This window comes from Hyperolius riggenbachi, chromosome 1, assembly GCF_040937935.1.
Source record: "Hyperolius riggenbachi isolate aHypRig1 chromosome 1, aHypRig1.pri, whole genome shotgun sequence".
Lineage (NCBI taxonomy): Eukaryota > Metazoa > Chordata > Amphibia > Anura > Hyperoliidae > Hyperolius > Hyperolius riggenbachi.
The window spans coordinates 546,431,001-547,374,168 of NC_090646.1; the positions used below are offsets into that span (position 1 = coordinate 546,431,001).

Sequence of the window (943,168 nt, forward strand, 5' to 3'; positions counted from 1 at the left end):
TATAGGGGCGGGTCGAACATGCCATATGTTTGCAGTTCGCAGAGAACGTGATCAGCGGAAATTCGACGGGAACTTTCCACCGGCGAACCGTTCGGGCCATCTCTATTGACCAATTTTACCACCTCCATGTAGTATGAGAGCCTTCCTACACAATCTGCTAACAGTATGCAAATTGCAAAATCTGTTGGCCCTCATACTACATGTAAGTAGTAAGATTGGCCTATTATTGGCCAATAAAAATTGAATGTGTGTACGAACCCTTAAATTATCACCAAATCTAATGAAATACAATCAGTTAAGCCTGGTAAACTTTAAATTATGATTGGCCTATCACTGACCAATTTTACAACCTCCATGTACTACGAGGGTTTTTGAAAGTGTGCACCAGGCTTAAAGGGGAACTGAAGAGAGAGGTATATGGAGGCTGCCATGTTTATTTCCTTTTAAGCAATACCAGTTGCCTGGCAGCCCTGCTGATCCTCTGCCTCTAATACTATTAGCCATAGCTCCTGAACAAGCATGCAGCAGATCAGGTGTTTCAGACTTTAAAGTCAGATCTGACAAGACTAGCTGCATGCTTGTTTCTGGTGTTATTCAGATACTACTGCAGAGAAATAGACCAGGAAACTGGTATTGATTAAAAGGAAATAAATATGGCAGCCTCCATATACTTCATACTTCAGTTCCCCTTTAAAGGTGACAATTATTTAATTTCTGTATGAGTTTTCTCCCTGGAGATAATTTTATGCCTTACCAATAAAATATATTTTAAACAACCAGCAGGCAGAAAAATGCTAAACATAACGTTGATATTTTTTTTTTTTTGGGTGCATGTGAGTATATGCGTACTTACCATACTCATTGAAGACGTGTCCATCTACATCCACATCATCAGCAGCTGATTGGCAAATTCCGGCTTGAGGCTTAGTGCACACATAGCAGAAACACTAGCGTTGCAGAAAATGCAGCGTTTTTGCCACTATTGGAAGTCTATGGGCTGCAGAAAACAACCCATATAAGAAACGCATATGCATTTTCAAACCTGCGTTTTTAAAAATGCTGGTTTTGTTATTTAATATTCATAGACGCATCAAAAATGTACATAATGAACGTCAATGAAAACACAATGGTATGCATTTTTCATGCGTTTTTTGAAAAAAAAAATTTGTTTTATTATGTATTTCTTCTTCCTGTTGTCTTCCTAGTGATTTGCATAAAACGCAAAAGAAAAACGCATGAAAAACGCATACAAAGCACATATGCGTTTTGTATATGCGAACGGCAAACGCATTAAAACGCATGCAAAACGCTTAAACCCATCAGCAGTAAAAAAAAAACGCTAACGCAAATGCACCAAAAATGCACAAACATTAACATAAAGCATGACATGAAACGCAGCCTTTCAGCTATGTTATGTGTGCACCTAGCCTCACATTCATTTTATGGTTTTCTCGCTGACTTACTAGACCATCAACAATGGACTCCTAAGTGCAGTGAGATTGTGTTGAATGGCTACAGATGGTCAGGAATGAATTTCTTATACAGCTGTGGGGAGATAGCAACAGTTACCTCTTCCTAACAGGCACACTTGTACTCACCTTGACCCATGATGATGTTTTTAAAAAGTGAACTTACAAGACCACTATCGCAAAAAAAAAAAAAATTGTTTTAGAAAATTAGAAATCTGACAGAACTGACAGGTTTTGGACTAGTCCATCTCTTCATGGGGTATTCTCAGCAAGGATTTTATTCTTTATAATGATATTCCCTGAAAAGGATTTATTCAATGATGCTGGCCAGCCTCCCTCCGCTCTGCACACTATTCTGGCAGTTGGATGGAGCAACTGCCATTCACTAAGTGCTTTTGAAAATAAACAAAACCCTGAGAATCCCCTATGATGAGATGGGCTAGTTGAAAACCTGTCAGTTCTGTCAGATTTCAACTATCTACTGTAAGTGACAGCAACATAGAAGAAAGGTAATTTGTGGCTCATTTTACTCTGGACGAAACGTACTTCTTTGTATGTGTTTACATGTATGTTAAATTTTACGATTTTCGCGATAGTGGTCCTTTAATCCTTTAAGAACTCTGTGACAGTTTGAAAAGTGCTGTGCTATGCTATGCTATGACTGAAAAGCTGAAATAGCTATGCTATGCTATGACTGAAAAGCTGGTCCGAGTCTACAGAAAGATGGTTAGTGCTAACTACAAGGATATTCTTGAGCAAAAAAACTTGTATCAGTCTAGCAGTAATTCTGAGACTTGGACGGAGGTTCACCTTCCAGCAGGACAATGACCCAAAGAATATACTGCTAAAGCTACACTCGAGTGGTTTAAGGGGAAACATTTAAGTGTTAGTTAGCGCGGTAAAATCACTGCTCACACTTCCACGATTCAGAGCGATCATGATCAGTGCTTTATTAACCCATTCGCTTTCCGTTGTTTTCACTTGAGAAATGTTCACCTCCCATTCATTAGCCTATAACTTTATCACTACTTATCACAATGAACTGATCTATATCTTGTTTTTTCCGCCACCAATTAGGCTTTCTTTGGGGGGTACATTTTGCTAAGAGCCACTTTACTGTAAATGCATTTTAACAGGAAGAATAAGAAAAAAACGGAAAAAATCATAATTTCTCATTTTTCAGCCATTATAGTTTTAAAATATTACATGCCTCCATAATTAACACTCACGTATTGTATTTGCCCATATGTCCCGGTTATTACACCGTTAAAATTATGTCCCTATCACAATGTATGGCGACAATATTTTACTTGGAAATAAAGGTGCATTTTTTCCGTTTTGCATCCATCACTATTTACAAGTTTAAAATAAAAAAAATATAGAAATATATCATCTTTACATTGATATTTAAAACGTTTAGACCCTTAGGTAAATATTTACATGTTTTATTTTTTTGTTTATCGTAATGTTTTTTTTTTATATTAAACATTTTATTTGGGTAGTTTTGGGAGGGTGGAGAGACTTTAGACAGGGTGAATACCGCTCATCCCACCACTTCTCTGACAGTGCTCGACCTGGCCAGCAACACCAAGAGTCAAATTGAAGAAAAAAAGGGTCCGCACTTGTCACGAGAGGTGAACTTTATTGAAGGACGTATCCATAAACAGCCAAGGCAACATCTATGTAGCTAACATGTTTCGGACAATCTGTCCTTAGTCATAGCTAACACGATTATGGCTAGATGGCAAGATAAGTAGGAATCCCAATGTCATTGGGATTCCTACTTATCTTGCCATCTAGCCATAATCGTGTTAGCTATGACTAAGGACAGATTGTCCGAAACATGTTAGCTACATAGATGTTGCCTTGGCTGTTTATGGATACGTCCTTCAATAAAGTTCACCTCTCGTGACAAGTGCGGACCCTTTTTTTCTTCAATTTGGGAGGGTGGGATGTAAACAATAGGTTTATAATGTAAATGTGTGTTGATTTTTATTTTTTTTTTACTTTTAGTTGTAGTATTACTTTTTGGCCACAAGATGGCGGGCATGAGTTTGTTTACATGACGTCACTCTAAACGTAACAAACGCTTAGAGCGACGCATGGGGGAGGTAACAGCCAGAAAAGGCGCAGCTTCCGAGAGAAGATGTCGCTTTTTCAGCGGGGGAGAGGAATCAGTGATCGGGCACCATAGCCCGATTCACTGATTGCCTGGCAAATGAACCGCGGGCCGGGAGCATGCGTGCATGCGCGCGATCAGCCGCGGGAGCGAGCACAGTTCCTGGACATAGTTTCTACATCCAGGAACCAAAATAGGTTAAGCACTGTATCGCAATCGCTCCAGAATCACGGTAAAATGCTGCATGTAATGCGTTTTGTGATTGGCACTTATCGCCCGGGATCGGCGCCAATTGCAGCAGTGAGATCACTGCCATATACTTTCTATTGCGCTAGCGCTTTAAAAAGTGCTAGCGCTTCGGCAATTAGCGGGAATCACCCGCTAATCGCTCAAGTGCGAAACGGGCCCTTAGCTGACATTTTGTTTATTTGCAATGCTGACTATAACTGATATCACCTCCCAGTGCCTAACCCTAATATCTCCCATTAATTATGGTAGCCCGTTCCTGATGCTTAACCCTATTCTTCCTCATTACCATTATACCCCTCCTGATACATAAGCCTTACCTCCTAATACTGACCTATAAACTAACCTTGCCTGTTATAATCTCTAACTCTAAACCTTCAATATACTACCTAACCCTAACCAATAACAATAATAGGTACATGCCCTCTCTCATATTTGCCACCAAATCCAACCACCAGGGGCTCCTATCTTGAGTCTTGACGTGGGATGAAATAGGAGAAATGGTCACCACTGCTTCTAAGTGCTTTAATCAAGTATTGATGAGTACAAAGACAAGCTGTACATGTTACAGACAAGTGTCACATACTGTGTAGATGCAGGGCAAGGTAGTGGTTGCAGGGGGAAGGAGTGAGCCTGACGGCCGTTTCGCTCTGATATGCTTCTGCGGAGGCTATGCCTCTCGCACCTCCTAAAAGCTGCAGTGCCAACATATGCTCTTTTGCTCCTGCTCCTATCTTCACAGTAGGTACTTTGGCTATATGAATTCTAAATGGCAGCACCCAAATTAATCTCCCACAAACTGAAAAAAAGTGAATCAGGCATATTGTCTGTTTAATAGTTATATTGATGGCCTCAAAAATCCTCCCCAGTAATTTTGTTTTACTGTTGTTAAGTTAAAGAATATTTTATGAGGGTGTTGTCCCCAATATATTGTCTTTACTGTTGTTAGATATATTTTTAGACTGCTAGAAAAAAATAGAGTTGCAGGAAAGAGGTTCAGCACCTCACTATGAATATCAGTGTCATTATTTTGTTGTGCTGGAGCTGGGAGGCCTTGGTGATCCCCAAGAGTGTCGTTCCCCTCCCTGCCAGGTCATGAAGGGCATAGCTGGCAATTGCATTCTGCTGTACGGTGAGAAAAGGGCTCTGGGGGTGGAAATTGCAATTGATTTTGTTTAAAGATATTTTCCTGTCTAAAGTCTTATAGCAGTGCATTGAAATAATGAATAAACACGCCATCCTGGTTAGTGTCTTCTTTAGTAAAGCAGTTCAAGGACAAACCTATATATTAATTGTTATTCTATATCAAGTGTCAGAATTAGTGTAAAATCAGTAGTCATAAACCATTTTAGTGTGCCAGATATATAATTAGATTTACAGGTTACTGCAGGGATAATTTAGTTGTCTTAGTACATCTTTAGTACGTACACACATCCAACTTTTTCAACCAACTTGTTGTTTGAACGACAAGTTGGACGTGTGTACGTGCTGTCGAGCGACTGATAACAGCCGGTTTGCCCAATCCGCTTAGCGGATCCGTTGGACCAACTGTCATTCAAATGACTTCTAGTTGTTTGTCCAACTTATAGACGTTCAGACATACGGTCGTTTGATCAGTCGTTTAATCTAGGCCATTGTTCTATCCAGTCCATTGTCCATTATCAAGTTGGTTAAACGACATGTAAATTAGGTAAATTAGCAAATCAGCCGCTTTGTTGTTCAGTGTGTACTTGATGTCTGATCGACTTGTTGTTTGCACTTCAAGTCATTCAAACGACCATTTTAAATGACGATCAGGCATAAAGTTTAAACTTTTTAAATATGGCAGAAGACTGAATACACTGCAGTCCATATAAACAGCTGTCAATTTCTATGTGAATAACAAAAGAGGGGATACATCTCTGTTTACATTAGTTCTAAGCTGATGGAATAAGTAAGGGGCTAATATACAAAACTGAAAAGCGATCAGGGGCATATCTGGGTAATATAGAGACTATGGCAAACACTGAAATTGCGCCCCCCCCCCCCTCCCCCATTTAAAAACAGCATCCTTTCTTGCGTACAAGTGTTATGGTTGAATGTGCTTTTTGGCTCCAGATATTGCTAAAGTTACTTTTTTGGAAATATCTCTTCTTATTTCCTCTCTGTCCTCTTTTCTAACAGTTAGCCAAATGCGCTCTAGATATATAAATTAAGTAGCCATGTTCCCCAGATAACAGGATTCATGTGATCTGAAATCTGAGTCACAGGGGCAGGCATGGGGGTGCAGCATAGGGGCTGGAATGGCGCCCATGGTGCTGTGGCACCCATGGCAGGAGCCATGCCTGCACCCCTCCAGATACGCCTCTGATAGCGATCCCTTTTCTGTGACTTCTGCTGGCTATAAACAGAGACATTTCAAAGCAATTGCTTTATTTGCTCAATCTGTTGTCAGATTATAAATAGAATCTTGGATTTTAATAGATGCACTAATTTTTATTCCATTTAATAAAATTGCTTTTTAACACATGGCCAATAATAGATTGAAAAGTGAGAATCACTTATAAACAATGGTAGTTCATAATGTTTTTGCAAGCTGTTGTGGAGAGTGCTGATAACACTGATGTACTGGTAGCTGCCATGTATCCAAAAAATTTCAGTGAGTATAGAAGATCATCAGTGGGAAAACAGAACTAGAACTATTTGTTTATCATAAATTAAGTGTCACAAAGATTTGTTATATAAATGCATTTTATTTAAACCTACTTAAAAAAAATGTTTAAGTTTAATGTAAAAAATTAAATGTTCAGACACATTACATAAATGTATTTTTATACATTTTTATAAATGCATTTTTTATACAATAAAAAAGGTATACCGTACATGCATTTTTTTATAAATGCATTTTTTTTATAAATGCATTCAAGTTTTTCTTTTAAAGTTTAGTGTCAAAAATCAAAATGTCTATTGCAGCAGTTTGCAGATGTCCATTTTATTGTTGACCACTGTCCCCACTTCTTTCTCCTATGTAGCTATTGGCTCTTAGACACCTTCCATAGCCAAGAGAAGAGTTGTTAATTGCATTATCCATGGAAGCTTCTTTACCTGAGTGCAGGTCCGGGCCATGGCAGAGGCGAGAGAGGCTTCAGCCTCAGGGCGCAGTGTAGGAGGGGGCGAAAAACTCACTCAACTATCATTCCCCTATTGTGTTTGAATCAAAAAGAAATAAGAAAAGGGGATACATGGCATGACTGCAAGCCAGATAACTAGAGATTAAGGTGTTGGGGACCCTGGGGCACCTCTTAGTCTAGTAGCAATCAGTGTGTGACAGCTGGGGTGGGCGGGATGATGGGCGCACTTTGGAGTCTCAGCTTTGGGTGCTGAAGGACCTTGTCCCGGCTCTGCCTGAGTGACTAACAGCCAGTGCATAGGCTGCCACTGAGTATGGATTCATGGTTTTAGCCAGCAATGCTGTCCTCCTCCCTATTATTGGATGCATCATCACGGTACCCATGTGACCAGGCAAATGTCACATCACACATGATTCTTGCTGATCTACTTACCAACGTATTTTGAATACTTACTGCTGTCTTATGTCCTCATCTCATTTTCATGATAGACCATAAAAACAAAATGCAGCATGATATCATGTCTATTTTTGCTCTCATTTGAGTTTGGAGGAAATGCCCTTGTGTTGCTGCCTCCTCTCCACCCTGACAACTTTCTTTTCTGTTTTCTCAAAGAGCTGGTTTCTGCTGGGTCTATTTGACATATGGACCCATGATATAAGTGTATTTTACCATTTGCCACCTCAAAGATGATGAACACTGTTTCCTACTGCTGATTGTTGATCTAGAGCATTATGATCTTGCCCACTCTAACCCTACTGTGTCCCTTCTCCTCCAAATCTGGCCCACATATTGGCATTGTGTCAGTCTTGATGGACTGAACCAAATTGCTGATATTTAGGTCAGATGTACCTGCAATACCCAAATCCACCACAAGAGGTCATTTGCAGACAGTTTTCTGCCAGTCTACCCGTATGCATGCTATGTCACATGTTTAAAATGATTAATGTGTCTATTTGCAATTGAGAAAGAAGAAATTACCTGAATCTGAAATTATCTGGACTTGTATCACTAAGTTCTATTTGTTAGAACTTAATTAGGGTACCATGCTTATATCCTGAGCTTTGCTGCAGCACAACCGGAAGCTGATTCTCAGAAGATAAAGAGCAATACTAATCACTTATCTAGAGAGATTAAATCCCTACATCAAAGCTTTTACTTTAATCTAGTAAATATTTTAAAACATTTCCATTTTACAGAGACACATCGTATTTCTGCTCTCATGTAGTAATTATTATTCTATCTCTATCAATTTAGCTAACGATTGCTGAGTAATTAGGTTATACAAAAGGGGAAAGTCATTGATTAGGTTTGCTTGTTCATTGGAGAATTTATTGTTTTTCAGGGAAGAGATTAATTCATTTTGTTTAGTTGCGCATTGCTGCATTCTACAAGTAAGGTATATGGTAAAATAAAGGTGAAAGTTCTCAAACAGACCTTAATAACAAAGAAGTATACGAAACATGACTTTTATTTAACAATCACTTCTTGCAAACACATTTCAGTATTAGGCTATGGGACTATTGCCTAATTAAAAGCACTACCAGTGAAATGCATCACATTTATAGTGAATGCAACCTTTGATCTAGATGTGTGCCCTATATTTAAGTCCATAATTTATGTAATGAAAATAGGACCTTAGAATTAATTTGGCAAAGCAATGTCATAGGTTCTTATTAAAGTTACCTTTTCTCCTAAGATTTTTCCTATGTGAACTTTTCACACCTTATAAAGCAAGAGCCCTTGCTCCACCCCCCTTGGTGTACTTATGACCTTCCTCCTGTGACTGTATTCCCTTAGGGATTTTCGGTTTTGTCTTTCTCTATTCTTTCCTCCTCTCTGGGTGCGTTTGGGATATGGTGGCCCGATGGCATTTCACTGGATGTATGCAGGTGTGCACCCAATGTGGGTTGGGTTGCCATTCACATGAATAACATACAAATACTAATAATAATAAAATAATGCAATAGGCATTACGAAAATTGGTCTCCAATAGGTGGACCTACAAGGATTTTGCATGATAAAGAGATTCCTTAAAAATAAAAAGAGGACCGTGGGGTTTGGGGGTTCTCTCCCAAAACTGCAATCAGGCCAAATTTTGGATCTTTACACCATGGCCCTATCAATGTAAGCACAGACAGTACCTCTACCTATGCATAACATGAAGCAAAATAATTGCTTCCCTGACCTGCATATCTGGTATGACTCGGTGCATGGCAGCCAACCATAAGGGTGCAACTATCCACCTTGGGTGAACCAGGGGACCTGGGGTTGATGATAACCCTAAGATTTGGGGACTACTTTAGCCCCTTCCTGCACACAGCAGGTGATATAGTGCTGGGGTATGGTTCTCCGAAGTACGAATGGGGGACCTCTTCCCAGACTATGAGGGACCTCTCCATACCCCTATCTTTTCTTCTTCTCTCTTCCACTCCTTTGATGCTCTGCCAGTACCTCATAAATAATTACGTTATGGGGACGGAGGATGTCCCTACAGCAATAAAGTGTGGGGCTTGCTCCTCCTTACTTTAAGCAAAAAACACCCTTTTAGTGTATTAATAATGTAGTCCCCCCTTTTTTGTTCATAAGGATATGTTAAGAAAAGGGTTAATATAACCCATAAGGTCTCTGGGATTTGCACAGCTTCTCCCGGTCTTTTTAATGGGGTTTTTTTTTAGGTGTGGGGGTTACCAAATAGGGTGCTCTTATTAAATAAATGTACAAATAAAATAATTATTTTATATATTCCAGAGATAGAACAAGTGAGCAAAATGTACTGTCCTCAGCAGTGGTGCTCACCGCCAGGTCGTGATCATGCTTACGCGTGGATTCACGACCATTTTGACGCATTCCGCCTCGGGCACGCTAAGCCGTGAATAGATTTTCAACCACGAAAATCTGCTTCGGCTTCGCGTGAATGCGGACAGAAATCCGCATTCACTCTCGTGAAACCCGGCGCTGAAGTCGTGGTTAGCGGAAATGCGTCAAACTATGCGGAAGTGACACATTGCAGGCCAATCAGAGGGCCCCAGCCCTGTGCTACTACTACTACCACCAGTATGTTGCCATGGTCCTTCTGTGCTGCTGAACTGACCGCCCGCATTGTCCTCCTCCTCCTGACTCAGTCGCTTCCACCAATGTACTCTGTCTGCGTTCACACTGCCCGGGTCACCGGGTGCATTTAATTTTTTGGCCAGCACTATGACGCTGTGCTGCTACTACTACCACCAGTATGTTGCCATGGTCCTTCTGTGCTGCTGCTGCTGAACTGAACGCCCGCTTTGTCCTCCTCCTCCTCCTGACTCAGTCGCTACCACGGTACCACCAATGCACTCTGTCTGCGTTATCACTGCCCGAGTCACCGGGTGCATTAAATTTTTTGGCCAGCACTATGACACTGTGCTACTACTACTACCACCAGTATGTTGGCATGGTCCTTCTGTGCTGCTGCTGCTGAACTGACTGCCCGCATTGTCCTCCTCCTCCTGACTCAGTCCCTTCCCGCTGCTGCACTCTACGTTCACACTGCCCGGGTCACTGGGTGCATTTAATTTTTTGGCCAGCACTATGACGCTGTGCTGCTACTACTACCACCAGTATGTTGCCATGGTCCTTCTGTGCTGCTGCTGCTGCTGAACTGAACGCCCGCTTTGTCCTCCTCCTCCTCCTGACTCAGTCGCTACCACGGTACCACCAATGCACTCTGTCTGCGTTATCACTGCCCGGGTCACCGGGTGCATTTAATTTTTTGGCCAGCACTATGACACTGTGCTACTACTACTACCACCAGTATGTTGCCATGGTCCTTCTGTGCTGCTGAACTGACCGCCCGCATTGTCCTCCTCCTCCTGACTCAATCGCTTCCACCAATGTACTCTGTCTGCGTTCACACTGCCCGGGTCACCGGGTGCATTTAATTTTTTGGCCAGCACTATGACGCTGTGCTGCTACTACTACCACCAGTATGTTGCCATGGTCTTCTGTGCTGCTGAATTGACCGCCCGCATTGTCCTCCTCCTCCTGACTCACTCGCTTCCACCAATGTACTCTGCGTTCACACTGCCCGTGTCCACTGACAACTCTGCTGCGATGTCATTGCTAATTGCTGCAAAAAAAAAAAAAAAAAAAAAAAAAAACATTTACAAAAACCTCTCTGGGGCCTTTTTGGCGTCAGCCACTCATCCTCCTCCAGCGGTACCTTCGCCACCAAGTGCCATTGGAACTCGCCTTCACCTCTTTGATTGCTTAACGCGTATATCCCTTTTTAAAACCACGTATTAACAATTAATAGCCCCATTTACAGTGGTGATTTGTCTTTAAAAGCCATTAAAAAAAAAAAACCACGCGGATTGCCGAATTCGTGGATGAGGCACATCTGAGCACCCCTGGTCCTAAGGTAAACGGTGTTGATATATGCTAGTTTGCACAGAGCACGGCGATTATGCCTTTGGTTTAGGTACACTTTTTTTTGCAACACATAGATAATGTTGATTGCACTAATGAGTTTTATCACAGAGTCACAGATAATGTACACGTTAATGTAATGGACGTCTATGCCTCTTCTAGATTTATCACACAGCGTCACCTGATTTCCCACATTGATGCAGGTCCTTCGCCGCTGGACGGCGAAGCTCCGTCCCTTCACCCCCGACCTTTCCCCATTGCCACTCTGCACCAATGAGACGGCGCCGGAGGTAGTGTTGGGCGAACAGTGTTCGCCACTGTTCGGGTTCTGCAGAACATCACCCTGTTCGGGTGATGTTCGAGTTCGACCGAACACCTGATGGTGTTCGGCCAAACCGTTCGGCCATATGGCCGAACTAAGAGCGCATGGCCGAACGTTCCCCAAACGTTCGGCTAGCGCTGTGATTGGCCGAACGGGTCACGTGGTTCGGGTAAATAAATACCCGATCCACGTCATTTCTCCGCCATTTGTCTGTGGGTTTAGCTTTGGGTAGGCAGGCAGGGTAGTTCTCTCTCCAGCCAGGCTAGCCAGGGTCCCCCCAGTCATTGTGTCTCTGCTGGGAACAGTAGTACACCGCTCACCCACACTATATAGCATTGTGTTTACTGCCACTCTGTGTACACCGCTCACCCACCACTGTATAGCATTGTGTTTACTGCCACTCTGTGTCTCTGCTGGGAACAGTAGTACACCGCTCACCCGCCACTGTATAGCATTGTGCTCTGTGTCGCTGCTGGGAATAGTAGTACACCGCTCACCCACCACTGTATAGCATTGTGCTCTGTATCGCTGCTGGGAATATTAGTACACCGCTCACCCACCACTGTATAGCATTGTGCTCTGTGTCACTGCTGGGAATAGTAGTACACCGCTCACCCACCACTGTATAGCATTGTGCTCTGTGTCGCTGCTGGGAACAGTAGTACACCGCTCACCCACCACTGTATAGCATTGTGCTCTGTGTCGCTGCTGGGAATAGTAGTACACCGCTCACCCACCACTGTATAGCATTGTGCTCTGTGTCGCTGCTGGGAATAGTAGTACACCGCTCACCCACCACTATATAGCATTTCTGTACTGCCACTGTACTGCTGCCAGTCAGCGTGTACTTTAAGGATAAGTGAAATGAAGAAGAAATCCTGTGAAAGAGGGAGGGGCAAGGAAAGAGGTGTTTCCCCTGACGGTTCACGTACAGGCCACAGTGGAGCACCGAAGAAAACCCACTCAATACCGCCCATGTTGTCCAGGAAATTAACCCTCACAAATCCAAAAGAACAGGACCAGATAATTAATTGGATGACCTCTCAAGCGTCCAGCAGTGGGTTAAGCAGCACCAGCACATCACGCATGAGGTCCGAGTCCTCAGCCAGTTACAAGGAGCCAGTGGGCACAAAGCTGACACAACCGGCAGCGACAACACGCACACAACTGCCAAATAACCAGTCCGAAGAATTTCCTCAGGACACAATGGGGTATTCACAGGAGCTATTCCCAGCCAAACAAACATCCACCTTTCAAAGGTCAATGGAACAGCCAGAAATGTTGTGCCCGGATTCACAACCATTTACTGTGGGAAATGCACCGCGCACTGAAATGCAAGGCAAGTCCGAGGACTTTGAAACCCAAATCCCAGAGCAAGTTGGGCAGGAGGGGTTTCAATTGCAGGAGGTCGGCCGAGAAGATCTGGAAGACGACGTTGAAGTGAGCTGCGCAGAGGTTGTTCTGGGGAGCTCTACTCCACGGCGGCGGCGGCCCACAATCACATATGACGAGTTTGAGGAGATGGAAGAGGAGGGTTTGGACAATGTGGACACAGACCCAGATTTTGTATGTGAAGGAGAACATCGCCGTCGTAGCAGCACAGATGAGTCTGTTGAAGAACCCACTGCTGCACGAATTTGCCTTGTGCCACAAGGTAGGCGGTGCGAAATTTCAGGCACCACAAGCGTGGAAGTTTAAGTGAGACGCAAAAGAGGCGCAAACAGAAATCGCCAGCAAGGCAGGTGCTCCAAAGTCTGGCCTTTCTTTGAAGACTGCAGTGAGGATGGTACCATGGTGATTTGCAAGGTGTGCAAGACCCGCCTGAGCAGGGGGAAAAATATTAACAACCTCTCCACCACCAGCATGACCCGCCACATGGTATCCAAACATCCCACTCTGTGGGCAAACGCGGCAGGACAGGGTACCAGCAACACTGCCTCCCTTGGGGTCACCAGACTCACCACCAGACCCTCCTCAGCAGCAGCAGTAGCCCAGCCATTGCGTGGTTCACAACAACATTCACAAACATCAGACGACGCTGACACTGTCACTTTCCGGAATAGTGCTCTTGAGGTCTCCCAGTCTTCATCAAACACAACAACCAACAGCCCTTCAGTGTGCAGCCCTACGGTTTAGTTGTCTGTCTCGGAGATGTTTGAGCGCAAGAGGAAATTGCCAGCAAATGACCCCCGGGCCGTGGCACTAACAGCCAGCATAGCCAAGCTTCTGGCCTGTGAAATGCTGCCATATCGAGTGGTGGAGACAAACAGCTTCAAGGGCATGATGTCAGTGGCCATCCCACGTTACGTGGTTCCCAGCCGCTACCACTTTGCGTGCTCTGCAGTGCCTGAGTTGCATGAGCACGTGGTCAGCAAAATAACCCGAAGCTTGAAGAATGCCGTTGCCTGCAAGGTTCACCTCACCACTGACACCTGGACGAGTGCGTTCGGCCAGGGTCGATACATCTCCCTTACCGCGCACTGGGTGAACCTTGTGGAGCCTGGCAGCGATTCCTCACCTGCTACGGCGCGGGTGTTGCCCACGCCGCAAACAGCTGCACCTCCGTCCCTCCCACTGGATAACAACAGCAGCACCTACCTCTCTGACTCCTTCTCCTCCAACGCATCTCAAAGCTGTACCTCATCCGGAAACGCTAACCCAGCAGCAGTAGGATCGTGGAAGCAGTGCAGCACAGCTGTTGGCATGCGTCAGCAAGCGTTGCTGAAGCTGATCTGCCTTGGGGATAAGCAGCACACAGGGGAGGAAATTTGGAGGGGAATAAAGGAACAGATGGATTTGTGGCTGGCACCGCTGGACCTGAAACCGGGCATGGTTGTGTGTGATAATGGGAGTAATCTCATTCGCGCTTTAAGGTTGGCTAAGCTGACACACATCCCTTGCCTGGCGCACGTGATGAACCTAGTAGTTCAGCGGTTCCTGAGGACATACCCAGGCGTGGCCGATCTTCTGTTGAAGGTGCGACGAGTGGCCAAACATTGTAGAAATTCCAGTACTGCTTCGGGGGCACTCGCCAAGATGCAGGAGCGCTTCAATCTCCCCCACCATCGCTTGCTGTGTGATGTCCCTACGCGCTGGAATTCTACGCTGCACATGCTAGCCCGCTTTTGCGAGCAGAAGAGTGCAGTGGTCCAGTACATGACGGCGCAGTACCGAGGCGCATCCGGACAGCTGCCAAGCTTCTGTGGATCCGATTGGGCCAACATGTTGGACCTCTGCCAAGTCCTCCAAAATTTTGAGCAATCCACGTTGCTTGTGAGCAGTGACAACTCTTCAGTCAGCATTACCATACCACTGCTGTGTTTACTGAAGAAGTCAATGTTGAAAATCTAGGAAACAGCTGTCATGATGCAACTGGGGGAATCTGAAGGAGAAAACGATCAGCGTGATGATACCAACATCAGGCCATCTGCTTTAGGAAACACTGGCCCCAGCAGCTATGATGAAGAAGAGGAGGAGAAACAGCTGGAGTTGGAGCAGGAATTTCATGCCACCACTGACGAGGGCCAGAGCGGTGCACGTTGGACTTCCACAATTCAGCGCGAATGGTCAGCAGAAGCAGACCAGGAAGGTGACGACTATGATGCATCACAACTATCACAACGCTCACAAGAGGATGATGAGGATTCTGGCAGGACTCTGGCACACATGGCTCAATTCATGCTAGACTGCATTGAACGCGACCCACGCATTGTGCGCATTCTGGACAACACCAATTACTGGGTTTATACCCTTCTGGATACACGGTACAAACACAATGTTCCAAAACTGCTTGAAGAAAGAGTCAGACAGGTCAAAATGGAAGAATACCAGCAGGCCCTTGTGGAGACTTTAGAGAGGAGATTGACATCCTCCCCCTCCTCTAGCCAGTTGTACACCGACAGACTGACTTCCGCAAACCCAGGACGACCAGGAGGGCAGCAAACAACACAAGCCGCAGCTAGTGCCCAAAAGGGAATGGTATCGGCAGTGTCCTTGGAGTGGGAAAATTTTCTGACACCCATGCAGCAGCCCACAGAACAGCAAGCGTGCAGATCCACCTCCAACACCGATCGCCTGGAGAAGATGGTCAAGGACTACATGTCAGATGGCGTAGCTGTGTTGAACAATCCATCTGCACCCTTCAACTATTGGGTATCGAAGCTAGACACCTGGCACGAACTGGCAATGTACGCAATAGAGGTGCTGGCTTGCCCGGCAGCCAGCGTTATGTCGGAACGCTGTTTCAGTGCTGTCGGAGGCATAGTCACAGATCGGCGTATCCGCCTCTCCACAGAAAATGCAGACCGTTTGACTCAAATTAAAATGAATCAATCCTGGATTGGAAACGACTACGCAACACTCCCGAACCCCAACCCCAGTAACATGAACAATGAACATCTGTGATGGGTTAGCGTTTCCGGTCCCTGTTTATTGAACCTCTCATCTGTATTACATTTATGACTGCATGGCGACAAAATGCATTGCTATCCGCACGCTTCTTGTCCTCATGCAAGGCCTGGGTTGCGCCTGAAAGCGTGGCCTTCTCCTCCTGTTCCATCACGTGTGCTGCTGCTGGGTTAGCGTTACCGGTCCCTTTTCCTGGAACCTCTTATCTGTATTACATTTATGACTGCATGGCGACAAAAAGCATGTTACCTGTGCAAAGAAAAATGACATTTTCCGCATTTAAAAGACATTTTTTCCTTTGAAACTTTACAATCAATTTTCTCAAAAACTATAAGCTCTTTTTCAAATATTTTTTTTCCTCTTGTACCCACTCCCAAGGTGCACATACCCTGCAAATTTGGGGTATGTAGCATGTAAGGAAGCTTTACAAAGCACGAAAGTTCGGGTCCCCATTGACTTCCATTATGTTCGGAGTTCGGCGCGAACACCCGAACATCGCGGCCATGTTCGGCGAACGTTCGCGAACCCGAACATCCAGGTGTTCGCCCAACACTAGCCGGAGGCATGGCTTGAAGGTCCTATACAGGAAGCTCTCCGGCGCCGGCTCTTCACGGACACGCATGTGAGCAAGCGCCCGAGTGGCGTGAAACGGCTGTAGTGCCGTCCAATCTTCCCCTGGTCACCCCTCCCTCCTTCACCGCAACAACTTCCAGCATACAGGTTTGACGATTCTTTCTGTACATGTCAATACTGTTTACTTTTGGCTGAGGAATGGAATACATTTTTGGAACTATTCAAGAGACAGGAGCACGGTATCCTCCTTTTACATGTGCTAAATTTGTTGTGGTGCTCTGCACTAATGTTACTTGTTGCACATCTCGAAGTTCTTCCTGCAAGCCTCACAGAAGTTGTTTACTTATTGTCAAGGTGAAGATTTACTGCATGTGATGCAAGCGCCCTCTGAGTAAGGCCATTAACCCTCAGGTTCAAGCATTTGAGTGCCAGACCATAAGTCCTTCTGCTATAGTATAGCTAGTATAGTTGCCCCAGCCAGTATAGTTGCCCCCAGTATAGCTAGTATAGTTTAGTTGCCCCCAGTATAGCTAATATAGTTGCCCCCAGTAAGTATAGTTGTCCCCAGTATAGCTAGTATAGTTGCCCCCAGTAAGCTAGTATAGTTGCCCCCAGTAAGCTAGTATAGTTGCCCCCAGTAAGCTAGTATAGTTGCCCCCAGTGTAGGTGCCCCAAGAGGGGGAAGCAGGGCTAGAAGGAGGGGCTGTGGAGGCAGCGGTGGGGAGGAGGGACATATCCCTCCCTCACCTGGGACCCCTTCTTCTGCCTCTCTCTCCCCCTCCAGAATACGGCGACAAGTGCGGGGTGGCCGGAGGCGTACAGAGAATTACTCACCTAATCTCCGCGATCCAAGCGTCATGACATTACAGGTCTCCGCCTCCGCTAATCAGGAAGCACAGTGGGCGGCATTGAAGACGGAGACCTGTGACGTCATGACGCTGCGCTCCACGCTTGGAACGCAGAAATCAGGTGAGTAATTGTCCATACGCCTCCGGCCGCCCCGCACTTGTCGCCACTATTCTGGAGGGGGAGAGAGAGGCAGAAGGAGGGGTCCCATGTGAGGGAGGGGGGGATATGTCCCTCCTCCCCACCGCTGCCTCCACAGCCCCTCCTTCCAGCCCCGCTTCCCCCTCCTGCTGTGCTGCTGTGGGGGGTCGTGGCGACACCCCCCTGGGTGTCTGACACCCAGTGCGCCACGCCCCCCTGCGCCCTACAGTAGGGACGCCACTGGTGCCTAGCACCCAAATAACCATGCTGTGTTTTTTTTTCTTTCTCTGTCTAAAAGAGTTAAATATCAGGTATGTAAGTGGCTGACTCAGTCCTGACTCAGACTGGAAGTGACTACAGTGTGACCCTCACTCATAAGAAATTACAACTATAAAACATTTTCTTAGCAGAAAATGACTTCTAAGAGCAGGAAAGAGATAAAAAGGGGAATTTCTTATCAGTGAGGGTCAAACTGTAGTCACTTCCTGTCTGAGTCAGGACTGAGTCAGCCACTTACATACCTGATATTTAACTCTTTCAGACAGAGAAAGAAAAAAAGGAACACAGTATAGTTATTTGTGTGCTGGGCACTGTACATACACATGTCTATCTCATCATGTCACATGTCACTTTGGGTAGCCTTTAAGGAATTACAGATTATGCTAGTGCCTACAAGGATTCAAATGCTTTGAATCTCACTAATGTTGCCCAGGCCTAACCTTTTAGATTTCTTCACTATTTTCTGATATGGCCCATGTGAGGCTTACAGCCCTATGTCAACTAATAGTGGGAACTGTTTCAAACATTCCAGTTTTCTTGGTCTCTTGTTTTCTGCTATTCTTCAGCCTAAAAAGTCGGTCCCATTGTATTGAGCCCTTTTATTTAGTGTAAGCCTGGATTGTGCCACATACCTAGATGTAGCAGGATAGGTTGTGAATATGACATAGCAATAAATAACAGGGCAACATAGTTGCCTCCAACTCTGCATATACTAATACCTCTTGTAGTGTGAACAAGCTCTAAATCATATTTACCAATGTGGAAGAAGGAAATAGAAATGTATATTATAGAGTGGAACAGAGTAACAGAAGAGCACATAACACTGAGCATCCACATCAACAAAATACACAGTGAGCTTTCATCCTTAGGCGGTGTTTATCCTAAAAGACCATAAAGTCACTTAGGATAAACACCGCCTAAGCATGAAAGCTGTTTCCTGCATAAATTCCAACACATTCCTGCAGAGATGTACAAATTCAGAGCCTACAGGAAGCCATACTAGACACCAAGACTCTAAAGGTGTGTACACACGCACAACAAAAGGAAACGACGGGTCCGCCGGACCCTCCCGCTGGGCGGTCTTTATCAGCGGATCGTTCAGAAACAGCCTTATCAGTCTGCCGACAGCGCGTACACACGTGCATACTGTCGGCTAAAGACCGCCCAGCGGGAGGGTCCGGCGGACCCATCATTTCCTTTTGTAGTGCATGTGTACGCACCTTTAGATATGCCATTAAAGGAAACCTGAAGCGAAAAGCATACAGAGGCTGCCATGTTTACTTTTTAAACAAAACCAGCCCCCTGGCAGTCCTGTTAATCTCTTTGGCTGCAGTAGTGTCTGATCCACACACCTGAAACAAGCACGCAGCTAATCTGGTCAGACTTGGGTCAGAGCACCTGATACACATCCATGTTCAGAGTCTGGGGCATAAAGAAGTAGAGGTGGCCATTTACAGACCTTTGTAACTTTGAAAGGGTCACTTGGAATTGAATCTTGGTGCAAATGAACTGGAAATGAATGGAAGAAAAAACTATTTGAAAAAAGAAACGTGTATCAGATTCATGTTTTCATCAATTTATTGTATCAGGCATGTATTTTTACAACAAACACTGAAAACTCCTTTTTATAACCAGCGCAGAGGGTAACACCCAGACAAGTGATTGAAATAAACAACACACTAACTTAGAAGCTCCAGGTTGCCCACAGCTGGTGGGAATAATCCCTGTGTCTAGATATAGACGTGTATAGATGGTTAGTGTTTGCCTGGTTTATTAAAATTCCTGGTCAGGGTGTCACCTTCAGGTAATAAGCATGAATGGGATTATGCGGTATTTATCTTGGTTCTCCAACCAGTTTGTAAGTATATCTATGGCTAAAACATATATTAGCAAACTCATGCACTAATTCCTGTATTTTGTAATGACCGGAAGTTTTTGTTTGTGAAGTGGAATTTTTGTTTGCGCTTGTCTGGTTTATTCTGTTTGTTTAGAAGACATAATTACAAACCTGAAAAAAAATGAAGAATGAGTCGCATTCGAGAAATGAAACTGTCTGCTACAGCGTGATTGGATGACTTCTAACATGGGAATCAAACTGGATGAACAACAAAAGTATGCGGATATCACAAACACCATTATGAAAACATTATGAAAAACAAATGACTTTTGCAACTCTAAGACAAGAATAATTTAATCATGAGAATGAGCTATGGTGTTACTCAGGGTTTCTCAATCAAGGTTCCCGTATGTATTATTCTGCCACACAGTCAGTTGGGCGCAGGGTGACCTCACTGACAGCTCATCCTTCTTCTGCTGGAATTTCAAGTGGCATTAGATACTATTTCTCCTCTCAGCCATAGCAACTCTTAGGGCTCAAACCCACTAGATCGATTTTCTGAGGGTTTAGGGAGCGATTCAAACCACTAGCGATCTCCCTAATCGCTCCGCTGATGTTAATGGATGGGCCAAATTCCACTGGAGCGATTGCGATTACCAAATCGCAAAACGCAGGACATGCAGCATTTTTCACGTTTAGCATTAGGGATTAGCGCTAGTGTTTCTGCAATGTAAAATATATAAACGCTGGTGTTTTGAGGTTACTGCACACTGTAACAAAATTAAAATTAATTGAAAGGACCAATCAGAATTAAAACGCTAATCGCTAATCGGTACACAACGGCTGGCATATTGATTGCACTTTTTAAAATTGCTCCTGAAAACGCTCATGAAATCGCTTGCAAACCGCTCATACAAAACTCTAGCGATTGCGATTAGCGATAGCGTTTTGTAGTGGGTTCCAGGCCTAAGGGATAAATAATTTAGGGTACAGCAACCCGCCGGGACCCAAATTACACTTTTAAAGCTGCTGCACTGCTATAGACGTAGTAACATTATGACGGCCCCCAGATCAAATGCAGCGCAGCAGCAAGCGCATACCAAAATTACCTGCTTTACTGGAACCCTAGGGTTTCCTTGAGGTCTTTGCCAGGTTTGCCTGGCATTTTCCGCTCCCATGACATTGGCTGGCTGAGAAAGTTTCAAAAGTCCCTGTTTGGCTCCTCAGTGTCCATAGTGTGAATGCTATAATAAGAAGTACCGTATAAGGAAGCAGTGTATAAGGAAGCACTCAATTGTTGGTCAGAATATTAAGGAACACATACATAAAAAGGAGGCAATATGGCCAGTGGCATCATAATAAGGGGTAGTTTAGTAAAGAGTACTGTTATCATGGGAGCACTGTAATTGTGGGGTCTTTAGCAAAATAAAACCTTGACATACACTGCTATAATTGGAAACACTAAGGAAGAAACATGGACGGGGCTATACAGCAATGCAGTTACAGTGAACAACCACACCAACTTTTAAAGAACATGCATCCTGCAAAATAACTCCCCGGTTCACTCACTAATGTGGGGGTTCCTTGAGACCCAAAAATGATTTGAAGGTTTCCCAGGGAAAAAAAAGTTGAGTAAGATGGTGTTACATAGTTACAATTTTGGGTTGAAAAAGGCATGTCCATCGAGTTTAACCAGAAAATAAGTACGACACTAGCCTGCTCCCTCACATATTATTATTCATTGTATTTATAAAGCGCCAACATATTACGCAGTGCTGGACAATAAATATATACAATGATATAAGGATGACATACATAGGGTTATACACATAGAACAAAGTTATACATGCAAATTGTACAAAATACATGATCATGCAATATGGGCTGGTTAGGTAGGCCCAGTAATACAAGTACAGGCTGTCATAGGACAGAAGCACATGATCCTCTAGATTACACTAGGGAGTGGAGGACCCTGCCAGATGCTTACAATCTAAAGGGAGGGGTGGAAACACTAGGTGGGGCTGTTAAATATTCCTTAGAGAGTTACTGTGTGGTAGGAGGTGGGTAGGCCATCATAAAGAGGTAGGTTTTGAGGGCTTGCTTGAATGTGTTGAAAGAGGGAGCAAGTCTGATGGGTGGTGGAAGGGCATTCCAGAGGGTGGGGGCAGCTCTTGAGAAATCCTGCAGGCGGGCATGGGAGTGTGAAATGCGTGGGGTGGTGAGGCGAAGGTCGTTGGAGGAACGGAGGGGGCGACCTGGTGTATACCTGTGAACAAGCTCCGAGATGTAGGTAGGGCAGGTTTTGTGCACAGATTTATACGCCAGGCATAGAATCTTGAACCTTATCCTGAAACGGATAGGGAGCCAGTGCAGGGATTCACAAAGGGGAGATGTGGATGCAGAGCGGTGCGAAGAATGGATGAGTCTTGCAGCCGCGTTCATCACTGATTGAAGGGGGGCAGTGCGTTTCAGGGGGAGGCCAGAAAGGAGGGAGTTACAGTAATCAAGGAGGGAGATGATGAGGGCATGGATGAGCAGTTTGGTCGTGTCCGGGGTTAAGAAGGAGCGGATCTTGGAGATGTTACGGAGGTGGAAATTGCAGGCTCTGGTGATGTTTTGAATGTGTGGGATGAAGGAGAGGTCAGAGTCCAAGGTGACACCTAGACAGCGGGCCTGGGAGGTAGGGAGAATGGTTGTGTTGTCGATTGTGAGGTGAAAATCTGGGAGGGGTGCAGCAGCATGGGGTGGAAAGATCAGGAGCTCAGTTTTGTCTAGGTTAAGCTTTAGGAACCTAGCTGACATCCAGGAGGAAATTGCTGAGATCCATAGAAAGGCAAAAAAAAAAACTTACAAGGCTTGGACTTATTGACTGTAAAATGAAACAAAAAAGAAAATATGGAGCCCTCCCGGATCCAGATGGCAATCAGATAAAATCCCTGGATCAACACAGCCAGGAATTATCTAGCAGGTATTATTGCCTTGGGTATTGGCATCTAAGCCCTCATTAAAGGGAACCCAAAGCGAGGCGTCCATATTTATTTCCTTTTAAACAATACCAGTTGCCTGGCTATCCTGCTGATCTCTTTGGCTGCAATAGTGTCTGAATCACACATTTGAAACAAGCATGCCGCTAATCCAGTCAGACTTCAGTCAGAGCACCTGATCCGCATGCTTGTTCAGGGTCTATGGCTGAAAGTATTATATGCAGAGGATCAGCAGGACAAGCAGGCAATATGCATTGTTTAAAAGTAAATCAATATGGCAGCCTCTATATCCTCTCGCTTTAGGTTCCCTTTAAATGCAGATGCAGAATTTGCCATAACTATTTACCGTAGTAATACATTCCACATTTGAATCACTCTTACTGTAAAGAAATCTTTGTGTATGAAGGCTGGAGACCATATAGTAGTGATGGTCAAATGTATGCAGCTTGAAATTGAACCAATCAAATTTTACCTCAGCAGGATTTGATTGGTTCATTTTCAAATAGTGTAATTTTGCATAAAAATTTGCATAAATTTGCATCAACTCAAAGTTATTTGCATATACTTGACCATCACTACCATATAGTATGTGTTCCAGTCCAGATAACCGGGATGGGTTTTTAAAATTAGTCTGTTTAGGTGGCAAATGAATGGAACCCTCTCCAGGATCATATTGGTAAATTGTGAGGAATACCAACAGAACAGATCTTTATTGACAGAATAAGTTATATTATATATTCTAAATACATTAGACACAATAATATACTGTATATGACACTGAATACATTTCAAGACGTTTATGCTGAGAATTGTTATTGTGTGGTTACTCGTATTATATAGTTTTCATTAGGTTTTAAAAGTTTTAAGCATTATTTAGAGGGTCAAAAGTGTAGCTTTGTACTGAAAGTGCCACCTTGCAGGAAAAAAATTTTTGTAGAGCTCAACTTCAAAGGATGAACCTTCAGGCTAGAGGTGTGCAAGTCCTCTGCTATGAGGATGTAACAGTACGGCTTCAAAGATGTCACATCAACTCTTGAAAGATGCAAGCAGCCAACTTCAAACATGGAGGGATGCAGCTGCGCAGCTGTATGGTGCAGTATGAGTGTGATTAGATGCAATCTTTCCTTTTTAAAGGAGTTATCGAGAATGCCCTACTCAGAATGAAACTTCTCATGATTACCTGACCCACTTTTTGCTTAATACTGATTCTTTCTGTGCGAACTGTTGTAGTGCACAAGGGCAAAAGTGAAATGTCATAAAAAGGTATTCTATCAGCTCCCCACAAGTAGGTAAGTCAAATGGAATGTTTCCCTGGGATCCAGGCCTTACCTAATATTATAAAATGAGTACTGATGACGGCTCAAACAGCTTACTTTGCAACTCCTTGTGATTTCAGCAAAGAGGGAGCGGTTGTGGTGACCTAGCGTGTTTCTCCTGGTGATATGTGCCATATCACCATATATATGATATATATATATATATATATATATATATATATATATATATATATATATATATATATATATATATATATATATATATACACACACACAGATATGTACCAGGTGTGTGACTATGGAGTCGATTCACAAAACCTATATTATAACTTATTACTCCTTATCTGTTTATGGTATTATTTATCTCACCTTATCTATCTCAACTCATACTTTATTTCTCCTTATCTGCCTTAAAGTTAACCTGAATTGAGAGGGATGTGGAGGCTGCCATATTTGTTTTCTTCCAAACAATACTAGTTGCCTACTGATCATTTGCCTCTAATACTTTTAGGCTACTTTCATACCAAGACGTTTCGTTTTAGGGGACGTTATGTTCGCATAACGTGCCCCTAATGCAACGCCTGGTGGTGTTGAAGCAGGACGCCAGAGTGAGCCGCGTTATGCAGCTCTTTGTGTGCTCCGTGTATCTCTGTGTGTCTCTGTGGCGCTGATTGGCTGGCGGGACCACGTGATGCAGAGTGTTCCACTCACGTGGTCCCGCCAGCCAATCAGCGCACAAAGCGGCCGCTCCAGGAAGAAAACACTGCACGTCAGCAGCGCAGTGAATATTAATTAGCCATGTGGGTAATTACTGCGCATGGGCAACCAGTCTAGAATGCACAGTATGCTGCACTTTCTCAGAACGTGCAGCGTTACAGTGTAACGCAACGTGGGCACTGGGAACAGCCCATTTAGTTTTCATTGCTGTGAGTTGTAACGTCTTACTGTAAAAGCAGCCTTAGCCCTAGACCCTGAACAAGCATGCAAATAAGAGATGTTTCTGCCAAAAATCTGACATGATTAGCTGCATGTTTGTTTCAGGTGTGTTATTCAGACAGTAATGATGACAGAATGATTAGCGGGACTGCCAGGCAACTGGTATTGTTTAAAAGGAAAGAAATATGGCAGCCTCCATATATCTATAGCTTAAGGTTCCTTTTAGCTCATGGTTTATCTCTCCTATCTGCCTATCTTCTGAATGATAACTTATCTGTTTAACTCGTGAGTCATCTCTCCTTACAGCAAAGATGAAAAACAAGTAAGGTGAGATAGCACATGAGGTAAGTGTAAAGTCACGAACCTTAGGGTTCCTGACTTTGCATACATAGTTCATATGTTACAGATGACATCATCTTTTCACAATGCTTTCGTGAGGTAAATTTTTTTCTAAGGAAATGTCTACTTATAAAAGTTTTATTTTCTACTTATGAAAGTCATGTACAGTATAGCCAAAATAATTAGTGAGCATAATACTGTGTGTAACATAAAGCATTTCTATACAAGCAGACTTGGAATGTAGGCAGTAGGTTCATGAAACTCATTGTACGCAATCATCATCTTTTCTTAAAATATCAAGAATACTTTGTAACAATCAAAAGCTATGGGGAAGAATTTTAATGAGCCTAATTTCTTCTAATAAGCAGATCATTCCCCCATCACATCAGAGATTCACAGCAGACATTTCCAGTCACAGTGCTCCTGTTTGTGTTCAGGTTGCTGTCAGCCTTTCTCAAACATTTAAGTTTGGAAATATAGTAGAAAATGCCTGAAATTTTACAGGAAGAATTCAGCAAACAAACTGATTATGTCCTGCAGGAATTATTAAGCAGCAAGTTGTGCCAAATAGGGCCATGAATTCCAATGTGGGGAGACACTTGTCTCTCAACATGGACACCAGCAGCCATGTGTGTTTGTACTTCTGTGATCACATGGCATATATTCCCAATCAGGTCCTTCAAATAATACCAGCCATGTGACAGGGACGGAATGTACTGCCTGGAGGTCTAACTAACTAGGTTATTAGTCGTATGTGGCATATACAGGAAAGACCCTTCTGGGGATGTGGGGCAGTGTTTCTCAACTCAGGGTGTGTGAGGCAGGCACTAGAGCTGCAGCTCCTGCACTGTATAGGCATATTGTAAATCACAGCTTCTGATCATCGCGTCGTGCTCAGGGGCTTATTATTTAGACCATATCATACTAGTTTGTGTGAGGCACAGAGGAGGACATACTGTTCCACCTAGGGATGGACATTAGCAGCATAATGGTAACTCCAGTGGTATGGACACCGTCAGACAACCACATGATACAGTTTCCTATTAATTGATTATTCTATCTAGCAGCATCCTAAGGAAACAAATCAGATACTGTTCTGTGAATAAATTAACTCCGGAGAGGATAATTGCCAAACACGGATTTTACAAATCTGCTCCATAGTCCAATGGACTCCAATATCCTAGTAACCAAATACAACAATTTGATATATGAAACATTTGACAATATCACCCCATGGCACATCAAATCAACAACCAAAAAACAGAAAACTAATTGTTTTGACAAAACCAACATGGATTTAAAAAATAAAGCACGCAGACTAGAAAGACAGTGGTGAAAATCAGGGTCTGAGGAGCACAAATCTAGCCTAGTCCGTCAGCTCAATCAATACCAAGAAGCAATAACCAAGAAAAAGACATCATCTCCCGCAAAATATCTACAGCCAAGAACAGAGCAGCTCAACTCTTTCACACTGTGGAAACACTACAATCCATCATGCCTTAAGCCCCCAACCCTATTCTCCAAGAAATGATGTGAAGAATTCTCTGCCTTCTTCACTAACAAAGTGTCTGTGTCTGCCATCCATGCTAGCATTATACCAACAACACCAATTGGCCCAAGAACTTTGCATGTGACTATTGCATACAATCATTGAAAGTCTTTGACACTGTGAGTGAGGAAAATATTGGTGTTCTCATTAAAAGTCTCCGCCCTACTACCTGTGACCTGGATCCCAGCCCAACTGGTCCCTTAATGCAGTGCCCAGAGCTTATCAGACCAGCACAAACTAACTCAGCGCTCCTTGCAAAGTGGGCTATACCCAGAGGAACTAAAGAAAGCAATCATAAAACCCCCTTTGAAGAAACTATCACTGGATCCTGATTATGTGACAAACTGCAGCCCTGTGGTGAACTTACCATTCCTGTAAAAAGTTAACAAGAAGGCTGTCGTGAACTAGCTAGAAGCCAGGCTTACATATAACAACATATTTGATACCGTTCAGTCACGATTCAGGAAACAGCACTGAAACGGCACTAGTCCGAGTAATGCATTATCTACTTACAGCAAGAGACAAGGGAGAATGCTCAATTCCGATTCTTGTTGACTTTTATGCAGCTTTTGATAACGTGGATCATGAAATATCAATCCAGCAATTGAAGAAATACTGTGGCCTAAGGGGTGCTGTTGTCAGCGAGTTTCAGTCCTTCCTATCTGGCAGGACACAGCAAGTGTGCCACAGCAAGTGAGACTGATGACGGAGCAGCAGCGCGCGCGATCTCCTGCAAAACACGCCCCCAGCACTTGATGCCAATCGTAAAGAGGTTATTATTATAATTATTTATTGTATTTATAAAGCGCCAAAATATTATGCAGCGCTACACAATAGATAAATGGGTAACATACAAGGTAGGAAAACTCACAACAAAACAAGATTGTGCAAATGATTTGATAACAGTACAGTGCCATGGGTCAAAGCAGAGACTGTTCTAGTCCACAAGAAGGGTGATTGACAGTAAGATTGCATAGTCAAGCTGGAAACAATAGGGAGGAGGGCCCTGCCAGAGGCTTACAATCTAAAGGGTGGGGGTGGAGACAATAGGTGCAACTGTTGAGAGGGTGTCTAATGCTGGGAATACACGGTTCGTTTTGTAGGCGTGCATCAAAAAAGGGCGTCGGAAAAAAAGGGCGCATGGTGTAAACGATAAGCAGTATTATCGTTTATAAAAAATATTGTGTAGAATTTCGTTTACAAATAGTGTTTTAAGAATTTATAAATCATTAAATAATGTGTATGAAATCGGCAATTCTTAAAACGTTAATCTTCCCTGTTTCTAAACTGAAACTTATAATTACGTTTGTTAAAAAAACAGTAATATTTCTTTAAACATTATAATTATATATTGTTATGAATAATCTTGATTTATCGTTTATTATTATAATAAAATGTGAAAATATTGTTTATAACAATGATATTAATATAAGTACATTCATAATAACTGTTGATTAGTATTATTAAAATTGTACTAAAACTATACCTAACCCTACTCTCACACAGAGCCCTCCCTGTACCTATCCCTAACCCTTAGACCCCCCTGGTGGTGCCAAAACCTAAGATCCCCCTGGTGGGGCCTAAACCTAAGACCCCCCTGGTGGTGCCTAAAACTAACGACCCCAAAGCCCTCCCTGTACCTATCCCTAACCCCTAGACCCCCTGGTGGTGCCTAAACTTAAGACCCCCCTGGTGGGGCCTAAACCTAAGACCCCCCCCTGGTGGTGCCTAAACCTAAGACCCCCCCTGGTGGTGCCTAAACCTAAGACCCCCCTGGTGGTGCCTAAACCTAAGACCCCCCTGGGGGTGCCTTAACCTAAGACCCCCCCTGGTGGTGCCTAAACCTAAGACCCCCCTGGTGGTGCCTAAACCTAAGACCCTCCCTGGTGGTGCCTAAACCTAAGACCCCCCCTGGTGGTGCCTAAACCTAAGACCCCCCTGGTGGTGCCTAAACCTAAGACCCCCCCTGGTGGTGCCTAAACCTAAGACCCCCCTGGGGGTGCCTAAACCTAAGACCCCCCTGGTGGTGCCTAAACCTAAGACCCCCCTGGTGGTGCCTAAACCTAAGACCCCCTATGGATAATAATGTTTTACAAACATGAATAAATAAAAAATTTAAATAAAAAAATTTAAATAATTTTTTTGGGTGGATAATAAAATGTTTTAGAAATGTTTTACAAATAGTGATTGTAAAAAATATATTGCAATTTATGTTACGAACTGATCGCTTTATTTTGTGAATAATAATGTTTTACAAACAGTGAGGGTTAAAATGTTAAATAATGTTTTAATTAAACAGGATAAATATGTTTAGTATTTTTATAAACGTTATTCGTCACGGGCTCATTTTGTAAAGTTAAATCATCACAAGCACAGTTATAAAACATTAAAAATCTCCGGGCGCCGTTTGTAAAACGTTAATAATCTCCGGCGCCTTTTTTTCCCTGTTCGGCGCCCATTAAACGATATTTATAATGGGAGTAAATGGGGCGCCCTTTTTGTCCACTTGTCTCATGCGCCCAAATCTCCTGCTTCCGTTTTGTAGCTGATTAGATTGTTCGATAGATAATTTCCGAAATGTCCGATCTCACTTTCGATTGTGTTGCCGCTCAATTTCTGATAGGAGTGAATGGAAAAAGATAAGAAAAACGAGAGGAATATAAGAATCGAGAGCTGAATCGAAAGCTGAAATAGAGCGGCAAAAACGATTGAGAGCAAAAACGCATGGCAGAAACTAACCGTGTATTCCCAGCACAACAAAATTTATTATGGTGCTGGTGTAGGGGGGTATGCGAGCATGAAAAGGTGAGTCTTGAGAGCTTGTTTGAAGGTACTAAAGGTGGGGGCGAGTATGATGGCTAGTGGGAGCGAGTTCCAGAAAGTGGGGGCAGCCCTAGTGAAGTCCTGCAATCGTGCATGGGACTGAGATATGCATGGTGCGACAAGGTGCAGGTCATTGGAGGATCGGAGGGGGCGGGCTGGTATGTGCCTGTGGACCAGATCAGAGATGTAGGTCAGGCAGGTCTTGTGCACTGATTTGTAGGCCAAGCACAGGATTTTGAAATTGATCCTAAAGCTGATGGGGAGCCAGTGTAGGGCTTTACAGAGCGGAGTTGTAGAGGTGCTGCGATGAGAAGAATGTATCAGTCTGGCTGCCACATTCATTACCAATTGAAGTGGGGTACTACGGTTAGAGGGGAGGCCAGACAAAAGAGAATTGCAGTAGTCTAGGCGGGAGATGACAAGGGCGTGGATGAGAAGTTTAGTGGTGCCAGGGGACAGGTAGTATTGGATCTTGGAGATGTTGCGGAGGTGGAATTTGCTGGATCTGGCAATACCTTGGATGTGGGCTGTAAAGGAAAGTGCAGAGTCCAGGGTAACACCTAGACAGTGGGCTTGGGAGGTAGGGCGGATGGTAGTATTTTCGATAGTTATGTGTAGATCTGGTAGCGGTGCAGCTGTGCGGGGTGGGAATATCAGAAGCTCAGTCTTGTCCAAATTAAGCTTCAGGAACCTGGCGGCCATCCAGGAGGAAATGGATGTGAGGCAGGCGGAGACTTTGTCCATGGTAGAGGAGGAGAGATCTGAGGTGTGGAGGTATATCTGGGTGTCATCGGCATACAGGTGGTAAGGTTAAAGGGGCTTATATGCTTTCCTTGCATTGAAGGACATCCATAGCTGTAACTACTAGGTAATTCTCAGCAGTTCTGGCTAAACTCGAAGGGTGTATGTCTTTATTCAACCCAACTAGCTATGTAACTATGTGACGTAAGTAATACTGACACACAAAGCAAATGGAAGCAGTAGGTGGTTTGTTGAGAGAAACGACCAGATCCATAGACAGCAGAAAAAAACATGCTGGTAAGGTTATTAACGTCCTTGGCAGTATGATTATTTTTAGTGTCTAAAGCGGTACAATATTTTCACAAGCTTTCAGACCCTAAAAGCAGGAAAAATAAATCAAAACACAGCAGAAGCCCCTGCACTTACTCACCTCGCTGGGATCTAGCACTGCAATTCTTGCTCCGTCCCCTGGGTGCATCTCTATAGTGAGATCTCCGTCTGTCTGACTACAAACGGTGATCTCATCCAAGAGATCCAAAGTCTCCGAAGACCAAAAGAAAAATGGATGCCAGCATTTGGATCCCGAGGGAAGTGAGTTGAAATGCCTGCTGCACTGCAGGCTCTGCACAGACCTCCTGACGGCAAATACCTCAGACTCGGGATTACCACTCCTGGCTTCATTTTTCCATTCCATTCCTGGCTCTGGGTTAGCACCAAGGAGATTAAGAGAATGACTTTGGACTGAAGGGGGGAGTTCTTTTTTAGTAGCGGAGAATGCTTATTATACCACTATTATAGTACTGATATCAGATTGTGGTGCTGGTGTCTTTCCTTATAATATACACTATGTATTTCAAGTAACACTATTGCCCAGCAGAAATTGAAGATTTTTTTTTTTGATCAGGTGTTATTGCTGCTGTGAACATTAACGGATAACTGGAAACAAATGTGATAGCACTGACTCACCAAATGAACGGCAGACACCCCTTGAAATAGTCTGTCTGAAAATATCAACTCCTGTCTATTTTTACGCAAGTGGTTCACAAATCCAGATAAGCAGCAGCAATAACAGCAAATGAATAGCTGTCAATGGGGCTGCAATGGGAGGAAGGTGTGATTAGTTAAAGTAATTCTAAACCGGTTATTTGCCCATCTGATGCGCGCATTGTGTGATGTGCACCAATTGTGCCCTGATGGAGCTGGGGTTTGAGATACGGCCTTGGCACAAAGACTTATCCCTGCAAATGTAATATCGCACCTTATTATTGCATCTCATTTTTAATCACATACAAAGTAGGCTCCTTACAGATATTGCTGTAGATGTGTATTAATATCTGTTCTTTATAATGCTGATCTGCTCTTTATTATTATCATTATGAAAAGTTTCACCAAAAAGGAGAATGCATATATAATCATGTCTACAGTATCAGGAAGAAGGCATTAAAATGGAAAAAAATGAATAAGATTATAATAAATCAGAAAAAGAAAACTTGGCTTTGGATTCTGTTTATAAAAGGAGGAATGTAAGATTTAATCCTTGAAAGGCTTTTAATATATAGTGCTTTCTGCTATGCTTCTTCCCATTAAGAGTCATAGTTTGCTAACATTTCCTGCACTGACAAAGCAGCTAATGTTCCCTTGGTTGAGGTTTAAAGGAAAAGACCCCCTTTTCCTCACTTGCAGATCGGTCCATTGGCCTTCACCAAATTTAAAAGCAAGTTTGGAGCTTTATCAAGGTAGACGCATTGATGGAGGTGACAAAAATTTGAAACAGTGCTTCTTGCTGCTATTTTTTTGTAAGTCTGTTAAATACTGAAGGTTAAAAAGTTTAAAGAATGACAGGATTGGTGGAGGTAGTGTTAAAGATAGTCTGAAGCAAGAATAAATCTCGCTTCAGACCTCATAGATAGCAGGGGCATGTGTGCCCCTGCTAAACCGCCGCTATCGCGACGCTAAACGGGGGTTCCTTCACCCCCAAATCCCCCTCCGTGCAGCGCATCCCCTCTTCCTGGTTGGGGCAGGGCTAACCGCCGCAGCCCTGCCCCACGCGCGTCTGTCAGCGCGTATCTCCGCCTCTCCCCCGCCCCTCTCAGTCTTCCTTCACTGAGAGGGGCGGGGGGGAGAGGCGGCAATGCGCCGCTGATAAACGCGACTGGAGGCAGGGCTGCAGCCGTTAGCCCTGCCTCCAGGAACGACCAATTCTACGACCAAGGTTTGCGGGGGTGGGTTTGGGGGTGAAGGGACCCCCATTTAGCGGCGCGATAGCGGCGGTTTAGCAGGGGCACACATGCCCCTGCTAACTATGAGCTCTGAAGCGAGATTTATTCTCGCTTCAGAGTCTCTTTAAAGCGGTATAAAACCCTGACATAATATTCAATAAAAACATGTTTTCCTACTTTTTATATGCCATACGGTTATCATATGTTCTTTTGTGCATAAATATTATTATTCATTTAGAAATTACAAGTTCCCAAAGTACACTTTTCTTTGCTCTGAGAGCTGACTTTGCATTTTATTCATAACTGGTTTATTCATCTTGTAATGTAAGCAGAAATGCTTTCTGAGTGTCTGACTGTGTTCAGGAGAGTCTGCAGTGTCAGAGAAGTGTTTACTTAATTGTATCAAGTAAGGAATGTAAACACAAGATAACATTATCTTCAGTTCGGATGCGTCCAGCTTTCCCGGCAGGGAGCTTGCTGTGTTTAACTAGTTGAATGCTGTTCTAGTAAAAAAATGGTAGTAGTATATAATGCTAAGAAATGCAGGGCTTCATTCCGCTTTAAGCCTGGTACACAAATAAAATTTTGATTGGTCAACCACTGGCAAATTTTACCATTTCCATGTCGTAAAAAAGCTTACCTGCACAATCTGTTCATAGTATTAAAAATTTGTTGGCCAGTGACTGGCCAATCCAGATTTGATGTGTGTACTAGGCATATGCTTGCGATAATCAGAAAAAACTTTATTCTTCCAGTTTTGACAAATGTCACAACTGGAGTTGCTTTTGGTACATGTATGAATTGGCAGTAGTGCAATTTAAAGAGGAACTCCAGTGAAAATAATATAATAAAAAAAAGTGCATCATTTTTACAATAATTATGTATAAATGATTTAGTCAGTGTTTGCTCATTGTAAAATCTTTCCTCTCCCAGATTCACATTGTGACATGTATTGCATGGTGACATTGTTACTGTGGGCAGGTTATGTAGCTGTTTCTAGCTGTTCTGGCTGTTACAGACAGCTGTAAACAGCCATTTCCTGTCTGTGAACATTGTTACATTGTGGCAGTTTGCCCAGAGTACCGCGGTACCCAGAGCTTCTTGTGGGAGGGGTTTCACCACAATATCAGTCATACAGCGCCCCCTGATGGTCTGTTTGTGAAATGCAATAGATTTGTCATGTAAAAGGGGATATCAGCTACTGATTGGGATAAAGTTAAATTCTTGGTCGGAGTTTCTCTTTAAGAGACAAAAAATAACATACATAGGATTCAATGGGGCATAGGACTGGTGATGCAAGGACGTGGAAGGCTAGGGAACTTGGTTGGGGGTTGATTGAGAGTTCAGGAGAAGGACAGAACGTGTCCCTGTACCTAGGAGTTCTGGTGGGGATGGATCTGTAGTGACGGTCTGATGGGAAAAGGTTGAAGTAGTTACCAAGATGGGAGCAGTCAGTCGATAACCTGTTGGCCATGCTTCTTAGGCCCCGTTTACACTTAATCAGTTGCTCTCAGTTCTAACTGAAAGGACAACTGATTTTCAAAATAATGCCCATGTTTTTCTATGGCACAGTTCACACTTAACGCGTTTAAACTGAAAGTTTTTTCACAATGCACTGCTATAAAGAAGAAAAAAAACGCGTACCAACTGATTAAGTGTAAACGGGGCCTAAGTCTAGAGATATAGAGGAGATCCGGTCTAGGCAGGGGGGTGTCCTGATGAGCCTTTGCAACACTAATGACTCTTTGAAGTTTGTACCTGTTGTTTATGGTGCCAGCGTACCAGATGATGCCAGGGGAGCAGAAGATTGGTTCAATGGTGGCAGAGTAGAAGCTGGTCAGTTCAGTAGCTCCTGCGGCATTCAAGCTTTTTTATGTTGTCACAGGAAGAACAGTCTTTGCTGAGCCTTCTTCTGGATTTTGATGGTGTTCTTACCCCTTCTTAGATCATCGGTAATGGTAGTGCTCAGAAACCAAACATGCAATATGGTACCTTGGTGACTTCAGTGCAAATCGCTAGGGTTAGACATAGTTATCAATTTAGGTTGGGGTTGAAAGTGTTACATTAGAGGCAGGAAATGTTACTTGGGGCAGAGAGAATCAGACGAATATTGCTTTACAATTTACCCCAATATCTTGTGCCCAGTTCAGTGCTACTGAGACACTGGGTGAACAAAAATCAACACAGATTTTATGCCCCACAGATTTATTCTACCTGCTTTCCTTATGCAAGGCAAAATAAAAGTTTGCCTTCATAAAATAAAAAGTATTTGCGATTATTCAGATTGGAGTGAGCATATTATGTCTCCCACCATGCATCACTGCTGAGTATGTAAATAATCCTTTGTTGTCCCTGTACGCTAAACACACCTCTAGAACCGCTGGAATGCAATGATGTGTCAGCTTGTTAATAATACAGAGCCACAATAATCCGATATACAGACTGTTTCGGATTGGATGATCCTCATCAGTGCATGGCATGGATTAAGGTAACATCCAGCTATGGGGCACAGAGGACTTTTACCTGACCTATATGAGATGTTTTTGATCCTCTGGCTAACATTGCTAACATTGTAGCACACTAATTTCAGCTTTAATCAGTTCATAGGATTTATGTCACAGCTGCTGAAAGCTGTATTGTGGATGACAGATAAAGCTATTTCCACTTGCTGGCCATACATAAAAAGATGTAGCTGACTGGAAGTGAATCAGATCCTCAGATGGTCCTTCCCTCAGCCCTATATGCATGCTGAGCATTCTGCCATAACTACATAAGAGACAGTAATGTAAAGTGTCAGGATAACTTTATTAACCTTTACTTTATGAGCACAGATGAACAGAGAACTGAAAAATACCTTCCAGCCTGCTGACTCTGAGCCAATACCGATGCTTTGAGATCTGCTTATACGGTCATCTAATTCACAAGCAACACTTATTCCTAACATGCGCCAGTAGTGTCATTTATAACTATTTTCAACTTATTACGAAGGACCACAGCTATATTATAGAACCCATAGGAATAGCATTTAATTTGCACAGGCAACACTTGTTAGCAAGATAAGTCAGCGGTAAAATATGATGTGTGTATGAGAGGAGGGGAGAACGTGAGGCGTAGAGAAAGCCCGCCGTGTTTACCACAGCAAGAGGATTGAAGCAGAAGACTGGTTCTTGGTAGATAAAGAAACTTCAATTAATTCAAAACGTATTTTATATTGTTTTCTGTATTCAGATCAGTAGCAATATTACGAATTAGCAGCAATGTCTGAGCTACCAGCAGCATGTTCTCAGTCCCTCAGCAGAGCAATGTTGCAGGCAAATTAACTGGGAGTGTGCCTTCAGCTGAAATCCATCACTGCTTATTCATCAGCACAGGGGCACTGGGCACAGGGGACGTATCATTCACACATATTCCTGGTTTTGTGCAATAAACTACCATCTAGCGCTCCGAAGTCCAATACCAAATAGAGGTAATATTTCATTTGTTTGACAACTCGAAAACATTGATATACAAGAGCGAATAGAAGATATATTCTCCACCAGAAGCGAAATGCAGAGGGAAGGTGATTGTTTTATGAAACAATTCTGTGTAATTGCTCTTAGAGTTAATGTTATTAAGGCGAGTTACTATGTCACTGGATTCATTACAGTATTTCTCAGCTGTTGTCCTTAGAGACCCCTAAGGGTCCTTTTTTTTTAATATGGCTGCTTAAACACAGCTGGGTTCATAAGTTGATTAGTTACTCAGTGTCTGGATGACTGTACCCGCCAATTAGCCACCTGTGTAGTTCCACAGACCATTCTCTATGCTGATTGCAGCACTTATATATAGTACACACAATTGCAAAGAAGCGGTAACAGTTATCACTTAGCATGGGGGCTAAAGGGTTAGGACTGTATCTGTACAGTACTAGGGTCCAGTATCTAGGATACAATCTGCACTAAGTCTGTAGGGCTTCCAGGGTTTATGTGGTATGTGCATTAGATTGTGAGCCCATCTATAAGTAATATGAATTGTTCATTGTACAGTGTAAAGGGTAGCATAACATCTCAGCACTATATAAATAAAGAAAACAAAAAATTCAGTTGCTAGGAAAACTCTTATTATCAAATGCCCTCCTAGTATTAGTACAGGAGTGCTATGTGACTATATTTACCTGATTGGGATACTCCGCCTCCCCGGTTTCTCCTGGCAGCCAGGTGTCACATGATCAGGAGCAGTGTTTGCAGAACAGAGTGATTGGCTTTTGGGAGGATGAGGAGATGCGAGGAAGTGGGGTCAGGCAAATATGGTAAATATAGTCACATAGCTCTGCTGCGCTAATGCTCTGCCAGGTGTGTGGAAGGAGGAGCCGGTCCCATAGCCCCTTCCCTCCCTATTGCTGGGGTCATGGCAACTATTGTTACACCCCTGCCCAGGTGGTAGATTTGTAAGGCTCTGATTCGCCATAAACAATTCCTGCTTTACCTTACACAGAAAACATAAGTGGCATGGGATCACATCCAGCAAATCAAAGTTTCCACCGATCAGACTGATCCTACTTCTAATTTTCAAAGCCTTTTTTTTATACATTTGTGGTATTCATTTAAAACAGTGCAATCCCTGTATATTCACATGAACTGTAAAATCATGCATGCACATGCACAAACATCTGTTTTTTTCAGCGGAGAAAGTCAGATATTAGACTTGAGCTAATTACCGTTAGTAAAATCAGATTTAATGATCTAAATATAAGTACCAGTATATGCAATGCAGAATGCAAATAAAAATAAGATGGAAATCCGATAAAGAGGTCACTGATGTAAATTATTCCTTTCCAGCAATAGTGTTAACTGCAGTTCTGATGTGTGCAGGTGAACATGCATGCTTAGCCATGTAAAGAGGGGGATCAGACGTGTCCTTTATGAACCTCAGTAAGTCAGGTCCAAAGTCGTGACATGTGACATGATGAGATAGACATGGGTATGTACAGTGACTAGCACACACATAACTATGCTGTGTTCATTTTTTCTTTCTCTGCCTGAAAGAGTTAAATATCAGGTATGTAAGTGGCTAACTACGTCCTGACTCAGGCAGGAAGTGACTACAGTGTGACCCTCACTGATAAGAAAGTCCAACTATAAAACTCTTCCCTAGCAGAAAATGGCGTTTGAGTGCAGGAAAGACATAAAAAGGGTCAAAAGTTCATAGATTTTAGCTCTGGCATACTTAAATGAATGTGTCATTGAGCAAAAATAATAAAACAGTTAAAACTTAAAAAGTAGATTTAAACATAACTGTGGAATATCTTTAAAAGTCATTTTAGGAGAAGGAAGATAGATACAATCGTTTATTTCATAAGTTTTTTTCGCCTTGGGTGTCCTTTAACTACCAAGTCTGGATTGATACTTTTTCCAACCCTAGGCCAACTTTTTAGCAGCTCCCCTTCCATGTGCACCCCCTTCCCTTTCATTCCTTGTGCAGCCACCTCTTCCATGTCTAACATTCATGAACAAGAAATTCCAGTACTCATATTCATATTCATGTACAGCTGCCTCTTTCAGTTATATACAGATCCCTTGGGCAGCATCTCCCTATTTCCACATGTGGCTCCTTATTTGTAACTTCTGTGTGACTATAGCAGCTTCTTCTTCCATATGCAGCAATCCCTTTTTCATGTCCAGCCTTAGCCAGCTACTACACAAGGCCCAGACTTTTGTGGCCTTTCCGGAAATCTGGCCCTGTTCACTACTACATTCCAGTTTTGGTATCATTTGTTTGCTGGCTGGAGTATGAGTGGAAAGTTACTGAGTTTCTAAAGTAGTCATGTCTTTCAAAACAGAAATGCTAATGACTTTTTTGCATGCATAACAGAAATCTGAAGTATATAGGAATATATCAAACAATGTTTATTCCCTCAGGTCTCACTGAGGAACCTTGATCCATCTCAGGAAGCAGTGGTGCTCTGTTAATGGAACATGTAAAAAGCTCCTCTGTCAGGGGCCATGTCTAATGCATTACAAACTATGCTGTCAGGCTGAATAACACTGAACTACAAAAGCTGTTCCAACATTAAGAATTCCCTTACATACTACATTTCACTGTGCTTTATTTATTCTGAAACAAAGATGCAAAGTAGTGTTTGCACAGGAAGCAATACCTGTGCAGAGGTAGCAAATGCTACAGATAACATTCCAGTCCTTGTTCATGTACTTGGCACACGACATCAAGGGAGACAAAAACATGTTGGGATAGGCATGATGTCTTTGTAACGGGGTGTCATCAGTGGCATAGCCATAGCAGATGCATGAGCTATGATGGCTGCTTGTGGGTTTCTGGTCACCAGAGGGCCCACCTGCTGTTCTCCTTCAGACACTGTATTTGTTTTTCTTTGGTAATGATCACCGCTATATGTGCACTGAATATAAGCAATGAGTGACAAACTACTGCACTTGCCTACAACCACTCCTTTTACCAAAGTTTTAGCAACTTGAAATATATAAACAAACACACAAAGCGAGAGAGAGTCTACCACTTGCACCAGGGCCCGAAGCTTTGTAGCTATACCACTCTGCCTGCTCCAGTCTAGGCTTTGAGACGAAGACAATGTGACATAGATTCTCTTGCAAGAAATATAATTTCTGATATCTATTAAGGTATTAACCAATCTACACCAGCGTCCATGCAATTCTATTGCAGCTAAGCATCATGTAGCTGGGAATCCAACATTTATTATTATTATTTAGTATTTATATAGCGCCAACATCTTATGCAGTGCTTTACAGGATACATAGTCTTGTCACCTAACTGATTCACAATCAAATCCCTACCATAGTCATATGTCCACTCCATCATAGTCTAGGGACAATTAAATTATCTGTATGTTTTTAGGATGCGGGAGTAAACAAGAGTGTTTAAGGGAATTCCACATAGATACAGAGAGAACATACAAACCACATGTAGATAGTGCCCAGCCTGGAATTTAAACCAGGAGCACAGTGCTGCAAGGTGAGTGTGCTAACCTTTATACCACCACGCTGCTCATACTGTCAATCAGTGACACAATGGAGTGATTTACAATAGTAATCTTACCTTACTTATTAACTCACAATTTAGCTCTCATTATATATCTTAACTGAAGATTCTGCTCTCCTTATTTAATTTAATTTGCAATTTATCTCACCTTATCTGCCTTAAAGGATAAGTCCAGGCTGGAAAAAAAAATAAAGATACACTTACCTGGGACTTCCTCCAGCCCCTGGCAGCTGTCCTGTGCCCTCGCCGCAGCTCCGGTGGCTCCCGGTCTCCTCCCGGGCTCGCCACGGTGGAGTGCACAAGAAGCCGACACGGAACCCAACCTGGCAAGGCCAGCTTCACCAGCAGAGGAGAACGGGAGCCACTGGAGCTGCAGAGAGGGCACAGGACGGCAGCCAGGGGCTGGAAGAAGCCCCAGGTAAGTGGATCTTTATTTTTTTTTCAAACTGGACGTATCCGTTAACTAATAACCCTGGATGGCGGAGGAGGAGGGGGTACCTGTGGGGCTGATGGACAAAGTCCGATGGTAAAAGAGTGCAGGGCGGGGCAGGATGGGGAGTGTGCAGAACAAAAGGACACATACTGTATACACATACAGCATGGAAATTATTATTAGAGATGACAGTCAGCTTACTGTCAATGTCTCTGTGCTCCTAGCCGGGCTGATCTGCTGATGCGTCAACTAGAAATAAAAATCATCACTAAATAATGAAATGGTTGACTAATAATGCTTTATATGAGATAACATTAGTATACAGTAATAAAACATGTTTGCCATCATCATAACCCTTATTTGAAAAAAAAAAGATTAAAAAAACTGAATATTTCAAATTTATATTTGTTGACCCAGTAAATTACTATCCACAAAGGGAGCACAAATGAAATTGCATGTCCTTGTGATAAATACTATTTCGTTCAGTTTAGAAAGCTAATAAAAATGGATCCAACTAAACATGAAACAACAGCTCTTGTAGTGGATCACTGCTTCCACATCTAGCAGTAAAGCTAGCCATACATCTACCGATGACAGGCCCGTTTCTAGGACCGTGCAGCTGCCATGAGCACTGAGGGGGGGGGGGGGGGGGAATGCCGTGATGGAGGGGGAGCTGCAGCTGTGGGGATGGTGGCCTGACCTCTCCCTCCCTTGCTCTCCTGGGCCGCCCTCCGTGTTCCCCCATCTGCTGCAGAGTGAGTGCAGCAGGAAGCGCTGTATACTGGAACTCACCTCCCTGCGTTCCAATCACCGATCACTTCCTGCTGGTCTCCTCCTCTGCATAGGCGCTTATACACACTCTACTTCCTGCTAAACAGGAAGTAGAGTGTGTATAAGCAAGTGATTGGTGATTGGAACACAGGGAGGTGTGTTCCTGAGCGTTTCCTGCTGTGCTCACTCTGCAGCGGAGGGGGGAGCACGGAGCAGCCCTAGGGAGAAGTTGGGCCACCCTCCCTGCGGCTGACTCCCCCTATCCATTATGGGGGGGGGGCCTACCTGCTTATCTATCTAACCTATGTTGCAGGTACTTACCTATCTAACCTATACTGGGGGCAGCTACCTATCTACAGGGTCTGACTGGGCCAGCGGGAACTCTGGGTTTTTCCTGGTAGGCCCTTTTGCCGGTTTGCCCTGCCCACTGTTGTGGTCCTGCACTGGTGAGAGCTGGAGCAGGAAAAGGAGCCAACAGACAGCTGAGGCTGCAACTTTGCTGTGCCCGTGAGCAGCATGTGTGCGATGTGTGCACATCTAACTGCTCACAGGGTTCCCAGTCCATCTTGTCTCCCCGCTGCTATCCCCATTTGGGACACTTGGGAGAAGGTTGCCGTACAGATAAGCCCCGCCCCCAATCGATGAAGGGCCACCTCCCCCACACAGACACGAAGGGTAGGAGGCTGGCTAGTGTGTGTGAGCACCGCCACTCACACACAGGAAAGATCGTCTCCAGCCCCGTGGATGCTCACTAAGGAGTATGGGTCTGGCAGGTGAGCCCTGCCTGGAAGTAGCAGCCCCAACTCCTGTCCAGAGGAAGACCTACCCTCCGAACAGAGGAAAGATCGCCCCCAGCCTGGTGGAGGCTAAGGAGGGTGTTTGTCTGGCACTGGCTGGCTGGAGGAATTAATTAAAGAGAGTCAGAAGCGAGAATAAATCTCGCTTCAGACCTCATAGATAGCAGGGGCATGTGTGCCCCTGCTAAACCGCCGCTATCGCGCCACTAAACGGGGGTCCCTTCACCCCCAAATCCCCTCGGTGCAGCGGGGGAGCGCTTCCTGGTTGGGGCAGGGCTAACCGCCGCAGCCCTGCCCCATGCACGTCTGTCAGCGCGTATCTCCGCCCCTCTCAGTCTTCCTTCACTGAGAGGGGCGGGGGAGAGGCGGCGATGCGCCGCTGATAGACGCGACTGGAGGCAGGGCTGCAGCCGTTAGCCCTGCCTCCTGGAATGACCAACTTTGCGACCAAGTCTTGCGGGGGTGGGTTTGGGGGTGAAAGGACCCCCGTTTAGCCGCGGGATAGTGGCGTTTTAGCAGGGGCACACATGCCCCTGCTAACTATGAGCTCTGAAGCGAGATTTATTCTCGCTTCAGAGTCTCTTTAAGTATGCATCTACCTCCTGCACTAGCTCCAGTAACCTTCTCTGTCCACCCACTAGCCCCACTGACCTTCTGCTTCACCCACTAGCTCAAGTGACTGCCTATCTCTCCCCACTAACCCCACTGACCTTCTGCTTACCTCACTAGCTCCAGTAACCTCCCCCCCCCCCCACTTGCCCCACTGACCTTTTTCTTCCCCTTCTAGCTCCTGTGACCTCCTCCCTCCCCCCACTAGCCATAGGGACCATCTGCCTTCCCCCACTAGCCCCATGACCTTTTCCCTCTCCCCACTAGCCCCAGTGACTTCCTCCTACCCCCACTAGCCCCAGTGACCTTCTGCCTCCCCTCCATTAGCCCCAATGACCTACTTCATCCCCCACTATCTCCAGTGAGCTTTTCCCTCCCCCACTAGCCCAAGTGACCTTCTGCCTCCCCCTATTGTCTTCAGTGACCTTTTCCCTCCCCCACTAGCCCAAGTGACCTTCTGCCTCCCCCACCAACTCCAGTAACCTTCTGCCTCCCCTCACTAGCCCAAGTGACCTTCTGCCTCCCCACACTAGCTCCAGTGACCTAGTCCCTCCCCCCACTAGCCCCAGTGATCTTCTGCCTCCTGCCACTAGCCCCAGTGACGACCTGCTCTCTTCCTCCAATAACTCCAGTGACCTCCTCCCTCCCCCCCCCCCCACTAGCTCCAGTGTCCTCCTCCCTCCCTCAATAGCCCAAGTCACAATATATCCCTACCATAATCATAGTCCAATGTTCTACCATATTATTATTTTTATTTATTTATTTATATAGCACTCACTTCTTCTGTAGCAATTTACAAGAGTACATAGTCATGTCACTGGCTGTCCTCAGAGGAGCCCACATTCTAATCCTACCATAGTCAGGGCTGGTGCACACCGAGCGGCTTTTTGGGCGTTTTCAGATCCGCTTGCGGCTGCGGATCTGCTTGGTCAATGTATCTCAATGGGGTGGTGCACACCAGAGCGGCAGGCATTTTGCAGAAACGAAAAATGCCTGGGTGAGGCATTTTTTGGATTGCGGATGCGTTTCTGCCTCAATGTTAAGTATAGGAAAAACGCAAACCGCTCTGAAAAACGGCACTTCAGAGCGGTTTTGCAGGCGTTTTTGTTACAGAAGCTGTCCAGTAACAGCTTTACTGTAACAATATATGAAATCTACTATACTGAAAACCGCAGCAGCAATCCGCAAAACGCTAGCAAAACGCCTCATAAAAATAAAAAAAAGCGTTTAAAAATCTGCTAGCGTTTTGCGGATCTGCTAGCGGGTTTTGGTGTGCACCAGCCCTCAAAGTCTAATGTCCTACCATAATAATATGTATTTATATTGCACTGACATATTCTGCAGCACTTTACAGAGTACATGTCACTTACTGTCCTGACAGGAGCTCACAATCTAATCCTACCACAGTCATATGTCCTACCATATTAGTATTAGTATATATTTATATAGCACTGACATCTTCTGCAGCACTAATCTAATCCCTGCCATATGTATGCTAACCAAGGCATTACTTCTTATTCAAAGACAATGGGCCTAACAGAAAAACTTTGGATCAAGCCCCCTCTCCTTTAATAACACCACTACTTATTATCTGTACATTTGGCCATGCCTATGACCCAACATGGTCATGACCATTTTCCAGTGCATTACTACACCCCTTTTGTTCACTAACCATCTTACCCACCTAGTGGATCCAGCACCTGCAAACTACCCACACATTAAAAAAAAATTCCTGGAACCACCCCTACATAGTTATGTTGCTAACTATCCTCAGAGGAGCTCACAATCTAATCCGTACAGTAGTCTGTCTATCATATTATTATTATTATTATTATTATTATTATTATTCTGTACCACTTACATCTTCAGTATTACTTTACAGAATACATAGGTATGTGATCTTCAAATTATGGTGCGAGAGGGCCCAAGGCTGAAAATTCCCTGGTGAGCCCTCAGTGTCCCAGTTCGACCCTGCCTATCTAACCTATATTGCGGGTACCTACCTACCTATCTAACCTATACTGGGGCAACTACCTATCTAACCTGTACTGGGGGCTCCTACCTATCTAGCCTATACTAAGGGCACCTACCTATCCAACTTATACTGGGGGCACCTACCTATCTAACCTATACTGGAGGCACCTACCTATTTATCCTATACTGGGGGAACCTACCTACCTAAGCTATACTGGGGACAGCTACCTATCTAACCTATAGTGGGAGCACCTACCTATCTAACCTGTACTGGGAGCTCCTACCTATCTAGCCTATACTGGGGGCACCTACCTATCCAACTTATACCAGGGGCACCTACCTATCCAACCTGTACTGGGGCACCTACTTATTTAGCCTATACTGGGGGCACCTACCTATCCAACTCATACTGGGGGCACCTACCTATCTAACCTATACTGGGGGCACCTACCTATCTAACCTATAGTGGGGGCACCTACTTATCGAACCTGTGCTGGGGCAGCTACCTATCTAGCCTATACTGGGGATACCTACCTATCCAACTTATACTGGGGGCACCTACCTATCTATTCTATGCTGGGGGCACCTACCTATCTATCCTATACTGCGGGCACCTACCTAGCTAACCTATACTGGGGGCGCCTACCTAGCTAACCTATACTGGTGGCAACTATACTGGCTACCTGTAACGATTGTGGAATTATCTCCGTGGTCAGCGCACAACCTGCGCGCCGACACCACGGAAATCCTCCACAAACGTTTGGATAAGAGAACCCAGCTAAGGTGCGGATGCACCTGTAGAGAGGAATTCCAACCGGCAGATGAAGCTGTGGAGTGCAGAGAAACAGATCCTCTGAACAGCCACAGATGCCAGATAAGGATTGTACGTACTGGGGCAATACGGAGCAGGATAGTTTCTCTTGAGGGAGAGAGCACAGAGACAGAATGTATGTATGTCTACCAATCTAGTCGCCGCCCGGCGATACAACAGCGAAAACCAAAGTGTGAACGCAATCGCAAGAGTGGCGATTGCCAACAGTGACACAAGACAGAGTAAAGGTTTAAACACAGGAGCAGAGTGAAAGGCACAGCATATCATACAATGAGAATGTCAACGAAAATAACAAACGCAATACCTAAACGCGGTCACCGCGCGTTAGGCGCAACAGCGACAAGCGTGTTTACGGCGCGGTCTCCGCACGATAAGCGCAACAGAGACAAGCACGCCACCCTGACTAACGAATGAACACAAATGAACAAATAACAGGAACGCTTGCTAAACGGCTGCCTTACCGCAGACAACCGCAAGCGTTTGCTCCAGACAGACAGACAAACGGAAAACAGGAATAGGTCAGATAAGATCCACCGCTCTTCCGCTAGAGCGAGTGCGATCCGGGTTCAGGGACAGGACAGGAAGGATCCACTGCTCTTTCCCACCAGAGCAAGTGTGAACCAAGTAGAGAAACGGAGCTAGCAGGATCCACTGCTTTTTTCCACCAGAGCAAGTGTGATCTGGACCCTGGACCACTGCTACACGGTCCACAAGGACGCATACAAGGCCACCCAGGGCGCCCCTTTGGGGAACTCCGATCACAACCTAATCCATCTGATCCCAACCTACAGGAGGCTCCTGGAGACTGCTAAGCCCACTGTCAAGTCGGTCAAAAAGTGGACAGAAGAGGCCAAGCTGAAGCTGCAGGCGTGCTTTGATCTCACTGACTGGTCAACCCTGGAGGCACCCACCCTGGACGAATGGTCAGAGAATGTCACCTCTTACATTAGCTTCTGTGAAGAAATGTGCATCCCCTCTAAGACCTTCAAGGCCTTCCCCAATAACAAGCCTTGGTTCAATGATAAGCTGCGCCAGCTTCGTAAGCGTAAGGGAACAAGTGCACAAGTCCGGCTCCACGGAAGAGTTCAGGGAGGCCAGGTACGCCCTGAAACGGGAACTGCGAGCTGCAAAGAGAGCCTACTCCGATAAGCTGGGACTCCGACTCCAGTCCAACAACTCGAGGGAGGTATGGCGAGGCCTCAGAGCGGTCACTAACTTCAAACCCCCTCCCCAACAGGTGACCCTGAGCACTCAACTGGCTGAGGAACTCAATGAGTTCTACTGCAGGTTCGAGCAACAGCCCCAGCAGCTCGGGCCCCTGGAGTGGATGATGAGACCAGCGGCACTCTCCGCACCTTGTACACAAATAACTGCACCTCCTCCTCGGACTCTGTCAAGGTCATTAAATTTGCTGACGACACAACAATCATTGGCCTCATCGGCAGCAACGGAGAACAAGACTACCGCAGCGAGATAAAGAGAATCTGCAATTGGTGCAAGGAAAACAACCTTGTCCTAAATGCTACAAAGACTGTCGAGCTGATCGCTGACTTCAGGAAAAACCCTCCCACTCACCCACCAGTCTACATAGGTGAGACCGAGATCTCCAGAGTTTCGTCGGTCCGGTTCCTTGGCACAACCTTGTCGTCTGACCTAAAATGGAAGCTGAACACCATCAAGATTCAAAAGAGGGCACAGCAGAGGCTATTTTTCCTGCGCCAACTCAAAAAATTTGGAATGCCTCGGGAGCTGCTTATCAGCTTCTACACCGCCACCACAGAATCCATACTTTGCTCCTCAGTCATCGTCTGGTATGCCAGTGCATCAGCTAGTGACAGACACAAACTGCAAAGAGTCATTGGTGAGGCGGAAAGGATCATCGGATCGCCTCTGCCACTGCTCGAACTCCTTCACAGGGCAAGGATGAAGAAGAGGGCCACCAGGATCTCCCGTGACTCCTTCCACCCTGGCAGCCGCTTCTTTGAGCCCCTCCCATCTGGCCGGCGCTTCCGCACCATCCCATCCAAGACTACCAGGCGCAGGAACTCCTTCTTCCCACAGGCTGTTCTGTTGCTGAACAACACAGACCCCTGACTTTCCACCTCCTAGTCTGCAACCAGCATGACTGCCTCTGGTGCGGCTATTCCACTTCTCCTCTGCATCCCTACTCACACTGCCCTTCTTCAGCATTACTCTCCGCCTTCTCTTATGCACTTTCCGCATCTCATTGCAACTCTGACACTAATACCACTCCGAATGTTATTCTACTGTTTATGCTGCTAGCCTGTTTATCTGTAGTTGTAAATGTACTGTATTGTTAAGTGTTGTCAGTACTGTATATGTACTGTAGCCATGTATGTAACATGTACAACTGTTGCTGTTGTACTTTGCCTAAGCCATGTGTACCACAAGCAATTCCGAGTACGGCTCCACCGCACTTGGCGAATAAATCCCTCTTGTATCTTGTATCTTGTATCCAAGTGCAGAAACAGAGCTAGCAGGATCCACTGCTCTTTTCCACCAGAGCAAGTGTGATCCAAGTACAGAAACCGAGCTAGCAGGATCCACTGCTCTTTTCCACCAGAGCAAGTGTGATCCAAGTACAGAAACAGAGCTAGCAGGATCCACCGCTCTTTTCCACCAGAGCAAGTGTGATCCAAGTACAGAAACAGAGCTAGCAGGATCCACTGCTCTTTTCCACCAGAGCAAGTGTTATCCGAGTACAGGAATAGGCCTAGCAGGATCCACTGCTCTTTCCGCCAGAGTGAGTGTGATTCACACGGCAAGACAGACAGAAGGAGTAACCAGTAGCAACCGTTGCTACGGTAAAACTCCAAGACATAGACTAGAGAGATCCACTGCCACTATCGCTAGGGCAAGTGCGACTCAGGTTCTGGACCAAACGATTCACTATCACCAACCGCTGGTGACAGTGCAATCGCAAGGACAAGACAAGACAGAACAGGCAATACAGAAAATACAACCTGACTGCACTAGAGGGATGCCTAGTGCAGTCCCCAGGAGTACTCTAAGATAACCTTTAGCAAACAATAGCAAGGCTGACACTCAAGGAGTGTTTTAGCAGTAACAAACCATCATGACCAGCAAAGGACTCTGGGAGAGCAAGGTATTTATACTGCAAGCCTTCAAGGGAGGCAGGTAGGCAATTTGCATGACAAGTGTATGCAAATTCCTCAGCAGAGCAACTCTGGAACTTGCAAAGCGAAGACAGGTCTCTTCTCCAGAGACCTGCAGCCCACAGACTTAAGGAATGGTCAAACAGCTGTCTGCCTGTGCAGACAGCTGAGTGGATCATTACACTACCTATATTGGTTGCACCCACCTAGCTAACCTGTATTGGGGGCACCTACCTATCTAACCTATGCCAGGGGCATCTTCCTATCTAACCTATACTGGGGCATCTATACTGGCTACCTATACTAGAGGTACCTACCTGGCTAACCTATACTGTGGGCAATTATACTAGGGCACCTATGCCTGGCTACCTATACTGGGGGACCCATAGCTGGCTACCTATACTGGGGCACCTATGCCTGGCTACCTATACTGGGGGGACCTATAGCTGGTTACCTATACTGCGTGCAACTAGACCTGGCTAACCTACACTGCGGGCACCTATACCTGGCTACACGGGAGGGGGTGGGCGGGCAAATTTTTTACACACTCTCCCTGGGTACATTTTAGCCTAGAAACTGCCCTGAGCGATGATGGGCAGATTCAACCAAGAGACAAAGCTCTCTCTAATCGAATCTGATTCGTTTTTTTTTCGTACCCATTTTTCCTCCTTCTTTCAACTCCCGTCTCTTTCTTCCTTCCCATCTCCTTCGCACCTCTACATTCCTGTCATTACTTTATTCCCACCTCTTATCCCACAGCCCAATCCCCTTTTCCCTTTTCTCTTCTTTTTTCTCCCTATTTCCAGCTCTTTCCTTCTCTCTTACCTTTCCCTTTTCTTTGTCTTCTTCCGCCATTACCCTGCCTTCCATTTCCCCCTTTTTCTTTCCCTCCATCTCATCTTCCCTTTCCCTCCCTTTACATGAGGAGGTGAACCTTGTTCACAAAACTTGTTGAGTTATAACTACAGGATCCAACTTTATATTTGGAGAACTACCCAGGTTCTTTCCTCTTTGATATACATCAGAGTTATTATCATCTGATGATTATGCTTGTATGACAGAACCTGGTACATCTTATCTTCGATTTGTTAAATTGACATTACAGTTGCTATCATTATGATGTGCAATTTTGAGCTGGAAGTTACCCACCCATACTGGTTGATTTTTAATAGATTTTTTGTTAACCTGACCTTAAAAATATGAAGTAAAGCTTATTGTTTTATTCATGCTCTAAGCTGAGATCCTTATTTGCCCTTTTTAAGTTCATTGCAATGTTAGGGATGTAATCAAGAATAAATCCTTCACCCTTTGAGCGTGCCTGTTAATTTATTAGGTAGCACCTGCTTAGGCCTATGCTCTAGTATTCATTCTCATCATGTGACTTTCTGCCATCTCCTCTATCACTCTGGCAGTCTGTAGTGATCCGTAATATGGTCCCTCCAATAAGGCTCCAAAATGATTGCATCATAAGCTTGGGGTGCAGGACTGTACCATGGCAGCAAGAAGAAGCAGATGGAATATAAAGAGTGGTCATGTGGTACTGAAGATGACCTTATTTATAAATGTAATGTCAGTAAGACATTTGTAAGCTACACAGTTATAGATTGGGAGGGTTTGCTCAGTTCCCTAAATTCAGTTTTAAGTCTTAGACTGCTGTAAAACAAAGCAAGACAGTAACATCTGCACTCACTGGTATGAAACCCAAGTCATCTTTTTAAGTTGATCCTTGTCCTTCTATTAGTTTCCTTAGTGACCTTCTCAAATTTAACAAGGCTCTCTCCACTTTTGTGTCTTGGAGTTCATTATACCATACATTTTATTCATCATGTTACTTTTGTCACTGTCATTACCCATTCTGTATTTCGATTCTGCATTTTGTATTGATTCTGTATTTTGTCACCATATTTTCTATATTGGTGTATAGCATTGTCTGTATTATTATGTACCCCATGTTCATTTCTTACTTTGTACAGCACCATGGACTATGTTGTCACTTTATAAATCAATAATATTAATAATTTAGCAGACATATCTTTTTTCAGAAGTTTTGTCACACTGTTACACACAGTGCAAGTTAAAAACTTAAGTTTATTGTTCTGCAAAATATTTACAGTAATTGACAATGACTTGTCCCTGTTATCCCTCCTCTATAATTGTGCTGTTATCTGCACTGATGAGGCCGGCTGTGTACTGGGATTCTGGCTTAGAATGGCATCTCACACATCCTCATAGAAGGCATTTCATCTTTAGCCCTGATCAGCAGTTTTGGAACGTAATCAGGCAACTGAAGCACCCATACAGAGAACATAAATATAAGCCTGATCCTTTCCTCCTCATCTTTCACCCCCTGTGCCATGACATTTTGCCAGCTCTGCGTTTGTTCTGCCTGTGCTTCTACATTTTATTATTGTGTTCACCTCCGCATCTGGAGAGGTCAAGCTCCGGAACATCTGTGCTTTTCTACCAGCATTGTCCAAAGCCCAGAGCATATTGTCAGGCTGACGGAATGCTCTTAGATATCTGGCCTGTACAAAGCACTCTATCAAATTAAATAAATTATATATTCCTCATTACAGAATGTGTGGTTCCAAGCACATTATGCCAGTGGCATAACCACCTGGGGGATTCATTTCTTTCATCCCATCTACCCACCAGTCATAACAAATTGAAGAATCAGATTTACAGCTTTAGGTCTGTAAATGTCTAGGGAAAAAAAAAGCTTCAAGAATTTATAATAAAATATAACAAATACTACAAACGTACATAGCTCAAAGGGAAAGGACCGTTTCTGTTATGTTTCTTGCATCTGTTTTGCATGTTCTACAAAAAAAAAAAAAAATTAAGTACTTTATATAAAAAAGTAAAGATCCATTTTTTTAAAGGGGCTCCGAGCAGTGCAGTAACTATGGAAAGATGCATACCATTTTGAAGCTCTCTTTCTCCTCTTTCCAATGATATATAAACCACCACCCTACACCTTTAATGCTGGATACACACGGTGAGTTTCCGCACTCGATGTACTGTTCAATTTCCGGCCGCTCGATTATTTCCGAGCATTTCCGAGCGCATTCCGATGATTGTTAGGTCGATTCACATGCAAAGTACGCCAAATCGACCTAACGATCCATCGAAACGCGAATCGGACATGTCGGAAATAATCGAGTCGACGCGAATCTATGGGAATCGAGCGGCGCATCGAGTGCGGGAACGCACCGTGTGTATCCAGCATTAGTTTTCGTTATTTTCCCGATTGAAATCGCGGCCGCCATCTTGGATTCCTTATTCAGCATTGTATTATGCAGGACGACACTTTCCCCAGTGTCGGCAGCTCCATTCAGTGCAATGCAATGAAATAAAAGGAACCCAGGGGGATATAATTACAAACATCATGCTGGTAGGTGTGAGGATATAATTAATTAGTTGTGGGTATGCTTAAAGGCATACCCACAGGTACTGCTCGGAGTCCCTTTAAATTATGCCTAATGGTTGTACTGTATGTTGTTGTTATTCATTCTTCTATATACTGCTCTCTGAGCAGTGCCATGTAAGATTGAGGGGCTGTGCAAAATAATAATAATTATTTATTACTAATTAAATAAGTGAGAATCAAATAATTACAAGTATGAAGTGTTCCACCAGCCTATGAGTCATTTAAAGCAGACCTGAACTCAGAAGTCTTCTCTGCTCTGAAAGATACACAACAGCTAATTTAAATAAATAATCACTGTTTCTATTTACTGATTCATGGAAGCAGACATATTGTATTTTTTTAATAAGGTCCCTCCAGGAAGCCTCTTCGGGACTTTTTAGGCTTATCAGTGTTTCTGTCCATATGTTGTACCCTATACTAAGTAAATGGATAAAATATATACAAAATAGCCAAGGCCTGAGACACTGTTTTTTAATTTGTTTTGCTTATTACCAACAAAGTTATTTCTGCTTTGCAGTGCCATGTTACACAAATGATTGAAGCTCTAGTTTAGTGCTACTGTGAGAGATGCCAACCATCCATTTGTACGTCTAGCTCACTAACCTTCTTATAGTTACTAAGAACAGAACCTGAAAGTGTTAAAATAGGGGAATTTCAGGGAGCAGACCTTATGAATGGCCAATTCCATTTGCTAAATTGTCATCGGTTCCCCATAAACGTTGAGCCCTACAAATCCAGATCATTTGACCTATTAAACCCAACTGTCCTCAAACTGAACAGAGGTGTATTCCTTTGTATAACAAATGGTACTTGTGGGATGCTATTATTACTCACTCTGCAAAACAAAATAATGGCCCATATGCAATAAATTTTTCTCCTTAGTTTCTTCCTAGGCGATATTTTCAAACTTGTCATTAAAATGCCCTTTAAACCACCAGCAAGCAAAACAAATGTTTAAAATAAATTTGAGAGTACTTATTCACCTACTTTTTGGTACTTTTCCCATTGCAAAATGCTGAAAAGTTATTATAAATTGAAGATGAAAAATGATCTCCTAGGAGAAAACTCAGGAGGAAATTATTGCATATGGCCCAATGTGTCAAAGTAGAACTAATTTTCACATGGCAAATTACCAAATTGTTCTCCAGGTTGTCAATCCCTTTCCTAAGAACGCTGTAAAAAATACTGAAATATCCTCAATGCAGGCTTCACACTGGACATAAAAACCTCCCACTTATCGGAACAGAACAGATTAGCACACATGGGAACAAATCTTATGCAAAGCAATAGGATCCGTTCACATTAGTCAATTTGTAACAAATCCATTCATTCTGTTCCCATGAGCAGAATCAAGGTTGTGCGGGAGGTGGAAATACCAGATATGAATCGCAGACGAAGCAGATGCTTCCAGAACCATTGGAAGCCTATGAGAATGGACAGTGTCCATCTTCTCTAGTCTGGTCTTACATAAATTTCACTAATTTACTCACCTGTCTTCTGTCCACCACCACTGCTGGCAACACTGCTCGTTACGCTGCTTTGGAGAAGCAACAGACAACCTCAGGCAGAAGCACGGGACTCCCCATTGGATTGCAACAGACCAATGAGAATCCTCTCTCTCCCTTGCATAGAATTTCATTTTTATTCCTACCTTGGTTAATGACTGATCCTGATTTCTTGCATTGATGAAGGATCTTGCATGATCTGGGTGAAAGAAAGGCACTGCTTGAAACTTAGCGGGGGTATGTTGACCCCATTTTTGAATTATTATTGCCTCCTAGTAGAGATATGTTTGGACTGATTTACAAAACTTATGTAACTTAATTTATCCATTTTACTTTGTGATTTTTCTCTCCTTTTCTGTTTAGCACATCAATTGGCTTTCCTTATGGTCAAGGTGAAATAAATAAGGTGTAAAAATTCACGGTGACTAGATGGTTTCTATTGTAATTCAAGGATGCTGGAAAATGTAGCCTGCCAGCTATAATTCTTCCTATTTTTTGTGTCACACATCTAATTAACCTGCCCACCAGCTAAATCTAGGAGGGAGAGGAAATGAGCTGTGTGCAGTTTGCCAAGTACATTAGGCTCATTAAACAAGTATCCTGTCTAGCACTTTATATCTATCCACCCTTTATATTCTCATCACACTTACTCACTGAGGGCTATTAGACTTTTCCTTGTCCAATTTCTGTTTAGCTGGGCTTTTATGTGACGTAAAAGGCAAGCAATTATTTGTAAAATAGTTATCACTAATACATGAAATATTGTTATACAATTTGTAAAGCGTATTTGTAACTTTCAACCTGCATCAATAATAGAAAAGGAAAGTGTATTTTTTTAAAATAACTTTGGTTCCAATCTCGTATAATAACCTTTGAGACCTTAAAAATTCCAGCTTTCCATTTAACATGTATAATGGACACAGGTATGAGTGTATCACATAGGAGGGAAAATTAACTTGCTTACCTTTACTATAAATGTTGTACATAATGTGAGGATTAATATACAATTAAAGAGAAATTATAACCAAGAATTGAACTTCATCCCAATTAGTAGCCGATACCCCCTTTCCCATGAGAAATCTTTTCCTTTTCACAAACTGGTCATCAGAGGGCTCTATATGACTGATATTGTGGTGAAACCCCTCCCACAGTGTGATGTCAGGACCATGGTTCTGACATCACACTGTGGGAGCCTTGTTGCATTGGGGGAAATAACAGCTGTTTACAGCTGTTTCCAACTGCCAAAAAAGCAAGCAGCATCTCTTCTACTTACATCACCTGCTAGCAGTAAAAATGTCACCATGTGATAAATGTCAGAATGTAAATCAGGGAGAGGAAAGATTTTACAATGGGCAAACACTGATTAAATCATTTATACGAACTGTAATTTTTGTAAAAATGAAGCTTTTTTTCTAATTACATTATTTTCACTGGAGTTTCTCTTTAAGGCAGGACCTGATGTGCAAATGGGGAAGTGGGAGAAAAATGAAACAAAGAATAACAGTGCAAGGAATTTTGGGAGTGCCTATTTTTTCAATGCAAGTTTGAAGGTTACAGATTATCATAGGTAAAACTAGGGCACAACTCTATAGTTTAAACGTAAGTTTAGCATTTACCGATTATTGCAGGCATAGCCTTTAAAATGAGGGTGTAACAATAATTTCAGCTATAGGGGCACCCAGGAGGTAATTTGGGTGGCAGATATAGGAGCACAGGGAGTGTTTAGCCTCAAAGGCACCACAGATATTGGCGGATATTGCAGTGAGGGGTGTTTGGTTAGGGTTAGGCATTGATAGAGGGAGAGTCCACGTGAGAATAGGGATAGATTTAGCAAAAGTAAAATATCTGTAAAAATTACTGAAATTCTACTATCGTATTACTCATTGTCCAATAGCAGAATTTCAGTAATTTTACTAACATTCTACTAGTGGATTTTCCTGGTGCCCAAATTACCACTAGATGCGGGGATATTAGTGTTAGGCAGAGGAGAGGTGAGGTCAGTGTTAGGCATAGATGGGGAGAGGTTAGTGTTAGGTGTAGGTAGGTGGTAGGTTAGTTAGGCATAGATGTGAAAATAGAAAAAGATTAGTAGAATATTAGTAAAATTACCATTTTATACTATCCAGAATAGCTGCTAATAGAATATCATTAATAATACCAATACTGCTGTCGGCAATATTCACACCAAAATTTCCTTGTGGCTTTATTAAATGTACACAGGAAAATGCATGAGTATCTGTTCATATCTACAGTATATACTGTATTTATCGGTTTCATTCTTTTTTATAGTAACAATTTTAATATAATATGTTCTACCTGGCATATTCGATTTCTCTAATAATAAACTATTAATTAAAAAATGAATTTACATGACTATCCATATAAGTTTGGCTTTAGGATTTTCTACAGAGAGCTATCCATCCATGCATATAAGATATAAATAATTAAAAAGTAGGAAAATGTAATTTAGCCAGTGATGAAGGCCAATGCTATCTGATGTCTGATGTCAGTTTATGGTAAGAGATAACTATCTTAAAAGACAACATCACAACAACAAGCAAATGTGGTGAGATGAGGTATAGAACTATTGTTGTCTTAAAGGGGTTCTGTGGGGGTTTGCCAAGGATAAAAACCGCCACTTACATGGGGCTTCTATCAGCCCCCTGTAGCAGTAATGTCCTGCGCCGTCCTCCTTCTATCTGCCGTTCTCCGCCGCTGGCACCGGGCATTATTCGTCTGGCATCGCTGAATAATGCGAGCCCCTGTTCGCGTCATCAGAAGCTTACTGCGCAGGAGCAGTACAAAGATTTCTTATACTGCGCCTGTGCAGTAAGCTTCTGATGACGTGGGCGGGAGCGAGCACGGGCGCGAAGCCGCAGTTAGGCAGCGTGCCGCGCTAGACCGGGACCGGCGATGGATAACGGTGGATCAGAGGAGGACGGCATGGAACATTACTGCTACAGGGGGCTGATAGAAGCCCCAGGTAAGTGGCAGTTGTTACCCTTACCAAACCCCCACAGAACCCCTTTAAGCCCTAGAAAATTTGACATTACAGTATTAAAAAAAAAAAAACATGAATTCCTCTCTGCATTAGAAAAAGCTAAATCTACAGTCATCTATCTAGTGGCTGAAGCTGAGATTATATCACTTGTAGTAAGATAAGGATCCAAAATATGAAAATGAATCTTAACTGTTAGTCCAGTATTGGCAAAATGCTGCATGACAGTGTGTGAACATATGGCCAAGGTGACAGGCACAGATATCACCACCAGCAGGGAGGAGGCGGAACCATGCAGAGCAGACCTCAGGACCCACATGTGAAACAGCACCAGCTTGTGTGTTCGGCTGCACACCACATGATCAGCCAGCAGGATCCCAGAATCGGCAGACATCAGACATGCCACATCCCTGAAAGTTTAAAGGACTACCGTAGGGGAGTAGGGAGAAAAAAAGAGTTGAACTTACCCAGGACTTCACGCCTCCAGTTCTGGAACTTCCGACTTTAAAGTCGGAAAACCACTGCGCCTCTGCGGCCTTGCTCCTGCTGACATCACCAGGAGTGTATTGCGTAGGCCCAGTACGGTCTGCGCCAGCGCAGTACGCTCCTGGTGATGACAGCGGGAGCGAGGGTGTGGCCGCACAGGCGCAGTGGTTTCCGACTTTACAGTCGGAAATTCCAGAAGTGAACCCGGAGGCGGGGACAGAAGCATCGGTGAGTGGCTGCGTGAGCACAGGATGCCTGTAGGGGACCATTAGAAGCCCTGGGTAAGTTCAACTCTTTCCCCCTATAGTAGTCCTTAAAGACTTGTTGTGCTGTGTATGTTGTTGCGCAGGAGCGGTGAGATCTGTGCTTGCCACCTTGGCCATATGTTCACACACTGTTGTGCAGTATTTTGCCGATATTGGGCTATCTGACCAGCAGGTGTGCATGTGTTTTGGGTGTGTGTGATCTGGTTAGGCTATTGTGGGTCATTAGGTCCCCTTGGTTCATGTTTTTAGGAGGTCTGGGTTCACCCTCCGCAGTATACCCTGGAACCTTGACTGATTTGCAATAAATACCATTTTAACACAGTTTTGACTGAGCACAGAACGCTTTATTTTCTCAATGGCTGATTTGGTTGCACAAATGGTGCAGTTCTGCAGTTCTGTGTAGGTATAGTGAGCGGTGCCCCATGCGTGTATTTTTTGCATCACTATAATATCCTTTTTTACTTTGCAGGACAAAAAGGACACTTTTAACACATAAAGAATGATAAGCAATTAATTTCCCACGAAGTACACCAATATATTTACAAGCATGTATTTCCATAGATGAGGATAGAGAGGGCCCGAGCGGATCGCCGGCGAACGGGAAACGGCGAACTTCGATGGTTCGCAATCGCGGAGAACCGCAAACTTTTTCGGAAGTTCGGTCCCCCCCTATACTACATCATTAGGGTCAACTTTGACCGTCTACATCACAGTAAGCAGGCACATTGTAGCCAATTAGGCTACACTCCCTCCTGGAGCCCCACCCCCTCCTTATAAAAGGCAGGCAGCGTCCAGCATTGGACTCACTCGTGTGCCTGCAGTAATTAGAGAAGGGAGAGCTGCTGCAGAGAGCGCTATAGGGAAAGCTTAGTTAGGCTCTTGTAGGCTTGTTAGCTTGCTCCTTGCTGATTCTTATTGCTAAAAAAAGCACCCCTCAACAGCTCTTTTGAGAGCTAATCTTGTTCTTGTGATCTATTTGTGTGTGTGTGTGTGTGTGTGTGTGTGTGTGTGTGTGTGTGTGTGTGTGTGTGTGTGTGTGTGTGTGTGTGTGTGTGTCCCACATGCATTATTTACAGCCCTGTCAGTCAGTCGCAGCTAGCCTTTGGCCCCTTGGTGGTAATTCCTACTGTGCCTCTGCCAGGCCCAGCACATTCAGTGACTATCTGTGTGTGTGACAGGCAGCTGCACATTTGTAATCCCAATCACTGCACCTGTTCACTGTTCAGTGCACCTACCTACCTATGTGAGCGCACACATTATTAATGCCACCAGTGATTGCACCTGTTCACTGTACCTGTGTGTGTGACAGGCAGCTGCACATTTGTAATCCTAATCACTGCACCTGTTCACTGTTCAGTGCACCTACCTACCTACCTACCTACCTACGTGACCGCACGCATTGTTAATACCACCAGTCACTGCACCTGTTCACGGTACCTGTGTGTGAGTGTGACAGGCAGCTGCACATTTGTAATCCCAATCACTGCACCTGTTCACTGTTCAGTGCACCTACCTACCTACGTGAGCACACACATTGTTAATACCACCAGTCATTGCATCTGTTCATGGTACGTGTGTGTGTGTGTGTGTGTGTGTGTGTGTGTGTGTGTGTGTGTGTGTGTGTGTGTGTGTGTGACAGGCAGCTACACATTTGTAATCCCAATCACTGCACCTGTTCACTGTTCAGTGCACCTACCTACCTACCTACGTGAGCGCACGCATTGTTAATACCACCAGTCATTGCATCTGTTAACGGTACGTGTGTGTGTGTGTGTGTGAGGCAGCTGCACATTTGTAATCCCAATCACTGCACCTACCTACCTACGTGAGCGCACACATTGTTAATACCACCAGTCATTGCACCTGTTCACGGTACGTGTGTGTGTGTGTGTGTGTGTGTGTGTCAGCTGCACATTTGTAATCCCAATCACTGCACCTGTTCATTGTTCAGTGCACCTACCTACCTACGTGAGCGCACGCATTGTTAATACCACCAGTCATTGCACCTGTTCACGGTACGTGCGTGCGTGTGTGTGTGTGTGTGTGTGTGTGAGACAGGCAGCTGCACATTTGTAATACCAATAACTGCAGTGCATATCTGTAACCTGTTCAGTGCTCCTACGTGAGCGCAAGCAGTGTAAAATACCGCCAGTCACTGCACCTGTTCACGGTACCTGTGTGTGACAGCTGCACATTTGTAATACCAATCCCTGCATACTTGTTCACTGCACCTGTGTGACCGCACGCTGTTTAGTATACCAGTCCGTGCATACCTGTTAACTGCACCTGTGTGACAGCTGCACATTGTATTGTAATACCAGTCACTGCATACCTTTCACTGCACCTGTGTGACTGCACATTGTATTAGTCAAGTCAGTGCATATCTTTCACTTCATTCCCCCCAATATGGACAAAACAAAAGGCAGAGGCAGACCCAGAGGCAGGCCACCTGGCAGGTCTGTTCGAGGTCATGCTGACGTGATTTCGTGTGGCCCTGGCCCAAAGTACAGTGCTCAGAAGAAGGCACGTCCCGTCAACTCCCACGATTGTCAGGACAAGGTTGACTATTTAACACAGAACACCTCATCTTCTGCAGCCACCAGCGCTACTACAAGTACCACATCCGCTACATTTGACACTTTGCAGGATTAATTTGGTGGGGAAATCACGGATTCACAGCCATTATTGTTACAATAAGATGAAGGCGCTAAGCAACTTACACCACCTCATATATCTGAGTTAGGTGACACTATGGACGTAACGTGTGAGGAGGAGGAAGATGAAGTACCTGCTGTTGGCACAGTTTTGGAGATGTTTGATACAATCGAAGCTGGGGAGGATGATTATGATGATTATAATGATACGGATGCCACGTGGGATCCTAAGAGACAAGATGACCAAGGGGTCAGTTTAGATGGGGAGTCAGAGAGGAGAAGGAGGAGATGAGTGGCTGAAAGAAGCAGGGGGAGCTCATCATCAGAAACAGCTGGTGTCAGTGTCCGGCACCATGTATCGCCACCTATGGACAGCCAGCCAACATGCCCTTCAACATCAGCTGATGACGCCACCATAGTGCCCACACCCCAGGGTGGCTCAGCGGTGTGGACATTTTTTAGTGTGTATGCCAAAGATCAGAACAATGCCATCTGTACTCTACGCCACCTAAAATTGAGCCATGGAAAGGCCAGCACCCATGTAGGGACAATTGCCTTACGAAGGCACATGCAGAAATGGCACAAACTGCAATGGGAAGACCACCTGAGCAAAAGCAGCACACAAAAGCAAAGCCACCATCCTTCTCCTCTTCCTCCTTCAGGTGCATCATCTTCTTCAGCTGCTTTCTCCCTTGCACCTTCACAATCACAGCCAACCTCCTCCACTCCACCTCTCACCTTGAGCGGCTCCTGCTCCTCTGCCCACAGCAGCAGCCAGGTGTCCGTGAGGGAAATCTTTGAGCGGAAGAAGCCAATGTCTGCCAGTCACCCCCTTGCCTGGCGTCTAACAGCTGGCTTGGTGGAACTGTTATCCCGCCAGCTGTTACCATACCAGCTGGTGGACTCTGAGGCCTAGCGAAAATGTGTGGCCATTGGGACACCGCAGTGGAAGATACCAGGCCGCAATTATTTCTCAAAAAAGGCGATACCCAAACTGTATCGAGAAGTAGAAAGGCAAGTTGTGTCATCTCTGGCACACAGCGTTGGGTCAAGGGTCCATCTGACCACGGATGCCTGGTCTGCCAAGCACGGTCAGGGCAGGTACATTACTTACACAGCCCATTGGGTCAACCTGGTGACTGATGGCAAGCAGGAAGTATGTGGCTGTGCAGCGGACCAACTTGTGACACCTCCGTGGCTTGCAGGCAGGCCTGCTGCCACCTCCTCTCCTTCTCCTCCTACTCCTCCTGCTACATCCTCTTCACTGTCGTACTCCTCCTCCTACTTGGCTGAGTGGCAGCACAACTCTACTTGTGCTGTGATTTCCTCTCCAGCTACACAGCCCCAGCTCTCCAGGGCCTATGCTGCATGCCAGGTACGACGTTGTCACGCCATCTTAGACATGTCTTGCCTCAAAGTGGAGAGTCACACTGGAGCAGCTCTCCTGGCTGCTCTTAACAAACAGGTGGATCAGTGGCTGACCCCGCACCAACTGGAAATATGGGCTTGAAAACCGCCATGGCCTGCACTCTGGCCATGGTGCGCACCAGTCCAGCACGGCCGTAACTACACAACCAGCTGTTTGTGGTGCGTTACACAGTGAGTTTGGTGTGTCAGTGTGAAGCAGTACACTAATTACACTCCCTGATTGATGTATACACATGTAAGATGTTGTAAAGCACTTTGGGCCTCCAATTTAGCATGCAATGTAATTTCTGCCCTTAAAACGCAGCTGTGCGTCAAATCCTGATTTTTTTCCCGGGGACTTTTGGCGTGTATCCCACTCCGCCATGCCCCCCTCCAGGTGTTAGACCCCTTGAAACATCTTTTCCATCACTTTTGTGGCCAGCATAAATGTTTCTAGCTTTCAAAGTTCGCCTCCCCATTGAAGTCTATTGCGGTTCACGAAAGTTTGCATGTTCACGAACGTTTGCGGAAGTTTGCGAACGCGGTTCGCAAATCGAAAATTGGAGGTTCGGGCCATCTCTACTTTCTGGCATAGTAAATGGGCCTTGTTAAAACAACTGGCTAGACAGAGACCTTTACCATTATTAATGCTTCTGCAGCCAATAACTTTTGGAGGATACAGAAAGATTGAAAACAATGAATTACAAATGTTATCTCTGTTCCTTGCCCAGTGCAATAAACGTCTTGCAGTTATCCTACAATGGGAATGATTCACAAAGATTTTGTTTTCCACCTTATCTATGTTACTTTTTTAAAGAACCACTATCGTGAAAAAAATATGCAGTTAAAATCTGACAGAAGCTACAAGTTTTGGGCCAGTCCATCTCCTCATGAGGGATTCTCAGTTTTTTCTTTGTTTTCAACAGCAATAGCACACTATTTTGTCAGTTAGACTTAGCGACTGCTGTTCAGGAAATGCTGTTGAAAACAAAGAAAATCCTGGAAATCCTCCATGAGGAGATGGACTGACCCAAAACCTGTCGGTTCTGTCAGATTTTAACTGCCTACTTTTTTCCGCGATAGTGGTTCTCTAAGCTCCCAAAGAGCAAAAATATAATGTAATTAAGGTAAGAAAAGTATTATTGAATTTAAGTTAATCAGGAACAACTTACTTTGAGTTATTATTTTGCTTGTAAATGTTCTGAAAGGTTATTTTTATCAAATAGTTTATAAATTAGTAATTTATGAGACATTTTGTGAATAGAGCTAAATGTGATTACTTCGATGTCCTTTGATAATACATTTTTATGCAAACCTGAAGTAAAAAAAAGCTGAAGAGATAAACAATTGTATCTGTAGTCCTACTCATAAACAGGACTTGGAATCTGACAATCTTATCTTAAATATTCAAAGGTTAATATTGCATTTAGCCTTTTGAATGTCTCAGGCACATGAAGTTCTTTTTTTATGTTATTCAGCTCCTGTACAAACCTTCAACTAATGAACTTGGTATCTGCTCCCTGCACTTATATGTTATTCTCTCAGCCACACACTAGTTTAGCAACCTCTAATTAGTTATCATTGAGTGTTCTGACTGCAAGTCCAACTGGTAGGGAAACTGTCATTTAGCGATCTGTATCCTTAACCATTACAGTGAGAAAAAAAGAAAAAGGAACACAGGCTTGTTTTACATCCTGTATAGCAAAAATAAATACCTGACACTGCTGCAATGTGCTGAAGGCCGTTTCATGACAGTGGGCGCTTCTTCCGAGACTTGTCTTAAAGCGGAACTGAAGATTAGAATAAAACAAACAGTTTCACTTAGGCTCCCTGCACACTGCAAATCCGTTTTCCGATTCCGATTCCGATTCCGTTTCCGATTCCGTTTCCGATTCCGTTTCCGATTTTCCCTGAATACATTCAACAGAAAAACGGATCAAAAAACGCAGCATGCAGTTAAGATTAAAAATCTGAATCGGAATCGGATGTAAAAACAGATTAAAAAGCGGAATCGGAATCTGAAATGCATGCAGTGTGCAAGAGGCCTTACCTGGGGCTTCCCCAAGCCCCCCAGCATCCGTCCTGTCCCGCGCCGGTCCTGCATGATCCTCCTTGCTCCCGCCACCAGCTAGTTTCATTACTGTCGACTTGTAAGTCGATGGCAACTGCGCTTGCGTGCACCGAGCCATGCGTATCCTTCTTCATGTTACCGTCCACTGCAGGAGGCACAGTGGTCGACTGAGGCACAGGCGCAGTAAGTCGACGGTAATGAAACTAGCTGGCGGTGGGAGAACGGAGGATCGTGAAGGTCAGGATGGCTGCCGGGGGGCTTGGGGAAGCCCCAGGTAAGTGAAACTGTTTGTTTTATTCTAATCTTCAGTTCCGCTTTAAGTAGCATTGGGGCTATACAAACTTTTTCTCATCAGGTTATGTATTCCTTTAAATATCCTTGAAAGTAAATAATTCAGTCAGAAAAACAAACAGAAGAAATCAGGAAAGAGCAGAGACTTTTCACACCACTGTGGTTTATGGAGTTGAGTAAATCAGTCCCGGTTTTTCTTATTCAACTGGCAATGTTTTTAATTAAAGTTAGCTGTGTCTTCTTCAGGCAAACCTAAAACTAAACTTTGCCAATACATCCTGCAAACATTGATGGGAACATCCCAGTCTGCTGAATTGTATGCACCTTGCTAGAGATGAGAGTCAAGGAAATGTATAAGACATAAGCCATAGTCTCCACAGGACCCCACTGTGTGCCTCTTCTAAGTGGCAACAATAAGAAGCTAACTTTAAACCAAACCCCCACAGAGAAGTTAATATAAAGTTTGCAACCCATCTTTAAAAGAGATTTACTTCTAGCTACAAGCACTAAGCTTTGTCTAGAATGTGGCACGAATCCGCTATATGAAAGCTAGTCTCAGTGGTAGGCTTTTATCCACAGTTTAGCAGATGCTATTCCCTCTCAGAGAACTCATTCTGAGATTATATGATATTGTGAAATTGTGTACAGCTATGGTAGTATATAAATACAAGGGCTATCAATATAGATGGTATACTTTGCATGTAATTACAAGTGTTGCAATCTCAGAAAATACAGTCTTCCGAGCTCTGGGAATTTCATTCTTCTAACAATTGTCCATTTAATCAGATTGGTATGCCGCGTCATCTTGCTTTTCTCATCTTCTGAACTCCAGAACAGCTCTAGGGTTACTAAAACATTATGCATGTCCAATTGTACTTCCCATCAGATTTTCCCAAAAGGCCACTTTGATTATGTATGCAGCTGTTACAAAAAAATGACTCATAGTATAAGAAACAATTAAAATGAAACATATCGGGGAAAGACTTCAACGGTAGACTACAGATTAACAGCATACGTTACTGTTAGTTGCTTGCTGTAACAACGTCTATCTCCACTCCTCTACCCAAAGTCGTATAGCATAGATTCGGGATACAAAGATCTAAATACAGATCTAAATAATACTGTAGTGACCCAAAACATATCCCAAAATTTAATAAATTGCTTGATCTAAGTTCAGGACGGAGTGTTCTCTTCCTGCTCTGAAACTCTCATTTCCCCCTCCCACTGACTACTGCTCCATGGACTTATCACAGGTACAACAAATACGTTCAGCATGGCGGGGGGGGGGGGGGGGGGTAGTGGATAGCGCTCTTGCCTTGCAGCATTGGGTCCTTGGTTCAAATCTCAGCCAGAGCACTATCTGCACTGAGTTTGTATGTTCTCCCACTGTCTGCGTCAGTTTCCTCTGGGCAATCCGGTTTCCTTCCATATCCCAAAAACATACAGATAGGTTAACTGGCTTTCTCCTAAATTGGCCCTAGACTATTATACATACACTACACGATAAACGCATAGACATATGACTATGGTAGGTTTCAGATTGTGAGCCCCTCTGAGGGACAGTTAAGACAATATACTCTGTACAGCGCTGCAGAAGTTGTCGGTGCTATATAAATACTAAATAATAATAAGGGAGCAAAAACATGCACAATAATTGTCACCTGCAGGGATCAGGACTTAATCCCTTGGGCACAGTGCTGTACAGGCAAACATGTTAATACAGTATAGTTTTACTGCTTTGGAGGAAGGCGGAGTGATGGCAGTGGGATGGCACATGGTGATCTGCTTCTGGTGAGTGGTGTCACCACAGAAATCAAGGATTTCAATCTCAAAATACACTGAAAACAATTTAGTATGAAAATAGGCTTTTTGATTTCCACCTTCCCATGTGAAATCAGCACTTTACTACTTCTGTGACTGGATGGTAACACAGTCAGATATGCTGGCACAAACTCCTCATCCTGACACTAATCTATTTTGACAATAAAAGTCCTGAAATCTTTCAATAATTGATCATCAGCGCTTTGGGTCCTATGGGAGAAAAGTCCTTTACAAATGTTTTGTTGTTGTTGTTAGCATAGGGACCACCAATACAAATCAGGCCAGAAGAACAATAAAGTCACACCCAGTTTATTTAACCCTCCTGGCGCTCTATTAAAAACCACCAGGGGGCAGCGCAGCGTTTTTTTTTTGTATTTTTTTTTTAAATCATGTAGCGAGGCTAGGGCTCGCTACATGATAGCCGCTTATGCTAGGTACACACATAATGGCAGATTTTTGGGGGCAGATTTATTGTCAGATCAATTATTTCCAACCTGTCTAATCTGATTTAGGAACAATTACCAATTTTTTTCCGATCAATTTTCCATTGCAATGAACAGAAAATCAATCGGAAAAAGATCCGAAATTGATTGGAAATCAGATCGGACATGTTGGAAATAATCGATCTGACAGAAAATCTCATCGTGTGTACCTAGCATTAGGAATACTGCTTCGTGCTCACTGTCAATGCTGAAAAGATAAGCTAATCCTGAGATGAAATCACCAGTGGTGAGTACAATGGTTTAATCACAAAGCTACTACTTCAAAGCAAAATCCATCACAAAGGTCAATAAATATATAGAAAATGACAGAGTACTTTATATCTGTACTTACATACATTTTGTAAAATGAACTGGTCAGCTATTCTTCCATTCAGTACATGAAACAAAACCTTCCTGGGTGGGTACAACTAGTGCACTTCCCACAGAGATCAGCTCAGTGATTAGCTTTGTACACTCAGAAGGCACAATACACTGGTACTGCACAAGCTGTATGCGCGCAATTATATGGAACAACATATTAGCAGCAGAGCAGTAACCATTTCTTTTAAGTCAAATACAATGTCCTTCTGTACACTGGAGTTAATGACTCAGCTGAACTGAGAAATCCATCAGTACCATATTTGTTAAGCTCTTAAATGACAGGTCCGAGAAAAAAAATATATATACTTACTTGGGGCTTCCTCCAGCCCCTGGCAACTGATATGTACCTTGCCGCAGCTCCGGTGTCCCAGGATTCCATCCATTGCAAATCATCTTCTGCACCTGCGCAAGCAGGCCTGGATTTACATCGCGGGAGCCTATAGGCACAGATGTCCTCACACCCTAGACCTCGTTCTCCATGAACCTACAAACACCCACCGCATTGCATTGCAAGTGTGCTGGCTGTCACTTCTGCCTTACTTCCCTCACCCGTCATAAGTAGTTACAGGTGTCTATTAGCATTAGATAGCCAGAGGCACCCTCAATATTAAGTAGCCCCCGACTGAAGGGAGATCTTCTCAGTGGAATGCTGAGAGCTGAGTGAGTAACCTCTCATTTACACTGTACTTAGGACTCTGCATAGGGAAAGAGCGAGGGAGGGACTAAGGGAGGGGAGTGAGCCGCCTTTCCATCATCAGGAGCCTGTACGCACTTGCCTACAGTGCCTTGTGGTAAATCCGGCCCTGTGCGCAAGCGCGCGGCCCTGCCGTTCGAGATTGCGCAAATGTAAACAAATAGGTTCTGTTCCAAATAATGAAACATTTGTTTATAATATTTTTTTTTTATTGTCTTTTAAACATGAAATTACTAAGCATTTTTACAGACCCAATGACTGTTTGTTGTTATTCTGTTATACAGATTTATTGGTGCATGTTTTCTCTTATTTTACCTTACAGATCTGTATATCTTTGCAGTGCACATTTTGGCAGATCTCTTGAAACTGGTGTGTTTTCTAGCATTTGTGTGTACTGTATCTGTGCTTGTTCTCGTACTATCTCTCAGCAGGCTCATGGAGTAATAATGATAATTACTGGTGACATGGGCCTATTAGAGCAAGCCTCAACCTTCAAGGTGCATCATTAGGAACTGGCATTGTTCTGCTTGCAGAAGTTATTTGCAGAACATCTTGACATAAAACAAATGATTTAAAGGTTCAAACTTTTGTTTGTGTAGTTCTTGTGATATTTAGATAACAAAGCTGTCTCGGTTCTTGAGAGTTTCTATACAGTATGGTATAATTAGTTTATAAACTGGATGCTTTTTCACTTCAGTGTAGACTTGTGAGGTTATGCTACAACTGAAAAAAAAAACACATCAACACAAATGATTTGCCACAAGCAGCTCTGTAACTTCTGAGCAGGGTTGTAATTACACATTTTGATGAGCCTCCTACACATGAACTCATTTACCCCCTTGTGGTGACATCCAGTGACAGGTGACAACAAGAAACAAGTGTGGCTACTGTAATACCCTTCCTCCCAATATACAGGATCTTCTAAAAAAAAATTAGCATATTGTGATAAAGTTCATTATTTTCTGTAATGTACTGATAAACATTAGACTTTCATATAGTTTAGATTCAAATACGCACAACTGAAGTAGTTCAAGCCTTTTTATTGCTTTAAGATTGATGATTTTGGCATACAGCTCATGAAAACCCACATTTCCTATCTCAAAAAATTAGCATATTTCATCCGACCAATAAAAGAAAAGTGTTTTTAAAACAAAAAAGTCAACCTTCAAATAATTATGTTCAGTTATGCACTCAATACTTAGTCGGGAATCCTTTTGCAGAAATGACTGCTTCAATGCGGCGCGGCGTGGCATGGAGGCAATCAGCCTGTGGCACTGCTCAGGTGTTATGGAGACCCAGGATGTTTTGATAGCGGCCTTAAGCTCATCCAGAGTGTTGAGTCTTGCGTCTCTCAACTTTCTCTTCACAATATCCCACAGATTCTCTATGGGGTTCAGGTCAGGAGAGTTGGCAGGCCAATTGAGCACAGTAATACCATGGTCAGTAAACCATTTACCAGTGGTTTTGGCACTGTGAACAGGTGCCAGGTCATGCAAATCTTCATCTCCATAAAGCTTTTCAGCAGATGGAAGCATGAACCCACTTTTGAACCAGAAACAGGGGCAGAAGCGCCTGACCTGGGCTACAGAGAAGCAGCACTGGACTGTTGCTCAGTGGTCCAAAGTACTTTTTTCGGATGAAAGCAACTTTTACATGTCATTCGGAAATCAAGGTGCCAGAGTCTGGAGGAAGACTGGGGAGAGGGAAATGCCAAAATGCCTGAAGTCCAGTGTCAAGTACCCACACTCAGTGATGGTCTGGAGTGCCATGTCAGCTGCTGGTGTTGGTCCACTGTGTTTTATCAAGGGCAGGGTCAATGCAGCTAGCTATCAGGAGATTTTGGAGCATTTCATGCTTCCATCTGCTGAAAAGCTTTATGGAGATGAAGATTTCATTTTTCAGCACGACCTGGCACCTGCTCACAGTGCCAAAACCACTGGTAAATGGTTTACTGACCATGGTATTACTGTGCTCAATTGGCCTGCCAACTCTCCTGACCTGAACCCCATAGAGAATCTGTGGGATATTGTGAAGAGAAAGTTGAGAGACGCAAGACCCAACACTCTGCATGAGCATAAGGCCGCTATCGAAGCATCCTGGGCCTCCATAACACCTGAGCAGCGCCACAGGCTGATTGCCTCCATGCCACGCCGCATTGAAGCAGTCATTTCTGCAAAAGGATTCCCAACCAAGTATTGAGTGCATAACTGAACATAATTATTTGAAGGTTGACTTTTTTTGGTTTAAAAACACTTTTCTTTTATTGTTCGGATGAAATATGCTAATTTTTTGAGCTAGGAAATGTGGGTTTTCATGAGCTGTATACCAAAATCATCAATATTAAAACAATAAAAGGCTTGAACTACTTCAGTTGTGTGTATTTGAATCTAAAATATATGAAAGTCTAATGTTTATCAGTACATTACAGAAAATAATGAACTTTATCACAATATGCAAATTTTTTGAGAAGATCCTGTACAGTAGTGTGATCATGGCACCAGAACATAGTAACATTCTCCAAATGACATCTCCACTGCTGTCCAGAGGCAATGCAGCATTTAAGTATCTCTACATACCCACACGGCACTGCTTACTAGTATAAATAGTCCAGCATTTCCATAGTCTGCCTGTTACGCTGGGGGGGGGGGGGGGGTCATACATTCTGACCAGCCAGCAAAACAAGACTGAGAGCTGAATTATGGAAGAGGCTACACAGGCTGCCCAAAGCAACTGAAGCTCTGGGCCTCTGATAAGACGCAATGGCAGCGCAGTGCGATGTTGCGCTGCTCTTGCGTTAGCAAACATACAGACAGATACAAGACAGACCGGAATGAGGCAGCCAATCGCAACCGCAGCGATGGCGTATCTCACAAGAGCAGGACTAGAGGATTCGCCACTCCTACGCAGGAGATAGCGTAATCCACAGGGCAGAACAGACAGAGCAAGATAAACAGGCAATAGGTCAAACACAGATAATCACAGGTAGTATTAAACAGTATAACAAAACTAACTATTGTACAAAATCCCTGGGGTCCTGCCAGTTCAAATGTACCATGGATCTGACTAAACATAAACAAGGACTTGAGACAAACAGAATGAACGCTTGCCAATCCAGTCACTGACCAAGCGACAGCAAGCGTCCACACACAGACCAACATACAAGGTAACAGGAACAGGACTAGGAAGGATTCGCTACTCCTACGCAGGAGTCAGCGCAATCCACGCAAGGTAACCGGAACAGGACTAGGAAGGATTCGCTACTCCTATGCAGGAATCGGCACAATCCACGCAAGGTAACAGGAACAGGACTAGGAAGGATTCGCTACTCCTATGCAGGAATCAGCGCAATCCACGCAAGGGAACAGGAACAAGGGCCCAGGAGTAACAGCTAGACAGGCTAGACTGAAACTATGACGGGCCGCAGTCTAACAGCAGAGGCAGGCTTTTATGCTTGCATCAGCCAATGGATCCAAGCATGCAAATCTCCACACAGCTGAATGGTAATCACTCAATCCTGCGCTGGCATGAATCCCATCTGCTAGCTGAAAGACCATCATAACAAATGCATGCAGTTCTATGCAAGAACATGCATGCAGGAAATCCAGGGCTATCTGGCTGCAGCTCAGCTGCAGCAAACCATTAGTGGAATAATGACAGTATTCTGAGCTGTTCATAACTGCAGAACAATTGCAAATGACAATATGACTCACTGCGAATGCACAACCGAACGCAGACTGACAAGCCAGAACTGTCCATTTGCGGCACCACCTGCAATGGACAGAACACTTCACAGGAGGAATCCTAACGCTGCCCTTATTCCCAGTGCCCCTGTAGTGAGTTCCAACTTCCTACTGCACTTATAGGCCATGGATTCTTGTGCCTTCCCACCAAGTATGAGAAAAGCCCTTTAATGAAACTCTGATTGTAACACAGTCAGCAGGCAGATGTAAATAATACACCTTCAGCTGGGTGCCGACAGTTAAATCAATGCTAGTGCTGATAGCTGGGTGCTGACAGTGTGCTTCTGTACGCTGTGGAGTGCTGATAAGTGGCTGGCTGGGACAGCATGCACACACACACACACGGACGCACGCATACACGGACGGACGCACACACGGACGCACGAACACACACACACTGTTCACACCCAGACGCAAAGACACACACACACACACACAGACGCACGCACGCACACACACACACTGTTCACACCCAGACACAAAGACAAAAACAGAACACAATGCACAGACACACTCACACACGATTATTTTATTGTCTATTGGATTTATATAGCGCAAAATATTATGCAGCACTGGACAATAAATAAGGTTACAGACAATGTTAATAGGAGTAACCGACAACACAACACAGCTAATAAGCAATAAGATACACAGTGGCTGGATAGTGTAATGGTTGAGGGCTCTGCCTCTGACACAGGAGACCTAGGTTCGAATCTTGGCTCTGCCTGTTCAGTAAGCCAGCACCTATTCAGTAGGAGATCTTGGCCAAGTCTCCCTAACACTGCTACTGCCTATAGAGCGCGTCCTTGTGGCTGCAGCTCTGGTGCCTTGAGTCCGCCAGGAGAAAAGCGCGATATAAATGTTCTGTGTCTGTCTGTGTCAATGCCAGATCATACACTGGAGTGGTAGTCCCAATAATAAAAGTTCACATTATTCTGTGGGTAGAGCGCACAATCAAGAATAATACATAAGGAGAGAGCAGAGCACCCTGCCTACAATCTAGAGGGAGGGGGTGGTGACACATAAGGAGGGGGGCTGCATCCTGGCTGAAAAAGTAAGGGAAGCCGTGAGGTGGGGTAGGCCTCCTTGAAGAGGTGAGTTTTAAAGGCTTATTTGAAGGAGGGAATGGGAGAGATTTCCACAGGCTTTAGTCGCACATGGAAGCATAGCAAATGCGGAGGGGGGGGTGTTACAGCGGCTTAAGACCCCCCCTTCCCTCAGACCAGGGCTGGTGCAGTGTCTGGGGAAAGGCACAAGTTGAGACACCAGTATATCTGCAGGTATCCTGCAGCTCACAGCACTGCCCGCTTTCTTTCCCTGCTACAGTTGACTTTAGATGTAGCAGCAGCATATGTACATTGCATGGAGCAGCTCTGGGGAACTTACCAGAGTCAGGTATGAGCCCTGCTGTGTGAATGCTTCACTTTCCCCTTCATTACCAAAGTCGGCTGTCCTCATTATTATCTGTATGCAAACTGCTCCTGATCGATCCTGTTGTTGTTCAGGGACAGATCGGACATAGGAAATAATTGTCAGATCCTGTCAGTCGGACGGGAAATTGCATTATGTGTACCCAGCATGATGTCCTACCATATTAATATACTGTATTGTGTGTGGCTGAGGGAGACCTTTCAGGAATCGGAATCCCCCTCTTGAAAATCCTGGGTTTGCTCCTGGGGAGGGTGAGATGCACACACAGAGTCACACACACAATGTACAAACAAAGGGTACACACACAGACAGACGCACACACACACACAAAATGGACAGAGAGAATAGATGCTGCAATACTTCTTTTGGGCCCATTTTCACTACTGCGAAATCGGGCCGAATCTGCAGTTTCCATGCAGGCAAATTGTGCAGGGAAATTCTGCCATAGGGCATAATACTGCCGCAGTCCGAAACGCTTGCCTTAGCGATTTGGCCAACATCGCAGCATTTTTCCGTGCGGGTGGCAGCGAATCCCATAGTCATGCATGGCACAGCTTCCGAGATTCGGCTGCGTACTCGCTGAACAAGGAAGTGCCGATGTGCGTCTTGCAGGATGCAAGGCGGCTAGTGGAAACAGGCCCTACGGCACTAAATAGGGCACTGTGGACAGACACTGTTTTGGGTGCTGAACTGATGAAGGCGTGGTTTAGTGCCGAAATGTGTTGTGACATCAGATAGCATCCATGCGCACAGGCTTTGTCCACAGCTGGTCCTTGGATGCAATTATCGCATTGCACCACGCCACCACCCATGGTACCAGCGCACCCCCAGCTCTGGCCAAGCTTAGAGGCTGAGTGAGGACCCGCTGGCAGAATTGATACACGATTTTTAAATTCTACTAACTGTAAGTGCAACTTACTGTGTTTTAAATCAAATAAAAAGGTTAAGGCACCATTGGAGCACTCCACTACTTCTTGTTTTTTACACATACACACACACACTGCCCAGATATGCACAGACACTACACACTGCACAGCCACGCTCGCTCTTACACACTCACATACACACTGCACAGCCACGCTCACTCTTACAGACTCACACTCACACTGCACCGATATGCACAGACACTACACACTGCACAGCCACGCTCACTCTTACACATTCACACACACACTGCACAGCCACGCTCACTCTTACACACTCACATACACACTGCACAGCCACGCTCACTCTTACACATTCACATACACACTGCACAGCCACGCTCACTCTTACACACTCACACACACACTGCCCAGATATGCACAGACACTACACAGTGCACAGCCACGCTCACTCTTACACACTCACATACACACTGCACAGCCACGCTCACTCTTACACACTCACATACACACTGCACAGCCACGCTCACTCTTACACACTCACATACACACTGCACAGCCACGCTCACTCTTACACACTCACATACACAATGCACAGCCACGCTCACTCTTACACACTCACATACACAATGCACAGCCACGCTCACTCTTACACACTCACATACACACTGCACAGCCACGCTCACTCTTACACACTCACATACACACTGCACAGCCACACTCACTCTTACACACTCACATACACACTGCACAGCCACACTCATTCTTACACACTCACATACATACTGCACAGCCACGCTCGCTCTTACACACACAAATACACACTGCACAGCCACGCTCGCTCTTACACACACACATACACACTGCACAGCCACACTCACTCTTACACACTCACATACACACTGCACAGCCACGCTCACTCTTACACACTCACATACACACTGCACAGCCATGCTCACTCTTACACACTCACATACACACTGCACAGCCACGCTCACTCTTACACACTCACATACACACTGCACAGCCACGCTCACTCTTACACACTCACATACACACTGCACAGCCACGCTCACTCTTACACACTCACATACACACTGCCATACCTCCCAACTTTTTGAGATGAGAAAAAGGGAAACTTAAGCTACGCCCCTGCCACACCCCTGACCACGCCTCACATCGCGCATACCATAAAGATGTTATAAGAAAAATATGTTGTTTTATAATGCAAACCACACTGGTCCTTTCTATCCTGGTTCATTTTCCTTCATATTAACATATGAAAATAAGATATGTATCAATTTAAATGATGGGAATGAAGTTTAGAGACATTTAACACATTTTTTAGTAGAGAAATATATATATTTAGATAGAAAGAGGGACAAAGTCCTGAAAGAGGGACAAATGAGGAGGAAAGAGGGACAGAGGGACAGGGCTCCCAAAAAGGGACTGTCCCTCCGAAAAAGGGACAGTTGGGAGCTATGCACACTGCACAGCCACGCTCACTCTTACACACTCACATCAGTGGCGTTTCTACCACAGGGCGCAGGGGGGCGTGGCGCACCGGGTGCCAGACAGCCAGGGGGGTGTCGCCACGACCCCCCATAGATGCCGGACTCAGGAGGGGAAGAGCAGCGCTAGGAGGAGGGGTGACAGCAGGGATAGCGGTGGGGAGGGGGACATATCCCCCCCTCCCTCACCTGGGTCCCCTCCTTCTGCCTCTCTTCTCCCCCCTCAAAATGCGGGCAGCGGGCCGGGGGCAGTGGTCAGCGAGCAGGCAAGCGCGGAGAATACTCACTTTACTTCTGCGTATCAGCCTGGAACGCTCCGTTGCCGTCACGTGCCTCTTCTGCGCCTCCAATCATTGGAGGCGCAGTAGAGGCACGTGACGGCGACGCATGTTCCAGGCTGATACGCGGAAGTAACGTGAGTATTCTCCGCGCCTGCCTGCTCGCCCTGTTTGCTGCCCGCTGCCCACATTTTGGGGGGGGGGGGAAGAGGCAGAAGCAGAAGGAGGGGACCCAGGTGAGGGAGGGGGGAGATATGTCCCCACCGCTATCCCTGCTGTCACCCCTCCTTCTAGCTACATGGGGGGGGGGGGGTACGATACTACCTAAACTGGGGGCCACTATACTGGGGGCAGCTAAACTGGGGGCCACTATACTACCTAAAATGGGGGCCCCTATACTGGAGGCAGCTAAACTGGGGGCCACTATACTACCTAAACTGGGGGCCACTATACTGGGGGCAGCTAAACTGGGGGCCACTATACTACCTAAACTGGGGGCAGCTAAACGGGGGGCCACTATACTACCTAAACTGGGGCCACTATACTGGGGGCAGCTAAACGGGGGGGGGCCACTATACTACCTAAACTGGGGGCCACTATACTGGGGGCCACTATACTACCTAAACTGGGGGCCACTATACTGGGGGCAGCTAAACGGGGGGCCACTATACTACCTAAACTGGAGGCCACTATACTACCTAAGCTGGGGGCCACTATACTACCTAAACTGGGGGCCACTATACTACCTAAACTTGGGGCCACTATACTAGCTATACTGGGGCCACTATACTGGGGCAGCTAAACGGGGGGCCACTATACTAGCTACACTGGGCCTGGGGGTCACTATACTAGCTATACTGGGGGCCACTATATTACCTATACTGGGGGGGCACCATACCAGCTACAATGGAGGCTACACTGGGGGCAACTATACTATCTAAACTGTGGGCCACTATACTACCTATACTGGAGGGCAGCTGTACGGGGGCCACTATACTAGCTACACTGGGGGCAGCAACACTACCTACATTGGGGGCAGCAGCTATGCTGCCTATCCTGGGGGGCAACTATACTAGCTATATTGGGGCAACTATACTACCTTCACTGGGGGCAACTAGCTACCTATACTGGGGGCAACTGCTAGCTACCTATACTGGGGGCAGTGGCGGCACCAGGGGGGGGGGGCATTGGGTGCTGAAGCACCCCCTAAAATTATCCAAGCACCCCCCAGCGTGAACTGACTTTCGGCATCTAATAGATGCCGTGTCAGTTCACCGCAGTGGCAGAGCAGGGCTATAGTAAAATGTCTGAAGCCCTGCTCTGGAGACTTTGGGAGTTTCAATTGCTGGCTGCAGAGGATCGTGGGAGCTGCGCACCGGACGGAGGCCGGAACAGGAGCTCTGCTGCAGGTGAGTAAATGTGTTTTTTTTTTTTTTTATTTATATTAGCAGCCAGGTGTAGCGTTTATGTTCTGGCCAGGTCTGCTACACGATTGAAGTGTTTTCTGGACTGGTCTGCCACACGTTTGCATGTATTTTCTGGTCAAATCTGCTACATGATTGCATGCATTTTCTGGGCAAATCTGCCGACATGATTGCATGTATTTTCTGGGCAAATCTGCCGACATGATTCCATGTATTTTCTGGGCAAATCTGCCGACATGATTGCATGTATTTTCTTGGCAAATCTGCCGACATGATTGCATGTATTTTCTGGGCAAATCTGCAGACATGATTGCATGTATTTTCTGGGCAAATCTGCCGACATGATTGAACTTATTCTCTGGGCAAATCTGCCGACATGATTGAACGTATTCTCTGGGCAAATCTGCACACATTACATTTATTTTCTTGAGAAAACCTGCACAAGTATGTGAATTTTCTGGGGAAAGGGTCACCAAAACTTGGGTCCACTGTCTTTGCGTTGCACTTTTAAAGGGAACCCAAGGTGAGAATAATATGGAGGCTGCCATATTTATCTCCTTTTAAGCAATATCAGTTGCCTGGCTGCCGTGCTGGTCCTCTGCCTCTAATTCTTTCAACCATAGACCCTGAACAAGCATGCTTGTTTCTGGTGTGATTCAGTTCGCTACTGCAGCCAAATAGATCAGCAGGGCAACTAGTATTGTTTAAAAGGAAATAAATATGGCAGCCTCCATATCACTCTCACCCGGGTTCACGTTAAATTACAGTTAGCTCCACCCTCATCCAGTCATGGCCACGCCCATTTTTTGCCGCGGCGCATGTTATAGCGACACCCATTTTTTGCCCCTTTACTTTTTTTTTGGGGGGGGGGGGGCGTATAATACCCAGCACCGGGTGTCAAATGCCCTAGGTACGCCACTGACACACACACACACACACACACACACACACACACACACACACACACACACACACACACACTGCACAGCCAGGCACACACAGAGACACAAATGGGCACACTCACCCAGAACAGTTTGTAGCTCTCAGGCTGAATGTGTAACAGACCTACACATGGCATATGCTCCTTGTGATGCAGAATCAAAATGCAGTCTGTCTAAAGGTGGCAATACATCTAGCGATTTTGCTGAACGATCGACCACTGGATTCGATCATTTTATCGAATCGGGAGAGAATCAAGTGTGTTCCAGTATGCCCAATAAATGAAAAGTAGCCGATATCATGTTGAATCGACCAGCTTAGTCGATAGAGCAGCATGCAAGATATCTGTCTGGAATCTGCTTCTGTTTACATATCATTCGATGGACTCAAAATCGATTTTTGCATTCAAAGCATGGAGGCACAACATTGATCAGATCGATAAATGAAGAAGAATCGCATAGGATATCGTTTGTAGGGTGTGGGTCACTAATTGATCGACTTTCGATGTCGAATGAACCAGAATCGCTAGATGTATGGCTACCTTAAGTGGTAGAGCAGTGCAATTCCTATACAGGTTATCCACACAGGAAGAAAAAAAACACAAACACTCTAGTGAGTCAATGCTTCAGTAAATATTCAAAGCTTACAAAACAAAGCAAGCTGCGTTTATGTGTACTTAACTATTCTACACATGTTTATGTGACATACAGTCACCATAGAGAGCAATTGTCTTACCCATCTAGATGATCACAGCTGGGTAACACCTGAATGTATACTGTATAATGCTGCATTAATGGTGTTTATGTCATTACTGCTACTGCTATAATAATAATCATCATCATAATCTACACGCTGTTTACAGATTCATACATACTGTATAGGAAGACGCAAAGCAGTGCAAATAAAACTTCAAAGCTGTTGGTTAAACACAGAGTAAATGGACTCCGGTACGAGCACACACCTGTGATTAGGTTTATATAGAAGCTGCCATTCACGGATTTGAGCATCACATAATTGTTCCAGAGGGGCAGCTACTCTGTGGATAGGTTTAGCTTCACTGCCTGGAAAAAGATATGCAATAAACACAAGCTGCGGAGTAGCTGCTTCTCTGAGGCCCTAATCATATAGCTGTTTGCTTTGTGGCAAATTCCATTTGCAAACTGAAAGTAAGAAAGCACACCAAAATATTGAAAAGGCCCCTAGTTTGGAGAGCATGCAGCTTTCCAATACATTATTGGAATATTGCCATCTTGTGGTAGTTGCAGTTTTTAAGTTTCAGTAAGTTTTTAAGGAAAGGTTAACATTTTGCTTGTTATGTTAGCTGAAAATATATAAATGATGATATGATTAAAAAAAAGTTACCACACATGGATGCCAAACTGCATGCTAAAACAAAAAGCAGACATTATGACAATGCTTGTTTAGCACTGCCTTTCACTTATGCCTAACATCCCTCTGCTACTGCATATCATAGTGTGGGGTATCTATGGCCTCCTCTCCTCCCAGATGTCTGTCGGACATGTCAAAGCCGTCGGAGCTACCAGGTAGCCTGTATGCTCTGTACCTCCTCATCCAGGTAGCCTGCATGCACTATACCTCCTCATCCAGGTAGCCTGCATGCACTATACCTCCTCATCCAGGTATTCTGTGTACACTGTAACCACCCCCCCCCCCCGGTAGCCTGGCTGTATGCACTGTTTCTACCCCCCAGGTAGCCTGCGTGCACTGTATCCTCCCCAGGTATAGCCTGTGTGCACTGTACCTCCCTCCCCAGGTAGCCTGTGTGCACTGTACCTCTCAGCCAGGTAGCCCGTGTGCACTGTACCCCCCCCCCCCCCAGGTAGCCTGTGTGCACTGTACCTCCCAGCCAGGTAGCCTGTGTGCACTGTACCTCCCCCCCAGGTAGCCTGTGTGCACTGTACCTCCCCCCCAGGTAGTCTGTGTGCACTGTACCTCCCCCCAGGTAGCCTGTGTGCACTGTACCTCCCAGCCAGGGAGCCTGTGTGCACTGTACCTCCCCCCCAGGTAGCCTGTGTGCACTGTACCTCCCCCCCCCCAGGTAGCCTGTGTGCACTGTACCTCCCCCCCTCCAGGTAGCCTGTGTGCACTGTACCTCCCAGCCAGGTAGCCTGTGTGCACTGTACCTCCTCCCCAGGTAGCCTGTGTGCACTGTACCCCCCCCCCAGGTTGTCTGGGTGCACTGTACCCCCCAGCCAGGCAGCCTGTGTGCACTGTACCTCCCCCCCCCCAGGTTGTCTGGGTGCACTGTACCCCCCAGCCAGGTAGCCTGTGTGAACTGTACCTCCCCCCCTCCAGGTAGCCTGTGTGCACTGTACCTCCCAGCCAGGTAGCCTGTGTGTACTGTACCTCGCCCCCCCAGGTAGCCTGTGTGCACTGTACCTCCCCCCCCCCAGGTTGTCTGGGTGCACTGTACCCCCCAGCCAGGTAGCCTGTGTGCACTGTACCTCCCTCCCCCAGGTTGCCTGGGTGCTCTGTACCTCCCCCTAGGTAGCCTAAAAGATCAGCAAAAACTCGGTATACAGAGGCGCCAGAGTAGAGTAAAAACATTTTAAAAACCGCTTAAAAGCAGAGGGGGATGTTAGGGTGGACTTACCTCCCTCTTACAAAAAATAAAACTCACTTGAGTCTCGATAAAACAGAATTGACAAATAATTTATTCAACTCCACAAATGCAACGCGTTTCGCGGGCGTGACCCTGCTTCCTCAGGCAAAAATGGGAGTACAACTCAGTGGGTCAAGCAATAGGTTTGAGGCACTCAAACCTATTGCTTGACCCACTGAGATGTGCTCCCATTCTTGCCTGAGGAAGCAGGGTCACACCCGCGAAACACGTTGCATTTGTGGAGTTGAATTAATTATTTGTCAATTCTGTTTTATCGAGACTCAAGTGAGTTTTCTTTTTTTTGTAAGGGGGAGGTAAGTCCACCCTAACATCCCCCTCTGCTTTTAAGCGTTTTTTAAAACATTTTTACTCTACTCTGGCGCCTCGTATACCGAGCTTTTGCTGATCTTCTAGTCCACCCTGGGTGGAGGGGTGCATCCCCATCTACTATCTACAGAGAGCGACTTCTTAACCTGAGTGGGGTCAGGTCCTAATGCTCCCCACCTACATTTAAAGTGGTTGCCTATGGGTAACCTGTGTTTGTGAGTATATACACATAAAATTGTATTGAACTCTTCATTTTACCTGACAATACTGCACCATATTGGGCTCTCGATTCTCTTCTTGTTTTTAAGCAACCTAGGTAGCCTGTGTGCAAAATACCACCCCTCAGGGAGGCTGTGTGCATGGTAACTCCTCCCCCCAAGGTAGCCTGTGTACTATGTACCCCCCCTCCCCCCCCAGGTAGCCTGTGTGCACTTTACATCCTCCCCAGGTTGGCTGTGTTAAGAACCTCCCATATAGCAGAGCAGCAGCAGTGGAGTGTGATACTCTGTCTTCTTTTTGTGATGGGACAGCTCCTCCTCACTCGTCACTTCAGTGCAGTTCCACACTGTGCAGCCTATCACCTTGCGGTGATAGGCATTAGGAGCCACAAGGAGACTGCATGGGGGCTGTACAGAGTGCAGGTACACAAAAGAGAAGAGTGAAGACCTGTTCTCCCACCGGAAGCAAGTATCATGCTCTACTGCCGCTGTTCTGCAAATAACCACAGGAGCCATGTGGTGGAGGGGGTTATGGTACGGTGACCATACGTCCCGCTTTACCTGGGACGCGTCCCGCCTTCGGGGGGCGCTGTCCCAGGCTGCATGAGGTCCTGGGAAATGTCCCGCTTTTAGCAGCGGGACGTCCCGGCCTCGGGACTCTGGCCACCATACAATGAACTAGCCGCAGCGTCTCATAGACGCTGCGCTAGTTCATTCCCCGCAGCCCCGCTCCAGCAGCCTGCATTGTGTTCTGGGCGGCAGGCACAGGCAGAGCAGGGCTACGGGAAGATGGCGTCCGGAGGCGGAGCCCTGTACTGTCTCCAGTACAGGGCTCCGCCTCCGGATGCCATCTTGCCGTAGCCCTGCTCTGCCTGTGAGAGCGGGAGATTGAAGGAGGACGATCGTCCAGGGGGAGCTGCACACACCAGAGGCCGGCTGCGTGAGGGGACGTCTTCTGCCAGGTGAGTAACTAAATGCTTTTTTTTCCCAGGTGACAGGTTTGCCCGCAGTGCGTTTAGTTTGTGCTGACATGTTTGCCCGCAGTGCGTTTAGTTTGTGCTGACATGTTTGCCCGCAGTGCGTTTAGTTTGTGCTGACATGTTTGCCCGCAGTGCGTTTAATTTGTGCTGACATGTTTGCCCGCAGTGCGTTTAGTTTGTGCTGACATGTTTGCCCGCAGTGTGTTTAGTTTGTGCTGACATGTTTGCCCGCAGTGCGTTTAGTTTGTGCTGACATGTTTGCCCGCAGTGCGTTTAGTTTGTGCTGACATGTTTTCCCGCAGTGCGTTTAGTTTGTGCTGACATGTTTGCCCGCAGTGCGTTTAGTTTGTGCTGACATGTTTGCCCGCAGTGCGTTTAGTTTGTGCTGACATGTTTGCCCGCAGTGCGTTTAGTTTGTGCTGACATGTTTGCCCGCAATGCGTTTAGTTTGTGCTGACATGTTTGCCCGCAGTGCGTTTAGTTTGTGCTGACATGTTTGCCCGCAGTGCGTTTATTTTGTGCTGACATGTTTGCCCGCAGTGCGTTTAGTTTGTACTGACATGTTTGCCCGCATTGTGTTTATTTTCTACTGACATGTTTGCCCCCATTGCGTTTATTTTGTGCCGACATGTTTGCCCCCATTGCGTTTATTTTGTACTGACATGTTTGCCCCCATTGCGTTTATTTTGTGCTGACATGTATCCCGCAATACGTTTATTTTGTGCTGACATGTTGCCCTCAATGTGTTTATTTTGTGCTGAAATGTTGACCTCAATGCGTTTATTTTGTGCTGACGTGTTGCCCATTGCGTTTATTTTGTGGTGTCTGGGGTAACTGTTGCTGCATTTATTATTTAATGGTCATAGTTGGCTGTGTTTGCTGCTTTGGGGTTATGGTATACTATTAAATAGCATCACACAGTTTCTGCACACCCATGATGCGAATCCTCGTTTGACCACATCACGGCGTAAACACTGCTTTCTTATGCCTCGCTGTTGCATCATTTGGTTAGCTCCGCCCATAGAATGTCATGGCCACACCCATTTTTTCACGCGCGCCACAGACACCACATTTTTCGCTGCGCGTGCGCCGCCTATTTTTCGTCGCAGCCCAACCCCCCCCCCTCCCCCCTGCCGCCCTGTCCCAGGTTGAGCCTACAAAAATCTGGTCACTCTAGTTATGGGCTATTGTTAAATCCCTGCACCAATTTTCCGTAATCCCCTGCACTTATCTCGCACTTAGTCTGTACTGTGTAGTTCCTCCAGGCACCTTGTCAGTCCCAGTATGTCCTACAAGCTGGATGTAGAGTGATTATTCGAGTCTGTCTGGCCCTTCTACTGTACCCTATGCACAAACGTAGGAGCTGGGAGTACAGTGACATGCAGGAAGTGGCAGATTAAAACATGCCCACATCGGGGGGGGGGGGGGGGAGGAGGGAGGAGGGCTGACACAAAAGCAGTGCTCAAAGTTTGACCATTGGTGGCGTTATTAGGTAAATATGCCATTCTCAAAAATGTCAGTGCCCTGCCCGCTATCTGAACAAAGGTGCATTTCTTATAGAAATCAGGGCTGTGGAGTCGGTACTAAAATCATCCAACTCCGACTCCTCAGTTTATAAAAAACCTCCGACTCCAACTCAGACTCCTCAACTCCAACTCCTTAGTCTAATACTTACATGGGCTGTGGATTTTGTACAAAAATCCTCCGACTCCCAACTCCTCAGTTTAAGAAACCAGTGACTCTGACTCCAACTCAGACTCCAGGTACCCATTATTGCACCGACTCCTCAACTCCAACTCCTTAGTCTAATACTTACAAGGGCTGTGGATTTTGTACAAAAATCATCCGACTCCCAACTCCTCAGTTTAAGAAACCCCCGACTCCAACTCAAACTCCAGGTACCCATAATTGCTCCGATTCAACTCCAACTCCACAGCCCTGATAGAAATACCATTAATCCAAATAAAATAATATACAGTCAGCAGCTGGAAGTAATGAGTCTTCGCTCTGATCTTCTGGTTATTTATTGTGAGTGTTTAAATGTGTAAAATATGAAATATGAATGTAGATTAAGGCCTTTATTCATAAAGTAAATATTTCACCAGAACAGCATGACACAGTTCCATCTTTAAAACATACAGGGGGATTTACTGATGAATTGAAATATTAAGGCAGATTTCAATAATTCAGTAAAACAGTATTGAGCAAACATTTCATACATTAGCATTCCATACAGTAGGAAGGTTTAATTAGTAATTAGGAGCTAAACCACTTTGTGTCGGGCAGCATGAAGGAAGCTGGTTTAGGGATGACAGACAATGGCACGGCTGATGGAGAGAGCCTTAGAGCGCCTTGGCACCGCCACCAACAAGGAACGCTTGATGTAAATTCCAGTTGCCTGCTTGGTGCTCCAGTGCAATGAAAGGTCATCTGAACGAAATAATTGAATGCGCACACACTACACGAAGATCGAGATTCACTGCTTACCACATTGTGTTTAAATGAATGTGGATTGCAGCCACTATGAGTGCTGTCAGTGATATGTATTGTCTCAGCTCAAAGTCCAGGGACCTGGTGCCCTTGTATTTACACAGCCTTAGGACAGCTGTCAGACCGTTTGCTCATTCCCATGCCAGGCTTCTTTATGCCTTACAGTATGTTTAGAGGCAGCCACTCCAGCAAAGCGCTGAGGATATTCTTCATCATCTGAATCTGACCCATAGGCTGTAGCCTTATCTACGTGCTTCAGAGATGATAATTATAATTACATGGTTTGCCACACACTGTAGCATTTTATGATTTGTGTGATACATATCAGTGTTTAGGTAAATGTTAGAGCTATTGTTGCCATTTTTCTTATTTATTATAAGCAGTAACTGAAGCCCATGTCCTTATTGAGGAACTATAACCAAGAACTGAACTTCATTCCAATCAGTAGCTGATAGCCCTTTTCCCATGAGAAGTCTTTTCTCAAATTGATCATCAGGTAGCAGGAAATAAGGGCGCTGGCTGAGGGTGGAAGGAAAGGGCGCCGCCATAGACTTTAATGCAATTTTCCTTAATACAGCAAAAAAAGCAGAAAAAAGGGCGCCGTGATAAACAGCATTAGAACATTATAGTTTTTGAAGTATGTTATTGTTTTAGAAGCTTGCAACGTTATAGTTTTTGTCATATTATTTTATTTACATGTACAGATTTTACATTATCAAAGATATTATCATTTTTTGTGTGTAAAAGGGTGTTTCTGCAGAGGCAGTGGTTAGGGTTAGGCACCGCCGGGGGAGTGGTTAGGATTAGGTTTTTTCACGGCTCCAGTTTTTCATGCGCGCGATCATCAGGGGGGGTCTGTATGGCTGATATTGTGGTGAAATCCCTCCCACAGTGTGATGTTATGACCATGGTCATGACAGTTTCCTGTCTGTAAACCTTGTTGCATTGTGGGAAATAACAGCTGTTTCCAGCTGCCAAGCAACCAGTATCTCCCTCTGTGCATATGTATATCTATAAAAAAAAAAAAACCTTTTAGCCTATCGTATTGTTATGAGGTGTGATTAAAGATAGTGGCAGTTGGAGCTGTCTGTTTCTTTCATGTCTGCCAGTAGTAAAGATGATTACATGCAGGCTGATTATGGATCAAACAATATGTATACATTACATGGTAAATACCAATAATTTCTTGATCTCTCTTCTATTTTTAACTTCACACTTTGCAATGTATTATTTATTATTTGTATTATTTTTCCCCTTTTCACTAAAGTTCCTCTTTAATATGTATGTGCCAGTATTGCCAGTATTGTTCCTCTGGGATACGAGGAGGACATATTTAATCCACAAAAACAAATTAAAGCCTGCATCAGGTCAGCACAATAGTTTTCTTTTAATCTTCTATGTCCAGAGTTGCAATAATCACGACAGCCTTGTGCCAGTCCTCTTAGCTAGAAAACATGGATAGCAACACTGATGCCCAAAACAGCTGTCACTACCCTTGTTTGTTAACCATGACTGGAACAATGCGGTCCTGATTATTATAACTCGAGATAGGAAAGATTAAAGGACTGATTTATGCTGGCCTAGTACACGATCATTTGTTTTTCTGGACATTGTTTTCTGATTGCAGAAAGATGAATTCTTCAGCTAAACCCCCATAATGTGCTTTCCTGACATAAAATATACCTGCATTCGGGTAACAGAAATAAAGTGCAGTGTGACGCACTGACTCTCAGACGTACCCTGTAAATAGAATTTCCAGATCTATGGTAAGTACCAGCAGGCTAGCCACCACTGAGCAGTTAACCCCTCACAGACACACACTGCAGCAACATCCACACGATATTTCAGATATTTTGTTAAATGATTTCTAAGCGTCATTTAATGAAAAGGATAGAAGAATGGTGAAAGAAATACACAAACAAAGGTAGCAATCGCAGCCCCCCAGTCCTGTTTGTTCCTGAGAAAGGGCATATCAAAACTAGGCATGGGACAAATCCACAATTTCTTTGAATCCGAATCTAAAAAGGTTCTCGAATATCTTGAACCTTTTCGAATCCCGAATCTAACGAATCCTGCACATAAGAATTGTGCGATCTGTGGTATAGTTACCCGCAGTATAGGTACCCAGGCATAGGTAGCGAGGTAAAGGTGCCTTCAGTATAGCTAGCTAGGTATGGGTGCCTTCAATATTGGTAGCTTTCAGTATAGGTAGCAAGGTATAGGGGCCTTCAGTATAGGTAGCAAGGTATATGGGCCTTCAGTATAGGTAGCAGGGTATATGGGCCTTCAGTATAGGTAGCAGGGTATATGGGCCTTCAGTATAGGTAGCAGGGTATATGGGCCTTCAGTATAGGTAGCAGGGTATATGGGCCTTCAGTATAGGTAGCAGGGTATAGGGGCCTTCAGTATCGGTGGCAAGGTACGTGTGCCTTCAGTATCGGTAGCAAGGTACGTGTGCCTTCAGTATCGGTAGCAAGGTAGAGGGGCCTTCAGTATAGGTAGCACGGTACAAGTTCTTTCAGTATTGGTAGGTAACTAGGTATAGGGGCCTTCAGTATAGGTAGCAGGGTATATGTGCCTTCAGTATAGGTAGGTAGCTAGGTATAGGGGCCTTCAGTATAGGTAGTAAGGTACATATGCCTTCAGTATAGGTAGGTAGGTAGGTAAAGGGACCTTCAGTATAGGTAGCAGGGTATAGGGCCTTAAGTATAGGTAGGTATGTAGGTAGGTAGGTATAGGGGCCTTTAGGTAGGTAGGTAGGTAGGTAGGTAAAGGGACCTTCAGTATAGGTAGCAGGGTATAGGGCCTTAAGTGTAGGTAGGTATGTAGGTAGGTATAGGGACCTTTAGGTAGGTAGGTATAGGGGCCTTTAGGTAGGTAGGTAGGTAAAGGGACATTCAGTATAGGTAGCAGGGTATAGGGCCTTAAGTATAGGTAGGTATGTAGGTAGGTAGGTATACAGGCCTTTAGGTAGGAAGGTAGGTATAGGGGCCTTTAGGTAGGTAGGTGTAATAGATAGCGGAGATGACGCCACAGCGGTCAGCAGCATGGCGGCTGTCTCCGCGTCTCAGCCGGCGGCTTCCGCCGCGGAATTACATTGTGGAGTTTTGCCTGGTCCTTCAGTTGCACATAGACTGAGGGCTGCGCGCACGTGCCAGGCAACAGGACCTTTATGCGAATAGAATCGGCCGGTCAGCTGACTCCAGCAGTGCTCCTGATTGGCTGAGTGGCAGGGGCGGCGCTGTGGGGCGCTCTCAGTATATATAGGACCTGCCTGTCAGTAGCTCCTCGTCTGCTGTTGCAAATGCTACGTGTTAGCACTCAGACCTTAGTCAGATCCCAAAGTGTGCTAGAACCAGCAGGAGCTGGGGATCCACACTTAGTCAGATTCTGTTGATAGCTAAAGTACTAATTGAATTGTATTATTTGTTATGACCTTCTGCTAGCCTTGACTACTCTTCTGCCTACTGATTCTGTGCTTCTGCCTGTCTGATCCTGTTGCCGACTCAGCCTGAACACTACGCTGATTTAGCCTTCTGTCTTTGTACCGTATCTGTCCGTTTGTTGCCGAATCTGCTTGTCTGACTCTCCTGCCCTCACCAGTGAGCCTAGTCCCTGGTGAGGGATTCTCTGTACAGCTTAATCACCTGCTCCTCAGGTGACCAGTAGCTGCAGTACAGTCTGAATCACCTGCTCCTCAGGTGCCCAGTAGCTGCAGTACAGTCTGAATCACCTGCTCCTCAGGTGACCAGTAGCTGCAGTACAGTCTTAATCACCTGCTCATCAGGTGACCAGTAGCTGCAGTACAGTCTGAATCACCCGCTCCACGGGTGATCTGTATACGTTGTCTTACTGTGCACCACCCGCTCCTCGGGTGAACTGATTACTAGTTCATCTGCATCTCCGGCTTGCTGGAATGCTGATCCCTGTGTTCTATAGAGATATCTCCCTCTACTAGCTCCTCTGGGAAGTCGGTATCTCTATCTGTATTACTGTTGCACCAAACACCTATCTTTACATCTGGTTCTCCTGTGTCTTGCTATACTTGCATTATTGGTGATTCTGCAGATCACTACATGGTCAGGTATGGCGTCTGTATTATTGGTGCTACTGCAGATCACCAATAATCAGAAAATCTGTTCTTGCTGACACCAATCGTTACAGTAGGTAGTTATAGAGGCCTTTAGATAGGTAGGTAGGTAGGTAAAGGGACATTCAGTATAGGTAGCAGGGTATAGGGCCTTAAGTATAGGTAGGTATGTAGGTAGGTATAGGGGCCTTTAGGTAGGTAGGTATAGGGGCCTTTAAGAAGGTAGGTAGGTAGGTATAGGGGCCTTTAGGTATGTAGGTAGGTATAGGGGCCTTTAGGTAGGTAGGTAGGTATAGGGGCCTTTAGGTAGGTAGTTAGGTATAGGGGCCTTTAGGTAGGTAGGTAGGTAAAGGAACATTCAGTATAGGTAGCAGGGTATAGGGCCTTAAGTATAGGTAGGTATGTAGGTAGGTATAGGGGCCTTTAGGTATGTAGGTAGGTAGGTAGGTAGGTATAGGGGCCTTTAGGTAGGTAGGTATAGGGGCCTTTAGGTAGGTAGGTAGGTAGGTATAGGGGCCTTTAGGTGCGTAGGTAGGTAGGTAGGTATAGGGGCCTTTAGGTATGTAGGTAGGTATAGGGGCATTTAGGTAGGTAGGTAGGTATATGGGGCCTTTAGGTAGGTAGGTAGGCAGGTATAGGGGCCTTTAGGTAGGTAGGTAGGTAGGTAAAGGAACCTTCAGTATAGGTAGCAGGGTATAGGGCCTTAAGTATAGGTAGGCATGTAGGTATAGGGGCCTTTAGGTAGGAAGGTAGGTAGGTATAGAGGCCTTTAGGTAGGTAGGTAGGTAGGTAGGTATAGGGGCCTTTAGGTATGTAGGTAGGTAGGTATAGGGGCTTTTAGGTAGGTAGGTAGGTATAGTGGCCTTCATGTAGGTATGGTTCAGGGGGTCCCCTCCCTACCCTCATTGGAGTATAGGAGGCATGACTGCTGAAATATTAGGCCTTACATATCAGCATTATGCAAATCAGGAGGTAACTGTCAGGAACCGGCCCCGCGGCAAGCCCGCAGATACGGTTCACGACTGCGAGTTTGACCAGATCGAGAGGGGAGCAGCCTTATTCAAGCTACAACAAGGCTATCGCCCCTCAAAGCACTTCTCACTGCCACCACTAGCTGCCGCTAGACACTTCAGCGATTCTCACTCTGCTGTCGAGTGATCTACACGCAGTCCGCGTTTTTATATTCGGGTCAGCTTTGCGCTTTAGGCCGAATACGGGAACGCCACGCACACACAGTACAATCGTACTCAACTCGCAAGGCACAATCAGGCACTGAATCTTGTAACACAAGTTACACTGCAGTCTCTCTAGGTTATGAGCGTTGGCTTAGTACAGCAGAAGTCAAACTTATTAAATAACGATTTAATATTCCAGAAAAAAAGTGGAACAATGAAGAAAACAATATATACACAAGATTTACAAAAACAAAGTAAAAATTACAAAATAAAAGTTACAAAGATACACACAAAGGTATTTGCTTACCAAAATAAACAGGAATCAAGATAGAAGAACCTTGGACTTGGTTTTGTGGACGGACACAGTTCTGATTGGATCAGGAGTCCACCTAGCTTCAGCTACCGTCAGGAGCGGACTGATTTTAGGTATCTGCCCCTGCCTTTTATGCTGGGAGATTTGCCTTGAGGCTGCAAGCCCATTTGGAAGGGGGGAACTAGTTTTAATTAAATTTCCAGACATATTTTAATTCCCCGATTGTTCAGTTTGTCATATCCTTTCTGTGATATGCGAACTTCACAGGTTTATCCTGTCCTACTTTTGATCTTTGCCGATTTCAAACACTCAAATGCTTCCAGCACAATATTCAGACCACAGGTAAAATTGTATCTTAACACACACATCAAAAGATTTTTTCCTGGCTGTCATATGTAAATTCCAAGGCTTTTCCTGTCCCACTTTGAACATTGCAGACTCAATTAGCCCGATTGTATTTTGGCCAACAGGTAGCTGTTTACATAAATACAAAGTTCAAAGCAATGCAACACCTTTGCAGGATGCCGGACAAGAGAGGGTCATTATCTAATTACATAAGGAACTCCCATTAGCAGCTTCCAACTTCCAGAGGACTGAATACAGGCTCAAAGTACTTCATAATGTCATACAGACAATCACAGCTTCCCTCAAAGCAGACATACACATAGGAGACATAAAAATGGGAAAATATGGCTTCTGTATTATCATAACTAGCTGTGATATCATGACAGTAACTGTATGTCACGTCACTACCCACAAGGCTGTGCATCCAAAGCTGAATTTTTATCAGTCCTAGGACTAACGTCACTGAGTGGGGGGGGGGGGGGAGATTTCACCTATTCAGCTGGATTTCCAATAGCTGCAGGACTTTTTCCCCTTTGAGGACCAGGTTTTCTCTGACAAACTTGCCATTGGCTTCATGCTGGTTGTTAGTTAATCTCTTGCAATAAATAGCTGGGGTTTTTACTCCGAGGAGAGAGGGGAGGCGGGGCCAGGCACCAGAAGTGGAGTGATGCAGGGTCTTTGGGACAGCATGACAGGACGAGACTCTGCAGGTAAATAACTTTTCTTTACAGCAGCACGTAAGTATTTTTCATTTTTAGATGGAGAATTTGGATATCCATAAGGGAAAAAAATATTGTTTACATGTAAATTGACCACATCCCTCAACACCTGTTTTTTTTATTTAAAGATCCCTCATTTTGGCATGTCTTTAGCTTTTATTACTGTCAGTGTTTCAGCTTGTTGTGAGCATGTGAATTCAGGGTTAACAATTGTTTGGTGCAAGAAGTATTCATAGAAACCAGATCTTATAAAGCATATATAAGTAACAGTGAAAATAAAATGGTAAAAAATGTAAACGTAATTCATTTAAGGTCCACCTGGTGTACCTTTACTACAGTTCAGAGTTTGGGTTGATTGAAGAATAAATCCAATCTGGTGTGGAGGTGTATCGTGTGGCCCTCATAAAGTAGTTTTCAGTCATCTTTAGCAGTTCTGTTGGTAAAAGCCAAGCTCACCTTTCCTCAGGCAGTGTCCTTTTCTTGTCCCATAAGTCCAATGGTTCTGAGTTCCCCAACCAGTTACCCTAGTAAATAGATATCCCAATGTGTATATGATGTACATATCACCTATGTGTGCTAACATATCTTATTAGCCTTCTTCAAATTAATGCTTAATTGAGCTGCATTTTCTTATACAATTTTGTAACAATGCTATAGAAAAGGAAGTCCTAATAATTATAGACCATGCATTCAATCCTGGGAGTTCAGCCTAGATCAAGGCTCACATTTGTGTAGCCCTAAACTGCACCCTGGACAAGTTTATGGAAAGCTACTTACCACAAAGTTAAGCCTCATCAAAGATCTGTTAAAGAACCTGAGCTCATCAAAGATCCCATAAAGAATCTGAGCTAATTAAGCCTTATGATGTGTCAGTAATACAGGTTTTAAGTAGAGATGGTCATATCTAGGAGACCTCATGCAGACGCACGTGATCAGTGCTAGTCATGATCGTGTGCCAAAACAGGATGTGACCACAGCAAATTAGAGCTCTGTAAATCTATCAGCTGCTCAAACAAATCACATGCTTCTCCATGAATTCTCCTGGACATGACATCACTAGTTTTAAGAGGATGAAACAGAGCATAATATATGATAACTGCTGTTAACAATACTCTCACAATGCAAAAAAATCATACTGTACTACAATTGATGGAACAGCACTCAAACACTCATGTATACAGTGTAATTAAAAATTCTCTTAATCCATCACAGCCTTTAAGAGACTCTGTAACAAAATGTTGAGCCTTATTTCTTCTATCCTATAAGTTCCTATGCCTGTTCTAATGTGGTCTGTCTTACTGCACCATTTTCCAGTTGCACTGTCTCTGTAGTAAATCTTATCTTCTTTCCTCTGTCGGCTCTGTCGGGCTGAGGCTGGAATGTGTAGAATGTGCAGCACTGCTTGTAAATGGCAGAAGCTTTAAACACCCTCTCCAAGCTCTGCATGAGTCACACAGTAAGCTGTTTGTAAACACTGCCTAATTACAAGCCAGGATTGCAGCAGGGAGTGGCAGAAACAGCACAGAGGGGCCCAGGAGAACATAATGAAGAGAATGGTATGCTTTTTATTGTAAGAATTTTAAAGTACAGATTCTCTTTAAAAAAAGGCAGGAGAAACTACATTTCTCAAACTGGCAAGTTGCAAGCCTCTGGTGCTCTACAAACCTGAGCTAATGAAGCTTTATGATGCCTCTGTATTACGAAAACCAAATGTCGGTTTTTAAGAGGTTAAAAAAGAACAAAATATATAACTGTGTTCAAAATACTATTGAAATGCAATAAATAGTACTATAACGCAATAAAGACATTAAACAATGCTCAACAATTTTACAGTGCACAAACACTGACTAAATAATTTATAATGTAATACTATTAAAAAAATTATTATTATTTTTTTTTATTGTGTTATTTTCAGTACAGTTCCTCTTTAAAATTAATATAGATGAGAAGCACTAGATGGAGGATCCTGCCCTTGCAAGCTAACCATCTAAATGGGATGTACTCTTTCATCACAATTAGCTTATTTTGCTCTGTAAAATGTTTAGATAAGTCTTCTAACCCCGACAGATTAAAAATCTTTCAGCGCTACAAGCCTCAGTTAATAATGTGTAGATGGAGGACCAAGAGATCCAAACTCAGGTAAACTTGTCAACAGAGCAGATTTACCTATTTGCTTATCCCTAATTAGGATAGCTTACCTCTCCTCTGCTGGATTTACAGCAATTTACTGCAGATGAAAGCCTGGTATGAACCATCACATTGTCCTGCCAAATACTACACACAGCCCAAAAGCTACAAGCAAACATTGTGCAACTCCAACTAAAACTTTTCATTCTAACTTTAGATGGTGGGGCAGGGTCAGTAATGCCATTTGTTGTTACAGACTGCATCGCCATTAGGAAAAGTGGCAGTGAGCTTCAGGCTGAGTGCACACAGAACATAACGTTATGTTTTATCTTAATATTGTGTGCATTTTTCGTGCATTTTTACTGCGTTTTTGGTGCGTTTATAATGCGTTTTTCAAGCGTTCTGCGTGTGTTTTAATGCATTTGCGGTTCGCATATGCAAAACGCACATGCATTTTGAAATTTCCAATTATGCAATTCACTAGAAAGACAACAGGAAGTGAAAATACAGCAAAGAAAAAAAATGTTTTTGGGGGAAAAACGCATATAAAAATGGTGGAAAAACGCATACCATTGCATTCCCATTTACTTTCATTATGTGCGTTTTTGATGGGTCTATGAATATTATGCAACAAAAACTGCGTTTTTAAAAACGCATATGCATTATTTGTATGCGTTTTTTCCTGCAGCCCGTAGACTTCCGTTAACGGTAAAAATGCTGCGTTTTATGCAACGCTAGCATTTCTGCTGTGCCTTTCGGGAGAAACTGATCCTCCAACCCCCACCCCCACCCCCTAGCTACGCAGTTTTGTTTTCAACGACTGAGCCAGTCGATGGCCACTACCCTGGCCCCACACGTCCTTGATCACACTCCCATTGTCGGGAGCATCCTGCGCATGCACAGTACTAGAAAATCTCATACTGTTCATGCGCTGGACACTCCTGGCAATGGGAGTGTGATCGAGGATGTGCAGGCGCAGTTAAACTAGTCTTTTATTTTAACCTTTTTTGATTTCCTTTAATCAGATAACATTAATACAAATAAAAACCCGTTCCAATCGTAACATTCCCTTCTCCACCAACAGCTATCCTCAGAGGGTGGGCCATTCTGGCACTGAGCCAAAACAATGTATGAAACACCTTTCTTGCATACACGGCACGGAAATATGGGGAGACAAACTGGCCTATAGACATCCGCAGCAGGTGAAAGTAGTTTTGTTCTAAAATGCGTTTAGACGTCTGTGGCATATAGATGCAAAAACAGAGAACACCTATAGATGTCAGCGGCAGTCTAAGGGTTGAAATTTTGGGTGAAGTTACACTGTAACTGTTGAATTTTATCTTGTGTTTGAGGACTTCATATAAATACGTCCAAATATCAGCTGTGCTTACTTTATACATTGAGTTACTTAACCATATTTTTTTACCAAATAGGCTCCAAATGTCGCTGGAAGGTCATTATGACTATGGCAAAGTGTAACAAACTCACTCCAGCCTTGTGTATATTCAGCAGGCGAGACATATTAGTGTGACATGACACAACTGGGTCACATATATTACAACTGCTAATACAGTGCCTTTGCTTCATTAATTAAGAAAAGCCATGTATACACTGTAATAAAATAGAAGGTGACATCTAATCTCGAGTATTGCAATATCTGTAATACTGTTTTGTTGATTGATTCTCTTTGACACATAATAAATTAAGCCAGGCCGGGCATATCCTGATGTTTACTATACAGCAGTCAATCTACTCTTCCTGCGGGCAAATCTGGCAATAGCTGATTTTAAAAAGCAGCAAAAAAAGTCTACAGTACAAGGAAGCAAAATAAGTATAAAGGATGCTAGCTCCTCACAATGCTGCAAAGAACTGGCTGCATAGGGCAGTTAACCAAAACAACTGTTTAAAAAGATTTTTTTTTCTCTGGACATGTCTATTTTGGTAACGAGGAACAATGATCTATTTCTACAGGATTCTAGTAATGCAATTTTAATAAAGTGGACATTGTCCCATTAGACCAAGCATAAACAGTAAACAAAAGTTTTACCTATAATGGTAAGTGGATTGTGGTGCAGTGAATTTGTTTGTGTTGTTTGTGTTGTGTTGCAGTAGGGCAGGAGTTTCAAAAGAGTCCATTTTATACCACAACAGAAGTGTTAAAGAGAGTCGCAGGTATTGTCATAATTAATTTACAAGTCACAATAATGTTTTGCACTCTACAAATAGGAATAAAAACACGGGTACATAATAGAGAATTTGTAAATAACATAAGGCTGGGTTTACACTACAACCTAAAAAGGTTAGTTGCAGTGTAGGTTATTCACACATGTCGTTGTGAGATGAGCTGTTGGGGTTCACTGAGGATGGCAGCTGTTTATGATTAACCCTCAATACCAATCTATGATATACTATTGACACACTATGACTGCTTTCTGAGAGTTTTTCTGACCATCAGAGCTTTCTGAGCATTTTTTTGAAAACGCTTCAATTGACTTGCATTAAAATTGTTGTAAAATCGAGACTCATAGCACCCACACTGTCCACCCCCCTACAGACTCATAGTACCCACACAGTACACCCCCCCTGGAGACTCATAGCACCCACGCTGTCCACCCCCCTAGAGACTCATAGCACCCACGCTGTCCACCCCCCTATAGACTCATAGCACCCACGCTGTCCACCCCCCTAGAGACTCATAGCACCCACGCTGTCCACCCCCCTAGAGACTCATAGCACCCACACTGTCCACCCCCCTACAGACTCATAGTACCCACACAGTACACCCCCCCCTGGAGACTCATAGCACCCACGCTGTCCACCCCCCTAGAGACTCATAGCACCCACGCTGTCCACCCCCCTAGAGACTCATAGTACCCACACAGTACACCCCCCTAGAGACTCATAGTACCCACACAGTACACCCCTCTAGAGACTTATAGCACCCACGCTGTCCACCCCCAATTTGTAATTCTTGTTACTATGTAGCTGCAAAATCTTTCGATTCCGCTCCGCTGAGCGAAACATTCAGAAAAATTGGGCCCTGCTGCATTTCTTGTACGGCCGTACAAATAAGTTCTCAGGATCCGCACCGTCTAAAATCTTCTTTTATTTCAGCTTTTTTAAAATTCCATTGCAGGCATAAATATGTGTATCACACAGCCATGACGCACAGCGTTTCAGAATAGCTCTTTCTTCAGATGGCGTCAGACACACACTCAATCAACAGACAAAAAAGCCTTGCTTAAATAGTTCCAAAGTGGACCTGATGGAAGACTTCTCATTAGCATAAATGCAAATATATGCAAATACATATCCCTTTCCAAGCCAATAGGAATACTGCCTACACATCTCCATAGAGGTTAATATGTTTTCAAGCCAGAGACAGAAACAGCCAAAGCTTCACAGGAATCTTTGATGGAAGACTTCTCATTAACATAAATGCAAATATATGTAAATACATATCCTTTTCCAAGCCAATAGGAATACTGCCTACACACCTCCATAGAGGCTAATATGTTTTCAAGCCAGAGACAAAACAGCCAAAGCTTCACAGGAATCTTTTAAAAGTTACTCTGACACAGCATACCACACACAAAGGTGCAGAGCCAGTGTCACTCATTGTAACAAATCCTCAGCAATGGGGTCAGCTAAACTTGTACTAGCTGATCACATCCATTTCAGCATAAAGATTGTCTCTAGCCAATCATCTGCAAGGCTATAGTATAAACTTCAAGACTGACATCACAGCCCACCAATCATGCTTCTCAAAACCGCACCGCGCATCAAAAACGCACTAACGCATCAGAACGCACTAAAACAGCAAAACGCACTAAAACAGCAAAACGCCGACAACCGCCTCAAAACCGCCTCAAAATCGCACGCTTCGCCGCATCTGTACGCCTCGGCGGCCAATCCGCTTCAAAAGCGACAACATCCGCCCAAAAACTTTATTGCGTAAAACCTATGCGAAAAATACATCGAATCGCAGCCAACCCGCCTTTGACGCGACCAGTACGCATAAGCGACCAATCAGCCTCAAAGGCGACAGCGTCCGCCCAAAGGCCTCAATGCGTACATCCAATGCGGCCGTTACGCATCAATGCCCAATACTGTATGTGGCGTTTCGTCCGCTTCAAAACTTCACTGCGTACATGCATACAAACTCATGCACATAATTCCACTAAGTGGACTGCAATGTCAGTCCCAGCCCCGCAGATGTTTCAATTCCCATTGTGTATCCACCATAAAAATCACCATTAAAATCAATTATTAAGGCCCATTAGAACATAATGTTAGCTACATCATAATCTCTATTCAATCCTTTGGGTTCTAAGGTATCAAGTTTCTTAATCCAATAATGTTCTCTCTTAGATAATAACAGGTGTCTATCGCCTCCCCTCCTCGGGATCGGGACCCCCTCTAGCACTTGCACCCTTAACTGCGATAATCTGTGACCATATTCAGTGAAATGCTGAGACACTGACAATTCCATATTTTTGTTTCTAATATTAGATTTGTGGGATGAGATTCTATCTCTGAGGGCTTGTGTTGTTTTTCCCACATACCCAATCCCACAGGGGCACTTCAACATATAAACAACAAATCTGGAGTCACAACTAAAGCGACCCCTGATCTTAAATTTAGTGCCCCTGCAGGGATGGGTAAATGTGTCACCCTTCACAATGTAGCTACATAAATGACACTGTAAACAAGGATATGTTCCGTTCCGTGTAATCAAATTCTTTTTTTCTGAACCTATATCGCCTTTAACAATTATGTCTCTTAGGGAGGGTGCCCTTTTATAAGACATCAAAGGAAATTCGTGAAATTCACGTACATATGGTAAACCCTCTCGCAGCATAGGCCAAAATCTATTGATAACCCCTGCAATTTTCTCAGATAGCACATTGTACGTGGTGACACACGGGATTCTGTGATTCAAACTACCCTTCTGTCCTTTCCTACTCACTCTCTCTACCCTCCCACCTGTACTTCTCACCACCTTACCTTCATAATCCAAATATTTCAAAGGATAATTCCTGGCTAAAAATTTATATTTCATCTCCTCTAGCCTATTCTTTCTCACCTCTGGATCACTCACTATCCGCTCTAATCTTTTGTACTGCCCTTTGGGTATGTTACTCTTAACGTGGGGAACATGAAAACTATCAAAATGCAAAATGGAATTCCTATCTGTGGGTTTTATGAATAAATCTGTAATCTTGTACGGCCGTACGGCCGGTTCCGTTGGCAAATGCTGATGTGAACCGAGCCTTAACGGGCTTAGGTCTACTAGACATCCTGAATTTATTTATTTTTTAATTTATCACAGTAGATGCCATATGAAACTGTAACCACACAACTGCTTTTTACTAGCTTTTCATGTATCTCTACTAGGATTCAGTATAAAGCAGCTGTGGGCTAAAGTCTTTTATCACCAGCAGTTGATAATTTAAAAAAAAAAATTCAATTCAGGTTTAGTGGATCGCTCAGAATATCCCCACTGGAGGTGCTTGCAGACTGCTGGAGAATAGATGTGTCAGTAATCGGGCTCAATGTGTTTCCAATTCTGGAGTGATGTTGTTTGCATTTTGTCCATTTTATTAAATGGATATTTTGCGCCAACTTTGTAATTGCCATTATCCAGTACGGCTTGCTGGGATTACCTCACCACAGTTTCCCCTTTGACCTGTAGGTTTGAACAGCTGCATCCATTCCCAGTCTGGGCTGTGGAATTAGCATGGAAGAGTACATTAAATTAGGGAACTAGCACATTCAATTAGAGCTAGCATTAGCACCTTGCTTCTACAGTATTAAGGAAAACAATTTCAGGCAGTGACTGCTTCTTTCCCAGGCTGTGTTCTCCCTTCAGCTTTAAATATGTAGCAGAAGAAAAACATTCATCCCCTCCCCCCCCCCTGAAAGAAAATGCTGTGTCCAGTGTGTGTGTTGATTGATCCACTGTACACACTTGAATATTACATCAGCAGTGCCAGTCCAAAACAATAAAAGAACAGCTAATCAATAAACATATAAAATCCATGGACTGTACACGACATGATTCTTCTTAGTGCCCTTCATAAATATATTACCTAGACTAGTGTAGGGAGATGCATACATTTCCATAAATTTAGTATAAAATTTTGCATCAACACATAATCATAATCATTTGACTGTTACTACTATTCAGTGTAGGTAAAATGTTTTGACACCCATATAGAGGCAGAGGAGATTTAGCAGAAACGACCCATTTAGGTTATCACCAGGAAACCCCCTGATTCCAAAAAGAATGATTCAGTAAGCTGCCACCCAAAGGTGCATCATTGCATAGTTAAGAAAGCATGAACCCAGCTGCATGCACACTCTACAACTGCCTCAGTAAGCTGCCACCCACAGGTGCATCATTGCATAGTTAAGTAAGCATGAACCCAGCTGCATGCACACCCTACAACTGCCTCAGTAAGCCGCTGCCCACAGGTGCATTATTGCATAGTTAAGTAAGCATGGACCCAGCTGCATGCACACCCTACAACTGCCTCAGTAAGCTGCCACACAACAGGTGCATCATTGCATAGTTAAGTAAGCATGAACCCAGCTGCATGCACACCCTACATCTGCCTCAGTAAGCCGCTGCCCACAGGTGCATCATTGCATAGTTAAGTAAGCATGAACCCAGCTGCATGCACACCCTACAACTGCCTCAGTAAGCTGCCACCCACAGGTGCATCATTGCATAGTTAAGTAAGCATGAACCCAGCTGCCTGCACACCCTACAACTGCCTCAGTAAGCTGCTGCCCACAAGTGCATCATTGCATAGTTAAGTAAGCATGGACCCAGCTGCATGCACACCCTACAACTGCCTCAGTAAGCTGCCACCCACAGGTGCATCATTGCATAGTTAAGTAAGCATGAACCCAGCTGCATGCACACCCTACAACTGCCTCAGTAAGCCGCTGCCCACAGGTGCATTATTGCATAGTTAAGTAAGCATGGACCCAGCTGCATGTACACTCTACAACTGCCTCACAAGGCTGCTACCCACACTAAGCTTCTACCAACAATTGCACTGCCCACATTTAGTCACCACCCACAACCGCGCCGCCCACACTAAACCTCCACCCACAGTTCCTGCGCATACTTACAACCTTCAGTTAGTATATAGGGTAGTTTCCAAAAGCAAGTAAGCATGAACCCAGCTGCATGTACACCCTACAACTGCCTCAGTAAGCCGCTGCCCACAGGTGTATCATTGCATAGTTAAGTAAGCATGGACCCAGCTGCATGCACACCCTACAACTGCCTCAGTAAGCCGCTGCCCACAGGTGCATTATTGCATAGTTAAGTAAGCATAAACCCAGCTGCATGTACACCCTACAACTGCCTCAGTAAGCCGCTGCCCACAGGTAGTGTTGGGCGAACACCTAGATGTTCGGGTGTTCGCGCCGAACTCCGAACATAATGGAAGTCAATGGGGACCTGAACTTTCGTGCTTTGTAAAGCTTCCTTACATGCTACATACCCCAAATTAGCAGGGTATGTGCACCTTGGGAGTGGGTACAAGAGGAAAAAAAAATATTTGAAAAAGAGCTTATAGTTTTTGAGAAAATTGATTGTAAAGTTTCAAAGGAAAAACTGTCTTTTAAATGTGGAAAATGTCATGTTTCTTTGCACAGGTAACATGCTTTTTTTCGCCATGCAGTCATAAATGTAATACAGAGAAGAGGTTCCAGGAAAAGGGACCGGTAACGCTAACCCAGCACCAGCAGCAGCACACGTGATGGAACAGGAGGAGGCGCAGGAGGAGAAGGCCACGCTTTGTGAGACACAACAACCCAGGCCTTGCATGAGGACAAGAAGCGTGCGGATAGCATGCTTTGTACCGCCATGCAGTCATAAATGTAATAAAGATAAGTGGTTCAATAAACAGGGACCAAGCGGCAACGCTAACCCAGCAGCAGCAGGCGTGATGGAACAGGAGGAGGCGCAGGAGGAGAAGGCCACGCTTTGTGAGACACAACAACCCAGGCCTTGCATGAGGACAAGAAGCGTGCGGATAGCATGCTTTGTACCGCCATGCAGTCATAAATGTAATAAAGATAAGTGGTTCAATAAACAGGGACCACGCGGCAATGCTAACCCAGCAGCAGCAGGCGTGATGGAACAGGAGGAGGAGCAGGAGGAGAAGGCCACGCTTTGAACAGCTGCATCCATTCCCAGTCTGGGCTGTGGAATTAGCATGGAAGAGTACATTAAATTAGGGAACTAGCACATTCAATTAGAGCTAGCATTAGCACCTTGCTTCTACAGTATTAAGGAAAACAATTTCAGGCAGTGACTGCTTCTTTCCCAGGCTGTGTTCTCCCTTCAGCTTTAAATATGTAGCAGAAGAAAAACATTCATCCCCTCCCCCCCCCCCTGAAAGAAAATGCTGTGTCCAGTGTGTGTGTTGATTGATCCACTGTACACACTTGAATATTACATCAGCAGTGCCAGTCCAAAACAATAAAAGAACAGCTAATCAATAAACATATAAAATCCATGGACTGTACACGACATGATTCTTCTTAGTGCCCTTCATAAATATATTACCTAGACTAGTGTAGGGAGATGCATACATTTCCATAAATTTAGTATAAAATTTTGCATCAACACATAATCATAATCATTTGACTGTTACTACTATTCAGTGTAGGTAAAATGTTTTGACACCCATATAGAGGCAGAGGAGATTTAGCAGAAACGACCCATTTAGGTTATCACCAGGAAACCCCCTGATTCCAAAAAGAATTCTGCGTTACACTAAGCCACCAGCCACACTAAGCTGCCACCCACAACTGAGCTTCCCACACTAAGCTGCTGCCCACAGGTGCATCATTGCATAGTTAAGTAAGCATGGACCCAGCTGCATGCACACCCTACAACTGCCTCAGTAAGCTGCCACCCACAGGTGCATCATTGCATAGTTAAGTAAGCATGAACCCAGCTGCATGCACACCCTACAACTGCCTTAGTAAGCTGCCACCCACAGGTGCATCATTGCATAGTTAAGTAAGCATGGACCCAGCTGCATGCACACCCTACAACTGCCTCAGTAAGCTGCCACCCACAGGTGCATCATTGCATAGTTAAGTAAGCATGGACCCAGCTGCATGCACACCCTACAACTGCCTCAGTAAGCTGCTGCCCACAGGTGCATCATTGCATAGTTAACCACCCTGGTGTTCTATTGAGATCACCAGGGCGGCTGCGGGAGGGTTTTTTTAAATAAAAAAAAAACTATTTCATGCAGCCAACTGAAAGTTGGCTGCATGAAAGCCCACTAGAGGGCGCTCCTGAAGCGTAATTCCGATCGCCTCCGGCGATCAAAATTAACAAGGAAGGCTGCAATGAGCAGCCTTCCTTGTTTGGCTTTCCTCGTCGCCATGGCGACGAGCGGAGTGACGTCATGGACGTCAGCCGACGTCCTGACGTCAGCCGCCTCCAATCCAGCCCTTAGCGCTGGCCGGAACTATTTGTTCCGGCTGCGCAGGGCTCGGGCGGCTGGGGGGACCTTCTTTCGCCGATGCACACGGCGGATCGCCGCACTGCGGCGGCGATCAGGTAGCACACGCGGCTGGCAAAGTGCCGGCTGCGTGTGCTGCTTTTTATTGTATAAAAATCGGCCCAGCAGGGCCTGAGCGGCACCCTCTGGCGGTAATGGATGAGCTGAGCTCGTCCATACCGCTAAGGTTTAAGTAAGCATGGACCCAGCTGCATGCACACCCTACAACTGTCTCAGTAAGCTGCCACCCACAGGTGCATCATTACATAGTCATGTAAGCATGAATCCAGCTGCATGCACACCCTACAACTGCCTCAGTACGCCGCTGCCCACAGGTTCATTATTGCATAGTTAAAGGGGCACTATGGCGAAAAATTGTAAAATGTAAAATATGTGCAAACATAGACAAATAAGTGCATTTTTTCCAGAGTAAAATGAGCCATAAATTACTTTTCTCCTATGTTGCTGTCACTTACAGTGGGTAGTAGAAGCTGACAGAAGTGACAGGTTTTGGACTAGTCCATCTCTTTATAGGGAATTCTCAGGAAATTATTTATTTTCAAAAGCACTTAGTGAGTGGCAGTTGCTCTGTCCAACTGCCAAAAAACTGTGTAGGGAGCAGGGAAGCTGGCCAGCATCATTGTTTAAATCCTTTTCAAGGAATATATTTATAAAGAATAAAAGCCTTGCTGAGAATCCCCTATGAAGAGATGGACTAGTCAAAAACCTGTCACTTCTGTCAGCTTTCTACTACCCACTGTAAGTGACAGCAACATAGGAGAAAAGTAATTTATGGCTCATTTTACTCTGGAAAAAATGTACTTCTTATTTGTCTATGTTTGCACATATTTTACATTTTACAATTTTTCGCCATAGTGCCCCTTTAAGTAAGCATGAACCCAGCTGCATGCACACCCTACAACTGCCTCAGTAAGCTGCCACCCAAAGGTGCATCATTGCATAGTTAAGAAAGCATGAACCCAGCTGCATGCACACTCTACAACTGCCTCAGTAAGCTGCCACCCACAGGTGCATCATTGCATAGTTAAGTAAGCATGAACCCAGCTGCATGCACACCCTACAACTGCCTCAGTAAGCCGCTGCCCACAGGTGCATTATTGCATAGTTAAGTAAGCATGGACCCAGCTGCATGCACACCCTACAACTGCCTCAGTAAGCTGCCACACAACAGGTGCATCATTGCATAGTTAAGTAAGCATGAACCCAGCTGCATGCACACCCTACATCTGCCTCAGTAAGCCGCTGCCCACAGGTGCATCATTGCATAGTTAAGTAAGCATGAACCCAGCTGCATGCACACCCTACAACTGCCTCAGTAAGCTGCCACCCACAGGTGCATCATTGCATAGTTAAGTAAGCATGAACCCAGGTGCCTGCACACCCTACAACTGCCTCAGTAAGCTGCTGCCCACAAGTGCATCATTGCATAGTTAAGTAAGCATGGACCCAGCTGCATGCACACCCTACAACTGCCTCAGTAAGCTGCCACCCACAGGTGCATCATTGCATAGTTAAGTAAGCATGAACCCAGCTGCATGCACACCCTACAACTGCCTCAGTAAGCCGCTGCCCACAGGTGCATTATTGCATAGTTAAGTAAGCATGGACCCAGCTGCATGTACACTCTACAACTGCCTCACAAGGCTGCTACCCACACTAAGCTTCTACCAACAATTGCACTGCCCACATTTAGTCACCACCCACAACCGCGCCGCCCACACTAAACCTCCACCCACAGTTCCTGCGCATACTTACAACCTTCAGTTAGTATATAGGGTAGTTTCCAAAAGCAAGTAAGCATGAACCCAGCTGCATGTACACCCTACAACTGCCTCAGTAAGCCGCTGCCCACAGGTGTATCATTGCATAGTTAAGTAAGCATGGACCCTGCTGCATGCACACCCTACAACTGCCTCAGTAAGCCGCTGCCCACAGGTGCGTTATTGCATAGTTAAGTAATCATGGACCCAGCTGCATGTACACCCTACAACTGCCTCAGTAAGCTGCCACCCACAGGTGCATCATTGCATAGTTAAGTAAGCATGGACCCAGCTGCATGCACACCCTACAACGGCCTCAGTAAGCCGCTGCCCACAGGTGCATTATTGCATAGTTAAGTAAGCATGGACCCAGCTGCATGTACACCCTACAACTGCCTCAGTAAGCTGCCACCCACAGGTGCATCATTGCATAGTTAAGTAAGCATGAACCCAGCTGCATGTACACCCTACAACTGCATAGTTAAAGGATACCACAACTGACATGTGGCATAATGAGATAGACATGGGTATGTACAGTGCCAGCACACAAATAACTATGCTGTGTTCCTTTTTTTCTTTCTCTGCCTGAAAGAGGTAAATATCAGGTATATAAGTGGCTGACTCAGCCGCTGCCCACAGGTGCATTATTGCATAGTTAAGTAAGCATGAACCCAGCTGCATGCACACCCTACAACTGCCTCAGTAAGCCGCTGCCCACAGGTGCATTATTGCATAGTTAAGTAAGCATGGACCCAGCTGCATGTACACCCTACAACTGACTCAGTAAGCTGCTGCCCACAGGTGCATTATTGCATAGTTAAGTAAGCATGGACCCAGCTGCATGCACACCCTACAACTGCCTCAGTAAGCCGCTGCCCACAGGTGCATTATTGCATAGTTAAGTAAGCATGAACCCAGCTGCATGCACACCCTACAACTGCCTCAGTAAGCCGCTGCCCACAGGTGCATTATTGCATAGTTAAGTAAGCATGAACCCAGCTGCATGCACACCCTACAACTGCCTCAGTAAGCTGCTGCCTACAGGTGCATCATTGCATTGTTAAGTAAGCATGAACCCAGCTGCATGTACACCCTACAACTGCCTCAGTAAGCTGCCACCCACAGGTGCATCATTGCATAGTTAAGTAAGCATGGACCCAGCTGCATGCACACCCTACAACTGCCTCAGTAAGCCGCTGCCCACAGGTGCATTATTGCATAGTTAAGTAAGCATGGACCCAGCTGCATGTACACCCTACAACTGCCTCAGTAAGCTGCCACCCACAGGTGCATCATTGCATAGTTAAGTAAGCATGGACCCAGCTGCATGCACACCCTACAACTGCCTCAGTAAGCCGCTGCCCACAGGTGCATTATTGCATAGTTAAGTAAGCATGGACCCAGCTGCATGCACACCCTACAACTGCCTCAGTAAGCTGCCACCCACAGGTGCATCATTGCATAGTTAAGTAAGCATGGACCCAGCTGCATGCACACCCTACAACTGCCTCAGTAAGCCGCTGCCCACAGGTGCATTATTGCATAGTTAAGTAAGCATGGACCCAGCTGCATGCACATCCTACAACTGCCTCAATAAGCTGCCACCCACAGGTGCATCATTGCATAGTTAAGTAAGCATGGACCCAGCTGCATGCACACCCTACAACGGCCTCAGTAAGCCGCTGCCCACAGGTGCATTATTGCATAGTTAAGTAAGCATGAACCCAGCTGCATGCACACCCTACAACTGCCTCAGTAAGCCGCTGCCCACAGGTGCATTATTGCATAGTTAAGTAAGCATGGACCCAGCTGCATGTACACCCTACAACTGACTCAGTAAGCTGCTGCCCACAGGTGCATTATTGCATAGTTAAGTAAGCATGGACCCAGCTGCATGCACACCCTACAACTGCCTCAGTAAGCTGCCACCCACAGGTGCATCATTGCATAGTTAAAGGATACCACAACTGACATGTGGCATAATGAGATAGACATGGGTATGTACAGTGCCAGCACACAAATAACTATGCTGTGTTCCTTTTTTTCTTTCTCTGCCTGAAAGAGGTAAATATCAGGTATATAAGTGGCTGACTCAGTCCTGACTCAGACAGGAAGTGACTACAGTGTGACCCTCACTGATAAGAAATTCCCCCTTTTTTATCTCTTTCTTGCTCTCAGAAGCCATTTTCTGCTAGGAAAGTGTTTTATAGTTGGAATTTCTTATCAGTGAAGGTCACACTGTAGTCACTTCCTGTCTGAGTCAGGACTGAGTCAGCCACTTACATACCTGATATTTACCTCTTTCAGGCAGAGAAAGAAAAAAAGGAACACAGCATAGTTATTTGTGTGCTAGGCACTATACATACCCATGTCTATCTCATTATGCCACATGTCAGTTGTGGTATCCTTTAAGTAAGCATGGACCCAGCTGCATGCACACCCTACAACTGCCTCAGTAAGCCGCTGCCCACAAGTGCATTATTGCATAGTTAAGTAAGCATGGACCCAGCTGCATGTACACCCTACAACTGCCTCAGTAAGCTGCTGCCCACAGGTGCATCATTGCATAGTTAAGTAACCATGGACCCAGCTGCATGCACATCCTACAACTGCCTCAGTAAGCCGCTGCCCACAGGTGCATTATTGCATAGTTAAGTAAGCATGGACCCAGCTGCATGTACACCCTAACTCTGCCTCAGTAAGCCGCTGCCCACAGGTGCATTATTGCATAGTTAAGTAAGCATGGACCCAGCTGCATGTACACCCTACAACTGCCTCAGTAAGCTGCCACCCACAGGTGCATCATTGCATAGTTAAGTAAGCATGGACCCAGCTGCATGCACACCCTACAACTGCCTCAGTAAGTTGCTGCCCACAGGTGCATCATTGCATAGTTAAGTAAGCATGAACCCAGCTGCATGCACACCCTACAACTGCCTCAGTAAGCCGCTGCCCACAGGTGCATTATTGCATAGTTAAGTAAGCATGGACCCAGCTGCATGCACACCCTACAACTGCCTCAGTAAGCTGCTGCCCACAGGTGCATCATTGCATAGTTAAGTAAGCATGAACCCAGCTGCATGTACACCCTACAACTGCCTCAGTAAGCCGCTGCCCACAGGTGCATCATTGCATAGTTAAGTAAGCATGGACCCAGCTGCATGCACACCCTACAACTGCCTCAGTAAGCCGCTGCCCACAGGTGCATCATTGCATAGTTAAGTAAGCATGGACCCAGCTGCATGTACACCCTACAACTGCCTCAGTAAGCTGCTGCCCACAGGTGCATCATTGCATAGTTAAGTAACCATGGACCCAGCTGCATGCACATCCTACAACTGCCTCAGTAAGCCGTTGCCCACAGGTGCATTATTGCATAGTTAAGTAAGCATGGACCCAGCTGCATGTACACCCTACAACTGCCTCAGTAAGCTGCCACCCACAGGTGCATCATTGCATAGTTAAGTAAGCATGGACCCAGCTGCATGCACACCCTACAACTGCCTCAGTAAGCTGCTGCCCACAGGTGCATCATTGCATAGTTAAGTAAGCATGAACCCAGCTGCATGCACACCCTACAACTGCCTCAGTAAGCCGCTGCCCACAGGTGCATTATTGCATAGTTAAGTAAGCATGGACCCAGCTGCATGCACACCCTACAACTGCCTCAGTAAGCTGCTGCCCACAGGTGCATCATTGCATAGTTAAGTAAGCATGAACCCAGCTGCATGTACACCCTACAACTGCCTCAGTAAGCCGCTGCCCACAGGTGCATCATTGCATAGTTAAGTAAGCATGGACCCAGCTGCATGCACACCCTACAACTGCCTCAGTAAGCCGCTGCCCACAGGTGCATCATTGCATAGTTAAGTAAGCATGGACCCAGCTGCATGTACACTCTACAACTGCCTCACAAGGCTGTTACCCACACTAAGCTTCCACCAACAACTGCACTGCCCACATTTAGTCACCACCCACAACTGCGCCGCCCACACTAAACCTCCACCCACAGTTCCTGCGCATACTTACAACCTTCAGTTAGTATATAGGGTAGTTTCCAAAAGTAACCAGGCTATTATATATAATGTTCTTAATGGCTCTAAAACTGATTCCTCTGCAATTGCTTCTTGGCTGCAGATATTTAAAGTGTACCAGAGATGAAATGTGACATGATGAAATAGTCATGTGCATACACAGTGGCAAGCATACAGAAACTTATGCTGTGCTCATTTTCTTTTCTCCCTGCCTGAAAGAGTTTATAATTAGCAGAGGCGTAGCTAAAGAGCTATGGGCCCCGGTGCAAGTTTTACATTGGGGCCCCCCTGAGAACTATATACATAACAATTGGTACAGTGCACCAAAACCTGCCAAGGACAACCACAGTGTCAGAGGTACAAGAAGGGAATTGGGAACAGTTTGTTAATGATCACTAATATTCAAAGCATCTATATATGTGATTATTACCAGGACAGTACCAATAAAGAGCTAATACTGCGGCTGAAAGTGGGCCCCGATGCGGTTGCAACCTCTGCAACCCCTATTGCTACGCCACTGATAATTAGCTATGGAACTGACAGTTTTTCTCCAGTCAGGACTCAAGCCGGCTCACTGATAACAAATTACAGCTAGGCTTTTTACTGTGAGAGGAAAAGATAAAAAGGTCAATAGTTCATGTATTATACTCTGGGACTCTTCAGACACTGCAATTGGGAAGAGACTATGAAACATTACATCTGCTTTGTAATTGTTTATACATAAAATAAAACCTTGAGATATCTAAAAGAGTCATTTTTAGGAGTAGAAGGTCAGATCCAATTGTTTATCTCATTACTTTATTTTATTCTCTGGTTCACTGTAAGTGTTTATGTGATAATAGGCCAGGAACAATGGATCTTGCATATATGGTAGCTGTTATTGAAATGTCGGAAGGGAATTTTTGTGTGTAATTGTATTGTACTGTATATACATGTTCTACCCTGGTGGTGAATGGGCTTTGAATATTTTAAAAACTAAAGTAGTGGAGAGTTTGATACTTATGTTTGCTCAACCTCTCCTGGTTCCATCAAGTTCGTTACAGATACTCTAGTCTCCAAGCAGATAATTTAGGTTCCTGGATTTTTAGGCGTGTCAATAAAATTTGTGTCTACAGGAACTCATTCGTAAGTGCATTACAAAGGGATATAAACTCAGGCTCACATGCCTCAGTTAACAATTGTTTATTCTTTGTGAATATTAGGCAATGGGTTTCCTGATAGAGATCTATAAGCATCTACTGTGTCCTAAAATCCTAGATCACTACTGTCCCATCTTTACTTACTTTGTTTATGAGAATTGACCACATTTTACACAGATCCTTAGGACCTACCTCTCTAACCTAGATATATACTGTATATTTTTTTGGTTGGAACCAATTTTATTTCAGTTATCTAACATTTCATGATCAATGCCATTTTGAATGGGTCAAAAACTGAGTTGTGGATTGGGGGTCATCATCCTTAATGACTCTTAAGTGTTTGGAGCAACTCACTGTACTTTTTGAACTGTAATGTGATGCTGTTGCGTTCCTCAATGCTGGCTCCGCACATTCTCTCGTACCGCTGTACAGAAGTCAACCTTCCAATCTGAAGCACCCCAATCATTCCAGCTTCTCAGCACTTGCCTTGCACAACTGCTAGTTCTGCAACTATTGACACATGGGGCTTGATTCACTATGACAAATAGCATGCCTTATCAGAGATAACACACCTTATCAACGTTAACATGCCTTATCAGAGTAGTGCTACAAGCTTATGTCTGCTAATTGGAAATGACAAGAGCTCCACTCGTCCTGCCCTGAGCCCCTGCGGGTTCGTAGCGCTCGCTATGCTACTCTGATAAGGCATGTTAACTTTGATAAGGCGTGTTAACTTCGATAAGGCGTGCTATTTGTCTTAGTGAGTCAAGCCCATAGACTAGTTGGCAAAGGTCCTGTCACTGCTATAATTTTTTAAAATTGCTTCCATATTCTGCACAACACAATCAAGAATACAGAATGCTGACTGTGGCAGAATGCACCAGAACATTGATACGCGGTTGAGTAAATTTAGGCATGATTGGTACATTTTTTTTTATGGGACATAATAAGGAGTATTGGCAGCTCATCCACAAGCTGCAAGGGCTGCACCTACTGAATTAGTGGTACCACCATGAGTTGTGAAAGCTTCACCCATTTTTAGCAAGGGTACCACCTACTGCTACTACTATTAGTTCCGCACTTATTTTTTGTTTTTTAAATTTATACTAATAACCATTCAATCAGTCTGGAGAGGGACAGATAGCCTGTCATGAACTCGCCTGCTGTGTAAGCCTGTGATGGTTCTAGCATTCCAGGAAGTCAGTGTGAGACACCGATTTTCTATAAGGTGTCAGATGGCATCCCCGGCACTCCTGCAGATGGGCAGAAGCTTGCACATTCTGGTAATTCCAGTGGGCAGGCTCTGCTTTTGGAATTTCCTCCATCCCTGTAGAAGTTCAGAAAGCTGCACATGGTGTCCTGGTGTCCGCTCCAAGAGGCAGATGCGCATGATCACTAATTCCTCCTATGCATTACGTTGCAGATGCTGACAGCTCATTGATTAACCAGTTCATTGCTATGGCCTATGAATGATGTGCAGGTTTCTGGTAAGCTCTGGGAGGTGTAGTCTGGTGTGATTGGTTGACTGTGGCATATAAGCTGTTTCTGACTCTCACTCATTGCTTGTGATAGTATTAGTTAGTTACACTAGCTGCTGGGTGTTCTGTGATTACTATTGATCTTCCGTTGTGACTATTGCTTGGACTCTGACTACTCTACCAGAATTCTGCCTTTACCAACCTCTTGCTTGTGCTTAGACTACTCTTCTGAAGCACCCCATGGTTTGTGAGACTGATCTCTCTATACATGACCCTGGACTGTTTGGTTACTCTTGCCGGTGTCTTAGTTTGATTTGGTGGTACTTCTGCCTTCTGCTTATCAGTCTGTATTCCTTGTGCACTTTAAGGCCAGGATGTAACCAAGAGCTGGGACAACACACTTGTCATGCCCCAGCTCACTAGGGACTCACCACACAGGATGAAGACTGGGGAGGAGATTGGGGCATAGGGACTAACATAGGCAAGAGATCCACCAGGCCTTACACAGCCTTTAAAGCTACAGTATAATATGTATCGTATGCAATTTACAGATAGAAAGCTTGTTCCCCCCCCCATCCCCCCCGGTACCTTAGGGTTACTATTAGGTGAAACATGGTAAGCTACCAGCCGTTAAGTGACTGATTACCAACTAGTAGGAAGAGGTAAAAGGATTTTATAATCTTACCTGCTCTCATCTATCTATGTACTTGGTATTTCCTATCTGAGGAAAGGAGATCAGACATTTACTTTATGTGCAAACAGACTCTGAAAACAATTGCAGAGAACATCACACTCTAATTAAACAATCAGGATTTCTTCCCTTAGCCATCTATAATATTCTGCTTGGTGAAGATAATGCTGCTACACAACACAATTTATCTTCATAATGAAAGGCATTCAGTAACAACAAATTGTATTTGTTTTGCAGGAGAAATTGTTTGATAAATGCAACATGACACATCACCTCTATAAAGGATGATGTGTGCTCTGTAGAAAGCTGGCACCAAACTATGATGACAGTACGGCTTTCTGCTTAGTGGCTGCTTGGCCAGTTGCTAAGTCTACGTGTCTCAGCCATGCCGAGTCCTTGACTTGGTACAAATCTTTCTCAACCAGCGCACAGGCTGACACTACATGGACGGCAGGTCTCTTTTATTCCATCTGTAGCTCACAGATGGCACACAGTTATGGAAAGGACATATCTGGTCTCATCCACGTCAAAACACTAAGCAGCATCTGAGCACGGGAAGAGGTTGGCTAAGCAACATAGAAGTCAGTACCTTGCCGATTTACCCATCAGTGGCTTAAGTACTTACAAAATAAACACTGGAGTGAAAATGAGACTTTCTATTCTATCAGAAAGCAATAGGTTGGCGTATTAAAGCTTATGTAACAATATGTTTTGGCACTACCTGGGGACAGGTTACAAGGTCAATATAGCTTCTAAAATAAGCTTAGGCAAAACAATGTCAGTAAATATGCTGAAAGGTTTTGTTTTTTTGTAAATCTATGCAGTGCAGCTGATAGTCTATTAATACAATCTTTTGCAATCAAATTGGGGAACAATCAGATCAGATTTCTGTAAGGACAACTCACAACATTCCTGACTTCATCATACTTAAAGAGAACTGAGCAACAGAGATTTATTTATTCATTTATTTTTTTGTTAAATGAACCTTCCTCATAAGGAAGCTTCGTAATGTAGTGTGTCTTTGGGGGCTGTGGGGACTGGGGTGAGCCTCACTACTTACCTACGGGTGCCACTCCTCTGGCCCCCGGACCCTACAGGAAGCACGACCTACACCAGGAAGGACCGCCACTCAACTGCATTTTGTAGCTCCTGCCAGGGTTACACCAACTGACAGCATAAACAGCATTAGTATTTACGTATAATAATAAGTTCCAATACACAGCTCTACCTTTAAGTGCAAGTTCGTGAATAAATCCATTATGAGGAGTGAGAAAACCTACTAAACCACAGCGCTATATATAATTATGAATATATGCTATATAAGAAATGCTCAATAGCTCATGTAAATATAACTATTAGGATGAGTAAAAAGTTGAAGAGCTAGTGTTTAGAGTCATAGGCAAAGGCATCCACTTGAATCCGAGGGTCTAGGTGTTAGGTAAATCACCCCTGGGCCTCAGAACTTATTGCAAAATGCTCAATCCCATTTTAACTCAGATGTAACCTTATTATTGGAAAAATAGATCACTTGTTGATTTCTATGATGGATTGTCTTTTACATTGTCGGATGCTATGGATGTTGTTTGACTGAGATGACAATTTTGTATTCTATCTTTATTTGATATGTATTGTAACCTTTTATCTTTTGCTGTGATCCTTTCAATATCAGCAAAATCAGTGAATAAGCCTGTAAAGCCATAGCAGCATGGGACAGTGCGGTAAAAAAAGCATGTTCCAAGAGTTATCAATCCAGGTCAAGTAACAAACAGCCAGTAGTGAAATGGACAGCAGGGAGGACAAGTGGGGTGTGGAGTGTGTCGTGATCATTTGACCACTTCTTTAGGAGTGTATGTATTTTCTTTGGATTTTGTTTGTGATATCTTGATCTATACCTTCGTAAAGAAGGCCTATGCTTAAAAACCGAAAGCAAAATAAATACAGTGTTTCCAATGCACAAAGCTATCCTGGAGAAAGTTTATTTCAGTCTCCATGAAGACTGAGTTAAGCCGCATCTACACGCGTAGATGCGGCCGCGATGTTCCTTATCAATCGAGCCGCTGACGTGGCTCGATTGATAAGATCCGACAGGACAGATCTTGCTTCCGCCGATTCCCTGCTCGCTCCCCGCGAGGGGACAATGGCAGGGAATCGAGCGGAAGATAAGCGGCGCCCGCGGGGACGAGCGGGGAATCGAATGCGGCGCACGCGCGGCGAGCGGGGACGCAGCGGGCACGCGTGGGGATGCGGAAGAGGTGATCCGGCGGCTAATCTACACGTGTAGATGAGGCTTTAGACTTCAAGTCTTTGATATTCAGAATGCAGAATCTCTCTCAAAATATATAAACAGATCAATTGCACAACTCAATTACCAGTATTATAATAAATGATTAAAAAATGGACTATAATGTCATTTCTGAGGCAACATATGCTCGGTTTTACATACAAGAAAGAAATAATTTAATTTAGAAATACATCTAGAAATAAATGTTTTTTGTATTTAAAGTTGTAATTCAGAGCAATGTTTTCCAGTGAGGGAACACTGTTTGTGTCTAAAAGCATTTAAGGGTCACCCTCCCCTAAAGCCATAGACCTTATCTTCATTTTACAAGACACAGATGGTCCCCATTAGGGACGTTATCACTCAGGATGCCTTTAACAACCCTAAAGGCTTTTTTAAAATGACCTCTTTGCTTACCTGATTATTAAAAATGAACAAGGTAGAAATTTATAATATAATCAAGAAGCCCCAGATAAGCAAGTGTGTCCTTATAAACAAATTATGTTGCATGAAGTTAATAGAACAATTGAATTAGCACAGCTTCAACAACTTGCCCTTTTAATGCACAAAGAGACCTTGTTTAATTATTTTGATTTTAAAAACAGAAAATCAATGCCATAGCAACTCTATATTGTAGTATTTAAAATAATAATAAAAAAAACCACAAAACACACTGCTACCTTTACTTTAGGCGGCACTCAGGCAGGTACATGGGGGGGGGGGGAGGATAATGCAGAATAATTACATACATAAATGCAAAAAGAAAAATAAATTATGGTTATATGTTGTTCTAACAACCATGATGGAAACCTTATAGTTATTTCATATGGTGGATTTGTCAACCTGACTATCAACTTACTTATGTATAGGTGAGTGTAAATGAATTAAATATATATTTATATATCAGCATGGTGGTGTAGTGGTGGGCACTATCTGCATGGAGTTTGTATGTTCTCCCCATGTTTGTGTGGGCTTCCGCCAGGCGTTTCCTCCCACATTCCAAAAGCATACAGATAACTTAATTGTCTCCCCCTAAAAAAAAGAAAAGAAAAGAAAAAAAAGGCCCCAGACTACGATACATACACTACATTTATTTATTATTTATTTATTGTATTTATAAAGCGCCAACATATTACGCAGCGCTGGACATTAGTGTAGGTTACAGAAAATATTTAGGGTGACATACAGCAATAAGACAATACAGGAATACATGCAAATCATATCATGCAGCACAGTATGAGTACAAGGTAATGCTTAGTCAGTCACTGGATGGAGCATGGAGATTAGGCAAGTTGAGTTCACTCAAATGCATAGCATGGGTGCACAGTAATGGAGGTGCATGATCAGGTAGGGCACAAGAGGAGGACCCTGCCCGAAGGCTTACAATCTAGAGGATGAGGTAGGGACCAGAGTTCAGCTGCGGGTTTAGAGCACTTGTGAGGGGTGGTAGGCCAGAGTAAAAAAGGTGAGTTTTGAGGGCCTTCTTGAAGATATTGAAGGAGGGGGCTGCCCTAATGGGTGGAGGTAGGAAGTTCCATAGTGTTGGTGCAGCTCTTAAGTCCTGGAGGCGTGCATGGGACTGGGTGATGCAGGGGGCATCACCCATGATACATACATACGGATCAGCGAATAATGGCGCACAGCGCCTATGCATAAAAATGGCGCCGCACTAAAAAGATACGATTATCGCTATTTATCGTTAGTACAGCATAATAATGGCGCACAGGGAAAAAAGAAGAAAAACGGCACACAGTAACGTTATTTAACAATAGCACCGTTCATATGCCAAAAAGCAGACGTTATTGCGCACAGTAACGTTATTTATCAATAGCTAACATACATAAGTCAAACTGCAGACGTTATTTAACTGCAAAACGGGGAATGGATTTAATGTAACACTGTCAAAGTTAGGGTTAGGCACCACCAAGGGAGATTTAGGGTTAGGCACCACCTGTGAGTTCTTAGGGTTAGGCACCACCAGGGGGGTGCTTAGGGTTAGGCACCTCCAGGGGGGTGGTTAGGGTTAGGCACCACCAGGGGGTCTTAGGGTTAGGCACCACCATGGGGGTGGTTACGGTTAGGCACTACCAGGGGGGTGGTTACGGTTAGGCACTACCAGGGGGGTGGTTAGAGTTAGCCACCACCAGGGAAGTGGTTAGGGTTAGGCACCACCAGGGGAGGTCTAGGGGTTATGGATAGGTACAGAGAGGGTTCTGTGTGTTAACGCTAATTTTCAATAAAATAAACAGAGCTAAATAACGATAAGGCTTTAACGTTAAATAGCGATAAAACACTGTGCGCCATTATTCGCAGGCACCATTTTCAGATGGATCCACATACATATACATATGACTATGGTAGGGATTAGATAGAGATGCCTCGAACCTCCGATCGCGAACCGCAATAGACTTCAATGGGGAGGCGAACTTTGAAAACTAGAAACATTTATGCTGGCCTACAAAAGTGATGGAAAAGATGTTTCAAGGGGTCTAACATCTGAGTTTTTGCATGGCGGAGTGGGATACACACCAAAAGTCCTGGGGGAAAATCAGGCTTTGACGCACAGCAGCGTTTTAAGGGCAGAAATCACATTGCATGCTAAATTGGAGGCCTAAAGTGCTTTCAAACATCTTGCATGTGTATACATCAATCAGGGAGTGTAATTAGTGTACTGCTTCACACTGACAGACTAAACTGACTGTGTAACGCACCGCAAACAGCTGTTTGTGTAGTGACGGCCGTGCTGGACTGGTGCGCACCATGGCGAGATTGCTCTTCCTCAGTGAAATCAGGTAATGTCTGACTGCCTTATCAACTTGTGATAGTTCTTTCTCTACCGTTGTTAAAGCTTACATCTATTTTTTTTTAATTACTTTTTCTGCTGGCTGTTCAGTACCTTTAATGAGAATCTGTTATGGAGGGCAAGTCTGCCATTCATTCAACTTTGTGAAGCTTTAAATGGTACTTTCATCAGTACCATGGTGACCACAGATAATGGACGGGGAATCAGGGTTCGGTTCTGGTCCGGAGTGGGAGCCTGAGAATTGGCTACCACCACACATCCAAGGAAGGCAGCAGGCACGCTGTGGGCAAAAGAGCAGGAACGGCTACCACCACACATCCAAGGAAGGCAGCAGGCATGGCACGCAAGTCCTGACTTATGGAGGGCAAGTCTGCCATCCATTCAAGTGAAAGGTATGCACTGACTGCCAGGTACGTGCGCTCACGCAGGTGGGTGCACTGAACAGGTAGGTATGCAATGATTGGTATTACAAATGTGCAGCTGTCACACACACACACACAGGCACCATGAACAGGTGCAGTGACTGGTGGTATATAACACTGCGTGCGCTCACGAAGGTAGGTGCACTGAACAGGTAGGTATGCAGTGGTTGGTATTACAAATGTGCAGCTGTCACACACACAGGTAGTCACTGAATGTGCTGGGCCTGGTAGTGGCACAGTAGGAATTACCAAGTGCCAGCTAAGACTGACTGACAGAGCTGTATATGCAACACAAGTGTCTGTGGGACACACACACATAAAAAAAAATAGATCACAAGAACAACATTAGCTCTCAAAAGAGCTGTTGAGGGTTGCTTTTTAGCAGTATCAGCAAGGAGCAAGCTAACAAGCCTAACACAAGAGCCTAATTAAGCTTTCCCTATGTCTACAGCAGGTTCCCTCCCTTCTCTAATTACTGCAGCCACATGAGTGAGTGAAAAGGCTGAAGCTTCCTGTCTTTTATAAGGGGGGGAGGCTCCAGGAGGGAGTGTAGCCTGATTGGCTACCATGTGTCTGCTGACTGTGATGTAGAGTGTCAAAGTTGACCTTATCGATGTAGTATAGGGGGCGGGTCGAACTCGCATATAGTTCGCAGTTTAACGCGAACCATCAAAGTTTGCGCAAATCGGTTCACGTGCAAACCGTTCGGGCCATCTCTAGGATTAGATTGTGAGCCTCTCTGAGGCACAGTTAAGTGACAAGACAATATACTCTGTACAGCACTGCGGAAGATGTCGGTGCTATACAAATTTTAAATAATAATACAGTATATATTATGGGACATAGAAAGTTGATGTAGGGCAGAGGTGCCCATACTTTTTCAGCTTGTGAGCTACTTCAAAAATTATGAATTGAAAATGATCTAGCAGATGCAAGCCGCAACTGAAGCAGAAGCACAGTAGTAGTCCATTAGTGATTACCACAAGCCGCCAGCCAATTAGATGGCTATCATGGAGTTCTCCTCTGCAAACAAAATAGTCACAATATCATGCTTACAATATCATGCTCGGTGTCTGGTGAAATTGTAATCTGCAGCAGCACATAATGCTTCTAAATGTATGGCTTCCCACCTCGCAAAATCATAATCCTCTACTGTGCAGCCTGGTACACACCATGCAATTTCCCGTAAGATAGATGGGTAAAATAGATAATTTCCGACAGGTCTTATCTGATTTCCGGTCATTTTTCTAATCGATTTAAATAGAAGTGATCAGAAAATGTCCGACATTATCTATCGACCCATCTATCTGATGGTAAATTGCATGGTGTGTACAAAGCTTAAGCTCATCCAAGAGACAGAGTATAATACATATGTCACTCAGGCAGGTGGTGTGAGATCTTCCCAGAAGTTCTTTGTGATCTACCAGTAGATAACGATCTACCTAATGGGCACCCCTGATGTAGGGTCTACTACTAACACCCTTACTTCTTATCTCCTGCTATATCCAACAGCAGGGAAGCACTGTGGCAGATTATTAATAGAGCTGTTGAGGGTTGCTTTTTAGCAGTATCAGCAAGGAGCAAGCTAACAAGCCTAACACAAGAGCCTAACTAAGCTTTCCCTATGTCTACAGCAGGTTCCCTCCCTTCTCTAATTACTGCAGCCACACGAGTGAGTGAAAAGGCTGAAGCTTCCTGCCTTTTATAAGGGGGGGGGGGGGGGCTCCAGGAGGGAGTGTAGCCTGATTGGCTATCATGTGTCTGCTGACTGTGATGTAGAGTGTCAAAGTTGACCCTATCGATGTAGTATAAGGGGCGGGTCGAACTCGCATATAGTTCGCAGTTTAACGCGAACCATCAAAGTTTGCGCGAATCGGTTCGCGTGCGAACCGTTCGGGCCATCTCTAGGATTAGATTGTGAGCCTCTCTGAGGCACAGTTAAGTGACAAGACAATATACTCTGTACAGCACTGCGGAAGATGTCGGTGCTATACAAATTTTAAATAATAATACAGTATATATTATGGGACATAGAAAGTTGATGTAGGGCAGAGGTGCCCATACTTTTTCAGCTTGTGAGCTACTTCAAAAATTATGAATTGAAAATGATCTAGCAGATGCAAGCCGCAACTGAAGCAGAAGCACAGTAGTAGTCCATTAGTGATTACCACAAGCCGCCAGCCAATTAGATGGCTATCATGGAGTTCTCCTCTGCAAACAAAATAGTCACAATATCATGCTTACAATATCATGCTCGGTGTCTGGTGAAATTGTAATCTGCAGCAGCACATAATGCTTCTAAATGTATGGCTTCCCACCTCGCAAAATCATAATCCTCTACTGTGCAGCCTGGTACACACCATGCAATTTCCCGTAAGATAGATGGGTAAAATAGATAATTTCCGACAGGTCTTATCTGATTTCCGGTCATTTTTCTAATCGATTTAAATAGAAGTGATCAGAAAATGTCCGACATTATCTATCGACCCATCTATCTGATGGTAAATTGCATGGTGTGTACAAAGCTTAAGCTCATCCAAGAGACAGAGTATAATACATATGTCACTCAGGCAGGTGGTGTGAGATCTTCCCAGAAGTTCTTTGTGATCTACCAGTAGATAACGATCTACCTAATGGGCACCCCTGATGTAGGGTCTACTACTAACACCCTTACTTCTTATCTCCTGCTATATCCAACAGCAGGGAAGCACTGTGGCAGATTTAGAAGACCTCATGATATGACTGGCACTATCATTCTGTGGTGGGCACTACAGTCTGCACCTTCTCTGTGAGGCACAGGTACGAGCACATTACCTCTTAAACCCTACATATACCTAGTGGCCTCTACACAAAGACAACTCCCAACCAGCTATGACACTATCTACCAGCAGGCCTAAAAAAGGGCAGAAGACTTCCAAAGCAGTTTTGTAAGATAGGTACATGACTAACTATTAAAACCAGGAATGTGTGGCACAGAAGGTCAGTGTTTAAACATTTATCCTCATACAACCTCTGCTGCCCATGCTGACAATTTAGATTTTATTTTTACACTTCAGCCTGCTTAAAGAGGAAACTACAATTCCTGTCACAGCTGGCATTATAATATTAAATATTACAAAATGCTGATTTATATAATTACAAACCATATGCTTTACATTCTGTACATAAATTCTAAGTGTAAAGCTGTATTTAAAAATATTTTAATAGGGTGCAACCATATTTTTCAGATTGAGACGTCATGCCTGAAGGTCTGTTGGTGCCAACTCTCCACAATATCAAGGCGATGGGATAAAGTCTCCAAAGTTAAAGTGAGCTGGGGGTAGTAGGTCTGCTTCCTCACTTCTTCAGCACCAGATGAATATGAACAACTCAGCCTTCTGTAATTAATTGGACTCGGTCAGTGCATTAGCTGTGTTTAATCAGCCACTAAAACTGCGCACTTCATCTGTGTCAGGCTTTAAAAGGATGAGGCGGCAACTCCAGGAAGTAGTATTGCAATCCACAGAGAGGAGTCACTCTGCAATAATCTAATGTCAGAGCAGCACACTCATAAAGCATAAGCTATACCGTATTAACATTTTCTAAGTTCCTTAGAGCTCCACCTCCTGGCTGCATGTTTTTCATTTGAGTGATATTTACCTATATATGTATATATAATTATATGCATACCTGTGTATACTATATATATATATATATATATATATATATATATATATATATATATATATATATATGTATATATATATATACAGTATATATATATATATATATATATGTATATATATGTATATATATATATATATATATATATATATATATATGCATACGTGTTTGTATATCTGGGTATATATTTTATCCTAAGGATCCACAACATTATATCATGATTATTTTATACAGGGTTTTATTAGTATACAATTATTTTATTTATTTACTATATCTTTGTTATGCCTTTACTATTGTATGATTATATTTGGTTTCATGGGGATATAATTATTTAGCATCTGACAAGAAACCTTATTTGATTACTTGAATAATAGGGAATGTTAAAACAAACTCTCATACATTTACTTTTTGAAAGATCTAGTATCTGACTATTAGATATAATTGCACTTTATTTTTGAATTGAACTCTTGTCTTATTGTTTTACAGAGAAACTGTAGTAAAAATGACATAATTACATTCTGAAATTTATCTCAGATGATGACATCTTTAGTTCTGCAGGTTATCTGTATGGAATGTTCATTACTGAGAGTTCTATGCACAAAGGGAGATACTGCTTGCTTGGCAGCTGGAAAAAGCCGTTGTTTCCCACAATGCAATGAGGTTCACAGACAGCAAACTGTCAGAGCCATGGTCATGACATCACACTGTGGGAGGGGTTTCACCACAATATCAGCCATACAGACCCCCCTGATGATCTATTCGAGAAAAGGTTTTGAGAGATTTCTCATGAAAAAAAGGTGTAGCAGCTACTGATTGGATCAAAGTTCAATACTTTAGTATATACTTCTAGTTAGTCCTGTTAATTGCCTGAAGAAGCGAGTGAAATACCTGCGAAATGCGTTGCACTGTTCTGTGGAGTATACAATCAAATTTGCCTGAATTAGACAATTTGAGTCTTCAGTGTGGAGGTAAGTCCAACACTACCTCACATTTTTAAACCGTTTTTAGTGTATTTATTCTTCCTAGTGCCTCGGTTTTGTCCTATTTCCTGGCTGCAAGTGTTAAAGGTAAAATATTCATGAATAAGACTTTATATTAACATCTCTTAAAAAATTACAATCATTTTAAAAATCTATATTTAGTAAAGAGTGTAAAGGTTAATTAATACAAAAAAATAAACCTGTGTTCCCTCTCATTAGCCATTTTGAGCAGTTTTTGACCATAGTAAAATCAGTACTTTTCTGTACTGAATTTACTACATAGGTTAGAGGGTTACCCAGGTGTGGTCTGGGACATAGCCTGTCGGGCCTGCAGAGCTATGTAAATATAAAGCAATCTTTATCAATGCAAAGTAAAATGCCTTTTTAGTTGAGAGAAATAGCAACCATAAACAATTGGTATCACACAAGCCTACACTGGCTTGCTTTTGATTACCATATTCACAGTAATAGGTCATGCATGGGCAGTCCTGGAGTCAGCTTCAATTGTTAATGTAGATCCAGGCTCTTTTTTCAAGTTCATTATTTGATGACTATTCTGTCTGTATGTAACGTGTCAGTAACTTATCAGTGGTGATCAACAATGTTACTGCATGCTGCGAAACAAAGATGTGCTTGAAAGGCAGAGGAAGGGTCACTTCTGGCCTTTATAAGTCATTATTTTTATTATTGTGCTTTACGTATGTAACAAGTCACATACATCAGCTATAGCAACATTATTACCACAAGTTGTGAAACAAGGACATAGGTGATAAGCTAAGATGGATACTGCTGACCTGCAGTGTTACACCACAGTCTTGTTTGTAGCCATAAACCTTTGTGTTTGTAACAGTACCAATATACTGAGTGACAATGCACTAACTATACCAGCACACGCCATCCGGTTTATTATATAAAGCATCAGTCCAGAAGCTGTCATAAAGTGCTGGCTGACTCTAAATCCAGAAGCTGTTATGATGATCCTTTATCTAAATTCCAACCTCAGATTTCTTCCTCAGAAGTACAGACACCTTTAAAGGGTACCTAAACTGACATGTGACATGATAAGATACACATGTGTACAGTGCCATTCTTGCATATAAATAGGCTGCATACATTTTTTTCTCCCTCATAGGGTTAAACATTCATGATAATTTCTCTCTGGTCAGGAGCTAGTTGGACCATAGTGATAGCTCACTGATAGCTAATTACTGCCATCAAACTCTCTCCTAGCAGAGAACAGCTTCTGAGTGCAGGGAATAGATAAAAAAAGGTGAATAGTTCATAGATTGTGGCTTTAAACTCTGTCAGACTGTGTCAAAGACTATCTATTTCAGGTGAGACAATAAAACATGAAACCTACTTTTTTAGCTTTTAAACAAGAAAATAAAACTGTGGGATTCTAAAAAAAAGTTATTTTTAGGAGTAGGAGGATAGATACAATTATTTATCTCATTAGTTTATTGCACATAAATTTACTGATTGATGTACATGGTGTTAAAAGACAAAAACTGAAAACTACATTTCAAATGAGGGCACTCTATTCTCCTTCCACATCACAATAATATACTTGTAAGTTAATTTGCTTGCCCTCAAATTGGTCCTAGATTATGCTTAGAACTTCAGAGTATGACTATGATGGAGACATAAGTTTGTGAGCTCCACTAAGGGACAGTTAGTGACAGATATTGTATGGTAAGCTCTGTTAGGTCCTTCGTAAAATCTGTCAGCACTTCGTAAATTGATAATGCAAATGTGTGAAAATCACAGAGATTGAAACTATTTTCAAAGATATTGGTATGCAATAGCACTAATTATATGAAACATAACATAACTATGTTTTTAGAATGCAGATTTTGTTGAATATATCATAATTTGCAGTGCACAAAGTTTAGTATATCCCATGTATTTTTCATTTTTTATTACCTGGCTGGCTGGGTTATCAGCAACAAATTCCTATGCGAAAGACAGATGCAGCTTGGCTGGCCCAAACAGCATTCTAGGAGTAGTCCAAACTCCTCCCTATCCCATTGTCACTCACATGAGAGAGTCATGAAGGAGCTGGGAGAAGCTCTAGACAGTCTTTTCCTGTGAACATGGAGCTGACCTTTACACCCTTGTGGAGGAAGGGAGGGAGGGAGTAGAGTGAAGAGGTAGGTGGGATTGGGTTCTTTAGAGGAAGAAACCCCCCACTCTGCTGGAGGATTTCTGGGCCATGTGACTGTTGTTTTCATTTTCTGTATTACTTAAAGAGAACCTGAACTGAAAATAAAAAGTCAAAATAAGCATACACAGGTCATACTTGCCTCCTGTGTAGTCTACTCCTCAATCTCTTTCTCCTCTCCTGCGTCCCATTTGTCCACTGTGATCAATGGAATTCTCTGTCCTCCATTGTAAAAATGGCAATTACCCCATAACAGCTTCCTGGTCAGCACACTGTTCAACTGTAATATCACCCACTTGAGCCATAGGGAGACATGGACATTGCCTTGCACATTCAGCTGTAACTGACAGCTGCTAATGTATAATGGACAGCAACTGGTATATTTCAGTTCTGACAAAATATTGTCAGAACTGGAAGGGATCACTGTAAGAAGAAAATGGTGAGCTTCTGAGAGGAACCGACAAGTATGTATTATTCATTTCCAGCTACGTCATGTGTTTATTTTAAATAATTTTACTCGCTTCAGGTTCCCTTTAAGAAAATACAGTACTTCTGTATTAGGGTGTTGACCAGCAGCCACTCCCTAAGTGACACTGTATTTTTACAGCAGAAACGTATAGTGTCAGATAGGATAGCAGCAGATTTGTCACAAAATGAACTGCTGATCTATTCCAAGGAAGGCAGCTCAGACCTCTAAATAAACTCTAAAATTGCACACCGGAGCCCTTGCTTGTGGCCTTTGGCCACTGCGCTTTGGGCAACTTTATTAAACCTATTCTGTTGGTGGCATGAATAGTGTTTCCCACTGGGTATTCACACCCCCAGGTCGCACTTTGCTGCTATCCGTGGAATAGACCAGCTGTTCATTTCGCGATGAATCAGCTGCTATCCTACATGACACTAGACTTTTCAGCAGGGGACATACAGAGCTGGCGCTGGTCGTAGCCTAATAGGTAAGAACAAAATATTGTAATGATGTAGTGCTCTAATCACCAGGGACGGTTTTAAACTTTTTGCTGCCTGAGGCAAACTTGTGAGGATGCGCCCCCCCCCCCCACCTCCCGATTTGGAATGATAACAAAGCACCCTACAATTTACTCTGCTTTATTTAATGTTCTCACATGACATGCTGCAGACCAACACAATAGCACACAGGATTTACTAAACGAACCTTTTACTGCACATGCTGCATGTGACTACAAGCCCCTGGATGATGTTTCACTTTGACTTTATCATTCCGCTCTGTTACCTGATATGACCCATGTAACAGTTTCAAACTTTTGGCACAAAACATTTTCTGTCCAGGTTTCCTGGATAACATATGCTCTTCATGTCTCTACAAACTTTTGTAAGTCAGGGCCATAGTCTCAAATTCAAATCTGCTGCAGTGTGGGGATCAGAACACAGGACAACACTAGTACCAAACAAAGCAACCAACTATCAGAACTATATACAATAAACTATAACAAAACATACAATTACTATATAACAAACCATCCCCCTGTCTATACAAACTCCTCCCTATGCTGCCCCTTCCTATCTAACATAGCTGTCTAGGTAGGCTTTTTGTAACTCCCCTTCTTTGTCACACACGCCTTTGCCTTACAACCCACCAGACCTCTTTATTATAAAGGTAGATTGATTTTGTGTCTTCCATGCATGACTGCTCAGAGTCACAGGGCTTCACTGGTATAGCATGGGCATGGCCATCCACACCCAATTCCCTTTTGAATATAGTATATTCCGATTTTGTGACTCAAAAAAAGACTATTTTCAACTTGAAAAGGCTATTCTGAAATTCCATTAACTTACCCACTATTTATGACCATTTCTTCTAGGTTTCTGGCTATTTTGCTGAACCGCCACCTGGTTTCTGGACTGGAAAAAGTATTGATTTGGCATGAGTCAGTGACTCCCACTGTGAGGCCAGAAGGTGAGTATGACAGCCAGAGACATGGTGGTTATAAAGAAACAATGACAGACTTCATATTTGTCTCATGGAAGGTTTCCTACGAGCGTCTGTCAATACATTTGTCAGTACAACCATAGCCAGTGGCGTAGCAATAGGGGGTGCAGAGGTAGCGACCGCATCTGGGCCCTTGGGCTACAGGGGCCCACCCTCAACCACAGTATTAGCTCTCTATTGGTCCTATGCTGCTAATAATCACTTCTATAGACGCTTTAAATAGTAGTAATCATTAAAAAACTGCTCCCCATCCCCTTCTTGCACCTCTGACACTGTAGTTGTCTTTGGCAGGTTTTGTTGCGCCTTATCAATTGTTATCCAGTAGAAAAAGGGTTCCGCTACACCAGAGGTTGGGTGAAAAAGGATCGGCTTTTATTATTCCATCAGTGCGTACAAAAGATAAAAAAGCTCACGCGTATCGGAGCTCACGGCTCCTTAATCATAGCTTGCATACTAATACAAAGTGCTGGTTTATATAGTCTAACACCTCCCCAAAGAAGGGTGGGGGGGGGGGGCGTGACTGATGGTCTTAAAGTGACATAAGCACAAATATCTGTACAGAGTAACACGAAATCTTATTTGTAACATGTTAAAACAGTTTGCAAGAATATAAAAAATTCTTTTACAAAAGCAACAACAATGTCAAGTCGGATGAATAACATCGGAGAAGAAAAAGTGTATGTTAAAAAAGGTTCAAAGATAGTTGTAAATACAATTATTATGATTCTTCTCCGATGTTATTCATCCGACTTGACATTGTTGTTGCTTTTGTAAAAGAGTTTTTTATATTCTTGCAAACTGTTTTAACATGTTACAAATAAGATTTCGTGTTACTCTGTACAGATATTTGTGCTTATGTCACTTTAAGACCATCAGTCACGCCCCCCCCCACCCTTCTTTGGGGAGGTGTTAGACTATATAAACCAGCACTTTGTATTAGTATGCAAGCTATGATTAAGGAGCCGTGAGCTCCGATACGCGTGAGCTTTTTTATCTTTTGTACGCACTGATGGAATAATAAAAGCCGATCCTTTTTCACCCAACTTCTGGTGTAGCGGAACCCTTTTTCTACTGGATGTTCTCACGAGTTCTATGGATTCCTGGCTCCCTTTGGTGTGAGTGTGTGTGGTTGTAGTGGGTCCAACCCTGTTTCATTGATGCACCACTCGCCTAGGACCTACTCCCACCACACTGGGTGATACTGCATGGCAATTACTTTAAGACTCCATCATCCACCAGTGCTTGCTATATGTCAAGTCGGACTGACACCCACCTTGTTTTCAGCCTGTCTGTTATCCTTGTTCCCTGCTCCTGCTGCCTTCTCTCCTCGGGCAGAGGAGCGTACTATTGGAGCAGCATCTGTACTCTAGTGGGGCTTGGTGGCCTATGGAGTCGCGGACCTTACGCAGCCGCACCGTGCCCGGCGCTGCAATGGGCGTGCAGCCGGATTCCATCCCCTCGCTGGATAACTCAGGCCAGACTACAACAAAATGGCCGCCGCCGGAGACTACTCTAGACGCTGACTCAACTTCCGCTCCGCCTCCTGTTCACAGCGGAAGTCAGGGAGCGTCACGCTGTTTGCCGGGGATGCAGCCGTCTGGTCGCATGACTGCGTCCATGCCACCTAAACAGCCCACGGAGGCCCTTCTGGGACACTCTCCAGGCCAGATGCAGGTGACGACACAGCAGTCGAGCACTTCACATGGGGAAGCAATTTCAGCCATAGTCGATGGCTTGCGGAGGAATCTTCATCCTCAGCCTCCTGCATCTACCACAAAAGTGAGTAACTCAATTCCCCAGTCTACACAGCAACAAATCAGTTTACAAGGGTGGGTCAAAACAGGAGCTATCCCCAGGACTGCATCCAAGTCCACTCATGTTCGGGATCTGATTAAGGGGTTCTCTGCCTTAAGAAACTATGATGATGGTGTCTCTAATATACAAGGAGACAAAGATATCCACAATGTGAACACTACTTTCCATAGTTCCGACTGTGCTTCTGTGCTTATTCCACATTCACAGACTGTTCCACCAGCAGCACAAGGGCGGGAAGATACTGTCTTGCAAGCGGACTCAGAGTCTGCTTCATCGCAGGCTTCAGCAACCCAGCAATTAGACACTGCAATTGATGTTTCCTATGATCATGACTTACCGGGTTCAGATTACACGCTGGAAATTATAGGGGAATTACTATTAAACCCGGACAGAATAAATAAGTATATTTGTAGTGGGTCCAACCCTGTTTCATTTATCAATTGTTATGTATAGATTGCTTGGGGGGCCCCATTTAAAACTTGCACCGGGGCCCATAGCTCCTTAGCTACGCCACTGACCATAGCCATGCATTGGCTTCATTTTTGGTGTGTACCGGTAATAGCGAATACCAGCAGCAAGATTAACTTGAGTTCCTTTGTATGTCTAGGATGTGTCAAAATAATACTTCATCTATATAAACAGTGTGACCATTTTTTGCATGGTAATTAGGTTTCAAGGTTTATTTTGGAGTAATAAGAAGGTGACTGCCCTGCTCTGTTAAAGTACGTAATTTCATGGCTGCAATCAGAGGGTACACAAAATACTCCAATATTGGGCTGAAGTGGGGAGGCTCTGATGTGTTTTTGATTTGGTTTGTTTTTTTTGCATAGGGATCCAAGGAGGGCTCTGATGGTTACCATGTATGGTCCACAGTAAAAAAGGTATTGATTCTAATGGCTACCATATTAAAGGGGAACTTCAGCCTAAACAAACATACTGTCATTAAGTTTCATTAGTTATGTTAATTAAAATAGATAGGTAATATAATCTCTTACCCACTCTGTTTTAAAAGAACAGGCAAATGTTTGTGATTTTGTGTGTGCAGCCATTTTTTCCATGGGGGCAGCCATCTTTTTGGGTGAAAGGAGGGGACAGAGAGCATGAGACAGTTCCAACGGTCCTGTGTCCTAATCACCCCTCCCAGCTGCGCACGCTAGGCTTCAAATCTCAAAATCAACATGTAAAAAAAATAATTTGCACCAAAACAACAGAAAGAGAACACAACATCAGAAATCCCATCATGCTTTGCACAGCAACAGGGAAAATGCCCGGGCAGATTTCTTCTGTGCAGCTAAAAATGAGGCTAGGGTAAGAAAAACAAAGTTCTGATGCTGTGAAAGTGTTAAAGAAACACCAAGCCTTTTCAATGCTGCTGAATAGAATTTTAGTCTGGAGGTTCACTTTGAACTCACTGACATGAGCACTTTTATTATTTATGTGTGTAGACAAAGAGTTGCTCAATAACCATAATCATTTGACTAGTAATGTTTTCCTTTGGTACAGTTACCTTTCATGGGAATTATACACAAATCCATAGGAGACATTAGGCATGCTCCACCATTATCAGTCTAGGGGTAGAGGCTTATGTAGAGGCAGAGGCCATACAAGCTCGAGTCAGGAGTGGCAGGAGATACGCTCAGTCATAGTACATCCAGAGTTCTGCATGTCACAAGGAAAGGTTGTTGAACCATCTGTCATGTTTTTACAGCAGTCTTTAGTCCAATGGAAAGATTTTCCTTCATTTCTTTCCCTGTTTGATGTCCTTGACATCGCAGTCTTCAGCTTTTTGTTTTCCCTCTGATCTAAAGTGCATTTTCTATATAACAGTATTAGGAAACAGGAGCTTTCTGCCCCTTCAAATATATTGTGCAGTGGTGCTCAGCAGAGCTTGAATATTCGAGTAGCTCGAAAATTCGATCAGCTCGAATATTCGAGCTCTTTTTTCAGCTATTCGAGCTCGGTATTCGAGCTCCGAATAGCTGGAGCTATTCGAATGGGCTATTCGAGTGAACTCGAATAGCCCATTCACTATTCGAGCTATTCGAGCTAACAGCGCTATTCGAGCTCGAATACCGAGCTCGAATAGCGTCATAGCCCAGATTGATGTCCTTAGAGCCAATCAGAGGGCTCCCAGGCCCTCTGACGGCAGCCAATCACAGAGGGGGACCCTGGCCAGCCCCTACCCTATAAATAGCGGCCGCCATGTTAGGTGTTTCCGTCCTTGCCTGACTTTGTACAGAGAGAGATCTGCTCCTTTGTGCGTTGGCTTAGCAAGAGCTTTATTGTGGTCAATCACCTAGCGTTTTTGCTCACATACACCTCCTATATACACCTATATTGTTGTTAGTTAGATAGACATTGTATTTTAGTTAGTAGCTTTTGTGTTACATAGAGACAGCTGCTGCAGGCTTACAGCTTTAGGCCTCAGGGCCTGCCTGTGTGGGCAGCTGTTCTCTCCTGTCCTCTGTTAGTTTATTTCTCATCTATACCAGTATTTCTGCTGTCCTTTAGTACTGAGTGATTGTATTTTGTATTGTAGTTATATACTGTAACTGTACTAGGACACTTACTGTCACTGTTTGTTCATAGCTCCTGCGTGTGCGTGCACTCACTGTCTGTAGTGTACACACACTCTATTTCCTTGTGATTACTACTGATTATTGTAACTGCTAGTTGTACTTCCTGACTGTTACTACTTACTTACTGTACTACACTCACTCAGTCACTGTTCATAGGCTAGCTCCTGCGCGTGTTTGCGCGTGCGTGCACTCACTGTCTGTAGTGTACACACACTCTATTTCCTTGTGATTACTACTGATTATTGTAACTGCTAGTTGTACTTCCTGACTGTTACTACTTACTTACTGTAGTAGGGACACTCACTCAGTCACTGTTCATAGGCTAGCTCCTGCGCGTGTGTGCGCGTGCGTGCACTCACTGTCTGTAGTGTACACACACTCTATTTCCTTGTGATTACTACTGATTATTGTAACTTCTAGTTGTACTTCCTGACTGTTACTACTCACTTACTGTAGTAGGGACACTCACTCAGTCACTGTTCATAGGCTAGCTCCTGCGCGTGTTTGCGCGTGCGTGCACTCACTGTCTGTAGTGTACACACACTCTATTTCCTTGTGATTACTACTGATTATTGTAACTGCTAGTTGTACTTCCTGACTGTTACTACTTACTTACTGTACTAGACACTCACTCAGTCACTGTTCATAGGCTAGCTCCTGCGCGTGTTTGCGCGTGCGTGCACTCACTGTCTGTAGTGTACACACACTCTATTTCCTTGTGATTACTACTGATTAGTGTATTTTCTAGTTAGTGTACTAGGGGACACACTCACTGTTCACTGTTCACACTTACTGATTACCGATTTTTGTATTTTGTATTTGTACTGTAATAATCACTTAGCGATCTAATCACTTAGTGATTAGTGTCACCTCACCCAACAACCCACTCCATTAAAGTACCCCACTTTTCACCCGCAGTTTTAAAAAACTTTTGTGTTTACGCCCAAAACATCTAAGATGTCTGGAAGTGGCAGCCAGCGCGGTTTGGGCAAGGGGAAGGGCAGCAAGGGAATCAGGAGGAGAGGGAGCAGCATTGTGGCAAGCCGCGGCTGCGCCACCATGCACAGTTCCGCAGCAGCAGCGTCAGTGGCTAACATTCCTCCTATAGCCACTGGCCGTGGACGCCTTGGGCGCCGCCCAGCAGGAGCATCTGCAACTCACGCTGCAGAGACACAGCAGCAGCAGCGTGTAGCACCTGCTCCTATTTTCCTCTAGCCGGGTCGGAAACGTCCCATTGAGGAAAAGGATGCAGACACTGTGGTGCAACTGATGACGGAGGATGAGCAGCCCGCCATCAGCTCTGCATCCGAGGCCTCCACCCTCACCACCACCACCACCACCCCTGTTCGCAGCAGCCGCCCAGCAGGGCCTGGGGAGGAGGCCAGTTCACCGTCAGTCGCCGACCTGTCACTCAGCACTCTTTTGACCCCAGGCATGATGCGTCAATTGTCTGCTGTTGTTGGCGATTTGGAGGAGGAGATGCTGATGGGCACTTTGGGGGATGAGGGATTGGACAGCAAGACTGTGGCGACAGTCAAGCAGCCCATCCATGCATCAGGAGAGGAGTTTGGGGGGTCATCATCCCAGCAGGACATGTTTCAGGAGGGGGAGGATGATGATGACACGGTGACAGACAGAGACTGGGTGCCACCAGCTCCAGGGGATGTCGTCATCAGCAGCTCTGAGGAGGAGGATGCGCTTGTGGGCCTTGCAAGGAGGCGCATCATTGCAAGCATTGGCAGCAGTAGGCAGGTCCCACAGCCTGCTGGTGTCTCAGGCTCAGCAGCAGCAGCAACTGCCAGTACCACCACCAGCCGCACCCAAGCCCCCCCCCCCCCCCCCCCCCAACCACCACAGGGAGACAGGCAGCAGCGGTTCCATGCCGTAGGGGGTTGTTTTTGTCACCAATCTGGCGCTTTTTCACCATGCCCACTGTGGACAGCAAGTACGCCACTTGCAACCACTGTCAGCGGAAGTTGAGCAGAGGTGCAGACCCCTTAAAGTTCAGCACCAGCTCGCTCATCAACCACCTTGCTGCGAAACATTTCCACCAGCATGAGGAGTTCCAGAGGCTGAAGGCATCTGGTGCTGGCAGTGGCACCACACCCATCACTGCACAGCCTTCAGCAGCAGCAGCAGCAGCAACAGCAGCCACCCGCCCTCCTGCTCCTCCAGCAGCACCAGCAGGAGTGCGGAAACGCACTGCTCCTCCCCCCTCTGCAACTCCTGCCGCCGACACTGAGGCCTGTTCTGGCAGCCAGTCCTCAGTGGCCTCCTCTGCTGTGTCTGCTGATTCCCGTGCCAGCAAAAGGCCACGCCAGAGCCTTTTGAGCGAGTCCTTCCAGGGGGTGGTTAGGGCTCTGCCTCCTAGCAGCCGTCGCGTGCGTCAGCTGAACGGCTTGCTGGCACGGGCCATGTGCTCCCAACTCCTGCTGTACACGCTCGTGCAGGAGGGGAGCGACATGCGTGCGCTGCTTGCTTGTGCAGCCCCAGACTGGCAGCTCCCCAGCAGACACTTCTTCGCCCGCAAGGCCATTCCTGCACTGCACCGCTTTGTGATGGCCAATGTGGAGCGAGGGCTGGAGCACGCGGTTGGTGAAAGGGTCCACGTCACCATGGACTCCTGGAGCAGCCGCTTCGGGACAGGCCGCTACCTGTCCTTCACTGTCCACTGGGTCAGCTTGTTGGAAGGGGGTGAGGATGGGAGAGCAGCAGCGGGCACAGCAGCAGCAGCAACACAGTGGGTGGTGCCACCCCGCAGGGTCAGGGGAACTGCAGCAGGTTCCTCCGATCCTCTGCCATCCTCCGGCACACCTGGCCAAACCCCCCGCCTCAGCAGCAGCGTGAAGGCCCGTCACTGCCAAGCACTGCTGCACTTGGTCAGCCTTGGGAAGACCAAGCTGACGGCAACCCATGTGTTGGCCAAACTCCAGGAGCAGGAGAGGATTTGGCTGACCCCCAGAGGCCTCAGAGTCGGAGAGGTGGTGGCCGACAATGGGGCCAATCTGGTTGCCGCAATAGACAGGGGAAACCTGACCCACATCCCCTGTCTTGCCCACGTGCTGAACCTGGTGGTGCATAAGTTCTTGCGCACCTACCAGGGGATAGGCGAACTGCTGTAAACGGCAAGGAACGTTGTGCGTCACTTCCGGCGCTCGGCTGCAGCCTGTGCGAGCCTGGAAGACGTGCAAAAGGAGCTGGAGCTGCCACGCCATCGGCTGATCCTTGACGTTCCGACTCGCTGGAACTCCACCCTGGCGATGTTGGAGCGTCTGGTTGAACAGAAGCATGCTGTCAACCAGTACCTTGCCTTGGCCACTGTTTCCGCCGCTCAGAGAAGGGACAAGACCAGCAACATCCCGTCCATCGTCCCCGATGATGACTGGAGGCACATGCAGCAGGTGTGCTTAGTGCTGGCTCCCTTTCTGCAGGCCACTAACATGGTGAGCAGGGACCATGCTATGGTCTGCGAGTGGGTGCCCCTGGTTTGTCTGCTGAACAGGGCCCTCGATGCTTTGCTGGAACAGGGAGCGGCAGCCTTGGACCAGCAGGAGCGGCAAGCAGCTGCACAGTCCACCTCTGAGGGGGAGGAGGAGGAGGACTTGGTGGAGGTCCCTGACCTTGCTGCTGATGAGGGGGATCAGCACAGTGCAGCTGAGTTGGTGCGGGGGTGGAGAGAGGATGAGGCTGAGGAGGGAGAGGAGGAGGATGAGGACAGCACTGCCGCCGATGTGCCAGCACACGTGGCCCGCCTCTTCCCAATGGCAGCGCACATGCTGACGTGCCTGCGCAAGGACCCCAGGGTGATCCAGATGAAGCAGAGGGAGGACATCTGGATCAGCATGATGTTGGACCCACGCCTCAAGGGGAAGTTGAGCCAGTTCCTGCCGCCTGCAGGAGGAGACCCAGCGCAAATAAGGAGCTTGCAGCAGGCCCTTGTTGAGCGCTTGGAGGAAGCCTTCCCCCAGCCTTCCACCCCCACTGTCCAGCCAGCACAGAGGCAGCAGCAGGTGCCTGCATCCAGCAGCAAGCGCCCCACAGACCTGCTGTCTCTCAGCAACGAGCTCTACAGGACTGTAGAGGCTCCGGCAGCAGTGACTAGAGAGGAGGTGCATGCAGCAGCATCCTCCTCCGGTCACAGCCAGCGCCTGACCCGCATGGTGGCTGACTACATGGGGTCCTACAGCAGGCTTGACAGCGATGCCCCTGTTGATCCCATGGAGTATTGGGTCAAGCGCCTGGAGATCTGGAGCGAGCTGGCGCAGTACGCCCTGGAAGTGCTGTCCTGTCCCCCTTCCAGCGTGCTGTCCGAGCGCTGCTTCAGTGCAGCTGGTGGCGTGGTCACCGAGAAACGCTCACGTCTGTCTCACAAGTCTGTGGACAGACTGACGTTTCTCAAGATGAACCAGGCGTGGGTGGAAGGCAAGTTCCTGGCCCCTGTTGTCGGCGAGAGGGGGACATGAACTGAAGAACCATCGTTAATGTGCCTTACCACCCTTTACCACCTCCTGGCTCCTGCTCACTAAGCCAGCCTGGTTCACTTTGACTATTACGTCGCCTGCAGCCACACATTTTACACCTACAGTGGGCTGCTGTGTACTGCCCTTCTGCAGTCTGTCTGTGTTTCCCACTGTCAGGGTACACAGATTTACCTTCTGCTGCCACTCTGCCACCAGCTATTACGTCAAAAAATACCTATATCTGTGTAGTTGGTTGTAAAACCAAAACTACAAAACCATTAAAAAAAAAAAGGTTTACTTTTTCTGAGGTGCCCGGGTTGAAAACTGTGTTGTCCCAGTTGTGTATTGGACACAATGTGGGCTGCACGACCGCTGTCTGGGAGCTCCTGTTGTGTTTATTTACGCCCTGGTATCACCGCTAGGTACCAGGGCTATTATGTCACGCTGCCTGCCTGCTGCCACACTCACACTACTCCTCCATTCCTCCTGCTGCTGCTGCTGTCTGTCTGTGTTTCCCACTGCCAGGGTACACAGAATTACCTTCTGCTGCCACTCTGCCACCAGCTATTACGTCAAACAATAGCTGCTCACATAATTACTCCTCCATTCCTCCTGCTGCTGCTGCTGTCTGTCTGTGTTTACCAACGCCAGGGTACACAGATTTACCTTCTGCTGCCACTCTGCCACCAGCTATTACGTCAAAAAATAGCTATATCTGTGTAATTGGTTGTAAAACCAAAACTACAAAACCATTAAAAAAAAAAAGGTTTACTTTTTCTGAGGTGCCCGGGTTGAAAACTGTGTTGTCCCAGTTGTGTATTGGACACAATTTGGGCTGCACGACCGCTGTCTGGGACCTCCTGTTGTGTTTATTTACGCCCTGGTATCACCGCTAGGTACCAGGGCTATTATGTCACGCTGCCTGCCTGCTGCCACACTCACACTACTCCTCCATTCCTCCTGCTGCTGCTGCTGTCTGTCTGTGTTTCCCACTGCCAGGGTACACAGAATTACCTTCTGCTGCCACTCTGCCACCAGCTATTACGTCAAACAATAGCTGCTCACATAATTACTCCTCCATTCCTCCTGCTGCTGCTGCTGTCTGTCTGTGTTTCCCAATGCCAGGGTACACAGATTTACCTTCTGCTGCCATTCTGCCACCAGCTATTACGTCAAACAATAGCTATATATCTGTGTAATTTGTTTTACAAACAAAACCAAAAAACCATTAAAAAAAAAGGTTTAATTTTTCTGAGGTGCCCGGGTTGAAAACTGTGTTGTCCCAGTTGTGTATTGGACACGATGTGGGCTGCACGACCGCTGTCTGGGACCTCCTGCCTGCTGTGTTTATTTACAGCCCTGGTATCACCGCTAGGTACCAGGGCTATTATGTCATGCTGCCTGCCTCATTGACTGCCTGCTGCCACACACTCATCCTCCTTCTCCTGCTGCTGAATTTACCTCCTGCTGTCTGTGTGTTTCCACTGCCAGGGAGCACATACAATGGCGCTTCCAACATGCGTGCGCCACCAGCTATTTGTTACGCTCAAAAAAAGCTGCATTTCTTTAAAAAAACTAAAAAATTATATATACTTTTTATTAATACTGTGTGATATTATTTTTAGAGGTGTCCGGGTTGAAAACTGTGTTGTCCCAGTTGTGTATTGGACATGATGTGGGCTTCACGACCGCTGTCTGGAACCTCATGCTGTGTATTTACGGCCTGGTACCACCGCTAGGTACCACACAGCCTATTATGTCTCGCTGCCTGCCTCATTGACTGCCTGCTGCCACACAATCATCCTCCTCCTCCTGCTGCTGCTGCTGAATTTACCTCCTGCTGTCTGTGTGTTTCCACTGCCAGGTAGCACATACAATGGCGCTTCCAACATGCGTGCGTCACCAGCTATTTATTACGCTCAAAAATAGCTGCATTTCTTTAAAAAAAAAATATAAAAGAGAAATAAGTGAAGAAGAAGAAGACGATATAGAAAAAGAAGGAGAAGAAGAAGAAGAAGAAGAAGAAGGAGAAGAAGAAGAAGAAGAAGAAGAAGAAGGAGAAGAAGAAGGAGAAGAAGAAGGAGGAGAAGAAGAAGAAGAAGAAGAAGAAGAAGAAGAAGAAGAAGAAGAAGAAGAAGAAGAAGAAGAAGAAGAAGAAGAAGAAGAAGAAGAAGAAGAAGAAGAAGAAGAAGAAGAAGAAGAAGAAGAAGAAGAAGAAGAAGAAGGAAGAAGAAGAAGAAGAAGAAGAAGAAGAAGAAGAAGAAGAAGAAGAAGAAGAAGAAGAAGATGAAGATGAAGAATGAAGATGAAGATGAGAAGAAGAAGTAGAGATGAAGATGAAGAAGAAGAAGAAGAAGAAGAAGAAGAAGAAGAAGAAGAAGAAGAAGAAGAAGAATCGAAGACTCCCTCGCTCCTCCAGATGAAGATAGAGATGATGATCAGAAGAAGAAGAAGAAGACAATATAGCTAGCAGATGAAGATAAGAGATGAAGAAGATGAAGAAGATAGAAGAAGATGAAGATGAAGAAGATGAAGACTGATTCAGACACTCAATCCTCGCTCCTCCTCATCCTCCGTCATCCTCGTCTCATCCTCCTCTCTGAAGAAGATGAAGAAGATACAGCCTCCTCCTCCTCATCATCCTCTCAGCTCTCATCTCCTCATGCCGACCTCATGCCTCATCATGATCGATCCGAAGCTCAAGAAGAAGAACAATATAGAAGAAGAAGATATAGAAGAATCAGAAAGCTCCTAGACAGATCCTCGAGGCCTGCTCTCGTAGACTAAGAATCCGTCCTCCTCTCTCCTCCTCCTCCTCTGACACACTTCTCCCAACTTCCCCCCTTTCACCTTTTTCTTTAAAGGAAACATCCCCACATAATCACTTGCTGTTGTTACTTGGAAAAAAAGATGTTTCTTGCATCATTCACCCTCAAAACAAGTGTTGGAAGCTATTTAAGGCCAATTCGAATAGTCAGCTCGAATAATGAGCTCGAATACCGACTCGAATAGTGAGCTCGAAGTCCGAGGTCGAATCGAATAGTAAAAAATATTCGACTCGAATATTCGACTGAATTCGAATAATTTACTATTCGAATTCGACCAAACTCGAATAATAAAAATGGTGCTGCTCAGAGTATGAACAAAACATGGGGCGCATAGTACTACAGAACATGGTATACACAAAATATAGACACTGGTGGTACATAATACAGAACTGATAGACATAGTAATTACAATGACAATTGTAACATGTTGAACAAAATATACAGCAAATTCCAAGACACAAAAGGAGAGCCCTGCCCTTGCAAGGTTACAATCTAAAGGAAAAGGGAGGAAACAAAAGGCGGGGCAGCTTACAACATTTATAGCTAGAGGCAGTGTGATTTCAGTTATATTAGTAAGGAGTACAACTTGGCCAGGGGTTGAAGGGGAAATAGCCTAAGGCCTCGTTCACATCAGGGCCGTTTCTGTGCGCTTTTCACAGCGCAATGTCCTGTGCGATCAGCAAGGTATTGATTTTCCCATGTAACTAAATGTAGCTGGTTTACATCTATGCGCTGCGCTGAGCAGCGTTACAAAAACGTACTGTTGCATGCATTTCTGTGCGTTGAGCTGTAAAGCGCACATCAATGCAAGTGAATGGGTGCACTTTTTTAGCGCATAGAAGCGCATGCGTTTTTTACCCCTAATTGAAGAAAAAAATACATTTACATATAAAAACAAAGTTTTATTGACAACTGCTACAATAAGCAAAACGTGCTTTAAAGAAGCGCAGTGCAACACACAGAAACGCGCACTAAAGCGCATGCGTTTTTTACCATGCGCTTTCACACGGTTTTCAGCGCAGCAGATGTGAACGAGGCCTAAGTTAGAGTATATGCTTGTCAGAAATAGTTCGCTTTGAGGAAGTGCTTAAAGATACATGAGGCAAACTAAACCACTGTAGCTTTACTTGCCTGGGGCTTCCTCCAGCCCCTAGGAGTCTCTGTGTCCTTCTGCAGCCCTGTCCGTAGTGGCCGCTGACCCGTAGGCCCGGGAACATTCTGTGCATGCACACTGGGGCCCCTAGAATACAGGGGCCAAATAGGGGCCCTCCTTCATTCATCTTATTAGCTCGTTATTGGTGCTACACTGGTAATGAAAACCTCTGTGTGCATTGAATAGTGGTAATCCTTATCAAACGGTTTCCTTACTCTAATAATGCCTCCTGGATACTGAAGCTGTCCTTGGTAGGTTTTGAGGCAGCATATCAATACAGTCCTTAGGGCCTCATGTACAACTCACACTGGGGGCCCCAAGCTACTTAGTTACGCCACTGAGGAAACAAATTGTTGACGTATTGCACATTCGGATTCTGTGGCTCTCTTAATGTTAAGCTGTTTCTTTTACAATTTACAGCACAGTTTCGAGCTCAGCTTTCGAGGCGTCAAACTGTCAACATCTCCTGCTGTATATGTACGGGCATTTACTCACAGTTGTTTCCCCCTCCCCTATCTCTGCCCCTTTTTAAATAATGAAGTGTAAGGTCCAGAGGGGCGGAGAATCGCCGCATGCCATGCTAGAGGTTATTTATGCCCAGCTAGCCCACAGCTTGCAGTACAGCCTCCGTAGAAGCGCATTCTAGCGTGAAACGATCGTAAGGCTATCTGTGCCCAGCACCCACTCTTGTTTCACCACCTCCACAGCTACAGTATGTAGTAGTCGCAGTAGTCGCGCCGGCGGAGCAGGTAATGTATGCGGCTCTATTGCGTCGGTCGTCGGGCACTCGAACGCCGCTAGCGATGCGTTCTTTACCCGCGGGCGATCGACGGTTATTTTCCACGCGGCGCGATCGACGGGATCGGACGGAATGGATCGAAATTCGGCGTGTAGCATGAACGATTGGCAGCAGATTCGATCCCAGTGATCGAATCTGCTGTCGAAACGGCGGCAAATCGGGCCAGTGTATGGCCAGCTTAAAGAGACTCCATAACAAAAATTGCATCCTGTTTTTTATCATCCTACAAGTTCCAAAAGCTATTCTAATGTGTTCTGGCTTACTGCAGCACTTTCTGCTATCACAGTCTCTGTAATAAATCAATGTATCATTCCCCTGTCAGACTTGTCGGCCTGTGTCTGGAAGGCTGCCAAGTTCTTCAGTGTTGTGGTTCTGCTATGAACTCCCCCTTCCAGGCCCCTCTATGCACACTGCCTGTGTATTATTTACATTAGGGCAGCTTCTCTCTTTTCTCTTATCTTTTACAAGCTGGATAAATCGTCCTCTGAGCTGGCTGGGCTTTCACATACTGAGGAAATTCAGACAAGGGCAAAGCTGTTTGCAGGAAGAAAAGAGCAGCCTGAAACTTCAGTCCATGAAAACTGCAGGGGGAAAGAAACACACAATGATCTCTTGAGATTCAAAAGGAAGGCTGTATACAGCCTGCTTGTGTATGGATGTATTTTCTATGTGTGGACATACTGTACATCAACCTACTTCCTGTTTTGGTGGCCATTTTGTTTGTTTATATACAAACTTTTTAAAACTGTTTTTAACCACTTTTAATGCGACGGGGAGTGGCGAAATTGTGACAGAGGGTAATAGGAGATGTCCCCTAACGCACTGGTATGTTTACTTTTGTGCGATTTTAACAATACAGATTCTCTTTAAGGCTGATTGGCCAGGGCTCTCTTTCCCTTTTGTCTCAAGCTGAGCTGGGAACACACAATGCAATTTCTCATCCGATCAATGGGTGATTGGACAGGAAGTTGAAGCGTGTGTACATGTCCATACTTCTCTTGATCGATAAAGGAATCAATTTTCTGATGATAACTTTGCAAAATTGATTCCTTTCTTCATCAGAAATGTATCTGACATGTCGGAAATAATTAGTCTATTCCCGTTGATCAGAAGGGAAATTGCATTGTGTGTTCCCAGCATAAATGCTGTGTAACGTCCGTGCATATAGTCACCATTATGCAAAAATCTGTAATTGATTTGTTCACTGCAGCAAGTGCAATCCACCATTGTCTTGTACAGTTAACTGTATTGTTTATATTGTATTGTTATATTTATTATCCCTTGTTTTCTGTTGTGCAGCACCACAGAACATATATAAATCAATAATAATTAATAATAATAATATGGACCAAAGCCTTCTAAAACTGTTTGCAACATCTTCTGAAGGATTAAGTTGAGTCATATGAGAGAGAAGTGCTTTAAAAATGTTATTATAGTGTATAAGTTCCGAAGGATATAGGAGATCCAGTGCATGAATATATATATATATGTATATATATATATATATATATATATATATATATATATAGTACAGACCAAAAGTTTGGACACACCTTCTCATTCAAAGAGTTTTCTTTATTTTCATGACTATGAACATTGTAGATTCACACTGAAGGCATCCAAACTATGAAGTAACACGTGGAAGTATAGTACATAACCAAACAGTGTGATACAACTGAAAATATGTCATATTCTAGGTTCTTCAAAGTAGCCACCTTTTGCTTTGATTACTGCTTTGCACACTCTTGGCTTTCTCTTGATGAGCTTCAAGAGGTAGCCACCTGAAATGGTTTTCACTTCACGGGTGTGCCCTGTCAGGTTTAATAAGTGGGATTTCTTGCCTTATACATGGGGTTGGGACCATCAGTTGCGTTGTGGAGAAGTCAGGTGGATACACAGCTGATAGTCCTACTGAATAGACTGTTAGCTGCTTTTTTCTTGCCATAATACAAATTCTAAGTAAAGAAAAATAAGTGGCCATCATTACTTTAAAGGGACACTGTAGGGGCGTCGGGGGAAAATGAGTTGAAGTTACCTGGGGCTTCTAATGGTCCCCCACCGACATCCTGTTCCTGCGCAGCCACTCCCCAATGCTCCAGCCCCGTCTCTGGTTCACTTCTGGAATTTCAGACTTTAAAGTCTGAAAACTACTGCGCCTGCGTTGCCATGTCCTCACTCCCGCTGATGTCACCAGGAGCATACTGCGCTGGCCCAGTATGGTCTGTGCTTGCGCAGTACGCTCCTGGTGACATCAGCGGGAGTGAGGACATGGCAAGGCAGGCGCAGTGGTTTTCAGACTTTAAAGTCTGAAATTCCAGAAGTGAATCGGAGGCGGGGCCGGAGCAGCGGTGAGTGGCTGCATGGGCACAGGATGCCTGCGGGGGACCATTAGAAGTCCCGGGTAACTTCAACTCATTTTTCCCCGACCCCCTACAGTGTCCCTTTAAGAAATGAAGGTCAGTCAGTCCAAAAAATTGGGAAAACTTTGAAAGTGTCGCCAAGTGAAGTCTCAAAAACCATTAAACGCTACAAAGAAACTGGCCCACATGCAGACCGCCCCAGGAAAGGAAGACCAAGAGTCACAGGCAACAAGCAGAAGAGACTTGTTTGGGCTAAAGAACACAAGGAATGGACATTAGACCAGTAGAAATCTGTGGTTAGGTCTGATGAGTCCAAATTTAAGATTTTTGGTTCCAACCACCATGTGTTTGTGCGACGCAGAAAAGGTGAACGGATGGTCTCTACATGCCTGGTTCCCACCATGAAGCATGGAGGAAGAGGTGTGATGGTGTGGGGGTGCTTTGCTGGTGACATTGTTGAGGATTTATTCAAAACTTAAGGCATACTGAACCAGCATGACTACCTGTACCACAGCATCTTGCAGCGGCATGCTGTTCCATACGGTCTGTGTTTAGTTGGACCATCATTTATTTTTCAACAATGTTCATAGCCATGAAAATAAAGAAAACTCTTTGAATGAGAAGGTGTGTCCAAACTTTTGGTCTGTACTGTATATATATATATATATATATATATATATATATACCATATTTTTCGGACTATAGGACGCTCTTGACCATATGACACAACTAGATTTAGAGGACAGAACCAGGGTGAGAAAATATATATACACTAAATTGGTGCATCCATGGTAAAGGGGCATCTTATGGATTATGCCCCCCCTTGTACCTCATGCACCTTGTACCATTTGAGACCTCTATGCCACTTTGTGTCCCCCTGTGTGCTTCTCTGAATGGGCACAGTACAGGGAGTCCCTGACATTGTGGTGGGTGGAAGGTTCGTATTGACAGGCATTCAAAATTAAGGAATTTGGACTATAAGACACAGTCACTTCCCCCCTCCACTTTTGGGGGACAAAAAGTGAGTCTTATAGTCCAAAAAATGTATACACCAATATATATATATATATATATATATATATATATATATATATATATATATTTCAATACTTTTCTATTTCTAATACATATGACAATAAAGAATATATGTGATTTTATTGCTTTGATTATTGCCTCTCTAGAATAAAAGCAGACTTCATGATCACACTGTTTGTTTTGTTAGTTTGTCATCGGCAGGCAATGCATTTAACAAGTGAAGTGTTTAGATAATCACTTTATAGAATAATTTAGTAACTGCAATTCCCCAGGAACGCTTCTAAATAGATACTTCTTTCAAGTGTAGCTATTTTCCAGTTTTTAACTTTTTACAGCTTTTATTGTTATATGATACATATTTTGGTGGTATATTCACTCTCGAGCACTTTTTGTGTCTTTACACAGTTGGAGAACAGTAAACTGGCAGCTAGTGCCATCAGTGGAGCTATTCACACCACCAAAAGCATTTGTAGTGCCATTGTAGTGTGTTTATAGCTTGCAGCATGCAGCACTTTGGCAGTGCTTTACAATATATACACATAAAACACAGGTACAATTTGCCTAAAGGCTCATCTGACATCACTGCACTAACCACCAGTACATTTCATTGGCATACTAGGTGCCTGTGAACTGGGTAACGGTCAATCTTTTTAAAGCTCAGAGCGCGCGCGCACACACACACACGCACGCATGCACGCGTGATAGGCAGTGTACCATAAACTCATTTAAATGCATTTGCAATAGACACAAGGTGCTGTAAGATCTATACAATACCAATCGGGATAATTTTTTTTGCCAAGTACAAAGTGTGTGTGTGTGTGTGTGTGTGTGTGTGTGTGGGGGGGGGGGGGGGGGGGTGCAGTTGTACCAAGAATTGGTTTTGGCTCATAAAGGTTCTGGAAGAGGGGGGATTGGATGGTGAGAGTAAGGGGAGAAAATTTCCGAAAGCCAAGGCTGCCATGCTATGATGCCACAGGTCGCACTTGGCAATCAGCTGTTATCCCTTAGGAGACATTGAAGGGTGAGGGGTGATAGAGGGAGGCAAAGGTTGAGCAGTGATGGCCCTGTTCTTCATGAAAGAAACCGATGGTGATGGCTAGAACTGCTGAGGATCCCAATTGCTGACATGTGTGTCAAAAGTGTTCATTTCTGTGGTGGGTCTCGACTCCTGGGCATCATTTGGCAGGGCTGGTCAAGATAATCTGGCTGTCACAGAAGTTTTCGGCCGCGGGGGCCCTTACTTTCAGATTAGCAGCTGACATAATTGAGGGCTGAACCAAAGGTGTCCCTGTCGTGGTGGAGCAGCAGCAGCCATTGGATGGATGGAGCTGGCATCCAGCAATGCAAACGTGTCCCCGATCAGCGTGGTGTCTTCCGACCTCACTGTACCAATCTGTAGTATCTGTACCTATTGCCTCAGCTCCCGTTCATACCCTTCCTAGGCCACCTGGTTACAACTGATTGACCTCCTGTTTATTAACCTTGACTAGTCTATTGTCTTTTCTGAATACTGTCTGTTCTAGATTCAGCAAACTCGTCCTTGTGACTAAAAGCAGCCGATAGTGATATTGGGCATACATGGTGTTCTTGCCCCTGGGCTTTTCCACGCAGGGTGAGCCGAATGATGGCTCACCCTGCTGCCGCACAAATTCGAGGGGGGTTAAATGCTATTCCTCGCAACTTGGAGGGAGATGTAATTCTGGGTCTGGCAATTGCCGGTTCCCTGAATTACCCCGTGCACAGGGTGCGGACTATGGTATAACTGCTACAGCTGCGCCAAGCTCCATCGCTGCGCGTTCTCGCAGCAGGCTCCGAAAAGCCCTGCTTCGTGATGTTGGCTAGTCTATTATAGTAACTGAATGCCGGTTATTTGACCTCAGCCTGTATTGCTATCAGCTTCTCTTTTTAAAGTCTACAAAACTGATCTTTCCTGATCCTGTCAGCCAGTAGTGAGATCATCATAGGAGCTGTGACCAAGGAGTCCTTCGCAACAAAGAATCTAATGTTCACTAAGACTATCATCCCTTGTATACCACATACTCCTTAGATGCTGCATCATGAATGTGTTAATTAATATAACTCACTGCGAATTGACCATGTCACATAAGGAATGTAGAGCTAGAAAATTAAGGCTAGCCATCGGTATGGGGATACTATTAAGGAGGGAAAGTTAGGGTTAGGAAGGGAATAAGGGGCAGTTAGGTGTCAGGAAGAGGTGGTGTTAAGGAGGAGGTAAGATACGAAGGCAGCTATATTTATTTCCTTTTAAACAATGGCAATAGCCTAGCCGTCCTGCCTTTGAAACTTTAATTCACTAACCCATAACAAGCATGCCCGGTAGTGTGTTCTGACAAAAGTTAGATCACACTGAGTGCATGCTTGTTCCAGGTGTGTGATTCAAAGGCCTTTGAAGCCCATACGACAACCTCTATATCCTTCTCACTACAGGATACCTTTGATGGGGAAGGTTAGGATTAGCCACCAGTAAATGGTAAAAGTCAAAGTGGCTGGTAGGGCCGTTTCCACGAGTAGTGTTTTGTGATCTGATTCCAATTGCTTGCGGATCGCAAAACACAATGGCCTCAATTCACTAAGATCATGCTGGAGATAATAAGGCAAGAGAAAACTTACCTCCACATAAGAGAGAGTTAACTTATCTCTTAATTCCTTAAGTTACCTCCTCCTGTAGTTATTTTACCTCCTTTGTAGTTATTTTCACATGCAGTTAATAAACAGCCTGTCTTTAACTCTGGAGTTATTTTAAGGATTGAAGAGTTAACTTAAAGACAGAAGAGTTAACTTTAGGTTTGCCTGAGGTAAAATGTTTCCTGAATACTACATGCCTTATCCCCATGGTAACAACTCTAGAAGAGTTATTAAAGACAGGAGATAAGCTTAGTGAATTGAGGCCAAAGTCCTATAAGCTAATGGAATTTGCGGAAAATGTTTCTATTAGTGCTATGCATTTGTGACAAGACTTTTCCTGATCACAGTTTTTGTCCTGCTGTATTTTTGTGTGTGCTTGTGTTCCTATACAAAGCATAAACGCATAGCAATTACACCACTATGCAATTTTATTGTGATCTGGCAATTCAAAAATATTTTCACGCCCATCGCTACTGCAATCGCATTTCTTAGAGAAAAAGGGCCCTTGGGGCAAGTCAGTGAAAAGCGTCATTGGTTGCTTTTTGTGGTCAGTCAAATGATGGGGAGAAGCAGAAAACAATGCCTGGAAAAAGAGTGCCGATTATTCCATACCCACTGTGAAATGAAATGCGACTAAGTTACACATAACCTGCATTTCCCAATGGTAATCCTATTGCACATAGCTAGCCTGCCATGAGCAGGAGTTGGTCTCATGGGGTGGACTAAAGGTGCATACACACATCAGACTATAGTCTTTTGAAAATGAAAGATCACAGACCAATCTTACCACCCTTCATGTAGTATAAGAGCCATACTCTACACAGTCTTTTCTATGAAGCTGAACTCCACATCAGAAAAAAATCTTTGCAAGATGCTGCACACACAGATGCTGTACAGACACAAAAGATCAGTATCTGCAAAATATCTGTTCCTGCCAAAAATCCATTCCTGCAAATTGCAATGATAGTCTATGAGATCTGCAGATCATCATACACACATGATTTAACTGACATTCATCTGCAGATAAAGCAATCATCCGCAGATCTGAAAATCCATCCTGGTGGATCTGATCTGCAGATGAATGTCAGTTAAATCATGTGTGTATGATGATCTGCAGATCTCAGACTATCATTGCAATTTGCAGGAATGGATTTTTGGCAGGAATAGATCTTTTGCAGATACTGATCTTTTGTGTCTGTACAGTATCTGTGTGTGCAGCATCTTGCAAAGGTTTTTTTCTGATGGGGAGTTCAGCTCCATAGAAAAGACTGTGTAGAGTATAGCTCTCATAATACATGAAGGGTGGTAAGATTGGTCTGTGATCTTTCATTTTCAAAAGACTATAGTCTGATGTGTGTATGTGGCCTTAGAGTGCAAGCAGAAGGTGTGTCTACACATCACTGAAGATCAGTTCATACAAAATCTATGTCAGTGTATCCCACCACTGTACTAATCACTGGCTGTCAGTAAAGATGAACTTCCGATTCACAGATGTGCAGGATTCCCATTCATGCTTCACCTTCTCATTCCTGCTGGGCAAGCCAAATCTAAGCCATTATATCACATTAACATACTCATTAAAAGGCATTACTTCAGCTATACCGAGCTGCATTGTATAAACCGATATAACAGAGAATGACATAAAATAACATTGGCTGATACATTTTGTTGAGTGCTTTTATCTGATTTATGAAATAAAGGGAGTACTGGGTGAAATGAATTTCCCCGGGTGGCACGAGGTCAGATCTCCATCTAATATAGTCATGAGAAAAGGACCCAACTCGTTCTGTAGAAACAGATGGACCAAGAGACATGACATAGACTGTATCACATGCAGATGATACTGTGGGAATAAGGAAACGTACTATTTATAATCTTGTGCGTTTGCAAAGATTGTTTCCACAAATGAGGACAATTGGCTAAATGGCACAAGAATCCATGGAGAGTTCGGAATATATAAGAGATCATTAAGAATCAGTTTCCTTTCTTAGCCTTCTGCAGACCCAGCTTGTTACCTCAATGTTTCATGAGCTATAGGACTTGACTCACCCCGTCACTATACATGAACTCACACTGACGGCTGGGTCTATATCAGTTCACATGAAAACTCAATGGCTTTCCAGCCGAGTGGAATAAATCACCAGTTTTGGTTTTTGTGTTACCGTGTATTTTCATGTAACAGCATGTCTATACGTTTTCAGCATGTTTATTCATGATGGCCTGGAAGCAATACAAATCGTAACATTGGCTTTGCATTCCTTTAACTTTACTCCTATTGCAGTGCAGTCATAACACTGGAAAGTTAAACTGTCCCTACGTTTAATTAAAGTGGACCTGAACTCAGAACTTCCTCTCTGTTCCAAAATATCAGCAACAGCATAATAACCTTTTAAAAAAAACATTTATGTGTTACAGCGGATACAAATCCTGCAATAAATGTACAGTGTACCTACTTCCTGCTTTAATTGAAGCAGACATAGGGTTAACTTCCTGTGTTTACAAATAAGCTGCTCTGCGGAGGCAGCTAGCTGACACTGCTGAGGGATCAAATTACACAAATCACAAGGCTAAACTCTCTAAATACATACATGGTGCATTTCTCTAGGTTTTCCTTCTGTCCTGTGCAAGAGTTCAGGTTACAGGTCCACTTTAACTGCACTGAGCCTGGTCAACTATGTGTCAGCATTACTCATCAGCAAGAAAGCTTTCCTTTAATCTTAACATCTTACCATTGCAAGATGTTCAATTTTCATCTTAACTTTCATCTTAACATTGCAGCCTACACCTGAACTGAGAGGGATATGGAGGCTGCCATATTTATTTCCTTTTAAACAATACCAGTTGCCTGGCAGTTCTGATGATATATTTGGTTGCAGCAGTGTCTGAATCACACACCTGAAACAAGCATGCAGCTAATCCAGTCAGACTTCCGTCAGAGCACCTGGCCTTTTCAGTTCTGCTGAGTAGATTTTTAGTCCGGAGGTTCACTTTAAGGAGCATTGGCCGTTTAGTGATCAGTGCCAAACAGTTGCATGCTGGGGGTTCATTTTATCTATAATATATTCCTCCTCTTCAATTTATTTCCCTGCTTAGCTGCTTATCTGAAACACGATCCCCCGCTCACTTGTGTTAACAAGCAAGGCTGAGGTGACTCAGCGATTGGAGAAGAAAAAAAAAGTAAAGGGCAGAAATAACATCAGGATTTAGCCTAAACTGTGGACAAAAGACATGGTTTCCACCAGGAACAGAATTCTCTTCATTTACTATATAACTTTCACTGAAATCAAAACGTGGACAGTACAATACATGTGTTATGTAAGTAGATCAATTATTTAGCTACTTATATATGCTTTTTTTTTCTCTGGCATAGTATGGCTAATCCTACTGCTTTAAAAATTACGGTAAATACCTAATAAGAAATGAAAAACAGCTTTGTGTTATGTAGTTAGTTTGGGTGAAGAAAATACATCAGCCTATCAAGTTCATCCAGGAGAAAAACATAAATAAATACATTAGGTACATTTTTGTCCAGAACCCTCACATATCGCAGGTGATGCAGGGGAAGGCTAAAAACCCCTCACAAGGCTTGGCTTAATTCACTTCTAAAGGACAACTGATATGAGAGGGCTATAGAGGTTGCCATATTTGTGGCATTAAAACAGCTGTTCCCAATTAATCAGGGTAATTAGGATGTTTTAGAACAGCTTGGACTATTTGGAATGGTATATAAATGGTATATGGTATATAAATACTAAATAATAATAGACCTTTGGATTTTCCCACAGACAGTTTGTGAAGGGTATGAATAATTTTGGACTCAACAATTTTTGCTCAAATGTAAATAAAAGCCGGAAAATGTTTTTTTCCCCCACAATAATGCCTTTTGTACATCATCTTATTATCTTTTGGGAGACACTTACGTCATTTCCTGTCAAAAATTGACTTGCTGGTTGAATAAAAGAAACTTTAAGTCAAAATTTGCCAGAGGTATGAATAATTACATTAATACATAATATATATATTCACACACACACATACAGTGCTGCCCATCAATATTCATATCTTTGGCAAATTTTGACTTGAAATCACTTTTTGAATTAAAAGCTGGTCAGCAATTAATGGAAGCTTTTGATTGCTGTAATGGCTAATATAGACTTATTTCTATTGATTATTGTGAAGGGTATGAATAATATTTGACTGGACACTTTTTACTCAAATGTAAATAAAAGCTGAGAAATGTTTTTTTTTTTCACAATAAGGCCTGTTGTGCATCGTCTTATTATCTTTTGGGAGACACCTATGTCATTGCCCATCAAAAAAAATACTTGCTGGTTGAATAAAAGTAACTCAAAATTTGCCAGGGGGTATGAATAACTAGTGTGTGTGTGTGTGTGCGTGTGTGCGTGCGTGTGTGACTTTGGTATTTAGGGGATTTTATGATACCTGTGCATGATTGTCCTCCATATTGCAGCCAGCTGACTTGGACGGTGAATTTCTACCTGCATCATATAGCATAATAACACAAAAGCGCACCATTATCCCCGCACAGCTACATGAGAACCGACACTTAACAACAACCCTGAACACTGTAAGCACGACCGCTGCAATAGCAATTGTGTTCTCTGGGAATAGTCAAAGAACAATCTCTGGTTTCATCTATAGCAAGCCACACATAAAATCTGCCATTTAAGCTCCCTTTCTTAACAAATAGGAGAAGTGCAGCAGCAGCAGCAGCATAGGCCCCCGTTCCCATTTAGCCTTGAAAACCGCTTTAAAATAAATCAGAATGGCGGCAACAAAACAAATGTGTATTTCCTTTTATTTCCAGTGCAGTAATAATTTCCAAGGAATGTTTTTAAAAAAAAAATATATGTATAAAGTTTAAAATCGAAAGCTTGGCGAATGGCGATGTGTGAGCAACAGGGCCTCCCACTCTTGTTGCAGTGAAAATAATAATTATTGCTGGAACTGCTGTGAGCAATTCAAATCGAGCTTCGCGAGTAGAACAACTTCAAGGCTACATATTTCAAGGCTACAGTAATCTCATTTGGGGAAAGTCGTTGCTTCTTGATGTTCTGGTAAAAAAAAGAAAAGAAAAAAAAAGATATTTATATCTCTACTACACATACATTGTAAAGGAAGCTGTGTTTACTTCTCATCTCAGGCGTTATCAAGGTCAGCCATCCTATTACTATTTTACACTTTATAGAGATGCTTCATCTCACAGCTAATTTCCATTCGCAAGGATGTGCAAAAAGGAAAGAAAAAAAATCCCTTGTAGCTTTATTCATATATTCATTTAACAGACGTGCATTTCTCAAATGTCATCTATGAGCAGGAAAAAAATAGCTGAAATTGTATATAACATGTTGCATCTCATCTGACAGAGATCCAGCGACTCCAAATCTACCCATCTATTTCCGTACAGGTGTACAGGAAGTTTTAACGCTAACATATGCTGGCTCCATAAAACTCCCAGAGAAGCAACCTTTAACTAAAAGCCTTGGATATGAGTCAGTCCAGCATCCCATCTGTCTGCGGGTGGCTGCTGCTGCTCAATACACTGATGTGCTCACACATCTTCCCATCTGATGCAGGAAGAGGTGCCTATCTGTGTACTGAAAAGGCAGAGTGGCGGGAACTAGTGATATAATCCTCTGCTGATTAGCACTATGTGGGATTGACTTCTTCAGTATGTGTTGGCGTAATATGTGAAAGGAAAACAAGTGAGGGATGCTGGGAATGTTTATTTAAAGCATCGGTTGCTCCAAAATATACAGTACAACTTATTCATCTGATTCAGCTGAAGTCTGTGAAAATCTTTTCTTAAAGCGATGCAAAAAAAAAGGACTTACATAATGACTGAGTTATTCATTAAATGAAGGTATAACCTTTCTAAAGATCTGAGAAGTTTAAAGATGTTTTTTTTTTCTAAAGATCTGTGTAGTTCAAATAAAACTTGAGATGGGGGGAGAGAAAAAAAAATGATACACACCTTGGGCTTTCTCCAACCCCCTCTTGGCTGATCACTCCCTTGATCGCCACGAGTGAGGCATGCAGCCAGACTCCGCCTGTGCCGACTGGCCCCGACTGAAGGATTTTGTTGGGTGAATTGCTTATGATCCAGAAGGCGGAGGATGCCGGCGTGGGAACGATCAGCCTGGAGGGGGCTGAAGGAAGCCCCAGGTATGTATAATTTTTTCTCTCCCCCCGCCTCAGGTACCCTTTAAATATGGGCTGTAGAAAATTGCATAACAGGTAGGTGAAATACAAAAATCATCCATTACTTGTTTCATCATCACTCTGTTTAAAGGACACCTGAAGTGAGAGGGACATGAAAGATGCCATATATATTCCTTTTTAAATAATGCACATTGCCTGGCTATCCTATTAACCTCCTTGGCGGTAATCCTGAGCTAGGGTCAGGGCGGAAAACCGCAGCTAAGAGCGGTAATGTCGACCCCTGTCCGGAGTAGCCCCCGGAGGCTGTGTGCAGAGTATAGCGCACAGCAGGCATTTGTACATACCTCCAGGGGGATCCCAACGTCGGCCGCCATTCTTCTTCCTCTCCTCCGGGGCTCTGCTTCCTCCTGGTGAGAACGCCGGCTGTCGTCATGACATTTTAAAACCGCTGCAGATCTCCCTGGCAGCAGGATTTTTTCCAGGTTTTAGGGTCTGAAGGTGCAAAAAAATTTAACCACTTTTAGACCCTAAAATCTGGAAACAATCATAACGCCAAGGGGGTTAATCCTCTGCTTTAAAGGGTCCTTTCACACTTTCTCCGTTGTGACGCAATGGACAAAATCATTGCATCACAATTCAAGGATACTCCTATAGGGCTATGGCATTGATTGCAGTGCAGTGCGGTGGGCTTCATTGACATAACGCAATGCATACATTGCATTTAGAAGGTAACACACAGGTTTACAGTGGCAGTGAAGCGTACCATATGCTATATAAATACTAAATAATAACGCCTGTATGTTTGCACCGCCCTGTTAAAGTGTGATGTGATGTTTCTGATACTGTGTGGTGCGACTGAAGAACAATCGCATTGCTCTTCATAAAGTGAAAGAAGGGAGGGTCCGCTGCAAGATAATACAATAACACAGTATGAGGATCGTCTACCTCTAATACTTTTAGCCATAGACCCTGAACAAGCATGTAGACAAGGTTTTTGGCTGAACTTTGACTGGATTTGCTGCATGAGAAGCTGAATACTTTTGACAATTTTAGCAAATTCAAGTCAGTGTTGAACAATTTTCCAGTAATCTCTTCATATATCAGACAGCAGCTTCTTGAATTGAAAACATAATTATAGGTTCCAGTGCCTTGGGGACATGCCTGGACCCCTTTATCAAGGCAAAATAGCCATTAAAGACTTGCTGAGTGGACAGGGCTGGATTTCTAGGTAGGCCACAAGGGCCCGGGTCTTGGGTAGCTACTGTTCACAGGGTGACTGAATATGGAAAAGGGGTTGGTGATTATGGAAGAGAAGACTGCAAATGGAAAAGGGAGGCTGAAATGATGCTGTACATGAAAGAGACTGGCTGCTTTGAGGGATGTTACACCAAGAAGATGGAATGGGATGGGCACTGTTGCACATGTATAGGTAGCAAAGAGAAAGTTGACCTAAAGGAGGGGAGGAAAAAGTACAAATCTGGCCTTGTGAGTGGGCAGGGGCACTTAGAGTATGGTGACGTGTATCTCCAAGTGGCTGCAGCATAATAAATCACTTGGGTTTTCCATCCTTAGACAATTTCAGTAAATCAGGTGCTATGGCCCACTAACATTAAGAGTAAAAGCTTTTAGATATGATTTGGATAAGCTGAAAATACAAGGAATACATCAGGCTGGCGGTTATTTCCTTTCTAAGGCAGAGACATAACTTGATTAGACAATGTAGTGAAAAAAAAAAAAAAACTGCTGTCAGAGGCAGGCATAGCCCTGTAGTGTCTGCAGCAGCTTCTAGAGGTAAAAGGCGGCCCCCATTAAAGCGGACCTGAACTCAGAACTACTTCTCTGCTCTAAAAGATACACAGCAGCATAATAACCTTTAAAGAAAAACATTTCTTTGTTACAGCTGATACAAATCCTAAAATAAATCTGCACTGTTTCTACTTCCTGATTCATGGAAGCGGACATATTGTTAACCTCCAGTGCTGTCAACTGCCCTTATCTGCCATCTCTGCCATAGACAGTCATGTGACACAAGGGGATTACAATCTGTGATTAAGCACAGATAAGGGGGAATTGAACAGGCCAAACTCTCTCTAAATAGTGCATTCCTCTATATTCCTTCAGTCCTGTGCAAGAGTTCAGGTCCACTTTAAATAGAGGCAGCAGATCCTGCAGCTCTAGCCAGCAACTATAAATTGATTATATATATATATATATATATATATATATATATATATATATATATATATATATATATATATATATACACATATATATATATACATATATATACACACATACAGTGGGTTGCAAAAGTATTCAGCCCCTTGAAGTTTTCCACATTTTGTCATATTACTGCCACAAACATGCATCAATTTTATTGGAATGCCACGTGAAAGACCAATACAAAGTGGTGTACACGTGAGAAGTGGAACAGAAATCATACATGATTCCAAACATTTTTTACAAATAAATAACTGCAAAGTGGGGTGTGCGTAATTATTCAGCCTCCTGAGTCAATACTTTGTAGAACCACCTTTTGCTGCAATTACAGCTGCCAGTCTTTTAGGGTATGTCTCTACCAGCTTTGCACATCTAGAGACTGAAATCCTTGCCCATTCTTTGCAAAACATCTCCAGCTCAGTCAGATTAGATGGACAGCGTTTGTGAACAGCAGTTTTCAGATCTTGCCACAGATTCTCGATTGGATTTAGATCTGGACTTTGACTGGGCCATTCTAACACATAGATATGTTTTGTTTTAAACCATTCCATTGTTGCCCTGGCTTTATGTTTAGGGTCATTGTCCTGCTGGAAGGTGAACCTCCGTCACAGTCTCAAGTCTTTTGCAGTCTCCAAGAGGTTTTCTTCCAAGTTTGCCCTGTATTTGGCTCCATCCATCTTCCCATCAACTCTGACCAGCTTCCCTGTCCCTGCTGAAGAGATGCACCCCCCGAGCATGATGCTGCTGCCACCACCATATTTGACAGTGGGGATGGTGTGTTCAGAGTGATGTGCAGTGTTAGTTTTCTGCCACACATAGCGTTTTGCATTTTGGCCAAAAAGTTCCATTTTGGTCTCATCTGACGAGAGCACCTTTTTCCACATGGTTGCTGTGTCCCCCACATGGCTTGTGGCAAACTGCAAACGGGACTTCTTATGCTTTCTGTTAACAATGCCTTTCTTCTTGCCACTCTTCCATAAAGGCCAACTTTGTACAGTGCATGACTAATAGTTGTCCTATGGACAGAGTCTCCCACCTGAGCTGTAGATCTCTGCAGCTTGTCCAGAGTCACCGTGAGCCTCTTGACTGCATTTCTGATCAGCGCTCTCCTTGTTCGGCCTGTGAGTTTAGGTGGATGGCCTTGTCTTGGTAGGTTTACAGTTGTGCCATACTCCTTCCATTTCTGAATGATCGCTTGAACAGTGCTCCTTGGGATGTTTAAGGCTTTGGAAATCTTTTTGTAGCCTAAGCCTGCTTTAAATTTCTCAATAACTTGATCCCTGACCTGTCTTATTTGTTCTTTGGACTTCACGGTGTTGTTGCTCCCAATATTCTCTTAGACAACCTCTGAGGCCCTCACAGGGCAGCTGTATTTGTACTGACATTAGATTACACATAGGTGCACTCTATTTAGTCATTAGCACTCATCAGGCAATGTTTATAGGCAACTGACTGCACTCAGATCAAAGGGGGGCGAATAATTATGCACACACCACTTTGCAGTTATTTATTTGTAAAAAATGTTTGGAATCATGTATGATTTTCGTTCCACTTCTCACATGCACACCACTTTGTGTTGGTCTTTCATGTGGAATTCCAATAAACTTGATTCATGTTTGTGGCAGTAATGTGACAAAATGTGGAAAACTTCAAGGGGGCAAAATACTTTTGCAACCCACTGTGTATGTATATATATATATATATATATATATATATATATATATATATATATGTGTGTATATATATATATATATATATATATGTATATATATATATATATATATATATATATATATATATATATATATATATATATATATATAATTATATATACTTGTATATATATATATATATATATATATAATTATATATACTTGTATATATATATATATATATATATATACGTGTGTGTGTGTGTGTGTGTGTGTGTATATATGTGTGTGTGTATATATATATATATATATATATATATATATATATATATATATATATATATGCGTTGTTAGGGCAAGACATTCAGGGCATTTAAAAAAATTTCCTTCGATTGTGCCCCGAGTGTCATGGCAAAGAGTACACATAATGATGCCGCAAATGTTTTCTGCCACCAGCACCCATTGCCATGGCGCAGCCACCTCCCAGTAGTGCAATCGGGGTTGGTCAGTCCAATGGAACAATATGCAGTACCGCTGCCTCTATCTTCATGGGCCACCCCCAGAAGCCGCTACCAGCCCTGTCTGGGATTCTATGTACACTCTGCTGTCATGTCTGGCCAAGGTAGAGCAGGGAAATGGTCTAAAGTTCCTGCTTCTCCCTGTGCTTCCTTTCTATTGGCTGGTTTGTTTTTCTTCAGATTACACCCACTCAGATCATCACTACATCAATTGACATGCAGTAGTGTTACCTAGCAGTAAACGCTCAGATACAACTCCATGCGATGCATTTCTAAAGGCCTGTGCCAAGCACCAGCGAGTGCCTGGCCGATGCATGGGAACAGCTGACAGGCAGTAAATATGCCACCTTCAGCCTCCCGTGGAAAAGACAGAGCCGAGACAAGGTCTTCCAGCACCCAAGGCTCAGACACCAAAGTGCGCCCCTACATCCCCTCCACCCCAACCGTCATACACTGACTGCTATTAGACTAAGAGGCGCCACAGGGCCCCCAACACCTTAATCTCTAGTTATCTTGCTTGCAGCAACTGCCATGTATCCCCTTTTCTTATTTCTTTCAGCTTTAAACACATTAGGAGAATGATAGCTGAGTGAGTTGTGCGCCCCCTCCTACACTGCACCCTGAGGTTGAAGCCTCTCTCGCCTCTGCCCGCCCTGGGAATAGAGGCCTTAATCTCTCTCAGCAGAGAAAGGGGGTAGGTGGGGTCAGCTGATCTGCTTTTTGATGAGGAATAAACTCTCACTCTTCTAGAACAAAAAGGATGCAGAAGCCAGTCATGCAGGTATTTTCAATATGGTTTTTACAAAAAGAAGAGAGACATGCAATGCAACTTTGTGCTTTTACAGTTACTGGAAATTGGCATGCATTAAAATGGGAAATTGAATTAGAAGCAGCAGGAGCACAAAGCATGTGGAGCATGGGCGTAAAAATAGGGGATGCAGCCCATGCGCCCCCCTCCCCCCTGGGGCCCGCTTGTGGCCGTTTTGGGGGGCTGGAGGGGTCGCACCATGAGGGGAAAGCTATGGCCACACTCGGCGGGGAGGGGGAAGGTCCCCCCCCTCCCTCACCTCGGACTTTCCCCTCTGTGCTCCCCTCCAGCTTCTAGCCATACAAGTGCAGCGAGCGGAGCGGCGGGCAGCGGCAGGCAAACATGCCTTCCGTGCGTTCCAGCGCAGACACTTCTCGTTTTAGTGACTGACGCGACTTCCTGTATAAAACAGGAAGTCGCCTCAGTCACTAGAGCGAGAAGCGTCCGGACGCACGGAAGGTATGTTTGCCTGCCGCTGCCCGCCGCTCCGCTCGCTGCACTTGTATAGCTAGAAGCTGGAGGGAAGCACAGAGGGGAAAGCCCGAGGTGAGGGAGGGGGGGGACCTTCCCCCCTCCCCGCCGAGTGTGGCCATAGCTTTCCCCTCATGGTGCGACCCCTCCAGCCCCCCAAAACAGCCACGAGCGGGCCCTGGGGGGAGGGGGGCCCGCTCACAATTTCTGCAGGGTGGCCCGGGGGTTCTTAGTTACGCCCCTGATGTGGAGCCTCCACAGTTTCGGAGATTAGCCAAAAAGCACAAATGTTAAAAAATACAGCTGCTTGGGTTTCCAAGGATTTTGACTTGCATGGGAATTTATCAATGGTTAATGGCCATGGGTGTGATTTACTAAGGAAGTAGTCACCTGAAAAACAGTAAAATAATACTGTGTTTACTTTAAACATTTGAACAATTGATTTTAGAAATATTCTTGTTACCTCTTCAATCCTCTGTAGCCAAATCCGAATCAGTTAATTTGGACGCTGTTCGTACCTGATAATTTAGGTGGGGCCATAGGCACTGTGTAAATTATGGTTATAGCAAGGAAATGAGCAGCGCTACTTTTAAACAGACTAGTGCCTACCTGCAAAAGAGTGCAAGCCCCACTTGTGGGGTCGAATACACACCGAGCATACACATGACCTGTCTACCACTGGAGGTAGTGGTAGACAGGTCATGTGTATGCTCGGTGTGTATTCGACCCCACAAGTGGGGCTTGCACTCTTTTGCAGGTAGGCACTAGTCTGTTTTTAAGTAGCGCTGCTCATTTCCTTGCTATGTACTAATTTAATTCGTTTTTGGTCAGCTGCTCCCACTTAACAGCCATGCTTTTGGTGTATATGCAGAGCTTCTGCTTGGGTTCAAGGTGCGTTTGTAGTTCCTGGGGGGGCTCAGCGCATCTCTGATTGGAGGCCATTCGGAGGCGGCCTGGTGTTGCGCTGATCCACTTTTCGCGTAAATTATGGTTATGGCCGCACAGCGGGATTATTAGCTAAACTCCAGTGTGGGATAATTAGTGGCTTTGGGGGGAGTCGGAGTTTCGCTCTACTATAACGGAATTCAGGTGTGGACTAATTCGCAGGTATGCTAAAGCGGTACTCTGGCGTGAGATAATTAGAGGCTATTGCAGGAGCCAAAGTTCCACTGAGCTATAGCGGAAATCCAGCACAGTATAATTAGTGGCTTTTGCTTAAGGTTAGTGTTAGGAGTGAGAGGGAGGTAGTATTACACATAGATATGGGGAGTTAGTGTTAATTGTAGGTAGAAGAGGGTTCATGTGAGAGTAATAGGTAATGGTTTAGTCATAGTAGAATATCTCTACTAACTGGAAAATCTGCTCTCATTTAACTCACAGCTTTTTAAATGTAAGCCACCAAATCACCCTACTGCTCTAAATTCAAACTTCACACCTCACACTGACTCCCACAGAACTGATGCACACCACCAACCTTCTCCCAGCCAGGTAAAAATACACAGAATTTACTCCAGTGTCTACAGAAAGCAACTCCAGGCCTGCAACAGCTGCTGGTTCTTCTTATTCTCTACCCATCACTGTGTACACCGAACATCATGGCTGTGCTCTGCATTCCATGGGTATATGTAAAACATTTTTAGCACAAACACAGGGGTGCCTCTAGGCATAGGCAGTACAGGCCATTGCCTGGAGTGCCATTGGTCCTGGGGGGGCGCCATGTTGATGGATTAAGCCCCGCCCCCAAATTAAACCCTGCCTCCAGGCTAAGCTCTGCCCCGTGGGTGTTCTATTACTTGCTTCTGCTGCATCTACTTAACGTCTTAGTCTGTGGGTTCTGGCAGGCAGTGCAGGGCTACAGGAAAATGACGTCTGAACCCCTGTACTGAAGATTGTTTGTGTCTCCATTGCAGGGCTTAGGGAACAATTTTCCCGTAGCCCTGCTCTGCCTGTCAGCACAAGAGTTTTGCAGCACTAAGATCATTGGGGGAGCTACTGCGTGCCAGAGGGAGGCCAGGAGAGGAGCCTTCTGCAGGTAAGTAAATGTTTTTTTTTTCTTATAGGTGGACGCAGGTATCAGGGCTATTAAGGGGGAACTAATGGGAAGGGGGGGGGGAGCCCTGCCTATGTGTATTTTCTGGTGAAACACTGCCTAATTACGTGTATTTTCTGGTGAAATGCTGCCCACATTACATGTATTTTCTGGTGACACACTGTTGCATTACAGTTATTTTCTGGTGAAATGCTGCTGCATTACGGTTATTTTCTGGTGAAAGATTGCCGCATTTAGATTATTTTCTAGTGAAATGCTGCCGCATTACGATTATTTTCTGGTGAAACGCTGCTGCATTACGATGATTTTCTGGTGAAAGATTGCCACATTAGGATTTTTTTTCTAGTGAACACTGCTGCATTACGATTATTTTCCTGGGGGGGGGGGCGCCATCAGGGTTGGGGGGGTGCCACAGGTTTTCTCGCCTGGAGTGACAAAATGGCTAGAGGCACCCCTGCACAAACATGAACATTTACTATGAAAGATCGGTTTTGTAAACTGGTAAACATGCCCAAACAAATGAGATAAAACAGACTGGAAATGGGTATAATTTCCTTTAATAAAACTTTTCAGGATGATTTGGTTTCATTCTCTGCATCTACTGGAATAATGTGAAACAACCGAGCCTTTGTAATGCTTATTTGTAATTGTTTTCTGCTAATGAATTTCTATAAAATAACTTCAAACAGAACAGAGCATTTCACAATTAGATTTATCTTGTTCTTTGTAACTTTTTGGATTTAATCTACTTTTAAATTATACATAAAAGAAATGCTTCAGTAAGTAGACGATGCCTTTTAATTAGGTCTAATTGATCACTGCGCTCCGGGCAATGACTTTCTAACCTGAGAAACTAACTGTATCCTTCTACGGAAACAGGCTCCAGTTTCCTTGTATGTTCCAGTCTTGCTATATACTTATTTTTACTATGCTACTATAATATGCTTTTTATATATTTTCCTTTGTCTAGTTATACAGTCAAACAGAACCGCTGTTCCAGCATTTCAACATACCCACCAGAATAGCCTACAAATGCTACTGAGTATGTGCAAAGTCATACAGCCCATAAATATCTCCCATAATACCCACCAGCAGCACTAACCTTGCAACTAGAGTTTCTAGCCTGAAGCACAGCAATCAGTCAAGGGTCCAGGGGCTTGATTCACAAAGCCATGCTGACGCATGGCACAACCGGCAAAGTGCCCACATTAACGTGTGAACACCTTAGTTAATGCATGCACGTAAATCTTTACGCGCGTAAAACTTCACACGTGTCACATTGCGTGCTACACGCATAGCACAGTCATGCTATGCGTTAGCACGGCTTTGTGAATTAAGCCCCTGGTGTGCAATTTCCACTATCCAAGGGGAGATAGAGTAAAAAAGTTTTCTGAGCAAAGCAAGGACTGAGCCCGCAGCCCAGCGAAGCGAGCGAGCAAGGGGAGACATTGATTCTACTAAAGAGGAAAGGGCGCTAGTCTACTTTAAGGGACCCAGCAGGAAACCTCACTGGGAAATTCAGGTAATGTGATTGGAAGGAGAGGCATCCTTTCGAGCTGCTATGTTTTGATTAGTTTGCGTTCAGTCTGCAAACTTATTGACCATCCGTGTTACCTACCACCATTTTCCTATCACTAAAATCTACTTACCGTGTTTCCCCAAAAGTATGACATCCCCTGAAAATAAGCCCTAGTATCTATTTCCAGCTTGCTCGAAATATAAGCCCTCTTCTAAAATAAGACCTAGTGAGACCCTGCTGCCGCGTTTCCTCCTGCCGGCCCCTCCTCCATAATCACCGATCTCTGTACGCTCTGCCCGGAGGCATAATTCAAACCGCAGAATAGTGGTGACCTGTAATGAAGGCCGTTTGAGTATCAGTATAACAGCGCCGTAATATCTATAGTATATATAGTATATCTACTGTACATCTAAAGTATATATTGCTGTGCATTGATATGTAGCCTCACTCTCCCAGTGATGCTTAGCCTAGGCTATTTAGATATTTGGAATTCTCCTCCCAGAGCATTCTGGGAGACCAGTTATTATTTTCATTGGCTTCAGAATACTCAGCAAAACACATTCTACAGAGCTGCAATAAATGTCAGCATGAAAATCAAGGTGAGGAAACATTTTAGATCGGGCAAACACTGACTAAATAATTTATAAAGTAATACTGTAAAATAAGCAATTTTATTCATTTTTATTTTTAGTACAATTCCTCTTGAAATCAAAGGGGATACATAGGCATACAAACAAAACACTGTATATTGTACCCATACCCTCAACAATACTCCCATTTGATTCCCTGTAGATTCATCTGCTGGGAATTGAGACCCCCAAAATGTCTAAACGAATTTTGATTGATTTTGAGAACACTAACAAGATAGGTTGGTGCTGCCAGGGGCGTAGCAATAGGGGTTGCAGAGGTTGCAACCGCATTGGGGCCCTTGGGCCAGAGGGGCCCCGAAGGGCTCTCCCTCAACTACAGTATTAGCTCTCTATTGGTCCTGTGCTCATAATAATCACTTCTATTGATACTTGAAATAGTGGTAATCATTAACAAACTGTTCCCCATCCCCTTCTTACACCCCTGACACTGAAGTCCCTATATGCCCACACAAGATTAAAAGGTGAAGATGAAATTGTATCGGGGTGGGGTCAGGTAACAGGAATGGTTAATTGTGGAATGTATGTGATCATCCCCTCTTTTTGTTTTAATACATTTTAGTAAAGAAATCTTAACATGAACAGCAAATCACAGCAGAGTAATTTAAGTCATATCAAATATCTGAACATGAGTATACGAACAGTCAAGTGCCACAGTAACTACCAGGTCTTCAAATTAGGCATATTACAGACACTAAGAACTCACAGGATAGCAACAAGTAGACCTAAGTGATAGTATAACATCTGCACTAGTTACAATAATCAATGGACAGATATAAGACAAACATTACAAAAACACTGGCCTATTTTGTTATCAGATAATGATTTGGCCACAACCCTAAAGCCATTTCCATCAATGAGCTGTAGAAGAGCAAAAAATCTTAAAGACTTGATGTGTAACAGCTTCTACCAGAGGTCTACAAGACCCCTAGGTAGAGGAATTAGACTTAGGGGCAGTCACCCTTGTGGCGACTGCTCCGTCTGCCAACATATGGCCCCAACCTACGCAGTAACGAATGCCTGAGGAACAGAGAGGTTCCAACTGTATCAATATAATAATTGTAAATCGAGTGGTGTAATGTATCGCTTGAGTTGTCCCTGCAATAAGATTTATATTGGCCAGACTAGTAATAAACTTAGAAAGAGGGTCCAGCAGCATTTATCAAATATTTCTTTAGCAAATAGGGACCACCAAAACCATAAGAAATTGACTAGTATTGCCTCGCATTTCTTATTCCACCATCAGGGGAGAACAACAGGTTTAAACGTAGTAGCTCTGGAACGAGTAACGACTGGACCTAGAGGGGGGGATATGACCAAGCGTCTATTACAAAAAGAACTGAGATGGATCTATCAGATGGGGAGCCGGGTCCCTAGGGGACTGAATGAGGAATTTTCTTTTAAATCATTCCTGGGATAAGTAAGTATCGTTACTGGTCATATGATTTATAATATACCTTTTTTTCAAGTATACACATGGTGGCACTATATCATTTATGGCATGAAGGTGAGCATGCCCATAATATCACTTTTTAACTCTTTTGTTGGGATGATAGAACTCTGCGAAGGTGAGCGCAGACTAGTGTCCCTTTTATTATATGTTCACTTGGTGTGGATCACATTTAGTGTAATATGAGCGGTCACTGTCCCTGGTGAGTGGGCCGGTCCTGCCCTTTGACACATATATATTTTTGATTTGCTCACATAGTGTGCACTTGATTCACCTAGTATGTATTTTCTCCCTTTTCTATATAGGTGTGGGGGCCTTCGCGTTCCTTGGTGGGTGGACGGGACGGGAACTTAAAAGGTGTCACCACAAACATACATTCAAAATAAATCAACCACTGAGAACGCCACTTATGCGTCCCTCCGCCCCACCCCACTTCTCCCACAATCCCAAACCATAACCAAAAGACACATTTAGGCCTCTTGCACAATACATGTGATTCCGATTTTTTATACGATCCAATTTTTGATTCCGATTAAACAAAACGTAACAGCATGCAGTACTTTTTTAATCAGAATAAAAAATCAGATCGTAGAAAAAAAAAATCGGAATCATGTAGTGTGTAAGGGGCCTTACAGCGTTTAATAAGTTAAGTCTGGAGACCCATTACCTGTTTTGTACCCAAAGGAGTCTTGGAAGTCATACCACACGACCCATACACAAGAGATCATCTCCACTCTGTCATTGGCAATCAAGATTAGTTCTCGTTAGTTCTCTTTCTCCTTGACTTTTTCAAGCTTAATGCTGGGAATACACGGTGCGTTTGTGTGCTGGAATCGAGCCGCTGGCTCGATACCGGCGCGTCCGCGTGCGGATTGATTCCCGCTCGTCCCCGCAGGCATCTCCTGACCCAGAAGTTCTTCCTGTGTTTTTGCCACTTTAAATTTGGAGGAGCAGTGTTGAGAAAGCTGTGTATATGTTACCAGTAATTTACATAAATTGCCTTAACCTCCTGGGGACTGCCTTTAACACCGATGGGCGTGGCCACGGCGGCAGCCTCAGGACCGCCTAACGCCGATCGGCATCAAGTTCTGGGGCTGCATGTTGCAGGAGATCGTGTGCAGGCTGCCTGCGCATCTCCTGCTCGGGGGGCGAAGCTCCTCCCTGCCTTCAGTCTCCGAGCGGCCATTGCCGCTCGGGAGAATGTTAGACTGCGAAATCGCCGTCTAATTCTATGTACAGCGCTGTACTGGGGACAGCCGTGTGTCCCCCTGGGGGACAAGAGAGCGATCGGCTCTCATAGGGTAAAGCCTATGAGAGCTGATCGCCGTGATTGGCTGCCTGCAGGGAGGGAGGGAAGGAGGGAAAAAGAATATAATAAAAAAATAGGTAAATTTAATAAAAAAAATAAAAAAATATTTATAAACAAAAAAAAAAAAACACTGGGAGGGCGATCAGACCCCACTAACAGAGATCTCTGTTGGTGGGGAGAAAAGGGGGAGAAAAGGGGGGGGGGGAATCACTTGTGTGCTGTGTTGTGCGGCCCTGCAGCTTGGCCTTAACCTCTTGAGGACCGTGGGCTTAAACACCCCTAGTGACCAGGCAATTTTGTTCAAAATTGGCCACTGCAGCTTTAAGGCCAAGCTGCAGGACCGCACAACACAGCACACAAATGATTCCCCCCCCCCTTTTGTCCCCACCAATAGAGCTCTCTATTGGTGGGGTCTGATCACCCCTGCAGTGTTTGTTTTTTTTATATAAATATTTATGTTATTTTTTTTAATTACATTTCTGTATTTTTTAATGTATCTTATTCCCTCCATCCCTCCCACCCCCCAGGCAGCCAATAACGGCGATCAGCTGTCATAGGCTTCAGCCAATGAGAGCTGATCGCTCTCTTGCCCTCCAGGGGGACAGCCGTGTCACACGGCTTTCCCCAGTACAGCGCTGCTGCCGATCACAGCGCTGTACAATGCAATTAAGCGGCGGTTTCGCCGTTACAGTCTCCCAAGCGGCAATCGCCGCTCGGAGACTGAAGGCGGAGCTCCGCTCCGCCCACCAAGCAGGAGGTGCGCGCGATCTCCTGCAAATGCAAGCCCCAGGACTTTACGCCAATCGGCGTTAGGCGGTCCTGGGGCTGCCGCCGCGGCCACGCCCATCGGCGTGTAGCCGTCGGCAAGTGGTTAAAGCTGCAGTGGCCATTTTAGTTAAAATTTGCCTGGTCTTTAGGGGGGTTTACAACTGTGGTTCTCAAGTGGTTAAGGTCAGGTGTGCTTTAAAACACTTATTCTACAACTTTTAAACAGTCTAAATGTACACATTCCCTACATAGTAAACTCTTCCTTTCCGTAAATCAAATCTGCTTGAGATGCCACGGTGGACCTGGAAGTCTTTTGCATACTTCGTTTTAATGTCATAAAATAAATGGATAATAAAAAAACAAATGACTAAATCAATAAAATCCAATTTATTCTCTACTCCTGGACTGATCCTTGTGCATTTAGATTAAGGCTTTAACAGAACGTGTAAGCATAATGTGTGGTATATACTCTACTAATGCAGACAAACTTTTCATCTGGGGAACAACCTTTAATTAACAAACCTGAACTAAACTTTCTCCCACCTGAGCCCATCCCTGCCTTTGGGCAGTGTAACTCAAAGGCAGTGAGCCCATGTTTTCTCCAAAAACACAGTTAGGCATATGATCCTACGCGCTGCTTTGTAACGTGGCTTGATGCGACTCCATACATAAAATGCAGATAACGCTACCCCATGCAGAGAATGCAGAAAACAATACCCCATACATCAAATGCAGATAACGCTATCCTATACATACAATGCAGATAAGCCACCCCATGCAGAGAATGCAGAAAACTGTACCCCATACATAAAATGCCAATAATGCTACCCTATACATAAAATGCAGATAACGCTACACTGTGTATAAAATGCAGAAAAAAATGATACCCAAAATGCAGAAATTAGTACTCCACCCATAAAATGCAGAAAAAAAATTGTACTCTGTGTATAAAATGCAGAAAAAAACATTACCCCATACATAAATTGCAGAAACCAGTACCCAATTGAGAAAATGCAGAAAAAAACTTTACTCCAGACATAAAATGCAGAAACCAGTACTCTACACATAAAATGCAGGAAATATCATTACCTCGCATGAATTCTCTTGATGCAGGCAGCAAGGGTCCCCTCACTCAGCCTGTGCCCACTGAAGTCTATAGTGTGCTTGCTGGGGGGTGTAATCTGAAGAAAAACAAACCAGCCAATAGAAAGGAAGCACGGGGAGAAGCAGGAACTTTAGACCAATGCCCTGCTCTTCCTTGGTCAGACATGACAGCAGAGCGTACATAGAATCCCAGACAGGGGTGGCAGCTGCTTCTGGGGGCGGCCCATGAAGATAGAGGCTGCAGGACTGCAGATTGTTCCAGTTTTGGACTGGCCAACCCTGATTGCCCTACTGTGAGGCTAGTTATGTGTGAGCCCTGGCAGATCCCCCATCTTTCTTCAGTGAGTATACCCAGGGCCGGATTTCTGGAAAGGCCACGGCCTAGGGCGATAAAATCAGATAAGATAAGAATGGCGGCATGACTTGGAGAGAGAAGAGGTTATATGTCAAAGTAAATCATCTCTTCTGTTCCCGCAGCGCAGCCAGCCAGCGCCCTGCTCTGCACTAATAGCTGAATTCCAGAGTTCCCCAATCCTTGCTTCTCTCTCACTACCTGATGTGTTATGACAATCAACATCTGCTGTCACCTCACCTGATGATCCATTCCTCTTATCATGATCATACAAGTTGATGTGAGAAATACCAGGGATTTACATTACAAAGCAGATAGAACTAAGTTCCGCTGAGTTTTAGTGCAGGCATTCACAGACATCAGTGAACTCTGCTAATGTCTTCACTTTCTCCTTTACAGCTGTGACACTGACCCCAGCAGCTCTAAATTACACTTTCTTATCTCTAGTCTACTTAAATTTATGGCTTTAGGGTTTTTTTTCTTCCTAGCCAGCAGTGGTCTCAGTTAACTCCTTCCCGACTCATTTTCGGTCCTTCAGTTCCTACCATCTATGAGAGGAATAAAAATGCTGTTTGCTTTACTTTCATTGCTAAACTGTCACTGTCACCTGAGCTGTTACTACCTCTATGCTAGTGTGTATGGTTTGGCATCCTTCTCCTTTCCTGTAGCAGTAAAGCATTGTACCATCTTAGCCATCAGCGAAAGCAGAGAGTTTTGAAACAGGATGACACCATTTATTGGCTTAAAAGAAAAAAAGTAATCTTTCCGTGAATAAGCCTTCTTCAGACTTTGTTCCTGTATACTGTCAATATGTTAGAGCACACCACCAAATGTACTTTCAACATTCAAAACAGATATATAGATTTTTCAAATATAAATAAATATCATTCAGATGCTTTAAAGTGGAGCTGAACTCTTGCACAGGACAGAAGGAAAACATAAAAAAATCCACCTTGTATGTTTTTAGAGAGCCTGTGTAATTCTCCCTCATCTGTGTCTAATCTGAAGTTGTAATTTTATCTCTCCCGTGTCCCCTGACTGCCACAACATCTAAGCTCATTTGAAAGCACAGGATGTTAACAATATGTCTGCTTCCATGAAAGCAGAAAGTAGACACTGCCGATTTATTGCAGGATTTGTATCAGCTGTAAAAAAAGAAATGTTTAAGGTTATTATGTTATTGTGTATCTTTTGAAGCAGAGAGGAAGTTCTGAGTTCAAGTCCGCTCTAATTACAACCAAACATCCAAAGTGGGTATTGACAGGATGTTTGCTACATACCTGTTCTCTGTTTCTCTCCATTGAGCTGTCCTGTCACCTGTTTGTGGCTCTGACTGCAGGCAGTCGCAGAGGACAAAGAAGCAGCGCATGCTCTGGCCACTTGCGACTTGCGCAAGTTTTCTGCTCCTGCCCAGATGTGCACAGCAACCAACGCCAGTATAGTGTTATGCATTCTTGACAAGTACATACATCAGCGTCATTTCTCAAGTATTCATGCCCAGAACACTATTGGCTGCTGTGCACATTCGGGCAGGAGCACAAATTGCAGGAATTATTGAGCAGACAGAGCATCCTCTGATTCTTGGCTAAATGGGAGGTAGAGCAGCACAACTTAAATGGGCCCATTCAAACCAATGATCAATAGTCAGAGTGTTGGACAGAATGTTTTTTGGTGTTGGTGGTGGTGTTGGTGTTGGTGGTGGTGGCGGGGGGGGTGGGAGGGGGGGTCAATGACAGCAGGTCTAGGGCACTGGAAAGTACAAATCCGGCCCTGACTATACCCCAATCTACTGTAGGGTCTTCACCTATAGACAAGGCCCCGTGAACAGGAGACTAGATGCGTGTACCTGACTACGTTACCCCCAGGACTTGTGTGTGCAAGGTACAGCAACTGAGGCTGGAAAGACAGAGTTACAACCAGCGACACAATGGACAAGTTCAAACAGGCTAAGTAACTCACAGTCAGGTACAGTTTCAGGTCATACACAGAAGATCAGATTGGCGCAGTACAGAGGGTAAGGCATAATCAAGGTCAATACAATCCGAGGTCAGTTCCAGGTGGCAAGCAAGAACGAGGTCAGTCCAAGCAAAGGATCAATTTAGGCAGCGGTCAAAGGGAAATCCGGGTCACAAGCAGAGATCAGTATCCAAGTAAACAATCCACAAAAGTAATCACTTTCCATCAAGCAGCCCAAAGCAAACGCTATCACAGGCAATGAAACAAATGGCAGCATGGGTTTAAACACCAGCATCATCCAATCAGTGGCCGGCCACAGCAGTTACATCAATAACACAGCGCTTCCTACCTAAGTGTCAGCTGATAAGGAATGGTCAGCTGACACTATTGCTTTTGCCGTCTAAGCCTATAGGACGGCCGTGCGTGCAGACGCGACCGCCCTCGAGAGATGCCAGCCCGTCTCTGCACTAAGGAGACGTCACCTGACCTGATGACGTCAAGTGTGCAGCGATGCGGATCTGCCCGCTCTGTCTGCAACCCAGAAGTGTCAGCGCTGGAAGCCATAGAAGGTAAGTCCCTTACATTATGATTATGCAACATTTTAGGTAAATTTTCCACAAATTCATTTTGCATAATCCATTCATAATTTTGCATACATTCGTGCAAACCTTAGCAGGTAATAGCAAAGCCCCCATACATGCTATCGTCACCAAAATTACTACGCATGTTAAGGGGAATAGTGGAAACAGAAAAAAAAATTCTTGTAATTTTTGAGAAATTTGTTTTTAAAAATACAAAGGGAAAAAGTTTTTTTAACTAAATTATTTTTTCTTTACAATTTCAAAATCGATTATCGATACGGAATTAAGGAAAATTGTGACATTTCCATTCTTGCTTATGTTTGCATACTAAATGAATTACGATTGTTCCCGATTTTTTTTTTTAACAAATTCAATAAATGTTACATTAGGATTTTGTATTATAATTACAAATTACGATGCAAAATTTCAATGATGCTACATTTGAGCTTAATGGTGGTATAAGGGGCCTTTGGAGGCACAAGGGAGACAGAGGAGGCACAAGGGAGACAGAGGAGGCACAAGGGAGACAGAGGAGGCACAGGGGGTAATAAGAAGACAAAGAGGAGGGCAGAGAAGACACTAAAAGCACAGGGGGCAGAGGTGGCACAATTTTACGACTTGTAAAGAGAATCAGGTTAAAACCACTTAACGACTGCCTAACGCCGATAGGCGTCGGCAGGTCGAAGTGGTGTTTTCATGGAAACGGTCGCTCCATGTCAGTTCACGGAGGGTGTCTCCATGAACAGCCTGCGAGCCTCCGATCGCGGCTCGCAGGCTAAATGTAAACACGCGGGGAAGAAATCAACGATCCCCGGCCTCTGATTGGCCGGGGATCGCCGGCATCTGATAGGCTGAAGCCTATCCGAGGCGGCGCAGGATGGATCGCCGTCCTGTGCCGCCCACAGCAAGGAGGGGAGGGAGGGAAGGCGAGGGAGGGCGAAAATCGCTGCGGAGGGGGGCTTTGATGAGCCCCCCCCCTGCTCGGCCACACAGAGCGGCGGCGATCAGACACCCCTCAGCAGGACATCCCCCTAGTGGGGAAAAAGGGGGGGGGGGGGGGGAGTCTGATCGCCCTGCCTCATTCCAGATCTGTGCTGTGGGCTGGAGAGCCCACGTAGCACAGATCTGCTCAAAATGGCCTGGTCCTTAAGTGGTTAAGAAAGAACCTATAGTCCCGAGCTTGTTCATTAAGCAGGGACTAACTGTATTATTCATTATTACCTAGCTTGCTTGGTTTTCTAAAACTGTCTTCCTGTGCAAATGTCAGATGCTGCTTGGTTAATCTGAACAGTAGTCTTTGAGCCAGCCAAAATAACCCTACACATCCCATAATCATTCAAATGTGGTAATAAGGGAGAAAGTGGGAGAGGGCATCAGCCAGTCTTGCACTGTGAACACAGAGCCGGTCACCTGACCCTGTCCACCTCCTTGCTATGCTCCCAAGAGATTAACTTTTTGCGACCAGTACGTGAACTACAGCTTTGCAAAATCCTAACATCAATTCCTGTCTAGTTCATTCCTGCTCAGTGTGTAATAAAGCAATAGTTTATCGTTGCAGACACAACACAGTAATGAGCGGTACACATACATTTCATAAATGCAATTGGGATGTTTTGCAACAATGGGTGTAATGCTTTATCATACACCGAGCAGGTGGAATTTTAGCTGCAATTTTAGCCAAAGCCACAAAGAGGTCATCCCTTTCAGCTGAGGAAAGAGGTGGGTGAGGTCACATGGTCTGGGAAAGAAACTCCCACTTTGCAGGCAGCAAGGAGCTAGAGGACCAGACAGGTATCGTAAATGTTTTTTTTTTTTGCCTGAGAAGACAGACTAGTGATCAGGGGCGTATCTGGGTAATATAGAGCCTATGGCAAACACTGAAGTTGCGCCATACCCCCCCCCCCCCCCTCCTTTCTTCCTTCCTTCCTGTTCAGAACCCTCTTCGCCTCTAAAAACAGAATCCTTTCTCGCGTATGTGTGTTATGGTTGCCTGTGTTTTGTGACTCGGGATATTGCCAAAATTACTTTTTTGGAAATATCTCTTATTTCCTCTCTGTCCTGTTTTCTAACACTAAGCCAAGTGCGCCCTACATACATAAATTAAGTGGCCATGTTCCAAAGAAAACAGAATTTATATGATTTGAGGTCTGAGTGACGGGGAGGCATGTGGGCAGTCATGGCGCTGCAGCAGAGGGGCGGACATGGGCCACAGCACAGGGGCAAGCATGGCGCCCATGGTGCTGTGGCGCCCATGGCATGAGCCATGCCTGCACCCCTCTAGATACGCCTCTGCTAGTGATGTACAAAACGTTGTGTATTGCTAATTGCTGCAAATTTACTATCCTATACATTAAAAATGAAAGTGTAAACTATGTATTTAAGCTTTCTGCCTGTATTATTCCACATAATGCTAGTGTGTATCATGGGAGTTTTAGCACATTAGCAGCGATAAACCAGCATTTTACAATAACAAACTCCAACAAGGCTTTGACCTACGAGGGACTGGTAAGTTGCATGTAATTGACTGAGTGTCTGTATGCCGGGGGAGGCATTTCTGGCTATGTAACGATCCTTGCAAACATATTTGGCTGCTGCATGGAAGAAAAGTTCCCATCCTTCGCTCTTTTAATAAGTTAAGACAGGTTGAAAGTGTTGAGCCCTGGAGCATTAAGCTTCCTGTAACACAATGTTTTAAAGTGTGGAAATATCACTCACATCTGTGGCTTGATGGAGACAGATAGAAAAAAAAATTAAAAAAAGTTTCAACCTGTCTGTTGCTCATACAGGTGTAAAGGGAAAAAAGGGCGATATTTTAGATGACTTCAGACACCGGTATAATTTGCTTCCAGAAAAAGAAAGACATGTCTGGCAGTTTTAGACAACTTATTAACAGTCAAAGAGAGTTCTAGTTCTGTAGCCTGCAAACACTGTCGTTACAGATCAGGTCTCTTCACAGTACTGTGATACAGGCCACCTACACATTCCTGGGTCAACCCAGGACTCCATTTAACCAAGAGACGTGACAATATATCAAAAATAAATGTTGCCTTACCAACAAACAGGCTAAATCTCCTCAAACAGTCTTTTACTTCGGTACACATATTGCGCCTCTCTTTCTACAGCCGTAGGCCATAACTCCCCTGAAGTGATTAAATGGTTTATGAGTTTGTGATGGGGAAACTCTGTTAAAGCTTCAAACACTGACAAACTGTGACTAAGCACCTGAATGAAGCAAGCCTGTAGCATTTTATTTTGGCTCCAAAACACTAAAATCTCATTCCCCTCAGAACAGCAAACACTTTTATGAGAAAGGTTTCCTTTACCACTTCTCTGATCTTTGGAAGACCTTTTTTTTAACCACGTGAGGCAAACTGTTCCTCTCAGCAGTTCTGTAATGGTCATCAGGATTTGAGAAATATTATGTCCTTATCCTATAATGATGGAACGGGCGGTGAAATAGAGTTAGATGTGATTTTTTTTTTGTGTCGGCATATTTCTGTCCTTGTCACAAAAAAAATGTAATTCTGGTAACGAAAAGCCTTGAATATAATCATTCTAACCTTTCAAAGGAAAGTCCCAGCTGCTTACCTGTAGCCGTGTTTCGGCGAGTCCTCCAGGATGGCTGTTGAGATATTGTTTGTCCCTCCCCAAACGGAAACACCTGTAAGAGTAATTAAAATTAAGACCGCACGCCCATAAAAGACACCTCCCCCTTCTCACTTCAGTTATTTGAGAGTATAATCCCATTTCCCCATATATTACATTACATACATTAAAAGAAAAAAAGGGTTGGGAACTAAGCGGCCATCCTGGAGGACTCGCCGAAACACGGCTACAGGTAAGCAGCTGGGACTTTCTCCCATCGTCCTCCAGGATGGCTGTTGAGACCAGCGAGAAATTTACCTTAGGGAGGGATAATAGCCCTTAACACCTTTCTTTCAAAACTTTGGTCCTGGCTTGAGAGCAACTCGACTCTGTAATGCTTCACGAATGTTGAGTGCGTTGACCAAGTTGCCGCCTTACAGATCTGTTCCAGGCTTGCTCCTGATCTCTCTGCCCAGGACGTTGATACGGAGCGAGTAGAATGTGCTGTTATTCTTGAAGGGGCTACTAAATCTGAATCTTTATAGGCCCAACTGATTAACTCTCTGACCCATCTAGCTAAAGTGCCTCTTGAAGCCTGTAAACCCTTTGACGCTCCCATGTATGAGACAAATAAGTGACTAGACCTCCTCCACTGAGCTGTTCTCTCTAAATAGGCTAGAACCGCTCTCCTGACATCTAGCTTATGCCACTGCCGTTCTCTCTGGTTCTGTGGATTGGGAGAGAAGGAAGGTAAAATGATTTCCTGGGAGCGATGAAACACTGATGAGACCTTTGGAAGGTAGGTTGGGTCAGGCCTAAAAACTATTCTGTCTGAATGGACTATCATGTAGGGGTCTTTAATAGAAAGAGACTGGATGTCCCCTATACGCCTAGCCGATGTTATGGCCACCAGAAAAGCGACCTTAAGTGTCAAATTTTTTAAGGGGGTCTCAGCAATAGGTTCAAACTTATCAGAAGTAATAAACTTTAACACTAGTGATAAATCCCAAGGAGGAACCAACTTCCCCGGAACTGGTTGTGCCCTTGTCACGGAAATTAAAAATTTTTTAACAAAAATATTTCTTGACAACTGTCTCTGCAAAAAAACTGATAAGGCGGATACATGGACCCTTAAGGTGCTTGCCTTCAGCCCCATGTCCACTCCTGACTGTAAAAATTCTAAAATAAATCTTAGATCATCCGATCGTATATTGTTTTTAACTTTCCAAGAAGAGTATGCCCTCCAAATTTTTGCATATTTCTTCCTTGTAGATTCCTTCCTACATCTTATTAAAGTGGCTGTTACACCTTTTGAGAACCCCAGATTTACAAGGATGTCTTCCTCAACATCCAGGCTGTCAATTTTAGCATCTGTAGATTTGGATGGAAATTCAAATCCTGCACCAACAGATCCTGCCTGTTGTCCAGATGCCAGGGCCCCTCTATTACTAGTGACCGGAGGTAAGGGAACCAGGCCCTTCTTGGCCACCAGGGGGCAATGAAAATTACAGTAGCTTCGGACTGCTCTATCTTCTTCAGAACTCTCGATATGAGGTTGAACGGTGGGAAAGCATAGAGAAGACCCTTCGGCCATTCCACTGTCAATGCATCCAAACGTTCCCTCGAGACTGATGGATGGAGAGAACAAAAGTCCTTCACTTTCGTATTGTTCGGGGCTGAAAACAGATCTATCAGGGGCCAACCACATCTGTCCGTGATCTGACGAAACACCTCGTGGTTTAACTCCCACTCGGCTTCCTCTATCCATTGCCTGCTGAGAGAATCTGCCAGACTGTCGTCTTTCCCTCGTATATGTACAGCCGAGAGGGACTTTAGGTTCTGCTCGGCCCAGAAACATATTTCCAAAGCTAAATTCCTCAGATTCTGTACTCTGGTGCCCCCCTGTTTCCTTATGTAGGACACCGTTACCATGTTGTCTGAAAAGATCAGAACGTCCTTCCCCACAACATGGTCTCGGAGTTGAATTAGTGCTAGTTTCACTGTCATTAACTCTCTGAAATTTGAGGATTGCTGCTTCATCTCTAATCCCCAAACTCCCTGGACCTGGTGTGAAAGGTAATGGGCCCTCCACCCCCAGGCACTGGCATCGGTGAAGACCTTCTGAGGGTTCTCCTGGATCCAAGCACGACCCTGGGATAACTGCTGTGGAACTAGCCACCAGTGTAGTAAGGTCTTCACGTAAGGCGGAATTCCCACCTGGTTGTCTAGTGAGGACTGTGTCCTGTCCCAGCTGGATAAAAACCAAGTCTGGAGGCCCCGGAAGTGGGCTTGTGCCCATTCCACTGCTGGGAATGTTGACGACATCTGTCCCAACAGGGACATTACCTGACGACGGGATATCTGAGATGACGTTAAGAAAACCTGAATCTTTCCTGTCAGTCTCTCCTGCTTGCTTTGTGGGAGAAAAACCTTTCGTTTTACCGTATCCCAATGTAATCCCAGAAACACCCTTTCCTGACTGGGTTCTAACTGGGATTTCTCTACGCTTACCAGCCATCCTAAATTCTTCAGGGTCTGGAGAGAAAAACTTAGCTGCTCTCTTAAGATTCCCTCTGATTTTGCCAGGAAAAGAAAATCGTCGAGATACGGTAGAACCCTCACATTGTGGAGATGAAGATGCGCAATAACTTCCGCCACTACCTTCGTGAAGATTCTTGGCGCCGAGGAGATGCCGAACGGTAATGCCTGGTATTGATAATGACACAGAGTGTTGCCTATCTGAACTGCGAACCTTAGAAAACTCTGGTATGCTGGATGGATAGGAACATGAAGGTAAGCGTCTTCCAGGTCGACCGTTGCCATGAAGGCCCCTCCCCATATTAAGTTCCGAACGGAAGACACAGATTCCATGCGAAACTTCTTCTCCACAATGTGGGGGTTCAATGGCTTTAGATTCAAAATCATGCGGAACTTGCCTGAGGGTTTTTGAACTAAGAACACTCTTGAGTAAAACCCCTGACCTTGCTCCAGAGCAGGTACCCTCCTTATTACGTTCTTTTGGAGTAAGTCTAGGATTGACTGAGTTAGAGCTACTGACCTTTTCGGATCCTTCGGAGAATTTGTAATTAGTAGGTTGGGGGGAGGAGGGGAATTGAATTCTATTTTGTAACCGTAGGTTATCAAATCGATAATGAACTCGTTTGTAGTTGACTCCAAAGCGGAGCGAACTGAATTAACCTCCCCCCGACCTGAACCTGTGAGTCATTTACCGGGCTTTGGAGGAGGGGGGTTGGGTCTGTTGAACAGAAAGGATGACCTTCCCCTCCCAGTATTGTATGTCCACCTTCTATTCTGTGGTGTACCCCTGCCTGCTTGTTCTCTGCGGTTAAACCCTCTCCCAAACTGAAAGGGCCTCTGAGCAGTTTTCTTTCTTTTATCCGGAAATTTTTTACCCCTATTGGAAGATCTCTCCAGAACCGTATCTAGATCCTTTCCAAATAAAAGTTCCCCGGAAAATTCCATAGCGCATAGCTTATGCTTAGAGGTAGAGTCACCCTCCCAAGCATTGAGCCATACAGCACGACGAGACGAATTTATCAAGGCCGCTGCCTTTGCTGATGCGCGTAATGACTCCGATGCCGCATCCGCTAAGTATGAAACCGTTTTGGATACAACCGGCAAAGATTCCAAAATGGTTTCGGGGGGAGTACCCTTTGCAAGCTGATCCTGCAGACCTCGCATCCACTTGTCTAGATTCCTTGCTAAACAGATGGAAGCAATTGCAGGTTTAAATGCAAAAGATACTGCGTCCCATGCCCGTTTTAGCAAGATCTCGGCCTTCCTGTCCATGGGTTCCTTCAAAGATCCTGTATCTTCAAAGGAAAGGTCAGTATTTTTCGAATACTGCGCTAAAGCTGCGTCGAGCTTTGGGCATTTCGCCCAAGGCTCCTCCTCCTCTTCCTTAAAGGGGAATCTGCGCTTAAAGGATCTCGGGATAAATAAACGCTTTTCTGGATCTTTCCATTGGGATTTAATTAAATCTCTTATAGAATCATGAATTGGAAAAGCTCTAGAGACACGGCTCTTTAACCCTCTGTATATTTCATCCTGTACGGATGCAGATGGTGTATGTCTTGATATGTTCTGACTCATAAACTGCCTTCAGTAACTCATCAGTTTCCTCTCCATTAAACAAATATTTTGGGATTTTAATCACTACCGAACCCTCTGAAGTGTCAGAACCTATTGCTTCACCTTCCTCGGTTTCACCTTCAGAAAACCGCTGAGCCACATTAACCGGAACCAGCGGTATGGGCTGAGCGGGCTGAATTTCAGAGCTATTATGGGACTGGGGTGAAGATGGGCCTGCAGCATCTGGATCATTAATAGGCATAATCTGACCCGTACCCTGTGCAGTCGGGTTAGGTAAGAAGGCAGACCTGAAGGCTGAAAAAGTATTTGTCATTTCATTCTTCATCGATTTCATTAAATCTAGCAGAGCTAGGGTAGTTTCTGACGATTCTCCCTCTGAAGCCTGCTTTTTTAAAACTGGCTGGCACTGTTTACAAATATTCCTAGTAGCCCCCTCATGCAACCTAATATTACACTTCTGGCATCTCAGCCTTTCTGATTGCTGCTGCGTGGGTCTCTGCAAAACAACCAGCATAAAACAATCAGTCAGCTGTGTACATAGACTACCACCAATCAGGTCGCCATCACAGCATTAAGCCATACCTCTGCTGAGTCCATTGCGGATGAAAGGCTCGGCTTGGCTTCCGCTGCAGTTCCGGAGGTCTGCTCCTGCTCCATGCTGCACGCTTTCAGCCGGCGTCCCACGTGTGTAATCGCGCTATATGCGCGTGTCAGTCAGGGCGCCGCCTCTGAGGTGAAAGAAGTACTTCCTGCCCTTTGACCAGTGAGCGACCGGCGGAAGTGACGCGCGCATGACGCGGACGCGGACGTCAGTACGCCTTCCTACCCGGAAGACGCCAGCTGCTCTGACACCACGGGGAGCCCGATAGGCGGCGGGATGGTGGCGATCCTGATCCACCGGATAGCTGCAGCGAAGGTAACATCTACCACACACCCCTGTAGCTAAGGCCGGAGTCTCCCACTCAAAGCCTCCACCACCATCCCGGAATAAAAACTCTACCTAGCTACATAGGCGCCCCAGGCATACCCATGCGATAAATAACAAACTCTAAGACAGGTATCCGCTGGGTGAACATGGGAAACAAACAAAAACTGAAGTGAGAAGGGGGAGGTGTCTTTTATGGGCGTGCTGTCTTAATTTTAATTACTCTTACAGGTGTTTCCGTTTGGGGAGGGACAAACAATATCTCAACAGCCATCCTGGAGGACGATGGGAGAAAGTGAGTTTGAGTACATGAAATATTTAAAGTAAATTACCATTCCACTGACCATCTAAGACCATAGAGGCAATAAAATGGAGGCATCCAGCTATGAAATAACAGGTGCTTCTTTGCTAACACCGGTGTGATAATTGAAGATAAATTTAATAGCTTTTCGGCATTAGGGCTTGAGTGTGGAATTGTCAGTGAGAGAATAATAAACCTCTGCTTGGCATTCATTTATGGCTGAAAAAAAATAAGGATTAGGAGAGGAAGGTCACTGTATTATGCTCAATCATTAGATTCAGTTAGCATATGTCAGACATGGCTGATAAGTGTATCTTTCTTTGCTTGTAACATTGAACTACTCCTTCCACTTGAAAGAACAGGAAATGGTTGATGCAAACCATTTTTGTGGCCAACACTAGTAGCTGACATTGTAAAAAGGACATTTTAAAAAATAACCAGACAAGGGGATATTCCTCAGGGAAATTGCTCATCAACACATAATGAATCCCTGCAAAAATTGTATATTATGGCAGAACAGCAGTTATATAATGCTCACATTTTTATTCTTATACATTACACCATATCACTGCAAATACATCAATACCGCACACAAATCAGCCTTGAGTTACTCCTAATGTAGAAACCATTCCCACTGGGTTAAATCAGAAGAAGCTATATAAGGCTTCCTTTTCTTTATACCTTGTACTTGCATTGTACGCATATGTCCAACCTGGTTTTAGAAGAGGGATAGGCACAAGGGACCGTATTTCCAACATTCAGTGGATAATAGAGAAAGCAAGATTATTTCATAAAAAATGTCTACTTTTAGTTTACTGACTATTTAAAAACTTTTGACTGTGTAGATTCTCATAGAAATGGAGATACCAGGCCACCTCATCATCAAATAATGATTTGGCAATCAGGTGTTTGAAATCCTTGGCATCCAGATTTTTTACAAACTTGGCATCAGATAGGGCATTTTAATATTATTATTGATTTATAAAACGCCAACATATTCTGTGGTCCTGTACAAACTTGGGGCATAAAGTAATACAGACAACGGTGTACACCAATTTAAAGTATCAGTACAAAACTAGGGCTATGACAACCGTTTGTATTTTCTCTACTGTAATGTCAGTTTCTAACATTCCTATATCCTCGGAGTAAAGTGAACATCCTGTTAAAGATTTGCGACTCAGTGTAATGGGACTTCAGCAATCGAATCATACAATTTAATGTATAAGTCAGTAAAATCTTGGGCTATATACCCTTAGCTAATTTCATCCTCCTCATTTTGATCTTTGAATAAAAGAACAGTTTTCTGGAACGGATTCATATTGGCCATATATACCAGCAGTTTGGCAGCCTGGTTACAAAAAGTTCAAAGAATTACAGTTTTGCAAAAAAAAAAAAAATAGATTTTTTTAATTTTGTCCATTTGTAGCAATGTTTCAGTGCCCTCACAAGTTTTTTCAGCTGTTTTCAAGTATTTTTCAACTCCTTTCTCCTCTTATCTTGCTGGGTAATATGAGATGTAGCTGAGAGAAAACAGCCACTCAGGTAAGGATTCATTATTTTCACTACAGTTACTCTTTAAAGGAGTTATCAGGCAAAAAAAAAAAGATTAGTTTCACTTACCTGGGGCTTCTCCCAGCCTCATGCAGCCATCCTGTGCCCTCGCAGTCACTCACTGCTGCTCCAGTCCCCCGCCGCCAGCTAGTATTTGTTTTTGCTGACCTCGAGGTCGGCGGGCCGCATTGCGTACATTTTTACGCATTACCGCTGGTGCAGGAACATTAACACATACATTTTTACGCGTTAGTAGTAATTTACACATTAAACCACCGACACATAAAAATGTATGTGTTGATGTTCCTGCACCAGCGGTAATGTGTAAAAATGTACGCAATGCGGCCCGCCGACCTCGAGGTCAGCAAAAACAAATACTAGCTGGCGGCGGGGGACTGGAGCAGCAGTGAATGACTACGAGGGCACAGGATGGCTGCATGGGGCTGGTAGAAGCCCCAGGTAAGTGAAACTCATTTTTTTTTTGCCTGATGATTCCTTTAAGTTGGTCTGTGACTGTGTCTGGGAACATGCAGAGGCAGGAAAGATTAAATCTCCATGGCTCTCGTTTAAAAAAAAAAAACATTTTATTCAACTCTCTAATTAAAAAAGAACACCCGCTCCCAACGTCAGACACAGGTGAGGGAGCACAAACAACATCTAAGCTACAACATGAAGTTCATACAGTGGATACTACCCACCTCCCTCCACCCACAGTTGAACCCATCCGCTGCACAATGCAGTTAGTCCAGGTATGCTATGAGATTAGTATTATACCAAGGGTTGCAGTATATACAGCTTAAGTATCATTTATATATGGGCGTAACTATAAGGGAGCAGCCACTGGGATAGTAGGAGGCCCAGAGCAGGGAGGGACACCAACTACTACTTCACTCCCTCCGATAAAGGGGACCATCCTCCAGATCAGGTGTTTTAGGAATACACGTGTTATGGGTGCGAAGATCATGATGACAACAATTGGTTTATGACCCTTGCAAGATGGGTCCCCTGGCTGCGAGGGTCACCGAGGGAAGGTAAGGAAAGGGGTGTGCACATTGGGGGGCCCCATCAAAGGTTTTCTGAAAGGGGGGCAGCATGATTTGTAGTTACGCCCCTGTATTTGGCAATGGATTTATGGATTTCAAACAGTCTGTTTGAAATCCATAAATCCATCAAATTTCAGAGGACACCTTCTGGCAAGATATGCGGGTGCAAGTTTGTAACCAGCTTTTTTCAGCACTGCAATGATGGAGGATATTTTTTCTTCCAGTTAAGGACAATGACCTTCCTGTAGTAGAAGAGTAGGAGTCCTATGAGGGAACGTTGTGCGAGCCAATGGTGTAGTGCGACTCAGTTAACACCAGGTAGGGTACAGAGAGACCTTGATTTTTGCCACAGAGGAGATGAAGTCACACACTTGCTGCCATAGTGGGGTCACTGTCGAGCATAAACAAAGTTTGAGGACTGGGCGCCACAGGTATCAAAATTGATCAATCTGGCTGGTGTAACGTAAGATCTGTATAGTATTTTAAATGGGATCAGTCTGTCCCTGTAAGCATCCAAGTACTCCAATGGTTTGATCTACATGCCCTTCCATTCTTCATTGTCTAATTGTGGAAGCACATCCTACCAGATTGTTTTAAACACAGTGATAAACGCTTCAGTAAACAAAATTATGTTTTGGTAAATAGAGGATAGTGCATTTGCTTGCTTATTGTTAGATCTAGAGAGAAATCATTGTTCTATATACTAACACCATCACACATTTATAGTGCTCTAATACACCTATATCTCTGTCATTTCCAGTGTAATACTTCCATTGTTGAATGCCTGATGAAGCGGGGTGTTTGCCTGTGAAACGCGTTGCGATATTGTTCGTGGAGTATGTGAATAAATTGTCTGTTTCTTAAAGCAACAGCATCAAGTCAATTTTTGAGTGGCTGGTCCACCGCCGCCACCCAAATGTTTTAAGCTTTTTAGTAATTTTTATCCTGTTGGCGCCTCTGTACATCTATTTGTTTATTGTTAGATCTGTTATCTTCCATATCGGATGTTTGAAGACAGGGAGGTGTGTTCCTAAATTAAAGAGAATCTGTACTCTAAAATTCTTATAATAAAAAGCATACCATTCTATTGATTATGTTCTCCTGGGCCTCTCTGTGCTGTTCCTGCCACTCCCGCTGCAATCCTAGGCTTGCAATTAACAGTTTTAGGCAGTGTTTAAAAACAGCTTACTGTGTGACTCATGCAGAGCTTGGAGAGGGTGTGTAAAGCTTCTGCCAATGACAAGCAGTGCTGCACATTCCACACATTCCAGCCTCAGGCCGACAGAGGAAAGAAGATAAGATTTTTTACAGAGACAGTGCAACTAGAAAATGCTGCAGTAAGACAGACCACATTAGAACAGGCATAGGAACTTATAGGATAGAAGAAATAAGGCTCAAAATGTTGTTACAGAGTCACTTTAAGTGCGAAAGCCATGCCGTAGTTGGATATACCTAAAGAATTTCGAGTTTGGAATGAGTCTCTGAGTGCATTAAATTGATCCGGATTGAACTATATATATTTGACATATGGCTGACATCCTTGGAGATCCATATGATAAGGTCTGGTATAGTATAGAAGTTAACCAAGTTATAGTTATTCCAAAGGTAGATCTTTGGACACCTTGTTACTGTCAGGGGAGTACCATGCGTGTACCTGGTTCCAGGCTCTTCATGGAGATGTTGAGGGGATATGGAACTTTAATACGTCTATACAGAATCTCCATGAGGGCCTCAAAGAGCCTAACTGTGCTGCCTCCAGGACCATTGCCTCTTTTGATTTGTCTGATATTAACCACCAGTTTGCTGTGGCTAGCTAGCAATAAAGTACTTGTACTTTGGAAAGCCAACCCTCCTTCCGTCCATGGCCTCTGTAGTTTCTTGAGACTTACATTGCCTATGGAAAGGAGCTTGGATTTAGACCAGTTATACGTAGGCCTATGAAGAGTTGGTATACAAAGAAGACATCCAACACCCCTTTAATCAATTGGCTAGGGTCACTAGGGTAAATTATTAGGTTGTCAGCATAGAAGGATACCCTCTTCTCCAATCACTGTACCACAAATCCAGCAATATGCTTGTGTTGGCAAAGGACAGCTGTTATGAGTTTCACTGCTATGGCAAAGAGGGCGGGAGAGAGAGGGCACCCTTGCCTAGTACCCCTACAACGCAATATGGAATATGCAATATTAAGATTTCTGCTATAATCTTAATATTTGTAGAGGTATTCCCATTCCACACTCAAATGCATTGTGGATATACACAAGGTAAAAGCTCAGGTATCTGTAAAGTTATCACTTATCCATGGCATATTTGATGCCCTGGTTCCTGTATCTGGTGCAAGTGGTACCAGGTTGTGAGCTCACATGCCTCTGTAAAGAAGTTGTATTTGCTTTATGAGTGGGCCTACAGACAGAAAGATGCATCTACCCTGGAAAGTAAGTGTTTAGATGTGGTATGACACTCAGCCTCGGGGACATTTTATGTGTCTTCTCAGCACAAGCCAAGGGACAAACACAATGCAACAGGCAGTAAGGTGAATAAGCGAAGGGTCAGGCAAAGGCATAGTCACAACGAGCAGAGGTCAGTACAAATCAAACAAGGTCAACAGGGCAAACAAGGTCAAAATAAGAGATCGATTCAATTCACACTGTAGCAGCTAGCTTTAAAAGCAACACATTTTTCTGTTCTGGACACCTCTTCATGGTGGTAGTTTGTGGTCTCTTCCAAATGTAAGCGAAGGACCTTGCCATATATGGATCCATGCTAATTTGGGAAGTTTGGAAAGACCTTTCCCTTGTTCATTCACAACTGGCTCGCCCTTCATATTGTATACCAGGTACAGTACATCAAACGTTTGATGTACATATCAGTTTTCTGTAATACTAATACTTATTCCTAAGCCCTTAAGGGACATACACTATCAATGAAACACAGATGTATTTAATATGTAACTGATAAAACAAATGCACTCACATTCCTCTACCTAAGTAGTGATAGGTAGAGATAATGAAATGTCTGTGATGTCATGGGTCACTGTGCATATGCTACATTTACACAAATCTGACATAACACGATATACAGATCTGCCATGTTATATACATCAAACAAGATGCTTTCAATAGCTGAGTCAAGCAGGTGTATTGAGCTTGGTGGAATACAGAGGGATGTGACATCATGCAAGACTTCTCATGAACTTCTCATGAACTTACAGTACTTTACTTCATTTAGAACTTTGGAAGTCTACAGAGATTCAGTGACATGAGGTGCTCTGGACGGATTTCATCTTCGGTTTGGACCTGTGCTGACTGCAATAGAATCTGATCTGCAATCTGACCTCTGCTGGCAGGTGGAGCTGAATTTGTGCAAGCAGGTTTCATTATTTACTTCTGCAATGTAAGCAGGATTAAAATAACACATATGGAGCACAGTTTCTATTCACTGCATGATATTGTTACATAGAGAGTGTTCATCTCTGACTTGCCATGAATGTGTGTAACAACACACCATAAGCTACAATGAAAAAACAGTTGCTAGGCACATCCAGTATAAAACTCCAATTTATTCAAAAAAGATTAAAAATTAATTCCAAATGGCATTATGGAGAGAGTGGATACAAGCACGAGCAAGTTGACAGCTGTTTCGCACCCTAAAATGGGGAGCTTCATCAGGACCACACACCAGAAGCAGTGCATGTAGTTCCATGCACGTTCCCACAGAGTGACAACTGACATCTGAGAGTTGCGTCACCTGTCTACTAGCCAGGAATCATAACGCTGGCTCTCAACTAGCTACATCAGCTCCCTGCCTGCTCTCCATCCAACACAGAAAATACAAAATAGGGCAGCTTCAGAGCACCTGATCTGCATGCTTGTTCAGGATCTGCATGCTTGTTCAGGGTCTATGGCTAAGAGTATTTGAGGCAGAGGATAGCAGGACAGTCAACCAATCTGCTTGTTCAGGGTCTATGGGCCTGATTCACTAACTGGTGCTAACCTAGTTAGCACGCCTAAAGGCTTTGGGCGTGCTAGCTAGGGTGCTAAGTAGTTAGCACGCACCAAGCCAAAACAGATCGCGCGCAAAGCCCGGTGTGCGCAAAATGTTGCACAGGGTGCAACGAAAATGGCACACCCGATGCGCCTTTAACGGCTCATTGGGTGTGCTCTAAACATCGCACCAATGCACTGTTTAGGGCACACCCAATGCGCCGTTATAGGTGCATCTGGTGCGCCGTTTTCATCGCATCCGGTGCGACGTTTCGTGCGCACCGGTCAGTGCTAAACTTTGCGTGCGAACGCGAAACTTAGTCCGCGCAAAGTAAGTTTAGGCGTGATAAGAGGCTTTTTACTGCTTTGTGAATCAAGCCCTATGACTAAAAATATTGGAGGAAGAGGATCAGCAGGACAGCCAGGCCACTGATATTGTTTAAAAGGAAATAAATATGGCAGCCTCCATATTCCCTTCACTTCAGGTGTACTTTAACCCATTAGCAGCTTCAAAAGGAAATGTTTCATGTGAAAGCTGCTTGTGCAGCACGAGCCTCTGTCTGCAGTTATATTTACCTGTTCTAGGCAGCTTCTTCTCTTCCTCCACCGGCGGCTCTGAACTTCTGGCAGGTCTTCTGGGCCCCGATCACATGATATGACACGATTAGGATACAGGAGAGCATGTCAGCGTTACAGCACCATTTGGTGGGTGAAGCGGGGTGATGGAAGAGACTGTTCCATCACCCTTCTTCCACAACCGGGTGGCGCTGTAAAGCTGACACGGTCTCCTAGATCCTGATCATGTCATATCATGTGATCAGAACTGAGAAGACATCTCAGTAGTATGTTGCCGCCGCAGTGGTGGAAGAATAAACCGATCCAGCAGGACAGGTATGTATGAAATTTGGCTGTAAAGGGTTAAGGCAATTGTAGCGATATTGTTTTTCTTATGATGCAGGAAGACTATGACCCTGTACACCAGGGGTGAACACACTTTTTAGGCTTACGAGCTACTTTAAAAATCGCTGAGGCCAGGAGATCTACCAACATTTCAAATGCTAAGCTTACTACCCCCCTTTCCCGTATAGGTAGTTAGGTATAGGTGCCTTCAGTATAAGTTAGCTAGGTATATGTTCCTTCAGTATAGCTTAGCTAGGTATATGTGCTTTCAGTATAGGTTAGCTAGGTATATGTGCTTTCAGTATAGGTTAGCTAGGTATATGTGCCTTCAGTATAAGTTAGCAAGGTATATGTATCTTCAGTATAGGTTTGCTAGGTATACAGTATGTTCCTTCAGTATAGGTTCACTTACCTAGTTATCACTTATCTCCCTCCAGCTCCAGCGTTGGTGTCTGCAGCTTGTCCTGGTCTCCACGCCCTCAGCCACGGCTGCCTTGAGGGTAGATGTGCAATCTTGCGGCTGCGTCCATGGATGTGTTGTGCAAGGCGCGCCGCCCTCCAGCCATGATGTCACCTCCGTGCCGCCTCTCTCCTACCATGCTTCCCTATTGGCCAGCCAAATTTAATGGGATGCAGCCATGAGGCCACAATCTACCGAGCAGGCGGTCGCGATCTACCGGTAGATCGCGATCGACCTATTGGGCAGCCCTGCTGTACACACTACACAATACCAACAGTGATTTTCTAAACTCCAGCATGAAATAAGGTATCTTACATAGCTGTCCAAATCACCACATCTACTGTTTATGGGAAATGTGGAGCGCAGACCGCAATGTGGCTTGCCAACTTTTTTACTTGTCACCTCATTTACTCTTGAAGAACGATGCTGTAGGTTACCATGCAGAGATCTGTGCGACATATCATCATTACATTGTGTACAAGTGGAATTGCTACTATTCTTATATAAAATCGCTTGTTAAGCATCAAGTCTATGAAGCCAAAGGACTGGAATAATGATGTTTAAAGGCTCACATTTTGTTTCATATAAGAAGTAATGGTCAATAAGAGAAATCTGTAGTTCCGAGCAGAGCATTAATATTGGCTGAAACTCTTCGAGGAAATACAAACTTAAAGCTTAAAAAAAACATCCTGAGCTAACAGAGAAACTCATACTGAATCAAGCTATGTTGAGCACAATGGCCCTATTGGGACTCCTGAAGCAGTCACTCTTTATAGTGCAGCAGGAGGGGGAAATAAATACTAGCTGCCTCCCACTACAGAGTATCTATCTGGGGACGTAAAATCCATCTTAAATATGAGAAAGATCAGTAACACAGCAAGATGACTACAGGAAAAATAGTGGGCGAATGTAGAGATGTTCAAAGCAAAATGAAATGTTTTCCACCTTGTTTGTGCCAGGAGGGTATTTGGGAATAATATCATGAACTGCTTTCAGTAATGACACTGCATGCTTCTTGTTAGCGGATCTGGAATGGTAGGAAGGCAGCCGCACAGCTTCCAGTGACAGCCAGCGACGCTAATAGAATACAGGATAAAGGGCTCTATTCTCAGCTCCTCTTCCCTTCTGATCTATGTAACGGAAGCCGGCAGCTCCACAGGTTAGCCTCTTTATTATGACAATTCAGTATTCATTAATCTATACATTTTATAAAGTTTTTAAATATACAAACAGAACATTTACATTTTGCTTTTCTCCTGGGAGACTCAGCGCCAGAGCTGCAGCCACTAGGGCGCGCTCTATAGGGAGTATCAGTGTTAGGGAGTCTAGCCCAAGATCTCCTCACTGAATAAGTGCTGGTTTACTGACCAGGAAGAGCTAAGACTTGAACCCCCCCCCCCCCCCAGTCTCCTGTGTCAGAGGCAGAGCCCTTACAGAGGATCCAAATTAAAAATACAAGATTTCAGAAATAAAATCTGTTTTCTAACTTATAATAATAAATAGCCTTTTTTTCAGCTGCATGATGACAAATATAAAATATTTTACATTTATTGGAGGAACCCCTCCCTTCCTTTCATATTGCCAGGACAGAATCTGGCAGACTGGTGGAGGAGATAAAAAACAAAACACAGGCTGCTACTGATGATGTCACAGGGGAGGTGATCTCAGCTTGTGTGAGATTTCACATAGATGATGCCCCTGTGAGGGAGGGTAGCTGATGACAAACACACCCATGATCTAAAACCTCCTACTAAGCTCAGAAGTAATGGCTGCCACCTGTATAACCCTAGTTATGAAAAGAGAAGGGTGAAAAGCATGCACTGAAATGCTCATAGGCTTGAAGGAGTGTTTATTTATCTTTGTATGTGTCAGAGTGGTGCAACTAAATATTTTGAATAAAAAAAAATGTTTGGTTTGGGTCCACTTTAACCAGTACACTATCCAGCCACTGCACAAATAAAGATGTCAATAGTCTTATCAATGTGTGCAAATAAAATACATCTTGTATCAAAATAAAAGTTTGCAAGTGCGACAATAAAAATGGTGCAGTAGATACAGTGGTGGAACAATAGCAGATGCAGAGGTTGAGACTGCAGCAGGACCCCTGGACCGGAGGGCCCCACATGACATTCTCTTGCATTAGCTCTTTATTGGTGCTGTATTAGTGATGATCTTCTGTTCATCAGTTTTTTAGGCAGAAGTTAAAGAGACTCCGTAACAAAAATTACATCCTGTTTTTTATCATCCTACAAGTTCCAAAAGCTATTCTAATGTGTTCTGGCTTACTGCAGCACGTTCTACTATCACCATCTCTGTAATAAATCAACTTATCTCTCTCTTGTCAGACTTGTCAGACTGTGTCTGGAAGGCTGCCAAGTTCTTCAGTGTTGTGGTTCTGTGATGCATCTCCCCCATCCAGGCCTCTCTCTGCACACTGCCTGTGTATTATTTAGATTAGAGCAGCTTCTCTCTTCTCTCTTATCTTTTACAAGCTGGATAAATCGTCCTCTGAGCTGGCTGGGCTTTCACATACAGAGGAATTACATACAGGCACAGCTGTCTGCACTCTGCAGGAAGAAACAGCCTGACACTTCAGTGGAAGATAGCTGCAGGGGGAAAGAAACACACAAATGATCTCTTGAGATTCAAAAGGAAGGCTGTATACAGCCTGCTTGTGTATGGATGTATTTTCTATGTGTGGACATACTGTACATCAATCTACTTCCTGTTTTGGTGGCCATTTTGTTTGTTTATAAACAAACTTTTTAAAACTGTTTTAACCACTTTTAATGCGGCGGGGAGCGGCTAAATTGTGACAGAGGGTAATAGGAGATGTCCCCTAACGCACTGGTATGTTTACTTTTGTGCGATTTTAACAATACAGATTCTCTTTAACTGTAATGGGCTGCCAGTGTCTTCTCCAGCAGATTGATGATCTGCAACAGCTACTGGACACAACACCCAAGAAAGACATCACATACGTTATAGGTGACTGTAATTCTAAATTTGACAGCGAAAAAACAAGTGGAATTACAGGCAAGTATATTCTTTAAAAATGTAATGAGGCAGGACAGAGGCTAATAGAATGTTTCCAAGACAAAATGTTTGGTTATAGTAAATACCTTACTTCATCAGCACAAGAGAAGACTTTACACATGGACATCACCAAATGGTCAATATAGCAAGCAAATTGACTACATACTTTGCAGAGGAGATGCATGAGCTGACTGTGGCTGAGATCATCAGCTTCTAATTGCAAAGGTAGAATTCAACTAAAGACAATAAGAAAAGTCTGTAGACCAACAAGATATGATCTAAACAATATTCCATATGACTTAACAATAGAGGTGAAAAATAGATTTAGAGGATTAGATCTGGTAGATAGAATGCCTGAGGCATTATGGACAAATGAATGTGATATTGTCCATGAGTTTGCAACAAATAAGATCCTAAAATTAAGAAAGATTAAGAAGGCAAAATGGTTGTCAACTGAGACTTTAAAAGTTGTTGAGGAAAGGAGGACAGCAAAAGCTATTGGAGACAAAGAAACATTTTGCCCAGCTGAATGCAGAGTTCCAGAGAATTGCACACAGAGATAATGAACGTTTTAAGAATATTGGCAATATCAAGGGAACTTTCCGTTCAAACATGGGAGTGGTGAAAGACAAAGATGGAAGGGATCTGACAGAAGCAGAAGATGTCAAGTAAAGGTTGAAAGAGTAAACAGAGGAGCTATACAAACAGACTTAGACAGTACTTGTACTTTGAATACATACGCTGAGCAAGAATCAAGCATCCTGATGAGTGAAGTCATATGGACATTAAAAGGTCTTGATAATATCAAGGTTCCAGGAAGTGATGGAATTCCAGAGGAAGTTCTGTAAAGCTTGCACGAGGATGCGGTTAACAATATGCTGTTAAATATGGAAAACACAAGAGTGGCCGCTGGATTGGAAGAAGTCAGTTTACATTCCATTCCCCCCAAAATGTATGTCATAGGGTGAGTGGCTAGCACAAAGCTATCGGGCATCGCTCGGATGAGTTGATCCACCTGCCAGATCACTCACCTGTTGGGGGTCATACACACCACATAATTGGCAGAGGCGGTCGTTATAGGATTTTACGATGTGGAAAGTGAAGTCTGCAATATATAAATACTAAATAATAATAATAATAAAAAAGTCTAATAACTAAGTTCACGTTTTGGCAGACTGGGAACAGCTGAGCAAAGTTGACTTATGTTCGCTAGGGCTGGCCAAAAAAATACCAATAATTCCAGTTTGCATGTGAATTGTATGCAGATGGATTATATGCATTATATTGTCCCAATTCCAACTTGCATTCAATTTATATTACGTTTCCATGTAATCCAGAATCATTAGCATCTCTTTAACCATACACTATCACATGGGCTTTACATCAGGGAAACATCTGAATTTTATTAATTGCTTACCTGGAGGTACCTCCATGTAATGCTTAAAAATGTCATCAGTTATCAGCAGAGATCTGATGGAATGTTCTTCTAACTGCTGTCCCCATTAAGTTTGATTCAGCCCAAAGCAATAGAATATGATGCATACCCTGCTATACAAATATTCTTTGTGAAAGTTGTGCTGAATGGTACACTGATGTAGATCACAGTTCCCCCACCCTGTCCGCAAGGCCCACCAACAGTACATGTTTTGCAGAAAACCACAAACATGCACAGGTGAGGTAATTAGTATCTCAGCAAAGCTTATTAACTACCTTTTCCACAAAGCATGCACTGTTGGTGGGCCTTGAGGACAGGGTTGGGGAACACTGATGTACATGATACACCTTCTGCTATCCGGTTTGATGAAGGTGCTCACACAGTCACAGGGACAGGAAATAGGGGATGTTCTTCTCAAACAAAAGTAGAAACTTGCCACAAATAACACAGACACTGTGCTCAAACATATCATCTGGATGTTTATTATATTCACGGTGTATTCACGGTGTACGTTTTGATGGCTGCTCCGCTTTTGCATGGTGTACTGGTTGGTAGCACGGTGGTGTAGTGGTTAGAACTCTCAGCTTGTAGCGCTTGAACCCTGGTTTGAATCCCAGCCAGGGCACTATCTGCACTGAGTTTGTATGTTCTCCACGTGTCTGTGTGGGTTTCCTCCGGGCACTTCGGTCTTCTCCCACATCCCAAAAACATACAGATAAGTTAATTGGCTTCTCCCTAAAATTGGCCCTAGACTACGATACTTACACTACATGATATAGACATATGACTATGGTAGGGATTAGATTGTGAGCCCCTCTGAGGGACAGTTAAAGTGACAAGATAATATACTCTGGGTAGCGCTGTGGAAGAGGTCGGTGCTATATAAATACTAAATAATAATAAATGGTTTTGATAAATCTGTCCCAGTGTCTTCTATTATCTGCATAATATTGTGCATGTAGTCTAGTAAAGAAATAAATGATTTTTGGCTCACAGTCAGCTGAAAGAGTCATTGCACACAGTGTCCTTCCTTCCGCAGTAGAGTGTCCTACAGTGATCTTTGGCCCTGACCTTTTTTTTTTTTCTTTTTCTTTTAGTGTTTCTGTAGTTCAATACCTGCCCAGGGTAATACGTCACAGAGACAATCACACACAGCCATGGGTTTCCACTGCCACTTTATTCCACAACACAGGCCTTTGGGACATTCACTGTTAATGTGATTCCTGGTAACAACTGGATACTATGCAATGTACAGTAAATCCATTGATTAGGAGCTTTCTCCAAAAGCCCAAAACAACGACACGTTAATATATTTCAATTAGTGGAATAGTCAAGTGATGAAGAATGAATATTACATGGATAACAGATAATGGCTAACATTCACCTCAGACATGTCTATGTGAAAGTACTTTATATTTTCCTTGCAAATTAAAAATGTTACAAATATTAACATTACACATGGAACAGACTGTTTAGTGAGTTGAGACAAACAATAAATCTACTTTTTACATTTTTAATCAGAATGTAAGACTGCGGGATATCTAAAAGTAATTTTTATGACTTGGAGGATAGATACAATTGTTTATCTCATCAGTTTATTTTCACTTAAAGGGGATGTCTAGCCGAGAAGCTATATTCAAGTAAGACAATTTAAGTAGACCAAGATATACATTTTAGTTTTAGGTGGATAGGAAAACGTCTTTTAAGCAACAACGTATGTAAAAAAAGTATGATTATAAAGAAGTGGTGACTGAAAAATATCGAGTTTTTGTTTTCCATTTTTGAAATCTAGAAATATTGGTTCTATATTATACATAAAACGAAAGTGAAATATTACTTCATTGCATTTTTTAATGAAGCCACGATGGAAATCATAAGCTGATCACTCTCTGCCACGTGGCAGGCGAATCCTATTCATGAGTGTCATTCCCTAATCTGAATACTGACTACAAGGTAATGAATGATGCACCATAAATGAATGATGCACCATACTTTGTTTCCAAGAGAGAAACAGATTAGAAACATGGTGATATTCCATCCAACCAATCATTATGCATGAATCTATATTGATTCAAAACAAAACCTCTGCTGTAATGTCACCCACCTCCGATTCCTATGAGATTTTGAGTTGTTCTTGATCCATTTTGTCCTCAAACTTATTAAATATATTGTTCTGCTTTGGAGGAATTAGGAAGCTTCCGTCAAACAATCAAAATATTGAACCTGCCTAAAACAGAGGAGGACTGTGTGAGTGTGTGGCCACCTTTAGATTACAATCCTCTTATTACCACCTCAGCTTTTCTCCTCGGCTTTCTCACAGGAGAGGTTTTCTTATTTCCTCAATCAAATACCCTTTCAAGAGTGTGAGTAGTCTGAGATTCCCGTCCTTGGACACATTTAGGGCTTGATTCACAAAGTGGTGATAACTCAGTTATCACGCCTAAAAGACTTTAGGCATGATAACCTTTGCACCGCTGAGTTAGCACCGCTTTGTGCTGATTATCGCGCGCAAAATCCCCCGCACGCAAAGTCCCATAGGGCTTAATCAGCGTAGCGCGCGAAGCGCGATTGCGCGCGGAAAATTCGCGCGAGTTTCTTCTTATCATGCCTAAACTGAGTTTAGGCGTGATACAGGGCTTTTCACTGGCGTGCAAACACTTTGCACCGCTTTGTGAATCAGGCCCTCAGTGTCTTCTTCCAATAATTCTTGTGTGTGATATAGCAGAAGCATTTCAAAATAGCAAAATAATGAAAAACCCTTAAATGACACCACTATTTTAGCTAAGCCTAGACTCTGTATCACAGAACTCGTGCTAACATTTTTATAATATTCAGTTTACAAAGTATTCTCACAATCTCCTTTTGCACATTTTATGACAACAGTTATGGTGGCCTAGATTTAATGCAACCACTCAGAGGGAGTTCAGAGTTTATGGACATCATAATCATCATCTTTTTTTTTTAAATTCTTCCCGATTTCAAAAAGCAAGGCTGAAAATATTATTTGTCCATAAATGGACCGGACAACAAGATAGATTTGTTAACCGTAATAGAGAAAAGTGAGGTCACTGATCTGACTGAGTAGTATAGCAATGTTGTGTGAATTATTACAAAGTGAATGAACAAAATAAAATGTTTTACTGGAAAAGATGGTTTAACATGGATCTCATGTTTGTTTTTTTACATTTTGGCTGGAGCTCAAACACCTATAGCAATTGCCAATAATTACCCCCATCTGATCCTCCCACCTCCCTTATGTGTAAGGCTAGTGTAAAGATCACTCCTATAATACATTATATATATATATATATATATATATATATATATATATATATATATATATATATATATATATATATATATATATATATATATATACATACATACATATATACATATATATATATATATACACACACACATACACTGTATGTGTGTGTATGTAAAGATCTCTCTCTCTCTCTCTCTCTCTCTCTCTCTCTCTCTCTCTCTCTCTCTCTCTCTCTCTCTATATATATATATATATATATATATATATATTCCCCTGGTTATATATAAATAGCATCCCCTTCCCACCAGTACATGTGGCTAGTATAATTAATGGTCCCACCTACCCCACCCCCCAAAAGGTGTGGTAAGTGTAAAAAAAACACCCGCCTGTAGGTCTAGATTTACCGCAGTAGCCAGAAGTACTCTCAATATTATGTAGCTAGAGGTGCCCCCAAGTATTAGGTAGCTAGAGTTGCCACTGACTGAAGGGAGATCCTGTGAGTGGAATGCCTAGAGCGGGTTGAGTAAATGCTTACTTACTCTCATCAGGACTTTGTATAGGGAAGTAGGGAGGCACTTCGGAGGGGAGTGAGCCGTTCATCATCAGATGCCTGTAGGCTCGTGCCTACAGTGCCTTATGGTAAATCTGGCCCTGTTCCCCCCCCACCACCTGAAGTGGTTAGTATTATCATCATCATCAAGGTGCGTGTGTGTGGGGGGGGGCATACCTATCTCTCCTATTTGAACTTGCAGAGATTGCAGCAGAAGACTCATACCTGCCCCGGTGGTGCCGCATCTTCTCATCCTCCCTCCACTGCAGCCAGTCAGTGTTTTGCAGTGCTCCTACATAGGTTCTCAAATGCAACATTGGGAGATGCTAACAGGCTGCACTGAAGAGAGAACAAGAGGATCTGGTGCCACTGGTGAAGGTATTAGTCTTCTGCTGCAAATCTATGCCTATTCAGATAGGAGAGGAAGAGAGAGGTGGGCCCATTTAGCCCCCCCTTTGTGGAGATATACCGCGTGTCCCTGAAAATAAGACACTGTCTTATATTAATGTTTGCTCCAAAAGATGTGCTAGGGCTTGTTTTCGGAGGATGTCTTATTTTTGGGGGAAACGTTGGTAGTTTTCCTATACAAAATGTATATACTGCATGCCATGCTGAAACACAAGCAGCATGCACAGAGATTGTGGTTTGCAGATATTGGCTCTCACAAGAAACTGATTCTGTGATTCTGCTGATTATGTGGGTCTATTTCTTGCAGACAGAGAACTCTGTCAGGCTCCACAGAGCTATGATAGGATAAGCTGTGTGTCCTGCAAAAAGTTGAAGAGGTGAAGGGCTGCCGATGCTTATCATGACAGATCAGAAGGGCTGGCTCCAACAAAAAACACAAATTGCCTGACACATATACACGACTGTAGAACTCACATTACACTGCTGCTCTCCTGTATCCAGGTTTTGTATTGAGCGTGACTTGCTGGTGTCATGTGGGCTGCTGCTAGGGCTTACATTCGGGGGAGGGCTTATATTTAAAGCATGCTAGGAATTCCTGCTAGGGCTTATTCTCAGGGAATGTCTTACTTTAGGGGAAACACAGTAGTTATGCTATTGCCAGTGGTTACAGTCACTGCACACACTTGCTGTAAGAACTTTAGGTTTAGTATTTAGCACAACATTTCTCAAAGCAGGTGATACACTTGGATGTATTTGAAACTTCCCTGGTCTGGTGTTCCCTCACCTTGGTCTACTAACTATAACACACCTGAAGTTTGCAAACACTTAGCAACTAATGGGGAATTTTTTCTTCAACAAATTCAGGATTTATTTTTGGTACATTTAAATTCTCAAGCCACAAAACCTTAGCAAATCAGAACCACATTGTTGTATGTCAGTGGCAAGTTGTAGGTGATTGTAAAGGAAATGGCCATCATATATAATTAACATTTTCCATTGAGCAGAAAACAGACTAATGTGACTGTAAATATTATCCATTGCTCATTTTGTTCAAAGTATATTATGTCCATCTCCTGTTTTTATTCTATGAAGCTCGCTAAAAGGTTTTGAGAAAGGTGAAATGTAATGATTTACTTTTGGACCAATATTATGCTATATATGGGTGATAGAAATGCGTATAATTTCTTTTTATTAGCAATATGGTGAACGCTACGTGGAGCATGGAAAGATCATTACTGTCTCCTGCGCTATTAAGAGGATTCATAATATACCTTGTATTCACAGAATCCAGCAAAAAAGTCAATTAGACTCTCGGCATTCTTTACAATGATCTCCCTCGGCTAATGTTGCTAGTCTAAGAGGAGATAAGCCATATAATTTTACAGGAAGCAGCCCATTGATTCCTTTAACAAACACAGCTTGGCAATCTATCTTCTATACAAAATAATGAGGTGGCAGGAGTGCAGTGGAAGAACCCATCTTTAAGACATCACGTAAGGGAATCCAGCTGTGCTTGGATGGTCTCAAGCTATTAAAGAAGAAGGAGAGGAGGAGATTTTATATATGAGGATTATTTACATGCAGATAATGCAATACGGTATTGACAATACACATATTAAATTTACTAACAAAGTTATTTAAAAAAAAAAAGTAACAAGGATCTCGTATCGCTTTCATAAAAAGCCATTTCATTTAAAAGCGTAAATTCAAGATGCCAGAGAGCCGAACACCTGTTTTTTATAATGGCAAATTACGATTTCTCATTTGGCACTATAGTGGAGGCTGAGCGGCACTGGGGAAAAAAATCAGCTTTGATTGTGCTTAATCTTCTGTGCACAGCGAGGTAAATTAAGGCTTTTTCTAAAGATGAAAATTAAACGCACAATCTACGAGCATAATTTCCATGGACAACAACGGAACTATTTAAAGCAATGTATGGTTGAATGTTAGCAAATACAGTGAATAGCAAGGCATTCATTCTGTTATTATTTTTGACCTTCCATTAGCTTACAGAGACAATTTTACACCGGGATAGCAGCCGTAGTTAAAGAAAGCTGCTCAGTACACTACACATTGGGATACAATCACCAGTCAATGGATGTTCTTTCTTTGAGACAAATGTATGTAAAAGGATATTTTAGTTTAAAACTATTCAATCCTTCCATGATGTCTAGTGGATATAAACCTTGCATTTCTGACAACTAATATACCAATTATTATTACTACTAATATTGTTAAAGAGAACCCGAGGCGGGGTTCTTACATCGCAATCCCCATACAGAGGCTGGGTCTGCCTATAGAGCCCAGCCTCTGTTGCTATGTAACTTCCTCCAAAGCCCCCCCGCGCGCTGTGAGACCCCATTAATCACAGCCGCGCTGTCGACACCCAGCCTTTCTCAACCTTTAACCCTGGAGGAACCTTGCAAATACTTTTTGGATCCCAAGGAACCCCTGCAAGTAATTTTTGAATCTCAAGGAACCCCTGGCATGGTCTAGCTGGTATAGCGGTTTATGGCACTATCCCCTATTACAGTGTCCTTCATTATTTCTCCTTATTCTAGTGCTTTTTTATTAATGTGCTCATTATTATTCTGACCCACAATTTAGTGCTTCTTTTTACAGTACCCCCTATTATAGTGCGTTCCCTACCATACTTCCCTGCAGAGTACTCAAGGAACCCTGGTTGAAAAGGCCTGCTGTAGACATCGGTACATAATATAGAATTGGTAGGCATAGTAATTACAGTAACAATTGTAATGTGATAAACAAAATGTATTGCTTACGAGTTACTTATGGGGGGCTGGAACTCTAGCCCATCCTTGAGCTAACTATATGCGACTATCATCAGACACATTTTAAGTTTACCCCATAATGTCCAAATGCTGAAATGTTCATATGCAGCAAGCTTTTTGACATATGGCTTAATGGTAGGGCAAGCTATGATTCTCCACTGAGTGGATCCAATCTGTGCGCACTTGGGCCCATAAGCAATCAACTTTTTCTCCAGAATTTTCTTCTAGATGATATTTTTAAACTAGTCACTAAAATACATTTTAAGCCACCAGAAAGCAAGAAAATACTCAAAACATTTTTTCAGTTGAAAAGTGCTGAAAACTTGGAGTACAAGTTAATTGCATATGGTCCTTGCTCACTTAGTTGTCTTTCATCCTGTTTTATCTGCACCTTCCATACATCATAAATCTACGGTGTCCAAACAGGAGACACACTCTTGCTAGTGATAAAATAAACAGTTCTACAAAGAGAGTAGGACCATAAATATCTCATCGCTGATGTTCCAGAGAGACAGAAGAACCATTAGGGGGTTAACACCCCAGCATCTACCAAACATTTGTTTTGGTTGAATAAAGTTTTTGATATTACAAAAATAAATGCATATTAATAAGAATATTGCACATCTGTAAATTTCCCAAATGTAACACAGAAGATTCATCAATCCTTACCTTGTTGTAAAACTCCAAGAGTTCTTGGTGGTTAAACTCGACAAACACCTTCTCCAGATTCTAAAAAAAAGAGAAAATATACTTAAATATTACATAGTCATTAAACATCTATTTTATAAACACAAGCAAAGGTTTCTACTGCCAAGCAAAATGGAGGCACAGATTGTTAAGCTCGGTTATCATTTTTGGCAGGACATTCCTTTCACAAGAGAAAAAAAATGTACCGTATATACTCGCATATAAGCCGACCCCCCAACTTTTACCTGAAAAACCAGGGGAAAATGATTGACCCCCATATAAGCCGGGGGTAGGAAATGCTGGCCGCCTTATTCCCCTAGTGTGTCCCGGTATAGTTAGTAAAGTGCCCAGTATAGGTAGGTAATGCCCCAGTATAGCTAGTATAGTGTCCAGTATAGCTAGTATAGTGCCCCAGTTTAGCTAGTATAGTGCCCAGTTTAGCTAGTATAGTGCTCAGTATAGCTAGTATAGTGCTCAGTATAGCTAGTATAGTGCTCAGTATAGCTAGTAATGTGCCCCAGTTTAGCTAGTATAGTGCTCAGTATAGCGCTTAATATAGCTAGCTGGTCGGCGGGTCCCCTGCTCCCCCCACGGCCGCCGCCGCTGCTATTACCTGCCAGCATCGTCTATTCCCCTCTCCGTGCTTGTAAACATTCACAGCAGCGCGCCCGGCGCTGCTACTGTGACGAGTGGCGAGAACCAGGAAAGAGCGGTTCCCATAGTAACAGGAAGCCGCGCTCTTTCCTGCCTCGTCACAGTAGCAGCGCCGGGCGCGCTGCTGTGAATGTTTACAAGCACGGAGAGGGGAATAGAAGATGCGGGCAGGTAATAGCAGCGGCGGCCGTGGGGGGAGCGGGGGACCCGCGGACCAGGGGGGGGGGGGGGGGGGGGACTGTGGACCAACATGCCGACCCCCCAACTTTTGTCCCCCTTTTTGGGGGTCAAAAATGTGGCTTGTATGCGAGTAAATACGGTATATAGTTCAGTGGAATAAATCTTAAAATGCTTTTCAATTGGCATGCTGCCCATAAATAGGAATTATAAGCTCAGATTGATGATGTGGGGTAGGGTCCTGAAAGAGGGGCATATGCAAAGACACCATCTTTGGTGGTTTTCTAAATACTGTACAGACAGCATACAAAGATAACCGAAAATACTGTTTGGGATTGTTTCAGCCACTAGTCTGCCAGCAGCCAATCTGTACACTTTTGTCCAATCAAATACTTCCCACCCACCTGACCAGTCTCTATAGATCCCCTTAGGAAAAAAAAAACAGTCAGTTTAAAAATGACTGGACCTTGAGGCTAGGTTCACAGTCTTCAGTTGCATAACCCTCTAGACTGTAAGCCTCGGGCAGGGTCCTCCTCCTTATGTCTCCTACTTGATCACGCACCTCCATTACTGTGCACCCATCCCATGGATCTGAGTGAACTCTACTTGCCCAATCTCCTAATCTAAGCATTACTTTGTACTCATACTGTGCTGCGTGGTCTCGTTTGCATGTATTCCTGTATTGTCTTATTGCTGTATGTCACCCCTAAATATTGTCTGTAACCTTAACTAATGTACAGCGCTGCGTAATATGTTGGCACTTTATAAATACAATAAATAAATAATGCACACATTATAATGTGTTATAATGAGTGTGAACTGCCATGGAGACTGGACATGTACTAGGTACACACAATTCAATTACTTGTCCGATCGACGGGTCATCTGATGGGAAGTTGTATCATGTGTACATGACCAAACTGCTCCGGCTCGATAACGGGATTGATTTTCCTATGGTAACTTCAGAAAATCATTCCCATTATCGATCAGAACCAGACTGGACATGTTGGAAATAATTGTCTGAATCCCGTTAATCAGATGTTAAATTGCATTGTGTGTACTAAGCAAAAGACTTCAATACAAAGTCTGCATGCAGTGAGTTAGAATAATGGCATCAATTACAACGCAGTACTGTGAACAGGCCCATAGAATTGTATGGTCAGCGTGTTGACATGCAGAATTTTTCTGCAACGCAGCTGAGCACTGTGAACTAGTACATAAACCTTACTGACCAGAACACATTTATTTGATCATAGGGTTAAACAGTCATACACATACAGTAATTCACAAAATTAGATTTTCTTAGTTTATAAGTGAAAAAATGGTAAACGTTACACAAAGAGCATTACATGTTTACAAATTAACTCAATCAATCAGGGAACAAAGGGGAGGGTGCAGTCATACTAGGATATCAATGAAAACAATGGTAATCGGTTTATGGGAAGTAATTAGATGCTTTTTTTTAATTTGTGTTAAACACCACCTGAAAAAAAAAACAAGCATATTGTGGCTCTATTGTGCTACAGTACATCAGCCTGACCAGCTAAAAAAGGGTATACCACATATTGTTTACTGTATGTACAGTGAAAACAGTTATATCCATACGTTAAATCAATTGGAAACAATTTGAAGGGAAAATAACCATTTCCTCCAGGTCAAATACGCTTCAGTATAGTTATAGATCATTGTCTCCAATGTCGCATCTGCCCATCTTACTTAAAAACTTTTCAAAATTGAGAAAATAGCTTATCGCCTGCAAATTTCCTGTAAGTATCAGGTGCCAGAAAATGTCCCGGTATGCTTTGTTGACTTAATCAGTGGATGATTAATGTAGAAAGCAATATAGAATTTGTAGCTATCCCTGGTACGTGAGTACAGTAGTACACACGTAATAATATGAAGGAGTAGTTGGAATCATCAAGGGATGTCAGAGAATTCTGTGAGCATGAAAGAATGGAGGCCATCAGACCATGGTGACTAGAGGTGATCAACAATCACCAAATGTTTCCATTCATTTACTGCAAATTGGTCCAAATTCAATCTACCTGCATTTTATAACAAAATCTGCATTAGGGTCTGCAAAATTAGTATCTCCCTGATCTCCTCATCTTAGGGGACACGTCAACGTGGGAAAATGTGACCAAGAGGGTACCTTCACTCATTATTTCTATATGCTGTTCTTATTTATTATTCCTTTTACTCAATACATTTTTATTGAGTTTTCATTGCAAATATTTATTCACTAGCATACATTTGAAAACACAACGCGCTAATTTAAGCAAGAAACAAACAAACTGGTAAATGAGCGCTTTATTGCAGTAGTAGAATATTGGTAATTGATGATTAAAATAGCGAAATATCAGCAATATTTCAACCGATCCCTACTCTCACACGTAACCTTCCCCCTAGGCAACTAATAACCCTCCCTCCCAGGGCAACTAATAACCCTCCCCTGGCAACTAATAACCCTCCCCCCAGGCAACTAATAACCCTCCCCCCAGGGCAATAACCCTCCCCCTGGCAACTAATAACCCTCCCCTTGGCAACTAATAACCCTCCCCCAGGGCAATAACCCTCCCCCTGGCAAATAACAACTCACCCCCCAGGGCAATAACCCTCCCCCTGGCAACTAATAACCCTCCCCCCAGGGCAATAACTCTCCCCCCCTGGGCAAGTAATAACTCTCCCCCGGGCAACCAATAACCCCAATCCTCTACCAGTAGCCCATTGCAGGCACCCATTTTTGGCCGTGCTACCTTTAACTGCTCCAATTCATTTTTCCTAATGTGTAATAATGATGATTTACAAAATAGCTTGTATAAAAATGTATCATTTTCCCTAATTTAAGCGGCGTTCCCATTTAATCATTTCCCCATCAATGCTATGAATTCTGACAGCGTAATGCTCAAGTGAAAATAATCCAGCTAGACCATATGTAACTGGCTGTGTTCAGATTTCTTGGGGCGCACAAAGCATAAATCTGTAACTCTGGGAAATTTAATTTGAAAAGGGACACTTATTGCAAAATGCAATTATAAATCATTAAACAATACATCCTAATGCTCACAAACATGAAGGCAGCAGCTTTCTCTTTAATTAAACTGACGGCACGGGCTAAGTTACATAACCGTTCCTGACACTGAGTCTGATTAAAGGCATTGTCCATTTTTCACAGATTGGAAAACGCTCCAAGGATCCCATCACACGTGGCCGCTCAGTGCAGCAGACACACTTACTCTGTTCAATACTATTCTGTAAGGAGTTATGCAAAGTCAATAATACATTACATTTCTCTAAAGTGAATATATGATAATGCCTTGCTACCAGTCAACTCCTCTCTAAATTCAACAGTGAAATGAGAAAATGGCTGGATCTGACATAAATACCAATACACCTAATACGCATTATTGGGTATCCCTTCAACAGTAGGCAGTCTCAACGCCAGATAAGAGAATTAATGTTCCAGTAGTTTATCTTAACTTACAGTTCTACACAACAGGAAAAAAGGATAAATTGAATACTAGGTGAATTACAGTAAAGACTTATTTCAGAAAGATGCAATTATTAAGCAAGTTCATGCCATAATCTGCTGCATTCTACTGCAGATCAAGCTGCTACTTAGATATCTCCTGGAGAACTCAAGGCGCCAGAGCTGCAGCCACTCGGGCGCGCTCTATAGGCAGTAGCAGTGTTAGGGAGTTTTGCCCAAGGTCTCCTACTAAACAGCAAGGGTCTTTTTACACTTAATCAGTTGCTCTGAGTTATAACTGAAAGAAAACTGATTTTCAAAGTAATGCCCATGTTTCCCTATGCCCTCTTTTACACTTAACGCGTTTTAACTAAAATCTTCTTCCCAATGCACTGCTATGGAAAAAATGTGAACCAACGCGCACTAAAGCATACTAACGCATACCAACTGATCAAGTGTAAAAGGGGCCTTAGGGCCCATTTACACTTAATCAGTTGGTGTGCGTTAGTACGCGTTGGTAGGCGTTTTTTCCATAACAGTGCATTGTGTAAAAGATTTCAGTAAAAACATGTTAAAGGGAACCTGTACTGAGTACAATTATTTAAAATAAACACATGAGGTAACTTCAAATGAACATTAAATAGTTACCTTGCCATCAGTTCCTCTCAGAAGCTCACCATTTTCTTCTGACAATGATCCCTTCCAGTTCTGACAACATTTTGTCAGAACTGAAATATATCAGTTGCTGTCAGTTATATATCAGTTGCTGTCAGTTATAGCTGAGTAGACAACTGATGTGCCCGGTAATGTTCATGTTTCCCTATTGCTCAAGTGGACGATGTTACAGTTTAACAGTGTGCTGACCAAAAAGCTGTTATGGGGTAATGGCCATTTTCAAAATGGAGGACTGAGAATTCCCTTGATCACAGTGGACAAACAGGACGCGGGAGAGGAGAAAGTGATTGAGGAGTAGACTACATGGGAGGTAAGTATGACCTGTGTATGTTTATTTTGACTTTTAATTTTCAGTTCAGGTTTTCTTTAAGTGAGAAAGGTGCCATAGGAAAACATGGGCATTACTTTGAAAATCAGTTTTCTTTCAGTTATAACTGAGAGCAACTGATTAAGTGTAAACGGGGCCTAAGAGCCAAGATTCAAAACCCAGGTCACCTATGTCAGTGGCAGAGCCCTTAATCAGTACACTATTTAGAGTCAGGGTGATTTGCAACATTCTTTCTCTGCCTTTGCAACACATATGCCTGCAATGCATTCAGTCTGGGACAAAATGGACAGGCTGCTGTTTTTTTTTTACCAGATACACTGTGTACACTTGTCTTATTATGCTGTATGATACGGCTGGAAATGGTTTTACACCTACAAGCATGCATGAAAAGCGCATTGTCAACTGACAAGAGTGAGCATAGCCTTAGGAACAAATAAAACCCACCACCAATGAGAATGCTTAGCAACAGAAAGAATTCTCATGGGACCATCGGTGATGGTTAGGGGTGGCGGTTGGAGGGTGGTAAGAAGTGGTTGGAGGGTGGTAAGAGGTGGCCAGTTGGTCTAAAATGCATTTGTATTGCAATGTTTAATTATATCGGTAATTACCATGGTAATCAGCAAAATGTGGCTTGTTTATCAGCTTATATATGGGTAGACATGTATGTGCAGTGCTTCAGGGGTTAAATGAACTATGGAATTTCTTGGTCAATGGTCAGCTGATCAGGAAGAGGTGGTTTGCGATTGGGTGTGGTGCACATACTAATGTGTGATTCTTTGGATGCATGCACCCCTGATGAAGGGGGTCACCCCAAAACATGTCTTCTAATGGCACCAACATTCCTGTTCCGTATGTCTATGGATTGCTGCAAGTATGCACTACTACTAGATACTGGCCTAAGTTGGAAAACTTACAGTTCAGGACTTGTATACTTTAGCAAACATTGATTATCTCTTCTGATTTGGCTGTTTGAGACCTAATACGCAATTTACTGTTCTATGTATGTGGTGAACAAATTATTTCTGCTGGCAATCAATATCCAATCAGCAACCACAGGACATCACACAGCCGGAATGGTACGTGTAGCCTCACAGTGACTCATAGTAGAAACGTGTAACCAATCACTCAAATTCCTTGATTCCTTTTTAAATCTGAACAGGAAGGAGAACAGCTGGAAGCTCACTGGTTGCTGTGAGCAAAAAGAACATCATTTTTAAAATAACATACTTTAAAAAATGAAGCTAAAAAGGCCACATTTATCATCTCTGCAGATTATCTGTATGTTGGATCATCATTTGTCATGCACACAACAAGGAACAAAGGAACACAAGGAACTTTTTTTAAAGGGGCACCATTGCAAATTTAGTGACTTCCAGTTAATTAAATAAATAGTATGTGCAAGTGAAAAAAGTGTTAAAGAGTAACTCTCAGGCATAAAATCAAAATCAATTCTTTATTTTTATCTAGTAAACAAGTAATAATGATGCTAAACAGGCAATCCAAAAGTAAAAAATCACTCTTATTTTTCTTCTCCATAAAACATCATTTCCCAGTTTCTCTGGATCTCATTTTGTATATCTGCCGCACGAAGGAAATTGCAGGGCATGCTGGGTTTTCTTTTTTTCTTCTTTACTTTCCCCTCAGACTTAACTAATGCAGCCTGATTGGCTGAAGCCTCTTTCCCTCCTGTTTTCCCCTCCCAAACCTCTGTTCCTCTCTGATTGCCAATATTTCTCAATGCACTTTCTACTGCAGACCTAGGTGGTAGTGTCTGAAGACTGGGAAGGCAGCCGGCAATGATACACAGCCAGAGTAAGGGAGGAAATTATGGCAGGATTGGCTTCAAGATAAACACAGACAGCATGAAAAATCCTAAAAAGGATTTTCTCTTTTTTTTTTTTTTAAATAGAAAAATCACTAAAATCAAAACGTGGACAGTGCAATACATATGTTATGTATGTAGAGCAAGTATTTATCTACTTATATATGTACAGTATTTTTTTTCTGAGATAGTATAGTTGGTCAAAAGAAATCTGGTGACTGTCATGATTTACAGTAAGAGAGAGCAGCATGGCAGCAGACAAGTTACAGACGCGGCTGCAGCGCAGCTCATTCAAATGCGGGGGACAACTTTTTCTGCTGGAGATTTAGCCAGTATTTTTCACCCCCGTGAAATTGAGATAGGAACCATTTTCTCCCTCACTGCTCCCCTAGTACCGGCTCCTGCTTTATACCTGGATCAGCAGAAGCCAGCACTACCGAAGCCGTGAGGGAGAAGGGAGGTCTCTGATAGCCGCTGGATTAGGTGAACTCACTGAGCCTTGCTGCTACTGCTTTACTTTATTGAGTGGGAGCGGAGGACACAGGGGGACAGAAGGGGATACATGGGGGAACAAAAAGGAGACACGCGGGGAACAGAAGGGGACACACGGGGACACAAGGGGACAGAAGGGGATACAAGAGGACACATGGGGAGAGAAAGGGACACATGGACACATGTGTGGCACAGGAGGACACATGAGATACAAGGGGGAAGCAATAATTGTGGGAGAACACACTCCTGGACCATGGACGCACCAGAGTGTGTCTTGAAGTCCAGACTGGAGTGTCTTATATGCCAAAAATACGGTAATGTGTTAAGAAAGGGGTATTGCACAAGAGAAGATAAGCTTGTGGACAGTCATGTATACGCAAATGTAACGAGATGATAATAGTGGAGAAGAGGAGGTTTTGTGCAGAGTGTAGGTAGAGGTTGTGTCTGAAAATTAGTGAGCACATGGGTGGAGGGGCAAGGGTTTGGATAACTGGTATCCAGGTGAGGATTAAGGGCTGGTTCACGCCGTACAGTGGAAAACTGATGCGTTTAACTGATCAGTTGTCCTACAGCAGGGCATTGAGAAAAATCTTTCAGTTAAAATCCATAGATGTGAACTGACCCAAAGGGAAACAGACATTTCTTTCATCTGGTCTATACATCAGTTGTCCATTCTGTTATGACTGACAGAAACTGATTCATTGTGAAAGGCCCCTAAGGCAGGGAACAAGTGGACTGCAAAACAGGCACTATTCCACACGCTACTGAAGTCAATAGCCTTGCTCAGGAAATGCTTGTGGTGACCATTTATTTGCGTTTTTGCATAAGTTTTTAAATCGCACAGCTTTCTGCTTTTTCCCGCATGATGCACGCGTTCGTAATACAGTATATGCTCCCGCAAATGAAAAATCGCAGAATGATTGTGGCAAAAGGTTCACAGAAAACGCAACCACCAAAGCTGACGGAGACACAGGAACCAGAGGAAAATGCCCCTGCACGTGCGTTTCCTCCCTAAAGGGCTGGTTTACACTGAGTTAAAACTGAACGGACTACTGATGTGCTGCACCGGTAACTAAAATGTCCATGTTCCCCTATGGCTCAGTTCACATCTATGCATTTTAACTAAAAGATTTTTCAGAATACACTGCTGCAGTTAAAATATCAGATCAGTTAAAATACTTCAGTTTTACAGCACTCAGCGCTTAGCAAAGTGGAGCAGCAGTTGAGAAGCCAGGAGAGTTTAGAATGTACTGGAGTGATGCCTTATGACCAATTCATTCAGTTGACCGAGAGGAAAAAGATGATTAAATTGAAGTTAATGTAAGAATTTTTTTTTTTCCCAGTTAGCCAATTCTCTGTTAGGCTAGGAGCACATTTGTTATTTGGAGCTCAATTTCATTGCAGTGTAACCACAATTCGATATACTGTACATTCAATAACATTTCAAATGGCAACTCAATTTAAATGCAAAAATCTATGTAATATTTGTCATCACAAGAGAAAGTCAATGGGATGCAAAATGATTTTTTCCCCCTTTCTGCTAAAAACAATCAATTACGCCCACTTTGAGATTTTCCACATTAAACCACTGTGACTGTTGCCTTTTGCATACAAACAATTCATTGTAATAGTAAGAAACAGCTTGCAGAGATCTTGCTGATTGGTTCCCATGTAAAAATGGAGAGAATGATGATAACATTTAATTATAATTCACTTACGTATATAAATAAAAAAGAAAGAAAGAATGTTGGTGGTTATAAGCGGAACATATTCCAAATGATGATAAAAGCTTCCCAAATCTGGCCAACATTCCAGCATGTTTCATCCTGGAAAGCTGCATCATAAAAAGTGAATCTTCTAAAAGTGGAATCAAATATTTTCTGGGTCAGAAGGGTCTAGAACTAGAACCACAATCTAGCAGCAATGAACCAGCTGGCAGTTCTCAGTTACAGTCAGAGATTTCTGCGATAAGACGTAAGCAATCAGTGAAGGCTGTAAAGTAAAGACAAAATGAGTGATGGGGAAACATAGGAGCACAGGACTCACTGGGCAACTCAATGGCTGCTGTATGGGGGGTAAAGCTTACATTCAACAGCTGGGATGTGGTCCAGAAATACATCAGTATTCCCGTCATTGTATTGTACACCAGTATAGAGGCCCCCATAACAGATGGGGATTAAGTAAATGAATTATCTAAAGTCATAAATCATAATGATGGCTCACACTGATGATTCCGTATGTATTGTTCCAGCCTGGGGACAGATACAGTTCACTATTAAGTGACAAAGCCCATTGATGACTTAATGTGGAGAGTAATCATTTATTTTCTTTTTTGCGGACTTGTTCCAGCACCTCTTAGGCTGTCAAGGAGGACAGGCAAGTTTAATGTCACCAGGGAGCATTGGGAAACCTGGCAGATTCCAGAGCAGAGGGGCTAAAAGAGCTCAGAAGCCATCATTTAAACTAAGGCCCCTTTTTCCAAGGGAGGTTGAACTGCCATTCGGCTGCAGAGGCAAAGGATCAGCAGGACCACCAGACCAATCTGCATTGTCTAAAGAAAAAGAATTATGGCAGCCTCCGTATCCCTCTCACTTCAAGTGTCCCTTAAGGAATGTCTATGTAGACTAGGCCTGTAGAAGAGTTTATTGGGAATCCTACACGTAAACAATACTTAAAATTGAATCCTCCAAGCAAAACATAAGTACTTGCTATCTAATATTAGTACAGCTTGGCACTTAAAGCAGTATCGTCACCATAAAAATCAAATTTCAACAGCAACTGGTCTGAGTGTATTAAGTGATAAAGATGCTAATCCTGCATTCAAAACATTTTCTGCTGTTATGATTTGGAGTTATCACATACTTAAGGAGCACTGGCTCTTTAGTAGTCGGTGCCAAAGAATTGCATGCTGGGGGTTCTTTTTATCTATAATGTATTCCTCCTCTTCCCTTTATTTCCCTGCCTGCTGCTTATCTGAAACCTAATCCCCTACTCACTTGTGTTTACAAGCAAGAGAGGTGACTCAGTGATTGGAGGAGACAACAAAAAAAGTAAAGGGCAGAAATGACATCACAAGTTAGCCTTTACTGTGGACAAAAGACATGGCCCCCACCAGGAACAGAATTCTCGTCATTTACTATAAAACATTCACTGAAATCAAAACGTGGACAGTACAATACATGTGTTATGTAAGTAGATCAAGTATTTATCTACTTATATATGTGTTTTTTTTTCCTGGAATAATAGGACTGATCCTACTGCTTTAAAAGATACCTAAAGTGGGAAAAGTTGGTAATTTAACTTACCTGAAGCTTCTTCTGTGCCCTCGCCGCCATTCCATGCTCCTCTATTCAGCTATAGCGACCCTCTAAAAGCTGGCCGACTTGGCTAGTCACGTAGCTGGGAGCGTTCTGCGCATGCACAATACCAATTTTTTTATGTACTGTGCAAGCGTGGATGGGAGCATGATCAGGAGACACATGGCCTGGGGCTGTGCATGCAGCTGTCAGAAGAGTGCTGCAGCTGAACAGATGAGTGAATAATGACGCAAGGGCACAGAAGCACTGCAGGGGGCTGGAAGAAGCCCTAGGCAGGCTAATCTGCTCACTTTGATTCCCCCTTAGGTTCCCTTTAAGCACAAAGTTATTCAAACATTAGTTACTCTCTCCACAAAACGATCTTTCTGGGACATACTGCAAGGTCTATCAATAGCTAGCATGATTCTACAGTCCCCTATTGATTGGAAAGGTCATTCTGTAATGATCTTTGTGGATTTATGTAGCAGTAAAACATTTTGTGAAAACTTTTTATAGACACTACAGTTAGATTGGTGAAAGCTGCTTAGCGTAAGAAATCTCAGAGCTTCACGCTGCATACAAATGCCCAGGGCTAGATTTACCAATAGTAAGCCTAGCCACTAGACTGAACATCAACAGAATGGAAAACACACTAAACAAAAAACCTACCAGGGAAAACCTGAATAAAGGGCAAAGCATTTAGCCTAATAGGTGCATTGTAGCCTAATAGGTGCATTGTGGGTAACCTCAAATGTTACTTAAAGAGAACCTGAACTGAAAATTAAAAGTCAAAATAAACAAATATGTCATACTTACCTCCTGTGTAGGCTACTCATCAATCACTTTCTCCTCTCCGGTGTCCTGTTTGTCCACTGTGATAAATGGAATTCTCTGTCCTCCATTTTGAAAATGGCCATTACCCCATAACAGCTTCCTGGTCAACACATTGTTAAATCCTAATAATGCTCACTTGAGCCATAGGGAAACATGGGCAATACCTTGCACATTCAATTGTAATTGACAGCAGCTGATATACAGTATAACTAACCACTGATATATATTTAAGTTCTGACAAAATCTTGTCAGAACTGGACGGGATCACTGTAAGAAGAAAATGGTGAGCTTCTGAGAGAGACTGATGGTGAGGTAAGTATGTAATATCCATTTGCAGCTACAACATGTGTTTATTTTAAATAATTTTACTCAGTTCAGGTTCCCTTTAAAGCTGAATTATCACAAGTACCTTCTGTTTTAAGAAGGCAAATCATTGCTTTTTAAGTAGGAGGGCTTTTCGGTCTCTTTTAGTCCCCTATTCTTTTCGAGTTGTTTTGGATCACCCCGAGCTGCTCGGTTACTCTGTTGTACTGGTCCAAGCCGTATCCCATAGAGCCATATTAGTCCCTGCCATGCACTGAGGAGGGCCAAAAGTCCAAAACAGGCTGTCTACATGTGGGGTTGGTGTGACTCTCTAAAATTTATAGCTATAAACTTGCTATACACCAGTGGCTCTGAATGCAAGCCTGGCTTCAGGGGCATAAAGAGGTAATTTGAATATTTAGTAGCGGTGCATTGTGGACAACCTCAGATGTTCCTTAAAGCTGAATTATTGCAAGTACTTTCTGTTTTAAGAAGGTAAATCACACTAATAGAAAGAGAGAGCAGATGCACAAATTTGATTGATGGCACAATAGAGTAAGAAGGAGGGCACTGTCTGTTTTCTAAACTGTACTGTACACCAGAGAAGATACACTTCCATATTCAGTAGTGTGCAGGCCAGATGTTCAGCACCAATAAAATGCTGTACCAAATACACATCTTTTTACTATGAGCACAAAAAGTAGAACGTATTTTATACGTTTTAAAAGCGTTACACATAAAAAACACAAGGTCCTTAACCCTCCTGGCGGTCTATTAAAAACCGGCAGGAGGCAGCGCAGCAGTGTTTAAATTTTTTTTTAAAATCATGTAGCGAGCCCAGGGCCCATCTTTGATCGCCTCCTTCAAAGAACGGGATTTCCTGGAGGGCTTCCCCCGTCGGGCGGGATGATGTCACCGATGTCATTGGGAGTCCCGATCCACCCCTCAACGCTGCATGGCACTGATTGGCCAGGCAGCGCACGGGGTTTGGGGGGGGGGGGGCGGCGGCACGATGAGCGGCGGGCGATCGGAGTGCACACGCAGCTAGCAAAGTGCTAGCTGCGTGTTGCAAAAAAAAAATTATGCAAATCGGCCCAGCAGGGCCTGAGAAATTACCGCCAGGAAGGTTAAAAGTAGGCAACTAGTTAGAGTGACAGTGAAGCGAAAAAAAAAGAATGATATAATGAATTGTTTGTAGTACGACAATTAATAGAACAGAAGTAGCAAAGAAACAATATTTTCTCATATATTCTAATTTTCAGTTATATCATTTGTTTTTTTTTTAATAACATTGCATCTTTCTCTAATATTGCAGTTTACAAACTACACTCTGCATTTTAAACTATAAAACAGAGCAGAGCTAATGACCCTTTGAACTTCCCTGCAGAAAAATCTAATCTGAAGTTGTCACTGTTTCTTTGATGTATAAGTGCTTCAGAAAATAGCACTGCTCTCCCACTAAATTAGTCGGAGAGCTCAGAAAAGTGCTTTTGCACAGATAACAAGTTTATTAACTGTTTCTGTACTGTAAACAATATGAGACTTATATCTTTGCTACTAAATGTTCTATTTCTTAGCTGTTCAACACATACAATTCAATATATCATAAGTTTATTATCACTTTAGATTCCCTTTATATAATGACAAAGATGATGAACAACGTCTGGTAGTTGGGGTGGGAATGGAAACACTGTACACAATGGTACTGATCAAGTATATCAGTAAACCCTTCTTAATTCTAATATCGGTCATCACCAGAACATGTATATTTAAAGTCCAGCCTATTATTTATCTTATTTATCGAATGGCAGAAGTGAAAATAATCATGGGTGAATGCCAGTCATGGTCAAGTGCATAATGCACTTACAATATTACCATTTAAATGCAAAATCTCTGCTCATAGATTCATTAAGAATTTGGAGGAACTGTTTGTGAAAGTACTTCTATCCAACTGAATGAACTGCACCTACTTACTGCAATTTGTAAGAGTAACATCAACCGCAAAACAATCTTGAAAAAAAAAAGTGCCATCATTCAAAGGATATGCTAAGTATTAGGCAATCTTTATTGGGATATATGTAGAAAAAATGTCCAAAAAACACACATTTAAAACCACTTCAAAGATACAGCGCTCCATTACAAACACACACAGCTGGCGCTCACACTCACCCTCACTCCGGTACCGGAAAACACACAGACTCCGGGGTGGTCTCCGTGGCGGCAGGGTGAGAGAGGCATATCAGCTGTGGAACGGCTGCGATACAGTAAACTTGCTGACACAAGGCAACTGAGGAAATTCTCACCAACTCACGGGGTACTAGCAGAGAACTTGCAGCAACATCAAACTTCGCCTGTAGATGACAGGTGCATCTTGTGCTCAAGACTCACCCTCTGGAGTATTGCAAGTACTCAACGGTTACTGTTCACCAATCTCCGTCAACTTGGAAGGCCGTCGGCATGCATGCTGTCCGCAGAAGTAAAGAGTCAGCTGACCGCAGTAGAGGAGCGCTCCACTAGACTTCACGGGGGTGTAGCCCCGCCCACCAATGCGTTGCGCCCGCCCTCTAAGAGCTTCACCTGGGTGTGCGTGGCAGGGAAATAGACGTCATATCCTTTTATGCGTTCCAGCATGGCAGGGCTAGACACAGTAGACCGGAAGTGGGCGGGGTTATGTCACACGACCTCATTGAGACCCGCATGCAGCTAAGCCACCCCTTATCTACGTTCAGCCTATAGGATCATTAGAATCCCAGCTCCATCTCAAGCCATATGTTCATGTGCAACCCAGGCAACGCAGACACAAAGGTGAATAATATGCATGTCCGCAGCACCAGCAATAACATATATGATATACAGAGATCTCGCTGGTGTACACGATGCACTTTACATCAGTCAGAAGGACGACTATGCTACAGATACAGAACAAGGGGGAGACCATAAATCTCAGGTTAACAGATATCTTCTGTGCATCCACCACTATAAAATGCCATTTACACCACCAGCACGCAAGAAAATACTCAGGATCATTTTGAAAGGACTTTTTCACCTACTTTTCCCATTGCAAAGTGCTGAAAAGTTATTTTAAATCAAAGATGAAAAATGATCTCCTAGGAGAAAACTCAGGAGAAAAAGTGAATTGCAAGTGGCCCTCGGTCTCTTCCATAGGCCGGTGCAAATAAACTAAAATGTTTTGAAAGTTTGCAAACAGTGGTGTTCAATTAGCTAATAGATAGTATCCCCCAAAACAGTTTTCTGCACTTTCTTTCACTATCGCTGACTACCACATTACCATTTCAGCAGGAGTAGTTGTGATGGCATATCATATGGCCGGGTGTCACTGCCCTCTGAATTCTTTCTTCCTTACAGAGACAGTAAGAACAGTTTCTGCCACTACTAGTTCATTGCAGAAAAGTCTTACACTGTCAATAAAAAATGTTTGATAAATTATTTCACACTAAGTGGAGATCTGTAAATTTCAAGTTTTAGTTTGTTGGAAAACGCTAGTTTTGCTTTATCATTGGCCCCAGATAGAAATGTTTTCCTATTAATAATCTAGTGCAGTGATGGCCAACCTTGGCACTCCAGCTGTGGTGGAACTACAAGTCTCATGAGGCATTGCAATACTCTGACAGCTCTAAGCATAACTTGAGGAGGCAGAGGCATGATGGGATTTGTAGTTTTGTCACAGCTGGAGTGCCAATGTTAGCCATCACTGGTCTAGTGTATATGGTGTGGCCTATAACACTAGGTTGACAGTGGTTAGTTGCATAAGGCACACATTATAATCAGTATGAACTGTAGTAGTGACTGGACATAGACTTTAATACAAAGCCTGCATGGAGCAAATTAGATTAACATGATCAGTTACAATGCAGTACTGTGAACAGACCCATAGACTTGTATGGGCAGTGAGATGACGTGTAGAATTATTCTGCAACACAACTGAGCACTGTGAACAGGGCCTATTACTCTTCTGTTTACGTTTAAAGGGAATCTGAAGTGAAAATAAAAACTTATGAGATAATGATTTGTATGTGTAGTACAGCTAAGAAATAGAACATGAGTAGCACAGATATGAGAGTGTGCCGCGGCGTGGGATCAGAGCATCGGTGAGGGGCTGCCTGAAAACAGGTCGGCTGCAGGAGGCTGGCAGAACCCGCAGGTAAGTGAAACTCTTATTTTTTTTAATCAGTTTTCAGTTCCGCTTTATTAAACTTCAGTTGTTATCTATGCAAGAGCTTCTCTGAGCTCTCCGACCTAACTTGGGTCGGCTACAGTGCTGTTTTCTAATACACTTATCTCAACCTGTCTCTCACCGTTTCTTGTTTTTTTTTTAAGGTTTTACTGCCAGGAAGTTCAAAGGGTCATTAGCTCTGCTCTGTTTCATCATTTAAAATACAGAGGGTAATTTTTAAACTGCAAATATTAGAGAATGATGCACTCTTTTTTTGCTACTAATGTTCTATTAAGTATCCATACTAAACATAAAATTAATTATATCATAAGTTTTTTTTTTTCGCTTCAGTGTCACGTTAACTTCCAGCACTGCTGTTACAATAATAAAATGAATGCCAGAGCAAGCATTAATATAACAAAAGAGAGGAAACCACATTCCAGGAAAGGAGTTTGCATTGGTTCTGTATAGTGTGGTTATGGGAGGGAGCCACGTTTGGAACTTTATTGCAGTCCTGTGTTCTCATTTCTTAGAATTTACTTGATTTCCTGTGACGGCAGAAAGTCGAAAAATCCCTCCAAATAGGACAGAGATACACCCAGGTGCGTAACTAGGCCCCACCGGGCCCCCCTGCAGAATTTCAGAGCGGGCCCCCCCCTCCCCTGGGGCCCGCTCATGGCCGTTTTGTGGGGGCTGGAGGGGTGGCAGCATGAGGGGAAAGCCTTGGCCACAGTCGGCGGGGAGAGGGGAAGTTCCCCTACTCTCCCTCACCTCGGGGCTCTCCCCTCTGCGCTCCCCTCCAGCAAGTTACAGTGTGTGGGCAGCGGCAGGCAGATACATACCTTATTCCGTGCGTTCCATCGCAGACTTCTCGCTCTAGCGGCTGACGTCTCTTCCGGAAGTGACGTCAGCCGCTAGAGCGAGAAGTCTGCGATGAAACGCACGGAAGAAGGTATGTATCTTCCCGCCGCTGCCCACACACTGTAACTTGCTGGAGGGGAGCGCAGAGGGGAGAGCCCCGAGGTGAGGGAGAGAAGGGGAACTTCCCCTCTCCCCACTGACTGTGGCCAAGGCTTTCCCCTCATGCTGCCACCCCTCCAGCCCCCACAAAACGGCCCTGGGGGGGACAAAGTGGGCGCAGGGGCTGCAGGGCCTATTGTTACGCTACTGGATACACCCGAATAACACATTCTTTATAGCATGAGGAAGAGCTAAAATCTGTGGCTAGCTTCCATTGATGTCCCACATTTCCTGTCCCTGGGACTACCAGTCTTTATAGTAAAATCACATGGATCCATACAGGATTTAGGGACTGGAAAAAAGAGAGCAGCTCCACAAATAGTTGCCATGCCTGTATACTGTGCACCCCATCCCCTCCATCACTTCATATCAATAAAGGAAAGTACGAGTACGAACAGGGCCGGATTTGTACTTTTTACCGCCCAAGGCCAACTATACCGTCTCTATGGTTGTTACCTCTGTGTGCCCCAATGAGAATTCTCCTTATTTTCCATCATTGGTTTCACAGACAATAGCTATTTTAGTAATACGCATATAGATTATAAGTTATGTTTCCTTAAGAACTTTTAAGTTATGTTTGCCATCTTGTTAATGATGAACCCATTTATTGTGTTACCATGTGGGTTAGGCTGATGTGTACAGTACCTTCAGGATAGAGCTTACATGTCTTGCAGGGATGACAAGTACAGGACAGAGAGTTCAAATGTTAAAGCTGTCCTTGTAGATAGGGATGGCTGCATAGAACAGCTTTACTGCCCTTCGCTAAGCCGCCCCTAAATTTCTAGTGCCCTAGGCCATGGCCTATGAGGCCTTGCCAGAAATCCGGCCCTGAGTACGAAGAGAAAACTAAAGAACTGTGTGCATGGACCTTTAGGTGTCTGCACCAACTTTCAGCCAGTTTGAGGATGTATTTAATTTAGGCTGGGTTTACACTGGCAACTGATAACAACAAATACATTTTAACTGCATCAGTTGCTCATCAGTTGTTATGCGTTTTCATCCACTTTTCTATGTATTGGGTCCACAACCCCACAAAAATGCTGCAGGCAGTGTGTTGTGAGAAAGCTTTCCGTTATAATGTAAACTGACAAAAACAGAAGTTGGAGGAGCACTCATCCATAGGAAGGAACTGTTGTGTGCCCAAGCCTTGGATCCCTGTATCCTCAGAATCCTCAGTAGTCAAATGTAGAAAGGAGGCTGGCACCACCAGAAGTAGAAAAGTAAAAATTAGCTCTTTATTGATCAGTCATAAAATGACAGCATGGTCAAAAATAAGGCTGTACAGTGGAACCTTGGTTTGTGAGCATCATTTGTTCTGGAAACATGCTTGTAATCCAAAGCACTCTTTTATATCAAAGCAAATTTCCCCATAAGAATTGATGGAAACCCATGGTGATTCGTTCCATAATAGTAAAATAGTATAAAATACAAATGTAAACAAGACTTTCACTATAACTAACAGAATCATTGCCATCTGTTGGCTCGCCCCAGCCATTTTTTATGTGGCTTTAACAAGGAACTTATCCAATGACAGCTTTTAATGGAAATGTGACTTTGCGCAGTAGTACAATTCTGAAGCACCAAAGGGAGAAGAGCTATCTGCTCAGTTGTGATGACGTGACGCATGTATACTTCTTTTTTGCTTGTATATGAAGTTGTTGCTTGGTTATCAAGTCAAAATTTCACAACATTTTTTGCTTGTATTGCAAAGCGCTCTTAAACCAAGCTACTCTCAATCCAAGGTTTTTACGGTATAGGGAAACATAGGAAATTCCTTCACCTGTGCTGTACATCAGTTGTGCGTGTTGCTTAATAGAGGACAGCAACTGACAATGAGTAGCGCAGTCCAAAGACATACCGTTTCGTTCAAAGCAAATTTTTGTAAAAAATCAATTTCATAGGTTAAAAGCATGTACAGACGTAATGGGGCTGATTCACAAAGCTTACTTATTTTCTGTAAGGAGAGCTAATGTATGAGATAAAGTAGAGATAACTCATAAGATAAACACATAAGTAGAGATAACTCATAAGATAAACAGATAAGAAGAGATAAATCATGAGATAAAGCAAACCTGATGCAAAAAAACCAAATGTATACATTTGGTAGTCCCCGACTAACGAACGCCCTACTTATGAACGACCCGCCGATACGAACGGCATGGATTCTGTGTTTCCATGGGAACAGGTCAAATTTTTTTTTTCAAATTGGAAAATCGATTAAAAAGGAAACTCAAAGAAAAAAATGACTTTTAAACTTGTATAAGTGGGCACAGAGGGCAGAGGTGACACAGAGGGGGACACTGGAGGCACACAGGATATACAGGGGATAGAGATAGCCAATGGAACACAGGTACAGATCGCTCCACTGCGCTGGAGAAAGCAGTGCTGGATCCAAAGCAGCCAAGCTTAATCAGTATAAAATGGAAGGGAGATCCGCAACTAAGTTTTCGGAGAAGACATTGTTGCGGATCTCCTTTCCATTTTATACAGATAGAGATAGCACAGTGTTCCCACTTAAGAACAGATTCAGGTTAAGAACGAACCTACAGTCGTTATCTTGTTCGTTAACCGGGGACTACCTGTAATGAATTGTATGTGTAGTATGGATAATGAATAGTAAATTAGTAGCAAAGAAAATAGTCTCATATTTTATTTTCAGTTATATAGCATATTTATTTACATTGCATCATTATACTGTCACAGTTGCACACGTTTTTAAGCAATAAAACAAAGCAGAAATAATGACCCTTTGAACTTCCTGCAGTAAAACCTTAACGAAGCTGTCTCTCACTGTTTTCTGGCCGTTTAAGTGCTTCAGAAAACAGAACTGGATTTGACCCAGTGAGTCAAATAGCTCAGAGCTGCTCTTTTACAAACTGAAGTTTTTTTAAACTCTTCCTGTACTAGAAAACAACATGAGACTACAGTATTTTCTTTGCTATAAATGTTCTATTTCTTAGCTGTACTACACATAGAATTCAAGGGCCAATATGCAATTCCCTTTTTCTCCTAAGTTTTCTCCTAGGAGATAATTTTACATCTTCTGTTTAAAATAACTTTTCAGCACTTTGCAAAAAATCAAAAGTAGATGAAAAGGTATTTATATAAATTATTCTGAGTATTTTATGTTATTGATAAGGAGAAAACCCAAGAGAAAAAGTGAATTGCATATGGGCCATTATCTCATAAGTTTATCTTTGCTTCAGGTTGCTTTAAAGCAGTGGTCCTCAAACTAAGGCCCGCGGGCCGAATGCAGCCCCCTGAGGCTTTTTTCACCGCCCCCCCCATGCTCAAAATGTATTACTTATAAATGCGGTCTGCTGCATTTTTAAATATTGGTGGCCTGCATATAGAATAGCAGTTCTGGCACCAAACTTCCACACGGAAGCGAGAAAGCAGTCATTTGCTGGCTTCTGGGTTGTGCTGCAGGCTTTTGCAGGCCATTGGGTGACATTATGGCTCACATATGACTTGCTATGTTAGGGTCACGATATCTGTACTGTATTGGTGGCATAATAGCTGCACATGCTACTTTGGAGGGCATACTACCTGCACATGCTTGCTGGAGTGCATACTATCTGCACATGCTGTGGTGGAGTGCATACTATCTGCACATGCTGTGGTGGAGTGCATACTATCTGCACATGCTGTGTTGATGGCATAATATCTGTACTTGCTGAGTTGGGGGCATAACATCTGCTCTGGTTAAATAGGAGACATGAATGCTGTCCCCCGTTAAAAAGCACTGTCCTACAATACAATACAATACCTACAATACAATCCCTACAATACCTAGGCTCAATGTTATGTTATTCTATTTCATGTATACTTCGCGCCCCCCCCCCCCCGGCAGTCTGAAGTATAACGACCCGGCCCTTGGCCAAAAAAGTATGAGGACCTTTGCTTTAAAGGAATCATCAGGCTAAAAATAAAAAATCAGCTTTACTAACCTGGGGCGTTTTCCAGACTCTTGCAGCAGACTATCCCACGCTGACTGCTCCTCCGCCGTCCCGGGCTGCCCGCACGGTGCAGAGGACGACCTCGAGGTCGTCCCTACTGCGCCTGCGTGAAGCACCACTGTCAATCATGGCCACGTTGTCCGTGGCGCACTGCGCAGGAGCAGAACTACTGCTGCAAGGGGCTGGAGAAAGCCCCAGGTGAGTAAAGCTGATTTTTCATTTTTAGCCTGATGATTCCTTTAAAGGAATACTGTAGGGGGGTCGGGGGAAAATTAGTTGAACTTACCCGGGACTTCTAATGGTCCCCCGCAGACGTCCTTTGCCCGGGCAGCCACTCACCGATGCTCCAGCCCCGCCTCCGGTTCACTTTTGGAATTTCAGACTTTAAAGTCTGAAATACCACTGCACCTGCGTTGCCGTGTCCTCGCTTCCCCTAATGTCATCAGGAGTGTACTGTGCAGGTACAGACCATACTGGGCCTGCGCAGTACGCTCCTGGTGACATCAGCGGGAGCAAGGACACGGCAACGCAGGCGCAGTGGTATTTCAGACTTTAAAGTCTGAAATTCCAGAAATGAACTGGAGGCGGGCCGGAGCATCTGTGAGTGGCTGCATGGGCACAGGATGTCTGCAGGGGACCATTAGAAGCCTCAGGTAAGTTCACCTCATTTTCTCCTGACCCCGTACAGTATTCCTTTAAGTCAAATAAGGAGAGATAAACCATCAGATAAGTCTGTTAAGGAGAAAAAAAAGTCTGAGCTAAGTGAGGCCTGGTGCACACCGAGCGGTTTTTGAAGCGTTCCGCAAATCACTTCCGCCTGTGAAAAAGCTTGGCTAATGTATCTCAATGGGATGGTGCACACCAGCGGTTTGAGGTTTTTAGCAAACTGCAAACGTGGGTCCTGCAGCACTTTTACGGTTTGCAGATGCATTTCTGCCTCAATGTAAAGTATATGAAAAGCTCAAACTGCTCTGGAAAACACTAGATCAGAGCGGTTTTCCAGGCATTTTTGTTACATTAGCTGCTCAGTAACAGCTTCACTGTAACAATATATGAAATCTGCTACACAAAAACGCTCCCAAAAACGCTATGCATGTTTAGAAAACCTCTCTAAACATGCCTAGAATCGCTCTGAAATCTTCTCCAAAAACCTCTAGCGTTTTGAGGATCTGCTAGTGGTTTTGGTGTGCACTGGGCCTTAGATAAGGAGAGCTAGATCATGAGTTGAGTCATTTATTGTGATTGTGAGCTAATAAGTAGGGTGAGATAATTCAACTGAAAAGCATTGTGAATCAGCCCCCATGGCCCTGATTCGATTCACTTTTTCTCTTAGGTGATATTTTCACACATTGGCCCATACGCAATTAACCTTTTATCCTGACTTTTTTCTTACAATATATTTTCACAACTTTTCAATTAAATGCCTTTTAAGCCACCAGCAAGCAAGAAAATACTCAGAATAACTTTGATAGCATTTTTTCACCTTCTCTTTAATGCTTTTTCTATTGCGAATTGCTGAAAAATTAAAAGATGACAAATTACCACCTAGGAGAAAACTCAGGAGAAAAAGTTAATTGCACGTGGGCCCTTATCAATAAAAAGATGCATTCTGAGCCACCAGCAAGCAAAAAAATACTCAGAATAATTTCGATGGTACTTTTTAATTTACTTTTGTAAGTATTTGAATGGTGAAATGTTGTTTTTAACCACTTCAGGATTCTGCGTACGCTTAACTACGCCCCTGAATCCTGAAGTGGTTTCCATGGAAACGGCCGCTCGTATGAGCGGCCGTTCCATGTCAGTTCACGGAGGGTGTCTCCGTGAACACCCTGCGAGCCGCCGATTGCGGCTCGCAGGGTAAATGTAAACACGCGGGGAAGATCTTCCCCGGTGTTTACATATATACGGCGCTGCTGCGCAGCAGCGCCGTAGAGGAGATCGGCGATCCCCGGCCACTGATTGGCCGGGGATCGCCGGCATCTGATAGGCTAAAGCCTATCCTATCCGGCGCAGGACGGCTTTCCGTCCTGCGCCACACACAGGGGACGGGAGAGGGAGGGAAGGAGGCAGAGGGAGGACTAGTGCTGCGGAGGGGGGCTTTGAGGACCCCCCCCGCTAGGCACAGCAGCGCGGCGGCGATCAGACCCCCCCAGCAGGACATCCCCCTAGTGGGGAAAAAAGAGGGGAGCTCTGATCGCCCTGCCTGATTTCTGATCTGTGCTGCGGGCTGAAGAGCCCCCGCAGCACAGATCAGCCAAACCACCCGGAATCCGGAAGTGGTTAAACAGAAGGAGGAGGAAAAATCTTTGAAGAAAAAGTGAATTGAATAAGTGCCAACGAGTGATTAACAATATAATAAAGATTTGTGCATTGTCTATTTACATTTTTTTGCATCCTGCGTCGTTTATAATTCATGTTTTAAATCTCGAATGGGTACAGGAAGTCTGCCCCTTGCATTTGACTTTCTCAGGTTTACATTAACTTGCAGTAATACCAATGCCCTCATCCTTTATTTCTTCATGCGTAAGCAGAGGCAAAGTAAAATAATGAAAAATTATCACAGTTCCTCCAAATCTGAAAGAATTCAGATTTATTACAGCTAATTCTGCATGCCCGCCAAATGTTATCCTTGTATGTAAGGAATACGGCCTTTTCCCACATAACTCTTCTGACATAACTGGAGCGAATTGTGCTCTGTGAAATAGGATTTATCTCTCACTCGCAACCTTCTCTGCAATATTGGTCTTAAGGGGACAAAAATATAGTTCAAGTAAAATATTAAACACTACAGCTGTGAAAACATTAAACGTAAAATCTATCGCAGTTTAATGTGCTGCTCTGCAATACAAATACAGAGCTCAGATTATTATGGACTACTGGAATGTCAACATTTCATTTTAAAACGTGCATTTAGAGCTTTTTGTACTGCCCCTAAAGGTTATAAAAAGGTTTGAGCAAACCAATAAAATGAGAGCAACAACTCGGAAAACTTCAAAGTTTAAAAGTAAGGAAAAATCCCTGCTATAAGTCATAATTTCTACAAGTCTATGAAAAATCGCAGTCAAAGTCCAGTCTTTTCTGTAAAAAACAAAACCCTTTTCTTCACATGTGCATCAAATACTTTAGCACAGACATAGGGCCTGATTCACTAATTGATGCTAACCCAGTTGGCACCCCTAAAGGCTTTGGGCATGCTAACTAGGGTGCTAAGTCGTTAGCATGCACCAAGCCAAATCAGATCATGCGCAAAGTATCGCGTGCAAAAACTTTGCACGCCCAAAGCCGGTGAGCGCAAAAGGGCGCATTGAGTGCGCCCTAAACGTCACACCCATGCAAAGTTTAGGGCGCACCCAATGCAGCGTTATAGGTGCATCGGGTGCACTGTTGCGCGCACCGGGCAGCGCTAAACTTTGTGCGCAAATGCGAAACTTAGCGCACGAGCACTAATTAGCGTGCGCAAAGTAAGTTTAGGCGTGATAAGGGGCTTTTCACAAGCGTTCTAACAGTTAGCACCGCTTTGTGAATCACGCCCATAGACTTCACCACCACACCAAACCATGGGAACGCTTACCAGATCCTATCAGACCAAAATTATAAGGTTTAACCACTCTGCGACTGCCTAACACCGATGGGCGGTCACAGAGTGGCTCCCCCAGGACCGCCTTAGGCCGATTGGTGTCATGGCAGTCCTCGTGAGATTAGCAGGAAATGAGCGCTCACGCGAGCACGTGTTCCCTGCAGGGGGACATGGAAGACGGCCGCGAACAACCTGCCAGCCGCAATCAGAGCTGGCAGGCTGAGAAAAAAAAAACAAAGGTAATAATCAAGTGTACAGCGCTGCTTTCTAGTGCATCGCTGTACAGAGAAACGTCCTTGTCACTGCCCTGTCTCTCTGATCGGCTGACAATCTAATCCCTGCGGACTGTCTTGCCCTACAGTTCTTTTTAATTGTATGTCTTTTAATTATTAATAACTAGAGATGAACATTCTGAGGTGGTGCGTATTTCTACAGAACGACTCTACTGGAGACCCTGTGGTGCCTCGGAATTGGTTTCTGCACACCTCACTGCTCTATACAAAAAAAAACCCCAAAACAATCTAATCCCTGATATAGCCATATGGCTACTGTAATGTTGTATAGGGCCCATTTGGGGGGGGGGGGGGGTTGAGGGGTTGGGGATTGAGGGGGAAAATAGAAAATAATAAAAAATTGTTTTGTTTTTTTTAAAATAAAAAAAATGGCAATGGCATCAGCGATCAGAGACCACCAACAGAAAGCTCTGTTGGTGGGAAGAAAATGGGGTAAATTTTGGGTGGTAAGTTGGATGGCCATGCAATAAATCGTTAAAGCTGCGCAGTACATAGTTGTAAAAAAAATCGCCTGGTCACTAGGGGGGGTGTTGCCCTCAAGAGGTTAATACAGCACAGAACAGATCAGCAGTGGGCTCTCTCTCTATGCTAATCTCCCCTTCTCTCTCAGGTATGCATCTTTGCTGCACTTGGCTTCAGAGGCATAAGTCAGGTTTGTGCCATAAAATTTAACATAAAAAGAAAATCGCCTTTAAGTGAACCTTTTACAGGTATTTATTGGAAATTTGGTACAAAACTGCCTATAAAACAATGAGAAAAGCACTTACAAATGGGCCCTTGTTACAGGGACCCAATAGAAGTAGCCCGCTTTTTGTAAATACAGGACACCGTCCACCACCAAACATCCAACATGCCCAATCGGTTTCACTTATGATAAGCTTCCTCACGACCATGTGGCCCAAATGTAAGTAACGTAAGTACTTTTACTCGTTTCACATGCAATTTTGTAGTCAATTACCAATAAATACTGTAAATATACACTTAGAGGCAATTTTCTTTTTCTTTTAAATTGTATGGCATAAACCCCCTGGAGCCAAATACAGTGAAGATGCACACCTGAGAGAGAAGTCCACAAGGATGGGTCAGCACCATCAAAGTAAATTATAGCTCTTTTATTAGCAAGGCAGCAATTACAGACTACTGTTTCGGGCTCTGTGGCCCTTTATCAAATTGCAAAATAGCCGTGAAAAGTTGTGGCCAAAAATGTGCGCAATTGTTATTTATCGATATATATGGGAGCAATTGTAATTTATCGTAATATAGAAAGCCGTTATGATATTTAGCGGGTGGTTGCAACTGAATTGAAATGTATTGTATCTTTGTTAGCAGAGATCAGGGGGTGTTAAGGTTAGGCACCACTAGGGGGTGGGTATTTGGGTTAGGCACCACCTGCACGGTTTTAGGGTTAGGCACCAACAGGAGGGGCCTTAGGGTTAGGCATCACCAAGGGGAGTCTTAGGGTTAGGCCCCACCAGGATGGTTTTAGGGTTAGGCACCAACAGGGGGGTCTTAGGGTCAGGCACCACCAGTGGAGGGTTCTGTGTGAGAGTAGGGAGAGGTTAGGTTATAGTTGGGTTTCAACATTATTGGTAAATTTACTGATAATGTAATACCGCAATTAAATTGTAATTTACCGTTTTTGTTATCGTTTGTGTTATTTAACGTTGCGCTTAAAGAGACACTGAAGCGAAAAAAAAATTATGATATAATGATTTGTATGTGTAGTACAGCTAAGAAACAAAACATTAGGAGCAGAGACTTAAAGGGAACCAGAGAGGATGCAATATACATACCTGGGGCTTCCTCCAGCCCCATACGCACGGATCGCTCCCACGCCGCCGTCCTCCGCTGCCTGGATCCTCCGCCACCGGGTCCCGTCATTGCCGTGAGTCGGCAAGTCGGCCGGCGGACGCGGCCAATTCTCCGTATCACAGGGTGCTCTCCCCATACAGATACGCATGTGGCTGGTTACTGCGCAGCCGCATGCGTACATGTATGGAGGGAGCCCCTGTGATGCGGACAATTGGCCGTGTCCGCCGGAAGTGACGGGCCCGGTACCGGCGGATCCAGGAAGCTGAGGACGGCGGCGTGGGAGCGATTCAGGCTTATGGGGCTGGAAGAAGCCCCAGGTATGTATAAAATCTTTTTCTTTTTTCACCCCCCCCCCCCCCCCCCCGTTCCTCTCTGGTTCCCTTTAAGTCTAATATTGTTTCCAGTACTAGTATGCAAAAAAACATTGAGCGCCACGACTTTCAAAGTCGCAGAGAGCTCTGTGTTCTGAATCTTGGTATCTCAACTGTCAGTCATTATATCATTTAGAATTCTGAGTAGTGTGTAAACTGCAAATATTAGAGAATGATGCAATGTTATAAATAAAACTATATAACTGAAAATAAAAATATGAGAATATTTTCTTTACTACTAATATTCTAGTAATTATCTGTACTACACATACAATTTATTACATCATAATTTTTTTTTCGCTTCAGTGTCTCTTTAAATTGAAATTTACTGATATTGCTAGTAATACCGTTATTTAACGTTGCGCCTAAATTAGCTTGAGACTTTTTCAAATGTATGCTCTTGTGTGTGGTTTGTGTAGGATTGCGTGCAGCTGCTTGGTCACACAATCTCAGTTAATCAAGCTTCGAATGAACACCTCTTGCGCTAATGCTGTCTCCAGAGGCAGTTTGGAATACAACACTCTGCAGGGCTTGGCAGTCCGTTTTTGTGTAGTTGTGTGGTCTACCACTTTAGGATTGAGCTGTTGGTGCTATCACACCTTGCCACGTCACAGCAGCAGAACTGACAAGTGACTGCACGGGTTTTGAGATCTGCCTGACAAACTATTCTGTTAGAATCCTACAACAGTGCCACATAGAAAGCCACTGAGCTTCAGCCTATATATTTTGTATGGTGTTTTTTACATAAACATTCTCCATGCTATTTACATGAGATTTATCCACTCAGCTGTTGTTCGCTTGGGAAAACACCTGCAAAGCTTTGGAAATACAGCAGTTATGCAGAAAAGGTGTCTGGATAATGGAGATATTATTTGCTGCACACTGACACTGCCCAGCTTCTCCTATAGTTTATGGTAGTATGGCTGGAGACTGTAACGCATAGATTCAATGACGCATATGGATACAGCTGAACTCCCTGGCCACGCTCAGCATGTTTGATATAAAACTCCAGTGTAATAAATGCACACAGCAGGTGCTCTGAGTCGGGTTTTACATGGATACATTCAGAATGGTTTGTTTTCATCAATACTTGCCCTAGTTATGTGCCCGTTAGAACTTGAAACATAAATGTTCTGACTTCAAAGGCATGAATGAATTTGTATTGACTTGAGACTCTATAATCTGCTCAATTTATATTCAAAGAAACCATCTCTCCATACAGTATAAAATATAAATGGAAAGCAAAGAAGAGATGACTGTAACATGAACTTCATTTTATGCTCTGATTGGGTTTAAATCTCTAAGTATAATGAAGATTCTTTAGCTACTACCAAGGGATCTTGAATGTATGGACGGTGAATAGCACAGCTTTTCTGGAGTCATAAAGGATTTGTCTCTGTTTTCTGCAAAGACAGAGAAAGCCACACATGAGCAAGTCCTTTCTGGTGACTTTATGACACCTTCTAAGGCCAGTTGTATACCTAAGATTAGCAGTAGGCTCTGCAGAAATCAGCATGGTGTGGGGACAGGTTCATTTGCATAGCACCGCCCCCAGCTAGTGACGTATTTCCTGCTGGGCAGGAAATCTGTCACTGTCGGGCCATGCATGCACGCCATGTCTCACCACGTTCCCAGTGTGTACACTTGCTACATCACCCATTGACTTGCATTACTGCAGAAATCTGTGCCATAGGGACGAATAAAGAGATTAGGTGCTGCAGCCTTTGTGTTGGTACTGTGGCGATTTGGATACTTCTGCCCATTGCATTGCATCTTGTGAAGTGTGCAAGTCTCCATAGACTTGCATGGCCCTTGTGGCGGGGATACAGCCACATTAGGGCCACCGTACACACAGTACATTCTTGGCAGAGGAAGCCTAAAACAGCCACCTCAGCCAACAACCATCAGGCATGTGAATTGGGCTAACACGTCAAAGGGCCATTAAGATGTACAGCTGTAGAATTTGAAATCCAGCGGGTACCCTGTTCCATCAGATTGTAAGTTAACTTTGTTTGTAAGCTCAGCCCTGTGTTAAACATGGTGAAATGTGGATAAACGACTTACTTTTTGACAACTCTGGATTTGGACATATAGTATAAACTATTTTAACCCCCCTGGTGGTCTATTGAAAACCGCCAGGGGGCAGCAGAGCAGTTTAAAAAAACAAAAATTTAAATCATGTAGCGAGCCCAGGGCTCGCTACATGATAGCCACTGTGCAGCGGCATCCCCCCACCCTCTTCGATCGCCTCCGGCGATCTCTGATCAGGAAATCCCGTTCTAAGAACAGGATTTCCTGGAGGGCTCCCCCTGTCGCCATGGCGACGGGCGGCATGACGTCACCGACGTCATCGACATTGTGACGTCATTGGGAGTCCCGAACTACCCCTCAGCGCTGCCTGGCACTGATTGGCCAGGCAGCGCACGGGGTCTGGGGGGGGACGCACGCGACGAGCGGTGGCGGCTAATCGGCGCGGAGCGGCGGCGATCAGAGTGCACACGCAGCTAGCAAAGTGCTAGCTGCGTGTTGCAAAAAAAAAAAAAGTATGCAAATCGGCCAAGCAGGGCCTGAGAAATCCTCCTGCGCGGCATAGCCCGTGCTCAGCACGGGCTTACCGCCAGGGAGGTTAAGCTACTTAAAGAGGAACTGTCGCGAAAATCTTAAAATTTAAAACATATACAAAAAAGAAGTACATTTCTTCCTGAGTAAAATGAGCCATAAATTACTTTTTCTCTTATGTTGCTGTCACTTACAGTAGGTAGTAGAATCTGATATTAGCGACAGGTTTTGGGCTAGACAATCTCTTCATGGGGGATTTTCAGTATGGCCTTTATCCTTTATAAAGACATTCCCTGAAAATGATTAATACAAAGATGCTGGCCAGCCTCCCCGCTCTCCGCACACAGAAAACCCTGAGAACCCCCCTTATGAGAAGATGGGCTAGTCCAAAATCTGTCGGTAATGTCAGATTTCTAGTACTTACTTTAAGTGACAGCAACATAGGAGAAAAGTAATGTATGGCTCATTTTACTCTAGGAGAGTTCATCTTTAAAGTGTTTTAAGCTACTTATAACAGTTTATAGAATACTGTAAAATTAACAACAAAAACATCTAATAAAAAACAGTACTGTCTATTTTGTACATGAAGACAACTTTGTAACTCTGAAATGTTGTAACTTGAGTCCTTTGTAAGTAGGGGGAAGGTCTACTTACTAGGGATAGTTGATAATGCCCATTTACGATTCCACCCTTCTGTCTGGTCTCCCTATGACCTGAATTGGCCCGCTGCAGTCTGCAATGAATGCAGCAGAATTATGCACTCCTCCCATCCCTCCACCACGGCGGCTCCCCTCTGTGAATCCCTCCACTGGCTTCCTATGCAGTCCAGAATCAGATTCAAGATACTGTCTGGCCTACAAATCTGTCCACAAAACCTACCCAACGTACATTTCCATTCTTACCCAAAGGTACACACCTAGCTGCTCACTCTGCTCCACCAATGAACTTCGCCTGACTGCCTCCCTTCCCCCACATCACCCAATCCCACGGACGCCTCCAGGACTTCTCAAGAGCTGTCCCTACACTATGGAACTCCCTACCTCTCCCCATTAGGGTTTCCCCCTCCTTCAACATCTTCCAGAAGGCCCTCAAAACTCACCATTTCACTCTGGCCTACCCACCCTCACTAGTGCTCTAAACCCGCAGCTGAACTCTGGTCCCCTACCTCTCCCTCTAGAATGTAAGCCTTCGGGCAGGGTCCTCCTTCTGTCTCCTACCTGTTCATGCACCTCCATTACTGTACACTCATCCTATGGATCTGAGGGAACTCTTGAGTGAACTCAACTTCCCTAATCTCCATGCTCCCATCCGGTGACTGACTAAGCATTACCTTGTACTCCTACTGTGCTGCGTCATCTGGTTTGCATGTATTCCTGAATGGTCTTATTGCTCTATGTCACCTTAACTAATGTACAGTGCAGCATAATATGTTGGCGCTTTATAAATATTATAAATAAATAATAAATTCCGATTTCCGCCAATGCCATTTTCCATTTTTTCCTATTTCAGATTTTAGAGGAGTATTTGATAGTCATTACTTGCATCAGATCATGCAAAAAAGAAAAAAGAAAAGAACGAAAGATCGGTCTTGTGATTGGTTTACTTTTTTTTCAGATTTTTGCAGAAAAATTCTGCAATCTCTGATTGGTCCAATGCTTCCGAGTTCTGTGATTAGGCTAAAATTACAGCGTTGCAGTAAATTGGATTTTTGCAGAATTTTGAATTCAAATGCATAAATTTCAATTCCGCGGAATCCGAATGAGCACCCCTATCGCTTACAGCAGATATTATAATCCGATGGCTGTGACCCTCTTACCAACAAATTTTGGACTAGACCATTTTTTCATGGGGGGATTCTCAAGGCTCCCATTATTCTCCTCCTGGGCAGACATGGTCAGCAGTTCTGGCAGCTGGACTGTGCCACTAATGTTCCGGGAAATTTTTTGAAAATAAAGGATTTTATTTTCTAATTTTTTTTTTTATTTTCTAATTTTACTAGTGTAAAACCTTTCAGTTAATGGCTCAGATCATCAGCAAAATAATGCCTACCTAGAAAGATACATAGGAAAAGAGACATCCACGGGACATTTTACTGAACAAATCTCATATATACTGTATATATATGTATTTTACTCATCACAGGTGTTTTTTTTATCATGGTGGCACGTTTATGTCATAAGCTAACGAGAACAGTACAATGAGCCTATAGAATATCAGCCATTACAGCACATACCAGTTAGCAATCATTGCTTTGTACACCAAAAGAATAAAACCACTGACAATCCTCATTTGTCTGCATCAGAAACACAATTTACATTATGTGGTCTGACATATTTTGAACATTTCAAGAAAATGTTGGGTTTTGTTTATAGTTAATTCAATTTTGGAAGCCAACGTAAAAAGATTACCAGCATTGTGAAATCTATTCCAGTTTGTAAGATGTACTGCCAAATCTGGAATGTTTCTTTTCTCCTGCACATCATGTGGAGCCCATTCAATAGCTCTGGAGGTGATCTAAATCCAATTACACAAAGGAGGATAGCAGAGATTAGACAAGGAATAAAAGTAAAACCCAACATAAACTGAACTTCATAGTGTATGAAGGAAAGGGGACGTGTTCTACAAATAGGAGGATTGCCATTTCATTGTAAAAGAAATGCCACTACTTAGGCCCTTTGCCTTTCTTCATTCTGCTGGTCTCGTTAGGACAGAAACCCTAGATATCTGGACCTCTACAGCTGCAACTCTTCAGGGCTTATTTACTCAAAGAGATGAGCAAAGAAGGGTAGCAAAGTAAAGAAAGCAAACATTAAATAAAGCATGAAAAATAACATAACAGGGATACAGAGGCGCCAGAAGAATAAAAATGTCTAAAAAGTTTAAAATTTGTGGAGGCAGCGGTGCACCCACCCCCGCCTCCAAACAGACACAAGATATACCAACAAAGTTTAGCAGAACAAACTTATTTACATACTCCAGGGGAAAATGCAACGCGTTTCGCAGGTATGGCCCCGCTTCATCAGGCAATAGGTAGGAGTAGGTACAGTGCAGGTCTGTAGCTGGGCCAAGAGCCCAGTCCAATAATTAAAATTATAAAAAATAAAGGCTTGAAATATCTCGCTTTGCATGCAATGAGTCTGTTCCATATATTATTTTCACTTTTTCATTTGAATCACTGAAATATATGAACATTTGCACGATATTCTAATTTTTCTAGTTTTACCTGTATCTACCGTATATACTAGAGTATAAGCCGACCCGAGTATAAGCCGACCCCCCAACTTTTCCACAAAAAAACCTGGGGAAAATGATTGACTCGTGTATTAGCCGAGGGTAGGAAATGCCCCAGCTACTGACCCATCTGCAGAACATTACACCATCAAATATCTATTATAAGTCTGTTTTAAAAACCCACTAAGACAACATTGAAAACATTTTAATTGTTCAGTACACTGTGCAGGTGTTAATACTATTTACATTCAATCAGGGCCTTCATTTAAATATCATCAAGTTTAGAAAGCCATAGGTGACATGTAGGCATTTTATGTAATATTTAACCTCCCTGGCGTTCTATTGAGATCGCCAGGGAGGCTGCGCAGCAGTATTTTTTGAAAAATGTTTTTAAAATCATGTAGCAAGCCTAGCTACATGATAGCCGCTGTGCAGCGGCATCCCCCCGCCCCTTCCGATCGCCGCCAGTCTCGTCGGGACACACTGCGCAGCCAGGAACTTCATAGTCTCGTTGCTGCACGTTGTTAGAGGCGCCACTAGATGGCGTCATAACAAAAAGACTATGGAGTTCCTGGCTGCGCAGTGTGTCCCGACAAGACCGGAGCTCCGTGCTGCTGACAGCCCGCAAGAGAGAGACCAGTACAAGGGGTCGGAAGAGATAGAAAAAATAAAGGAAAAGCGGAATGCGGCCCAGGTAGAGGTGAGAGCAGCACAAGAAGGCATCACCTCACTGTGTAAGTTAGCATGCGCTCTATCACGGAGGGGGAAAGCGGCATGTTACAAATAGAGTTGGGCCGAACCTCCGATTTTAGGTTCGCGAACCGGGTTCGCGAACTTTCGCGGAACGTTCGGTTCGCGTTAAAGTTCGCGAACCGCAATAGACTTCAATGGGGATGCGAACTTTGAAAAAAAAAAATAATTATGCTGGCCACAAAAGTGATGGAAAAGATGTTTCAAGGGGTCTAACACCTGGAGGGGGGCATGGCGGAGTGGGATACACGCCAAAAGTCCCCGGGAAAAATCTGGATTTGACGCAAAGCAGCGTTTTAAGGGCAGAAATCACATTGAATGCTAAATGACAGGCCTAAAGTGCTTTAAAACATCTTGCATGTGTATACATCAATCAGGTAGTGTAATTAAGGTACTGCTTCACACTGACACACCAAACTCACCGTGTAACGCACCGCAAACAGCTGTTTGTACTAGTGACGGCCGTGCTGGACTGGTGCGCACCATGGCGAGAGTGCAGGTTTTTGTGGCTTTACAGCCCATATGGTCGGCCTGGCTGATGTAGCTGAATGACAGAACAGTGACTGTCCAGCTGATCAAATTTGGTCTGACCAAAATGAAGCAACGACCTTATTATCTTTTGTGTGCCCCCCGAGACACTCATCTAGGCGCCGGTCATTGCTTCATTGTGATACGCAAGCCCCTTCACCACGGCAAGGTAATGATCACGAAGGGGAATGGGCGCATGTACATGCCTTTTCTTTTGTTGTTGCAGCTGCCCTCAGTGCAGCCAGAAAAATTAGGCAGTCATGTACACGCACCATAAAAATTATTACAGCGGCCGCTGCTAGCAGCGGCCTAAAAAATTCAGCAATCCGCCTGGAGTCCCGGACCCTGTTGGTGGTGGCGGAGAAGGTAGTGAAGCGGCCTGCAGGCAGACATGCTGTGTGGAGGGACTGGGAGCGACTTAGTCTTTTTGGGGCAGGCCAGGCAGCCAGTCACACGGCGTGCAGGCAGAGATGCTGTGTGTGCGGGGACTGACTTAGTCTTGGGGCGGGCAGCAGCCCTCCGGGATCCATGCCTCATTCATTTTGATAAAGGTGAGGTACTTAACACTTTTGTGACTTAGGCAACTTCTCTTCTCTGTGACAATGCCTCCAGCTGCGCTGAAGGTCCTTTCTGAGAGGACGCTTGCGGCAGGGCAGGAGAGAAGTTGGATGGCAAATTGGGACAGCTCTGGCCACAGGTCAAGCCTGCGCACCCAGTAGTTCAAGGGTTCCTCATCGCTGTTCACAGCAGTGTCTACATCCACACTTAAGGCCAGGTAGTCGGCTACCTGCCGGTCGAGGCGTTGGTGGAGGGTGGATCCGGAAGGGCTACGGCGAGGCGTTGGACTAAAGAACGTCCGCATGTCCGACATCACCATGAGATCGCTGGAGCGTCCTGTCTTTGACTGCGTGGACACGGGAGGAGGATTAGTGGCAGTGGTACCTTGCTGGCGTTGTGCCGTCACATCACCCTTAAAGGCATTGTAAAGCATAGTTGACAGCTGGTTCTGCATATGCTGCATCCTTTCCACCTTCCGGTGAGTTGGTAACAGGTCCGCCACTTTGTGCCTGTACCGAGGGTCTAGTAGTGTGGCCACCCAGTACAGCTCATTCCCCTTGAGGTTTTTTATACGGGGGTCCCTCAACAGGCAGGACAGCATAAAAGACGACATCTGCACAAAGTCGGATCCAGTACCCTCCATCTCCTCTTGCTCTTCCTCAGTGACGTCAGGTAAGTCAACCTCCTCCCCCCAGCCGCGAACAATACCACGGGAAGGTTGAGCAGCACAAGCCCCCTGCGACGCCTGCTGCGGTTGTTCTCCTGCCGCTGTCCCCTCCTCCTCCTCCTCCCCCAAAGAAACACCTTGCTCATCATCCTCTGAGTCTGACTCGTCTTCTGCACACGACCTCTCTTCTTCCTCCTCCTCCCCCCTCTGTGCTGCCGCAGGTGTTGAGGAAACAGCTGGGTCTGATGAAAATTGGTCCCATGCCTGTTCCTGCCGTAACGGTTCCTGGTCACGCTCATTCGCAGCTTCATCCGCCACTCTACGCACAGCACGCTCCAAGAAGTACGCGTAGGGAATTAAGTCGCTGATGGTGCCCTCACTGCGGCTCACCAGGTTGGTCACCTCCTCAAACGGCCGCATGAGCCTGCATGCATTTTTCATCAGTGTCCAGTTGTCGGGCCAGAACATCCCCATCTTCCCAGACTGTTTCGTTCTACTCCAGTTGTAGAGGTACTGGGTGACGGCTTTCTTCTGTTCTAGCAGGCGGGAGAACATGAGCAGGGTCGAGTTCCAGCGAGTGGGGCTATCGCAAATGAGGCGTCTCACCGGCATGTTGTTTTTACGCTGAATTTCTGCAAATCGTGCCATGGCTGTGTAAGAGCGCCTCAAATGCCCACAGAACTTCCTGGCCTGCTTCAGGACATCCGCTAAGCCAGGGTACTTTGCCACAAATCTTTGAACCACTAGATTCATGACATGTGCCATGCAGGGTATGTGTGTCAGCTTCCCCATATGCAAAGCGGCAAGCAGATTGCTGCCGTTGTCGCACACCACGTTGCCTATCTCCAGGTGGTGCGGGGTCAGCCACTCATCCACCTGTTTCTTAAGAGCAGCCAGGAGAGCTGCTCCAGTGTGACTCTCCGCTTTGAGACAAGCCATGTCTAAGATGGCGTGACACCGTCGTACCTGGCATGCAGCATAGGCCCTGCGGAGCTGGGGCTGTGTAGCTGGAGAGGAGAACTGCCACTCAGCCAAGGAGGAGGAGGAGGACAGCGAAGAGCATGTAGCAGGAGGAGAGGAGGTGGCAGGAGGCCTGCCTGCAAGCCGTGGAGGTGTCACAATTTGGTCCGCCGCTTTCTGCTTGCCATCGTTCACCACCAGGTTCACCCAATGGGCTGTGTAGGTAATGTAGCGGCCCTGCCCGTGCTTGGCAGACCAGCCATCCGTGGTCAGGTGTACCCTTGACCCAACGCTCTTCGCAAGAGATGACACCACTTGCCTCTCAACTTCAGGGTGCAGTTGGGGTATGGCCTTTCTCGAAAAATAAGTGCGGCCTGGCATCTTCCACTGCGGTGTTCCGATGGCCACAAATTTACGAAAGGCCTCAGAGTCCACCAGCCGGTATGGTAACAGCTGGCGAGCTAACAGTTCCGCCACGCCAGCTGTCAGACGCCGGGCAAGGGGGTGACTGGCCAAAAGTGGCTTCTTCCGCTCAAACATTTCCTTCACGGACACCTGACTGCTGCTGTGGGCAGAGGAGCAGGAACCGCTCAAGGGCAGAGGCGGAGTGGAGGAGGGTGCCTGTGAAGGTGCAAAGGAGAAAGCGGCAGAAGCAGATGATGCACCTGAAGGAGGAAGAGGAGAAGGAGGGTGACTTTTCTTTTGTGTGCTGCTGCTGCTTTTGCTCAGGTGGCCATCCCATTGCTGTTTGTGCCTTTTCTCCAGGTGCCTTCGTAAGGCACTTGTCCCTACGTGAGTGTTGGCCTTTCCACGGCTCAATTTTTGTTGGCAGAGTGAACAGATGGCTTTGGTCCGATCTGAGGCACACACATTAAAAAATGTCCACACCGCTGAGCCACCCTGGGATGTGGGCACTATGGGGACCTCAGCAGCTGATGCTGAAGGGCAAGTTGGCTGGCTGTACATAGGTGGCGATACATGGTGCCGGACTCTGCCACCAGCTGTTTCTGACGAAGAGCTGCCCCAGCTTCTTTCAGCAACTTCTCTCCTCCTACTACTCTCTGACTCCCCCTCTGAACTGTCCCCCTCTTCATCTCCTCTATTGGGAACATACAGAGGATCCCTATTACCGTCATCATCGTAGTCATCCTGCCCAGCTTCGCTTGCCTCAGACAAATCCAAACTTGCACCATCAGTAGGTCCTTCATCCTCCTGACACGTTACATCCATAGTGTTGCCGCGTAACTCAGACATATTAGCTGGTGAAAATTCATCTGGCTGTAACAACAATGGCTGTGCATCAGTGATTTCAACACTAAATAATTCTTGCGAAGTGTCAAATGCAGCGGAAGTGGTGCTAGTAGTAGCGCTGGTGGCTGAGCAAGATGAGGTGTTCTGTGTCGCTAAATACTCAACCACGTCCTGACAATCTTGGGAGGTGATGGGACGTGCCTTCTTCCGAGCACTGTACTGTGGGCCAGGTCCACACGAAATTACATTTACACGACCTCGCGCAGACCTGCCGGGTGGCCTTCCTCTGCCTCTGCCACTACCTCTTCCTCTTCCTCTACCTGTTTTGTCCATATTGGGTATGCACGGAGTGGTATATCACACTGCGTGCACTCACGTAGGTAGGTGGGTTCACTTAACTGCACAGGTATGCGCACTGATGCGGTGGGTTCACTGAACAGAACAGGTATACAGTGGCGGGTTCACAGAACAGGTATGCAGTGGCAGGATCACTGAACACAATAGGTATGCAGTGGCGTGTTCACTAAACAGGTATACAGTGGCGGGTCCACTGAACAGAACAGGTATACAGTGGCGGGTTCACAGAACAGGTATACAGTGGCGGGTCCACTGAACAGAACAGGTATACAGTGGCGGGTTCACAGAACAGGTATACAGTGGCGGGTCCACTGAACAGAACAGGTATACAGTGGCGGGTTCACAGAACAGGTATACAGTGGCGGGTCCACTGAACAGAACAGGTATACAGTGGCGGGTCCACTGAACAGAACAGGTATACAGTGGCGGGTTCACAGAACAGGTATACAGTGGCGGGTCCACTGAACAGAACAGGTATACAGTGGCGGGTCCACTGAACAGAACAGGTATACAGTGGCGGGTTCACAGAACAGGTATACAGTGGCGGGTCCACTGAACAGAACAGGTATACAGTGGCGGGTTCACAGAACAGGTATACAGTGGCGGGTTCACAGAACAGGTATACAGTGGCGGGTCCACTGAACAGAACAGGTATACAGTGGCGGGTCCACTGAACAGAACAGGTATACAGTGGTGGGTTCACAGAACAGGTATACAGTGGCAGGTCCACTGAACAGAACAGGTATACAGTGGCGGGTCCACTGAACAGAACAGGTATACAGTGGCGGGTCCACTGAACAGAACAGGTATACAGTGGCGGGTCCACTGAACAGAACAGGTATACAGTGGCGGGTCCACTGAACAGAACAGGTATACAGTGGCGGGTTCACAGAACAGGTATGCAGTGGCAGGATCACTGAACACAATAGGTATGCAGTGGCGTGTTCACTAAACAGGTATACAGTGGCGGGTCCACTGAACAGAACAGGTATACAGTGGCGGGTTCACAGAACAGGTATGCAGTGGCGGGTCCACTGAACAGAACAGGTATACAGTGGCGGGTCCACTGAACAGGTATGCAGTGGCAGGATCACTGAACACAATAGGTATGCAGTGGCGTGTTCACTAAACAGGTATACAGTGGCGGGTCCACTGAACAGAACAGGTATACAGTGGCGGGTCCACTGAACAGAACAGGTATACAGTGGCGGGTCCACTGAACAGAACAGGTATACAGTGGCGGGTTCACAGAACAGGTATACAGTGGCGGGTCCACTGAACAGAACAGGTATACAGTGGCGGGTTCACAGAACAGGTATGCAGTGGCAGGATCACTGAACACAATAGGTATGCAGTGGCGTGTTCACTAAACAGGTATACAGTGGCGGGTCCACTGAACAGAACAGGTATACAGTGGCGGGTTCACTGAACAGGTATACAGTGGCGGGTCCACTGAACAGAACAGGTATACAGTGGCGGGTTCACAGAACAGGTATGCAGTGGCAGGTTCACTGAACACAACAGGTATGCAGTGGCAGGTTCACTGAACACAACAGGTATGCAGTGGCGGGTTCACTGAACAGGTATACAGTGGCGGGTCCACTGAACAGAACAGGTATACAGTGGCGGGTCCACTGAACAGAACAGGTATACAGTGGCGGGTCCACTGAACAGAACAGGTATACAGTGGCGGGTTCACAGAACAGGTATACAGTGGCGGGTCCACTGAACAGAACAGGTATACAGTGGCGGGTTCACAGAACAGGTATGCAGTGGCAGGATCACTGAACAGGTATGCAGTGGCAGGATCACTGAACAGGTATGGAGTGGCAGGATCACAGTACAGGTATGCAGTGGGCTGAGGGCTCACTGAACAGAACAGGTATGCAGTGGCAGGATCACTGAAGAGGTATGGAGTGGCAGGATCACAGTACAGGTATGCAGTGGGCTGAGGGCTCACTGAACAGAACAGGTATGCAGTGGCAGGATCACTGAACAGGTATGCAGTGGCAGGATCACTGAACAGGTATGCAGTGGCAGGATCACAGTACAGGTATGCAGTGGGCTGAGGGCTCACTGAACAGAACAGGTATGCAGTGGCAGGATCACTGAACAGGTATGGAGTGGCAGGATCACAGTACAGGTATGCAGTGGGCTGAGGGCTCACTGAACAGAATAGGTATGCAGTGGCAGGATCACTGAACAGGTATGCAGTGGCAGGATCACAGTACAGGTATGCAGTGGCAGGATCACAGTACAGGTATGCAGTGGGCTGAGGGCTCACTGAACAGAACAGGTATGCAGCCAGGAAGAAGTTAAGCCTAACTAATCTTTCCCTATATGAGAGACTGCAGCAGCTCGCCCTACTCTCACTAATGCAGGCACACGAGTGGCCGTAATGGCCGCCGCTGCCTGCCTTATATAAGGGGGGGTGGGGCTCCAGGGGCTAGTGTAGTCTAATTGGCTACACTGGGCCTGCTGACTGTGATGTAGAGGGTCAAAGTTGACCCTCAGTGCATTATGGGGCGAACCGAACTTCTTCCGCAAAAGGTTCGCGTGCGGTACCCGCACGCGAACCACCTACGTTCGCGCGAACCACGTTCGCCGGCGAACCGTTCGGCCCAACTCTAGTTACAAAGCACACACAGCTGTTACTACTGTTCCCACATTCCTCCGCTGTGCCATTGGCGAGGGGAGAGGGCAGCTGGTGCGGGCACTCATGGGGGGGGGGGGGGGGGAGGGTCACAGTAACTATATATGACTCAAGTATAAGCTTATACTCGAGTATATACGGTAAATTGTAAGCTTGCAAGGTCAGGGACCTCCTCCTATTGTTTCTTTTTTTGCTGTAATTTACCATATGATTGTGTACCAATTTTAGTGCTATGTCAAACCACAACTTGTTAGTGAAGCAGGGACAATAGTGAAAGTGACAGATTCCAGTAACATTTGAAGTACCTGATGGGTACCTGTTGTTTTTCTAAGTTCACTATTTTGATTGAGGGAGAGTAATAAGACTTCTGATCAGTGTGTGGAAAGATTAAACACCAACTCAGTCTTCAGATTGCCATTATTACTGGGTAGTTAGTGGATGTAAGGAGCCATTTAGATGTACAGAGACAGAATGGGTGTCCTCAGAGGGTATGGCATCTTTTACACTATACACTGAAAAACTGATGCATTGAACTTTCCAAAGCAGTGCATTGTGAAAAGGCTTTCAGTTAAACCGCATATCATGTGAACAGAACCAAAAGAAAACATGGACATTACCTTGCATATCAGTTGTCTTTTCAGTTATAACTGCCAGCAACGGATTTAGTGTAAAAGAACCCAAAGGACTTTCACCAAATCAGTGAAAGTGTGGAGGGGATGCTCATGGGAAACGTAAAGGTTGGTAGTTTTGTGTAGTTTCAGCTTGCTATTGTTTTCTATGTCAACCTTACTGACCAGAGTGCAAGATAGGGGGAGGCGCCCCAATTGTGATACAATATGTAGTGAGTGGAGGTAAGTAATAGGAACAGTTTCACCTCATGATAAAAGGTTAAGATATTTATTGTTAGACACCAATAAAAAGACAATGCATTTCATGGGTCCTGCCTGCTTCCTCAGGTCAATACAAGACAGCTTCTGAGCTGTATGTATGTATTTCCATTTCAGTGCACATACTATAGAAACCCATATTTGTGAATAGTTGTTATTTCTTTACATTTCCTAGAAATACCACACTATTGGTGCTCTTTTTGTCTACTTTTTCTTACTGGTACCTAAGTTTCCAACCTGAAATGCATGTACCAAACCTCCCAGAACCACTGACCAGAATGAACCTCTACAGCAGCGGCATGTTAGATGTCACTGGCAGAGGACAGGATCAACAACTTCAGGTTAAATAAAACCGATTCTCTATTTGCATGGCAGTTGTTTGCATCAGTGCTCTTCATTTCTGAAGCTGAAACACACATTTAGAGATGTCCTTATAAAAAAATGAAACAGTCAGTGATGAATTAATGAGGATTACTATTTTGTACCCAAGTTTCTGTTTTAAAATTCCATTAGCTTCCAGAAATACATTTACAGCTAATGCTTATCCCAAAAGATGCACAGACTTTCTAGCAGGCCCCATTTTATTATGCTATTTGTAGTGCATTTCTAAACAGTTTCTTTGCTTTCCATGATTTTTCTTTTTCAGTTCAAGCTAAAGAGGACAAAACTTCTATTTGTTGGCTTCTTCTTAAAGTTAACCCGAGGTAAGAGTGATATGGATTATGGAGGCTGCCATATTTATTTCCTTTTAAAGAGACTCTGTAACAAAAATGTCATCCTTTTTTTCTACTATCCTACAAGTTCCTAAACCTATTCTAATGTGCTCTGGCTTACTGCAGCACTTTCTACTATCACCGTCTCTGTAATAAATCAACTTATCTCTCTCCTGTCGGATTTGTTGCCCTGTGTCTGGAAGGCTGCCAACTCTTCAGTGTTGTTGATCTGTTATGCACGCCTCCCCCCTCCATGCCCCTCTATGCACACTCCCGTGTGTGTTATTTAGATTAGGCAGCCTCTCTGCTCTCTCAGTGAGAGAAGAGTTTTACAAGCTGGATAAATCGTCCTCTGTTAGGCTGTGAAAGGAGCTGGGCTGTCACATGCTGAGGAATTACAGACACTGCAGAGCTGTCTGCAGGAAGAAACAATCAGCCTGTCACTCTTCAGTGGATGATAGCTGCAGGGGGAAGAAGGTAAACACGCAAATGACCTCATGAGATTCAAAAGGAAGGCTGTATACAGCCTACTTGTGTATGGATGTATTTTCTATGTGTGGACATACTGTACATCAACCTACTTCCAGTTTTGGTGGCCATTTTGTTTGTTTATAAACAAACTTTGTAAAACTGTTTTTGACTACTTTTAATGCGGCGGGGAGCGGCTAAATTGTGACAGAGGGGAGATGTCCTCTAACGCACTGGTATGTTTACTTTTGTGCGATTTTAACAATACAAATTCTCTTTAAGCAATATAGTACTAGTTACCACAGAACTTTTTAATCTAAAATGTACTATTGGGATTTATTTTATGAATGATAGGACATCAACTCAGCATTCATAAATCAGGACTAGAGTCAGGGGTTTAAGTCATCTGAGCACCTCATTTTAAAAATATGTAAAATAAGTAAAAATATATAATGAGCCCTCCCTCCAGGGGAGGTGCGTAAAGTGATGGCGTTGCAGCTTTGATTCACTCCCGGCATGCACAGCGCCGGCCGGGGATTCGCAAAATCAAAGTAGAGACTTGAAATCTGCCGTTCTGCCACACCAAGAGCAACAAGATGGATGCTCTCATACGGATGGGGGGGGGGGGGGGATACAGAGCAGTTCCCATAGGTAGGTAAATAAACGATGCCCCCCACAAAAGCCAACCTCATTTACAATCCTCCCCCTCAGGGGGAAGTACATTTTATATATTTTTAAATTGAGGTGCTCTGATCTCTTTACATTCCCAGCCTGGACACATCTGTGTGGCTTTTGTATGTTCTCCATGTGTTTAAATTCCAGGCACTCTGGTTTCCTATTACATCCTAAAAGCATAATGATGAGTTAACTGGTTCCCCTCATAACTGACTTTGACTATGGCAGAGACATTAAACTACAACTATGGTAGGTATTTGATTGTTAGCTCCTCTGAGAGATAGTTAGGGCCCTTTTACACTTTATGCGTTTTAGGCCTCTTGCACACTACATGCGATTTCGAATTTTTATGCAATCCAATTTTTTATTCCAAAAATTATAGCAAAATCATAGCAGCATGCAGTACTTTTTTCAATTGGTATCAAAATCAGATCGTATAAAAAAATCGGAATCGCATGTAGTAAGAGGCCTTAATGCGTTTTTTTTTCAATAGCAGTACATTGTGAAAAAGCGTCAGTTTTTCAGAGTAAAGTGTGAAAGAGGCCATAGGGAAACAAGGACACTGGACTGCACATCAGTTGTCCTTTCATTTACAACTCACAGCAACTGATATAGTGTAAAAGGCCATTCAGTGACATAATTACATTTATACTCTTTATAGATCCATAATAATAACTGAAATCTCAGTAGCATCATCTGTAGTCTCCTGACCCCAGTGTAGTTCAGGGGGATTGTGTAATGATTGGTGTCAGCGAGAACAGATTTCTCTGATTATTGGTGATCTGCAGTATCACCAATAATACAGATGCTATACCTGATTATGTGTGATCTGCAGAATCACCAATAATACTGGTATAGCCAGAAACAGGACAACCAATGTAAGGGTAGGTGTTTGGTGCTACAGTAATAATAGAGATGCTCGCTTTCCCAGAGGAGCTGGGAGATAGGAATATCTCTATATAACACAGGAATACAAACTCCAGCAAGCTGGAGATACAGACAATAGTGAGATAGTTCACCCGAGGAGCGGGTAGAACTATGTTTAGACAAGTGTACTGATCACCCGAGGAGCGGGTAGAACTATGTTTAGACAAGTGTACTGATCACCCGAGGAGCGGGTAATTCAGACGGTAGTGTAGCCACTATCACCTAAGGGGCAGGTAGAGAGGATAGTACTGTAGTGACTATTCACCTGAGGAGCAAGCGATAAAGACTGTACTGCAGCAACTGACCACCTGAGGAGCAGGTGATTCAGACTGTACTGCAGCTACTGACCACCTGAGGAGCAGGTGATTCAGACTGTATTGCAGCTACTGACCACCTGAGGAGCAAGTGATTCAGATAGTACTGCAGCTAGTAATCTCCTGAGGAGCAGGTGATTCAGACAGTACTGCAGCTAGTATTCACCTGTGAAGCAGGTGATGCTAGCAGAGTATCCCTCACCAGTGACTAGGCTTACTGGTGAGAACAGGAGAGTCAGACAAGCAGATTTGGCAACGAGCGGACAGATACGGTACAGAGACAGAAAGCTAGATCAGAGTAGTGTTTCAGGCAGAGTCGGCAACTATATCAGATAGGCAAAGGTACAGGATCAGAAAACAGAAGAGTAGTCAAGCTAGCAGAAGGTCATAACAATTAATACAGTTCAATAGTACTTTAAGCTATCAACAGAATCTGGCTAAGTGTTCTTGCAGCTAACCAGCTCCTGCTGGTTCTAGCACACTTTGGGATCTGACTAGGTCTGAGTGCTAACACGTAGCATTTGCAATAGCAGACGCGGAACAACTGAATGACCTGTCCTATATATACTGCAAGCGCTCCACAGCGCTGCCCCAGTCACTCAGCTAATCCGAAGCATAGCTGGAGTCAGCTGATCGTCTGATCAGCTGACTCCCCTTCTAGTTGCATAAAGGTCCTGTCGCCTGGTGCGCGCGCGTAGCCCTTAGTCTATGAGCAATAGAAGGACCAGGCAAAGCACCAGCATGTAACTGCGCGGCGGGGGCCACCGGCTGCGATGCGGAGATAGCCGCCATGCCGCTTGCTGTTGCGGCCGTATCTCCGCTATCCATTACATTGTGGCTACTAATATCCTAACAGTTATATATCTTGAGAATCATCTTTTACTACTGAGGCTTAGCTAAAATACTCATTCCATGTGGCTGCACCTGAAGTGGTTAAGTGAAGCGTTTTCTTATCTTGCAGTCTGATTCTTAACGCTGCATAGCAATCTTTTGTCTGATTTCTCACCATCCTCTCCTGAAGCATTTGCATACTTCCGCCCCATTGTGCTGTGATAACATACATTATTTATGTAAATTCGCGAGTGTACAGACTGAACTGTGCTGCTGAAAAGTGGGTGGCTCATACTCTTGTCTGTGCTTACTTTATTTTTATTTGTGCTCATTAAGGATGTGCAAGCTGATGATATTGTAATAATTTAATTATAAAACGCTGATTTCAACACTCCTTTTTTAAATCTCTAATGGAAAACTACTTCAATTTCATCATATTCCACCATGTTGCAGTAACAGCTAACTTTTTATTTTTAAAGCAGGACTACAGGTATAGCACAGAATATACCATCCTACCTCCACTCCCCCTATTCCTACACTTGTCTGATATATTACAGACACAAATATATTAGGTTTAAGTGTATCTGAGATGTTGTAATAAGCAGCTTTTATACTTACTTGGGGCTTCCTCCAGCCCCATTGCCGTTCTCCTGGGTCCCTCCGTTCCTCCCCTGTGTCCCCCGGGAAATAAAGCTCAATCATGGTTCACTATGTGCGCACCTCTGTTTCTCACCTGTGGCCTGGGCCGTTCGGCGACTGCGCAGTACTAGCTGTGCAGGCACAGAACACTCCCGGCGACGGGAGCGCATCATGGCTGCACACGCGGCCCGGGCTACCCATGCGCAGTCAACCACGACGGGCTGCGATTGAGCTATATACTATGGGTAACAGCGGAGAAATAGAGAAACCCAGGAAAATGGCGAGGGAGCCCATGGCCAGCATGGGGCTGGAGGAAGCCACAGGTAAGTATAAAAACTGCTTATCACATCATCTCTGGTTTTCTTTAAAGGACTACAGCATGCAAAATTGTAGAATTTCAAATCCTTATATACACATACATAGCATGTACATTTCTGATTTCTCTTAGTGTAAAATAACTCCTAATTACTCCCTCTCTCTTACAGAAGGCAGTAAAACATCCTTCAGGTTTTAGACTAGTCCATCTCCTAATTCTATATTCTAAGTACTGCATTTCCTTAATTCTTCAAAAAAGCACTCTCTGGAATAGATCTGTACAAGGGTGTCCTTCAGCCTCCCTATTAGATTGCATACTATTAGATTGCATACTGTTTGGGCAGTTGGGCTGTGTAACCGCCATTTCGTAAGTGCTTTTGAAAATAAAGAAAACCCTGAGAATTCACCATGAGGAGCTGGACTAATCCAAAAATCTGTCAGATTTTTTTTTTTACTACTTACTAAGTGAAAGCAACATACAAAAAATGTGCATGTTATAGGTATGTATTTACATCTTTTACTGTAGTGGTCCTTTAAAATGTGATCACATGACCTCTTTGCATGTCCCCGATCCTCAGACCTTCACTGGCTATGCAGTTGTAGGTTACTCCACCCATACCAGGACATAGAGGGCATTGTTCCATAATTGTGCAGGCTCATCTTCCAAGAACAAGGATCAAATAGTCATGGCTGTTACATTAAAATTTCATTTAAAGGACGTAGGAAAAAAATAATTTCAGTAACAAATGTAACAAGTGCAGGGGGATGGGAATGGGCATATTTATTTATTACACCCTATAGTTAGCTTTTTTTTTTTCATATGAGGGACAGTTAGTGACAAGACAATATACTCTGTACAGCGCTGCGTAATATGTCGGTGCTATATAAATACTTAAATAAATAAGTATACCCTTTAAGTCAACATAGCTGTCTTGTTAATGAAAGTATGCTCCATCCAAAAGATATTTAAATCTTTCCCGGGTTTGCCATTGCATCCCAGATGTATCTCGCCACCACCACTACACATGCTTTATTTTTTCAGCAGAGACCCTAGCTTTATCAGCTCATTAGTCCTCCACAGCTTCCACAGAGAGTTCAGGAAAAGGGAAAATATAGAGTACTTTGCATTCAGCGCTCTATGGTGGATTTGTTAGGAGTATTTGCAGCGCTGCTAAGAGTAGAAGCATAAGCAGTAACAAACTGCTAAAATGTATGCATTGGTTGAAAAAATATCAGTATTCTTCACAGTATAAAAATAAGGTTTATAAAGGCCAAGTCAATTAAGTAATCTCGTCTATGAAAGGGGCTTGAGAACAGAACAGCAAATGAGGAGAAGGTTTATCTGTCTGGCAACAACAGATAAATAAATCTATGTCCACATGCTTTGTACGATGTGTAGTTACAAGTATGCTGAAAGTAAGAGCTTCAGTTCGCAGAGTTCCCATCTGAATCTCTTGCCTTGGTGTTTACTGACCTTTTTTTAGTTTTTAGCACCGGCATCTTTCAGCACTAGAGTCACAACTGTATAGTCTGCTTGGAGCTTGTACGTTCTCGTGTAGACATCCCCTAGAGTGTTGTAGTAGCATTTAATTTACTCCTTTGAGTCACACCTAGTGAGGTTAATGCTTCTATGTACAGCTGATAAAAATCTGCCACTGCCATATAGAAACAAAGTAAATAATAAGAATGTCTAAGCATTTGGCACACAAAAAGACAGAAGATAAAATGTTGGTTGCTAAAAAGTGTAAGACAATTTAGGCAAGGGCCCCAGCACACTGATGCATTGTGTTGCTGAATTTAGCAACGCATGTATGTGTGCAATACAAAGGACATCAGAAAGTGCATAGACAGCACTATCTGATGGGCACAATGATGTGCTGCACATCAGAGCGTTGACATAACCCACCATCCCATTAAAGGGATCCTTAAGCCTAACAAAAAAAACAGTTTAAAGGTGCGTACACACGCACTACGGCCTGAAGTCTGGTTACCATAGAAACGGACAACAATAGGTGTCCGTTTCATTGCCAGCTTCAGGGGACGCAGCCGTACGGATTTATGTTTAGATGCTGCCCGTCAAGGACCCCTGTAGTGAAGCTGGCAATGAAACGGACACCTATTGTTGTCCGTTTCTATGGTAACCAGACTTCAGCTTTTGAAGGCAGCGGCGGCATCAAAGCTATAGCGCTTGGGTCTGCACTGTACGGAGGCTGCGTCCTGCACTTTATGGCAGATGAAGTGACCTCAGTAACTGCACAATAGTGCAGTTAGAAGATGGAATGATCCTAGCTGAGGTAGCCATAGGGGTGGACAGTAACGGCAGCTCAAGCAGTAGAAGCAGATGCCTCCTACTGCACAATGGATTAGCCTGAGTCGTGTCAGTAAGGTAAATCTTCCAACGTGACTCTAAAGCTAAGAATGGATAGTGGCATGTGTAAAAAATGCTTTTGATCAGCCACAATACATGTCATTAACACTGCTCCACCTACAAATATTTATGTTAAAGTGACTAAAAAGAAAAAATTTAGCCATAGTGCCCCTTTAAAGACCTCTGTGATTTATCTTTGTGGGTGGAGCATCAGTTTCTTAAATCATATGTAGGTGATGCTGCAGGTGGTGAGTGGAGTCAGAGATCAGCGCAAGATTGTACAAAAAAATAATTGTGTGAAACAAAGGTAAAAGTAAAACAAAACAACATACCTAAAGCAGGAAATTAGGTTGCAGCTTCCTGTTACATTTAGATGTACTCTTGTTTAATAGAATTACTGCAAGATACATTAGTGGCACACAGTGTAAGCTTATGTTATTAAGATTATATTTCCATTTCATGCCACAGTGAACTGTTATATCCAAATTGCCAGGAATTTAAGCTTCCGCTTATTTTTAATGATGGTAGTATACCGTTTTATGTACACTTTAAAAAATCCCTCCATATTCTCATTTTCCTGCATGCGTCATTAGCGGTGTACAGCAGGAGGCATTTTCTGTCTTTTGCATACAATCGGAACAGTAAATTTTGGCGCCCGCCAGTGGCGGAAGTTTGGGCACCGCCAAAGACCCCCATTGTAATTCTGGCCTTGAGGGGAAATTTAGGTGGGGCCAACTGCAACGTGGGTGGCTCCTGCACCCGATGTTTCCCTGGCGTCCTCGTTGCCCAAATTTCCCCTCAATGCTGGTATTACAATAAGGGCCTATGGCAGTGCCTGAAATAAGAAAATATGAAAATTAATAATAACTTACAGGGGTCCTAACCATTCCTTTTATCCAAAACTTCAATTGAAAACATATCAGAATTAAAAAAGCCACAAACTAAGAGAAAAAATAATCACTACCATAAATAATATAAACAGTATAATGTAGTACAATATAATATAATAATACCGCTTATTGCTTCTCTAGTAGTGGCTGTTGTTTCCTGATCCATATAATGTGGCAAGGTACCATTACTGGCCCAGTGATATCCAAGTACATTTTCCTGCTTTCCCCAAAATGTACAATAATGAAGGCCATATCTCATTGTAAAGTTGGATGAAGAAAGCATACATCATCGTATAAATGCTTATTTTTTGTCACGATCAAAAAAAGTTGGCCTTCTTTAAATTTGTCTCCTGTTATTGGACTTCGCCATGCACAGCTAATGTGTATTTGTCAAAACTCATCACCTCACACACTTCCCATATTGCTGTGCAAATGATTTCCTACACATATCTGACAAAAGCCATTATCACTTGGCTTTATCATGGTCTATCTCATAATTGTGCCCTTGCTTTTCCTTTATTAAATGTATACAAAACTATACGCTTCACAGGAAAAGAGAAAGGGACATTTCTAATCATTCAGAGGAAAATATAAATCTGGGTACTTTAACAATACATTTCTGTGACAGCTAAATATGAAAGCCTATACATGTATGAAAGCCAATACGGTCTTTAAAATTATGGTTTATGTACTGTGTGTAGCTTTACATTGTTCCAGGAAATTTGTAATAAACGTGAGGCACTGAAACGAAATGAAAACAAGTGAATGCAAAGTTATGCCTAATGAGAGCTTGAGCAATATTTGTAGCTAAAGCGCTCCTGCAGTGGACTGCTGTTCATCAAGTTGGAGGTAAAGCTGCAGAATATACAGAGTCTCACCACCAGATCAGTGCCACCCACTGCTATTAACTAATCTCCCCCATGTCCCAGCAGGTCCCCAAATTACTGCAAAGGAAGTGCAGTCAGCCAGTCCCGCCCCCTATTGATCATAAGCTTCCTGCACCTAGAACTGTCCACTAATCAGTGTGTTTTGTTAGTGAATTAAACTCATTGTGTCCAACGTCACTAGAGTAGAAGGCTTTGCGCAAATAGCACAACCCGTAGTACATGGCTAACATAATGCAAGAGGCAGAAGCACAGGTAAAATTGTGCTATGTGTACATCAATTTTACTATTAGATAGTGAATTGACCCCAATATATTAGTCACTCTGGCATTTATGTTGGTCCACCAACTCTGTATTATGTACCAGTTTCTGTATTATGTACCCATGTTTGTTTTTTTTACATTCTACAGCACTACAGAAATGATGGTGCTATATGAATCAATAATAATAACAACAACTGATTTTAGCTGTTTGAAATAGAAGTGCAACAATCCTACTGTTTACACCAGGGCTGTGGAGTCGGAGTCGGAGCAATTTTTGGGTACCTGGAGTAGATGATTTTTGCTCTCACTCCACAGCCCTGGTTTACACTAAGAAATGACTCATCACTAGCCCATACTCCTCAGTGATTGATGAAAATGCAAGTCATAAATTGCTTCTTTAATTTAAGAAATATCACACAACCTGTCTCTATTGCAACAGTGAGAGAACTCCAAAGGATACTGCAATACTGTGTGCTTATATTAAACTCCAGCCAAGAGCTCCCCAACAAAGGTATACAGTGTGACAAATAGAAGAAAATGCAGCAGAATCTTTATAACCTGGCACAATCTAACAATGAACTGATTGCAGAGCCTGAACAACGTGACTGTGGATACAGCAGGCATATAACTGAAGCTTTCTGTTAAGACAGAAATTCCTGATGATTCAGCTCAATGTGATATGAACTCTAAACTGATGCTGGACTGCCTTGCGACTGATGAAGATGTGAAAACTGGGAAAAAGCAGCGTAAAAAGTGATAAAAAACCTACTTTAAATAACTTTATTGCTCTGCACACTCCATCTTGCGATTTGCGTCCAACTGAAGCCTCCCACCTGAATGCTAATGGCTGCTAGATGTGGTATGGCAGGTAAAGGGTGTATGACAGTGCATCCTGATTGGCTGACGAGCACCTGCTGACGACTCAAATGTAGCTGCATGCATGTATTGCTGTGTTCTATTGCTTGTGTGTGTCGAATTTAGCATTCAGTATGGAGGCAGTGTTGGTGGGTTTTCTGGATGTGAGAGGTCCAGAGCCTGGGTGTGAGAGGTCCAGGCCCACCTGCACTCCCCTCCAGGTATCGCGCATTGGCCTTGGGGCCCCGGCCAGTGAGAGAGGTCCGGGGCCCCTGGCCATCGTGCGAACCAATCGTGTGTTTTTTCACTCCATCTTTAAACCTGAACAAATTACACCAGGTGAATTACAATCAAATAAAATGTAGAGTAACGTATTCAGGTTCCCACTGGAAAGTGCTTCTCCCTGACATCCATTGTCATAGGGAATTCAAATATTACAGTACTTTGAATGGAATTTATGAAGGGCTAATGCACAAAGACCTTTGGCTTCAGCTTACATTCAAGCCTGACATTATTTGGGCTGCTGTACATGGATGTTAGTTATACATGAAAGAGGGAGCTGCACATGGAAGGGGGCTTTTGCACATAAAAAGGGTGCCACAAGAAAGTTGACATAGGGGAGAGTTGGCATTGTTTATAGTGCTGATGTTTTCTGCAGCGCTTTACAGAGTACACTTAACAATTCATGTTGCTAACTGCCCCTTAAAAGGAGCCCACAGCCCATTTCTATTCCAGTCATGGTGAAAAAACCCTTAGGAAGTCAATAACATTACGAATGTGTTTGTGAGATGTGGAATTTCAAGAGGAAACCCATACAGGCACAAGGAGAACATAAAAACCCCATGAAAATACTGTCCTGGCAGAGTTTTGAACCTGGGTCTGGAGCTGGGAATGAAGGCAGTATGAACAGAGCTCAGAGATAAAGGGCAATGATGGCTTAAATAACCGGTCAATGCTCTTCTGTAAATTGGAGAGAAAAAAAAAGGGAGCCAACAAAGTTCAATAGTTTGGTGTTGGGGCTGTTACACTTGGACCCTTTAAATATTTACCTCAGGAAAGGTGTATTTCTGTATAATTTGTGCTGCTGCTATATGACATGTACTGATTTGCTTTCTAACAGCTGTAGAATCCAGGTCCTTGGTGACAGCAGTATAATTGGTAATGCATGCTCTTGTGTTTTACTTGTTGTTGTTTTCCTCTAACATCCTGCTGTGTTCCCCGCATGGCGAATGTAGTCTGAATGGCTGTGAACAAAGAGATCATTGATCTCTATGCTAAACTCTGTCAGCTCACACTGATATTCTTAATGCACGGTAAACCTAACATTACACAAAACGGATCCCAGGTTTGTGCAACACTTCACAAATGTACTGACAGCATATTCAGCTTAACCACCTCACATCTATAGGCCATTTCATCATATGACATATTGATTCAGCATTAAAGAGGAGCTGTTAGGTATAGGGTCTCAGAGAAAAAAAACACATATATCAGTAGCTAAACATTGGCTGTACTTACATTACATATGCATTTCACTGTCCACGTTTGGATTTCACGGAATTTTTATATAGTATTTGCAGAGAATGATGCTCCTGACAGCTCATGGCAGGTTCCATGTTTGTCTGTCTCCTATGAAGCCAAATGTGTCGTCATGTCCTGCCTGCTTCCTGATGATTCACTCACACAAAAGATCTGTAATGAATAACAGTACTGTGCAGTGAATATTGATTAGCCATGTGGCTAGGAACAATAGCGGACTCCTGCAGTGTACTCTGCCCAGAGATTTTTTACTGCTACGCTGTTGTAGCATGAGCCTGTACTTTCTCACTAGCAGCCGAGGGGAGGACCCAAGCAGCCCCAGAATGCTTTGCAGTATGTTATGCGGCCTTTCGTCCTTTTGAGAGCTTGGGTCTAACAGCTTTGCTGATAAGCACACATTAAAAGTAAGAGAGATTTTTAACTTCAGTATTGCCTTTTTGGCTTCCTTCTAAACTGTTTAAAGAGACTCTGTAACAAAAAAACCTCCCCTGAGGGGTACTCACCTCGGGTGGGGGAAACCTCCGGATCCTAATGAGGCTTCCCACGCCGTCCTCTGTCCCACGGGGGTCTCGCTGCAGCCCTCTGAACAGCCGGCGACAGAGCCGACTGTAGCTTCAATATTTACCTTTGCTGGCCCCAGCGGGGGCGCTTTGGCGACTTTCGGCACGGAAATAGACGGAAATACCCGATCTCCGTCGGGTCCGCTCTACTGCGCAGGCGCCGGAAACTTGCGCCTGCGCAGTAGAGCAGACCCGACGGCGATCGGGTATTTCCGCCTACTTCAGAGCCGACAGCCGTCAGAGCGCCTGCGCAGGAGCCAGGAAGGTAAATATTACGTCACCGCTGCACGGAGGGCTGCAGCGAGACCCCTGACGGATGGAGGACGGCATGGGAAGCCTCATTAGGATCCGGAGGCTTCCTCCACCCGAGGTGAGTACCCCCCAGGGGACGTTTTGTCGTTACAGTTCCTCTTTAACACAGGAGAATAGAGGTTTAAATTAGCTTTTGCAGCCTGACAGTTACTCTTTAAGCTTATTACTACTGACACGTACTGTAAGACAGACAGACACACACCTTATCAGTGGCATAGCGAAGGAGCTATGGGCCCCAGTGCAAGGTTTACATTGGGCCCTCCAAACCACACTATACATAACCATTGATATAGCGCACCAAAAACCCACCAAGAACAACCAGAGGTGAAAGAAGGGAATGGGGAACAGTTTGTTAATGATTACTACTCTTTAAAGCATCTATAGAAGTGATAATTACAGACACTGGACCAATAGGACGATAAAACTGTGGTTGAGGGGAAGGGGGGCCGCTTGGGGCCCCTCTGGCCCAATGGCCCCAGTGTGGTCGCAACCTCTGCACCCCCTATAGCTGTGCCACTGCACGTTACCTCGATTTGGGACAAATTAAACATATAGGCAACAATAGCAACATACAAGACATGGATATGTACAAACTGACAATTGTACAGTAGCAATGATTATATATTTATATATATATATATATATATATATATATATATATATATATATATATATATACACACACATACATACAGAACGTTACAGTATATATATATATATATATACAGTATATATATATATATATATATATATATATATATATATATATATATATATATATATATATATATATATATATATACAGATGCAAGACACGGATCTCCATATGTACAATAGCAACACACTGGACATGGAACATACAAACTGACAATCGTACAACAGCAAAGATATATACACAGATATACAGATAACAGCAATCTCAGTACACAGTAGGATAGTCAAACAAGCCAATATCAATAACCAGGAGATCAAGATCAACGCAGGGAGTAACAAGAGAGTAGTCAGACAGGCATGGGTCGAAACCAGGAGATCAGTATAAGTTCAAGAGGCAAGGCAAGGAGCTAGGAACAAGATGTGACCAGAGCACAGGCCTAACAGCACAGAATGACCTAGCAATGTCTTTCTCCTAGCCACAGTCTTAAATAGAGCAAGCTGGTTATGTGACTCCTCCAAGTGTTCACAGAGCTCCCTCTGCAGGTCAGTCCAGAAACTACAGCGCATCAAACAATAATAGAAATCCCTGCTGGTGGACAGCGGAAGTTCATGCCAAGTCCAAAATTCACCACCAGCAGGATTCCCACAGCATGACAAGGATCTATTTCTAACAGAATCAAGCAATGTTTTGGAGTTTTCAATATTTTTTTTTTCATCAATGGGGAAAATTGAACACGTGTGTGCTATATCGGTCAGATGTTTCTGAGGTTCCAATCAACCAGGAAAATTGATCGTAATCCTCGAATTGAAAAATAATATAAAGAACTGAATGGTGTGTGGCCACCTGCAGTCCATGAGAGCCCATACATCCTAAGGACACCCCAGTGATATGGTTCACTACTGCTCTGCCCACCTAATAGTGTCTCTCCACTGATAGACAGCCCCTGCATGACACAATGTACAACATGAATAGACATTTAGAATATTAAAGACCTCAAGTTACCATCCGGTTTGCGTTACTCACATTCATAATGTATACAGAAAATGTTGTGCCACATTAAATTTCAAAACAAATTCAAAACACTATGCTGGTACGTCCAGTTTTGGATTTGGATAAGGCGGGGAAGGGCCAGAACTTCTGTGATGTTCTTCTTGCTCTCTGGGTTCCAGTAGTAAATATTTTATTTAACCACTTCACCCTAAAGGGGTTTTTACCCTAACGGACAAGAGCGATTTTCACCTTTCAGTGCTCATCCCTTTCATTTGCCAATAGCTTAATCACTACTAATCACAATGAAATGATCTATATCTTGGTTTTTTTCACCATCAATTGGGCTTTTTGGGGTTGATATTGATATTTGTTTTCAGTTATTACTTTATTTTATGTGCATTTTAAAGGGAAAAACAAGGAAAAAAATTAAAAATACACTATTTCTCCAATTTCATCCCCTATAGTTTTAATATAAACACTGCTACTGTACATAAAACCCACAAACTGTATCTGCCTATTTGTCCTGATTATCACAAGATTTTAATTATGTCCCTAGTACAAAGTATGGTGACAACATATTATTTGGAAATAAAGGTGTATTTTTTCTATGTTTTTTTTCCGCAATAATCTCACGTGCACGCACAGCGGAGGTAGCACTGTTTGACTTATAAAAACGTCCTAGAGCCATTAAGAGGCTCTAGCAGGACGTTTTTATAAGTCAGGTTGTCATTAAGTGGTTAACTTCCAAATCCAGTGACAGGGTCAACACAAACCGGAAGTGATGTGTGGATAAACCAATCTAGCCACCCCTGTCCCCAACAGATAAACTATAGTAGTGTAAAGTATTTTTTTTTTCCAATCTGGCCAAAATCCAGGCAATTTCTATGGCTTTATTATGGTCTTCTCTCTTTCCTGAGGACCATTGATCAGTACTGTAAGATGAAGAGGATATATGACAGGCAGGCTATTGTCCCTCCAACAATGCCCTGTGCCCAGTTCACATGCATTACCTGAAGAAAGGTGACTACTGATTATTTGTACATTTCATTTATCATCAGAAAAAGCCTGCTCTGATGCTTGATGAGAGCCCAGACTCTGGTTTATAAAGGCAAGTAGTGAGCTGACAAGGGTCCTCATGACTCCTTCATCAGTTCTCAATGTAAACCGAAGCAAGGGAAAGTAAGGGAGAATCTTTGTGATGGGAACAAAGACAAAGATAACAATGGCCAAAATTCTATCGCCTTTTCTTACTATCCAAAACTAAAAAAGCAAAACTCCTAAGCTGGACTGTCATCACGCGTAGCGGGTGGCGTGATGACAAGGAGCGTCACGGATCAGGAAGCCTTGTCCCGACACTCAGTCGGAGTGTCGCCGGGAACGGAGCCTCCAGAGGGACCCAGAATGGAGCCAGGAGGACGCCGGGGGACCTGGCAGCCTATGGTGGGCTGGAGGAAGCCCCAGGTGAGTACCAATTTTAAATTTACCCCACTGCTCAGGGTCCCTTTAAGTGCCTAAAACGTAACTTCGAATCCTGGCACCAAATGGCCACTATATAGCTAGCTATTAGCCGAACTTAAGCCTCGGGGGCTCAAATGCTGATAATTAACACAGGCATCTATTAGATGTCTCCCAATCCCTACGCCCAAATTACCTGATCTAAAAAATCCCGCCTGTTTTTCTTCCTTTTTTATTTGCTAATAGGTGACTATTATTTGCTGTTAGCTATTAGGTAAGTTCAAGCTAGGTATACTGCATACATTAGGTTATCCAGCCTAATTACTAATAAACTTAGTAAATGAAGGCTGTCAGGACCTGTGACATGAAGTGTGTGTTTTAATGGCATTCACATGAATTGTGCTGGTCATTAATGGATCATTTATTACAAACAGGCAGCTTAAAGCAAGTGACTAAACAATGCAGTATCCCTTGCTATTGGTCATTGAGAAATCTTCACTATTTGACTATTACAGAGCAATGCAGAAATAGCCTTGTGTTCAGCTGGTGCTGCTACACTTACACTCTAAGCTGAGAGGTGATAATTAAGTGGGCAGGGAGCATTGACTGCCTGCAACCACCAAGAGGGATTCCATTTATACAACTGCACAGCTCTGTTTCACACAGCCGCCTATAAGTGATTCTCAGGAGAAAGGACAACATTACATCTAATTTCATTAGCTTACTTTTATCTACGTAAATGGCCTTGCCGGGTTTCTTTTACTACCTGCTTGATTTGGAAAAAATTAGTAATAGAGTGGCAGAGGTTATCAGGCCAGCGGGAGCAAGTTTACGTCTCTTTATTCAAGCGCTGGTGAATTATTGAAAAGCAGAAAGGATTACTGGATTTTAGCGGCCGACATTTCATCTACGCTTCTTGCTTTAAATCAGCCCGGAATGGAGAGAGCCTGTCACAAGTTGCCATATCTTTTATTAAATCTACAGTACATTTATTTACAGATAGCATAACATGTATAAGGACCCGGGATCGTGGCAGTCTTTTATTGGAGTCTTGGAGAATTGATTTCACGGCTTTGAAAAGATAAACAGTTTGGTATATGGGAACAATATTCTCCAACTAATCCATAACCCAACACACGATAGGTTTATGGAAAAAAACCTGAAATGTGGCCATGTTGAATGGCCGATGCAGCAAAAGGAAACAAAGACAAGTACTTCTGGTCCTCTCAGATAAAACCGGAGGGCTCAGTTGAGAGTTAAATTGGTTTATATATTCTATGGGTTACTTGGGTTGTATTATTATTTACATTTACAGGAAACCCTGTTCGTCCCAGGTGAGCCTTTTGTCCTCTAGCTTGGTCACCTCCTCTCACTCTCGCCTCCAGGACTTCTCACGGGTGGTCCCTCTCCTTTGGTACTCTCTCCCACAGCCTGTCCTCCATGCTCTAAGCCTGGAAACTTTTAAACGTACTCCAAAAACACACCTGTTCAGCCAAACCTATAAGTTTCTATAGGTAGCATTGGAAGTTCACTGCCTAACCACTAACCCATACATGTCAAACTCCTGGACCAAATCTGGCCCTCAGAGTCATCAAATTTGGCCCCCAAGTGGTTTCCCCACTTAGCATTATGTTTGGCCCTTTATAAACCACAAGGGAAGCTATATTGGAGGTGAAGCTCTAAATCACCAGATAAGCCATATGGAGGAGGGAGGGGGTTTCTAGACACCAGGGAACTGTATAGGGGGTGGAGGACCACTAGACACCAGGGAAGTGTATAGGGAAGGGAGGACCACTAGACACCAGGGAAGTGTATAGGGAAGGGAGGACCACTAGACACCAGGAAACGGAATAGGGGAAGGAGGAAGCATTAGACACCAAAGATCCTTATAGGGGAGGGCCACTAGACACCAGTGAACTGTATAGGTGAGTGAGGGAGGGCTACTAAGCACCAGGGGACTGATAAGCGTGGAAAGGGGGGCACTAGAATCCAGGAAACTGTGAAGGGGAGGAAGGAGGCATTAGCCACCAGAGAACTCTATAGGGGAGGGGGCCACTAGACACCAGGGAACTGTATAGGGGACTAAGGAGGCATTAGACACCACAGAACACTATAGGGGAGGAAGGAGGGCCACTAGATACCAGATAACTGTACAGGGGAGTGAAGGAGGGCCATTAGACACCCTGGGGGAGGGGGGGGGCTATTAAACACCAGGGAAATGTATAATGGAGGGAGGAGGCCACTAGACATTCGGGTTGGCCTGCGACTTTGCATATGAGTTTTACACCCCTGCACTAACCCCTGTGTTTCCTTCCCTATTGTTTCCACCCCACTATCCTTTAGATCAGTGGTCCTCAAACTAAGGCCCACGTGCCAAATATGGCCCCCTGAGGCTTTTTTACCGGCCCCTACACAGAAAATGTATTACTTATAGATACGGTCAGCTACATCTTTAAATATTGGTGGTCCGCATATAGAATAGCAGTGGTGCACCCATCCACATGGAAGCCAAAAAGCAGTAATTCGCTGGTTTCCAATCAAATTCCACATCATGCGCACCGACCACAGCTACAGAGCTATTTCTACCAAAACCTCCAGACACAGGAACTCCTTTCCCCCCAAGCAGTGCGCCTTCTGAACTCGAGCCCTGCACACAGTAAAGCTAAATAGCAGGACTGTCACCCAGGCCTAAATAGCCTGTATGTACTTAACCTGGGGCGATTCTTCATTCCATGTGTATTTGCACCTAGGACTAATTAACTAAATAGCAGGACTAGCTGCTATGTACCTGTTCTATGTCTGTTCATTATTGCAATGCACATGTACTTGCACTACTATGTTTCAATGCCTGTATCTGTTCCTCAATGCATTTTTGTATTGCTACTTGCTAGTTTATGTTTTGTTGTTATTCTTGCACTATGCTCTCTGCCAATGTGTACCACACACAATTCCTGGTGTGGCAACTGCCGCACTTGGCGAAATAAATAAGATTCTGAGGTGACACTGCTGTCCAATTGGGCTGCAGGTTGTGTCACCTGGGTATGCTTCACTGTCTGGCCCACAAAGACTTCTACATCATCTTATGTATACTCCAGCCCCCCAGCAGCCTGAAGTATGTTGACCCGACCCTCGACCCAAAACGTTTGGGGACCCCTGCTTTAAATTGTAAACTCACAAGGGTAGGGACCTCCTCCTATTGTTTCTTATTTTGCTGTAATTTACCATATGAACGTGTACACATTTTAGTGATCTCTCAATCCACACATTATCTATGTATGTTTATGTGCTTCTATTACTGGATGTCATGACTGTACAGTGTCTTAAACATCACATGTATTTGTTTTGTACTATGTACAGCACTACGGAAGATGCTGGTGCTATAATAATTAAAAAGAATAATAATGATGTCAACTCATTGTTTTCTATTGTTTTATAGAGAACCATGACTAAAATGACCAATCCCTGCCACTCTCTATCCCACAAAGTTTGAGAGAAAACAGTTATGCTGCCAGTGTGTTTTTAGGCTGTGGGACGAAACTTCAGAAAAGTCAGGAGAGCCACCCAAACAAGCAGAGAAGGATTTGTAGACAGTGTCCTCGCCGGAAATCCCACCTAGGGCATTCAAGGGAACCTGAAGTGTGGGGAATAACAAGGCTGACATACTAAACAATGCAAATTGCCTGGCTGTCCTGCCGAGCCTCTGCCTTTAATACTTTTAGCGATAGCTGAACAAGCATGCAGATCGGATGTTTCTGACTGAAGTCTGCCTGAATTAGCTGCATGCTTGTTTCAGGTGTGTGATTCAGACACTACGGCAGCCAAAGAGATCAGCAGGGCTGCCAGGCAACAGATTCCTCTCAGTTCAGGTGTACTTTAATACTGTAAGCAAAGCACTTAGATCCTGTACTGTGTTTGGACTGATGCCTGGATTTCAGCTTCAATTATTAAACCATATTGGAGCGACCAGTACAAGCCTATTACAGACAACATAAGAGCTTGATTGCTTGCTCTAGGAAACAATTATATTGTTTATTGCAATTTTTTTTAAAAAAAAGCTATTTAGCTGGAATAAGTGACCATATAGTGCCTAAGGTGCATAATCAGTTTTTTGAGATTTTGTCTGATTGCTATTGTTCCTAGCAAGACAAGCACCCTGTTCCTCTTTATAAATATACAGCACTCAAGCTACTTGAGTAAAGCTGTCCATGGCCACCTTTAGTATACATAAAAGAAAAAAATTGCGGGCTGCATTTAAAGCGGTATCAAACTCTGACATAATATTCAATAAAAACATGTTTTTTACATCCCATACAGTTATATTTGCTTTTGTGCATAAGTATTATAATTCATTTAGAAGTTACAAGTTTCCAAAGTACAATTTTTTTTGCTCTGAGAGCTGACCTTGCATTTTATTCATAACTGGTGTATTCATATTATAATGTACCCAGAAATGCTTTCTGAGTAACTGTCTGTGTTCTGGAGTGTCTGAATTGCCAGAGAATGTTTATATTCCTCACTTGATACAATTAAGCAAACACAAGATGTTATCTTCAGTGCGGATGCATCCAGCTTGCCCTGCAGGGAGCTTGTAAGTCCTGTGTTTAACTAATTGAATGCTGTTCTAGTTAAAAAAAAAATTGTGCTAGTATATAATATGCTGTAAAAATAATCTTTTAGAGCAAAGAAGAAATGCTAAGTTTCATACCACTTTAACCACTTTGTCCTCCTTGACGTATAAAAACGTCAAGGAGGACAGGCGCGCTCCCGCGGCCGATCGAGCGCGTGCACGCGCACTCCCGGCCGTGGATTCGGTAGCCACGGAATCAATGTTTCGGGGATAGGATACAAGAACATGTTAATAATATTAAATCTAACTATGAAAAAAGTCCTATAGCTATGCACTTTATAATGTTTCACAATTCTGATCCAAGATTTTTAAAGGCAAAAGGAATATACAAATTAAATATAAGCCCAAGAAGGGGAGACTTTGACCGTCCGCTGCTAAAAAAAGAATCTTTTTGGATATACAAGTGTGGCTCTATGCAACCAAATGGTATGAACTGTGACATGAATCTAAAGGTATTCCTATAAAAATATGCCTATTTTCCCTATTTGAAGTCGCTCTGCCTGTCATTTTCAAAATAGACACTAGATGGTGCTTTTGATCCAGTAGTCAACATAAGAGATATCTACGCAATACGCAATGGAAGAGGGCGGCATCTAAAACGACTATTAGTATGATGCGCCCTTACTTCCCCCCATACACTTCTGAGGAAGCCTATTGGCGAAACGCGTCACGTGTTGTGTACGTCATCCCGCCACCACGCTGGCCGCAGCGATCCATCCTGCGCCTCCACCCCTCTTCCTTAGCTTAGCCTGACTCCCGGACACCTTGCTAACGCGGCTATTCGAGCCGTCCCGCCGCAAGAAGAACGCTGACATACTTGAAAATATCGCCACAGCAATGGCCAAGTCCCTGCTAACATGACAGGGCACACGAGTACCAGGCTTGTTTGGCCGACCCGACCCAACACAAGGCGGCTTTGATAACCAGCCAGCGCAAATTGCCTTTTGTTATCAGTATTCATTCCTGCTAAATATCATTTTTATGATCAGTTGCTCCGGTTGCAGTTTAAGGCAAGCAAGGTTTTGTAGCAGCTTGCTACATGTAATGGGGGTGTATCTTATTTATGGATAAGAGGCTTATTCAAAAATCAATATACAGGGTGGATTGAAGATACTGCGCTTTTCAGTGGATGACGTTCTATAGCCTGACCCAACAGGATTTAAAGGGGCCTGAAGATATATATATATGCTTATTCCGGTATAAATAGGTGCACCTAGAGCTATATTGCACGCAATGAAATATCCTGCATAGGGTTGGATCTATAGGAATATGAGTTTTAATTGGTTTTAATCATGTGGATATTAATTATGTGTTTTTGATACGTGCTAATTGATTAATAAATTTGGAAATTGTTATATCTCAGCTCCCTATATTTATATTTGTTGATCTGTGCCAAGTCAATAGGTGAGACAAAGAGTGATAATTACATTTTAGGTTAATATCCCACAGTAATTAATGGTTTTTTTGAATGTATGGGGAGCTGTCCTGTTGGTCAACGTTCCCCCCCCCCCCCATTCTTCTCTGTTCCCCTCCTTGCATACCTAAAGCGCCTCCAGGTGAAAGCATCCATCAGCGCGCCTGGGAGCACTCTGCGCATGCCGTAATTGTGATGTCATGCGCATGGGCAGAGCGCTTCCAGACGTGCACTGAGAGACACACGCAGTCGGGCTAGCACCTGTGTACTGATGCCCAACTCCAGCGACCCGACCCAGTAGAGGCTGCCTTTGGGGCTTTAGGTATGTAAGGAGAGGGACAGAGGAGAACGGGGGGATGGGGGGGGAGGAGGAGGGGGGGGTGTGATGGACATCAGGACAGCTCCACATACAGTGGTGTGAAAAACTATTTGCCCCCTTCCTGATTTCTTATTCTTTTGCATGTTTGTCAAACTTAAATGTTTCTGCTCATCAAAAACCGTTAACTATTAGTCAAAGATAACATAACTGAACACAAAATGCAGTTTTAAATGATGGTTTTTATTATTTAGTGAGAAAAAACCCTCAAAACCTACATGGCCCTGTGTGAAAAAGAAATTGCCCCCTGAACCTAATAACTGGTTGGGCCACCCTTAGCAGCAATAACTGCAATCAAGCATTTGCGATAACTTGCAAGTCTTTTACAGCGCTCTGGAGGAATTTTGGCCCACTCATCTTTGCAGAATTGTTGTAATTCAGCTTTATTTGAGGGTTTTCTAGCATGAACCGCCTTTTTAAGGTCATGCCACAACATCTCAATAGGATTCAGGTCAGGACTTTGACTAGGCCACTCCAAAGTCTTCATTTTGTTTTTCTTCAGCCATTCAGAGGTGGATTTGCTGGTGTGTTTTGGGTCATTGTCCTGCTGCAGCACCCAAAATCGCTTCAGCTTGAGTTGACGAACAGGTGGCCGGACATTCTCCTTCAGGATTTTTTGGTAGACAGTAGAATTCATGGTTCCATCTATCACAGGAAGCCTTTCAGATCCTGAAGCAGCAAAACAACCCCAGACCATCACACTACCACCACCATATTTAACTGTTGGTATGATGTTCTTTTGCTGAAATGCTGTGTTACTTCTACGCCAGATGTAACGGGACACGTACCTTCCAAAAAGTTCAACTTTTGTCTCGTCGGTCCACAAGGTATTTTGCCAAAAGTCTTGGCAATCATGGAGATGTGTTTTTAGCAAAATTGAGACGAGCCTTAAGGTTCTTTTTGCTTAAAAGTTGTTTGCGCCTTTGATATCTGCCATGCAGGCCGTTTTTGCCCAGTCTCTTCCTTATGGTGGAGTCGTGAACCCTGACTTCAATTGAGGCAAGTGAGGCCTGCAGTTCTTTAGATGTTGTCCTGGGGTCTTTTGTGGCCTCTCGGATGAGTTTTCTCTGCGCTCTTGAAGTAATTTTGGTCGGCCGGCCACTCCTGGGAAGGTTCATCACTGTTCCATGTTTTTGCCATTTGTGGATAATGGCTCTCACTGTGGTTCGCTGGAGTCCCAAAGCTTTAGAAATGGCTTTATAACCTTTACCAGACTGATAGATCTCAATTACAGTACTTTTGTTTTCATTTGTTCCTGAATTTCTTTGGATCTTGGCATGGTGTCTAGCTTTTGAGGTGCTTTTGGTCTACTTCTCTGTATCAGATAGCTCCTATTTAAGTGATTTCTTGATTGAAACAGGTGTGGCAGTAATCAGGCCTGGGGGTGACTACAGAAATTGAACTCAGGTGTGATAAACCACAGTTAAGTTATTTTTTAACAAGGGGGGCAATCACTTTTTCACACAGGGCCATGTAGATTTGGAGGTTTTTTTTCTCACTAAATAATAAAAACCATCATTTAAAACTGCATTTTGTGTTCAATTATGTTATATTTAACTAATAGTTAACGGTTTTTGATGAGCAGAAACATTTGAGTGTGACAAACATGCAAAAGAATAAGAAATCAGGAAGGGGGCAAGTAGTTTTTCACGCCACTGTACATGCCTGCCCCCCATTTCTCCAAACCTTTTTGGCTCTGGTATCCTTTAAAGCTTAATTTACAAAATGAATGTGTGAACTTGCAGAGGCACATCAGCAGAGACACAGGCACACCTTCAAGGTAAAAATATACTAAGTTTCCCACTCAGCTAAATTAACGAAAGCCAATTACGGTATCTCTATGGCATTACAACCTGGGGACTACCCTTCCAACTGACATCATACAAGCCTGCCTCACCCAAACAAGAAGCTGGAACATACGAAGATGAACTAATTGGAATTCTGCTTGGGATTTAGAGGTGGATCCTGCTTCACGCAAGGCTGTAATCTCAGAGGAGCCCATTCAGTTCCTTGTTTCTCTCTTATATCTGTATGTACTCTGGGAAGGAAACCGTGTGGCATCTGGATCTGAGAATTATTGACATCAGTCCTCTGTTTCCTGCACAGGTCTTGTCCATAAGAGAGACATACATAATGTGCCAGCAGCTACAGTACATCAGATCTGCGCAATAATGGAGTACCGACCTGTACCACTGCTTAAATCTATGACAAATCTCCGCTGGATACATTTTAGGCATTTTCTTGCACATCCATAGCTTTTATTTAAAGTCTGCATCTATTCCCAAGTGTATTATTAAATACAGTATATATAGAACAAACAAGAAAGCAAGCAATACTGAAATACACATCACAAAAACCTACAAAGAGCTGTTCTGTTATATCTATAAAGAGGATCCACACTGACAGAAAACCACCCGCTATGAAAAAAAAAACAGCCAATTTTTGGATCTTTGGTGGAGCAGAAAGATTTGTAGCAGACAGATATCTGTGTCATTCCTGATCCGCAAAGCTTCCTATTTCCTCATACTGGTGTTAGCGGCCACAAATGTAAATTGAGGGATTCTGGGCTATATTCATTCTCCATATCTCGCGCTGCCATTCTTCACAGAAAAGGAAGCTTTCTGGGTATCATATCTTTTATGTGGATAACATTGTTTTTAAATGCTGAAGAGAATTGTTCACCTTCTCTTGCACTGAATAAAGAAATATAGGATACTTTCTATTCCTCTACCAGTTCACCAAGAGGTTGAGTTGTACATATTACTGCTGTGGAAACTCCTGACTATTAATGGTGTGGTATGTCACCCCAAGGCTGGTGTTTTGATAACATTAGCCTTTATTTTCAGGGTTAGAGACCGTCTAAGGGACAGTTAGTGCTATATAAATACTAAATAGTAATAACAGTATTAATAATAATTTCTAAGTAGCTGCTGGACACTTACATTGGGATAGGGAAGCCTCTGGATCCTCCAGAGGGCACAGAATCTAATTTTTTAAATATCTGTACAATTTAAGAATTGCAATCAATTTTTCTGACTGATTGTAACATTTCAAAAATCTGACCAATGCACTACACACATATGTTGATTTTTTCCCCAATTATGATAAAAATTGTTTGGAAACTGAGAAAATTGCTAGGGTATGTATATTAATAAATTAACAATCTAACCCACATCATACAATCTTTAGAAAAACTTAAGAAAAATTTCCAGCATTCCGGATTGATAAAAATCGAAAAAAAAACCCCGGAAAATCCAATCAGATTTTTTAGTCGAATTAAAATTTTTTTTGGGGGGGAGAGCTTGTCACAAGAGCCCTCGTGGTCAGACTGCAAGTGGCCTTCTAAACGGTGCCAGCGCACGGATCGTGCGAACTCTGGTCGCAGTCAATGCGCAGGAACCGTTGGGAATTAGATGCAGACAAACCAGAAGGGAGCCTGTGAGATATGGGTGATTACAACTTGCACACGATTCCAGGGTATAACTGCCACCACCACGGGTAGGGGCCCGTGGACCCGACTGCCTGACTGATCCTGTGAATAAAAACGGTTAAAACACGCTGTATTCTGTCTAGCCAACAACAAACAAACAGTAGCGTCTCTTCTGAGGTCTGGTTCAGTTGTGCGGCTGATAAGCAGGGTAGCGGACAGTGAATGACTTTGATAAAGTCTTTTATTCACGCAATATAAATAATTAATATATACAGACAATTATTAAAATCAACAATTATTAAAACAGTAATAGCCAGTATGAAATAAAAAGGGAGAAAATACCTAGGGTTTGTGGAAATATGTCCTTTTGTGGGAAGAATCATAAAGTCCAAGCAAAACGGTTTCAAGTTCTGCAAAGTTCTTTGTTCCAGAGATAAATTCAAAGTTCAGCAAGATTTAAAATCCAAACAAAATGGAGGATGTCTTTTGTTTCAATTTCAGACAAGATGGCCGCCAACTATGTGTCCTCTGGCTGGCAGCATGCTCTCAGGAAGATGGAATCTGGAGAACGGATGCCCACCTGCTGGCCATGTGCTTTTGATGAAGCTGGTTTGGGGGTGTGGCAATGCCGGCCCCCCCTGAGTTACCAACAAATGACAGTTCATTCCCTCTGAGAGATTTGAGGGCTAAACTTATGAAATGCTGTAACTCCTGAACCATACACGTTATATTTAGGGGGGTAACAGCTTCATACTTGTTGGAAAATACAGATGAATAGGACATCAGACACGGCTAAGCCAGCGGTCAGGCTCCTGAGAAGATTCATATCTCGATAACCGGACGGTCTATCCCAATGCCTTTCATATCAGCACGATGGCCAGATTTTACCGAACAAGACGATTTGAATTTTTTAGCTGTGCGACATACGCTTTTCGTATGCCGACAGGAAATCCTACCACCCATGCTTTTCTTATGGCCCGTGCTCGGTGCCGGATCGGCTGGCTTTCTATGCCCCCCCCCCTGTGGAGCCAGCTTCCTGGTCCTTTTCATGGGGACATCTGCTGTAGGGGGAATGAGCTAGGCCCTGCAGGGAATCCAGCCACGTGCGACATTCCTGAGTGGTGAGGCATTCAGGAGGGGTGAGGGGACTGCTTTGGCTCACAGGGGAACAGATCTCTGGATTTAAAACAACACAAAAATGTCATTTTCGGATCGCTTGCACGACTGCTCAGATCCGACAGGGAGCGATCAGGAAAGCGACTGTGAATTCTCTAGATTCACCTGCATTTCTCACGGCTATTCCGTGACAGAGCTGATCATATTTATCGAATTGCCTTAAAATGGGATCATTTTATTGTATCATGTGTGGCCACCTTAAGAGGCCATCTGATAGTCATCAGAGCAACCAAAGAAAATGTGTACAAAAGCACATTAACCACTTCACTACTGAGGGGTTTTTCCCCTTGAAGACTAGAGATATTTTCACCTTTAAGCGCTCCTCCCTTTCATTCGCCAATAACTTTATCACTATTAACCTATTTTGGTGCACGCGCACTCCCGGCCGCGGATTCGGTAGCCAAGGAATCAATGTATCGGGCTATGGTGCCGGATCACTGATTCCTCTCCCCCGCTGAAAAAACGACAGCTTCTCTCGGAATCTGTGCTTTTTCTGGCTGTCTCCTTCCCGATGCGTCACTCTAAGCGCGTGCTACGCTTAGAGTGACGTCATGTAAACAAACTCATGGCCGCCATCTTGTGGCCAAAAAGTAATACTACACCTGAAAAAAAAATTACAAAAAATTAACACACATTTACATTATAAATCTATTGTTTACCTCCCACCCTCCCAAAACTACCCAAATAAAATGTTTACTATAAAAAAAAAAAAACATTACAATAAAAAAAAAAAAAACATGTAAATATTTACCTAAGGGTCTAAACTTTTTAAATATCAATGTAAAGATGAAATATTTCTTTATTTTTTTATTTTAAACTTGTAAATAGTGATAGATGCAAAATGGAAAAAATGCACCTTTATTTCCAAATAAAATATTGTCGCCATACATTGTGATAGGGACATAATTTTAATGGTGTAACAACCGGGACATATGGGCAAATACAATATGTGAGTTTTAATTATGGATGCATGTATTATTTTAAAACTATAATGGCTGAAAACTGAAAAATAATGAATTTTTCAATTTTTTTCTTTTTCTTCCTGTTAAAATGCATTTACAGTAAAGTGGCTCTTTGCAAAATGTACCCCCCAAAGAAAGCCTAATTGGTGGCGGAAAAAACAAGATATAGATCAGTGCATTGTGATAAGTAGTTATAAAGTTATAGGCTAATGAATGGGAGGTGAACATTTCTCACGTGAAAACCACGGAACCTGAATGGGTTAATCACAACAAAATGATCTAGCTTCAGTGTGTGCCGCCCATTCAATCAAGAGGACGAATATCTACACCCCTGGGCCATATGCAATTAAGATTTTCTCCTGAGTTTTGTCAGGAGGTGATATTTTTAAACTTTTCAATAAAATGCCTTTCAAGCCACCAGCAAGCAAGAAAATATATATTCAAAATATTTTTGATAGTACTTTTCACCTACTTCTCGGTAATTTTTCAGTTGAAAAGTGAAGGAAAATTGTTTTAAATAGAAGATAAAAAATTATCTCCTTGGAGAAAACTCAGGAGAAAATGTAATTGCATATGTGCCATGGAGCGGTAAGAGACCAAATGCAGGGCATACATCAGGTATGGCTACCGATAAAATGGAGAATTCTGTTTAAGATTGGCTTACTGACATTCAAATCCTTGCACAATCTGGGCCCTGGATACCTGAAGGACTTGTTGCAACTACATCACACCCCCCACATTCTTAGATCAAAAGGACGTAACACCATGGTCACCCCCAGAGTCCACCTCAAAACCTTTGGAGACAGAGCCTTTTGTCATGCTGCCCCTACACTTTGGAACTCCCTGCCACACCCAATCAGGAAGCATTTAAGTCTAAACTGAAAACCTACCTCTTCAGTCTGGCATTCATGAACATCTGACTATCTCCTCTGTAACACAACCCAGCCTGCAACCCTGTATTAATCTGAGACACAGCTATGCGCTTTGAGTCCTATGGGAGAAAAGCGCTTTGCAAATGGTATTGTATTGTATTGTATGTCAAAACGGTCCTACGGGGGGCCGAGGTCCTCACACATTTTTTACACAGCTCAAATTAATTGATGAGTCTGAATTAGGAAAGGTGTGATCCATCAGGTAGAACACAATTCTCTCTTTCTCAGTTCAACCTAAACACTGGCATGGATCTGGCCCTCCAGGCCTGGAGTTCCACACCTGTGCCGTAGATATACTGATGCTGGTGCAGCTAGTGGTTAAAGGCTCATGGCAACTTCATTGCATGATTCAATGGTGGTGACCTCAGCAAAACCAGCTACGACCAAAGTAAATGCAAGGCGGGGCTAGAGTAGTAACAGGTGAGTCATGGAATGTAGTCAGCACTGCCATGGCTGGCAATGGAATTCAGCACAAAGTAGCATTTGAAAGTTTGTAAGTTTATAATATCATTTTATCATCATTTATTGAGGTAATATATACAAATGTGCATATCTGAGGTTGTCAACAATATACAAATACTGACCAAGGCAGCAGTTTGTTGGTGGCTAAGGGTTGGGGACATGTGATCACTGGCAACATACAGTGGGATGCAAAAGTTTGGGCAACGTCGTTAATCATGATTTTCCTGCATAAATTGTTGGTTGTTATGATAAAAAATGTCAGTTAAATATATCCTATAGGAGACACACACAGTGATATTTGAGAAATGAAATGAAGTTTATTGGATTTACAGAAAGTGTACAATAATTGTTTAAACAAAATTAGGCAGGTGCATACATTTGGGCACCACAAAATAGAAATGAAATCAATATTTAGTAGATCCTCCTTTTGCAGAAATTACAGCCTCTAAACGCTTCCTGTAGGGTCAAGTGACACGCCAGCTTGCGTGGACGAACACCGGAAGCCGCTAGGAGCCCGCTAGGTGCTGCAGGAAGGCTGCTAGACGCTGCTGGAGGCTGGGTAAGTATTTAGGGAGGGGGTTTGTGCTTTTTAGGCCCGTTGCTCAAGCAAACGGCAAGCACATGTGTCCAGCAGCAGGCGTTCCCCACCAGTGCTGACATACCTCCAAGCACGGTTCCAGTATTTCTCGGAAGGGTCTGCACAGTCACACGTCCAAGGAAATGATTGTATTTATTTGCTCGCATGCAAACTTTCTCAACCCCAGCACATAAACAAATAAAAAATACATAGTTTATGCCTGAAGCCAAAGCATAAAGATTTTGGGTGGAATGAGACAAGCCTTCCACACTCTGCTCCGTCTCCGCTGACAGCCCCGTCTGCATTTGCCTCAGACATGAAGAGTAGCAGCCGGCTCTGCCATCGCTATACTCTGTGCTGTCAGGAATCATTTTAATAATTACTTTTTAGATACCCTTTCAATCTTAATATCTTGACAGGATTTAATGCAATTGTTTTACATTTTTCACAATGCCTGAACCAAAGAGCACTGTCAAATGCAGAAGTGAACAAGAAATCAATAAAGCAATGTGTAATTGGTGATTAATAGCTCGTGGTGGGCCAGAGAATGAATATATTTTTATATTTAATTTCTAATTTCAAACATATTTATGCTCATTTAAAATTGAATCCGCAGGTGTGTCCAATCTGTCAGGCTGTCACATCCATGGTTCTCTATGGGTGAAGGGCATGGCTATCCCTGTCGCTCACACTCACTCCAGCTGTTCTTATGAAGGGGGAACATTGCTAAGGCTGACACTCATCCTCATTACTAAGGCAAGGGGCACACTTGTCCATGCAATAAAACTTCAGTTTTCTGCCATGGGCAGTTTTTGCATTTTGTGCTGCATTTGTGTTTTTCATGTGCATTTTTATGCGTTTTCCCTGCGTTTGCGTTGTTTTGGGCCCTTTTACACTTAATGGATCGGGTAGTGTTGAGTTGCATCTCCAATCTGATCCGAACATTTGTATAGCACTTTTCTCCTGTCGGACTCAAAGGGCTCAAGAGCTGCAGCCACTGGGCAGCGCTCAAGAGGCCACCCTGCAGTGTTAGGGAGTTTTGCATTGAACTCCTTACTGAATAGGTACTGACCATAGCCAGGATTCGAGCCCTGGTCTCCCATGTTAAAGGTAGTGACATTAACGATTACACTATCCATCTTGTTGCATCTCAGTTTGGCAAATGGAACGCAACTAAAAACAAATGTAAAAGGACCCTTACTTAATATTCATATTTGTGACACATATCCTACTAGCATGTTAATTGACCTAATGAAGCCACTGTAAGGTCGTGAAACGCGTTGTCCTGTGCAAGTACAAAATAAATCGTTAAATCTCTATATCGATCTATGAGTCTTCATATCAGGTAAGAACAACCATTTTTACCATAGATAACTAACTTATCTCTACATGCTTGATCTTAACGGGCGCCTCCAATAGTGTCATTTGTTAGAAATGTCTCACCCTACCTAGTAGTGTATTCGCCACTATAAGCTATAGGGCGAAGTTTTTTTCTGGAGCAGCGACCTACAAGGCCGAGTGGAGACGGTCCTTCTCCACAAGCGCCGATTAGTGGTTGCCGTCAAAAGCAACCCACAATTGTAAGTATATTACGACTTTTCCTAGACCACCTGTTAATACACGATAGTGGGCTCCCGGCATCCCTGTGTTTTTTGTTTTTACCGGTTTGATTGGGATGAAGTTCAATCTTAGGTTCAAATTCCTCTTAGAGGACAACCGAGGTGACATGTGACATGATGAGATAGACATGTGTATGTACAGTGCCTAGCACACAAAAAACTAGGCTGGGTTTTGTTTTTGTGCAGAGACAACAAAACAGTAAACATTTAAAAACTAGATTTAAATATAAAATAAAACTGTGGGATATCCAAAAAGTAATTTTTAGGAGAAGGAGGATAGATGCAATTGTTTTTCTCATGAGTTTATTTTCACCTCAGATATCCTTTAAAGGGAATGTCCAAGCAAAATAAAAAAATGAGTTTCACTTACCCGGGGCTTCTACCAGCTCCATGCAGCAATCCTGTGCCCTCGTAGTCACTCACTGCTGCTCCAGTCCCCCGCTGGCAGCTTGCCGACCTCGGAGGTCAGCGGGACGCATTGCGTACATTTTTACGCATTTCCGCTAGCGCAGGAACAACACATACATTTTTACGCATTACTGGTACAATGCGTAAAAAATTACGCATTGAACCAGTAACCCGTAAAAATGTATGTGTTGAGTGAGTGACTACGAGGGCACAGGATGGCTGCATGGGGCTGGTAGAAGCCCCAGGTAAGTGAAACTCATTTTTTATTTTGCTTGAACCTTCCCTTTAAGCAAACTAACTGCCCCACTTCCTCCGTAATACTAACCGTCCTAAAACTAACTGATATTAAAAAGAACCCGAGGTGTGCAATCTATGGAAGCTGCCATATTTATTTCCTATTAAATAATACAATTTCCTGGCAGCCCCACTGATCTTGCTGGTCAGTAGGGTCTAAATCACACACCACCTGAAACAAGCATGCAGCTAATCTTGTTGGATTTGTCATAGACATGTGATCTACATGGTTGTTCAGGGTCTATGGGTTAAATTGTTAGAGGCAGAGGATGAGCAGAACAACCAGGCAATGTGCATTATTTAAAAGAAACTTAACACCTCAGTCTCCATATCCCTCTCACCTTGGGTTCCGTTTAATCTTTCATTGTTCCCCCCCCCCCCCCCCCCTAGCACTGGATCCAAGCATCAGCACCTATATTAACCACTTCAGCCTACAGTGTCGAAAATCGGATTCATCCGAGCAACGTTTACCTCCCATTCATTCGCCAATAACTTTATCGCTAGTTATCACAATTAATTGATCTTTATCTTGTTTTTTTCCGCCACTAATTAACTTTCTTTGGGTAGTACATTTTGCTAAGAATTATATTCCCATTCACTGATCGGGGGGTAACGGCAGGCAGCAGGAGCGTGCGCAATCGCGCGCCTCACTCAGCGGTAGTAGCACAGTCTATCTGGACGGATATATACCCGTCCAGATTGACTTAAGCGGTTAAACACTGTAGCTCATAGCTGGCACTCGGCTACATAATAAACCATGCCATGGACTCAAATTAAGTACCTAGTGATACCAAGTAGCTAAACCACATTGGTTTTATGACCGTGGCTGTGCCAGAATACTGTGCACCAATATCAATGGCCTTGTCCTCTAGATGTTCTGGTTTCCTCCCACATTCCAAAAACAAACTGGTATGTCAACTTGTTTCCAACCACATTATCCATAAACACTCTGTAGAAAGGCTGGGAGAGTTGATCCAGGGATTTATCGGACTGCCATCTGGAGTGGGGAAGGAATTTTACCCTTTTAAGGCTAATTGGCCCTGGGCCTTGTAAGGTTTTTCGCCTTCTCCTGGATCAACCGGGATATGTGTGCATTCAGGATGGTATTTTTCCCCTCCTGGTTGAACCTGATGGACGGACGTCTTTTTTCAACCAAACTAAATATGTAACAATGTAAAAGTATGTTAGGATAGCACAGTGTACTACAAAGCAGAGATGTGAACATGGGCAGGGCATTCACATGCGGTAGCTCTCCTGTTTAAAAAAAATCCTTCTACAGCACATTTAGGATTCAATCTACCAACAGAACTAGTATGTGGATGAACTGCATGCTTATTTATGACTCTTGTTCGTTCTGTGCAGTTTACACCACGCACCATAACTGCTTTAGCCTGTGTGACACTATATTGTCTCATGAGCTATCTGTTCTATATCAGAACTTTATTAGAGGAGTTACTATGCTACCTTTGCCCTAGTACATGTATCCCACTTTATTAGATCTTTCATCTATGAAGCCAAGGGAGGTACAAAGACCAGACACACAGCAGCGTTATACATTTCCCTGCATTTCAGCAGCTAGGGTCTTCACTTTTTAGGTGCAGTAACAGGTCAGCTGGAGAGTAGTGAATGATTGGAGAAATGATTCAAATGAACTTTTAACAAAACAAATTAAATATATAATTATTTACTGGTGAGAAAATATGTTAATACATTCTACAATATTTTTTTTTTTAAATCCTGCTTTGGGCCAAGGTCTATAGATTGCTTCAAGCAGTCTTCCACAAACAGGTACAGAGAGACCCTTGGTCGGCCTTTTGCATTTTAACATTGATTCTCTTACTAAGGCTCAGGGGGCTAAAGGCATTTCATCTTTGTGGTGGCCAGGCAGACCATTGCAAAGGCTTGGAAGAAACAACTGGTCCCTTTTGAGGAGGTCAAAAAACCAAAATTAGCTTACCTGGTAATGCTGTTTTTAATAACCCTCCAGGACAGGTGCTACATATGAGGTTCGGGCCCGCCCCTAACAGGAAACACAAAGAACTAGCTCTCTATAAGTTCCACCTCTAATCTCTACCTGCCAGTACGTCTCAATTAACTGTTCCGATAGAATACCTTACATATTACATAAATATATACTTACAACTTACATAAACACATGTTTACAACATACCGTTATTTACGTGCACGTATAAGTCTTAGGGTGGGTCACCTGTCCTGGAGGGTTATTAAAAACAGCATTACCAGGTAAGCTAATTTTGGTTTTTTTCCAATAACCCTCCAGGACAGGTGCTACATATGAGATGATATGCAATGAACAACACTAACCTTAGGGAGGGATCACAGCTTGAAGAACTTTCCTTCCAAAAGCCTGTTCTTCCGCCGATAGTAGATCCAACCTGTAGTGCCTGATGAAGGTGTTAACCGTCTTCCAGGTTGCCGCCTTGCAGATGTCGGTTGCCGTAGCTCCAGCTCTGTAAGCCCAGGAAGTTGCAACTGACCTAGCTGAATGTGCTGTTATATCCTTTGGACATGGTATACCTTTAAGTCTATATGCTTCATTAATGCAGATCTTGATCCATCTTGCTATAGATGCTTTGGACATACTTTTCCCTCTTGTTGCTCCAGAAAAGTTAATAAATAATGCTGTAGATTTCCTGAATTCCTTAGTTCTGTCAAGGTAATATAGTAAACATCTTCTGACGTCTAAGTTATGCCATCTCATCTCTCTGGGATCAGTGGCGTTTTTGCAAAAGGATGGCAATACAATCTCTTGCATCCTATTGGATATAGTAGCTACCTTTGGCAAGAATTCACTTGTCGTCTTCAGGACTACTCTATCATGAAAAACCATACAAAAAGGTTCGACTGAACTCAGGGCTTCCAGTTCACTTATCCTCCTTGCTGAGGTCATAGCTACGAGGAAAATTGTCTTAATAGTCAACAATCTTAATGAAATACTGCTCAATGGTTCAAACTCATCACCCATTAGAGTGTTTAACACTAAGGTTAAGTCCCATCTAGGATATGAACGTTTTATTACTGGTCTGGATCGTTCTACTGATTTCATAAATCTAATAACTAATGGTTCTAAGGCTAACCGCCTATTAAGAAAAACTGAAAGGGCTGCAACTTGCACCTTTAATGTACTTAATGCCAGCTTCTTGTCAATACCGTCTTGCAAGAATTCTAATACTGTCGCCAGTCTATTTGATCTCAGACCTACCTCTTTTTTCCAGCTACAAAAGGTTTTCCAATATTTTAAGTAAATAGCTCTTGTAACCTTCTTTCTACTATTTAATATTGTCTTTGTCACTCTGTCAGATAAACCTCTTTGTCTTAGGATTTGCCCTTCAGAAACCACGCTGTCAGCTGAAGATTGGGAATCTGAGTCAACTCGCCTTCTTTTCTTAGTACATTGTGTCTGTCTCTCAAATGGATCGGTCTGTCCACCAACATTGAATTTAGTATTGGGATCCAGAGTAGTTTTGGCCAATTGGGCGCAATCAATATCAGATACATTGCTGTCGTTCTTAGTTTCTGCAATACCATTGACAATAGAGGGATTGGAGGAAATGCATAGGCGATCTGAAAGTCCCATGTCTGGGCCAATGCATCTACTCCTAAAGCTCCTCTTGGGTCTAGCGAGAAAAACCGGGTGCAAAGCGTATTTTCCCAGTTGGCAAACAGATCTATCTGGGGATGTCCCCATCTCTGTGTCAATTCTCTGAATATTTTTGGATTTAGACTTAGCTCTGAATTTGACATCTTCTTTCTGCTTAATAGATCTGCCATAGTATTTAGAGACCCCTTGAGATGAACTGCTGAGATTGACTGAAGATTCTGCTCTGCCCAGTCTAATATCTGCAGCACCAGCCCTAGAAGCTGATCTGATCTTGTTCCTCCTTGTTTGTTCAAGTACATTACAACTGTAATGTTGTCCGAACGGACTTGTAGATGGTGGCCGTTCAATCTGTATGTCGTTTGTATCAAAGCTTCCTTTACTGCAAGCAGTTCTCGGAAATTCGATGATTGCGACATTACCTCCTTTGACCAAGTACCCTGTAAACAGATGCCTTCTATGTGGGCCCCCCAACCTGTGAGACTGGCATCTGTCGTTAAGATCTTTGTTACTGGACACCTCCACAGTCGACCTTGTGTAAGATTGTTTTCCTGAATCCACCAATCTAATGTCTGTTTTACCTCTATTGGTATGCAAAGAGTTTGGTCTAAAGCTGTATGAGCTCCCTTCCAGTTGTGTAGAAGCCATTGCTGAAGAGGTCTTATATGTTTCAGTGCCCAATATACTGAAGGTGCTGTGGAGGTTAAAAAACCGATCAGTCTCATTACCTGTCTTACTGTTGTAATAACTTCCTCCTGACATTGCTGTATCATTTTCTGAAGTTTTACTATCTTGTCCTGAGGGAGATACAATCTTTGTTAAAATGGAATCTATCCTGAACCCCAAAAACAGAATTTCTTGTGTTGGGACTAGGTAAGACTTTTGATGATTCACTAACCACCCGGTTTGCTCCAATAGTCCTATCACCATCTCCTTGTGGTTCTCCAGACTCTGTATGCTGTCGGCTACCACCAACAAATCGTCCAAATAAGGAATTATTAAAATTCCCTTCAGGTGTAGCGCTCCCACAATCTCTGCCATGACTTTTTTAAAAATTCTGGGTGCCGACGAGATTCCGAATGGGAGACAGCAAAATTGAAAATGTTCCAGACCTATACTTGTCTTTACACTGAACCGAAGGAAAACTTGAGACTCTTTTCTTATTGGGATATGCCAATAGGCATCTGTTAGATCGATATTGATCATAAAACAATTTGGGGATAGAAGGTTTCGCATTGTGAAAACCGTCTCCATTCGGAATCTCTCGTACCTTATGAAAGGATTCAAGGGTTTGAGGTTTAGTATAAATCGATACTGCCCCGTGGGCTTTTTTACCAGAAACACTCTGGAATAAAATCCTTCTCCCTCCTGATCGGAAGGTACTGTGCAAACCACATCTCTTGCGAGCATATCTTTCACAATCTGTCGCATGGCCCTCCTTTCCTCTGGTATTTTTGGAGCCTGAGTGACAATAAATCGTTTGGGAGGAGGACTTGAAAACTGAATCTTGTATCCATTCTCTACTAGATCTAGAATAAATTTGTTTCTTGTTATTTCTTTCCAACCTAATAGGAATGCTTTTAACCTTCCTCCCACCTTGTTGGCGTCATGGCTTATCTTTATTTTCCGCTGCTCTAAAGAGCGGATTTTTCTTGGTAAACGCCTTATTACCCATCCAAGGCTTACGCCTCTGTTGATCTCTGCCCTGTGTCTGATTCCTGTGAAAAAACGGTCTCTTTTTCGGCTCAAACTTCCTCTTTTTAGGAAATGTAGTTTTCTTGCTGGCTGTCCGCTCCAATACTTCTTGGAGTTGAGGGCCAAACAACAAATTTCCCTGGAAGGGAAGACTACAGGCTCTAGCTTTGGAAGCTTGACTACCCTCCCAAGTTTTTAACCATAAATTCCGACGTGCATTGTTTATTAATGCTGTAGATTTAGCTGTGACCCTTAAAGACTCTGAGGCTGCATCTATGACATAGTCATTGCCTCCTTCCACAACCTCAATTGCTTCTAAAATATCTTTTTTAGGGGCATCCTGCTCTACCAACTTCTTTATTCTCTCTAACCATACTGACATGGTGCGAGACACACAAGTTGTCGCCGCCGCCGGTTTAAAGTTAGTCGCACAGGCTGACCATGCTTTTTTTTAGAGAGAATTCAATTCTCTTATCTCCTGGGTCTTTTAATCGACCTAAATCCTCAAAGGCTAATTCATTATCCTTCTCAACCTGACTAAAAGCTGCATCCAGCTTGGGACATGATTCCCATAACTTAGCATCCTCTTCTGAGAAAGGAAAACGCCTTTTAAATCCCTTTGAAATAAACAATTTCTTATCGGGTTCTTTCCACTGTAATGTGATTAAATTTTTCATTGAATTGTGGACTGGGAAACAAAGTTGCTCAGAGGGCTCCATACCCATATACAACTTATCATGTAAGGATTTCTCAGAGATCTTTTTTTGGGGTATATCAAGGGTTGAGTAAATTGCCTTCAGCAATTCCTCCGTTTCTTCAGAAGCAAATTTAAACCTAGAAGACTTAAATGCATCCTCAGGATCTTCATAATCTGACAATTCTTCAGAAGATTTAGATTCTGGTTCACCAGTGTCATGGTGACTATCCTGCTCTTCCTCTGAGGAATAAATTATCCTGGGAGATTTACTCGTAGCCTTCTTGGGTTTAACAGGGCGCACTGATTGTTGATCTTGTGCTGAGGTAGTTGGTAGACTCTCTCTAAATGCCTTAAAGGTCTCCACCATCTCTTGCCGCATGGTGAACATAAAGTCTTTACATGAAGCTGTATTATCCTCATTAATGATACTAGATATACATTTCTGACATGATGCTTTTGGCCAGTGTTGTTGTAAAGGTTTGTTACACAGAATGCAACTCCTGGGCCTATCAGAGTTATCAGACTCCATAGCATCCTAGGAAAACATACAAATAACATAATCAATATATTTTATCCTAAGACCATCTTTTTCAGTAAAATCACCAGCTATTCTAACATCATGCCATAATATAATGTTAATACCATATATATCCTAAAGGCCAATCTATGTTCAGCCTATAATATCAAATCATATGAAGCCATGCTCTGCTTCAGTATGAGATTAATCATCACATATACTAGATAAGTATCAATGACCAAATAGTAATATACACCATATCCTTATATCAGTAAATATTGTAAAAACAACCGAGTGCTCTGAGTAATATAACCAGACTGCTTTACCCTTAACAGCCGCCCACATGATCAATATATATCTTTTCAAGCTATAAAAAAGATCCACAGAGATAGGCAAATACAAGTACCCCCTGCAGACCTCCATTGACCAGACTGCGGCCTATAGCAACATCAGACCTCGCAGACCAGACGGGCGACCTGTCCTCCGACACTGCCTCTTACCTGATCTGCCGTCTTCTGTTTAGCGTCCATCTCCTCCAACACACCAGCCGCGTGTGAGGATGGACGCCGCGGCTTCTAGACAGACGCGTGATCCGGAAGCGGAAGTGACGTCACCGGACGTGACGTTTCCGTAAGGGCGGAAGTACATGGCTGACAGCCGGCTTGCCCATGCTCCGCTCGGACACCCTGCTCAGCGTACTCCCGCCTAGCAGCTACCTCTCCGCCTCCGCCAGGTTTAGCCACCTTCCGACACGCGGATAGCCTCCGCCAAGACTGCCTCCAAAGCCGCCTTCAGCTTCCACAAAAGCGGACGCCGGATACCAGGTAGCCACCATATCCATCAGGACAGGGCTACATTATAGTAGTTCTTATGGCCTCAGCACTGCCTGGCTGCTGACCACAACTAGCTAAGAGAGCTAGGTGTTCCCCGGAACAGGAAACACAAAGAACTGGCAGGTAGAGATTAGAGGTGGAACTTATAGAGAGCTAGTTCTTTGTGTTTCCTGTTGGGGGCGGGCCCGAACCTCATATGTAGCACCTGTCCTGGAGGGTTATTGGAAAAAATAGGATTACTCATTTTATGATCCAGGTACAATTGGCAAGCATTCTCATGGATAGGCAGCACAAAGTCGACAAAACCTGGAAAACGTTGCGAGATTATTTGGTGATCACTGGGAGGGGCTAGCCTTTTATTGTCTGGGACATGAGCGGTGCTTGCCAAGATGTATCTGTGTATTAGACCTTCCTGTTTCATGTCCTACTTTCTCTTTATTCTTTCTCTCTCTCGCTCTCTTTTCTTTGCCTTTCCTGTTTCTCCTTTCCCTATTCCTTTTCCTTGCTTACAGGAGTTTTTGGAGTTGGGGGGCTGCGTTCATTCGCAGGGGTGTGCAGGCCATTCTGGACTGATAGATCCCATTGTTTTCATAAGACGGATACTCCCTCTCTGGTTATTATGGCATGATAGCTCATTGTGACTTCAGTTGCTCATGTTGTGCCTTATTTTTATGTTTCTGTCTATCACAAGTGATGATGTTCGGTCCAGTTGTGGACGTATTGCTCTTCTGCACACTTTTGTGCTTTTCTGAAAACTCCAATAAAACCATTTGAAATAGAAAAAAAATCCTGCAATGTTCATTGTTTAGTTTAAACGTGACCACACATTATAGGTTTTGTAATGATGGTCGATTTCAGACAGTAATCGATTGAAATTACAATTGGGCGGCATGTTGGAGCATCAATCCTTGGCAGATTCGATAACTGTGATTGAATCTGCCAGAGAATATTGTATAGTGCAGGGGTAGGGAACCTAGGGCTCGGGAGCCAGATATGGCTCTTTTGATGGCTACAACTGGCTCACAGTTAGGGGTTGATTCACTAAGCTACACTGCTCAAGCAGTGCAGCTTAGTGTGACAGCACAAGTAAAAATTTCAAAGTAGGCACGCTACTGCTGTAGCATGCACTAACTTACTCGCGCTACCTGAAAGCGAACAGCTACTCCAACTGTTCCACTCTGGACCCTGTCAGGTCCAGTGACTTTGTAGGACGAGATCCCCACACTTTGATCGGCCCAATAGGCTGTTTGGCACTTGCCAAAGTGCGGGGATTTCATCCTACAAAGTAAATCGACCAAGTCAGGTAGCTAATTGTACAAGCTGTTAGTCTGTATTTCTCCTGTCTGGCTCTCAGGGAAATTGCTGATGTTGCTGAAACCCAAGAGAAGCTGAAGATGTGTCTGACACTTCCGTTGCCCGGCGGATCAACTGTATACACATTGCCCACTGTCCCAGTTTGAAACATATTGTATGGCTCTCACAGAATTACATTTTAAAATATGTGGCGTTTATGGCTCTCTCAGTCTAAAAGGTTCCTGACCCCTGGTATAGTGTATGGTAATGTTTTACACTATCCTGTTCTCCATAACCAATTTCCATTCTACACAATATTTGCAAATACATGGAATGTAATGGATTCTTGTATTTTTGCAGTTTTCAGCAAAACTGAAATTGAGTCATATGTGCACCAGGTGGTTACCCTGGTGCTAGCATTTTGCGGGAGTGATTTTTCGCGACTAATGCGGAAAAATCACTGGACAAGGTAGTGCTTTGGGAGCAATCGCGATTAGCGGTTCTATATGTGCTAATCGCGATTGCTCCAGAATCGCCACCAAAACGCTGCAGGTAACGCGTTTGCGATTATCTCTAATCGCAAAACACCCGTGATCACGGCAGTGAGAACACTGCCATAGGAACACATGGGCTAGGAGTAAAAAAAAAAAAACGCTAGCGGTTTGTGGTGAGCGAGAATGATGATGACATGAGATATTGATAGATCATCAGAAAGGGAAAATGGTGATAAAAGTCACAGTGGAAAATGTAGTTCCATGAAAATGCAAAATGATCAAAAGTTGCTTATTGAGTTAAAGGTTGCCATGCAGGAATGGTTTCCTAACCAGCTTTTTCAATGTTTATGATCTTTTTTCCCAAAATTGCAGTAATCTCAAACATGCGTGTTACATCGAGGCCCATTTTACAAAAGCCCGCTGCATCCCCACGTGTTCCGCGCCACAAGGGCCCTGCAAGTCGAATGAGACTTTCACACTTAACACAATGCGACGTGGTGCGCTGGATGTATCCAAACCCCCACATTCCTGACGCAGAGTCTGCAGCGCATTGCAGCATGATCAGTGCCTACCGCATGGATTATGCAGCAATGCAAGTTAATGGGCGAGGCAGCAAGTGCGAATGACGGGAGTGTGGTGCGACGTGGCAGGGAGTACGTCACTAGCCAGGAGGCGGTGCAATGCATATAGCTCTGTCACCGTGGCACAGGGTCATATGAAGGCTGGTGTCTGCGATGTGATGTAGTGCTTGCACGCCTAAACTAATCTTAGGTGTAAAACCAGCCTGAAAGATTTCTTCAAAGCTTCCGATGAACTAAAAAATTGTATCAGATTGGTTGAGTTGAATCAAAATTAAAAAAAAAATGTAAGATGTGTGGCTAGAATATAAAAGAGCTGACTAGATCCTTTCACTCATACAGTCATCTACCAAGCACAAAACCTCTGAGGTAGCATTAACTACAAATAAACACCAAGACATGACTTGATTTATTCATACTCTTAAACAATTAAAACAAAATTGTGACACTGAAATCAATCACTGCATGACAACAGCCATTCTTCATCATATCTGTGCAGAGGAACAAAGGATCTCACCTAGAACTGGCTGCTGCATTCAGCTGTCATTGATTCTCTCAACAACTAGCAGTCATTAAAGTTCTTAAAACGGCAGAATAAAAGTATGACCTGTAATGGCCAATTCTCCAGGGGATTTGACTGTTGGTAGGGAAGCTTTGTAGTGGCACCATGAATAGTGGAACGTTGTCAGTGAACAGGGCAATTTATCAGCAAGCCACAGTGTGAAGCACATCAGAACTCTGTGCCAGTTTCTGCATAGATATACAATAAACACATCTGTCTGCAATACAGGTAATGGTAAACAAGAGACAAACATAATGCAATCTTAAAGCAAGCTCAGGCCATAGATACTGACCAAATGATGACAAAGTAGCATAATCAAAGGTTACCCATAGATAAAACTGCATGAGGCCTAGAGCATTTTTTGAGTGTTTAGGGAGCGCTTTCAATCACTAGCGATTTCCCTAAATGCTCTGCCGATGTAAATGGATGGGACAGATTCCACTAGAGCAGGGGTGTCCAACTCAAATACAAAGTGGGGACGAAATTGAGCCCTGGGACCAAGTCGTGGGCCGACCTCAATGTCTAGTGGTCACCTCCCTCCCTTATAAAGTTCCCTGGTGTCTTATAGCCTCCTCCATCCCCTATACAGTCCCCTGATGTTTAGTAATCTTCCCTCCCCTACACAGTTTCCTGGTGTTTAGTGCCCCCCTCCTTCCCTTTTACAGTTTCCTGGTGTCCAGTGGCCCCCTCCCCTGTACAGTTTCCTGGTGTTTAGTGGCCCCTTCCTTCCCTTTTACAGTTTCCTGGTGTCTAGTGCTGTCCCCCTTCCAATATGGCTTTCCGGTGATCTAGGGCTTACCCTTTAATATAGCTTCCTTGGTGGTCTAGAGTGGGCCAAACATAATGCAAAGTGGGGAAACCACCTGAGGGCCAAATCTGATGGCTACGAGGGCCAGATTTGGCCCATGGGCCAAAGTTTGACATGTATGCACTAGAGCAATTGCAATTAAAGGGAACCTAAACTGAGAGGGTTATGGATGTTTCCTTTTAAACAATACCAGTTACCTGGCAGTCCTGCTGATCCCTTTGGTGGCAGTGGGGGCTGAACCACACACCTGAAACAACCATGCAGCTAATCCAGTCTGATTTCAGTCAGAGCACCTGATCTGCATGCTTGTTCAGGGGCTGTGGCTAAAAGTATTAGAGACACAGGATTAGCAGGAGACTCAGGCAACTGGTATTATTTTAAAAGGAAAAGTCCATATCCTTCTCAGTTTATGTTCCCTTTAAGAAAATCACAATCGCAGGACATGCAGCATTTTGGGAGCGTTTCCATTCTAATGAATTGTACAGGAGCAGGGAAATCGCTCTCAAAATCGTTCGCAAAACGTTATCACAAATCACTAAGCACTTCGCGCTGTCTAGTGGGTTCCAGGCATAACTATAGGTTAAACGGCATGCCTGTTTATTTAAAAAAAATTATATATACATATATATATATATATATATATATACATACACATACATATACACAGAGGGGCTGCAGCACACAACAGGAAAGCAGTGACAGGGGCTCTTGGTTACACACACACACACACACACACACACACACACACACACACACACACACACACACACACACACACACACACACACACACACACACACACACACACACACACACACACACACACACACAATCTTCTAAAAAATAAGCATATTGTGATAAAGTTCATTATTTTTTGTAATGTACTGATAAACATTAGACTTTCATATATTTTAGATTCAAATACACACAACTGAAGCAGTTCAAGCCTTTTATTGTTTTAATATTGATGATTTTGGCATACAGCTCATGAAAACCCAAAATTCCTATCTCAAAAAATTAGCATATTTCATCCGACCAATAAAAGAAAAGTGTTTTTAAAACAAAAAAAGTCAACCTTCAAATAATTTGACATGGGAGACCAGGGTTCGAATCCTGGCTAGGTCAAGTACCTATTCAGTAAGGAGTTCAAGGCAAGACTCCCTAACACTGCAGGGTGGCCTCCTGAGCGCGTCCCAGTGGCTGCAGCTCTTGAGCGCTTTGAGTCCAACAGGAGAAAAGCGCTATATAAATGTTCGGATTATTATTATTATTATTATTATTAATTATGTTCAGTTATGCACTCAATACTTGGTCAGGAATCCTTTTGCAGAAATGACTACTTCAATGCGGCGTGGCATGGAGGCAATCAGCCTGTGGCACTGCTCAGGTGTTATGGAGGCCCAGGATGCTTCGATAGCGGCCTTAAGCTCATCCAGAGTGTTGGGTCTTGCGTCTCTCAACTTTCTCTTCACAATATCCCACTTTATGGAGATGAAGATTTCATTTTTCAGCACGACCTGGCACCTGCTCACAGTGCCACAACCACTGGTAAATGGTTTACTGACCATGGTATTACTGTGCTCAATCGGCCTGCCAATTTCCTGACCTGAACCCCATAGAGAATCTGTGGGATATTGTGAAGAGAAAGTTGAGACACGCAAGACCCAACCAACACTCTGGATGACCTTAAGGCCGCTATCGAAGCATCCTGGGCCTCCATAACACCTGATCAGTGCCACAGGCTGATTGCCTCCATGCCACGCCGCATTGAAGCAGTCATTTCTGCAAAAGGATTCCCGACCAAGTATTGAGTGCATAACTGAACATAATTATTTAAAGGTTGACTTTTTTTGTTTTAAAAACACTTTTCTTTTATTGGTCGGATGAAATATGCTAATTTTTTGAGATGGGAATTTGGGGTTTCCATGAGCTGTATGCCAAAATCATCAATATTAAAACAATAAAAGGCTTGAACTGCTTCAGTTGTGTGTATTTGAATCTAAAATATATGAAAGTCTAATGTTTATCAGTACATTACAGAAAATAATGAACTTTATCACATTATGCTAATTTTTTGAGAAGATCCTGTATATATATATAATATATATATATATATAGAGAGAGAGAGAGAGAGTATCAATCTGATAACTTTTTCTTATCTGACCACATTTTTTATAATGTTATATTTTTCAGATATTGTCATTTAACAAATGGAGAAAACGTGTCAGTACACAGCCCTATACTTCCCGGCAGCCATATACTATATAACCTGTGAGGAAAAAAAGAGAGATAAACAGATACTTACCTCAGTAGAGGGAAGTCTCTGGATCCTTAAGAGGCTTCCCCAGCCTTCCTGTGCTTTGCCATTCCAGCGCACTGCGCAGTAGCACGGAGCCACCAATCGGGTTTAACAGAAAAAAACAAGCCCTTTCAGCTATGAGCTAGTGCACATGCACCTGAGCAGTGCAGCCGAGCTCGGCTGACAAGCCCTTATCGTTCAGCTTGTATGGGTCTCAGAGCTGGAACGGTGAGGAGGAAGAAGATTGGGAAAGCCGCTCAATTATCCAGAGGATTCCCTCTACCTAGGTAAGTACCCACTTGGGGAACTTTTTTTCACTACAGGTTTCCTTAAGGCTGCTTTCACAGTGGGACGTTACAGGTGCATGTTAGAGCAGTCTGTAACGCAGCGCAACTCACAGCACTGAAAAATCAATGGGCTGTTCACAGTGCCCACGTTGCGTTGGAGTATAACGCTGCATGTTCAATGAAAGTGCAGCATGCTGTGCGTTATACTCGTATGTGGCTGCGTTCAGATGTTTGCACATGCTCAGTACTGTTTTTTTTTTATTTGCCGCATGCGCCGCTTTGGTTTTTTCGTCAAAAAGTACGCATCACGGACGCATAACGTCCAACTTGAATACTAACATGCGTTATGGGGTACGTTATGCGACCTTAACGTCTTATTGTGAAAGAGCCCTTAAAGAACAAGTGACACCCAGGGCTTGCCTTAGGTTTTACAGCTCCCTGAGCGTAACCAGATTTTGGTGCCCCCCATTTATCCTCTTCGTGCGCGCACATACACACACACACACCCATGTGCAAGATCCCCTTTAGTGTATATAGGCAGATTCCTCCCCCCCCCTTTTAGTGTATATAGGCAGATCCCCCCTTAGTATATATAGGCAGATCCCCCCTTTAGTGTATATAGGCAGATCCACCCTTTAGTGTATATAGGCAGATCCCTCCCTTTTAGTACATATAAACAGATTCGTCTTTTAGTGTATACAGCTAGGCAGATAAATAGTGTATAGTATACAAGCAGATCTCCCTTTAGCGTATATACAACCCCACTTCCCCAACCGGGAGGCAGTTGGGGAATCTTACTTTTCTGCTTGTAGCTGGGGACAGAAGATGGCCAGGAGTCAGGAGTGACAAGCAGGTCTCTCTGATTAGTGCGCAGCGCAGACATCGCCTGTGAGCGAGGGGAGGCGCTGCTGGCACGCACATCTCACACAGACTCAGCAAGAGGCAGCAGCAGGTTCCTGGAGTCTCCGCCCCCATCACCCGCAACGGCACCAGGGGACAGAGAAACCACTCGCAGCAGCCACAGATGGACCCGGAGCCCGCAGCCAGCAAGTAGAAATGTGGCCAGGGCCAGTTGAATGCACATTACGTGCACCCCCTGGAAGCCGGCGCCCTGAGCGACCGCTCCGGTCGCTCAGGTCAAAGGCCGGCCATGGTGACACCCATGCTAACCTAGAAATAAAAAACACATATATTAGTAAATAAATACTACTTCTACTTACATAACAGATGTATTGCACTGTCCAGGTAATGATTCCTGTGAATTTTATAAAGGAAAAGCAGAAAATCCTCTTCTAGGCAGTGGCCATCTTGCCAAGCTTATGCTGACATCATATCCTCCCTGACTCTTGTTTCCCCCCGTCCCTTCTCTTGCTCATTGTGTATTCATTAGCTGCCCTCCTCCCAGAGTCTTCAGACACTCCCACTGAGGTGTATACTAACAACTGCACTGTTTTTTTTTATTTACACATCCAATCACTGAGTCACCTCAGCCTTGCTTGTAAACACAAGTAATCAGAGGATGTTTCTGATAAGCAGCTAGGCAGGGAAATAAATGGAAGAGGAGGAATATATTATAGATAAAAAGAACTCCCAGCATTCAACTCTTTGGCACTGTTTGGCACTGACTATTAAAGGGCCAGTGCTCCTAAAGTATGTGATAACTACACACCATACCAGCAGAAAAAGTTTTGCAAGTTTTGAATGCAGGATTAGCATTTTTTTACTTAAAAAGACTCTGTAACAACATTTTCAGCCTCATTTCTTCTATCCTATAAGTTCCTATACCTGTTCTAATGTGATCTGTCTTACTGCAGCCTTTCCTAGTTGCACAGTGGCTGTATTATCTCTGTATATAATCTAATCTTCTTTCCTCTGACGGCTTTGTCGGGCTCAGGCACTCAGGCAGGAATGTGCTTTTTTGCTTGTGATAGGATAGAAGCTATACACACCCTCTCCAGTCCCCCTGCAGGCTCTGTATGAGTCACAGACTGAGCTCCTCTCAGCCTATCACACCATGTCTTTTGTTTGTAAACACTGCCTAAAATTGGCAATTACAAGCCAGGATTGCAGCAGGGAGTTGCAGAAACAGCACAGAGGGGCCCAGGAGAACATAATGAATAGAATGGTATGCTTTTTATTGTAAGAATTTTAGAGTACAGATTCTCTTTGATACACTCAGACCAGCTGCTGTTGAAATTTGATTTTTATGGTGACAATACCGCTTTAAAGAGACTCTGAAGTCTGATAAAATTTAGGTTTTTATTTTAAAAATCTCTTTTACATCATTGCCCTAACTAAAACGCTGCATCCCCGCGGCTGCACACTAACTAAATCCCCCCAAACTCCCTCCTAACTCTTCCCCGCAAAATCCATGACTTTCTTGGTTGTGGATTTTGCTGCTGGAGGAGGCAGAGCTTTCAGCCGCAGCTCTGCCTCCATGCGTATCAATCCACACGTATCTCCGTCTCTCCCCCGCCCCTCTCAGTGAAGGAAGACTGAGAGGGGCGGGGGAGAGGCGGCGATTCGCGCTGATAGACGCGTGTAGAGGCAGAGCTGCAGCCAAAAGCTCTGCTTCTTCCCGGAAGCGCTCCCCACAATGTGCCCGGGGAGTTTGGGGGGATTTAGTTAGTGTGCAGCCGCGGGGATGCAGCGTTTTAGTTAGGTTAATGATGTTAAAGAGATTTTTAAAATAAAAACGTGAAATTTATGAGACTTCAGAGTCTTTTTAGCCCATTAGCAGCTTCAATAGAGTTATCTCTTCTGAAATTAGTGCATTGCTTTTGACCTCAGTCGGCAGAACTTCTTGCGCTGTGAATTCTTGAAATGCTTTGGTCTCTCCTTGCTAAGAGAAAACACAGAAATTGAAAGCAGAAGTCCTATATTGTCTCACACTGCCCCTAGTGACAAGTGGCCATACATACACATTACAGCAGTACTATTTTAGTAGAATGTAAATGTACTAAATAAATAAAAAATGTGCTTAAAGAGAACCCGAGGTGGGTTTGAAGAATATTATCTGCATATAGAGGCTGGATCTGCCTATACAGCCCAACCTCTGTTGCTATCCCAAACCCCCCTAAGGTCCCCCTGCACTCTGCAATCCCTCATAAATCACAACCCCGCTGCTGACAAACAGCTTGTCAGAGCTGACTGTGTTTATCTCTATAGTGTCAGTCTGCTGCTCTTCCCGCCTCCTGCAGAACTCCAGTCCTCGCCTGCATCCCTTCCCTCCCTGCTGATTGGAGGGAAAGGACGGGGGCAGGGACCGGAGCTATGCAGGAGGCGGGGGAGCAGCTGAGACTGACACTACAGATGTAAACACAGCCTCACAGCACGGCTGTGATTTATGAGGGATTGCAGAGTGCAGGGGGACCTTAGTGGGGTTTGGGATAGCAACAGAGGCTGGGCTGTATAGGCAGATCCAGCCTCTGTATGCAGATAACATTCTTTAAACACACCTCGGGTTCTCTTTAAATAAATTGGCCTGGAGTCACTTACAAGCCTCTAAATAAATTGGCTGCTAAAGGGTTAAAGAAGCAAAATGTGGCAAAGTGGAGGTGAGTAGAACAAAATTCTGTGTGTGTTATAAAAGCTAAACATATTAACTGGTGTACAGAAGATCAGAAATGCCATTACTGAACACTCCGCAATCAATAGTAACAATGATAGCCTTACTGACCTTACCATATGGGAAGAGCATAAGGCTGTCTCCAGGGGACATATCATTCAGCGTTACTCCAGGAAAAAGAAAGACAAGCTACAAGAACATACACAGCTAGAAAATAACTATCATAAAGTCTTGTCACAATTAAAACCTGATCCAGCACCCCAGAAGAAGACAGCTCTCCGAAGAGCTACACGTTCTTTGAGTTATGCCTCTCATCCAAGGCAGAACAACAATTACAATGGCCAAAGTTCAGACTTTACGTTAGAGGGAAAGTGCCACATACTCAAGCTGATTAAATTAAAAAAGAGTAAAGATGGTCAATAAGAGGCAGGGCTGGTTTAAAGGGAATCTTAAGTGACAATAAACTTATGATGTAATGAATTGTATGAGTAGTGCAGCTAAGAAATAGAACATTAGTAGCACATATTGTTTCCAGTACAGGAAGAGTTAGGAAACTTCAGTTGTTATCTATGCAAAAGAGCGTCTCTGAGCTCTGCGACCAAACTTTGGTCCCAGACAGCCCTGTCTTCTGAAGCACTTATCTCAACTGTCTCTCACTGTTTCTTGTTAGTTTAAGGTTTTTCTGCAGAAGAAAGTTCAAAAGGTCAGTAGCCTGCTCTGTTTCATCATTTAAAATGCTGAGTGAAGCGTGTAAACTGCAAATATTAGAGAATGATGAAAAAAACGATATAACTGAAAATAAAAATACTTGTCTTTACTACTAATGTTCTTTTCATTATCCATACTACACAACCTACTCATATCATAATTTTGTTTTATCCACTTCAATGTCACTTTAAGTGGCACAGAGTCCCTGGGGCAAAGGTAACTTTGGGGCCCCCTCAGTGCCCCCCCTCCCCGCGAAAATATAGCCCCTGGTGCCCCGGTGCTGGATTTTTCTGTGCAGCCAGGCTTAGGCTCTTTCCCTCACCCTTAGCGTGGAGCAGCATCAGATCTGTCTGCTAAGTTCTAACCTTACCAAGATGCAGACACAATCCCTCCGGCAGCATGAGCGGCGATAGCAGAGCGCCTCTTCCCTCCCCGCAGGCATGGACATACTGATGTGACGTCACATGCTTGTGTTACAACAGGGAAAGCGCCGCTGCGGCCATCCGCGGTTCATCTCATCGCTAGGTCCAGGAAGAAAGGAGGAAGGAAACCATAGCAACCGGGCGGTGCAGTGGAATTAGGTAAAGTATTGCTCCCCTTCCTGCTGCTCGCTGCCACTCACAAGCACCACTCCTTACACGCCACTCATGCCGCAGTACCCAGTGGCCCCACAAATTTTAAAGGGAAGATGCTTTGAGGGCCTCTATGGTCTCTGGGGCCCGGGGGCAATCACCCCCTTTGCCTTATTTGAAGCGCCAGCCCTGATAAAAGGCTAATAATTATGACTTCCATGCAAGTTTAATGCAAATTATATGCTGCCTGGATATGGGGCTATCAACGTCAATGGGAATTCCAAGCTGCACGGAGCTTGCATTACATTTTAAAAGCTGCAATTGCAGCATCTCACTGACCATCTCTAAAGACAAACAGATACGTCCGCACTTCAAATCCAATACAGAATCTTGATATATCTGAGGCAAATTTGTAAAAGTTATACCGGGCTCCTGATAAAGCAAAGTCTAGCTTAAAATAGTCTGTGTCTTCTCGGATAAACTGAACTATTTAAAATCATTAGGACTAAAATCTATGGTGGCCTAGTCTATGGTGGCCTAGTCTATGGTGGCCTAGGCCTGCTGAATGCACTCAGATATCATCAGGTAGCACAGATTTCACAACGACCTGCATGTAACTAAAGATCCCCACTTTGGGTGCCCCTAGAAGAGTCCGAGTGTTCCCCTTCGGGCATCAACAAAAATCTAATTTTCATTGGATAAGCCTAGTTCATTGTAAATTAATCCCATTCCCCTTACCTGCATGTTTTGGATGGACTAATATGCTCACTTTCCCACATCAACCCCTTACATCTTTTATAGGTCGCCCAGCTAATCTTAAGGTGCCCATTAATGGTACAACATTCTACTCAAATGTGATCATTCAATCATATTTGTGGAATCATAAGACATTGGAAGTAATTATTGGTTGTTCCTATAAATGGGTGGACTAGGGCACTTTCTCTCTTCAGATACCGGTACATTCATCAAATCCAACATTCCAATCATCAGAATTCTGTATCTAATTGACCTTAAAATCATTTCATGTTGATTTTCTCCAGATACTGAATTTCTGTACAATTGCATTGCTAAAAATCTGATTGAATGATCGTATCTGAGGAAAATATTGTACCAACAATGGGCACCTTTACTGCGATTTACAACCTACTGATACTGTAGATATAAGGCATGAAATATTTACAGAATTTAAAGCAATCCAGGAGCGAAAATAAACTTATGAGATAATGAATTGTATGTGTAGTACAGCTATAGAAAAAGTAGCAAAGAAAAAAAGTTTCATATAGTTTTTCAGTACAGGAAGAGTTAAGATACTTGAGTTGTTATATATACAAAAGAGGTTCTCTGAGCTCTCCGACCCAACTTGGGTCAAAGGGTCGAAGACAGTCCTGCATAGCGGGACCTGTCTCTCACTGTTTCTTGTTCCTTAAGGTTTTACTGCAGGAAATTTCTAAGAGTCATTAGCTCTGCTCTGTTTTATAGTTTAACGGAAAGAGTGTGGTTTGCAAACTGCAAATATGGCAGAGTGATGCAATGTTATAAAAAAAAAAAAAGCTATATAACTGTAAACAAAAATATGAGACTTTTCTTTGCTACAAATGTTCCATTAATTATCTGTACTGCACATACAATTCATTATATCATACGTTTTTTTCGCTTCAGTGTCATTTTAAGGTGTAATTGGCATGCACAAAATAGCAAAACAGACAAATATTTGCAATTCAGGCACTTTGTTGCGTCAATCTTGGGTGACTGACTCACCCTTCACAAAAACCTGTTTTGAACATAATATAAATGCAGGGAAGAGCCTTTATCTACCGCCATGGTTATCCTAATTCATAACGGTCTCTGCTTCCCTAGGGAATCACCTAAGCGGCTAGGCATACTCCGATGGAAAAATGACTTTTGAAGGAATACTACAGTATCTGTAGAGGGCACAAATATCAAGAAGTATATCCCAAACTGTTATATTAATTTAAACACTACTGCAACAATAAATTACCACAGAGGTGGTAACAACAGGCAGAGAAGCCAAGCATAGTGTTCATGTTTGTGAATTCCGTGTCCATCGGTGTGCTGACAAAGGCATATATTTACACATTCTGCAGACATGCTCCAAAGAGAAAAAGATTAGAATGCATCAATGAATTTACATGGACCTAGGCACAGCAATCCCTAAGGACCTTATAGACACCCTGCCAAGAGGTGAATCCCATGGTACACCTGAAATTCCAGGATAAATCATTGACATAAAGCTCACAACCTTGCCCCTGCTAGACCCCTTCTAGTTCACCTACAGGGCAAGCAGGTCCACTGACACCACCATAAATATTGGCCTAGAGTACATTAACGACCACCTGGACAAAGCAGACACGTATATATACTCCTACTCCTGGACATTAGCTCGGTTTTAATACCATCTGCCCGCGTATTTCTCCAGGAAGACCTTGCCGTACTTGGGGTTCATCCCACCCTATGCCAATGGATCATAGAATTTCTCACCAACAGGTCCCAGGTTATTAAGCTGGGAGACATCCACTCCCCCCCCCCCCCCCCCCACGGCTGTGTCCTGTCTCTGCTGCTGTTCTCCCTTTGCACAAGCAAAACTGCAGTTCCATGGAAGACTCGGTCAAGGTTGTTAAGTTTGCCGGCGATACCACCATTGTCAGCCTTGTCACCAAGGATAATGTCCAGGCGTACCATCAGCAGGTGGAGAGAATATGCCACTGGTGCAAAGAAAACAGGCTGGTGCTCAACACTGCCAAAACGGTCGAGCTGATCATTGACTTCAGGAAGTCTGCCCACACCCTGCCTTCAATCTACATCTATGACTCTGAGGTGGCTAGAGTAACCTGCGCCCAACATCATGGCCACCCAGGGAAAAGCCCAGCAGAAACTTTTTTTCCTCTGCCTCCTCCTGAGGAAGGTATTGAATCGATCCTTTGCTCTTCCACCTTGGTCTAGTATGCTGGTGCCACTGCTGGTGACAGCCTCAAACTGCAGAGGGTCATTAGGTCAGCAGAGAGGATCATCAGAAGGTCCCTCCCTTCACTCAACCTCCTATATAGCACCAGGCTACATTTGAGAGCTCTGAGGATTGCCAGCAACCCCTCACACCCAGGCTGCTGCTTCTTTAGCCCTTTGGGCTGGAGACTCCGGGCCATTTCCACCCAGACCGCTAGACACAGGAACTCCTTTTTTTCCCTCAGCTGTCAGTCTCCTGAACTCCCTTCACATACGGCCCCCTCAAGCCACAGCTAACCAGTCAACCTGTTCTCAGTGACTAATACCTGCAAAAAACAAGCTCCACATAGTGCATTATCAATAATACAACTTCACTGCATGCACATCCACCCAGTGAGAATTGGTGTATTGTGTTTCACTCCATGTGACATTCAGAATCCTCTCCCTTCAATATGGCCGCTCACCAGATAGATGCCACCTCAAAGCCAGGTGGGTCTAGCGCTTTGCCAACGGCAACAAATTTCACAGCTCCAAACTTCGCCTTTTATAAAATCTCCAATTTAATCCAAAAAGATCATGTAAAAACAAATAAAAAGATACATAGCGTAACACTGTTTACACATAGAGTTTCCTGGCCTACGCCCTCCAGTACACTCACTCAGATCAGTAGTTTCAGAGCATATCGGGCTTCTCAGCCCAGCAATACCGCTCTCTCACCGCGGTGTCGGCGTCCCGTACTCCCGCTGTTTCAGTAGTATCACTGCTCGGTTTCGTACATGCGTCCCGCTGCTCTGTGACGTCAGACGCACCTGGATTCTGAATGTCACATGGAGTGAAACACAATACACCAATTCTCACTGGGTGGATGTGCATGCAGTGAAGTTGTATTATTGATAATGCACTATGTGGAGCTTGTTTTTTGCAGGTATTAGTCACTGAGAAGAGGAGCGCTGTCACAACAATTTTCAGTATAACATGGTGGACTTGTGGTAGCGAATACTCAACGTTAGAGATACTTTGAGGCAGGCGCAGTTTGCATGTATATTGTATAACCAGTCAACCTGCCCACAAGGTTAACGGATTAGTCTTTCGTGGCATTTTTGTCAACCTTTGTATTATGTATACTATTCTTGGTTTATTAATTGCTATTGTGATCCTATCTTCTGTTTCTATCCTCTACTTGTTTGTATTGAGCCAAATTCCAATTCCGGGCAGGACCCTGTCATGCTTGGCAAAATAAACGATTGTGATTCTGACATATATTTTCACCATTGTAAGGTAAACATTGGTGCCTCTTTTTCCTTTCTCTTGGAGAATGACTGGGCTAAGTTTTAGGCTGGGAGCACACTAGGTAGTGTGGAAAACCATGCGTTTACTGCATCGTGCGGTTTTTATTTTTCGGTGCATTTTTGTATGCATTTGTGTTTCATGTTTTTTCAATATTTTCCCTTTATCAGTGGATTAAAATACAGTATCATATATATAAAAAAGGCATATAAAAACCAAGTCCTCTGCATTTCCTATCAAGATATATTATGTGTGTTTTACATGCGGTTTTTGAGAACTATTATTATTATTATTAACGCATATATATGTGTTTTTACCTGCGGCCCATAGACTTTCATTATCTGCAAAAACACTAGCGTTTTCCGCAATACTAGTGATTCTGCCCAACGTCCCACTAGCCTCAAACAAGTTAAAATGAGGTTGAGCCTCCACATGTTCTTTGAAAAGTAATACTATCTAGAGAGACACCATAAGAAAATCTGAGGTTTGGTGGCCATTTTAAAATAAGTAAAGCGCAGGTGTTGATAAGGCTCTTGAATCCATTTAAATTGTATTTTCCATTTGAAATTGACTGGAGGATGAGTTCTCCACTCATCTTACCTTTTATTATAGATATTAATTTTGAGAAAGGTCTTACTGCGTAGCTGCCAAAGCTAGTATCTGACATCTTCAGTGACAGTTATGAGGATACACTTGTCCACTATATGAAACGCAGCAAATGACGGTCTACAAAAATAATAAAGAACCAGCTGTTGCCCAGACAATATTGAAAAGGATGATTACAGACAGGAGGTGAGGTTATGGGGTGGAAGCATGTTAGAAACACAATCTGGGCTCCCATGGGCTAGCTTCTATATAACCATGAACAGTCAGTTTGATATGGAGTTGCTAGCACCAGCTTGTTTAAAGGAAACGATAGGACTACAAACTTGGACTACAAACTTGGAGTCTAGTTTTAGGGCCTATTTCCACTTGGAGCCGTGGTTGTTTCTGATTCGGCTGTGGCTCCCCCGTTCTGCTGCCTAGCTGCAGCCCGAATGGCTAAGCTGGGCCATGCCGGCTTAGGAATCGGCTGCGTGATGCATAAATCTGCAGCACGCTGTCCACATTTACTCCAAAGTGAGATCTGGATGGCAAGCCATACTACAGATAGGCAGCTTTTCCCTGTGCAGCATGCATGCATCCAGTTTTGTGGGACTGCGGAAAGAGCTGCTGTCGGGATGATCATATGCCAGTAACGTCAAGACGTATTTCGGTGTTCTTACATCAGGTGACTTACAGGCACTCGCACATTCTTGGTACTTGCTCTTTATCACTGTCCTGTAGTCAATATTCAAAATGACATGAATATCAAGGAGACTTTCTTGGTCGTGGATTTTGCTGCCTGGGGAGGCAGAGCTTAGCGATGTAGCACTGCCTCCATTAGTGTCAATCACCGCTGATCTCCGCTTCTCCCGGCCCCAGTCAGTGAAAGAAGACTGAGGGGGGCAGGGAGAGGCGGCAATCAGTGGGGATTGACACGAGTAGAGGCAGAGGTACAGCACAAAGCTTTGCCTCTACAAGGAAGCGCTCCCCGGTTTTTGCCCCGGTAATCACGGGGTTATAAAACCCTTGTTCTGCCTTGGGAATGCGGCATTTTAGCACTGGCCATATTCCTTAACCACTTGAGGACCACAGTCTTTTCGCCCCTTAAGGACCAGAGCCTTTTTTTTCCATTCAGACCACTGCAGCTTTCACGGTTTATTGCTCGGTCATACAACCTACCACCTAAATGAATTTTACCTCCTTTTCTTGTCACTAATACAGCTTTCTTTTGGTGCTATTTGATTGCTGCTGTGAGTTTTAGTTTTTATTATATTCATCAAAAAAGACATGAATTTTGACAAAAAAATGACTTTTTTAACTCTCTGTGCTGACATTTTTCAAATAAAGTAAAATTTCCTATACATTTGAGCGCGAAAGTTATTCTGCTACATGTCTTTGATAAAAAAAAAAAAAAAATCAGTGTATATTTATTGGATTGGGTAAAAGTTATAGCGTTTACAAACTATGGTGCCAAAAGTGAATTTTCCCATTTGGAAGCATCTCTGACTTTTCTGACCCCCTGTCATGTTTCTTGAGGTGCTAAAATTCCAGGATAGTATAAATACCCCCCAAATGACCCCATTTTGGAAAGAAGACATCCCAAAGTATTCAGTGAGAGGCATGGTGAGTTCATAGAAGATTTTATTTTTTGTCACAAGTTAGCAGAAAATGTCACTTTGTAACAAAAAAAAAAAAGTTTCCATTTCTTCTAACTTGCGACCAAAAAAAAAATGAATCTGCCACGAACTCACTATGCTCCTCTCTGAATACCTTGAAGTGTCTACTTTCCAAAATGGGGTCATTTGTGGGGTGTGTTCACTGTCCTGGCATTTTAGGGGGTGCCTAATTGTAAGCACCTCTGTAAAGCCTAAAGATGCTCATTGGACTTTGGGCCCCTTAGCGCACTTAGAAGTAGTATAATGTGTTTTGTGGTGTATTTTTACACATACAGATGCTGGGTGGGAGAAATATCTCTGTAAATTAAAAATTTAATTAAATAAAAAAAAAAAAATTATTAGATTTTTTTTTTTACACACAATTGTCAATTTACAGAGAGATTTCTCCCACCCAGCATGGGTATGTGTAAAAATACACCACAAAACACATTATACTACTTCTCCTGAGTACGGCGGTACCACATGTGTAACACTTTTTTGCAGCCTAGGTGCGCTAAGGGTCCCAACGTCCTATTCACAGGTCATTTTGAGGCATTTGTTTTCTAGACTACTCCTCACGGTTTAGGGCCCCTAAAATGCCAGAGCAGTATAGGAACCCCACAAGTGACCCCATTTTAGAAAGAAGACACCCCAAGGTATTCTGTTAGGTGTATGGTGAGTTCATAGATGATTTTATTTTTTTGACTCAAGTTAGTGAAAAATGACACTTTGTGAAAAAAAACAATAAAAATCCATTTCCGCTAACTTTTGACAAAAAATAAAATCTTCTATGAACTCGTCATACACCTAACAGAATACCTTGGGGTGTCTTTTTTCTAAAATGGGGTCACTTGTGGGGTTCCTATACTGCCCTGGCATTTTACGGGCCCAAAACCGTGAGTAGTCTAGAAACCAAATTTCTCAAAATGACTGTTCAGGGGTATAAGCATCTGCAAATTTTGATGACAGGTGGTCTATGAGGGGGCAAATTTTGTGGAACCGGTCATAAGCAGGGTGGCCTCTTAGATGACTTGTATTGGGCCTGATCTGATGGTTGTATTGGGCCTGATCTGATGGATAGGAGTGCTAGGGGGGATGACAGGAGGTGATTGATGGGTGTCTCAGGGGGTGGTTAGAGGGGAAAATAGATGCAATCAATGCACTGGGGAGGTGATCGGAAGGGGGTCTGAGGGGGATCTGAGGGTTTGGCCGAGTGATCAGGAGTCCACACGGGGCAAATTAGATCTGATCTGATGGGTAGGTGTGCTAGGGGGTGACAGGTGGTGACAGGAGGTGAATGATGGGGTGTCTCAAGGTGTGATTAGAGGGGGGAAATAGATGCAAGCAATGCACTGGCGAGGTGATCAGGGCTGGGGTCTGAGGGTGTGGGCGGGTGATTGGGTGCCCTAGGGGCAGATTAGGGTCTAATCTGATGGGTAACAGTGACAGGTGGTGATTGATGGGTAATTAGTGGGTGTTTAGAGTAGAGAACAGATGTAAACACTGCACTTGGGAGGTGATCTGACGTCGGATCTGCGGGCGATCTATTGGTGTGGGTGGGTGATCAGATTGCCCGCAAGGGGCAGGTTAGGGGCTGATTGATGGGTGGCAGTGACAGGGGGTGATTGATGGGTGATTGAGAGGTGATCAGTAGGTTATTACAGGGGGGATAGAGGCATACAGTACACAGGGGGGGGGTCTGGGGAGAATCTGAGGGGTGGGGATGATCAGGAGGGAGCAGGGGGCAGTTTAGGGTTAAAAAAAAATAGCGTTGACAGATAGTGACAGGGAGTGATTATTGGGTGAGTAGGAGGGTGACTGGGTGCAAACAGTGGTCTGGGGGGAGGGCAGGGGGGGGGTCTGAGGGGTGCTGTGGGCGATCAGGGGGCAGGGGGGGGGGAAATCGGTGTGCCTGGGTGCAGACTAGGGTGGCTGCAGCCTGCCCTGGTGGTCCCTCGGACACTGGGACCACCAGGGCAGGAGGAAGCCTGTATAATAGGCTTTGTATACATTACAAAGCCTATTATACGCGTGTCATGCGGCGATCCGGGTGCTAGTAACCAGCCTGCCCTGGTGGTCCCTCGGACACTGGGACCACCAGGGCAGGAGGAAGCCTGTATAATAGGCTTTGTATACATTACAAAGCCTATTATACGCGTGTCATGCGGCGATCCGGGTGCTAGTAACCCGCCGGCGCTTCCGAACGGCCGGCGGGTTACAGCGCGAGGAGGCGGAGCCAGTCGCCGGCGGCTGATCGCGTCACGAATGACGCGTTCGCCGCATAACCACGCCCGCCGCCCCCCGCCGATGGCCGTATTGCGGTCGTTTAGGCACAGTCTTTGCCGCCGCCCATCGGCTGGGGGCGGTCCTCAAGTGGTTAAGCTAAATAACAGGTAAAAAAAAATCAATTTTTTAAACTGGCTTTAGTGTCTCTTTAAAGGCTAAAATAACCAAACAAATGAAGCAAGGAACATACATCATGGGCAAATCGTTAAATATGCATATCCAATGTTATTACTGATACATAGTACTGGAACTACCCTTCACCATTTTAAAGGATGTCACTCATGAGAAAGCACAACATGAGGTTACTGGCGCACAATCATCCTGATGGCAGCTTCTTTCCCTGGTCCCACAACATCGGATGCCGGGGGCAGGTGGCCAGAGCACCGGTGAGAACGGAGGTACCAGGGATTTCTTAGGTTAACATCTTGGGCACTTCATCAAATCCATCATTTCAGGTCTAGTTGCTTGAGATGCAAATAATTCTAGCTTGCATTCAAACTAGTAAATCAAATATGTAAGAACACCACACTCCCAGTCAGTGCAGGTCAGGTGTGGGTGCAAAGACTACAGATGAGAGACATCCCCATTCCAAGTGTAATAAGTCTTCACTCAGCTTCAAACGAGGTTTAATCAAATCAAATCCAAAGCTTCGGGGAAGAAGAGGACCTCTTTATCAAGGAATACAATGCAGTCAAGCCATAGGCCTCAGCTGGGAGTGGCAGCACTCATACAGGGATGCACCCTGTGGGCACTGCTGAGGTGAATGCATACAAACTAAATGTATGCAGCTAGAAACTACATCAGCCAAAATTATCAGGAAGTGTAGCATTCTGATGCAAGCTGGAGTTAATAGCATTGACCATGATGGGCAGATTATCAGCACAGTATCAGAATCATTTCATTTATTATTGGAACAAAAAGAAGTGTGTAGTAGAACATGTATAGATTTTCCGATGTGTGAGCAGTAATGGGCTTGCCTGATGCTGGTCACTGTTTATTATCACTCACAGCAAGCTGTATTTATCACACAGAAACCTTGTGAATAAAGATGAACTGGAGCGGTCAGTAAATAGTAGTGGTGTAAAACCTGAACTAGTCATTGAAAAGTGTAGTCACAAACAATGAAAATTAAGAGGTCCTGGTGGGAACAGCTTAAAGGAGAACTGTAGTGAGAGGTATATGGAGGCTGCCATATTTATTTCCTTTTAAGCAATACCAGCTCTGTGGCAGCCCTGCTGGTCTATTTGGCTGAAGACATGTCTGAATCACACCAGAAACAAGCATGCAGCTAATCTTGTCATATCTGTCAAATTTGTCAGAAACGCCTGATCTGCTGCATGCTTGTTCAGGGCCTATGGCTGAAGGTATTAGAGGCAGAGGATCAGAAGGACAGCCAGGCAACTGGTATTGCTTAAATGGAAATAAATATGGCAGCCTACATATACCTCTCACTACAGTTCTCCTTTAAAGCCCAGTTTTTCTTCTCACTCCTATAGGGACCACAAACGCTGGAGTAAGCTGGCTTTCAAAGCAAATGAGTGTGCAGCACAGTCAGGAGCCAGTCAGGCAGCCAACGCATGTGGTAGAACCAACCCAGTAAAACTCTATGCCAGAGTTTCACCAGTTTGAGCATGTGAGTATGCATTTTTCTCTTAACAGATGTATTGTATTGATTTTATCAGAATACAACATAACAAGAAAAAACCCAACCCCAACCCAACTACCCTCCCCCCCCCCCCCCCTCCCCAGGTGTTCATCGCAAAGACCTCGATAGAGTTTTAGAATAGAATACAAAGGGGCCTTTAAGGCAACATAGAAAGGTTTTACTTAAGTACAGAGTATGAGGCAATATACACACTGCAAGAATTACAGCAGCCTACAGGGTATTATTTATTAGGGTATCCATATAGTTCAACATGATGTCAATATGCCAGAGAGCAGTACAAGTCCATGTATTGAGGCCTAAAGAAAAAACAGTAGTAAAATTACACATCAAAGAGAACATCATGAGAAGTAAGATATTCCGCCCAAGGTAGCCATACCAATTCAAATTTCTGGGGACAGTTCCTGTTTAGATATGTCATGTTGTACCATGTCCTAGCTTTATTGACCTTCTTAACCCATAGGGCCTTAGAGGGAGGATCATCAAAGAACCATTTGTGGAAGACTTCTTTTCTAGCATACATGCAGAGAATATTAATCAGAGTGATGTGATGAGTAGAGAGAGTGGCATCTGTATAAAGTCCCAGAAGTAGACTCACTGACTGATGAGAGAACCCAGGATGGGTGATAGAATTGTAAGGCAGCTATCTGGACATGCGATATCGTTCATAACTATTGGGTGCAGAGTATGCGTTTTTAATTTAAAATAAAGAGTTGAATTGTATTACGCCATAAAGGGATGGATACTTTCTATCTTCGAATGTATTGCTCTAAGAAGACCATTAATTGCAGAAGTGATGCAGTGGATTTGTGACAGGCAGAGGATGGCCTCAAAATATTCTAGAAGCCTTGCTGAGGGTCATATCTTAAAGCAATCCTTAGTCGAAGCTCGGGATCAAAATTAGATGCCAACCTTAAGAAAGGGAAGCCTCAAGATCCTATTGAGGCTTACCTCGCTACTCAGATGTCCCTTATAGCTGAGCTCGACTCCCCTCCAGATCAGGCCGCGCTCTTTCCCGTCTTGCAGCATGGCCATGCAGTAGACACACGAGCACGGCCACGCATGCGCAGTAGCATGGAGCCGTATTACTGGGCTCGGACGGCTACTGCATGGCCACACTGCAAGAAGAGGACAGGGGGCATTTGAATACAGAAGGAAGCCTCAATAGGATCCTGACGCTTCCCCCTCTTTAAAGTATCTAATTTTGTACCTGAGCTTTGGCTTGGGTACACTTTAAGGGTGAGTGCTCCTTCTTAAGGGTGAGGTGGTGGTTATCACTCCAATTGAGCATCCTAAACTTGTCACGGGCTGTCTGCTGGAGGTCAGAGCGGGTTGAAGGACTTATGTGTGTTTTTAATCAGCTGGACTTTAAGAGTTGGAGCTCTATCATTTGCATAATATATTTTACACTTTTATACCTATTGTGTATACCCTGTCGATATTGTCAGTGCATCGATTTCTATTTGCACTCATCTATAGCCAGTGTAATAACCCCTATCAAAACTCATTTAATATAATTTGTGTGTAATACTCTCTAAGGATTGTAGTTATCCTCAAACATAATATAACTTTCTGCTAGTTTTCAGACATTAAAAAGATCTGGTAAAAAATCACCCATAATCAAACTTTGCTATAGTAGTTCCCAAATGCCCATCCTTTGAAGGAGAGAATGCAACCTTTTGTACGTAGAACATTTCTTATCTTCCCCTTCATACACTGATACTATTCTATACAGAACTTTATGGGTTTACTTCTTAATAAGATCCCAGGTGTCCATCCTAATCCAAAATGCTACATAATCTCGGCTGCCCATGTAACCGATGCTTTTATGCCATATGATACTGCTAGGCCAGATACTGTTTACAGTAAATACAAAGCCTCCTAATTTTTTCATTGTACTGTAAACACAAAGTTTGTAAAGGTATGTAGTTTCAAGATGAGTTGGTATAATTTCCCCTTAAAAATGCAAAAACCTGCATCACTGACAATCTTATCTGTATTACCATGTAATTTTCTATTGCTACTGCTCAAGAATAAGTTTTTCATGTATCTAATAGAAATGGCAAGTCTTAAAGGACACCCGAAGTGAAAATAAACTAATGAAATAAACAATCCTATATCTCCTCCTGCTCCAAAAAAATGACTTTTTAAGACATTCCACAGTTTTATTTTATATTTAAATCTGCTTTTTGAGTTTTTACTGTTTTATCTTTTTTGCTCAGTGACACATTCATTGAAGTACACCAGAGCTAAAATCTATGAACTATTGACCCATGTTATCTCTTTCCTGCTCTCAGAAGCCATTTTCTGCTAGGAAAGTGTTTTATAGTTGTAATTTCGTATCAGTGAGGGTCACACTGTAGTCTGACCCAGTCCTGACTCAGACAGGAACTGCCACTTACATACCTGATATTTAACTCTTTCAGGCAGAGAAAGAAAAAAAGGAACACATCATAGTTATTTGTGTGCTAGGCACTGTACATACACGTCTATCTCATCATGTCACCTTGGGTATCCTTTAAAAGAAGCAGTGGACAGGGGTCTCCGAGACACTATCTTTCAATTAAAGAGAGTCATCTCATATGTCAATAGTGGCACACGGTTAAAAATCCAGCCCTCACTCCTGTTGCTTCCTCTCTGCTAGGCAGCAACTACTGGGAATAAAACATTCACCAGCTACACCTCCCTTTTAGTGATTGGACCACAGTTTTGGGTAGGTGGAGCCAGGAAGGTTGTGTTCTCAGTAATTGCATCTTAGAGAAAAATCCACACAAGAGTGAGTGGCAGTGCAGTCTGACTGCCGTCATCAAACCCCCTCATAATAGGGGACCCTCAATGTTGGGCAGCAGTCATGGTTGGTTATTAACCACTTGCCGACCGCACACTCATAACGTGCGTCGGCAAAGTGGCAGCTGCAGGACCAGCGACGCAGTACTGCGTCGCCAGCTGCAGCCTAATTAATCAGGAAGCAGCCGCTCGTACGAGCGGCTGCTTCCTGTCAAATCACGGCGGGGGGCTCCGTGAATAGCCTGCGGGCCGCCGATGGCGGCTCGCAGGCTAGATGTAAACACAAGCGGAAATAATCCGCTTTGTTTACATTTGTACGGCGCTGCTGCGCAGCAGCGCCTTAAGGCAGATCGGCGATCCCCGGCCAATCAGCGGCCGGGGATCGCCGCCATGTGACAGACCACATCCTGTCACTGGCTGCACAGGACGGATAGCGTCCTGTGCAGCCCGGAACACCAGGGGGAGGCAGCAGGTAGGAGAGGGAGGGGGAATTTCGCCGCGGAGGGGGGCTTTGAGGTGCCCCCCCCGCCACCCACAGCAGGCAGGAGAGATCAGACCCCCCCAGCACATCATCCCCATAGGGGGGAAAAAAGGGGGGCAATCTGATCTCCCTGCCTGCACCCTGATCTGTGCTGGGGGCTGCAGAGCCCACCCAGCACAGATCAATCAAACCAGCGCTGGTCCTTAAGGGGGGGTAAAGGGTGGGTCATCAAGTGGTTAAAACCAAAAAAGTATAGTGCATTATTATTTTTATTCATTTATACAGTGCCAGCATCTTCTGTGCCACTGAACAGCAGAAAACAGGGTATAAGATTGCAACACGGTGGCGTAGTGGTTAGCGCTCTTGCCTTGCAGCACTGGGTCCCAAGTTCAAATCCCAGCCAGAGCACTATCTGCATGGAGTTTGTATGTTCTACCCATGTCTGCATGGGTTTCCTCTGGGCATTGCGGTTTCCATATCCCAAAAACATACAAATAAGTGAATTGGCTTACCTCAAAATTGGCTCTAGACTATGACACATACACTACATGATAAAGACATATGACTATGGTAGGGATTAGATTGTGAACCCCTCTGAGGGACAGTGAAATGGATGATATGTGTGTACATTACACAGCATTAGGAGATAGAAGGCAAAAAGAGCCCTGGCCAGTTGGCCTTATAGTTTAACGTGTTAAAGGATAGTACAATAGGCGAAGGGAAGCTGTGTATGAGATGGTAAAATGATGCTCAGTGGCCAAATTGTCCTATGCAAGAGAGTATGCTTGCCTGAAGAGGTGGGTTTTTAGGTTTCGCCTAAAAGGGGTAAGCGTGGGTGAGTGGCGGATGTGTTGAGGGAGAGGGTTCCAGAGGAGGGGAAAGGATCGAGTGAAGTCTTGTAAGCGGGAGTGAGAAGAGGTGACCAGAGAAGAAGACAGGAGAATATTGTTAGTAGAGCGGAAATTGTGTGTAGGATGGTATCTGGAAATACATTTATTTAGATAAGGAGCTAGGTTGTTAAGTGCTTTGTAGGCCAGAGCAAGGATTTAAGAATGTATCCTTTGTGTAAATAGCAGTCAGTGAAGGTACTGACAGAGGGGGATTGGACTGGAGAGCGAGAGGAGAGGTGGATGAGTATGCAGCAGCGTTCATAAAGAACTGTAGCTGGGCCAAACGGTTAGCAGGTAGGTCACAGAGCAGAGAGTGGCGGTAGTCAAGTCGAGAAATAATCAGGGTGTACACAATAAGTTTGATAGTATTCTGAGTGCAGATGTTTTTTAGGTCGAGATAACAAGAGGAGGATAGTTTTTCAATCTGTGGTATGAATGAGAGTCAAGTCCAGTATTAAACCTAAGCAGCGTGCCTGTGGGATTGGGGTTATTGAAGTGTAACAGAAATTGCTTTATCGGGTGGGAACGTAAAATTATGGGGTGGGGAGATGACCATTTCGGTTTTGGCCATGTTGAGTTTGAGAAAACAGGAGGACATGAAGGAGGAGATGAAGGAGGAGATTGCTTTGAGACAGTCAGGAACATGAGCTGTTGGAGTATCCATTACTGTTCAAGGTCCCCTTTTAAAGGGAACCTTAACAGAGGGATATGGATGTTTTCTTTTAAACAATACCAGTTGCCTGGTAGTTCTGTTGATCTCTTTGGCTGCAGCAGTGGATGAATCACAGACCTGAAACAAGCATGCAGCTAATCCAGTCTGACTTCAGTCAGAGCACCTGATCTGCATGCTTGTTCAGGGGCTATGGCTAAAAGTATTAGAGACACAGGATCAGCAGGAGAGTCAGGCAACTGGTATCATTTTAAAAGGAAAAATCCATATCCTTCTCAGTTTAGGTTCCCTTTAAGACAATACAAGTACACTTCCGTATTAATACAGTGAAATGTAAGCTTTTTGGAACCTGAAATAGTTTGGATGACTGTAGGTTCTGCACAATGCAATGTGAATGTTGCACAAGATCTGTATGGAGAGCACTGTACACATAGAGAACAATAACCAAGGCTTTATCCCAGGTGTTTGTGTTGTAAAATAAAGACTGTGCCAGGATTAAAGTTGAGAATAAACTCTACTGTAAATATTATACATGACTTATGAGAGTGGAGCAGTGTACAATTATATATGCTGTTGGGGAGGGAGAGTAAAGCTATAACTTCACTTAATGGCTGCTTAGATTATACATTCAGGGAGTTAATCCCATACTTGGCTCTGAAGTATTGAGAAATATAGTAGTTGAATAATAGAGACACTTGACAAAGTATTACCACAGTGCAATGCATAGTGTAACACTTCCATACACACAGCATTTCTCAATGTCGCGGGCTGTAAGTGTTTACTGAAATAATAGCACTACAGTAGGGACAGTACCGGGCTAGAAGCATTGAGTGGCAGAATACCTAGCTGGGAACTACGCGGGATGCTGAAGTAATGAGCATGGCTGGGAAGGATCGGCGTGTTGTATAATTGATAACAATCATATTAAAAACAAAAATTAGAATTGTTCTCTTTGTTGCTCCATAGTAAGCAATCAAATTTAAAGCTACTGTAGAGAATTTTTTTACAGAATCAAAGGTTTAACCAGATTAGATGTCACACTCAGAGACAGACAGTCATTATTTCAGAAAATTCTGCTGGGCGGTTTAGATTTTTTCAATCTGGGCTATGCATATGTCCTAAGTCCCGATTCATTCTGCATGTTACAGAGGACGTCACTTTTAGCACAATGCTCCCGGAAGGCAGCCTGTAAAATGTTTGCTTAGGCAAAGTCACCGACAGCGACTACACCTAAGCTTTTTACAGATAAAATATATTTTTAAAGCCATTACAAGGAAAACTTGAGAACAACTGATGCAATTACCCAGATCATGGACTGTGGTTGGCTACTCTACCTCCTAAACATTCCATGTCGAATTTCTATACATTTCTTACTTTTTTCTTTGCTGTCTCCGCCAATCCTATCTGCCACCGAATCAGGCGCGCCTATCTGCCACCGAATCAGGCGCGCCCGTCTGCCACCGAATCAGGCGCGCCCGTCTGCCACCGAATCAGGCGCGCCCGTCTGCCACCGAATCAGGCGCGCCCGTCTGCCACCGAATCAGGCGCGCCCGTCTGCCACCGAATCAGGCGAATCTGTCTGCTACTGGATCAGATGCATCTGTCTGCAACTGAATCAGGTACGTCTGTCTGCAACTGAATCAGGTGTGACTGCCCATGGGCACACATGCTGTGAGCATTGATTTGGCATAATAAAATCCTTGCAGCTGCAGCTCGTGTGTGAGCTCACTGACCTGCACAAATAAAGAACTACATGAACAGAGAAAGGAGGATGCAAACATAATAATCTGGACTGGAAATGTTCACAAACAGTAGATTGTCACCATGGCTGAAAGGAACGAAATTCAATGCACCTTAAAATTTGAGAATCACCACTGACAGGCAATTTTAACAACACTAGATTAAAAAGTAGCTCAAGCATGAATATAATATGTAAGATTTTTTTTCAATGATGGTGCAGATACTTTAAAACAACCTTTTACCGATGATGTGATATCAATGCCATCCTCTACACAAAACAAATTAAGAGGAAAGGAAGCTTTGTTCTAAGTGCAATGATGAGTGAACACAACAGGGTAATAGGCAGGCAGAGAACCATATGCACGAATAAGCCGCACATCAAGTCCTATAACACGGCGAGAACAAATGTCCTAATAGGAAACAAAAACTACACTATGAGGCCTTGTTTAACTGGAGTAATGAGGATGTGGTTAAATAGATGAAAATGTATGTCTACCTATTTCAAGCTGTTCCCTTTCTTCACACTGAGTTTACTGTGTGGGCCAGAACAATTGGTCTCAGCTGCAGGAAACAAATCAGAAATAATCACCCAGCGCACACGATCCTGGCCTACAGTGTAATAAGCAGCCAGTGATACCAATGATTTCCAGCACAAATAAATCGCAGGCTTTGTTTTCATATCCAGGGAACGCTACTTGAAAACCTGAGGATGGGTTCACAAACCTAACAAGCTTCATAACAGCTCAGGTGAAAAGCAAAACCACATATACTGCAACTAACGCCTTAAAGAGACTCCGTAACAAAAATTGCATCCTGTTTTTTATCATCCTACAAGTTCCAAAAGCTATTCTAATGTGTTCTGGCTTACTGCAACACTTTCTGCTATCACAGCCTCTGTAATAAATCAATGTATCTTTCCCCTGTCAGACTTGTCGGCCTGTGTCTGGAAGGCTGCCAAGTTCTTCAGTGTTGTGGTTCTGCTATGAACTCCCCCTTTCAGGCCCCTCTCTGCACACTGCCTGTGTGATATTTAGATTAGAGTAGCTTCTCTCTTATCTTTTACAAGCTGGATAAATCTTCCTCTGAGCTGGCTGGGCTTTCACATACTGAGGAAATTCAAACAAGGGCAAAGCTGTTTGCAGGAAGAAACGAGCAGCCTGAAACTTCAGTGCATGAGAACAGGGTGAAAGAAACACACAAATGATCTCTTGAGATTCAAAAGGAAGGGTGTATACAGCCTGCTTGTGTATGGATGTATTTTCTATGTGTGGACATACTGTACATCAACCTACTTCCTGTTTTGGTGGCCATTTTGTTTGTTTATAAACAAACTTTTTAAAACTGTTTTTAACCACTTTTAATGCGGCGGGGAGCGGCGAAATTGTGACAGAGGGTAATAGGAGATGTCCCCTAATACACTGGTATGTTTACTTTTGTGCGATTTTAACAATACAGATTCTCTTTAAAGAGAAACTCCAACCTAGAATTGAACTTTATCCCAATCAGTAGCTGATACCCCATTTTACATGAGAAGTATGATGCTTTTCACAAACAGACCATCAGGGGGCGCTGTATGACTGATTTTGTGCTGAAACCCCTCCCACAAGAAGCTCTGAGTACCGCGGTACTCTGGGCAAACTGCCACAATGTAACAATGTTCACAGACAGGAATTAGCTGTTTACAGCTGTCTCTAACAGCCAAAACAGCTAGGAGCAGCTACATAACCTGCCCACAGTAAAAATGTCACTATGTAATAAATGTCAGAATGTAAATCGGGGAGAGGAAAGATTTTACAATGAGCAAACACTGACTAAATCATTTATACATAATTATGGTAAAAATGAAGCACTTTTTTTACTACATTATTTTCACTGGAGTTCCTCTTTAATGCCAGAGACAGGATGGCCACTTCTGGTTATTTTATATCTATTTGGCATCTGGATATTTTACACCAAATTTCTGCCCATAGTATATATGTACAGGACATAAAAGTTACAGGAACCACAGTAAGTTTCCTTGGGAAAAATAGATGAATTATAGACAGACAGACACAGAGACACACACACACTACACACTGTATACACTGTACACACACGGACGGCTTTTTTTGGGGTTGTTCTTTTTGCTAAGAGTTATTTTATTTTATATGCATTTTAAGGGGAATAATAAGAAAAAATGGGAAAAAAATAATTGTATGTAATGAAATATATTGTATGTATGTAACGTAATGTGTGGGAGCATTTTAACTTTTTGGCCACAACATGATTCTACACTGGTGCTATAAATAGTACACAGAAGTGCCGATTAGGTTTTGAGAATGAATGCCTGCATCTTGCTGATGCTGGCTTTTCATTCATTCAAGCTGCTCTCATTCCCTGATCACGGAACGGCAGGATTGCGTCGAAAATGAACATCTGCGAAATGGCGATCGGGAATGGTGAGGTAAACAAACCGGTACCTGTATCTACACCCCTGGTTGTTAAGTGAAGTTTCCAGAAGCGTGGATACCAGTAGTGGGGAAATGGTTAATACAGTGGACGGCTAAAAATCCCCCCATGGAATAAATTCTTCCCCCGACACCACGCAGCAGTGGATGAATTCTCTGTAACAAAGCTTCAAAAACTATCCTATAAAGTTGAATGAAATTAAAGTGTAACTAAACTCAGAGCTTCCTCTCTGCTCTAAAGGATTAGCCACAGCATGATAACCTTTATGGGGGAAAAAGCTCCATTACAATTTATGGAAATCCTTAAAAAAAAAATGAAGTTTCACTTGAGTCCACTTTTGCAGAAGGCACTGAAATGGTTAAGCTTCAGTGTTTAACTTATGGAGAGCTGACTTGGAAGAGCTTTCCTGCAGTCTATTCGCATTTGCTGAACTAAGAACTAATCACACTGATCTGCCTAAAGAAGCAGAGAACACAGAGAAGTTAATTTCTTTAGCCACTAAATGTGGAATGAAGACTTTTCATTATGTGCTGTGCAAGAGTTCGGGTCCATTTTAACGAAGTTCCCCCTTAAGGGCTCGTTCACACTACAAGAGCTTTTCTAAGCGCTTGTGATTTTAAAAGCTCTTGCTAATGTAATCCTATGTGAGTGTTCACACTGGAGCGATGTGATTTTGAAAAAATCCCCCATAGGATTGCATTAGAAAGAGCTTTTAAAATATCAGCTTTCACAGTGTGAATCAGCCCTTCGTGTCTTAAAATGGAGCTCTTATCAAGAACACAATACACTTCCATTTTTGCATTTACTTTGGTGGCATGTTACCCCCAGTATGTACAGTACAAGCTTTTATTTCCAAACTTTTTATGACAACACACTAGCTGGCATGTATGTCCTGATTCCTGAACAATCTGAGTCTACCATGTTCTATTCCTTCTGTGTACTGTGCATTGTGTGCCTGTACTGCTTATCATGTTTGTGGACCTCTTAAGGGGCCCATACACTGAACCGATTAGCAGCCGATCGATCGTAATTGATCGATCGCAAATCGATTGACCGATTGATCAATTTGAGGCTGATTTCGAACGATTTCAATCGATCTGACATGCTGGAAAATCTAGGTCGATCTGTTGAGATTGCTTATCATTTTGCATTGGACCTAATGGAAATCTGATGGTAAAAAAAATGCCATCAGATCGATTTTCAATAGATTTCATACTGAAATCTATTGGAAATCTGTTCCTTGTAAAAAAATGTTTCTAAACACATCAGATAGATCAGTACACTCGTTAGATTAGCAGCAGATAGATCATCAGATAGATATCTGATGATCTATCTGCTGCTAATCTAACGAGTGTACTGATTCAATCAATTTTCATTTAGGAATCAGCCATATGAACAAGTGGTAAACCGATAATTACTAATCAATCGATCAACTGCTTGCCAGAAAGGGACCATTTATGGCTATCAAAAATGGCTTACCATTAGTTAATGCTCCTGTTCTTGGTGTTTGTGGAGTATTGATAAGAGCAGCACACACATTAGTACTGCAAACAAACAATTTGCAAGGCAAAATGGAATAGAACTTGTTAGACACAGATTATCCAAACAAGGATCACCACACATTACAGCATAGCTCTCAACACAGTCCCTCTTTGGGAACCTAATCTCTCTGTCCTTCTTTCCCTCTTATGTGTCTCTCTTTCAGGACTGCTGTAAAGATCTATGTTAATATCTGTATTTTTCTACTAAAAACTGTGTTTAATTGACACCAAACTTTATATGTATATATTTCTTTTTTTCAAATGTTATCTTTATGGGATGTGTGACTAGGGGTATGTCGGGGGCGTGATTCGGGGTGTGGCAGGGCAGTGTTCTCCCCAGGGCCAATCAGGGGGGCGGGCCGCCCGGCTGTTTTTAAACCCCGCCCGCCTGTTGTCATTGGCCCACCTAGCTAGGAAAAAAAACAGCCAAAGCAGAAGCGTCCGACCGCGCTACAGTACATCATGCCGACAGCTGCAGTCTGCACGCACGCCTTCTGCCCTCATCTCTACCTCCGTCTGTAGCCTGCATAACTATGCAGATAGGCAGCAGTGGGTGTGGCCGCGGGCAGGCTGGAGGGGCTCGCTTATCACGGATTCTGTCTGGCATTCTTTCTCTAGGCTCCGGTGAAACTTTTAGAGCTGCCAGGCTTCCTTACGTTGAAAACAGGCCTGTGTAACAGCTCAGCCAATCGCTGCGCTCTTAGCATGGCTTGGGGAGTGGCTTATGCAGTGCTGTGACACACGTGGAGGCAGCTGGCGGCAAATGATAGATCAAGGAGGGAGCCGGGGCACCGCGCACGGAACAGCCAGGCAGAGAGAAGCAGCTACAAATACAGGTTAGCTTAATGTGAAGTCTGCCTGGCTGGAATGTTAGGAATTTCTTTTCACTTACTGAGTGGCTGCGCTGGCAGTGTGGATTCACACCCCTTCCCCCTCCCTCCCCCTTACTCCTCAAGATGACCCGGTGTGTGTGGATTGCAGATCTCGGAGTCTCCCAGACAGGACACTGGCCAGCTGCATACCGAGGGGACTCTGCTTGTCCTGTCACAAGGCTTTGTTACATAGCCTGATAGCAGTGTGCAGGTGATCATCTGAGATAACATACGTGGTGGCTGTCACCTGTGTGTTTTTTTTATTAATCCAGCTTTTTGCTGCCTATTTTGGATCAATATCTATGATCATTTATGATAATTGAATTACCCCTGCCATCAGGTAACTGACTATCCACAGAAGAGCTTACAATCTAATTCATGCCTTTATGCCACTTACTCTCCAGGAAGGATCTTACCATCTAGTCCCTGATGTTCTGTCACTAACTATCCACAGAGGATCTTACCATCTAGTCCCTGCTGTTCTGTCACTAACTATCCACAGAGGATCTTACCATCTAATCCCTGCTGTGATGACACTAACTATCAACAAACTATTTTACAATCTAATCGCTGCCGTTGTGTCCCTAATGGTTGGTACACACAATGAGATTTTCTGGCAGATTTACTGCCAGATCGATTATTTCCAGCATGTTCTATCTGATTTCCAATCGATTTTTCATTCAATCCTAGGGAAAATTGGGCATTTTGGAAATAATTGATCTGGCAGTAAATCTGCCAGAACATCGCATGGTGTGTACCAGGCATAACTATCCACAGAGGAGTTTACAATCTGATCCCAGCCATTATATCACTAACTACAAACAGAGAAGCTTACAATCTAATCCCTGCTGTGATGTCACTAACTATCCATAGAGGACCTTACAATCTAATCCCTGCTGTGATGTCACTAACTATCCACAGAGGAGTTTGCAATCTAAACCCTACCGTAATGTTACTAACTGTACTCAGAAGATCTTACAATCTAATCTTTACCGTCAATCATGTTGCTGGGGGAACCTGAGCACCATCATCTGAAACAATTTCTCCCTAATGCCTGGTACACATGATGCAATTTTCTGACAGATTTACCATCAGATCGACTATTTCCAACACGTCTAATCTGATTTCTGATCAAATTTCTGCTCTGTTTCTCATAGAAGTGAACGGAAAATCGATTGAAAATCAGATTTAACATGTTGCAAATAATCGATCTGACAGTAAATCTGTCAGAAAATTGCATTGTGTGTACCTAGCAGGTACATCGGCTTGTCTCCTCCTCCACCTATGCTGTAAGCAGAGTTGCACTGGTCCGGCATTCCCCTGTCACACCCCACCCGGCTACTTTGTCATGTCACCCGGCTGGAAAAAATTCCTGGGGAGAACACTGCAGGGGCATGGCTTAGGTTATCTCAAAAACTCGGGAGGTAGCTACAGGTAGTTTGCTGTCAGTATAGGCATAGATAAATCCAACCATTTAGGCTGGTTTCACAGTGGGACGTTACAGGCGCACGTTAGAGCAGCGTGTAACGCACCCCACCGCACAGCAATGAAAAATCAATGGGCTGTTCACAGTGTCCACGTTGCATTGGAGTATAACGCTGCACCACCAGACAACGTACTGCATGCAGTACTTTCTAAGCGGCAGAGCCGCGTTACACTGCTTGCACATGCTCAGTAACGTTGAGTAGGAGCGGAGAGCGGCCAATCACATGGCTAATTAATATTCACTACACTCAGTGACGTGCAGTGTTTACTTCCTGGAGCGGCCGCTCTGTGCAGCGATTGGCCGGCGGCACCACGTGATGCCGCATGCGCACAAGAGTACGCATCACGGCATCATGGACGCCAGAGTGAGCTGCACAACGCGGCTCACTCCGACGTCCAAAGCAGGGAGCACCAGGCGTTGTGTTAGGGGCACGTTATGCAACCATAACGTCCCCTAAAACGCAACGTCCTGGTGTGAAACCAGCCTTAAGAACACTGCATTGTTGATCAAGGCTTCATTTTAAGACATTTTAAGCAAACTTAAAAATAAGGACACAAACAATGTGTTCTTGATTCTGCAGTTAATTAGCCACGCCCACAGACAAGATCTGCGGATGACAGGCACCTTATATATGTTACGGCCAGAACCCGAAGTCTGGCCAGAACTAGAAGTGGCCGGCCACTTCGGGTTCTGGCCGGCCAATGTGCGAACTGGCCGCTGCGCTGCGGCCAATGTGAGAAATGCAACAATTCCCGTAAGGTTAATGGGATGTTGTGGCCGCAGCGCAGCGGGCAAATGTATCACACATCTTTACTTTATTCAATGACATTAAGCCGACCGGCTTTTTCTCTGCCTCTCTCCTCCCCCCCCCCCCGCCTCTCTCTCCTCCCCCCGCCTCTCTCTCTTCTTCTCTTATGGGCAGCCGGGCGGGGGACACGCGTGTCCCTCCGGAGTCGTTCGTCGCGGCAGGGGAATCCTGCCGTTCTTGCAGAGCGGGTGCTGGCAGAAGCGATGTCTGCAGCCTCCCCGCTCTGCTCTCCTGCCGCGACGAACGACTCTCCTGGACACGCGTGTCCCCCGCCCGGCTGCCCATAAGAGAAGGAAGAGAGAGAGGCGAGGGGAGGAGAGAGAGGCGAGGGGGAAGAGAGAAAGCGGGGAAAAAGCCGGTCGGCTTAATGTCATTGAATAAAGTAAAGATGTGTGATACATTTGCCCGCTGCGCTGCGGCCACAACATCCCATTAACTTTACAGGAATTGTTGCATTTCTCACATTGGCCGCAGCGCAGCGGCCAGTTCGCACATTGGCCGGCCAGAACCCGAAGTGGCCGGCCACTTCTAGTTCTGGCCAAACTTCGGGTTCTGGCCGTAACATATACACCTATCTCATCGTGCTACAGGTCACTTCAGGTATACTTTAATTTCCCAGGTTCCTTGCCCTCTTGTTTTTCTATGAAATCGAAGAAATTGGAAAGTAAAGATGAAAGAGCAGTCATTTCTCCACATTACAAGGAAATTAAATTGGAAGTAAAACAGACAGACCAGGAGCTTCTCAACAGTAGCAGACTTTTTAAGAGGAACTTAACTGAATGTAACTTAACCACTTCATGTCATCGGCTGAAGGGCTCAAATGCAACCATGCCTTCATGAATATGTCCATGCACACGTGCTCCCTCAGCACATGTGCATGTGTGCTCCCTCAGCGCATGCGTGCTCCCTCAGCGCATGCGCATGTGTGCTCCCTCAGCACGCACTCACGTATGCTCCCATAGTGCACGTGTGCTCCCTCACCGTGTATGCTCCCATAGTGCGTGTGCTCACTCGCTGCGTGTACACATGTGCTCCCTCAGCGCATGTGCATGTGTGTTTTAGCACAGTGTTTCTCAACATTTTATTGGTATGTACCCCTTTTAAAACCCTGTACTCACCAAGTACCCCCTAGCATAGTAAACATTATCACAAGTACCCCTTAACAAATATATATTTAATCGTAGTACATGATAATTGGTTCTAAACCATTTCTAAGGATTTACAATTGCTTTTAATTAGTTAAAACACTAATTTGGTGTTGTTTAAATAAGATTTATCATTTTCATAAACTCTAAATTTGTTATTCTTGGTTAAGTATATCAAGCCTGAGTACCCCCTGGAACCATCAGAAGTACCCCCTGGGGTACGCGTACCACACGTTGAGAACCTAGGTTTTAGCAGAATACTTGGACATTTATAAACTCCATATTTGCACTAAAAGTGCACAAATAGGATGAGTATAAATGTCCATTTTGCAGGAAATAGTTAATGATTAAAGTTTCTTATATTCTACAATATTTATTTATAAATTATTTAGTCAACATTTGCCCATTGTAAAATCTTTCCTCTCCTTACATTTATCTTAGGTGGCGACATTATTACTGCTGGCAAGATGCATCACTGCAGAATGTTTGTTTGCTGCATGTTCTGAAGTGAGCATCACTAACACCTGGGGCCCATATGCAATTGACTTTTTCTCCTGCGTTCACTCCTAGGAGATAATTTTTGTATCTTCTATTTAGAATAACTTTTCAGCACTTTGCAAATGAAAAAGTACCAAAAAGTAAGTGGAAAAGTGCTATCAAAACTATTTTGAGTATTGTCTTGCTTGCTGGTGGCTTAACCACTTTACCCCCCGCGGTACGAATTTCTCCGTCCCTTTTTTCCCCTCTAAAAAAACAGGGACGGAGAAATCCGTACCTTCTGCGCTACCGCCGCTGCCCGCTGTCTGCCGCTCGTGCGCGCGCTCCCGCCGCTGTCCGCCGCTCGTGCGCGCGCTCCCGCCGCTGTCCGCCGCTCGTGCGTGCGCTCCCGCCGCTCGTGCACGCCGCTGCCCGCTCGCCCAGAGATCAATGAACGGGAAAATCCATTCCCGTTCATTGATCTAAGCCCCCGAAATGATCTGCTGCTTCTTTGAGAAACAGCGCGATCATTGTGATTTACCCAGCCTCATACTGCTTCCTGTAAGCGTCCTTCTGGACGCTTACAGGTCGCATGTAAACAAACACACTGTGGCCATCTTGTGGCCAAATAGTAAAACTACACCCTAAAGCATTTTACATATACAAACACATTAGGTTTACACAATAAATTAACTCATTACCTCCCAAACTCCCCAAATTTTTTTTTTTGTCATAAAAAAAAAAAAAAAAATACAATAAAAAAAAACATAAATAGTTACCTTAGGGACTGAACTTTTTAAATATTTATGTCAAGAGGGTATAACACTGTTACTTTATAAACTATGGACTTGTAATTAGGGATGGATGCAAAACTGAAAAAAATGCTCCTTTATTTCCAAATAAAATATTGTCGCCAAACATTGTGATAGGGACATAATTTAAACGGTTTTATAACCGGGACAAATGGGCAAATACATTTCATGGGTTTTAATTACAGTAGCATGCATTATTTAAAAACTATAATGGCCGAAAACTGAAAAATAATATTTTTTTTCCCACATTTTTTCCTATTTTCCCATTAAAACACATTTAGAATAAAATAATTCTTGGTATAATGTCCCACCTAAAGAAAGCCTAAATGGTGGCGAAAAAAACAAGCTATAGTTCATTTCACTGCGATAAGTAATAATAAAGTTATAGACAAATGAATGGAAGGAGCGCTGAAAGGTGAAAACGGCTCTGGTGCTCAAGGGGTAAAACCCCTCAGCGGTATAGTGGTTAAAAACCATTTTATGACAAGTTGGTAAAATATCACCTAGGAGAAACCTCAGGAGAAAAAGTTAATCGCATATGGGCCCTGGTCTCCCAGAGTGCAGTGGCAGAAGGCTGCATAACTAAATAGCCTAGGCTAAACATCACTGGGAGGACGGGGGTTTAACACCAATATACACAGAAGTTTTTCTGATGCCAGGGCTGGTGCATCCATATGGGCAAATGGGGGAAATTGCCCCAGGGCCCCCACATCTCTAGTGGCCCCCGAATGTTCCACTCCACCCCACTAAATTATGTGGCTGCCAGCGCCCCCCCCCCCCCCCGCGCTCCCCCTCACAGGGTAACAGAGGCAATGGGGTCAGACAGTAATTCACCTAATCCAGGTCCCAGGCAATGCAGCTCCTGTCTGTCTCCCCTGTAATGATTCTGTCCTTCACTATCTGCTTCTCCGTTTCGGCTCTACTGCCTGAACAGAGAAGCAGGAAGTAAAGGACAGAATAGCTACAGGGGAGACAGACAAAGCTGCATCGCCTGAAACTTGGAGGAGGTGATTGTGTGTCTGCTCCTATTGCCTTCGTAATGCTACACTGGGGGGAGGGAGGAGGGCACATCAGGCTACTACACTGAGGGGTGGGGTGGGGGCAATTCGGTATACTACACTGGGGGGGAAGAAGGGGAGGCACATCAGGCTGCTACACTGGGGGGTGGGATAGGGGCGATTCAGGCTACTACACTGATGGGTGGGATGGGGCAATTCAGGATACTACACTGGTTGGAGGGAGGGGGCACACCAGGCTAGTACACTGAGGGGTGGGATGGGGGCAATTCAGGATACTACACTGATGGGGAAGGAGGGGGGCACATCCGACTACTACACTGAAGGGTGGGATGGGGCAATTCAGGATACTACACTGGGGGGAGGGAGGGGGCACATCAGGCTACTACAGTGAGGAGTGGGATGGTGGAAATTCAGGATACTACACTGGGGGGAGATAGAGGGGGGCACATCACACTACTACACTGCGGGGTGAGATGGGGGCAATTCAGGATACTACACTGGGGGGAGGGAGGGGGCACATCAGGCTACTACACTGAGGGGTGGGGTGGTGGCAATTCAGGATACTACACTGGGGGGAGGGAGGGGGCACATCAGACTACTACACTGAGGGGTGGGATGGGGCAATTCAGGATAGTACACTGGGGGGAGGGAGGGGGGCACATCAGATTACTAAATTGAGGGGTGGGATGGGGCAATTCAGGATACTACACTGGGGGGAGGGAGGGGGGCACATCAGACTACTACACTGAGGGGTGGGGTGGTGGCAATTCAGGACACTACACTGGGGGGGGGGGGGAGAGAGAGGGGCACATCAGACTACTAAATTGAGGGGTGGTGGCAATTCAGGATACTACACTGGGGGGAGGGAGGGGGTACATCAGACTACTACACTGAGGGGTGGGATGGGGCAATTCAGGATACTACAATGGGGGGAGGGAGAGGGGCACATCAGACTACTACACTGAGGGGTGGGGTGGTGGCAATTCAGGACACTACACTGGGGGGAGGGAGGGGGCACATCAGACTACTAAATTGAGGGGTGGTGGCAATTCAGGATACTACACTGGGGGGAGGGAGGGGGTACATCAGACTACTACACTGAGGGGTGGGATGGGGCAATTCAGGATACTACACTGGGGGGAGGGAGAGGGGCACATCAGACTACTACACTGAGGGGTGGGGTGGTGGCAATTCAGGATAATACACTGATGGGTGGGATGGGGCAATTCATCATACTACACTGATGGGGAGGGAGGGGGCACATCAGGCTACTACACTGAGGGGTGGGATGGGGCAATTCAGGATACTACACTGGGGGGAGGGAGAGGGGCACATCAGACTACTACACTGAGGGGTGGGGTGGTGGCAATTCAGGATACTACACTGGGGGGGAGGGGCACATCAGGCTACTACACTGAGGTGTGGGGTGGTGGCAATTCAGGATAATACACTGATGGGTGGGATGGGGCAATTCATCTTACTACACTGATGGGGAGGGAGGGGGCACATCAGACTACTACACTGAGGGGTGGGATGGGGCAATTCAGGATACTACACTGGGGGGAGGGAGAGGGGCACATCAGACTACTACACTGAGGGGTGGGGTGGTGGCAATTCAGGATACTACACTGGGGGGGGGGAGGGGCACATCAGGCTACTACACTGAGGGGTGGGGTGGTGGCAATTCAGGATAATACACTGATGGGTGGGATGGGGCAATTCATCATACTACACTGATGGGGAGGGAGGGGGCACATCAGGCTACTACACTGAGGGGTGGGGTGGTGGCAATTCAGTATACTACACTGATGGGGAGGGAGGGGGCACATCAGGCTACTACACTGAGGGGTGGGGTGGTGGCAATTCAGTATACTACACTGGGGGGGGGGAGGGAGAGGGGCACATCAGGCTACTACACTGAGGGGTGGGGTGGTGGCAATTCAGGATACTACACTGAGGGGTGGGATGGGGCAATTCAGTATACTACACTGGGGGGAGGGGGCACATCAAGCTACTACACTGAGGGGTGGAGTGGTGGCAATTCAGGATACTACACTGGGGGGAGGGGGGCACACCAGGCTACTACACTGCGGGGTGGGATGGGGGCAATTCAGGATACTACACTATGGGGAGGGAGGGAGCACATCAGGCTACTACACTGAGGGGTGGGACGGGGCAATTAAGGATACTACATTGGGGGGAGGGAGGGGGGCACATCAGGGTACTACACTGAGGGGTGGGATGGGGCAATTCAGGATACTACACTGGGGGGGGGGGCGGCACATCAGACTACTACACTGAGGGGTGGGGTGGTGGCAATTCAGGATACTACACTGGGGGGCTTGGGAGGGGGGCACATCAGACTACTAAATTGAGGGGTGGTGGCAATTCAGGATAATACATTGATGGGTGGGATGGGGCAATTCAGGATACTACACTGGGGGGAGGGAGGGGGCACATCAGGCTACTACACTGAGGGGTGGGGTGGTGGCAATTCAGGATACTACACTGGGGGGAGGGAGAGGGGCACATCAGACTACTACACTGAGGGGTGGGGTGGTGGCAATTCAGTATACTACACTGGGGGGGAGGGATAGGGGCACATCAGGCTACTGAACTGAGGGGTGGGGTGGTGGCAATTCAGGAAACTACACTGAGGGGTGGGATGGGGCAATTCAGGATATTACACTGGGGGGAGGGAGGGGGCACATCAGACTACTACACTGAGGGGTGGTGGCAATTCAGTATACTACACTGGGGGGGAGGGATAGGGGCACATCAGGCTACTGAACTGAGGGGTGGGGTGGTGGCAATTCAGGAAACTACACTGAGGGGTGGGATGGGGCAATTCAGGATATTACACTGGGGGGAGGGAGGGGGCACATCAGGCTACTACACTGAGGGGTGGTGGCAATTCAGGATACTACACTGTTTGGCACACCAGGCTACTACACTGCGGGTTGGGATGGGGGCAATTCAGGATACTACACTATGGGGAGGGAGGGAGCACATCAGGCTACTACACTGAGGGGTGGGGTGGTGGCAATTCAGGATACTACACTGGGGGGAGGGGGGCACATCAGGATCCTACACTGGGGGGAGGGAGGGGGGCACATCAGGATACTACACTGATGGGGAGGGAGGGAGCACATCAGGCTACTACATTGGGGGGAGGGAGGGGGAGCACATCTGAATACTACACGATGGGCACATCAGGCTACTACACTGAGGGGTGGGGTGGGGGCAATTCAAGCTACTACACTGGGGGGAGGGGGGCACACCAGGCTACTACACTGTGGAGTGGGATGATGGCAATTCAGGATACTACACTGGGGGGAGGAAGAGGGGGCACATCAGGCTAATACACTGAGGGGTGGGGTGGTGGCAATTCAGGATACTACACTGGGGGGAGGGGGGCACATCAGGCTACTACATTGGGGGGATGGAGGGGGCATCTAACTACTATACTGGAGGGGGGGGGGGCATCTGTCTAGTTTCTGGGAGGGAGGAGGAGGGGAGCACATCTGGCTATCAAAGTGTGTGTGTGTGTGTGTGTCTGGGGGGGGGGGGGGGGGGGGAATTTGACTACTATATGGAGGGGTGGTCAGGGGGGCCCCGAGTTACTCTTGTCCATTGCAGCTAGAATCGGCCCTGTGTGATGCTGAAACCAGGAAAGTAATAACATACAATTGTGTACCCTAAACAACATATTGCATTCTACAATATGTAATTGCGGTATCTCTTTAACCCAGTAAAGGGATGCAGCTTGAATGCAGCTTAGTCATGTCTGAGACAAGTGAGGGCAGCCTCTCCGGTAAAACACGCACCATTTACCTGCTGATCTGGGAATATTGGAGTGTAATAAATTTTAACAGACGCCGTGGCCACCATGGCAGCTGACTTCAATTCTCAGCCTATGGACGGGATTAACCAAAATACATTTACTGCCAGCAGTCAATGGGCCATGCACAGAGAAACAGTTTAACTGGACACTTAGTAATCAGCCGCTAAATGGACTGATATATGTGAAAAAACACTTTTTTGTTCATTGGGTTAAAATGAAATTAATTAGCATGCAATTTTTAAAGTATCCATCTGTCCTCCGCATCAGGTGATTAATTTTTATAATCCAGATAGCGATAGCAGTGCTCAGTCTTGCTTAGAAGGGAATGTTTGGTCAATTGAGCACTCAGTGCAGTCCTGCAGCAGCCAATGGGTGAATAAGCCATGCATGGAAATGCGATTAGATGTGTCAGAATCTTGATCCCGGCGTTCCCTCATTTTAAAGTCATCTGACACTTCAGTCTTCTGAAACAGTTAACAGACAATGTCAGCTTTTTCCTTCCATGGGAATAATGAGATTAATTCAGCCATGTCATGGATGTGAGCAGCACTCGGTACAGTGTAAGTTTACACAGCGGCCAAATGTCTCTGACTTCCAGGAATGTTCCCAGTTTATCTGCTTTATAATTCTAATCCCTCATCCCGCCTCTGGCTCTCCTGCTGAGCTAGCTGCAGTCTCCTTGCCACCTTTATCAAGTATAAGCTAATATATATTAAATAACACACATCAGCGGGAAGTGCTAAAATCATTTAAGAAGATCTAATTTAGTTCATCTGTCTGCAGCAGTACTGCATTACTGGGGCCTCTCGGGGCTCAGTTTCATGTATATGTCAACATAACATCTAATGTGCTAAACCTGATTTAAAAGATCAGTCCGCACAATATTTCAGCTAAACGTGAACTGCAGCGTGCTGAATCTTCATTTACATAGGAAGACCCCCAGGCCCTTCAGTCAGGAGCGCTCACTTTCCCCCATACCACAGTGCAGGCCTACTTTTTCTGACGCAGATAGAGGAATATTCATTTTTTTCAGGTATTACACAGCATATATGCTTATAGTGTTTTTGTTTTGTTTTTTTACACTACGGTGGCGTAATGGTTAGCGCTCTCGCCTTGCGGCGGCTGGGTCCCCGGTTCGAATCCCAGCCAGGTCAACATGTGCAAGGAGTTTGCATGGTGAGTTTCCTCTGGGTCCTCTGCCCCCCCCCCCCTCCCCAACCAAAGAAAAGATAACATACAGATAAGTTAATTGGCTTTCCCCTAAAACAATGTCCCTAGCCCAGTGGTTCCCAACCTTTTCTTTTCCGGCTCAGGGAACACTTTCTGACCAAATTTTTCTCCGGGGAACGGCGGGGGGGGGGGGGGGGGGGGGGGTCGGCGCGGGCGGGTGTTTGCGCGACCTAGTGGACAGTGCCGTGCGCAGCAGGCTATGGGGGGGGGGGGGCTGCGGTGCGGCTGCATAGCTAGCATAGTTGCCCCAACATAGGGAGTTTAGTTGCCCCAGTATGGCTAGTATAGTTACCGCAGTATAGTGCCCCAGTATAGCTAGTATAGTGCCCCAGTATAGCTAGTATAGTCCCAGTATGGATAGGTAGTGCCCCAGTATAGTGCCCAGTATGGGTAGGTAGTGCCCCAGTATAGCTAGTATAGTGCCCAGTATAGGTAGGTAGTGCCCAGTATAGCTAGTATAGTGCCCAGATAGCTAGTATAGTGCCCAGTATAGTGCCCAGTATAGCTAGCATGGTGCCCAGTATAGCTAGTATAGTGCCCAGTATAGCTAGCATAGTGCCCAGTATAGCTAGTATAGTGCCCCAGTATAGTGCCCAGTATAGCTAGTATAGTGCTCAATATAGCTTACTAGTATGGGTAGGTGTGCCCCTCCCCCCTCCGCGTCCACCGCTCCTGTTACCTTATCATGAGCGGGCGGCCGCTTGTCCGATTAGATTCCCCCGTAGTAGCCGCTCTCCTCTGTGGCATCTCCTATTACAGCAGCGCGCTTGGCGGCTGCTGTGATGACCAGGAAGCGGTACAGCGGCTTCCTGTAGAGGCAATATGCATCGCCGTTACCATGGGAACTGCGGCTACTACGGGGGAATCTAATCGGACAAGCGGCCGCCCGCTCATGATAAGGTGACAGGAGCGGCGGCCGCGGGAAGGGGAGGAGCGAGAGGCCAGAACTGTACGGCACACCAGGCAACATCCCGCGGCACACTAGTGTGCCGCGGAACAGCAGTTGAAAAACGCTGCCCTAGACTACAATACATACACTACACAATACTGTACATACATAGACATATGATTATGAGAGGGACTGGAGTGTGAGCCCCTCTGAGGGACAGTTAGTGACAAGACAATATACTCTGTACAGCGCTGCGGAAGATATCGGTGCTATATAAGGACTAAAACAAAATATATATATATATATATATATATGTATGTATATATATATATATATATATATATATACACAGGATCTTCTCAAAAAATTAGCATATTGTGATAAAGTTCATCATTTTCTGTAATGTACTGATAAACATTAGACTCATATATTTTAGATTCAAATACATACAACTGAAGTAGTTCAAGCCTTTTATTGTTTTAATATTGATGATTTTGGCATACAGCTCATGAAAACCCAAATTTCCTTTCTCAAAAAATTAGCATATTTCATCCGACCAATAAAAGAAAAGTGTTTTTAAAACAAAAAAGTCAACCTTCAAATAAATATGTTCAGTTATGCACTCAATACTTGGTCGGGAATCCTTTTGCAGAAATGACTGCTTCAATGCGGCGTGGCATGGAGGCAATCAGCCTGTGGCACTGCTCAGGTGTTATGGAGGCCCAGGATGCTTCGATAGCGGCCTTAAGCTCATCCAGAGTATTGGGTCTTGCGTCTCTCAACTTTCTCTTCACAATATCCCACAGATTCTCTATGGGGTTCAGGTCAGGAGAGTTGGCGGGCCAACTGAGCACAGTAATACCATGGTCAGTAAACCATTTACCAGTAGTTTTGGCACTGTGAGCAGGTGCCAGGTCGATCTGAAAAATGAAATCTTCATCTCCATAAACCTTTTCAGCAGATGGAAGCATGAAGTGCTCTAAAATCTCCTGATAGCTAGCTGCATTGACCCTGCCCTTGATAAAACACAGTAAACCAACACCAGCAGCTGACATGGCACCCCAGACCATCACTGACTGTGGGTGCTCGACACTGGACTTCAGGCATTTTGGCATTTCCCTCTCCCCAGTCTTCCTCCAGACTCTGGCACCTTGAATTCCGAATGACATGTAAAAGTTGCTTTCATCCGAAAAAAAGTACTTTGGACCACTGAGCAACAGTCCAGTGCTGCTTCTCTGCAGCCCAGGTCATGCGCTTCTGCCGCTGTGTCTGGTTCAAAAGTGGGTTCATATTCCATCTGCTGAAAAGCTTTATGGAGATGAAGATTTCATTTTTCAGCACAACCTGGCACCTGCTCACAGTGCCAAAACCACTGGTAAATGGTTTACTGACCATGGTATTACTGTGCTCAATTGGCCTGCCAACTCTCCTGACCTGAACCCCATAGAGAATCTGTGGGATATTGTGAAGAGAAAGTTGAGAGACGCAAGACCCAATACTCTGGATGAGCTTAAGGCCGCTATCGAAGCATCCTAGGCCTCCATAACACCTGAGCAGTGCCACAGGCTGATTGCCTTTATGCCACGCCGCATTGAAGCAGTCATTTCTGCAAAAGGATTCCTGACCAAGTAATGAGTGCATAACTGAACATAATTATTTGAAGGTTGACTTTTTTTTGTTTTAAAAACACTTTTCTTTTATTGGTCGGATAAAATATGCTAATTTTTTGAGATAGGAAATTTGGATTTTCATGAGCTGTATGCCAAAATCATCAATATTAAAACAATAAAAGGCTTGAACTACTTCAGTTGTGTGTATTTGAATCTAAAATATATGAAAGTTTAATGTTTATCAGTACATTACAGAAAATAATAAACTTTATCACAATATGCAAATTTTTTGAGAAGATCCTGTATATATATATATATATACTGTATATATTTTGTTACACACAACCGTAAAACAAGACATTGCTTGAACTTTCTAAACTTTCTACACCAGAGCAGCAGGTGGAGCTCCACTTAAATGTAACATTTTCCTTTATAACGTTCCAATTTTTTCTTATGAAGTAAAAAAATATATTTTTTTTTTTTTTTTACTTTTTAAAATACCGAACCTGCAAAAAAGAAAAAAAAAGGAAAAAAAAGAAAAAAAAAAACAAAACATTCTATCCTGTCTCATCTTTACATCTCATCCCACTACTTACCCATATGATACTAATGCCTCATTACTCACCTTTTTTCTGGTATCATACTTACCTTAACTGTTTTTTCTCTGGCATCATACTTATCTTAACTGTTCTCTTCAACCTTTCCCTCTCCATTGGCATGATCCCATCAACATTCAGCAAGCTCTCATATCACCTATATTCAAGAAGCCTTCTCTGGACTTCACTGTCCTCCCTAACTAATGGCTTACAAACGAACCGTGTATTCCCAGCATAAGACTTTGGTAGGGATTAGATTGTGAGCAGTGGCGGCTCCAGGATTTTTTTTTTGGGGGGGGGGGGCTATGCAGGTGCTGGATAATTTCGAGGGGGAGCTAGGTTTTTTCGTGTGCCGCCGAAAATTTTAGGGGGCGTTGCCAAAAATGAGGGGTGTGGCCAAAAAGAGGGGCATGGCCAACAAGAGGGGCATGGCCAAAAGCGGGTGTGTGCTGGAGTACATTCCAGTACTATATAAATACATAAATACATAATTATATGGTAGGACATAGGCTCAATCAGAGGCAGCCAGGCCCAGGCAGGCAATGACGCAGCAAAAATTTACAAGATCCCCCCTCCCCCGATGCCCGCGCTGAACCAGCTGGGGGACTCACACAATGGGACTGGCTCTCCTCTCCAGACTCCAGTCCTCTCTCTTTCCTCCAGGCTGTGATGCGCTCTCTAGTCTCGCTCGTCTCCGCGCTCGCTCCCTCTCTTCTAACGACTCCGCCCTCACCACGCGGCGTGCGCAGTTTTATGCTGCCTGGCCGAGTGACGTCACATCAGCGTGCGCTGCGCACGGAACGTCTGACGGCAGTCGGTCTGTGATGCAGCAAGGGAGCCTGAGCACAGTGTGAGTGCCAGACGGGGCTGGGGCTGGGCAAGTGGGCTGCGCAAAAAATTAAAGCGGCAGTGCGGCACCACCATATTGCTGCTACGAATTTTTTTTTAAATCAGCACCTTTTTTTTTTAGGGGGTGCTAATAGGGTGCTTGGACAAATTTAGGGGGTGCCTCAGCACCCCCCTGGTGCCGCCCCTGATTGTGAGCCTCTCTGAGGGACAGTCAGTGACAAGGCTATATACTATCTGTAAAGCGCTGCAGAAGAAGTTGGAGCTATATAAATAATAATGAATCTGGATGTAATCTTCATGATTACCTAGAAGCTTCTGCTTTTTTTAATTTGTTCACACCCAATTAATCTGCAGCCAAAATAATGTCAGTTGAATGAAAGAGAAACTGTAACCAAGAATTGAACTTCATCCCAATCAGTAGGTGATACCCCCTTTCCCATGAGAAATCTATTCCTTTTCGCAAATGGATCATCAGGGGGCTCTGTATAGCTGGTTTTCTGGTTAAACCCCTCCCACAGTGTGATGTTAGCGCGTCACAACTCTGAGGTCCTCACACTGTGGGAGCCTTGTTGCATAACAGCTGTCTCCAACTGCCAGAAACAACAAGCAGCATCTACTTCCAGTGACATCACCTGCCAGCAGTAAAAATGTCACCATGTGATAAATGTCAGAATTTAAATCAGACAGATGACAGATTTTACAATGAGCAAACACTGACTAAATTATTTATACATAATTATTGTAAAAATTAAGCCCTTTTTTATTACATTATTTTCACTGGAGCTCCTATTTAACTCTAGATAAAAGCATCCTGTTATACACAGAGAGCTATTACAGCCTATGTGAAGACATTCACACAACACATTAGCAAGTTCAACATGATTACATAATTTACAAGCAAAGGCAAATGATTAGTTGGAGGAAACGTCAGCAGGATTCTATGTGTTTACACAGTTCATTATCTGCAAGGTTGGTGGAGCAATGCAGGAAACCACATTAATGGGTGAACAGATGTTCATTAAGTGCTGATCTGAGAGCAATAAGATTTTTCTACTTTTTAGTACATACAGTATAATACAGAGAAACCGTGAGCCGTTTGCTAGCCACTAGAGACAATCAATTGTTTTTACAGAAAAAAATCACAGAAGAGCAGATCATGTGATTGATTGTCACTGATTGGCTGGTTATGATCATGCCACTTGTGCAGGGCCGGTTAGAGCTACAATGGGGCCCAAAAGTAACTTGAGGGGGCCTCCTAGCAATGCCCCCCCCCTTACTTCAACCTCCAAGTCGACTCCCAGGGCTCATCCCACCACACTCCCAGTTACACAAAATCATTAGGTGTCCATCATATGTCCCCAAAAGCATTGTTGGTGACCCCTTTACTTTCCTTCTCCTCCTTTTCCTTACAAATGCAGAGTGTACATACAGCGGGGTCTTCCCTAATTCAAGCAGAACACATGAGGCAGCACAGCGCTCTACACTCAATACCTCTCCTCACAGAGCCTCTCTTCCTTGTTTCCTGCAGGCATGTGTGAGGTCACCATAGCTGGAGGGGAAGGGACACACACCTTGAGGCCCCCCTACAGGCTCTGGGGCCCAGCAACCATTGTCCCCTTTGCTCTCTATGCAGGGGAGGACTGGGACCTTTTGGTCTGGGGGGAAAACACAAATTAGAGGCCCATTTTTACAGCAGCCCCAGCCCAAATGACATAACACACATGCCCCATATGCTATATTCCAGTAGTGGGAGAGAGATGAGAATAGCCTGAGATGGATCAGAGAGCTTATCTGTATTGCAGCCAAATCAAACAGAGGCTACTTGCCTATAATATCAATCCTGTCCCTGCCAATCTCTCAAAACAAGTCCTGAAAGCAGTCCCTTTGGAGTCTAGGGACTGTCTGCCAGCAGACGTCCTGGAGTCTAGGGACTGTCTGCCAGCAGCCCTTCTGGAGTCTGGTGACTGTTTTTAAAGCGGATCCGAGATGAAAAACTTGTCTATATATCTTATCTAAAGTTTACATAGTTTACACAGCAAATCTAGCTGCAAACAGCTTTAATAGAAAATGATTATTTCTTCCTGTGATACAATGACAGCAGCCATGCGGTTTGTAAACATTATAAAGAGGCAGGCTTATCTGTATCTTGAGCACTCAGCCTGTGAAAAAAAAACCTAATCCCCCCTCCTTCCCTCTGCCTCTGAAATCAATGGCTAGTAACACCTCCTCCTCCTGCGCAGACTGAGCTCCCATGAGCCCTTGCTACTGCCAAGGCTCTCTGAAAACCTGTGGGTGTGGCTTGTGTAGTTTATATGGAATTAGAGTATTAAAACAAAAACAAAAAAGTATTGGGCTTGAGGAATGCCCTATAAACAATAGGAAAGAAACACAATTATGCAATGAGTAAAAGTTCATCTCGGATCCACTTTAAGCATCCCTTCTGGAGTTTAGGGATTGTCGAATACTTTTCAACCTAGACAATACCTTATGTAGCTGTGCACATGCAGTCATTTTAACAATGGTGAGAGACCAGACAGATTTGTTCCCACAGACCCTGCAGGCAAGCCTCTGCTCTGTATCATGCTATGTATATTTACCAGCTTGCCCACCCTCTAATTGCTCTGTATTTGGGCATTTATTTGCCTCAGCCAGCCTAGTGGTTCACATTGCCTTATACAAAAACATGAAAGCACCAGGCACTGTACCAGCCCTAAATCATTAAATGAGAGGCAGCCTGGGGTGAAATCTCCCCCCTTCTCCCCTGGCCAGTCCTCCCCTGCCTCTATGGAAGCGCTGGCTCTGCACTTATGCCTCTTGTGTATTACAAAACAGTAGAGTAATTGCATAAGTGACTGTAATGCTGGGATTACACGATGTGTTTTTTTGTAAGAATCGTTCCGATAGATGCCTTTGATGACAACTTTCCGGCATGTCCGATGTTCCGCTCGATTCGTTTTACGCTCGATTTCTTATAGAAGTCAATGGAAAAAGATAAGAAAAACGAGTGGAAGATAAGAGAATCGAGCATAAAATCAAATGGCTAATAGATTGCGCGCCAAATCGAACGCAAAAAAACTTATCGTGTAATCCCAGCATTAATCATGAAAAGTCAATCAGAGATCATGTCACAGCAGTTTAAAGGTCTCATGGGGTTTCATAGGTCAAACACTTGCAGCTGACAGAAAAATGTGGGTGAAGGATGGATTATACCCAAATGACTTCTTAGTCTGCATTGTCAGGTAAACTGGTCTCAGAGGAAGTCATCATTTGGCATTTAGAGGCATCACTTTGGATTCCTAGGAGTTTCACCTGCTGTTCATTTAACATATAGCTCATTTGGCACTTCATTAAGAACACCGGTACACCTGATCACATGAGCAATTATTTACTCAGCCAATCATGCAACAGGAGTACAATTCATATAATCATACAGATACAGGTCAGGAGCTTTAGTTAATTATTTGCTTTTAATCAATACCAGTTGCCTGGTAGCCCTGCTGGTCTATTTCACTGTAGCAGTGTCTGAATAACACCAGAAACAAGCATGCAGTTAATCTTGTCAGATCTGACATTAATATCAGAAACATCTGATCTGCTGCATGCTTGTTCAGGGGCTATGGCTAAAAGTATTAGAGGGAGAGGCTTAGCAGGAGAGACAGGTAACTGGTATTGCTTAGATGGAAATAAATATGGCAGCCTCCATATGCCTCTCGCTTCAGTTGTCCTTTAAGGGATTTCAGCCCTTTTAAAGAAGAACTCCAGCCTAAACAAACCTACTGTCATTAAGTTACATTAGTTATGTTAATTAAAATAGGTACCGTATATACTCGCATATAAGCCGGCCCGCATATAAGCCGACCCCCCCCCCAACTTTTACCTAAAAAAAACATGAAAAAATGATTGATCCTCATATAACTCGGGGGTAGGAAATGCTGGCCGCGTGATCCCCCCAGTGTGTCCCAGTATAGCTAGTATAGTGCCCTGTATAGCTAGTATAGTGCCCTGTATAGCTAGTATAGTGCCCAGTATAGCTAGTATAGTGCCCAGTATAGCTAGTATAGTGCCCAGTATAGCTAGTATAGTGCCCCAGTATAGTGCCCCAGTATAGCTAGTATAGTGCCCAGTATAGCTAGTATAGTGCCCAGTATAGCTAGTATAGTGCCCAGGATGGGTAGGTAGTGCCCTAGTATTAGCTAGTATAGTGCCCAGTATAGCTAGTAGAATGCCCAGTATGGGTAGGTAGTGCCCCAGTATAGCTAGTATAGTGCCCTGTATAGCTAGTATAGTGCCCAGTATAGGTAGGCAGTGCACAGTATAGCTAGTATAGTGCCCAGTATAGGTAGGTAGTGCCAAATATAGCTAGTATAGTGCCCAGTATGGGTAGGTAGTGCCCCAGTATAGCTAGTATAGTGCCCAGTATAGCTAGTATAGTGCCCAGTATAGCTAGTATAGTGCTCAGTATAGGTAGGCAGTGCACAGTATAGCTAGTATAGTGCCCAGTATGGGTAGGTAGTGCCAAGTATAGCTAGTATATTGAGGAGAATGCCAGCGCATACCACTAAGGCTGCATCTGAAATGACCACCAGCTCAGTGTGAAGCACCTAAATAGATTTTCTGCACACTTCGCATTCAATTCAGATGCAAATCATATGCAAATCTGCTACTACGTATCATGCAAACAGCAGGGCTGTGGAGTCGGAGTCGTGGAGTCGGGCAATTTTGGGTGCCTGGAGTCGGAGTCGGAAAAAAATGCACCGACTCCGACTCCGACTCCTAATGAATTTGTAACTGTAATTAAAATAGAAAATATGATAAAATGTTCTATTTCTCAGATAATAGTCATTAAAAATAATGTATATATACAGTAATAGCTGTGCTTAGTCCACAAAAATGAAATAAACCAATCAAAATGAGTTACTTGTGCTGCTTCAATAAAGCAGCCCCCGTATTTTTAAGGTCAGATATACATATCTGATTGTGACTGTATATATGATGTGTACACAGGAATCTCTTATATATGTTACGGCCAGAACCCGAAGTTTGACCAGAACTAGAAGTGGCCGGCCACTTCGGGTTCTGGCCGGCCAATGTGCGAACTGGCCGCTGCGCTGCGGCCAATGTGAGAAATGCAACAATTCCTGTAAGGTTAATGTTATGTTGTGGCCGCAGCGCAGCGGGCAAATGTATCACATCTTTAGTTTATTCAATGAAATTAAGCCGGCGACAATGTGCGAACTGCCTTTTTTTATCTGCTTCTCTCTCCTCCTCCCCCCGCCTCTCTCGCTCTCCTATGGGCAGCCGGGCGGGGACACACGTGTCCCTCCGGAGTCGTTCGTCGCGGCAGGGAATCCTGCTGTTCTTGCAGAGCGGGTGCTGGCAGAAGCAATGTCTGCAGCCTCCCCGCTCTGCTCTCCTGCCGCGACGAACGACTCTCCTGGACACGCGTGTCCCCCGCCCGCTGCCCATAAGAGAAGGAGAGAGAGGCGGGGGGAGGAGAGAGGCAGAGAAAAAGCCGGCGGCTTAATTTCATTGAATAAACTAAGATGTGATACATTTGCCCGCTGCGCTGCGGCCACAACATAACATTAACCTTACAGGAATTGTTGCATTTCTCACATTGGCCGCACCGCAGCGGCCAGTTCGCACATTGGCCGGCCAGAACCCGAAGTGGCCGGCCACTTCTAGTTCTGGCCAAACTTCGGGTTCTGGCCGTAACATATATACTAAATAACATCTATGCTGTAAGAATAAAGCCTGATGTGTAGCTGTGTCACTAATAGAGATGGTCAATGAGATGGAAATAATTCTGCATTGATGCTGATTTATGCAAATGTACGCACTCTCTTTGCTGATGAAATCAAATAATTTGATATGTTGTTAAAATTTGGTTTGGTGACTACAAATTAAAGGGTAACTGAGATGGATGAAAAGTAAAGTTTTATACATACCTGGGGCTTCCTCCAGCCCCCTTCAGACTAATCAGTCCCTCGCTGTCCTCCACCACCCGGATCTTCTGCTATGAGTCCTGGTAATTCAGCCAGTCAGCGCTGTCCGGCCGCATGCCGCTCCCACAGCCAGGAACATTCTGCACCTGCGCAATAGTGCTGCACAGGTGTAGTATGCTCCTGGCGGCAGAGTGTGTGCATGCGCACTACACCCGACAGGTTAAAGTACCTGGATTCATAGCAGAAGATCCAGGTGGTGGAGGAGGACAACGAAGGACTGATTATCCTGAAGGCGGCTGGAGGAAGCCCCAGGTTTGTATAAAACTTTAATTTCATCTGTCTCAGGTTTACTTTGTTACAAAGTAGTACTATACTCTACATATGCACTCCCCACAGAGCTGCAGGGAATCCACTGAGAATGCTGTGCACATTGAACACAGAGGTGTTGTCTGTTTACAATCTCCTCATTCCCCTGCAGAGTACCTGCACATCATTCTTACATGTACCCACACTTACATTGCCTAGAGCCTGATAGGTGTTCTTTGTTCCGGTTTGTACCTTTTACAAGTACTCTTACCAAGGACTAGTTTTAGTCTAAAGGGAATAAATATAGTAGTCTACATATCCTTCTCACTTCAGTTGTCTTGTAAAATTCCTAAGCGTTGGCAGTTAAGAGACGAATTTCATGTTACATACTTTTAATCAACAAAATTGTAATATGCAAATTAGAGGAGTCGGAGTCGAGGAGTCGGAGTCGGAGTTGGTGGAATCCTAAACTGAGGAGTCGGAGTCGGTGGATTTTTGGACCGACTCCACAGCCCTGGCAAACAGTAAACTCAGGAGGAGGGGCTGGGAGCAGCTAACCTGACAGTTACATAGTTACAAAGTTAGGAAAGGTGGGGGGAAAGGCTGCGCATCCCTAAACACATGTTGCAATTGAATGGTTAATCGCACAGGCATACACCGCCTCTGTCAGAATGAAAAATGCATGCCCTGCATCCTAGACAAGTGCTAACAATTATTAAACTAGGAGGAACTTTAGCTTCCAATATGGTTTACATTCAAAGTATATTATACTAGACACTTGCGCCACGGTGAGGCAAACCTCCGGGCAAGTGACCTAACCTAAATTTAAAACCTTGGGAGCAGCTAAGCAAAAAAAAAGTGTAACTTACATTTGGTTGAACAGCGAGGAGAACGCCAGCGCATACCACTAAGGCTGCATCTGAAATGACCACCAGCTCAGTGTGAAGCACCTAAATAGATTTTCTGAACACTTTGCATTCAATTCAGATGCAAATCATATGCAAATCTGCTTCTACTTATTATGCAAACAGGAAACTCAGGAGGAGGGGCTGGGAGCAGCTAACCTGACAGTTACATAGTTACAAATTTAAAAAAAGGTGGGGGGAAAGGCTGTGCGCCCCTAAACACACGTTGCAATTGAATGGTTAATCGCACAGGCATACACCGCCTCTGCCAGACTGAAAAATGCATGCCCTGCATCCAAGACAAGTGCAAACATTTATTTATTTAGTTCCTCCTAGTTTAATAAAAGTTAGCACTTGTCTAGGATGCAGGGCAGGCATTTTTCAGCCTGACAGAGCCGGTGTATGCCTGTGCGATAGCTAGTATAGTGCCCAGTATGGGTAGGTAGTGTCCCAGTATAGCTAGTATATTGCCCATATAGTGCCCAGTATAGCTAGTATAGTGCCCAGTATGGGTAGGTAGTGTCCCAGTATAGCTAGTATATTGCCCATATAGTGCCCAGTATAGCTAGTATAGTGCCCATATAGTGCCCAGTATAGCTAGTATAGTGCCCACATAGTGCCCAGTATAGCTAGTACAGTGCCCCCACCTAACCCCCCAGCGCGCAGCTATCACCTGAGCCGGCATCTTCTATTATTCCCCTCTCCGCTCGTAAAGTAATTCACAGCAGCGCGCCCCACGGCGGCTGCTGTGAAGATGAAGCAGAAGCCATAGAGAGAGAGCGGTTCCCATTGCTACAGGCAGCCGCTCACTCTCTACGGCTTCCTGCTTCATTATCACAGCAGCCACCGTGGGGCGCGCTGCTGTGAATTACTTTCCGAGCGGAGAGGGGAATAATAGAAGATGCAGCGCCGGCTCAGATGATATCGGCGGCCGTAGGGGAGGGAGCGGGGCGCGGAACCACAGGTGACTCGCAAGCAAGCCGACCCCCCAACTTTTGACCCCCTTTTTGGGGGTCAAAAATTCGGCTCGCTTGCGAGTATATACGGTAAGTAATATAATCTCTTACCCACCCTGTTTTAAAAGAACAGGCAAACGTGTGAGAGAACGCGGAAAAGCCGCCGCGTGTGCTGCTAAGGAGGCGGCTGATTCGGCGTCCAATGCGGCGGTTTGCACGCGGAAGCGTGCGTCTGGTAACAGGGCAGAATGCAGAAAAGCCGCCGCATGTAACAACAGTAAGGCGGCTGGTTCCGCGTCCAGCGCGGTGGTTTGCACGCGGCAGCGTGTCTGGTGCGGCTGAGTCTGTTAGTGCACACAGGCTTAGGAATACGCGCACGCTGAGAGGCCGAACTCTTATACTGGGCAAGGAGAGATCAGCTGATCACGCCGATCAGCTGACTCCAGAGCAGTTTACTTTTGGTTGATCAATTAGGGGTGGTGCTGGAGAGCACTACTCCATATATAGTTACTGCTGGCCAGTCTCAAGTTGTCTGCCGTTGCGAACACTACGTGGAAGCACACAGACCTTAGTCAGATCCAACAGTGTGTTTGAACCAGGTGGACCTGGGAATTCACACTGAGCCAGATTACTTGTACTGTTATTCTGTTTATGCTTAGACTAGTTCCAGGGTGTAGAGACCACGGACCTCACACCCAGACTAGGGAACTTGTGTTATCTATCTGTTATACTTCAGACTAGTTCCAGGGTGTAGAGACCACGGACCTCACACCCAGACTAGGGAACTTGTGTTATCCATCTGTTATTCATCAGACTAGTTCCAGGGTGTAGAGACCAAGGACCTCACACCCAGACTAGGCATTGTTGTTATCTGTTATGACTTACTGCTTTCCTGACTATCCCTTTGATCTCTGATTCGGTACCTCGCATATCTGAAATTCCGTTGCCAGACCCTGCTTGCCTTGGATACCGAATCAGCCTTCTGTCTTTGTACTTTATCTGTCCGTGTGTTGCCGACCAGGCGTGCCCGACCTCGAGAGCTATCTCTCCTCTTAAGAGATAGTCTCCAGATCAGATAGTGACATCCACCTTCAGGTGTCACTCACTCTCTGGTCCTTCCGATCTCCGGCCTGACTCCACCCCTTGGAGAGTCTCAGGCTGCTGGAAGGTTCCTGTGCCCTCAAGAGCAGTATTCCTTTACTGCCTATTATCACCTGCTCAGCAGGTGCATGACTCAAAGTACTACTGTTACACCAAACACTCACATGCCTATAGGTGTCCAGAGGTTAGCAATATATCTGTATTATCGGTGATTCTGCAGATCATCAATAATCAGGTATATATCTGCATTCTTGGTGATACTGCAGATCACCAATAATCAGATTCTCTCTGCGTGCTGACACCAATCGTTACAAAACGTTTATGATTTAATGGGGGAAGCCATCTTTTTGGTTGAAAGGAGGTGACAGGAAGCATGAGACAGAGTTCCAACTGTCCTGATCACTCCTCCCAGTTGCTAGGCAATGAGAACAACATCAGAAATCCCATCATGCTTTGCACAATATCAGGAGAAAAATGCCCGGGCAGTTTTCCTTGATGGGGCAGGGCTTAGCTTCTGTTCAGCTAAAAATTAGGCTTCGGTAAGAAAAGTTCTGATGCTGTGAAACTGTTAAAGAAACACCAAGCTTTTTCAGTGCTGCTGAGTAGATTTTTAGTCTGGAGGATAACTTTACAGAGGAACTCCAGTGAAAATAATGCAATAAAAAAGTGCTTCATTTTTACAATAATTATGTATAAATGATTTAGTCAGTGTTTGCCCATTGTAAAATCTTTTACATCCCTGATTTACATTCTGACATTTATCACATGGTGACATTTTTACTATTGGCAGGTGATGTAGCTGCTGCTTGCTTTTTTGGCAGTTGGAAACAGCTGTAAACAGCTATTTCCCACAATGCAACAAGGTTCACAAACAGGAAACTGCCAGGACCATAGTCTTCAGAGTTTCTTGAGGGAGGGGTTTCACCACAATATCAGCCATACAGAGCCCCCTAATGATCCATTTGTGAAAAGGAATAGATTTCTAATGTACAAGGGGGTATCAACTACTGATTGGGATGAAGTTCAATTCTTGGTCACGGTTTCTCTTTAAGGATACATCGGATGTTAAAAAAAATCTACTTACCCGGTGTTTCCTCCATCCCCAGCAGCCTGTCACTCGCTGCAGTTTCGCTCCTAGCCTGTGTCCTGGGGTCCTCTCCCCTGTAGATGCCAACCTCCCCAGGTCATTATCTTCTGCACCTGCGCAAACGTGCAGCCACGCCACTCACGTAGCCTGGAGCATTGTGCGCAGGCCCAGAAGTACTGCAGTGACCGTGTGCTCGGACAGGCGCAGAACATGCCGACCTGGCGAGGTCGGCATCTGTAACAGAGAGGACTCTGGGACACAGGCTAGGAGCGGAGCTACAGCAGGGGACAGATAGGCTGCCAGGGGCTGGAGGAAGCCCCAGCTAAGTAGTTTTTTTTTCTTTAACCCCCGGATGTATCCTTTAAGGCCTTTTCTATTTATTGGGCTTATTATTCTGTCTAGCTGCTACTCAAGCATTACTCCACATAATAAATACGGTGGTTTCCAAACCATACATTAATGAGGGCGAGTAAGCCTGGAACTACAGAATGCAAACTGGGTAAATAGCTTTGTTATTTATTCTTTTTAATGTGAAAAAAAAAGACACAGACATCTGAAATGTTCACTAAATTAGCTGCCCTGTATGATGTTAGGATAATGATCTTTGAGTAAATAACGTCACCTTGTTTTTGTATTGCACAGCTTCTGCCACAAATCCACAATATTCATTTTATTCCTTACAGGAAAAAAAAAACAGCATCAGGTAAATGAGCTGATCATACTTTTCTCACATTTGCTGGAAACTGCTCATACCTGACCTAGAAACCCCGAGGAACAAACTGTAACACATAACAAAAAGCATTCACATAGAAAGCACAGGAAAAATAAGGGAAGGAGTATGGCCAAACAATGACGAGAGTTATCTGCATGACCCCATTATGGCTTTCTGTGCTGCTGAGTTGTAAGACGGATTCAAAACAATTTGAACTCCATAAAGCTGAGCAAATTCTGCCTTGTTTATAGTTAAATGGAATTTCAATCACATTTTTAGTTTTTTAATGAATGTAACTAAAGCTAAATGCTTGCTTGGAACAACTATAGCACTATCATGCTGCCCAGCGTTAACTGGAGAAAAGGAGAAAAACCAAAAAGTCGCACCAGGATATGCTAATATTTTACCTTTATTAATCACATGATTGTATTAAAAAACATAAAAACGGAGTAAAGGGTGCGGGGTATGGCCGCAATAAAAAATGTATATTGCCACAATAATTGCATATGTTTATATCTACCATCAAGAATATATGGGTAATAATGACAAGAATTGCTCCCAATAAAATCACATCTCATAAATAATCATATGATACACCAACCACAAACATAAATAACATCTGAGAATATACAATCATAAAATATAATGTGTGTTCATTGAAGACAGAAATAAAGTGCAATTATACATACATTGCTCTGTGCAGCCGAGGAATAGTGCAAACCAACTGTGCCTGCAACACACATGTATAAAGTGCAAGTGCTGTGCAGAAAGAGCTACCAAGGATATAGGAGGGAATGTATCGCACTAAGCACAGTGCGAATAGAATAGTCACCCCAGTGAAAGAGTGAGGGTAGGAACAGACTAGGCAGGATCGCATTAATTTCCCCCATAGCACATAGTGGAAAACGCCTATGCGATTCTGCCTAGTGTGTTCCTATCCTCAGATAGAGAAGTGACCTCCACAAATAGAGGTGGAGAAAGCAGGTAACTTTTAAAAAGGAAATGATATTCTAATCGGTAAAGAATGAGGCGGTGTGGGGAAGGTATACTAGCTGGATGGAGACCGCTAGCGCACTACACCCCGCCGAGCCTGACGCATGTCGTGGGCCACGCCCACTTCATCAGTGACACCTAATAAACCCAGGGTTCCTTTTCACATGCTACTTGCTTTCTTTACCTCTCTATATTTGTGGAGGTCACTTCTCTATCTCTCTCTTTCCCTCACTGGGGTGACTTTTCTATTCGCACTGTGCTTAGTGCGATACATTCCCTCCTATTTCTTTGGTAGCTCTCTCTGCACAGCACTTGCACTTTATACATGCGTGTTGCAGGCGCAGTTGGTTTGCACTATTGCTCAGCTGCGCAAAGTAGTATATGTATCATTGCACTTTGTTATTTCTCTCGACACGTACTATTTTATGATTGTATATTCTAAAATGTTATTTATGTTTGTGGTTGGTGTATCATGATCATGTATGAGATGTAATTCTATTGGGTGCAATTATTGTCATTATTACCCATATATCCTGGAAGGTAGATATAAACATATGTAATTATTGTGGCGCTATACATTTTTTTATTGGGACCATACCCCACCCCCTTTACTTTTTTTAATACTTTAATGTGATTAGTAAAGGTAAAATATTATTAGCATATTCTGGAGCGACTTTTTGGCTTTTCTCCTTTTGTTCGATTGTCTATATTGACCTGTTGCACAGGATATTGTAGTATTTTACAATATAATTCTGTCATTAACATTTGGAAATGCTGACCTATAGCTTATTGGATGCCCGCTGTCTAGCGTTATGCATTGTTTGAAGGTTGATGTAGGATGGGAGGGGCTTGCACAGCACAAGCCAATGCATGCTGCAAGTCGCAAACTGCTTCGATGACTAACAAATCTGTTGGAGAATTCAGGTGGCCTGCCATACTGGGATTGCACACCATCCTTCCCATTGTACTGTGGCTACACTGTGGTGGGTCCTGTACACATGATCCTCGGTATTGACTTACTGCTCTGCCAGGATCACTGTATGATTATACACTGAATTGCAGTCTCACTGATTGAGACAAGCAGAATAACGGTAGCCATACATCTAGTGATGATGGGCAGATTCGACCAAGAGACAAATCTCTCTCTAATCGAATCTGATTAGTGAGAGATCTGTCGGCTGCCGACACATCGCAGGCCAATTCCCAATCAATTTCAGCATGAAAACTCGGGAATCACTGCTGCCTCCCTAGTGTATAACTGTACCCCAGTGTGTGCATTTATACATTACTTGTCCTGTGTTGCGGTGCCAATCCATCTTCCGAATCTGCTGCTCTTCCATTAGTGCTATACATACCGCCGGCGTGGCGAATGTGTGATGTCACACACGTGCCGCATGCTATGCGTATACCGCTAATAGAAAATTGGTGGATCCGGAAGACAGATGGGCACCGCGACACAGACCAGGTAATGCATAAATTCAAACATGGGGGTACAGTAATACACTGGGGAACAGCACCGGGGGGTTTCTTCCGATATCACTCGCACCCGATCAACTATGACAGCCTGACATCTTGCAGAATGTCTGATCAATACCTGCAACCAATACTTGCGAAATTGGTCGCATCATCGATCAGGCATGCACTTAGCTGTGCCGATTTTGATCTGATTCGATAATAATTATCGAATCGGATGGATGATTGGCCGCCAACTCGAGACAGGTAATGCATAAATGCTGGCTGTCAAGTACGGTGTATTGTGCTGTGCAACATAACAAAGCTACATGGTCATATTGCACATGCCACTGCGTAACCTCACTTATTCATGCTTTTTTTCCGTTATGCATGTTGTACTGACCTTTGTATGCAGTCATTATTTATATGCTTAAAATCTGCCGGGTTTATTGTAACATCCTACTCTGTAGTCTGTCACCTAGCAGACTACCACCACTGACCTCTTCTGACTACTCCAATGCGACCACTCTTTGTTAGTCTGTCCGCTGGCTGCTAACCTAGGTCTAACCTACAAGGATTTGAACGAGCTGTCCCACTAATTTATAGACACCATCCAAACGGCAACCTCCATTTTGCATACATTTTATCCTGTCTTTTACTAGAATCCTTTCCTCACATATGCATACATAGAAATTCTTAGGAGCCTCCCCTCTTTTGTGGCATTGCCTTGCACAAGACATTTTATAACACTCAAAACCTTGAAATCTTCACATTACCTCACTAAAAAAAAAAAAAAAAAGGACCTGATCTAGCATAGAGCATTTCCTTCAGTCAATGATCAAGCCCAGAATACTGCAGATTCAGCTCAGAAAAACACAACATCTAATACAAAGTCTACACAATGTACTTGAAAAAGTTACATTTGGCGCATATCAATTAGTCACTGGTGCTTGGTTACTGCACCATCATAATTAATTATATTGAAAGATAGGTGGTAGAGTGGGCATTCAATTATAATGAAAGAAAGGTGGTGGAAAGGGCGCTGTTGTTCAGTAAAATAATGCGAGATGTTAAAGAACACCTTAACTGGGATACAAAGTGGATTTTTACTTATCTGGGCGAAGCCAGCTGAAGTCTTTGAGGTCCTTCTGTGTCCTCGGGTCCCTTTTGTTTTACCGCTGTCTTTTTCAGAAATATCACTGGCCTGGCTTGGTCACAGGCTACTTCGCACTCACGGTCCAATTGCGCACCAGGACAGGTTTGCATGCAGGATATGCAAAAGAACACTGATAGGCCTCAAAGACTACAGGTGGCTGTAAAAAGCTCCAGGTAAGTAAAATCAGAGAAGAATCTAGGGTAAACTGTGCCTATGGAAAACACTGAAATCAGCCCCCGGGGAAGGGTGCGGGACACACCCTCCAAATATTTTAACAAGTAGCCTCAGTTGAATTGGTTGCGTCCAAGTTGAGGTGAAGCAAGGCCTGTAAGTATGGAGTATCACAATAGGGTCAGCCTATAAATATCCTCCAAATAAAGATTAGGCAGTTTGTTTCCCTAAAAGATGTAACCAGGTACCAGGATGTTCCCTCAGATAAAAACTAGTATGGAGAATGGAAAAACTATGGATAACACCAAGGATGCCATGGAGCAGCGCCCCCAGTACAGGGCACCCAGGGGACCCCCAGTACGAGGCACCCATGGAACACATGCTATACCTGCACCCTTGTAAGTATGTCTTTGAGTAAAATTCACATTTTTTTTATCTAGGTTCAGATGTGCTTTATTAAACATACTAAAAATAATTAGGTAAGTTTAGTTAGAGGAGTTCATTAAAAAAAACATTAGGTTATTATTTAAAAAAAAACTCCTGTGCCCATCTAGCTTCCTTGCTTTTGGACTCAGCTTGGCCAAGAACTCCTCTATATGCATATGAGAGGGGAGGGGATGGAGAAGGAATGGTCATCAAACACAACTGGCACTAGTTTAGCAAGGTGCAAAGAAAAGAGATTGGCAAGTATCTTCAACTGGTCTCACCACTGTGCCAGGGGCATCCATAGGAATAATTTCACTGCCAGATCCATTCCATCCTTTAACTACTAGCCGACCGCGTCACACTGAGCGTGGCCGCGGTGGCAGCCCCAGGACTGCCTAGGCTGAAGCCTATAACAGCTGATTACGGGGATTGGCGGGGGGAGGGAAGAGCATGCAAATAATAATAAAAAATACATATATTTATTAAAAAACAAAGACAAATATTGATTAAAAAAACACAAACACTGGGGGCGAACAGACCCCACCAACAGAGAGCTAGCACTGATGTTGGGGAGAAAGGGGGGGGGGGGGGGGATCACTTGTGTGCTGTGTGGCCTTGCAGCTTGGACGTAAAGCTGCAGTGGCCTATTATAGAAAAAATGGCCTGGTCTTAAGGGGGGGGGGGGGTAAAGCCTGTGGTCCTTAGGTTATTTTTACAAAATGTAGTGTTCCCTTTTCTGTTCATAAAATAAATTACATTCTTCCATTACAGCTAAAAGTGGAGGAATAACATTCAACTGCCACAAATAGCTTTTTGGGAGATAAACTCTTCTCCTTGGGTCAAAATGTAGAGCGAGGCAAAAGGTTTTAAGAACACCTGGACAAAAAAATAGAGAAAAAAAGAAAAATGTTACGAGGAAGACAGTAAAATGGAATATGGGCTGCAGAAGTGAAGAGCGTGAAATCTCTGTAGAAAGTGAGACTGTCGAGACTCGTCTGCAGATAATACATAATAAAAATAGTTCTAAAATGCTTGGATCAGACCCTCGCATATTGAACTTTATGTATGTTGTACACACTCCAGAGACTTAAGCAACTTCAGAGCTGTAAATCTGGGCCAATCTAAAAATGTAGCACACACACCAACACCAAACCCCAAAAAATATATATCATGGCACAAATCATCTTATTTTCTAAGCTACAGAATCTGTCAACTTTGCAAAGCCAAACTAATTTTTTGCAAGTGTAAGCACACTAATGTCAATGTACAGATTTAGCCAAAAGCTTTGTTCTGTTCTGTACGTTATGAAATATGCAAGATAAAAGCCTATGCTTGTTTTTAGAGTATTACTATACCTCACTTGTATTGCTGTGCATGCATTATGCAAAGCAGATGTGTCTCTGTTCCTGGAGCATGATCAGTCGTGGAACTGTTAAGAAACTTGTAGGTTTGTTGTTTTTTTAAATCTATGTAATGTGTATTTAGCATGTGACCTCTTTTGCCAGCTTCACAAGTCTGCATGAGCAAAAGCAGCATAAACTGTTAGACGCTATGAAGTACATGCCTCTGGTGGTGGCGATTGGTGCCTGTATGGTTGTCTGCATGCCTTGTTAAAGGTAACCTTAAGTCAGATAAAAAAATGAGTGTTACTCACCTGGGGCTTACCTCAGCCCCCTGCAGCTGATCGGTGCCCACGTAGTCGCTCCGATCCCCCTGGGCCCGCCGGCGGCGACTTCCGGTTTCGCTGTCACCGCCCGTCAGGCTGGGAACGCAAATGATTCTTCGCATTCCCAGCTACAATAGCACCCCCTATACTGCTATTGCGGCAAGGAAGGCCGCAATAGCAGTATAGTGGGTGCTATTGTAGCTGGGAACGCGAAGAATCACTCGCGTACGCAGCCTGACGGCCGGTGATGGCGAAACCGGAAGTCGCCGCCGGCGGGCCCAGGAGGATCGGAGCGACTACGTGGGCACCGATCAGCTGCAGGGGGCTGAGGGAAGCCCCAGGTGAGTAAAACTCTTTTTTTTATCTGACTCAGGCTACTTACACACCAGGACGTTGCGTTTAGGGGACGTTATAAGGCACATAACGTGCCCCTAACGCAACGCCTGGTGCTCTCTGATGTGGACATCAGAGTGAGCCGCGTTGTGCAGCTCACTCTGGCGTCCGTGATGCCGTGATGCATACTCTTGGACGCATGCGGCATCACGTGGTCCCGCCCGGTCAATCGCCGCACAGAGTGGCCGCTCCAGTGAATATTAATTAGCAATGTGCCTGGCCACTCCCCACTCCTCCCCAACACTACTGAGCATCTGCGCACAGTCTAACGCGGCTTAGCCACGCATAATGCACAGCATGCAGCACTCTCAACAGATGTGCTGCGTTACAATGTAAGGCAACGTGGGCACTGTGAATGGGCTGATTGATTTTTCATTACTGTGCGTGGGGGGCTGCGTTACAGGCTGCACTAACATGCGCCTGTAACGTCTTACTGTGAAAGCAGCCTTAAGGTTACCTTAAGATGGTATATGTGGTAGCAACTCCCAGCCTGTGAATATAAAGCCACTGTGGTGCCTTATGTATCAAACGTGTTATTTTGCTCCCAGAACAATCGTGTTGTATTGGAATAGCGCTCAGTCTTCAATTAATGATTCAATGTGCGTAATCTCTGACACAGTATACCAGACAAGATTCCTACGGGTTTATGGGTCCTTCCAACCCTACCCTCCAATCTAGATGTAAGTAAACAGAGCAAGAATGATGATGTAACTACTATTGTTGTTAAAGATAATTAGGAGGGTCTTTTTATACTCATCGGGTACTACAATAGGTTGAAAGCTTGAGGGAGCATGAACTTTGTTGACTCATGCAAATATGTTAAAGTATGTCCCCAGGCAAAAACTATCATTTTTCAGCATATTGTATTTATGTATGCAATGTGAAATATACATATGCTATTCTTATTCATCTTTTGAACACAGAGCTGACCCTGCCCACAGGAAAGAGCGCAGGGAGGGGATGGGCGTGGCCAGGTGACAAAAGAAAGAAACTTCCACTTTGATGGAATCTCTGTACAGTATGCACAGATCACTGGGGCATGTGACTGCTGCAAAGGGAATTTATCTGGAAAAGCTGCATCAAGTGTGACAATTATGTGAGCAATGGTGTTCTCCCCTGTTTACATGTACGAACAATGAAAAATCTAAAAGTGTGAACTAGGATGTTAACCACTTCATGCAATGGTCTGAAGGGTTCAAAAGCAGGCGCAGGTGCATATGCATGCACAATACTGTGCGCATGCACTGTAGCAGAATAGCAGGACTTTTATACATGCCCTCTTTGCACTAAAGTTGCACAAACAATACATTTATTAATGTCCATTTTGCTGGAAGTGGTTAATATACCAGAGCAACAACACCCAGGGCAGTTTTTATTGTGCCCAGAGTTTTAACACATAAATGTTAAAATGAATGCATTGCATTTCAACTTCTGACTAGTCACCCATTCCTTTGCATATTTCTAAGTTAAAGAGGAAAATAAAGTAATGAAAAAAGTGCTTAATTTTTACAATAATTATGTATAATTGATTTAGTCAGCGCTTTCCCATTGTAAAATCTTTCCTCCCCGATTTACATTCTGATATGTATCACATGGGGACATGTTTACTGCTGGCAGGTGATGTCAGTGGAAGGAAATGCGGCTTGCTTTTTTTGGCAGTTGGAAGCAGCTATTTCCCACAATGCAACAAAACTCCCGCAGTGTGATGTCAGCACCCTGGGGCTGACATCACACTGTGGGAGGAGTTTCACCACAATATCAACCATACAGGGCACCCTGATGATCAGTTTGAGAAAAGGAATAGATTTCTCATGGGAAAGGGGTATCAGCTACTGATTGGGATGAAGTTCAGTCCTTGGTTAGGGATTCTCTTTAAACACTTTATGCAAAATATATACAAGTCTGAGGTTCCATTGTTAATACATGGGACTCACTTAAGTCAGGGCTACAAAGGGCGCTGCAAGATGTTCCTGGTATTTGCATGAGATGCCTAACTGCAAAATATACTTTAAAGATAAAGAAAAAATAATTGTAAAACCTCGTTTGTAAAATTTAAATTTCTTGAAATAAACCTGAAAAAGAACCTAATATAAGCACAGATGCAAAGGGTAAAAAAACAGTTCATTGGCACACAGGACCACCAAGGAAAGGACAAAGCACAGTGGCACGCAAATCCAGCTTGAACATACCTCTGTGCTCACCTTAAGGAGCTTTGCTTCAGGTCAAACAGCCCATAAATAAATCTGCCACACAGCCACTTCATTCACCCAACATAAAGCAAGGGTTTCACTTCTTGTTAGCAATCAACACTCAAATATTTGTTATATATCATGTCATTTATGAAAATGACTAACCAATTAGTCTCAGCCATCTGAGGTAAAGGTCTCACTTCTTCCACCCTCAGTGTTTCTAGTGGCTTCTCAGGTTATCATGTGACTCTCCCTACAGCTATAGGCAGTTAGCTAGTTCTTCTTAAAGCTTCAAGTTTGCTTTAAAGTGGGCCTAAAGGGAAAAACTATACATAAACCAATAGTGCAGCTATCACTAATCCCAAATCAAATTATTTTGACAAAAATGTCACTATTTTGTACGATGTATAAAAATAATAACAGACATAAGTGACAAAGCAAATTTGTCAGTTCTAATGAGTGACGTAGATATCTAGGCAAATATCGATCTCCAGCCAGACGTTTACTTAATTGACACTTATTATACAGATATGAATTGTTTAACTGTCTGATTGAGGTTATTGATTACGTTTAAAATATCTAGGCAAGAATAATACAACTGTATTGCATGTTGATGATAAATGGTGTCAAGGCCAGTGGAGAAAGTGGATCAGCTGTACTTTCAACTGCCTTGGTATCTCCTTATAAATGTTAAAACTGCAAAATGCTCTGTGACAGAAATCTGTAGAATGCAAAACAGGTGTTAAACAGAGGCTACTTTATTACTTCATGACCTGGATGAATGAGAATCTTCACAACAATAATACTTAAAATAACAATAGCAACAACACCAATTATAATAACGACAACAGGACTAGTATCACAACTCCTGCATTTAGAAAAATAACAGGTTGTTCCAAACATTGCATTAAATAACCAAATACAATCACTCAATACAATCGCACACAAGAGAGAAATTGAGAAAATTGTAATAAAGCAAAATGAGCAAATTAGATTACATAAGGAGCAATAACAGCGTCCCACCTTGTTTATGACTGCATCTTAGAACATTTATACCCATATGCCTTCAACTGTGAGTTAATATTGCCAGATTTACTGTAATGAATTGCTCTGTGCAGTATCCGATTCTAACACGCTTGTCCTGGAGGGCTTACATCAAGATGAATACCTAATTAAATATTCCTGAACAGCCTATAAAATACAACTCAAAGTCTGTAACAACACTGACAATCATTGCTGCGCTTTATGGATGGCAATGTAAATGAGATTAAAGTGAAATCTGATGAATGACTTGGCCTCCAGCAGAAGAAAGGTTGCAGCATTCGCAAATGTATGTAACATGCAGAGGTAGAAGAGATTAGAAGAGAAACCAAGGTAATGAAAAAAAAAATCAATGAGAGAAAGACAAAATAAAAAAAACACTGTCTGAGTTCAGGGTAAAGGTGCCAACAGCTAGCTTTAGGAGAAAATTCTACGGCTGGAAAACACACATGCCTGGCATCTTCAGAGACAATGGAGAACAATGCCCTGTCACACAGAAACCTTTCATCACACAGACTACAGACGTCTGAACAACTGCGGGACAGTTAAAAATGGCGCACAGCGCCAGATGAATAAGAAGGGCGCCCCATAGACTTGCATTATATAACGCTATTTAGCGTTATAAGTGTTAAAAAATGGCGCAGGCAGTGTGCCTTACACTTATAACGCTAAATAGCGTTATAAAGCTTCAAAATTTCTGAGGACAGAGGGGTCGGGGGGAAGAGAGAGGCAGCGGACACTGGAGGGCATAGGCAGCGGACGAAGATGTGTGCAATATGCATACATTACCTTGTCCCGGGCCGCCGATCGCTCCTTCCCTCCGCTCCTTCACTTCCTCCATTCGTTTACTGTAGTCCTGCAGCCGGCCAATCACCATGCGGTTTCATTCTCCGCATGGTGATTGGCTGGCTGCAGGACTACAGCAAACAAACTAGGAAGTGAAGGAGCGGAGGGAAGGAGCGATCGGCGGCCCGGGACAAGGTAATGTATGCATATTGCACACATCTTCGTCCGCTGCCTATGCCCTTCAGTGTCCGCTGCCTCTCTCCCCCAACCCCCGCTGCCTATACTAGCGACCCGCAGCCCCCTAGCGTACCGTGCTGAAATAAATGTAGCATAAAACGCTATTTACCGGTTTAATGTATTTTCGGTAAATAGCGTTTTATGATACATTTATCGGCAGAACGGTGCGCCATTTTTCTCCCTGCGCCATTTTTAGATGGACCCGAACAACTGGAAGAGCTCAGATGTGTTTTGTTGTAGCTATTTCATATTCTGCCCATTTATCATCTGACATAATCAACCACAGTACTGAAACTTACAGATGCCCAGATACATAAAAAGGAATCCAAAGGCTCATTTCAAGCTGTACAGCAAAACCAAGACTTATAGTTCTAAATGCAGCTTACTGTTTAAACTATAAAGGTGAAGGTGTTCCAAGAGTGTGCATTCATTGCTGTGTAACATACTGCTGACACATACCCTGAGGAAGGACCTGCAGTGGTCCAAAACTAGTAGGTGGTGTGCCCGCTTTTACCTGGTTTTAAGCACAAGATTTGTTGCAACTTTTAACTTGCAAAAATCTTTATTGACATCTGGCTGATAAATTGGATGAGGGTCAAAGTTAGGCACCAGGAAGGGGGTGGGGGTTGAGGTTAGGTACCACTGGGGGCATTTGTGTGAGAGTGGGGAAAGGTTAGATCGTAGAAAAATACCAGTAAATATTATGGATATTTTACAATATCAATGAAGTAGTAGAAATTAAATTCAGCATTAATTCTCCTAAAAATGTGATTTTCGGAAGACCACTCCTGATATTTTAAATGCAGCTGGTTTTACATTATTTTGAGCAATTTGCATTCCTTCAGCTCAGTCCGGTCAATAAGTCTTCATAAATATGACAAATGAATGGATCCCGCACTGGCAGAAATACACCATTAAAACCCTTTGCCGGATCCTATAATCCAGGAGCGGACAGAAAAAACGGTGGACTGCAAATTACCAGATTAGCCTTGTGCATAAGATTGACTGTGGTTTTGAATATCTAGCAATCACAGCACAGGGAGAATGTTGTCCCTGTAATGACTTTCCACAAGTCTGCCAGCAGACAGACAGGCAGGGACAATCATATTCAGACGTGTGACACATCAACCGCTGCCTGGGATGTCTGAAAATAAAAGTAATATGGCTTAGATGTAGGAGATGGAAATAGGACTTGTCTGGAAGCGGCTGCATGAGTACTGCACATCACCTGACATTCAGACAGGCTTTATATATATATAACATCTGCACAGCGCAGTTCATATTCTGAAAACGTGACATTTAGCCCTTGTACTTAAAAGAAAAGATCATTACCAAGACTTCTGTTCCAACATTCTACAGGCAGGTAATCAGCTGTGAAAGAAGGCTAAAAGCAACAAACAACAGGGGCATCTCTGAGAACATGGCAGAGTTGAGAGAGTTTCTGGCAACAAGCAAGATCTGATTATGTAACATAGACAAAACTACAAAGTCAAAGAATGATGTGAGGTACATAATGTGGACGATACAGAAGGCTCAGCTGTCCACTTCTGTACACTGTCAGATTTGCTGAGCAAGTCATGTGACTCTACAGACAGAGTCACAAGGAGCCCAAAACCACCAGCATGGAATGCTGGGTACAGATTATTTACTCATCAATACTTTCCTACCTGATTTTCAGAGGAAACCCAAGAGGAACATATTATTGATTTATAAGGTCATATTTATTGATATGTATATATTCCGTAGCGCTGTACAAAATAAGAAAGAAACATGGGGTATGTAATAATACAGACAATGGAATACACAAAATATAGACTCACTTAGGCACATAATACAGAACTGGTAGACATAGTAATAACAGTGTCAAATGTAATGCAATGAACAAAATGTACAGCAAAATCCAAGACACAAAAGGGTGAGAGAACTCTGCCCTTATGAGCTTACAATGTAAAGGAATAGAGAGGAAACAAGAGGTGGGTAGTATACAATATGTAGCGTACAATATGTATACCTAGAAGCAGTGTGTTTTTACATTATATTTAGTAAAGGGCCCAACTTAGCCAGATGTCTAAATTACAGAGTATGCTTGTGGGGAAAAGGGAGTTTTGAGAGAGTGTTTAATGATTTCAATTGTTTAAGAGTGAAAGATGGGTCTTGGCAGGGGATACCAGCCTTTGCTCACTCCTAAATACGCAACTGATAACGCTTAGCCATTGCGATTTTACAAAGCAATTTTCAGAGCGATTTTTGAAGGAATGTGCATTTTTGCACAATCATTAAGAAAACCAGAGACGTGGAGTTACAAAGTTTTTATACTTATCCGGGGCTTCCTCCAGGCCCATAAGCATGGATCCGTCCGTCGCCATCCACCCACGGTTCCCCATTTACTGCCACTCAGCCCCGGTAACTGGCTCATTCGGCTCCAGTCTGAGTCAGCTAGCGTCTTCTGCGCATGCACAGACCTCCTGCACATGCTCAGAAGACTCTGGCTGACATCACTGAGCCGGATACCGGGGCAGATTACCGCTAAATGGATGATGACGAGGGATGCATCCATGCTTATGGGACTGGAAGAAGCCCCGAGTAAAAAAACTCTGTAGTGTGCCGTCTCTGCACTTTAAGGCTGAATTGCTCCAAGAATTACTACATGCAGCATGTTTGCGATTTTAACAAAATCACATTAAAATTACTTGGCTGGCTGCATCCTGTAGCTCCATTTCCTGTTGACATGATAGTGGAATTTTTTTTCTTACTTTTTAACTTAGTGAATGTATATTTGTTCTACCAATGCTTCTGATATACAGTAAATCAAGCAGATTGCAATTTATACATCAGATCAAACAACATGTCAGACTTTTTATTTTCTTTTTTCCAAACACTAGTAACTAAACCTCACACATCTTTATAAGTCTCTGAATAGTCCAGAGGGTGTTCTAAAAATGACAGCACATTTCACTCACTCCATTGTAACAAACACCTCCTTCTCAAGTAACTTAAATAAGATGCATGGTTTTGAAACAGGCACTTTACCCAAAGCCAGCAGGAAAATTATGGACAGTAGTGAGGGCTGCTGCTTCAAGGCTGTACCCTGCACAAGAGTAAAAAGCCAAAGCAGTTGTCAAATAAAGTGAAACCTGCAGACTATATTATTACCATTGCAATGACCAGTTGTGGCTTATTTACATAAGCATCTTGGATGGAATTGGAACTCTGTGTGAATAATTCAGTGACTTTCCTGAATCTGTGGCAGTAGTATAGGCTTCCCGAGCATTCTGAAGCCAGACCCTTATATTAGCCTACTGCTCTGCAACATTTTTGCATTACAATCAGGCTTGCTTATGAAAATGAGCTGTCTCTATTTATCAAGCTAGCTTTCACACCGAGTATAAATTCCCCAGCAATTTATGTCTTTGCTTGAAAGTCATAATAAAAAACTTACAAATGATAAACACATCTGAAAGCCTATTTTCTTTGTTTAATTACTTTTGGCATTAAACAAGAGCCTGCCCCTATGGAACTCTGTATCTGAGCCAATTCAATATTTAATTACTGCTGGAAAATAGCTTTCTCAAACTCCTCCTGCCTCCACATCTGACATGTTTTTATAAAAATACTTATTCTTAAATGGAGCCATTTATACCATAGTAGTGTGTATTGGTATAATGTCTTTTCTATCAGTTTTTATTTTTTAAGATGGTTACATTTTTTATTTTCACTGCATAGGTGTGATTCTCTGTTAGGCCCGGTTCACATTAGCGTTCGCTATCTGGATTTTCCGGATCTGATCCGGACCGCATACTGTACAAACGGAACGTACGTTCCGCATAGCAATGTAAAGTCTATGCGGACGCTCACATGCGTCCGTTCCGTACGCATCTGAGCCGGATCGGATCCGGACTCTTTTCCAACATGCGCTATTTTTTGGGTCCGGATCTCCGGCCCACGCACCCTGGGAAACGGAAGGCACAGAACACACTGCCTACAAAAATCTGATGTTCTACCCCACTTCCTATGCATATCCAAGCGGCCATTTCGGATGGGGACACATGGGCCAAGCATGTCTGGAGTGGAGCAGCAGTGACAGACGTGCTGGAGCTGTTTGGCAGAATGTCGGAGGTGTAGGCGAGGCCTACAGCGGAGGAACCTGATTCTACAGGTGCACCTTCTGCTGACCCCAACATTTTTTTATTTAAAATTAACTATTTTTTGCCCACGGATCCGGATGGCAGCCTGATGCATGCCTGATACAAACGGACCGGATCCGGATCGGAACCGTACGGTTCTGATCAGGATCAGGTCCTGATCCGATCAGGATCCGGTCTGTTTACTTGCCAAAACGCAAGTGTGAACAGGGCCTTAGAGACCTTCATCAGGGACTTATAATTCAGTTGTTTCCAAAGCAGCTTTGTGAGAAATTAGAACTAGGACTGTGATAGGTAGCTATTCATTTTTAAGTACTGCTGCTCTTTCATATTGTATACGGTAATAAAAGGGCATGCTCTGTTTGGCACACTCTGGAGTGCCAGCTGTCCCAACCATGACTGCCCACTGGTCATGCAATCACAATGGGAGGAGAGATGACTCACAGCTTGGCCTTGCCTCCTACCAACTTTTATTTGGGCGAGCTAGGGAGCAGAAGATTGGCTGTGCCTCCCCTTTCAGATAACATTATTCTCCATTATCCACTGGGAAAAGGGCTACGTGGAGTTTACATAAAAATAAAGTGTGTGTGTGTGTGTTGTATGTGCAGTGTTCTCCCCAGGGCCAATCAGGGGGGCGGGCCGCCCGGCTGTTTTTAAACCCCGCCCGCCTGTTGTCATTGGCCCACCTAGCTAGGAAAAAAAACAGCCAAAGCAGAAGCGTCCGACCGCGCTACAGTACATCATGCCGACAGCTGCAGTCTGCACGCACGCCTTCTGCCCTCATCTCTACCTCCGTCTGTAGCCTGCATAACTATGCAGATAGGCAGCAGTGGGTGTGGCCGCGGGCAGGCTGGAGGGGCTCGCTTATCACGGATTCTGTCTGGCATTCTTTCTCTAGGCTCCGGTGAAACTTTTAGAGCTGCCAGGCTTCCTTACGTTGAAAACAGGCCTGTGTAACAGCTCAGCCAATCGCTGCGCTCTTAGCATGGCTTGGGGAGTGGCTTATGCAGTGCTGTGACACACGTGGAGGCAGCTGGCGGCAAATGATAGATCAAGGAGGGAGCCGGGGCACCGCGCACGGAACAGCCAGGCAGAGAGAAGCAGCTACAAATACAGGTTAGCTTAATGTGAAGTCTGCCTGGCTGGAATGTTAGGAATTTCTTTTCACTTACTGAGTGGCTGCGCTGGCAGTGTGGATTCACACCCCTTCCCCCTCCCTCCCCCTTACTCCTCAAGATGACCCGGTGTGTGTGGATTGCAGATCTCGGAGTCTCCCAGACAGGACACTGGCCAGCTGCATACCGAGGGGACTCTGCTTGTCCTGTCACAAGGCTTTGTTACATAGCCTGATAGCAGTGTGCAGGTGATCATCTGAGATAACATACGTGGTGGCTGTCACCTGTGTGTTTTTTTTATTAATCCAGCTTTTTGCTGCCTATTTTGGATCAATATCTATGATCATTTATGATAATTGAATTACCCCTGCCATCAGGTAACTGACTATCCACAGAAGAGCTTACAATCTAATTCATGCCTTTATGCCACTTACTCTCCAGGAAGGATCTTACCATCTAGTCCCTGATGTTCTGTCACTAACTATCCACAGAGGATCTTACCATCTAGTCCCTGCTGTTCTGTCACTAACTATCCACAGAGGATCTTACCATCTAATCCCTGCTGTGATGACACTAACTATCAACAAACTATTTTACAATCTAATCGCTGCCGTTGTGTCCCTAATGGTTGGTACACACAATGAGATTTTCTGGCAGATTTACTGCCAGATCGATTATTTCCAGCATGTTCTATCTGATTTCCAATCGATTTTTCATTCAATCCTAGGGAAAATTGGGCATTTTGGAAATAATTGATCTGGCAGTAAATCTGCCAGAACATCGCATGGTGTGTACCAGGCATAACTATCCACAGAGGAGTTTACAATCTGATCCCAGCCATTATATCACTAACTACAAACAGAGAAGCTTACAATCTAATCCCTGCTGTGATGTCACTAACTATCCATAGAGGACCTTACAATCTAATCCCTGCTGTGATGTCACTAACTATCCACAGAGGAGTTTGCAATCTAAACCCTACCGTAATGTTACTAACTGTACTCAGAAGATCTTACAATCTAATCTTTACCGTCAATCATGTTGCTGGGGGAACCTGAGCACCATCATCTGAAACAATTTCTCCCTAATGCCTGGTACACATGATGCAATTTTCTGACAGATTTACCATCAGATCGACTATTTCCAACACGTCTAATCTGATTTCTGATCAAATTTCTGCTCTGTTTCTCATAGAAGTGAACGGAAAATCGATTGAAAATCAGATTTAACATGTTGCAAATAATCGATCTGACAGTAAATCTGTCAGAAAATTGCATTGTGTGTACCTAGCAGGTACATCGGCTTGTCTCCTCCTCCACCTATGCTGTAAGCAGAGTTGCACTGGTCCGGCATTCCCCTGTCACACCCCACCCGGCTACTTTGTCATGCCACCCGGCTGGAAAAAATTCCTGGGGAGAACACTGATGTGTGTGTGTGGTGTGTGTGTGTGTGTGTGTGTGTGTATGTGGTGTGTGTGTATGTGTATGTGAGTATGGTGTGTGTGTGTGTGTGTGTGTGTGTGTGTGTGTGTGTGTGTGTGTGTGGTGTGTGTGTGTGTGGTGTGTGTGTGTATGGTGTGTGTGTATGGTGTGTGTGTGTGTATGGTGTGTGTGTGTGTGGTGTGTGTGGTGTGAGTATGGTGTGTGTGTGTGTGGTGCGTGTGGTGCGTGTGGTGCGTGTGTGTGTGTGTGTGTGTGTGTGTGTGTGTGTGTGTGTTCGTGCGCAGGGAAGGGGGATTTGTGGTGGAAGCTAGTGATGATACTGGATGAAATCCGAATGAGTTTCATTCGGATTTCATCCTCCTAATTACTGCAGCTGAGCCGGTGGGGAAGGGAGGGTTAAACTTACCCAGCAGCCGTCTTCTTTAATCTTCCCAGGGCGCGTCCCATGCTGCGCTCCAAGCTGCGGTCACGTGACTACAAACACTTCCTGTTTCCAGGCTGAAGGAGGAAGCGTAGTAGTCACGTCATGCAGCTTGGAATGCAGCATGGGACAGATTAAAGAAGACGGCTTCTGGGTAATTTTACCCCCCCCCTCCCCCCCAAAGCTGCTCAGGTGCAGTATTTAGGAGAATGAAGCCCATTCTGATTTTATCCAGAGATCATCACTAGTGGAAGCCATTAGCTTTTAGCTCAATAAATAACATCTTGACCTTGGAAGTAGCTTTAAAATATTTTTTTTTCATAATTGCTTTCATGAAGAACTATCATTAAAATAGGATATATTACTTCAGTGTTTTAAAATACATAAAGCTTTCTCACTATATATTACTCAGTATTGAAATCTTTCTAAACGCCTCTTTATGCCCTTTAACTGAAAATATTAACAGCCTAGTTCGACCTCTCATTTTTTAAATGCATATAACGGTAAACTGGCATGAACTACATTGCATGTTTGTTTTGCAACAAAGACACTTAACATGGGCTCAGCCCTGTAGCTTGATTTTCTGCTAAGATGTCAACACTGTTTTGCTGGCCGATTCCGATTTAGATTCCGCTTTTTAATCAGTTTTTACATCCGATTCCGATTTGCAGTGTGCAAGGAGCAAACTGCAAATCTGAATCTGAATCTGAAGTAAAAACCGATTAAAAAGCGGAATCTGAATCGCTTGCAGTGTGCAAGAGGCCTAAACACCTCTCCCCATCTCATCATCACTCTCTCTCATAAAGCAGTCAGAGAGGAAAAGGGAGAGGTCAGCAGTCAGTGTCTTCCTGTGGGCATGGGTCACCTGACCTCACCTCACTTCCTCCCCCTACTCAGAGATGAATTCTTTGTGGCCAACACTGCAGCTACAATGTCCATAAAGATAAGACTCAGACTAAGTGCTGGCCACAAAGGGATAATATTTTAGCAGCACAGGGAGCAGTTAGAGAGCGAGAACAGCTACTTATCAGGGAAAACCCACTCTGTTTTTAGCTCCATGATTGATGAAGGGAACTCCGGGTCAAGTGAAAATCAGAATATCTTGACAAAGAATAGGCCAAAAAGACAGCTAAAAGTGTGAATACTAAAATAAATCAATAAGAAAAATAAATGATAAAGTAAAAATGGGTGTATATGATGGAACACTAAAAAAGTCACACAAAAAATGTGAATAAAAAGTGATGCCCTCCAGCTCATAAGTGAGATAAATCTTACATTAGAATAGGGAACAAGGTGTGGAAACAAGTCATAATTATGTGCAGGTTATTTACAGGATTTCAGTGCATTAGTTTCATTATAGTGTCCCTATAATCCCATAACTAGCACAGTTACTGCTTCCTGTGTAGCCTGGCTGAAATCCAATAGCCATTATTATTAGAAAACGATTTTCATTAAATACTGAATTCTTGATCCTAAAATCTGATCGTAAAGGCTTGTACACACTCCTGACTAAAGTCAGCTGAGGCGACAGATAGCAAACGCCTCAGTCTATAATCTGGCACTGGTACAGTGGCCACCAGCCCACAACCCCCAAGCGATCCGCCCAGTGGATCAACTCACCCCAAAGTGATGACCGAACGCACTGTTCACGACGCTCCCCCGTAAATGAAAGTAAAGTTATACATAAAGGCATGTTGATACGGCCTGAAATACTAATACAATCAGTGATACAAGGGTACAGGGTACAGAGTTTGCATTAGATAAATACCAGCTTACTATGTATGAACAGAGAATTTACTAACATCACACATTTACATGAATTTCTTTCCAAACTCAACTGCGTCCAGTCACACTACAAAACAAAACACATAAAAATAACAGTACAGGTACTCTTGCTATCGTCCACCTGAATATAGGATGGAGGCTGCGAAAGAGCAACTGGCAGGCAACATAATTTCTTTAAACTTGTAATGATCTTACCACATTCATAAAAAAGCATCAGAAGAAGTAATACGTTGAATTAAGATTTGCCAACTTGGCATTAGATTCAGTAAACAGTACCAGTCTGTACCAACACCAGAGCAGCATCTTCTACTATTTGAAATACACAAACATTAATGATAATACAGAGCACAGCTGCACTGTACTTTCACGTTCCTTCAACTAACAGGCACATTCTTTAAAAAGAGACTGCAGTGGCTGGTAGTGCCAAGGACAATTCTCTAAAGAATAAACACACAATTATTTAGGTTTTTAAAGCTGAACCAGAGCTTTCAAACTTACAGCTGGCATCTAACTTAGAGCGGACTTGAACTCAGAGCTTCCTCTATGCCCTTAAAGGATATCACAACTGACATGTGGCATAATGAGATAGACATGGGTATGTACAGTGCCTAGCACACAAATAACTATGCTGTGTTCCTTTTTTTCTTTCTCTGCCTGAAAGAGGTAAATATCAGGTATGTAAGTGGCTGACTCAGTCCTGACTCAGACAGGAAGTGACTAAAGTGTGACCCTCACTGATAAGAATGTCCCCCTTTTTTATCTCTTTCTTGCTCTGAGAAGCCATTTTCTTCTAGGAAAGTGTTTTATAGTTGGAATTTCTTATCAGTGAAGGTCACACTGTAGTCACTTCCTGTCTGAGTCAGGACTGAGTCAGCCACTTACATACCTGATATTTACCTCTTTCAGGCAGAGAAAGAAAAAAAGGAACACAGCATAGTTATTTGTGTGCTAGGCACTGTACATACCCATGTCTATCTCATTATGCCACATGTCAGTTGTGGTATCCTTTAAAAGATACGCAACAGAATAATAACTTTTACAGAAAAACATTTCTTTGTTACAGTGGATACAAAACAAGCAATACATCTGCAGTGTTTCTACTTCCTGCTTTCATGGATGCAGGCATATTGTTAACATCCTCTGTTTACAAATTAGCTGCTTTGCCATGGCAGAGGGGATTCCTGAGCTGACACAGCTAAGAGATCCACCTAGGGCTCTTTCACACTAAGACGTTGCATTAGATGCGACATTAAGGTCGCATAAGGTGCCACTAACGCAACGCATGTTAGCTTTGAAGTTGGACGTTATATAGAGCCGCGTTATGCGTCTCTTTATGCGCCCATGATGCGTACTTTTTGACGCATACTATCGAACGAAAACGGCGCATGCGGCAAATTTAAAAAAAAAAAACAATAGTGAGCATGTGCAAACATTCGAACGCAGCCACATACGAATATAACGCACACCGCGATGCACTTTCATTTACCGTGCTGCGTTATACTCCAACGCAACGTGGGCACTGTGAACAGCCCATTCATTTATCCTTGCTGTCAGTTGGGCTGCGTTACAGGCTGCTCTAACGTGCGCCTGTAACGTCCCACTGTGAAAGCAGCCTTACGGTGGTGATTAGTCACAGAAGAGGGAGGATTAGATAGGATAAATGCTCTAAATGCATACAGTGTACATTTTTCTCTGTTTTCCTTGTGCCCTGTGAAAGAGTTCAGGTTTTTCTATAACTGTTGTCAGTGGAAACTGGTTTCTAAATTTCATATTTTTGCCTTGATGTAATATTAGTACCAAGAATAAAAAATCTTTTTACAGTGGTGCTGGCATTTTCCATCTGCCCTCAGGACACTTGAAGGGCTGGTGATTCACCATACAGATACAACTGCATTAGCTTATTTCTGTTATCATAGAATGGGGAGGCTGGTGCCTGAGGCACACACAGACAACACTGACTGGGCCAGATTTAAGTAAAGGCCGCACAGGCCATGGCCTAGGGCACCACAGGATCAAGGGCGGGTGTGTGTCAGGCTATACTGGGAAGGAGGGGGGGGGGTCACCTGGCTACCTATACTGGAGGGTGGGGGTCATCATGCGATCTATAAGGAGGAAAGGGGGGTCATCAGGCTACCTATACTAAGGGAAGGGGGTTCCTTAGCTATCTAAAACAGGAGGAGGGGGAATTATCTGATTTCCTTATACTAGAGGGAAGGGTCAAAAGGCTACCTCTACTGGAGGTGGGGAGGGGTCATCTGGCTACCTATACTGAAGGGGGGAGGCTGCTGACAGTGGCCTTGGGCAGTAAAGAGTACAAACCCGGCCCTGAACACTCATGTTACCTCACCAAAAGCTACTGGCCAAAATTCTCCAATAACAATTAGGCAGAAAATCTACAAACGTGAGATTGTTGCTTGATCTAATCCAAAATAGTCTGACTGGGCAGTGTCATAGCTAAGAAACTACAGGCCCCTGTGCAAGTTTACATTGGGCACTCCATACATAACAATTGATACGGTGCAGCAAAACCTGCCAAGGACAACCACCGTGTCAGAGGAGCACGAAGGGGATGGGGAACAGTGTGTTAATGATTACTACTATTCAAAGCATCTATAGAAGTTATTTCCAGCATAGGACCAATAAAGACATAACACTGTTGTTGAGAGGTGGCCCAACGGGACCCCTCTGGCCCAAGGGCCCCCGATGCAGTTGCAACCTCTGCAGCCCCTATTGCTACGCCTCATATCCGATCAAAGCACCTGTTTTGACCCACACTATACATTACTTTTAATTATTTACTGGTATTGCGTCATCAGGTATTCAAACGGCAACTGTTATAGGCTTAAAAAAAACCTTGGCCATATTTGTGTGACAAGGTGGGGACCAGTAGAGGGCAGCTGTAAATGTGCATCTCTCTGTTATACCAAGGCCTTTGAAGGAACTGTAACCAAGGGTTGAACTTCATCCCAATCAGTAGCTGATACCCCTTTTCCAATCAGAAATCCTTCCCTTTTCTGGAATAGATCATCAGTGGGGTCTGTATAGCTGATACTGTTGTAAAACCCATCCCACAGTGTGATGTCAGGACCTAGGTTCTAACAGTTTGCTGTCTGTGAGCCTTGTTGCATTTTGGGAAATCAAAGTGGTTTCCAACTGCCAAGCAACCCGTACCTCCCTCTGTGCATATGTATATCTACACCTCTTAGCCTATTGCATTGTTAGGGTGTGTGGTTATAGATAATGGCAGTCGGTGCTGTTTGCCAGTAGTAAAGATGATTACGCACAGGCTGATTGTGGATCAAACAATATGAACAAATGACATGGAGAATAGCAATCCTATCTTGATCTCTCTTCTATTTTTTAACTTCGCACTTTGCAATGTATTGATTTATTTTTCCCCCTTTTCGCTACAGTTCCTCTTTTACTGTAGCAACTCTATATCTAGTAAGTGCCCCACTATTATTACTGTATGAAGGAACAATGAAGGTGTTTAGCAGATGCTATTATAAAATGTAAGCTGGACCCACAAAAGTTTATGGAAACAGATGACTTAAAAGGGTTCTTATTAAAACCCATTCTTTTTGATGTGCCACTATGTTTTTTTTCCCAGTACATGCTGGGACTTCACTGTGCTACGCTGATAACTGCACTGCAATCTGTTGGTTTAGGATCTCACTGTGTTCCTTCCTGGAATATCCATTGTATCCTGACTCAATCACTGAGCTTCTATGTGAAGCAGTTATACAAGACATTATTTAATTGTCTGCAAATACTGTGTCTGAAAAGACTTGGCACATGTTTGGCAGGGACAGAAGTAAAGGACACCTTCTACTGTGTCTTACCATAAAATGAAACTGGCATATGGATTTATACTTAACTAGAAGTACATAAGCTGCTCTCCATCAATATGTATAATAGTGTGTGCCAAGTAAGGAAGAATCAACAACAAGAACCATTTGTGTTGACCACTTAAAAAATGTGTTCAATGTGCTGCCCATTGTGTTGGATTGTCAATGCAACCCTCTTCTCTCACTCTTCACACATTGATAGCAACACTGCAGGAGAAATGCTAGCACAGGCTTCCAGTATTCGTAGTTTCAGGTGCTGCACATCTCGTATCTTCACAGCATAGACAATCCAACACAATGGGCAGCACATTGAACACATTTTATAATTGGTCAGAAACTTGTGCCTAACTCATGAAAGAATAAAGTTACGTTAAAACCTAGCGCACCATTGTTTTTCTTGTAAAGTTCCCAATAAGGTTGATGTGTCACATGACCCTCTTCCTATTGAAAAAACAAAAGTTGAATTCAAAATGGCTGACTTCAAAATGGCCACCATTGTCACCACCCCTCTTGAAAAGTTTACTCTCTCACATATACTAATGTGCCACAAACAGGAAGTTAACCACCTGGGCGGTATGGACGAGCTCAGCTCGTCCATCACCGCCGGAGGCTGCCGCTCAGGCCCTGCTGGGCCGATTTGCGCCAAATAAAGAGCAGCACACGCAGCCAGCACTTTGCCAGCCGCGTGTGCTGCCCGATCGCCGCCGCTCTGCGGCGATTCGCCGCGAGCAGCGGCGAAAGAGGGTCCCCCCAGCCGCCTGAGCCCTGCGCAGCCGGAACAAAAAGTTCCGGCCAGCGCTAAGGGCTGGATCGGAGGCGTCTGACGTCAGGACGTCGGCTGACGTCCATGACGTCACTCCGCTCGTCGCTATGGCGACGGTGTAAGCAAAACAAGGAAGGCCGCTCATTGCGGCCTTCCTTGTTTATTCTGGGCGCCGGAGGCGATCGGAAGAACGCCTCCGGAGCGCCCTCTAGTGGGCTTTCATGCAGCCAACTTTCAGTTGGCTGCATGAAATAGTTTTTTTTTAATTTAAAAAAAACCCTCCCGCAGCCTCCCTGGCGATCTTATCAGAACGCCAGGGTGGTTAATATCACCAACCATTCCCATTTTATTAAGGTGCATCCATATAAATGGCCCACCCTGTAGATTTGTATGCCAAACATAGGATCTGAGTTGTGGAGACAGAGCAGTGGGAGGAGTATATTAGTCTAGCTGCTGCGTTCATGATGGATTGTAAAGGGGTGATGCGGTTTTGAGAAAGGCCTGACAGAAGGGTGTTGCAGTAGTCCAGGCAGGAGATGATGAGGGCATGGCCAAGGAGTTTAGCAGTGTCTGGGGTCAGGAGAGCCCGTATCTTGGAGATGTTGCATAAATGAAAATTGCAGGCCATAGCCTAGTTATTAACCACTTAACGACCGCTTAACGCCGATAGGCGTCGGCAGGTCGAAGTGGTGTTTCCATGGAAACTTTTGAGCGGCCGTTCCATGTCAGTTGAACAGCCTGCGAGCCTCCGATCGCGGCTCGCAGGCAAAATGTAAACACGCGGGGAAGAAATCCCCTGTGTTTACATCATATGGCGCTGCTGTTGAAGCAACGCCGTAAAGCAGATCGGCGATCCCCGGCCTCTGATTGGCAGGGGATTGCCGCCGTCTGATAGGCTGAAGCCTATTAGAGGCAGTACAGGACGGATTGCCGTCCTGTGCCGCTAACAGTGCGCAGGAGAGGTAGGAATGGAGAGGAAGGGCAGTATAGCGCTCGGCCACACAGAGCGCCGGTGAACAGACCCCCCTAGCAGGACATCCCCCTAGTGGGGAAAAAAAGGGGGGGGGGGGGGAGAGTCTGATCGCCCTGCAGCAAAGCTGATCTGTACTGCGGGCTGGAGAGCCCATGCAGCACAGTTCAGTGAAAAATGGCCCGGTCCTTAAAGAGACACTGAAGCGAAAAAAAAAATATGATATAGTGAATTGGTTGTGTACTATGAATAATTACTAGAAGATTAGCAGCAAAGAAAATATTCTCATATTTTTATTTTCAGGTATCTAGTGTTTTTTCTAACATTGCATCAGTCTATAATATGTGCAGATTACACAACACTCAGCATTCAAAATGATTCTTTCAGAGCAGTCTGTGAACTAATGACCTCTCCTCTGGCAGAGGAGAAGTAAATAGTTCAGGAACAGTTGAGATAATAAAAGTCAGAAAACAGCCCTCTCCACGACTTTGAAAGTCGTAGAGCTTAATGGCTTGTTTGCATAGAGATAACAACTCTTCCTGTACTGGAAACAATTAGACTGATGTATCTGATCTTAATGTTTTATTTCTTAGCTGTACTACACATACAAATCATAATATCAGTTTATAAGTTTTTTTTCGCTTCAGCGTCTCTAAGTGGTTAAAGATCATGCACCATAAAAAGAGAGGTAAAATAAATGATCACAAAGTCCATGCACAGGGACAAAAAGTACATCTACTTAAATAAATAAATAAAAATAATAATAAAATGGACATCTGATACTTTTAGTACTGCGTAAGAACCACCTGTTAAAAAAGCTACACCACTACAGAAACCATGGACTTTTTCTCACAGTCCTTTTCTCAGCTATTGGCAGGTCCCAAAACACTTGAGCATTTACAACCGGCAGAGCACTAAAGAATCTATTATTAAATACAGCTACAATACTGGCCCACATATCTTGCAAGGCAACCAAGCCGATAGTGACACTTTTTCGCATTTTATTTCCTAATTATTTCATTGGATGGCTGGCAGCTTTAGCACAGTGCGTTTAATTGACCCATATTCTGTTACCTGCGTCTTAATGCGTAGGGCTAGTTTATGTGTGGTCATATTTTTGGTTGGCAAACTTCGGGTGCCTAACAAGCAGACCATGGCAGCCTTTAGCACAAATCTCTGCATCGTGTACATTAGGATTAGTCTTATTTGTCCCTTTCATCCTTACTTCCCTGTGGTTTTATAGACTATTGAATGACTTTTTATTTGCAACATTTATTTTGCAGTGAAATCACATTAGCACATTACCCTGAGCACTGGAGTACATCATAGTTCTACATAATGTGGACAGTTTATGTCCAGTAAAGCTGGAGACAGTGAGACAAATCTATGCCACAGACAGCATGTATTCTTCTCAGACATGAGATAACAAGGAGCATAACAGTAATAATTACAGTAAGCTGTGGTGGTCATATTGTTCTAGAAATACTGCAGTGTTGATTTTATCTCTTGTACCACACTGTGTTCTAAAATGTTTTCTAGTTATATTTCACTCGAAGTCTAATCTGAGCTGCCCAGTAGCCACATGCTCAGTTTTGAACTACATGGACTTTATTTGAGCCTTCTACCAAGTTCTCCTATTTTATTAAAATTCTAATAGTGCTTTATGTACATCTATGAGAATCAAAAAAGTAAGATAGATACTTACCTCAGCATGGGGAATCCTCTGGATATTCCATAGACTTCACCCATCCTCTTTGATCCCACCGCTCTAGCGCTGGAATCCTCAAAGGCTTGAGGAATATTTTCTCACGAGCGTGCTCCGGTGTGTGTGTATGAGCGCGGCCATACTGCGCATGTATGGTTTACCCCGATACAGTAGCACAAAGACACTGTTTTGTGGCTTTTCCCTCCATACATGAGTAGCGTTCTGCTACTGCTCAGGCATGAACCATTCTCACGTATGCGCAGTATGGCCGCACATGGACTGGAGCACTGGAGTCACTAATAAGAACAGGGTCCTGCACAGCAGCAGTGATGTTGAGGATATGGAAAGTCTATGAATCTTACTTTGGTCGGCAACATGTGCATTACATCCTTGGCACTTTAAGAATGTTGCTATTGCTACTTACAAGATTAACATACATAACTATTCAAAAGCTTAATAAAGTACCTGCTGTGGTCCGAAACAGGCTTATGTCACCGCTACTGTATATCTCTTTGGAATGGTGTAGTTTGCTATGCAGTACCTACTATTGTTGGGAGCAGAAACACTGGTGTATGTGAACTTTATTGTAAATAAAGTTTTCAACAAGATTGATGTATGGGTGTAGTGAACACCTCCCTTTTTTATTATACACAAAAAGCCTGAACTGACATCATAAATATGGCTACATATAGTACTATTTCTACTATTAGCTTGTCTGAAATCACTTTCTATTTTTTTGCATAGCAAGTAGCAAGTGTTAAAAACAAAACAAAAACAGTGTTGTTATTGATGCAAAGGAGTCAGTCGAACAGCAAGTCAAATTAAGCCCTGGCTCTCCTGAAAACTAAATATATACCAAAACACTTATCTGACTGATAACTATAGAGTTCTCTCAGGCTCAAAGTTAAATATTATTTTTGGTGCGAGCTGAACAAACCAGGTTTCAACGTCACAATGACATGGCTTCTGTGCACATTTCACAGTGAAGATGTAATCCCTTACAATGGGAATAGACACCAGGACAGATCTATATATGTTTGCAAATGTACAATTCATTTTCTGTCCTGAGTTTATTTTTAATTTGCCTTAAAGAGAATCTGTACTCTAAAATTCTTACAATAAAAAGCATACCATGCTATTCATTATGTTCTCCTGGGCCCCTCTTTGCTGTTTCTGCCACTTCCTGCTGCAATCCTGGCTTGTAAATTGCCAGTTTAGGCAGTGTTTACAAACAAAAAGCATGGCTGCTAACCAGCATGTGATAAGCTGAGAGAAGCTCAGTCTGTGACTCATACAGAGCCTGGAGGGGGCGTGGAGAGGGTGTGTATAACTTCTACCTATCACAGCAGAGAAGCACAACCCTGCCTGTGCCGACAAAGCGGACAAAGGAAAGAAGATTAGATTAAATAACATAGATAATACAGCCACTGTGCAACTAGGAAAGGCTGCAGTAAGACACACCACATTAGAACAGGTATAGGAACTTATAGGATAGAAGAAATAAGGCTGACAATTGTTACAGAGTCTCTTTAAGCAGCTGGGAGGTCATACACTCAATGGTGGTGCACCTATAAAGTACTTGGTATGAAATATGTATGGACAAAATCTGAGCATCATAGAGGGTAGAGCACATCCTGTCAGTATACCACTGAAGTAGAGAAGACTGGGTTCTGGAAAAAAAGGTTTAAAAGGGCACTATTGTGAAAAAATTAGTTTTTAAACAATCCTACCTAATTATTCCCCTAGGTATCTGTGTCCATCGGCTGCGTCAGTGTCAGCCGAGTGTGCATGCGTGGAGCCCCTGTCGATAGCCACAGGTGCATGCGTGGTGAGTTGCGCAGTGGTAGCAGGTGCGCGTATAAGAGTCACATTACAGAGGGAAACTGAGTTCCCAAGTGCCTATTATGTAATGGGCTACAGGACTAATACACACAATTATTTGTATATAAAAATGATGAGCTAAACTGTAAAAGTCTGGCTTAATCCACTTACTGATATATTTAATTTCCCATCAGCTTCTTGGTTTTCGTTGGATCTGTAGTGCAGCTCTATCACTAGCAAGGTACACAAAATGCCACAGGTGTTATGATTTTAATATGCCATTCATACAAGGCTGTGGAATTAATGTTGGTATGGTCCAACCTTGTGGAAAGCGTATTGGTAAGGCTATTGCCTCTGATGAAGGATTTGAACCTATGACCAGGGTTTGAATACCGCTGCAAGACAGTACGTAAAATAAGGAGTCTTTGGATATGGCTCTCTAATGATCCTGGTCGGCTTTGGACCGCGCCCTAATGAGTCCACTAGGAGAAAAGTGCAATATAAATGTTGTGTCTTGTCTAATTTTTACTTTACTATGCTGCACTTCCATTACTATAATATCTGTAAAGCCTTCTAGCCGGGTAAGTCACGGACAACTTTGTGCGGCCGTGTGCCCTCCACTGTAGAGTACGTCAGGCTAGTTTCACATATTATGCTGTCCCACTGCACCATGTCCCTGTCCACATTAGCCTGCAACATATTACTCTGTGCAGACACTGTTATATGAACAGCGCCGCCCCACATTCAGTGACGTACTGACGTATGTCACTGGATTACCTCCCTGCTACTGCGATCGCCTGAGCACGGAAAGTATGCCACTGCATTACCTCCCTGTTACTGCGTTCGCCTGAGCACACTTACCTCGCCGTATACTTCACTGCAGAGTTTGCATCAGGCTTGTGGTGATTTGCTACTTCCGTCGCACTGCATCACAATAATGTCTCCATAGACTTACATTGCCCTTGTGACGAGCTGCGGCGGGGGAGAGTACCACAAGGTGATAAGTGTGAAAGAATACTCAGAGTTACGTACATGTACAGTACAGTGGAGAGGAACCAGGCCCACTGAGCTGCTCAAGGCAGATCCTGCTGAAGTGTTGTAACGATCGGTGTCAGCACACAGAGAGAATCTGATTATTGGTGATCTGCAGTATCACCAAGAATACAGATATATACCCGATTATTGATGATCTGCAGAATCACCAATAATACAGATATAGTACTAACCTCTGGACACCTGTATATAACGTGAGTGTTTGGTGCAACTGTATTTACTTTGAGTAATCCACCTGATGAGCAGGTGGTCCTTGACAGTATGGGCAATACTGCTCTTTAGAGAAGCACGAGAACCCTCCAGCAGCCTGAGATCTTCCAAGGGGTGGAGTCTCCGACTGAAGTAGGAAGGGCCAGAGAGTGAGTGACACCTGAAGGTGGATGTCACTAACTGATCTGGAGACTATCTCCTAAAGAGGAGAGATAGCTCTCAAGGTCGGGCAAGTCGGGTCGGCAACACACGGACAAATAAAGTACAAAGACAGAAGGGTGGTTCGGTATCCAAGACAGGCAGGGTTGGCAACAGATCATCAGATATGTGTGGTACCGAATCAGCGAGCGGAGGGATAGTCAGGAAAGCAATAGGTCATAACAGATATCAAACAATGCCTAGTCTTAGGTGTGAGGTCCGTGGTCTCTACACCCTGGAACTAGTCTGATGTATAACAGAATGATAACACAAGTTCCCTAGTCTTGGGTGTGAGGTCCGTGGACTCTACACCCTGGAACTAGTCTGAAGTATAACACAATAATAATACAGTAGTAATCTGGCTCAGTGTGAAGTCCCAGGTCCTCCTGGTTCAAGCACACTGTTGGATCTGACTAAGGTCTGAGTGCTTCCACGTAGTGTTCGCAACGGCAGACAACTTGTGAGTGTCCAGCCGTAACTATATATAGAGTAGCGCTCTCTGGCGCCACCCCTAAGTAATAGACCAATAGCCACTAGCTCTGAGGTCAGCTGACCAGCCTGGTCAGCTGATCCCCCCCTTGGCCGTCATAAAAGTTCTGCCTCAGTGCGCGCGCGCGTATTCCTGAATCTGTGTGAACTAACAGACCCAGCCACACCAGCCGTATGCTGCTGCGTGCAAACCGCCGCACTGGATGCGGAACCAGCCGCCCCGCTATCAGTACATGCGGCGGCTTTTCCGCGTTCACTCCCAGTACCAGACGCATGCCTCTGTGTGCAAACCGCCGCGCTGGACGCGGAATTAGCCGCCTTGCTGTCAGCACATGCGGCGGCTTTTCCGCGTTCTCTCACAAGTGCATTACAGATACTATGCTGCAGTTCGAGCAGCGTAGCAAGGTAAAAAAAATATAACCTGCAGCTCGGAGTGCCCACCAAGTAGCTGCGTAAGGTTGAAAGAATAATGATCAGTGTGGAAAGGAGTGGAGACTAGTTGAAACTTGGATTATCTAAACCTGCTCATACACTGTTCGCTGGGTCCCAGACCATAAATACCAGGCTGGCATATTCTTGTGCTAGTTCTTTATGACCTAAAAGGCTCAATGTGGGTTTTATTTGAGGGTACAACATGCAGGAACATACATGTATGGATCCAAGCGCATAAAAAAGCTGTTCGTAATTCATGAAATAGATTACAAAAATGGTCTTCTTCTCTTCTTCATGGAGGCAGGTGACACAGCAGCAAAACTGCACTGGGGTGTGACGGATTCTGCACCTAAACTGGGAAAAGGTGGTGACAGGGATAATATACTTCTGCAGAAAGAAGTGAGATGGATTATAAAAATGGACTTTATCTATCCGGGGGGAATAAATGAAAATGTCATTTTCTGGAAGGTCTCCTGTAATAATTCTCTCTTTGTGTTTACAGGGATGGAAATTATCTATATTAAGATGTGGTAACTGGGCGCTTTATTCACCAAGTTCTGTGAGTTTTTCCCCAGGACTATCAGTGAGGATAGAAACTACAGTGTAGTTCTTGCATTTTAAATTTGAAGGGTTAATCTTTAAAAAATCTAATTATTAGAGGCTAATCAACAGACTTCTTGGGGGTTGGTATAATTGTGTACGGTTGATCTCATTTTTGTTACACCTGACAAAGGGCAGCTACCTGGAACATTCACTAATGCTCAAATACACCATCTAAAAATTCCCATATACACCTCTGTGAATCCATTGTGTGCAGGAGTGATGTACCTGCATGGGAACAGGTATCCAGGTATTCTAGATTTCCTATCCAGCCATTCTAGATTTTGGATTTTCCATATGCCTTAGTGGTGTATCCAGGGCCGGATTACCGACCAGGCAACAAAAGCAGTCGCTTGGGGCCCCATTCAGAGTCAAAAGGGCCCCATCAGCACATAAACCAGCCCTTGCCATCCTGTCAGCGGTGGCTGGATGGTATAATGGTTAAAGGGACTCTGAGCAGTGCAGTAACTATGGAAAGATGCATATCATTTTAAAGCTCTCTTTCTCCTCTTTCCAATGATATATAAACCGCCGCCCTATGCCTTTTTGTTTTTGCTATTTTTGCGATCAAAATCGTGGCCACTGCAATTGCGATCACAAAAATAGCGAAAACTAAAAGGCGTAGGGTGGCAGTTTATTTATCATTGGAAAGAGGAGAAAGAGAGCTTCAAAACGATATGCATCTTTCCATAGTTACATTGTATTACACAGGACGACTTTTCTCCAAAGTCGGCAGCTCGATTCAGCACAATGCAATGAAATATAAGGAACCCAGGGGAATATAATTACAAACATCATGCTGGTAGGTGTGAGGATGTAATTAATTAGTTGTGGGTATGCTTAAAGGCATATCCACAGGCACTGCTCGGAGTCCCTTTAAGGGCTCTGCCTCTGACACAGGAGACCAGGGTTCGAATCTCGGCTCTGCCTGTTCAGTAAGCCAGCACCTATTCAGTAGGAGACCTTAGGCAAGTCTCTCTAACACTGCTACTGCCTATAGGGCGCGTCCTAGTGGCTGCAGCTCTGACGCTTTGAGTCCGCCAGGAGAAAAGCGCGATATAAATGTTATTTGTCTTGTCTTGTCAAATGATGCCGTGCGCTGCTGATTGTCTTCAGAGCCAGGCTCTCCTCCTAGGTTACCCTCCTGCTACTTTGCGCAATGCCACTGCCCACTCCACCCTTCCTTCCCACAGAGAACCACAGCTGCAGCAAGAATGATAGCAGTAGATGGCAAACGCTCACTCACCTATCCATGATCCAAGCGATAGAGATCCCGTCATCTGAAACCCATCTGTCTCTTCTACAGTGCAGCCGCTCGCTCTGAACTTCCTGATTCTCAGATCAGACAGGAAGTAGGAAGTTGTAATTGTAGTAGTAACAGAGCGGCAGCACTCTAGAGGAGACAGATGGGCTCCGGATGACGGGAACTCTATTGCTTGGATCGCAATAGGTGAATTTGAGTCATCTGGTGCTGTCATTCTCCCTCGCTGCAGCTGCCTTCTCTGCTGGACTATCGTATTCACTGGGATGGAGGCTGCATGGTGGCTGTCTAGTTTGGGAGGAAATCGGTTGTTTGGTGGTGGGGGTGGTTATGCAATTCTGTCTGGGGAACGGCTTCCGGTTTGGCGGTGTCCAGAGCTTTCTGCTATTGCCAGGCTGGAGATGCAGGGGGAAAGTGCTGCTGCTGTGATATCTGGCGCCCTCTTCACAGGGGTGCCCCAGTCCCTGAGTGCAAATGTCCCAGCCATTCATCTCTCACTTTGCATTTTGCAGCTGCTATTCCCTGCATTGTGCACCCACAGAGGAAAGCGGGCTGTTGCCCATAGCAACCAGTAGCTTGGCTGCCCCGGTGTGTGCGGCATGTTGCTGTGCAGCTGCATCTTCTGATTCTATTACGACATGATGGGGGGGGGGGGCAAATCAGTTACTTTGCTTAGGGCCCCATTTAGCCTTAATCCGGCTCTGGGTGTATCTACATAGGAACAGGCCCCATAATTTCCTAGATCTCCTGTATTCTGCTTTGTGGTTCCACTGTAAGCAGGAATGGTGTACCTGCCTGTGAACAGGTATCCAGATGCTCCAGATGTCCTATTTTCAATTCTGTGGTTCCAATGTGTGCAGGACTGGTGTTCCTTGCATGCCAGCAGGCACCTGGAGATCCCGGATCTCCTGTACTTAATACTTTGGATTCACTGTGGACTTCAATAGTGTATCTGCATAGGAACAGGCACCTGGATGTCTAATGCCTAGTACACACCATACAATTTTCTGTAATATTAGAGATCTATATGCCCTAGATCTCTAATATTTAGCTTAACTGGCCCATCGGGCAGATGTTGTGTGCCTGTTGGTACTGGCAGCAGGTGTGTACTGGCAGCAGTTTGTCCCAGAACAGCTATATCCAGCTCTATAGATCCAGTGCGCACAGGAATGGTGTACCTGCATGGGAACTGGCACCAGTATCTCCTGGATTTGGCTCGTCAGACAATTTCTGTGGGTGTGGTAGAAACACTGCACTAAAGGTGGCCACTAATGATCCAATTTCTAGCGAAAAATTGTTCCAACGAAAAGAAATTATGATCGGATTGGTTGTAAATAATCTCGGTTGTCGTCCGATTAGATTGTCGTAGAACCAAAATTTGGATTTTCTTGTTGGTTGTGATGTGAAGCAAAGATTGGTTATTTGATAGTGTAGTGAACGATTTCATTTTCGATCAGAATTTCTGATCCCTCGAACGATTTTTCGCTAGAAATTGGATCGTTAGTGGCCACCTTTAGTAAGATGACCTTACAATTCCAAATTGAAGCTAAGCCCCTCCTCCTCTCTATACTAGTACATGCACCACCATGTAAACTGTACAATGTAGGATTCTGAGTTCTGAGTTAATAGAGGCAGAAGACAATGATACAAGGCTGCACTTTATACAAAAGGAGTGGAACACAATGCAGAAGTGGGAGGGTTTATCTCAAACCTGCAAATTGTAGGTCTGCTCACATACTGTGATCCGCATCTTGCCAAATGCACAAGAATTGATGCCAGAAGTATCATAGGCATAACACCTGCACTAGCACGCTGATAGGACTGATTCAATTTGCTGCACGAGACCCCATTAAATTAGCAAAAAAAATATACATTTCTAAACAGTTGATTGGAATAAGTTTGCAGTAGAATGGTTTAATGTAAGGGGCGCCTCGGTGGGTGGCTTCTGTGACAGCCAGATTATCTTGATCATGCTGCCCAGGTGTGGGGACCCACCACAGAAATGAACACTACTGCACCTTTTGAACTGGAACACCTTGGTCAGCACTGCTAGAGGTCAGCAATCAGGATCTTCAGCAGCGTCAGCCATCACCGCAGGTTTATTGCATGAAGAACTGAACCCAACCCGCCCCCCCCCCCCCCAGATGTCATCTTAAAGATAACAGATGATTGCCAAGTGCGACTGGTGGCACTGTAGTATGGCAGTGTCGGCTCTTGGCTTTCAGATATTATCCCCTCCATCCTTCCAGAACCTGTATGAGCCAGAACAAATGTCGGGTACAACCCCCCTTTGTACTGAACGATATAAATCATACTGATTTTGGTTTGCAACAACTCCAGGCTATCCAAATGAACAGATTTTTCCTATAGATCTCTGGCATACTAATTTGTTCCATAAACTAGCAGAAAAGGATTTAAAACAGATCTATAACATCACACTATCCAGCCGACAAGCTAAGTAAAAACAATCCCACATATTACTATTGCACCATTTTTTTATTCTCTCAGTTTAAAATTTACAAACTAACAGTTAATGAACAAAGGTTTAAACTAGCTTCCAAGGCTAGCTACAACGGAGCTGAACGTCGGAGAAGATTTTTCCTGCAGTAACCCGAGAGCGAACGTTGTACATTAATTTATTATGCATGAGTAAAAATAAAACATCAAAAAAAGGTAACAGAAGCTAAAGCGCTTTTCAGCAACGTGACTGAAAAAAAAAAGTTTATGCAAAACATCAGCTGGAGAAACAGAGTGAAATACAGGGCTTCAAAAATAAATCCCTGTGCAAGAGGAATAGGAATTAGAAATCTGCAGGCAAAAACTGATTGTCTGTGGAAAAGAAAAGACATCTAGTAATCAACAATGGCAATCACAAAGAGCACAGAAGAACTGCAATGTAATATAATTATTTCCAGTGATGTTAAAGGACAACTGTAGCAAGAGGGTTAGGCGTGTTGCTATGTAAGCAAGGCGCATAACTAAGGAAGGCATGCTCCTTACACAGCAGCAAGCGCTGCTATGTAAAGCATGCAAAGCGGCCCTCCTTCACATTAGGCTGCACTGCTTTAGCTGCTTTTTAATGAATCAAGCCCTTTGTGCTAGAAGTTTCAAAGGATCATTACTTCTGTTGGATTTTCAGCTCAGCCAGGCAGATTTGTCACAGCTGTTTAGAATCCAGTCGTAAAATTACTTTTTTTTTTTAAACTGAACAAAAAATATGAGACTCCATTTGTTCTATGATCTACTTTGCTTTAGTAAAAGAGACCTATAATTAATCATTTCATAAGTTCATTTTCACTTCATGTTTGCTTTAAAGAGTAACTGTTAGCCCAAAAAAATCAAATTTAAATCTCTATTGCAATGTGTTAAATAGTTTGTAAGGGAGCCAAAAAGGCAATGCTGAAGTTAAAAAGCAACTTAATTTTTTTACTGTGTGGCTATCATTCAGCCTTTTCTCCAAGCTCCTAAGGAGGACGCAAAGCCGCATAACAGATACTGCAGAGCATGCCCATGTCTGCCCAACCCCCTCTCCCCCCCAGGACCAGGTGCCGATATCTTCTCACCTCAAACAGCTGATACGGAGAGAGAGCGGGAGCGGAGTACATCTACACACTTCCAGCGCCGCCACCGCAGAGCAGCCGCCGCCGTGCATCTCTCTCCTGCTCGTGATTCTCTCACATGTGACTCGGCGGCGGCTGCTCTGCGGTGGCGGCGCTGGAAGTGTGTAGATGTACTCCGCTCCCGCTCTCTCTCCGTGTCAGCTGTTTGGGGTGAGAATATATCGGCACCTGGTCCTGGGGGGTCGGACAGACATCGGCTCTTGGGGGGGGGGGGGGGGATGGGGGGAGGAGCGGACAGACATCGGCACCTGGTCCTGGGGGGGGGGGGGGGGGAGAGGGGGTCGGGCAGACATCGGCACCTGGTCCTGGGGGGGAGAGGGGGGTCGGGCAGACATGGGCATGCTCTGCAGTATCTGTTATGCGGCTTTGCGTCCTCCTTAGGAGCTTGGAGAAAAGGCTGAATGATAGCCACACAGTAAAAAAATTAGATTGCTTTTTAACTTCAGCATTGCCTTTTTGGCTCCCTTACAAACTATTTAACACATTGCAATAGAGATTTAAATTTGATTTTTTGGGCTAACAGTTACTCTTTAATAAAGTGATGAGGTCTGGATCATGCACAGACTGTCTCTTCCACTGGAATGTTAAATACCTTTCTTGGCTAATTCCAGGGCTGGTTTTATCCATAGCCCCTGATTTGTTCTGTGGGACGAAACGTGTAGGGCAGGAATGGTGGGTGCAGGACGTTGGCAGCCATATGGGAGTTTTCATGCGCATATGATTTCATTACATGTTAGTGCACTTTTATAACTTTTAAATGCTTAATAAATTTACGGGCAGCACGGTGGCGTAGTAGTTAGCGCTCTTGCCTTGCAGCGCTGGGTCCCTGGTTCGAATCCCAGCCAGGGCACTATCTGCAAAGAGTTTGTATGTTCTCTCCGTGTCTGCGTGGGTTTCCTCCGGGCACTCCGGTTTCCTCCCACATTCCAAAAACATACGGATACGTTAATTGGCTCCCCCTAAAAATTGCCCCTAGACTACAGTACTTACACTACATAATATAGACATATGGCAATGGTAGGGATTAGATTGTGAGCTCCTTTGAGAGACAGTTAGTGACAAGATATATATATATATATATATATATATATATACACACTGTACAGCGCTGCGTAATATGTCAGCGCTATATAAATACTAAATAATAATAATAATAATAATAAATAAAATTGTATTACGCTATGAGAAAATGTGTTTAAGCCTAGTGTCTGGGAGATGCTAAAGGACAGTGGTGATTGGAACATCTTAACTGCATTGAGAAACGTATCTGCTGGTCTGTAGTTGGTCAGACAATTTATCCAGCGAGCGCATTGTTTTGCTTATTGGTGGCTGGAATACACGTGGTGTAAAGTCAAAGCTATCTGCACGGTATTAAGTGGAGAGGGAGTAAGGTTGATCAGTGATACTACACAAGCAATTATTTGATTTCCACAGGTCTCTTGTCATCAATGTTGATATTTGAAGAAGCTGGATTGATGTTTCAAATGCTATTTGCAGGTCTGTCATCGGTCAGCATTTAGATCTGGTGAGCGATTATTTCACATGACATTGGTGGAGCAAATCTGTATCGATTGTTTGCATGAAAACAATATTTGCTGGTCTGAGTGCAACACAACTCCCTACTTTTTAATGCAGCCTCAGCTGGGTTAACATTAAAGTGAAACTGTAACCAAGAATTGAACGTCATCCCAATCAGTAGCTGATACCCCCTTTCCCATGAGAAATCTTTTCCTTTTCACAAACAGATCATCAGGGGGCTCTGTATGGCTAATATTGTGGTGAAATCCCTCCCACAGTGTGATGTCAGGACGATGGTTCTGACATCACACTGTGGGAGCCTTGTTGCATTGAGGGAAATAACAGCTGTTTCCAACTGCCAAAAAAGCAAGCAGTATCGCCTTCCACTGACATCACCTGCCAGCAGTAAAAATGTCACCATGTGATAAATGTCAGAATGCAAAACAGGGAGAGGAAAGATTTTACAATGGGCAAACACTGACTAAACCATTTATACATAATTATTGTAAAAATTAAGCACTTTTTTATTACATTATTTTCACTGGAGTTCCTCTTTAAGCGAAGACAAGAAGCTGCTGTTTGGCAACTGCTGAAACACTTGGGTGTGGATGCTCAATTATCATATTGTTAAACACCTGATTTTGGCTGCAGTGCATTGCTTGTTGTCCGCCAGCCAGGATGGGGTGCAGGTGATTTGAAGGGGGGGGGGGGGGGGGAGTAGAGGGGTAGAAGGTTAGGGATAGACATTAAGAAAGGGTTTAAGTTAGGTATAGAGGTTAGAGGTGGTAGTCATAAGGGAGAACAGGAATGACTAAAGCTCTGTTGCAAAGCAAATACCAAAATGACATGCGCAACACTGGTACACTGCAGCAAAAGGGTTTGTTTACCCCCCCCCAAAAAAAAAAAATCAGACTTAATACTGCTTACTTTTTTTTTTTTTTATGAATCCTTTCAAAATGGAATTGTTCTAAGAATAAGCCGAACATTTTAAGGACAGATTAAAAAAATAAAAATAAATCAGTAATAGTTCTTGGAAATGATCTGACTGGATGACCATGCGAGGAAACGGTTGCAAATGTAAAATATTACAAGAATTTGTAGACTGTAAAATATTTTCTGGCAACGCAAGGCGGCATTAAAGGTTAAATATGAATGAATTTAAATTTAAATGAACATTTCAATTCCGTGAAGACATCAGTTTGTTTGAATCATCTGCTGTCCTTCTCTACATCTATGTGAGCAGTGAGATGTAATGCTGCCATGTGTGGCTGTGCTCCACTACTATCCCATTCCATCAGTATTGAGGCAGTCATGGGGTTTAGTCTGACCAAAATCTCATATGTAAGAATAGCCAGCAATATACTTGGCAAACGTTCTTGCAGCTCCCCCTCTATGTGCAACATCCCCCTACTACTCATTTTGCAGGCCCCTATCCCATTCATGTATAGCAGCCCAGTTATATATAGATCCCTTGGGCAGCAGCCCCCTATTTCCATATGTTGTTCCTTATGTGCAACCTCTATATCTCATTTGCAACCTCTTCTTCCATATGCAGCAATCCCTCTTCCATGTCCAGCTGCCCCTTGGCCAGCAGCCGCCCAAGGCCTGGGTCTTTGCAGCCTTTCCAGAAATCTGGCCCTGGTAACCATAGATAATGCCAGTGGACAAATCCCAGGAGAAAGGAGACTTGAACATGTTAGAAAGGTACATCTGATTGACAACTATTTATGGTTACCTACTCAGGGCAGTTTCTAGGCTAAATTTCACCCAGTTCGAGAATCAAAAAATATGCGCCCCCCCCCCCCCCAGGGCAAAAAGAGCGCCCCCCCTACCCCCAGCCAGGGAGTCACACTGTTAGACCATCACCATGGTGGGTTCTGACCACCAGCCCAGGGCAAAAAGAGCGCCCCCCCTCCTCCTCCCCCAGCAGCCACGTCAGAAAGAGAGAGGCAGTGCAGTACATAGACTGCCTGCCTTACTGCCTACTTACCATGAGGTCCATCTCATGGCAGGTGGAACTGGAAGAAGGCGCCGGGCCAGGATCGGTGGGGGTCCGGGCGGGGGACCATGGAGGTGCTAGCGGGCAGCGGCAGCCAGGGCCAAGGCACACACTAGCAGCAGTGGCAGCGAGGAGCCCGAGTCCGACTGGCCACAAAGACTCCACCTTCTGAGGCTGGGCTCCGCCGCACACTGCTGCTGCACAGTAGGAGGAAACATCTGTGACAGGATCGATGTCATCGCGCGGCCGCTCCTGTCACGTGACGTCAACACGCAGGAGCGCCCAGAAGGATCTAGGAAGCCAGTGATCGCTCTGGTGCACAGCTCCTCCTGCCTCTCGCTGCACTGCGTCCGCGTCACCGGCTCCTAGGGTTGCCACCTTTTTGACTGAGAAAATACCGGCTTTGGGGTGTGGCCTAAAAGTGGGAGGGATTTGTTACGGCCCTTTTTTAAAGAGAACCCGAGGTGGGATTTCATTACGTTACTGGGGCACAGAGGCTGGTTGTGCACACTAAGACCAGCCTCCGTTGCCCCATTGTGTGCCTCCAGGACCCCCCTGCGCGCCGCTATACCCCCCACAGTGCTGGCGACGCTCAGCGTGTTGCCAGCACAATGTTTACCTATGCGCTGTCTGTCAGCGCCGCTACCCCGCCTCCTCCGCATCGGCGCTACCCGCCCGTGTCCCGTCCCTCCCGCTGATGGGAGGGAAGTGACGCGGGCAGGTAGTGCCGATGCGGGGGAGCGGCGCTGACAGACAGCGCATTGGTAAACATTGTGCTGGCAACACGCTGCGTGTCGCCAGCACTGCGGGGGGGTCCTGGAGGCACACGATGGGGCAACGGAGGCTGGTCTTAGTGTGCACAACCAGCCTCTGTGCCCCAGTAACGTAATGAAATCCCACCTAGGGTTCTCTTTAAAAAAGGGCCGTAACAAATCCCTCCCACTTTTAGGCCACACCCTAAAGCCGGTATTTTCTCAGTCAAAAGTAACATAATGAAATCCCACCTCGGGTTCTCTTTAAAAAGTAAACTAGAAAATTACAAAAATAAACATTAATGTTAAATAGTTTAAAGAACACCATTAAGGGAAAAAATCTCCCCTGGTTGGTACTTACCTGGGGAAGGGGAAGCCTCTGACTCCTAATGAGGCTTCCTCCATCCTCCTTGGTAAGCCCGATACTATGCTGGGACCCCCGTTGTCGCTGCGCGCAGTATCAGCTTTCCACTTGGGCTGTGGCGAAAATAGCCGAGCCCGATCAGGTCTGCTCTACTGTGCAGGCGCCTGCAAAGTAGGTCAGACCCAATCGGGCTCAGCTATTTCTGCCAGAACCTGAGCGGGAAGCCGCTAGTGCACATGCCAACAAGCAGCCACAAGGAGCTCTTAGGGGGGTCCCAGTGCTGGATCCCCTCTACTGCGGAGGATAGGGGGAAGTCTCTTTAACATCCAGAGGCTTTTCCCTCCCAAGGTAAGTTCCCCTTAGGGGCACTTCTTCCACGATCGATAGATAATTTCCAATCACTGCGGTAATCAATCGGATGCAACTGGTCCTGCCCCGTTAATGACCAAATAACTGGTAGCCAAGTCGATCAGATTACCGGAATTGACCTATATTTCGTATCGATCCCATCGAATTGGCTAGCAGGAATTGGGCCATTAATCGGTATGACTGATTGTTTCTGCCTGATTACCACACAAATGATCAGCTGCAGAATTGTATCATTAATGGGCACCTTAAAGGTAGCCATACATCAGCAGATTATGGGCAGATTCGACAAAGAGACAAATGTATCTCTATTCGAATGTGATTAGAGATAACTTTGTCTCTAGTTGTAGCTGTCCATATACTGCAGGCCGATTCCCGGCCGATTTCCGCATGAAATCTTCAGGGAATCGGCTGAGCTGCCGAGTCTACCCTGCCGCTGCCCCCCCAATGTATAAATGTGACCTCCCCGTGTGTGTTTGTGTGTGCATTTATATTACCTATCCTGTAGCAGCCTCTGCGTGGTGTCTGTCCATCTCTCCTGAGTCTATCAGCCGCATACACACTGGCGGTGCAGTGTGTAATGTCAGACGCTATGCACCGCCGGCGTGTATGTAACTGTTAGAACCCGAAGAGATGGGCGGACACCACGCGGAAGGTTGCTACAGGATTGTATAAATGCACACACTATATTACGCCGGCAGGGGTTTCGTCCATTCTGAAATCAGCCGCCGTACCACTGCACACTTGACAAACCAATTTCGGCCCGAGATCTTGCGTGATCATCGATGCGACCAATTTTAGCCCCCAAATTGGTCGCTTTGTCGGTCAGGCATGCACTTGGTGGGACAGATTTTCATCCAATTTGATTATAATATTCGAATTGGATGGTCAATTGGCCACCAAGTCGCCTGAAGTATAGCCCCCTTAAGAGTCTGAAAGGGGGGATATGGGCTGATAGAGGGTTGGGGTCGGGAAAGAGGGGGGGGGGAAGAAAGAGAGGGGGGGGAGAGAAAGACTCACTGTGTGTGAACTGTGTGACTCTGGTTCCTGCTTCCTTGCTGTAACACAGCACTTCAGTTGTGACAAGTGGTCTGGGGGACCTCTCTCAACTCTCATCACTGCTGCTTATCAGGGTTAATAATTCACTGGGCTTATTCAAATCGAATGGATTTTTGCATTTGTGTAAAGAGCTGACACCATGCTTGATTTTTTTTCAATGTGACCACAGACTGTTCCGATTCTGCTGCCTGGGGGACTAGGCTGGCTCATTGCACTGCACGCATCGCACAGAAATGACGGCAGACACATTCCAGCTCACACAGAAGCACAGTAATTAGTGCTGGCTCTGCTCAAGTCTCTGTACCTCTGTCATTTCTTTACCTCCACACACAGACTGTGAGCCGGTGACTAGCTGAGCAGCTCACTGCAAACAATCGGACCAGGACAACAATTCACAGGATGCATTGCACGGAACGCTGCTCAGGGAAGGCTCACAGATTCTCAGTCTGCTCGGCTCATCCCTCCCCGAGAATCCTTACTGGTGATTGGCTGGCAGTGACTGGCCAGCCAATCCAAGAACAGAGGAGGGAGAACTGTCTCCAAATACTCAGCAGCAAGGAGCCTGGGCTAATTTTCCGGCAGATAACGTGCCGGTGAAACTTTTATTCCGGCGCCCCCAATCTGTCACACTCATCGGCGCCCCGTTCAGCAGAACCGGCTGAACGGGGCAAGAAACGGCCCTGTACCTACTCTTCCATCTCTTTTTGCCATAGAGAGAAGTGTATGCTACCAATACATGGTTATATGGATAAATACCAGCACACCGGAAAACCTGAGGTCACACTGATCATACACATGTCCATCTGTAGCTGTGCAATCTGTCAATCTATGGCCAGCCCTGGTGTGTTTTTACACCAAACAACTTCTCACGTCTTTAAAACCCTTTTTAATTGCTAAATTGGTCATCCACGCCCCTCCCCCCAGCTGTTCCCTTTGCATCCACTGTGCGAGGGAAAGGGGGGAGGGGGGGATGACCACTACAAGGTGTGCCTGGGGAAGTCAGTCGCATTTGTGTTAATTTGGGGGGGGGGGGGGGGGGTCGGGGGGGAGCCAGTTCATGCTCCAGCTGCAATGCACACGCACTCAGTAGAGAAAGATGAAAGCATTCCAAGAATTTACAGCACGACGAGTTCTGCCGTCTGAGGTCAAAAGCAGTGCACTTATCTCAAACAAGATAACTCTGCTGAAGCTGCTAATGGGTTAAAGGAGTGGAGACAAGCATTGGTCTTGTTGCTGAAGTGTCCAAGTAAAAGTCAGGTTAGATTGAAGGCTGTACACTCTATCTAGATTGTGTGAAATTATAGGACTGGCAAGATGCAATCACAAAACCTAATGGAAAAGGCTGAATTTCCTCTTACTTCTGTGGTTCCTGGCCCGTCTTTCCATGTGCAGTTTTCCAACAACAGCGCCTGTTCGTACGCCATCTAATGCACAATTCTCATCAATGCAAGAAAGCGTGTGGTGCCAGGCAAAAAAGCAACCTACTGTTGTTTTTCATTCCACACACACAAGAAAACGCATTGAGTGCTAGCAGCCTATTTATTTTAAATGGGGTGTCATTTCCACTTTTCATATCCACTAAAAATGCAGAAAATTCAGGTGTAGTGAAACACCTAAGACATCTCACATTCAATGTATTTCAAAAATGAAAGCTCTGCCTGATTATTCAGTTTTAAAAATCTGTAGAAGTGTTTTGAATCAGTGCTTCAAAATAACCATTATAACTTCCAGCCCCCCCCAGGAACACACATACACATGCAGACACTTCTCAGTCTCCAAGTCTATCCCCAGCTAGGCAGAAGGGAAGGAGATGTCATTCTGCAGAGCAACAGCTGGGGTCTGTTGTAGAGAAATGAATGACAGAGAAAGCAGCCAGTGGATTTTAATGGGCAGCACAGTTCTGTGCACAGCTTTCTGTCTTTTGTTATTGAGCATCTGTCATTTCCCCAGGTATACTGGCACAGCTTTGGATGAAAAAAAATGACACAGTTGGGTTTCTAACAATACCCCTGTGCACTTCCTATTCATTCCTGAAATAATAACGTCTCTCCTTGTCAGTTAAAATCCTGTTTAAAGTGCAATATTTTCCTAAGCACAGCCTCTTTAGTTTCAGCATATTGCCAAGCAAAAGGTCCAAAAACGCACACCGTATGCTCCCTGATATCCATAATAACAATGCAGACATTATGACAGCCGCACCTATTTCTGTACTTGGTGACTACTCGCATCTTCAGATTATAATTTCCAATAGCCTTCTCCAAATCCCAGTGATTTTATGCATTTTTACATAAGTTACTGAATTCATATTCACTGAGCGTAATATACAGACATTTTATCACCTGACTGTTTTATCAAAGGGAACCTGCAGCGAGAGGCGGAGGCGGCCATCTTTATTTCCTTTTAAACCATACCAGTTGCCTGGTGATCTCTTTGGTTGCAGTACACACTTGAAGCAGCATGCTGCTTATTTGGTCAGACTTGGATCAGATCACCTGATCTGCATGCTTGTTTATGGTCTTTGGCTAAGAGTATAAAGGCCTGTACCCATTGTGCAATTTCCCTGACAATTTTTCGGACAACCGGCAATTTTTTGGACCGACAAGCGATCATTTCAGTGATCTCGCAACATGGGTACAGGCATGCGATCACGCGAACATCATTTAGCTTCACGCAACGACCGTCATGGCAGAACAGATCTTTAAGATCACAGACGACTCCGCGCAAAGCAACGCGATCGCTTGACTTTCCATTCGAGCTTGTCAGGTAATCTCGTGTAGTGTTCCGTCATGTCGCCTGCATGAAGTGCTCATCATTGGAGGACATTGCTGGATCCTTCTTCCTTCAATGCTGCGGTGAGTATGTAGTATTAGAGGAAGACGCTCAGCCAGTCAATTGGCATTGTTTAAAATAAAATAAATATGTCAGCATCCATAGCACCTCATTTCAGGAGTGCTTTAAAGTCTATGTTGCACTTCAAGGAATTATTTTGATATCTGTGCTGTAATTTGTAACAGTACGGATGCAACAGAGATACATTTTTGAAGAGTACTTTTTGCCTTTACAGGTAGATTTATTTATCCATATTACTGATAGCAAAATTTGCTTGATGGGTTTATAAATGCCACTGTATGTTAACACAAGATGTAGGTTAACCCCAGCAATAAATCTGCCTAAATTAACCACTTCACCACTGAGGGGTTTTACCCCCTGACCACCAGAGCAATTTTCACCTTTCAGCGCTCCTTCCATTCATTCGTCTATAACTTTATTATTACTTATCCCAATGAAATGAACTATATCTTGTTTTTTTCGCCACCAATTAGGCTTTCTTTAGGTGGGACATTATGCCAAGAATTATTTTATTCTAAATGTGTTTTAATGGGGAAATAGGAAAAAATGTGGGAAAAAATTATTATTTTTCAGTTTTCGGCCATTATAGTTTTTAAATAAAGCATGCTACTGTAATTAAAACCCATGAAATGTATTAACCCATTTGTCCCGGTTATAAAACCATTTAAATTATGTCCCTATCACATTGTTTGGCGACAATATTTTATTTGGAAATAAAGGTGCATTTTTTTCAGTTTTGCATCCATCCCTAATTACAAGCCCGCAGTTTATAAAGTAACAGTGTTATACCCTCTTGACATAAATATTTAAAAAGTTTAGTCCCTAAGGTAACTATTTATGTTTTTCTTTATTGTATTTTTTTTTTTTTTTTAATTACAAAAAATAAATAAAAATTGGGGAGTGTGGGAGGTAATGAGTTAATTTATTGTGTAAATGTAATGTTTGTATATGTAAAATGCTTTTAGGGTGTAGTTTACTATTTGGCCACAAGATGGCCACAGAGTGTTTGTTTACATGCGACCTGTAAGCGTCCGGAAGGACGCTTACAGGAAGCAGTAGGAGGCTGGGAGACTCACAATGATCTCACTGTTTCTGAAAGAAGCAGCAGATCATTGCGGGGGCTTAGATCAACGAACGGGAATGGATTTTCCCGTTCATTGATCTCCAGGCGAGCGGGCGGCGGCGTGCACGAGCGGCGGGTGCGCGCGCACGAGCGGCGGGAGCGCGGAAGGTACGGATTTCTCCGTCCCTGGTTTTTTAGGAGGGAAAAAAGGGGCGGAGAAATCCGTACGCGTGGGGGTAAAGTGGTTAATTTTAATATTTATACACAGACTGCTATGTCTCACTAATTGCGCAGTTTAGAGAAATGCTTTTAAAGGAAATACATACGGCAGCCCCCATATCCCTCTCGTTACAGTTGTCCTTTGAGAAGTAAATTCAGTTCACTAAACCCCAAAACAGGTTCACCTTAAATGTACTATAAGTTATGCTGAAACTGGTAGAGGAACTATGGTCATATTCAGAATTCCTAACCTAGAGTGAATATTTATTATTCTGAAAAACGGAGTTAGCTGGGCAGTGAAACGTTCATTTAAAGCACTAAAAACTGAAATCCCAAAGACTAAAACAACTTTAGAGCATGATCCAGGCTAGAATGTAGTACCATATTTTTGGACTATAAGACGCACGTTTTCTCCCCCAAAAGTTGGGAGAAAAAGTCAGTGCATTTTATAGTCCGAATAGTACATTCGGACCTGCACCATCTATGGAAAAAGTCCTGTCCTCTTGTGTCCTCCAGTGTCTGTGTCATCCATCTCCCTGCTCTTTGCCCCGTGTCCAGCGTATATACTGTACGTACTTACAGCCACTGCCATAGGAAATAGGTTTGGACTACTCTGTGTTCTCCAGTTTCCTCCTTCCCAGTGTCTGGCATATATAGGTAACTGCAGTCACGCCACTCCCTTAGAAAATAGCTATGTACAGGTAGGTTTTGGAGCCATCTTTCAATTATGCGGGGATGCTGCCCAGGCCGGCAATCACCTGGCTCACTGCTCCTTTTTTAATAAAAGCCGATAGTCTGGAAGGCAGGATCAAGGCTCCATCATCAGGGGCCAATCACTGCACTCATTCAATAGCAGGGAGTACAGTGGTTGGCACCAATGATGGAGCAATGATCCCGCCTTCCAGACTATCGGCTCCTATTAAAAAAGAAGCAGGGAGCAGTGAGCCGTGTGATTGTTAGAAAGAGGAGAAAGAGGAGGAGTCAGAGGGATATAAAAACTGGGGGGGGGGGGGGGGGAGGCATTCATAAGATGCCCTTAGAGCATAGATGCACACCAGGTTTAGTATATTTTTCTTTCCTTGGTTTGTGTCCTCTAAACCTGGGTGTGTCTTATAGACCGAGGAATACGGTAATAAGCTATCCTACCAGTCATTGCTAAGGTTTCAACACCCAAATCCAGATATATGACAAAGAGAAGTCTAGGGGACTGAGGCATTCCAGCCTAAGAGAGAGCATGGAGGTAGAACATGGCTAATATCGACGCATCTAAACGTACAGGTTTGGTAATGAAATACCAGTGATACCATGGTAACCACAGACATGCCTGCATCCAGGTACGTACAGTTTTACCAACTGGCAGAGAGAAATCACCTAAACATTCTTACAGCCTGAGGCCCAGACGTGTATTTCAGCTAAATTTTTGAGCTATTAAATAAATCCCAATTGTGAGAAATTATTTCCTTGTTTTTGTAATTAATGACAAGAACGTATGGAGTTAAAAATGTATTTTTCCTGTATGGCCCACAGCCAGATTCACAGGTCTGCTTCACATAATTACGTACATTCATGCCGGCATATAGACACACACTGATATTTTTCATTCACAAGTGATCACAGCAAGGGCTCCTGATAAGCAAATGGTGAATATTAATAACATAACATTATCTACAGACAGCATGTCAGCAAGCAGATAAATTACCAAGCACTGCTGTCAGGTGAGAAAAAGTTCCCTATAGATAGACCAGACCTTTTCTCCCATAAATCTGAGAGAATGAGATAACTTTACGCTCCCCAGAGAGACATCTGTTCAGCTTGTTACCAGAACGTGACATTTACTCTCCTGATTTCACACCGGAAATTCCTATGAGTTTCTCACCAAGTACTGAAATGTCGTCCACTATGGCCATCATTAATAACATTTTCATAAAATCAACACAGTCAACAGGTTTACATATTAACATTTTTGTAGGGAGTATTAACTGCCACAGCGAGATAAAGACGTAAAGGAGTTAAATGGTTAAACACCAATAATATGATATCACCACATTCAGAGAGATTCAGAACTATAGTTCTAGTTGGTGGGCTGCTGATTGTGATCAGGAAATTGCTAAATATGCTCCAAACATCACAGACTAGGCTCTGAAAAGCCAGATCCAATCATCTGCCATGTTTGAATGCATTGAATTTGTCACAAAACGTGCTAAAAGCCATGCAGCGTGTGTAATTATATACTCATAGCAGTAAGTATGCTATTTCATTATATGCTTGGCTCTCTAAAGTTAGTGCTGGACAATTTATAGTTGTTAAATTATGAAACAGGACATGGCTAGTTTATAATTTAGCAATGTCTTGTCTCGAAAAAACAAAAACAAAAAAAAAAACATTAAAAGCCCCCTCCTAGAGCTGTGGGGAGCGTTCACTTACTCAGGCATGAAGGTTGGGTGGTCTGTACCATACCAGAATAGATGCTTTTCAGAAGGGACTTATGGAGAAATCAGGAGACCCCAAAGCAAAATTTTGGTTGGGGGCTCCCCCCTAAAAATAATGATAAGGCACATGATGAGAGGGGGCGCTGTAGCCATGGAGATGGAGAAACCTGGAGAAGGTAGATTGCCAGTGGAGCCTAGAGATGTGAGTCACTTCTTTCCTACCTGTATGTCCCACTCAATCTACTCTTTGTGGGGGAAAGGGGTGGGGTCACATCTGAAAACCTATACTGCATCTCAGGGGGACTCCTTTAGGCCCATCACAGACCCCCTTATACCAACTGGCCACTCGCATGGTCTAAGAACAAATTTGGGGGGTGAGCAAATTGATTTACCAGTATATTTTTGGGATATGGGTTGAAACCCAGGTTCCGGGAGGAAACCTACACAAACATGGCAAGCATACAAACTCCATGCAGATCACCTTCTGACCCAGATTTGAAGCGGGGACCCAGCGTTCTTTTATGGCACTATGCTGCCCATTTGCTTATGAATTTACATATGTATATATATGTATGTTAACGTTGTATGGTGGCTTAGTGGATAGCACGCTCTCCTTGCAGTTCCTGGTTAAAATCCCACAGCCAGGGCACTATCTACACAGAGTTTGTATGTTTTCCACGTGTCTGCGTGGGTTTCCTACGGGCGCTACGGTTTCCTCCTGCATACCAAAAACATACAGATAAGTTTATTGGCTTCCCCCTACATTGGCCCTAGACTACAATGGACTGGTGTAATCCCTAATGATAGGGATTAGATTGTGTGCTCCTCTGAGGGACATGAGTATATACTCTGTACAGCGCTACCGAAGATGTTGGCGCTATATAAATACTAAATAATAAAATAATAAATTGATGTGTAATGTCATTGCTATGGATGTTGCCTCAATCAGAGAAAATAGCAGCAGTGTCCTCCACCAATCACCATTTTGGCATTGACCATAACGGAATGGATTACAGTATTTATATTATTATTATTTAGTATTTATATAGCGCCAACATCTTACGCAGCGCTGCACAAAATATATTTTCTCATCACTTAACTGTCCCCCAGAGGGGCTTACAATGTAATCCCTACCATAGTCATATGTCCATGTATGTATCCTGTAGTGCATGTGTCGTAGTCAGGGCTGTGGAGTCCAGATACCCAAAATTGCTCCAACTCCGATTCCTTAGTCAAATTTTTACAAAGGCTATAGATTTGGTTCAAAAATCATCTGACTCAGACTCCTCAGTTTACTGAAACCACCAACTCAGACTCAGGTACCCAAAATTTTTGCGACTCGACTCCAACTCCACAGCACCGATTGTTGTCTAGGACCAACTTAGGGGAAACCTATCTTTATATTTGTGGGATGTGGGAGGAAACCAGAATGCCTGGAGGAAAGCCACGCAGACACAGGGAGAACGTACAAAGTCTGTGCAGATAGTGCCCTGGCTGGGATTCGAACTGGGGACCCAGCGCTGCAAGGAGAGAGTGCTAACCACTAGCCCACCGTGCTGTTGAATAAATGAATAAGCTTGTTAAATAAATGTTATAAGTTACTGTCCTATTACCAATACTCTCTGCCTCATCACATCAGAATGCATTGATCTGCCCATAAATTGGGGTGCCGATATCTCATTTATTGACATTTTGAAATGAAGCCCGTTAGATACCATCCATGTGCATGCTGCAAATATGATGCGTTACTCTTACTTCCTGTCACCCGATCCATTTCCATGTACTGCTGACAATATGCAATGAAATGTAAAATCAATAGCAATACAGAAAGAGCTGCTCTTCTAAATAATTTCATTGTGAGGTAAAGTATTGAAGATGGGCAAATACTGTACATCTTGAAGATGCATCGTTTAATTCTGGATCCTATTTTGCAATGAAGAAAAAAGCCTTTTCCATCAGAAATGTGCGCTGGGAAAATTACCCAAATGAATTGGCCTCTAGATTTCTATTACTTTATAATTCCCTGGTGTCAGGGAGAGAGGCATGCATCGCATTGCATCTGGAATCATATCTCATTATCAACTAACACTATGTCACCCCTCTGATGGACACCACCACAGAAGACATGCAGGAGAGTGATGTCACTAGAATTCATGTCTGCTATGAATTAATGATGTCACTGCTGCGCTAACAGATGACCTAAATCAGAAGGGAAACATCTCTCACAGGACAGCAATCCATGCTTACTAACCAATAGAAATAATGGTATCCGCACGGTTTCCTCATACACACCAAATGGAATTGGAGAAATGTATTTAAATAAAGAGAGTATTTTTATGAATAAAAGTAAACCCAAGGTGAAAGTGATATTGAGGCTGCCATATTTTTTTTTTTTTGCCTGCTGATCTACTTGGCTGCAGTAGTGTCTGAATTACACCAGAAACAAGCATGCAGCTAATCTTGTCAGATCTGACAATAATGTCAGAAACATCTGATCTGCTGCATGCTTGTTTAAGGTCTATGGCTTAAAGTGAGGTGAGAGTGATCTGTACTACATCAGAAATAAGCACGCAGCTAATCTTGTCAGTTCTGACAATATTGTCAAAAACACCTGATCTGCATATGCATGTTTGGGGTCGATGGCTAAAATTATTAGATGCTGAGGATCAGCAGAGTAGCCAGGCAACTGGTATTGCTTAACCCCCTTGGTGGTATGAAAAATACCGCCAGGGGGCAGCGCAGCAGTTTTTTTAATTTTTTTTTTTTTAAATCATGTAGCGAGCCCAGGGCTCGCTACATGATAGCCGCTGCTCAGCGGCATCCCCCCGCCCGCTTCGATCGCCTTCGGCGATCTCCGATCAGGAAATCCCGTTCAAAGAACGGGATTTCCTGGAGGGCTTCCCCCGTCGCCATGGCGACGGGGCGGGATGACGTCACCGACATCAGCGACGTTGGGACGTCATTGGGACTCCGGATCCAACCCTCGGCGCTGCTGGCAAGGCAGTGATTGGCCAGGCAGCGCACGGGGTCTGGGGGGCGCGCGCCGCACCGGATAGCGGCGATCGGGTGCGCGGCGGCGGCGGCGATCGGGGTGCTGGCGCAGCTAGCAAAGTGCTAGCTGCGTCCAGCAAAAAAAAAAATTATTTAAATTGGCCCAGCAGGGCCTGAGCGGCACCCTCCGGCGGCTTACCCCGTGTCACACACGGGGTTACCGCTAAGGAGGTTAAAAGGAAATAAATATGGCAGCCTCCATATCACTTTCACCTTGGGTTCACTTAAAAGAGTACCTGGAGTGACATATGACATGATTAGATAAACATATGCACATATAGTACTAACCCTACTAAGACATTATTCCTTTCTGTTTTCTAGTACAGCAAGAGTTAAAAACAAAAACAAAACAAAACTGGAGATATCTATGCAAAAGAGCTTGTTGACATCTTGTCAATAGTGATGGTGATGTCTAGGAGAACTCATGGAGAAGCATGTGATTTGTTTGATCAGCTGGTAGATTTGCAAAGCTCTGAAATCAGAGACTTGCACATCTATCATCTGAAAAAACTGATCACATGCTACTTGTCAAATTCAGTTAGGTTTCATGTAAAGAAAATATTAACCTGCTGAGCGGTCTGGACGAGCTCAGCTCGTCCAACACCGCCAGAGGCTGCCGCTCAGGCCCTGCTGGGCCGATTTGCACGAAATAAAAAGCAGCACACGCAGCCGGCACTTTGCCAGCCGCGTGTGCTGCCTGATCGCCGCTGCAGCGCGGCGATCCGCCGCGTGCAGCGGCGAAAGAGGGTCCCCCCAGCCGCCCGAGCCCAGCGTAGCCGGAACAAACAGTTCCGGCCAGCGCTAAGGGCTGGATCGGAGGCGGCTGACGTCAAGACGTCGGCTGACGTCCATGACGTCACTCCGCTCGTCGCCATGGCGACGAGGGAAGCGAAACACGGAGGGCCGCTCATTGCGGCCTTCCGTGTTATCTCTTGCCGCCGGAGGCGATCGGAAGATCGCCTCCGGAGCGCCCTCTAGTGGGCTTTCATGCAGCCAACTTTCAGTTGGCTGCATGAAATAGTTTTTTTTTTATTTAAAAAAAACCCTCCCGCAGCCACCCTGGCGATTTAATCAGAACGCCAGGGTGGTTAACCATAGTCTGAACACTAATGTTAGCCCATAACTATTGGCAACACTAATCTAACAACAGCTGTCCCTATCACCACCATAAACTGCATGCATAAATTCACACAGAGAACCCTAGTGATGCAAAGAAAGCAAGCTAGACACTCCGCTCAGCGGATCGTTCAGAAACAGCATTATCAGTCGGCTGACAGACTGTACACACGCTCTACTGTCGGGAGAACGCCCGCCCAGGGTCTGACGGACCAGTCCTTCTTTACAGTAGTGCGTGTGTACGCACCTTTAGCCACTGTGCTGCCATATAAACCCATTTAAACCAAACATTCCCTTAATATCCCCATTAACTTTACCCATAAGGGAGGTGCTGGGGTTAGCAAATTAGCTACTAATTAACACAACTGCTGGTTAAATAGAGCAGTTGTTGGAAGCTTGGATTTGCTAATCCCAACATCTGCCTCCTGGGTGGGACTAATTAGCCTATACAGTGAATATTTATCTCATCACTAGCACAGTATATAAGCTGCTATAAAGAAATGTTTGTGAACGTTATGCAGCCAGAATGTCTTGAGATAACTCCAGCTTTACTATAGGATTACTATAGGATTGTGTTTGTGTTATACTGATCAGGCAACACATCGGGATTACTTTAATATGTTTATATTAGAATCTCTCTTATCCTGTACCAGCTTCACAAGACTCAGTAGACAAAGTAACACACACACGTCTCCTCGCTCTACACAATATTAGAATGACAAACTGGAACTTCAGCATATAAAACAAAGAACATCCTGTCTGAAATGGCCCATTGTGGAGGAAGATTTCATGAATGTACGGTAATCACTTAAAGAGCTTGGAGACAGAGCGGGTGAAGCCTGTATAAAAGAGCATGTCATTCTTGTATGTCTAATGCAGCATTCATGCTAAATATGTACCGGATTTAATGCACATAATTGCCATAAAAGTAATTTAGTCATTTAATGTTATTAAAAAATTACCTTCCCCTTTCAGTTGACAGTCATCAATGATTTTCTGTACCTGTCTTAGTAAAATTCTAATTCCTCCTGTGCAGTCTCAAATGACTTCAGTTATAGATCATGATTTCCCAGATTCTCAATCCTGTGTTGCTATTACAGATGGTCAATGAGAAGCAAATAATTCACAGTTGATGCAGGATTATGCAAATTGTGTATGCAAATGAGCCACACAATGTCCCAAAAGATCATTAGGAACTACCTGGGACTCACTTGTTGATATCTCCTTCCACCTTAGAGCATATCCTATCTGCACTGCTGTATGATTAGAGTGCATGTAGGTATGTCAATGTGCATGTATGGGTATGAAAGAGGGGTGGGGTGCCTTGACACACTAGGAAAAAAACACAGACAACGGGAGCCCAAATAGCATAGTATGTTTCAGTTAAGGAAGAAAATAGTAAGTGACAAAATAACTACTCACAAAGGTGGGTTGCAAAGTGACAACTGACCACTAGAAGCAGGTGGAGACAAGTCACCGGACTCCATTAAGGGTGTCCAGCCTGGACTGGATACGGTCACGCTCTCTAAAGAAAAAGAACTAGCTTTCCCCGTGGTGTTCAACCTGAGGCGTTCAATGCTGCTGGCTACTAATACTATGGTACTTGTATTCCCCTGAGGAAGTGGGCGTGGACCAACGAAACACATTGCCTGTGCTATATAAACTGTTTTGTTGTCCGAGATTGTCCTTATTGAGGTAAGCCACCTCATATTTTTTGTTTTTAGTGTTTTTAACCTAATTGTATACATACCTGGGCGCCTCTTTACCACTTTCATGTATGGGGTGGCGGTGGTGGTGGAGTAATTGTCCAATCTTTGGAAGCCCCTATTTGTAAAATGCCAATGTTTCTAATTCACCACTTATAAAGTACTCTGTGAAATGACATTTTCAGTGCAATATCAGGATCCTTCCTAAAGAATGCCACTCACTAGAATAGTGCTCACTAGTTCACCACTAAGCCAAAACTCTTAGTTTCTGTAGGTAAAGTAAGGTTATTTTCATAAAACTATCTTGGCTATCTCACTGGTAAAGTGGTTCGAAGTTTTGCCTTTCTTTGCAGCACTATGGCCCCTGGGTTTGGTCCTCCTCACCAGGTCGGTAACTGCATAGAGATTGCATGATCTCCCTAGTAATTATGTACTGTTTGTTTTCATGGGTTTACCCTGATGTGCTGGATTCCTCTCACCTCCCAAAATCATACTTGCAGGTTACCGGTACATAGCTTTTCCTTAATAACTTGATCTTGACTTTTTATAGTCATTTTGGAAGCCTCTATCAGAGATAAGAACATACTGATGTAAATGGTTATTTGTATTTTCTAAAGATCTGTGTAACACATCAGAATTGAATAAATACACACATTATCTAAAAAAATTATGCTATAGTAAAATATTGTGCACAAAACTCGCAAAAGGCAGATTGCTTTCTAAAGCCTACAGTTCTACTGTCCTATACATAAGAAGCATGGTGATCAATTTGTAAAAGCTGAGAATATTCAACCAACATAGGATTTCGTTACACAAGTTAATACTATTATACAGAACACGCCTTGGTCTCTGACTTGAAATTTGCATGTACTGTGAATGTCTTAATCTTTGAAAGCATTCACTTGCCATAACATAAGCTTTACTCTGCGCTGTTCAAATCTTGGACCGCAGTACTCAATCGCATTTCTACTGCATTCAGTCAATCTGTTCCAGGCATCCCCAGTGGAGTCTGTTATCTGCAAACTGGCTACCGACAGGGTACTACTGGGTGATCCCTCAATATTCTGGACCCATAAAATTTCACAATGAATACAGCCTATTTTAGGTAAATCCAAAGATCACACGATTATGGCGTTCCTTCCATTTTCATTCTGTAATCTTTCACAAATGCCATTTCACAAATACATGCAAGTACCTACAAACGTAGTTTCAAAAACACATTGAATGCTTATTTATATATATAAAAAAAACACAAAAAAGGAATCCAAGATATAACATACGACAGCAAATTCTGGCTTAAAGGACATCCGAGGTGACATGTGACATGATGAGATAGACATGTGTATGTACAGTGCCTAGCACAAAAATGACTATGCTGCGTTCCTTTTCTTCTTTCTTTACCTGAAAGAGTTAAAAATTAGGTATGAAAGTGACAGTTTCTGTCCGGGTCGGGACTGGGTCGGACTATAGCATAATGCTCACTGATGAGGAATTACAGCCATAAAACTTTTTCCTGCCAGCAAATGGCTTCTGAGAGCAGGAAAGAGATGAAAAGGGTCAATAGTTCATAGATTTTAGCTATGACATACTTCAATGCATGTGTCATAGAGCACAGACAATTAAACCGTAATAACTTGAAAAGTAGATTGAAAATTAAAATAAAACTGTGGGATGTCTTGAAAAGTCATGTTTAGGAGGAGGAGGATAAATACTATTGTTTATCTCATCCGTTTATTTTCACCTCGGATGTCATTTAAACTGCATTTGAAACTCAGCAAATACCACACTCTAAATGTGCGTACACACACACACCACACGCACAGTGGTTGTTACCTAAATGGATTGGGGTTTGATCCTTTGTATGACAGTTTGAGAAAAAGCACTGTACAGATGACTAATCTTGCAATAACAGAGAGACATGTTTGCAACGGGGGGAGGAGGGATGATTGCGCTGAGCACAATGGAGTGGCTTCCAGGGAGAGAGGTAAAGCACCCCTGAACTGAAAAAGAAATATACAAGGTGGCCACAGCTGGGGTTTCTTCAGTGGCCTTCCCTCCATCTTGGAGCTTGCCCCCATGTTCTTTTCGGAAGGGCGCATGCTTTATCTACTCGTTTCCCCATGACTGTGAGCAAGAGCCTCAGCCAGGGGCATCCTGGGCATGCACCATCTCAACTGTTTCTAATCCGCACATGCGGAGAATGCATCCAGCCACGGCTGCTGCACACAGCGATTCGGGAGCACAATCAAAAGGGGCAAATGGAGAGGACAGAGAAAGCAGCCTTTTCTCCAACAGGGTTAAGTTAGAGCTTTGAATCGGGTCACAGTTCCAAAACCGAGGGGAGGTCAATACAGTTGAGGGACCACAGAGTTTAAGGGGGCACTGTAGAAGCTCTAGGTGTGGCCACCTCATATTTTTTATTTAGTTCAGGTATCTTTTAAGGCATACTAATGAACTAAGAGAAAAACATACGGTAAATATAGTTCTTATATAGGCTTTAAAAGCCATTATAAGCTATAAAATAGACAGTATACTTTATGTGACACATGTATCTTATATAACAAACACCCACCACGTAACAAGTGCAGTCATGTCCCAGGCATGAGAAGTTCAGCCACGGGTTCCTATAACAAGTTCAGACATGAAGTCCTCATAGACCAGGGTTAAGCAGAGAATCATCAAGTGCGCCCTTTGTGGTCTATATTATCAGCTACTCCTCGGTTTCTATTCTGTCGTGTCTTCTTTTTTTTCCCTTCTGCATGTGATGAGATGCCATTCAATTTGCACCAACATAGGATATGGACATGAGACGTTTCAGGAACTGACCTGGAGACAAAGATCAGCACTTTGGCAGCACAGTAGACGTCACTGCTGGTGGTTTCAACGACTCTTGCAGCACACTGGGATCGGCAGGCACACAGGGATCCTGATGTGCCACACGTCCCCTCCTCACACAGCACAGCATTCATGCTGTGTGGTGCGAGTACACACTTTCAGGTTTGCCCACACCGCTTCCCTGAGGAGGAAGTTCACCTCTCTGCATGGAAGAACCAGTCCTGGCTTGGAGCACTTGGGAATTACCTAGTTTGTTCATATGGAGGGCCCAACCCTGACAAGGAGAGGATACCTTCGTAACATATGGCTGGACCATGGAGCATAGCGCAGGATAGACTTCTTGTGATGTTGAGAGAATGTTTCTTGGTCGAATATTTAAAGTGGTGCTTTTCCTCTGTGGGATATTCTCTTTCACTCTAACCAAATATGTTCTCCTTTTCGTATAAAGCAGGTCAAAGATACAATCTCTGCTTCTACTTTCTATGACTTTAGTATGGAGGCGATTTTGCTACTTCTTGTAGGAAAGCCCGAATTTCAGCTATCCCTTATGCTGTATATTGATATCCATACACAGTATACTGGCATAGTAAATGCATTTAGTCAATTAATCTAAATTTTCAATACGAAGACAAAAAATATGGAGGACAGTGCTTTGCTTCAAAGGAGCATTTTAATAACTATCTTTTTATTTTTTTTTATAAAATCACATCCCTCAGGTGGGATCACACCCATAGCATTACAGCGGAACTGAAAATTGGTATAAAACAAAGTGTTTCACTTACCTGGGGCTTCTGCCAACCCTGTGCAGCCTTCCCGACCCATGCCGGTCCTCCACAATCCTCTGTTCTCCCGCCGCAAGCTACTTTTGTTACCGTCGACTTGTAAGTTGAGGGTAACTGCGCCTGCGTGCCCTGAGCCACGCTTCTCTTTTACTGCGTTCCAGCTGGCAATAGCGTCCCTTGCTGTTAACGCAGGATGCGATTGTGAGCTGCAGTGCGGAAAAAGAGATGCGTGGCTTGGGGCGCAGTTGCCGTCGAGTAAAGAAAGTAGCTGGCGGTGGGAAAATGGAGAATCGTAAACGACCGGCGCGGGACAGGAAGGCTGCACGGGGCTGGCAGAAGTCCCAGGTAAGTGAAACACTTTTTTTATACCAATTTTCAGTTCTGCTTTAAATTAGCAAGAGCTTTTCAAATCACAAGTTCTTAATAAAGGCTAAGAAAGTGCTGCTAGTGGGTTCCAGGCCTTACTGCGCCAAGCTACAGGGATCAGCGGCAACACTGCTTAAGAAAGACCCAACAAATCCAGTATTAGATTCCTGCAGCCGTATATTCCAGTAACTGAGTGGTTAAAGTGAAGCATATTGATGAGAATGTAAGCCTTCCTGTGTGGAATGTGTTTACGTTATGTAAAAACCTCTATGACAAAAGGGTTAGTATGAATAAAACAAGTACTCAAAACAGCAGAATGCTGAGGAGCAGAAGGATGCAGGGCTTTTCCATTATCTTCATTTAGGGCACTAAATAGACTGCATCAATGGGATATCCGTCCACATTACTCCTTTCCTGTTTCCTTTCTTCTGTGACTAATGTATCTCAGCCCAAGCCGACCCGAGTGTAACAACATAACAGCTAGTCTGATCATTCACACAAAGCAAATGGCCATAACTATGGAACCAATTATTCCTATAACACAATTCATTTTTAAAAATAAATACTTTGGAGAAACGCCAAATAACAGAAAATAATTCTATAAGTCGAATACCGAACCACATTTTATTTTACACGGATTCATATTTTAACAAACTTACTGCAGACTATAGTCATATAAAAAAAAGTTTTGGGGCCCTCTCAACCTACATAGTAATTTACTCTACTGTTAACAGAAGACATAACAGTGGTTGGTATGTCTTTCCTCTCCTAGGAACGTCTGTGTACCATGGGGCTTTCCATAAAAAGAAGTTTAGTTAAGCAATACTTAGTTGTATGAAATTAAATGTAAAAAAAAAAAACTGGCAAAAATGTGGGTAATTTTGCTGACTTGAATGCAGAACTGCTCAATACTGATTACTTGGCACACCAAACTGTTTGAATTGCATATGTGAATTTTGGGCACCATGGAAAATTGGGCACAGGGACAGTGCCAATAGTAGAGTATTGGTAAATTTACAGACATTGTACTATTGACAGTGTTAATTTGCATCAATAAAATATTGGTAATTGTTACCGATATTTTATGATTGCTAAACCTAACCCTACTATCACACAGAACCCTCCATTACCGGTGCCTAGCCCAACCCCCAGCCCCCCCCGGTGGTGGCTAACTAAGACCCCCTAACCCCCACCACTGCACAAATTTCCGTTTTGGCACATTTTCAATTTAAGTCTATGGCAGCACCCAATTTCCTTGATACCATTTGAATTCGTTTGTTAAGCTTTAAACTTCTTGGACAGGTGCGTCCAATGATGAGAAAAGGAATGTAAGGTAGCCAATTAAAAGTTGCGCTTCTCTTTGACTTTCCTCTGAAGAGTGACCGTATGGAGTTTCCACAATGGAGGGCACATACCTGGGGGCCACTATAAACATGGACCTGATATAGGATGGCTATGGAATGGAGACACTAGAGGCACTACATCTCTGGTCTAGATATAACTGGGGGCACAACAGTGGATAGCTGTATAATATGTGGAAACATAACTGGAGGCATTATAATAAGGGTTAGCACTACAATGGAGGGGGCTACAATTAGCTGCACTATACAGAAAAGTTCTATAAGATATACACACCGATATTTATTAAAAAGTGTGTGGGGATGTCATCAGAATTCTACAAAATATTGTTTAGCTATAGAAAGCTTGTCTCACATACACAGGAAACAAACCTAACCTATCAGATGGTATATTTAGATTTGTGCCTGGCTTTAACATGCAATGCTCAGAGGCCCTGAATAATGAAGACAGAAGGCTGCCCAGGAGTGAGAGAAGACTCAGACAAGGGTTAGATAGCACAAGCAATGCTTCCCCTTCCTATTCTCATCATGTTAGCCTTAAAAAAGTCAAACCAACAAATTGCTGTTGCCCGCTCCCTCTGATCTTATTGCTTTAGGACATGATTGAATGAAAAGACAACATAATGTAGTGTAAATGTATTACCAGTATTCCTTAAAAAGTGGGATGCAATAAGTGACACTCTCGGTATGTCCATCAGTTCCCTAAAGCGTTTAGAGGCTTGATGTCTGCAATGTGAAGGTTATAAGATGTGACACAGCCTGTCGCAGTCTCAGCAGTTCTCTGTAAGCACCTGGCTGTACACCCGCACATTCTTTATGATACAGAACACTACGCAAACTTCTATTAACACATGAACTGCTATATACACCACCACCTGCTGCACTCCACTCCTGCAAACCACCAAGATTGCCTGCCTTGCCTGATATTATTGGTTCCCTCCAGGAACTTCAAAGGAAATGACTGCAGTGTGGTGCTGCTTGTGCCCCCTCCCCTCTCAACAGAGCAGAACATGCTGTAAGGCCGAAGAGGTTTCTGGTTCCAAAACTGTAGCTCAAAATTATCTGTGATCCTTTCAGAAGACAAAACTCTAGGCCCGTACCCACTATACGATTTTTCTGCCACCAACGATTTTTGAGCTATAATTTCTGCGATCTCGTGACATGGGTACACGATTACGCAAAAAACATTTGTCAACACATGGTGATAACGACCATCATGGCCACCGGATCTTTAAAGGTGTTATCAGGAGAAAAATAAGAAAATAAGTGCTACTTACCCGGGGCTTCCTCCAGCCCCATGCTCCCAGCCTGTCCCTCGCTTTAGGCTAGATCCCCACTAGCCTGTGAAAAAATAAAAAAAAGCTAACACGTAACAAGTAATGCTGTATAAATGTTTATCACTCATTCGACTACAACACTGGATCTTGAACTCTGTGTTGGGCACCAGAAGACAAAACTATGACAAGGGACCTTCAGGTTGTTTTCTGAACAATAGTACAGCCTCTCCCTGAAAGTCTATTATTGCACTTGATCCCAAGATACAACAAAAAAGCATTGCATGAAGAGTCCACCAGATATGGGGCTAACGCCAAGCATGAACACTGGTGTGACCGCTATCCCAACCAGTGACATGTCTCTGACTGGAACCGCATCACTGGCCCCACATGGCTGGCATCTGGATTACAGCTGAACTTAATACTTGGTAGACAAGGTGCTTGAGGATTTTTAATATGGCAGAATGGTATTGGCATAAAACTAAGCTAGTTTTGGAGAGCTTTTTTTCAAACTTCATGCTTAGAGGCCACTCCAAGCATGCTTTATGACAAACTTATTTTATAGCGCTTACAAACATGATTAACTCATTCTTTGAACCATTCTAAATACAATTGAACAGAGGCGCCAAAATAGGATAAAAGCATCTAAAACCGTTTAAAAGAGGGGAAGTATGGATGGACTCACCTCCGTCGAGGTAAAACAGACACAAAGGCTATCATTCATAAAGGAGCTGTCGGTAAGGGGAATCAATGACTTCTGGGTGGGCATTCATAAAAATGTATCCATGTGCGGTAGCAGTGCGGAGATTCCCCGAACTAGGCTGGCGGTAGGCAGGCGGTAGGCTTGCGGAGACACGGAAGCTGCCGAGTTGATACATTTCTCCGTGTTCTGCTCTGCTGCAGCTGCCTGGGAGGTCTGTGTGTCTCCATTCACTTACATTGGTATCGCCACATCAGAGGGAGCGGTATTTCCCGACCTCACACCGCTTGCGGGGATCTTTATGAATTAACATTTTGCTACATTTGTTCCGATAATCACTGCACAAGGCGGTGATTTATCACTCTGCTCGGTAGTGTAATTTTTTCATGCGGAAAGAGCCTTTATGAATGCTGACTTTGCTAAGTGGTCGGTAAAGTCAACTGTTTTAAAGAGAATCTGTATTGTTAAAATCGCACAAAAGTAAACATACCAGTGCGTTAGGGGATATCTCCTATTACCCTCTGTCACAATTTTGCCGCTCCCCGCCGCATTAAAAGTGGTTAAAAACAGTTTTTAAAAGTTTGTTTATAAACAAACAAAATGGCCACCAAAACAGGAAGTAGGTTGATGTACAGTATGTCCACACATAGAAAATACACTCATACACAAGCAGGCTGTATACACCCTTCCTTTTGAATCTCAAGAGATCATTTGTGTGTTTCTTTCCCCCTGCAGTTCTCATGCACTGAAGTTTCAGGCTGCTCTTTCCTTCCTGCAAACAGCTTTGCCCTTGTCTGAATTTCCGCAGTATGTGAAAGCCCAGCCAGCTCAGAGGACGATTTATCCAGCTTGTAAAAGATAAGAGAGAAGCTGCCCTAATCTAAATAATACACAGGCAGTGTGCATAGAGGGGCCTGGAAGGGGGAGTTCATAGCAGAACCACAACACTGAAGAACTTGGCAGCCTTCCAGACACAGGCCGACAAGTCTGACAGGGGAAAGATACATTGATTTATTACAGAGACTGTGATAGCAGAAAGTGCTGCAGTAAGCCAGAACACATTAGAATAGCTTTTGGAACTTGTAGGATGATAAAAAACAGGATGCAATTTTTGTTACGAAGTCTCTTTAAGCATTTCCGCATGCGTAAATGCTTTATGAATGATAGCCAAAGACTTCAATTTAGATAAGTCAGAAAAGGTACATTTAATGAGTGACTCCAAGTTGCAACGCATTTCGCAGGTAACACTCCTGCTTCCTCAGGCAAAATAATGGAACAAAAACACACTGGAAGTGTTTGTAGTGTGGTCGAGCACTCGGCCACGCTACAGACCCTTCCAGTGTCTTCCGGCATTTTTAGATGCTTTTATGCTATTTTGGCGCCTCTGTTCAACTGTATTTACCATTTGAGTCCACCCTTGGTGGAGGGGTTGGTCCCCTTTTTCTATCTACAGAGAGCGACTTCTTAAACCTGAGTGGGGTCAGGTGCTAATGCTCCCCACCTGTTTATTCAGTGGTTGCCTTTGAGGTAACCCGTGTTTGTGAGTATATATCTTTATACTAAACATCTTTTATTTGGATCCTAATGTTACTACACCATATTGGGCTCTCGGTTTCTTTTCTTTTGTCTTTTTCCAAGTTTTGAACCATTCTGTCATTCATCAGCTTAAAGCGGACCCAAACCAAACATTTTTTTAATTAAAAATATTTAGTTGCACCACTCTGACACATACAAAGATAAATAAACACTCCTTCAAACCTATGATCATTTCAGTGCATGCTTTTCGCACTTCTCTTTTCATAGCTAGGGTTATACTGGGGGCAGCCATTAGCAATTCCTCCATTGCTGGACACCATCTACTTCACCAGTTTGCCTGAAAAATCCCAGCAATTTGAAAGGAAGGGAGGGGTTCCTCCAATAAATATAAAATATTTTACATTTGTCATCATGCAGCTGAAAAAAGGCTGCTATTTATTATTATAATTTAGAAAATGGATTTTATTTCTGAAATCTTGTATTTTTAATTTGGGTCCACTTTAAGTGTTACTCTGCTTACATTTTGGCATGCTTAAAATGCCTGAGAGTGGGATCCTGATCAATAATTCAATATGCTTGCAATACTGATCATTATAAATATGGATTTAATCTAATTTTCTAATACTGGCAATTTCCATATTACTTTAAATATAATGGCAATGAAATGTGTGAAGCTTGTTTTTCTTCTTTTGAGGACTTATATTGACTACTTTGATGAAAAAAAAGCAGTTAGATAGGTTGGAAAAACTTGAAGACTTTTTGATGAGGTTTTCTGGTTCACGCTACATCATACACGGTTTTGGGGGAAAAGGCTTAAGACTTTTATTCACTAAATCTAGAGTGAATTGAATGCGAACCATAAAGGGATTTCAAGAAACTCGACCAAATCCAAATTCTTTGGAAAAACGTGATGCTGATGTAAAAACAGAACCCCCGATCTGATTAAACTTTAAGAATGAACTCAAATAAAACCGACAGGAATAAAAAAAAAACACATCCCTGTTTTGCCACTACTAAGCCTCCCGGGCAAAAATAAGGTAGCAGAAGTGTAAAATTATAGATATAAACATAGAAACATCCACGGGAAGGTAGGAAGACCGGGGATGAAAAATATCCGCGTTACTGAAAAGGAAATGACACTTCCACTGTGCAAACCGTGAAAAAATGTTGCCCAAGATGGCAATAAATCTCCAGTGCATAAAGTTCTCTTAAATCAGAAAGATCATGTGTAAGCTTTAAAACAAACCTGAAGAAATAAGAAAATATAAAGGTGACCTGAGGTAACCTAATGCAAATTAAGTTGTGCTTTTTTTTAATATCCCCACCACTGACACAGGTTTCATCTTCGATATACTAATGCTATTGGTGTAGAGAGCTAGAACTGGAACAGCGGCTGGGCTGCCATCTGAATTGAATTCATACACATTTTGAGGTACACTCCAGGGCCTTTCTCACCCCCGCCCACAACCCCTCCATGCTAGCATAAATTGTCGGCCTCCCACCCTGGACCAGGAACAAGAGTATTATCTGTACCTTCGGGTTGGAAGCTCTGGGTACAGACAAAGGGCATTGAATTCGGCTATTGAGCTTGTACAGCATATATTTCTCAGAATGAGTGATTAGAACCATGAATCTTAAGGCTCATACACACATCAGACCATAGTCTTTGGAAAATGAAAGTTCACAGACCAATTTTACCCCCTTCCATGTAGTATGAGAGCCATACCTACACAGTCTATTCTATGGAGCTGAACTCCCCATCAGACAGAAATCTTTGCAAGATGCTGAACACAAAGATGCTGTAGACATTCAAAAGATCAGTATCTGCAAAAGATCTGTTCCTGCAAAATGCATTCATAGTCTATGATATCTGCAGATCACCATACACACCTTGTTTAACAGACATTCATCTGCAGATCAGATCCACCAGGATGGATTTTCAGATCTGCAGATGAATGTCAGTTAAACAAGGTGTGTATGATGATCTGCAGATCTCATAGACTTTGAATGCAATTTGCAGGAACGGATCTTTGGCAGGAACAGATCTTTTGCAGATACTGATCTTTTGTGTCTGTACAGCATCTGTGTGTGCAGCATCTTGCAAAGATTTTTTTCTGATGGGGAGTTCAGCTCCATAGAATAGACTGTGTAGGAATGGCTCTCATACTACATGGAAGGGGGTAAAATTGGTCTGTGAGCTTTCATTTTCAAAAGACTATGGCCTGATGTGTGTATGTGGCCTTAGACTAAAGCAAAAAGCTGCCATTTCATTTTTGGTGAAAAAGGATGCCGCACCTAAGAATCCGTTCTTGCGCATTGTGAAAGGATAACCATCGTCAAAAATTGTAAAATACATATAAGACATCCATTTCTCCCAGAGTGTGGTACACCATAAAACACTTTTTCCTGTCACTGTCACTAACAGTCGGCAGTAAAATTCTGACAGAACTGAATGGTTTTGGACTAGTTTACCTCCTTATAGTATTCTCAGTATTTCCTTTATTCTTTATAAAAGCAATCTATGGAAAGGATCTACATGAGGATGCCAACCAGCCTCCCTACTCGGCTTGCATGATATTTTGGCAGTTAGACTGAGCAACTGTCATTCACCTAGTGTTTTTGGAAAATTATCCCCTGTGGGAATCCCCTGTGAAGAGATGGACTAGTCAGATTTGTACAGTCTACAGCAAGGGACCGTGACAGGAGAAAGGAGAAAATAACTTTATGGTGGTCTTACTTTGTGAGAAATATACTTCTTATAAATAAGTATTTTACATTTTACAATTTTTTCGGGATAGTGGTCCTTTTATGTCCACTAGTGCTTCCCCACAAACATTTCTCAGCCAAGGAGAAAATGTACACAGAGGTACCGTATATTCTCGCATATAAGCCGATCCCCCAACTTTTCCCTGAAAAACCAGGGAAAAATGATTGACCCCCATATAAGCCGGGGGTAGGAAATGCTGGATTGGTGCTGGCCACGTGATCCCCCCAGTGTGTCCCAGTATAGCTAGTATAGTGCCCAGTTTAGCTAGTATAGTGCCCAGTTTATAGCTAGTAAAGTGCCCAGTTTAGCTAGTATAGTGCCCAGTATAGCTAGTATAGTGCCCAGTATAGCTAGTAAAGTGCCGAGTATTGGTAGGTAGTGCCCCAGTATAGCTAGTATAGTGCCCAGTATAGCTAGCATAGTGCCCAGTATAGCTAGCATAGTGCCCAGTATAGTGCTCAGTATAGCTAATATAGTGCCCCAGTATAGCTAGCATAGTGCTCAGTATAGCTAGTATAGTGTCTAGTATAGTGCCCAGTATAGCTAGTAAAGTGCCCAGTTTAGCTAGTATAGTGCCCAGTATAGCCAGTATAGTGCCCAGTATAGGTAGGTAGTGTCCAGTATAGCTAGTATAGTGCCCAGTATAGCTAGTAAAGTGCCCAGTATTGGCAGGTAGTTCCCCAGTATAGCTAGTATAGTGCCCAGTATAGTGAGGTAGTGGCTTCCGTGGTGGTCGGTGGTCCTCGCCCACCCGCTCCCCCTGTGGCCGCCATTACCTGCTTTAGGCAGCGGCTTCCTCTATGTTCCTCCATGTTCCGTATAAGTGATCACAGCAGCGCACCCGGCGCTGCTGCTGTGACGATGCAGGGGGCAGGAAAGAGCGCGGCTTCCTGTAACGGCGATGTGTATCGCCCTTACCAGGGGAACCGCTCTTTCCTGCCCCCTGCATTGTCACAGCAGCAGCGCCGGGCGCGCTGCTGTGATCACTTATACGGAACATGAGAGGGGAACCCGGATTAGGATGCGGCCGCTGCCTAAAGCAGATATTAGCAGCGGCGGCTGCGGGGGGAGCGGGGAGCGCGGACCACCGACCACCAGTAAAAAAGACTTGCATACAAGCCGACCCCCCAACTTTTGACCCCCTTTTTGGGGGTCAAAAATTCGGCTTGTATGCGAGTATATACGGGTATACTGTTGGATTGTCCCTCATAAATGTGACAAATCAGGTGACAGGAAATTTGGGCGCATGAGGCAAGTGGACAAAAAGGGCACTGCCATTTACCCCCATAATAGATATAGTTTGATGGGCGCCGAACAGGAAAAAAGGGCGCCCGGAGGTTATTAACGTTTTCAAATGGCACCCGGAGATTATTAATGTTTTCAAACTGCACTGGTGATCATTTAAGTTTACAAAATTTGCCCGTGACGAATAACGTTTACAAAAAATACTAAACATATTTATCATATTTAACTAAAACGTCATTTAAAATTGTATCCCTTACTGTTTGTAAAACGTTATTATCCACACAATAAAGCGATCACTAAGGGAGGTATTAGGGTTAGGCATCACCAGGGGAGATTTAGGGTTAGGTACCACTAGGGGGGTTTTAGGGTTAAGAACCACCAGGAGAGATTTAGGGTTAGGCACCACCAGGGGGGTCTTAGGGTTAGGCACCACCAGTGGGGTCTTAGGGTTAGGCACCACCAGTAGGGTCTTAGGGTTCGGCACCACCAGTGGGGTCTCAGGGTTAGGCACCACCAGTGGGGTCTCAGGGTTAGGCACCACCAGTGGGGTCTTAGGGTTAGGCACCACCAGTGGGGTCTTAGGGTTAGGCACCACCAGGGGGGTCTTAGGGTTAAGCACCACCAGGGGGGGTCTTAGGGTTAAGCACCACCAGGGGGGGTCTTAGGGTTAAGCACCACCAGGGGGGGGGGTCTTAGGGTTAGGCACCACCAGGGGGGTCTTAGGGTTAGGCACCACCAGGGGGGGTCTTAGGGTTAGGCACCACCAGGGGGGGTCTTAGGGTTAGGCACCACCAGGGGGGTCTTAGGGCTAGGCACCACCAGGGGGGTCTTATGGCTAGGCACCACCAGGGGGGTCTTATGGCTAGGCACCACCAGGGGGGTCTTAGGGTTGGACACCACAGGTTTGCTAGTATTTTTTAATCGTTCTAAACAATATTTTCAGATTTGATTACATGTAGAAACGATAAATGAAGGCTATTCACATTATTATACAATTATAACGATTATACATATATTATGATTTTTTAACAAACGTAATTATAAGTTTCACTTTTAAAACAGGGAAGATTATCGTTTTCACAATTTACGATTTCATACACGTTATTTAATGTTTTTTAGTTTGTAAAACATTATTGTAAACGAAATACAACACAATATTTTTATAAACGTTATTAACGCTTATCGTTTACACCCCACGCCCCTCTTTCCCCGACGCCCTTTTTGCATGTACGCGACAAATCCTACCAATTTTCCACTACGGTCACTATTATTCTAGAGATAAAATGCTATGATGTTTATGTTTAAACAGCAGTATTGAAATGTGCTGCTTTCCTGTTATTAAAGGACCCCTATATATAAATCTTTGGAAACTAAAAGCCTTGAGAGGAAAAAAGGGCAAGTGAGAGTTGCAGCTGCATTTACATAACACCACCATAACATCATTAATCAGTTCAGGATCACTCACGTCAGCCACACACAGTGTTTTTAAAAGCATGGTATATAAATTTCACCTACAGCAATTTTCTTTTTTACATTTTAAAATAAATTATTGTAAGCATCAAGCAACAGGGGATATTCAGCTATGACTGGAGGCTGTTGCCGGTCCTAGCTAGGATAATTAGAAGGGAGATAACAGGAGTTCTGGGCACAGAAACATATCACAGGTAATCTCTACATATTAAAGCGGATCTGAACTCAGAACTTCCTGTTTGCTCTAAAAGATACGCAATGTGAGCTGACACAGCTGAGAGATCAAATTGCAGTGTTGATTAGTCACAGTTGAGAGTGAATTAGAAAGGCTAAAGTCTCTAAATACATACAGGGTGTATTTCTTTATGATTTCCTTTATTTAAAGGACAACTGTAGTGAGAAGTATATGGAGGCTGCCATATTAATATCCTTTTAAACCAGTTGCCTGTCAGCCCTGCTGATCTATTTGGCTGCAGAAGTGTCTGAACCATGCGAGAAACAAGCATGCAGCTAATCTTGTCAGATCTGACAATAATGTCAGAAACATCTGATCTGCTTGCTTGTTCAGGGTCTATGGCTAAAAGTATTAAGATGGCCACACACCATACAATTTTTTAAATATCTGTTTAATTTAAAGAGAGTCTGAAGCGAGAATAGATCTCGCTTCAGACCTCATATATAGCAGGGGCACGTGTGCCCCTGCTAAAACGCCGCTATCCTGCAGCTTAACGGGGGTCCCTGTCCCCCCAAATCCCCTCCGTTATGCGGGGGAGCGCTTCCGCATTGGGGCAGGGCTAACCGCCGCAGCCCTGCCCCACGCGCGTCTGTCAGCGCGTATCTCCGCCTCTCCCCCACCCCTCTCAGTCTTCCTTCACTGAGAGGGGCGGGGGAGAGGCGGCGATGCGCGTCTGATAGATGCGCTGGGAGGCAGGGCTGCAGCCGTTAGCCCTTGCCTCCAGGAAGCAGAATCTGCGACCAAAAGGACAACCAAGGTTTGCGGGGGGTGGGTTGGGGGGGGTCAGGGACCCTCGTGCAGCCGCGGGATAGCGGCGTTTTAGCAGGGGCACACATGCCCCTGCTATATATGAGAGCTGAAGCGAGATTTAGTCTCGCTTCAGTGTCTCTTTAAGAATTGCAATCAATTTTTCTGACTGATTGTAACATTTAAAAAATATGACCAATGTACCACACACATATGTTAAATTTTCCCCAATTATGATAAAAATGATTGGATACTCAAAATTGCTAGGGTGTGTATATTAACAAATTGGCAATCTAACACACACCATACAATCTTTAGAAAGATTGAAGAAAAATATCTGGCATTACTGATTGCTAAAAATCGAAGAAAACGGGAAATCCGATCAGATTTTTCAGTCAAATGAAAAAAAGAAGCTTTTGATTTTTTTCGAAAGATCCGATCGTTTTTATTTAATTACCGTAAAATCGGATCATTTTATTGTATCGTGTGTGGCCACCTTTAGAGGCAGAGGATCAGCAGGACAGCTTAAAAGGAAGAAAAATATGGAAGCCTCCATATACTCCACACTACAGTTGGGCTTCTGTTTTCAGGGCTCCCACAAGTGGCTTGAAGTCTGTGGAGGTGTCACTATGTGCTTACACTGTACACACTGTGCCAGTCTCTAATCAGACCAGGAATCAGGCTAGTGCAAAATGGATTAGGATTAGTTACCATGGGCTTCACATGTTATGTTTGAATGTGATCTCCATAAAACTGCATTCAGTTCACACCAAATTCAAACAAAAAGAAAAAAATCTGGTTTAGTCAAAAACAAAGGAAAAAAAAGGGTGATTCAAGTCACCTCTGCCTCTAGCACTTTTTATTTATGTTGGTTCCACCACCAATAATGAAGCACCCAACTGTAAAATCCCTGAAGTCCTTTCCAGTAATCACAGATGATAGTAAATCAGTGCTCAGAGGCTGTATGTAGATTATGTAGAAGCTGTATGTAGATTACCATCAGACTTACGCCAAGTTGCAGTGCTCCAAACCGTCCTGGTGTTTCCAACCACAATACCTCATAATGACGCTGCGTTCCAGCTCTTTCCTAACATCTTCCACATCCTCTCCTCTGTGTTTCCCACTGGCCAACATCTCGTGTCTTGCAATTGGCTCTGCCCATCATGCACCAGGCCACATCTCATCAGAGGCACTGGGTGCGGTGACTCTATGGATGCTATAGTCAATTGTATATGCAATAAAGTGGAAATGCGTGTGTTGGTGACTCTCCAAGTTCGCTTGATGTTAGCCTAAAGACCACAACTGCCACACACTGTTTTGAGCAATAGTTGCTATAGATACTGCACTTTGCATTTAGCTCCTCACACGATTTATTGAATAAGCCCAAAATCATCCAGGAAGCTTTGCTGGTATCACAGGCACTGCTTTAGCTGAACCTTTTGTGCTTTTCCAGTAAGAAAAGACTTAGGTAGTCATGCAACACATGTACATTAATGTCATGCAATACTTGAAAAGGCTGCTCTAAAAATACCCGCATTCTCTCACGCTACCCAGCTATTTTCTATTTAGCATTTTGGAGGAGAGAAAAGTAGATATTGCTGGCTTTTGTAGCTATTTTTATTTAGCTCGTTACACTGTTCCTGAAAATAAAAAGGACGGCATAAATTGACAATTTATGACTAAAATTAGAAATCTCAGGCATTTGCAACTAACTTAAGTGCTGGCTGAGTACTGCTATTTGCAGCCAGCATTAAACCCAGCGCACAGCATATAACATTATAATATTTTCAAAAATATATTTTCACACTCTGTGGATGGCAAACCTGGTTATAGGACAAAGACTGTGTATTTGTGAATGGGGGGTGGGCCTCAGTATCCCCGGTTATACTGTAGTGATCAGAGAGCTCCTTACTCAGGGGGATTTTACAAACCATCAAGACAACCAAACCCATGAGGCTGAACAACTCCACATTCATCTTCATTAAAGCAATATGAGCACCAAAACAACATGCTTCATACTCTACAACACACAAGACCAATTAAAATGACTTAAATTTAGACCAGCAATGCATATATCACCATATATGCATATCAAAGCAACTTCCCTCCAATTAGGAGCTTCCAAGGAGTAACTTTTGGTGTAGCTCCCCCTGTGAATCCTCACATTAATACACAAAGCACATCCTGTCATCTGAAATAAAAAAAACAAAACATCTCCAACATTCTGTATAGACTACTGGAACATCCTGCTTTGCCGACAACCAATGAATCTATGCCACTCCATCCTGAACTCAGCTGCATGGCTCATCCACCTTTCGGCTTGCCCCTTTAATGTTGCTCCCCTCTGTAAATGTCTCCATTGGATCCCAAACACACAAATTAGGGGTGTAGCAATAGCCATAGCAGTTGCGATGGGGCTCTGGAGCAGAGGGAGGGGGTCCAGTCAGTACTTGATGTATTCACTATTATTTCTTGTGTGCCTCCTCTCTCTCACTTTGTCTCAGTACTCATGGACTATATGCAATGTAGATTGCATGAGAACTTAAATTGCCAAAGTAACATATCAGTAGGGTAGAGGCAGGTCGCATTACTCAGAAGTGCCTGCATCTGATGGCCCCATGAAAGATTTCCTATGGGGCCCTATAAATTCTAGTTACGCCTTTGATAATCAGTTTAAGCTTCTTCTAACGCTAGCCAATAGAGTTGGCTATAATTGTGGAAGTGAACTTATCGTTTCCTCAACCACCTCTTCCCCCTCCTGCCTTCACAACTTCTTGCATGGTTCTCCTCTCCTCTGTAACTCCTTTCCACATTCCACTTACCAACCCATAACCACTTCATATCCCGCACACAGTATAATCACGTCATTGCACGTGGCTCCTGAAAGCCACATGACGTGATTATAAGTTGCCTTCATTTAATGAGCACAGCACGCGTGCTAGCACGCGCCTGGGCTCATTAACCCCCCTCCCCTAACTACACTACTCTGAGAAAACCTCCAGGAGGTCCGATCCCCCAACCCCCCGCCCGATCCCCTGTAATAACTCCCCTCCCCCTCCATGCTGCGATCGGGCAGCATGGAGCATTACAAATTAACAATCATTACCTGACCTTGTTCCTGCGGCGATCGCGATCCTCTCCCTGCAGTCCCGCTGTCAGCTTCACTATGCTGAATGAATCGGGTCCCGGCTTGATGACGTCATCAAGCCGGGACCCGATCCGTTCAGCATAGTGAGGCTGACAGCGGTACTGCGGGGAGGAGATCGTGATCGTCGGTGGAACAAGGTCAGGTGAGAGTTTGTTACCTCTAATGCTTCCCTGCGCCCTACTCTGCTGGGGGGTGACACACCTGGCATTTGGGGGTGATAAGAGTCTTAAAGGGGACCAACACCTGATCATCCATGGGGGGCATTTGAATTACAGGGCACACAAATGGCTCAATGGGGGGATAAAGGGCACTCACTTGGCTATCCATGGGGGGGGGGGAGGGGTAATAAAAAAAACACATCTGGCTAATTATGGTGGGTGGGGTGTGCAGGGGACAAACAGGCAGGTCTGGTTAACGGGGGGGGGGGGGGGGGGGGGGTTTACAGAGGCACATCTTCAGATCATACTTTGAACACTGTAATAGCCAGGACAAACGGGCAAATCAAATATGTGGGTTTAATCTACAGTAGCACTTATTATTTTCAAACTATAATGGCTGAAAGCTGGGAAATAATTACTTTTTTTTTTCATTTTCCCCTCATTACCTTTAAAATTCATACAAAATAAATAATTCTTAGCAAAAGGTACCACCCAAAGAAAGCCTGATTGATGTCGAAAAAAACAAGGTATAGATCATTTATGTGTGATAAGTTGCTATAAAGTTATTGGCTAATGAACGAGAGGAATGCGAAATGTTTAAAATTGCTCTGGTTTTTAAGGGGGAAAACCCCAGGGACGCGAAGTGGTTAAGATCTTCAAAGGGAACCTTGACTCAAAACTCAGCATACAATCTGTGACCAAGGACATGTTATCCCGTTACTAATCCAGTTTGGTCTTGAACTGTTCTTTTATTTTCTGCTTTATCACTCTCTTCCTTTAGACTGTACGCTCTTGTGACCAGGACCACCCCTTCCACTGTATCACAGTATTGTTGTTTGTGGTCTTGCCCTTCTGCTATATAGAGATATATATAGCAGAAGGGCAAGACAAAAACAACAATACTGTTGATGTGTATTATTTGAATTACTCTTGTTTGTATCATGTAATTTCCTCTATACATTGTCACTGTAACAGTAAAGTGTCAAGATATACGCAGTGGGATGGCATATAGAACATGGAAGCCATCTTGACTGGGAATCCATTTTGACTATGCTGTCTGTGTAAAAGTGATACATTGTATGTCATTTCCTCTGGAGAGCGCTGGACATTCCCCTGCTATGCTGAAGGGCTTATGTCTGCCTCCTCCTGTGAAGTCATCCTATAGGGACATTTGAATACAACACCTTATTGTCAATGTAAACACCTTCTTGTCACTTGTAAACACCTTGACTGTTTTGGGTGTCTCAAAGGCTACAGAGAGAGGATGCAGGAAGGAAACTGTGCTATTCGCATTTGAAAGCAACCTTGCATGTACTAGGGATCCTGGCAGCGGTTTTTATAGAAAAGTAGGAAATTAATTTTGGTTTAGAAGTTTGGGTAGCCCAAGGGTATACGTTTCCCTATAAAAGCCAGCTCTCAGAGCCAGTAAGTGTCTTTTCCTGAAGGTAGCGCTTAAGCTAGAGAAGTCCCTGATTTCCAATCAGAACCAGTGTCCTTCCTTAACTCAGTTCGGACCTTTACTTTGGTAAAGTGCGATTTCGGTTTTATTCCCCTTTTTTATTTGGATAAGCAAATTGCCTGGTGTGTGTCTTTGTACCTTTTTACTTTGATTTTGTAAATATCTTTGTGTATATTTCTTTCTGCTCTGCACTGTTCCACTTTTTTGGAATATTAAATCTTTAATAAGCTAGTCTTCTGAGTACTAAGCAGAGCTTTACATCTCCTAGAGAGAAACTGCAGTGTAATTGTGTTACAAGTTCCGTGCCCGATTGTGTGCTCGGATTGTTCATTGCCACCGAGTGAGATTGCATTGTGTGTGTGGCTTTCTCGTACTTTGATCTAAAGCTCGCAGCTGACCCAAAGTACGTAAAATGCCAGTCTGAGTGCAAGCAGCTCGACAGCAGAGTAGGAATTGTTGACATGTCCAGCAGTATCGCCCGGGCGCTTGCTAGCGGTGGCAGAGTGTGGTTGAGGGGCGAACGCTTTGTGTTAGCTTGAATAAGGCTGCTCTCCTTCTCGATCTGGTCAAATCCCCAGTCAGGAACTGTCTCTGCAAGCTTGCCGTGGGACCGGTTTCTGACACAAAGTGCCATGGAATATGCTGTCACTATACAGTATTGTAAATTTATAATCTACAATGATATTATCTAGACACAACAGCATTTGAAATAGAGTTTATTCACCCTATTGGGATAAGAATTACATTTCTATAAGAAGGTGTAAAAATAGTGTAACAGACCAGCAGTGCAATGATATTACACCTGAATAAAATGTTCTCTTAAAAACAATAGGAGGTGCTAGTAGCTACAGCACAGGTGTAAAAATGTGATATAAGATGCAGCTGTATTCCTAACACATTACAGTGACTGCTGTTGCTAAGGTTGCAAAGAAAAACAATCCAAACTTCAGAAGCAATCCTTTACAAACTAGGATGCTACTGTGTAACATAATGGTTTAAAGGATAACAGAAGTGAAAAAACAAAGTGAAATACTTATCTCAAGAGAGGGAAGTCACTGGATGGTCCAGAGCAGGGCTGCCCAATATGTCCATCGCGATCGACCGGTAGATGTAGTAGCGCCTTGTCAAATTCTGCAGCCGCAGCTGTCAGATTTTGCTGCCATAGCAGCATCAATGAGGAGAGGGGAGGCGCAGCTGAAGGGGAGGCGTGGCTGAAAGGTAAAGAGGACCAAATGAGGAGACATAATCTCCTCCACTCCAGGCTGCAAGACTTATGCTGGATACACACGGTGCGTTCGCGCACTCGATTTTCCCGTCGATTCGTTTATTTCCAACATGTCCGATTTGGATTTCGATGGATCGTTAGGTCGATTCGGCATACTTTGCATGCGAATCGACCTAACAATCGATCGAAATCCAAATAGGACATGTTGGAAATAAACGAATCGACGGGAATCGATGGGAAAATCGAGTGCGCGAACGCACCGTGTGTACCTAGCATTACACAGCTTCTCCTCCCCTCAAGGCAGCCTGTGAGACATGTACAGAGTTTCCTCCCCTCCAGATTGCTTGTGAAACTTACACAAGAGTCTCCTACTCTCAGGCTGTGATAAGTGCACAGCGGTGGCCAAATAGCTGCAGAAGGATTCTGAAGAAGATTGCTGTTTTAGCAGGGGGTAGACGGATTGTGAGCAGGGATGGGGGATTTGGCAGTTATTTGCTATGGAGGCAGTAGGGTTATTTGCTATCGCGGCAGAAGATTTCTGTGACTGCTGACTATGCTGGGATATTGGGAAGGGGGGGGGGGGGGGGGTTGAGATACTCTGTGTGTGTGGGGGGAGGGGGAGGGGGAAGATATTAGATCTCCTGGGCTCGGCAATTTTTAAAGTAGCTCGCGAACCGAAAAGTGTGGGCACCCCTGGTCCAGGGGCTTCCCGGATAGTCCAACAGCCCACCGTTCCAGCCTATGTCCTTCTATAGCTATTCAACTTAGGTGTCTTTAGGTTCTGTATCTTGAAATAATTGAGAGAGCAGGGTTTAGGTATTGTGGAAATCAGCGTCTGGCTCATGAATGTATGATGAGAATGGAGTAAATGAAGCGAGTTATATGAAATATCTGGCTTCTGAAAATAAGATGGAATCTTGAAAATGGTTTGAGGGAACAAGGCTGGTGTTGGGCATATCAAACCTGTGGTAGAATGTGTTTATCTCTTTCCCAGGTTGCAGTCTGTCCACTGAATCTTAAACCTGATGTTTTTATAATTTGAGATTTCCTGCAAGCTCCTCCACACTGAAGAGGAATCCTCTGCTGTGACATTTCTATCCTAGTATAGTTTTTATTTACATCATGAATCTCTTTTGTAGCCTGTGCTTAGCAGAGGTCCATGTCCTTGTCCCTGTAGGCTTGCTCCTTTCCTGGACAGTCTCCACAAGTTCTGATGTGAAGCAGAGCTTATAATTGTTGAACCTCACATGTTTTGTAGAGGAAATGCATATTTTGTTTCCAGTCAGTAATATAAAAAAAGACATGGGCCTCAATTCGCTAAGATCATGCTAGAGATAATAAGGCAAGAGAAAACTTACCTCCACACGTGAGAGAGTTATCTTACCTCTTCATTCCTTAAGTTAACCTCCTCTGTAGTTAATTTACCTCCTCTGTAGTTAATTTACCTCCTCTGTAGTTATTTTCACATGCAGCCAATTAACAGCTTGTCTTTAACTCTGGAGTTATTTTAAGGATTGGAGAGTTAATTTAAAGACAGAAGAGTTAACTTTAGGCTTGCCTGAGGTAAAATGTTTCCTGAATACTACAAGCCTTATCACCATGGTAACAACTCTAGAAGAGTTATTAAAGACAGGAGATAAGCTTAGTGAATTGAGGCCATAGTGCCTGTCTAGGCTCTGGTAGTTTCCTTGAATATGTCCCCAACTGTTGAGTCAAAGCAGCTCTTTTCTACTGTTGTCCATCGCTATCTGTGGAGACTGAGACTATGGGTTTAGCAGTTTTTAGCCTATGTCTGGACAATGGGATGAAGGGAACCAAAGAATGATCAGAGTTCCACAGAGCCATTCTGTAAGGCAGAGTGGTAGAAATCCTTTATTAAGGTGCAACAGTGATTATTATACATTCTCTGATTGTGCATGTGTGGTATTTCCTATATTGTGGTAGATCTCTGCTTAACCACTTCCCAACTGAGGGGTTTTACCCCCTGACCACCAGAGCAATTTTCACCTTTCAGCGCTCCTTCCATTCATTCGTCTATAATTTTATCATTACTTATCGAAATGAAATGAACTATATCTTGTTTTTTTCGCCACCAATTAGGCTTTCTTTAGGTGGGACATTATGCCAAGAATAATTTTATTCTAAATGTGTTTTAATGGGAAAATAGGAAAAAATGTGGGAAAAAATTTATTATTTTTCAGTTTTCGGCCTTTATAGTTTTTAAATAATGCATGCTACTGTAATTAAAACCCATTAAATGTATATGCCTATTTATCCCGGTTATAAAACCGTTTAAATTATGTCCCTATCACAATGTTTGCCGCCAATATTTTAATTGGAAATAAAGGTGCATTTTTTTCAGTTTTGCGTCCATCCCTAATTACAAGCCCATAGTTTATAAAGTAACAGTGTTATACCCTCTTGACATAAATATTTAAAAAGTTCAGTCCCTAAGGTAACTATTTATTGTAAGGAAACGCGGAAATGCCGCCGTCTCTCAAGGTGAGGCGGCTGTTTCCGCGTCCAGCATGGCGTCACAACGCGGAAAAAACGCTGCATGCCGCATAGGCAGTGCGGCGGAATCCGCATCAGAGGCGGCCCCCGCACTAGATACATTGCATGACAGTACTGGTGTGGCTGGGACTGATAGTCCACCAAGATTCAGACTTACACGCGCGCGAGCAGAGAGGCAGAGTTTAAATAGCAGTTAGAAGGGTGTCGGCTGACCAGCTGGGTCAGCTGACAAATTCCACTGCTCTCATTGGACCAGCAATTAGGGAGGTCCTGGAAAGGTCCTAGAGTATATATACTGCTGGTTGTTCACTTGCTCTTTGTCTGGTGTGCGATCACATATGTGGGAGCACCCAGATCCGTAGTCAGATCCTTAAGTGTGCCGGGACCAGCTGGAGCTGTAATCCTACACTTAGCTAGATTATTGATAGCTAAAGTACTAGTTTGATTGTGATTTTCTGTTATGACTTTTGCCTGCCTCGACTATCCTCCTGAACTCTGACCTTGTACCTCGATATTTCTGATACTCTGTTGCCGAACCTCGGCTCGTTCCTAGACTCTGTTTCTGCCTCCTGATTTTGTACCCCGATATATCTGATACCCCGTTGCTGAACCCTGCCTGTACTTTGACTCCGCCTTTGCCTACTGTATTTGTACTTTATCTGTCCGTGTGTGTAAGACCTGGCTTGTCTGACCTCGAGAACCGACCTCACGATTGGAGGCGGTTCCCAGTCCTGTTAGTGACACCTCTTCCTGAGTGTCACTCTCGGACTTTCCTTCCTACTGTCAGTCTGACTCCTCCCGTCTTGGAAAGCTCAGGTCTGCGGAAGGAATCCGTGCAGTTCTCCTTGCTGCACTGAGGGCCTAGGCCTCCCTAGTGTTACTGTTACACCAAAACACTACACTCTACTCAGGCGAACAGAGGTTAGTTTGTATATCGGATTATTGGTGAGACTGCAGATCACTTATAATCTGGTATATATCTGTATTTCGGCGATACTGCAGATCACCGGTAATCAGATACTCTCTGCGCCACCGATCGTTACATTTATGTATTTTTTTTTAAATTGTAAGTTTTTTATTTTTTTTTAATTACAAAAAAAAATTGGGGAGTGTGGAGGTAAGGAGTTAATTTTTTGTGTAAAATTAGTTTATTTGTGTGTAAAAAAATGGTTAGGGTGTAGTTTTACTATTTGGCCACAAGATGGCAACAGTAACTTTTTGTTTCATGCGACCTGCAAGCGTCCTTCCGGACGCTTGCAGGAAGTAGAAAGAGGCTAGGACTTTGTTATTGCTCACAATGATCGCGCTGCTCAGCCGAGCGGCAGCGAATCATTGCGGGGCTTAGATCAACGAACGGGAATGGATTTTCCCGTTCGTTGATCTCTGGGCGAGCGGGCGGCGGCGTGTTTACTAGCGGCGGGCGGCGTGTTTACGAGCGGGAGCGCGGGCAGCAGCGGGAGTGCGCAAAGTACGGATTTCTCCGTCCTGGGGGTTAAAGGATGGAAAAAAGGGACGGAGAAATCCGTACGGGCGGGGGTAAAGTGGTTAAAGAACATGCTAACCTAGAAATAATAAACACATATATAAGTAGATAAATAACCAGTTCTACTTACATAACAGATCTATTGCACGGTCCACGTTATGATTCCTGTGAATGTTTAAGGACAAGCAGAGAATCTATTCTAGACAGTTTCCATCTTGGTTACCTTTGAATGAAGCAATCCTGACATTTCCTCCTCACTCTTTTCTCCCTCTTGCTAATTGTGTATTCGTTACCCGCTCTCCTCCAGAGTCTTCAGACACTCCCACCTGAGGTCTGTACTAGGAAGTGCACTGTCTTATGTCATTAGAAGGAGGGGGGAATAAAGGGAAGAGGAGGAATATAATTATAGATAAAAAGATTCCCCCCCCCCCCCGCATGCAACTGTTTTGCCAGCCGATGGCAATTAAAGGGCCAGTGCTCTTAAGGTATGTGATAACTCCAAATCATAACAGCAGAAAAAGTTTTGAATGCAGATTAGCATCTTTATCACTTAATACACTCAGACCAGTTGTTGAAATTTTATTTTTATAGTGACAATCCCACTTTAAATTGACACTGAAGCGAAAAAAAACTCATGATATAATGAATTGGTTGTGTAATACAGATAATTAATAGAACATTAGTAGCAAAGAAAATAGTGTCATTTTTATTTTCAGGTATTTAGCTTTTTTTTATAACATTGCATCATTTTCTAATAATTGCAGTTTCCCCAATACACTCAGCATTTTAAATCAGTGTTCCCCAAGCCTGTCCTCAAGGCCCACCAACGGTGCATTTTGTGTGGAAATCCACAAAGGTAGTTAATCAGCTCTGTTGAGACACTAATTACTTCACCTGTGTAGGTTTGTGGTTTTCTGCGAAACATGTACTGTTGGTGGGCCTTGAGGACAGGGTTGGGAAACTCTGCTTTAAATGATTTCACAGAGCAGGCTAGTGACTCTTCGAATGTTTATCTGCAGAAAAACCATGAACAAAGAAGAAACAATGAGAGACAGTTGAGATAAGTGCTTCAAAATACAGTGCTGTCCAGACTTTATGAAGTCGCAGAGCTCAAATAAGCTCTTTTGCATAGATAACAACTGAAGTTTCTAAATTCTTCCTGTACTGGAAACAATATAGACTCATATCTGTGCTAATAATGCTTTATTTCTTAGCAGTCCTACACATACAAATAACTATATCATAAGTTTATTTTCACTTCAGATTCCCTTTAAGCTGGCATTGCTGAGGTCTCCTACAATGATGAGAAAGGAGTCAACATACACCCCCCTTCTACATCACTGATCTGATCTGTAAGTTCCTATAATGCAAAATGCTGTGGAGGAATTTACACAGTAACAAGAATAAAGGAGTAACACTCAAACTGGATTACTGGTAAAAGAGTCTGCACAGAATATAAAAAAAATATTTCCAGCTCAGCAAAGTGTGTTTTGCTAAGGAAGGACTGTTACATGCTGGCCATTGTAAAAGATCATTATGCTCCAGGCAGTAGCCGCAGTCATTGTGATGCTCCTTTATAGATATGTTTTGACAAGGAAAATATTTATAAAGCACCCCTGCAACTTCAAATATTTTATCAAATATTTGTTACGTTTTATTATTAACAAAATACCCTTCTTCAACCTACGAATTGACTCATGAACCAGCCCATATGACCCCCCCCCCCCCCCCCCAAACCATGCTGAAATGATAAGGACCCAATTTCTGAGCATATCAAAAGGAGGTAGGATTAAGAATAACAGAATCAGGTCATCTGGGTGGCCCTGCTGTCAGCTACATCCACCACCCCAATAGACAATTTAAGTTTTTGACTATTAGTGCACCGGGTGCTTTAGCTGGCCACCAAAGGTTGTGTAATGGCTCCAGATTTTATTTCTGGAATTTGGCTATTATTATTATAATTATTATTCAAATAGAAGCTTATGGGTTAATGCTCCAGAGTTTGGCTATGGCAAGCTGAGCTCCGGCTATTGGAAAACGCTAGGGCTTGATAATGTTAGGTGCACATAGGGAAGTTATTGGTAGGCTTACATGGAGGGGGGGGGGGGGGGTGATGTAAGGTGTATATTGGGGAAGGTGGGTTACGTTAGTCATAGGCAGGAGTGGTTGATATTAGTCACAGGTTGGGGGAGTGGTAAGTGTTAGGCAGAGGTGGAGGGAAAGCGTAAGCTGTATGTAGAGGGGGTTGCCATTCCATAGCCTGCTGTGGATAATGCAGCTGTTATCCAGTAGGGGTACATAGAAGCTTTGCAGGCGTGTAACTGGGGACACTAAACTCTTCTGCACTGCCAGGAGAAGGCCAGGCAATGTCTAGCAGAGCTAAGTGGGGTTGCCTGGCCTGGCAATATTAATGAAGACTAACGGCCAAAAGAGGGACCCATGTAGAGATATTCTAAAGTTTGCTGCTAAGGTAGCAGTAACAAACAAGTGAAGCAGCAACGGTTGGCATCCATATTCATTCCACCCTGGGTTCTAGTCGCACTAAGGACGGTTTGGGTTTCATACACTATTCCTTGTCTACATGTGTTTCCTCCAAGTACTAGGGTTTTCTCCAAACACATATCAGTAGGGTAGTCTGTTTCCATGGAAACCTGCCCTGGTCTTCATCAATGGATATGTGACAGAGACATCAGACTATAAGATCTTTTGGAAATAGAGCCTCATGTGAAAGTTCTAAAGTGTTGTGGAAAGCTGTCACCACTACATAAATAAGCATAATAAATCTACCAGTACATTCTATCCAGCCACTTCTTAGAACCCTCAACCACTGGCACGCCTCTAAGAAAGCTATATTGTCAGCCAGAGGTAAATGGGAGAATCAGCCAGATTTTACAAGTCTTCTTCTGTTCTTCCAGTTCACTTAAGGTTAAATAATTGCTTTTTCATTCCCAAACACACACGTGAAGCGCATACTCAATTATTTATCTAACTTTAGCCAGCTCACAAGTTTGAGCACTCCTTCCCATCGGCTGTTTCAGGTTTATGGCTTTTCTTTTAAAGTGATATATCTATTAAGCGTGGTTGAGCACATATCACAGCCAAGGGAATATTAATACACAATAAAAGTCAGGTTGTAATTTCACCAAAATCAATTGGAAGGTTAAAGTACGTGTGGTTTCCTAGCACATAATCACTAGGTTATGGCTCTTTACACGCACTAATGGAGGACTATCTCCAGGCTCTGCACAGATATTAGATATATGATACTGATGACATAAAGCATTCTTTCACTTCAATGAGCTAAGATGGTGATTATCATTTATAACAATGACAAATCAGGAAATAGCTTCTAGCTTTAAGAAGTATAACTTTTTCCATTTTCAGAGGTGTTCCATGTAACTGGAGACACTACCCATAAAACCCATCAGATTCTAGCACAGCTACACAAAGTAGCACCATTGCTTAGCAGCAGTGTTTTGAAGGGCTTAATTCTATCCAGGTTAGCGGCTGCATGTAGGGTGTGTGTACTGAAAAATAAGTCAGCCACGTTAATTGTGCCTTGGGTGAGGATAGAATGTTAGGTAGAAAACTGTTTCAGGAAAGGCACGGATGCCATTGTTCCATGCTGGGCAGTTTTTAGGCTACATATCTCTCAGGGTGAGGGTGTAAAAATCAACACACACAACAGAAGTGAGCACGCTGTTGCGATGCCGTAGCCAAAGGTGCCTCCCAGTATTACATAGCCCCCAGTATAAGAAGCCAGATGTGGCTCCCTGTGTCGGTAGCCAGAGGAGCCACCAGTATTAGGTAGCTAGATAACACCGCCAGCCTGGTATAAATGGCCAGATGGGACCCCCCGGTAGCAGTAGTCAGATGAGCCACTTTATTAGGAAGCCAGATGCAGCCCCCCCCTACCCCACAATACAAGTAGTTTGACACAGCGCCCCGAGGATAGATAGACGTAGCTCCCCAGTATAGGTAGCCAGACGTAGAATTCCCACAGTATGGTTTGGTTAGCCAGATGTTGCCCTCTACCCCCGGGTCTGCCAGGCAACTGGTATTGCTTAAAAGTAGCAGTAGTCAGATGAGCCTGCATTATTAGGTAGCCAGATGTAATCCTCCCTACGCCACAGTAAGTCATGTAGCTTGCACAGTGCCCCTGAGGATAGATAGTCAGACGTAATCCACCAGTATAGGTAGCCAGATGTCGCCCTCAACCCATAAGGCTGCCAGGCAACTGGTATTGTTTAAAAGGAAATAAATATGGCAGCCTCCATATTCTTCTCACTTCAGTTGTCCTTTAATTTGATTACTAAGGTAATTACTCCTCACCCCCTTCCTTCTGAGGACACATGGGGCTTGATTCACAAAGCAGTGATAACTGTTATCACGTTGTGAAAAGTGCTTCGCGCGAAATTTAGCGTGAAAACAGTTATCACACGACAAAATTCACGTTCACGCATTAACGCAAATTTTCCAGGCGAGTTTTATCACTTTTTCACAGCCGTGATAACAGTTATCACTGCTCTGTGAATCAAGGTGGGGAGATAGCAAAATTGTAGGCAGCAGAAATCTATTACAGGAATAAGGAAGTAGTGGGAACATAACATGATAAGCGTGTCAGTTACTTTCACTTCAAGATGTTGTTAGTGCATCCTTTTACCCTTTTCTGCAGTTAATGGAAGTACAGGTTTGCTTTAAAGAGGCATTGTGGTGAGACTGCAGTAAATTATGCAGAATACCCATTACATTTATTTTCCTGGGTTTAGCATCAGAAACACTTCTTATATGTATATATTGCTGTATATCAGTATGTGGCCCCACCCTCCCTTGATGCTTAATCTGGGCTGTTTATATAGAATTATCCTCCCAGAGTATTCAGGGAGACCAGGCATTATTTTCACTGGCTTTGGAATTCTCAGAAACAAATATTCCACAGTGATGCACCTGCCAGCAGTAAAGATATTGCCTCCTGGGATAAATTTTAGAATGTTAATTGGGGTGAGAAGAACATTTTCTAAACTCTGAGGCTGGGTGCACACATAACATTACGTGAAAGTTTGCGTTTTATGTCATGTGTTTGTTTTTTTTGTGTGTGTTTTTGGTGAGTTTTTACTGCGTTTTTTTTGCATTTGCGTTAGTGTTTTTTTAACCGCAGATGAGTTTTTCAAGCGTTTTGCGTGCGTATTAATTTATTACGTTATTTTCACTTCAGTTGCTCTATAAGGGCCTACAATGGCAGAATATACCATCCAATGCTAGCACAATTTACAAGTCAGTGTGATTTTTCAAATAATATATTATAGTGCCAATTTTCTTATTAGAAGTCATGTTAGTAACAAAAGAATTGGAGCTGGTATGATGGTACATTTACCAATTACTAATTCACTGCGGCAGGAACTCTAAATATGGGCCTAATCCCACCAGGAAGCCAGTGTCACACAGCCAAATCCTTATTCAGTTAGTCTTTATGTTGAGTGATCTGAACGTTTATAACAAAGGACAGAGGTTTTCTCCACGCTGAGTTCTTCAGCATCTGCTACTCCATTCTTTTATTCTGATTGCATTTTCCAAATGTGACACCTGAGTGAGTAATTGTACACAATAATTTCATAACGTGCACCATTGTCATAAGGTGGCACAACAGCAATGCAATAAAGGAGAGGTTTTGAAATGCTAATGTTGTAACATTCTTTCAGCGGGTATAAAAATGATATTCATGTGTTAATGAAATGTGACAATTTAAGTAATTAATGGTCTAGCGGCAGAAAGAGATGAAATTACATCATTGTTCTTAAATGCAGCGACAAAGACAATAATTCCTGCTCTGGGTTCTGCTTTGCTTCATAGGTTCAGTAAATAACACTAAACCAGATTTATTTGAATAATTTATAGCCCTGCTTGGATGCGAGTCAGCTTGGCCGCTCTTTACAAGTAGGACAGCTACTGAAGGAGGAAAAACTTTCAACAAGTGAGAAATACAACTTTACAGGCTGCACAGATCCGGCAGTCTACACTGTGGAAGCGCTCATGTCATTTTATGGAGGGAATGATTAAAGAGGATTGTAGGGGAATGCTATTGGTCTGCCATGCATATGATTTAGTGTACGGAGCTTTACTGCAAAACTCCAGGAAAGGAAACTATTCTGGACGATGTGGAAAAGGAGAAAGACAGAGATATGTACACCAGGCCGCCCCCAGCTGGCTGCAACACAGGCCCGGATTTACCTCACAGAATCGTATAGGCACAAATGTCCTGGCACCTTAGACTTCGCCCTCCATGAACCTACAAACCCCCACCAAACTGCACCGCAACTGGGTTGGCTGTCCCAGCTGTCACTTCTCCCTTACATCTCCTGCCCGTCATAGGTAGCCACAAGTGCCCCTTAGGTTACTAGCTATAAGTACCCTCGGTATTAAGTAGCCAGAGGTGCCCCTGACTGAAGGGAGATCTCATCAGTGGAATGCCGAACGCAGGGTGAGTAACCTCTCATTTAGACACTCATCAGGACTCTGCAAAGGGAAGGAGGCACTCGGGCAGGAGAGGGAGCAGCCTTTCCATAATCAGGTGCTGTAGGCACATGCCTACAGTGTCTTATGGTAAATCTGGCCCTGCTGCAACCATCTCTTTCTCAAATTGTGAAACTGAATGTTTAATCCATGGGGGCAATTCCTAACCTCCTGTGTTACACATTGTCCTATTACTAAGGCCTAGAGCCCACTGGCAGCGCTTTTGCAGCATTTGCCAATTGGTGATTGGCAAATCGAAGCAACTGGGGAGGCCTATTGGGTAGTTCCACTTGCAGTGTTGTCACTGCAGAGCGTCTTGGAGCGACTGCATTAATGTTAATTTTTTTAACTGCAGCCTTTTGGGGGCTTTTCCATCATTTCCTATTTCTGTGATTCAATTAACTTCCAGAGCTTTAATATGAATGGATTGTTCTAAGCATAACTGGTAAGGCTGCAGAATATTTTTTTTTTTTTTTTTTTATTTATTTAAGTATTTATATAGCACTGACATATTACGCAGCGCTGTACAGATTATATATTGTCGTCACTAACTGTCCCTCAGAGGGGCTCACAATCTAGTGCCTACCATAGTCATATGTCTATGTATGTATAGTGTAGTGCATGTATCATAGTCTAGGGCCAATTTTTAGGGGGAAGCCAATTAACTTATCTGTATGTTTTGGGGATGTGGGAGGAAACCGGAGTGCAGATGTTGACCTGGCTGGGATTCGAACCGGGGATCCAGTGCTTGCAAGGCGAGAGAGCGCTAACCACTATGCCACCGTGTTACTACCTTGAACCACTCCACACTCGTATTAATGGAGCATTTCTTTTTTTACCAGAAAGTTTGTGGTTCTGCAGGGTCAATATAATAAAAGTGATAGTCCATTACAGCTAGTTTCCCCATCATGCAATTATAGCAAAAATATACCCAGGTGGCTTGTTTATCTGTCTTTTTACATTCATCTTTAGCTGAGGTTTTATAAGGCACTTTGGCAGTCATCGAAAATAGCCCTATTTTCATCATCTCATTCAAAATCAGATCACAACGGAAGGAAGAAGGAAACTTTTTTTTTCTTTTAGTGGGTAAATTGTGTTTGAGTACAGAATATTTTAACAGAACATTCATGTAATAGGCATAATTATCTCTGATAAACATGTACTCATCTGCACAGCATTATCATTTAATGTTCAAGTAGGGTAAGTATAAAGAGATGTGTAGGAAATTAGCCTATTCAGCTTGAAAAATAACATTTGGAAATCATGTCGGAGTACTTATGAAGCAATTTCAATCATTACAGTCATAGAAAACACTTACTCTTGACCAGTGTATTATTGTATCACAACTGGATATAGGTACTATGCCTAACAATGTGTAGCGCCAGATAGCGGCTGTAGGAAGATGGTTTTAGGATTACTGAATAAGAACAGCCAGGAAATACAGATCACTCATTGCATTACAGCCGGTAACTGGGAAGAGCTGCACCAATGCAGGTCTTGCAGGTCTTCCTGAGGGTATGGAGTCTGAAGGGACTTAGGGGTACTTGGTATTAATTTCAGCACATCACAAAAACATCACAAAAACAACTGACCGGTATACCCGTTAGTTATTTGGCAACTCCTTATCAGAGCACATTCCTATCTTCTGGCTGGTCATGTGATTGGGCACAAATTCTCAAAGCTCAATAACTATGGCAGTGAGCACGCCGGGTCAGCGACTACTGGTCAACCAGAAGTATAAAGGTGCCAATTAACGGTACAATTTTTTCACCAAATGCGATCTTTCAATGCGATTTTATGATCAAATTTTATAGAAAACTCGCCATTTATGAAGGCAATCGATAAGGAATGACTCTTTGGTCGATTGCTAAATGGGATAAAATCGATCCAAAAGTTGTATTTTATGATCCCATTTGAAGAAAGAATTGTTCAGTAAATGTGAACAATCAATAATTGCTTTCCGCTTAATTACGAACGTTCAAATTGCATCGAAAGATCACATTTAGTTAAAAATGGTACCGTTAATGGGCACCTGTGACATGGATGGATAGATATCATCTCTGGATTTGTGGGTGAGAAAAAAAAAAAGAGAGGAAGTGGAAGCCACTGCATTTTACAATGTTTGCTACTTACAGGAGTTTGTTGCTCTAGTTAGTGACTCTTATGCAGGCCTATGAGGCATAGAAGCCCGTTCCACTTGTTTCTGCAGGGGAGTTGCTCCCTTACACCTGGACGCTCTACAAACTGTGACTCCCTTGGGTTGTGGCCTCAGGTCAGGAGACGTTTGTTCTACAAGGGAAAACTTAATTGGGATTCGGAGACGATGTTTGGAGGTAAGCAAAGTGAGGTAACAGGAGAATGGTCTAAGGCAGGCATGGGCAAACTCAGCCCTCCAGCTGTTACAGAAGTCCCACAATGCATTTGCCTTTATGAGTCATGACTGTGGCTGTCAAACTCCTGCAATGCATTGTGGGACTTGTAGTTCCTTAACAGCTGGAGGGCCAAGTTTGCCCATGCCTGGTCTAAGGCCATTTACCACCTAGTAGGAACAATTAAAATCAATGGGTATTTTTGATGGCTGGGACACACTAAACATAGGCTTGGGCTTGGAGTTCATTCACACCCTGCCTGTCATTCCAAAACCAGTGAGGATAACATCCTTGACTGAATAGGTGTCTCACTGGCCCTGTCCATCCCTCTTCATCTAATTGAAGTGAATCTGTCAGGGCAGCTGCTATTTGATTTCCATTCATTGCTGAAGGCCGCTATAACCCTTCTGCGATAGGCAGTGTTTTTGCAGTAACAGAACTTCTACTAGTGCTTCAGAATTGTGTGCTCTCACTTGAATGTGGACTATATGTTGGTGTGATCTTTGCTTTATTTGCCCTTTGAAAAAAAAAAAAAAAACCTGTGGTCACAGACTACTATTTAACTGATCAGTAGGACTTGTAATTCTTTATCCCCCTTTATCCCATTGTTGCCATGATCTTCACAGTTAAATTGACCTATAGCAGTTCAATGTGTACCCTTCTGGTAGTAGGAGGGAACACTGGGTAGCCTGTGACCCGTATGTATATGTGCGCCGCCGGAGAGCTGGGCACAGGGTAAGCGGAATGACGGCTCCCTGAGACCAAAGATTTTTTACTGCAGGGAAGTTGAAAGGGTCATTAACTCTGCTTGTTTTATAGTTTAAAATACAGAGTGTGGCTTGTATCTGCAAATACGACAGAATTATGCAATGTTATAAAAAAAAACAACAACTATATATCTAAAAATGAAAATATGAGACTATTTTCTTTGCTACTAATGTTCTATTAATTATCTGTACTACCCATACAATTCATTACATCACAAGGCCCGGTTCACACTGGCGTTAAAAAATAGTCCGTTTGTGTTTTCGAAGGGAACGTATCCGAATAGATGCGAATGGATCCAATGTTAACCTATGAATCCGTTCCACACGACCCGCTGAACGGACCACAAGTTTCCTGAAGCGCTGCATTGGGGCATTGAGAAAACGGAATGTTTCTTCACACTAGTGAAGAAACAGTCTGTTCTAAGGGGCAAAATCCACTTTGGGGGTGGGGGTCTGGGGGGGATGTTGGGAAATGGAATGGAAGCAGCGGAAAGTTAATAGAGTGGCAACGGATCCAATCGACTGGTGATCAGATCCATTTTCACGGATCCGTTTGCCAGTAACGCAAGTGTGAACCAATCCTAAGTTTTTTTTCACTTCAGTGTCACTTTAATTTTGCTTACTTCTGCCACTTTTCAGGTCCTTTCCAAACACACCCAAAGAGTCCCAAGATGTTCAAGTCACTTCATCTCCATGACTAGGAGGTTTTTCCTTCTCTTTACTGCTGTCTACAAACAGATACTGAAACTCTCTGCTCATAAAATAAATGGAGGATGCAATACGCAAGTCAGAAAACTGAAGGCCTCTGTTTAGTTTGCATCTAGAATTAAAGCGGACCCAAACCAAACATTTTTTTAATTCAAAATATTTAGTTGCACCACTCTGACACATACAAAGATAAATAAACACTCCTTCAAACCTATGAGCATTTCAGTGCATGCTTTTCACCCTTCTCTTTTCATAACTAGGGTTATACAGGTAGCAGCCATTAGCAATTCCTCCATTGCCGGACACCATCTACTCCATCAGTTTGCCGTGAAAAATCCCGGCAATTTGAAAGGAAGGGGAGGGGTTTCTCCAATAAATGTAAAATATGTTATATTTGTCATCATGCAGCTGAAAAAAAGGCTGCTATTTATTATTATAATTTAGGAAATAGATTTTATTTCTGAAATCTATGATTTTTAATTTGGGTCCACTTTAATAGCAAGTTCAGGAAGCATATAGGAAATAGATTTGAGAATAGTGTATAATATAGATAATTAAACATATCTTCCGGTAACTGAAGGCAAACACCAGATTCTGTTTATACACCCTGATGGATTGCTTTTAAGAGAAGGAAAATTATCCAAAATATTGTTGCATTCAATAATAATAAACAGCAGCAGTTATCTCTGAATTGTGCAATACTATATGTGTTTTTGTAGATAAGAGATACCTCGATACTAAACAAAGCAATAGTATAATTAAGTAGGTGATCACATAGTCATTTCTCAGTGTTAAACGCCTCCCAGAGGCCTAAAGGGCTCTAAATGCAACCGGAACAGTGTTCACAGCCTGGTCATTGGAAAACAAGCTTGGAAGGAAGCCATGTTATTATCATAAAAGCTGCAGACAAGCAGCGTCTTATCACGCTATTAAATAACTTATGAACCAAGGGAACTGGGTATCTAAATAAAAAATGCACCATTCCACAGATTTATATTCTGTAAATAACTGCAAAGAACCAAACACACATGCTGAATTCAAAATCCAGCATTATCTCAGATTACTTTTGTTGCTTTTTTAAACCTGGAAATGGGCAAACATTGTAGTAAGTGTTGTCTAACAAAAGAACTAAGGGTTTGTTGTTAGGCCTTAAAATGTACCCGAGGTGACATGTGACACGATGAGATAAGCGTGTGTGTGTACAGCACAAAGCATATTAATAACCAGGCTGCCTGTAAGAGTTAATTTTTCAATTTTTTAAAGGATACCCAAAGTGACGTGTGACATGATGAGATAGACATGGGTATGTACAGTGCCTAGCACACTAATAACTAGGCTGTGTTCCTTTTTTTCTTTCTCGGCCTGAAAGAGTTAAATATCAGGTATGTAAGTGGCTGACTCAGTCCCGACTCAGACAGGAAGTGACTACAGTGTGACCCTCACTGATAAGAAATTCCAACTATAAAACACTTTCCTAGCAGAAAATGGCTTCTGAGAGCAGGAAAGAGATAAAAATGGTCAATAGTTCATAAATTTTAGCTCTGGTATACTTCAATGAATGGGTCATTGAGCAAAAACAATAAAACTGTTAAAACTTCAAAAGTAGATTTAAACATAAAATAAAACTGTGGAATGTGGTTTATTTTCGCTTCACATGTCCTTTAAGCATTGAAGTGACAGACTCTGCTGGTACATTGTCGGGAATATAGTACGGTAAATATCACTGATCAGATAATTACAGCCATATCCCTAGCAGAATACAACTTCCGAGAGCAGGAGAATATAGAAAAAGGTCAATAGTTCATGGATTTTCATTTAGGGATACTTAATAGGCTGCCACTGAGCAGAGACAACAAAACATTCAATCTACTTTGTAAATGTTTAAATACAAAATAAAACCATGGCATATCTATAAAAATAGGAATAGGAGGATAAATACAATTATTTATCTCATCATTTTATTTTCACCTCTGTACTATGCTGCAGTAGACGTCAGCATTATATAAATACTAAATAATAATAATAATATATTTACGGCATCTGTTTTCACCTGAACTCCTCATTTGGGTGCCTCTATCGCCCCCTGCTTTATATACATACTATATCAATGAACCTATGTATAGCGGAAAGCTATAAACTCCAGCTAAAGGGTTAATATATACATAATATTCCCATCCAGCACCTGCATAACTATATTCTCATCAATCATGCCTGGAATGAAAATAACATTGTCGTTTCCCCCCTATTTACATTACAATTATGGCTTGTATCTCACATGAACACAGTCACGGTACAATTTCACTTAAAATAACACCTGCAATTATCCATGAAAGTGTCTGCGCCACCTGGCAGAGCTCAGCACTGATCAGATTGTGGTGGGAGAGCCACAGTCATGTCTGGACAATATGTTGTGCATGCTGCAGATCTGTTTACAATAACCCTCCTGCTTTCACACTTCAAAACAGCCCCCAGGAGAGCTGATTTGTTCTAATTACATCTCACCTAAAGTCTTGGAAATTAGATACCTAGGGAAAAAAATCCAGCAGTATACAAAGCCTGTGTCTGGCTGAGTACAAGATGTGTCTGCTGCACAAGATGTTGATTTAAAAGCAATTTATTATGTGGTGACTGAACTGACAATGCTGACCACACCTTACAGTACGTAATTAACATTTTCAGCCCCCCTAGAATTGTCATTTCAGATTTTGGAATATTGTTAAATTGGACCTAAATCCTAAAGTGATTACCCATGTAAATCAACCGAAACGAATACAATTTGAACTGTTCATAGCAATCAAGAGTTTACTTTTGATAGCAGAAAAACAGGCATTTGTTTGCTAATGGGGCACTGCCATGTGATAATGTTGACTAATGCTTGCCTACTCCATCAGCGCATGGGAAGTTATCTGCAGCAGCCTCACTTTCTCTGCGCACTTAAGCATGCTGCTCTCCGTCACTGATGTGTCTAAGCCAGGGCTTTTCAATCTTTTCACTAATTGTACCACTTTTATCACCTGAAAATTTACAAGTATCACCCGTGCGCCTGTGCAGTAGAGTGGACTTGATCAGGCTCAGCTGTTTCCACCAGAATCCAAGCGGAGAGCTGCTACTGCTTATGCGGGTATGCTGACAAGGAGATCTTCAGGGCGTCCTATCGCTGGATCCCCTCTACTGTGGAGGAAGGGGGAAGCCTCTTCAGCCTCCGAGGTCCTCGCTGTGCTGCCCTACAGAATAGTTCAGACCTCAGATCAGCAGTAACTCGACTGTCACTATGCACCATTCACCTGGCTGTCTCTTCACCGCTTATCTAAGGTCTGAAGTACATGCCAAAGGGCAGCACAGCGAGGAGTGAGTGAGGGGGAGCTGAACTTTATGGAGGCAGGATGGGACCAGGACAAGTGGCAGGCAAACCTGGTGTGTACCACCTGGCCAACAGCAAAGTACCACTGGTGGTACGCGTACCACAGGTTGAAAAGCCCTGGTCTAAGCACACACATACACAGATGAACACGCACAGAGGAGGAGGTGCACTGCAGCAAAGGCTGCACAAGTCTCCTCCTCCCTGTGTGGTTTGAACTCTGATGGGGTGTTTTGTGTGTAAGCAGAAGCAGCAAGCTTGAGTGAGCAGAAAAGGATTAGGCAATCACCATGATGGAGAGGAACCACCCACCCATCTGTCAGATACATCAGTGCAATAAGAGGGTGTTTCTTTCAACCTATCACAGCACTGGATCGTCCTGTTACCTACCCTAATGTTAAATAAGGATAGGTTGTCTTCACGATTTTGCACCAATGCCATTCCTAAAGCTAATACTGTTTTCTGAGTAGTTAACAAATTAGAAATACAAAACCAGCTGTGGCGGCCTGGGAGAAATATGATATGTAAGTGGACTCACGTGGTTTCAAATTAAAGTGATGTAAAATGTATTTGCCTCACTTCTTCAATTTAATTTAATCTTTTTCATCTTTCTGCTTTATGTATCAACGGCATCAGAGAAAACAGATTAGATATTTTCTTAAATTATTACTCAATTTATTTAAGGGGCAAAGTTATCCAAAACCCATATCATTCATGTAAAAATGTTCTGCCCTTTAAATTACCCAAACAAGTAATTAACAAAATTTAATGAATCATTTAATTTAACGGACTCAATACAGCCAGACATGTTTGTAGCCAGTTAACCTAAATCTAAACGTCACTACATACAGAAGCTCATAGTGCAAGTGTATACAGTTATCAGAAGATCTATTTGAGTGTAGCAGAACTCATGGAAAAGCATGTGACCACTTTGAATAGGTGATAGCTTATTGAGGCTCTTATTTGCTGATCATGATCATGTGTCACTTCTGTTTCCTGTGTGGGCGAAAAGCAGGAAGTGATTGCATCAAATCAGAGGCAATGAGGCTTATTCACAATTTCATTCGATAATTTCCAGCATGGCCGGTTGAGAAAGGGATCAATTTTAAAATCAATACCGCACAAAATTGATCCTTTTCGCAATTGGAAGCCGATCGGACATGCTGGAAATGATCAAATGATCAGTCTATGTGGCGTGAAAATTAACGTGAAACTTACTGCTTCCCCATAGACGTTAATTACCCCAAGCACTGTGCGATAAGCATGGTGCTTGCAGTAACGTACTGCTCAGGGCCGGCTGCCATGTTCCTCCCTCCCCTTCCTTTTTTACAGAAGTCTTCGGTTCAACGTAATCGTAGATTATGTCACTAGCAGGACTGCCCCGTGCAGGCATCCCTCCCACAGGGGTCCCCTCCTAACCACTCACCTATCACCCGCATCCTGGAAGCAGCAAAAAAATAATTTAAAACCACAAACACTGGTTCACATGACAGCTAGGGGCCCCGGACTCTCTCACTGGCTAGGGCCCCCAAACCACCATGCGATACCTAGAGGGAAGTGCGGGCCGGCCCCGGAGCTCTCACCGCCAGGGAATTCACCCCCCACTGCTTCTATACTGAATGCTGACTGAAACACACAATTGCTCACTCCCAGCTCTAGCAATTTCCTACCTTTATCAAGTCAACAGGCGCCTGTCAGCCAATCCGGTGCACAGTTATACACCCTTTGCCTGCCATACCAAATCTAGCAGGAATTGCATAAATTAGGCAGCATTCAGTTGTGAGGCTTCGGTTGGTTGCAATCATAGATTATGTCACTAGCAGAGTCCGGGCCCCTAGCTGTCGTGTGAACCAGTGTTTGTGGTTTTAAAAATTTTTTTTTTTTTTTTGCAGTCCTACTAGTAACCTAAACTACGATTACGTCCAACCAAAGCCTCCCACCTGAATGTAGCTTAATTTATGCAATTCCTGCTAGATTTTGTAAAGGTAATGTTTATTTCTTGCTAATGAATACAATAAAACAATTAGCTGCCTGAAATCTCTGTGGATGGGCTGGACCGCAGGCCTGCTGCAGTAGGCTAATTAAACTTAAGTGCTAAACATTAAATGTAAAATAAAAGGTAAAATGGAAGTTTATTTTAATAACGAAACATATTGTTGGCATGCATTTTTCACGTGCTATTGAGATGCCCTGAGTGCTAAAAATTGTGCTCGGTTCACATTAAGGGGGCCACAATTCCTATATATGGATACCCAAAGGGACGTGTAATATAATGAGATAGACATGGGTATGTATACTGCCTAGCACACTAATAACTATGCTGTGTTCCTTTTTTTCTTTCTCTGCCTGAAAGAGTTAAATGTCAGGTATGTAAGTGGCTGACTCTGTCCTGACTCAGACAGGAAGTGACTACAGTGTGACCCTTACTGATAAGAAATTCCAACTATAAAACACTTTCCTAGCAGTAAATGGCTTCTGAGAGCAGGAAAGAGATAAAAAGGTTCAATAGTTCATAGATTTTAGCTCTGGCATACTTCAATGAATGTGTCTCATTGAGCAAAAACAAAACAGTTAAAACTTCAAAAGTAGATTTAAACATAAAATAAAACTGTGGAACATCTTAAAAAGTCTTTTTTAGGAGAAGGAAGATAGATACAATCGTTTATTTCATTTGTTTATTTTCGCGTCGGGTGTCCTTTAAGAGGTCATACTGTTTATTTATGTTGATAGGGGACACATTGGGCACTATTCACAAAACCTTCCATAAATGACATTTTTCTCCTAAATAATAAAAATAACCTTAATAAAAATAATTACTCAAAGTGAGTTGTTCCTGATTAACGTCATTCCAATATCACTTTTCATACCTAAATATTTTTGCTCTTTGGGAGCTTAAAAAAGTACCGTAACATAGATATAGTGAAAACAGGAGAAAAGGCGATGTGAATCATGATTCACAAAGCTTTTTCATCTGTTTTCACCTTATCTATGTTACATTTTTAAGCTCCCAAAAAGCAAAAATATAATATAATTAAGGTAAGAAAAGTAATATTGTAATGAAGTTAATGAGGAACAACTTACTTTGAGTGATTATTTTGCATGTAAATGTGCTGAAAGGTTATTTTTATTAATTAGGTGATATAGATGTTACGGCCAGAACCCGAAGTTTGGCCACTTCTAGTTCTGGCTGGCCACTTCGGGTTCTGGCCGGCCAATGTGCGAAGTGGCCGCTGCGCTGCGGCCAATGTGAGGAATGGAATGAATCATGTAACATGAATGTATCTTCTGGCCCCAGCGCAGCGGCCAAATGTATCGCAACTTAGTTCATTTAATGAAATTAAGCCGGCGGCAATGTAGCAGATGAAGCCGCCAGCTTTTTCTCTGCCTCTCTCTCCTTCTCTTATTATGGGCAGCCGGAGGAGACACGCGTGTCCCCTCCAGAGTCGTTCGTCGCGGCAGGGAAGCCTGCCGTTCTTGCAGAGCGGGTGCTGGCAGAAGCAATGTCTGCAGCCTCCCCGCTCTGCTTTCCTGGCGCCACGAACGACTCTGGAGGGGACACGCGTGCTGCCCATAAGAGAAGGAGAGAGAGAGAGAGGTGGAGGGGGGGGGGTAGAGAGAGGCAGAGCAAAAGCCGGCGGCTTCATCTGCAACATTGCCGCCGGCTTAATTTCGTTAAATTAACTAAGTTGCGATACATTTGCCCGCTGCGCTGGGGCCAGAAGATACATTAATGTTACATGAATCATTCCATTTCTCACATTGGCCGCAGCGCAGCGGCCACTTCGCACATTGGCCGGCCAGAACCCGGAGTGGCCGACCAGAACTAGAAGTGGCCAAACTTCAGGTTCTGGCCGTAACATATATAAGACATTTAGGAGAAGTTTTGTGAATAGAGCCCATTTGTCTATTTTGCTGGAGGAGGCTGGGGTGCTGCAGTTTTCTAGTTACCCCCTTGCTAGCTTATTTGGCCACACCCTCAAAATCTATGATCAAACCCAGTTTTTGATGTGGCATGCTACAAATGTACTCCATTATCAGTGCCCAGGGATGCCTCAGATTTTCTGGGACCCTAGCAACATCCATGGATTCCATTATGGTGTAAAAGAAATATTGAATTCCACAGAACGATGTGATGTGTAAGGATGCTTTGTGGCCTCAAGATATGAAAAACTTGACAATAAATAAGCAGCCATGAATTTCATTCTCTACCAGAAAAGCATAAACAGCAATGCAGACTATGCACATATCTAGCCTAACTGTTACCAAACTTAAGGCAAACCTGAACTGAAAATTAAAAGTCAAAATAAAACATACACATGTCATACTTACCTCTCACGTAATTTGCTTATCAATCTCTTTCTCCTCTCCAGCATCCTGTTGGTCCACGGTGATCAATGGAATTCTCTGTCCTCCATTTTAAAAATGGTGATGACCCCATAACAGCTTCCGGGTCAGCACTCCCTTAGCTAGTAATATCGCTTGAGCCAAAGAGAAACATGGACACTACCTTGCACATCAGTAGTCCTTTCAGTTATGACTGACAGCAACTGATATAGTGAAAAAGGGTCCTAAGGCTTTCAGCTTCCTGAGAGACAAGTCTGACTATATCTTGTCAGAACTGGAAGGAATCATTGTTAGAAAAAAATGATGAACTTCTGAGAGGAACTGACGCGAGGTGAGTATTCATTTGGTACATAATGTTTTTAATTTAAATAATTTTGCTCAGTTCAGGTTCACTTTAACAAAAATGTAAATTTAGAACTTGAAAAATATGAATTTTAGTCCTTTTTTAAAACCAGGTGTAGATTGGATTTGTATGCTTTGTATAATTGTTAGAGTACGACCTCTAATAAGACATCATAATGATGAAATCTATTTTCAAGAAGCAGCATTTTAAAAACACAAAGTATTCTAATATCCGAAATTAATATTCACAGTATTTTTTGGCCCTTTGTTATATCTGCTGCTGAGCTAGATGCATTTAAGAGCATCAGGCACACTAGAAGTATCTTTGTAAATAATTTTTAAAAAGTGCACAACTAGGAAAACTTGGAAAATACAATCTCACGGCTTTCCAGCGATGTTTGATATATTCTGAATACATCCCCTAAAAGTAAAGCAGCATCCATATTGCCTTTGTTCTCTCCCTGCCTTCCATTAAACCATCAGCACCAAGAAGAGTGCAGCAGCTAAAGCAACATCCTTCGTCCTCCCTCCCAACAATCAGCACAGTTATCATGCATAATTCTGCCGTTGTCATGGCAACTGGGATTCCAGCTCCATTCAGCATCTTCAGTGTGTACCACCTCAACATTGAACCCAATTATGGGGCAGCATAATAAATTGAGCATGCATCTTTCCTACTTCCCAGGCTGATTAGAGAGAGGCCCCATAAACATCTATCTCAATAAATCTAACCAATCCCTGTATCACTGGAATGCTGCACATAGCAACTAAAAGGAAATTTCAGGCTGAGTACATTTCCAAATTAACCTATTAAAATTCAATTCAAAGGAGTACGATCTAAGAAAGCTTGTTAAAAAGATCTGCTCTGTGTGTGCCTCGGGGTCTATACCTTCCAGTGCTTGTTTACAATGTCAGATAAAATCGCATCCTGAGTGCTGCCGCTTTACATGGAAACTACAGTAATCCTCATGAAAATGTGTCAACACTAAAGCAATGATCAGTTTACCTAGGAAGACACAAGAGCAGGTTGTCATCTGATGCTGCTGCCTGCGCTCTCGCCCTTTCCAGGAGACTGCATCTGTACTATGTAAAGACACACTGGGAGTTACTGTAAATAAAATATGCACGCGATTAAATGCCAGCACAGATTATCGAGGGCACCAGTCCAGGAGCCCCATCCCTGCCTGAATGCCCAGTTGTATTACATGTGGGCATAACGGTACACATCTGTTTCTGTACAATAAAATCCATGTGGATTGGTAAGGCTGTGCCCATCCTGCTTCCTTTTGATATGGCAGCAAATGTTGCTGTAGGCAAGCCGCTGTACCAGCACAATAGTTTTAGGAAACCCTGAGGGCCCATTCACATTTGCTGTTTTGCTCTGGCGTGTTTTGGCGTTTAACGTCAAAAATCACCATTCGCACATGGCGATTTTTTTGCGATGGCGGTTTGCGCTTCTATAGCACTGAAATGCAATCGCCGGGAAATCGCCTGAAAATGGTGCAGGCTACTTGTTTGCGTTTAGCATTTTTTTGACGATTCGCGCAAATCGCCCCAAATGAGAACGGGCCCATAGACTTATTACCCTAGCGCTTTGAAAAGCGCTAGCGTTTGAGCGTTTTGCCGAAATCGCCGGCAAAATGCTCAAGTGTGAATGGGCCCTTATGCTGTCAATACATGTTAACCCTTTAGCAGTCCATTAGAGATTTGCAAGTGCTCAAGGCCAATTTATTTTTAGTACATTTTTTAAATGTGTTTTTTGTTACACTTCCCTGCTTCTAATTAATACTGCTGTAGTATGTATGTATAGCCACTAGGGAGGCAGTGTGAGACAATAACAAAGGACTTCTGCTTTTAGTTTCTATGTTTTCTGCTAGTAGAGAGAGATCAAAGTATTCCAAGAATTTACAGCACAACCAGTTCTGTGGACTGATGTCAAAAGCAGTGCACTTATCTCAAACAAGATAACTCTACTGAAGCTGCTAATGAGTTAAAGCACACACAAACCTAAAATAAAAATAATAAAAAACACAAAAAATAAGGATTAGTTCTGTACTTCCCTGCAGTCCTAAGGCCAGGGTTCACATCTGCGTTTTTTCCCGGATCGGACCGTATGAATCTGGCCCTCTGGATCCGGGGAAAACGGTCCTTTTTTATAGCCAGTGTGCTGTAAAACGTCCATTTTCATTGGTTCCTATTTTGCTGCAAAACCTTCCATTTCCGTTCTGCTAAAACGGTCAGGAAGATTGGGTCCTGCTGCATTTTTTTTGTCCATTCAGTGGAACGTAAACCAGAATTGCACGGCAGGATCCGCAGCTAAAGGCCTCTTGATTCAGATTCCGATTTGCAGTGTACAGGGAGCAAACTGCAAATCAGAATCTGAATCGGATGTAAAAACTGTTTAAAAAGCGGAATCTGAATCGCGTGCAGTGTGCAAGAGGCCAAAAGCTGATGTGAACCGAGCCTTAGTCATTATTTTGTGGATTATGTAACCTCCCACCCCTCTCTCAGGCACCCATCACTATTTACAAATAAGGGACCATGTTGCCTCTATCTAGTTCTAATGAGTTCTAGTTTCCTTAGAGTAATGTTTGGTGATGTTAGGTATAGATGAGAGAGTCCTAGCTCTACATTGATGACTAGGGATGGTCAATGAGACGCTAAAAATGTGATGTTGATGCAAACACAATGGAGTGGAAAAGTTGCATTGCGAGTTACCTGTGAGTTGCAACACATACAGTTCATGAAAACTATGCTTCACTGCAGCTGTGAACACGCATGTTGTCCAGTACCCCACAGCATGCCTTGCCAACAGATTCTGCCGCAATGCACTGCTAACGTGCCAATGTGAATGTACCATTACATTAATATTGCACTGCGTTTGCTATGGAATTATATTGTCTGACTCAACACATCAGTGTGAATGTAGCCTAAGTGGGAAAGTCAGGCATTGTTTCATAAGTCACTTACGTTGTAACTATGACCACAGTAATGTGCTTTCTTCTAGTCCTAGCTCCCCATAAATGAATATCAGGTTGCATACGCATGTGCATGCGCAAGAGCCACCTGTTAATAGTGATGTTTAGTAAGATAGGTTGGGCAGTGCTGAACTAGTACTAATTAGAAGCAAGACAATGTAACAAATACAGAAATTAAAAAATGTACTAAAATAAATTGGCCTGGAGTACTTGCAAGCCTCCAAATAAATTGGCTGCTAAAGGGTTATTACAGCCATTCCCTACGCAGAGTGCCAGGGGGTTCAAGGGTTATTGGAAATATAAGACTTTCAGTAGCAAATATGTAATGTTTGTGCATGGTGTTAAGCCGTGTATATGTTACGGCCAGAACCCGAAGTTTGGCCAGAACTAGAAGTGGCCGGCCACTTCGGGTTCTGGCCGGCCAATGCGCGAACTGGCCGCTGCGCTGCGGCCAATGTGAGAAATGAAACAATTCCTGTAAGGTTTAATGTGATGTTGTGGCCGCAGCGCAGCGGGGGCAAAAAATGTATCACACATCTTTACTTTATTCAATGGCATTAAGCCGCCCGGCTTTTTCCTCTGCCTCTCTCTCCTCCCCCCCCCCCCCCCCCGCCTCTCTCTCTCCTTCTCTTTATGGGCACAGCCGGGCGGGGACACGCGTGTCCCTCCGGAGTCGTTCGTCGCGGCAGGGGAATCCTGCCGTTCTTGCAGAGCGGGTGCTGGCAGAAGCAATGTCTGCAGCCTCCCCGCTCTGCTCTCCTGCCGCGAGGAACGACTCTCCTGGACACGCGTGTCCCCGCCCGGCTGTGCCCATAAGAGAAGGGGGGAGAGAGAGGCGGGGGGGGGGGAGGAGAGAGAGGCAGAGGAAAAAGCCGGGCGGCTTAATGCCATTGAATAAAGTAAAGATGTGTGATACATTTTTTGCCCCCGCTGCGCTGCGGCCACAACATCACATTAAACCTTACAGGAATTGTTTCATTTCTCACATTGGCCGCAGCGCAGCGGCCAGTTCGCGCATTGGCCGGCCAGAACCCGAAGTGGCCGGCCACTTCTAGTTCTGGCCAAACTTCGGGTTCTGGCCGTAACATATACACTTTCAATAAACGTCACTGTTAATGACTGCTGCTCGATTGTTAGGGAGATATTTTGGGCACAAGCGCTGTACGAACCTGCTATTCAGCTTTTGCTGAGCAGCTTGTCCTGTTCTGTGGAGAAGGGAGGAGCGATGACGATAGGTGCAAGACTGAGTGGCAACGTGTGGCATGGAGAACAAAAAATACACTCGTTCTGCTTGCTAAGCTACATTGTAAGACAACCGTACACAACAAGAGGTCCTTGGACGAGACTTCCCGGATCTATAGCCTTGGCTAAGTTTTTCCTAGCTTGTGTATAAGGGCCGTTTCCACTTGACGCAACTCGCTCCATTTCCCCACCCAAAAATTTATATCTGAAATGACAACACATTGAAATCAATCTGCAGCATTTTTCAGCACATCTTATCCGAATCCCCACTGCCACAGCAGGGCGATTTGGTAGCAGATTTGCACCAGCACAGGTTACGCGTTCGTCTGTAAGACGGATGGCAGCACACAGTGAAAATAGGGCATATGCATTTCACGATCAGACTGTGAATATAAACATTAGAATAGTTTTAACCATTTACTGAACAGATTTACTAGCTGCCTGATGCCTTTGCCTTTTTAGATCCTTATATCTGAGTGGCAGCAGACTTCCACTCTGCCAGTAGCATAAATATTCTCTTTCTAGGAATGATGGCATACATTTCAGTTCTTTCTTTCAAAAAAAATTTGACTTTTTTTCCTTTTATACTTGAAAGCATAATTGAGTTCTAATGCCCAATAAAGCTGGGCCACAGTCGCTGGGGTATTTAGCCTGTGGATCGTGAGCTGTGAGCAGCTCTTCAAAGCCCTCAGCGTGGCTCATTTAATCGAACGAATGTTAAAACACTGCTCAACACAATAGGATGGCTAAGCCGACTATAAATGAAAGGACTTCAGTGAGACTTTGACACTGGCAGCATTTTGTGCAAGGATGGCATACGGCGCTGCTGCTACTCGATCTATGTCCATTTATCACTGCAGAGCGGGATTATCAAATACAATTCGTGGAAATGTTACATTAGGGATCTTTATGGGATGTGTTTTGAGCATTAAAACCATTGACTTGTTTTCTTCCTTTGTAGCAAATGTGCGAACTTGCAAATGAATTTATTGACAATGGAGGCTGCCTGCGACAAGAACGCAGCCCACAGCCCCATTAGGCGGTTTAATAAATAAATCCATAATGCTATATTGTCTGCATGTTTAAATATTTCCTAGTCCCCTTGGTGAAGGAAGATAAATGCGTCCTTTGTAGAGACAGCGCTCAGTTATACGCGATGCTGCATTTCATGTGCTTGTATCATTAAAATAATGGCACAGGACTGTCTGCATCCTGCTGCCCTGCACATTATTATGCTTTTGTTTTGACACATTTTTCTGAAATTCCTTTGTTGTGGGTAGATTTATGTTTTCGGAACGGTTAAGATACGGAGAGCGTTACCGATGTGATCAGAAAATGATCAAACAATAATCCGATCATGTCGCCTCTGAACGAATTTAAAGGGAACCCAAAGTGAGAGGGATATGGAGGCTGCCATATTTATCTCCTTTTAATCAATGCAAGTTGTCTGGCTGTCCCCCTGATCCTGTGCCTCTAATACTTTTAGATATGGGCAGCACAGTGGTGTTGCGCTCTCGCCTTGCAGCACTAGAGCTCTGGTTCGAATGCCAGCCAGGGCAACAACTGCAAGGAGTGTGTATGTTCTTCCTGTGTCTGTGTGGGTTTTCTCCGGGCACTCCGGTTTCCTCCCACATCCCAAAAACATACGGATAAGTTAAATGGCTTCCCTTTAAATTGTCCCTAGAACGATGCATACACTACGCGATACATACATAGACATATGACTATGGTAGGGATAAGATTGTGAGCCCCTCTGAGGGACAGTTAAGTGACAAGACAATATACTCTGTACAGTGCTGCGGAATATGACATCACTATATAAATACTAAATAATAATAATATAGACCCTGATCAAGCATGCAGGACAGGTTCTGACTCAAGTCTGACTGTACTACCTGCATGCTTTTTTAAGAGTTGTGACACACTACTTAGAGTTTAGTAAGGCAGACTTTCAAGGCAGGTACAACAAAAACCTCTAGAGGGAGGGGTGTAACTACAAAGCAAGAGCACACCAGCAAAACTCTGATGGGGCCCCCAATATTCCCACCCCTTCCCTTGGTGACCCTCACCAGCATAGCTTATAAGGGGGTCATAATACAGTTGCGGGCATTGTGATATTCACATTATAATTGTAGCCACAACAACACCTGATGCTGGTCCCCTGTATAAGGGGGAGAGAAGGTTAGTAGTTGCCCCCCCCCCCCAGGTCACTGGTTCTGCTCCCCTATATTTACTCCCCTGCCTACAGCGAATGTAACAATTGTCAATTGGTAGTAGTCCTCAAAAAACTGACTACATTGCAGTAGTATTGCACACAGTGGGGGACAACTATGGCCTCCACACCTCCACTATCAGTGCAATATATATGGGCCTGTGTAATGAGTTTGTAAGAACTTCAAATGTAGAGCAGAAATAATTCACTATAGGCCTCACTTACTTGACACTAAGCCTATGCAGATACATAACATTGGATTGTACAAGTCTGTTTGCGTGGCTGCAAGGTCCAATTGGCTGTGTTATGATCACATGTCAACTATCTATTGGGGTTGACCAATTCACTGAGGGGCTGATGATTCAAGGACCCCTGTGTATGAACTTTAACCAGAGACCTGGTGATGTCACACATACTGTATAGGCCTGCATGGACTTCAAAAGCCGATTACATCAAAGAAGGGACAGTGTTCAGTTATAAGGGCCTTTGGACACTTATCAAAATCAATAACTGGTCTCTACTGAGGACTACATATATATGTGTGGGTATGGATGGATAGTTATCTGTATTGATGGGTGCTTCAATATGGATATGCACAATTAAGTATTTTTTGCATTTTTGAAATGGAGGCCTATAGTGAATTCCTTCCTCTCTACATTTGTAGAGCAAATTTAAAGCTATTGTGAAAAGTGATGATTGCATAATTTAAATAATGCTCTAATTAGTGCCACACCGGATGCAGGATTTGGGGATTAGCAAATCACAGCTTCTAGCTACTGATCCAATTAACCAGCAGCTGTGTTCATTATGAATAATATCATAGCTCTAATGCCCAGCCCATAAGCTAATTTGCATGGTAGGAGAATTTTATAAAGGAGAATTTAATGCCAACAGAGGTCAATAAGAATCCTTGCTTGAAACTATAGCTGAAACCTGACTAGTTGCCCTAAGTGACATCTCCACTTCTGCTGTCTACCTTGCACCTGTTTTAACCTCCTTGGCGGTAACCCCGTGTGTGACACGGGGTAAGCCGCCGGAGGGTGCCGCTCAGGCCCTGCTGGGCCGATTTTCATAATTTTTGTTTTGCTGGACGCAGCTAGCACTTTGCTAGCTGCGCCAGCACTCTGATCGCCGCCGGCCCCTGCCCGATCGCCGCTATCTGCTGCGGCGCGGGCCCCCCCCCCCTCCAGACCCCAGCGCTGCCTGGCCAATCAGTGCCAGGCAGCGCCGAGGGGTGGCCCGGGACTCCCAATGACGTCCCGACGTCAGTGACGTCGGTGACGTCATCCCGCCCCGTCGCCATGGCGACGGGGGAAGCCCTCCAGGAAATCGCCGAAGGCGATCGAAGCGGGCGGGGGGATGCCGCTCAGCAGCGGCTATCATGTAGCGAGCCCTCGGCTCGCTACATGATTAAAAAAAAAATTTTTTTTTAAAAACTGCTGCGCTCCCTCCTGGCGGTATTTTTCATACCGCCAAGGAGGTTAATTAATCAGCCTAAGAAGTCTGTGGTTTCATTGCCTAAGTGCTTGTTCAGATAAGTGTATAAACAGAAGCTCAACAATCATTCCTGCTGCTTAAAGAGGAGCTGTCAGCCATACTATTTCAGGAAAAAAACAACAAATATATAAGTAGATAAATACTTGCTCTACTTGCATAACAGATGTATTTCACTGTCCATGTTATGATTCCTGTGAATTGTATAAAGGAAAAGTAGAGAATCCTATTCTAGACAGTTTCCATATTTACTGAGGCTATTTTGAAGCCAGTCGTGATGTAATATCCGCCCTTAGTCTCCTCTGCCTGATTTGCCCGCCCTTCACTATAGAAAGTGCATTGTTTCAGCCTGAGAAATTTTGGCCAATCAGAGAGGAACAGAGGTGTGGGAGGGGAAAACAGGAGGGAAAGAGGCTCCAACTAATAAGGCTGCATTAGTTAAGTCTGAGGGGAAGTAGAGAAGCAAAAAAAGACAACCCAGCATGCCCTGCAACTTCTATTTTGTGTACCAAATTTTCTGTGTACCAAATAAGAGTCAGGTAAACTGGGGAATGATAATTTATCAACAAGAAAAGTAATAGTGATTTTATCTTTTGGATTGCCTGATTAGCATCCTTATTACTCGTTTACCAGATAAAAATAAAGAATTTATTTTTTATTTTATGCCAGTTACTCTGTTTAGTTTATGACAGTTACTCTTTAATAAATAAGTGCCCTTCAACCACCCATTTAAAGAGAATGATCAAAGTTGCTTGGTTAAATACACACTGTAGTGGGAAGGGTGCAGTTTTTTGTGCCATGTGGCAGCAGTGGACCCAGCTGAACACTGCATGTATGTCCAGGGGTAACCAGGCTTCCACTGCCACTACGTCCTGCAGTAGTTCTATATTCAATTAGTCACTTATTTTTAGGTGGCAGCAGCCTCAGCTTAAAAACACTGGAAAATGTATTCAACCACTTGTGAAAATGGTGCCCTATTTGCCTGACTTTAAAGTGGAGCTGTCAGCCATACTATCTCAGAAAAAAAACCCACATATGTAAGTAGATAAATACTTGCTCAATACAGTATGTGTTGAATTGTCCACATTTTGATTTTAGTGATTTTTCTATAGTTAAAAAAACAGAAAATCCTTAGGATTTTCCATTTTGACTGTCTATCTTGAAGCCAATCATGACATAAGTTCTTCCCTTACTGTCTGTGTATTGCCCGCCCTCCTCCCAGTCTTCAGACGCTCCCCAGCTCTGCAGTAGTGCTTGCAAAGCTGGTTTCAGCTTCTCAGCATGAGAAATATTGGCCAATCAGAGAGCAACAGAGGTGTGGGAGGGGAAAACGGAAGGGAAAGAGGCTTCAGCCAAGTGATTATGTATATGTATATTTTATATATAATCATTTTTTTTAAGACAAACTAGACTTTCATTGGGCAGTACTTTTCCAAAGAACAATTGTATTTTCTATGCATTTTAGTGGGAGAAAGCGTCTAATTCTCCCGTTTACCACAAAACTTAAAATTATGTTCCTGTCACAATTTATGGTGATGATATTGGATTCTGAAGTAAGTGTGGAGATATTTACGGAGTTGCTATCCTGTTACTTAATCGATGCATCAGGGAGATTGGTGAATAGCAGGGGATCAGGCAGGGGGTGGGGAGATTGGTGAATGGCAGGGGATCGGGCAGGGGCTGGAAGATTGGTGAATGGCAGGGGATCAGGCAGGGGGTGGAGAGATTGGTGAATGGCAGGGGGTAGTGAGATTGGTGAATGGCAGGGGATCAGGCAGGGGGTGGGGAGATTGGTGAATGGCAGGTGATCAGGCAGGGGGTGGGGAGATTGGTGAATGGCAGGTGATCAGGCAGGGGGTGGAGAGATTGGTGAATGGCAGGGGATGAGGTAGGGAGTGGGGAGATTGGTGAATGGCAGGGGGTCGGGCAGGGGGTGGAGAGATTGGTAAATTGCAGGGGATCGGGCAGGGGGTGGAGAGATTTGTGAATGGCAGGGGATCAGGCAGGGGTTGGAGAGATTGGTTAATGGCAGGGGATCAGGCGGTGGGGGAATCGGACCCTTTTGCCTTGTTAGTGTAGTTGTGCTCATTTAAAGCTGCAGATGAGAATGTACTGTATTTTCAGTGAACAGAGGTTAAAAATATAGCGGTGGGGGGGCGGAGCCAACCATGGAGGAGTGAGGACGTGAGTGCTCTGAGCTCCCGACCCCGCATGCTTTCAATAGCTTATATTAGATAGAATACCGAACCTGGCGACACCTAGAAGGGTATGAAGGGTGATAAGAAGACCTCAGCAACCGACAGGTGCCCTCCAACCCCGAACCAGAGACCGGTAACACGCTATTTCCAAGCCGTAGGCTCGGCCACAGAAAACTCCAATATGGCGGACGCCGCGCCCTCTGCTTCTTTCAAATCAGGTCCGGCTGCTCTCTGCAGCCTAGAGGATATCTGGAAATACCTCCGTGGTCTCCCTACCAAACAGGACCTAGAAGAGCAAACAGAACGTATCGTCAACTCTACGAAAGCGGAGATAGCCTCCATCCACTCTGATATTACGGGCCTCTCTGACAGAGTCACCTCGGTGGAGAACGGCCTCACAGAGCTGCGAGCAGAAGTGGCGCAGCTTAAAATCGCGAAGGAGAAACAACTCACGTGCAACCGCACACTTCGTACGCAAATGGAGGACATGCAGAACAGGAACCGCCGCAACAACATACGAGTGCGCGGTATCCCTGAAACTGTACTTCCAGACGACATCACTGCCACGCTGCGCACCGTCTTCAATGGCCTTCTGAACCGCCCGGCTGAACAACGCCTTAAATTTGATAGGGCACACAGGGCCCTGAGAGCTGCTCCAACGGATCAAGATTCGCCACGAGACATTATATGCAGGCTCCATAACTTCACCGAGAAGGAATCCATTATGAAAGCCGCACGAGGTGCAGACTCCATCACCTGGCAGGGAGAGGCGATCACTCTATTCCAGGACTTGGCGCCTTCTACACTAATTCAACGCCGGGCATTGAAGCCCCTGATACAGGCCTTGCAGGACATCGGCGCTACTTACTACTGGGGATTCCCTTTCCAAATGATTATGAAGCATGGATCCAAATCCTTTACTCTGCGACATCCCTCGGAATTACCGGATCTATTCAAAGCTTTCGCTATGCCAGCTGTGGAACTGCCTGAATGGGACCCGGATTCCATGGACGTCACTCGGCCGCAGAGAAAGCGTGGCCCTCGCCGCTAAGGTTTCGTGAGTAACCCTGGCCCCGATGCTTCCCGATTGCTGCGGTCACGCTTGTCCCGCTTGTTTTAAACCGCTCTCCCCGCCGCCCTATGCCCGACATGGTGCTCTAATACTGCCCTGACGTTTCCCCCGCCCGTTGTTTGGTGCTCTGCACGGGAAGCCCGCTGCCTGCATTGAGCTCTGGCGGTACATTTCTTGCTGGCCGTCTACTTAACTGAGCCCCCACCCTTGGAATATACTGGTCCGCTACCGCCCTCCGCCTGCCATGGCGTATACAATATAGCAGATCTCTGGGACCACTGAGGACCTTGTTCCCCACACTCTCTCCTGCAAGAGGAACTTCACTTTCGGACCCGCAGGCACGGATCGTTTCACGTTCTCATCTCCCCTGCCCTTACCCTACTTGGGGCCCATACCCCATCCACTGATATGCACCGCTCGTGCTCTTTGCCCACTAGTGGAGGAATTATTGGCTATAGTAAGCTCTGGACCGTGTGATTACTCTGGCCCTGCTAACATTTCACTGTTGTTGCCTCCTGTGACTGCTATGGGTAGCTCGATCCGGGGGGGGGGGGGGAGAGATGTGCTTAGATGTGTTTATCTGTGCTAAGAGGGGGGGTTGTGGCCTTTCCGCCTTCTTTCGCTGGACATGGTGATATTATATCCGTGTGTAGCGGGACGGTGGGGGTCAGACCCCCAGGTCTACGGAACTGTGTCACATTTTTACTCAGAACCTGGAGATGGTTATGGCTGGGGGAGGAGGGAGATGGGGTCGGGACGGACTGGGTCGGGGTGGGCCCGGGGGCGCCTGGGGACGGGGGGTCACTCCCTCTTGAACTGCTAAAAATCTTCCACGCGGGTTTTTGACCTTTGGGGTGGCCCTGTGTCCCCGGGCTCCCGCCGGGGGCCTCCCGGCATCTTTCTGCGAGCACATGTTATGACGTTTGGGCTTGATGTGGGCGTGGGGGGGGGCGCGGTGAGCTCCCGTCCCCTCCCGTCTCCTCCCAGCTGCAATGATGGGCCCTTCCGTCCCCCTCCTGGCTGCCCCACCTCCCCCCCCCGGGCCCCGCGACGCGGGATGCCCTGGGGGGGGGGGGCCGCCGGCCTGGGGGGCGGGACACGAGGCACCTAGTCCCCGGGGGGGGGGGGGGGGGCGCGGACGAGCTGGGCCCCGCTGGGGGCGCAGAGCTTGAGACGTGCGGATGGGTGCTCGGTGTGGGGCTCTGGGTGGGGGGGAGGGGGGAGCTTGGAATGGACAGAACTGAAGGGGATCATCTAAGGTTTATATTCATTATCTGCGGGCTATTTGTGACCAGCTCACTCCCCAGCATTGGAAGAATTACTCAGGTTGTTTATATTTTGCGGCTATACGCCATTTCGGTTTTCTTTACTGTTATCATATGCATGTGGAAGATCTGGGAGCCCCGGGACACACACTCCCCTATGGTGTGGTTTTCTTTACCCCACGGCTTAATGCCATATACCCGGGAGACCCAGAGTCTCTTAATAAAAGTGTTAATACACTACCATTTTGGGACCACTAAGTGGCCCACAGGTAAATGTTGTACTGTCTGTACTTTACCTATGTTTGATGTGTGGATTCTGACACACACTGCTCCTCTTTTCATTCTGCATTTCTTTTACTTCTTCTTCCCTGCTACTCGATCTGTTACCTCTTCATATGTCTTTTCCTATGTGAAGTGTCGAGAGACCTGCCCGGTATGGACCCACATTCCAGCAGTCACTTAGACTGCTAACTCTAAATGCCAAGGGGCTGAATGTTCCTGAAAAGAGATCCTCAATTTTAAATATGTGCCACAAGGACAGGGCTCAATTTATCTGTTTGCAAGAAACTCACTTTAAAGGCCCCAAACCTCCCAAGCTGTTTAATAAATACTATAAACAAGCATACTATAGCTCCCCACAAGACACTAAAACCAAAGGCACAGCTATCTTGATATCCAGAGATACACCTTTCTCCCTGCAGGCAGAATATAGTGATCCAACGGGCAGATTTAACCTAATTAGAGGTACACTACATAATCAAAAAATCACAATTGGATCTTTCTATGCCCCCAATACCCAACAGATCACTTTCTTCCAAGCCTTCCTATCCAAACTCAGCACTTTTGCGGAAGGTAGCATAATTATAGGGGGAGACCTTAATCTAGCATTAGACCCTTCTCTCGACTCCTCCTCTCAAAAGTTCCCGATCTCCAGACAGCAACTTCGAAAGTGCAAGTCTCTCCTCCATAAAATGCAATTAATAGATGTATGGAGGATACACAATCCCACACAGAAAGACTACACATTTTTCTCTTTCCCACACTCCTCATATTCTAGAATCGATTATATATTCATCTCTCACAACCTACTGTCCGTCACAACCTCTGCTAAAATTGGCAACATCTCCCTATCTGACCATGCACCGGTGTCAGTAGACCTGGCTCTGGGAGAGAACAGACGGAGTAATGCCCCCTGGCGATTAAATAATTCCCTACTCCAAGATAAGACTTTTCACCAAAAATTTAAAGGAGAAATGGAAGAATTCTTCCAAATCAACAATACGACAGAGGTGTCCCCAACCACTTTATGGGAAACTCATAAATGCTTCGCACGAGGCTTGCTCATTAGAGAAGGGGCTAGAAGAAAGCGGATGAGAGAGAAAGACATACAGGATACTCTGTCCTCTATTAAATCCCTAGACATCCAGCACAAACAGGCCTGCTCCCCGGAGGTGCTCACTGATCTTACTAGACTCAGGGAATCCCTCAAAAAACTTTTATTCCATAAGGCCAAACATGCAGCAGAGAGATGTCGCCGAACCTTCTACGAATATGGCAATAAATGTAGTTCTATCCTAGCGAGGGCCCTAAAAGTTCAGCAAACTTCCAACTATATAGCTGGTATTAAAAATAAACATTCAAAGATGCTTTATAAATATGAAGACATCTCAGGTGCTTTTCGAGAATACTACTCTAGCCTATATAACTTACCTTCACACACGGGTAATCCACCTCCCATAGCCAATAGGATCAGAATATCTGATTATATCCAACAATCAGGCATGCCGACTCTCTCAGAAGCCCAATCGAAAGAGCTCGAGGAGCCTTTCACAGACGATGAAATATGCACAGCCTTATCCCAAATGCCCTCTGGAAAAGCCCCAGGCCCAGACGGATACACTCCTGAATACTATAAAAAATTTGGCCCCCTCTTAACCCCATTCATGCTAAAGGCATTTAATGCCATTATTGAATCCCCCTCGACCCAGACCCGATTTCCCGCCCAGATGCTCGAATCCCACATATCCGTTATCCCAAAATCGGGGAAAGACCCTTCCCAATGCCAAAGCTACAGGCCAATCTCACTTTTGAACATTGACATCAAAGTGTACGCCAAAATGCTTGCCAACCGATTGGCTCCATTTTTAACTGAGATTGTTCACCCTGACCAGGTGGGATTTATACCTGGCAGGGAGGCGAGAGACAATACAATCCGTACACTGGATGTCATTCATTGGGTGAGGTCTCAGTCCACCCCGACTATGCTATTATCCACAGATGCAGAGAAGGCTTTTGATAGGGTGGACTGGGACTTCATTGAAATGACCCTCCGCCATATAGGCCTAGGAGATAAAATGTGCAAACTAATCCTGGCATTATACTCCTGCCCAAACGCTAGGGTGAAGGCTAACGGAGTACTGTCTGAGGTGTTTACTATCAATAATGGGACCAGACAGGGCTGCCCTCTGTCTCCTCTAATTTTTGCTCTCTCCCTAGAACCGTTCTTATGCACGATACGCAATAACCCGGACATCAAGGGTGTTACCTTTCCATCATCCTCCCACAAAGTAGCTGCCTATGCAGACGACTTACTATTCTTCCTCACCAACCCACACATCTCACTACCTAACCTGTTAAGTGAATTTAAAACATACGGCCTTTTATCTAATATGTCGATTAACTATGATAAGAGTGAAGCCTTTGGGATACTATTACCAACAGACCTGAAAACCTCACTTCAGCTTAATTTCCCATTTAAATGGCCCAATAAAGCCTTGAAATACTTAGGTGTACAAATTACCCCAAATCCCAGGGAGCTGTTCTCATCTAACTTTATCCCCACCCTTGCCCGTATTAAACAGGACCTTCTTTCATGGGACAAACCTCACTTCTCCTGGTTTGGTAGAACTAGCATCATCAAAATGACTATTATGCCCCGCCTCTTATACCTTTTCCAGACACTCCCGATATTTATACCCTCCCACTATTTTTAAACAGTCACTCAAACGTTCTCAAAATTTATTTGGAACGGCCGCAAACCAAGACTTAAATACTCTCTCCAAACAGCCCCCAAGGAGAAAGGAGGGATGGCTGTGCCTAACCCACGTCTCTACCACGCAGCAGCCACCCTGATTAGAATTATAGACTGGCATAGACACTCACACCACAAGAGATGGGTCTCTATGGAAAATGAGATTGTGAATGGACACCTCATGCATGCTCCATGGTCTGCCCCCCTGCTTAAAATGACAGACCCAGCGGCCTCTTTGATCTATCAAACACTTAAAACATTAGCAAAGTTTAGGCGGAACCCGGAACTGTCACCCTGGCCCTCACCCCTGCTTCCCCTACTGGATAACCCAGGATTCCCTCTCGGTCTCCCTCCCTCTAGCTACACATCATGGAGAACCATCCCCATCTTGCGTGCACAGCACCTACTCACTGAGGGAGAATGGATCACACTACAGAACCTTAGACAAACACTTAACTCTCCTACTTTAGACCACTGGTCCTGGATCCAATTTAGACACTATATTTCGTCTCTGGGTTCTAAAACAAATTTCTCTAGACCTCCAACAATATTTGAACAAACCTGCCTTAAAGAGGGACCGATGCGAGGCATGGTCTCATTTATGTATTCACTCTTAAACAACCTGGAGGCACCTGCCTCTTCCTACAAAGAGAAATGGGAACGGGACTTGAACTTAACGTTTTCAGACAAACAATGGGGAAAAATCCTAACCTTCTCACACAAGTCTTCAATCTCCTCTAAAATCCAAGAGGCCGGATATAAAATATTTACGAGATGGTACCTCACCCCCACCAAAATCCACCGAATGTTCCCAGGATCTTCCCACCTCTGCTGGAGATGTGGGCAAGAAGCAGGAACTCTGCTACATATATTCTGGTCCTGTAGTAAGATCACACAATTTTGGGCAGACATAAGGGACTTCATACACACTATGACCGACTTCCTCCCCCCACCTGACCCTGCGTTCTTCTTATTGCACCACAACACCTGGTCTATCCGCAGATACAAAAAAACCCTTACGAGACACTTATTCAACGCTGCTAGGGCCCTGATAGCTAAAAAATGGAAATCGAAGGTTCCCCCCACAGCGCTAGAATGGATCAGAGAAGTGGATCGGATAAGTTACATGGAAGACCTCACGGCCACTATACACGAAAAGCATGAACAATACTGGAAGACCTGGTTCGGCTGGTTTGAATTTAAAGAATCAGAGCCCTATCGATCCCTTGTGAATGGGCAGGACACATCTTAACACTACTTGAACAACCTATTAGCACTGTAAGAGGACTGTGAAAGCTTAAATCATGCCTGTAACTTACCTGATCCGCTCTCCCCACATGGGGACCCTGTTCCCCCCTTGGCGTTTGGACAATAAAGCGTCAGTCCCGGGATAGGCTCTCGACACGACACTTACCTACTTGTATCTTCTTTTCCTTTCCTCTTCCTTTCACTTTCCTCTACTCTCTCCATACTCACCTATCTACGATTGCAGATATCTCCCATAACCTCTTGAACAGCAAGGTTTCCCAAGCACATCCAACACAGCAATAGTACCCCTGAACCAGAAAGCGGAAATTGGGATACTGGTCCTAAATATGAACACGAACGTGTTAATTGACAAGCCTCATTGCATGATCCCTCGGGGCATGAGGCTGTCAAAGATATATCAGACAAGGCCCTCCCCAACAATACGAGCTACTACATCCCACAGGTTCTGTCTATATGGTATGGATCGCCGTTGAATCTCTATGGACCGAACTGGCTAGCGGTCTTACTCATAGGGCATATCAATGTGGCTCGGAAGATCCCCTCTTTCTCTTTTTTCTTGCTAGAATGTTGGCTTTGAAAAACCTCTATTTGCACAGTTATATAAAAAACATTCTCCCTAAGTTTATCCTCAATATCTGTGATGTATAACTTTTGTCTTTTCAAAAATTGTGACATGCAATATACTTGTTATCTACTTCATTTTATATGTATGTTTTCTCTATTTCTTGGAAAAACAAAATAAAAGAATCTTTAAAAAAAAAAAATATAGCGGTGGACACGTTCTAGTCAAAATTTTATCAGATTTTCACTGAAAGTTGTACTAATAATTAGTGGTACACAGTGGTGGCTAGGCAAACAATCAATACAATCAATAAAAGGCCATTTTCACATTGACTGCAAAACGGTGCATTTCACAAGACGCCCAGTTGCTGGGAGTATGTGCCTTCCAGTTGCAAAATAATGTAACAGAATGGTGTTACCACCTGCCGGTCAGCGGATAACAGGTGGTGTGGTTACTGATTGGTTGAAAACCACCTCATGTCCTGTCTAAGGGCAGATGCCGCCAGTCACAACATGAATACATGAGACCACCGCCAGTGCTGGACGCGGGCAGCTGGGTGCAACCACTCAGCAAATACACAGGAGCGACCGACAAGGAGTTACCTATATTGCTGTTAGCCACTGGTCACTTTAAGGGAGATATCAATTTGCCTAATCTACTGGGAATCTCACGTTGTATTTCAGGATACATGCTTTGCTTTTAGGGTGTGGGACAGAAACAATTATATGTAATTTCCTTCTGGTTAAAAAGACAGCGCTATATTTTACATAGCATAGGGTGTAGCTTGGCATAACACAGCATGTTTTGGTTCATTTACTCCTCTTCACCATAATGTGGTTGGTGGTTATTCTAAGCTGCTGTGTAATTCTGTATTTTGGTTTCCACATAGAGGATTAAAAACCATTTATTTCCGGTGCTGGTGCAATTCACAATAACAATGCATGGAAGTAAGTCTTATGAAACTTTACTGGTCACTTTGATCTTGAGCAGGTATCTTGCTTATTATGAAATGTATTTGATTTGGAACTTCTCCCTCATTTGTGGTTATGTCACCTTTAGGTATCAAAGCATATACGCTAACAGAAGTGCTTGTTGTGAAACAACGTAACGGAAGTCATCTGGCATAAGATCAATTAGTATATAGTGAATTCTTAGGATGTTTTTAATTAAATTTTAATCATTAACTGGAAACTTCACTTACATTTAGACAATCATATAATGCTTGTCTTAGGTTTCGGTTCCCACTTTTGCTGCATCCAAGCAGCCCATTTGGTTTGTCGCGCATAGTTCAGTGTCCGCTCCAAATCAGCTTTCTCAAATTTGCGTCTGGAGTGGTTGTGTTTCCAACAGGGCTATGGATTGGAAGTCAAGAAGTCGGAGCAATTTTGGGTACCTGGATTCGGAGGTCTCCTAAAACTGAGTAGTCTGATGATTTGGTAAGTATTAGAGTAAGGAGTCGGAGTCAAACCAATTTTGGGCACCTTGAGTAGGAATCAGTGATTTCATAAACTGAGTCGGATGATTTTTATTTTTTTTACTAACTCCACAGCCCCAATAAGTTTTAGACTAAAGAGTTGGTGTCGTGGAGTCAAAGTTAGAGCAATTCTGGGTACCTGGAGTCTGAATCGGTGGTTTCATAAACTGAGGAGTTAGAGTCGGATGATTTTTGTACAGACTCCACAGCCCTGGTTTCCACCATAGTTCTATATGGGAAACACAAAAAAGTCTGGTGCAAAAGTTGAGGATGCAAGGACTGGGGAAGTGTCTGTGTGCATGGATAGGGAACTGGCTAATGGACAGAAAACAAAGAGTTGTGGTCAATGGATCATACTCATATGCATTTAAAGAGGGCTTATATGCTTTCCTTGCGTTGAAAGACATCCATGGCTACAAATACTAGGTAATGCCCAGTGATGTTGATCCAGGGATTTTATCTGAATGCCATCTGGAGTCGGGAAGACATTTTTTCCCTTTTGGGGCTAATTGGACCATGCCTTGTAAGAGTTTTTCGCCTTCTTCTGGATCAACAGGGGTATGTGAGAGAGCAGGTTGGTGTTGTACTTTCTTTGTTCTCTGGTTGAACTTGATGGACGTATGTCTTTTTTCAACCCAAATAACTACTGTATGTAACTATGTAACATCCACTATCCGGAAAAATTGTGCAGATCAGAACTTAGCATTATGTTAAACACAACACACTGTACACAGCGGATCTGTTAAAAAGAGCAAGTGGAAGCACAAGCCATTTTTAACATTGGATCCTTTGACATGTCCATATGGGTATGTTTTTGGTGTAAAAGAGAACCAAGTCTAAATGCTACATTATAACCATTTTGCAGTTCAATGTTATTAAAAAAAAAACACCTTCCATTTCAGTTTGTCTAAAGCTGTTAAAACATTTACATTTTACTTATTTGCATCCATGGCAACCGTACTTGATCTGCAGTACAATTTTTTTTCTTCTTCTGGTGTAGAGAAGATTCCCACATTTTATCTTCCTGCATCAGTAATATGCCCCACATAACGGAAAATACATTTTTAGCATATTAATGGTAGATCTTCCTCAACCATAAAACCCAATCTGCAAGAACTGATGCTTTTGCACAAGCATCAGGATAGCATTGTGTATCCATGATAATGGCACATATATACCTTCAGCACACGCCGTCAACTGAAGCTTGTCAGATCAGGACCAATACTTCAAGCAAACCTAAAGTGAAAAATAAACACACATCATACTTGGCTCCTGTGTAGTCTACTCGTCAATCTCTTTCTCCTCTCTCATGTCCTGTTTGTCCACTGTGATCAATGGAATTCTCCGTCCTCCATTTTAAAATGGCAATGACCCCGTAACAGCTTCCGGGTCAGCGCTACATTAACCTGTAATAATGCCCACTTGAGCCATAGGGACAGTAACATGGACAGTACTTTACACATCAGTTGTCCTTTTAGTTATAACGGGCCGTGACTGATATGATGGAAAAGGGCCCTAAAGCTTCAAGCTTTTGGAGAGACAAGTACGACTAGATCTAGACCGAACTTGTAGGAGTTATTGTTAGAATAAAATGGTGAGCTTCTGTAAGGAACTGACGGCAAAGTAAGTATGTAATATACATTTGCGGGTACAGTATAGTTTATTTGAAGAAATTTTACTTGGTTCAGGTTTATTTTAAAATGTATGAGAGTCAACTGCAGAGAATAGGTGTTTAGTGGATGGGTGAGGGTGGATGGCTGATCTATTCGCCAGCTTGTGAACAAGGGATCCACAGAACACATCTCCTCAAGGAGGACTGGCCCATCCTGCTTGCTCTCTCTTTCTGTTAATCTGTGGCTGGTGCTAGATGTAGACTACAGTACAATTTAAAATATAGCTCATGGAAAACCACTAGCTACCAGTAAAATATACATATTATATATATATATATATATATATATATATATATATATATATATATATACATATATATATACATACACACATATATATATATATATATATATATATATATATATATATATATATATATATATATATATATACACACACACACATATATATATATACACACACATATATATATATATATATATATAGATAGATAGATAGATAGATAGATATATGCATATACAATATATATATCTGCAATATACAATTATATATGTATATATACATATACACACACACACACTTACACATACACACAGTCTTGTGATCATTGTTGTTCCTGAAATTAAATGTATAAACACAGAGAGAATCCTAGGAAGAGAACCATCTGCAGCCCGGCTATTTCTGACAACCAAGTGGGCATCAGAGTAACCTGTGTGCAATCCACATTTATTACAAATACTTCATTTTGCCTTGATGGCCCTTAAGTAATTCTTAGTAACTTATGCTTTAATGGATATAAGCTCCTCCTCCACCCTATCCTCCCCTCACATTCTTCACTCCTACTACCACCGAGGAAGTCATCAACCTACCGCAGACTTCCCATACCACTACTTCCCCCCTTGACCCCATCCCTTCTGATTTACTCCACCCTCACTTCACGGAATTGGCCCCAGTCCTCACTACCCTGTTCAACCTCTCCCTATCCACAGGCACCTTCCCCTCAGACTTCAAGCAGGCCACTGTACTACCCCTGCTTAATAAACCCTCCCTTGACCCCTCGCTACCCTCCAACTACCGTCCTATCTCCCTCCTCCCCTTTGCCTCAAAACTTCTTAAGCGTCTGGTTCACAAACGCCTGACCCAGTTCCTCAATGCCAACTCACTGCTAGACCCACTGCAATCTGGATTTTGGCCTGCCCACTCAACCAAAACTGCTCTGGTCAATGACCTTGCCTTAGCTAAAGCTGAAGGCAAATACTCCATTCTCCTCCTCCTTGACCTTTCAGCAGCATTTGACACAGTAGATCATCCCCTATTCATCCAGTCCATGGGCATTCACGATATCGCCCTGTCCTGGCTTTCATCTTACCTCTCCAACCGCTCCTTCACGACTGCCTTCAATGAGTCCTCGTCCACCCCCAACCACCTCTCGGTGGGAGTCCCCCAAGGTTCAGTCCTTGGCCCCCTACTGTTCACCCTATACACATCCTCCATTGGCAAGATTATCTCCTCCATGGGTTTTAATTATCATCTGTATGCAGATGACACCCAGATCTACCTCCACACCCCTGACATATCCACCACTACCATGGACAAGGTCTCCTCCTGTCTATCAGCCATTTCCTCCCGGATGTCCGCTAGGTTCCTGAAACTAAACCTAGACAAAACGGAATTTATGATCTTCCTACCCCGGACATCCATAAACCTCCCAGATGTGCATGTCACTGTTAACCACACTACCATTCACCCTACCTCTCAAGCCCGCTGTCTGGGTGTCACCCTGGACTCGGCACTCTCCTTACTCTCCACATCCAAAACCTCACAAAGTCCTGCAACTTCCACCTTCGTAACATCTGTAAGATTCGCCCTTTCCTGACCTCTGCCACCGCCAAACTCCTCATCCATGCCCTCATAATTTCCCGCCTTGACTACTGCAATGCCCTGCTGTCTGGTCTCCCTATGACCCGAACAGCCCCACTGCAGTCCATCATGAATGCGGCAGCCAGAATTATCCACTGCTCCCATCGCTCCACCACGGCGGATCCCCTCCTTGAATCCCTCCACTGGCTTCCTATCCAGTCCAGAATCAGATTCAAGATACTGTGTCTGACCTACAAATCTGTCCACAAAACTTGTCCAACTTACATTTCTGATCTTACTCAGAGGTACACACCTAGCCGCTCACTCCGCTCTTCCAATGAACTTCGCCTAACCGCCCCCCCCCCGCATCACCCAGTCCCATGCACGCCTCCAGGACTTCTCAAGTGCTGCTCCAACACTATGGAACTCCCTACCTCCACCCATTAGGGCAGCCCCCTCCTTCAACAGCTTCAAGAAAGCCCTCAAAACTCACCTTTTAACTCTGGCCTACTACCCCTCACAAGTGCTCTAAACCCACAGCTGAACTCTGGTCCCCTACCTTCCGTGTCCTTACCTCTCCCTCTAGATTGTAAGCCTTTTGGGCAGGGTCCTCCTTTTGTGTCCTACCTGATCATGCACCTCCATTACTGCGAACCCATGCTATGCATCTGAGGGAACCTAACTTGCCTCATCTCCATGCTCCCCTCCAGTGACTAACAATTACATTGTACTCATACTGTGCTGCATGATCTGATCTTTCTTGTATTCAGGTATTGTCATTTTGCTGTATGTCACCCCTAAATATTGTATGTATCCCTATTTATTGTCCAGCGCTGCGTAATATGTTGGCGCTTTATAAATACAATAAATAATAATAATAATTTAAGTACATGTGATTAATTACCAGACACAACTCATCTTTGACCCTGAAGCCATTTTACACGCTTTTATGTCGATGTATTCAATACAAATGTTGCTGTATGTTCTGTTTCTGTAAAGTGGCCTCTTTCTACACAACAATGGCACTTTGTGTTTATAAAGCCAACAACCTAACTACCTGACAAAGCAGCCTTATGTTACCTATTCAGGTAGCGTTCCAGTCTGTTTATTCAAAGTCCTAGGTCAAAATCATCTTTTTCTTTTTTTTTTAACCCATATATATGGCTATCATTCATAAAGCATTTCCGCATGCGGGAATGCTGAAAACAGTTCACTTTACCGACCTCTTAGCAAAGTCTCCATTCATAAAGGCTCTTTCCGCATGCGAAGCTGACATTTCCGAGCAGAGCGATAAATCACCGCCTTGTGCTGTGATTATAAAAAATGTAACAAACTGTCAATTCATAAAGATTACCGCAAGCGGTATGAGGACGGGGAATACCGCCCCCTCTGATGTGGCGATAACAATGTTAAGTTAATGGAGACACAGACCTCCCAGGCAGCTGCAGTAGAGCGGAACTGAAATGTATCAACTCCGCAGCTTCTCCTGTTTCCGCAAGCCTACCGCCTGCCTACCGTCAGCCTAGTTTGGGAAATCTCTGCACTCCTATCGCAACTGTATACATTTTTATGAATGCCCACCCAGAAGTCTAAAACACCGCCAGCGGGGTTTTCCAGCATAGATTTACTTTACCGACAACAGTTTTATGAATGATAGCCTAAGTGTGGAGTAAATCATGTTTTGCAACACATACAATCTTGATACATTTTTTGACCTGGCTTGATGGAATTGCAAAACTGTCTTTCTGTGGTTATGTCAGAAGCAACTTGGTTAGAATGAACAGACCCCTCTACACTATCCAGACTCCTCCTCTTTCTATACAACCAATCACTCACATGCTAATGTCAGAGAAAATCTGGGAGAGGGCACCAGCTAGTTTCTCAGTGTGAACACAAAGCGATCACCTTGCCCCTTTGACCTTCCCTGTACTGCTACCATCTCTTTGCGGCCAGCACTGTAGCGCCTTATCGATTTCAATCGAGTTATTCTCTCACACGCACATGGAAGAAGTGAACTGAGTTAGGTGATCTGTGATCCCAGGGAGAGACCGGCTGCTTTTTCCACACAACTTCTCACTGACTATTTCATGTATGTGATGATGGAATGTGGAGGGTTTTAGACAACTATGTGTCCAACAAAATTGCAGTTGACAGGAAATGGAGCTACATATGCTCTGCTCACAGATTTTGGGGGACAACATTGTCCTTGGAAATTAGGACTGTAGAAAGGTATTAAAAAGAAGGCATGCATTAGAAGCCAGGTCTCTACTATCACCTGTAGAAAACAACATTGTCATGTGAACTGATAGCAATCCAGATATGGACTTAAAAGAATGAACATGCTACAAAGTTCATTTTATGTTGATTAGAGATGTAAATGAAAAGATTTCATGTTTAGCATAAATATGAATGCTGTAACAAGCTAAGCGCTGATATTTATGCATCATTTATGCATCCATCTTTCAAGAAATTATCCAAACAACAGTTGGATTATGCTTACATATCTGATCACGTTTTATTTTGGAAGTATTTAAAGTCACACTATGCTTCTTGTGATTTTTTTTGTTTTATCCTATGTATGCAAATTGAATTGGTTTATGAATGTAAAACTTACAGGTTTGTGAATGATGGGTAGGGTAAGAGCAATCAGACCAGACATGATTTTACAATAGCCACATACAGACTTTAGCTCTTCATCACCCTGTGTGACCTGCTAACACAAAGACTGTATTTCTAAGCTCAGTATAAAAAAAAAAAAAAATCAAACAGTTTGGTCCTAAATCCAAACCTTGTGGAACTCCCATTTTCCTCATTGGTTAAATTAGATCATGAGTCATTAACCTCCCTAGTGTTATGGACGAGCCTGACTCATCCAGGGAAAAATAGCTGAAACCGGCATGGATGAATCAGGCTCGTACAGCAGTTCTAAAGCAGGGTATCAATTGTTTGCATGCTTTTCTTGCATCATTTTAACCGTGAAGAGTTGTAGAATACATTTTGGTGTGTCTTAAAGCTTGGGTGCATGTCACATAAAAAATGGGTAGGGACAAACTCAATCCAACATAAAGTAATTTTCAAAACTATGTTCAATCTTGGGAAAGTCTTAGCAAAACTACAAGATACATATGTGGTAACATATGTCTTGTGTATTCTTTTTAGTCACAAACAATCAAAAGCAATTACATTTTTGCATATTCTGCACCAAAATGAAACACTTGTAAAATGAAAACAAAGTGACAAAATATAAGAGATAAACATATATTGTTACCTTAGGAACTTGCCTTTTTAAATATGTATGCCATGAGGGTATATTACTATTATTTTTGCAAATAAGGTCTCATAATCATTGCTAGTGCACAATGAGAAAGCGAAAAAAAGACACCTTTATTTCCAAATACAATATTGTCACCATACATTGTCACCATACATTGGGCTAGGAACATAATCTAAATGTTGCAATAACCAGGATGGGTGAGCAAATAAAATTGCTGAAGGTTTTTTGCCAAAAAGCTGAAGAGTGGGGGAATTGTGGCCTGGCAGAAAAGGAACATGAAATGAATTTGTTGACATAAGACTTATGTAACTCAAAATGTATACTAGATCCTTGTTTGATGCATTTTAGTAAGTCTTCACAAACACAAACAATTTTTTATCATGTTTAATGTGAATCTGTTATGTGGTGAATTAAGGAACACCACTCTGTGAAGAAGTTCAAGCTAGCTCGCACCAATTTTTGCTGATTTTTCTTAACATTCATCTAAAAGTGCAAAGATTGTAAATCTGAGTTTAGTATATTATGTGTGAAAAATATGGGGTCACTGTAAGAGCGCATTATCGCAGCTTAACTCTGGATCCTAGTGCTAAGTAGTGCATATGTTCTTTGAATGGCTTTGTTTACCTGTTATACAAACATATGTTAGATGGTTTCATTAAAAAAGCTAAAAGCAAAATAATTTTACAGAGCAACACAATGATCACATTAGACAACACATTATCTGCTGGAAGTGAACTATGCAAGAAGAATAACCTCTCACACCCTCAAAATACACACACACCTCCCATGTCCATTAATTAGAAGGTAATGCTGTGTTCCATTCCTGTAATAGCTTAATTGACATAATTATGAAGTGACCACAGACACAAAGGCGGCACACATATGTTCCAGAAAAATCTAAACAGGAGCAATAGTGGCCTTATCCAAACAGGTGTGACATGTTCCAAGCAGCGCGTGTCACCAATTTCCAGGCTCTTATTTACCAGCTGGCATAAGCTGCCTCACAAAGGCGCTTTCAGACATTTGCATTTTGTTTAGAATATAAGAACATAAGCACTCTCAAGCCGTGAATGACCACTCTACCCCCTATAGTCACATTGCACAGACAGGAAGTAAACGACTAGTTGCCAGTAAGAATCTGCAGGTAATCTAGGGCAAAGGGAAGATTTCTGAGAGTTTTTCTTTCCATTTCTCTGCAGGCTGTGGAACCTGCTATCTGACAGATATAATCCATAACACTCTTACAATTACGGTAAACTGGAGCTTATGTGTTGGTCTGACGTGTGAGGGCCATGTAAACACTGTGGGGGAGATTTATCAACGCGTTACAGTTTTTTCTCCTTAATCTCTTCTAACCAGCAGGGAAAACAGTTCTGCATGATAATAAGAACCTTCTTAAATCCTAGGTGATAGCGGCAGTTAAGCATGAATTTCTATAGCTGCACTACAGTTAAAAGAAGTGCAAATCCATCCCTAAACTGGCGCAGATTAACCCTCCTGGCGGTTTGTCAAAATCCGCCAGGTGGCAGCAAATACGTTTTTTTTTTTTCTTCTTCATGTAGCGAGACGAGGTCTCGCTACATGATAGCCGCTGCTCAGCGGCATCCCCCCAGCCCCTCCGATCGACGCCGGCGATCGGAGATCAAGAGATCCCGTTCAAAGAACGGGATCTCCTGGAGGACTTCTCCGTCGCCATGGCGACGGGCGGGATGACGTCATCGACGTCGTGACGTCAAAGGGGACTCCGATCCACCCCACAGCGCTGCCTGGCACTGATTGGCCAGGCAGTGCACGGGGTCTGGGGGGGGGGGGTGGTTGCGGGCGACGCGTATAGCGGCAGATCGGCGGGTAGCGGCGGCGACCGGGCACTGCACGCAGCTAGCAAAGTGCTAGCTGCGTGCAGCAAAAAATTATGCAAATCGGCCCAGCGGGGCCTGAGCGGTGCCTCCCGGCGGCATAGCCCGTGCTCAGCACGGGCTTACCGCCAGGGAGGTTAAGACGTGCCTGATAGCAGTTCTACAGGTATAGAACTGCAGGTAGACTTGATTGCAGAGTGCAGGCTAGACATGATTTATGATGTGCTCCTCCTCCTGCTGAATTCCTCCTCAGAGCCTGCTGCTATCAATACAGCAGGCATGTTGGTTACCTCAGCAACAGGAATTCCCCTCACCCACTGCAATATCTGAGAGACTCCTCCTAGCTCCTCTTATTTTACAACAGTTTTAGAAGTAATCTGCACTACCTAATGATTTCTTAAGATGCCTGAGACAGTTCTGCACGGATTTCTAAAAACCTATCAATATTTTATCTCAGTCACTCTTGATAAATCTGGCCCTGTGAATCTTGCGCTTTGATGGGCTGTAATGAGATGGAATAATGGGAATTAATGATGTGTTGCCTACAGCAACAAGGGGATCACATACAGAAGGATGCATTTTTGGGTAAGAATAATAATCCTCACTCAGAAATAATCAGCTTGTGAATAATGGCTTTAAGGCCATCAGCAGCAATCTTGGTTCGTGTTATGTCCATATTAATCAATAAGTATTAGTTACATTATCGCTGTACACATTTATATGCATAGAACAGATGACAAGTTACTATTATAAAACAAATAAATTATTATCTGTGCTGCGTAATATGTTGGCGCTTTATAAATACAATAAATAAATAATAATAATAATAATCTGTTTAAGAGGTTGTTAGCAGGGCAGGGACCAAACAGAGCCACTAATTGAGATGTGAGCTGGCTGGCTCAGCTGTATGTATATACAAACAAAAAGACAGACTGTTCAGTAAATGCTAAAACTTTACATTTAACTCATAGTAATTTTGAAGGGGTTGTTCTGTCACAATGTTATGTGAAAATTAAACAGGAAAGAGCGCTCTAACTTACAAACGGCAATCGTATAGTCATGGCGGACCCTGCTGCCACATACGGACCCCAGAGGACTTCAGTAATGACCAGGAAAGGAATAATTGCTCTTCTTTACTGATCACCAAGACCTCTCTGTGGTGGATTGAGAAACCCATTAGGCACTGCCCAGACAGCCCAATGTCAGGAATTTTTATTTTTGAATAGTTAGATTGGGGACATGAACCTCTTGCCATGCTGTGTTGTATTCTCATGCTTTCTTGTGCACAGGGAAAGTAGGGTAATCTGTAAGGTTCACAGAGGCACAATATAATATTCTTTGCATAGTGAGGGATCACTAGACTTTCAGGATAGCTTTTATTGCTGTCCCTCATCTCCTGTCCTTAGGACGATATGTGTTAATAGTAATGTCACCAAACTCCATTGAGGTCCTAGGGGCAGGAGCAAGAAGTCAATCTCTATGGGGATAAACTGCAATACTGTATATCCTCTAAACCTGTTCAACCCTAACCATAAACTAAAGTTAGGGGGGAAAAGTTGAATTGAGCTTTAAAGCAAATCTCCAGGTTTTTACAGAGTTCATTCAGTGTTTATCTCTCAGAGTTCATTCAGTGTATATCTCTCACAACTTAAAAACTTCTGGCATGCTACTTGATCATTTAGAAGATGGGTAAATACTTGTATTGAAAGGTGGAACCCTCAGTAACAATAGCACCGCCCCTCCTCCTTAACCTTCTCCTACACTTGAGGTGCGGAGCGGACTCACAAGGAAATGGGCCAACCAGGGCTGGATTTACCATAAGGCACTGTAGGCATGTGCCTACAGGCGCGTGATGATGGAAAGGCAGCTCACTCCACTCCCCAAGCACCTCTCTTCCTTCCTTCCCTATGCAGAGTCCTGGTTAGAGTGTAAAATAGGTTACTCACCTGGGTCTTGGCATTCCACTGACGAGATCACCCTTCAGTCAGGGGCACTTCTAACTACTTAATACTGAGCTTCCTTTAGCTACCTAATACTAAGGGACACCTGTAGCAGTGACAGGCAAGGGAAGTACGGGAGCAGTGATAGCTGGGACAGCCAGCACGCTTGTGGTGCGATTGGGTGGGGTTTTGTATGTTCATGAAGAGTGAAGTTTAAGGTGCGACATCTGTGCCTATAGGCTCCTGTGAGGTAAATCTGGGCCTGGGGCCAACACTTTGCTTCCTGCAAGTCAAAGGGCTTGGCACAAGATTTTAGGCTCTCTCCCCTTCAGGGCTCGTTCAGACTATGCACGCTGCCGTGCGCATTTTGGCAGTGCGCATAGTGTGCGACACGCAAGAACGGTAGAAGGGCATAGACAGACCTTCTACCATTCCCATCATATGCGCTGCGCAGCAGTGCGATGCCCTATCGCACTGCTGCATGCATTTTCGGGAATCGCAGCACAGATCCCATTCATTGTAATGAATGGGATCTGCAGCGCATAGTAGCGAGGCCTTTGCACTGCCCTATTGCAGTGATCTGCAAACTTGCTCACCAGCTGTTAAGGAACTACAAGTCCCACAATGCATTGTGGGAGTCTGACAGCCACTTGTAGTTCCTTAACAGCTGAGGAGCCAAGTTTGCAGATCACTGCCCTATTAGAAGGTTTTGATATTCAAACAGTCGAGTAGTTTATCGGTACCTTTGCTCTTGCTCCCCACTACTTTAAAACAGACAGCAATGCAAGGTAATAGGGAAATGAAGATTAAACTGGGATTTTGAGGTGATACAGGGCTGTGTAGCCAATACTGAAATGTGTTATTTATGGAGCACTGCATTTCTAAAGAGCGATTATAAATCCTGAGCTTTAGCTTCACCTTGAAAAAGAACCTTTTTTTTCCTAACAAGGTTTCCAAAACAAAAAGTAGGTTCTAATAAATAGTTATTCACACAACACCTGCATTAATGAATGCATTACCTTGAGGTCTCTTCAAATGGATGCCAGCTTTATAGCAGGCTGCATTGATTCCAGTAATACGGCGCTGTAATGCTTCCCCATCTGTTCAGTAGCTACAGCAGCACCTGACAGACTAGAGAATAAGCACATCCTCACAGCTCTGCTCTGTCACAATCAGCTTCGCAGTGTTTATACCAAAGCTGGAAATACATAAGGAGGGCCGGATTTATCACACAGCTAGGAATTGCTTTTTAATAGAGGCTTTGTGTTGTTGACTGAAATAAGGTATTACATCGGGTGGGGGAAAGATACATATATAAACCCACTGTACCAACCTGAAATGTGGCATCGCTGTCATGGGCACTATTACTAAAAGCCTTTGCGTGATCAGAAAGAAACAGCCTTCTGAAGCTGGCCGTGACACGCACAACCTTCACTTTGTGTAATTTGTGCAGGCGCAGCACGCAGGTCATCAGAAAGCACTCCATCACTATCTCATTCGTCCATGTTCTTCTGGCAGCCTATATTCTTGTGATAGCTGAGACAAATAAACAGACTCCACTTTGCTGTGCCCGCCTGCGCTACACCGACCTGTCCTTTAAACTGATGCGCACATAATTTACATCACTTTTACTTCGTCACGGGCGGCAAGACCGATCTCTACAGTGTGAAGTGAGAATTACTCTCAGTCTATCAAAGCTTGAAAGCCATCTCGCGCTTTAAGCAGGCGCGGCTCTGAAATCTGCAGTGTTCTTACGAAAATCAGAGAGCGTGTAATTTTTAGTTTACCGAAGCGCCTGGCAATATGATAAAAGACAACAGGCTGCTAAAGGCCTCACGAGCTAGTCATTATTATTGAGATGACTTCTAGTATTTCATGTAGAAGTGGTTTTGTGTTTGTACAATGCACGGTGCAGAACAATGCATTCTGGCACGCTGGAGAAGTGGGAGCAGGCAGGTCGCTTTGAACTAAGGACTACCAGTCATGCATTGATGATGAATTTACATTACGTCAGTATAAAAATAGAGCTCTTCCACAAATTTCATAACAAAAGTCATTCAAGAAGCCCCATTAAATCAGTGGTGTGGGGGACAGAAACAAGATTTACATACGTTACAGATAGAAATGGACACCTGTTTCCGCAGTTCAGACGAAACAGGGACCTATATGCAATAAACTTTTTCTCCTGAGTTTTCACACCTTGTAATAAAATTCCCTTTAAAGCAAGGAATAAAATACACATTTTTTTTTTAAAGTGGACTTGAACTCAGATGCACAGGACAGAAGGAAAACACAGAGAAGTGCACCCTTTATGTTATTTAGAGAGTTTAGCCTGTCTCATTTTCTCTCATCAGTGACTAATCACAGGTGTAATTTGATCTCTCAGCTGTGCCCTTGGCAGGGCAGCAAGTTTTTAAACACAGGATGTTAACCCTATGTCTTCTTTAATGAAAACAGGAAGTAGACACACTGCAGATTTATCGCAAGATTTGTATCAGTGGTAACAAAGAAATGCTTTTCTTTAAAAATTATTATGCTGTTGCTTATCCTTTAGAGCAGAGAGGAAGTTCTGAGTTCAGGTCCGCTCTAAGGCACCAATTCACCTACTTTTTGGTACTTTTTTCATTGCAAAGTGCTAAAAAGTTATTTTAAAAAGAAAATGAAAAATTGCCACCAGTTTGGCGACTGTGTCATGTGTCATATCGGGGTCACGCATGACGTCTGGCACACATGCGCCGCTCGTCACACAGAAGGGGGCACTGTAACTAGGAAGAGGACGCCGTTACCATGGAGGATGTCGGCGGGGGAGCAGCGCGTGATTACCGCATGGCTGCTGTCTGCAGTGAAGACGATCTGGCGGCTGGGACACTGAAGAGCCGGGATTCTGGATGGGATGGCTGGGACCCTCGGATGACCACAGCTGGGACCCTCGGATGGTGGCAGTCAGAGGAGGACAGGATCGCGGCTGCAGGATCAGGTGAAATGCTGCAAGGGCAAAGTGTAGTGTAGTTTGTGTTGGGTGCAGGATTTAGTTAGTGTAGTGTAGTTTGGGTTGGGTGCAGGATTTAGTTAGTGTAGTGTAGTGTAGTGTAGTTTGGGTTGGCTGCAGGGGTTAGTTAGTGAAGTGTAGTTTGGGTTGCTGCAGGGGTTAGTTAGTGAAGTGTAGTTTGGGTTGCTGCAGGGGTTAGTTAGTGTAGTTTGGGTTGGCTGCAGGGGTTAGTTAGTGTAGTTTGGGTTGGCTGCAGGGGTTAGTTAGTGTAGTGTAGTGTAGTTAGTGGGGGCAGCAGGGGTAAGTGAAGTGTAGTGTAGCAGGATTTAGTGTAGACGGGCAGTTCAGCTTAGATAGAGACAGTTTTGGGGGGTTTAAAGGTCCATAAGACACCCCTGCACCATAGACGCACCTAGGTTTAGTTTTTTTTCCCCTAATTTTTGCCTTCTAAATCTAGGTGCGTCTTATATGCCGCAGCGTCCTATATTCCGCAAAATACGGTAACTTCAACACATACAGGTTTGCTTTAAGCATCCCGACAAATTTTGAGAATTCTGGCAGAAAGTGAGCATGGTGGATACAAGCAAGTCATTCTGGGCAAAGAACTTCTATTAATATAGCACAGAACTATCACATTTCAGCCGAAATGGAGAAGCCTCTTTAATAATGCAAGAAGAACTAAGCATTAGGCTGCTGAATTACAACGCCTGATGGTTTATGCGTAACTTTGTGAAAACAATGTAAATAAAAAGAAAATGCTGAAAACAAAAATAGAGAAATGCTAAATAAACATACCTACAGAACATAATTAAGAAGCACAGAATATAAATATATACTTCCCACTAATTAAAAAAGCCTAGGGACAAAATAAGATCACTAAAGCTCTCACAGGGCATCAGTCACATGGAAGCACGGCAGTACTGCATTTACCATTCCAGAGGCTAAAGCAAATGTCAAGCACACAAACTGCCTAAACACACTTTCTGCAATGCTTATTAGACTTTAGGGCTATCATTCTACTGTTATATTTTTATGTCAACATTAAACAATTTAGATGCTAACTTCATGTCTTTAAATCAAACTATGGTATAAAAAACAAAGTGTGCCCGTGCTCGCTCATGGATGGGAGTGCGGCCAGGAAGCCCTTGTCGCACAAGTTCAGAGGTATCTATTGCTGTAACGGCAAGGGAGTGGGAGGAAGCCACTGTATGATCCAGTCTTCCCTCTATTGAGGTAAGTATCTCATTTTTTTCGATTTTGCTTTCAGGTACTTTTAAATCTATTCTGCAATACACAAAATAATGCTTATACAAAGCCATAAATAAAAACTATTCTTATTATAGAATTAAAACCTGTAACATCAAAACAAAAATTACAATATTATAAGCAGCAGAAGTGGTCAATAGGATGAAAACCAGCGTATGTTAAAAAAGGACGGCAGGGAAATTTGGGGGCAAGGTGAAGCTCCAAGTAAAATTCTGTATCGGCAAATAAAATGAAAAAAAAATACTGCATCAGCAATACTGCTGCTATTCTATTATTGGGCGCTGAATAATTACAATATTTTACTGATACTTGATTATCACTTTACCTACCCTTCCTCTCAGAATGACCAACCCTTTATCTACTAGTAACACTACCACCATCTAAAGGTGCCCATACACTTATTCAATTTCCCGCTAATAGACAGCAGATTCGATCACTGTGATCAAATCTGCTGTGAAATGGATACGCAAACGCTGACCGTTCGACCGATTTCCGTCTGAAATCGATCGATCCGTTGATCTGTCCGCGCGGAAAATTTCGCTCGATCGCCGGCGGGTCGGGAGTTCGTCCATATCGGCGTTCGAATGTCCAACGACCAACGCTAGTGACAATACATTACCTGATCCGGCCGGCACGAGTCCCCACTGTCCCTTCTCTGCGCTGGGCTCCGGCTGGCTTCACTTCCTGTCGGGGAAGTTTAAACAGTAGAGCGGGGAAGTAAAACTGGAGCCCAGAGCGGAGAAGAGAACGCGGGGACAGTGGGGACTCGCGCTGGCCGGATCAGGTAATGTATGCTGGGGGAGGCGGCAGCTCCACAGATTGTGAATCGATTTCATAGTGAAATCGATTCAAAATCTGTTTGCCATGTAGGCAGCCAATAGATTCCTCTTTGATCAGATTCGATCACAGAGGGATCTATCTGTTGGTCGATCTGGTGGAAATCAATAAGTGTATGGCTGCCTTAAGCCTAAATCTAACCCCTCTTATCTAAGCCTAGTGTTAACCTACTGCTATCTAAGCCTAATTGCTGGGTACACACTATTAAATTTTCTGGCAGATTGACTGTCAGATCGATTACCTCCAACATGTCCGATTTGATTTCCGATCGATTTCCGACTGTTTTAATTCACCTCTATCGGAAATTGATTAGAAATCAAATCGGACATGTTAGAAATAATCGATCTGGCAGTAAATCTGCCAGAAAATCTCATAGTGTGCATAACACTAACCCACCTTACCTACTCCTAACAATAATTTACACCTACAGACGCACATCCGATAACTTGTCCCGTTGCAGTTATCTCCACTGCAAACTCCGCCTCCCTTTGCGCTTCGGCTATAGTCAGCTTCCAAGTGCCCAGATTTCCCAGTCTGAAGAACCATTCTAACTTGTAAGCAAATTGTATGCAACATGAAACCGAATCATTTCATGTCAACGGGAAATTCATTTGATTGGAAGAATATTAAACATAATACAATTTTCATGAGATTTCCATGCAAGCCGGAATGACTTGCATCTCACTGACCATCTCTAATCAAAACATAAAATGGCATCCTGATTAGAAATGAGTCATGTTTCACTCAAAGGAGGCCCAGTCTCAAACCCTCAGAACTGACTCAGTCTGAAAATTCTGAAGCTTCACTGGGCATTGTAGTGGTTGGCTTAGATGGACATACAGGTAATTCCATCATGCATAAACACTGCCTATCATTTGTCCCTCACCATCACATCGACTTTACGGTTATTATCAGCACACCCTGAAGATTCCCCAGCATACACAGCTGCAATATTTGGAAGTGATGGGCAAGGTGGAGACAATGCCCAAAAAGGACAGGCATGTATTTGCATGTGACCTTCCTGACCAGGTTATACAGCACCAGCCTATAAGAGGACTGGTGCCCACTGATCATATCACCTATTCCACATAATGGTAACTGAAAAATAAAGAAGGGTGGAGGCACCCAAAAATAAATATCTATCAGAGTATACATTATGGTATAAAGACATAAATAAATAAATGAGGTTTCGTACCTCTCCAGATGAACCAACCCAGAAAATCAAGGGTGTAGATCAAGTAAGATTTATTCAATTGTTTTTCTGTGTTGGTTCCTCTGGAGAGGTAAAGACTAACCAGCAAGGTCATGTGAACCAGAACTCATTGGAGTGTGTGAGGTACTACAATGGCCCAAAAAGCCCCCTTACTAAAATGCATGGAAAACAAAAGTTTGCTTTCTTAAAACAGAAAGTATTTGCGATAATTCAGGTTGGAGTGAGCTCCGAGATGTCTCCCAGTGAATCTGGAGAGGTAAGATACATTTTGTATTTATTTAGAACGTTTATTCTTTAGAACGTATACTCATATTTATTTTTGGGCGCCGCCACCTCTCTTCATTGCCCCCTACACCTCCTTGGAAGGTGTCCTTTCCACTAGTGTGGTGCCATCCAGGGCTGTGGAGTCGGAGTTGGAGTCGAAGAGTCAGAGCAATTTTGGGTACGTGGAGTCAGAGTTTTTATAAACCGAGGAGTCGGCGTTGGTGTCGGGTGATTTTGTACCGACTCCACAGCCCTGGTGCCATCCACAGCTACCAAGGACCCCAGGACAACGACCAACCAGTTTCGGCAGGACCTGAAGTACCGAGCAGGGACGGTGTTTTCCCGGAAGGAGATATATAGTGATTGCAGGTTCTGTAATCCACCTTTGTGAGTATAACTACTCTTGTAATACTGAGCTAATTTTATACTACGATACTGCACCATTTGGCACCTGGTCCAGTCTTTGTCCCACAGAGTACCGTGAGTTCCCCACAGTGACCGTCCCTACTTCTACTGTAACTGGAAAGGGTGACAGCTGGCCAATGGGGGTAGCTTGATGAGGGAAGAATAGGTGGGCAATAGGTGGGCAAAATGTACAGCTCTCTCCAGCCATTTCTGTAGAAATATCAGTTATAGGTGATGGACTGAGTCTTAAAAAATGTTCATGGACGAAACATGTATTTTCCATTAAATTAGCAGAACAAGAAACAACATGAACAGTTATCTCAGTATGTATCCTGCTGCCTGTTAGAAATCAGTTATGCAAAACAAGTGGCTCAGCAGAGAAGTAGACACACATTCCATGCTCTTCAATTAGATGCAGCGTGAATTGTGATAAGCTGCTACAGCACTGTGTACCCTTCCTGATAATTAGCACATTCCACTGTAATATTGCATTACTTTGCTATTTTAGAACTGTGAGTCTGGGCAAAAAATACCTTCTATATACATAACATTGTTTATTATTCTTAAAGAAAAGAAGACGACTCTTAGTGAAACTTGTGGATGGTAATGTCAGTAACGCTAATTTTTTTGGCGTTTTTGTTATTTTTCATGCGCTTCCCAGTGTACTAACATCTTAAAATGATACATATTCATTTTCCCCGGAGGTGAGAAAGTAATGCTGATACAGTCTCAAGGTAATAGGGAGAAAAGGCACAAAGCTGGTGGCTGCATTTCTCAGCCTCTAAACCACGTTACATAAACTGTGCTACAAACACCATCATTTTCACTTACTCAGAATGGCATTTAAGCAGAAACATTCTATTCCCAATATTTATCAGCATGTGAAACAAATAGTTGTAACTACTTTTTTTTAATATTTTTAAAGAATAAAATTGCTACTGAATAAATACCGTATATACTCGTGGCTGTGGATGGGCTGATCTGCGCATAAGCCCACTTTGCTCATCGATACTGTCATCCCATTTAGGGGAATTTTGGCATACTTGTTCTGTCGCCTTCTCTTCCATGACGCGACAAGCTTGAGGCCCCTTTCCCACTAGAGCATTTTTATTGCGTTGTGTTACTCGTTTTTACCGCAGAGTAAAGCTAAAGCAATGAAAGTCTTTAGAATATTTTCGCACCTGATGCGGTGCGATGTGCTGAAAGTATTGCATCTGACACAAAAACATCAGCCCGTTATAAGTGAACATCTGTGGTGCCGTGTGTTGACCGGAAGTCATGTGAGTCAATGGTGTCGCAGATATTTTAAACAGTTTCGCATTCGCGTCGCACATGCCCGGAAGCGTATTTTTTCAATACACTTATATGCAATTCGTATTTCGGCCACAGGAAATGAGTGCTAGAGAGCCTCACTTATAGTTTGGCTTCCTACCAAAAGTTACATTACCACTGCTATCTACAAAGCCTGTTTTAGCTGGTCGCACCACATCCACAACGCTGGTGTGAAACCGGCCTTACAGTACCTAGTGATTGTCATGTCTTTAGGAGAACTCATGGAGAAGCATGTGATCAGTTTGGTCAGGCGACAGATATGTAAGTCCCTGATTTGCTAGTCACGATCTTGTGCTAAAACAGGATGTGATTATAGCAAATCACAGCTTTGCAAATCTATCAGCTGATCAAACAAATTGCATGCTTCTCCATATGTCTTCCTAAACATGACCATCACTAACAGTACCTATAAAAGAAGCCCTTGCCAGCCACTACAGATAAGCTTTAAATTCAACTAGGTATACACATTTCCTGTTATGCGAAATTGGGCTAATTAACCAGCTACCAGCTAAACAATCTGCAGCTATCAGGTTAGATTAGCTAGCAAAAAGTGGAGACTTGCATGAGTAGTCACACTAAAAAGAAAGTCATATTTGCCAGCCATTTCCTGCACTATAAACTTCCAAAGCTGCACACTGTGATCTTCTCAGAGAACTGCCTTTGCCTCACCGTGCAACCTGAACAGCATGATGAGCTAAACAGCATCCACAGCCCCGCCCACAGGTCAAGCGGATTGCTTCTGCTGGGCTGCTTCAGGCCACATTACTAAATCTCAAAAACTGGATCTTCAGCTACAGCAGTCTTATTTGACACACAAAATATAACATATGATCAATTTGCTTTTTTGAGATATTAGATTTAGATCTGAACATGAAATTAGACTTCTGTGGAACGTCAATGTTCTTCTAGTCTCTTCCTCTTAGTAACATGTAAAATGTATGCATCCATTGTGCAGGAATAACTGATATGTGACATATGACATGGTATCACCCTCCTAACAATGTACCTGTGAGGCAGAATATCACTTATTTTCAAAAGATATTTATAAATGCAGACTTGAAATGTAAATGCGCAATCTAATGGGGTCTAATAGACCCCTTAGTAGTATGCTTAAAGCCAACCTAAACTCAGGACTTCCTCTCTTCTCCAAAAGACAAGCAACAGCATAACAACCTGTACAGAAACTCCTCAGAGATGCTGCAGTGTAGTTACCGTACTGCCTGATTTGCTGGGAGCACAGAAAGGGTTAAACTCCTGTGTTTACATATCGCCTACCTGAATGGCACACTCGGCACAGTTCAGACAGAGATGACAGTTTAAATTACAGTGGCTCATTACTAGCAAATAATGGAGAACTAAAAAGGCGGTTATCTCTAAATACACACAGGGTGGGTTTCTCTGCATTTTCTTTCTCTCCTGTGGAAAAGATTAGGTCCTCTTTAATTTAGCTGAGAACTAGGGATGCATGGAGACTATTGCATTGAGTCTTTATGTAAAGCAACTATGAAAAAAAATCTCTAAATATGTTTAAGTCTGCCGTGTAATCACCGCTTATGTGCCACATGTTCACCCAATTAGCCTTAATTGCATTCATGCTGCACAACATTTGACGGTACTCTACATACATACCAGTATATTCTGTATATTCTGTACTGGGAAGGGTCAGAAGTTCAAAGCCAGCAGCTTTATCAAGATTTACTGGTCCTAAATCAGTAGAGTCCTCATGGTATGCAACAACCACAATATCCTGATGGATACCATTACATCTTTTGTGGGCGAATCAGGTTATGTGCAGGCTTTTTCTTATTCTGTTGTATTACTTACAATAAAATAAAAAAAAATAACGCTTATATAAAAAAATGTAGTTTAGTCATGCTGAAGTGTCCTAATTGTTCCATGTGAAATGTGAATGTTATTCACAGTTCTGCTGTAAGAAAGAACAGAAACATGTGCTGCTCTTATTTAACCACTTCACCACTGAGGGGTTTTACCCCTTGAGCACCAGAGCAATTTTCACCTTTTAGCGCTCCTTCCATTCATTCGTCTATAACTTTATCATTACTTATCACAATTAAATGAACTATATCTTGTTTTTCCCGCCACCAATTAGCCTTTCTTTAGGTGGGACATTATGCCAAGAATTATTTTATTCTAAATATGTTTTAATGGGAAAAAAGGAAAAAATGTGGTAAAAAATTCATTATTTTTCAGTTTTCGGCCATTATAGTTTTTAAATAATGCATGCTACTGTAATTAAAACCCATGAAATGTATTTGCCCATTTGTCCCGGTTGTAAAACCGTTTAAATTATGTCCCTATCACAATGTTTGGTGCCAATATTTTATTTGGAAATAAAGGTGCATTTTTTTTTAGTTTTGCATCCAACCCTAATTACAAGCCCATAGTTTATAAAAGAACAGTGTTGTAGCCTCCTTACATAAATATTTAAAAAGTTCAGTCCCTAAGGTAACAATTTATGTATTTTTTTTTAATTGTAAATTTTTTAATTTTTTTTTAATTACAAAAAAAAAATGGGGAGTGTGGGAGGTAATGAGTTAATTTTTTGTGTAAAAGTAATGAATTTGTATGTGAAAAATGCTTTAGGGTGTAGTTTTACTATTAGGCCACAAGATGGCAACAGTAACCTTTTGTTTAATGCGACCTCCAAGCGTTCTTCCGGACGCTTGGAGGAAGTACTTGGAGGCTGGTTAAGTTTTTTTTTCACAATGATCGCGCTGCTTATCGGCAAAGCAGCGGATCATTGCGGGGCTTAGATCAACGAACGGGAATGGATTTTCCCGTTCATTGATCTCCGGGTGAGCGGCGTATTTACCCGCGGGAGTGCGCGCTAGAGCGAGCGGGAGTGCGGACAGCGGCGGGAGCGCGGAAAGTACGTATTTCTCTGTCCCTGGGGGTGAAATGATGGAAAAATGGACTGAGAAATTCGTACGGGCGGGGGTAAAGTGGTTAACACATTTCAGTAAGACTGCTGTCATTTTTCCAAGACCGGTGGGAAAGCAATGATTGTGGTGTCTGTGTGCTAACCTGTAGAAAGCAGAGATGATTTTATTCACACACTACCAATGCAGTTTTCTGCACTCCCCAGTCTAAACACTGCTGAGCTCCCAATTCCGTTAGCTGGTACGCCACCTCCACCCAAGCTTAGAGACCAAAGGGGACACTTTTGCTGGCTAAAACTGTGCAAATCAGAAGTTTGCCTACTTAAAACAGAAGATATTTGTGATTATTCAGGTTGGAGTGAGCTTTGAGGTGTACCACAGTGCATTACTGCTGAATATGCAAATCATCTCTTTGTTGTCCCTCCAGAACCGCTGGAATGCAATGATGTGTCAGCTTGTTAATATTACAGAGCCCAACAAATCTAAACATGCATACAGACTGTTATGGACTGGTTGATCCTCATCAGTTCATGGCATGGATTAATATGGCTCTATGGGCCCTTTTCACACTCCTAGGAGACCTGGTTCACCATGAGCTTGCTGGGCAATCTGTAACTATGGCTAAAACTGGATTTCCTATTACAATTTTACATATAAACAAATGATTTTCAGTAAGTCCTTCACATCTGATGGACTAGTTACATTCATAAAATATTAATTAGCACAGATCCTAACCACTAAAGCATTGCTTTGATATTACTGAGTTATTTGTCAGACTCAGACACAACTAAACTGCAAATGAATGTAAATTCCATGGAGGTGGTCTAACTCAAATCCATCCATAAGTTTTCAAAGTCGCCCAAATATATGATAATTTTCCCAGACCAAGGTCTTTTTAATTAAAGATTCAGGCTGATTTAAAAAAAAAATCTGAGTATTTTCTTGCTGGCTGGTGGCTTAAAATGAAATGATGGCGTAAAATAGTGAATTGCATAAGGGCCGGTGGTTCCGATCCAATTGACTTTTTCTCCTAAGTTTTCTCCTAGTTTTATTCTCACACTTAATAAATTAAATCCCTTTTAAGCCACCAGCTAGCAAGGAAATACTCAGAATAATTTTCACAGTACTTTTTCGCCTACTTTTTGGTATTTTTCAATTATTTTTAAGGTTGTTTAAAAGTAAGTTTAAAGAGAAGATTAAAAACTTAGGAGAAAATGTGAATTGAATTGGGTCCTTTGTCTCTTCTTCACCAGCAAAAAATGAAATAGAACATAATGAACTGAAATCTAAATACCTTTTGTTGAACTCTAAGGGACCTTTCACACTGGCGCGGTGTGGTGTGGCAACCGCAGCCTATTGAAAACCTATGGGGAAGTTCATACTTATGTTGCCGTGCACTGCGCCGAGAGTCCCTAATCTAACAAGCGTAGAACTACGTTACCACGCATAATCCGCAGCAACCTGCGTCGGACCGGAAGTCATGTTAGTCTATGGTGATGCTTTGTTTTTGTTTTTTTAAGTCTACATCGCGGCGCACATGTGCGGAAGCCTATTTTTACAATACACTTCCGTGCACTTCCACATACCCGAAGCAGGAAGTGACCACAAGCACGCGTCACTTCCTGCTTGGTCGAATGCCAGACAGGGAACACCACGTAGTAACTGAAGGCCTGTTTCTTGCGGGCTGCACTGAAACGCCACCACCAGTTTGCAGTGTGAAACCGGCCTAAAAGGCTGGTGATTCAATGCCAGGTTTTCAGTGCCAATGCATATAGGGGCGATAGAAGTATTTAGTCTAGTCCAAGATGTCCTCTCCTCTTCTCCATGCTTTTACCGTGTGGTATAACCCCCACCATACATCTATGTGAGTATGTCTGAGGGTTGCTGGGAAAGACAGGGTAAATGAAAGAAAACTCGTCTTTCTTTAGAAGATAGCTATGTGTACACAATCAAACACAGAAGGATAAGATATGGATATTCTGCTGGCCTCCTTACCCAGAAGCTATGAAAGGTGTATTAAGGGTCAGAGGTTATAATGTAAGGACTGTGAACAGAAGTTTTCAGATGATAAAGTCAGGATGTAATGAAAAGATCTACACTTCACAAGAGGCAGTGTTTTGTGAACACTAGATGCTGTATGTACCGGTTTTGGCATCAGACACAACATTTTAACCCCTTAACTCAAACTGGATTTATATATGCGTCCAGTTTGAGCCGTAGTAAATCAATTAGAACCTACACCCTTATTTCCAAATAATATATTGTTGACATACATTGTACTAGAAACATAATTTAAATGTTTGGATAGCTGGGAAAAAGGAGCAAATAAAATGGGTGTGTTTTATCTATAGTAACCATAAGGGAATGGAATTAGAGAAATGTACTTGTTTTTCCCTTTACAATGCAAAGAAAATAAAGTACTTGCTGAAAACATGTATAGCCCATAAAAAGCTGAAAAAACCCAAATATAAATCATTTAAGTGTGAGAAGTAGTGAATTAATTGGTGAATGAATGGCAGTAAGGTGAAAAAACTAGCCACTACCAGGCTAGTCCAAAATATCTGCAGCAATATCCCAGCCTCTTCTGAGATGTATGAAGAGAGCTACGGTATTCCAAATAAACACAGGTGAATTTGTTGCAGTTTAAAAAGGCAAAGTCTAAAACATGAAAGGAAATTTGCAGATAAAACATTGTGAATGACCCAGGCGAGTGTTTGGAGTCAGCGGTGACACAGAATACTTGTGCTATTTCCATTTGTAGTCCTGCAAGCATATGCTGGTAACAAATGTAGCTTCATCTGCTTCAAAAGACAGGTGGGTGATCAAAAGAACTTACAGCAGCAGATTCAGTATCTACACAGAACAAACCTATGTGTGAATAAACAGAGCATAATTTAAGTCCTAGTTCAGCCTACCACATTCTTAACACAAATGATAGTAACTTAGCATTAACTAGTAATGTACAATGTTTTGATTTTGCATGTCTGTACTTATTACAAAACATACAATAACATTAAGCCTCATACACATGAGGCACAAATGTCTGTAGTTGCAAGCAGACAAGAGACAAAATAAAAAAATCAGCGACAGTTCGTCATCAGGTCCCTCTGTGCGGCAGCTGTACACACGTTGCACAGAGGGACAGAGATGCGGCGGAAGCTGTTGCTGAAAGTTTCACCCCCCCCCCGCCTAAAGCTCCCTGCTGGCTGTGGGTAGCTGTCGCTAGGCTGCACACACACACGCAGTACGCGTGGCGGACTAGCGACAGTTGCGGAGACAGAAGTTGCCGGCGATTGAACTTTTTAATCGCACGGCAACTGCTGTCTCCGGCGACAGTTCGGGATGCGCGCCTCATACACACGGGGCAACTGTCACCCAGACATGCGCGTGCCACGTGTTTGTGGCGACAGTTGTGCCCCGTGTGTATGAGCCTTACAGACTGGAAGGGAGCCAGGCACTCCGTACAATCCGCAGGATTTATTATTCCATCAATAGGTTAGTGGCACATGCACAGACAGGTTAAAAAGCAGTGGGGGTACACACAGCAGGCTGACAGACGTTTTGCAGACAACTTCATTGTCCCAAGTGAGGGCCTAAGAGGAAGCAAAACTAGTGACAGCATCTCAAGTCTACTAAGTTACTTTAACACATTAACATTATCCAGCTGCCTTCTGTAATTCCATTTCCTTCTGAGAGGACAGTGCAGCCACCCAGATAAGGATGTCAGAAAGGAAGGAATTAGGAGGTCTTTGCCTGTCAGCACCAATGACCTAACCCCTCCCACAACCTCCATTTTACTCCTTGTGGCCAGCACTGCAGCTCAGAAGAGTTTTATAATGATAAGAATCTGCTGAGCTGCAGGCTGACCAGAAAGAGTAATTTTTCTGCCACAGTAGATGTGATGCACAGTGAAAGGTGCCCTGTAGCTGGAGAGCACATGCTCTGATGCCAGTTCCAGGCTTGGTGGAGAGATTCGTGGCATGGGTCATATGATTGACTTTCCCAGTTGGAACATCTCTGGAACAGATGGATAACATATGAATGCTGTGAGTGTAATTGCATAGCTCCCTGTTCATCTTTATTAATAATGAAGAATCTGGGGGGTTGGAAGGCGTACGTCAACTGCAAACTCCGGCATTCATAAGGAAGAACAAGTGAGTGTGAGTGTCGCAAAGCCTGGTCTCATAAGCCAGCAGAGCCAGATACTGTGAGATTCCAAAGAGAATGCGGCTTGGCAGAGAGAACGAAGTCCTGTATGACAGGGAGGGAAATCAGGCTGATGCACCAGAGCCTGTGTGCGGAATGTATTTGACTCTTGCCTCTTCTTTTGGGGACGGATTCGTTTAACTGAAATCTACATTTACTGCCTTTTGTGACTAACAATTTAGTGGCAGCTGTCCTGTCTGGATTTTTATAGTTTATTTTGGTTGCATTTATATAGTGACCATTGCTTTGTGACTTGAGAGATTTCAATGCAATTAAAGTAAACTGTTAGATTTTACAGTACCGTGTCGATTTGGTGCAAAATGACTCTGTTTGGTTTGAAGGAGTTTGTGACTCCCAGGGCACATTGGCTGCTGTACAGAGCACAAGTACCTAATGTTTCTATTTATTCAGGCTGAACATAGAGCTAGGGAAATAACCGGACAGAAAGGCACAGGGTAACCTTTGCCAGGGCTTTGCAAGGACTAGAAAAGTCCACAAACAAGAAAATGGCCACAGCCCGCTCACGCCTATAGGCATATTTAGTCTGTGCACTCAACTGAACAAACACAGACACTACTTTATCCAGCTAATGGACTTCTGTGCATTAAAAAAATGTATTTCTTCAAAAAAGAAGATACTGATCTACTTTCCAATTTTTATGCATATAAAAGAGGAACTGTATAGTGACATACAATTGCTTATTTGTTTTACAATTTTAACTTATAAATGATTTAGTCAGTGTTTGCCCATTGTAAGACCTATCATCCCTCTGATTTACATACAGAAAGTTATCACAGGTGGTGATATTTTTAGCTCTGTTAGGTGAGCTCTGTGAGATGTTCATTTCCTCAGAGTTCTGGAGCCAGTACAAAATATACCTAGTCTCTAAGAATGCTGTGGGGGGACAAATTCCAAATAGCTAATCATCCTAGGCCAGTGATGGCTAACCTTGGCACTCCAGCCGCGACAAAACTACAAATCCCATCATGCCTCTGCCTTCCCAAGTTATGCTTAGAGCTGTCAGAGTATTGCAATGCCTCATGGGACTTGTAGTTCCACCACAGCTGGAGTGCCAAGGTTAGCCATCACTGTCCTAGGCTATACTTCACTGGGAGGGTAGTGCTGCTTTAGGCGTTTCTGATGCTGAAACCAGGAGTACTACCATAAAAGTGGGTATCCTGAATAATTTCCTACATGTTACTATATGTTTAAGGGAACCTGAAGTGAGCCATATAAGGAGACTGCCCTATTTATTTCCTTTTAAACAATATCTGTTGCCCGGCAATCCTGCCAATCTCTTTAGCTGCAGTAGTGTTTGAATATCACACTTGAAACATCTGATCTGTGGCATGCTTGTTCTGGGTCTATGGCTAAACTTATTAGACACAGAGGATCAGCAGGACAGCCAGGCAACTAATATTGTTTAAAAGGAAATAAAGATGGCAGCCTCCATATAACTCTACCTTCAAGTTCCCTTTAAGTGCTTGTAACAGGCAGGGAAAACATATTTCTCGCCATCACTGAAGGAGTAACAGAGCCCCATCAGTCACCAGTAGAGTGCTACAAGTTGTTCAACTGAGAGTGTAATTCTGTTTTCTAACAAAAAGTATGACGTATCTCAGAAAATCACTGAAAAGGGAGGAAGAGGCTCCCTGTGATCTGCTTGACGGGAACATTTTTCTTTTGTTAAAAATGCAATCAGAACAAAGCAGAGGCGGCAGCTGTCCAGCTTATTTCCTGAGCCAGGGCTCCGGTGGGTGTGTGGCATAGTGATTAGCTGAGCATTACCTTCACCCTCATCAGTATTAGCACAGAGCAGGGCTCATGCCAGCGTGCGGCCGCTCTTTACCTTCTATAGAGATAAACACATGTGTTATGCAAACAAACTGTTGACAATCATTTCAAGAGAGGAAATAAAAAAATAAATGCTACGGCCAAACAAGGCAAACGCTGAATATGTTTGGACTGCAATCAAAGTTTAATCAGCACTTCTCGCCACTGCTCGGTTACTCTCAAGCTGAGCTCCGTAGTTCATATATGGCAAAATCAGAGGTTGGCAACAGGATAGAATAATAGGATCACGTTTCGTACAATAAATAGGAAATTCTGCTGTAGAATCTGAATATCTCAACACTAAACAAAGAGCAGGAGGAGGGGAGCTGCGTGTTATAGCAAAGTCACAGGACAGAAGGACTCTGGGAGGTGGGGGACTCCAATAATCAATGTCTAGGCCATGTAATTATTACAGATAAAATATGGGATGGCCTGGTCATAAATAATATGAATTAGGATTGCAATCTTATACTCCATATAGATCCATTCATTCAGTATATAATACAGATTGCTTCCCCTGGATGATCGCTGGACTGGGGCTTTCAGCATACAAGTGTACTATTAAAGAGACACTGAAGCGAAAAAAAATTATGATATAATGAATTGGTTGTGTAGTACAGATAATTACTACAACATTAGTAGCAAAACAAAATATTCTCATATTTTTAATTTTCAGGTATACAGCTTTTTTTTTATAACATTGCATCATTCTCTAATACTTGCAATTTACACACTACTCAGCCTTCTAAATGTTTTTACAGAACAGGCAGTTAACTTTTGACCTGTCCTGAAATGTTCTCTGCAAAAGAAAAAAACAATACAGTTAAGATAACAGCCTTTAGAACACAGAGCTCTCTGCAAATTTGAAAGTCATGGAGCTCAATGGCAATTTGCATAGATAACAACTGGAGTTTCTTAACTCTTCTTGTACTGGAAAGAAATATTAGACTTGTGTCTCTGCTCCTAATGCTTTACTTCTTAGCTGTACTACACATACAAATCATTATATCATACATTTTTTTTCGCTTCAGTGTCTCTTTAATCAGAGCAATTTAGTTAAAGCAGACCTGAGGCACAAAGACAGTTGGTTAATCTTATAGATTCCGCACATGCAATGTTTCTATTAGTGCACGAGATTTGAGAATTCCTTTACTAGAAGGTTTGGGCTGCAGCTGAGGCCCATATATGCAGTTACAAATCTACACTGTTGTACTGTGAAGCCTCAGGATGGTCCAGAGGCTCGCTTGTATCCCCATAGAGCCCACTGTTCTCATGGCTGGACTCCAGGCAAGGCCACAAAGGCCATGGCCTAGAGCAGCGCTGTCCAACTGGTGGCCCGCAGGCCGCATCCGGCCCGCCAGGCCTCCTGTTGCGGCCCGCTGGTCTCCCCGAGATGCAGGCATGGCTTGCGCTATGGGCGCCATGCCTGCTCCCTCTTGTGTGGCCTCTCCTGTGTCCCCACTGCCTCACAGCTCAGACCTCACAGATCACGGCGACTGAGGCAAACAGAGTGCGCATGGTACCCGCACGGAGTACGTCACATGCGGAAGTGACATCATTAGTCACTTCCGCATGTGACGTTCTGCCGTGCGGATGCCATGTGCGCACTCTGCTTGCTTCAGTCGCCGCGATCTGTGAGGTCTGAGCTGTGAAGCAGCGGCAGCGGGGACACAGCAGTGGATCAGAGGTAACAGACACCTCGCTATCTAACTGGGGGGGGGGGGGCACCTGTCACTAACTGGGGGGGGCACCTGTCACTATCTAACTGGGGGGGCACCTGTCACTATCTAACTGGGGGGGGCACCTGTCACTATCTAACTGGGGTGGCACCTGTCACTATCTAACTGGGGGGGGGGGCACCTGTCACTATCTAACTGGGGGGGGGGGGGGGCACCTGTCACTATCTAACTGGGGGGGGGGGGCACCTGTCACTATCTAACTGGGGGGGGGGGGCACCTGTCACTATCTAACGGGGGGGGGGGTACCTGTCACTACCTCATCCGCTCACACCACAGCATCATCGCCAGCCTGGCCACAGCAGCACCGCAAGGCCTTTCAGCCCACACATCATCACCAATCTGGCCAAAAACACTATTGCCAGGCCAGCCAGGCACAGCAGCCAGTAGAGGAGAATTCAGAAGCCAGGTGAGAGGTGTCTACCATATTAAAGGGGCATTCTGCCTATTTATGTGAAATGCTGTCTATTTATGTGCCTCATGACTGCTGAATTTGTCATGTTGGGGGCCTCATGATTTGTTGGGGGCATCACAATTGCTGAATTTGTCTTGTTGGGGGCCTCAAGATTGCTGAATGTGTTTTGTTGGGAGCCTCATGATTTGTTGGGGGCCTCATGATTGCTAAATTTGTCTTGTTGGGGGCCTCATGATTGCTGAATTTGTCTTGTTGGGGGCCTCATGATTTGTTGGGGGCCTCATGATTGCGGAATTTGTCTCGTTGGGGGGTCACATGATTGCGAACTGCGAGACTATGGAAAAGCTGAATCCTTATCATATGAGACAATAGCATTAAACCTACTTTTTTAGCTTTTTAAAATGGAAAATAAAACTGGGAGGTTCTAAAAAAAAACCACATTTTTCAGGAGTAGGATGGATGAAATTGTTTATCTTAACAGTTTATTTTCAACTTGGATTTTCCATAATGTTCATGTATGAGTTAAAACGTTTGAATGTAGTTTAAATTGCTGTTGCCACTTTGCGATAGATAAGTGATTTTTGGGTTGCAATTTGGGCACTCGGCCTCCAAAAGGTTTGCCACCACTGTCCTAATCTAATTTCCCACATTGCTAAGTTCATGTAAATGTGTCTCCACCCGTGGCCACACCCACATTCTGGTCCATGGCCACACCCATTTTTCAGCAACGGGACCCCCATGGTTTTTGGCGCGCTGTGTGCGCCATGCAACTTCACCAAAATCTTAAATTGCATTTAGTGGAAAGTGCTGCCAATCTAATTGTCCAAGCAAGGGACAGGCAGCGGGCTGGCACACTCAAAAAACCAATAGTGACAGTTATAAACTTCAAAGAGTAATAAACAAAGCGGAAAAGATCACTGGCACTGCCCTGCCACCGCTAGACCTCCTCTATACTACTAGAATGAAGACGAGGGCCACCAGGATTTCACAGGACCCCTCCTACCCAGGCAGTCGCTACTTTGACCTCCTCCCATCAGGCCACCGTTTCAGATCCATCCCCTCCAGAACCACCAGGTACAGGAGCACCTTCTCCCCTCTAGCAATCCTCCTGATGAAACCTAGCTCAACTCTAACCCAACAAACAAGGCTATGATGGGTACTGCGAGTTTGTTTATATTGTGTTTTTTTTTCTATACTAACATAATGGTATTTAATGGGATCACTTTTAAAGTATATTAGCAGTAAGCCAGTGCAGAGGGTGTAGGCTGCATATTGATACTGTCCTTGCTAGAGCCATAAAAGAGTTAAAGTTGAGCTTGCAAGGTTCTTTAGAATCCAAGCACAGTTCCTGAAGGAAAGCTAACGAAAAGAAAAAGGTGGGTTTGATATGCCTTGGATATATACTGGAAGGATTATAAAAATGCATTTACTCTATAAGGATGAGCTGGTGATACTCCTATCTGTAAACTGATCACAGAGCAGTCATGCATGAGGGGAGATGTGTGCGCACCTAGACTACATAAGAATTCTGATTTTGGATAAAGAAGACCTGTCAAGATTTCTCTCTGCTCGTCAGCAGAATGCAGCACAAGAGTACATAAACCAAGAGCTCTAAACTCTGCTCCCAATTTTCAATTCTGTTTTAAACTTCTTCAAAATGTACCTCATGACTAACAGCAGAGTTAAACTTCTCCTGTTCTGATAGACTTTACTTGTTTTCTGCCAATATCTTTCCAGTGAAAGCTCACAGGGCTGATTCATAAAGTACAAGTGTCACTTGGGACCATGAAAGAGACTGCTGTGTGGTGTAGGAGTTAGGAGCGAGCCATACAGCATTAATTACCTGTGACTACTTCAGTGAACATCCTCTGTTGTGTGTAGAGCAACGCTGAACCCTTGGATGACTCAGGCACACTAAATATACAGGTGCAGTGACACCGGGCAGAACTCAGTCTAATGTGCACGACTTCAAAGAAAAAATATAGATTTATCAATCAAAGGAGTGCAACGACAGCCAGCAGGGCAGATTACTAAAGCACTGTGGCTTGATTCATAAAGACTTGTTCATAGGGAAGGCTAACAGCAGTGGATTCACGGCTTGTCCACTGGTTCCATGGAACTGCCAAGCTTTCTTGGGCAGCTGGTGGCTTTTTAGAGAGGCGATGGTACAGTGTTTGAATACTGCCGTGCCCATGGATGTTAATAAGCAGCAACCAGCTATTGCATGCAACACCCATCAGCTGCATGGTAATTACACAGAGTGTCAAATGCCAGCACCCATGGCAGTAACGGAGGCCACCATTTGGTGGCATTACATAGCCTCACTATCGTTATTTCTATTTGTCTTCTGGGGAAGCTTATAGAGCAGAGTCCCCGTCATCCGAAATTCAGGCAACCGGAAGTCTCAACTAACCAGCATCCTCAGGGATAATGGAGACCTCTGTTTTGGGGTGTTCTGGGGTTTTTTGCTGCCACAAAATACTCACAGAGCCTCCAGCAATCCTCCAGTGATGTCCTGCATCACTTCCCAGGCTCCTAGTGGCTTCCGGCGTCCGTGCACACAAGTCGGCGTGTCACATGACCCGATGCCCATGAGGTGATGTAGGACGTCGCTATAGGATTGGTGGAAGCTTGGCGAGTATTCTGCCTTCACCTGGGGGGAGGTTTGTGCTTTTATGGGCTGTTGCTCAAGCAAACATCAAGCACATGTATCCGATACCAGGTGATCCCTGCCGGTGCCGGATACTGGGGACTATCTCAAGCCAGGAACATCCTACCTCTTGGGCACGGGTGTATTTACACATTATTTAGACCAGTATGGTTTTTTTAACCTTTTTAACAGTATGCACCCCACTTATGATGGGTAGTATTTATCGAGTATCCCCTATTGTGGGTAACCCCATTTCAAGTACACCTTGATCTACATCCATATGTTAGTATTTCATTATAATGAGAGAATACATTTCCAAGCATAAAAACATAAGTGATTCAAGTTAGGGTATTAGGATTTCCCATTTTTAAAATCTCAAATCCTACTATAATGAATTAACTGTGACAAGTAAGTACCCCTTGGTCGAGGCCAGCAGAGCTGAACTGGATTAGGGGACACACACACACACACACACACACACACACACACACACACACACACACACACACACACACACACACACACACACACACACTCACACACGATTAAAAAGAAAACAAGAAAAAAATACAAAGCTAGCCTTTAACCTAAAGCCATACTATCCCAGACAGTTATTCACTGTGATAATTACATTTCTACAACCAGCTTCACGATACAGAAATAACAGTAGGCATAGGAGTACCAGAAGGAATACATCTAAAGCTGCTGCTATAGGAAGGTGTCTCCATGGAAAGGGTTACAGTGTGTCATTTGTGAAGACCAATCAGCACTGACCTTCCAAAGTCTGAGCATGTATTAGAAGATAACAATATATCTGCACATGCTGGATAAATGTAGGCTCTGCGCCAAGCTCTGATACGCGCTGACCTTCTTCCTGCCGTATTATGCTAAGCATGGGCGCTGCCCGAATTTGGCAGGATGCTGCATGACAGGCGAGAGATCTCTCATGCAAAGTAATCACCTAAAACTCAAATAATGTCACTGAAACATGAGCTGAACACAGTTGGAGAGGCTTGGTAAGCATCAGTTTAAAGGAACACATTCTTCTTATTCCTATGAGGCTATTATAAACAAATACATGGAGGATTTTTTTAAGCAAGCTCATTTGTGATATTCAGATTATCCAATTTTCTAAAATTGTCATTGTCTAACATGTATTTTACATTATAATCATCTTACACTGTAATACTCATGGCTATGATGTGGGCTCAAGCTGCAGCAATCCATAGCTAATAATTATTGATTTAAATAGCATCAACATCTTCATCTGGCGCTGTACAACAGCATCCAGGGTATAACAATACAACAGTTAGTATGTGACAATGGTGGATTACTGCTAATACAGTGAACAAATCAACTACACATTTTTACACAGGGGTGGGAGATATGCACACAAGTTACACAGCATTGTGAGACAAAAGGGGGAAGAGAACCCTGGCCAAAAGGCCTCACAGTCTAAAGGTTTAAGGCAGGGGTGCCCACACTTTTTCAGCTCGCGAGCTACTTTAAAATTTGCCGAGGCCAGGAGATCTACCAACGTCTCAAATGCAAAGCGCACAACCCCCCCCCCCCCCCCCATAGGTTAGCCCGGTACATGTGCCCGCAGCGTAGGTTATTAGCCGGGTATATGTTCCCGCAGCGTAGGTTATTAGCCAGTTATATGTGCCCTCAGTATAGGTTGTCCAGGTATACGTGCCCTCAGTATAGGTTATCCAGGTATATGTGCCCTCAGTATAGGTTAGCCAGGTATATGTGCCCTCAGTATAGGTTAGCCAGTTATATGTGCCCTCAGTATAGGTTATCCAGGTATATGTGCCCTCAGTATAGGTTATCCAGTTATATGTGCCCTCAGTATAGGTTATCCAGTTATATGTGCCCTCAGTATAGGTTAGCCAGGTATAAAAGCCCTCAGTATAGGGTAGCCAGGTATATGTGCCCTCAGTATAGGTTATCCAGGTAAATGTGCCCTCAGTATAGGGTAGCCAGGTAAATGTGCCCTCAGTATAGGGTAGCCAGTTATATGTGCCCTCAGTATAGGGTAGCCAGTTATATGTGCCCTCAGTATAGGTTAGCCAGTTATATGTGCCCTCAGTATAGGTTATCCAGGTATATGTGCCCTCAGTATAGGTTATCCAGGTAAATGTGCCCTCAGTATAGGGTAGCCAGGTAAATGTGCCCTCAGTATAGGGTAGCCAGTTATATGTGCCCTCAGTATAGGTTAGCCAGGTATATGTGCCCTCAGTATAGGGTAGCCAGGTAAATGTGCCCTCAGTATAGGTTAGTCGGGTATATGTGCCCTGAGTATAGGTTAGCCAGGTATATGTGCCCTCAGTATAGGGTAGCCGGGTATATGTGCCCTCAGTATAGGTTAGTCAGGTATATGTGCCCTCAGTATAGGTTATTAGGGTATATGTGCCCTCAGTATAAGTAAGCCAGGTATATGTGCCCTCAGTATAGGTTAGCCAGGTATATGTGCCCTCAGTATAGGTTAGCCAGGTATATGTGCCCTCAGTATAGGTTAGCCAGGTATATGTGCCCTCAGTATAGGTTAGCCAGGTATATGTGCCCTCAGCGTAGGTTAGCTAGGTATATGTGCCCTCAGCGTAGGTTAGCCAGATATATGTGCCCTCAGTATAAGTTAGCCAGGTATATGTGCCCTCAGTATAGGGTAGCCAGGTAAATGTGCCCTCAGTATAGGTTAGTCTGGTATATGTGCCCTCAGTATAGGTTAGCCAGGTATATGTGCCCTCAGTATAGGTTAGCCAGGTATATGTGCCCTCAGTATAGGTTAGCCAGGTATATGTGCCCTCAGTATAGGTTATCCAGGTATATGTGCCCTCAGTATAGGTTATCCAGGTATATGTGCCCTCAGTATAGGTTAGCCAGGTATATGTGCCCTCAGTATAGGTTATCCAGGTATATGTGCCCTCAGTATAGGTTATCCAGGTATATGTGCCCTCAGTATAGGTTATCCAGGTATATGTGCCCTCAGTATAGGTTAGCCAGGTATATGTGCCCGCAGCGTAGGTTAGCCAGGTATGTGTGCCTGCAGCATAGGATAGCCAGCTATTTGTGCCTGTATAGGAGGTAGTAGCTACCTCAATTCGGCGGCTGAGGGTCCTCTAGACTCCTGGAATGCTCTGGCAGGCCAATAAGGATGCATGGGAGAAGAGGCGGCGAGGAGAGAGGCGGCGCGGCTGCTACGTCATGGCTGGGGGCGGCGCGGGGCATGTTACAAGCATGCACGCTGCCAACCGCCGCCCCCAGCCATGACGTAGCGGCCGTGCCTCCTCTCTCCTCGCCGGCTCTCCTCCCATGCATCCTTATTGGCCAGCGGCCAGCAGCTAGCTAAACATGATGAGCTGCTGGCCGCAACATTTAACGAGATGCGGCCGAGAGGCCGCGATCTACCGAGAAGGCGGTTGCGATCTACCGGTAGATCGCTATCGACCTGTTGGGCAGCCCTGGTTTAAGGTATAGGACAATAGGTAAAGAGAAGCTGTGTATGGGTTGGTAGAAATGGTGGTCAGTGGCCAAAGTGTCCTAGGTAGGAGTGTATTTTTGCCTGAAGAGGTGAGTTTTCAGATTGCTCCTAAAAAGACTAAGTTTGGGTGAGTGGCAGATGTGTTGAGGGAGAGGGTTCCAGAGGAGAGGAGAGGATCAAGAGAAGTCTTGTAAGCAGGAGTGAGAAGAGGTGACCAGAGAAGAACACAGGAGAATATTGTTAGTAAATAATTGCGTTCTACAACTATTAGATATAAAATAGAACTATCATGTCAGTTTGTGACTTTGTGTTACGGTTTCTCATTACTTTTAAGCAGGTTATGCTAATCCAATAAACCAATAAGGGTTGCCCACCTCTTGCATGTCACATGATAGGCTAAAATTGACAGGCTACTGAATCTTACGACGACCACCGGTCCACACACAACAATGATATTATATATTCTATTGGCACAATTTATTCAGCACAGCAGTTTTGGTACTAACTCTGTGATGGAATTGTCAGTTGGAAAAAAAAATATCACACTTTTAGGCTGCTTTCACAGTGGGATGTTAAAGTCCCACATTACAGCAGCCTGTAACGCAGCCCAACTCACAGCAATTAAAAATCAATGGGCTGTTCACAGTGCCCACGTTGCATACGAGTATAACGCTGCACGTTAAATGAAAGTGCAGCATGCTGTGCGTTATACTCCTATGTGGCTGTGTTAGACTGCTTGCACATGCTCAGTAATGTATGTCAGGAGAGGAGGAGGGGAGAGTCCGCTATTGTGTCTAGCCACATGGCTAATTAATATCCACTGCACTGTAGTGTTGTCCAGAGGTTCTCAACGTGTGGTACGCGTACCCCAGGGGGTACTTCTGAGGGTTCTAGGGGGTACTCGGGCTTGATTATACTTAACCAAAAATAACAAATTTAGAGTTTTAGAAAATGATAAATCTTATTTAAACAGCACCAAATTAGTATTTTAGCTAATTAAAAGCAATAGTAAATGTTTGGAAATGGTTTAGAACCAATTATAATGTACTACGATTAAATATATATTTGTCAAGGGGTACGTGTGATAATGTTTTACCATGCTAGGGGGTACTTGGTGAGTACAGGGTTTTAAAAGGGGTACATACCAATAAAATGTTGAGAAACACTGGTTCAGATTATGAACGATTTGGATCTTTGATCCGGATCTTTTTTGTGAGTCGAATCATCCGGATCATCACAATGAAGGATTCGGTTCACAGTGGATGTCTGGAAGAAACAGGAACTGCAGCTTCTGTGCACAAGCACAATCTTAATGCTGCATCTCTCCCTTCCCCATTAGCACCCTCAATGTGCCCTCATTCCCCTGCACCCCTCACTCTGCTGCCCCCCTGCTTCCCTAGTTAAATGATTCAAAGATTCGGTTTAAAGATACGGATCTTTTCAATGATCCGATTCGAATCATGCAAATCATTGAAAAGATCCGGACTTCCCAGTATAAAAAGAAAACGGTGCACCAAGAGCCGCATAACGTGGCTCAATCTGACACCCAACTTCAACACCACAGTCAAGAATCGGCCCGCGGCACGCCTGCGTATACGGTTCCCGACTGCGGGTTTGACCAGATCGAGAGAGGAAGCAGCCTTAGTCGAGCTACCACAAGGCTGTGACCCCTCAAACACTTCTCACTGCCACCACTAGCTGTTGCTAGACACGTCCACTCTGCTGTCGAGTGCTCAGCACGCAATCTGCGTTTTTGTATTCGGGTCAGCTTTGCGCTTTAGGCCGAATATGGGAACGCCATACACACACACACACACACACACACACACACACACACACACACACACACACACACACACACACACACACACACACACAATCTTACACTGTAGTGAAGCAAAACCACTAACAGTCATTCCGAACGATACTGTTAGCCACTCCGAGACTTCCCACTCTGCTGTCGAGTGTGGAAGTGTTCCATACACACAATGCAATTACAATCTTATACGGTAGTGTTGCTCAATCATACAATCTGGCATGGACTTATACACCGTTACACTTCAGTCTCCTCTACTAGGCTATGAGTGTTAGTTTAGTACAGCAGAAGTCAAACTTATTAAATAACGATTTAATATTCCAGGAAAAAAGTGGAACAATGCAGAAAATAATATTTACAAAAGATTTACAAAAACAAAGTAAAAAGTTACAAAATAAAAGTTTACAAGGATACACAGCAAGACAAGTTTGCATAAAAATAAAATGGGATAAACGTTAATTGAACTTTTACCAGCGCAAATGTCCAACCGTGGAGAGACACAAATTTTCCAATTTCCTCGGGATCATCTCTAGCGATGAGCTACTCTCGGGAGAAGATGATCTGTGACTGTCCTAGCTGCTGTTTTATAGCAAAATGTGTGTCCCGGGGCCACCCCAATGTCCCAGGTCCAGGAATAATCCAATTTCCTGTTTAACGTGTGCAACTTCAAAGCGTTCCTGTGTTAGTGTTTGTTCTTTTCAGAGATTTCAGAACACTTCTATAAACCCAATTTCCACAGGTAAAACGATAGTCTAGTCCATACATCAAAAGATCGTGAAGTGAGGCTTCCTTGTGTCATATGTAAATTCCAAGGATTTTCCTGTCCACTTTGAACTTGGCAGACTCAGTTAGTCAGATTGTATTTTGGCCCACTGGTAGCGGTTTACATGTACACAGAGTTCCAAGCAATGTTATGTAATTACCTGTACCCAGACAATCACATCTGAGACAGCAGATCAAAGGTGAAGACCTGACTGCTATTGTTCACCCTCAGATGCAAATGTACTACAGGAGATCCAATTAGCAACATCCCACTTCCAGAGGATTGAATACAGACTCAAGGTAGCAGCCTCCTTCAACCATACACATGTGACACACAATGAAAAATATGTTCCTGTATCATCCTCAACATCATCAGCACCCCAATATATCACCACACATGCATTACCTTAGGGGCACGTTATGCGATCTTAACATCCCCTAAAATGCAACGTCGGAGTGAAAGAGGCCTTAGTGTTGGCATTACAAAACCGCATGGCTCCTTTGCAGTACTGCCCCCATTCAATTAGACTAAATGGGACAGTGATGGTGTCATGACCTGTGCCCTTAATATCCTGCTGGTGGCAACACTGATGAACTTTTGCACTGACTTCCGCTGTCCACCAGCAGATGTCTCTCCTCATATTGGGAACTCTGCAGTTTGTTGGCTCACCTGCAGACGGAACTCTGAACATTCTGAACAGTCACCTGACCAATGTGCAGCATATATAATGTTGACTCTGCCATTCAGGAGCTACTAGATCATTGTGTGCTAGTAGGCCTTGTGATTAAGGTCATTAATCCCTGTACCTTGTGTCTTGCCTCCTGTATCTTGCTACTGACCTCCTGGTATTTCTCTCGTGTTTGCTTGCCTACCTTTTTGCCTAAGTGTATATTTATATCTTCTTCTGGTTTTGACCTTGCATGCAGCAACGGTGAGGAAAGCATCATAGGAATCCTAGGTAAGTGTAAAAGGGACCTCAAGCACAAATTAAGTGAGAGAGATATAGAGGCTGCTATATTTATTTCCTTTTAAACTATACCAGTCCTATTGATCCTCTGTCTCTAATACTTTTAGCTACAGACCCTAAACAAGCATGCAGAACAAGTGTTTCTGACTGAATTAGCCACATGCTTGTTTCAGGTGTGTGATTCAGATACTACTGGAGCCAAAGAGGTCCGCAGGATGCCAGGCAACTGGTATTGTTTAAGGGGAAAATAATATAGCAGCCTCCATAGCCCTCTCACTTCAGATGTCCTTTAAAGGATACATCCAAGCTTTAACAAAAAAAAAATATCCACTTACCCGGGGCTTCCTCCAGCCTGTGGAAGCTGTCCTGTGCCCTCGACGCAGCTCCGGTTGCTCCTGTTCTTCTCCACTGGCAAAGTAGTTCTGCGCCTGCGCAGTACCGCCCTAATGACAACAGGGAGACCACGTGACCCGTGCTGTGGAGCGAAGAAGAAGCCGACCCGGAACCTGAACTGGCGAGGTCGGCTGTGCCAGTGGAGAAGACCGGGAGCCACCGGAGCTGCGGCGAGGGCACAGCTTTTTTTTTTTTTAAAGCTTGGATCACTCCTTTAACAGATCAATAACTGGCTCCTCCCCATCTTCTCCAAAAAACTTAAAGTGAACCTCCAGACTAAAAATCTACTCAGCAGCACTGAAAAGGCTTGGTGTTTCTTTAACAGTTTCACAGCATCAGAACTTTGTTTTTCCTACCCAAGCCTCATTTTTAGCTGCACAGAAGCTAAGCTCTGCCCCCATCAAAGAGAACTGACCGGGCATTTTTCCGCTGATGCTGTGCAAAGCATGATGGGATTTCCGATGTATTTGTTCTGGTTGCCTAGCAGCTGGGAGGGGTGATCAGGACACAGGACAGTTGGAACGGTGTCTCATGCTCCCTGTCACCTCCTTTCAACCAAAAAGATGGCTGCCCTCATGAAATCACAAACCTTTGCCTGTTCTTTTAAAACAGGATGGGCAAGAGATTATATTACCTATCTATTTTAATTAACATAACTAATGTAACTTAATGACAGTATGTTTGTTTAGGCTGAAGTTCCTCTTCAAGCTTATGTAAAAGCCAGACGGTTATCAGTCAAGGCAGCCAGTTGAGGTTGCCTCAGCCAAAAATCTTGTGTGTACTGTGGCCCCCAATCCCCCCTGGTGCCTAGGCTAGGGCATTGTTCTCCCATGCACCTTGCCCGCACCATGCCACTCCATCATGTGCTGTACCCTCAGCCCTTCTTCCTCCCCCAATGACAGAACATTGGCCCCAAACTGAGGAATTGAGTCCCCATCCCTGCTGGACAACAGTCCACATACATGTACACGTGTAGGATGCTCAGAGTTGGGCATACATACAGCAGGTATGGCAAACAAAAGATATTTACAGCCATGCCACAGTGCCACACTTAATATCAGATCGGCAAAGATCTGATCTAATAACTATCTCTGTGCTGCAACTGTTAGCTTTGTACTGCTCACGTATATATGATATATATGAGGTATGTGAACCTTTAGAGGTACCATACATTAATTACTAGATTAAAGAAAAGTGTCCATAAAATGCACATAATCAGTAAGCGTTTGATCACAATTTTTAATACTATCCCATCGATTAAATTTGGAATGATTAAAAAAAGGCCTTTGAAATCACTGATTGCTTCCTTTTGTGATTTATGTGATTAGATTGTTTACTTAATAAAAAAAAACAGCTAAAATTACTACATATATGGTCAACATGAGGTTGGCTAAGTACACTAACTGTACAATCCTTGTTCAATTTCCTTAAAGGACACTTGAAATGAGAGGGATATGGAGGCTGCCATATTTATTTCCTTTTAAGCAATACCAGTTGCCCGTCTGTCCTGCAGATCCTCTGCCTCTAATACTTGTAGCCATATACCCTGAACAAGCATGCGGCAGATCAGGTGTTTCTGACATTAAAGTCACATCTGACAAGATTAGCTGCATGCTTGTTTCTGGTGTGATCCAGACACTACTACAGGCCTATAGATCAGCAGGGCTGCTAAGCAACTGGTATTGTTTAATATAAAATAAATATGGCAGCCTCCATATCCCTCTTGCTTTAGGTTTCCGTTTAATATATATGTAATAAGATCTACAGTCTGAACGAAAATTTGATTATTCTAATAGAACCCCATGCAAAAAGCATGACTCAAAATTGGGTAAATTGGTACAACCAGATTGTATAGTGTATGAGCAACATGACGGGCACATTCTCAGCACCCATTAATAAAAAATGTTTATTTTTTTTAGCTTAAATTGGAGTCTACTCTTCATTTATAAATACTTCACTATACCAACAAAACGTGCGCATTCGCTGTACAATTCAATTACGCTCAAGCGCACATTGCACTGTTGTGTTTGTATTAATAGAAAGCATTTAACACTGTCAAGTATCATTATCTGACCCAGACAAGAGAACTGACCATTCCATAATACAGAGATCAGAAGTATAATCCGAAGCTGTCTCTGTGCTGTGATACTGGAGGTTACACTACACAATCATCAGTTTCTGTACCAGGAGCTTTCTGTATGGAAGAGATGACTATTACAGCACAGCTGAGTATCACCTACACACGGAACTGTTCACATTAGGATGGAAGTTTTGAATAACATTCACCAGGGAAGCTGGACCTTTTGACACTCTCTCTCCTCTGGGACTTTTCTACCCAGAAGGTATATTCAGATCTCCAGCTCCTTTGCTAAGCTTGGAGGAGTGATCTAAAGACAGAGGTCAGCTTGGCCACAATTAGCTCCATGTGTTTCTACTTAGGGTAAGTGTGTATTTGTTATTAAACCCGACAGGTGACAGTTATGATGGCGCACATGAGTGTTCTGAGCTATTTAAGAGTAATTAACTCCTCTTTTGAACCTTAAGTGATTAAGTACAGTAAATTGTGCTTCGTGAACTCAGCGGGAGAGGGGCTATTTCTGATCTTAATAATGGGTCAAGCAAGGGGCACCTCTTCAAATGCCATTTGCCGCTAGGGTTAAACCAATTACTAAAAAGAAATAAGTCCCATACCAGTCATTTACAAACCCTGAAAATTGTATTTATTTAGCGAAGAGCTATAAGCTTGAGATCTGATTATTGGCTCAACCACTGCAGAAAAGCAAACTGATATTCTTAATGTGTTAAGTGGGTTTAACATAACGTAAAATTAGTTTTTTGTTTTTTTTTAAGATACAGGCCTGTTAACCTTGATACATACAGTATATGTAAGCTATTAGGTTGTGCTTATATTGACCGTAAACAAGCATCGGTCTATGCTTTCCCACTGCTTCAACATGGTTTAACTGATGCTCTAACATAATTACTGCATCTATTTTCAATTAGGGATAGTCAACAAGAAGCAAATAGTGCTGCATTGATGCAGGAATATTCAAACTACCGGTAAGTACGCAAACCTATGCAGCTTCGAAAATGGACTAATCAAATTCAATTATTTTGGAGAGATTTGATTGGTCCATTTTTCAAGCTGCATAAATTTGAATACATTTGCATAATCTTCAACTCAGGAATTATTTGTAAATCACTGACCATCCCTGTTTTGAAAGCCTTATAATATCTTCAAAACCCTGAGGAAGACATGTTTGTAATGTAAATAGTAAGAGGATAAGCTTGTTTTTAGATCAAGAGCAAGACCAGTAACACAAGTACATTGAGAATTATTGATTACATTCTTATATATATATATATATATATATATATATATATATATATATATATATATATATATATATATATATATAAACACATACATACATACATACATACACACACGAGATAGGGACTGTATGTTTGTTCTTAACCTGAATCTGTTCTTAAGTCTGAGCACTGTGCCATCTCTATCCCCTGTACCTCTTCTGTGCCTCCAGTGTTCCCCTCTGCGTCACCTCTGCCCTCTGTACCTGCTTATACAAGTTTAAAAGCCATCTTTTCTTTGAATTTTTTTAAAATCGATTTTCTCAAAAACTACAAGTCCAATTTGAAGATTTTTTTTTTACTTGTGCCCATGGAAACACAGAATCCATGCCGTTCATATCGGCGGGTCGTTTGTAAGTCGGGTGTATCCTTTAACCTCCTTAGCAGAAACCCTGAGTCAAACTGCAGCTTAGAGCGGTAACCCCGAGCCTGACTTGTGGCAGCCACCGTTCGGTATAGTCAGATCATTGTGCACAGTAGGCATATCAACTCACCTCCCCTGGATCCAAACACCGGCTGCCATTCTCCTTATGGTCCTCGGAGGCTGTGGTGAGATCGCCGTCTGTCATCATGACAACAGCCAGCATTCTCACTACAGGATTACAGCGCCACCTGGAGGACAGAGGGAGAACTACAGTGCTGGATCCCAGGGAGGTAAGTGCAGGGGCTGCTGCAGGCTCTCTGGTGGTACGATTTTTTTTCTTGCTTTTACGATCTAAAAGCAAATGAAAAAATTGTACCACTTTTAGACCCTAAATTCAGGAAGGAATCATACTACCAGGGAGGTTAATGGTGGCCTGGGATATGCTGATTGTTTTGACACAGATTTGTATCTGATACCATATTGTGTCTGTAACATTCTTTGCTAGCAGCACTGGATGGCTGCAGTCTTGCAATGCAGGTGACACTAATATTGTGTTTGTGCGCACCTCTTCTGGAAAGGGGCAGGGCATCATATCTGTGTGGCTCTGGCACAATAATGAGGTAGACAGAGAAGATGCAATGATGATGGCTCATCTGTGCCCCGGAATCTAGCTTCACTAAGGTGACCAAGGACTGCCCCGGCTAACTGTTATAGGGTTTCAGACTTGAATAAAATAAAAATAAAAAAACAAAAGACCCCACAGGACACGTCACAGCCGGTTCAGACCACCCTGTGCAGGAACGGATTTCTGGAAAGGCCACAAAGGATCGGGCCTCGGGCCGCTGCGGGCCAAGGGGGCCCCTAAAAATGAACGAGGGGTTGCTACATGTGAAAGAAGAGGCTAAAAATGGGGGGCATCACATGACAAAAGGAAACTGATGCCCTAAGGAGCTGTACATGAAAAAGAGGGGCTGCTGTACATGGATGTTACATATGGATGAGGGGGCTGTACATGGGATAGGAGGGGAACAACAATATAACTGGCCTAGGGGCAGCACGGTGGCGTAGTGGTTAGCACTCTCGCCTTGCAGTGCTGGGTACCCGGTTTGAATCCCAGCCGGGTCAACATCTGCAAGGAGTTTGTATGTTCTCCCCGTGTCTGCGTGGGTTTCATCCGGCACTCCGGTTTCCTCCCACATCCCAAAAAAACATACAGATAGGTTAATTGGCTTCCCCCAAAATTGGCCCTAGGCTATGATACATGCACTACACGATATATACATATGACTATGATAGGGATTAGATTGTGAGCCCCTCTGAGGGACAGTTAGTGACAAGTCAATATACTCTGTACAGCGCTGCATAATATGTCGGCGCTATATAATTACTTAAATAATAATAATAGGGGCGCCAAATGTAAAAATCCTGCCTTGGAAAGCCAGCAAAGTCAATAGGCTGAAAGCTTTTTTTTTCATAAAACTTTTTATGTATTTATTTTCATTTCAAGGGAGGCATCCAAGGCAGAAAGCAGCCATAACAGACCATAGCAGCAAACAGGCACCAAGGAGGTTAAACCACTTTACAGATCAGCCTTGAATATTTCTCAGAGGAGCATCTTTATCCCATAATGGAAAATGTGTGTACATATATGCCTCTCTTTTACTAGAAGTCCTATTTCACACATGACTGAAATATTTATTTTCTCGGTGCCTGATCGGTTCCTGAGCAGCCTGTCAGATCTCTTGTCACATAGAGGTAATATGTCCAATTCCAACAAGACATAAATAAGCCAGTAAGGATGAGGAGAATAACGATGGCACTCAGTGAGGCCCCAAGCTGACTGGCTGTCGTCAACTAACAAGTCCACTTAGTAGTGCCATTTCCCCTGAGACTGGAGTCAGCAGTCTTCCTATACAGACCTCATGAAGTGCAGATTAATTAAGAAAATCCTGCTGTCCTAATAAGCTGATACACAGAAGAGTAGAGATGAAAGATGATTGCAGCCTCTGCACACCACAGCTAAAGTGTCTCTTAGAGACAATATACATAATTGTGTTCTCAAAGTCTGTCAGCAAGGAGGTCACAGTGACATCGGACACAGTTGGATACGCCATCACAATTTGTTTCTATGCAGCAGAATCCATTTACTTCAAGAAGCTAGGTAAATAATAAGATGTAACATTATGTCATGGCATGTGACCATAAAGAGATCATCAACGTACAACAAAAGCCAGATAAAGAAAGCAGCCCAGCATCCAAGAAGTCACAATATTAATCATGATGTGAAAACCATGCTGTGCACAAAAGAAAACCTCTACAATGATCCTGAAGGGTGGAATCATACACAGAATCTCCTATGGTCACATGTGAGGTACATGGATTGACATTACACAAACTGAGGTTTTTCGTGCATAGAAGGATTCTTAGGAATGAGTTTACGATTTGCATAGAATTCAGATTTCCGAGTTTCTGATCGGAAATTGGCTTCCCATGGAAAAAAAAAATCTGAATTCCATGGATTATTAAGAAATGAGAATTTTTCAGCCAGTCACAAGACTCGAAAGTATTAAACAAATAAGAGAATCCTTATTGTACAGTGGAAATCAGTTTACCATGGGATTTTAAGGCCAGATGACTCTGAAGCAACAGGAAGATTATGTATAATAGTGGATTCCACAAAAACATTTTCCCGATTTCACTAACTTTACTGACAGAAAAGTAAAAAAAAAAAAAAAAAAAGACAGTCGGAAATTCAGATCCTCCTGGATATTGGAAAGAGTGTTGGACCATTTCCCCGGAAATCGGTAAGACACTTCTGCATTTCCGACCATCCCTGATGGTTTTTACATCTGTGTATATTGTTGCATTTGGAGGGGTTGTACCACTTTTCCCATTAAAAACTGACCTTTTTTATTATTATTAAGAAGATTTTTGGTTATTTATATAGCATTGGATTTTGTCACACAGAAGAACAGTTTTAAAACATTTTGTTCATTCTACTTTATTGTAACTTTTGCCTTCCGTCCTGATGTGGTAGATTTAATTTTTACACTTACGGTGCCTTTAAAAAGGATCTGCTAGGAAATGGTTAGGGTTTGCAGCCATCACTTGGATCATATGAGATTATAGTCTGGTTTGGCAAAAGGTCTATGAATTATATGCTTTTTGCTGCAATCGGGATCCAAGGAAAGGGTTTTCTTTTTTTTTTTTTAATTAATAAAATCCTGCTTTGGAGATTATTTTGAAGCCCTCCCACTTCCATCACTTAAACCCAAGGATGACTCCCTTTCAAAACTACCCACCTAAAAGGTCCTCAAAATTGAAGATCACGTGATACTTGTGTGGACTGCCTAAATCCTCCTCGCACCAGTGCTAAGATCATGTTGTCCCAACATGACGATTCTCTCTGATCTGATCTTCTCATATCAAAAAATTAAGAGGATGACGGTTAGGTCAGACACACACCTTCCGGGTTCCGCAAGTTCATGTAACTGTAATAATGCTGCCCCAGCAGACTACATCGCCCACAGGGAGGAACAAGAAAGAATATTAATATAAGCTAGCTGCACACGTGCTCAGGGGTCCTAATCTTTGCAGGCACATCCTCACTGGACTGTCGAAATCCTCCGCCCACCAGCAATGGATAACACCGTCCCAATGGCATGATTCTCCATGGACCACATCTCCAATAGGAAAGAACAAGGAGGAGTCTGAATGTTAGGGCAATCTCCCCTCCTCCCACTATCTTCTGTGGCACATTTCAGAAACTCAGGCGCTAATCGTACAATGTCATAACAATGTTCATTAACAGTAAAGAAAAAAAAAATGATTAGGAGCAGCACCAGACACACTCATGTACCAATAAGTGAGAAAGTGAGGGATGACTGGAATTTGTGCCTCGCACCTCCTGGATGTGACTGCAGCAGACCAGGGCACTGCAATGATGTGGCAACCCTTCTGTAAAAGGTAGCAGAACCCCAGTTGGAAGCTGCAGAGTGACCAGAGTGATGTCATCATTTTAGCCTCAAGGGTATATATTGAGTATCTGGGTGGGGGTCCTTTTATGGTGTTAGGTGGGGAAGACATGTAGGAAGGATACAATAAAAAAGAATCATTGAATATATGTAGATAATTTTTAAATAAATCAAGGACAGTCTAAGGTTATATATATAAAAAAATCATCTCACTGGGCACCTTCATGAGATTGCATTCACTCAGCTGCTAATTTACTAACATTTTAGCAAACCCCGGTGTATTTCAAAGTGATCTAGATAAGACCTTCAATCTTTTATCATATAATAGCAGGCAAAGAAAAGCTAGTCTAGGTTTGCAGAATCAGTTTTGATTTCCCAACTGGAAATGCCTTACTAAATCAGGATCATAGGCCTTGGAAGTGTTTGAAAGTTTACCTAGTAAAGTAAAAGCACAGTTCTGAATAACCTTGGATTGAAATCTTTAGTCGATGTGGTTTTCAAGCTCATGTCCATTGTCTTTCAGAGTACTTATATCTACATAGAGCTTTAAAGAGACAAAAAAAAGGAAAAAATTGAGGCCGTAATATAGGTATCAAAAACAAAATTAAAAAGAGATAAATCAATCTCTCTAATCCAGCACCCCTCTTCTGACCAGACCTAAACCTGAAGTAACTGTAGGAGTTGTAAATAAAATATATCATGTAATTTGAAATGTTTGGGAGGTTGTGAAATAGTAATTTTGTGAAGGCTAGGCTTGCCACTCTGCTAGGGTGCACCACGCCTTGCAGTTTAGAACAGAGGAGGAGTCCATCCACATGTTTCCTGCCTTTCGAGCGGCGTAAATGTCTTGAACTTTGTTTTCTGCCACTATAACTTTTGGTTTAGGAAACAAAGTGGATTTCATGAGTGAGGTTTTATTTCACCTAGAATGTGGCTTCAAAGAAGCACTAGGGTATGGGATGATCTCAAACCTAAGTGAAAAGAAGTTCCTTACATATTAACTCGTAAAAGTTATACACTTATCTATGTAGAGTGAAGCCTCTAGATGGTCTAGTGGCTTCCTATGTCCTCATCAACCTTACTGCCACTGGCCAGGGCCCTCTTCCTCGATGTGGCTGCACTCCTGTCCATGTACAAGTGTGGCCATACAGAGCATGCGCAAGTACAGCCGCGTTTGTGCAGCTGCACAAAATCACATGTACCGACCAACGTACACTCTAGTCAAAATAGTTTAGAGGGACCCTGAACAGCAGCAGCGGGCTACAAAATGCATTGGGAAGCCTTTGGACCATCCATCTACATGGCTAAGTATCTACGTTTTTTATTTTAACCTACAGGTTTCTTTTAAAATATTCTCTAACTCACAGTTTACAAGGTTTGTACCTATAATCTGCTTATAAGGCCTTGTACCTGCTGTCTTTTAGTCCTTACTCTTCCGTACAAAGATAACGCCATCAGAGCACAAGATCACCCTCCAAAACTCAATACGTACCTTTTGTGTTGACATAGATACAACCAAGGAATTACTGTGCACAGAATACCAGCTGTTGAAAGACTTGGAATGGTATAACTGCCATTGAGCATTCAGCTGTACATGCACATATGTGATGACCTTGCTCAGCATCATACATGTTCCCTGAATAGTGGATGAAATTATCTTCATGCCAAATGACACACTATTTTAAGTAGGCAGAAGGTCACCCTCACATTACAGATGATTCATTATCAGATTGCCGTTTTGCTTTAAACATTGCTATTTAGTCACTTTGCTATGTGCTGGGCTGTTTTCCTTGCTTGATTTTGGTTGTGGTTAAAATAATTATTTCCAATCTATAGCTAAGCTGCTTTCCTCGTTTGCTTTGACTGCGTTAAAGAATTCTATTGGAATCATAAACTTGCAAAAGACATTTTCAGGAGAGGCATTCTCTTAAAAGGAAACAAAGTACTGTATGTAGAAAATAAATGTGAGTTGTTATCAGACTTAAAAGCAAGATCCCACCGTACAGAGAAATACAATCTGCATATACTTTTTAATAGCTGGCGTGTGCATGTTGATGATATTTAAAACCCATTAGCAGAGTTATCTCATAAGTGCACTGCTTTTGACCTCAGTCGGCAAAACTCATTGTGCTGTAAGTTCTTTGAACGCGCTGATCTCTCTCTGCTAGCAGAAAATATAAAAACTGAAAGCAGAAGTCCTCTGTTATTGTCACACACTGCCCCCTAGTGACAAGTGGCCATAAATACACATTACAGCAGCACGAATTAGAAGCAATAAAATGTAACAAATAAATAAATTATTAATATTATTATTATTTATTTATAAAGCGCCAACATATTCCGTGGCGCTGTACAATATAAGAAAACAAACAAGGGATACATAATGATACAGACAATGATATACATCAAATATGAACAGATACAAAATACAGAACTGCTGATTACAATAGCAAATTTAACATGATGACTAAAATGTATAAATGTCTAACAGAGTGCAAGCAATTAAATGAATAACATTCCATGACACAAAAGGTTGGGAGCCCTGCTCTTACGAGCTTACAATCTAAAGGAATGGGGTGGAAACAAGAGGTGGGGGAAGTATACAGTAAGTGTACAGGCAGTGCGTATTTAGGTTATTTAGTGGGTGCATGGCCTAAGCTAGAGAATATGCTTGTTGGAAAAGGTGGGTTTTGAGGGAGCGTTTAAAGATTTCAAAGGTGGGCGAGTGGCGGATGTGCTGTGGAAGGGCATTCCATAGGAGGGGTGAGGCACGTGAGAAGTCTTGTACATGTGAATGTGAGGAGGTAATTGTAGAAGAGGATAAAAGAAGCTTGTGTGCAGATCTGAGATTGCGGTTGGGTTGATATCTGGAGACTAGTGAGGAAATGTACAGGGGAGAGAGATTGTGGAGAGCTTTGTAGGTTAGGGTTAAGAGTTTGAACTGAATCCTCTCGTTAAATGGTAGCCAGTGAAGAGCTTGACAGAGAGGGTCAGCAGAGGAAGAGCGAGAGGAGAGATGAATAAGTCGAGCAGCTGAGTCCAGTACAGAAATGAGCGGTGCTAGTCGCTTAGTTGGAAGTCCACCAAGCAATATATTGCAATAGTCCAATCGAGATAATAAGAGCATGTATTAAATGCAAAAATGTGCTAAAATACATTGGCCTGGAGCACTTGCAAGGCTCTAAATAAATTGCCTGCTAAAGTGTTAATGATATAGGCAGGGATTAGTCTGTAAATCTGTAGTAAGTAGTTGGAAAACACACCAAAGTTGATCAACTGTTCCTCAGAAATGCCCAATAGTTCAGATTGAAAGTGATAATTAATGACCATTGATAAAAAACAAGGCAATTACATAATTACTGCCTGAAAAATTGTGGATCCCTCTCCTTTCTGATAGCAGTAGAACCTATTATTCAGTGGATTAGAAAAAAATCAATAAAACCCCTACATTTTAGGCCAGTCAATCAAAAAAGTCAAACTTAAGATAGAATTCATTGTTGTCATGGGTGGCAACCATGACAGAGGCTATCTAACCAGATCAAAATTAGCTGCATTGGATGATGATCCTTCAACAATGGCTTGAAAGCTTGTGGACCTTTTTCAAAGTTTCACAATTCTACATAAATATGATGTAAAGCATAAAAGCTCACTTAGGGCTCATTCACACTAGGGGCGTTTTTGACCATTTTTAAGCGCTGGCGATTTTCAAAATTGCCCTGAAAGCGCTTGTGCCATGATTCCCTATGAAAGAGATCACAACTGAGCGGTTCGTTTCCGATCCGCTCAGATAAGCGGTGCTTGGGCCATTTTTGAGGCGATTCCGCCTCAATAGAAGGTATTGGAAAATGTAAAACACTCACAAAATCGCTTTGTGCAGCGATTGCGCTGGCGTTTTTAAGAATAAATACATTGTATTTATTCTTTTCTGGATCAAAGAGATCACTGACTGACGTCAGGAAGTGAAAAAACGCAATCGCTCTGCAAAAGCTCTTGGAAAAGAGCTTAATAAAATCATCCAACGCAGAGAAATCGGGAAAAAAAAGGCTTCAAAAACCGGCCAGCGCGGACAGACACGCAGATGGAACGCAATATGGACAAAGCCTTAGGAATAGAGTCTGAAGTAGAGACTACTGCTGTTTGGTTTTCCACTTTCAAAAACCTGACTGCCAGTTTCATAATGTCTGAGGGTTTTGTTCCCTGCTGATCAGGATCTAAAATGTAGAGAACAGAGACAATATAATACCTCTAAACTAGATTTGCTCTGAAACACAGATTTGCATTGCCAATGAAAACCGGAGGCTGATTGACTTTCATGACAGCTGTGTACCGCTACTTTCTCAAACCAGGATCTTCCACAAAAAATGGCAAATAGAATATATGAAACAAACACCACGGTCTTCCATCTCCCCTATGGTATTTGCCAATATGAACTTGGCACAAGTCCCAATATAGCAAATACCATACCAGCATATGCTGGCACTTTACAAATCAATAACAGTAATACATTAGCGATTGGCACTTAAGTACAGATATATAAACTGTAAAGGTAATTCAAAAGTGGCAATCCGAAAAATGGAAAGCTTTTTCAGCAGGACTGCATAGCGTAACGGTTAAGGGATCAGCCTCTGTCACAGGAGACCTGGGTTCAAATCTTGGCTCTTCCTATTCAGTAAGCACCTCCTAGATGTGACTGTAGTAGGCCAGGAAACTGCAATTATGAGTCAATCCTTCTGTAGCATATAGCAGGACCCCAGCTGGAAGCCACCAGCGTACCAGAGTAATGTCACCATTTTAGCCTCAAGGGTATCTATTGAGTATCTGGGCGGGGTCCTGTAATAGTGTGAGGCGGAAGAGACATGTAGGAAGGATACAATGAAAAGAGGCCATTATTTCAGTTTAAATAAAATAACTTTACTGGCACAGTAACTTCCCCTTTATACACAGGCCCCATAGTCTATTTTTTTTATATAAATCTAAACCTAGATTAAGTGAACCCAATTAAAAAAATAAGACTTAGACGTTGTTCCCACTACAGTTGAAAATGGACATTTTTGTCGGAAAACTGACTGTGAAAGATCCACTGCAGTAAGCGGACCACACTTCTGGGCTGTACATGATTTTCCCAAAAGATTGGTTGCATTTCCCATATAGCCTATGGTTGAAAAGCATCTGCCCTGGAGAAAAATCATAATGGGAGAGGGGATCACTATATGATGGGGCACTACAATGGGAAGAGCTCTACAACGAGAGGACTATAATAAAGGTAGAGACTGAAATGGAGGCCACTATAAGCCTCCATGCGTACCACGCCTTTTATCTGTTCATTCTCGCTTCAGTTTTCCCCCATGAAAGCAAATAAGTTCTTCATCAGTTTTTTAGGTGTATAAATTACACAGAGGAAACTAGATTTGGGGAGCACTATAATGACGGTTAACTATAAGGAGTATTGCAACAGAAGGGAAGCACTTCATTTGGTACTATCCTGAAAAGGAGTTTAAAGCACCTGTATGAAGAGCATATAATGGGAGCAGTGTAAAACTGGGAGTCTAATATGGAGGAGAGACGGGACACTGTAGGGTCATTTTTTGTAATGCATGGAAGTGCAGTGTAGGATAGGGAGGAGCAACGTAACACATAAGGCTACGAAGTGGGAGGCAGTCTATGGTGTGAGACTTCATTATGTAATTTTGGGGGAAGTCTGGTGCATTGCAATGTGGTGAGGGTGGCTGTAGAATAAGATGGTAATAGAGAGGGTGCAAGGTCACAAGGGAGAATGTGAAATGTAAATGGATATAGTATAACACATGGAACTGTGATATGGGCATAGAGACAGGGTGTAGTCATTGGTCATATAATAATGACCAATAAAATAGTAGTTTTATTTTATTCTCTGTTATTCACTCTGCTTATACAGAACAAAAACACTATGCAGCACAATCACGCAACTAGCACTCTCACTATCTTTCTTCCTCTATCTATCACACCTCTTCCTCCTATCATACTGTATATCTGTCTCTCTTTCTCTCTCCTTTACCAGCTCTACCTCCCATGCCTCTTTTTCTCTGTCTCATTCACCACTAGCCCTCTCTTTTTTTCTCTCACTTCAGCTTCTCATTCTATGTGACCTTCTCTCTCTAAGACCACCGCTGTCCTTCACTCTTTTTCCCTTCTTCTTTGTCCCCCCTGTGCAATTTCTCTGCTCTGTCACTTGCAATGCACTATAAAGCTTTTCATATTCCTCTGATATTCCACCTGGGCCCAGATGGGCACGCTTTTGCTTGTATTCATAAAAGGGCTTTTGTTTTCCGTGGTTGAAACCTTGTAAGACAATGGCCTTCATTTAGAAAGACAAACGGCACTATGCAAAGTAACCAGACAGCACTTCTCATTATTTCGACAACACTAAAGTACTAAAAACAATGAATGTTAGGTTTTATCTGTAATTGCACATAATAGCTAACAACACTATAGAGACAAACTGGATGCTTAGAGAGATAGTGGTGAATCCGGCACCACAGCAGCATTAAGGTGCGTACACAAGCACTACTAAATGCAATGACGGGTACGCCGGACCCTCTCGCTGGGCGGTCTTTAGCCGACAGTATGCGCATGTGTACGCGCTGTCGGTGGGCTAATAAGGCTGTTTCTAAACGATCTGCTCAGCGGATCGTTCAGAAACAGCCTTATCAGTCCCAGCCTTATCAGTCCGCCGACAGCGCGTACACACGCACTACTGTTGGCCTAGGGCTCGCTACATGATAGCAGCTGTGCAGCGGCATCCCCCTACCCTCTTCAAAGAATGGGATTTCCTGAAGGGCTTCCCCCGTCGCCATGGCGGGATGACGTCACAGACGTCGTTACGTCATCGGGAGTCCCGATCCAACCCTCAGCGCTGCCTGCCGCTGATAGGCCAGGCTGCGCAAGGGGTCGGGGGGGGGCGGCACGGCGGATAGCGGCGAATCGGCGCGGGGCAGCGGCTAGCAAAGTGCTAGCTGTGTGCAGCAAAAAAAAAAAATTGTCCAAATCGGCCCAGCAGGGCCTGAGAAAACATCCTGCCTCCCGGGGTTACCGCCAGGAAGGTTTATACACTCAGACCAGTTGCTGTTGAAATTTGATTTTTATGGTGACAATACTGCTTTAAGTTATCAGTACAGGCTACATGTATCCCAAGGTGCATTTTGTTGGGCTCAAAGGTACTTTAACCACTTCAGGATTCCTGGTATGCATATCTACGGAATGTGGGTTCTAGATGGTGCAATAAGTTGGTGATGGAGCAAAGGATAGAAGGTTTTAAAAGCTGTGCTGGGCTGTGACTGCTCTGATACACAAGAGGAGTTGTGTGACTGCTTGATGCTTTAAGAAGCATAGCAGAGTCCTCTATCTCTGTCTGCTTTGCCTCCTATGTGCCCACCTCTGTGCCTCCCTGTCTCCCTCTATGCCTGTTTGTCCCCTTCAGTGCCTCTGTACTCTCTGTGCACGTTTGTCCCCCCTTTGTGCCTCTCTATGCCTCCACCTCTGTTTGTACCCCCTATGTCATTTGTACCCCTTCTGTGCCTCCGTTTGTACCCCCCTTTTGGATTGTGTCACCCCCCTGCCTCCGATTTTACCCCTTGTGCCTCTGTACTATGTTTGCCCCCCCCCCCCCATGTGCCCTGCTTTATCCCCTCGCTCTCTGCCTATGGTCTCACCTTCCAGCCCCAGTCCACCGCTGTCTGTTCTCCGCTCTCCTGCTCCATATAGCCTCATACAGCCACCGCGAGATACAGCATCGCACTGCTTCCTGTATGTCATGTGACATACAGGAACCTGTATGTCACATGACATACAGAAAGCAAGTGGATGCTGCACCTAGCAGTTGCTGTACGGGGCTATATGAAGCAGGAGTCGGAGAGCGGAGGACAGACAGCGTAGGACTCGGTTCGAAGGTGAGTCCAACACTGCTGCGGGGACATACGCCGGCACTCAGGGAAAGTATGAAGCCGCTTCTTCAAACTTCCGACGCGAAAATGACGTCATTGCGCCGGGATTGGGCCGTTCATATCGGCGGGTCGTTCGTATGTTGGGCGTTCGTAAACCGGGGATTACCTGTATACTGAAAATCATCTGGTGCTTTTCTGACAGCACAATAGTGCAACGTAAGAACCTTTTGATCATTATTTTCCTTAGACCCAAAAGCAAATTATGAGGATTTTTTTTTTTATTTCTCCAACAGCAGAATGAAAGCTGGTGCCAAATCCAACTCCAACTGCATGATACTCTCTAATGTCATCTGAAATATTACAGCACAGTTCTTTCAGGCAATGGAAATGACCAGGATAAAATGTAGTTCTCCTGTGTAACTTACTGTAGATGCAAAATAAAATAGCAGCTAAATTGTATTATGTTGGACAATATGCTATATGTTAATTTGGGCTAAATCTATAAAGAATAAAAAAAAGGTTTTGCAAAAAATGATTTATTTAATATTAAAGAGTTTTTACACAAATGAACACAAACTTATTGAAGTGTCCGCCAAGATTTAGAAAAGTCTTTCTGACTGGGATGTCAAATGCAGAAGACAAAAAAAGTGTGTGCAACGGACAGCTGACAGTGCATCTGCCATCGCTGTGCACCGCACAAACCTTTCATAGTGTGGTCCAGCCTGAAAGAAGACAGATTTAAAGGATACCCGAGGTGACATGTGACATGAGGCGATAGACGTGTATGTACAGTGCCAAGCACACTAATAACTATGTTGAATTGCTTTTTTTTTTATTTCTCTACCTGAAAGGTTTAAAAATCAGGTATGCAAGTGACAGTTCCTGTCTGAGTCAGGACTGGGTCAGACTACAACATAACCATTACTGATAACGAAATACAGCCATAAAACACTATCCTAGCAGAAAATGGCTTCTGAAAGCAGGAAAGAGATAAAGGGGGTCAATAGTTCATAGATTTTAACTCTGGCATGTTTTAATGAATGTGTCACTGAGCAGAAACAGTAAAAACTTAAAAAGTAGATTTAAATATAAAATAAATATGTGGGAAAAAGTAATTTCTAGAAGAAAGAGAATAGATGCAATTGTTCATCACATCAGTTAATTTTCACCTCAAGTGTCCTTTAAAGAGGAGCTGTTAGGTATAAGGTCTCAGAGAAAATAAACACATATATCAGTAGCTAAAGATTGGCTGTACTTACATTACATATGCATTTCACTGTCCACGTTTGGATTTCACAGAATTTGTATATAGTATATGCAGAGATAGATGCTCCTGACAGCTCATGGCAGGCTCCATGTTTTTCTGTCAAATGTGTCGTCATGTCCTGCCTGCTTCCTGATCACAGATAAGCTCGTACTTGAACAACACAGTGTGCAGTGAATATTAATGAGCCATGTGGCTAGGAACAATAGCTGACTCCTGCAGTGTACTCTGCCCGGAGATTTATCAGTGCTACGCGCTGGACTGATTACAAGCTGCTGTAACGTCTCATTAGCAGCCGAGGGGAGGGCCCCAGAATGCTTTGCAGTTTAGTATGCGGCTTGCGTCCTTATGGGTCTATAACAGCTTTTCTGATAAGCACACATCAAAGGTAACTGAGATTTTTATCTTCACTAATGGCTTTTGGGCTTCCTTCTAAACTGTTTAACACAGGAGAATAGAGGTTTAAATTAGCTTCTGCAGCCTGACAGTTACTCTTTAAAGGAAACTTAAGACAAAGAATACATAAGGATTTATACTTGGGGCTTCCTCCAGCCCCTGTAGTCTGTCTGCTTGATTGCTACCATCCAGATCCCCTCCTTTCTCCAGTAATGAAGTCCACCCCTACACGCCTGTTCGTTCATCTTAGCAAACTGTGCATGTGCAGAACACTCACGGAAGCAAGATCGGGGGTGCGCACGGCTGGGATCACACATGTGCAAAGGTCAGTGACTGGGAAAGTCAGGGAATTTACCAGGCCAGACTGCAGAAGAACAGAGGGGATTGGGAGTATGGCGATTGATCGGATGGACAACCGGGTGCTGGAAGAAGCCCCAGTTAAGTATAAATCCTTGTGTATTCTTTATCTCAGGTACACTTTAAGCTGCATTTGAACATTACCAAGGCTGAGTATTGAAGTATTTTAGGGAGTGAGTTCCACATAGCGTGGTATCTGAAAAAAGAATGACGCAATGTACAGAGGAGCAAGATAGGAGAGGGTTTCATTCGTAGTACGGTACACATACCTACAATGTGAACAAAAGCACTACATAAATGCATGTGCAGTATGAAAAAAATGTATGCAAGCATATCAGAAAAAAGACAATGAAAGAAAAAAGCTTTAGGATACTCAGTTATTTTTTAGTTCCCATAAAAAAAAAGACCAAAGACTGGATTTGTAGATGTGATCTCATCAAATACACTGCTTGATTGGTGTTATTTCTATATTGCTGCACAATGGACAGGCATTTGGTGTATGAGCTAACAGACTACAATTCAAAGTCACCTTTTAAATGTAATAAATCACGAGGCATGCTGGTAGGAATTTCTAGCGCAGGCTACAATTAAGTTATGCACATCAAAAGCAGAGTTTAATAAATCTAATTACCATCCATGTATATAAAAAGTTTAAATGGTGGAATGGTAAAAACAAAGAAAAAAAACTCTGCATTTCAAGAAACAAATAATTGGATGACTAGGCACCATCGATCTCAATTTAATGTCGGCTTCTGTAAGAATGAATTATGCTATTTATCAACTGCTGTATCAAAACAGGAGGCATGGAGTCTTTTAATGAGAAGAGATTGGGAGCGGCTCCCAGCAGAATCCCTCACACAGATAGTGGGGACGGTGAGAATCCGCAAGACGTTGACCTTGGACAGGTCTATAAATTGTCTGATTATTGTTCTTCTGACGGGTTAAAATGTCTTGAAATCTCATAAAAGGAAATGGTGAACAAATTAAGGGTGACCTGGTATTTTACAGTATTTGTTACGCGGCTAAATGCATCTCTAAAAGCCTGTCAGATTAAGAAGACCTTGGTTTATTAAAGCAAAAAAGTAATAAGCAACATGCTGTCACATCTTGCAGCCAATCAGCAATCATCTCTTAGTGCTGTGACAGATGGGAACTGATGATGGGAACTGATTGGCGGCTATGGATTACTGAACAGGAACACTGTTTTTACTGCCTTTATAAATGAAGTCTTAAGAATTAAGTAACTCTATTATGAGGATGAGCTATTTATATTCAAAATAGTAATTATATATATATATATATATATATATATATATATATATATATATATATATATATATATATATACATACATATACATACACACACACACAGGGAGTGCAGAATTATTAGGCAAGAGGTATTTTTGAGGAACGACCATGTGTTCTCAATGAACCAAAAAAACTCATTAATATCAAAGCTGAATATTTTTGAAAGAAGTTTTTAGTTTGTTTTTTAGTTTTAGCTATTTTAGGGGGATATCTGTGTGTGCAGGTGACTATTACTGTGCATAATTATTAGGCAACTTAACAAAAAACAAGTATATACCCATTTCAATTATTTATTTTTACCAGTGAAACCAATATAACATCTCAACATTCACAAATATACATTTCTGACATTCAAAAACAAAACAAAAACAAATCAGTGACCAATATAGCCACCTTTCTTTGCAAGGACACTCAAAAGCCTGCCATCCATGGATTCTGTCAGTGTTTTGATCTGTTCACCATCATCATTGCGTGCAGCAGCAACCACAGCCTCCCAGACACTGTTCAGAGAAGTGTACTGTTTCCCCTCATTGTAAATCTCACATTTTATGATGGATCACAGGTTGTCAATGGCGTTCAGAACAGGTGAACAAGGAGGCCATGTCATTAGTTTTTCTTCTTTTATACCCTTTCTTGCAAGCCACGCTGTGGAGTACTTGGACGCGTGTGATGGAGCATTGTCCTGCATGAAAATCATGTTTTTCTTGAAGGATGCAGACTTCTTCCTGTACCACTGCTTGAAGAAGGTGTCTTCCAGAAACTGGCAGTAGGACTGGGAGTTGAGCTTGACTCCATCCTCAACCCGAAAAAGCCCCACAAGCTCATCTTTGATGATACCAGCCCAAACCAGTACTCCACCTCCACCTTGCTGGCGTCTGAGTCGCACTGGAGCTCTCTGCCCTTTACCAATCCAGCCATTGCCCATCCATCTGGCCCATCAAGACTCACTCATTTCATCAGTCCATAAAACCTAAGAAAAATCAGTCTTGGGATATTTCTTGGCCCAGTCTTGACGTTTCAGCTTGCGTGTCTTGTTCAGTGGTGGTCGTCTTTCAGCCTTTCTTACCTTGGCCATGTCTCTGAGTATTGCACACCTTGTGCTTTTGGGCACTCCAGTGATGTTGCAGCTCTGAAATATGGCCAAAATGGTGGCAAGTGGCATCTTGGCAGCTGCACACTTGACTTTTCTCAGTTCATGGGCAGTTATTTTGCGCCTTGGGTTTTCCACACGCTTCTTGCGACCCTGTTGACTATTTTGAATATAACGCTTGATTGGTAGATGATCACGCTTCAGAAGCTTTGCAATTTTAAGAGTGCTGCATCCCTTTGCAAGATATCTCACTATTTTTTACTTTTCTGAGCTGTCAAGTCCTTCTTTTGACCCATTTTGCCAAAGGAAAGGAAGTTGCCTAATAATTAGACTTGCTAGGGTTAAAACTTGGTGTTAGAGCACGCATACATTTTCCTCAGGTAAGCATCAATTACTAATAATTATGCACACCTGATATAGGGTGTTGATGTCATTAGACCACACCCCTTCTCATTACAGAGATGCACATCACCTAATATGCTTAATAAGTAGTGGGCTTTCGAGCCTATACAGCTTGGAGTAAGACAACATGCATAAAGAGGATGATGTGGTAAAAATACTCATTTGCCTAATAATTCTGCACTCCCTGTATATATATGTTATATGTATACACACACAGTATATATAATGTACGTGAGATTGAGTGCCTTTACTAATGCTGTAAAGTGTGTATGAGACCTTTGAATTCTGCCATCTTTGTATGGCGATGAGGGATCCCATTGCTGAGCACATTTTCATTCGATTTACTCTTGGGCTTTTGCCATTTCTCCTATAAAAGGAGAAGTAGCATTATATTTTTCCAGGTTAGAGTAGGATATGAGGGCCACAGTGGCGCAGTCGGTGAGATTAAGCGCATTTAATAATTCTGTAAAGCATGACCAAGAGACCCTGTTACACTTTGTTAGAATTTTAACAGGTCTCTCAAGTTACGTATTTATTTTTTCGGCTGATATACTTATTCCTGATCCTTTCGGACAAAAAGCTAAATTATTCCCAGTAGGCCCTGCCCTTGCTGGCTTCCTTTCTAGCTATCTGTCCAGTTGGATTGCTGGCACCACAAACCTATCTCCTCATTTCCCTCTCCATACAGCGGCCGAAAATGATTGTTAAGGTGTCCTTTAATGATACAATCTTGATTGTACAATCTTACCAAATCTCTTTACAATTTTGGGCACCAATAATTGGAAATATGTGCATTGCTTTAGGCTCCTTTCACAGTGTGTATAATGCAAATATATGCCATGGGTTCCATGGGGATAATGCACAGCATGCAATGCACTGATAAGGCGAAATGGACATTTACAATGGAAGTGAAGCATACTTTCAATGCTACTGTATGCTTCACTGCATGTGTGGCAACGCACTTCTAATGTACGATGCAACTTTTCGGCACTTGCAATACAACTTGCATAGTAAGAAAAGAGCCAAAGGCTTTGAATACATTTTCTAAAATACATGCATAATTTCTTTCCTTTCATGTAGTTATTTTTATGTTTTTGTGCAGTTAGCAATATTTTTCAAGCATCTTAACCAGGCATTTTAATACCTAAAAAAAATATTTGCCTAACTTATATTAGTGCAGCCAGGTCATGGGTATGTAACTACGGCAACTACTGAAGCAAAAAGATAGCAGCCAAGCAATTAGCATTTTTTTTTCTAAAAATGAGGTCAGTGTTGGTAACGTTTATTAAACTCTCATAAGAGGTCTTCCTGAATGCCACGCCTACCTCACTCTTTGACCAGTGCCATCACTCGCGGGTTCCAAACAAGAGAACGTACAAACCAGACAGCAAAGTGGAGCAAGTGTTTGCAGTTTGTAAACGTGATTAAGATTTAACCCTTCCAGTGCATCAAACCCTTAAAAGAAGTAGGCAGCAGCTAAACGATGTTTTTAATTAAAAGCAAAGTATCTGCATCGTTTTATAATTACGGGAACATGTGAAGGTTGGAGAGTTCCGGTTGAAAATGAAAGGCCTTAGGGACTAAGAAACCTAATTAAACATGGTAAAGGTAGAAGGGAGATTGAAGCCTCATTAATAACTTATGAAGGTATCTGATAAGAACTTGCCTTTGGGAGACCTAGATGCAGCTTCTTGCTAATTTATAGGCTCTTTATGATTACCTGAATGCAAGCCTTGAACATGAAAGTCTAAGCTAATTTTCCACCCCAATCTTCACAGAAGTGAATGAAAATAAGCTTTCTTCCTGCTGAGTGTAAAATAAATGTTTCATTTTACTGCGATTTTCTTCAGAATAAGCTGGAATAGGTTCATTCATCTATAATACACACAGTCCTGAATATACAGATAGATATGCTCTACTTATCTACACAGTTACATCCATTATATATGTCATATGAAATATATTACCATATATACAGGATTTATTACAGCACTGAAGACGTGCAGGCTGTTAGCATTTTCTTCTCGGTTAGAAAAAGAATTCTTTAAAAAATGTTACAATATTTTAGATGGACAACATTTCTCCACAGTGATCAAAAACCAGTGTTAAGGGAAACATGAGGAGACCTAGCTGGTGCGACCACTGAGTGACTGACGTTGTGTTATTCTCTTTTCCCCGCGTTGTATGGTTACGTCAGCATCTTCCACACAATAAAGATGACATCAAAACAGAGTCTTTGTCATTTTTTTCTCTTGTAAGCTCTGTACATATATTAATAAGTAGTAGGTTAGCCTGCCAAGATCCTACCATTAACCCTTCCTACTCAAGCTCTCAAACATTCTTCCTATTTTCAGCTTTCTCTGAGGAAGAAGCCTTATGTACAATCCACAGTTTTGAAAGCTAGTCATTTTAATATCCACACTGTCCTCACATTTTCTGGACAGTTTAAAAATGTACTAAAGAAAGCATTGTGCAGTTTGTTGCATAAAAAAAACACATACATAATTAAAAGATAAATGACTCAATGCAAAGCTACCTAAGGTGAGCATAGAGGTATGTCCATGCTGGATTCACATACCTCAGTGCATTGTCCGTTCCTCTTCTCGATCCCTCATCCCACTGTCGTGAGTGGAAAGGGTGGGAAAGGGTGGGGAGGGGGTGGGAGGGTGATGGGAGAAAACGTCACAGAAAGTCTGCCTCTTCCTGTAGTAAAATTTGACTTTCCAAAAGTTACATAATTCAAAGAGTGATTACAGAGACCAGGGGGGTGAGGAGAGGAACGGAAAACACACAGAGGTTTGAGAACATACTCCGTTCTTACCTTAGGTTGCTTTGCCTCGGTTCAGGTGTGCATAAATGTTTTTTCAAATAATGTAGTGATGATCTACAGGATTCATCTGATTTTTTCACACATCCAGATATTTTTGAAAAATTCAGAAAAAATGATATTTTTGTTTTCTCTATACAAATGAATCATTTTTATAGAAACATGGTTGAATCCTGCGTGGCCACCTTTAAAGTGAGCCTGTAGTGGGAGAGATAGGTAGACCTTTTTTAGCAAAAACCGTGCTGTACACAGAAGACGTGTCCAGGAGCATTCTGGGACATACAAGAGAGCATTCTGGGAACATACAAGTGCTTCATTTTTACAATAATTATTTATAAATGATTTAGTCAGTGTTTACCCATTATAAAATCTTTCCTCTCCCTGATTTACAGTCTGAAATGTATCACGTGGCGACATCTTTACTGATGGCAGGTGATGTCTGTGGAAGGAGATGCTGCTTTTTTGTCAGATGGAAACAGCAGTTATTTCCAACAATGCTGCCACAGTGTAATTTCAGTACCTAGGTGTTGAACATCGCACTGTGGGATGGGTTTCACCACAATATCAGCCATACAGAGCCACCTGATCCGTTTGAGAAAAGGTAAAGATTTCTCATGGCAAAGTCGATAACGGCTACTGAATGGGAGGAAGTTTAATCCTTGGTTACAGTTCCTCTATAGCAGAGATACTGAACACATCGCATAAAACGTCTATCTTCAGGCTCATTCAGGCAGCATTTTCTACACAAAAAGGTGAGGCAGTTTACCTTATACTAGCAGTGTGATTATGTCTAGTCATCTAGTCCATCTTTGTAATGTTTGACTTACACAACTTTCTATATTTTAGTTTTTATAACATCTTGGGCACCTCCAAATTATATACGGTAGGAACACCTTGTGCTTGGAGGTGGGGCCACTTCCCATTGGTGACAACAATGACCGCAAAATATAAAGTATGTCTTTAAGATGAACTTCAAAGGCAAACCCTGAAATGAGACAGGGTAGGGAAAATGCCCCTGCCATGCTAAATAAGGTGGTTTTCAACTATCATGTGGCCTCAAATCAGAGAAATAATTGCTATATGTCCAGGGACATACTGATGGCAGGTGTCAGTTTCTTGACGAAAGACATAAAAACAAAAAAAACAAGAAAATGTGGACAAAATCTATGTGAATGAGCACGAATAATCCTTTGTCAATGGTGGCAATATCTAAAAAAAACAAAAACACTTGACTCAATATTTGCTAACAAAGGCTGCTGTTCACAGCGGAGCAAAGAGGCACTGTATACTCCACAATAAGGGCCCTTTTCCACTAGCTGCGATCTGCTGCAAAAAGTGAACTGCAGCAGTTTTGCCAATCACGCGAGCACCACGCTTTACATGTAAATCACGTAGTTCATTTCCCAGTTGTGCGTTTTTGTTTTTTCCAAATGCAATGGCCGGATGGCTATGGCGCAAACGCAAGCCAGTGGAAGTTGCTACTTGCGTGATTGCAAGCACCAGTAGCAATGGAAGAAGGCCCTAAGTACTGAAAAACACAGCTAAAAAGGTTTGCAGTAATATGGCAAGGAAGACTCTCGCAACTGCGCTTTTGTTTGCCTTTTATTGTTATGATGTTTTGATTTTCTATGAGCAAAGTATTCTTACAATAGGATAATTTGATACCAATATTGTAAGTGTCTTGTTTATATTCTAAAATTCAATACTATTCAGTCTGTCGCAAAGCATGTAAATTGCTTTTTGTGTACATTGTATTGTATAATCTCTATCTCCCATAGTGAAGATCAATGTGGACAAAAGAGTTATCACGTGCAGTGCTCAATTATGGACGTCTACACAATTACGCCACAGAATCTCTAGTAGCCGTTTAGGTACACAAAGTCTGATGCAAAAGACCACCATGTAGCTACCCCAACTGTGACACAATGATCAATCGTGTTGCAGTTCTTTGGGATGTAACTACATGTTACGTGGTTCTATATTCTAGAATCTTAGGATTTACTTAAGAAAAGCAGGATGAAAGCCTGAACACTAACATTTTTAGATACCATTTTAAAAAAAGCCTTCATGATAATTTTCTCCTAGGTGATGTTTTCACACCTTATCAACAAATAAGCTGCCACTAAGCAAGAAAATACTCAGAATAATTTTGACGTTAAATTTTCACCTACTTTTGGGACTTTCTCAATTGCAGAGAGCTGAAAAGGTATTTTAAACAGAGGTTGAAAAATTGTCTCTGAGGATAAAGCTTAGATAAAGTGAAATGAATAAGGGCCCAGTGCCCAAATGCAATTCACGTTTTGTCCTAAGTTTTCCCCTAGGTGATAATTTTTAATCTTCTCTTTAAAATAACTTTTCAGCATTTTGCAATTGAAAAAGTACAAAAAGTACTGTAATAGAAAAAGTACTATCAAAATTATGTTTTGTATTTTCTTGCTTAAAGGTGGATTAAAAGTAATTTTATTAACCACTTCCCGACCGCCGTATTGACAATTGGCGGCCGGGAAGTGGACCCCGCAAGGACCGCCGTATTGACAAATGGCGGCGGTCCTTGTAGGGGCATGGGCGGAGCGATCGCGTCATCTGTGACGCGATCCTCCGACGGCGCCTGTCTCCGCTCACCCGCCGCAACATCCCGCCGGCCATACGGAAGCGCCGGCGGGATGTTAACCCGACGATCGCCACATACAAAGTGTATAATACACTTTGTAATGTTTACAAAGTGTATTATACAGGCTGCCTCCTGCCCTGGTGGTCCCAATGTCCGAGGGACCACCAGGGCAGGCTGCAGCCACCCTATGTCGCACCCAAGCACACTGATTTCTCCCCCCCCTGCCCCAGATCGCCCACAGCACCCCTCAGACCCCCCCTGCCCACCCCCCAGGCCCCTGTTTGCACCCAATCACCCCCCTAATCACCCATCAATCACTCCCTGTCACTATCTGTCAACGCTATTTTTTTTTACCCCCCTGCCCCCTCCTGATCACCCCCCACCCCTCAGATTCTCCCCAGACCCCCCCCCCCCCAGCCCCCCCCCCCTGTGTACTGTATGCATCTATCCCCCCTGATCACCTGTCAATCACCTGTCAATCACCCATCAATCACCCCCTGTCACTGCCACCCATCAATCAGCCCCTAACCTGCCCCTTGCGGGCAATCTGATCACCCACCCACACCAATAGATCACCCGCAGATCCGACATCAGATCACCACCCAAGCGCAGTGTTTACATCTATTCTCTCCTCCAAACACCCACTAATTACCCATCAATCACCCCCTATCACCACCTGTCACTGTTACCCATCAGATCAGACCCTAATCTGCCCCTTGCGGGCACCCAATCACCCGCCTACACGCTCAGATTGCCCTCAGACCCCCCCTTATCAATTCGCCAGGGCATTATTTACATCTGTCCTTCCCTGTAATAACCCACTGATCACCCATCAATCACCCCCTGTCACTGCCACCCATCAATCAGCCCCTAACCTGCCCCTTGCGGGCAATCTGATCACCCACCCACACCAATAGCTCGCCCGCAGATCCGACATCAGATCACCTCCCAAGTGCAGTGTTTACATCTGTTCTCTCCTCCAAACACCCACTAATTACCAATCAATCACCCCCTGTCACTGCTACCCATCAGATTAGACCCCTATCCGCCCCTAGGGCACTCAATCACCCGCCCATACCCTCAGAACGCCCTCAGACCCCAGCCCTGATCACCTCGCCAGTGCATTGCTTGCATCTATTCCCCCCTCTAATCACACCTTGAGACACCCATCAATCACCCCCTGTCACCCCCTAGCACACCTACCCATCAGATCAGGCCATAATTTGCCCCATGTGGGCTCCTGATCACTCGAGCAAACTCTCAGATCCCCCTCAGACCCCCTTCCGATCACCTCCCCAGTGCATTGATTGCATCCATTTACCCCTCTAACCACCCCCTGAGACACCCATCAATCACCTCCTGTCAACCCCTAGCACTCCTATCCATCAGATCAGGCCCAATACAACCTGTCATCTAAAAGGCCACCCTGCTTATGACCGGTTCCACAAAATTCGCCTCCTCATAGACCACCTGTCATCAAAATTTTCAGATGCTTATACCCCTGAACAGTCATTTTGAGACATTTGGTTTCCAGACTACTCACGGTTTTGGGCCCGTAAAATGCCAGGGCGGTATAGTAACCCCACAAACTGACCCCATTTTAGAAAAAAGACACCCCAATGTATTCTGTTAGGTTACATGAAACCATAAAGATACAGAGACCGGGCACCGTCCTGTTACTGCATTTATTCACTGTCCGCAGCCAAATGACATATGGTATTGAATATAAGCATCAAACCTGTCAGCAGTCTTGCATCAAATATCTTGGATACATCCAGTGAGGCCTGCAGGGAGGTGTGGTGACCAGGGGGTGATGGATGTGCACAACAGCCGTTTCGCGCTCTGTAGCGCTTGCTCACGTGCGTATCCGGGATACGCACGTGAGCAAGCGCTACAGAGCGCGAAACGGCTGTTGTGCACATCCATCACCCCCTGGTCACCACACCTCCCTGCAGGCCTCACTGGATGTATCCAAGATATTTGATGCAAGACTGCTGACAGGTTTGATGCTTATATTCAATACCATATGTCATTTGGCTGCGGACAGTGAATAAATGCAGTAACAGGACGGTGCCCGGTCTCTGTATCTTTATGGTTTCATGTAACATTGGGAACTTTCTTCCTTTCTTTCCACTGGTAGCACGTCACTGTGCATGTCATGTTGCGGCCATAGAAGTGAGGACCTGCATATGCCACACTAGAGCAGGCGTTGCTCACCCTCATTACTGCTGGGTGCCCAGCTCCCACCCCTCATTTTTCCCTACTGTATTCTGTTAGGTGTATGACGAGTTCATAGAAGATTTTATTTTTTGTCAAAAGTTAGCGGAAATTGATTTTTGTTTTTTTTTCACAAAGTGTAATTTTTCGCTAACTTGTGACAAAAAATAAAATCTTCTATGAACTCGCCATACACCTAACGGAATACCTTGGGGTGTCTTCTTTCTAAAATGGGGTCACTTGTGGGGTTCCTATACTGCCCTGGCATTTTAGGGGCCCTAAACCGTGAGGAGTAGTCTAGAAAACAAATGCCTCAAAATGACCTGTGATTAGGACGTTGGGCCCCTTAGCGCACCTAGGCTGCAAAAAAGTGTCACACATGTGGTATCGCCGTACTCAGGAGAAGTAGTATAATGGCTTTACAGGGGTGCTTACAAATTAGCACCCCCCAAAATGTGAGGACAGTAAACACACCCCACAAATGACCCCATTTTGGAAAGTAGACACTTCAAGGTATTCAGAGAGGGGCATGGTGAGTCCGTGGCAGATTTCATTTTTTTTGTCGCAAGTTAGAAGAAATGGAAACTTTTTTTTTTTTTTTTTGTCACAAAGTCTCATTTTCCGCTTACTTGTGACAAAAATTAATATCTTCTATGAACTCACTATGCCTCTCAGTGAATACTTTGGGATGTCTTCTTTCCAAAATGGGGTCATTTGGGGGGTATTTATACTATCCTGGAATTCTAGCCCCTCATGAAACATGTCAGGTGGTCAGAAAAGTCATAGATGCTTGAAAATGGGAAAATTCACTTTTTGCACCATAGTTTGTAAACGCTATAACTTTTACCCAAACCAATAAATATACGCTAAATGGGTATTTTTTATCAAAAACATGTTTGTCCACATTTTTCGCGCTGCATGTATACAGAAATTTTACTTTATTTGAAAAATGTCAGCACAGAAAGTTAAAAAAATAATTTTTTTGCCAAAATTCATGTCTTTTTTGATGAATATAATAAAAAGTAAAAATCGCAGGAGCAATCAAATAGCACCAAAAGAAAGCTTTATTAGTGACAAGAAAAGGAGCCAAAATTCATTTAGGTGGTAGGTTGTATGAGCGAGCAATAAACCGTGAAAGCTGCAGTGGTCTGAATGGAAAAAAAGTGGCCGGTCCTTAAGGGGGGTAAAGCCCACGGTCCTCAAGTGGTTAACAAGGTTTGAACATATCACCTAGGCGAAAACTCAGAAAAAAGTGATTTACATATGGGCCCAGGTCTGTATGCCTGATTCAATAAACCTGTTATGCTTGGTGAACAACCTGTTGACCTTCCCACTAAGGTGAGTGTCCTCCAAGAGCGTAGTGCCCACGGGTGTTCACCAGAGCGCCCCCGCACGGGACGATGGATTTCAAGCTGCCTATTGTTCACCAGGTTACGCTCAAGGAGAGACCCTAACAGTGAGTCGGAGAACAGGAGACACCGCTTTGTGGAGCGTGGTACAGAATCAGCAAACAGAGCATAGTCAGACAGTCTGGAGTCGACGCAGGCAGAGTTCTCTCATAAACGGTATAACAGGCCGAGGGTCGAGGCAGGCAGAGTTCTCTCATAAACGGTATCCCCCCTCCACTCATCCTTCTATACCTACTCCACATGCCAGGTAGTAACCTTCTGCCATCTATCCTGATCCTCAGGACAATATCATTTCTTGGGTGGGGTAGCTCAGACCAGATAATCAGGCCAGTAATGGCTGCATCCTCTTCAATGGGCTACCTAAAGTCCTCCTAGAGAAGTTTACCAAGCTTACTCTTTCGGCATGAAATATTAATGCACATGATAATCAACGGCCCAGATTCAATAAGCTTTTCTCCTGAGTTTTCTCTTCCTCACGGGAAGGGTTTTCTCATCTTATCTACAACATTCGTTTACATTACCTAGTAAATGAAAACTTACTAAAATGTAGATAAGTAAAGTAACATCAGATTTAATTAAAAAAATATTTTGAGTACATTTTTCGTTGCTGAGAACTGAAAAGGTACTTCATGAACAACGTGTGGAGGCATCTCCTATGAAAACACTACAGAGAGATGTTCACAGTATCGGGGCTAGTGACTCCATTATAGGAAATCTAAAGTGAGGTGAATATGGAGGTCGCCATCTTTATTCTCCCTAAAAATTGCCAGTTGCCTGCCCGTCATACTGATCTTTTGGCATCAGCAGTGTCCAAGACAGACCTAGAAGAAGACAGCAACCAGTGAGAAATGTCAATGTGGTATAAGGCAACTCACTAGATTCCTGTTCCCATTAACCACTAAAGTTTGTATTGCATGGTACATCTGCTTGCCCTGTGTAACAATTCTTTCACTTTAACGATTTATCAATGCAAATATTAAATGATGTGTTTTTTTTGATTCTATCTCTACCATGTTTTACACACCTAAATAACATTGTTTTTCTAATGCACAATGACTTTTCCCATTGCTGGAACGAACTGTAGAATTTACCACCTGTGGGCTGCCATCTTGCTTTTTGCAAATTCTAAAAATGACTTTCCCTGCAGAGCTGATGCTTTCAGGTAAGCGTCTCAGAGAGCCTTTTGCTTATATTACAGAGGCAGATAAAGGTTAGGCAGTGAATCAGTGGTGTCACTTACACAGTTCTTCGTTAGAGACTTGACAGTGAAAAAAGTCAACATCCTGCGAGAACAGCATTAAAAGTGAAAACGAATGATATGTGAGGAATTCTCTTTTCGAAGGGGACTTGCCCATAGATTTAGTTTGCAATATTGTTCCTGAATTCTTTCCATCTCTACAGATGAAACCAGTTACCATGTACTGAACATGATATGATACTTCCCTCCACTTTGCTTCGACAGCAAACATAAGTGTCTGCACATGTCGGCCCATGGTGTGACTGGTAATTCCCATTCATTCAAAGAGAAGGACAAAATCAATCCAAAGTGGAACCACCCGATACCCTGTGCAGCGGCTATCTCTCTTCAGACACAAGGTGGAGTTCATTTCTAAGCTTTGTATTTATAGCTTGTGAGCATAAGCGAGCTATAAATACATATTTTCCACAGAGATAAACAGTGCCTTTCACTTGAGCAGGAGAGCTTGCAAAGCATACACTGAAGAGCTGAGCATTGAGCCGCTTCTGCAAGATACAACCCATCACTCGTCTTAACAGGACCTTCTACATAGGATGAAAACCGAGAATGCCAAGCTGTTTAATTGGAAACAAATCAAATGTTTTATTCACGCTATCAAGCACGGAACATACAATAGCGTAAAAATCATTTAACCAAGTAAAAAAAGGAATTCATTTTCTATTTCTTGCAGCTATCAGGTGTCTGAAAAGAGTTCTCACCTAAAAATTATTTCTACATCCATAGATAAAAAAAAAAACACCCACTTAAAGAGCATTTAAGTGTTAACTGCCCACAGAACAAAAGCTGGCCATACGTCAAGCAATTTTGCGGCCCAACTGATCATCCGATTCCATAATTTTATCGAATTGGATGAAAATCTGTGCCGCAACAAGCATGCCCGATCGACTGAAAGCGTTGAAATGTATCAATCAAACAAGCTGGAGAACCTTGGCCCGGCGTGGTCAACAGGGTGCATGGCAGTAGCAGTGTGCAATATTGTGAATCCCACATGCGCCACATGGAATATGCACTCAGTGTGATGCCGGTGCTTGGGGGAGACAGGCACCGGGGGGGGGGGGGGATTAACATCTTGGGGCGGCCAGACAGTGGCATCACAGGGCCTATTCTTGAGAGATTACATGCTAAAACGATCAGGAATCAGCCTGCAATGTATGGGAAGATCTCTCTTCGGTCACATTGGATAAGAGCTATCTCTTTTGGTCGATCTGCCCATCATCGCTAGATGTATGGGCACCTGTATTGTTATGGAAAAACTGGTTTGCAGTGGTTTTCTAACATCAGAGAGATAAATAGATGTCTTTGTTAGGACTCAGATGCATTCCCTTCAGTTCTATAGAGGAACTGGGAGGTATGAACCATTCTCACACACTGCAGAGCCAGGGAGGCTGAAGTACTGCAGTGCACCTGAAATATTAACATACAATGAGCTCAATCAGGAAGTGTTTTATGACACCACTCCGGACTTTGAAATAGGATCCATGTCCTTTGGCAACCAAATCAAATTACCTTAATGCTTGCTGCATATTATTTATTGTTTAAATTGTGTGTGTAGCTAAAACAAGTCAAGACCATAATGCAGCAGCGCTGATTTATCATACATATAGTGTGATGCCAATATCCTCATTAATATGTAAATACCGTGTGCCCGGCTTGTCACAGTGAATTGCTTGTGATGCGCTGCAGATGTATAGTGACGGGGTGCCCTGGAGAGGCTAGAAACGAGGAATAGAAGATAAAAACTGCACTTTCTCAGGAGCGTTCCACAGAACATTCACTCCACATTTGAGCAAGACCTCCATTATAATCAAAAAGTTTACACTGAATAAACTATGACAAAGATTTCAGATAAAGGACAAGTCATTTGTTCTTGTAAAACCTTGCTAGACACTACACTGTGTTTCATTCTCTTTTTACATTCTAGATGCCACAGGGAGTGTAATTATTATAATCTTACTAATACCCAACCATGTTCACATGTTAGCCAGTTTGGCGGTTACATGGAGCCAGGTAACATTTTCTGTGACTAGTAATGTAGTTTTGTGGGGGAGTCACTTTGACGGTCACAAGTAACATTTGCTTGACATTACATTTAAAGAAAAAGTTCTCTGCCGCATTCTGGTGATTGTTGGGCGGTATCTGCTTATAACTACACTGATCAGCTAAACATGAAGTCCACCAACCTAACAATGATTAAATCGCCCTTGTGCAACCAAAACAGCTCTGACTCTTTGAGGCCATGACACCATAACATTTCTGAAGGTGTCCTGTGGTATCTGGCACCAAGGTCTTAGCAGCAGATCCTCAAGTCCTGTGAGTTGTGAGGTAGGGTGTTCATGGACTGGACTTGCTTTTATAGCACATTTTATAGCTAATTCCTGGGCATTGCCTGACTTTAGCTTTGGATCATCAGCATCTTCACCTGCATGCATTCACACAATATAAAAAGTATAATTTACAAAAAATTATGGAAAAAATTGTAAGACTACTTTAGAAACCTCCATATTCCAAAGCTTATATGAATCATCAATAATGCAGATTGGATGGCCAGGAGAGTGACGCATGTATGGGGCTCTGGCTAAGCCACGTGGTTTTTAACATTGCAGGTACCTTGCAAGAGGGATAGGGGCTGAGGGCTCTACGGAAAAAAATCCTTCTTGAAAAGAACAAGTTCCAGTACCAACGATATGAGGCTCTTCCTCATCTCTGGTCCCCTGGAGGTAATACGATAAAGTGAGCTTGTGATGCTATCTGGTCACAACTTTCAAAAGCATGGGCTGTAAGCACACTTTAATGTGCATGCTCCATTCCTAACTCTACTGAGATTCTAACTTGGAAAGCCAACACGTCCTCCACTCAGAGGAAAGCCCAGCAGAGGCTATTCTTCCTTCGCCAACTGAAGAAGTTCGGGATGGCCCGGGAGCTTCTGACGAGCTTCTACACAGCCACAATTGAATCTGTCCTCTGCTCCTCCATCCTCGTCTGGTATGCTGGCTCCTCCGCCAGCGACAGGCACAAACTACAGAGGGTCATAAGATCAGCAGAGAAAATCATCGGGAAATCACTCCCCTCACTAGACCAACTCTACAACTCCAGACTTTGCTCCAGAGCTCTGAGGATCGTAAACGACCCATCTCACCCAGGCTTCCGCTTCTTCAAGGGGCTCCCCTTGGGCCGGAGATTCCGGTCCATCTACACCAAGACTGCAAGACACAGAAATAGCTTCTTTCCCTCAGCTGTAAACTCTTTGAACTCTTATGAACTCTCTAACCTGCCCCATTCAAGTAGCATTCGGTAGCACATGACTGCACTGCCGCACATCGTACACTTTACATACCTGAGCTCAAACTTGTGTCAGCATTTAATCGCTGTATCTGTACTGTTCACTGTATTGTTTTGTACTGTATTGTATTGTATACCTTATTCCACACCTAGCCCTGTACATGCCAAAACCAATTCCGGGTACGACCCAGTCGTGCTTGGCGAAATAAATGATTCTGATTCTGATTCTATTGCACAAGCATGAGCCTGAAGACCTGCTGAGTATACAAATGACCTCACGAATAAGCAGCAGAGCAGCAATGACAGACTTATTTACAAGGGGAGGAGCAGTGCCACTATACAGTACTTACGGTATACATCACAAAATGAGTTGTGCCATAAAGATACGCCGAGACTATGCAAGGTCTATTGAATCAATGTAAACCCTAGTAAAGCAAAAACCAGCATGAGACCTAACACATTATATATGTTTCGCTTTGCCACCAAACACTACATGAAAAATGTATAAAAGGGCTTCTTAAAAAGCCCCTTAGAATGACTTTCCTCATCCTGGCAGTATTATGCCCATCTGGCACCTTATTTCTCTTAGGCCTGGGGCCCACTGGCAGCCCTTTTCAGGAGATTGCAAAATGCTTGTGATTTCCAAAGTGCAGAAGTCCTGTGATTTTAAATGTGATTCCCAGAACGACCCCGATTTGGCTCTGCAGTCACTATTAATATTGTTGGGAATTGCTCCCAAAATGCTGCATGCAGTGCTTTGCAATCGCAACGCTGCTATTCACAAGCACTGCGAAAGCGCTGCCAGTGGACCCAAGGCATACTCAGTCACACTCACAAAGACCATTGGGCTTGATTCACTAACAGCAATAATGCCAGTAGCCTCTCACTACTCGTGCTATTTAATCTGCGCGCCTTAATTTTGACTCTCTGCACGCTATGCGCGCTAATGGCAGCGTAGTGTGCATAATTAAGTTTGGTTAGAGGAGCGCTCGCTACGCTGCCATTAGCGCGTGTAGCGTGCAGAATGTCAAAATTAAGGTGTGCAGATTAAATAGCGTGAGTAAAAGGAAGTTACTCGCGCTATTGTTCTTAGTGAATCAATCCCAATGTCCCTTATGACTACTTCCTGCAGCTGCGTGTTCTAATAAAGAAAATCACTCGAGGATTACTTACTAAAACTCCATTTTATTACTATTTTGATAACTTTCCTTGATTTCAGCTTTAAGCGTAAGAAAAACATAGAATCCTGTGACTAGATTCATGGAAGCACTGTAACTACCTGTAACACAAAGTGTATTACCTGACAATGCTGTTGTCAAGTAAGTGTTGATGCAAATAGCTTTCTTCCTCGGCTCTGGCATCAAGCCTGTCTCCTATGATTAATTACTGAAAAATATAAAATGGCACAAAGAACTATAAAACTGATCCACTGTGTTTTATAGCTATTCTTTACTGCCAATATCTTCTTAATGCTGAAATTGTGTATTGAGCTTGGAATGATTTTACAATGCACTCTTGACTGAGGCACGCAGGAATGCTTTGTTCACAAATTAAGGTGTGCAGTCAGCATAGGAAGAGGAAATTGAACAGGCTTCCGAAAAAAAACAAAAACCTCTCTTCAAAACACCTACTAAAGATTCAAATTGCAATCTGTCTCATAGTAAAGGCGCTAAAACCCGGAGCACAGAGTGCAGTTGTAAAACATCACGTAATATACTGCCACCACATGAATTAATAATGGCAGTGGCATAATAATAAGGCTCTGATTCATGTACCTCTTCCCACATTGTAACACTTCCCAAATGAAAACTTTGCTTCATTTATAACTGGTCAAAAGGTTTTTTTTTTCCCACTTCTTTTTAATTTTACATTGCGATGATATGTAGAGAATATCATCAGTTTAACTGGATGCTGCCTACCAAAATCTCCAAAGTTTACTACAAAAATGTGATGTTGCTTAGCAACCTAGAGGAACTAAGCAACATCCCCTTGCGATATGTGATATTCTCTAAGCCTAGCCACAGGCTGACAGGAAATGAATAGGCTTGGGTGGCTATTTTTTCTCATGTCTTTATTGTATATATGCGGGTGGGGGGACAATTACCCCATCCTGCCTCACACAGCTACTTTTTAATGCCTCCGGGGAGAACACTTGTGTCAAACGTGAGGCCTGTGGGCCGAATGCGGCCCTCCTTGCCATTTTATGTGGCCCTGCAGTGCTTCAAATGTGCATCACTGCAAGCAGTAAAAAAAGCAGCACATTGCCTTCCCTTCCAGAGGAGCACTCTGGTGACAGTGGCCTCAATTCACTAAGCTTATCTCCTGTCTTTAATAATGTTTCTAGAGTTGTTACCATGGTGATAAGGCATGTAGTATTCAGGAAACATTTTACCTCAGGCAAACCTAAAAGTTAACTCTACTGTCTTTAAGTTAAGGTGAGATCTCTAAAATTAGCTCTTCAATCCTTAAAGGAGTTATCCGGGCTTTCAAAAGAAAATAAAGGCTACTTACCGGGGGCTTCCTCCAGCCCCAAGCTCCCAGGACCTCCCTCGCCGCACCTCCGTTCCGGTCCCCGGCGATGACGTCAAAGCGACCTCCAGGCCGCTCTGTACTGCGCCTGCGCAAGCGGCGCTGTCAATCACCGCCACATGGGCCGGAGCAGAGTGCGCAGGCGCAGAACTACTGCGCCGTCCGCTCCGGCCCACGTGGCGGTGATTGACAGCGCCGCTCGCGCAGGCGCAGTACAGACCGACCTGAAGGTCGCTCTGACGTCATTGCCGGGGACCAGAACGGAGCTGCGCAGAGGTGCGGCGAGGGAGGTCCTGGGAGCTTGGGGCTGGAGGAAGCTCCCGGTAAGTAGCCTTTATTTTCTTTTGAAAGCCCGGATAACTCCTTTAAAATAACTCCAGAATTCTAAAGTTAAAGACAGGCTGTCAATTAACTGGTGTGAAAAGAACTACAGAGGAGGTACCGTATATACTCGGATACAAGTCGACCTCATGTATAAGTCGACCCCAATATTTGACCCTCTTAAGCTGGATTTTTTTTATTTACTCAAGTATAAGTCTACCCAGGAAAGTTAAAGACTGCATTTGGGCACCAGGATGTCTCAGTGTGGTCACTGTGATCCCTCTGTGTGGCCCCTGTGTCCACCAGGCTGTGTGGCCCCTCTAGCTTTGTGGACCCAGTGTCCCCTTGGCTGTGTGGCCCCGTGCCCCCTAGCTGTGTGTCCCCTGCTTTACAGGAGCTGCAGCAGCCAGCATCTGTCTCCCCTTCCCCAAAGTGCTACAGCACACAGCTTGCTGAAATGCCCCCCTCCCACCACCAAGGAAAGGGCCTCCCTCTCACTCACTCCCTCCCCAGCAGCTTTCCACAAAGCCTCCCTCCCTCCCATCACCACGCAAAGGATAGCCGCTTCTCCCTCTCGCTCAGCTCTGTGTCATCTAATGCAGCATCAGCGCTGAAGCGGAAACTCAGTGATTACACAGCGCGGCATCCTCTCTTGTCCCTCTGCTCGTTCTGGTCTGTTAGTTTACAATACCACAGCTACGGCTCCAATGTCATGTGACTTATGTGTCATGTGACATCGGAGCCGTAGCTGTGGTATTGTAAACAGACCAGCATGAGCAGAGGGACAAGAGAGGATGCCGCGCTGTGTAATCAGTGAGTTTCCGCTTCAGTGCTGACCATAAGATAAGGCTGAGGGGGGAGAGAGAGGGAGAAGTGGCCATCCTTTGGGTGGTGATGGGAGGGAGGGGGGTTTTGTGGAAAGCTGCCTGCGTTAGGACTGGGTAAGGTGAGAGAAAGAGGCTCCCCTACAATTCTCGGCTATAAGTTGTGAAATTTAGGACTACTCAAGTATAAGGTGACCCCCCCACTTTTATACTTTGAGTCAGTCCTAAATTGCTCGACTTATAGGCGAGTATATACGGTAACTAAACTACAAAGTGGTTAATTTAACTACAGAGGGGGTAATTTAACTATCTTCACCTTTTGGACATGACTTTCACGTCCAAAAGGCTGCTGTGCGCGTTTGCACACTCGTGCGCAATCGTGCACGCAATGGCGTGCTCCTGTGCCGCCCCCCCCCCCCCCGGTAGCCCAGAGATCAATGAATGGGAACATTGTCCCCATTCATCGATCTAAGTCCCCGGTAGAAGAAACAACTGCTTCTTTTCAGAGGCTGCGGTATTTCTAAAAAACAAACAAAAAAAAAACAAAAAACAAAACACATCCTCCTTGTAGTTCCTGTGAGCGAGCGTGCACGGGATAGACAAACAAAAACTCACTGTGGCCATCTTGTGGCCAAATAGTAAAACTACATGCACATATATTTTTAATACAAAAAGACACAATAAATTACACTTAGGCCGCGTTCACATTACAAACGCGGACGGGCACGCATGCGGAACACAACGCGTACGAACGCACGCCATCCGCGTTTGTATGCGTTGCGTGGCTGATCCCATCACTGAAAAGTGAATGGGACAGCCACGCGTTTTGGCAAAAAATGCGTGCAGCATGCGTTCCCGGACCGCACAGGTCCGGAACGCATGCAGTGTGAACATCAGACAGTGCACTCTATGCACTGTCTGATGTCGTGCGTGTCGGCCACCTGCACGCGTTTCCAAACCGCGGCTGGAAACGCGTGCAGTGTGAATGGGGCCTTAAAATTAACGGTTTACCTCCCACACCCAAAAAATACCCAAACACATTTTTTAACAAAAAAAAAAATAATTCACAATTTAAAACAAACAAACAATAAAAAATAGTTACTTAAGGGTCTGAACTTTTTTAATATGCCTGTGAAGAGGGTATACAACTAATATTTTTTAAATTATAAGCTTGTAAATAGTGATGGACGCAAAACTAAAAAAAATGCACCTTTACTTCAAAAATAAAATATTGGCGCCATACATTGTGATAGGAACATAATGGTGTAATAACCGGGACAAATGGGCAAATAAAATACGTGGGTTTTAATTATGGTAGCATGTATTATTTTAAAGCTATAATGGCTGAAAACTGAGAAATAATGATTATTTTTCCATTTTTTTCTTAATATTCCTGTTAAAATGCATTTACAAAAAAATAATTAGCAAAATGTACCACCAAAAGAAAGCCTAATTGGTGGCGGAAAAAACAAGATATAGATCAATTCATTGTGATAAGTAGTGAAAGTTATTGGCGAATTAATGGGAGGTGAAAATTGCTTGGATGCATAAGGTGAAAAACGACTGAAGGCTAAAGTGGTTACGGAATGAAGAGATAAGATAACTCTCTCACTGTGTGGTGGCAAGTTTTCTCTTGCCTTATTATCTCCAGCATGATCTTAGTGAATTGAGGCCTTTGTCAGTTTGAGGTGAGGTACAGAAACAACCCACAGGACCCCTCAGCAAAATTTCCATGGGGCCCCCTTTTGGGATCCAAACCCCTTATGAGGCTGGGAACTTCCCGGGTCCCCTCAGCTTACCAAAAAGACTATGGAGGGAGTGAGGGTTAGCTTCATGGCTTGGGCCACATTTCATCTTGGACTTTTCTGCCGAAGCAGCGGTAAATATTAAACTGCTCCACTGTGCTACTCTGCAGGAAGGCGAGGAGCTGCCCCCCAATATTTGCTATAGTTATGCTTCTTATTTGAGGCTGTTAAATAAACGTTAAATCTAAATAAACAATTTGCCCCACAACTTAGACTAGGCATTAGATTCTTGCCTCTTAGGTGATTGAGTTTGACACACCTGCTGTAGAGCATTCACTGATGAAGGGGTGTGCTTCCTGGCTCATCACCCATCAATAAGGAATGCTCTAGAAATGTGTACAACAGTAGCATAGCGCTCACTGCTGACCCCAGCTACACCTGAGCCATCAAAGAATTATGCTGTGCAGCTCTGCAAGATATAACAGAATTAAGTCATTAAATATCTGCACATAAATGAAATTATAATGATGAGCATGGGAAAAAGTGGTTTGCTCTGTGCCACAGAGGCTCGGAGTTCAGTGCTGCTCTCAGCACCGATCTGAGTTAGTATGATCTCCCTTGGCTCACGTGAATTTCTTCTAAATGTTTGAACTTCCTCCTCTAGTCCTGAAACAAACCTGTAAGTTAATTAGCTTCTGACAAAGCTAACCCCGGAGTACGTACAGGTGCGATAGGGAAATTAGATTGTAAGCTCCAGAGGGCAGAGATTGATGGGAATAATTAGGCATCCACTGTAAAGGGCTGTGTAATATGTCAGTGCTATATCAATAAAGGATAGTAATAAAACCGTTTAATACAGTCATAAGGCCTCTTAGCATACTGCACTAGGGGAGCTTGGTAGCAATGATTAAATAGCTGTTATAGGAGAGACCATCAACACGTGTCTAAATGTATTCAGCGCTTATTACCGTATAACTATTTGGTGCAGAACGTAAAGCCTGGAAACCATTTACTATTAAAATGAAATGGATATTAATGGTCTAATGTTACTCAAAAACACCAAACACCTAATCTAAAGTTGAAACCAGCACACAAAAGGAGAGCTGTGTAAGCAAGAAGCATGAATAGCAAAAAATAACAAAAGACTTGATAATTATTAAAATGCTGTATTTTACAGGCTGCCATGGATTTTCCCAAGAGAGCTGGCTTAGGAGTTGGCCTGCATTGCTCTGGCTGAAGTCACAGTACATATGTTCAGTGTATTTTTGCTCCAAGCAGGATCCCGGGCAATGACACTATCTGGCCGGACAACATACACACCCTTGACAGTAAAGTCTGTTGGTACTACACACACAACAGGACTCTGCTCCAACAACCTCACCTTAAAGAAAACCTGTAGTAAAAATTAAAAGTCAAAATAACCATACACAAGTCATACGTACCTGCTGTGTAGTCTACTCCTCAATCTCTTTCTCCTCTCCTGCGACCTGTTTGTCCACTGTATTCAATGGAATTCTCCGTCCTCCATTTTGAAAATGGCTATTACCCCATAACAGCTTCCTGGTCAGCACACAGTTAAACTGTAATATCGCCCACTTGAGCCATAGGGAAACATGGACACATCAGTTCTCCTCTCAGCTGTAACTGACAGCAACCGATATATAACTGACAGTAACTGATATATTTCAGTTCTGACAAAATGTTGTCAGAACTGGAAGGGATCATTGTCAGAAGAAAATGGTGAGCTTCTGAGAGGAACTGATTGCAAGGTAACTATGTAATGTTCATTTGAAGTTACCTCATGTGTTTATTTTAAATAATTTTACTCAGTACAGGTTCTCTTTAAAGTGAAACTTAGGTGAAAATAAACTGATGAGATAAATTATTGCATCTATCCTACTTCCAAAAATGACTTTTAGATATCCCACAGTTTTATTTTATGTTTAAAAACTTAAAAAACAGATTTCCTGTTTCGTCCAGCTCAATGAAACAGTCTGTCCCATGTCTCAGAGTGCTAAAATACAGTATATGAACTATTGACCTATTTATTTATTCCCTGCTCTCAGATGCTCATTTCAGATGCTATAGTCCAACTGGATTCCCGGCTGGAGAAAAACTGACAGTTGCATAGCTGAATATTAACCCTTTCACGTAGAAAAAGAAGAAAAGCACCCCAGCATATTTATTTGTGCCCTGGCACTGTACATACACGTCTATCTTATGTCACAGGCATGTCACTTAAGCTTCCCTTTAAAGAGTACCTGAGCCGAAGCTCAGGTACAAAATTAAATACTTACTTAAAGAGAAGCTTCCCTGCCTGCTCTGATGTCCCCCGTCGCTGAGGGCGGCCTCCCAGAAGATTAGCGACAATGCCTTGTCGCTAATCATATCGGGGCCGCGCAGCTCTTCTTCCTTCAGCATGGCCACGCAATAGCCAAACCAGCCCGTCCGCGCACGCGTAGTAAGCCAGAGCCGTGGGCTCCATGGTACTGCACATGCGTGGGCGTGCTCGTGTGGCCACGCTTCAGAAGAAAGAGCTGCGCGGCCCTGATCTGAAGGGGGGCCCGTGCTCAACAACGAGGGGGGGGGGGGCTTCAAATCAGCGAGGGAAGCCCAATAGAATCCTGAGGATTCCCTCTTTTAAAGTATGGCTCTGATTTTGTTTGCAAGCTTCGTAGGATCACTTTTAAGCTTTATTAGCTACAGTGGCCAACTCAGGATGAAATGAACACTGTACAATAAAGTGAGTGGACTAGTAGAAGCATGTGTACATGCCAGAACGTGCCCTCACCTAGTCTCCTGACAACTGCAGTAGAGTGTAGACTGTCAACTTGTCTATTTTACTCTAAACACAATTACTTCCCCCCAGGAATGCATAAATGGAATGATGGACTGTGGAAATCAATTACAAATTTTAGACTGAACTGGAAAAGTAAGCAAAACAAAGTTGAGGCTGTCACCTGGTTGTCATCTCATATAAATACCTACAGCCTTGACTCTCTGCTTTCTTTTGAAAACCTGGCAATTATTTCATGCATAATGACACATCAGAGAACCGCCATGCTCTGCTCTCAAGGGAAGGACCAATCCATCAGTTTTCAAAACCTAACCTATTGGCTGTCAGTCCCACTGAGATAAGCAGAGCTGGTAACATCTGCTGGCCACCCTGTTCATCACCCCTTCCCTCTCCCTGCATGCTGCTTTATGTGCCCGCAATTCCACTGAGATCATCTATGTCCTAAAGCTTCACTTCTGAATAAATGACTCAGAATGTACAAACCGAATCCTGGATGTACTGGTCACTTAAAGAAAACCTGAACTGAACATTAAAAGTCAAAATAAACACACACAAGTCATACTTACCTCCTGTGTAGTCTACTCCTCAATCTATTTTTCCTCTCCTGCGTCCTGTTTGTCCACTGTGATCAATGGAATTCTCCGTCCTCCATTTTGAAAATGGCTATTACCCTATAACAGCTTCCTGGTCAGCACACAGTTAAACTGTAACATCGCCCACTTGAGCTATAGGGAAACATGGACACATCAGGTCTCCTCTCAGCTGTAACTGACAGCAACTGACATATAACTGACAGCAACTGATATATTTCAGTTCTGACAAAATGTTGTCAGAACTGGAAGGGATTATTGTCAGAAGAAAATGGTGAGCTTCTGAGAGGAACTGATGGCAAGGTAACTATGTAATGTTCATTTGAAGTTACCTCATGTGTTTATTTTAAATAATTTTACTCAGTACAGGTTCTCTTTAACAGTGGACTGTTTAACCAACTGCAAGTGAATATATTTCAAATGATCTGCCTAGATCAGCACAACTGCTGTATACATATCAAGTGTGAGACCTCTGGAAGCTGCCATTTTTTTCCCTGTCAAACAATACCAGTTGCCTGGCAGTCCTGCTGATCTTTCTGGTAAGTAGGGTCTAAATCACACCCCTGAATCAAGCATGCAGATAATTTTGTCATAGGCATCTGATCTGCATGCTTGTTCAGGGTCTATTGCTTAAAGCATTAGAAGCAGAGGATCAACAGGGCAGCCAAGCAATGCACATTATTTAAATGTAAACAAACATGTCAGCCTCCATATCCCTCTCACCTCGGGTTCCCTTTAAAATGCACCTGAAAGGAAGGAGAGTAGAGGATAATGCAGAGGTTTGCCCTGTCTCCATCCACCTTGCCGTTCCAGCTGTGGGCAGCCCTCCCTTGCAGTAGAAATAAAATATGATGTTTTTTTAATGGTAAAAATCAATCTCATTAGCTCAGGAAACATATATTCCCGTTCACCAATTAGTACTGCATCAGATAGTGCCAGAAATGTGCACAGGAACAAGCCCAATCCTGCACAGCACTGCTTCTGCTACAAGACGTATATCTACTGACTCGTGGCTTAGATGAAGTCACAGAGGATGTAGATATACTGTAGTGGTGGATAAAGTGGTTAAAGGATACGAAAGGCTCTGGTAGAAACTGAAGCTGTACTGGGTAGGTGGCAATTATCAAATGCTTGCCGTGCCTTCCATTTCCCTCAGGTCAGTCCTGTTCTCCTGGGTGACTTCGGCGACTCGAAACCCGGACATACTGCGCCGCGCATGTGCAGTATGTTCATTCTTCTTCCCAGTGGCCACGCGAAGTGACATCACAGGACAGGTGACGTCACTACACGGCCACATTGTAGCAGAACGGACATACTGCACATGCGCGGCGCAGTATGTCCAGGTTTGGAGTCGCCGAAGTCACCCAGGAGAACAGGACTGACCAGAGAAGAGCGGCGGAAGACTGAGGGGAACGGGGGCAGGTTGAGTATTTGGTTATTGCACTCTACCCAGTAGAGAGCTTTTTGGCTCTGGTATCCTTTAATAGCAGTATTACACTAGCTATCTCTACCCACAACCCATTCGACCAACAATTCTTTCTACTCACACCTAGCCCTGAACTCAATTACATACAACGCAAGTTACCAATACCAGACCCCATTTTGGGTAACCCATGGGAACACAACATAATGCAGGTTTCAACTAGTCAGTCTGTGAAAAACTTCCTGCTACTGCAGTGAATACTTTTGTTCCCCTAATTTCCTGGACCAACCGATACTCTCTGCTTTAAAACTATTGCTGCTTCACCAGAAATGATTTTAGCTGCTGCAACAATTAAGGTCCCTGTCCACTGGGCGTTGTTATCTTGCTGCTGTCTAACTGCTTTTCATGATGATGAACAAGTTTTATTCATTGAGCAGGCTCATAAAGCAGGAAAAAAAAATCAGCTACATTACTACTTTTCTTGATACACCACTGAATGTGTTTCCTACTTTATGAGCCCGCTCACTGAATAAAATGTATTCATTTTTAATGGATTATAGAAGAGAAAAAGAACAGAGCAAACTGAATGCAAATTGATGTCGGAAGCTTGTGTATACCACTCATTAGACAAACCATGGTCTGTATGGCAATTCTTATGACTAGTTTGCATGGAGTATGCCATCAATTTGGGTTTAGGCACTGATTCCACAACCCTGGTAAAAAATACCCATTTTCTTACCTATCTATAAATATAACTTAACAGTGTACCTGAAATGGGGACTTATGAAAAAAATAAACATACCTGGGGCTTCCTTCACCCCCCTCCAGGCTTATTGCTCCCATGCCATCCGCCTCCGCATTCATCCGTAACTGGCCCTGGTAAGTCATCCAGCGCACCTGTGACTAGGCATGCGCAGTTGGCTCCGGACCTGAGGACTTTCCGGGGCCAACTGCGAATGAACAAGGAGGCACAGGAGGCTGGTATGGGAGCAATAAGCAGTAAGCCAAATCACGGTTATTCACAGTAAGTAATCGCCAGCCGACATATGTACTTTCCTCCCGCATCTGTGCATACAGCAACCTCTGTCCGGGCCTCACAGCAACCTCCGTCCGGGCCTCATAGCACCCTCCTGGATCAGCCACGCTGTTGGCACTTGGAACACGTGGCCTAGGTGTGCTGGGATGCTGACTGGTACAGACTTCATCCATCTACATGTTTCACAGCCAATTGGCTGCTTCGTCAGGGTGTTTTCACAAGTTTACCCCTGCTTTGAAACTCTCGCCAACATCTTAACTGCTGTGCTAAGAGCCTTGCAACCTGCCATGTTCTCTGATCCCTCTTAAACCTCAGATTACAAAAAGGAATAATGGAGAAAAAAAGCTACTGCCTTCCTAAGGCCTCATCTGAATGTGCATCAAATGTTAAGACTGGCTGCCTCATCTGCTAGCTTCTTACCTAGTGCCTCCACCCCACTACAGTCTAGGCCAGTGGTGGCTAACCTTGGCACTCCAGCTGTGGTGGAACTACAAGTCCCATGAGGCATTGCAATACTCTGACAGCTCTAAGCATAACTTGGGGAAGCAGAAGCATGATGGGATTTGTAGTTTTGTCACAGCGGGAGTGCCAAGGTTAGCCATCACTGGTCTAGGCTGTAAACTGGAAAGGGCAGGGTCATCTTACTACTGACTAATATCTCAGGGGTACTTATTATATCTAATGAACATGTACCTGTATTGCCAGATGTTACCATGCAAAGCATGAACTACGGTATGTATGTAAAATGGACATTGTGTTCATTGTGTGGACCTGTTCAGAATGTACTGAGCATGAGCTACAGTCAGTATGCATGGTCCCCACGATTGTCTGTACACCATGAATTCGGAGGTTTATAAATAAATAAGTAATAATAACTGAATTTCTAAAATAAACAAACTGTTCTGGCGGAGAAATTATGCCTGTGGGGATATATGCCTTGTTTTGTGAAAGTCGCACATTTACAAGATATACACCTCAGAAGAATAGCTCTCCCGTGTAATTCACTTTTCACTCCAAAATTCTCCTAAGTATCTCATTAACTTTGAAGAACCAGTCAAAGCAATGCATGTATCAGTTTACCAGGATACCTGCTACCTTACATAGCTTAAAGGGGAACTTCAGCCTAAACAAACATACTGTCATTAAGTTACATTAGTTATGTTAATTAGAATAGATAGGTTTTATAATTTTTTACCCACCCTGTTTTACAAGAACAGGCAAATGTTTGTGATTCATGGGGGCTGCCATCTTTGTCATGGGGGCAGCCATCTTTTTGGTTGAAAGGAGGTGACAAGGAGCAGGAGATACAGTTCCAACTGTCCTGTGTCCTGATAACCCCTCCCAGCTGCACACGCTAGGCTTCAAATGTCAAATTCAAAATGTAAAAAAAAAAATTGCACCAAAACAGCAGAACGAGAGCAACAACATCAGAAATCCCATCATGCTTTGCACAGCATCAGGGGAAAAAAGCCCGGGCAGTTTTCTTCTGTGCAGCTAAAAATGAGGCTTGGATAAGAGAAACAAAGTTCTGATGCTGTGAAACAAACTGTTAAAGAAACACCAGGCCTTTCCAGTGCTGCTGAGTCGATTTTTAGTCCGGAGGTTCACTTTAAGACTGAAAGCAAACATTTGCAGTGTTTGCAATTTGCACCTCCTCTAGAGTAAAAGTGAAATTCCACATTTGTTGATAAAATTAAATGACCCCTTTAGTTCAGATCTACACATCAGAAGGGATGGTACATTATTTTAAATGTTACATTGCCTTTATCTGCTGAGACAGCCACAGTCGCAGCTAAAGGTGGCCACACATTAATAGAGGACTACTTGATATGGCCAAAAGATAGATCCCTCTCTGATAGGAATCTGATGAGAGAGGGATCTAGTCCTGCCACACATTGAAAAAAGCGAAATCTTTTCTCTGGACCAATCGATAATTTTGATCAATTTAGGGTGTAAATCAATTGAAATTACAATTGGGTGGGAATCAAACCCAGTGAACTCAACTATTGTATGTGCAACTTTAGTCTTCCTAGCAGCAGAGGGAGCCCATAGTTTGTCAAATACACATGCAGGAAGAGGCATTTCCTTGGCAGTCAGTACTTTTCACTCCGCACTAACAAAAAACAAAAAAAGTACTGCTTTTCACTCCGCACTAACAAAAAAAAAAAAAGTACAGCTTTTTACATTAACTGTACTTCTATTTGAGTGTTCAAGCTCTGGAAGGCTGCAAAAAGTGGAAACAAATAACATCCCATTACAAAAGGATCACTTGGAAGATCATATTAAATAAAGGTGGAATTTTACTTAAAGAAAATCGAAACTGATCCTCTGGTCCCCCGCAGTGGAAAGTTCTGTTTTCCACCGACTAGCCAGTCAATGGCCACTGCGTCTGCACCTTGGAAATCTCATACTCCGCCTGCGCAGGGCGCATGGGGCCAGGGCGGAGCAAGCTCAATGTCCGTTGAATGGTCCAGTCACCGAAATGGAAACTGAGCCGCTGCAGGGGACTGGAGGATCGTTGCGTGGCGGCACAGAGACAGGGCAGCTGCAAGGGTCTGGTAGAAGCTCCAAGTAAGTTAAACTCTTTTTTTTAGGTTCAGTTAAAGTTCCCTATAAGCAAAGGATGAGCATATCTTACAAGCACACACTAAATCAGCCATGTCTGTCTATATTTTGGTTCTGCAATGCTGTTTTGCTGATATTTTGGGACTATGAGCTGTTGATCAGCTTCCTGTAATTCATCCACTTAGGCCTCGTTCAGACTATACGCGCTGCCGTGCGCATTTTGGCAGCGCGTATAGTGTGCGACACGCAAGAACGGTAGAAGGGCATAGACAGCCCTTCTACCGTTCCCATCATATGCGCTGTGCAGCAGTGCGATGCGCTATCGCGTACTGCACGCATTTTTGGGAATCGCAGCGCAGATCCCATTCATTGTAATGAATGGGATCTGCAGCGCAGCGCATAGGAGCGCAGATGGCGTGCGATTGGACGCGTTGCGTTCCGATCGCACAGCCATCTGCGCTAAATGATGTGAACGAGGCCTTACTGATAAATGTCCTCCCTGATGTTTATCCCTAGCTGTGATGTTTCTATATGTGGAACTGCTTTCATTATTTGGCTTTATTTTTGCTTTAAAACAACATCTATGATCTATTACCTGGCAGAGATGAATGTTGTTTGTGAATAGCAGAGTAAATATTTTAAGCTTATAATTACATGCAGAGCATAGTGTCTGAACACTCCAGAACACAATGATGCCTGGAGCCATTTTTTTGCCACAACTTAGTGAAGTTACCTTTTAATATAGGTTGGAAAATGAGCTTATGCTAGGATAATACAATTTTAGAACTCTAATTATGAATTTTCTGTTGAGCGTTGATGACTTCCTGAGACAGTCTGTCAGCACGAGAGGCACAATGCCACCGTGAATGTGAAACAACTTCTACAAACGCTGTCAGTACGCTACACAAACGTAATGATAAAATGCCAAGGGAAAAAAATTACCTCAGAGTTATCTTTCCCAACCGTCAGGTTTTATTTCTAGATTTTGTTATTTGTATAGATTGCCCATCTACAATGAAGTGCGTGATGTTGTGTCTCTTTTATGCAGCGGACTGTTATAGTAAGATTTCTTTACTTTACAGCCTGACAAAAACAGGCAGTTAATGAGGCCTTAGTTCTGTCTTCCCATACAGTATATATCCCAGGCTCAGACAAGACCTGCTTCCTCACGGATAAATCAAGACAAGAGATGGGGAGTGCGGAGACAAGGAACATGAGGCATTAGTTTGCGGATCTAGACGTTTCACATTATTTTATCGGACGCTACTCTGTGTGAAGCTGTAAGCAGAGAAAGTAAACAGCTGATACACTCCCAATGCCCACCGCAGCAATGAACAACTTTATTAATATGGCTGACCAGATGGCAGCTATCTACATTTAACCCTCTGATCCTACGTTTTAAATGAAACAGGTTCGGTCATATAGGATTTGAAGGAAGATAACCTGCCCATCTGTATTCCATCTAATTCCATCTGCAAGAACATTTTCTAGGAAGGGCTTTACTCATTTTATGATTAATATCAGTGTTGTGTTACAGCCTGCAGGCATGTTTCACCTCAGACACTTGTGTGCTTATATGTCAAATCCGCCCCCTTCGTGTAGAAGACGTATTAGAGAGCAACATTGTGTTGTATGTGACAGCTATGCATATTACTTATACTATAAGCCTTTTTACTCCTTCATTTAAATGGGATTTCCACTTGAAGGCGGAATTCCAGCCACACTGCTAAGTACACAATTGGAGTGAATTTATGTGAACTTTCTTCTCTACAAAGAGGATTGTAATTCCGCTCATCCAGCCCTATCACTAAAGCAAATCTAAACTCATATTTAAAAGAAAATTGAAGTAACAAATTATCACTGAACAGGCCATTTTTCGTTTTGCTATAGTAGCCTGGGAGAGATCAGAATATAGCGTTATAGGTTTATACGGTTAAAGGGACATTTAAGCCAGGAATAAAAAATCACTTTTACTTGACTGGTGCTTCTACCAGCCCCCTGCAACCATCCCGTGCCCTCGCAGTCACTCACTAATCCTCCGGTCCGGCGGGCTTTCTGCGCCTGCGCAGGCCAGGTGTATTCTTCATGTTCCCGTCCTCAATAGCGTCCTGCACAGACGCAGGATGCAATTGTGGACGGCAATAGTAAAGAAAAATACGTGTACCTGTTGGGCCTGTTCCGTGAGTGACTGCGAGGGCACGGGATGGCTGGAGGGGGCTGGGAAAAGCCCCAGGAAAGTAAAACTGATGTTTTAAGGTAGGAAACAAACCGATTGTAATAAGCCCTTTTTGGTAGCAAAGAACTGGAAGCAGCAAATTACTTTGCTGGGGACTTTCTCAGGTAGATTTGATGGCAGAGTCAAACTACGTTCTCGCCCAATTGTATTTACTTTCTTGGGGCTTTTTCCAACCCTCAGCAGTCTATCAGGTCCTTTGGTGTTGTTCTGCTGCTCTACAAGGTACCGCTTATATAATAAATGCTTTAATGAAGGTGGTGATTATGTGGGGAAATAATCAAAAGTATACAGTGTGTTGAAAATAAAATAAATAAAAGGTTTCCTTAACTGATTCATTGAAAAGGCTGTTACTTTCCAGAGCCTCATTGTTTCTGGAAATAATTACGAAATTAGCTTCTGCTTCCTAAGGAAAAAGGTATTGCCCCTTTCTCCCCTCAGGGCCGGTTCACATTACAAAACGCGGACGGCCACGCATGCGGAACGCAACGCATGCGAACGCACGCCATCCGCTTTTGTATGCGTTGCATGGCTGATCCCATCACTGAAAAGTGAATGGGACAGCCGCGCGTTTTTGCAAAATCTGCGTGCAGTATGCGTTCCCGGACCGCACTGGTTCGGAACGCATGCAGTGTGAACATCAGACAGTGCACTCTATGCACTGTCTGATGTCGTGCGTGTCTGCCTCCTGCACGCGTTTCCAAAACGCGGCTGGAAACGCGTGCAGTCTGAACGGGCCCTTAGTGTTTCCATTGGAAGCTCAGCAAGTTTCTCAATGAAGAATCTACTATCAGGTTTGCTAAAAGGGAAGACAGGTGGCTACGTTTCTTACAAAGTAACCCCTGGCTAGCCTGTTAGCTTTTAAGGAGTTGTACAACACAACTACAACAAACAACTAATCTAAAGTACACTTTGCACAGCTTGTATTACAGAGTGTTAATGTGCGCATACTTAGTTAAGCTGAATACTCACCTCGCGACAAAGGAAGATGGATCACGGCGGCGTCCCACAACGCCGATCCATTTTCCTGCTGGCTGGCATGCACGACAGCACGCAACATTACACGACAGGCACTAACAGGAAGTCAAGCGATTGCTGTACTTTGCGTGGAGTCGTCAGGGATCTTAACCAGTTTACATCTTGCATACAGTATATTCACTTCATTGCAAGTGGTTCCTGAAAGCCACCTGACGTGAATATAAGATGTTTTCATTTAATGGAGCACAGCGGGCGTGCTAGCATGCTCCTGGGCTCATTAACCCCCCTCCCCCTAACTACACTATACTGGTATCCCTTCCCGGGGCTCCGATCCCCACACCCCATCTCCTCCCCCTCCATGCTGCGATCGGGCAGCATGGAGGATTATAATGTAACAATCTCTCACCTCACCTTGTTCCTGCGGTGATCGCAATCCTCTCCCTACAGTCCCGCTGATAGCCTCACTATGCTGAATGAATCGGGTCCAGGCTTGATGATGTCATCAAGCCGGGACCCGATCCCGTCAGCATAGTGAGGCTGACAGTGGTAGTGCAGGGAGAAGATCGCGATCGCAGGTGGAACAAGGTCATGTGATTGTTACTGGTAATGCTTCCCTGCGCCCAACTCTGCAGGGGGGGGGGGGGGGGGGAGACACCTGGCATTTGGGGGTAAAAAGGTAATTTAAAGGGAAAACACCTGGCTATCCATGGGGGGACACTAATTAAAGGGCACACAGTTGGCTATCAATGGGGGTGGGGATAAAGGGGCACACACCTGGCTATGAATGGGGGAGGGGGGGGGGTAATAAAAAAAAAAACACATCTGGCTGACTATGTGGGAGGGGGGATAAACATGCACCTCTGGCACATGTGTTACAGAGGCACATCTAGGGCTGGGGAGGGGTACAGAGGCGCATAAGGCCAACTACGGGAGAGGGGGGATATAAAAAAAGCACATCTGGCTAACTTGGGGGTGGGGAGGATTAAAAAGTGGCCCATCAATTAAAGAAAAACCCAAAGACACAACATGGAAAAAATGCACCTTTATTTCCAAATAATATATTGTCACCACACATTGTACTAGGATCATACTTTAATCACTGTAATAACCAGGACAAATGGGCAGATCAAATGTGTGGGTTTAATCTACAGTAGCACTTAGTATTTTCAAACTATTATGGCTGAAAACTGAGAAATAATTACTTTTTTTTTTTCATTTTTTCCCCTTATTACCTTAAAAATCCATACAAAATAAAATAATTCTTAGCAAAAAGTACAACCCAAAGAAAGCCTAATTGGTGGCGAAAAAAAACAAGGTATAGATCATTTATGTGTGATAAGTTGTGATAAAGTTATTGGCTAATGAATGGGAGGAGTGTGAAATGTAGAAAATTGCTCTGGTTTTTAAGGGGGAAAACCCCAGGGACACGAAGTGGTTAAATAACCAATCCACTGTGATGATCATTATCACCACGTGTCGCTAAATATCTGTACCCACGGCACAAGATCGCAGAAAAAACTGCTTGTCGCTCAAAAAAAAAAATCAGCGGTCAGGAAAATAGTCTGAAACATCACGAGTTGGGTACAGGCCTTTACACTGATCTCTCCTATAAAGAGAGTACTAGAAGGCGCTCTGCAAACTTACATTTTTTCCTTAACAGCAACTACAACAACAAACTCAGCAAAATCCATAACTTTGTAAAAAATGTTGATGCTGTTCTAACCGCTATGCTTAATGTTACCCTGCTGTGTTATTTGTTTTCCAAGCATCAAAATACTCTACAGACAAGAACAGAGCGCAGTATGATGAAATGCTAAACTGCTCTCCAGACTTGCTCTACTGGAAGCTGGCAAAAGAGCAAGGTGTAGCGACAGGAAATAGTCTGCTATACAATGCAAACGTATACTGAATAATAATGTACCAGACAAACTTCTAGTAATAATCATACAGCTAACAGTATGTCTTCAGCCAGTGGCAAACTCTAGCACACCAAGATGCGATATTACGTAAATATATCAACGCACATTGTTAGACTTTTCTTTTAAAACGTATAACAAACACAATATACATTTCAAATAATAAATACAATACAATAACATTTGTAAAACGCTTTTCTCCAAAAGGATTCAAAGTGCATAGATACAGTATGTCTCAGATCAAAACAGAGTTGCAGGCCAGATTGTTACAGAGGAAATAGTCAGGTGTTCGTACATGCCAAACTAAACAGATGGCTTTTCAATTTGGACTTAAATGATTTTTAGGGATGGAGATGACCTGAATTGGAGTAGCAGGGAGTTCCAAGGTATAGGGGGGAGCATGGCAGAAGGCTTGTCTATAAAGGTTTTGAGGTGGACTCTGGGGGTGACCAGGGTATTACATCATTTTGATCTGAGGTTGTGGGAGGTGAGATGCAGTTGCAAGTCCTTCAGGTATCCAGGGCCCAGATTGTGCAAGTATTTGAATGTCAATAAGCCCATCTTAAACAGAATTCTCCATTTTATTGGTAGCCAGTGGAGTGAGCAAAGGGTTGGTGTTATGTGGCAATGGCGGGGTTGGCTAGCTAACAGCCTTACAGTGGCATTCTGCACTAATTGCAGGTGATGTAGGTTAGGATGAGATAAAGGTTATGATATAATAAAAATTATACCATACTAGCTGCTGTGTGAATGTTCTGCTTTCAGCCCCAGTACCAATGTGACAATTTACATGGAATATTTTTACCGCCTGATGACCAATGCCCCAGTGTACATGGTACAGCTGGATGGAGCTGTGCTTTAAAACATTGTTATGAGACTTGTGCTATTCTTAAGGCCATACACATTATTACATGTTAAAATGCAGATTACCGTAGGTTTCATTCCTTTTCTAGCACCCAGACCACTAATATTCTGTAGGAACATGCAGGTCTGATTCTGGTACAACTGATTAGTTTATATTTGCAACAAGCTCCAAACACTATACACTAGGCCCCTCCCCCACTGACGCGCAATGGGAAATGCAAGTGCTGTCACAACTAGGCAATTCTTACCCAAGTGGATGTGACATCCCATCTTGTTACCAAAATTGTGAATGTGAGGAAGGGACCTTAAAATGTATGTAAACTGACCACTCATTTCTCAGCTGGCATCACAGGTTTACAGGCAGACCTTTATATCTCTTAAGTTCTACTGCAGTGATAATAAACCAATGTACAAATCCTGAATACCTCCCGATGTAGATACTGCTATTTCTCCTTTGCCCCTTTCTGTCCTTCTAGTGATGTCCCCTCCTCTACAGCCCCAGAGACACTGCTCATATCTACATGGTTTCCCCAGAATCCCACCAAGGAAGCACTTCCAGTCAGAAGAGTATCAGCTTACGTTACAGTGTTACAGGTATGGCTAGAATTGTTGATCATGTGAGCTGGCACAGGGCTTATCAAGGTGAAGTCTAACATCTCTACCCCACCTGATGCCTCGACCACAAGAGTCTTAAAGAGGAGCTGTCAGTATCAGTAGCTAAATATTGGCTGTACTTACATTACATATGCATTTCCCTTGTTACGTTTAGATTTCACAGAATTTTTATATAGTATTTGAAGAGAATGATGCTGCTGACAGCCCATGGCAGGTTCCATGTTTGTCTGTCTTGTATGAAGCCAATTGTGATGCAATATCCTCCCTTACCTTGCTTCCTGATGATTCGACTCACAAAAAAGATCAGGATCAAAGATCCTAATGGCTCATGGTCCGGACAACACTACTGTGCAGTGAATATTAATTAGCCATGTGGCTAGGAACAATAGCGGACTCACGCAGTATACTCTAACGGAACATGTGCCCTGTGAACAGCACATTGATTTTTCAGTGCTGTCAGTTAGGCTGCTGTTACAAGCTGCTGTAACATGAGCCTGTAACTTCCCACTGTGAAAGCAGCCTTAGGGCGGGATAGGTAAATGAAGGGGAGGACCAAGGGAGTGCACTGGGGAGAAGAAGCAGCCCCAGAATGCTTTGCAGTATCTGTTATGCGTCCTGCCGGCCTCCTTAGGAGCTTTGGAATACAGAGCCTTGCTGTCCAGCAAACATCAAAGTAAGAGAGATTTTTAACTTCAGTATTGCCTTTTTGGCTTCCTTCTAAATTGTTTAACACAGGAGAATAGAGGTTTAAATTAGCTTTTGCAGCCTGACAGTTACTCTTTAAAGGCAATCCACACAGTACTCCAAGAATAAAGTGAACTTGTGGGAGCCACAGCAACAACAATGCATGGCTCCCAAGATTGTTTCTCTTCACTACAAAAGCCGGAACAAAACTTGCTTTAACCACTTTGTCCACAGGTCAGTAGACAGACGTCCTTTGGGACTTCATCTAAGCCACAGGTCAGTAGATGTACTGACCTGTCCAGAAGCAGTGCTGTGCAGGATTGGGCTTGCTCCTGTGCACATTTCTGGCACTATCTGATGCAGGACTAATTAGTGAATGGGAATATAAGTTTCCTGAGCTAATAAGATTGATGTTTACTATTAAAAATACTTTTATTTTCTCATTCGTAGTGAAAAACACACTCTGTAGCATTATTTCAGAATGAAATATCTTCACCATAAATTGTGACCGGAACATAATCTAAGTTTTGTGATAAGCAGTAAGAATAGCCAAACAAAATGTGTTTTTTAGCTACAGTAGCACTTTTTATTTTTAAACTGGAATTGGTAAGACTGAGAAATACATGTTTTTTCTATTTTTTTTCTTTGCTTTCCCATTAAAATTCATAGAAAACAAAATTGTTTGAGCGGAAAAAATGGCATACAATGAAAGCCTAGTTTGTCTTGAAAAAAACAATATATATTTAATTTCTGTGTCATAAGTAGGGATAAAGTTATTTCTGATTAAATAGGGACATAGCTAAACTGTCAAAACTGCTCTGGTCAATAAGTTGAAAACAAGGTCTGGATGCGAAGTTATGAATTTCCACAAACTGGACCTTCTCACAATAACCACAACCATTCCATGTAAAATGTGCTGTAAAATAGGTAAAAGATTTACATAGCTTCATTTAATTGAAATCTGCCTATAATTTAATTCAAATGTGAAAAACACTTAAAATTATTGGACCCACATGCACGAATGCATGCAAACAAAGTGAATCAATATTAGTCACGGTGTACTATTCCATTCTGATGCTAAGACAGTTTTATCATCAGATGATGAAAACATTTGATTGTGGGAACGCTCTTCCATACAGACAGATACTGATGTACTTTTCTGTTGCTTGAATCCATATATATGGAGCTCATAAAATAATCATTTCACTCTTAGGTTTATATTATTGGTGGTGTTTTTTTTTTCCACCCTAAATCATACATGTCAAACTCTGGCCCATGGGCCAAATCTGGCCCTCAGTGCCATTACATTTGGCCCTCAGGTGGCTTCCCCACTTTGCATTATGTTTGGCCCACTGTAGACCCCCAGGGAAGCTATATTGGAGGTAAAGCCCTAGATCACTAGGGAAGCCATAAAAGGGAGGGAGGGGAAGCACTAGACACCAGGGAACTGTGTAGAGGAGGACGGGGGGCCTCTAGACACAAGGGAACTGTATAGGGGAGGGTTAGGACCTCTAGACATGAGGCAACTTATAGGGGAGGGAGGACCACTAGACACCAGGGAACCATATAGGAGAGGGTGGGGGCCTCTAGACATGAGTGAATGTATAGGGGAGGGAGGACCACTAGACACCAGGGAACTGTATAGGGGAGGGTGGGGGCCTCTAGACATGAGGGAACTGAATAGGGGAGGGGAGACCACTAGAAGGACCACTGTAGGACTGCACTTCAAGACATCTGCCCACAGCATGGAGGACTTTAGAGTCACCATATTAGGGGGGGGGGGGGGATTCAAGTCAGGTAATGAAAGAAGGACATGCGAATATGAATTCATGAAACTGTTCGGGACTTTGAAACATGGACTTAATATCAAACCTGGGTTCATGGTAAATTATGAGCATTAGGAAGGCTGCCTGACAAACTTTCACAAATACCTATCCCCCGCAGCCCTCAGACCTGCCAATACATATGCTAATTGATGACGTTTTTCATTGTTTGATGCTGCCACTGGAAACACCCAATCTGTACATGTCCTTGGGACTTCCCAACCTTCTATGCCCTGTTATTCTTTAATAGCTAATTTAATTAGAGTTTGTGTATACCTGTGGTTAGGTGCTGGCAATTAGCTAGTTTGTTTAACGTGTGTATGTTTCTACCTATTGTATAGAGCCTTTGGAGTGTATAGATCTAAAGGTGCGTACACACGTCGGATTTGCGCAAACGACCAGTCATTTGGACATCCAAACGTCAAATCGGGCGTGTGTACAGTCTGTCGTTCAGCTGGCGGATCGCGCAAGCCCGGTCTTATCAGCTGAACGACAAACTGTACACACGTCCGATTTACGTCCAAACGATGGGTCGTTTGCGCAAATCCGACATCTGTATGTACCTTAAGCTTTGATAAGATCATTTACATTTCAAAAAAAGAGGGATTGCAGGAGACTCTACAAAATCATATATAAAGCCGGGTTATGTGACAGTATATTGTATGGTTCTGATCCAGCTCTGAAATATGTCTGAAGAAGAAACTTAAAGTTTCGAAAGCTTGCAAAGGTATCTTGTACAGTTAGTCATTAAAGAGAACCCGAGGTGTGTTTAAAGAATGTTATCTGCATGCAGAGGCTGGATCTGCCTATACAGCCCAGCCTTTGTTGCTATCCCAAATCCCCCTAAGGTCCCCCTGCACTCTGCAATCCCCCATAAATCACAGCCTTGCTGTGAGGCTGTGTTTACATCTGTAGTGTCAGTCTCGGCTGCTCCCCCGCCTCCTGCATAGCTCCAGTCCTTGCCCCCATCCCTTCCCTCCAATCAGCAGGGAGGGAAGGAATGCAGGCGGGGACTGGAGTTCTGCAGGAGGTGGGGAGAGCAGCAGACTGACACTATAGAGACACTATAGAGATAAACACAGCCAGCTCTGACAAGCTGTTTGTCAGCAGCGTGGCTGTGATTTATGAGGGATTGCAGAGTGCAGGGGGACCTTAGGGGGGTTTGGGATAGCAACAGAGGCTGGGCTGTATAGGCAGATCCAGCCTCTGTATGCAGATAACATTCTTCAAACCCACCTCGGGTTCTCTTTAAAGGTATCGCCTAAACAACTTTTGTTATTATGTCTTCGGAAGACCACTAGACACCAGGGAATTGTATGGGGGTTGGAGGGAGGCCATTAGACACCTGGGAACTTTGTAAGGGAGGAAGGTGAGTAGTAGACGGCCCGCGACTAGGTCTCAGGGTAAAATTTTGGCCCACATTGTATTTGAGTTTGACACCCCTGCCCTAAATTGACACTGTTTGAGTGAGCACGCATAAATTCTCTTGTGGTAAGCATTTTCATAGTTGCATCCTTTGGAGGCAGGTGGTGGAGGACTTGCTCTAGGTGCTCTGGCTTACACACAACACCTTCTGGAGGTGTTGTGTGTAAGCCAGTCCTGAGCTCCAAAGCTTGGGGTGACCCATGCTTCACTCCTTTCACATGTGGTGCCCCCAAGTCAATGCTCATTTAGCAGAACGCAATGGACGTGAAGGTAAGTGCCTGTTTTTAATATTGGGAGGTGGGTGTGGACGGCACTCCCCGTCGCTGGCCACGATTGGGGGAGTAGCCTGCGCCACCCAGCCTCTCCCTCCGGGGTGCCGCTGTGGTCCCCAGGCTGTCAGAGAGCCAGGGGCCCCGCGGCCCGCCCCCCCCCCCCCTGGTTGTATAGGGGCATTGGGAAGCCTCCCCGTGGCGCTCCTGGATAGTGCTAATGTAGCATGAACTAATTCCTGCAGGGCAACCGCTTTGCGGTATTGGTTTTTGACCCTGCATAGTTTGGCATGCGAAAGCAAATGCATATTTGCATGAGCAATGCCTCATGATTAGCCAATTAGGCCAGATTTGCAAAGCCAGTTTTGTTAGGGTTAAACTTGGTGTTTGAGCACACATACATTCTCTTGTGGTAAACTAAATTGACACTTTACACTATGAGAAAATCAAACCTTTTTTGGTGCAAAAATTCCCTGGAAGGATTGAGGTTAATTTACGCTATTACTTATTTCTCCTCCATCCTTGCTCTTTATCTTGGATCTTTGGTCTCAGCTCTCATATTTATCTTATGCACGGCATGTGTATATACTTTGACATGCTCGTTTGGGATTTTTTTGTGCCTTTTCAGATCTATTCACATGGTGTGTTTTTCATATTTTCCTGGTTTGTGGGGGAATTTCTATCCTCTGAATTAGACTTTATATATTTATCTTAATGAACTGGCTGCCTATATGATAACCAAACTACTGGTATATGTACTTTAGCACTAGCACTTTTAAATGTTTTTGATTGCCACTTATGCACATAGCACCTTATTGTGCTAGGACTATTGGATTATAAGTAGACTGCATGGGGATGCATATGCCATTTGAATTGATGTAATCGGAGTATTAGTTAGGTAATGTTGTTAATCATGTGATAGTACCGACAGTATATACATCATAACACACAACACACACAACACTAAAATAAATCCCCTGTCTTATGCACTTATAAATATTTTATTAATTGCCATGGCTGCATCTTGTTGTATCACAAATATTAAAATCAGACACATTAAACACAACTACCTGGCCAGGAGTGCTAGCTGTTACTAATGGGACCTGACCGACTCAATTGTGCAGTTAATCGCCCAGCCTATGCAAAAAAACTGCACTGAGCTCAATCAATTTGGCCCTCTGCCACCACCTATACAGCACACACACTGTGAGATATCGAACCAATGTTGGTATTACTGCACGATCTTGGACCCACAATTGGGATTCCAGCAGAACAGGGGCTTTGAGCTGGATGGTGGATTTATTGCTGACACACTGGGAACACACTTATTCCATTAGAAAGCACTGTCATTTACTAGGCTGCAGCATTAACCATTTCCATGAGGCACAGTCATAGCTTTTGTACTTGCGCTCTTGGTTCCCAAGCGTATTCGGTGGAGTATCGCTCAGCGTGCCAGCATTACACGTGGATGGCCAGCGCGATCACTCCATTCACTACCTTGAGAAAGCCCCGTGGGCGGGGCGAAATGCGTCGGTAGGCGTGGCTACCGTCGGAGTGCTCGCGCTGGCCATCCACGTGTAATGCCGGCATGCTGAGCGATACTCCACCGAATACGCTTGTGATCCCCTTCTGGTTTGTGGCAGCTGCGGACCCGCTGGACAGAAGGGATAATAGCGCTACCGCGGATGCGGTGAAGAGAACACATCTGACCCAGTGCATTGACGGTCTTACAGCAAAGTGGGCTGGAGCTCACCACCAAGAGCGCAAGTACAAAAGCTATGACTGTGCCTCATGGAAATGGTTAATGCTGCAGCCTAGTAAATGACAGTGCTTTCCAACAGCTAGCACTCCTGGCCAGGGCCGGGCCGAGGCATAGGCTGGAGAGGCTCCAGCCTCAGGGCGCAGTGTAGGAGGGGGCACACAATTTATTCACTTGTCATTCCTAATTATGTTTGAAGCAGAAAGAAATAAGAAAAGGGGATACATAGCAGTGACTGCAAGCCAGATAACTAGATATTAAGGTGTTGGGGAGGTTGTGGGCCCTGTAGCCCTCTTAGTCTAATAGCAATCAGTGTGTGACAGCTGGGGTGGGAGGGATGGAGGGGCGCACTTTGGTGTCTCAGCCTTGGGTGCTGGAGGACCTTGTCCCTGCTCTGCTCCTGGCCAGGTAGATGTTTTTAATGTGTCTGATTTTAATATTTGTGATACAACAAGATGCAGCCATGGCAAATAATAAAACATTTATAAGTGCATGAGACAGAGGATTTATTTTGGTGTTGTGTGTTAAGATAGAAGCGATCCTGCTGGCTCCTTATTATTGAGTGGCACGGACAATATAAGAGGTGGCTCTCCAGGTTCTTTTTGGTAGCAGTATATACATCACATACACAGCCAATTACAATTACAAATTTCTGACATTGCTCGAGTCAGAACCATTTATATTTTCTTGGTGGGTGTGGTGTACATTCCCTTGTTATCTCCGTTAATTATGTGTGAGGAGGTCTTTAGGGCCATGCCTTGTATTTAGATGAGTTTTATGCTGGGAACACACAATACAATTTTCAGGTCCGATTCTGTTTCGATACATTAGATATCGTTCTCGATCTTAATTATTTCGATCTGACATCCAATTTACACCTCCCATGGATGCATTTTCTTTTTCGATTCCAATGGTTTTTCGATTGTAAGCATAATCGAGAACACATGCGATAGTACCCCCAAAATCGTGTGTACTCAAAGGTGAACAAAAATGTAGCCCGATCTAATTTATCCATCGAAACCAGAATCGGACCTGTAAATTATATGGTGTGTTTCTTAATAATTAATAATGAATGCATAATGATCCCTTGTTACATTATTTACAATCAAGATTGTTACTGATTACATTGTTGGCGTGTGTATGAGGCTTACTAGCCCTGTAATTGATTGAGGAGTTCTATTTTCTTGAACCTTATATAATGTGCTAAATGGGGTGGTTGACCCACTCCTCCCATTTATAGTGCTTCCAGGGATGACATAATTGCGAGCATAAATACTGTATGCTCATTTTTGTTTGAACTGGGGGTGAGTGAACCTGCTGGGTGGATCACTTGCGGGTTGCGTACCTGTGGAAACACATCTGATTATCAGCCTGAACTTTAGTCAAACGTGTGTATGGGCCTTAGTATTAGAGGCAGAGCATCAGCACAGAAATCAGGCAATTGGCATTGTTTATTAGACAATGAAGATGGCAGCCTCCATACTCCTCTTACTTCAGGTTCCCTTTAAACCGAGTAAAAACTGAATGTTGTATTTATGATTTTTCTCTATTTAATATTATATACATTTACTTGTCGAGAGAGATATTATCAGAATGCTGTTTCATGGCAATTCAATCACTTTCAATTTGTTTTATTGAAGATGATTAAAACTGCCTGAAAAAAAAATGCTAGGCATGGGCATCATTTCACATGAATATATGCATCATTGGGTCACAGCATTATGTTTGATAGATGAATGAATGTTTGCTTTAAAACCATTTTAGCCGTAATGATTGCAATCATTTTTGAAGCGATTTCTGGCAGTCCACATTTTATTTAACCATCTCCATGGCCAATATAGTATTTCTAACAGTAAAGTACGCCCATCGCTAGTTTTACCTAAAGAACACGAAACAACTTTTTTTTCTTTAAAGGGACTCCGAGCAGTGCAGAAACTATGGAAAGATGCATATCATTTTAAAGCTCTCTTTCTCCTCTTTCCAATGATATATAACCCGCCGCCCTACGCCTTTGAGTTTTCGCAATTGAAATTGCCGCGGCCGCGATTTCAATCGCGAAAATAAAGAAAACTAAATGGCGTAGAGCAACAATTTAGGGGTCGCCAGAAAGAGGAGAAAGAGAGCTTTAAAATGATATCCATCTTTCCATAGTTTACCTTGTATTACACAGGGCGACTTTTTCTGCTGAATGGAGCTGCTGACTTTGAGAAAAAGTCGCCCTGTGTAATACAATGTAACTATGGAAAGATGGATATCATTTTAAAGCTCTCTTTCTCCCCTTTCTGACGACCCCTAAATCGTTGCTCTACGCCTTTTAGTTTTCTTTTTTTCGCGATTGAAATCGCGAAAACTAAAAGGCGTAGGGCGGCGGTTTATATATCATTGGAAAGAGGACAAAGAGAGCTTTAAAATGATATGCAACTTTCCATAGTTTCCGCACTGCTCGGAGTCCCTTTAAGTCCTGTGATCACTGGCATAGCTTTCAGCAGGTTTCTCAGCACGTCTCTGTGCAATGTATAAAGCAGGGGTGTCAAACTCAAATACAAAGTGGGCCGAAATTGAACACTTGGACCTAGTCACGGGCCAACATCAATGTCTAATGGCCCCCCTCTACAGTCCCCTGGTGTCTAGTGGTCCTCCCCACGATTTAGTTCCCTGGTGTCTAGTGGCCCCCACCCTCTCCTATACAGTTCCCTAGTGTTTAGTGCTTTACCCAACCTCCCCCCAAATGGCTTCCCTGGTGTTCTAGGGCTTCACCTCCAATATACGGTAGCTTCCCTGGTGGTCTAGAGTGGGCCAAACATAATGCAAAGTGGGGAAACCACTTTAGGGACAAATTTAATGGCTTTGAGGGCCAGAGTTTGACATGTATGGTATAAAGTGTGCGAGCCGCCAGTGTTAATTATGTAATTATGAATCTCAGAAAGTCAACCTCATTATATCCTAAACTAAAAACGATTGAAAACTATGTGTATCCTAACTGGTCAAACATGCTCCAACATATAAAATGTCCAGGAATACCACAAACGCCATCATTAACTAAGGTTATTGGAAAGTGTCGAATTTGATTCTGATGGTTCAACAGCAGCAGGCACTCCCCATGCAATCTGTTGAAAATCCCTTCAGCTGAACCAGAGTCTGTTGGCCAAACAAACCTCAGCATTTCCTCCCATACAGCCTGTTGGTAACCACTTCAACTAAATGCAACTTGATCAGTTTGTTTTGTGTTTGTTTTTGTGTTTTTTTGTTGTTGTTGTTTTATAGATAATTTTAAACTGTAGCAGGTTTATTGAACACAAAACATTAAAACTTGGGCACCATGGTTACAAAGCTATCAAAAGAGGCTTTAAAATAAGTTACACTGTAAAAAATGGATATAATCTATTATATAGATAAACAAAATATCCATCTGCAGCTCTTAAAAGAATCCCCCTAAAGCAAATTAGTGAACAGGTACAACAGAAGTTCCCCACAGCTCAGCCCACTGGTGATGTGGTAAGCACTACTAGGAACTATTATCACTTAATTACTGAGTTTAGCTGTAATGATTACTTTTATTCCTATCAGATGTAGACGTTTACAGCACATCTGTGCATATTTCTCAGTTAATGGTATAACCTTTTAAAACACGCATGCTTGTGCTTTTGTCATAATTGATCACATGCAAATAATTCAGTAATTAGAGAAAAAACAGTGGATCATTGTTTTATATACCTCATGAACACCATGTAAAATGCCATAGTAAACCGCAGCATTCTGTTACAGAGGAAAGAGTCTCGAGGACATGAATGGAAAATCCAGCACAGATTGCAGAGGCAGCTAGCTGTATTTACTTGTATCATCTTCTCAGCTTCATGAAGGTGGATTGGATGGAATTTATCTCAGGCAGCTGCTCTGTAGTTGAAATATTTTGGCCCCAAGCCTCAACTAATGCAGCAAATATGATGTAATTGGAGAAAAAGCCTGCAATACGTTTCAGAAGTCTAAAAAAATGATTATAGCCATATGGGATTTGTTAAACTGGAACTTTCTGTTATTTTTCTTTAAGCTGCTTCTACCTATGCTACCAGGCTATCTTGGACACACCATGCTTCCCCGAAAAGAAAACAATGTCTTCTATTAATTTTTGCATCAAAAGATGTGCTAGGGTTTATTTGTAAGGTATGTCTTAGATTTTTATGAACACACAAGTTACTGTGCTGTGTATTCTCCTTTTCCTCTGCCAGATCCACCACTTGTGTGCACGTGCCCCCCTTGTACCTTTGGAGTCCTCATGGTGTCCCCTTCTGTAACCATGTCCTCCTGTGTCCCCTGTCCTCTGCTGTCCCCCTGAATCTTTCTCTTATCCCCAGCTCCATGCCGTGCTATCCCCAGTGTCCTCTGATGTCCCCCAGCACCCTCCTTTTTCCCCTAGATCCATGCCACTGTGTCCCCGAGCTTCAGCCTATGGGGAAGAAGTATGGCAACTTGTGTTTCTATTGGAGCTGATTGTCTCACAGGCTGGACCATGGCTCCGTTATTGAGCCAAGGAGCCATGGTCCTGCCCATGAGACCATAGACCATCCCTGGAAGCATTTAAGTCTAAACTGAAAACCTACCTCTTCAGTCTGGCATTCATGAACATCTGACTATCTCCTCTGTAACACAACCCAGCCTGAAACCCTGTATTAATCTGAGACACAGCTATGCGCTTTGAGTCCTATGGGAGAAAAGCGCTTTACAAATGTTATTGTATTGTATTGTATAGTGGGCTCCAGTAATAACACAAGTTGTCATACTGTTTCCACTTACTGCCACTAGGCTTTACTTTTGAGGTAAGGCTTATATTTCAAGCATGTTCAAAATCCCTGCTAGAGCTTACTTTCCGGGAATGTCTTAATTTCAGAGAAACAGTATTTGCATGCATGCTTCCGACAATGATGCACTGTTAGACAAAAAAAGCTCCACCAACTAGAATTTGCATGAGGCATCAATGTATGAATGTGTTGAGTTATTTAGACAAGAATCCAGTGTGCCGGGTCCCCTCAGTTATGTCAGCAGTCACACAAGACAGAAACCCACCACATCCATTCTAACTAAACCTCTCATACAACGGTAATTAATTCACAGTTGAGGGCATATTCACAGTGGGACGTTGCACTGTAATGCGACGTTAAAGTCGCAACACTGCATTACAATGCAACGCAAAAAAAAGCTGGTAATGCACATTAACGCGTTACCATGGCATACAGTAGATACAGTGGAGCATACAGGCAATGAAAATTATACCTCCCTGTATCTGTTAATGTCTGCGTTTAGAGGTAATGCATTGCAAGCAGTGAGTTACCATAACGCAACATTTACAACACAACGTTAACGTTGCACAGTGAATGTTGCATAGGCTTAAAGGGAAACCAGAGAGGAACGGGGGGGGGGGGGGGGAGGGAAAGATTTCATACATACCTGGGGCTTCTTCCAGCCCCATAAGCCTGAATCGCTCCCACGCCGCCGTCCTCAGCTTCCTGGATCCGCCGGTACCGGGCCCGTCACTTCCGGCGGACGCGGCCAATTGTCCGCATCACAGGGGCTCCCTCCATACACGTACGCATGCGGCTGCGCAGTAGGCAGCCACATGCGTATCTGTATGGGTAGAGCACCCTGTGATGCGGACAATTGGCCGTGTCCGCCGGCCGACTCGCCGACTCGCGGCAGTGAGGGGACCCGGTGGCGGCGGATCCAGGCAGCGGATGACGGCGGCGTGGGAGCGATCCGTGCGTATGGGGCTGGAGGAAGCCCCAGGTATGTATGTGTCATCCTCTCTGGTTCCCTTTAAATGAATACTATCGATTCACATATTTTTTTCAATTGACACAGGAATTGTTTGGGAAGTGCTGCTAAGTACTGGTGTATACATTTTAGTAGCAACTTCTTTGTTTACGGTTATCAAAATGCATTCAAACTTTACTGATGCCAAAACTGACGGCAGACTGAGCCATGAGGAGAGGGGAAATTTCCCTCACACTTGATCAGTTAACTCTATGTGTAGCTCTGTGTGTGACAGAGAGAGAGAGAGCTCCCAACAGCTGCAGCTCCTGTGTCCTGTGTTTCTGACTGAAGTGTGTGAAGAGAGCAGAGGAAATGTAGCTAATTGTCACATCTTTTCATACTGTTTTTCTTTCAGAGTTTGATATGTTTGATGTTTGCTTTCTGTAGTCTGATATGCAACTCTGGCTGTGCATTGAAGCAGACACCACTTCTGCAATTGATTTGTCCCAATATAGCTAAATCCTACCCTCAATAAATTACAGCTTTTGCCTCTGATATTTAACATGAAAAGTAGGAAAATGTTTACACAGCTACTTAGACATTATTTGCACACTGTCATTTTAGAACACTTGGGTATCGATTGTATTCCTTTAACATTACAGTGCATAATCCTGCATTATAATTACTTTATAACGCAGGACAATAACGTCCCACTGTGAATGCGACCTTCGGCGGTTACATCACTTCAGTTTTGATTGACCAGTTTTATCATTGCCATGTACAATAGTATGAGGGTCAACAGATATTGAGCAGATTGTGGAGGTAATTTCTTATACTACATGGAGCTGGTAAAATTGGTCAGTGATTGGCCAATCAAAATTGAAGGCATGTCCCAGATTCTATGCCACATTCACCATTAAAGTTACCGTAATGGTAAAGATTGAGAAAAATCCTACTATGTACTGTACATATATGTTAATGCATGAGACATAGCATAAGCTTTATAAATAAAATGATTTATGAAATGTAAATTATGTTTAAACAAATATAAAAGGGCCCCTAAAGATGAAATGTTTACATTTATGTTAAACTTTTAGTTTACACTTCCAAATTGTATTGTTAGTAAAGCTGAATAGGGAATTAAACCATTTTAACAAATTGTTCACATAGGATGCAATCATTCAAATGGAATTCCCTTTTGAAAGGGTCATGTGACTCGGGAATCTTACCAGGAAGCATGGAGTTGGCAGAAGAGTTGGTGTTCCCAGTCAGTGAACAGCTATCACTCTCCAACATAGATGGTCAGTAAGGTTCCAATAATTCTGAATTGATGCAGATGTCATGGTAGTTGTATGCAAAATCTATACAACTTATAAAATGTGCCATTCAATTGCAGCTGCTGTGGCCATTTTCAAACTGTAAAAAAATTGTGTGAAGTCTCCCTATAAAATTTGCTTCATCTAAAGGTGGCCACACACCATACAATTATTTAAATATCTGTTTCATTTAAAAATTTCAATTTTTCTGGCTGATTGTAAAATTTCAAAAATATGACCAATGTACCATTCATGTATGTTCAACTTTTCCCCAGTTATGATAAAAATGATTGGAAACTCTGAGAAAATTGCTTGGGTATGTATATTAATAAATTGACAAACACACACCATGCAATCTTTAAATAAATTGAAGAAAAATATCTGGCATTCTGGTTAGATAAAAATGGAAAAAAAAACGGGAAATCCGATTGGATTTTTCAGTCGAATGAAAAAAAAGCTTTCGATTTTTTACAGGAGATCCGATCGTTTTTATCGAATTGTCGTAAAATCGGATCATTTGATTGTATCGTGTGTGGCCACCTTTAGAGTTGCATCTCATTGACCATCATTTCTCTTTAGCATCTCCTCATGCTTCTGAAAGAATAACTTTGTGACCGGCACTAAAGCTCTACACATTCTTTTCATTATGAGACTAAAGGTGGCCATTAACAACGCAATTCTTTGGATGACTGATTCTCCAATTCAATTGTAATATTGATAGTTCGGGCAAACTATGATTGAATTGGAGAATCGATCGTACAAAGAATCATATTGTTAATGTATACCAGAAGGATCTGGCAGCGCCTCCAAACAGACGCTGCACCTGAATTGACTACCTGCACAAGTATGCAGAGCTCGAATAACGGGCAGATTACACACCTTGCATTCAAAACAGGTACAGTAAAAAAAAAAGAGGGTGTTCGCTTCAGCATAAGTTGTGCACAAATTATCCCTAATAGACTCTCCCACGACGATGACGGGCCCCCACGGGAGAGACCTAACCACCAGTCTAACAGTGAAACATATCCGACAGTGAAGCATGTTCAAATAGTGAAACAATTAATTAAAAGGTTACAACCTAAAAAAACGAGTAATATCGTTAATGGCCACCTTAAGTTGTAGCAGTAGAGCTGGCCAGAAAGACAATCTCTCCATGGTGAAGGCAGTGGGAGAGAACAGGTAGTCTGTTCTCAAAGGGAGAGACTGGCTATTGTCCTCTCCCAGCCCTAATTTATATTTGGGTGAGATGATAGAATATGTGGAAGGACAGTGGAAAGCTTTCTGTGCGATAAAACTTAACTATCACCTCAACAGGAAATGCAACTACAAGACTCAGCCAGCCAGGAGATTTAAATATATTTAATGCAAGACACACAGTCGAGCAATGTAGAAAACAATGAGCATTGCTAATTAAAGCATATTTACCATCATATGCATCTACAAAATGGAAGGCAGAACTGGAGCTTTGATTATGGTGTGCCAGCAACCAATCACTGGGTCCCATAGAGTTCTGCTGTGTGGAACACTCTGCATAACTACTATGCATGTATATTAACGTGGTATGAAACCCAGCATTTCTTCTTTCCTCTAAAGGATTATTTACAGCATATTATATACTACCACCATTTTTTTTTTTACTAGAACAACATTCAACTAGTTAAACACAGGACATACAAGCTCACTGCAGGGAAAGCTGTTCGCATCCTAACTGGAGATAACATTATCTTGTGTTTACTTAATTGTATCAAGTGAGGATTGTAAACACTCTCTGGCAATTTAGACACTCCAGAACACAGACAGATACTAAGAAAGCATTTCTGCACACATTACAATATGAATACACCAGTTATGAATAAAATGCAATGTCAGCTCTCAGAGCAAAAGAAAAAATGTACTTTGGGAACTTGTAATTTCTAAATGAATAATAATACTTGCACAAAAGCAAATATGATAACTGTATGGAATATAAAAAGTAGGATAACATGTTTTTATTGATTATTATGTCAGAATTGTATACCGCTTTAAGTCTCAATGCATTCAGTAGTTTCCTCGGGTGATATTTATTGTGGTCACAACAAGGTCAGCTTATGCATTTTTTTTATTATTATGGATCTTTTGGCTCCTCTTATATGTTTCTTACAAGAGCTCCAGAGAGAGCAATTTGGCTGCATAACAATGAGGCTGTTGGAAATGATGTCGGCTGCGTCATATACCATTGCCGTAAATACCTAAATACGGCATTCTGTAGTCTGTGCCAGCGGAACACATTTCTGCTGAGTAGAAGCAGTTTGTATACATCACATGCATTATTGTGCGGTTCATGTAGTTATACAGAGCCCTACAAGCAGAGACCAGGAGAGGGGAAGCAAGCTAGAACATAATCCATACATTCAGACAGCTGCAAGAATGATACAGTGTGTCTCCATTGTGGAAGATGAACTAAATTGCATTCATTTTCTGGGCGGGGTTGCAAATATTAACCGCTGATTTAAAATAGAAAATAACATAGCAGGATAGATCATATATCTCTTGCTGCTCAAGACAAATAAATCCCAAAGATATTACTGTTATAACTCAGTAATGCAGCATCCACATGTGTCAAGGCAATCAATTTATTCCTTGTCTTGAGGTAATACACTCCTGTTAGGCTAATATATCAAACCTTGTTTTATTATACTGCAAAGCAAAGTACTTTCATTTCATAAGGGAGGGAAAAATGCAAGTCTGTGGTATGGCAATTCTTGCATTACTATCCCTAATCCAGCCTCCCCTTCTCCAGGCTACTTGTTCTATTCCTAATATTAGCAAAGAAGCACCAGCCATTGTCTCTGTTAAAGATAATTATAGAACTGCAAAGTCCCTGACATCTGGATGTATGGGGCTGTAAATCATAGTGAAAACTTGAAAGGTGTATATTTACTATTAAATAATAGTGAAGCTTATGGCAATATGTTGCATCAGTTTCAATCTATTTCCTGTGAAATAATTCATGATTGGAAGTTTGAGTCTTAACCCCTATCTACACGATACGATTCTTTATACGATTCTATTACGATTCTATTTACGATCCGATTAAATCCAACATGTCCGATCCGGATTCGATTCGATTCAATTCGATTTGCCATTGCAAAACAATGGCAAATCAAATTGAATTGAATCGAATCCCGATCGGACATGTTGGATTTAATCGGATCGTAAATAGAATCGTAATAGAATCGTATAAAGAATCGTATCATGTAGATGGGGCTTTAGCTCATATAACTCAACTTAGAAATGTAAGCCCAACTTCGACAAAGTTCTGATTATACTTTTTGTTTCTTTTGTTTTACCAGGAAAATATTATTATTATTTAGTACTTGTATAGCGCCGACATCTTCCGCAGCAGTGTACAGAGCATATGGTCTTGTCACTTTACTGTCCGTCCCTCAGAGGGGCTCACAATCTAATCCCTACCATAGTCATATGTCTATGTATGCACTGCGTAGTGTTTGTATCGCAGTCTAGGGCCAATTTAGGGGAAGCCAATTAAGGGTTTTTGGGATGTGGGAGGAAACCAGAGTGCTCAGAGAAAACCTACACAGACACGGGGAGAACATACAAACTCCATGCAGATAGTGCTCTGGCAGGGATTCGAACCAGAGACCCAGCGCTGCAAGGCAAGAGCCACTAAACCACCATGCTGCCCAAATGTTATATTGGTGTGAAACAATCATCTTTTTTTTGATCATGTGATCTGAAGCAACCCAACTGAAGGAGTTAGCAGCACGCTGCATGGACAAGACTACAACTGGCTGGCTCAGTATAATCATGAGACTACAAGGGGTGAAGCACAGACACAGCTTTCTGCAAAGACTTCAGTCTCTAAACAGAAAAGTCGATAAGAAATGGCTGTTGAACTTGGAGCTGGGCTTTAACATATCTCTGTAACAATCTGCCATACTTAGCAAAGTGCATGCAGCAGAATGTTACAGACAGAATTATTCTTATTTCTCATATAATCAATATATTTTAGAACAGCATCAAAAATGTTAATAGATTAATGCAAACATAAGTAATTTTAGGTACCTTTTAAATAAATTACTTTGTAATATTAAAATGATTAGGGAAAGGGGGGGGGGGCGCTACCTAAAGGTCATGATTTCCACTTTATGCTGCTCTCTGTTACGTTGTTGAATTAGAATTGGTCTGACCTTCACTGAAAGTAACTAAATATTTCTTACGATTTCATACAGTATTAGCATTTCTCATTGCAACAGAGGGATTTTAGGTGATGCTTTTGTAGGACTGCTTTAACTTACTAGTTTTGAAAGATTTTCTCATATCTCTCATATTTTCTTATTATTTGACCTTCACCTCATCCTATCTACATTATAAAAAACAACAATAAAAAGTGTACACAACCTGGCTTTTGGCCTACCGCCCAGCAACAAGGAGGCCTATTTGGAATTGTATTCAGGATCTGCTTGGTTTTTGGTTGCTTCACAGACAACCTTATTTTGTGAGTATTATACCTTCCCATTATTGATCCTCCATTGCTATTAAATGCTGCACTATCAGTAGCTCTTGTTTATTTGTGTTTGTATTTCAGCGCATCCTGGTTAACCTCCGCACATACAGAAGGTGACAAGATAAGACGTTATTTCTCTTTGCGAAATGTGTAGTGGATCATAGTCATTGTTGGGTTTTCACACATGAACTGAATCTCCTTAGCTATTTAGAGGTAGATTTCCTTCTGATTTTAATACCAGCAGGGGGTAGGTGATCTCAAATTGGTACTTCTACAAAGCAATGTCTGTAGTGCTTAAGGAAAGTTGATGGCTCTTTTGCTTATTACCAAGATTTAGTTTATGCCTGCTTTTACTTGAGTATGTATATAATCACTGTCGTCTGTTTGTAATTAGATTGTCCTAGCCTCCTCGCTGTCTGGTATTATGTTATGAATACTTAATTTGTCTGGCTTCTTCAAATCCTTCTCACAAGACTGTCATCGTGGGATGGCGTCTCCTCAGGATTCATGCTCCAACCTGCCCCAGCCAACATGTTTACTGTATACTCCTGCTTGCAAATCCTCAGCCCTCACCACTATCTTGTTTAATATTCACACCTTAATGCTCTCTTACATGACTGAATTTATGCATGATTAAAACGGGTATTTGATCTCTACAAACACCATTAAACAAGCTACATAAATAATTTATGTTCCAGGAAAAATAAAAATAACTTTTGAGAAAACACACAAATAGTATTTGGAGTTTCCTTGCAGCTAGCAGTCAGATAAAAATTACAATGGTCAATACCATGAGAAAAAAAAATCTCTGCTCCCATGATGAAAAGTGTTCTTCTCCAAGTCTCCCATGCAGCCAGTGAGTGCAATCTAGTGATAGCATTGGACCAGAAAGAGGTTTGATTATTTTGTTTCGTCAGCCTCCTGACCTCCTGTAATAGTCTACATTCCCTTCAAGAAGTATATGATGCTGCCCAGACTAGGGGCCTGGCCGCAGTTAGCAATAACAGCTCATTTTATTTACAAGCAAACCGGCTGCTTTCAGTGGTAGGGCTCGATGTTTGGTGTGACGCCCACGCGGTTCCCGAGAAAACCGTGTGTGCGCCATTTGAGTCACAAATGCAAATTCCATTGCAAATAGCAAAAATTACTTTTTTTAAATCCACTTTTTTTTCCCCTCCTCCCTGGCTCTGCCAGCAATCACTGATAGTTTTAACTACAGAACCTTTCACTTAAGTGTGAAAAGTCACAAGTATTCTTGGAAAGTTTATATAGCCCATCCATCAGAGATTACCTTTATTACATAAAAAAGCATCCTTCTCTAGACTGTTAGAAACCAACCCAGCAGGAGTCTGGCACTTAGTTCCTTTTGTCCTGACTTCAAAGGGACACAGGATTGATCCTTATCAATCCAGCTGGAGACTCACAAGAGTTTAACCAACCTCCAAAACTATATTTAATAGTATGCACAGTTTTACAGTATTTCTGGTGTTGCAAAGCTACCAGGTCCTTCAAATTCGCAGAGTGTGTTGGACTTTACGTGGCACTAGTTCTGAGAGGTTGCCGGACCAGTCTGACTTCCAGAACTGGAGTAAGACAGGTTCCAAGTACCACTTTAATACTAGAAGGTTTAAATCTGTCGTATTTTATATTACATGATACATAAAATTATGCTGATTGTGAATATGCATTCTGTTTCTTGGTGTGACCTATAGGCACAGAGATCGGGCAAAACAGGAATTGTGCCAAAGTCTCTCTGTCCAAGGGGGCACTGTTCAAATTCCACAGGGCTGGGCTTGTACGTTTCATAACTCCTCCCAACTACAGTGAAGATTAAAAACACAATGACACTGAGCCCAATTGGTCCAATATCCTAAATCTGCAGTTGAATGAACATCAATCGACAGCCAGCTGGACACTGGCAAAATCACTTGGATTACTTTCCATAAAGGCCTCTGGCCGCATGACAATTGCCATCTTGGACTTTCCGCCAAGGACTTTAGATTGCCGCATGGACTACCAATAACGCTATTTGAACTGTATTTTAAGACATTCTGTTTCCTTTTCCTACCAACCCAATCTGTTCTGCTGGACAGGTATTTTTATCTGTGGGTTAAAGTATACTGTGTGTATGTAGATCTAGAATAAAACTAACGATTTTATCGTTCAATCTTGTGCCTGTTCTGGTCATCTGATTGTTGCTACAAAGAATCTGCCCTCCAGAGAGTCATACTACCGCATTGTTTATTATTTTCTTATAAGTTGTTGATTTTCTAGGTAGATTGCAAATAACCGTTTCTTCTTTTTAGGAGTAGCTAGTTGGAGACTATGCTCCATTCAACATGGACAGTAGTGGCAGTGAAATTACCAGATTTCCAATGCAAAATCGATATTTTTAGTTTACCGATTGTTCATACAATCGGGATTGTACATGTATGGGCACCTCCAAACAATCGTAACTGTTTACTGCGCACACAGTGTATCCGCCCCAGGAGACTTCCATGTACCGGGCTGCCACTGCATCATCATTGTTTGCTACGCAACGGCAAACACATTAGCTGGAGGAGGGCGCGTCATTGCTCCTGAAAGCAGGAGCGGAAGGGGAGGAAGGATCATGACGCGCCCTCCTCCAGCTAATGTGTTTGCCGTTGCGTAGCACACAATGATGATGCGGCGGCAGCCCGGTACACGGAAGTCTCCTGGGGCGGATTGGCTGGGCAGAGTAGGAGCGAGAGCGGTTGTCTCTCGCTCCTCATAGCAGGCTGCTTCGGCGGGTCATGCGCTGAATAATGCGCTCTAATGTGGGGAAAGCTGAAATCCACTACTACACTGTAATATGGGAATCCCCTCTCATATAATGAGCTGCCCCATTCCCCGACGCCATCAGTTTTTCAGGGGACGCACTCTATAAGGTAAAATAAATAAAAAAAAGACACTGCACAGCAAAAAGATATGCTGTGTTAGCTCAGACTATTGTTGCAATTTTGATTTATGCTACTGCCAGAAATTGATAAAGTTTGATAGTATTCCTTTAAAGAGAAATTGTAACCACGGATTGAACTTCATCCCAATCAATATACAGTGGGATGTGAAAGTTTGGGCAACCTTGTTAATCGTCATGATTTTCCTGTATAAATCGTTGGTTGTTACGATAAAAAATGTCAGTTAAATATATAATATACGAGACACAGTGATATATGAGACGTGAAATTAAGTTTATTGGATTTACAGAAAGTGTGCAATAATTGTTTAAACAAAATTAGGCAGGTGCATAAATTTGGGTACCACAAAAAAGAAATGAAATCAATATTTAGTAGATCCTCCTTTTGCTTAAATTACAGTCTCTAAATGCCTCCTGTAGGTTCCAATAAGAGTCTGGATTCTGGTTGAAGGTATTTTGGACCATTCCTCTTTACAAAACATCTCTAGTTCATTCAGGCTTGATGGCTTCCGAGCATGGACAGCTCTCTTTAAAGGGGAACTGAAGAGAGAGGTATATGGAGGCTGTCCTGTTTATTTCCTTTTAATCAATACCAGTTGCCTGGCAGCCCTGCTGATCCTCTGCCTCTAATACTATTAGCCATAGCCCCTGAACAAGCATACAGCAAATCAGGTGTTTCAGTGGTTCAGACTTTAAAGTCAGATCTGACAAGACTAACTGCATGCTCGTTTCTGGTTTTATTCAGATACTACTGCAGAGAAATAGACCAGCAGGGCTGCCAGGCAACTGGTATTGATTAAAAGAAAATAAACATGACAGCCTCCATATACCGCTCTCTTCAGTTCCCCTTTAACTCACACCACAGATTTTCAATTATATTCAGGTCTGGGGACTGAGATGGCCATTCCAGAACATTGTACCTGTACCTCTGCATGAATGCCTTAGTGGATTTTGAGCAGTGTTTAAGGTCGTTGTCTTGTTGAATGATCCAGCCTCGGCGCAGCTTCAGCTTTGTCACCGATTCCTGGACATTGGTCTCCAGAATCTGCTGATACTCAGTGGAATCCATGCGTCCTTCAACTTTGACAAGATTCCCAGTCCCTGAACTGGCCACACAGCCCCACAGCATGATGGAACCACCACCATATTTTACTGTAGGTGGCAGGTGTTTTTCTTGGAATGCTGTGTTCTTTTTCCTCCATTCATCACACCATTTGTTATCCCCAAATAACTCTTATTCCAAAATGAAGCTGGGTTGTCCAAATTTGCTTTAGCACACCTCAAGCGGCTCGGTTTGTGCTGTGGATGGAGATAAGGCTTCCTCTGCATCCCTCTCGCATACAGCATCTCCTTGTGTAAAGTGCGCTATATGGTTGAACGATGCACAGTGACTCCATCTGCAGAAAGATGACGTTGTAGGTTTTTGGTGCTTGTCTGTGGGTTGACTATGACTGTTCTCACCATTCATCGCTTCTGTTTATCCAAGATTTTTCTTGGTCTGCCACTTCGAGCCTTAACTTGAACCCGAGCCTGTGGTCTTCCATTTCCTTAACCGCCTTCACCCCAAAGCGGTTTTTACCCTAACGGACATCCCTTTCATTTGCCAATAGCTTAATCACTACTAATCACAACAAAATGAGCTATATCTTGTTTTTTTCACCACCAATTGGGATTTTTGGGGTTGAGATTTGTTTTCAGTAATTACTTTATTTTCTATGCATTTTAAAGGGAAAACCAAGGAAAAAATGAAAAAATGCACTATTTCTCCAATTTCATCCCCTATAGTTTTAATATTAACACTGCTACTGTGCATAAACCCCACACATTTTATCTGCCTATTTGTCCTGGTTATCCCAAGATTATAATTATGTCCCTAGTACAAAGTATGGTGACAATATAGTTTTTGGAAGTAAAGGTGTATTTTTTTCTTTGGCAGTTTTTTTTCTTCACTATTTTCACATGCATGTGCACAGCGGCAGCAGCACTGTCTGACTTATAAAAACGTCCTGGAGGTTCTAGCAAGTCAGCATGTTATTAAGTGGTTAATATGTTCATAACTGTGGAAACAGACACCTGAAATCTCTAAGACGGTTTTCTGTATCCTTCCCCTAAACCATGATGGTGAACAATCTTTGTCTTCGGGTCATTTGGTAGTTGTTTTGAGACCCCCATGTTGCTACTCTTCAGAGAAAATTAAAAGAGGAGGGAAACTTACAATTTACCCCCTTAAAGCGGAATATAACCCTGCATTTCAACTTTGCTCTAAAACATTATTTACAGCATATTATATGCAAAAAGCATTTTTTTTTTACTAGACCAGCATTGGAAGGGTTAAACACAGAGGTTTTAAGTTCCGTGCAGACATTCAGATGGTTACATTCTATTTAGTTAGTGTGTAACTGTTTATCAATAGATACATCTCTTTGGCTGTCCTCCAAGCTCCTTCTCAGTGAGAGAGATGAGTCATAATAAACACATATTTGTAAACAAAAAGTATCTAACTCAAGTTCGGATTCGGTTGCAGAAATCTCTAGGGACTTTAAAGCCCTGTGTAACCCTTCCAATGCTGGTCTAGTAAAAAAAAAAAATGCTGGTTGCATATAATATACTGTAAATAATGTTTTAGAGCAAAGTTGAAATGCAGGGTTATATTCCGCTTTAAATACTCTCTCTCATAATTGGGTTCACCTGTGTATGTAGGTTAGGGGTCTCTGGGCTTGATTTTATTGATTTAATGTATTTTATGCACCTGCCTAATTTTATTTAAACAATTATTGCACACTTTCTGTAAATCCAATAAACTTAATGTCACTACTCAAATATCACTGTGTGTGTCTCCTATATGATTTATTTAACTGATATTTTTTTATCGTAACAACCAACGATTTATACAGGAAAATCATGCCGATAAACAAGGTTCCCCAAACTTTCGCATCCCACTGTGCATGTATGTGTGTGTGAAAAAAAGAATAAAAAATAAATATTATATAATATATATATATATATATATATATATATATATATATATATATATATATATATATACACATGGTGGTCTGCAAAAGTATTCGGCCCCCTTGAAGTCTTCCACATTTTGTCATATTACCGCCACAAACATGAATTAATTTTATTGCAATTCCACATGAAAGACCAGCACAAAGTGGTGTACACATGAGAAGTGGAACGAAAATCATACATGATTCCAAACATTTTTTACAAATAAATAACTGCAAAGTGGGGTGTGCATAATTATTCGGCCCCCTTTGATCTGAGTGCAGTCAGTTGCCTATAGACATTGCCTGATGAGTGCTAATTACTAAATAGAGTGCACGTGTGTGCAATCTAATGTCAGTACAAATACAGCTGCTCTGTGAGGGCCTCAGAGGTTGTCTAAGAGAATATTGGGAGCAACAACACCGTGAAGTCCAAAGAACACACCAGACAGGTCAGGGATCAAGTTATTGAGAAATTTAAAACAGGCTTAGGCTACAAAAATATTTCCAAAGCCTTGAACATCCCACGGAGCACTGTTTAAGCGATCATTCAGAAATGGAAGGAGTATGGCACAATTGTACACCTACCAAGACAAGGCCATCCACCTAAACTCACAGGCCGAACAAGGAGAGAGCTGATCAGAAATGCAGTCAAGAGGCCCATGGTGACTCTGGACGAGCTGCAGAGATCTACAGCTCAGGTGGGAGACTCTGTCCATAGGACAACTATTAGTCATGCACTGTACAAAGTTGGTCTTTATGGGAGAGTGGCAAGAAGAAAGGCATTGTTAACAGAAAAGCATAAGAAGTCCCGTTTGCAGTTTGCCACAAGCCATGTGAAGGACACAGCAAACACGTGGGAGAAGGTGCTCTGATCGGATGAGACCAAAATGGAACTTTTTGGCTAAAATGCAAAACGCTATGTGTGGCAGAAAACTAACACTGCACATCACTCTGAACACACCATCCCCACTGTCAAATATGGTGGTGGCAGCATCATGCTCGGGGGGTGCATCTCTTCAGCAGGGACAGAGAAGCTGGTCAGAGATGATGGGAAGATGGATGGAGCCAAATACAGGGCAAACTTGGAAGAAAACCTCTTGGAGACTGCAAAAGACTTGAGACTGGGGCGGAGGTTTACCATCCAGCAGGACAATGACCCTAAACATAAAGCCAGGGCAACAATGGAATGGTTTAAAACATTGCATGGTTAGTGAGTGTGTTTATAAATTATGGATTACGGCTATTGATGTTGTCGGTTTGTTATTCACGCCTGACAGTAGTAAAGATGATTATGTGCAGGCTGATTGTGGATTCAGCAATATGCCAATTACGAGGCAAATATCAGTCGTTTGTTGATCTCTCTCTTAAGGCTCGTACACACCTCTGACTGAAGCAAACACCGGGCGGATCGTTCAGAAACAGCCTTATCAGTCTGCCGACAGACTGTACACACGCTGTACTGTCTGCTGAAAACCCGCCCAGCGGGAGGTGCTGACGGACCCGTCGCTGGCTTCAGTCAGACGTGTGTACGAGCCTTTACTTGCAATGCATTGATTTTTTGATTACCCTTTTCGCTAAAGTTCCTCTTCAGAGGTTCACAAGTCACCTGAGTTCTGTCCAAATATATTTAGTACTACTTGCTGTCCTTGAATGTGACCAACAAAATGTGAGAGGTTGAGCACATCTGGTGTATAAGGTCTAACCAAGGCTACAAACTCTCCTGCAGAATCTTGAACCCTTGTGCACTTCTATTTTCTGTAACGTCCACTTATGAGCACTAGTCACAGCTGAACCCAGGGCGCCTTATGCGCCTGGGCGCCTTATACAATACCCAGTTAACTCCATTCTTCAGAACTGTATTTTTCATGCCGCTTTTTGGCCTGCGTCACATAACAAAATCAGCTTACCTTAAGTAAAAGCTGCAGGGCAGGCCATGACTCACCAGTTGCCATTATTTAGCACAAGAAAAGAAAACATTTATTTAACAACTGAAGGATTCTAAAGCAAAATATATTTAAAACAGAACCCAGAATAAGTCTTAATTCTAAACGTTTAATGTAAAAAGTAGCCAGAAACCACTGGTTAGTAAACAGCATTATTGTAATAGATGTGTGTAAGTCATTTCTCTATAAAATATTTAAAAAGTAAATTAACTTGAAAAAAAATCTGGAAGTCTAGGGAGATAAATGTTTATGGCTCAGGCTTGCTAAGCAATCAAATTGAAATTTAAGACAATGCATATTTGCATATATTTAAATTATTCATAGCGAATGCCTTTCTCAAACGACCCAAATAGTATTCCGCAGAGATGTAGGCAAAGCTAGCCTACATTTTACAACCGGCAATGAGGAAAAAAACATTTGTTACAAGCAGAACACCGATCAAAGGCAAACTACTTTTTTATTTTTTCTTCAGGTTCTTGTTCACATCACCCTTGTTATTAACTGAAACACGCTTTATTCTTTATTAAACAGGACATGGTTACTGTGTCAGCATTGTACTTTATAAGAGTTGATTTCCAATAACAGGCCTACATTGAAAAACTTTCAGCCTACACAGCGGGAAGGATTTGAGACTTTCTGATTTGACTGAAATGGCATTAATCCAAGATGGCTCTACTTCTAAAGGTGACTGGAAGACAAAGAAGATGCCACTATTAGACTACACTATTGTATAGTATTCTGCCCCCAATGAATTACAGGTATTACAATCCTGAGTTACAGACTAACCAGCAAGCTCATGGTGAACCAGAACTCAATGGGATGTGTAAGGTGCTACAAAAGGACCAAAAAGCCCTCCTACTAAAATCCTATAGAAAACAAAAGTGTGCTTTCTTAAAACAAAGTATTTGCGATAATTCAGGTTGGAGTGAGCTCCGAGATGTCTCCCAGTGCATCACTGCTGAAATATTATTTATTTATTTAAGTATTTATATAGCGCCGACATATTTACAACTTATCTGTATGTTTTTGGAATGTGGGAGGAAACCGGAGTGCCTGGAGGAAACCCACGCAGACACGGGGAGAACATACAAACTCCTTGCAGATGTTGACCTGGCTGGGATTCGAACCAGGGACCCAGCGCTGCAAGGCAAGAGCGCTAACCACTACGCCACCATGCTGCCCAATTATCCATGGTTGTCCCTGTGAGCTAAACACACCTCCAGATCCGCTGGCATCCAATGATGTGTCAGATGGTTAATATAACAGAGCCACAGTAATCCAACATGCATGTTTCGGATTGGTTGATCCTCATCAGTGCATGGCATGGATTAATGTGGCTCTATGGAGTCCTGCAAGTCTACACAAAAAAAAGCCAAACTGAAGAATACAGTAGATGCACTCACTCATCATTAGTTAAAGGACATCCAAGGTGAAAATAAACTGATGAGATAAATAGTATCTATCCTCCTCCTCCTAAAATGACTTTTTAAGACATCCCACAGTTTTATTTTAAATTTAAATCGACTTTTTAAGTTATTACAGTTTCATTGTCTCTGCTCAATGACACATTCATTGAAGTATGTCAGAGCTAATATCTGTTACACCACAGTCGATAGGCACCCTAGTGAGGGTATCCGTGTGCTAAGCTGATATGGCGCTGTAGTCCAGCGGCTCCCAAAGCATAAGTAGTAGAGCTCAGCAACACCACATAGATGTATTTACGGTAAGCTCTTTATTGCATAAAGATAAAGCCCAGGGACAGCGACAGACGCTGTTTCGGAGGCAAACTCCTTCCTCAAGCTGTATAGGCTCACTCAAAAGAGATAATAACCACAATGGCATTTATATACAGTTTCAATAAGGTCACACGGACCAATCAGATGACATCACAATACAAAAAACATGAATGTCCAATCACAGGGCAAAGCATAATGAGAGGACCTGATGGGGAACAGATATGTAAATCAGCAGCCGTTACCACAGCATGGTTTAAAAAGTGTCATATCCTTAATGGCCAATCAGCACTTACCAAGCCAGGAGGACTTGATGGGAAACCACAGCACTGTCATAACGCTCCTCCCAATCTCCCAGAGGGCAATGCGAGAAGCGAACTGCGGAAAAACGGAACAAATCAGCCGCATCCATACGTAAAAGTGTCCTAACAATGCGTAAAACCGTACGCGTAAACTCAACCGCATCCATGCGTAAAAACGTACGCATAAAGTCAATGCAGAACCATACAAATAGCCGCTATGCCGAACGCAGAAATCCGCAAGCTGTGATTGGACATTCATGCTTTTTTGTATTGTGATGTCATCTGATTGGTCCATGTGACCTTATTGAAACTGTATATAAATGCCATTGTGGTTGTTATCTCTTTTGAGTGAGCCTATACAGCTTGAGGAAGGAGTCTGCCTCCGAAACAGCGTCTGTCGCTGTCCCTGGGCTTTATCTTGATGCAAGGGAAGGGGTGTAAACACTGAGGGGCCCCGTCAAAGTGTCAGCGGGGGCCCATTAATTATAGTCACGTCACTGATAATGCAGACATCTTCCGCAGTGCTGTACATAGTATACATAGTCTTGTTATGCCTCTCCCAGAAACTTTTTTTTTCTTCTCTGTTTCTCCTTAGCTGAATCAAAAAAGGTTACACAAATTTAACATCCAAAATCTTTACTCTTCTGCCATAGCTTTAATTGCAGCAGGTACTCACTGTCACGATCCAGGACCAAGTCTATGATGTCAACTATGACAGAGCTCTAACCCAAAGCCTTCCTCTAATCGGGAACAGTGACCTCACACTCTGGGAAAATTTGGACAAGAGGTTCTTGTGAACAGAAACCTTCCCATTTGAATGTCACAATGCTATTTATAGTTTTCCGGGTTTTCAGGTGATCACAAAACGCATCTTTAATCCCACAGTATCATTTGCATGAAATCAGGTAAAATACCAACAGTGCTTTGATCTTCTCAATCAATTATCAAAAAGTTCACACAGGGTGTAATGTATATTAAACAAAAAGAGGAAAAAGACCCAAGAATGTAGGTACACTATACAGTATAGTTCCCTTATTAATCACCACAAAATCAGTAAACAACTTAAGCTACGAACTCAATACTTAGAGGGCTTTCTTCCCATCTTGCATCCCCATACATGGCCTTGGATGATGCGCTGACCAGCACAAAACGATTGTCAGACTGCCGGCAGACGTCTCATTCTTGTCATCGAATGGTGAGATCAATTTACATTGCACTACATTAAATGTAATGAAACATAGTGGTGCCAAAGGCTATTCCTCTGAATATGTACATAATTATTAAATTTATCGGGCCCCACCGGCGCCCAAATAAACCCCTGGGCACTGATATAGCCCCAATTAATCTTGCTATCTATGCAACGCCCATTTTACCAATCCACCTCAGGTGCCCAAAGTTCCTGCTTTATCTAGCAGTACTAAGTTACTTCTGTACACTAAATGTCAAAGAAAACTGGAAACAGGTGATCAGCCTTTTGTAAGTAATATAGCTGTGACTGAAGCAAAATGAGTCTGTATGTAATTGACTGATGAAAAGATTTAACAACATTCATTTTAAATATACATGCAATTTGGAAGAGTAACTGGTTGAGGAAGGCTCTAAGCACACTCTTAGATGGTTGGAAAAAAAAGAAAAGAAAAAGATAAAGTAAAATGCATGAATTGACTTTATACTTAATGGCACAGCAGCATGGTTTATTGATCTCATGTAAAGACAGCAGGTGAGCAAAGCCACACATCAGTAAGAGTGCTTAGAAACTTTACTTTCATCTTTCTGCTTCATTATACCATCTGCCAGCAAGGTAACATGCTGCATATCAACTGGGTATTAACATATTTCTCTGTGGATGTTGTGGCAATAATACACCTATCTATCTATTGGTGAAAGGACACCGGCATAGGGCAGACAGACAGTGCTTACTTGTACCTGGTAGCACAGAAAAGAGATTGACTGAAATGTGATCATTGTTATGAAGTCTAGGAAATGAAAAATGGGGCGTGTGTACATGACCATTTATGATTTACTTATGCTGTACTATGTTTTTGAAAGCTGAACACAAGCAGCCAATACAGCAATATCCCAGTCATCAGGCAACCGGAAGTCTCAACTAACATGCATGCACAATGGGTAACGCGGACTTTGTTATGTGGATTTTACAGGCATTAAAATACTCACCAAACCTCCAGCGACATCTTGTAGCCTTCCTGTACCTCCCAGCGGCTTTCAGCGTCTGTGCACGGCTCCCGGCATGTCATGTGACCCGATGCAGGGCAGGTGACGTGCCGTCTTTCGTGCATGGAGGACACTAGAAACCCGCTAGGACCAACAGGAAGGCTACAAGACATAGATGGAGGCTCGGTGAGTATTGGGGGGGGGGTGCTTTTTTGGCCGATTGCTCAAGCAACCGGCAAGCACATGTATCCGGCATCAGGCGATCCCCACTGGTGCTGGGAGTCATTTTTATTTTTAAAAAATGTTTAAATTCATAATAATAAAAAAAGGTTGCAGCAGCAATCAGATGCCACCAACAGAAAGGGGTATTGATTTGTGTGCGAAGTTATATGGCCCTGCAGTGAGCTTTTAAAGCTGCAGAGCACTAGATTGTAAAACATACCCTGGTCACTAGGGGGGTTTAAACCTATGGTCCTTAAGTAATGAAGGAATGTGTGTTGGAAGCTGTGGACGCATGGCCGGTTACACACACCAAAAAGTGTTAATCAGGGTCTTGTTTTACTTTTCTAGGAAATGTCTAGTGTTGAAATAGAAGCTGAATCACACGCGATCCCTGAAGGACTGGATGACAATGATTAATTGGAGTTTGCCATAATACAAATTAATATATCAAGTTAAAGCCTGTCCCAATGATACTGACATCGTTCAGAGAATACTGGTAAGCGCCTCTGAAACTACTATACCAAATCCAGATAGTAATATGTATGCAAGTGATATTTACTGCAGTAATCAAGCAAAGGAAATACTTGTGTAAGTGAATGTATGAAAGAGTACGGCCTGGTTCACATCAGCGTTCCCTGTCCGGATCCGCCTGATCGGATCCGGACCGTATACTGTACAAACGGAACGTACGTTCCGCATAGCAATGCAAAGTCTATGTGGACGTTCCGTACAAAACGGAGCCGGATCGGATCCAGACTCCGGACACCTTTTCAACATGCGCTATTTTTCGGGTCCGGATTATCCGGCCCACGCACCCGGACCGGAGCCTGACTGCACCATCCGGAAATAGAAACTTATGGGGAACGGAAAGCACAGAACACACAGGATACAAACAACTGACGTTCTACCCCACTTCCTATGCGTATTCTAGCGGCCATTTCAGATGGGGACACATGGGCAGCAGTGGAGCAGCAGTGACTAACGTGCTGGAGCTGTTTGGCAGTATGTCGGAGGTGGAGGTGAGGCCTAAACAGCGGAGGACCTGATTCTACAGGTGCACCTTCTGCTGACCCCAACAATTTTATTAGTAATTTCGCTGTTTTTACCACACGGATCCGGATGGCAGCCTGATACATTCCTGATGCAAACAGACTGGATCCGGATCAGGTCCTGATCCAATTCGGATCCAGTCCGTTTGCATGCCAAAACGCAAGTGTGAAAGGGGCCTTAACATTGTTCAAAAAAAAAACCAAAAGGAATAAAATTCCTTTTTTGTAGTGTTTTCCCCCTAGTAGATACTTTCCTCTCCCTAATATACTTTCTAAATTGTATCACAGGTGGCAACATCTTCAGTACTGGCAAGTGATCTCAGCGGAATGTTCATTTACTGAGAGTTCCAAAGCCAGCAGAAAAGATTTCTGGTCCCTCAGAATGCTCTGAGGGGAGAATTCCATATAATATACAGCCTAAGCTAAGCCTCAGTGTGAGGGTGGGGCTATATACCAATATATAGTGATATATAGCTATAGGAAGGGTCTCTCATGCTGAAACCAGAACATTTAACAAAAAGTGGGTAGGCATGTTAAATAATTTACAGTATTCTACTATATCTCATTTCAGTTCCTCTTGAAAGGAAAACTGTAATGAGACGTGGAGGCTGCCATATTTATTTCCTTTTAAACAATACCAGTTGCCTTGCTTGTAGCGTCTGAACACCACCAGAAACAAGCATACATATAATCTTGTCAGATCTGACAGTAATATCAGAAACACCTGATCTGCTGATCTGCTGCATGCTTGTTCAAGGTCCATAGCTAAAAGTATTGGAGGCAGAGGATCAGCAGGATAGACAGGCAACTGGTATCGCTTAAAAGGAAATAAATATGGCAGCCTCCAAATCCCTTTCACTTCAGTTGTTCTTTAGCTAAACATCCCTGTACTGGTTGGTCCATTTTGGAGCTTTTTTGTTAATGCACTGTTTAAAAAGTTCAAAACTACAGTAAGTACGTCTTAATGTAATGTGTGCACAGGTGTACCCAGATGTGGCTAGCATTTCTAGCAGTGATGGGTCTGATCAAATCATTGTCCCCAGATGCCTACCAGTAACTGTGCAGGTACCCATACACTGGTCGATTTCTGCCATCAATATATGGCCAATTTGACCCCTCTGGTTGAATCGGCTAGAAATCGATATAGCAGGAAGCATGATCGATCAGCCAATCCATCAATTTTTGACCGATTTGGATCAATTTACTTGATCGGTCTGGACGAAAAATCTAGTGCGATTGCCTACTGGCAGCAGATCGATAGCCCATAGCGTTGCACTGGATCGAATAATAAAAAAAATGCTTTTTCATCGATTTTCAATAGATTTAATTCTGAAATCTATTAGAAATCTGTTCCTAGTGTGTGGCACACATCAGATAGATTCCTGTCAGAATCGACCTGACAGGCATCTATCTGATGGTTGAATCTGCTGCAAATATATAAGTGTATGGGTAGCTTCAAAGGAAGACTCTGCAATGTGAAGCTGCTTGCATGTCTCCCCTTCCTCTCTCCATAGAACATGCACATCATGATGTCTATAAAGCAAACAGCTGTAAGATTTCTATGAGCAGGCATCACGTGGCAATTTTACCCATACTTGCTCAAAATTGCAATAATGGTACAATTCCTGTTTCCTAAGTGCAGCACTGCAATTTTACTGTTAGCTGACTACACTCCATGTCTGAATGGTGATGATTCCAAATTAGGCCTGAAATGACCTCTTAATATGGTTTCTGGCATGCATAGCTTCCTTTGCTGTATCCTTTCAGACTGACCATGACATGTAGCTATGTTATTTTTTTCCCTAAAAGAAAAGAAAAATATTCTGGACGACATTCACATATTTATAAGTAGATGTGCAACAAATAACTTACAATGTTATATATTTGTTATGTTTAAGTTATCGGTTTTGTGATGGGCAGTTACGGTACTTTATTGAAAGCTCAACATAACTTGAAGACGCTTATCAATAAAAAACTGAATGTGGTCTACTGGAGGGGCTAAACACAATTCAAATACACCTTTTGAGGAGGATATCAATAAAACATTTTTTATTAAATTAATTATAATCTGTCCATAGTGCAATAATGTAAAAAACATATATTGTGACAAAATTTGTCTAACCTGGCTTGAGGTCCCTTCAGAGTTTTCCGATCAAGGTTTCACTGTAAATAAGCTAAACTCTTCCTTCCCTCATGCTAAATAATACAATTGTGACTCTCAGAGAAAAACGCAACATGTTTCACCTCTAGGAAGGAGGCTTTGTCAGAGGTAAAGTGAAGTGCAACTTGCTAAGGTGAAAGTGCATCAATCACCCAGAAACCCAGTGCCTAATATGACAGTGGTATTTCTCATTTCAGCTAGTCAGCCCTCTCCATAAAGTTCCACCATAATCTCAGAAAAACAAAAATAGCAGTGGGCATGTTACTGAAAAATGACGACCGTACCGAACACTTCTAAGACACGATATCATCACCGGATCTCCACCAGAAATTCTGTTATGTTGAGTTAAATGAAGGGAATGCATACATTATGCCCCTTAATGGAGTAGGGAATCTTGAAATGATGGCTTGGGAGAAAAATTTTGACATTCTGATTTAAAAATTCATTTAGTTGATCAGTTTTATTTCTATGTGGCTGGTAAATATCTATGCATGTTTTCGCTCACAAAATGTATAATTAACAGAAATGGCACAGTAAAGTAGAAAACATTGACCATTCCTGCAGCAGAAGTGTTATCTCATCTCATAAACCATCAAATTCAACTGAAAACTTAATTATCACCCCTCTATAAATATCTGCTTACTTGGTATCCGTAATGGCTCTGTAGAGGAATCTTGTAAAGCTCATTTCTGCCTCTGACCCGGATACCTTCACACCTAATGCTCCAAATAGGGCAAACACATGCCTGAAACCAGCAACACATCTTACAGATAACCATTTCATTTGTGCAGTATTCTAAATAAATCTGTTAAATGTTGGAGAATTATTTACCCTTTAGTGTTCACATACCAGCTGTCAAGGCGCTAATTTCTAAGAGCTGCCGGTACATGTCACCGAGATAAAATGAACAAGCTCAATTTGATAATTAAGCTAGCTTATGTGTTCCAAGCAAAGTGAGACAATTGTCTGTCCTTCATAGTGAGAACTTTCTTATAAGCTGCCTTATGACACACTGGTGACTACAGATGTATGATATGGATGCGTCCTGTCTGCGTATCAGTTGTACTAGAAATGTGTCTTTGTACAGTGTGATGCTATGCATACAGTCAGTTATGTGCTTACAAAGCAAAGCTAACATCAGGAATGTAAGTTCACATGACATGACAAAGGAGCAGCTGTAGAAAAAATTAGTCATTTTAACCACTTAAAGAGACACTGAAGCGAAAAAAAATGATGATATTATGATTTGTATGTGTAGCACAGCTAAGAAATAAAACATTAAGATCAGATACATCAGTGTAATTGTTTCCAGTACAGGAAGAGTTGAGAAACTCCAGTTGTTATCTCTATGCAAACAAGCCATTAAGCTCTCCGACTAAGTTAGTCGTGAAGAGGGCTGTTATCTGACTTTTATTATCTCAACTGTAAGTGGACTGTTTACTTTTTCTCTGCTAGAGGAGAGGTCATTACTTCACAGACTGCTCTGAAAGACTCATTTTGAATGCTGAATGTTGTGTAATCTGCACATATTATAGAATGATGCAATGTTAGAAAAAACACTATATACCTGAAAATAAAAGTATGAGAATATTTACTTTGCTGCTAATCTTCTAGTAAATATTCATAGTACACAACAAATTCATCATTTTTTTTTTTTTCGCTTCAGTGTCTCTTTAAGAACCACAGGATTACACCCCCTAGTGACCAGGCTATTTTTTAACAATTCAGTGCTCTGCAGCTTTAACAGTTTGCCGCAGAGCCATATAACTTGGCACACAAATTAGTCTCATATGTAAATAGTTACAAAGAGGACATTTGTGCAGTAGCACAGAATTGCTATTATTACCAGCCCTTTCATATCAGCCCTTTATTTGGTTGATAAATTATCATTCTTCCTTATGAAAGGTATGACTTATAAAACACTGTAGCACCTCAGTTGCCTGCTTATTTAATTATTTATTGAAATATGTTTGTTGAATTACCCAAAATGCACCTTACAAATCTTACACTAATCTGCGTTATTGTTGTACCAATCGTAGATTGTTACCCGTGCACAGTCAGCCATAGACTGGTATTGGTTTCACAATTTTATTAGATTAATTCTTCTGTCATTGTTGTGATAATGAAATCATTTAACCACTTCCCAACTGAGGGGTTTTACCCCTTGACCACCACAGCAATTTTCACCTTTCAGCGCTCCTTCCATTCATTCGTCTATAACTTTATCATTACATATCACAATGAAATCAACTATATCTTGTTTTTTTTGTCACCAATTAGGCATTCTTTTAGTGGGACATTATGCCAAGAATTATTTTATTCTAAATGTGTTTTAAAGGGAAAATAGGATAAAATGTGGGAAAAAAATTATTTTTCAGTTTTTGTCCTTTATAGTTTTTAAATAATGCATGCTACTGTAATTAAAACCCATGAAATGTATTTGCCCATTTGTCCCGTTTATAAAACCGTTTAAATTATGTCCCTATCACAATGTTTGGCGCCAATATTTTATTTGTAATAAAGGAGCTTTTTTTCAGTTTTGCGTCCATCCCTAATTACAAGCCCATAGTTTATAAGGTAACAGTGTTATACCCTCTTGACATAAATATTTAAAAAGTTCAGTCCCTAAGGTAACTATTTATGTATTTTTTTTTCCGGACGCTTGCAGGAAGTACTAGGAGGCTGGGAAAGTTTTTTTTTTTCACAATGATCGCGCTTGCTTATTGGAGAAGCAGCGGATCATTGCGGCGCTTAGATCAACGAACGGGAATGGATTTTCCCGTTCATTGATCTCCGGGCGATCGGCCGGCGGCGTGTTTACGAGCGGGAGTGCGGGCAGCGGCAGGGGCGCGGAAAGTACGGATTTCTCCGTCCCTGGTGGTAAAAGGATGGAAAAAGGGACGGAGAAATCCGTATGCGTGGGGGTAAAGTGGTTAATAAAGCCTAATGAACTGGTGCGGACCTCCCGGGACGTAACTACAAATTATGGGCCCCCCTTTCATGGGGTCCCTCCAATGTTCACATCCTTTCCCTTGCCTAGTCCTGGTGGCTCTCCCACCCTGGGGGCTCATTGTGTAAGGGTCATAAAACAAGTGTAGACATTGTAATCCTCAAACCCATAACAAGTGTAGCCACAAAAACACCTGATCTGAAAGATGGACCGCTTCTTCGGAGGAAGTGAAGAAGTAGTTACAGCTCTGGGCCCCCTCTGCAGTCGCAGGGGCTGTTCCCTTGTAGTTAACCACTGTGGACTTCTGAGTTGGACCCTTTGTTTGTTCAAATTTGTAGTCAGGTCACACACCAGATTCAGTCAAACACACAGACTCTTTAGGTAGCGGGACATAAAAGAGGGAGGAGAAGGCCAAGGCATTTCGGCCTGTAGAGGAAGAAAGTGATGGGAGAGAAACTGATGACTTTCCTTCTACCTCTATGGCTAACTTTACTTTTGTATAATTGGAAACAGGGATGATCGCATAAAAAATGCCCCATTTTAGTCCTTCATTCTATTTCCAAACATATTATTATTACAAATACATCTCAGAAAACAAAAAGTGTCATTGTGCATTTTACAAGAGAGGATTAAAATGTAAGAAACGACTTATTACATTTGAATTATGGGCTTTTATAGAGGCGTAAGTGCCGACACAGCCAAGACAAACGCATATTGCTGTGTTTTAACATTTTGTTAGGAGCGCCCATTACTTCTGTGCACATTTTAATGAAGCCACTGCTGAAAAGCCATGGCAGGGGGCAGCGAGCCTTTCTCGGTTTCAAGTGGACTCCTCTGTCACAAATAAACCACAGCAGCAGCCTTTACAAACACATAAATAAGGATTTGTCTTGTTGGTGGTGTTAAAGCAGATGTAAAGCTTAGAAATAACCTCCAGTGGCAGGGGCCATCCTTCTCTCCAGCCTTCGGATGTCTACTCTGCCTTTCACTTGCATATAATGGTAGTCTGCAAATGAACAGACGTCTTAAACAAATGACTTACAAGACCTGGCTGCGCATTTAAGTGGACCTTCCACTCATTTCTGAAGATTACAACTTATGCACATGCGGGGGGACCGGAGTGGAGGAAGTACACATTCACACATCTATTAAATAGGAGCAGAGGATAATACTTAGGATAAAGTCACCAGAGGCATCCTTTAACATTAAAGCAGAACTAACTGCAAATAAAGAAATCAGTAGTCTTAAAGTAAGTGGGAACCCATAATTAAATAAAAAAGTCAGATACTCACCTAAGGAGAGGGAGGCTCTGGGTCCCATAGAGCATTTCCTCTCCTCTTCTGGTCCCAGTTGTTGCGCTGGCTCCTCGTAGCGGTATTCAACAGTTTCGGCCAAATACTGCTGTTTCGGAAATGCTTTGGGAGCCTGAGTGCTCCCACAGACAGGCTGCTCTACACTGTGCACTCGCGAGCGCCCTCTATGACGCACTCGCACGTGCGCAGTATGGAGCCGCCTGTCTGCGGGAGGACTCGGCTACCGAAGACTTTCGAAGTCACCAGCTCAGCACCGAGGGCCCCGGGAGAGGAGAGGGAAGGCTCATTAGGACCCTCTCCTTCGGCGAGTATCTGACTTTTTTATTTAATTATGGATTCCCATTAGCTTTAAAGGGACCCAAGCAGAGGTATAATAGGAAAATCTGAACTTACCTGGGGCCTCCTTCAGCCCAACGTACACCCCAACCCCTCCCCCTCGTAGCCCACAAGGTCTTTCGGCATCCTCTGGGTCCCCTCCATGGTTCCTGCTGGCAGCACTGTTAGGTGCGCAACTTCATCTGAAGTCGTTCGCAACTGCGCATGCGGGGCCCATCTGCGCACCCGGCTTGATCACACACTTGTCACCATAAACCACCTGCACATGCACGGTTCAAGCATTGGATACTTACGGTGTTAGGCGCACGATCGAGCCTGGCAGACGGGCCGTGTATGCACAGTAGCGCAAGGCTTTGCCTGATATCGCGCACCTAACGGAGTCGCCAGCGGGACCATGGAGGGGACCCAGAGGGACCTCGCAGGCTGTAGGGAGCTGAAGGAAGCCCCAGGTACACTCAGATTTCCATTGTATTGCTCTGCTCAGGGTCCCTTTAAAACAAGGGTCTTATTATTGAACATTTCAAAGCCTTAAAGTAAACCTGAGGCAAACCTAATGTACAAAGACGTATTTATCTAAGAAGATGTAAAAAAAACATACTTGCCTAACAAACTTACATAACATACCTAAGAAGAGGGAAGCCTCTGCATCCTCCAAAAGCTTCCCGTGTCCTCCCAGAGATCAGGATCCCGCTACTCGTAGGCTCTTAGGCTTGCCTACCACGCCTGTGTGAGTATGGCAGCGCCTGTGTGAGTATGGCAGCGCCTGTGTGAGTATGGCAGCGCCTGTGTGAGTATGGCAGCGCCTGTGCAGTGAGGCCGTGCTCATGCAGAGGAGCACAGTTGTGATCACAAATCCAACAATCTCTTGTCAAATTTCTCTCTGAGGTCCGAGGGGGGCAACAGTGGGAGCCAGGACATAGGAAGCCTTTGCTGGATCCAGATGCTCCCCTCAGCTTAGGTATCTCTTTATTTTCCTCAGGCACACTTTGAGATCCCCATTGATACAATTTTCTTATACAATCGGTCTTCTGATTAGATAATGGCCATCAAATCGGTTGAAATTAAAGTGTGTAGATGGTGCCGAAGGACAAGAAACAATTGTATTTTCGACTGGATTATCGACCTATTCTGTGGATCCATTCTATCTTCGGGAAGCACGGTGGCATAGTGGTTAGCGCTCTCGCCTTGCAGCGCTGTGTCCCTGTTTCGAATCCCAGCCAGGTCAGCACCTGCAAGGAGTTTGTATGTTCTCCCCGTGTCTGCGCGGGTTTCCTCCGGGCACTCAGGTTTCCTCACACACCCCAAAAACATACAGATACGTTAATTGGCTTCCTCCCCAAAAAATGGGCCTAGACCATACATGCACTACATGATACATACATATGACTATGGTAGGGACTAGATTGTGAGCCCCTCTGAGGGACGGTTAGTGACAAGACAATATACTCTGTACAGCGCTGCGTAATATGTCGGCGCTATATAAATACTTAAATAAATGATTGGAATGGTTATAGTTTTAGTGCCATTTTGGGGGGGCAACGTCCAGTTGTTTTCTTCTCAACACTATTATTTGATCAGAAGGTCATTCAGAACAGAAACTTGGACCGTTAATGGCCACCTTTACCTTCTAAAAATAAACATACATATATCCAGGCACAGATAGACACAATGGATTTTTACCTTCTAAAAGGGCAATTCAGTAGACTACAGGTTTTTATTCACTCATCTTCACAAACTAAAGCATGAAGAGAGACGTGTAAACAGGTATGCTGGAAGACAATAGGTCTTACCTGATGGGCCAATAGCGGGCAACAATATCTCAGAAATTCAGGTCGTTCCATATTTGGGGGGGGGGGGGGGGGGGCGTTATTGCAACAGAACAGTTTAAAGCCAATGGTTACCAATTTAAAAATGAAAGTCAGATACTCACCTAAGGAGAGGGAAGGCATCGGCCCCTCCCTCCCTCCCTCGCTCCTGATCCAAATCAACTCATTAGACAATTAGCCTCCCTATTTAAACCCCACACACAGTTACTATAGCACAGAGGTGCCAAGCTATCAATATACTCAGAGCTGGTAAGTTTGATCATCATCATTGTTTTCATGCCTGTCTTTTTTGTCAGTTTTGTCTTTTTCCTCAATCATAGACAGCTCCTTTTCAGACACTCTGGGTATTTACCTTTGCTAGTTTTGTTGTTGAAAATTGCCTTGTAAGCTACACCATCCCCATTCCACATAGTTCATTATATCACAGGACACACATCCCCAATAGCTTGTTCTCAATTCAGCTATATTTACCTATCCCTGCCAGTACTTTCCATCCCCTGGTCACAACCCACCACCCTGCCCCCCCTGCTCACATTCCCCCACATATAGTATTTTCCCCCCCTCATGCTTTCCACTACCCCACAGATACTATTATAATAGTTGACATACTTTGCACCAACAAGAAAAGAGATGTTTTTCTTTGACAGTTTCTACGTCTGTATACAGCTCCCTGACATGCTTTACATCTCTGTCATTTTGCAGTGAGATACTCCGTTCGTTTATTGCCTGATGAAGCGGGATGTTTGCCCGTGAAACGCGTTGCACTTTTATGTAGGAGTATGTGAATAAATTGTGAATTTTTTTTCTACAATCAACAGCGATTTTTTGTCTGTTTGTGTGTGGACGGTCCACCACCGCCACCTAAACCGTTTTAAACCTTTTATCTTGTTTTATCCTACTGGCGCCTCTGTATCCTTGCATAACACAATCTAGTAAGTTTGTCCATGGCAAAGGCAATCTTATCAATGACCTTCTCAGTGAAGTGAAAGTTTGAATATTAACCCTTCTAGTAACTTGACAACAGTGACATTTTTTTCCTATTAGCTTTACACAGGTTTAATGTTTTTGACCAAAGCGGTTTTTACCCTAACGGACAAGAGCGATTTTCACCTTTCAGTGCCCATCCCTTTCATTTGCCAATAGCTTAATCACTACTAATCACAATGAAATGATCTATATCATGTTTTTTCACCACCAATTGGGCTTTTTGGGGTTGATATTTGTTTTCAGTAATCACTTTATTTTCTATGCATTTTAAAGAGAAATACAAGGAAAAATTGAAAACAAAAAACAAAAAACACTATTTCTCCAAGATTTTAATTATGTCCCTAGTACAAAGTATGGTGACAATATATTATTTGGAAATAAAGGTGTATTTTTTCTTTTTTGTTTTTTTCTCCACTATTTTCACATGCATGTGCACGCTCAGGAGCGCGCATGTGCATGCGCACAGCGTCAGCAGCACTGTCTGACTTATAAAAACGTCCTGGAGCCATTCAGAGGCTCTAGCGGGATGTTTTTATAAGTCAGCATGTCATAAAGTGGTTAAACTTGTGTGTCATACCACTTAAAATAGTAGGGCTTTGAATATACTTATGTGCAAACTTTTATGCCAAGCCCTGCCCCTTCCACAGCCCAATCCTTGGTATTGGGCAATTACTGTGAAGAACAGCATCGGCAACCAATAGTGATGCTCAACAAGTGACAATGTAAAACAAAGTTTTTAATTAAGCCTACAAACAACACATATTATCAGTTCATATTCAGATAAATTGAAACCCAGTTGCAAGATCAGTCCAAAAGCATGCTCCACGGAGGGCATGCATGTGCACAAATTGTAGTAGAAGGTACCACTTCTTCAATCTTGCATCAAATGATTGCATTAAAAGTATGCACTTTACATAATGGGGTGCTCACATCAAACAAAACTCAGAAGTAGGTGGGGGCCAAGTAGGGCACTAGTACCAAAGCTGTGTTCCTACCCAGTTTTTCTATGCAGTCACTCAGCACAGGATGACTTATAAGGACAACTGAACTGAAAGGGATGTGGAGACTGACATATTTGTTTCCTTTTAAGCAATACCAGTTGCCTGGCAGCCTGTTGTTCCTCTACCTCCAAATAGCCATAGACACTAAACAAGCATGCAGCAGATAGAGGTTTCTGATATTATTGTCAGATCTAAGCAGATTAGCTGCATGCTCGTTTCTGGTGTTTTACAGACACTACTGCAGCCAAAAAGACCAGCAGGGCAGCCAGGCAACTGGTATAGTTTAACAGGAAATAAATATGGCAGCCTCTATATGCCTCTCACTTCAGTTGTCCTTTAACCCTCTGCACCCCCCCCTTACTGTCACCCAGAAATGAATCAGAGTACATTTACTGTCCGATGAGACACCATGTGGCCTGCAAGGAAAACTGGATTGATACATATGCTACACAATAATAGTGGAGACTGTAGACATGGTGTACAGAAGTATAAGACACTCCAATGCATTTTACACCAACACTAAAATTAGAGATACATAAAAAAGCTCCTCAGTTACAGCTAAACCAGCATATTTTCTGCTTCCGTGCATGCAGGAAAGAATGTTACTTATTATTTCCCTTGTGCTCCCACCTGGAAGTGCTGGAGTTACGAGTGCCATATATTGTATACAAAAAAAACAAGCACGCCTTCCTCCTATCACACACCACTAAATTAATAGTTTTGGGTAATGTTTTTATTTAAGTGTGGTTCCAATAACAGAAGTGGGCCGTGAATACAAACAGCCTAATCTTTTATCCTTCCACACACTTTACCACAAGGAAGTCTCTTTCCGCCATGTACTGAACTTCTATAATATGAGGTCGGGAAAACACTACTATGACTATTATGTGCTGGCAGCGTGACCCGTGGGAACGTATACAACAGCTTTCCAGACCAATACAGCCTTTGTTGTGCAATTTCAGACCTTACAGAGAGCAGCCTGGGCATACAGTGAGAACCACCTTATATAAAATAATGTACAAGTTGGATTGTATGGGACTTCCTAGAAATATGACATTCACTATATGATCTTTTCACAGCAACACTGCCAGGATGCCTTGGACATCTAAGCAGATGTAATGTAATAGAACACTCCCTCTGAAAAAAGAGAACCAGTCAATGCTGAGCTGTATCAATATTAGGACACAGTCATTCACTGCATGTAAAGACTCATAAATACAGCAACTCTATCCAGACCCTTCAAGATCATCCCTAAAAGAAACACAGTCCACACAGTTCAAATTATTATTAAATTTTATAATAAGCTTACATATTAACCACTTCACAACTGAGGGGTTTTATCCCTTCAGCATCCAAGCAATTTTCACCTTTCAGCTCCTTCCATTCATTTGCCAATAACTTTATCTCTACTTATCAGAATGAAATGTGTTAAATTTGTTTTTTTTTATCACTAATTAGGCTTACTTTGGGTGGTACATTAGAAATATTTTATTCTAAATGTTTTTTAATGGGAAAATAAGAAAAAAAATTGGAAAAAAATCCTTATTTTTCAGTTTTCGGCCATTATAATTTTTAAATAATGCATGCTACCGTAATTAAAATCCAAGTAATTTGCCCATTTGTACCGGTTATTACACCATTTAAATGATGTCCCTATCACAATGTCTGGCGCCAATATTTTATTAGGAAATAAAGATGCATTTTTTTTCAGTTTTGCATCCATCACTAATAAAAAGCCCATAATTTATAAAGTAGCAGTATTATACCCTCTTGACATACATATTAAAAAAAAGTTCAGTCCCTAAGAAAACTATTTATGCATTTTTTATAATTGTAAATGTATTATATTTTATTTTACAAAAAAAATAAAGGTTGGTAACTATTGGGGAGTGTGGGAGGTAAGGGGTTAATTTAGAATGTAAAAACAGGTCTTTGCATTTAAAACAAAATGCTTTTAGATGTAGTTTTACTATTTGGCCACAAGATGGCCTCAGTCTTTTTTTTTTTACACGTCCTGTAAGCGAAATATGTATGCTTACAGGAAGTGTACTGAGGATGGGAAACTTTTATTTATTAGAATGATCGTGCAGCTTCTCATAAAAGGCGCTGATAATTGCCACGGGGACTTAGATCAATGATTAGGAATTGCGAGCAATTCCTGGCGAGCAGATGGCAACATGAACGAGCGCACAAATAAGTGGGAGCACGTACAGCAGTGGTAGCAGCGGGAGTACGTATATTTACTCCCCTGGGCGGTTAAATGAAGTCTGCAGGGGAGTAGATATACTGTACTGAAGCTGTGAAGTGGTTAAGCAGCACTGTACAATAGATAGGAAAGACAATTAAACATTAAACACTGTTACACAGGAACATCACACCATTAATGGTACACAACATAGTGACAACAATAAACAATAGTGTGCAGATTGCAATGTAGGGATAAATATAGAAGACAAGCCACTGCGTCCACATGGTGGTGGAGAAGAGCACATGGGAAGGAGGAATCTTCCAAATAAGCTTACAATCTAAGAGGTGGGGGAGAGGAACACATGGGGGGGGGGGGGGGGAGTGTAAGGGAGGGCATTGCAGCTATGAAGACAGCAGTTAAAGTGAACCTCTGGACTAAAAATCGACTCAGCAGCACTGAAAAGGCTTGGTGTTCAACAGTTTCACAGCATCACAACTTTGTTTCTCTTATACAAGCCTCATTTTTAGCTGCACAGAAGAAAACTGCCCGGGCTTTTTTCCCCTGAGGCTGTGCAAAGCATGATGGGATTTCTGATGTTGTTATCATTCTGCTGTTTTGGTGCAATTTTTTTTTTTTTACATTTTGAATTTGACATTTGAGGCCTAGTGTGTGCAGCTGGAAGGGGTAATCAGGACACAGGACAGTTGGAACTGTGTCTCCTGCTCCTTGTCACCTCCTTTCAACCAAAAAGATGGCTGCCCACATGACAAAGATGGCAGCCCCCATGAATCACAAACATTTGCCTGTTCTTTTAAAACAGGGTGGGTAAGAGATTATATTACCTATATATTCTAATTAACATAACTAATGTAACTTGATGATAGTATGTTTGTTTACGCTGAAGTTCCCCTTTAAGCAATGGTGAACAGATAGGTCTTTAAGGCCTGCTTAAAGGAGTTCAAAGTGGGGGCGAGCAAGCAAGTTCCATAGAGTAGGGGCTGCTCTGGAAAAGTCCAGAAGCTTTGCAAGTGAGCAAGTGATGAGAAAGATACACTTCTGTACAATGTTGGAGGAACGGAGAGAGCAGGTTGGGGAGTATCTCTGAACAAGATCAGAGATGTACAAACGGGAGGTTTGGGCGAAGCAGGTTACTTCGACGCAGGGTGCTCAGTGCCAAGCACCAAAGCTGGCTGCCGTTATAGCACTAGTGCTATGTTGCACACCACGCGCATGAGTACTTTGGGAATCTAGCTATCGACAGACCCCGCATTAAATCTCCCTCAGCGTTGTAATGCAACCTTCTACAACTCAGAGGGGGAATAGTATTGAATGCCGCCAGGGAGTTTAGCGGCAGCAGGAAGAGCCGTCATTCGGCTTACCCTGCGCCCATCTCACCGACGGCCATATAATATGTACGCGGTTTAGGTCGCTTGTATAACAGGCAATGTAGGTGTTGCTGGTATAAAAGTGCATTTCCCTGCTCGCTTAATGCGCTCAGTAGTGCATAAAGTATAGTAAACTTTCCACGCACTCTGCACAGAGATTTTGTGGAAATATTGTGGAGTGTTCCAGGGATGGAAGAAATGTTTTCCCTCTGCATCTGTGTAATGCTGCAGAAAACCCAATGCTATAAGTGGTTCCAGACAAACATCTTCAAGAGTTGTACTGCTCTGTAATCTGTCACCTTGAAATCCCAATGTCCTTGTACTTAGTTTTTGGGGCAACTTGTAGAAAGTACAGTATAATCAGCTGCAGAAAATACAAGACAGATTTTCTGGAGGAAGAACTGAAAAAGTACAAACTTCTCAAAGGAACAAGAGGACTGATGATTGGCGACTACCTTTTTCCACAGGGCATCAGCAGCTCTGAGAGTGAACTGTTGGCTAGCAGCCTCTCACATTTAACAGTCCTGTTGCTGCCCTGTTAAAACTTGTAGGGGCTAAATCAATCATACAGAACTATTTAATGATCGTAACTTTAAGACGTATGGTTGGCAAGTTCCTTTTTCAGCAGACAGCAGCAGCTTTGAGAGTGAACGGTTGGCTGGCAGCCTCTTTTTGCATTCAATAGTCCTGTTGCTGCCCTGTGACGACTTGTAGGGGCTAAATCAAGAATAGAGAACTATTTTATGATCTTAACCTTTAAGATGCACTTTTGAAGAATATTGCAAAACTACTTTGGACATAAATCTAACATTTAAATTTCCCAGATGGGGGAGATGTGGGGGGTATATTGCTTTATGTATTACAAAAGCAGGACTTAACTCATCAGACTGTTTTCCCCATTTCTGTACAGCAGCTAAACAACTATAATTACAAACTTACAAATCAAGTTAGCATATGGTCTGCAAATCTGTTAATGAGGTCTTGGGTATCAAGAATGTTTTGTTGTTATTATCTACGCTGAAGAAGAACAAATTTGTCTATTAATTAGGTTTGTATTATTTTCATCTCAGGCATATTTTTCCATCGCGAGTCCTGCAAGTGTTTTGTTCCATCTAGGCAGCATCTGCACACTGCCAGGCCCTTAGGCTCTAGTATCAATCCTGAGATATAGAAGTGATCACTCAGACAGGAACGAAAACACACAGCCAATTAGCATGCCTTTGGAAAATTAAGACCAGTCTTTAATGTTCCTCTAAAATTGAAAACTAACGAAGCCAGGCTGCAGTTTAATGGGTACACTCCCATCTTAACTCATTTAAATAAATCAATTATCAACCTGCCTCTGACTCTTGATTCATGGCCCCTCTAACCCGTACATGCAGTCTGCATCTATTAATTAACAACCTTAACTTGATTATGTTTATGAGAACATTTGCCGAAAGTGTCCATGCGGTATGAATGTCACTCAGAGCTCTGAAAAGACAAAATAAATCAAGAAGTATCTTAACCCTAATTTGTTGAAGCTATAATTAAGGGCACCTTTTCATTTAATTCTCTTAATGTTCTTGTGCCTGCTAAGGTCATTCTAGATTCAGGCTGCCAAGTTGAATTTGTGGAAGACCTTAAAAATAAAGGCCTAACGTGACACTAAACTGTACATAAAACCAGGGCTTCCATCTGTAATGTATAGGCAGCAGCATGACATTTACCTGAATGTCCTACGGATCCCCATAGGACCTGAGTTGCAATTGCTAAACCTTTGGGTTTAACACGTGAACCCAGCCATTGGCTGCATGGACACTGATAATCGCTATGAGGGGCGGGGACTGCTCCTCACAACCACAAGTGCTACAAACGTGAGGATCTTGCAGGAACACTTTGGATTGTCATTAACGTTAAATATCAGTTCCAGGTGACATCTTATGGAGCTACTTTATAGGAAACTCAAGCTAAAAGAAAATGGTCACCAAATCGCCTTTTTAATACACTACTTACCCGACTGCTCCTGATTCTCTGCCTATTATTTTCTGAGTTACTGTCCAATCCACGATTCCCTCTGACTCCAATAGCTGCATGTTAGTTTGAGGTGTATGGCTGAGGTATTACTAAAGCCAAAACATAATTCAGCCCGCCATATATGTAACACATTTAAAAAGAAATCAAGATTACAGCCTTCATATTACTTCAGGCCTCTTTTAAAGTGAGCCTGAAGTGATTTTGAAATAAAACAAACAGAGGGGAAAGGTTCTGGGCCCTATGAAGCCTTCCCGCTCCTCTCCTGGTCCCCTCGTTCCAGCACTGTTTCCCCTGTTAGCAGTCTCCGACCGATGGGTTGGAGACTGCTCTCTTCTGCTGTGGAAGGCTTCAGAAGTCTTCAGGAGCCCGAGTGCTCCTGAAGACTGGTGGCTCTGTGGTGCTCACGTGTGAGACGACCATCTTCGGGGGACACTGGAGGCACAGAGAAGGTACAGGGGAAAGAGATGGCCAATTGTTCAGCCTTATGGACAGATTCAGTTTAAGAACAAACCTACAGTCCCTATCTCGATCTTTAACAAGGGACTACCTGTTACTCCAAAGCAATGCAATGTTTAATATACGGGCCCCATATGATGGTCTGCTTATTTTTTTCTTTTCTAATCAACTTTAATCTGGAAAGTGTCTGAAAAGGAAAAGGTTGCTCCAACTCTGTACAGCTTTTATACCTTCCTAAATGTGCATGCAAAGTGGTTGTGATAAAAAAAAAAAAAAAAACACCTATAGCAAAGGAAAATGATGCCCACAATAATCAGCGTGATCTAGAATGTATTTTCCTAAGCTAGATAAGAGAAGAAAAGCCTGCTCCTGATTAGGTGTATTAACGCCCCTGTAAGGGTAACCCTAAAATTAAGGAGCACTGCTTCCACGGTGGCATTGTGGTTAGCGCTCTCGCCTTGCATCGCTGGGTCCCTGGTTCGAATCCCAGCCAGGTAAACATCTGCAAGGAGTTTGTATGTTCTCCCCGTGTCTGCGTGAGTTTCCCCCTGGCACTCCGGTTTCCTCCCACATTTCAAAAACATACAGATAAGTTAATTGACTTCCCCCTAAATTGGTCCTATACTACAATAAATACACTACACAATACATACACAGACATTTGACTATGGTAGAGACTAGACTGTGAGCTCCTCCGAGGGACAGTTAGTGACAAGCTTATATATACTCGATACAGCGCTGCGGAAGAGGTCGGCGCTATATAAATACTAAAATAATAATAATACAATATTGCAAAATATTTAAATACACTGATGAAGTAAGAAGGCCCAGAGAAAGAAATGCATTTCTATAAGACTTGTGCAAACTGACTGACCAATTAGCCATGCTGAATTGTCACAGCTAATGGCTATGGCCTCTCCTCGAGATAAGCCGATATAAGATGTGTTGACAGGTGAAATGCCCTCTGACATTTTACCAAAGTTGTTTAAAAACAATTTACAACTTCAGCCACGCAACTTGGAACATCCACTTAGTGAGTCTTATGGAGCTGATTTGATGTGAATTTGCTTATTGAGCATGAAGATTACCTTTACTTATGCATAGCGACACTTCATCTAACTCAATTGAGGCTAGACTTTCTGGTGCCTGATGTAAGTGACTAAATCATCCATATATGTGCGTTTTTTTCTAGAATTTATTCACCTCATTTGAACTAAGACATCACTTGATAGAAGAAAGATGTATTCTAATTAAAAATATGAAATCAAATGTAAAGAAACATCCATTTATAACTGCCTAATTTATTTGAATATACATCTCTACAATTACACCGATCTTGCCCTAATCATAGCGCCAACAATCTCCTGACTGCAAAACCCAAAGGTCATTTCTCCGTACTCAGTCTCCTATTCTCAGCCTCTGATATGGTAAGCCTTTGTATTGTTTCTCCAGACTCTGCCATTTCTAGGTATCAAGGATGTAACTCACTTTCCTCCTACCTGTCCGTGATCACGTTTCTAATTTCACCATCTGTTTGTGTACCACCAGTTTCCTCGCTTCAACGTTATTCCTGGGCAGGGTCAATTGATACGTTCTTTTGGATTTTAGTAAAACTTCTATGCGGACAACACCTAAATCTACTTCCCAAATTCCTGACTTTTTTTTTTTTACTATATTATGTCCCTCATTTTTATGCATATGTCCCCCTTTATGCATATATCCCAGCTTCCTCAAACTAAACAATGAGAACATACTGAGCTAAAGAGAATATACCAACCGCTTACCTCTCCTCAGTTCATAATTGCCATAAATGCACATAAAACTTCAAAAAACTCCACCCACTGGGCCCACTCTGAGGGGTCAATATTTGAACCCTCATTCTCAAGCGTCATCTTAACTCCTAAAACTGTTCTGTTGAGGGCTACATGGCATAGTGGCAAGGCTGTATACAACAAAGCTCTTCAGAGCGGCAAGCTGAGTTACTCCCCCTTCTGCCACTGCCATAATTATTCAGGATTAATGCTATGTGGCAACCTGGTTTTCCAAAGGACCTCCTGGGGCTTGGATGATGTCCTTGATTGGCCTCTGCACTACTTTCATGGCCAGGGGGCTGTCAGTTGGGGAGGAAAGCAAGATAAATAGTTGAGTTTGAAGTCTAAATGCTCATTTGAGTTGGCGGGATACAGTAGAGGCCTATTTGTGACAGCAACTTGTTCTAATAGGGCTGTATGGCTTCCTACTGTGCATCCTTAGTCAGAGATAAGTATGTAGTGACTCAGTACAATGTGACTAACTAGCTCCAGTCACTCCCATTTAGAAAACGTCCCAAATCCCTCTGTTCCCCAAACAGAAAACGAATAAAATGCTGGCGCACTCCCTTATCGAATTCAATATTGACCTCTGCAACAAACTGCTCTGTATCCTGTAAACTAACAGACTGGCACCTGTCTAATCCATACTGGTCTAAGCTTCTTGTCTCATTCAATTCTTCTCCCACTCTTTTTATACTTCCCCTTTTTGTCAGCCTCTTTGCTGGCTCCCAGTAAAAGAGAAAACCCACTTCAGAATTCTTACTCTCTTACAAAGCACTCTGTAAATTTTCTCTTAAATTTCCTGATGCCATTCCAAACGCAATCTTTGCTCACACATGAAACACTCCTTTCTTCCACCTTGGGCAACTCCTTTTACATACATAGCAGATTTCTGACAAGCATCATCGCTCCTTTATAACCAACTTCCACTCATCCTCTGAGCCTCAGCACATCGTTAAAACAAGCACACAATCCGTCCTAGTCGCCCTCTAGACACATGTAAACATCGGATTCTTCCTACAGCACCTATCAAAAGGACCTGCTCCTCTGCAACAATTGTGATCACTACAATACATTGACAATCTAGATCTTCTAGACTAAAGCCTTGTAAGAGCAAAGCCCTTCCTCTATAGCTTGTCTTCAATTTACTGGATCTACCAAGACAACAGTCACTTGTATTGTCTGGTGTTTTATTGTACTTTGCATTACCCATGCATGTATTTATGTACTTGTATTGATGGATGTTTCTATTGTAATATGTATGAACTGTGCATGTATTTGTCTCCTGCTACCATTTATATTGTGCCCTAAACAGCATTATGAAATTTAATAGCGCTATAGGAGTAAAATAATAATAATGACTCGTTTTCAGAAAGCTGAATAGAATGACTTATAGATGCTGTAACTGTCACCAATGTATGCATCTCATACCACAGGGAGATTAAAAAGGTCGCAGGTAGAAGAGTCCTTGTGGGCAACTGTTCGACTCCTGCTGAACTAGATTTCTAGTTATAATCATGCCCTCCAGTGCAGGTAAACAGCAGTGTCACATTGTGCCTACTCTCCTCTCACAGAAATGTCATCGCCAGTAGTACAGTATTAGGAAAAGGCCACATAAAGGAAAAATCATGTTTCTATAGTACTAAAGAAGCTAACATACTTATTCTCATTTCAGATCACATAAAAGTAATTTCCCACAATAACAACTGGCTATATTCTACCTGCTTCACGCCTTATAAAAGTTCTGGAGAAACAGGCATGCACTGAACTAAAGGCTTCCATCGTGGTCCAATATGTTGGTCCATTGCCCAAGTGTGACCCGAGCTGGAGGACAGAATACACTTTCTCCCATGCTGACTAATTTTTGTATCCAGAACTATTAAGGCGACAGAAGCTGGCTTGGAAAGTCTTGTTCTGATGCATTCTCACAGTAAATGTCACATAAAGAGAATTTAAGGGAACTTGCTGTGCTTTTGCAACAACAAACACAGGGTTCAACTTTTTTTTTGCTTCTGTAAGGGTTTGTCCTCATTGTGTGAAATACAGTGCACCTCCAGTTCAGTTACAGTGCATTTTTTTTACACAAATCATTTTTTGCATTTCTGCTTGTGATTATCACTGTATTTGATGGGATGCTTTAGAAGAAATATTTCAGCCTGCAGGAGAAAAGGAAAACTTTCTTAGCGGTGCAAGGCGTGGGTAAATCAAACGGAATCTGGAGAGCTGTGACAAATCTCCTTATTTGCCCTTGCATCAGAATAGCATCCCTCAGTCCTGAGACACATTTATGGTTTCCCCAGACTGGCTGTCACGTTGTTTGTCTCCTGGAGCCCCCACCTTACGTATTCACTGGCTTCAGAGACCAGACTTCTCAGCTTAAGCTCTGCTCTGCAGACTCAGGGTCTCTGTGTGACACGGTGCTCTCTACATGTCTGCTAAGTTGTCTATGTATTAGTGATTTTTTCTGTTGCTTTCAGGCAGATTTGGACAATTCATTGAGGTTTTCCCTGGTGCTCTCTACATGTCTGCTAAGTTGTCTATGTATTAGTGATGTTTCCTGTTGCTTTCAGGCAGATTTGGACAATTCATTGAGGTTTTCCCTGAAGCCAGTTGATAATTTTTGAAAAATACCAGTTAGAACAATCAGAACAAAATATTTTATCACTCAGCAACACATTGAGGAATGGTTTTATACTGTAAAGAGCCTAACCAAACCATTGAGAAGTATTATCAGTTCTGATCACTTAATGTCCAGATACCATCCCTCCCAGAACCATCACTCGTGCTCCCATGACACCCTCCTGTTGTCCAGCTTGTTCCCTTCCTCTCACGCTCGCATCCAGGACTTCTCACAGGTGTCACCTATCCTTAGGAACGTTTTTCCACAGCCAGTTTGTCATGCTCCAAGCCTGGAAATATTCAAATGCATCCTCAAGACACACCTCCTCAGATAAGCTTATAATTCACTATAGCTGGAATTTGAGGCTCACTGCCTCATCTGCTAACCCCAATGTCTCCTCCCCTAGTGTCTCCATCCCACTACGCTCTAGCATTAAAGCTCACAAGGGCAGGGACCTCCCCCTAGTGTTTTCTGTTTCTGTTGCACTAATTATTCTCAAGAAAATGTAAATATCTTGACACTTCTCCAATTTTTTAACCGTGGCTTGCATTTCACTGTGCCCTGAGTTACTATGATCACCTCAGCCTGAATGAAGGCACATGCACTGCCTTGAATGGATTGATAATGTTCCAACGATGCAGGACATCCAGCGTCTGCATTATCAACCGAGGACACAGCACCTCCACATGACTGGTGAGAGGGCATGAGTGGAGTTTACATTCTGCCCCACATGCTGAGGTTATTTTCTTCATTCCTGTAACTCCCTGGTTTGTTAGCCTTAAAGAGAACCCGAAGTGGGTTTCTTCCATCAATATTAGGACACAGAGGCACATTCTGCAAACAATTCCATGCCTCTGTGTCCTTATAGTGTGCCCCCAGGCTCCCCCGTGCTCTGCTGTCCCCCAATATAAAAACCGCCAGGCTAGCGACACACAGGTTGTGGCTAGTCTGCCTGCATCCCTTCCCTCCCCGCCTCTGTAAGCTTCCTCCGATCGGCTTACAGAGGCGGGGAGAGAAGGGACGCAGGCGGAGAGCCACGCTGTAGAGGAGGCAGGGGAGCGGCGCTGAGTGGCAGCAAAAAGGTAAACAGCCGACTAGGAACAATCTGTGTGTCTAGCCTGACGGCTTTTATATTGGAGGACAGCAGAGTGCCGGGGGGAGGGGGGGGGGAATAGGGGGGCGGACCTGAGGTAGCACTGCAAGGACACAGAGGCTGGGCATTGTATGCAGAATGTGCCTCTGTGTCCTAATATTGATGGCAGAAAACTACCTCAGGTTCTCTGTAAGGTGGCCATACCTCAGACGACTTGGCGGCTGATCGACCATCCGATTCCATTATTATAATTCAATTGGATGAAAACCGATGCTACCAAGTGCATACCTGACAGACAAAGCAACCAATTTCAGGAAAATTGGTTGCACTGTCGATCGCGCATGCTGCAAAATGTCGAGCCGAAGCTGGTTGGTCAGGTGTGCAGTGGTATGGCGGCTGACTTTGGAACGAGCGAGGAAACCCCTGATGTGAACCCTCCATGTGTGCATTTATACATTACCTGTCCTGTAGCAGCCTCCACGTGGTGTCGTCTATCTCTCTGGGTTCTTACAGCCACATACACACATAGCGTCTGACGCTATGCGCCGCCAGCATGTATGCATGTACGTGGCTGATAGACTCCGGAGAGATGGACAGACACCATGCGGAGGCTGCTACAGGACAGGTAATGTATAAATGCACAGACACACACACACGGGGCGGGGGCACATTTATACATAGAGGGACGCGTCGGGCTCAGCCGATTCCCTTAAAGTTTTCATGCTGAAATTGGACGGGAATCGGCCTGCAGTATATCAGCAACTACTACTAGAGACTTCGATTACAAATAAATTTGTCTATCGAATCTGCTCACAATCTGCTGATGTATGGCTACCTTTACTGCTTTGGATGATGTACTGGGCAGCACGAAAGGGCTGGTAAAAGTTCATGGGATATATGTCAGATCACACAGATACAGGTGTGTGAATGTATCTACCAAGGTAAAATAATGTCCGTATTATTCATGTGTGTGTGTCTCTATGGTTTAACATTCATCATCTAATAACCATTAGAGTGCCAATGTTTCCAAGCACAATAGCACTACACTTCATAAAGCCCTAAAAATATATATAATCAGATCCACCCACTTCAAATGAATATATAGCAGGCCAAATGTACAAAGTAAGGGTTTTCAAAGGAGCAGACAATGAACTAGCTAACAAATAGAATCACATTTATTGTTTCCCAATATTCTTTTGGATTCATACAAAGTGAGGAATAATATGTAGTTCTATATGCAGAGTTCACTGCTTAACATGTGTTTCATGGCTAGAAGTGGCTTCTTCAGAGGCACATGAAATAACATATATAATCGATTCTAGATAACAACACGGGATCAAGGAGGGGCGCACCCGGCATGGAAGGTCGTATTGCGGCACTTCTTCAGAGGCACATGAAATCACATATAATTGATTCCAGATGATGACATGGGATTGAGGAGGGATGCAGCGAGGGTGGAAGGTCGCATTGGGATCACACAGATTTATGAGACATATTACAAATTGTAATCGGTTGTATATTTTATTTCATATGCCTCTGAAGAAGTAGCTTTTAGACGTGAAACACTTTGTACTGTTTATGTCAGGCAGGTCTTTAGAGGACTAGAGACTGGGCTGTGTGAGACCTCTACTGCTTGCTGTACTGGAAGTGTGAGGGAAGGGGGGTCAGTGTATGCCCAGACGCACATTTTTAAAGGACAACTGAAGCGGGAGGGATATGGAGGCTGCCATATTTATTTCCTTTTAAGCAATACCAGTTGCCTGGCTATCCTGCTGATCCTCTGCCTCGAATACTTTTAGACATAGACCCTGAAAAAGCATATGAAGCAGATCAGGGGTTTCTGACACCATTGTCAGATCTAACAAGATTAGCCCAATGCTGGTTTCTTGTGTTATTTAGACACTACTGCAGCCGAATAGATCAGCAGGACTGCTGATCTATTTGGTATTGTTCAAAAGCAAATAAATATGGCAGCCTCCACGTTCTTCTCACTTCAGGTTCCCTTTAAGCATAAAATTAAAACCATTTCTGAACTTCATCATTGTCCTGAGCGTCCATCGGCTTCATCCAATTTCCAACTGATATATGTAACTGGAGCAGCTAATTGCTGAAAGACACGAAATCAGTTACATTGCACAGATGTCTGTATTTTTTCCCATGCCTTTAATTCTGCTTTAAAGCCAATAATGTCACATATAAAGAATTACAATAGATAAGAGGCTGCACAGTGAAAGCATGCAGTCATCATATTCTATCAACATTCAGTGAATAAACTCCATCAACAACTTACACTGACCACTAAAATATCCCCCCCACCCCGCCCTTTTCTACTGCCGTCTTCAGGATGAAATTAATTTCATTTGTTGATAGCGGATTAAGGCGAATGAGCTCTGTTGTATTTCTTTGAAGTGTAAATGGGAGTGTGCTGTCATCAGGCCCCCACATTACAGCCCTGCTGTCTTCACCACAGAGTGACTGACACAGCGTGAGAGTCCTGGGGCTTTCTAATAGAGGTTTCCTCTACAGCAGGTATGAGCAGCATTTATACCATGCCAGGGAAATGCTCATTTATGTCTGTAACCTTTTCTGATGCTGCAATATTGACAGAACTGTTTGTAGGTCACCCAGCCTTCACCTACTGATGAAATACTGCCAAATTAATACAAGAGTCTCATTTCTTTTACAACAGGTTCAGGTCAATCTGACTCTGACACATGCCCAATTTACAATATGAAACATAGCAGAAATCAAGGTGCAAGAACATATCCCTGCGCGCAACACGCATGGTAACATGAAAATCCATTGCCTTTCAGGTTACCATTCACAGTACAGAAAGTGTTCCCGTGCACTGCAATGCCCAAAAACACTTCATTGCCTTTTTCTGTCTGGGTTAATTGCATTGGAGCCACCAATGCTTGGGATGAAACGGACCTTCACCATACACCGGTAATGCATGCACAAAATCGCACTTGTGCATGCATTGGTTAGTATGAAAGAGCCCTTAGAAGGGCTTTAACGGATCACAGCAGTTTCTAAATGGTTCAATTGTTTTACATTGAAACCAACGTTTAAGTGTGTGTGTCGAGTCTCTATTTGTAAAACATTATTATCCACACAATAAAGCGATCACTAAGGGGGGTCTTAGGGTTAGGCACCACCAGGGGGATTTAGGGTTAGGCACCACAAGGGGGGGTCTTAGGGTTAGGCACCACCAGTGGAGTGGTTAGGGTTAGGAACCACCAGGGGGGTCTTAGGGTTAGGCACCACCAGGGAGTGGTTAGGGTTAGGCACCACAAGGGAGGTGGTTAGGGTTAGGCACCACCAGGGGGGTGGTTAGGGTTGGGCACCACCAGGGGGGTGGTTAGGGTTAGGCACCACCAGGGCGGTCTATGGGTTAGGGATAGGTACAGAGAGGGTTCTGTGTGAGAATAGGGTTAGGTTTAGTTGTATTAAAATGTTAGTAATATTTAGTAATGTTTTATGACAGTTATTTTTCATTGTTACAAACAATATTTTCTGATTTTATTACATGAAGAAACGTTAAATGAAGGTTATACACAATATTATACAATTATAATTATTATACATATCGTTTTTTAACAAACGTTATTATCGATTTCACTTTCAAAATAGGGAATATTATCGTTTTTACAGTTTGTGAACTCATACACATTATTTAATGTTTTTTAATTTGTAAAACATTATTGTAAACGAAATACAACACATTTTTTATAAACGTTATTGCCACATATCGTTTACACCCCACACCCTTTTTTCCCTGACGCCCTTTTTGCATGTACGCCACCTAATCTGCTGCATGCTTGTTCAGGCTAAAAGTATTAGAGGCAGAGGATCAGCAGGATAACCAGGCAACTGGTATTGCTTAAAAGGAAATAAATATGGCAGTCTCCTTACACATTTAACTTCAAGTGTCCTTTAAAGGAATTGTCCAAGCTGCCAAAAAAACAAAACAAAAAAACAAAACAAAAAAGATCCACTTACCTGGGGCTTCCTCCATCCCGTGGCAGCCGTCCTGTGCCCTCGCCGCAGCTCCCAGTCTTCTCCGCTGGTGCAGCCGAGCTCGCCAGGTCGGGTTCCGGGTGTGCTTCTTCTGCGCTTAACTGCGTGGGTCACGTGGTCCCTCTGACATCATCAGGATGGTACTGCACAGGCGCAGAACTACTGCGCCTGCGCAAAACTACTGGGGAGACCAGGTGACCAGCGCAGTGGAGCGCAGAAGAAGCCGACCTGGAACCCGACCTGGCGAGGTCGGCTGCACCAGCGGAGAAGACTGGGAGCCACCAACGCTATGGCGAGGGCACAGGATAGCTGCCACGGGCTGGAGGAAGCCCCAGGTAAGTGGATTTTTTTTTTTTTGGCAGCTTGGACAATCACTTTAAGGTTAGCCAATGACAGCCAGCACTACCAGAAAAAAAGCGATGCAAAGAAAAGCAGTACTAAGGTCCTGGACTTGGAGGTGAAAAGTATTACTGCAGTAAAAAGCAGCAGCCCCACCCTCCCTACCTACATAAACACATTACTATGGTGGATTAGCAGGGCAGTGCTGAACTAGTGAGCAAACTTCCAAATACATGTTATTTTCTGGTTTGATTGTGTTTAACACTCATTCGTTTGCTGTTTGCTTACTAAAGACTTATATACACTGATCTATTCTAGATCTAGAGCACACAGGGAGTGAGGCTCAAAACTGTAGCATAGAGGTGCCCAAACGTTTTCGGCTTGTGAGCTACTTTAAATATAAGCAAGTCAAAATGATCTACCCATGTACAATTTTAGGATAAGCAATTGTATATGTTACGGCCAGAACCCCGAAATCCGGCTCATGCGGCCAAAGTAAGAAATTAGTGTGAATATCGGACTTTGGCCAGCCAGAACGCATTGTGACTTCACGCGGCCGGCCAAGTCCCGAAGTCCCCCTTACTGCCGGCCAGCTGCTCTCCTCTCCCCACCGCCAGAAAGCCCCGCTCCCCTCTCCTCCCCCGCTCCTCAGACCTCCGATCAGGGCGACGGTACCAGGGAGGCAGAGAGGCATAGCAGCTGCCAGCTCACGCGAGACCCGCAGGACCCGAACACTTCAATGCAGAAGTGACGTGACGTCACGTCATTGAACACTTCCACAATATGAAGTGTATGGGTCCGGGCGGGTAGCGTGTGCGCTGCTCTGCCTTTCTCGGCCTCTTTGGTCGCCCTGATTGGAGGTCTTCAGCAAAGCTCCCCCAGCCAAGCAAATCATCCCCAGCTATGCAAGGCACCCAGCAAAGCCCACCCACAGCCATGCACAGCCCCCCAGCAAAGCACCCCCAGCCATACATAGCCCCCCAGAAAAGCACCCGCAGCCATGCAAAGCACCCAGCAAAGACACCTCCCCCCAGCCATGCACAGCCCCCCAGCAAAGCACCCACAGCCATGCACAGCCCCCCAGCAAAGCACCCACAGCCATGCATCCCCCTTCATCTGTGACTAATCACCACTGTAATTTGATCTCTACCCTGTGTCAATTGACTACCACAGCAGAGCAGCTAATTTAAAAGCACAGGATGTTATCAGTATATCAGCTCCCAAGAAAGCAGGATGTAGACACACTGCCGATTTATTGCAGGATTTGTATCAGCTGTAACTAAGAAATGCTTTTCTTTAAAAATATTATTATGCTGCATCTTTCAGAGCAGAGAGGAAGTTCCGAGTGCCATTCATGGTGCTGGACAGGACCTGGGATGTTCTGGGAATTGTGTGTTTTGGACTTTGGCCGACTGACTTTGGCCGTTTATAGAACTGGCTGGCCAGTGTCAGAAATTACCAGCATTTTGGACTTTGGCCGACGTCAAATCGGCCATCTCTAGAAACGGCCGATTTCTGGTTTTGGCCATAACATATATACAGAATGGAAAATGTAGTGTGGTCAGAATCTACCATGAAGTCCTTTGCGATCTACTGGTAGATCGTGATCTACGCAAAGGGCACCCCTGGAAGCGATTTTCCATCTGTCTTTTTAACGCTGGGTCACATGATTCCCGGCTGCTGCAGATCATCTGCTCGTAGTTCAACTCGCTCAGTCAGTAGGACGAGTGGTGGACCAGAGACCAAACTAATGTACTGAAGCTGCACAGCTCAGACATAGGCATCCTATGGAAGCAGTATGGGAATAAAAGCTCAAGCCCCCCCCCCCCCCTACACACACACAGAAATACTGATAGCTATATTAAAAGCCCCCTCCCTTGCCCACGGAAATGGATCTTTTGCTCTGATTTTGCTAACTGGTGCTGATGGTCTCACAGACAGGACCACAGCATCATTGTTGGGCCAATCACTGCACTTGATCAGTAGCAGTGACCTATCAGATGTCATGGCTACTGATCAAGTTGGAGTCTGTACTTCCTCCCCTTGTTAGTGTGGGGGTCCTCTGGGAACTCCAGTTTGCACCCACTTCAGAAATTCAGCTACAGGAAAAAAAAAATGTACCAAGCGAAGCTGTTTATGCCCCGGTTCATAGAAAGGGCCACGCAGAACATGCCCACATACCACAGTTTGAGAACCACTGCCCTGTACAACTGAAGACATTATTAGACTGTGGTCTTTCATTTTTAGTGAAATTCTATTCAAATAACCAACAGTGAAGGAAGTATGGTACAGTTACTTATGACTTATTCATAGACAATACTTTATGCAGAAAACTTGAGATAAGCCTGTTCAGCATGTGAATATTTCAGCAAACACTGAAATTCAACAGCTTGTGACAATACAGAATTATTCTGCTTGTTTCAAAGTACAAGACAAGACATTCTCATACTTACTGTTGTTTTCAGTTATATTCAAATAACTAACAGAGGAGGATGCATGATACATGTGAAACATTCAGAGAAAATATATCATATTTCAGTCATTAAAAAAATGTTTTTAGCAATGAACATGATAAATAAAATTAAATACGTAATTGTAAAATATTTTTAACTACTTTCCCACTAGCCCATAAGCAGCGGAAAGTGGCCACGCGCTTGTACATGAACGTGCAGCCCATCCCCCGTGGCACGCGTGGCTGAAGCCTGATCCTCTGCCCTGCAAAACAGATCATTTTAAAAACATCCATTTTACAAAAAGAGGTTAAAGGAAACTAAGCTGAAAAAGTGGGGATTGCATTGTTTCTTCACTGTTAATATGTCGGCTGCCATGCCGATCCTTTGCCTGAAATGACTGAGCCATTGACCTAGAACAAGTGAGCAGCACCTGATCTGCTTGTCTACTCTGAGTCACTGATACATTAGAAGAAGAGGATTAGTACAAACAGAAAGTAAGTGGCCACAATCACAATCTCTTCCAGCCCACTGCTTCTCAGTCACACTGCCATCTGTGTACAAGCATGGCCACACTGTGCAGCTGCACGGACAGCACTGCCTGCGCAATAGCTCTGAGCCACTCATACACAAAGGAAAAAGGTGTGCACAGCGGCTCCATGCTGCTGCGCAAACCAGAGGCGTAGCTGGGCTTTTCAGCACCGGGGGACAAACACAGTTTTTGCTTTACCCTCTGGACAAATTGGGCATGGCCATGCATCAGAATGTGGGTGTGATCATGGGTGGAGCCAAATGTACAAATGCTGTTTAGATAGCCAGATGTGCCCCCCTTTAGGTAGCCAGATGTGCCTCCCTTCTCCACATTTACATAGCCAGATGTACCCCCTATAGTTAGCCAGATGTGCCCCCTATAGTTAGCCAGATGTTCCCCTTTGTTCTGCTGCTGTTAACGCTTTTGTACTCCTCTGCAGAGGGCGGGAGAGAAGCACGGGCACTTTGGGCAACCTCTCACTCACTTGGGGGTGCGTTGGCCATGCTCTGCACCCCCTTACAGTGCTACGCCCGGGGACATGTGTCCCCCCCTTGCCCACCCATAGCTACGCCTCTGACACAAACGCGGCCCATCTGTGCAGCTGCACTTGTAAACAGGTGGGAGTGCAGCTGCACCAACCTCTTCCACAAGGACTTGTAGAATAGGTTCAGTGTGGACTAGTGCTAGCGAGTTTAAGGGGGATGTGGTAACCTCTAGATTATCCATAGGCTTCACTCTACTAAGGTAGGTATCTATTTTTTGACATCTTAAAACTCCCAGGTACACGTTAAATTAATAACCACATGTATTTAAAATGGTTTTCTTTTTTATTATATATTTGAATTGAAAATGCCTAAAAGCAGAGTTAAATAAGACCTGACTTACTATAAATTGTGTTTAAATAAGCCCCTCTGCATCTTTTTGCTCGGCAAATTGGCCAAATTAGCAAAAATGAGAAAATCAATAGTTAATTCTCTGTGATTGGTTGACTGGAACTGCTGGAGGGGCACAATCAAATAACTGCACGGTTACTTTAAAAGTTAATGTAATGTAATTTTATGCTCCAGGTCTCCAAGTCACACTGATTTCCATAATTAGGTGCTGACACCTTTGGAATTGGGCATTTGAGTGGTGATAAACTTAGAAGTGGCAGCTACTGGAACTCTAATTCACCCCCTACAAAGAGACAGCACTGCGGAGCAAAGTGATAACGTATGCTCAACTCTAACTGTCCTTTTACTGACCTGAATGGGTTTAGTTGAGGAATAATCACCAAGATACACTCAGTTTTCACTAAAGGCACTTAATGGTCATCAGATGTTCAAGGCACATTGTAACGATCAAAGTTCTTTCCAATGTAACCCCAGCATTCTAGGGCCTCTTTTCCACATACAGTTGAATTGTGTGCTCAGCAAGCAGTTACCAGGCGTCAGTTAGCAGTTACCAGACAGCAGTGAGCAGTTACCAGGCATCAGCAAGCAGTTGTGAGAGTTTGAGAGGCATTTCACTGCTTTTCAACAGTCCGTGGGAAAGAGGCCTAAGGAGGAAGGCAAGAAGAGGTGGAAGCAAGAGACCACTCTCAGCACACTAGAGGGAAAGCTGGCGTATTAAAATAATTTATTCCACATCTCCAACCTTATTATCTTATTCCTCTGGTTGTACCTTGTTGCATGTTTAACATGACTATACGTCATGCAAGTTTTCACTTGCAAGTTCCCACTTGAGCTGAAAATTGACATTTTTAGTCCATCCTACACTAGAGGGAAAGCTAAATTGCCTGGGGATGGGGGACCTGCAGGCCCAAGGCTGTTTCCTGGACACATAATGAACAGCATATGGGGTGTATTCATTACTGGTAAGCTTTCTGGAGAGTTGCAATCTGGTAAAATCAGAAGTGATAGCCTTTTAGGGCTAATTTTGCATCTTTTTGCATGCCCCTTGCGGTCTTCTCTCCCTCCTTGCATCCTCACACAGCTTCTCCTGTGCTGAGAATTGCTGTTTCCTTCCCGCTTGTCTTTTTCACCTACTTCTCCACTTCCCCCCACCCCCTTTTTTTTTGTTTCTTTCCTTCCTCTTTTCCTTATCCCACACTCGCCTCACTCCCTGCACCAATATTTAGCACACCGTTCAGGCCTCCTGATTGCATCCTATACACCTTCAATATCTTTGTTTTTTGCAGTGCCATAACCCCCCCCCCCCCCCCCATTACTGGTGTTCTTGCAAAAGGGGCAGGCAATAACGGCCTACGGTAACTGGAAGTGTGTCTCGCACAACGCTCTTAAACAGCTGCTCCCAGTTCACTTTAGTGCCCTGTTGGGGATCACTAGTAAACACAAATTGCTCTCAAACACTTTATGTGTTCGAGGAATGTAGTGCCCAAAATTGCATTCTTCACATAAAAACTCTCCAAAAATGATTTTGAAAGATCGCTATGGCTCCTGTGGAGTAGTGTGATGTCAGCACCTAGGTCCTGACATCACACTGTGGATGCCTTGTTGCATTGTAGGAAATAACGGTTGCTTCCAACTGCCAAGCAACCAGTATCTCCCTCTTTGCGTATGTAGATCTATATACAACAACAACCTTTTAGCCTATTACATTGTTAGGGGTGTGGTTATAGATTATGGCAGTTGGTGGTGTCTGTTTTTTCTTTCATGTCTGCCCGTAGTAAAGATTATTACATGCAGGCTGATTGTGTATCTAACAACATGAACAAGTCACATTACATGGCGAATATCAATCCTTTCTTGATCTCTGTTCTATTTTTTTAACTTCTCCCTTTGCAATGTAGTAATTTATTGTTTTCCCCTTTTTGATAAAGTCCTCTTTAATGTGCCCATTAACAGAACAATCTCACGAACGATAGACCGTAGGATCAATTAGATTGCATGCCACTAGTGGTGCCGAACAACAACAAATGATCGTTCTTTCAATTGTTCCATAAATATGAATTTTGGATCTATATTTTTGGTCTGATCGGATTGCTTAAATGATTGTTTATAATTGATCCTAACAGTCGATCATCCAGAATATTGTGCTGTGCTTCATCATAATATATCTACTATTTGGATAGAAGGAGTTATCCCCACACCGCATGCAAAACCATTCTTAAAGCGGAATATAACCCTGCATTTCAACTTTGCTCTAAAACATTATTTACAGTATATTATATGCAACCAGCATTTTTTTTTTTTACTAGACCAGCATTGGAAGGGTTACACAGAGCTTTAAAGTTCCTGGAGATTTCTGCAGACGCATCCGAAGCTGAAATAGATACATTTTGTTTACATAAATGTATCTAAGTGTTGAATGTGACTCACTCTCTCTTACTGAGAAGTAGCTGGAGGACAGCCAAAGAGTGTGTAACATTTCTCAATAGATACATTTAACTAAATAGAATGTAACAATCTGAACTTTTGCATATCTCTCCACGGAACTTTAAACCTCTGTGTTTAACCTTTCCAATGCTGGTCTAGTAAAAAAAATGCTGGTTGCATATAATATGCTGTAAATAATGTTTTAGAGCAAAGTTGAAATGCAGGGTTATATTCCGCTTTAATACTCAGCTGGGGCACCTCAGACACAATACTTTATCCAGAATATTGTACCATTAATGGGCACCTTTAAAGCCACTAGAGCAAGTTGTACAACCGGATGGTTGGAATGGAGTTGTGAGCAACAGTTATAGCTATTAAAGGGGTCACACTGCCTAGTCATAATTTACTCTTGTAGCTAAATCTATAATTCAGCATAACTGCTGATCAGTGGCTACATTTAATGCTTTCAGTGAAGGAAGCTTTGAAAGTACAGTTATTCTTCACACATTCTGTATTGTTAAAAATGAACACCCATTCATGTAAATTGCAGGAGTTCAAGTACTTGGCCTTTTCATTTACATTAAATTTCTCCTTGAAATAAATGTTAAAAGAAACACAATGAAGCACCAGAAAAGGTAATAAAATGATCCTCACACACCAGTGGGAGGCAAACAGATGGTGGAAGCTAGAAGAACTAAACAGATTTATCCCATAAGGGTTTCTTCGGGGCATTCTCCAGCTCGCTCTGCTCTTGGCACCTTGTGTTGGCAGGAAACTGTCCCACCTCCAGGAACAAACTGGTTAATGTCACAGAGTATTTTCTGTCCCCTGAAAATTTACATTAGCAGACTTTAATTTGACTGAATGTCATAACTCGCCTTCCATAAACGAAGCACCATCTGTAACCTGAGCCCAGTCCAACTTCCTATAACATAAATGAGATTTATTTCCGTTGCCAAGGTGATCTTATCTTTCAGCGGGAAAGGGGAAATAAAACTCTTCAGCTTATGATCAGGAGACTGAAGGAGAGTGAGATCTGTGCCCAGTCCTTGTGCTGGTCAGGAAAGGAGTGGCTCTTCCATTCATACACGCCGCTGACCTCCAGGCTGTTTCCACTGCCATCTCTGCAAATTACCGTCATTTCTCTTGCACTGGCAGCAGGAAGGCACTGTGGGGCTGCTTTACAGAGACAGGTGCGATGAGAACTGGAGCACTTTCCCAGAGCCCTCAAACAAGCTAAGCTGTTACATCAAAAATGTTGTCATATGCACACACAAATATACACATACATTTTGCTACACAATATGTATTTATTTATTGTATTTATAAAGCGCCAACATATTAAACAGCGTTGAGCATACAATAGAATATTACCTTGTTACCATCCAACGCAAAGCCCCGCGACGTTGCGCGTTACTGCCGGGGGGTGGGGGGAGAGCTTGTGACCCCATTCATTATACTGAATGAAATCAAAGGCGCAATCTCCCCGAAATGCAGGCAACATGCGCTGCGATTCAAAAGTGAATCGCAGCACATGAATGGAAACAGCAGACAGTGCAGTCTAAGCACTCTGATGTCCCTGTGATTGCTTCTCCATAAGCGTGGCTGAAAGCGCTCTATATGGAAACAAGCCCTTAGGCTACTTTCACACTTACCGTGTTACTTCTCACACTTACCATGTTTCCTCTCCCCCACTGCAGCTCGTTACGAGGGCAATGTAAGTCCATAGGGACTTACACACTGCGGTGCATCAGAAGTAGTGAAATCGACGCAAAACTGCCACAAACTGCAGTGCGTTGCCGTATGAACTATGCATATAGCACTGATTATACAGCAAGTCTATGGTGACAAGGTAAGTGTAAAGACTTGATTGTGGTTGCGGTGCGCAAGCGCAGAGTAACAAAACTTCAGTGACATACTTCCTCTATCGTAGGAAGCACATCATTGAGCGGGAGCAGAGCTATGCATATTACACTGACGCCGAATTCTGCCACAGGGTGATATGCAAGAGGACATGGTGTGGTGTTATCGTCCGGCCTCAAACTCTCCTACCACAGGATAATCGCACTGCACCATGTGTAAAAGTAGCCTAACACTTTAAAGAGAACCTGTAACAAAAACAAAAAGTTCCCCTGGGGGGTACTCACCTTGGTAGGGGGAAGCCTCAGGGTCCCAATCAGGCTTCCCCCTCTGCTGTAGCTGCAGGCAATCCAGCGTTGGCTCCCCCAAAGTCTCCGGCAATCCAGGCTCAACAAGCCTGACAAGCTACATTTATTTACCTTCTCTGACTCCAGCGGGGGTGCTGTTTGCGGCTCTCAGCATGGAGATAGGCAGAAATAGCCGATCTCCGTCTGGTCAGCTCTACTATGCAGGCGACTTGCGCCTGTGCAGTAGAGCGGGCCGACAGCGATTGGCTATTTCTGCCAATCTCCAAGCGGAGAGCCGATACTGCGTCTGCGCTGGAGCCGGGAAGGTAAATATTTACATCCCCGCCGTTTGAAGGGCCAGAGCGAGACCGCCGTGGGACACAGGAGGGCGGGGGAAGCCTCGATAGGATCAGGAGGCTTCCCCCTACCGAGGCGAGTACCCCCCAAGGGAGCTTTTTGTCGTTACAGGTTTTATTTAAACATTGTAGTGGCTTGAAGCACCATCTTTGCAGCAGCATTCACTTGTCTGCATAGATGTTGTAGTTATTAGGCCTTCTTTCCACAGGCAACAGCTGTGTGCACAGGGAGAAAATGTCTTCCTGTGTGCTTGCTATACATTTTTGATGCATATGCAAATGCACTTTCTATTGTGCTGAACAGGGTAGAAATGATGTTGTACAATACAAAAATTGCAGCTTAAAGTGGGATAGAACTTGGACATAAAATATATATATATAAAAAAAAATGTGTTTCCTACTTTTTATTACCCATACAATTACCATATTTGCTTTGGTGCACAAGTAATATTGTCTGTTTACAAATTACAAGATCCCAAAGTAGTTTACCTGCTCTGAAAGCTGCATTTCAATGCATAGCTGCTCTATTTATATATTCAAAATCTAGTAATCACATCTCAGGTACACACATACAAGAAGCAGAGAGAGCTAAGTTTCAGCACTTTGCTGAGGTTTACCAATTTTAGTACACAAAGAAATATAAACAAAATATAATATGTTTTTGAATGCAAGAAGTTTTCCACTGAAGAAGTAAGTGCTGTGTTTAACTGTCTGAATGCAGTTCTGCTACAAACATTTTTTTATTTTTTTATTTTGTGGTAGTAGATTTTATGTTGTAAATAATCTTTTAGAGCTAATAGGAATGCTGAGTTTCATACCACTTTAAAGGGAAATGGAGGCTGCTATATTTGTTTCCTTTTAACTAAACACCAGTTGTCTGGTAGTTCTGCTGATATCTTTGGCTGCAGTATTATCTGGATCACACACCAGAATCAAGCATGGAGTTAATCTAGTCAGACAGTCAGAAGCATATGCTCAATTTTTTCAGGGTCTATGGTTTAAAGTATTAAAGGAAGAGGATCAACAGGGAACCAGGCAATGTGTATTGTTTAAAAGGAATCATGTCAGCCTCCAAAGCCCTCCTATTTTGGATGTCCTTTAATAGAAAAAAATTCAGCAATATTGTCCAATATTAATCCCATAGCTTTTGCTGCTAGCTTTGTATTGCAGTACAAAGCTATAAAGAACCTGAATTGTGCACTACTGTTGCCCATGCTTCTGTGTGGAAGGTGAATGAACCAGATTTAACATCACACTGACATGGCAGCTGTGTACTCTTCAGACTTGGAGTTTTTGCCTTTCAACTGAAAACACAAATGGGAGACTCCAGGTAATTTCTATTAGCCATCAGTACTTTAGACAATTATTTATCTCATAATTTTATTTTTAATTCAGGTTTTCTTCAATATGGGTAATTTCCCGCTCATGTGAAGCTGAATACTTGCAAATTCCGTTTGTTATAAGAAAATATAATTATTCTTGACATAGCCCAAAAAAAATGACATTTTTAGAAGAAATCCAATAGCCATTTCCATATATCTTTCACTTTGATAGTGGACGTTAATGAGGGTGGGAAATGGTGGGTCCCAGAGCTCGCTTTCCTCCGTAATGCTGAGATTTACATAAATGAGAGCAGTTCAGACATTTATGAATTGTGATAAGCAAATACAGCAGTCACAATTTTGACTAGTCGGACCAGTGGGAGTCAATAATTAAAGGGCAATGCACTTTTGCGTAAAGCAATAAACCATGCACATATCAATGCTATAGAAATCATTCTGTAGTCTTATGCTACAGTATCAGACATTCTATGTTCTCAACACATGTACCTTGGGGGTACTTTAGTTGGGCTCAGGGAGTACTTGAACTTGTTACATGTTTGAAATGAAGAAAAAAAATGTATTATACATAAATAAACCCAAATAAGTATTCAGGGTTAATTAAAATCACATAGAATTGTTTGAAAAGCATTCATACACAATTATGTAGTACTCATCAGAAATATGTATGCTTCAATAGTACTTGATAATAGAGGGGTACATGGCCATCACATGACAAAGGGGTACATGCTGAAATTATGTTGAGAAACACAGTTATAAAGTATCTTCCATTTATGTCTGTAGCAGCTGTCCTTTCAAATACAGAAGCAAGAAATTGACACTAAACTTGCTATAGAAACCATAGCAACATGAAAAGAGATTTGTACTAAGGACTTACTAGAATTCTCATTACTGTTGCCTGCAGGGAGTGGGACTTGATTGCCCATATGGCAGTTTGGAGCGGAGTGATGCTTCTCTTGCCTAAGGGCTGGTTCAGACGGACGTTTGGAGGCGTCGTGTTCGTTGGAGTCGCGGCAGTAATGCGTTCGGGCTTTCAGCAGCGTTACCCGTCGCGGTTAACCGCCCCTGGAAGCAACATGTAGCTTCCAGAGGCTCCTTGAACGCCAGTGAAAATCGGGACCCGAATGCTGCGTTCGTGTAAACGTGCGTGAAAGCTTGGTACAAACGCTCCCATTCACTTGAATGGGAGCGTTTAACGCCAAGCCCCGAACGCTGGCGGTAAACGCTGCACAAACGTCCGTCTGAACCAGCCCTAAAGGGGAAAGGAGGAGTTACGTGGTGCATGATAGAGAAGCGTCTGGCAGGAAAGGTGATGGGAACAATTCACTCTTGGACTGGAGTCTTGTAAATCGCAGTCTGCACACCACTGCATATAAAATCTTGTGTGCTTTATTCAATAAATGCACAACAGTACAAAACCAACAATTGGTTTGAGGCCACAGATGGTCCCCACTGTCATAGTAACAATGAACAGTTTTGTATATTGTTATTACCACCCTCTCTGGTTTGTTATTGCCTTGACAAAGGGGACTCTCTGTGGCACTGAATCAATTGTTGGTTTTGTACGGTTGTAATTTAAAAGCAGTAGTGTGTGGACTGCAGTTCATTGTTGGGTGGCTCCTGTACACAAACTAGATTCCCACGTGAGATGATCATGACAGCATCCTCAGTCAGGTGTCATTTAGTGTGTATTTATGTACTGTAGCTTTACCTAGAAGTCTACACGTCAGGAAAAGGGATGGCAAAGCTCAGAAGAACTCAAGGCGAAGCTTTTGGAAGGTTTTGCTTTGCTTGTCATGATCATGCATTAAACCAGGAAGTCATCAAACCAACAAATCAGAACCTTACAAATATATCAGTTGATCAAACTGATCACCTGCTTCTCCATGAGATCTCCTAAGCATTGCCATCCCTAATCAGGAAGCAAAATTTCAAGCAGCTCAGGTCTCTAAGCATCCTGCATGTCCCATTGATTGCAAAGGGTGGGAGAGTGCATGTATATAGGCGTGCCGGGGAAACACTGGTAAAAATGCAGGGCATGCCCTATACCGGTCCCTAAATGTTTTGGGTCGAGGGCCGGGTCAACATACTTTAGACAGCTGGAGGGACGGAGTATACATAAAACAATGTAGAAGTCTTTGTGCACCAGACAGTGAAGCATACCCAGATGACAACCAGTCCAATTAGACAGCAGTATGACCTGATGTGGAATTTGATTGGAAAACAGCGAATGACTGCTTTCTGGCTTCCATGTGGATAGATGGTACCAGCACTGCTATTCTATATGCGGACCACCAATATTTAAAGATGTAGTTGACCGCATCTATAAGTAATACATTTTGTGTGTGGGGAGCTGGTAAAAAAAAGCCTCAGGGGGCCACATTCGGCCCGCGGGCCTTAGTTTGAGGACCACTGTTCTATACAGTATTCTGCACACTGTAATCACATCCTGCCAGGAAGTCATTCTGTGACACTGCATGGTCAGCTCGAAAGCACAGCATGTGTGTCAGTTACTTGCAGTGTATTCAGCTGATCTGGTCAGTGTTGTCTTTCTTTTAGTGAAAGTAAAGTTGCACTCTATGTATGTTATACAAATAATGTACTTGATCAGACAAAATGTCTACAAATACAATGTCGTCTGAATCCTGCTGCTCACATTATGATTAGAATAGGGAGATTAGAGAGAATGGCAAAAAGAATAACAGGACTCCACAGTTGGATTTAATTCTTCCAGTCTGGGTAGAAGTCTCGTTAGAATCCCCACTGTCAGCATTGAGATAAGTGCAGCTCTGTGGTTTACAGGCAGCGCTATGTGGGCAGGTAGACAGAATTACACACAAATATTCCTCCAACTTGTAGATTTCCTGGTCATTAAGACATCAGCGCATACACAGAGGTACAGTTGAAGCACAGTTATTCAGCTGCTCATAGGCAAGATGACATTTCCAGTTGGAACAGGCAGCAAGTGTAGCAATAAGCGGCTGATTGACTATAGTCAAGGGGTATGATCAATCAGGCACATTACAAAACCGCTATTATCCGTAATGTAACACAAAACACTTCTTCAAGCTAGGCAATTATGTTATGTGAATGCCGGGATCCCAAAAGATCATTCAGGCCTGCTGATTGCCAAAATAAATAATCCAAACCTCCACCAAAAAAAAGAATAAATCATTAAGATATTAAAACAGCTGACTGTGGGTCCTGATGTCTTCTGTACTTTCAAGGCTCCACCTCATACTATATATTATTATTTATATAGCGCCGACATCTTCCACAACGCTGTACAGAGTATAATAGTCTTGTTACTAACTGTCCCTTTAGAAGGGCTCACAATCTAGTTCCTACCATAGTCATAGGTCTATGTATGTATCGTGTAGTGCATGTATCATACTCCAGGGCCAATTAAAGGGATACTTAAGTCAACTGGGAAAAATGAGTTTAACTCACCCGGGGCTTCCCTCAGCCCCCTGCAGCCAATCGGTGCCCTCGCAGCCCCGCTCCGATGCTCCTGGACCTGCCGGCGGCGACTTTCGGTTTCGCCGTCACCGGCCGACAGGCATGGGAACACCCCCTATGCTGCTATTACTGCAAGAAGGCCCATGCCTGTCGGCCGGTGACGGCGAAACCGGAAGTCGCCGCCGAAGGGGCCAGGAGCATCGAAGCGGGGCTGCGAGGGCACCGAGCGGCTGCAGGGGGCTGAGGGAAGCCCCAGGTGAGTTAAACTCATTTTCCCCATTGACTTAAGGTTCACTTTAAGGGGGAAGCCAATTAACTTATCTGTAGGTTATTGGGATGTGGGAGGAAAACAGAGTACCCGGGGGAAACCCACGCAGACACGGGGAGAACATACAAACTCCTTGCAGATGCTGACCTGGCTGGGATTCGAACCGGGGACCCAGCGCTGCAAGGCGAGAGCGCTAACCACTATGTCACTGTGCATCCCACAGTATATATGTCTATATACTGTAATTTTCTAGTCTCTGTACCAGTGCAGAGGGTGGAGCACTATAGGAGCATGGGAAGGAGTGATGCCAAATTACAAAAACAACTCCCTCGGCTAAAGGTATTCACCAGAGCTCACAGCAGCCAAATTTATTAAACAGCCAGTGGAGAGAGATAAAGCTGTTCCCTCTTATTTTCTGTTCAGATTTTTCCATCAGAGTTCTGTTACACAATGAATTACGGGGAGCACAGTAGTCTAGTGGATAGCATGCTCACCTTGCAGTGCTGGGTGCCCAGTTTAAATCCAGGCCGCTATCCAGAGATGGATTAAAGGAAATGTCCGAACTTGGAAAAAAAAATGACATCTACTTTCCCGGAGCTTCCTCCAGCCCCTGACAGCCGACATGAGCTCTGGTGTTACAGGATCTCCTCCATTCGCGATGGCGACTTCGACAGGTCGGGATCTTCTGTGCCTGCACGGGAGCTGTAGTCAATAATGTCCACGTGGTCTGGAGTGTACTGCGCAGGTGCAGAACTACCGCACAATACACTCTAGACCACGTGGAGGTGATTGACTGCGGCTCTTGCGCAAGCGCAGAAGATCCCGACCTGGTGAAGTCGCCATTGTGGACGAAGGGACCCCGGGCCACCGGCTGGGAAAGGAGCTGCGGCAAGGGACATGTCAGATGCCAGGGGCTGGAGGAAGCCCTGGGTAAGTAGATGTCATTGTTTTTTTCCCAGCTCGGACATTTCCTTTAAAGTACCCCTGACCTGGTCTTATATACTTTTAAAATGGTTTTATTGCTGGTGCTGTGACACTTTGCCACAGCACCATCATCCCCCCTCCAACGTCCCTTGTGGCACCGTTCTGGCAATAATTATGAGTGGGAAGGAAGTGACTTTGTCCCCGCTGTGTGTCCATAACTCCACCCCCTCCACCTGCCGTTTTAGTTCCATATTTGATACATTGCTGTGCTGTGTGCGGGGTTGTAGTAATTGAGGTCTGAAGGATATCAGTCCTCAATTATAACAAGCCCACACACAGAGCAGCTACCCTGCGCGCTGTGTGCAATGAATCAGATATGGAAATTAAGTGGCATGTGGAGGGCGCGGAGTTATGGACGCACAGCGGGGAGGAAGAACTGTCACTTCCTCCATGCTCATATTCAACGTTCTTCCTTAGTCAAATACTTTGACTGAGCAGAATGAGGTCCACAGGGGTACTGCAGGGGGAGGATGGTGCTGTGACTTAGTTGAAAAAGTTATTAAAAGTTTAGGGGGGGGGGCGGGTCAGGGGTACTTCAAGATGTAATAGGGTCCCAGGCAAAGTAGTAGATTTGGGCCCCCTTGTGGAGAGAGGTCAGAGAAGGTGGCTGGTAACTCCCTTGACATCCACTAGGCCCAAGACACCTGCAAAGGCTGCCTGGTGAATAATTCTGCTCTGACACTATCTGCATAGAATCAGTCTCTCCCAGTGTCTGTGTGTGTTTCCTCCATTCACTCCGGTTTCCTCCCACATCATTTTATTAAACAGCCAGTGAAGAGTGATACTGATAATTGAATTGGCTCCCCCCTAAGCAATAATGGACATATGACTACGGTAGGGATTAGATTGTGAGCCCCTAAGAGACAGAGGCATGACTAGATACTGTGTAAAAGCAGAGATGTCAGAGCTAGTGTATACACATAGATAATATTGATAATACTAAGGGAGAATTGTCCTTAAATGCTGCGCTATACAGAACTGGAGTCTTAAAGTATATCCAGTATCACAAATCCTTTATTTGTTGCCTCGATTTGGTGCCTTGATTCTGCACAAAATATTTAGTGTGTAAAACAAAACATGAATATGGTCCTGTTTCCACTTGCTTGGCTTGTCACTGCGATGGGCACTTCACAAGTGCTGGGAATCACTGTGGGCTAGTTCCAATCACCGTGGGCCAATTCCTATGGAATCACAATCACGCCCCCTGCTGCAGTTTTTATGCAGTTGTGCTTCTGTCCCATTCAAGCTAAAAAAACATGACTTTGCAACCACACAAAAATCATAAAGCAAATGCACAGGAAACACATTAGCGTTTTTGCAGTGGAAAAGAGCCCTAAGAAAGTTCAAACAGCTTTGCCTATAATAACACTGTCCTGCTGCAATAAGAATACATGTATCACTAAAAGAGGGATCACAGACTATTCCCTGCAAGCATTTTGCTGCACAATAGTGTGTTTTGCAAAGTGTTTTAACGTGAGTTTTCTTTTTACAGTAGTCATTGATTTCAATGCAAAACTGTATGCGTTGTGTGGAAAACCAGTGCAGATTGCACCTTCTTTTAAGATTTCCGCTAAGCGGAATCATATATGCCTCAAGTAAACAGGCACCATTACCATTGTTATATGCGCTACCACATGTGTTTCTTGTATGCAGCAAAAACGCTGTGGATTTGCTCAAGTGTGGCCCCTGCCTTATTCACAACCATACTTTATACTCCTGGTGTGCATGTGGCCCAGGGGCTGCATTTGAAACTCCCATACAAGATGTGAACCACAAGCAGTTTGCTGTATTTTATATGTGATTATTATTATTATAGTTGCATTGGTCTTTCACGGCAATGGAGGGCTTGTTTCCACTTCTTCTTTGCGGAAAACTCGTAAACGAATTCACATGCGGATGCAAATTCATATGCGTTTGTATGCAAATTTTCATGCAAATTCGCATGCGTTTTCGTGTATTTTTCTAAGTATGTGATTTTAACCATGTCAGTGCCTGTGTGCTCGTACATTGATTTTACACGAAAACGTATGCGAATTCGCATGGAGAATTCACATAGCAAAAAAGCAATGCGAATTTCTATTAAATACATTACATGCGAATCGCAAGCGGTGTGTGCGGTGTGAATATTGATGGCTTTGCTGTGCAGATTTTTCCTGCGCAGCAAAACGCTCAGTTTTCCTGTTAAGTGGAAACGGGCCCATTTACTTGTATTGGTATGCAGAAAATGCATGCGAATTTGCGCTAGTGGAAACAGGCCCGGACAGCAGTATTTCAATCTTATCTTCAGTTCTCATAGTGCTCTGTTTAGTAACATGCACCTCCATGCAGTTTTTGGCAACACATAGTTCTCATTTCAAGATAAGGACTTTTTGATTAATAAACAAATTCAGGCTACGTCCTTTACATAATATACTAATAGTTTTACTAAAGGGCAGGTATCTTCCAACTTCCCTTCGGCTACCCCAGCTGCTGCCACCATACACAGGACTGCTTGGGCCAAATAATACTATAATCACTAATGAAAGAGGTAATAAGAAAAACAATAACCATCAAAAAAAGGTTTTCCAATAGCACTCAGCCAGCAGTCTCTGCAGTTAAACAACAGATATGAAATAGTCATCCATTCCAGTAGAAAAGGGTTATAATGGGTACATCATCTAGTTTCTGTAAGCATTAGCTATTAAAGCATATTTTCAGAACCATATTGGTATACTTTCTTCTTTTCTGTGGGGGGTATTGCAGTCAATAAAATCAGAGATGGCACGGCACAATGAATCTGTGCAATCTTGGTACAATAGAGGCAGGAGGCCCAGAAGGAGGAAAATGGATTGTGTGTGAATTCCGTAGATGTGAGTTACCTCTGCCCTTTCTCGTCGCAAATACTTATACAAAACAATAACATTTCTATAGTGCTTTTCTCCCATACGACTCAAAGCGCTTAGGCTCTCTCAGATTCGGTAATTGGTAGTAGGATGAAGTATTCACACAACAAAAGTTATATTTCTGCAAATGCCAAACTGAACAGGTGGGTTTTCAATCTGGATTTAAACACGTCCAGGGATAGAGCTGTCCTGATCTGTTGAGGTAAGGAGTTCCAAAACGTAGGGGCAGCATGACAGAAGGCTCTGGGACCAAAAGTTTCCAAGTGGACTCTGGGTATGACTAGATTATTAGAACTTGTGGATCTGAGAATGCGGGAATTGCTACGCAGCTGCAACATATCTTTCATGTATCCAGGGCCCAGATTATTCAGGGATTTAAATGTCAGTAGACCGATCTTGAATAGGACCCTCCACTCTATAGGTAGCCAGTGAAGGGAGTGCAGGACTGGCGTTATGTGGCAGTGACGGGGTTGGTTGGTTAGCAGTCGGGCAGCAGTATTCTGTATCAGCTGTAGGCGGTATAAGACTTTTTTTTGGAAGGCCAGTGTAGAGAGCATTGCAGTAGTCCAGTCGGGAGGTAATGAAGGCATGAACTTTTTGCGATGTTCTTAAGGTGGAAATAGGATTTCATCACAGCAGAGATGTGAGTTTTGAAGTTTAAATCCCCATCAATTATAACTCCCAGGCTACGCACATAATCAAAGCTGCGTAGATCTGTGCCTCCTATTCCCAGTGGTGAAGACTGCAAGTTAAGTTGTTTTGTTGTCCTGCGCTGCCCTCCGACCATAAGGACTTCTTTTTGTTGTCTGCATTCAGTTTCAGCCAGTTGGGTTGCTCTCTGACTACCCTGGGGGGGGGGGGGGGGCTGGTCTCTCTGGCTACCTATCCTGACGGTTCTCTGGCCTACCTATACTGGAAGGGGAGGGTCCTGGCTACCTATACTGTGGCTACCCCCCTCTGTGGATACCTATACTGCATGATTGATTTGACCATTAGAGTGCCCCTAGGCAGTAACAATTCAAGCAAGTACAGGTTGACCTAGTAGTGTGTACTGTTCAATGTAGAGGGGAGGAAAGAAGAGGCAAGAGGAGCCTGGAGGCAAAGCTAATGGCCAAAAGCATCAGGCTCAGAAGTTTGATCAACTTCCACATTAAACAGAAGACAAGCAAACCCTGTCAAGCGTTTGATGTGTGTTTGTAGGGTTCTCATACAGCATACAAGGTGTGCTTATATGATGATGGTAAGGACCTTCATCTACAAGCTTATTTATGGCCAGAGGTTGATGTGAATGGATCTAAGAAAGAATGTATCTTGTACCTGCTAAGTGAAAAAACATTTGCTATGGTGGCATGAACTAGAGGGGAAAAAAACACATTTAAGTGAACTTTCAAATTCAGAGAGCCAGCTCACACAAAACTGATGCTTAAAGTAGACCACAACTCTTGCACAGGACAGAAGGAAAACAGAGAGGAATGCACCCTGTATGTATTTAAAGAGTTTAGCCTGCCTAATTTCCCCCTCATATGTGCACTATAATTTGATCTCTCAGCTGTATCAGCTCAGGAATCTCCTCTGCCATGGCAGAGAAGTTAATTTGTATAAAAAAAAAGTTGACAATATGTCTACTTCCATGAAAGCAGGAAGTAACCAGGCTGCAGATTTGTTGCAGGATTTGTATCAGCTGTAACAAAGAAATATTGTTCTTTAAAGGTTATTATGCTGTTACTTATCTTTTAGAAAAGAGAAGAATTTTTGAGATTTCTGAGTTCAGGTCCGCTTTAACGTTTGTGACTACTAGTGGGTTAAAGCACCCAGTGATATTATGATCCCTTAGTGACTAGAGCAGCAAATTGTAGGCAGTAGTATTTAAAGAGACTCTGTAACAAAATGTTCAGCCTTTTTTCTACTATCCTACAAGTTCCTATATCTATTCTAAAGTATCCTGTCTTACTGCAGCCTTTTTTAGTTGCTCCATTGCTGTAATAAATCAAATTCACTCCTTTGCCAGGCTTGTCGACCCAAAGAGGAAGTGGCTGTAATTGTTTACTGACAGGAGGACGTTACACTGATAGCCCTGCTCTGAGTCTCTTCCAGTCTTTCACACACTGAAAACTGTGAAAAGCAGAGCTCACACATTCCGTGCTTTCAGTATCATCTACTGATAAAAGCTGATAATTGTGAGAAGCATAGCTCATAGACTATTGCAGAATGCAGACACGGACCTGCTATCAGTAATCACTACTAAAGATTGCAGCATTTTTTACAAGGTAAAACTTCTTGTAAACTATGAAATGAACTTTAAAGGCTGAATTTATTGTTCAATAATATAACCTTTCATGGAATCTGTAATGCAGTTTACAGGAACATGCAATATGATGATGAACTTCCTGTTTGGCAGCCATATTTTTTTGTTTACAAAAACAGTTTATAAAACTGCTTTTTTTTGGGCCAGGATCCCGGTGGGGAGCAGTGAAAATGTGACAGAGGGGGACAGGAGATGAAAACCTACAGGCTGGTATGTTTATTCGCATGAGGTTTTTAGGTTACAGATTCTCTTTAAGCTCCAACGAACAGCCTTAAAAAAGCCAAGCAAGAAGTCTCACTGCCGCTTATTTCACAATGTCAAAAACATTTGCAGTGAGCCAACAACAATCATTACTTTTCATTAGCGTGCCCCATAATTGCTAACATGTGTCAGATTTCAACAAGGTCTTTTGTCATAGCTGCTTCATAATGTACGGCAAAGGCAATAGTAACTGTGCCACCCTTATAAATGGAGAAATGCAGAGCCCTCAATACAGGAGCTCCTGAAAAATGTCCTTTATGGGTGTATCGATCCTCTAAAGGCATTAGCGAGAGTCACTATAACCGACTCTGCAGCAGTAACACAACATTCCTCGCTTCTGATTGAACCGTATATGCCCGGACCTCATTTGTACACAGAGCAAAGCGTTCTGCTTTCGGCAGGTTATTCATTTAGGATAGCCATCGTAATCTCTCCAAACAAACTCGCACACCAGAAAAAGGTCACCTTTCCCACACAAAATCCAATATGGGTCTTAACTTGTAGGACCTTCACTGGCACCGGTCGCCATGCTGACATCATTCAGGACTCAGCCGCCCCCTCCATGCGCAAAACGAGGGGTGGACTAATGCAGGGTCACAGCTCTGTCTTCAAAACAAACATACAATGAAGGTTCTGTCTTCCTGTGCCTGATCTCTAATGGAAGACAAATTGCCATAAATTCAGACTTGAAAGGGACATGTTTCTTAAGACATCACAGAAAGTGGGAGAGAAGAGCTGCCTGGTCTGCTATAGATATCAGGCTCTGTAATCATCACAAAACAGGAGGGGGAATGCTGTTGTAAAAGTAATTTATGAACAGCCGAAATATTGTTCTCCGGTGGAAAACAGAAAGAGCCACATTAACCCTTCACCTATGCAAAACTGCTTTGCCAAGCTGATAGTTGTTTACCATCTGTGTTATGGAAGGGAATACTGTGATGATGGCAAGGGAGGAAACCGGAGAGAAAAAAGCCTCTAATCTAAGAATTAAGGAGGAAGTGCTTCTAATCTAGCGGCAGAGCGATCCAACGAGTCCCACTGACAAGCGCAGTGCACAGAGGAAGCAGAACAAAATAACTTTCTGATTCTTCTTGGCTGGAGAGCTCTGCTGAGAATTAAGTTGTGATGCTCGGTTGATCTCTCTAGAGCGGCACTGGTTAAATCACTTGCTGTTGTGCTCTGCCCTGGTTTGATGAATAGGAATTCATTTGCTAGAAGTGCAACAGAAGACCATTGTTAGGCACAGATTAGAAATGTAAACACTTCGCATTTCCCACAGCTACCGGCTTCACAATTGATTCTGAATGCTGCTTTCAAGACAATAAATCCGGGTGTCAGTAGAGAAGCGGGCCAATCGAAGAGCAACAATGCCTCCTAGTGGCCACAATGAGAAAGACATGTACCATTGAATTTGCTTGTGTCTTTATGTCAGCATGAGTGACAGGTCTTTAGATACCAGAGAAATAAGCACAGTCCAAAAACACAGCAGCACGCTTAAAAATCTGTCTTTTTTTTGCCATATCCAGATACGAGCCTTGAAGGCGGTTCAGAACTTGTGCGGTGAAATAAATAGAGCTGGCTGGTTAGGGTGCATTGTGGGTACCTGCAGTAGGATTCAATGTGTTAGGTCTCTGGAGAGGAGCAGACAAGCCTTTATTCAAGCATCAAGAGCACCAAACAGCAGCAGTGCAAGTCCTCCGCTTCAAGGCTTGTGCTCTAGTAAACAAAGGTATACTCTACCAATACCCATGCTGCTTGATACCAAACAAATGTATTACAGAGCTCTACAACGCATGCTATTCATATTATTATTATTTATTGTATTTATAAAGCACCAACATATTATGCAGCACTGGACAATAAATGCATACAATGATACAAAGAATGACAGATGTAACAAGGTTGTACAACATAGGACATAGCTATAAAAGGCAAACAGAGTACAAGATACATGATTATGTGATTTGGGGCTGGTAAGGTAGGTCCAGTAATATAAGTACAAAGGCTGCCATAGGAAAGGAGCACACGACCATATAGAATACACTAGGAAAGGGAGGACACTGCCAAAGGCTTACGATATAAGGGGAGGGGAGGTGGACACTAGGTAGGGCTGTGGAAATAATATTCAGTAGAGAGTTACTGTGTGGTAGGGGGTGGGTAGGCCATTTTAAAGAGGCGGGTTTTGAGGGCTTGCTTGAATGTGTTGAAGGAGGGAGCAAGTCTGATGGGCGGTGAAAGGGAATTCCAGAGGGTCTCTTGAGATATCCTGCAGGCACTCATAGGAGTGGGAGATGCGAGGGGCAATTAGGCGAAAGGTCGTTGGAGGACCGGAGGGGACGGCCTGGTGTATACCTGTGAACAAGCTCAGATATGTAGGTAGGGCAGGTTTTGTGCACAGATTTATGTATTCACAGATTCAGAAACAAGAATCTATCTCTACATCACACCAATCCCCCACGCAAAACATCATATCCTAACCGCTTTTACAGCAACTCACTACAGAATCACCCAACATTAGCTTTCAGACAAACAAACAAAAAATGTACATCAAAATAAATTTCCTATATATTATATAGTAGTAGATTCTCTCAGTTCATGCTTGAGAGGCAGCAAACACTTGACATGTGGATTAAACCTTGTGATGGAAATCCCCAGCCAATAACTGTCAAAACAATCCATCCTTTGCAGGTGAGGGCTGCACGCAAGGCTCTTCCGGGTATTCCCAATGGATCTAGTGACAGGAGACGACTATTTATATTTTCTATAAGTCAGGGTCTATTGTAGACAAGCTCATTCTGCACAGCAGTTAACACTGCATTCTTCAGGAAAATTAAACAATTGCATGGTCACTGATTTATTTATGTTATACGATTATACAGCGCTGACACTATTTCCACAAAGTACTCTGAACAATCACAAGGAGATGGAGGGTGTGAGGAAAGTGCACAAGCTTTGTGATGCTGCGTGCTTCAGCCTCGAGGTACAGAGAAGCGCAGCGCAGTGATGAAATCTGGAAGACTTGTCAAGCATCAAAAAGGTTTAAATTACAACTGTACTAACAAATCAAAGTATTGTAGTAGTTATCCTTGAACCACCCAAGTTCTCCTAATTAAACAGTCACTAATCACTTTGGGCTTAATTCCTGAAGCCATGCTGCTAGAGCAGTGGAAGCTACAGGACAATGCCGCAAGCTAAAGTCAGGGAGGCACACTACGCCCTGCAGCATAGCGTGCCTTCCTTAGTTACACGCACTGCTTACATAGCAATGCGCACGCCTTTAAATACCGCCCGCCACTGTGAAGTATCGTCACCGCGATACTTCACTAGCAAGGCCGTTACTATGTTAATTAACATAGTTACAATTTAGCATCTATGTTAATTAACATAGTAGCCTCTACTATGTTAATTTACATAGCAGCACCAGGCATTTAAAGGGAACCTGTACTGAGTAAAATTACTGAAAATAAACACATGAGGTTACTTCAAATGAACATTTCATAGTCACCTTGCCATCAGTTCCTCTCAGAAGCTCACCATTTTCTTCTGACAATGATCCCTTCCAGTGCTGACAACATTTTGTCAGAACTGAAATATATCAGTTGCTGTCAGTTAATATATCAGTTGCTGTCAGTTACAGCTGAGAGAACTGATTTGTCCAGGTTTCCCTATGGCTCAAGTGGGCGATGTTACAGTTTAACTGTGTGCTGACCAGAAAGCTGTTATGGGGTAATGTCCATTTTTAAAATGGAGGACGGAGAATTCCATTGATCACAGTGGACAAACAGGACACGGGAGAGGAAAAAGAGATTGAGGAGTAGACTACACAGGAGGTAAGTATGACTTGTGTATGGTTATTTTGACTTTTAATTTTCAGTTCAGGTTTTATTTAAAGGAACGCATGTTGCTATGTAAGCAGTGCGCGTAACTAAGGAAGGAACGCTATGCTGCAGGGGACCACGCGTAGTGTGCCTCCCTGAATTTAGGTTGCGTTGCTTTCATGAAGCTCTTTGTTCCCTTTAAATTAACAATAATGTTGTGGCCTAGTGCCACACAGAACACAGAAGTGGGTGGCCTGCCACAACAATAGCTGACAACACCCATCTATGGAAGTAATAGGAGGTTTAAAACAGAACGTCCCCTGTCACGGTAACTGCCAAACATGATCGTAATCAAGTAGTTCTCCTTTCCCCACCCCCAACATAATCACCCTGCAACCTCTACAGAGGACTTTGATACCAGGAATAATTTTGATAGGCTTCCCCCATCACCTAATACTAGGCCACACTGCTACATAATGGATAAAACAAGAACAGTGCGGGTATTGGTTATCAAGATTAAGAAGAACTACAGGGAACAGAATGATAATAGTACCTGTATTTTATGTGGCCAGCTAACCATTAAAGAGTAAACCTAACTTAACTGTAAGCAAGGTTCTCTGCAGAAGCACATTTTTCATTTATTTTATGGTCACTTCAAGTTTACACACAGGATGAATTTAAGCTTATCTAGAGCAAACAAAGAAAGGATAAGAAAAAGCTTTTTTGTTGACCATTTACACTTTTAGCTGACTGACTTTCACAGTTATGTGCACAGTGCTGACGTTACCAGCATTACAGCTAACCTCAGCAGAAAGGTGCAATTTTTACAAAAACTGACATTGGGTGTAAAATTGGGTTGGGTCACTTGTCAATAGTTGGTAAATGGTTAGCAAAATAGACTGGTGCTACTACAGTTACATGCAAAGAATTGAAATGAGAAATGTTTGTAATAAATCCAAGTTGTGTTCATGTACACTGCTTCATGGAGAGGGGAGGAGAAGCAGTGGGCGGCAAATGAGTGAGTGGCGTCCTGCGGGGCAAAGGACAAAAGTACCGTAGACAACATATTAGTTAGTCCCAGGATGGTTACTAAAAACATTGTTGGGTAGCTGCGCACATGCTAGACTCATGGCTGAAATAGCTCAAACTTCACCTATGAGGGGTTTTATCTAGCAGATGTATGCTGCTTAACAATGATGGTATGCTTGATTTAACCTCCCTAGCGTTCTGGACGAGCTAGGCTCGTCAGACGCCGGAGGCCACCGCTCAGGCCCTGCTGGGCCGATTTGAATAATTTTTTGTTTTTTAAACACGCAGCTAGCAATTTGCTAGCTGTGTGTTTCTCCAATGGCCGCCAATCCGCCACGTAATAGGCCCCCCCCTCAGACCCCGTGCGCAGCCTGGCCAACCAGTGCCAGGCAGCGCTGAGGGGTGGATCCGGACTCCCTATGACATCACGACGTCGATGACGTCATTCCGTTCGTCGCCATGGCGACGGGGAAAGCCCTCAAGGAAATCCCGTTCAGGCTAGCTACATGATTTAAAAAAAAAATTAGGTATAAAAACTATGCGCAGCCGTGTGGCTACGCATAATCAGAACACCCAGCAGGTTAAGACTGGATAAATCCTAGCCTAATTTGGTCAATACCAATTTTGTAACATTCAGCATCTTACCAAAACTGTAATCAAAATCTATGGTTGCTAGGTCCTCCCCAACATGTACAATACTAACCCTATCTTGTCCTAATGTTCCCCCAACCACCTCCAGCACACAGTGTGCTAACCCAACCTTAATCCACATACCTATCTCCTAACTATCATCATGTCCCCTACATTATCCACGTCCGCTTTATTCTTCCAACCGCCCTGCTAATTTACGCTAACCACGCCTGCGCAGCACACTCCAGACAACGTGAACTTGTTGGACAGCGGCGCTCGCGCAGGCGCAGTAGAGGGCGACCTCAAGGTTGGCCTCTGCACCGGGGACCGCGGGCTGGGAGCGGAGCCGCGGTGTGGGACATGTCGGCTGATAGGGGCTGGAGGAAACCTCAGGTAAGTACCGTATTTTTCGGACTATAAAGACACACATTTTTCTCCCTCAGAAGTATGGGGGAAAACTCAGTGTGTCTTATAGTCCAAATGTGCTGCAAGTGCATGTGCCCCAACAACAAGTGTGATGATGCAGACGCTATTAGGAGAAGGGGATTGATGATTTAAGTGTGCAGCGGCATAATACTCAGCTCATTCTGCCTCCATTTTCCTCCCCTCTCTGCCCCCCCAGCACGGCCGTAGATAAGGATGTCTCCTTTCACTGCATGCGCGCTGCCTAATCTCAGCTGTGGATGAGGCCGTCTCCTTCCTCTGCATGCGCGCTGTAGAAATCCCAGCCGTGGACGAGGCTGTACCGTCCGACTCCGCCCCTTGCATGCACGCTGCCCAATCCTAGCCAGGGCTCATTCGGAGGGGCATCCCCGGCAACCAATGAGCTGCCTTCAGTAGTGTAACGCAAGCTGGTCAAACAGCAGGAGCTGATTGTGAGCGAGGATGGGAGTGGACGGTTGGAGAAGCTTCTCACGCTGGGATGGCATTGGCAAGACACACGGCTCCAATACTGCGCTCACTCCTCTGACTGGCCAGGCTGAAATGTGTTGTGTGCAGGTATCTGTGTCAGCACTTGGCATCATGTCAACTGACTGAAAGCAGAGGGCTCTTCCTGACTGATGTAAGTGCTCAGTAAGCCAGTGTCTGTACATAGCTTAATGGCCCATTTATAAAGCAGTGGAAAGGCATTACTTTAGGTCCTGAACTACCAAACATCACAGCGATGTAAACTCTGCTCAATGTATAGCCGGCCAAAGTGTAAATTTTAATTTTCCTTGCTGATGTGCTATTGGTAACACTTTCTAACTCAAACTTTATAATACAGTATATTCCCATTTCAGTTTGCTGCAAACTATGAATTTACAAAAGCTAATTTTTAGCTCCTGATGTACTTATTTGCAAGCATGGCATCTGTAGCCACTATGGAATCCTGTCTGCTAAGAAGTCCCTTTATTTAGTAATTCGATGCATAGAGCACAAGTCTTTGCTACTCAATTTCAACTTCTGGACTAATCCAGGTGTAGTGTTAGTGACGGGTAGTTAGTGGGGCAGCAGGAGTTAGTAGTGTAGGGGACCATAGTTAGTGTAGCTGGGGCAGAAGGGATTAGTGTAGTGTAGCTTAGCAATGTGGATTTGCTAGAGACAGTTTGGGGGATGGGGGAGGTCTATAAGATGTCTCTGTACCATAGACGCACCAGGTTTAATATAATTTTATTTTTCCCTAGATTTTGTCTTCTAAAGCACCGTCTTATAGTCCGAAAAATATGGTAGATCGTGGGGCAGCATTATTTGGCTGACATTTCCTTTAAGTATGGCTAGCTGCCCCCTATAGCAGTACGAGGAAGCAGTCAATGTGCTCAAAAAGAGCAAATTATGGCTGCTAAGTGACAGTAGGCCACCAGTCCCCAGACATCTACTGCCGACAGTTATCAAAGGCCATTACAAGGAGAAAAGAGCTATTTCAGGACACTGTCCCATAAGTACATATATCTTTAATCTTTACATTCAGGTCTATTCATTGCTCTGTATAAACAACCTTTCCATGAGACTGATGATTGCACTCTGTAATGTCACCTAAACAGCCCTCACAATGATTAACAGTTCTCTGTGTCCCGTGCTAGGATTGCCAAAGGGACACTTCTGGCCAGTCAGGCATGAAACAACCCTTACTTTTTACTTCTGGTCAAGGTCAATCTGGCACTCACAAGGGAAACTGGAAAAAAGTATTTCATAGCCTTTCCAAGTCCTCAAACTGCAATGAAACCATCAGCCCGTACAATGGCTTGAATATTCTCCAAAACAATAAATAGCACTGGTTACTTCATGACAGATTTATAGATGAGCTGAACTCCACAAAACACATCTGTTTGTGTCTATAAGCCAAAGTGTTTTAAATGGGATTTATCCTGATGTCAATCATGGGAATAACATTGCTTTCCTCTGACATACCATCACCTTGCTTTTGGCTTTTTTTTTGTGTGTGTTTATATTAAAAGACCATCATTTGTATTTCTTATTACTATCTAGGCGAAGCAGATAGCAGCACAACAGGAAAACAACAAGCAAAACAAAATCTGTTTGGTTGCTAAAATTAATCGGCATGTGACTGAGCCTGGACCATACGTGTGAAAAACACAGAGATGGCAACATCTCTACAGTATGAGACAAAGAGGCGAGCTGGATAAAAGGATGCTCTGGAGCTGCTCCCTCTCCCCTGGATTCTGTATACCTCTATTATTCACGTTGTTATTTTTAGCATTACTGAGTTTTAGCTTTCTTTTTACTGAAAGGGCAAGTATTTAAATGCAAATAGTTACTAGGCATTCAGATGTATTTATAAATTGGCAGGCTGCATTTATCAAGCAGAGTTCTCCAACCTCAGCCTGCTGGAGAGGAACATTTCAATGGAGAGTGTTGTGCTGAAGAGTCAGCCAGTACCGAGACAAAAAGCTCTCCAAACCGATGTCACTTGCAGTCCTTAACATTTCACTGGAGTGACAGAAAATCGGGCACCTCTGCTTGACATCGTGTTGTGGTACAGTGCAAAATAAGGGATTATTCACATAGACAGACAGGTATGGTGCAACTGTAGGGAAGCTGCAGTAAGTCACATACAAGGTAAAGGGCAACATGGAACAAACTTTTGGGTTGGATTAATGGCCGTGCCAAAATATGACACAAAACTAAAACAATGCATTTGACTACTACCGTTCTTTGGTGGTATGTATACTCCATGGAGTACTGTTGGATGTAACAAGGCTTTCTAGCCACAGTTGGAGTGGTGATGTCCAATGTAGGACTATGCCCATTTGGGTTTTCCACCAGAGATAGGTATATTTTTTACACTAACATCAGAATAAAGAGCTCTAATCAAGTTAAACTAGTGTAGATTATTTCCAATAAATGAGGGTGATAAGGTGTATATCATCAGGATGGGGCAGGTTATAGTGTTAGGCCTCAGGTAAGGGTAGGTTAATGTTAGACATGCAACAGGAGTAGGTTACTGTAGGTGGAATTAGGTCAAGCATCAAGAACAAACATGAAGGTCAAGCTTTCTGATGTCAATGACTGTATACTGTCCAAAGTCACATAAGAAATTCTTAAGCCTATTACAGACGCTAGATGAAACTAAGCCAGAGATCAGCTCAGCGAATTAATTTGGCTGAAACACTGTTCTCCCCACTCACCCCACCCACCACATGACATCACTCCCATGATGCTCTGTCGACTCTTGGCCCCCTCCCCCCCCCCCCCCCCCCATCTGTACGAGGCTACAGGATGAGGAAGAAGCGAGTCAACATCTATCTGCATATCATCATAGGTTAAAGTGGACCTGTGTAAAATTGTTTATAGAGTAATGCCGGGAATACACAGGTCGACTGGCGGCTCCATTAGCCAGCCGGATCGACCTCAGCCGCGTCACCGCTCGTCCGCGTGGATCGATTACCGCTCGCCCCCGCTTTCTTATCAGAGCTCGATTCCCTGCCATTGTTCGCAGGCGGGAATCGAGCGGGCGGGGGTCGTGCGGCTTGATCGGCCAGCTGAATATTATCAGCTGGCCGGATCAGCTGGTCGATACACGGTACAGAAACGTACCGTGTATCCCCAGCATAAGACTTGAGCATGAGTTGTAAACTTTGCCTACCCCTTCCTCCCTTCACCAGGATGTTCCCACTGGTGAACTATCACCATTCCTAGTCATAGGACACTGGTGACAGTATTAGTGGGTTCTGGATTACTGACTCTTGTCTAATGGGGACAGATCAGAGAAGGAGGAAGAGGCAGCCACTATTTAAAACTGAGACTCACTACATTTGTGTTATATTTTGTGATATTGACAGATAAGTCATCTATAAATTCACATGGCATATAAAGTACTAACTGATCTGGCAATTATGCCTGTGTGGACTGTTGCATGTGTGACTAGAGGCGTGATATTACAAGGGCTATAGCAAAAGCATATATCCATAAAAATGGTGTTGCTCTTGTCCAGCTTAGAAAATACAGAGGAACACAAAAGTAGAAATAAATAATGATGATGTTATTCAGTCCTGGGCAGTGATTAATCTGCTCTCCACTAGTCTTTTATTTATTGAGTTCTGAGCATTAATGCCATCAACATTTACTAGAGTATGCTGTACAATTAGTACAGTCATATGACTGATATTGTATTTGTTTTCCCTCTGCAAGCACCTGCAGCTCAAAAGGATCTTCAAGATTAATGCTAACAACTTATTCTCCAAGCGAAACAGTGACCCTGCTTTAGTCAGATAATAATTAAAGGATGTGTTTGAAACAACAGTTGAAAATATGTTAAGCAAAGTATGACTGATGATTTAATGCAGGCTGCTCAGCTTGCCTTGTGCCAAGAGACTCCATATTGTTACAATTTGCAGAGCGGCTGTATGTATGGATAATGAAGATCTTTCTTCCGCTCCCCGGTGACTAACATAAATTACTATACCTCCACCAGCACTAGAAACATCAACTACAGAATATAAAAAAGGCATTTGCCGTAAAAAAATACGAGACTCAAAGATTAAGATTTCTCTTTCGCTCAAAGAAATAATAGACTCGCTCGAGGCCAATTTACAAAAACTTTAGGAAGGTAAAGGAGATTAAGGCTCATGTGTTCTCTTTTTGTTTTGTGTCAAATACAGGACTTTTCCCAGATTCATGACAGCGAAATAACAGCACTATGGGGAACTGTACATGAGCGTCTCCATATGGATGCATATAAATAAGGGAACACTTAGTAAAAGCTGAACTCCAGGTGAATTCAAAACTAAGAAATACCAGTACACTAGACTTGTACCAAACATGTATGTTAAATGCGTGTACAGACCTCATGAGTGCAAATAAGAACTTGGCTCTTATCTCTTTATTTTTTGGAGCTCTGTAAAGCCTTGTATACATGACTGTCAGCAGAGAAGGATCAGGACTCGATCCCTCATTGCTAGCCTAGGTTAGTTCTGTTGCAATCCGGGGGGGGGGGGGGGGGGGGACGACGCATGAGGAGCATCTGGATGGGCAGGTGAGTGTAGAGAACAATGCTTGCAGCCAGTGCTCTGCCGAGTTGATCTGCCAGGATGATCGCTGAACGAGGCCCCGAGAGAGGTTGGGGGCCGCAGTGCACATGCTAGATTCTCACTAGAGGTGATCTCGACCAGCTGCCGTGGCCGAGGACCATATAGTGCAGGATTGGAAAAACTTTTGGATTTGTGGGCAATAAAGGGTTCTTATATTTGACAAAGGGGCCAGACCAGTACAGGTAGCCAATGTTCCTCCCCCCCCAATGCAGATAGCCAAATGCACCCCTTGTCTTAGTTCAGCCACCAGTTCAGGTAACCGATGAGCCTACCCTTAGTATCGGTATCCAGGTGTGTCCCCAGTATTACACGGCTGCCCTCCCTAGTTTAGGTCACCAAGTGTGCCTCTCCCTTCCTCTCTATGCAGGATTGTGAGTGGAGCATAAATTAAGTTACCCAATCACTCTCTGCGTCCCCCAACGATTTCCCTTCAGCCACATGTAAAGCGTCCTCTCTATGGCCACAGCATGTCACTTTTCATGTGACCTGCTAAGTACTAGCAGTGGGTCACATGACACCACTGTAGCCATAGAGAAGGGATGCTGGATGCGTGGCTGAAGGGAATACAGCCATGGCAGCTGAGAGCGGATGAGTAACTTCACTTGTGCTCCACTCGGAATTCTGCATAGAGAGGAAGGGAGAAGAGAAGAGTGAGGCAGGGAGGCTGTCTGAATCTGCCCCTGCATTTGTGGGCTGGATTAAAGAACTAAACAGGCTGGGTACAGCCAGCAAGCCATGCTGTGCTCATGACTGGTCTAGTGTGTTCAAGGTTTAAGTCTTTAAACTCACTAACTGGTGTACATGACCACAGGAAGAGCACTCCTATATAAGAACAGCAGCTAATGTTTCCCTGAAATATTTATCCAGTTTCCAAATGTCCTTTTTACAGCATTGTGATATAAGGAATATGATAGATAGCAATGAGCAACAAAAATACATTTAAAGGAGTCAGCAGCAAATACAGAAACTAAGAGGTGGCAATGACCGTCTGTATGGGACAGTACTTCTGCACCATCAAAAGGACAGCAGCAAATACTGTACTGAAATTGTGCAGTTACGATAACAATTAAGAAACAGGTGATATATTCACTAAATCGATGTAACATCGATTTGCATGGTAAGCGCAAGTACATTTTACCAGCCATTGGTTGACTGGCGTTATACACACACACACACACACACACACACACACACACACACACACACACACACACACACACACACAACGCATATGTTGCTTTTATGACACAACTTACTTTTTTGTATAACGCAGGTTACAAAAAAAAAATATATATAATAATTTTCTGGAATATCCCACGCGGTTTAAAGGTGCGGTTGATAAATGTATCTAAACATGTGACCCTCTGAAATTATGATAGACAATTAAATGGTAAATAATCTCTCTTTGAACATTGTTGTAAAAATAACTTTTGCCATACACAAATCAGATGCCTTCAGAGATATAGCAAATGTATTGTTTGTTAATCTATGTGGAGGGGTTATAAAGTGAGTTTTAAAATCAGCTGTAGCACTGGACACGAGTGTCTGCAGACCTACCGCGCCTCTACTTACCGTATGTTATATAAGCTTCAGTGGCATAAACATTACACACAGTGCTCCAACAAATACACATCATCATGTACTATATATATATATATATATATATATATATATATATATATATATATATATATATATATATATATATATATATATATATATATATATATATATCTTTATGCCACATGCTTTTGGAGATTAAAGAGTCATTAAACGATGGCAGATAAATGATTTTCACTGAGACAAAAGCATGAAATCCAACTTGGCATGTGTGTAATATGGCGTAAAGGCAATCTTACTCCCTTGACGCTCATGGGGTACCAATAGGACCAGAGGGTCGCACAATCCCCTCCCTTGCTTTGTGCCAAGACCTCAGAATGCAATATTCAAGCGTAGAACGACCCAACTGGCAACTCCTAAAATGAATTGTTTATGTTAGAGAATGTCGTTGCTAACAAACAACATACTAACTCAGCATCTTGTGAATGAGTTTATTAACCTCTTCTGTCAGAAGGAAAGTGGAAGGGTTAATACTGCATTTTTCAGATAAAGACCTGATTTCACAAGTCACCCTGAGGAGAGAATGGAAGTGCTCATCAGCAGATGTGTCTGCCTACCTTTGTGTCTTCAGTGCTAACTCCAAGTTCTAGCACAGCCTGGGGAGATTTCATTTTTGCTTGGGTGGATTGAGCCATCTGGAGGTTGAGCTGCCAGGCAGTTGTCTCCAGCTAGACAACAAAACACAAAAAAAGCAATAGTTTCTTATTCTATGGGCTTCCGAGCTCACACAGACAAACTTAAGCAGCAGTTTTGGCAAACTGAGGATATAATTATGAAGCATCTCCTTTTTGTGCCATCTGTGTCAGTATTCTTGGCAATCAGTTTCAGCACATTACCTAAATGAGTGAGGTGAGCATTGTGGATAGGACAGGAAAATGGCAAGAAACAGCACACATAACAAACGAGCAGTCAATAGCAATGTGTGGGAGTATATACACAGATACCTGCATTATGGAAGTCATACACTAACTGAATGTGGCCCTGATGCACATATCACTTATCCTGAGTTCTCACTTCTTATCTTTATGTGGTCTTGTAACAACTTCCCAGCAGTCAACATACAAAAATGACAATACAAATAGTAAAAATAAAGCTAGAAAGTAGTATCATTTTGATCATCATGTTACCGTACATTTGTCACTGTAATTATTATGTCTAACCTTTGTGTACCGTAAAAAACCGGGACACCGAGTGCCCGATACAGTGCAGTGAGTACTGGTAATGTTGAAATATATAGAGTAACAAAGTAACACTCACAAACACGGGTCACCTCAAAGGTAACCACTGTAGAGGCAGGAGATTAGACCTGTCCCCACTCAGGATTAAGAAGTCGCTCTCCCTGTTTGCTTTTTACAAATTTTGTGTACAGCAGAATCTCTTTATAGTAAACTCCAAAGGACTGGGAAAAGTAGTTTACTATATTAGAATTTGTCAAACAGTATATTTATACAGACACAGTTGCTTGGACCTGAGAACTGAGTTCACTATATCCAGAGGTTTACTATATTAGCATTTACTAGAACGACATTCTACTGTATTGTGTACCAATGTTGATATTTTGTGTATACCATTGTCTGTATTGCTGTATTATGTACCCCATGTTTGTTTCTTACTCTGTACAGAGCCCCATCATATGTTGGTACATTATAAATCAATAATAATACTATATCAACCTTTACTTAGTTCAGAAAGACTTATTTTGAACACTTTGACTCTTGCCGTGTGCTGAAAAATTGTAAGAGAAGTAGAGAAACCATTAATAAACAATAAATCATGACACGTGTTAATTATGACTGGATGTATAGGAAGTATAGATTAGTTACTGCTCCCAGTAGGTCAGGGTCTTGCTAGTAATAGTGTTGTCTGTTTATCCATAGATGTCTGTATGTACTGTACATGTGTGACTGGTTATGGAGTTCACAATTATATGAATCAAACATGCAAGTTTACGCAGGATGCTGAGTTCTGCCTGCAAAGCAAATATCCCATCAACAGATTTCAGTTTACTATTTTTTACATAAGCGAGGTGATTAGTTGTACTTGATTGCAATGGGAATGCCATACAACTTGCAAATATGCAGATTGCAATAATTTCTTGAATTATCTGACAGCATAGGCCCAGTAATGATGTACTGTATTCAATACCTTGGCAATGATATTTCTGGATTCTGCATCACTAGAACCTAATCCATCAATAGTAACTGATACATTAATGTTTGAACCTTACTTTTTCCAGCTTAGTTAAAGAAAAAAACAGCTAACAGCAAGAGGGAGAGGAGCACTGCGGCAGAATCAGGTGAGAGCTTGAAGTGACAGTGCAGTGCAGTGTAGTATGTAGTGTTATGTAGTGTAGCTTGCTGGTGGTGCAGTAGGGATTAGTGTAAGGTAGTCTAGTGTGCAATGTAGTATAGCTTAGCTGGTGGGGCAGTAGGGATTAGTGTAATGTAGTGTAGTGTGTAGTTTAGTATAACTTAGTTAGCTGGTTGAGCAGCAGGGGTTAACGTAGTGCAGAGTAGCTTAGCTGGTGTTGCAGTATGGGTTAGTGTACTGCAGTGTTTAGTGTAGTGTATAGGGTTTAGTGTAATGTAATAAATAGTGTAGAGTAGTGCAGTGTAGCTTGCTGCTGGGGCAGCAGGGGTTAAAGTAATGTAGTGTAGTATAGCTTAGCTGGTGGGGCAGTAGGGGTTAGCGTAATGTTGTGTAGTATAACTTAGTTTAGCTGATGTGGCAGCAGGGGTTAGTGTAGTGCAGCTGGTGTGGCAGCAATGGTTAGTGTACTGCAGTGTAGCTTAGCTGTTGGGGTAGCAGAGTTTAGTTCAATGTAATGTATGATGTAGTGCAGCGTAGCTTAGCTGGTGGGGCAGCAGGGTTTAGTTTAATGTAATGTATAGTGGAGTGTAGCTTAGCTGGTGGGGCAGCAGGGGTTAGTGTAGTGTAGCTGGGCATGTATCTTAGATAGAATAGCTTAGAGACAGCGGGAAGGGGGGGAGAGGGGGGGGGGGGACACTTAAAAAGTACTGAAAAGGTAAAAAAAAATAAAAAAATAAAATTAAAATTAAAGAAAAAATGATATACTTATTTTGAGTAATGTCTTGCTTGGTGGGAACTGTAAAGATATGTTATTGATAAGGTTTAAAAATATCTCCTTGGAGAAAACATATATAAAAAAAATGCCTTTTAAACCACCCACAAGTAAAATAATACTTGACAGTACTTTTTCACCTAGTGCTGAAAAGTTATTTTCAATAGTAGATTAAAAATAATCTCCTAGGGGAAAATTTAGGAGGAAAACAAAATAATCGAATTAGGGCCAATGAGTTCTTACCAGATCATTTTTAATAAAAGTAGAATTTAGGGAGAAGTGCAGCGCCAAGAAAACCCAACACTACAACCTATTATGCTGATCAGTCCTCTGCATCGTATCCATGCCTCCACTAGCCAGCCAAACATGAAGAAGTAGTGTATGTCTGTAACAGCCACACCTGTTCTAAGTGAAATTATAAGAGAGGAGTGCTCGTGTCCCATACCAACTGCCAGACATCGCTGTAGGATGGGGTGTCCAAACTTTTCAGGTCAAGGGTCATTTCTCTGTTCTTGAGAGTGCTAGGGGGCTGAACTAGGGAAATGAAACACTGCTGCTGGCATAGGGCGACTGCTCAGCAGCGGCTGTTAATGAAACTGGCATAAGTGGTGGCTGCTAATCAGTAGCTGCTACTGCTACAGTGGTGGTTGAAACCCTACAGGCAAGCAAAGGGGGAGGCAGTGCAGCGAAACAAACAGACTCCGGCCTGCAGGCCACATAGAATTAACAACTATAAAGAGCTTCGAGGACCCACTAGAAAAGGCTCGGCAGGCCTCATTTGGCCACCGGGACGGACTTTGGACATGCCTGCCATAGGAAATCAGAATAATGTGATAAGACGTTAAGGTATCAGAATGCTTAACAGAAGCTGAAGTTTGATATCATCACTTGGGGAGGTCTTGTTAGGAAATGAAGGATGTTTTGAGGGGAACAGCTGTATTTATGTAATGGGTGGGGGAGCAGTTGAGAGAATGAAAAATAAGGAACTCCCAGCCATCAGCTTTAATACAAAACTAAATAAAAAGTACGAAATGTACACATTCCCAATTGCTATTTCAACTATTCTACAGCCAAACAAGACAGAGTGGTGTTTCACAAGCACATGTAACATTTAGGGTTAGAATCTTTTACAAGGAACTCAAACAATGCATTAAATTACATTTAGGGGAAAGGTCTGCAGTGCAAACATCAACTCAACAAGTAAACGTTACAAGAGTAAGAGGAGTTATTCTGCATTCTTCCAAAGCGAGGATAGTGTGAGAAGTAACAAGATAGACAGTGAGAAGTAACCAGTGACAAGTGGGAAGGTCATTGATTGACAAGTAGACAGAAAATGACAGAATGAACCCTTGTTTTCTCTCATTAATAACTATAGAATACAATGGCAGCTATTTCTAAGGAGATGAGCCTGAAGCACCTTAGTTATGCCTATATGTCTCCTGATGCACAACAGGCAAAATAAAGACAGATGAGAACCAAATAAACATAGTAAAAGAGTGTCGGCTATAGTTTCAGTCGTAATGGTATATTCTACATGCTTCTAAGCACATAACTGACTGTTTTGTAATCACTAACTGCTTAACCAAACCTCTGATGAAAGGAGAACAAACCTCTTGTGAAAACAAAATCCACTCAAGTATTCAATTATACCTCTGCCTTCTTAGAACGCATTACACAGCTGTCTAGAGGCCTTTTAAAGTGGTATGAAACTCAAATCTAGTCTATAGTCTAAAGCAGTGATCCTCAAACTAAGGCCCACGGACCGAATGCGGCCCCCTGAGGCTTTTTTACCGGCTCTCCAAACACAAAATGTATTACTTATAGACCTGGTCAGCTACATCTTCAAATATTGGTTGTCTACATATAGCAGTGCTGGCACCACCCATCCACATGGAAGCCAGAAAGCAGTAATTTTGCTGGTTTCCAATCAAATTCCACATCATGTGACACTGCTGTCCAATTGGACTGCAGGTTGTCACCTGGATATGCTTCACTGTCTGGCCCGCAAAGACATTTTATGTATACTCCGGCCCCCCAGCAGTCTGAAGTAAGTTGACCCGGCCCTCAACCCAAAACGTTTGGGGACCCCTGGTCTAAACCATCTAACAGCATAAAATCTATAGCAGAAAAAAATATATACATACTGTACACATGATTTCTAAGCTACCACAAGTGTTAATACTCACTCAGAAGCTAATTGATATTATTGGCAGTGCTCTACAAAAGTGATCAGAATGACTTGAGCCATACTAATGATGGGAACAAACAATGAGTTTTTTCTGCAGATAGATGGCTCAATAGATAATTTCCGGCAAGTCCAATCTGATTTTCGATAATTTTTCTGGTCGATTTGTATAGAAGTGATCAGAAAATCAATCATTAAAACGATCGAAATCAGATCGGACCTGTCGGAAATTATTTATTGAGCCATCTACCTGCCGAAAAAAAAAAACTCATTGTGTATTCCCAGCATAAGATGTGTAAACAATGCAGAATAGTTTCTGCTGTATCCAGGTGGGGAGCAGAACCCTTTCTCTACTTTGTTTGCACAGCAATCTGATAATTTGTTCTATTGTCTGCAATGTTATCCATTAAGGTGGCCATACATTTATAGATTTACAGCAGATTCAACCTTTAGATTTCTGTCAGATGCCTGTCAAGTCAAATCTGACAGGAATCTGATGTGTGCCACACACTAGGAACAGATTTGCAATAGATTTCATTCTGAAATCTATTGGAAATCGATCTAAATCGATCTAAATGCATTATTGGACCATTAGATCTAATGCTAGTCTATGGGCCATCGATCTACTGCCAACAGCAGATCGACCTAGATTTTCCATCCTGTCAGATAGATCAAATCGATGGAAATCAGCCACAAATCAACCGACAACCAATTTTCCGATCGACCAATCGATTTGATCAAATCGAAGACTGAAATCGACCAGTGTATGGGCCCCTTTAGCTTCAGAGAAGTGGAAATATGTCAATAAATGACATACAGTAATATGTTTCAAAGCAAAAATGTATTTTGAGTTTCAGATCACTTTAAACCTGCATGCAAATGACTATTTTACACCTAATATGGGTGCCAATGAGAGATTTCTGCATTACAGAATCTGCCAATGGTGGTTATGAGACCTGTTTCCTTATCCTGGGAACACACAATGCAATTTCCCATCCGAATGACAGGTAATCTGACAGGACATTATATTCTGTGCACATATCCAAACTGCTCCCGATTAATAAAGGGATCGATTTTCCAATGATAACGTCACAAAATCAATCCATTTATCGATCAGAAATCGGACAGGTCGGAAATAATCGTCTGACTACCGTCGATCAGACAAGAAGTTGCATGGTGTAATCCCAGCGTTAATCAAAAGACAATGAAGATAGACTCATGTGAATATTTATTTACTTTTAAACAATAGCCGTCATCTAGTAGTCCTGCTGATCTCTTTGACTGCAGCAGTGTCTGAATCACACACTTGAAACAAGCATGCAGCTAATCCAGTCACACTTTAGTCAGATCCCCTGATTGGCATACTTGTTTAGGGCCTATGTCTAGAACAGGCATAGGCAAACTTGGCACTCCAGCTGTTAACCCCCTTGGCGGTACGCAGTTTCTGAGGCTGCGTCCGCCGGGAGGTTTTTTGGGCAAAACATTTTTTTTTAAACGCTTTAGCTAGCATTTCGCTAGCTAAGCGTATGTGAAAAGCTGCTCCGGTCCCCCCCATGCTAGCCGATCACGACCATACATACCTCGCCACGATCCCACAAAAAGCGCAGTTTCCCTATCGGCTTCCGGTGTTTCTATGGCGATGATCGGAGATGACGTCATGACGTCATCCATAGTCATGATCGCCGTCATTGTGAAGCTTGGAGCCGATTGGGCGGCTGCGCCGGTGAGGGAGCGCTGGGGGGTACGTATAACGGAAGGTATTGCGAGTGATCGCGGGGGACCGGAGCAACTTTATGCATACGCTTAGCTAGCGAACCGCTAGCTAAAGCGTATGCCACCATTTTTTTTTTAAAGTCCTGGGGCCATTTGATCCTCCGTGGCGGCTACCCTGTGTGTAGTACAGGGTTACCGCCAAGGAGGTTAAGGAACTACAAATCCAACACTGCATTTGCCTTTATGAGTCATGACTGTGGCTGTCAGACTCCTGCAATGCATTGTCGGACTTGTAGTTCCTCAACAGCTGGAGGGCCAAGTTTGCCCATGCCTGGTCTAGAAGAAGAAACTGATGATGATCAACAGGACAGCCGGGCAATTTTCATTGTTTAAAAGAAAATAAATATGTCAGTCTCCATATCCCTCTCACTTCAGGCTCCCTTTAACTAGGAGACATATTTCAGGAATCAGGAAGAGCAAACTCAAACTGGCAACCCCAACCAAGGCCCCATATAGACTGAACCTTTGCTGGACTGTTTATAACAAATACATGACCTCTCTCCCCCAACTTCTACAAAGCCAGGAGGTGGGACTAAAGCTTGCCCACTGTAGTATGTTGAACAAACTTGGAGACAGCACAGAAAAGGCTTCAACAATGAAAAGATGTATTGGCGCAAACAGAGGAACACAACATGTTTCAGGCATTGGGCTTCCTCAGGTGTAGTACGGTATGTGCTAAAGGAGAAGGTTTACCAGGAGTTTCATAAATCTGAGCAAAAAATGGACACAGCAGTCACACACTTTCAAATGCACCAATAAAAAAAAAGGAAGGCGAACAAAGAATAGGTGGAGGCTAACTGGATCTCACTGATTTAGAGTTACAGTAAAGTGTAAGAAAATCATAGTTATACATATATAATCAATGAGTTCCTGGATTTTGCAAACGCACCCTCTTTTCATCAACTTGTATACAGTTCAAATGCAATTTACCTGCAGAATGCTGTTGCTAGGAGGGAGGCTCACATCCTGTCTACAAGATAAATGGGTTCACCCCTAGGGTATGAGCTATGAACTGCATTGCTATTCAGAGCACAAGAAATCCGCAATTCAGGATTAATTTAAAATGAAGGAGTAAATAACAGAGACACTTTTGCGACTGGTCTACCTGTTACAACAGGTGAGTGCTGATTCCAAGCACATAATATGCCAACTTTTAATAGAATAGGGTTAAACAGCTAGTTTTCTATGGAGAAAAGTCTAGGAAACAATAGGACAACAGATATCTTCAATTAGCACTAGGATAGATATACAGATAGATAGCTTAAATACTGTAGGTAGATGGATAGATAGATAGATAGATAGATAGATAGATAGATAGATAGAGGCACACATGTAAAAAATGCGTGTGGATAAAAGGGCACTATGTAGTAGAATCTTGCTAAAATTAGGGATATTCTACTAAATATCCATAGTAGAATATCGGTATTATGCACCGATATTTTACTATTGTTAAACCTAACTCTACTCTCACAACCTCACTCTACTCTCACAAAGAACCCTCGCTTAACCCCAATACCCCCCTGGTGGTGCCTAACCCTACCCCCCCCCCCCCCCCCGGTGCCTAAACCTAACCGCCTGTGGTGGTGCCTAAACCTAACACCCCCCCAACCCACTGCCGCAAGGCCGCAATCTGTGGCCATGAAGGTAAATTTACAAAATGGCTTGCAGATACCTATATTGTGGCATTGCACGGTGGTGTAGTGGTTAGCGCTCTCGCCTTGCAAGCGCTGGGTCCCCGGTTCGAATCCCAGCCAGGTGAACATATGCAAGGAGTTTGTATGTTCTCCCTGTGTCTGTGTGGGTTTCCTCCAGGCACTCCAGTTTCCTCCCACATCCCAAAAACATACAGATAAGTTAATTGGCTTCCTCCCAAAATTGGCCCTAGACTATGCTACATGCACTACACGATACGTACATATGACTATGGTAGGGACTAGATTGTGAGCCCCTCTGAGGGACAGTTAGTGACAAGGCAATATATATATCTGTACAGCGCTGCGTAATATGTCGGCGCTATATAAATACTTAAAGGAATACTATCGATTCACATATTTTTTTCAATTGACACAGGAATTGTTTGGGAAGTGCTGCTAAGTACTGGTGTATACATTTTAGTAGCAATCTCTTTGTTTACTGTTAGCAAAATACATTCAAAGTTTACTGACGCCAAAACTGACGGCTGACTGAGCCATGAGGAGAGGGGAAATTCCCCTCACACTTGATCAGTTAACTCTATGTGTAGCTCTGTGTGTGACAGAGAGAGACAGGACACAGGAGCTGCAGCTGTTGGGAGCTCTGTTTCTGACTGAAGTGTCTGAAGAGAGCAGTGGAAATTTAACTAATTGTCACAGCTTTTTCATACTGTTTTTGCTTTCAGAGTTTGATATGTTTGATATTTGCTTTCTGTAGTCTGATATGCAACTCTGGCTGTGCATTGAAGCAGACACCCCTTCTGCAATTGATTTGTCCCAATATAGCTAAATCCTACCCTCAATAAATTACAGCGTTTGCCTCTGATATTTAACATGAAAAGTAGGAAAATGTTTACACAGCTACTTAGACATTATTTGTACACTGTCATTTTAGAACACTTGGGTATCGATAGCATTCCTTTAAATAAATAAACTAAAATAATTGCATAGCGGGCGCCCAAATTTAATTCCTAGCCACATATTGCAGATTTGTGGAAGCCGCGATTTGTGAAAAATAAGGTACAATTGGGCGCCCTGAGGTGCCCTGAGGTGCCCGATAACGCCAGCCGTCATGCGCCCAAATTTCCCCTAATGCTGCTAAATGTGGCATTCAAGATAGGTTCCTATGGCGGAGCAGTTTTTTCCTTAAAGAGGAACTGTCATGAAAATCTTAAAATTGAAAACGCATACAAATAAAAAGTATGTTTCTTCCGGAGTAAAATGAGCCATAAATTACTTTTCTCCTACGTTGCTGTCACTTACAGTAGGTAGTAGAAATCTGACATTACCGACAGATTTTGGACTAGCCCATCTTCTCATAGGGGGGTTCTCAGGGTTTTCTTTATTTTTAAAAGCTGTAAGTGAATGGCAGTTACTCCATCCAACTGCAAAAATAGTGTGCAGCGAGCAGGGAGGCTGGCCAGCATCTTTATATATACATACCCTGAAAAATCTCTATATAAAGAATAAAAAGGCCATGCTGAGAATCCCCTATGTAGGGATGGACTAGCTCAAAATCTGTTGGTAATGTCAGATTTCTACCACCTACTGTAAGTGACAGAAACATAGGAGAAAGGTAATTTATGGCTCATTTTACACAGGAAGAAATGTACTTCTTATTTGTATGTGTTTTAAATTTAAGATTTTCGCGACAGTTCCTCTTTAAGAGCTCCTGCGCCCTTTTTACCTGCTTGGATATATAGATACAGATGTATACACACACAGTACTGAGTAGATATGCTTGGAGGCCGAACACACTGCTTCCACCGAAGTCTCAAAAGCATTGACTTTGTCTTGTGTGCTTTGATATATGATAAAATGTTGTCTCTAATTGTTGAGGGGTTTTTAATTGGTGATCTCTTGCATGCAATGACAAACAGCTTGGAATAATATCCAATGGCATTGCATCAGTAAATGAGTGCAGATGGCCTTGCAGTCATTTGTGATATGCCTGAGATTCCTGTAATTACCATAGGTCTTTAACCAAGAATAATTTAACCATCACTATACGATTTAATGCTGTTAAATAACAAGGTTTTGACAAAAGCTTCTATTGCAAATCTGCAAGCCTTGAGCCACATCTTCGTATTCTCTACATAAGGTGCGGGATTCTTTATGCACCAGCCATTACCTGCTCAGATGTCATCGGCAACAACTGCACCTAATTGCTTTCTTGTCTGAACCTTGTTCTACAATACTCTGTATCGTGAACTTTTGGTGTGTGAGAAAGAGCAGCAAGATAACTGAATGGACTGTTTTGTAACGTGCCAAGCATAGAAGTGTAGCCTTGTGCATAGTCTATTATTCCCTTTACAGTATCTGGTCTATAATCATAAAAGATATTCGATGTGAAATTTTGTATTTGGCATCAAAGAAGTATCTTTTGTGCCACATTTTCTAAAGGCTCTTACCCACATGTTTTTTCCGATGGCTGGCAATTTTTCCATGAACTCGCAATTTGGGTACAAGCGTGCGATTAACCAAATGTTTTGCAACACACACCATTTACGACCATCACGGTGGAATGGATCTTTAAGATCCCTAATGCCTCCTGCGCAAAGTGCCATGATCCTTTGACCTTCCGTTCGCAGCCGCCGTGTGTTCCCGTGGATAGGAAGATGGATCAGGGGAATGCTGGTTAGTTGGGTGGCGTCACTGTGAGGTTCTCCAATCCATCTTCTGGCATCTTCAGGTGAGTGTTCAGCTAAAGGACTGGTTCAGGGGTCATTTTCTGCAGCGTTTCAGTGCTTTGATGATTACCAGCGATCAGCAAGGCGCTGTGACAATGCATCCCTATGGGACCATTCTCACTGCAGCATTGGCGATATGTATAAATCGCAAACGTGCTTTTGGCAGCATTTTGGGAGTGATTGCACTGTGATTTTGTCCCCTTACTGAGAACCACAAAGAGCAGCCACCCCCCTCAAAAAACAAATCGCAATTGCTGGGCATTCCAAGTGTACCCCAGCCCTAAGAATGTCACACATTTGCAATTTTCTCTACATAATATCTCCCCTATTTTCCAATGTGTACACAGCATCCTGGACTGCCACTTCTTGCACAAAGCCTAGATTTAGGGTCTTTGCACACTGAATTAATTGCAACAGACAACATAATTGCATCCCAACATGATGCAATGACATTTATATGGTACGGGGCGCAGGATAACGGGTCCAGTAATTCACAGCACGTGCAATTACCAGACAATGTGTGCGCTTACAGTGGCAGCAAAGCATATATTCATTCATGCAATGTGACTTTTCAGCAATTTGCATAATGTGAAAAGAGCCTGACAGTTCAGGTACAGCACATTTTTCTATGCTTTAGTCAATTCATTTTTTCAAAAACACTAAACTCTATTTTCAAGCCGTACAATGGCATGTTACAAAATAAAATTTAAATTATAAAAACAAAAATGAAAACTATCAGTGCTTAATCTAAGAAACTTGGAGTGCCAACACACTGAGAACACGTTGAGTGACACTTTCATCAAGCTATACAGTTTTAAGGTGGCCACTAACGGTCCAATTTCTAGCAAAAAATTGTTCGAGCGATCAGAAATTCTGATCGGATTGGTTTTAAATAATCTCCATTGGTGGACACAATCGATTATGAACGAGTGAAAAAAATGTCACCCGAATGAATTTTCGTTCCATCAAAATTTGGATTTTCTTGTTGGTTGTGATAGATAGGAAGTAAAGATTGGTTCGTTGATGATGTAGTGAACGCTTTATTTCAATATTTCACTTCCGAACAGAATTTCTGATCGCTCGAACGATTTTTCGCTAGAAATTGGACCGTTAGTGGCTTCCTTTAGCCATATTTTTACTGGGGAAGTCAAAATACAACAGTGCATGAAGTGACAAGTGTTTTTGCTGCTTTATAAATACCTGTAGCCACCGTCAAACAGCACTTTCTAATATTACTGAACATAGAAAGGCAGCGATACCTCAACGCCCACCTATTGATGGGCAGTTACACAAGAAGGTACAGACTTCTGAAAAACAACACATCTAATTACCGTTTTATAATCAGACCCGTATGTCTACGTGAAAAAGTCTTTTTTACTTGGCTGACCCAGAAAAATAATGAGGCCCCACATAGTATTGATCCACAGAGCAAAGAATGCTGTCCATGTAATGGTGCCCATACATGGTACAGTTTGTTCATTTTTTTTTTCCAATTAGATGGTGTTTTTGAGGTACCATACATGAACGTTCGATTAATTCAAAATTAGATTTTACCCATGAGGTAAATTATCAAATGTTTGATAAAGTGTTTGATAAAGCTTAGTGAATTGAGGCCAATGACTGTAAGCAGCCCAAGATCTTTTGTTTTATTGCACTGTACTGACATTTCTAAACCACAGTTTCTTTACCACGGAAAAACTTATGATAATGATATGGGAATGAATCTCAGAATAAAAAATAAGTTACATCAAATTCCATGTCTTCGTTTTATGCTCCGGTCAGTGGGTGGCTGGAGTCCTAATGGTTGCTAACCCTACTGACAATGATGATGGGGTGATAGCTGTTACTGTTATTTCCCCCCCCCCCTCTTAGATTGCAAGCCTTTGGCAGGGTCCTCCCCCTCCGCCCCCCCCCCCCCCCCCCCCGTAGTACATCCTTCTGGATCTTGCAATCCCACCAATGACACCCTTCCCATGGACTAACTCGGACTTGAATAGCTGGGTCTCCGTTAAATTGCATGATCATGCATCTTATGCTGCATACACACTTGAGATAAAAGTCTCTGGAAAAGGCAAGATCACAGACCAATTTTACCCCCTTCCATGTAGTATGAGAGCCATACCATCAGTCTTTTCTATGGAGCTGAACTCCCCATCAGATAAAATCTTTGCAAGATGCTGCACACAAAGATGCCCGTACACACTCAAAAGATCATTATCTGCAAAAGATCTCTTCCTGCAATAGATCCATTCCTGCAAAATGCATTCATAGTCTATGAGATCTGCAGATCCTCATACACACCTTGTTTAACAGACTTCATCTGCATATCTGGCAATCATCTGCAGATCTGAAAATTCATCCTGGTGGATCTGATCTGCAGATGATCTGCAGATGATTGCCTGTTAAACAAGGTGTGTATGGTGATCTGCAGATCTCAGACTATAAATGCATTTTGCAGGAATGGATCTATTGCAGGAAGAGATCTTTTGCAGATAATGATCTTTTGAGTGTGTACGGGCATCTTTGTGTGCAGCACCTTGCAAAGATTTTATCTGATGGGGAGTTCAGCTCCATAGAAAAGACTGTGAAGGTATGGCTCTCATACTACATGGAATGGGGTAAAATTGGTCTGTGATCTTGCCTTTTCCAGAGACTTTTATCTCAAGTGTGTATGCAGCATTACATGCTGTTTCAATGTATAACCTTGTGCTATGTTGTATAACCACGTTCTACCTCTCTGTCTGTCACCCCTTGTTTACACTGTATGTATCCCTATTTATTGTCCAGCACTGCATAATATGTTGGTGCTTTAAAAATATATGTTAATAAATAATAATATCAATTAAAGATGGCGTCTGTCATCTTCACCACCTTCTAAAAAAAAATGGTAGTTTTCTGCTTTGATCCTTGCTACTTGCAGTAAGAATATAGATGAGGCGCTGTGACTTTCCTCTGATTATCTTGATCAGCACTCTTGTCCCAGGGGAGTGACTCAGCAGGCATTAGATGTAGATGGTCATCACCACATCCAGGAAAACATAGCACTTTTAAGGTTAAGATAGCTCTCTAATGTAATGTGTACTTTTATCATTGTTATCAATACAGACTGAGGTGGCGTGACTAACAAATCAATGATCAGATCATTCCCAGACTCTTCCCAGAACAGACAATTGATATGTCAAGTGTGGCTGAAGTTACATCGCTCCCTCCGTTCTCTCTGTCAGTGTCATTTTCTAAATAATAATTCTCAGACGATAGGACTTCATTTTAGCTAGGTTGTGTACTTTTGATCTGCTTTATTATGCAAACAAATGCTATTAAATTGTTATGATTATATTACAGTATATAATTTTTATTGTATGTGTAGTATGGATAAGAAATAGAGCATTACTAGCAAAAAAAAGACTAATATTTTTATTTTCAGCTCTAGAGCTTTTTTTTCCGGTCATATTTGCAGTTTAGAAACCCCACTCTGTCTTTTAAGCTATAAAACAAAAGCAAAAATAATGACCCTTTGAACTTTCCAGCAGTAAAAACCTTACCTCAAACTATCTCTGACTGTTTCTTGTCTAAGTGCTTCAAAAACAGGACTGTACTCGACCCAGTAGGTCGAAGAGCTCAGAGAAGCTCTTTTGCATAGATAACAACTGAAGTTTCTTAACAATTTCTGCACTGGAAAACCATTTGAGACACTTTTCTTTGCTACTAATGTTCTATTTCTTAGCTGTACTACACATACAATTCATGATCTAATAAGTTTATTTTCGTTTCAGGTTTGCTTTAAGTCACACTGGTGCTTAATGAGACAGCAATAATTAATTTTAACAGGCTTGAGGAATGAGAAACCACATGGGATGGGATAATCCACTGGGGGTCTGTTATCATAAAATAAAATTTAGGGTGAGGAAAGATTTAAAGAGACTCTGTAACAAATTTTTCAGCCTTAGTTCTTCTATCCTATAAGTTCCTATGCCTGTTCTAATGTGCTCTGGCTTACTGCAGCCTTTCCTAATTGCACGGTCTCTGTAATAAATCTTATCTCCACTCCTCTGTCGTGTCTGTCGGGCTAAGGCTTGAATGTGTGGAATGTGCAGGGCTGCTTGTGATTGGATAGAAGCGATACACACCCTCTGCATGCCCCCTGCACACTCTGTATGACTCACACACTCTGTTTATGTCAGCCTATCACAAGCTGGTTAGTTTGTTTGTAAACACTGCCTAAAACTGTTAATTACAAGCCAGGGTTGCAGCAGAGAGTGGCAGAAACAGCACAGAGGGGCACAGGAGAAAATAAGGAATAGAATGGTATGCTTTTTAGTGTAAGAATATTAGAGTACAGATTCTCTTTAAAAATGGGCAAACAATGACTAAATGATTTATAAGTGGATATTGTAAAAAAATTAACAATTATATCCATTACAGTATTTTGCACCAATTCTGTATTTTGTACAGTGGTGTATACATTTGTTGTATTATTTTGTACCCCATGTTTGTTTCTTACTTTGTACAGCACCACGGAATATGTTTGCACTTTATAAATCAATAATAATAATAATAATTTTCACTACAGCTCTTTTAAGTTATTTTGAAATATATATTTAGTACTTTTTTGCATATACAATAGTAAGTGAAAATGTAATATGCAAAGAATCAATACAGAAAGTGAATTGAACCAGGCTCCTACTCTGGTCACTTGTTTGCGACTCTAATGCTAGGTACACACTATGAGATTTTCTGGCAGATTTACTGTCAGATCGATTACTTACAACATGTAATCGATTTTCCGATCATTTTCCGAGCGATTTCTGACTACATTCCATTCACTCCTATTGGAAATCGATTGGAATCGATCGGAAATCAATCATAAATCAGATCGGACATGTTGGAAATAATAGAGCTGACAGTAAATCTGCAAGAAAATCTCATTGTGTGTACCAGGCATAAGGCATATAACCCAATTTGCTTAAAGTGTACCTGAGATCAAACACACATGGATTTATCCTTGCCTAGAGCTTCCCTCTGCATCTGTCCGGGTCCCGTCCATTCCTCATCACTGGGAGCGTTCTGCGCCTGCAGTCACAAGCTTTAAAGGGACGCTGAGCGCTACATAAAAATGAAATTTGGACTTACCTGGGGCTTTCTCCAGTCCCCCATAGCCCGCAAGGTCCCCGGGCGGCCTCCTGGTCCCTTTCGTGGTCCTGGTCCTGGCTCTGGTAATCCAGCGACCTTGGCTGAGGTCACCCGTGCATGCTCCCGCTGCGCACACTGTGCGCCATCACGCTGGCTGGTGTAAGAGTCCTACGCATGCGTCGTTCAGTCTTAGAGAGCTGCACATGTGCAGAACTTTTACGGCCACTGGCATGATGACGCACAGTGCAACTTGATGATAATGCATCAAGTGATGACGCAAGGGCGACTTCAGCAGAAATCGCCGTATTACCGGAGCCGGGACCCAGACCACAGAAGGGACCAGGATGAAGCCTGGGGGCTTTGTGGGCTATGGTGGGCTGGAGGAAGCCCCAGGGACATTCAAATTGTGTTTTTACATAGCACTAAGGGTCCCTTTAAGTAACTATGCAGGTGCACAATGCTTCCGGGCATAGAAGCACAACAAAAGAGGCCATACATGTCCCTGACTACCAGGGCTGAGAGCGGGAGAATGGAGCAGCCCTGCAGGACACAGAAGGAGCCCATGGACTACAGGGGGCTGGAGGAAGCCAAAGGTAAGTATAAATCCTTGTGTGTTTGATCTTAGTATTACTTTAAAGAAGCCCTGTAATGACTCATAACAGAACATGCAGTATTTAGGATAGCAAATTTCTTTGTTCATTATCCTGGTTTTAGTATTAAAAATGCTTCCTTCCTATAAAAATATATTGCTAGGCTTTGATAACATGGAGTCTTCTGCCCCAGAGCACTCTGGGAGATCGAAAGGGGAAAACAAAATTCTACAATGATGCACCTTGCCAGCCAAAAAGATGCCGCCACTGCTGATACATTTATTAATGTAAATCAGGTAAGGTACGATTTCACAATGGGCAAATACTAACTAAATAATTTATTAAAATGATAAAAATAATAAGCAAATGTATTCTTTAAGTTATTTTTTTTAGTAAAGTTCCTCTTAAACTACTATATTTTTGTGGAAAGACCTACAGATTTGTGTATGCACAAGTTTCAGTCTAAAGGGGAAAAAAAAAATCAATGCTGATGCAGATTCATATAAAATGAGAATGATATAGCTGCCTTTTCACAAAGAACAGTTCACCTTTTAAGCCATTTTTTATTTGTATTGTTAATTTATTGAGAATGTATTAAGATGTCAAATAAATGTGAGAGAAATTAGATAGATCAACCTTGATGAAACCTCCAGAAGAGGAAAAATGAAGCAATGCAATCATTATCAAACAAAATATATTACTGTCATTTGTTGCCAGATAAGAACACAGCTTAATGACCATCATCATAAAATAATTAATTTTACAAGACCAAAGAAAAAAAAGAAAGTCCATTAATCACCAGTTCAGCTTACAATCCCGCTACCTTCTGAGCTCTCAGTGATCCCCACATGACCCAAGGAAATGAATGATCAGAGGATTTATATGCCGTTCTTTGTACTTGCCCTTTTATCCTACATCTAAAAGGCAAATAAATGATTTGGGCTAATGTACAAAAAAAAACAGGAGCAAAGAAACCTGTATAAATAGTAGAACAGATTTAAACATCGTCAAATAGACTATTTTTCATCCACTGGGGAAGTGAACTAAGGAATGTGGTCACTGTGAGTAACTGTGTCAGAGCTCTGCAGGGTGCTTAGACCCAGCTTTTTTTTAAGCAGGGTCCCAGTTGGAAACCTGGCTTAATAATAGAAAGTGTAACATATGACAGGAAAAAACTCTGCAATGTAAAAATTCAATATGTATTCAACTGAGGCCAGTATATATTCTGTGGGGCAGTGATATCAAAGGTTGACTGGCTGGATCAGTGAGTGAGTGAGCATTAGAGAAAGAGTAAGGCCGGTTTCACACTGCAAACTTACGGCAGCGATGCTGTGCGTCACGCCCGCCACACCGCCAGAAACATGGCTTCAGGGAACACCACATTAATAAGCGGTGTTCCCTGCCTGGCCAGCAGCCAAGCAGGAAGTGATGCGCGCAAAGTCCGGTGCGCGCAGAAAGTTGCATAGGGTTCCACTGTATGTGGAAGTGCACAGAAACGTATTGTAAAAATACACTTCTATACATGCGCCGCAATGTCTTTTTTTTTTTTTAAACGCATCGCCATAGACTAACATGACTTCCGGGCTGAAGCAGATTGCCAGAGATGCATAGTTCTGCACTAGCATTAGATTTGGGACTTCCGGCGCAGCGATCCACAATGTGGGAAGTATGAACTTCCCCATAGGGTTGCATTAGGCTGCGGTAGCAGTGCAGCAATTTAATGCACCGCCCCAGTGTGAAATGGCCTTAAGAGTGAGTTGCAACATTATGAAATATGGTTAAAGTAGACATAACCATAAGCGGCAGGCAACTAGAAATAGCAGTTGGCGACAAAGGTCCAATTCAGTAACAATCCAATGTACATGGGATCAGTGAAGAAAAAAAAACCTGGTTGTTTTCAGCATAACTTACAATGTAGCACCAGCAATTCAAAGTGAATTGCATATGGGCCACAATGTCCTGTCCATGGCCCCAGTGGAGAGAGGCACAATGTGATGTCCATGGCCCCAGTGGAGAGAGACACAATGGCATGTCCATGGCCCCAGCGGAGAGAGACACAATGTCCTGTCCATGGCCCCAGTGGAGATAGATACAATGTCATGTCATTGGCCCCAGTGGAGAGAGGCACAATGTGATGTCCATGGCCCCAGTGGAGAGAGACACAATGTCATGTCCATGGCCCCAGTGGAGAGAGACACAATGTCATGTCCATGGCCCCAGTGGAGAGAGACACAATGTCATGTCCATGGCCCCAGTGGAGAGAGACACAATGTCATGTCCATGGCCCCAGTGGAGAGAGACACAATGTCATGTCCATGGCCCCAGTGGAGAGAGACACAATGGCATGTCCATGGCCCCAGCGGAGAGAGACACAATGTCATGTCCATGGCCCCAGCGGAGAGAGACACAATGTCATGTCCATGGCCCCAGCGGAGAGAGACACAATGTCATGTCCATGGCCCCAGTGGAGAGAGACACAATGTCATGTCCATGGCCCCAGTGGAGAGAGACACAATGTCATGTCCATGGCCCCAGTGGAGAGAGACACAATGTGATGTCCATGGCCCCAGTGGAGAGAGACACAATGTCATGTCCATGGCCCCAGTGGAGATAGACACAATGGGCTTGATTCACAAAGCGGTGCAAACTGTTAGCACACTGGTGAAAAGCCCTTTATCACGCCTAAACTCAGTTTAGGTGTGATAAAAAATAACTTGTGCGAAATTTCCGCGCGCAAAGTTTAGTGCACATAAAGTTTTGCGCGCAAAGTTTAGTGCGCATAAAGTTTTGCGCGTGTAAAGTTTTGTGCACCCATTAAACCCTATGCAACTTTCTGCGCGCACCGGACTTTGCGCGCATAAAACTTTGCACGCAAAACTTTGCGCGCAAGTTTTATTCCTGAAAACGTTCCTAACCTACTAGTGCAAAGGTTATCACGCCTAAATTACTTTAGGCGTGCTAAGTAGGTTAGCACTGCTTTGTGAATCAAGCCCCATGTGATGTCCATGGCCCCAGTGGAGAGAGACAATGTCATGTCCATGGCCCCAGTGGAGAGAGACACAATGTCATGTCCATGGCCCCAGTGGAGAGAGACACAATGTCATGTCCATGGCCCCAGTGGAGAGAGACACAATGTCATGTCCATGGCCTCAGTGGAGAGAGACACAATGGCATGTCCATGGCCCCAGCGGAGAGAGACACAATGTCATGTCCATGGCCCCAGTGGAGAGAGACACAATGTCATGTCCATGGCCCCAGTGGAGAGAGACACAATGTCATGTCCATGGCCCCAGTGGAGAGAGACACAATGGCATGTCCATGGCCCCAGCGGAGAGAGACACAATGTCATGTCCATGGCCCCAGTGGAGAGAGACACAATGTCATGTCCATGGCCCCAGTGGAGAGAGACACAATGTCATGTCCATGGCCCCAGTGGAGAGAGACACAATGTGATGTCCATGGCCCCAGTGGAGAGAGACACAATGTCATGTCCATGGCCCCAGTGGAGAGAGACACAATGTGATGTCCATGGCCCCAGTGGAGAGAGACACAATGTGATGTCCATGGCCCCAGTGGAGAGAGACGCAATGTGATGTCCATGGCCCCAGTGGAGAGAGACACAATGTGATGTCCATGGCCCCAGTGGAGAGAGACACAATGGCATGTCCATGGTCCCAGTCGAGAGAGACACAATGGCATGTCCATGGCCCCAGTCGAGAGAGACACAATGGCATGTCCATGGCCCCAGTGGAGAGAGACAATGGCATGTCATTGGCCCCAGTGGAAGTAGTCACAATGTCATGTCATTGGCCCCAGTGGAGAGAGTCACAATGTCATGTCATTGGCCCCAGTGGAGATAGTCACAATGGCATGTCCATGGCCCCAGTGGAGAGAGACAATGGCATGTCATTGGCCCCAGTGGAAGTAGTCACAATGTCATGTCATTGGCCCCCAGTGGAGAGAGACACAACGTCATGTCTATGGCCCCAGTGGAGATAGTCACAATGTCATGTCCATGGCCCCAGTGGAGAGAGTCACAATGTCATGTCATTGGCCCCAGTGGAGAGAGTCACAATGTCATGTCATTGGCCCCAGTGGAGAGAGACACAATGTCATGTCATTGGCCCCAGTGGAGAGAGACACAATGTCATGTCATTGGCCCCAGTGGAGATAGTCACAATGTCATGTCCATGGCCCCAGTGGAGAGAGACACAATGTCATGTCCATGGCCCCAGTGGAGATAGTCACAATGTCATGTCCATGGCCCCAGTGGAGATAGTCACAATGTCATGTCCATGGCCCCAGTGGAGAGAGACACAATGTCATGTCCATGGCCCCAGTGGAGATAGTCACAATGTCATGTCCATGGCCCCAGTGGAGATAGTCACAATGTCATGTCCATGGCCCCAGTGGAGAGAGTCACAATGTCATGTCATTGGCCCCAGTGGAGAGAGTCACAATGTCATGTCATTGGCCCCAGTGGAGAGAGACACAATGTCATGTCATTGGCCCCAGTGGAGATAGTCACAATGTCATGTCCATGGCCCCAGTGGAGAGAGACACAATGTCATGTCCATGGCCCCAGTGGAGATAGTCACAATGTCATGTCATTGGCCCCAGTGGAGAGAGACACAACGTCATGTCAATGGCCCCAGTGGAGATAGATACAATGTCATGTCATTGGCCCCAGTGGAGATAGTCACAATGTCATGTCATTGGCCCCAGTGGAGAGAGACACAACGTCATGTCTATGGCCCCAGTGGAGATAGTCACAATGTCATGTCATTGGCCCCAGTGGAGAGAGACACAATGTCATGTCCATGGCCCCAGTGGAGAGAGACACAATGTCATGTCCATGGCCCCAGTGGAGATAGTCACAATGTCATGTCATTGGCCCCAGTGGAGAGAGACACAACGTCATGTCAATGGCCCCAGTGGAGATAGATACAATGTCATGTCATTGGCCCCAGTGGACAGAGACACAATGTCCATGGCACCAATGGACGTTGAACAATTACTTTCACAGGCGAAAATCAGCCAGGCATATTTAAAGATCATACAAAGTGCTTACACTTTCCTAAAATATTTGTATAATTTAGTATTTATATAGCGCCGGCATCTTCTACAGCGCTTTACACAGTGTACAGTCTTCTTATTAAATGTCCCTCGCAGGCGCATACAATTTAATTCCCACCATAGGCATATGTCCATTGTAATTAAGATATCACCCTGCTATCCACTACACCACCCCATAGTAGTGATAATAGAATGTGCTGGTCCTTCCCCTCTCCACAAAGCTGTTGCTGGTGAAACAAATAACTAGGCTTTTGGTGGGAAAGAACTTTGGGGTGTAGCATAGTACACTACACAAAAGGCTCAACCAGCAAACACAAGCTGCAGTGATTATCTCTGCAACCATGGAGTGATGGGGAAAGGAAAAAAAAAGTAGTTTCCATGGTCCCAGATGACAGATAAGTACCAAATGCCACCTATGAAGACCTAATGGACACTACAGCAGAGATGGATCTAAGAACAGACAACTTAGCTGGCTAAAAGGCTGATCCACATATGCACATTGCCAAGGACACATCTGTTGGTACCTCTCCACGAAACACGACCCCACAAGTCTCTCCCAAAATAGAAATATGACCAATGTAACGTGCATCACGATTGCTTGTTCTGCGTTTAACAAAATCAGCATTTCTTTGATACAACAGAATACTTCAAATGACACAAAAAAAAAATTGCATGGACAAAAATAATAGGGCCCCTTTAATCTTTCATAACAAACCCAGCAGAGAAAAATCATTGCAATAAACGTTTATCATGGTGTAGCTAACGTCTTAGAGCAGAGGGGACGTTTGACTATAAGTCCACTTTAAAGAGGAGCCGTCAGCCATACTAGCTCAGAAAAAAGCCACATACTGTATATAAGTAGATAAATACTTGCTCTACTTACATAAACGTATGTATTGCACTGTCCACATTTTTATTTTAGTGACTTTTCTATAGTAAAAAAAAGAGAAAATTCTACTTAGGATTTTCCATTTTGTCTGTGTGTACCTTGAAGCCAATCCTGACATAATTTCCTTCCTTACTCTGTGTATCATTGCCCGCCCCCTTCCCAGTCTTCAGACACTCCCACCCAGCTCTGCAGTAGAAAGTGCATTGAGAAATATTGGCCAATCAGAGAGGAACAGAGGTGTGGGAGGGGAAACCGGGAATGAAAGAGGCTTCAGCCAATCAGGCTGCATTAGTTAACTCTAAGGGGAAAGTAAAAAAAGAAAACCCCGCTTGCCCTGCAACTTCCTTTGTGCGGCAGATGTAACAAATAAGAGCCACAGAAACTGGGGAACGATGTTTTATGGAGAAGAAAAATAAGTTTGATTTTTCACTTTTGGATTGCCTGGTTAGCATTCTTATTACTCCTTTACCAGATAAAAATAAAGAATTAATTTTTGATTTTATGCCCGACAGTTACTATTTAAGAACAGGATCAGTCATTTTAGAGAACGGTTGCCAATAATTAAACCCCATAGTGGCTAACATCTTAGATGCTCCTTTCGGTTTCAAAATCAAGATACAAACTATAGAGGCTTTATAAATATTCATATCCGGAAACAGGTTCACAATTCAGGAATAAAAAAGGGTGCTATCATTTATAATGTAGTCACTATTCTGTTTGTTCCCTTTTATAAAACATATTACCCTCTACTTCCCCTGACCTCTGAAAAACTCTCTCTCCAATTGAAACAAGTTCTATAAACATGCCACAGCCATTTAGTGACCTGCAAAGATTAGTCGCTGCGTAACAATAACATAATTAGCCTCAACAGCGCACGACTTTGATGAATGAGGCACTTTAGTTCCCTACACAGGCAAATAGGTTAATTAAGTTACAGCTTTGTGATCATTGTTTTGGGCAAGTTAAGGAATGAAGGATAATGAATAGGGTTCTTTGGGTGACTTTGTAAAATATAGAAAAATAAAAAAAATTTTTTACCACAATGGTAAAACGAAAAAAAAAAAAAGTATTGGCTTCGGAATTTAACACACACACACACACACACACACACACACACACACACACACACACTTAAAGCGGACCCAAACCAAATATTTTTTTTTAATTAAAAATATTTAGTTGCACCACTGACACATACAAAGATAAATAAACACTCCTTCAAGCCTATGAGCATTTCAGTGCATGCTTTTCTCCCTTCTCTTCATTACTAGGGTTATACAGGGGGCAGCCATTAGCAATTCCTCCATTGCAGGACACCACCTACTGCACCAGTTTGCCGGATTTTGTCCCGGCAATTTGAAAGGAAGGGAGGGGTTTCTCCAATAAATGTAAAATATTTTATATTTGTCATCATGCAGCTGAAAAAAGGCTGCTATTTATTATTATAAATTTAAAAAATAGATTTTATTTCTGAAATATTGTATTTTTAATTTGGGTCCACTTTAACCTCCTGAGCGGTATGGACGAGCTCAGCTCGTCCATCACCGCCGGAGGCTGCCGCTCAGGCCCTGCTGGGCCGATTTGCTTCAAATAAAAAGCAGCACACGCAGCCGGCACTTTGCCAGCCGCGTGTGCTGCCTGATCGCCGCCGCTCTGCGGCGATCCGCCGCGAGCAGCGGCGAAAGAGGGTCCCCCCAGCCGCCCGAGCCCTGCGCAGCCGGACCAGTCAGTTCCGGCCAGCGCTAAGGGCTGGATCGGAGGCGGCTGACGTCAGGACGTCGGCTGACGTCCATGACGTCACTCCGCTCGTCGCCATGGCGACGAGGAAAGCCAAACAAGGAAGGCTGCTCATTGCGGCCTTCCTTGTTTGTTCTGGGCGCCGGAGGCGATCGGAAGAAAGCCTCCGGAGCGCACTCTAGTGGGCTTTCATGCAGCCAACTTTCAGTTGGCTGCATGAAATAGTTTTTTTTTAATTGAAAAAAAACCCTCCCGCAGCCTCCCTGGCGATCTCAATAGAACGCCGGGGAGGTTAAGGAAAGATTTCTGTTGGTATATATATATATATATATATATATATATATATATATATATATATATATATATATATATATATATATATATATATATATATATATATATAGACACATTTAAAGAGGAACTCCAGTGAAAATAATGTAATAAAAAAATTGCTTCATTTTTTTCAATAATTATGTATAAATGATTTAGTCAGTGTATGCCCATTGTAAAATCTTTTAAATCCCTGATGTACATTCTGACATTTATTACATGGTGACATTTTTAGTGTTGGCAGGTGATGTAGCTCCTGCATGCTTTTTTGCCAGTTGAAAACAGCTGTAAACAGCCATTTTCCACAATGCAGCAAGGTTCCCAGACAGGAAACTGCCAGGAGTACCATGGTCCTCAGAGTTTCTTGTGGGAGGGGTTTCACCACAATATCAGTCATACAGCGCCCCCTGATGGTTTGTTTGTGAGAAGAAATAGATTTCTCATGTAAAAGGGGGTATATCAGCTACTGATTGGGATAAAGTTAAATTCTTGGTCGGAGTTTCTCTTTAACCAAAAATGTAGGACAAAGAACCGTAATGATATACAAAGTCTTTTTGTGCATCATTAGAAGTATTTCTACCTATGTGGTTTGTTTATTGATAGAGGTAAGAATTATTTCTATACCTTATGATTTAGCGTTCAAATACTCCTTGGGCGCCTCCTACAAGTTTGTTCCAGTTCATAGTTAACCCTTCGGGGTAGTGCATTGTACACTACGTGTCCAATCATTCAAGGAGAGCGACCAGCCAGCACCTGCTTAGCGGATCTGGAATACTGAATGGGAACAGTTAATTTCCCGTAGGCTCTGTCGGTGTTTGCAGGAGTGCAACCCATCCTTGTGAGTATATTGTACTACTCTACTACTATCCATTTTCCTAACGATACTACACCATTGGGCTCCTGGTCCCTCATTTCAGAACCTTGGCGGTTAGAGGCACAACCACCAGGAGTCATCCCCTATCTTCAACCAAATATCACATATTCTGCCCGATCCAACTGGCATATGAATTCAGACGACTATTGGCAGACATTGTGAAGTTGGCCAGCGTGCACAATGTTGCTTAAACAAAATTGTTCCGCAGAATTTGTGCATATGTTGTTTGAAATGTCACTTCCGTTTGCAATATTCAAACAAGACGGAGGAGCACCATGATAAAGGATAAGTGTGGTGTGCCAATACTTCACCTGTGCCTGGGCAAAGTCCAAACACTTAAGATGGTCAGCACCACTAGAAGTAGTAAATAATGCTCTTTATTACATGATTAACCAAAAATGTAGGACAAAGAACCGTAATGATGTAGAACTGACAGATGGCTGTCTCCCCCCCCCCCCCCCCCCCCCCAACTACAAAATTGAGAGTTCATTGTTTATTACTGTATACAGTATATTTCATGATATGAAATGTTATGCGTTCCTCCAGTGGTGTTACTGCCATTTTTGCCTTTTGCCTCTATCTTCATTGTAATAATTATGGAGTAAAAGGTGTGGTTTAGACTCAGGTGTGCTGAGATAGTTATTGTCATTCCGTTTACCTGTTTTTGTTTATTTGGTCACTTTGGAGACAGTTTGTCTCCATTTACATAGGCAGTTCATTCACTGGAGGGCGTGTTTAATATTTCAGCCTTGCCACACTCCTGCCCCCTGTTGATTGACTATGCCCTGAGGCTGGCTATATGATTAGCGGTAAAGGAGGTTGTGCGCCTCGCTTTTGTGTCAGCAACCTGTTTACACACGTGGGGCTTCCCCTGTCTCCCTCCGCCCGCTTGATCCAGTGCCAAAGCTCCAAAAACTCACCAACAGTATTATTTACTTTTGCCCACCAATCACAACTGGGATAGATTTTATTAAGGATGTTTGGATTTGCAAGATCAAAACCAAGTGTTGCTACCATGGGCCAGATTCAATTGCACTACTTAGTAGCATTAGGGCTAGCAGTAGTCTAACCAAGCTAAAACATATTTGCATAAAGGTGGCTATACACTTATAGATTTGCAGCAGATTCGACCATCAGATAGATTTCTGTCAGATGCCTGTCAAGTCACATCTGACAGGAATCTATCTGATGTGCGCCACACACTAGGAACAGATTTCCAATAGTTTTCATAATGAAATCTATTGGAAATCGATCTAAATGCATTATTGGACCATTAGATCCAATGTAACTTTATGGGCCATTGATCTGCTGCCAGCAGCAAATCAACCCAGATTTTCCAACCTGTCAGATAAATCAAATCGATCAAAATTGGCCACAAATCCAACGATCTGATAGAATCGATTTCCAATCGACCGATTCCATAGAATCGATCGATCGCTGAAATTGACCGAAGTATGAGCCCCTTAAAGGTGCACACACACGCCTGATTTTATGCCAGATTGTCGTTCTAACCGAACCTTTGAACGACTTGCCAAACAAAAAGTCGTTCAGACTCCTTGTACACACAGATGACAAAATGTTTGAACTGCTAATTACAGCTAATTTGCATGTTGTTTTACTGGTCAATGGACTTGATAGAACAATGGACTAGATCAAATGACTGATCAATTGATTTGTTGCTTGAAAGTCTATTAGTGTCAAACTAATAGACTTTCAAACAACAAGTCGTTTGTACGCATGTACGGACCTAACTGTCGTTTGAACGACAGTTAGTCCATGGATCTGCCAAGCGCATCAGTGAGAACTGCTGCTATCAGTCTAACAACCGGTTTGAACGACAAGTCTTTAGAAATATCAGACGTGTGTACGTACCTTAAGTCTCAATTGCCACACTAGAATTACATCACCTGGCCACACACAAACAAAATTTGTTTGTGAGAAATTTACATTTTAATCACCTCAACTTTGTTTTCATCAAAGGAAAGGAAAGGAAAAAAGGAGCTGCTGGCACTACTGTGATGTGTGTGGTGGCTATAGCAGGGGGCAACATGGAACTTCGGCAGTGTATCCCAGCGTGCTCAGACTATGGCAGACAGTCTATAATTACAAAGAGGGAGAAGGAGACCGACGCTGCTGATAACGGATTCAATCAAAATTGGGCTAAAGCATAACATACAAGCTGTGTAAATATTCAAAGTTCCGCGTACCAGGATGTGTCCACGGTGTCAGGTGGCAGTGGGTGCTGGGCACTAAAGCAGCTATGAGCAGGGCCGCCCTCCTTCGCCCTTTTTGTAATTGTCAACATTATTTTCTCTTAATTTAATGTGCAATTTTACAGGTGTGAGGCGTTCTTTTAACATCAATAACGAAGGCACATAAGCAGTGAATGTTTCACCTGCTCTACTCCTGGCCTTAACACACGTGCCTCCAGTGCCGAACTAGGAGGTGGAAAAACTGAGGAAATGCACCTGCTGGCCAAGCAGCGGTAACCCTGTGTTATTATTACCAATAGAAACATGCAGCAAGTCTTCACTGTGAGCAGCAACACCTGACTACTGCTGCTTGGCCAGCAAGTGGATTTCCTCAGCTTTTCCAGCTCCCAGTCTGACACTGTGTACCTCAGCTCTGAATGGAACCATTTGTACAAAAGTTTAATAAAACAGTATTACATTAGAAAATGAATGACTGGTACAGTACTAACTTACACTTGAAGTTACCTTTTTGTATATATAAGTGGAAATTGTTATATAATTTGCTACAATGTGACTGACGTACTAAATTTTGATAAATGAAAAAAAAAAAAGGTTTCTTCCAAAGAAGTTAATTAAAGTTCCACTCTTGCTATAAAGTTGCTATAAACATGTATCAAGGCTGCAAAAATATTTTTGAAACTAACTTCCAGGCTGCTCTGAATTTGAAAACGGGAAAAAGGAACCAGAGGTGTGAGACCAATGGGAGCTGCAATATTTTTTTTCCTTTTAAACAATGCCAGTTGCCTGGCAGTCCTGCTGATCTTTCTGGTAAGTAGGGTCTAAATCACCCACCTGAAACAAGCATGCAGCTAATCTTGTTGGATTTGTCATAGACATCTGATCTGCATGCTTGTTCGGGGTCTATGACTAAGGGCCTGTTCATACTATGCGCGTTCCTAGGCGTTTTCAGGGAACGCGTACGGGTACCAAATACGCATAGAAACGGCTCCTAATGCTTTTGAATGGGCTAGTTCACATGAATGTGTATAAGAAGCATACGCTTCTTATCCGCATTGCTGCATGCAGTTCTGTGCGTCCGCATAGAAACGGACGCAATGAAAGTCTATGGACGCGTATCAAAAACGCGTACTATTGCGTTTTTAGCGTACTTTTTTCCTCTGCGCTTCCCATAATTCTTTTTTTTTCCCCCTGGGTCACATGTGTGTGCAAAACGCAATAGAAAACGCATTAGAACGCAAGAAAAACGCATGCTTTTTCAATTTGCGTTTCTTTGATTTTATACGCGTGCTTCATACGCTGACAGTCTGAACAGGCCCTAAACGTTTTAGAGGCAGAGGTTCAGCAGGAGATCCAGACAATGTGCATTATTTAAAAAGGAAATAAACAGGTCAGCCTCCACATCTCTCTCACCTCAGGTTCTCTTTAAAGGCAAGATGCATTACTTTTCTTGTTTGGAATCTGTACTCTGTGTTGCACTACGTTTCAATACAGATAGCTTGAGCCTGCCCTCTCTCTGCAGGAGTAATTACCGGTAGCTGCAAAAAAGCAACAATTATTGGCCTTTTTCCACGCCTGACTGGCAGCTGGTCTGTACTTCCCAGTCTTGATAGGGTTAAGGAGGCCATACACTTATAGATTTGCAGCAGATTCGACCATCAGATAGATTTCTGGCAGATGCCTGTCAAGTCCAAGTGGGGATCAGAACCCTTTCTCTACTTTGTTTGCATAGCAATCTGATAATTTGTTCTGTTGTCTGCAATGTTATCAATTAAGGTGGCCATACACTTATAGATTTACAGCAGATTCGACCATCAGATTTCTGTCAGATGCCTGTCAGGTCGAATCTGACAGGAATCTATCTGATGTGTGCCACACACTAGGAACAGATTTCCAATAGATTTCAGAATTAAATCTATTGGAAATCGATCTAAATACATTATTGGACCATTAGATCCAATGCAACTCTATGGGCCATTGATCTGCTGCCAGCAGCAGATCGACCTAGATTTTCCATCCTGTCAGATAGAACAAATCCATTGAAAATCGGCTGCAAATCGATCGAATGGGGAATTTGATAGAAATGATTTCTGATCGATCGATCGATTCTATAGAATCGATCGATCGATAGATGAAATCGACCTGTGTATGGGCCCCTTTAGTTAGTCAGTGAGTAGGCGCTTTTGAATCTGTTTAAGGTAAGCGATTTGATATAAGCCCGACGAAGGCTGCAAGGCCGAAAGCTTGCTTATTTTTATTCATTTTTAGTTAGCCAATAAATGGTATCATCCTGATTTAAAACTTCTTGATATAATATGTACAATTTCTCCTTATAATATGCAGAGACTAACAGAAAAGAATGATTACTTCTTCACAACAGAATCCCGAAGGTTTAATTCATGTGAGCAGCTTTAGTCTGACAAGTGTAGCCTTTCTAGTCTTGAAGGGCTGAGAGCACCATTCACAAAACAGCCCTCTATTCCAAGTGCAAATTGCTGTTACAAGATGTGGCTAAGCGGAGATTAATATGGGGACCTACATCTGGATGAAGAGATACTTCAAAAAGGTCAAGGCCATCTAAAGCTGAATTTCATTTTTCTGATGGATGGTGGTGGGTGGAAACATCCAATGGATATTTATGCTTGTTTATCGGAGCCTGGGTGACTAGACCTCACCACAAGAATTCCTCCATTTATCACTTGTTATGAAGCCATGTAAACATGTCCTCACTTTAATATTGGAGCATTTATAGTGGCATATACAGAGCTCAATAAATTCCAGCTACACGAATGTGCTTGTAAAGAAATCTTCCTGCAAGTCTCCAACACAGATATGAAAATGGTTTGCCCTGAACTGAACGAGCAGTTTCTGATGGAGTTATGTTCAAAGGGAAACACAACTTGCCTAAACTGAAGTACAGTACAATCTCGTAATAATAAGCTTGGGTATAATAAACATTCGGGTATAGTAAACTACCTCTCCAGGTCCCGACCCATCTCCATTATAAGTCTATGGGAGCAACGCCTGGTATAGTAAACGCTGATATAATAAAACTGTTATGGTAAACATATTTTTTGGCCCCTAGGTGATGCTGACTCTGGATATAGTAAACAGTGAAAGTTAGGCGCCAGGGGAACGGGGGTCTTTTAAGGTAAGATGTCAGTTTTGAAATGTTAGGCATTGGTGAGGGGGGTTGGTGGTTACAATTAGCCATCGGGGGTATTATGGTTAGTGATCAGCAAAAAGGTTGTTTAGGATTAGGGCCTGTTTAGACTATGTGCGTTCCTAGCCGTTTTTCCAGAACGCGTACAGGCAGACTTTCCGCATAGAAACGGCTACTAATGTTTTCTAATTGCCTCCTTCACATGTATGTGTATGAGACGCATACGTTTCTCATCCGCATTGCTGCACGCAGTTCTGTGCGTCACGCATAGAAACGGACGCAATGAAAGTCAGAACAGGCCCTTAGGCACCTAAAGGGGGGTTGGTTAGGCACTGGTAGAGGGTTCTGTGTAGAATAGGGTTGGGTTTAGCTGCAGTAAAATATCTGTGCCATTGACCGACATTTTACTATCAAAATGAACACTACAAAATAGTAGATTATCAGTAAGTTTAGCAATATTCTACTAGTGGCCATTTCCAGCGACCACATTTTTGGCACCCTTTTTGCATGTACGCTTGTACTTTATCAGGCACTATAAAAAGCCAGCAGTCATGAGATCGAGATTAGAATATTATTGAATATCTTTAAGATAGAAAGTGGTAGAATAGGAAAATCATTAATATCTGGAAGATGTTAATATTTTACCTGATCAACCTAGACTATGGGTAGCTTATTCTCTTAAAACATAGAAAAGGCGTGGCTATTCCAGACTTACTGAAGAAAGTTATCATTTACAAATTCATAGTTCCAGCATTCAGTGTTCCCAATGTACTATTAATAAAAATGAAAACGCAATGGGTGGCTCTGTAAAAGACTAATACATAATGTCGCTAGACTTAAAGAGACTCTGTAACAAAATGTTGAGCCTTATTTCTTCTATTTTATAAGTTCCTATAGCTGTTCTAATGTGCTCTGTCTTACTGCAGCCTTTCCTAGTTGCACAGTGGCTGTGTTATCTCTGTTATATGATCTAATCTTCTCTCCTCTATCGAGCTCAGGCAGTCAGGCTGGAATGTGCTGTGCTGCTTGTGATTGGATAGAAGCTATACACACCCTCTCCAGGCCCCCTGCACACTCTGTATGACTCACACACTGAGCTACTCTCATCCTATCACTTGCTATGTCTTTTGTTTGTAAACACTGTATAAAACTGGCAATTACAAGCCAGGATTGCAGCAGAGAGTGGCAGAAACAGCACAGAGGGGCCCAGGAGAACATAATGAACAGAATGGTATGCTTTTTATTGTAAGAATTTTAGAGTACAGATTCTCTTTAATATAACATTGCCACTGGTTCCCTTTAAAGGTGAGCAGTACATTTCATTTAGGACATAATTTTGCATCTCGAATTCAGACTGCAGCCTGCTGCTAACACTGAACAATGAAATCAGATCTGAAATTTCAAAAGCAGAGAGCATTTTTCTCAGGAATACATAAAGTCTGGAACTGCTGTGCCATGTTAATACGAATTTACAGAAAGCAATTTCCTGAGGAGTGATAACTCAGATCACACAGGACCTACTGATGACACAAATCATGTCAAGAGAATGATTTGTAATCACACATGTGCAGCCAGACATGGCACTATAAATATATGTGTCTCTATGAACGGGCATGTCCATTTCATGTGACACTGACCACCAGGATGTGTCCTGCACGGAGCCAAATGTGATGCATCATTTGTAAGAGTCAGAAGCCGAGCAGGAGCCTGATCCTTGTCACAGGAGCCCAGGGAGATTACATTGTCAAGTGCCAGGCAGGAAGCAATCCTCACTGGAAATGATGGCTCACAAATCTTCTGTGTCATTACCCAGATACCTTGATGAAATATGCCAATGGCAAAAGCACAGCCTTCTACAATGAAGGATACAGGAAATTGGATGGACAAATGTGACATGCTTCAATGTATATTTAAAGAAAAGGAAGCTAAGGCAAAACAACATTTGCATTATATAAATGAAACTGGTGCAAGAAACAAACACAGAACGGATATACATCACATTTCTTATACAGCTTGACAAAGACAGCAAGTTTAAAGGGAAACAATACTGATTTTTAACAATTCTATTTAATTGTGGGGTTTTTTTTACACTATACAGAATATACAAGTTAAGTTTTTGTGGTTTAAAATGTTCCAGTTTATCTTAACCACTTCCCGACCGCCTAACGCACAGAGGCGGCCGGGAAGTGGACCCCACAAGGACCAGCTCATGCCCAAAGGTGGCGGTCCTTGTAGGGGCATGGGCGGAGCGATCGCGTCATCAGTGACGCGATCCTCCGCCAGGAGCCCGGCATTTTGTCTCCGCTCGCCGGCCACTTAGCAGAGCCGGCGAGCGGAGGAATCCGTGCATGGGGCCAATCAGAATGTATAAGGCACTTTGTTAGGTAAACAAAGTGCCTTATACGTGCTTCCTCCTCGCCTAGTGGTCTCATTGTTGCAGAGACCACCAGCGAGGAGGAAGCACTTTGTAAGTTACAAGCCACACTGCTTTTTTTTACCCACAGCCCCCCTGATCTCCCACCCCAGGCCTCATACCCCCCTGATCACCCCAGCAGACCCCTGCCCAGCACCCTTGCACCCCTGCAAAACCCCCACCCCCCCCCCCACCTGCCACTAACTAGCGACGCTGCCCCTTAGTTTAGGTCCCTAACTGCCTCCTAGTCACCCTGATCCCCCCCCTACCTTTAGATCACCCCCAGACCCCATCCCAGACTACCCCCCTGTATACTGTATACATCTGTATACAGCTACCTTACCCCCTGATCCCCCTCTGATCCCCCTCTGATCACCTGTCTATCACCTGTCCATCACCCCTCAGCACCCCCACCCATCAGAGCAGACCCTAACTGCCCCGCGGGGGTAACCGATCACCTGCCCAGGCCCTCGATTGCCCTCATACCCCCCTCCTGACTACTTCCCCTGCTCTTTGTTTACATCTGTCCTCCCCAGCAATCACTAACTGATCTGCGATCAGTAACCCCCTGTGTCTGCCTCTCATCAGATCAGGACTCAGTCTGCCCCGTGCGGGCTCCTGATCAACCCCCCACCCCCTCAAATCGCCCTCAGGCCCCCCCCCCCCCCAATTACCGTCCAAGTGCATTGTATTTGACTGTGCTTTGATTGTATCGATTGTGCTGCGCTTGTATTTGATTGTGCTGCGATTGTATTCGATTGTGCTGCGATTGTATTTGATTGTCCCGTGATCGGCTTCGATTGCCCCGTGATCGTTTGATTGCCTCTGAGACCCCACTTCCCGCCACACCCAACCCCACCCTCCCCCCCCCCCCCCCCCCACCACCTCCAACCACCACCTTCCGAATGCATCAGATTTGCTTGTGCTGCGATTGTATTCGATTGTGCTGTAATTGTATTTGATTGTCCCGTGATCGGCTTCGATTGTCCCGTGATTGTTTGATTGCCTCTGAGACCCAACTTCCTGCCACACCCAACCCCACCCTCCCCCCATCACCTTCCGAGTGCATCAGATTTGATTGTGCTGTGATTGGATTCGATTGTGCTGTAATTGTATTTGATTGTCCCGTGATCGGCTTCGATTGCCCCGTGATTGTTTGATTGCCTGAGACCCCACTTCCCGCCACACCCAACCCCACCCTCCCCCCCACCACTTCCAACCACCACCTTCCGAGTGCATCAGATTTGCTTGTGCTGTGATTGGAGTCGATTTTGCTGTAATTGTATTTGATTGTCCCGTGATTGTTTGATTGCCTCTGAGACCCCACTTCCCACCAACCCCAATACCTCTCATATACTCCCTTTTTGCTAGGTAGGTGCTCTTTTTTTCTGGGTAGTCTCGGAGGAAAACCCCATAAATTTAGCAATCCACAATGGCAAGAAGGGGGCTTTCCGATGACGAGGTATACAGGTACATGGACCAGTCGGATGAGTTCTTTTGGGAAGAATCATCCGTCGAATCTTCCGGGTCCGAATTTGAACCTGTAGAAAGCAGTGGTTCCCTGACCGAAAGTGATGACGAGGCTTTGGTCCCGGCTAGAGCCAGGCGTACCAGACCCCAATTCGTTAGACCGCAGGTGGCGCAGGATCCGCCTCAAGGGCAGCAGGGTGGTGCTAGCGCTGTTGATAGTTTTCTTGGTGAGGCAGGCAGCGCAGCATCTCCTGGACTTGGTACCAGTACTTCTGTAGACCCTGGCGAAGTGGTGAGCGTCAGCATGGAAGTTGAAACTGGTACGGTGGCAAGTGCAGAAGTACCCCCGTCACAGCCACCAAGAAGAAGACGGGCCCGTAGTACCCATAGACTCCCAGAGGTGCTGGCACAACCAGATTGGCAATCCCCTGATTCCGCCGCACCGTAGTGCCCCCTTTCACCGCCCAGTCTGGAGTCTAGGTGGCGACAGCTCATCTAGGAACGGCCCTATACTTTTTGCAGCTGTTCATCACCCAGGTTCTCTTGGACTTAATTGTGGTTGAGACCAACTGTAAAGCCACACAATTCATCACCGAGCACCCGGAGAGCATGTATGCCCAGCCTTTCCGGTGGAAACCAGTCCAAGTTTCCGACATTAAAATCTTTTTGGCCCTTATCCTTCACTTGTGACTAATGAAACAGAATGTACTGCGGTCGTATTGGTCTACGAACCCAGTACATCATGTTCCCTTGTACCCTGCTGCCATGTCCAGGACACGATTTGAGTCCATCCTGCGCTTCCTGCACTTCAACGACGACAAAACCTGTCATGAAAAGGGCCACCCTGCTTATGACCGGCTCCACAAAATTCGGCCCCTCATAGACCACCTGTTATCAACATTTGCAGATGCTTATATCCCTGAACAGAACATCTGCGTAGACGAGTCCCTCTTACGCTTTACCGGGCGCCTTGGCATCAAACAGTACATCCCAAGCAAGCGCGCCCGGTATGGGGTGAAACTGTATAAGCTCTGTGAAAGGGCCACAGGCTATACATGCCGTTTTAGGGTCTATGAGGGAAAAGACTCAAAATTGGAGCCGGTCGGATGCCCTGACTACCTGGGGAGCAGTGGAAAGGTTGTGTGGGACTTGGTGTCACCCTTGTTCCGGAAGAGGTACCGTCTTTTTGTGGACAATTATTACACAAGTGTGGCCCTCTTTCAGCACTTAAAGTTAGAAGGAATTCGATGCTGTGGCACTGCGCGGCCTAGTCGCCAGGGCTTCCCCCAACGGCTCGTTACCACCAGACTTGAACGGGGGCAGAGGGCCGCCTTGCGTACTGAAGACCTGCTCGCGGTGAAACGGAGGGACAAGAGGGACGTTTACTTTCTGTCCACCATTCACACAGACACGACAGTCCAAAATTAACGGGCAACTGCGGTCATTGAAAAGCCCCTTGTCGTCCACGAATATAATGTCAACATGGGAGGGGTGGACTTCAATGACCAGAGGTTAGCGCCCTATTTAGTTACCCGGAAAACAAGACGCTGGTATAAGAAAGTGTCTTTTTATCTGATTCAATTGGCAGTATACAACAGCTTTGTTCTCTACAGTAAGGCTGGGAGAACTGGATCTTTCCTTCAATTTCAGGAACAGATCATTCTGGACATCCTGTATCCAGGAGGTGTCAGGGTCCCCCCCCCCCCAGATGCAACTAGCCGATTGCATGGAAGGCATTACGCCTATCAGATTCCGAGTACCCCAGGTCAACGCATCCGAAGAAAACGTTGTCGTGTCTGCAGCAGTGCTAGAAGGAGGACTGACACCGTTTTTTATTGTCTCAAATGTCCTGACCACCCTGGCCTATGCGTAGGGGAGTGTTTTGAGAGGTACCACGAGCAGGTACACTATTAGAACCTAGGGAACTCCAGACACAGGCGTAGGCACACACTCAGTGGTCTTTCGCACATTGTCGCAGGGAGAGGAGAGGTAAGCTTGAAAACCAAACGGGTAAGCATAAAAGTCGGAAGAAGGATCGGTTTCCATGCTTGATATTGCTGATCTGTCCTGGGTTGGCGATATAAGACGGCATGTTTGAATTTCCCTTGAGTGTGGACACCCCCGGTTTATATGTGATTTGGGCCTATGATGATGCTTTAATGCCACACAGAGTCATCTCTATTGGCAGGCATATTGCTGTATCCTACAGGCATAATGCTGTATACTAAAGTTCTGAGGCCCTGTCACATAGGTTGGTGGCTCACCCTGAGTGCAGGGTGGCACGGGGTGTCTCTCTCCTGAGGTTATCACTGCCATTGATGTGGAGGAAGATCTGCCATTGATGTGGAGCAAGGTATGTTTGCCGTTCATTTTTCCTTTCAGCCCAGAGTGCATAACCCATATACCCAATATAAGGAGTATAGCAGAAACTCCTAATACTGGCCATACATGTAATAATTGCAGAGACCCTAAAATGCCAGGACAGACTTCACAAATGACCCCATTTTGGAAAGAGGACACCCTAAAGTATTATGTGAGGTGCACGGTGAGTTCATAAAAGATTTTAGTTTTTGTCACAAGTTAGCAGAATTTTTTTTTTTATTTTTTTTTTTAACAAAGTGTCATTTTCCGTTTACTTGTGACAAAAAATAAAATTTTCAATGACCTCACCATTACCCTCATGGAATACCTTGTTGTGTATGCTTTCCAAAATGGGGTCATTTGTGGGGTGTGTTAACTGTCCTGGCAAGTGGGCGGGGTGCTAAATTGTGAGCACCCCTGTAAAGCCTAAAGGTACTCATTGGACTCTGGGCCCCTTAGCGCAGTTAGGGTGCAAAAAAGTGCCACACATGTGGTATTGCTGTACTCGGGAGAAGTATTACAATGTGTTTTGGGGTGTATTTTTACACATACCCATGCTGGGTGGGAGAAATACCTCTGTAAATGACAATCTTTTGATTTTTTTTACACACAATTGTCCATTTACAGAGTTATTTCTCCCACCCAGCATGGGTATGTGTAAAAATACACCCCAAAACACATTGTACTACTTCTCCCGAGTACGGCGATACCACATGTGTGGCACTTTTTTGCACCCTAACTGCGCTAAAGGGCCCAAAGTCCAATGAGTACCTTTAGGATTTCACAGGTCATTTTTGCGGAATTTGATTTCCAGACTACTCCTCACGGTTTAGGGCCCCTAAAATGCCAGGGCAGTATAGGAACCCCACAAATGACCCCATTTTAGAAAGAAGACACCCCAAGGTATTCCGTTAGGAGTATGGGGAGTTCATAGAAGATTTTATTTTTTGTCACAAGTTAGTGGAAAATGACACTTTGTGAAAAAAACAATAAAAATCAATTTTCCGCTAACTTGTGACAAAAAATAAAATCTTCTATGAACTCGCCATACTCCTAACGGAATACCTTGGGGCGTCTTCTTTCTAAAATGGGGTCATTTGTGGGGTTCCTATACTGCCCTGGCATTTTAGGGGCCCTAAATCGTGAGGAGTAGTCTGGAAATCAAATTCCGCAAAATGACCTGTGAAATCCTAAAGGTACTCATTGGACTTTGGGCCCTTTAGCGCAGTAAGGCCCGGTTCACATTAGCGGTGGCTATCCGGAATAGCCGTGCCGCAGCCGCACCGGAGCCGCACCGCATGCTGGCCGGACGAAACGGACGCACGGCATAGCAATGTAAGGCTATGCCAGTGTTCACATGCGTCCGTTTCGTCCGGACCGGAGCCGGACCGGATCCGGACTCCGGTGTCCGTTCCAACATGCGCTATTTTTGGGTCCGGCTCCTCCGGCAGCCGTATCCGGGGCGGAGCCGGACTGCACCATCCGGCCAATGGAAACCAATGAGAACCGGAGAGCGCACAACACACTGGCAAAAAATCCGGATGTTCTACCCCACTTCCTATGAGGATTGTTGCGGCGATATTGGCTGGGGACACATGGGCAACCATTTTGGAGTGGAGCAGCACGAGCTGGAGATGTTGGCAGCATGTTGGAGGTGGAGGTGAGTGCTAAACAGCGGAGGGCCTGATTCCACAGGCCCCCCTTCTGCTGACCTCCCAGACCCCAACATTTTTTTTTTTTTAACGTGACTTTTGCCAAACGGATCCGGATCGCATCCGGATGAACACCTGATGCAACCTGACCGGATCCGGATCGGATCCGGATCAGAACCGTACGGTTCCGATCCGGATCCGGTCCGGATCCGGTCAGGCCATCCGGTCCGTTTGGCTGAAAACCGCTAATGTGAACCGGGCCTTAGGGTGCAAAAAAGTGCCACACATGTGGTATTGCTGTACTCAGGAGAAGTAGTACAATGTGTTTTGGGGTGTATTTTTACACATACCCATGCTCGGTGGGAGAAATAACTCTGTAAATGGACAATTGTGTGTAAAAAAAAATCAAAAGATTGTCATTTACAGAGGTATTTCTCCCACCCAGCATGGGTATGTGTAAAAATACACCCCAAAACACATTATACTACTTCTCCTGAGTATGGCAATACCACATGTGTGGCACTTTTTTGCAGCCTAACTGCGCTAAGGGGTCCAAAGTCCAATGAGCACCTTTAGGTTTTACAGGGGTGCTTACAATTTAGCACCCCCCAAAATGTCAGGACAGTAAACACACCCCACAAATGACCCCATTTTGGAAAGTAGACCCTTCAAGGTATTCAGAGAGGGGCATGGTGAGTCCGTGGCAGATTTCATTTTTTTTTGTCGCAAGTTAGAAGAAATGGAAACTTTTTTTTTTTGTCCAAAGTGTCATTTTCCGCTTACTTGTGACAAAAAATAATATCTTCTATGAACTCACTATGCCTCTCAGTGAATACTTTGGGATGTCTTCTTTCCAAAATGGGGTCATTTGGGGGGTATTTATACTATCCTGGAATTCTAGCCCCTCATGAAACATGACAGGGGGTCAGAAAAGTCATAGATGCTTGAAAATGGGAAAATTCACTTTTTGCACCATAGTTTGTAAACGCTATAACTTTTACCCAAACCAATAAATATGCGCTGAATGGGGTTTTTTTTTATCAAAAACATGTTTGTCCACATTTTTCGCGCTGCATGTATACAGAAATTTTACTTTATTTGAAAACTGTCAGCACAGAAAGTTAAAAAAAAATCATTTTTTTGCCAAAATTCACGTCTTTTTTGATGAATATAATAAAAAGTAAAAATCGCAGGAGCAATCAAATAGCACCAAAAGAAAGCTTTATTAGTGACAAGAAAAGGAGCCAAAATTCATTTAGGTGGTAGGTTGTATGAGCGAGCAATAAACCGTGAAAGCTGCAGTGGTCTGAATGAAAAAAAAGTGGCCGGTCCTTAAGGGGGGTAAAGCCCTAGGTCCTCAAGTGGTTAAAGGGGGGGTTCACGCACACACACACACACAAAAAAAAATACTAATCCACGTGTACCTGGGGCTTCCTCCAGCCCGTGGCAGGCAGGACATGCCCTCGACGCCGCTCCGGAGGCTCCCGGTCGTCTCCGGTGGCCAGGCCGGCTTCCAGGTCGGGCTCTTGTACGCTCCAACATGCATCTCACGCGGGTGCACTGACGTCATCGGACGTCCTCCAGGCTGTACTGCGCAGGTGCAGTAGTTCTGCGCCTGCACAGTACAGTCTGTAGGACATCCGATGATGTCAGCGCACCCGCGTGAGACGCACGTTGGAGCGCACAAGAGCACGACCTAGAAGACGGCCTGGCCAGGTCGGGTGAGCCACCGGAGTCCTCCAGAGCGGCGTCGAGGGCATGTCCAGCCTGCCACGGGCTGGAGGAAGCCCCAGGTACACGTGGATTAGTATTTTTTTTCCACACACCGTAGATCTTCTCTTTAAAAGGAACCTGAAGTGAGAAGGCTATAGAGACTAACATATTTACTTTTAAACAATACAGATTGCTTGGCTGTCCTGCTGATCCTCTGACTCTAAAAGTGGCCACACACCATACAAGTAAAAGATCCAATGTTATAACAATTCGATAAATATGATTGGTTGTCCAGAAAAAATTGAAAGCTTTTTTTCCATTGGTTCGAGAATACTGATCGAATTTCATGTTTTTATTCCCGAAAAGTCGATTGAGAGAGTGTTGGATTTTTCTAATCAATTTTTATGAAAGTTGAATGGCGTGTGGTAGATTGTCAATTACTCGATGTACAGATCCAATTTTTCTGAGTTTTCAATTATTTTATTCATAATTGGGGAAAAATTAGTCAGAAAAATTGATTGCAATTCTTTAATTGAAAAAATATTTTAAAAATTGTATGGTGTGTGGCCACTTTAATACTTTTGAAGGATCACTACAGCGAAAAATGTAAGCAGTTAAAATCTGACAGAATCTGACTCACCTGCACACTATTTTGTCATTAAGACTTAGCAACTGCCGTTCAGGAAATAGGCTTTTGACATTAAAGAAAACCTTGAAAATCCCCCATGAGGAGATGGACTAGTCCAAAACCGGTCAACCTTGCTGCTTACTTTTTTCGCTGAAGTGGACCTTCAACCACAGACCATGAACAAGCATGCAGATCAGATGTTTCTGACTGAAGTCTGATTGGATTAGCAGCATCCTTGTTTCAGATCTGTGATTCAGACACCAGTGATGCATGAAAGGTTACCTGAAGTCAGAGTTTCCTGGGTTTCTGAAACCAAAGTACAATTGATGCTAAGTGATAGATGGCACCCTTCCTAATTTTCCTTCAATGAATTCTGTATGTTTAAATGATTAGTATAGCAATATGGTAGTGGTGACAGAAAAAGAGGGGGGCAGAGTGACGACACAGGCAGAGAGATGCTTGCCAAGTTGCCATTAGCCAGAGATAAGCAAGTCTGTACTGCGCTTTGCAGGGAAAATAAATGGTTTTACACACAGGAAATGCTTGGGAATGCTTTCAAATGTTCTTTTATGTACCTAAGCGTAATTGCTGGAAAATCAGTTTTGCTAGTGTGGTCCCACTTTACAGAGACAATCTACTGCAATGCAGATAAAGAGACAAAAAGAGAGACTGTGTTTTGCACATGAAGAGGATAACATGCGAGAGCGGATTACCTTCTTTGGAGTCAGAATGCGCTGTCTGAACTTCTCCACAGTCTCTTGCCCCGCACTCTCCCAGACATTCACAAACGCCTCTGTTTTATGTGGATCCAGATGAATGTTCTCTAGCTGCTGGTGTAAGACTGTCGCTTTCAAATTATGATACACAGCCTGCAAAGCAAATGCAGTTATTGTGGAGATGCAGACTATCTCTTTTGATAGATAGTATACTTGCACATAGGAGCAACATCTTTTGTGACTGTACTGAAAGGCTTTGCACACCGTGGCGTATCTTTGTATCAAACTTTCACAGGTTGTGACGCACTGCAATGCATTTTCATCACTTCTTGACAATATAGTAACCTCAATTTACAGAGAACAACCATAATGCTACCACATTATAGAGCATGTAAAGGGTGTGCACCTTGTTTTGAAGGAGTCTGAGCATAGTAAGCAAGCTTACAAGATATGCTGCAGGGCTGGCAGAGGTCTGGCATTGGCTACTGGTGCTAATGGCTATTTACTAGTGATATTTACCATTTACTACTAAAGGCTATTTCCAGAGCCCACATTTCCAGGCCCCCTTTTGCATGTACCTTTGTACTTTTGCAGTCATGAGATTGAGATTAGAAATCTTATCGAAATCTTAACCTCAATTTACAGATAACAACCATAATGCTACCACAATATAGAGCAGTTAAAGGACAACCGAGGTGACATGTGACATGCTGAGATAGACATGTGTATGTACAGTGCCAAGCACACAAATAACTATGCTGTGTTACTTTATTTCTTTCTCTGCCTGAAAGAATTGAACATCAGGTATGCAAGTGACAGTTTCTGCCCAGGTCGGGACCGGGTCAGACTATAGCACAACCCTCACTGATAAGTAATTACAGCCATATAACACTTTCCTGTCAGTAAATGGCTTCTGAGAGCAGGAAAGAGATAAAAAGGGTCAGTAATTCATAGATTTTAGCGCTGGCATACTTCAATGAAGGTGTTATTGAGCAGAGACAATGAAACAGTAAAAACTTAAAAACTAGATTTAAATATAAAATAAAACTGTCTGATATCTAAAAAAAATATATTTTTAGCAGATGGAGGATGGATACAATGGTTTTTCTCATCAGTTTATCTTTACCTTGGATGTCCTTTAAGCATGTGTGCCCATTTTGAAATGTAGTAAGCAAGTTACACGATTTGTTGCAGGGCTGGAAGAGGTCTGGCATTGGCTATTTGTGCTGCACAGCATTACCCTCCTATTACTCATCTGCAGATGGCTGAAGTATTATCCTGACATTGATTGGCTGTTGCTGGAACTGATATTGCTGGCTGATAATACTAGCTTTGCCTAATGCTTTTGGCTACTGATAGGTGTCTGGTTTTGGTCAGCCTTCAAGGGAAAGGGTGCAAACATTGGGGGGCCCTGTCAAAGTTTTGCTGTGGTCCCATTATTTGTAGTTAAGCTGTGTGTGTATATGTGTATGAGGTTGAAACAAGGGGGGGGGGGGGGGGGTATGTGGCACAGTGCAGAAAGAGTTAATGGGAACAGTGCTGGAGGGGAGGTACTTCTCTCCCAGGTCGCCCTATTATGCAGGCCTGTTTGCATAATTAGTGCAGCTGGAGCTGACCTGGGAGATGAGTTAAAAGAAAGGAAAAGTGGGCGGGCAGCTGCTCACTCTGGGGCTGCTGGTGATAGAGCAGGAGCTTTGCAGGTCTGCTCTGTGAACTCAGAGAAACCTAAACAGGTATTGTTTTGGTCAGTGTGTTACTTTTCTGTTCATAGTGCAATAGACAGCCTCATTTATTTTGTTTACGTTAGTTAGCAGCCGGACGGCTAGGATTTTATTTATTTTCGTTTTGTTACCTGCCTGTACATAAATAGCCTTGCATGTGTGCCAATAAAGGTGTTGGTGAACATTAAAAGAACTGTGTCGTCTGTCTGACAGCTCTGAAAGCCCACCCCAGAGGGCAAAACGCAACCCCTACCCCGTTCCAATATTTATTTATTTTTTAATCACAACCGAAATAATGAATGCACACTTTGCCTTTTGAATTATGACAAAATAATTAGCAATAACAACAACATGTAATGTTATAAAAAGCAACACTATCATCTAAAATCAGAAGCAAGAAAAAAGAAAAAGGGAGCTGCCATGGCAACCATTCACGTTTCAGCTATTATTTGTGGAGTACAAGCTTACAAATAAAATAAATAGCCATTGGTGGACATTGAATGCTTTCCTTTACTGGCTTTTAAACAGCAATCTAGAGAGTGAAAAATATTAGGCTGTGACATATTTGCAGGCATGAACAGAGGCGTATCTAGAGGGGTGCAGGCATGGCTTGTGCCATGGGCGCCAGAGGACCCAGGGCACCATGGCTGCCTCCTCTTCCCTCATGCTCCACCACCAAACTGAGGGATGCCTCTCAGGCATTTGTACCTGCTCTTATACTGGAGGACATCTCTCAGTACCTATACTGGGGGGGGGGGGCTACTTCTGTGGGTAACCTCTCATTACCTATACTGGAGGACTACTTATACTGGGGGATATCTCTTACCACTTATGCTAAAGAAGGTTACCTACACTGGGGAGACATCTCTAACTACATATACTGGCAGGGCAACATAAACTGCTGTCTACTTATACTGGGTGAGCTACCTCTGGCTATCTATACCAGGTTGCTACCTCTGGTTACTTTTACTTGGGGGCTAACTCTAGCAACCTATACTGGGTAATGTGTATCATTGCAAGAAAAGAAGCTGTTATTATGGGACATGATGGTCTGCTGGGGGGCGCAATTTCAGTCTTTGCCATAGGAGCTATATTACCCAGATACGCCCCTGGGCATGAATAATACATGCAACACTCTCAGATTACCACTCTATGTATTTCATAATTCATGCATCTGTAAAATATTTACTCATCAGGCAATCACCATCTCTCGCTACACTACAAGTAACCCTTCAGCACCCTCACTGTGAAGCACACACAGTCATCCTGAGATCTGGAGAGGCTTCCAGTCTACATGTGGTTTGTAAAGCACCTGCGTATCTCACAGAGTAGGGAAAAGTGTGTATTTGTCATAATCACAAGCAGACATGGGTTCAAGTACTGCTCTGTAGTGTGTCACTGAGGGCTCGTTCACACCTAGGGCGTTTTGCGGTTTGTTTTTTTTGAGCGCAGTCAATTTTAAAAAGTGCTCTAAAATTCCTTGTGAAATGAATCCTTATGGGATAGTTCATATCCACACATTTCGTTTGCATTCTGCTCAGCAAAGCGCTGCCTGGACCATTTTTTAGGGCGATTTTGCTACAATAAAAAGGTGTAGGAAAAACGCAAACCGCTCACAGTATCGCTACGCCGATGACACACAGCTATACCTGCCCTTCAAACCTGGTGGAACAGACCCTACCCCAAAAATAAACTCTTGCTTAGCTGAGCTACAGGCATGGATGAATGATAACTGGTTGAAACTGAATGCTGACAAAAAACTGAGGTCCTGTTTGTCCAAAGCCAGCACTCGCCATCAAAACAGCTCTATCCTAAAGCAACACCAATCAGGATTGGGAATTCAGACATAAACAGCTCCAACCTTGTGCGCAGCCTTGGCGTACTAATCGATGGGGAATGGAGTTACAGAAACCAAATTTCATCTTTAGTTAAATCTTCCTACTTTCATCTGAAGAACATTGCAAAGATTAAACATCTGATTACCCCAGAGGATCTTCCAACCCTAGTTCACGTATTCATCACATCACGGCTGGACTACTGCAATGCCCTTTATGCTGGCCTCCCCAAAAAGGACCTGCGTCGCCTGCAATTAGTGCAGAATGCTGCTGCCAGATTGCTAACAAACCAGCCTCGCCACTGTCACATTACACCGATCCTTCGCTCACTGCACTGGCTACCAGTAGAATGGAGAATACTCTTCAAGATTGGACTGCTGACATTCAAATCCCTGTACAATATGGGCCCTGGATACATGAAGGACCTGCTGAAGCTGCACCACACCTCTCACAACCTCAGATCAGCAAGTTCTATAAACTTGGTCACTCCCAGAGTGCACCTCAAAAAATCAGGAAATAGAGCCTTCTGTCATGCTGCCCCTACTCTTTGGAACTCCCTGCCACACCCAGTAAAGACAGCACCATTCAAATCCATACTGAAACGCCACCTGTTTAGCCTGGCATTTCCAGACTTATAAAATTCTTCCTCTGTAGCACGATGGTCGGAGCTATGCTTATGCGCTTTGAGTCCCATGGGAGAAAAGCGCTTTACAAATGTTATTTGTTGTTGTTGTTGTTGTTATGCAGCGATTGCACTTTTAAGAATGAATACATTGTATTTATTCTTTTCTGGGTCAAAGAGTTCACTTCCTGACTTGCATCAAAAACAAATCGCTCTGCGAAAGCTCTTTGAAAAGCGATTTACAAAAAAAGTAGCGCAAAGGTAGGTGCCAGGGGGGGGGGGGGGGGGGGGGATTACTCACAAAATGCTGGCCTCAGCAATTGCGATTTTAGATGTGAACAAAGCCTAAAAACACTTAATTCAGCAGTTCAAAACTGGTTCCATCTAAATGGCAAAAATATTTTTGGTACTTATCCGTTAGCTGGGCGCATCCGGCAGGTGGCGCTGTTGTTGTTAATTCCAATCATAATGACTTCACATAACAAAACTGTGAATGTAAACGCCGCAGGTGGCGTTAATTACATTCCTTGTTAAGGTAACAATATGTATATTAACCACTTGAGGACCTAGGGCTTTCTACCCCTTAAAGGACCGGCCACTTTTTTTCCATTCAGACCACTGCAGCTTTCACGGTTTATTGCTCGCTCATACAACCTACCACCTAAATGAATTTTGGCTCCTTTTCTTGTCACTAATAAAGCTTTCTTTTGGTGCTATTTGATTGCTCCTGCGATTTTTACTTTTTATTATATTCAGCAAAAAAAGACATGAATTTTGGCAAAAAAATGATTTTTTTAACTTTCTGTGCTGACAGTTTTCAAATAAAGTAAAATTTCTGTATACATGCAGCGCGAAAAATGTGGACAAACATGTTTTTGATAAAAAAAAAACCCATTCAGCGTATATTTATTGGTTTGGGTAAAAGTTATAGCGTTTACAAACTATGGTGCAAAAAGTGAATTTTCCCATTTTCAAGCATCTCTGACTTTTCTGACCCCCTGTCATGTTTCATGAGGGGCTAGAATTCCAGGATAGTATAAATACCCCCCAAATGACCCCATTTTGGAAAGAAGACATCCCAAAGTATTCACTGAGAGGCATAGTGAGTTCATAGAAGATATTATTTTTTGTCACAAGTAAGCGGAAAATGACACTTTGTGAGAAAAAAAAAAAAGTTTCCATTTCTTCTAACTTGCACCAAAAAAAAATGAAATCTGCCACAGACTCACCATGCCCCTCTCTGAATACCTTGAAGGGTCTACTTTCCAAAATGGGGTCATTTGTGGGGTGTGTTTACTGTCCTGACATTTTGGGGGGTGCTAAATTGTAAGCACCCCTGTAAAGCCTAAAGGTGCTCATTGGACTTTGGACCCCTTAGCGCAGTTAGGCTGCAAAAAAGTGCCACACATGTGGTATTGCCGTACTCAGGAGAAGTAGTATAATGTGTTTTGGGGTGTATTTTTACACATACCCATGCTGGGTGGGAGAAATATCTCTGTAAATGACAATTTTTTAATTTTTTTTTTACACATAATTGTCCATTTACAGAGGTATTTCTCCCACCCAGCATGGGTATGTGTAAAAATACACCCCAAAACACATTGTACTACTTCTCCCGAGTACGGCGATACCACATGTGTGGCACTTTTTTGCACCCTAACTGCGCTTAAGGGCCCAAAGTCCAATGAGTACCTTTAGGATTTCACAGGTCATTTTGCGGAATTTGATTTCCAGACTACTCCTCACGGTTTAGGGCCCCTAAAATGCCAGGGCAGTATAGGAACCCCACAAATGACCCCATTTTAGAAAGAAGACACCCCAAGGTATTCCGTTAGGAGTATGGTGAGTTCATAGAAGATTTTATTTTTTGTCACAAGTTAGCGGAAAATTGATTTTTATAGTTTTTTTCACAAAGTGTCATTTTCCACTAACTTGTGACAAAAAATAAAATCTTCTATGAACTCACCATACTCCTAACGGAATACCTTGGGGTGTCTTCTTTCTAAAATGGGGTCATTTGTGGGATTCCTATACTGCGATGGCATTTTAGGGGCCCTAAACCGTGAGGAGTAGTCTGGAAATCAAATTCCGCAAAATGACCTGTGAAATCCTAAAGGTACTCATTGGACTTTGGGCCCTTTAGCGCAGTTAGGGTGCAAAAAAGTGCCACACATGTGGTATTGCCGTACTCGGGAGAAGTAGTACAATGTGTTTTGGGGTGTATTTTTACACATACCCATGCTGGGTGGGAGAAATAACTCTGTAAATGGACAATTGTGTGTAAAAAAAAATCAAAAGATTGTCATTTACAGAGGTATTTCTCCCACCCAGCATGGGTATGTGTAAAAATACACCCCAAAACACATTGTACTACTTCTCCCGAGTACGGCGATACCACATGTGTGGCACTTTTTTGCACCCTAACTGCGCTAAGGGGCCCAGAGTCCAATGAGTACCTTTAGGCTTTACAGGGGTGCTCACAATTTAGCACCCCGCCCACTTGCCAGGACAGTTAACAAACCCCACAAATGACCCCATTTTGGAAAGAATACACAACAAGGTATTTCATGAGGGTAATGGTGAGGTCATTGAAAATCTTATTTTTTGTCACAAGTAAACGGAAAATGACACTTTGTTAGAAAAAAAAATAAAAAAAAATTCTGCTAACTTGTGACAAAAACTAAAATCTTTTATGAACTCACCGTGCACCTCACATAATACTTTAGGGTGTCCTCTTTCCAAAATGGGGTCATTTGTGAAGTCTGTCCTGGCATTTTAGGGTCTCTGCAATCATTACATGTATGGCCAGTATTAGGAGTTTCTGCTATACTCCTTATATTGGGTATACGGGTAATGCACTCTGGGCTGAAAGGAAAAATGAACGGCAAACATACCTTGCTCCACATCAATGGCAGATCTTCCTCCACATCAATGGCAGTGATAACCTCAGGAGAGAGACACCCCGTGCCACCCTGCACTCAGGGTGAGCCACCAACTTATGTGACTGGGCCTCAGAACTTTAGTATACAGCATTATGCCTGTAGGATACAGCAATATGCCTGCCAATAGAGATGACTCTGTGTGGCATTAAAGCATCATCATAGGCCCAAATCACATATAAACCGGGGGTGTCCACACTCAAGGGAAATTCAAACATGCCGTCTTATATCGCCAACCCAGGACAGATCAGCAATATCAAGCATGGAAACCGATCCTTCTTGCCACTTTTATGCTTACCCGTTTGGTTTTCAAGCTTACCTCTCCTCTCCCTGCGACAATGTGCGAAAGACCACTGAGTGTGTGCCTACTCCTGTGTCTGGAGTTCCCTAGGTTCTAATAGTGTACCTGCTCGTGGTACCTCTCAAAACACGGCCCTACACATAGGCCAGGCTGGTCAGGACAGCGGGGACAATAATAAACGGTGTCAGTCCTTGTTCCAGCCCTGCTGCAGACACGGCAACGTTTTCTTCGGATGCGTTGACCTGGGGCACACGGAAGCTGATAGGCGTAATGCCTTCCATGCAGTCGGCTAGTTGCATCTGGGGGGGGGGGGGGGGGCTGGCACCTCCTGGATACAGGATGTCCAGAACGATCTGTTCCTGAAATTGAAGGAAAGATCCAGTTCTCCCAGCCTTACTGTAGAGAACAAAGCTGTTGTAAACTGCCAATTGAATCAGATAAAAAGACACTTTCTTATACCAGCGTCTTGTTTTCCGGGAAATTAAATAGGGCGCTAACCTCTGGTCATTGAAGTCCACCCCTCCCATGTTGACATTATATTCGTGGACGACAAGGGGCTTTTCAATGACCTTGAATTTGGACTGTTGCCCGTTGAATTTAGACTGTCGTGTCTGTGTGAATGGTGGACAGAAAGTAAACGTCCCTCTTGTCCCTCCATTTCACCGCGAGCAGGTCTTCAGTACGCAAGGCGGCCCTCTGCCCCCGTTCAAGTCTGGTGGTAACGAGCCGTTGGGGGAAGCCCTGGCGACTAGGCCGCGCAGTGCCACAGCATCGGATTCCTTCTAACTTTAAGTGCTGAAAGAGGGCCACACTTGTGTAATAATTGTCCACAAAAAGATGGTACCCCTTCTGGAACAAGGGTGACACCAAGTCCCACACAACCTTTCCACTGCTCCCCAGGTAGTCAGGGCATCCGACCGGCTCCAATTTTGAGTCTTTTCCCTCATAGACCCTAAAACGACATGTATAGCCTGTGGCCCTTTCACAGAGCTTATACAGTTTCACCCCATACCGGGCGCGCTTGCTTGGGATGTACTGTTTGATGCCAAGGCGCCCGGTAAAGCGTAAGAGGGACTCGTCTACGCAGATGTTCTGTTCAGGGGTATAAGCATCTGCAAATGTTGATGACAGGTGGTCTATGAGGGGCCGAATTTTGTGGAGCCGGTCATAAGCAGGGTGGCCCTTTTCATGACAGGTTTTGTCGTCGTTGAAGTGCAGGAAGCGCAGGATGGACTCAAATCGTGTCCTGGACATGGCAGCAGGGTACAAGGGAACATGATTTACTGGGTTCGTAGACCAATACGACCGCAGTACATTCTGTTTCATTAGTCCCAAGTGAAGGATAAGGGCCAAAAAGATTTTAATGTCGGAAACTTGGACTGGTTTCCACCCGAAAGGCTGGGCATACATGCTCTCCGGGTGCTCGGTGATGAATTGTGTGGCTTTACGGTTGGTCTCAACCACAATTAAGTCCAGGAGAACCTGGGTGATGAACAGCTGCAAAAAGTCTAGGGCCGTTCCTAGATGAGCTGTCGCCACCTGGACTCCAGACTGGGCGGTGAAAGGGGGCACTACGGTTGCGGCGGAATCAGGGGATTGCCAATCTGGTTGTGCCAGCACCTCTGGGAGTCTATGGGTACTACGGGCCCGTCTTCTTCTTGGTGGCATGCGATGGGGGTACTACTGCACTTGCCACCGTACCAGTTTCAACTTCCATGCTGACGCTCACCACTTCGCCAGGGTCTTCGGAAGCACTGGGTGGGGTTGGGTGTGGTGGGAAGTGGGGTCTCAGGCAATCAAACAATCACGGGGCAATCGAAGCCGATCACAGGACAATCAAATACAATTACAGCACAATTGAATACAAGCGCAGCACAATCGAATACAAGCGCAGCACAGTCAAATACAATGCACTTGGACAGTGATTAGGGGGGGGGTCTGAGGGCGATTTGAGGGGGTGGGGGGTTGATCAGGAGCCTGCACGGGGCAGACTGAGTCCTGATCTGATGAGAGGCAGACACAGGGGGTTACTGATCGCAGATCAGTTAGTGATCGCTGGGGAGGACAGATGTAAACAAAGAGCAGGGGATGTAATCAGAAGGGGGGTATGAGGGCAATCGAGGGCCTGGGCAGGTGATCGGTTACCCCCGCGGGGCAGTTAGGGTCTGCTCTGATGGGTGGGGAGCTGAGGGGTGATGGACAGGTGATAGACAGGTGATCAGAGGGGGATCAGAGGGGGATCAGGGGATAAGGTAGCTGTATACAGATGTATAAAGTATACAGGGGGGTAGTCTGGGATGGGGTCTGGGGGTGATCTAAAGGTAGGGGGGGGGATCAAGGGTGATTAGGTGGCAGTTAGGGACCTAAACTAAAGGGCAGCGTCGCTAGTTAGTGGCAGGTGGGGGGGGGGGGGGGTTGCAGGGGTGCAAGGGTGCTGGGCAGGGGTCTGCTGGGGTGATCAGGGGGGGGTATGAGGCCTGGGGTGGGAGATCAGGGACTCTGTGGGCAAAAAAAAACACGTGTGCTGGCTACTTACAATGTGCTTCCTCCTCGCTAGTGGTCTCTGCAACAATGAGACCACGAGGCGAGGAGGAAGCACGTATAAGGCACTTTGTTTACCTAACAAAGTGCCTTATACTCCCTGATTGGGCAATTATGCGGATTCCTCCGCTCGCCGGCTCTGCTAAGTGGCCGGCGAGCGGAGACAAAATGCCCGAGTAACGATCCCGGGCGGAGGATCGCGTCACGGATGACGCGATCGCTCCGCCCATGCCCTTAGAAGGACCACCGCCTCTGTGGGTGAGCCGGTCCTTCAGGGCTCCACTTCCCGGCCGCCTCTGTGCGTTAGGCGGTCGGGAAGTGGTTATAGAAGAGAGTTAATTAAATGACAAATAAGCAGGCGGCAATGTAACAGATCAAGCCGCCGGCTTGCTTCGTGTCTCGCTCTCCTCCCCCCTTGCCCTCTCTCGTATAGAGCCCTGGGTGGGGAGGGGGGGGCATGCGTGTCCCCCCAGAGTCGTCGTCGCGGCAAGGAATCCTGCTTGTTGTATTGCGACGAATTACTCTGGGGAGACATGAGTCCCCTCCCCAGGGCTCTATACGAGCGAGGACAAGGGGGAAGGAGAGCGAGACACGAAGCAAGCCGGCGGCTTGATCTGTTACATTGCCGGCGGCTTATTTCTCATTTAATTAACTCTTCTTTAATATACATATTGTTTCCTTAACAAGGAATGCAATTAGCGCCACCTGCGGCGTTTACATTCACAGTTTTGTTATGTGAAGTAATTATAATTGGAATTAACAACAACAGCGCCACCTGCCGGATGCGCCCGGCTAACGGATAAGTACCATCTTTTTTCCTTCAAAATCAGTAGTCTGAATGTTATTTTCAACAGCTTTCAAAGCTGAATATTTCATAAAAATGCACAAAATGAAAACAAAATTTAAAACAAATTATTTACTATACAGGTTAAACTAAAAAAGAAAAAAATTTGAATATTGTTCAAAAGATAATTTATTTCAGTAATTCTACTTAAAAGGTGAAACTCATATATGAAATAAGACTCATCAAATGCAAAGCGAGAAATTTCAAGACTTTGTTATAATTTTGATGATTATGGCTTACAGCTTATGAGAACTCCATAATCAAAATCTCAGAAAGTTAGAATATTGTGAAACTGTTCAATATTCTAGGTTTAAAGTTTCAGACTCTAATCAGCTACTTCATCCAAAACACCTGCAAAGGGTTCCTATTTCATAGTTCCACCTTTTAAGTTGAATTACTGAAATAAATTAACTTTTGCACCATATCCTAATTTTTGAAAATTTCACCTGTACATAATGCGCTTAATTCAATGTCTATGGTGCTAATTCACCTTGGCGAAAATCTGCATTAATACTGAAAGCAATGCAATTTCAATGGAATAGTTTGAATTTAATGCGTTTTTTGTAGTCTGTTCTGATCCTAACAGCTTGCTGCAGATTTTAGCACCACTTAACCATTTCACATGTAATGATTGTGAATTACGGTAAATGTTAAAATTTGCATGAAAATTTGCATACAACAGTGTAAAAATTGGCATATGCTAAAACGCATGCAAAATTTAATGGCCTCAATTCACTAAGATCATGCTAGAGATAATAAGGCAAGAGAAAACTTACCTCCACACGTGAGAGAGTTATCTTACCTCTTCATTCCTTAAGTTACCTCTCCTGTAGTTAATTTACCTCCTCTGTAGTTAATTTACCTCCTCTGTAGTTATTTTCACATGCAGCTAATTAACAGCCTGTCTTTAACTCTGGAGTTATTTTAAGGATTGGAGAGTTAATTTAAAGACAGAAGAGTTAACTTTAGGCTTGCCTGAGGTAAAATGTTTCCTGAATACTACATGCCTTATCACCATGGTAACAACTCTAGAAGAGTTATTAAAGACAGGAGATAAGTTTAGTGAATTGAGGCCATTGTCTTGGGAAAATGAAGCCTAAAGGCCCGTATTCACTGTAAAATGGATCCAGGAACCAATAGCAAAGCAACCCGACAAACAAGTGCTCCCTTATCCATCTTCACACTAATGGCACAGGAAGGGTGTGAACGAGAGTTCAAACGATCACAACACTTTACGCTGGAGTCGTCGAGGATCGTAAACATCCAAAATGCAAATAAGTACATACATGGCTTAAGAGCCGGTTCACACTTGGTCCGTATATGTATCCGTGGCTCCGTTTTTCAGTCCAGATCAAAAACGGAGCCGCGGATACCAACATTAAAAATAGCAGCTGTCTTGACTTTAACAAAAGAAAGAAAAAAAAAAAAAAAAACGGATCCGTCTGCATTCAGGGGGATCCGTTTTAAAAACCTGCATGGACGGTCCGGATTTGCTGAATTTTCCTGGACCGCACATGGGTCCGGATACACGAAGGGGTAGTGCAGGTGAATAGGAAAACTGATCCCCCACTACACAGGCAGTTTTGGATACAGAAACTGATCCGTTTCTATGTCACAGCCTGTGGGTGGGGAGGGGGCCGCCATGCTGGAGGGGGTAGCAGCCAGGACGGGAGTGATAGCGGTCGGCGGGGAGGGTCGCTCCCCTCCCTTACCTGAGTCCCACGTCCCTGCTCCTCCTCCAGCTACTTGCACAAAACCTAATGTATTGTATAGCGCCAGCAAGCGGGGAGCTTGCCTTTTCCCTCCGCTCGCCGCATCACTTCCAAAGTATAGAGGGCGACATTGCAGGAAGTGATACGGCGAGCGGAGGAAGAAGGTTAGCTCCCCGCTTGCTGCCGCTATACATTAGGTTTAGCGCAAGTAGCTGGAGGAGGAGCAGGGACATGGGACCCAGGTGAGGGGGGGGGGGCGACCCCCCTCCCCGCCGACCGCTGTCACCCCCGTTCCTGGCTGCTACCCCCTCCAGCATGGCGGCCCCCTCTCCCCCCATGGCTGGGCATACATTTCCACAGACTGGAAACGTATGCTGCAAAAAAGCATTTTTAGAAAAACCGATCCGTTTTAGGCTCCCTGCACACTGCAAATCCGTTTTCCGATTCCGATTCCGTTTCCGATTTTCCTTGAATACATTCAACAGAAAAACGGATCAAAAAACGCAGCATGCAGTTAAGATTAAAAATCTGAATCGGAATCGGATGTAAAAACAGATTAAAAAGCGGAATCGGAATCTGAAATGCATGCAGTGTGCAAGAGGCCTAAAACTGATCCGATCCTGAACGGACAAGTGTGGACCTAGCCTGAGTGTTGTTTATTTTACCTGCTCTAAAATGAATGAGATTGTCTCCAGGACGAGTTTCAGATTTTGTTTATCCAATGAAAAGGCAGCTTGGAGTTTTTCCTCTTCTTCCTCACTAAAGCTCTGTTCTGCCTAAGGAGAGAAAATAAAAAATTAGTGTATAGAGCTTAAAAGAAATAAATGCTGCACTGGAAATGGAACTACAATACACATAAAGATAGTCGCCGGTCAGTGAACGAGATAGGGACTGTAGGTTCATTCCTAACCTGAATCTGTTCATATGTGGAAACACTGTGCCATCTCTGTCCCCTGTAACGCCTCTATGCCCCCCTGTGACGACAAGGCTTTATGGCTTGATAAGGGGTGTGACGAATGAAACAGGTGGCTATCGCCATGGCACTTTCTTTTCTATCTTTACTTTGATGCAATGTAATTTTAATGACGTTTAAATAAAAAAGCATTGTTTTACTACTGGTGGTGCCAGTCTCAATGGACTACTTAGTGTAAACAATGTAAGTCACGTGCCAGTATTTTAAAACAGAGCTAAAATCAGTAATACAATAAACCTATACAAAAGATAATTTTAAGCTAACACTTTTGTAACACTTTGAAAACGCTTAGCCGGCAGATGTAAACTTCTGCAGATGCATGTAGCTTCTAATTCACTAACCCTTTGGCAGGGGTCACACTTGTCTTTCAGTTTCTACACTTTTCAGAAAACTGAAAGACAAGTGTGACCTCTACCTTACAACAGCTAATGTAATTTATAGAGAAAACTGACAAATTGCGCAAGATGTCAGTTTTTTTTCTGCGCGCGAAATCTGCATTCAAGTGTGACCTAGCTCATTGATTAACATGAGTTCTCAGTTGAAAACAGTTTTTCTGTGCAGAAAACGCGCACGAAAGCCGACAAGTGTGACCCCTGCCAAAAAGAACCCTTACTATGATCATATATGACTCAGGCAAAAGTTTCATATCCTTGCTATTTAACAGAGGAGGCCTAAATAAATCCAGGATAATGGTAGCCATTAATGATCCGATCTTTTTCATCCAATCTTATCATTTCTACGTAATATAAGGGAACTGTCTAAATTATCCATTCAATATATTCACTCGGTTTTACCCTCATACTACATAGATTTGGTAAAATTGGATGAAAAAGATTGGATCGTTAGTGGCCACCTTAAGACTGCACAATCATTTATGTTTTCCAACCGTGGCAAGTATTTTTAAACTAGACACGTTCTCAATATGATGCAATAATCAGTCACTTGAACCAAAAAAAAAATAAAATGAAAAAATGGTTTTGAAGCAGTACTTTAATGTAACGTCCCGTTCAGTACTGACCTCTGCCATCACACAAGTACTGACCTCCTTACAAGCAGTGCAGTTTATATTTCTGACGATGTAAAGAACATAAGACGATACTTACTCATGTCTGAGAGAAATGTCTGTAGCCCATTTTATCTTTTAGCTTTGGCAGAGTAAAATGCTCAGAGCAGAGCGGTGGATTGTGTTCTGTTAGCCGTTCCCGCCTCACATGCATCAAATCTATCATTTCTTATTTTATCTAGAAAAATACATAAATGCAAAGACCATGCTTTTTTTTTTTTTTTTTTTTTTACAGCCCATTCAAAGCTAATGTCAGTTATTTGTATCTTTTAGGTCAGTCACAGAAATTCTCTTGTGATAATCCCAAGGATTAGATCGTATAACAAACCTGAAAAATAAATGGTCTCTGAGGGATAATTGAGATTCTGATAGGTTGTATTCATCAATCTAAAGCTGCCTGAGAGAATCTTATCTTGTTCCACTCACCGAAATACTGACTAGAATTTAGATGCATCAACTAAGGCTATGAAGTCATATAAAGCACTATTTATTGATCATCACAGAGCTGGATATGTGGGGACGGCTTGTTTCCCCCCCCCCCCCCCCCTTTTTGTTTTCTAGAAGAAAACCAAACAAAAATATAACATTTCTGCAGACATGGAGCAGAGTGGCTAAAAGTGATTTTGAACCAACATTTACTATTGTAATACAATTATTCCTCACAACTGTAACAGCATATGATGTTATTCAAGCTTACCACAAGGTGGCGTTACTTGCTCACAAATTTCAATGTTTGTTTATACTCTCATGTTGGGTCTGTAATCACTGTTCTCACTCTGTATATCGGTTTATCCGGGGACCTAAGAAAATTGGGCAGATCCAAAGCTGAAAATTTTTTTTTAAGGTAAAAATATATTTATACTTGTGTGTCTGTGCAGGATCACGGTAGGTAAATATATCACCGCTTGACACGGGAGGTTTTAGGGGGAGCCAGTGCTGGATTCCTCCAAGTTTCAGAGGTCGGGGAAGCATCATTGAGACCCCGAGGCTTCCCTCTCCTGAGGCAAGTATCTCCCAGAGGGGTCTTTTTTTTGTAACAGGTTCTCTTTAAGCTTGACTGCATTTGCCGCATGTTTGTTTCAGATAAATATGGCAGCCTCCATATCCATCTCAGGACAGTTGTTTTTTAACTGTGCTCTCATAGGAAATAAAGCAAATCAACTGACTTCAGTTCCACAACATCATATAATGTAGGGTGACTTGAGAAAAATGGCCATACCCCTCGTAGTTTGTCATTCTTGTTTTATTACAACTGGGAAATACGCGATTTTTATTTAATAGACTTAACAATACAGTTCAACCTGATGAACCAAAGTGAAAATAAAATATTGTGATATTTCTACTTTCTCTCTCTGTTCCCCCACCTGTAGTTACCCTAAGTGTAAAAAAAGATCCAGTACTGGAGTAACCTCAACTTCTAATGCTTGATGTCTGGGGGTTACTCTGGGCTCTGAAATCTCATTTAAGCCATAAACGACTGAATTAACTTTGCCACTTCCTTGCACAAGTGGCTACTAAAATGCTTGTGCATGCTCTAAAGCTACGTACACACGTCCAACTTGTGCACAACATGCACACAACCGCCTGCACGACCTGGAGAACCGTATGACCTCTTCGACCTTTATGTCCACAAGTTTAGATGGACAACAGACGAACAAACTACCAACTAATTTATATAATGCGCATGACAGACTACGCATATGGTAGCCATAGTCTCATATGGAACCCATTCATTCTAGTGTCTTTTGATCTGTGAATCAATTGCTTTCATTGAAATAATAATAATAATAATAATAATAATAATAATAATAATAATAACAACAACCTCACCTAGATGGGACAAAAACTAGCAGTGCCTGATATCTGTGTCACAGATTGTTAAAATGATTGATTGAACCTGAATGGATTTTGTATACATGACTCACTAATTTCCATAAACAACATTTGCTTCCAAGGCAGCCAGAATCATTTCTATTCAAATCCTTCTTGCAAGAATAATTTCTACTGACAAACAACATTTCATGATCTAGCTCAAAACTCCATATTTTTTACATAACGATAACAGAATTGTGACACAAAAGTCATCACACATACCTATAAACTTAAAGGAAAGCTCTGTAAACCTACACTGGAGTAGAAATTTAAGAGTAACATTTGTCGTTTGTACCACTTTCAAACTTTTTGCCCAACAAAAGTCATATAGAAATTTTTTTTAATATTACAGAAAGTTTATTGGATTTATCAAAACCAGTGCAAGGAAGATAGTAGGACATCCGATGCAAAAGTGTGTGTGTGTGTGTGTGTGTGCGTGCGTGCGTGCGTGCGTGCGTGCGTGCGTGCCCACAGAAGAAGTCAGCAGAACCCTTGATCTGGACATCTGCTCCACCTTTGCATCAATATTCATCCAATTTTCTTTTCATTGATTCTGGTAAATCTCTTCATGTCCTGGTACATGTGAGGAGATAGAGAAACCAGTAGCATCTCCATCCTCACTGCTGTCACTACCAGTTGCCTTCCCACACCAACCCCCTTCCACCAACCCCCACTTCACTCACATATTGTTGGGGACCCACTCCACTCCCCTTACTCCAAGCTTTGTCTCTGAAACTGTGTGTATACGCTACATTAATTATGCATGACATGCACTAATACTGCCAGGCATGTGCATTTACGCTTCAAGCCTGAGCTCCAATTGGAGGGGTAGGAGCAGTGGGAGGTGAGCAAGAGCGCAGTCAACTGCAAGGATGAAGGGCAACTGCAGCACTTCGGACTGGAGGCCTTTTTAATCTCTTTGTGGAAACAGAACTGATCCAGGAGGAGGGACCCTCAAGGAAAAAGAAAAATCATTTTTACAAGACAATCATCATCTTCTTTTGTTCTTTTACTCCCAGTGGAGCATAGGGCATCCGTTAAGACTCTCCATTCAGATCGATCTGTTGCTATTCTATTGATCTTTTTCCAAGATTTTCCCTTATTTCTAATGTCTTCTTCCTGTTTTTGAGGCTGTCCGCGACTTGATTCCTGTGGATTCCACTCTAGGAACCATATGCAATTCACCTTTTCTCCTGAGTTTTCTCCTAGGAGATAGTTTTTCATAGTCAATTTAAAACAACTTTTTAGCACTTTACAATAGAAAAAAAGGACCAAAAAGTAGGTGAAAAAGTAATGTCAAAATTATTTTGAGTATTTGCTTGTTGGTGGTTTAAAAGTCACTTTGAGTTATCATCTAGGAAAAAACTGTGAATTGCATATGGCCCCAGGGCTCTTCTTTCTATAGATTCCTCGCCCTTCCTGAGTGCATGGCCTATCCAAACCCATTTCCTCCTCAACAGAACTTCCATTGGTAGTGGGTTGGTGCTTTCCCACAGTTCTTCATTTGTCACTTTTTCCAGATATTTAATACTCATAAGTCCTCGTAGGCACCTGTTTACAAAGATTTGGATTTTTGTGATAGTGGGTTGTGTGACCTTGGGAGTTTTATTTGCGTACAAAAGGACTGCTTTTGCATTAGTATAAAAAAAAAAAAATCTTAAAATTTTTTTTTTTTAGGCGTTTTTATTTCTCCAAAAGGGTACAATCGGATAAATGTTCCATTTGCTTACTTTATTCGATTTCTCATATCCTCTTCTGCATCACCATCAATTGTTTATTGCCTCAAGTATAAGTCTACCCAGCAAAGTGAATGGCTGTACTTGAATATTAGGAAGAATTAACAGCTGCACTTGGGGCCCAGGAGGGGTTAATGACTGCACTGCATACAGTATTGCAGCCATTAACCCCTCACTCACTCCTCTTGCAGTATTTTTCCCCCTGCCCTTTTCCTTTTAATTGTTGTGGCCAGGACTTCCAGACCCGTGCTTTCTTGGTCTTTCCTTAATCAAGAAAGTGTCACTTTCTGCAAATGGGAATGTCACTAATAGTACACACATTACTCAGTGTTGCCCATGACTCGAGTATAAAAGTCAACCCCGAAACTTTTTAGTGAGTCAGACCTAAATTTCTAGACTTATACTTGAGTATATACAGTATGTACTTTTTATCCAAAGCCTTAGATTGTAAAGTACAGTACATTCTACTTTTCAAACTATAGTCAGCCTCTCACCTAAACCATATTCACCAGTTTCATCTAAGCATCCTCTTGTCTGGAAATGGCATGATGCATGTCATATTAGCAACACGCATGACTTATATGTAGCATGGGTTGCGCTACCTTGTACTCATACTGTGCAGTGTGATCTGGTTTTCTTGTATTCCTGTATTGTCATATTGCGGTTTGTCACCCCTAAATATTGTCTGTAACCTAAATTAATGTCCAGCGCTGCGTAATATGTTGGCGCTTTATAAATACAATAAATAATAATAATAATAATAATAATAATATTTGTCCAACGCACGCTACATAACTTACGTCAGTACCAACAGATTGCTGTGTGCAACCTGTGCATGGTAAATTTACTACAGTTTCACGAATATTCTCCAAAGACCCCACCTTTATGAAGTGTTTAGCTTGTTTAATAACAATTAGTAAACTAGACCGCATTATTACCCAGGAGCAGCAGGAAGGTGTAAGTAGGACACTAAACTGCTTCTGCTGGACAAATGTCCCAAACTCTGGACATGTGATATTGGAGACAAAATTAGTGGGCACCAGGCTAGTGACAGTTGGACAGTAGAAGCGGCTTAGTAAGTCAGGGAGGGGTGAGTACTGTTTACAAATCAGTTTCACTCCAAAAATAAGGTGTGGTAAAAAAAAAAAAAAAAAAAAGTTTAATACTTACCTCAGTAGTGGGAAGGCTGTGGATGGTCCAGGATCTTCCTACACCCAACTGTTTCAGCAAAGGGTCCCTCTAAACTCATTGCAATGTAGCCAGTTGAACAAGCTTCTTCCGGCTGCATTATTAGCCGTGGACAAGGGTATCCCAACTGGGCATGTGCAAATAAGGTCTGCACATGCCCTGTAGAATGAAGCTGCTCGACCATGGACTTTAGTCACACATGCCCAGGCAGGATGCGCTCACACATGGCCGGAAGCCCAGTCAGGGGTGCCCTGCTCTGGAATGTTGCAGGTGTAAGAGGATACAGAAAGCCTGTGAACTATTCAAGGTAAGTGTCTAATGCTGGGAATATACGGCTCAATTCTGAGCCATTTAGATAGCTCGATAGATAATTTCCAACATGTCCGATCTCCGGCCTGATCGATTCTGCATTGAAGACAATGCAAACAGTTAAGAAAAACGAGCGGAAGAGAATCGCCTGCGGAATCGAGCGAGGAATCGAACGAGCGGGAAAATCGAGTGGCAAAATCGAGCCGTGTATGCCAAGCATGACTTTTTATTTTTACCACACTTTAGGCTCCCTGCACACTGCATGCTATCCTGATTCCGATTTTTAAATCGTTTTTTACATCCGAGTCTGATTTTTAATTGATACTGCATGCTACGTTTTTTCCTCCGATTTTCTGTTGATTGCATTCAGGGAAAATCGGAATTGCAAATCTGAATTGGAAACGGAATCAGAATAGCAAAACGGATTTGCAGTGTGCAGGGAGCCTTAGGGCTACTTTAAAGCGGTATAAAACCCTGACATAATATTCAATGAAAACATGTTTTCCTACTTTTTATATGCCATACGGTTATCATATTTGCATTTGTGCATAAGTATTATTATTCATTTAGAAATTTCAAGTTCCCAAAAGTACAGGGTTTTTTTTGAGAGCTGACTTTGCATTTTATTCATAACTGGTTTTATTCATTATGTATTGAAGGCAGAAATGCTTTGAGTTCATGAGCTTCTGCACAGTCAGAGAATGTGTCACATTCCTCACTTGATACAATTAAGTAAACACAACATAACATTAACTACACTTCGGATGCGTCCAGATTTCTCTGCACTGAACTTTGAAGTCATGTGTGTAACCCTTTGAATGCTGTTCTAGTAAAAAAAAAATGCTGGTTGTATATAGTATGCTGTAAATAATTTTTTACAGCAGAGCAGAAATGCTGGGTTTCATTCCGCTTTAAGGGCTTTAGGTATACTGTTAATTGCCTGCCTGCAAGACTTTTGGGGTCCAGCTTATAATTAGATATACACACTGCAGACACTTTTAAACAGCACATTATGGAATGGTCACCTTCCCTCTTTTACACAGAACAGGGAAGAATCTAAGCCCAGTAATAATCTAGTGTGCAATCATGTGAGAGAACGTCTACATCTCATAAAAAGCCCAGTGACTTACAATCCAATCAATGACTGCTCAGTGCCTTCATAGCACAGCACAATTAACTTAAATACCCAGTTTAACTTACACTCATTAAACGTGACAGTCTGTGTATTTATTTATTCATAGCTTCACTTCAGCTGTATTAGTTTAATGTATGAGCAGCATTTGCATTCATACAGATAAAAACCTGACAAATATGCAGGAAAAGAGCTGTGTCTATTCTTACGCTATTCTTATCAAAAGAATAGCAAATTATCTAGAAGACAAGACAGTGTAGTCAGTAGGGATCTAGATAACAGAGACCAATTTTTGCTTTTCAATATGCGTCTTTATCGCTACAGAGAAAGACGTTAACATTATGGTACTTTTACAACTGTTTGGAGAAAGACTAGACAACAGCAATAAAAGTACTCATGACCTCTACTCTCATTAGACTTTTTATCGACAGCCCTATTTGTCAACCAGGCTATAGCAATTCGAGCATATCTATCCTTCTGCTACAATATCCATCTGTTTAATATCAGTTTCTTGGCCATCTTTGCTATTTTTTCAGCATGTTCAATAAAGATTTATTGAAAACCAAGTCAGCTTGTTTCAGTTATAGAGCTATACATAAAGAAAAACTAGTTGGGCCCACTTGACATCTCTGCTGGAGTTAATCCCCATCATGCATCTTACTTGCATAAATAAACGTCAGGAGGAAAACCAGAAGTTTTAAACTTTGTTTTGTCATAAAATGAAGACAAACCACAGATTGTTAGCTAGGTGAGAAAAGTGAAACATGCAAGTTTATATTCCTAGTTGAAAGGTCTAAATCAAAAGGTTAACTACACTTGGGTGCAAAAATCTATATCACATATGACATCCCTACACAATCCACTTTTGTAACCGAATGCTATTAACCATTTCAGCCCACGGGTTGTTTTCACCTTATGGGCGTGAGCAATTTTTACATTTCAGCACTCCTCCCATTTATTCGCCAATAACTTTATCACTACGTATCACACCTAAATGAACTATAGCTTGTTATTTTGCCACCAATTAGGCTTTTTGGGAGTTTTTGTTTGTTTGTTTTTTTAGTAATTATTTTAAATTTATATGCATTTGAATGAGGAAAATGAGGGGGGAAAATGAAATATACCATTTACATTTGCCATTTACACCAGCTATAGTTTTAAAATAAACAATGGTCCTGAATGGTTTCTACCTGCCCCACTATATCACAATGGTTACATATGCTGAATGATGGTCTATCTTTCCACAAACTTGTATATATGCACAGGGGATGCCATGGAAAGTTCTTGTCTCTATGGGGTATATGGATTAACTCTTTCCTTACTAATAGTGCACACTGGCCATGATTCACAAAGCTTTTCACCTGTTTTTAACCTCATCTGTGTTACTTTTTAAGCTCCAAAAGAGCAAAAATAGAATATAATTAGGACAAGAAAAGTAATATTGAAATTAAGTTAATCAGGAACAACTTACTTTGAGTGATTATGTTGCTTGTAAATGTGCTGAAAAGTTATTTTCATCAATAAGGTGAAGTTTTGTGAATAGAGCCCATTGAACTTTGGAAACGATGGTGTGTGGTAGACTGATTAAGAATTGGTTGTATAAAGTACCAATTGAGGAGTGCTTGGGTGATGGTTTTGGGGGAAGGGGGGGGGGGGGGGGAAACCTGGCGGTATATGAGCTATAGTTCTGAGTTTTATTTTATTTTCAGTTTTCAGTTTTAGTGCAGCAAGGTACTCTGCTTGTATTATTCATTACAGAATGAAAATGTTTATCCTTCTATTCAGCATATTAAAGAGACTCCGTAACAAAAATTGCATCCTGTTTTTTATCATCCTACAAGTTCCAAAAGCTATTCTAATGTGTTCTGGCTAACTGCAGCACGTTCTACTATCACCATCTCTGTAATAAATCAACTTATCTCTCTCTTGTCAGACTTGTCAGGCCTGTGTCTGGAAGGCTGCCAAGTTCTTCAGTGTTGTGGTTCTGCTATGAACTCCCCCATCCAGGCCCCTCTCTGCACACTGCCTGTGTGTTATTTAGATTAGTGCAGCTTCTCTCTGCTCTATTATCTTTTACAAGCTGGATAAATCCTCCTCTGAGCTGGCTGGGCTTTCACATACTGAGGAATTACATACAGGCACAGCTGTCTGCACTCTGCAGGAAGAAACAGCCTGACACTTCAGTGGAAGATAGCTGTAGGGGGAAAGAAACACACAAATGATCTCTTGAGATTCAAAAGGATGGCTGTATACAGCCTGCTTGTGTATGGATGTATTTTCTATGTGTGGACATATTGTACATCAACCTACTTCCTGTTTTGGTGGCCATTTTGTTTGTTTATAAACAAACTTTTTAAAACTGTTTTTAACCACTTTTAATGCGGCGAGGAGCGGCGAAATTGTGACAGAGGGTAATAGGAGATGTCCCCTAACGCACTGGTATGTTTACTTTTGTGCGATTTTAACAATACAGATTCTCTTTAATATGCAGATCCGCTCAGGTTTAAAATAAATACCTGTGTTATTGTACGCATACTAGTGTGTATTTGATTGGTTGTTCTGTAAACTGTGTGCCCTTGGATGAATACTACAGTTGATTATTTGATCTATTTTTCTGTATACTACAGTTAACAGTAATTCCTGTACTATGTTCTAATATTCTGTATTTTTTTCCCCAATAAACAATGGTACCATAGATAAAACTCACATTTTATTTGCCCATTTAACCTGGTTATCCCAAAATTTAAATTATGTCCCCATTGCACTGTATGAGGATGATATATTATTTGAGGATAAAAAGGTGTATTTTTTTTCTATATTGTGATTTTCATTTTCTCAATGTACCCTAGTGATATTTGCAAGCCCTTATTTGCACAAATAAAGGCAATATACCCTCTTAGCATACATATTTAAAAAGCTGAGTCCCTAAGATAATTTATGTATACTAATTTAAATTCTGTCACTGTGTTTTCATTTTACAAGCTTTTTATTTTAGTACAGAATAAATGAATATATAAATATTATTGCTTCTGATTCAGTTTGCCACTAAAAATAATTCACAAAAACATAGGCCTCAACCCTAAAACATCTTTTACAACTTATTACGGTTAAAATAATACCACACATCACTCAGTAGATGCCTAGTAGGGCATTAAATATATTAGGCAATAATGCTCACTAAGCAGACATGGATTGGCTTAGGGGGACACGTCCCCTTCGAGCAATCCTTCCTGCTTAGGGTGCTGTCGGGAGCATATGTTTGCACGATGCACCCGGCTGAGTGCACAGGCATGATAGTCACGTCCCTGTCCCTGCGGCTGTAGCAGTCAAATATTGTTCGTCTGCAGCTGCAAAACTTTCTTTTTTATAGGAAACTGTGCCAACGATAAACACCTTAGTGTGAAGATACACGGTACTTCCCTTTCTCTGTGTCTAACTGGTTTTATAAGTCTGCTCAGTAAAAGTAAAGAAGTAAAAACTTATAAAGTAAAACTTATTTTACTATGTTTTACTGGGTTGTGCTAAGGAAGGGTACCGCACTAAACAGGTTGTGATTTTACTATGCACCAATACACAGCATTGTTTCAAGTCTGTGGTATGCTGCTGTGAATTCTCATTTATTGGTTACTGAGCAGGAGCGAAATACCTGAAAGGGACCTGGCACAGGTTAAACTGTGTCTGAGTCCAGTTGTGGTATTGACAGATGAGAGATGCATTGCATATTATGTTTCATTGGGTTTACCGCAAAGACATATTCATTCCACAAGGAGGAATGATCCTACAAAGATGCTTGCTATAGGTACAGGAGGTCTGGAGCAATCAGTCTGATCTTGCCAACTGCGCTCTCTCTCAAGATTTCTCTGCATCATATATTCAGACAGGTGACTGAAATAAATGTACTATATATACAGTATGTGTGTGTTCTTGGGAAATGGACTGTGAATGAACTGTGAAAACAGCTTTCTTTTCCAATTTCCCAATGTTCACAGAGGCAAAGCTAGTTAATTATTTTGAAGATGGCACAAAACATGCAATGTCAGCTAATCATACAGGTATAATCCGATCACCATGAGCTGCCAGTGGGGTGCAAAACTTATTTCAGGGAATAAAACAACTCCCTTCCTCTCACTGCTCAAAAATAATTATTAAAAAAAAAAATAAGGAACAGAATCAGAAGACACATTGCACCCGTGGTACCTCATTAGACGAGCCTGCATGCAGAACGCCACCACACTACACAACACCCCTGCTACTGAGGATATCTGCCACTTGACCAGAATTATCTCCATGTCCAATCCACATACCTCTTCTCAACCCAAAACAAATGATCATGTGACCTGTAACTGGTTTTTAAAAATCAGAGTATATAGTTGATGAGGTGTGTCTTCACAGTGTCATGGTACACAGACAATGGAAAGTTGTGATCTCTACTAACTTGTTTTTTTGTAGTAGAGTAATTTTCTGCTGTAGCCTGGATTACCAATACAGCAACAGGCACTACTGGACTGGTCAGGAGAGGTAAAAACTGTAATCCAATAACAACCATTTGGGAGGAGATGATTCTGAAGACATCTGTTTACAGAATACTGTTGCTATGGCTGCAGGGAAGTCAGACCTGAGCAAACTAGCAAATTTAGGTAACTACAGCTAGTTGTGTACTGAAGTTATATCTAATTAACATTTAACAATACAATCCTCATCTTTGGTGGCACCAAACTGCTAAATTTCCCTATGTCACTGGCTGGGCATTTGGCCATCTGATATTGCCATGGTACTCACTCACCACCAGCCCTTTATATGCCAACACTGATGGAAGAGTGACTGAAAAGCCGGCCATACATCCATCTGCATTACCTACTAGAGGGAAGCAGAGCAGCAGCTTTAGCCACACACCCTCTTAAAAGAAACAACATATTGGGAGGTGAGTAGTAGCCACGCCCGGCCTCCCTCACACAGTAAATAGTAAAAGAGTAAATGCGACATCCAACATACGCCCTTCCCCATCCACAAAACTTCCAGGAGACCAAAATAACTGGACAGGAAGCAGTCGGAGGATGTCACCATGGTATTTTCACTGGGGAATGCAATCCTTTTTTTGGGTGGGGGGCATGGGTGTTTGGAATGGGTCCAATGGAGGAAAAACTATTTAATGCAGCGATTTTTTACATTACATCTTTTTTTCATGAAAACAGAAGGTCTGTGTAAGGAGGATACAAGACAATCAATTCTAATGGCTATTTGAATTGTTAAGGAGCAGTAAAACAAGTAAACACGCAAAGGAGTTAGACACCAAGCACAACTTTTAGAAGCAACAGCTACGTCCCCCCCGGGACTTTCCCTAGCCCTCGTTTAAAGTGTGCATACTACCCAGTGTAGAAGAAGACGGTCCATTTAACATAATGTTCCAGATGGTAACAGAAGAAACTCTGGAAAGCTAAATAAGAAGCAATCTGGTTTCTCTGCAGAGTCATCAATGCCAGTGCACTTTCATGTTTCCTGCGTTACAGTACAAAACAGGATTAAAGTGCTATCATATGCTGACAGCACACATATAGACTCATTTGTATTGGGGGAAAAAAAAAGGTAAACTGATCTCAACATATTTTACAAGTTTTGTTAACACAAAATGGCAGAACAGCTTGGTGGTGCAGACACCATTTTCCTTACTGGGCAGACCACTTATCAGGAGATAAGGAGGACGGTAAAAAAAAAAATGTATTGAACAATATGAATAATGGTATGATGGTACAATGGGTTGGAGGATAGTGGTGGCTGATCAGATCATGGGGATCAAGAAGAAGGGGAAGGACAGGCCTCACCATCATAGCTATGGAAGGTGTCTGGAGGCCCAGGCAGACCACACTGCCCACATTTGTTGTAGTCTGTTTCATTTACTCTAGAAAAAGTTATTTATTTTCTCAAGAAGTTATGTGCTGTGGCTCTTGTGACTGTAATTACAGCCATCTTGGGGGGGGGGGGGGGGGAGATATATCTTCAAGTCCTTGCCAGAAGTGCCACAGCAGCAGTACATTCACACGCAATGCAATCAAAAGTCTTCTGTTTCATGTTCATAAGGGACACCACTCTGGTAAGAACAGTGCCAAGAAATCTATTTTTAGCCTCCCCCCAAACCATAGCGCGTTTAGAAGCGATTGACCACTGCAGTAAGTTAGTACACTATGAGGAGCGAGAGACAACCACTCTTGCTCCAACTGGCAAAAAGTTTGTAATGCTGGATACACACCATGCGTTTCCGCGGCGAATGCGTCCGTCGATACGCGTCGATTCGATTATTTCCGAGCATTTCCGAGTGTATTTCGATGATTTTTAGCTCGATTGCCATGTAAAGTATGGCAAATCGACCTAACGATCCATCGAAACGTGAATCGGACATGTCGGAAATGATCGAATCGATGCGTATCGATGGATCGTGTGTATCCAGCATTAGAGAAGCAAGTCTCTCCCTCCTCTTGCTTCAGATGTGAGCTACGCGCATGCACCTGAACAGCACAGTGTTCTGAAGGGGGGGGGGGGGGGGAAGAGTGTTAAAAAGAAATGTAGGTGGATTTGAATGAATCTAAATATATTTAACCTCTGGCTCTAGCTTGCCAAGTAACCAATAATGCTGCGTATGTACGGAAGCTCACATCGGAAGGAGAGACACTCTCGCTCCTCTAACCAGGGCTGTGGAGTCGGAGCAATTTTTGGGTACCTAGAGTGGGAAGTTTCATAAACTGAGGCGTCGGATGATTTTTGTACTGACTCCACAGCCCTGCCTCTAGCAAATTATTTGCTGGCCAGATAGGAGTGAGAATGGTTGTCCCTCAGTCATCATACTAGCCTTCTGTGGTGGTCACATGCTTCAAAATGCGCTGTGGTGTGGGGGAGGCTACAAATAGATTACTCCCTTAGGGCCTGAGGCCACTGAAACAGTTGTGTCCGCTTTTCAGCAACACATCAATGTTACAGATGCTTAAAAGCGGACAGAAGCGGATACAACTGCATCAGTGGGCTCAGGCCCTTACGCCCCTCTGTGCTTACCACAGTAGCATCTCCTGCCACAATGGGCTGTCCCTCAGTCTGATACCGTCAGTATTTTCATGGGATGCAGAGTCTTTTTATTACAATTGTTACTTGATTAGATCTTAATGTTAGCACAAAATGAATTACTGGTAGTTTAAACTTTTAAGCAATACCACTTGCCTGGCTATCCTGCTGATCCTCTGCCTCTAATTATTTTAGCCATAGACCCTGAACAAGCATGCGGCAGATCAGTTGTTTCTGACATTATTGTCAGGTCTTTCAAGATTAGCTGCATGCTTGTTTCTGGTGTTATTCCGACATTACTGCAGCCAAATAAATTAGCAGGGCTGCCAGGCAACTGGTATTGTTTAAAAGGAAATAAAAATGGCAACCTCCATATTCCTCTCGCTTCAGCTGTCCTTTAAAGTGAACCTCAAGACTAAAAATTTACTCAGCAGCACTGAAAAGGCCTGGTGTTTCTTTAACAGTTTCACGGCATCAAAACTTTCTGTTTCTCTTATACAAGCCTCATTTTTAGCTGCACAGAAGAAAACTGCCCGGGCATTTTTCCCTATGCTGTGCAAAGCATGATAGGATTTCTGATGTTGTTGCTCTCGTTCTGCTGTTTTGGTGCAATTTTTTATTTTTTTTTACATTTTGAATTTGACATTTGAAGCCTAGTGTGTGCAGCTGGGAGGGGTTATCAGGACACAGGACAGTTGGAACTGTGTCTCATGCTCCCTGTCACCTCCTTTCAACCAAAAAGATAGCTGCCCCCATGACAAAGATGGCAGCCCCCATGAATCACAAACATTTGCCTGTTCTTTTAAAACAGAGGGGGTAAGAGATTACCGTATATTACCTATCTATTCTAATTAACATAACTAATGTAACTTAATGACAGTATGTTTGTTTAGGCTGAAGTTCCCCTTTAATGACAGTATGTTTGTTTAGTCTGAAGTTCCCCTTTAACTTTAACCTTCCTCCTTAACATTAACCTTTAATTGAGCGCCTCTGAAAAATCCACAGTGACTGATTTGACCCCTCACTGATTTTGTAAGTTTGTCCAATGACAAAGAAATGAAAAGTCTCAGAACAGTATCATTTCAATGGTAGGTTTATTTTAACAGTGGCAGATAGCACATCAAAAGGAAAATCGAAAAAATAACCTTAAATAAAAGATAGCAACTGAGTTGCATTTCATTGAGTGAAATAAGTTTTTGAACCCTCTAACAATAAAAGACTTAATACTTAGTGGAAAAACCCTGGTTTGCAAGCACAGAGGTCAAACGTTTCTTGTAATTGATGACCAAGTTTGCACAAATTTTAGGAGGAATGTTGGTCCACTCCTCTTTGCAGATCATCTCTAAATCCCTAAGGTTTCGAGGCTGTCTCTGTGCAACTCTGAGCTTGAGCTCCCTCCATAGGTTTTCCATTGGATTAAGGTCCGGAGACTGACTAGGTCACTCCATGACCTTAATGTGCTTCTTCTTGAGCCACTCCTTTGTTGTCTTTGCTGTATGTTTTGGGTCATTGTCGTGCTGGAACACCCATCCACGACCCATTTTCAGTTTCCTGGCAGAGGGAAGGAGGTTGTCGTTCAGGATTTCACGATACATGGCTCCGTCCATTTTCCCGTTAATGCAATTAAGTTGTCCTGTGCCCTTAGCAGAAAAACACCCCCAAAGCAAAATGTTTCCACCCCCATGCTTGACGGTGGGGACGGTGTTTTGGGGGTCATAGGCAGCTTTTTTCTTCCTCCAAACACAGCGAGTTGAGTTAATGCCAAAGAGCTCTATTTTGGTCTCATCAGACCACAGCACCTTCTCCCAGTCACTCACAGAATCATTCAGGTGTTCATTGGCAAACTTCAGACGGGCCTGCACATGTGCTTTCTTGAGCAGGGGGACCTTGCGAGCCCTGCAGGATTTTAATCCATTGCGGTGTAATGTGTTTCCAATGGTTTTCTTGGTGACTGTGGTCCCTGCTAATTTGAGGTCATTCACTAACTCCTCCCATGTAGTTCTAGAATGCTTTTTCACCTTTCTCAGAACCATTGACACCCCACGAGGTGAGATCTTGCGTGGAGCCCCAGAGCGAGATCGATTGATGGTCATTTTGTGCTCCTTCCATTTTCGAACAATCGCACCAACAGTTGTCACCTTCTCTCCCAGCTTCTTGCTAATGGTTTTGTAGCCCATTCCAGCCTTGTGCAGGTCTACAATTTTGTCTCTGACATCCTTGGACAGCTCTTTGGTCTTTCCCATGTTGGAGAGTTTGGAGTCTGCTTGATTGATTGATTCTGTGGACAGGTGTCTTTTATACAGGTGACTAGTTAAGACAGGTGTCCTTAATGAGGGTGACTAATTGAGTAGAAGTGTCTAACCACTCTGTGGGAGCCAGAACTCTTAATGGTTGGTAGGGGTTCAAAAACTTATTTCACTCAATGAAATGCAAATCAGTTGCTATCTTTTACTTAAGGTTATTTTTTCGATTTTCCTTGTGATGTGCTATCTGCCACTGTTAAAATAAACCTACCATTGAAATGATACTGTTCTGAGACTTTTCATTTCTTTGTCATTGGACAAACTTACAAAATCAGTGAGGGGTCAGATAATTATTTCCTCCACTGTGTATATATATATATATATATATATATATATATATATATATATATATATATATATATATATATATATATATATATATATATATATATATATATATATATATATATATATATATATATATATATATATATATATATATATATATATATACACATATATACACATATATACATACACACACACACACACACACATACATACATACATACATACATACATATATATATATATATATATATATATATATATATATATATATATATATATATATATATATATACACACACACACACACACATATATATATATATACACACACACATTATATATATATATATATATATATATATATATATATATATATATATATATATATATATATATATATATATATATATATATATATATATATATACATACATACATACATATATATATATATATACATACATACATACATACATACACACACCATGTGGAAGCTTAGTAAGCAGAGCACTCATATGACAACATCTATGTGTCAAATAAAAATCCTTCGCAGCTAAAAATCATGTAAAAAAAAAAAAAAAAAAAAAAAAAAAAAAAAAAAAAAAAAAAAAATCGGTGGATCATTTGACCTTTAGAAGTTCAAGGACAACTGAAGTGAGAGGGCTATGGTGGCTGCCATATTTATTTCCTTTTAAGCAATACGAGTTGCCTGGCAGCCCTGCTGATCGTCTGCCTCTATTACTTTTAGCCATAGACCCTGAACAAGCATGCAGCAGATCAGATGTTTCTGGCATTACTATCAGATCTGACAAGATTAGCTACATGCTTGTTTCTAGTGTTATTTAGATACTACTGCAGCCAAATAGATCAGTAGGACTGCCAGGCAACTGGTACCGATTACAAGGAAATAAATATGGCAGCCTCCATATTCTTCTCCCTGTAGTTGTGCTTTAAGCCAAAGAAGTGAACACCAAGCTGCTTCGTGGCTTGCAAAATCATTCTGTATAAAATACAGAAAAGCACAGACTGAACTCTGAGAAGACTGTAGTCTGTAGCTGTGGAGATGTGCAGGGCAAGAAGTGGCTACTGAAGGGGTTGCATTGCCAGAACTTTATCCACTCTACGTCTAGGCTGCTTTTACCTTATGGACCACAGTAGATTTGACATTTTTGCTTTCTCCCTACTGAGTAGAAACTAAAATCCTGCTGCAGAAAATATTTATGTTGCAAATACTCTGAAGTTTGTACAGATAATTAAGACTGTCGCACTTTGTCCAAATGGACTGAACCTTAGCGTAGAATGATGTGGTGTGTATAAACCACTTATCAATAAAATAAACTATTAGTCACAGCATTCGCTTAAAACGTAGTGTACACTTATGCTACAATGATAATAAACGTGTTTCCCCTGTATGTTATATCACAGGGTAGCAAATGCCTAGGACAATAGTATGTACAGAGCAGGGGTCTTTGTTGATCCCCCCATACACAGATTTGTGGGGGTATCTATCTTAGATGAGGTACAACTTGTATCTAGAGTTCGGTTTACTGATTTGATGGCCAGTATGTAAAAAAGTATAAGAGACACGTTTACATCCATCAGTATATTAAACCCATTAGTATCCCTGGTCATACTAACGAGAAAGGAGGTGTCTCAGACCAGGGTCAGAGGTGACTAGAATGTATGCAGCAAGTGTAGCCTGGACTTTACTAACACCTGTAGTGTGCACACCTCATGAGCCCTGTTGCCAGCAGATCAGTGGGTGGGGGGGGGGGGGGACTAAACACCAAAAAGGGGGTGCTCAATTATCTACAGTGTTGTGCAGGCTCAACATGTTTCACCCCAAGAGAGAGCTTCGTCAGGAGAAAATAGTGCAGCAACATAGACCACATACAGTGGGTTGCAAAAGTATTCGGCCCCCTTGAAGTTTTCCACATTTTGTCACATTACTGCCACAAACATGGATCAATTTAATTGGAATTCCACGTGAAAGACCAATACAAAGTGGTGTACATGTGAGAAGTGGATCGAAAATAATACATCATTCCAAACATTTTTTACAAATAAATAACTGCAAAGTGGGATGTGCGTAATTATTCGGCCCCAGTGGCGTAGCTAAAGAGCTGTGGGCCCCGGTGCAAGTTTTACATGGGGCCCCCCCCAAGCACTCTATACATAACAATTGATACGGCGCACCAAAACCTGCCAAGGACAACCCCAGTGTCAGAGGTGCAAGAAGGGAATGGGGAACAGTGTGTTAAGGATTACTACTATTCAAAGCATCTATAGAAGTGATTATTACCAGCACAGGACCAATAGAGAGCTAATACTGTGATAGAGGGTGGACCCTTCGGGGCCCCTCTGGCCCAAGGGCCCCGATGCGGTCGCTACCTCTGCACCCCCTATTGCTACGCCCCTGTTCGGCCCCCTCAGTCAATACTTTGTAGAACCACCTTTTGCTGCAATTACAGCTGCCAGTCTTTTAGGGTAGGTCTCTACCAGCTCTGCAGTGGCGTAGCTAAGGAGCTGTGGGCCCCGATGCAAGTTTTGCAATGGGGCTCCCCAAGCACTCTATACATAACAATTGATATGGCGCACCAAAACCTGCTAATGGCAACTACAGTGTTAGAGGTGCAAGAAGGGGATGGGAAATGGTTTGCTAATGATTACCACAATTAAAAGTACCTATAGAAGTAATTATTATGAGCACAGGACTAATAGAGAGCTAATACTGTAGTTGAGGGAGGGCCCTTTGGGGCCCCTCTGGCCCAAGGGCCCCGATGCTGTCGCAACCTCTGCAACCCCTATTGCTACGCCCCTGCAGCTTTGCACATCTAGAGACTGAAATCCTTGCCCATTCTTCTTTGCAAAATAGCACCAGCTCAGTCAGATTAGATGGACAGCGTTTGTGAACAGCAGTTTTCAGATCTTGCCACAGATTCTCGATTGGATTTAGATCTGGACTTTGACTGGGCCATTCTAACACAAGGATATGTTTTGTTTTAAACCATTCTATTGTTGCCCTGGCTTTATGTTTAGGGTCATTGTCCTGCTGGAAGGTGAACCTCCGCCCCAGTCTCAAGTCTTTTGCAGTCTCCAAGAGGTTTTCTTCCAAGTTTGCCCTGTATTTGGCTCCATCCATCTTCACATCAACTCTGACCAGCTTCCCTGTCCCTGCTGAAGAGAAGCACCCCCCGAGCATGATGCTGCCACCACCATATTTGACAGTGGAGATGGTGCATTCTGAGTGATGTGCAGTGTTAGTTTTCTGCCACACATAGCGTTTTGCATTTTGGCCAAAAAGTTCCATTTTGGTCTCATCTGACCAGAGCACATTCTTCCACATGGTTGCTGTGTCCCCCACATGGCTTGTGGCAAACTGCAAACGGGACTTCCTATGCTTTCTGTTAACAATGCCTTTCTTCTTGCCACTCTTCCATAAAGGCCAACTTTGTACAGTGCATGACTATTAGTTGTCCTATGGACAGAGTCTCCCACCTGAGCTGTAGATCTCTGCAGCTCATCCAGAGTCACCATGGGCCTCTTGACTGCATTTCTGATCAGCACTCTCCTTGTTCGGCCTGTGAGTTTAGGTGGATGGCCTTGTCTTGGTAGGTTTACAGTTGTGTCATACTCCTTCCATTTCGGAATGATCGCTTGAACAGTGCTCCATGGGATGTTCAAGGCTTTGGAAATCTTTTTGTAGCCTAAGCCTGCTTTAAATTTCTCAATAACTTTATCCCTGAACTGTCTGGTGTGTTCTTTGGACTTCATGGTGTTGTTGCTCCCAATATTCTCTTAGACAACCTCTGAGGCCCTCACAGAGCAGCTGTATTTGTACTGACATTAGATTACACACAGGTGCACTCTATTTAGTCATTAGCACTCATCAGGCAATGTCTATAGGCAACTGACTGCACTCAGATTAAAGGGGGCCGAATAATTATGCACACACCACTTTGCAGTTATTTATTTGTAAAAAATGTTTGGAATCATGTATGATTTACGTTCCACTTCTCATGTGTACACCACTTTGTCTTGGTCTTTCATGTGGAATTCCAATAAAATTGATTAATGTTTGTGGCAGTAATGTGACAAAATGTGGAAAACTTCAGGCAGGGAACACACTTGACTTTCAGTTTTCCGCGAGCGTTTTTCTGCATACTTTTTCTGCACACCAAGTGTGTTTCCATGCCGCGCGCGTTTTTTAACAGCAGCTGATGTAGTTGATAGAGAAAACTGCCAAAATGTGCAGAGTCCTCATGCAGAATGTCAGTTTTTTTTTCTGCGTGCGAACAACACAGTAAGTGTGCACTAGCACATTGATTAACATGAGTTCTCAGTTTTTCTGTGCAGAAAACGCGTACGAAAACTGTCAAGTGTGTTCCCTGCCTCAAGGGGACCGAATACTTTTGCAACCCACTGTAAATATCCACCCAGCATACAGCCCAAGTCAGAGCTCTAAGCTTCAAGTCAGAGATATAGATACAAGTTGAACCTGAGCTGACATAGATACACCCCACAAAACTGTGTGCATGTGTGTGTGTGTGTGTGTGTGTGTGTGTGGGGGGGGGGGGGGGGGGGGATGATGGGCAAAGACTTCTGCTCTGTACATAACATACAGGCATAACACGTGTATTATCATTGTAGCATAAGTGTACACTACTTTTAGGCAAATACCAGGACTAAAAGTTTATTTTATTGATAAGTGGTTTACACACACCACATCATTGTACGTTAAGGTTCAGTACATTTGGACAAAGTGTGACAGAAAATATTTATGCACCAAATAAAAATATAAACGTGTCAATATTCTAGCATCTAAAATAACAATTTTTTTGTCCTCATTTCCAGGCCCTGTTTCCTATACATGTGTGAAGTGCATGTTCCGGATTCTCAGCTGAGCAGACCTGAGCATTTCTGGACATGAGTTCAAGGTGGGCAGAGGGGTAAAGCAAAGTCATGAAAAGAAAGGTACACAGTATCCTCCCCTTTGAGAGCCAGGAGGAATGCATACTAAGACATTAGCATGGCCCCACCACATTCTTTGTAGGTGGGCAACTTACAAATTTAGCAAAGGAATCAATTATTTCCTACAATAAATCTACAAGTTCCTGGTTCTCATATTTTGTATGCACAACCCCTTTACTGTTAGTGTACACAATGATTCTGAAACCAACTGACAGTTTCTTACCTTGAGGTGTAGTCTTTGAAGAATGCGAGAAAGGAGTCTGGGAAACTTGGCTTCATCCATTTCATTCATAATAGAGACTGCCTGCTTAATGCTAGGAAGCAAAGAAAGATATACTATCAGCAAAACTCATGGGCACCCTGGTAAACTGTGCTGCATATACCCTACACTGATGAAGCTTCTCCCCATACTTGGACACTGTAGATAAATTACATTTCATAACGACACTGAACATAATGAAAATCTATTAAAACGAGTGCGTAAATATTTCACTCTAAATGTTGATCGAATATTGATCAGTAAAGGCCTCTTCACATTCATGTGGGTGGGTGGGTGCGTGTGGAGGGCATATGATGTGTTTCCAGGGCTGTGAAGTAGGTACAAAAATCATCTGACTCCTCAGTTTATGAAACCACCAACTACAGGTACCTAAAGTTGCTCTGACTCCTTGACTCCGACTCCCCAACCCCTTTGCGTTTCCCATAGCTTAGTGCTGCACTGAGAGATTAACAAAGATGTCAGCTATTCCGTTAAGAGGTCTACTGGCATCTGGCGAAATATGGAGTGTTGTACGGCAGTGCCCAAGTACACAAATCATTATCAGCCATCATTTACCTGATCTCCACCCATCTGATAGTGTTTGCTAGCATACTGAAAAAGACCAGTGATGACACTCTCTTAATAAAGTCTAAGTGGTTTGTATAACTTTTGTTCAGTTAAGAAATGGGAATGTGCACACAGGAAACCCAAATATTGTAAAAATCATAGCTTCTAACTGCCATTAGGCCTTTTTAAATTCACTCTTTCTCCTAGGTCAGTGATGGCTAACCTTGCCACTCCAGCTGTGACAAAACTACAAATCCCATCATGCCTCTGCCTCCATGAGTTATGCTTAGAGCTGTCAGAGTATTGCAATGCCTCATGGGACTTGTAGTTCCACCACAGCTGGAGTGCCAAGGTTAGCCATCACTGTCCTAGTTGATATTTTTACACCTTGTCAATGAAATCCCTTTTAGAGACTCTGTAACAAATTTTTCAGCCTTATTTCTTACATCCTATAAAGCTCCTATAACTGTTCTAATGTGCTCTGGCTTACTGCAGCCTTTTCTAGTTGCACTGTCTCTGTAGTATATCTAATCTTCTTTCCTTTGTCAAGCCTTGTCGAGCCAAAGAGGAATGCACTGTCTCTGCTGTGATAGGGAGAAGTTATGCACACCCCCTGCAGGCTCTCCTGTGTTTGTATGAATCGCAGGCAATGCCTCTGCTCACAGCCAGCATCTCTGCAAGGCTTGTGGAGCTGAGACATTCCAAACAGCTGTGAGTGCAGAGAAATCAGTGCAGAGCTCAGACAAGAAGCTAAGGCAACACTTGGAGTAACATTCCAGCAATCAAGTCACGTTTGAGAGGAGCCACTGCAAGCAGGCACCTGCTCTGATGATGTATATCCTGTTTGGCGGCCATCTTCATTGTTTACAAAGACAATAAATAAAACTGATTTTATCACCAGGAAAGCAGCGGGGAGCCGTGAAAATGTCACAGAGGGGGCTAGGAGAAGACAACAGGCTGGTACGTTTATGTAAGATTTTCACAGTACAGGTTCTCTTTAACCTCCTTGGCGGTAACCCCGTGTGTGACACGGGGTAAGCCGCCGGAGGGTGCCGCTCAGGCCCTGCTGGGCCGATTTACTTAATTTTTTTTTTGCTGGACGCCAGCACCCCGATCGCCGCCGCCGCGCGCCCGATCGCCGCTATCCGGTGCGGCGCGCGGCCCCCCCCCCCCCCAGACCCCGAGCGCTGCCTGGCCAATCAGTGCCAGGCAGCGCCGAGGGGTGGATCGGGTCTCCCAATGACGTCCCGACGTCGCTGACGTCGGTGACGTCATCCCGCCCCGTCGCCATGGCGACGGGGGAAGCCCTCCAGGAAATCCCGTTCTTTGAACGGGATTTCCTGATCGCCTATCGCCGGAGGCGATCGGCGGGGCTGGGGGGATGCCGCTGAGCAGCGGCTATCATGTAACGAGCCCTCGGCTCGCTACATGATAAAAAAAAAAATTTTTTTTTTAAAAAACTGTTGCGCTTCCCCCTGGCGGTATTTTTCATACCGCCAAGGGGGTTAAGCCACCAGCCAGAAAATACACTGAATAACTTTGACAGTACTTTGAATAAGGATCATTGGGCCATATGCAATTTACCTTCAACAGTTTTCTCCTAGGAGATAATTTTTAAACGTCTTTTTAAAATATAATTTCAGCATTTTGTAATTGAAAAAGTACCAAAAAGTAGGCGAAAACGTTCTATCAAAATTTTGAGTATTTTCTAGCTTGCTGGTGGCTTAAAAGGCGTTTTATTGACAAGTTTAAATATATAACCTAGGAGAAAACTCACTATGGGCCCTTGAATCTTAGGAAGGTTATTGCTATTTAAAGGGAACCAGAGACGAAGCACCCTTGTGTATTTTACCATATATATCAGTAAGAACAATAGAGAAAACACTTGTCATGCACTCTGTTTCATCCTCACTGCTAAAAGTGTCTGTTATCAGCTGTGATAAGAATCCCTGACTGAACATTCAGTCTGGCTTTGCAGGGAACAATTATAGCTGAGTCATTATAGCAGAGCCACAAGGGGGCAGGCTTGGGCTTGAAAAGACACCAGAGAAGACAGACTCAGCTATAATCTTTCCATAGCAAAGCTAGACTGAGTGATCCGTCAGGGATTCTTATCAAAGGTGATAACAGTCAGATTAAACAGAGAACAATGAAACAAAGAGCAGATTAGGTGTTTACTGTCATGTTCCCACTGATTTATAAGGTAAAATATAAGAGGGTGCTTCATCTCTGGTTCTCTTTAAACTTTAGTACAAGGAGTGTACTTGGGATTTATTGTAGTTCAAACATTGTTGATGGGAAAAAAGCAAGTTGCACACTTCTGTGTACCAGTCTGGGCCAGCACCCAGACTATGTCTACATTTATGAGATAAACATTCAAATATTTGGATATATTACAAATATGTGGATATTTACCTGTGGGAATGTGTATTTGGACATAAAGTCGATATGCCCAAGCTGCATTAAGGGCCATATAAGGAGGGAAAGTATCTCTTTGGGACTTCAACTATGTGCACGTGTCATAGTGGAAATCAGCGATTTCCCAGATTATTTGCTAGTTCAGACCAAAAGGCTTGGGGTTCCCGCAGCCGATATGGAGAAGCAGATGGTGCAATATAGAAACAGCCATAGTCAAGTTTAAAATGGTGCTAGTCTTGTTTAGGGCACCCAGCAGGAAACCTCATAGGGAACAGTTCTCCAATCTCAGTACACTCTTTTAGCACATAGCGTTTTGATTGACCAAATAGTGTGGGCATCGTTAACTACAACCTATTAGAAGCCTAGCAGTTCGAGAGGCTGCAGACCACCCAATCACGTTAGGTGAATTTACCAATGAGGTTCCCTGCTGGGTCCCCTGAGGTAGACCATGACATATAAAACCGCTGAACGGTGTGAGTGCAGGCTATGTTGTCTTTAGAGGAGATAAACTAAACCTGGTTAGCATTGGAAGAAGTGCTAACCAAGCTCTGAACTTTTCCTCCCTGAGCACAGTGCTGTAGAAAGAATGAGTTGACAATAGTGGTAGGTTTTCTTCAAAGTAAACTTACATGACTAGAGGGATGAGAAAGGAGATACAGTATTGGTTTAATAAAATGGAAGACGGGACAGGAACTTTAAATCCATATCCTTCACAGGTATACCTTTACCTACACATTACCATAGCTCCCAACTGTCCCTCTTTCGGAGGGACAATCCCTTTTTGGGAGCCCTGTCCCTCTTTCCCCCTCATTTGTCCATCTTTCAGGACTTTGTCCCTCTTTCTATATAAATATATATATTTCTATACTAAAAAAATGTGTTTGATTGACTCTAAACTTTATTTCCCATCCTTTAAATTGATATATTACTAATTTTAAAATGTTACTATGAAGGAAAATTAACCAGGATAGAAAGGACCAGTGTGGTTTGAAATATAAAACAACATATTTTACTTATGAAATCTTTATGGTATGCATGACTAGGGGCGTGGTGGGGACATGACATGGCTTATGTGTCCCTTTTTCTCATCTCAAAAAGTTGGGAGGTATGCATTACACCTATATGTTTAGGTTCTGAGGAAACAAAACACTTTAAAATAAGCAATATCATAATACTCATCAGTAAAACAACTACAGAGCATATGGAGGAATGGCTGTTTCCAGCAGTAACTACACACACCAGGTGCTTAGCTTCTTGCCAGATTATCCTTTTACACATTATAACACCACTGCACAAATACATCACAGTGGAGATGGCAATGGCTGGACTGTACAGAGAACACTTCCCAATGACTACATGATATGACATCACACAAGCACAGCACACAGTCTGGACACCAGCCACGTGTCTCCATCAGTGACAGCTGTCAGTCACACGTCACCCTCGCATACCTCGCGCTCTCCTTCACTATCACAGTCGCCATGGTGACAAACGCCCTCCTGTACGCCTCCAACACCTTGCCCGCCTGGAAGTGTTCAAGTCCTGAAAGCAAGTCATGTGACTTCTGTACCAGCTGATCACCTGACCAGCCTCTTCCTGCTTCCCCTACGGTTCCTCACACGCTACAAAACACAGCGCTATCGCTAATTCGCAGAACTGGTGGTGTTGATGTGACCCGCAACAGGACTTGTTCGCTTGCCAGAGGCTGCTAGAAGGCGTGCAGCTGTGTATGGCAGCTTATGATATTCTGCCAGAGCAGGGGCTTGCAAGAGGATTTAAAGTGGGACCAGCGTGGCCACTTAGGACTGTTTATTATGACTATTGCGCCTTTCCCTTCTGTGCCTTTTATGCGGCACACACGAGGATAGTTTCAAATGCAATCAGCAAACATAAAAAGAAGTTCAATGCAATCTAAAGAGAACTTCAAGTGATCAAGTTTTTAGCAGGCAGTATTTGTCCCAATTCAGCAAATGTTTAGTTGGGTAGTATAGGTAGAACCATAAACCATGGAGGCAACCGACCACAGTGATGAAACTCTAGGCGACGCCAGGGGTGTAACTAGAAATCACTGGGCCCCCCTGCGAAACTTCGGGTGGGGCCCATTTGTGTAGAGAATAGAAAGCTTTTTCTCTCCATGCCCAGACTTCTCCAGCATCCCTGCAGTACACAGCGCTTGTGGAGAAGCTGGGGGCAGAGCAGCGCTGTACACAAGACCCTGCTGAATATGGACTGTCTATAAGGCCCCGTTCACACTTGCGGTTTAGTAAAAACCGCACCGGATGTCCGGACCGCACCGTATCCGGACCGGACCTGATCCGTACGGTTCCTATCCGGATCCGGTCCGGATCCGGTCCGTTTGCATCCGGTTTCCGTGCGGTGTGAACACGGTTGCGGTCCGGATCCGGTTTCTTAAGGAGATACACATCCTGTAAATACCTGGGGTCTGGGAGGTCAGCAGAAGGGTCTGGGGTCATTGTTGGAGACAGGTGGACGTGTAGAGACCATCCGTGGATACAGAGACTGCAGTTGGGACCATGGATCCAGGCATTTTTTACTCGTAAACCTGGGAATTCTCTCCTTCCTGTTGTTCGCCTCCTTGTCAGACATATCAGACATGTTGCTGCCAAAAAGAGCTCCAGCATGAAATCGCTGCTGCCCCACTCTTTGAACGCTGGGCCCATGTGGTCCCCATCCAAAATGCATAGGAAGTGGGGTAGAACGTCCGGTTTTTGTAGCCAGTGTGTTGTGCGCTCTCCGGCTCTCATTGCTTTGTATTGGCCGGATGGTGCAGTCCGGCTCCGCCCCGGATACGGCTGCCGGAGGAGCCGGACCAAAAAATAGCGCATGTTGGAACGGACGCCGGAGTCCGGATCCGGCCCGGATCCGGTCCGGCTCCGGTCCGGCAGAACGGACGCATGTGAACGGACGCATAGGCTTTCATTGCTATGCCGTGCGTCCGTTCCGTCCGTTCTGCAAGCGGTCCGGCTCCGGCACGGCGATTCCGGATGGCCACCGCTAATGTGAACCGGGCCTAAATGTTTGTCTGTAAAACTGTATGATTCCTTATTAGTGGCTGAGCAGATGCAGTCATAAAAACAATTGTGCTAAGAGCAAATAGTTTTTTTCCTCTCCGTGCCTTTAGTTGTCTGTCTCCCAGGACAGGGAAAAGAAACTTCTCTCTCCTTAAGGCCCCTTGCAGCTTCTGGGCCCCCCTGCGGATGCATCCCTTGCAGGGTCTATTGTTACGCCACTGGGCGACGCCATCATTATTATTATTATTATTATTTATTGTATTTATAAAGCGCCAACATATTACGCAGCGCTGCACAATAGATAAATGGGTTAACATACAGGTAGAACATACGGAAACTCACAACAAAACAAGATCATGCAAATGATTTGATAACAATACAGTGTCATAGGTCAAAATAGAGACTGTTCGAGTCTGTGAGTAAGATTGCATAATCAAGCTGGATACATTAGGAGGGCCCTGCCAGAGGCTTACAATCTAAAGGGTGGGGTGGAGACAATAGGTGCGTCTTTTGAGAGGGGGTCTAACAGAACATATTATGGTGCTGGTGTAGGGGGGTATGCGAGCGTGAAGAGGTGAGTCTTGAGAGCTTGTTTGAAGGTATTAAAGGTGGGGGCGAGTCTGACGGCTGGTGGGAGCGAGTTCCAGAGAGTAGGGGCAGCCCTGGTGAAGTCCTGCAATCGTGCGTGTGACTGAGTTATGCGTGGTGCGACTAGGCGCAGGTCATTGGAGGATCGGAGGGGGCGGGCTGGTATGTGCCTGTGGACCAGATCAGAGATGTAGGTCGGGCAGGTCTTGTGCACTGATTTGTAGGCCAAGCACAGGATTTTGAAATTGATCCTAAAGCTGATGGGGAGCCAGTGTAGTGCTTTACAGAGCGGAGTTGTAGAGGCGCTGCGGTGAGAAGAATGTATCAGTCTGGCTGCCGCATTCATTACCAATTTAAGTGCGTCAGTACGGTTAGAGGGGAGGCCAGATAAAATAGAATTGCAGTAGTCTAGGCGAGAGATGAAAAGGGAGTGGATAAGGCGTTTAGTGGTGTTCTGGGACAGGTAGGAGCAGATCTTGGAGATGTTGCGGAGGTGGAAGTTGCAGGATCTGGCAATACCTTGGATGTGGGCTGTAAAGGAAAGTTCAGAGTCCAGAGTAACGCCTAGACAGCGGGCTTGGGAGGTAGGGTGGATAGTAGTATTTTCAATAGTGACGTGCAGATCTGGGAGGGGTGCAGCTGTGCGGGGTGGGAATATTAGAAGCTCAGTCTTGTCCAAATTAAGCTTCAGGTACCTGGCAGCCATCCAGGAGGAAATGGATGTGAGGCAGGCAGAGACTTTGTCCATGGTAGAGGAGGAGAGATCTGGGGTGTGGAGATATATCTGGGTGTCATCGGCATACAGGTGGTAATTGAAACCCATGGAGGAGATGATTTTGCCAATTGAGGCAGTATAGAGTGAGAACAGTAGTGGTCCTAGGACGGAACCTTGAGGAAAACCAACTGAGAGGGGTGTAGAAGTGGATGAGGAGCCATTGAAAAATGTGAAGGAGCAGTTGGAGAGGTAGGAGGAGATCCAGGCTAAGGCTAGGTCCTGAATGCCCATTAGCTGCAGGGAGTGGAGGAGGAGGGAGTGGTCGACAGTGTCAAATGCCGAGGAGAGGTCCAGGAGGAGCAGGATGGAGTATTTACCTTTGGCAAGGGCAAGGTCGTTTACCACTTTGGTGAGTAGAGGCGCCAAAAGTATAAGATTAGATTAAATGAGCTTTAAATGGCAAAATTGAAGGAGGAAGTGGTGGTCTTACCTCCCTCAAGCAGACACGACAACGACTGCGATTCAGACAGTCAAACACATTTATTAGGAACTCCAAAAAACGTTTGGAGTTCCTAATAAATGTGTTTGACTGTCTGAATCGCAGTCGTTGTCGTGTCTGCTTGAGGGAGGTAAGACCACCAGTTCCTCCTTCAATTTTGCCATTTAAGTTGGTTTTTAAGCTCATTTAATCTAATCTTATACTTTTGGCGCCTCTGTTCATTGTATACAATTTTAAGTCCACCCTTGGTGGAAGGTTGCTACCCTTTCTTCCTGTCTACAGAGAGCGACTTCTTAATCCTGAGTGGAGTCAGGACAATCTCCCCACCTGCCTTTACAGTGGTTGCCTGCTGGTGACCCTGACTTGTGAGTATCTAGCAACACAAACTTATTGCCACCTTGTCCAGTACGAATTACACTATTGGGGCTCTTGGTGTTCCCTGTTTTTACCACTTTGGTGAGGGCTGTTTGTGTAGAATGGGCTGTGCGAAAACCAGATTGCAGGGGATCGAGAAGGGAGTTGGAGTTAAGGAAGTTGGTCAGGCGTTGGTGGGCCAGGCGTTCAAGAATTTTTGAGGCAAAAGGGAGGAGAGAGATTGGGCGGTAGTTGGATGGCAGAGCAGGGTCAAGTGAAGATTTCTTTAGCAGGGGAAGCACAGTGGCCTGTTTGAATATGGAGGGGAAGATGCCGGTGGAGAAGGAGAGGTTGAACAGATGGGTGAGGACAGGGGCCAGATCAGAAAAATGTGGGCGCAGAGAATCAGATGGGACCGGATCTAGGGGGCAGAAGTGGCAGGTGAAGTTGCCAGCAGCTGGTTGACTTCCTCCACCGTGACAGGATTGAAGGAGGTAAGGGAGGAGAAAGAGGCAGGAGTCGGATGTGGTGGGGAGGCGGGGGCAATAGAGTGGAGGAGAGAAATATCCCTCCGGATGGTTGTAATTTTGTTGATAAAGTAGTTTGATAGGTCAGTGGCTGAGAGGGTGGAGGTTGGGGGGGGGGAGGTGTGGGGTTAAGTAGGGCATTGAAGGTGGCAAAAAGACGACATGGGTTGGAGGCTTGGGTAGTGATCAAGTGAGTGAAGTATATCTGTTTGCTATCAGCGAGGGCAGTATGGTACGTCTGTAACTTGGTCTTGTATCCCAGGAAATCATTGTTGTGGCGGGATTTCCTCCATTTGCGTTCTGCAGCTTGTGTCTCATTTTGTAGTTTTTTTGTGAGGGCAGTGTGCTAAGGTTGGTGGTTGGGACGACTGTTGGTACGAAAGGTCAGGGGAGCAGCATGGTCTAAGGCTGCGGAGAGGTTACTGTTGTATTGAGCTGCCACTTCGTTGGGGCAGGTTAGGCTGGGGAGGGGGGAGGAGAGAGAGTGGAGGGGTGTGGCTAGTACATTGGGGTCAAGGTTGCGCAGATCTCTCTGCCAACGTCCAGTTTGGGGAAGGGGACAGAGGGTGCTGGATGGAGTGAGGGTGAAGGTGATGAGGTGGTGGTCGGAGATGGGGAATAGTGTAATGTCCAGGTTGGTGAGCAGCATGGTCTAAGGCTGCGGAGAGGTTACTGTTGTATTGAGCTGCCACTTCGTTGGGGCAGGTTAGGCTGGGGAGGGGGGAGGAGAGAGAGTGGAGGGGTGTGGCTAGTACATTGGGGTCAAGGTTGCGCAGATCTCTCTGCCAACGTCCAGTTTGGGGAAGGGGACAGAGGGTGCTGGATGGAGTGAGGGTGAAGGTGATGAGGTGGTGGTCGGAGATGGGGAATAGTGTAATGTCCAGGTTGGTAAGTGCGATGGCTTTGGAGAAAATTAGGTCCAAAGTATTACCAGCACTGTGGGTTGTGGCGTTAGTATGCTGAGTGAGGCCAATGGAGTTGGTGAGCGAGAGAAGCTGAGTGGCAGCAGAGGTTGTAGGCTCATCAATTGGAATGTTAAAGTCTCCGAGGATGATTGTTGGGAGGTCGGAGGACAGGATGTGTGGGAGCCAGGAGGCAAGGTTTTCTAGGAAGTGCGATATTGTACTGGAGGGGGGGCGGTATAGGACTGCAATAATGGCTGGGAGGGGATGGTAGAGGCGGATAACATGGGCCTCAAAGGAGGTAAAGTAAAGAGAAGGGGGAGGGGTAAGGACACGGAAGGTGCAGGATGGGGAGAGGAGTAGGCCCACCCCTCCCCCAGGCCTGTTATCTGGTCTTGGGGTATGGCTGAGGTGTAGACCCCCGTAGGATAGGGCTGCAGCTGCAGGCAGGTCAGAGGGGGTGAGCCAGGTCTCAGTAAGGGCAAGAAAGTAGAGGGGTTTTGAGATAAAGAGGTCATGGATAGTTGTAAGCTTGTTGCGGATAGATCTGGCATTCCAGAGAGCGCCAGATAGAGGAAGAGATTGTCCGAGTATGGGGCAGATGGGAATGAGATTGGGGCGAGAATGTTCGTGGGTATGGGGAGGGTGGCAGGTGCGGCGGGGAGAGGGGCTTGGTGGGTGAATTTGGTTGTGGTGGGTGAGGTGGGAAGTATGAGGAGGGGAATGGGGGGGCTGGGAGACCGGAGTGGGCCTGGGGTTAGGATGTGTGGTGAGCAGTGGACAAGGGTGGCGCTGTAACCCTGTAGTGAGAATGCCGTCTGTCGTCATGACAAATGGCAATCTCACCTGAGGGATGCAGAGACTCGGAGGACAGGAAGGAGAATGGCTGCCGACGTCTGGATCTCCCAGGAGGTGAATGAAAACGCCCACTTTGCGCTATGCTCTGCACAGTCCTGCTGGCGGCTACCATGAATCACGCTCGGTGTTACCGCTACTGGCTTGGTCTTTACACCCCGAGCCTGACTCGTGATCACTCCCAAGGAGGTTAAAAGATGAGCGCACTTGTAAAGTACATTCATCTTGAATGAACTTGATAGTCTCTGTAACATCCTGAAAAAGCTCCCTGATAGCTGGCCCCACCCATTCAATCTGCAAAGCCTCATACTCAGAGATGGGGCCATGATTCCTCGGACAACATTGCGTGGCCAAGGCTGTACAAATGATCGATAGCCTTCAGTTCTGTTGCTGCGCAGAGGGAGGAAGGCTGGCGGCAGGTGGGGGGAACAATGCTTTCGCCCAGCGTTTGGCTGAATTGTTTTTCTGAGCCTGCCGAGGTTTGTGAGGCATTAGAGGCATTGCACTTTTTCTAGATTCTCAACAGAGGAGGTCATTTATCCTAGTGTTTGCACACAGCTTTAGGCAGCAGGGATCTAGCACTCATAGTAACCTGTGCAGAATCTGGATACTGTACTGCAAATTCTGCGTTGCAGTAGATGATAGGCAGGCCTTTTATAATTGTATTGTAGAGGTCATCTGCTATCGCTTACCTGGAAGCAATGATTCGAACTATGTAAAGAAAGTGCTGGGTTCCTGTTACATGTCGGTGTTGTTTGGTTGGTACTTTTATAAGCATATGTATCCCTTAACCGCTTCTGGACCTCGCTGATTGAAATCTTCGTCCTGTTTGGCACCTCTTATCTCTGCCAGGGTGTAGATTTCGAGTAATCTCCACCGCACGCTCCAGCCGCTCTCCCTGATTGCACCACTCTCTCGCCGCTGCAGGCCCCTTGCTCTGCCATTGGTTTGAGCGTCGGTATGAAGGCAGAGCTCCCTAAGCTAGTCAGGAACCAATTTCATTGGCTCCTGACCCCGTGATCACTATGAGCCAAATGAAAGCAGCTCCTGACCGGCTTAAGAGCTCTGCTGTCATAGCGATGTCAGAGCAGAGGGCTACAATGGCAGGTGAACGGCGGGCGGTAGAGGTGGGTCCGTGCGGGGCGACGTCGGTAAGCCCCATTTTTTCAAACCAGTAGTCTCTGGTCTTTAAGGGGCCAGAGACTGCTGGTACAGAAGTGGTTAAGTATAGCAAGAATGATAATGATATATATTTGGTATTTAAACACACACAGACAAAGCATCATTAAGTTGAAAAATACTTTTATTTAAAAAATTTCACACGGTCACATGCAAACAATGTAATCTTAAAAACAAATAAGAAAAATATCTCTTATATAATAATTCTTAACAAGTAAAAAATAAAAACAATATTTATATAAAATATATGAATTCATAGAAAATACAAAATTAGTGCAAATGTACAGACATAGAAACATTATAAAGATCTTTCTCTAATATTCTGAGGGAGGCTGTTACATTTTTTGTTCCCCACAAAATAAAAAAGAAAACAGTCACACAAATGAAGGCACACAAAGAACAACATAACTCACCCTTACCCAAGTTAAAAGACTACGATCACGAAAAAAGTAAGCAGTTAAAATCTGACAGAACCAATAGGTTTTGGGCCATTTCCTGAACAGCAGTTTAACTGTCAAAATAGTAAGATACCAGCCAGCCTCCCTAATCACTTGCACACTATTGTCAGTTAGACTTTGCAACTGCTGTTCAGGACATGCTGTTAAAAACAAAAAATACCCTGATAATCCCCCATGAGGAGATGGACAGGCCGAAAACCTGTTGGTTCTGTCAAATTTTAACTGACTACTTTTTCATGAGAGTGGTCCCTTAAGAAGAAATATGTAAAAAGTGTTGTGCTTACCTCAAGGCCTAAAGCACATGGGAAATGTTCCCTAAACAAATGGAGTAATGGTGTTTTATGGTGTAAGGCACACAGGGTCTGCGTTTCATTTAAATCATCCCATAGCTGGAACACTGTTCAATCATGTGCAACTACAAAGGCCTGGCAAACCATTCTCCTAATAGGTTCATTATCTTCATCCAGGAGGCAGAGGTTGGAATTAGCAAATCAAAGCTTCTGTTAGCTTATTCAGTTACTAAGCAGATTTGTTAAAGTGTACCTGAGCTGTGAATAAAGTAAGATTCGATACTTACCCTGGGCTTCCTTCAGCCCCATATGCGCGTCTGAGTCCCTCGCCATCCTCCCGCGGTCTGCCGTTCAGCCACGATCAGCCCTGGTAACAGGCATAATCACGTCAGTCAGTGCCTTCTGTGCATGCCGTAGTTTCCCGCCATTTACCGTAGTTTGCATAAACTGTGTTTTTATGTTTATTTTTCCCATTGTGTGAGCCGACCCTGGGGTTGTTTACCGCCGCGCCTCTGTGTCCCACTATGGGAGTGAAAAACGCTGATCGCCGATGAAAACCGACAAATGTTTTTCTGCACGCTTATGGAAAAGCATTGGACGAGACACGGGGCAGCTGGTTCAGGTGTCCGTTTCAACCAGGCCATATTGTTCATTATTTTGCTAGCCCCAGCTCTCCCTTCCTGGGTAAAGCTAATTTGTTTTTCACACCACTGTTGATACATGCTACTGTATGCTTTATACTATAAGTTTTCAGTTCTTTCTCCTTAGTTACCCTCTACAACTAATCATACAGTACATGATTTTGGCTACGTGATCATACTACTAAACCCGGTAAATACAGTATAACCTGCATGCTTTAACCTCGGTCCACTGGCAGACTTGCCATCATGTGACTGAGCTTGAAGGTTAGGGTAGGAGTCTTAAATGAGATTTAGCATTATGGGATAGGGTACAGGAGTTTAGGTTTGCATGTTACAGTTAGGCATCAGGATGGGGTTAACATTGGGTGTCAGGAAGGAGTTACCATGGAAGGAGATTAAGCATCAGGAAATGACTAATGTTACGAGGTAGCTTAGGGTTAGGCATCGGGAAGGCGTTAACATGGGGTGGAGGGTTAGGCGTGGGTGTTAGGAAGAGGTTAACATTGTAGGTGGGATGAAGATTGTAGTTAACCTTGTAGGTGGGGTGAAGATTGTAGTTAACTTTGTAGGTGGGGTGAATATTACCATTGGGAAGGAGAATTAGTGATTCAGGAATCAGTTAGGGTTAGGCAATTAGTGGGAGACCAGCACCAAACATCAACAAAGACGGTGCCTCACTAGTGAAGCACAAAAAGTGTTCAGAATACTATTACAATGTGATGGAGCAAAGCTGCCAGCACTCGATTCATATGCACTGAATACCATTGCTTTCAGAAAAAGAGTATTATAATGCAGGTTTCCAAAGATGCCTTCAGGTAACCCCAGCGCAGTGCTTCTTGCAGGCACATGTATGCAAATGGCCTTTTTATTACAGAAAAATGCTGTGAAGAAACATTACTGCAAAGTACAACCTTTCCCCTTGCCATAATATCCAGCCACTGACCCAGCATAGTCTTCCCCTCTCCTAGTCTGGAAGGATATTATTGTTAGCTTATATAAAGTTTAATGATTTCCACTGCATTGCATTTCAAGGATTAATGTCGCTTGTTCACAGTCATCTCTTCTGTTGTATCATAGTATTTTTGCATAAAGTACACCTGAACTGAGAGTGATATGACGGCTGCCATATTTATTTCCTTTAAAACAATACCAGTTGTCTAGCAGTCCTGCTGATCTCTTTGGCTGCAGTGGTGTCTGAATCGCACACCTGAAACAAGCATGGGGTTAATCTAGTCAAACTTCAGTCAGAGCACCTGATCTGCACTGCATGCTTGTCACCGAAAGTATTATGCTGGGAATACACGGTACGTTTTCGCCACTCAATTGAGCTATTTAGATGGCTCGATTGTTAATTTCTGACATGTCCGATCACCCGCCCGATCGATTCCACGATCGATACCGCATTGGGGACAATGGAAAAAGATAAGGAAAATGAGCAGATGATAAGAGAATCGCCCGCGAGCGGGGAATCAATCGGGTGGCAGAATTGAGCCACGAAAACGTACCGTGTATTCTCGGCATTAAAGGCAGAGGATCAGTAATACAGTCAGGTAATTTGCATTGTTTAAAAGTAAATACATATGGCAGCCTCCGATTCTCTGAGTTTAGGTGTATTTTGATGACACCATTTCTGCTAAGTTCCCCCCTTCTGAGTGTCCTGCATGACTTTGTGTTATCTATATTATTAGTGTTTGTAATGTAAACTGTATGCATACATAGCTTGTTACTGTAATTGTAAAACCATATACTGTATATACTCGCAAGCAAGCCAAATTTTTGACCCCCCAAAAGTGGGCCAAAAGCTGGGGGGTCGGCTTGCTTGCGAGTCATGTCCCCCCGGCCGCCGCCGCTACTATTACCTTACCGGCGGCTTCCTATATTTCCCTCTCCATGCAGGCATGTAAATAGTTCGCAGCAGCTCGCCCTACGGCGGCTGCTGTGTGATGACGGAGGAAGCGTAGAGAGAGCGGTTCCCATAGTAACGGCGATACAAATCGCCGCTACAGGAAGCCGCTCTCCATGCTTCCTCCGTCATCACACAGCAGCCGCCATAGGGCGAGCTGCTGCGAACTATTAACATGCCTGCACGGAGAGACGGAGAGGGGAATATTAGAGGCCGCCGGTAAGGTAATAGCAGCGGCGGTGGTGGTGGCGGCGGCGGCGGCCGGGGGGGAGGAGGGGGAACTAACTAGCTGCCTACCTACCTACCAACACTGAGCACTATACTGGGGCACTATGCTAGCTATACTGGGGCACTATGCTAGCTATACTGGGCACTATACTACCTATACTGAGCACTATGCTAGCTATACTGGGGCACTATACTAGCTATACTGAGCACTATACTAGCTATACTGGGCACTATACTAGCTATACTGGACACTTTACTAGCTATACTGGACACTTTACTGGCTATACTGAGCACTATACTAGCTATACTCAGCACTATACTACCTATACTGAGCACTATGCTAGCTATACTGGGGCACTATACTAGCTATACTGAGCACTATACTAGCTATACTGAGCACTATACTAGCTATACTGAGCACTATACTAGCTATGCTGAGCACTATACTAGCTATACTGAGCACGATACTAGCTATACTGGGGCATTTTACTAGCTATACTGGGCACTTTACTAGCTATACTGAGCACTACCTACCTATACTGGGCACTATACTAGCTATACTGAGCACTATACTAGCTGTACTGGGCACTATACTAGCTATACTGAGGCACTACCTACCCATACTGGGCACTATACTAGCTATACTGGGACACACTGGGGGGATCACGTGGCCAGTATTTCCTACCCCCGGCTTATATGAGGGTCAATAATTTTTTCCTGGTTTTTCGGGTAACCGTGGGGGGGTCGGCTTGCTTGCGAGTATATACGGTAACTCTAAACTAAAATCTAAAATAATAATAACAGCAACAATGATAATAACATGGTTCACTTTAAAATGTGTAAACATGGCCACTGACAAAAACCCCAAAAGGCTATATTTGTTCTGCAGAGGTAATAAATGTCCATGAAACCACACGTCTCTAATTTCATACATGATACTGACCATCTAGAAAAAGTATTTCAATTGCAAAAGTCCCTTTTACCCCACCATTCACAAGTTACCACAGTGTGAGCATCATTAATTTGGGACACAAAATGGCATTTTACTTATGATGTCACCAGCCTCTGTTTGGATTCTGTCATAGACCCATTTCCTGTTGCAGCGACACTCGGGCCCACACTTGGTGGAAGTACATTTCGGGCAGGGGTAGAAGCATCCTCTGCAGCTCTCCTCCAAGCAGTCACACAGATCCTGATTATTGCACAGGAGCATTCCACGCTTATCGTACTTCTTCTTCATAGACGTCCTAAGGAAACATTACACTTGTTACTGTGATGTACTGTATATCTTTGTAATCTGATGTCACAGAAAACAGACGTTTACATTACTGTCAGCATAACCACACCTTCCAAGTACTGTACTTGTGTACATATTTCTCAAATTTCACTTTTCAGTTGTCCAATTTCTTCTCACTCATCCGCTACTCCTCGTTGTCAAGCTGTTCATCAGCTGTCAATTAACCAGAGGATTCACTTCAATATTTTAAAGGACACCTGAAGTGAGAGGGATATGAAGGCAGTCATATTTATTTCCTTTTAAACATTGCAGTTTGCCTGGCTGTCCTGCTGATCCTTTGCCTTTCATACATTTAGCCATGGACCCTGAACGAGCATGCAGATCAGATGTTTGACTGAAGTTTGGCTGGATTCGCTTGCTGTTTATGTGATTCAGACTCCTCCAATATATCAAAGATCAGCAGGTGCCGGGCAACTGGTATAGTTTAAAAAGGAGATAAATATGGCCGCCTCCATATCCCTATCACTTCAGGTGTCCATTGATATTGTGAAGTGAATCTTGGGGTTAATTGGTGTTTCTGACATAATTGAAAAGATTAGCCGAATGCTTTCCCCTACTCAAACTCCCCCCCCCCCCCCCCCCCAGATGCACTCAAGTTCTTGTGTTAAACTTGGTGTTTTTGTAAATTATGCCACCTTGCTTTTCTCTGCATGTGAAATAATGTTCTGTTCCTTCTGACGTATTCTGTGTGTCCTATCCTACTTGTATCCTGTACGTGCCAAGCCCAATTCCGGGCATGACCCAGTCGTGCTTGGTGAAAATAAGCATTCTCATTCTGATGCTTGTTTCTGGTGTGATTCAGATAATACTGCAGCCAAATAAATCAGCAAGCCTGCCAGGCAACTGCTATTGTTTAAAAGGAAAGGAAATAAATATGGCAGCCTCCACATACCTTGAACCTTGATCACCCACCTCTCCACACCTTTTTGAGTCTGTTAGTATTTTAGAAATATGAGCTCTTATGTCACAATATTTTTTAAAATCCTAAAAAGCAAGATGACAGCACCCATATAACAGAGACAGCACAATCTGCAAGATGGCAGATAATAGAGACAGCACATTCTGCAGGTCTGACATTGGTAAAGTTGTGTTATTTAGGTATGTATTGTATGGTAAAACATGGCAGAGATTTACATCATACACATTTTGTATGAATAGTTGTGAGTGTATATTGGATAATCTGTGTCATTAAAGAGGTCTTTCTTTATTCTTATTTACATTTTTAAATTTATCACAGGTAGGTAACATCGTTACTGTGGGCAAGGAACATCACTGCAGCATCACTGTGAAATGTTTATTGTGAGCTCCATAGTGAGCAGAAACTATACCTAGTCATCCGGATCTAGTGATTAGCAGAAATTACGACTATGCGTAATTACGCATTGTAATTTGCAATAATTCATTTCATATGTAATTGTAAGCATTTGTAATTATGCATGAATTTATGCGTAATTTCGTGCTGACTTTGGTAGAGAATAGCAAAGTCCCTATAAATGCTATTACCAAAATTGTTACATATGAGAATACTGGAATGAGAATAGTGGGTACAAGTTAAAAAAAATAATTGTTCAAAAAGACCTTGTAGTTTTTGAGAAAATGGATTTTAAAAATACAAAGAAAAATTGTTTTTAAACCGTCACTATTCTGCCACTATATACATTTTTCGTTACATTTTTAACCATTTCAGCCCTTAGTCATTTTTCACCGTATGTATCCGAGCAATTTTCACCTCCCATTCATTCGCCAATAACGTTATCACTAATTATCACAATGAATTGATCTATATCTTGTTTTTTTCTGCCACTAATTAGGCTTTCTTTGGGTGATACATTTTGCTAAGAATGATTTTTTTTCTAAATGCATTTTAACAGGAATATTAAAAAAAATGAAAAAAAAAATCATTATTTCTCAGTTTTCGGCCATTGTAGCTTTAACCATTTAAGCCTTCTGGACGTAGAGGCTAAATCCAAAAGGCCATGTGCGCTTCCGCGGCCGATCGTGCGCTCCCGGGCCGTGGCCCAGGGATCAATTAATTGGGACATGGTGCCTGATCATTGATCCCTTTCCCCAGCAGGAAAAAACACATATTTACATAAAAAAATTACTATTTACATCCCACCCTCCCAAAAATACCCAAATAAAATGTTTAATAAAAAAAAAAAACATTACAATAAAAAAGGTAAATATTTACCTAAGGGTCTAAACTTTTTAAATATCCATGTAAAGATGAAATATTTCTAATTTTTTCATTATTATAAGCTTGTAAATAGTGATGGATGCAAAACGGAATAAAATATTGTTGCCATACATTGTGATAGGGACATAATTTAAATGGTGTAATACCCGGGACTATTAGGCAAATACAATATGTGGGTTTTAATTATAGAGGCATGTATTATTTTAATACTAAAATGGCTGAAAACTGAGAAATAATGATATTTTTTCCATTTTCTTATTCTTTCTGTTAAAATGCATTTACAGTAAAGTAGCTCTGAGCAAAATGTACCACCCAAAGAAAGACTAATTAGTGGCAGAAAAAAACAAGATATAGATCAATTCATTGTGATAAGTCGTGATAAAGTTATAGGCGACTGAAGGCTGACGTGGTTAAAATAATACATGCTACCATAATTAAAACCTATGTATTTTATTTGCCCATATGTCCCATTTATCACACTATTTAAATTATGTCCCTACCACAATGTATGGTGCCAATATTTTATTTGGAAATAAAGGTGCATTTTTTCAGTTTTGCATCCATCACTATTTTCAAGCTTATAATTTAAAAAATATTAATAATACACCCTCTTCACATTAATATGAAAAAAAGTTCAGACTCTTAGGTAACTATTTATGTTAACGTGGTTAAAATAATACATGCTACCATAATTAAAACCTATGTATTTTATTTGCCCATATGTCCCATTTATCACACCATTTAAATTATGTCCCTACCACAATGTATGGTGCCAATATTTTATTTGGAAATAAAGGTGCATTTTTTCAGTTTTGCATCCATCACTATTTTCAAGCTTATAATTTAAAAAATATTAATAATACACCCTCTTCACATTAATATGAAAAAAAGTTCAGACTCTTAGGTAACTATTTATGTTTTGTTTGTTTTTTAATTGCAATTTTTTTTATTAAAATTTTTATTTGAGTAATTTTTGGTGTGGGAGGTAAACAGTTCATTTTAAATGTAATAATATGTGTTTATTTAATAAAAAAAAATGTATGTGGATGTAGTTTTACTATTTAGCCACAAGATGGCCACAGTCAAAAAACATTTTTTTTTAGTACTGGAAGCGAACGTTCTCGCTTCCAGGAAGTATAAGGAGGACAGGAAACGTTTTTTTTTCTCAGAAAGACTGTGGCTTCTGATAAGAAGCCATTGGTCTTTCTGCCAAGGACTTAGATCAATGAATGGGAACTATGTTCCCATTCATTGATCTCCAGGCCAATGGTGGTGGCACGGGAGCGCTCGCGCCGGAGCATTCAACAGCCGAGCAACAGCCGAATGGATGTGACAGTCACGTCCATTTGGCTAAAATCGATTTTTCTCAAAAGCTACAAGGTCTTTTTGAAAAACATTTTTTTTTACTTCTACCCACTATTCTTAACATATGGAGCAATTTTGGTAGAAATGCCATGTATGTGTGCTTTGCTATTCACCACCAAACTCAGCACAAAATTATGCATAATTATGAATGATTATACAAAATCAGTTGAATGAACAATTTGTATATACGTATAGGTGTAATTGCGAAAATGTACGCAAGATTTTGCATAATCAATTAGCTGATTATGATCATCACTGCCCAGATTGCACTGTAAGGAGAAGGCTTTGTGACAACATAGCTTACATACTATGGGGTTACATACCGAAATATATATATAGAAGTATATATAGAAAGTGTTTCTGATGCTGAAGCCAGGATAATAAACATAAACCAGGGCATTCAGAATACTGTAGTACAATCTACTCTATGTCTGTAAAGTAAATCCTTACTTGCCAGTTGAGTAGTATCCATTCATTTGGGACATGTAAGCTTTCTTCTTTTGTTTCCGAGTTTCAGGATTAAAATCAGCAACTTGCGGTCCCGGGTTTTGAAAGGCCAAACATTTCAATTGTCGTTCAATCTGCTGCTAAAGCAATAATAATATTAATACTGACAGTAATAAATAGTGACAGCGATAAATAGCAGTTTACATCCTATTCTCTCTACCTCCGATAGCTGGGGTGTACTCCAACCACGAGGGTGCTTCGTTTTATCTAATATGTGATTACGAAATACGATGGGTGGGGGGAGGGGAGGGGGTGGTAATATTACATGGGCTACCTATACTTGGGGAGGCTAATCTGGCAACCTTTTTTTGGGGGGTGGGAGGGGGGCTGATCTGGCCACCTATAGTGTGGGGCTACTTATACTTGTGCACAAAGGTATCTGGCCTCAGCATCTAGTGCCAGCCCATACTGCCAAACTATCAGTTCTAATGATATCTCCTGTGTACCAAAAGCGAGATAAGGGGTGGGGCTTCTTGCTTTAAGACTGTAGCTGCTACCTAATGGAGGGGTGAGATTTTTCATGACTCTGCCAACCAGAGTCAGTATTTCCAACACTACTGCTTTAGAAGGCTGTGGCACCGGAATCCTTCCCTTAGCTGTAGTATAAGGTCTCGCTCCTGCAGTCCACAGTCCTGATTACCTCACTGCTTGCATTGCATTCTCTATTGTTTATAAATGATGGGAAGGACACAAAGCCACAGGTACCAGGTCCCTCTATGAGTGCATTCCAGGTAAAGAATCAATGTAGTAATTTGATTCACTTTGAACAGCAAACAGATAAGGGTACCTATGTGCCTAAATGCAGTTATCCCTTACATATTGTAGAGTCATACCATCTGTTTCTGGTCCCTGTGTTGGTCTTCTTTAGAAAGTTCCGCTTCCATCACTTCCTGCTTTTCGCTGCTTTTCACACTGGTTGACTTCCCAGATTTTTCACTCATTTCCAAGGCAAGGAATCACTAAAATACACAATTATATCTGTTTCTGTGAAATCCAGCCCTGTAGACAAAGCTCTAGTGTATAGCATTTCTCAAGTCTGTAAATGATTTTTCCACAATTTAAAAGAAAATATACTTATATAAAAAAGTATAAGAATGGAAGCATTTTGATGGGATAGTTCTAACTCTAAATATAGTAAGCGTTTTAAATGATTTAGGAATCAAAAGGTTGCACAGGGGTGCTAAACCTTTGTGATCAAGCTAACCTGTCATTAATTCCTCTACAAATCCTCTGGTACTAGGTGGCAAACACTTGCATCCCCCACCTGGGTCATATCATAGCAAGGATTGCTAAGAGGTCCATGTAACTAGCAGTTATGCAGCTATATTCACATGCAGGACTATGAGTGCAATTTGTTTTATAATATGTCCAAGTAGCCTTCAATAAATTATAAGACGTTCTCACTGCAGGTGTGTGTAATTAATTGCGGCCACTATTTCACTAACCTTTTAGCAGTCTTTACTATATTCTGATATAACCCCAATGGCAATTACACACTTTTGGCGCCCAGTAGCATAGTATATCCATTCCAAGCTTTCTGGTTCATTCTTCTCCTCACTTTTCTGCAGTTTTAGTGAATCAGGGCCAATATGTCTCTGCAGTACCGGGACAATGTCCTCCAGCACCCAAAGCTGAGATGTCAAATATCTTATCGATATCTTCCTTAAATGATTATTAACTACTCAAAGGACCAGCCTAAAAGTCATCATAATCAATATTAGCCAGTAGTGGGTGCGTAGCTCTCTATAAACAGAATATTTATAGGTTAACAGGATTATCTCTGGAAAAATATGCAACACTCATCAGCTGAAGTTTATAAAATGATATTGATATAAAAAAATAGATAAAGCATAATTACACAGAAATATACATCTCTCCAGTTGTTGCCCATCATCCAATATACATTGTTAAAGTTCCTTTAGTGAAACAAGTTCATATCAATATAGCAACTCTTCTTCTGTAGAATTTATCCTCCATCGATAATTGTTATTTCGAGATTGTACAATGTATAGTGCACACAAATATAGCTTTATCCTTATCAGTAGTATATAGAGTTCTATTCTTATATAAAGAGCTTTAAGTAGATATGTTTTTATCAAATAAAACTAGGTAGTTGTCCCTAAGGCTACAATTGCATTTAAATAGTAATGCTTACTGATTGGTATATAAAAAATAACATTAAAAAGTTATCTAAAAAAAATTAAAACTGCTGAAGTCTTTAACGTTTATATAAGCTATTGTCAATAAATTCACCAAGAATAATGCTTATTACCTCTCTTGTGTTCTAGATTCACAGTGGACGGTAGGTAGGCCTCAGTCGATCTCAGAGTGTAAAGCTCAATAGAATAGATATACAGCCTGCTACGCCTTCTTATAGTAAAGTTACTAAAGGGGCCCAAACACTGAGCCAATCGATCGATCGCAAATCGATTGACCGATCAATCAAATTGCGACTAATTTCAATCGATCTGACATGCTGGAAAATCTAGGTCGATCTGTTGAGATTGCTTATCATTTTGCATTGGACCTAATGGAAATCTGATGGCAAAAAAATGCCATCAGATCGATTTTCAATAGATTTCATACTGAAATAAATAGTAAAAAATGTTCCTAAACACATCAGAATGATGAGAAATCTACCTGATGATCCATCTGCTGCTAATCTAATGAGTGTATGGCCATCTTAAGATGGTCTCTGTTAGGGGATTGTATGGTGACGCACAAAATTCATACTTATTTTTAACTGGTACATTCTGACATTTGACATTTTAAACTATCGGGTTATCTGAGCAGGTGCGTACATATATAACGCTACTTGGCTTATTAACGTAATCAATCTATGTCTTTTCTAATCAAAATTACATCAATAACATTTTAATTAGATCTTATGACCCAAGTGGTGTTCTTATGACATCTTTCTAGATCTAATACTCCTAATTGGTTTGAGGTAAACCAAAATATATCTCGTATGTTCTTCTCTTATTCTAAGAAATTGACATGTTCTTTTGTACATCATTAATTAGCAGGGATTTCTGAACGCCCCCTGTGGTCACAGGTTGTAATGTCTTGATCACGTGGCTTATTGTTTTGGTTTTGTATTCATAACAAACAGCCAATTTGTTTTAATTCATGCTAAAATATATAGAAAGCAAACTTATAAACATTAATATATAGGTCTGTTATTGAACAATAGAGTTGGGCCGAACGGTTCGCCTGCGAACGGTTCCATGCGAACTTCCGTGGTTCGCGTTCGCGTCCCGCAGGCGAACTTTTGCGGAAGTTCGGTTCGCCCCATAATGCACCATGAGGGTCAACTTTGACCCTCTACATCACAGTCAGCAGGCCCAGTGTAGCCAATTAGGCTACACTAGCCCCTGGAGCCCCACCCCCCTTATATAAGGCAGGCAGCGGCGGCTTACCTGTTCTGTGAACCCATCACTGCATACCTGTTCTGTGAACCCACCACTGCATACCTGTTCTGTGAACCCACCACTGCATACCTGTTCTGTGAACCCACCACTGCATACCTGTTCTGTGAACCCACCAATGCATACCTGTTCTGTGAACCCATCACTGCATACCTGTTCTGTGAACCCACCACTGCATACCTGTTCTGTGAACCCACCACTGCATACCTGTTCTGTGAACCCGCCACTGCATACCTGTTCTGTGAACCCGCCACTGCATACCTGTTCTGTGAACCCGCCACTGCATACCTGTTCAGTGAACCCACCACTGCATACCTGTTCAGTGAACCCGCCACTGCATACCTGTTCAGTGAACCTGCCACTGCATACCTGTTCTGTGAACCTACCACTGCATACCTGTTCTGTTCAGTGAACCCGCCACTGTATACCTGTTTTGTTCAGTGAACCCGCCACTGTATACCTGTTTTGTTCAGTGAACCCGCCACTGCATACCTGTTCTGTTCAGTGAACCCGCCACTGTATACCTGTTCTGTTCAGTGAACCCGCCACTGCATACCTGTTCTGTTCAGTGAACCCGCCACTGTATACCTGTTCTGTTCAGTGAACAGTTTGGTGTGCCAGTGTGAAGCAGTACCTTAATTACACTACCTGATTGATCTATACACATGCAAGATGTTTTAAAGCACTTTAGGCCTGTCATTTAGCATTCAATATGATTTCTGCCCTTAAAACGCTGCTTTGCGTCAAATCTAGATTTTTCCCGGGGACTTTTGGCGTGTATCCCACTCCGCCATGCCCCCCTCCAGGTGTTAGACCCCTTGAAACATCTTTTCCATCACTTTTGTGGCCAGCATAAATTTTTTTTTTTCAAAGTTCGCATCCCCATTGAAGTCTATTGCGGTTCGCGAACTTTAACGCGAACCGAACCTTCCGCGAAAGTTCGCGAACCTAAAATCGGAGGTTCGGCCCAACTCTATTGAACAACTCATTAATTACTCTATGATCACTATACATGATCACTATGCACGATTAACACATCAGTGTATAGCAGGCTTAGCTTCTGCAGTGCATGTGGTTGGCCTTGTATAAGCGCATTGCATTGCAGCAAGAACTGAGCATAGTCAGAACATTTCTCCAGCGCTATCTTAATATAAACATAACCTTGTACAGAGAACAGACAGGTTACTGCAGAAAATGGCACCAAGGGTTACTCTAACCAGCAGTCTAACTCTGATTAAAGAATAACTATGCTTATAATCATAAAATCTTGAAATTCACTTAAATAATCTGCTAAACATTTGAAACATATATAATCAAGTTAAAGCAAGATGAAGATCATCAATTCTCTGCATTAATATGAGATTTTCTAACAGAGACACCAAAGTGCGCCCCTCATCCCTCCCACCCCATCTGTCACACACTGATTGCTGTTAGCCTAGGAGGCGCCCCATGCCTCCCAGCCCCCCCCCCCCCCCCCCCCCGCAACACCTTATGCTGGGTACACACTATGAGATTTTCTGGTCGATTTACTGTCAGATCGATTATTTCCAACATGTCCGATTTGCTTTTCGATCGATTTCCGAGCATTTTCCGATCGATTTCCATGCACTTTAATAGGAAATCGATCAGAAAATGCTCGGAAAACGATCGAAAAGCTAATCGAACATGTTGGAAATAATCGATCTGACAATAAATCGACCAGAAAAATCTCATAGTGTGTACCCAGCATAAATCTCTAGTTATCTGGCTTGTAGTCACTGCCATGTATACCCTTTTCTTATTTCTCTTTGCTTCAAACACAATAGGGGAATGATAGCTGAGTGAGTTGTGCACCCCATCCTACACTGCACCCTGGGCAGGGCCGGATTTGTGGGCAGGCCACCCAGGCCTGGGACTAGGGCGGAGCTAAGGAAGGGGCGGGTTAAACAGGCAAGCAGTGTTACCAATGGCTGTGCATGCCATTCCTCACAATAAGGCAGTGGACAGTGTCCCTTGTCTGTCTGCAGCCGCCCGCCACTACTCTGAACACAGTAGTATGTTTGTCTGTGCAGGGGCAGCTACAGACATGGACAGAGTGATCGCTTTGTTATTCTGACAGCCTGAAGCAGTGGCCGCATCATCACAGCCCTTCCCGCTGTCAATCATGCGTCCCTCCACCCCTCTTTCAGTATCAGTCTATGGAGGAGGAGGAGGAGACAGTGCAGCCCGTTGTATCCCTGCCCTCCTCCTTGCTCCTGCCTATCAGAAATTCAGAGGGGCGGGGGATGCAGGAGATGATGGAGGAAGGAAATCAGTATGTTCGTAAGTTATCTATGCAGGCTCCACGTGGATAGCTGCACTTCCCTGCTTCTCCCTTGCACTGTGTCTGGCTGTCATTCTCCTTCACCGGGCATCTGCTGTATACGTCTCTTCTGCTCTTCCCCAGCACTCCCTCTCAGTAATAGTGCTGGGGAGGGTTTTCTGTGCCGCTGGGTGTGATGAATGGAATCCCAGGGCAGAGGTGCAGACCTCCGTGAAAGAAATAGTAAATAAAGCTCGTCTGAGCAGGAGAGGAGGCTGACAGGGCAGCACATTTGCTCAGTAACAGTTAAAAAGTTATGTGTGTACCATTCACATCACATCACATGCACCTCGTGCAAATGCATTTGCTGTACAGTGCTGCAGAAAAACAAACCAGTGTGTGACACCCCCTACCACTGACACCTTCTCCAGCTCTCCCTCCATTCAGAGTAGCACAGCAAAACATGATATTCTACCTTCTCCAGTGGCAGGTCTGATCTAAACTCTCCTCTGCTCTTCATTGCAGCTAGTTATTTTAAAGTGTACCAGTGCTGAAAAAAAAAAAGTTTTATACATACCTAGGGCTTCCTCCAGCCCCATCCACCTGGATCGCTCCTATGCCAATGTCCTCAGCTCCGATACCGGGTCCCTGCTGTTCCGTCAGTTTGAGCCAGTCTAGCGTAGGAGAAGTGCGCAGTTTGCGTATCTCTCCAGCGGCTGCTGGGCGCACTTTTCCTGTATAGCTGGCTGCGATGACGTCAGTGACAGGATTCGATTCCCAAAGCTGCAGACAGCAGAGGACAGCAATGTGGGAGTGATCCAGGCGGATGGGGCTGGAGGTATGTATAAATTTTTTTTACATAAGTCAGCTCTAAGTCTCGGTTTACACTTACACTAAGGCTCTCTTTACACTTACACTAAGGCTCGGTTTACACTCGAGATATAAAACTGTTCCGCGTAAAAATGTATTTTCAAGATATCAGGTTTTTATCCACGCCGTTACCATGCAGTCAATGAGACATGTCCATCAATCCGGTAAAATCGTTGCAGACCCAAGTTTTTGGTTTTGTCGGAACAGATCCATTTTAACGGAGCAATGGGAACAGATCCATAGGTTAACATTGGATCTGTTACCATCTGTTAGGATCCGTTCCGTCACAGTCTGCTAAGTCCTTTTTTTTAGTGCCAATGTAAATCAGGCCTTAGCTGCATACTTCTGTACAGCTCCCAGGTGGTCTTCTTGCATGTCAGATGCTGTATAGAAGCATGCTGCTGCATAGCTCCCGCTGCAGTGAAGAGCAGAGGAGAGGTGGTGAACCTGTCCAACCACAGTATTTAAAGTGTACCTGTAGTGAAAAAAATGCCCCTGGGGGATACTTACCTTAGAAGGGGGAAGGCTCTGGATCCTAATGAGGCTTCCCTTGTCCTCCTTAGCCCCCCCTCCCCCATCTAGCACTGCCCCCCTGGAAAGTCTGCACAGGAGCACTATGGCTTCCACCACTTCGTCACCCGGAACAATGTGCTACATGCAGTAGCTGCTTTCTGGTTGGGCTTTGGCGGAAATAGCCAAGCCCGATCCGGTCCGCTCTACTGCACAGGCGGCTTGCACCTGTGCAGAAGAGCGGACAAGATCGGGCTCGGCTATTTCTGCCGAGCAAGAAGCTGATACTGTGCCTGGACAAGGCTTGCAGTGTAAATATTATGGTGTCCATTTTGCCTGAGGAGCCAGTGCTGGATCCGTGCTGCAGAGTAGGGCAGTGGAAGCCTTATTAGGACCTAGAGGCTTCCCGCTCCTGAGGAAAGTGCACCCCCCCGGGCAGATTTTTTCTAACTTTTTTTAACTTGCTCTGCTGTGCTACTCTGAGCTGCTGAAATTTTATCTGAGCTGCAGCAATTTTATCTGAGCTGCAGCAGTTTTATCTGAGCTGCAGCAGTTTTATCTGAGCTGCAGCAGTTTTATCTGAGCTGCAGCAGTTTTATCTGAGCTGCAGCAGTTTTATCTGAGCTGCAGCTACAGAGCAACACTGGAGGGGGCCCTTGGGATGGAGGAAAGTGCACCCCTCCTCAAACGAAGCAGGTTACTTTGAGCGCCGAAGCTCGGCACCATCATAGCACTAGTGCTATGGTGCGCTCACTGCGCAAGAGTAATTTGGGGCTCCGGCAATTGCAGACCCCAAATTACATCTCCCTCTGAGGGAGAATAGTATTTAACGCCCGGGGAGTTTAGTGGCAGCAGGGAGAACCGTTATTTGGCTTGCCCTGCGCCCAACTTACCGGCGGCCGCCGGCCGTACAATACGTACACCCCTCAGAAAGCCTATGTCCCATGACCTGCCCCAAATGTTTTAAAAGTATGGAGGAGCAGAAGTAAAGAGGACAATGGTGGGGGGGGCACTTGATGACAATGGGCCTTGGGCGGTAAAAAGTACAAATCCGGCCCTGGCCCTGGGACTGGAGCCTCTCTTGCCTCTGCCTCGGCCCGGCGCTGTGTCTCTGGGGTTCAGTGTACAGATGAATCTGTCACAGTGGCTGTGGAGGTAGCATTTTCACACACTAGAGTCCTAATATTATCTGCATGCAGTTTGTATGTTCTCCTTCTGTTTGTGTGTGTTTTCACCCATGTGCCAGGAACATAGTAACCAAGGAAATCTTTAGCTAATGCTTACCTGTCAGTTCACACTGCGGAGATCAAAAAGTGATCCGGTAAAAACTGATCCATTTTCAGTTTCAAACAGATCAATTTTTAACATTGGGCATCAGTTTTTTTATCCGTGTCTTCCGCTTCTTTCCCTGTCGTCACCCAGTCGGTATACCCGGAATGTATCAATCCAGACCCCCCTATATCGCAGACTCCCTAAACTCGCATTCTGTTTCCCAGCGAATTGAACGGATCCATTATAAATGGACTGATGTTAACCGATCCTGTTGCTTTGCATAGGATCCATTCGCATTCGTTTGGATTTGTTTTGTTCAGCTGAACAGAACATTTTTAGTGCAATGTGAACAGCCTTCCTATGAGCTCATGAAATCTACATTTTGGCCAGAGGTGTTAGTTGGCATGAGCCTGTGTATCAGAGAAGAAGCAATGTCTGAGCACAATGGGGCCTGCTAGGAGTGGATCTCATAGATACTGCTGCAGCCTACAAGCAGCTGTCTATAGATAAAAAAACAAGTACAGTGTGCAACGATCACCCATAGCTAATTTTGGAAAAGTGGCAGTGAGCCGACAACACAATAAAGAAGCATATAGAAAGACAATATACAGCACATTTACAGATGCAAAAGGATTAACGTCTAAATTCATGTATGAAGAGACCAGGTGGAAAATATTCCTCTGCATGCACTGCCTTCTCCTGAGGATACTGTGGCCTGCACTGTACCTGTGAGAGCTAGTTAGGAACTACAGACATGAGAGCCATGTAAGTTAAAGATGCACATTAAAAGCAGCAATACCCTGGATACTATTTATGATAGAGTAAATAGAAAAGCTTAAAAAACACTAAAAAAAGGAGTAAAATAATAAAATAATGCAATGGCATTACCTGAGCTTTGACCCTATGGCAGGCGTCTTTTTTTCCCTGTCTTACGTATGCCTTATTTGCTGGTGACTAAGCACTTTCTTTCCCTCTCTAGGTTGTCATATCAGCCATTCTCCTCCCCATATGCACGGGCAGAACTGAACGCAACATGTTTACTTCATGATAATGTTATGTAATGTATGTTGTGATTATACAGTAAAGACTTAAATACCCAGAACTCAACCAACCACAATTCTCAACCAACCAGAACAAAACACCGGCCGAACTCACAGTGGTGACGGCCACCATAGGCTGTTTGTAGGCTCTGCTAAGCTTCACGGCTCCCCCAAGGCTCATATACTTTCAATGGTATTTATATAGAGTAGGGTACAGTACACTATTTGCTGAGCCTATTTTTAACATTTAGTCTCAAGCAACAAGAAAGCACATTTATCTGGTCTGGCATCAGCCAAATCCCATCGGTGTGGATAACCGAGACTTTACAGTAATTCTGGACGCATGGTGGACTTTTCCTGGAATCTGTGCTAGTCCTCTAGCTGGTTTTCATATGAAATATACCCAAGGGAAAGCTGTTTGTACATTTGTAACCAGGTATTTTCTCCCTTTTCCGGTCTGCAAGAGTATCAGCTGTCCTGTTATTATCTTGTATCTTCATGCACTGAGCTCCCTAAAGGATACAGCAGCATTCAGGTCTAAGGATGCATATCAAGCTCTACATCAGTTGTCATCTCCATACATTTCTCATTAATCTCCAGATACCATCCCTCCTAGAACCTTTGCTCTTCCCAGGAGACCCTCTTGTCCTCTAACTTGGTCACCTCCTCTCACTCCTGCATCCAGGACTTCTCACAAGCATCATCTCTCCTTTTAAACTCTCTACCACAGCCTGTCCCTCATGCTTCGAGCTTAGACACCTTCAAATGTTCCCTCAAAATGCACCTATTTAGACAAGCCTATCATTTTCTTATAGGTAACATTGGATACTCACTGGCTCATCCATTAACCCTTGTCTGTGTCTTCTTTCCTAATGTCTTCAGCTTTCTACCTTCTAAATTTTAAGCTCACAAGGGCATGGATCTTCTCCTTGTGTTTCTTTTTCTAAAGTAATTTATCATATGAACATGTACCAGTATTGGTGATGTCTCAAACCACACATCAACTATATATGTACAGTATTTGTATTGCTGGATGTCCTGATTGTACAGAGCTCCGTTAGGCTTGGTTCCCTCTAAAGCTGGATCTACAACCGCCAGTAGGAGTTGACAGTGTATAGTCTGCTCTGATAGTCAGTTGTGGTCCTGTTTGAGTCCAGAGCAGATGCGTTTCAACCATAGGCTTCTAGGGTAAAAGCATCTGCTGTCTGGTCATTATCTTGCAGGTTCCAATTTTGCATTCTGTTGTCTTACAAGCGTGTTGATGGATAAATATATATATATATAGGATCCATCAACAATCAGTTTTCCATTTTCCGCTATAGTGGGAACCGGGCCTTAAAACTGATACAAAACTAATGGAAAGCTGATACATAACAGATGAAATTTACTGGACAGGACAGGACTGGAACAGAACTGCACATATTTTCATCTGATGTATGTGTGAACTCAGTGCAGGCCTGGTTTTACCTCGAAGGAGCCTATAGGCACAGATGTCCTGGCACCTTAGATTTCGCCCTCCATGAACCTACAAACACCTGCCGAAATGCACGGCAAGTGTGCTGGCTGGCCCAGCTGTCAGTCTCCCTTACTTACCTTGCCTGTCATAGGTAGCTACAGGTGCCCCTTAATATTAGGCAGCCAGAAGTAGCCTCAGTATTAAGTAGCTAGAGGTGCCCCCAAGTATTAGATAGCTAGATGAACCTCAGTATTAAGTAGCTAGAGGTGCCCCTGACTGAAAGGAGATCTGGTCAGTGAAATGCTGAGAGCTGGGTGAGTAACCTCTCATTTACATTCTCATCAGGAAAGGAGGGAGGGAGGCGTTCGGGGAAAGGAGTTAGCCACCTTTTGAACATCAGGCACCTGTAGGTACGTGCCTAAAGTGTCTCATGGTAAATCCGGCCCTGACCCAGTGCCAGACTACATTAAAGCTACCATAGGTTCATACATAGTGTACACTAGGTGAAAATATGTATAGTTCCGTTCCGTTCCCAGTCCTGTCCTTTCTAGTACATTTCTTGTGTTTTGTATCATTTTCGTTCAGTTTTCCAAGAGTTTTTTAGTTGTTGTTTTCAGTACTTTTTGTCTGGTGAGGGCTACATACAGTACTGTATCCTATTTCCTGTGAGAAAACTCAGGAGAAAAGTTAACTGAATCAGGCTCCATTTGTCAGAATATGTTGTATTGATTTCCCAGCAAACAAGATGAGAGCATAACCTCTTTGGGGCACAATCATACCAAACAAGTGTGTCTTGGTTTACACATACTGTATGCCCTTGTCCTGCACCAGTACAAACAAAATCTAAAGAAAAGTTTCTACTTTACCATCCCTGATAGTAGAATCTCGTTAGTTACACCAATAACGGTCCCAGCATCTGGCAATCTTACGCTCACCGCCGTCCACTGACAGTATTTGTGGCCTCTGTTTGATGCTATTTGTACCCAGGAAAGTTGGACACCATCATGTAAAGGCATGATTAGCGGCTGCAACAGTAAATTCAGACGCCGGATGTACTTGAACAAAAATAACGGCTACAAATTGCTGCCAAACTTCCCCGACACCCAGATTTCCTGTTTCCGTCACGGGCATTAGGGTGTGAGCTCTGCTGAGGTGTAATACACTAGTGGGGCTATACAATTACTGAAAATATATAAACGGTGCAGTAGTGGATAGCGATCGCCTTTAAGCGCTACATCCCTGATTCCGATGCCAGCCGGTCACTAGCTGCATGGAGTTTGTATGTTCTCCCCGTGTCTGTGTGAGTTTCCCCCAGGTACACCAGTCTCCTCCCACATCCTAAAAACATACATATAAGTTAATTGACTTTCTCCTACATTGGCTTTAGACTACAATGGACATACAACTATGGTATGTATTAGATTGTGAGCTCCTCTGAGGGATGTTTAGTGACAAGAATGTTTATAAAAGGGCTGCGGAAGATTGTCAGCGCTACATAAATACTAAAATATATTAATAATATTTGTTGTAGTTATTTAATAGTGTTATTTTTTTTTACCGCTCCTACTTGCTCAAAATTTCGGCCTCTTAATCAAAACTTTAAAATATTTATCTCAAAAAGGCAATAACTCTTTAACATTATAGGAACAAGACTGTATCATAAATCAGCAGATTCTGCAAATTTACAGTTTGTAAAATGTCAAGACTTCAGAACTGCTTTCCAAAGAAAGGAGCACTATTGTGAAAAATTGTAAACTTTAAAATATGTGCAAACATAGACAAATAAGAAGTACGTTTCTTTCACAGTAAAATGAGCCATAAATTACTTTTCTCCTATGTTGCTGTCACTTACAGTAGGTAGCAGAAATCTGACAGAAGCGACAGGTTTTGGACTAGTCCATCTCTTCTTAGGGGATTCTCAGCAAGGCTTTTATTCTTTATAAAGATATTCCCTAAAAAGAATTTAAACAATGATGCTGGCCAGCCTCCATGCTCGCTACACAGTTTTTTTTGGCAGTTGGACAGAGCAACTGCCATTCACTAAGTGCTTTTTAAAATAAATAAATCCATGACAATCCCCCCATGAAGAGTTGGACTAGTCCAAAACCTGTTGCTTCTGTCAGATTTCTACTACCTACTGTAAGTGACAGCAACATAGGAGAAAAGTAATTTATGGCTCATTTTACTCTGGAAAAAAACACACTTCCTATTTGTTTGTTTGCACGTTTTAAATTTTACAATTTTTCATCATAGTGCCCCTTTAAGAAAGGAAGTATCCTTTGTGTTATTTGACGTGTATTGTCTTGTCTTATCCACACTTTATGACATAAGCCCCATAGATTACAAATATTTCTAGCAATTTCAGAAGCACAATTTAAATGGTTTGTTGATGAGGTTTCACTTTTATATCCTCCTTCTACATTTGTCAAAATTTGTGTAAATTGACCAAATAATAAATGGGCGCATTTATAATAATCGACAAAGGTATAAAACTTTATCTTGCTCATAATTCACAGAATTAAATGTTATGGTTGGTATAGATATCATTTTTCTCCACTAGGTGCCGCCATTGTACTTCATAGTGGTTTGCCTCTCAAAACTGATTTCAAGATCTACTTGTGCTTTGTTAGAATACTGAAAATCCCCTCAAAAGAACATCAAGCAACTTGGCGGCCGATCAACCATCCGATTCAATTATTATAATCTAATCAGATGAAAAATGTGGCATACCCGATCGACAATTCAAGATATTTCAGGCTGGATTTGGTCGCATTAATCTGTCAGACATGCTTTAAGATGTATGGCCGACTTGCTCAATCAGGTGCACAGCAGTAACAGCGAGCAATATCGGGACGAGCGACATATGCGACAAAACCCCCGACACTATCCCCCCTAATGTGCAATGTGCCTGCAGTATAGGTTAGATAGGTAGATGCCCCCAGTATAGGTTACATAGGTAGGTGTCTGCTGCATAGGTTAGGTAGGTAAGTGACTGCAGTAAAGGTTAGATAGGTAGGTGACTGCAGTATAGTTTAGGTAGGTAAGTGAATGCAGTATAGGTTAGATAGGTAGGTGACTGCAGTATAGGTTAGGTAGGTAAGTGACTGCAGTATAGGTTAGATAGGTAGGTGACTGCAGTATAGGTTAGGTAGGTAGGTAGGTGCTGCAGTATAGATTAGGTAGGTAGGTGTTGCAGTATAGATTAGGTAGGTGCTGCAGTAAAGATTAGGTAGTAGGTGCTGCAGTATAGATTAGGTAGGTTAGTGCTGCAGTATAGGTAGGTAGGTAGGTGCTTCAGTATAGATTAGGTAGGTAGGTAGGTGCTGCAGTATAGATTAGGTAGGTAGGTTAGTGCTGCAGTATAGATTAGGTAGGTAGGTAGGTGTTGCAGTATAGATTAGGTAGGTGCTGCAGTAAAGATTAGGTAGTAGGTGCTGCAGTATAGATTAGGTAGGTTAGTGCTGCAGTATAGGTAGGTAGGTAGGTGCTGCAGCATAGGTTAGGTAGGTAGGTAGGTGCTGCAGTATAGATTAGGTAGGTAGGTGCTGCAGCCTGGTGGGAGCAAGCATAATAGTAATAACTCACCTTTCTTCAGCAGAATAGCCGATCTCACGCTGCTTCAATGTACTTCCTTTCCCGGCATCTGTCTCAGTAACAGAGCTCCCTGTGTTTACATGCGGAACATCATCACAGGGGGCGCTTTTACTGAGACAGATGCCGGGAAAGGAAGTACATTGAAGCAGCGTGGGATCGGCTGAACGAAGGTGAGTTATTATTATTTTACCCGCTCCCACTACCTCTGCGCCCAGCTCCTGCTGCAACAATCCAGCGCCCCGGGCAATTGCACGTATCGCACGCCCATAGAAACGGGACTGAGTGCTGCTCTGTTCGATAAAAGCTATATGGGCCATTGATCTACTAATGCTTTGATCTTACATAGTCTCTTTAACCACTTCGCATCCAGACCTTGTTTTCCCCTTATTGACCAGAGCAGTTTTGACGCTTTAGCGGTGTCCCTTTTTAATCAGCCATAACTTTATCCCTACTCGCGACACCTAAATGATCTAGGTATCGTTTTTTTCAGGACAAACTAGACTTTCATTGGCGGGTATTTTGTCCCTAGACAAAAAAGTTTTCTATGCATTTTAATGGGAAAAAGAGGGGAAAAATGAAAAAAATGCATTTTTGCTCAGTTTTTATCAATTCCAGTTTAAAAATAAAAAGTGCCACAGAAGATAAAAACATGTCACCAGTATTCTGTCCCCCAGTATAGATAGCAAAATGTGTCCCGAGTATCAGACCCCCCCTTATAGCCAGATGTGTCCCCAATATCAGTCACCCCCAGTATAGCCCGATGTGTCCTCTGTGTTTGGCACCTCCCAGCATAGATAGATAGATGTATCCCCAGGATTGCTGCCCCTCATGTGTCCATATGTGTCCCCAGGAATAGTGGTCCCCCATTATAGCCAGATGCGCCCTTAGGATTAGCGGGTGCACCCTGGATTAGGGCCCCCCACCATTATAGCCAGATCTGCCCCCAGTATAAAATTATACACATAAATTAAAATTGTACCCCCTCTTATTTTATTGTCCCCCCCAGCTGCACATTTTACCCCCCACCAGGGGTCCACGCACCCCCATAGGAGCCAGCCAGATCCCCCACCCCCCACCCAGACAGCCCCCTCGGTGGCCAGATCTGTTAAAAAAAAGGATTAGAAAGCAGCCTGACTCACCTTATCTCGTTCCAGCGACCAGCCTGCAGCCCAAGCCTCTGATCGCCGCTCTGCACGCAGCCCTGTGATGCCGGTCAGAGCCGGGACAAGGTCCTCCAGCACTCAAGGCTGAGACACCAAAGTGTGCCCCTCCATCCCTGGCACCCCAGCCATCACACACTGATTGCTATTAGACTAAGAGGTGCCACAGGGCCCACAACCTCCCCAACACCTTAATATCTAGTTATATGGCTTACAGTCACTGCCATGTATCCCCTTTTCTTATTTCTTTCTGCTTCAAACACAATTAGAAATGACAGCTGAATGAATTCTGCGCCCCCTCCTACACTGCGCCCTGAGGCTGGAGCCTCTCCAGCCTATGCCTCGGCCCGGCCCTGATGCCGGTTACCGGGTCCCGGCTTGATGACGTCATCAAGCCGGGACTCGGCTATTCAGCATCACAGGGCTGCGTGCAGAGCGGCGATCGGAGGCTTGGGCTGCAGGCTGGTCGCTGGAACAGGAAAAGATGAGTCAGGCTGCTTTCTGATCCTTTTCTTTTAGCAGATCCGACCACGGAGGGGAGAGATGAATGATCACGCTGTTTGCTACAGCGGTGATCGTTCATCCGCGGGGGGGTTACTAATTGGCTACAAGGGAACATTTTCCCTTTCACCAATTAGTATTGCAGCTGTTAGTGCCGGGAGGTGCGCTCTGAAGCGCACCTGTTCCCGCACAACAGGGCTGCAAGCAGGTCAGTATATCTATGTCGCTGTGGCTTGGAGAGAGCCACAGCTGACGTAGATATACTGTATTGAAGGACAAAGTGGTTAAGTTCCTTTTAAGTCATGTTTTTTTCCTTATTTACAGGAGAGGTCAGAGTGACCTTTTATTGAAGATGTGTTGTGGCATCACGACTGGCAGAGTTATTATTATTATTTTATATAGCTCCAGCATCTTCCGTGGCGCTGTACAATAGAATACAGGGTATAACAATACAAAATAAGTAATACAACAGTAAAAGAGGAACTTAAACCCTGGATTGCATTTCATCCCAGTCAGTAGCTGATAACCCCTTTCTCAAGAGATATCTTTACCTTTTCTAGAATAGATCATCAGTGAGGTCTGTGTGGCTGATATTATGGTGAAACCCCTCCCACAGTGTGATGTCATGACCAAGGTCCTGACTGTTTGCTGTCTGTGAACCTCATTGCTTTGTGGGAAATAATGGCTTTTTTTCCAACTGCCAAGCAAGCAGTATCTCCCCCTGTGCTTCGAACTCTCAGTAAATGAACATTCCGCACAGATCACCTGGCATAACTAAAGAGATCACCACCTGTGATAAATTTCAGAATGTAAATCAGGGAGAGGAAAGATTTTACAATGGGCAAACTGACTAAACTATCTATAAATGAATATTGTAAACAAAAAGAAGCAATTTTATTTATGATGCTATTTTTGTTACAGTTTCTCTTAAACAATACAAGACAATGGTGGATTATAGCTGATGCAGTGAACAAATCAACTACAGATGTGTGCACTAGTTGGTGCACACATAGTACACAGCAATGTTAGACAAAAGGGAAAGAGAGCTTTGGTCAAAGGGCCTTGTTGAATAGTATAAACTTTATACTATTCAACAAGGCCTTTTGGCCAAAGCTATACTATATTTATACTATTTATACTATAAAGGTTTAAGGACACCCGAGGTGAAAAAAAAAAAGAATGAAATAAACTATTGCATCTATCTTCCTTCTCCTAAAAATAACTTTTTAAGATATTCCACAGTTTTTACTCAATGACACATTCATTGAAGTATGCAAGAGCTAAAATGTATGAACTATTGACCCTTTTTAGCTCTTTCCTGCTCTCTGAAGCCATTTTCTGCTTAGTCCTGACTAAGATAGGAACTGCCACTTACATACATAATGTTTAACTCTTTCAGGCAGAGAAAGAAAAAAAGGAACACAGCATAGTTATTTGTGTGCTAGGCACTGTATACATCCATGACTAGCTCATCATGTCACATGTCACCTCGGGGATCCTTTAAAGAGGAACTCCAATGAAAATAATGTAATAAAAAAAGTGCTTCATTTTTACAATAATTATGTATAAATGATTTAGTCAGTGTTTGCCCATTGTAAAATCTTTTAAATCCCTGATTTAGTTTCTGACATTTATAACATGGTGACATTTTTACTGTTGGCAGGTGATGGAGCTGCTGCATGCTTTTTTTGGCAGTTGGAAACAGCTGTAACCAGCTATTTCCCACAATGCAACAAGGTTCATACACAGGAAACTGCCAGGAGTACACCGGTACTCAGAGTTTCTTGTGGGAGGGGTTTTACCACAATATCAGTCATACAGCGCCCCCTGATGGTCTGTTTGTGAAAAGGAATTTCTCATGTAAAAGGGGGTATCAGCTACTGATTGGGATAAAGTTCAATTCTTGGTTGGAGTTTCTCTTTAAGGGATGGACAGTAGGTGAAGGCAAATTGTACTCTTTATGTAACTGGCAGCCAGTGAAGGGACTGACAGAGAGGGATAGGGTTGCAGAAGCGGGAGGAGAGGTGGATAAATCATGCAGCAGAGTTCATGATGGACTGTATCGGGGCTAAACGGTTAGTAGGGAGGCCACAGAGCAGAGAGTTGCAATAGTCTTGTTTGAAATAATCGGCGTGCGCCAGTAGCTTGGTAGTGTTCTGTGTGAGAAAAGGGCGGATATTGTAGATTTTTTTTTGTTGGAAATGGTAAGAGGAGAATAGTTTGTCAATGTGTGGCTTAAATGAGAGACTCGAGTCCATCATTTCTAGATGGCGGAACCAGGCGAAGGGCAGCGAACAGTCGCTGCTTGTCAGCTCGCCTTAGCGGCGAACAGTACAAGCTTTTCACACCCGCCCTACACTTTACCATAGGGCCATTCTTTGACACTTCACCCTGAAGTCAGGTGGTACAGGATGGCCAATCCGACCTGATCACCACCTGGTCCACCCCCCCTCTCATAAAAGGCACTATCCCAACAGCCATTTTCACTTTGCCTCTAGTCGGTATAGGGAGAGGAGCTGCTGCTGCAGATACAGGGATAGTGTTAGATATGTTTAAATGAAATATTGTGCTGTGTAGCTGCTTCCTAAGTGCTCTGCTATTTGTAGTCCACCAACTAGCGCTTTTTAGGACTCTTCCTGATTACACAGGCTGTAATTATATTGTGTTATGTAGCTGCTTCCTAGGTGCACTGTAGTGTATCAGCTAGGGACCACCCAATAGTCCGTTTGAGAACTCATCCTGACCACAAAAGTCATTTTGTGTACTATTTATTTACTTTTAAATAATGCAGATTGCCTGGCTGTCCTGCTTATCCTCTGCTTCTAATACTTTTAGCCATAGACCCTGAACAAGCATGTGATCAGGTGTTTCTGACTGAAGTTCCGACATAGGGCCCGTTTCCACTTGCGCGGTTTCCGCGCCGAATCCGCAGTTTCCCCGCAGGCAAATCACGCAGGGAAACTCTGCCATAGGGATCAATAGCGCCGCCGGCCGAATCGCTTGCGCTAGAGATTCGGCCGGCATCTCCATCCGAAATGGTGCGATAGGCTGCGAATCCCATAGCCATGCAGGGCACGGCTGATGGGATTCGTCTGCGTCCCCACAGACCCGGATATGCCGTTGCGCGTCTTGCAGATGCTTGCGGCTCAAATGGAAAACGGGCCCTTAAGCCAGTTGGACTTCAGTGGCAAGCTGCATGCCTGTTTTAGGTGCGTGATCCAGATATTACTTCAGCCAAAGAGATCAGCAGGACTGTCGGGCAACTGGAAAGGTTATAAAGAAAAACATATGGCAGCCTCCATATCCCTCTCAGTTTAGGCTTCCTTTAAGATGTCTCACTATGAGCTGCAGAAATCACTTGTTTTTAGTGATTGCCTTTAAATCTTGTGCAACAAAGGTTAAGTTCCATCATTTTTGCCTGTGCCATTTCAGAAACAATTGTAGGTTCTTCGTTTTATTTGTGTGGAGGTTTTCAAACAAATTTGACCATGTCTGTAATTATATATGATTTGATTTTTCAATACTGATTTATTTTCCTTCTCCTGGCCTTCATCTGATGCCAAAAGAAGCACAATCAAATCCTAACCTCTATCATTGTGGCAAACCTTCTGCAGACCCCATTTAACTAGAAGAATGTGAAAAATGCTCAAAGCAGAGTCTGTATAAACAGCTGTGAACTCTGGATTTCAAGCAATAGTTCTGCTCTTGCAAATGCTTCTAGAATAATAGCCAGCTCCAACATTTCATCTGAATGGGGAATTCCCAGTCGGGCTGACCTATCAAAACAGGTGCAAAGAATACCAATGCAAAAGTTATGTCCTTCCCCAATGATTTAACTTTTAGCAGCTGGTTAGACAAGGATTCTGAGTGGACAATTACCACTGTTACAGCCATTTCCTTAGCACCTTTTCGTTAATTTAGCCCCTGTGACAGAATTTTGTGTGTCTACTGTCCTGCCTGCCCTGCTGGTCACTGCCTCCTTGATTTCTGTAGCCAGTGCTGGCAATCCCAGCTAATTTCTATTCTCAACTGATGTGCAGAGGATTATGGGAATGAAGTACAAATGATTGGTAGAAAATACACACATGATGTTTCCAGGGGCGTAGCTACAGGGTAGCAGTCCCTGCGACCGCAAGGGGGGCCTAGAGCTGTAAGGGGGCCTCAACTACTACTTCACTCCCTCTGATAAAGGGGTCCGTCCTTTGATCAGGTAATTTTTTGGCTATCCCAAGAGGTGCCTTACCTGCGGCTAGCAGTATCTATTGGCACTTTTATTTGGCCTGAGGAAGTGGGTAAGCTCCCACGAAACGCATTGCCTGTGCTTTATAGTAAAAATTCATCTTATACTGTATATGAATTGGTCCCCATTGAGGTAAGCCACCTCACTTTTTTCAGGTTTATTGTTTTTTAATGCATTTTATCTTATCTGGGCGCCTCTTCCATTTTATCTTGTGGCTATCCCAGCCATGGCACCATCTGCACGGAGTTTGTATGTTTTTGCTGTGTCTGCGTGGGTTTCCTCCGGGCACTCGGGTTTCCTCCCACATCTCAAAAACATAGAAATATGTTAATTGGCTTCCCCCTAAAACTGCTTCTAGACAACAATATAGACATAGGACTATGGTAGAGATTAGATTGTGAGCCCCTCTGAGGGCCAGTTAAGTGACTAGACCAGTGATGGCTAACCTTGACACTCCAGATGTGGTGGAACTACAAGTCCTATGAGGCATTGCAATACTCTGACAGCTCTAAGCATAACTCAGAGAGGCAGAGGCATGATGGGATTTGTAGTTTTGTCACAGCTGGAGTGCCAAGGTTAGCCATCACTGGACTAGACAATATACTCTGTACAGCGCTGCAGAAGATATCAGTGCTTTATAAATACTAAGTAATAATAATAATAATAATAATACACTTGTTATGGGTGTGAAGATTACAATGTCCACACTTGTTTTATGACCCTTGCAAGATGGGCCCCCAGGCTGTGAGGGCCACAAGTGGTGGGTGGGCAAGAGAGAGCATCATCCACCAAAGTCTTGCTGGAGCACCCCATGACTTATAGTTACGCCCCTGATGTTGCCCCTCTCTGCTTATCCCTCCACTGGCTGCCAGTTACTAACTGTCATAAAAATCTCTCCATAAGCTGTCCCCTACACACATATCCTCATTAATCTCCATATACCAGCCCACCCTGAGCCTTTGCTCCTCCCATGAAGCCTTACTGTGCTCTAGCTTGCACTATAAATGAGAGGCTAAACTAAGGAACTTATTCAACAACAGTTAACAGTTGCTAAATCTCATGAGTCACTACAAAGTTTTGCTTTCATACACTTCGGGCTTGATTCACAAAGCGGTGCTAACCTAGTTAGCACGCCTAAAGACTTTTGGGCGTGATAAGCATTGCACTAAGTAGGTTAGCACCGTTTTGAGGGGAAAACTCTAACGCGAAGTTTTAGTCCGGTGCGCGCGAAACGTCGCATAGGGTTTATTGGCGTTGCACGCATAAACTTTATGCGCGAGTTTATTTTATCACGCCTAAACTCATGGGCTTTTCACCAGCGTGCTAACAGTTAGCACGGCTTTGTGAATCAAGCTCTTCATATTTTAGCTCATTGTTGATCCTAAATAGGAACATGAGAGCTAAAATCAGAACTTATCTGCATGTCTTCAATTTGGCCCACAAAGTATTGGAGCCTCCGGATCATCATGAAAGCTGAGCATCTACTGGATCACCATGACAGCCAAGCATATTTTTAAGAGAGGTCAGCAATGACATCCTCCATTTATCTTTCAGCACAGGTTCTTTAACCTTCTGAGCGATAATCCCGAGCTGAGCTCGGGGTATATCACGCAGGAGAATTTCTCAGGCCCTGGTGGGCCGATTTGCATAAATTTTTTTTGTTACACGCAGCTAGCACTTTGCTAGCTGCGTGTAACTTCCGATCGCCGCTGCTCGCCGCCGATCCGCCGCCGCTTGCTGTGCCGTGCAGTCCCCCCCCTCCCCGACCCCTTGCGCAGCCTGGCCAATCAGGCAGCGCTGAGGGGTGGATCTGGACTCCTCCGATGTCACGACGTCCATGACGTCGGTGACGTCATCCCGCCCCGTCGCCATGGCGACCGGGGAAGCCCAGCAGGAAATCCCGTTCTGAACGGGATTTCCTGCTTACTCTGATCGCCGAAGGCGATCGGAGTGGGTGGGGGGATGCCGCTGCGCTGTGGCTATCATGTAGCGAGCCCTGGGCTCGCTACATGATTTAAAAAATAAAAAATTTTAAAAAATAGTGCTGCGCCACCTCCTGGGCGATATAATTGTATCGCCCAGAGGGTTAAAGGGAACTTAAGGCCCTGTTCAGACTATGTGCGTTCCTAGCCGTTTTTCCAGAACGCGTACGGGCAGACTTTGCACATAGAAACGGCTACTAATGTTTTCTAATGGCCTCGTTCACATGTATGCGTATGAGACGCATACGTTTCTCATCCGCATTGCTGCACGCAGTTCTGTGCGTCACGCACAGAAACGGATACAATGAAAGTCTATGGACGCGTATCAAAAAACGCGTACTATTGCATTTTAGCGTACGTTTCCCTCTGCGTCTCCCATTCTTTCCTGTGTGACGCACTTCCTTTCAACATGCAAAAACGCAATAGAAAAGCAATAAAAACGCATATAAACGCATGCGTTTTCAACTTGCGTTTTCTTTGTTTTCTATGAGTTCTGCAAACGCTGACAGTATGAACAGGGCCTAAGGATGCTTTCTCATCAGGACGTTGCGTTTGATGCGATGTTAAGGTCGCACAACGTGCCCCTAACGCAACGCAATGTGCACTATAACTTGAACGTTATAGTGCATTCTTTAGCCCAGCATTTGGTGCGCCGTTTTTGTTGCACAGTGATGGAACGAAAACGGCGCATGCTTTACATATAAAAAAAAATTACTGAGCATGTGCAACACAACTAACGCAGCAGATTTATTGCTGAACGCACAGCATGCAGTACTTTCTAATAACGACTCACGTTACACACAAAAGCTTGTCGGAACAAATGAGTTTTTAGAGAGCGTTTAAAAGTAACAAAGGTTGGCGAGTGACGGATGTGTTGTGGGAGGGGCTTCCAGAGAAGGGGTGAAGCGCGTGCAAAATCTTGTAAGCGGGTATGTGAGGAGGTGATTCTAGAGGAGGACAACAGAAGATCGTGTGCAGATCTGAGATTGCGATTGGGTTTGTATCTGGAAATATGTACCAGGGAGAGAGATTGTGGAGAGCTTTGTAGATTAGGGTTAGGAGTTTGAACTGGATCCTCTGGTTAATTGGCAGCCAGTGAAGAGCTTGACAGAGAGGGTCAGCTGAGGAAGATCGAGAAGAAAGATGAATGAGACGAGCAGCTGAGTTCAGTACCGACTGGAGCGGGGCCAGTTTGTAAGAAGGTAGTCCACAAAGCAGTGGCGTAGCTAAGAAGCTGTAGGCCTCGATGCAAATTTTACAATGGGGCCCCCCAAGCACTGTATACATTCAATTGATACGATGCACCAAAACCTGCCAATGGCAACTACAGTGTCAGATGTGCAAGAAGGGGATGGGGAATAGCTTGTTAATGATTACCACTGTTCAAAGTATCTATAGAAGTGATTATTATGAGCACAGGTCCAATAGAGAGGTAATACTGTAGTTGAGGGAGGGCCCTTCGGGGCCCCTTTGGCCCAAGGGCCCCGATGCGGTCGCAACCTCTGCAACCCCTATTGCTACGCCCCTGCCACAAAGTAGTACGTTGCAGTAGTCCAGATGAGAAATTATAAGAGCGTGTATTAACATTTTGGTTGTGTCTTGAGTGAGAAAGGGACGGATGCGAGATATATTTTTGAGTTGGAGATGGCAGGATCTGGTTATGGAGTGAACATGAGGAATAAAAGAGAGAGAAGAGTTGAATATCACCCCCAAGCACCGTGCTTTTAAGCACCACCAGTTGCCTGGCAGCCTTGCTGATCTGTCATGCATCAGTAGTGTCTGAATCACACACCTGAAACAAGCATGCAGCTAATCCAGTCAGACCTTAGTCAGAGCACCTGATCTGCATGCTTATTCAGGGTCTATGGCTAAAAGTATTAAAGGCAGAGGATCAGCAGTACAGCCAGGCAATATGCATTGTTTAACCACTTCAGGACTCAGCCTTTACCCCCCCCTTAAGGACCAGCGCTGATTTAGAAGATCTGTGCTGGGTGGGCTCTATAGCCCCCAGCACAGATCAAATAGCAGGCAGAGCGACCAGATCGCCCCCCTTTTTTCCCCACTAGGGGGATGATGTGCTGGGGGGGTCTGATCGCTCCTGCCTGCGTGTGGCTGGCGGGGGCACCTCAAAGCCCCCTCCACCGCAGGATTCCCCCTCTCCCTCTCCTCCCTCCCTGCCCCGGAGATCGGAGACTGCACAGGAATGGATCTGTTCTGTGCAGCCTCTAACAGGCTCCTGCCTGTCATGTGACAGCGATCCCCGGCCGCTGATTGGCCGGGGATCGCTGATCCAGTACAACGCTGCTACTGATAGCAGCGTTGTACAAATGTAAACAAAGCGGATTATTTCCGCTTGTGTTTACATTTAGCCTGCGAGCCGCGATCGGCAGCCCGCAGGCTATTCACGGAGCCCCCCGCCGTGATTTGACAGGAAGCAGCCACTCGTGCGAGCGGCTGTTTCCTGATTGATTAGCCTGCAGCCGGCGACGCAGATGTGTGTCGCTGGTCCTGCAGCTTTTACTTTGCCGACGCGCATTATGAGTGCGTGGTCGGCAAGTGGTTAAAAATAAATAAATATGGCATCCACTATATCCCTCTGGCTTTAGGTTCCCTTTTAAAGGACAACTGAAATGAGAGTGATATGGAGGCTGTCCTATTTATTTCCTTTGAGGCTAGGAACACACATAGCAGAAACACTAATGTTGCAGAAAACGCTGCGTTTTTGCTGCTAATGCAAGTCAATAGGCTGCATTTTTTATGCATTTTGAAACATGCATTTTTAAAAACGCTGTGTTTGTTGCATGATTTTGAAAAATGCATCAAAAACGCACATAATGAAAATCAATGGTAACGTAATGGTATGCGTTTTTCATGCGTTTTTATATGCGTTTTTTTATATAAATTGTTTTCTAAATATTATTATTTAGTATTTATATAGCGCCGACATATTACGCAGCGCTGTACAATGTATATATATATATCTTGTCACTAACTGTCCCTCAAAGGAGCACACAATCTAATCCCTACCATTGCCATATTATGTAGTGTAAGTACTGTAGTCTAGGGCCAATTTTTGTTAGGGGGAGCCAATTAACTTATCCGTATGTTTTTGGAATGTGGGAGGAAACCGGAGTGTCCGGAGGAAACCCACGCAGACACGGCGAGAACATACAAACTCTTTGCCAATAGTGCCCTGGCTGGGATTTGAACCAGGGACCCAGCGCTGCAAGGCGAGAGAGCTAACCACTACGCCACCATGCTGCCCCTGCCTTCTAATGTATTTCCGCTTCCTGTTGTCTTCCTAGTGATTTGCATAAAACGCAACAGGAAAACGCAAGCGTTTTGTATATGTGAACTGCAAACGCATAAAAACGCCCGCAAAACGCTAGAAAAAATGCATATGCAGTTAAAAAAACGCTATTGCAAATGCACTAAAAACAAACACACATAGCAGAAAACTTGCCCTTTCACGCACAGCCGTGTGTGCACCCAGTGCAATACCAGTTGCCTGGCAGCCCTGCTGATCTAATTGGCTGCAGTAGTGTTTGAGTCACACCAGAAACAAGCATGCAGCTAATCTTGTCAGATGTGACAATAATGTCAGAAACACCTGATCTGCTGCACGCTTGTTCAGGCTCTATGGCTGAAAGTATTAGAGGCAGAGGATCCGCAGGACAGCCAGGCTGGTATTGCTTAAAAGGAAATAAATATGGCAGCTTCCCTATCCCTCTCACTTCATTGGTCTTCATATCCTTCATTGGTCTTCATATCTCACTTCATATCCCTCTCACTTCATTGGTAAAAAATTTTTTACCATTGTTTACACCAGTGCCTGCTCTGTCCCGGAACAGTTACTGAGTACATTATTTCGGTGACAGATTGCCGGAGTCCAAATTCCTTCCTGAACGGCGTAACATAAACACCGACTCGCATATTAATATCATTTATCACCTGTTTAGCTTGCTTTATACAGCAAGACATATATTTTTAATTGCCGTTGTAGCAATTTACTTCAGGCAGAGCTATTGCCAAGGGGTCGCTCCTCGTTTTACACAGACAGTTTATCCGGCCCCAGAGAGATGTGACAATGTTACTATTCCGCTGGGAATAATGTATGCTTATTATGTGCTGTAAATGCCATGGCATAATGGGGAAGGCAGCAAAATACATTGCGAGTTGATTGTTTTTATGCATTTATTTAAATGAAATGGTTATTGGCTGTTGCTATTTTTCTCCTTTGACTATCAGATTATGGCTTTGCCTTTGTGAAAACAGAAAGTATTCACAAGTTATCACAACATGAAAACAATGCATCAGTCCTTCACAGCATAACAGCTGATTTAAAGGACCACTATCATGAAAAAACGAATTGGTTAAAATCTGACAGAATATTTACTACCTAATAGACAAAGTGTAATCCAGTTCAGGTAACGACATCTGTCGTTATTTTCTACTTCTCCAGAGGACCTTAGTAAATGAATACCATTGTTTCTTCACTTACATCTGTCGCTGTTTTTCTTGTGACAATGATGGGGGTGGGATCATAGAGTGCACACAATGTTTCCTGTCACCGAATACCTTCTCAGCAGCAATACAGCTTTCAGATGCTGAACACTCTACTTATATCATTAGGTTTTGCATTTTTTACTGTACAATAATAATAAAGTAGAAATAATACAAATTTAAAGTACAAGACTTAGAGTTAGAAACAAAGAGTTAATTTTATTATCTAATTTCTTCACTGTAAAGGTGCCCAGTAACAATACAATATTTTCCTCAGATGCGATCATTTGATCAGAATTTTAGGATAAAATTGAACAGAATCCATGCAGTATGTGGATAAAATCAACATGAAATGATTCTATGTTCGATTCCATGGATTTCTGATCTTATCTGAAGAGAAAAAGGGTCATAATCGACCCATTCATGGCAACAATCGATAATTACCTTCTGATGATTTACCATCTTGCAAATCTGATCACATTATCTCATCTGAAGATAATATTGTGCCATTAATGGGTACTGTTAAACACCTTTCAGTATTGTTTACATCAACTATGATTATATGATTAGGGTGGTTTCCATACAAAGCCAGTACGTTTGATGTAAAGTTGCAGATACAGGAGTATGGAGGCTGTTTCTGCTGACTTCCATTTAAAAAAATCTCAGCTAATGTTTTGCCTAGAAAACGGCAAAAAAAAAGGCAAGGTCTCACTGAGAGGGTGGACAAACTGGGCATATTTAGCTTGGAAAAAAGACGCCTGAAAGGAGACATGATTAATACGTATAAATACGTCAAATGGCAATACAAAGGCTTCTATATATAACCTAGGAATGACTCCTTCCATTATTCTGCAGTACATGAGAGCTTGAACAAACATGGTGTATGATGATACTGTGAGAAAATAAAAAGGTTTTGCCATCTATTTAGAAAGGTGTTCTTTACAGTTTTTAGGCTAGTTTCACACTGTGGCATTGCATTGCTCAACAGGACAAAAGTTGCATTGTGCGCTACACACATGATCTGATGAGCATACAGTACATGAAAAGTATGCTTCTCAGCAATGATAAACAAGCCCATTGTGCACAGTATGCACCGCATGCGTCGCGCTATAATGATAGAAACCACTGCACAGCACCAGTAATGCGCTAATGTGAACATACCATCATGTTTGCTATGCAATTATATTGATTGATACAATGCAATGTGTCATTGTCAAAGTAGCCTTTTAGGAGCGTACATATATGTACACCGCAGGTGAGTTGAGCACAGGGTGAGCAATGCAATGTGATGTAGTGTGAAAGGAGTCTTAAATGTTGTACTTGTATCGTTATAGTTCTGTATAGTTGCAGTGCAGCACACTGGTGCATGGTTATTATGCACCACAATGCAATGTGAACGCACTCTACAGGAGAAAAAAATTGTTTGATTTTTCATTAGATAGTAAAATCAAATGTAATCAAAAGAAATTGTTTTTGATAAAGAAAAAATGATTGACTTTAAGGGCTTGATTCACAAAAGAGTGCTAACTGATAGCACGGCCGGTTTCGCGCGAATTTTCGCAACGTGAAAATTGGCGCGAAAACAGGCGTGCTATCAGTTAGCACTCTTTTGTGAATCAGGCCCTATGTCCTCAAACTTTTGGATCCAGCGATCTATTAGCCGTAGTGAATCCTGATCGAGCTTTGGAAAAAATTTACCATAATGCTGTATTATGGATTAGTTTGAATTAGCATCTAAAACTTAGTCAAAGAATAATTTTTATTACCAGTAATTACTACATACTGTACACCACTCCAAGTCTGAACAGTGTATGGCTATGTTAGTATCAGCCACTCAAAATGTACTACTATATAGTACAACTATATATATTGCAAGCTTATGCATATCCGAAATGTAGTTAACATAAGTCTACTCAATTATGAATAGCTCTTAATGGTGCCAGCATGATCTGGCCTGCTCTGGCATTGTCACTCACAGCAGTCACATGCTATGACATCACTAGTGAGTTGATAACTCAATCACTGTAGTCAGTGATGTCATGAGAATGTGTTTATAATTTTTTTCCCTGCCAATGACATTCTGGACATCTGGTAAAATACGTAAGTAACACAAGACCATTTCATTATTCTATTTCATTTGTAACCTGCAAATACAGTACAACAGTGAAAGATACAGAATGTCTGATAGAACTCTACATACCTGTGGATTGTGGCTGTGCTCGCTGTCACCGGTGTAGCAACAATGGAAGGAATCAGCATAGGTTGCAGACAGGGCGGGGTCAGAGGTGCTGGTGTTTATTTAGCTATGATGAGAGCATCAGTCTCAGGGGTATTGTTACACCTGTATTCTCTGCCAGGTGTCTCTCTCTGTCATGTGCTAGGATGCTGCCAGACTCTTCCCACAACTCAGAATCTGGCTGATTTAAATGGAAATTATGCTTTTGTTTAAATATTTCCATAAAAATGGATGAGTGCTCTTCAGGCTTTTGTGCAATTTAATGTTATACAGTAATTCCTTGGATTGAGAGTAGCTTGGCTTAAGAGCGCTTTGCAATACAAGCGAAATGTTTTGTGAAATTTTGACTTGATATACAAGCAACGTCTTAATATACAAACAAGCAAATGTATACATGTGTCACATCATCACAACTGAGCCCAATAGTTCTATCTTTGGCCCTGCAAGATTGTACTTAATCTGAGTGTAGAGACTGTGCAAAGTCACATTTCCATGAAATCCTCAAAAGTAACTGTCATTGGATAAGTTGTTAAAGCAATACAAAAAAAAAGGTTGGGGTGAGCCAATAGATGGTCATGATTCTGTTATTGTGAAAATCTTGTTTACATTTTTATTTTATACTATTTGGCCCAGTGCACACCAAAAACCTCTAGCAGATCTGCAAAACGCTAGAGGTTTTTGAAGCAGATTTCAGAGCGATTCTAGGCATGTTTAGAGACGTTTCCTACACATGCCTAGCGTTTTTTGGAGCGTTTTTGTGGAGCAGATTTCAAATATTGTCACAGTAAAAGCTGTTACTGAACAGCTTCTGTAACAAAAACGCCTGGAAAACCGCTCTGATCTAGCATTTTTTTAGAGCGATTTTCCACTTTCCTATACTTTAACACTGAGGCAGAAATGCCTCAGAAATCTAAAAATGCTGCAGCCCCTGAGTTTGCATTTGTGGAAAAAACGAACCGCTCTGGTGTGCACAATTCCATTGAAATACATTAGCCAAGCGGTTTTCCCCCTGCAAGCGTTTTAAAAAACGCTCCAGAACCGCTCTGGTGTGCACCAGCCCTTTTTCTATAACTGTTTTTGGATTGTGGAACGAATCAACTGGGTTTCCATTAATTCTTTTGGGGAAACTGGCTTTGATATGAGTGGTTTGGATTACAAGCATGTTTCTGGAACACATTATGCTCGTAAACCAAGGTTCCACTGTATTAAAGCGGAATATAACCCAGAATTTCGTCTTTGCTCTGAAAGATTATTTACAACATACAATATACTAACACAATTTTTTTTTAGTAAAACAGCATTCAAAGGGTTACATCACAGGGCTGACTCTTTGTTCTGCAGGGAGAACCCGCAGCCGAACTGCTGTTAAGCTTATCTTGTGTACACATTCTTTACTTGATACATTTATGTAAACATTCTCTGGCTGTGCAGGACTTCAGCTGATGAGTGCTGCAGTGAAAAACAGATGAGAAATAACTGCTGTCAGCTTTTAAAACAAAATGACAACAGTTATAAATAAAATGCACCAGCAGCTTTCAAAGTAAATTAACTGAACTTTGGGAAGTTAGAATATCTAAATGAATATTAATACTTGTGCACAAAAGCAAATATGATAATTTTATGGGATACAGAAAGTAGGAAAACACATTTTTGTTGAAAATGTTGTCAGAGTTTTAAACCGCTTTATGGCCTAGTGCACACCAGAGCAGTTCTGCTGCGGTTTGCGATCCGCTTGCGGGTGCGGATCCGCTAGGGTAATGTATTTCAATGGGCTGGTGCACACCAGAGCGGGAGGCGTTTTGCAGAAACGCATACTCCTGGGCTGCTGCAGATTTTGAATTGCGGAGGCGTTTCTGCCTCAATGTTAAGTATAGGAAAAAACTCAAACCGCTCTGAAAAACGGCACTTCAGAGCGGTTTGCCAGGCGTTTTTTGTTACTGTAGCTGTTCAGTAACAGCTTTACTGTAACAATACATGAAACCTACTACACCAAAAACGCTTCACAAAACCGCAAAATGCTAGCTGAAATGCTACAGAAAAAGAAGAAAAAGCGTTTCAAAATCTGCTAGCATTTTGCGGATCTGCTAGCGTTTTTTGGTGTGCACCAGGCCTATGTCATCGTTCCATTTCAATCTTCAGCCAGGGTAGAATTTTTTAAAACCGTCAGTAAGCTCAAATTACATTGGCTTGCAGCCATCGCAACAGTACTCTGTTGCCTCTGGATTTCTGTTTGCATGGGAATGTCCAGACATTCACACTCTCCTGCATGAGGAAATAGCTGCACAGAGCAGGAGCCACTGTTACTCATTTTCCACAATTGAACTAATTAGCTTGCTGAAAGAAATATTCACTAACTAATCCTAAATTATGCATATGCATAGCCTGGGTGCACTACCAGGTAAAAATTCAAAATTGCGCAATAGCCACCAATCAGAGGTGCGCTGAGCCCCCCAAGAAACTACAAACGTACCTTGAAACCAAACCAAACCAAACAGAAGCTCTGATTGGTGGCCATTCGGAGGCGGCCTGGTGATGCGCTGATCCACCTTTGCGCAATTGTGAATTTTTACTTGGTAGCGCACCCAGGCTATGCATATGCATAATTTAGGATTATTAGTGTTAGGGCCCCTCCCATAGGGGATGACTTCTTTGCAGTGGGAGGGACGAGTACTTAATAAGTTGCATGCAAGCTATTACGGAAACCGACATTCTCCAATGGTAGACAGGTGCATTTTATTTGAATGCTGGGTGTGTATTGTATCCCACTAGTGGGACTTGCACTCTCAAGCAGGTAGTCATAAGGATGCAATCTGTTTTTAAGTAGCGCTGTTCCTTTCCTCGCCATGAGCTAAATATATTGAAAGGTTCTTTACAAAAATGGTATTTTACATTACAAAAGCAGAAACGGTGAATGCAGTTATTACCATTTTTTTTTTAAATCACTTTGACATTGATGTGCATCTTAAGTTATAGAGCAGCTTTTTCCTCTGTCACATAAGCCACCCTGCCATTAATCACTGATCTGAGGCATACCGTGGCATATGAGTCCAATAGGAGAAAAACACTTTTTATTATTACTATTATTATTATTTAGTATTTATATAGTGCCACTGCCAACATCTTCCACAGTGCTGTGCAAAGTATATTGTCTGGTCACTTAAAGCGGATCTGAGATGAAAAACTAACTATAACAAGTAACTTGTCTATATCTTATCTAAAGTTAAGATAGTTTACACCGCAAATCTAGCTGCAAACAGCTCCAGTAGTTTATGATTATTTATTCCTGTGATACAATGAAGGCAGCCATGTTCTGTTTGTCACAGGTCTGAGGGCTGGAGATGCTATCAGCTTGCCTGTGTGTAATGTGACAAATTCAGTCCCCTCTCCTCCTCCCTCCTCCCCTCTGCCACTGAAATCTTGGCTTGTTTAGTTTACAGGGAATTAGAATATCAGAACAAAACAAAAAAAGTATTTGGCTTGAGGAATGCCCTATAAACTATTTGAAAGGAACACAATTATGCAATGAGTAAAGGTTTATCTCGGATCCACTTTAAAGAGAAACTCCGACCAAGAATTGAACTTTATCCCAATCTGTAGCTGATACCCCCTTTTACATAAGAAATCTATTCCTTTTCACAAACAGACCATCAAGGAATGCTGTATGGCTGATATTGTGGTGAAACCCCTCCCACAAGAAACAAAAAAAGTACATACTCTTGGCAGTTTCCTGTCTGTGAACCTTGCTGCATTGTGGGAAATACCTGTTTCCAGCTGTTTCCAACTGCCAAAAAAGCATGCAGCAGCTACATCACCTGCCAACAGTAAAAATGTCACCATGTAATAAATGTCAGAATGTAAATCAGGGATTTAAAATATTTTACAATGGGCAAACACTGACTAAATCATTTATACATAATTATTGTAAAAACGAAGCACTTTTTTATTACATTATTTTCACTGGAGTTCCTCTTTAACTGTGCCTCAGAGGGGCTCACAATCTAATCCCTACCATCGTCATATATCTATGTATTTATAGCGTAGTGTGTGTATCGTAATGTAGAGCCAAATTAGAGGGAAGCTAATTAACACACACACACACACACATATATATATATATATATATATATATATATATATATATATATTTATATATATTTATTTATATATATTTATTCATTTTTGTTTGTTGTTGTTACCTGTATCTGGCACTCTTTTGATGTTTTCAAACAGTTAATGTCTGCTTCCAAGGTGCACACTTTCAATAGTTGTCACTCATAGGGATTGGGAGCAAATCCTCAGTTCCGTGTCCAGGTACATGCAGCACCCTTCAGCTACAGGTGAGTGACATGTTCTCTTGCTAAGGAGGGGTAAGTGTGATGAGGTGCGGAGACTTCATGCAGGTGGGGTAAGAAGAGGAATAATGCGATCATCCATTGTCTTCTTTTAACCACTTCAGCCCGCAGGTGTTTTCACCTTCAGGACAAAGGCAATTTTCCCCTGTCAGCACTCCTTCCATTCATTCACCAATAACTGTATCGCTACTGATCACACCTAAATGATCTATATCTTGTTTTTTTCGCCACAAATTACGCTTTTTGGTGGTAATGCTGGTTTTCAGTAATTACTTTATTTTATATGCATTTTATAGGGAAAAACAGGGAAAAAATGAAAAAAAGACACCATTTCTCCAAATACACCCCCTATAATTTTAAAATAATCAATGCTACTATAAATCAAACCCACACATTTTTTTTGCCCATTTGTCCCGGCTATCACAAACTATAAATGATGTTCCTAGTACAATGTATGGCGACAATATATTATTTGTAAATAAAGGTGCATGTTTTCTATATTGGGATTTTTGTTTTCTTGTTGTACCCTAGTAATAATTGCAAGCCCTTTTTTGCAAATATAACAGTAATACACTCTTGTGGCATACATATTTAGAAAGCTGTGTCCTTTAGGTAACTATTTATGTATTTTTTTTTATTCTATCACTTTTGTTTTTTTTTTTTTTACAAGTGTTTGATCTTGGTACAAAGTATATGAAAATAACAATTTTACTGCTTTTGATTCAGTTTGACACAAAAAAAAATAAATCACATGACGTAGGCCTCAGCCTAATACATCCCAAATTCTATTCTATTGCTTGTCACAGTTAAAATGATACACCATAAACATAATCAGATAGCTTTTTGGGCACACAGCAGACTGTTAATCGCAAGTAGCACCAACGGCTTTTTCAAGGCCATTTTTTCACCAAAAGTAATAGTGTCTTGTTTTCTTAGCAAAGCTTCTGGAGCATCTGAACAATCAAGAAATACCATAAATGTCATCATTCTGAAAACTAGAGACTCGGGGCTACTCAGATATTGCAATTTTGTAACATGTGGACTTTATCGGTTTTGCTGAATTCTGAGCATAACATTGAAAAGTGTATTATAACAATTTTTTTTCATTTTGTCACAAAAGAAAATCCACATGACACAGGCCTCAGATTTCAAACACCCCAAATTATATTCTCTCACTTGTCACTGCAAAAATGATACACTATGTAAATAATCAGATAGCTTTTTAGGCACACAGCAGACTGTTAATTACAAGTAGCACCAATGGCTTTTTCAAGGCCATTTTTGCACCAAAAGTAATAGTGTCATGTTTTCTTAGCAAAGTTCTGGAGCATCTGAACAATCAAGAAACACCATAAATGTCACCATTCTGAAAACTAGAGACCCAGGGCTACTTAGATATTGGTATTTTGTAACATTTGGACTTGTGCGGTTTTGCTGAAACCTGACCATAACTTTGAAAAAGATTTTTTTATTATTTTGAATTGAGTTTGTCCCTACTTATGTTTTATGTGACATGAGTCCAAGCTTTAAAACATACCACAATGTATTGTACAGCTGGTCATGTTAAAAATTATATAACATATATCTCACTTAGTAACAAACTGTTAGTGCAGCAATCCATTATACCCCTGGTGCACTATTTTTTTGCACTAATTGGTACAGCGGCATTGTTTGTTTGCATAGCCCCAGAAGAGATTGAACATCATAAAAATACCACAAATGTCACCATTATGGAAAGCTAACAACCAGGGCTATTTAAAAGTGGGTGTTTTATGAACTGCCTGCTCGTGTAGTGGTGTTGAAACTTTCCCAAGTGTCATTATAATTTAAAATGACATTTTTTTTTGTTGTAAGTTGGACTGAGTTTGTATCTACCTATTTTTTATGTGACATGACACAAGCTTAAAAACATACGAAAATGTATTGCCACATTTTCCATGGTTAAAACAAAGCCAAATATGGCTACTTTGAATATATTACTTCTCTTAATAGTGATGACAAATGCATTGGAACTTACCATTGGAGGTCCAGCAGGATTGGTGAAAAGCCAGATGTCAGAAGCCAGGGGTCAGACGACAGGAGATGGTTTGCAGAGTAATGTGGCTAGCTCTCTTTGCAGCAGGGTTCAACGTTCAATTTTGAAGCTTGGGTGTGTTCGTCCAAGCATCAAGTTCCCTCTGACACCCCAGAAACATGGTGGCAGGCCAAATGTGAGATCCTTTGAGGGATAGTAAGTGACATGAATATATAGGGGAAATATATAAAGGGGGAAATGCCAGTAAAATATGTCCAGGTGGAAAATAACAGACCCCCCCCCCCCCTCAAAAAAAAAGAAGGAAGTCTAATAATCGATCTCTGTGTGATATGCCTTAAAGCACTCAGCAACACACAGTGCTGGGGCTGAGGGGCAGTCTGGGCAAAAAAACCTGGACTCCCTCCTTCTCCGGTGTTTGACACATACTCTGCATCTTCTTGTGGGTTTCTTTTTCATTTCATTTGGGGGGATTGATTCAGGAAAATGTCGTTCTCTTAGCCGTATTGTATTTTCCAAATGAATTGTATCTTGTAGTTGTGGGATTTGGCCAGGGTGGTACATGAGAGACTTGAGGACTTTAACCTTGAATTCAAGATAGGAGTCTTGTTTGCCTGTTTTACTGTAAATGACAAATGCGTTATGCATTGCCACCTGGAATAAATAAAACGCCACCTTTTTATACCAGGACCTCCATTTTCTCTTCAGGAAATAAGGAGCCAGCATTTGGTCGGCCAAGTCTACTGCTCCCATCCTTTTGTTGTACGCAGCAAGTGCCTCTGGCTTTTCAGACCGCTCTCTTGACGTGACCGGAACCATGGCCTCTGTGTGGATAGTTGACAGTATCATCACGTCCCTTTTGTCTCAAAACTTTAAGGCAAGAAGCTCGTCCCTTCTGAGGCTAAAAGTCTCTCCAGGCTGCAATTTTTTATTTACAACCTGTTGTGGGAGGCCTAAACGGTTGGACCTCACTGTCCCACAAGCGCCAGTGTCTGCTGAATACAGGAATTTAAACAGGGATTTGCTTGAGTAAAAATTGTCCACATAAAGATGGTAGCCTTGGTGTACAAGTGGCTTGATAAGTTCCACAACAATTTTCCCACTGGTGCTGATGTATTGTGGGCACCCAGCTGGCTGTAATAAGCTGTCTTTGCCTTCATAAATGTTGAAGGTGTATGTGTAGGCAGTGCCGCACTCACATAACTTGTAAATTTTTACCCCATACCTTGCCCGTTTGCTTGGGATATACTGCTTTATTGCAAGTCTCCCATGGTAGGGTACCAGTGATTCATCTACAGCGATGTCACGCTGTGGAGTGTAGATGTCCTTAAATGCTGTGGTGAGGTGGGTCAACAGGGGCCTCAGCTTAAAAAGCCTGTCATAGGCAGGGTCGGTTCGGGAAAGACACTTGCTATTGTCATTAAAATGCATGCATCTTGACAGCACTTCATACCTCTCCCTACGCATTATACATGGATACATGGCTGCACTGTGAAATATGTCTCTTGACCAATACAACCTGAGCTGTGGCTTTTGATTTATGCCCATGCTCATTGTCAGGCCAATAAATGTTTTTATTTCCGGGACGGTGGTGGGCTGCCATTTTTCCACCATATAGTGGGTGGGGTGTAAATCAAAAAACTGTTGCACAAACAAGTTAGTCTGCTCGACTATATGCTGCAACAATTCCTCTGTGAGGAATAACTGGTAAAACTCAACTGGTGACAGATTGTCAGTAGGCACTGACACACCAGGAGTAGCTGTAAATGCAGGGATATTGGGCGCAATGAGATTAGGGGATGACCAGGTGCCACGTATAATATGGTCCGGTACCTCCTGCCTGCGAGGCCGGCCACTCTGTCTGCGCCTGGCTCCCCTCTGTTCACTACTGCTGCTGGCTGCTGTGGTGTTGCGCACTGAGCCCCCTGCTATGGCCTCTGATGGTTGTGATGGTCCCTCATCACCTGACCCAGGAGCCCTTCGCAAGCGTCGAGATGGCGGCCCTTCGGACTCTGAGCTGTCAGATCCTGATCCAGAGTCTGACGGAGGGAGCCACTCGCTCCCTGATTCCTCGCTGCTGCTCTGCTGGAGGATGACGGCTGCCTCCTCAACAGAATACAGCCTCCTTGCCATATTTCACAAAGAGGAAAAAGATAAGAAGAAAAGATAAGAAGAAAGATAGGGTTATTTTTTTTTTTCAGGGAAGAATGAAAAGAATAGAAGAATATAGATAGAAAAAACAGAGATAAGGATAGGTAGATATGGTAGAGAGGGGGAAAAGTACCGTAAGGTACCGAAAGGTAGTGGAAGGGGGGATCAGGAAAGCTAAATGGTTACGGAGAGGGAGGATCAGGGTTAATGGGCTGGTATGGGATTAAATATACAAGTATGGGGGGCAAACTTTATTTAAAAAGTATTAAAAAAGCCTACCACTTTCCTCTGTCAGTCTCTCTCCAAGCTCCTGTCAGCACAAATCAGTGATCTGAGATGAGCTGTGAGAGAGAGATAGTGTTTACAAACATTACTAAGAATGCACATTGTTACTGGTTGTAACTATGTGCATTCTTAATCAAAGGGCTCTGATTGGCTAGAGGGATGTTCCATCCCATAACCAATCTTCCCTCCATGTAGTCTGTCTTCTCGTCATTCACGCGTGCACGCGGATTTGCATCTGCGTGCACGCAACCGCCGCTAATCAGCTGGACGAGCATTCTCGTCCACTTTGCTTTTCAGCGCCGCCTTCTGGACAAATATTTTCGTCCAGTTGGGCTTAACTGGTTAAAGATCTGATGTGTCGGATTTTAAATCGACCTCAGGGGATATCTGTACACACATTAAACGGCTGTGTTGTCTGAGTTGCATCTAGTGGGATTTAAAACATTATTCAAGATACCCAATTTTACATTAATCATCCTGGTTTCAGCATCAGAAACACTTCCTGTATCCATATTGCTGCATATTGGTATGTAACCCTCCCCTCTCAGTGATGTTTAGTTATGCAGCCTTCTGCCCCAGAGCACTGTGGGAGACCGGATATTTCACCTGCTCACTTCGGAACACACAACAAACAAACATTCTGCAGTGATGCATCTACAAGCTGTAAAGATGTTGCCACCTGTGATGAATTTAAGAATGCAAATTGAGGAAATAAATAAACTAATATTTATTTTGATGATGATAATAACAAATATTTAAAGTTAAGGTCTCAGGGATAAAAATGTGTACAAATGGGAGGGATAGGCAGGTACACTTTAACATTGCGCTTTCACTTAGTTATTCCATTCTTGTAGGAGTTTTTGCAAACTCTTACCTGCTACTTGATACCTGCTAAATTGGATTTTAATTGCAGCCTTTGTTCCTGTCCTCATTACAGTAACTGCAAAACCAGGTAACTTGTGTTCCAGTTCCCGGATTTTAATCAGTTTCCTTGCTGAATTTTTATTAGCGAGTGCTACTGACTACTACAGCTTTGTTTGTTAAATTTGTATTCACCCTGCCGTCTCCGTAAATATGTGACAACACAGCAAAGTGTCAAATGTATAACAGCAGCCTACACTGCAAAACATGAGACTCACACCAGTGTAAGAGTTCTAAAAGTAATAAATAAATGGGGACTTATGAAATGAAACTACAGCTCTGACCTTAAAAACATTAAAATAACATTAAAAAAAAGGTAGTGGTGGTGTGAATTTCACAGCTTTCTGCACCTCGGAATGTCTTTTTCCCCATTAATTTGTTTCTTGAGTCACATGTTGTTATAGAGAATCAACCACATATGTGAGAATTTAAATATTCATTGTTAAAGAGCACACTAAGGTAATAAAAGAAGGTGGCAGCTGTGATGTGCAGGACCCATGTAGTACTTTTGATTGCACAATTAACCAAATTCTCTATTTGCTTCTATTTTGTAATAATTAAATTGGGATTCTGATTAGTTACTATTACTATGTATTTATATATAGAGATGTTGCGAACATCAGATGGAATCGCTGTTGTCAGAGGCACACACACACATGCAGGTGTGTTGGCTGGTTGACCCCATGCTGTTTGCTACCAGCTCCTTGTGAGTTCTCCCTGCTTCAGACTTGTCTTCTGCTCCCTCTGTCTGTCTCCAAATCTGTACTGTCCTCCTCTTGATTTTTGTGGGCACCCACGTCACATGCGTGGACACATTGTCAGCATCAGCTGCTTCACTTGTATCTGACAACTTACAAAAGGCAGCAGCAGCAGTGGGGACATCATCATCACACCTTACCTCTATCTGTGTAATGTCACCTGACTGAGACATTTCTGGTGTAATATCCTTATCTCCATCCTCTGGCAACAATGCTTGCGTATCACTAATTTCCACACACTGATGTGTAATTAACTCCTCTGACACATCAAGTGAAGCGGCTGTGGAGGTGGTAGTGCGAGTGGCAAGTCCTGGGGTGCCCATATCAGAGCAGGATGAGGATGGTGCGGCAGGGTTCCGAGCAGAAGCGGTAGAAGATGGGGTGTGCTGTATAAGCCAGTCAAGTACGTCATCAGCATTTTGTGAGTTCAGGGTGTGTGCCCTCTGCACACTGGGCATTATTCTCGGGCCACAGGAAATCACAGAAGCTTGACCCCTGCGGTGTGGCCTGCCTCTGCCTGTCATTTTTTATTGCACATTATTAAAATAGAAAAAAAATACTCTGCCAGTGAGGAACTGATTGTCACTCCACTCAGGTGACAGATGGGTTTATACAATCTGCAACAAACACTTAACAAAATAGGCCCTACCTGTGAGGCCTTATATAGGGGGCAGTAGTGGATACTAGATGCTAGTAGTGGTTGTGGACACTCAGCTGTTTTTATTTTTATTTTTGGAAACTGAATGTCACTTCATGCAGGTCAGGTCTGGTGACAGATGGGTTTATAATATCTGCAATAATCACTTAACAATATATGCCCTGCCTATGAGGCCTTATACAGGGGGTAGTAGTAGATACTAGATGCCAGTAGTGGCTGTGGACACTCAACTGGTTTTAATTTTTTGGGAAAATGAATGTCACTTCATGCAGGTCAGGTGACAATATAGGTCTTGCCTGTCTTATAGATGAAGAGGGGGGGGGGGGCAGTACTAGATGGATACTCGGCTATTTTTTTTTGGGGGGGGGGACTAAATGTCACTGAATTTCACTTTATGTAGGTCAGGTGACAGATGGGTTTATACTATCTGCAACAATCACTTCACAATATAGGACCTATACAGGGGGCAGTAGTGGATACTAGATGATGCCAGTAGTGGTGGTGAAGGATTATTGGGTTATCTAGTCGGTGCACCAGCAGACCGGTCACCAACAGTTAACGTGTGCACTGGACACAGGGGACTGCAATATAATAATAGCAAGAAAAACAATAAACCAGCCCCAAAGATGAGGGCTATTATGCAAGGTACTGTTGCACTAACAACACTGTACACACCTGTGTCCAACAGCTAATGTGCACTGAGTGGACACACAGAACTGCAATATAACAATAGCAAGAAAAACAATATACCAGCCCTTAACACCCTTGCCGTTCCAATTCTGACGGCAAGGGGGTGGCGCAGCACTTTTTTTTACATTTTTTTTTTAAAATCATGTAGCGAGCCCAGGGCTCGCTACATGATAGCCACTGACAAGCGGCATCCCCTACCTACTTCGATCGCCGCCGGCGATCTTTGCAAGCAGGAAATCCTGTTCAGAACGGGATTTCCTGCTGGGCTTCCCCCGTCGCCATGGCAACGGGGCGGGATGACGTCACCGACGTCATGGACGTCGGGACATCAGAGGGAATCCCGATCCACCCCTCAGCGCTGCCTGGCACTGATTGGCCAGGCTGCGCAAGGGGTCTGGAGGGGGAGGGCGGCGCGGCGGGTAGTGGCAAATTGGCAGTGAGCGGCGCCGATCAAAATATGCACGCAGCTAGCAAAGTGCTAGCTGCGTGCAATAAAAAAAAATTATGCAAATCGGCCCAGTGGGGCCTGAGAAATCCTCCTGCACAGGTTACCCCGAGCTGAGCTCGGGATAACCGGCAAGGAGGTTAATGCGGATCCAAGATGAAAAACTAACTATAGCAAGTAACTTGTCTATGTATCTTATGTAAAGTTTAGATAGTTTACACAGTAAATCTAGCTGCAAACAGCTTCAACAGTCTATGCTTATTTCCTGTGACACAATCAAAACAGCCAGAAAAATGAAGCCAGCAAAAGTTTGTCTCGGATCCACTTTAAGGTGGTTGATCAGGATCCTGGGGTAGCAGGCAGCAAGATACTTCACTGAACACACACAGAACACAGGCCTAACTAATGCTTTCCCTGTCAGCAGCACATCTCTCTCTCTACACTTCTTCACACAGTACACAGACAGAGTGTAAAATGTCTGCCCTGCTGGCGTTTGTATAGGGGTGTGTGTGGTCCAGGAGTGAGTGATAGCTGATTGGCTGCCATGTGTCTGCTGACTCTGGGATGAGGGGTCAATGTTTGGCTCCATGATGATGTATGGGAGGCGGGTTGCACACACCATGAGTTTGCCTGCCAACGCGAACATGCGTTCTTTGCCGAGAACTGTCCGCAGCCAAACAATTCAGGCCATTTCTATAAATTGACTTCTAACCATCCCTCAGAGGAGCTCACAATCTTATCCTTGCCATAGTTAAAGTCTATTGTTCCTACCTAATTATTATTATTTATATAGCACTTACATCTTCTGCAGCGCTTTGCAGAGTATATGGTCATATCACTTACTTTTCCTCAGAGGAGCTTTCAATCTAATACCTCCCATAACTATAGCCTACTGTTCCTACCCTATTATTAATTTAAATTTAACCATCTGCAGTGATTTACAGAGTACATAGTCATGTCACTGACTGTCCCACAGAGGAGCTCACCATTAAATCAGCACCATATTTATAGTCTACTTTTCCTACTTTATTATGTATTTATATAGCACTAGCATCTGCAGCGCTTTATACAGTATATATTCATGTCACTTACTGTTCCTCAGAGGAGCTCAGAATCCAATCCCTACTATAATCATAATCCAATATTCCTATCTTATTATTGTTATTAAGTATTTAGCCCTGACATCTTCTGCAGTGATTTTACAGAGTATGCAGACAAATCACCACTAGCTGTCCCTCAGAGGACCTCACAATCTAATCCCTACCGTAATGATAGTCTACTGGTCCTACATTATTATTTGTTTTATGTATTTATATAGCGCTGACATCTTCTGCAGCACTGTACAAAGTACATAGTCATGTCACTAACCATCCCTCAGTGGAGCGCACAAATGAATCCCTACCATAGGCATAGTTTAATGTTGCTACCACAGTCTAAGAACAACTTTGGAGAAAAACAATAATTTTATCGGTATGTTTTTGGGATGTGTCAGGAAACCAGAAAGCCTGCAGGAAAACCACACAAAGGCATGCACAGTATGAAACCCATCATTCTGAAGCAGCCAATTACTGGCTGGATATCAGTTCCAGCAGTGAATGCAAAGCGGATGTTTTAAATCTGGTCGCCAGGTACGCTTTCAATGACATCATAGTACACAAAAACTGTTTTAACAGAAGAATATGTAATATAAAGCAAAGGGAAATGCTGTGAGACATATTTGTTAGTCTTTATTAGCAGTTATGTGTCCTCCCCTAGCTATTTTTTGTACAGAAGTATAGCACAGTACCGTCTTGACTTCTTCATTTCCTATGCTATAATGTAGTTTACATCATGGTTATATTACAGGAAGAGGGTTAGCTATGATAAAACGTCAGGAGTTGCTGGTGCACTCCAGAATTCTGGGACCAGAGATCAGGCAGATGATAACACAGTAGAGGTTCTGAGCAGGGGCGTAGCAATAGCCATAGCAGCCATAGCAACTGCTATGGGGCCCTGGAGAAGAGGGGGCCCAGATGGAACTTGATGTGTTCACTAGTAACCTTGCTTTGTTGCTCCACCCTCTGACTTTATCTCACTGCTCATGGACTATGCATTGCATGCAAATGTAAATTAACTATTCAACTCCTATTCATAGGGTAGGGGCCAGTAGCATTGCTCGAGAGTTCTAGATATGATGGCCCCACAAAAATGTTGCTATGGGGCCCCACAATGTCTAGCTATGCCACTGGTTCTGAAAGATATCTTACTTTGTAGTCTCTTTCTCTCCCTTGAGAAGATCAAAAGGATAGAGCAGTTTGTCATGAGGGATGGGGGTTGGCTGCTCCTGTACCTAATGCAGAGCAGCAGTGAGAGTGGGGCGTTATGCATTACCTGCTTCTGATGGCGGCGGGACAGTTCCTCTTTACTCCTCTTTGGTGTACAAGCTCAATACAGCCATTCACCATGCAGCATCCAACCCTGCATGCCATGTGACAGGGATGTAAAGCTGCATAGTGAGGCGGCCCTGTACCCTGTACGCTGGAGTTTCTCTGTATAGAAACCAACAGGGATTTTGATCAATAACCTTGCCATTTAGCTAGTGTGATAACGGTGTGTTAAATAATGAGTCATCAATGCCTTTTACACTTTCCTCAGTAGCTCAAAGGTTTCTAGAAAAAAAAAATTAAATCTACATTAACAACGTCTTTGTTTTGTTTAGTCCAGTCAACAATTTGTTGGTGTTAGTTTGATGTCTTTCCCGTATGTGATGTAATAACATGCTTTAATGATACCACTGAAAATCTAGTGCTGCTAGCCTGCCCCTTGTTAGTGGGAGCCGCAGTGTTCCATGGACTAACTGTGAAATCTTCCCCTCCTCCCACAGGGAGTAATTTATGGATTTCATCAGCGATTTAAACAAGACTTTTGGGAGGATAGTAAGAACACATTGTAAAAGAAAGCGGACTTTGGGGAGTACTAATAAATTAAGCATTGGTATTTTATTGAAGGCTGTAATTTCATTTGTCTTCTAGTAATTTAGTTTTGTTATAGGAGATGAAGAAATTGTATAATTAAGGTTGTAGACAGTCTAGAAAGATCAGCCAGAATTTTTAATAAGATCACATTCCTTCTTGAGATGAAAGTTAGCAAGGGAGACTTGTGATAAGTAGTAGTAGTTTTATAAATGTGGTTCATTGTAAGGTTGGCAATTTAAAGAAAAATCAGCAGTGTTTGTTTTAAAAGTAGATTCAATGCTAGGTACACAGGATACAATTTTCTGTTAGATTTACCTGCCAGATCGATTTTTTTTCCAATATGTCCGCTCTTAATTTTGATCCATTTTCTGATCCATTTTCTGATCAATTTTCGTTCACTTCTATGGAAATCGATCGAAATTAAGATTGGACATGTTGGAGAAAATCGATCTAGCAGGTAAATCTAACAGAAAATTGTATCGTTTGTACCTAGCATAAGAGTTAAAGCATGCCTGAACAGGGGAAACAGAAGTTGATTTTAACTTACCTGGCACTTTGTAGTCTTTGAAGAACACTTGAGTTAAGCCGCAAGTAAATTTGGGCACGGCTATACTCGCAATGTAAGTTAACCAATATAACAGTTATCGTGGCACAGACTGTTAAATTTGGGCATAGCGCTGTTTTACCGCTACAACAACTCTTCTATAGTAAAAAATATCTGCTACTGCAGTTCAACTAGTAAATCTGGGCACAATGCTATGGTAAGTATACTGCTATATGAACTTGGCTATAGTAAAAATGATCTGCTACACAGCAATTCAGTTTTAACCTTTAGGAATCAATTATCCACTATTTATAGCTGCAATTTAAATTTTGGGAATTTTCATTGCGGGAGGCCCCAGCTCCTGCTATTTTATCAGGGGACTCCAGCGCTCAAATTTCAAATTTACTCTTATAGACGCTTTTAAGTTTTACATGGGCACCTATGGCACTGATTATCGGAAGATACTTTTAGGTGGGAAGCTTTGAGGTTAGTTGTGGGGGGGTTGCGAGCACACCTAGGGTTAAGAGGGTGTTTGTGTGTGTGTAGGGGGTGGGGGTTAAGGTTAGGCACCCCACCTGAGGGTCCTTAGTGTTAGGCTCCACATGGGTGGTCCTTAGTCTAATGCACCATCTGAGATGTCATTAGTGTTAGGCACCACCTGGTGGGTCCTTAGTGTTAGGCACCACCTAGGGGGTTCTTAGTATTAGGCACCACCTATTGGGCCATTAGACACCACCTGGGGGTTCAGTTAGTGTTAGGCATCAAGAGGGAAGGTTCTGTGTGAGAATAGGGTTAGGTTAGGGCATAGTAAAATATTGTTAAAGATTTAAATAGTAGAATATCAACATAAGTAGTGGAATATTGGTAACATTACTGATATTCTACTTTAGTGAATTATTGATAATCGGTAAAATTACAGATATTCTACTATACTGGATAATAGAATATCGGTAAACTACCGATATTCAATGGGAATTTCCACTATATTCGTGCCCAAATTTAATCACAACTTTTTTAAATGTACATCTTTGAGGTCCCTCGGTGTCCTTTAATTGGCCCCTAATCCCTTAAAGCGTGCCTGAACTCTTGCACAGGAGAGGAGAACAAAGTGAAATCCACCCTGTGTCCACCCTGAATGTGTTTATAGAGAACAGCCTGTCTAATTCTCCCTTCTCAGCAAGTAATGCTCTTGATCTCCCAGCTGTCTGCCAAGTTGAGAGCTAATATATTAACACAGGGGGCTATATGCAATTCCCCTTTTCTCCTGAGTTTTCTCCTAGGAGATAATTTTTCATCTTCAATTTAAATTACATTTTTAGCACTTTGCAATGGAAAAAGTACTGCCAAAATTATTTTGAGTATTTGTTTGCTTGCTGAGGGTGTGAAAAGCATTTTATTTACAAGTTGATTACAAGGGGCTATGATTAAGGACCAGTTACCTGGCTGTGTGGATTTTAACCTGATTTAATAAAGTTGGACTATCTTTTTGCTACGGACATCGTGTGGAATTTTTCTTTATTTGCTGTTGTGAAAATATCACCAAGGAGAAAACTCAGGTGAAAAAGTGAATTGCATATGGCCCCAGATGTTAACCTTTCATGTGCTCCCAGCAAATCAGGAAGTAACAAAACTGCAGCATATCTAAAGAGTTATATAAGCTGTAACAAGGAAAGTCTTTTCTGTAAAGGATATCATGCTGTTACTTATCTTGTAGAGCAGAGAGGAAGCTCTGAGTTCAGGTCCCCTTTAACCCCTTACAATGAAAGAATATGAGACCAGTATCATTCTTTATACTATTGTTACTACACATACTATCTGTTGAGTTTATTTTTAGTTCAAGTTGGTTTTAAGGTGATATGATCCCATAAGTTTTTCTCTGGATATAAATATATCGTATATACTCGCGTATAAGCCTAATTTTTCAGCACAAAATTTCTGATGCCATCTAGTGGTGTCATGAGACACAGCTGTATCATCCTTGGGGCACATCTGGCTACTGTGGAGGGGGCTATACTAGGGAGGGGGCTTATACACGAGTCAATCACTTTTTCTTGGTGTCTGAGGGAAAAGTGGGTACCTCGAATTGTACACGGTATATATATATATATATATATATATATATATATATATATATGCTGTATATCAGCACTGCTTAAAGCAGGGGTCTCAAACTTGCGGCCCGCGGGCAATTTGCGGCCCTCGATACATACTTCTTTACTTCCTTATAGTTCGCTTCAGTGCTCCCAAGTAATCCGCGCATCCCTGCCGCTAAACGAGGGCTGCAGAGCCCCCAAATCGCCCGGGGCCAATCCGCCGGCATTTCCTGGAAGGGGCAGAGCTTTAAGCTTCAGCTCTGCCCCTCCTGACGTCAATCGCCGCACGGATCACCGCCTCTCCCCGCCCCTCTCTGTAAAGGAAGAGTGAGAGGGGCGGGCAGAGGCGGCGATGCGCCGCAATTGTGAAATTCCTTATGCGGCCCAGCTTCATCCTGCCTTGGCCTCCTGCGGCCCCCCAGGTAAATTGAGTTTGAGACCCCTGGCTTAAAGGTAGGGATAATGAACTGGGAACCACATGGTATTTATTTAAGCCGTATTTTGAATGGCCTAATACCTGACAATGGTACATGGTTTAACATAGTTGGACTAAAACAGTTTTTACATTTTGCAATTACAATTTTGTTCCAATTCCATATAGCGCAGTTGTTATCTCTTAGAGTTTAGGATTCTAGTACTGGTTCCTCCTCACTGACGTCAGCTACGCCTCATGAAGGTTTAGGGCCCTTGACCCTACAAGTAACCTCGAGTTTTTTGTCCAAATAGACCTGTCCTACTGTGGTTACCCACACTGTTAAGGTAATGAAGAGGTAGCAGGGGCAGAACAAGTGATGGTTAAAGTGTATCAGAGCCGAGGCAAAGCTGAGCACAAAGACACGTTCACACTGCCCTCAGAAGACTGTTTTCATACGTTATAATGTTTGTTCTGACTATACATAATTGCAGTTACATTTGTATATTATATATATTTTTGTATCTACATTTATGTACATTTATTTCTATTAATATTTGTAACACTTGAATAGAGTTGTATAGTTGTATAGTGTGATATGATGGCGAGGAAATCCTGCATACAGCGCTTCCTATATAGATGCACAACACCTGTTTATTTTGGCTGGGGATGCGACCTATTGGTCGCATACCCAGATGTCATGCGATTCCGCTCTAGAGCGCTGATGTCAGCGCTCCACAGGACGGAGTTAAATGTGTGGCCACACTTGATTGCAAAGCGATCCCTGCCCATCCCTTCCCTCTCATAAGCACATGCAGCTTTTAGCATTAGCAGCCTCCATTGAAGCAGACAGTGTCTGCGAGCGCGTAGGGCGCAGCTCCCAGCTCCTGAGTCCCTCCATCTCCTTGGTAAGCCAATACAATCAGCACTATGTTTTTTGTTTTACAGGTTTGATCTTCTGTATCCTCACTGCACTTTCACTATACGTCTTGTTGGATTGGCCGAATTGATTTGAATTGTTCACTGAATATGTACTCTATGCCTGGATAGATTTTTTTCACTTTTTCAGTGTTTTGTTCTTTGCCATTTTTGCACATTTTTTTGCACATTATTTAACAAAAAAGGGGGTGTTTTTCACTTTTTGCTAAGGACACTATTGTAATACAGGCATCCTTTATCCAGGCATGGTGTATAAAGCAGCATAAAGTAGCATACACACCTCCTATTTCACATACAGTATTTTTGTGGCACTTTTTGGCATACCATTGACGTTATATTATCATCCATATTGGATTAAATATCTGTATATAATAAGGACAATTTTTACAGGATTTCTGATTATAATCAGTATTTGGGGAACTTTTTGTTGTGATGATTACTGCCACTCTATGAGGGTGCTTTTTTCTTCCTTTTCTAGTTATTTACTTACATTTGCCCTAGAGTGGGATTATATTACTGTTGCTCAGTTTGTGGGTGATGTTCACACTTCACATACCTCTGTACGTTTTTTTCCTCTTCTCATCCCCACCCCCTTTCCCTCCTCCTCCACCACCATCATCATTTCTGTAATCAGTCCTTGAAAATTTAGACTTTCGGCTAGAGTAAAATATTTATATATAGATAATAGTAGTAATAGAAGAGGCGGGCTTGCTACAATCCCCCCCCCCCCCCCGGGAGGTGAATGGGGCAGGTAAGATGAAGGGATTGGAGGGTGATAAAAGGGAATATCACAGCAGTCCTGCTTCTTCCTGTCTAAAAATTTGACTTTAGCCAAAAGATCGTTTTTTTCAAAAAGTGATTATGGGTGTCAGGAGTAATGAGGAGGACGGACATCCCACAGTGGTATGTGGATCCATGTATACTTTAAGGAGACTTGCTATTGATACAAGCAGTGGCTGGACAGCAGCGTTTTTTTGTGCTGCTCTCCCAAATATTGTTGTTATACTTTGCTATAAGTGTGGTGTTTATAGTTTTTTGCAGCTCAGAATGTACCCATTCTAAACATATCATGGAAAGATATGGCATTTCAAGTATATTTATTTTAGTTGCATAAATTTGACTCATGGGAAAGCATTATACTGTTACCAGCTGGAAATCTGACTAAGTATATAACTTTGAGAAAGTACTTTGACCCTTTTTATGAGAAGTCACATTGTACAAACACGCTGATTCCAAAATATCCATCAGCATGTCTTACATGGGCATGTCTTTTCATGAACCCACCAGCGGAACTCAGTAAAAAATATAATCAGAAAGCACACTATAAATCTGAGTAAAATCAAGTTTCACAGGGATTTCAGTTTTTTTTTCACTATTTAGAAGTTTTGTCCGTTGCTTTCCAAGAAATATTCAGTACAAAAATGCATTGAAACTGTAAAAAAGCGACAAACATGGAATAGTTACAAAATTGTCTTAAACATGTGACAAGTGTAAAAAGCAGATAGGGAGATGTTTTTGAGTAACCACCCTATGTCAAGATCTTTCAACACTTGGGGTACATTGGACACCTGAATAGGTGATATGAAACATCTCAAAACTACAACTAACTTTGTGTACAATCCCTGCCACTAACTAGGCCCCTTTGGACTCAATACAGAGAATGGTTTATCTTTATTTGTGGGTCTCAAACCCTGTTAAACCAGAGTACCAGGCTTAGAAAAAATGGCTTCATGTTAGAAGAAGGGCCTGGAATACAGTCTGTATGGCTGTGTATATCTCCAGGCTTTATGAAAAGTAAAGGAAGCTGATTGATATTTCATAAACTCACTACAGTAGGGGGTCATACAAATACCTGGGTCATTAATTTGAATTACTGTATATGGATATTTCTGAAAATTACACCCAAACTAAGACAACAGTCCCCACTATTCCAGGAATATAGTGTCAATATAACCCTCAAATTATAGATACCGCAAAGAAGTTTGCAGGAACTGATTACCATACATCATCAGCTTTTTAACTTACGCAATGAAACACTTGTATTGGACATCTGTGTATTAATCCTAGCTATTCAATATTTTCAGGATGGAAACAAATTGTAAATCCCATTTAGAAAGATGTGAAATGTCATTTTTGGCTGATGAGATTTGTAATGTTTCTCTAAATGTATACAATGGTGAAAAATTTGAAAATTCAAAAAATTTTATTATGTTTTGAATCAGCACAAAATGTGTATGAATTTGTCGCTTTTCAACTTGCCACAATATGGATTTAATGATTAGATCAGAGACCAGGGAATTTAATTGAAGATGGTAAGAGGCTGAATAATAAATACGATATCTAACAATTTTTTTCAATTGATAGATGATGAGAAAGCCGTGCTAACTTATCCCCAAATACAGGGGTCAGTGTGACCTCACTGCTAGAGAAAAAGATGAGGGGCTTTAGGGAAATGTTGTGCCCATAGTTAGTACTGTGGTCCTGAGAGGACTGAAACTCAGAACCCCCAAAAGTTAAGTTGGACACTTACCACTATAGGATACAAGTATGTTTTAGCTGGAATTTTAATGTCCTTCTTAAAATTGTGGTTTTGGAACACTTTCGCTACCCCATTCATGACCCACTAGACCACAAATGCTGAAGGATCTTGAGATACCCTGTGTAAAATGTAAGGATTCTTACTCCAGTGTAGCCAGAGAACCAGTAGCATGTCTACCCCAAACATTTCCATGAAAGGAGCCCTGAAGTGAGGGGAATACAGAGCCTGCCATCTTTATTCCCTTAAAAAACAATGCCAGTTGAAGCGTATGGGTGTTGAATGTATTGTTACTTAATTGTCTATTTATATCATCAGTGGGAACATATTAAAATACTGTAGATTTCTTTAAAAAAAATAAAATGGGTTTTTGCAAATATTAATTTGGGGTTTTTTTTGTCAGTAAAATACATTTCTAAACCTGGAGCAGTATGGGATCCGGGCAGTTTTTGGTCCATTAGCTTCCATATGCCTTGTATGCAGAGGTAAGCCCTTGGAGATAGCTTATGGTGGAATCTGAAGAACACCTTTTTTAAAAATAACAGTTTAAAATAGTTTATAATTGTTAATTAACATTAACCACTTACCTTTTTATTAATGTTCCAATGCAAATATCCTCTGATAACTTCATAGAAGAGTCCCCTAATGCATACCCTCCACACTATGGCCCATATTGCAATTCACTTTTTCTCCTAAGTTGTCTACTAAGGAGATCATTTTTCATCTTCTGTTCAAATTACATTTTTAGGACTTTTCAATTGAAAAGGTACCAAAAAGTAGTTGTAAAAGTATTGTCAAAATTATTCTGAGTATTTTATTGCTTGCTGATGCCTTAAAGGACAATTGTAAGGAGAGGGATATGGAAGCTACCATTGTTATTTCTTTTTAAGCTATACCAGTTGCCTTTCTATTCTGCTGATCCTCTGCCTCTATGCTTTTAGCCATAGACCCTGAACAAGCATGCAGCAGATCAGGTGTTTCTGACATTATTGTCAGATCTGATGAGATTAGCTGCGTGCTTGTTATTCAAACACTACTGCAGCCAAATAGATCAACAGGGCTGCCAGGCAACTGGTATTGTTTAAAAGGAGAGAAATATGGCAGCCTCTATATTCTTCTTACTTCAGTTGTCCTTTCAAAGGTATTTTATTGATAAGGTGTGAAAATATCACCTAGGAGAAAACTTAAAGGGACACTTAAGTCAAACAAAAAAAATTAGTTTTACTCACCTGGGGCTTCCAATAGCCCCCTGCAGCTGTCCGGTGCCCTCACTATCTCCCTCCGATCCTCCTGGCCACGCCGGCCGCCACTTCCTGTTTCGGTGACAGGAGCTGACAGGCTGGGGACGCGAGTGATTCTTCGCGTTCCTGGCCACATATATAGCAGCACCATATAGCAGCATAGAGGGTGCTAATGTGTCTGGGAACGCGAAGAATCACTCGCCTTCCCAGCCTGTCAGCTCCTGTCACTGAAACAGGAAGTCGCTGACAGCGGGGCCAGGAGGATCGGAGGGAGACAGCGAGGGCACCGGACAGCTGCAGGGGGCTATTGGAAGCCCTAGGTGAGTAAAACTCATTTTTTTTTGTTTGACTTAAGTGTCCCTTTAAGAGAAAAATTTAATTGAATAAGGGCCTATGTCTATAAAGTCCCATAATCAGAAGTTCAGCTAAACTCATACGATATTTCTCAATTTCAACATTTGATGTATATTATTTCTATTATTTTTAATTAAAATTGAGTTTGCATGATTTTGAAAAGATCAAAGCTTGTTTTTATTTATATTTTTGTGTTTGCAACTTTTTGGAAAATTAGATGCATTATAGGAACAGGTTGCTGCTGTGCAGAGCGATGTCTGAAAAACATTTTATCTAACTTCATGCAAATGCGCTCCTGCATTATGTGCAATTTGTAATTATGTTGTGCTTTCATTTATTTATTCAACTTTTTTAAGTGCGGGCTTCCCTGTGGCCAATACTATCCCGCATGGCATTTAAAATTTGGGGTACTCTTCATGAGGGATATGGAAATCCCCCCTTCCCTGCTTAACACCATTGTCCCAAATTGAAGGACAGTAAGTGGGTAAAAAGGATCATTTCTGACGCCTTACCTATGTAAAATAAAATATTTGATTGAGGAAAAAAAACACAGACATAGCCAAATGTATTTTCTTTTGCTTTTCTTTTGTATCTCTTCTGTCTTGAGTGTGACATCCTTCCTCCTAACATGATCATCTTCCATCACTTCCCCAACAAAATCTGTCTGCAGCAGGGGCATAACTAGAAATCATTGTGCCCCCCCCCCCCTTACTTTCTGCACAGGAAAACTGAGAACCAATGTTATTCAGTTGGTTAGTGCACATTTGAATGTGTTTTCCACATGCAGATAAAGAGCACTGACTGCATGCATTTTCTCTATCAATTATATTCACTTCTGTGATAAAACGTGCATGTTTTCACACATACAGACACACATGGGCCCATATGCAATTACCTTTTTCTCCTGAGTTTTCTCCTAAGTGATATTTTTAAACTTGCCAGTAAAATGCCTTTTAAACCACCAGCAAGCAAGAAAGTACTCAAAATAATTTTGATAGTGCTCTTTCACTTACTTTTTGGTACTTTTTCAATTGCAGAGTGCTAAAATGTTCTATATTATAGAAGATGAAAAATTATCTCCTAGGAGAAAACAAAGGAGAGAATGTCAATTGCATATGGCCCATGGTGTGCAGAAAATGCACATAGAAAACCGACAGACGAGTGTGCTTCCAGCCTCATCTTATTACACTCACTCTGTCAGCAGAATTGGTTTTGCAGGCTTCGCCAGAATCACTACAGTACACAGTGCTTGGGGAGGAGATGGAGAGGCTGGGGGCTGGGCGCTGTACACAAAACCCTACTGCACACAGAATAGGTACTGTCTTTTCTGCAAAACGTTGTATGATTCCTTATCAGTGTCTGAGCAGATGGGAGTCATTTGAACATTTTTTTGCTCTCTGTGCCCTTAGTTGGCAGTGTTGCAGGACAGGGAAAAGAAACTTATTCTCCCCATGGGGCCCCCTGTGGCTTCTGGGCCCCCTGCAGCTGCATCCCTTGCAGGGTCTATTGTTACACCCCTGGACTGCAGGTCCGAGCATCAGCATATTTGAATTTGGATTAATGGGAATCCTCAGTGGCAAAATCAAGTAAGCCCTTGTGGAAAGTCAAACAAGGTTTTCTGATATTAAGACAGTGATATTAAGACAGTGCTGGCATAATCTGATCAGCCTGCATATAATGCATCCTTTTACTTTATAAATTGGAAAACTCATTAACATAATTATAACAGCTGAATGTCCCGTACTTACCTGTTTCACCGGATGTCCTTCTCTGCATAACTAATTATATGTCATTCATAATTGAACATTTAGGGCTTGATTCACAAAGTGGTGCTAACTGTTAGCACGCCTGTGAAAACCCCCTTAGCATGTCTAAACAAGCTTTTCGCGCATAAAACTTTACGCGCACAAAACTTTACGCGCGTACTGCACAGAGCGCAGGGCGCTCCGCGCGAAGTGCCCATTAAAGCCTATGGGACTTAGCACGCATAAAAGTTTGCGCGCGTAAAACTTTGCGCGCGCAAAGTTAGCGCGTGATCTGATTGAGAAATCCGGTGCTAACCTACTTAGCACCCTGGTTAGCGTGTCTAAAGACTTTAGACGTGCTAAGTAGGTTAGCACCGCTTTGTGAATCAAGCCCTTAATATCTTAACTTTCATTTGCAGAGAGAGAATGCACAAAACTGTAAATCAGCGCAAATTTAATCACATTCTTACACTTTGTAAAAAAATATATATCATGTGAATTTGGCAGTCTAGATGAAAAATAGATGGAAATTTTATACACAAGAAAAATCTGTAGAAAAATGGTATAAATTCCCAGACCCAGCATTGCGTATGAGAGTTGTCAGAAGTCTGAATCCAGTGTGTTCTTCTGTAGCCAGTCAGTAATCCTCGTATTCACAACAGTCAGCCACTCTAAGCGAGCTTTCTTTCTGCTTTCCAGCTTCAGTAGTTCACCCTCTCTCTCACTTTCTTCTATCGTCGTCGTAATAAAGAGCTGCATCTGTCATAGGAAATGTAGCCCTCGTTAGAGTTACACTTTCCATATATCCGAAATATGGAAATATTTATACAAGGATGTCAGTGTTAAATCAAAACAACACAAAAATGCATTAGCAAAGCAAATTCATTTACACTGAAAACTGGGAAAACGATTTATTAAATGAAATCATCAAGTATACCAGCACTCCGTGTTCCAAGTAAAGTACGGTCTTTTATTGAGCCATTATATCCACAATAGTACCGACGATTGTTTCGGAGGCCTCGCAGGGTCCCCCTTCATCAAGGTTACCTATAACATGTTGGACTTTGTATTTATTAAATGAAGCTTGACCTGAGTGTCAATACCTATTATTTGAGCAGTGGATACTTGCAGCAGGGACCTGTATTTGAGTGTCCTCAGGACCCCCGACTCTTCCACATCTCACTTATGGTGGCCATACATGGTACAATTTGTTCATACAATCTTACCATCTCTATGTAGTATAAGGGTAAAGTAAGTCAATATACTGAAAGGATAATTTAGGCAGTTCCCTTATACTACATAGAATTGGTAAGATTGGATGAAAAAATTGTACCATGTATGGCCACCTTTAGTCTAACCTCAACCTCGCCTCCTTCTTTGTAATTTGCATTCTTAAAACAGAAGGTATTCAGCTTTCAGTGAGCAATTCTGGTTTCCCATGATGCATTACTCCTAAATATGCCAATTATCTCTGTATGCCTCTGAAGCTAGGCTCACATCCATAATTTGCATATTCAGGAGTGATGCATCATGGGAAAACACAATTGCTAACTTAAAGCTGAATTATCGCAAATACCTTGTGTTTTAAGAAAACAAATTACACTGAGCATTGCTTTTTAGTAGGAGGGTTTTTCCATCTCTTTTAGTCCTCTATTCTGGGTCATCACAAGCTGTCTAGGTATGTCTCACCTCCTTCTGTGTGCCCAACATCAATGCCCCAATTTACAATGCCTAGCACTAACTGAAATCCCTTCTTTGCCACTACTCTTTTTCATATTTGCACTAACCTTATCCACTGTAGCATGGCTCAGGGGTAACTTACCTCAGGCTCTGAATGGTCAAGAGGCTTTCCCGATCCTCTTCCGGCCCATCATTGCTGCCCAGGACCCACTTCTTTTTCTGGCTGCGTTCCACACCCCCCTTCCCCGACCAATTTTATGTATCACATATTGAAAACCTAGGTTCTAATCAAGCCCATCAGTAAAGGAGTCTATGCCAACAGTTTCTCTTACAAACATCTTGCTTTAAAGAGAACCTGTACTGAGTAATTTTTTTTTAAATAAACACATGAGGTAACTTCAAATGAACATTAAATAGTTAACCTTGCCCTCAGTTCCTCTCAGAAGCTCACCATTTTCTTCTGACACTGATCCCTTCCAGTTCTGACAACATTTTGTCAGAACTGAAATATATCAGTTGCTGTCATTTATACATCAGTTGCTGTCAGTTATAGCGGAGTGGACAACTGATATGCCCGGTAATGTCCATGTTTCCCTATGGCTCAAGTGGGCGATGTTACAGTTTAACAGTGTGCTGACCAGAAAGCTGTTATTGGGTAATGGCCATTTTCAAAATGGAGGACGGAGAAATCCCTTGATCACAGTGGACATACAGGACACGGGAGAGGAGAAAGAGATTGAGGAGTAGACTACTCTGGAGGTAAGCATGACTTGTGTATGCTTATTTTGACTTTAGTTCTCAGTTCAGGTTTTCTTTAAGTCAAACACAAGCATGATGTGAGCTGGAAGGTTATAATCCATTGAGAATATTTTACGTAAGTCTGATAAAGGAGCTGACAGTACTTTATATAAATAAATCTCTCTACGGTCTGTTACACTGTTTAAACATCCTTGCAGAGTGAACTTTTCGTTATCTAGTCAAATTTCCAAGTCTCAAGGATGTAGATATTTTTAAAAAATCGACTGTGGGTGTCATATTTATTGTATTTTGTTTTAGTAGCTTCTGATTCACGCATATGTAACATGCATATACCGTGTTTCCCTGAAAATAAGACACTGTCTTATATTAATTTTTCCTTAAAAATATGTGCTATGGCTTATTTTCGGGGAGGTCTTATATTTTGTTGTGGTAGCCAGATACCCCTTCAGTATTTAGCTAGATCTCCCCCAGTATATAGCCAGAAATCCCTAGTGTATACCCAGACACCCTCTCACCCCCAGTATATAGCCAGAAACCCCTAGTATGTAGCTAGTGTATATAGGCACATCCCTCCCTTCCCCTCCCCCCACCGAAGACACTAACACCTCTCTCCATGCTAATCAAGGTTAAACAGCAGATCAAGTGACTCAGCTTGGACATCCAGTAGAATCAGGACTTCAGAACACAGTGCGCATCTGAATCCAGAGTGTTGCGCTGCTGCTGGCCCCCCTCCTCCAGCAAATCGGATCCCCCTCCGGCACCGCTGCTGCTGCTACGGTAGTCTACCTTCTTTGCTGCTAGCTCCCCTCCGGCTTAGCTGTACGTAATGCATATCTCCGATCAGCAGCGATAGACAGCTAAACTTGTACAGTATCAACGCCGCTCTATACAGGAAGTGATCTCTGTTTACTTCCTGTATATGGCAGCGCTGTAACTATGCAGCTTTAGCCGCCTATCCCCGCTGATCTGAGATCTGCATATTGTACAGCGTAAGCCGGAGGTAGGCTAGCAGCAAAGGAGGTAAACTACCGTAGCAGCAGCGGCGGTGCGGCATCACTGCGGGGAAAGGGGGGGTTCGGGGGTGGAGCATAGCTAGGCCTTATTTTCCGGGAATGCCTTATATTTCAAGCATGCTTGAAATATAAGACATGTCTTATTTTCAGGGGATGTCTTAATTTAGGGGAAAGACGGTATCTATTGGAATGCAGTGCTGGTTCACATGGCCCTCTGACGAGCTTCTACGTTCACTGACTGACCTTTTTTTTTTCAAGAACGCCAGTGTTTACAGCTAATCTTTTAATGTCTTTTGGAGGCTTTTAATGGCTTTCAGTGCATAACGTTTGAAAGCGTTGAGATTTCTGTGCTTTCGCAGGAAGCCAGGGAAAGGGCTGGGATTTTATGGGCTTTTGTTGGCTTTCAGTGGCTTTGGCTGGCATTCAAATGCAACTAGAGCAACAACAAATGGCTTATAGAAGCTACATGTTGCTTTTGAGATGAGATGAGATGCCGGCATCTGCTGACAGGCTTTCTCTACTGGTTACACACCTGCAACAAGTATGCTTCCAGCAGAGCCAGAGCATAGTCTGACCACCAGATCTGTGTCTAAGAAACTAATTAAAGGCAGAGGATTGGCACAGCAGCCCAGAAACAAGGCAGAAAATTGTTTCTGGATTTGTCCAATATTTATACACAGGCTGCATGGGTGAAAGGGCTAGTCAATATACTTTACAAATTGTACATGCTTTAAATAACAATGACATTCCAGAATTTTACGGGAATTGTCAATATCTGTAATTTATTTATAGCCTCACCTCTTGGAACTGCAGCTCTGATGTAGCTTTCCATCCCAAGTCTGGTAATAACGATTCATAAAATGGTCCAGAACTAGTCGAGTACCTGGAAAATACAACTGCATCTTTACATCAAGAACATTATTCACAAAGTCCACATATAAAGGATATATTTTCAATAGTATTTAATATAATATAAATATATTAAACCATTAAAGATTTTATACATTATTTCAAAGTACAGTCACATTAGGCATAGTGTAAACATAAACAAAACTTGAAGTGAATGGATCATAGAAAGTGCCATTGATGACTTTCTTGAATGTATGAACATGAGCAATACTTTCTGTATCCCCTCTAGCAGAGCCTCTTATGTCATGGATCATGAAGCTGGTATTGTTCAGGAGGCAGAGCCTCGCGCTGGTTGGCTCAGATGTTTATGGCAATACCAAGGTGCATAGGATACTTACGTTTGAAAGAGTCAGGGAGAAGCACGCTGTTTTTTAAAACTTTTTTTTTTACAAAATATGTACACAATAAATAACATAAAAAAATAATAATTTATAAAATTACTTTGGTGCAAAAGGCAGGATTCTGAGCTGATTGATATGACTTATCACCTCAGTAAAATATGTGAAAATTATACCATTCATCCACCCTTAACCATTTCAGCCCGCTGGGATTTTTCACCTTATGCATCAGAGCAATTTTCACCTTCCATTCATTCGCTAATAACTTTATCACTACTTAAGTTATCACAATTTATTGATCTATATCTTGTTTTTTCAGCCACTAATTAGGCTTTCTTTTGGTGGTACATTTTGCTAAGAATTATTTTTTTATACATGCATTTTAACAGGATTAATAAGAAAAAAATGGAAAAAATTCATTATGTCTCAGTTTTCCCTCCATTATAGCTTTAAAATAATCCATGCTACCATAATTACAACCTATGTATTTTATTTGCCCGTTTGTCTCGGTTATGACACCATTTAAATTTTGTCCCTATCACAATGTATGGTACCAATATTTTATTTGGAAATAAAGGTGCATTTTTTTCCGTTTTGCGTCCATCACTATTTACAAGCTTATAATTTTATAAAAATGTTCGTAATATACACCCTTCAAATGCATATTTAAAAAGTTCAGACCCTTAGGTAACTATTTATGTCTTTTTTTTTATTTTATTGTAATTTTTTTTTTCCCATAAAAATTTTTATTTGGGTAATATTTTGGTGTGGGAAATAAACAGTTAATTTTTAATGTTACTATATGTGTAAATTGTAATGTAAAAAATATGCAGATGTAGTTTTACTATTTGGCCACAAGATGGCCACCTTCAGGTTTTTTTTTCTCCTTGTGCTTCTCGCTAACCGGAAGCACAAGGATGACTCGGAAAATTTTACGTGCAGAAAGACTGAAGCCTCTTGTAAGAGCACTTCGGTTTTTCTGCTGGGGACACAGATCAGTGATCAGGAACCATGTTCCCGTTCACTGATCCCATGGCTACCAGGGATCAGCTGAAGCGCGACACTGCAGCAGAGCAGCCGCCCGGACGTGAGCTTCACGTCCGGGCGGCAGAAATGGTTAATTAATACCACTTGCATCTATCACCAGTTGGATCAGGAGCAAAGAAATGTCGGCACATAAAATAAAGTGAGATTATATTCATATAGCCAGGTGAGATCATTTTCGCTTGTCAGTTTTTTTAAGAGCTCTGACACAGGAAGTAAGCAAACTGATAACCATAAGGATGTGTGAGTGATTCTCCTAAACTACCTAATGCGTAGGTTTGGAGTGGGTGGAAGGCCGAGTCTTGCCCACATTCACAGTAGCTGTTGTGTACCCTGTGACAGCAGGAACACAATGCAATTAATTGGAACATTGGCACTGCACGTTATGCTCACATTGCATCAAGTCTGGTGAAGCATACAGCCAATAAAAATATGCTTTGCTTTTACTGTGTTACCAACCCATTATACCGCAACATATCTGTGAATAGATATATATACAGTAAGTACAGTACACAGTAAGTGGTGCATCACTGTGCGGTCAGCCACGTTACAAAGTGCCCCTTACACTGCATTGCAAAGCACCACAGTGAACATGGCCTCACAGTTTAAATGCAATATTGCAAATGCAATCATGCAAGCTTTTCAGAAGTTCTACTGGTATTCCACCACTTCCTGGAGCCTTGATATTAGCATGACCTTCTTATGCTCCTTTGACTTCTTTCATCAGGATGCTTGGTTCTTGTTCGGCATATGCATTCCAGGTATAAGTACTGTCTATGTCCTTCTTGTACAGCTGTTCTGTATATTCTTGACATCTCTTCTAAAAGGAACACTATTGATCACCATGTTTTTTCAATTGAGATAGGAATTGTTTGGGAAGTGCTGCTAAGTACTGGTGTATACATTTCACTGGCAACCTCTTTGTTTACTGTTATCAAAATACTTTCACACTTTACTGACGCCAAAACTGAATGAACCATGAGGGGAGGGGAAATTCCCCTCACACTTCCTTTGTGAACCCTGTGTGTAACTCTGTGTGTGAGAGATAGCTCTCAATAGCTGCAGCTGCTGTACCCTGTGTCTCTGACTGAAATGTCTGAAGAGAGCACAGGAAATGTAACGTGTTATAAACATTTGTAATTGTCTGTGACACCACAGCTTTTCATACTTTTTCTGCTTTCAGTGAAAAAATACTCTGTAATCTGATATGCAACACTGGCTGTGCATTTAAGCAGACACCCCTTTTGCAATTAATTTGGCCCAATATAGCTAAATCTTACACTCAATAAATTAAAGCTTTTGTCTCTGATATTTAACATGAATGTAGGAAAATGTTTACACTGCTACATAGACATTATTTGTACATTGTCATTTTAGAATACTTGGGTATTGATAGTGTTCCTTTAACATCTTCTGCTTCTGTCAGATCCTTTCCATTTTTGTATTTCACCATTCCCATTTTTACATGTAAGGTTACATTGATCTTGCTAATATTCTTAAAGAGAATCTGTACTCTAAAATTCTTTCAATAAAAAGCATACCATTCTATTCATTATGTTTTCCTGGGCCCCTCTGTGCTGTTTCTGCCACTCCCTGCTGCAATCCTGACTTGTAATTGCCATTTTTATGCAGTGTTTACAAACAAAAGACATAGCAAGTGATAGGCTGAGAGTAGCTCAGTGTGTGAGTCATACAGAGCGTGCAGGGGGCCTGGAGAGGGTGTGTATAGCTTATATCCAATCACAAGCAGCACAGCACATTCTAGCCTTACTGCTTGAGCCCAACAGAGCCGACAGAGGAAAGAAGATTAGATCATATAACAGAGATAATACAGCCACTGTGCAACTAGGAAAGGCTGCAGTAAGCCAGACCACATTAGAACAGGTATAGGAACTTATAGGATAGAATAAATAAGGCTCAAAATTTTGTTACAGAGTTTCTTTAAAAAGATCGCTTGTCTGTGTGCAATTCTCTGGAACTCTGCATTCAGCTGAGCAAAATGTTATTTGTCTCTATTGGCTTTTGCTGTCCTCCTTTCCTCAGCAACTTTTAAAGTCTCAGTAGACAACCATTTTTTCTTCTTAATCTTTCTTCCTTTTGGGATCTTTTCTTCTTTATCTTTCTTCGTTTTGGGATCTCATATTGTGAGAAAACGCGGAAAAGCCGCCGCGTGTGTTCAGAACGAGTCGGCTGATTCCGCGTCCAACGCGGCGGTTTGCATGCGTAGGCCTACATCTACCATTATGGCTGAACGTGGAGAAACCGCCGCATGAACCGATAGCGGTGCGGCTGGTTCCGCGTCCAGCGCGGCGGGTGGTACACAACACATGGCTGGTGTGGCTGGGACTGATAGTCCACACAGGTTCAGAAGGACGCGCTGAGAGGCAGAACTTTTATGACAGCCGGAAGGGAGTCAGCTGACCAAGCCGGTCAGCTGACGATTCAACCAGTTCCCATTGGTCCAGCACTTAGGGGAGGCGCTGGAGAGCGCTGTGCTATATATGCTGGGTGCTGGTCATTCACTGGTTGTCTGCCGTTGCGATCACTACGTGGAAGCACTCAGACCTTTTGTTAGATTCTGTGTTACCAGTTGTTATATTCAGACTAGTTCCAGGGTGTTGATGATCACGGACCTCACACCCAGATTAGGGAATTGTATTACCATTCTGTTATACTTCAGACTAGTTCCAGGGTGTTGATGATCAAGGACCTCACACCCAGATTAGGGACTTGTATTACCATTCTGTTATACTTCAGACTAGTTCCAGGGTGTTGATGATCACGGACCTCACACCCAGACTAGGGAATTGTATTATCATTCTGTTATACTTCAGACTAGTTCCAGGGTGTTGATGATCACGGAGCTCACACCAAGACTAGGCATTGTTTATTATCTGTTATGACCTTCTGCTTTCCTGACCACTCTTCTGATTACTGATTTGGTACTTCGCTATATCTGATATTCTGTTGCCAAACTCTGCATGTCTTAGGATTACTGAATCTGTCTCCTGTCTTTGTACTTATCTGTCCGTGTGTTGCCGACCTGGCTTGCCCGACCCCGAGAGCTATCTCCCTACCTTAAAGATAGTTCACAGATCATTAGTGACACTCTCCTATTGGTGTCACTAACGCTCTGGTCCTTCCATCTCCTGGCCTGTCTCCTCCCTTTGGGAGATTCTCAGGTTACTGGAAGGCACTTGTTCTCTTTTGCAGTATAGCCTACTGCTCTGATACCTGTTCTCCAGGCTCTCAAAGTATTTACTTTTGCACCAAAACACTCATATCTCTCCGGTGTCCAGAGGTTAGTGATATATCTGATTATCGGTGATACTGCAGATCATCAATAATCGGGTATGTATCTGTATTCTTGGTGATACTGCAGATCACCAATAATCAGACCCTCTCTGTGTTACACTGATCGTTACACATATGTTGCAACCTCTTGGATATTATTCCCTACATCTGTCCATATTTCCTTAGGCATTCTGTCTACCAGATCTAAACCTTTAAATCTATTTTTCACCTGTATTGCGAAGTCATATGGAATATTGTTAACCCATTCGCGTTCCGTCGTTTTCACTTGAGAAATGTTCACCTCCTATTCATTAGCCTATAACTTTATCACTACTTATCACAATGAACTGATTTATATCTTGTTTTTTCCACCACCAATTAGGCTTTCTGTTTCAAAATTTTTATTGAAAATTTTATATTTAACATTCTATGAAACTGGTGCAGGAGAAACCTGCATATCACAACAGAAAAGTCAGTGTACATCATTGAATAATTATAGCGCGGCTGAGTTCCATATTTTCCATCTTCTGCTAGATTTGTGAATTCCGCAGGAACTATCCTGACTCTGTTCTGGAAAGTGGGCCTGGGCCCCACAAAACAAACACACACACAAAGTACATACAGGGGTGGGTGTAAGGAGAGAAAGCTGGAGGTAAGATAAGTAGTGGAGATGGGGGGTGGGTGGGGGGGGGGGAGGTTCGAGGTCCCTGCCACAGTCCGCAGGAGATTGAGAGTTACCAGTGGAGGATTTACCGAGTCTTTAGCCGGAGATTGAGGTAATGTAATGTTCCCATGTATCCCAAATTTTATGGTACTTTACTACTTTATCTTCCAAGACCCCGGCCATCTGTTCCTGGACCATATAGGCTGAAACTCTGTTTTTCACTTCCTCGAAGGAAACAAATTGTGTTTTCCAGGCTTTTGCTATTGTCTGCAAGGCTGCCACAAAGATGAAATGGGTTAGCATATTTTGATGTTTTGTGAGAGATTCTATTTTGTGATGTAGGAGGGCTGGCCATGGGTCTCTGGAGACTACTTTGTTGAATAGTGCCTGCAGCATCCTATATATACGGGACCAGAATCTGGATATCATTGGGCATGTCCAAAAAATGTGGAGCATGTCTCCTTTTGTTTGGCAGCCTCGAAAACAATATCCTGGGTTTGTTCCGGAGATGTGTCGGAGTCTAGCCGGGACCCAGTACCATCTTTGCATTACCTTGTAGGAAGCTTCTACTAAGGCCAAATTTAGTGAAAGTTTGGATGTGGTGGACCAGATCAACTCCCATTCATCCTTCGTTTTGGCCCCTCTGAGATCAGACTCCCATTTTTTAACATAGTTGTGCTGGAATGACCTTGGTGGGTCATTCAATTGTGCATATAGTGATGAGATGGCTCCCTTAGTGAAGGGTTCTAGTGCACAGAGTCTCTCGAATCTGGAGAGAACAATCGGAAATTGGGTTTGTGGCGGAAAAAGGGATTTCAACCAATGCTTTAATTGAAAGTAACGGAATTTTTCTTGAGGTGGAATTTGATATTTATCTCTTAAGTCTTCCCATGACTGTAGGCCAGAGCTATTAGTTAGTGACTTGATCTGTTCTAAACCTTGGTCCCTCCACCACTTAAAGCTTTTCGGGTTTTCATAGGCTGGAAGGAACAGGGGGTTGTCTATGAATGATAAAAGTGGAAGAGTTGGAGACATTAAGTTATGGGAATGTCGCACCGTGTCCCATACTGAGAGACAGTGACGCATCACTACATTCAGGCCTGCAGGGCGAGATTGCTTGGGCAGCCATATGGGGGTTTGGATTGATTGAGGTGCGGCTGCCGGTATATCAAACAGGGTCCATGCTGGCATGCTGGGTCCTTTATACAGATCGAGAAAATGGATTAACTGGGCCGCTTTATAGTAGTTCGAGAGATTAGGAACTCCAAGTCCCCCTTCCCTTTTGTGTACATATAGCGTACTCTTGCATACTCTCGGGGAGGCATTATTCCAGATAAATCTATTGAGCTTGTTCTGCAGCATTCTGAGAAAGTGAGGGGGGATTCGGACGGGCAACAGTCTGAAATAATATAGGAGCTTAGGGAGGAGTGTAATTTTAATGGAGTTTATCCGACCCAACCAGGATAGACCATAGGAGGACCATTGTGTTAGGGAGCTTGTGACTAGCTTGGCCAGCGGGTAATAGTTGTGTCGGAAGAGTGTCTCGTATGAAGAAGTGAGATTGATCCCTAAGTATTCTAGGGTGGGATCAGCCTTTTCAAAGTGGTATTGGGTTTTTAGGGATTGGCAGATTTCTGGCGATAAAGTGATGTTGAGCATTTTGGACTTGTTGGTGTTTATCTGTAGTCCCGAGATTAGGGAGAATTGGGATATTAGGGACATTAGTGCTGGGATGGTAGATTGTGGCTGCGTGATGAAGAGTAATAGGTCGTCTGCAAAGAGGTTCAATTTGTGTTGAACTCCTGCTAGTTCTACCCCCTTTATATTTTCATGTTGACGAATAGCAGCGGCCAGGGGTTCTATAGCCATGATAAAGAGAATGGGCGATAAGGGGCATCCCTGACGGGTGCCTCTGTGGATTTGGAATAGGGGGATGCAAAGCCTGCATAGAGGATACTAGCAGATGGGTTAGAGTATAAAGTTCTGATCCAGGTGGTGAAGGGACCTCCTAATCCCCATTTATCCAACACTGCGTATAGATAGTCCCAAGAGACTTGGTCAAATGCCTTATAAATGTCAAGCGAAAGATACACGCCAGGGATCCTTCGCGTTTGCAGTAGTTCAGCTATTTGAATTGTCCGTAAGGTGGCATCTGACGCTTGTCGCCCAGGCACAAAGCCAGATTGGTCTTTATGTATGATTTCTACGAGAAATTTATTAATTCGAGTGGCCAGGATTTTCCCCAGCAGTTTATGATCTATATTTAATAGAGATATAGGTCTAAACTGCTGTGGTTCTAGAGGTTCTTGGTCAGTTTTTGGGATCATGACTATATCCGCTTGTTGTGAGCTGGGGTGTGGAATTTGGCCTGTTTTATAAGCATTAAAAAGAGGGGCAAGAAGAGGACTCAAAGCTGTTGTGAATTTTTTATAGAACAGACCTGAAAAGCCATCTGGTCCTGGGGTTTTAGAGATCTTGAGAGACTTGATTGCTAGTTTAACTTCCTCTGATGTGATATCATGGTTTAGATGGTCTATGAGGTCTGTTGGGATTTGGGGGAGGACCACGGAATCTAGAAAGGATCTAGTTTCCCCTGTGGGAGGAGGGTTTGGGGAGGAGTACAGTTTGCCTAAGAAATTGTGGAAGCCTTGCGTTATTTTTTGCGGGTCTAAAGTAGTTTGCCCTGTGGGTAGGCGAACTGACAGCGTGGGAGGTTTATATATTCTATGCTTTAATTTGTTAGCCAGTAAAGTGCTACATTTATCAGCCCATCTGTAGTAACGATTTTTCTGCCATCGTAGCTGCTTTTCCGCATTGTCAGTGAGGCTAAGATCTAATTGGGTGCGTAGAAGATCCCTATCCCTCTTCAGAGAGGGAATAGGGTTATTCTTCCACGCTGCTTCAGCTTTTTCCAATCTAGCAGTGAGGTCAAGTACCTCTTTCTGTCTTTGTTTTTTCTTAAATGAGGCTAAGCCTATAATTCGTCCTCTCACTGTCACTTTTAGAGCTTCCCAAAGCGTAATAGGGGACGTAACCGATTCCCCGTTCTCCTCTATGTATTCCTCTAGGTAAGTGCGGATTTTGTCCAGAGAGTCTGGGTCTGAGAGCAGCGAGTCATTCATGCGCCATCTATAGCTTAATTTCCTGGGGGCCAGGGATGATAGGTTAATTAAAAGGGGACTGTGGTCAGACCAGGTAACCGTGAGAATTTTAGCTTTGGTTACATTGGAGAGGAGTTGTTGGTGTAGGAAAAAGTGGTCTATTCGGCAAAAGCTATTGTGTGGATTGGAGTAGAATGTGTAATCTTTAGTAGTGGGGTTAAGTTCTCTCCAAGCATCAAATAGGTTTTGTGACCGGAACAGATCGTTAATTGCTGAAGGGTTTGGTGCTCCGGTGGGTTTGGGCAAAGTAGGTTGACTTGTAGGTTTTGATCTATCTAGGCCCTCGTCCAATACTGCGTTGGTATCGCCACAGAGTATAAGAGTTCCTGTACTGTGCTGATTTATTACTTGCACTAGGTGGGAGAGGAAGCGTTCCTGGAAGGTATTAGGGGCGTAATATGAGACCAGAGTGAGACTCAAGTCCCCCAATGATCCCACTAAAAGTACATATCTCCCGGTTGGGTCGGATATACTTTTTGTACATTTAAATGGTAGGCCTCTGCGGAATGCTATTGTCACCCCCCTCACCTTCTCACGTGCCCATGAGCTGTAGGTCTGTGGGAAATGATAACTGAGGAAGGAGGGGTGGGAGGAGACCGAGAACCTTGTTTCCTGTAGACAGACAATGTCCGCTCTACAGGATTTGTAGTAATTAAAAGCCTTAGTTCTTTTCTGTGGAGCATTGAAGCCTTGCACATTGTGGGATATTATTGTGAGCCCCGTTGGTGGGTCAGAGGGTGCCATAGTGTTTGTTTTGGTTTGTGGAAGCTCTGCATGTTTTCCCTGCTTTTGGGGCAAGTGACCTCGAAAGAGTGTGGGGGACGTAAGAGGGTGAAGGGTGGGAAACGGAGGTGGGGAGGAGTACAACACAGAGAAAAGAAAAGAGCAACATTAAGGCGCGTCCCTCTGGAAGGAGACCAAACAGAGGGAAGCATAACATTTTGAGTAGAGGGCTGTCGCTGTGTCTGGAGGACACAGGGAGGGCCAGAGTCATTCCCAGTAGTACTTGGGAATTGACTAAACGTACGGCGGGGGTCCAGTGACCTCCTCCGGCTGCATAGCTTAGCATAAAAACATAAACAATTAAAGATTGAATGCCTGCCATCGTGTACCTGAACTGCTAAATAGACTGTACAACTGAATAACTGAGGATCTACGGCATTATCAGATAACAGTAAAATGCACAACCTGGTTTGTAAATACTAAAACGAGAGTTCCTGTAACAAAGGCAAAGAGGCGCTTAGAAAGAATAACAAAATCTTGCTGAAGACATAGTTATAACCAACTTCTATCTTGTTAGTGGGAAAAGTTTCTTATCTAGTGTCCATTGAGGTTCTGTTTGGTAAGAAGTAAAGCTCTAGTGGTTTAGAATTGAAAGCAAGTGCTAGGGGGTCCCAGCTGTTTTGAACTCAAAACCTAGCAGTACCTTGCTTCACCCTGGATCTGACATTCTAGAGGGGGAGTGTGAGGGATCACGCCGTCTCGAGGTGGTGCGGCGTGCCTTAACCGTCTCCCATAAAGGCGCGGAGCGTGCAGATGTTGTGCTGCGAGCAGGGGAGTCAGCAGGTAGGCATAAATGTAATGATTCCAGTTTTTGCTGTGCCTCTTCAAGGGTTGTCACTGCCACTTGCTTATCGCGATAAGTAAATATCAATTTAACGGGGAACCCCCATTTGTACTTTATTTTGTGCGCCATCAAGATCTGCAAGATTGGCTTCATAGCTCTTCTCCTCTGGATTGTAGCTGGGGCCAAATCTGTGAATAACTGGTAGGAGTGCCCTTGAAAGGCTAAATCTCCTTTATCTCTTGCTGCACGCAGTAAAGCTTCTTTAGTGTTATAAAAGGTGGGTTTGACTAGTATGTCCCGAGGTGGACCGTTAGGTTTCAGCTGAGTGAGGGCTCTATGTATCCGGTCAAATTCTAACCTTTCTATTGGGATGGTAGGGTCCAGTTCTTGGAACAGAGCTGTGACGGTTGAGGTGAGGTCATTTACTGTTTCAGGGATCCCGCGGATCCGGAGGTTGACCCGCCTGGCCCTGTTCTCAAAATCCTCTAGTTTGAGTTGGTTCGACTGCGTGTCGGTTTGCACTGCCTCAATATCTTTTTCGTGTGCCTCTAAGACCACAGTAGCATTGTCCATTCTCTGCTCTTGTGCGTTTGTTCAGGCCCCAATCTCTCTTATTTCTCTTTTGAGCTGGTGGGTTATACGGGCTGAGGCCTCGTCTAGCTTCCGTTGTAAAATCTGCTCAAATTGCTCTAACAGGACCTTGTCCCTATCTGCAATGTCCCCAGTACCTTGTACAGTTATCGCGGGCCGTCGGTGGTCTTGTACTGACAGCGAAGTGGAAACTGAGCTGTTTGCCTCAGATGTCGGGTTTGGGGACTCAGCGCGCGGGGATTCGGGCGCCATCTTGGTCGTCTTGGCGGAGGAGGAGGAAAGTTGCTGCGACTTGCTCCCGGGTGTCTTTGCCGGGGCTTGCTGTCTCTGGATTTTGCGGTCCCCGTGCTGTTGTTGTGAGGCGAGACTGCTCTCACTCCTGGACTGGGTTGGAGAGGCCGCCTCCCGCTGTCCGTGCGCCATCTTGGTTCTGCTGCTGGAGGCCGAGGTTTGCTTAGGAACCTCGTTTTCCACGGTTTTATCGGTTCGGCGGCCGCCCATCTGGGTGCTGGGTATGCTTAGGGTCTTCGCCAGGCTAGTAGGTGCCTTTTGGGTGTGCTATGGCTGGCATATGTCGGGCAAATGCAGCCGGAGGGTGCAGAGCGGAGCTAGCGTGCGTCCATCTGCTTCGGCTGCTGGCCACGCCCCCTCACCAATTAGGCTTTCTTTGGAGGGTACATTTTGCTAAGAGCTACTTTACTGTAAATGCATTTTAACAGGAAGAATAAGAAAAAAACTGAAAAAATCATTATTTCTCAGTTTTCAGCCATCATAGTTTTAAAATAATACATGCCTCCATAATTAAAACTCACGTATTGTATTTGCCCATATGTCCCGGTTATTACACCGTTAAAATTATGTCCCTATCACAATGTATGGCGACAATATTTTATTTGGAAATAAAGGTGCATTTTTTCCGTTTTACATCTATCACTATTTACAAGTTTAAAATAAAAAAATGTAGAAATATATCATCTTTACATTGATATTTACAAAGACCCTTAGGTAAATATTTACATGTTTTTTTTTTTTATTTACATGTTGTTTTTTTTTATATTAACCACTTAAAGGGACTCCGAGCAGTGCAGAAACTATGGAAAGATGCATATCATTTTAAAGCTCTCTTTCTCCTCTTTCCAATGATATATAAACCACCACCCTACGTCTTTTAGTTTTTGCTATTTTCGCGATTGAAATTGCCGCGGCCGCGATTTCGATCGCGAAAATAGAGAAAACTAAAAGGTTTAGGGCAACGATTTAGGTGTCGTCAGAAAGAGGAGAAAGAGAGCTTTAAAATGATATCTATCATGCCATAGTTATATTGTATTACAGAGGACGACACTTTCCCCAGTGTCAGCAGCTCCATTCTGCTGAATGCAGCTGCTGACTTTGACAAAAAGTCGCCCTGTTTAATACAATATAACTATGGAAAGATGGATATCATTTTAAAGCTCTCTTTCTCCTCTTTCTGACGACACCTAAATCGTTGCCCTACGCCTTTTAGTTTTCTCTATTTTCGCGATCGAAATCGCGGCCGCGGCAAATTCAATCGCGAAAATAGCGAAAACTAAAAGGCGTAGGGTGGTGGTTTATATATCATTGGAAAGAGGAGAAACAGAGCTTTAAAATGATATGCATCTTTCCATAGTTTCTGCACTGCTCGGAGTCCCTTTAACAACCTCTGCCACGCTTATCTACGCCCCTTTAAACTTCACCTGAGTCACAGAGGCGTAGATAGGCAACTCCTGTTTATTTTGCTGCTGTGCGCAATCGCGTCCGCGTGCACGCGGATGTGCATACGCGTCGGGCACCCGCTGGTCCGTGATTGGCTGATGTGAACATGTGTTCACAAAGCCAATGACGGTGCTCATTCATGCAGAATGTGTGTAAACATTGCATCAGTCTCTATGCTGTTACAGTTACTGAGATCACTCGTGAGAGGATCTCAGATAACTAACACAGCATTAGTGAGTGATCAGCATCAGTGAGTTTTTTTTAAAATAAATTATACCCCCATTAAGCCCATTAACCCTTGCCTCCCTTAAATGTGAAAATTGCTGTGGTTTTTAGGTGAAAAACCCTGTGGTAGAGAAGTGGTTAAACATTTTATTTGGGTAGTTTTGGGAGGGTGGGATGTAAACAATAGGTTTATAATGTAAATGTGTGTTGATTTTTATATTTGAGTACCTCATTGTGAGAAAACGCGGAAAAGCCGCCGCATATGCCAAGAGCGAGGCGGCTGACTCCGCGTCCAAAGCGGCGGTTTGCACGCATGGACACGCGTCTGGTAGTAGGGTGGAATGCGGAAAAGCCGCCGCATGTCCTAACAGCAAAGCGGCTGTTTCCGCGTCCAACGCGGCGGTTTGCATGCAGCAGCATGCGCTTGGTGTGGCTGGGTCTGTTAGTGCACATAGGCAGATGGAGAGCTACGCGCGCGCGGGCCTGAACTCAGGACCTTTATACCAGCAGGGGAAGTGTCAGCTGATCAGGAAGATCAGCTGATTCCTACAGGACTCATGATTGGCTGAATGGCTCGGGCGGGGCGGCAGAGTCCAGCAACTATATATTCTGCTGCTTGTCAGTTGCTGGTTGTCTGCCATTGCTAACACTTGCGTGAAGGCACTCAGACCTTAGCTAGACCCGACAGTGTGCCAGAACCGGCTGGAGCTGGGAATCCACACTGAGTCAGATTCTTGATAGCTTAAAGTACTAATTGAATTGTATTATTTGTTAGACCAGTTCCAGGGTGTTGAGATCAAGGCCCTCACACCCCAGACTAGGAATACTGTGTATCTTCTGTGTATTCTCTAGCATAGTTCCAGGGTGTTGATGATCACGGAACTCACACCCAAGACTAGGGAATTGTATTATCATTTATGTTATGCTCCAGACTAGTTCCAGGGTGTTGTGAATACGGACCTCACACCCCAGACTAGGTTGTGTTATTACTGTGTTACGTTAACCCAGTTCGGGGCAAAACCTTACATATTTGCAGCAGGGCTTCCTGCATCCCAGCCTTGGTCCCTCGCTCAGGGGTCCACAGGCTACAGGAATATCACCCACCTCTCAGGGGTGAATTCCTCAGGAGTATAGGCCACCAGCTCCTCTGGTGGTCTTTACTCAGAGTTGTTACTGTTGCACCAAACACTTACACTCTCTCAGGTGTCTAGAGGTTAGACATATCTGATTATTGACGATTCCGCAGATCCTCAATAATCGGGTATATCTGTATTCTTGAGGATACTGTGGATCGCCAAGGATCAGATTCTCTCTCTGGTTGCTGACACCGATCGTTACAGAATGGCAGACCAAACCCAAATGGACGCACTGTATAGCCATGTTGAAGTCCTGACCACCGTGGTAAACCAACCTTCCGCTGCAGTTTTGAACCAACAGACCCAGATATGTCAGATATTTGGGGCTATTTCAGAACTTCAATCAGTGCGATCTCCTCTTAGCACAGACATACGTATGCCTGTACCTGAAAAATTTTCTGGCGACAGATCTGATTTTCGGAACTTTAGAAATAGAGTGTTATCATACTTTGAGTAAAGGCCTAATTCGTCTGGAACCGAGGCACAGAGAATTACGTTCATTAAGACTCTGTTGTCAGGGGATTCCCAGACCTGGGCATATGGTCTTCCTATTGGGCATCAGGCCCTGACCTCGGTCGATGAATTTTTTGAGGCTATGGCTATGATTTACGATGACCCAGACATCGCCTCGACTTCTGAACGGAAGCTCAAGCTTCTGCGTCAGGGCAAAGGTCCGGTGGAAAATTATGCTGCGGAGTTCAGGAGGTGGGCAGTCTCGGCTAGATGGGACGCATTCGCCCTCCTAGACTGTTTTTTGGCCGGGTTGTCAGATACTATTCATGAGGTAATGATAGGCCATCCTGAGCCCGAATCATTGGATGAGGCAATCTCTTTGGCCATACAGATAGATCGCCGTTTGCGCCACCAGAGACAGGCTCGTGGTAGAGTGGCCAGAAGGTCTATCTTACATGACTCTTCTCGGTCTCCCTCACCTCCAGGCGAACCTATGCAAATTGGGTACACAAGGTTGAGTCTGGGGGAAAAGAGTCGCAGGAGCCCAAAGAAGAACGCTTTACATGGTTCCACTAGGCCAGACAAAAGCTATCGCCTAGGATTAGTCAAAATCATAGGTGAGCAGGGTTCATCCCTGAACGATGGTAGGCTGATCCTTCCTTGTTCGGTTACGTGGGAAGGTTGGACCAAGTCCGCAGAAGCCATGGTGGACTCGAGTTCGTCAGCGAACCTCATCGATTTCGATTTTGCCAAAAGTCTGGGGATACCGTTATCTGCACCCGACCGGCAGATTTCGGTCACTGCAGTGGACGACTCTCCATTGCGCAGTGCCCAGTTTCTTTCCCAAACCCCCCTACTGTCATGTTGTTTAGGGGCAGTGCATGCAGAGAGTTTACAGTTCCTGGTCCTGCCGATGAAAGGCTCTGCTGTTGTTCTCGGTATGCCCTGGTTACAACTTCACTCTCCACTGATTGACTGGGCTTCAGGACAGTTACTGAACTGGTCAGCCCATTGTCATGAGCACTGTTTAAAGAAGGGTGAGGTGGATAAAACCAGGATACAGGTTGCAGGAAAGGCAGGACAGTGTACAGTTATTTCTAATGGTTCCTGTTTCTCACGGTTACCTCTCATGCATAAATCTGATAGCAAAAGCCCCAAAGCAGACACTTTAGACAGGGTTTTTTGGCCCAAAACCATTCTACCACCGAAAAAACAGGCTGACAAGAAATCATTTCCTGTGTCCCCGCCCGGGTCAGCACTGCAGGTGGATTCCACTCCCTCCCTCCCTGGGTTGATTGATGGCCGGCCTGAGTATGAGATAAAAAGAAAATTCTCTAACTTACATCCTGGAAAGCCAGGAAGGAGATGTCTGGAGTCCACTCCTCAGGGGGGGGGTGGTACTGTGAGAAAACGCGGAAAAGCCGCCGCATATGCCAAGAGCGAGGCGGCTGACTCCGTGTCCAAAGCGGCGGTTTGCACGCATGGACACGTGTCTGGTAGTAGGGTGGAATGTGGAAAAGCCGCCGCATGTCCTGACAGCAAAGCGGCTGTTTACGCGTCCAACGAGGCGGTTTGCATGCAGCAGCATGCGCTTGGTGTGGCTGGGTCTGTTAGTGCACATAGGCAGATGGAGAGCTACGCGCGCGCGGGCCTGAACTCGGGACCTTTATACCAGCAGGGGAAGTGTCAGCTGATCAGGAAGATCAGCTGATTCCTGCAGGACTCATGATTGGCTGAATGGCTCAGGCGGGGCGGCAGAGTCCAGCAACTATATATTCTGCTGCTTGTCAGTTGCTGATTGTCTGCCATTGCTAACACTTGCGTGAAGGCACTCAGACCTTAGCTAGACCCGACAGTGTGCCAGAACCGGCTGGAGCTGAGAATCCACACTGAGTCAGATTCTTGATAGCTTAAAGTACTAATTGTATTGTATTATTTGTTAGACCAGTTCCAGGGTGTTGAGATCAAGGCCCTCACACCCCAGACTAGGAATACTGTGCATCTTCTGTGTATTCTCTAGCATAGTTCCAGGGTGTTGATGATCACGGAACTCACACCCAAGACTAGGGAATTGTATTATCATTTATGTTATGCTCCAGACTAGTTCCAGGGTGTTGTGAATACGGACCTCACACCCCAGACTAGGTTGTGTTATTACTGTGTTACGTTAGCCCAGTTCAGGGCAAAACCTTGCATATTAGCAGCAGGGCTTCCTGCATCCCAGCCTTGGTCCCTCGCTCAGGGGTCCACAGGCTACAGGAATATCACCCACCGCTCAGGGGTGAATTCCTCAGGAGTATAGGCCGCCAGCTCTTTACTCAGAGTTGTTACTGTTGCACCAAACACTTACACTCTCTCAGGTGTCTAGAGGTTAGACATATCTAATTATTGATGATTCTGCAGAGCCTCAATAATCGGGTATATCTGTATTCTTCGGGATACTGCGGATCGCCAAGGATCAGATTCTCTCTCTGGTTGCTGACACCGATCGTTACACTCATCATTTGGATGTCCTTTTGCCTTTAATCCATCAGCATCATTAGCTCTTCCTCTACTCATACTAGTCTTCTGCTCTTCCCCAGTAGCTTCTTGGGCATTTTTAGACCTGGGGAACTCATCTCTGGATGCCATATCAGCATACCTCTAGTTGCTTCTATTCATCTGGGGTCATCATTACAAAAGAATACATTTTCTTGCATAGTCAAATATGCCACATATAGGCTCCCCAAACTTTGTTTGTGTCTATACTCTGACCCTATAACTTGCATGGTGCAAGCATGCAGGCATACAGTGGATGGGCCTATCAAGAAATTAGGAGCCCCTATCCTAGAGTCCTTTTTTAGGAGAGATAGTGCTTCAAACTAGTCCCACAAGAGAGCTACAATATACCGTACATCCATGTGCACCATGCACACACCAGAATAAGCTGTGTAAATGTTGATAATGGTTGCAGGAAGTGAAGGAGAGCACTGGATATAACCCTGGTCACAAGAATTATAATAATAAGAAAAAACACAGGATCCAGACTGGAGGCAATAAGCCTGGATTCTGTGGTTTTTCATCTGCCGTACAGACATCTGAGGTTCATACTTACAGCTCATTTAGCCGATGCCAATTCTCCTTCAGGAACTCCCAGGCTATGTGTCTTCCTATATCATTCTTAAACATATCCAAGAATGCACCCATTATAGCATGTATATTTTTTTTAGCAATGAGATTCTCCACATAGCTGAAAAAAACAGAGAATAATTAGTTATTCATTCATGGGACAATTCTTGGAGATTTTTTTTTTTTTTAAGGTATGGTGAGCATTGTCCCTGGAAATGTGACTGGTGATGTATTTGATAATGTGCTTGGTGTTGAAGTGAAATGTCTGTGTGGCTGTAATGCTTATGTTCCTGATGGTGTAGTGTTAATGTCTCTGAAAACATTTCTGTAATGGTACAGCAGTGAAGTCCCTGGAAATACCTGGTATACTATGTTTTATCAGGGATAATTGCTTTTGCTAAGAAAAACCAAAAAAGTGTACATACTGTATATATAGCTTTAGGGCTCTTTCACAGTGCGACGTTACAGTCGCACGTTACAACAACATATAACGCACAATAACTTACAGCAATGAAAAATCAATGGGCTGTTGACAGTGCTGACATTGCGTTGGTGTCTAACGCTGCACGTTAAATGAAAGTGCTGCATGTTATGCGTTATACACGTTTTTAGCTGCGTTTTTAGACTGTTTGCACATGCTCAGTAATGTTTTCTCTTTTTTTTTTGTTAACGCATGCGCCGTTTTCGTTTTATCACTGTGCAACGAAAACGGCGCACCAAACGCAAGGCTAAATAACGTCCAAGTTATAGTCTTTCAATGCATTGCGTTAGGGGCACGTTATGCGACCTTAACGTCGCATCAAATGCAACGTCTTACTGTGTAAGAGGCCTTAAAGTCAGTCTGAAGTGTAATTTAAAGTGAACATCCGGACTAAAAATCGACTCAGCAGCACTGAAAAGGCTTTGTGTTTCTTTAACAGTTTCACAGCATCAGAACTTTGTTTCTCTTATACAAACCTCATTTTTAGCTGCACAGAAGAAAACTGCCCGGGCTTTTTTACCCTGATGCTGTGCAAAGCATGATGGGATTTCTGATTTTGTTGTTCTCTTTCTGCTGTTTTGGTGCATTTTTTTTTTTTTTTTACATTTTGAATTTGACATTTGAAGCCTAGCGTGTGCAGCTGGGAGGGGTAATCAGGACACAGGATAGTTGGAACTGTGTCTCCTGCTCCTTGTCACCTCCTTTCAACCAAAAAGATGGCTGCCCCCATGACAAAGATGGCAGCCACCATGAATCACAAACATTTGCCTGTTCTTTTAAAACGGGGTGGGTAAGAGATTATATTACCTATCTATTCTAATTAACATAACTAATGTAACTTAATGGCAGTATGTTTGTTTAGGCTGAAGTTCCCCTTTAAAAAAAAAACAGATACTCACTTACAGAGATGAAAGGCTCTGGGTCCCATAGAGCCTTTCCGTTCCTCTCATGATCCCCGTGTTCCAGCGTTGGATCCCCCGTTAGCAGTCTCTGACCAATGGGTCAGAGAATGCTAACTTCCGCCGCCGTGGGAGGCTTCGGCTCCTGAAGAAGGGCCGCTCCGTACTGTGCATGCACAAGTGCGCAAGAATGCTTGCTTGCCCATGCGCAGTATGGAGCAGCATGTCTTCCCACAGCAGAGAGAGCATTCTCAGGATCTGCTAACGAGGGATCCAGCGCTGGAACGTGGGGACCGTAGGAGGAATGGGAAGGCTCTATAGGATCCAAAGCCTTCCCTCTCCTTAGGTATCTGTTTGTTTGTTTTTTAATTACACTTAAAGAGAACCCGAGGTGGGTTTGAAGAATATTATCTGCATACAGAGGCTGGATCTGCCTATACAGCCCAGCCTCTGTTGCTATCCCAAACCCCCCTAAGGTCCCCCTGCACTCTGCAATCCCTCATAAATCACAGCCACGCTGCTGACAAACAGCTTGTCAGAGCTGGCTGTGTTTATCTCTATAGTGTCAGTCTGCTGCTCTCCCCGCCTCCTGCAGAACTCCAGTCTCCGCCTGCATCCCTTCCCTCCCTGCTGATTGGAGGGAAGGGACGGGGGCGGAGACCGGAGCTATGCAGGAGGCGGGGGAGCAGCTGAGACTGACACTACAGATGTAAACACAGCCGCACAGCACAGCTGTGATTTATGAGGGATTGCAGAGTGCAGGGGGACCTTAGTGGGGTTTGGGATAGCAACAGAGGCTGGGCTGTATAGGCAGATCCAGCCTCTGTATGCAGATAACATTCTTTAAACACACCTCGGGTTCTCTTTAAGACTCCTTTTAAAGGATGAAGTCATGTGGTGTTAAGGAGAAAGAAATGTTTTATGTGTCTGTTACTTTAGTTAGCTGTTTAACCTTGTATTGGAAAAAAGTCCACAAGGTTTGTGCCTCATAGATAATTAAACATACTTAAATACAGACATTAAAGTCTCTTAGCTATGATGTATGCTGCTGGCATTCAGAAATCATTGATTCATAAATAGGGATGAGTGAGAACACCTCTGGCAGTGCCACAAGAATGTCCTCAAATTATCGATAATGTTCATGAATTTTCACCAAAGCAGTTTTGTGAATTAAACTGACGTCAATCAGGGGCGTAACTAGGCCCCACCGGGCCCCCCTGCAGAATGGGGCCGTTTTGTGGGGCTGGAGGGGTGGCAGCATGAGGGGAAAGCCTTGGCCATAGTCGGCGGGGAGAGGGGAATTCCCCCCCTCTCCCTCACCTCGGGGCTCTCCCCCTGCGCTCCCCTCCAGCTTAAGTTACAGTGTGGGCAGTGGGCAGCGGCGGGCAGATACATACCTTCCGTGCGTTCCACCACATACTCCTCGCTCTAGCATCTGACGTCACTTCCGGAAGTGACGTCACTTCCGGAAGTGACAACAGACGCTAAAGCGAGGAGTATGCGGTGGAACGTACGGAAGGTATGTATCTGCCCGCCGCTGCCCACACTGTAACTTAAGCTGGAGGGGAGCGCAGAGGGGAGAGCCCCGAGGTGAGGGAGAGGGGGGGGGACTTCCCCTCTCCCTGCCGACTGTGGCCAAGGCTTTCCCCTCATGCTGCCACCCCTCCAGCCCCCACAAAACGGCACTGAGCGGGCCCCAGGGCCCCCCCGTGGGAGCAGAGGCTGCAGGCCCTATTGTTACGCCAGTGACGTCAATGGTGGCAACCATCAGGAAACCCTGGCAAGACATTCAATGCCCTTCCTGTTGATATACATATGTTTTAACTACTGATGTATACTTTTCCTGTCATTTACCTACAGTTCAAAAACATTTTTTCCTATTGTAACTTTAAAATCGATTTTCTCAAAAACGTTGAGGTCTTTTCGAAAGATTTTTTCCCCTTGTTCCCACTGTTCTTCTCAACATACCTAGCAAATTTGGTGATTCTAGCATTAATGGGGGCTATGTTATTAACCCCTAAAGTCGGTGGTATTTTTCAATGCAATTTCTCTGAAATCTACCGGTGAATTTGCGGAAATGTGTGAAGGCGAATTTTAATGTGAAGATGCGTGATTTCTGCAAAAGAGTTTGGTAAGCAAAAATAGGCCAATTCGTAGTAAGATCAAAATGATAAAATGTGCCTTCTTATCCCAATTCATAATGCCAATCCACTGCCATTCCCATCAATAAGAAGAGCATTGTGGCAGCTAATAATGCAATCGGTACATGGCCTCCGATTCTGTTGTTTTCCACCACACACTCAGGTTTATTTTCAAGGCTAGCGATGGCTTGGATTTTAGTCGGTTGCATTCTTTGTTCTGCATGTGTCTGCTAATGCTATGTTGTACCTCCGCAGTATGAAATTAATACTATTTGGATATATATCCGCTGTTTTGGGGTCGAGTTCTGGATGGAACTATTGTTGTTGTGGACTGTTTGTAGAGGAATGATGGACCTTTTGCCTAATTAGGACTCCCCACATTATATTGCCACATATCCCTGAAGCTGGTGAACTGCATCTGTTTTTTGCTCTGCTTACCGATACAACAGCCATGGCTCCTTTGTACAGCTCATGCCATGTTTTAGATAGGATTGCTCCCATCCATCTTCATTTTCAGACGCTGACTTGTTATAAACATTCCAGGCAAACTCCCACTCTTTTTCTCCACCTTCAGCAATACCGTAGCAGTAAATTGTGCCTTTAATGGACTGCGGTATCCTACAACAATAAACGACATTAATAATGTGTAGATTACATTGGCAGCCACATGGAATAGTCAATGTTAAAGTAGGTCGGAAGAACAGAGAGATACTGTATGTGCACTTTAATCAGTAAAAAAACAAGTGGACTACTTAGACACTATTAAGTGCCTGCATTTGCTTCAATGTGTGGAAGAGTTGAAAAAAGGTAAAATGCAGAGGTGTCAACCATGAACAACAAGAGTTGTTCAAATACTTATTATGTTTCATACTCACCATCCCCACTCCTGTCACGACATCAGCCCGTCTCTGAGCTGCCCATAATCTTTTGACTAAGGGCAAATGGCATGGCAATTTTTCACGTGCACAGGTATGAAATCAGGGGAAAGTGTTTACGCACGCTTGGCACACAGAAATTTGTTCTAAGTCATTCATTGTTTGTCTATAAATGCCTCCTTCACCCAGTTCACTGTGCCCATTGCACTGTCAGCTTGGATTAGCCTGACTTGGTGTACTTAGTCTTTTTATGTCTGCCTGTAGAAGAAAAGTCAGTGAAAATGGAAGGAGGGGTGAAGGGGCACAAATTACATAATTTGGGGGAAAGAGCAACCCTGACTAAAGAACAGGACATGGAAGCACATTGCATATGCGGGGTGTGCGTGAGTTTGGGGGAGAGGCTTAGGTTGTTAAGAAGCGCTGATTGGAGGGTCAGGAGGGTTTGGAGTGTTGGGGGATCTAAGCCAAAGCACTTAGCACAAGGACAATCCTAGAAAAGTACACAAGAACCAAAGGAGCTACAAGAAGCCGTTGCAGTGGGTTTATAAAGTATTGTAACACTGGCTACAGAAGGGAAGTGAGCACTTGCTAGGGATCAAGCTTGATCCCCCTCTCTTGACAAAGCGGCGTGACTGCCGCGATACTGGTAGAGCAGTCAGCCGGGGACATCCCTTCCCTCCTGCTGGTTACCTCGATCCTCTCCATCCCGGGTCACGTAAGCGCTCCCTCTTTGCACATTGCACCTTTGCAGTTCAGCATCATAATATGCAGGGTATACAGCATTCAACTCTGCTCCGTTTGCACTAGTGGCATTTGTCTTTACATGTGCCCTTGTTATATGGTCATGCACTTTATTTATTTATGTGGATACTCATGCACTTTTTTGTATTAACACACTTTGTTTGCACTATTCATTTAGCTCACATGAGCACTTTCTGAACCCGGGTTCTTCCCTGTGGGAGCTCTTATCTGAGCACCATAAGGTGAAAATATTTTGTCTGATTTATATCTATGCCATCTATTATAGGTGTCATATTGATCATATTTTATATGAGGTTTACCAGCAGATGTGTTTTTAATGGTTTTTATATATAGTGTGCAATATGTACTTAATAAAATTGTGGTTACTTCTGTTTACATACGTTTGTGGTGCTGCTTTTTGGTCATAAATCCTTCCTTGATGTATGCTTACTCATGACCTAGCACACATTGATTGACACAGTTGTGCAGAAATCTTTTCCCGTTTGCGAATAAAAGGGAAGAGCGCAAAAAATTTGAAAATTGCTCTGGTCCATAAGGGGAAAAACCCGAGTGGTGAACTGGTTAAATACTGATTCATATTCTTGCTATCAATAAAAGTTTGAATTGCTTCATCACTGAGTAGTGCCAAGATTCTGTTGCTGCCTACTGTACAAAAAGAAAAAGCATTCCTTCCCCCTGTTATATGCCTCCCTTGAATATATTCTCTTCACGTATTGTTTTATAGTAGAAAAATTAGTTGAGGAACTTTGAACAGTAAGCATGTTAGCTGCCTGATAACTCTCTTAGGCTTGCTGCACACCGAGCGGTTTTTGAAGTGATCCACAAACCACTTCCGCCTTGGAAAACGCTTGGCTAATGTATTTTAATAGGTTGGTGCACACCGGCGGTTTGCAGTTCTTAGCAAACTACAAAAGTGGGTCCTGCAGCACTTTTGCGGTTTGCAGAAGCGTTTCTGCCTCAATGTAAAGAATAGGAAAAGCTCAAACCGCTCTGAAAAACGCAAGATCAAAGTGGTTTTCCAGGCGTTTTTGTTACAGAAGCTGTTCAGTAACAGCTTTACTGTAACAATATATGAAATCTACTACACAAAAACGCTCCAGAAAACACTAGGCATGTTTAGAAAACGTCTCTAAACATGCCTAGAGTCGCTCTGAAATCTGCTCCGAAATCCTCTAGCGTTTTGAGGATCTGCTAGCGGTTTTGATGTGCACTGGGCCTTATACAGACTGCTGAAATATGTGCAGTGGATGGAAATACTCATATTCACTGACAGCCACGCTGTTTTGTGAGTCTGTGGTTGACAGCAGAGTGTTCCCACCCAACATTCCATAGCGCTGCAGATCCCACATGGTATCAATCAAGATAAAAGCATTTAGCATTGTGTAGGGTGGAGATATCCAAAACCCTGTGCAACCATAATAAAACTGGAAAGATTATCAATAATATTTGTCAGGAATGTGAAGAAAGATATTTCTTTAGTAACCTTTAAAAATGTTTTACAGAGAAATCTGGGCAAACCTTGTGTTTTATATTCTTAGAGAATGACCTTTTCAAATAAAGAGCAAGGCGTTTAAATCCTCGCATTTGCAAATAATTATTTTTCTCCTAAAACTTGGTAGCATAAGGATTACAAGTATTTTAAATTTAACAATTTTTCAAGTCGTAAAACAGATGAAGGAAGTTTTGCAGACAGCTGCACTGATTCTATACAGCAGAACCCTTTTTTCTCATGAACAGCTCCCACTGACGGAACAGGACATGGGGTAACAATGAAATGACTGCTACCAGCATCAACCTGGGGAGAACTGTGGTTCTAATGCTGGGAATACACGATGCAATTTCCTGTTCGATCAGCGCAAATGTTTTCGACATGTCCGATCTGTTTCCAATCAAGAAAAGGATCAATTTTGCGAAGTTATTGGAAAATTGATTCCTTTATCAATCAGGAGCAGTTTGTACACACGCTACAACTTCCTGTCCGATCACGCATCGATTGGATGGGAAATTGCACACAGGTAACTAGGACAATGCCAGACTTTGGGCAATAAAGATTTGGAAGATTTTTATTCTATGTTATGCAAGGCTATAGATTGTTTTTATTGTTTCTTAAACCAAACTGAAATACGCAGACACAAATCAGCTGCTCCTGTCTTTGAAGATAAAACAATCATTCTTAAGGCTGCATTTCCACTTGTGCAGTGGGAATCGCCGCGGTAAAAATTCGCATGCGGATTTTCATGTGAATTCGTATGGATGACGATGTATGCAAATTTAACCATGGCAGTGCTGGTGTGATTTTCCATTGTTTCTATGCGAATTCGCATGAAAATTTGCATACCCAAACCGCATGCGAACTTCCTATTAATACATTGTATGCGATACGCATAGCGGTATGCGAATTCTGATGGCTCTGCCATGCGAATTATTTCTGCACAGAAAAACGCAAAGGAATCCTGACAAGTGGAAACAGTCCCATTCACTTGTATTGCTATGCAAATTCGCATGCGTAAAAAGCATGGGAATTCGCGATAGTGGAAATGGGCCCTAACAGCTTAATACAAATGTATCTGTTGTGCTGCTGGAATTAAATTACCAATATTATTCGTAACAGAACCTAATCCAATAATACTTTATTGAGTTGTTATTAATTGTGTATACTGATTGTGTTATTTTAATCTGTGGTTATGTTTATTTCATTTTTAGCTATGTTGCTGGTAGATCTTCCTATATTTTTTGCAAACATCTAGCACTCCGCATGTTTGACCAGTGGGTTTTCTAAGAGCAGCTTGAAATTACCATTGTGTGGGTGAGCAATGGAGATGATTAGTCAATTTTTACCTATTTCCTTGATAGTGGAATGTTCCCAAAACATTGCATAAGTCTGCAAAACCCACATGGAACCAATCAAAATAAGAGCAATTGCCATACTACTGAACTGAATGGAGATTTCCAAACCCTGTGCAACCATAACAAAGCTGGAAAGGCAATCCATAACGCCTGTCATAAGAGTACAGAAAAGTATTTATTTAGTAATGTTTCAAAATGTTAGAAAATTGCATTAGATAGCTATGGAATTTACATCGGAAGAAAAGCAAATGTTTTTCAGCTTCATATTCCTGATGAAGGAACTGTTTCCCTAGCGCCACAAAATTTAAAGAGGAGCTCTAACAACATATCATGAATTATTCATTACCCACTTTGCCCCCAAATAGCCTGGTTTCAGCATTAGAAACACTTCCTATAGCTATAAATTGCTGTATATTGGTATGTAGCCCCAAGGCATATCCTAGGCTGTTTACTATGCTGCTCTGAATGCTGGTCTCTCAGCATTCAGGGAGACCAGCTATCTTTTTGTACTGCCTTTAGAACTCTCAGTAGACAAATATTCAGCAGAGATCACCTACCAGTACTGAAGGTGTTGCCACCTGTGGTAGGTTTCAAAAAGTAAATCAGGGAGAGGAAAGATTTTGCAGTGGACAAACACTGGCTAAATAGTTTATAAATTAATATTGTAAAACAATAAGCAAATGTTATTAATTGTGTTATTTTGGTTCCTCTTTAAAAATCCATACATTTGCAAAATGTTGTTTCTTGTAAAACATGCCAGGATAGGAAGCCTGCAGAAGTCTGAACAGTGCTTTGTATATTGGGTTTAGCCTTGGCTCTCTTCTTGCACCTGCATCCAGGGTGGAGTGAGCTATGTTAGTGAAGGCGGATTCCGCAGGAAGCAAAAAACATTTTCTTAGGAGCCGCATATGAAGAAATTCTACAGAATATCTATTTTCAAATAGCTGAGTTTGCCTAAGAAAACATTTAATGTATATTCTGTATTTTGTAACTTACTCATTACTGGAAGCGTTAGTCATCCACTTGGTATAGATCTCTTTTGCCAGACTCAGACAGTCTTGCAGCCCAAGAAAACACGCAGTTTTAAAAATAACATCAATTCCTGTACTTTAAAGGGGAAAAAAGTGCACACTGATTACCCAGATTCACCACAATATTTAAATATTCATAAAAGCAGCAGCATTAGCTTATATACAAAGCTCAGCAGGACTGTAGCTATACTGCATAGTTCTGTGAATAGCTCAATTTGCAATTTGTAGAAACAAGACTTTTTTAATCTGCTATGAAGCGACTTTGGTCATTTAGATGGGGGCAAACTGTACAAGAGAAGCTTACACTGACACTGACTCTACAGTGAAAGTTAGTGCAAGCACAGTACAAGAAAAGTAGTCACTGAGTCACTAAAAAGTTCTGCCACTTCTGGCAATGTGCGCTGCCACCTACCTATTATTAAAGGGGGTTGTAACCCAAAAATAAAAATAATGCCTAAAAATATTTAGGGCTTCAAATAAATATGTAAACCATTTTTTTTGTTCTAAGATACATATATGTCCCCTGATTTTCTTTCTTTCTTTCTTTATTTTTTTCCTGGTCTGTGTGCCTTTACTGAGCTGTGCTGAACTGTGCTGAACTGTGCAGTGCCATCAGGATTGTGGGAAGCCTTTTTTATTATCTCAGAATGCAAATAACAGACACTTCCCATTTCAGATAAAATAAGGACACTATGTTTCCACGACTTGTTTTATTCAGAGGCTATACAAGCAGCATGACAGAAGACACACCAATGTACATGAATGAGTTTGAGGTCTGCAGTCTTAGGATATAATGAAACATTTTTTCACAATAACAACCTATTGAGTTTCAGCCATACAGGCCCCAATATGACTAAAGTTACACTTTAAAATACACCTGAACTGAAAGGGATATGCAGGCTACTATATTTATTTCCTTTTAAACAATTCCAGTTGCCTGGCTTCCTGATTTCTTTGGCTGGAGTAGTGTCTGAATCACACATCTGTAAAACGCATGTGACTAATCTAGTCAGAAACACTTGATTGGCATGCTTGTTCAAGGGCTAAATGTGCTTTGTTTCAAAGAAAATAAATATGTCATCCTCCATTTCCTTCTCAGTTCAGGTGTGCTTTAAGGCTAGGCTCCCAATAGAGACAGACCTCAAATGGGCAGCAGCAGCAGACAGTGTAGTGTCTGCTTAGATGGTCCATTTGTGGTCCGGTTGGAGGCAAAGGCAGATGTGTATCCACCATTGGCTATATGGGGAACACATCCATTTGTCCAGAAAAATTGCGGACTGCACAATAGTGGGTTCTGCTCTGTGACAAGATTCATTTCATCCCTGTTCCACCCTGCAAGTGTGAACAAATCCTACTTCAAACAAAAAAATAGGATCTGTTCACTGACAGGTTTCTGATGCGGTCAAATGGAAAATATATATATATATAAATATAGCACTTACTGAACAAAGAAGTCATCAGCTGTTTCATCAACATTCCTGCGAACAATACTTGCATAATGTTGAAATATAGGGTTTATTCTTTTTAAAATATATTTCTAAAAAAACAAAAAGAAAAAAAAAAGTAAATGGATGTATTTATATTGTATGACATAAACCATTGCTGTCCAACTTCGCTGGCGTGGAGGGACACATTTTTTTCAGACTACACTTCAGGCTACCCCCCCCCCCCCCCCCCCCCGTGCAGTACTTTCCCTTGTCGCAAATTCCCCTCTGCTGTATCCTATGCATACGGTAGGATACAATCTTTTATTGGAAGCAGTTCCTCATGCTGCTGTCGGGGATGGAGGGAGGAAGAGAGCCTGGCATGCTGCTGTCGGGGGGAAGGGAGGGAGGTGAGGCAATCCGCAGCCCGCTACTGGTCTCATTACCTCTCTGGCTTGCGATGAGCATGGCTGCTCAGCGGCATTCCAAAGTGTAAAAAAAAAGCTCTCAGGGCCGCCCCTTTCCTCCGCCTTCGTCCCTCCCACACCAATCACTGTCAACGTCTTCTGAAAAGACGTCCAGTGGGGAGGGTGGAGGACTCGGGCGGAGGGTGGAGTGGACAGGAAAAAAAAATAAGAGATACGAGGAACGGAGGGAAAGAAAGAACAGGGGGGTCACAGAAAGACCTCTGGCGGGCCGCCGGTTGGATGACACTGACATAAACCATCTGGCTACTGTACACCTTAATGTAATTGAATCCTTCAGTCAAAGTGAAGTCCTACAGAACCAGGCCTGCAATGGCTGTCTGAAGAGATATAGGGTCTGATTTGCTAAGGTTCTCTACTATTAAGTGGAAGAAGTGTGCAGCTCCTGCCTGGTCATATCAGATCATAGTGAAAGTTCCTGAAAGGCTAGTAAATTAGTGGTTATACAACGGCTGTCATGTGAACACACCAACAAAGTGACCTTTTCAAATAAAACATAAATCCAGTCTGTCCTAAATTTAACGCAAAGAAAACCCCACTCTGGATGCATGCACACAACTGAAATTGTGCAACCACTAATTTACTAACTTCTTAGCAGTCCATGCTATGGTTTGATATGACCAGTGTGAAAGCTGCAACCTCTTGCCAGCCTGCATGGGTGGCAAGGGGTTAAAGTGTACCAGAGATGAAGAATCTTCAGCCCAATGTGCATGGAGTGCTCCCACGCTGCCGTCCTCCGCTGCCTGCAGCTCCGGTATTGGGTCTCGTAACTTCCTCCAGAACCGACCAGTCTGCGCAAGAGGAAGAGCGCTCTTTACGTATCTCTCCTGCCGGTTTAAGAGGAAGGACACTACACTATCCATTTTCTTAAAATGTAATAAAACGGGTATACAGGATTTGGAACGCTGCACATATTAAAGTGTATTGCAGCAAAATGTCATTTATTTATTATTTCTTTACATTTTTCAAAACTGATTCTGTCAAAAACTGCATGAAAACATTTTGTTGACTAGATATTAGCAAAGTATCAAATTTAGCATTGTTGCGTAATTACAGAGCATAATTACTATTGTGAACAAAATAAAGTATGCAAGACTTTGTGTTACAATTTTGCATTGTAATTGCAAATGTTGATGTGAAATTATGATTTTGCGAAAATTTAGCTCATCAGTAGCAGAAATATGTTTTCTATTGCTCTTAAAGACTTCAGTGCATTTGGTTAAAATTAGCTTTCCCATGCCCATATATTTTCACCAATATTCTCATTTGTTTTGTAAATTGATGGCAAAATGAAAATGTCCATATCGTCCATCACTATCTTTTATGGCCCCATGACTGAGACAATATATACTGAGTTAATATGATTACTTATTTGTAAAGGTGCACCAATAATTGTCACCCCAATTGTGCACCTTTATAGAAGCGAGAATTAGTGTCCCTAAATGACAGAAATATAATAAAAAGTTATACAGGGTGAGATTTTGTATCATGGCACCTATCTTTATTTTTCAGATCTGCCATTTTTTTCGTGAGCATTTAATGTGATGTTAAAGCGGAATATAACCCTGCATTTCAACTTTGCTCTAAAACATTATTTACAGTATATTATATGCAACCAGCATTTTTTTTTTTACTAGACCAGCATTGGAAGGGTTACACAGGGCTTTAAAGTTCCTGGAGATTTCTGCAGACGCATCCGAAGCTGAAATAGATACATTTTGTTTACATAAATGTATCTAAGTGTTGAATATAACTCACTCTCTCTCACTGAAAAGGAGCTTGGCGGACAGCCAAAGAGTGTGTAACATTTCTCAATAGATACATTCAACTAAATAGAATGTATCTATCTGAACTTCTGCATATCTCTCCACAACTTTAAACCTCTGTGTTTAACCCTTCCAATGCTGGTCTAGTTAAAAAAAATGCTTTTTGCATATAATATACTGTAAATAATATTTTAGAGCAAAGTTGAAACGCAGGGTTATATTCCGCTTTAATGTATAACTTAGTTATCTCCAGTGTTTCTCACTGTTTTAACGGTTTAACACACAGCTTGTCCTCCACACTATGGGCTTGATTCACTAAGACAAATAGCATGCCTTATCAGAGTTAACATGCCTTATCAGAGTTAACATGCTTTATCAGAGTTAACGTGCCTTATCAGAGTTATCACGGCTTATCAGAGTTAACACCTGTCAAGTTTCCTGTCAAATGACAGGCAGCCTATTGGGCCAATCAAAGTGCAGGAATAATGTCCTTTAACCACTTCAGCCTTTAGTCGTTTTTCACCTTATGCATCCGAGCAATTTTCACCTCCCATACATTCACCAATAACTTTATCACTAATTATCACAATGAATTGATCTATATCTTGTTTTTTCCACCACCAATTAAGCTTTCTTTGGGTTGTACATTTTGCTATGAATTATTTTTTTCTAAATGCATTTTAAACCAGAATATTAAGAAAAAATGGAAAGAAAATATTATTTCTCAGCTTTTGGCCATTACAGCTTTAAAATAATACATGCTACCGTAATTAAAACCTATGTATTTTATTTGTTCATTTGTCCCGGTTATTACACCATTTAAATTATGTCCCTATCACAATGTATGGCGCCAATATTTTATTTGGAAATAAAGGTGCATTTTTTTAGTTTTGTGTCCACTATTTACAAACTTATAATTTAAAATGTTTTCGTAATATACCCTCTTCGCATGCATATTAAACAAGTTCAGACCCTTAGGTAACTATTTATGTTTTTTTTTTTATTGTAATTGTTTTTTTCATTAAAAATTTTATTTGGGTATTTTTTGTGTGGGAGGTAAACGGTTAATTTTAAATGTAATAATGTGTGTTTATTTCATAAAAAAATGTATGTAGATGTAGTTTTACTGTTTGGCCACAAGATGGCCACAGTACAAATTTTTTTTTTTTTTTTTGTCAATTTGTTTTTTTTTGGTCCTGGAAGCGAGCACTCTTGCTTCCAGGAAGTATAAGGAGGGCAGGAAACTTTTTTCTTCTTCAGAAAGATCGCGGCTTCTCAAATAAGCCATCTGTTTTTCTACTGGGGACTTAGATCAATGAATGGGAAGTATGTTCCCATTCATTGATCTCCGGGCTAACGGGGGGCGGCACGGGAGCCCGCAGTGGCACAGCAGCAGCCTTTTGGATGTAACAGTCACGTCCAAAAGGCTAAAATGGTTAAAGTGATTGGACCCGTAGAGGGCTCAGGGCAGCACAAGTTGACCTCTCCTCATTGCCAATTAGCAGGCATACGTTCGTAGTGCTCGCTATGCTACTCTGATAAGACGTGTTAACTCTGATATGGCATGCTAACTCTGATAAGGTGTGTTAACTCTGATAAGGCATGCTATTTGTCTTAGTGAATAGTACCCTATTTTTCGTCTGCATCGGCTGTTTCTACCAGACTCTCCTGCCCGTGTGACGAACGTTTAACCTGAACGATGACAGCAAACAATAAACAAAGCAGGTGAGAAGAATCCTTATGAATGCAGAGGTCGGGAGTAGAGGACTCCTTGTGGCTGCAGTGTTTACTCGCTACTATTGCAAACAACCATTATGGATGTCACGGAATTCCAACTTCAGCCTTTCGTATCAGGATTTTGTAATTTCAAATTAAAAGTCTCAATGTAAACATTTTTTAAGCAAAATTGTAACCTTTTGTGAACATATTTTTGCTAATTCGTACTAACAATAATTAATATTATAGTTAATGTGAAAATATAGTCGCAATTACAATTTTGCAATCTTACAATGCAAACTTAGAATCTGCAAAATTCAGAATTTGGTACAAAATTTTTGATGGATTTAGAATTTGTCAGTTCCAATTATCCCTGACAACTATAAATTGTCATGATAGTGGCAGGAACTTGTGCAAAAACAACGGGCAGAGCAGAGAAGGAAGAGTGGAAGGGGGAGTAGATGTTAAACTGCTATAAAAAAAAAAAAGTAGCAAACATGGATAAACGTTATTAAAGTATAGATTATCATTGGATTACATACCATACACACTACACTGATAACACATTCGATGCTCCATTAACACATGACATTAAACATTTTAATAATAAAATAAAGATTTTTAATGTAGCTTTTTTGCTTCACTATGTAGCTACGCATTATCTTCTTACTATGTAGCTTCGCATTATTTTTGTTACTATGTAGCTATGCATTATGCTTTTTTACACACTCCTTGTCAGTAACTTAGAATAGCCATATTTCAGTTGTTACAAGTTAATACAAATTGTATGACCCTTTATGAATAGAATGCAATGCACCCAAAATGCAGCTAGCAGGAGCTGCCACAATGTAGTGCAGTATTGGCCATCCAGAAGTCAGGCTGTGTGTGTTGCATAATACCTGCGCTACAACACCAGCAGAGCACAATCCACCCTCTGCACATTAAAAACGAGCATGTTATTTCATAGAATGGCCAATTACTATAGAAAGCATGCGGTTTTATACACATTATCCAGAAACACACTGTGGACTGTGCATTAGGATCACTGTATCCATTTTCATGCACAGATGTGAATATGCCTATGCAATTGTATGGACAGTGCCTTCAACGCAACAGGCATAGTGTGAACGTACCCTAAGGCCTCGTTCACACTATACACTCTGCGGTGCGCATTTCGGCAGCGCGTATAGTATGCGATCAGCAAGAACAACCTGAAGTGCATAGAGAGAACTTCTGACGTTCAGACTATGCGCAACACACGGCCAGGGCCGGCCTTAGGTTTTACAGCGCCCTGAGCGAACCTGATTATGGTGCCCCCCCCCCCTTCATCCTACACACACACACACACACACACACACACACACACACACACACACACACACACACACGAGTAATAGGTAATATTGGGATGGACAGACAGACAAATATATATACATTGAGAGAGAGAGACACAGATATAGGGATGGAGGGAGGGAAGGGGAGAGAGACATAGAGAGAGAGAGAGAGAGAGAGAGACATAGAGAGAGAGAGAGAGAGGGAGAGACATAGAGAGAGAGAGAAGAGGGAGAGACATAGAGAGAGAGAAGAGGGAGAGACATAGAGAGAGAGAAAGAAGAGGGAGAGACATAGAGAGAGAGAGAGAGAGAGAGAAGAGGGAGAGACATAGAGAGAGAGAGAGCCATAGAGAGAGAGAGAGAGCCATAGAGAGAGAGAGAAGAGGGAGAGCCATAGAGAGAGGGAAGAGGGAGAGACATAGAGAGAGAGAGGGAGAGAGAGAGAGAGACAGAGAGAGGAGAGAGAGACAGAGAGAAGAGAGAGAGGAGGGAGAGACAGAGAGAGGAGGGAGAGACAGAGAGAGGAGGGAGAGACAGAGAGAGAGAGACAGAGAGAGAGAGAGACAGACAGAGAGAGACAGAGAGGAGAGAGAGAGAGACAGAGAGGAGAGAGAGAGAGACAGAGAGAGGAGAGAGAGAGAGAGACAGAGAGAGGAGAGAGAGAGAGACAGAGAGAGGAGAGATAGAGACAGAGAGAGGAGAGAGAGAGACAGAGAGAGGAGAGAGAGAGACAGAGAGAGGAGAGAGACAGAGAGGGGAGAGAGACAGAGAGAGACGAGAGAGAGACAGAGAGAGGAGAGAGAGAGACAGAGAGAGGAGAGAGAGAGTGAGTGAGTGCTGCACAAAGTCCGATCCATTAAGGCTGCATTTTGATCTGATGTAAAGCCCCCTGAGTGACTGACCTGCCTCTCTGCTGTCCCCCTTGCTTGCAGTTTGCTGGCACTCTGCTGGGCGATGTGCTCCTGTCACACAGACCTGTGGGCTGCAACAAGTTCCCCTCTGTGGTGGCTCCCTCCATCCCCGGCACTCAGACTGCAAGCCATGTAGTTCAGCGGTGGGTGGCCCAGCATCATTGATGGCAGAGTGAGGGAAGCTGCTGTATACTTCAAATACAGGAAGTGCTCATTCAGGAAAGCACTTCCTGTATTTGAGATACACAGCGCCACCACTGGGCTCCCTCTGTCATCACAGCTGCTGATTCACCCACAGCTGAACAGGGCTGACAGTGAGTGCCGGAGATCGGAGGGAGCTGCAAGTGAGGGGAATAGAAACCCCTGCACATGCGCCCCTTGAAGGCCGGCGCCCTGAGCGACCGCTCCGGTCGCACAGGTCAAAGGCCGGCCGTGCACACGGCAACGCGGATGGCGTGCAGTCGGGTGCGCTTGCATCCTGAATGCACGGCCATACGCGTTGCCTAATGTGAACGAGGCCTAAGCCTTGCAAGGAGCATTTTGCAGCAGTGTATTGCACAACCCTCTTCAGTAAAGCTGAATGTGACTGGTATTGTACCGTATAGCAAAGCTTTGCCATGTAGGGTGCTGTCAAGGGCATTAATAACTGTGCTGCTAATACATTTTCCTATATAGCAATAGAAATAGTATGCCCTTCTTCAATAGTGAGCTAAATGATGACTCACCCTGAGCTAAATGATGATTCACCCTGAGCTAAATGATGACTCACCCTGAGCTAAATGATGACTCACCCTGGGCCATATGCAATTCACTTTTTCACCTGAGTTTTCTCCCAGGTGATATTTTTAAACTTGCCAATAAAATGCCTTTTAAGCCACCAGAAAACAAGAAAACACTCAAAATAATTTTGATAGTACCTTTTCACCTACTTTTTGGTACTTTTTTATTTGAAAAATACCAAAAAGTTATTTTAATCGAAGATGAAAAATTATTTCCTGGGAGAAAAGTCAGGTGAAAAAGTGAATTGCATATGGCCCCCTGAGCTAAATGATGACTCACCCTGAGCTAAATGATGACTCACCCTGCTGCCGCACAAATTCCAACGGCAGGAACTACTTTTCGTCTTCCGAGTCATTGCAACTTGGAGGGAGAAATAATTTGGGGTCGGACAATCGCCGACACCCGAATTACACTGCTGCGCAGCCATAGACATAATATTATGTCTATGGTGTCATCCAGGCCAGGTGCAGCACGGGGAAGAGCTGGTGCCGAAATGAGCTGCTTCACCCAAGATTATGGTAGTATGCTTGGCTGAAATGGCTGACATTGTCAGTCTGCTGCAAGAAAGGACTTACATTTTCTGAATGAAATATCTTTCTCAGCCATAAACCTGATTTGCCAGGATTAAATGCTACAGATGGGCACTGACTCTCAGGTGAAACATTCTTTTCTCTGCACTGTCTCAGGCAAGTCTGAGGTTGGTAGGCTAGTTTAGGTGCACAAAACGTTTTTTTTGTTCTTTTTTTTTTTTTAAAAAGAGGAGCACTGCCAGCAATTTGTGGCCAGTGCCAGGAACACAAAAATACTTTTTAGTGATAGCCCGATGTGCCAATACAGGTGCTGGGTACAACACTTTCTCAAAGGCTCAACACACACCATACAATCTTGGTTGTTCAATCTTACCACTTTCATGTAGTATAAGAGCTTATCCAATCAATCATTCAAGGTATTTTCAATCTGTTGGCCCTTATACTACATAGATTTGGTAAATCTGTACAACCAAGATTGTATGGTATAATATATAATAATAACTCAGGTCCATCATGTGACCATGACAAAATAGTGCAAAACACAGATCTAGTAAATATGGAAGGTTTCTGGACAGTACTTTCTATCTATCAGAGTGTGACATTCTAAATTACAGAACAAGATGACATAAATTTGTAATAATAATCGAACTACCAAGACCTTTATTAGTGGAAAGGAATTATATGTAACCAGTGACGTCCTGTAGTGGTGCAAGTGCTTCAGGAAAATGTACCACACAATAATCTCCATCTCTTGTTCCAGGTATCTTGTTAAATTGAGGGCGGTCTCATATTCCAGGTGTCCAGCACTATAAAATGTAATAAAAAACAAGTGCAAGTTTTACATGGAGCCCCAAGCACTCTATTGATATGGCATCCCAAAACCAACCAAGGACATCTGCAGTGTCTGAGAGTAAGGAAACAGTTTATTAAGAATTACCACTATTCAATGCACACATATAGGTGACAGTTACCAGCATAGCACCAATGAAAACCTATTAAGATGAATGAAGGAGAGCACCTAGTTGGCCCCTCTGGTCCAAGGGCCCCGGTGCAGTCCCAACCTCTGCATCCCCTATTGCTATGCCATTGACTACAACTACAAGTAATGAAAATGCACTGTGAACTCCACTATTTTTTTAAAGTCCTGTGCAGCCATTGGGGTGCTTGAAATGACCCCAGATAAAGTTAGCATTAAAGAGAAACTCCGACCAAGAATTGAACTTTATCCCAATCAGTAGTTGTTACCCCCTTTTACATGAGAAAGCTATTCCTTTTCACAAACAGACCATCAGGGGGCACTGTAAGACTGATATTGTGGTGAAACCCCGCCCCCAAGAAACTCTTGAGTATGTACGCCTGGCAGTTTCCTGTCTGTGAACCTTGCTGCATTGTGGGAAATAGCTGTTTACAGCTGTTTCCAACTGCCAAAAAAACATGCAGCAGCTATATCATCTGCCAACAGTAAAAATGTTACCATGTAATAAATGTCAGAATGTAAATCAGGGATTTAAAAGATTTTACAATGGGCAAGCACTGACGAAATCATTTATACATAATTATTGTAAAAATGAAACACTTTTTTTATTACATTATTTCCACTGGAGTTCCTCATTAAGTCTTCTTGTACCACTATTTGAGTACATTATCTACTGTTATCTACCATTTACTGTGGTCTCCAGTTCTTTGAGATCATCTAGGCTCCAGTGATGTAGCAAAACTGAATTGATTATCCTATTCCAGACGGCAGTGATTGAAATCTACACGGTGTTTGGGAGCTGTTATCCCTGCCAGGATGTCTCTAGTCCTCAAAGTGCACCTGAACTCTTGCACAGGCCAGAAAAACACACACAGAGAAATGCACCCTATATGTATTTAGAGAGTTTAGCTAGTCTAATTCCTTCTCATATGTGTCTTATCACTAATTGTAATTTGATCCCTTGGCTGTGTCAGCTAACTGCCATGGTAAAGTGGCTAATTTGAAAGTACAGGATGTTAACAATATGTCTGCTTACATGAAAGGAGAAAGTAGATACACTGCAGATTTATGGCAGATTTGCATCAGCTGTAACAAAGAATTTTTTTTCTTTAAAGGTTATTATGCTGTTGCGTATCTTTTAGAGCAGAGGGGAAGTCCTATGTTCTGGTCCGCTTTAAGAGGCCAGAGGTTAGGATGGCAGAGGTTAAACAGCATCAATTATTCAGATGCAAGGTTTGCCATATCATACAATAGTGGAGGTTAGTAAAATATTCTACTCACTTTGCCAGTATAAAGGCGTCGTCAATAAGCTGAATTCTGTTCACCACCGGCAGCACCTAGATAATAATACAAATGCAACAAACAATGAAGTAAATGACTCATAAATCCTAATTTATTTATTTTTTAATTGAAGTTGTGGATAGAGTGAAGAAAAGAAAAAACATCTCTTGGATTGTTATTGGCATCCATAATTCCTCTGGAGAATTTTACCCTTATTTGTGCTTTGTAGCCAGGAAGTTGGGAATGTAATAAGAATTGAACTTTATCCCAATCAGTAGCTGATACCCCCTTTTACATGAGAAATCTATTCCTTTTCACAAACAGACCATCAGGGGGCGCTGTATGACTGATATTGTGGTGAAACCCCTCCCACAAGAAACTCTGAGGACCGTGGTACTTCTGGCAGTTTCCGGTCTGGGAGCCTTTTTGCATTGTGGGAAATAGCTGTTTACAGCTGTTTCCAACTGCCAAAAAAGCATGCAGCAGCTACACCTGCCAACAGCAAAAATGTCATCATGTGATAAATGTCAGAATATAAATCAGGGATGTAAAGGATTTTACAATGGAAAAACACTAACTAAATCATTTATACATAATTATTGTAAAAATGAAGCACTTTTTTTATTACATTATTTTCACTGGAGATCCTGTTTAAGCCAAAAAGAAAGCTCCTCACAGTGGTTACAGCAAACACTATTGTATTAATGATGCATGTACTGTATATATATATATATATATATATATATATATATATATATATATATATATATATATATATATATATATATATATATATATATATATATAATTAAAAATAACTCGCCTTACGGACCCCTTGCGAAACATGAGCCCAAGCATCCCAATTCACAGAAACAAACACGATAGCAGGGCGATAACCTGTAAAAAGGTTCTGATGACAAATAGTGAGGTGGAGAGGAATCAGCTAAAGAGATATGGCCCATACTCACTAAGCGATTTTCCCAAACGATTTTTCGCAGCAAACATTTTTCACAATATTGTGCAACATCGTTTAACGGAAATTAGTTAAACGATGTTTAACGATGCATGCCATCGATGACAATCGTTCATTTTTGAGCAACCGCCATATTTACACGATTGTTCATTTCCGATGTTGCAAACAACGCTTGCAGATTTGGCCAAATGGATCGGGGAACGTTTGTTCATCGCCGGGGATCCCCGATCCACCTGGCCGTAATTTGCCAGTGGGTACTTTGCCTTAGAGACACAACATTCTACCATTTCTGTCTATGTGATTCCGGATTGCTGAAAACATGTTGTTCATGTTCATTGTTTTTAACCTTTTATACAAATATAATCAGTATACTGTAAGTATGTACTATTTATCTTACTTACTATTGTCACAATTAAAGTGTGTGATAAGCACTGAGTTCCTCTTTAGCACAAACATAAATTCAGATTTCCATTAGAGGGACTCAAAAGACAACAGAAAAGCCCATCTAAACACAAACAGACCAGCTAATGGGTTTTTTTAAATAATAAAATGGCTAAGTGAAGCCTGGACATTCTGGATATCCACACCAGATGTCTGCCATACATATTCACATCCTTTGAATATGTCCTGCTTATGTGTGCTAAAGAGACAAGTCTAGGTTCCTGAATTTTAAGTGTAATATGAAAAAAAAAACCAATTAAGTGTAACATAAATTCCTGGTAAAGTGCACTGGTTTTATCAGTGTTTAATTCTGTCAAATATGGCAAGATGAACTAATGTCAATTTGTTATAAATGAAACAAGGAATGATATTAATGGTTCATATCTACATGGAGGAGAATATGAGTGGGCAATGATTTTATTAAAATAAACCTGGTAAATTAAAGTCAGTGGGAATGACACAAATATTTAGAAACTGTATATCAATACTGAAATAGATCAACCAGTGTTAAAAGGTCTCCTCCTAACCTCAAGCTGGTACCTCCCTCTCTAATGATCTGATGCTCTATAAAGGCCATTTGCCTCTGCCAGAGTGTGCCCTCCAACATAACATCACAAGAAGTGAACTGGATGGGAGTCCCAGGAAAGTTAAAACAGGACTCTAACAAACAGTTACAATTCCAACAAACTGGAAGAGGAACTGTCGCGAAAATCTTAAAATGCAAAACACATACAGATAAAAAGTACATTTCTCCCAGAGTAAAATGAGCTATAAATTACTTCTCTCCTATGTTGCCGTCACTCACAGTAGTTAGTAGAAATCTGACATTACCGACAGGTTTTGGGTTAGTCCATCTCTCCATAGGGGATTCTCAGCATGGCCTTTATTCTTTGTAAAGACATTCCCTGAAAATGATTAATACAAAGATGCTGGCCAGCCTCCCTGCTCACTTTACACTATTTTGGCAGTTGGACAGAGCAACTGCCATTCACTAAGTGCTTTTAAAAATAAAGAAAACCCTGAGAACCCACCTATGAGAAGATGGGCTAGTCCAAAATCTGTTGGTAATGACAGATTTCTACTTCTTATTGTAAGTGACAGGAACATAGGAGAAAAGTAATTTATGGCTCATTTTACTCTGGGAGAAATGTACTTCTTATTTGTATCTGTTTTAAATTTTAAGATTTTCGCGACAGTTCCTCCTTAACCCATTTGCGTTCTGTCGTTTTCACTTGAGAAATGTTCACCTCCCATTCATTAGCCTATAACTTTATCTCTACTTATCACAATGAACTGATCTATATCTTGTTTTTTCCGCCACCAATTAGGCTTTCTTTGGGGGGTACATTTTGCTAAGAGCCACTTTACTGTAAATGCATTTTAACAGGAAGAATAAGAAAAAAACGGAAAAAATTCATTATTTCTCAAATGTCAGCCATTATAGTTTTAAAATAATACATGCCTCCATAATTAAAACTCACGTATTGTATTTGCCCATATGTCCCGGTTATTACACTGTTAAAATTATGTCCCTATCACAATGTATGGCGACAATATTTTATTTGAAAATAAAGGTGCATTTTTTCCGTTTTGCATCTATCACTATTTACAAGTTTAAACTAAAAAAAAAATATAGAAATATTTCATCTTTACATTGATATTTAAAAAGTTTAGACCCTTAGGTAAATATTTACATGTTTGTTTTTTTATTGTAATGTTTTGTTTTTTTATATTAAACATTTTATTTGGGTATTTTTGGGAGGGTGGGATGTAAACAATTGTTTTATAATGTAAATGTGTGTTTAGTTTTATTTTTTTTACTTTAGTTGTAGTTTTACTTTTTGGCCACAAGATGGCGGCCATGAGTTTGTTTACATGATGTCACTCTAAGCGTAACATACGCTTAGAGAGACGCATGGGGGAGGTAACAGCCAGAAAAAGCGCAGCTTCCGAGAGAAGGTGTCGCTTTTTCAGCGGGGGAGAGGAATCAGTGATCGGGTACCATAGCCCAATTCACTGATTGCCTGGCTAACGAACCGCGGGCCCGCGAGTGCGCGTGCACATGCGCGATCGGCCGCGGGAGCGCGCATGGTTCCTGGACGTCGTTTCTACGTCCAGGAACTAAAATAGGTTAACCACTTGCCGACCGCGCACTCATAACGCACGTCAGCAAAGCGGCAGCTGCAGGACCAGCGACGCACATCTGCGTCGCCGGCTGCAGGCTAATTAATCAGGAAACGCTTCCTGTCAATTCACGGCGGGGGGCTCCGTGAATAGCCTGCGGGCTGCCGATCGCAGCTCGCAGGCTAAATGTAAACACAAGCGGAAATAATCCGCTTTGTTTACATTTGTAAAACGCTGCTAACAGTAGCAGCGTTGTACTAGATCAGCGATCCCCGGCCAATCAGCGGCCGGGGATCGCTGTCACATGACAGGCAGGAGCCTGTTAGAGGCTGCACAGGACAGATCCGTTCCTGTGCAGCCTCCGATCCCCGGGGCAGGAAGGGAGGAGAAGGAGAGGGGGAATCCAGCGGTGGAGGGGGCTTTGAGGTGCCCCCCCCCGCCAGCCACACACAGGCAGGAGCGATCAGACCCCCCCAGCACATCATCCCCCTAGTCGGGAAAAAAGGGGGGCGATCTGGTCGCTCTGCCTGTTTGATCTGTGCTGGGGGCTGTAGAGCCCACCCAGCACAGATCAGCGAAATCAGCGCTGGTCCTTAAGGGGGGGGGGGGGGTAAAGGCTGAGTCCTGAAGTGGTTAAAGACCCCAGCCAACGGTAAACTAAAGACTGAGGAGATAGAAACTTCATTCACTTTTATTTACTGTGGACTATATTTTTAATTGTTATTTATTTTTGACATTTTTCTATAATATTTTAATGTACTATTTTTACTTTCTGAAATAAATTACCTAACATAATTTATGGTTATCTTGTGTTCTGAGTATTCACAGTATTGTATCTGCCTCTGGGCACTACCATAGAGATATTGGAGTTGATTCACTAAACCGTACTAACTCATAGCACAGGCACGCTAGCGTTTTGCGAGCGTTATAACTTTTTTGCATCTGCAAATTCACGTTGGCACGCGCAAATTCGTGATTGTGCGCAAAAAAAGTTACGCAAAACTCTAGCGAATCAACCCTATTGTGTTTTGCATAGAACAAAAGTGTTAAATGTGGTGGCAAGCGATATGATTGTATGTTTGCAAGCAACACCGGTCTGTAACTTTGCCCAAAGCTGGCTTGTACATAGATTGTAGTCCTGGAGAATCAAAAATGTATGCACAGGGTGTGGTGTGACTAAAGGCATTTTATATTTGTCTTAGATGATTGCTGACCTGTTCCATATATGAGAGGCTTTTTATGGAATTTTAAAAGTAGATATCTGGTATTGTTTGACTAGTGTAATAGGTCTCAATAGCCCTGATTCAAAAAAATCATAGTAATTTTTATGTGCTCACACAAAGCACATACATTTTACTGGCATTTACGCATGTGCATTGTGTAACGAACTGGATTTGCTTTATGTCTACAAATTATGCTGTAACGATCGGTGTAACACAGAGAGGATCTGATTACCTGTGAACTGCAGTCTCACCAGGAATGCAGAATATACCCGATTATTGGTGATCTGCAGTATCACCGATAATCAGATATATCTACTAACCTCTGGACACCAGATAGAACAAGTGAGTGTTAGATGCAACAGTATACTTTGAGTACTACTCCAGAAGTATGTTCCTTCCTCTGGCCTAGACTCTCCAGGAGGAAGGAGCTAGGCTGAGGGGAGGAAGGACAGAGCGTGAGTGACACCCGAGAGGGAGGGTGTTACTAACAGGTCTGGGAACTGCCTCTAATAGTAAGGCCAGTTCTCGAGGTCGGCAAGCCAGGTCGTTAACACACAGACAGATAAGGTACAGATTCAGGAGGCAGATACGGAATCCAATAAACAGACAGGGTTTGGCAACGGAGTATCAGAATAGCACAGTACAGAATCAGGAGGCAAATACAGAGTCCAGGAACGAGCAGAGATTGGCAACAGGGTAACAGAAATAGCAAGGTACAGAATCAGAGTTCAGAGGGATGGTCAGACAGGCAGAAGGTCATAACAAGTAATACAGTTCAATATTCCTAATGCTAAGGTGTGCGTTCCTTGATCGTCAACACCTTTGGAAACTATGCTAGAACACAGATACAGACAAGGTCTGAGTGCTACCACGTAGTGATTGCAACGGCAGACAACCAGAGAATGACCAGCACCCAGTATATATAGCAAAGCGCTCTCCAGCGCCTCCCCTAAGTGCTGGACCAATGGCAGGTGGTGAAAATGTCAGCTGACCCGCCTGGTCAGCTGACCCTTTTCTGGCTGTCATATAAGCTCTGCCTCTCAGCGCGCGCGCGCGTCCTTCTGAACCTGTGTGAACTAGCAGTCCCAGCCACACCAGACATGTCTTGTAATGTGACCACTGATTCAGGCGCGGGAACCGCCGCCCCGCTCTCTAAGCGAGCAGCGGTTTCCCCGCGTCCAGCCGCAATGTCAGCTGCTTTGCCATGCGTACAATCTGCCGCATCCAACGCGGACTCCACCGCTCTGCCCATGCGGCATGCAGCGGTTTCTTCGCATTGTGCCGCCATGTTAGACGCGGAAACAACCGCCTCACTCTGAGCCCTTGCGGCGGCTTTTCCGCGTTTCCTCACATATGCATTATGCAATTAGCGTAACACCCATAATACTACTTTTTTGCACATGAGTATGTCAGGAACAGGCCCCGCGGCACACCTGCGTATACGGTTCCCTACTGCGGGTTTGACCAGATCGAGAGGGGGAGCAGCCTTAGTCGAGCTACCACAAGGCTGCGACCCCTAAAACACTTCTCACTGCCACCACTAGCTGCCGCTAGACACTTCCACTCTGCTGTCGAGTGATCGGCATGCAATCCGCGTTTTCGTATTCGGGTCAGCTTTGCGCTTTAGGCCGAATACGGGAACGCCACGCACACACACAGTACAATCATACAGTAGCAAGGCGCAATCAGGCACTGACTTTGTAATGCAAGTTACACTGCAGTCTCTTCTAGGCTATGAGCGTTAGCTTAGTACAGCAGAAGTCAAACTTATTAAATAATGATTTAATATTCCAGAAAAAAGTGGAACAATGCAGAAAATAATATATACAAAAGATTTAAAAACAAAGTAAAAGTTACAAAGATAAAAGTTACAACGATACACACGAGGCTATTTGCTTACCAAAATAAACAGGAATCAAGATAGAAGAACCTTGGACTTGGTTTTGTGGACGGACACAGTTCTGGTTGGATCAGGAGTCCACTTAGCTTGGACCAGGAGTCCACCTAGCTTCAGCTACCGTCAGGAGCGGACTGATTTTAGGTATCTACCCCTGCTTTTTATGCTGGGAGATTTGCTTTGAGGCTGCAAGCCCGTTTGGAAGGGGGGAACTAGTTTTAATTAAATTTCCAGACATAATTTAATTCCCAGAGCTCTAACTTCCACATGTAAAAGTGTATTATAGCATACACATCAAAAGACTTCCCTACTCCAGGTTACAGGTGACAAACACATTGGTGACAGTATTTCCTAGCAGATCAAAGGTAAGGATCTGACTGGCTATTGACTAATTAGCCATCTCCTTGTCAGAGGCTAGCAAATTCATTTAGCATTCCCTGCTCTTAAGTGTTTCCTAATTAGAAGCAGACAATGATAGCTCCCGTGCTGGATACTGAATATAGATTTAATTTACATTTACATAAGGTACTCCAGGAAGCCAGACTACCCTACATACACCTCTAAAAGATACACAGCAGATGAAAAATGAAGCAATATGTTCCTGTATTATCCCTAATATCATAACTAGCTGCTATCATGACAGTGTACATAACGTAAGATGACCTATTTGAGCAATGCCAATTTTGTAGCCTGCATAATCACTGGTAAAATGTATGTGAACTACTGTGCTGCCCATAATTATTCATACCCCTGGCAAATTGTGACTTAAAAGTTAGTTTTATTCAACCAGCAAGTAATTTTTTGACAGGAAATGACATAGGTGTCTTCCAAAAGATAAGAAGGCAATGTACAAGTGGCATTATTGTGGAGGAAAAACATTTCTCAGCCTTTATTTACATTTGAGCAAAAAGAGTCCAGTCCAAAATTATTCATAACCTTCACAAACTGTCACAGTCTGTGTGAAAATCCAAAGTTCTATACCATTCCAAATAGTCCAAGCGGTTCTAAAGCATCCTAATTACCCGGATTAATTGGGAGCAGCTGTTTTAATCAACTCAACAGGCGAAAAACAGCAGCTCTCTGCAGTTGGTTTGTGGACAGTTGTGGCTAAGACAAAGGAGTTTAGGAGAGGGCTACACGGCCATTTCTAAATGTTTTCAAGTTCCAGTGTTCCGCACTGTGGAAAATCTCAGAGGACATGGTTGGAAACCAAAAGGGACACTTGTGCTGGCCAGGAGGATAGTGAGAGAGGTGAAATAGAATCCAAGGATCACCACCAAGGCCATCCTGGTGAATCTGGGCTCTGCTGGTGGCAATGTCTCAAGGCAGACAATCCAACAGACACTGCACACTGCTGGCTTCCACAGATGTAGACAAAGGAGGACGCCACTTCTCCAGATAAGGCACACAAAAGCTTGCTTGGCCTTTGCTTGCAAATGCTCATCTGGACAAAAAAGAAGACTTCTTGTCTTCTGTGTTATGGTCAGCTGAAACAAAAATTGAATTGTTTCATCACAATGATGTTTCCTTCATTTGGTGTAAAAAAAGGAGATGCCTTCAACCCAAAGAACACCATCCCCACTGTGAAACATGGTGGTGAGAACCTATTGCTTTGGGGGTGTTTTTCAGCCAATGGACCAGGAAACAGCTCCAAGAGCAATACATGAGGATTCTGAACAACAACAGGCAGTCTGGAGAGAAACTTGGCCTTTGGCACCAGTGGACATTTCAACATGACAATGACCCAAAACACACAGCAAAAGTGGTGGTGAAGAAATGGTTAGCAGACAACAACATTAACGTTTTGGAGTGGCCCAGCAAGAGTCCTAACTTGAATCCAATTGAGACTCTGTGGAGGGAGCTAAAGATCAGGGTAATGGCAAGAAGACCCTCCAACCTGAAGGATGTGGAGCTCATTGCTAAAGATGAATGAGCAAAAATACCTGTGGAGACATGCAAAAAGCTGATTATAGGAAGCGTTTGATTGCTGTAATAGCCAATAAAGGCTTTTCTATTGATTATTAGGAAGGGTATGAATAATTTTGAACTGGACAATTTTTGCTCAGATGTAAATAAAAGCTGAGAAATGTTTTTCTCCACAATAATGCCTCTTGTACATCGTCTTATTATCATTTAGGAGACACCTATGTCATTGTCCGTCAAAAAATTACTTGTTGGTTGAATAAAAGTAACTTTAAAGCTAATGGGAGTCGTATTGTAAAAGAAAAAAAAACAGGTACTCACCTAAGGAGAGGTAGGGCTCTGGGTCCTAATGAGCCATCCCTCTCCTCTTCCCTCGTTATGGCGGCAGCTCCTCCTACATTCAAATCCCCCGCCGTGGGGGACTTTGGAAGCTTTTGGGAGCCGAGTCCCTCGGAAGACAGGCAGTTCCATACTGCTAACGTGACTGCGTGAGAGACGGCTCTCGTGCATGTGCAGTATGGAGCGGCCCGTTTTCAGGAGCACTCGGGTTCTCGAAGACTTTCCAAAGCCTCTTTCGGAAGCAGAGCGAGCAGTAGTTGACTAAATTAGTCAAATACTGCTCCTGGGGACAGCACTGCACTGATAAGAGGCGCCCTGGTGTAATAAAAGCATCTAAAAACAGTTTAAAAACGGGAAATAAATTTGAGGTGGCTTACCTCAGTGACGAAAAAATCTTTGTATTTTACAAAGGTTTTTATTAGTAGCACAGGCAACGCGTTTCGCGGGTCAGAGCCCGCTTCCTCAGGCCAATAACAGTGCCAAACTAAATGACAGATTCAGCAAAGGAAGGCTCCCTTTGCTGAATCTGTCATTTAGTTTGGCACTGTTATTGGCCTGAGGAAGCGGGCTCTGACCCGCGAAACGCGTTGCCTGTGCTACTAATAAAAACCTTTGTAAAATACAAAGATTTTTTCGTCACTGAGGTAAGCCACCTCCAATTTATTTCCCGTTTTTAAACTGTTTTTAGATGCTTTTATTACACCAGGGCGCCTCTTATACCCTTATTGTGCAATCATACCCCCTTACCTCACCCGTCTGAGGGGTGGGTACAGACCACACGTGGCTTAGACCACGGCGGATATCTGTCCCCTTTCTTTTACCAAGAAGAGCGACCGCATCCAGGTCCCTAGGGACCACCCCGAGTGGAGTCGGGTTTGTTGTCTCCACCTGCTTCCTGTGGTCGGTTGCCCCTCTGCAACCCACCTTTGTGAGTAGTGTCTTACTTTTATTACGTTCAATTGTTTTTGACATACTACACTATTGGGCTCCCACTTTTGTCTCCTGTATCTTTTCACTAGAGGGTGTTTTTGACACCCACATCCCACTAGCACTGCACTGAGGGCACCGGGAGAGGAGTGGGAAGGCTCTATAGGACCCAGAGTCTTCCCTCTCCATAGGTAAGGATCTGCCTTTTTTTATATAAACAGTTCCCATTGACTTTAAGTCAAAATTTGCCAGGGGTGTGAATAATTATGGGCAGCACTGTATGTGCACACATAAACGTTATTGGTCTTTTGACGGTCAGGGCTAATCTCTGGTAAGTTTTTCTGTCTTATGAGTGGTTGTAAGTCAATGAGATGACAATGAGATGACAATACAAGTTAAAGAGAAACTATAGTGAAAATAACATAATGAATAAAACTGCTTAATGTTTACAATATTATTTATAGATTATTTAGTCAGTGTTTGCCCGCTGTAAAATCTTTCCTCTCCCTGAAATGTATCACCAGTGGTGCCATTTTTAGTTCTGCCAGGTGATCTGTAAGGAATGTTTATTTACTGAGAGTTCTATGCAGAGATGGAGATACTGCTTGCTTGGCAGTTTGAAAAAGACATTATTTCCCACAATGCAGCGAGGTTCACAGAAAACTGTCAGGACCATGGTTATGACATCACACCGTGGGATGGGTTTCACCACAATATCAGCCGCACAGACCCCCGATTATCTATTCAAGAAAAGGTTAAGATTTCCCATGGGAAAGGGGGTATCGGCTACTGAAGTTCAATCCTTGATTATAGATCCTCTTTAAAGCAGGATTATACAAAATTTGCATGGAAAATAGTCCAATCGAATGAAGCCACGGTGGGATTTGATTAGCACAAATGTGTAAAAAAGGTGCATAATTCATCACGAACCCAGAATTATTTGCATCTCATTGAGATGTTCCCTAGTTATAGGTAATAACTAGTTCCTTCTCTAGTTATGGGTTAGTTCTACCTTTGTCTTTTCATTGTTTCAGTGTTATAGTGAATCTCTTGTAATTGCTGGTGAGTGATCCTAAGCATTACCTCTGCTGCTTCTCCAAGTTGTTTTGCAATATTGTTCACGTTTTTCTCATCATAATTCACTCTGTAGTACCCAGTAACATTAATATTTAACACAATCCAGTCGTTTTCAGATGCAGCCATCATCTCTGGGAAAAATTCTGGAAAGAAGAAAATAAGACTACATTTTGAATGATAAAATTCATTTTTAGTTTTAATGAAGATCGTGTTACTTTTTTTTAGTGATTGCAACAGTTTCAAAGGAAAGTATAAGTTTGCACCTTTCCAGCAAAAAAATATTCTTGATGATGGTTTGGATTGTAATTCTTAAAGATGACCTGAACTGAGTAAAATTATTTAAGATAAACACAAGAGGTAACTTCAAATGAACATTACATAGTCACCTTGCCATCAGTTCCTCTCAGAGGCTCAACATTTTCTTCTGACAACAATCCCTTCCAGTTCTGACAACATTTTGTCAGAACTGAAATATATCAGTTGCTGTCAGTTATATATCAGTTGCCATCGGTTATAGCTGAGAGGACAACTGATGTGCCAGGCAATGTCCATGTTTCCCTATGGCTCAAGTGGGCGATGTTATAGTTTAACAGTGTGATGACTAGAAAGCTATTATGGGGTAATGGCCATTTTCAAAATGGAGGACAGAGAATTCCCTTGATCACAGAGGACAAACAGGACGCGGGAGAGGAGAAAGAGATTGAGGAGTAGACTACATGGGAGGTAAGTATGACTTGTGTATGTTTATTTTGACTTTTAATTTTAATTTTTCATTTTCAGTTCAGGTTTTCTTTAAAAATGCCACGTTGGATTTCACAGTGTCCACAGAATACCAAAAGTCTTTTTTTAGTTTATATGGTTTAATAAATCAGTGTTTTAAATGGTACCCACTACGTGGAGCTTTCTTTATCTTATATAATGAAGTCTTCTATGGTAATAAATGAATGGTGCATGGCAGAAAATTACTACACTACTATGTCTGATGTAAATGTCCTAAGATATTGTATTCAGGGTCGGACTGGGACACTGGCGGACCACCAAAGAAATTTAAACCTGGGGCCCACACATCCCATGATTGCGGTGAAAAAAGGGGGTGGCCATGCACCGGAAGGTGGGCGTGGTCATGATGTATTATGGACAGGGCCAAATGTACATGATCTTAGCAGCATTGTAATTCAGAGACACTGCTGCCCAGAAAAACTTTGCATAGAGTCCCCTCCTTCAATATAAAGTAATGTCCTACTTTGCAGAGGTTGCAACCTCATCGGGGCCCTTGGGCCAAAGGGGCCCCGAAGGGCCCTCCCTCAACTACAGTATTACCTCTCTATTGGTCCTGTGCTCACAATAATCACTTCTATAGATACTTTGAACAGTGGTAATCATTAACAAACTGTTCCCCATCCCCTTCTTGCACCTCTGACACTGTAGTTGCCATTGGCAGGTTTTGGTGCGTCGTATCAATTGTTATGTATAGAGTGCTTGGGGGGCCCCATTGTAAAATTTGCATCGAGGCCCACAGCTCCTCAGCTACACCACTGCTCTCAGCATGAGGGATTACAGCACTGAGAAGAGAATTTTTGTGCTGCAGGCAGCAATTGGAGCTCTGTTAGACAAGGAGGGGGGCCCACCAGAGACCTGGAGGCGGGGCCCACCGAGGGAAAAAACTGTACTACTGTGGCCCAGTCCGACCCTGATTGTATTGAAGATTGTACTGGAAAGAGACTTCCTCCAGCAGTGAACTTCAGTTAACGTTATTGATATTGTTATTTGTGCCGATTAAGGACTCATTTTGTTAATCAACCTAGTGGTATCTACAGACAACCCAGCACCATAGTAAATATGTTCAAATGTCCATTTATCAGGACAACATCACCCAAATTAAAAGCTCTCAATCATACATAATAAAGTGAGTAACCAGCAACATTTTGAGGGGATATGTCCTTCTTTCTCAAGCCTTTCACTTAATCTATACATCCCATTGCTTGAGCTATCTACACCAGGGGTCCCCAAACGTTTTGGGTCGAGGGCCGGGTCAACATACTTCAGACTGCTGTGGGGCCGGAGTATACATAAAATGATGTAGAAGTCTTTGCGGGCCAGACAATGAACCATACCCAGGTGACAACCTGCAGTGGACAGCAGTGTCACTTGATGTGGAATTTGATTGAAAATCAGTGAATAACTGCTTTCTGGCTTCCATGTGGATGTGTGGTACCAGCACTTCTATTCTATATGCAGACCACCAATATTTAAAGATGTAGCTGACCGTATCTATAAGTAATACATTTTGTGTGTGTGTGGGGGGGGGGGGAGGGGGGCTGTCCCGCGGGCCTTAGTTTGAGGACCACTGATCTATACAGTGAGGTGCAAACAAGAGCCAATCAATTCAAAGAAGTGAGGCTGTGCCGACCAACAGAAGGGGCCCCCACATACTGACTATCAACACAAGGCAGACCAGAAACAAGTGCTGGTAATAGTGGGGAACTATGAGATGTAAAAATCTCATCCATCTGCTAGAGACACTAATCTCCACCAACTGCAACAGACTGTACCAAAAACAATGATCAATCCAGGTCTGAAAGGGCTTAGTTAGACTGCAGAGACCAGATGGCAGGTACCAGAGTCGAGCAGACCTGATGGGGAACCTAGCAAACTAGACAGCAACCAATCACAGCAAGATGCCATATGGATAGCGACCAAACAGCCACGGACCAGCTGCAATTATAAACAATGATCTCCGATCTATGTAAAATAATGTTACGTTTATATAGTTTATACCAGAACTTACAGGACTTCAGGGCTGATTCACAAAGTTTTTCTGTTGAATTAACTCACGTTACTTATTAACTTACAATTAATCGCTCTTAAATAACTTAACTCATGATTTATCCCTCCTTATCTGTTTATCTTATGAATTATCACTGCTTAATTGTTTATCTCATAGATTAGATCTCCTTGCAGTTAAGGTGAAAAATAAGTAATGCTGGGAATACACAATGAGATTTTCTGTCAGATCGATTATTTCCGACAGGTCCGATGTGATTTCTGAGCAATTTTCAGATCAATTTTCCATTCAATTCTATGAAAAATGTATTGGGAATCAGATCTGACCTGTTGGAAATAATCCATCTGACAGTAAATCTGACAGAAAATATAATCGTGTATTCCCAATATAAGATTTGTGAATCATTGTCCATTGTCTTAATCTTATGATTTATAAATGCAAGATATTTGTTTTTATGTGTATGGCCAAATGCATCTACTAAAAAAAAAAAAAACTTTGCTAACAACCTGAAAAATTCAGGAGGAAGTTCAATTGGCAGATTCTGAAAAAATCAAAAACGATTTCAGGTGGGACATGATTTTAATTACGGCAAAACATTTTATCACATCGTGTATGGGTAAATCTAATTCTTGTTTTTAACTCTGTTAATTATAGTTCATAATCTCTGCATATTTTAGCCCTTAAATAAGATGAAATTTCTATCCTACTGTAGGACGTGATGGGGGCTTGTAAAAAGTTTGGACATTTTATTTGGTTCTCTTTTGAATTGAATGGGTATTTTGCTTTTGCAAAAGACATAAGGAAGTGACCATAATTACTTACTTGTCTTGGCGTCTAACCAGACTGTTGGTTGCTCTACCCCATTTTTCATCCAAAAAATGGGAATAATCCAAGTATCACTGTAGGAAAGAAGACATCACTATAAATAGGTCTAGATTAAATACACACATCAAATACAGCATTAGTCACATCGGCAATGGACCTAATTTATTACAGATCTCCAGGACTTAAAAACACAACAGAACATTTGTCACCAGCAAGCCTGGTCTAGATCCATTAGAAATCATTTGCTGTCAAGTGTTTGCAGCCATTCCTGGGTCACAATGGATTATAGTGATGGTCGCTGCAAGGATACTAAATTAGCACTTGAGAAATTGCAAGAAATTGCAGTCAAATACATTGTGAACTTTGTTTTCATTAACTGAGGGCAGGTTTCTAGTATTACGTATGTTCTCTAGTCTAGAGGTCTCCTGCTCTGGGGTAAACCAGGCCAAGTGTGCCTGAATATTGTATATTGTAAGCCTGTATATTACGTGTATGGTATACTACCTAACATCATTATCTGTATCAAACTATGACAGGTACAAACTACAGAGGGTCAACAACACAGCAGAGGAGATCATTGGGGCCCCCACTGCTGACTTAACCTTCTCAACTCCTCCAGACTGTGATCCAAGGCCACCAGGATAGCAAAGGAACCCTCCCACCCTAGCAACTGCTACCTCAATCTACTCTATTCAGGTCTATGCAGGTCCATCTTCAGAAGGACATCCAGACACAAGAACACTTATTTCCTGCAAGCTTTTCAGCTTCTCAACTTAAGCTTCCCCCATCACCCTACTTCAATAGTCCTCCCATCTGTGTATGTGTGTCCATGTTGTTTCTAAGTAGCCATGTATAGTTACTCTTGAGACATTGTCTGTCAACTTGCATTGTTACGAAGCCTGTCTGTGTAAAAAAAAAATCCCATGTATGAACCCTTTGTACTTGGCTAATAAGTCCAATTGATTCTGGTAAATGGGAGACCTTAAAAATGTGTACCAAGAAAAGCAGAAAGCTTAGGGAATCATATGTAAAATTCTGTGGCACACCTATTTGAACTCTAAAAACTATGCAGAAAACATGCAAAACACAATTTATGCTTGTTGTAGAAAATATAAAACGTAACTTTTAATGAGCAATTAAAACTTCTGGTACAGCCTGCATTGCTTATGTGGTTTACTTGACATGTGAGATAGGAGGTAAAAATATCTCAGAACAAGCTATTAGGATTGATATAGCCTCAGTATTAGCAGGATGTCTGCTCCTTTAAATCACATAAAAATGAATTCATATTTATACACACCACCACCCTCCACCTAGCTGGACATTTCACCCCTATAACCACTGGAAGCTTAATCAGAGGACAATCAAAGTTCAGTAGTGCAAAACATACAAAGCATACAGTTAAAATGCATTCATATTAGCAATGTAGCATAGCCTCACAGCCGTATATACAAGCCTGTTGCTTGTACTCATGTTGAGTGACTGGACCTGCTGCTGAATATTGACCAACTGTAAACACATCTTAAAGAGACTCTAACAAAATTTTCAGCCTTAGTTCTTCTATCCTATAAGTTCCTTTGCCTGTTCTAATGTGCTCTGGTTTACTGCAGCCTTTCCTAATTGCACAGTGGCTGTGTTATCTCTGTTATATGATCTAATCTGTTTTCTTCTGTCGGCTCTGTCAGGCTAGGCTGGAATGTGTGGAATGTGCAGGGCTGCTTGTGATTGGATAGAAGCGATACACACCGTCTGCAGGCCCCCTGCAGGCTCTGTATGACTCACGCACTCTGCTTATGTGAGCCTATCACAAGCTGGTTAGTTTGTTTGTAAACACTGCCTAAAACTGTTAATTACAAGCCAGGATTGCAGCAGAGAGTGGCAGAAACAGCACAGAGGGGCCCAGGAGAACATAATGAATAGAATGGTATGCTTTTTGCTATAAAAAGTTTAGAGTACAGATTCTCTTTAAGGGGCCCATACACCTAACGATTTTCCCGCCGATATACAACAGATTCGATCACTGTGATCGAATCTATTGTGAAATCGTTGCGCAAATGCTGACAGAATGATCGATTTCCGTCCGAAATCAATCGTTCCTGTAGATTCCCGTCGATCCATCCGTGCGGAAGATTTTGCTCGATTGCTGGCGGGTCGGGAGTGCGTCGATAGTGGCGTTTGAATGCCCGATGACCGACGCTAGCGGCAATACATTACCTGTTCCGCCGGCGCGTGTCCCCGCTAGCTGTCTTCTTCTCCGCGCTGGGCTCCGAGTCCGGCTGGCATCACTGAACTTCCTGTCCTGGCAGGAAATATAAACAGTAGAGCGCCCTCTACTGTTCCCCAGACAGGAAGTTCAGTGAAGCCAGCCGGACTCGGAGCCCAGCGTATAGAAGGAGAAAGCGGGGACACACGCCGGTGGAACAGGTAATGTATAGCTGGCGGGGGGGGGGGGCAGCGGCAGCTTCACAGATGGTGAATCGATTTCATGCTGAAATCGATTCACAATCTGTTTGCAGTAGAGGCAGCCATATGATCCCACTCTGATCAGATTCGATCAGAGAGGGATCTATCTGTTGGTCGATCTGGTGGCAAATCGACCAGTGTATGGCTACCTTAACTGTAATGGATAAGCACGTGATCTAATCAATGGTTACACTGTTGTTGTTTTTTTTGTTTAACGGGCACACATTTCACTTGCTAGAAGATTCTTCACACAGATGGTCCTGACCAGCCACCTGAGATTAGAACCTTCTAGTAGGTCAACAAGGATCTCGGCAGAGACGGCCCTGACTAGCCACCTAAGATGAGAACCTGCTAGCCTGTCATCAAGGCTTTAGTGTGCCCATTAAACAAGCGTGTGTTTGGCTGCCCCGATGTGCCGGAGCATTTCAACCAGGGTTCCACTGCATTTTTAACAGGGTTATAAAACCTTTTCAGGGGTTATGCTGAATTTTTGATACTTCTGTGGGCGAAATAGTAACACTTCCTCATTTTCGTGGGACAAAATAGTCCCAGTCCCACTGCTCCACTGATGCGACCCGCGGATTGATCTAATCACCAAGCTCTGCTATTGGACAGCTTAGGTGCCCATAAGCGTTTGACTAGTTGGCTGCAAGTGAGTGAGTGGCAAGCGTGGGGTAATTGTTACAGTTCTTATGTGAGAAAATTGCTGTACTGTGGGGTAATTCCTATTTGGGGGAATTGCTGCACTATGGGGTAATTGTTACATTTCATATGGGGTGATTTGTTGCATTTTATATGGGGGAGGAAACTGCTATACAGTGGGGTAATACAGTGCCACGGAATATGTTGACGCTCTATAAGTTAATAATAATAATAACTGTTGTCATTCTTAAAGGATACGTCCAGGCAGATTAGAAAAATCAAAAAACACTTACCTGGGGCTTCCTCCAGCCCCTGGCAGCCATCCTGTGCCCTCGTCGACTTCCGGGCCGGCTTTTTGTGTGCTCCACCACACGGGTCACATGGTCTGGCTGACGTCATCAACATTGTACTGTGCAGGCAGTACAGTCCTGATGACGTCGGCCAGACCACATGACCCGCACGGTGGAGCGCACAAGAAGACGACCCCAAAGCCAACCTGGTGAGGTCGACTTCTGCAGCAAAGGACACCGGGAGCCACCGGAGCTGCGGCAAGGGCACAGGATGGCTGCCAGAGGCTAGAGGAAGCCCCATGTAAGTGGATTTTGATTTTTTAATCTGCCTGGACGTATCCTTTAAGTGGGGCGAGTGCTGCACTGTGGGCTAATTGTTGCACTTCATTTGTGGCATGGTTGTTGCACTGCGTGGTTAATTGTTGCATTTTATATGTGGCACGTGGGGCAATGTGTTGCATTTCATATGTGGGGTTGATTTCTGCATTTGTAATATGACAATACTACTACTGTTAACCAAGAGGTGTATAATGGTAGGTAGAAGGCAAAACTCATTAACCACTTGAGGACTGCGGTGTTAACCCCCCAAACCCCCCCCCCCCCCCCCCCTAGTGACCAGGCAATGTTTACGACAAAGCTGCAGGCCCGTACAACTCAGCTCACAAGTGATTCCCCCCTCCTTTTCTCCCCACCAACAGAGCTCTCTGTTGGTGGGGTCTGATCGCCCCCATATTGTTTATTTATTTTTTAAATAAATATTTATGTTCTTCATTTTTAAATAAATTTTGCTATTTTTTTTATTTTTTTACTTTCCCCTCCCTCCCTCTCCCCTGCCAGCCAATCACGCGATCGGCTGTCATAGGCTTCTGCCTATGAGAGCCGATCTCTCTCTTGTCCCCCAGGGGGACAGCCGTGTCACACGGTTGTCCCCAGTACAGCGCTGCTGCTGATCGCAGCGCTGTACAAAGTAGTTAGACGGCGAAACCGCCATCTAATAGTCTCCCGAGCAGCGATCGCTGCACGGAGACTGAAGGCAGGGCGGAGCTCCGCCCACCGTGCAGGAGATGCGCGCGCAGCGTGCGTGCGATCTCCTGATAGCCCCATAGAAGACCGTTCATGCCAATGGGCGTGGAGCGGTCCTGGGGCTGCCGCACTGCTCACGCCAATGGGCGTGGAGCAGTCGGCAAGTGGTTAAAGCATAAAAATAACTGATGCGTTCCTTTTCCTTGTTTTCTGCCTGAAAGAGTTTACATTTAGCTATGCAACTGACAGTTTCTCTCTAGTCAGGCCTAGTCAGACTATAGCCTGACCCTCACTGATAATGAACAGCCATAAAACACTTTCCTGGTAGAGAACGGCTTCCGAGAGCAGAGGATGGAAAAAAAAGGTCAATAGTTCATCTATTTTAGCCTTCTGAGACACAGAAACACTGTGTCAGTAAGCAAAGACCAAGTACTAACTCTACCTTTTTAATTTTTAAACTTAACATAAAAATGGATGATATCTAATAACAAGTCATTTTTAGGATTAGGAGCATAGATACAATGCTTTATCTCATCAGTTTAATAAGGGGTGTCATTCCACTAGAAAAGAATAGATTGCCATGTTTTTAAGTTTCCAGTATAACTTTGCTGTACTATCATGCTATTTTAGCCTCACAGTAAGTTACAACAGTCCTCACCAGTGACTGCTGATAGGGAATTGCAAGTGGGAAATTGATTTGCAGACCTTGTTCTTCTTACTTTGCACACCATCCTCACAAGGGAAACGTTTATCAACCCGATGCAAGTTCGCTTAATCCTTTCTTGCTAATGCATTTTTTAATAGGACACTCGCTATTTTTTGCAGCAGGGACTGGGGCTAATCCTTGGATAACTGCTGTACAACTAAGCTAAGAGTCACACAATGCACTATTTTTCTTTTTTACCTATTTTAAAGATCTGCAGTTCATAGTTCATAGAATCAGGATACTTTAAGCTTGATTTATCAAAGGCTTCCTCCCCAGAGATCTTTAAACATATCCAGTGAAGATATCATAAAAGATCCAACAGACCTGGCCTGGATTATTTAAAGTGACCTGACGTGAAAATAAACTGATGAGATAAATAATTGTATGTATCCTCCTACTCCTAAAAAATACTTTTTTTTTAAGCTATCCTATGGTGTTATTTTATATTTAAACATTTACTAAGTTGAATACAATGAATGTTTTGTTATCTCTGCTCAGTGGCAGCCTGTTGAGTGTGCCTAAATGAAAATACATGAACTAATGACCTTTTTTATCTCTCCCTGCCCTCAGAAGTTGTGTTATGCCAGGAAAACTTGTATGGCTGTAATGCGCTTATCAGTGATGTTTACTATATACCCGACAAGGTACCGACAAGACAGAAGCTGTCACTTCCATGCCTGGAAATTAACACTTTGAGGCAGTGAAATAAAGCAAGGAAAACAGCCTGGTTATTAATATGTTTTGCACTGTACATTCACAAGTTTATCTCATCAGCTTATTAAAGAGACACTGAAGCGAAAAAAAATGTTATAATGAATTGGTTGTGTACTATGAATAATTACTAGAAGATTAGCAGCAAAGAAAATATTTTCATATTTTTATTTTCAGGAATATAGTGTTTTTTCTAATATTGCATCATTCTATAATATGTGCAGATTACACAACACTCCGCATTCAAAATGATTCTTTCAGAGCAGTCTGTGAACTAATGACCTCTCCTCTGGCAGAGAAAAAGACATTTGTTTACTTACAGTTGAGATAATAAAAGTCAGATAACAGCCCTCTCCACCACTTTGAAAGTCGTAGAGATTAATGGATTTTTTGTATAGAGATAACAGCTGGAGTTTCTTAACTCTTCCTGTACTGGAAACAATTAGACTGATGTATCTGATCTCAATGTTTTATTTCTTAGCTGTACTACACATACAAATCATAATATCATAATTTTTTTTTCGCTTCAGTGTCTCTTTAAGGAGTGCCATTGCCTCAGTTACACTTTAAACATAGAACAACACACCTGATTTATAATAATTCACAATTGATACCTTGTAGGAGGGCAATTAAGGATAAAATATAACTTATAAATATATATTATATATTTATATATATATAACTTATAAAATATAACTATAAATATATAGCAAGTATGGCAGCAAGGCAGCAGCCAAAACGGTTTTGGCTGCTGCCTTGCTGCCATACTTGCTGCTACTTTAATATGTGTACTATGTGATTCTTGATAATTTCTTTATTATTTTAGCACTTTTTGCACTCTGGCACTTTAATACTATTTACTCCTGACGAAGTTTCTAATTAAATGAAACGAAACATGTAGGGTTCTTGGTGTGGGGTCTATAATAAAAACAATGGGAGATTGATAGGTTTGTCATATGACTGATAACCATATACCTATCAACCCAATTGTGGTCACGTTGTTCACTATTAGTAGTATCTGTATTCCGTCCTATTTTAGCTTAATGAATTAAAAGTTATATTTTATCCTTAATTGCCCTCCTACAAGGTATCAATTGTGAATTACACTTTAAACATAGTCTGCTGTTAAGAGCTTAGGATTTGCCACACTCAGATGGGTCACGTCAGAGCACAGTGAGAGTTGCCGAGAGATTTGACAATTACTTTTGTTGTAAGAGCTGTTGCAAGCAGCATCCACAGCAAGATCTTGAAAAAAAAATCAAGGCTGATGGAAGACTTTTTTTTTTTTTAAGCTAGTATTGCGGATAACTTCATTAGACTGCTGTTACACAACTGATAATTTACTAATTTATATTGGCAAACCCCACTATGTTAGACCCTTTTGCTTCTGCTATATTAGGGCTGTGTGTAGACATTGATATGTTTAAAGTGGACCAGAACTCTTGCACAAGACAGAAGAAAAACATAGAAAACTGCACCCTGTATGTATTTAGAGAGTTTAGCCTGTTTAATTCCCCCTTATCTTTGTCTAATCACAAGTTGTAATTTGATATATCCGCTGGGTCACCTCACAGCCGCGGCAGATAAGCTCATTTAAAGTGACTCCGAGCTCAGAGTAAAAATAAAATTTGAACGTACCCGGGGCTTTCTCCATCCCAGCCCTGGTCGGGACGTCCCACGCCGGCCTCCTGGCTCTTCTCCCGGCGGCTGTCCGCATAGCGCGGACAGGCCGGGCCCCCGGGCGACACTGGCGAGTGTCGGGGCTTCTCCTTCCGTATACGTCACGAATGACGTCACAAGCCGGCCGCCGCACGTCATGACGGCGGCCGGCGTGACAGAACGGCGCATGTGCGATTAAACCGCACATGCGCCGTGCTGTCACGCCGGCCGCCGTCATGACGCGCGGCGGCCGGCGTGTGACGTCATTCGTGACGTATACGGAAGGAGAAGGCCCGACACTCGCCAGTGTCGCCCGGGGGACCGGCCTATCCGCGCTATGCGGACAGCCGCCGGGAAAAGAGCCAGGAGGCCGGCGTGGGACGTCCTGACCAGGGCTGGGATGGAGAAAGCCCCGGGTAAGTTCAAATTTTATTTTTACTCTGAGCTCGGAGTCACTTTAAAAGCAGTGGATGCTAAATGGAGCCTAAACTGAGGATATGGATGTTACCTTTTAAGATAATACCAGTTGCCTGACTCTCCGGCTGATCCTGTTTCTCTAATACTTTTAACCACAGTCCTTCAACAAGCATGCAGATCAGATGGCCTCTGACTAAAGTCAGACTGGATTAGCTGCATGCTTGTTTCAGGTGTGTGATTCAGCCACTTCTGCTGCCAAAGAGATCAACAGATCAGACTGACAAGCAACTGGTATTGTTTACATCTGTGCTGCGTGGGCTCTCCAGCTCCTCAAAGCCCCCCTCCGCAGCGATTCCCAGCCTTGCTCCCTTTCCCTCCCTCCCCTCCTCTTTCTGGGCGGCACAGAACAGTGATCCGTCCTGCGCCGCCTAGGATAGGCTTCAGCCTATCAGATGCCGGCGATCCCCGGCCAATCGGAGGCCGGGGATCGCCGATCTCCTTTACGGCGCTGCTACGCAGCAGCGCCGTATGATGTAAACAGCGGGGATTTCTTCCCCGCGTGTTTACATTTAGCCTGCGAGCCGTGATCGGAGGCTCGCAGGCTGTTCACGGAGACAACCTCCGTGAACTGACATGGAACGTTTACATAGAAACCCACAAACGACCAGCCGCCGCCTATCGGCATTGGCTGGTCGTTAAGTGGTTAAAAGGAAACATCCATATCCCTCTCAGTTAAGGTTCCCTTTAACAATATATCTGCTTCCATGGAAGCAGGAAGTAGAAACAGTGCACCTATATAGTAGGATTTGTATCAGCTGCAACACATAAATGTTTTTCTTTAAATGTTGTTATGCTGTTATCTTTGAGAGCAGGAAGTTCTGAGTTCAGGTCCGCTTTAATGTAGTAATGTTAGCAAGAGCCATTGTGTAAAATGATTTATACATTGGCATATTACATTATTTACTGTAAAAAAAAAAAAAAGATACAAATTACATATACAAAAACAAGTGTGTTTTCCACGCAGATAAGTGAGAACCCTAATTGATTTATTGTAATACAGTGTAGATTGCTTGAGGAAGCATCTGTCACCTTGGTAAATGAAGGTGACTGGTAATTTACTACGTATAAACATACTTGTCACTTGTGATGTTATCAGAGGTGGCTGTCTTGAATTGGTTTTGTGCCAGCATCCCGGTAGATGTGTTTACCGTTACCAGTGGTATGCCCTTCTGCCATGTCCAGGAATCCATGATCTCTTTCAGTGATGCTGGTAATCGAACTTCATCTTGGTCATCTATAAGCTTAGAAGATGGCATATGCTGTTGACTTTGATTAGACAATGCACACAAACATTTTGCATACATTCGTGAATCCATCTTAAAGTGGACCCAAATTAAAAATACAAGATTTCAGAAATAAAATCTATTTTCTAACTTATAATAATAAATAGCAGCCTTTTTTCAGCTGCATGATGGCATATATAAAATATTTTACATTTATTGGAGGAACCCCTCCCTTCCTTTCATATTGCCGGGACAGAATCCGGCAGGCTGGTGGAGGAGATAAAAAACAAAACACAGGCTGCTACTGATGATGTCACAGGGGAGGTGATCTTAACTTGTGTGAGATTTCACATAGACGACGCCCCTGTGAGGGAGGGCAGCTAATGACAAACACACCCATGATCTAAAACCTCCTACAAAGCTCAGAAGTAATGGCTGCCACCTGTATAATCCTAGTTATGAAAAGAGAAGGGTGAAAAGCATGCACTGAAATGCTATAGGCTTGAAGGAGTGTTTATTTATCTTTGTATGTGTCAGAGTGGTGCAACAAAATATTTTGAATTCAAAAAATGTTTGGTTTGGGTCCACTTCAATAAGAACCAAAAATTATTTTTTACCCCTGCTTTGAAAAACTGTGGTTTTGGTAAATAAAAATTATAGTTGCTCATGCATAGCAGAAATCATGGAGATGCAAGTGGTGGGTTTAATCCCGTAATAGAATTGTTAAACTCAGATTTGTTAGTCAGGTTTAAATTGATTGATCCATTTGCATAAACTTGGAAGAATTTGCACCTCTTTGATCATCCCTAGTCATGATCATGTGGTGCTTCTTTTTTTCAGTAGGCTAAAGCCAAATCCTACAAGTCTATCACCAAAACACAACGATTACATGCTTCTCCAGTTACAGTTCTTATGTGCGGCAATTGCTGCACTATGGGGTTATTGTTACATTTCATATGTGGGGTAATTTTTTGCATTTCATATGTGGGGTGATTGTGAGTGGTAAAGTTAACATTTCATGCAAAGCTGACTTAAGAAGATGGTTGAAGAACTCTACGGACCCGTTCCAATTCACTATTTCTCATAAGGTTTCTCCTAGTAGATAATTTTCATATTCATTTTCATATTCTGTTTAAAATAACCTTTGCACTCTGTAATTGAAAAAGTACCAAAACGTAGGTGAAAAAGTACTGCCAATATTATTTGGAGTATTTTCTTGCTTGCTGGCAGATGAAAAGTAATTTTATTGATAAGATGTGAAATATCACCTAGGAGAAAACATAGGAGAAAAAGGGAATTGGATCAGGCCCAATATCTCTAAAGGTGCCCATTAAGGGTACAATTTTAGCTAACAATGGAAGGAAAGAATCGGAAATCAATGATCGGGCCCAGAAATGGGATAGGAAATAAAACCTGATCATTTCAGATAGAATCGCTCTGCAAAATGGATCGATAAACCCATTACATAAATGACCACCTTAAAGGACCACTACCACGAAAAAAGTAGCCAGTTAAAATCTGACAGAACCAGGTTTTGGGCCATTCACCGCGTGTCTGCCTGTCAGAAAAAACAGTGATGGGCTGTGTAATTAGCCGCGTAAAGAGCCGCTCTGGCTTCAGTCGCCTCGGCTCATGACGTACTTGACTAATTAGCCACTCCCACTCCATTCATTCACTGTAAAAAGAGGGGCAGAGAGAGGCAGAGCTGAGGCGACTGAAGCCAGATCGGCTCATTACGCGGCTCGTTACACACAGCCCATCACTGGTTTTTCTGACAGGCAGACACGCGGTGAATGGCTGGAGAGGGAGAGCAGCTCATTGCGCAGCAGAGTTTGTTTTGACAGCTGCCTCCCTCAGTGCCTGCGGCATGCCTGTGTGAGGGGGTCCTTCGGGTGATGATGGGGAAGACTTTCAGCGTGTGAGTGTTTATACAATTTGGGCAGTTAGGGAGAGCCGGACTAAACCATTTGTTTGATCGTTTTTGTTTTTTTTCCTCAACACCTGACAAGGCTCCCCCCTGCTATGGCTTTACAGTTACAAAAGTCCGTCAGCGTAACTTCAGGGGCTGACGGACACAAGCTACAATGATATATGGCAAATTAAAGGGCCATGTCAGAAATAAGAAAAAATGACACAGTAAGGCTTTTGTATACTTCATGTATCTACTGTGAGGTGATTTCCCCTATGAGGAAATGGACTGGCCCAAAACCTGTCGGTTCTGTCAGATTTTGACTGCCTACTTTTTTCACGATAGTGGTCCTTTAAGGGTCGCTACTGGTGGTAACTCCATATGTGTGTTTCTAGTTCTGCCCACCTTGCGAAGCTTTCATGAGAAGGTTCTACTTTACCTGTTCGATTTTACATCTGTTTTGCACTAAGGAGAATCAGGCATGGTGTTCCTCTAATAAAGTTTATTACAAATTGATACTTTCACCAAAAGAAATGGCTTTATGTAAAGAAATATTATTACACTGGCATTGGGAGAACAGTCTGGTCATGCAATTCCTATTTCTACTGATGGTACAATCTCTGACTTGGCAGGACATTATTTTGAAACATAATAAAATGATTTCATTTTATATAGCATTTTTAATTCATGCAGTTTGCTTTATAACTATTATTGATGTATTTTTAGAATGCTGATACATGTATGCATCATAATTCTAAATGATGGATAATTGCAAGCCTGTGCTTAAAACTTCCCATTTATTTCTCCTTTTTTGTTCTAACATCAGTACGGCATATCCTGTGTGCATATGGCTACCAGCAGAATAAATGTAGTCATGATTTGCTCGGTTGCAGTACAGACATAATAGACTTTTTGGACATTTACAATTTCAATATGCACAATTACTGCAAGTAACCCCCAGAGACTTAGGTTACTTACCTCAGTCTTTGCTCCTCAAAAGGTGTGGTGTTTTACTACATTTTTTATTATACTTTTTGTCTTCTATGCTGATTTATACACAGTGTATCTATCTATCTATCTTACACACACATCCTTGTTAAGCTGATATTCCATCTTCACTTTCTTTCTGTTTTTTCTCACCTAGCCCGAGATTACAGAGTGTCTCAATTGAGCCTTTCCCTCGGGGTTTCATCGCTATTGTATAATTCTAAATGATCCTCCCTGGATGTTGCAAAGAAGCATGCACACAATTAAACATGAACAACCGCTCCAACATTAGGAGAGGACGTCTACACTTAGATAACACACAGAGATGGGAAGTAGTCAGAGAAATATTGAAAACATTTTACCAATACGTTGGATTTATAAACAGAGAAAACGAAGTATAATGTGTAAACCGCTCTTTAGAGAAGCTCGCTCAATCTCCATTACATTGGGTACATGATAGAGAGATGTAATAAATAACTGCCTTGGTGTATTTTTTCTAAATATACTTGCTAAATATACTTTCCACAAAAATCCTCCAAATGGAGAATTCTCTTACTCATTCCACTCAGGGCAAGTTTAGAGGGCTGCCAAGCCCCGTATCACCCTTCAGTAAAATTTGGTGCACCCTCTGTGCTCCTTTAAGTCGCAGGAGATGTGTCGGGTGTCCCGGACAACATGTGTCAATGCTGGGAAGAGAATGTGATTGGCCACCTATCTACAATAAGATGCACAGCCTCTGGCTTGTTTATCGCAGGAGAAGAGCAGTATCGGTAGGAGGGAGGAAGGATCCATGCTCTATCAGCTCGTAGGTATTTAGGTGTTATACTGACAGTGGTTTGGACTGTTATTTCCTGCATTGGCCAGTACAGGTACCTACGGTTCATAAAAGAAAATCAGATCACCATTTGTCCTATACAAGTTAGCTATCCAAAGTGTTTGAGCTGCCCTGTAATTTGTGTAAAAGCTAAATATCCAAGTCTGGCCAACTCTGAATCGGTGACCTCTGAAGCGCCCCTCGTACACATCAGCAAATTCAATCAGCATGTATTATGAAGTGCATAATTAACACTAAGCATAATCAAGTACATGCCAGATTTTATTTTTGGACAGTTTTCACAGATGGGATGAGTCTACAGATGTGTGACTCAGTATGAAAATACACAGGGCAGTAAAACATATTGACTCACCCAATCGTATGAGGCTATTTTTTATTAGTCTGAGATTTCCCATTTTCCCTTAAAGTGGGATGCGGAGCAGGTATAGGTTAGAATTTCTGCTGGTCTTTTATTTTTGTCTATGTACGTTAGGCAGTGAAGGAAATCTCCCAAAGGGAATCTCACCTATGATAACTGTGTGCCCATCAGGAAATGTATCTCACATTCCTGGGATCCAATTCAATTATAGCAATCACCAGTGATAAAGAACACCTGAGTTAAGGATTGGGGAAAAGTGACATACTTATCACAGTAGCTGTAATCCTCTGGATGGTCCAGAGCCTTCCCAGACCCTGGTAGATCCCAGCCTAGGGTCCCTCTTTATCTAGCCATGCTCCTGGCTGTGGACAAGCAAATGCTGACTGAGCAAATGCAATTTGAATCCACACATGCCCAGTAAAATTCAGCTGCTGATGTATGCCTTTTTTTTCTCCATGCACAAGCGTTTAGTTCTACTGAGCATGCACAGATATTAGTTTGCCCAGAGAGGTATGTCACTTCCCCCCAGCACTCCACCCACTTACTCTGCTTCCCTCCAGTGCTTTGCTCGCTCAATCGGTGTACCCATACCTTTGGGTGGGGGGTGCTAACTGGCTACCTATACTTTGGGAGCTAATCTGGCTACCTATACTTTGAACGCTAACATGGCTACTTATACTTGGGGGTCTGTTCTTGTTACCTATACTTGGGGGGCTACTGATACTGGGGGGGGGGGCTAATCTGGCTTCCTCCATTGTGCCTCTATACTGGGGTCTGCCTGAGGCACCTTTTTTTTCGAGAGGGGGGGGGGGGGCAATCAAAACTTTGCTATGGGGCCCCATGATTTCTAGCTTTGCCCCTGTTAGCTTGGGTGCCCATGCAAGAAAGAAGCGATTTTAGTTTATTTTTATCAACCTTCTTTTCACTTGATTCAGTAATGGGATTTTTAGATATGCGGAGACATCGTTTCACATTGTAATTCAGGGCAGATGAGTGTTACACTTATTAGTTTTGCAATCCTGGTGCAATTATTTACAGACACACCCAGTTACCAGCCACTCAGTGCCTATCTAAAGACCTGTGTCTCCAGCACACACATCAACAGCCACAGATGGTTATGATTTTTTGCATTGAAGTTAAGTAAAGTATTTGCAATGTTTTTACTTTTCCTGGAGAGAACTTTTTTTTCTTTGTATTTTCTTTCTTAATTTTACTTAAGTACAGTGGCATTTTATGGAATGCAAATGCACACATGCCCCATTGTATACCACTGCATTTTAAATATGATTCAAATTACCATGTTCTATATCCACAAAATAGGAAATATTAATACATACTTAAAGCGGATCCGAGATGAAACACTAACTAAAACAAGTAACTTGTCTATATATCTTATCTAAAGTTTAGATAGTTTACACAGCATATCTAGCTGCAAAAGTTTAAAAAGTGTATGATTATTTATTCGTGTGATACAATGGGGGCAGCCATGTTCTTTTTGTCATATTGTCACAGGCTAAGAGCTGGAGATGGTATCAGATTTCTTGGATGTAAATTCAGTCCCCTCTCCTCCTCCCTTCTTCCCTTCTGCCTTTGAAATCAATGGCTAGTAACACCTACCCCTCCTCCTGCCCAGACTGAACTCCTGTAAGCCCTTGCTATTGTCTGAAAGTGCCTTGGCACTCTGAGGGCTGTATGCGTGGCTTTTTTAGTTTATAGGGAATTAAACTATTAAAACAAAAACAAAAAAGTATTTGGCTTGAGGAATGCCCTATAAACTGTAGGAAAGGGACATAATTATGCAATGAGTAAAAGTTCATCTCGGATCCACTTTAAATAACAGTTTCCTATAATCCATTTCTTTCTCACAATGTGGAAGTCAAATTTGCAATCTTTGTTTGAAGGACTTTCCGACCAGATAACACACATCTTATTCAAACAACTGAGTTTCAACAATGTTAAAACACATCTCTCATGCCATTTGCTGGCTAGCCTGATTGAATATGGTAGTTTAGTATGGCCCCGATTATTTAGCCATTGGAAAGGATGCAGTATCATGTTCATAAATGAGTGCATGGTACCACACCCTGATGCATGCAGAATTCATAAAAGCGTGGTGATTATTGAAAGTGCACAACTTTCTAAGCTACAAAACTAGTGTCACCCTGGTCACACTGAGAATTTTTGTGTGTGTGTCTCATTGTGTATATTAATACTGGCCCCTTAACGAGACAGAAAGTACAGGCAGCAAGAAACCCTGTGAACATATTTGGCTGGACAAAGTCAAGACAAAGTCATTCATGAAAAAAGGCGCCTGGAAAAAAGGGCCCAGGGGATTGCCGCTAGTAGAATATCACTAAAATTAGCGATATTCTACTGCTAGATTCCAATAGTAAAATATTGGTAAAGTATTTTACTATGGCTAAACCTAGCCCTAATTTCACACAGGACCCTCCCTCTATTAATGCCTAACCCTAACCTCCCCCCCCCCCCCTGGTGGTGCCTAACCCTAACCCCCCCCCCCCCGGGGGTCCTTTAACTATAAGAACCCCCATGATGGTGCCTATCCCTAAGCCCCCCCCCCAGTGGTGCCTAACCCTAAGACCCCCTCGAGGGTCCCTAACTATAAGAACCCCCATGATGGTGCCTATCCCTAAGCCCCCACCCCAGTGGTGCCTAACCCTAAGACCCCCTCGAGGGTCCCTAACTATAAGAACCCCCATGATGGTGCCTATCCCTAAGCCTCCCCCCCCCCAATGGTGCCTAACCCTAAAATCCCCTCGAGGGTCCCTAACTATAAGAACCCCCATGATGGTTCCTATCCCTAAGGCCCCCCCCAGTGGTGCCTAACCCTAAGACCCTCCCCCTTGTTGTTTCCAGACCCTAAGACATCCCTCACTTCTGATTCAAAGTCTTATATATTTATGGGCACCTTCAATCAGAATTGCTGCCTGTAGCAGGAAAAGCTCCTTAGGGTCTCTTTTTCTTGTTAGTTGAAATTAATCCTGAATTTGCATTGCGGGCTACATATCCCCTCTGCTTCTATTTTCATATATCATTACCCAAGAGTGCCATTATTACTCCTGCAATGACTATCAGATATGCGGAAAAAAACAGAGCAAAGATGGTTCAGATGTCATGGTACATTGGAGATCTGAATTGCCAGATAAATGGTTGTTCTATTGCGGAGAATCGCTTTAATGTAGAAATTGGTACCGCTTGCCTCTTTTCTTTCCATCTCAATGTTTTGGTAACCTTTGCAGAAGGTGCATGACACAGATCTTCATATCTCCTAGCGTTGCTAAAAACCAGTTTGCACTTCAGGCTTACTCATTTTGTGTATATCTCATTTAAAATACTGCATGCCCCATTAAAAAGCAGGCTTAGCAATAAGATCTGCAGTACTGAATTTGGAAAGTTAGTCGACTGTAAAAAGCATGAAATAATTATGTAGATTATACAGATGAAGAAAGATGGAAAAAAGTACCATTTGTAGATGATTCCACAGATCATCCTGGCCAGCATTTGAGAATGAAAATTTCTTCAAGTATGACTGTGATGAGACAAATGGAAGGTGCATTACTTCTCGAGGAGGCAAGCAGAGAGATCCATGTTGTATCAATGAATCAGATGAGCCTATCTAGTCTTATATTGCCAAAGTTCAACATTTCCAAAAATGATTTTCTAAACTCACGCTGATCCCTTTGAGGAAGAGTTTTTCTGTCAGAAATCTGGATGCCATTCGAAGTAAAGCAGCTGCCTGTTGGGAAAGAGGACAATTTATTTTATGTTATGAAACCAAGATTTTTAGCAAATGAAGGAAACCTGAAATGTGATAAATATAGAGGCTACCATAAAGAAAGAGATAGAGGCTACCATAAAAAGAGAGAGAGAGAGCGAGAGAGAGAGAGAAAAGGATACAAGAAGTAAAGATACATACTGTACATCACACCTCCAAGCTTGCTGCCTCTGTCTTTTAATAGTCATCTAGGAAGGAGAGGGGTGTTTCTGTCTTGCTAGCAGACAGGCTTGCCTTCCTTTCAATAGGCGTGAAATAAGAGCAGCACACAGGGGACAAATAAGGGCAACACAGAGGGGAGCAGATGAAGGCAGCACATGGGGGTGAGATAAGAGCAGCACACAGGGTGACAGATAAGGGCAGCACACAGGGGTAAGATAAGCAGTACACAGGAAAACCCATAAGGACAGCACACAGGGGGACAGAAAAGGGCAGCACATGGGGACAGAGTAGGATAGGACACAGGGGGACAGACAGGGACAGTACACAGGAAGTGAGATATGGGCAGCATACAGGGGGACAGATAAGGGCAGCACATGGGGGTAAATAAGAGGAGCACACGGGGTATCGGATAAGGGCAGCACATAGGAGGTGAGATAAGGGCAGCACACAGTTGGACAGATGAGAACAGCACATAGGGGAACAGATAAGGGAAGCACACATGTGGACAGATAAGGGCAGCAGACAGGGTTGAGATAAGGGCAGCACACGGGGACAGATTAGGGAAGAACACAGGTGGACAGATAAGTGCAGCACACAAAGGGTGATGAGTCCCCACAGTTCCTGAGTCCTCCAAACAGCATGTTCATTAGCTATGGGACACTGCGCCCCCTAGTGGCTGGAAGGTGGCGGCGCCAAGGGCATTAGCCATGTGTGCACTGTAGATATGCATCTGGGCTGTAGTGTTAGAAGGTAGGGCAGTTCTAGGCTATAGAGCTCACAGGGCGAGGGTGTAGAAATTACACTACCTGTAGATTCATGCACAGTAATATGATGCAGTAGCCAGATTGCCCCCCCCCCCCCAGTAAGTTCTTTCATCTGAAGTCCCATGGCCATAGATTTACAAACCTCGCCACGATTGCCCGCCGCACGCGCCCATGCAACTACATTCTTATCGCCCATCAAAGTGCCTGTGATCAATGATCACCGACATCAATGAGATGCGAGTGGTCACTGAGAAAATGAAAGTAAAAAACACACACACTTCTGTGTATGCACAGGAATAAAGTGTGGGGGGCGGAGCATCTAGTGGCCAAATCGTTTACTACACCTACATACATTAAATATACCTACATCCATTAAATTAAATAAAAATAAATAAATCCCCCATTAATTAACCCCTTATCTCCCCCATTTTCCCATAGTTACCAAAATAAAACACGTGCATAATAAAAGTTACATTAACCACTTCAGCCTTCAGTCGTTTTTCACCTTATGCATCCGAGCAATTTTCACCTCCCATTCATTCGTCAATAACTTTATCACTACTCTTTACAATTAATTGAACTATATCTTGTTTTTTCCGCCACTAATTAGCCTTTCTTTGGGTGGTACATTTTGCTAAGAATATTTTTTTTCTAAATGCATTTTAACGGGAATATTAAGAAAAAAGTGAAAAAAAAAATATTTTTCAGTTTTCGGCCATTATAGCGTTAAAATAATAGATGCTACCATAATTAACCACTTTAGGATCCTTGGTACGCATATCCACGCTCCTTTAAAGTTCACGTGCGGATCAGGGGCGTAGATATGCATACTGCTGCCTTACCGTCGCGTTCACTATCCCCGCGCAGTTTTCCGCCGATTCGCCGTCGCAGCCCCCTCCATCTGTGATCAGGATGTGAGAATCTTTTGATTCTCAATCCCGATCACCGTTCCCGTGTCTTCGGAGAGCTTCTTAACGTCGCATAAGCTCTCAGACCCGACACTTCCGTGTTCGGCTGTGGCCAAAAAGTAAAATACACCTATTTATGCCACTATACTGTTTTCTATAGAAAGTTTATGATTATTTTTTTTATTATTACTTTTAACCCCTTCCATCCCTGCCCCACAGTTACAGAAATAAAACACTTGTTAAAAAAAATTACAGTTCATTTTTTTTACATAAATAGTTACCTTAGAGACTTTTGTAATACGGATGTCATGAGAGTATATTTTTTCAAAAAAGTTCTTGTAATAAGTGAAAAAGTATTAAAAATCCCTAAATTGAAAAATGCTCCTTCATTTCCAGTTAAAATATTATCACCATACATTGTACTAGGGACACAATTTAAACGTTGTAATAAACCGGACAAATGGGCAAATAAGATGTGTGGGTTTTATGTACCAAAGCACATTTTATTTTAAAACTATAACGGCTGAAAACTGGGAAATAATCATTTTTTTTTCTTTTTTGCCCTATTATTCCCTTTACAATGCATATAAAATAAAATAATTCAGAGCAAAAACTACCACCCAAAGAAAGCATAATTTGTGGCGAAAAAAAAGAATATATAGATCATTTCAGTGTGATAAGTAACAATAAAGTTATCGCTGAATGAATGGGAGGAGTGCTGAAATGTGAAAGTTGTTTTGGCTTTTAAGGGGAAAAACCTATGATCCTGAAGTGATTAAAATCCACTTATTTTATTTGCCCATTTGTCCCAGTTATTACACAATTTAAATTATGTCCCTATCACAATGTATGGCACCAATATTTTATTTGGAAATAAATGTGCATTTTTTCAGTTTTGCGTCCATTACTATTTACAAGCTTATAATTTAAAAAATAATCATAATATACCCTTTTATCATGTGTATTATAAAAAGTTCAGACCTTTAGGTAATTATTTATGTTTTGTTTTTTGTTTACTTAATTTTTTTTTAAAGTAAAACATTTATTTGGGTATTTTTTTGGAGTGTGGGGGGTAAACAGTTAATTTTAAATGTAATAAATTGTATTTATTTTAAAATAAAATGTATGTAGATGTAGTTTTACATTTACTATTTGACCACAAGATGTCCACAGTCAAAAAAAATTTTTAAGTCCTGTAAGCGAGCGCTCTCGCTTACAGGATGTGACTGAAGGACGGGAAACTTTTGAAAAGAACTTCTGAAAGAACTGTATTCCCATTCATTGATCTCCGGGCTAATGGGCGGTGGCACAGGAGCGTGCAGGCGTGCGTGCGATCGCGCTCGGGAGCGCGCATCAGAGCAGTATTTTGGACGTAGCAGCTACGTCCAAAAGGCAAAAATGGTTAAAAAAAACATAAATAGTTACCTTAGGAACTCAACCTTTTTAATATGTTTGTCATGAGGGTATATTACTGTTATTTTTGCAAATAAGGGCTTTTTCCAAATTAAATATTGTCGCCATACACTGTACTAGGGACATATTTTAAATATTGTAATAACTAGGGCAAATGGGCAAATAAAATGTGTGGGTTTTATCCACAGTAGCACATTTTATTTTAAAACTATAATGGCCGAAAAATGAGAAATAATTTTTACATTTCTTTCTTATTATACCCATTAAATGCATTTAGAATAAAAATAATACTTAGCAAAAATTACCACCCAAAGAAAGCTTAATTGGTGGGAAAAAACAAGACATAGATAATTTCGTAAAGTAATGGACGAATGAAAGGGAAGATCACTGAAATGTGAAAATTGCTCTGGTCCATAAGGAGAAAAACCCCTTAGGGGTGAATTAGTGAAAAGACATTTTGTTCCGGGTTAGAGTGCACTTCCTCTTTTTCTGCACACACAAAATCGCTTGATGACATTCAGAGAAAAAAGAAAAACGATTCATCATCAGTATTGTAGGACTTACTGGAAAGAATTGAACTTTTTCTGGTAGAAAACTTTCCATCTTTAACTTCCACATGCAAATTGAGAAATCACTGAATAAGCTATAAGGTCTCCCATAGCTTGCAGTGGGGTCATGACGTGAAAAGGGCATTTTCTCTTACCTTGTTATATGTGAAGTCATCAAATAAGAGTAGTATATTATACACGTTATTAATGTCTTCTTCTTTCACTGATACAGATCTGGCGCTTGTTCGGGCATCTTTCTCAAAAATATTTACCAGGTTGTGTAGCATAAAAAACTCATTCTGCAAATTCGAAAGCAATACTTAACTTGCCAAAAGTCAAATAAAATATGAATGACTGCATTACAGAAATTAATGTTTAACTGTACAGTATGCTTATGTTGTCTTTAGAATGATCATGCTGAAAAAGACTGAGGGCCCGTTTCCACTTGTGCTGTGGAAATCGCCGTGGTAAAAATTTGCATGCGGATGCGAATTTTCATGTGAATTTGCATACGATTTCGCATGGATGACGATGTATGCGAATTTAACCATGGCAGTGCCTGTGTGCTTTTCCATTGATTCCATGCGAAATCGTATGCGAATTCGCATGAGAATTCGCATACCACTACCGCATGCGAATTCCCTATATGTATGCGATTCACATAGTGGTATGCGGTATGCAAATTCTGATGGCTCTGCTGTGCAGATTTTTTTCTGCACAGAAAAAAGCAAAGGAATCCTGACAAGTGGAAACAGTCCCATCCACTTGTATTGGCTATGCAAATTAGCATGCGGCAAACGCATGCGAATTCGCAATAGTGGAAACGGGCCCTTAGGCAGAGGACATACTTGTTTATCAGATTTCTGCACATATTTTTCTGCATACTTTTTCTGAACACCATGTGTGATTGTATGCAGAATAACGTGCATGTTTTTTCAGAACAGCTAACGTAATTGATAGAGAAAACTGGCAACATGTGCAGAATTATCCAGCAGGATGTTAGGTTTTTTTTTTTTCTGTGCATGAAAAACTCATTAAAGTACCCCTGAACAGGCTTTTGAACAATATACTTTTTATATTGTTTGATTTCTGGTGCTGTGACATATCTCACAGCACCATCTAGCTCCCCCTCTGTTCCCCACTCTACTTAGTCTTCAATTATGGGAGGGGAGGAAGTGTCAGTACTTCCTTCTCTCTGCCTGACCTTAGTTCCGCCCCCTGCACTTGAAGCTTTTAGTTCCTGATCTGAGTACTGCTAAGAAGGATTTTCTTCTTTTTACTATAAAAAAAATCACTAAAATCAAAAAGTGGACAGTGCAAAACAGATGTTATGTAAGTAGAGCAACTATTTATGTACTTATACATGTGTTTTTTTTTTCCTGAAATAGTATGGCTGACAGCTCCACTTTAATAGAGATGGAGACAGCAACTGTGAAAAAGGACTTAGAGACAGAAGTATACTACTGGGGAGCAGCCCCTGCATTCGCGGGGGGGGGGGGGGGGGGGGTCTGAGCTGTGGGGGACCCAGCTACAAAGCCTCCTCCCTTTCAATGCAGGCCCCACCCTCTACAATGATAGATGGTGATGTTGTGGCCCTAATTGTAATAGGGGAGATCATGCAGGTCACTACCTTTATATGACCTCTGAAAGGTGCCAGTTGCCAGAGGGGTTGTGAATTATGGGGAGGGGAGTGGGGGTGCTCATCAAAGTTTTGCCAAGTTAAGCCCTATGATACAACTATAGAGATGTGTGAAGGTGGCACATACAGAAAGTGACCACAGCAGCGACAACTGAAAAGAGTTGAAAATCTCCTTCCACACTATCCAACATTAAATAATTTTATTGGAGCATTGGAGCTTTTGTTTAACCTTAGTAGAAGTCTACTTCAATTAGGCTATTTTAAATAAAGTTTTTTTCTTTCCTTTAGACCATTACTGGCCTGCTTCAGTTCTGCTACAAAACTTGCTTATCAGTGTCAAATACAGTGAACAATGCCCCATTCCCCTATTACAAATGTACACCTCTCTCGTTACATGTAAGGATAGAGTGCTTTTGAAAATATGTTAATTTCTTCATTTTTGTAAAATGGAAGGATGTAAAAATTGTGGAGACTTTTTGGCCACACGTGAAATAGCTGTTCAGAGAGCGGAAGTGCTCTGCGCTGTCTAAATGGCACAGCGTGCTCCTGTATTCTGCATAGGAGATAATTAGTCCTACGCTTTCACATACCCTCAATTCATTTCCATTTTCAGGTGATTGCGTTGTGCAGCAACCCAGAGAAAGCTACACCCCGCCATGTTAAACAGAACCTCTATAATTGTTCATAAAAGCATCATAGTAAATGTCTTCCGCTGGGAAAATGTTCCTGAAATTGCGTTCATTTAAGTAGCGATCTGACAGATACACTTGACATATTCACTGACCCCTTTTAACCTGTTTGCGCTGCTTAGATGGGATGTTTTTCATTGATGCCTTGATATAAATACTTGAAATAACAGGATTTCCCTTCTCCACAGTCTGCTCATCACAGAGCTGCACAAAGCTGAAGAACATCTCAAGTCCACTGTTACAAGTGAATGAACCAGGCTTTGCTTTCAGCTAGTGGATTTACAGTATACATGAATCAGGAGGACATGGGCCTTAAGCCTTGGTAGCTAAATTTAGATAATCACATATTGAACAACTTTTAATATAATACTAGAGAGGTGAGAGAAAGGCAAATGTTCCTTTGATTATTATTTTCATTGACCAGGAAACCGAAATGTGCAATTCATTTACACAGCTGCTGGTTAATTGTTAGGCAGCCAGAAATTCTGGTTAACGTTTAGTTATTGTTTGAATGGAGATTTGATTAGAAGGGAAATTTGTGAAGACCATTCTGGTTCAAATAAATGCAGATAACTAAACAGGCCTTAATTTCTAGGACACACAAACAGCGTGACATCTATTCCTCTACGCCATACATGTCAAATTCTGGCCTTCGGGCCAAATCCGACTAGCTGTGCCATCAAATTTGGCCCGCAAGTGGTTTCCCCGCTTTGCATTATATTTGACTCGCGAGTACTTGAGTGCTAAGCATATATGGCTGCATGCTGAAACTATGAAGCCACATGGTAAAGGGAGAGGGACCACTAGACACTAGGAAACTGTATGGGGGAGGAAGGCGTCCACTAGACACCAAGGAACTGTATAGGGGAGGAAGGGAGGCCCACTAGACACCAGGGAACTGTATAGGGAAGGGAGGTGGGGAGCTAGAAACCGGAGGGGGGAACTAGAAACCAGGGAACTGTATGGGGAGGAGGGCATTAGATAAAAGGGAGCTGTATAAGAGAGGAAGGTTGGTCCACGATTGGTCCCAGTTTTCAATTTAGGCCCCAATTTTCAATTCAGGCTCACTGTGTATTTGAGTTTGACACCACACAAGTACTTTAGCCATTCTTCTGCAGATGGATTGTTTAAAGTGTATAACAAAGTAATAGTGATATAACAAAGTAATAGTAACAGATGACTACCTTTTTGTTAAGCATAGCTTGAAGTACTGTGATACAGTGTATCTCACATCTGGCCTGAAGGACCAGTCACAGGTCATGACTGAGGACTGATTTAAGAAACACTGTTGTCATGGATACTTATGTTGACTACCCTGATTCAACAGCCTTAGGACAGGTTCATACTAGACCTAAAAACAGACTGTTTCCATAGCGGAGACAAGCAGATAAACAGAGATGACTCTATGGGTCCGATGAACGATCTGCCGGTAATATTGCCGCGTGCGACCCGTGGTACATGGGTAATGCAAGTGTTGCTGTGTTATGCAAGTAACTTAACACACCTTACCATAGCAACACTTACACTACCCATATACGCATGTCATGCTAATTGCAAAATATGCAGTACTCTGCGGGTGTTAATGGTAACATTACCGTGCTCTACCTGACGAGACCATATTACTGGTGGTCACTCTATGTTACTAATAGGATTTTGTATCCAACTGAAAAAAGATCCTTTAGGACAAGAAATATGTGTTGGTGATGGTGAAGAATTATACTTACCAGTTTAAATTTGGGCTCAGCAAAGTTAGCACCTATATATTCCATGTAAGAGGCAAAGCCTTCATTCAGCCAAATATCGTTCCACCACTTCATTGTTACAAGATTTCCAAACCACTGGTATAGAAATAAAAACATGAAATAACATTTCCTTGTATGATTGTGTACTGCCATTCTAAATGACCAGAAGTAACTCATTGTTAAAGTGCTATTCCACTTGTGTTCATTAAAAAGCAATTCCCTGCATGTAGCTCTATACATCGCAAATTAGTTTTCAATTCATATTTTCAATTTGTTACCTTGGGTGTATCTGCTGACCCAGCAGATTGCTTAAGGTGGCCATACATCAGGTGACTTGGCGGTCAATCAACCAATCTTATTTGATTATAATAATCGGATGAAAATAAGTACCGTCAAGAGCATGCCTGATTGACGATGCTACCAATTTTGGGCCCAAATTGGTCTCATGTATGGATCGGATATGCTGTTAAATGTAGGACTAACATGCTCGATCGGGTACACGGCGGGAACAGTGTGCGATATCAGGACAAACGCAATGGAACCCCCAATGCTGTCCATCCAATGTGCCCCCGGTGCCCCCTGCAGTACACATTACCTGTCGATGTCTGCCGCTGGCTTTGCGCTCCATCCTCCATGCACATACATGCGCCCAACATGATTGCCAGCATATACGTGGGCGCACGTGTGATGTCATGTCCATGGAGGACGGAGCATGGAGCCAGCAGCGGTCACTGACAGGTAAAGTATACAACACGGGTCACTGGGGGACAGCGCTGGGGCTGGTGAGGTGGCGGCAGTTGCAGCCTCACAAAGTCAATTTCTGAGAGATTTCATGCTGAAATAGATATAAAATGGATCATAAAATGAAATAAATAATGATTTTGTACCACTAATGCATGTCATAACATTTTTATCAATGGTTTCATTTTACTTGAAAGTGCTTATATCTTATGTTTGGTGGATGCAGGCTAGTTAATTCTCTAATAAGAATAAATATTACATCTGTCAGAAACCCCAGTGATGAAATCTGTGTTGCTGAACTCCCGGGTTGACACAACTGCTGTGTCACCATCCATCACTTCCTTTTTCTCATCTAGAAATGATCCTTTCTTTCTTTACTTTCCATTTTCTCCACCAGTCACCATCCTTTTATTCCATGCCTTCCCTTTTCTCAGCCGGTCACCATCCATCACTTACTTTTTCTCAGCCAGATATCATCCTCTCACTCTATCACTTTCTTTTTGTCAGACAGTCACCAACCTTCCATTCTATACCTTCCATTTTCAAAGCCAGTCGCCATCCCTTCATTTCATACCTTCCTTTTTTGCATCCACACACCTTTCATTCTACAAATTCCTTTTTCTCTGCTAGTAACTATCCTTTTATTCTATGACTTGCTTTTTCTCTGCTAGTCACTATCCTTTGATTCCATACCTTACCTTTTCTCAGTGGCGTAGCTAAGGAGCTGTGGGCCCCAGTGCAAGTTTTACAATGGGGCCCCCAAGTACTCTATATTTAACAATTGATACAGCGCACCAAAACCTGCCAATGGCAACTATAGAGTCAGAGGTGCAAGAAGGGGATGGGGAACAGTTTGTTAATGATTACTACTATTCAAAGTATCTATAGGAGTGATTATTATGAGCACAGGACCAATAGAGAGCTAATATTGTAGATGAGGGAGGGCCCTTCGAGGTGCCTCTCTGGCCCAAGGGCCCCGATGCGGTCGCAACCTCTGCAACTCCTATTACTACGCCCCTGCCTTTTCTCAACTAGTCACCTCCTTCCTTTCATACTTTAGCTACCTTTTTCGCATCCAGTCACTGTCCCTTCATTCTATAACTTATTTTTTTCTCAGCCAATCACCATCCTTTCATTCCATATCTTCCCTTTTCTCAGCCAATCACCATCCTTTAATTCCATACCTTCCCTTTTCTTAGCCAATCCCCATCCTTTCATTCACTACCTTCCCTTTTCTCAGCCAATCACCATCCTTTAATTCCATACCTTTCTTTCTTTAGCCAGACACCATCCTTTCATTTCATACCTTACTTTTCTCAGCCAGTCACCATCCTTTCATTCCATACCTCCCTTTTCTCAGCCAGTCACCATCCTTTCATTCCATACATTCCTATTCTCAGCCAGCCTCCATCCTTTCATTCCATACCTTCCTTTTCTCAGCCAGTCACCATCCTTTCATTCCATACCTTCCTATTCTCAGCCAGTCACCATCCTTTCATTCCATACCTTCCTTTTCTCAGCCAGTCACTATCCTTTCATTCCATACCTTCCTTTTCTCAGCCAGTCACCATCCTTTCATTCCATACCTTCCTTTTCTCAGCCAGTCACCAACCTTTCATTCCATACCTCCCTTTTCTCAGCCAGTCACCATCCTTTCATTCCATACCTTCCTATTCTCAGCCAGCCTCCATCCTTTCATTCCATACCTTCCTTTTCTCAGCCAGTCACCATCCTTTCATTCCATACCTTCCTATTCTCAGCCAGTCACCATCCTTTCATTCCATACCTTCCTTTTCTCAGCCAGTCACCATCCCTTCATTCCATACCTCTCTTTTCTCAGCCAGTCACCATCCTTTCATTCGATACCTTAGTTTTTTGTAGCCAGTCACCATCATTTCATTCTATACCTTAGTTTTTAGCCGCCAGTCACTATCCTTTCATTCTATAACCTTAGTTTTTTGCAGCCAGTCACCATCCTTTCATTCCATACCTTTACTTTTCTCAGCCAGTCACCATCCTTTCATTCCATACCTTCCTTTTCTCAGCCAGTCACCATCCTTTCATTCCATACCTTCCCTTTTCTTAGTTAATCACCATCCTTTCATTCCATACCTTCCTTTTCTCAGCCAATCACCATCCTTTTATTTTTCAGATTCCTTTTCTAAGCTAGTCCTCCTCATCCTTTACTTCTATAACATTGTTTTTTTTGTCAGTTGCCATTCTTTCATTTACCATCAACTCCCTATTTTTAGACAATCACCTTCCAACTAGTCCCAAGAGTGATAAACATAATTAAATAAAAAAAAGTTCTGGGACATTTTACCACATGCCTGGTGTCCTATCTCATGAGCAACAATTAAGCAAGTCAGAGCCTTGGCATTGCTGAACTTCTGGTTTGGGTTGTATGCCAAAGAGTGTTCTTGGAAAGTAATTAACCCCCAGTTTTCCATGGCTCCAACTCCGAAGTCAGGAAAGGCTACAAAATCTGGAAAAGAAGAATTAAATAATTTAATCTTTACAGAAAATCAAATCCTTCAGTCATTTACCTCTAAAACCGATGATTGTATAACTGGAAAATGTGTGGTATAAATATGACTCACCCATTTTGTACTATATCTCCTGTCTAAAAACTTGAAGTCTTGATAATGTGCATTTCTAAGTCTAGCACGCTAGCTTCTACATGTGTCTCAGAAGATTCCTGATAGACCTTTATGGGGCTTTCACATAATACTACTAGATGCTTGACACAATCCAAAGAAAGCATTGGTACTTGCAGCCACTGATAAGTCTGGACCACAAAGGTGATAAAGATTTATGCAATGCAATATACTCTACCCAGGACAAGATTTTCTATTTCATTAACTCTGATTTACATTGTCATTTAGGGTTGTATCTAGTGCCTTAGGCCAGATCTTTACCCCCACAACCGACTTGTGAATAGGAAGAGTATAGCCTACAATGATGTGTTCTGCAGGCAAACATATATATTGAAATAATTGACCAGTCTCTTCAAACACATAGTGCCAATCCAGTTGACATTTGTCTTGAGGTTTCTCACAGGAGAGGTTTTCTAGCCGTATCTACAATATACTTTTTCAGCAACTGCAAAATGAAAAGGTTCTAGTTAAGAAAAAAGGATACCAAATTTACCGTAGGTAATGATTATACAACCTATTTTAAGTACTTTTTTTTTTTTTTTGCTGAAAAGGTCAAGTTGCTGTATCATATTAAATACCTATTGTTGCAATTGACCTTAAACAATAGAAACGGTACCTAATATCTTCTGTTTTGTAATTGTCTTATCAGGGGATAGATATTAGTCATGTTGTATAGGGGACATGGCTCTTTATTATGTGAAATTTTGAGAAGTAGTTGTGAAAGTTGTTTGCATGTTGGCTATAGTACTACTGGTTTTATTTAATAAAGTTGATGGTTATTACACTATGGCAGCCTGTTTTAGTTGACAGTGGAAATACTTCATAGGGTGTCAGAACCAAAAAGGAGGGAAGACGTGAGAGGTGGAAAGTGCAGGCTGTGGGAGAGACACCATTGCCAGGACTGTGCATTCAAGGTTGTGTATGCTGTCTGTTGGTTGGGGCAGCACAGGCAAGAAGTGAGAACAGTCCCTGTTGGTGCTGGGCACTGTGATATTAGAGGGTGGTCCTGTACAGTGCACAGTGATACATTCATGCCCGGCTGGTGGTGGACATCTGCAAGTAGCAGCCTGCACAATGAAAGTGTTATTGCCTGCATCTGAGGAATAGAAATGGAGAACATCCAGGGAAGCTGATATATCTGCCAGAAGAGCTGTATTTCTCTAGTGGTGCTGTCTCTGGGTCATGGCAGCTACCACATAAGGTAAGAGTGTGTCCTATAGGTGGAGGCTACACATCTACACATCTTGTAAAAGCAGACCACAAGGGGACTATCAGTCATTGGTGTGTTGTTTCCTTGATCTGTATATATGGTCTATGCGAAGAATTGCCGTTTTTGTTTCCTCTGAGGTTCTATACATCTAAAGGTTTGATTGAAGAATTTGGATAATTGATAAACAGTTATTGGTCACATGGACCTGCAAGTATTATTATTTTTATACAGTGGACTGTAAGACAGTGCATTATTTATGATATTATTGTTTAGTAATCTTGAATGTTCTAGTGTGGCATGTAATACAGTTGCAGCAGGCCTACAGTATAGATAGTAGGGAGAAGTTATTAGGAGTGGGGAGTGCACCAACACATTTTTACATTATTGTCCAATATAAATGTTATTTGTCTTGGCTAAGCAAGGCACTGATCACAAGGATGTTGTTTGGGGAATGGGGTAGGAGGCGTTTACTTAGTTAAAAGGAATTTTAAGGAAGGGTTTGAAGGTGGAAAGTTAAAGTGACCCTGAGATGAGGGTTTCCTAAAGTTTTATACATACCTGGGGCTTCCTCCAGCCCCCTCTGTGCAGATCGCTCCCTTGACTTGGTCTAAAGCCTTCTAGATCGTCTGGTATCAGTCCAGTTCTTCCTGGCCAGTCAGTAGTACTGGGCATGTGTGGCCAGGCCGCGTGTGCCCCGCTGCGCTCCCAGTACTACTGCACAGGCATAGAACACTCCCAGCCGCTTGGTCACACTGCACCTGCGCCGACTGGCCCAGGAGAACGGACTGATACTGGACAATCTAAAAGGGTTTAGATATATACACTTACCTAAAGGATTATTAGGAACACCTGTTCAATTTCGCATTAATGCAATTATTTAATCAACCAAACACATGGCAGTTGCTTCAGTGCATTTCGGGGTGTGGTTCTGGTCAAGACAATTTCCTGAACACCAAACTGAATGTCAGAATGGGAAAGAAAGGTGATTTAAGCAATTTTCAGCGTGGCATGGTTGTTAGTACCAGACGGGCCGGTCTGAGTATTTCACAATCTGCTCAGTTACTGGGATTTTCACGCACAACCATTTCTAGGGTTTACAAAGAATCGTGTGAAAAGGGAAAAACGTCCAGTATGCGGCAGTGCTGTGGGCGAAAACAGCAGAAGACCCCACCGAGTACCACTTATCTCCACTACAAATAGGAAAAAGAGGCTACAATTTGCACAAACTCACCAAAATTGGACAGTTGAAGACTGGAAAAATGTTGTCTGGTCTGATGAGTCTTGATAGAGTCAGAATTTGGCGTAAACAGAATGAGAACATGGATCCATCATGCTTTGTTACCACTTTGCAGGCTGGCAGTGGTGGTGTAATGGTGTGAGGGATGTTTTCTTGGCACACTTTAGGCCCCTTAGTGCCAATTGGGCATTGTTTAAATGCCACGGGCTACCTGTGCATTGTTTCTGACCATGTCGATCCCTTCATGACCACCATATACCCATCATCATGGCTACTTCCAGCAGGATAATGCACCATGTCACAAAGCTCAAATCATTTCAATTTGGTGCCTTGAACATGACAATTAGTTTACTGTACTAAAATGGCCCCCACAGTCACCAGATCTCAACCCAATAGAGCATCTTTGGGATGTGATGGAAAGGGAGCTGCCCTGGATGTGCATCCCACAAATCTCCATCAACTGCAAGATGCTATTCTATCAATATGGGCCAACATTTCTAAAGAATGCTTTCAGCACCTTGTTGAATCAATGCCACATAGAATTAAGGCAGTTCTGAACGCAAAAGGGGGTCAAACACCGTATTAGTATGGTGTTCCTAATAATCCTTTAGGTGAGTGTAGATATATAGATGTATAAATCTTTTAGCAGACCTCGTCTATGGTTCAGTTTAAGGTTAGCGGTCAGAAAGGAAATTTTTGTTTAAGTAGAGTTTTTTTGTGAGGTTGAGGTCAAAAGACCACTATCTTGAAAAAATAAAAAAAATTAAAATACATACATATAAAATGTACATTTCTACCGAAGTAAAATGCACTATAAATGATTTATTTCCTAAGCTGCTGTCAAAAAAAGTAGATAAAAGAAATCTGATTAGTCCATCTCCGATTTTGGACTAGTCCATCTCCTTGTGGGAGAGTCTCTGTATTATCTTTATTATTTACAAAAGCAATCCCTGGAAAGGATCTATATAAAGATGCTGGCCATCCTGCCTACTAGCTTGCACACTATTTTGGCAGCTGTACTCAGCAACTGCTGTTCAGTAAGTGCTTTTGTAAATAAAGAAATGCCTGAGAATTCCCCGTTAGGGAATGTATTAGTTCGAAACCTGACAGATCAGTCAGATTTTCACCACCTACTGCAAGTGACAGCGACATAGGAACAAAATAATGTATAGTGCATTTTACCCTTGAAGAAATCTACATTTTTTATTTATGTATTTTCAATTTAATTTTTTTTAGTGGTAGTTGTCCTTTAAGTGAACAACAAATGGGCAAATGTCAAAACTGCCAAAGAAACAGAGCTACATAGCTGAATACCAAAATGAATGACAATGAAATGTAGCACTGTCACATAAACCAACCTTGCTGAAATCACATACCCCCTCCTCAGGACCCTTGTATTTGTTGTTCATGACAGCAAAGTAAAGCCTGGAACCCACTAAAAAGCGCAAAGCACTATCGCAATTGCTGATTTGTGATAGCGTTTTGCAAGCGATTTTGGAAGTGATTTCCCTGCTCCTATACAATACATTAGAATGAAACGCTCCCAAAATGCTGCATGTCCTGCAATTACAATTTCCTTAACTACAATCGCTCTAGTGGAATCTGTCCCATCCATTTACGTTAGCAGACCGTTTAGGGAAATGACTAGCGATTGAAAGTGCTCCCTAAACGGTCAAAAAAAACCCCGCTCTAGTGGGTTCCAGGCCTAAGAAGTATTGATATTGATCTATGGACATTGCTAGCATTAGCAATGTATAATGAACCCATGTTTGGTAAGTTATCAAGGCTATTCTTGCAGTGTTTGAAGAGACCAGAGTAACTTGTCATCTTTATAAATTAGAAATCATATATATGACACGTCATTTTGAATAACTAACATTATGAAATTGTATTGATATAAACGGTCAGTTTAGAATGACACATCACAATAACATTGAGGCAGTATAAATAATTTGAATATAATTTTTTCTCATTGTCAAACATCTTTTAAAACTGCTAAGTAACCATTTTTCAGATTTATTATTAGGCCCCTAAATAGTTTCTTATAACCAGGGCCGGTTCTATACTTTTTGCCGCCTGAGGCAAACTTGTGAGATGGCGCCGCCCCCCTCCCCCCCATTATAATAACCCCCCAGAATAGGTAGTCTGAAGGGGGTAGCAGGCAGGAAGGGGGGCAGTGGGCACAGTGGTGGGGTCGGACCCCCCGATCTGCGCTCCCCTTCCAGCTATCAAGTGCAACAGCATAGCATGATCAAGTAGCGGGCGGGGATGACTGACCTCTTCTGCGTTCCAGCGTGTGTTTCACTTTTGTCACTTCCTGCAGTGCCGTCCAGGAAGTGACGAGAGTGGAAGAGGCAAGTCATCCCCTCCCGCTGCCTGATCATACTATGCTGCTGCACTTAATAGCTGTAGGGGGAGCGCACATCGGGGGACCCAGGTGAGGGAGGGGGTTAGACGCCCCCCCCCCCCCCCCCCGCCACTGTGCCCTCTGCCCCCCTTCCTGCCTGCTACCCCCTCCAGCTCAGCGCCCCCCCACCCATGACCAGGGGGTTCCACCCCCCGTCTTTGCCACCTGAGGAGTCCCCCTCACCCTGGTACATTGCAGAGGAGTGCTTGTTATCTCGCCTCCCACATTCCTGCTCCTCACTGATTGGCTGAGAGAAGTTCAGTGTAACACGAGGCTGAGAAGAGAAATACACCTCACCGCTCTGCAGAAGCTGCTGAAATACAATGTATGCTGTGCTTAAGAATTCCATAAAGCACAGTCTGATAAGAATAGCTCCTTGGTGCCCCCCAAGCAGCTGTCACCCCAGGCATCTGTTTTGTTCGTCTATGCTTAAAAACTGCCCTGTTGCAGAGGCTTATTAATCCAGCTTGAAGACAGCTGTTTCAGGCTTAACCTGGCCTTCATCAGTACAAAGCATGGATTAATATGGATGTATGGATTGGAGTTGAGATTTACAGAGTACCCAGTACCAAGTCAAGGCAAACCAGAACCACTGTATATCTTAGTGTAGCGAAGGTTTGTGTAAGATATAATGTTAGGGAGAGTTTCAAGCCCTCATCCCCAGGCATAGATCTACATATACATATGACAGCCTACTAGTCAAAGTGTATAGTATAACTTCTTTTTTCTTATTGTTATTATTATAGCCATAATATGTAAATATGCTCAAAATCAGATAATGTGAATTCTGTCTGTGATTATATTTACCAATTAAATCTCTGATCAAAATGCCTGTAAATAATTATAATTTTTGATATCATATGAATGTGCTGTTTGTATATTTTCTACTTACCTGTTTTTTGCAGAGGATAGGAGACATTTAGTAAATCCTCCATAAATGAAAGGATTGGTCCCACAATGCTCAGAGCATAATCTGCAGATCCGTTCTGAATCACTTCCTTCCGAGCCCAAACTCGAATCTAAATCAACGCAACAAAAGTAAAGTTACAGCAGCACCACACTTAAGCAGCAGAGATAAAGTGAGAATACATAAATGCTTGAAGATTGCCTGTATCGACATGAAATATCCTTTTCTTTTTCATTTCGCATTCAAAGTAAAGTAACGCAGTCCATTAGTTTTCGAAAAGGGCCTCTCCTGTATTATTCTGCATATGATTGGCAGGAAAACATCATAAAGGAACGTGCGGTGGGGATTATAGGTTCTCAGAATAATGCTTATAAAAGAAGCACCATCTGAATTATAAACATACATTATTCTGTAGCAGCTATGTTTAGAAAGCCTCTTATTCTTGAAGAACTACTTCCAGCCCAACTTTGGGAAAAACATTTACGGAAAGTTTATCTTCTTTTAACAGCCCCTTGTGCCCTATTGGGTTCAGGGAATTCTAGCGGGCATCGGGGATAGACAAGAATCAGTGGAACCGAGTAGTGGTACTCATCACAAGCTGGTAATTACGAGTAGCTCGAATTTTCAATCATAATCGGCATTTTTAAAGTCTAAATCATAATTCGTGATAAGCTGAGATTCCAAAGGCGATTTCGAATGCACACAGAATTGCCTTCGCATTCGACTCGTCGCCATTTTGAGTCAATTTTTAATTAAGGAAATGCTGTTTTGCATATAAATGTATTTATTTTATTTTTTTTATATGTTCAGAGTGTGGGAAATAAAAAGAAAAATGAAGTAGAGTCCCCCTCCCAAGCCTCTTTAACCCCTTGTCCCCCATGCAGGCTGGGATAGCTGGAATGCGGCCATATGGGGTTTGTTCCCACTGTCCTTCTAAACATACCCTGCAAATTTGGTGTTTCTAGCATGTACGGTGGCTGTGCTATGAAACGCTAATTATATAAATGATGACAGTTGTAATTTTGACTAGTAATTTTATACACCGTGTATTTTCGACTTGTACTCGAATTTGAATTGAAAATTCAATTCGAAATTTTGATTACGGTCAAATCGAAAGCGCATGAAGTCATAATCAAAACCACTCGTAAGTTGAAACAGGCCCTTATGCGCATCGCTAGAACCGAGTTTCCATTGTTTGAAATGAATGTTCAATTCCACAACTGCATAATGTTGCTGGGGGGGGGGGGGGGGTGCATTTATAAAGAAAATGGATACTTTGCTGCCATAAATATTTCCACCACCCCCCTCTAGCATTTTTCCCACTGCCATGCAAGGCCATCCTCTGCAGCCATGTTGCCCTACCTGCTCCCTCCTCAAATGTGCACTGACCCACTCCCACTCTCAGCAGGGGTCCCCAACCACTGGGCCGCGGCTCACTGGTGGTCCGTGGGCAGTTTTCTGATGGGCCGCGGCGGATCTGGCCTTTCTCCCATACCCCCCCCCCCCCCGCGGCCGCCGCTCCTGTTACCGCTTACTTTCTTATATTCCCCATAGCCGTTCTCCTCTTTGCAGCATCTTCAATTACAGCATCGCGTACCGCGGCTGCTGTAAAGAAGGGAAGGAAGCAGGTCAGCGGTTCCCATGGTAAAGGCGATGCATATCGCCGCTACAGGAAGCCGCTGTCCCACATCCTTCCCTTCTTTACAACAGCCGCGGGACGCGATGCTCTAATTGAAGATGCTGCAAAGAGGAGACAGCTATGGGGAATATAAGAAAGGAAGCGGCCGCCCGCTCATAAGGTAACAGGAGTGGCGGCCGCTGGAGGAAGGGGGCACCTATCCTAGCTACACTGGGGTAGCTATACTGGGGTAACTCTACTTGCTACACTGGGCTAACTGTACTGGCTATACTGGGGTAACTCTACTTGCTACACTGGGCTAACTGTACTGAGTATGCAGAGGCACAGACACGACATGTTTCCCTGAGGAAGGGCTACGCCCGAAACATGTCGTGTCTGTGCCTCTGCATACTCAATACAGTTGTTTGCTGAGCCATTGGTGTGCCGTCTCCATTCTTTTCCATTACACCTAGATACCTACTTACCTTTATACTACACTCAAAATCAGGGAAAAAGGGGAGGCTGCCCCCGCCACTAACCATACCCCCCAAACACCCCCCCCCCCCCCCCCGGGCCCCAGAGAAAAGTTTGGTCGGGATAGCGGGCCCCGGGCTGAAAAAGGTTTGGTCCCCTGCTCTACAGGACGAGTCTCCTGACTTGCATTAGTGCAGGGGGTGGGGCACAACTGCCTTGACAGGTTTCTAGCCCCAGCTCTTTCCCTATTGTAGCACACATGTATGGGGGCCTTGCTAATAACCGTAAATGTCTGCGCCATTGACTTCAATGCAATTTAAGTTCAGTTCTTCGGCAACCTGAACAATATTCAGCAGACCTGCCCATCTGTCCCCGGCCTCAGAGATTTCAGGAAGCTAATTGTTTTATTGGAGTCATTACCAAGAAGTAAACACTACCTTTTAATCAACAGAAGGAGTGGGTAATGACAACAGTTTCTTCAAAGAGATTATCTAAAGTGAATGTGTCAAGATAGCATCTCTGACTTCTACAAATAAGGACTGTGAGAAGGGGTGGAGGGAACATGGCAGCTTCTATGCCAGGAGAAATTCCAGTGAAAGAAAGGGTGCTTAGTTCCCTTTAAAGCATACCTGAACTCAGAATTCCTCTCTGCTCTAAAAGTTTAAGCAACAGAATAATAACCTTAAAGAAAAACATTTTTATGTTACAGCTGATATAAATCCTGCAATAAATCTGCAGTGTCTACTTCCTGCTTTCATGGAATCAGATATACGGTTAACACCCTGTGTTTACATATTAGTTGCTCTGCGGATTCCTGTGCTGACACAGCTGAGAAATCAATGCTTAATCACAGATGAGGGAGAATTAGACAGGCTAAATTCTCTAAATACATACAGGGTGGATTTCTCTGTTTTCCTTCTGTCCTGTGCAAAAGTTCAGGTCCACTTAAATATAAATGTTTTTACACAGTACAAATAAGTGTAGCAAGGTAATTTTCTCTCAGTATGACTGTAATATCCAATATGTTGGATGTACAACACGCGACAAAGAATATCCGAACACTTTAATGGGGGTAATCGATGTTTAACCACTTCACCACTGAGGGGTTTTACCCCCTGACCACCAGAGCAATTTTCACCTTTCAGCGCTCCGTCCATTCATCCGTCTATAACTTTATTATTACTTATCGCAATGAAATGAACTATATCTTGTTTTTTCCACCACCAATTAGGCTTTCTTTAGGTGGGACATTATGCCAAGAATTATTTTATTCTAAATGTGTTTTAATGGGGAAAATAGGAAAAAATGTGGGAAAAAATTATTATTTTCAGTTTTCGGCCATTATAGTTTTTAAATAATGCATGCTACTGTAATTAAAACCCATGAAATTTATGTGCCCATTATTCCCGATTATAAAACCGTTTAAATTATGTCCCTATCACAATGTTTGGCCCCAATATTTTATTTGGAAATAAAGGTGCATTTTTTTCAGTTTTGCGTCCATCCCTAATTACAAGCCCGTAGTTTATAAAGTAACAGTGTTATACCCTCTTGACATAAATATTTAAAAAGTTCAGTCCCTAAGGTAACTATTTATGTTTTTTTTTTATTGTATATATTTTTTTTTTTTTTAAATTACAAAAAAAAAAATTGGGGAGTGTAGGAGGTAATGAGTTAATTTATTATGTAAAACAATTTATTTGTATGTGTAAAATGCATTAGGGTGTAGTTTACTATTTGGACACAAGATGGCCACAGTGAGTATGTTTACATGCGACCTGTAAGCGACCGGAAGGACGCTTACAGGTAGCAGTAGGAGGCTGGGAGACTCACAATGATCGCGCTGTTTCTGAAAGAAGCAGCAGATCATTGCGGGGGCTTAGATCAACGAACGGGAATGGATTTTCCCGTTCATTGATCTCCGGGGAAGCGGGCGGCGGCGTGCACAAGCGGCGGGTGCACGCGCACGAGCGGCGGTAGCGCGGACAGCGGCGGGAGCGCGGAAGGTACGGATTTCTCCGTCCCTGGTTTTTTAGGAGGGAAAAAAGGGACGGAGAAATTCGTACCGCCGGGGGTAAAGTGGTTAAAGAATATGTCATATGTTACCCATGTGTCCAGTGTTTCTAAACACTTTCTATATACTCATAAGGGAGACATGTCTAGCTTTACATTTTGTGGGATTGAACGCATTATACATCCACCTAGAGGCGGAGATATCCTTAAACTACTTTTGAGAAAAGAGGCTTTTTGGATCTGGAAACTGGGTACACGTGTCCCTTTGGGTTTAAATGCAAAATCAGACGTCAGTATGTTTTATTGAGGTTTTTTCCTCATTACTTAGATGACAGTATTTGCTCTATGACAACACAGGTTTCTTTCCATAGGGAGTGTTGCTTTAACCTCCCTGGCGGTTAATTTTTTTTTTTCAAATGGGCAAAAAACCTTTTTTGTTTTTGTTTTTGTTTCATGTAAAGCTACCAGAGTGGTAGCTACATGAAACACCACTAGAGGGCGCATGTGGCCCTCTAGTGCGATCGTCGCCGGCATCAATAGCAAACGGGGGAGCGCGTATATAACGCGTTCCCCTGTTTGGCTTCTCCTGTCGCCATGGCGACGATCGGCATGACGTCATGGACGTCAGCCGACGTCCTGACGTCAGGCGCACTCGATCCAGCCCATAGCGCTGCCCGGAACTCATTGGTCCGGGCAGCGCAGGGCTCTGGCGGGGGGGCCCTCTTCTGCCGCTGCGTGCGGGCGATCGCCGCAGAGCGGCGGCAGTCAAGCTGTGCGCGCAGCTAGCAAAGTGCTAGCTGCGCGCACAGCACTTTACATGGTGAAAATCGCCCCACCAGGGGCTGAGATATCTCCCTGCGCGGCATAGCCCGAGCTCAGCTCAGGCTTACCGCCAGGGAGGTTAAATGACAGTCTAGAATTTATAATAGGATTGTGTCATTACTACTCATGATATGCAGGCTTTTTCTATCTGGTGCATGTTTTTACTATGTGTATGTACATTTTTAACAGTTATTTTGTGTATGCTATTGATGCCAATACTTCACAGTTTTATTAAAAGTATGTACCTTTAAGATTCAGAGGCACACCCATAGGGAGTGTCTACTTGTCTCTATATATCAGAATCAGAATCATTTATTTCGCCAAGTACAACGTGAGTTGTACCCGGAATTGATTTTGGCACATATATACCATGTGATACATTTGTATGTGAGCTATGATTAAGGAGCCATTCTTGCTCCGATACGCGTGAGCTTTTTACCTGTATTCTGAGATGCTGGATTTGGAATAAAGAATTTTCTATTTTTTCACCTTACTCATTGGTGCAGCGGGATTTTCTTGTGTAAAATTCTCAGTATGAGTACATGTAGTCGAACAGACCCAAACTTTTCTTTCTTGTCTTACTTTTTTAATTTGTCCAATACATTTGCTCAATTTTGACACCAAGAAAATTATATTGTAACTCCAGCCACAGAAAAGGGCCCAAACATATTTCAGTGTGACCAGGCTGAAATCAAATAGTGTATAATGAAATGTAATTGCTTTCATTAGAGCCGCCAATTACAGCCTGAATGCTGCTGTTCACAAGTTCTATGCTGAGATCTCTGAACTGAATTATTCCTCACATCATTTCTGAATGAGCAGGTCAGAAGAATTTATAATGGTGTCACCTTATCTGCTTGTGTCTGATTGTGTGTATACAATGGTAATCTGTTCATTCAGTGAGTAGAGGCGCACCGCCCTTGATCCAGGTGGACTGAGACACCATAGTGACTTAGGGAAGTATACAACACAACAGGAGAGGCGGGGTCATCCTGCAGTCTGCTAAACACGCCTATAGTTGTTGTATAATAAAGCTGGCCATACACTGGCCCGATTTGCCGCCGTTTCGACAGCAGATTCGATCACTGGGATCGAATCTGCTGCCAATCGTTCGCGCTACACGCCGAATTTCGATCCATTTCGTCCGATCCTGTAGATCACTCCGTGCGGAAAATTACCGTCGATCGCCCGTGGGTAGGGAGCGCGTCGCTAGCAGCGTTCGAGTGCCCGACGACCGACGCAATAGAGCGGCAATACATTACCTGCTCCGCCGGCGCGACTACCCCCGGTCACCGCTGCTCCGTGTCCGCGCTGGTCTCCGGCATGCTACAGTTCCTCCTGCCCGGCAGGAAGTTTAAACAGTAGAGGGCGCTCTACTGTTTAAACTTCCTGCCGAGCAGGAAGAAGTAAAGCATGCCGGACCTGAAGACCAGAGCGGAGACGGAGCAGCGGTGACCGGGGGCAGTCGCACCAGCGGAGCAGGTAATGTATGCGGGCGGGGGGAGCGGCGGCAGTACCACCACCACCACAACAGATTGTGAACGGTTTCAGGCTGAAATCGGTTCACAATCTGTTTGCAGTAAAGGAAGCCATATGATCCCTCTCTGATCAGATTCGATCAGAGAGGGATCTATCTGTTGGTCGAATCTGATGGCAAATTGACCAGTGTTGACCTTAAGCAGTGCTCTCCAACCCTGTTCTCAAGGCCCACCAGCAGTGCATGTTTTGTGGAAATCCACAAAGGCAGGTAATCAGCTCTGCTGAGAAACTAATTGTGGTTTTCTGCAAAACATATACTGTTGGTTGGCCTTAAACGGGTTCTGTGGAGTCCCGTAATAAACAGAAACAGAAACTTACCTGGGGCTTCTATCAGCCCCCTGTAGCTGTAATGTCCCGCGCTGTCCTCCTCCAATCACTCCTTCCCTGCTTCCGTTCCTGGTCCAATTACGCATGTGACACGTCTGCGCGGCCGTGGCCACGCACTTGCACGCTCCCGCTCGCGTCTCCAGGAGTTTACTGCGCAGGCGCAGTACAATAAAGCCTCGTACTGCTTCTGAGCAGTAAGCTCTAAGAGGCGGGAGCTTGCATTTTTCATCTTGTTAGACGAATATTTGCCCTGTGCCGATGGCGGGGAACGAGTGATCAGAGGAGGACGGCGCAGGACATTACAGCTACAGGGGACTGATAGAAGCCCCAGGTAAGTGTCTGTTTATGTTTATTACGGGACTCCACAGAACCCAATTTAAGGACAGGATTGGGGATCACTGTTATATGGTGTAGAAACCCTGGCAGAGGTCATGTGACTAGTGTTTTAGTGATAATAAAACAGATACTTTAGCTGTTACAACTTGCAGACCACAGTTCTCTTGGCCATTTAAGGACCAGATACTTTTTTTCTTAAAGAGAACCCGAGGTGGGTTCTAAGAATCCAATTAGCACACAGAGGCTGGGTCTGCATATAATACCCAGCCTCTGTTGCTATACGGTTTGCCCCAGTCTCCCCCCTTTGCTCTGCTGTGCCCCCATAAATCAATCGCCGTGCTGGCGACATACAGTGTGTCGCCAGCCGGCTGTTTACATCTGAAGTGTCAGTCAGCAAACAGTATAGCAACAGAGACTGGGTATTATATGCAGACCCAGCCTCTGTGTGCTAATTGGAGTCTTAGAACCCACCTCGGGTTCTTAAGAACAAGCAGTGCTCACAGTGCGCACCTTCATCCCTCCCACCCTAGCCGTCACACACTGATTGCTAAGAGGCACCCCCCCCCTCCCCCCGCGAAACCTTAATCTCTAGTTATATGGCTTGCAGTCACTGCCATGTATCCCCTTTTCTTATTTATGTCTGCTTAAAACACAACAGGGGAATGATAGCTGAGTGAGTTGTGCGCCCCCTCCTACACTGCGCCCCGAGGCTGGAGCCTCTCTCGCCTCTGCCTTGGCCCGGCCCTGCCTGATCAAGATACGGAGCTCTACTGCCAGCAGAATGAGTGGGCTGCAGTGAATACAGAGTGGTGAGAGTATCTGTACGGGTCTTTACGGCGAGAGTCGGTGTCACGATGGCATGAGGGAGACAGGTATGTGCAACACCTCTATATACACATTCTCACATCGGAATTCCTTTAAGGCTCCCTGCACACTGCAAATCCGTTTTCCGATTCCGATTCCGTTTCCGATTCCGATTCCGTTTCCGATTTTCCTTGAATACATTCAACAGAAAAACGGATCAAAAAACGCAGCATGCAGTTAAGATTAAAAATCTGAATCGGAATCGGATGTAAAAACAGATTAAAAAGCGGAATCGGAATCTGAAATGCCTAAGGCCTCTTGCACACTGCATGCATTTCAGATTCCGATTCCGCTTTTTAATCTGTTTTTACATCCGATTCCGATTCAGATTTTTAATCTTAACTGCATGCTGCGTTTTTTGATCCGTTTTTCTGTTGAATGTATTCAAGGAAAATCGGAAACGGAATCGGAATCGGAAAACGGATTTGCAGTGTGCAGGGAGCCTAACTGTTAATTGTCCAGTCATCCCTGCACATTAGGTTTTTGTTTCTTTTTACCTGATAGAATTCCTCTAAGCCCCCTCCATTCTCCTGCTGGCAGCTCTGAAATTTTTGGGACTGGAGCAACAGGGACATGGATTGCACATGCACAGTTCCATCCGCACATGCTCCATGATCACCTTCCTGTTGGTGGGAGCATCTGTGCATGCACAGAAATTGATCTTGGAGGGTGCGTACGATGTACCCATGCATGAGAAGAGCTGCTAGCAGGAGAATGGAGGGGGCTCAGAGGACGCAGAGGTGACCTGCTGGACTACGGGGGGCTGGAAGAAGCCCCAGGAAAGTTAAAATCCATTTTTTAACTTTAGTTCAGGTGTGCTTTTCTGTCCAACCTGATCATGCACCTCCATTACTGTGCACCCATGCTATGCATCTGAGTGAACCTTACTTGCCTAATCTCCATGCTCCCCTCCAGTGACTGACTAAGCATTACCTTGTACTCATACTGTGCTGTGTGATCTGGTTTTCTTGTATTCCTGTAATGTCATTTTGCTGTATGTCACCCCTAAATATTGTCTGTAACCTAAATTAATGTACAGCGCTGCGTAATATGTTGGCGCTTTATAAATACAATAAATAAATAAATAAACAAACAAGTGACACCCATGCTAACCTAGAAATAAAAAGCACGTATATAAGTAGATAAATACTAGTTCTACTTACATAACAGATGTATTGTGCTATCCACGTTATGATTCCTGTGAATTTTATAAAGGAAAAGCAGAGAATCCTATTCTAGGCAGTTTCCATTTTTGTTACCTTTGACCTCCTGACCATTTCCTCCCTCACTTTTTTTCTACTGTTGCCAATTGTGTATTCGTTACCCGCCCTCCTCCCGGAGTCTTCAGACACTCCCACTGAGGTCTGTACTAGGAAGTGCACTGTCTTATGTCATTAGAAGGAGGGGGAAATAAAGGGAAGAGGAGGAATATGTTATAGATAAAAAGATCCCCCAGCATGCAACTTTTTGGCAATGGCAAGGGCCAGTGCTGCTAAGGTTTGTGATAACATCAAACCATAACAGCAGATTTTTTTTTTTTGAAAGTTTTGAATGCAGGATTAGCATCTTTATCACTCAATACACTCAGACCAGTTGCTGTTGAAATTTTATTTTTATGGTTGCAATCCCGCTTTAACAAATCACTGAAATAGAGTTTCGTATATTCTAAATGAGTCTTTAACGTCAGTTTCCCAAATTCAGAGTGGATCATTCAACTCAAAACAGAGAAAGATGAAAAAGTAAAATGTTTTAAAAACATAAATTCTCTGCTATTGAAGTGAAAATATTCACTCTTCAGAAAAACTATTCAGAGCTCATTTACAGCACAAACTTTGACATCTGCTACCCAAGCATTTTTATTGATGTGTTATTTAAAGCAGGGGTTTGGCAATATTCAGATCACTGCACTCACCCTACTGCTCTCTGCAGGACCGATATAAATATTTCTGTTGCTTTGATGTGTATGTCCTTCATCTCTGTGCCTGCAAGAAAAGGCAGCCTTTTTATGGATTTGCCTTACAACAATGTGAACTATCAGTGTAGACGGAAGAGCATTGCGGGTTGTGCAGTGTTTTAACTAAGCAAGTTCTTTCAGTGCAGGGTATAAGGAAACCATTCATTTCATCATGCCCATAGACTCTGGATAATCTGCAGCAGAAAAGCCAACAGCTACTAAATCTTTTCAGTCTTTAATGCCCGACTGGTATTTCCCCAAAACGTAATTCTCCAGTGGCACTTTTTGCACACTTATTCAGCTGGATAGGGTTAGGGTTAGTACTGGTAAGGCTGTTGCCTTTGATGTGGAATGTGAGCCCTTTGAAAAGGGCTTGAATCCCAGCTCATGCCAGTATGTCAGGCAGTAAGGAGTCTTCGGGCAAGGCTCCCTAATGATCCAGGTTTCCAGTGGAACGAACCTTAAGTGGCTGCAGCCCTGGTGCTTTGAGTCCGCCATGGGGAAAAGCGCAATGTAAATGTTCTGTGTCTTATCTTGTCTAGGGTTGCAAGGCAAGACTCATTAACACTGCAGGATGGCCTCTTGAACATGTCCCAGTGGCTGCAGTTCTTGAGCGCTTTGAGTATGACAGGAGAAAAGCGCTATACAAATGTTTTGATTATTATTTTTATTATAACTACCACCTTGGTTTTAGCCTTTCCACGTTGTACAATTAACAAGCTGACACATCATTGCATTCCAGCGGTTCTGGAGGTGTGACTAGCTTACAGGAAAAACAAGGGATAATTTGCATATTGAGCAGTGATGCATCGTGGGAAACATCATATGCTCACTCCAACCTGAATTATTGCAAACTCCTTTTGTTTTAAGAAGGCAAACTTTTGTTTTGCTCGGTGAATATATGGGATCGATACACTGAACTTACACATTATATGCTTTAAAGTCAATGGGAACCGTAATCTAAAAAAAAAAAAACTAGATACTTACCTAAGGAGAGGGAAGGCTCTGGGTCCTAATGAAATTTCCCTTTCCTTTCCCGATGCCCTCAGTGCAGAGCTTTCCCTTTTTAATCGCCCGCCGTGGAGGACTTTGGAAGTCTTTGGGAGTCCTCCCGAAGACAGGTGGCTCCATACTGCGCATGCTCGATTGCGTGATAGAGTGCACCCGCGTGTGCACAGCATGGAGCGGCCCATCTTCGAGAGCACTCTGGCTCCCGAAGACTTCCCGAAGCCTCCCTTCAGTTGCCAAGACAGCAAAATTTGACCAATCTGGTTGAATGCTGCTATGGGGATCCTGCGCTGGCAACGGGAGAGGAGACGGAGGGCTCATTAGTACCCAGAAACTTCCCTCTGCTTAGGTAAGTATCTGGTATTTTTTTAGGTTACGGTTCCCATTGACTTTAACTAATTTGAACATGCAGAATTGCCAAAGTTAAGATCAGAATTATATGATTGATGTTCAACACACATGCCCCATACGTATTTTCCTCCTCCAACCAAGTGGTATGCTAAGGTAAATTGATTGCTAGTATTATTGTGTGAATACACCATCATCATTTTGGATATGGCTCTTGGCTCCACCAGTGTTATCACTTTAATGAAGGAACTAAACGTTAGTATCAGTTAAGGCTAAGCATCAGGGGCGTTTTTAGGCATAGGCATTACAGGCTACTGCCTGGAGTGCAATTGGTCCTGGGGGGTGCTATGCCCCTGATTAAGTCCTGCCCCCAAACAAAGCCACACTTCCCAAGCAAAGTCAAACCCCTACAGGTGTTTGTACCTCCTTCTGTCCCCTTATGCCTCTTTCTGTCTCCTTGTGCCACCTTCAGTCCCCTTGTGCCACCTCTGCCCCCTGTGTGTCCCTTTGTCCCCCTGTGCCTTCTTCTGTCTCCCATTGTGCCTCTTTCTGTCTCCCTTTGTGCCTTCTTCTTAATGAGTGGTGAGCGGACAGGGGGAAGCACAGCACTGGACTCTGCATTTATACACTAAGCTGGGGTAGTGCAGGAAAGGGGTGTGCAACGACATGTGACAGGATTGGTGGGTTGTTTGTATCTCAGGGACTCCCTGAGTGTGCTGGGGGGGGGGGGGCACACAGAGCTTCTTGTCTGAAGTGACAAAAAGGCTAGAAACACCCCTGTTAAGCATTGATCAGAAGGTTTGGAGTTAGATTTAGAGGTACAGGAAGGTTTAAAATTAAAGTTACAAGGTCAAGCTTAGACATTGGGAAGATTTTTTTTTCTTTTTAAGTGGGATTAAACTCCCTAAGCTAAATTGTAAGTACTTATTCTCAGGTACATAAAATGACATTTAAAAGTTGCTGGATAGTGTTCTGGTTAAGGGCTCTGTCTGTGACATGGGAGACCAGGGTTTGAATCCTGGCTAGGGTCAGTACCTATTCAGTAAGAAGGCTTGGGCAAGTCTTGAGCGCAGCAGTGGCTGCAGTTCTTAAACGCTTTGAGTCCGACAGGAGAAAAGCGCTATACAAATGTTAGGATTATTATTATTAAAAGCTGTGTGCAAAAACATTTACTTTCAATGCAGACAGCTGTACAAGTTTATAGAACTCTTCTAAATCCTGATAATTGGCAAATGTAATCATTGCCAGCCACAGGAGAAGCCCTCTGCCTGGTCTCTTCACTCTGCCCCCCCCCCCCCCCCAGGGAGGGGAGGGGAGCAAAGTGGTAAGACCAGGCAGTGAGCAGGCCACATACTCCAAATATGGTATTAGCACTGAAGCAAAGTGCACCTAAACAACACATGCCCTAAAGAATCATTGATTAACAACCTATAATATAATTACTGTGAAACGGACACTTTTACTTTTTTTATTAAAATCAGCACAAAACACATTTTTCCCATTATTTTTACTTTCCTGTAATGTTCAATCAATATATGTTATGGTACCAAACACAAGCCCAGTCTGCCCCTAACATCAGGGCCGGTTCACCCATGAGGCAGGTGAAACAATTTCCTTTAGGCGGCAAGTCCAGGGGGCGAAACCCGCCAGGCCGTGGGTGCGGGGGGCCGCCGAGCTGGAGGGGGGTCGGATCCCCCCTCCCTCACCTGGGTCCTTGGACCTGCGCTCCCCCTCTAGCTTTGCAGCAGCAGCAGGGCTTTAATAAGACGCAGCGGACAGTGGACAGCATTGCAGGAAGTGACGACAGTGGAACACACGCTGGAATGTGGAAGAGGTGAGTCATCCTCACCCGCTGCCTCTTATTAATACACTGCTGCTGCTGCATTTTAAAAGCTAGAGGGGGAGTGCAGATCGAGGACCCAGGGGAGGGAGGGGGCATCCAGTCCCCCTCCCCGCCACTCTGCCTAATACCCCAATCCTGCCCGCTTTCTCCATTTGAGTGCATCTGTGTCATGTTTCTTCACCTAACTGACACTCAGTACTGTCAGATGAATACTGACATCTACTGTATAAGTGGCAGGTACATGGGAAATAATATGTTTACAGTGCATTTTACTTTAGGACAGATGAATATCCCACAAGTGTGTAAGCCTGCACACGCATTTTCAATTATTATTTTTTTTTTTTATTCTTGGTTGATTGGAGGGTTCTTAAACACTGGAACCCGGACAATGGCCAACTTCCTTTAGTCTATTAATCTGGACAAATACTATCCTTTTCCAGAAAATAAAAAAAAAATGTAAAAACGTTTTTGCTTATTTTTGGTCTTCTTATAGTGTGGTGCAGCTATTCATAGTTCAGTCAACAGGTTGGATTCATTTGTAACCAGCCTATGTTTGTCCAGAGTACAATAGAAAAAGCAGATCAGTGAGCTAGTTATGCTTCCTGGCTTTCTGTCTATCTGAGCTGAACTACCTGAATTAAAAGACTGGCTCAGAATAATTACACATCTTCTGGTAGGTAACAGACTTCACACATACGGTATGTATTTCTTTTTGCCTAGCGAATGGCCTTAACAGTAACAGATGCATCAGAGTGTATCCATTCTATGTCCTCATACCACAATGCACACAATCAATGCATTGAACCGCTAGATGTATTTTTGAACATGCTAGGGCTTTAGAACAATAAATCTTGACTTTGTGAGTAGTTTATAATAGCCGATCAATGCTGCTAACGAGCTTCATTAACTTTAAAAGATGATCCTTACCTCATTACCTCTTACTGTTGTGCTGACGTAATCGAAGTCACATACCACAAAGGCAGTGATATAGGTGGACATTTTCAGTGTAGTGTTGAATGTGGTGACCTTCCATTCTGTTCCATTTGCATCTTTTCTTTCAGACACAGCTAGAGAAGATGAATTTAGTTTAGTATAGAAATATTTAAACTAATGCAGGTTTGATGGATCTAAAAGCACAGTCTATTAAACCTTTAAGAGAGATATGAGCTTATGGTTATTATTGTTTTTGTCAAGTACCTTGTTACGTAAAAATGCATAGTAAAAGCATTCCGTTATTTTCTTTGATTTCGCTTTTTCTTCACTTTGCCTACTTTTTATCTAATTCTGATGTCCATTAATGCTACCCCTAGTGGGCAATGATACTGTGTACAATGCAACAAGCTGTGGCAATCAATCATAAATCATCTTAATTGTAGTAAACTAAAATCAGAATGGTTTATATGGGCAAATTTACGTACATTAACACTATTTTTACAAACCCTCTCTGAATATATTCTTGATGATGGGCAGCTGTATGTATGTTCTGGCCCCCAGCAGTCTGAAGTATGTTGACCTCGGCCCTTGACTGAAAAAGTTTGGGGACCCCTGTTGTATAGCATAGGAGTTATGGTGATGAAACCACGAGAATTCTGTTACCATGAAATTCAGATGATAGTTTCATCAGGATACAGGACTGTGTAAAATGTTTTCAGTATTTAGATACACACTTCAGTAAGTTATGGTGGAATGTGTTGATCCATTGCTCATAACTTGTCCTTTAGGTGTGCAGCTCCTGCTTTGAGACACATTATCTCCTGGCTTTGTTTCCTCCTCAGTTTTCTATGTTTTAGGTCTGATAAACAGATATATGTAAAATATACATTTTCTAAAAGTTATATTTGCTTTTTGTTAACTGTTATTATTTAGTAAGACCAATAATGAAAGAAGGTAGTTGTTATTAGTGGAAGTGTGGTGGGGGAGTGACTGGAGATGTGTTAAGGTGCGACAAGAGGTGTGTTGGTGATCTTGCTGCAGTCATCTGTGACCAGATGTGTATGTGGGGAGGGGGGCAACTGGAGGAGTAGTGGTTTTATGAATGTAGATGTGTGGGATGGTATGGTAACAATGTCACTGAAGGTATAATAGAATTGTGACTTTAGGTATAGTGGTGTTCTGACTGAAGAAATGGGGTATTGCCTTATAGCCCGATTTTTACACGTAATTCCAAAAATCCAGACAAACATTTGTCTGTACTTATTCTAAACAAGTGGACCCTCCGTGGCCCCGAAACATCTGTGTTGACTTATACATTGAAGAATAAACTGCTTCTGCATTAAGATGTGGTGTGCTAACCTACTTTGGACTTTTGCTTGTTTGGATGAGTTTCGTTGCTAAGCACCCTGGTTATGCATCCCACCTTTGTAAAGGTGTGCCACTCCCAACTTACCACTTGATTTTTTACATTCAAAGTTGTCCCGCTTTCATATATACCGTAGTTTACCTTTTAACAGACATCTGCACTGTGCACAATGTATTGAAGTATTTTTTTGCATGGATACAAATTCAACCCACTTTAGTTCAAATTGGAGCTTAATGCCTCCAACAGTCGGGATGAAAGTACGGCAAGCTCAGCAAACTTTTCCCATAATACCCTGGTCTAAAAAAATGAAATGGCTGGTGATGACTAGGTTAGGGCCTGTTTCCATTAGCTGCGATTCGATGCGGCTACATAGCCGTATAGCACCGCGGGTGTCCTGAGCTCAATGCACGGCAATGGAACAGTTTCCACTGCGTGCATTGGCCTCAATTCACTAAGCTTTATCAAACACTTTATCAAACGTTTGGTAATTTACCTCATGGGTAAAATCTAATTTTCAATTCACTAAGGTGTTATAGGTTTATTGAACGTTTTATCAATAAAACATTCGATAAATATATAACACCTTAGTGAATTCAAAATGAGATTTTACCCATGAGGTAAATTATCAAACATTTGATAAAGTGTTTGATAAAGCTTAATGAGTTGAGGCCATTGTGTGCGGAGCGATCCGAGAATCTGCAGCATGCTGCAGATTCTCGCAAAGTCGCATCCGCCCGCTGTCCCCTCAATACACTTCCACATCGAGAGATGCGGAATTGACGCGGACGAAGCTGAATCGCATCGCTTTCTCTAATAGAAAAGGGCCCTAAGTGTGTTAACCATTTTGCACGTGGTGGGCATCATGCTGGATGCCTGTATCACTTGGTATTTGGCTCCACTCGATGAGCCCAGTGTCCAATTCACCTGTTTTCTTACGTTTTCCACTAAGTGATATTTTCACATCTTATCAATAAAATGACTTTCAAGTCACTAGCAGACAAGAAAATATTCAGATTAATTTTGACAGTACTTTCCTCACCTGCTTTTGATATTTTTTCAATTGCTGAAAAGTACTGAAAAGTTAATGAAGATTAAAATTATCTCCTAGGAGAAAATTTAGGAGAAAACGTGAATTGGATCCGGCCCTATATGTAAGTAAGAGAAGCAATGGTTGAAGTAGCTATATCAGTGTTCTGTGCCTTAGCCAGTAAAATCTCTCTACTACTGCGGATAGTAATTTTTACCGACACACCAATAACTTCATCTTCTGACATTTGCTACTTAGGAGACACTGTTGATTCTGCTGCCTTTTTAAACCTCATTTTAATACAGTAGCCACCTCCGACTGTCTCCAATTAAAAAGCATGTCCTGAACCTTCCATTTTATTACACAGAACACCACAAAAATACTAGAACATAGCCTCAGCGCATCCTGCGTAGGTTACTGCTCTGTGAAGCCTATTAGGGAACAGATTGGCAGTTCTCCAAACCATCTTTAACTCAGCTATATGACTCATCCACCTTCCTTCCTGCTCTTCAAATCCTTCTCTCCTCTGTCATTTCCCCCACTGGCTGCCCATCATCACACAAAGAATCCAATTCAAACTGCAACTAATCTACAAAGGTTTTTTTTAGAATGCAGCTCCTTCATATATTACTGGACTAATTCCAATATACCATCCAAAGCATAATCACTGCTCTGGAAACAAAATTCTCATCTCTTCTGCTCTACTTAATTCCTCCCTCACACACATGCAGGACATGAGCTTCCCCTGCCCTACGAGAGCTGGGGATGGTCTGCAGATAAGACAGCCCTAACTACTGTACTTGATTGTCCATCATCTCAGTTTTTGTACCTTTCAGTAGAACTTATTGTATAACATTTTCAATGCAACTTTGTTGTACCTTAGTAGAAAAAAAAGAGAAGGGAAAAAAGAAAGAAATGAAATAAATATATGATAGTGTTGGTATATTTTTTAGTCAAAGTCTATTTGATTATGTGCATGAGTCATAACCACTTGACACTGCCTTATCATTGACAGATTCACAAAGTGAATGTGCGAATAGTTGTTCCAACATACTCATGCAAGTGTTAACATTGACAAACAGGGTTGGTGAGAGAAGTCAGGAAGTGGGTGCCGGGCACGGAGGCTAGCCTGACGGCCGTTTCAGCTGTATCACAGCCTCAGAAGTGCCAGAAACAGCTTGTTTGTAATTCTTACAAAGATTACATTACTTTTGGTCGAAGAAGCAAAGAATGGTATGTATTCAATAAGAAGTGTTTGGACGGGTTTTCACTTTTCCATGCCACAGGGGACCATGGTTATGCAGAAAGAGAGGGGTCACCTCCTGGTGCTGGAGGAATTGGCAATCATATGGAACAATTCTGTGTGTGATTGAATAGGGCGAAATCTAGAAGCCCCCTTTAGAATGAAGGGAACCCTCAAATCTGACACTTGCCATTCTTATTCCATTGGGGAGATAGCAGATATCTAGTGGTCTCCTTATTATTAAAGCAAGCTTCAACACTCCACCATAAACCATCCCTGAGGCAAGGCTTTAGTACAAATCATGGGGCGCTTGGGTAAACCTTGATAGGGCTCCCTACGTTCACACAACCTTCTCCCTCCCTCTGTGATGGCTGCAGGGATTGCTTAACATTGGAGAACATCAAAGAACATAACTAATTCAACAAACCTGACATGAGTTTGTGAAATATATGCAACTCTCAGCAGAGTTATAGGACACAATAATGAGGGTTGTTAAAAAGCTAGCGATTATCATTTGAGTTGTTGCAGTCATACATGCTTACCTGGAAATAGTATTGAATACATCCAGGCAGTGTTGAGATTAAATAACAAACAATCTTGCTGGAAGATCATTCTTGAGAAAGCATTATCTCATCACAAATGTCAGTTTGCTGTTAGCATCCCTCCAAACAGTACAATTGTAGCCCTAATGAGGGTTGACAACAACTTTTGCCACCTAAAAGCAATTGTAACAAATCCAAGGCAGATTGTTGGATCGTATGTGTTTACAAAGCTCTCCAGCTCAGCAGAACTGCAGTAAATCAGGATCAAAGATGCAGCTTTTCCTAGAAAACTACAGTCAGTGTGTGCAGCAAATTAGCAATGCCATGGGAGTGTCACAAGCACAGCAGGAGGAAATGAAATCAACCAGATTAGCTATCTACGTTCCATATTGTTGAAGCAGTGTGATGTCCTTCTCTGTGTATTAATTTTACCACTTAGGGAATACATCTAATATACATTAATTTTACATTATGTAATATTTCTCATTGCCTTAGTGACTATGAACTTTTACACGTGAAACAGAAAGTAATGGCTGCATAATGAAGAGAGCACCATAAGATGCCAACTATTATTATGTATTTATAAAAAAAAAACTAAAGTTGGCTTTGGAGTGAGCTTGAGATGTCTCCCAGTGCATCACTGCTGAATATATGCAAATTAACCATTGTCACCCTTAGAAGCTAAACACACCTCCAGAACCGCTGGAATGAAATGATGTGTCAGCTTGTTAATTTGTAGAGTCATAATAATCCAACATACATACAGACTGTTTTGGATTGTTTGATCCTCATCAGTGCATGGCATGGATTAATTTGGCTCTATGGAGTGGGGCTTGTAACACCGAGAGGGACAGACTAACCAGCAGGCTCATGGTAAACCAGAACTCAATGGAGTGTGTGAGGGGCTACAATGGTCCTAAAAGCCCCCTTACTAAAATACTAAGGAAAACAAGAGTTTGCTTCTTAATTTGCATATATACAGCAGTGATGCACTGGGAGACATCTCAAGCTCACTCCAACCTGAATTATCGCAAATTATTTCTGTTCTAAGAAAGCAAACTTTTGTTTTTCTTAGCATCTTACTAAGGGGGCTTTTAGGACCATTGTACACACTCCAAAGAGTTCTGGGTCACCATGAGCTTGCTGGTTAGTCTGTACCTCTCTATGTATTTATAACACAGACATTCATCTTCCACAGAACTTTACACAGTCTGTAGGCATGTAACCGTCACTCAGAGGAGCTCTAATCCCTACTATAGTCATAGACTAGTGTTTCTATAATAGTCTAAGGCCAATTTGGGGAGGGAACCAATTGACTGATTTGTATGTTTTAGTGTCTGGGGAATGCCCAGATTTGAACCTGAGACTCTATTGCAAGAATTGGGGGTTACTTGCAACGGACAAAAGTAAAGACCAGAAGCTCTAGACTTTGGAATTTTCACTTTTATGCTGACCTTCACCACTCCAAGACCACACTTAGTTTTAGTGACTGGTTAACCACTTCACCACTTAGGGGTTTTACCCCTTGAGCACCAGAGCAATTTTCACCTTTCAGCGCTCCTTCCATTCATTCGTCTATAACTTTATCATTACTTATCACAATGAAATGAACTATATCTTGTTTTTTTTGCCACCAATTAGGCTTTCTTTAGGTGGGACATTATGCCAAGAATTATTTTATTCTAAATATGTTTTAATGGGAAAATAGGAAAAATGTGGGAAAAAATGCATTATGTTTCCGTTTTCGGCCATTATAGTTTTTAAATAATGCATGCTACTGTAATTAAAACCCATGAAATGTATTTGCCCATTTGTCCCGGTTATAAAACCGTTTAAATTATGTACCTATCACAATGTTTGGCGCCAATATTTTATTTAGAAATAAAGGTGAATTTTTTTCAGTTTTGCGTCCATCACTAATTACAAGCCCATAGTTTATAAAGTAACAGTGTTGTACCCTCCTGACATAAAAATTTAAAAAGTTCAGTCCCTAAGGTAACTGTTTATGTATTTTTTTTAATTGTCATTTTTTTAATTTTTTTTTTTTTAATTACAAAAAAAAAAAAGAGGAGTGTGGGAGGTAATGGGTTAATTTTTTGTGTATAAGTAATGATTTGTATGTGAAAAATCCTTTAGGGTGTAGTTTTACTATTTGGCCACAAGATGGCAACAGTAACTTTTTGTTTAATGCGACCTCCAAGCGTCCTTCCGGACGCTTGGAGGAAGTACTAGGAGGCTGGGTAAGTTTTTTTTTTTTTCACAATGATCGCGCTGCTTAGCGGAAAAGCAGCGGATCATTGCGGGGCTCAGATCAACGAACGGGAATGGATTTTCCCATTCATTGATCTCCGGGCGAGCGGCAGGCGGCGTGTTTCCGAGCGGGAGTGAACGCTAGAGCGAGCAGGAGCGCGGGCAGCGGCGGGAGCGCGGAAAGTACGGATTTCTCCGTCCCTGGGGGTGAAAGGATGGAAAAAGGGACGGAGAAATTCGTACGGGCGGGGGTAAAGTGGTTAATCAAGCACTAAAGGTATGTATTTATGAACAATCACTGTTTCCCGCAGGTATCGAGACTTCATCCCTTGGACAACAGTTTGGGGCCAAGTTCTATACAGATGAATCACTAGGGAGCAGGGGCAACACACAGAGCATGACAAAGCAGCACACAGTGGAATAAGTGGGATAAGATCGGAGAACAATGGACTTGGCCAACACTTGGTCAAGAGGTTCTGGCAGTCTGGATCTCTGGCTGATGCATCAGTGGGTGATGCATCACGCTAGATTTGCTGCAGAGGTGACCCCCAACAGCTATTCCTCACAGTTGGCATGTTGGTGATGCCTAGTACTCAGTTGGGTTAGAGGAAGTCAAGGCCACTGGAAATTTACCAGTGGACATAACAGAACCGAAAAGCTACCTGGTGAAAAAATATGCAAAGAACAATGTTGCCTTCTTAAATTCTTAAAGTGATCCTAAAGTGAGGATACTTACCTATGTAGGGTAAAAGGCCCCATCCCTCATTGAAGTTATTTGATCTGCTAGGTCCAATATCTCTACGGCATTACTCAGGCAGCCTTTCCTAAACACTTTGGAATACGATTTTGGGCTTGTGCATGAGCAATATGAATGCACCCGACTTTTGAAGCTCAGTAGTACTTCTGAAGGCTGCCTGAAGAGTACCAAAGACACAGCTGTTCTCATAACTACAACAGGCGATGATGGGGGATTGATGGAATGGACCAAGGACTGGTATGACTCTCTGGTATCCAGAGCGTTAACTCTACATAGTATGTATCTAACCTGGAGTGAGTTTCCTAACTTCAGTTTTGCTTTAAAAAGTAAGGTTATTTACTAGACTCCCCTTCATGTGCACAAGAAGCAGCACCCATAAATTATCACTCCAAGACAGTGGGTGGGTCATGCAAATCATTTCTTTATGTCCTTGACAGGCTTGCACACATCCAGAACTGCTGGTTTATAGCAAGCCTACAGTTTATTTGTAACATGCAGCTGGTAGCTATTTGTTTCAAAGAGTTTTCAGAGTTGCTTTAAAGTCTGTTTGAACAAAGAAAAAAAGGCAGCTCTAAAAGGGCAGTCCAACCAAAAATGATATTTCTGCTATAGGCAACATTTGGGGGCTGAGTCCCTAGCTGACTTCTTACAAAGCAACTATGTGCCATGTTCTGAAAATACTGTAGCATTTTCCAAAGTATTTTCCGGACTGGAAGCAAGGTCAAAATTAATTGGGCTTTTATATTTGCAGTGGTAGTGTTAGCTTCTAACACCTGAAATACTCTGTCAGATTTTGTTGTCAAAGTGGATGCATTAGTTGTTTTAATTAGCACTCCTGACATTTGCATACTGTACATCTCTGATGTTTAGTGTTGGAATTGTTCTCAGACTCTGGTAACTAGATCTGTCTGCTCTGCCAGGTAAACAGTAACTGGTTGTGTGCCAGCAAGATTGTAAAAGAGTTACAAAATGGACAATTCATTGAATGCAGCAAATTAGAAGGAAATATCATTCATTTTAAAGATGCATTCCTGATTGTGGCAGCTGTTTACTACCATCATTTCGTCATACTACATATAAAGGTGGAGGAAAATGTCAGGACTTAAGCACGGGGGGCATAGTGGATAGCACTCTTGCCTTCCAGCGCTGGGTCCCTGGTTCAAATCCCAGCCAGAGCACTATCTGCACGGAGTGTGTATATTCACCCCATATCTGTGTGGGCTTCCTCCAGGCACTCTGGTTTTCTCCCACATTCCAAAAACATACAGATAAGTTAATTGGCTTCCACCTGAATTTCAAAATAGGTGGTGGGCAAGCACCATTCATAATCAATTATAATATATCAGCAAAAATAAATAAATAAATATATATATATATATATATATATATATATATATATATACATATACACACACAGTGGCTTGCAAAAGTATTCCACGTAAAAGACCAATACAAAGTGGTGTACATGTGAGAAGTGGAACGAAAATCATACATGATTCCAAACATTTTTTACAAATAAATAACTGCAAAGTGGGGTGTGCATAATTATTCGGCCCCCTGAGTCAATACTTTGTAGAACCACCTTTTGCTGCAATTACAGCTGCCAGTCTTTTAGGGTATGTCTCTACCAGCTTTGCACATCTAGAGACAAAAATCCTTGCCCATTCTTCTTTGCAAAACAGCTCCAGCTCAGTCAGATTAGATGGACAGCGTTTGTGAACAGCAGTTTTCAGATCTTGCCACAGATTCTCGATTGGATTTAGATATGGACTTTGACTGGGCCATTCTGACACATGGATATGTTTTGTTTTAAACCATTCCATTGTTGCCCTGGCTTTATGTTTAGGGTCATTGTCCTGCTGGAAGGTGAACCTCCACCCCAGTCTCAAGTCTTTTGCAGACTCCAAGAGGTTTTCTTCCAAGATTGCCCTGTATTTGGCTCCATCCATCTTCCCATCAACTCTGACCAGCTTCCTGTTATATTTTAAGTAGGCCTCAGTTATTTGGACTGAGTTAGTCAAAAAGGCTTGATGAGCAGACCTGCCCTTTAAGGGGATTTTCTCTGAAGAGAGAAATACTGCAGTTCTGTCAGCAGAACTAGAACATACCAAGAAGCTGTTCTGAACAAGGCCGCGGGTCTCTCTGACCTGGGCATGTACCACCACCAGAACAGAAAACATTGGCCATGTTTACAAAACATCCACATTCCTGTAAGTAAAGGAAAGGTGACATTAAATATTAATCGAGTAGGCGTGTAGGATGACACCACGAGTAGGGTCCACCAATAAACTGGTTTAGGGGGTGGCGAAGGTGATGTCATATTTAACTCTTTCCTAGTCGCTATTAAAGGTGGAGGGAGCTATGAGAGCTCACTTCTGCTCTTGACTTTCACGCTAGCTCGCCAGGCTGACTGGGACTTCTAAGCATGTTATTCCTTCCTGTAATCTGATATAATGTATGCTGTACATAGTTAGTCTAGATGTAACATAGAGTAGATACAAGAAGACCTGGGTATCTTCAGTAGGATAGATACTCAAGTAGCTGTAACGCAACATGGAAGTCTGCTTTGCCAGGAGATGAATGTATCTATCTGTATTCCTGTTTCCTGAATAAATAACGTAAACATTGGAAAAAGCCTGAGGAAGTCTATATCCGGTTTGCGGTGTGGAGAGTCAAGTGATCTCACAGTCTGTGAGACGATGGTGTCGAAGCAAGGTGATAAGAACAGTTTATAACAGTTGTGCCTGAAATCCTTCCCTGCCTAACTATACAGGCAGACGGGGCCGGGGCCGACGGAAAATGGTTTCAAGATATTCCACAGCAAAACAAGCGGAATAGACGGACGCGGACTGTAAAGCTTATCAAGCTGATACTGATAAGCTGGTGTGAGAGTGTGCATTGCGTGAGCCAAGCAAGCACACGACGGGCTGCTGCAATTCGTGGAAACCAGCGGCGAACCGCGTGGATGTTAAACTTTGACTGAAAGTGCACATCAGTCATAGCCAAAACCGGGTCGCAGGTGACTGGAAGCTCCGAGGCCGGCTGGCAGCTGCCGCTGGAGATCGATCCGCTGAGCCAGTGTGGGTACACAGAGATGGCTCAGTAATTCCAGGGGGTCCACTCAAGGTTCGTGAAGTTGCCACAAGCTGGGCGAATTGGCAGGCCTACGAAGTCCTCTGCTCAGGCAAGTTGGATTTACGTTGTTACGTTGTTATATGGCATTATATGTGTTGTATTTGGGTGTTATAACAAGGAGAGAATGATGTGTTAAGGTGTACAGTCTGTGTTAATTGCAGCGGGGAGGCTGCGTGCTTCATTTTTTTTTGTGTGTTGTTCCTTTTTCTGTGTTGGTTTTGTTTTTTTTCTCCCCGTCCAGAGACTGGGAGTGATGCCAGCTGTGTTTTCGCTTAGCAGAGAGCTGCCCGCGGAAGAGATAAGGGGGGGCGGCTGTCGAGCAGGTGGAGGGGAGAGAAGAAAGAGAGAGAGGTAGCAGAGTAGACAGGAGAGAAGTAAGTTTTTCTTCGGTGAGCTGGCGTTTTTTCCCGAGCCCGATCAGGGTGTTTTTTTTCCCTCTCTGTCCATAATGGAAAGCGTAGAGAGATAAGTAGGCTTATCTCGTCCCAGTCAGAGCTGCTTCAAAGGCTTTAAATGTCGGTATCTGTTATGTTGTTTAGCCAGCTCGTCTGTTGTTCGTCTCAGTAATAGCGCTGTAATAGTTCTGAGTTATGGCTGAGATAAGCTGCAGATGAGTTGTGGAGAGAGGGGATAGAGGGAGAGAGATTCCTACGTCTCTGGGGATCCGTATGTCTGATTGCAGTTCGGATTACAGCTGAGACGTGAAGGAATGCTGAGGCTGATTTTTGTGCACTGTGGATAGATGCTGTGTGTGACTAGGCATGTTTGTTTGTATTTTGTTCTCTCTCCTAGGTCTATAGGAACGAGAGGCTGCTATGGGAGCAGCCATCTTGGCTGGCAGTCCAGGACTCAAAATGGCGGCAGTGGAGAGAGCCCGCCCCCGTGAGTCATGGCCCCCACACGTCATGGCAGGGGGGAGGAGGGGCTGGGGGGATCCACGTCACGTCAGGCTGTGCTCGCGGCTCCGGGCAGAGCAGCTGAAAGGAAGGGGGGTAGAAATACAGAGACGTTCTCCTGTGTGTCTCGGTTCTCAAAGTATTTCCCCAGAGTTTTTCCCAGAGTCCATGGACAGGAATACCAGAATAGGAAGTGTTTCCCAGCTCGGTGCAGGGACACACGGAGCAGTACAGGTCAGGAAAGTGTCTGTACTGTGTTGCTTATGGGATTCTTCCTGTAAGTGGGGCACCTTAATGGGTGGTGCAGCATGAGTTCCCAATAGAGTATAGGGGGGGACAGTGCATCAGGGGGGTGCCGGAGGTGGAAAAAAAGGGAGTTGACCAATACGGGTTTCCGTCGCCGCTGATGCAGAGCGGTAACGTTTTTTCCGGTTTTTGTCGTGGACAGGGCCAGAGCTTGACTGAGAGGTCTATGCTGGGCTGTTTTTTTGTGGGGTTTTTTTTTGGTTGGTCAAATATGTTTTTTCCAGCTCCTGTCAATTGTAGCACAAAGAACAAGGACTGACAGCAGTTCATGGGGCAATTATACAGATGATAGAATTGCCGTTTACAGAGTGACAGTGTATCAGTACGGTGTTTGCCAGGTGACTACCTCCCAAGTGGGCATTCAGGGATCTGCATACAGGCATGTGACGCTGGTATGCTTAGCCCTGCACCCTGTGTAGTTTAAGTGCAAAGCGCTCCTTCCTGCAGGGAGGCAGCCGTTTTTTTTGTGAAGTCTGGGGGTAGTGGCACGGCAAACATTGATCAGAGGGTACAACACACAGAACTTCTAGCAGAGCTGGTATCGCGATGAAGTTCTAGACAAGTAAATGCGATAATGAGTAAGAGCATTGCAGGCTCACCTGCAAAGCAGCAACAGGTGTGGCATCCGTAATCTGTGCATGCGACGGCCGCGCATGGACAGATAGGGGGGGATGTGGAGTGAGCTGCAATGAGGTGAGAGCTTCCAAAGGGGAAGCGAGCTTCCAAAGGTGAAGTCCGCGGGAGCATATTTTAAACAGGTAAGTACTGAGGATAGTACTGAGGTAGGGGGGTGAAGTTTAACTCCAATCTACCAATAAGAGTAAACAGAGTTCATGAGAACCATAAAGCAACGAGATCAATTACGATATATATTGATCAATTTAAAGGGTAAAGAGTACAAGCCGCAGGGCGAATCCCAAATCATTAATAAGAATTGATTTGTTTGTATTTCGATTTCAGGTGTTTGGCAATATGGAATTGAGACAGCTGCAGTGCTGGCAGCAAAGATGGAGAAGTCAGTCGGATAAGCGAAAGGTTCCAGATGCCAATCTAAGCTTGGAGGAACACGAGATTCCTGAAATCGGAAAGAGACTAAAACACGAGATTCCTGAAATTGGAAAGAGACTAAACCGCGAGATTCCTGAAATCGGAAAGAGACTAACAAAACTGTCGGAGCAAAGCATAATGCAAAGTGCTAATGTTTTTCTTTCCCAGGGTGGTGCTTTTATAATGAGGAGTACCGTGCTGATGGCGATCCTAGGTTGCCATTTCGTCCTAGGAGAACGAAGAGAGGACATTCTCATGTATAATAAGGGGTTAATGAGAATGCAAGGCCCAAGCATGTTAATGTTGGGTGACAAAGGTACTGATCCTTTCACACCTCCCTCCGCTTGGCACAGATGGACCATGCAGGGACGGAGGAAAAGAGCACTTGTGCCAGGAGAAAGCAAATTTCATGGCACAAGGTGGGTGAAAGGTCTGAAGGGTCAAGTGTGCGGGCAGTGGGAATTTAATGGCAGTGTAAATCTGCTATTGAATGCCACACTCCCAGAATCAATGCACCGATCCAAAGGTTTGTTAAAAGGTACATTGCAGTATAATGGGTACATGCAAAAGGTGGAGTGTGTGATTCAGGGGTACCTTGTCTTGGTTATGCAGAGTGAGATGGTTCCAGATTGGAGAGGAACGAGCAGGAGGCGTCAATTCTCTTACCAGAGAGACGCAGGGGACAACATCACACTCTGGAGCTACCAACAGAGAGTGCCTCTGAAACAACTATACACACGTAAAGGCTGGAAAGCCAAGGGTGGGTGGTTCTCGAAACAAGAAGTAACAATCGAGATCAAGCCACATTTCCAGGTGACAAAGAGGGTGGGGAGAGCGGTCCCGGGGGAGGGAAAGCCAACACAGGGAACCCCATCCACACTACACGGGTCACAACAGGGGACGATATTACACAGTCCCTATGCAGCAGCTTATCCTCATGATAGTTGGGTAAGTGAAGAGGTACTCTTAATCGAAAGATTGCAGAGAGTACAGTCTTCCCGACCTCAGGTACATATTGTGCCTCAGGACGTAAGGGGGGAAGAGGTCCAATCAGGACAGCTGGGGACATATTTTGTCAGCGAGAGATTGGACAAGGGGAGGTATAGTAACTTTTCTGGAGAAGGATCTTTTGCATGGCATCTTCGAGATGTTTGGGTGAACAAATGGAAACGGTGCAACATTCCTTTAGGCACCGCCACTTCCTTAGTTCCCACCTCAACACATGTCTTACACCAGGACCTGAGAGGTCAACCTTTTTTGGTGCTAGACGGGGAGGTGAAGCAAGTAGAGTTGTCCTCATGCGGGCAATTCTTGCAGAAGTATCTGCGTTGGCCGGGGCAAGCCAAATTTAGTGAAGAAGCCTGCGGGTTCAATAACGCAGACTGCGAGGCTACCATTCAAAAGATCCACCCTGAAGCCAAACCAATAGTTCCGGTGGCTGAAGGAAGGGTTTGGTTTTTTTAACATAAGGTCTAGTGATACATTCAAGGTATATTCTCATAATTGTTCCGATAAGGGGGAGTTTTCCAAGGGGAACATATTGTGTGAGTGGAGATCCCATATGGATCCTGTCATCCAGGCTGGATGACGTTGTTTCTCAAATTGTTAAGAGAACTCTAAAGGTCAAAGTTTCACGAGTAGTTCCCGTCCTGAAAGAGAACACGACATGGGACAAAGGGGAACAGGGTTTGATCCAAGACGGCCACATGTTGTTACAAAGGTTAAACAAACAGTACACTAAGTTAGAGGTAAGATTTCACCATGATACAGGTGATCTTAACGAGGTAGAACACAAAAATGAGCAGGTGAGTTCCAGTCTGCCCTGGTGGACAAAGGTTCCGGTGATGTTCCAGGGACACTCGGACGGGGCATCTGCAGTTCCAAAGTTCTTTCTACACCCACTGGTCGTCTGGATGGGGATGACAACTTTAGGCATCGTTATCCAGGTGAGGTTGCGGGTTAAAATTACGTAAAATAAATTAACCTGGTCCAGAGATTGGTGCCTCATAAACAATCTCCGGAACCAATAGTTTAAATTAAGGGATATACAGGGTTACGGGTATAGGTTTAGTAGTACCTAGGAGCTGATTGTATAAAGGCGCTCTTTTAGAAGGCACCTGGCACTGCTCCGTTTTGTAACAACCAAACGAGTTTCACTTTTCTGTGGTCATGCAAGTTTGTGAGTGATACGCAAGTGACGCAAATGCTGAGCATGTGGTGTTGAGGGACTTAGAAGTAGGGCTTTCCCAGAGAGCCTGGTTACAGGAAGACCAAGAGGTCTTGCTCTCTCTCTTCCAGGGGTAACCACCGAGAGCAGAGAAGTTGTGTGAGCACGAACATCGAAAAGTGAAACATAAACGAAAGAAACCAGGTACTGGGAGGTTCAGACGCTGGGATCTGCGGGTCAAGCCGTTTTAGGGGGGATTGTTATAATTTAAGTAGGCCTCAGTTATTTGGACTGAGTTAGTCAAAAAGGCTTGATGAGCAGACCTGCCCTTTAAGGGGATTTTCTCTGAAGAGAGAAAATCTGCAGTTCTGTCAGCAGAACTAGAACATACCAAGAAGCTGTTCTGAACAAGGCCGCGGGTCTCTCTGACCTGGGCATGTACACCCACCAGAACAGAAAACATTGGCCATGTTTACAAAACATCCACATTCCTGTAAGTAAAGGAAAGGTGACATTAAATATTAATCGAGTAGGCGTGTAGGATGACACCACGAGTAGGGTCCACCAATAAACTGGTTTAGGGGGTGGCGAAGGTGATGTCATATTTAACTCTTTCCTAGTCGCTATTAAAGGTGGAGGGAGCTATGAGAGCTCACTTCTGCTCTTGACTTTCACGCTAGCTCGCCAGGCTGACTGGGACTTCTAAGCATGTTATTCCTTCCTGTAATCTGATATAATGTATGCTGTACATAGTAAGTCTAGATGTAACATAGAGTAGATACAAGAAGACCTGGGTATCTTCAGTAGGATAGATACTCAAGTAGCTGTAACGCAACATGGAAGTCTGCTTTGCCAGGAGATGAATGTATCTATCTGTATTCCTGTTTCCTGAATAAATAACGTAAACATTGGAAAAAGCCTGAGGAAGTCTATATCCGGTTTGCGGTGTGGAGAGTCAAGTGATCTCACAGTCTGTGAGACGATGGTGTCGAAGCAAGGTGATAAGAACAGTTTATAACACTTCCCTGTCCCTGCTGAAGAGAAGCAACCCCAGAGCATGATGCTGCCACCACCATATTTGACAGTGGGGATGGTGTGTTCTGAGTGCTGTGCAGTGTTAGTTTTCTGCCACACATAGCGTTTAGCATTTTGGCCAAAAAGTTCCATTTTGGTCTCATCCGACCAGAGCACCTTCTTCCACATGTTTGCTGTGTCCCCCACATGGCTTGTGGCAAACTGCAAACAGGACTTCTTATGCTTCTCTGTTAACAATGGCTTTATTCTTGTCACTTTTCCATAAGGGCCAACTTTGTGCAGTGCACAACTAATAGTTGTCCTATGGACAGATTCCCCCATCTGAGCTGTAGATGTCTGCAGCTCGTCCAGAGTCACCATGGGCCTCTTGACTGCATTTCTGATTAGCGCTCTCCTTGTTCAACCTGTGAGTTTAGGTGGATAGCCTTGTCTTGGTAGGTTTACAGCTGTGCCATACTCCTTCCATTTCTGAATGATCGCTTGAACAGTGCTCCGTGGGATGTTCAAGGATTTGGAAATCTTTTTGTAGCCTAAGCCTGCTTTAAATTTCTCTAACTTTATCCCTGACCTGTCTGTTGTGTTCTTTGGTCTTCATGGTGTTGTTGCTCCCAAGATTCTCTTAGACAACCTCTGAGGCCGTCACAGAGCAGCTGTATTTGTACTGACATTAGATTACACACAGGTGCACTCTATTTAGTCATTAGCACTCATCAGGTAATGTCTATAGGCAACTGACTGCACTCCGACCAAAGGAGGCTGAATAATTACGCACACCCCACTTTGCAGTTATTGATATGTAAAAAATGTTTTGGAATCATGTATGATTTTCGTTCCACTTCTCACGTGTACACCACTTTGTATTGGTCTTTCACGTGAAATTCCAATAAAATTGATTCATGTTTGTGGCAGTAATGTGACAAAATGTGGAAAACTTCTAGGGGGCCGAATACATTTGCAAGCCACTGTATATATATATATATATATATATATATATATATATATATATATATATATATATATATATATATATGCACCTGAAGTGTGCTGAGCGGCTGCAAGATATACATAGACCACACTAAAAACCACATCAGATAATTAACAAATAATAACCAATTTATTGCAATGCACAACAATTAAAACCACCTAAAAACGTCCATAGTCAAAGCGGGGGAATAGGTATATATAAAAAATTAAATCACTGTCAATAGAAAATCACATGTGGCCAAAAGAATGACATCATGTTAATGATACCATGTACATTGAGATAATGGTAAAGTGCATTGTGCATAAATCCCTATAAAGGTACATACAAGAGAAGAGTATGTATTTAAAGCAAAGAAAGGAAAAATAATGCTAGGTGAAAGGATAACTGGCATAAGGAGAACCCCCACATGGAACACACAAAAAGTGACTGCCAATGCCAAGGAAACACAAGAAACTGTACTCATATAGATAGAAAAATAACTAATAAGAGTGCAGGAGATCCACAGCAGTGTGAAAGAGAGCTATCAGGTCAGGAACGTATCTCCGATGGCATCTAGATGGGTGCGGCCAGAGGAGATGCTCAATTTAATCAGTGGTGAGTGAAAATGCCGATATTCTTTTCACATTAATTTTTTTGAATATAATGTTAAATTCGACATTCAAGAGAAAATGCAATAGAAAATCATTTTGTAATAAGTTTGTGATTTTTTTTTCACTAAAATAAATGATTTTTTTGGCTTTTTCATGGTAAAAATAATGAGTTTCTGCAATAAAAATAACATTTCTGTGAATTTTCACCATATTGCGAAAAATTTTTCGATATCCAAAATGCCATTTTCGATGAGAAAAAGACTTTTTAGTGAAAATTTGTGAGCAACACTGAATGTGATGTCTGCATCTGTCCATGGAGAAATATAAGAACGTGTGCACAATTCCATGTACCGGTACATAATCAAGAAGGGTACCTCTGCACCATCAACACTGTTTCTCTATTCAAAATTAGGCTGCAAGCTATAACAGCAAGAAGTTTTGAATCAGGATGATACCATTTATTGGCTAACTTAAAAGAATTAAGAGTAAGCAAGCTTTCGGCTGTATAGCCTTCGTCGAGCTTCAATCTATACAGCCGAAAGCTTGCTTACTATTATTCTTCTAACTTAGCCAATAAATGGTATCATCCTGATTCAAAACTTCTTGCTTTTACTGATGGCTAACAAAGTACAATACCCTACTGCTACTAGCTATAACAGACAATACACGACAAGCAAATCTCTGAGGCTAGGTTCACAGTGGGACGTTATGGTCGCACGTTATAAAATCTTATAACTCTGCTTAATGAACTGCAATGATGAGTCTATGTGACGTTCACAGTGCAGCGTTAGCTTTATGGTGTAATGTGTTGGTTTTGGTAATGCACTGCATGCAGGCATTACCTTATGTTAACGCACATGTTAACAGATATCGGGAAGCATACTATTCACTGTCTGTATGCTTCACTGTATCTACTGTATGCAACTTTAACAGATGGTAATGTGCAGTATGACTTTTTGTTGTGTTGCGTCCCTGTTGAACAGGGAATACAACGCAACGTCCCACAGCAAACCTAGCCTGAAGTTTTGTGCATGCACACTTGCATAATGCCCAGTGTGTTAACAGTGGGATTTGGGGGGGGGGGGGGGGTAAATGTACTACAGGAATGCATATGAACAGTAAGTAATGACATTTCTGCTTGATTTATTTATTCTGAACACAGGATTCCAATTTGATAATTTCTACTGTAAAAAAAAAAATATTTAAAGGGACACTACAGTGAAATTTTGGCTACTGAGATAACCGTAGTAGCATGTTTCTAATAGTGAAAGAAGCATATATTAGGTAATGCCAGCTGGATAGGATAATTTATAGCACCTCTTATAGATCATGGCCGTCATTTAGAGAGAAAGGACATCCTCCTCTGTTCAGCTCAGTTGTAACAGCTATTTCTATTTTCTCCATGTGTGAGATAAAAGCCTGTTCTGTAAAGGTGCATACACACGTCCAACTTAACGCCTGATTGACGTTTAAAATGGTCTGCATTTGTCCCCGGATACACTACCTTATGCTGGGAGTACACCATGAGATTTTTTGGCAGATAGATGGTTCGATAGATAATTTCCAACATATCCGATCTGATTTTGTTTTTTCTGATCGATTTCTCATGGAAGTGAATGGAAATAGATCAGAAAAATGTTCAAAAAATCTATCGGAAAATCTATCGGACAGTAACTCTGCTGAAAAATCTCATTGCATATTCCCAGCATTATATATGTGACTCTCTTACAATTAGAAACATGCTACTAGGGTTATCCCAGAAACCAAACTTTTCCTGTACTGCCCCTTTAAAGGGAAGGTTCAGGGACTATGAAAAAAAAATAAAAATCCTTATCCACTTACCTGGGGCTTCCTCCAGCCCGTGGCAGGCAGGAGGTGCCCTTGGCGCCGCTCCGCAGGCTCCCGGTGGTCTCCAGGGGCCGACCCGTCCTGCCCAGGCCAGTGGCCAGGTCGGGCCTCTTCTGCGCTCCATTGTGCGGTCCACGCCGGCGCGCTGACGTCATCGGACGTCCTCCGGGCTGTACCACCGGAGACCACCGGGAGCCTGCGGAGCGGCGCCGAGGGCACCTCCTGCCTGCCACGGGCTGGAGGAAGCCCCAGGTAAGTGGATAAGGATTTTTATTTTTTTTTCATAGTCCCTGAACCTTCCCTTTAATAATGACATGTGATTTTCAAGTTGTGTCTTTCTTTTGAAAAAAGCACAAATGTATTACAAACATAAATATCCTTTGAATGTATTACAAATAATTGCTGATGCTCAAAAAAAGAAAAAGACATTTACCATATTAAAAAAAAAATGATTAAGAATGCCTGCAAAAAAAATAAGTCTGCAGACACAAGACCATTAATTACATTATAACAACATCATTACTACTTCAAAATGTTTAGATATGAATATAATACAATTATTAGAGTATACAGAGTATTAGAGTATACAGTGTGAAAACAGATTTTTTTATACAGAATACTGTACAATAAAGCAGCCTTGCCTGCTATTTTCTGGTGAAACGTGCAGCCATCTCCCTGGTCATATAAGACCATAGTGATAGAAAGATGTTCTGTACAGAATACAATAAAGCAGCCTTGCCTGCTATTTTCTGGTGAAACGTGCAGCCATCTCCCTGCTCATATAAGACCATAGCGATAGAATGATGTTCTGTACAGAATACAATAAAGCAGCCTTGCCTGCTATTTTCTAGTGAAACGTGCAGCCATCTCCCTGCTCATATAAGACCATAGTGATAGAACGATGTTCTGTACAGAATACAATAAAGCAGCTCTACCTGCTATTTTCTGGTGACATATACAGCCATCACCCTGGTCATTTAAGACAATATCGATTTGAGAATGCTTTAGTGGATTTGCAATGTGTGACTGCAGAGGTATACAACAGGGACACAGAACTTTTTATAGAAATATTGATCACCAGTTTAGATCATGGCTCATTGTCAAAAAATTGTGGTCTTAGTACATCAGTACGTATTAAAGGATACATTTACGGTACTTTAACCCATTAGCAGCGTCAACAGTTATCTTGTCTGAGATAAGTGCACTGCTTTTGACCACAGTCAGCAGAACCCATTGTGCTGTAAATTATTGAAATGCTTTGATCTCTCTCTGCTAGCAGAAAATATAAAAACTGAAAGCAGAAGTCCTCTGTTATTGTCTCACACTGCCCCCTAGTGACAAGTGAACATAAATACACACTACAGCAGTACTAATTAGAAGCAAAGACATGTAGCAAATGAAGAAAAAAGGCTAAAATAAATTGGCCTTGAGCACTTACAATAAATAAACCTGTATAAAGCCTGATACACACCATGCAATTTCCCATCAGATAGATGAGTCGAATAGATAATTTCCGACAGGTCCGATCTGATTCCAGATCGTTTTTCTGATCGATTTGCATAAAAGTGATCAGAAAATTGATTAAAAAAAAAAAAACGATCGGATCTGTCGGAAATTATCTAATAACCAATCTATCTGATGGGAAATTGCATGGTGTGTACCAGGCATAAGTGCCCTGTGGAGTGTACCTTATTGTTAAATGCCACTACTTGCCCTGTTCCTATGATGTGGGTATTGTGGGGTGGTGTCAGCCTGGGGGACTTTTCTTTCAAAACAAAACAATTACATCAACAGATGCCACTTGGGTGCTAAAGCAGTCTGGATTTAAACCATTTTCACATTATAGCCATTGATGCGAATAGCTGTAACAGAGTCCCACCTCTCATCTTGTTTGGAAACAGTTTAGCAGTGGCTATTGATAACAAGGAAGGAATATTGGAGGTAACAAAATAATAACTGTATTTCCATTTGTAAGTATTGTTAACTGTAAAGGAAGAAACCGAGGTAAAAATAAACTGATGAAATATATAATTGTATCTATCCTCCTAATCCTAAAAATGACTATTTGAGATATGCCATGGTTTTATTACATGTTTAAATGTGTTTTTTAAGTTTTTATTGCTTCATTATCTCTGCTTAATGACACAGTCTTTGAAGTATGCCAGAGCTACAATACAGGTGAAACTCAAAGAATTAGATTATTGTGCAAAAAGTCAATTTATTTCAGTAAATCAACTCAAAAGGTTACACTAATATATGAAATAAGAACCCTTTGCAGGTGTTTTGGATTAATTAGCTGATTAGATTCTGAAACTTTGAGCCTAGAATATTGAACATTTTCACAATATTTTAATGGTCTGAGATTTTGATTTTGGGGTTTCCATAAGCTGTAAGCCATAATCATCAAACTTATAACAAATAAAGGCTTGACATATCTAGCTTTGCGTGTAATGAGTCTATTTTATGTATTAGTTTTACCTTTTAACCACTTCACAACTGAGCAGTTTTACCCCTTGAGCACCCGAGCAATTTTCACCTTTCAGCGCTCCTTCCATTCATTCGTCTATAACTTTATCATTACTTATCACAATGAAATGAACTATATCTTGTTTCTTTCACCACCAATTAGGCTTTATTTAGGTGGGACATTATGCCAAGAATTATTTTGTTCTAAATATGTTTTTGTAACGATCGGTGTAACACAGAGAGAATCCGATTATCGGTGATCTGCAGTATCACCGAGAATACAGATATATATTTTCACCTGAAGAACATTGCAAAAATCAAGCACCTCATACCCCCAGAAGATCTGCCAACCTTAGTCCACGCCTTCATCACATCCCGACTGGACTACTGCAATGCTCTCTACACTGGCCTTCCAAAAAAGGTCTTGTACCGCCTACAGCTGATACAGAATACTGCTGCCAGACTGCTAACCAACCAACCCCGTCACTGCCACATAACGCCAGTCCTGCATTCCCTTCACTGGCTACCTATAGAATGGAGGGTCCTATTCAAGATCGGCCTACTGACATTTAAATCCCTGAATAATCTAGGCCCTGGATACATGAAAGATATGTTACAGCTGCGTAGCAATCCCCGCATTCTCAGATCCACAGGTTCTAATAATCTAGTCATACCCATAGTCCACTTGGAAACTTTTGATCCCAGAGCCTTCTGTCATGCTGCCCCTATGTTTTGGAACTCCTTACCTCAACAGATCAGGACAGCCCCATCCCTGGACGTGTTTAAATCCAGACTGAAAACCCACCTGTTCAGTATGGCATTTGCAGAAATATAACTTTTGTTGTGTGAATAGTTCAGCCTACTAATTACTGAATCTGAGAGAGCCTAAGCGCTTTGAGTCCTATGGGAGAAAAGTGCTATAGAAATGTTTTTGTATTGTATTATTGTACCCGATTATTAAAGATCTGCAGTATCACCGATAATCAGATATATCTCTAACCTCTGGACACCTGAGTAATATGAGTGTTTGGTGCAACAATAATACTTTGAGGAGAGCACCCGTATAGAGGGTGCAAGGCAGTAGAGACACTGCCCAAAGAACAGGCTCCTTCCAAAAGCCTGAGGCTCCCCAAGGGGAGGAGTCAGGCTGAGAATGGGAAGGACCAGAGTGTGTGTGACACCAATGGTGGAGTGTCACTGACAGATCTGTGAACTATCTCTAAACAGAGGAGATAGTTCTCGAGGTCGGACAAGCCAGGTCGGCAACAGACAGACAGATAAGGTACAGAGGAAGGAGACAGACTCGGAATCCTAAGGCTAGCAAGGTTTGGCAACGGAGTATCAGATATAGCGAAGTACCAAATCAGAAGAGAGGTCAGGAAAGCAGAAGGTCATAACAAATAATCAACAATGCCTAGTCTCTAGGTGTGAGCTCCTTGATCATCAACACCTTGGAACTAGTCTGAAGTATAACAGGATGGTAAAGCTAATTCCTAGTCTTGGGTATGAGCTCTGTAGTCATCAACACCCTGGAACTAGCCTGAATAATAACACAGTTAATACACAGTATTCCTAGTCTTGGGTGTGAGCTCCGTAGTCATCAACACCCTGGAACTAGTCTAGAGAATAACACAGATTCTGACAAACAGGTCTGAGTGCTACCACGTAGTGATCGCAACGGCAGACAACCAGAGAATGACCAGCGCCCAGTATATATAGCAAAGCGCTCTCCTGCGCCTCCCCTAAGTGCTGGACCAATGGGAAGTGGTACTGCCGTCAGCTGACCGGCTTGGTCAGCTGACTCCCTTCTGGCTGTCATATAAGTTCTGCCTCTCAGCGCGTGCGCGTGTCCTTCTGAACCTGTGTGGACTATCAGTCCCAGCCACACCAGACATGTGATGTAAAGCACCCGCCGCGCTGGACGCGGAAACCGACGCACCGCTATCAAGGCATGCGGCGGTTTCTCCGCGTTCGGCCATACTACTAGGTGTAGGCCTACGCGTGCCAACCGCCACGTTGCACGCGGAATCGGAATAGTTCTTTCAGAGTGGAGAAAGCAGCCGAAGCTTCGGGGGACCAGTGGTTGGTATCTGCCCCTTTCTTAGTGAGACTGGTGAGGGGTGCAATGACTGTGGAGTACCCCTTTATGAACCTTCTATAGTAATTTGCGAACCCTAAGAACCTCTGAAGAGCTTTCAGTCCCACTGGCTGAGGCCACTCCAGGACAGCAGAGACTTTGGCAGGGTCCATAGAAAGGCCCGAGGTAGAAATGATGTACCCCAGACAGGCAACAGATGCTACCTCAAAAATGCATTTCTCCAATTTAGCATAAAGCATGTTCTGTCTTAGCTTGTGCAGCACAAATCTGACATGAGCCCTGTGCTCTGAGAGGTTATCTGAGAAGATTAGTATATCATCCAGATATACCAGGACAAACTTACCCAAAACCTCCCTGAACACCTCATTAATGAGTTCCTGAAAGACGGCCGAAGCGTTACACAACCCGAAGTGCATCACCAGGTACTCGTAATGCCCATCGGGTGTGTTAAAGGCCGTTTTCCACTCATCGCCCTCTCTGATCCGCACCAGGTTGTATGCACCCCGTAAATCCAATTTTGAGAAAATCTTAGCATTGGTGATCTGAGTAAATAAATCGTCTATCAAAGGCAGAGGATAGCAATTTTTTACTGTGATTTTATTCAGACCCCGATAATCAATGCATGGCCGTAGGCCTCCGTCTTTTTTCTTTACAAAAAAGAAACCTGCTCCAGCAGGTGACCGGGAAGGGCGAATGAACCCTTTAGCTAAATTTTCACGGATGTACTCCTGCATGGCCAACTTTTCCGGCCCAGACAAATTGTAAAGATGACCTCTAGGGGGCATACAACCAGACCGGAGATCGATGGCACAATCGAAAGGGCGATGTGGAGGAAGTTTATGGCTGATTTCGGACAAAACACGTCTGAAAATTCAGAATACTGATCCGGCACTCCCTCCATGTGAATCTTGGTTTGGCCCAAGGTTACCTTTGCTAAACAATGATGAAAGCAATGGGACGACCAGCTCGTTAGCTGACCAGTGGCCCAATTAATCTGAGGGGAGTGAAGTTTTAACCAGGGCATGCCAAGAATGATCGTGGAGGTTGTCATGTGTAACACAAAAAATGCAAACTCTCCCTATGCAGCACCCCTATAGTGACTCCCACCTCTGGAGTCTGCAACAAAGGACTGTTAGTCTGCAGAGGAGAATCATCCACTGCCGTAACTTGAATAGGTGGTTTTACCGGGGTGAGTGGAATACCCAATTTTTTTGCAAATTCGTAATCCATAAAATTGGCCGCTGAGCCTGAGTCAACAAAGGCTTCAGTGACTTCAGATCTATCCTCCCATGAAATACTACAAGGAAGAAGCAATCGTTCATCTTCTAGGGGTAAAAATTGTACGCCTAGGGTATTACCCCCAACTACTCCTAGGCAGGGCAATTCTGTACTCTATGACCCCCCTCTGCACAATAAAGACAAAGCTGCTCTGCTATCCTGTGTTTCCGCTCCACTTGAGACAACTTTGACCGGCCAATCTGCATTGGTTCAGGTGGAGGCGAAACGGGAGGAGGTGGAGTCACAGGGGACGCAGCGTGGGGCACCATTCTCACACAGTTTCTACCCCGGGTCTGTCTCTGAAAGCACAGCCGGCGAACTATTCTGATGGCCGATGAAATGTCCTCATCGATGGACTTAGGTTCAGGCTGACTTAACATAAGATCAGAGACCTCATCTGACAACCCTGATAGGAAACAATCTAAAAGGGCAAAGGTTCCCCACCTGGCTGATACTGACCACCTCCTAAATTCAGCAGCATACTCCTCAACCGGACTCTTGCCTTGACGTAACAGTTTGAGCTTCCGCTCAGAAGTCGAGGGAATGTCTGGATCATCGTAAATTATAGCCATGGCTTTAAAGAATTCCTCCACAGAGGTCAGGGCTAAGTCTCCGGCGGGCAGACTGTACGCCCAGGTCTGGGAATCACCTGATAACAAAGTTTTAATAAATGTGACCCTTTGGGCCATAGTTCCTGAAGAATTAGGTCTCAACTCAAAGTAGGATAACACTCTACTTCTAAAATTTCGGAAGTCAGATCTGTGACCGGAAAATTTTTCAGGTACAGGCATACGTATGTCTGTGCTAGGAGGAGATCGCACTTCATCCACAGCCGTCTGGAGGGTTTGTATAGACCCAGGCAATGCGTTAATTAACGCACGGTGACTACCCAGCACTTGGTTAATGTTATCCACCGAAGTGGTAAGTGTGCCCAGACGGCCGGTGAGTGTGTCTATTTGTGTTTGGTCTGCCGTTCTGTAATGATCGGTGTAACACAGAGAGGATCTGATTATCGGTGATCTGCAGTATCACCGAGAATACAGATATATACCCGATTATTGATGATCTGCAGTATCACCGATAATCAGATATATCTCTAACCTCTGGACACCTGAGTAATATGAGTGTTTGGTGCAACAGTAATACTTTGAGGAGAGCACCCGTATAGAGGGTGCAAGGCAGTAGAGACACTGCCCAAAGAACAGGCTCCTTTCAAAAGCCTGAGGCTCCCCAAGGGGAGAAGTCAGGCTGAGAATGGGAAGGACCAGAGTGTGAGTGAAACCAATGGTGGAGTGTCACTGACAGATCTGTGAACGATCTCTAAACAGAGGAGATAGTTCTCGAGGTCGAACAAGCCAGGTCAGCAACAGACAGACAGATAAGGTACAGAGGAAGGAGACAGACTCGGAATCCTAAGGCTAGCAAGGTTTGGCAATGGAGTATCAGATATAGCAAAGTACCAAATCAGAAATCAGAAGAGAGGTCAGGAAAGCAGAAGGTCATAACAAATAATCAACAATGCCTAGTCTCTAGGTGTGAGTTCCTTGATCATCAACACCTTGGAACTAGTCTGAAGTATAACAGGATGGTAAAGCTAATTCCTAGTCTTGGGTGTGAGCTCCGTAGTCATCAACACCCTGGAACTAGCCTGAATAATAACACAGATAATACACAGTATTCCTAGTCTTGGGTGTGAGCTCCGTAGTCATCAACACCCTGGAACTAGTCTAGAGAATAACACAGATTCTGACAAACAGGTCTGAGTGCTACCACGTAGTGATCGCAACGGCAGACAACCAGAGAATGACCAGCACCCAGTATATATAGCAAAGCGCTCTCCAGCGCCTCCCCTAAGTGCTGGAACAATGGGAAGTGGTACTGCCGTCAGCTGACCGGCTTGGTCAGCTGACTCCCTTCTGGCTGTCATATAAGTACTGCCGCTCAGCGCGCGCGCGCGTCCTTCTAAACCTGTGTGGACTATCAGTCCCAGCCACACCAGACATGTGATGTAAAGCACCCGCCGCGCTGGACGCGGAAACCGCCGCACCGCTATCAAGGCATGCGGCAGTTTCTCCGCGTTCGGCCATACTACTAGGTGTAGGCCTACGCGTGCCAACCGCCGCGTTAGACGCGGAATCAGCCGCCTTGTTCTGAGTACACGTGGCGGCTTTTCTGCGTTTTCTTACAGTTTTAATGGGAAAATAGGAAAAATGTGGGAAAAAATTCATTATTTTTCAGTTTTCGGCCATTATAGTTTTTATATAATGCATGCTACTGTAATTAAAACCCATGAAATGTATTTGCCCATTTGTCCCGGTTATAAAACCATTTAAATGATGTCCCTATCACAATGTTTGGCGCCAATATTTTATTTGGAAATAAAGGAGCATTTTTTTCAGTTTTGCATCCATCCCTAATTACAAGCCCATAGTTTATAAAGTAACAGTGTTATACCCTCTTGACATAAATATTTAAAAAGTTCAGTACCTAAGGTAACTATATATGTATTTTTTTATTGTAATTTTTTTTTTTAGATTACAAAAAAATAAATAAATTGGGGAGTGTGGGAGGTAATGAGTTAATTTTTAGTGTAAAACTAATGTATTTGTATATGAAAAATGCTTTAGGGTGTAGTTTTACTATTTGGCCACAAGATGGCCACAGTAACTTTTTGTTTATGCGTTTTTTTCTCACAATGATCGCGCTGCTTTTCATAGAAGCAGCTGATCATTGTGGGGGGCTTAGATCAACGAACGGAAACGGTTTTTCCCGTTCATTGATCTCCGGGTGAGCGGGCGGTGGCGTGCACGAGCGCGGGGGCACGCGCATGAGGGAGCGGGAGCGCGAACAGCTGCGGGAGCGTCGGGAGGTGCGGACATCTCCGTCCCTGGTGTTGACAGGGTGGGAAAAGGGACGGAGATATACACTGGTGGTAAAGTGAATGTAAAGTGGTTAAGTTTATTAACTGAAATAAATGAAATTTTGCACTATATTCTAATTTTTTGAGTTTCACCTATATATGAATGATCCACCCTTTTTCTCTCTCCCCTGCTCTCAGAAGCCATTCTCTGCAAGGAAAAAGTTTTATGGCTGTAATTCCTCATCAGTGAGGGTTACCCTATAGTGTGACTGGAGATAAACTGTCAGTTGCATAGCTGAATGATAATCCTTTCAGGCAGAAAAAGAAAAAAAGGAGCACAGCCTAGTTATTCGTATGCTTGTCTCTGTACATACACATTTTACATACATCCATTTATTTTCACCTTGGTATTCCTTTAAAGGACAGGTAAGAGCGCGCCCTAGTGGCTGCAGCTCTGGAGCTTTGAGTCCACCAGGAGAAAAGCACAATGTAAATGTTCTGTGTCTTGCAACTTTCATATTTTCCTCAATTGGTATTACTTTTAAACTGCATGTTTTATACTGGCATGATTACCATAACTACCGTAAGTTTTTCCATTAAATGGACAACATAATATATCCTACAAATCTGGCCTGGATTGATTAAAAATGTTCTGCTATTGGGGGACAGGTGTTTGCATTTCTCACCTGGGGCACATCAAATTATAGCCACGGTTGCTGTAAGGTTAGTCAATTAGCAGTTTTGCAGCTGAAGCAAAGAAGTTAATAACTACAGGACATGTATACAGGCTTGTTCATGGTCTCCAATCATTTCTAACCTGCAAGACCGTTAATCAGGGATGATGTGTAATTTGGCAAATACAGGAGAAATATATGATATATATCTGTTATGATTGTTAAGGGTGTCTGCCCACATAGCCTGCTGTAGCCTACATACATCCCGATCTTCATCTAATATTACCAAACTTGACCAATAAGCAGTTGTCTCATTTATACTGGTATTATTTTAGTACTGTTATTTAGTGTCTGAATAATGGCAATGTGTATGGTGAATAAACATAATGTTTTCAGTACCATTGTCCTCATAGGTTTTTTTTGTTTATTTTTTCTATTTGCTAATATGATGTAAGAATGAAGATTTAAAATATATTAACCTACCTATGGCTGGCATATTGGAGAGGGCGACATAACTGGAATTGTGGACAATGCTGATCTTAAAGGTTGCCTTCAGTGCAGGCTCATCAAAGCATGGGTACACTGTCCTGGCAGATGCTGGTTCCAGCTCTGATCCCACCAGGGCCCTGCGGGGAGAAATAGGGGACAAGATTAGCCGGCATTTTATTGATATGTGCCCTGCTAAACTAGGCAGAAGTACAGAGACCTTACCCACATAGGAATGACAAGCGAAACATAAAAATGATAAGAATCAGCATCAGAAATCACTATTTGTGTTACTTAAAGGGGCACTATGGCGAAAATTTGTAAAATTTAAAATATGTGCAAACATAGACAAATACGTATGTTTTTTCCAGGGTGAAATGAGCCATAAATTACTTTTCTCCTATGTTGCTGTCACTTACAGTAGGTAGTAGAAATCTGACAGAAGCAACAGATTTTGGACTAGTCCACCTCTTCATAGGGGATTCTCAGCAAGGCTTTTATTCTTTATAAAGTAATTCCCTAAAAAGAATTTAAACAATGATGCTGGCCAGCCTCCCTGCTCGCTGAACAGTTTTTTGGCAGTTGGACAGAGCAACTGCCAATCACTAAGTGCTTTTGAAAATAAATACATCCCTGAGAATCCCCCCATGAAGAGATGGACTAGTACAAAACCTGTTGCTTCTTTCAGATTTCTACTACCTACTGTAAGTGACAGCAACATAGGAGAAAAGTCATTTATGGCTCATTTTACTCTGGAAAAAACGTACTTCTTATTTGTTTATGTTTGCACATATTTTAAATTTTACAATTTTTCGCCATAGTGCCCCTTAAATTTAACATATTTATACAACACTGACATTTTTCCTGTCAATTTCTTCCTTTCAAACAGGTTTATAATCTAATGTTTACACCATACTCTGAGGCCCTGTTCACATCTAAAATCAAAATCGCAAATGCAAACGTTCTGCGATTTTGTGCGTGATTTTTTCAGAACCTCCCGGTGCTCCACTGTGCACTGCGGTTTTTTTAAAAGCGCTTTTCTAAGCGCTTTTTCAGAGCGATTTTTAAACTGTTTGACACGAAAAAGAGTACATACAATGTTACTGTTAATGTATAATGCATTTTGCGTTTTTCCTATACACTGAAATTTAAAAACAATAATGGTGCACAAGCCAGCCTGGGGCCCCAGGAACTCTCACTGCCTGGGGCCCCAGAACCAGCATGCAACACCATATGTGAGCGCAGCCAAGCCCTGGATCTGCCACACCCAGGAGCTTGTCCCCAACTGCTCTGAAACTTACCAAACACACAGGAGATACTCACTTCCCAAACAGTTCTCTGCTGCTTATATAAAGCCTGCAGGCTGCTTGTAAGCCAATCAAGAAGTGCACATACACATGACACCTAGTCTGCAGTGATTAATTCAAACAGAAGCTGAGCTACTCAGCTAGTCATAGGAGAGGGTTTCAGTTGCATATAGACAATGGCTATATGGCCAGCAGGGGGCACCAGCGTGCAGGATATACCCTCTCATCTGCCCCCCTCCTAACTAAACTGCATGGGAATCTACATTAAAATTTAAAAACAATAATGGTGCACAAGCCAGCCTGGGGCCCCAGGAACTCTCACTGCCCGGGGCCCCAGAACCAGCATGCAACACCATATGTGAGCGCAGCCAAGCCCTGGATCTGCCACACCCAGGAGCTTGTCCCCAACTGCTCTGAAACTTACCAAACACACAGGAGATACTCACTTCCCAAACAGTTCTCTGCTGCTTATATAGAGCCTGCAGGCTGCTTGTAAGCCAATCAAGAAGTGCACATACACATGACACCTAGTCTGCAGTGATTAATTCAAACAGAAGCTGAGCTACTCAGCTAGTCATAGGAGAGGGTTTCAGTTGCATATAGACAATGGCTATATGGCCAGCAGGGGGCACCAGTGTGCAGGATATACCCTCTCATCTGCCCCCCTCCTAACTAAACTGCATGGGAATCTACATTAAAATTTAAAAATAATAATGGTGCACAAGCCAGCCTGGGGCCCCAGGAACTCTCACTGCCCGGGGCCCCAGAACCAGCATGCAACACCATATGTGAGCGCAGCCAAGCCCTGGATCTGCCACACCCAGGAGCTTGTCCCCAACTGCTCTGAAACTTACCAAACACACAGGAGATACTCACTTCCCAAACAGTTCTCTGCTGCTTATATAAAGCCTGCAGGCTGCTTGTAAGCCAATCAAGAAGTGCACATACACATGACACCTAGTCTGCAGTGATTAATTCAAACAGAAGCTGAGCTACTCAGCTAGTCATAGGAGAGGGTTTCAGTTGCATATAGACAATGGCTATATGGCCAGCAGGGGGCACCAGCGTGCAGGATATACCCTCTCATCTGCCCCCCTCCTAACTAAACTGCATGGGAATCTACATTAAAGAGACTCTGTAACAACAAAAACCTCCCCTGGGGGGTACTCACCTCGGGTGGGGGAAGCCTCCGGATCCTAATGAGGCTTCCCACGCCGTCCTCTGTCCCACGGGGGTCTCGCCGCAGCCCTCCGAACAGCCGGCGACTGTGCCGACTGTCAGTTCAATATTTACCTTTGCTGGCTCCAGCGGGGGCGCTGTGGCGACTTTCGGCACGGAAATAGACGGAAATACCCGATCTCCGTCGGGTCCGCTCTACTGCGCAGGCGCCGGAAACTTGCGCCTGCGCAGTAGAGCAGACCCGACGGCGATCGGGTATTTCCGCCTACTTCGGCGCCGAGAGGCATCAGAGCGCCTGCGCAGGAGCCAGGAAGGTAAATATTGCGTCACCGCTGCACGGAGGGCTACAGCGAGACCCCCGAGGGACGCAGGACGGCGTGGGAAGCCTCATTAGGATCCTGAGGCTTCCCCCACCCGAGGTGAGTACCCCCCAGGGGCCGTTTTGTCGTTACAGTTCCTCTTTAAAATTTAAAAACAATAATGGTGCACAAGCCAGCCTGGGGCCCCAGGAACTCTCACTGCCCGGGGCCCCAGAACCAGCATGCAACACCATATGTGAGCGCAGCCAAGCCCTGGATCTGCCACACCCAGGAGCTTGTCCCCAACTGCTCTGAAACTTACCTGCAGACTAGGTGTCATGTGTATGTGCACTTCTTGATTGGCTTACAAGCAGCCTGCAGGCTTTATATAAGCAGCAGAGAACTGTTTGGGAAGTGAGTATCTCCTGTGTGTTTGGTAAGTTTCAGAGCAGTTGGGGACAAGCTCCTGGGTGTGGCAGATCCAGGGCTTGGCTGCGCTCACATATGGTGTTGCATGCTGGTTCTAGGGCCCCGGGCAGTGAGAGTTCCTGGGGCCCCAGGCTGGCTTGTGCACCATTATTGTTTTTAAATTTTAATGTAGATTCCCATGCAGTTTAGTTAGGAGGGGGGCAGATGAGAGTGTATATCCTGCACGCTGGTGCCCCCTGCTGGCCATATAGCCATTGTCTATATGCAACTGAAACCCTCTCCTATGACTAGCTGAGTAGCTCAGCTTCTGTTTGAATTAATCACTGCAGACTAGGTGTCATGTGTATGTGCACTTCTTGATTGGCTTACAAGCAGCCTGCAGGCTTTATATAAGCAGCAGAGAACTGTTTGGGAAGTGAGTATCTCCTGTGTGTTTGGTAAGTTTCAGAGCAGTTGGGGACAAGCTCCTGGGTGGGGCAGATCCAGGGCTTGGCTGCGCTCACATATGGTGTTGCATGCTGGTTCTGGGGCCCCGGGCAGTGAGAGTTCCTGGGGCCCCAGGCTGGCTTGTGCACCATTATTGTTTTTAAATTTTAATGTAGATTCCCATGCAGTTTAGTTAGGAGGGGGGCAGATGAGAGGGTATATCCTGCACGCTGGTGCCCCCTGCTGGCCATATAGCCATTGTCTATATGCAACTGAAACCCTCTCCTATGACTAGCTGAGTAGCTCAGCTTCTGTTTGAATTAATCACTGCAGACTAGGTGTCATGTGTATGTGCACTTCTTGATTGGCTTACAAGCAGCCTGCAGGCTTTATATAAGCAGCAGAGAACTGTTTGGGAAGTGAGTATCTCCTGTGTGTTTGGTAAGTTTCCTATACACTGAGGCAAAAATCAGATGTGAACTCTCTCATAGGGAATCATTGCACAAGTGTTTTTAGGGCGATTTTGAAAATCGCCTGTGCTTGAAAAAATGCAGAAAACGCCCTAGATGTGAACAAGCCCTAACACAATATTTCTCAACATTAATGTAGCATGTACCCCTGTGTGAAAGATGTGGTATGCTGAGCACCCCTAATGGTGTATACCAGGGGTAGGGAGCCTATGGCTCGGGAGCCAGATGTGGCTCTTTTGATGGTTACATCTGGCTCACAGACAAATCAGTAGGGGTTGATTCACTAAGCTGCACTGCTCAAGCAGCACAGCTTTGTGTGGCAGCGCAAGTAAAATTTCTAAAGTAGGCCCGCTACTGCTGTAGCATGCTCTACTAACTTACTCACGCTACCCCAAAACTAACAGCCTCTCCAATTGTCCTGCGGCTGCCCTAGACCTTGTCAGATCCAGTGACTTTGTAGGACGAGATCCCCGCACTTTGATTGGCCCAATAGGCTGCCTGTCACTTGAAATCAGCAAAACCATGCCGCTCCAGAAGAAACATTAATTGTAAGAAGTACTTTATTCATCATTGGTTAGCAATAGCCTAACAGAATTCAGATACTTAATGTACTTTAAAAGTGTTGGTCTTATATAAAATTCACACTTTTACTTGTATTTCGTTTGAAACATATTGTATGTATGGCTCTCATGTAATTACATTTTAAAATATGTGGTGTTCATGGCTCTCTCAGCCAAAAAGGTTCCTGACCCCTGGTGTATACCATCATTTCAAACATTCCTTGCATGCATACATATTTGCTAGGTGGAAAAAAAAATAATATGAAGAATTAAGGCCATTAAAATGTACCTGAGACAAATAAATTAAATAATTTGTACATAAATGGGGCTTCCTCTAGCCCCCTTCAGGCTGATGGCTCTTTGGCCGTTCCCCCGGTTGCCTCAATCCTCCTCTTCGGTCCCAGTAAAACCTTCAGTCGCAGTCAGTCAGGGCGTACAACTCATGCGCGGCTTGGCCATGTGCACGCCCCCATTGTGCAGTACGTGGCAACTGAAGGCTTTACCTGAACAAAAAACGCATGTCGAGGTGCCCGGGAGGACGGTGAGGGAGTCATCAGTCTGAAGGAGGCTGGAGGAAGCCCTGGGTGTATGTACATTTTTTTTTGTCTCAGGTTTCCTTTAAGGGGTTGTTCACACTATGCACTTTGCAGTATAATAAATGTTTTAACCACGTAGCAATGCACTGCAATGATTCCACAGTCGTCAATGATTTACATCACCACATTAGCTTTGCAGAGCATTTTTTACCCAGCGCTGATGGTCACCTGGCTTTAGTTAGATTTAGGTGTGGGGGGAGGGGGGCTAGCATCCACCGGTCCCCCAGACTCTCTTCAGGCCCTAGGCAACTGTCTAGAATTGCCTTGTGGATTGTTCAACTCTGGTCTCTCACCTCGATTTCCTTTGAAAGGACCATCATGTGACAAGAGTCTAGATGAGGGGCTCTCAGGCTCTCCGCCTATGGTGTGATTTTTGCTCAGATGTGTTGGAAGCACAGGCCACTCATGCTCACAGAATACAAGAAAAGCAAGTGCTGTATATGTATGTAGTTGTTGAAGCCATCAAATCCTGCTTGCACCAAGTCCAACGTCTAGGGCTGCTTTAACTACGCTTAACGGGCAGACTGGCAATTCATCCAAATTTAGCACGTATTATTGAACATGATGAGAGGTGAAGTTATTCAGTCAAAGCGTGTAAAGCAAATCACTTATTGTAAAGGGCAGTAGCAATTGCAAGGCACAGTCCATTGGTAGCGCTCTGTCTTTAGTAAATAATGGCTGGCTGCCATGGAGAAACACACACTGCACTTTGCTTCTTGCAGTGTTCAATGAACGAGCCCATTAGTGAAGTAACTGAGAGTCACTTCAGCGTTACATTCTGTACCAAGGACAATAAGGAACTTTAATCCTTCCCAAATCTTTGAACAATACACATCACAACGTCGACTTTATTTCCAGCCATCTGCCCTCGGTAGGACTAAAATCACAACCGCTGTGCCGGATCTTAACTCTTTACACTTTGTACTACTCTTTTATGTCTTTAAAGCTGTAATTTTAAGATTGTGCCATGATTGCTTACATTATTCTTTGCGAGCTAATGACTTTCAACTTGTCGAGTTTTAATCCCATAGCTCATTAACTATGGATTATTGTGTATCATTTATGTGACTCAAAGAGAACAGTTTTGATTCTGATAGAACGCGCCGTGATAAAATGGCATCCACTCCGTTTAGAAACTTTATGATGTTGCAACTTATCAGTGATTTGTACACAAGCCATAAGTAAACATTTAGAGTACCGCTAAACATTCTGGTGATTATAACAGGCCAGGGCGGTGTTCATGGCAGATGTCATCTATAGGCAGAGTAATGTAACAGCTCTCTAATTCCTTCCATGGGAAAGACATTCACACAATAGTAGATATAATCCAATGAGCACATCACTAATTGGGGAGGATCTTTGTAACCAGTAGAGAAATCAAACCTCATCTTTCCTTTTAATGAATAAGCCCTTCAAAGGAATATCAAGGTGAAAATAAACCAATGAGATAAAACAATTGTATATATCCTCTTACTCCTAAAAATTACTTTTTGAGGTATCTCAGTTTTTATGTTTTTTTATGTATTTTATGTTTAAATCAGAAGCAGAATGTTTATTTGATGTGTGTACCGAAGTGAGCAGAAACAACACCTGGTCACCCAGAGTGCTCTGGGATGAAAAGGCTGCATAAGGGTCAGTTTCCACGATGCCAGTGTGCGTCTTGCAGGACACACGCCGACACTTGCAGTGATGCGAGTACCAATCTGATTCCCTGTAGCACGTCTATAGGGTTTCAGAGGCAAGCTGCGGTAAACTGCAGCATGCTGCTTGAAATGCGCCGGAATGTGGAATAGGCAGCAAGCCTATTGACAGGATAGTCTGTGTTTCCCTGCTCAAAAAACTTGTAAGGAAACGCTGCAGATCCCACAGTAGTGGAAAGAGGCCCTAGCTAAATAGCCCAGGCTAAACATCACTGGGTGGGTGGGGTTACATTCCAATATACAGCAATATATACATAAAGGAAGTGTTTTTGATGCTAAAACAAGCATAATGAATGTAAAATTGAGTATCCTGAATAATGTATTACATTCTGTTACATGTCATTGCATTGCCATTGCCTTGCATTCCAGCGCCTCTTTCATTGATGCTATTGTGTGGCACCTGAAGCAATGGGCTGTGTTGGAAGAGGCCAGGCTTTCAGTCTATGCAGAGGTGAGGGCAGTGAAGGTTACCAGGAGGAACTGTATGTGTATTGGTGTGATTGAATTAGACTTGTGGAAGGAAGGGGGCATTTATCTGCCAGTAGGCTGGGGAGAGGTGTAGAAGGTCAAATAATAAATCTGTTAAGATCTTTTCATAACACACAAAGGTAAAGGCTTTCATTTTCATCACTCCCTAATTAAAGGTCTGTACAAGCTGACACCAGGACCTTTCAGAGTGTTATAACTTTTTTCTTTTTATGAGTTTTCAGAAATAATTATACTCCATGAATACAGTCAGGTAAAATTGCTAAACCAAATGATTTCAAGTGGGCTGGTATTAAACTTGTAGTTTCATTTTAAAAAGCGAGAGAATTAATGTGGACCTGCTGAAAAAAAAGGGCATTTCTACATGTCAATAAATGAATAGTCTACAAGTTTCAATAATATAAATGGTGCTAATTAACCTAAGTTCTTGCTGAGTCGATGCCAAGGCACTGGTCACACGTCTTTTGTTAAAGGGGAGGATAGCTGTAGTGCAACAGAACTGCTGACTGTAATGTGCCACCCAAAAAAGAGTTTTACTTACCTGGGGCCTCTGCCAGCCCCCTGCAGCTTCCCTGTGCCTGCGCCATCTTTGAGCAATCCTTCCGTCCCCCGCCGTGGCACAGTTTCATTACCCTTGACTTGCAAGACGATGGCCGCTGTGCTTGCGCAGCCGTGGCCACTCACACCCTCATTCGCACTCCCGTCACCGGGAGCGTCCTGCGCAGGTACAGTACAAGAAAACCATGTACTGCGCCTGCGCGGGATTGTCCTAGTGAGGGGAATGAGGACCCACGCAGTCAGGTAAAGGCTTTCATATTTATCACTGTCTAATTAAAAATCTGTACAAGCTAACTCCAGGGTCACGCAGGCACAGTGGACACAATTTGCGGTAACGAAACTGAGCTGCGGCAGGAGACTGGAGCATAGTTCAGGGACGGCGCAAGCACACGGAGGCTGTAGGGGGCTGGCAGAACTTTTTTTTTTTTTTTGCACATTATAGGTTTTTCTTTAAATTTGAACCAGGAAGGTTGCTGAATATTCCCAGCCCCTGCTGCTAACTCCTTTCGCTGTAATATTAAGCAAACAATTTGTCCATGCGTAAGGATTTACGTCACATATGCAAGTGCTGAACACCCGGCAAACAAATATCAATATAACAAACGTTGCACTTGTGTTTTCATTAATAATGTTTATTAAGGTAAAAAGTAATGCCCCCTGCTAAAGAATAATAACTAAATTAACAGATAATAAAAGTGCTGTGTACTGTCAGGCAATGCAGATTTATTTTTGCATTCTAGCCCCTCTGTTATCTTCTTAAATAATAGGATTAATAAAATTCTTATTACTGCAGCTAATGGTATGCTATTTGTGGAGATTGCAGCGGAGGAACCCCAAGGAGAAAATTCAAACCTATACATAACCAAATTCTAGAGTTCCACATTGTTATGGAATTGTAAATGATATTCTTTACCGTGCAAGCTACTGTGTGCAATATATATATATATATATGTATATATATATATATATATATATATATATATATATATATATATATATATGTTGCACACAGACACTCTATATTGATCTTGATTGATCTAATTGAATATTCATGAATCAAATAATAGATGAAACTGTTAACTTCTCAGTATACATAGATGTGATCGGTTTGTAGAGATCTGCATCATTTTCTAGGATCAATGGACAATGGTTTTAGGGATCTGTTAATCTTCGGAGTTCTTGAAATTACCCATAATGAGGACACTATCTGCAAGCTTTTATTGTGTGACGATTGTGTTTGTTGTGTATTAAATAAGAAGAGTACTGTAAACAACAAATTTAGCAATGTGTGTTATTACAGGGATTCATGCTGTAATTCTAGTAGTACTGCGCAGGCACAGGGCGCTCCTGGCCACGCTCGACGAAGAGCGACTGAGTCAATGTACCGACCATCCAGCGGAGATGGCGCAAGACCAAACAGCATGAAGGGGCCTGGAGGAAGCCTCAGGTCAGTATAAATCTTGGGACAGTATTCATCTCAGATACACTTTAAGGGGCATCTGAAGTGAGAGGGATATGAAGGCTGCCATATTTATTTCCTTTTAAACAATACCAGTTGCCTAGCAGTGCTGCTGATACTGCTTTGAGCCACAGACCCTGAGCCATCATGCAGATCAGACGTTTCTAACAAAAAAAATCTGTCAAGATTAGCTACATGCTTGTTTCAGGTGTCATTTCGGTACCACTAGAGACAAAAAGAACAGCAGAAGTGCCAGGCAACTGGATTTGTTTAAAAGGAAAGAAATATGGCAGCTTCCATATATACTGCTCACTTTAGGTTCCCTTTTAGCAATACCTGTTGCCTGGCAGTCTTGCTGATCTTTTATGCATCAGAAGTGTCTTAAAGAGAACCTAAACTGAGAAGGATATGGATTTTTCATTTTAAAATAATACCAGTTGCCTGACTCTCCTACTGATCCTGTGTCTCTAATACTTTTAGCTACAGCCCCTCAACAAGCATGCAGATCAGGTGCTCTGACTGAAGTCAGACTGGATTAGCTGCATGCTTGTTTCAGGTCTGTGATTCAGCCACCACTGCAGCCAAAGAGATCAGCAGGACTGCCAGGCAACTGGTATGGTTTAAAAGGAAACATCCATATCCCTCTCAGTTTCGGTTCCCTTTAAGCCCCACACCTGACAAAAGCATGCAGCAAATCAAGTCAAACATCTGATCTGCCGGTGCTGGCCCGGGGCGCACGTCCTTGATCCGTCCCATGGTCGGAAGCGCTCTGAGCATGTGCAGGAAGCAGTGTGATCAAAGATGCGTGCTGCTAGTCCATATAGCCTTTGCACTACTGCCCAACCCGGAACAGGCTCTGGGGGACATTTAGGTGAGAACGGAGGGGGAAAGAGGAGAACAGTGGGGGGGGGGGGGGGGGGAAGAATGGTGAGCAAGAGGACTGCTCCCTGTACATGCCTGCTCCGCCCATTTTTACAATAGTCTTTAGCTCTGGTATCCTTTAAACAGGGTAAAGATTTTAAATTAGTTGTGTCAGTGGCAAACATTATTAAGGTCCGCATGCTGCTGGGATCCCATCTTTAAGCCTCATGGATAGTCAAATTAAGTGCTGAAATATCCTTGCAGCAAAGGAAAATTGAAATGATTCAACCCTTCTAAAAGTTAGTTTCCCCTGCCTGTCTCTTAACTCGCCATGTACATACAGTGTGAAATGGTCTCTGCTGGTAACAAACACAGAATGGCAAGCAGATCAGCTGCATAATTCCCAGCTATTTAAAATGGCATTTGTGGTAATTGTAAATGCAAAAAAAATAAAATATCATTATACCGAAAAGTGATTTCCATCATATTCGGTGTGCATCCTGTTAAGCACAAAGAAGCAATTATTGTTCAGGAGCTTCTGTCTGCTGATAAATAAGCATGCAGATTTCAAATCAAAACTTCCTGCTTCACTTCAGTGCTCTGAGAATGTCGAGCAGCAACACCAATCCGTATCAGCAGCTGCATCCTGACAGGAAACCAGCTGTCAGCTCATAATACTGCCACAACTTGCAAATACTCACCAAGGTTGCAGGTTGACAGCTGGTTAAAATAGGTTAGGCTGATAGTTAAAGAATACCTGAGGTGACATGTGACATGGGTTACCGGGTTATCGCACGCGTTGCTTCGATAAAGCGTGTGGCGCTAATGGGTTAATGTATGTAAAAAGAAGATCAAAAATTGGACTGGCACCAGATCATTGGTTGACCCACTGAGGGAGATAAGATCCAATGTAGTAGTAGTAGTAGGAGAAAAGCTTCCGGGCACCAGTGGATTAACAGTAGAACACCATTATTTCATCCTCAGTACAAAGATTAAAATTAGATGTTATAGCCTAACAGTCTGTTTCGCAGAGTCTAGCGCTGCTTCCTCAGAGCTAGACTCTGCGAAACAGACTGTTAGGCTATAACATCTAATTTTAATCTTTGAACTGAGGATGAAATAAAGGTGTTCTTCTGTTAAAGTGAACCTCCGGACTAAAAATCGACTCAGCAGCACTGAAAAGGCCTAGTGTTTCTTTAACAGTTTCACAGCATCAGAACTTTGTTTCTCTTATACAAGCCTCATTTTAAGCTGCACGGAAGAAAAACTGCCCGGGCTTTTTTTTCCCTGATGCTGTGCAAAGCATGATGGGATTTCTGATGTTGTTGCTCTCGTTCTGCTGTTTTGGTGCAAATTTTTTTTTTTACATTTTGAATTTGACATTTGAAGCCTAGCGTGTGCAGCTGGGAGGGGTTATCAGGACACAGGACAGTTGGAACTGTGTCTCCTGCTCCTTGTCACCTCCTTTCAACCAAAAAGATGGCTGCCCCCATGACAAAGATGGCAGCCCCCATGAATCACAAACAATTGCCTGTTCTTTTAAAACAGGGTGGGGAAAAAATTATATTACCTACCTATTCTAATTAACATAACTAATGTAACTTAATGACAGTATGTTTGTTTAGGCTGAAGTTCCCCTTTAATCCACTGGTGCCCGGAAGCTTTTCTCCTACTACTACTAATGGGTTAATGTGTATTGCTCCCCCTGTGCTAGTAATGGTATTGCTGTACTATGCCTGTGCATGGCAATCTTACCGCTAGTTGGTGCATCAGGCCCTTGATGAGATAAACATGGGCATATATAGTACTACTTCATACTTCCCAACATTTTGAGATAAGAAAGAGGAGCACTTACGCCACGCCCCTGCCCCACCGCTAATTATGCCCGCAGTCCACCGCTAGTCACGCATACCATAAAGTTTTAGACCATAAAGTCAATAAAACACTATGCATGGTGCCCATTTTACTAGAAGTAAAAATAGAGGTAACAGTGGGGAATATTAGAACATCAGCATTATAAACTACTAGGGACCTTAGCCCGTTTAATAACGGGCTCTAGGTCTGTCCCCACCACCACTGGTCAGCGCGCATGCGCAAGCGCGCTGTGTGTGCGTGCACACGCCTTGCCGGCCCCCTGGATGTCCTGCTCCCATTACAACAACGGCTGTCCCTGTGGCACATGCGCAGTAGCACAGACGCAGGGACACACACACAGACATGGGATGCAGAGACCCAGGAGTTTTATTAGGTAGGATATTTTACGGCATGTCCTGGATCCCATTTTAATAAACAATAAATGAAATATCAGCTATATCTGGCGCCCATTTTACCAGGAGCCATTATTATATGCACACGCCACTAGACATTGAGGTTGGCCCGTGACTTGGTTTCAGTATTCAGTTTCGGCCCACTTTGTATTTGAGTCTGACATCCCTGCACTAGATGGAACTAACCACTCCCATCTCATGAGACGATTACGTTTAAAGCTTTGTTGAAACTGTGAATTTTAGATAGTTCCTAAACAGAGATAAATGCACAGCATATTTTTCTTTATGGTGACCCAGAGATTGAGCTTTAAAATCTGTCATTTTTTGTTGAGATGTGTTGCGTTAATGGCCTTTTTTTAGGGTTAGCGCACAGGTCTTCTTTAATGCTTCCATCAGATATTGGACTGGTCCACCATTCACGCAAGAAGTGCTTCATGTCAAATCAATGCCTAGACTTTACTGGAGCACTTAGAAGCAAATGTGCAATAATACTTGGTTTTTAAGGGGTATTCAAAATAATATTTCTACATCACAAGAGCACTTTCAGGCGATTAAAAAAATACTTTTTGGCACAGATTGCTGCGTCCTTAAAAGTAAAAAGGTTTAAAATGACGGATGACAGTTTATGACTACTTGGATCTGTTAGGATAAGAGGGATATTCTGAGAGCACAGAATGACAGCTCACACCCATTTCAGTTCAGCTTTTACAATATGTGTGGCTATATTAATGCTGTTATTTTTCTCCCCCTATGTTAAAATGTGAACAGTAATCTCAGATACGACTATGTTAAATAAATTGTAATTTCCTTAATGATATGAAGAGTGAAGACCCAGAATAAAGAACTGTTATTATCACCTAAATGCTGCTGCAGTAATTTATTCAGATGGGACCAATTAATACGCGATGTATAAATATGTGTCTGCTTAGCTATGCAACACCTATTATTCTTTATTATGGAGCATTTGTAAAACTGTGTTTTGTTTTGTTGTTTTTGTGGGGGCATGGGGGAGCGGCTGGAATGATTCTTTTAATTCTGCTTAAACGTGAGGCTCAAAGAGAGGTCATACACGTGCGCAGACACGTTAGACATGCACCACACACAAAATCACACACATACTCTACACACATACACACACACACACACGCTGCATATGCACCACAAACAAAAATACACACATACGCTACACACACCACACACATCCACTCACAGGCACACATCCTGCACAGGCACCACACACAAAATATAGTCCAGGCTATAGCCCAACTGTTCTCTCCCCTACAGCAAATGGGTCCAGTATAACCGTTTCTTAACCCCATTCTCACCAAATGTAACAAATAATTATACTACCAAAAAAAGTATTATTGGTTTTGTTTATAGGTAATGATAAAAATCCCGCTGCACCAGATGGTAGGGCAAAGTGAAAAAAATCTTTATTTCGTTAATCCATGTCAAATGTTACAGATAAAAGCTCACGCGTATCGGAGCAAGAGATGGCTCCTTAATCATAGCTATGATTAAGGAGCCATCTCTTGCTCCGATACGCGTGAGCTTTTATCTGTAACATTTGACATGGATTAACGAAATAAAGATTTTTTCACTTTGCCCTACCATCTGGTGCAGCGGGAAGCGGGGATTTTTATCATTACCTTTGGACTTCTGGCTTTGGAACTCCCAGCTCCCTTTTGGACGATTGTGTGAGTGTAGCGGTCTCCCTCTTCTATGTACTGGTTTTGTTTATCCTGGTGATGTTGGAGGTTCATGAAGCAGACTGAATCACGTGATTCAGGGCAGCAGACTGTAGGGGGAAGTATCTGCTCTACACTCAGCTGATCCTTTTCAGTCTCTCCCTCTACACTACTACTTCTGCTTGACTCACTACTGCTCCTTCCTGACTCAGGGAGCACTGAGCTTGCCTGCTGTTCGGCTAGGTCCACACTTGTCCTCCGCAGAACGGATCCGTTTTGTAAACAATTTTTTTTTCTCTCCATTTTGAGACAAATGGGTATTTTCCAGTCCGTGGAAACGTCCCCAGTCTTTGCGGTGGGGGCCGCCATGCTGAAGGGGAGAGCATGCAGGAAGGGGGCAGCGGTGGGGAGGAGGTCGGTCCCCCCTCCCTCACCTGGGGTCCTCCCTTCCCCGCTGCCCTTCCAGCTAGTTTCAACCATTTAAAAATCGTTTAAAGAGAACCCGAGGCGGGGTTCTTACATCGCAATCCCCATACAGAGGCTGGGTCTGCCTATAGAGCGTCTGCCTATAGAGCCCAGCCTCTGTTGCTATTTAGCTTCCTCCAAAAGCCCCCCCTGCGCGCTGCGAGACCCATAAAACACAGCCGCACTATGCGGCTGTGTTTACCTCACTAATGTCAGTCTCGGCTGTTCCCCCACCTCCTGAATCGCTCCGGTCCCCCGCCCGCGTCCCTTCCCTCCAATCAGTGGCGAGGGGAAGGGACGTGGGCGGAGGTCCGGAGCGATTCAGGAGGCGCAGGGAGCGGCGAGACTGGCATTAGTGGCCAGTCCGTCTGGTGGCTGGATGGTGTAATGATTTAAGGGCTCTGCCTCTGACACAGGAGACCTGGGTTCGAATCTCAGCTCTGCCTGTTCAGTAAGCCAGCATCTATTCAGTAGGAGAACTTAGGCAAGTCTCCCTAACACTTGCTACTGCCTATAGAGCGCGTCCTAGTGGCTGCAGCTCTGGAGCTTTGAGTCCGCCAGTGAGAAAAGCGCGGATATAAATGTTATTTGTCTTGTCTTGTCTAGTGAGGTAAAACACAGGGCGCTGCGACCTGGAGGAAGCTTACATAGCAACAGAGGCTGGGCTCTATAGGCAGACCCCAGCCTCTGTATGGGGGATTGAGATTGTAAGAACCCCGCCTCGGGTTCTCTTTAAAATCAATATAAATGTAGCAGGAAGCCGAGCGGTTGGAACTTACTATTCCTTGCGCTCCATCGCTCGCTGTGTCGCTTCCTGTAATGTTGTCCTATGAACATCAGAGGATAGCATTACAGGAAGTGATGTGGCAGCGGTGGGACGCAAGGAAGTAAGTTCACCGCTCGCTGCCTGCTACATTATATTGATTTGAAATGATTTTTAAATGATTTAAACTAGCTGGAGAGATAGCGGGGACGGGGGACCCAGATGAGGGGGCATCCCCCCTCCCGCCGACCGCTCCGAGACAGGAGATGCTGTAACTGTGAGAGGTGCTGTCACTGTTATGTTTGTGTATGGATGCAGACAGCGTGTATGTATCGCATGTGTGTGACGGGATGTGTATGTATGGAGTGTGTGTCTCTGGGGATCTGTGTGTATACAAAGCATGTGTGTTTGTATATAGTGTGTATACAATGTGGTGTGTGTGTGTGTGTGTGTGTGTGTGTGTGTGTGTGTGTATATATAGTGTGTGAGAGATGTGATCTGCACATGTGTGTATATGTAGAGAATGTGTGTATGTATATAGTGTGTGATGTGATCTGCGTATGTATGTACTGTATGTATGTATATAGAGAATATGTATGTATACACAGACTGTGTGTGATGTGATGTGATTTGTGTATGTATGTATCTATCTATCTAGTGTGGCTGGATGGGTGTAATGGTTAAAGGGACTCCGAGCTCAGAAAAAAAAGGAAAGTTGTACTCACCAGGGGCTTTTTCCAGCCCAGTGCTGGTCGGGAGGTCCCACGCCGGCGTCCTGGCTCCTCTCCTTCTCCCCGCTCCGGAATGGCTGGCAGGCCGCAGCCCGGGCGACACTCTCCCGAGTGTCGGGCTGCTTCTTCCGCATATGACGCGGGATTACGTCACACGCCCGGCCGCCTCGCGTCATCACGGCGGCCGGCGTGAAAGTACTGCGCATGCGCGAACAAGGCGCGCATGCGCAGTACTTTCACGCCGGCCGCCGTGATGACGCGAGGCGGCCGGCGTGTGACGTAATCCGCGTCATATGCGGAAGAAGCAGCCCGACACTCGGGGAGAGTGTCGCCCGGGGCTGCGGCCTGCCAGCCATTCCGGAGCGGGGAGAAGGAGAGGAGCCAGGACGCCGGCGTGGGACCTCCCGACCAGCACTGGGCTGGAAAAAGCCCCTGGTGAGTACAACTTTCCTTTTTTTTCTGAGCTCGGAGTCCCTTTAAGGGCTCTGCCTCTGACACAGGAGAGCTGGGTTCGAATCTCAGCTCTGCCTGTTTAGTAAGCCAGCACCTATTCAGCAGGAGACCTTAGGGAAGTCTCCTAACACTGCTACTGCCTATAGAGCGCGTCCTAGTGGCTGCAGCTCTTGTGCTTTGAGTCCGCCAGGAGAAAAGCGCTATATAAGTGTTTGTCTTTGTCTTTATCTATCTATCTATCTATCTATCTATCTATCTATCTATCTATATATCTCATGTGTGTATGTATATAGGTGCATGATGTGATCTGCCTATGTATGTATACAGAGCATCTGTGTGTATGTATTATAGTGCATGTGTATGTATTGAGAGAATGTTTTCCCTTAATGAATAACTGCATCCCCCCTTCAGTGTAACACCCCCTCCCTTACCCCCCATATGCAAGCATGGGGCAATACACCTCCGCTCTCCCTCTAGGTTCGTTGTCCTGCCATACCCCCCCCCCCTTCCTTGACAGACCTGACCCCCCTCGTCTCCTTGGACAGACCTGACCCCCC

At 43.3% G+C, this 943,168-nt stretch overlaps 3 protein-coding genes and 1 long non-coding RNA gene across 7 annotated transcripts in view; 1 reads left to right on the forward strand and 3 right to left on the reverse strand.

The window, feature by feature from the left end:
* Positions 1 to 193,285: 193,285 nt before the first annotated feature.
* COMMD10 (COMM domain containing 10) lies at positions 193,286 to 722,092 on the reverse strand. Of its 4 annotated transcripts, none has more exons than XM_068247179.1 (7): positions 721,747 to 721,936; positions 717,487 to 717,577; positions 695,044 to 695,154; positions 681,861 to 682,016; positions 640,048 to 640,158; positions 197,506 to 197,565; positions 193,286 to 195,572 (listed from the first exon to the last, which is right to left on the reverse strand). In XM_068247179.1, the coding sequence occupies exons 2-7, from the start codon at positions 717,553 to 717,555 to the stop codon at positions 195,534 to 195,536; spliced, it is 546 nt and encodes a 181-aa protein (XP_068103280.1). In that variant the 5' UTR covers positions 717,556 to 717,577; positions 721,747 to 721,936; the 3' UTR covers positions 193,286 to 195,533. The 4 variants fall into 4 exon arrangements, with proteins under 4 accessions (XP_068103280.1, XP_068103269.1, XP_068103286.1 ...); XM_068247168.1 differs by lacking the exon at positions 721,747 to 721,936 and adding an exon at positions 721,959 to 722,091 and having other exon boundaries at positions 193,287 to 195,572; XM_068247185.1 differs by lacking the exons at positions 193,286 to 195,572; positions 197,506 to 197,565; positions 721,747 to 721,936 and adding exons at positions 613,956 to 614,036; positions 721,959 to 722,092.
* On the forward strand, positions 667,313 to 670,537 carry LOC137557023 (uncharacterized). Its single transcript, XR_011029520.1, has 2 exons — positions 667,313 to 667,401; positions 670,091 to 670,537. It is a non-coding gene; the product is annotated as an uncharacterized lncRNA (long non-coding RNA).
* An 11,483-nt stretch (positions 722,093 to 733,575) lies between the features above and the next one.
* ARL14EPL (ADP ribosylation factor like GTPase 14 effector protein like) lies at positions 733,576 to 747,330 on the reverse strand. Its single transcript, XM_068271671.1, has 4 exons — positions 747,294 to 747,330; positions 738,878 to 739,003; positions 737,988 to 738,121; positions 733,576 to 733,925 (listed from the first exon to the last, which is right to left on the reverse strand). Exons 2-4 carry the CDS (start codon positions 738,983 to 738,985, stop codon positions 733,697 to 733,699), a joined length of 471 nt encoding a protein of 156 aa, XP_068127772.1. The 5' UTR covers positions 738,986 to 739,003; positions 747,294 to 747,330; the 3' UTR covers positions 733,576 to 733,696.
* Positions 747,331 to 792,664: 45,334 nt separating this feature from the next.
* Positions 792,665 to 943,168, reverse strand: part of LVRN (laeverin) — a 188,877-nt gene continuing 38,373 nt past the window's right edge. Inside the window, exons 2-20 of the mRNA XM_068247159.1 lie at positions 925,912 to 926,054; positions 896,853 to 896,992; positions 882,765 to 882,891; positions 876,692 to 876,846; positions 873,603 to 873,716; positions 869,706 to 869,849; positions 865,651 to 865,716; positions 865,444 to 865,509; positions 857,722 to 857,888; positions 848,674 to 848,750; positions 845,073 to 845,209; positions 834,143 to 834,198; positions 832,544 to 832,691; positions 824,382 to 824,476; positions 822,905 to 823,015; positions 817,863 to 818,042; positions 813,890 to 814,024; positions 796,478 to 796,562; positions 792,665 to 792,986 (exon numbers count right to left, since the gene is read on the reverse strand). Of these exons, the coding sequence (XP_068103260.1) occupies positions 792,828 to 792,986; positions 796,478 to 796,562; positions 813,890 to 814,024; positions 817,863 to 818,042; positions 822,905 to 823,015; positions 824,382 to 824,476; positions 832,544 to 832,691; positions 834,143 to 834,198; positions 845,073 to 845,209; positions 848,674 to 848,750; positions 857,722 to 857,888; positions 865,444 to 865,509; positions 865,651 to 865,716; positions 869,706 to 869,849; positions 873,603 to 873,716; positions 876,692 to 876,846; positions 882,765 to 882,891; positions 896,853 to 896,992; positions 925,912 to 926,054 (2,305 nt within the window). The 3' untranslated portion in view covers positions 792,665 to 792,827. The remainder of the gene's footprint in view (positions 792,987 to 796,477; positions 796,563 to 813,889; positions 814,025 to 817,862; positions 818,043 to 822,904; positions 823,016 to 824,381; positions 824,477 to 832,543; positions 832,692 to 834,142; positions 834,199 to 845,072; positions 845,210 to 848,673; positions 848,751 to 857,721; positions 857,889 to 865,443; positions 865,510 to 865,650; positions 865,717 to 869,705; positions 869,850 to 873,602; positions 873,717 to 876,691; positions 876,847 to 882,764; positions 882,892 to 896,852; positions 896,993 to 925,911; positions 926,055 to 943,168) is intronic.

Coding starts and splice junctions, on each gene's coding strand:
- COMMD10 (XM_068247168.1), bottom strand. CDS start 721,990: ATGGCGACTGTGATAGTGAAGGAGAGCGCGAG. Junction 695,155..717,486: donor TTCAAAGACTACACCTCAAG/GTAAGAAACTGT, acceptor TTCTCTCCTTAG/GCAGAACAGAGCTTTAGTGA. Junction 195,573..197,505: donor TCTTGGAGTTTTACAACAAG/GTAAGGATTGAT, acceptor CTTCTTTAATAG/CTTGAGACCATCCAAGCACA.
- ARL14EPL (XM_068271671.1), bottom strand. CDS start 738,985: ATGAGTGAAAAATCTGGGAAGTCAACCAGTGTGAAAAGCAGCGAAAAG. Junction 738,122..738,877: donor ACAGGGACCAGAAACAGATG/GTATGACTCTAC, acceptor TTGCTTTAGCAG/CAGATTGAACGACAATTGAA. Junction 733,926..737,987: donor GGATACTACTCAACTGGCAA/GTAAGGATTTAC, acceptor ATGTTTCCTTAG/GACGTCTATGAAGAAGAAGT.